Raw genomic sequence first — 1153433 nt, 5'->3', positions numbered from 1 at the left:
GAAGGCAGAGATTTAGGTAGTTGGGATGTTGCAGAATGAAACTAAAATGGATAATGTTAGATGAAATAAATGTGACCTGGGCCCACCACCTTAGCTCCTACACTAAGTCAGAAAGTTGGTGAGGAGGATTAGTAGCACTGGGTCTTCATTCCTGTTTCTGTTGGTCATAATGAATGGAACTGGGTGATTTTTTAGGTCCCTCCTAACCCAAACCATTTGGTGATCCTATGATTCTATTCAATAATTTCCCAGAAGCAGCAATGAGCTTCTGGAAGGTCTGTACAGTGCTCTGGGGTTCTGCATCTCCCCCCGCCCAGCAGTACCAGGACAATGATACATGACCAGGCACAGAGCTGACAAAGTAGCCCACAGGGCAACAGAGGGCCAAATAGGAATGATCAGGAGGATTTTGTCAATTTCCTAGGTAGTATCTGCTCTTGATTGTCCTGATGTGTTCAAGAGAAATTGTTAATTTATTTTATTTAGCATGCTATAAGACTTTAGGAATCACTGTGCAAGAAAGAGTTGCACACAAATAGTCCTGGTAAATTATCAATAACTATATTCACATCTGTGCAAGCTTTATTCATATTATCAGGCTCTTTTTAAGCTATATTTGCATAGAGTACAATGAAGAATAAAGGAAAGAGTTTGCTGGAGAAGAAATCATTATTTTACTTTTTTTTATCTAAGAGCACTTATCATACTACTTCTTTCTAATCCTAAATGCTTATTGCAAAGACAAAAATTTAATTGACGTTAGTTTATCACTCTACTAGGATATAGATTACCATAAAGGCAACATAAAAAATTATTGCATAGAGCTGTTAACAAGGCCTCCTGATTGGCTCTGCAAAACAGTTATGTGGACCATGCTTTTTACAGGCATGTTTTTTAGGAAAAACTCCAAATATTATGATGAGTGACTGAAAGCAGGAGACAGCGAAGAACTCAGACGAGAGAAAATGTTGTTGTACTCTTCAGACAATAAACAGACACTTAAGTCTGGCTTCAATTCTTTCTGTCACAGATAACTTAATAACCATGATGCACTGATTAAACACCACTAGAAAATTAAGGCAATTATTTTCCTTATTCACAAAGCATTTGCTATAGGAATGTGTAAAAAAATTTACCCAGAAAGTAGAGAGGAGAAATTGGTTAACATATTATACCTCAAGAATTGCTCAACCAGTTTTATTCTAAAAGCAAATTTTTCACCTTTTCTATTGAAAAGAAGCCTGGAAGACTGCTAGTACCTTTCAAAAAGTTAAGAGAATTTTGAAACAATGAGACAAAATTTTAAAAAAGAAAAAGCTTTCAGTGTAGACTATGAATTCAACTCCTTATATTTTTAGTTAAAAATATAGTTATAATAAAATTTCCATAACTCATGAGATATAACAACTTGCTTGACATTGGATGAGGGTGGGGGCAAACAGACAAACAATGCAGGAGCAGTGTTAGTCCAAGTTGTGGTCCATATTTTGAGTACTTAGGAAGTCAATAAAACCTTTGCAGTTTCTGGCTTTTTATTGATTTTGCCCCTGAATATTACAGCACTGGGGAAGATATGCCCTATGGATCCAATCACCTCCAGTGATGATATGCTTCCTGTATGCTGCAACATAGGAGAAAGCATAAGGAACCAGCCTCAACTGGTTTCTACCTTATCTTTTTCTTTATCACTGCTCTACAGATAATTTTTGTGCCTTTTTGCAATATATATCATAGAACGATTAATGACTCTTGTTTGCCCTTTTGTAGAACCATTTCTGGAGGAATGCAGGGATTATAATCTGTCTCCCCTGTAGAAGATTAGATGAAAAACTCTTAAAGAGAATTGTTAGAAAAATACCTTGAACAGGAAAAGAATAGAGTTGGCAAAAGAAGTAGTAGGACTTTAAGTAGAAGTCTTACTTTTTACTACTTAATGCCCCAAAGAGTAAGCAGGAATATGCTTGACTTTGAAAGAATTATCACAAATTACACTTCCTACTCAACCTGAAGAGTATGCACATACACACACACACACACACACAAAGGCATCATATTTGACTGCAATTCCCACAATCACAGGACCCCATTTGCCTTCTGCATTTTGAGGTTGATCACAGCAGATCCAGTTTAATTTATTTTTTTCTGCTCTACTATATTTCTCCATGTCTGAGCTCATCTGTGTTTCATCCTAATTCTGTACTACAAAAGAACATTAAAACTATAACTAGATTATTTCTTAAATTCCATTTCTAAAGATCCTCTGACTTTTGCTGAATTCAGTGATATTTAGGCCATACAGTGCTTTGTCTACCCTTTTCACTCACTTCAACTTTCCCAGCAAATGACAGAAGTAAACCATGGGGGGGGGGGGGGGGGGGGGGGTTGACTTTAAAAAACACTTATTATCTAGAAAGTCAGAACAATGGAAATAAAGTGTTTCAAAAAGTATCTACTGCTCACACTATTGTACTTACAGAAATAGCTCAAAAGCCAGAACTATCCCATTTCCTATAGTCTTAATTCATTAGTTTTCTTTCAACTTTGAAAATATCCACTTGTATTATGATGTCATGTTGCAAACTAGCTATGACAGGACATCAAAGAAATTAACAGATCACCTAATTCTGTGATCTTCACAGCAGTGTGAAAAATATTTTCATGAATCCTCTATCTCTATGTTGTATACAATGGGGATTGTCTGACATTTAGTAAATGCTAACATCTAGATTTCCAGAATTCTGTTCAGTGGTAGTAAAATCTGTCCCCAAACAATCCACAATGCAGCTTTTTTTCATTTCCAAGCATAGTTAAATTAAAGTTTGATCTGTGTGGGTTTGTAATCATGTTGCCAAGAGGAGTGGGGGTTCTTTGGCAGGGGTGGGGGGTTGTTTGGGTGGGTGGATGGTATTCTGTCTGTTGATGTTACTGTTGGTTTGGTTTAGGGTTTTTTATGACTTGGGAAAAATGAGGCAAGTGACTGAAACCTGTATGTGCAATAGAACAGATTTTCCTTTCATGGGCTATTTCAACACTGTCTGCCGCACTGAATATATTCTCATTCTTCCTTGCTCCAGTTTTGCAAGCCAAATCTGCTTTAAACAGAAAAGTTATATTGAGGAACCCTATATTTAGTTTCCTTGTAATATGGCATAGCAGCAGGAGAGGTTCCATCAAACAGCTGGAGCTCTGCTGTTTCATTGGTTGATGTTAGCTGGAGAATCTCTTCCCTTGAAAGGTGCAGAATCTCAAAATGATTCTGTAAATCTGACTCTGATATTAGAAGACTTCATTGAGGGGAAGCCGCCACTGGTTCATTTGAAACACAGACTGAAAAATTTTTTTACTTTAGAGATGACACACAGAAATATGCTCCAGATTTGGAACATGTGTTTCGTCATTTCAGAAGATTTTTAACAAAACTTTCATTTGACTACCATTTTCATAAACAATTATAAAATCACACACATAATTATTTTCTTCTTTGGAAAAAAGCTATTCTACTTTCAGAAGCAGGATTTGGAACATCTAGTGTCCCAGGAAGAAGACATGTTTAGGAAAGTACAATTTCGTCTGGTTTTCATAGTCTGGTGGTGATTGCCAGCACCTGCAATAAACACTGGCCAATATGCTTATCTCCTCAATTTGATGAAACCAAAGCAATAGAAAATCCAAATCAAGTGCCATAATGTCTTAAGTAGAAGAATCCTACTACCCACATATGGCTCCCCCTTCTGAATGATACTTTGGGAATATGAGGCAGGCAAGCTCATAGGTCGATGCTGAAAGGTATGACCCTGTTGGCCCCATATTTTGAAACATGCCAGAAGTCTGTGTACAAATAGTGCTCTTTTCCTCACTTCACAAATTTCAGCCGTTTAACAAGTCCCTGAAGTGAGGCAGAATGCAAAGCCTCATCCAAAGCATCACAACAAGAAGCTGGAAACCCTCTGGAGATCTGCAGTCCGCCAGTGCCTCCATTCTGCTGATCTTGTCTAAGCTGTGCTGAATGAAGGTCAACCTTTCAATTAATGCCTATTCCACCATAGCAAATTGCTTTTTTTTACCCGTGAATTGATATGATATAGGAGACTTTTTTATTATTAATAATTTAAAGGTTCTATCTTTGTTCTCTTATCCTATGGCCTGCTTTAAAGCATTAGTGGAGAATACTAATAGGGCTACTTTCACATGGGATATGTTGGTGTAAGAGATAGTACCTATAATTAGGTTGAGCACGAGGCATAGGTAATCCCCAGGTACTTTGTGATATTTGATTTGATTTGTGGTCGTTTGCAAAAGAGGCAAAACATGTTTGAACCTGATAAATGTCCTATAAGAGAAAGAAAAATGTCTATTGGTCAGAGAACAAAATTACTCCCAAGGGGATATGTTGCTTTAAGAAAAAATATTTTCGTTAAGGAAGAATAGTTTCCATATTCAACTTATTGCTAATAGCACAATGAGCTAGAGGAAGAGACAGAGAAAGGTCAGATTTAGATGACTCTTCAGGCTCCTTCTATTTAGCCTGTAATAATGCAGTGTAATAAAGTCTTACAAAGAACAAATTCTTTCCATAAGTTTTTTTATTAACTATTAGCAGGTTTGGATAGGTTTAGTTAAAACACTGATACCTTTATCTTTATAAAACATGTCAATAGACTTCAGAAATTTCTATCCCTTATTTCTTCATACCTTTTTCTGGTAGGAGTCTATATTTTCATTTACAGGTTCATAGCACCTAAAATTTTGGGATACCGCTCTTGCTTGTCTACAATTAAACTATTGCTATGAACAGCAGTGCAGCAAATCCAGCATGTCATAAAATTGTGTTCTGCAAGGCTCAGACCAGTAATGGTGGAGGGTGTTTTTAATAAAGACAGTAGGCAATGTTTTCCCACTTCTATTTGTCAAACAAAAGGTTTATTTCTCATCCGCACAACCTTGACTTGGCATCCAAACTCTCACAACACGATGACCTTGTGAGAGAAACAACTTGAAGATTCTTAGAATCAGAATTTTTTCTTCTTCATTCCTTCCTGTTTGGCTTCACTAACCTTGTAGTTTGTGGATGTTAAAACACTATATTCTTGAAGAATAAATGCTCACATATATAATAGTGTAATTTTGTTGGGGTTTGGGGTTTTTTGTTTGTTTTTTTGGGGTTTTTTTTTTTAGTATTATTTCTAAAGCAAGCCTTCTGTTCCACAAACACAAAAAATTCATCTCATTTTTTAATTTCTTTGGGGATATGGTCCTCAGTGCACTCATGAAATTTGAAATTTAAAATTACAGAGAGAAGATGGAACTAGCTGAATAACAGTAAGACTAATGCAGTATAAGAGACACATCTCACATAGTGTCTGAAGAGGACCCCAAAAGTAAGGAAACTTTTTGGAGATAACAAATAGAAGAAAAGTTTTCAAAAGCAACTTTGTGGTCTGCAAAACTGGGCTATTTCAACTAACCATCATTCAGACAATAAAGTGGAGAGCTTTCTAGAAGTTTAAAATGTGTAAATGCTGAAGACAACTGCTGGTGAGACAGTATATCCTAAAAGAATATAAGACCAAAGAAGCCATGTACTTCAGAAGTGAGATTTGTATTCGGTAGAACATCAGTCTTGCCACTCTTAGGGAAAAATGGTATGTTTTCCCATTTTCAAGAGCTAAATAACTAACATTAATTATTTCAAGTAATGAATGTGTTTCTGTAGGAAAATGCAAAAAAAAAGAGGGTTAAGTGTTGAAAAATGACAACACAGACATCTTTCACATCTTGGTGTTCTGGCTTGAAGTCTTAAATCATTACAGGAAATGAAATGACACTGCTTGTCCTATCCTCTTGGTGAAAGTGCCTGACAGAAGGACTTCATCTCACACACACACCACAAACTTACTTAAATGCCCAGAGAAGGTTTGCATTAATCTTCTAGTTATCACCAGCACTGAAAACACTACTCTTCCTTTTATTCTTTTCAATAAAAACTGCAAGCATCTCCAAGCTTTTCTCATTAACCTCTCTTTTCTATACTTATCAGCATCTTTTCCACATTGTTGGGGCCATTTTCCAAACAATCATTTGAAGGAAGGGGAAAAGCCAAAGCTAATGGTCTCAGGGTCACAATTGAGAATCTTCCATATAATAAGCAAACCTGAAACAGTAAACTGAGAAAGAAAGAGGGAAGGAGAAAGAGAGAAAAGAAAATGCTGACTTGGGTCAGGGGTCAGCTCTCTGATCTCATTGTCAGTGCCTCTGCCTTTTGCGTTATGGAATTTGTCTTTCATTACCCTGTCTGCCACTCCTGTCAATACACCCTGAAAAGACTCCTCAATAGGAAATTGTAAAGTTCTGGTTGAGGAAACAGGGGGAACTACCCGCTGAAGCCAGCCTGTGGCTCACTGCCATTTCCTGGGTCTCCGCCCTGGTGCCACTCTTCCCCCAGCATTGCCTCACAGAGCATCCACAGGGACTGCAAGGAAAGAGGGGTTACACAGCCCGCCCCACCCCAGCCCTTCCTCCCAGGCAGGGCATCCCTGCTGCTTGAGGGAATGTGCAGCTTTAATATCTGAGCCCCTCAAGTGCTGCAAAAGCAAACAATGCAGGAACACCTACTAACACAAAGAACATTGCACAATCATTTGTTCCATCAAGACAAAGAACATAATGATTTTCTGAAACAGGAGATGAGGTAAAATAAAGACTCTGAGTGTGGTAATAGGAACTTTAAGCATCATATATGATGAAGATATTTAGTTCTGGTTTATTCCCTCTAACTTCCTACCATTAGCAGACTGGGGATTTCCATCATAGTTAAAAGAGCTATAATCTCCCCAACATTTGTACTACATCAACCTAAATTGAAGGTCTTTCCAACTGAGTACTCAATTATCATTAGCACTGCTGAATGTCCCAAGGAGAGTTTTTATATGGTACAAATTAATGAAATATTTTCAGTTTTCAAACAAAAAGACTTGTACATTCAATCCCATTTGAAATGTCAGATTTTCTTTTGTTTTCAGTTTATCCTTCAATTAAAGTAAAACTGTATTTAAATATGTTTTTTTGGGTTTTTTAATTTGAAGTATTTTCTTAAAATTGGTGTAATCTACTCAAATTTGTGGTGCAAACTCTAAATTTAGTCATATGACTGGTGAACATATAAATAAAACCCTTCACTGGAAAAATTTTCTTGAAATAAAGAATCATGTGCCCACTCTGTTTCTGAAGTTCCAGCAAACTGTAATGAAAACTTTGCTTTTTGTTTAGGCACAATCTAGATCACTGAATTTTAAAATGTCACTGCCCTTGTAGGTACACTGAGATCTCTGAAGCCAAACTTAAGTCTTTGCATAGCGCTACTCATAAATATGTTAGGATATGTCTGTTCTATTTAGCAACTGCTAAACTCTGTCTAAGTTTACCAAGAAGAGTTGTGGTATGGCTGAATTGAATCCAGCCTAATTTGGCTTACACTTCCTATACAAGGGAGGGCTCACTAAGGAGGATGTTTTAATTTCTGTAGCATTTTCTGCAAAAGTCCAAAGCAACCCAGTAGTGCTTTTACTAAGTAGTTTAGTCCTATCAGCTTCAGAAAATATTCTGATATCATCCTCTATAGGTTGATTACTTTCCCTATAGTTTCTCAGTCTAGAGGAAAAAAAGATATTAATAAATTTATATACACCAAATTTTGACATCACCAGGGTCAGGAATTGGAATGAGGGAAGGAAGGGAAGATGCATATGGTATGAGTGTGGGAAGGAAGGAAGGAAGGAAGGAAGGAAGGAAGGAAGGAAGGAAGGAAGGAAGGAAGGAAGGAAGGAAGGAAGGAAGGAAGGAAGGAAGGAAGGAAGGAAGGAAGGAAGGAAGGAAGGAAGGAAGGAAGGAAGGAAGGAAGGAAGGAAGGAAGGAAGGAAGGAAGGAAGGAAGGAAGGAAGGAAGGAAGGAAGGAAGGAAGGAAGGAAGGAAGGAAGGAAGGAAGGAAGGAAGGAAGGAAGGAAGGAAGGAAGGAAGGAAGTTGTTCTTCCTGATATTTCAGATAGGACAGTATTCTGTAAGAGTGACAACAGAGTACAGAAATAATTCATTCTTAGTGAGCAGCTTCAGAACATGACATGATGCCAATTTGCTAGCCTTTGGAAAAAAGAAGAGGAGACAAATGATGTTTTCATGCACAAGCTTGTGATACTGGCACGAGTTATGCTCTGTCAGATATTTGAGAAGCTTCTCACAGAAGCCATTCATGTTTCCCCTCTTAGCCCTCCCTACCCCTCGCAGTTACAAACCTGTCTGTACAACCCCAGTAGAACTATTCTGGAAGAAAAATTAACAAATCTTAAAAGATCATGGGAATTTCTCATTACAGAAAAATTGAGACTGGACCTTTTTTCCCTAAAATTGATATGTTTGCATTCACAGTGAAGCAAACTTTTGAGCAGTCCTATTGTCTTAGTATTGCATAACCACAATTAGTCCAGAATCACAGTGGTTCTTTGCATCTTAACAAGTCCCAAAAATGGACAGAGAGTCAGATCCAAGCTGGAATTTTGGAGCTTATAAATGAGAGATCTTAATTCTTATTTGGACCCCTGAATATCTTTTCATCACTCCCCATCCCAGATGGACAACCAACTGTTCTGTAGATGTTAAGCATCATAAAATAGTAATGTAATACTATCATCTGTTCTTACTGAAGTGCAGTTACTGGAGACTGTCCATCAGTAGGACAGACAATTCCAGTTTCTTTGTCAGGTATATTTGGCAAAGGTCAGTATCTGAGGAGGCTTATGTGATAAAGCCTTTCAGGGGCACTGATGTAGAGTAAATGCTACCAAGTTCATTTGGATAAAAAGTAAATGACACAAGTGTCCCCCTCAGACCAAAGCTAGCTGGTTTATCTATTATGAAGTAGTTCCAAATGTTGATACAAAGGTGAGCTTTGGAATGTGGAAATTTGGCATTTTCTTTTCCTCAGATCTTACATGCTTGCACCAGCATAGGAAAGCCTGGCACTGTATCTTAGAAAAAAAGCACTTGACCCATTTATCTGTATCTTACTGGTAGGTAAAAAGTCTAACCCAACCCAAAAGCTGAACCGTGCCATTTCTGTACACAAAAGTGAATTTCACCCACAGCAATTCCACTAGCCAATTTACCAACAGATGTTGATTTACAGGGAGATCTATTAAATGAATTTGTCCTTCATTAATAGACACTATGTTATAAAGTTTTCCCCAATAGCTTTCCACATCACAATTGCTCCCAATTTGGTTGAAGTCCAGTCTTTGCTATAAAGTGCAAAATACTTGGCTGCTAACAAAAATGTATAGCAAGCAAGAAACACTTTTTAATTAATATAAAAAAAGTAATTGTATTATTAACAGTGGTACTGGGAAAAACTCAGTTTTATTTTTCCTCCTAAATTATTATTATATGTCTCCCACCGCTGGCATTTTCTTTGAAATAATCATCCTTTTTCCGAAAGGTAATGGATACTTTTACCATCCCTACTTTCCCTTTATGAGCATTTATAAGCCTCACTGCACATACTTTATCCAACAGGTAAGGTTCTACCTTATAAAAAAGCAATTTAGCTTTATAGATTTGGCAATACTGAACACTTGGTTAAATGAAGGGTGCCTTATTTAAGAAATGGCATATCTGAAAAGTCTGTTATCACAGCTTTAAGTCAGTGTAAAAACACTATCCAGTACACTGCTTTGATATGGATGGAAATTATTGCTTCTGGCATATTCTCACATTGGTGGGTGCCTGTAAGTCTTTGCTTCTGTTTAGCTGGAGAAATAATGGTGTATATCTTGAGGATGAGGGGTTTTTTTTAAATTTAGAACTGTGTTCTTTATTTTAGGAAAATATTTGTGCAGAAATCTGATATATTAATTGCTCAAGTTTTAAAGATACATTGCTTTTCAAAATAAGGGGATTTCAAAGGATGCATTTCTAGAACATGATTGAATCATAATGAATTTTTATGGTATTAAATATTGCAAATTTCCTATTACAATCTTAGCCAATTTAACATTCAGACATTCCACAACTGTGTTTATTTGAAAGAAAAACAAGTCAACAATGGCAGAAAGTAATAATTAAATACTAGGGTTTATAATGTTAATGGTATTAAAATTTTATAACAACCTCAGGTAATTTTATATTATTTTTAAGATTGCAGAAAAAAAAGTATGCATATACTGGGGCATTTGAGGGTTGCTTTGAGATCTGTGCCTATGGTCATTTTTGATTAGAACATTGACTGACGGACTTTAAAAGATAATCTCTTAAAAAGAATAAGAGCATTTTTGCCCAATTTAAAACTTAATAGGAATCTTTTATTTTCATTCAGCACACAGCAGTATCTTGCAAAACTTTTTTTATTTTTATTTTTGGAAGGGGGTTAGTTAAAACAATATATCTTTATTTTATTTTGTGGTTTGTTCAGGTTTTGGTTTTTATTTTTTCAGAATGAGGTAGTGGACTTCTGCAGTGTTTGCTGCTGTGAGCTGGGACTTCTTTGTCTCTTAGTGATAATTTAATTTGAAAAGGAACAGATGATCTTAGTCTTCAAAGCAACAACCTCTCACTACTTTTTAAATGTTCTCCAAGATATCCAAAAAACCTTCCAGCTTATTTGTCCCAGTGATCCTTTTGCAGTAACAAAGTTGGGGAAGTTTCTTACATGTCTCTACTACTGCATTTTGTAAACAATTTAGTTGCCAGTACTTCAGAGCTATTGTCACCCATAATCCTCTCTTGTGTACCATTGACAGAGTGACCTTCATACCCACTGGCTCATCCATCATACAATGAACTTTTCACTCTACACCATGCTCATCCCTTCCGAGTAAGGAAAACCTTTGTCTGCATCCCACTTCGCCATTCACTGGAGATTCTGTACTTTTGCAAATGTGTATCATGAGAAATTAAAAAAGGGAGGATGTGGGGAAAAAAAATCACTAGTTCAGCACCTTTGAAAGTAGGTACAGATGGCTAGCTTTAAAGCACATCTATCATTCTCATTTGGAGTTCTTTATCCTATAGGCCACCCCCACTTGTGCTGCCCCACTGGACAAAAGACACCTAGTGAATCAGTAACAGTGAAAAACTAATTGCCATTTGAGAAATTGACTTTCCCTGTATTGCAGGATGCTCTGTGCATTTGCCTCACATGCCTAAATTTAAGGATCCCATTGAGAAGAGTTTGGTTTTCAAAACATAAGCAAACTCTTTAAATGAAACTTATTAATAAAGGAAGATTAATTGATGTTTTCTACCTTTTTTAATTGGCAAAGTCTGTTTTAAAAATGGTTACACAAAACACTGTTAGGAGAAGAAATTCATCCTGTTCACATATTCATGTGCAGGGTCTTGAGTACTCCTGTACTAAAATATTTCACACTCCTCCAGAGAATAGGTTAAAACATTCAATTCTGGTGCCATCTTATTCGTATTTAATCCTTGTTTTTCTCTGTTTTTAATGATATAATACTTGACTAAAACCTAATCTCAGGTCTCTAAAGTCACCTCTTCAGCTGCTTATATGAATAAGTTCTGTATGGATATAGAACCAGCAGAGAGTGTCAATAACTATGTGGCACCCCTGCAAAAGCAAAAAAAAAGGGAAATGTTTACCCTTAAGTTAGCACATAGCACTATGTAATAGAATATGAAGTGGTTTATTGGACCCCTACGACTTGCTTTTATTTTGCCATAGTTTGTTTGTTTGGTTTTTTTCTCCAGAGATTTTCAGAAAATATTTTAAATAATATACATTTATTCATTCTTTCAACTTATTTGTGAGACAATAAATCACAGAAAGACCCCAAGTTTAGAAAAGGGGAAGAGAGATATTTAGTGGTACAGTTGATGTAAGAAACCAGGGACTGGAAATGGTACATCACTGACATTTTCAGGTAACAAATATAAGTAGATTTGGTTATGTTTAAAATCTTGGATTTTTGTCTTCATGAAGGTAGAATTATACTCCAAACATTTCCTATTTACTATTATTTTTGACATTTATATGCAAGCAAATTTGCATTAAAAGTCCTATTTACAGAGCATTATAAATTAGGTATTTCCCGAGAATTTATCTGCCTTTATTAAGAACATTTCCACAAACCAAGGAAAAAAAAAACAAACCTAAACAAAACAAAAACAAAAAACAAACCAAACCAAAAACAAAAACAAAACCAAAGCCAAAAATAAAAACAACAAACCCCCCCCCCCAAAAAAAAAAAACAACAAAAGAAAGCCACCCCAAAAAAGACAACAAATCTTTTAGACTAAAATCCAGGACAGGAAATATAATTATGATATAAATGCCCTGTGAACTTTTTTTCCCCATTTCAATTGAGTGTCTTTCTACTTTGTATTTTAGAATTTTAGTGCCTTTATAAACCCTGAATTATGGACTTGAACTCTCTCTCAGAGTTGTTAACATAAGTCAAATTAACATAACCTTAGTAATTTCCACCAAAGAAACTGAGTAATTACAGCACAGGAGCAAGAAATATCTCACTCAAAATCATTCACTTACCAAAGTTTGGTCAGGCCTTACACTCATTCCCTGGTATTTTTTTCCAGACTTGCCTGCTAGATCCTTAACCTGTGAAACTGCAAACCTTTATTTCCCAGCTGTATATATTCTCTCATCAGAAAGATTTGTAATTTAAAAATTGTGGCTTTTAGTTGTATCTAAATAGAGGAAAAATATGACAGGAAAATATTTTGTATTTTTAACGTAAACCTAAAGTAGCAAGAGTAGTACTTATAAAAATAAGTTGAAGAAGAATTTGAGTGTGCATGTTTATCAAAAGGTTTTTTTTCTTTTTTAATTACACTCTTTCCACTTCAGTTTACTGTGTATGGATTTTTTTTAATGACTTTGTGATGTAGTTCTGAGGCAAGCTCCTCTTCCCTCCTTCTCTGGGTAAGTTATATAACTAGTTTCTCTACAAGTTCATAATAAACCATCCTCAGATTTGAGAGTGAGCTTCAGTAAAGAAAATTACTTGTGGTAAGCACCTGTAAAGTACAAATGCCTTTGAAGCATGTCTTTAGACTGTATGTTTTTAGTGCTAATGTCCACTTCACTGGGTTGAAACTGCTGTTGTCCAAAGAACAGAGGTGCTTCTCAGTTACAGTGGATGCCAGTGCAGAAGATATTCCTGATTTCTATTGATTAGCAAAACAAGGAGCTGTCAAAGCAGACATGATGTGCCAGGCATTGGGTAAGAGAAAAGTACACAATTCCTGCAAGTGGAGCGCACTTGTTGCTCCTCTTCAATATGACATGCACTTGCACTTGCCTGAATGTTTACTGGCCAAACTTTTGGGACCCTGCTGCCCAGCTCAGACTGAATACACACAAGAAATCAATTTTCACCTCATCAATATAGCTGTGAGGTTAAATGTTGGGATTCCCTTCCCAATATGTCAACGCCACAACAAGAAATTACAGAAGCCTTATATATCACCTAAAGACAAAAATCCTCTTGGCAATGTCAACAAAAGCATCAGCTACTGACAGTCTTAGTTTAACCATTGAAACTAAGCTCTATATAACTAATAAAAGTCAGAGAGAACTTTATCATTGAATTTCCATTCACTTACAGCACGCACAGGCAGGGTGAATGACAGAGAAGAAATAATACACTGCAGCATTTCTGAAGGGAATGATTGCAACAGGAGACCAGTATGAAGGAAAACCTTTTGAAAGTAGAAAGTGCACATCCAAACAGGTTGAGTTAATACTGTTTTTGCTGTTTTTCTGCCTTGTCTCTCAATCTTAAGTCAGCTGAGTAGCAGCTTTCTTAGTGGGAAAAAACAGGAGGAGGTCAGGCGGAATGACCTCCCTATTTTGTCTCCCAGTGGCCTGCCTCCCATTTACTACACCTTTTGACATCTTTAAATAGATATCTCTTTAAGTGTTCAGTCAGTAAAACAAACTGCAATGCAGGCAAAGGAAAGGGCGGGGGGGGGGGGGGGGGGGGGGCGGGGGGGAAGAAATGTACTCTCTAGGGCTCCGATTGAATGTGAGGCAGGCACAACCTGTAAATGCTTCTTATATCTTCAGCCACAGATCAAAAATAGTTATTATTTCATGTATCAAAAAAATAGTAATTTACAGTTTACTAACCCACTACTATGGCTTTCAAACTGTGCCACTGAGATTCGCCTGGGAGAAATGCCATATTCTAAAATAAGCTCTGGAGCTACATCTCAGGGAAATCTCCATTCAGATTTATTAATTCAGCAGCAGCATTTTGGATGTTAATAACTTGACTAAGCAACTCAGAGTGAGGAATGTTAGTGTGTACTGTACTTAATGAATCCATGCAATCCACATATAAGAAATCAATTCATGGAGCAGTCGTGGCACTATATATGTGGGATGTGTTATAATGACCTATGGCTTGGAGAATTTCATTTCAAGACTGTTATGGAAAAGTTCCAGATGTTCTGCAAAACTTTTAAGAGCTTTTTCAATTTTTAAATTACATATTTCCCATCTCTTGCTATTATCCATTAATTAAGCAGTTTAAATATTATGCTATGGAAAGAAATTCTTAATTAAATATCAGATGCAACTCATGCACTTTAAATAATCAGAACCATAAATTTTAACACCCTGGATGTACCTGTTTTTATCTGTAATCCTTAAAGAGAAACCTGAAAGATGTGCGTAGCATTTAGGGCTTCAATAATTGGTAGAAAATTTTACAAACAAAAGGATTTAAAAGCTTCAAATACTACAGTAAGTACTGTTCAACATAGCAAAACATTGGCGAATTTTTAGTTTTTTCAGAATTCTTACTAATTTGTTCTCTGACAGTCACAGAGCTGACAAGGTAAAACTGACCTTAAGTTCTTACACTAATTGATTAATTTCAACAACCAAATAAACTGGAACTTCCAAATACACAAGATTTTTTCATGAAATAGGAAGTTTTTTGGAAGATCAGACTCATATAGCTGTAAATGGGTACATACCTTTCGTTCAAGTTTAATTTTCTTGAATGACATTTCCTTAAAAAAATTTGGAAAACGAAATTGTCTTTCATTATCGCTCTCTGAATCTTGCTGTGCAACTCTCCATGCAGTATGTTTTAAAGCAACTTCCCAAATAGAAAAACTACTTTTTTCCCCTGTACTTTGTTATTCAAATGTGTCATTTGTGATACAAATCAATCCCTACTCAAAAAAAAAAAATAGGTAAAGAAATTATTAAGCTGTTGTACATTGTTTATATTAGTGAAACATGTTATTTTCTATTGGTGCACATGACAACTGTTTGGACAAGCTAAACTAGGTTTTAGTGCTGAGTGAGAGGAATGGAACAAGAAAATAGTAATAAATCAATTTTTGTCATTAAGATGAGCAAAAATGAATGAAACAGAGACACTGGGTTTCAGATATGCTGATAACAAAAGAATTCAGAAAAACTAAACATCAGTGATATTTCAAGAAGTAAGCAATTAATGTTAGTACATGGTACTGACATACACTAGGAGAAGGCAACATATAATGTAGATTTGAAGGCTCTGTTTCCTTTGAAAATAAATCTCTGGATAACAATAAATGGCACAAAAGATCCTACCTGGGTTTGATCAAAACTTTTTAAAAACCTTTATTTTTTTAGTTAGTCTTTGGCAAAGCTAAGCCTTTCTGCAATGGTGTACATATTTATAAAGCTTTTGATGGGAGAATTTCAGAGGTTCGTGACTTTGTAGTTAATTTGGATGTTTTAAAAAAATCTTCTTTAGGGAAAACACGGGAATTTTGTTTGCCCCATGGATCCAATCAGCTGCATCAGCTGCTCACCTATTAAGCCCTTCCAAAAGGAAAGGTGTTTAATTTGGAATAAGCAGTGTGACGACGTGGCTTCCAGTGTGGCATTACTCACAGGCAGAAAAAGTCCAGGACAGGCCCTAATGATGCAAAGATTTCTCTAGAAGCAAAATCATTACATTCTCACAGTTAGGCTGCCTGACGGCACACTGTCTGTAGTTCAGTCACGAGAAGATACTCTTGGATATATTCCTTCTAGAGAAAGATGGAAGAATGCAGTAATTAACTTTCATGTCCTAAAAACTGTGTACCAAATTCTGATATTTTAGAGCATGCTATATAAAATATGATGACAGGCTATGTTGTTTAGATGCTGCAGATATAACCATCCCTGAAATATGCAAACTTCTTTTTTCTGGGAACCATCTTCCATTTTATATATATTGAAAGATCAGACTGATTTTATGTTCACTTTTCAAAATTTTGAGTCATCTGATGATAAAATTTTCCTTTTTTTTGTCCACATTTAACAAATGAAATTCATTGACATACTTAGATAAGTCTACAACACATTTTCAAAATGCCCTCATTTTTTTAATGAGTAATTATTTTAAAAGCAGATTTAAAACCAGGGAGATGCTACTAACATATCTTCTCTTCAGTGGTTAACACATTTCTTAAACTGGCCATCTGAACTGGACATTTTCTCTTCAAAATGTCCCATTAATTCCTATTAGGAAGCGCCTAGTAAAGAAAATTGCACGTTAACTTTTATCAATCTGTAAGAATAAACGTTAACCATTCTCAGCTAAAAGCTGTCCTTTTAGCTCCACTCAAGTGAAAACACCTAAAGCAGTGTGCACACTGGCAAATCATTCAGAAGATTAATGCACTTAGGCCTGTACAAAGAGTTAGAGATGTGTATTAGCATTATAGATTTTAATTTGAAATGATGTCAGTCTTTTCTTAGCTGCATTGTAGTGCAAGGACTGCCATCTGCTTATAATAATGAATCTGACAATCCACGTAAATGTGATTTGCTGCTTCTTTTGCCAGCATAATGGCCTGGATATTGATCCTAATGGTGGAGCAGTTGCTGCTATTTCATTCAATAGAAATGGGAGGAGAGGGTGAAAGAATGAAATTTCCAGGATTTCTGCTGAAATGACAGTTAAAAACAGAGCTCTGGGCCTTTCACTATGAGAGGGGATGAGGATATCTCTTATTTTCTTTTTGTTTTTCCTTGAACAAACCCTAGAACTTACAACTCCAGAAAAGGAAACAGACCAAAAAAAAAAAAAAAAGTGAACATCTGTAAGGAAAAAGAGCTCACAACAAGAAGATAAAATAAAGTCTCCTCGTACAGATGTCCCTTTTTCCTCCTGTTGCTGATGAAAGTCAAGATGGCATTTGGGGGAGGAGGAAATAGTGCTATAATATTTTATATTGCAAGGCAAGTCTGAAGCCAAGCAGTGACTCCTCTTTTCCATGCTGTGAGAATGAGATGCTTGAGGTGCAGCTTTTTGTCTCTCTCTCTAATTCCTTCATGAGTACTTGCACCCTTGAAAGAAGGCATAAGATAAGTGTCATTCAGAAATCACAGACCTCGGAGGAAATGTCTCCAGCTAACAGTGGATGCAGGGATTTCATGCCTGCCATTTTCATCACCTCAGTGCAGAATTGCGAGTGTTCCTCAGGATGGCTCCAGGAAATGGAACCTGGTTTCCCAGGAAATGCTCAGACTTGGAGCTGTCTAGAAGAGAGGCAAGGGGCTATTTCCCTAAGCTACAACCATAATTGTGTCTAAGTTGATTTCCAACTCCACTGTTAATGTGATTTGTGCTCGGCCCAGCAGTATTACAGTACCTTTATAAGAGGGTGCATGGCGTTTCCATGACAGCCAGGAAAGGTAGGGATGGAAAATGCCATTTGAGATAGCCCAGAAGTGTTTGATTGATACAAGACATAAGGTCAGAAGCTTTAAGTATCAAACTCCAGTAACACTCAGTCTGATTTTCTTTTAGAAGTGAAGTTTACAAGTAGGGGCATGTCATTTTTTAATAGATTTTAACCAAAGGAGATAAAATATAAAGATGCTGTTAATTTTACCTCAAACAGTTCCTGGACAAGTCAGTGACTGAAATACTAATCTCAGTGGCAATTTATAGTGGTTGCTCACACCTACACTCAAATTTTAAACCATAACAAAGGGTGATATATGAAGCAGCTTATACATAACTCCATTTCAGAACTGTTCCTTTACTTTGAACAGCTTTAACTACTGATTTTTCAGCTTTCATTTCTAACCTTGAAGACTGTTGCATTCATAAATGGAACAGGCACTGCTCATTTCAAGATATCCTCAGCAATCCATCATCTTCATGTCATTTGATCTCCCAGGACTACAATTTTCAAAAAGTGCTCTCAAAATGTAAAACCACATACAAATAAGAACTGCAGCATGCATGTAAAATTTTTGTAATATTCTATCAAGAATAACCACAGACCCTCCTGATTTAATATTGAACATCCTAAAATATCCTGCATTTTCTGCCTTATCTGAAAGAAATTTATTTCCCACAGAGCAGTGCAGCACTGAGTAAGACAGTAAGAGGAAGAGAACCTAAACAAAAGCTGTGAATGTAAAATAAATGGAAGAAAAAGAAATAATAAATTCCAAAGCTGTTTCCAACAAGCTTATGTAAGAAGCGTAAAACTTTTCCAAAACAGCACGATACTTACTCTCCAATCTTTTTTTCTGATGATTGGTGATAATAAAAACCACCAGTGATACTCAGCTGACAGTCAGAAAAACCCACCTGTCCCTAGGAAAGTAGGCAAACAGAATTTGGCATAATCACAGAGAGGTATTATTCTCAGATGCAAGTATAAAATTAAGTTGACTTATTATTAATGACCAGCTTTTGTGTGACTGATACATCTTCAACTGAAAGACATCTTTTATCTTGGAATGAAGGAGAAAACTGTTCTCTCATCTTTTCTCCTATTATTCTCATCCAGTGTTTCTGCTCAGGTAGCAGCAGACAAGAAGATTTAACACAGGCCCTTCGTATAGGGAACCTTCATCTTTCTGCAGTGGAGATCTGCTTTCCCACAGGTGTTCCCCAGTTCACTTATCCTAGAACTGCATTTCCACTAGTTTTCCTTTTCTGAGAGGAAAGGTCAGGTTAAAAAAAAAAAAAAAAAAAAAGTTAAAATTGATATCACTCCAGAATTTCCTGTGTGGAAATCATTAGGTGAAACCTGTTTGCAATCAGAGTGGATGCTTTTAGAGGACGGGGATTGGATCCGGATGCCATCTATCTATTTTGGTTAGTACCCATTATCCATATTTCACTACTGTTTAAGCTACAATCAGCCATCCAGATGTACATATTTGCTTTTGAATCAACCTTCTGAACTCCCCTGCTATAGGAAGAAGAACAACCATTTTAGTTAGATACAAACCTGTATGAAGAAAACTTGTGTTCAAGTCTCAGTTTCTGATGCTGCTGATGTGTATTCTGCAGAACCTCAGGACTAGTTTGTTTGTACCTCAAAAAAGCTTTTTTAGTAGACTCAGTTTCCTGAGGAAGAACATTGAAACTGAAATAAATATATTTCAATCTGGTAAAATACATACATTATTTTGGACATCTCTATCATTTCTTTTACCTTACAGCAATATTTGCATATTCATGCACATGTACATGAAAAGAAACCTCTCAGTAGACATAGTCTACAGGCATATAACAGGTGTTCATTTTAGCTTGGGTATATGCCTCAAACTAGATAATCCAGCTTCAGGAAAGGGCACTGGGAAAGCTGTTAGCATGGTGACAAACACAAAATACTTCTTCACATCCTGCCAAATATTCATTTCTCTTCAAAAAGAAATTACTATTAGAGGAAAAAAAAATGTTCAGCTGGGATTGGAACAAATGCATCTTCAAAAATACAAGTGATGTGCAACTCTTAATGTGAAAGTACCCTACCAAATCTCTGCCAGATGTCAAGTGAATGTAGATTCACATCAGCATGTTGTCTGCCCTGAGGTAATGCCCATAAAGATCCACATTTTATTGAGTCATAGAACATTTTGTGTAGGAAGGGGCTTTAAATATCACCTGGGTCTAACTTGTCTACCACAGGAAACCTTCCACCAGAGGAGGTTGCTCAAAGCCCCATCCAGTGAGGCCTTGAACACTTCCAAGGGTGGGGCAACCACAGCTTCTCCAGGCCACCTATTCAAGTGTCTCACTACCCTTGCACTAGAGAACTTATTCCTTGTCTCCAGTGTAAACCTCCTCTCAGTTTAAAGCTATTGTCCCGTCTTATCCTCACATGTTTTTGTAAAAAGTCCCTCTACAGCTTCCTTGTAGGCTGTCTTCAAGCACTGGAAGGCATCTTTAAGGGCTCCCTGGAGCCTTCTCTTCTCCAGGCTGAACAACCCAATCCTCTCAGCCTGTTGCATTGGAGCAATGTTCCAGCCTCCGGATCATCTTTGTGGCCCTGCTCTTGACTCAAACTTACTGTTTTGGGCATCTTTAACATCATGTCCTTTTGATTTTTTTCTTTTTTTTCCTGAGAAGTGGAAGAGCACCAAGAGAACTAGAATACTATCCTGCAAATTAATGCAGAAACACAGATTTTCTACCTTATGTTGAGCAGAAGGGGGTCTGGACCTGTGTCTGGTCTGAACTCTGCCAGCAATCTCTTAAGGGGCCAAAACTGAATAGAATTCATTTGTCTGACAAGAAAGGACTTCATTTTGGAGAGACTTTTCAAGGCTTCTGTGCAGGAGAGTTACAGGGGAAAAAAATAAATGGTACAATGTTCAATTGTAACTGGCATTTTTTTTTTCTGATGCATCAGCTAAATGTGTGGTATACCATTATACCTCTTTACACATCTCACCCAAACCTTGCCTCTCCTCTCCAATTTCACAATACCTCCTTTTTAGTAATCAGTTAAAAACACTGAATGGGAAGAGCCCATTTTTGAGTTTAAAAATATAAGCAGCCAAGAAGGTTTTTGTGGAGGGGAAAAAAAAAGAAAAAAAGTGTTTGTTGGTGTTTCTTAATCAGCAGAAAAGGAGCAGCTGTCAGCCTGCTGGAATTCAGAATTTAGATGAGCTGTGAGGCCACACTTCTGCTACCCCACATCTGGTTTGAAAACAAAGAACAACCTGTCTTTGGTTGCTCTCATCTTGTAAGTACAACTACCGCATGGGTAATTAACACTCCATGATAAGGCTTAGTTTTGCATAGCTTCATTTCTACTGACTCTTCCACAATGTAAGTCTTCTTCCCACTTTCAATTAAAACATAGGCTATGTAGAGGAAACAAAACCTGAATCTTTTCTGATGTTGAGGAGAAGTGAGGTAAATTCACTCTTTCAGTCCATTTCCTGGAGAGCAAACCATGGTATATAATACTTTAAATGAATTTTTTAAATCTTATTCTTAAAAGGGGGAAAGTACTCTTTCTCTTCTTCTCTAAAATGTTTCGAGATTACCTACCTTTGTGAAGCACATGGTAACTAATCTCAGTATTTTTAATGTATCATAGAATGGCCTGGGTGGGAAAGGACCTTAAAAATCACCTGGTTCCAACACTCCTGCCATGGGCAGGGACATCTTTCACTTACACTGTATTGCTCGGAGCTCCATCCAGCCTCGTCTTAAACACTTCATGGGATGGGGCAGCCACAGATTCTCTAGGCAACCTGTTCCCGTGCCTCATCATTACATTCACTTTTTTCTTTTTTTTTTTCTTTCTTTCTTTTTTAATATCTAATCTAAATCTACTCTTTCTCTCTCTCTCTCCTGTTACATACTGGTGCTATATGATCAGTATTTTTTCAATATTAGTATTATTTGTATATTAGTATAGAGCAGTATTATTTGATATTGTATATTATGTGAGTTCATTTGTGCTGTCTATAAAGTGGTGAGTCGAGATGCACCACCACAGGGGAATGAAATTTCTCTTTCTCTTTGATCGTCTACAAAAAAATCCAGGCAGAAGTGACTCAGCACTGCTGGGTACAGGCTCAGTGGTGAATATCGAACTTCGTGGGCAGCAGAGAGGTAGAAGGGACAACATACGGCCAAGACAACTTGAACTTTCAAAATTTCAGCCCATGAACTCATCATGAACCATGGATTTTTGAAACCTTACAAAATCCAAAGTTGCAGTAAGGACATATTAAGGCAACACTGCCAATAAGATGAAAAACAAAATCATAACCTGTGAATGTTCTATATTTTAACACTCATGACTGATCATTTTTTCCTCTGTAATTTTAGGAATCGAACCCAATTTCAAGTACATAGATATCTTACATTCTTGTAAATTGCTTTTTAACTCTTAGTAAGTGAACATTTTTCTAACATATTTTCACATAAAAAGGCTTAGAAGTAGGGAAAAAAAATCCTAGTGAGACAGTTTAACCAAAGTTTGCATGTTTGTTTTATTTCAGTTTCAGTATTTCACAGCCCTTTTCTGCTTAACTCAAGTGAAAGATAAGGCTGTCATACTGTCTGAATAACAAAAGAAATACAATTTTCCTACACTAAAGTGTACTGGCCTTGTGCCACTGTCAAAATTAAATTTGTCCAATACCAGTTAGCTGCACTGAACATTTTTATGGCAATAGTTGGCAAAGAGAAGAGGTCTTTCTGGGGTTTTGTGTTGCCCAATTTCTCTGAAACAATGGAAGAATTGACATTGTCTATTCAGTGTAGAAGATAGGCTGTCAAGTAAAGCAAGACAAATGTGATGTCCTGACTGGTTATTTCCTTAGATGCTAAATCAATGAGCTTATTATCACACCAATTACATTACTAATGTAAACAGATGCTATGTGTAGAAAACTGGTTAACAATAAGGTAGGCAGAGTGCAGTGTTTTTTCTGTTACGCAAAAAAAAACCTATTTGGAGTGTGTTAAGCTACAAATAACATTTGATCTTCAGTTCATATGTACCACTTAACTGAATATATGCTCTATCACATGATTTTACTTATAAGAAAGATGTACTGTAAAATGTGCATAATTAAAATTTTACTTGTGTAGTCTTTATTACCAACATTAATGTTCTTATCTATATTAATCATTAATAAAATTCAGGGATTCTGAAATAAAGAAGCACTACAGTTCTGCTCACAAATTAACTCTGCCAGTTTTCTTAATGCAACTTGTTATTTAGTTTATAATGAAATCAAAGGGAGAAGAAAAGCAATATCCTTTACAATGGCTAAAATTAATTTCATATAACTCAACTTGAATTTCCTGTCTATTCTTTTACTTTATAAATAGTTATCTCTAAATTCCTAAAGCCTTCTCAGTTCTGGTAATTGTATATGTGCTTTAGATATAACTAGTATGCATAAAATAAATCATTATAAACACAACAGCATTTATAAAGATATGTCTTTTTAGCAGAAGCCAGTTCCTACCAATGAAATAATTTGATCAGCTCTAAAGCTTTCTGAATACAGGTGAGTATCCAGGATATGGATTGTATTAATCCAAAGGAGGAATGGAGAACCAAAGTAAATTGCAATGAGACTTCTATAAGAAAGGACCATTAACCAGGACACTTCTATGTCATACTGTGGTCTTTTAAGTCAAAGGAGTGGAAGGAGTCTAGCAAGTACTAATAAAGAACATATGGAGCTGGTCTAGATATATCAGAGATCATGTCAGAAAACAACTCATCAGAAAACATTGTTTCACCAAGTGCAAAACTTTAAATGGGAATGTTGATCACAGAACTCTCACTACAGAGAGTTTTGACTCCACTGAATGCAGACAGTGAAAAGCTTCAGAATATTTTTCCCCAAACTGGATTAAAAAACAACTGGCAAATAACAAAGCCTGCAATTTCTCTTTTTATCACTTTTGTTAAATATATTACAACAGTGAAAGAAGCAGTCATATTTTGCCCTATTTTACTATTTCATGAAAAAATTGGCATGGAAAGGTTCCTGCTTATCATCATGTCAAACTAAACTATAGTTTAATAACTCCAGTTATTTCCTAAGACCTTTTTGAAGAAGTAAGATTTTTTCTGAGTCATTAAGGAAGGCTCTCTAGGCAATTTGTGTCCACTATTTTCTATAAAGTCTGAGTTCTAATAAAAAATAATGAAGAACCCAATATTTCTTCCAAGGTTAAGTGAACTAGTAATTTGAACACCAAGAATGAGCCAGAAGTTCCTGAGCTGCAGCCACAGGACATGCTTCTCTGTGGGCATTACAAGAGTTCATTTTCATGAGATTTTTCAATGTCCAACAGGTCTGGGAGTAGATTGCTTAAGATTTTTCAATTCTACAAATCCATTATGTATGTATGTATGTATGTGTGTATGTATGCATGTATATATGTATGTATGTATGCATGTACGTACATGTGTACTAACAACCTCAAAGTGCATTTTTTCTGGTCTGGCACTTGATTCTGTTGTTCTGGATAGAAAAGTCCCGTCACTACTGCACCATTGAGGAGAGTGGGTGCAGGACAAATCTCAGCATCAACAAACTTGAATGTCCATTCATAGGCAACATAAGATTTTTAGTCTTGTCAACTAACTGCCAAAATCAGTTTTCCCTGGAAGTCAGTCAAAAACAATTTTTCCTTAGTGGAGACACATTTCCATGACAGATATCAGTCACAGCTGTTAATAGTCATATATATATTTGTGCTGTTATCATCTGGAATTTTTCTTTCAAAAAAAAAGCATTTCTGTTAAAGTTTTAAAAAATGTCTTGGTTAAAAAAAGGATAAAGATCAAGTGGAAGGTGTTGACAAATTGCAGTCTTTTTATGGAATATCTAATACAGAATAAAATAGTCTTAAATGGACAAATAAGGAAAGTTACAAATGTACTTATTTTCAGTAATAAAAAACCCAACTACTCAGTATTCTTTGAAAATGTCAGGGAAGTTTCAGGTGAAAGACTTCATCGAAGTTTACTTAGAGACCTCCCTCAATTAAAGAGAAAATAATTTGCAGAAGTTCAAAATTCTTTAATATTTCTCTACGTAATAAATAAAACTTCTACAATATAATTTGCATTTATTACATGTGATAGATACTGTGTAGTTATATCTCTTTTAATATCTGTTAGCTTTGGTAGACAGCATTGGTCTCTATCTTCAGAGAATTTCTCTCCCTCCTTCAAAATTTAATTCTGCTGCTTTTGAAATACTTGAACAAAACAGCCCCTTTTTAAAGACATTTTTTCATGAAAATTGATTTGTCTTTGCTTAAAACCACAGACTAGGCATATCATTAATTACAGTGTCTGTTCTTTGTGATTGAATACCTCACTGACTGTCCATATATTGGTCTCTACTGCTGAGTTACACTGCTCATTCAAAACACCTATGAAGAAGATGAGTCTTCACTTCCCCAGTTTACTCAGAAAATAATTATGAATTTTTACTCAGATAATTAAGTAAATATTGTTGAAATATTTCAACAACTTTTTTTTTAAATTAAGTGCAATTTGAAGTGAAAATCTTGGGGCAGGGGGTCAAAATCATGCTTTCTCTTTTCTAGAATTTTTGAAGTCTTGAGAAAAAAAGTTCTGGACATGAGTTTATCATTAAAGGCAAAGAACCACTCAAAAATAATTTTTTATAGTCACTAGTCATCATTATTCCAGTTTTTCACATGCATATTTCAGAATCCATTAATTTCTCATATTATTATATAGGTTGCTATATGCTGTAACTTCATAACTCCATTTTTATTGCAAGAGACATAAGTTTTTCTGTGAGAAAAAACTGAGACCAATGTCATATTCAGCACTTGTGGAATCTCAGTTTCCGTGTTTTCTTAACATATATTCACTTTACTAATTGAATGCATTAGAATCTTTATGCTAAAAATATTAAAATTTTAAAAATCCTTTTGAAAATCCATATTTTTGTGCCTCTCAAGAAAAGATATCACATTTTGCAGATGCATCTGGGTGAAATTTTTAATGAAATGGCAGTATGTATTTATTACTTCTATAAATGGTAAATAAATAAGATAAAGGTTTTTAGTTTTGAGGTTTTAATTTCTTTTAAAATCATGTATTATAGTATTGAACATAATATATCAAATTGTTTGCTATCTCATCCACTGTCTGAGCAGTTCTATTGATCAGTGATAAATGAGTTCCCAAATTGCCTACTGTGTGCTCTGTTCGTGTTCACTGCATTTCTTGTTCTAGCTACGCTCATTGTGAGACACAAAAAAACACCAAAATATAAAACAGCAAAGCTGCAGGTGTGGGAAAATTAGGAAGCTTTGCCAAAGGAGGTCAGAACTTTGGATAGGCTGCACAGCTCTGAAATACTCTAGAGATTGGCTTAAGGTGTGACACATCTGCCTTTCATTTTTCTACTGTATCTTAACTCAGACAATTTCAAATCAAAAACTTCTTTTAGAAGTTGGATCACATACTGAGGAACAAAAGGAAATTTTAAGTTGACTCAGAAAACAATGATAAACATGTAGAAAGGGGATATTCTTTCCTCTCTCTTTTTATTGTACATATGCTCCTCAACCAAATATTTATAAAAATACGTAGAAGTCCATTTTCTCATGGCTATTTGTCTACTTTGTCCTTTCACACTCTCACAAAAGCTCATCACCACTCACAACATTGAAACCTCAGTGCAGCACTGGAAACTCTTTGTGTTCAGATAAGACACACCTGGTTCTATCAATGAGGCAGAGCTGAGCAGTGTTTATGTCAATTTTGCTTATTGCTGTGGATAACATAATAACAGATAATTGTCAGAGAAGCCAATTTTGAAGCATGGCTCCAAGAGAGCTAACATAGGTTTCTCTTTGCCCTAAAGATGAATTCCATTCCAACTTTACAAAAGTTCAGCATCTAGAAAATAAAACTAATTAAATAATATCATCTCCTTATTTTTCTGTGGTCAGCAAAAATGGGCCTCTCCATTATCTTCACAGCTGGGGAAAACAGAAGTTGTTTCCATCAATAGGTATGCAGGAAAAAAAAAAAAAAAAGAAAGAAAAAAAGAAAAAAATAATAGAAAAAAAAAAGGTAGTGTCGTGTCTTTTTTCTAGGAAATTTTTCTTACAGTTCTTGGAAAAGACACATCTTCAGAGCCAAATGCTCTAACACAAGATTTAGAATCTGTAGAACTGCAGAAATCCCTGTTTAAATATGTGGAATCTAAAATAAAAATTCAAAATAAAAATATAGATAACCCATCTTTCTAATTTTTTTTTTTCCCAGAAAGGCTGAATTTAAAAGAAAGTAGTGACAGCTCATCACTTATGGAAATTTGGCTACTAATAGATTCTTAATACAGATTTTAGGAACTAGAATCTGTCTTCCACCAGTCTTTTGCCTCATCATTGTTATTTGTCCCTTTAGAATCTCAAGCAACTGGATTTAAACTTGCAGTTGATTTAAGGCAAAACTTCTACACGGTATTCCTCTCATTCTGGCATATTTTGGACATAGAAATGACCTATGTACTTTTGCAGAGTACATGACTGTAGAGAAAAGAAAATGCTACAGAGACCTTGAAGCACTTGAAAGGAAAAATACAAAAATATAACTACGAGAAAACGCATTAAAATCATTTAGAATTTTGGAAGACCAATGGCAATAATGAAGCATGAAGGAAATAAAACCATGTGATAGTGGTCAAAGTTTTGTATTACTTACAATAAATCATTGTCAGATTTTCAGACTGTTGTACATTTTTTTAAATATTTTCTCAAGGATATTACCATCCCAGACACTCAGCCAGTATAAAACGCATACAATTTTTTTATAAATAAGCATAATTAAGTTTTCTTGCATCACACATAATTTTTTTGGCAAAAAGTACAGAAGAAAAAATTTAGAAAAGATATTCAGTTTTTCATTTAGATGGCATTTTCATTTTTTAAAGTTTAAAAAATGCTTCAGTGTTTAGAAACGATATTAAATGATCCACATGTAACACAATTCAATTTTCATGTCACATATATAGTAACAAAAAAAATCATTGTAATATCACACCACATTTAGCAAAATAGAGAAGGAAAGTCAGAAATCTCCAAGTTTTACATCCGCCACTGTAGTCTTAGCTTTTATGTTTGAACATCTCGTCCACTGTCATTGACAGCTTCAGGGGAGATCCTACTCCTTCCTGCCTTCCACCTTTGCCCCAGAAAATGGCAAACCCAGACAAATAATCACTAGGTGTTCATACAGGCATAGCCACAAGCCATGAAAGCCATTTAAGAAGACAGCCATGACAAAGTATTTCCTACTGTACTTCAGAATCCAAGTAAGACACATGAGCATTAGCTCAGGGAACAGTGTTGCCTGGATTCTGAAGACCAAACTTTGACTTGTCCAAACCTAGCCTACCAGCAAAGCCGTGGTGCACTTCCTACAGCAACCAAAGATGTTCACATTCAACCCAGTGACCCTCTGATGATGACTAGTTCTAAAGACAGGACTGACAATGTGGAGGTTTTTTCCCCAGGCTGGCCAGTATTATGATCCTTGCATTGCACAACCTTCGTTGAGTCACTGAGTTGCCAAGGTAAATTATTAAAAATTCACCTTAAAAACTCATCTTAAAAATTCTTAGTTCTTTCTTAAAAACTTAGGCTTGATTTTCTACAGATTAGGTATTTTGGACAACTGCTTTCTGAAGGAGACATTGAATCAGAACTGGCTAATATTCTTATATTTTTATGTTATTGAAAAAATAATTACACTATGTAACCTTTAACAGCTAATTTTAACCATGCACAGATGCAGCTGCTACTAAAACAAGGAGAAGAATTCATACCAGATAGTCATTATGCTAGATCTTTGAAGACTATGGAAGAAATGAGTGTAGAGCTTCTAATAAAGCATTTACAAGCCAATTATGAATTTGTGTGCATTTCTAGACTAGGAAGACTGGCTACTAAACTAAGACATTCAAAAGAGTTAAACAGCATTATGCATACATTAAAGTAACATGAAATTCCTGCTTTTACCACAGTATTATATATTAGTGGTTTATATTTGACATGGTAAAGTTGTACATGAAAAGGTATATTCTGCTCTGTTTCCCAGGAAGGATTGGTTTTTCCGCTCAGGGATGTATTATTTATCTATTGAACAGGAGAAGAGCTACCTGAAACTGTGACTTTGTCTAATTATCTATCTTTGCTACCATTGAGTAGGCACTGGACAAATGATGCTGCCCTCTTTGAAATCAGCACAGAGGCTAATTTAGTGATAATTCTAAAGAGATCTGGGGAAATTATCTTAAATTAACTTTTTTGTTGAGTACTCAGAGCACTCTGAAGAAGATTAACTGAAACCTGAAGCAATGAACACCAGTCGTGGTGTCACATGTGTTCTGAGTACTCATTTCTGTCCCAGACTGCTGAAACACAGAATATTAAGATCAACAAAAAATGTCATTACCAAAATGATTTTAGATTTCTATGGTCTTTGTCTACAGTCAGAAACAGAAAGTTGCTGCACAAAGTAACAGCAATATCAGAAAGCAGCTGTGCCTTGCACTGGCTGCTTGTACCCGTGAGCAGCCCAACACCAATGAATTAGCTTTACTCTTCAAGATACACACAGTGTGATTCATATTTACACTTTTTTTTTTGTGAAAAGGATGGTACAAAACTCAGGTCCTAACCTGAGAAACAGTTTTTGTAACTTAACCAACCTGGCAAAGAAACTTGTTCTGTGTTAATCTTGTGTCTAAAGTCTCAAGGAAGGAATGCATATAAGGATTTAATTTTTTCCACATCATGTTCTTCAAGTATGCTTAAACAAGAAACAAAAGATCACACATTTCAATTACTAAAAAACACACAAGTATGGAGCAACCTGTTTTATAACCCTTTATATATTTTATGAACAACACATAAGTATTAACAATTTCCTTGGCCTTAATACCCTTTATTGTCTTGATTGTTTCTCCTCTATTTTTTAAAGCCAAAATCAAAATGTTTTGTTGCGTTGATCTTATTTTCATTGTAATTTACTTTCAAGCTGATTTTGAAAGCTGTTTTAAAGTTCTAACTTAAGTGGAAAAGGAGCTACTGCACAATAAAATCCTTGGGAAGAAATGTGATTTATGCAGATGAGTTTGTTAACAAAATTTACACATAAATGAGAACATTTTTTTCCATTCCGGTTGCTATTACAAAGAAACACTGGGAAGTAAATTATCTGTAGAAGAGTACAAGATAAAAAATGTATTAAAAGCTGTAAGAACGAAATTGAAATGTCAAACATAGTTACTTATAAAAAACAAGTGATGGACTCCTTGTAAGCTACCTATTAAAAAGAGTAATCAAAGTGAACTAAAATTACTTTAGTTCTCCCACTAAACTTGTGGCTCAAATTCTCCACAGCTTTATTGCCTGTTTGCAGAGTTTCATTCACTCTTAGGCAGTGCAGGGTTTCCGAAAGTTAAGGCTATATATGATAAGGCTCTTTATTACTCACATACATAACATTTGAATTCTGCTACAGGATTTCACAAAATCCTAATAAATGCTTCCTGGCACTGAGATTTTATGCATTCCATAACTGAGATGCTCTGCAGCCTGCAGAAGGGAGAGACGTGGTGCAAATACAAGTTTTCAAGCTGTAAAAAGGCCATGAAGCCAAAACTGAGACAAGGTCATTGTGACCAAAGCTCCTCCTGGCTGCAGGGCACATTTTCTCAGGAGCCCCCCCTCAAGCCCTTATCCCATTTCTATCCCCCAGTCCCACCACCCCTGGTCGCGTTCTAGTGGGGTGGTGACGCCTCCGGCCCGGGACCTGGGGTCCTGGGACAATGGGGCCAGGAGCACAAAGCATAACACTGTGACCAAAGTCTCCTCACTGGCAGGCCTTTTCAAGTCGATGGGAAGTAAGGCCACTTGAGCTGGACATGGCTGGTTTGTCAGTTCCTGACAACAAACTGTGTTTGGTACGCTGTGCATTCATGGACAGTGTCGTGCTTTTGTCCAGAGCCATGCCGACTTTCCCCAGGTCGGTTTCTGGCTTTTGCGGATGGGCAACAGTGTTGAGAAATCCACCCAAGCAGAAAGGGCCCCCCGGCTGGTGATTTCTCACATTTAATTACTTGATTTTTCTTTCCTGCAGTCAGGAAGAAAATGGAATTACATCACGCCCCATGTAGCCTTGGAAAGGGACCAATTGTTTCTAATAGAGCCACTGGCGACAGGCACAATGCATGCGCTCCTTGTTTCACATCGGATATTAGATCGTCCAAACAAGTCTGAGTACTCCTGCTCAGAGGATCCTCAATAGGAAACAAAGGGGACCAGGCTTCTCCTGTGTCACTTCCAGCACCCCACAAAAAGAAAATCTTCATTTAGGCACTCTTAACCCTTTTCCACACTTTTATCTTCTGAGATTCAGAGATTGCTTTGGAGAGCAATGGATTCCTACATGAAATTAGTGAGCTGATGTTTTATTCTGCTCATAGATAATTAGTTAAATGAATGCCTCTACCACTTCACATAACTCCAGACATGTTTGGTTGTAAATTTACAGTCACCAAGAAGTATGTGATGGGCTTATGACACTTGGCCCTGGGACTGTACAGTAATGACAATTTATTAAATTAGGTACTTTTCTTACAGGCATACAGATTATGCTACAGATCTTGTGCAGATCCTGCATTACAGTTTATGTTTAAAAAACTCGAACAAACAGAAAAGGCTCAAAATTTTTCATATTCAATCAGAGCAGTGATGCATTGCAGTCAGTATAGTGTCTCTAGTGGCAGTGTGTGGAGGATGGGTATGGAGAAGCATGGGTACATGGAGTAATACATCTCCAGAATACAGCATACATGTCAAAAAAGTAGTACAACCTTAGAATATCCTCTCCCCTTGCACTGATTTGTGGCTTAGTAACTTTGTGAATCAGAGTATTTCAGAGCATTGAATGGACTTTTGTCCTACCAATCTTGGCATTACTGACATGCTCAGGCCTTGAACAAAATATCTAAAAACACTTTTCCCAATCACTTCTCCATCAGGCAAGATGCATGCCTGAGAATTACCTGGATATAGATTTTTTCCTGGCACATGTTCACATGCATGCCTTTCAAAATTGATGTTCAGTGCCTATGCTTCTAGACAGGTATTCAAGATCTTAGAAGCTATTTCTTTGTTTGTACTAAAAATATGCACAGTTCAAAACCAAGGTTTCCTTATTAACTGTTTCAAACTAATCTACCTATGGGAAAAATGCAGGCAAAACCTGTTTCTGTTAAATGCTAGAGGTGGGGGTCACTATTATATGTGTACCCGTGTTAAAATATATCTCCTGTGAGTGAATTGCGGAGATGAGAGTTGTTCTTTCATAACATATGTGGACAGTAGACCACAGAGCCATCCTGCACCAAAAAGCAGGACTAGAATGCAATCATGATCAACAAGAGGGTATGGAAGAACATTTGAAGCAAACAGACTTCAGCAGGGAGTATCATTGGGATAGGATTTAAGGAAAAGTAGATGGTATCAGAGGATGTTATACCTAAAATAAAAATTACAGGACCAGCATTGCTTCCCAGATGATTCTGTAGATGAGTTTATCAGAGAACTAACCTACTGCTAATGACAGGAAGGCATAAATGCTGTTTTTTATTCCAAACAACAGGCCTCTAGGACTCACAATGTTGACACAGATACACTGTGTTCCTGTACCAAGACAGGCAGAAATCTCCAAGCTTTCACTGAGAACTCCTGGTTTCAATATTAATGAACAACAATATTAATGAGCAATATGAGTCCATATGGCTGGTGAGGCCTGAGCTAGATTTCATAGAACATCAGTCAGTGCACTGCAGAAGTCAGGTCTTATATATATTTTAAAATGGATTTTGTTTTAATGGTGTATTTAGCCACTGATGTCAATAATGAAAGAGAAGCGACAGATGTGCCTGTGCAGATCAACTAAGCTTTTTCAATGTTTTTAAATTATTTGTTCAGTTGTAGACCTATATTACCTAACAAAAGAAAAATAGATTTGACTGGTATACACTCTAATTAGTTATACTAAATTTAGTCAAAAGTAGGAGTTTCTCTTTCATGCATGTCTTTTGATATGTTTTTTAATGTGTTTATTCTGAATTGTAATAAAACAATATATTTTGATGTTTCCAAACCAGTGGCTGCTTTTGTCACAACAATAAAATATCAAATTTACAAAATAACAATTCCCTAGAAGAACAGAAAGAAGAAAAAAAAGCTCATTAAAAGAAAATTTACAGGAATTCATGACAAAGTAGACTCAACACATAAAGTGCATTTTTCAAAACCAGATGTTTTCTCTGGAAAAAAAAAAAAACAATTAAAAAGGAAAAGAAGACATTTATTTTCTGGTAGCTTGTCAGTCAGGGAAAGAAATCCAACAGGTAAAACACATAGGGTTGAACAGAGAAGACAGAAACTGCTACACTTCAAATTGGGCATCCATTCCTGGCTTCCCACAATACAGTCGTTTTTAGATGCATCTACCAAATATATGCACAAACCAAAGCAGAGTGGTAGATTAATGGAGCTGGATGACTGCACAGCCACTCTTGGCAGCAGAGGCCAAGTAAGACTGTCGGTATAAATGTTAGAAAACTGCACAATGGCCATGCTCTCTAAAACTAGGGCACATATAAGGAAGCTGGGTGGATATAATGTACAAGTTGTAAGTCTAACTAACGTGTTTAACAGTGGCAGTGGGCTACTGACTATCCCAGTGCAAGTTAACATTCAGTGGTTTCTGTAGAGGCTCAGTAACACATAATTTCTAAAGTTTCAGTTTCGGATATGGCACTTCATCATTTCTTAAAGAAGAGGAAGTCTGTTGAATGCAGGGGGTAAATCCTGCAAAAAGGAATAATGACAGTCCAGAGAAAGTGATGAAACAACACTAACAATCGAGGGGAAAGGATGACAGCGGATAACCCCTGCCCAGTGTGCCAAAGCAAAGACTAAAGACCTTCTCCCAGAATTGTGATAATGGGTGCTAGGTGAGCTGAAGAGTTACTTGATGTGAGAACTCATTAAAACTTGCCATAGTGCTCTCTCTACAAGTCTGTTCAATTAGATGCAACTAAAATGTAATTATACATATGCTGTGGATGGGTTCTCTGTATTAACTCATAATCAGTTACTGTTATCTCCTTGATTTTGACAACTCCTTCAGCTCAAACAGTCCCAACCAACCTCCTAATCATCATAGCAAGGCTAAATTCATTCCTTAATTGCATTTACTCTGATTAATTTAAATTGATTTTTGTGACAGACGTTTGTATTGTGCTGAAATACCATTAATATCCAAAAGTCATACTTAAGAATCCACTGTTGAGTTTGTCACATACCTGACAGCATTATCTGAGCCTCAGAAATACAAAAATAGTTGGCTTTACATGTGAAAATCTCCAACAATGACATTAAATACCCCTGAATTATTTTAACACCCATATTGCCAATCATGATTTAGACAACTTTCTGTGGCCCCCAAAGTAAGTGTTATTTTCACAGTAAAGTATGACCTTAAACAACAGGACTGAAACAACAGCAAAGGGCACAGTGTTTTCCTTGGCATTTACAGTAAAGGTGAAATTGATATGTCTGAAATGCCGCAAACAAACACAGATACTGGACTCAACACGTAAGGAAGCCCACACATCCCAAATTAACAAAGGTAGCATCAGCTTGGAGCTTGAGCTGTACAGAAATTCAAACTATATTTGCTTGCTACTTGCTTTAGACAGCACTGCTTTTCCATGGCCACAGAACTCTACCTGTATTTTGACTCAGCATTCACCTGTAAAGAACATTTGTTAATTGTCCATTTTAACACACAGTGAAATGCATGAGATCAATGCAACAGAGGACTTAGGGCCAGTCTGACATGTATCAAGTGGGTGCATTGAAAAGGCAACTTCAAAATTGAGGGATTGTTTTAAGTTGTTTTATACCTATCCTCTAAGCCAAGTCTGTTGCTAAAAAGCTGCAGAGGTTTAAAATAAAAACAACACATTCTTAGCCTGTTTGCATTTCCTATTCAAAGAGCTTGTTCTTCTTTAATCTTAACTCTTTATCTCCAGAACTCTGAATAGGGGGAAAAGACAGAGACTATACCAGAATCCTTTGCTCTATCAACAGATACATGGGAATTAGAAAATAACCCTCTGCTCATTTGCCAATAGCTTTGCAAGTCACCTAATTAGACGATTAAGTCATTAAAGGGATATGCGCATCTGAAAAGCCTCCAGTCAGCCTCTGAAATCAGAGGAGATAAAGACAAGACTCATTTCTTTTTTCTCTTACACTGAAAAGGTAATTAATCCATTTAACTCTGCCTAGCACTGCTTTTCTGTAGTGAAAAGGAGAGACTGAAGCAGGATAGCTTTTCAGAAACTCTCTTTGAAACACCAGAATGACAAATGCCTCTTTCTTTTGCATGCCACATGAAGAGGTTAGGCTTAGCCTCCATTGGTCAAAATTATTTAGACAAGAGATCAGCAGCAGTATGTGTAGTGCTGACTTTGTTATCTGGGATGTTACTGACTACCTGATAATTTCACTTTGTTGTAACTCAGTGCAAAGTCTCTCTCCAGAGCAGCATATAAGGCTGGTAAATAAAATTCTGAAGAGAAAATAATTTAGCATCATTCACCTTCTCCTACAGAAGCTGCAGAGTCATTCTTGGGTGCGTGTCACCTGCAGGATAGGGGCTGACTTCCAAACAATAACAAAAATGTGCTGTGATTTCCAGGCTTGTACTGTAAAACTTAAAGTAGTGTGTTGGAAATGACATACAAACGTGCTGCCCTAGCAACTAAGGAAAGCTCCACATTTCAAACTGCTCCACTGTGGATTAACCAGTGGTCCAACTCTAATTGTTAAGATCTCCATCTGTGCACAGTTTCAGGCTTAATTTCTGTGAATACATTTTGATATTTTCAGTATAATACAACTATGAAGAAATAAAGGCCAGCAGTAAGAAACTGAGCTCAGGAAAACCTTGATCTACCATGCTGTTGACAGGTTTCATCACACCAGGGAGCACAGCCCATGTTGCAATACCTAAGCCTCATCAGTGATGTGAGAGGATCTGAACACAGGTGACAGTGGACAGAGGTCCCATACTCTGCTTTGCAATTCCTCTCTAAAATTAATTCGGTGAATAAGTTAAAGAAAGAAAGATTAGTCCTGTGAGCTTAAAGCAAGAAACTTTTTCCTCTGCTTTACGAATCTAGAATTTTTCCTGGGTTTAGCTACAGGAATCCTAGCAACACTATACAGCAAAAAGCCATGTCAAACATGGAAAGCATATTATTATAAGTAACTGCCATTGTTGTTCTAAAATCTGACACCTCTGTGTCAAAACAATTCCTTGTTTTGAGCCACATTTGGAGTAAAATTCAGGTATGCTCACACAGCATACCTGAATTTTTTTACTTGCAGTGCTGTAAGTTCAATTAGAGCATTGTGTGATTTCCACAACAATTTTTTGAAAGAATTCAGCACTGATCTATTACCTGCTATTCTACTGTGTGTAACCCTAACAGTGATTCAATACTGTATTCAAGAAAAGACAGAGAAATTGCTCTGAGGTTCAGTATATTTTTCAGTGCACATTTTAGTAGTATGCTTTGACTGAAATTTTCAGTGATGTCGCAGAGATAAGAAAACCTGATGTATGGACAGACAACACTCTTCAAGTTTTGTGACCAGATTATTGTGATGTGTCTGCATAGACACATATTTTCTTGGGAGGAAGGGTGCAAAAAATGAATCTAAATCTTCACAAAATACTAGAGATCCTTAAAAATCCATGAATTGTCAAAGAAGTCCAAATATTTCATTTAAGAGTCAATTGGCACCTTGATATCAAATAGATATACTGCTAGGATGTGTTCCTTTAGGCAAAACAATAATCAGTCTTCCTCAGTTGACAGAAATTTCGTAATAATACCACCATTAATTATTAATTTCTACCAATACTATAAATACATTGAAAATTTCTTGTCAACTCTTGCCTAGATGGCCATAAATGAATCTTCTCCCAGATAAACTGAAATATAACTCTTAAGACATTATTTTTCATTGAAAAATGTAAATGGATTAAAAAGCATTGAATTAACAAATGTTCTTTATTTTATTCATTATTCAATAGTTTGTGCTCACTTAAGTCCTTATAACTTTGTTTTTTTTCTTAGTATTTATAGTATCTATATTTGACACACAAAAAAGTAAATACCTACTGCTCACTTTCTATGATGAGAATAATTCTTTCTGTCCCACACTAACAAATGGGATTCTGTATTATAAAGTAATTTTAATTTTAAATATAAAAAGGGAACAAAACGGCAACAAAAATATGTGTCTTGAGGATGTCCTAGTAATTTTCTAGTTTCTGAAACTAGTTTTTATTCCCTTTTTTCTTAAAAAATTAACATGTACAGGAATGGCCACATCAAAACACCAAGTAAATCAAAAGACATTGTGGGTTATTTTAATTGTAAGGCCTTTAACAGGCCTAAAACTAATCTGTATGCAAGTTCATTACAGTATGAGAAAACAGAAAAAAAAAAGCAACTAAACTGTTTTTAACTATCTAAGCCATTATTTTGTTTTTCTAGTTTGATATATAAACATTATTTCCCTCATTATACAAGAAAAAGTACAACATCTCAGTCTATTCTATTTCATATCTCAGTATATTCTAGATTTGCAGGGAAGGGGAACAAAGGTGAGCAAAGCTCAGGCTACAAACTCAACCTTAAGCAAAAAGACCCTGCCACTGTCTTACTTGAGTGGCCCTCGAGAAATCTGTGAATAAACTTTTTTTTTTCTCTTATTATACACAATATTTCATTCCTTCCCTATCTCAATTTGCATTACATACTTTTGACTGAAGGCAATAACAACCATACCAGTAAAAGAAACGCATGTCAAAGGACATCTAGATAGCAACATCTCAATGGTTGAAATCCTTCAAACAAAGTGTAACTTTCAAATGTAACTAGTACCATACCATAAGGCGAGCTAGCTCAAGCTATCAATTGAAGTGAATATATTTGGTATCTTGTTGAAAATTTATAGTGGCTAGAATTTCATCTGCAGTGAAGAAATATTTTTGACAGCACACCAAAGCATTTGGAATTAGTCTAACCCACTGCTGAAGCATTCTTAGTTGCAAACACTTATTGAAACAGTTTTAGGTGTTAAATATGTGCTTTTCCCATAAACTAACTATCAATCAAAATGGAAATGTATGTAATAAATGAAAAATTAGTGTAAGGGAAACACAGGGAAAGTTTTAACAATAATTGTTGCAAAATAGTTACATAGAAAACAGTTGATAGACTTTGAGTAATTAAGAGGAATTATGTCAAAATTAGAAAAACAAGACAACCAGCAGGGCAGGACAATTCTGGATGGCAGCTAATTCACCTGGGATGACTTCAGGAATTAACTAACAAATCTGTATAAAAGAGACAATTAAAATCCACTTCTAGGGCTCAGGAAAAGACTTAAATATAGTCTATGTCTACATTCAGTGTAGGGAATAAATAAGCGTTGCAGAGTTAGCATTGAAAATCTCTCTCATCACAAATTTCCTTCCTGCTTTTCTATCTTAGGTCAGCCTTCAGCCTACCCTTTCCAAAACCTTCTTAAAGCATTAGCATTTTTCTATTTCTCCTTTTTTTTCCCCTCTTTTGTTTTGTTTTGTTGTTTTGTTGGGTTTGTTACTTTTCTTTTTTTTCCCAGCTACTTCCTATTCATACCTCCTACACACTAAGGTCTATTCCAGTACACAAATTCCTACAATGAGGTTGGGTAGGGAAAATAATATATGCAGGAGCTGAAAGAGGATGTTTTCAGTCTGTGAAATGTTAGGTTTTAATATTTGTTGTCTAAAGTTGTTTTGTCAGTCCAAAACCAAGAAAACACCATCAAAACAGTAATCTTCCTGGCTGAAATAAGTCTTTAGAGCAAGTTTAATATAAGTAAGCTTTAAGTATCACAGTCAGGGCTAAACAGCAATGCTTAACAGCATATTTCAAGGAAGAATTGATTTGCTCTATTTTGTTCACAAATTACCTTTTCCAGATTCAGTACTAGACAAGCTCTGGGTCATGCTGTGCAGCCACGTGAGATGTTAGTACACCCCCAGCCTGTTCTTCCCCAACTACAAAGTCAGCAAAAGGGCAAAGCTGACCAAGGAAGTTTGGCTGCTTAGCATCAATCCAGCACCACTGGTGATGCAAGCACTGAGATTTCCTGCTGATGCAGCTGAGCTGCAGAGACACGCTACCATTTTGGTTTTCCCTTTTTTTTTTTCCCCCCTCAAAATTGATGCCTATAAATTCATAACAGGTTTTCTTTCAATGCCTTAACAGAAACCCTGAAGTTAACAAAATGGTCTTTGGGAAGAAATTTTCAGACTTCACAGCATCTTTCTGAAAAAGTATATCCATTGACTTTCAATATTAAATCATCACTTTGAAGTCAGTTGGATGATTCTCACAAAAGGTGAAATGAACAAATGAGAGACTTACTGGAATTTATTTTAGGTATTTATGCACCATTAAACAGGGTTACCAACACCTTCTTTCCAAGACATCATTTTGCTCTTTGGATTGCACAGGGTATAATAGTGACAGTGAATGGGAAAATACAGGTTGTTTCTATCTTGGGATTTATCTCTGCTTAGTTCAACTTTGTTTTGCTCTTCAGACAAAGTGATAACTTCAAGGAAAATGACCAGAGCTTTTGGGAACACAGTAATGCCATCTCAAAAAAATCATCTATCAGGCCTTGGCATGTCTCCTCTCCTGTATCCTCTCCTGAATTCAGCAGGAGGCTTCCAATATGACAACTGATCTACTAGACTTCCCTACTAAACAAGCCAGAGCTTTATCTTGGATAAGCCACTTTAAAGGTAGCTGTGAGGAGCCTGCCAGCCACGAGCTGCATGCAGATGAAAGTGAATAATGCAACATGCAGCATGCAGCAATATTCTGCCAGTACTGATTCTATCTACACAACAAATACTCATCATGTGCAAACAGACTGAACTGAATCAATTATAATCTCTCAAGGAGGGTAAAAAGAAAGACCTATGTTTTCAAAACAAATGTCAGCAAAACAGTTAAAAAAGACAAAAGCCAGATAAAAATATGAATAGAAAAGATCTCTTCATTGCTCTTCTCATTGTAAACTGCATGGTGAGGGTTTTTTCTCCCGTTTGAAGGGTCAGATTAAAAAGTCTGAAGTAAAAATCATGTTTAAGTTTTCATCTTTGAAAGGAACTACTCTTGGAAAGAAAAAAAGCTGGTAATATTTTAACATGTAGGGATCAAACTAACAGTGCAACTCACTATCAGAAAGTAAAATACATTTGAAGGATGTTATTTTCAAACTTTCTTGCCCTAAAGAAAAACAAGCTTTCTAATGTAGCTAGGGAAAGAAAATACACAATAATAAAACCATGGAAATGTCAAATGACTCCTTTCTGGTGGGCAAAATAACCCACTAGCCAACATTTACTGCTTTATCCTTATTTCTGACAAGAAGTCCCTTCAACATAGAGCAGCAGTACAGCTTGTGCCACTTAAATATATTTGATAACTGAGATACAGAATACACATATAAAGTATGCATTTAATCTGCACTCTCAGGGAAGAAAACATAGTTACAGAATGAACAAACCTCTAAGAACTACCAAATTAAAAGAAGGAGATACACCTTGAGTCTTACAATCTTTGTTTTTATGTAGTATATTAAGTGGTGTTACAAACTGTTTATACCAAAGACAAAACCAAACTATGTTTTCTTTCTTCAATCTTTCATTCTCACTTACCTACATAGATTAAAACAAGCAAGCAGACATATGACAAGACATAATTATTTAATTAACTCCATTCACACCTTCTACTTATTCCCTGCTCCCAAAGCAGATTTTGTGGCAGCAAAATAGCTTCCCCTATGGCTCGTGGAAGAAATTTAAAGATGCTCCTTCTGAGAGAACCCAGATCACTTCCAGGTTCATACTCATTTGAAGATCTTATGATTCATCATCGTCCTGTCCATCTTAGACTGAAAGAAAATGTATTGTAGTCATGTTTGAATACTGCTAGTTGCTAATTTTATTCAGTGTGGAACTGAAGTAGTCAAGCTGATGTTTGACTCTCCTATTTACAGGCAGCCAATCAACCATTATACAATTTTAATCTAAATAAAAGACATTAAAATATATATTTTGTCTTCCATTATTATTGCCATCATTGTGCATAGTGTTTATTAATGAGACGGAATCTTTCATTAGTAAATTTGTGGACAACACTAAGCTGGGAGTGTGTGTCAACCTGTTGGAAGATAGGATGGTTCTGCAGAGAGATCTGGAACAGTTGGATGGACGGGCAGAGTTCAACAGGATGAAGTTTAGTAAATCCAAGTTCTGAGTCCTGCACTTTGGCCACAATAACCCCCTGCAGCATTATAGGCTGGGGATGGTGTGGCTGGACAATGTCCAGGAGGAAAGGGGCCTGGGGATTCTGGTCAGCAGCCGGCTGAACATGAGCCAGCAGTGTGCCCAGGTGGCCAAGAGGGCCAATGGCATCCTGGCCTGTATCAGGAATGGTGTGGCCAGTAGGAGCAGGGAGGTTATTCTTCCCCTGTACTCAGCACTGGTCAGGCCACACCTTGAGTATTACGTTCAGTTTTGGGCCCCTCAGTTTAGGAAGGACATTGAGATGCTTGAGCACATCCAGAGAAGGGCAACAAAGCTTGTGAAGGGTTTGGAAAACAAGCCATATGAAGAATGACTGAGGGAGCTGGGGTTGTTTAGCCTGGAAAAAAGGAGACTCAGAGGTGACCATACCACTCTCTACAACTTCCTGAAAGGTGGTTGCAGCCAGGTGGGGGTTGGTCTCTTTCCTTAGGTAGCAACTGACGGAACGAGAGGACACAGTCTTAAGCTGCATCAAGGGAAACATAGGTTGGATATTAGGAAGAAGTTTTTCATGGAAAGAGTGATTAAATACTGGAATTGTCTGCCCGGGGCGGTGGTGGAATCATCATCCCTGGATGTGTTTAAAAAAAGACTGGATATGGCACTCGATGCCATGATCTAGTTGACATGTAATTTGGACTCGATATCTTGAAGGTCTTTTCCAACCTATATATTCTGAGATTCTGTGATTCTGTGGAAGATATGAATGTCCTTTTCACAGTTTAGTACAAGGCTGAAAAAAGGCATGTTTTAGTACTACACTTAGTCATTGACGAAATGTTGCATTGCTGTGAGAAATAAAAAGAAGTTGGACAAGTTTGAAATATTTCCCACTGAATACCACCTTCCTTTGCAATGGCACTTTCAAGACATCCAGATATGTAGAAGAAAAAATCACACAAAAGATTAAAATAGTCGTTTTCCTCAGTATCAGTGTGATTTCTGGAGTCCACCAGACAAGATATGGCTGTGAATCATAGTGTTACAGCACAAAAAAAAAAATTAAATCATAAAGTAGACTAGAGCAGACATGTATTTTGAAAAATGCCTTTCATTATGGTGTTTTCCTCTGATCATCATTATATTTTCCCACACCTTAACAAGAGTCACAGAAATACAGGAAGTAATATGAATTTGTGATGAGGAAGTGAAGGGAGATGAGTGAATTTAGCTGGTCACAACTGCAAAGAACTGCAGTCTTTCCTCCCTGTTCAGTGCCTCTCTGGAATGGAAAAATCTGTCTCTAATTTTCCACTTACCTTCAGTGGTAGATTAGAAAACACTCCCAAATGGAATTGTAAATCTTTGACCACACTCCTTAAGAAAGCAAAGACTTTTGGTTCCTTTCAAAAATGAGTTACCTAAGTTTATAGTGAAGAGAATTGATTTTGTCACATTCTAATATGTGCTTAATCTAAGATATTTAAAGATGGTGCAAGAGTAATTAGCAAATTTCAGTATAATGATGAGGATGAGTTCTTAACTGAATCAAATGCTCAGCTTCATGAAATGATTTTGTAGGTTACAGCTTGTTAGCACTGATGAAAGACTGCTTCTATTCTCAAAGGCATCACACACCCTCACATGCTCCCCTTTTGGCAGAAAATTATAAGATTTTCTTGCACATAAGGAAGGGTCACCGTGCAATTTCCTTTTACTATAATCTGAAATACTGCAAATATAATTTCTCATCCTACTCTGGGGAACATAACAGTTTTGGCAAAATGCAAAGAAAAGGTAGAGTTGAAAAAGATTCTTAAAAAAAACCCACATTAAATTCTGCAAAGCATTTTAGTGTTTTCTCCTAGAAAGTCATTAACTATCACCAGACTAGCTTGAGATACTTGGATTTTATTGAAAGAAACAAAGCTGTGCAAATATATGCCCAGAGAATATTTTGAGTTAAAATGTTTTGATATCCTTCCAAAACCTACATATTTAACTTTGGAATCATACCTTCCATACATTAATTTTCTTTGCTTGTTTACTGAAGCATGAGAACTACAATTTTAAATATCAAGTTAGCACTATGCATAGAATTTAATAATACAGATTCATGAGAAGTTTAGCTTACATTCACAAACCTAAAAGTAAGTCTGTTATTTATTTTTGAGCGTCTATCCTGAAAGACCTAAATACTGTGTTTCAAAAACACTTTACAAACAATCAGAGGTTGTTCACTATAAATTATTTCCAAATATTTACTCAAGCGCCAGCTAGTTATCCTAGGATGTTGTAACTCACTATTTTTAATGAGAATAACACTTCAGTGATATTCAACTCATTGGCTATTCTGAGTTGGCTATCCAGCAGAAACTGCATTTTCAGAAGGTTAAAACAGAGAGAAGGTACTATCCAGAAAATATGTCCACGTATGAAACTGGAGGACAGCCTCCCATCTCCATATTGTGCTTCTTAAAGGAACAAGGATGATCATGTAATGAAGTCAGATATTAGTGGATGTAAATATGTTGAGAATTTTGCATCTTTTGAACACATAAGAAAGCTTTAGAAAATGCTGGTGTAGCTCATCCCGTATAAGACAGGTAAATGCAGTCTGCTAATCGGGCATCCAAAGGTTCTGAATGCCTTTTCTCAGCAGTCACGTTTATTAGATTTACTTGTCCAACATTCTTGTTGTGGGGCTGTGAAATTTTTTTGCTTTTTAGGGTTGCAGAACTGTTTCTAGAAAAAATCATCTTGCATTTTTCCACAATGTACACTACATACAAAGAACAATAACGCAATCTGTGTCCAGTTGGTAGGAAGGGAGAGCTCTTCGTTATTCCCTCCTTTCTTGGTCTCTTCCGAAGTTAAAATTGGGAACACATTGCAACTCCATTCCTATCTATTTGTGAATGTCTTGCTAAGAGAATCAGGAAAATCAAAAGGATTCTTGCATGGTTAGGTCTTAATATGAAGAAATGCACCAAGAAACTAAAACAAAGCATGTCACAGAATAAACTTATCTGGTATCATCATCAGCAGTACCAGGTGAGTTAACGGTCAGTTTCCTGGCTTTAGGATCCTCTAAATCCATGCCTATTTTGCACACATTCCCAGAGTAGGAATAGACTCACTATACATATCTTTTTGCTTTGTAACGCTGCTGGAGGCATCTTCAATTACTAAACTGTCTGTCATACCTGCCAACATTTGCTAAAAATAGGAGATGAAGTGGGCTTCTGGAATAGTTAAGCAATAATTGTGCCTGTTAATTTGTGAGACCTTTCAGGCACCGTAAGTTTTTCTGCTTTGCATGGCTTTGCATCATTGATCCTTACATACAGTATGCAAGAAAACCAGCAAGAATTCTAACTGTTCCATCCAGAATGGTTCTGTCCAGAAACCTTGGTCTATGGAGGAAGGCTGGAGTGTTAATGACACACATTACCTTTATTTGTACCTTAACTCATGCTTCCACTAACTCTTGTGATTTGTTTTGTTTGTCGCATCCCCTGCCAGGAGCACTGGTTCAGATTACCTCAGGGTTCTCCTTGATCAATAATTTGTACAGCAGTTTAAGCAATTTTGCTAGACCTTTATACCTTGTTCATAACATTCAATCTTTCAAATAGAACCCAAAACTTTGCAAAAAATGCTTCAGAGTTGTAGTTCAAAGGAATATAATACTACCTTAAGCCTGTAAATGAGAACTGACAGTGAAGTCAACAATAATGACAAAGAGCTTCACTGTAATATTATGCCAATATTTTTCTTGATGCAATCACATACAACCTCTGGATCCTAGAATTATGTTCCATTTCTGTTACTCCTGCTTTACATCTTTGTATGAGACAGTCAATGATCTATAAAGCATTAAAATGATAGATAGTCAAACATTCAGGAAATAGCACCTCACAGTAAAGATGACTGATTTTTTCAAAAGCTTTCAGGAGTTCCCAAGTCTTGTTGGACCTAATTTGACTCTTTAACTGGTCATCTAAACTTCTAAATTCTAAGCTTCCTTTTTTGGATGCCTTCTTGCTTCAGATTAATGTGGGACAGGAGGAGCACTGCTTATAGTATCCAAGATGCATTTCCCCCCAACCCACCTCAATCGACACATCAACATCCTCTGGCGAGTTCTTTTTCTTTCCTAAAAAATCCTGTCTGTGAGCTTTTTTTTTGGCTGTGGCTGAGCTTTGCAGAAAATATTTTATCCTGCTGGGTTTCAGGGTGAAAGTACGTGTCACCCTGTCCACAAATGCATTGTGCAGAGCACTGCAAAAGAGGAGGGTGGGGAAGGACACTATACACCTCAGGATGGGCAGCTGTTTCATCTCCAAGAAGAAAAATCAGTGTTTTGAAATCCTTCTCTGAAGTGAGAAACCCTTTGTTCTGGGTACAGGAAAGAAAGCAGTGATGGTGTTCAAGCCATGCCTCACTCAGAAGGCACTCTCCCCTCCAAAGGCTCCCTCTGCAATGCTCTGAGCATCTGACTATGGTCACAATCTCTCCTCACTTGCTCCAGTAAAAATAAGGACCCGCTTCTCTGTTTACTTATGGGACTTTATGGTCTTAGGTGACACAGACAGTTTTAGAAATGCGGGATAAAATACTCAGAGCTTCCTTTTCATGTCTCATTCCTTTGCAACATGTTTTCTTTAGTAACAGGCAGAGTACAGAAATATGGCAGATCAGATATGAGAGCCAGGTGATCCCCTGGCTGATGAGGGGGTTTGGGCTGTCATTGCAGGCACCACTGAGTGGCTGAATGCCTGGCATTTCAGAAAGAAGTCTGACTCTTATTTTATTTCCTTGTATTTGAAGGAACTTCACAGTATTTGACAGGTCTTAAAACTGTGCATATCTGCTGCCATGTAAGAAGCTTGCCTCTAATTTAGAAAGGTACAGTAGATAAATATTACCACAGTAGGGCTTACTAAAAGTCTTTCTTAAATCAACAACTATGCAGTGTAGTTATAACTATATGCATGCAGAGCAATTTTAGTTTTTTTGACATCTTCACAAAGCCAGTGGTGGATACCCATTTTCAGACTCTGAGAATGATTACATGATATCTTGGCAGGCTAAGATGACAGTATGCAGCTGGTAAGCTGTTTCTAGCTGTCATAATAGGTAGTGTTTGAAAAGGAAAAAACAAAGGCTTACTTTAATGAGGCCTACAGCAGCAGCAAACTGAAGTTATAAACACATTTGCTGCTATTTTGAAATTTTCAGTGAACTTTTTTCTTACTTCACATTCCTTTTTTAAACACATTTTGCTGTCTGCCTTTATAACTTCAACCACTGCTGTGTGCCGTCTTGTGTAAAACTTGCTCAGAGAGATTTAAGGGTTACTTATGTTTATTTGTTTTTGGGGTGTTCTTTTTTTATCATTATCCCATGTCTCCTTTGAATTTTTCCTTGAAGAAAGAAACTGTTTCCTCTAAATACAACCATTTGGTTGAGTGTAAAAGTGTTAATTGGGGCATTTATTTACTCTGCCGAAATAAATTCCACAGTGATTCTACACAGAGCTTCAGCAAATCCAGTATTTTTTTCTTCTGAAAGCCTATGCAGGTGGCGTCAGTACTGGATATTCTGTTTACAAATCATTAATGAAGTGATTGTGGCTTTTTTCATTTGCTCACACTTTTGAACTGCTCAGAGCGACACATTCCTAAATAGGGAACACAAGAGTAGAGAGAAGCACACAATAGCCTTATTATGGGGGCCACACAAACACTGGTAGTGCTGAGGGTTTATATTAACCCAATCAATTAAAGATGTACGGAAAGAGTTCAGCTAGTAGGGGACTGGGAAAAAACGGTACACAGCAATGAGTTGCTAGGCATGCTAATCTGGACTCTGAAATTTTCACTTAGCGCTATATCTGAGCTTTCTTCCTGCACAATAAAAGGTCCCTTTCAAAGCTGAGAGTCCTTAGCAGTGCAACCATTGGAAGTCACTGCATTCTCTGAATGAAATAAATGCCTTGCTTTAATTTCTATAAGGCTTGTGTAAATTTCCTTCAGTACTAAACCATTAGAATTCCGAAGGAAAAATGCATATATTAGGCTATACTGTATCCCTATTGTGCACTAAACATCAACTCATGCTACTGATATGGAGTTTAAAAGCTTAAATAAAGTGCGGAGCTCCTGCTGGGCAAACAAGCTGAACTGGCCCAATGAAGTAACCTTTTTGTTAAGAATTCTCATTTGAATAAACAGCATGGTAGAACTGCTGAATGCAGATGGATTAAGTGTTTGGGTTCTTCTGGAAGAAATAAGTCTTAGTAGTTTTACACTTTCATGAACTAAATCATATTTTATGAAGGAAAAGTGCCCCAGTTCCCACAGACTGTATCGCAGAAATGAAAAGAGTTTGTAGATAACTGGTTCATTCTGAAGGCTGCATCAAGACAAAACAAATATATAGATTTTATTCTGTAATTCCTCTGTTGCCTGTTTGCCTATGCAAACACACATACAGACACTTGCATGCAGAAAGACATAGCTCTAAAAGCCATCTAAATTCTCCAAGGAGTAAATTAAATCCATGTGCTCAGGTCTGGCATTATTTTTGTGTTCTGCACTTATATGTGATACTTTTTGAATTGGACATAGCTTGAAGAGCTCTGAAAGACTCAACACAGCACAAAGCCTGCTTTAACATAGATGCTTTACTTCAACTTTTATTGCATTTCCTCTTATTTGCTAGGTAGATATTTTCCTTCCTGACAGAAGAATCCTAGCCCTGTTTGCTTCCTCCTTCTCTGAAAGTGCACAGGTGATAGGGAATGCTGCTGATCATGCAAAGAGCTCATAGTGCCATCTTGAATGGAATATAACATCTGAGAGATACAGACATTAATTTGGGACGCTATTTAATGGGATGACATTGTGCAAATGGAATCGAGAGCTGATTGCCCTCAGCCGTCCAATAGATACTCCATTCTCTGCATCTCTTGTAGAAGATGAATAAGTTGTGTGAAGCATCAGCCAGCTATTTCTACAGGCTTCCCTCCCTGTACTGCAAGGACAGCTCCAACAGACAAATACGTGGGGAAACAATAAAATCATCTGTCAAAAACCTATCTTAGAAAGGGTCTGTGACTACAGCAAATGTCTTATGCAGAAAAAAAAAAAGAAGGGTAATTGGAAAAATTAGGGAAAAGAGAGGGGAAATTTTCAGGGGTCAATCAGTAAGAATCAAGAGTTATCTAACTACATTTACATGAGAAAATACTGTCTAGTTATCAACATCTGTAAAACCAGGCATTTTCATTGGAAAAGAAGAATGGGCACTGTACACCAAAACTCTTAAGAAAGACCTTTCTTCTAACTGTTTTGTTGCCTTTTTTTCCCATAAAGGCGAGGTAAATTTCTACCATGTTGTAATAGCACTAATTTTTATGTATTTTTTATTATTCTGCTTTTTTCATAGCACTTTAAAGAGTTCTGTAGGTCTGTGTACTTGAACTTGTCATGGTTTAACCCCAGCCAGTAACCAGGTAACCACAGACCCACTTACTTCCCCACAAGTGGGATCAGGAGGAGAATCAGAAGAGTAAGAGTGAGAAAACTCATGGGTTGAGATGAAAACAATTAAATAGGGAAGCCAAAGCCACACACATGCAGAGCACAACAAAAAATGCTTCCCATAGACAGACAGATGTTCAACTACCTCAGGGAAAGCAGGTATTCATCATGTCTCACAGTGACTTGGAAAGACAAATGCCATCATTCCAAATTCCTCCCCTTCTTCTTCCCCCCATTTTGTATACTGAGCATGATAACACTTGCTATGGAATATGCCTTTGGTCAGTAGGGGTCAGCTGGACACTTTCCACTAGACCACACTGCTCAAAGCCCCATCTCATTTGGCCTTATTTACATCCAAAGAGATGGACTTCTGTTAGCGCAACCAAAGTTCTTTATACCTTGCCAAAATGAGGTCTGTGTCTGTATTAAAGACTTCCCTCAATTAAAACTATATAACATCTAAGAACACAATGTGTGACTAATTAAAAGAAGTGTTTCTCTTTCAAATCTAGGCACATAAATAGTAGGAAATAAACCACATTAAACTGCATTATTGCAGATTAAAAACATTTTACAGACCATATTACCCATGGTAGACCACTTCACGTAGCAGATAAATTTAATCTAATGACATTTAGCCCAAAAAGACCTCTTAATATCCCAACTTCCATCAACTTCATTTAAAAGATGATGTGAACTTAGAGAATTGCTCCTCATTGCTCCTCCCACTGCTCTCATTGCTCTGCTGTTGCCTGCATGGTCTGCTAATTGCTTGTAGGCAACAGGGTCTCTAAACTTCACATCTCTTGGCCGGATCCACACCACTCACTGGGTGAAGAAATACTGCTAGTCCAAGAGCAGCAGGATACCCAACATTTGGAGGTGTGCTTTAAACTGAAAGACTTTGGAAGAAAGGTCTAAAGTAGCAATGCTCACACCAGGGGAACAAGCCAGGCCAACCAGAGCAGGAACAAACATTCCCTAACTGTCTCCCAAGATAAGAAGCAGAAACCCAACCCTCTTAAATGTATGTTTACCTATGCACACAGGCTGAGGAATAGAGGAACTAGAGCTCCTTGACCTTTCAGAAAGTTTTGATATCACAGGAAAAACTGAAACATGGTGGAAAAAGCCACTTGACTCAGAGAGATATGATGGATGGCTATAGGTTGTTTTGTAAAGAAAGGGAAAAAGAAGAGGAGAAGATGCACTCTGTATTAAGGATAACCTTGAATGTATAGAAGTCGACTATGGTAGAAGTCAACTGTGGTTTATTTGACTTCATCCCACTGGGGTCAGTCAACACCACCTTAAGCCTGAATCCATTCAAAATAAGAAGCATAATGACTAAACTCTAATAAAATGCTGAGATATTTCAAGTAATTGAAAGAAATCTGAGAAATGACTTAAATAAGGTCAACATTTCTGATGCTAAGCCTAATTGGAGGGGAAAGAGCAGCTATCCAGTGTGTCACTCATCAAAACACCTAGTGAGAAAGAAGCAGAGTTTGATTTTGAGGCTCAAGATTGTCTACTGTCATATTCCTTGTTCTAAGAGATGCTTTGATTGGACTGAGCCATCCAGAAGGTCCTACGTGACATGCCCTGGAGCTTTGAAATGCTAGAAATCTCCTTTTATGTGAAAATTATGATTCTCCTGTCATCTTTTCCAGCTATATATCTTTTTTCTACTCTTCTACCTGACCTCCATTTTTTTTTTTTCCTTCTGCTCTCTAAATATATCCCTGTCTTGTGATAGTACCATGACCAAAAGGACACTGAAGTGGTCTGGCCACACAAACAGAGAAGGAAGCCTTCAGATGTCAGTGTCTCAAGGAATGAAACAAAATGCCATTCGGGAGACAAAGGTCATCTTTTGGAAGATTTCCCATACAGATATATACAGCCAGAGAACTGTGTGACAGCAGAATTCTTAGGAAGAGCAAACATTTCTTCTCCCTGGTAAAAATTATTCACTGTTTGTTGTCTGTGTCTAGAGGGATATCAATTCCTTGGTTTTGTGGACAGTTCTGTATTCCTCAGCATTGAACAACTCTTCATGTTTCTAATTCTTTCCCTGTTGCCCTCTGAAGAATGGCTGATACCCCCTCCCATCAGGATCTTCACTGATACATAATGTTATAACATTTATTCAACAACCACTATACACAAAACAGAATAAAAAACTTGGACAATTCCTTCAATAGTAATAGATTTTACATAGCCCCTTAATATATAAGTAAATGGTATTAATGTGCTACAGAACTTGGAAAAAGTCAAATATTATTAAAATATTGTTGTTACTGAGGATAAAGAAAAATATTTAATCTTAAATATTATAACTTGCAGAATGGTGAAAATTTGCTGAAAATGCATTATCAGTTATTAATTAATACATATAAATCTGTTCTGAAGTAAAGTTTCACTAACAGACTTCTGTGCCACTATAACCTGGAATAAATTTTGCAAAGTGACACCAAAATAGGTCATAACCAAAGCCATCTGACAAATGGCCAGGACTCTTGTGAGTAGGGTCAGATATCAAAGAAAGATATGAAACACTTCACAAATCTGGCACATTTGCTATTACATCTACAAGAAGTCTCTCCAGAACAACTCCCTGCTTCTTCCAATCCAGAAAGAGTTTTGAAAGGAGAAGGAGTGAAGTATCTGATTTTCCCACAACCACTACCATTAAGACATTTTTTAATGTGATTTGCATTGGGATCCAGCAAGGGCTCATTACAAATCTCTGAGGCCATCACAGATTGAAAACTATGACTTTTTCTTGAGACTGTGGAAGATTTGAGGAGATCAATATGATAAAGAAAGAGGATATCATTCTTTCACCTGTGAATGAAATGAAACACCTCCTCCAGTGCTGATGTCTGCCTACCAGGAGAATAACAGAATCTGTAGGCAAATTAAAGGCAGTTTGGAGATAAGCAAGAAAATGTGAGGAGACAAAGAAGACCTATGCCTAAAAAAAGTATTATTTGGTTTTGTGGAAACACAGGTTAAAATGGTAAGTTGAAACTTGTTTAGATCGCAAATTGACAAAGAAATTTTCAAAATACTGATTTATTAATAACTAATTAATCACTTCGATTTGGATTGAAATAATTTTTAAAATATATTGCAGAATGGATTTATTTCCAGTGCAGCAGCAAAATAACACCAAGGCAAGATAAAGCATTACTTTCCTTCAGGAGGAAGAGACAAAAAAATGAACACATAAAGATGGAAGTTCAGGAATGTAATAATGACATGGAAAATGTCAATTTATCTAGGCATGTGATTTTTTCTTGAATCTTACTAAAAACTTCCATTAATAATGAAATTATATCAAAGGATTCTAAGGGATTATTAAACCAATTATTAAATAAATAACAAGGATCAAAGCTTAAATTATTTTTTACAAGAAACTTATTTATTCTGGCAGTTATGCTAATTCATGTGTTATGGAGAAGAGGAATTCAAGAGACCCTTGGAATAATTCATACAATGAGAAAACAGAAAAAAAAATACATGAAGTGGTATGAGAAACCACTCATTAAGTACTAAAACCTAAGTCAGTCTCCCAGCCAACCTGGCAGAAGCCCCATTACCTGATTTAAATGCAGCTCAGTTTCACCAAGATCTCACACCTGAGAAGAGATACTATCAGACTTTCTGATGTACCATTTAGCCAACACAAGGACTTAAATTTTAAAAGTTACTTCATGTATTTGGTCTTGAAATTCTCAGCCAAAAATGAAGTGGCCTTTAATACACAACTTGCTCTGGGTAATGTGTTGCTCAGTGCGAAATTAAGGAGGTCACTTTCCACCACCTCTTTTCTGTTGCTAAAAACTGTCACTTGTTACCAAGCATACCATAACTATGTTTCCAACAAAGATTACACTGATATTTCTGTTCAGCTACATGTCCTGCAGGGCTGTTCTGCGGTCTTCTGATCAGTAAAAATGTAATAACATTTTCACACAGTCAATATTTAATTCTGTAAATGCAACTGGTAGTTGTAATCTAGGTTATTAACCACACAGTGATTTATGAGGGAGGGCAGACAGTGGAGGGGTGCAGAGCACTAGGAAGGTCCTCTGGTGACAATAAAAATGCTATAAATTTCATAGCTCTGCCTGAGAAATGTATTTATATCCTATATTAAGAATAGCTTTTTATAAATTTTAATGATCCATGTTATTAATGGTGCTGTCATCATTACTGCCTGTGCAAGACTGCAGTCTTTTTTTTCCCTCTAATACTTTTCCATCAGCTGAAGGTCTTACAGATTCTAAAAAGCTCTTATTAGCAGTTTGCCAAAAATCCTTAAGAGTTATAAGTCTACCTTTGTTTCATTGGACTGCAAAGACTGCAAGGAAAATTTTGCATAAAGTTTAACAGCCAAGGCAAAGGTTGGGCTAATTGGACAGAAAACAATTGCTTCTCTATCATGTTTACAAAGCCTAGGTCAATACATAGGAATAAAAGTAGCACCATATCAAAAAGAGAAATTTACACACAAAAATTGTCCTTAAACAGTGCAATATACACTGCATAGTATATAAGATAGACAGATATATAAGAAAGATCTGATATAAATATGTGTGGCACCACAGACTCCATTACAGTGAAAGTCAAAGGTAGTATTTACAAAAAAGCTCTCCACATTTTTACTCCACTTACATTACTTTAGAATGCTCTGTCACATTTGGCTGGGTTTGCCAAGGGAAGGTAAACTATGGCACTGCCTGATAGCTGAAGAACTTTCACATATTTCTGACCTTCATACAAGAATTTCAGAGACACAAAAAAGTTTGGGAATGGGTCAAAAGACACAAAAGGAAAAGAAAGCAGAAGTAGCACCATTTCATTTCTGAGCATTTCCCATTATCCACCTCTAAAAGCAGAAACAGACACCTATGGCAACCTCCTGATTCACTGCTCTCAGGGATGGAGGCAGCTTTTCTGAAACTGTCAGAAATCTCTGCAGTAGTCAGAATCCCTCCCACTGTCAGAAGCCAACAATAAAAAGTGGTACACAGGCCTCTGATCTGTTGGCAGCACAGAGGTGTTCAGTAGGGAAGAAACACAACCTTACATGATTGCACATGTAAGTCACATAGATCCTCTGACTTACAAGCATAGGTACTTTTAATCATGAAATCATGAAAATAAACCTGAGCCTTATGGGCTATCAGGCACTCTGATGCTTTGGTGATAGCAGCGGTACAGTTAAGGCAGGCATATTAAAGAAGATATGTGAGCAGGAGCAAGGTCCTGTGTTAATGTATGCCTGCTGTTTAATTTTCAAATATTCACCAAAAAAGGAACAACACTATCATTGCAATCTCCAGACAAATGTACCTGCTATTTTACAGGTGATAGAATCAGTTATGATTTTTGCAAGGATGAAAACAAATCTCCAACACTGAGCCACTATTTTCCGAAATTATTCTTCTTTGAAATGGGCTGAACTATCATCTTTTGTCTTGTTTGTTTTTATGCCTACTCTGTTTCAATTTGGAATGGTGAAAGTAATTTTTTCCCTTGTCTTTTGACTACTTATAGCTGGGATAGGAAACATGAATATTGCTATTTTGTAAAGCCAACATTCCACTGAAAAAACACATTTGTACCTCAACTTGTAAAGTTTTCTCACCTGACTACCTACGAATTATAGCTTGAATCCCATTCTTTAACTTTTATGCTTCTCTCTCATATTGGCTTGAAGTGATACGTGCTCAGCCTAATAAAAGGTAAGCTCTGAACAGAAAACAGAAGTCATAATCAATATAAACAGAGAAGATGACTAAGGACAAGTTTGCTTCCATGAAAGAGGAATTCCCATGTCATTCCTAACTGAGGAGGAAAAAAAACAACTTCCCTAGTGCTAAAAGATAGTTCACTCTTCCTGCAGCCTAGTTCTCTTCCTTGAGCAAATTCTGCCAACCAAATCATAATGTATTCCAGTAAACTCATAAGAAAAATATTTGAAATACAACTGCATTTTCATTTGCTAGAAACTCCTTTTAATGAAATCAGCTTTAGAAATAAAATTTTAAAAAACCTGGGAATTATTTTTAATACTTTTTCTAAGTTTTTGGTTTTTTTTTTTTTTTTTTACAAATAGGATCTGAACAACGCAATATTTATCTGAATTTCTGATGATTGTTTACAGTAGGGATATTGAAAAATATTTTGGGGAGATTGAATAACAGTGATTGTTAATGACTACTTACATCACATGCAGAATGCCTCAGCTCACAGCATCTGTCTCTGCAAGATTAAGTACAAGCAAGATTATGAATTACTGAGAAATAAGTATGTTAGAACACTCTGCTAAATTAAACCTTTCAAAAAAAATGTTTGCCTAAATCTCCAGAAGAAGGAAATTCAGTGATTCTTAAGTAAAGCCAATAGAATTTGACATATGTCTGGCTTAGAAAAAACCTATTTTGTTTTTCATGGAAAGTCGCTTTAGGAAGCATAACACTATGCAGTGTAAGAATTCTAAACAGTGTTTTTCTAGTTCATGAATGAGAAAAGCTTTTATTCAAGGTGTTTACAGAGTACTCTGTTGATGTAACTAATGGATATTTACCTTTTCTTTAAATTACTAAAAACCCAGGTAACAGCACGATTTCAAAATGCAACTGTAGAGTTCCAAGACATCTGCATTAGTGCACTGAGGCTATTATCTTATTTTATGGAATAAGCAGGCAAAAGAACAAATATAGATGTAATGTGCTACTACTATATATTCTGAAGACAAATAAAGAAAATCAAGGCAGGTGTAATGCTTCAGCAAAGAAAATAGGAATACATCTTTGTGGAAAACAGTTTGCTTCCCCTGAGGTTTGCATTTTAGCTAACCTAAAGTACAACAAAAAATTACACTGACTGATACACATGTGAAAGCTGAGGGTGGAAAAAGCAAAGGGAAAAGCAATTTCTCAGTTGTAGCATCATATGAAGATAGTCTAGAAAGAAAGCAGCAAACTGGAAAAAAAATCTGAAATGTCAGGGAACCTCATTGTAATTCTGTAAACTCTCTTTGAAAGCTTCCAGTAGTGTTTTTAAAAGTATGCCTAGGCATACTTACTGTCTCAGGGAGTGGTAGAAGACTTCCTATTCAGCAAAGTAAAGAAGCAAAAACTGTGACCAGCAAAAGCTGGCTCGTTTACTGGGAAGCTGCTGAAAGTGCTCAGTGTGAAGCATCAAGGAGAGCGTGACTTGAGGCCACTTCAGAAAAGTTTTGTGAGAAACAGGTGAATCCCTGATACTCAAAGCCATAACCTCTTTTTCCAGCTAACCTAGTTCTCACAAAAAATCTGTGACAAAGGTGGTTGGTGACACCCTTTTCATATCAGCCTGTTGGTTGCAAAACAGTGGCTCCTAAGCATGCTGGTCTGCTGTAAACTGTGTTTCTTGGTGATCATTGATCCCTACTCAAACTTGAGATTCAAACATTTCTACAGCCTTGATGCAGAGCTTTACCATGGCTAGTAAGCTAAGGACTACATCTGGAGGGGCTTCTGGCACAAGACCCATCCAGGCTATAAAGGGCTTTTCCTGGGTGTTATTATACGCACCAGGTCATACACACTATGTTCCTCGATGAAGACGCTCTTTTTCCATCTCATATTGACTACTGAAAGAAGTATTTACGTATCTTCTACCAATTTCTCAAACTATTGTTCACTTATTTATTCATTCACTTTTCTGTTCTACTAACAGAGTCTGAAACAGTGAGGAATATGACTTATTGTCAAGTTGTTCCTTGTTGTTCCATGCAGGAATGTGGTCTAACAGCTGTCTTAGGGGAATTAGAGCAAAACAGTCTATTCAAAAAGGGCTCTGAAAGTCTCACTGAAATCTTGCTTTACCTCCCAGCCTTGCAGCCTTCAATGTCCTAATCTGTCCTGCCCTCCTGTATCTTTTAAGTTCATTTTCCTTCAGTCAGCTTTTCCTTTCTTCTTCTTGTTTTATTCTTCCTACTGCTTCCCTCTCCACCTTAGCTGTCCTAACAGAAATGGAAACAAGAAGTCTGTTCACACTGTTAAATTACTTGTCTGCTGTGATTTTCTGTATGATTCTCTTCCATTTTATCTACTTTTTCATTCCATGTGACTACAGTTAAGAAAGCAGTTACAGTATTTAGGGTATTGCCACAACCTAGATCACCTTTTTGAAAGAATCTTACTATTACACACATATACATACATACATTTTCAAGCCTCAAAGGCCCTTCCTTTTTTTACAAAAATGAAAATCTGGGGTGACTTCCAGAAACTACACAAGAACTAGACAAACCGCGTCAGATCCCACATTGGCAAGTGAAAAAGGACAGCCACAAATCCTCATCCTCCAATTAGAATGACGGAGGAGTTTAAAGACAAAGAAAGAACAGGACTGAACCAACTCACACACACTGAGGGCTGGGGTGAATGAGTACTTTTTATTGTTATTTTAATGGTTTGGAGTTTCAATAAGTAACTGAAAAGAACACTGAGAACTACAAATAGGACTGTATTAATAAATGACAAAAGATCAGGAAAAGAAAAACAGCAGCCTGAACCACAAAAATCTTGCAGTAGCCAGTTGGACTCAGTAGAATCTGTGATGGATCTCTCTTTGAGTTTTTTGGGACCCTTGCAATATTCCAAGAAACATAAAATGGAAAAGATTTTAAAACAAATATCAACTGCATTCTCCACCTACTATAATCAACATCTATATCTCTGCACTTCTTGCTGAAATCCATTAAAGTCCCAATTCTGCAAATATCTGCTTCACATTCTGCAACTACAGAGGTCTAGTGAAGTCTGAAAAGCATTTTCATGTAAACTAAATTACTCATAGTAAAAAGATCAGGAGTTGAAGATATAAGTTCTTTACAGCAGAAATCTTAAACAGAAACCCAGTCCTCGAAAATTTGAAATGATTCAAAGAACAGGACTAAGATAACTCCTTCAAATTTCATTCCTACCATTTATAAGTCCTCCTCAATCCCAAGATGATTCTTTTAAACAAAATAGAAATGCTAAAAAATGGGGTTTGTGGGGTATTTTGCATCTCTTCTCTATTACCACTCTGCCTAGCATTCAAGTGCATCTAAGACTTACGAAGTTTTACCTACTGCCTCTGCTTTGCTGGTCTCTATGCACGTGGCAGGTCTCCTAGTCCCTGAGCAGTAGAGTTTGAAGAAAGAATGACCACTGCAGAGCTGTGACAGACATAACACCCTTCTAACCATCACACACCTAGAAAAATAAGAAAGTAATAGAGCTCACTGACTAGTGCCATTCCATTAATCTTCAATCTTCTGTCAGTTTTAACCAGTCACTGTATATATTGGCGTAGGAATCACTCAATGCACTGGCACTGCTGCAGTCTATCATCCAGTTGAAAATGTTATAGCTCAAGTGGAAGGTGTCCCAGAAATTCCGCAATTTAAATTTAATGTGAGAGCATGAAAATGTAAAATGTGCTCCTATAAGTAAAAATTTTTTGCTAAATTTGACTATCTTGAAAATAAAGTAATTTACAAAGAAAATCTGTAAGTCAATGATATTTTATTATATTTCAGCATATTTTATTATATTCCACCAAATTTTTAATTATCATATTACTTACAGAATTAAGCAATTTACAGTATACTTGTCTTAAATTATGTTTTAAAAAAATTAAAACTAGTCCATCTATCCCAAAAATGCCAATGCCCTCATTCAAATGAAGTCAAATATTGAAAATACACCTGAACTCTAAGACAGATACATCTGAATTATCTACTGCTTCTTCACATCTTTTTCTAGGGTGAAGACCTCATTTTGACTGATTTCAAATCAGAATGAACACTTATCTTCTTTATAACCATAAAACAAGAACCTTTCACCTTTACATCACAAGAATGTTCCAGGAAACATAACAGATGTGCAAAAAAAATCTTAAAAATTGAATTGTGTTTTTCTTGACTAAATTTTCTCTCTTTATGATATAGATATACTGTCTTATCATTGAAAAATATACATGCTGACTTTTTAAAGTCTAATCAACATTGGATTTTTATTATCACTTGGGCAACCTAAAGCCTCACAGAATATGCTTTATCTCTGGATGATTTGGATGGAAAATAACTGGGGTTTGACCATACAAATCTGTTTCTAATGCTGCAAGGGCAAGAACACTCTACAATTCATAGCACAGTTCTGCAACCTCATTCATCCAAAGTGAGGAAGCCACATTTTTTCAGCAAGGTAATAGTGACTACCTGCTTCTCCGCTGACATGCATTTAGACCCAGACATGTTGCACAACGTGGAAAGTGACAGTAAGAAAACACTCAGAAAAAAAAAATGTAAGTATTACAAGCAATCAAGTTAGACTCAAGTCAAGTTTGCTCTGACCTTAAAGACACATCCCAGTAAAGAAATGCAAAGTCTGATTCAGCTCTCACTGCAGTCAGGTAAGATGTAATCTCTCAAGTCAAGGCATTTAAATAAGTGAAATAAAGCAGAAAGGCAAAGCCAATGAGTAATGCTAAGTATAAAATTTTAAAAAAAAACCAATTTGAGACATTTCTGAGAATGGGTTTGGAAGATGTATTTCTTTTGGTTTTGAGGCATACATTTGAAGAAGGAATACAGACATACTGTCACATCATTTATTTAAACTTTACATCTTTAGAGTTTGTAGCAAAACATGGAATTTGATGCGAATATTGCAGGTTTATCTTCTGCTCATCCTAGTAATGCTCACCCAAATATTATCTGAGGAAACTTCAGTTTGCATAAATGCAAACAAGCTCACGCCCTCTGCAGCCTATCTCCTCTGAGCAGCCTTCAGCTCCTCACAATTCCCACATGGGAAGAAACCTGAGCACATAGAGCAGTTATCTACCTTTCACTTCAGGCTATGGGAGCAGATTTAGGAGGCAAGCCTATCTTGAGAAAGTGGGAAAAGGGAGTGCCAGAAGCCCGGCAGGTGAACAGAGCAAAAGAACAGGGAGAAGCACTGGTTTAGGACTCAGATCAGAGCTTCTTTGACAGCTGAGGGCTAAGACCTCAGGACAGGGTCCATTGATTGGTAAGATAGTTATTTGTCAGTAGCCAGTGTCAAATAAAACTACTTTTTGTAACAGGTACAATTCCTTGCTTTAACCTTTCTGTTGATGCTGTTGAAAACAGCCCTTTTTAAGCCTCATCTGAGGGCAAACCATCCTTGGTTATATAATCCATGCTTACTGCAAAATAAGACAAACATGGAGATGTTACCTTTACCCGTATGAATTAGCTTTTTAGTATTTTCAGATCTTAAAGGCAGGTATGGAGTCTCCCTCCACTGCCAGCAGAGCAGTTTTTCAACTCTACCGATGAGTTGAGTTTACGTGAATATGAAGCCACAATCTTTGTGTAAAGAGCAGAACTATGGAGGATAATCAGCTCTGCCATATGAAGAGACTCTGAACTTATCTTGAAGGCAGAACCAATTTTGATAGCTTGGCATCTCACTTTTTTCTCTGGAACAAGACTTCTCCTGTGGAATAACAACTCATTACCATGGGAACATAACAGCTTTAGAAAGCCTTGTGCTGGATCAGCTACAACAGGAAAGTTACTGACTGCAAAAGCAGCTCTGCTTCAGAGTAGAAAAGAATCTGAATAAAATGTAGCTGCAACTTTTTTATTTGCACTGAGTCTTTTTTGTCTTTGCTTGTGTAGTGGTTTGAAAGCAAAACAAATGAGAGGCTCCAAGTCAGAGATACAATTTAATAGGAAGAAAGGAAAGAAAGTAAAATAAAATAGATGCAATAATACAAAAGACCACTGACAGAGTCAGAATACAACCTGAGCAGGGTGATGGAAGCAGTCCAGATGAGGTGGTCTTCCTGAAGCAATGATCCTGTAGAAAGGTCTGGTAGCTCTGTTCCTCTGGGAATCCAGTGGGTAAGGGCCCCCTGTACTGTCCCAAACCCCAGATTATATCCAGGTGAGAATGCTTGGTTCCTCCCCCTGGGCGAAGCATCTCACAATGGGATGATGGGTCATGCAGGGGGTCCTTGATGGCCCATTAAACAGAGACAGCTCCTGGAGGGAGTTATCTGTGAGTCATGGGCAAGGCATCTGATGGGCCATTAACAGAAGATAATGGCCCAGAGGGAGGGGGTCTGGGAAAATACTGCCCCACCTGGATTCAACAGTCCATGAAGACGGTGATAGAATACTTTGTGCACATCCTGTACTACAACCCAGGACAGCTTGTTTCTGTACCTGTTCTATTACATCAGTTGCAGAAAGGCCTCAATGACAACTCGAATGTGAGCAGCAGGACAACCCTTTAAACCTGGCAGAAGGATGGTCAATGGGTTACTTCCTGAATGTTTTATAATACCCCAATAAAGGATGAAATCTTTTTTATTATGATTATTTGGACCTATAACCAAACTAATAGTACATATGACCAGATCAAATCTATATAATAGGTCCTGCCTATTAATCAAGAGATAATTAGAATATTCGTAATACTTGTGAGAACATGCTCTCTTGATAGTTGTGATATTTTCTCCGTGGTACTAGATAATATTAAAAAAAATTTGGAAACCACTACCTTCTACATGCTTTCAGGTGTGTATAACACTGAGAAGACATTATACAGATCTCCAGTCTTGCAAGTGTAATTCTTTATCTTTCTTCCCAGAACCATAAAAATGATGTAGTTCATCAAAGTATATGAGTGAACAAAGGACCTCTTCCACATCATTGGTAAACCACATGTCAGAAATAATCTTTATTGATTAGGAACACTGGGTAACAGAGAAAGTCAGAGTAAGGTGTCATTTTAAAGGCATGTTTCAGTGCTGTAAACATCTCTGAAAAACACCAGTGCTTGATTCTTATCCTCATACCATATTCTTATTTTTATGTGAATTTTCAGGCAATTATCATAAGAATTTAACAAAATAATTTAAAAACTGGTGTACTAGGTTAGACTAAAGGCAACAATTATATCTGGTCTCCTACAGAAATGAGAAAGGAAGGCCTAAACATAGCCGAATAGCAACTCCACAGTGGTACTTCTGCAAATACCACCCCAGTGTTGAACAACTTCCAACATGGGCCTTCTGAGGCAGAGGTAATATCTTTGTGCTTGTTTTGGTTTGGGACATAACCCAAGACAATGCTTTACAGCCTTTTTAATTTTCACTCATTCAGCTGTTCACCTCTTGAATTCTTTTAAATATTTTAGCACGAATAGCATTCTTCTGTTGAAGGTCCCTAGAGTAGATACATGTTATGACAATATCATGGATATTTGCACCATTTGTTTTGAAGAGGTCACAGATTGTTTTATGCTGACAGACCTTAGATCTTGTATTGGAAGACTAAGCAAACAGCCAAACCTTATTTCCCTTTTCCCTGGTTTCATGAATGCCCATTATATATCCTCACAAAGTTCCTCCTTTTCTCTGAGCTGATGAGCCCCCCTCAATTAAGCTGCTCTTTATGCAGAGATATTCCATGCATTTCATCTTCTTCAAAATGAGGAAGGGTGACAGAAAGAATCTGATCACAGCATTCAAGACACAGGGCATCTACACATTTATTTACAAAATGATGCAATGTTTTGAGGTTTATCTTGTGTTCTGTTTCCGGTAATCCCTAACACTTGATTTGAACTCATTGCACTACTGAGCACTGGGCAGATTTTCACAGAACTAGGTCTTAAATTCAAGATCTTCCAGAGTGGTAGTGGTCATTCCAGAGCTGGGAATCACATTGTATGTAACATTAGGACTTTTCACACTGTCAATTTTCTCTGAAGAGTGAGCAAGAGTGATAACATTATCAAAAAACTTTCTTTCACATCATTTAAATTATTCCAATGGCTTCTGGAGGATATCCATATCTTTAATTCATTTATATTCTAAGGCATAATTCATCTTCATAAATCTGCACCTGATATCCTTAATGCATTTTGGAACTGGCTTTGGTTTGTAGGGGTGGTGAGGTGGATAGCACTTTAATTTAGTATTCCAGTCAAGGGTGAAAAAATTGAATACAGGAGGATGAGATTTGGGCCTTCCACAGAGGAGAGAAGAGTGTGGTAGCATGTGTAATGAGAAGACAGAGTGTCTTCTCAGTATTGACTCAGTTGCTACCATTAGTTATGAAGTACCTATGAACAAGATCTGCTTTTCAAGTAAACAAACTCAGAGAAGAACACACAGAAGAAAAGAATTATGGACAAATACAGTCTGTACATTTAATTTTAGCCTGAGGGAACTTTTGCTAAAAATTTCTAAGTCCAAATAAATTCCATGGCACTTGAAAATTATTTCCCTGCAATAGTCACTTTTAATAGTAATATCTGTAAGAGAGCACCCAGATAGCATATAAACTAGACTGGTTCTTTGCCAATATTACTGCTCAAAAATTCTGAATTCGGGGAAAGTATGTTGCACACTTCACAGTCTTTATGTGCCTCACATACCTGGGGGTTGTGTATGTACCATCATGTTAAGACACAGGGCAAAAAGCATTTGCCTGTGTTAAAGTTATCATTTAACTTTATTCGCCTGCACACTGCCCACACCACTCAGGACCTTTTCCTGATATTCTGGCACCCTCTGAACAGTTTCAAACCCCTATTATTTCCAGAAAAATGTCTTAGGTGAAAAATACAAACATCTTCAAAAGATCTCTGAAATACTCATAACAATGACAACAATCAAAAAGGTGAAATTTAAAGATTTATTCCTCAGTTCCCATTTTGCACTGGATGAGAAGAATTTCTGAAGAGTTGATTGCAAGCATTCAAAAACATTTACAAAACATTACTGTAATACATAGTGCAGAGTACACAACTGTTCAGGATCATTCATTGCTCAAGAAGTGGAGAGGAATGTGCTAAGGATAAGACTGTATTTTTCCTGGTCCTAGAATAATTATTATAGCTGATAATAACTCTTTATTATGATTGCACCTGAGTAATTATTGAGGTCACAGACACATTGAGTGAGGCATTGTATGAACACAGGGAAGCTGCCCCTGTTTTAAACAGCTTACAATTAAATTAAACAAGATGCATGAAAATGACAGGAAGGAATAAAATTCACAAACTTAATAGCATGATTGCAGCAAATGTCAACCCATGACTGCTTCTCTTGGGATGAATTGGAAGCTATTAAGCATGGGCATAACACATGGAAAGAAGAATGGAGCCATGAGAAAAGGCAGGACCACTAGTGACTGAATGACACAATATAGTTAGAAATGAATTCAGGGAAGGGCAGGGACAGACAAATGACAGGTATAACAGGTTTTCTACACACCTAAGGCACTGTAAAGCTGCCCCCTATGAAAATGGCCTAAGAGGAACTGTTCTCACACTTTCCCGTGAGAGGCTGTTTGGGCCTGGCATAGGCCCAGTGCCCCACACTCCAAGGGCTCTTACAGCCTCCTAGGGCTATTCCCACATACAAGAGTCAGCCATGCCTTCCAGCAGGTATAGAAACGACAGGAAAATATGAGCAAGGGATGCATGGGAAGCATTCTTGCCACCTGAACCTGCCATATCCTGCCTTCACTAGAGTGTCCACTGCCAGGACCCACTCCCATACCCATCTTCTTTCTCAGAGTCCGGGAGTGCCCCAAACAAAGGTGCAGTGCCCTTGAGCACAGAAGAGGCTAGGGTAAGTGCTCCATATTTGTTCAGTGTCTGTGGAAGGTCAGAAAGCTACTAAGCAACCTGATGCACACTGCTCAAATAATGCTACTCCACCAAGGCTGTCCTTGAGAAACTCAGCAAAAAGGGCCCAGCTGGCCCCATGTCCAGCATGCAGTGATGTTTATGGCATGGACATAGAAATTTTTAGTGCAAGTCAAGTGTCAAGTTTGCATCTTGGCCAGGTTCCTGAAAGAAAATTTCCCAGACCAAACTTATGACCTTGAGAAGCCAAGCCTATAACAAACCATCAAATTGAATCTATTCCTTCCAGGGACATGTGCTTTTCAGTGTCTGAGACACACCAGCTTCACATAGCAGGATTTTGAATTTCATGTACCACAAGGATCATTGTCTAACCTAAAAAGCTCCAGTGTTCAGTTTTTTTCTGGTTTGTGAATATATTTATGCAGACTGGCCGCTCAGATATACAGATACAGCCAGGTCAGCATCTAAGCAGGCATGAACACCACTCTGTAGGGCAGCTGGCAGTAGGTGTGGCAGGTTCAAGTAATCATGCACCAGAAAAATGGACTGGGGCCCAAGCAAGCAAATATTATACACCTTCATAAACACAGCAAATTTTAATTGCCTTTAATTGGTTATCAGTCATGATAACCAGCTGCTGGTATTAGAGTGGGAACTTCAGTGGTACGAACTGTGCCCAAACTCTATACAAAATGCAATGACCTTAGTTTTGGAGGAGGGGGGCAGTGATATAGAAGGAATGGCCTCTCCAGCAGCTTTCCACTTCTTACGATATGTGGCTGCAGCCTGCTTCTGCTTCAAGCAGGTGCATGCACCTTCCCAAGAAACACTGTCCTGTTTGTGGAACATCAACTTTAATATGTCCAGATTAACACACAGTCAAGTCTTAAGAAAGATATAGCCATAGGTTGTGCCTAAGATGTATGTATTTAAAATTATTTATTTTTCACTTAATTTGTAAATAAAAACACAACACTTTGGGCTTTTTGCCCCAGTAAATAAACAAACAATGCTTATTTTTTACACCAGACAAAAATATTGTTCTGAAGTGTAAAAATAGGTTTTGTTCAATGATAGCTAAACATGAAATTTATATTACTTTTCCATACCCTCAATAGATTACTGCTTAATAATAATAATATCATCTCAGTGTTCTTTCTATAATTTAAAAAATCCATTATTTTTCTCATTCAAGATGACAAATATGGTTTCTTGCAAATTTTGGACTTTGTTTAGTTGGTTTTTTTATCATTGAGATGTTTAGATTTAAGTGGCACTGAGTTTAGCATTACATATTCAACAAATATTTATTGGTTTTTGTCAAAACTGCAATTCTTGGCATATTTTCTTCAATTAGATCAACCATAAACACATGTCATGTGGGTGTGCAGTTATTTGGTTCATTTGTAAACATAGGTAATAAAATGTCTGTATTGCAATACCTCTGTGTGTAGAGTATTCATGTTATTTCTTCCACTGGAACTTGCTCATTAATCATGGTGACAGCTGATACTTCTTTCACTGGCATGAGATATACAATTGTTAAAAAATTTGTTAGAAAGCTTAATATTGTCATTTATGATATCTGAAAAATAGAGAGAACCTTCATGGTAAAACTAATATGACAAATATTGATACCAGTGGTAGATGTCTTTTGTCTCACAAGTAGTGACCTCTTTGAAAGGAACTAAGGTGTTAAATGTGGAGACCACAGACTTTTAAATGCATAATGCATGTGTCCTCAAGAAATTCTTCACACATAAACTCAAAATTATTTAACCGACACTAGAAATCCTAAAGGGTGGGAAGGAGCAGAAGTTCTATTCTTATTAGGATGACATATGAATACAGACATGTAATAATTATTTTAGCCAAATATGCTATGCCTTAGGAAAAAATAATTAGAATTAAAGTAGCAGCTGACATCTGAAGAAAGGGGTGAGGCTGTAAACTGCGATCTGGTAATGATATACCACCCTTGTGAAACAGGAGTAAAAACCATACCTGAAAACAGATAAAACTTCAGAGCTACCCAGTTGGACAGAAGGAAACAAGCATAAAGGATAAACTCTCAGATCAAGTGAGTTTAGATTTCACTTTGATAGGATCGCCCATATTAAATATGTTGTATAACTGCACTACAAGAAGAAGAATGATAAAACATTTGGAGCTGATGATGTCCAAGCTTGGTGATGAATACCAAGAAAAGCTTATGAAAAAACCTCAATGACTCTAAGAGAACAAAAGTACTCTGCCGAAGGAAGCCTCAAGGTCAAATTTGGAAAAGTCCTGATTTCCGTTTGAGAAGTTGAGAGAGAAAAACAAAAGTAGCCTCTTCTCTATTTCAGTCAACCTCTTGTTACAGATAAACTTGGACACTCTAGGTAGACTTCAGCTTTCCCAGGCTGCTTCTGTGCTAGTGTGATGATGTATTTGGGAATCAGAATCAATTTCTTGGACACTTATAACTAAATTCAAACTCTTAACAACACTCCACCTTGTATTTTCTATATTTTAAATGTATCTTGAGGTGTTGCTCTATAAGAACTATGAGGAATGCCTAGGAAATTTGGTAACAGCTCATACTGGTTTCCATCTTCAAAAGTGTCACCAGGAAGCTCCTGTTGGAGAAAAGATTGTTTTAATGCATCATGACCACAGAAGGAGAGAAAGTGCCTGATAAAGGTGCCAAGAACCCCATAGTATGCATATTCAGAAAACTCAGAAATTACGAGTATGAGTTTCAGCGATCTGGCAAGGGAACTGTTAAATCATTATCAATTTCCTTTAGTTAAGACAACAGAAAGTCCCTTTGCAGATACTCCCTGTCATTTTTTTATTATTTTATTTTTGCAAAGATTCATGGATGAAAGAGAGATCTGGCAAAGAGTGTCTCCCGTCAGTAAAACATATTATCTTAGGGATGTTGCTAAACGACTCAGAGTAGAGTATTGTCCTTGAATATATATGCCACGGCTGTTTACTTTATTGGGAGGTATGTGCCATATTCCAGTGATCAACCTTGGCACTGGCAGAGAACTCCAGCCAGGAAACCAAATGCTTATTTCATAGACGTGCTGCACTTGCTATTGTTGGAGAGAAGTAGACACCAGCAGACCATACAAACTCTTTTCATTTTGCTTATTTTAGAAGCATAACTGGTTTAAGACATGCTTGAAGAAACCTCACCTCCTTTGTTAAACTCTCTGAGCACCAACTCTTACACCAAAAACTCTGGGATTATCCTATCATCTTTTTTCTTCAGAATGGTAGACTGACATTCAGAATATACTCTTAGATTCCTAGCATAAAATTCAGACGCACCATGTTCTTCAAACATGAAATTACATGGAGAAGAATCAAATGGAAGGCTTATGAAAGTCTCTGAAATTAGTTCTGAATTAACCTTGTTTTGTTATTTTTTTTTGAAAGCCCAAGGTATTTATAGCCCTAAGCTATTTATTTTATCATTACAATTCTGGTTGCATTCATCCCTCTTTATTTCATATTGGTTTAAAACACCTAAAATCAAATACTTTTTTGGTTTTATTAAATTTAAGAGTCCATCAAGTTAATATATTAATTTGTCATAGAACATAGAATATGTATAGTTGGGTGGGAAGAGACTGGGGAGTAGGTACAACCAAATCATTTTTGAAGGAGAAAGGCTTTATTCCCTGGAGATAGCATAGCAGGTATTTTGCAAGTGGAGGCATACTATTACTTAAATCCTCAAATACTTTTGTCTATTGTCTTCAAAAGTAGAACATGCATTAGCCCATATTAATTCAACCTCACTGTGACCCACCGCGACATATCACTGTCCTTAATCTTTATAAATGGCTTTTGCACCCTGCACCATCAAAAAACTTTCTTTTTGCTGATCAATACAAAGTGTATTTGAAAAGAGCATTATCTGCCTTTGAAAAAGCCTTCTGCACAATCAATGGTCTTCAGAAGCAGATGCTGATCAAGCAAGCATAGGCAACATTGTAGAAAGCTAGTAAATATTGATTCCAATTCAGAAAAGGAAACTGCCTCGTAGTTGCAGTGTCTGACTTCATTTAGCTCATAAGTTTACTACGGGTCTGATTGGCTGATCTGGTGAACACTATAGTGCATCATCACTGATCTCTCTGTGCTTGTACAAACAACTTGCTTGTTTTCCCTGGTTGCACTGTGAGATAAAACTACCATTAAAAACTATTTCAAAAATGCTGATTTTTGTTGTAGAAAAACTTGACTAATATTAATTGCTCACACGATTTCACAGTAGATTAAAGTAATCAATACAAAAGCTCTGACATTAGCATTGTAATCCTCAACTAAAAAAACCCAAAACATTACATTCAAAATAATGTTTGATCATTTTTAGATATCAGAAAACCACCTGAACTCAATAGGTTTGACAAAGTTACAGACACAATTAATTTCATTTTTTCCTAGGATTTTACTGAAGGACCTGGCTTATATGAGAGCAGAATCAGTAGGCCTAGATCCAGCCAGTACTGCCCCACCAGTGCAGACAGAAGGAAAGATGATCTAAAGGTCTACCCAATGCATTACAATAAAACTTGAATTATTCTAGATTTATGATCTTGTTTATAACAGAAATCTTGTTTAGTACTTTCAAATTGTGAGAGTCGCATAATTAGCTGTCAGAAAAGTGCACTGATCGTCATTCTGCAAAAGATATTTTAGCTCACAGCACGGTATAAATCACAGGAGGTGATGGTCATATCCTGTGTCACTGAAGTCAATAAGACTTAATTGATATTCAGCAGCCTATGAGCATTCCTTCAGATTATTGTAGGAAAGGTTGTCCCTCTAAAACAGAGGGCAAAAATACACTAATTACAGGTCTAAGATTTAGAAGAAAATAGACTAGTAGAGGTGCCACAAATATGTGATCAGCCCGGTCAGCTTGCCTGCTCTGGTGTAAGAACCAGCCCCAAATTCTCAGCAGACAGAGGATGGATCACTTATCTTTGAGCCAGACACAGTGCTGGGCAATAAGTGACAAGACAATATTATGACACAATAAGCATTTTGTGTCAAATAGCTATTGTCCATCGTGGATCCTTGCTGGAAGATTGGGATGGGATTGATGAAGTCTATGAACAACACAGATATACTTTAATCAAAAATTTACTCAGAAGAGTAAGGATGAGAAAGGCAATGGCCATTCTTCCTGTCCAGCCTGAGGCTAGGTAAATTCACTGGCCTTCACTGGCAAATTATCTTTATAAAAAGGCCCAAGTGGACTTTTCACAGAACATGTGTCTTCTACTAAACAGGAAAAATAAATTTGAAATTTAAAGACTACCTCCTGTATCACAGAAGGTTATGATAAAATGTTTTACCCTTTTTTTAAAAAACAGATTTACAGATATTAGTTACTAAAAATCTGCAAAGTGCTTTCATCTGTGCTCTCAAAGATATGTCACTACATGGATAAAAAAAACTTTCAGATTTTAATGAGTTTTAAGAACTTAAGAAAGTCTGAAACAAAACTCAAAACATACTTTGACCGCAGAGTTTCAACCTATCTCAGTTGAAAGCAATAATTACTGCTACTAATAATAATAAACCATACGCTTTAAACCTAGTTCTTGAACAACTTGGAGAGAAATTTCCTAGACTGAGATCCTAATTTTCCACACCGATACAATAATTAGATATGAAACTTGTCAAGTACCATAATGCTGTCATATTGTGGCATTTGGTCTAAATCAGGAGGTAAATCAGGGAGCAATTGTGTGGTTTTACTATATATTTGGAGGGTGAGAAGTGTAGTTTGGGCTGTCCAGATCATACCTGAACAATGGATCTGAAATAGGGTTGATGCTATTTTGTGGAGGACAGAGTATGACAGAACAATATTTTTCACTGTCAGTTTGTGGGCTGTTAAGAAAAGTGCTTGGTTTGGGTTGACAAGCCATATGTGATAAATGGTGCATAGTTTTGTAGGACAGTATTTTCTCAGCAAGATGTGAAGGATTGTCTTATTTTAGAAATGAAGTGGAATGACTTTGTTTTTGCAGAATGGTGTTCTGATGCCAAGGACTATGGGAGGAGTTGTAAAAATCCACATACATACATACATCCACCGTAATGATGTCAACCACTTTTTAGCATTATTAGTATTATTTTGCAATAATGCTCAGAACCCTCATTGGAATGAAGACCACACAATGGTCAACATTTATTCCTGTTCAGTGCAAACACACAATGAAATTGGGTTCTTTGCTTACTGGAAAAGGCTATTGTTGCATTTTTGCTGCTGACTCAATATATTACAAATATATTACCAGAGAAAGTCCCATATAACTGCCGTTACAAACAGCACACTAACATACATGGCTTAATTTATGTCTCCTCTGGCACTGGTACTCATGGCTTACACAATACATGTGAAGGAGGCCCATCAGAGGGCTCTTAAACTATTTTAGAATACTAATCAGTTCCTACACACTACAGCTTTTATGCTGTTTACAGTAAGCTACAAAAGCAGAAGCAAGCTGCAAGTGTAAGCCTCAGCCAAGGCAGCAGTCCTTAGTCCTGCACTGTTACCAGCACCCAGCAAATGCAATTCTAAGGTAAAAACATTTTTGCTAGTCATCAAGTATATGACGACACAAATCCCTAAAATAATAGCTGTTAGGGAAAAATAATTCCTATTGCAGGGAAAATACTGCTTTTCTGCAAGACCCCATCTTTCTAAGCAGCACCATTCAGAAACCCCTCAGTGAGCTCAGCATACTCAGAAGCGCTTGCACAGTGCAGGTCAGAGAGCATCTCCAGCATATCCCAGCCCCTGGCTGTGCCAGGGTGGAGGCATAGGGACAGGATGTTGACTTGTCAATCCACCGACACTGAAAAGAGCAAGTAACAGCAAAGGACACCTTGCAGCAATATAAGAACAACTGAGAGGGAGATTGCATCAAATCCATGTACTAGGGTAATGCTTAAAAGATCAGTAACCAACAATGAAGCTCAAATAAAGAGTGGCATGATAGTGTGATGAAAAACTGTGACCAAAAAATGCAAAAAAATAAAAAAAAGCTAGGTAATTTAGTTATGCAATGTAATATTCCCATTTTAAGGATAACATCACGTCTGCAAGCCCCTAATTAAGAGTTCTATTTCTTTTGCCCTGGACAAAGTAAAAAAGTGAAGTTTAGCACAGTAACTTTTTGCTTTAAAATGAGCGATGAAAGTTTGATCCCTTGACATAAACAACAAAATCCTCTAGGCTTTTGCAGCTTGGTGGAAACGGCAAAATCTGCATTCAACTTGTTTTTCACATTTCCATTATTGTGCAGAATGAAACCTTGCAGAGCCCAAGGGACATGTGTTTAGCTGCCATTCTGCAGCGCTTGTAGCATTTTAACTTCAAACCTCTGGGAAAAAGCCTCATACCTATTATTTCTATGGCTTTGGAGTTTAAATTGTTAGCTGATGTGTCCTGTTTATCAAATCCATAAAGCAGTTTGTGCCTGAAAAGTAGACCAGGGCCCTGCAAGCAGAGAAGGGTTTTGGCGGGTTGTTTTTGAAATAAAAGCTTAAAGAAGTGGCAGTCAAAAGTAAGCAATCAAGTATTTGTCCCTCTTTTCTGCCTGTGGGTAATTTTACACTTACATTGACTCACGGCTGACATTCAAAGTTTGGCAAGGAATGGTGCACACCTATCTGACCTTCTGTATGAAATATGCTTATGAGAGTAAAAAGGATATGAGCAGACCCATTCTTCTTTCAGGTGGAGTTTTTATTTCCATGTTTGGTCAATGAAAAATAAAACCAAGCTAACAAAACCCCAAGCCTAGAATCCCTTTCCGCACTCTTATATAAATCTCATTATACATACTCAAACATGATCAGTATTTTGCATGTTCAAAGTACATTTTACTTTTCTCCACAGCTATTAACAAGGAAATATATATAAATTGTAAAACTGTGTTTAATTTTATATGCTTTAGCAGACAGGTGTGTTTCTCTAGGCTTGGATGGGTATGTTGTTGATTTTCATTAATATATATAATCTGTCATCCATTCATTGTATATGTTGTAAAAGAAGAAGTAGCTGACTTAAACTGCAAAGACAGTCAATATACTGTTCAAATCTTAAGAAGAGCCTTCATAACTGAAAGGATTAACCGTTTTCAGTTTGTTTTAAAACACTCCTTCTTAAAAAGAAGTCTGTTGTTATGAATGAGCTTATGTTGGCCAGCTAGACTATTATCTGGGGAACAAATGTTTCCTTGTGAACATGTGACAACTTGCAACTTTTATTATTGTATTTCAAATAATGGAAAGTAATAGCAAAATTGCTGCAATAAACTAAAAGAAAATCTTGATAGGCAAGTCTGTTATGCAATATGTATTCCACTCACTAGTGCCAAAAGCATGTCACTCAGGTAATTTGTTTTAGACCCTTAACAAGACTTAGAAACAATTATTATGAAACACTGACACAACAGATCTCACCAACAATTGAAGTTTGACAGCTTGTGAGAAAAGTCTCATGTTTATGTCATTGGAGAGGTGATCCTTGTATGACCTCCTTTTTCACTGCTGTGAATGATAAACTATCGCTTTCCAGTGGTTCACTGTAGCTGAAGGCCCAGTGTACTGTACTTGTAAAGGAAATTTTCAGTTGATTCTCTGAATCAAATGAAGCTGGAAGCTCCTTTGGTCCCTCTGACTGATCTAGTTTAGGCTTTATGATACACTCTAACCATGTAAGGAGCTAAAAACCTAAATATACCCACGCTGTGCATTTGTAAAGGACTGTAGAACAAACATCAATAGAGGTATATGTGCAGGGCTAACACACATACACTTAGTGATTGAAAACAGCTTCACATTTGCTTTGCTAAGGAAACTGAAACAACTTGCATGTGAGAGAGGGAGAGAAATTGCAATGTATTTTATTTGTCCTGTTTCAGAGTAGAGGTTGGAGGGAACAGTTTATGTTTATTCCAGAATCTGCAAGCACCAAATCAAGTACTCTTAATCCACATTTCAGAGGTAAGTGGAAAATAATGTGGTAGGCAGGCCTACATGTTCAGGCTGCAAGTGTTCCTCAAAACCGACCTGAATCAGTTGGAATTGTTGTGGAGCAATGGAATGGAAATAACCTTCAGGCAGTGAGTTTAGACCTCCCTGCACTCCCGCATTTAGTTTGAACAGCACAAGACAAAACCTATATTTCTTTCTTTGCTGTTAGGTAGCCTTCCTACTGAAGATAATTTTCTTTAAAAAAAAAAAAAAAAACAACAACAACAAAAAACCACCAAACCCACAAATCAACACCACACCCCCCAAAACAAACACACAACTCACCAACTTTCTGACAGTTTTATTTCTTTGTGTACTCACATCTTGGTTTCTTTGTTCTAAATAAATAATTATAATGAATGGCCTTAGTTTTGTTCTAAATATTAGCTGAAGCTAGTTGGATAGGGAAGAACCTTAACTTATACAATGAAACTAGCTTAATACATGAATTGTGTAAAAGTTGCAGCTGGTAAGTAAGGTTAAGAATCCTGTGACTATAGTACACATTGACTGCATTTCACCACATCCTTAAAATGTGCTTAATCTGAGTTAGATTACATCCTAGCTGAGAGGAAACCCAACCACTGTATCACTTGTAGGTCCTCTCTGCCAGACCTAAGGAGAGCTTGGCCTGCACAACACTCAAAGTCAGGACTCTCGGAGGTGGGGCTGAGCAAGGAAGTGAAGGACTTCATGTATGTTCCAGAAATCCTTTGGAATCCTCTGATCTTGCTGTGACACCTGGGCATCCAGTCATGGTTTTATATCAAAGTGTAATTCTGTGATACTTATCTCTTGGAACAATATGGTTACAGTGTGCTTAATGCAATCATTCTTGTTCCCCCTGGAAAACTAAACACACGTGCTGATTATACACCCCACACTCTAACATAAGTCTCACTAAACTTTGGGCCATCTGCTAACCAGAGAAGCCTGAACTTTTGGAATTACATTCTGTTTCTCCTTTTCTTTGTATTTATATATATACAAAGTACAGCTAATTGTGTCAGAGAAGAAAGGGTAAAAGCAAAAGCAAACTCAGCTTGAATAACAGTTATCTAATAATCTTGGAAGTAATAGTGTGTGCCTTCTGCACCAGGAAGTTTCCAAATCTTTGACTATCCAAGACTTTCCAAGAGTTGACAGAATAGCAAACTGGTGAAAACTACTGTAATTTTCACAAAATTATATATTTTACTTTAGTGATAGCTTGGCACACTTCAGTAGCAGGCTGAAAAAATAAAATCGGTGTCAGGAACATGAATACCTTGCCTTGCAATTATTTTAGACTTTTAAAACATTAATGTAGTTTTACCAGTGAATTCTTTGTTGGGAATGTAGCCTTCTGCTAACCTGGGGTCTTGGCTCTCTTATTACTACAGTTTAACATCTCAAAGGTCTATAACAGAGATTCCTCTTCAGTCTCTCAAAAAAATGCTTCAAACATAGCTGTTGGGATAACCTCAACAATATTGGCATACAGGTCCATAGCTATGTTGCTCAATTGGACAGAACATGATTCTTGAGGTGCATGGAACTAAAATACTAAAATCTACAAATCCACACAGGCATGATCCCTCCACATCTCTGCTTACACTCCATGATGAATCTTTGATCAGTGCCTCTCCATATATCTGCTCCCCTCCTCCCATTATTATTTATCTTTATTTTATTTATTGCCATTGAAACTGGCAATCTCAAGGATATGAGGTGTTTAATGTCTTGCTCATTACTGCAAAACAAATGCAGGTTTGTGTGAATCACCGTCATTAGCAGAAACGAGAGCACTCCTAATTGCAAACAATTACTCAACAAGTGTTGCTCTTCCCCAAGAAACCTATTAAATGCTCACAGTGGAGCACCTGGCAGCCTTCTGAGACTTCAGTTTCCTATGCAAATGGAAACTGCCACAGAATTCAGTGACTTCTATTCAGGTTTTTTAGATAGTTGTTCAGTTTTCTGTGGGTAGGACTCATTTAAATGTCTCTAGAAAGAATGCCCACAAATGGCACAACTTGTCAGACTTACCTGCATTTTTATCCCACATATTCCAAGTGGTTACATGTTTCGTTGGTTGGAAGTGTGTGTGTTTTGTTTTCTTTATTTTTGGGGTTGGTTGTTCTGTGATTTTTGGTTGGTTGGGTTTTTAACAACAACAAAAGAAACAAAAAACCCCAGCAATCTATCTTCTGGTTCTCAAGATCTCTCTCCAGAAGTGATAATATAGACACGGCCCAGCCATGATGGCCTACAGACAAACAAAGCATCTCTATTTTCCAGGGGCATTAGCAATCACGTCTTTTATCAATAATTGACGCTGGAACAGCTTAGGTTTCTGTGCAATTTACGATTGCCTCCTTGATCCCAGGTATTTCACATCTGGAAAACTGCATCACAGTATCAGACCCAAAACCCAAAAAAGCTGAGTTTTCTATTTTTGTATCCCCTTAAGAATACAAGTCATAAGAGCAGACTTTCACCCTCAAGGTTACAGCAACAGTTGTATTCTTCTGCAGCACCTCAACCAGGTGATGGACACAGCAAAGCTTCTGCCATTTAGGAGTTAATGCAGCTGGTGTGTGTGTGTCTGTGTGTGTGGATGCACTAATTATAGATCACAGCATGCACTAGGATGCTAAGGAAGTTCAAAGAGAATATTAGATCCCTGATTCCAGCAGATGCACAGCTCTGGGGTATAAGAAAAAATGTGTGAGCAAATCACACAAGCTTCCTGAGCAGCTAGAAACAAACCTGGAACCCTGCAGGCTATTGTTGGATTTGTAAAATTGACAATAGCCTCTGCAACTTGTAATTTAGTCTTGTTTTTCATTATTATTAAGATTATTGTTTCAGTTTACTGAGCTCATGAAAATGTAAGTAAAGAAGAATGCAGGGATTCTCTGCCAGTATTTATGCTATAAAATATTAACCTGTTGACGCCTTGCATTAAAATGGATTCATTTTTAGAGACAGCATAATAGTTCTATCATCTTTATGTAAGCATTATACACTATTCTGAAGTACCTTGAAACTGCTCCTTGAGTTCTGCATTTCTAAACTCAGTTTATACAATATTTAGGATACATTTAACACACACAACCCTTGTTGTTTGAAGACAACCAGATCAGGCAATAGAACCGGTGGCTGTAATGTTGCCCTGCAGCTGTTCGGGCAGAGCAGGGCAGGACAGTTAAGGCTAGAAATACCCAGTGAAGAGTTCTTTCACTCCTCTAATGTAAACCATAGATTTTAAGGCCAAAAGCATTCATTTTGCTGTACCATCCAGTTAATCTTAAAGAATTTCACAGTCAATAACAGGATAGAGAGCTTCATTCTGCAGTAGGGCATCCAAGATCAGGCAAAACTGACCTCCTGACCAATAACGAGCCTGCTTTTCATCCTGTTTTCACTGTAGGTGGCCCAATAGCTTGACAAAACATCTTCCAGAAAGACATCCAGTCCTGAACTGAAGGTGCCATGAGAAGAAACAGCCACCACTTTGCTCCAGTAATCTGTTTCAAGGGCTTTTCAGACCTACTGTGAAATTGTGCGCTTGATTTCTCAGATGACTCTGCCTTGCCTCAGCCTCCAGCGATTGGTTCTAATTATGCCTTTCTCTACTAGATTAAAGAGCTCTTAGTATCCTACACTATCTCTCCTGACATTACTTTTACAGTGAGATCAAACCACCTCTGAAATTCTTAATACAATGAGCAGAATGATCTTTAATGTTCTTGTAGCAAAATGTCTCCTCCTGGGCCTCAAATAATTGCTGTGGGTCTTCTCTCCAATTTGGGCACCCTTTAAGATGAGGATATTAGAATTGATTGCACGGATATACCTATATATTTGTTCACTGCTTCCCTGTTAACATATTGAAGGAGCATAGTCTTGGGGTTTTGCCTCAGTTTTGCTAATTCAAGCACTCCACTATCTGGACCAGATGCAACTCCCCATACTGAAGCTATAAACTGTGCTCCTTGACATGTGATTTTGTTTGTCACTGCCTCCCACCCCCCAGGAATGCATCTTTTTCACTCATGCATCCAGACTTGATTATCTAGACCCAGCACTGGTAAACTCTTCGTCAACACCCACCAGATTTTTTCAGCTGCAGTTCTGTATGCACTTTCAGATCAAAGTCTTGAGGCTAGACCTGGAATCTCTTCGAGATACAGGTCTCTCAACAACAATCTCCCACTGACATTTTTGGTCTTTTGAAATCTGTGTTCGTTATATCCATGTTACACAGACACCAGGGAGGAGCACTGCCATAATATGACTCGTCCATATAGTACGGCATAGCACCAAGCAAAACCTCTGTTACCGTAGATGTCCCGTTGTGGCCCCTAGTCATCACTGAGTAGCACACATAACACTCCCTTGCTTTCCCACGCAGCACTTCACTGAAGCTACTCCTCAAGTGGGTAAAGCTGCCTATTCTCACAGAATCACAGAAGCTTTAGGATTTGAAAGCACTTCTGGAGATCATCTACCTCAATACCACTTCACAAAGCTAGGTCAGCTAAAACAGGATATTGACCAGCTTATTTTTAGAATATCCAAGGATGCGGACATCCATGACCTCTCTGGACAGTCTGGTCAAATGAATAATCACCATTACAGCGACTTTTTTTTCTTATTACATTTAGGTAGAATTTTCTGTGTTTCAGTTCATGCCTATCACCTCTCAGCTTTTAGTAGATACCATTGAGAAGAGTCTGACTCCATTGTCTTTGTTCCTTTCTATCAAACATTACTCAGATTTACTTCTGAACCTTCCCTTTCCTAGCCTGAGTGATCCCACCTCTCTTAGCCTCTCGTATGTCAGACGCTACAAGCTCTTCAGCATCTTTGCAACCCTTCATTGGCCTTGCTCCGCATGTCCGAGTCTCCCTTTCACTGGATATCCTAGACTTGGACACAAAATTCCAGACGTGCTCAGCATGGCTAAGAAACACTCCCTTGACCTGCTGGTGAAGGTCTAATGCTGGATGACTACTGCTGGCTGTCTGCCACAAGGGCAGATTTGTGGCTCACATTCTACTCGGTGTCCATCAGGATATTTTTCTGCAAAGCTGCTTTCCAGTCAGTCAGACCCCAGCCTGCTCACGGGGATGCCTGGTGTTTCATTGCTCCACAGGGGTAGGGCTTGGAATTTATTTTCTTTCATTCACATCTGGAGATTCCCACTGGCCCACTTCAGCAACCTCTCAAGATCCCACTTAGTGGCAGTGCAGTCACCTGGTGTATCAATCACTTCTCATGCGTAAATATGCCAAGGGTGCACTCCATCCCATCATCCTGGTTATTAGTGACTATGTTGAACAGTACTGGCCTTACTAGCAACCTCTGGATTAAAGAACCAGTGACAAGACTCCAGCTGGCCTTCACACATATGACCCCCACCCACCTTTTATCAACTGTCCTTTTACCTCACTGTTCTGTATCACATCTCAATGAAGTCAGAGATGGCAACACTGGAAACTTCACAGCCACTGCTTTCTGCCAAGCCAGTCATCTAATTACAGAAGGCTATCATGTTCATCAAGCATGACTTCCCCTTACTAAAGCCAGGCTGACTACTCCCAGTAACATCTTGTCCTTCTTATGTTCAGAAATACTTTCCAGAATTATTTCTGCATCACGCTGCACTCAATCAGCAATGCTGACTGGTCTGTAGTTCTCTAGAGCCTCCTTCTTGCCATTCCTGAAGATAAGGATGACATTTGCTTTCTTTCAGTTGTCAGGGAACTCCCCAAAGGCCTACAGCCCCTCAAACAATAATCAGGAGCAGCCTCATGATGACATCAGACAGCTCCTTCAGCACTTGTGGAAGTATCCTATTGAGTCCCACAGGTTTGTTTATGCCCAGTTTATTTAGTGTACTCAAGCTGATCCTTCACAAGGGTAAGGTTTTCTTTCTCCAAACTCTCCTCAGTGTCCTCAGGGACCTGGGATTCCTGAAGGGTAATTTTACCAGTAAAGGAGTGAGGCAAGAATGGTATTCAGTGCCTTGATCTTCTCCATGCCCTTGATTACTAAGATCACTGGAAGAAACAGTTACAACCCTCATAAGGGTAAGAAGCTTACTGTCCCTTTTTCCTTCTTGATTCACCAACCAACCAAATATAAGGCTTGATTTTAGTAAACCAGACTGCGTAGCATGCTAAGAAATTATGGAGAAAAAAGAAATAGAGAAAAGTATTTATTTAAAATGCCAAGTATTATTTTAGTTCTTCTGATAGTTTATAATGCTCTTGAAATGTAAGGGAAATGAAAATGGAGAATAGCAGAAAAAATACACAGGAATTAGATAAACAAATTACAGTATTTGGGATACAGTGTTCTGCATTAGAAACCATCCCTAAGCTGTGATATGAACAGCAGAGTAGCCACACAGCTATGCTAGCATAAACGCTTTTTTAAAAAACATATATACAACAGAAATATAAAATAGTGGTTTGTATTTCCTTTCTTAAACTAGTAACACAAGTAGACCCTCACAGGAAAGCATGATGGATTTGAGTCTTTTGAGCAATTTTGAGTAACCCATACTGAAAATGCTGAAATCACAAAAGGAGCATCAGAACCACCATACTAATCAGCCAGTTATCAGCCAGGTAATAAATATTTTCTCCAACTAAGATGAGCAGTGGGCACTTGGCAGAAGTTAAGAAAGGCTGGACAGTTTCTAACATGAATTGACCTGTGTTTCTTGAGTGCATTCACTGTTTTTTATATTCTCTGGTTAAAGAGTCTGTAACTTTTTTTTTTCATAGGTGGTTTAAATCTGCCTTCTTTGGGTAGATTTGCATATCTTCTTTGGGTGCCCTGAAAACATTATACTAAAATGCTGAAAGCTGCTCCCTATCCAACTCTCTTCCAGTTACTCACAATTTTATCAATACTTAACATTATCCATTTCCTCTTGAAGCTGAAAGGAATAGTGCCTACTAGAGGCAAGTTGTTCCATTCCTTTGGTAAAGGTTCCCCATCTCTGCTACAGAGCTCAAAAATATGGCCAAACTCAAAAAGAAGATATTCTCATGGACAAGACGCACATCCTGACTTCTATTACATATTCTAAGCAGAATGAAACAAAACATCATATTTTCAGCATGGGTTCAGGTGTATTCAACTTTTTCAATTTTGTCTTCTACTTTTCTGCCTTGATTGATTAATTTTTCAAATACATGAGTCAATTTGATCGAGTTCCCCAATATCCTGGCATGCACATATAGCTGCTGGGCAAAGGGCATTGTCTTTTAAGTCCACCTAAAAGTGTAACGTCTGGCTCTAATTCACTATTCTCCCATGAAGGCCATGAGGAGGATTACATTTCTTTCTTCCCTATTCCCTCTTTCCTAGCTAATGTCTGCTGCTGTCACACACTGCTGATAGCAGCAGAGCGAGATGGGCAAACCAGATCAAAGAGAAATGTCAGCTCCAATTTTTGTCCAGAGGATTGCAAAGTAACAAGGAGTTAAACAGTCCTGCCATTTTTCAGCATTTACATTTCATAGCTGGTACTTTTTTGCCATACATCTCACATTAAACAGCTTCCTAGTAAGTAAAAACCAAATTTCTTACCCTCCATAGTGTCACTGAGTTCAAAAAGGTCTGAAAAAAGGTAGCACAAGGCTGAATTTGGCTCTGTGCTTCAGAACTGACAACCTGGTAAAGCAGCCTGCAGCAGCAGCAGCACATACAGGAAGAATTTCTTTCCCTCGGTGGATTGCTACTGCAATCCTTGACTCAGCCTTTGCACAGATTTTCTCTGGAAATCAAATGGGAATTTACCGTACGGAACCAACGCAGAATATGCAGCTGCGATTTTCAGGTTAGATAACTGAATATAATCAAAGAAGGGAGTTTTGCCTTTCCCTACAGCCAAATCTGCATTCAGCAATGGAAAGGCTGTCCTAGTTGCAAAATATGCTGTAAAAAACAGAATCTATCATCACAGCATTAAAAATGTTACTTGATATTCACACACTGAATAACTTCAAAAGGAACAGTAAAGAAATAAAAACAACCTCAGCACCTACAGCATTTAATGGCAGAGGTACTCGACCTATGGAATTCATTTCTCAGAGGCCCATATAGAGCTTTTATCATGGGTCTGAGTGAGAAATCGTATGACATGCTGGCTCAGCTCTGTTTCTTTTCAGCTATTCTGCAAACTTGTTGGATGATATCTTTCACCATTTCCTTCCATTTACGTATGTAAAGTTTCTTTTTTCCTCCTTGTAAAAACATACAACCTACACAATCAATTACTTTGCCACGAGACACAAATTGCACAGTGCCTTCAGGATTTCCTTAACTGTTCTTGATGAATGCATTCATTCATAATTTTTCATAAAATGGTCACACGCAGTTTTGTATTTTTGACTTGTGTGCCTCTTGTGATTTTAAATGGCTCTTCGATTGTGAAAGGTCAAGTGCCATTGCTCTGAGGGGCATATTTTCATTGCGGTGCACGAAGAGTCACGCACGTCAATCTTTAATCAAGATGAAATTCCCCCTAATGCTTTCTCCTCATAAGTTCAATGCAAAGCAGGAGAAAACTTACCAAAATAGATTTTTTTTTAAATTTGCAACTTCTATTCTGTTGTATGTCTTCATCTAGTAAATCATTAATAACTTCATTATTCATTCTGAATTATTTTATTCTCTGAAACCAATGTCATTAACATGAGTAGTTCCTAGAGAAAAGCTTGTGCCGCCTCTTCAAAAAATAGTTTTATCATGAGGCAACTGCTTTTAGTAAATAAGATTTGAATGTTCTTTATGGCAGCTTGTGAGGAAAAATTACAAATGAAATTATGCACATGGGGATCGATTCTAACCTCCAGAGGGGGGGGGAAAAAAAAAAAAAAAAAAAAAACAAACAAACAAACAAAAAAAACCCCTACAGATAAAATTCTGGTATGTAATAAAACCACACATTTGAAAGCAGCATTTCTCCCACACAAAACCAAAACCAATAAAGAAACAGACTCTTGATCCAACTGAGACTGTGGCTGCATATGCTAATGCATAGAGCACCCCATCGAACTGTCACAGGTAACATGTGCATGCAAACGCCCTACTTCATACTGCAGCAGTCCTGTTGATTCAAACAGACAGACCTGAGAACTCCATTCTTCTTTTCATGCCTTGCCTTATCCTCCTGTCTAAAAATGGATCAAATTTCTTATTTACCTAGGAAGGGGAAAAAAAAAATCTGTAATGGATTTGCAATCAAGAGGGGGAAAAAAATCCAGTGGTTTTGCTTAGCTTTGAAAACCCAAAGAAACAGAGTATATAGTGATTTGGTTTTTATTTTACTGATTTGATATCTGCTTTTTTATACAAATGACCACAGAAAACACATTTAAAATTTGTTTCATAGTGTATAAAAATATGCTCGATTAAAAGGGATGGGGCTTTTTGAAAGTATTTATAAGAAGAGAATATAGGAAGTTTTTGAAAAAAAGGAAAATAAGAAAAAATGTGTTGAAGTACAGAGGGAAAATTATTTGGACTATTCACCTAGGTTTTGGTCTGATCAGGTTTGTGAAATTCCATTTTCTGTGAGAGAGACAATAGAACATTTAATACAAAGTTTCTTTAATGTTAAAGTAAGATCCCCTTGTTCTGATAGCCAAAAACTGTGGGGTTTTTTGACCTACTTTTTCAACAGGAATCTTGGAAAACCTGATGGAACTACAGATTTGCAGAGATGACTCTTCCAGCTTTGCTTACCTACAGAAAACTAATTTCTGGCAGCTTTTCTGAATTCATAATTTTGTTCTGGAATAAAGTTAATAATAACAGCGAGGAAAAATTGACTGGGTTTTTGTCAGGGTTTTTTTTTTTCCTTTTTCCAAGTAGAGTGGATTGATACACATTATGAAATTCACTTACTTCAGAGAAAGACTTACACTTTAGACCATAGCAAATATTAAAGTTAGCACAGTGCAAACAATCTTTTTTTAGACTGAAAATATTTAGGAAAACTACTATAATCTGCCATCACAAGATTATCAGTTTTGTTAAATATGTTTAATTGGGCAAGTCTTCCTTATATAATGCTTCTTAACCTTCTTCCTAAATATTTGATATTGTATCATGCAATGCAAGTATTGAATTAATTTCCTTCCCTGATGCTTTTGCACTTCTGTGGGAACAAAATGATTTTTTTCAAGTGCCTCACACAGCTTCCGTTGGCTTTAGTTCCCTTTAAACGTTGCCAACTCAGGCTGCACAGATTTGGATTTTTCCCTTTTGTACCTGTTATTTACAGGCTTAACCCTAATTCCAGTATTACAAAATTCAGAGCTATAAATAATCAGTTCATACTTTTAACTGCAGAGGAGCTCTGTTAATCCTTTGAGAGCCACATCTTTACGTGCCCAAACACTTCTTCAATACTTTATTTCCTGTTGTCAAGCTGTGATACCCAACGCACAAAACACGCATGCAAGAACAAGCAATAAATACCAGTTTGCTAAATCTCTCCCCCTCTCCCTCCGGTGAGAAATGCATGTGTCCCGACTGGATGTACATGTGTTCTCCCATGTGAGAATCCCCTCTCTGACAACAAACAATCCATGTTTGTCACTGCCATTGAACTGACTAATCCAGGCAGTATAGAAGGCGACTTATATATCACAAAACAATGGGACTAATTTGAGTGACAATCACTTAAGCGGAGCGGGCTCCTCAGCGGCATTAAGGCACCACGGGGTTCCAGCCTGAAATGTACCACTGCTTAAAAACACGGGAATGGCAACGGGAACGCACAAGAAAAAAAAAATAGATATTTCTCAATTTCTCAAATTTCTCATAGGATCGCCCAGATAAGAGAAAATACTAGCTAAAATTATAAACAAAATACTCATCAAAAGTACTTTTTCACTCTAAATACATATGTATATATACAGATACATCTATACACACTCTTTCCCCCCCCCCCTTTTTTTTTCCCTTTTCTTTTTTCCTTTTTTTTTTTTTTTTATTTTCGTCGTATTCTCCCTGTATGCTCAACACACCCTTGATCACTTTTTCCTGGGGAAGAAACTTGTTTGCCCCTCCTTTCCGGGGCAGATCCCCCTTTCCCGCAGCCCGCCGAAGCGCCCCTGGCCGTGCTCCTGCGGCGCGCGGGGGGATCAGGATGGACATAGCCGCGGGGTGAGCACCGCCTCGCTCCCCTTTGAGGTCTCACTCACACCTTCGGGTTTAGGACGGCGGCTGACGCCGGCCGAAGCGGTGCCGGAGCCGTGCCGGAGCGGTGCCCGCTGCCGAGGCCGGGCTCGGGACTCGCCGGGCTCCGCGGGGCGGTGGAGGCCGGCTCCAGGCGGCGACTGCCCTGAGGGGACGGCGCGGCTTCAGTGGAGCTCTTGCACCCCCTACAGGCCGCCCGCGGTGCGGCGGGCGAGGGGCGGCCACGGAGGGGACAGCGGCGCCGCGCCGGCCCCGAGGAGCGAGGAAAAAACCCTTCGGTGGCATTTCCTCCAGCCTTGCCTGTCGTTCGAGGCAAGCACGGCGAGAGTTTACCCTTATTCTAAGTTAACTGCCGAACACCGGCGGATTTTTGAAGAAGGGGCGCACGGAAACTTTTCCTGGGCGGCAGGGTAGCTTGCAGCCAACCCCGGGCTGACAGGAGCTAGGGAAAAATAGAAGGCCGTTCTCAGTTTAATTAATGAATAAATGGATGAAAAAGGCCAACTTCCAAGCCAATGTCAAGGGAAGGAGAAAACAAACAAACAAAGAATCCCAAACCAAACTGAAAAAAAAAAAAAAAAAAAAAAAAAGAAAAAGAAAAAAAAAAAAGTCAGCCTGACACAGGGCCTGTCTGGAAAAAAACCACAGGCTGGGAGATACCCGATTCCTAAACAGGCACCTCAACAGAGCAATGGTCACACTAAGGATAAGGAGGCTAGTAGAAGCCATTCCGATCCTTCTGGTGAATCCAAAATAAAGGTGCCTACAGATGGGGCACATTTGAAAAGAAACTGAGTGTCCCATCTCAGGCTGAGCTGGCTGTGCCCTGTCCATCCATGACCCATCTCTCCCATACACACATCCAGAGCACTCAGCTGCTCATCCCTGCACTGGAGCTTGCTATAGGCACCAATGCCAGGGAGCAGGACGGACTCACTGGCTTGAACTCAGCTTCAACTGAGCAGCCTCTTTGCAGGCATTCTAAAGCCATTATATAGTCTGTATAAAAACTGGGTTTGAAACATTTTATAGCCTCAGTTGCACCACGTAAATCCTGTTGGACTCAGGTAGCTGTAGTCAAGTTACTGGAGATTGACACGGGTTAGAGTACTGTAGAGGAAAAAAAAATAACATAAAAATGAGAGAGGCAAAGGGAAGGCCTCCAAAGGGAAAGTTCACTGAGTGGACCAGTTTCCAGTTTTTAGGCAAGTGAAATTACAGGTGTTTAGTGTGACCTTCCTGTTTTTGCTCATCACGCCCCATCCCTCACCTGAACGGTAGTCTTTCTACCATTTTTATTGTATGTATATCCATTGCATATGGCTATACAATTCAGACCAGAATCCTAATTTTATCTGGCCAGTTGACAAAGTTAGTATTAGTTTTGAAAGCTCAGAACAAATCATTGATCCCATCTCTTCAAATCTACAGGTTTCCTATCTGTCAGGTTTAGCAGAATGTGAAAGGAAACATGTCTCCCTTGTACTCCATTGTCTCCTGAGGTGGAGTGGCTTTTTGCTTCATGATGATGTAGGGAGACTGAGAACCACCAAAACACCTTTCCTGCTGAGACAGCTGTAGGGGAGATCCACCACACTCCCAAAAATTTGTTTTGACTGATACAAACCAAGTAGTAAGAAAAAAAAACGTAAAAGTACCCCATCTTCTCCTTACAGTCACAAAGACTGGACTTCGTGTATCAATAGGTTTGGTTTTATTGTTTTGTTTTGGGGTTTTTTTTTAAATTAAATGTCTCTATATGCAGGGGGTTTAGTTAAAGCAATAAATACCATCCATCTTATTAAAAAATTCAGGATTGAAAGTACTACCATCTCTTACCCTTGGCTTACTGGTACACAAAAATGTATGAAGGATTCCTTCCCTCAATTACACCTCCTCAAGATAACATTTCTTAATTAACACCTTAATTAGCACTGAGAGGGTATGGCCTGTAGTTTATTGGATCTATTTCGCTCTCCAAGCAGCTGCATTGCTTTTAATCAGCAGCGATATTTCCCAGAAAGCAGAAACAACACTCCTGTTCTAAATATGCTGCAATATGTTTCATCATTTATCTCCCCATCCACCAAGGGGAATCCTACGTTAAAGGCATGCTTTATACCTGAGCTTTTGCTCTTCTCTGAATACATGGAGTTTATGTTTTTTTCTTGACTGGCAGTAAGAAATTAATCTCAAAAGCAAAGGCTTGGGTGAATGAAAAGACTCACCTCAGTTTTACTTGGTATCCAGAGGTTGTAGGAGCTTGGGGTATTCCGGTAGTGAGTGATAGGGTGTTTACATGCTCAAGTGAAGACAAGATCTCTTCAGTAACCTCATTAAAAATGACTGAAAAAGCATGTAAATTAATTGTGCAACACAGCTGGTCTTTCAACTTCTGCTTATCTCCAATTTAAACTGAAGACACAACAATAATGTTTTGGTATTGCCTGTATGAGCAAGTTGGTATTACAATTTGGCCTGGCCAGCACAGAGCACAGGGAGCTGCTACTCTCAGTTAAGCAATGTCTGCTCTATGCTTGCAAAAGCAGGATATGCCTCCATGCTGCTAGGCTTGACAGGCTGTGCTAGTTCTTAAATTACAAGTGAAGTAGGATGCTGTTGGTGGGGTGGCCATTTTCAGCAGAACAAATTACAGTCTGCGTCTGAAACACAGCTCTTCTGAAATCAACCAGTTTCAACAGGAACACAACTGAACTGTATTCCTGCTGGTATTTCAATGTAATGACATTCTCTAATTTTCTCAACCACTAGAGCACTAAGCATGTGCCCTGATAATTGTCTACTTTTGCAGCCAAAAAATCCCACAAAGTCAGCATGAGATGTGCATAGACAGGAGAGTAGCAGGCAGAGGAACCTGAGAAGTGCTGGAAACAGTAAGAGCCTAAAAACACTAAATTAATTTTTAAAATGCTCAACATTTTTCTAGGGCTTTCCCAGACAAAGTGCCTAGTAACTCACTGTCGATAAAGCACTGACAAGTGTTAAAATCTATCCAATCATTTATGACAAATGTTTAATTTATATTTTTATAGTATATTTCAGTATCATTCTTTTTTCACTTTGGCTTACACCACTTTCATTCAGTTAGCAACTGTCCTGACCAAATCAGCGTAAATGACAGAAACCAGGTAACAATTTATAAGGTTGGGTTACTAATCCCATAGGAGTCTTACTTCAACTGCCATGCTGAGAAATTACCTCTCAATAGACCCACATCAGAAATACTGAAAATGTGACAGAAAACACCAAGCAAGAGGGCAGAAAAGAACATTTGAAAGGAACGTGTGCTGCTAGGATTTCTGGAACTTTAATAGCTTTCCACCTCAATTTTGGCCATCGTGAACTCAAGCTAAGAGAAAAAATATATCTTTTTAATGAGTTTTACAACATGCAAGTTGCTTTATAATATACTACATAATGATGTAAGTGCCATAAAGACGGTTGTGTGCTGCTCTGTAAAACGTATTAGATCATCAATATTTCTAGTTTCGTACTGAGGAATTAGAAATAATGATGAAGATTAGAGTTACAAGAATTAAAAAAATCCTTTGAATTGAACCATTCAGCCGTCCCCAGAGAAATACTAAGGAATTTGTAGGCTGAGAAAATAGGTAAGTTTATAGGTTCTCCTTAGGTGAAAGAAGTCATGTTAACATCATAAGTTTTATGCAAACTTTCCATATGCTGTAGTACCCTCTCTGCTTACCCCCAGGTTTCATTCCCTTGCACCCTTATTGTGTAGCCCATTTGGAAGCAGATTTATTAAAAATGATCCATCAACTTTTACACAGAAGGAGGTCAAACATCTTTCAGTAGCATTATTCAAAACAGGAATATCTATTTAATCTTCCTACAAATGACAGGCCAGGAGAGTTTACATCAGTAAGAACAGAGGCAAAGAAAGTTTGAAGATTAATCCTTCCACTTAGTGCCATGTTTTCTTGAAGTCACCCCCACTCTGTCTCACTTCTGCAGGTGTTCTGTTTTCCTGGAGAGGAATGCAGACACCTGGAGATGTCTTCCTTCCAAATATTTTTTTCTTGTTTTTCCCTTTGCTCAGGCATGTGTTTTCAACTTTAGAAATACCTGTACAACTGCTATGCACATTAGGCAATCAACAAGCTAGAAAGGAATCTTTAGTGAATGGGTCCAGAAAGTACTCTTGTATATATTTTTGACAGTTTGATTAGAGAGGTTCAGTATTTAGCTACTTCTGAAAGGCTAGCTTGGCACGTAAGTGCCCAAATGCAGCTTCAAGTCTGACACTGAGCAAGCTAAATCGTGCTGGCTGTCAATAAGACATAGATTTCTGTGTTCGTTTTTTGGGGTTTTTTAATGGGACTTAGGTTTTAATGATATTGTGCAAAAACAAGACCGAGTCTAAAGTGATTGAAAGTGAAAAGAGGGATTAATTAGTGAGCTAAATGTAGTGATTTTCATCATACACAACTCATTGTGCACTAACACCAATGACCATTGTAGGTGCATGGGGGAAATGCTGTCTGGATCTAGGGTCCAGGGTCAGAAACCCTGACAAAGGTATATTAAAAATTATGCCTACTTTTAAAGTTAAAAGCAGCCTCTACCACAAAAGATTTATGTTCATTATGATGTAATGAACAGAAGTTGGTGAAAGCATGTGAGGTATAACACAGCCTAAAGAAATTATGTTCCAGTCTGCATTGTTTTCATTTAAAATAAATGTGATTTCCAAATTCCTAAGTTTTGTTTAGAGTGAGAAAGTAAATCAACATTAAACTTCTGAAGTGCTCATTCATGTGCAAACATGGGAAAAGAGCTCTGAAGCTCTCAGCATCTATCAGTGAACAAGTAACTTAATCTGGCCTGGTAAGTTTTCAAATTTTGATAAGCAGCAGAAGTGGCTTTTGCCATATTTGAGACACTTTTCTTTTTGTGTCTCTAATTTTTGTGACAAAAGATGCAAAGAAACTGCAGCAGGTAGAAAAGTCTGACTGATGCTGCAGAAGCCTGGGCATCTAAAATGATCAAGTTAAAGAAGACCTAAGAGGTACAGAGAAGGAAGAAATAAACATTAAGTTAGGAATCAGAAAAATAAATCTCTTTGCTTTCAGCAGGGAGTGCAGTCTCCAGGCTGGTATTAAGCTCAGAAAGATAAGGCTGTTATGGATATATTCCTCAGGCATAAAAATTAGAGGAAGTAGGAGAGCACTGAAATGGCCCTTTAATGTCTTCTGTGATTATAGACTTTGCACCTGGCCTGACAAATTTTCCTTCTATAGTTCTTTTGCCTAAATCAAATGCAACGTAACAGCTATATACTGTACAAGCTTTAACTGTCTTATTTCAGAAGAGTCAAAATTATATTGTTTACAGTTTATTAGAACTGAATTAGTGAAAATCAGCTGGATCATTATCATGGTCATCTATGATCAAGGTATCAAAGATATCTTGAGTGATTCTCCAGACAGCAGCTGTTTCATACCTGTCTTGCTGTTCCCTCCCAAAGTGAAGTAAGTTCCTAGAATAAGTGCATAAGTTCTTAAATGTGAAGCAATGCTGAAATTCATGTGGGAAACCCAGTGCTGGCTTCATTAACATTACCTTGGTTCATTTTGCTTTCTAATGAAAATTAAAATCAAGATCCCCTAACTAATATTTTGTCTTGCTACCAAGCAACTGATAAGCAATGTAGGTCAAGAGCAATGCGTTATTAAAGTTGTCTGAAATGGCATTTCACGTTTCATGGTTGTAGCCATTTTTATGCGTGCGCTTTTAAGCCACTAAAATCTCAAGGATTTTTTTTTTTTGATGATGTTGTGTTAACCACAGACCTACACTAAAGTTCTTGTCAAATCAAGCATTAGGTCAAGCAAGTTCATGAGAGAACTAGGAAGTTCTTTCTGCTGTAAGCTTAGCCACAAGATAACAGTAAAACAGTTCTTAGTCTTCCCTGGCATTTTTCAGTGAGTTTCAAAAATGTATCATTATCTTCATCTATCTTCGGTTTAATTTTTTAATGTAGTATACTAACTGTTCATTACTAGGAAAAGAGAAATACTTTAAGGTGAGCTGAATTGCCTCCTCGGCCTTCACTGGCTGCGGTGGCTCACCATTAGCCCACTACGGAAGGAGCTTCAGACTCCTGCTGTACACTTAGCTACCTTGCCGATTTTCCTTCTGACACTGAAGAATTTTAACCCAGAGAAAGGTCTCACTAATGGAGTCCCAGAGTAAACTCAGTATGGCTAAAGTTATACAGTCATTTTATCAGTATGGCAATAACAGAAAAACCTCTGAGCACCCATCTGACAAATTATATCCATATAGTTCAGACATGATTAGTGGAATGGTCCTTCTTAGGGGTTTTTTTTTTCCTTAAAAGATTGCATTATGCATGGGACATGTTGCATTCAAATAGAATTTTTCTGTCTTGGGAGAGCCAGGAGATGAAATGTGACTCTAAGATTAATAAAATTAAGCCAGTCCTTCAAGTGATATGATCACTGTTCTAGACAGGACATTCTACTTTGCCAGCTCCTAATGGTGCTAAAGCAAGTGCTGAAAGAGTAAGACATTTATGTCAGAGGTTACATATCGTGTAACAAATGAGAAAGGAAATGCAAAGCAAAAAATCCATACAGCAATGAATTTACAGTAATACCTTTAATGACTAATCAATTAAGTTGTACACACAAAAGATTTTCTTTTTTAAAAAAAAATTTATTTGCCATCTCTGATATCATGCTGCAGGGGTTGGATGGCTTCCATATCAGTAGAAGAGAAACCGGTGTTCTCAGAGAAAGGCTGGCTAGGCTAGTCAGGAGGGCATCCAAAATACAATATATGTACTTGGTGCTTTTAAAGGACCATTTAACAAACCTGAAAATAATTAAAAGACACATCAAGCTAGAGAGAGGAATCAAATAGAGAAAAGTAAATGACAGTTTGGAACTGTTAAACAACGTTTTACTGGGTGTCCAAAAAACATTTCCATACCCAACAGAAAAGGCTATGTAGATTTAAAAAAGAACCTGGTTTAGTGGGGAAAGGAAGGCAGCTATAAAGAAAGGGAACTAAAAAGTAATATAGAAACAAAATTCAAGTAAAGGGGAGGAAAATTGAAGAGCAATGAACATAAACCAATAACTGCCCCAAATTGAAAGAGAAGCAAAGATTAAAAAAAACTTTTAGAAGAAAAATCATTGACCAAAAGAGCTACAGTATAGATGGAAGACCTTGTCTGATAAAAGTTTTGAAATAAAGGGAATCCTAGTAAAGGAACAGAAACATTATCAGATGGCAATGGGAGGTGTGTAAATATTTATAGAGCAATGCACTATGTTGTGAGGATAAATAGGGCGAAGTGTTAATCTTCTTATGATCATGATGTATATTCCACCTCCATATTAAAGCAAAGAAATGTTAAATGGTCTCTAAAGTTGGGCATTTTGAGATCAGTAGGCTTAAATATTTGCTTAAAATAATCTGAAGGCATTAATTTTTCTGTATTGTTATTGTTGCTTTTCAGTAATTCTTAAAATACTGATGTTTTCCCGAAGGCTAGAAGAAGGCCAGTGAGGTGCTGATATTTAAAAAGGGAAAATTTGGGTAATGTCAGTAACTGCAGGCCTGCTGTCATAATAACACAGGAAAAACATGATGGGATGGCTGATAGGAGACTTAATGTACAAAGAATCAAAAAACAGTAAAAAAACTAGTCTCAGTCAATATGGGTGTATCAGAAATAGATCTTATCAAGGTAACTTAATATATTTTTAATAAGATTAGAAATTTGGTTGCTAAAGATAATCAAGTTGATATAGAGTAGTGAGGTTTCAGTGAAGCATTCCATTTATTACAACACAACACTTTGATTAAGAAATGAAAGCAGTACAAAATCAACATGTAATATATTAAATGGATTAAGAACTAGCTAACCAGTAAGACTCAAAAATACTTCTGAGCAGAAGTTGTCATTAGCCTGGGCTTCTAAATGAGGTATGAAAAAAGTAGCTCTACTTTTTATTCTGTTTTTATCAATTATATAGAAGTCAACTTTAAATAGCAACCCATAAAAATTTGCAGGTGGCAGAAAAGCAGCAGGTACAGGAGATAATAAAGACAAGTCACTGCTACAGAATGATCTGATTTGCTTGGCAACATGAGGTCATGTTAATGATGCAAGTTGTAAAAAACCCTACATGTACTCACAAAGAGTGAAGGACATATTTATGGCTGGGGGACTGTACTGGATAAAGTAGTGACAATGAAAAAGATTCTTGGGGTGAAGTCAAGGTCAGTGGGAGATAATCAGCTGAACAAGAGTTCCCAGTATGATGCTACACCAAGATGAACAGAAATTTGATTACACAGTGCTCTTTGATCTATCAGAGAAAAGTATAATAAGATCTAATGGCGAGAAGTTAAACATTAGTAAATTCAGGGTGGAAAAGGAAACACATTTTCAGTAGTGAAATTATATACATATCCTTTAATGTACGCGATTTTAAAAAATTGCTTGGTGACACCAAAAAAAAAAAAAAAAAAAAAAAAAAAAAAAAAAAAAAAGGTGATTCAGGCATGGCTTATGTTACACAGAAGACCATACAAATTCATCTCACTCTGTTAGTATTATTTCTGAATTTTACAATGCACTTGGCTAAAGCCTTCATTTTCACTTTTAGCAATGGTCAAGCCACCGTCATTCTTATCAGGTAACTTCATTTAATGCACCTCTGAATAACCACCCTGGTTCATCACAAAGGCTACATTCTCAAACTTAAGTGGATATTTGAAGTGTTATCAGTAGTGCTACAGGTGGCATTGTTCTAGCCATTCCTTGTATGAATTTAAAATAGAGAAATTATCAAGTTCATAAAAAATTATTAAGGCCTCTTTCTCCATTTAAAAGCTTAGCATTAGGTCTGGGGGCCTTAGCTGACTTTTTTTATCTGGTTCTTGCCTTCAAGATCATCCCTAAGTGCTTGAAAAACATGTTGGTCCTGGGCAAAACCCTCGCTGTAGACTTTGTTCTTTCAAAGTGCTTTCCTCAGCTTGCAATTCACAAACCTGTGCCATTTGCAGCAATAGACAACTCATTATCTTCCCATCCAGACAGGAAATTCTGGAAAAGTTTGACTGGGACCAGTCTTCCCCAGAAATGGTGGGATCTTTCCTAGCAAGAGTGACTGAATCCCTGCTCTTCCTTAGTTTCTGGGAAATCACAGTGCCAGCCCTGTGTAAAAGATAGCAGCTCAAAATCTTTTAGCAGAGTTTCATCTAAAAATTTGAACTGAGATCCAAATTAGGCTGTTTAAATAAGGAATAAAGTTTTAATCAGCCACAAGTATTCTAAGTGTTATTAAAAATCATGACCTATTTACTTTATTAAAAACAAGAGATTGAAAGCATTTCAAAGTTATATTGAAGCCTCCTGCTGATATTGCTGTTCTCAAATATGAGGACTTTATTATGTTACTTGGATGTGTGTTAAGGGACATTAAAGACATTCTCTATAGTATATAAAATTGGGGAAACCGCTAAAAATGTTTTGATTACCTTTCAGAGTTACAAAGAGAAAATATTAAAAGTTAACAATTAAATAAGTAAAGTATTTTCTTATTAGAAAGAAAACTAAAGTTGTTCTTGATCTGCTATTTCAGCCTGCTATCTCAATATAGGGTGAGGGGAAATTAATTATTTTTCTGATATCTGGAATCAATTTTAATAGAAAAAGAAACAGAATGAAAGAAAATAAACAGTTCTGAAATGTCAGTTAGAAATCAGATGTGATGTAAACACCAAACAAGATTCTGGGATCTGACCATACCAGGCCTTCCGCTAATACAAATGAAAGGTAATCCGCAATTATGGGCTCTAATTATTTAATAAAATGTTTATTTGTATTTCTAATTCTCTGGGTGAAATTCAATCTCCTGCGCTCTTATGAGGCCAAAGTAATTTGGGGTCTATGCACTGGTTGTGTAAAGGGACTGGTGAGGTGAAATTCATCCTTCCCCATCTGAGGTTCATGACTACTCTGTGCCACTCCAGTTCCCTGGCCAGCTGCTCTCATCTGTGCCTTTGCAGTGCTTGGTTGGGAATGTCACTCGCCATCACTCCAGGTAGTTTATAAGGGTTGGAACCAGTTTGGGTGTTCCCTGAGTGCAGTTGGTAATTTCTCTTGCCCTTCCTTGGTGGAATATCTGTCCAGAGAAAAAAATTCTTCGTACTGCACGAGAGACTTAAAAAATATTCACAAGGAGGGCATTTTTCTGATTGTACGACAGGTGATGCCACTGGTGTAGTAATAGCTTGAAACATCCCTGGTCTTCAGGCATCAGACATGTGGGCCTTTCCACTCACAATGGAAAGGAAAAGAGACATCTAAACAGAAAGCATCTGTGATATTTTTATTGTTAATTTCTTCTCTGTATGTCAGAAAGTGACAGAGTCTTTAGTATATGTATGTGTAAGTCAGCATTTTGTTTTTTAAATATTTGTGAGAGAGGCAAAAGAGAGACCAAATCTATTTGGGCCTGGGTTTGGGCGCATGTGTATGTATTAAAATCGCCAGTCAAGAAGAGCTCTGGAGATGCATGATGAGTCTGAAAACTTCTCACTCTTCCATTCACAAAGAGGAGATTTGAACAGAAATCAAATTCTAATATAAGTAAAGTTTTGGTCCATTTTACTGTAAAATGTGCAAGAGTTAAGGCAACGTTTTGTATGCTTTGGTGAATGTAGTGGCCTAAGAAAATCATATGCTATCAAGCTCGCAAATTATGGAACATTCTTGTTATCTTGCACATGTGAGGCTTCCAGCCCAGATACTGTTTCAGAGTCACTGAGCATTTTCTCTTGCACTTCTAAACCCCCAAAGAACAGAATATGAACAATGCTGTGGGACTGAACAATATCTTGTTTCAGTCCATGTGGAAGAATCTTAAATACACATTATCAATGATTTTGCAAATATCTGACAATGATCTATACATTTATATTCTGTAACAAATAAGCCCTTCTATCAGCCCATCAGAAGAAAACATTCAATTTGGCCATTTATTTTAAGGGAGATTTAAATTTAAAGCTTTTAATATGGAGTCCCAAATCTTAAAAAAATCCCTCTCCTTTCTCTATTGGAAAGAGTGGAGGGGAAAAAAAAGTGACTGAGTACTTTGAATGAAGACTTTGAGAAGGCCCTTCTTAGGGAAAGTTGTTTCTTACTGAAAGCCTTGGTGAGTATCTAATTATTTCCTTTAGAGCCACTTTGAATTGAACCATAAGATTCCAATGTGTATTGAATTTAAATTCTACTTATGGGCTCTGCTTCCTTTGATTCTGCATTTCTAGCAAGGGGAGCTCCTTACACCATATTAATCATAATATATGGAAGGGCTTCTGTGTTTGCTTCTGCAGTGCACTAAGTTGTCCCTGAAGATAAAAAAAAAAAAAAATCCCCTTGGAAGAAAAATCTCATTCTAAATGAAGATTTAAATTGAAATTATTGGAGAAGTTAAGAGGAAAAGATATGCCCAGTAAAATTAGAACAAGCATTTAAATGGAAGAGGGTATCTTTAATTATTTTCTTCCTTGGCATTGCAGAAAATCCCATGATATGATAACTAAGGATACTTTAGGGGGTTAAGAGCCCAACAGCAGAAAAGCTAATGGGATTTTTTTTTTTTCAGATAGAGGTTAAAGTGATGGTGCTGTAAGTAGACTGTCAAACTATCTCAGCTCACCATCTGCTACATATTAATTTACAATAGAGAGATAGGTGAAGTGGGTGTTACTCTTCAGGAGCTATATAAATGTGTAACTTTCTCAATTAGTATTCACTTCAAATGAAGAATAAAATCCCAGGAAATTCAGACCAGAATACAAGCCAGGCAGTATTATATTTAAATGGTAATAGTATTTCTGTAATACACAGCTAGAGCTGCAGTGTATTGCCAAGAATAGAGTCCAAACGGCTAGGCTAAGCTATTTACCATTAATGTTATGAGAAGTCTTTGTTTTGTATGGGTATGCAAAATGGGATGAAATAAATATGTGTTTCCAGAAGGCTTTTACTTTTTTTTTCTTTTTTTGCCTTTTATTGGAAATAAGTGTTGCAGTTTTATTTTGGAGAAAACTATTTTTCCTTTAGAAATATTGACTCCCAGTTGCACCAAATCAGATCAAGAAAAGGAAACAGCAACTAGAGAAAAACAAACTTGACTCTCTCCCATTCCTGTGTGAATCATATACTAGTTGAAGAGAAATAGAAGAGAACTCCTAATTTTTGTACATAGGAAGCCAGAAGCTACTTGTAAAAGTGGGAACAGATTTCCCTTTCTCACTGTAATGGCAGCACGGAGCCCTATCCCACCTCTTGGATACATGGGGCTTCCTTCAGGCTATTTCTCTTCCTCTCTGAATGAAACTGAAAATCCTTTTCTTGATCTCAAAGGAAATGGATCAAATACTGAGTGTGAAAATGTGGGCTGTGTGAAGTTTATGACTCTGTTAGAGATACCCATTAAAATAGAGTGAGATTCTTCTTTGGTAATTAAAAGGTTTGAGTGTATTATGATATATAGAATAATTCATTCCTTTAAATTCATAGATACTATTTTTGCTGGTCTCTTCAGCATTTACTGTAGCATGAAATATTGGTTTACAATTAGCAGTGCTTAAGTGAAAATGCTGTTCAGGCTTAGGCTAATTATAGCAGACCTGGCCTTGTTTTATGTAGTAAAATCTCTTAAATCTTTATCCTAAGTTAGAAGCCCTGTTGTTTTCCTCATTCATTCATCGCACAAAGAATATGTGATTTCTCACCATGACAGGGATTTTTGTCCCACAACCTGAAGTTTCCCCAGACCTCCTCCTCTTCTTCCTTCATGAAGGAAAAATACGGAATTCAGGGAAAAGTAGAGCTATGCTTTAGCTTTCACTATTCTGTATCTTCTGTGCAAAGCCAGAGCGGTGACAGTGAGTGAGAAGCAGAAGGCAGGGGACATGGCTGTGTCACTGGAGTGTGGGGGTACAGCACTCCTGCAGACCAGAGCTTATAATGGTGCAGTCCACCTTGGAGGCAAGTTTCTCTATAACACACAGCCATCTCTTGCTAAAAATCCAGAGCAGAGGTGGTATGCTCAGCCATAATTTAAAGGACTATGACATGAAGAAAGGGTTATGATGTTTAAGTTATAGGCCATCCAAATGTTATAGGCCTAAGCAAGTTCCTATTAGCAGTAACTCAAGTCCACTGAGGAGATTTGACATTCAAAACCGATGAGCACTAATCCCTCGAGCCTGCTCCGACCCAGCCACACTCAGGCCACTTGGTAACCTGAGTGACCCAGGAGTCAAACCATGATAACCCTCTTCAATTTAAAGAGCAGCTTCTCCCCATCTGTCTGAGTTCTGACGCTGCACAATAAATTTCCCAAAGAGCATAAAGACCCATCTAGTGTATATCAAATCAATATCATTGTGGCTTGCAGCGATATCTGAGGCTACAGTTCACAAAATAAACTAGGCCAGGGGCTGGATTTCTGCCCTTGGCAATCAATCAGACTCACTGGGTCATAGATTTTAGTGTAAATTAACACAGCAGAAACAATCACGCTCCCCAGATGATGATATAATACAGTATTTGCTTTTCTTTTTCCCCCCATTTCATTGCTCATGCTCGGCGGCTAAGCTGTACTGAACAAGAATAATAAAAAGCAATGATTAGAAAGGTGGTGGTAATCATAAAGCAGAACATTAATATTCTCCTGACAAATGTATATAAAATGCACATAAAATATATGCACAATATTAAAAGAAAAAAGGAGAGGGGAAGTGGTGTTAAGTCAGTGATGTTTGAAAGGCGTTATTTTTGCTTACGAACTATAGAAGTGATCGTGTAAATCAGTGTGAATGGTTATCATTTTCTTTCATTACCGTATTTGAATCCAAAAATGCTAAGTGCTCCATTATTGTCTGACTATACCACTTCCCCTGCATGGTGTGGAGCATACTGACAAGTCCTTTCTCTACTTACAATTTTGGCTTTCCCCAGTGTTTACATGAGCATTGCCAACACTTTTCCCCAGAGGAGTCTTAATTTTTTTCTCTTTAGTATGTCGTTGTGGTAGAAGAAGCACCTGTTTTTTCTGACACCCACCTTTATGCAAATCTCATCTTCTGAAAATTTCTCAGAATGTGCCACATATGAAAGCCTTGCAGGAATTACTATAATCTCTAATTATTCAATTGACATAAGACAGTGTATTGTATTTTCTGTCAGAACCTCAGGAAGAAATGTCAATACTTTCAGCATTAACAGGACATTTTTTGAATTACAAACACCTATCTTCTAATGTTATGCATCTTCACAAAATATTTTACAGAAAGAAAATGTGATACACATAAAGATGCCAGCTGGATGTTTAATTTAATGCAACAGAAAATTCTGGTAAGCAACTATTTCATTCTTTAAGTATTCAAACCTTTAGTGTTCAGATAGTGTAATTTTGGTCTGTATTTATTTGCAAAATACCTAATTAGATTATACAAACAATATATAGTTTATATGTAATAAAATACTAATCTGTGTACAAAAGCTACATGGTATGGATTAGAACTCTGTGAGAATAATAACTACCATGCAGGAGTGGTTTCTGTTGAATAATCAGAATAATAAGATTTATCAAATAACAGTTATAAGCAGGAATTCATTTCTTAGATTAAATTTATAACCTATTTTCGGCCAGGGGCATAAAGAAACAGAAGCTTTAAAGGTGGCTCTCTTCTGAGATGATTGAAGGCAAACTGCACCTCCTTTAGTGACAAATCTACTCTTCTGTTCTCTGACTAAAGAAAGGAGCTGGATTAAGAGCCTGCGGAAGGGGGGGAATCCCTTGTCTGTGTGTTGGTGTGTCCAACTCAGGAAAGCTCTTAAGTGGTGGTTACAGGGTAGAACTGAGGTAGAACTGAGGAAGAAGTGAAGAATCTGAAAGAAACTGAAGAATGACACGGCAACAATGCAATATATAATCCCTTTCCTATGCAATGGGGATATGAGCTGGACTAGCAAAATATAGCCATTAATGGGTTACACAGTGCCCCTTTGTGGTAATTGTGAAGGAACCCCCTTTCTCATTGTCTCAGTCCTTCTCTTACTTGGTGGGTATTTCCTGTGTGGCTGAGGACTTTTCCATGGAGACAATAAAATTCCTGAGAAAGACTAAGTGAAATGTACAGGATTAGTGACAAATAACTGAATCGTTTGTCTGAGGTGAAGCAATATCCTCCCCCTCAAATAAAACCTCAAAAGCAAAAAACCACAACTGACTCAGTCTATAGACTGAAGAAGTGGATTTTATCTTTTCACGATAGTCCTCCTATGAACAGCTGAGTTACAAACTCTCACAAGTTATTATTTTGGGTTTTAAGTTTAGATTCCTCAGGAAAACTCTGATTGTGTGCCACTAGAACAGCTGATGTATTCTGACAGCAACTAGGTTACAGATTTTTCTAAAAGGTGGTGTAGGCTACAACTGCCTGGAGGTAGCAACCACCTCATGTGGTTGTTCACAGAAATTTTATGTTTAGCTTTAGTAGTTAAAAATAATTTCTTTATGTCCAAAATGTAGCAATAAGTTCTGTGTTCAATGGAGGTTACTGTTTAAATAAACTTCTGATTTTTACTTCTTAAAAATAAAATAAAAAAGAAGAAGAAGAAAAAAAGAAACTTGCCCCCCCAAACATTTAGCTAATATGTAGAAAACTTTAGCTGAAAATGTTCATAAGGCTCCATTTCAGAAGGAAGAACATAGAAAATGTCTCAACAAATTTTATTTGATCCTTTGTGAATCTGTATTATGCTACAGACCTTAATTATGTTGTGGCAGGGTATTTTTCATGAGACTGCTTCTTTCAGAGCACAGGCTGGATGCACACAGGCGCAGAATTAAGGTTTCACAGGGTACCATAAATCTCACCTCACCCAACTCACTCTTTCTGGAGTTTACCACATGTGCATCTTTCCTCTGACCTATTGTCAAGCGCTTTAAAATAATAACTTTCCCTGCATTTTGTCTTCATTTAGTGATGTATATATGAGACACCTCTGGATCTTTAGAGTGCTGCAATGAGAGTACCCCCTAAATAAGGAGCAAGTGCTATCTGTCAATATGCTGTGTTGTGCAAAACCATAGGCCACATGAAAGGTCTGCATTACATCATTCGTGGACTTTCCAGGCTTGTAATGTCCTTTCAGTGAACCTGAACTGAGTGTTGAGCTTATAACAAAAACTGAAACCCAGGGAGTTACTTGTGGTTTAGGATTTTTGCACAGCTTCTGTATACACATACTGGGAGTCATTGCAATAGGCTAAAGATGTGTTTCAGCCACTTGTGAGGTAGTAATGTTAATAGGTAAGAAATATTCTTCCTAACATAAAAATTTTTCATTTCTCCCTTTTAGAGGTTTTGTGTTGGTTTTGTTCGGATTTTTCTTAAATAAACACAGGACATCTGTAATATTTTTTGCAGTTCTCCAATTGCAGAAAAAAAAGCATTCTGTTGCAAAGAGTATACTTACAGATACTATTCTATAGATGTGTGAGGGTATGATTCTCTATGTTCGTGTATAAAAGTAATGAAATGTTCAGTGGGCTAGAAGAAAGAGGGAAATCACAAATAAATCCTACAGTCCAATGGTCAGGGTACTCCCCTGGAATGTGGGAGAATCCAGTCACAGTCCCTGCAGAGATGAATGTTAATTATATACTGGAAGTAGAGCACTTCCAGAGGGAGAGATTAAAAGGTACCTATTCACTAGCCCATGGATTAAGTCACCTTTGTGGGAGATTTGTGTTCAGTGCCAATTGGGATTCATTCAAAAGGTGAGCACTTCTAGGCAGTAAAAAGCTCATCTCCATGTGTGAGAAAGAAGCTCTCCTCCTGACCACCAAGTTTTGACCTTGTAAGTGTGATGGGTACACCTTGCTTTTTAAACCTGTGATGTGTTAAGACTAGCATTGCAGCTCAGGTCTAGCAAGACTGTGACAGCACTTTCTGTGAAATTCTGGGGTCTGGGGCATTTCTCTGGTAGAAGCAGACATACAAGAAATGCATATAGATACCTACAACTTAAAGGAAGGTGGTGGTGAGATAGCATGGAAGGAAGACAACAGGAGAATGGGAATCTGAATCTTGTATTTGAGTCTCCAAATAAATAGATGGTTTTCTGTATTCACCCAAGAGAACATAGTGTTATTTTTTTCCTTTCATTGCCAGTGTACGCTTCTGGCCCCGTCTTCTCCTCTGTTTTCCTTGCCACAATTATTCCATGCCAGACCTTGGAAACTAATTGCTTTAAGGACCATTTTCATGGAGCTCCCTTTGTGATGATGCTGCCTTGAAAGCCATCTTGGTATAAGGCTCTTCTTTGGTTTCAGTAGGCCTAAGACCCTTTGCCTTTGGTTGCTCCAGGAAGGTCAAATGCCCATCATGAGGAGGCCCAACATCATGAGCCAAATGACAAGCTGGGAGAAAGGGTGTACCAGAAAGCAATTATTTCTTCTCCCACCCACAGCTGCCATGTGTCAGGGTTCCTTTGTTTCAGACTCAGGTCTGAAGACTTTCACTTCTAAACTGTTACTGTTTCTGTGTTTTGTGTTTCATGAGCAATTCTTGAGATCTCTCTCCAAGCCTTTCCTACCTGACTTCCAAACACAGCTATAGAGAAACTATATTTACATCTAATGACACGCCTTGATAAATATGTAGACTTGCAGTCCTTAAAAACAAAAAGATCATTCATCTTTTGTCTTAGATTTGGCATGCAAACAAAAACTTTATAAATCCAGATTGAAGAGCTGAACAGGAAACACAATGGAAGTCCTCATGTTTCTACCAGACTACCCAGGTATCTTTCCTGTTTGGATTTATTTTAAAATTCACTTAAGTGTTTAACTGATTTATGGAAAATAGTTTATCCAAATGATATTTTTTATTTCCTTTTAATTAGAAAGAGTACTTCTTAGATTGCAAAAGAAAGCAGTTGCAAGACTGTATAAAGGCAAGTTGATCTTCAAATTTTGACAGAAAACCTGGTGCTCTCAGCTTTTAATCCTATTTTCAAAAATTTAGTTATATTCAGATAACTTGGATAATCCTTAGGAAGAAAAAGAAATGCTATGTTCCTTACAAGACCCAAACTTCCAATAAATCATTTGGGACTGAGGTAGTGAAAGCAAGTCCAAACTGAGTTTATTTGGAGATTGGCCCCCATAGCTAATTTGACAAATGGCACAGAAATTTAACTGGGTTTTTTTTTCTATGCATGCCATTTTTGTTTGGTGGCTGTGAGGGTTATTAGCATGACTTGTTTCCTTCATGTTACTGCTTTTCATAAAGTTAACTAGAAGAAATGGTGCCAAGAAAGAAAAAAAAATTCAATTGGTTCATGGTTTAAAGTAATAAAATGATACAGTATTAAAATGCAACATTTCTGCCCTTACAAAATTAACTGGTACAAAATTAGAGTTGGTTACAAACTGTATGCAAAATATAAAGCAATAAATGCATATTTGCCCATTATTTTACTGAATGTCATAAACAAAGCCAACTAAAATTCTGGGAAGTAATGCTGTGCTTGTTTTTCTAAGTTACACTAAGAAGCTGCTTAACTTAAATGGTATACCATGGGAAAATAATTTCTAATTATTTTAAGTAATATTTAGATCAATTCATAATAATCTTATTATCTTTCATGTTTATGTCAGTATTAGATTACTTTCATGTTTGTTTAAGCTCTTTTGCTTTTTAGAATGTTGGTTTCAAAGGCAAATTGAGCATATTTAAAATAATCAATGTCCTTTGTGGTTTCAGCATATGCATGGAACAACAACAGTTGAAAGGAATCTAGTGCTTTCTTATACAAACTATTAAGCTTTTACTGAAGAAAAACAGAATTATCTAGCTAATTATATCATTCATTATTGCTACCTGCATATAGTCAGTAACTTAGAGTCTATTAAAGAAAACTATGGTGAAAGAGATATGGTGTGAGAAAGAATAGCAGCTGGGCAGACTCAATCCCTCTACAGCATTGCTCAAAAAATGGTCTTTGTTGGCTCGTGTGAATGAATGGGAGTTAACAACAGTGTGATGCTGAAATTACTGGATTCACTTGGGAAACTCTGCATTCACTTTTTTGCTCTGCCACAAACTTTCCATGTGACCTTCAGCTGATTATTTCACTGTTTCTGAGCTCTGGTGTGGAGCTAAAAGGAGCCAAGGTGCTTTTTCTGTCCTGTCCTTTGCCTACAGCTGGACTGTAAGAAACCTGTGGTGGGGCTTATACCTGTTCTTTGTGATGTGCTGGTGTAGTCCATAGCCTCGTAGGGCACCTGTCTTGGCTGCAGCCACTCTCCCACGTTGTACAGTGAGTGATGATACTAATCCAACAGGCCGTCTGTACATGAAAGCACTCATTAGCTTCACTAAGATTTCCACTGGAGCCATAATTGCAGTGGTGAACTGCTGACAATTTCTCAGCATGGGTCACCTTCTGAAATATTTAATGGGAGTGAAAAATACCTGAACTAATTGCTAATGTCTTATTCTTTGTTGTTTTTTCCTTACTTCATCCCCCTGTGCTTTGTGCCTTACTGCCATGAAAGGAAAATTAACTTTTCTTTTTTTTTTTTTTGCAAGGATTCTGGGGGCTCCATTGCAACAGAAGAAGCAATAGGTGTAAAGGGTTGGCAACACTTACAGGGTGCCCTCTCCTCCTACTCTCCTCCTGAGAGAGGTGCCTGGGGTGTGTGTGCTGTTGTTCCTGCTGCTTTATGCATCTAGGATTTTTACTGACAGGAGAAACTGAAGCATGGAAGTAGAGGGATTAAATTTGTGTACAAGGCACAGCTGAGCTTTCCTCAGATCCAAAAGTACAAAAACACTGTATTGGGACTAGTCTATTTTTTTAAAAGGTTAGCCTACAGATTTTTGCTGTTTCTCTATCTCAAATGTATGCAATGTATGTCCATTACAAGGTACCAAACTGTCATAATACCAAATCTCTGTGCACAAAGAGCATACATGAGATAACGCACTGATAAAAATATATTAACTGATCCTGCTCAATTTTGAGATTATTTTGTTGTTTGTGTTTTGTAGTAAGAAGACACTTCAAATTGCTCTTTCCAAAATGATGGTAGAATGTTTTTCTTGTCTCAGAAGCCATCTTTTTAAGCTTCCTTAACACTTCAGGTGTCTTTGTAGAAATCACTCAGAAAATATTTCTACTCTGATGAAAGCATTGCAAGACTTTGCTTTGCATGACCCACAAGTTGGACTTGCTAAAAAATGGCCTTTCTCTTCTTAATACTGGAATGTGACATACTATTAGTATGTGGCAAATTTTATTTACTATGTTCAGTGACAATACCAGTGTAGCATTGTGTTAGCAGACTAATGAATTTTTATTTTAGCAAGTTTCTCTTTTGCAGTTGTAAGTTCCAGGCAGTAGCTCAGACTTCCAGATCATTTGGTAGTTGGAAATAAATGCGAGAAGAATATTCACATCAAGGATTTCAGTGCATTTCAAAGAAGACAACTTTTGGGTCTGTATCCCATTTACATCTTTTTGATGAGCTGTAAATTGATTTATGGAGTTCAATATTTCCAGACGTACACTACCTATGGGCAGGTACTGATGCTGAGTTTTTTAACAAATATTTGCTGCCTTCTTTCTCTGCTCATCTCTCTCTACGGGCCAGCAACACTTCCTAACAGTATGTAAGAATGGTACAAATCCTCCACTTGTTCTAAAAAAAGAATGTTCATGTGAGTTAAAAACCTACTTGGTAGCTGTACCTGTCATTAGCCAAAATGTCCAGGTCTGGATCAAAATCAGTCCTTCAATATTCACATGTATTCACAGCTAAGGTTTCAGGTCACACCACTGAAAAGAAAGAGGGAGGTTCCTAATGTGCAGAAGATTCCCTCTTCTTTTGAGAAGGGCTCTGCAGAAAAGTACAGACAGTAGATTTGGGATATTCCTATTGAATTGTATGTGGATTTATTTCTCACAAAGCTGGATATATGTTGATCTGTAATTAGTGAAGCCCAACAGAAACCATGATTACCTAAGCATATGTCAAAACACATGAAAACTTGAACCACTTAGCAGAAATAAACTGCATGTAGGAGTGAACAACTACACCTAATTATGAAACTGCATCTGGAAAATCATAAAGGAGAGATTTTTGGAAATTTTAATTTCATCCTTCTTGCTGTAATGGATTGTAGGAAAGTTATAAATACCATGAACTTCTCGCGCAAGATTATGAGGTGTGACAGAGCTGAAAAAAGTAAATGGAACAACCTGAAGAGTAGATTTTTCAATAACCAGCCAGGCTAGAAACAGATGGTTATTAATATAGAAGTCAAAATAAGTAAGTAGAAACTTTTTATCATAAAATATTGGTAATATGCCAACATAGCAATCTGAAAATCAGAAAATACTGATTACTTTGTAATATCCAGCATGCAATTTGAACTTACTTAGGAAAAAAATGCAATCATACTTAACATGATATCGATGTTCTAAGGAAAAAACCTAGAGGGGAAAATTTATACGTACAGGAATCAAAAGGGAAACTATATTTATTCTGATAAAATTATTATTTAACTACAGACTTAGTAGCCAAAAGGCAATTTTGAATGAGGAAACAAAGAAAATAAATATTCTGTGAACTGGTTATTCTAGATGATAAAAAGAGGTGTAAAAGAAATGAAATTTTAGCACTGACAGACTGCAAGAGTACATTTTATTGAATGGGCTTCAGTGGGACCAAGAATTTATTTCACATCCCAAGGAGCACCAACCAGCAATGAGATTCCTTAAGGAAAATTGTCTACAGAGGAACAAAACTTTTAGGCCATGCCAGTTCTAATGATTTTGTTGCAAATATAGAAGTATTTATTGTCCCTTTCAAAGTTTATGTTCCTGGAGTCAGATAGTTTCCTGAGACCCTCATCCAACAGTAAATAAATAAATAAATAAACAACAACAAAAAAAAACACAAGCAAAAGAAGGTTTACTTATTGATTTTTTTTTTCTTTTTACTTCAATCTCATGTATTCTGAATACTTTCATTTGGCAATGAGGGAAGAATAAGAATTCAATAAAAGATTCTTTGAGAAAACAGAAGACTAAGAATCTCATAAATTATTAGCATGTAATTTAATAATCAGCCTAATTCTAGACAAGACTAGCTACGTATGATATAATAAAAAAATAAGGGAACACTTGCTTTCTTTGAAATACAAGTTTTAAGCAAGTGCAAGGAAATAATTTACTACTTTTATAATAAATTTTTGGGATCCACTTTTGCAGTACGTTTTATTCTAAATAAATATCATGCTTATATGTATAATCATGATGTATAAAATTATAAACAGCTATAAAATAGTAATTTTATAAGTAAACCTCTCTGGTATTGCATTAACTAAGGTTAAACTAATAGTGCTAGTCATACTTATACTTCAAAAATGAAATGTCCCATTGCCCTCAGAAAGATTAAACTATTCTGTTGTGGTAGAATTTGATAAGTAAAGGTATTTTTATGCATTAAATGCTAAGCCACTTAACTTCACTTAATCCCACTTAACTTCAGTTGCTGAACTGTGTTATTCCTGTCTTCCATCAATTGTTAAGGAAAGAAACCACGTTACCCATCTTTCAGATCATAGCATGTGTTAACTTGCATTGTGAAGGTGATTATTCCTCTCCACTGCCATACATCTGGGTTGCCAGCTTAGAACGTTTGACTATAGGACCTCTCGATGACTCTTCTAATCTAAATTAACCTATGAATTATTCTATGTTCTTTAGTCACCTCAAATAAGAACCCAAAGACTTTCTCCACATTAATGGTTTAGTTCAGCTCCTGATTTTTATCTCTGAGTTTTCGCCATTCCTGTGCTTTAGTTCACAGTGGGACAGACAACCTGGGTGATACAAAACGCTTAAGATGCACTCGTGGGAGTGCACTTAATAGAGGATTACAGTTGCAACAGAGCATTCAGTCCACTGGGACCACACCAGACCTAGTCCAAATTTAAAAAAAAAAAAAACCACTCTGGAAATAAGTGCAATGAGGATATTGGTCCTCAGCACCAACTACTGTGCTCCGCAGATCCCCCTATTGCCCTCTTACATCTTAATGTGGACACAGACAGGGCTGGCAGTAATGAGTCCAAGCCTCCAGGCTCAGTGTGCAAATGCATCCACAAAATGCAGACCAAATATTGTTATCACCTGAAAGTGAAGAAGATTCACTTCACTAGCAATTTAGAATAACTTCCAGTCTGTTTGCCCACAGAACAAAAAGCACCAAAATAATCATCATGTAAAAGAGTTCATATGGGACCACAGGAATAATCTCGAAAAATTTTGCTAGAGTTGTGCAGTTTTCAAAAAATTAGTTTTCCTTTTTAATATCTTTTTCTTGGAAAGTTACACAGACTCTGTACAACTATATACATACTATAAGTATCAAATATAAATTTACTTAACCTTCTAAAACAGACATTATTTATGCAGAGAATAGCCACAATCATGATGGAAAAAAAAAAATATTGACAGCATTTGAAATAAAATTGCTTCATATTACCAGCAAGACTAATCACTGTTTCTGATGAATCTCCTATTTTTAAAAATGGCCTAATCTACAGAAATGCATTACTTGAAATCAAGCAGGGTGCTAGTAAATATTTGAGATCGCAGGCATTCAAGCCTCATCTGAAAAAGTCCATTTTTAGTGTTGATTTTCAAAAAGAAGCAGCAGTGCTGAACATCTTACTATTTCACCTCTAAAGTTACTGGACTGTGTCACAGTAAGAGCAATCAATATTGGTTAATAGGCCAGATCTGTGTTATTAGTATTCTTTACAACCTTGACATACTTCATTTTATGTACAGATTGCCTATGAAAACTTGGGCTTATATCTTGTCTAGACAATGCCTTACATGGCCATTCAAATTAATAATGTGCCAGAATTATCCTATGCTTAATGCAGCTGTGCTCTGTATTGACTCTGAAAATTAAATTTACTTCATGGTGCCTATTGACAGCTGGGTCTCAAGCATATTTAATGGATTTGAAAGAAGTTTGGGCTATGGCTTATGCCTCCAAGCAAAATGTTAATAGCTAATAATTTTCATTAAAAGTGAGAGCATTTATCTATAAATGTTGCATGTCTCAGTATATAAAGTCAGCTAAAAACAAGTTTAAGATCACCTTGCAGTTCACTCATAGCACCCAGAAGGAATCAAGAGAAAATAAAAATAACCTGTTTGCTGTCTTTAAATGCATTTCATTGGCTTATTAACAATGTATTTGCAAATATGTGTTAAGGGAATCTTATTCTAGTTGAGGAAAATAGCTTTAGTTCCAAGAAGGCAGAGACAATACCTCAAGTTGTATCTCAACATAATGAAAAACCTCATACATAATATATTTATTGACAGCCCTGGAAATTGAACTTCTTTATTTATTGACAGCCTGCACACAGCATAGGCAGTGCAAGTTTCTCTCACTGCTAAGCAAACATACTTTTTACTTGGACAGAAGAAACTACCCTTTCTGAATGAAATAGAGTTTATTCACCATATCCAGTTTTTCCTTGGACTGTCTATGAAATGTCAGAAAGGGTTGTAAACCAGTTTCAATTCTGCTGGTCACTTTTTCTGCTCTGGAATATATTCAGAAGTGAAGCAGGAACACATTTCAGTCACTACTAATATAAGACTGACTTCTGCCACTAAATATACAGTTAGGCCATTACACATCTAATTAGGCAGATAACCAACCAACTTCCTGTTTTTAATTAACATCCAAATTGTTGTTTTGTGTCTAGTAGACAGCAGGTAAGCAGGTAAAATTGACATAATTTCTTCCTACAGATCCTTTGTAGTGTTACAGTGCAAATGGAAGTATTTGTTTGAGATAAAGGCTGCTACCTGACTTCCAGTCAGGATAGACCTCCAGAACGTCAGGATGAAGGTGCAGTACATTTTTTCACAAGACTGTTTGCCAAACTTTGAAAACAAGCAGCTTAGGAGAGACTGCACTGGGCTTTAGCAGAAATTAAGGCAGGCCTGAAGTCCAGATAAAAGTGCCATGTGCTACAGCAGGCATTGTGAGGTCCATTAGCAGATACCCTGCCAGTTCACCTTACATGTAGCAAAACTGTTTCTATTTAGTACCTCCCAAAATGTGTTTGTGCAGTACAAACCACTGAAAGACTTTTTTTTTTTTTTGGTTGGTTTTCTCTCTTTCCCTACAAACTCTTAACACATTCAATATAAAAGGCTGTGGTAAGATTTAAGAGAAAGAAGGAAGCATGTATATTCTAGATGTAATACCTATGCAGGTATACAACAGAGACATGTTAGGCATACATACACATGTGTACACATGTACACATATTTATATGTATACATATGTAGAGATACACATGCACATAAACTTACAGAACAATCCATAACCCAGAGAAATATAACAAAAAATGCATTAGAAAACAGAAAACAAACACCTGGCTCAGCTTCCTAGGGACTGTCAGAACAAATGCAGTCTCTGATGGGCATTGCAGGCAGCAAAAATTAAAAAACAAAATGGAAACAAACAAAAAAAAACCCAAACCAAAACAAAACAAAAAAAAAGAGTAGTAGTTTGATGTGGAAGAATTTTAAAAAGATTAATCAAAGTTTAGAGTATGTTAAAGATTAAGGAGGGCAGTGACATAAAGGCCAAGACATCACTGAGTTGCAATTAAAAAGAAAGCAAGAAAGCATGGTATTACCAGCTGGCATATCCTCCATGAAAGCGAAATCTTGTGTGATCTTCCATAGTCTCAGAAGAGATGTGATATGAGGCAAGTGTACAAAGACCTCACACAAAACCTTAATTTAATTATTTCTTCTTTAGATTGGTTTACCTTTGAGTTCAAGAATTTTAGGGATCAATAATATCTTTAATTGAAAATGGCTTTTTGAAGACAAATTTCAAGATTCTTCCTCTTAGACTTCCCACTATGTTCAGTCCCAATGAGAAAGAAATTTTGCCTCCTTACAGAAGGATATTATTTTGTTCTACATGATTGTTTCATATACATTTGAGAAGTCTGATTGAATTTAGGAGCTTTTTAAGCCAGAATCTCATGCCTGCAACCCCACATCCTGGTGAAAAAACTGACCACAATTTTTTTTTTGTCCTTCTACAGCTTTTTTTTCTGCAAGGAACCATGACAATAGTGTGCCTCACTCTCTCAGCCATGCTTGGATTTGTCTTTTATCCTCTCTGACTTGTTTTGATTGCTGACAGTCCTGCTATGCATTTTGCCTTTCCAACAATCTGCACAGATCCCAGCTTCATGCAGAAGTCTGAAGGGCACAATCCCTCACCTCTTTAGTGCTGAGTAGCATTATTTATAACCTGAAATGTATGGCTTTTTCTGACTTTAAACCAATCTAGAAAATATTAATGTCCGTCTATTGGAAAGGGAGAAACTCATGAAGACAAAAGTGAATTTCTTTCAAAACTCCAACTAAAACACTGGCTGTACAATGTATTTTCATGCTGATAAAATGTTGATATTACTAATGATGTTTCTTGATGCCAAAAGTTTCTTTTCCTGTAACTCTAAGCAAACAAAAGAACAAAGATTGTTTCAGAAATGCTGTCGGAACTGTCTAAATTGTTCAGTTACAATTTTTCATTCTTCAACTAAAACCTAGGAAACTCAGCTAGTCCTCCCCAAAACAAAAGAAATGCACTATTTTTTCCCTTGTTATACACTTACCTTTAGAAATGCATCAAACTTTTAAAAATTGTCGCCTTTAAATTTTTGCTGGTGCTGCTGATGGATAAAATGCATCATATAAAAGTGAAAATGTGTCTGAAAAGAGTACTTTAATAGCAGATTCCTATCCCTCACACACACACAAAAAAAATAATCAGCAGGTGTTTTCCTCCTTTCTTTTTTTGTTCCTTCCCTTCTCTCTTCTTTCTTAAAAAAAAAAAAAAAAAAAAAAAAAAAAAAAAAAAAAAAAAAGCCCCTTTACTCCTTTGGGGCTTACCTTGTAAGGGAGTGGTAAAGCAGGACAAGACTCTATAGATTTCACACGTTTTAAATGACAGGATTTGGGAGTCATATTTTTGGCTCATGGAAGCAAGCCTGGTTCCTAGATTTTACACAATAGCCATAGTGTGACACTCTGTGTCTTGAATTTTCCATGACACAGATACTTTTAAAGTAGACACAACTAAGACATTCTTTTTATGCTATTTTGCTCTTCCTTAGCTACAGAAAACAATAGCTACAAACTTTTAATTAATTTCTGTAATACACATCCTGATAACATCCACTCATGGGCCATTTTTAATTTTGAAATAAAAGAAACAAAATAAAATAATTTCCTAATAGCTATAGTAGACTCCTGCTAGAATACATAATTTAATGAACTACTAGCATCATTGAAAATTATGCTAATTGTTAGCAGATTTTTCTTCCCAATACAGACCAGTCACTAAACTATGAAAAATAATAAATACCTGAATCATATGTATATTTCACTTGGCACAAATTTCAATAGTTTGGGGAAGATGGATGAAGAAGCACTTCTGAAAAACAGTGACTAGGACATGTGCTGGTAGTTTGGATTTTCTAATGAAGTGTGCTTTTATATCCCTTTAAATCCTCCTAAAAATTAAGTATATTGTTCATAATTTTACCTGCATTACTTTCAATCTCCAGATGGATTTTATTTGCATAAGAGTTCCCAGGAGGGCTTTGCTATAAAGAAGCCTTGCTGAACACATTACAGAACTAATCATTTTTTTAAACAGATATTATAAAATAAAATGAAATAAAATAAAATATCTATACAATATGTCATATGTGAAAGGTTAGCCACTGTGCACAACAGCAAAATAATTTAGTTTGAAATTAATTACTTTGCCTTAATTAATTATGAGGTGAACTGAGCCTCAATTCCTAACATAGTTAAGGAAGAATACTCCTGCCAAAAATCAGATTGTAAAAAAAAATATGAGACTGAAAACACTTTCCCTTCACTAGCTGCTGTAAACCTGAAGTTTCTGCAAGCTGAGGAAGCTCTTAGAGTCATCTCTCAAGACTCCTTCATATCACTACATGACAGGAAAGTGGCTATAAAAACTACAGAATTAACAATTGTTTGATTTTTTGACCTTTTGAAATGGTTCCACATCAGGAAGGAGACTCTTCGAAGGTAGTAAGGTGACAAAATCAACAGGACTTAATCTGTAACTACTGGCAAGCATTAAAGAGAAGTTCAACAACACATTTGAGATACCTTTTTTCCAGTAGTACCTGTAGTGGCCCTCACTACAGGATGAGATTTAAACCCTCAACTTTAAATTGGTACATATAGGAACAATAGATTTGACAAAAAAGCCCAAGAGGTATCTCTCTTGATTACTTTCCACCCTGAAACTTTCTTTAGGAGTCGCTATCATGCCATTTGGAACTACAGACACATCCTGTAAGCAGGTTCATGTGCGACTGTTGATACCTCCAGGGACTTACAGTAAATTGTATAAACTCTTCAGAGAGGCAGAATTACTCATGTGCATAATTATCTAAGGGACAGACAATTATCTATTGCTAGTTTCCTTTAAAGCATTAATTTATAATTGTAACAGTGTATCCCTTTTAGTGGAATATTATTGCAATTGGCCTAATATGTGTTTTTTTTCTTTTATCTGCTGAGGCCTGAGGGCTAGAGGGAGGGAGGAAGGAGAGGGCAGAAAAACAGTAAACCGGTGACTGCTCTTATCTTTGACATGCTGTGAATAGACAGGATATTAGACTAATACCCACAAAATCACAGATAAATTATTATCTTGTCTTGATTACTACTGCCCTTTAACAGGCTTCTCTTTTTAGCCATAGACATTAGTTCTAATTTATTTGACACAAATTTTAAGGCCTTCTGCCAAGAGGAGAGGAAAAGCTTCATGAAAATGTTCTTAGCATAAATTTGGGACATCGCTTGTAAAATGAGTTGATAAAAAGAAAAAAAGGCCTTTCTACTGAAACCAGAGGATCTCCCACCTTAAAGCAGTTCTGGTTTATATATTTTACCATGTATTTATAATAAAGACTTAACCCACCTTTGATGTGAACTTCCTAGTAAAAGCTGAGGCTTAGAGACTGTCTATATTATAAGCACTTAATCATAAAGTACAGGAGAGCACACTGCATACCTTCATATGATTTATTTCCTTGCAGAATAACCTTTAGGAACAAGAAGCCTTTCATTTTTCCTCTTGTGTTGCTGTGCTAATTAATTTTCAAGAAAAGTCAACACTTTATTTCAGCTGCCAGAGAAATTATTTGCCTTGCCGTAGGAAAATGTATCACTGTATTATGATACTCACTTGCTATTGGCGATGTTCCTAACAGCCTGGAATGCTTGTGAATAATGTTAGTGTTTCTTTGTTATGTGTCTTTTACAAAGCATTTTTAAAATATTTTTGGATCCATTTTTGCTGAGTGATATGTGCTGTTCTTCCATGGTTGCACAGGTTCAACTTATAAGCAGTTAATTTGGCTTGAGTTTTGTTTGTTTGGTTTTACCGTTTTGATACTAATAATGTTAAGTATGTAAAAAACAAATGCATTTAAATGTGTATTTTTATTATCAAGGGTCAATGGCTTAGGAGGAAGTTGTGTGCCCTGGATTTTCCAGTCCATCAGTAGATTTGCAGTTACAAAACTTATTGTTTTCTTCATTTTGGCTGGTTTCCATTTTATGTCGTTCCTAAACATCATTGTGTGTAATGAAGCTATTGTTCAGTAACCATAAGCCACATTTCTCCCTCCTGCCATAGCTTGTTTGAGCTGTGGTACCTGCAGTCCTTCTCATGTTCATGAAATTTCATCTTACAGTTATGGACTAATACGAGTGAGACCCCTGCCAAAACAGGGCTTCTGCCCCAAACAGGGATATCTTCAAGATTAGATCATGTTGGTTGGGGGTTTTTCCAGATGAATTTAACCATCTTAGGACTCTGGTTTTAGAAAAACAAAAGTCGTACTTCTTCCCAAGACATAGCTTTAAGATACACAGTATCTACTTTGACACAATTAAATCATTACACTGTGACTTCTGCATACCTATGGTTCTGAATAGCAAGACCAAGACCAAGTCAATAGCAACAAGCACTTTAATTAATATTTTCTGAATATTTCACAAGTAAAGGTCTAGAAGGAAAAGAGTAAACATTTTTAGTTTGCTAAGAAGTTTTGAGTAGACTACTTGTCTTTTTTTAGGCATTCATTTAGAAAAAGCACTCATGAATACTCTCATCACAGCAGTCTTTTCTCCAGAACTTATAAAATGTATTTCTAGTCTAGCCTTAATTCTGAAAAGACTCATATGTCTGGTTAAATTCAGGGATTCAGACTAGTTCCAATGAAATAATCCACCTAATGAAAATCCCTATGAAGTTCAATGAAGAAAATAGTTTTGAAACCCTCAAAAATAATTTCTATGTTATTCAGGGAACAATTATCTGATTGAAAAATAATGGAAAAGTAGATATATTAATTCTTGGTTTCTAAATATCAGTCTTCTGATACAAAGACCAAATTTGTGTATCCATAAAGCTGGTGAATTGAAATTTCCAGCCATCTAATTGGAAGATATCTGTGCATAAGGAGTAAAATTAACAGAAGGGTTATTTAAGAAAAAAAAAAATCTGTTAAAGGTTTAGCTCAAGTATGTGTAAGAAAGTCAATTTGCTACAGCTGCTAACAATAACATATTAACATTGAGACATGTCACAGTTAATGACTGGAGTTTTCAAAGACAATTGTTTAACAACTTTATGCAATAGGAAGCAAGACGGTTTGGAATAATATTATTTATTTTGATTAAATACTATATAAGAGAAATTTGCCTGAAGTAAAATTACACTAAATAGAAAATAGAAGCTGGACTGTTTGTCTTCAATAAATCTAAAGGTTGAAGAGTCAAACCCTAACTGAAAAACACAGAGGAAACATTCATCCGGTTCTTTGTTAGATTCCTTTTAGAAATTTGCCAGAATAGTCATAATAAGCGGTGTAATTAAGCAATCAGACTTCTCAGAGATACATCTGTAATTGCAAACAATGAAGTGTCTTATTGTAGATTATACTTCATGCAATTTAAGAAAAACAACTGTAATTGTAAGTAAAGCTTATGGCATCATACCTCATGTTTGCACAGGTGTGATCTTTTATCAGACTGAAAGTTTTCTTTAACACAAGAACAGTATAAAAATACCTTACGGCATTGCCAGAAGTAATCGAATGATTAACAAGTGTATTCACCTGTTTAGAAACAGCTCTCCATTCTTGGTTTGCAGTGTCTGTGCTCCATCACTAAAATCAAAGTGCTTTGAGTACAGAGAGTATTTTAAGCTTTTTTGTACTCATTTGACTGGTCAGGGTTTTTTCATGTTATGGACAGAACTACTGCCACTGAGTACCAAATATATTCATGGACCATGAAGCTTATGGTGGGAGTAGACAGCTGACATTGTCTCCTTATGTTTCTGGATTCCCATTGAAGGAACTGATGTGGATCCCACTCAGGAATACAGACAGAAGAAGGAAGCAGCAACTCAGGAGAAATCCCCAAACAGCTCTCCTCTGCACTTGTTGTTGTGGGCCAAAACTAGTAAGAAGCTGTTTTAGAAGGAAGAGTGCTTGGCCATCATGCAACCACTCAGTCACATCCCATTTCCATTGGAACACAGCACTCAATCTATAATATTCCCTGTTTCCACACTCAACTTCCTGGTTCATGGTACACCTGGTAGAAGGAATACTTTACTGACAACCTCACATCTTGCTTGTAATTGTGTATACCACCCCCTCTCCATTTGTCATCATGGAAATTCCCTGGACAGTAACAACTTCAAGTGGGAAAGCAGTTGTATATTTTTTGCTGCCTCTGGCTCATGCTATAGAGCAGTTTTGAGTTTCTTTTCTCATCTGCAGTGGAAAAGCCTGGAGACATAAAAGGGCACCTAGAAATATGATCTTTAGCTATCAATAATAGCAGCAAAGGAGCAGAGGACTACACTTCTGGAATCAATATTTAAGAGAATCTCATTCAGTGACCAGTGCTGAAGCAACATGGCTTGTTGTTTCAGTCCATGGTCCCCATCCTTTTTTACAGTAATAGTGGCAGTTGTAACTGGTCTTATATTGGGAAATTTTAATTTTTGCAGGACCCTGGTCTTGAGTTTGTTGGCAGTAAGTCAACTGTCCCCCAAAGATAAAATAAGATATCCTGAAACAATAGATGCAATATTTCCAGTAAAATGTGGACTACAATAGTGGTAGTATTTACAAAAAGAAAATATTATAAAATACTAAATATGCACAACAGCATTATATGTTCTTCATTCCCAGTGATTAAAAGTTGATCCTACCTGATCTATGGCAATAAATTGAAATGCGTAACCCCCTGAAGTAAACAGTGTTATTTTTCTATTATCTTTATTTTATGTGGAAACTTCAGGCCAGATTCTCAGCTACTGTACTGTAGCTCCTTTTCCCTCAGTATAGATTTACAGTTGATACCATTTTTTGACTGCGTACATAGTTAAAAATGTGTTTTCATGTTTGTTTTTTGGGGGTTTTGGGGGGTTTTTTTTGTTTGTTTTTTGAGGTTTTTTTTTCCTTTAGATTTCTTTTACTTATGGGGAGAAATAGTGGAAGATCATTCTGATGTTTTGTTGTGTCTGACAGTGTTTTCTTCCATCTTTAAAAATATATTGTTTTAAATTTTTGTGAATTTCATGCCTTAAATATGATATTGTCATTAGACAAAGGCTTGGCAAGGTCAATAAGTCTCATGTACTCGTATACACACACACACAGATTTAAGAAGTTGCAGCCTTCCACTATAGTACTGCTTTTCTCTCTGACTACCACTGCACCAAGCTTTGATTATTTCCAAGAAGAGATGCAAGTGTAATGGGAAACGATATAACTAGTGGGGTTGTGCATTTAAGGGACTCCTTTTGTTGCTATTATTACACAGCTGAAATGATCAGGGAAAATTTTGAAGGCCTGGCTACATTATTTACCACTTTTCATTTTAAATAGCTTTTCTACTGATATTTTATCTGAGAATCCATCTCACAAATTAAGAACTAAACATGCTACAAAGAAAACTGCTATTTTTGCCACAAATGGTTTATAAGAAAAATATAGGATATTCTCCTTGCCTTCTAAAACAAGTGTTAAGGATCAACTCTATGTTGATCTTTTCAGAATCATTTCTTTGAGCAACAAAGAAATGTATGCGGTTAAAGCTGACCAAAAAAAAAAAAAAGTGAAATTAAATACATGACAATGCATTGCTTATAATATGTTGGTTGCTAACTTTCACCTTGTTGAGCAATTAAATCTGATAGTAATCTTTCACCCAATCCTGAAAATTCCTGGAGCACCAGCCTGTTCACTTGGATGATCTGAATCTATCATGTTGTAAGTGTGGCATCAACTCATAATGTTAGAGTGAGACAAGAAAGGCATCTAAAAGATTGCATTAATTCTGCCCTTTTTTCCATGATCTCAGCATAGCTGAAAGGAATGTAAGGAAACTTAATGGAGCCCTGAATCTAATGCACTCTGTATTCCTCATCTTGGAGAGTCTCTCTTGGTGGGAAAAGGAGGTGAGAAACTGGAAACTACCTACAAAAATGTTAATAAAATTGTGGAAAGAAATAATTTGTTGTGCATATGTTGTTGTATGTTCTTTTAAAATATTTTAATAACAACTAATTGGCCAGTTAAATTAATATGGGTATACTGAGCCAAAAAATTTCAGGCATGTGAAAATAAGCAGTTTAACTACATCGTGCTGAAATGAAGAAAGAGTTACTTGCTGCACACCACAAGCTATGAAAATGCCAACAGTAACAGAGAATGTGCTTAAAAGGAACATGTATAAAGGATTGTAAACAGTAATTAAAAAAAATTTTAGTCTACACTGTTCTATTTCAAGACTAGGTTAATTGAATGTGAAATGTTAGTTCAAGGGGAAAAAAATGTGATAGATTAAGATTCACAAGTCCTGAAGACAACTGAGTTAAGGAATATTGGTATAACTGTAAAAAAAATTTCAGCCAAGAGCATGCAGATAATCATAAGCTCCTTTATTTTCTCGACCTTTGGGTTTAGTGCTTTATTTCTTTTTATTTTACTGTCTGAAAAATAGATTTTAAAGATTTACATACTTGCCACAGAACAATAGTTTAAAAATGTCTGGATAAAATTATGACTTAGAGGAATTCAGTTGTGATAGGCCTTGTATTGAAAAATATGCCATAACAAATTTTAATTCATAATTGTTATTGAATAGCAAAGACAGATTTAATTATCTCCATTATTGACCTGTTATAGGCAAGTACTTTATGTTATAAATCCACACATTATTGCCAAAGAGCAGGCTGAATGCATAAATTCTGTGCCAGTGCTCTCAGCAGATTCTTTATGCCGGAAAACTTCTAAAGGAATAAAATATGTCTGTCTTCCTCCAGTTCACCTAGCTATTATGCAGACAAAGATTTGTCAGAGTTGCAGGCCACAAGAAAATAAAATTATTATCTGGGGATTCAAGAGAGTTAGATGAGTCAAAAACAGAAATATTGTATAAGCCTGATTAAAATTTCAGTGATGATAAAGGGGTTTTGATTGGTTGTGGCATTGGACACCAATTACACAGAAATCCTTCAGCAGATCTGCATTCACACCCATCTGCTCCACAGTCATCTAAAGGAGTGATGACACTGTGTGAAAACAGGTAAAATGTGGGGTGCTTTTTTTTTTTTTTTTTTTTTCCTGGAGGGAAAAAAAAGGGGGCTATAATAGCAACGATGACCTTGGCACAGGATATTTCCTGGGGAATTGATGACCGCCGTGGACCATCAACTCTCCTAGCTAGTCATTAATCCCCAGGAAATGCCCTGTGTCTGCCTTGTTATTGCTTAATTCAATTATTTGTGGTTGTGGCATATATTCTGTGAATATTTTATTGCTCAATCTGCTCTGCGTCTTACCTCTGCTCCTCTTAAAGTCCATCTCAGCTGTGAGACCAGCTCAGCTCAAGAGCACTCATATTTACCAGAGGAGACTATGCTTAGCACATTTCTTTGTGCCTGCTATTTCATTAAGACATCATAACTTGAATGGAGTAATAAAATTGTACTTTTCTATTTATTATTAGAGTTTCATAAATTGTAATGTAGGTGGAATCAGGTTTTATTGGGCATATACATGCATATATACAATCACCATAAGAAAAGCAATTGATCCTGCTACTTGAAATGGCATCATTATGCTGAGATTTCTAGGTTTGCTGGAATGGTAAGATGCTAAAATAAAGGTAGGAAATGGGATGGTGCAAGTCCTCTTTGTTTGTTTGGGTTTCTCTTCCTGTCTTATATCAGCCAGTTCTTGTTTCTAGTTCTGAGGATGCAGCAAAACAAAGCATTTAAACATCAGCCTCATTGTTTCCTCTTCAATACTGTTTATTCCTCTATATTTATGGCATGGGACTGTTCTGTGGGGAACCAGAAAGATAAGGGAGCTGGATTTTAACCCGCAGGGAATAAAAGGCTATTTTAACCCATACAATCCATTTCACCAAGCAGCCTGGCTAGATTTAAGCTCTGAAATCCATTTCACCAGTTTCTCCAACAGTTGTACCAGCACAATGGAGGCTCTTGTCTGGAGGCAGGAAGGAGTGGTGAGGAGTTAGGCCAGCCTGCCACAGAAAGAAATGCTTCTCTAATTACAGTCTGAGAGTTTTATTCTCTTCTACACTAAAGGCCTTCACAGTGCTTTGGCTGTGTGAAGGAGACATTAAACAAGTCTAAATACAATCCATGTTTATGTTACTACTGAAAATGGAGCACTAAGACATTTCTGAAGGAGTTGAAAAGCATAGGTGTACAAATGGAAATTTTTATACAGCATCTGAACATTCAGTCACAGAGGTGCTTGGGATCAGATGGGATGTGTGCAAGTGCTGAAAGAGTTGGCCAATGTTATTGTGAGAACCCTGTGCCATCTTTTAAAGCTCATGGCAGTCAAGCAAAGTTAGTAAGAACTGGAATAAAGTTAATGGGCACTGTAAGAAAGCTGACAAGTACAATAAAAATACTGACTTATTTGAGCCAATCTAGTGAAGGAACCAAAATGGTTTACAGATGGAGCATGTGACATTTTAGGAGGGGCTGAGAAAAACTGGATTTATTCAATCTAGGGAAGAGGAAGTTAAGGGGTGACGCAGTTTGCAATGGTATTGATCAGTGCATGCAGATAAAAGACCCAAAAAGTTCTCAGGTGTGTACCATGGCAGTCCAGAGGCCACGGATACAAGTTAAAACATGGAAAATTCTGGTTAAATGTACAGAAAATTATTTATTGTTGGGGTATTCAAATACTGGAGCATTCTGATCAGAGAGGTTGTGGCATCTCCATCCTTGTGGGTCTTCAAGACATGACAGGATAAGACCCTGAACAACCTTTATCAAATTACACCTGCACTACACCTGCACTCCACCTTTATCAAATCACACCCAAGCAGGGCGTGAACTATATGACCTCAAGTTGTTCCTATTAACTTAAAGTATTCAGTGAGTTCCACACTACTTATTCCACACTACTTCAAAGATATCTGAAGTAATGTGAGGACAACATTTCAAGCACAGGTTCCTAAATGGTATGGATATAGGGAGCTATGTAACATCACTGTGAAGAGTGTACCTTTTCCCCTTTATTCACTAAGAGGCCATCCCCAGGGAGAAAAATCTCAACTTATAACATTACCAATAAGTGCTGTGTTATCAACATTTTAACATTTATGTTAATTTTAATATCTTAAAGAAAGCCACCCTTTTCTATTTAAACAAAGTGTCTATGGTGGCTTGGTATGTTGTCCTGTCACATTCTGTAAGATTGAAAAAGTAGTAACCTCTTATATTTGAACTTCTGCTATCCTCTTAGCCTCCAAAATCATGAGATCTGAAATGAGCTTTTAGAAAATGCAATGAGAATTGTTTTTATCTTTTTCGTAGTATCATTTTCACGCAATAGAAAAAAAAAGAAGTTATTTGCTAGGAAGTAACACTGTTTTCCTTCAAGACTGAATAACATTAGAGCACCAAGTTTCCTTGAAATCATTTGAAATAGTGCCTAGCCTAAATTTTTTTTCCATATTTTATTGTTTTCTTGCTACAGGCAACCCTAGTGATGGTCTCTACCCTTGCCACACAACCTTTAATTTTCGGAAGAGTCGGTGAACTACCTGCAAGTCCCATCAGAAATTTTGCAAATGCTGTGGAGGTTTATAGATTCAACCCTTATGTTTCTCATAATTTTATGAGTGATGGATTCAAGAACTTTTGTCAGATCCATTCCACTTGAGGCAACTAAACAGGCAAAAACCGCAGAGATTTCAATTTTTCATTATTATCACTAAAGAGGCCAGGTATTTGAAGAATAGGATTGGAACTCAGAAGATTTATACTCTGGACCCAAATCTGCAGCTTGTTTGTGTGTGTCTTCTTGCAACTCACTATGCATTACTCAGTTCCCTAGCTTGAAAAAATAGGGGGAAAAATCATTGCTGATCCACTTATAAGCAATACATACTCTAGTAGTGATTTTTTCCCAGTTTTTAAAATTATTTTATTGTTTATAGAGAACAAACAGGACAGATACGCATATGAAGATAATTCTGTCAGAGCCAGTTTGTGATTTTCCTTCTCAAAGTGTTTAAAAATAAATGTAAATGACATGTGTAAGTCAATATGAAGTTTTCGACACAGACAGACATATGACTGCCTATACACGTGCAAACGGAATAGTTCCTAAATTCTTAAATGCTGCACTCCTTTGATAGCATAACCATAGTTAATGTTGTGTCAGGGTTTCCACTATAAACCCTCTCTTTTATAACTAGGCAATAAAATTTTACCCCAGGCATGAAGTACCAGGTCTCAGCACAGCAGCTGACATTTTTATATGTACACGTTTTCACACACATTAAAAAAAAAAATGTTTAGCTACTTTAATACATGCAAGTATAACTAATATAAAAAAAAAAGTTTAAGATACCTTTCAGTTGAAGATATATAATACACATACACACTTACACACACATACATAGTGTTATTCCAAACAGCTTGTCCTTGTTACTGAAAGGGTGCTAAACAAAGACAATATAGAGTCTTCAACCAGAAAACATGGAATCATTACTTATATCTAAAGAAAAACAAAAGTGTATGACCAGATATTTGATTGAAAGTTACTTTGTCTGAGTAAATATGAGCCCTCACACGTGGCTCTACCCCCCATGCCACCAGCATTCCCCTCACCCCTGACATGATACACTTCATTAAACACAGAAGTGCTTTGTTGCATTAGGGTGTTTAAAAGTGGAAAGGTAGGCTCCTTGCACTTCCTACAAGAAATGAACATCGACTTCCTCTGAAGAAAATGTAAGTGGATTTGCGTAATTGGACTTAAGGCACTGGAGCAATTAATAATAGATTGTGTCATAGTAAGGGCTTTGTTTATATTTAAAGCAATAAATTACAAGTATTAAGTTTATATTTATTCCAAGTTAAACTCATTTGTAATTGACATGTTACTTAGCCCAAGGCTTTTAAGATCTCTTAGTATAATTAAATTATAGAGAATTATAGATGACTGCTTGATAAACAAACAGCATGGACTTTAATATGGCAGATATGCAGAGAACAGGCCTGTAAGTAAATCATTATTATAGGTTTTACCTTCAGCAAAAATGCAACTGAAATAGCAGCAAAGATTCAGTGCAAACAACAGTGAATGAAAGGATGGTTTCTAAAATATTTGCTTTTCTTTTTCTAAGTTGATGCTTAGAAACGTATTTATCAGTATGAGGGAATATTAGTCAGTGAAACAAACATTCCTATCCCACCACTCCATCATTGTCTTTCTTCTGCTCTCATGCCAACTACTTTGCATTACAGTTTTTGAAAAGGTCGCACCATGCAAGGAGTCACTAAGACTACAGTCACTGGATTTTCATAGGATCCTTCTAGTCCTTTGCCCCGCTCCCCCAATAAGCTTAAGCATATCATTCCCAACAGACCTCTGTTGAAGCAACTGATGAAGCTGTCATGGAGAACAGCGATGAAGATCCCACACATGCCTTGGCAACTTATTTCAACATCTAATAGTCCTGAGGTTTGATATCTAACTAGAAATGCTTGGAGTCTTTTTATTCCTGTTTACTGTTGCCATAGAAAAAAAGACAATTCTGTTTCTCTTCCAGCTGTCCTTTAAGGCCAGCATGAGTTAAACACTCTCCCTGTTCTTTTCTGTGCATTAAAGACACACATTAAAGAGCAGAATTCTCAGCCTGTCTGCAAAAGCTCTGCTTTTCAGGTCTCTAACTGTTCTCTTTTTTCTCCTGCAGAGTCTCCCACACTTCTGTCAAAATGCCCCACACAGGACTCCTCCTGAACTCTTTCAAATACTGAGCACAGCAGAAAGCTATACCGTATGTTCGTTCACTTTGCTCCTTTTAATCTTCCCAGGATAGTGCTTATCTCTTTCTCAACAGCATGACATTATTGACTTGTGCTCCACTTGTGATCCACTAATACCTTTAAATCCCTGTCTATTGGCCGGTTGCTCAGCCAGTTTTTCAAGATTCTGAATTTGTTTGGCTGATTAGGCCTGTGCATCTGCACTGTTTCACTTGTGCCTCTTGAAATGCATTTTGTTTTTCTTCACACCATGCTTTCAATCTGTCAAGATCCTTTTGAAATGAAATCTCATCCATCAGTATAATGCAGTGTTTTCCATCTCAGCATCACCCACAGATTTAGAAAAAAAAAAAAAAAAAGTGGCAAATCCCAACTGGTATATGCAGAACCATAGTCAGTGCTTTCCAGTAAAAAATACTAGTTATCAAAGATTTTCCTATTGGTTTTCCACTATCCTAAAGTATACTTAATAAAAGACTGTTTTCTTACTAGCTTATCATGAGATATAGTTTCCCAGTTAAGATTTTACTAAGTCTTAAGTTAAGATATATTGGTATTTTCTTCTATTCTGTCCATATTGTGCTTCCTTGTATGGAATAAAATTACATGTGCTTGACCCGATTCTTAGTTAAGTAACCTGTGTGAACTGCTACTCATATCCTTTGTTTCATGCAGGTAAACAGTTTCATTTTTTATTCCACTATGGGGTTTTTAAGTTGAACAGTCCATAACTCTCTACATTTCTCCTCCCCTATTTTTAAGTTACGTACAATGTCTCTTTTTCCTACTTTTCACACCACATACAGCCTTGCAATTTCTCAAAAATGAATGTAACAAGCCTAAAAGGATACTTTTAATTCCTTAAATAAATCCCGAGACACTTCAGGACCAAATTTTAATTTTATTTAAAACCAGTGTTATTCTCCAACCTATTCCTTCTATGTGTCTTCACCTTCTGGGGTAATCAAATGACTCTTTTCAGTCCCATAGCTGACCTCCTTCCCTGTACTACAATGAGCATTGCGGTGTTCTCTCAATTTCTCTCTGAAACCCATTAGAAGACCAGAAATCAATGGTCTTCAAGATTTTTCTACTGTAAGTGGAGGTCATACTGCCAGTTTATAGTGTTAGAATAAATCTGGTTTGGGATACTTTACCTTTGAAACTACTTGTCACGGCATTCAAATAGTATACTTTACTAGCTTATTAATTCAGTGTTTGTCTTGAACATTTCCTCTGCTCCATGATAAAGCAAGGAATTCACAAATCTTCCTGATGATGTCTTTCTGGCCAAGAGTTAAAAATACATGTAATTTTATTCTCTAGTTCCTAATGGACTTTTCTCCTTTCCAGCTGGTCTTACGTTTTGCAAATGAAAGCTATCATATTCCATATTAAGCTAAAATCCATTTCTTGTTTACCTAAATTCTATTTTTGCATACCAATGTGTCTATGTGTAATTGTATGAAAATGTAAACATATGTATATTTGTAAATATATCTCTAGTTTTGCGTACATATATTTACTAGCATATGTATTTACATAAATTGTTCTATCATCCTTTTTCTTTTATAAACTCTCCTCTGTACCGCTTGTCCCATATTAATAATCCTTTAGTGCATCGTTCTACTCTGGATGTCAGTTTAATTGTGCTGAGGTTGGTAGTATTTACTCCATGATATAAGCACATCATTTTCTGAATTATTCCCAGAGTTGAAGAAGTCTTCCTCTTTTCTGATATTTCATGTTCTAAGTAATAATTGTTCAAGGAGCAGGAAATTACTTTCTCTGTTATTGCTCTTTATCTTTAGCTAATTGATTCCAAATAACAGAAATTATATCATTTTACTATTTTTTATCAGCCTCATTTGTTTGTGTCTATGCACTATGTCTTTTGTAGGCCTGGGTTTTTTATTCAGTAGGAAGTTAATGGTACACTTGTACTTAAACATATGTTTTGTGAGGATCTTCACTGGTCACATTTTTAAGTCAGATCGACTTAAATTTTATCAGTATGATTTATTATATACATTATATGTATTTAATGTTATATATTGCATTATAGACATCCGTCTTAAGCCTTATAGACTTAAAATGTTGTTCCTATTTGATTTAGAACTAGGTATTTTTGTACCTTATTGATTTTCATCATTGATATTTGTCACTGGCTATAATATATTAAGGTCTTCCATTCTCAGGTGTTATGGCACACTGAGTTTAAAATTTTGTGTGTTAGGAAACTGATCTTTATCTAAGGGTGTTTGATTGAGATTTTATATTGAAAGACTCTGAATGAGGAGACTACTTTAAATGCATGATCACCTTTTGTTTGAACTTTACTGGGGATGGAGGAAGTACATTATCAGAGTTACAATCTTCCTAATTTACTGTGAGAAGATGCTGATCACACAGGTAAAATTTCTAGACTCTACCACTAAAAACTAATATAACATATTTTTATATTTCTAATTCAATGTGTAGTTGCAACTATAAAATTCTCTTATGAGATTAACAATACTGAAAGGAACACGTGACTATTTTCTTTAGTTATGAAGCTTTGCGAGCAAAAGTGAAGGAAAAAGACTTGGATGTAAAGAGAGTCATCCTTGTAGACTTTTCCATTCCACTCATCATGTTGGATATCCACGTGCACTTTTAATTTTCTTATGCATCATAGCTTTCCTGCACATGAGGTTCTCTCAATAAGAGAATAAGCACCCCCCTCTGGGATACACTTCTGTCATTCCATCACAGATTATTGTCACATAAAATAATTTCATACAGTGAAATCCGCAATGAAATTACAGATAGAATTAATTACTTCATGTGTGCCATAGACACCAGTGTTAATTAAATAATTTTTGAATAAAAAGAAATTTAACTTTTTTAAAAGGCAGATTCAATAATAGCAAGTTGTTTTTGTCATGTGCTGAGAAACAGAGTAGGTATTTTCACTTGCTCCCAAAATTTTATAATTGCTTTACCTGCCATGCTTAAGTCACAGTACTGAAATATACTCCAGACAATCCTTTTCTTTCAGATCAAGAGAGTTGATAACTGATATGAGTATCAGTCTAGAGGGGGTTTTTTTGCATCATCACCTCTTTAAAGACAAGCATTTATTCCCCAGTATTTAATTTTCCAAACAGCCATACTATACATTTTTGGGCTAGCTAGCAATTCCCATCTCTTTTAGGCAGCTAAATCATTAGCTTTGACTGGTATCTCTCACTGATACAGGCTTAAAAGCACCCTGTGGCTAATTTGCTTGCTAAATATGCATTTAGTGCTTGATTTTGGTCCCTCAAGTTTAAAAGCTGCAATCTAAATGGTTTTGCTAATCTGATCTTGTGATAACTGTTATCTTTCTGGCTTACTAGAATTAGACTAGGAAGGAAAAAACCTCTCAGATATTGCAATGTGATAAATACTGACCTGTTGTGACTCTCTAATTGTTACTGACAACTATGTGTAAACCAATGTCATGACTGAAACTAGATTCTGAACAAAATTTCAGTGCCTTAAAAGACAATGAAAGTTTTGCCTATTATTTTATCTTGTGAAAAACAACAGCTCATACTGACTCCCTGAAATGGAGTTGTAGGCATAGCTGTCTCCTTCATGAAATGGCCAAGAGCATACACTGTGTCCTCATGCTCATTGTGATCTTGTGTGAAGCCATGTTCTGATGGGCTGACATGCAGGGCATGGAATAAATTTTTTAAAATGTCATGAACAGCATCAGAAATGTCATCTTTTTACTATGTTGTAGTAACCTGAGAGATGCTGCATAACTTGCTATGACTTAAAGAGCTGGTCATCATCCCCACTCAGCTTGATTCTCACTAAATTTTCTATAAAATTTTGATACAAGCAAGACAGCAAAAATGCCTCAGCTGTGACGTTGCGCATCACTGTGTCCAAATGGAAAGATTTGCATTCATGCAAAATCCCATGTAAAACATTGTAGGATTACAGTAGACCACAGAAATTAAGTTATAAACTCTCATTCTTCCACTGAAATGTTGCTGTATGCAATTTTTTTTCTAATATTTTCTCACTAATGTTTTTAATTGAAAGATATTTTTAAAGGCAAGCAGAACAAGATGATTTTCAAAGTATTGCCAGTATGCTTCTGACTCCATCTTGCCATAATTCAGTTTTCTAAATAATTCCAGTTGTACTTTTTGGAGCAAATCCTACAGAGAACAATGGAGTTGATTGTTTTGTTGACTGCAATTGTTTTATATGTGGGTTGTTTCTCAAAACTCACTTTTGGGCAGGGTAAGGAGTGGTTCAGAGAAGCCCCTCTAATGAATGGGTAACAGATGACTGTAAACCACAGGTATGAGACCTTTTCAACATGGAGCTTTAGTGACTCAAAATGTTAAAATAGAGACAGAAGAAAAACTGTGAACGTATCCTAAAAGCTCAATGAACTAATTGTCTCAAATTAGGTAATTTGTGGGCAACCTCAGTTTGGATTTTTAACATATTTGGGAATGTGGGTGAGTTTGCAATGCACAAATAACCAATCAATCTAGTACCAAATGTACTTTTTGCAAAAGATATAATTGGCTGTGGGGCTTTTCAATAGCACAGTCTTAGGATATACAATGATGATTGCAACATTTTCAAGTTTTTAACAATCACTCCATGTAGCAAAAGGTACTAGGTAAAAAAAAATAAAAAATAATTAAAATAAGGAGGAACACATTGCAACAAAAGAGTTGCCTTAAATATATTTGTTCCCATTTACAGCCCTGTTCAACTGATCCCTTTTGCTTGATTTTCATGCAGCATCTCCTGAATAGTTTAACAATTCCTCACACGCTAAAGTATTTAATGAATTTCAGGCAGTTCAGTATGATCACAGAAGAGCTAATCCAAATATAGTCCTAAGAAATAAGGTATCTGCTCCAGAAAAGTCTTCTTCATGAAAACTAAAATATAAATCTTTATAGTCACTGCTACTGATTGACAATTTTAGTGGAAATCAAATCTGCGATGGTGCAGTGCCTCTCCAGGGGCTTTCGCCTGCGCTTCCTGGCCAGCTCTGGCACCGACACCACCAAAAGGTACGGTTCTGTATGTGGGAATACAGCTCCGATCCTTTGAGTCCTTGCCTCAGCAGAAGTGGGAATGACACAAGAAATAAAGGGATGGAACTCCGGTGGGGAACTTCAACTGGGTTTTATTAAATCTACACAGCTTCCTTTCACCCAGGAGTCAGCCCACCAAAAGCCTACTGAACTTGCAAGTTTTCACCTTAAATCTGGGTGTGGGGGAGTGGAGAGGATACAACTTGGAACCAATCCAGAATGGAAAGGGAGTGACCCTGAACCTAAATGGCAAACCATATAACAAATCAAGAACCAAAGGGGGAAGGGGAACCTGGACCCCCCAACCACTCAAAGTCCTCACCAGAACTTTCTAGAGATCAGGGTGAGGCTTCAAAGTGACAGGCAGGACCCAGGTGTCACATAACAATGATGGATTAATAACAAATGACTGGGGCAAACCATTATGGGATAATACCTGGGTATTTGGGAAAAACCATTCTGAAACACTAAAAGACAACCTGATATATATAAAACTGGGAAAACTTCAAAACACACCACTACTCAAATCATGTAGCAAAACATCCTTGGGATGCTACTCACACTTTAGTATTATGTTGACAACTTTAAATTAGCTAATTAGCTAGCTTCTACTGTGAAATCTTAGTTCCCTGGGAAACATGTATATTTCTGTCTTCTACAGTCAAAGGCAAATCTCAGATTAAAATATCTGAGATATTTGTCCCATTCTGTTCTTGTGGGTGGAGGCAAGACAACAGCTAGAAGATCAACACAACACATTATGCTTCACCTGTCTTTCAGACCTCAAAAACTACATGAGATTATCAATCCATAAAAATGTCATGTCTTTTTAACACATCTAAAATTTTATGTGCAAAATTACTTATTTTCTTTTTTCTAAATTCAGGAAATATTGAAATGAAGAATCACCTCAAAAATCAAGGTAATTTATTTTCCAAATGTTGAAACACAATGTGGTACTTTACATTCTTTTCTTTCCTCTAAAGCTCCAATTTTAATCAAATAAACAATGAACCAAAGAAACATTTCTCAGTATCTACAACCTAAAATTTGTGTCAATCACAGAAAGCTCTCCTATGATCCTTTGCATGGAAGTACATCCTATCCCCTCCTAGCAGATTAATGAGGTGACTAAAATGTTCAAACATTTTAAGGAATTTGAACACCTGATCTCCAGTTATTTTGAGTCAACTGATATGTCCATGAGGGAACTTTCCATTCCCTACACGGCCATAACTTACACATGATCCTTTCTATGTTTTTCTTGACTTCTTTTCCCTGTGAAAACAGAAAGACTAATACCTGGAGAAAACAGCAGGATTTGTGGTGCGTTGTTTGAAAAGCTGCAGTACTGCCAGTGTCTGTTTGCTGCTTTTCTCTGTTACTGGCTAATAATTGGTCACTAACAGTTTCTGTGCCAGTCTCTCCATTCATCCAGCCACTATTCTCATGCCACTTTCCCTGGACTCTGAAATGCACTGTAGTATCTGCAGATGGGCTTTACTGTTTGTTCATCTGAAGAGCTCCCCTAATATTCTTTACTGCAGATGGCAGTCACTTATTTTTGCAGACCTGGACTTTGTTTTTCATCTTCTGCATTCTCTTGTTGTTTCAGTGTATCTCTGGTGACTTTCTAGACTCACAGTGTTATGGCTGTTATTCTTTCAAGTCGACCTGTTTCTCCCATTCCAGAAAGACATATCACTGACAAGCACCATTGATTAGAAGCCCACATGGAGTCACGAATTCACTTTAGTAACACAGTTATGTCTTCTCTGATGCAGTTTCAAAGTTTATGTATAGAAAGGATGTGAAGGCATCTCTTTGCTCTGGTTGATGAGTACCTAGCGAGATGAATGAGCAGCACTGAGAGCCATGTGTACCATTTTGACTCACACATCAACTTTTTCCATCCTGCTCTTGAGTGGCTTTTGAACATTAATATTACAGCAGTAGCCAGTGTTAGAACTTGAGTTTCAAAGCAAATTAAAATGACCATCATAGTATCCTGTTGGATGTCCATGTGTCGATTTTTTCCCTGGGAGTTAGAGAAGTTCACGATTTCCAGCATAAACTTGACTTGTGAATAACAAGCCAAGTAATGTAATAGAAAATTCACATTTTGCTGTGCATAGCCACAATTTCTTTGCTGCAGTCGTAGCCATTCTGTTCATGAGGGAATCATAGGAAGACCAATGCCCTTGCTTTAGGGGTGTCTGCACAAGCTGTTTGGGGACAAGAGCATGACAAGGAGCAATCCTGTAGGTCTCTGACTGGCAGCAGTATTTGCCTCCTATTTCAGTCACTGCTCAGCTGGCCACTGCAAGGGTAAGGCATTTGAATGTCTGTCTGTCTGTCGTTTCACCTGTGTTGCCTCGTGTGCTTATATGTACGCATAGCATCCTAATTCTCGTCCTCTTGCTTTTTCTTCCATTCCTCCCTTCCTTCTCTTCTCCTGTACCTTACATCTCCACACAGCCATAAAGACTCTTGTCTTACATGAATATTAAATCATTACCTTAAAATTATTTCCCTTTGGAAATAATGTTGTTAATTCTTACATCCTGTGATTTACAGTGAAATAGTACTCTAACTTGTGGATCTTTAAACAAAAGAGATATCAATGTTCTGCAGAGAAGGACTGTAGTAGCAGAAATTGAAGCTCCCCATCCTAATTCTTAATTAAAAATTTTATTTGCACAGTGTAAAGTAATATTTCAGTAGTCCTCTATGTATTCAGAATCTCTTTATACAGGTTTTCGCAGCAAATTAATTTGTATAACACAGGAGGATTTTGCTAAAATTGTGACTGAACTAATGTCATTTTGGATAATCTTCATAATGTCTAAAACTTCAATCTCTCCCTGAAGGACAGAAACAGTAGGAAAAAAGAGAAACTGCCTTCCCCTGTGGCTCATGAAGCTATTTACACTGGTCATATTAATCACTGCAAATAATTTATTTGGAGAAATTAGTCCTTTCAGTTTAAGAGAGTCTTAACCAAGACTTTCATGTCTATGGCCTTGTACTTAGGACATTTTCCCAGAAGGGAAGAACAGGATAAAAAGGTGCAAAGAGAGGTAAAAATGAGCACTGCACCATTTGGCAAAGCATTTGACAGAGAATGTACTGCAAACAGATGTTACAGACTGGATCTGTTACATGCCAAGTAGTTCATAGAGACTGCATTCGTACCAAGAACTCGTTTGATGGCTTAAGCAACACATTGTGTTCACTAATTAGGTAACACAACCTTTAGCAATTAATTCCACTTTTGGCTGAATTAAATAATTGCTGTCAAAAGGAGCTTGACCAACATTTTAAAACCATTAAGCTATACTGTGTCTGAGGCTGTAGGAAGGTTTCAGCAGTTTTTTGGTTTATTAATTGCAGATATCTGACTGGAGGAAGTATCAATTTCATGGTCTGTCCTGCTTTGAGCATGAGATTGGATTAGGATCTTCAGAAGCTTCCTTCCAGTCTTAATTATTCTATGATACTATGAGCTAGTAGAAGAATATTGTTCTATTAAATTTACCATAGAGTATGCTAATAATCTAATTTCATATAAAGATAAATATATATATAAAAGTTGCTATCCTACATTAATGCTCTTCTGATTGTTCACCTATTTTGCAGAATTCATTAAAAATAGCTAAGAAAATTGAACCCTTTATCAGAAGACTTATTTGTCTTTAAGTATCCTTATCCATATTGAGAATTTGTTAGAGGCCCACACACAACAAGGTCTAAAAATAATGAATTATATCCATCCTGTCGTTTTTAAATGTAGTCTGTTAATTGGTGAAGGATTTAAATATCTTGTTAAGATATCAAGACTTTTGGAGGCTAGAAATAACCCTCTGCACCCAATCACTGCAATATCACTTATTTTTAAATACATATAATTGAGGTCCTCATGAGAAGAGCTCTGCCTTCTTGGAGCCTCTCAGTTTCTCTAAGACTGGTGACTAAACAAGACATTTATTGAAAATTAGGTCTGTATCTTAAAGCATCTTTTAGAAATGGTTTCAACATTGGCCTCTCCTACCTATCTATTACTGATTACTTGGTTTAAGATTTTTTTGTTTTTGAGAGGGAACACAGACACTTTTATTTTAGTAAGAGAGTTCCCAAGCACTGCGGTTCTTTTCAAGTCCACAAAGATAGGATTTTCTTTTTTCTTTTCTTTTTACTTTTCAATCTAAAATAGCTATTTATCTTTTCCTTTTCCCATCTGGTTCATCTTTTCTGCAGTAGCTGCAGTGACTGGGCTGAAGTTAGAAGGATTTAGCTAACAGAGTTCAACAAGTTTATGGTGTTAACAACAGGAAACCACCACACTAAGCTGCAGATTGCCTGCCTTCACATACAGGGCTATTCATGAATTCATACTGCTGTTTTCCTGCATTTCAGAACTTCCATTGTTTTATATGGGAGCTTGGAGGCTGGTTTAATTAAAGTGATCTGAATAGAAGTACAGTACGCCAGATGTACATTATAAATATAGAGCAGATTATGTAATGGTAAACCATCAGGAAATATATGGGAATGGTTTGTGATAACTCATTGTTAACTAAATATAAATCCTAATTTATTTCACTGTTTTAAACTTACTACTACCTTTTTTTTTTCTTTTTTGTAACTTGCACAAATGAACTTTCTTTGTATTTTTACTTTTTCCTATTTTTACTACAGCTATCCCATGGGGAAAGTCTGCTTCAAATTAGTTCATTCCTGTGAACAGGTACTATTCAGTGTGAATAAAAATTGCAGCATTTGGGCTGTATTCACAGAAAGACTAAGACAGGGTATGCTGCTGTTACTTCTGCCCACAACAGAGGAACTTTAAAGTCGTGATTCAGCTGCCATCTAATTGGCATAAAGACAGAGGGAAAATTCTTTCAAAAAGTTATATTCTTGGCATCTTCAAAGAATATAGCCTTTCTTCAAAATATCTACTTTTCATTAGGTTGAACTGTTCGACACCATTGTTCCATAATTCACCAATTAAGTATTGCCTCTCCTAATCTACCTCTATAGCCAGATCTACAAAGCATTTTTAGCATTCTCCTGACAGAAGAGGCAAAGATAGTGAAGTTCTTGTTTCTTTTTATCATCTTTTATTGCTGAAGCCCCATACACACTCCATTGCAGCTCCCCCTCACTTTCCTTTACTGAAATTCACTGATACAGGGTGTGTGGAAGCCCCACACTTTACATGTGGAGGAAAGCCTCTTCATCTCACAGGAAAAAGGGTTTTTGTGCAGCCCTGCACAGGTTCACGACATACAGCTTCAGTTTTCACCAAGTTAAAAGGTAGAATGAAATGTATATTCTTCGATTACTTGCATACTAACATTCAAACAAAACTCAACCCAGCGAGCCAGTTACCAGATAAGTCATGGTCACAGATGTTTCACATATGACTTACTTTTTTTATTTTGAAAGCCCGAGAGAAACTCATTAAATAGTCAATCATTTTCAGGGTTTGAACTATGCTAATTCCTACATTATTGTACATTTTGCATTCCCTTTTAGACTATTTGTGCCATTTGACTAGAACAAAGGCTTTAAATGTTGAAATAACATTTTATAAGCCACATTTTTTATCCAAAAGGAAATATTTCTGACAAGAAACATGGTCCTATATATTCGTGCAGTGCTTTTCCTGTCTTTTGACTAATTAACAATTTCACCTGATAGGCATTTTCAAAGCTGAGTGGGCAGGAGATGTAGTGCAGACAAATCCCACCGTTTGCTAATTAATTTCTCTCTTCTTAAGATCACTTACAGAAAAATCAATGGTCATTTAGCCCATGTTCTTTATAACCTGCAGTGGTTTAGCATAATTTGTTGAAAGATTATCCAAATGCTATTCACTAAGAGGAAACGATATCAAAAGGTCACTTCAAGCAGAAGTGTAAAGAATAAAACAAGTATTTCTCCAAGTGTGGAATTTTCTTTCTGAAGAATTTACACTTCATAGCAAATATTCATTCTACACTCCTGTGGAACAGTCCCTAATTAAATCCTCCCTTTGAAGGAGTTCCTGCACTAGATGGAACATCTCTGAGAGTGGAAATGAGACACAACTCCTTTAACTTCATCACCACAACTTACCCTATGATTCCACTTCTTGTAGTGGGGGAAAATGGAATAAACCAAAGTAACGTATCAGACCTGTCTTGTCCAAATTGCCTTTCTAAATCCACAGCAGGACTGGAAGAAACTCAAAGTATGAGCCAATGGCTGTGTGTGAGCAGTGATTTTCAGCTTTCAGGTGTCTCTCTGTATTGTCACACATGTGGTGCTGTTTATTGCAAGAAATTTTGATGAATTATTTTAAATAATTTTCATGAGTTTTGGAAAACCATCTAGGGATTCTGATATTAGCCATAAAGCCTTACACTTATTTGCACAAGGCCTTCTAATGGTCCATAAATTCAAATTTCTCAGTAACCTCAAAATATCACTATGCCCTTTTCCACTTCTCTGAATCATTTCAATTGCAAGAAAAGAATTGTCCCCATCCCACTGATACCTTGTAATAGATACAATTCAATTTATATTATATTAAAGACTTCAATAAGGCATTGCTGTTCTTCTGATTCCTCACATGGCAAAAAGGGGAAAGAAAGAGGAATTTGGCATTCAAAAAGCTATAAATGTGTTGTTTTGGATAAACACAGTTTCTGTCATTCCTCCAGGCAGCTGTGAGGTGGATTTGAGCAGCTCTGTCAAAACAGCTATGGCAGCCAAATTCTACAGGTCTTGACAAGTGGAGAATGATGGTGAAGCCAGTCAGAGGACAGGCTATTTCAGCACATTTCTGCTGCACCCTGGAACCTCTGCCCATGCTGATATGAACCTTGCACCCCCAGCCTTCCCCAGCTTGATCTAACTTGGAAAATCTGCAGCTAATGCAGTGGTGTTCTGCCCACAATCCTGATTTTATTTAGATAACTTGAACAGATTTAAGTACCTCCAGAAGTTACTGGGATGTGCATACTGCAGTCACCAGCTCTGGGCTCGCAGTGATGCTTCAGAGTTCTCTGGGAAGCCATTGATGCATTGCAAAGCCTCTGGCAGCCCTCAGTGGTTTAGCCTCGCTTGCTCAAAAAGCTTTTGGTGCCTGGCACTCAGTGTGTATGCAGGACATGGCAGAGTAGGAACCTGATCACGTTTATGAGGCAGGAGAAGCACATCATGTTGTGTTGATATATTTACTATTATTTTGAATGTGGTATTAATGTGTAGCAACACACTGAAAACAAATCAGAGACTCTGATCCCTGAAACAAGACACATGGGTGGTTCTCAGCAGGAGGCCTTCAGGTGCTCTAGGGATATGCACCTGCCCAGGCAGTCTGTGGAGGCAGCATCTGTCTCAAACCTGCCTGTCTCAAACTCATTCATGTCTTAGCTTAAATATTCTGCTGTATCACATTACTCCCTCATTTTCTTCTGGCTGGCAAGAAAAGTGGAAGCGGAGGGAAGTGAGGAGGTGGAAGAGAAGTAAGGAGGTGTTATCTAGAAACTGGGAATTGCCTCCTAGGTCCTAGAAATAACATGCCAGGGTGTTATGGTCATGCATTATCCTGTAGAATTCTTGTCTTGGAAACAAAAAAATGGCAGCTACTTCCACTTTTTTTTTTTTTTTTAATTAGTGGGATTTGTACTAAACTCTTCATCTGCAAACAGCAAGAGAAAGCAGAGTCCTAGAGCTGCTGAAAACTGCAATCAATCACCAGGGTGGAATCCCTGACTTGAAAGTTCATTGTCTGCCTTTTAGAAGACAGAGTTGAACTTTCAGCCCAGGGGACTGCTGTAGATAGTATTCCCTGCCTCACTGGGACTCTGCCATGTTACATCAGTATTTCTACATTCACTGAGACAAAAGGAAAGCTGTTGACTACACAGCCTTGTAAATCTGATCACTTATCTGGAGTGAGAGACACATAGGCATTGAATCCTTGCTTTCCAGACACTCATTAGAATTGAGTCTGAAATTTCCTGTAGAAGATTCCAAATCTTGGGGGTCTCAAAGCATTTGTCTGATGATTCATAGTCAAATCTTTGCTCCTATCATTCCAGTCTATAGTGGTGCACAGGCCTCATTTGGTGCTAACATACAATTTACTTAGGAAATGAAAAAAGGCAGATACATAGCCAAAAGCTTTATCTTTCAAATATTTGTACTGGTCCTTTCTAGTAGTAGAGATAGGATAGGAAGAAATGGCCTCAAATTGCCCCAGGAGTTGTTTAGATTAGATACTAGGAAAAAAAAAATTGTCACTGGAAGTGTTATCAAGCATAAAAATGGGATGCCCAGTGAAGTGGTTGAGTGACCATCCCAGAAAGCCTTTAAACATGTAGATGCAACACTTATGGACCTGGCAGTGTTAGCCTAACAGGTGGATTCCATGGCCTTAGGGGCTTTTTCCAACAATATATAAATGTATACGTATAATATATATGTATAATCAATATATGATTGTGTTTTGTACTTAAAGAACTTGGTGTTCAAGGTAGTACAAATTTTTGGAGAAATTTGCACTAGCAGTATTCTTGTTTAACAGAAAAAAACACCCCAAAATGAAGAAAATAACACCCAACCTACTAATTATATTTGCATAGTCTCATGCCTTACCTACAGCCCAAATACACAGTCCTCACAGATGGAGGGCAGCCTATGAGTGGTTCCCTGAGAGGATGATTAGTACTAAGTGTACATATTCAAAATACACTTGCTTTGGTTTCCTAAGAAAACTCAGTAAGATCACAGTCTTATCACACGTCATCATTTGAAATTGACAGGCACACCACTCCTCTTAGAAATAAAAGCTTTGAATGTTAATTTCCCAAATTCCCACATCATTAGGAGGATGAAATTTAATCTCCGCGTATGTCAGAGTGGACTGAGCTGGGGATTTGATTTGTTAGGAGAATCCTGGACCTGTATTTTCTGCAGAAGGAAATGGCAACATTTCAGTGTAACACTCTACTGTGCTTGTCCCTCAGGGGAGGGTTTGTATGGAGTGTTTCAGTAGCATAGGGTCATTTTTTAAACTCACGGGGCATTGCTTTCTTCAGGGTCACAGCATCTAGCAGTGAGCCAGTCTCTAACACGTGGGAACAAAAGGTTGCTAAAAGTCAGATAAACAGTGGCTGCTGGATGCTGTAAAACTTGGGGCAAGAAAACAATGAGGTAGTAGAATGTCTAACTGGGTAAAAACCTGAGAAACTAGCTAGTTGCGTGAAGCTGGAGGCTCCAGATAAAAGTACAAGAAGAACAAGATAGTGAGTGCAAATGAAAAGACTATTTGGGGGTCCATCATAGCAAACTTATGTCACATTGAAGAGAAAAAATCCTGCAAAATTTGAGCTACTATTAAAAGCTTTTAACAACCTCTAATAAGGACAGCCTTTAATAATTTTCAAGGGAAAAAAAAGTACTCATTTTCATGAACTTCCAGGAGATATGGGTATTTAACCTGCACCTTGTCAACTCCCCCTGCAAAAATTATCTTTCTTCTTTGGGGAGTGAGCACTCCACAGTCATAAATGACCATGCTATCTTTTTCCATAGTCCCATATGTGAAATAGCTGCGTTTTTCCCCATGATTAATGAGATAAGTTCAAATAAAGGTTATGTGTTTTACTAAAGCTCAGCAGCAGAGTTCTGAGACACATATTTAATATTTTTTCCTCAGAAGCGACATGCTGTTCTAATTTGCTGATTGCCGAATTATGTCATGCAGCTAAAGAGTTGGGTTTTGGTTTTTTTTTTTTCTTGTTTGGGTCTACAGAGTTGTCTTTTTTAAATAGAAAGGGGAAAAGTATCCATATTAAGGGAAAAAATTATCTAAACTACAAAATGTGGTTAGCAGACATTTCCAATAAATCACTCTATTAGATTAATAAATATGTTCTGAGACTGCCCATATCATTCTTATATGCAAGACCACAGTTAAATTAATAAATCTCCTACTGGTATAGGTTTACTGCATAAACAGGCAGCAGGCTAGAGAGGTTATACAATCTTCACCTTTTTGCTTTTTTGGGGAGAAAAGTGCATGGGAAGAAACTTTTTACTTTTTCTTCTCATTTACTCTCCTTTTCCCTCTCCTGCATCAAGAGATAAGACCCATTCACTGCAATCTTTTGAAAAGCTTGTCAAGTTGTGTCATTGGTTTGGACATCTTGCTACCAGCTGTGGAATGGATACAATTAAAATGTGAGGGAAGTGATAAAACTTTTCCTATAAAGACTAGAGTGCAGCACAAAGGAAACAGCTGAGGGTTTTATGATCATAATTTTGTCTAAGTCCTGCACTACAGCCTGAAAGGCTGTGCAGAGCTACTAGAGCAAGATATACAGTAGGCTATTGAGCCATGATGCCACCAGGCCAGAGCAAGGTGATCACAGCTCACCCAGCTGGGATGTTTCTCACTCCATGCATTGTCTCTAACTACTAGGATATTTCCAGAAGGATTTCAGTGGGGTTTTCAAGGTTTATCTTTGTACCAGGACACAGAAAAAAATGTACCTGGGATGCTGATTTTCCCCTGCAATCCAGAATCAGTGCTTGGGGATAGGGAAGAAGGGTCTCTGAAGCGCATCCTAGTGCCACTCTGAGAAAATGTAGAGAGCTAAACTTCCTTGGGAGAACAGAAAAATTTGAAGCTAATAAGAAATTTTCAGCCATGAGTCCCTTGGTTTTAACTGAAGAACACTTCCTCTTGCAGGACCGATAAAAAAATGCTGTACGAATACAAACACTGCAATGACAGATTCAATTTTTCACATTTCAGAAAATCTTTGAACTTCTGTTGTGTCTGCAACACAGATAAGGCCAGCAATTTCTTTGCTCTAATTCAAAAAGTATAAAACAACCATGTGTGTCCAGAGCACAGCAAGAAAAATGGTCAGAGGGCTGAAACAGCTCCTCCCATCAACAAAGGCTGAGTTACTTGGGGCTGTTCAGCCTGGATAAGAGAAGGCTCCTAGTGTCCCTTGTTAGTGCCTAGTCTCTACTCATTGAATATGAAATCAGAAGGAAAACAGCTAAAATATACTATACACAAGAGCTTAACTGGACAATATAGCTATTCTGATGCATAAAACTCTTATAACTTCTATAGAGAACAAGAATTATTGTACAAACACAGATTATGGATTCACTCGGAATGTGTGAAAATAACCACGCACTGATCTGTAATTTTCAAAATATGAGAAAGCTATATTAGATTAATTTATAGATAAATACCCTAATAGATTAAAAAAAAAAAAAGAAAGACTTGAAAGCATCATATGAATTACTGGAATAATGAAATTCATTAAGTTTCAAAAAACTTTCCCATAAATTTGAAGAATTGTTCATACTGCTATTTCAAATGCATTTACATAGGAAGTATCATAGAGAAATAATCCTGTGTGATTACTGCAGTGAACATGACTGAAGCTCACTGTGAGTGCAGGTTTTTAATTTTATGCAGCAAAATGCTGAAATACTAAGTCCTTCATGTGCTTAATGAATGAAGAAAACAGTAAAAATCCAAGATTAATCTCACTAACCAACTCGTTCTAGCATAAATAAAAACACAAGTGTTCCTTAGGGATTCTCTGGTCAGTGTTACAAAGCAGAAAGAACTTGCTATGACCCATGCAATTATTTACTCTTTTAAACATATTTTATACATTTTAAATATATATTTTAATAAAAAAATTTACAGATTTCTCTTGTAATACACAGGCGCATTTTTAGGGATAAATGTTCAAGAAATTTCACTTGAAACTGGATTGAGACATTTTAAAGGAAAGGGGAGAGGTTTAAACCACGAGGCTGGATTAATGTAAATTGATTTGTCCAAGGTTATTTGTTTAGATAATAGAGGTAATAGAAGGAAGGCCCTGGGTCTCACAGAAGTGCTGCTCTGAGACGTCCCATCCTGTCATCATGCTCAAAGCAGGTTCACAACAGGGCATACTCCATTTAGGCAGGGAAAATTCAATTAGGATCATTCTGTGGACTCAGGCATCCCAGTGGGATAGGAAATATTCAGATTTCATAGTCTCGCAACAATATATGCCAATGAAAAACATTTTCTGTCCTGCCTTGTGCTCCCCCTTGTGTTTTCCCAAGGTCTGGTCATAAGGTTTTCATATCAGAAAAAAAAAATCATTCTATATGGTATATTTTATTAATTATATTTAAAATACTAAAAACTAATAACTACAATAATTAACTACTATAAATAGTGATAAAATAATTGTCAAACCTACACAAAATTATTAATTTGGCACTGCACAATGACTAGAAATAAAAAACATACTGTATATACAGAAACACAAAATAATTAAGGAAGAAACCTATAATTAAGGAAGAAATAGAACAAAAAAACAACAAAACAATATTTAAATAGTTAGTGGGATCAGATCGTTGTTCTGTCAAATAAGTATGTATGTCAGCAACAAGCCCTTGAAAACAACAGGCAGGAGATAGGTCCTGCTGTAGCCCTTGCGCCAGTGCAATGCTGAGATTTCAAAACAGTGAATGAGACATTTAAAGTCAAAATGTTGACTAAAGCACTGATTAAATGTGAGGCTGTGTTGATTTTTGATTTTAATATTTTTAACATCTTCTTACCCTCCACACCATGAATGTGTCACGGCTACAGACATGTCAAGTGTCCAAAATATAGGTAAGCTGGTTCTGGCTCACACAGCAGGAGTTTTTGTACCCTGATGACCAACTCCATCCAGCTTTTCCCCAGCATTAGGATGCTGATTAATCAGACATTGGTCCTCAGCCATGAAAATACCTTTTTCTTATCCATAATTCTTTCTTACCACTGAAGTGTTAGTGGAGGAGAGTCTGTACTTTTCCTGCAGCAGTTTTCATTGCCTTCCTTCCCACAGTAGCAGCAAACGTATTTATTTAGAGCAGCTGTCCTCGTAGAGCTGAAATTCATGTGAATCCTTTTAGTGGTATGGCAGACTTCTGTGAAGACTTAAGATGCTATACTGAACACAATAGATGAAAATTAAAAGCACAAAGGAAGAGAAGAAAGAGCTTGAGGGAAAATGTCCAAAAGACATAAAATTAATAAATCCTATTTTAAACATATCAGGAACAGGAATGTTGCCAAAGCACCTGTAGGTCAAGAAACTAACCAAATATAGAAGGAATGTTCAAAGAAGATAGTTATAGTAGGAAAACTCAGCACATGTTTTCCATCTGTTTTCCCTATGGAGATGAATAAGAAGGATTCTCCAAAATACCCCCTTTTCTATGCAAGACTTATCAGAGGATTTTGTTGATGCTGAACTTCTGGAAGAATGTGGAACAAGAAAAAACAAATGAAAAAAAATCTTATCAGTGTGATCTGATATGTGCTACGGAGTTAAACAAACTCAGGTCTGAAGTCTCGCTTCCCAGAGCTATTGGAGTCCTTTACAAGAACAAGGATGATCACGTATCACTACTCAGCCCTGGTGAGGCCACATCTGCAGTGCTGCATCCAGTTCTGGGGTCCTCAGCACAAGAAAGATATGGAGGTAATCGAGTGGGTCCAGCAGAGGCCATAAAGATGATTTGGGGTCTGGAGCATCTCTTATGAGGAGAGACTGAGGGAGCTGGGCCTGTTCAATCTGAAGAGAAGACTGGGAGGGGATCTCATTAATGCATTTAAATATCTCAAAGGTGGATGTCAAGAGGTGGGTGCCAGACTCTTTTCAGTGGTGCCCAGCAAAAGGATGAGGAACAGTAGCCATAAACTAAGACACAAGAAGTTCCTCAGCACGAGGAAGAACTTCTTTATGTTGAGGACAGCAGAGCACCAGAACAGGCTGCCAAGGGAGGTCGGGGACTCTCCCTCTCTGGAGACATTCCAAACACACCTGAAAGTGATTCTATGTCACTGGTTCTAGGTGACCCTACCTTGGTAGAGGGGTTGGACTAGGTGATCTCCAGGGGTCCCTTCCAAACCTAACAATTCAGTTATTCTGTGATAACCATAAGGAAATCTCTCCAGGTCCCAAATGGTCTAAAAGATATTGGTGAAATGAAACTGCTGCAGTGTGAAGCTCCTAATCCCGGTAAGTAATAGGTTAAATAATAGATATCCAATAATAGTAAGAATTAGATTGCTTAATAAAAATAACTCTATGCTTTACTCATATGCACAGTTAGCAAGTTTATAATTCCATTATAAATAAAACAAGTATTAATATAAATCTTGAATACCCTCTGTTTACTTCACCATTAACAGATCTCACTGTTTATCAAAAAGCCATTGGTCTTATCATAGACTTTCTTAGGTCCATGGATTTACCCTTAGGCAGGACTTCCAAAACACACCAATGTACATTCTGCTCTGTACTTTAGGAAGCCACCTTATTTATTTTTTATTATATTATTTCTATTATATTATTTTTGTTATATTATTTTTATTATATTATTTATTATAGGAAGGAGCCTGTGCTTTTGATAAAAGTAGGAGCCTTCACTATATAAGTTTCATTCCTGGAAGTTGAGTCAATATCTAAAAAGAAAAGGTATGTAGAAGACAGATAACATTTTGTTTCTGTCAGTCTGTTGGACCAGCTACCTGCAGACTTTAGCTGATAAAGAAAACATTTCTTCTCTATTGCATTTTAATTATCTGGGAACTGAGAACTGACCAGTATCTGCAGCCTTCAATCCTTCCACAGACTTGCTCAATTTGCAAGTTTCTACTTACCTCTCTTCTTGTCCTCTGTTTTCCTACTGAAACTGCAACCTAATTTTTTCTATACATATCTCTTGGTTTACGAGTGCCAGCATTTGCAATCACAGAATCATAAAATGGTTTAAGATGGAAAAGACCTCATCATGTCCAGCACTGCCAAACCCACCACTAAATCATGTCCCTTGGTGCCACATCTACACATCAGGAAAAAATTAAAACAACAGGTGGGACACTATTGTCATCTGGTTATAAGGAGGAAACTGACTGCCTATTATGTGTATGGGTTCACCTTGCCCAATGAGTACAAAAGAAAATGGCGATATATTTGTTGGTTTGCTTTGCTGTTGGAGAGTTTTTTTCTGCTAAACATTAATGGTTTTAAAGGACATGGAAAAGAAATGGTATCCACTCATTTCTTAAGAATTAGAAATTAGCTGGGGCTGAGAAGAAGGTAAAGCAGAGTGTAAAAGTCTACTTCCATGTGTCACATATAGAAAGGACAATTTCTGGAAACTCTTCAGAATGAGATACCTACTTGCATGACTGCTTTTTACTGCAGTGGACAAATCTGGTGACCTAAGTTAGTTGAATGTTTTAACTGGTCCCTCCCAAGCCTACATATCTTGTGTCCATGTGTTTCTAAAAATCTTTAGTCCAAATCAAATGACCATTTCAGATTCATTAAAAGTTATTCTTCAAGAATAAGTTATTCTTCAAGATTCATATTTATTTCAGATGGAGTGTTATTCCTTGTTTCACTGAAGAAAGCTTAGTTTGAAAATACCATCACAACAGTATTACTACTGGTCTGGGGTATGCAAGTAATAGCTGAGGAAAAATAATCAACCAGGTGATGTGTTGCCCTGAACATTTTCTGTGTGTTGAAGTTGTTTCACAGCTACATTTATGGTAGGATAGCAAACAGGAAAAGCTCACAAGATAATACTATAATACTAACACTAACACTAATGCTAATACTAATATTTTTTTCTGTCAATTAAACTGAACATGTATGTCTCTTATCTTATAAAAAAAAAAAAAAAACCCAAACCAGAAAGACTAGATATGACAAAAACCAAAAACTTAGCTCAATAACCAGCCATTATTTTTCATTGTGTTTCTTAGAAAATGAGCCTGTATGATTATCTTCTTGTTTTGTACATCTGGCAAACAATTGTCCCACCCCTCACAATAACTTTCAAACGAACTTAACAACTTCAGTCAAATGCAGCTCATATATTAGGGCCTCAAAGGTTAAATTCTTCTAAATTTTATGAAAAGAGACAGATTAAGCAAATACAAACAATCTACAAAATTTAATGTCACCACTAAAGGGAAAATTGCACTTTGAGCTGAAATGGGTTTTTAACACCACAAAATTTATTTCACATGGAAATGGAGTATAAATGCATCATTGTTAACAAAAACTAAAGTTTATTTTGAAAGTAATTTTACATATTATTTTGCATATTTTCATCAATATGTGATAGTTTGCACCAAATTCAAGTTTTCATCCTGCATAATTTCTATAGTGATTATTATAATTATGTTGCATTTTTGCAAGGAGGCATATTTTCATCTCCTAGACAAACCAGTAATATTCATTTTCCTAATTACAAATACCAGGATATGAAACAGAGAATTAAGACATGATGTAGGTAACAGGAGCTTTGTGTTCATTTCCTTTGATGAATAAATAATTGGTTATTTGATTAATAAATAATAATATTTTGTTACCATTTTTCTCAAACACTTCATAAAAAAAAAGACTTCCTGACATTGTTTTATTGGATACTATCTAACAACACTCTTTTGGGTTCAGGAATAATTTTTACCTAAATTTCTCAGCTGAAGAAAGTGGGGCATATGCAGTTTTAGAAATACATTTTACCTCCCTGGAAAGTCATAGATTCTGCACTGCAAGTTCCTATGCTTTTTCAGACACTGTGAACAAACGAGAGTGAAAGGAGAGATGCTTAAAATGTGAAGGTGTGGGGATTTTCAAAATGCATTTGCCCAGCCAGAGATTAAGCAATTGCTCCATTTTGTGATTGCAGTTGAATCATGGCAGTGCTTCTACTGACACAATTTTTTTCTTCCAAAGAACATTTACATGCTTTATACTTTTTTGGCCTTAGTATCCTTTTCACAGTAACTGAGGCTTAGAGGGGAAGGTGCAGAGGAGCAGTGCAGCCCAGATTATTCCCTCTGAGGTCCTACAAGCAACAGTGAGTAAGGAACATCAATGGAGATGTCTGCTCATGTATCCACTTCTGGGACAGAGGAACCGCTCATCTTCCTCTAATGGGGCAAACAACAAACAGTTTTCAGAATTTCTGCATTAAGCTGAATGTCAAATCTCAGATATCTTGTGGCACACGTGTCCAAACCAAACATTATTTGCAATTTCCTTGTCACAAACCTCTGTCTTCTACAAGAGGAGATATTCTGCATCTCACTGTGCAGGTAATTGAAATAGCGAAAAATAAACAAGAATCTCACGTTTGGGAAGATTTAGTCAGGTCTGATAATGAACATCACAAAAAGCTTAGCTTTCAAATAACCCAGCGTCTATATTAATGTTGTTATTCATCTTCCAAATATACTGGCTTATCATAAGTAAAATAAAACAAATAACCCTCCACAAGCGTTTTTATTAAAAACAAATTCTCCTTGGGTTGATACTTGTAAATTGGTTTATTAGTGAAATCATTTTGATAACACAACTTTTTGCAAGAAATGTTATTTGGGGAATTTTAGGAAAGGGTCTCTAATTATAGACAAACATAGTAGCTCCTATTCGTGGAAGCGAAACATTCTGAGCATCTTCTATTAAACTAGTACCATAAAAAAAAGCAAACTGTTCATGTTCTACTGCTACTAAACATTTATAGTACTTCTCACATTATGATACCTCATGTTCAAAAGATCTTTCATAAACAGGAGTCTGACAATGTCTTTCTCAAAAAGATAATTTTAGCATGCTACAAATTGTTTTATCAAAACTAATTAAAAAGCTTTTCTGAATATATTGTTTGCATTCTTCAATCTGTGACCCCCAGCACCCTTATTCTACAAAATCCAGTTGTTGAAGAAACTAGAAATTTTACTACAGACTTAAAAACAATGAAACCAACATTTGTAGCAAAAGCACCTTTTTTTAAAATTAAATTTGCTGCAGAAATTGGCATAAAAGGCAATAGTTCATCTTGCTATTAGGGAAAGAAAAATAATAAGCTGTAAAATTATTAGCCGGTTTCTAATATTATATGTGTACTTCAAGCTGCTGTAATACCCAGCCAAATTTTAAGTAAACTGTTTCAACTGTTCCAACTATTCAACTGAAATCAAACTCACAGCAACATCGTGGAGTTTTGTGAAGGCTAATTTACTGTGCTTTACTTTTGCTGTGTACAGTGTAGACATACTTTTATTTTTCTGAAGTTTTGTGTACAAGATTAAAAAGAATATTGTATGCATGTGTATTTATATATGCTACTGTGTATGAATGCTGGAAAACAATGCCCAGAATTAGAGTTCTGCATGAGAAAACTTGCATAAAATGTGCGTTTCCATAAAGGTAAATGTTCTGCTGAAGGATTTTTTTGGTTTATGTTGAAATTGTACGAGCTGTAACAAGAAAATTTAGTGTATGAGGAAAAACAAGAAATCTACAAAAACAGAAATGAGTGTACATGGGGTATATTGTTGCTACTCCTATTTGCATTCTGTGCAATATAAAGGTCACATTAGTATGGTGATGCCACGCAATAATATTCTTTAAAGAGTAAATATATTCAGGCTTATGTCCTAAGTTGACATATTTAGAGGTATCTGAACCCTGGATTGTTTGAATAACACAGGTTAGACTTGGATTTTAGAATCACTATTGACAATAACTAGCTGGGAGCAATGTAACTTTGTGTGTAATGTACAGAAAAACCTGCTGAATTTTGTCATTATTTGGGCAAAGAAAAGCTGTCCTGATTTTTTAGTTTTTTCATAGTAGATACTCGAAAAGGGCTGCCTGTACAAGACTCAATGGCAATATTAATTAATTTCTTATTATCATTGAATTTAATTAATATTATGGAGCAGCTATAGATGGTAACTCTAGACAATATATTTCTAGGTTTTGGGGTTTGGAGTTTTTTTAAGAACTTGACTAACATACAGTAAAAACCGTGTTGCAAATAGACCAGAATTTAAGCAGTTAAAGGGAGAGGAAAGACACATACCATGCTGCTGTGTTATTTTAATACCTTGGTAATCAGAGAAAAAAAAAATAGGAGAATACACTGCATCATTCCCAGTGATGCTAACTGTTCACTTGGAGGGCTGAAGGACATTGCACCTGGGACCAAAAAAACTGGACCTACCAAAATCAATAAAAAAAATTTCCAAAAAACTGGCTCAAGCAAATAAGATTATGCTGTTATTTTGATGGAAACACATGCTTTCCTTGTAGTTGGTGGCATTCTGTAATACTATTTAAGTAGAACAAATACGTTTTATAACTGCTGAAAGGGCTAATGCATCCTTTCCCTTCTTCAGCCGCTTTCTTTCCCTTTCAAATGTGCCTATCAAAATTTTAAAGATCTGAGACCCAGCAACACATGGCTTTGGGAGCCAGAAACCATGGCATAAAACTTAGACACTAGAAGGCAAAAATATGAAAAGAAATCATTATCATGTGATTATAGAGCAAAAGTTCACAGTGCCACCAGACAAATTATGCCCATGTGTTTTTCTTGTTTGCCTCCTGAGTTTATCAGAGTAGCTAAAATACAAGTGGAAAAGTAAATCTAATTAGTATAAACAGGCCTTGTTCTTGGCATTTTGCTTATCCCCCCATCATTCCCCTATTTTTTTATTATTATTCATTTTTCTATTTAGATTAGACACTTTGACAGGAGCAGTTTTTCCTCTAGGTTTACACAATGTCTGGTAAAGTTTGGGGAAGAGGAGAGGAAATTTTTGATGGTATTTTTTAGATCAACAATGTTAACAAAGTTGATATGTCTGCTCACAAGAAGAGGAACACATCTTTCAAATGAGCCATCCTTCTCTTCCATCTACTATTCCTAACTACACTTGCTTCCAAATACAAAGCAAAGCTCATTTATGCTTTACTGTTGACTCTCTACTTGCTACTACTTGAATTGATAGTGATACAATACTGCAATATAGGTTACTCTGCAGCTGTGATATTCTGAAAGAAAACTGAAGAAAAGTTGTGGATGTTGTCTAGAAAAGAACAAAATAGAAGATTGGTTTCTTTTACTAGAGCTAAGCAGAGTTCTTTTGGCTCCAAAATTGTCAGTTTCTGTGTCAACTGCAACATCTTCTTAGACTGAAGAATAATTTTCTTTGGAACAATTTAGAAATCTTTAAATCCCTTTTCTGAGGCCTTTTAAATGCTGGTAATTTCCTTGAATGATTGATATCCTCCTTCATTGCCCCAGCTCTGAACAGAATGCCTTTCTTTTTTTAGAACAGCAATTTTCATTTTCCTGGGGAAAATATGTTCCTTCAAAACTGAGTTATAAGTTGGAGCCACAGCCTTGCAAACTTCAGCTCAAAAGAATGCTTTGTATCCCAATCCAGGCACAAGCAGGAACTATGACAACAAATTCTCTGAAGGTCAAAAATGTTATTATGTAATTATAGAGATGTTATTATAAAATTATGGAGATTTTATTATGTAATTATGGCACCTTCTCATCTTTTTTTTAGCAGTTATCAACTACAGTTGAAGAAATGCTCACTATTTCATATTCATGCATATCCTATTGATTCTTTCTTTCTTACTTAATGTTATTTATCAGCTGGACTTAAGAAAAAATTTATTTAAATTGCAAAATTCCACTGAAGAATTTGTTAAGTCAGAAGAGAGACAGCCCAAAGCTTGCACGTTTACATGTTTGATTTGGCTTGAAAGCCTTAGTTTGAAACACTCCGTTTTCTTCCTGAAAGACAAACTTGATATGACATTCACTATAATATGATTAACTCTGGTGACATTTTCACAAAGTCATTTTTGGACTATATCTGTACTTTGTTTAAAAAAAAAAAACAAAAGTAAGAACTACGAGCAAGGGGATGGTTATCATTTGTATCTTGAACAAATTTAAAGCATAGAAAACAGAAAATTTTTGGGAAAAATTCCATAACCAAGAGAGAAAACTTGTATTAGAGGTTCTGATCTATGTCTGTGTATAAATACCAAAGTTACAGAGATAAAAAAATTGCTACACATTTTCTTGCTTTATTTTTTTACAGTTTTGAATTCTCTAGTTAATAATAATATTGGATTTTCTTTCTCTCTCATCCCTGCCTGCACTCCCTCCTCCCTTTCATCCCCTTCAACTGTATTCAGGCTGCCTGATCAAAACAAATTACAGGACAGCCTTATAAATTAGTTACAGTAGACTAATGTCTAATGGTGACATGTCTGTTTTGCCATGGTGATGCTCATCCTCCAGAGGTAATGTCACCTACGTTGTCAGACAAGCAACAGTATTTTCATAAATAATCCATGTGATGCTAATACAGGATGATTTGTGATGCCTTATAAAAAGTTTGGTTGGGTTTGATTGAGTTTCCCTCAAGATACTGTATACTTAACATTATAACCTGATCTGCCTTGGTTGATTCTAATTTCTGAAAAGGCTACTCCAAAATCCTGGTGTGTAACATGAAGCCACTATGTTACCCAGGCACAGCTACTTTGGTAATACACACAAGATTGTAATATTTTGCATGTATCTCTGATTATATCAAAAATTCACAAGTGCATTAAAGTACCTATAGAGCTAAAAAATCTGGCTGACATTTTTCAAGCATGAATTTATTGGGTAAGGAGAGGAAACAAAGGGAGTTGAATTACTTTCCCATGATTACCATGGCCTCATACAGTTTGCATGCTTCAGTTCACATGACACTGACCTGTCATTCAACTGCACAGCCCTCTCACACCCCTCCTGCCCTACCTGATCATGCCTGATCTGGACCAAATTTCACCTATCAAAAATGCAAAAGTCCATGCTGGCATTAAACAGCAGCTAAAACTACAGAGGGAAAACACTTTGTGATTAAAATAATGAGGTTATACACCTTATTTGAAGAATATCACCTCCTTTTCCACCAGTAAGGGCAAAAAGGCAAGCACGTGGTTGAAATATAAATGAGTCTCTGTTTTACAAATATGAGTCAGATGCTAATTTTCATACTGGGAAAATCTCAGTGTGTTCCCCTATTGATATATTGAGATAGAGACTACTTTCAAATGTCTCAACACAACTAGTTTTAATTTTACTGGTTGATTGGCTACTTCTGGTTAAGAACATCTTGGGCTCTTCATAAATGCTATGTTTACTTCTCCATTTTTTCAATAGGACATGTTTTGCCAATGTCTTGACATATTTCCCAGGAAATTATGACGGCTTTGGTTGTCACACAAAGTAGCCCAGTCCTGTGAAACAATGTGGCTCTTAACTTGAAAAGGGTTTTAACTATCTTCAGCACTTTTCAAGATGTGATGGATGTACGATATGGTTGAATATTTTGCACTGTTGCAAAGGAATTAACTAGATCCTTAAAAGCCACATCATGCTTTCTTGAGAGACAGACTGTATGTGTGTATGGACATGAGAAGGTTCAGACAGCAACTGAGAGGAAAGAAAAAATGTGGAGGAAGAGAGAGGACAGAGAACAAAGTTCTTGGCTTAGAAGGAAGAATTTAGCACAGACCATCTTTTAAAAAAATGAAAACTAGGAATGCATTCTTAAATTTCTTATATTCTCTTTGTTTTCTGCAATGTGGCTTAGGATACAAACACTCTAATACTCATCTATAGAAATCAAAGAGCTTATTGAAAAAACGTGAGAGCTCCAGCAAATATTGCATCCCCCTCACACTCTGATCAAAGCAACAATATAATGCCAGAATAAGACAACAATTCAACAGTGAGACTAAGTCACAGAATGACATCCAAGGATGCAAGGTTCAGCTCAATTCTAGTAAGAACAGAAGGGGAGTTTTAGTAGTGTTGCAATTTGATCTTTTGGACATGCAGCTTTCTTAGTTGGTGACATACCCATGTCATGGTGTTTCAGTTGTGTAATTGCAATTGTTCCCCTTAGACCCTTGCATTCCACAGCAACCTCACAGTTGTAAGCACCTGACTGCATACCTGGAGAAATGGAGTCTCTTCAATAAAGTGTTGATGAAACTTGTTCTCTGGAAAAGTCAATGTTTTTTAGAGTTCACAGTTTTTCTCCCAGACATTTCCCTCAAAAGCCTTGTGGAAACAAATGAAGCCATATTGGTAAATAAAGAGTATTCCAGTTTTCAAAATCTCACTCTTCATGCCTTCCCTCTGACATTATTGAAGTTCTACAAGAACATTAAATGTCATAAATTAATTCACAAGTCGATTCCTGCAAATCTCTGTTCTTCCTCAGTCCTGAAGTGTCACTTCACTAGACAAGATACACCTCAAAGTCAAGATTATTAGACTACTTTACTTCTGGTGAGTTAACCTGAAGGATGAATGTGGATCTGTGAAGAAACCTGTGCCTCCAGTCATCACTGTGTATCTTGGAATTGTAGTCAGGAGTTTAGTTTACGGCCGTAGTGAGCAAGGAATACAAGTTGCTCAAGCTGGGTTCCCACATGACAAGCATCTTCTCTTTCACAGCAGTACAGAGGGGTTTCTCCAAAGCAGCTTTCCTTGGCTTAAGCAACATCTTATCCTGCCCCAACTTATGCATACAAAGCCATTTACTCTTCTCAAAGGACACACTGACACATTAGAAAAACAGCTGCAAAAGTTTTTTTTAGTCCTCTCGGGACAACCAGTCACACAGGGTTTGGGTCTTTTGCTTACTGGGCTGATTTACGGCTGTAGACCCTTGCTCCTTCGAGGGATTTTGAGACACCTTTAGAAGGGTCTGTGATTGATTTTTCATTAACTGGGCTTTCACAATAATGACTTTTCTCTTGACCTTATAATTTGGTACAGCCTGTAAACAGCTTTTCCAAACATCATTTCCAGCTGGATATATGTGGTTTAAGGCATTTCAGCAAGCACACTGCCATAGTTCTTTATTCATAAAAGTTTTATTAATATGAGGACTTTCTGAAACCAAAATTGTAGTTTTAATTGCTTGAAGAGAAACTCTATGCACTAATTAAAGGCATCTTTAACACCAGATGTGCCCTCCTTGTTCCTATAGGGATATTTAAATGTAAAAAAAGAAGGCAATAGTCCCATAAATGTCCCATCCTATGATGCTTCCAGATATCCACCTTTAGGACAGCAACCATGACAATATCAAGCAAGCTAAAAAGATCACTTCCCACATATGGTGCCAGTGTCCTGAGGCCCTCCTCCACCCTGACTTATGCTTAAGTTTTTCCTGGCAGTTAAATACTGCTTTGAGCAAGGGGCTCAAAGATGAAATCAGGAATCATTATTTCTAGTAAATATGTATTTCAATATATATAAAAATAAATAATAAAAATGAAACAAAATGAAATGAAATGAAACCCTAATATAAAATAAATAAAATAAAATAAAATAAAATAAAATAAAATAAAATAAAATAAAATAAAATAATGTATATCAACTTCTGTATCTGAGCAACATAAGCAACAGAGCTCCACAATGCAGCCATTAAGCCAAAGGGCACTGTTAGCTGCTGTTTCCTAGTCAACGATCATTGGCATTGGATTTTCTCTGTTCTCCCAATTTTAATTTTTTTAAAGAAAAGTCAGGTGTTAATCATGGTCTCAAAAAAGATGTTCTCCTGGCCCTCACTAGCACCTGTTAATGAGATGCATATTCACCTGTCCCAATATTAGATTTACCTTGCCAATTTCATCAGGGCTTTGTTTTTCCATGACATAACTTGAATATGTACCAAATGAACAGAACAGTAAAACAGTACTAATTTTTTCTTATTTTTTTTTCAATTAGATTCAAAAGAGTCTCTTGTGCCAATTAATACAACACACTAGAAAGAATCAAAGTTGTATCTTTATGCATGCCACTCATATGGCATATATGCAGACTGTTGCAGATCTTTTCTTCTGTACTTGGATACACTTTGGATGGGATGCTGTTTTCTAAGAGGTGGGTTTTTGTCAGACTTTCTCAGACTGAATGGAATACAAAGGCTCAAGACACTCAAATTATCCAAGTCTTTGGAAGAAACACGGTATGGAGTTAAGGTACAACTTACTCAGGAAGAGAATACCAGCTCTGTTTCACAGGAAAGTCTGCTTCAGAAAATTTTATTTCAGATGCCAAGGTTCATTCTGTGTGCAATATGGCGGCTGATCTGCAGGAAGGGATGGAAAGTAGAGATGATCCAGCAAAGCAAATTTTTTGTTTCAAAACTGTTTGGTTTGGGAGGGATATAAAGAGTGTCAGATCAGTTCTTTAGCAGATCAGTGCTTCAGAAAAAAAAACTATCTAACATTTCTGAGCATCGCCATTCAGACCCCACTATCAGAGACCATTCATTCCTGAATTTTGATGCTTTAGGTGTGCAGAGAGATGATGGAATGTTTTCTGACTTCAGAAGTGCAATGGCCATATACCAGAAAGCCCAGATTTTTTTACACTGGTCTGAGTGGCCCTAGAAATTGTTACATTGGTTTTTTAACAATGAAGGAAATATTACATTCTCTCCTTACATTGTTTCAAAGTCTGTAAGAAGATTTCAGTGAGACAATTTCAGTGATCAAACACCTCTCAACATGAATGTGGAATCTCCAGAATTATGTAAAGTGTGAAGGCAAATAAGATCCCTTATTATGCTACAAAACAAAAGGTTGACAATAAAAGCCGAAATTAAAAAAAAACTCAATATTTGTAAAACCATATATTTTCCTAAATATGAACATGCTTTCACATCAATATCCAGAAAAAAAATCCCTTTTCTATTTTTAAAGCTATCAAGCTATACTACATTTTTTGTAAGAAATCAGAACTGAAGATACATCCTATACTTATTATTTGCTTCCTCAGAGGAATAAAGCTCACACAGATTTGAAAATAGTTTGATAAAGATAAGGAAAATAAACATTAGCTTTTTTTCACTGACTTTTTAGCAAATCAAATTGCGTGCCTTGTATATGGGATATGACTGGATAAAATTGCTCCAGGCTTCAGTATTATTGTCGTTTGAGAAAGCAAACAATGGAAACCTATTTTCAGCCAGTTGTGAGCCTGCAGTTGTTTCAATGATGCAACCATACCTTCGAAATTCATGAGTGAAGATAGGTACAGAACATTCCTAATCCTTCAGTGAAAAATACAGTATCGCAGTCTCCCTCCCTGTTTCTGTTCATCCCTGCACAAACACAGACAGCTACTCCACAACTGAAAGAAGTAGAGTCAATTGTCTTGTTATGCTCCTTTCACATTACAGATGCATTAGAGCTCTGCTTAGGTTTCATAATTGAGTTATAGCAATCATCCACATATTAGATTCTAGGCTGAGCTTTGGCAAGACTAAATAATAGATTGAAGAATGCAATTATTGCTTACCTACAGAATTCCTTTGCTTGGGAGGTAAAGCATATCTATCAGAAAAGTTGTTGGTTTTTTTCCTCAGGCCTATTCAATAAATAAACGTTACACCAGGATTCTTACAAAGAGTATCTTTGAAATGGGTTTTGTATTGATTTTTATAACTACCCTGTTAGATGACGTTATCCCTTAGTGTGTCATGTTTAGATGGGTCCGCCCGGAGCAGGTCACTGAGGTGATAACTGTCATTTGGAGGGACAGAAAAGCAATCATAGTATTTTCATTACTTACTGTTTTCCCCTGCAAGTGTAGGATCATTTGACATATTATGGTTTCTGTGATTTAAGCTGCATTCTGAAATTAAGTGCTAGAATATCAAGCTGTGGGTTTAGAAAAATAAACTTCATGTCAAAGGAACCACATGCCCCTTAGGTCATAAAAAAGATCCAGGAGAAGTGATAGTCCTCAATATTTAACAAAAACCAAAACAAACCCCCAAACACACGCCCTCCAAAAATTCACTCAGAAAATAAATATGTTTCTGTAAGAGTCAAAAGGATCCAAAATTGTTAGAATAATTTCAGACTGCACTTCCTATTCAAATGAACAATTGAAAAGCAATTAACCTGATCCTCTTCATTTTCCATGCTGAAATAAAAAAATTGTAAAAATATCATCAATTTTTAAATATATTTAGTGTGCTCAGTAAAAAAAAAAAAAACCAACAAAAAATGTTTTTCATCGACCTTCAAAACACTGCCACACTTCCCTCAAAAGTGACCAAGTTTCTATGGTAAGTTTTATATCCATCCAAACTCATTCTAAACCAAACCTGTATTAATGCATAGTTGCCAAGAGAAAATGTAGAATGTCAGAGTTACTAAACTATTTTGATATAGAATGAGGAAAATTTATATTTTAACTGAGCTTTTGCAATCTTTTAAAATTAATAAAATATCAAGGTAAAAAACAGATTATTTAACTAGTAGACTAGTCTTTTGTCTCAGTTAGATTTTTATTTGTAAACTGGGTTTTGGTGTATTTTAAAAACAAGGCACAATATCAAGATGATGTTCCCCTGTTAATCTTGAACATTTACTGTGTAAAAACTGTTCATGTACTTCAGGGATCACTTTTGGGTTTTTTTTCGTTTATTCAGGATCTTAATTTTCAATCAAAATCATATTTCAATCACAAGTCAGTTCATGCTTCCCTTACATGGATCTTGTTTTTACATCTCTCTGTCTGTAAGTCTCTGGAAGCTTCTATAGTACTATAAAATGTCAGTAAAGCACTGATCATCTGTTGTATGGTCGTTGGATAGAATGCAAAAGCTACCCTGGAAGCGAGGTCTGGTAAATGGTATTTTAATATACTGGAGAAAATGATGATGATGATCACTGGGCTGGAGCAGTTCTCCTGGGAAGACAGGCTGTCTTGGTTTAGATAGACAGGTATCTGCCAGGGAAGATTGGAGCCTCCCTTGGAATGTAGGCCCCTCGTCCTCCCGCCCCCCCCCCCCCACCTTCTTTCTAAATTATCATAAATTTGCAATTAAAAGGCTGTCAGGCAAAGATTTTGGGAATAGGTATAGCAGTTCTTTACTAGGGATGTAAAAAATACAAATGTTGTAGTACAGAAGAATAAGCAAGCAATCAAACAAACAAGAAATCCTAGAAAACCCTAAAGAGTCAGAAATACAACCTGATGCCCTGTTGGTCTGGGTATTGGAAGCAGTCCAAAGTAAGCCCTTCTGGAATGGCAGATGTGGTCCTGTTGGAGTAGAGATCATCCTGTGGAAAAAGGGTCCAGTAATGGTGAGATGGGTCTGGTCTTCCTCCAGGAATCCAGTGGAGAACTGGATGACTGGTGACACTTGAAGCTCCTTTTTTCTGGATGGAAATGGTTTGGCTCCTCCTCCCTGGGTAGAGCATCTCACAATGGGATGATGTAATGTGTCATGTCATTGGTGAGCTTTAATGGCCCATTAACAGAAGATATCACCACAGAGGGAATGGGAGGGTGCGCAGACATAAGAAACAATGCCCCACCTGATTTTAATAGCTGGCTTGTTATCAGAAAGGCAGTTGCACCCTCCCTTCTGGAGTTACAACAGATAGAGAAGAAACACCTCCCCAAGTGGGTTTCAACAGATGGAATACAAGAAACTTCTTTTGTTTGTTTGTTTGTTTGTTTGTTTGTTTGGGTTTTTGGGGGGGGGGTTTGGGGGTTTTTTTGTTACAAAACCCAAGACACAGGTTAAGAGAATTGGAGTTGTTCAGCTTGGAGAAGAGATTGCTTTGAGAAACCTCAGCTGCTTCCCAGACCATGGTGGGCAATGCAGAACCAAACAATCTTTAAGGTCCCTTCCAATTCAAGCCATTCTATGATACCTTGAAAATGTCCTAAATACGTGCTAGGTTTCAGAACTTGCTCTTCCATCTTCTTTCTCACTCTTTAAACCCTGTGGATGTGCAAGGTTTTGCCATGAGTAGGAACAATTCCAAGGCTATTATCACAGTTAGTTGGTTCAGGTACACTCTAAAGGGCAGAATGTCTTGGTCTCAATAGCTTGAGGCTGAGGAATCCAGGCCACCACACACTGTGCAGAGCTTTCAACCTTAAGGTGTTGTGCTTTACTATATTTTCAAGGAGAAAGTATAATCTATTTCTCAAGAAAAAAGCTGAACATCCTTTTCTACGATTCCAGAATGGATAGGTTTCCCAGAGTCTGGAAAAAGACAGGCACATGCTCAAGCATGTCTGCATATGCAAGTTCTCAGCAGCTCCTTCCTTTGAAGTCAATTTGGATTTCGTGCTGAAAAGCTTAAACCAAGATTAGTAAAATAAGCCACCATTCCCTTACCCCTCCACTTTCCACAAAGTAAGCCTATTAACTAACAAAATAGTTTCCTTGGGGTTTTTATTTGGTTGGGTTTTTTTAAAAAAATAGGCAAAAAATATTATTTTTAAAAATAGGCAAAAAAATAAGCATTAATATTTACTGAAGTGATTATGGACATTGTCTTTCCAAACCATAAATCTATATATTTATATATAAAGTATTGTTAAACTTCGTTGATGTTAAAATTCTCCACAATAGACTTTCAGGTTTGCAACTAAAATTAGAGCCCTTAACAGGTGCTGGTTTACATTATACACATGATTCTTTAAAGTAATACTGCTTTTAGGTTGCTATCTCAGATCCTCAAGAAAAAACTGACCATAAATGAGACTGTGCACAGAAATTCTCTACTTACTTGGCCATAAAAATAAAAGGCGATCAAGTTACATTTCTTTTTGTCAGATATTTGAACTATGGTTGGACATTAGCACTATTTTAAAAAACTACAATATACAAAACCAAAAGAATGGATGTTGTGTGAATTGAAAAATAACCATTTGGCATATCTCAAAACCAAACACATTAAAAAAATAAATTGGTGGGATTGTTTCTAGTGAATAAGTCTGGTCAGTGTATTCAGTAATTCTATCACTCATAAGAAAAAGCTGATCAGATTTATCGATGACACATGGATAGGTTGATTAAAGATAATGATGAGAGTCGACTGTTTATTCAGAGACATCCAGATCACATGGCATCGTGGGTGTATTCAAATAACATGCATTTTAATATACATTTAATACATTCAGTATTCAGCCAGAGGCATATTTTGAGAGAATTCAAAACCAGGTTTCTGATAGAGTGTTAGTCACAGTCTTATTAATTATGAAATATTATTATTTTCTATTCAGAAAACAGTCTTAAATTTTACTATTTAGGAGTTAAAAGAACCTTTGTATTTTTCCTTTTTTTCATATTTGCAGGAAATTATACCACCAGAAAATATTCAAAACCAGTAGTTTTCATTTGGTGTTTTTTCACTGGTTTTCATATGCAAAACCTTCTGGTTTCTGGATGTCATAAAATTCAAATTGCAGGCACACATTTTTCCCTTGGAAACAAATTAATTCATCATAACATTGATCACTGCAGTCATTCCCTGAGATTCTAGAGCAGTTTAAGAATCTAAGCTTTTTCAATTTATTCAAATAAGTCTCACTAGAAATATCCACTGTTAATTATGAGGAATTAATAAAAGTGGTACTGTCTTCTTTTCAAACATTAATATGCTTCCTCCAAAGGGGAACTTACAGAGTATTGTGAAGGAAACTTTATTGTCCCTACAGAAAGATATAACTGTGGGTTAACTGTCAAGGAAATATGACAATACTATCCTTTTTTCACTGACATTATATTTTGAAAACACAGAATATTAAATCAGGATACTATCATTTTTTCTTCCTTCCTTAAATTCAAGCTATAAAAGGTAGTGAAAATTGAGTTAAATTGACATTTTTAACTTCTCAAATCTCTTTCATAATAAGAAATTAGGGGGGTTTTATTATTTCATTAAGAATACTTTCTTTTCCCCTTTACTGGGTCACAGATTTGCCAAATGACTTCACATTGTATCATCTTAAATATGCATTATTGCCTATCATGTCAACTTTCAGAGATATAATCCCAAAAATGTATTCACGTTGTTTAAAATCCACGCATATAATTCTGATAGAGAAACACTACAAGAATCTATTGTAAAAAAAATCTATTCAACCACAATATATTTATAACTTGTCACAGACTATTAATATGCATCATCCCAACAAAGACTCTCTTTGTTCCAAACCAAAAGTGGAAGAACTGAGTGAAGCTGGAAGGATTCTTGATCCACAGGCTTCTGCTGTTCATTCTTAAGCCAGCATGGCTTCTTTTTCATGGATATACTTATTTACTTTGTCTTCATTCAGGAATGTAAAAGGAGTTTAAAGTAGCTTTAGCTGGGCTGCAAGTTTGGGTTAATAAGATTAAAGCAAATCTTTTCAATTCTTCAGTCATCTTGCCTTGGGTTTGAGGATGTGGTCTGAGGAAGCCTTTGAGCTTCAACTGAAACAATTTTCACATTTCTCAAGATGCAAACTTCTTCATTAACCCCAATCTTCATTGATAGAAGCCAACTTCTACAGAGCCATTTTATATTCATCATAAAATTGTTGCAGCTACTTGGCAGATGTGTTCTGCCTCTGTGACACAACTGAGCAGATGACCCCAGTAAGTCCAGCTGTTTTCAAGGAATAGGCCAGATAGTGAGGAAGCATCAGCACAGTGTACTAATATGTGATTTCTAGGTGTTCCATATGCTGAGGTGGCACTACATTTCTGGGTGCTTGTATCATAGGTTAGGTCACTCATTTCTTCTTCCTCACATCCACACAGTGCTGGTTTGTGACCTAATTTACCCTAGTGTTAAGCATGTTACATTCTTTTCCCATTTCCTGTCAGAAAACACTCTAATTTCTTAACAAAACTAATATAAACTAGCATTTTTGAAGAAAAGTCAAATATTTCACAGAAATTAAATAACTTCACATTCTGCTTACCCAACCAATATTGTCCAGCAGAAAAACATACCAAAAATCAGAGAAAAAAAGAATATTATAGAGTAATTATTATTTTTCTAAAAATTTTCTCTCACTATAATACAGGGGCATAAATTTTCCTCGAGATCTTCCATTAAAACAGCATTTATTTTACACTTGCTAACCTAGACAAGAATTTCCACATATGAATTTGGTTGAATACATCACTTTTTGTAATAAGAATGTTACATTTTAGAAAAAGAAAAAGGAAGTATTTTCCAGAAGTAAACAAGATTCAGTACACTTGATAGAATAGGATGAAATAAAATTGGTGGAAATTCAAGAGCAGTGATTCCAAACATTAATTTACACACCTATATTTAGCTTATGTTAGTTTTGTCAGTATTTGTGATCTATAATACAAATTTCTAAAAAGTGTAACTGCCTGCCAGTACAGGATACCAAATTTTTTAAATGGTTCCAGTGAAGAGATGTATCTGGGGAACTTCAGATCATCATATATGGCACTAAACATGAGCAAACCTGTAGAAACAGTTAATAAAGTTTAGAAACAATGGGTTCAAGGAAATATGTGGTTCAATAGGGAAGAAACAACCTGCTTACAGTTTATTAATGATCTCTGTAGGACTGAAGATGAAGGTGATCTGGTTGAAATAATATATTTTGATTTTTTACAAAGTTATCTGCCACATCTCTTGTGGTAGGCTCTAAAAGAAATTAAAATTTTAAGGTGTGACACAAATATCTATTTGTGAATTATGGAACAAAAAGAAGGATAAATTGTGATTCTGGAGAGGTAGGTCAATAATGCAGAGTTCTAGGAATCTGGATTAGCAACTGCAGTGTCCAAAATGAGCTGTCATTACTAAGTTGTTCAAGGTTCTTAAGTTGAAATGTCTAGGTACATGAAAATGCCTAGGACAAATGTTAACCATTATTTAGGAGAAAATAAAGCGTTATTTCAGGTGACATTCTGGTCCCACAGAAAGTAAAACAGCACTGGGAGAGGGGGTGAGGAGGATCTGCGGCACAGCTTCTCTGCAAAGAACAGTTAAAAGAGATAATAGCTGCCATATGGAAGGAAGGTAACAGTCTATAAATAGATTTATTGGAAAGTGATATAAAATCAGAGGCAGCCTGGGTGAATCAAAATGCTGCGTTTAAAGGAGTGATACTGTACTACTTAATGAACACAAAAAGCTGAAGCAGAAATTCCTGGATATGTTGACAGAAAAAAAATAAAAAAAGGCACTGTCCTTGACTCACTAAGTCCACATGCTGCTCACAACTAGTAGGGTGCACAGAGGGAATTACCACTGCTTCCCTAGGCTTCTGCTGCTAGTCACAAATGAAGAAAGGAAACCAGGATAAGATGGACTCTTTCATGTGATCCATCATGGCAGCACTAATGTTTTTATTCAGGAGCCCCTGGCATTAGAGAGGCGAAACAATGTCAATTAGCTGATTAGCAGTATCTTGCAACATGGAAAAGCAGATGCTCTTAAACTAAATTGCTTTATTTGGAATGCATACAGGACTGCAGCAGAAGTTCCCACAGAGATCTTGCAGGCTGGCCAACTGCAGTCCTCCTCAGCACAGCTCCATGTCCATCTTGAGGGGGGGGGTGAGGCGGGAGTGAAGGTTACTGCAAACCTTTTTGATGTACCCATCCAAGCTCACCGTAGGAGCACCTATTTTAGAAGCAAACCAACCAAACAATCCTGGTATTACTTGTTTTTTCTTTTAAGCAGTTGACACTAAACCCACAAGCTTTTTGAGATCAAGGCTGTCTGAAAAATTTAATAAAAATATACACGTGAAACAGACAAATGTCAGTGTCCACCTCTATTAATTTACCAAGTTTGGTTATGTCCTTCATTTATGGTCCTTGTCATTAAAAAAATGCTTTGAGCCTACAGAAAGAGCCTCTGTTAGAATCAGAATTGATACTGATCTCTTTATCAGTTGACAAGAACTAAAAGGAGTTATCCAATGACTTTAAAAAACTTTTTAATATAATTTGGATCTCTAGGGACAGTGCTCTGAAGTCATAAGATTTCACCAACTGCAAGGCATCATCAGAGATCAAAAGCAAAGCCTTTGGAGTGGTTTGTAGTCCAATACTTTCGGATTTCTCTTGAGTGCAACTTAGGTCTGAATTTCTTTGATTTAAGGATAGCTACGTTATCACTATTATCTTTTACTACCATTAAATATCACGTCCACTTTCAGCTGTAATCAAAGTTTTTCTTGTGTGGTAATATAGGGTCTGGTAATAGGACTTTAGCTAAGAACTAGTGTTTGTAATTCACGGAGCACTTTGACATTTGCAAATAGGGTGTCTTAATTCAGTTTAAAGAATAATAATAGAAGACAATGGAATTGAATTCTTAACATTATATGCACACTCAATTTTATTTCATCTGACTTTTTATCATGAAGACTTTTCTTGACATATAAATGTGAAAGTCTAAAAAAGAGGGAGGATTTTTTTTTTTTTTTGGTTGTTGTGAGAGAATGAGATTATTAAAAGGAAATTTGTCACCTGGATAAAAAACTTCAGCCAGGAACTGAGTAGTACTACAGGAAAAAGCACTTAGTCCTCCCAAGGATTGTGCAAAACAGAGAACTCTAATCATCTGCATCTTGTTGCATTTAGGCATAATCAACTGAAAAGGGAAGTGAGGCCTATTTTGTGGAGGTTGTACAGACCACACATTTTTGTGAAAATTACGTCTTAAAACTGGACACAATGGCTACTGAAGCTTTTTTTCTATGCCCAGTTTTGCAATAGTCTCCATATATCCACACCACAGATAATGAATCACAAAATCAACACACAGAAAAATACTTGTGTCCCAGAGACATTGCCACCTCATAGCCAGATCCAAAGGGAATTAAAGATGAAGAAGTGGACTATAGGTAAATCTAGCAGCCTACATCAAAAACAGCAATCCTGAAACATGTGACTGCTCAGGCACATCTTCACAGAAGAGAAAAATTTCCTGTTTATTACTCTGTTAGCTCTGTTCTTCTCTATAAGTGAAAACTATACTATGCTTTGGTATTAAAAAGAACACAGTGCCATACATAAAATATACAATTTGGAATGTTTTGTCCAGAAATAATTCTGAAACCTGTTAAGGTAAAATAATTCTGGTAAATTAATATATTTGAGGTGTCAGATATAATTTGTGAATTCTTTACAAGCCAAAATGGGGAAAAATGATGACAATTATTATTTGTTGCAAATAATCCAACTCCTTCACCAACCAATATTAGGCTATTATAGTTTAGGATGAGCTGTTGCCCTCTCAATAATAAATTTGTACTGATTACATTTTCTATCTTATTAATTAAAATCTCTGGCATTCACTCCCCTGAGACTGACTTTCTCTAAATTCACAAAAATATGAGCTACTGTGTTGCTGTAAAACTTGTAGCTATATACTTGTCTGTGTTTATTTCTATCTTTAGCAAATATTTTAATTTATTATCCACTTCTATGCATGACACATTAATTATATATTAATTTTATTCTAATCAGTGCATTCACTTTATTTCAGTATATTTCAGTTTCTTTTCATCATATATTTGACTTGAAAAAACACCACGTTTTTTATTCTTTGCCTTAAGTGGTATCACGGAAATGACACAAAATGACCAAAAGAATTTCTTCATTACATCTAGGTAATGGGTTGCAGAGTCCTTTTACCGTCTTCTCAAAGGAGACCCACCATTCCAGAAGGCCAGGTATGCTGGAGATGACATTCAGTAGTGTCTCTAGGAGAGAAGACCAGTACTCTTTTTAGGAGACAGTTACCAGTCTCTGTGTTCAGAATCACTGACCGTATTGTATGTATGACCATAAGTGAGCTGTCTGCTCACTTGTAAATTTAAATCACTTAGAAGTCCTTCTCTCTTCCCAAAAAAATTATTTTCCTAAGACATTCGGGGTACCAGAAATGCCAAGATATTTATGCAAATGGGAATAGTTTTAAGTGTCACCTAGTTTAGTAAAACAGAGCACAAAGGAGAGGCCAGCAAAATTTCTCACAGCATGCACATCTTTAGCTGTTGTGGTGATGTGGACACAGAGCATGTGGCACACTGGAGGAGCCAGTGTTCCATTCACTCCTGCCAGTGGTGGAGAAGGACAGGAGGATTTCATCAATTCTATGAGTCAACAATTGGTCCTACGAGTCAACAAGTGGTCCTATGAGTCAGCCATGGGTCCTTGGTTGTGGAAGAGAAGAAGAAAAGGTTGTGGGGGAGAACTCATCAAATTATGCAAATGCCTGAGGGAAGGATGCAAATAAGACAGAGATAGGCTCTTTTCAATAGCACCAAGTAGAAGACCAGAAGCAATGGATTCACACCAAAACACAGGAAGTGCCATCTGATAATGAGGAAGAACTTTTTTGCTGTGAGGGTAAGCAAGTACTGACACTGTATTTTGTGATTACATTTTCCAATATGAGTGCTTTGTAACTTGAGGGCACTGATGTACTTACAAAGTATCTTTTGGATAAAAGACATTTTCCTTGCGTGTTTTTTCACTGTAATGAAGTTCTGGTTTAGAATGCTCAGAAGAGTTCACAGAGCCATACACTTCACCTGCTTAGAAATATGTAGAAAAGTTTCTAGAACATTATCTATCTAAAACTGGGGCCAGCGCAATAAGCTTCCCATAGCTGTTTTTCAGTTCTGCTAGGAAGACTAAAAAGCTGCTGTCAAGCTCCATTTTATTTGATGTAGGATGCCAGTTTCTGGAAATATGCTGATTTTTACAACTAAATTAGATTACAACCGTATTTAATGAAAACGCAGGTCTCTATTGATATTTCTAAAGCTTTTCTATTGCATAAAGAATCAGCAGTGACTCACATTGCTATCTGTAACAGAGTTTATGAACTGTAAGACAAAAATAAGTTAATCATATCTCTGTTGCTTCAATAATATGAGTTAATTAGGTGTGAATGGATTGTGGAAATGAATTTAGTCTACTGAAATCACATTACATGTTTGTACGGAAAAGAGTGAAAATCTACTTTTGAAGCCAAAAAGAAATTGAAATTTTAATAAAATTTGCACTGTAGCTTCATAGAATTGTTGGGGTTGGAATGGACTTTAAGACCATCTGATTCCAATTCCCCTGCCATGGACAGGTACACCTTCCACTACAGCAGGTTGCTCAAAACCCCGTTCAACCTGGCCTTGAACACTTCCAGGGATGAGGCATCCACAACTTCTCTGGGCAAATGTTCTAGTGCCTCTTTACCCTCTGAATAAAGAATTTCTTCCTACTATCTACATTAAAAACCTGCTATTACCCCTTGTCCTATCACTCCATGCCCATGCAAAAATTCCCTTTCCAGTGTTCTTGCAGGCCCTCCCCCCTTAGGTACTGCAAGGCTCTTGCATGGTCTCTCCAGAGCCTTTTATTCTCCAGGCTGAACAGCACTAACTCTCTCAGCCTGTCTTCATAGTAGAGGTGTTCCAGCTTTGATCATCTTCCTGGCCCTCCTCTGGTCTTGCTCCCACAGGTTCCTGTCCTGGAGCACCAGAACTTAATACAGTGCTCCAGGTGGGGTCTCATGAGGGCAGAGCAGAGGGGCAGAGTCACTTCCCTTGCCCTGCTGGCCACACTGCTTTTAGCACAACTCAGGTTATGATCAGCTTTCTGGGCTACAAGCACACACTGTCAGGTCATGTTGAGCACCAACTCCCCCAAGTCCTTCTCCCCAGGGCTGTTCTCAATCCATTGTCCACTCAGCCTGTATCTGTGCTTAGAATTCCCCCAGCCCAGGTGCAAGACCTTGCCCCTGGCCTCATTGAACTTAATGAGATTTGAACCCACTTTTCAAGCCTGTCAAGATCCCTCTGGGTGGCATCCCTTCCTTCCACTGTGTCAACTGTACCACATAGCTTGGTGACATGGACAAAATTGCTGAGGATGAACTGAAGACTACTGTCCACATCACTGACAGAGATGTTAAACCATACTGCTCCCCATACTGACCCCTGAGGAAAGCCACTTGCCACTAGTCTTCACTTGGACACAAAGCCATTGCCTCACAGAACTGCAAGTGTGACCATGCAGGCAATTCTTTATTCTCCAAGGGGTTCATCCATCAAACCCACATCTTGAGTTTAGGTAAAGGGTTGTGTGGGACACTGTCTAATGCTTTGGTCAAGTCCAGGTTGATGACATCAGTCAGCTTCCCTTAACCACCAACACCATATGCACATCATAGAAGGCCACCAGATTTGCCTGAGTGTGTTTTCCCAGACAAACACATCTGTCATTCCCTGTGTAACTCCACCAAGATTCTCCTTCAGAAAGAAGACACTGACATGTCAATGAGAAAACACCCCCTCCATTAGTGTCTCCAGCCTGGTCAGCCTAAAGATCACAAGGTGTGTAGTTCATGGAGTAGTTATCAGCCTTACAGTCCCAATGCAGGTACAGAGACTCAACCCTTAACAACAAAATTTGGTGACCAAATGGGAAAAAGGGGACAATTCATCTACAAAAACAGTAACCATTCCACACTGGACACTTTAGGAGGTGGTTTAACATAAAGTTAACCCCAAGAATGCATCTCTGTATCTTATATGCTTATATGCTTATATGCTTTCAGCAGGCTGTCTTTGCTCAGAAATTGTGTGGCAGGGTCACAGGAGATTGAATCTGAATGCTGTTAATTAATACTACTTTTTATATACTTTTTTTTTTTCATCAGACACTATGGCTTCCATTACAGTTTAGCTCAAGATTACTTCTGAAATATTTGATTTCTCTAAAAAGAAAAGTTTCACATATGGGCAAGCAAGCTGCTATGAGACATGTAGCTTTAAACCAGCTGAGAATCTGGCCCAGAAAGAGTCCAAAATTAAAAGTGCCTCTTCTGATCCACCATTTTTCATAGCTGTCCACAATACTTTATTTTCTACATGGTTTTGTCATTATATACAGGCACAGGCACAGATGCACACAAACAACTGTGTGGATGAATTTCTGATGTGAAATGCCTTTACTTTTTGTCCAAAGCTCTGCTAGACCCAGTTGATTCTGAAATGAGTGCTTTCAGGAAGCGTATGGGAATAACTTGAAGAATATTTCTTCTATTTCTACTAATAAAGGAAAGGATTCAAGCCACATCTGTAATGTTGAATTTTGGGACAAGGTGTGCTTGTTCTACCAAGGATATGCCAATAATTCAAGGCAATCAGCAGGGTACATTACAGAGGAAAATCTGAACCAACAAGCTGTACCAACAAAATAGCAATCAGAAGATTTAATGCATTTCTGATGTACATTTAAGGCATTGACACTGGGCCACAGATGTACATGTGTTGTGTTTTATCTTGTTGAGATATGGCTTGTGAGAACCTATTATAGCACATCATCACCCACAAGTACTGGGCCCAGCAAAGGAAAAATTCCATCACACATTACTCCTGCAGATATATTAGAGAAACAAATTGTACTTGGAATTGAAAAGTCACAGGCTTATTCTGTCTTAATAAATTCCTGCCAAAAGGCTAAGTGTAAAACTAGAAATACTTCCCAAATGTTGTTACTGTATTATCATCTCTGACATCTCAAGGGCTGCTAGGGGTATCATCCAGATACCATTTCAGAGTTCTCCCAATAAATCTGGGGGGTTTAACCTTTTTTCAAATCTGCTTGGTTCTATGTAGCCATTTTGAGTTTGCTGTACTTGAAATTTAGCATCTCCTATTCCAAAAGGTAAAGACTGTTTTATAACAAAAGCTCTGACACGTTGGTGGTGTGATACCATACACTTTCCAAAATCACAGATACACCTTCAAATCTTACTTTAACTTTGCCAGAGACATAGCCTGAAATTCTGTGATGCATCAAAAGGATCTTAATAGATCTCATTCTGCTCCTACAATGCCATCATTATTCTAGATTATGCATTATATTTTGAACATTTTTATTCTGTTATCAATATTTTCAAGACTCTTGATTTTTTTTCTAGCTTAAAGCTCATCTAAATGTTGTGGTAGCTTATGAAAATATTGTAAAGTTCTCCATTACATTTCTGTTTTCTTCTCTTATGCTTTCAATTCTTTACCTCTTTTACTGAATACATGAGGAGTTTATAATATACTGTTTTGAGGGAAAAAACATACACTAGGAAAAAATGCACTAGGAAAGAGCACTTTTTTTAAACTATTCCAAGAAAACAATCTTTCATGTCAGCCAGGAAAACTATTTTGTCCCATTTTATTTCTCCTACAACTAAACATAAAAATCCCAAACAAAACCCAAACAAATAAAATAAAAATTAAAAAAAAAAGCCCAGAGAAATGCACTAAGTGTGCCTATGCCATCAATTTTATGACTCACTTGCACTGCTCCTTTCACAGGCAGCACTTCACTAGTGCTGGATGTTTCCTGGGATTGAGCAATATCAATTAAACAATGCTTACCCAGGCAGCACCCAGGCCTGGCTGAAAACTTTGGTAGGCAGGTACAGGGATATCTTGCGCTGTTGCCCCTTCCAGTCTTCTAATGCCTTACACTCAAAACCACATTCATCCCACCCTCCTCTCCACATGTTGCACACCCTCAACTTCACTTCACTGAACATAACTGTCTCTGTTCCAATATAAAGTTATATGAATTCTGAAAGAAACTTTAGCAGATTTTGTAGATGAGTCCCAATAAGAAAAACAACGTTTAGATCAAGAAAACCCAACCCTGACAGGTGTTTCTATCTATCCCATGACACTTCCTTCGAGTGAGAAGACTGGAACCTTCTGTATGTGGTTGTCTAGAGGAACTGATCACGGCATTCCATGATGGGAGCTATGAACAGCAACAGGCCAGAACTGGGCCTTGGTGTTTTCAATCCAGAAACCTAAGCAAAGGCATTCCAGGTCAGGTTCAGTGTCACACTGAGTCGTGTATCCCAGGAATCATTTGTACAGCACGGTTTGAGGAAAAAATAAACTGAAATTGTAAGGGAAAAGCATTAATTAAACTTAATGTTTAATATGAAACAGGAAATTATGTATCCTCTGTGAGTAAAAATTTCCCTAAAGAAACACAGTTGTGGACTCTGTCTATCAGTGTGCTAAATTTTTATGCTTAATGCTTTTTTGCTCAAATAATTCAAGGTTCTCAGTGTTTAATAAAGCAGTTGTGTAAAAAAGAATTGCTGCCTTGTGGTCCAAGAAGTCTTACCATGTTATTCATACAGCAAGAGAAAAATACGAATAGCAATGATCACCTTGCTTTTCCTCAATCATGTATCTTTTACGTACTTCCTTCCTAAAATGTTGCAGCACTTTTTTATATGAAAGTGTGGACAGCTCTAGATTTGCAATGTCATTCCTTCACAGATGAGGCTACATGACATGACTTTCTCTCGAGTCTTTCACCTTCATCCTTGTCCATGTCCCAGTTTGTTCTTTTGGAGGTGAGAAATTAGCAGGCTACTGCAAGTATTTTGGGTAGCAAGGATGCTTTATCAAGTATCTTCCTTTTTAGGAGGATATCTTTCTTTCTTTTCTTTCCCATGAGTGTGGTTTTTCTCACAGTTAAAGTTGACGTGGCTACTGCTGAGCTTTGTGCGAGTTCGCATTGAGTGTTTCAAGAGACCTCCAAACCTCCTCCAAGCATATGTGCTTAAAGTGCTAGTATGCAGTGATCAGGCATTTCTGTCCTTGTGCCAGCACTCTGCAAAACCAGAACAGCAGTTTGCTATTGGCTGTGTACAGGCTCCTCCACACAGCACCTTTGCATCAGCAATCAGGTAGGCCAGCCAAACACAAGTCTCAAAACAATGAAGTAGCAGCTTGTCATTTCAGTCATGATGGAAGTCAACAACTGTGGTGTCAGATATGAAAATGGGCAGTAAAGAGTAGTGATCTTGTTTCTCTGGCATCTAAATAAGACAAAGAAGACAACTGGGTTTCACAGTTGTGCATCAGTGCCTTCATAATTGTGCATCATAGTTTAAAACTCATTAATGTTAACAGGCCCTGGTAAATGAATGAAAAGAAAATTGATCATTAAATGGTGCAATTAAATGTATGAACAAGACATCCAGATACCAGAATTTTTCTGTGTACTGAATGTAGCAGCCTTATAGGCAACAAGCTTACAATGTACACCTGCAGATCTCACTAAATTGTTTAGATTGCACACTTTACTGTAGGTCAGGGCTGTTAATCACCAGAACGCCCCAGGGCAGCCACATACAGCCTTATTTATGGGCAAATCAAGAAACTGAAATACTGAACCGTGCCTGATTAGCTGCACTAATATGCTACTTGTGGCTAATTTCTGAGCTGCTTAATTCGCAGGTGTTTGCCCCAGCCAATAAATCATGCTTTCTACCTCCTCTTTGCACTCATGACCTGCCATGCATATGTGGATCCTGTTTAAGTGACAAGCAGGAAATAATTGATGGTGCATTAAATCACTGTGGTGTTTAGTGAACTGGCTCTCCTTTGAAACAGGACTTGCTATGTTCTCACTCCCAGGCTCATTTCAGATGTTATTGTGACCCATGTCTTCTGCGCCACTGCTCGCAACTTTTCAAAGGTTCAATGTGTACATTTCCTGATTTTTATTTGTTTTACTTGTAGAGCACATGATTTGCATAAGCCATCACTATTAAATTTTCCACAACAGTTAATCGCCAATGCCATGAAACAGAACAAAATTCCCTGGGCTGAGAAGCTAGGAAGGAACATACCAGGAGCCCTAGCACCTCCAGCCCTGCAGTGCACGAGAAGCTGGCAGCTACCAGGGGTTCTCAGTCATGTTTTGTATCGACCACCACTCAGCCCCTCACTCTGATTTCCTTCCTTCAGGTGAGACAAAGGGATCTGGAAGTTGAACTCACAGAACCACAAACAATTAACTTCTACCTCCTTCTAAGTCACAATGTAGCAGACTCATGCTCTTCCCCGTATCTTGACCCAAAACCACTGAGAAGTTGCAAAATTTCCAAGCTTTAATTGGAAATGCTATTGAGGGTATCCTGGAAGGCCCAAAAGTAGGAAAGACCCTATTTTTTCATCTGTCTCATGAATCATCCCATATTAACATGGGGTTGAGTGAAGAAACTTTTATTTTGGGGGAATCTCTGGTATTCAGATCGTGTTGTATCTGAGGTCATAGTTCCTCAGGGAATTCTGGATGAATCACAAAAATCTTTTCTATAGGGCTTATGGAGAATGTCCTTTGGAGCAAAGGATAAGAGGCAAGACCTAACCACTTCTTTCTACTTTGAGGAGTCTTTTACTGCTGTCCATGATAAAGTTCCTTAGCCTTCATTCTGACATCAAAATAGTATCATCTCAAGGGAGAGGATTTCAGTAAAAAAGTAGAGATTCTGGGGTTTGAAAATTTTTGCTGGCTGTTCATGACTTATGCTGAGTCCAAACAAAAATTGAAGCAAATGGATAATGAGGTAGTCTGCTTATTAATGTCTTACACTAAGTTTAGTGGTTATCTAAAAACCATAGTGTTGTTAGAACTTTTGTGGTGACAGTTAAATTGGGGATTTCTTGAGCTGTTTTTTTCTAGGGGTACTTACAAATTACAATATCAGCTTAGCAGAGTGTTAAATTTTTTGACGTACATTTACCTGGGAGGACTTCTCCTGCTGTGTCTAAGACCAGCAGAAAAACTTACCCTTCCATGGAGAAGGCAGCTAATTAAAAACAAATTAAAAGAAACTTTAAAAAAAAAAAAAACAAACACAACCCACAAACTTTTTTAAAGATCATGTTTAAGCCATTCAAATTCACAGTGAATCACTCCTACCACCAAAATATATTTCTCATGTGTTTCATTGGAAACTGTACAGCTGAACAAAAAAAGAAAAGAAAGCAATAGCAAATCTGGAAAAGGGGGAATTATCCTCCTTAGTCATAGCCAACTGAAAATATTTTAAAAAGCAAAAATTTAGACAAATTATAGAAAACAACCCCAACACAGTAAGGAACATGAAAAGTGGAAATAACATTTTTAAAGCATGGGAAAAAAAATTAATGGCAAAACAAGAAATGTTTGGGTTTTTTTCCAGGCTTGATATGTAATCTATGAAGTGAACAGAAGGTCAAAGTTTATAGAGAGAACTTAAATGCCCTATTGTAGCCACCAGTAAAGTTACAATACTGAGTTACATGACCATGTAGCCTGACCTAGCATGGTAATTTTATGTTTTTATCTTCTGAGATTATAAAACTAAAGTTCTGCTGACAGGGTGTTCTTTCCTGCTCTTATATACTTTCCTTGAATGCCAAGAGAATATTTGTTGACTTCTGGGGAAGCTGTAAAGCCATGTTTTGCTATAGACTTGCAAAAGAATTGTTATGATTGGAATTGGGAGCAGTTTTTAATAGATTCTTAAACTTTAAGGCCAGAAAGAGGCATTATGTTTGCCTAAAGTAATTTCCTCTACTATCCAGTTACAGCATTTGTTCCTAAGCAGTTTCTGAATTGGAAAAAATTATTCTTTTCTGTTAAAACGGAGTTTGTTTAGATTTAGAGACATTATGAAGAAACAAACATTTCAGTATAAGGGCATGAACATTTTACACTGTTTATTGCTGAAAATTTTGTTTTGCTTTGATCCCTAGTTTGCCCAGAATCCTACTAGAGAAAAAAAAAATAGTGCATGCAATTAATATAATTTCATTTTAACAGATTGTAGTGTTTTGACTAAAAATATGGTTTTTCCTTTAAAATTACTTTTCTTGGAAGTGAATGTTTGGGGTCAGGGTTTTTGTTTTGTTTGGGTTTTTTTTTTGTTAAAATAGACATTTCTCCTTTTTTTCTGCATTACCTAAAAATTGCATAACCTTCTTATTAAAAATTTTTATGTGCTTTCTCACGGATTAGAAAATTGTTATTGAAACTAATTATTAAATCAATTTAATTCAGTCATGGATTTATTTAAGAAAGGTAACACATTCTATGACATGTTCAGTAGATAATTCAGGTAAATAACACTTGAATAAAAAAGCGCTATAAATTTCAGCTTGATGATAGATCACAGATAAATAATAATATGACTGAAATAGGGAGTCAAGGAGTGAACAAATTTGTACAGAGTTTCAGTTCTTCATTTATAACCTGTTGGAAGTGCTTCAAGGAATAAATTACTTTGTGGTCAGCCGATGTCCACAGGAAAACACCAGCTGATTTTGATGTGGACAGGGACAGAAGATCCACACACTCACAGTCACACACACATTATCAGTATCTCTAGTCTGACTTGATATTTTGGGTATCTTGGGATTTTTTGTGCCAACCTAGAGAAATCATCAAGATGCTTAATGTTCATTGTCTCAGTTCTGTGCCCTTTTTAAAGTCCAGGACATGGTGAACATGGTGCATTGAACAGAAAACCTGTTTTCTTAAAACTAATCTAAATATTATTATGTTGTCATTCTTGTAATTTTTCAGGTGTTTCAAAGAAAATTACAGAAATTTTCACTAGGATTTACACAAGGCTCTGATCAGGACAATGAAATAATATCATTTATTTTAGTTTGCACATTTCTTTCCCCACCCACTTTCTTTTATAATATAGATAAACCTGTGCCTCAGTCACACTAGCTTCCTGTTTAGCAGACACACAACAAACTGATGCAAGGATCGTAATTTTTCACACTTCTGAAATAGTCTGAAAATCTAACATAAAGGTTCTGCTCTTTCAAAAAAACCTTTAAATAAAGTTAAATGTGCTTAGAAATTTCTTTAAACTATCTTGATTTTTTATGTTTGTTTCCTTTTATGAACATTTTTCGTAGTTCAAACTTCAATGAATTCAAGAGACCTCCCTGAACTTTCAAGGCTGCAAAACAGTCACAGGGTGTTACAATAAATCCTACAAGTATAAGCCGAGAATAAAACAAGCTCCTAAGTCCTGGAGGGGTGTATTAAGATGAGAACTAACACTAGGCTGTGATCACTAGCTGGGTGTACACCAGTAGCATTTTGATAGAGTTTGCTGAAGTTTCTCTACTTTTCTCAAAGTGATGAGGTAAGAAGAAAGTTAAGATAGTTCGGATAGTTTAGATACTTTCATTGCTCCTCTGCATATTCATGATGCTCTGAAGGTTTTAGAAATTGAAACTACCCCATGTCATTTTTGTGCTTTAAATTATTTCTGATTTTGGGGACTAACCCTAACAATACAATCTAAAGGCCTCTGTGCTAGAAATAATCAAAAGATATTTGCAATTTTACCCCATATTAACAAAGATACTTATTATTATTTAATTGGGGGGTTTTTTTGCTTCAATGTTCTTGAATTACTTTCTCAGTTGAAAACCCAGTCTTTCTTCACATTCTGGATCAGCATCAAAGAAATAACGCGTGGCAATTCATAAAAGGAAAATGGAAAGGTGTAATGCAACTTAGCAACCCAATCCAATTGTCATATTGCTGAAATGTAAGCATGGAAAGGGGCTATGGGACCATCAAGAAGAGTGACTTCTGTATTTGAGAATTAAAGGTGTGCCAGACTTTACTGTCAGAATACATTTTCAGGAGGCAGAAATGAAAGTTTATATTACAAAGGTCACTCAGAGAAGAAGAATGTCACAAAGTTAAGTACATCCAGGGAAGATCAGATAATAAGGAATATCTTTTTCAACACTAAAATGATAGATTGCAAGAATGGCAAAAAAGAGAACATGGCAGATAGAAAGGGTAATCGAGACAAGAGAAAAATAAAATAGAAGGGTAATACAAGTGAATCTGTAGAAATCATAAAAGAAACACTTGGAAACAAGAGTGAAACTTATTGATTAAGCTAAAATTTATTCAGAACATTCAAATGGCAGGATTCAGGAAAATGAACAGCAGTGGCATCTCAGCTGATTGAAAGATGCATGATTGACACATTTTTTAAAAAATTTCATGTGTTTTCATATAACACCATACGAATAATATAACACCAATGCCAAGATTTATGAAAATAGTATTATCAGTAAAACTTTAATACCTGAGACAAGAAATTGTAGGGGTTTAGGGTGACTGTACAGTTCTAATTTAAACAAACTTACAGCATTTAACACAGACTTACAAAGTTGGGAGAAGATCTTTCTGGATTTCTATCATATCAAGAAAAATGAAAGCTTGATGAAGTTTGGGAATTCTGTGCTGGTTATCATTTAATACAATCTTTGGCAAACAGAATATATATAAAACTGTCAATGCCATATTTACACAGAATAGCAGTCTTAATTATTTTTCATTTAATATTTTTGCTTCCTTCGATGAGCTCATTATAAAGTTATCCTTTATACTGAAAAGGAAGTTTTATGATGTCATTAAAATGTTACAAAGAAAATCATTATGTAATGTTCATCATTTTGGCCTTGAAAAACCCAAAAGGAAGAGCATTGTGCAGGCAGAATTGATTTGGTTGCTTGCACACTTGGCCTGAACTTGAGACAGACAGCATGTTCTGGTTTCCTGTGGCATCTGTTGCACCTTGGGTAAGAAACTCACCTGTGCTCACCGTCTTATGCTTCCATAGAGCACATCAAAAAGTAGTTAAACAAGCACAAATTAGACAGGATTCCACCAATTTACCTGTGCAGCCCTCAGCTACAGGATTGCAGCCATTCCATACAGTTGTGGAAATCTTCTGAGGGGACACAAATGGGTGGGGTACAAAAAAATACAGTGTCTACTTTAAATTTATGATGCTATAACCATTTTACAACTTCATCTGCCTTAGTGTCTCCTATAGTGAGAAGATAGTAGGCTGAATTTCCATGATTTCAGTAAGTGTACAGACATGAAGGTCTGATCCTCAGACACTAACCCAGTGATGCTGAAATCACTAATGGTGAGCATAATCATTCCCAAAAAAACAAACAAACAAACAAACAAAAAAACCACCCCTGCCAGGGGGAGCAATATAATTTTAAGTAAAATGATTTAGACAGTTGTCGTGGGTTTTGTAAAGAGCATGTTGTTCTATTCCATCTGGGTGGAGCAGAATTGCTTGTCTTTGCCCAAATGGGTCAGTGTTGCTTATCAGATGGTGGAGTGCTACTTATCTCTCTTCATTGTTTCACTACTTCCATGGGAATGTCTTCTGCTAATGGACCATTAAGAGCTCATAAACGACATTACACATTACATTGTACTATTGTAACATGCTCCACACGGGGAGAGGAGCCAAACCATCTCAACCTAGATAAAAAGGAGCCACAGTACCACTAGTTTTTCTAGTTTTCCATCAGATCCCTGGAGGACAACTGGACCCATCTCACCATTACTGGACCCTTCTCCTTCAACGGAAAAGGTCCCCTTTTCCTTCAACGGGACCATCTCTACTCCAACAGAACCACATCTGCCACTCCGGGAGGGCTTATTTTGGACTGCTTCCAACACCCTGAACAACAGGGTGTCAGGTTGTATTTCTGACTCTGTCAGGGTTTTCTAGGATTTCTTGTTTGTTTATTTGCTTGCTTATTCTTCTGTACTACAACATCTGTATTTTTTTTATATATCCCTAGTAAAGAGCTGTTATACCTATTCCCAAAATCTTTGCCTGACAACCTTTTAATTGCAAATTCATAATAATTTGGAAAAGGGGGAAGAGGCTTACATTTCAAGGGAGGCTCCAACCCTCCCTGGCAGATACCTGTCTCTCTAAACCAAGACAACAGTGCAAGTATATATTGTGACCAGAAGAGTAGAGATTATGGATTCAAGCCTTTAGAGCAGATGAAGCTAAGGGCAACGTTTCTGGCAAAGCCTGTTTGGCTATCATTTCTTTGCAAATATATCAGAAGACAGACAGCATACTATCTAATAATGTGATTTTGTCCCCTTTTTCTCTACCAATATTAAAAATTTGCTCAAAGCTAAACCCCTCCCCCCAAAAAAAAGCTGAAGTACAAATAATCTCTAGGTCAACAATTATTAATAAAAATCCCCATTTCCTCCTCCTCTACTGGTAAGCTAAAGAAATACTTTCTTCTCTACATGTCATTTCCTATCCACAATTATTTCCAAATCTTACAGTATTTTATTTTAATTATAAAATACTGTAAGATTTGGAAATGATTTTTCATTTTACCTTGACTAATAGTCATTTCTTGTCTATAGAAATCACATATTTGATGAACATGGAGCTCTCTTAGAAAATATTCTAAGCACTGAATTTATGTCAGGAATATAAAACTTAGATATTCACTGAAATTTGCTATAAGGCCTGGCCATGTTCTGCACCATGGATTACCTCAGTTACAGAAATACAAGCCTTGTACCAACCAAAAAAAACAAAACCCATCATGCTGTGAACATAGTCACTCCAAAATATTTTCCGGTGCTGGGGTCAACTCTTTACCTCTTAGGACTACAACAATTGACAAAAATCACCCAGAAGAGTCTTTTCAGTTGGACCTCTCTTGAGGTCAGATTGAAATTAGAGCAAGAAAAAACACAGAGAGGAGAAATATCTATGAATTCATGACATTACCTCCAGGAATCTTCAGCTAGGAACAGCTGTATTTAAAATTCACTTCCTTCTAGACTGGAACCCAAGCTACGCTGTTTACTCTGCCAAAACAACTGTGTAGCAGCAGTGATTACACATGAGAGAGAAATTGATTAAGGCCTTTCAGCTCTGAATAGCATGAAATCTCAGGCTGTTAATCTTGTTTGTCCACCTAAAAGATTTTTATGGGTCAAAGTATTAGCTGAAGATATGTCCTAAGTAAGTTCACTTAGCCAAGAGAGATGAGTTGGGTTTTAGTGCAAAGTTTTGACTTTTGCAGTGTATTCTTGTAATACATTTTCAAAGAAAGTTTTTTCATATGCCTGCAGATCATCACACAAGTACATTAAGACTATGAAACAAAACAAGCAGATTCCTTTTGTGTTTTAATCTCTGCAGTGAGAAATATTGGAACATTCCTGTTTTCTGCTCTTCAGACTGCTGTATATCACACATGACTACCAATAACTTTTGTGGCTATTTTTCCCCTTCTTTTCATTCTTTTTCAGTACATTGTGGCTGATTTTGAAAAACAGATTCTATTTCAAAACCAAAACCAGTTGAAGACTCTTAATTAAAAAAATAGCTGTTTCATCAAAATGCTGTACTTATTGCATTGCAGTTGAATTTGATTCTAAGGGTGGGACTGAGATATAGGTTCTTTACATTCCTATGGATTATTTTCATCAGTGTGGTACAAAAGGTCTCACAAAAACTGTGATTAGGTCTCAGGGCTTTTTTTTCTTCATTGTGAATAGTTCTCTGATTTCAGAAATCATGATTGTCATGATAAAATCTACCAGTTCATAAGCCAACAATTTACTTGGTCATCGGGTCCTACACAAGTCACAGGCCACAGGAAAGGAGGAACTTACGGGATCATCCCATCTATCCATCAGCTGAGGACCACTTCTATTTTCTTCATTTATAATCAAAACTATTTTTGGAAACTATTTCTGGAAACTCCTGCGCTCGGGATCCCACAAAACTCCCTGTCAAAACCATGTACTTGTTACTTTCAGAGATGGATTTATCTGACTATTTATTTATTTGTTTTAACGCAGAACAAGTGCAGAATATTTCGCTGAATAGGAAAAAAGGTTATTCACGTCATCGATATGAAAAATTATAGGTATGCTTCTCTTTCTCTAAGCTAAATAGCATGATTTCAATCAACCTGTTTTAACAGGTCACACTGGTCTTTTTCATCTTTCTACTAATTTGATTTTCTTCTTGCGAAAAGCATGGTATTAACAAACTGAACATGGTGTTTGGGCCATTCCAATACAGAGCAGGATATAACAACAGAATCAGAGTTGGAAGGAAACCCCAAGGACTGTCAAATCCGACTCTTGGCCCTGCACAGGAGCACTCCAAGAGTCACACCAGCTGCCTGAGAGTATTGTCCAAATGCTTCTTGAACTCTGTCATGCTTGGTGCTCTAGGTCACATGATTTTCAAGGTATTTTCTGAAAAGCCCACGGTGGTGATTTTCTTTCTATGACACCATTGGTATGATTGACTCATTCTGGGGCCCACTGAAATCCCACAAGGTTCTCTGCTTCAGCCCTCCTGCCTAGTCAGCTTGCACTTGTTCTTGCAACTATTTATTCTTATCTAAGTATACTGCTCTGCTGATTCAATATTTTTATCTTTATAATTTGTCAGAAACCCTTTTTTCTGTTCTAATCATGTCCACCTGCGTCGGCAGATCTTACAGGTTCCTTAAGCATCTTTTCAAGTCCTTTTCCCAGTTCTCTAGTGAAAAACTCAAATCAGGACAGGTCTCTGTCAAGAGTCATTCACTGCATTCTTCCATTTTGAAAATGTACTGTTAATAAACTGGGTATGGTTTCCCATAAGTTTTGAACTAGTAACAATTTGACCTAAACCACTTTGCCCCAGCTTTATTTTAAGACTGTGCAAAATGCATTACCGAAAGACGTATATACTGTCAGCTTCTTCCTTTGCCTGTCATGTAATTGCTTTGATGTAATATGCCCCTCACAAATCCCTGATGGGTGCTTATTCCTTTCTATTATCACTCAGATGTTAGCAGATTGTTTCATTATTAGGTGCATGTATTTTTTCTAAGAATGGAATTTTCTTTTTTATTTATATATGGAGATGTTCTTTGCCATTTCCTCCTTTTTGGAACTTCCACAAGGTCTCAGAGGAAATGGCTTCTGGTCTGAAGCCACTTCATCAGGATCTGTGATCATTATAGGGTGAATTTTATCCAGCTCAGACAATTTACAGCACCTACAGAACAGCCCTTTCCCTGTTGTAGACTGATTTTTCTTCTTTTTTACCACAGCACTGGTCACTGTTAAATGTGTGATCACAGCCCAACCTTTGGCAAAGCTTGTGGTGTGCTGCTTTGTGGTACACTGCCATACTTTCCAGTAGCCTTCATGTGACAGCACATCTGCAAGTAGTAAAAACATAGAAAAGCAGCAGAGTGAGCAGTTACCAAATTAGTAGAATATATTTAAGCTACTGCAATTGACAAGCACTTGGTTTTACCTTATTTTTTCCTAGTTTTGACCTGACACATTTCTTACAGATAAAGGAAAGCTCTCTCAATCTCCATCTCTTTCCATATGTCTCCCTTCTTCCTTTAGTTCTTGTTCTCTGTCTGTTATTGTGAGCTATGGATCTTGCAGGATCTAATGAGATGAATGTTATAAAGTGAGAATGGGAAGCTCTGTGCTTTCACTGAGCTAATCTCTACCCTGGTCTAAGGGGCTTATTTGCAGCTGAAAATCCTGGCAGTCCAGAAATAAATGCCTCATAAAGAATTACTTAATTTAGTTAATAATGTTTGAATCAAGTCATTCTTCATTTTCCATAAAACTAGAATAGGCTAGAAGTAATTCAATTATTTTTTACAAGTACTAATGAATAAAGTAAATGTGTAATTTCCAATAAATTACATAGTTACTTGTGGTGTGAAAAATTGTGCACTCAAAACAAGTAAAAAATGTGTCACTTTTATTTTTATAGTATGTCCTTTAGAAGAGATATTAAAGCACTGTTTATTTTATCCCTTGGTACTCTATAGAAAGCTGTAGATTAATTTTCCCTCAGAGAAACCATATAGTATTTCTGCCCTGAAAGAAAAAAAAAAAATGCCTTGGAGAGAATCATTCAGGTACCTTGTATAAATTCTTCAGTAATAAGAAATAGGTATTTATGCATTTCACACACAGCCTGTATCTGTTGAGGAAACATGCCCTTGCCCTGTTAAAGGAAAGACTTGAGTTTTTTTCTAAGTCTTTTTGCCCCTTTTTAATTAAAACTCAAACTTATATATAATCTTGCCCTCTTGGACAGTGTTCTTCTGTTTTGAAGCATGTGGTTAGACTTTAGTTTCTCTGGGCAAAAGGGAGAACAGAAGAGTCATTAACAGAAAACGAGATGAAATACTACTCGTGCCATGCCATCACTCCTCTTTTTCTCAAAAAGCCCAAGAAAATCTGTATGACAAAGGAACTTCATATTTTCAAATATAAAAAGAGGCAACCTAGAACAGTACAGTATTTATAAAAATATAATTACTTTAAGCTGGAATCCCCCTTGGCATAACATGGAGGTACTGCCTACAAGTAATGCATCCACTAATTATGCTGCTGCACTGGGCAGAAGGGGAAAATAAAGAGAATCACAAAATACATATCTCAGTATCCATAAATGAAGCAAATCCGCTTTAGCTTTGCTGTGACCTCCAGGAAGCAGAGCATGAAGTGCTTTGATTTATCACAAAATTGGAGCTTGCATCTAGAAATGTAAGTGTGGGATCATTTACTTAAAAGCTGTAGTCATCACCATAATCTTTAAGGAGCCAGATCCTGAGGCAAATTGCTGATGTGCTGATGTACTAAGGCCTGGAAAGCCAGCCAGACTTCCAGGATATGTTACAAATATGGCAATATCGACAGGCTGAAAATTAGTTTCTTTGTGCATGCTGTCTAGCCAAATAACTCTTAAGGAAAGCGTGATAATAGCATAAGTCACCAAATGCATTTCACCAGGCCTCTGTGCAGATGTAACTGCTCGGGATAAAATAAACCAGCCATGCTAGTTTTGAAAACAAGGTCCTTTTACTTAGTAGTGAAATAAACCAGCAGTCGGCACAATGCAATCTCCTCCTCTGCCTTCGGCTTCATCACCAGGACATGAAACCAACACCTTCAGAGGTAGCACTGGCTCCGGAGCAGCAGCAGAGAGACATGGATTTTGTGAAGAAACATACTGACCACTAAGATAATCCAGGTAAATCAGTGCCACATATTCAAATATGCATAGAGAAACAAAGGTCTCTGCAACCTACAAACTCTGTTTCTGGGCTGTGGAGGTGAACACAATCTCTGCTAGAATTTCTTGAGGTGGAGTGTCCTGTTGGTCAAAATGTTTTCTCTTCTGGTAGGGAAGGAGGTAGAAACTGACCCTTGTTTCAGTTCCACAGACCAATGACCCATCACATTTTTTCAAGTACTCTACTGCATTCTGTGTTTACAGCAAAATTACATAAACGGAGAACTGTTAGTAAAACATTAAGTAAATGCTGAATAAGTGTTAAGCCTTTGCAATGACTACCTAGTGTCATTCTTTGAATAATCTAAAAAGCAACAAATGGAAAGCACACAGTGAACCAGCTTTTAAAAAGGAAGCAGGATATCAGGACAATAAAATAATTTTTAAAATCAAATTGTTTAGGTCATTTTTTTCCCAGTAAACCAATGCAGAACAGAATCCTCAAAAATAAACAATGTATGATCAGTATGTGCACAGATATGTACTGAGAGTTCATATAATAACTGCTTCTTATTGTTAGAAATGCCTGAAGTACCTTATCTTCTCTGGTATGCTAATGACACATGCTGATTTCCAAAACTGTATCCAGTGTAGGCTAACTACTGGGGGATATGAAAATATTTACATAGATGAACAGAACTGTGTGTGGTAATATACTTGCAAATTTATCTTACAGATGTCATTTTCAGACATGAAGACACAATAATCATTTTCTAGCTAGCTCTAATTAATTGCTGCCCTAAAATGCTGTAAATTGAGGTTCCCGTCAACATATTTGTAAGTGTTGTAGAAAGATACTCTTGAATTTTTCAGTCAATGAAGACTTGTGATATTTCTGCTATTCATACTGCTTCTGAGATTTGTTTCTACAGCATGGACTATATCTAGAATGAATGAAATCAGATTTTCTTTTTTAAATATCAGTGCTTTCGAAGTTTCCAGTAGATATATTCTTTTAAATTTTCTCTTCCTCTGGGGAGAGAAAGGGAGCTACACAGCCACTTAAAATGTATTTGCAAAAAATATTGCAGACTAAATCAAAATTGGACCATTCCATTACTCAAAATTAAAGGAGTGGCTTTTTCTACCCAGTCCTGGGCAGAAAAAAGATGAGCCCTGGGTACTCAGCACAAGGATCCAAACAACACTGCTCTGCCAGTACAGTTCTCTGGCTCCATGCTACGAAGCCATGCACTCTCTTGCACTCATTTTCTGTGAATTAAAGGATTTTTCATTTGTGACTTCTCTTGCTTCCCAGTTTCAAAAAGAAAATGGAGAATCAGTCCTTTCTAGCCAGCCTCATGAAGCCTATTGGATATGCTGCACTCCTATATGGTGAAAGCTTTGAGCTTGAACTTATTCAGACCAAGTCACCCTTTGATTCACCTCAGTCAGTATTTTCTAAAGCTCAAGCACGGCAATTAAAACAGTTCTGGGTGATGTGGAAGAAACTCAGACATCTGAAGCAACACACTGAAATCTGTTCCTGAAGTAATTAATATCATACACTTATCTAATGTAAGTGTTGTAGTGTTAAGAAACCCTTCTGCTATTTTTTTCATAATACTGTATTGATCTGAAATATCCACTTTCAGTAACTATATTTTCACAAGACAATCCATAAATGTTGTTTTCTCTGTTCACCACATTATGTTCATGGAGCATGTTTTTAGCATGTTATTATTTTCATTGACTTAAAGATACAAAAACACAGGTAGCATTTATATCAAGACCTGTGCAGCTACAAATCATGGTAGGAGAAAACATGACAAAGATCAATGGAACAGTTTTAAACATTCATAGGACTTCTTGACACACAGTTAAGCTTAGCTTAAGAGGGTTTATGAAATCTGAGGGATCTGAATCAGGAAATTGAACAAAAAATCTACTAGAATAAGGCCACTTGCTTGTGGAAATTGGCTTCATATAATTCTCACTTATTCCTTTTTAACCTGGTTAATAATTTTTTTAACGTGAAACATTTGGAGAAAAAAGGCTTTTTTCCCCCGTATTATGAAGTTGAAAGACTTTGCAAATATTCCAATTTAAAAACTGTAATGAGTAATGCCAGAAAAAAAAATGACCACAATTTCAACACACTTTTGCACCATTAGAAGCACACATAACTTTGGCATCTGTACTTGGGAACTTGACTGGGGATATTTTGTGCAATTTGTGCAATTTTCTCAGAATATTTAGGACATGTAAAAAAATCAGAAAACCATGGTGTTCTATTAAAAACTAAATAAAAGCTCCAGCCCACATACATGTAGTATGGAAATGGTATGTGGAAGTACTTTCCATGTTGAAAACATGTGTGGATTGTCCCTCCTACCATCTATCCATAATCTGAGCACCTCTGAATAGGAGCAAATTGCATTTGTAGCCCTTGCACTGCTCAGGGCCATTATCTGCACAAGGGTAGGAAAAAGAACCCTCCTAATTCTTCCTGTAAAACAGGAGCAGCAGTATCTCACTTGTGCTGCTCTGTGTCCTCCTCTGTTTGGTGAAGCAAATTATCTGCTGCTGGCGGTTGAGTGGTACCAGCAGGCTGAGGAAGCTGGTGTTATTTATGGAGAAATAATCATCTAAAGTTGTGTGTCCAGGTCTGTCCCCAGTGCAAGAGAAATGGAGCTACTGGAAAGAGTCCAGGAAAGGGTCATGAAGATGATTTAAGGACTAGGATATCTCTCCTGTGAGAAGAGGCTGAAAGACCTGGAATTGTTCAGCTGGGAGAAGCTCAGAGGAATCTCACCAATGTGCTTAAGTACCTGAAGCACAGGTGCAAAGCGGAGGCATTCAGGCTCTTCAGTGGAGCCCAGAGGCAGCAGGTACAAACAGAAACACAGAAGGCTTTGCCTCTCAGGGTGACCGACCTCTGGCACAGGTTTCCCACAGAGGTTACAGAGTCTCCATTCTTAGAGAATGGACATGACTCTGAGTTGATGGGTTGGACTGGATGGCATCCGACCTCAGCTGTTCTGTGGTACTGTGAAATATGTCCCAAGTCAGAGGTATGGATATGTAACAGAAACCAAACAATGTATGATCCCTTCTGGACTCACCCAGGAGGCCATCAGGATATAACATGGGAGCCTTCATGGTCTTACTGCTCCCTCCCCAAGGACTTTTCCTGACAATGTTATGTATTCATTCAGTGTTCCACAGAGTTCATATTTTTTAATGTTCTTAACAAATGGACTGTCTATCTGGAAGTTTTCCCTCCATTTTAGAAGGATGTCCCTTTCAAGTTCTCTGGCTCATTAATGTCCAACTTTCATCATTTCACTTCCCAAAATCAGCATTCTCCCTGAAGGTTGATTTATGGTGAGAGTGATCTTCAAGTTCTGCTCTTCAGTGGTGGAGGTTCCATGTTTATGGAAAGAAAAAAAATCTTTTGAGAGTCTTGGGGCACTGATATCTTTCATCTCAGCAAATTACCATGGGCTAGAGCATTCTGGTGTTATCTGTTAATACCAGAAGGTGCAGTCTTATAGATTTTTATGTTAAGATGCAAAGCAGTGGCACCCAGTGACTTCAGCTCCTTAAGGAGAAAGAATATTCTTGTATTGAGTATGTTCCATTCCTGTATTCATCAAGTCACATTGCTGAGCAAGAACAGATCAGTTAATTTTTTGGCCCAGCTTGCTACATAGCCATATTAATTGGAATTTTCCATGAAGGATTTATAGGGCACAGTTAAAATGAAATATACTTGCTAACACCTCTGCAGAGAAGATTATTATAGAAAATAGATGAGAAGTAACTGGGTTCCCTTTAGAAAACAAATGTATATGCATACTCTGCACATTGCAAACCATACATTGTTCAGAGTATAAATTACACAAGAAAAAAAAAAAAAAAGATCAAGATCTTAAATCTGAAAAATCTGAAAACTTCCAGTTTTCTTTTCCAGAAAAACAATAATGCGAAATATTTTTCTACTTTTTTTTTTCCCCCACAAGCCAGCTACCTCTCAGCAATCGGGTGGTAAAGTTTCACTCTAAATAAAGCATTGATAGTATGGAAAAACAGCTGAAAAAAATCCCAAATGACAGTCAGTTCTGAGTGTCAATCTACACATTTAATGAGAAACTGTGCTCGATTTAATGAATCCTGGTGCTTCCGTCTACCATCATTTTAAGTAGGACCTGCATACACAACTATGTAGTGTCAATTTGGGGTGTATATTGTGGCAGTACAGTACACCTCTGAAGGCAGAACTTCATTTTCTGAACTATTAACCATATAAGCAATTGTTACTAATTTACTGTGAGAAATGTGTGTGAAAATGTATGTGCACATGATTGGCTTGTTGAGACAGCTTGAAAATATTTAATCAGGGCTGAATAATTCTGTGTCTACAGTAGCAGTTAGATTAAAAACAATCAAAAAGAAAAAAAAAAAATAATACTATCACTTCACCAGTGTGTCAGGGGCGAAAGTCTAATTGGATTGTAGTTGAAGATAAACTAACTTCACTGTGAAATGACTAGTTGAAATTTGGGGGGGGAAGGAGGGGGAGGGTCATTATTTTGAGCTTGACCTTTGATTCCTGAGTCTGATAAAAGCTGAAAAGAAGAGCCCTTCTTTGCAAAGTGTATTTCATATGCGTGAAGTGGGGGAAAGTGGGGGGTGGAGAAAGACAAAAAAAAAAGGAGAAAAACTCCTTGAAAGCTCCTACTTGACATCAGAACTAGGTGTTTGATTACAGTGTCTTGGCCAGGACACTTCACTCATTGTAAGTATGCGGATATAATGTATCCACTAAAAAACGCTGACATTTATGCACGCATTTATCAGCCAGAAGTGCCGGTGCAAACAAAACCCCTCAGATTATTTTAGGAATCCCTCTAAAAGCCTGCTCTTGAAATTCCGCGCAGATTTGCCGATTTCAACAATGGTACTTGAATGCGGGCTCTGAACACCAAACTCAGGCTCATTTACAGGCATCCCAGACCTCACTGCCTCTCCCCACGATCCCTCGCACCATCCCGTCCTCTCCCAGCTCTAGTGGACTGTAGCCCGGTTCCTCTCTGCGTGACGCTGAGAACCGGCTCATGTAAATACAAGCTGGAGAATTTAGGTTGTGTCACGTAGCAAAAACAATGAGTGGAACAAATGAGCCGAGCAGCTCGGAGAGTTGGAAATCTCTAATTACCAGAGCCAGTCACAGGCAAACACTGAAGGAGGGGTGGACTATTTGCACTAGTGCCACTCAACCAGGGTGACAATAAATTTATGAAAGGTCAAAGAACTTTCCATATGTAAAACTTGCGGCGGGGGTGATGGGGGCTGTCAGCCAGCCAGGCTGCCAGGGCCGTGGCGATGCTGCCACCTGCCGATGCGCTCACCCTATTCTGAGATCCTTCTCCATGCTCTGCTCCAATTTTCCAGTCTCCTTCCTTCTGCACATCACTTATACTGGATTCGCTATCACCGCCGAACAGAATTTGCAGTGACTCATTTTGATCATTAGGATCTACCTGGAGCAATCTGACACTTTCTCTGCTGAGATCCCACAGTCCTGCACGCAGCTTCAATATCACTTTGATGGAAAGGCAAACATAAATATTAGTCTGCTAGTACTTGCCTTTGTTAAATACAGCCTCCTTTTCTAAACAGAGCTTTCACTCACAGCATTTATATCGCTGTGGACTATGGTATACACCTTACCAACATGACCATTATTGCATAGTTTTCAGACTATAAAAAATGTTTTTCTTACAAAAATTCCTCCCTCATAAATATGCAAAAACTTCCACATCCAGCTGTCTTGATGAAAGGCCCTGTAATAGTAATATACCTTATTTATAAAATTTACACAAAGATGTATATACATGCATACAAATGTGTCCATAAACATCCAGAGGGAAATAGGATCAATAAAAGCTTTTTTAAAAAAGATAATCTAATCAAGTCCAATAAATATGCTCCCTCTCTGAATTCCTCCTGCTACTTTTTTTTTTTTTTTTTTTTTTTTTTTTTTACAAATCATCTAGATTAAGTTAAAAAGGGTGAAGTTTAAAAGTGAGAAGTTAAAAAGTAAGGGAGGGAAGGAACTTTGCAACAGCATTCTCGCTACGAGCTGTAAGGGACCTTTCATTCTGCATGCACTCAAGCCATTTTATAGTTCCCTTGCACGGGTTCATCCACATTTCCTGGTGGTCTTTTTGAGAAGAAGGCTCAGAAGCAAAGCTCTTTTCAAAGTATTGTTGGAACAGGACAATCTTCAGTAGAACTTTCAAAATTAACTTGCCAGCTAAGTGTGTCCTGCACACACACACATGCACAACCACACAGACACACACTTTCAAGTAGCTGCTGAAAAAATGTCATAAGATGTTTTGGAAAAAAACCTTGGTCTTTCTTCCTCAAAGTCTTGGGTTTGTGTAACTATGTGTTTGAGGCTGCTTAGGACAATGGTGTCCCAAGTTTCCTTTTATCCCTGTACCTGCAAATGTGTCTGAATTTTCATGTTCTGATGCTGCACATGCCATCATCACTCCCGCCTGTGCTGTGATTACAGCCAGCCCAGCTGTCACACTGTAACTTTCAATTTTCAGAATATGTAGGAGACAACTTATCACCACATACCCCAAGCCTTCAAAAAGCATCTGGACAACACTCTCCAGCACATGGTGTGGTTCTTGGGGTGGTCCTGTGCAGGGACAGGAGTTGGATGATCTTTGTGGGTCCCTTCCAATTCAGGATATTCTTTGATTCTCTAAGTGAAGGAAAGGCTCATTCCAGCTGTGCAAAGGCACACATAGACTTGTGGTGACCACCATGATCAAACTCCAGAGGAAGCATGAGCTAGTGGCCTGTCCTCAGAGTAAATCCACCAGCTCTCCCACGCTGTCAGCCCAGCACAAACATAATTCTTGTTTATTTGTGCCTGATTAAGAACTCTGCACCTGAATTTTAATCATGAGAAAATCGTTTCTAGTACACAGAAAGAGAGAAAGAGGGTGCCCTTGGGAGGACCTTCTGTAGCAATTATTTGGCCTGAACCACTAAATTTCTTACATTATGTTTAATCATTATAAGACAGATAGACCAAGAGTAACAGTTCCAGCAGTGGACAAGCCCTGATGGTTACCTAAGGCTGTACATTTTACCAAACATTTGCATGATGATGCGGCTGTTTAAAAATTACATAACAGCACAATTAAAATGCCAGAATGGCACAGTGGAGCTGTTGCTTAGGTTAACTGATCATGGATCTCTCTGCCAGCTGCTTTCTTCTCTGAAACAGGTTGTCCACTTAGAATGTAAAGGCACGCTCTTCCAGCGGCTCCCACAGTTCTTGCTCACATATAAAGTCTCTTTCTGGTGGGCTGCACGGTGTTTTCTCAAGGAAATATTTCATACCTATAATGTACATTAGCATCCTAGGATTTGCCATCAAAGCAGTACCACTATTTAAAGATCTCCCTTATCTGCTGTTATGAAGTTGTGGCCTATATATTGTTTACAAATATATAGGATAATAATAAAGATATGCACACAGCCATTTTCTTTCTTAAAAAAGACCCAGACATAAATCCCACAAAATATTAATTCTCCCAACCCTTTGCTAAGCTTCCAACATATATCCTAATTGTTTGATTAACTGTGGGCCTGACTGTTAACATTAATGTAGGCATTTTCACTTCAGCTTTAGCACCACTATATATGATTTAAAGTCTGCATTTAAATACCATTAAACTTTGACATCCACAAGTGCTGAAGAGAATGTTCATATTTTTTCTTCCTGAGAAGATTCTTTCTAGTCAAATATAACTGAGGCATGAACAGCTGGCATGAGTCTTGTTTGCTTTGACAATCACAATACCAAATGGAAAGACATGACTTCCCTTGCTGCTGATTTTACAGATTATGAAGAACTCAGACCAGAAGTCCAGAACTTAATATTTCCTTGTTCAGATAAGAGTGATTTGTGAGATCAGCCCTGAGTTGAATTTGGGCCTTATCCCAGTTCAAGATATGAAATGTTCCTGGGAGGAATGTGACACGCAGTGGAAGTCCACTCTAAGCTGAATTATAATGGCATTTCTCACTTCTAAAAATGAAAACATAAGAATGAAACTTTCAATTCTTGACTGCAAATGACTGCAAGCCACTTATTTTTGATCACTGGCATTTATTTTTGATCACTGACATTTTATAGGAAATAAATTAAAAATTAGAGGAAGATAAAATGTCTCCTGTTTGTGTTTCAGAGAATTAAAGATACTAACCACTGAGAAGCTCGCCTCTTATTAAATATTAGGCTTCCTGTTGTCTATTTAAAGTTATGCAAGACCAATTAAGAATAATAATGAACAATAAACTTTCAAGAAATTGCCAACCAGTGGAATTCATTAACAAAAACCTGAAAATCATAACAATTTTTTTGTAAATAAACAATTGTTTTCAAAATGAAAAGCTCTTGGTTTCCTCCCAGTTTCATTTTGCCAAAAAGAACTTTTCTACCATGAATTCTGAGCTGCTGCCAAGATTATTGTAATGTGGAACTCCTCATTTAGTATTGAAATTCATGTTTTTTCTAGAGAAGTTGCAAATTGAATCAGAAACATTGTTTTACTTTGACTACCAAATGAATGCAGCTTCTATGATGTGCAAGAAACATCTTACAACAAGCATATGTCAAGCTGTCTCCAGGCGGACTTTCTTCAGGATAAAAAGATAAACTGGTTTTCACTTGCCAAAAAATGCATTGTTGTTTCAAAGAAGTAAATAAATTATATATATATATATATATATATATTTATTTTTTTTTTTGCACTTCCAAAACGTTCAGGAAATGAGAATTTTCCTCAGCAATAAGAAATTAAATTGAAAGTTCAAAAGCAACTTCCCCACTCAAAAAACACCCCCACCCCTGTATGAGTTGACTGACATGCCTTTAGCTTATTACTGGTGTTACACTATTTAATGGCTACTTGCAAAAATGACAAGGGGAGTCAGTTACGTCTATATACCCCTTTTTCCAAGTATTACCGACTTGTAACAGTCTAAAGAGCTTCAGTTTCAGTGGGAAAAAGAAAAAAATGAAATAAATAGGCTTGAGGATTCCATTAGCAGCTAAGCAGACATTTCATAGGGAATACGTGGCTGCAGGTAAAGAGAAACACAGGAGAAAAAAAAAAAAAAGTATTTGCATTTCTTTAAAACCTGGAAAATAGAAGTATTTCATAGCTATGTCATAACCACTGGAAAGTCACTTTCACACAGTAATTTATAAGAGCAAGCTGTTATGCAGGGAGCTGTTAGTGGGTCAGTGCATTTCTTTCCCAATGCCAAAAGAACTCTTTCCCGGAGAAAGGTACCAGTACATCCATCAGGAACAGATAGGAACTTTGAAATCAGGCACAGTGCTACTTCTTTCTTGAAAGAAATTTGCAACAACTTATTTCTAAAGGCACATCTGCAGCAGAAGACAGTGATAGGTGTATCTTGGCTGATTAGTAACATCTACAGTACAGAAATTATAGGCGTTTGTCAGCTGATTAAGGTTTGGAACTGCTCATCTACTGCAATAGATAGGGGAGAAGGAAGACCAGGTTAACCATGCTTTTTACATATCAGAGTTCACCATACATTTTCCTTTTGCCTGGACTGAAGGCCAAGAGCAGGGTCCCTTTTACTTTAAAAACATCAAAATTCCTTTAATTTTTTTTCCAAACATTATTACTTGAAACTGAAAGCCAAAGAAGCAGGACAGTTACTGGGAACAGCAGTGTGGCATTGTTCCATAGCACCAAAAGGGATAAGCACAATAAAGATTTTTTTTTTTTCTGGACTTTAGACTTAAATGCAAGGAACATAAAATGAACAAGGTATGGTCCTCTAACACAAGCTTATACTGCACATAGACAAGAAAAGGTTTGCATGCACATTAATTGCTCTGAAGAGGGGAAAATGTTATGAAGGGAGCTTGAATGCCACTTATTCAAACTGAACAATATCATTCCCATGTGGACAGATTGATGATATGTCTATTAAAAAACAAACGCTACATCCAGTTGCAAGCACACCACTTAGTTGCTCATCTCTGATACATGTGAGATAAAACCTTATGGGTGATCTATATACCGTTTAAAACAGGTTTACATAGTTATTACTGGAAACCAGATACAAATAAGTCAAGAAACTGAATTAATTAGTTCGTTTTGCAAGAATCAAATGAGGGGCGAATCAACTATAGTAAAAATGTTCTTGTTCTGCAAAAGACACTGTGATTCTATGCAGTGCAATGTTTAAAGTTGGTTCAATACTATGCAATGTAGTAAAATGTTATCTAGCAATACAGATCTTGCTTCTACTTGAGGTGTAAATCACTGTTGATTTCAGTGGTGGCAGGATCAAGTTCTTAGTTAGAAATTATAACAAGCCAATTTTAAATTCTCTTATATATACCAAAGACAGTTGTCATCTTTGACAAAGGTGCAGAAATGGCAAGGAAATCTATTCATGTTCTTCGGACACTGGCTTTTCAGAGAAGAAGAACATGTATCAAACAGCAAAGCTTCACAAGCACATGCAAGACTGGCATTAGAGATTAATTTCTTCAGCAAGGGCCAAGTTACTAGCAAGGCTTTTACTAAGCTTTTGAATTGTACAGAAAGACTGTTAAAAATATTTCTCAACCTGTTATAGTGACTGGGTTTGAGTTAAATTGCAGATGTTCAATATCCCTGAAACTGTATTTTATTAAGAGACAGAGTAGTCAATTAAACTTCTGTTTCAAATCACACTACTTGTCATTAAACAATCAGAGCATGTTTTCTCTTTCTTTTGACCTTGGCAATTAACATATAAACTTTCAAAGCAGTGTGCTCAGACCTCTGAAAAGAAATATGATATTGAACACAATTAGAGACAAAGATGAAGGAGACAAATAAAGGGTATCTAAATATAAAGAAATTTTCTTAAAAACTCTTCCTGGAAATAAGACACTGTTATTAGAGAGTCGACAGTTTAAAGTGAAAAGACATCTGGCATTTGCATTGATGCTGTAGTAGTGTAGCTCTGACTTGCAGTAGGTGTAATTAGAGCATTCAGTCTACAGAGGAAGAAAGACCTGTCACTCTGCAGCAAAGCCCCAAGCAAGGCAAGATAGCTAACAATGTCTTATCCTTAAATTACGCTCTGATTTGAAAAAATATTTTAAAAAAACAATGTTTGAGGTGGATTGTGTAGTGTTAGTAACTAAACCTTTCCCCACTTCTCTGTTAATATTATTACAGCAAGTTATTACATATTTTTTGAAGCCCAGAGGACAGCTCAAGATTCATCTGCTTGAGTAAATGCACTGATAGGATTATTTTGAAAAAGCATGATGTAAGCAGACTCTTTCTAATAGAATGAAACCCCTCAAGGAACTCGTAATTAAATTGATTAATTTGGCTTTTGAAGGTGCACTATGTCATCTGATTTTGAAGGTAGACAAATATCCAAGACATAGAATATCAGTGTCTTCTCATCTCTTCTTTATTTAAGGTTCACGTACTACCAGCTAACATGGGAAACATCTCAGACAAAAGCTACTTTCCAGCCCTGCTGATTGAATGGGTTGGAAGTTTGAATTTTCTTCAGTCCTGGATAAAAAAGAAATTCCATGCATTGGAAATAGCTTCAAATGTTCTGAAATACACAAAATGAAAAGAGTCCAATTGCTATTCAACCTTGAATAGATACCCTGCAAACCCCACGGTTCTTAAAAAATCCCCCTCATCTGCTAACAGGAGTTAGAAAAACCAGACGAGTTTCCCACTTCCACATGGCCAGAGATAGAGTGGATGATATCTACAATGATGCCTTCCTCTTTACTTGTAACAATACTGATCCTTTTGTCAGAAGATACAGAGATCCACTGGCACAATTTTATCATTACAGCACAGTTTTATCATTACAGTGTTTGCCATGAGACAAACACTGTAATGATAAAAGGCAGAGAAGGGACAGGTTAATGCTGCTTTCTGAAACACTGATCATAGAGACTTGATTGAGACCAAATGCTGAGTGTTTTCTGAAGGGTAGCTGACTGCCAGATTGCCACACCTTAAGCAAGCCATGAAGGTTTTGTCTTGCAGGGATCCCTAAATCTCCTCTGTTTGGAAGGTGCAATAGCTTTCCAGGGAAGTGGAAATCAACACTAAAAATTATTGACAGTTTCCATTTCTAGGGATCCCCTTGGCTACAGTCACAATGAAAGAGAATTATTTTGGCTTCCCTTGCCAAATACAGGAGAATCCATAACTGAAATCTATGTCAGCAAGTGAAATATAAGGCACATAAGCAAACCCAGTGAAATATAAGAGAAAATCAGAGCTATTTGGCCAGTGAACAATTTAAGATTACCATGGAACAAGGCAAACTGGCTCTTCAAAGCCTTTCTCAATAGCTTTCCTGTTTCTGTTGAAAAGGCACTGCTTTAAACTTGGTCATCATTTGAACTACTTATGAATAATTGATTTAGGAATAACTTCACTGACAAAAATCTCACAGTTCAATTTGCTACGGTTTGTGGAACATATTTATATTAATTTATAACAATGCTAATCAACAGCAATTCAGGCTTTGGAACCCTTAAAAAATTAACTGAACGTTACAAACTCAAATACTGTCGATCAACATAATTTAATAGAGTATTTTCCATAGATTACCTAACAAAGATCAATCATAATCACAGGACCCTCAACCATTTCTATTCTCTTGTGGTTATTAAAATAGATGGGATATTCCGGCATGTCTCAAAGATTAATGAATCAAATTTCTGGTAGATCAGAATGAGATACTAAATTAGGAAAAAGTAGCTCTCCACAAGAACCCCCACCAGTTGCCTGTCCCCCCATGTCATCTTCATCAGTGGAGTTCCATTTGGAATATCTTTGTTCATCACAATAACAGAAGCATCTTTCCAGGTAATGCTGTTTAACTTGTTGTTAGCTTGATGTGTGTGCATGTGTGTCTCATGGGAAATAATAAAAAATCATTTTTTTAATGTGAGAGTGCATATGCATTGTTGTGTCGGGCACGAGGACACTGAAAATAACAACTCACGTGCAAATCCAGAATAAAAAAGATAAGTAGGAGAAGGGTGACCAATACAAAAAGTGGTAACATAACATAATATCCTGCAGTCATGGGCATAGCCTAGGGTACTTGAGCTGACAAAGTGTAGAGTACTGAGTCTTCTTCTATCACCCGAGATGTAATGTTCAGTTATAGCAATACTCTTCCTCCTTACAAACCCTTCACGTGATGATGCAAGTTGATCAGGCAGCTGATATAGAAGGCCTCTGTCACTGAGCATAACTTTTTGGCAACAAAACTATGACTGTGAAATTTCTTACAATCAAAGAAGTAAATCCCCAAAATGAACTTAACAGAAAAAAATCAACTTTGCTTCCACTTCTCTATTTCTATCCAGTCTGCTTTCCTAGACAATTTTTCAGGTTTCCTACAGGCCTCTATCACAAAAACCAGTGTCAGAGCAGAGTGGACATTTATTAGTGATTTAAAGGTACCAAGAAAATATTGGAATTTTGTTCTTCGTGTCCCTTTTAAGATATTACAAATCCTCTTGAGCTGAAAAAACTAGTGCAAAACAGTCATAACAGTGATTTAAGAGGATCATCTTGAAAATGCCAGATTTATACTGATGGTGTGTTCTCTTCCTGTGAGGAGCTTCACCATTTCCTTTGATGATGTTTGAAATTATCTATCTTCTAGAACCACAGCCCCCAGTAAAGACATGGCATGAAGCTGTGTAACTATTTATAGGATGTTCCTATCACATTTTCTACACACAAAGAACGCCCACCATGGCATCTACATATTCCCTTTCTTCCTGCGTCCTATTGGCATTCTCATGATCTGGTGGATGGGTCCAGTTTGGTAGGACACCAAGAGATGCTGTCCCAGGAAACCTTTCAGCTGTCTGTGGGTGGTTGTAGGACCAGTGAAGCACCAGTGTTATCCCTACCTGACACCCTCCAGAGAGGAATCTTGGGGTGAGAATGAAAATAGGAGCTGTTGAAATGTGGCCCAAGCAGAAGGGAGGACAAACTCACTGGCAGGCCAGCAAGCATGTCCTAGAGCAGGCCTGAAGATACCACACAGAGAACACGAGCTCAAATTTTGCAGCATCTCTCAACAGGCCCATTCTTTACACATGATTTGGAAGAAGCAAAACAGAATTGATACACACAGCAGATGACAGGGAAATAAAATTTGTTCATCCATTTGCAGTTGTTCTTCAAAATATATGCAAGTTTACTTTGCTTCATGGTCACCCAGAGGTTTAGTGTTACGTCATGATATGCAAACTAGTAGGGGATTTATATTCTCTTTAGAGAAGGTGGGAAAAAGTAGAAATGAACAATTCTAGAAGTTTTAAGATTTTTGTCCAGGAAGTAATATGCACTGGCATGAAACACCAGGAGAAGACTTGGATTGTAGGTTTATCTGTCCCCTTTTTACTGGTGACCTTGAAAATGCTTAGAGAAAGCTAGAGAGAAAAGCAATTACATTTTTGAAATGTAATTTCAACACCACTGCTCTCATTTATCTTGATAACCACTTTTAAGGAATCCAAAAAAGGCTAGAATATTGCTTTTATAAAAGTTGTAAAGTCCTTGGTTCTGCAGAGTCAGTTTTAAAATAAATTTAGATGAACAAAGATGAATTTTTATTTCCTTTGTGTTGCTAAATTGCTACTTTAGTAATTAAAAAAAAAAAAAAAAACCTGCAGTCTTATTCTGATGACTTTGGGGAGAAAAAAAAAGTGTACATGATCTTTTTTCCTTGTTCTGGAAAGATATGAAGCAGCTCAACCTGTGTTGTGCAATCATCCCTACTGCTTGTGTCACAAGCATCTGAATTCATCCATTTCTCTGCATTTACAAGTATGATTGAAGTGTTGATAAGAAGCTGCATTTATAAAAACAGGACTTTATGCAAACAATACGCACAAGATCTCAGTCATTCTTGTTCCTGCTGGTTAAGCTCCCTTGTGTTCATTTAGGCGTGATCTGTCTTAGTGTCTCTTTTACTCTCATTATTATCTTGCCTTACCAATTAAGTAAGGCGCTGAACGGCCTGTTATTCCAGCCTGGGAGGGCTGGGGGTCAGGAGGAGTCATGCTTAATGTTAAGTGGCTGTGAAACGTTAAAGCCTGTAAATTCATCAGGACACTTGGCCTGGCCCACTGCAGGGCAAGGGGTGTAAGTACTTTTCTGCTTGAATTACGAATGGAGCAGCACTGGCTTTGAAACGCCAGGATCCACGCTGAGCTCAGTGAACGCTCCTCAAGTGCGTAGCTCCAGCCTCAGCTCTAATAGCAGGAGCAATAGGGGTTATTTTTGGAAGCTCTTGGCAGACAGATAGAAAAAGAAACTTCAAAAATCATTCTGCCTTTTTACTGAGGGCCCCCTTAGGAGCACTACTGGGAAGAAGTCTGTCGACCTGCCACAGCTAATAGTCACTCAGCAGCCCGGCGTAACCAGCGCTCCAGAATCAATGCGCTGCAGCTATTCAGTAGTACCACATCTGATGCTTGAAAGGATGGAAAATACGATCTGTGACAGCTGCTTATGAGTGATAGTGGTAGTGAACAAAAAGCCTATCGGATGCTGGAATGTCCCCGCCCCGCATGCAGAAAGGACGGGGAGGGAATGATGACTTTTCCTAGCAGGGCTGGACTCTTCGGCAGGCACCGTCCTGAGTGCCAGATTGGCAACTCCAACAGCTCCACAGCAATTATTCACACGCCACCTCTGAAGCAGTGGTTTGCTACCCACAGCATCCCTGCTGTATCATGTACCACACTGCTGACTGCACATCAAGAGGTTTTTTCACTTCTTGGTCAGCAGAGAACCTAATTATTAAAGACATTGTAAAAACAAAGATGACTCTGAATTTGGTGTACAAAGATGAGTTTGATCAAAGGTTAGTTTAATCATTTATCTATACAAGGAAGTGCTGCCCTGAGTTGTCAGTTGCTCTTCCTGACCTATTAAAAATCTTAAGTGAATATAATTTTGTAGATCTCAATTGGAAAAACTCCCTTAAAAACTCATGTATGAGAACAACTTGTTAATGTGCATTTTTACTAGTTATTTTTTTCCCACAAATAAATATTTTCTGTCATGTTCAATATTTTTATACTGTAAGATTTTTTTTATCTTGCTTTAAGATATATAAACTCCCTTTCAAATATTGATATACCACCAAGAAATATTTTCAAGACTGCCTCTGCTTGTGATTTTTATCTTCATGCTAGGGGACTCAAAAGGTTAAGATTTTAATCCACTGCAAGGGATTTGCTGAATAAATATCTTGTTTGTAAGAGCTGGATTAGGACAACACGCTAAACCTACTCCATCTAACCAACACAGTGAATCTTGTCAAGAAAATAAATTCTTCTGTTTATCCTTACTTATGCACAGAGCTATGAATAACTCTTATAACCAGCTAGTGATCCTGCCTACATTATCTTGTCTGTAAACATGCCCTGCAAGCTGAAACAGCTGAAAGGAACATACAGGATTATGAAAAATCACAGAACCTGAAAACATGTTTTGACGCAACTACGGGAGAAAAAAAAAAAATCCTCTGCTCCAGGTGAAAAGCTTTGTAGCCTGTCTCATCTCCCCTCATCCTCACATTGCCCAGAATTGCCTTACTTTGTCAAGGAGAAGTTATGAAAAGCTCCTTAGAGTGACCCAACTGAAGGATTGCCTCTTTTAATTTCCCTAAGAGATAAAACACTATATAGGTGTCTGCTTTCAAATTATTGCTTTTCAAAAGGTGCACTAGGAAAGGTTAGGAAAAAGGTTTATGCTGAGCAAAAACGCACACCTCAAAAGATTTGTCAGTTTGTAAAGCGCTGCTTAAACTCTAAGTTTCAACATTTGGTTTTTAATCTAAGAGATCTCAAGCATGTTACAAACCTTATCAGAGATGCTATTTATTATTAATGCATGAATTAGTGGGCTGCTTGGTTAAGGACAGCATGTAGCATTAGCCTGCAGAGGAGCAGCCTTCATGACATACAGGAATGTTTCACCACAATTGACCCAGGTGGCCAAGAAGGTCAATGGCATGCTGGCCTGTATCTGGAATAGTGTGGCCAGCAGGAGCAGGAAAGTGATTCTTCCCCTGTACTTGGCACTGGTGAGGTGACACTCAAGTTCTGTTTCCAGTTCTGGGCTCCTCAGTTCAGGAAGGACATGGAGGTGCTGAGAGGGGTGTATGGAGCACTGGTGAAGGGTCTGGAGCACAAATCCTGTGAGGAGCAGCTAATGGTGTTTAACCTGGAGAAAAGGAGGCTGAGGGGCACCATATCACACTCTCCCTGCAAAAAGGTTGTAGCCAGGTGAAGGTCGGCCTCTTCTCCCAGGCAACCAGTGACAGGATGGAAGGATATAATCCTAAGATGTACCAGAGGAGGAAAACATGTAAGTAGCTACGTGGAGAGCATGGACTTCAAAAATAAAAAAAATCTGTCTAGGGTTTTTTTCATGTTTTCTCCTCAGATTGAAATTAATCTAGCTGAGAAGTCCATGGAAAATTGGAATCACAGCAATGAGAAAATCTTTCAGATGAATCTGCACACCTTAATAATATATAATATTCAGAAAGTTTCTACCTAAGTGTGTAGAGAAGAATTTCCTCTAATAGCTTTAAAAAATTGAAAAGTGAACTCTATATTTTTCTAATTCTATCTTTGCACCTAAATTTTAAGCTTTTTCTTTCCTATGAAGACAAAGATCATACACTGCAATTATCACCAGTTGTCCTCCCTAACCAAATATATTTTGGAATTAGGTTTCCTTAGAATCAAATTCAGAGGAAAAAAAAGGTTTTTACAATTTTTTTTGCAATTTATAAGTACAAAACAAACCCCACAGTTCTAATTGCTAATAAAGGCAACAGTCTCACTCTTGCTTAGGAATTTCATAAGGCACTGCATGATACTAAATAAATTTTTAAGCATTCCTTTTGCAATATACTGTCAGAGGTATTCAGATTTGTCTGGTAACCAAGCATATTTTACTATTTACACTTTATTTCCACAATAATACGAAAAAGAATGTGTGACCAGCAGAACTAGGAAAAAGGACAATAAAACGATAATTTGATGTAAAAGTTGGGGCATTCCAGTCAGTTAATTTGCTTTTCTACAGGCAGCATAGCTATCTGAATTTCCATAATATAAAACCGTTTACTCTTCCACTGAGAAGGAATTTATGAAAAAACATCCCTGCGGCATGGTTTAAGGTCAACTATTACAGTAAAACATTCATTATCATGATACATATGAAATAAACATTTAAATATAAAACACCTCCATTTCTTTCATCAGCAGTAGTAAAAGCAGCAAATAGTTGGTTCAGCAAGGAAGTTTTTACAAGTATTTGATAGGATTTTTTGTTGTCTGGTCGGAAACATCAACCATTTCTATATGAGTAAAGATATAAAGGAGTGAATGCCGCTTAGTATTCATGGATGCTTCTATAAGTAAAATTATAGCATGGATTTATTCATAAAATAAAGAACACATTCACAAGATATGTCTTTGTTTTATTCTCTCAAACACTTTCGCAGGATCAGCAGCCTCTTGTCATAAAAAAATAAAAGACCACTCTTAATAAAATGGGGAAAAATTATACTGATGATGAAAGACACACAGAGCTCATAAAAATGAATCACTACCTATGCTGGTTAACAATGTCTCAATTTTAAACAATATACTTCCTGAAAGTTGTGCAGCATAAGTAATTTCTTTCATGTGAGCAGTATTTATATGGATTTGTCAGTATTACCAGGAGAAAACAAACAAATTTTAATATGCGGTCCTCAAACTCACCTGTTACCATGCACTATCCAAAAACTGGAATCCTAGCTAACAGCGATAAAAATGTTAATTTATTTCTAATCCTGTAGAAGTCTATTTTCTCTAATAGTTACAGAAATGGAAATGAAGTGGTGTCTAAAATGAGCACACTGTATTTTGCTTCTTCAAAGACCAAGAATTTCAACTGGATACTTTTGAATAAGTTGTCCAACATGCTTTGTGCAAGACGTGTTTGGGACATAAAAAAACCCGAACATCCTAAAAGGTATGCAATAATACACTGGATAAGGCCTTATAAATCAAAAGGTTTGAGACTTTTTAAGAATTGCAGAGGTAGAATTCCTTCCCATGGACCACATGTCCTTTCATAGTATTCAGTGTATCTGCACTGGCAAGTAATCCATCTGGTGTTGACAAAAGAGGTACAGAGAAGTCTTTTAGAGTGATGTCCTGTAACCTCTGTCTTCAGGAGAAATAGGATTTTTCCTCATCTTTCTTACCTATTATGAAAACTATGTGAATCTGTGGACAGAGATACTACAAATGTATTTCATGTGTTCCTATCTGTCTACGTATGCCCATAACTTAAAATGTGGGGTTTTTTTCCTTAAACATATAGCTTTCCTCCCTCTACAAATTCTACTGTTCTTGTCTGTGTCAGTGAGTCCAATATTCATATTCAATACCAAAACAGAGGCAGGCTATTTTCAATCTAAATGCTAGAGGAACACTAATGAAATAACAGATTTGAAAAAAAACCTAAATGCATTACAAAGAAAAGCAAACATCCACAAAATCCCCACAAAGTTTGTTGCCTAAAAGTTTATTGAACAGATGAACAGATTTCTGAATTACTTATGCTCTTCTATAGGTACATATACATGTTTTAAATAGTATACATAGTGACTATATTCATTTATAATATGTCCATCGTGTCAAAATTTCCAACTCTCTGAATTTTTACTTTTAGAATGTTTCTTCTGGTGGCATTCATTAAAAATTATTCATAAAAGAGATGTGGCAATGTTCTGATTTAAGGGAGGCCAAGGCAGAAAGTTTCATATTGTCATTCTGAGGAAACAGGGTAAGAAACTTAGAACACCTAGATGCACAGAATCATTCTTTTGGATCCCTTTACCTCATCTGTCTTCAGTGTCAGCCCAAGAGATGAAATGCATGTGACTGAGCAGCCTTGTAATTCTGGCACCAGTAATAAGACTGCCTCCCCTTCTCATTTCCAGTTCTCCTGACACTTGTTTCCAGTCTCTGTTGTCTGATGAAGCCCAGAGTCTGGAGATCTTCCTTGAAGATCATCCTTACCAAGAGGAAAGACAGACTTTCCCCAGGGGCTGGGAAAAGGAGCCATGTAAGAAATGAGGACTGAAAGGCCATGTTTGTGAAGGATTCTGTTACCTGAGTCCTTGCATTTTACTTGTGACCTTCACTCATAACATCTCCATGCTGCACCTTCCAGCTGTGGCAGTGTTCCAGCAGATGTTGACATTGTTCTGACCCAGCTGCCCACAGCCTCACAAGACTGCAGTGCTGAATTAAGTCTAATATCGGTGTTCCATTTTTCTGCAAAAACTTCAAAGGCACAAATAAATTCCACTGCTTATTTATTAAACACTTTGGAGCTGTGGCAGTGGACAGGAAGGAATTGATGCACAACCAGAGGATTGCTAGCTGGAACTGAAGTGCCAGTGCCAACTTTGTAGAAAAACTGAGATGAAGGCAAAGAATTGAGTGAGTGAACCTCACCCTAAACTTTAAAGCATGCCACTAATGCTGTTGTTTCTGGCAATATAAAGCAAGTCTCTTGAAGCTGTTTTCCTAGGATCACATCTGTTCTCTAGTGTTGGAAAGTCACAGTGGAGAGAGGGTGTGGAGAAACAAACATCAGGCAAGGGGGCTTTTTTTAAAAGGCACCAATTCCCTTCTTATTTCCATGGCCTTCTATTTCAGACTTTGAAAGTATAACATGCTGCAGAAATTTGGAAGTATTACTGCCTGCCTCAAGCCCAGATTATTGCTTCAAAATGTGGAATTTCTGAATTTCCCCACAGCTTACACCCTTGCCTAAAACTGTTCTGTCCCCCTCTCTAATGTTCTGGTTTCTTTGTCAAGACAGATCCTTCTAAAGACAACCTGAACTACCTTATGCCAGAGGATGGAGATGTATTAGCATTTCCAGGCCAAGGCAATCAATTAATTGGTAATAACTACTAGAATTTATCAGCCTTGCGTATCTGGTTTCATTACTCAGAAACAAAGCACCAGCATGTCTTTCCTGCTGTCACTTCTGTTCACTTTTTCTACATATTTTGCTTAATATTAGATGGCATCATATTTGAATTTATTTAAAAGTCATGCTTCATGTTAGTTTTCAATATCTCTGCTTTTCCCTATGTCAGGAGAGCATATGGAAATTAGGTGTTCTACTTGCTGGGCTGCATTTTCAGGAGGAGAAAGTGGAAGTGGGAGTGCTTATTGAGAACACTGGGAGGATCCAGTGATGGTATGGCTTCTACCTTTGTAACTGCAGGGATGTTGAACATGTGACCATAGACTCTAACATGTATTTGAAGTAGGATTAAAACACGGTGGCAAAAGTCACCATTTCTTGCCAGCCCAAAAGCAAATATGTTCTCACATAGGTCGTCAGCAGCCACAGTCAGAGGCTTGGTAAGAGTAACATAAATGCTCAGGTGAAATCTTGTGAGGGTTTAGGAGAAAATATTGTATTTCTGCCTCAAGAACAGAAACATCCTTCAGACAGTCAGAGCAAATACTGGGCCCATACAATTTCAGCTTTGTTGTTGTTATCTGCTGATTGTTCATCCACTTCCAGGATGGAAATGCAAGTACCATATCCACAAAGATGGACTAGTTTGTGACATTTCACAAATATTCTCAGACAAAAGGGTTTTCTTATGTGAATAAACTCCAGACATCCATGCTGAACATAAACCTAGTTGACCAAATTCAACTGTCCAGTCCTGACCTTCTCCTTCATGAGTTTTATTCTTCTATATATTACTGTTTGATGCCTTTCCATAATTTATAGCACGTTACTCCATACTTCCTTTAGTTTTCAAAGCCGGGTCCTAAATAAAGACCAAAAAACACTTCAAACAACTTAATCCTTCCTAGAAAAGGCTGTTAGCATTCAAAGATGACATTACATCAAAAGCAAAGGTTAAACTCCAGAATGCATTCTTTGAATGAAGTAACAAAAGCTCTATTATAGCCTTTGATCACTTGAGCTCACCTGTAGGAAATGTTACACCTTTTTATTAAACCGTTGAATTGTCTTTGCTGTACAAGCTGGAGACATTCTTGACAGGCTTAAAGTCGTTAACACCTCTGAGGAATGCTCAGCAGAGCCTATAATACTCTCTCGTGTCTATGCATGTTAGTATAGCAACTTTGTACTTTCCTAACAACCCAGGCACTCTTTCCTTTTCTTATTTCTTTTAAAAATGTGTTGAAATTAGTATATTGGCAAAAACCAGTATTTTGGCAAAATTATCCCTAACACAAATGTGCACAGCAAAATATTTGACGCTATCAAGAAATAAAGGCCCTATCACTAAATTAGAAAATTTACTGAATTACCATGAGAGGTTTTCTAAATAAATCACCACTTAATTACTGACAAGAAAACCAAACAACTCTGCATTTTTAACTGGTAGCTGGGTAGTACATTTAGCATTGTCCATTACCAACTGCAGTACACACAATTCATTTTTCACTCAGATAACCTGCATTCACATTCTCACAGAAACTGAAACACAAATACCTGCCATGCTTTTCCTCCCTCTCTCGAGCATTAACTACTTGTATACAAATCTATATGCATGCAAATATGGACTATTAAAATAAAAATAAAGATCAACATTTTAACCTTAGCTCCTCTTCTTTTAAAGATTGCTGCACATTTATTTAGTTTTAGAAGCACTGCCAAATATAAACGTGTCTTCGCTTAAAAGTAGATAAACAAATAAGCTTATAAGGATTTTCTGACAATCCAGACTGTTATTTAGTTCTAAGATCTTTAACAATGAACAGCTGAAAGCTATTTCCCCCCAGCCTCTGTGGATCCTTTTATTTCCCCTTTTATTTCTTCAGTTCTTTTGCACAGCTCATCTCTTTATGCTTAAAGATTATTTTTATAAAGACTAGCAGTCCTACATGGATGCACTCTCAAACACACAGAGAGTTAGGAGCTGATTCTCCTTTTCTTCCCAAGTTGTGCTCTATATACATTACTTCTTGCATGTCACAAAGCTTTTGAATATTTCTAATAACACTTTACATGTCAGGTTCTGAAACTTCTTCCACTGAATAAGCACACTCACATACATGAAAGCTGACTTCAAGACCTTGTCTGTATGGACACTGAAAAAGAATTCTTACATAGCAATGCATGCTATGAAACAGGTGAGGGCAAACAGCTACCAAACATAAATTATGACATTTTTAAAAAGAGCATGTATCCTTTCAAAAAGGAAATGCACCTGCTGTCTCTACTGTAGCTGAAGATTCACACACAGCCTCACGCAATCAGGAAAAACTAAGTTTACATCGTTCTTTCACATTAGATCTGTGATTTTCTTAGAGAACTTCTGACTTACTCATGCTTCTATTCTTGGCCTATTTAGAGATAACTATTCAGTGGAGGCTTACAGTGAGCTTCTGGATCTTAATCCTGTTGTCTCGATTAGTCTCTCTAATGATTACACAGTTTGATTGCCTCAGAGGGAGGTGGAGAAGAATGGGGTAGAGTGAAGGGAGCAGTTTGTGTAGTCCCCATTAGCTCCTGATTACAGGAAAAACAAGATAGTGTCATGTTGTCTGAGTTCAGTGGGGAGGAAGGTAACGTGCCTCAGAATAATTCTGTACAATCAAGAGATTAGAAGGATTAAATGTAACCAAACCTTTCCTAAAACAGAAGTGATGAGCAATAGGTTTTTAAATGGTAAACACTGACTAATTTGTTGACTCATTTGTGAGTGTCTACCAACACAATGGGAACACTGGTGAGAATAAAGGAGCTGCCCATCCCTGTTTCCATGCTAAATCACATGGCATGGATTTAAAATTGCTGGGCCTATATGACTTATTCATTGAAGATTTCTGACCTTCTCCCTTTTCTGGCTCAACTGGACAATAAAAACTCAGTATTTTTTAAAGCTATGAATTTTTCTGTACCTATGGGTGACCAGAACAAATGAGTGAAAAATAGCTCACTTGGAAGAAATTTTCATCAGCAGTTTCTTCTCAGATATGAGTGATTCAGACTCTGTATTTTTCATAAAATTTGAAAATGGATTTAATAAAAATTCAATCAGAAAAACAACAACATAATTTTTTTTGCTAATTCCCTTTGAAAAATTGTACAAAAATAAGCCTAATGCACTTTCGATAATTTCTTAAATTAACAAATAATGATTTCCTTATTTCATTTTATGAAAATACCTCATTATTTGCAGTAATGTATAGATATTCTTTGTCAAATGTCTTCAGTGTCTGGAGAACAATTTAATCTTTTCTGTAATCACAGTGCTGTCAGATGCAGAAAGCAATATTCACTCTGCACAGAAAAGTCCTTTTTAGTCCTCACAAAAACCCTACTGTGCGATAATATTCACAGCAGTGAAAACACAGGAACATATTCACTTCTATTCTCTCTTAAAAGCTTATAGATGGTGATGGTTTAAACTGACAACAACAGCTCCTCCAAATCCAAAAAACGCATCCCATCCTTACCAAGAAAACATTGTCTGTGCAGCTTATTCATTTTTAAAAGTCATTTATCCCTAATGTTAGCCTGCTCCTCCCTTCAAGGCACAACATTCAGAAGAGAGGAATAATTCCAGTGAAGTATGCAAGCTACACGTCCCAAAGTGATCTGGAAAGCAAGTGCAACTCTTTCCTAAACGTGCAGTAACACCAGAAGAGCGGAGGAGCTGTGGTCTGTCTCTTGCTTTCCTCACAACAGCAAAATAAAGATAAGTTTATAAAGTTAAAGTTAAAAAATACTTCATAAGGAGTTTATGTAATTGGTTTAAGATTATGTATCATCAAAAGAAATTAGTAAGACAATCTCTGTAAGGGGAGAAACTATATTTTATGAGGTTAGGCAGTGTAACTGGAAAATACAAATTTCTGAAGTCCTTTAGCAGATGAAATGCAGGAGCTCTTGGTTTCCAAAAACGTTTTAGTGCCTGTAACTCCACTTCCAACCAACTCAAGGATCTAAAAAAGAAAGTAACAGCATAAGAAAACTGGAAGTTTTCAGCTCATGTACACACATGGGCTAAAGTTGACAACAAACTCAGACACAGCCTGGAAAAGATTTTGAATTGCTCTTGGCTTCAGATCCCTGGCCTTCGGTCACCAGGATGAGTCTCAGATTAGCATTCCCAAATCTGTTTAATTTGTGAGCACTATGCTTATCACAGAATCATAGAACAGCCTGGGTTGGAAGTGACCTAAATAGGTCACCTGGTTCCAGCTCTCCTGCCATGGGCAGGGACATTTTTCACTAGACCAGGCTGCTCAAAACCCCATCCAACCCGGCCTTGAACATTCACGTGGATGGGGAATCCATGTCTCCAAGCAACTTATCCCAGTGTTTCATCATCCTCACAGTAAAGACATTGTTCATTATGTCAAACCTAAATCCATCTTTTTTCAGTTTTAAACCATTACCCCTTCTCCTTTTGCTAGAGGCCCTACTACAAAGCTTGTCTGCTTCTCTCTTCTGAGCCCCCTTATGTAATGAAAGGACACAAACATGTCTTCCCTGAGCCTTCTCTTCCCAAGGTCGAACCACCACAACTCTCTCAGCCTTTCTTTATGAAGTAGGCACAGCTTTCTACACAGACTTTCCACCAGTGTCTAAACTGGACAGCTCTCAGCACCACTCTTTTCCCATTTGGAGGTCTCATGTATACTCAGCTTGTAATAGAACATAAAATGAGTAACGGTGGGGAAAAAGATTTATTGACAATCACAGAAAAACTCACAGGACTGAGTTTTCCAAATACAGGCATCCTTCTTGCTGGCAGTTCAGCCTCATTTAGAAAAGTATATAGGCAGTAGCTGAGTTACAGATCTGAAAGAACGGGTTAACATGGGTGTTTTAAAAGAAAAATAGTGATTTTCAAATAGTTACCCCAAAATTGCACTTTTTTCAGATCATTTGTTCAGTAACCTTAGTAATCATTAAAGGAGTTTAGGGATTCTTTTGACACATTATGCATCACAAGCAGAAGCTAGAAAGTCACAACACTAAAAAAAGAAGTTGGTTGCCCTAGGCATGTTTCAGCTTACTGTCAGCTCAGTCTGTTCTATTGTTTCACTTGTAATAGCTCCCTTGCTGTACTTATGACTAATAACAATAAAATATTAACAAAATAGTTTTGCTTGGTGGTGACTCTAGTGACAGGAATGAAACATGTTGTTGTGTCCTCTGTTTTGTTTCTAGTCTGACAACTAGTTTTGCTGCCATTGCTACTGTAACATTTTGATGCCAAAGGGATCAGTGACAGCAGTACTGCTGCAGTCACCGCTGGTCTCAGAATAAACAGCCTGCTATGCTCTCCTCACCTTAGAGGATTTTTTTTTTTCTGTAGTGCCTCTTCCTTCTCAGTTAGAACTTCCTAATACCCCCCAACTTCCTCCAGCTTTTCCCCCTCCTCCCAGAAGCTGCTAGAAGGCACAGTGATGCTATTCGTCCTTGGGCTGCCTTGCTGCCCACCTTGAGCTCCCTTTCATCTCTTCCAGCTCCTTCTGCACTCATTCAGCCTCCAGCCGCAGACCTTAGAGCTTCTCCGATTCCCAGAGTCTCCAGAGTGAAGCCTTCTTCAAAAACTGACCCTCTCCCCCTCTGTACTGCAACGATGGATGTGAAAGATTTGACAGTTCTCAGAAGGCTCTCCTGTAAAATCACCCCAAAATACCCAGCAGATTAAATTTGAAATACAAAGCATTTTTTTTTTATTTCACTGTAATTACAGCTTGTTTGTAAACGTGCCTACAGGTCCCAGGTGAAATTGGGCACTACCTGTAGGAATAAACAGCCCTCGATACAGTTTGCCATATAAACTTAAACAGACCAAAGGTAAGGGAAGCAGATACTATAATTCTGATTACTTCATTTCACTCCAAAGTACAGCTGACTTTGTGCAAAACCTGTGGCAACTGCAGCAAAAGTGTTCAGGCTGTACTACGAACTCGATACTTTGTATACTGAATTGACTTTTTATAGTTTTCTGGGTCTTTTGCGAAAGCTTCATGTGGTTGCAGGACTTACAGAATTATGGTCCACTTGTTTCGGCACTAGTGCCCTATGAAAAAGGGGTCTGTTAGAGGTTTCTCAAGCATCTCATTCAAACTAAACTTTGAAGAAAGTTTAATTTCTTTAAACCAACTAAAGTTTACATTTTTAATCCCTTCGGTGATGTCACATGAACCTACAATTTTATATGCAATTTAGGATGGATTCTTAGAATAAGAACAAATAAAATTTAAAGGAAAAAAACAAAATGAAATTAACAAAACAAAAAAAATAAAACAAAATAAAATAGTTTGAAAAAGCCAGGCACAAACCAATAATATCAAGGTTGACTTTTACATTGTCAATGTAGTTTGTAGCCTCTCATTCAAAACAAATGATGCTTTTAAAATATGTTTTGCAAACAGTGTGACAACATTGGTAAATACATGTGGTCTCAATAGAGATTCCCCTTTGTCCTCATGTTGTGATTCTCACCTCTTTGTGATATATCCACAGTTTGCCCTCTCAGACTCTTTTATTCTCATGCCTTTTTAATGCTAACACCAGTCAACTCCAGATTGCAACACCCCTTGGCATTGTAGAGGTGATGTGATTCACATTACCACTGGCACTTGATCTCCTGATAATTGCGTAATTAACTTACTGCGTAATCACTATTGTTTCCAGCAACTTGTTACATGATTGCTGCTTCATTTCCACAAAGCTGCACATCTTGGTTTTGACACTGTCAAACTATGTGATGCTTGAAGACTTGTGAAATTCATGATGTCTGGAGGCTTGAAAACCAGTTTGTCATAGCTCAGATGGGGAAGCTGAGTCCATTTGAGGTGTGCCAGTAAAGGCAGTGTCTCTGTAATGTCCAAATCAGACATTCGCAAAAATAAATACATTCTAGATACATGGAAACTTTTATCAGTTAGGTAAATTTCAACAAAAATAGATCTGCTATGCATTGCATATGTCACAGTATGCTGTGGGTTTTATTTTTGTAGGTGTGTATTTTATATACTGCAGTCTCCATACTTTTCCACATTTTCTGTTCTTTGCTTCTGTTTTCAACCAAATGTTTTTTTTTTTAAGGTTTCTATTTCATTTCTCTAAGCTCTTGCATTTCATTCACTCATTGAGAAGAATTTTTAAACAAGATTTTCAAGGCATTTCAAGAAGAGGCAAATCCCACAGTCTTGGACAAAAAAACAGGAAAAAAAAAGCATCCCCAGTGATTCACTGCAAACATGGCACCTTTTAAATGCTAATCGTTATCTTCATTTTTCTTATGCACAAGTGGATTGCTCATTTTTGTACCAGCTCTGTTCTGTTTTGGAAAATAGTAAAAGGAATCAGGAACTCCTTGCAGTTCAAAATGACAAATTTCCCCCAAATCCTTGGATTGTATAAGCATTTAATAGCCTACAACCAGACCAAACATTGACATAAATGAGGATTATGTCTGCAGATCAGTAGCAGAAGCAGAGTCGGACAGAGTTTTTGGGCAATCTGGGAACTAATCAGTGGGATTCAATCCAGCAAGTGACACACTGTGCTTCAATTCCTTAGGCTGGAGGCCAGGGACACCTATTCTAAACCAGCCTTTTGAACTTCCCTGAGAGTGCTGAGCATATTACGCTGGATCCAACCACACAATTGTCATATACAAATAGTTAGAACTGAGTCAGGATTCAGATGAGACCAAAACCACTTTTTCTATTGAAGACTTCTCCAGTGAGACAGGCCAGAAGGGTGATGTTCACTATTGTTTAAATATCTGCCAAACTGCAGCTTTAATATTAATGGCTTATTCAGGTCATGCCATTTCTTAACGGGTTTTTTGTATCATCCTCTATGATATTTATGCTAATGGCCAAATGCTTTTAATGAACTTAATTTCCAGCTTCAGTGAAATAACTTCTACACATCTAATTTAAAAAGTAGAACACTTAATTTAAACAGAATATACATAAAAGGTTTTTTTTCTCTTTTGCCTTATACTGCTATTGTTAAGCCTGAATCAGATATGAAATCTAAGCTTGTTACTGAGAAAAAAATCCATTCACATTCAAAGTTTAATGTTACTCAGCTCTCCATACAATCACTGCAATAACACTTTATCTGCCTATTATGAGTGTCCTTGACAGAATGTTCGCAGAGCTAATCATTTACAGAAAAAAAATTAGAAATGAGGGCAAGAGGATATGTACATATTTTTATATATGTGTGCATACTATGCTCTTGGAGCTGATTTTTTTTCTGCTCTGGACATTTACAATTTTTACTGAAGTCATAAGTCTTCATATAAGTCACTATAACCTACGCAGGGAAATCAGGACTTCAGAATTCAATCAGGTTTATAAATTCTTTTAATTACATAAATAGATTGGAAATTCTTAAAATAATAACCATTGTTGTACGTTGATTCACTATGTTACTGAAGAAAACATTGTTATCAAATAAAATCCTACTCAGTGGTTATTATGGTGAAATCATATACCCAAACAAAAACCCTCAGAAAAGTATGGTATGATTCCACTCAACTATTTACAGTTGCTGGCCGAATACACATTCTGGTGCAAGTTCTTTTTTAACCTCCTAATGAAACCTAATACTGTGGATTGGAGTCTATCTCCTCAAAACTGCAGCTTACAGGATACTTCTGTGGTGCATTAATCTTTTAACCCCTTGAGGCATACTGAACATCAATTACACTGCGCTGTTGCCCAGAGGTGAGATATGTGAGCTGGAGCTAAAGACAGGCTACAGCAGCGGCATCTTACACACAGATCATGAGCAATCCATCTTCTTCAGGGTGCGGGGGCAGAACAACTTTGGAAAGCCATCAAGGAGTAATACTGTATTTGAGTGTATTTGCGGCTAAAACTAACTTGTCACACAAGGGAGAGCTCGCAAATCGTCCTGACCCTGCTGACCCCGTGCAATCTGCGGCTGAGGAGCACAGGCTGTTAAAGAGCCTCACAAGGTCCACACAAGAGATGCAAAAAAGGACTCTTACAACTACCCTGGATCTGTCAGAGCATCCAGTTTAGGAGGAGGATGGAAAGTAAATACCACCACCAAAACTGAGAGTTATCATTCGTATTGCTTATAGACAAGACAACATCCACATTGATTAAAAAAAAAGGGGGGAAATCAGCTCAAAAACACAATATGAGCCCCCTATTACTGAGATTTCCCAGCAGTTGCAATTACAGAAAGTGAATTTTTCCTACATAATAAAGCTCCCATAGAAATTACAATAACTGTATGCCTGCTCTGTATTACCTTTCAGGCACTAAGTTTGTCCTTAATGTGTTTGTCACATTAAGAGTTTTTTATTGCTTTAGGAAGAATAAATCTATAATATAGAGTAGTTATGAACCTCAGCTTGCTTAAGGATAGATGGAACTGGTACCATCACTTGTCAGGGCAACCAGTACTTGCTGTTATAGGACTAGATGCTTGTGTCACAAATACATGAGTACCTTTTGTGAGCAGCTACCTACAGTTTCATCAAGGCTTGCCTGGATGCTATGACATGCTGCCCTCTGTTCAAAAACTCACCAAAGCAGCTGGTTCAAGGAACTTCTAAAACACTGATTAAAGGATGCATTGACTGACTAAGGATAACTGTATATTGAATAATCAATGTGTTAGAGGATGATAGATGCATTTTCCAAAGATTTTCAATGAGCCATCCTGAGGCTGAAGAAAGGGAATGAGTAGCCAGGAACCAACAGTGAGGTCAGGCTATAAACCTAAAATTTTATTACCTGCTTTTTTGCTGTTCCTTTATTTCTATTTGAGAGAATAGCCTGGAACTAAAGAAAGTCTGCATTTGTCTGCATTCAAAACTGTACTTATCTTGATACCTATTGCACAGCTAATGAACTATCAAAATCAGTGCACATTACTGGATAATTTCTTTCTATGGAAATAGTGGGTGTACCTCTTCCTGTGGCAATTTTTTCTTAAGGCTGGTATTTATTGCCTGCCCAATAACTCCTCTGAATTTCTTCTCTAAACTTCTTGTTATTAACTCATGTTTCACCTGACATTGCTATTTACTGTGTTTCAAGAATATTTCCCATTTTAGAGATACCCTTTAATATAAGAAGTGATCTATGGTGGCTAAATGTGTAAAGGCATAAATATTTCTCTAGAAATCAGATAGAGAAGCCACTACTGTAAAAGTCTATCAACTCCTGCTGTTTGTCCAACCATTGTCTGTGACATCCTTAAGTCAGTCAAGGCTGTCTGCTCCTGCTCACAGTCACCAACAACCTTCACAGATGCAGGTTTTCAGAAAGCAAAGCAGTTTCCACAGGTCTGTGGACCTGCTCAAAGTTCCTCAGTAGCACAGGCACAACTAAATTTGTCAGCTTTAAGATAACGAACAAATAACTTACTTTTTTTTCCATACATAGGGTGGTAACGTTCATTTTTTATTGCAGCAGAGCAGGTGCCATATTCTACTCATGCCCACTTTCTTGCTTAAAGATAGCTGCAGTTACCTCTATTTGCCTACCATTTCTACTCTTGCCTTCATGTGCAATACTATCAGTTTTTTAAACACCTGAACAAAGGCGTGAAATATTTAGGAATTTGCTTGAACTGTATAACCAAAGAATTAAATGCAGTCAATAAACACTCACTTCAGAAAAGTCAAACATTACATGGATTGTAGCTCTTCCTTGAATTAGTATGTTGCAGCTGCAGAAGCTTGCTGTGATGGGAAATAGCTTTATACAATCACAACCTTTATTCAAGGGGAAAAAAAGACTAGATTGAAGTTGGGTATTTTGCACACACAGAAACAGACTTAAACATGGCAGCAGAAGTGCTGGGCTTGCTGAAGTTTGTGGAGTCACTGATTTTAGTAGGGTTAGTGTCTCATTCCCTCTTTTTTATTTTTAATTATTGGAGGGGTTGGCACCATCTTTCATTAATGGAGCAGTAAAGGAGAGTCTTAGCTCTGTTAGATCTTTCACTTCTAGATAGATAAAGCTAATCTAAAATAGGCTCCCTCTAGGGTTAATGGATGCAGATAGACATCTCCAGAAGGTATTTCATCCCACCTAGTTTTGATGTATACCAAGGGAGAACTGCCCTCAGGAGATGCATGTTTCTCTCTGCTGATTATAGAGAAAATATAAATGACTAGGGCATTTAGGTGTCTAGCTTTCAGATAGCTAACTTTACATTAAACAAATACCACTCTGAATAGAGATTTAGATGTAGGTATTTTATAAATTCTTGTGATCTCACCTCCAAAATGAAAAAAAAAATGCTGAATAAAGAAATTATGCACTAGAACTGCTGTATGATGTAGATGCACATAAAGAAGTTAATGGGTCTCTCCCAACACCATTAAACTTTCCATAACATTCTAGATAATCCTTGTTTCTTTGACTGGTCTAAGTAAAGTAGTTGTATGTTATATGATATATAAAGCCACGCAACTAGAGCAATAGTCATTGCTTTCATACATGGACACTTACATACCACCTTCTGTGTGTGGCTCTCAGACTGTCTTACAAACATCAGTGAATTTAACTTCCCAGTAAACAAAATAGTTCTATTGTGTTTCTTTTACAGCTGTTGAAACCACAGCAGCACACATGGGATAGATTCTACTGCTTGAGAACTACAAAGTATCATTTAGTGCTCAACTTATGAAACAAAGACTTTTGAAAGTTGCTTTCTGGAGGAAATTTTTCTTGGCAGCAGTGCCAAAATTACAACCGTTCTTCATTTTTGAGCAACCTGTGATTGGCAATTTTCATAAAAGGGAAGATTAAAATTAGACATGCTGAGATACTCTAAAATCTTGTCAAATGAATAAATATATTTCTACGGCATTTTGGAGGAAAGTTTGCACATTAATATATGGCATAGTCCTATCCATCATAATACAGTATACATAGTATGTTGAGTTTATATCATAGAAAGAGTTGGGAAAAAGTTATCATGATTTTTTTTTTTATTTTTTTAAATCCTTACCCTTTAAGCACAGTGTTTATTTTGAATTAGAATTTTTTTAAAAAATTGAATAATTATTAAAAACTATTAAAAATAACTATTGGAATTTAAAAAAAATATTGTACTTGTACTTATGGAAAAAACGCATTTAATTTTATATGACAAAAAGCACCTTTTATGCTCTTAGTTAACCATGTATTCTGTACATTATATAATCTGCATGTTTACAAATATATATGCCGACGCAGAGTGGTTCAGAGAAAAAAAGCCAGTAACATAGGAGACTGTGTTAAAATTTTCAGAAGACTGTGGTTTATCATTTTGATTATTGAGAAATGTTTTTAATACATTTTTACAAGCATATAACTCACTGTGGGAAGAACATTTCCATATGTTATATAAACTTGTTCATAAACGTGTTCACTAGTGCTTTGTATTTTGAAAAAGAAAATTAATCACAATAATATTGACTAGGCTGGAATGCTTCATTTATTGAATGGAAAACATCAGATCATTTTGTCACTTACTAGTGCAATACCTTAGCATTTATGATCATAAAAAGGATCATTCTCTAATTTATGAAAGTAGGTGACTAGGACTTCTCATATGTATTCTTTATATATAGATAAATGCACATCTATATGTACGTCTATGTTTATGTATGAACACAGAAATTGCAAGGACTTTGGAGTATATTTTATACTTTTAATTATTGGTAAAGAGTACACAACATCTCTTTCATTATCTACTCTGACTCTCAGAACATTCCCATCATTAGGAAAAATTAGCTGTCCTCTCTCCCTCAAAAAGCATTACAGGACTTGCTTTTAAAGGTCTCCTGTAGTCCAGAGGGAAATCTGTGGGCCTCCAGAGATCACTAGACACTGTTTGGAGCCATCCACCTCAGTAGTAAATTCTCTAATCCACCAGCTTCTGCCAAAGTGAAAGTGTTGAGCCTGTTTGTAGGTAGTGCACCCAGTTCTCATTTCCAAGAAGAAATTTGAACTAAGAATTTATTTCTGGATAATTTTGCTCAGCATCTCTGCTGCCTCACCTCACTCTGCCCAAAATACCTCACTCAGATTTTAAGGCGGTGTTTCTCCCCTGTGAGAGACAGACAATTCACAGAGGGCTGCTCTTTCTCTGTATGTGACAGTACTTCCAGTTTATGGGAGAAGAAGAGGTGACACCGGCTGAAGACTCTCAACAAAGAACACTGGGTGTCTAAAGCATGCAAGGAATAACAATACAGGACATTTCTCCCTCTCAAGTTAGCAGTCTGTTGCAGCCACAGGGCTTTTCTCAGCAGATGAGCTTACCTGCCTAAGCGCTGCTTTTGGATCTTGGTGCCAGAAATACACAGAAAAGCATCTACTAATTATCTGATAAATGTGTTTGTTCATGTCTGAAGTGCAGCTTATCTAATTGCCAGTGCCCTTCCTATCTTCCTCTAAGGGGTGGGTTTAGCTGAGAATTCTCCCAAAGAGCTTGCTTTTCATGTGAGTAATTATGTGCTTTGCTTGCTTCGAAGGCATATTAGCTCATCTGCCAATGGCAGCAAAGGAAAAAAATAATCTCAAGGAGATTCAGATCTAAAATAATACAGAAGCAAAGAATTTTGGATTTGTGGCTTTAGACTTCATTAAAATTAACATAAAGTTATCAGTGAGGCTTGCTAGAAAGTACTAGAAGATCTGTGTTACTGGAAATGCTGTCTTAAGGGCATAAACTTTTAAGGCCAGGTCACTAATCAGTTTCAAACTTGGGAGCCAGGAGATTGGAAATTTAATAAAAACAATCAAAAGAACAAGAAAAAAGTAGGGGTTATTAAGTGTAAACTCTTGCAAGCTCTTGCAAACTTTGCAAATCTCTTTGCAACCACTTATACATCTGAAATTCCCACGACTTTCCGGGTGCTAGCAACTTCAAGGCCCAGATGTCCCTTTCTTTATGTTTTGCAAATCTTCAGGAGCTACTACCAACCTGTAAAAAAACAGAAAATGGTTTAGCTTCTTGCTACGTCTACTGGACTTAGAACAAGAGGAGAAGAACTCAATCTATTTCGTAGGATATATAAGCATTAACTTGCCTGGAAGACAGCTCAGCTTATTTAATACAGTAGAAAGCATTAATCTGGATAACAATGATAACTTGTAATATATATATTACACACAATTTAAATAATGTCTGCATTTCTCATTAGAAAAATCATGGGGCTGAAGGAGAATGTTAATATAGTTAGACAGTTATATAAGTTCATTTGAACATTACCTTCTACCTTGAATATTATTCTGATACAGGCAGATACTACCCCTCCTGCCAGTACATACAATACAGTCTCATCTCAGAAAAACACATTTCAATTCAGCATAATTTCACTGAAGAAAAAAAATAGCAAGATTTGTAACATTCACACAAGACAAGCAATTATAGGAGTTCAATACATCTTTGTTTTATTTATAAAGTCACCATAAATTTTCTCACACATCCAGAGGGAAAAATGGATGAAATAAGTGAAATAAAAGTATGGCAGTGTCCAACACATCTTAGTAACAAAGAAGCAAATTTCTGTTCCTCAGCAGACTAGATTTGCGTAAACTCTCAGATACCCTAATCTGACTATAAATTTACCCTTTTTACACCTTATGATCCTCCTTATGATTTTTTCTTCTGAATACATTGTGACTGACATGGTTGTCTGTAAACCCCACAAAGTGGGAAAATCAATTAAATAATTATTCATTGTTACAAGCATTGCAAAGAGATGCTACTCATATAGGAATATATTTTCACCAAGACAGTGCAATTTGATGTGGAACTCTTCTTTAGAAGATGTGCAAACTAACCATGGAAGCACAGTATTCCTGGCTGAGTGGAAATATCTACATCTGTGTTATTTTGACACTTTATCTGTGCCACAGCCGATGTCTCACAGCAGTGTTCCATGCAAGTGCTGTCTTGTAAGAGGGGAGCCCAATACTGAAACACAGAGTGGATCCATCTCACAAGGATCAGATCTTCAGAGTCTTCAAGCCTTTAAAAGAGAAGAGGAAAAAAAAAAAAAAAGAAAAAAAAGGAGAGACTAAGATACTAAGATACCCCAGGTAAAATACACTACTGGACTATTATTGCTAATAATCTTTGTCCCAGTTCCACACTCCTTTCCAAAACAAGATAGGAAGAAACCCAGATGACTTCTACTGAAGCACCATGGAGAAAAGTAAAAGCAATGCTGCAACCATTTCTTTGATGCTTCCACAAAGAACTACAAGGAAATATGAAGATTCAATGGCAATATGGCAGAGACATGCCCGAAGTTCCCTGATCCTGTTATGAAACAAGCAAATTCCTGCAAAGTACTTTTTGCTTTAGCATGAATCTGAATAAAAAACCTCTAAACCACAAACTGCCAAGTAGCCTGAAGGAAAACTGTATAAAAGATCCCTTCCCTTTTCTCTTCTAACATACTCTACTTCCTGCCTCCTTTCTCACTCTACTGCTTTCCCTTCAGCTAATCATCCCTGAAAAACAAAATGAAAGAAAATAAGGCACTTTCATATTGAGGAGATGGAATGATCCCCAAATACTACCATCAAGTAGATGCCCTATCCTTCTTGCCATTATTTGTCTTATCCTCTGTACAAGGACATGCCTTCTTTGGGTAGGGAATTACATTTATTCCACAGTGTCTAGAAGAGCCTCAGGTTTGCCTGGTTCCTCTTACTATATCAAACAACAAGTAACAACCAGAAATTACACCAAACTGTATGATAAATAAAACTGTGAAGCAACACACTTAACTTCTTTCAGCTGAAAGGTTTGTCTTCACCCAGTACTGTTTGGGAGGAACAATGAAGGAAAGGTGAAATATCTGGCATGATTCCCTCTTACTCCTAAGCGCAGTTATTTACTGTAGAGTAAAAAACAACTGCACCTGGTCAAGAACTTTTACCCTCCATCAAGATCATCTAAATAAGAATAATTTTTATTAAGAAAAAGATGGGATTCAAGAAACAGATAAATCTACAAATTAATTTTACCCCAAATCCTGTAATAATTAACATTGTAATTTCCACTCAAAATTTCAGCACTTTAAATGAAAGAATTACCCCAAAGGTAAGCTTTCTTATACATATAAAATATCTTCAGATTCTTGTTGATGTTATTTTGTGAGTTGTGAAGCAGTACGGAATTTGAGTCAATGACGCCTGAGCCTTGGGTCAACAGGGCTGACATTTTTGACTTATTTACCAAGACTTGTATTTATTTACATTAGAAGATTTTTTCCATGTATAAATTCAATATGCCACTTATTTTGACTTCGGTGTTTATCTGTCTCAGACATTTATTAATCATTTTACAGCTGAAGTAAACAGTCATTGTCAGGACATTTTGAGTGGGATTCTTTTGTTGGCTTAGATTTAGGAGTCTCTATTTAGCGAATGAGCATCTAAGCTTCTGTCAGTGGGGACACGTCTCAAATCAGTTGTCTAAATGCAGACATCTAGAGCTGTTTGGGCTATCTGGGGTGTTTGTAAGGCAGATATGACACATGTTCTATGGCAAAGTTAAATCTTTCTGGGATTACAGCAAAAAAGCATCTTGGGATACTTTATCTTGTCTGAAATGACAAGGGAGGCCTTTCTAGGCAAATGAATGAAACCTCAAATCAGTGCACTGAAGAAGAACCCTTCAGTTCAACTGACTTGACTCCATTGATTGGATCAAGGAATTTTTTGTCCCCAGTCCAGCCTTGGTGGTGGAGAGCCTTCCAAATCAGTGAGAATTTACAGCAAGTTTACATCACTGGTCCACCACAAAACACTTAAATTTTGTGACAGAGGCCCAGTGGGTAAAAATGCAAGATTACAGTAGGGATTGTTCATAACAATTCTCAATTTCAGAAATTGCTGAAATTTTGAAAGCAAAGCAAGATGTCACATGATATTCAATTATTAGATTATTATAAGATTTGTAGCAACACTCTGGAGCCAGAAAAAGGATGATTTTTTTCCTGCTTCTTTCTGAGAAGCTGGAACATAAACTGATTTGTGTATTGAGACTGAGGTCCAGTCACTTCACATGAAGCTTACATGATATTCTGACTGACTCTTATCATTCAGATTTTCACAACCCACCATCATGAATGAAAGAAGAATGACTCTTTGGCTAACCAACAATGGCCTCCTAAGTTGCAGGTATTTAAAAAATAATAATTTTTAAATCCTTGTGCAGCTAAGAATCCAAACTTGATTGAATTCTAAAACCATTTGGATGTCTAAACTCCTTAAACCCCTTTAAAAATCCATGCATAAGAGTGTATTTCCCCTGCAGTTGCACTTAATACTGAAGAAACATGTAAGTATATATTGCACTACCCTGCACCAACACCAGAACCAGCCTAGACACAGCATCCTAAAGGTTGTTTGCAAATGATTTCCTGAGTTTCTCAGCCAGGCTTTTAGCCTGCAACACTCAAGGCAACTGAAGGTATGTTACCTAGACTAATTTACTGAGTTGATGGCACAGTTAGTCTAACATGTATAGTACACTCTTAAATTTCAGTAACAAGTTTCAACTCATAAACCTTAATGTTTTAAAATCAGTAAGTACCAGAGATGCAAATACAGTCAAATTGTTTCACCATAACAATACCAAAGAGAGATAACTGAGAGTATCCATGCTTTAAGGTAGTTTGAATCCAGGGGCTTTTTCTTGTGATGGTAATTTATAATGTCATATGAATCTGTCAGCTTCTCTAGATTTAAGTTTGCATCTGTGAGTTTTAATTTAAGAATTCTCTGATTTGACATAGATTTAGACTTGACAACACCTAGCGCACTTTTTATATATCCTCAAAAATATGTTATAAGCTGTCTTGAATATTAAAAGTACCTAAGTTTCTCATCACCAAATTCAATAAAAACCTTGTTATCCAAATAAAGGAAATCAGAATTAGATTCTCGGTGAGTACTTAATAGATGACACTAACCCATAGCACTAATGAATGGCACTAATAGGGGTAGTCGTGAGCAAATACTTCTTGGGAAAAGAGTTTTCAAGTCACTGTCCTGGGTTGAAGTATATTCTATCACCATCTTCATGAACTGTTGAAACCAGGTGAGGCAGTGCTCCCTGCCTCCTCCACTCTGGCTTATCTTCTGTTAATGGCCCATCAGCACCTTTGCTACACAGCTCACAGATAACCCCCTCCTGGACTACCTCCTGTTAATGGGCCCATCAGGCCTTATCACATGACTCACCATCCCATTGTGGGGCGCTCCGCCCAGAGGGAGAAACCAAGCATTCCAGCCTGGATATAAGCTGAGACTCTGAACACCAGAGGGGCGCTTACCCACTGGATTCCCAGAGGACCCGAGCTACCAGACCTTTCTACAGGATCACTGCTTCAGGAAGACCACCTCATCTGGACTGCTTCCATCACTACGCTCAGGTTGTATTCTGACTCTGTCAGTGGTCTTTTGTATTATTGCATCGATTTTATTTTACTTTCTTTCCTTTTTTTCTTTTTTCCTATTAAATTGTATCTCTGACTTGGAGCCTCTCATTTGTTTTGCCTTCAAACTACTACAATTTTGGCGCCCAACGTGGGGCACAAGGCACTGAGAAAAGTCAGAATTACAATTTTGTATTGAAGAAGACACCTGTTCGCTATGATGCTCAACATGCTTACATGTGTCTTATATCTATCTCTCTATATTTTTCCACAACTGGGGTACTATCTGCCAGTCTTAATGCTCCTGCGTAGACCAGGGTATGGTACTAAAATTGCTTTAGTAGTCTATTATGTCCATTGCTTGATAAACTCTGAGGCAATGAACATTATTCAGAATATACACCCACTTTTGTTTTCTTGTTCTGGTCTAGGATGCTACATCTGGGGCCTCAACAATCTCACCCAGCCCCTGTGGGGAGGGGTGAAGAATGATTTTTTCCAGCTTTTCAGGCATGACACAGCAGTTTTTGAAAATATGGAATACCCTCTGGATGCCAAGGACAGCATGATGTTGTTGTTAGTCCTGCTTTGTCTTCTCTGCACGGCCCGCACCATGCTTAGAATCAAAACACTACATGGTGTGATACAGCGTGTTCTGAAGGAAGAGGAAGAGGGAAAAAGAAGCAGAGCAACGATATCAGTGCCTACACAGAGTGTCACAGAGGTGAAAGGAACCAAAGGCAAGGCAACAGTGTCCTCATCTACACAGACCGTCACAGAGGAGAAAGAAGCCAAAAGTGAGGCAACAGTGTCCACATCTACGCAGACTGTCACAGAGGAGAAAGGGACTAAGGGTGCCATCAGCATCTCCACACAAACCATCACTGAACCGGAACAGCCTAAACCAGTAGCAGTTGCCCCCGTTCAGAAGAAGAAATCAAGGACCAAATCAGTCCGCATAGTGACTGATGAGGGTGCGGCAGGACCTTCACAATCAGCAGAAGAGACAGAGCCAGAAATCATCACTCGCTCTCTATCTCTGGGTGAGCTGCGTGACCTGCGAAGGGAATTCACCCGCCAGACCAACGAGTCCATCCTGACCTGGCTGCTCCGCATCTGGGACGCTGCAGCCAATGACACCATTCTGGATGGAAGTGAGGCCAGGCAACTGGGATCATTGTCCCGGGATGTGGTCATTGACCAGGGGATTGGGAAAAGCCAAGAACCTCTCAGCCTCTGGCAGCGACTGCTAACAAGTGTGAAGGATAGATACCTTTGTAAAGAAGACCTCCAAGTGCACCAAGGAAAATGGAACACAATAGAACAAGGTATCCGATGCCTGAGGGAATTGGCTGTGTTGGAAATCCTTTTTTCAGAAGATGAGAGATTTCCTAAAAACCCAGATGGTGTCCAGTGCACATCACGGATGTGGTTGAGATTTGCACGGCTTGGACCCGAGATGTACTCACGTTACCTGGCAACACTGCAATGGAGGGAAGGTGAGGACAGGGTAGGTGTCTTGGCTAATAAACTAAGAATTTACGAGGACACTGTCACTGCCCCAGTTCGTACCCATGTCTCGTCTGTGGAGACAAGACTGGCTGAGCAAGTCCGGAAATTGATTGAAGAAGGCCATCAGAAACTGAAAAAAGAACTTAAGGAAGAAATTTACCATATCCAGCCAGAGCCAATGAGAGTCTCTGCCATTAGGAGCAGGCGCTCCCCAGCCAGGGAGAGAGGATACACACCCCGAGGTAACCTCTGGTCTTTTCTTCGGGAGCATGGAGAAGACATGAGGAAGTGGGATGGAAAACCCACCTCCTCCTTAGCAGCCCGGGTACGTGAACTGAAAAGAGAAACACCTACCACAAAGAGCCCATCTAGAATCAATGTTGCTCCGGTCTCTCGTGCACAGAACTCCAGACGGTACAGGAATGATGATATGACTGATCCTCTTGAAGGAACCTCAGAAACATATTTACAAGAAGAGAGCAATGTATGCCATGACCAGGAATAGGGGGGCCCTGCCTCTAGCCAGGTAGAGGAAAGGGACAATCGGATCTACTGGACTGTGTGGATCCGATGGCCTGGAACATCTGACCCACAAAGATATACGGCTCTGGTTGATACGGGTGCTCAGTGTACTCTGATGCCATCAAGGTACGTGGGAGCAGAACCCATTTCCATTTCTGGGGTGACAGGAGGATCCCAGGAGCTGACTGTACTGGAAGCTGAAGTAAGTCTAACTGGGAAAGAATGGCAGAAACACCCCATTGTGACTGGTCCAGAGGCCCCATGCATTTTGGGCATAGACTATCTCAGAAATGGGTATTTCAAAGACCCAAGAGGATACCGCTGGGTTTTTGGCATAGCTGCTCTAGAGACAGAAGGCATCAGACAACTGAGTACCTTGCCTGGACTCTCAGACGACCCCTCTGCTGTGGGACTACTGAAAGTTGAAGAACAACAGGTGCCGATCGCCCGAGCAACAGTGCACCGTCGGCAATATCGCACCGACAGAGACTCTGTGGTCCCCATCCATAAGATGATTCGTGAGCTGGAAAGCCAAGGGGTGGTAAGCAAGGCTCGTTCACCCTTTAATAGCCCTATATGGCCCGTGCGTAAGTCCAGCGGAGAATGGAGACTGACAGTGGATTACCGTGGCCTGAATGAAGTCACACCACCACTGAGCGCTGCCGTACCAGACATGTTGGAGCTTCAGTATGAGCTGGAATCCAAGGCAGCAAAATGGTATGCGACCATTGATATTGCAAATGCCTTTTTCTCCATTCCTCTGGCAGCAGAATGCAGGCCTCAGTTTGCCTTCACCTGGAGGGGCGTGCAGTACACCTGGAACCGACTGCCCCAGGGGTGGAAGCACAGTCCCACCATTTGCCATGGACTGATCCAGGCTGCACTGGAAAAGGGTGAGGCTCCAGAACACCTGCAATACATTGACGACATTATCGTGTGGGGAAACACTGCAACAGAAGTCTTTGAGAAGGGAGAGAAGATCATTCAGATTCTCCTGAAGGCCGGCTTCGCCATCAAGAGGAGCAAAGTCAAGGGACCTGCTCGAGAGATCCAGTTTCTAGGAGTGAAGTGGCAAGATGGACGGCGTCAGATTCCCACTGAAGTCATCAATAAGATCACTGCAATGTCTCCGACCAACAAGAAGGAAACACAAGCTTTCCTAGGTGCCATAGGCTTCTGGAGGATGCACATTCCCGAGTATAGCCAAATCGTGAGCCCTCTCTACCTGGTTACCCGCAAGAAGAACGATTTCCACTGGGGCCCAGAACAGCAGCAAGCTTTCGCCCAGATCAAGCAGGAAATCGCTCATGCGGTAGCCCTTGGCCCAGTCAGGACGGGATCAGAGGTGAAGAATGTGCTTTACTCTGCAGCCGGGAGCCACGGTCTGTCATGGAGCCTTTGGCAGAAGGTGCCGGGTGAGACTCGGGGACGACCACTGGGATTCTGGAGCCGAAGCTACAGAGGATCCGAAGCCAACTACACTCCCACAGAGAAGGAAATCTTAGCCGCCTATGAAGGAGTCCAAGCTGCCTCAGAGGTGATTGGTACTGAAGCACAGCTGCTTCTGGCACCTCGACTACCGGTGCTGGGGTGGATGTTCAAGGGAAAGGTTCCTACCACACATCACGCCACCGACACCACGTGGAGCAAATGGATCGCCCTGATCACGCAGCGCGCCCGTATTGGAAACCTGAATCGCCCTGGGATTCTGGAAATTATAACAAACTGGCCTGAAGGTGAGACCTTTGGATTATCCTCTGAAGAAGAGGAGGAGCAAGTGACACGGGCCGAGGAAGCCCCACCATATAACGAGCTACCAGAGAGTGAGAGACGATATGCCCTTTTCACCGACGGTTCCTGCCGAATTGTAGGTGCTAACCGGAAATGGAAAGCTGCTGTATGGAGCCCCACACGACGAGTTGCACAAGCTACCGAGGGAGAAGGTGGATCGAGTCAGGTCGCAGAGCTTAAAGCTGTCCAGCTGGCTTTGGATATTGCTGAACGAGAGAAGTGGCCAAGGCTCTATCTCTACACTGACTCATGGATGGTAGCTAATGCTCTGTGGGGATGGCTGGACCGCTGGAGAAAGGCCAACTGGCAGCGCAGAGGGAAACCCATCTAGGCCGCTGAGATTTGGCAGGACATTGCCACCCGAGTAGAAAGGCTGACCGTGAAGGTTCGACACGTGGATGCGCACGTACCCAAGAGTCGGGCTAATGAAGAACATCATAACAATGAGCAGGTGGATCGAGCTGCCAAGGTGAAAGTATCTCAGGTTGATCTAGACTGGCAGCACAAAGGAGAATTATTCCTAGCTCGTTGGGCTTATGATGCCTCTGGTCATCAAGGGAGAGATGCAACATATCGATGGGCTCGTGACCGAGGGGTGGACATTACTATGGACAGCATCTCCCAGGCTATCCATGACTGCGAGACCTGTGCTGCGATCAAACAGGCCAAGCGAGTGAAGCCTCTGTGGTATGGCGGACGATGGTCAAAGTATAGGTATGGGGAAGCCTGGCAAATTGACTACATCACCCTTCCCCAAACCCGCCAAGGCAAGCGCTACGTGCTCACCATGGTGGAAGCAACCACTGGATGGCTGGAGACCTACCCTGTGCCTCATGCTACTGCCCGGAACACCATCTTGGGCCTGGAAAAGCAGGTCCTGTGGAGACATGGCACCCCTGAGAGAATTGAGTCAGACAACGGGACTCATTTCAAGAATGGCCTCATAAGCACTTGGGCCACAGAACACGGAATCGAATGGATATACCATATCCCATACCATGCACCAGCTGCTGGGAAGGTGGAACGCTGCAATGGACTGCTTAAAACTACCCTTAAGGCACTTGGTGGAGGGACCTTCAAAAATTGGGAACAGAACTTAGCGAAGGCCACCTGGATGGTCAATACCCGAGGGTCCATCAATCGAGCTGGTCCTGCCCAGTCTGAATCCTTGCATACAGTGGATGGAGATAGGGTCCCTGTGGTACACATGAGAGGTATGTTAGGAAAGACTGTTTGGATTAATCCCACCTCGGGCAAGGGCAAACCCATCCGTGGGGTTGTCTTTGCACAAGGACCTGGTTACACTTGGTGGGTGATGCAAAAGGATGGGGACACCCACTGTGTACCACAAGGAGACCTTATTTTAAGTGAGAACTGTGTGTAGGATTTCATTATATATATATGTGTGTGTGTGTGTGTAGTTTAAGGAAGGTATTGATTTGGGATGATGTAGATGGTAATAGAATAAGGGGTGGATAATGTCCTGGGTTGAAGTATATTCTATCACCATCTTCATGAACTGCTGAAACCAGGTGAGGCAGTGCTCCCTGCCTCCTCCACTCTGGCTTATCTTCTGTTAATGGCCCATCAGCACCTTTGCTACACAGCTCACAGATAACCCCCTCCTGGACTACCTCCTGTTAATGGGCCCATCAGGCCTTATCACATGACTCACCATCCCATTGTGGGGCGCTCCGCCCAGAGGGAGAAACCAAGCATTCCAGCCTGGATATAAGCTGAGACTCTGAACACCAGAGGGGCGCTTACCCACTGGATTCCCAGAGGACCCGAGCTACCAGACCTTTCTACAGGATCACTGCTTCAGGAAGACCACCTCATCTGGACTGCTTCCATCACTACGCTCAGGTTGTATTCTGACTCTGTCAGTGGTCTTTTGTATTATTGCATCGATTTTATTTTACTTTCTTTCCTTTTTTTCTTTTTTCCTATTAAATTGTATCTCTGACTTGGAGCCTCTCATTTGTTTTGCCTTCAAACTACTACAGTCACTTAAATGAGTATTCATATAAATTTTAGTTTGAAATTTCTGAGTTACATTCATTACTCTTATTCAGCCTGTAGAAGATATAGTTTCCATCAGACCTTCCAGTTTGACTGGCAAAGTAAGAAAGAGCTCAGAAAAGCAGCCATGGTTCATTCAGATATATGTTGGTCTTTTAAAAGTAATTTTGACTCTATTACTTTATTATTTCTTGTTACATCCTGTCTTGAAATTATTGCTATAGTTACTGTAAACATGAGCATATAACAGTTTTATTATAAATTTTGTTCTGATTAACAATCATCAAGCCTATATTTCATTGAAATAATCTGCTTTTGTGAGAAATACACTAAGGTCAAGCAATCCTTAGCTGCAGTTATTTTTACCAGCATGTCTTAACGCAGTTACTTTGTTTTCAATGCAAGGAAGAAAATTAGGTTATCACTTTGTAGTTTTCATATCTATTTTTATAGCAGAATTTGAAGCTGGATCCCAGTCTATTGTGGGCTGATTTTCAAATACTTTGATAAACTTACCAAGAATATGCATGTGCTGCAATACAAGTGCAGGTCCTTCAAAAGATTGGACCTTAAAGTTTAGTTCTGTACACAAGGCTGAACTGTACAAGCAATACTTTCATGATCTTTTTCTTTTCTGCTGCCTTCAAAGTGTATCTTCCTTACCACTGCAAAAGACACTTCCATATTCACACAGACAAACACAGACACTAATAGTTACCGCTTCTCTTTTCTCTATAGTTTCTCTTTCCTTGAACCCCTCTTCCCATCTCTAGAACTAGTGCTCCCTTCTAAGGAAATGTTCAAAGCCTGAGAGGTTTAGCTCTATTTGGATAAGCATGAAATCTTGTTGCTTATCCCAATTACACAAAACCTCAAAGTCTTTTGAATTTTTTCCTTAGAAGGGAGCACACAAAATTTTATGCTTATTCAGGACACCTGGATCTTCAAACCTGAGTTGGAATTTTATGAGGACAGTCTCTCTCTCTCTTATGGTTTAGTACACGTACTAGAGTGAATAAAGAAATAAGAGAAAAAAAAAAAAAACAACTTTGCCAACCATCCTCCTGTCTCATCTCTTTCTGTAAGATGAAACAGATTAAATTACTTATCCATCACAAGAATGCTGTCAGGGTTTTTAATTCACAACCTATTGCATATGCATTACTTTTCAGAATGAACATGATATGTTGTTACTTCATAATGTATTTTAGCACCAGAAGTTCCAGACTGAACAGTGTAGAAAAAAGGGAAAACAGTGTAAGGAGACAATTTTTTTTAATCTTATGATAACAGTAGGAAAACTGTATCTAATTTTGTCAGCATGTAGGTTTGCATGTATTTCAAATATTCCATTTTTCTGATTAAAGTTCTGGCATCACAAAATGACACTCAAATTTCCCTTTATCACTTTGTAGGTTGAATAAAATCCTTGAGATTATGATTTTGCCTTTTAGTCTTGAAGCTGACCTCCTGCGCCCCAGCAATAACATCTACAGACTAGCTGAGCACTTCAGCTTAAGCTTTCTTTTTTGTAGTTACCACTGTTGGCAAAAGTATGATTTTGAGGATGATGTCAGAGAATATTATTGCAATGCAAGTTCAAATGGTTGGAGTATTGCCCCACAAGAAGGCAGTGATAGAGATAGCAAGGAGTCTGCCCTTCTGGTGGTTCCTGTATCAGGCCCCTTAGCTGAGTTGTGTCCCTGGCTATGACAGTACCATCAGAAACATTTATGATTCATACCAGTGGTTCTTCCAGAGTGCAGTAGACCCATAGTAAAATAATGAAAGAGGCATTATTAAACATTAAATGTCATAACACTTGACAGGTTCATGTAAATGAGGACCTTACTAGGGAAAAAAAAATAAAAGTGAATTGAGGTCTAAAATAACTGATCCAGGCTGGAATCCAGGAACACAGTGCCTGTGACACACATAGACAGAAATTAGCTTCTCTTAGTCTCTCTGGTTTTTCAGTCAGGAAAGTGTAATTCTCCTATTTTGGTACGAATTGCATAGTTCTCAGGAAAACCTGCTCTATTTTACCCTTTCTTTAGCTGTTAGGAAGACAGGGTAAGAGACAGAAGAAAGAGACAGAGGGGAAGGAAGGGGGGGGGGGGGAGGGAGAATAATGAGGGCTGGGCTGAGTGGCAGCACAGAAGAGGACCAGCAGTTTGGGTCCCCAGCTTCCCTCCCTCTCTGTCAGAAACACAGCAGAGGTGCTTTCAGACCTAAATGGAGACAGTGTGTTCCTCCCTGTTGTCACAGCAAACATAGCAGGTCCTCCTGATATGGCTTCCAGCTTTCCCATCTTCTTGCCTTGTCAGAAGGTTGCCAACATTTAGAATGGTACACAGCATTTTGAAAGGATTAGGGTATAAAACACAATTCAGTCCTTTACAAAAGAGAGATGGGTAAGGGGAAGGGGAAAAGCAAAGTGTCAGGTGCTACAGAGTGACTGGACGAGGACAAGAGAGTGAGAGAGTGACTGCACAAGTAAAAATAGCAAATTGATTGAACCTCTGTTCCTGTGAAGCAGGGGCAGAAAAAATGATACATGACAAATACTGCCAGAACAAAGCAGGAGGAGAAAAATGTCGTTTATGACAATGTGCAAAGGCAAAGGATTAGGTGACATCAGCAAGGGGAAGGTCACCCCCTCAAAAAAGCATAATGGTTCTACAATTTAATACTGACATGGAAAGCTTTGTCTTTACTATTAACTGCATTTTAGCTTCAAATATTTACAGTAATGGCAACAAAGGCTGCTTACCACTGTACTGCCAAAACCTGACAAGATGGTGTTTTCCCCTTTTTAGCTTTTCTCTTAAACTTTATGCCAGCAAATCCCCTCAAATAATCAGGTTGCCCACATCTTTCCCCCCCACAAATACGCGTTCTTTTATTTAGGATTTGCAGCTTTTCTTCTATTCCAAGACAGGTCTTTTAATGTTTATTATTTTTATGTTTGTTTTGTTCTTTTTACTGTTTTAAGCCTTTTTGTTGTTGTCGTTTGATGCATCTAATTCACAAAACAAAGAAAAAAAAAAACTTTTCCTAACACTTTCTCATTTTTGCTCCTCCTGGATGACAGCAAACACCATTATAATTCCCAAAAAAACAAGACTGTAAAGCCCTGGCGCTACTAAAACCATGCAATTTGTTAATTGCTGAGAGGAACTTTACTAAATGTGACAATGGCTGCCCTCAATCAAGAGTTTCAAAAGATTTTTTGTTCCTAAATGGCTGTTATGGAAAGGATACTACCTGACTCAGAAATTACAACAGGATATTGGCAAGCTCTAAGTTTTCTGGGCAGGACTTCAGCAGTCGAGCTAGATTCTTTTCTACACTGTCAACATCTACTTGGCCACAGTCCAATCCCATTTATCCTGGAACAGCCATGACCAGTCTGGACAAAAGGGGAGAAAATAGTGAGCTAACAACTTCAAGTTCATGTTGCTCCCTAAATTGCTGTAGTCTGTCCTGAACATGATTTGAATCGATTATGTGAAGCATGTGCACAGAAAGCTCACAGTACTGAGCAAGTGTACCACACGCCACAGATCTAAGAATTAAAGGGGAAAGTCCTAGTATGGGCATCCAAAATATATTCTTGGCTATTTAACTATTGAAGTTGAAATAATTACTAAGTTTAAAAGATGCTAAGAGATGGCTGTTAAAATGAAATAAAATAAAATAAAATAAAACTATAACTGTTATAATATAAATGGTTTACAAAAAAAAAAAAAAAAAAAAAAAAAAAGATATTATGACCTAAAAAAGTTAGTGGGAGAACATGAATGCAATCCATCATGCATGGATATCCAAATCGGAAAGCAGATCTCATAATACTCATTGGAAAGTTACAGGTATTTAATCACTTTTACCCATTTTATGTAAATCATTAGAGAAGACAGATAAAGTTGCTACCATTATAATGGAAGTACATAATCTTAATCCGCATAATCAAACTTAATTAAAGACTAAGAAGTAATGAGAACAGATCTGTAATTTTGGCCTTCCCTGATCTCTAAGTTAGTCAGTATACTTCTTTATCATCTCTAGAATGTGTATTTTCATCAAGCTTTAATAAGGTTAGTTGCCTGTCAAAGGAGAAATTTTAATAAAAAAGATTATTCAAATAATAATAATTATGCACAATCTGGATTAGTAATTTTTTAATCCAGGTTAAATATGCTCCACACTCTTGGAATAAGAGGTTTGCACACCAACTGAGTTTGCTTGGTTCAGTTGCTCTTATTTTCTGGCACGTTTCCATTCTTGTCCACAATTCAAAGGCCAATGACATACAAGCAGGCACTACAGTGACAGACCATTCCACAGCTGTAGAAATCTTTAGACAAAAATTTTTGCCATAAACTTCTTACACTGAAACTCTGAGCTATTAGATAAATTAAACCTTACACTTTGGATAATTTAATATCATATTTTTCATCATTACTCATGTGCTATCTGTTACCTCTCCCTACCAAAACCATTACATTGTACTTTAAACAAAATCAGCTCCTTCAAACTGAAAATGACAGCCAGTCAGTGCATAGCACATTTCATGATAAGTCAAGAAAACTTTGTCAAAGGCACCCAGACTCCACTTTTTTACAAAATCAGGTTTATAATGAGGTTGTAATCTTTAAGCAGAGCTGTGCAGGATCTCAGTCTATGAGGCTTTATCCTAAAACTCGTACTGAGAATTTCAAAACAAATTTGAAAAGTCTGCAGAATTAAAGGTCTGTAAACTGACATGCAATGGATATGCTTAGCATACATCAAATGTATGTCAGCAATAAGGACTGCCACTCAAGAAAGAAATTTGCTGGACGTTGCAGGTTGTCATCTTTAAGGCTGCAGTTCTGATGCAGACAGCTCATCTATTATGCTCCACAAGTCTTCAGTTTGTGGATATCTTAGTACAGAACTATCCAATTAATTGTTTGAAGCAGTAGTAATGTTATGCATGACAAGCAGGAAAATTGCTCTGATTAGGCAAAAGTGCAGAGTCAGACCTCAGAACCACGCAGTTGTATTTCCTTGTGAATACACAGAACAGAAAAACTACGACAGCTCTTCTTTTTGAGTGGATGTGAATTAAGTACTTGATGCTTTCATTAAAAATCAAGTAAATAGCATTTTTATATCATTGCTGTCACAGAGGGCCACCAGACCCCTTTTACTGAAGGAGAAACATCTGTCTTTGAATGGCATGCTTGGAGCAACACTTTCTCTTCCATTGGAACATCAACAGAAATTGTCTACTGGAAGTACACGGAGAGAAGCAAGCATACCTCAGCTAGAATCACTGCAAACATATTGCCATTTCTTTCTCTCCTACTCCTGAGACTATTTTATCTTTTCCTAGGAGTCCCTCCAAATATGTTTGTAGCAGAGACACAGTACCCCAACCACTTCAGGAGAGCACAAATTTCAGTCTATCTGGAAAAAGGGCATTAAAACTGAGACACGTGAACAATTAAATATGATAGAAAGAGAAATGAAGCTAAATCAGCAAAGTGTTCTCCCTTAAGACAAGAAACCAGAGGAAATCAGACATTCCACAGGCCAAAAATAACAGAGACAAATAAGATATCTTGTGTTTTAATTTAACAAGTAAAAAGTTCTAGCAGCAAGGCAGATGTCAACCTGGAACTGAAAAGAAAGTTAAAATAAAAAATTAGTAAACAGAATAGAAGTATCATTACTAACTGAATCTCAGAAAGTATTATGGAAAAATAACAAGCAAGTGATTAAATACATTTTGGAAATCCTTTGAGGTAAAGGACATTGACCTCAGGCCATGAAATGAGCAGAGAAATTGCCTAAATAAGCCGAAAAGTCTTAGTTAAAGCAGTAACATCCAAGATTATTGCAATCATTTTTCCCAGTCTGAGTAAACCAACCATTTATTTATATTATATTAAATTATATTTTACAGTTTACAGGAATACACCACAGTTTGAAAGGTGTGTTAATGTATGAATGTACACTAAAAATGTACGGTTGCATTCTTATGTCTTTCTGGAACACAGACCTGTATGATAAACAATATATATATGTAAAACACTATATACATAAACAGTATATAACAAAGAAATATGAAGAACTTGAGAAGTAACATGACCTAACCTTGAAGTTATATATGCCCTGAGCAGGATGTTACACCAGAAAATTTCCAAAGTTCCCTTCCAACCTTAACTGTTCCCTGTTTTCAAGGTGGGGTGGTTTTTTTTTATAAACTACAAGTAAATATCTTGCCCTGTGAAACATCTTGTGGTTCAGCAGTAGAGATCAGTTTTGAGAACCAGTAACTGAGGGAAGTTGGTGTGACAGGGTCCCTCCCACATGATCTTACAGCTGTGGGGCTGATGGCAGCAATGATTTTCCCAACACCCAGAGACCAAAGCTTGAATCCATAGTTCTCTTCTACCCTGCTACAGATTTCGTAGCTATAATGTTTGACATAATTATTAACTTTTGCAATTGCTGTAGAACAAAATAGTCTGAAAGGATAGGGCAAAAAAAGTTAAGTTGCAGACATGAGGTTAAGCTCTTGAGAAATATAATACAAATGGGACATACCTAAAAGTTCATATGCAGAGTATTGGGGTTACAAGACAGTTTGCAGACATGTGCAAGAAGAAAGAGTGTTTTTCTGGAAAATCTTGAAAAAAAGCAGGAGAAATCAGAGTATAGACAAAAATGATAATAGCTATAGTACTTATAGAGAATTACAAAAATTAAAGACAATAAATGAAAAGAACTGGAAACAGATCTCCAAAAAGTGCCCTTCAGTTATTTGAGTTTCAAATAATTTTTCAGTAATGAGTTTGTTATAAAGTGCTGAAAATTATGGAGACTATACACCAGGGTTTTCAAAGAAGTGGTAACAAGAGCTAAGTAATACATTGATGCACATCTGTGCCATGAACAGCAACACAACTCTATTCATGCTGAGATAAACTAAGTGAAGTGCTGGGTTAGCATTAAATATTTGGTCTGTAACGGTATCTGAACCCTGTATTGATCAGTTTCCCCTTTCCCTGTGATAAGCAACGCTCCAGGTGGACACAGAAGCGCTGTCAGAAGTGGCATGCAGAGAGCAGGCACATTTCTTGCTAGAGGCCTCTGTTAGGACCAAAAGCAGCTCAGAAACACTGAAGAGAGCCGACAGCGGGTAATCCTGACCCGCTGCTGAAGTCACATTAACTACTTTTGGGTTTGCAAGACAGAGGATGAGATAGCACCAAGACAGGTAGCCTGGGGACAAGCTTCAGGTTATTAAGACAGCTACGGGGTTCGCCAGGAGGAATACAAACTTCGGTGAATTTTCCTGAGGGGAAGGGGGAAATGGGAGTTCAGACCAACCGCGTAGCGTGCCTGGTAGCAACAGTCATACGATGGCAGCCTTCAGCTAGCCAGAGGCGTCCATGAAAACTGCACAGAATCAGTTCTGAAATCCAACAGTAATGTCCATTTGTTGTAGAAATTAATTCCCCAAAGAAGAGAGCAAAGGGAAAAAATCAAACATAGCAAATTTTTCTGACATTACAAAATGAAGTGCAAGTCTATAACCTTCCCAATAAGCTATCTCTGTAAAAGTAAGGACTTCATTTCTGATGACAGCCAAATCCCCAAATATTAGTACCATGAAGCATTATTAGATATTGAACCACTGAAGAAATACTGTAGCAGAATAAATAGCAATGCTGTTCTATTTTTTTGAACTAGATTTTTGAAACAAAATGTGAGTCTTTCTGTAAGCTACACAGATGTGACAGAGAAGTAAGTATTGACTGAATGATGGAATAAAATGTTTCTCTATCAAATACACTAAACCAGTTGATGCAGATGAATAGGTACTACTCGTTTGTTTCCCAGTAGCATTGGCTTGCAAATTATTTGCAAGAGGATGTTAAATTCTCTCTTTGGTATAGATCCAGCAAAACCACAGCCAGATCACACCTCCTGGGAAACGTGGGACTTGGCATGGAATTTGGAACAAGACTTTACAAATGTCAGCTTTCCTGTAAAAACATCAGGTCTGTTGTCATGAAAACATCACTTATGAGTTATTTCTCTTCTTAATATTACTAGCCAATACAAATAGAGACGGGATGAGATGTCAGTCATGTGCAGCTATGCACTCTGAATTGGATTTTTGTAGCAGAATTGCCCAGAATAGAAATATGAATTTTGGATTTTGAAGTGTATGTCCACATCTTGGATCAGTACATGTTGTATTTAAAAGTATCGCTGCTCCATAGTTCAGAATGCCTATTATTATGAAATAACTGACAGTTAGCAAACAGCATGAGCTAGGTATTCATGTGTAATCAAGATTTGCTGGGGTACCAAGCCATTTATTTTCTTTACAGAAATTTGTATCAAATTTCTTATTAATTATTTCTTATTTATTAATCAGTGTTTCCCAAGAATATAAATTACTAGAGAAAAGTAAGGATTTTATCAAGATAATTATGGTAATAAAGTCAGTAGTCTGTGATGTTATTTTACCAGCCTGGCATGAAATGAGTTACGTTATAGTTTTACTGAATCAATACAGCTAAGCTCCTGGCACTATCAAAACTTTAAATGGTTAATTAGTAACTCAGTTTAATATAGTGCCTTATCTGTCATAAAGCAGGGACTACATGCTCCAGAAAAATGCAGGCCACCTTTGGAAGATGGCTATTGAGGAGCCAGAACAAACTTTTGGACTAAATGGACTTCTTACTCCACGCAGCACTTCAATAGATGTTGGTCACTTCTGTGTCTATCAACGTGCCAAGACATAAACATTTAGCCCTCTGAGTCACACATTGTATTAGCACTGGCATCTCCTCTTGACGTTGACAGCAATTACACCTGCACCTTAAGAAAAAAACACTGCAAAAGATCACAAGATTGGAATTTTCCCAAAACATCTTATTTTCTAAATTTCTCCTTTTTGAAACAAAACTTATTAGACTGTATATTTTTATGTCTAGCCTTTGTGTAGAACAGTTATCCAGGAAAAAGGACACAGAACAAACCTCAGAAGTAAAAGCTTCAGTATGGGACCAGTGTCAAAGTAGGTCAATTTTTAGGACTAACAGCCTTGACAGTGTCCCTTTAATATGTTGATCTGTTTCTGTAAAGCACATTAAGAAAAGTTTAGCGTGAAAGAGGCTACAAATGTGTTTGATATGATATGGCAATAAGTGTACATTTTGAGCATACTAAAGCTGCCAAAAGTCCATTTAAAACTGCTTTTCTTTACTAGCTGAGGGTCCAGTTCATTGAAAAATAAAATCCAGACTTCTGTACACTAGAAGCTGCAGAAAATCTGGTTTTCTGTAACATCTATAACCCACTGTGTATATTTTCAAGGTGGAATATACATCTTTCTTTGAGAGATTATGAATATTTTTTGTCCCTTTGAACCCCTGAGAAACCTCAAGACTGGGAAGCTGTCCATACAGAGCCAGGCAAAATCACTTGCCTTGAGAATTTAAAAGTTCTGTGTACTTTGTTTTCAAGGAGTCTTCTGAATCACTTCATTTGCTGATTTATGTTACTTCTGATTCACTTGTTATGCCCCTTATACACATGCAAATCTACTTGATGAAAATTTGATGCAGTAAGACATATACATATAGATCATATATACAGGCATTGATAAGGAAAACACACTTCATAAAGAGTGAGAACTTATAGTTATTCTTATTTTTCTGTTTTGATTAAAGATGTTAATTCAATGGTTAATGCATATAGAAAATGTCTTGTACAGATAGTTCAGGAAGTCATTCTTTGTAAAAAAAGGATAAAGTTTAAAAACCTCAAACTTTATAATGAACTTAGTGAGGAGAATCCCTTAATGTTTGGCTTCATAAGAGAAGTAATTGCTGGTGGTTTATGTTTACATATTTCTGACTTCTTCATTGTTCCTACTGTTGCCCACTATGAAAATAAGCTGGAAGTATATTCAGTAGTTTTGCTTTCTTGCTTTACTTTTAAATACATTACCCTGTAGTTTTCAGCACTTTTGTATCGCTCACAGTAAAGGATACCATCACCACAAGCTCTGTTTCAGCATCTTTTATTACATTGCCTGATGCATTTGAAAAAGCAGACTGGTTTTCAGGCACACAAACTCTTCTTCAGGCCTGCACATGGAAACAGCCAAACTTTAACAAGCATACCAATTATACACACACGCAAGCCTGTAACATGAACACAAAGAAATGAATGTATTTGAATAGCACTGTATTCTAACCATTTTCTAGGAAGATATCTGGAATTGCTTCCAAAATATTTTTAGATGAGTAAACACTTAAGTAAAGGAATCAAAACACGTGGCAAAATAATTTACTTTTAGAAGAAGTTTCAAAAACTAAAATTCCATCACTAAGCAACTACTATGGCTAAATAAAACAAAGACTGACATTCTACAAAATATCAAAGAATGAAAAGACATAAAATATACATTAAGATAAAAATATATTTTCAAGGAATATGCGCACAACTGTTAATTAATGGCAAATGAGAATCAAATAATTTTCTTGTGCAGAGCCACAACTACCAAAGTGTAAAACATGGCTCATTGTGCAACATCAATGTAAAAACAGTCAGATTAGCAGTAGGCACTTGTACTTTTCAAGCAAATGAACTCCGAGGACTTCATCTTCAACCATAATTTCCTCGTGCCAGCTTTGATTTATGGTAACATAGTGTTCCATTTGAAATGGGGCAGGGATTTTCCCCAGTTTCACAGTTTTATGATAGAGTTTAATCTCTTTGCATTCATTTTCAGCATAAGTGGGTAGGAAGCAGACAATAATATTTTAGCTGTCAACAACTAATGTTTAAGTTAATTTTTCCTCCTAAAATTATAACAGTTAGAAACACATCCTGTACTGTTTATTTTTCCCTGAAACATGCCTCCTACATTTGGCACAACTCTTACATTGCTGTCCTGATGGAATCTGAAAATAATAACATTTTTGAAGAAAAAAAAAAATTTAAAAAGCTGTTTGTTATGCTAGCTTCCAAACAAATCTACACACTGACCAACCCTCTGAAATTATTCTTATCTGTAGAAAGAATGGTGTCTGGACTAGCTGTCACAAATTCTTATTTTACAATACAACATTTTACGATTTCTTGTTTACCTCTCCTTCTTTTTAAGATTCTTTTCTCTTGGAAATGTAAGTTTTGCCTAACCTTTTTTCCTTTATATACTTTTCTTGGTTTTCCACACTTGTTTTAGATGGCACACCCTCTATTCCATTCCTCCTTTTTGCAAATACAATGTATATAAATAAACTTTTGAGTTTTTAGAAAATTAAAGAAATTTTAGAATGCTCAACTAGGAATATAAATTATTAAAAAGAGTTATTTCTCTAGAATTTATTCAGCAACATCTTAATTAGCACCAAAGGCGAAGAATGGGTAAGTCAAGATTTTGTGCTGCAGGACATCTGAAAACAGCTGCCTGATCACCTGATACTTTTTTCATATCAGACACCAGAGCACAAAAGTCTTATCAGAACAAAATTCTTCACTACTCTGATTCAATGCAGATAAGCAGAAAAGCATGTGCCTCATCCTTGAAACAAAAATCCCTCTGCATTGAAACAAAAATCTTTCTGCACTGAATAGATAAAATATGATAAGAAACATTTATAAGGAACAAGTCATTAAGTTTAGGTCTTTTTGTTAAATGTTGCCTGGATGCCTCTCACAAAATGAGATTAAACAAAATGAAACTAAACGAAACAAAACACTGTGAATCAAAATTATGAGGTAGTGCTCTCAGCCACAGCTGGCATGTTAAAGTCAGTCCTGAAGCTGAGAGGGCAGTGAAAGAAATTGCAATGCTACAGCAACAGTCTGCTGCATGCACCTCTTCCCTACATCTTTGCTAAAGTGCAGCCAAGCCAAAGTCATCCATCAGCCCTGCCTACCCAGAGAGCCAGGCTGTGCACATGGCTGTGTCCAAGGACCGGCAAACTGCAGCCACAGCAGACTCAGAGGAGTGGGAGAGACAGTTTGAATGGATGCTACGTCACAACAACACACCTGCCAAAGCTGAAATACAGCCACTGTTCCTGCAGTGCTGACAGGCACTGCTGACAGCCTTCAAGTCAGCTGGGAGGAGGAAGCCATAGCCAAGTGTTGTTTCATTAGCAATGCCAAGGAGGTATCTGAAGTACCTCTTCTTTCCTTTGGTAGCAGCCACACGTTGATGGAAGTAAAGTTTTGTGCAGACATAGTAAAAGAGTTACAGAGATGCAAATTGCTGAGGTACTCAGGGAGGCCTCTCAGGTCAATGTAAGGGCAGCCTTGCTCTAGGGACCACACATTTCATTTCCTTACACAGGAAATGGTCACAATCTGAAGATTTAGTGCAAAACCAACAAGTCTTGTTGGATAAACTCTCTGTGCTGAAATCACGTGAATTGGTGCAAAACCAACTTTGTACCTTCGACAGCCAGTAGCCACAAGTGAGAATGACTGAGTGTGATGCCTTGAGAGGCTGATCTGGAACAGAGACTAACCAGACAGAGCCAGAGAATAAAGCAGGTATTTATTAAAAGGCCTTAAAGGATACACCTTGGGCAGTACAAAAGCCTGGCCAGGGCTTCACCCAAGATGGACCCCAAATGGTCCCAAAATGGATTACAGGTCACAAGGTTTCACACTTTTATAAGTTTTGGTCCATTTGCATATCGGGGTTTAATTGTCTAATTACAGCTTCAGATTATGAACTCCCATCCTCCTTGTTTGCTTTCTTCAGTCCACCATTGTTTATGGTTTTTTGGCCTGAGGATTGTAATGGTATTCCTTGGTCTCAAGCTGGAAAAAGATTGTTTTGTTTACCTACTCTGTGAAGGGAACTTACTAACACTCAATATAAAGCTCAGAGCTACATACCACGGCAGTACAGAATCTCAAAAGTATAAAAGCTAAAACTTAAGGCATCAATTGTGTCTAGCCAATTATTGCCAATTAAGTGACAATCACCAGAACTTTAAAAGAACCTTTTCTTCTGTTTCTGTGAACTATCTTTTAAGTATTAACTTCATCATTCATTTAGTGTGAAGGTAACCTATTCAGATCATTTACAGTAAATAGGGAGTAGCAGATAGGAGCAGACTGGAGAGACTATGTACACTATGCACACATTTGCTACCCCAGCCCCATACAAAATATGGGAAATAAATGTGTTTCTTATATAATACTGCATATTCTCCACTAAAAGCTTATCACTGAGCAAACAAGACAAACAATCCATTCTTAAGGGAGTGGCATTGCAGAGTTTCAAGTTCAGAAAGAACGTGAAAAGCAACTATCTAAAAGGTAGTGCTATCTCAGAACACAATACTTAATATTTGTGCTCACAGAAGTATAAATAGGAGAAAAGAACAGGGTGGTCATGTAACAACCTTCAATGAAATTTAAAAAAGAAATCACAGTGAATGACAGCAAAAGAGTGGAATATGCAAGACTAAGAATAAAAGAAATCTCCACTGAAAGAAATCTTCACCAAATTTATATGAAGACAAAGTATTTAGGATTAGACAAGATAAGAGATCAAAAGGCTGAAATAATGTTTGTTTAACTGGGTTTATGAAAGGGCATATTAAGAGGTGAGTTGCACAAACAAATTAAGTTTATGTTGTTTTGACATATCCAACAAATGGTAGTGAAAACCACAACTACCATCAGTAAACAGCAGTAGGTAACCAGCTCCAGCAAGGGAATGGTTCAGGAGATGAGAAACTTGATACAGATCACTTGACAAAAAGAGATTGGGAAGAGCAAAGCCTTGAAGTATTGTACCTTTTGATAATTCAGATTTCAGCCTTGTCATGGTACACTACAATCAAAATGCAGGTAACAACAGGACACAGAAACAGAAAGAGAGCCTGAGGTTATTTTCAGGTAAGACAGGGAGTTGCCATGTAAATTGTTGAGAACTATTTGGCCTCCAGAATTTACCTGGCCTCCTTTCACCCCAGGACTGAACAAGACAAATCAGGCTCCCACCAGGTGTCTAGAAGTACCTGCTGGAGTCAAGGCTGCAAATATTTCATAATTTCTTGTTTTCACAACCCTCTTACTACCTGAACTCCTCTCCACCCCACCCTGGCATTCTACACTGACCCACTCTGTAGGTAATGCTCTACTTATGGGAAAAAAAGGGGCTTTTCTAGGATAAAACCCCTTCAACCTATCTCCCCAGTTACTGGTCAAGAGATTGCTGAAGAGACCCTAGTGTGTGCTAAATTCTACACCTACTCCCACTACTTCATGCTCTATGGGTTTAGGAACACCACTGTATTGCCCAGTAATAGTAAAAAATATTAAAGTTTACATACATTTCCAAGTGCAGATTGGTTCAGATGGCAATTCCTAATATTTTTAATGACCTCAAATGAAATTATTCTAGCTTTTAAGTGATCTTTTTGCATAGTTTTACAACAAATTCTTTCAATTTTTTTTTTTTTTTTACATATTTAGGAGCATGTACATTTAGCTGCTCTGTAGTCCAAAATGTTGATTTTGAGTTTCATTCTTTAATTTTTCTTTTTAGGAAGTTATTGCTACTTACCTTCCAGACAAAACCAAATTAGGAATTATTTTAATGCATAATAAAATATATACCATTCAGTTCAAATATTATAATTTGATAAACAGAAGGAGAACTAAACTTATTTTAAAAATATGTTAAAAAATAATGCTGCCATTTATACAGGTGATTTAGTACAAAATGTTCTGGAATTATTTCATAGGTTTAAGTGCATGCACTTCAATTTTCTTCCATTTTGTGTATTCTGTATGTACAAACAAGGCCTATGAAAACTAGCACTGAACAAAAAGTCTGTCCTTACAGCATTTTTATAAACTAAGAGTAATTTAAGGACTGCAATTAGCTAAGTTTATGGTCTTGCTTTAATTTATTCATTTAATTGCAATCAATACAATCTCAGTCTGAAGTATAGGACCTAAACTAAGACTTTGAAAAAGCTGCAGATGGTAAGGACAGAAAAGAAAAGGATAAAAAAAAGATTTTCATTATTCTTTTCACCAAAATCTAATTGTTAAAATGGTTTGGGGTTTTATCTGGCCCATATCTCTTCTCCAGATGTGAATTCTTCTATTTCAAAGATACTTTTTCAATTTGTGTTATAGCAGAACAAAAGCAGTTGAGTTTTCTCCTTTCTGGTGTTTTTGGTATTTTCATTTCAAGAAAGTGATTCAAGTGGTCTAACTTTTCATCTCTGCCTAAACCAATATTCTCCATCCCCAAAAATTCAATATAGTCTGAGTCTGAATTTTGCTTATAAGAGACACAAAAGGCCCAGCTTGGTCTGACAAAAATTTGAAGCACAAATTACAAATTAAAACAAACAAACAAAAGCATGGCTACAAAGTTATCCTATAATTTGTATGAGGTATAGCACCTGTAACCTACTAATGTTTATGATATTTTGGGTAGTTTAACAGCTTACCATCTGTTTTGCCTTTTTTTTTTGCTGTTGAACATGACAACATATAATTTTCCAGAATTGTGTCTGGACCAGTTTTATGATGCCTTTAAATTTTCCGTTCATCTTTTTTTTTTTTTTTTAACGTTTGGTGTGTAATAAAAATTTCAGCAGTCTGTCCTACAGTTCAACATAACAATGCTTCAGGATTGCTAGAGAAAACACTTCTATAGGCTGAGATCATGGAGATGTCTGCAACACCACTGTCTGTGTTATCACACAGCCATTAATTATTAAAAATGCCCTGAAAACTGTAACTCTACTTTGAGCTTCTGGATATTTTATTAATACTTTCAGTGGAAATTAGACAATTATCTTTATTACTTTAATATCAGAATTTGCAACTGATATTTTCCAATAAAGACACATCCTTTAGCTTTGGAGAAAGGAGGCTAGAGGCAGGGGTGAAGGGAGATACAATGACAGGCATTTACTGCATTCATTCCATAAGAAAAGACAGCAAATTTTTGGTAGGAAAAGCAGCACTTCGTATGAAAATGAAAAAGACACAAAGTAAAACTGGAGAATCAAGAAAACTGTTTCTTTCTGCTTCAAACATGATACACAAGTTATCTATCATCACTATGAAATATCTGATGTTTTAAGATCTTTGTTTTATTTATATTTATATTTATATGATGAGATTTCAACTTTCCACTTGGAAATTATTTAGAATTCTTATAGTGAAATGCAATTAAAAATCATTTTGTTTCCCAATAGCATCTGGGGTTTAAAACTAATCCTGGAATTACAGGAGCAGAAGGAAACAGGTATGGAAAAACTATTGATCGTCAGTGATACAGTTTCACTGCTCAGGAGAACTGCAAGAAATTACAATAAAAGTTCTAGAGGAGAGCTGTAGAATTTTTTTCTCCTCTGGTATTTGTCTGACTCTTAAACAATTATTTTGATTACTTTTTCCTTCTCAAATTTCCTACAATTATTTGCTACATGACCAAGATCACTAAATAGTAAATTATTTTTTCATCAGCCATATGGTCACCTCAGAGATTTAGGAATCTAGTTTAGGCCCCATGTGTGCCAGTAAGAGTTTACTGGAAATGTCAAGAACTCCACTCTGAACAGAAGTGGACACGTAGCCGGGGAAATCTAAATCTGAGGTGACGTGGTGCCACAGACAGTTTGTGTATGGTTCCCATCTCAGATGCTCAAATTCTGCCCTGGGTCATATATATAAGGTCTGACATGTCATGGAAAAATGGAAATTCATAACTTGGTTGATGCAAGGAAAGGAGGGAACTTCTAAATCATATTAAAATTTACACCAATGTAAAATGGTCTGCAGAAAAAAAAAAAAAAAAAAAAAAGGCCTTTCTCATAGGTAAGCTTCAATGTCTTGGTAAAAAGAAGTTAATCATATAACACTACCTGTGAAAAGGAAAATTGACTTTAACAGACTTTGAGGTGGCAAAGTTGAATCAGAGCTCACCAATTTGCACATCTTGGGACTAATCACAAAAACTTTCTTCTAAAATTAGGACCCAGCTATGACAAACTATTCTGCAGGCGAGTTTAGAGTCAAAAGATTGGGTGGTTACCTGAAATCACTAAGCTACAAATTAACTCTGAAAGGCTGGATTTCTGTCTGAATCTGACATTGAAAGAAGTGGTTAGGAATGACCTCTGGGAAAAAAATCTCATCAGCACCTTTTCTCCTTTTGATCAGGTTTGCAAATAAAGATATAGATTTTATATAAACCTGTTCATTTGGGAAATTTCTCAACTTGTGTTGCTCTCTATTAGAAGCTAGAGGACAAACAATTTTTAGACTGCTCATGATTGGCCTCACTGATTATGGGCTAGACTGAAAATGTGAAGCAAAACAGAAGAAAAAGAGTTTTGCTCTACTGGACTCAATAAGAAAATAGGCTTTAGTTTATTCCAAGTGGTTCATAAATGTGCAAAAAGATGTCTCTATTAAAAAAAAAACAAAACAAAAAAAAAAAAAAAAACCCAAAACAAACCAAAACCAAAGAGAAACAAACAAAAAACTTTAAATGTCCCCATTCCTCCATTTTTTTTCACTGAAACACTGAAAAATGTGTGTGCTTCTTTTTTTTTTTTTTTTTCAAAATGTAGACATTCAGGAAATAAATGGTATAAAAAACACTTTCGCATTTTAGAGAGCATTCATCAATTTAAATGAAAGACCCATTAGACTCATTGAATAACACCCCACAATGGAATGCATCAGGCAAGATAGTTCTGGCAAAATTAAAACTGACGGGAATTTACAGTTGTACATTTTAGGGCATTAAATATGAGAAAGAGACCTTTCCTAAACTTTTTTTGTGCATGCTCTCAATTTTTATGAAATGATTATCAAACCTGTTACCAAATTTGGGGAGTGGTGTCACTATATTCATGTCATTAATACAGTCACTAGTATTATAGCAATAGCACAGTCACTACCAGTAGTACAGAACAATTGAACTTTATTTCAGTAGGATTATCATGGCCACCTGCAAAGTGAAGCCATATGGTTTTCAGTTTTAGATGTGGCTGACCACAGATTGACTTTTACATGGTCTACTTGTCATCACATATCACAGTTAAGGAAAAGAAAAAAAAAAAAAATAAATGAAACCAGAAGTAGGTTTCTATCTCCTTTTCAAAACTTTGAAAACAAAAATATATTCATGCTATGTGTATGCTGACAGCTGAAACATCAACAGTCAAGAAAGAGTAAACAAAGGAAAAGCAGAATATCTTCACTTAAGTTTTAGCTATCTCTAGAGCTGTGGTAATTTAAATGTACTGTCAAAATTAGGAGGGAGACCCTACTTCAAAAAGCAGGCAAACAAAGAAAAATCCCAAAATGACAAGGCCATAGGTGACACTCAAGGTGCTTTTTACATGAAGGTTCAGAAATGCTCCACTGAAGTGCGCTGATCTGGCAGCTGGCTTCATTGTCCATGCATATGAACCATTGCCCTGGTGAAAGGCTCTTATAATTGCATATGCTAATTCAGTTAGTTGGGCACGAAGTTTCGGACAGAACAGTGTCAAGCTGGAAAGAGCAACCCACAACACTTTTTCCATTTATGAAGGAGCATACCCTGAAAAGGGTAAAGTTCTTTGTCTCTGTGTACTTTGGAAATTATAATCAAGACATCATCAGACTTTCTCACATCATAACAACCCTAGAAGATGTATTTTAACAATTCAACTTACAACATTCTGTTGCTTGCTCCTTACTAACCGTTTTGTGATTGCATCTCCTGTGGCCTGCACGTGAATCTCCAACTTAAGCCAACAAATTACTGTGATTCCATGATCACATATAATTCCATCTCTCACATTCTCTGTTCAGGACTTTCTTGTTACAGAGGAGTACAATCTGTGTACACTCAAAATAAGTATGTGCAAGAGAACTTGTCTGACCTAACTTCCATCTGAATGTTTGGCATCTATTCAGAGACAACATTCTACACTCTCTCACATGACAGTGGTAGATTTCCCCCAGGTCTTTGATCCTTTCCTGAAACAAATCACATTCTGTCTCCTGATTACAGAAGGAGCTTAATAAACCTAAAGTTGACACAGGAATCTAAAGTGTGTTAGATAAGTCCCACCTATGCATGGCTCAGTTTTCTTACTCAAATTCTGGATCTTGTTCATTTTCCCAAGGCTGTTGTAGATTTGTTATCCTGAGCATGATGCTCCAGGGCTTCTATGTCAAATTCTTTGAGGAGAGAAGAAAGAGGACCAGAAGTACTTCCTTCATTCATGCCATAGATACAAATAAAGACAAGAGAAGATGATCTTATCATTTTAACAAGTGAGAACAAACCTCAACTATGCTAGAGTAACTAAAAAATCTCAATCTTTCCTTTTGAGACAGAAATAAGCTTTAGGCAAATTGAAATTTTTGAGATTGTTCTCACTGAAAAAAGGTTTTTCAAGATCTATAAAATGCTCCAATGAGGTAGATGCTGATCAGGTGATGCCTACCCCAGATCTCTGAAAGAAGAACATAAAATCTAACCTCAAACAAGATGCATCTGTGTTGCACTTGTGTTACACCGGCTCTCACAAAACAGAATGAAAACAAAGCCTTGCTTTTACTTTCTTTCTGGATGTTATGGTTGTTGCCACCCTTGTTTTTGTCCTCTTCCATATTGAAGAATCTGTGCACTGTATTTAATATGTAAGTAGACTGTAAATTTCATATTTGTTAATTTAAATTTACTATTCAATTGCAATTAAAAAGAAATCAAAAAGAAATATGACAAACTTATGGCAAAAGACTTTTAATGAACTTTTAGCAAGCAATCATTAATCAATATTCATCCTTGAACTGAAAGGATGAAGACAGGTAGGTGGAACTATGTCACCCATGGATCCAAGAACAATTGTCACAGTTTTCTTTTCCTCTTCATTTAGCCAGAGAAGTTACATTAGAAAGAATTTTAAAAAAAAAAATTATAATAAAGATTTTTAGTAATTAGACCATAAAATTTACCCTCTTTTAATGAGCATGAAAACTGCACAATGAAAAGCAATCCCATTAAAATATATTCAGAGGCAATGGAATGCTATTAAATGTGTTTTAATGCACTAAGTGGTAACAAATGCAATATTACTATGAAGGTGTCCTTTTGTAACAGAAAGATTACCAATAACTTTCAAGCCTTATGTCTACCTTCCTGAGATCTGAGAAAATAAACTAGACTACTCTTGGTTCCTATTGCTTTACTATATCCCTTTCTACTAATTGAGTTAACAGCAAGTTTATCTTCTCAGTTCTGTTTCCATTTAAAGTGATAACATCTAAGTCACCCATAGTTTTGAAAAATTCATTACCTTACAGCCTCAGACATCAAGAAACACTTGCACATCTCACCAGAGCTCCAATGCTAAAATCCTAAAAAACCTGTGCCTTCATTAGTGAGTGAGATATTCCCAAGCAAGGATGAGAAATGACAAGCCAGAAATTATATGCAAAGGTAGAACTTCAAGCAATGGTCACCCAAGTAAGAGTTGGACAGATGAGTGTTAGGCCTATTTTTTCACAAAAATCAAGGAAGAAATACAATTTCATAAATAAATAAACTGGTCATCAAACCATGTTGGCAGCAATTTCTGGAAAAGCTATTCCTCTCTTCTTTGGGACTTCACTTAGGCTCCAATTTTTCATTACAAATTCTTACAAATAGAGGTGTGAATTTCTGATGGGAAAACTGAGTATCCATCCAGAATATGCCAGGATTCACGCCAAAAGCAAATGCATAAGAAAACACAACTGACAGAGCACAAGCTAGCTGTTGCACATTCCTCTCAGTTTTATTTCATCACTAATACTGCACATAGTTCAACTTTGGCTAGGTTACTATAGGATGGGAGGAGGGAGGGCAGAAAAATAAAGTATCTTTCATGATTTCAAATCTGGCTGCATCCCTCTTCCCTTCCTTACGTCTCTGAATATACCTTGCCCTTTCCAAAGATATAATTCTCTAATCTATCCACTTTAGACAGACCACTGCACATGTGCTCTCACCTTTGCCTGTGCTCTGAGATGACTGGACACAAAAAGTCAGATGTAGAAGCTGGGTATCCATTAGCAGAGCTCTGAGCCTCACTTGGTAAGTCCCATGAGCAGCTAATGACTTCTGGATTATGTCCACTTGGGCAGATACTTCAGCTCCACCTCAGTCTACAATATCCTCTGCATCAGCTGCTCTTGGACAGCCTGTTAAGCTGATATTGGCACCTATGATATGTCTGTTGAGGAATCCATGATCAGCAGTAAAAACATATGAACCACCTTATTGTTTAGCAATGTTTTGACATATGAAAAAATATATATATATATAGAAAAGATTTGAAAGTAAGAGCTTGCATTCCACTGTACTGTAATTCAAGCCTTTCTATTTTTACAGTGGTCAAAACTACTCCAGGTGACTTGGACCCAATTCCTCCACAAAACTTCCCCCATCACAAACTGCTGCAGCCTCACTGGTCATCGGACTTTAAAGTCTAAGATCTAACCTCAGAAATAAGTCTCATCCTGGACTAGAGCAGAGCTGGCAGTTCAGTCAACTAGTTAATGTCATTGAAGAGCAGTGCAGCTGGAACAACTGTTTCCCTCTAAGCAAAACAGTTGTTTCCTCAGTTGGTGTCTCTGCTGATGCCAGTGGACAGAGGTAAAGACTAAAGGTAAAGACTAAAATGCCTTCCTGAGCTATCAGCAGACAATCTGACTGACAGGAAATATGGCCATCCTCCCTTTCCTTTCATTTTTATCTTCCTGACAAACCTTCCTGTTGAAGGGAAACCAGTGTTTGCACACACCACCTGAAACACACAGAGCAGGTGCTGTGATGAAGCCCTGTCACAGCACCATTTGGAGCATGCCTCAGCACTGGTTCCCACATTTCCCACCAGGATTTACATGAGTCAATACCTAAAACGTGGTTCTGAGCCCACCTGTCAATGTCATGATTAATACTACTCATAGAAATACATTTTAGTGAAAGAATTGCCCTGCTCTATGCTACAACTAACTTCACATGTAAATTGTAATTATGGCCCAAGCTCTTAATTGATCAACTATGTTCAAGTATTTCAATGCTCCTGAGGAGCATTAGCTGGTCTGGTGGCTTCAACTACCATCCAAACTGACAGCAAAGTTGTTATGGAACAACAAGAAAGTCAGAACAAATTCACTAAGGTAATGAACACTATAAGCACTTCAGCTACACACCTAAGCAACCATCTCATATCTCAAATTAACACTGAATTTCCATATCCACCAAGTTTTACCAGGTGCTGCTTCATGAAAGAGATTTTACTCTGGTGGAGGAAGGAATGTCTACAACTTGCTAGGTCTTCTCATGGTCTAAAAACCCTAAAGGTGAGACATTATAAAACAACAGAAAAGACACACTAGTCCATTATCACGTATGATCAGCCCACTGTGCACTGCTGATCCAGTTTGATGCTTGAAGCCAACAGCAACAAATGGTGCTTTGCTCGTTACTGAGGCCCAGTCAGAATGACTCGTAAGGGGTGGGGTTATCACAGAACAATCAAACCCTTGGTATACTGGGTACACAACCACATCTCAAGTCTTGTAACACCCCAGAGGTGTGATTATCTGCTGTCATGCTTTAATTCTTAATTAAAACAAGAGCTGCAGCTCAGATAAGATCTGTGAGAGGATTATGGTCATTCTTGGAGGACGGGGAACAAGGGGGAACATGTATCTTTGGAATTAAAATTCAGGTTCTTGGGTGAACTCTGCAATGCTGAGCCGTGCTTGAATCCACCTCATCTTAGTTTTCCCTTTAATATGGTTTAACTAGGAGGTAGAACACACAAAAAGCTGCAGTTTCCAGGAACGAAACACTGAATAACACCATAAAGTGCACAGTTCTGCCATCATTCAAACATTTTTGCACTTTAATCACTTCTTAGCATCTTAACTTAAATAAAACAATAAACTCTAAATGTGCTTCTAATGATGCTGGAAGACTAATTTTTGTTACTTAACATTAGTACAAGTCACAGCAGCCATGAAAACACTGGAAGAATGTTTTGTTGAAATAAGTACTAAACTACTCAACTTGTACATATAAAGATGGATATACAGCCTGGGGAAAAAATGAATATAAAGCACATTTGTGATTTTTTAAAAAAATCTTATTTTTAACAAATATTAACCCAACTTAAGGTCTCTTCTAAAGGTTACATTTGCATTTACAAAGAACTTTCAAGCAATTTAGCTACAATGAATTTTAACAAGGCACTTCCTGTTCTCACTGCTTGCGTATTTTTAAATTTTATGAGACTCTTCTGGCAGAGTTTTGTAGCCGTTAAGATGAAAGCCTGGATGCATGCATACTTGAAAAGTGGAGGAGGAGAAAAAAGAAGAATAAAAAGAAGAAAGGAAAATAATCAATTTGGTATCAAATTTATTCCAAAGACGAAAAGTGCATTTTTTTCTGATTGTGAAAGAAGACATGCAGGGAGGTCAAAGGTCAAGCAAAGAGGAGACAGTATTGTGTAGGAACTGTCACGCATCACCACCTATTTTGACATGCACAGGGCCGTTTGTTGTCTGTCGAACATGCAAATTAAGTGCCTGCTGTCATAGCTAGCCGATATCTGAAAGTGGAAAATGAGACCACCTGTAACCAGTGAATGGAGTGATGGACAAGCATTCAGAGCTCGTCATTTCCAGCGCCATTCACACCACCTCCGAATTGCATATGACATGTAAAAATCTTTTCTTAATATTCACAACCGGGAAGTTTGGGGAATTATGGAGGCTTCAACTGCTGCATCTAATGGGTTCTCCAAGCAGACAGCTGTGACTGTGAGCTGGCTTGATAATTAGGTGTCCAGGAAGATTTTATGCTATGAATCAGTTAAAAGGGAGAAAAGAAAAAGAAAATAATGGCAAGCAAACCTCGCTGGAATGGAAATTATATTAACCCTTGCATGTCTTCCTCAGCACTTGACTTCTACAATTCCCGTGAAGCAAGATTTGCAGAAACCAGACACATAATAATTTGTCTTCTGTCTCTGAGTAGCACTGTCTTCCTACTCAGAAAAATTGCACTCCAACTCTGTTTGATGCTTTGTTTTTCTTGAGGAGAACTTAGAAGTATTAAATCTAAATATGCCAATCCTTCTTCTATTTGAAAGCAAAGGCAAGGCTTTATTTGAATTTCTAGTTAATATGGTGCATGGGACTTCAAGAAACAGATTCATTGTGCTAAAGTCGTGTCCTGTCATGTGCCTATACATACAAAAATCAAATAGTTTAGCTCGCTCTGCTGTAATCCTTTGCATGTTATCCCTACTTTTGTATGCATATCTGCCTTTGTGCATGGGATGCCATAAACACTTCAGGCAGTGTAAAACCGAGAAAAGATGTGATCTTCCTGATTCTCACTTCTGCTTGATAAATAAATAAAGCTGCTCCAAAACACTCAGGATAGGAGAGTTTCGATGTGCCCAGCTGCACGATAAGCTCACAAAACCTGTTATTTTATTCAAGGCTTAACTAATTAATGCTAGTGTTCATTCCTAAATAAAAAATTAAGCTCTTCAGTTTTCAACTTCTGTGCTGCATTCTGAAAGCCATTCTGGCTGTGTTTCCAGACATAAAGAACACATGCATATGGTACAGTCAAAATTCAGGAGGATTATTCAACACAAAAAACAGAATTGAACTATGGAATATTATCCACCAATACTTTCTTATATAGCTAGAGTACTTGGGGAGACTGTCCGAAGTCCTTCAATGCAAAGATTGCAGTCCTGCTCCATAGTCCTAACAAGCGAAGCCGTGCATTCAGAACAGAACAGGTACTAGTATATTAAACAATATTTTATGAGACAGGCTACAGAAAACCTGTATGTAAATTGGGTTCATTTTTTAAAGCTTTTTTATTTCTATTGTGCCAAATTGTAAAACACAGTAGCTGTTCCAACACTGATCACAACCCGCATTCACGGCTGCTCTGGTTTAGGTCTCCGCTGGTTCTGTTTTCCTTCCTGTGGAAGTGAGTTTAGAAAAGCTCAAAAAAATACCTGCTGACCCCTCTGACGGGAGCAGAGAGGGATTAGAAAATGAAGGAATGAAAAGAACTAGTGAATAGATATCCAGGGGAGAAGGAGCAGAAGAGACACTATTTTAGACCTGCAAGTTTTCTTGGAGGCACTACTTCTCTTAAGCTTCCATAACCTCTATGAAGAAACAAAAAGCTGTAAGTATCCCAAGGACTCCTGTTTTCCAGACACAAGTCAGCAGACCCTATTTGATGATTTACATCTCTAAGACTGTTAGGAAAGAACATTCAGGAGAGCCTGAATCAGACACCATTCAGCCAGCACTATACTGCTGGGCACAGCTGAAAAGTGTGCAAGGGCATACCTAAACACAACACTGAAATATTACCACTCTGTTCCTCTGTTTCTCCCACATGTTAGTTCTCTGCAGGGCAGACAGAAGTGAAAAAGACAAAATAAACTGTCTGTTTTGTTCCTGCACAATTTCTTCAGAGTCAGCTTGTTTCTCTGCACTTGAAATCAAGATCCACACAGTACTTGAAGACAGGAAGCACAACAATGACATCTTTCTTACTAATCATGTTCTAATCTATACACAAAAGAAAATCTAAATCACTGACAGTTAAAACCATCCAGTGTGTGTATTTCCACAGAATAAAGTGTTTGGCCACAAAGTCGGATTAAAGATTTCCTCTTCAGAACACCTTCCAATTACTATCCATGTGCAACACTCCCACATGCCCCTGCAGTGCCTTTGCAACAGCTAGACTGTCAGTGTGAACAGGATTGAAAATATCCCTTGTCTTTGAGCATATTGCAGCCTTTATCTTTTTTAGCTCTGTATAAAATGGGAAAATAGCTCACCGAGCTTCTAATATGTCCCTGAGCCAGTCACTTCCTGCAGCATCTGTGCTGACACAAGCAGGAAGGCAGCGTGCTGCCATGCAAAACCAGCACCCTGCAGCTTCAAGCAGGACTCAAACTGGCATTGTTGATGAAGGGCTTTGTAGCTGGGACCTACAGCCAGGGCCACAGGGTTTATCTGCCTACTGTGTAGCTAGGTTGGAGTTTGAGATCTTGGGAGCTCCACATCTCAGAATGGCCCTAGGCTGTCAGCTCCCCCGCAAAAGCATGGGTACACCAGAGCCCTGGGACATGACTGCTCCTGGGGGATGAGAGAGTGTCACCAGTAACAACAATTTTATTTACACATGTTTTATTTTGCTGATGTTATGGGATTTAAAACAAACTTTGTTTTCTACACACGGACTATTAAAATGTGACTCAACCACCTTCAACATCTGGCAAAGTATTTCTCAAGATGTCTTGTTCCAAATTTCAAGGTATAATAATTTTCAGAGGTCAAAAATAAGCTGTCAGGTAATATGAGGTCGTTACATCGATTACACAGAAAGTTAGGTAGGGATCAAGGTCCTGAGAAAGCTCTTATGAAGGGTGAGGAGGAAAATGGCCATCATGCCTTCAGGTCAAACCAAGAAAAGATTTGCTCATCATGCTTGTATAGCATTTCTGTAAGACTACCAAGTTTAATTCAGGCTGGATATTTCCTAAATTTTATTTTCACTGAAAATGTTTTAAGCAGGTCATAAGGTGGTACTCAAGGCTGTCCCAGCACAGGTCTGAATAGCAGGGACATGAGGGACTTTAAAGGGAATCCTGTCTTCTAGCACATTATCAGGAACCTGGAACAATCATGTTTGAAATGTCTCCTTGCAGTACTTTAGGCCATGTGTTGCCACTCTTCCCCTGCAGTAAGCAACATACCAAGCAGAACACTTGATTTGCCTATCAGCACAGGTAGCAGTGGTGGAGCATTTGTGGGAGAAAGATCTCATGACCAAAATTTTGTCAGTCTTCCCATTCTCTGTGGTAAATCACACTATTTGGAGTGATTGGAGGGAAACAGTCCGTAGGGTAAGGTGTTACACTGCTGGCCTTTTTTTGACTTAGACATACCAGGGTGATGCAAGCCACCAAATACTCATCACTTCTGAAAATTCACCCACTACTTGCATTCCTTCAATAAGCATTTTGCCACCAAATATGAATTTTGTGTTTCTTCAGATCTTCTAGTGGAGGTTTTATTTGTTTTTCCTAATCTTTTTCATGAGCCTACCTTGAACAGTAATCCTGTTGGCATCAACACAATCCAAGGACCCAGAAATTCTCTTTATTCTGGAGGGACTTATATGTTGGACAGGCATATAAGGCTTCTGTATGATTTTTTAAAATAGAAATCTGCTTATTCTATAAAAAGAATCTGTCACTGAGAAGAAGCGTGACTGAAAAGGCACAGTAGCTGAAAACGGAACTTTATTGAACTAGGTTCAGTTTTAAATAAATCAAGCCAGTAGTTCATTCTATGTGAATTAAATTTGCCCAAATGCAAGGCCTATTTACCATGTAAACATGAGTTGATTTACCCCTAATGCTAACAGCTAAGTGTGACTTTTCCCTCCTCACAAAACGAATTTTTACCCTAATTAAGTAAATAAAAACCAATAAAAATTCTCAGAAAATTTCTAATAAAATTTTCAAGTTACGTTAACTGCATATTATATTGTTATCAATATATGTTTAACGGCTTTCTGTATTATGGAAAATTACCTGTACAGGAAAAACACTCTGCTTGCTTTGATATACACAGTAATTAAAATATTCAGTTAGGCTTAATATTTAAAAGCAGCGCCAGAAAATTTTATCCATTAATTAATATGCACATAGTACTTCTTTTTCTGATTACATTCTTCAGTTTCCAAGTTAATATACTGAAGCTTTCTACCAAAAGAGTTTGAAACAATAGATTGTGATGGTAATAGGGAAAAAGAAAAGTACAAACATGCCTTTCCACTCACTTTCTAGATAAGCTTCATTTTCCATCTCATTTTTTAATTGATGGTTTTATAAGCATTTTTCCATGTGACTTTATCCAGCTATTTTAGAAATATCCTGTTACCCTAATCTCTTAGTATAGATTTCTGAAATACATACAAGGGCAAGTTAGAAGAAAATACAGCATGACTCTAAAGCATGCTATCAGAGGAAGGAAACAACAACAAACTAAAAAACACACAACAAAACAAATGAGCACTATGCATTGTGATGAAGTCCTCAAACTGGAGTTTTATGATGGCAGCTTAAAGTTTCTTACATGCCCTTGTGTTGCAGCGCAGAATAAGCCAGGGACAGCTGCACCAATTCTCCACAATTAGTCAAGGTCAGACAGTGGAAAGGGAGGACACTCACTATTTGTCAAGAGAACAATGGCAGGAGGCTCAGCCTTTCTCCACCAGGAATGACTGTTCGCTACACACATTCAATCCATGGCAAAATTATGCCTGGCCCTTTTTCTGTATAGTAGAGAGGGGCAACCTTTCCAGACAATCGAAGTGTAAGAGCTAACAAGGCAGAGCAACAGCACAAAAACAAGCTTGTTTTAAGTGCTGAAAGCATATGTTCTTGACACAAATTAATGTTTTGACACTTGCAGAGACAAAGGTATTAATTTCTACAAGTTTTGAGTAAAAAATACTAAACCCACTAAAACCTGTTCCTTCACACTATTAATGGGGTTGCAGATTTTTAAAAAAACAACATTCTGACAAGTTAGCAGCAATTATTTTGCTTACTCTGAGAGGTTTTGTGTGTCTTGGGTTTTTTAAACATGTATTTTTCATAAACCTAGAAACATATTCAGAAAAAGAGTTAAATTTTGGGCAAAGGCACTTCCCTCAACATTGGTAGGCAACTAGAGGTGGAAAACAATAAAAACTATTCAAAGTATCTGCCATTATCAGGAGGAGCAAATAAAGAAAAACAGAACATTTTTAACAACAAGGTCTTGTTTCCCTGTTTAATTAGGTGCACTCAGAGCTGTATTTTGAGTTTCTTTATGACACAGCACAAATACAGAAAAGACAAAAAGTAGTTATAAATAATGGATACGAAGGAGTAGTTTTGATATAGAACTCTCACAGTACGGCACTGGAATAAATGGATTTAATTGTGTAAATTCTGTCACTTGTTTGAACACATGTGGGGATGTAGAATAGGCAGAAATTATGTGAAACCATATGAAGACCACCTTTTTAAACAGCACACTATATATTTAAATATATTAAAATTATTCATATCCACTGCAAACATTATTTAAGCAATGTTATGGCAGTTCTGAATGCTAACATACTTTTAGGGTTTTTATCACATTTGCATGCATCAAACAATTTTTAGATACTTAAGGCAAGAATTCTTACAATTAAGGAGTTTGCAACCATTACTTAAAGTATACATAATTAAAAATCAAAGAGCAAATATGCTGTTTCTGGACACCACCTGAAAACTAGAACACACTAGCTTTGGAAGAAGGGAATTTCTCCTTCAGGTATATTTTGCAGCTACTAAGGTGCAGAAGCCACACCTGTAGTTGCATACTGCCATAAAAGAGGGAAAGATGGAAATCTATGAACCATTCTATCAGATCCTTCCTCCCTAGTCAGAGGAATAAGGTCAACCCTAACCATACCAACTTCTTTCTCTGTCGCTGTCCTGTAGACACATCAGGATGTTTGCAAACATCTCTTTTTTTAATGTTCACCATCTGTTTGGGTTTTTTTTTACTCCAAAAAACTTCTCCCCTGTGATCAGAAGCAGCATCAGCCCTGCAGTTAAGGAATCATCTGCCCCAGCAGAAAAAACTGATTCTGGAAAGATTCAATAAGAGGAGGAAATGGGAAAGATTTAATCTTGAGTTAACTTCACATTCCAAATATCCTACTTTCATAATAAATCTCTACAGAATCATATCTGAAAAACAGGTTTTTAGTATATTAATTTTAGAACATCCTTTTCACCCAAAGCAATTTAGAGAAATTCTTTAAATTAGCACAAATTTAGTTCTTTGTATATCTAATAAAGACTGAGATTTCACTGTAGGAACTGTGCCTGTTAATTGAGACAAGAAATTGGTGCACTACCTTCTAATTCTAAATCCTTAATGGCACTTGGCTATTTCATTGTTTACAAAGCAAGGCATCCTTGACTGGTTTCTTTATCACATTTCTGATGTCAACTGAATAAATTAGAACAGGAAAACGTCAGAGTACAATGTACCTTTTCAAGCCATTTGGCTTAGTGAAGCAGGATGGATTCAGGCAAAATTACCTCTTTTCCAGTCTGGTAGCTTTGCAGGAAGTTTCTTCATGTTTAGCAGTCCCTTCCCATCCTCTCTTTTTTTAGAAAGCAGCCCTAGGAGGCAAATGACATTTGTAAATGGAAGTAACCACTTAGGTCACTTTCAAGCTGCTTGCCATACACCTTCTCTACTGATAGGTACAGGTACATTCCTGTGATGAGAATTTAAACCTGAAATTTGTTAATTTTATTCTTCCTTTCCCCTGATCCAAAGCAGAATCTCTGCACCATCTCCCCTCAGTGGCTCTTTTCCATTCGCTAGAAGGTGAGAACAGGCCCCATGTGTGAAAATACTGCTGATCAATGGAAAATAGTCAATGTCATATAACACTGAGCTAGGAAATTATTAGAAAAAGGAAGACATAATTTGTTAAGTTATTCCAGTCTTTTCACTAAATCTATCATAAATCAAACAGACCAAAAACCCCGCTTGGGAATTACTGGATCTGAGAAACAACTTATTCAAATGAATTCATCTAGCTAAGGGCAACTGTTATTTAACTGCATATTTTGAATTTTTCAGTATGAAAAACTAGATATTTCTATTCCACACTGACTTTTCACATATATGGATGGCTGAATTTTGAAACCTCAGAGCACATTAGGAAATAATATTTTGTGGTGTTATCGAGAGGGTTTTTTTTTTTCCCAAATATGTCTACTGCCATATCCAGTATCAGTACCTGACTGGTTTGTAAATTTTTGCACATAGCCCAAAAATGGATTAGTATTGCTTGAAAGTTTTATGAGGTAGAAACTAGGAAAGTGATTGCATTTTATGTAAAAGTTTCCTCCACAGGGAAAAAAAGAACAAGAAAAGCTATATTAATGCTGAACAGCTAGTAGCTTACAAGATATTTTTAAAGTATTTTAAAGTTACTATGTCACCTTTTCTCCAAATATGATTAAAATCCAACTAGAAATGTTTCAAATTAAAGCAGAATCATTTAATCTTGTTTTTTCTGAACACTGTGGCCTTAGAATGTTACAAAAATATCTATTCAAATATGCATGTTCCTCACAAAGAGTTAATAAATGCTTTTTACATGATTGCATACTGACTAAAATTCCTCAGTTCATAGGATAATTTAACAATAGATATGTACTCTGCTTAAAACTAAGTCTAAATTTGATGGATGTACAGTTTATCCACATAGTAAATAGGACTACAGCAGCACCAGGTAGTTTATAAAACACAAGTCGCCAGTGGTAAATAAAATCCTATAAACAACATTCAGAACAGTATCCGACCTGTCATTTTGACAGTACATTTATGCATTTGACAGGGACTGTCTTTTCCTAAAGAGGTTAATAGAGTCACATTTATGTACCACCGAAGTTGAACTGATCTATACAGACTGTCAGGAGAAGGGCAGATGGATAGGTAAATTAGAAAATACTAAAATAACTTTCTCGCTGCTATAATAATGAGGGAAGAGAGGAAGAACTAGAACTCTGAGGATCATTAACTCTCTTCTGATACCATTCATAGTGTACTAACTTAGGTCCCTATCGATCCAGAGAGCCTGAAATACAGGACAGTCACCTAAAAAGACCTGGGTGAATTATAAATGGATGCATAGTTATACTCCAAACACATTCTTAATGCACATTTCTATGAACTATAAACATCACATTATTGCCAAATTCATTCATTCTAAATTCTATGCTGTAATGAAAAGCCTCTGACATAAATTGGTTTGGAAAATGGCAAATTAATCTAATATCAAGGCACTATGGACAGATCAAATAAAATATCTCCATTTAAAACTAATAAATCTATGTTTAGCTTAACAATATTTATTACTAAGAAAAAACACTTGTGCAGGCAAAAGGACGTTCACACAAAATTGCATCATAAAACAAATTATCACTTGAAGAATTAGTGTTCTTTAATGATGACAAGAATGTTCATATAAAATCCAGAAAGTAAAATCCAGATATTCTCTAAAATTTGATACTAATCAAGATCAGAAATTCCACAGTGAACTACCCCTATTATAGACGGTGCTGTAACAGTTACAGAATAGACTGGACAGTTGTGTAGCATAAAGCTGAAAATAAATGTTATTTTCATAATTCAATTCCTGAGTATGCATTATTGGACATTAGCAGAAATTTCTGCTACTATAGATCCTATGTTTTGCAGAAACACACTTCTAATTATTTCACTCTTATCAGTTAGTTGCCTTAAATACTTGCCAGAAAAGAAGAACATAAACTAGGTGCATCCATCAAAGTATCTTATTTAAAATTCAATAGTTTAGAACAAAATAAATTTTGAATTTGCATTTACAGGCTATTGCCTCCAACATCTGCTAAAACCAATGACTAAGACCTCAAGTTCTGATATTTGAGAGAGGGTCTTGACTTTCAGAGGACAAGGGCTCGCCACTTTCTGAGCCATTAAGTAGAAAATTAAGGGCTGTGTTCCTCCATCCTGGCAGAAGCAGACCATATGATTTAGGTGATGAGCCACTGAGTTGGAATTTCAATGATCAAAAATTCACAATGAGATCCTTGAGAATGAGCTACAGACCAAGACCAAGACTTATCCACACAAGTTATCGGGTGAATAGTTTTGAATAATGAGCACATATGAGAGTCTTTGCTTATACAATCTGTGAAGAAAATAATATCAGTTCTGGAATAAATTATAAAATTTAAATTATGTATCTGTCTTTAAAACATATTTGCTACATTATAGTGAACTGTAACCCTGACTGTAAAGGGACTGCCCTTTTTATTTCTAAGTGGAAAGTTTTCACAACAGGCATGCACAGCAAGAATAAATGTCTGAATGGAAGTGATGGTGCAAGTTTGTTGTGGAACAAAAAATACATTGCTTCTTTGATCAAAGGTCAAGCTTAGAGTAGCAATGCAAACACACACAGTCTGGGCATAGATGAGAAGTATTTCATAAATCCAGCAGAAGTGAAAGCTGTCACTAGTTTCTTTTTATGAGCTTGTTTGATGAGAGTAGCCTGAGGTACCAATTAAAGGGAGTTATTTTATGACATTATTAGTGCAAAGTGTGTTCAAAGGTGAGCCTATTTGTCATGCCTGATTAGCACCAAGTATGGGAAAAAATTAAAATGGGAACAAACCAAGTAAAATCTGTTTTTAAAAAGATCCAGTAAAATTGATTTGACTTTCACTTGTTCAAATACAAATTCAAGTTGCTCAGAGCTTTGTTTTCTTTTGCAGACTTTTTGTAATTAGGATTCAGAATACAATTTCCTATCAACCCACAGGTACCATGGCAGATATTAATAATATAGTGCAGCTAATTTTACTGAGTATATGGGTGGGAGGTTTTGATTTACTGGACTTTCAAACCATGCTGTTATTTCTCATTCTAAACCACTTGACTGATTTTCTTACCAACCTCTGTCTGGAAAAAAAAAAAAAAGGCATATAAACTAAAATTGTCAACAATTAACCTAGATGGCAGCTAGGCTTTCTAACTACATTTTGCGCATATCTCAAAATTTCCTTTAAAAACTCCAGGGCTTTTGCAATCTCTTCTAGAGAGTCTAGAGGAATATTTTTCATCCCAAAGTCAGGAAACTGTATCAAACTTTGATACTAGAGCTCCTATAAAGGTAACCTTATCCTAGGCTATAATAGTGGGGCTTTTCCATTTTCCCACTTCCTTAACTAAAGAAGTTTTATTACCAATCCCCCAAAATTCCTGGTTTTGAAATCTGAAATTAATCAAAAGTCATTGATTTCAGTAATTTTCCCCTTTTTTTACAATCCATAAATCTTTCTTCCCATCCTTGTGTGAATCAAAGAAAAAGTTACAGTCAAACTCAATCATATTTTAGAAAGCTCACGGGGTTAAGATGTACCTGTTGATTTATATACTAACCCTCATTTCTTTATTATTATTAAGTTTAATCTAAAACTAATTGTGTTAAAACATCACCCTTTACTGAAAATTTCTTACAGTGATATCTGGACTTTAAACTCTGAAATCAACTCCTCTTGCCTTCTGTCCTAAATAAGACTCAACAGAGGCCAAAAAAACCCCATCATCAAACTCTCATAGTTATCTCCCTTCCTCCACAATACTAGAAACAACTTTTCATTTTTTTTTGTGAATCCTAAATATGTGCCTACATTATAGAATTCGTTAGGTGAACAACATTTCTGAAACAGTGACATTCTACATGAAAAAAATGTGCTTAAACCTAGTCCAATATTAAAACAGTGTTTGTACCTAATTATTCTTAGTTAATCAGGAGGATGCAGATACAGTATATGCGTGCCATGTACCAAGAACCTACTCTCAATCAGTGTGCAGTGTACAGTCCCCTGCAGATGCGTAGACCAAGCACACAAGGCATGCAACTGGATGGCATCCCCTTTTATACAGGGATCTCAACAAATTGAGATTTGCTCGATGACATTTTGTGCCTGCCCAATATTTAGCATTGAAAAGTATTTCTACACCCTTCTAAAAATGCAAAAGGGCTTTTCATTAAAACTGATATGAAAACAGACTCCTATCACTGAACTGTGTATGCAGCTCATGTTCCTTCATTTTCCAAGGGAAGAAATTATGGCATGATGCAAATCAGATTCTCAGCAAAGTTTTTTTCCCAGAAAAGCTTCTGGACATTAAATGTGCCCTTAAATATTCATTTTGGCCGCCCAAAACTAAAATAAGTTGGAATTCCAGTGTAAGACAGGAGAATTACATTCAACTGCATTAAAAAAAAAAAAAAAAAACAAAAACCAGAAGCCAAATAAACAAAATCCCAGCCATCAAAAAGAAACATTTCTCTCCTGGCAGAGAAGAAATAAACAATGTTTATTTTAGATTTAGCATGTCCAACCACATTTCTTAAATGTACACCTAGGCATTTTCATGGGAGCTTTTCCTAAGTGTATGACAGTCATTAGACAAGTAAGTCCGCAGCAATTTTCTTCTCTCTTTCCTTACCTTTTCCTTGTCATGAATAATCTGATCTGACACTTTCAGAAGTAGCATCATTTCTGATCTTTGTCCTTTGTTTGTCTCTTCTTTACCTTATTTATATTATGTTCAGTACTATCCATTTGTCTTCCAACTTCGCAACAGAGAAGTTAATAACTTCTGCCTTTGTACTAAAAATATGGAAGCCAGAAAAAGTGCTGAGAAAAAAACCCACACTTTTCAGCTTCAGCACATTAATCAACAATGACTTTTGGCTCGAACGTGGGTGTGAGTCTTGAAGTACTTCTTATTCCAATAATAGGCACTTCTTATTCTAATAAGAAAGAAAAAATGAAACACGAAGAAAGGCTTGGGGGCCAGGTGAAGACAATGTACAGACAAGAAAAAATTAGTAAGGAATTGTGGGAGGCCTATGAAATACTAAGTAAATGTTATGGAATTTCACTGCTTAATTAGGTTAGGGCATGAATGCAAGATTATGAAAAACAGGTAATTAAAGTATCTTGTAGAAAGTTATCCCTTCTAATAGAAAGATCTTTCAGAAAGGCAATAAAATAGGAGGAGGGAATCTCACCTAAACAGTCTCATTAATTAATACCAATGGTAAAAATATTCTTTATTTCCTAGAAATTAAACCTTGTTGGATTACAACAGCCAAAAGCTTTTCACACAGAGAGAAGCAGCAAAGTGACATCAGCAGCAAAGTAATTTCTCATTTTCCTTCAAAGATTTCCTCTTATTATTGTTTATGAAAGATTGACTATTGACCAGCTAGTTCACAGAAAATCAATCTAAGGAAATTGATACTGCATTCTGGCCTGAAACTGTGGAATTTGTCGTCATTCTTGGAGGAAAAAGCCAAGCTAGGGTCTGTCTCTGGCTATTACCAGCTCTGCCTTCAATGCTTGACATTTCTACTGTATTATTACAGCATTTTATCCATCACCAAATCTCCAATACCCTGACATTAGCATTTTTGTCCAGTGACTCAAAAAGTGTCCTTTTGGTAAAATATGTGAGTGTGTTGCACCAGCATCAGAATATTATCCTTTACAAATCTTGGTATATATCTTGGTTTAGCAAAAATATTCTCCATTGGAAACATTTATTAAGAAAGAAAATAAGATCCAAAGAATGAAAAGCAGATTGAGATAGAAGTTCTTCTAGAAGTACTGAAATAGTTTGTTGAAAAAAAAAATTCAGATTTTCAAGATCAATAGCAACCAAAAGTGTTGAGATGCATTAAGCGTGAAATGTTGGGATAAGGTTAGTCCATTGGGGACTGGGCAATATTTTGACCTTCCTGCCTAACCTAAATAAATACTCCTATATTATTTCCCTGTCCAGAATATGCCCTGAACATTTGTTGTTCTGTGCTACACTAAAGCACGAAAACAAGTCTTCCGTTTCCAGGTCAATTACCCATAGAGTTGGAAGGGACTTTTCTCCACCTGTCAGGGTACATAAAAGTGTGAAAGAGCATGAGCTGTGGTAAATGCTGAGCATCACTGCCCACAACAGTGTAATATTTCTTGATCAACAGCAAGCATCACAACCAGCATTAAGGGTTTGTAGAGGAGTTTTCACCATTATCATCTGGCTTACAGGACTACCCAGTACAGAATAATACTCTGATCATTTGGAGGTAGCTTGACTCATCACTTCCCTAATATTGCTAATATATTTGGAACTGATGATACCCCAGGCACTCTTGTACTTGCTCAACATATGAGGGAAGGCACCAGAGGAAAACATATTGTAGCAATGTTCCCACTGTGTTTTCAACTGTATACTGAGGGAAAAAATGCAGAATTCTGAGTGGATCACCTGCAGATTTCCCAGCACACAAACAAACTTGATTTCAAACTCAGTAACATTTTCTGTGTCTCAAAACCTGTGCACATTGCCACCCACATGCCAACATAGAGGAAGGACCAATGAAGACTGTATATTTTAGAAAAAAAGTTCTTTTGAACTGTTATGTACAAGACACATTGAAGTAGTAAGAATTATTATTACCCTTCTTGCACACTCTGTTTAACCACAAAAAGGGACAATCAGCTAAACCAATGTCAGTTAACTATAAAACATTTCACTGCCATAGGGAGTTAGTCTACTCAAAAGTAATTCCCAGACACCTAGCTCTCCATCCATGATCCCTTCATCTGTGTTTCTACACTTCAAAAAGCCAAAACTTCTCTGATGATTTATCTTAAAAGGCTAAATTGAAGCACTTGGGAATGAGCATAAGATAAAAGTCCACACTCTTATCTTGGAATTAAAAAAAAAAAAGTTACACCCAAAACTTACCCCAGCAATGACTGCTGGCATTACAACACAGAAAAGAATGGACAGCTAATTTTGGACTTGCTTTTGTTATTCTCATTTCTTTCAGATATTTTCAGTTCTACCTCTTTCTTATCAGTGGCAAAATATCACAAAACTCTTGCTTAATGCCTGTTAACATCCACTTTGAACTCTTTTAACATTTTTTTTCCACCAGACTTTGTTTTCCACATTTAGATTTACCAGTCTCAAAGACTGAGAGCACATCTTCATGGAGAAATCAGGTGATATAAAACATAAAGGAAGGCAAAAAAAAAAAAAAAAAAAAAAAAAAAAAGAAAAAAAAAAGAAGGAACTCAAAATAGTCTGGGAACTTTCACTAGAGGTTTTTTTTTGCTTGGTTTTGCTTTTTTTTTAATCTAAAAGGGCAGCTTCTGAATATATGCTAATCTTACAGGATTATCCAACAGAATTTGACTAGGAAGCCCTTAATATCCTTCCAGCAATGTTGATAGCCAAGGAGACAGAAGTCTTGCTTAATTTATTGTGCAGTGGTTGACCCTAGTCAATGTATTTATGACTTCTGTTGAACTGCACTTCAAATTTAATTGTTCCCATTATGTTGCAAACTCTGTTTGTATACTAAATGGTGGAGGACTATAACTCACAGATAAAGGGATGTATTTAGAAAAAGAAGCAGTCTTATTGCAAAGAACATGTAATAGCTTCCGAAACCTACTTAATTAATATAGAAAATGCTTTCAGACCTTGAAGAACACAATTGACAAGCTCATCTCACGTGGTGAAAGTCTAGAATCTTTAGGAGAAACAGAGAATTATTTTACAACAAAACATTAGACCATCTTCTGCCCTTTACGGCACAGGTTTATAGAGGAAAACACAGAAGTATCCCAACTTTCCACTGGTACGTATACCATTTTGCTGTTTAAAAGCTGGGATATTGAGTAATATTTTAATCAAAAAAAATATCCAAATGTTTTCAAATGTATTCAGAAAATAACTGATTTTTAGTATAGGACAATTTTTACACTGCCATAAAATGAAAGTTATCTGTATGTATTTAAATAAAAACAATAGTGAATGGAGCACAATGGAAGTGCCATTTAACCTGTGAATTGCAAGGTTATTTTTGTAGCTGTGTCCTGTCTAACCAGTACAGCGCATGATTTATGGTCTCCAGCAGAGCTTCATCATCATTGTTCTCACCTTTATTTCCATCAGAGTTAATTAAAGGGAAGGTCATTGTCACCTTATGTTTTAAGCCTTCTTAACATAATATATCACCCTGGGTATGCCTTAATAAGGGGAACTGTGAAGGAATGCTGTTATAGGAAAAAACTTTGGAGCATAATCTATCCTGTTAACAATTACAACTTAGATTTACACATAATGAAAGTTAATAAGCAGACAGAATGAAGGCTACATCTTGATACTCATTCAAATCTTGATTAATTGGCTGTGTGATCTCATGGAATAAACAGTAGTATGCTTTTCTTGACTTCAGGCATATGTATGAAGAGTGAGTTTCTAAAGCAAAAGATCTTGAAATAATTTTAGCATACAAAACACTGTGCCAGCAGGAAAGAAAAAAAAAAAAAAGAGACAAAAAAGCAAAACGCATATTTTAAATATTACCAAAGAAACCTTTTTTGATGTTCGATGTACAAAATAAAACACCTTTAAATTGAAGATTGGCTCAGACAGATTACAAAATATTCAGACAACGAAGACAATGGGTCTTCATAAAGTTTCAGTAGGTGTTAGCTTTTTTAAAACTCCTAAGGGAAAAATTCAAACTGACTTATAATTATCTCCTAAAGAAAACTCTTTAAAACACACATAGATCCAAGGGTGAAAATCATTTAAATATATATTTAAATCTTGACTCCAGAAGATCTCAAAATATCTTCTTTGCTTGATCTATACTAAAAATTTGATAACTAGTATGCTGTTTACATAATTGGCCAAAATGTGGGCCAAACATACATGTAAAATGGAGCTCCACAGCATTACTGTACTAGTTAGCTACAGATAGTCATAGAAAAGCTGAATGCTGATTTCATGGCTCCCCAAACTTACGTTCATTTTAGAAGACAAAGCTGATTTTCATTATAGTATTAGTGGATTGTATTACAAGACCTACAAAAGGCAATGCACAGAAGTACAGTCCTTGTCACTTACATGTAGAGTGCCTCCTGTCCCCATGTTGTAAACACATCAGACTTGAACTTGCCTTTATGGGTACACCTTGCCTAGCTGGAGGCAAGTTTGCTCCTCAGTCAGTTGGGCTGTCCAGGTAAATCATGGATCACAGAACCAACCTGTCAACTGATAGCTAAAAACATGAATCTAGACACAAAAGTCTGGTTTATCAGTTAACCTGGAATTGCTAATTTTGTCTTTCTTGCTATCCAAAACACCTTCTCCATCAGTAGAGAAAACAACTTGTCTCTGTGGGATCAAAACCATACTGATCCAGGATCTCCTCACGGTAGCTGCAGTGCTTCCAGTACTGCCTCCAGTATGCATCTCTGACATGCTGATACATTTTTAGATGGTGGTTCTAAAATTTGAACAGTGCCTCAGTGGTTTGAGGAATCAGAAAATAAATTCACTGTTGACCTGAAAGTGACATTTTTATCAATCCCTTCCGATGACTTAGTTGGCAGCTAACAACTGGCCACTTGGACAACTTGCCTTTTACACCAGCAACACTTTTGAAAGTACTTCTCTCCAGACCCCAGAAATAGGATATTAACACTCTCTGGAAACAATAAAAGTACATTATCTCCCTATTTGTCTTGACTTGTCTTCTGGCAGCATTATTGAAAGCCCTAAATGTCTGAGACAGAGACCTGTGAGAAGTTCCATGGAAAAGTCTGATCAGGTACAGACAATATGAAAGAAAGGTGCTATACACTCAGAGCCATGCTGAGAAAATTGTGGTACTTCAAGAGACACATATTAGTATATTCATGCAACAACAAACTCCTTCATGCATGTGCAGTATGTTACTGTATAATTGTGTGGGAGTGTGGGTTAAATAATGTACGCTCTATTCAGTCACCACAGAAGTAGCCTTCACTCTTAATACTCTGATGCAAAATTCCTCTTAAACACCAAAAAATAATTTTGGCTAACAGTATAAATAACTTACTGCAACACTGTTGATCTTTACATCACATCCTGTGATGGTGTGATACATAGCTAGCTTTTTCAGGAGCTCCATTCTCTCTATAGCACAGCCAAAAGGCAAAGCAGGGAAGTGAACAGGGATGAATTCAGCTCTTCAGATTCCTCATAACCAGTTTTTTGCCTTAGTCTACTGAGTCTACTGTGAAGCTCTCTGTCATATTTGTTAGAGAAGTTCATTTTGGCTCAGGACAGAAGTATACCACAAAGCTTAAAATCAATGTTAGTATTTTAAGTATCTGACCAGAAAAATCCATCAACGGAGACCTCTCACCATATAAATTCATAAAAGGAAGAACCCTGGCCACAAAACATATTCCACACTACACTTGAACTGCTGGAAACCTGAAAAAACAACCAGATGTTTTACTTCATGTTCCAGGCCTTACAACTGTATTTAATTCCTGTCTGTTATTGTATAAAATGAGATATTTAGCTAAAGAATATCTTTTTCATAAACAGTGTATTGCTCTCTTCAGCTTCTCTTGAGATGTGAGGAGAGCTCTTAAATTTTGAGGCCTTGACATTTCGCTCTTGATTCTACTCTTAGCGGTCTTAAACATTTAGGTAAGTAAAAAAAAAAAAAAAAAAAAAAAAAAAAAAAAAAAAAAAAAAAAAGGTGTTGATGCAAAATACCACTGAAAAAGTCTGTATTTCTGTTACACATTTGGCAAGTCTTCTGACCTCCCATTAAGGAAGGTGTGTGCAATTCACTGTGCCAGCTCTGACTGACGTACAAAGATTAACCTGGCCCCTGCTTTAGAAGCTCCTGCTGACTAACATGTTGTATACAACTTACAACTTCTTATCAAATCTGAACTAATTAACTAATTACTAGCTGTATGAATCTTCTTGGCTCTTCATCCACACATCAAAGATCTGTAATTAATACAACCTTCACAGTTCCTAATGGTTTTGCACCCCTCTTTGAGCAGCATATTCACTGCTCCTGCATTTTCAGGGGTTCTCCATTGTCCTGTTTTCCTCCCCAGACTTGGCTTGCTACTAATAGGAAAGAAAGAAAAAAATTACTTATGATTGCTTTGTGCAATGACCTGCACTGCCAGTCCCTTCCACAAAAGCTGAGGAACTGGAGGTGTCAGGCAGTCAGATGAAGAGTTTATCCAGGCATGGAGGCTGCAGCCTCACTCTTCTGGTGGTACCCAAAGCAGAGTCCAAAATCGAAGTTAAGAAACGTGTCAACTCTTACAGACATCCTATCTGCTGAGAAAGAGATTATGTAGTCAAACAAAGAGAGTCTGCCTCTGAAGGAGGGGCAGTCTTATGAGGAGCAGCTGTGGCAACTGGGGTTGTTTAGCCTGGAGAAAAGGAGGCACAGGGGAGACCTTATTGTTCTCTGCAACTATCTAAAAGGAGGGTGTAGTGAGGTGGGAGTCAGTCTCTTCTCACAGGTAACGAGTGACAGGATGAGAGGAAATAGCCTTGGTTGTGCCAGGAGAGGTTTAGATTGGATATTAGGAAAAAAATATCTATGGAAAGTGTTGTTCAAGCATTGAAAGAGTGTGTTCAGAATACATGTGGATATAGCACTGGGAATGTGGTTAAGTGGCGAACATGATGATGATAGTGGTTTGACTTGACAATCTTAGAGGTGTTTTCCAGTCTTAATTGATCCTAGGATTCTACACAGACATGTAAATACTTGTCTTCACCTCATCTGAATTTTGCCAACACAGATTTTTTTTTCATGTGGCAAAAAAAAAAAAAAAGTCTCCTTTATAAGCAGTTTTGAACAAGTTTACAAGGTTCACTGCTTACACACTTGACAAAATTTTAGTACCTCCACTAATCTGCAATATCCAATCAACCCTGACACTGATTATCCAGTAACAGCTCCAGCTTGTCTTCACAATGACTCTTGAATAGTTTCTCAACACAAAATATGTAAACTGAGAGATGTCTGAAAAGAGAAACCTTAGGATCCCCCTCATACTGCAACTGTCCCCTATTCAGGTGAATTAGTAGTATCCCCCCCTCTCCTGACCCTGGCAATAATTCCAGCTGCATTAGAAGGGTAGTTCCTTAGATAGGAGCAAGCAATTGAGAATGTAGTAGTGCAGCAGTTCAAGCCTTTAGGAGACCAGTGGAACAGATAACAGGAGGTTTTCTTAACACCTCTTCCAAATTCCATGGTACCATCCAAGCCTCCTTTGCCTCCTCCAGAAATTAGACAACAACTAAAAATATCAGCTATCTCAGGGAAGTGATGTCCAGGTGGTCATCTGCAGCAAGAATGGGATAAAATACAAACTGTAAGAAAGGTGAGTCCTAATGTGCCCTAATTTAAAGTGGAGAAAAGCATGAGCTTTTTGGCCTCAGGGACTTGGAGTCTTTTCTTGACACTGGTATTTAAAGTGACAGATGATTACCCAGAGATGGAAATAACATGACATTAAAATATTCCCCAAGAAATACAATGTTTGATACCCTAGCTCAAGAAACCTACTCCAAAATAAAAATAAAAATAAATAATAACAATAATAACAATAATAATAGTCAGCGTGGCTTGGGAGGCAGCATGGAAAGTCTCGTTAAGTTTAGCCAGTGAAATGACCCTATGTCTAAGAGGAAGATCTGCTCAATGCCTAACAAAGGCATTTAAGAGTTGGGTAGAAATCAGTAATGAGACTCACATGGGAACCACAGTGAATGAACTTTACTTACTGACATGCCTATATATCCCTGCTATGAAAGATCTCATGACCAATACTGTATCAGTAGCTGTATATCAGTCTACAGAGACCCCATCTCACATTATAATTATCAATACATTCTCAATTAATAACCAAAAGGAGCACAGTCACAACTCATTGATGATCTTCATAAGTAGCAAACAAAGCTTTGTGCCCCCTAAAAACTATGGTAGTTTTCTTCTCTCAGCCTCTCACCCTCAAAGCACACCTTTTTCTATTTCCTCTCAAGACTTAGGAAATTCATACTGTTCAAAAGTACAGCCACAGAGTACTCCAACACAGACAAAATGTCACCTGTCAAAAAGCCCCCACATTTTCCATATTTTTATTGTTTAAAATATGACAACAATGCCACCTATTAATAGTCTGAGGCTGTATTTATATGATTCTTTAATTTATCGTGATTGTTAGGTTACAGAAATCTAGCAGGTCTCACAATTGCCTGCCATTTCAGCATGCCCCTCTCCAATTGACTGATTTGTTGAAGAAAAAAAGTTAAAATTGTGAGAAAAGTTCAATTCTCAGCATTACACAACGGGGTAGAGAATAGCTAGCAATAAAAAATATATACATTTCAAGCACTGTTTACTATTTATATCTTTATAAATCATGTATAGCATCCTGCTCTATTCATATTTTTACAGCATAAATTACGTAGGTGACAAGTTGTGACAGTCATACAAAATCTGATTTTATGACATTTTTCCACTTGCTCTCTTTGGTATTAAAAAAATCAGGTTAATGTCATTCTGCTTTGTATTTATAGTTCCTATAGAATGACATGGAAAAATTTCAGAGTAGGTTAGTCACATTGATATGCATTTGTTTTCCTACATAACTGAGACTTCTTACATATAAAATCAGTAAATTTACTGTAATCCATGTCTCAGCAAGCCAGCACTATTTATACTAATTCATATAAAAATCTTGTATACTAAGAAATGTCTATAAATATTCTCTTTGGGATTTCTAAATTCACCTGCCTCTTTAAAAACTATTGCTGTTTCTCTAGTGACTCTGAAGAGAAAACACACAGAAAATACAAAGGACTATTTCTCCTCCCCTCGAAGCAATCATCATTGTGACTTACTTTAGTGAGGCAGAACTACATAAAACCTTTCTAAGTGGATGTTATTTACAAATCAAGATTAATCAGTTAACGTCTTTCTCTGATTTACCCAACAAAATCCATCCTCCTGAAAACAAAAAAGGAACACCAACTAACAGCATTTGTTGCCTCATATGTTAGAAAATAAAAAATATTTCTTATGCTGCCAACACCTCCATAATAGCAAATGCAGGCACACACTAAAGAAACAATGAGTTTTATTACTTATAATATGGCAAGAAACACACCCTGTATATTCTTCAGATTATGTCACAAAGTTACAGAGAAAGTGATGATGTAGTTGTCTGGCAAACCTGAACAGCTTTCTTGTTCTCAGCACAAAATTGGAAAGAAAACTATTTCAGGGTCTATCAGAGTCAGCTAAACAAAAGACAAGAACTCCTAAGAAAAAATAAATACCACTAGATTTGCTTTTCACACTGCAGGGGTTTAACACAGATGGTGATTGACCAAAAATTCAGTTATTACACAATAGGATGTCCCTGAACATCCTAAAAAGGAAACATGCAATCACTTTTTGTAGAAACTTTTTTGACTTTTATTATTATTATTATTATTATTATTATTATTTTATTTGGCTATTTTGAGACTTGTTTTCTTCTGGCTTAGTTTTAGGAGGATTTATGAATATTAGGGGGGGTTGCTTGCTTTTTTGTTTTCCAGTTATTAATATTACCAGTCCATAATGCACATTACCCGCATAATGCATGATACTCCCCATCCGGAAAGCAATTCCTGTTCCTTTTCCCCAGTGAAAACAAACAGAAGTTTAGGATTCTGTGCTAGCAGGGTTTGAAGACTGTCCAAAATAGAGTAGCTGAGAGGAACTCAGGATAGATCCCCAAAGGATCTGTAGCATGAGGCAAAAAAGAAACAAATAAACCCTTCTCACTAGCAGAAGGTTATAGAATCATTTCAAAATTAGCCCACTAAATACAGTACACTTTTTTTGACGTTCTTGGACTTTTTTCTTTTAACTGTAAGTAATTAAAAAAAATAACTTGGATATTTTGATAAACCTGAAATGCTGCCCAGCACTGCAGAAGCATTTTTATCTCTATACCAATACATTGTTTAAACTCATCTGCACACATCTTTTCTATTTCAATTTTTGTCATAAAGCCATCAGGCTGTTTTTGCAGCCAATGAAATATTTCTTAATTACCTGCATGAAGGCAAAAGTCATTGCTTAACTAATGCTACTAACCTTTTACGAAAGAAATAATTTATTTTGTTATAAAAAGTGCAAGGTGTTTCTTGTATCTCTCATTTTTCACTGCCAAAGAGCACTCTAATGGCATGCTCTAAGGGAGCTTGCAAAGGCAGAGGCAAACATGCAAAAACTACTCCAATGATGGGAGACCAAAAGATAAGATCTCTTGCAAATCTAGGTTGCTTTACTGTAGGCTTTTCAATATGCCTTAGAAAAGAAGCCTTTTTAAATCTTTCAACAGGTTATTTCTTTCATTTCAGCCAATGGCACTCCAGCCCTCCCAGCATGTTTTGCAGGGAATATGCCAGAACATTTCTAGCAGCACACATCACCGTGTTTGCTAGAAGACAGTCCCTATTGAGTAAGTAAGTACCTGAGAAGAAATGCATTAAGTAAATGCAAACGAAACTAGTAATGACTATGCAACACGTTAATCTGAAATAACTACTATCAATATCTCATGTTAATTCTGTCTCAGAGGAGCACCTTCTTGTATGACTACCCTATGCTTTTATCCTTTAAAAATGTCGACTCTCTCTAGTGCCTATTAGAAAGATTTCTCCCAGGCGTTGTGATCATGTTTCAAACCACTTACACTCTCAGACAGCCAAGGGACTGCATTTGCTCTATCAGAAACCTAATGCTGAATACTCAAGACTTCAATGTGTCAAATTTATGTGTGAGCATGAATTAAAAAGCACCAGGCAGTGAATTAGCAAAACTTCAAGGAAAACACTCAGCACTGCTCCTATCTAATACACATATCTCCATCAAGTTGCCATCTTTCATTGGTTCAACACCACATTACGTGTCTCAAAATCCGCAACATACTGCATTGGCTCTATAAATATTTCATCTTCATGATCTTTAAATAAGACTTAAGAAAAAATTAGAAATTTATATTTCAATTATGTCAGCTTAGAAAATGGAGTTCAAACAACACAAACTTTTTTTTTTTTTAAATTTGAAATCTGTTAGGAATTTATTTTCTATTTCCAGGAGGAAAATAAGAAAAAGAATAAAACAGAATCTCTGTAATTAAAACTATCATATTTTGAGATGCATAACCAAGCCTAAGCGTTATGTAAGTATTTGGATACTCCCCATAAATTCTTTCCAAATTACACATACCTCATACACAGTGTTTCCTAGAATTTTCCTTTCTCTTTCATCAAGCACTGTAAGTTTCCTATCTCAGCCCTAGTCCAAGCAAAAAAGGAAAGATTCAAACAAAATTTTCTTTTTCTCTTTCCTGTGCAACTGCTTCACTCATGTCCCTTTTCATGTTGGTTTTAGACACCAGCCTTTCAGGCCTGGGGTGCAATTTCTGGCAGAAAGGAATACACATGGCAGAAAAAGCCTCTCCCCCACTCCATATGGTGGGCATGAAATCCAGGCAGCCAGCAAGAGTTTTGTCTGCCAGGCCACAATTTCACACAGCATGTCCATAGTTGAATGACAGACACAGAAGAACTTGAAAAGTGCTATGCTCTTAAGATAGATGTCATGGCTGACAGTTATGGTATGGAGCTGTCAGCTGAGAGCAAAAATATATTCACCGCCGAAATATTATTCTCCCTCTCCACCCCAGGGCTGGTACGGCCCAACATTCAAATAACTGCAGGCCAAGATTTGGTGCTTAAGGAACGAATTATGAAAAAACATATCTTCAGATAATTCATTCCTTTCCATAGATCACCTCTTCAAGTTTTGTGAGCTCTAGGCTAAAATTACAAGTTTGGAGCATGCTTTGTCAAGCTTGTGCTGATCAAGGGAACTGACAACATAATTGTTTTATCAAGATGAGTATCTATTTGATGTTCTTTTAAGATTCTGCCCAGCTGGACTGCTAAGCAGAAATTTATGAGGTTTTAGAACAGATGTAACCAGGTTTAGAGCTATGGGGATCCTTTTCTTCCTCCAGATGTACATGTACTCACATACAAGAGTTTCATATTTAGTTTCATCTTTCTCTCTCATTCTTCCCCCCTGCCTACACATTTCTTGAGCTGATAATGCCACAGACATTTTAATTAATCCACAAAAATGCCTAAAATAATTTAATATGTCTTCAGCAGTGAGGGAGTTAAAAAAAAATAGTACTTTAAAGTACTTTCAGGCCTAGTGTATATTGTTTCAGACCATAGTTATCCCCTAAAGGTGCTAGAAAGTTGCATCATCTTAACATCTACCAGTATGCAGAATGTATGAAAGAAAAGCAGCAATTTATGTTCCTAAAACTAAATGCAGACTATTTAAGCAATTATTAGGTAAAGTGTATTTCACTGTATGGCAATATTATGAAGTCCAGAAGAGCAATTAATGATGCACAAAGAAGTGTGCAGCTTGATGGTATACTTTTAATAAAGATATCTGAATAATTTTCTCTATGTAATGATTGCAGTCAGCCCAGATGCAGGGGAAGTTAAAATCACATTGTCATTAATTTTTTATATATGAATTTAAAATACTTTATCAAGACAATCCCTTGGAGGAACATTTAAAATAATTGCATGCCTTCATTAGTTAGTAGCAATTCAGAATGATCATTCTCTAGTACAGGCTCTGAAAGAACTTTTATGAAGTTAGGATGAAAGCTTTAAATTCATCACATGTACAACATTCACTGAAGTTTAATGCGATTAAAGGAAATTATTTAAAGCTATATAAGTAATCCAGTATCATATATATTTATCTTCAGCACAAAAAATTCTCTTCCAGAGAAACAGAAGAAAGATGATCACGTTTGGAAGATCTGCAGGATGGGTTTGATGATTGAACTTTGGCTGTGTCATCTTTGTATGAGATATAAAGGATTAGTCTTTTATGAACTAGTTTGCCATCCAGCAATCATGGGGGGATAACTACATAAAGAAATCACTCAGTGTAAGATACTACGCTCCATACAAAACTCCAGTTTATCAGGGTAGACTTCCAGTTAACTAAATGCAAATGTGTTCTGTGATAGTACTAAATCCTAATAATACTGGTAGTACTAAATAATAATAATTTTAAAATATTAAAGTTATTATTTCCTTATTTGAACAAATTCACTTAAAGTATCTGCATTAAAATATTGATACATTGATTCTTAAACTCTTGCATTCCTTCCCCATAATTTTTTTCCAGAAATAAGAGATAATTGAGTCTGGACATTGTTGAAGTATTGGACTGACTAAAGTATTTTCTGACTAACAGGCATTGTTGTGGCATGTTGAGAAGATTTTATATCTTGTGGGATAAATTTTATGTTACTTAGCTCTAAAGTTATTTCTAAAGCTTTTAACACTACAAGAAACATGTCAAGGAGTTCAACTGTTACTAGGTTCTGAAGAACTATAATCTGAGAAATAGTCATTTTGGAGGAAAGGTAGAATTATCCTAGGTCTGAGACCAAATACTGGATAGAGGTTTTAATCCTGATTTAATAGTACTTTACATCTCGAAAGATACCTTCAAGAAATTTTGATAGCATCCAAATTGAAACCAGGAAAGGTGCTCTTCAAAGCGGGAAGCAATGACTAGCAAAGATGCAGGGATATAGTCAGATGAAATATTTCAAATCACAAGGTAAGGACCAAGTTCTGTGTCCACAAGAATCAAAGGAGACTTGTTCAATGTTTTTTAAATCTGATTTTACCTTGTTGGGGTGTTTTTTCTTATTTTTAAAAAGCAATAACAAATAATTTACCTCTTTATCTCTTCTGCAGTTGTTTTTGTTTTTGTTTTTGTTTTAATCTCAATTAAATTCCTGCTTTCCTTCTGTCTTATGTTTTTCTCACCCAAAATTCTGCCGCTTAAGGTGCTTGAGTCTTCCAGAAATGCCTCTTCTCATTACTGGAGAATCTTTTTAGGTGATAAAAGAGGATTTTACAGCCCAAAACCCCCATATATGAGAACCAGAATTCTATATTCCCTGAGCTCTCATGAGTAAGAGATCTTCATGTGTGTGCTGAAGGGTAAAGACAACTGTAATGCAAAAATTTGCAAGGTGAATAATTATTCCCTCATCTCTTACCAAAAATAGATTTTGTTCTCGTTTTGAAAACAAGTAATATAAATAATTATTTAATAAAATTTTGTACTTATATGTGGAGGTTTCCATTTCAAACTTCTTTCTTTTTTGATATTGTTTTAAATAAAATGTCAAGTCATTATATAACCAGAAAAAAATTTTAAAACCCCAATTATTTGACCTTCGACTAATTTTCAAACACACTTTTACAGTGAATTTAGTAGAAATGCATGATGCTTAAGCCTGAGCAGCATATTGTCCATTGCAAATGTCTCCTGTTCCATCACAATAATTTCATTCCAATAAAAGACAAAACTGTTGTATGCATCTACATTCACACACGAGATGAAATGCATATTTGGATATTCAGTTCTGTTCTTTGACTCCTGTGCAAAACTCTGATTTATTTTTTGTGTATAAACCTTTATGCATGAAAGGAATATATTGATTGTTTTTCCTGTTAACTTAAATCTGATATCAGAATTAGCCTGAAACAAATATTCTCTTTTGACATATTATTTAAATTTCCACCAATAGACATTTTAGAAGAAAACCTAAGTGTAGAGATCTTACTCACACACCGTTTTCTCTCCAGCACTAGTATAAATCAAAACAAAACAAAAAAAAAGATTGGATGGCAATACAAAAAAAGGTAGGATTTCTATAAGACCCCATCTTGCAGCTATAAATGGAAAAACATATAAACGTCTTCAATAGAGCTGAAGTTTAATATTACTGTCCAAATTCCATTTTATCCCACTGTCACTGCCACCAAAGGAGGGGTTTTATGTTGGAGATAATATGATACTGCAGTATAAGCCCTCCTCAGATTTCAAACAGGTCAACTTGTCAAAGCTTTTTAAGGGAGCCAATTACATTAATTTTCCACAGCAGAGAAATACATATTTCATTTCCATCTCCCACTAGAGATGGGGCCCAGGGATTCTGTTTCGAAAGGCTCTTATCACTAAGTAACATTCGTACCCCCAAAGGAACCTTTGGCAGTCACTGGTCCATTGATATAATTGAGCAAGGTATGAGCTGTCTGACACTGCCATGGCATTGCTCAATAGCACTGTGCACTAAGCACTCGGAACAATGAAGCTTCAGCAGACGGCCACATTGTCAATAAATTTCAATTACACTAATTGCCAAGAGTTCAATGAGTGCACTTTCAAAGGGGAGGGGGAAGGACGGATGGAAGATTAAAAAAGAGCCTATGTCTACCAGAGCTAAAGAATAGGATGTGATAAATAAACTGCAGCTTCTAATGGGGGCATTAATGTATTTTTTTAACATGGCTTAACAAGATTTTACAAGCTGTACCAGTTTCAGGGATCCTGTTTTACATTTCTTTCTTACTGTCTCCAAACAACCTATACAGAGACTCAATTATGTGGCATTATCTTTCAGGGAAGAATCATTTTCTTAGGTTTTTATGTTGTTTGTGTTCTGCTCAGGATGGATAATGCATTTGAAAGCAGAATGCTACAATGTCAATTCCATGAGCAAATGAGGCTGCTCACTGAACAACCATATAGCAACAAAATGCACCACCTTACTGCAGTGGTACATATGCTAAATTAATTAGGGATACTTACATATACACATGTGTATTCACTCCAATCCCCATTAATATTAGGCTCACAGCAGTGTACAGAGTATAGATATAAGCAATTGATATACTTAACTCTTCAACACAGATTATTTACTGCAGTGTCTGAGTTTGCATAAAAATATTCTTATCTATTCTGAGCTAAATCTGGGAACATTTTGTTTGGCTTATAGGGGCCAGGACCCCAAACAAAGTATTTCCTGATAAATGTAGTTCTGGTTTGGTTTTTAATACATTCTTCTGTGTAAAAGGGGCTCAAAGGAAAAGGCATTTTGCTTAGTATTTTTTCAAAACTCTACAGAAATTCTAAGTGAGTAAATTAAATGTTTAAATTAGCAACTAGATGATGAAACCTTAGAGTGAAAACTTAGAGAACTGTTTACAGTTCCTGGTTCTGTAAGAAATGTATGTATAAATGGACTGAAAAACTACTTATCCAATATCCAAAAGGAACTTAAGGAGGTCTACAGATCAATCTTCTCCTCAAAGAAGAGTCACCTCTAAGGTCAGAACAGGTTACTCAGGACATTGTACAGTTGAACTTTGGAAATGCCGAGGATAGAATTTGTCCACTCTCTCTAAGTGACTTGTTCCAATGATGGACTGGACTTATGGGGAAAAAAATTTTCCTTATATGTGCTTGGAGTCTCTCATGTTTCAGCTTGGGCTTGTTGCCTCTTGTCTTCCCACCATGCCTCCCATTGATATTCCAATGAAAGTCCTTGTTCCAAACACTGTTTAAGACAGAGTGCAACTGTTCTAACAAACATACAACCCAGACAAGTAATTTATATTACCACAGCTTAAGTATGGCAATATCAAGAAAAAAAATTGAAAATGGGCCTCCTCCAGACCACTCTATTGGCTCTAGCAGCATTCAAAAAAATTTCTCAGCTTTAAAAAGCCATACAAAAACTACAGAAGGCTTTACTGTAGGCCAAATTTGAAATCTCAAAGAACTCTGCAGAAGAGAATGACAGTTTCAAAACCAGTCCAGGAAAAAAAACAGAGTTGCAGTCTAATATTTTTTCAATATTTTTTCTTTAATATAACTTTATAAAGTCTGATAAAATTAGTTTGACAAATTAGGTCTTCAGCATCTCAGCACACCACTGAGAGGGTTGGCAATAATGGCTAAAGCTGTAATGGGCTCAATAAGACATCAGAAAAATTTACAAGACACTAGCTCAAGGCACAAAATTTAGAAACAGTCACTTACCTACACAGGAGATTTTTTAACAATTTAGTCGAGAAACATAAGCAGATGACCTTATTTTTCTGGGTAAAAGGAACAAATACTTTCTAGCAAGAGGGAAGGAAATGGTGGAACAAGTGTAAGACTCAATTGCCTCCTCTGCTTCGTTATGTTTATGAGTTGATAGACATCTAAAGTTTAACTCCTTTTTTAGACCTCAGAGGGACCAGATCAAGATTTGCCCATGGCAAATGAAGGAAAACTAAGGAAGGACTGAGAGCAGGACTTAAACCTCCCAGAGGCAATATTACCCAGTCACAGCATGCAGAGATTTCTGCAGCCGGGATGATAAGTAACGCAAACCCGAGAAACGTCACAGTGTCACAGCATAGCAAAAGGGCTCCTCGCTGATATCACAGCTAATAACACTACATGTGCAGACTAGAGGTGAATGAGGTATGGCTGAGGATGAAGGCCTGAGGTGACTGGGGGAAATCTCCTGGACAACGATGGAATGGAATAAATAATTGATACTTCCACCTTGCAAAGCAAGCCTTACATAGCAGAAGTAATAAATGACACTTAAGAGCTATTTCCAGGAATTTATGAAGATTCTGAGACACCCAAAAAACTGATCCCAGATATCACAATATATTTAACTAAAACCTGTGCTGCTACAAAGGTGTGGGCTGTTTTTCAAAATAAATTGCAAAAATGAAAACCCATTTGGATGCATTAGGATTTTCCCTAATCTATAGAAATCAGGTTTATGAGTAGTCACTATCAGATTCCTCTTTCTCATCCATTTCAAACAGCTAATGTGGAAGTGAAATTCAATGTAAAAAGGAATAATGATCAAGTGGTTTTCCACCCAAAAAGCTGAGTAGTGCTGTGTGTTTCCCACACTGCACAGCTCTGTTCAGTCTTACTTCACTTTGCATTGCTGCTTATTTAAGGCAAAGTGCTGTAGCCAAAGTTCACAAAGTTTGTTTCTCATACAGCTCACAAAACACCTTGTTCAGGTTGAGAATTCTTTCTCAGGCATTTTTGTTAACTGTAGCACTTCCTTAGCAAATTCAGAAGTCTAGAGCAAAGTTGCAATGTCAAGTGTTTTGAAGTGAAACACAGCAGACTGTTTAGTTTCAGCTGCATTAGATATTCTGATCACAGAACATTTTTGTTTACTTATGGCAATATTAATTATAACAAAAACAAACCCACCACATTCTTTATAAAAAGAAAAATATTTCCTGCTCATGAAGAGGTTTTCAAACTTATTTTGCACAAAAATATTGGATGCCAAAATTAAAAAATCAGCCCAAGTATGTCACTATTTTGCATCTGTCCCAAGACTACCATAAAAAAAAGTAGAGAGGCCAGTCAAAACTGTTAGTTCATCTGGACATTTATACTCTGCTAACCAAAGTAAAGGAATTGCTCAGAGATTTAAAATCAGGAGTCACAATGATCCCATATTTCAACTTCCTGCATAAGAGAAGCTACACAATGTCACAGAATCATTTCTGAGGCAAGACCGGTAGCTTGTGGTTAGATGGAAGCTGTTCTTAATAAAATATCTGACCTTAATCTAAGAACCTAACAACGAATATTCCACTGCAGTTATTGGTATTTGCTGGTGTTTCATTTTACTTAAAACTATGTATGTAGTTTCCATTGCTGTCCTTACCCACATGCACTTTTCTACCTTTTAGAATTTGTTAAGATTTTGTCTCAGAATTTTAAAAGAGCAGTAGGAATATATTTATTCAAATCAAAAGAAGACAGCATCAAAGGTGCTCTGTGAATCTTTGACATGAAAATGCACCCTGAAACAAAATCTAAACATTGATGTGAGGAATAATTTTAATGTCAAGGAGCATATGCCTTTCCTGTTTTCCATAGGTTATTTTGTTTATGGGTTACAGGAAGATAACGGAACATTCTATATGAAATGGATAAATCACACATGAATTAAATTAACACATATAAAACACAATCAATATTATATTTATTATAATAATTATGGAAAGTTATCCATCAACTGGAAAATGTTTTTATAGGATCAAATTACACTGTGAGGTACTCCACTGGTAAAACAATTTATGAATGAAGCCCATGATACAAAACAAGTCAAGAAAAATCTCACGTTACCTCAGAAATGAAGGTTTTCCCTAGTGTAAAAGAAGGAAGTTTGTTTGTGGAGTATAATATATACTGAATAATGGACCAAATATATAATATATAATATTATTTCATTTTTTAAATTTTGGAATATGTTTCATGTATGTCAAAAAATAAGTAATGGCTAATTCCATCTAGACTACAATTCAAAGGTTCTCTTCAAGAAAAAGAAAATTATTCTTTTTCTTATGTTATTTCATCATAACAGCATAGTATGGTTTATATAAAAAAATTGTGGTTGTGTATTTTCTGAGCCTAAAGAAGTAAACTCATTGAAACAAAATAAATTTGAGCCTAAATCATTATAACTTTGGATTACTAATTTTTCAACTTGATTTGTTTATTAATGTCATCTTTACTATCAAAATTTTTAATCCACTGTACTGTATTCTTCAAATTATAAAAAATGAAGAACACATTTTCCTGATTCAGCCCCATTTTTGTAAGAGACCCATGAGACTAAATGAGGCTGTTACATGATTCCTGATGCCTAAAAGCAATTTTTTTTTGCTTCCTTGCATTTACATGATATAGTACTACTTTCAGGACAATAGGACATAGCTATTTGCAACTTTCTGCATGATCCCACAATGTTTTAGGTCGCTTTTCTTTTCCACAAACATAAATTGATTTCATAGTATTTACTATGTACCCAGATTGGAATGAAAGTTCTCTTTTAAATCCTAAATATTTAATTCCTTTCAGAACTTATGTTTTTTAAAAAACAAATCTGCTAAATGTCGTTGAAAACTCTGGGAATCTTTGAGAATAGTCTCCTGTCCAAGCATACTAGAGAAGTATGATATATTAAACCTGACAAGATGATGTTCATTAATCTTTGAAATGTAGTCGGGACACTGGTAATTCCAAGAGGCATTACATTAAAATGAAAAGCCCCCTTATGGCAAATGAAGGTGGTTTTTTGTTTCCTGTCATCATCCATTTGTAACTGCCAATAGCCGCTAGTTAAATCAATGCACCTGATAAATATTGCTTGACTGAGGAAATCTAGAGAATCATCATTTCTTAGCAGTGGGTATTTATCTTGTTTTCTTATTGCATTTATTTTTCAGCAGTTCTGTACTCTGAAAACCTGTTCATACCATTTGGCTTTTCAGCAATTAACATTGGCCTAAGGGCAAACTGAGCGAGGGAGATGGTTTCAGACCAAAGCATATACTACAACTGTTGCTTTACTACACTTCCTTACAGAGGTTTGTGGACAGAATCTCATGAGTCCTGATGTTTTTATTCAACATCTACCTTACTCAGCTGTATGGTAATGTTTGTAAGACTTTGAAACAGAAAAGCTCTATTTCCCATCCAACTCAGGAAAACCAAAACTAATACCATCTCTAAAACATGACTCTAGGAATTGACCTATATCCCAGAAGTAAATGAAAACTGGATCCAGGCAATGATTAACCCTTCCCTCACCTTTAAACCATTACAAAATTCAAGGGAAACAGAGGAAAAATCATTTACTGTTTAACCTTTTAGTTGAAAGTCACACAGTTATGATTTATAAAGGAAATACATAAAAGTATGTGGAGGCAAAAAACATATACTTGATATAGTCTTTTAAAGTCTCATTTGTTTGTTAGGTTTGCCTATAGCATACAAAATACGAAGTGCAAATTTAAGGCTTGTTTGTATTTATTTAGCCTAAACATTTCTGTCTCTTGCATTCAAAAGGGCAGTATTTTTCAGAAGTGCCCACTGACTTTCATTGTTCCATTATTTTACATGTCTAGCCTCTGGTCCATACATTTGGGCAATCTAAGGTTAGTCATCACCAAATACTGATATGTATTGGTGTATTTTTCTTTAGGGGTAAGATTCCCAAACTATTAAAATGCTTCCTTCAGTGACTTGCAAAAAACTTTTTAAGATGCTAAATTTGCATAAGGAGCAATGAGAAGCTATTTAGTTTAACAACAGAAAGAAGCTCTTTCCAGTGATTTATTATGTTTATTGCCCTGATAGGCAATGACGTAGAGATGAAGTGCTTTGAGTGGTACTATGAAGCACAGAGTCAGGAGTCTTCTCTTCAGAAATTCCCTACTTGATCTTGACCAACCTAACCTGAACACCAGCTCCCCATCTTCACAATGGGCTGACAATTCCATCCTACAAAGCACTAGTAGTGTGTAGGTATGATATTATATGAAATGAGACACACAGCTAGCAGCCTTGAGAGCTGTGAAAATACCAACAATATAATACCTAAACCAGATAGTATCTCAAGGGGAAGACTTATTTCACAAGTATGTTATTTGGAAAAAAAAAAAAAAAAAACAAACAAAGCACATGTTACAAATTTGCTAACAGTTTTAGTCTATAGTTGATTATATCCAGTTGCTAAATCAGTCTTTTCTCCCAAGACAGAAAATTCATTAAAAATTCATTTTGCCTCATTAGCTGGAGATGTTTCTATTTTGAGTTATACTCTTACCTGAGTTTTTTTCAGACAGATTTCACTCAGAATTTGTAAACACATCTCTAATAAAAGCTTGGTCCAGTGAAACACTTGATTCATGCATAACTTGAAACACAAAAATAATGTCACTGAATTCAGTCCAGTTGGCTACGTATTTATGGTTACACCCATGTGGGCATCTATGATGTCTCAAATTCGCAAGGTTATCTGTGCTGCCATACATTTACACCACATCATGGAGAAGGTTACTCTAATGTGAAGAGCCAAGAACAAATCTTTCAGTACACGCAACATGGTTTGTCTGAAGACAAACGGCAGGGAAAGGAGGGCATGGATACAACACTGCTGCCTGGCACCACACAAATGCAAAATGAAAAGCAGCCAGAGGACTGCTGATGTTCTGTGTCTCACCCTCTGTGTGACAAACACAATATTAATGCAGAAAACATCACGCACAACAGTCACAAAGAGAGCTGTTGAAAAAAACCTACCACACTTAGAAAGAAGAGAAAGGTAGCACTGATGTATTTTGTCAGAAATAACAAACAGAAATAGCTCATACCTATATAAATTCTTCCATTCCAATTTCGCATCATCTTTTAATATCATTTGGTAAAGTCTTACACTTTTGTTATCACTGCCATTCAGTGGGCTTTATCATAACAATGGTCATCATCAGGATGATTTCTGCAGTACGTGTTAAGGTCTGGCTTCAATACAAACAACACAAGCTTAATCCATCCCTCCCATCTACCTCAGCCTGCAGGAACTGAAGTACAGTTCAATGCCTCAACAGCCAGCTTTAGTGGAGGTGGCTTTAGAAACCAAGCCCTGGCTGCTTGGCATTCACTATCTTTCTCACATCCTCATTTTCAGTTAGGAATAGCTTGCTCTCATGTTTGACAATATATATTTCACATTTGGTAATTATTCTTCATCACATTATCATAATGTACCATGTCCTAAGGGCAACAGCCCTTTGAGATTCAGTTCTCTTGGCCTCTCCCATTAATACAGGCCTACTGGCTGTTTTACGTGATTGAGGTTTGACTCACAGAAATACAAATAATATAAATTTAGGCCACTGGCTTTTTAATCTCCCCTTGGCTCCCCAGCAAGGCAGATGACAATATTCTAATCTGTTTTCCATTATAATTAAGGCTCTCATTTAGTTTATGGTTTTATAATTGAAGCACCACCCCTCAAGAAAAATCACAGGTTCTTTTCCACTTCACAGGAAAATCAGGAAAATTCTGCACATAGCAGAAGGGACAATAGGCAGTAACAGAAAAGACATTTATAGAGAGAAAAAAGGACATGTTCAAAAAGATTCACATTTCTAAGGTGATAAAAAGCATGTCCACACAACACAACAGGGAACATATTAGAGAGCATTGAGCAAGTTCCAATTTTCTTTGCATCTGGTGCAATAAAATGAAGCATTGCTCCATAAACATATGAGAAGAATTAGCATGCCCCACTGTGCAAGCTGTTTTGTCCTACTGACAGGGTCATCTGCAGCCAACTCATTTGACACCAGCAATGGGTAACCCATGCCATGCCCCATGACATGATTTAAGCATGCTCATCACAGGAAACATAGCTCCAGATTTAAAATAGAGTTTCCCTTAGTTTGAACCTTTCCACGAAGGTTAAATCTTCATGTTGACTTTGGAGAGCTCTATATCTGTTGGCTTTCACTAGTGGACTGTAGCCAGTTTGTCTCTTTACAGCAAGAAAATATGAACAGGGGCTCTCAGCTGAGAAAGGTGAGAAGTAGAGATAGGCCAAAGGCTGGTCTACTCATCCCATACAGAAAAAGCTTGGGTTTGTTCCAAATAACATGATTTACTTTTTAGTAATACCAGAAGCCATAAGTGTGTTTGTTCTTTCTGTTGTGAGTCATTACTGCTATTTCAAAAGGGGAAAACTTCAGCAAGACTACTGTCCACCTAAATATGCAAGGTTGATTGAAAAGAACACAGATAGAAAAGGTCATTATTCTTTTCATTAGTCACAGCCAGGATAACATAGGATCCCAAGGAAGAAGAAAGTGGAAACACAGGATTTTTTCCACCACTTCCAGAAAATTAAGGGTAGGGAAACTTGAGGCAGAAACAGCAAAGTGGCACACAGACAATCTGGCACTTACATCATGAGCAATGAGGACAGGACTGAACTGTAGAACAGTAGTTAGGATTACTGTATGTGCCAAAAAACATCATCTGTCAGCATGGGCAAACCAGGCATGATAACAGCAGTGTGAACAATGAAGTGAGGTTAAAGGATTTCCCCTTCTTTCAGGGTGCCCAGAGCTCCTGGACTATACAAGGGCCAGGATCACAGAGCTGTTGGAAAGTTATATTCAAAACAAGGGTTTGCCAAAAAGAAGCACTATTATACTGAAAACTTGGGGGGCATTTCTGACCTGCATTTTCCCAAGTAGCTGTGCTTTTTCCAAGCTGCTGGAGTATGCTCAAAGCTGGTTTGTAGTGAAGCTGATGCTATTGCAGCCGACAGGTGAGCAGGCCTCTCTGAGGGAACACAGAGACGCACATCTTTATTAAAATAAGCCAGTTCCTGTTATCACAAAGTTGCTCCATGAGTCAGAACATGGTCCCAGCAAAGACAATGATAACAGGGTACTCTAGGCCCCTTCAAACACTATCTTTACAAACCAGGATATGAGTAGCTTTAAACAGTAGCTAACTGCTGTTTACTGTCAGACGCACATTTTAACATCTACACACCATATGTCACTTTCTACATCCCCACCCTCACACATATTTTAAGTTCAAAAGAGTTGTCAATCCTTATCTAACCTTTGGTTTTCAGGAAGTGGTTCCATATTATTTTCCCTTTGGTTCTCAGAGATATTAATTTAGGTATTACTCCAATGATATATAAAAATAATTATGAAAAGCTGTTGAAAGAAAGTTATTTTTATTTGCTTCCAGAGAAGGGGTTAAAACCACTTCAACTACAGCAGTGTTGACTAGGAAAGAACTACATTATGAGATGATTATGACTCCACAGCTAGGGGAGAAATTTTTACAGGAGTTACATGAGAGATTTACTTTCTGCCATATGGATGATATAACAGAGAATGCACATAGCACTGAGAGTGTTCAAGGGAAATATGGGATACCTGTATCTACTGCACAGTATCTGTCATCCAGTGAAGCCCACTGTTGGGATGGCTCCAAAACATCTCTGCAGAAATAGTGTTTAATATTTTGTTATTATTATTATGACAAGAGCAATAAACATCTCAGTTTTTCAAACAGTAAATTCAACTGATTGTTAACAAAACTTCAAACTGAAATTATGCCACAGACAGGAAAAAAAAAAAGTTTGGCATTCTTCTACCATAGTTTTTGTTGGTTTTTTGGGTTTTTTTTCTATTTAAAATTTAAAAAAAAAAAATGAAAAAGAAAATTGAGTAGTTTTACTCATTTTCCTAACTGTTACTCTGCAACATTCTTAAAGTGCAAGAGGTTCTGAAATTGCAGATTAGTAAAAGGAAGAGACTAAACCACAGATATTATGAATTTCAATGCAAGGAAAAAGATTGGGATGAGAAAAAGGCATGTAAGGCCTACATCATTTCGATTTAGCTATTTCATCAGTATACAGTGCTTTCCACAAATGGAAAAAAAAATCGGGTATACATTGCTCTACTTTATATCATGTTAAAGGTAAAAATTGTGAAATTGCTTCTATTTTGGTAAAATCACTCTGACAGTTTTCAACACAACCTACTGAGAGGTTATCTGGCTTCATGAAACAGCTGAAAGACTTAGGAAGAGAAGACAGGTTTGAGCAGGCTTTCTCAAAAGCAGTGAAATATTTCCAAAGATTATTTACATCAACACTGTAATACTTACTCTTTAAGCCATAGCAGAAGAGCCTGCAAATCAGTCTGCATAACCCTAAAATCTTACCATCAACTACTAACTGAATTTTTGACTCAGTTTTAATAGTTCTTAAAGGTCATATACCCCAGTGCAACAGTGAATAGATGGAAATTTTTGCCAGGCAAGTTGCAATGCCTGAATTAACCACTGAGCTGAAATGGATTTAAAAGTGAAACTAACTCAAATGTCACTAATTCTGCCTCTATAAAACAGATAAGGCCTGTAAATATACAAACTCATTCACAAATAACATCTGTGAAAGCACTTAGGCAAATTGATAAAAATACATAATGCACATTAATCAGTCTTATTAAAATTAAAAGAAGGCATCATATTTATGTTTAAATTAGAATCATTGTGGCTTTGGGGAGAAGAAAATTAAAATTAAAATAGGGCTAAGCTAGCAATGGTTAATGTTCAGTTTCTGAACCATAAAATCTTAAAGCACACGAGACAAAAAAACAGAATGAAGACCTGGACGGTTTAAATTTGTACACACACTTCAGAATACACAGAATGTTACAGAATCTGAGGATCTTATGTCAAAGTGATGCATTATTATCTGCCATTCAGGAAATGTACACAGAATGTTACAGTATCTGAGGATCTTATGTCATAGTGATGCATTATTACCTGCCATTCAGGAAAAGCCTAATTAGCACAATTATCTTCTGCACTAGGTGTGATACCTTTAGAATTAATTCACATCACACAGTGGATGTCAACACTCCAAAGTCACACGAATTCCAGGAAACAGAAAACTTACCTGGTCAATACTAACTTATTTTGCTATATGGTTGAATGAAAATGTCATGCAAAACAATGGTTGCACCATTGTCTAACTCTTGAGTGAAATTTCAAAAATTTCTTGTGATTCTGCAGCTAAAATCCTGCTCCTGTCTTACTGACACATGGGCTGCCTGAGGCCCTTGAACTACAGAACTCCTAATATTTAGGAATAAATGCTAAAACTTAAAGGTCAATTTAAAAGAAAAACTAATCAGGAATTATTGCAAAATACTCTTCAAAAGAGAAGACACAAAAGTAAAGGATTGCTGGGAAATGAAGTAGCAATAAAAATTAGAATAATTTTATGATAGAATTAGGGCCATAGACATAAAATTCTGACTGATATATTCTATAGTTAGAACAACCAAATTAATCCAATATAAAGATAGATGGGAAATTTTTTAGAACACTCTCTTGATACTGGGTTTTGAAGTTGTACTTGTCTGCTTTTAAGACACTGAGAAGAAATTGAAAAACTGGAAACTACTCAAAGCTAAATTCTTCCAAGTGCCTGGGCTGGACACAGACACCACTTAGATATCTAAGTTTTCCATTTTACAGCTGGAGAAACGGAGGAAAAACTGAGGAACTCCCCTCTGTTTGTATCCCATGATGGTGGTTTTTCAGAAGCTGCATGGTGCCCATTAGCTCACACATCTTCTTTGTTGCAATCATTTCAAACATACATTGCACCATCAGAAACATGAGCCTGACCTAGTACAAAGCCATGAGGCAAATAAACAGAAGACAGAGCCCACTGTAGTGGAAATAAGACCCAGACAGAGGCAATGAATGCTAAATCCAGATCCAACCACAGGACTTGCCATTCTGCCTCAAACTTGATACCCACTGGGCCTAATACAGTGTCTCCAGCAGTGGCCAGCACCAGATGCTTTGGTGAAAAATACAAGATCCCCACAGATGCAGGATAATCTGTCTTCCTTGAAGGTCTCATCCTAATCCCTTTAGTTATAGATTCCCTTAAATCCTGATGCATGAGGGTTTTTATTCCTTCAAATACTCTTTTTTAGAATTACTATCATAACTCTGGATATTCTTGTTATCCATACAAATGCCCCTTCCCTCTTTGATGCTTACAAAATTCTTGATTTCATCTTCATCCAAAGTAAATGAGTTCTACAGTTTATAAAGGAACCTTTTGGGAAGGGTTTCTTTATTCTTAAGAGATGGGAGAAACCATAGTCTCATGATCTTTCTTCTTTGCTGCATGCCTCTGCTTTCTCTTTTTTTCTCTTTCAACCACACACTTAATCACTTCCACTCTCATCTGAGTCCTCAGGTAAACAATCACTTCAGATACATTTATGTCACTAGCCTTCCTCTCTGCTTTTATCTGGGCCTATCCAATTCTGCAATATTTTTTTCCTGGATGGACTTTCTAATACCCAATAAATTTTATAGAACACCACACTGCAAGCTGATACAATGACTTTGTATGTGATTACTTTAATTTTTTTTCTGTATTTCTTCAAAAGGAATGTATCTCATAGTTACCAAGTCTGAGTCCATGAAATTCCTTAAGGCTCCTCTGGACTAGATTAACATGTAACCTACAAAGGGGTTATCTACCACTAACGTGGTGTTGCTGCCTCATTTCTCCTTCCTTTTTCCAGATAACTAATAAATATATTACACAGCAGCAGACCTAGTACAGAAATTTGTGGCTATTAACCTTTTGGCATGATGAAAATGGACCATTTGTTCCCGCTTTGTCTCCTGCCTCTCAGCTACTTTTTGATCCGCTATATTACATTGCCTCACGGCTACTTGGTTTCTCTTAGAGGAGATAGTATCAATCTACAACCTTCAAAAAACCATGCATGACTAGCCTCCAAATCACATGATAGCTTACAAATCATGACATATTAAGACATAATAACAATTCTGTTTCTATCAGTGTCCAATTTCTGAGCTAGCCTGATTCATGATCATGAGGTTTAACTTTAGCTTCTAGAAAATTTCCTTTTTAAAAAAATTTCTCATCCCATTTCTTGACTACTGTAATGAAAAATTTTAAAGAAACAGAGTCTGGTAATATGAGCCTTAGGAAAAACCCTCAAGAGCTAGAAATGCTGAACAGTACCTCTTCTGGCACCTCTTCTGACACAAGACATCTTGTGAAAGATACACTTGACAACCCTTCCATTCATTTGCTAACATTCTCAAAGAATTTTAAGACAGTAGCCAAAGTTTGCTTTGCAGAACTGTATGATTGGCTATGGAATATTATCTTCCAACTCTTCTTTCTATTTCAGAGTTACTCCAGCTAAGATTTTTCAGCAAGTAGTCCCACAGAGCTCCTCTGGAATGTTTTTAAAATATTTGGTCAAAATTTCTACCCTGTCATCATTTATCAGCCCATTTTAAGCAACTTGTTGGTTTTGTTAGAAATTCAACTGAGTCACACTTAAAACACCTTCAAAACTCTTGGATATATACCATTTGGACATGGTCACGTCTTTGGAAAATTTTACTGGTTTACTATACCTTTTAAAATTATAAGTTCAAAAAACCGCTTCCACTTTAATAGATCAATGAAAACTGAGAGAAAATAAGTGTAAATTATCAAATGTTCTATTTTTAAGCATACATGGATTGTATAAGAATTTATTTATTTTTTTAATGGGAAGAGAAAGGGAAAAAATTCAGACAAAACAGAGGCTGAGCAAAAAAGACAAGATATTCAGGGCAAATATCATACCAAGGATTACTTTGGCAATTGCAAAAGTCGTACCAATGACTATTTTTTTTTTAAGTGCCTCATGCATTTAATTTTATTTCCTCCAGCTATTATATCTATCCTTTTGAAGAAAAGAGAGGTTTCATATGAGCCTCTATTCCACATACCAGCATCCACTCTTTGGAAAGACCCATGTGCATTTGTGTTTTAAAAATGTAAATTGTGAGGGCTTCATGTGTGCTCAGTTGCCACTGTTCTATTCCTTTGAGTCCTGTATAGTTGAGAGTCTGTGAGAGAAGGTTGGAGAGCCTCTGAAACTGTCATAATTAAGGTTTGAAAAACTTAGTAGATCAGTGGGAGCACAGGATATAACTTGAGATGGTCAGCATAATTTTGTAGCCTGCAGCAACTAAAAGAAGTAGCAAAAATCTTCCGTATGGACCGTTGCTACTTGCTAACACCTAGGAAGACAAAGGCATGAGGAAAGTAGACCAAGATTTAAAGGAGTTCAAAGAAAGGTAAATAGACAAACCCTTTCAGAAAGAGTAGATAATGTGGAGAAGAAAATATGGTTCCTTTGTCAAAACACTAATAAAAATACCAGCAAGAAATTGGGAAACATATCTCACTTGTTTCAGTAAATAAATGAAATTTTTTTTGTGTGACTAAGTGCAAAGTTTAAGGTTTATCTTGTATTACTGTACTTGTTCCACCATATATTTTATATGTTGGTTCCAGAAAACTGAAGTTTCACAGCATTGGAAAAGTGGATTTTTTTTTAAAAAAAGAAAAACAATTCTATTCTCTGTGCATGAAATGGCAGACTGTATAAGTTGTACTTACCTAAGCTCACAAATCAAAATGAAATTCCGCTGCTTCCAACTTCCATGCCGATCAAAAACCTCCCCTGAACTGGTAATTCCAACTGCAAATACTGTGAAGTATAAGAGAGTACACAGGCCAAATCCTTCCATCTTTGTAAATCTCCTGAATTTGTATTGTATGTTTTTATATTGTTAGCATGATCCCACAAGGTCACCATTCAATGCCATACGTGATGCTGCAGCACCATTTTGGGAATCAATTGCTTACTTCTCCTGCATCTGGAAAGCACACCTCATGGGAAATATTGGTTTACATATAATTTTAAAGCAAAAGCTGATTTCCAATAAAGACTGTAATTGCAAAGATATAAATTTATTCACAAATACCAGACAGCACTTAAAATTTTCGGATATTTCTGGAACAATAGTTATATTACAGTGCCATCCACTGACTCTCTCCTGCAAGTACATGCACTGACACACACAGCTGCTGCTCTACATCGAGTTGGCTTAATTCCCACTGAAGGGACAACCATCCCCAGACAGATATATTCCCAATTCATTTCCTTCTGCAATGATAACTGTGAAATTTACCCAGCTCACAAAGGAAGAGAAATAATTTCTGTAATAGCCTTAATGGGTTTTTAGAGACTCTGGCTAGCAGCCAAGAGAGACTTAGACATGGCTTTGCAGGCAGCATGAATACAGAGGTTACTTTCCTATGTGTGTGTGTGCATGTGTGCTGCGTGCATATGTATTGTGAGATACGTTTCAGGCAAGAAAAGAAGAAATAATAATTGAACCCCATCAGCACTGATGCGCCCACCAATAGTTTTTCCTCACTGACATCAAGGGATATGAATGAAAACTAATTGCGCTTCAAAGAAAAGGCAAATCACAAGTCTGTTGTAGGATTAGGTTTTTCTTTAATTAAGATTGTTGAAATAAATAGCAAGAGAGCTGTTATGGACTTTTTCATGTATACTTTAGTTCCAGTTTTTCTATTGAAATGTGAGACTATCATGTTATTACAAAAGAAGATAAAAAAAAAAGAATACACTAGAAAAGCCTGGAAAGCTTTCAAAAAAAAAAAAAAGTGCCAAAATATTAAGCTTTACTTGACTAAAATTCGTTGAAATAGTCCTTCCAAATATGTTCTCAATATATGTTACAAAGAGTTCAATAATAACCTCTTACAATTAGAATTTCCTAGTATGTGCCTTACTCATGTTCTCTTTCAAATAAAAGCATAGTATTTAAAGACTGATTTTAGAAGAAATAATTTTGACAATTCAGAGGCTGCTGTACTTTACAGCAAACCACATTTTCTCACTTTTTGTTAAAACACATGTTCACTGACTAGCACATTGCATGCCAGCACGGGCGGATGTGTCCACACACCAGCAGAAACACACTGCAGAGGCTCTGCAGAGCTTAAAAAAATCAAACAGAGGAGGATCTGGTTTTGTGACAACTCCCATACTTGGTCGCTGAGGGTCAATGAGGGTGAATGAGCCATCAAGAGCTTCAAATTAAAAGCAGGTTAGGAAGAAAGGAGCCTGAGGAGTACAAGGACAGTCCAGCTGGTTTGATTATTTTGTGGCAGTTCTGCACCACACAGGCATCCATGCTCTCACAGAGACTAAGGGGGTCACAAAGCACGACGTTCTGTAGTCCAGCATGCCTGCAATGCATACAGTGTGAACAGAGCTTTAAAAAGCCTCCTCTGTGGCAGACAGACTGTCACCGCTACCAGACAGATTTAAAGTCTGTTTAGCCACAACCACGTTTTTAGAAGTTGATGCCCACAAAATAGGCAGAAGAAATGAGCCAAACTTCATGCACATCCTCAAATTATCTGCCATAAATAACTGACCTGGCCATAGAGATGGTCAGGGAGGAAACAGTAATTTGGTGCACTTCAGCAAGTAAGTGTATGTCCTGCATATCTTGTCAGTCCCTCAGCCCCCTCTATCTTTTAATCTTTAGACCCTTTCATATTCTGCTGTTGACAATCATCTGTGACACACACTCTCATGTTTCCTAGTCCCACCTACACTGACAGTGGAGCCACCTTAGTGCTCCAAAGTGTTCTATACTGGGAGCTGGCTGCCTTCCCACGTGTGAACTTTTACCAGCCAGGTTTACAGTGAGCCAGGAGACATCCATCAGACAAGGGCTGTAGAGCTTCTCGACCACCAGCCACTATTGTGCCACTATTGCCATTCTGTGCCTCCGGACAATTGCTTCACTGTATGACATTATCTGCTACTGCTCCTCTCTGTGAGTAATTAAAGAACACACCCAAGCAGCTTGTCAGCCACAAAGTACTAGAGATTTCTGCAGTCTGTGATCTTTAGGTACAGATCAGGAAATCTACATATATTACCATTATATCAGAGGGGTTTAGCACACTAATACTGATGCAGTGCCTATAAGAAAGAGGTTTTAATTATGGCTAAACTCCATTACTTTATGGAAGCTGGAAAAATTTCTCAAGGGAAAAAAAAAGTTGCAACAGAGAAGTTGTCCCTACGAAGCTGGGTTCTGGTTAGTATTGCAGATAAAACCCACCATCCTGGGACTCAGGTTAATTCAATGATGCCTGACTCCGGGGTCCAACTATGCTGAAAGTCACTCATATAAAAACAAGAAAGTGATAAGACACAAAGCTATAAGATTTCAAGGAGAAGGGAAGAGGAAATCTTTGTTAGCAAAGACAAGGATGATGTAGACTGCATTTGTGCCTGAATCCTGAGATGCTGCCTTTTAATATATTCCTTTTATTGTTAAAGGAATAAATTGGTTTTATTTCAGCCAAATTTCATATTTTCAACCATCCTGATTTTTTTTGCTCTCAAAATAGGTGACTTATTTTCCACAATATCATTGGAAGCATAGACTAATTTTGTCCTCACAGAAAACACAAGACCAAATTCACTGATTTTGCTTTAAACAAAAATTCTTGCTCAGACCTATAGTCTCAGCATAGAAGAGATTAAATGGTGGTTTAAGCTCAACCCTCTTGAGGCAGGTACTTAAAAGTGTTTGAACACTTCTTCTTTATCCCTTTTCTAAGAGCTACAGTGCTAAAAAGAATTTTCTTCCTCAAAGACCACTGAGGTCTGACAGAGATAATATCAAAAATTTGCTGGATTTTAGGACTCATGAAGGTTGGAGACTGAGTATATGCCCTAGAAGCATACCATATAGATGCATCTCTGGTGGCAAAATTGTCACAAGTCCACAGTAATAATATTATTGTATTTAATATTTTTTCCAGCACCTGGAATCCCATCTTCTGTTTTCTCTGCTTTTTCCAATATCCATTAATATATTTTGCTACAGCCCCTACATCATATGTATATCAGCTGGCCAACATATTACTGTCATCTTTTAGGGGGAGGAAACTCAAAATAACTAGAATAGCCACTAAGCACAACATACACATTACACGGCCTCATGTGTCAAAACTGTAATATAAATGGCTATGACTGAACATAATATACTCTGTCTTAGGTTCATAACCTTCAGTGTCGCATGCTCAGCACTGCTTATTATTCAAAACTACTGCAAACTTCCCAGGTCTAGCCCGGCCAGATGAAAATCTGGTGCCCACAAGTACATGCAGACTGTCATTTGAAAGAAGCTCTCTGCTCAATTCCACAGTCACCATCTATCTAAGTAGCAACCCCAGACATGAAGCCCTAGGCGAAGCAGAAGGCCATGCTCTAAAACATGCAGAAGCCTATTTCCCTAAGGACTCTGGAAAGCTTTGTATGGTTAATATGCTGCCAGGCATACCCAGGCAAGGTTTTCCTCAGCTGCTTGCAATGCCCAGGAGGTGGACAGAGTGCAGAACACATCATGTCACAAACACTTTTGTGACGCTTATCAAGAAAGCCATATAGATTTAACCAACAAATCTTAACCTTAAATTTAACCAACTAAAACCCCATCAAACTTTTCATAGTGTTTTGGGCTGGTTTTCCATTGGGTGTTTATAGGATCACTACTTTACCAATTAAACTGTGTTCTGATTAGGTTTTCTTATCTAAATTGCCCATGTTACATTGCTGTTTTGGTTCTACTTGGACAAAACACAATAGCAATGTGTATTAATACCTCTTCCAAAGAGACAGTGGAAAGACCAAACCCACACACATTCAAATTTATGTCATTGCCTCCACATCATGAAGGTAGGACAGTTTCTCATTTTTCATTCCAAATTCTCAAATAAATTCATCCACCTTATTCACAGATTATAGCTATACTCATCTACCTACATGGTAATAGACATGCACTGACCTGCAATAAATACTGTGTTCTCCAGCCATTTTTATTATAGTGGAGAAATGGTTTTTCTGGCATCGTCTTATAGGAAAACTTTAGACCTTTCCTGTTTTGGTCTAGCTTCAGAATTATACAAGTCCTCCATTAGGATATCTACCAACATTATTTCTCCTTGAACCTAAAATTCCAACATAATATTTTATCCTAGTTAATTCAGTAGGTGATATATAAGTGTTTCAAATCTGACCAAATGAAACATTATGTGCACATCGTTTTTGCACCAAACCCCATAAAACATGACACAGAAGTATACTCTAGATTGATGCAGCATACTCAGACGTTCACTTCTGAATGTCAATGCGTGGGTCTGATGTGCCCAATAGTCAAATACTCATCCAGCTTCTCACTCACACCTGCCTCCCATACAGGCAAGGTAAGAACAAAGGACCAGAATTTTTCCTGTCTGCATGAAGAGAATTAGAAATAGATTCAGGTAGCAAGAAACAAAGACTTAACATGTCCTCCCCCCTTTCCCCCGCACAGCATGAAGTCCAGCACTCCAGACTTCTCTACTGCCTCCCCTGGAGTGGCAGTGGAGGGAATGGGAGAAGTGTGTGTTCAGTACACTCTGTTCCCCTTCCCCCTCACACTGTTCCACTGCTCCACTGATGGACTGCAGACCTTCAGGAACTGCCTGTATGGCATTTTTTCACCCTGTCTTATCCAAGTTTTCCCCAAGGTGCCACCACCCTGGCTGTGGGGCCCAGTCATGGTCTGTGGTGGAGCCAGTGGGGCTGGCTGGAATGGGCTGTGTCCAGCCACTCCTCACAAGAGGGCCCTGCAGCGTCTGGGCACCTGTACCTGGTACAGTCAAAAATATCAGAATCTACAAATATTAAAGACAGAAGGAACCAGAAAAAGGGTCAGTCTAACACAAAGCATTACATTTTACTCAGATATGCTCTGGTCTGGCTAGAAGCTTCCATTTATTAGGACAAGAGAAAATGGCCTAAAGTTGCATCCTTGGAGGTTTAGGTTGGATATTAGAAAAAAGTTCTTTACAGAAAGGGTGATTTGGAAGCACTGGAATAGGTTGCCCAGGGAAGTGATGGAATCATCCCTGGAATGCAGCACCTCAGACTCACCAGCGCTGCTGACACACTGCTTTGGGCATCCTGAAGTTCTTATAACATTCAGTCCCCAGGTTCTTAGTATTACTTATATTTCACCAAATCTCTGACAGCACAACATTGGTCACTATTTTCTCAGCTGTCACCAATTTTATTGTTTTTTCGCTAGATTTAAACAACTGAAATAAAGCTTGCTAGGTTAAGGTCTGTCACCTACATGTTTCTAATCTCCTACTTTCTAGGCAGTATTTACGTCAGCACAGCAGCCACCTCCTTTGGGGCTTTTTCCTCTAATAGTGCATTCTTTTTTCTCCTTTAGAGATTATAGGTCCATGAATAGAAAAAAACCTATAATTTTCTATATGCTCACTTGTTTAGTTTTTAGCTCTTTATCAACAAATATTCTGATGGGCACTCAGAAGTTGAAAGGAAAAAGAAACATTAAAATCCCTCTCTACAAGATTAGTATCTACAGATCTAGAAAGAAGAAATTCATCAGAGCATTTACCCAAGAACATTCACTCACTATTTTGATTCTTTCAGCAAGTATACAGTAAACAGAAATAGATACAGCAAAGGAATCAGTAATAGCTTTATTTAAGAGAAGTAAATAGCCAGCATTAAAATAAGCAAGTTTTAAAGTCCCTTTGTTTAGTCCCACTAAACAAAGTCCCACAATATCATCACAAGAACCAGACACAGAATTAGACCCACCTGCACCAGCACCCAATGCAGTTTTCAGAAGAGAATCCTTCTCCCCACAGCAAGGATGCAGAATTAAGAAACCCACACTATAAACGTATGATTAATACAGCAAAAGCTCTAAGAAAACTCTCAGGACCACTGAATAAAACAGTTTGAAACTAGAGATGTGGAGCCCTTTATCTACTCTTTCTTGCAGGTATGCCCATCCTTTTAGCCCTGAACTTCTAACTTGCACCACCTCCACAGTACCCTCTGAAGCTCTACAGCAATGCCTTATCATTCCCATTACCTGAAGCTCAGCCACATTTCCTTTCACTCAAATCCCACATTACTGAAATGCACCTCACCTCCAGCCATCCCGATGTGCATCACCCCATAGCCCAGATGCCTTTCCCAGCTGCACAACAAGATTATTCTCAAGGAAATACACAACCTCTCCTCTGTCTGGAGAGTTTTCCTGATCCTGAACAGAATGGGCTGCTCAGCCACAGGCTTGTTAACAGAAAAGAGCACACAGTCTGTATTCAGTGAGCAAAAGAAATATTTCAACCATTCATCACACTGTTCTTCAGTGAATTCTAAAATAATACTAAGTGTGATTCCAGGTCAAGGTGCGTGTACATACAGACAACCTTTGTGGGCTGAACTGATGCCTTGGGAAGGTTGACCTGAAACAGAAACTGGACAGAGGTAGAGAATAAAGTAGATAATTATTGAAAGGCCCTCAGGGTACACCTTAGGCAGGACAAGAGCCTGACCAGGGCTACACCCAAGGTGGACTTCGAATGGTCACGAAATGGGCAATCAGTCCCCTCTTCAACTCACTCCACCGACAAAGGAAAGGAAACAGCTTCATATTAGAGGAGGATGCACTAAGAAGGATTCATATTTTTTAATACAGAGAGCAAAACCTAGGATGATTTACTAGTAAGTTTTGAAATATTCCATAATGTTATGTCAAAGCAGTGCAAAATCAGAACTGAATGTCACCACAAGGAAATAAAGGCATAGAAGGTTTAAATTACTCCAATTTACACACCAGAATAATGAAAAAAAGCAGTTAATGGTTTTCTAAGTAATTTAGATTAGATTGAGTCGTTGGCTATCATGCTAGCACAGTGCAGTATGGAGACTGTAATGGTACATAGAACACAGCCAAAATGGAGAAAAGTAGATTTGAGATGAAAAGCCTTGGCCTTTATTACTCCTCACCCCAAATTCTGTCTAAAATGTTAGGCATAAAGTTGTATGTTTCTGGTGTAGTTCACATAGTAGTTAGCTCTGATGTTGAGCTCTTTATTCTATTACTAAATCACAGATCTCAATTATGTTCCGTTATTATACTGAAATATTATAGTATTCTTAAGGCTCAAGTGACTACAAGAGACACAAAAATATGTTCCACTGTACATAGCGTGAAAACTAATTGGCCTCCAGATACAGAAAAGTGGAAATGTACCGTAGATAATTAGGTCAGTCTTGAGGGCCTCCTAGGCCTGCCTTTGACCAATAATATTTCTAACTCATGGATGCAGTCAGAGTAAAATTGTTATAGTTCAGAGGGAGTGCAGATTTAAAGGTCTTTGCTTGTCATATCATTCAGTATTTTCTCAGTTAAAACCAAAAAACAGAGATCAAAACTTGTAGGAATGAGGATTTAAATTATATATTCATTTTGGCATTGTAACTGAGCCTAACAATATTGTTTTGCAGCTCAGAAGAGATACTGATTTATAATATTTTCATGGTTAACACTGTATGTAATGCTGTGGGGCTTTGACAAATGCTAACACATTTGTAATTCCAAATTTAATTAATATGTGGAATAAATATATTTCTCAAATCCTCAACACCTCACTTCACCTCTCTGCTCAACCCACTCACCAGTGCAAGCTCATTTAAAGAAATCTGAAGGGTATAATGCAGTAAAATGTGATTGCTTTTCTCCCTGCCTTTTTTAATCAGAAAGTATAATAAAACTCCAATTTGGTTCCATGATTATTTAAAATCTAACACACTGCAAACCTACTACCATGAGCAATAAGGAGCATGTCTGGTTAGTGTTTTGTTCAATTGAGGTATGCACCCAAGTAACTGTGTTTTCATCTATGTTGTGCAGCAGTCTCAGAGAGTCTATTTGGAGTAAAGAAAAAGTACTCACTTCTCAGCAGCACACCTAATGCATAGTAGATGAAATCGGGCATTCAGACCATGGAATCATACCAGAACCAGCCAAAAGTAAACCCCATGGAAACATGTACAGTAGGAATGTCAGATCCTTTAGCCCTAGAAGGATGTTGCTGTTATGCTGGATTGATTTACTGGTTAATACTGACATACCCTGTGACGGTGTGCCTGTAGGCCCAACTTCTGAGAACAGATCATCTTGACATGCTTCAACTTCACTATATAGTTTCATCAGGCTAAAGCAGTAGAGCGTTGTATATAACAACAGGACAGCCTGGGCTAATGGAACCCAGCAAGGCATAGATCTATGCCCAAGTCCCTACTTCCCAGATGTGTTTTATTATGTTTATGTTATAGTTTAAATCTAGTTTCCACAGTCATGTTTACAATCTCTGACTGTAGTTCAAAGGGATTATGCAAGGGTTAATTGAACATATCATGTGCAGTAAGTCTCTTGCCAAGTATTGGGCAGGAAGAGTCTCCAGAGCAGGAAGTGAAATGTAAATCCTGGACTTCTGAATTGAATAAAAGCACAGGGCTGAATAGTCAAGCAATCACAATCTGAATTGGCTTGGATTAATTAAACCTGCTGCTGCTCTAAAAGTAGCAATTTACCTAATGCCCTGATGTTTTGGAGTGAATGAAGCTCAAACAAGGCCATTCAATAAGGCCAGTACTAAAACTTCTCATTCACACGATTTCAGTCACTCTAAATCTCATGGTCTATGATGCTTGCTTTCTCACTGTTTGCAGCATGACCTAACTCTTCCACAACCATAACACTGTTTTTTAAGAGCTTGAAGTCAGTCCCATGATTAGCCTTGATCTGAACAACTAGAGCTGCCCTTGGTTTTCAAAAGTCATTAAGGATACAACAGCTTTCACTGTCTTTTTGGAGCTGCTGGATAGATGACAGAAGTCCTGAATCTCCTGAAGGATGTAGCCAGGTTACCAAGGAAAAAAGATCAGAGAACAAAATGTCTACTAAGCATTAAATAGCCAAAACAACCAGTTATCTGTGGATTCAGCTGCCCTGCAGACTCAACTTTCAGAAAATATTAATGGTATGTGTACCACTGCAAAATATTCATTTTTACTAAATTCAATGTATTAGCAAGACATACTAAATAACTGGGTTTCAAATTGGTCTTGTGTAACTAGAGCTTCCATGGCCAGTCAGCTGAAAGTCTTCAAAGGCTCTAATCTAATAAAAATAGAACTGGTCAGGTAGTCTTTCCCAAATGTATTATTTAAAGAGTACTGCTGTCACTCATCAAAACTGTTCTTCAGCAAACAGCTTTTAGCAGCATTTGACCAGCTGTAGAGCTGGCTGAATGTTATTCACTGAAGAAATTAATTAATGTATAATAGCAATATTTGCTGAATAATTTACTTGAGGAAAATTCTTTTCAACTATTTGATAAGCCCCATTAAATTCCAGTAAAATCTAAGACATACCCTAATTAAAGACAATTAAATCTGTTTACAAAAATTGACTTTATTCTTTGGTACATGCTTTATGGCATTTGACTAATTCTCCAGTTCCCAGGTAAAGTTACAATTGGACAACCTGTGCAGGAAAGCAGATTCAGACTGCTCAAAGCTTTAAATTTTCACTGCTATTTAGACATCAAGACATGTAAAATATATGCTTCTCACAAAGACCACCCCTGTAGCCCACTTCCACTACCAAAACACAGCCACAAAAAATAGATACAACCTATCCTTTCCTACATGTGGCATGCAAAATAGCTCAAGACATTTCAACAGAGGGGCTGTGTTGACACGTCTCACTAGAGTGAGAGAGGGATAATGGACACCAGGTATGGTGATGGGGCTAGGTAAGATACAACTGCTTAGCCAGCTGTTATATATAATAATTTCCTACCTAAAAAAAAAAGTCATATATCTTACAACTTGTGGAAATGTAAATATGTCTGTGAACAAAATATTGTTCCTTTAGAGACAGAATACTTTTTCTGAGCAGTCTTCCATGTTGGTTTTTTTTTAAAGTAGCCTTCAAAAGTCTCTACTAGATATGCTAATGACACTGCAGAGCAAATATGTCTTGAGTGAGTTTCTACCCCAAGAGGAGGACAAAGTATGCAGAATGCCCAAAGTTTGAGAGGCAAATCTACAGTTGCATTTTTGATGGAAGTGCAATCTCTGTGTCTGTTTTGGGTCTCAAAATTATAACCTTTCCCACTAGCAGCATCTGATGTTAATTGGAAATGCCAAAATACTGAGTTGGACTGAACGTTGTGGAAAGTATCTTGATTTTGACCTGGGTTTTTATTTATTGACTTTCCTTTCCATTTATGTTCACACTGATACTTACCACCCCGAAAACAGTTTCTGTTTTGTCTAAATGTTGCACCAGTGAAAAAAAAGTTCCAAATTTGGTTACTGACTATTTACTCAAAATACTAATCACTTGTTAAATGTGTCTCTCAAATTTCCTGTGTGGCTTGAAGCATAAATGATACCTATTTTTTGCACATCTTGTAGCTTTGTACTCCATTCTAGGCTCTTATTTAAAATCCAATCTCTGTAACTGGACACAAAATGTAACATGCATGGTAATTGTTTGCAGCATCATCCTGCTGCTCACAGGATTCTCAGCTGCCTATTGATGTAGAAGAATCAGTGGCCATCTTCTATTATATCTCCGCATTGCTCCATTCATTAGAAACCCTTTTCCTAACACTGTCTTTTTACTGATGAGCACTTGATGTGTCTCCTGGTTGTCTGCCAACCAGTCTTGCCATTATTACTGCTAGAACAGGACTTTCAGGACCAGACTCTATTTAAGTCCTGTAGCCTTCACCTCCCACTTCTCTTTTGTTTTAGTGGGCATTTTGTCTCCCTGAAGCATCCATTCAGAATTTGATCTCCCAGTGGTTAATCTCATTACAGATAATCCCATGTACTGAAAATCCTTCCAATAGGATAATCTTGTGAACAGCTTCCCTCTGCTGCCTTCCCACCATTCTTTCAGGGCTGAATTATTTTGCTCTATTAAATAAATGGATCTCACCTACATGTAATAGTTTTCCCCTTCAACTAATTGGTTGATACTGAAGTACTAACCTCACACTTTGCATTCAGTCCTATTTTTTTACTGGGCAATAAAGAACCAGACTGATGTTTTGGTCACTCACCACTGACATGTATGAAAGAACTGCAAGATGGCCAACTAGATTCCCACTCAAGGACTGGTGACAAAAGGAGGCACAGGCTTCTGAGCAATATTATCACCCAGTGTATTAATACCTTTCCATTATCTGTGGAATATGGAGATGGTAATTACTATTATAATTTCACTGGAAATTAACTACATATAAATCTAAATATAATTTTTTCAACCAATATGTAGGAGAGTATATTAATTTATAACTTCAAGACATAAAATTCAGTATCATAGTTGTAGTTTAAGCAATACCTACTTAATGCAGTTCCATGCAAATAAGCACTGTAAATCAATTCGTAAAACTTTTGTCATGTATAAGAGAAATAAAATTTAAATTTAAACAGTCTCTACAGAATCCATGTTTATCAAATTTCTGTATTCGTTGCAATCCTGTTTACTCAAGGAAATATTATTCTTACTGTTGTATTAGAGTGAACAAAAATTCCACAGGTTTTAAGTAATTAACATATTCAAGATTTAAAGATTGAAATGTTTCCTAATACAACACTTCTGCAGCTGCATGCATGCTCTACTAAGCATCTCATTACAATATTCCTGACAAGCACTCTATACCCAGTCCTTTTCATAACCAAGCCTTTGAGAATACTTGACTCTTTTCCTGAAAGGAGACTGAACGAGGTAAGGACAGCTTTGTTTGCCAAATCAAAACGTGCAGTCAGATATTTGAGACCAATTGCATATTATTAAATGGAGACACTTTATATTTTTCCTGGTTTATCTTTTAACATATGCCGAAAAGTAATTAGTATTCAGGCACCAGATACAAATCCACCAATCCCATTTCTCCATCTTCAGAGAACTGAAAAAACTAGTTCCTTCTGACATTTGATAACTAACTTTTAATAGCTGGGAAATAATCAAGAATCTGTCAACTTAATAAAGCTAATCTTAGGGTGATATAGCTCAGTACTTCCATATATTTTAAGTTTGGATAACTAAATACTTCCAGCAAGTAGAAAACTTGTTGCCATAAAGTGTAATTGAAAACTTCTGTTTTCTATATGATCAAATGATAACTAATCTATCATACACTTTGTTGCATTATGCAGCATATGAGCTAAGTAATTAGCTAGAAGCAAATCTTTTTCATTATTTATCATGAACTGTTTTCCTCCCCAAATTAGCAGTAGCACAGTAGGCACTAAATAATGAAAAGCTGCCAAGAAACCCCTCTAATTCACTTAAAGTTACTACAATACCAAATATTTCTAATGAAATTTGATTGCTGTCTAAAAAAAAAAAAGGAAAGAGGTGAATTATTCTTATGCATTTTCAGAAACATTACATATTTCATTTGTTATGAAGCATTAGCAGCAATACAGAAACATTCACATTTCAACCAAGTTAATTATTGTTTTCTCATCTGAAAAAGGAACTGGCATTTTGCTGACAATATACAGATTTTTCTCTGCCTTAAACATACCTTTAGAGCACTCACTAAACTGTAGTCATACTTAAACCCTGTGTAGGAATGACTTGGGTTGCATATGTTTCATGTTTTTCTTGGCAGCAAAACTGTTTCAACAATTGTGTCCTTTAATATATAAAAATTAGTTTTATTATGTTTGCATTCTTCTTCTGCACCTGGCAGTCTTCCGTGAAGAACTAAACAACTATTACTCTATCACTGTAAACTTTGACAAGAAAAATACTTTGTTCACCTTTGTGGATAATGCAGCATTTCTTCTCAAAAATAATCAAGGAAAAAGTAGTTAATACTTTCTGACTGTTTCATGCAGAACAATTATCAGAAACATTTTCTCTTCCTGTACTTTGAGTTGTCTGTAGCCCTTGAGTTATTTTTGTTCAAATAGGTCTTCTTTTGTTTTTGAATGAAGACTGATGGAATATTTCTTTTAAATTTACTGTCAGAGTTAGGATAGGTTCTCATCTCATTTATCAATCAAAGCACCTAAATAAGACCTAGGTGTAGCTTCCTATCAAGTATCACACCTTATCCTATGTGGTGTGTTGAACTAATCATTCAAAGTATCGTATCCCATAAAACCAATATGACAAATATAAATAAATATAATGCAATCATCTTTAAATACCCAGCACATTGACTACACAGCAACTGCTCTACAAATACATTTTAAATATAACTTTCTGAATGTCAAAGCTAATAGATTTTATAGCATCACTTTTTTTTTTTTTTTTTTAACCTTAGGATCCTGGGTTTTTTTAAAAACGTTAGTGCAAGTATAAAGTATGTTAAGCCTATGAGTGAAAAGTACTCCTATTTGAGAAGCCTTGATCTTAGACCAGCTGGGCTGAGAATATAAAACAGCTTTCAGAGCAGCAGCTCACTATGAGTCATTCTGATATCCCTCTGATGGGGTGAATACTAATAATACATCTCTCTGTTTGTTGTGCTGAGATTTTTTTTCCCGTCACTCAGACAAGGGAGGAAAAGTCCTCATATAAATGAGTCTGCATCTGGCTTAAAGGAAGTTTTCCACCACAGTTCTCTAAAAATTTTAGCTGGGCCTCACCATAAGGTCAGAAAAAGATGACTTGTTTTCCCTGTTCAACATCACAGTTCAGAATCTCCTGTCTACAGCCCTCTCAGCAGTGGCACAGTAGAGTGAAGGTGGAGAAGCTCTTCAACACACAGGCTGGCAAAGACAAATAAGAGCACTGAAAACTCTGTTAAGTCCCTTGACCCTTACAGTTACAGTAAGAGACTTTTTCCCATTTCATTGTACTCATGAAATCTTTGCCATAAAATATACAAACAGTAAACATCCGTATTTTCCATGGCCATTAGTCATAAAGGCTCCTTCCTTGCACAGCTCTACCCTGTTGGGGTGCAAGAGAGGGGGAGAAAAGAGCTAACAATTACAGTCTCTGGTTTGCAGCCCTGTGATTTGTGCTTCAGGTGTGCTGTTAAATGATTACAAAGAAATTTAATTCTTTTGGTGTTTTTTTATCTGCTGGAAACATCTTTCTAATGCTTCTATCAAGTGTCGCTTTTGGGACCTTTCAGGTCTATCTGAAAAACAGCACCAGTACTAGACAGCTGCTCAGAGGGCAGCACTTTTCAGACCAGAGGGAGTTTCGCACTGAGGTACCTAAGCCTTTTTTCTGATATCTGCATAAGTGCAGAAATCTCAGCTACTTCAAGGCAAGTGTTTTGCAGAAACAGTCATAGCTTGTGCAACCCCACTATTGCACTTTAGTGGAGAATTGCATCTCAGTGGTTAATGGACAAGTGACTGAATAAATAGCCACTAACAGTGGTTTACTTTACAACAAACTAATATCCTTAACTCTCTCTCCTTTCCAAAAGACCATATCAGGTTGCTGCCATCCCTCCCTAGGAAGTCATTCACAATCAAGCTCCTGGTGACTCTGTGTCAAGTCAGCTGCTCAAAAAACTGTAAGGTGGGTTGAATAACTGAAAATCTAGCTGGCTCTGTCTTTTCTTGGCATTGTTCATGAAATTAGTACTAATAAACATCTCTAATCTATTTTATTATTTCCTTTTCAAAAGGATATGTGACCAGAATCCATCTCTAATCCAAGCTGAATATAACTTTGCTTTCAATAATCAGATGTTGGGCAGTCCCAATTTTGTATGATTCCTGTGTAAAAAAATATATGCTGTCACAGCATTAGCCAAAAAAGAACAAAGATATCTGCAGGGACATATAATTAATGTAGTAACTAATAGTCACCACAAAGAATCATATCACTAAACAACATAATCTATTAGCTCATAAAGAATATTTTTAATTAACTACATTGAAAGAATTACAATGAAAGATTATGCAGGAGCAAAAGTAGCTATACATCTTATAATATTTGTGCTTCTTTTTAAACATCTATTTTTCATTTTGTAGTTTCTCATTTCCTTAGGTACAGCATGAACTTAAAAGCAACCTAGATTCTTCACAGGATTTTTAGAGTATATGATGGATCAATAATTTGTTGGTTTGTTTATGAAATATGCCAACTTACTGGGACAGAGTCATTTTTAAGAGAAAAGAAAGATCAATATATATGTGCATAGATTTATGGGTGTTTTTGTTGCAATCAAAATAAGTCTTTTTGTTTAAAGAACTCTAAAAGGCAAACTTAGGTTTTCTTTTTCACCAGTGCATGGATTTAAGCAGGCCATTTTAAAACTAAATGCTGATAACTACCACTTGTGAATCTTTCATTCTGTTAAAATATTTTGGGAGTTTAATTTAACTAGAGTAAGTTCTAAAAACACAAGCAACAAGCCTACTAAGAATTTTTAGACATGATGATGTCTACAATGTGTTCACTTCTTTAAACATATTAAAAGTTTGCCTTAGACTAAGGATCTTATCCACTGCTGTACTTTTTCTTCCCTTGGGTTGCATGGATAGAAGTTTCTCAGGAGCAAAATCAACACTAGATGTGAGGAACAAGGGTTTGGACCCTCCCCCCCCCCCCCTCCATTTCCTTGTTGCATCCCCCACACAGAGCCACAGCTTTTTCTTTTCTCTTGCAGCAGCAATGCAAGTGTGACATCCAACTTGTGTTAGTTTTCAACATCCTCAGTGCCCTGTACACTCTAAAATTTTAACATTAAATTTACCTATTACCCACTAGTTTTGGTGACAAAGCTGAAGATACAGAAGCATCATGAGCACCACTGAGAGGGTCCAAAGGCAGGTTGGAATAGGGTTTAAGAAACCTGATCTAGTGAGTGGCATCCCTTACCATGGCAGGGGTTTGGAACTGGATGATATTTAGGGTCCTGTCCAAATCAAACCATTCTCTAAGTCCTCTGGGGTTTCAGCAATCCTAATACTGTTTTCTAATTGCTTTCCTACTAGCCATGAACACTGGTACCCATCTTCTGAAGTCACACAGTCACTCTACACACACCAGTCAGAATTCGATACTAGGTGCATCTCAGCCTATCTCCCCCTAGGATCCACTTTGATTGTTTCTGAACACTCAGAAGCCACATACAAAACATAATGGCAAGATGGTGATATATATAATGGCAAGTGCTGTACATATAATATCTATTTAATTTACCTAGTAGATGTAGCAGATGGATCATTCATCTCTCACAGAGGTAAGAATAGTCAGTCTTTCCTCTTCTTGGGCAGGCCCGGTCATAATTCTGTAAAATAATCCTAATTATTTTACAGAATTACAGAGGGGCAGCATCTCCTTTCTAAAATGCTGACCAGACCTTTTCCATATGCAACCTAAGGACTAGACCCTGTATCTCCTAGGTAAGATGAACCTAAAAGTGATGTGTGTTTTGACAACTGTTTACCATGAAAATATCCAGAATCCTGCAAACCCACACTGGCCACTTAGCATCTGTTATCTCACATGCACAAACAGGCATGATGCATGCCCAAACTAAATGAGGCATGTTTAATTCTTCCATATGTACTTCAACAGGGGATCAAATTGAAACATAAAAATGGAGCTCATTGTAATCAGTTGTTCCCTGAATCCTGGTGACTGGCTAGGCTCTCACTGAACACAACAACCTGAGATCCAGACTTGTCATGTGACAGTGCATTCTTTTTTGTTGCTGCTGGTAAGGATGCAGTTTTGATTTAGTGAAAAAAAAATCAGAATAAATTTGCCACTACTCTCCTTAGCAGATCTGTTCCACTCATGACAGAAAAGATCTGTCTTTCAAATCAAAGTAAATACTATAATCAAAGACACTTCTTTTTTCTTCCTCAGTTTACACCTAAAGGATGAAGATGAATACACATTATTGTATACAGATTGCATAACAATCAAAAAAAAAGTATTCGAAGAAAATTAACTATTTTATTTACTGGATAGATAACTGTACTTAAGTGATAACCCTTTTTGTTTGAAAATTAAGGAATGGAATTTAGTACTCTTAGATTTTAAAAAAAAAAAGATACAGTTGCATTTTTTCTGTTCTTCATACAAGTTAATTTCTTGCATACTTTGTCCATAATTACAGCGTAATTCCAAAAACTTTGCTTAGAAAACAAGAGACCACAAAATTGATTTTTACTGCTTGAGCAACTAAGCCAGTCTATTGATCTCTCAATTCTTTGTGTGATTTCAGATAGCTTTCCTTAAAATATACTAGAACAGTCCAGGGTTTTCTGTGGGAAGTGGATAACATGATGCAAGTCACCTACTAAACACAGTTTATTCAAATGCTTATCAAATTCTGTTTTCTTCCTCAATGAATATTTTCACTTTCCTGTTTTTCCTCTTTCCCACTTTCCCTCTCCCCACTTCCAGAGATAACAAAGGCATCATTAAAGAAGCAAAAAAGACAAATCAAGAAAAAAAGCAAGATTACCTTGTTAAAAAATTTCAAATTGGCTAGTAAAACAAGAAGAAATAGCAAACAAAATATTTAAAATATTTTTTTAAATTTTGATTGTGATGTGCCTCAGTCAGAACTGAGAAGTGGAACTATTCCCCCTTCATTGGAATATCATATGTTCCTCAAAATAGCCATTTAAACAAAGTAATTGATTAGCTTCCATACACTTTTATTCTCAGAATTAAAAGAAATGTGCAAATTTTCCAGGAAATTTATTTTTCAGTGCTTTAATCTACAATTTTATTACATCATCAACAAAACAATCAGAAAATCATAAAATTAAAAAAAAACCCCAAACAACCCTTTCAAGGCTTTCCAGAGTTGCCTGCAACTTTACAAAAGTAACTAGAGGAAATTTACCTTTCTTGTCTTGTTCTGACTCTTTGGCTGTCATCGGTAAAATTCTTAGTTGCTGTCCTACTGATTAAAAAAAAAGGCATCAAACCACAACATTCAATTCTGTCAGGGCTGTCAGAAAGGTGAAGAAAATTACCCAAGAGTTCTGTCTGTTCTTTGAATAAAATCAAGAAAAAAAAAAAGAACACGTTTATTTCCTTCATTTATATTTTTATTTCTTTCAATGTGCCTGTCCAGTTCTAAACATAATTCATTCTTGGTTTTTTTTCCTACCAGTGTCGATTTTATAGCCTAATTTTTAAATGAATTCAATACAATTTAAGGAGATTACATGTCATTAATAAGTATATTGGATGTGTCTGACTACACAAGTTGTGGTCAACTTCAATGGTTAATTTACATATATTGTTCTCTCCATCAGCATGCTATGCTAAGTGTTAAATATTAATAATTACAGTTTTATTATGAATTATGTTTCTGTTAAGTGTCTTAACTTACAATGAGCTAAGCAAAGTGTGAAACTGTTAAATAGATTTCTAAAAATAATATTGAATTAATAAATAACAATCAATATTCCTCTCTTTTTGTACATTACAGTTTAATTACAAACTTACTTAAAGGTAATAAAAAAGTCTATATCACCCCAGAACGTCTGTGCTAAATTTTGTGTTAATTTATCCCATAAATCTTTAAATAAATTCTGTTTGTTCAATTTGAGCTAATTAGGAACATACACAGTCAAAGAATACATTAGACTTCAACAGTGGCCAGCCGATTAATAAATCAACTTAAAATTACTACACTGTTTGCAGCAGCCCGTATTAGAAATATTATGTTCATATTTATTTTATGCATGAGTCTCCAATATGTAAATGGATCAAATCTATCAGTCTTTGAACTCTTCATTATTTTTTATCTGTCCCTGTTACTTTTAAACAAAAATACTTCAAGAAGGTCATGTGGTCTTTAGCATAGTAACATCTGCTTTTCCAAGTTTCTACCATTTGAACAAATAATTCCTAGTAATAATAACATTCTAATCTAGTCATGCAGGTGCTGTTTTAGGAATTCTGCTATAACATAAAATGCCCAAAGCAATGATGAGGTGTTACCTGTCTTTGAGCTTTCAATATGAAAACTAGAAACGTCTTCTTGAAGATGTTAATTTATGAATTTCATTAGGCTTTGTTGAGCTGAGTAGGAAAGTCTTGGTTTTGTTTTCCAATTTGGTGGGAAAGATACTCCATTGACTGAGTAGTTTTTGATTGTGCTTAATGTTAGAATTTCTGAAAAAATGACTATTTTTGTTAAAACCCTTGGAGATCAGATTACATCTCACCTTGTAAGTCCCAAAGGAATGAAATTCATTACCATTGTGATCCCATTCTTTGTGCATGTTGACAATATCTTGAGAAAAAAAACAGAGTGATTGAAAAGACCACACAAAACAATTTCAAAATGCTTTAGGCACAAACTATGTGAGTGACAACTACAAATTTAAGTGCTGTAATTCTTTGATTAATAGAAAGAAAGTGATTTAGATTATTTTGATAACAGCCTTTAGGAAAAAAAATGACACTTAAAGGAGTATAGAAATTTGAGGTTTGAATTACTTGCCTAAGATGTGTTTTTAAAAATAACCTGTCACCTATATTTTGGAAGGAGAAGAAAAAAGCCAAGTTATTGGCTTTTCACAAAGTAAACCATCTACTGTATACTCCAGAAGTGACACTTACATTTTTTTCTTACCGTATCCAAAACCCTAAGAACCTGAAACATATAATAGCCTATTACAGACCCAAAATATGGACATGATAAGAAAGCAAATTTAGAATTTACTTCTAGTTCACTAAAAAGAGAAAACATATGGTCTCTTCAAAAAATACTTCCATACAAAGACTTCTTTTTAATAATAGTTTTGAAGACTGGCTACACAGATCAGTAATGCATAATCACCAAGCGCCAAGTACATAAAGATGAAATAGAATTACCTGTTTTAACAAGTGCATTTGAAGCCCGAATCTGCTCTTAAGTTCTATTTATGTGACATAAAGGAAACTAATTGCACTCATTTAGGTGGTCAAATGAAGAATTAGGTACCTAACTCAAACTTCTTGTTTTACTGCTAATAATTTTTCACGACAAAAAATCTGGAACTTTGAAAAGAGTAAATTCCTCCTGTGTCACTTGCCTCTCTCTCTGATAATCCAAAAAATCCTTACTTAGACTAAGTTTCAGCTGTTAGACCAATCAATCAGTGCTGACACCAAGTGATGTTCCTTAATAGGAAGCAAAAGACAGCATTTCCTTAAGCTGTCACTCCCTCATTTTTGCAACCACTTTCACACTTTGAGTCTCAGTTCATTATTCAAAAAAATAATTTGATCTTACCCAAACAAGACTTCCTTTTTAGTACACCTTCAGAAAACTCTTTAATGAGATCTATCAAATAGATACGTGCATATTACACGGCTTTTAAAGAAACACAAAATTTACTTTTTTTTCTTTCTTTCTTTCTTTCTTTCTTGGTGCAGGTAAGTACCTATAAATTGCTGATAGGCCTAACAAAGAGTTCAGCCTAAAGATTTATCTGTTTTGTATCTCATAATTATTTTGCTTAGAGTAACTGAAAATTCAGACAAAAATTTATAGCATGACTAATTATTGAGGGACTTAAGAAACAAAGTTCACCCAGGCATTCAAACTGAAGATTTCATAGGTCCCCCTTCAGTCAAACAGGAATAACAGTAAATTTATCTTTGTGAAGGCATTTTAAAAAACACTATTTTTCTCTTCATCCTCCTCAGAGGAAAAGACGCACATAGGAGGAGCATTTGCATAGAGTACATGTATTGTGAGTGTTTGGGATTGTCCACCGTGAAAAAGATTCTTAGCAGAGGAGCAATGGTTCTTTAGATAACTCAGATTAGAAGGGACTTCAAGAGGTCTCAAGTCCAACCTTCTACATCCTATGCTGAACTTCAAGATAGAATGGAATAGAACAGAACAGTTCAGTTGGAAGGGAAGTACAACTATCCCTTAGTCCTTCTGCACCTTACTCCAGTTTATCACTGCCTTTATCTAGATGGGTTCTACAAGTGCTGAACAGCTGGGAATAATAAACGACCAAATTTTGCTGCAGTTAGCATGAACTTGAGCTATTTCAGTTAAAACCACAAAGGTTTTTCTGATTTATTTGAAGAAAGGAAAGAATGAAGATAGATTTTTTTACAAATTTATATCCATTTTATATCCATGGTCAGATGATGTCAATTTTGTGCCAAAAGACTACTTGTTAGTACCTAGAAATTTAGCACTCTAAAATCACACTATGTGTGTATTTCCTGAAATCCTGAACAAGGCATAGAGAAGTGGCAGTAAAGGTCCCATGAAATAGGTCCAATAAACTTAAGTTCTTTTGAGAGCTCTTTCAATCCACCATAGTCCTTAAATAAGACATCATCTTTAATGAAGAATTGTGCACCAGATGTTTTAAGCTCTATGAACAAGAAATGGTAAACCCACAAAAGAAAACTGAATCAACAAAAGCCTCTGACATTAATGACAAGGGGGGTTTTTTTAGAGCAGTTTGAACTGCTTCAAATGCAGCTTTGGAAGATCTGTGGTTTTATCTGGAGGCAATTCAGGCCTCATCTTTCCATCCCTCCCTAAACACTTAAAAGATGATCAAATCAGAATTTTTGCCCAGAGATTTTACAGATGTACTGGCAGTGTAATTTGGGTCATTGCAGAGTAGTTTAGGTATGAAGGGGTCATGGGAGGCCATTCAGTTGAACATATGGTTCAAGGCATACTTAACATTAAAGCTAGATCAGATTGCCTAGGGCCTTGTCCAATTGAATTTTGAAGCTCTCTGAGGACAGGCATTTCACAACCTGTCCAGACAAACTGTTCCAGTGCACTAATACAGTAACATACTATAAAACCTACAAGCAATGGGAAGTTCCTGACAGACACTGGACATTAAGGATTTCCTCTCCTTCCAGCAGTCAGTGATACAGGGCTCCATGTCATGTAGGACTGCTTAGACAGAGGATTCCCAAGAAGTGGGCTACACACAGGTGTAGAGACTTCCACAAGGACTGAAGAGTACAAGGTTCTGCAGCCACATGCAATTCCTGGCCACATGAGAACCTAAGACTTTTACTGGTGGCTGAGTCTGCCCTAGTCTGAAGGGGTAGAAAAATACTGATACCCAAAAATTGCTCTGGAATATTAGAAACTGGCTTATGCTATTATTGAAGGAAACAAGAACAGGGTGGAGATTGCCTGAAAAGCTAGAAACGGCCCCAGGTTCCCTTCAATCTTCTGCATGCTACTAAATGATGCTGTAAAAATGGGTGTAAACAAATTACTAGCACATTGCAAACACAAAAGAAACTATGTTGCTTTCAATAATTTGTTGCACAACTGAGGTTCTGAATGCAGACTTGATGTCAGTCCTAAGACATTCTGTTTGGAGGAGAGAGATGTCTTCATAGTAGATAACTATCTCCTAATAACAATGCAGTTCTTCATTTATAAGCAGCTCCATGACTCCAACACATACTTAGCTTTTCCCACATTCTTCCTTTTACTGGCCTTCAATCATTCCCTAACCAACTTCCTTTGCTTCTCTTTTTAAATGATTCATCTCCTACTAAAACTAACTGTGGAACTGACAGGATAAGACCTGCCGTGACCAGCTTACACCATTTATGCTCTACATTATTTTCAACTTGTCTATTTAGATTGTCAACTCTGTGTTTGTACAGGGCTTAGCAAAATGGGGATCAATATTTGGCTGACCCTTACCACTGTAATAATAAATGTTATTAATAACAATGCAGGATTATTTTTCAGTCTAAAACACTGAGAAACAAATTCATTAAGGAAAGATGACAACCACAGTGGTTACCAGTTCTCTATTCTCTCCTTTCCACCTGTTGTTTAGATCCAGATTCACCAAGTTAAACAGACAGTCATTCTGCCTCAAACTTTGCTCACTTTTTATATTGTATGAAAGATAAGCCTCTGGTACTATACAGAGAGCAATAGTTCATTCAGCCTCCAATATCTGATATCCTTTACTTCCCAAAGTTACCTTTGGATCATTAAAGAATTTCATCAGCTAGACCTTTTGCATTCTGATACTCATCAAGAGGAGAAGGGATGCTACAATGTCTGCACACTGATAAGAAACTCCTGCTCAGAAAAAAAAAAATTACAATATTTTTTCTTATTTTACACTTCCATTTTTTTAACTGTAGCCTGTCTCAGAGCATGATCAACTAAAATGATTGCTTTTCACGTAAAACAAGATCATTATGATGTTCTACCACCTTCTCATTCTGTATATAGCTGGCTATAGTCTATCGTGCTTGTCATAAAATTACCTTATAAGCATTTGTAGGCAAGAGTATTTATAACACATTATACAGAGCCTAGCACTTCTTAATCAGAATGCTTTTACTGTAAGTGTTATCAATAATTTATAAGGGGAATATTTTTTTATATATTTAACTAATTGTAATATTTCTGTTTGAAAATGTGATGTTCAGGGACTGAAAAATGCTCCTTTGAGATAAAAATGAGACAAAATCACATAATCTCTTCCATCTTTATGAGCAGAGGTGACCCAAGTTAGCAATTTTTGATCTATGGATATCTCTTGTCTGCAATTAGGCACAATCACTGCCCTGGTAGGCAGTTACCATCACTAGATGCAATTTCTTGCAGATGTTCATATTAAAATCAGAAATGCAAGCAATAGCCCCTCTAGCCAAGACTAAATACATGTGGCAAAAGCAGCTCCTTAAGAAAACTGTGTTAGCTCCTTATGATAATTGAGCCAGAGAGATTTTTGCATAGGGAAGGGAAAAATGTATCCGAGACACCTGCTTTTTGCCCTCCATAGCTAAGTGCATTTTCACCTCTCTCCTCTATACCCTGAAATGCTTATGATGTATTCCAAAACAGTCCAACAGCTCACAAATTGATGGATAGCAATTTTCCCATGAAAATTACTGTGACAAAGGAGTGATGCAGGCAGGCACTTAAGAAATACATGTATTCTAAATACATACAACAAATGTGCATGGGATGGCAGATGCAGAGGAAAGAGACAGATCATCCTTATCAACTGGAGATGGTGGATTTTTTTACTGACTTTTTTACAGCAGCTGAGATCTTTCAAAATCATCTTTCACCAATCAATTCACACTGAGCTCAGCTATCTCTTGTCACAATGCTGCTTTTCCATCCTTTCCCTCTGGTTAGTCTTGCTGACCTTGATTCAGTGGAGAAATATGATGAGGATGAAAACGTAACTATTCAGACAGAGAGGAAAAGCACTCAGACAAAAAGATTTACACTGGGTGTTCAGGCCCAGAGGTGAGGCACCTGAGTCTAATAGTGTATCATGTCCAGAAAGGACTCAGGCACTGAAAAGGCAGCACCTTCTCCATCAGGTAATCCTAATGATTAGGCTGTATATCTAGAAAAGAAAAATCAGGGCCTATGGTGACTGGGAGAACTAACCATAATGTCAAAGCTAACCAATAATTAGTGTCTGATAGAGGAAAGAACTTTTAGCCAAACTGTATAAGTTTTGATTTTGTTTCTGCAAGAATTATTACCTGTAGCAATATTGACTTAATTTTAAAAAAGAGTGTTGAAATTTCTATTTTCACACATTTTAGTACAAGAATACTTACATTAAAATAGGTAATATTGTCCATTTTTGATCACTCTGTATTAAAAAGTACAAAAAAAAGTCTTTAAATACAACTATCTTTCAGAACACTTATGTCACGAATTGGAAAGAGAAAATAGCCCATTTTAAGTGTTATGTAAGACTGCAGAAAATCTAAATATCATGGTCAGACAGGCAATCGAAGAAAACATCCCCCAGAAAGGCCAAAACTTGATAATACTGATTATTTATACTAATGCCTATGTGCAACATATTTAAGCAGATTCTTAAAACATAAAATAGTCCCTCCAGTTTCATTTGATTTATTCATGTAATCAAGACTGTCACACTAAGTAGTTATTGTATGAATGAACTGTATTTATGAAGAAGTAACACAGAAGTGCTATTGTGACCATGAAAAGCAGCGAGACCGGTTTTGGATGTTCTGACCAGGACTGGAAACATGTTTGCTGCACAATATCTTCTCACACAGCTTTAGAGTTACTCATTTCTGCTGAGTGCCACAAAGAAAGGAATGCTGAATCCTCACCCTCCACAGAATTTTCCGTGCTTTACTGTAAAAGTGACTAATATGGGGCTAGAGAGAGGAAGACAGCCATATATCAACAGAATGTGAGGACAGTTATTCTACTTTGCCTTTACTATTGCGGCTTGGTGGCAGATGCTTACCTTAGCTTCCAGACATGCCTACCTTAAGATTCTGGAAATACTATGGACTCCAGAAAGCTTTCAAGCTGGAAATCAGGATCCAAATCTGATGCACACAGCTGTCCTGGGTTGTAGTGTAGGATGTGCACAAAGTATTCTATCACCATCTTCATGAACTGTTGAATCCAATTGTTGGACTAGTGCTCTTCCCGGGCCCCCTCCCTCAGGGCTATCTTCTGCTAATGGCCCATCAAATGCCTTGCCCATGACTCATAGATAACCCCCTCCGGGAGCTATCTCTGTTTAATGGGCCATCAAGGACCCACTGCGTGACTCATCATCCCATTGTGAGATGCTCCGCCCAGAGGGAGGAACCAAGCATTCCAGCCTGGATATAATCTGGGATTTGGGACAGTACAAGTAGCCTTACCCACTGGATTTCTGGAGGATGAGAGCTACCAGACTTTTCTATGGGATTGTTGCTTCAGGAAGACCACCTCATCTGGACTGCTTCTATCACCCTGCTCAGGTTGTATTCTGACTCTGACAGTGGTCTTTTGTATTATTGTATTTGTTTTATTTTACCTTTTTTCTTCCTTTCTTCCTATTAAATTGTATTTGTGACTTGGAGCCTCTCACTTGTTTTGCTTTCAAACCACAACAGCACTCAATGCCTTATGCTAACAATATTCTTCTTTTAAGTGTAAGGTAAAAGATTCCTGACAACACAGTTTCAGTAGAGTCAGTCAGTCCACACATGGTAAAATATGACCACAGTATTCATACCATGTATTCCCCAAGAATACACAGGACTGTGAGTTTGGTAAGGGCCAGCTCTGCCAAGCAGAAAAGGCAAAGTGTAAAATGACATTGGCTAGACAGAGCAGGTATCATTGCCTGGGAGGGCTTCTACTTCTCATGTTTTTGACATAAGCTCTAAAATCAGTGATAAAGAGAGAGCTGGATATCAGGCCTGAGGAAAGGCAACTAATAATGATTCCACAAAAGCTGTTAAAAGAATTCATTCAAGACACAAGATTCTGGATCCTGTAGTACTGCAGAGTCTTTCAGGCTTCATTAAAATACAGATTCAAGGTTTTAATTAGCACTGTGACAGTTTGGAAAGTGCTGTCAATCAATCTTTGAGCAAAAAAAAAAAAAGTCAAGTTTTCATGCCCAGGGAGAGTTAAATTGAAATTAAAGTGAATTTTAAAAGATGGGAAATAATTAGAGCATCAGAAAAAAGAATTCAGAGAAAAAGAAAGCTGTAAGAGGAAAGGTATGTTACCAATTATGCTTTTTACTTTTCATAATTAATCCTTATACCAATCCCAGCTCACCTTTAATAAAATTAATGAATTATTATATAGGCAGTGTTATACTGCCCAATATTTGGTTATGCAGATTTCCCACATCACATGCACACATATAAGCATGCCCAAATGACCAAGTATGTGCCCATCAGAAATGAAGTAGAACAGTCTACACTGTGTGAATAAGACTCCCAAACCCACATGGCACAGTTCATTAGCATATTCACTAAGCCCATTTTCAAGTGCAAAAGCCAAGTAGTGCATTCCCTAAAGCCAGCTCGAGAAGATTACAGGGGATGTTCACACAGAACAAAAGGGTATCAGCATCAAACACTCCCATTCTTCAGTCAGTGCAGCTCCAATGCAAAAGCTGAAATCTGGAAGGATTGTATACCTTAGCTTGTTAAAGACAATTGTGGGAAAGACATAAGACTAATGTGAGACAGGCACCCAAAACAGGGAGCTAAGAGCCTACACAAAGCAAAAGCAATGAGGGAGCGAAACATGGAGGAAAACCTGACATTTTGTTCTGAACAGACAGCTTGATGAAGGGATTGCACGAGAAAGCCTCACTGGAAAGGAGAAATTTTGATGATTTTCATAGCTCCTGAAGCTACCACATTCATATAAACACCTATATGGGAGTGAGGAGACATGCACCCATGGTTTATAGATAGAAACATATACAAAACGTACTAAATGTGCTATACTGAAACCCCTCTATCTACAAGGCTAGTAAAGAGATGCAGTATCTTGGTGCATGCCTGAAATGTCTGAATTGTTGTTAAGGCAAAGATCCCAATGCTATTGTCTTTGCAGAGATGTCTAAGAAACAGAACTAAATTACATATCCAGTGAATAGGAATGATATCTGTAACTGCTGTGGTTATCCTGAAACATGGTTACTACCCTATGCCTGACTCACTAAGCAAAAGGAGCAATTTTCTGCAATGCTTTGTGAACCTGACAACTAAGCAGCAAGTAAGACAGAAGCAGGAAAATTTAGCTCCCAGCTAGCAAAGTTGTTCAATTCCCAGGCACTGCCTTACTTTATAGGCCCTAGCTTAATCTTTAAAGAAATATGTGAGGTCACTTCAAAGTTTCACAAATTGCTAATACTTCAGTTTGCCAAGATAAATAGATTTCCATGACCCCTACCAGCCTTTATGTATGTACGATTCTTCAGCTGGCAAATATATAGAATCTGAAAATATATTACAAACCAAAAGGATATTAACTATTTATCTTAGCCCTGTGACTTGAGGCTTTATTTGCTGATTTTTTGCATATTTCTAATGTGTGCCCTGTGAGAAGTGTGTTCCTAAAATATATCCTTTAGTGTCTACAATTTTAACAGACATGTCACTGCAAAAAAGCACAGACAAATACTGTGACACTTGAGTTCTTCATTAAAACAAATTCTGATCTATACAGTTTTTCTTCTGTGTATAGAGAGTAAAGCATCAGATAGCTTCAGAAAGTCAATTAAAAAAAGAGATGGTGCATCTTAATCACAGGGCTTTTCCTATCTGTTTTTTCCAGTAGTTACTTAAAACCACTAACTTGAAATCACTCACACGCTGTCTTCAGAAGTTCACTCAATCAAAGGGCCAAGCTCTGAGCAATCAAAGATCTTAAATCACTGGAGCGCCCAACATCAGCCACAGGAGGATTAAAAATCCAGTAGCCAGAACTCAATTCTTCGATCTAGCGAGAACCAGCGCATTATGAGAAGTCCCTAAAGCCCTAGATCACAGCCCAGCCTTTGCCTACTGTGGTGCTAAGTGGAAACCGTCTTTAATTCCTTAGGAGATCCTATCTTGCCAGATGAAAATAGATATTGGCCTCTGTGTGTAGGATGATTAGAAGAATGGAAGAGGATTAAACAAGATGCAAGGGGAAAGGCTCAGAGTGGCTCATTTACATGGTATTACTGCTGACAGATAGGTGTTAACAGAACAGAGCAACCTAAAGGCAAAACTGTATCTGAATTAAAGCTGTATTTATTTACTCAAGTTATAAAGGGATTAAGTCCTGTTTATTTTACCACATCCAGCACTGTTTTTATCTATTAAGCACTTTGATGCTTACTCAATTGTTCTGTGTTATACATTACACAGATGTTTAGGGATGTGTTTATCTTTATTTAAAACTGAAGCTTTTAAATGTTTCAAACATAAAATATAGCTGCTAATGGCAAGTTAAACATTCACAGATGTCTTCTTGTCTCCAAAATGGAGACATTTTTAAAACAGACAATGGGAAAAGTAAAAAGCACATTTATAAGTACTTTGTACATTGCTGACAGGAAGAACTAGGTACAGGAGAGTATGTGTCACGTATAAAGGCAGTGTCACTGACAAAAAAAAATCATTGTATTTTGATTAATTTCTAACGATTCAAAAAGCTTTAATCAGGCAGGAAAACGATTTTGCAAAAATTCCATCCTACCCAATATGTCAGTCATTCTGGTACCCAGTGAGTTTTCTCAGAAGAGAGTTTAACACCTCATAAGGTAGCTACCATTTCACTCTGAGTGAAGCCCTGTAGCAGTTCTTCTCAGATGACCCAGCTCTTAGGGGACACAGAAACATTCCCTCCTCAGACGGTAACACTAGAAAATCAGTTACTTATAAGACCCAGCCTCAGTGCTGCTTGGCTGCTTTTATACCCTCAGTTGCCTCATTTACCATCCCAAGTTTGCTTATGATATTTCTTATCTTCTGGGAGCTGAAAAGCTAATTGTACCTCTTAGCTTTGCCCATCCCTGCTTGTACTCCAGCAGACCTGCTTTCCTCCTCTCTTTCTTCTCTTCCTGCTCATTGCAAAAATGACACTGCAAATGTTTGTGTTCTACTCCAAACCTTGCCAACCCATTTTGCACAAAGAATGGTGAGAGTGGTCAGAAGACAGGAGAGGATAAAGGGCCAAGGAATAGAGACTCTTTCAGAGTGATTTTTCAGACCTACTGGTGCCCAGTACTGTTATGTGTTTGCCTAGGTTCATGTTCTCCACAAGAGAGTATTGACATAGCCATCGGACTCGCTCAAGTGCAATCACACTCTTGATAATCTTGTCAGTAACATGAAGAGTTTTGTTTTCTGATGATACATTTTTCTAGTTCCTGCTGGGACAGAAGTGACATGCTGAGGCTGTGAGAATGGGCTTCTGCATGTTTCTTTTCAGCAGAGAAAAAAAGAGCAAGTAAAAGACAATGGAAAATAAATTCTGTCCCAAATTGTACAAGAAATCATAATGTTTCTACAATCTGAGCATTCACCTTCCCACAAAACTACAGCTAATAATGACCCCATTCCAGATGAAATAGAAGCAAATCTAAGTACTGTGTAGGAAAAGTTTTCAAGTACTGCTGGGAAATGTTAGTATTAAAGCATTATCAGTATTCTTCAGTGGAAGACTTCTTATTCATAGGAAGCTAGCAGTGCCATGATGGACAGTAAAATCTGTGCAAACATTTATGAAGCCAAACCAAATTTCCCTGAAAGGTTTTTATCAAATGATGAAGAAAAACAATAAACAAGCAAGCAAGCAAACACCATCCATCCTCACCCCATGCTCAACCCCACCCTGAAAAACAGCAAACAGAAAAATGGATTTCAGGCATAAGTAATAGATTCTGCCCTGCCTTGAGAAAGCACCTGGAAACCTTCGTGTCCTGTAGGGCAAGCAACCCCTTGTAAAAGGGTCAAGCAGCACATCTGTAGATGGATTCATCATGTAGATGGATTCATATCTCCATGTTCAGCGCAATTAGGTCCTTATCCCAGTCACCTGAGCTGTCCCCCACACCTCTCAACAAGCCCCACAACTATCCCAAGCACTTTGTGCAATAATGTTCTCGACCCTGCCTGCAGCTGAAGCATGACCTACTTAGAGTTCATTTTAAAAGACAGTGTGACCCTTGCATTGTTGAAGACTTTTCTCGGTAGTGCTGTTCCTTGTAGTCTCCTACATGATCAGACTCTGCCATTAATACTTTAGATGTGAATACTGGCCCTGTTACATCAGGTACACTATTATGCACAAAGGAAACAAGATTGAAGTAAACAAGATTTCCAGGCATTAAATAATAATAAAAGAACCCAGAGACTTTAACTAGCCTGTTTATAGAGCTTCAATGCCTCTTAAAATAAATAGGTCACTGTTGATAAAAGACTGGGCTCCAATTTTATCCTTCTGTATTTTCAGAATGCTTTCCAGCATTCAAGCACAACACGGAGAAAACCCACAGGCTTATCTGTTCATGCTTCTCTAGCCTTAGTATTGATATTAATGCCAACAAAATTAGTAATTTGACAATTAGTTTTCCACTTACCTGAAAAGACATGAAAGGCAGAAAGAAAGTAGTTTAACTAGATTATAATGTGGCTGTGACAAGTCAGGTTCCTGTCATGTTACAGGCTTCCAGCTTTAACATTTTCATGTCTGCTTGGCAGGTTATTAAAATAAATGAGGGTGTGTTGGACTGCTGTTGCACTTTTCTCTAATGGGAGTTCAGGAATTTGCAAGCCACTACTGTAAATTGACCGATCGTGAAGTCTGAAAGAAGTTGGCTAAAGTGGACAATTAGGAGCATTTCTCCACAGCTGAGTGAAATACTCCTTGTTATTTTAATAATTCAGGCACAGGCTAATTTTCGGAGGCTGAGTTTGTCAAGATAATGTGCCTTGTGCTTGTCTGCTTGTCATTTTTAACTCAATCCCACATGTTACAGGTGCAGTCTAGCTTACAAAACAGGCAAATCACTCACAGTGGAATTTGCATATGGAATATAGATATATTGTACTTAGTAAAAACAGTCCAAGAAGTCAACAGATAACTGTGATAGGAATGCACATGATGGTAAAAACTTTTGATGTCTGATAGCTGTTCTATCCCTCTTTATGCTGATATAATTAAAGGTTTTATTTGGCACTATGCATACACAAATATGTATAATGTAAAGCATCATGTAGATTTCTTCGTAAAGAGAGATGGTAAGGCCACAAGAATCCCATGTGGCATGCAGATGTTCTGGGCAGACTCAGTTACCTTTTTCAACTTAAAACATCTCAGTGTTGAAAAATGTGGAACATGCACCCGAGAGGGTGAAACCTTTATAAAAGATGAAGCAATTTCTATACACTTAAAGTACCCAGCTTCTGGAGGCAACAGCCACACTACTGAACCAGAATTTTGAAACTTCTGGTTTTCTTTTCTCGCCTATGGCACTTAGCAGTTGTTTCTTCTCTGCAAATGGAATTCTCACCATGCATTTCCCTCTCATTTTCTCAAGCTTGATTTCTGACCATGCAGAAGTGTTCAGGTTCAAACTGGTTGAGAAATTCCCTAACTTGCTGCAGACTTCCCCTGCTGATTTAAGCCCTAACACTGAGCCAGGAAAACTCATTCCAAAACAAACCAATTAAAAAGTTACAGTGGATGAGGCATTTCTAGTACAGCTTCTTGAAGGTCAGCTCAGACCAACCAAATATCAGGTTATATTTAAGACACTAGGAACTTTATCATCCTAAGGAACACCTTCACACTGCAGCAACTTTGGGGAAGGTAACTGTGTACCTTTCCTTATGTTCTTTGCCAGCTTCAAAACCCCAGAAGCCCATTAGGAGGACTGTTATGAATGGACACCCAGGGAGTAAACACTGTACTTAGGAGAGTGCAGTTATGTTGTTTACATAGAAGATAAAGAATTTCAATTACCTGTGAAGGCTGGGCAATTGGAGCCTCTCAGTACTCTCCACCATGAGATACACCTACACACAGACAAATGCATGTACATGCCTATTTATCTGTTTACAAATTTATGAATGCATGAGTCTGTATTTATAGATATACATTTATCTATTTTAAGATGTAGAAAAATTCAATTTATTACTGCTTTTTAATCATCCAGATTTCTCCCTCAAGGTCATGCAAAAGAAGACAATACAATATGTGACCTTGAACTCAACAGTCAAAAGAGTCATGATTCTACCTGACCTCTGGTGCTGCCCTCACCTCCCTTTATTCCAGTTGCAATGGAGCAATTACTACCATCTCCTTCTATGGAACAAAACTGAAGGCAATCTTATTAATTGCATTGAGGGGTGGAGACATGGATCCCAAATGGCAACAAAGAGTCCATTAAACCTTCTATGACTTTGAAAGGTGTGGTGGAGAGTGTACTCCACACTTAACAGTGATGGGGCATGGGTTCTTGGAAGATTGCTCCATGAGAGTTCTTGGTTTTTGGCACCAAGAGCAATGTGAATTCCAATATTTGCATGCAAACCAGGCTAACCATGTGCAAATAAGAGCATTCATCATATATTATTCATTTGTGACTGCATTTTGAAAGTTTCAGTTGCCCGGTCAGGGAGAAACTCAGTCCTTGGCAGCTGAGGTGGCCACTCATGTAGCATGAGGAATGAACAGAAAAGAGAGAAGAGCTGAAGCAAACAATTCAACAGTTCACTCTCCAAGAGTATTCATACAAAATTGTTCATGTAACAAAGCGTACCTTAAAGAAGCTACTTGCACTCTGAAATTTGCATAAGAATTCATGTAATAGATTCCCTGATAGAAATTAGTCTGAACAGCCCTGTTCTTCACACATGAGGAGCAACAGTCTTTATATTAGACCTAAGATATTGCTAAATTATGAAACAGTGGAGATGAAGATTTTAAGTTTATGCACACTATCACTTTCCAAGAATTTAACTTCAGAAGTTTCAGAAAGGGAACTATTGCTGCTGCATCTGGACTTGAGAGAGGAAAATGTCAACAGAGGAATCTGAGTCTATTCTCAAGGAACTTGATATCTCTGCAAAGAAATGACAAGTAAGGGTAGCCAGTAAAACTCATCTCTGGTCAAGCAGAGACTGAAACCTAAAGATCAAGAATCATAATCAAAACAAATGTCAGACCTAAACTCAAGGTGAGGTGTCAATTGGGAATAAATCAAAACTAAGATGCCACAGTATTACTGAGATGGCAAAAGAAATATCTATAGTCTCATCCTTACAGCTATTGTCCTATGGTTCTTCAAGATGAAAAGGTTAAAATCTATCCAGGAAAAGCAACAAAATGGGCAAAAGAAATATGCAATTTGGTGACTTCACTCCTCTTGCAAAAGAACAGAATCTCATGAAGTTACTGATGCCTATTTATTCATTTAGTTTCCCTTCTCTCCAGCAGATTTTAGCAGAAAGCTTTCTTTTCTATGTATTATCCAGCCCCACCTCCTCTCTGAGAAGGCCTGCATTGCTGATTGTGTTTCAAGCTTATACTAATGTAAATACGATAGTTGTGCTGCTTTTTATCAGGTTTCAGGATGAAGAGGGGTGACATCACTTCTGGTAGTATAGATTCCATGCCTTTTCAGGACTAGATAATATTTATCAAGCAAATTACTTCAGAAAAAGATTGGAGCATCTCATTTCCTTGTGTTTCAAAAAATTTAAAAAAAAAAAGTAAAAGAAGTCATTTTTATTAAAGACAGGCAATTTATCCAATGTGTGTCAACAATACAAATTAAGTACATGATTTAAATGTCAAGAACATTACATCTGACATTTTGAAGTTGTAACAATAGAAAATACGGTGCACTTTTGTCATAAAAAAAAAACATTTTAAAGGCCAAGGGCAAGAGGGGAATGGCCATTATCAACAAATGAGACCAAAAACTAACCATAAACTATTCTGCAGTTATTCAGAGGTTAATAAACATAATCACAAATGATAGTGTTTGCACAATTGTTTGTGTGCCTACCTTTGAGCAAACCAAACTTACACACACTTGATCTCTTTAACACCAGATGGAAGATCTTAAAATGTATCCATTTACAGATGTTACTTTACAGAATGAGGGAACACTGCTGCCTATGAATGCATATATTACCCTCGTGTACATACAGAGGTAATATTTTAATGCAGATGCAGTGAAGGTCCTTTTGTAAACTAAATTTTAAAATTAACTTAAACTCAATCTTAAAAATACATATATTTAAATATTTTCATGTAGAACTGATTTTGAATCCATATATGTAAATTCTTATGTGTTGTATGTCGGGTGAATACCTGCAGCTGTCATCAGCAGAAGCACACAATTCTTAATGTCTGCATTATTACAAAGATGTAGATTCAGAAGCCTGAATTTTAAGACAGAACTACAAAGCAACTTCATCTCCTCTTTTCATTCAGTGTAATTACTAAACAAACGTATTTTCTGGTTTACTTTTAAAACTTCATCTGATATTCAATAAAAAGACACTGAAACTCTAAACAAAAGCAGATCAGACCATCTCCATTTAACAGGAAAACTGTAATTCTTTCCAGTATTCATTTATGAATCTATATAAAGAAAAGTGTAAGTCCAATCCCCCTTAATTCTGCCTTGTTACACATAATGAAGTCTGAAATATTTCAGAGAGAATAAGCATATGACATTTATAGACACATTTTAATATAAAACACATAGCATGACTCACCTTGTACATTTGTAACAGAAATGTTAAAGATAATTATCAGACAGGTTAAAGAAGTCTTGATATTTCTGACTGCCAAGATATGTATGTGGACAAAAAGCATGACAAAAGCTTAATGACTTTTGGAAGTCATTATTTATTATTAAAAATAATAGTATCTGACATAACCAGTGTATGTTCATTAAATATACATGAAACTTGAAGTAACTTTGTGATATAAAGGTAACATTCCTCAGAGTTTGAGATTTCATTCACCTCAATCCATTGCAAAAATATTTGTCTAAAAAGTAACCCAGTGGAAAATGTAAAAATATACTAAAATTTATTTTCATATATTTCCCTCAAAACTTCAAAGTGACTGCAACTGGTTTGGAACTGACAATTTGCTCTTTAAACACAGCAAATAAGACTGGTTGCATCACAGTATATTATGCCATGATGTATGTGGATGATAGTATACATCATATCATTATTATACATTTATACATTATAAATATACAAAATATACATAATATTGCATAATAAAATTATAAAGAAGCTTTCTACCAATACTCTTCTTTTAGAGTCTTTTCTCCTTCAGGAAGCTCTTACATAGAAACCTGTCCTTTACAGAAAAATTATAGTGGCTAGTTCCAGTAACTTGGACAGCTAAATAAATATTTACAATATCAGAACCTACAGTGAAAACTCATTTGCATGGACCTAGGTGGCCTCCTATGGATTATCAATTTTTGCAATTAGTGTGTAAATAAACAAACAGGATTTTAAAAGTCAAGGATACTACATCACAGAGGGTACTTTGTTCCTTTATTTTGACAACACAGCTTTGTTTAAATTGTGAAGAATAATACTGTCAATCAATTAATAGCTTAAGTATTATAGGATGTTTGATGAAAAGAACATACATTAAAAATACATTGGCCAGGATACAACAGGGAGAAAAGTTCAGAAGGAAATTTGATATCTATCTCTTCAAGTGAGTCTGAATTTTTTTACTTCCATTTCATTGCAGAATTTCATTATATGTTTTAGTTCCAATAAACCACAAAGTTGGGGTTTTTTTCCAGTTATCAGTTGCTGAGGCAATTTTTTTTCTTTTTAATTTCACACTTCCACATGCTTTTTCCTTACTTTACTCTTTTTCTGGTGTTGTCAAGGGTATCGACTTAGTTGTGTAACGTCTGGCAAAGCAGATTCTCCATGCTTTGGCTTACTCACCTACAAAAGCTGTGTAACATGCTGGTTGTGCAGAATTAGTATGATGTTTAATCAATCTTCATAGAAGCACTCAGCTTCAGAATACTAGTAGCACATATGTAGGAAGTACCAACACATTTGATTCCAAGTTTGCATCATCAACAGAGTTGTAAAAAAGGAGTGGAGTTCCACTTTTTAAATGCTGAAATTATTAATGAGTCATGCTTTTTGCATTTCAGAGGCAGAGCATTTCCTCAGGTCAGAGTTGCCATTTTGCTAATGCAGCACTGAGTATACTGGAAGTGTATTGAGGTACAAATGGTACTCTATAGTAGTGTTGCTGAGACTGAAAGATTGTCAGAGTTTTTACAATATATTCCACTATATTTTTCTCCAACGTGTAAAAAAATGCTAATGCTGAGGAACAGGACTGGCTATAAGTCATCAAATAGTCTTTTTAACAGTCTTTAAACCCTGTCCTCAACTGTTTCCTATGACCAATATTGTTACAGCAAACACAGTAGCTGCTTAAATAATTGTTAAAGATTATTAGATAAACTTTCTAGCAAGGTGTCCCCATCCTCAACTCCCCCCATACACATCCCCATTCATGTGATGAGAAAAAGTGATAGAGATGTTCCTAGTTCGCAACCTCTGAAAGTTAAGGGACAATCAATCAGTTGTGACCTCTTTCAGCTGGTGGTCACAACTGGAAAGTTTGCAAGACTGTACTGCTTCATAGATGTGTTAGGAGTTGTAGTCCAGATGCTTAATAAGTAAATCAACATTTTTCTCCCCGTTAATGTTGTTTCTACCTTCTAAAATACATCTCTTTAAGTAGATTTGTTGGTTAGTAATATTTTAAATTAATACGTTCTGTTGATCATTAAGGAACAGACTGGAAACTGAAGTAGTTGTGCCTAATTGAGTAACAATTACTACCCCAGTAATGGGATGTGTGAAGCATTTTATTGGCTTTCTTTGCAGATTGTTAATTTAAATGGACGGCATAGCAATAAACTAGTTCAAGTTAATCAGCTGAACAAAACTGTAGAAAGACAATGTAAGGATCATTTTAATGTTAACCCAGAAAACTACAGCTGTAGTAAAAGATGATAATTAATAATTAATAGAGTTGATGAGAAACTAATTTCTGAAAACTGGAACATTGCTCTAAAGCTACTCATGGGCAAAAGTCCCTGATTTTCTTCAGCATAAAGACCCAAAAAGGTCTCATATTTTAATGAGAAAGACTGAGCTATAGCAAAGAAAGATGGTATTTTTCAGCCTCCATAACTGCAGTGAAAGCAACTGAAAAGGCTATGTACAAAGCAGTAGCCCCAAAGGGTTTAACTGTGAATTGGAAAACCACAGAAAGGTGCTTTATGTGCTTTCAGAATTAATTAGAAATCTTATTTCCAGCTCCTCAAAGTTTCAGTTTCTCATGGATTCTTAACAAAAAATTGTGCTTTCAAATTACCAGTACTAAATGGTGGGTTTTGTACATGCTTTCTCAAACGTGAACAGAATTTTGGGGGTTTGGTATTCTTTCTTTTTTTTCTTTTTTTTCCACCAGTAAGAAATAAACAGTACATATCTCAAAGGACCAGTAATTATTTAATTTACAATTACTATGGTATTATTAAAACTCATCTACAGTGTGACACCAGTTTTATCAAGGTTTTAAAAATTCTGGATGTCCTACTTCTGTTTGGAACTGCAAGGGCAGTGAAGGGAAGACTCTTGTCTCAGTATTAACATCTGAGCAAACAGACCATCACCTAAACATTCACACTGTTGGATGCTCATTGTGATCCACTTTTTGGGAACATTTACCTATGCGTCCATCAGAAACTATAATTCCAAGGACCGCTGGAGATGTTCCAAAACAGCAATTCTACATCAGAGTGTAGGAGTAACAAATGGAAAAATAGGTATTTTTAACAGGCAACTATTTCAGGCTGCAAAATTCTTCTTGAGGTTTATTCACCTTGTGGCTACCATAGCAATGTCTAGGCTGTAACACCTGTTCAACAAGTCAATGTAAAAATACTGATAGAAATTTGGTCCCAAATTCTTGACTCACATTTTTTCAGTTCTAAACTGGAAATCACTTTAAAGTTGATGTATTGTAATCTGATTACTCAAACTTGTAGAGTACAAAGGATTACAATCTGTAAACACGGTTTCTAGGGTAACATACGGGTATCTCAAGGGGAACACATCATAACACAAATACACTGAAATCAGTAGGACCAAACAGGAGTAGAGGGCAGCCGAATCTCTATCAAGTTTAATAATGGCCTGGATTTTAGACTAAATAAAATCACTGTATTCTGAACAGCTTTTACCCTGGTTCCATGGATGTGTGTTTGAGTTCCCATGCAAAACCACTCTCTTCAAGTCATGTACAAACCTTGGACTGATAGCTAACACTGCCACAGAATGAAATTTGCAATACCTGGGATAATTTAAACAAAACAGGCCATGACTCAAATTTATCAGCAGTTTTGATGCTTCACAGATCTATACCAGAGAAGAAGAAAAATCTTTAATGAAATTATAGACACAGAAAATATCATATCTCTTCAGAACCTTTAGAGGGCAGTTTCCCCAGGAATAAAGAAAACCCTGGAAAAATGCCCTGGGAAACCCCATTCTCAGCGGCATAAGCAAAAGGCTAATTGACATGCTTTCTACACTTGTTGTTACTAGAAAGTTCTCAGTTCCCTGTGTTACCATAGGTTGATTTTTGGTGCAAGAATTTTAATATTCTTAATCGCTGCCCCCTATTGGACTCTTCCCTCAGACCACACTTTAACAGCAGGGTGTATAAGTACCCCTGTTTTACCCAAGACCACACCTTTGGCCTTGTGCCTTTTGCCCCTTGTTACTGCCTTGATCCAATTCACTCCAATATAGTGGATACCTTATTGTTTGTTATTTTTGTATTCTTAAAATTCCTTTTCAGACAATGCATCAAAGCTCTCCCTCTCTCTCTCTCTCTCTCCAATTAAGTCACCATTGGGCTGAGTCCCAAAAAAACTCAAAGGGGTCTGATAGTCTGGGCCAGACCTCAGGAAGTTTCAGGAATCTGTAGGTAACATCTTAACAGCAGGGATTGCAGTATGACATGGTTTATAAAATTCTGCTTAGAGGAATAGAGAAAGCAAAAAAGCTGGCTTATTTTTTTGTTATATTATATTGGCATTATATTTTTGCATAAATTTTCAAAGTGAAAGAAGCAGCACCTAGGTAAAGATACAGATATGAAAGATACTTATATACAGGTTTTTAAAGAATGATATATCACAGACATTTGCAGAAATATCCACTGAACCACTTAACCCAACAGAATGAGGACTTCAAGACTTAAAATCTCATGTCCTAAGCCTTCTCAAGGTCAGTGAAATACTTTAAAAAAAAAAAACTATGAGGTGAGGAGAAAGAGAAGAGCAAGTAAGCTAAATGTTGAACTTATCTGTCTTGTCAGCCTCCTCTGGACCAGCAGGCAGAACAGCACAAACTCAGAATGCCACGGAGATGCAGATGTCTGTGAAATGTGCTCTTCTTAAACATCTTTCTGGGCAAACACATCACAAAGGCTTCTCATCTCACCAGCCTTTTACCAGTCTGACACTGAAAAGTTGTCATTTCCATGCCAGCCCCTCCTCAGAAATGTATCCAAAGTCTCTGCGAGCCCAGAGAGGTCCATACTCTTTACAAGCATACTGTTTGTATCACAGAACTGGACTGTGTTTTTGTTGTAATTTGATATACTTCTTTGCTGACATACTGGAAATGTATAAAGTATTATTCCTCTTTCCCAGCTGGAAACCACTTCTTATTGGGAGTATTTTTTTATTATTATCAGCGAGAAAAGCAAAAGCTGCAGCTTCCAGAAGCTGCCACTTCTTCCAGTGGAGGCTATTTTTTTTTCTCAGGGATCACTCAAATTTCTTCATTAAAGATCTCTTAAGTTTTTAGAATTATTGTCCTCAACCGCTCAAAAAAAAAGAAAAAAAAGAATGGTGGTTTTACTCCCATCATGGAGAAAAAAGAAAAATATTCTGTTCCTTCCTTTACTGACAAGAGAACTCTGGAAAACTTGGCTCTTCCAGCTTTAACAGCACTCTAAGATGACACACCTTTCAATTTATAATGCTTACATTCTTGCAGAATACTCCACAATTGCATCAAAAACCATCCTGTCTTTAAAGATGAAATAAAAATCTCTCATTTCCCTGCTTACAGTGTGGCACGAGATCAGTCTGGGTACTCGCATTCATGAGGGCCCAGGTACCTTAGCAATAAACGAAGTTTGCAGAGCAAAAGCTCTTGCTCTAAAAGAAGCAATCTATGACAGCCAACAGCTGAATAGTCAGAGACGATTCTTGCCTAACACTACATCATAAAGGTGACTCCAAATAAAAGGAAACCTTAATTTATAGATTTAAAACTACTCTTATCCTGTGTTCATGTCCTCTTTCTGTTATTGCACAAGTTGCAGAGTGAAAATAAGAATCGGATGTTTAGAACCCTTAGGTCTCATTCAAGCCTGTACAGAAACGCAGCTATTTTTAATGCTGAAATATTTTCTGGCATCAGTGCTTGCTTGCAGCTAACTACCAAATGCTGCCAGAATTTCTCCCTCTCACCCCCATGCAGTATTTGACAACACAAAGTGCTGCTCATCCAGACATGAAAACCATATATGGATGCAGCCTTCGAACAAGTGCTGAGCACTCCAAATCTTCTTTCAGATCCAGCTGCTATATACATCTGTCTGTAAGTACCAGCTAAAGCTTATTAATGCTTTGTCAGCAAGCAGAGTTTCTGTTCCAGGCTTCCTCAATACCCATATTATTAGTCTTCTGAATGCTGAATTATCAGAGGATAAGCAGGATGCAAAGCTGCTCTGGTTGCTTACTGAAGGCAAGAGGTGGAGGAATAGCAGAAAACCAGAACATTCAACAACTGCACACATAGAGAATTCTCCTCTGAAAAACATCAAAACTAAAGGAGGGAGGAACGATTCATTCCTTCATCAGGAATCTTCTTTTCAATTCCCCTAAGGGGAGCATGGTTTACCTCTTCATTAACATCAGTCATTTCCAAAAGTCAAACACAATTCTCCTCAAAGACCAAACACCACAACCACACACAAAGCCCCCCCCCCAAAAAACAAACAAACAAAAAACCCCACACAATAACCAAAACCCAAAAACCCTAGCAGAAATGATTTAGACAAGAAGCCATATTTTAGAAAGTTAGCACCATTTTGGACTTCTGCAGAAGGAGCTCCTTGCCTCTTCTTCCTTGTTATGTCAGGCTCAGTATGGCTGCTGTGCTTCTATCTCAAGAATGTGCTGGAAATGGTTTCTTGGGATTAGTACCTTATCCTTGCTGCCTCAGAATATCCCTGCCGTTTTCTCTTACTGTCTGGTGAGAAACTGGCTTCTCTGTTGAGTAATCAGTACCCTGCAACATTTAGGAGTCACTGCGATCTCTAAATCATGAATTTTTGAGAACTTGGAGAGATTGGTAGAGTAGCAGAAGAGAAACAGTACCTAAAAAGAAGGAGACGGAAGATAGGGGGAGCTAAAAACACCCTTATTTCAAGACCCTAGGACTACTTATTCAGCAATCAGCATTTAAACATTTAGAAGACCATGAATTTGTCAACGTATCAAGAACCTATAGCATAGTTCAAGCTACTTTTCTTCCTTGACAGCACAACTGGCTTAATAGAGAGAAGCAGCAGATGTGATACAGACATTTTTTTAAAAAATTGATATTTTACTTTGTGACAGTCATGTAAGAGGACTAGCAAAGGCTGTGGAGATTTATTTAAAATAGAGTGAGCACTTACTTGATAGAAAATGTGCATATTAGGAATATAAAAGGTAGACTGGGAATACATTTCAATTGGAATAGAGTGAATTTATCTTTGGTCAAACTCTTCAACACAATAATTTAGAATTTGAATGTCAGAGAAAACCAGTTTGCAGATGTCACTGGTCTGAAGGCCTCACACCGGAGATTGAAGTGATATGAAAATGATCCTAATATGTCAGGAACACATTCCACAGGCAAATGCAAAGAACTGTGGCCTAAATAAGTGAAGTGCATAATAGGATATAAATAACTGAATGGCTAGAGCATAGAGGACCACAAACTGACAGACTCAACTTGGTGATGTTGCTGTTGTGAAAGGGACATTTTTTGGCATATTATGGTAGGACTGTCATATATTTGACCAAAGTGATAAAGATCATTCTACTCCATGTTCAGTCAGCTTGGATGGAACACAGCAACCACTTCCCAGAATCATACTTCAAGAAAGCAGAGAAATAAAATAAATGCTCAGAAGAATGGTGATGGGTTTAGGAAACATGGCCTGTGGAGACAAGTGGACGGAATTATTGTTCAGCCTTGGAAAAAAAGTACTGAGAAGAATCTCTAACACTATTTTAGGATTTGTAGTAAAGCATAACCTTATCAAGACTCTCTCATATTCAGAGAGAGGGAAACAAAACATAATCAGCTTCAATGGTATAATGGAATCATAGAGTGGCTCAAGTTGGAAGTGATCTGAAAGAGATCTTGTTCCAAACCCCCTATTACAGGCAGAGATGTTACCCACTATATCATCCACTAAACCCCATCCAGCCTGGTCTCTAACATTTCCAGGGATGGGGGCATCCACCACCTCTCTGGGAAACCTGTTCCAGTGCATCACCACTCTCTGAGTAAAGAATTTCTTCCTAATATCTAATTTAAATCTCTCCTATTTTAGTTTTATACAGTGCCCCCTTTGCCCACATAAAAGTTGCTTTGCTGGTAGCAGAAGAGACTCAGGTTAGCTTTCAGGCAAAATTTTAAGAACTGTTCCACACTGGAGAGGCTGGAGAATCTCAGTCATGAAAGCTTTTGCAAAGAATGTTCTGTGGACATGTGTAAGGGGTGCGTTAGGTATATTCATCTATGAACAGAAAGGCACCATCTGGCCTTTCTGAAATCTGAAGGCCAGGCTCCATGGTGCTTAACTTCGGGCTCAAGAAAAGCAAAGTGACCAACAGGGAGTAGTAAAGGTGGGTTTCACAATAAAGGAAGGGGAGCCAGAGAGCAAGGCGGACAGCAAGGGCACAGACCTGCAGTACCTAAAAAGGAACAGCAAAGCAGGTCTAGTGGCAACAAGATTTCAAACTAATGGACAGGTCTCCAATATTGAGGCAGGTCCACAGCTAAACCAAGGAATTTAATGCACAAATCAGTGTCTGGCTCAATGGGATATGTGGCCATGGCTGCAATAAAGGTCAGGTAGCAGCAAAGAGCAAGGGTCTGAGTTTAAAAACAGCACATAAGCAAAATGGAAACAAACCCCAGCAAGACTTCTCACAGCTCCTTCTCAGTCTTCCTTGGCAGTAGATAGACCTAAGGCCACACTGCTGCACTGACCTTAAACCCAGGCTGCCAAAACCACAGAGTGAAGTAGATGCACTTGTAGACCTGAAAAATACATAGAACGTTACATGGAAACCACTGCAGCACTCGTTTACCTTTCTTCAGTAGGTACCTTCTAATGTTTTCGTGGTTTTAAGAAATATTATCCACAAATTAGTACTCTCGGATAAATTAACATTTTTAGCTGCTGCTTCAGGACGGCTAGTACAGTTCTAGGGTGAAACAACCAAAACAGCATAGTAATATAAAACCCTGACATATGCGTGGATAATACTAATATACAAAAATACTGTCTTCTTGGAATGAATACATACAGGTAGAAAATATATATACATACAGGTAGAAAATAACAGATGAATATAAATGTTCTAACTGATGATAGTAATTGTAATGTTTTTAAATGTTAATATTGTTTCAGTAAGATAAATCTTGATAAACAAGTCAATGCAAATGCATTCTGTAACTGTAGCACCATTATTAAAATCAAGAGAGGTTTGCAAGTTATTTTTATTGATAGAATAAATGAAATTACTTGAGAGTATGCCATCTGTTAGTAAAAATCATAATGTAAATGTAATTAAAATTGCATTTCTAATTAATAGCAATACACCAAATATGTCCTTTTAGAAAAACTTCAGTATTTCAAAGCTACACCACTGCAGGAGTAGCACACCTGGATTCCATCCGGGATCAACTACATCCCTTTGTAGTAGATATTTCACCTGACCTTCTAATCTAAAGCTTGTGCTTGCTACTTTACAGTCAGCTTTTCCTCAAGTCAACTTGTCAAACACATGGGTCATGTTTTCCAAATGCCAGCAATAATCTGAAGTACGATCACCCAGAATACCTTATCTTCAGGAAAGCAATAGGTGGGGTCATTCTCTTGTGTTAAGAAAACAGAAATAAGTGTTCAACATGACAAGCCTCAAATCTCTGAGACTCAGCTAGCCATGCAAATCTTCACTTATCAGAACCCACAATTCCCTGTCAGCTTGGATTCCTCTCTGCTGAACTAAAAACCTATCTGCTAGCCTGAAGTGCCACACAGGACCTGGGCTTCCACAAAAAAAACAACTCTAAAAAAAAGAGCTGTTCCCTAGGCCTGCCATGCTCCTACAGAAATCTCAGTGAAAGAGTCAGAGATGGCTGATGAAAGACTGGTGAGAAAAACAAATGGCAACTCCAGTACCAATTATTGGTTTAACTATATGCAGGTTCTAATGCTGCCAAAATCAGTGGCCAGAGATTCAGAAGATGATTTTAGTTTTAAGATGGCATAATATTTTAATCTTTATAATAAATGTGAGAATTTATACACTGTGTTTAATTCAAATGTTGCAAATTTGAAGTGTTATCTGTTTCTGTGATTTTCAGAGCTTATGTGGGTAGGTAATGGAGATGATGCTGCTTTTACATTTGCATTCTATCTGTCCAGCATTAATCTTTACATGAACTGGCACATATCTGAGGAATTGTGCTGTCTGGGTAACTGCTATCAAATCGTTCAATGCATACAATATATGCAACTGAATCATTTTAATATTCTATCCCAGAGTGTATAATTTGAAGGATTAAGTCAGTTTAATTGATGCTTAAAATAATGGAATTTTCCAAATTATACTGATTTGGGATGTTGTAAGAATGTCTCAAAAAATAAACCTTGAGTTTGCTGATAAAAGAAACAGATTATATGGTGTTGTGTTAATCAATCATATCAAGATTACTCCAGCTTTCTGTTTACCAGAGCCCACAGTAGGTTTTGATACTTTGGCAAATTTCTATAAAAAGGCCTCTGCATCATTAACAAAGAACAGTGGGTGACTGAAAAAATGGCTCAAAGTTGTGAGATCAGAGTTTGTCAGGCACCAGTATCTGGAGACAAAACTGTGAGCTGACCAAATCACAGAATCACAGAATAAACTGAACTGGAAGGGATCCACGAGAATTATCAAGTCCAACTCCTGGCCCTGCACAGGAGCATTTCCCAGAAAGGAAAAATGAGCAATTTTTCCTTTGGATATGAAATAGGGTAACATTCGATATATTAGATAATTCTCATACTTTTCCCAATCTAACACTTTTTAAATCATGCCCCCTCCACCCCGCAAAAAAGGAGTTGATGCTTTTCTTGTAGAAGTTACTCCTGCTAGATCCTGGACTCCTTATCTTCCCCTCTTATTTTCATAAAAACTTACTGAAGTGTTTCCTCTGGTTCTTTTTGCTTAAAGAAGACATGCAAGATACTTTTATTTCATGAAAGTTACAAGCAGGTGAGAAGTTAACAATTAATAGTATGTTTTCCATACTAGTAGTGCCAATTATATGCTGTTTAAGCCTATCATCTAATTGCATGGTAGTGCTGGCTTCAGAGATGGCACGACATTAAGTCAGACTTGTGCTGCATTTCCCAGCAGTGGAATATTCAATTATTTGTTCTGACTCATGTAATTCCCTGTATTCCAAGCTTGTTAATGTCATTACAGGGCTGAAATAAAGTGATTACTCTAAATGAGTATTTATCCGATAGGCAATGCAATTCCTGCCTCCTCCAGCTGACAACAGATGATTGCAAGTGTTCTCTTCTACTCCCTCACCTGCACTTCCCCCTCCTTCCCCTGTCAAGGAGGAAACCATAACATTGCGGTGCTCTGTGAAATACTGTCAGATGGCGTAAAATATATATAATAAAATAAAAAGAACCGCAACCTTCCCCAGCAGAGTTAAAGCTAATGACCACTGCTTCCACTCCCAGTCAGTGATGACAGGTTGAACTAACTGATAATGGCATGCCTGCTGTTGAGCTGGCCACTTATGTTATTTCTCTTGACATGGTTCTGGGGAAGGCCTAATTTTTTTGACATTTGACCATGCAAATTTGAGTCCTGATACATTATTCTGCATTTACATCCTCCCAGTGTTGCTGTTTAAAATGTGCTACAAGCTCCTTGAGCTCAGCTAATAAAGGCCACAGAATGAAAGAAAGTTAAATATGAATGTAAAAGGGGACCTAAATGAAGGGCTAGCTTGTACATCTCAGAGATGACCTTCTGGAAATGAGCAAGTGGAAAATCCTTTTTAAAGCAAATGGTAAGAAGTGTAACACCAATTTTTATTTTTCCTCAAAAAAATTTTTTTAAGATTCTAAAATATTCACAAAAAGGAAAACATTAAGTTTTACATAGACATTTCTTCAGTCAGCAATTCAGCTGAGTGTATTTTAAGACTAGGTTCCATTAATGACTCTTAGTAATACACCTTTCCCAAAAAGCCAGAAATTCAGAGTGCTTCATTAAATGTAAGGAAAAAATACAGCCTGCTCTCTCTCTCTTTCTTTCCACTTGCTCTTAAATTTTTCACATTGTTCAAGTCCAAATGTATTACCTGTGAGCAAACTCAACTTTTTTTCCACCTCTTATAATTAATTTGTATAAATTTACTGCTTATGAACAGCAGTGGCTTGACAGCTCTGAAAAAAACCCCATCTCCTTCAGCTACAGAGAGGGTGCAGATCGGGCCTGTGGCTCCCCTGCTAAGGCTTTTACATCAAACCTGAATGCATCAAATGCAGGGAGAGGTCAGCATTGCATGGACCATCCATATTTCTGTAAATCAGGGAAGTTGTAGTAAAACTTTCAATCCTAATCCCAAACCTCTCCATACATAAGACAATGTAGAAATTTTTCTGGCTTGCATGTTGTGCCTCACTCTCACATAAAAACTCCAGTAATGAGATGACTGCAAGAAAACTATTCTGCATTGAGACTCCAGTGTCTGCCATGCAGTTAGTACAAGAAATATATCAGACTTCCTCTAGACAATCACTCTGGAAAATAATGAATTATTTATAAAAATAAATAAAGAGCACAAATCAGGATCTCTAAAGACAAAACAGAAATCTATCCTAAACAAGAAAACTTTAAACACTGTGCAGTCTGGACGGTCAAGTCAGACATCAACTCTAAAACTACTTACTGTGGCTTGTTTTTAACTACATTCATTTATACTCTGCTTACTTTCTCTCCATGTTTATCTGATTTCATGTTTGCGAATGACTGAATACTCTGCAACATGAAATATAAGACACAGTCTGTGTGATCTCCGCATGTTTCAGCTAGAAGACTTGAAGATGTAAATATTGCACTCTACCTTGTGGCAACTATATTATATTACATTATATTATTACCAGTTTGGGATATTATGTCATGTAATAAGGAAGGCAAAGTAACACCAAAGGGCTGAGTTTCTTTTATTTTTATTTCTTATATCTGCTGGTATCAAGACTTGGTTTTCAGATTCTTATTTGGTACACATTAAATGGGTACCTTAAATCTAGCTCAGACTGTCCAACAGTTGAAAAAGATCTTATCACTGGTCACTAACCATGTAAATCTGAGGGCACTTCCTCCACTTTTCAAATAAGTGTTTCTTTTGAAAGTCCAACACCAGCAGCAACTTGATCAGTCATCTTGTATTTACACTGAGGTTAAGGAACACTATTTTTTCTTTACCTACTCTAAATGGATGGTCCCTCCAGAAGACTCAGTCAATTTGTAGATGCACCTGATTGCTAGTCCTTAGTATCTCTCTTTCTCAACTGGTCCACAAGGAATAGCTCCATGTTAAGGCAGCCATTTAACCTATCTTTTCCCAAGATGAATTTAGAGCCACTTACCATCCTCTTCTCCTGACTCTGTGGCTAATGCAGACAACAGGAAAATGCCCTCTCTTGCCCTGTGGAAAAGGAGAGGACTAGCAGGCAAGTGCCAAAACCTATATCAAAGGAATATAGCAGTCCAAATATCTGTGTGCACATGCTCATTTTTACCAGAGAATCCCTGATTCTCCTATGATACCTGCTGTGCTTAAAATGTGTTTTCAAGCTACCTGGAATAACACAGTTTCTTCTTTTATTGATCTTTAAGGAAACCTAATTAAAAATAAGCAGTGGATTTACAGTACTGACCAGAATTTGCACATCATTTAACAGAAGAAAACCAAACCAAAACCAAACTGGACTACGCATCCATTGTGCTAGACAGTGTTGTAAGTGAAAATCCAGGGAGGATGCTAATGAACAGCCAGTAAACTAACTCAGAAATCAATTAGATTTCTACTCGAAAGACACAAGCAGAGCAAATATCAGTATCTGTAGTTGGTTAGAAAGCAGCAGTAACAGCACCCAACACCTTAAAAAATCATGTAAACTTTTCTGTTTGTGCACCTGTATAAAATATATTCTTGTCCCACTAAAGCATGAATCATCTTGAAAATCCCCCACCTCAAGTGCTGTGTCATCCCAGAGCAGCTGAGGCTCCATTAGAAACAGCTGGCTATGCAATATCTTCTTACCAGTTACCTCACTTAAACTACAGAGCTACAATCTAAGACGCTCCAAATTCAATAGCAATGCAATTCTTTAATTCCATGAGGACTGATACCTGAGATACAATTTGAACATCCATGCCAGATACTCATGTAACAACTTTAAAAATGTCAGTATGGGCACGTGAAGTCCTAAATTTGCTTCATAATTTTCCTTTCAAAACTCAACAGACACCTGCCAATTTGCTGTGCTAAAGGGAAATCATATTTTAGCACTATATTTCCCTGGAGGGAAAAATCATGAACATACCAGAATTCATCACCAGTCTGGGTTTGTAATCCAATAATACAATAGCCATCAATACAGTAATACACAAAATAAAAGATCTGAAGCAAACAGACACCAGTTTTTCAAAGAACTGTGGTGCAGAGAGTTTTTAAACACTGCAAAGTGTGTTTCTCTGGGGAAAGGAGTTCCAAAGGCACAGTGGCATGAGTGGAAACTAGAAGAAGAGAAAAAGGACACAGGCCAAAACTATAAACACCTTCAAAATTATGTTTCCTCTTCTTTTACTATTGGAAAAAATTCCACTGAGTGCAAATGCTGCTCAGTAGTTATTTACTTAGAAAGGTTGATGTCCAGCAATGTAAGCTCAAGGGTTTCTAGACCTACCCAAGCTGTCCCCATGTCACTTCCAACATTTCTCACCTAACCACTTTCCAGGGAAATGAAGAACTAAAATGATAAGATACGACAATGGAATGGGATCTTATTGACTCCTTAGAAAAGAGTAAAAATATGAGAGTTCCTATTTTGTACCAAATACATAAAGTCTCTTCTCAAGGTCAGATTATTACAACTCTCCTACATCAACAAAAGAAGAGTTGGAACTTGAAAATACCTTGCAGTTCCAATCTAATTTTTATAGCTTGTAATAGCACTGCATAAATTGCACGGGATTAAATTAGATTAAAATTAGCCTATTTCTACAGTAAATTACTTTAAATATTAGCATTTTCCTGTTTATATCTCAGCAAATAACCCAAATTTTGTAGCCATATTGAATAACAGCTACCTACTACACAATTCATCAGCTTTTTTCAAGTGAAAGTGACTTAAAAAAGAGCAATGCAAGTATTTAAATACTGGATACATGTACGTATATACTGCCCTCTGCAGAATGAAATTAAACCATCTGGGATTCTGTCTTTCAAGAAAGAGTATATTAAATAAAATACATAAAATAGATGTAGAAACATTCAACTATTATCTAACTATACACATAACTTGAAGCACACATTTAATTTTTCCTAAGCTAGGACCATGTTTTATGGAATAGCCTTTCAGATATTCCCACTGTAACTGAAAAGTATTTAGCCAGCGGCTGCATCTTTAAAAACACATCCTGAATTACTGACCAGTTATGAAAACATCACTAAATCTCTCAAACGAACTTCTAATGATCAGTAGAATTTAAGGGCTATTACAAGGATTTTAAATAAACTTATAAAATTCACAGATAAATGAGCAATAATTGCTTGGTCAGTTTATCAATAATAAAATCAGAATAACAAGTTCAGTTAATGCCTAAAAAGAGATCACTGGTCTATGCAGAGCAAGCAGGTAGATCCCTTCCAAAGACCACTACTTCTTAAAATCCCATCTCTTTACAAGATTAATATAGGATTAATATCAGTGCAGCTGTATTTTTGTCACTTTAGCTAACCACAAATATTCTGCTTCTACATGACATTACCTTAATGCTAGCTAAGTATAACTTGCCATGCTCTGGGGTTATTTGCTGCTGCAATTTTAGCTTGCACTCATATTTTGTCCCAAGCAATAAATAAAAAAAAAAAAAAAAAAAAAAATCCTACATGACTAAAATAACTTTCTCCAGAGCCATTTTGATCTTGCCTGTCCCTACCTGCAATTTCTGCTACCTTTGCAGTTTCTGTTATATATATATATATATATATATATATATATATATATGTAACCTCGATTAAGCAATAGTTAGGCCACAGGCTTTCTGCTCTATTAGGCTTTGTGCTCTCTCAGTCTACAGTTGTTATGCTCAGCTTACAGAGTGATGTGGATCTTCCATTTTTCAGAGGATATGTAAAGTAGCAGTTAATTAATTTGAAGAGAAGAAGGAACAGCAACATACAATGCCAAACTAAATCTAAGGCATAAAAAATGGTTAGAACCCAGCCTGATCCAGCAGAGAGCAAATTAACAGCCAGAAGTCGGACAGCAGAGACCAGACAACTGACCTGAAAGAGCAAGAATACATTCCCAAAAAAGAGGTTACAGTGACACAAAGCAGAAAGGATACGGCAACACGGAAAAGTGAATAAACTCTCAGAGATTCCTGTTCAAAATACACTCACTGGGCTGTTGCTTTTAAAAAAGAAAAATCTACATCAAAGTAAGACAAAGACCAAGGGCTGCAAGTGCCCTGAAACACAGCTCAGCACTGCAAAAGGAAATACTCTCCTGGATTATCCATCAAAAGTTCTGCCCAGTTCTCCCTGACCTTGTCCTGGGAAGCCTGGGAAAGGTTGGCCCTGGCAAGTCACACACTGCTTGCTACTTGAATCGATTCATTTACTGCTGCACATTTACTCTCACTACCAGCCATAAACATGAACAGGAAGCAGTATGTATTGAAAGCAACATGAAAGGAGATGGGGAGGCAAACTGGAGTGGGAAGTGGGAAAGAGGAAAGCTTAAACAGTGAAGCATGTGCCCCAGATAACTTCAGGCAACTCAAGAGTAGCTGCAATAAAGCATTACCGAAACTTCAGACAATCCTGAAGTACCTTTGCTGTAGAAGGACATCCTGATACAGAAGTCCTAATAACTCTAAGCAAACCTAAAAAGCACCAAGGCTGTTTCTATGTAGGACTTGAATGACTGGACTCCCTAGGAGATGAAGCATGGGACACATCAATGTAATACAGAATGTACCACAGAGAGAGGGTATTTCAGAATGTTGTCAAGAAGCAATTGGACAAAACACAGTCTGATGTCAATACATGAGAGTGTATTCTATTATCAACAGCTATGTCCAGCTTTCTTGAAGAGTGGCTCTCAGTCACTCTTCCTGTGTGACGACCTGCTAACCTCCTGTGCAGATGCCACGTGCCTGATCTACCCCAGATACAATGCCTTGTTCAACTTGGAGCAATTTCCACTGGTCCCGCAGCAAACAAGGGATTTGGACATTTCTCCCGGACTACAGAGCAGAGGCAGTAGCTTGAACTACTTGTCAAATGCCCAAAATCCATCATAACTGAGTACTGTGTGCACGCATGGCAACCTGAATTTACTAGTCAGGTGCAGAGAAGACACTCTGAGCATATGGTGAAAGGCCAGTGAACCCAGAGTGTGTCAGATTTGCTGCACACACTGAGCTTGGCCAGACTGGCACGTCCTGCTTGTCAGAGTCACCAGACGTGCCCAGCATTGTGCATCTGCATGCTGAAGTCCATTTGCAGGGTCACCATCTGTACATACAACTGACTTGAGGGTAGCAGTAGGACAGCTCTTTGGAGATAGCACTAAGCTACCTGTGAATCCCACCACATTCCTGATCCAACAGCCCTGCAGCCAAAATGATCATGGAGCTGTAGAGAGTAGTAGGTGTCATTGCAGGAAATGAAGCGACTTCCCTGTGAAGAAAATATGGCTGGAGTATTTGTGAAAGGAAATGTCAAATTTCTACCTTCTTTCTCTCAGTTTCAGGAAACTGCTTGAGTACATGGTGAGTAGATCTCCTTAGTTTTGCCAGGGCTATAAAATCTGCAGAAATGTTATGTCACTCTCAACCTCACAGTTGAAAATGGCAAGGCAACAAGCACAATAAAGATAGTTTAGTCATAAATAAGCTGTCCCAAATTAGTCGGTCCATCTATAGGAACCAGTGCTATGCAGAGACTGTCCTGAAAAAGGTGTACTTTCATTAATCCAGCATAGTCTTCTGCATAGACCAATTGGCTCTTTATGGAGCTAATCAGAGCAGAGCACATTAATCCAGACACTCTCCTTATCTTGCCAGCTGCTCCACTGAGATGCAGAACACACTTGTGTCCTCTCAGTCAGCCACAAGACAATCGCATGAATGTCTGCTATGAAAAATTCATTGTTAATACCCACTCCGTAGCTGGCAAGCTATCATTTGTTACCAGTCTCACAGAGTGACTTCAAAAGATGAAGAAAATGTCCTTGCAAAACGGAAGATCTGGCTGCACATTTAAATATGACAAACACAAAGGTGGATGTATTAACCAGACCTTTTCATGGAGAAAAAAGCAAAACAAGCATTACAGAAATAAAGCTGGCATTCAGTCTACCCAGCTGATAGCAGGGATGTTAGATGAGTCAGTTCAGATACTTTACCAAGGCATTCACATGAATCAGGGGGAAAAAAAGAGTTAGGGAACGCAAAGTTCTTTCTTACATGTAACAGCCTCTTAACAAGTGTGTCTGGAGTGCGAAAGCACACCTGTCCTGTTGGGGTGAAAAATCACAAACTCCTCCTTCATGAAACAGCTGCTGGAATTTGTGCAGAACAGGCCTTCATATTTGGTTACACTTCTGGAAAATTATTCTATTTATATACAGTGGAAGAGGTATAACTCACTTTGGTTTCCATTTAACTCCCAGCTTCCATTTGAAACTTGGCCTTCTGTTAACATCAGTATTGGTTTTTTGTTGTTTTAGAAGTCAGATTCTGACCATTTCATGGCTTTGCTATAGTGGTCTGTTGTGGTTTAGGAAGGATATTCTCCAATTTAGGACTCCCACCAACCAATGCCACTGCCCCTCCTCTATGGTGCACTTGAGAGGGGAGTTGGAGACCCAAAAGGCAGAGAATTGTGCTAAGAACTATTTACCAGAAACAACATTGAGAAAACTAATAGTAACAACAACAATATTAATAACAAAAGTGTGCACAAGAGTGATTCATGCCAAAAGGCTCACTGTGGAGCCCATAATTCCAGCCACGCCACCCTGATGGCAAGACAGCCCTTCCTTCCAGAAGGAGAGTCCCTTCCCCTTGTCCCCTGAAATGAGGTAAAGAATAACTCTGGGTCCTAGCCATGCCCCCTTCTGGCTACTACAAAATTAACCCTGTCCTGACCACAACCAGGACACGCTCATGCTGGAGAAAACTGGGTTTTCAAAGTAATAAAACTGTAAAGGACAGCATTTTAAGATATTAAACCTTACATTTAAATATTGGGTTTGAACCTTTAAAAAATTTTGGATGGCACATAAATTTTGAAAGCATTTTCCCTTTTTTAATTCTCTCCTTGCAATGCTAACTTTTGATAGTTTTGTCAGGATTAGGCTGAAACAAACTTAAGTCTTTTTTTTTTTTTTCCTTTTTACCCAAAAGGAGCTGGAATCTGTTCTGGAGCCTCATTTGCTACATCTGGAGCTACTATCAGGCTTTGGATCAGACCAAGCCTTACAGGTGGAAAAGTTCTACTTTAAAATTCTGCACGTGTTTTGAGATGTCAAAAAGTTCTTTTTAAGTGTCAGAAGCGATTGCTCTGTTTGTAGTTTTGCTAATACCAATTACAATGGTATTGTCTCCAGTCAGAAGAAGCTTTAACGAAACAACTAAATAAGCCTTTCTCATTCCCCTACCCACTCAGACAATCAACTGCACACAAACACCAAGGCACAGAAAGAGATGCACACACACACACATACACACACATGCCACTCTGCCTCTTTGGAAGGAATATATTAAAGTATTGGCCCTGTGGAATAATGATAGAAGTATGTAAATACAGCACTCTATTCTTTCAAGAAAACCTTTAAAAATGCACGTACTCCACTCCCCCTAAATTATGGTAGAAGATGGGTCATAATAGCTAATGTAGTAGGCAAGAAGGGAGAATGGAGCACAATTCCCTAAACTCGATAAAATAAGCAATTACTCTTGTTATCTGAATGGCTCTGTCAGTGGAGAAGTTGTCTGTGTCATAACAGAATCTAACAAAGGCTGTTGCCTTTAAGCATCAAAGGCTTTGGCCTTATTATCTTTCTAAGATGTGCATGTATAATAAGTTTTCCCAACGAATGGTGAGGAAGCATCTCTGGCAAAATATAAAATGGTGATAAACTATGTCCAAATGATTAATTCACAGAAATTCTCCATCACACTGCAGCTACATGTGCCCGTCTCTTCTGTTATGCCCTTGGAGATTTTCATACTAAACGTATGTGCATATTTTTCATGGCCACTGATATTTGAATTGCAGCCTGCTCCCATGCAGAACATAAAACACTTCAAACTGCATAATGCTGACTAAATTATAAGTTCTCCAGTGGCCTGAGGTAGCAAGGGCCATAATAATGAGTGTGCTTAAGTGGATTGTGTAGATTTTTTTTTCCCTTTTAATTTTAATGCCCTGACTAGCTGCTGCCTTTTCTAAAGCTAGAGATTGTCTCATACAATCATAACAACAAGGAAACAGAAACTGCATTATGCTTTGAAAAAATGTGGGCTGCAAAGCCGAAGCTCCACTCATCAAGCACACTGATAGCCAATTCAGCCCTGTTGGTCACATGGAATAGAAAATGCTTTGGTGACTTTGTCCGTACTTGTAATTATGTTTGAGCTGTTCTATGTATAAAGTCACATTTACTGGATAGAAAGCTGAAACCCTTCCAATCACATTCATATTGCACATGGAAAAAAAACAAAAACAAAAACAAAAACAAAAACAAAAACAAAAACAAAAACAAAAACAAAAACAAAACACATCTGAAGTATCATTTGATTAGAAAGATAATGAAACTGGGTAAACAAAGCCTGCAAAAATCCTGAGAATTTTACTTATGGCATTACAACAGGTCAAAGTGGACATTTGAATGAGCCACAACGCTTAGTGATTTTGCAATGTTTTCAATGTTCTGGTATTGGTTATTTTTCTTGGGTTTACTCAAAAGACAAATGGATGAAAATGCTTACACTGCAGCAATGCTCACTTCCATGGTAATTGGAAAAATATACACAAACTGTGCTAATATCCACGGATGTTTACAGTCAAGCAGATAAAAAGAGCTTGGGCACATGTTCACTGTTTCTATCAACTTCCCCCACCTCCAAAGAGAGACCATTTTTGGCCAGCACATCGAGGAACAAGGAGCTATTGACTTCACAAATCAATGCAAAGGGAAGACAGGCTCCATGGAAAATCCTTTACATGTGCCCCCCCCTTTGTTCCACAATGTTTTGGAAAGTTCCTTTCTACATTCCCTGCTCTACAGGATCAAGGCAGATGTTTAAACCCACTTCTCACAGGATTCAGACTGATCCCCATCTGCACCTAACCACTTCACCTAGCCTAAGGTCTGAGGCCTTCTTTACAGATGACTGCAAACTTATGCAGCTCAAGTTCTCCTGTATCAGTATGGCTACACAAATCTTCCTCTGGCAACAGTCCCTGGACCTCTTCCTCACTGAAAACTCAGAGTAAAATACTTTGGCAAGCAGTATCTAGCAGTATCTTAAATGGAAGAAGTGAACACGATGGATTTCTGCCCAGCCTCCAGATTGTTCTAAAATCCTGGTGTGGAGCTCCTGGGTCAGTCAGCAGTAAGAGTGGTTCTGATGGTGTTAGCAGAAAAAGATCAGCAGTGGCGCTGCCAACTCCCTAGAACAGGTAAGAACTCCTGAAGCAACACCAAGACCTCCCAGGAAGTATTTTGTCTCTTCTCTCTGGCCTCTCTGACACATTGTACATATTCTCCTTCCATAACAGAGAAATGAATACATCTTTCATGTGGCTGTTTAATTCATCATTATTTTGGATATTGTTCAGCCATTCTACTTACTCAAAGTGAGTCCAAAGTGAAAAATTAAACTACTTGTTAGCTGTCAGAGAGTACAACCCTACTTGTTGCAGCATCTTGACCTTCTGCAGCTCTTTTCCTCACTTTCATTTTATATTTTGTGATTCAGTCACTGAGTTGCAAATATAGATTTTATTTATTTATTTATTTATTTATTTATTTATTTAATCTGTCTTCATCCCCAAAATAAAGGCATGGAAGAGTCACTGAGTCACAGCTTGGATGAGGTTGGAAGGAACCTCTGCAGCTTATCTGGTCCAACCCCCCTACTCAAGGAGAGCCACCTAAAACTAGCTGCCCATGACCATGTTAAGATGACTGTTGAGTATCTGCAAGGATGGAGACTCTCCAGCCACCTGGTTCTGTCTCTGTTGCACCTTCCTTTCAAATATTTTTATGTGCTGACAAAACTCCCTTAGTGGTCCTTTGCTCAACTCTCTCTAACTTTCATCCCAGCTCCCCTTCTGTCCAGCCAACCTACACTTCATCACCTTCTGCATGACAATCTTGTGGGAGCCAGTGTCAAAGGCCTTACAGAAACTGAGGCAGACAATATCCACTACCTCATCTACCACAGCAGTCATTTCATTATAGAAGGTTTTAAAGTGGTCAAGCATGACTCCCTGGGGTGATGACTTGTCCTTTCTATGCCTAGAAATTGTTTTCAGGATTAGCTGCTCCATCATATGCAAAGGAATAGAGGTGAGGCTGTAATTGGCCAGTAGATCTTGGGGTCCTCCTTCTTGCCCTTTCTGGAGACAAAATAACACATGCTTTCCTCCAGCCCTCAAACACTCCTAGTGACTATGTCATTCAAAGATTATTAAGACTGGCCTCTCAATGATGCCACTTCCCTCAGTTCTGATTGGTGCATCCCACCAGAGCCCATGGACTTACATATGTTCAGTTGGATTAATTAATTTCTAACTTGAACCTCTTCCATCAAGGGTAAGACTTCCTTGCTCCAGCCTTCCCCCTTGGTCTCTCAGCCCCCATTTCTGAAGGTAGGTCTTTCTGGAAAAGACTGAGGTGCAAATGCATTCAGTAGCTCAGCCCCTCCCACATCATGTGTCACCAGGGGTCTTCCATCACTCAGCAGCAGGCATGTATTTTCCCTAGCCTTCTTTTTCTAATTATGTACTGTGAGTATTCTCAGTTTGCTACTGCTACATATTCTTGCTACCTTTAATATCCCCCACTAAATCAAATTTTAGATGGATTTTGGCTTTCCTGACATCATTTTGGCATGTTCAGACAGAGTCTCTCCTTTTTATGCTTGAGTTTTGCCAGGAACTCCTGGTTAACTCATGTAATTGTCCTGATATTTTTGCCTGACTTCATGCTTGTTGCAATGGACTGTTCCTGACCTTGGAGGAGGTAATCCTTTAATATCAAAGAGCTTTCTTGGGCCCCTTTTCCATTCAGGGTCTTATTCCACAGAAGTCTGCGTGCACAGTCTCCCCGCAAGGCCAAAGTCTGCTCTCCTGATATCCAGGGTCATGATCTTGTTTTTTGCCCTATTTGCTTTTCTCAGAATTCTGAACTCCACTATCTCATGACCACTGCAGCCAAGACTGATTTCAACCTTCACATCCTCAACTTTCCTCATTTGTAATTATGAAGTCCAGCAGAACGCCTGTCCCCACTCAATCCTCTATCATTTGCATCAGGAAATACTGTCCCGGAACCTCCAGGATTGCGTATGTCCATCTGTGTCGTTCCTTTGGAAGATACAAGGTGGGTGAAGTTTCCCCAGGGGAACCACAGTCTACAACATGAGGTGTCTTCTGTCTGAAGTAGACTTTTTCCATTTGTTCTTCCAGATTATGGCACCTGTAGTTTACACCTACTACAACACCCAGTACTCAGTAACTGATACCTAAAAGCACACAGCTAGCTCACAGTCCATTCCCTAGGCAGAGCTCCATACACTCCAGCTGTTGATATTAAACAAGGTCCTGAAAGTCCAGTAAACAGGAAGATGTTCGGTGTCTAAGCACATATTTTGACTATGAGTATACATTGGCTCCCATAAGTAATGACATATATAATTAATCATGATAATTGTACAGGGTGTACCACCAAAAATAGGCATGGTTTACTCTGCAAACCTGGTTTTACTTCAAGGGGCACCAGGTAAATTTCTTATCTCCTGAAATATCTGTCTGCATATTTGGACATATGTCTGAACAACCAAATTTCCAATCATCCATTTTGTTTGGGTAAATTCTTCATTGTAATCGTAATCTGCTCAATACATTGCTTTTACTGGCAAAATTAAGTCAGGCATGTATTCTAACACATGGAAAGTGAACAGCTATGCTGATTCATCAACCTGAATTCATGTGACAGAGATTCTTAAGATGCAAAAGCCCTAGTACTATTGTATTTAGATACATGAAGACTCTTGCTAGCCAAAGAAATAAACAGGCAGTGATCTGGCTTCAATCTCTTTCTTTGTCTCTTCCTCTCACATAGCTTGTCCAGCATTTTAAAGTGCAAGCACCTGCAGCACTTTAGTCTTCCTCAAGTCAAAGGTGCTTCACTCAGTCCAAGTGGACAGCTAACCTTTAAAGAGGCTTTTTAAGGAAAGCTTCAATTTAGATTTGCATCCTTAGTCAGAGAGCAGTGTGCTGAGGACTCATCTGTGGCTTCAGGCAGATTTTAATTTAAAACTAAAAATACTACCACTACAAGAATAGCCAACTCTATTGATAGTGTGATGTGTAGGCATCCTGTGTAACACTCTCCAGAGGCAGACATTCCAGCTCCTAAGGCTGAATAAAATGTTTTCTTTGTCATACCAACCTTGCTTATCCCCAGAGGTTTTTCAGAGAAGGTTTGAAAACAAAGGTGTATTTCAGGAACTCTCATTTGCAAAATAGTATGTAAAATAGTCAGGTTTCAGTACCTTTTAATGAGCAGGTGAGCTTTGTTTAGTCCTGTCTTCAAAAGTGGAATATTTATACCACCTTCCTCAGCAAAACAGTGCACCATTTATCTCTTGGGCATTCCATGTGAATCTTGTCAAGATCTACTGCCGAGTTTTTAAGTATCAGTTCTAGGATGAAAGATTCTTAGAGAAGTATCTCACAAACAAACTTTCAAGAGCTGATTGATGTTGGAGACACTCTGCTCTAAGACACTGTAGTTTGTTCAAATTAGTTTACAAGATTTCTCATTAAAAATACAAATGTTGGATGCTAATAACTTATGGAAGGTGCTTTTTATGCATCCCTTTGGAACACATCCTGTGTTCCCTAGCACTCTTAGCATTTAATATGTGATAAAGGTTGAATTGAGAAAAGAGAAGGCTTCCACAAAGTACTTCAAGAGAGTATTTAAGTCATGTCTTTAACGTTCTACCTGAACTTTGTTTTAAACATGCACATTCTCAATCCCACAGAACTACTTATGTTTTGAGGACCTATTTCCTCCAGGTTAACCAGATACATCCTTTTCTAAATCCAAACCTAATGATTGTAATTATTCTTCAGATAAAAGTTTATAAAAGAACAGAAACATATTTTTCAAGCAAAATGCTACACAAAATGGTAAAACTGAAAGGCTTATTTAACAAAGCCCTGTTTGTGTAGCTCAGCCTCCATGTTAAAGGACTTCCTTTTTCCATAAGAAAAAAATTCATCTTTCCTCCCAAAATCATCCCTAATGAAACACTTATCAAGTGCAGGAAACATGCTGATAACTTGGTAATGTGGCCACCTGTCAGTTGGGCACTGGTCCAGTGTTACTGATTTCACAGGGGCTGCAGAAAAAGCTCTAGTAGAAGCTGTAGGCCACAGAAATCAGTTTGTAGTAACTTCTAGGTGTAACTGGCATAGGATTAATAGATCAAATTTCCCAGATTGAGCAGTTTGCTTATGGTGCAAAATTTTAAGTCTCCCCATCTCAGAACATTATCTCTTTGCAAGCTGAAACAAATTGTAGACACATATTCCCTTTTCTTAAATTACCTTTGCTTTGATGTCTTCATGGCATGATTATAAGACTGCATAAATAAAATACCTGCCTGAATGTTAACCAAGCACTGAGCAGAAATGTGAGTATGGTTCCATTCATGACTCTAAGCAAATGTAAGCATTGTAAGATTTAGTTTCTAGCTTCTGTGTAATGCCCAGTAAAACCCTTGGCCTGCGTCTGTGAAGAATTACCTAGAGTCAAATAGAAGATACAAAAGATGGGTACTTAAATTAACTCACTGCACATGCCCAAGTAGTTAGACACCTCATTCTGCTTGGATTTACAGTAATGCCTCCCACATGTTAGAATTACCTAACAGCTCTCCAATTTTTATCTTAAAGCCAGTCGGACCAATGCTCTATGCCACATCTTGCCACCAACTGAACAAGTATATTAGCTATGGCTCCTGTGGTTCAAGAGATGCCACTGTCACTATAAAATTTTCGTATCAGCATAATCAAGCACTTTCCAGAACAGTTTGGCCCACCTTAAGGAGCCATTGCTGAAAGACAGGAAAAGGAATAACCGCTGATTACACAAATACTCTATTGTCAGAATTATATAAAGCACTTGCTCTTTATGTTGTTTTATTCAGTTTGGAAACTGCACACTTCTGATGATGAAGACAGGTCACAGAGCTTTAGAGATGAAAATGAGCACCTTCAATCCCCTTAATTTATAAAGTATTTAAATCTTTGTACTTCTGCAAGAGCTGTCACTTGCGTTATTTGTCCTTCTCTCTTTAATGGATAGTTGTAGTTCCCCTACGTTGATCTGAAATCTGACACATTCTTTTCTAATTAAGGACATCTAATGGGAAAGTTACACTTTCCCATGATGCCTACCACAATAAATCCTTCTAATTATTAATGTATCTAGGCAAGTGACATCTCATTATTTTGGGTGACTTCACAAAACCATTTGACAGGGAATAATGATGACTCAACGCCAAACCTAAATTTGGAAGAATTTAAGCAGATCAGAGATTTTTTCACTACCATAAATATTTTTGATTCAGATGGTTTAAACTAACAGATACTGAGACTGGAGGGTTCAGAACAGTTATACTTCTTCCCACTGCAAGGGGAATGCTGACTGCAATGGAGAACAACACTGGTGTGTTTTGAAGCATACCAGCGAATATGCTGTTCCTGCCACAGTTCCCTTTCTTGATCTTTCTATACCTTATTTCTACTGCAAATGCACAGCACAATGACTAGAGGAGAGAATGCACATGGGCAATTTTAGATAATACTTAAAACTTGATGTGGCATTCTCTCGCTGGTATTCTTTTGTGGGTTCTCCTTTCCTGTACATAATCAGGAGAGGGCTTGGATCCCTGTGTCTGTTCGGAGAGTTCACCGACTATCCCGCGGAGGTGTCAGAACATCAGCCCTACGCTGAGCGACTGTGTTACGTGGGGGAGAGGCTGGCAGAAAACCCTCCGAGGGCGGCTTTAGTTGTGCCAGTGCAGGTGGGTTCCTCAGACCCCTCTCTCAGTAAACTTGGGGGCTGGGCGCAGGGCACAGCAAAACCAAGACCTTGCAGTCGCTTCAGGAGCACCTCTCACCACCCAAGCCACCCTGTCGCTGCCGGGGTGACGTGTTCCCAGCCCCCTTCCTGGTCCAAGGGGCACAGCTCGGGGCCGAGGGTCGCACCACTCCTCTGTTTCGGAGACCCAGGGCGCTCAAACCCCCTCCGTGCCGCTGGGGACGAGGCCTTCGCCCCTGCTGGGAAACGCGGGGACGAGGCGAGGCGAGGCAAGGCAAAGCGAGGGGGAGAGCCCATTAGCTCCACAGCAGCTCGCTGAGGAAAAGGCCACGCCGACAGCCAGCCATCCTCGCGCCACGGCGGTGCAGCACCCGCTCTCCCTCCCTTCCCCTCCCTTCCCTCCTTCCTCCCTTCCCTCCTTCCTCCCTCCCCTCCTTCCCTCCCTCCCCTCCTTCCCGCCCTCATTCCCGAGGTTCTGCTGGCGGCGGCCAACGCCGAGCCGGCAGCGCCCCCTGGCGGGCGGCCGCCGCCATGGCGCCCCTGTCTGCGCTGCCGGGCCGGGCCGGGCCCTGGCGCTGAGGGGCGGCCCCGGCACTCCCTCACCTCTCCTCCTCTGTGATCATTATTATCAGGGTGCTGCAGCGCGACTCGGCTGAGGGGACGGGTATTTCTGGGATTGTCGATAGCAATGAATAATTCAAGGCGCTGCCGCGGAGGCTGAGGAGCCCGAGATAAGGGTATCGAGAGATCAGCGGAGGCTCCAACTTTTTGAAAAGTGAAGGGGAGAGTGTTAAACTCGATCCCTGGCCCTCGGTCCGCCTGGATCAGCTGGTCCTGGCGTAGCAGTTCGCATCGTAGAATGCTCTGTGCACCCCTCCGGTCCCGGGATGCTGGAGCATGCAGAGTGCAGCAGCTGACCTCAGCGCTCTGGTCCAGCTCCCTGCTCAAGGCAGGTTCAGCTGGGAGGTTCCAGCTATCTGCCCAGGGCTTCATCCCCTCAGGTCTCAAAATCCTGCCAGACTGGGAGATGCACAGCCCTGTGGACAACCTGCTGCACTGCTTGGCTGTCTTTGGGGGCAAAAGCATCACTGATGGGCAGTCTTTTTTCAAGACTGTGACAATTGACTCCCGTCGTCCCACCCTGAAACACTGAGAAGAGCCTGACTCCATCTTCTTGACAACTTCCTTAGAGGAACCAGAAGGCTGCTGTCTTCACTAGCTGCATAGCCACCGGATGGTCCAGGTAGCCCTCTTTCCCCCATGCTGAATAAACCCAATCCCCTCAGCCTCTCCTAACAGGGAGAGCTCCAGTGTTCAAGTATTTTAATGCCCGTGCTGGACTCATTCTAGTTTATCCATAACTTTCCTGCACTGTGGATCCCCACCCAGACTGGATGGAGCAGGGCCTAACAAACGGTGTTCAGAGAAGGATTGTCCCCTCTCATTCTGTGGCTGCTACAACAGAAGGATGTTGGCCTTCTTTGTAGACAGTCTTGCTCCTGCCTTATGTCCACCAAGGCCCCCAAACCCTTTTCCACAGAGCTGCTTCCCACCACTCTGCCTGTATTGCTGCTCATGGGTCTTCCTTCCCAGGTGAGGGATTTGACATTTGTCCCTGCTGAATTTTGTAAAGTTTCTGCTGGATAAACCACTGAGGTACTATTACTACTATTATATCTAAGCTTGACCATCCAACCAATTTATCTATCTAGTTATCCACTCAACCAAACTGTGGTATCTCAGTGAGACAGGGTGTTAAAAACTTTGCAGAAGTCACGGTACTGCCCTTGCATCCACAAATTCAGGTATTTTGTCATAGAAGGCAATTAGATTGGTCAATCAGTTGGCAACCTCATGCTGACTCTTGTAGCTTTCACCAGGAATCTTGGTAATGAGCATGATCCAAAGCCTAGAGATAGTGGTGTTCCTATCTGGGTACCAACACAATTGTGAATGTTTCTGTAGTGTTTTTACTCTCTCATTTCAACACCTAGAAAATATCAAGAACGTCAAAGAGCAGTTTGCTACTGATGCCAATGTTAATTCTTCTTGGAGCTTTCTGTTGACAGTGTTGTTGTCTGCTTAACCAGCTAAGGATGGAACATTATCAGCAGTGGTAATGGGAAAGGAAACTGGCAGAAAAGTGATTTACTCAACCTCTCACAACGTGTCTGTTGTCAAGCAGGAGCAGAACTCAGGACGTACTCCCTTCTGGTCACATACTCATCCCCAAATTCATCACATGATAACTCATGCCAAGAACAGAGTTTTCCATTCAAACTTTTGAGGCAAATAAATACTTCTTCCATCCAGTGACCTCAGCTTGAGGTTTCATTGCATTATAAATATACATGTCTAACACGCCTAACAAAAAAGCAACACAATGGTGAAGCAAATTATCTGGATTGCAGCATGCACTTGGCTCTGATAATAAGCACTTACAGGGAACATGAGCTCACTGGGGAATGTTAAAAAAACCTAGGATGACACACCGAAAAAAGTAGGTACATGAACAGAGACAGCAAAGCTGGTAAAAATAGTTGTTGCAAATGGAAAGTAAACACTTATGTTTTTAGGGGAAATTTCTAGATGTGTGTGGTTTTGTTTTGATTTTAAAAATACTACATTTTAACATAAATATAGCTATACAGCTCTCATTCATGTTTTAAAACTTTCTGTGCTATTTTAATTTTAAAATGCAAAAAGCAAAGGACAGTGTCTTTCTCCTCTTCTTCCCTTCCTGAATCGTCCTTGTTTCACCTAGGAAATCATTGGTGTGTCTTCACCAGACATCTCAAAGGTACAAAACAAAGAATCTAGATTTTCTCTGTGTTAAGCAAACTAAAAGGAATCCAGTGTAACACAGGGAGTCAGACACAGAAGGTGAGAACAGCATAGCATGGATTTTCATCCTATCATCAGCTCTGTCTTCTGTATTTGCTAGATGTTTGGCATACTCTGCTTGTGAAATGGCTGTGCAGTGCTTCTAATGTTGCATGTTGTCTCCAGGAGAGCAATGAAGAGTTTCTCATGCTGTGCTTATGCACAGTTCTCCCAAATTAAATTTAAAATATTCACATGTATATAATAGCTACCATATGAGAAGGCTATTGCCAATTTCCACATAATAAACACGCTGAATCCTTTGCTTAGTTTTGTTGATATATCCAACCAAGTCAGGGTTTTCTAGCAGGTTTTTTGGTGGGTTTTTTTTTAGTTTTCTTTTGTCCTCTTTGTCCCCTCATCTTTATAAATGAAGTGCTCTTTGTGTTGCTTTGATCCGGCAGAAAATAAAGACATTATGGAACAATTCCATTAATAACATTTGTAATATTTATCAAATATCTACTCATCAGATCAGAGTGGCAAGGCCTTCCAAGGTGTTAAACAATGGCATGATGAATGCCCACAGGGAGGTGAGCCACCAACAAAATTTAAAAGATATCTAAAGCAACACAACAAACACATTCTGTAGCTGCTTGTCTACGAATATACCTATGGTTTCCTTGCATGCACACCGTGTTTGCAGAGAAATTATGCAACCAGACATGGTGGGTGGGTGTGCCACTACAGTGGGATACTCCATTTCTAGATTATTTTAGCCCAGATTCTTTTGCAGTTCCCTGCACTTCAATCCACTGTGGCTTGGATGTGGTAGAGTTACACAGGTACAAATCAGGCCAGTATTTGGCTCTTCAGTGCAGTTCTTATTTACTGAAAAGTAAAAAGGGACATTTCTTTTTTTATTACAACTTCTCAGCAAGCATCTTGCCACAAGCAGAAAACCATTATTATGTTTAAGCAGTGCTGTAACAAAACCCAGCACATTTAAGAGCTGTGTTGAGGCACTGCCTAATCTGAGAACACCACAGTCCTCTAAATGGAGCAAAGAATTGACACTATTCATGTTAGAAGTCAGTATTTTTGTCTGATCATCAAAGTTTACACTGCAGGATACTTGAGGAGGCACATTTCTCCTCACACAGAAGAAATAAGGAGGAGCTTGGTTGCAAGTAATTATTGCTGTGTAGCAAACGGCACTTGGAGCGACTGGTTTTCTGGGAGTTGGAGCCATGTCTACTGGCTGGCTGAATCATAGGACTGGTCAGCATGACTTCACAGTCTGTAATCTGGATAAAACACAGGAAATCACCTGTGGCTACACTAAGGAGAGGCATTCTATTATTGCAGGATTTGCTATCTGTTTCTGAATCTAATAGCCTGTTTCCTAAGTGTGCACTGATTTGAATTAGTTTTACTGTAGTTGTCAGTGTGATGAGTGGCAAGAGTGAAGTTATGTCGGGCTAGGAAATAAAGGGCATACTGCAGTCTTCAGTATGTGCTAGGTCCTTTTCCTCAGAATATTCAGAGCCTAACAAAGTCTCAGCATTTTAAAAGACCATTGCCCACTTCATCATGATGCTGGACTTGCTTGAATGCTGATAACACCAAAAAGTGTTGGCAAATTTTAGCTGTGAACTGTTCACTCTCTTTGTCCAAGGAATTAGAAGGAAAAGCCCAAAGTTATGTATCACTGTGTACACTGAGAAGAAAGACAGCATGCCCAGAGAATGGTAACCATGAATGCTGTTGGTGTGCAATGGAAATGCTTGGAATAGAGCTGACAAACCACTATGAAATTCATTGTAAGAGGATATTTACAAACCACCAAAGAACTAGCAGACATGTAGTATGCATAACACCCATTGTCTGAGGGGCACATGTAGATGACAAAATATCCTTCCATGGCATTCCAAGAGGTGTTGTATGATACAGACAAGTCCATGGGACCTGATGGGATGCACTCTACAAGTACTAAGGGAGCTGTCTGGTGTCATTGCAAACCTGCTTCAATTATCTTTAAAAGGTTGTGGCGACTGGCCAAGGTTTCTGCACAATGTAAAAAAACATGTCATCCCTATCTTCATGAACAGCAAGAAAGAGGATTCAGGGAACTGGACCTTATTAGTCCCACCTTGATTTTGGGGAATGTAATGGAAAAAATACCTGAAAACAATTTCCAGATATTTAAGATTGTGTTTGGGAGTAGTGAGCACAAATTCACAACAGAGGAAATCATGTCTAACAAACCTGACAGCTTTCTATGAAGAGCATCTCACTGGATGAGGGGAGACCAATGGACAGGGTCCCAGACAATCAGATCTAGATGGTCTGCTTCAGCAGGGCGGCATTGGACAAGACGTACTCCAAAGGCTTGTTCCAGCTTCAGCCATTCTGTGATTGTGTAAAATGTATCTGTGACATTGCTAAGGACTACAGTTTGTGTGTGTGCTTGACACACACACCAAATAAGCAATTAAAATGCATGATATAAGATAATACAATGTTTTAGGAACATCTATAAACTGGAGCTCTGTTTTGTATTCTGTGGCCCAAGCAGCTGGAAAAGTGGATCTCTGCATAAGCCATTTAACTACTAGCACAGAGAATGACACTTTCTGTTTGCTCTAAGTAAAGGTATATGAGCAACAGATTTTGAACTAAGTCTGTGATAAACAGTAAGTGCTTTGGAGTCCTGAGCTGCTGAAGTAAGTGGATCCCAGGGCATTCAACATTAAAACAACCTAAAAAACAACCTAAAAGAGAGGCACATCCTGGAAAGAAAACCAGAAACCCCAATCTAGTAGCTGTGCTTCTATCTCTAGCTTTTATTCAATTTGTTTTCCTTTTATTCATTCTTCCCATTCTTAGGAAATAATGGCAGCAGAGTAACTTGGAAAAAACATATATGGAGAAATCCGTAGAGAACAACTGAAATCAGGCCCATTGTGATCAAATCTACTGCAATCTGTGCAATGGTTTTGTTCCACAACTCAGAGAACAGGAAATCTCTGCATCAGCTAATTGAAGGCTACCAATTCTGTAGGGTAACAAACCACGTAGACTTATTAAAAACAACCCACAGCCACGGATCAAGTGTACACATGAACATACGAACTCACAGCCACTATCAAGTGTACACATGAACAGAGTATTTTTACATTATTTATAAGGAAGTGTCTTGAATGGGCCTGCTGTCCAACACTCACATTAACCTGTTTATTATCACCTTCAAGAACCCTGCTCCAGTACAGCACTACCTCTTCTGCTGTCCTGATACCCCACTCCTCTTAAGACCAGACAGACCTATTTTGAGAGTGTTGTACATACTTATAAATAAAAACTCAGAGAAGTAAGAGGCCAATTAAAATGCCATAGATGCAATGCTGGGAATATGGCAATCATACTTCAAGTATCTGTTTGCTGTTGTTTTTATGACTGCGTGTTAACCCCATTAAGTTTTAATGCACACTGGAATGCTGTGAATGACAAGTGGCAAAAATTGCTTTGAAACAATTTCTTGCTGTGACACTTTAAGGAGGACATTGCATTAACAGTTTATTTCAATAATACAAACTTCTGAGAGACTGGAAATAAGTGTTCCAAATGAGCTTTAAATATAGCACAAGAAGTTTTGGTTTTAATGGACAAAGCCTGTTCCCACTAAATGTACCCTTGTACTGCCAAGAGGGCTTTGAAATAAAATAAAGTGGCAAGTTTGAGGCTATTAGTGTCAGAGTCAGACAAGCCAAGCAATTGTAAATTAACCTGATCTCAGTATTAAAGAAATCTCTTTGCATGAACTCTTATGTTACTCTTCACTCTGGAAACCAAAGTTATTCCCTTGAGAAGGTACCTGGCTTCTAAGGCATTTGCTGAAGCATGAGAAATACTATAGATGACTACTTGAATCATTTCCAGGTAACAAAGTATCTTTATTTAAAATCTGATTTTCATTAATGCTCAAAGTGCAGAAAAAGAAAATTAAATTCAAAGAAACTTATAAAAGCTTCTTGTAAAGTAACAGTACTCCTCAGCAAAATCTAAGGTTAATAACAACAGATTAGTCAAGTCTATAACGCTAGACTGAATCATAACAAGAACTGGTTTCTGTAGATCTCCTTCTTTGGTAAAACCCAGAAGGTATCACTTTTCATTATAAGGTAAGCAAAGTTTGCCAACAAAGATTTTCATTTAAACTGAAAAGGAGGACACAGAAAATGAACAGCAAACAGGAACAAAAAAAAAAAAAGCTTTCACCTTTGAAAGTCTGTGACAAATCAGGACAAGTCAATGAAATTACAGTCTCCATCTCTGAATGGTCTCTTTGTCCAAGTGGCTGCAATGAACAATCTGATCATAACCCTCATGTAGTGTAATGTCTGGCATCTCTTCTGGGTTCTTTGGATGCCTCAGGGCCGGGCAAATGCCAGTGGAGGTGTGGACAATTGAATCAAACTTCTGGTGTAGCCCAGTGAGATAATGGATTTCAAGGCCCCAGTGATGGCACCGACCAGACCTCTGCTGCCTACAGCAGAGTTAAAAGAGCTGCCCGTGCCAGCCCTGACACACAGACACACAATACAGGACTCTGTCTCAAACTTACCTCCTCTCAAAGGCAGAAAAGCAGCCATGAGCTGACAGTACAGTGAAGAGCATGGGTAAAATCTTTAACTATGCACCGAGAGCACTCAGGTAATTGGAGCTACAAGATCTTCTTGCCTTTACCTGCAGTACTTGAGTCTTCAGAAAGATAAATAGAGTGTCAGAGGCTTCTGATGACTTGTGCTTTAATTCCTGATGATTTGTATTTTAACTGCTTAACAAAAATTATATTTGCTAAGCAGAAAATTCTTTCTACTTGTAATTACTGTAACTTTTGTTTCAAAATTGCTACAAAATCAAGTTATAAAAAATGTATTTTTAAGGATATGCTAGTGTTACTATTCAAAAAAATCCCAGCCAGTATCATGTAAATGGTTTTATTCTCAAAAAAAAGTCAGCAATATAAAATACTTTAACAGTCTGTTTAAATATTGGTGACAGATTATGCATTTCCTCAGATAAAGTGCTGTGTTTACAAAAGGTATTTTTTTTCTTTTTTTTACTTTTACTGCTGTTCTAACCTCATAATATTGAATATATAAAGTATATTTTGGTTATTGAAGAATGCAGCATTACTTCTCCTTTCTATTTCTTCCCATGAAATCATTACATTTTCAATCTGGACTCCTTTATCTGTATCCAATCAACAGAGGCATATTCAGCTTATGTATTTCCCCATGTAGAAGGTGTCACAATTTGTGGTGGCCTTCTTGCCTTCTGTGCTTTTGTTGTTCTTGAATGTGCCCATGTAGGTCTCCCACAGGTTCTTCATCTATCGGTAAGAGTAGAATGAAACATCCATCTTCTTGCATGTTCATCCATTCTTCCTGCTCTTCTGACTTTGCTCTTCTTAAATCCATACCACTGATGCCTTGACCAGTTCAAGACTTAGATTGTACTATAGAAGCAATCTCTTTATTATTTTGACTTTCTGTGGATTTTGCATTTTAAGCACGTTACTGCAAAAAATCCTATGCCAGTGTAGTCAGGACTAACTTTTCAAATTTTCATTTGTATGGATTTACTTAGTCAGATGCCAAACTTCATCATTAAAAAAAAAAAAAAAAAAAAACAAAACAAAACAAAAAAACCCAAGAAACACCACCAAAAAAAACCCCCAAAACCACTTTGGTTCCAGTAGCTACCTTTTAGAAGAAACAGCTTCTTGTGGTTTCAAAGAGCAGCCAGGAGCTGTAAGAGAGAAAAAAAAGAAGTCTGAAAAACTGCAGCCAGCAAGACTCAGAGCTGCAAACAATGTAAACAAAGAGAGTAATTCCACAACTACTGGAAACAGGCCCACATTTCCCAATGTACTTGTATCTAGCAGTTTGATCCTGTAATTCATTTTAATAATCTTAAGCCGCCTCCTGTAAGGAGAAGGTATAAAAAGTCAAACTCATGTGTGAAAAGGTCACCTACTGGCACAAAGTTTTGAGAATCCCTCTTTTCTCAACGTGCATCTTTCCAGTAAGTGATTACCTGAATCTTTTATGATTTTTATACGCAAGTCTGTATTGATTTTACTCCTATTTTTACTTCTCTCTCCTCAATCTCGAACTCCCTCCTCTGGATAATTTTCACTTGATATTTTTGAGTTTGAATCCAAAAATGAAAAGTAAATACATGAAATACAGAAACTCTGTATCTGCAGATACATATGTATCTATCAATATATATAACATACCATATGCAAAAAACACGAAAAACCAGAATTTCCACTACCTATAGACTGAAAGGCATCATATTCTTTTTTCATCACAGGCATATAGTCTGGAGAATATTCACAGTTTATTCTTTTGATATCTATGTCCTGCCTTTGTTCATTGCCCCTACCAGATGTTTGAATTTTCTCTTTTCTTCCCACCTATCAGAAGTGTTGTTTGGATGGGGGAGAGCAGCTGGATGCCTGTACCAAGTGACAAGGCTCATCTTTTTCTTTCAAACATTTCAATAAACTTGGCATTAGAAGGCAAACTAAGTTAACTGGTAGTTAGCTTTAACTCCAACCAATCTTAATGGGTTTTTTCATAATGAATTTAAGAAATGCTCTAGCAGAAAAAGACTGTGTCCTTCTGAGTGTAAACCTTGGATGCTATCTTGCGTTTTTCATGTCGTTTTTGTAGAAATGGCAAATTCTGTTGCAAGCCATAAATGGGGAGGGAACTTCCATGAAGTGTTTCCATTTCTTATCAGATGATTTAACATGTAACATTTTGTTAAACATCTATTATGACTAGTATATAGGATTTTATGTCTACTCTTCTGGAGGAAATTATTTCAGTTGCTTTTCTCCCTCCTGCCTTTTTTCTTTTTTTTTGTAAGAATCCACATGACCTTTTTTAAGCTTTCCATTTCTGATTTGGCAAGTTTGTGTTGAAATCCAACTGTCTTTGGTGTCATTTGTTTCAATTAACCTGCAGACCACTGCCAGATCTGTTCAACCTCTTGACTGCACTCAGTTAATGGGAGCATGAATCTTGACACAGCCCCCCAAAATAAACTAAACAATTAGTCCTGGCAATTAGGCATTCAGAAAGTCCAATTTTCTTTCTTAGCAGAATCATGTAAGCAAAAAGATCACCTTAAACCACAAATAGAAACTTTTCCTGGGGTAATACTATTTGTTAAATCCCATTCTCTCAGAAAGCTGGACTTTATGTTGTCACTTGCTGTTTTGCTGAAGCTGGAATCCAGACAAAGTTGCAGCATTTTGTTCCTTGGAGCAGTCATTTTGCCTCATGCCTCCATGGGTTGGTCATGTGCTTAAAATGGCAGCACAGTAATTCTGTGTTTGCTGGACATTCACTGGACTATAAAGAAGCAGCATCTTCCTAGTAGTTTCTCTTATCAAGGATCAGGTGCATTGTCAATTTTCCAAGACATAATAGTAGCCAAACTATCAAAGTGTCAAAACCTGCCAAAATGCCCACTCTTGGAATGAGTAATTTTATCAGAATTTTCAAAAAATGACCAATTAATTTCCATTAAAAAGAGATGGAGGCAACAGTCCTCATGCAATGTTTGGCTATTCAGAATTCAAGGTGCCTCCAAACCTAATGGCTTATGGGTTCAGTAGCCTCTGAATCACTTACAATGCTCTGTCTTAAGCAGGTCAGGCAAGGACTGGAGCATGGAATTCACAAAGCCTAACCTAGTGTCCCTGGCATGGGGTGGGAAGGAAGGATTCCATTTCAGAAACCTTCTGTATCTGGAAGCCCAAGATATCTTAACCCAAAATACTACCAAAAAAGAATATGAAACAAATACACAAAGCAAGTAATAGCAAATTTCTAAGAGGTCCTAGAGAAGCAGAAGGAGTAAGCAGCTGAACTGCTATATACAGGGCACAGGTTGTTGTTTAAATTGTCACATAACTGAGATGTGATAATAGTGATGAAAATTCTTTTAATGGTTCAACAGGAAATGTAGGGAAACAGACCAGTGAGATGGACAGTAATACTAACCAGATTAGTAAAAAACTGTAACAATCTGAAATTTTGTGGAAAACAATCAAGAAGTGGCTTTAGAAGTCTTGCCTCAACAACCTACTAGAATTCCTTGAAGGTGCCAACAGTCTTGTAGATAAAAAGAGGTCCTTTTAATGCTTGGATTTTGACAAGGCATTTCACAAGGTCCAAGGTTAGCCCTTAATGTAATAAGGAAGCCACAGGGTAAAAAAAAAATTCTTGTGTGGATAAATAATCTGTTAGGAAGGAAGAGGACAGAAGGTTGCAGTAAACAGTGATTTTTTCCATAGTAGAGAGATTCACCCCTAATATTTCATGGGGATATGCATGAGGATATTCAGGATATCAACAGTGTATTCAATATAGGATTTTGAAAGGGCATATAGAGTGAAGGGATAAACCTTCCTAAGTTACCCATGTAAATATAAAGTAAGGTAAACAGAAAGTTGGCAAAAAAGACTTCATGTGACATCTGTGCCTAAACAGTAAGATAGCGACAATATTTGATGACGGTAAATATGAAGTAATAAGAAGCAAGGCAAATGGAAAAGATGTATGTGTATTTATATAAAATTACAGGCTGTGAGCTCAAACTCAGTAGATCAGCTGGGTTGTAAGAGGTAATTCAAATGAATACCAATTCAGTCTTCAATTATAGCCAACACAGCAAAATACCAGAAATAACTGGGAAAAGGCAAGAAAATGGAAAGCAGAGAACACAACTGAAAAACAAACATCACTCTGTCATATAAATCCATAATATGCCTACATATTGAATACTGTATGCTAGGCTGGTATCTCCCAAGTCTGAAAAGCTAAGAGCAGAAGAGGAAAAGAGGTTAGAAAAACTATGGTATAGGGAATGACAAAGCAGCCTCTAAGCCTTCCCCTTGGAAAAAAAAATGAATGAAGAAGAATATCACAGTGATCTGTAAAATCATCAGTGGCATGGATGCCGTGAACAGGAAACACCTGCTCACTGTATCTTCTGATCCAGTACGATGAAGCAAAAGAAGTCAGTACACGGCAAGTTTACAGCAAATGAAAGCAAGCAGCTCTTCACATCAGTGCCAGATGAGACGGGATCAAAAAGTTGAACACAACTGCATGGACCTTGGATCTGACTTGGTACAGCTGCTCTTATGCTCTAAAGTATTACACATTTCTGGAAAGTACTTCGAGTTGCAGAGATTGCATAAGGATTCCACTGCTACTTTTTACAATAAAAAGCAGCTTACCTGGTGCAGAAACTTCTTTTAGCTACATGTTTCTCTTCCTCTTCTCTGTTAGTGCTTCTGTTTGTTTCACAGCCAAATCTATATCATGGAGATCTTACACACAAAAACCCAAAAGCCAGATTTCTGATGGCAGCCTTCTTGCAGCGTCTTGTCAAAAGCTCAACAGGAGCACCTGTTGCCTCCATTCTTACAAAAGGATGTTCTCCCCAACTCTGAGCCACCATTCTTGTCCTTTGATGTCTTCAAGACACTCAAGGTCATCAAGTTGCTTGGAGATATATCACACCTCTGTGCTTCTTTGGTTCTTGAGTAATTCCAGTTCTTTGCACCATGTAATCAAATCCCAAACAGCTTCTGCTCACCTAGTAATACCTACAGAAGAGGCTCTTCAGCACTGGGATGTTACCAAGAGACATCCAGAAGTTCCCACACACACCGACTATGCTGAGAATGAAACGTTGCACAATGCATACAGGGACACCTGATAGTGGCTTTCAGCCAAGCAGACTACACAGAATGCTGGAAGTAGCCCACATTCACTAACTATCCCCCAGCAATTTCCAGTTTTCCTCAACACATCAGTAGGCCAACAGTTAGCACCTGCTTTCACCTATCTAGTGAAACACATCTGACTGAGATTGGAACAACTGGGACTACCTCATTGTTAAGGTTTCCTAAAGCATACAATACCTGAACTATTTAACATATGAATGCTAAACAAATGAAATTATTTGGTGAGTGGATGAAAGCAGCAAAATAAACAATGTAAGAAGAAGTACTTTTAACATGGTGAATTTCTCAAGGCTATTCAATGGCTTTTGTTGTTTCTACTAAAACATGGATACAGAAGTACATGTGGGAATAGGTTATGCCGTATGCTTTAATCTGGAGTAACAGAGTATCTGCCTTTGTTTCAGGTGGCTGGCAGGACAGAGATTTGCAGTTTGTGTATCTGAGAGTGTAGGAAATGTATTCAATTATTACAGGTCAGCAACACCTTCCTGTACGTTTTGGTTATAGACAGTACATTTTAAAAGGCAGTTTCTCCAGCTTGGCTAGCAGATAACACTGGTGCTTGGAATACATGTGTTCCAAAGAAACCAACTATAGATAACCATATAAAAATACCACCTATGCAAAATAACTAAATGTATATATACATGCATACATAAATATATAATTAACACAGCTGCCAAAATCATTATGCTAAATTGTAAATCTTGAATATATTTATTCTACCAGATCATACTAAACTATTTCCTATAAAGAGTATGCAAAAGTTAATTATGTATCATACAGGAACACCTCCCACTGATGCTACATATATATATACAGACACTACAGACAGTATACTGTATATTCTGGTTTGCTATACTTACATCCATTTTCCATGTTTAGTATTGCACAACAAAAATCTTATCCCTATTTCAGACAGTAATTAAGGGTGTATGAACATCTTACAGATACCTCTACTTTTTATGTTGAAATCTTCTCTACAGTCTTAGAGAAACATATCATTAGCCAGGAAAGCAGCTAAAGGGCTTGTTTGTCAGATTCTGTCTTCCAGCCAGTGTTAAATAAAATATCCACACATTTGGACATTAGGAAGACTCTTTCACAGAAAAAGTGATTAGACATTGGCATGGGCTGCTCAGGGATATGATGGAGTCACCATCCCTGGAGGTGACTGGAAGGTCAAGGAAGAAAAGACTGGACTTGGCATTCAGGGCCATGGTGTGGTTGGCATAGTGGTGTTTGGTCGTAGGCTGGACTCTATGATCTCAGAGGTGTTTTCCACCCTAACTGATTTTGTGGTTCTGTGATTCAACCTGTAATTCATTCTTCAATTTATTTCAGGTGCTACTTACATTGGGAATGACCTGGCGGTCGTGTGTTACTGACACTACTCTCAAAGGAAGAGTGGAAGTTGTGTATAGTTTCTTGTAAAATCTGTCTCTCTCGACCCTGTAAAAGAACAATAAAACAAAATAGGGTATTCCTAAATTTCTGTTTAAAAAATGAATTTATTAAGAGTACACAACAAATGTGAAAATATGTGTGTCTATGTCTATACTGAAGTATACTACTAGAAATAATTACAAGTCCTTACCTTACATATATTGAAAACCTTGTAGTAATCTTTTCCTGAAACTACCGGACAACAATAGAAACAGTTTCATTATTTTCTTCCTGTCTTTATGGCATATAATAGTGTGGAACATCATCCACCTCCCCTAATTTTTAGCCTCATCACTACTGTTGATCTTGACTTAGGAAAACTGTCTTTGCATTTTGTTTGTCTGAACTTCCAGTATCACAGAGCAAGTGGACCTCAAATCTCAGAAGCATCAGTAAGCCTAACCAAAGAAATGTTCCAATACAAAATCCCTCTGACAAGAGCACTGTTTACTGTACAGCATTCTTAGCAAATGTGTTTATGTTGACATAAAATTCAAAGGCAATAAAAGTGTAAGAAATGAGAGAAGTGCTATTCCCCTAATCACAGAGGAATCAAAACCTTTTATGTTAACCAAAGGATACCTTTCCTCTTATACTGCATTCTCTAGAGCACTCCTGCAGCCAGATGATTCTTTTTAGCACTGCTGACGTCAATATTCAGAAACTTCAGTATTGCTTATGTTTACAAGTAGCTTATTCACTGGACTAGGAAAGAGTTATTGAGAGACAACAGGAAGTGCCACAAAGGAAGACTTTTCACTAATCAAATACATGGAAAACTTTGTTTGGAAAAAAATTAATTTAGCTTTTCTAACTAACATTGGCAACTGAATTTCAAAATGTATGCTGAACTAATTATATGAAAAACCTTGAAATAATTTACTATGTACAGTACTTAAAATTGTACCTTTCCTGCATTCAGTTCAGAAATAGCTGCCAAAATTTGCTGCCTTGATCCATCTGTTTTAATACCCAGCTCCTTCAGATCACCATCAGTAAGTGTGAGGAAAGCTTCCATATCCACCTGTATATTAAAAAAAAAAAAAAAAAAAAAAAAGAAAAAAGGTAAGACAAATTTATCTATGCAAAGATTCATTACTACAGGTTAAAAGTGGTTTGTTGGTTTTTCTAAATTGTGTAGGCTTAAAATAAATATTGTGCAAAAAGAATTTTTAATGCATTACCCCTTTACCACTCTGTTGTAAGGCTTCTAAACTGCTCTCAATCATTCAACTAATCATGATAGTACATCTAAAACATTAAAGGATTTTTAGGTTTTTTCCCATCAAATTCTATTAATACACAATATATTGCCTCCACAGAAATTCCTCTGCTTACAGTAGCAGCTACTTGAATAAACATAAGGTTTCTCTCCTCACCCTTTCCGCCTAAGTATATTTGGAATTTCAAAATATTGTGTTTACTTTTCCAGTGTCTCCTGATAAAAACCTAGATTTTGTTCATAGTTTTTATTATAACAACATATCCATGAGGCTGTGATAAGAACAAATATCTGAAACTTTTCATATTGATATAACTCTCACACACTAAGCATATTAATTTCTACACAATGCTCCCTTGCCTATCATGCAGGGGAACAATAATAACCCAGTATATTGTGATGCAGCAAAATTGTCTGGGTTTGTGCTGAATTTTGAACTCTGTAGCAATGTCAACTTAGTGCATATCTGTTCACTACCCTTCTCTTTGACCAAATAAACACACAACATTTGCTCACATGTGATCCTGCCTTAAACATTCTAATGAATTCATTTTACTTATTTTCAGCAACATTTCCTTTCACTGCATCCTTCAGCAAGTCAATGTCACAGCTCTCATCTACCACGATGCCTATGCTCCCCAACTTAATTCTCCTATTGCTTATGCAGAGTGGATAAAGAAGATAAAGCAGCCATCTTGGTGACTCACATCCTGCTGCTCCCCTTCTCAAAATGAGGTTCCAGCTCATTTTGATGATTCCAGGGATGATACAGCATGTCCTATGAACTGTTTAGCCACATTGGATACAGACGTATATAGGAAAAGCAGAGTGTAACACCAGAGAGGAAAAAAAACAAACCTAGGTATATAAAAGTTGTAGGTTAAGTGTAAAAAGCTCTGCTATTTGCAGTATTCTGGAGAATGCCACAAATATCACTTGGTCCATTTTTCAAGGTTCTCTCTGCAACCAGGAATGGTTGCAGAACTTGATTCTGGATCACAAATCAGATGCAATGTGTTATACCCTACTTTCATCAGAGCAGTAAAAAATAAAAGATCTTTCAGAAAAGACATACCTCCTGCTCCTCAAATATAGGCTGATATTTCTCAAGTGACAATTTTTTAAGGATGCCAGTCAGCTCATCTGTAATAACAGGAAAAAAAAATCAGCCCCATAGATTAGAAAAGATTGTAATGACCTCAGCATTATAAACTGAAAATATAGCCTATATTTCCCATAGTCATTTATGGTAAGAAAAAAAACAACCCCATTTATTCTCCATCAGAAATTGAAATATTTACTTACTCTGTTCTCACCTACTTACAAATACTGCAATTCCATCTAGTCTTGCCTTGCTAGGTTAAACACCATTGTATGGCCCTTTCTACCTCATTAAAAGGATCTTACAAAACCAAAACAGTAAGGACAACTAAGGCACTTTGAATGCCTCAAATGCAGGTGCTTGGCCCCAGATGGCTGATCCAGATTGTGCAGGTTAGACAGTAAAACTCCTCAAGCAGGCAAGCAACTGAAAGGCATATTTCTATGTCATCATCCAGGAAGGCAAAGCAACCACACACCTGCTCATTCAAAACACGAATACAACACAGGTCTTTCTCAACCCTCTTCTCCTTATGTGCTCAACATCCAGGAATCTTGAACACAGACAGCTGAAGTCTAGCTAAGAGAAAAACTGGACAGAATTTAAGTTTTACAAGCTCATCTTCCAAAGCTAAGAGCACTGAATATTGTCTTTCCTCTCTAAGGAAATTAAATGTTGCAGGACCTGACAGTGACTCTTCTCACATATTTAAAATGTGATTAGCTAAAAAGCGTAAGTGCACTTTCAGAATAACCTGACACTATCTCTCTTAATTACACACTACCTCTCTCAGCTAAAGTTTTCTTTTTATTACTTTGCTGTCATGAGTAACTAACTGTTTTTTTCCCTTAAGTACCTAAGTAGTCAGTGAAACTAAGAAGTCAGAGTCAAAATGAAGAATATGAATTATTACATTATAAAACAAAACTATATTTAATATTCTACATATAAAATCACTTTCATTTTAGAGACATCACTAATCCATTACCAAATATACTTTGACTTAATTTCACTTCTTTGTCTTTTGACTTTCCCTTTTCTTTCATCATCACTAGAAACATGAAACATGAAAGAGAATCTCATACTCTAAGCTTCTCAAAAGACATCAAGTACCTTCCTTGAGATAAACACACTTCTGTGTACTATTTTAGAAGACTTTTTCTTTACATAGGAGAGTCCAAAGACAACTGAAGAGAAAAATTCTAGTTGAGTCTCATTTTCTGCTAGGATTTTGTTGGGTTTTTTTTACCTTAATTTCGACTAACTTCGTAGTTAATCATGCCTAACATAATTTACAAAAGTTGACATGGTCTCAGACTAAAAGCTTTAGTACCCTGACATTAATCCATAGGAAAAGGCAATCAGTTTTAAAAATGTATCATGGGAACTTCTCCACATTGTTTGATGAGAAATATCATCTTAGAGAAAGAAAACAGAATTCACATTAGAAGACTCTTAGATATATTATTAACATTTTTTTCTTTTAGCTTTTTAGTTACCCTTCTCATTTTTCATCATACTGGTGTGCTTAGAACTGTAGGCCATGATATGGGAAGAAACTTTCAGGGTGTCTGAGCTCAGTCTTATTGTCATAAACAACTATATTATCAAACTCCTTTCGCACACAGAGAACACTTTCAGGTGTAGGCCTTCCATGTTTTCTCTTCCTCTACCTCTCTTCCAGTTCCTGTATTATTACACTAAGGCTGAACAAAATCTGAAACCTCTCAGTTTTACAACTCTTGCTTAACATGTTTGTCCTTTGCTTTACCACTCTCATTTGCTCTACACTTACCTCGTCTCCTTACCTCCATCCCTGGAACGAACTAAGGTTCCCGGAGGTCTTACTGCTTTTGCCATGGTACTCCTATTTAGCACCTCCTTTTATACTATTCCATAGTAGTAAGGTAAGATTACCTTTCTCCAAGTTTTCAGAGCCTTCTTTTACTCTCACATGGTTTCGTCTTTCATGATTCTCTACATCACTGGCTCTCAAAATAGGGCCAAGCTGTTGATGGTCCACCAAGTGGTTGCCTAAAAAGAAACAAAGAACACCTCTGAATGTTGCTGCCTACTGTTCCTTCACAGTAACAGTCAATGCAAATCAATTTTCTTACTCATTTAAGTTCACTTGAAAGAAAAGTTAGCACTGCAGACCTTCTGTACTTTTTCTTCCGATTACTGTTTGGCATATCAGCATTTGTGCTGCTGCTGCTGAATCAAACCCCAGATTGATAAGAGAAGCCCTTGAATTGAAGGAGCACTAAACTACAAAAGCTTACAAACACAACCCAGAGTTACTTGTGCTTCTGACAAACAACCTTTTCTCTGCTACAAGGGAGCTCACAGTATCCTGGCATTAGGGCGTGGACACAAAACCGAGCTTCACTGGATGAGAAGAGAGCAGCTGATGGCTTGGGGAACTTGCCTCATTATGCAGCTGTGAGTTCTCTTCCTTTTATGCATCTCTAAATCAACTCTTATGTTATCAAGACATCATTATAAAATGACACTAAATGTGAAAGGATATCCTCCAGCAGTCACTAGAATATGGCTTCTTACAGCTAAGCCATAAGAAGAGGGCAGAAAGAGGGTCAAGTATCACCTGTCTTCAGTGTCAAATGGAATTACAGTGTTAATGGACAAAGATGGCCTAAGTGAAAATAAATCAAAATCAATACAATTTCAGAAAAAACAAAAATAGTACAAAGTGCTTCCATTTCTTATTTAAGAGGTCCCGAGTCATGTTATTTTCTTCACTTTTTTGAGATATTTACAAGAGAAAACAAAGTTATCGATATCCAATTTCCAGTGCAGTAAAATAACTTTTTAAAAGTTGTAATTTGGACCTAAAAGTAAAATTTAAAAGGTATTAATCTTACTGCAAAAGTAACAACATTATCATTCTTTCTTATGACTTTAAGTTAGAAGGAGGTTGTAATAAGATTATTTTCGTGATTTAGAAAAACAAATGCACCACAGCTCTTGATCAACTTCATGTACCTATGACTTGCTATGGATAAAAAAATGTATCTCTGTAGTGATGTGCTTCCCTGCACCTTCTAAGGAGAAGAAAAAAAATCTAGTGTGGAGAAAGTGCATTTTATACCCTCAGCAAGGAGTGAAAAACAGAACTTAAGCCATGAAGGAGGAAAACATGGCCACGTAGGAGTGGCCTACCTACATATTCTATGCTTTGAGGTGATTTCAGTCTCTCTGTAAATGGAAAGAAATCACAGGTTTTGGGAGAGAAACAGGTAGTTAGTGCAGGAATGCTGATCTCACTGTAAGAAACACCATAATATATTTTCTAGAAAGGAGACTCCACTCTCATGCAGATACACACTAGTCCAGTATGGTTACAGCTTTAAACACGTAGTGTTCTTGATTAATGAATCTCCTGTAATAACAGTGAGCTACTCACCATCCTCTGTAATCGTTCCACTGCTGGAGTCATTGCTCTTGGTATGTCTGTGAGAAGACGAGACAGAAGACTCTGCGTTTGGAACCTTAGGAGATGGGGAAGGTGATGGAGAAGGTGTGAGAGTTGGTGATGTGCTTTTAGATGTAGATGAAGTCCCAGATGGAGGTCTCTTGTTCATCTCCAGTTTTTGCTGCAGTTAATGATGCAACCATTTCAGTTAAAAATAATCAAAAAATGTTCACCTATACGTGATGCTTTAATATTACTTAAGTTGTATATAATTTCTAAGAGCATGTAGTCACAACTGGAAGTTTCTGCTTGGTCTATACTGAAATAATTGGAGCAATAGTGATTTTATCCCAGCTGAAAATCTCTCTCCTCAAAATTATCAAGAAAGATACATTTATTAAGGCTGTAATTTTGTAATAGGAAAATTATTTCTTGTAAAGCAAAACTGCCCACAAGCACTACAATTATTCTTTTTCTAAAAGGGCTATCATGGGTTAAGTACAGGCGGCACCTATACACCACACAGCTTCTCACTCACCTCCCACCTCCCTTGAAATGGGCAGAAGCAGAAGTAAAACTTGCAGTTGAGATAAAAACAGTTTAATAACAGAAACAAAGTAAATTACTTTGACTTGAAAATAGGGATTTTCATTCAGAGATTAAGTCTCAATTAAAGACTTTCAAAGCATATGAGATGCTAATTTAAAGTAGCACTTCATGCTGGATTAACCAGAAACACATAGCAAGCACAAACTAAGTTTTGGGTGCATTAAACCCCTTGCTGCACTGGAATGGAAGTTTTCAGCCAACCCTCAAATTTATTATTACCAGGATTAACAGGAGTCAAGTGATTTATTAAGAATTTTGCAAATATTTAACACATTTGGCGGAATGGAAAACAGGAAAATGCACGAGTTAAAATGGGTAATAAGAATATATATATGTACACATATCAACAGTCTTTTCCAAAACCAGTCAATGCACCTCATCTCCTAAATTCTTTAATCTACATATACATTTTCATGTCTGCACTGTATGATCCAAAAAGAAGGTGATTTTTTTTACTGAATTCCTAAATTCAGAGTTTAATTCTAAATATCTTTTGTCACTCAGGCTACAACAATAAACTGATAAAAAAGTTGATCTGGGTAACAGTGCAAAAAATGAGAATGACAATGGTTGTTCCTGTCTTTACAATTTTGCTTCTGTGCTGTGGCATAAATGAAACTTTTCTACTTAATGAAAGAGATGCAGATTTAAAACATAAAACTCATTTGAGTGGTAACATTCTTCTATTACTCTATCCTATGTCAGAATGTAATACTTCCTTAGCCCTGCACTGAATTGACTAGAAGTAATGTAGCATGATACAAACTTGAGAGCTCCCTAAAGAGCATCATGAACTCATTTCAACTTTCTGTCTCAAATTTCCAACTAAATTGTTATTGGCCATTTGTGTTGCAGAACGGTCTTCCCTCCCTAGCACACTGTCTGCATTTATTTAAATTACATCATCCTGTAAAATGGGGGTTTTTTCTTTATTTCTTTAAAGCTTGCACCATTTCACTCCTCATGGACAAGTTTTGCAAAATTGATCAGTGTAATATCACTGCATTTTTACATCAGCTATTTCCAAGTTTACACAGCATGACCCTAATGGGAGGACACAAGCTATTCCTCAATGGATATAGATATTAAATTTCCACCATTTACATTGATGATTACAATAATACACTGCTAGCTTCTGCAGCCTGCGTGGATCCATATTTTATTATCCCAACAGCAATCTCAAATCACCTCAGCTGTGTGATACATGCATATCTATAGTGAGATCCACACTATGACATGTTTTGTTACTGGTGGATAGAATGAAACTTGTCTAGACATCTAAGGAAAGAACACTGAAAGAGCTGTTGCCTTTCCAAACCAGTGGCATAAATGTTGTTTAAAAATCTTTTCAATAGCACAATGAACAGCCTTTCCAGAAGATGATCTGCAGCACATTGCAATTCACTACTCTTTTATCCCTTAATGTATCCCACTGTGAGTGGAAACAGTAGTTAAACCTCTTAGTGGCAGCACTGTTGCAACAGAAGGCCACAGGATCTGCACCCCAAAGCTCATCAGGCACAGGTATTATCTCTTGGTGGGATGATTAATATAACTAGAGAAAAATGAGACTTTTGGGGCACACACAAGGAGCTCTTCTGAAATTATTTCCAAGCTAAAAACAAGCTGAGAGGACGTGCTGAGAGTTTAATTAAAACATACTGGTCAGACCACCTCTGAAAGAAAAAGCATTTGGTAGCTGCTCTGCAGAGAAGACTTTAATGAGGGAAAAGGATGATAAAGGGGTTTTGTCTACAGGAAAAAGAGATGGATCATTGATAACTCAGGGAGCAGTTGCACAGGAGAGAAAGGGAGGAAAGATTACCATATGCCAAAGAATTGGTATAAATGCTCAGACTCCAGTGGCCCAGCTGGAGTTAGAAATTTTAGCTCCCAATCTCATCTTTGAAAAGCAACCAGTAGTCCCTCCAGAATCAGGACTGACAGATCAAAATCACTCTTCATGGAAACTGTTCCAGCATCGGTAGTTGTACCTTTTATTTTTCTGACTTTTGTCTTCCAGAAATTCCCATGTAATTTCTGAACAACTTTGCAATTTCATTTATCATTTTTATGTACCGATTAAATACAAATATTGTGTACTGCTGCCATATAAGACATCACAGAATGAGATTGCAAAAGTATTAATTTTATACTCTGGTCATTTTTGTTTCCTCAGACAAAATTTGAAGAATCTCACTGAAGGGTGCAAAGAAAACAAAATAAATGAGCTGCCTGGAGATTACATAAGCACAGGTTAGAGAAATTTTGCTCTTACTCACATATTCCAACATTTCCAGAATACCAGGCGTTAGGACATAAACCCCAAATTACATGTTTTCCTTCTCCTGCTTTCTGAAATGCAATGCTTCCTTATGTAAATAAACCCATCAATTTCTCAATAGTGTGTCACATCTTCTGTTATGATGTTGATTTCTAATTTGTGTCTCTGCAGATCTTGAAGATTTAAAATCTGAACCATCAAGAATGTTCTACAAAGCAGTAAAGAACTTCAAAGTACAAATGCACAAAAATGTCCAGGTCATGAAGGTATACCTTTTCCTGGGAATTGACAGGTAAATCAGCACAGACAGTATGGCCTCAGGAGCAAAATCCAACTTTAAAAATAAAGTTTAAAAATAACACATCGTGGAGCAGACTGGTTACATGTGTATTGCTGTGGTCAGCATATCCTGGTACAAATTATGTCTGTCATGCTCTGCATTCAGGTTGAGCCTTGGAAGGGAAACTAGCTAGAGAAACTAACTAGACCACTTCAAGGTAAATAATAACTAACAGGAATAACTAACATAAAACACTGGATCTGGACCATAGAAAGAAATAATGAGAAACCATAGTAGTGCAGATCTACCCTAAGATCAAGCATTACATTTACTGTTTTTTAAAACAGAGTGAAATTAATAACGAAGTAAAATCGTGTTTTATTATTAGGTTTCATCTTCTGTGGACTTGCACTTAAAAGTAAGGTTTGCAGAGCTGAAAAGCTTCCACTAACATAACAAGTGTTCATTCTTTTTTGGCTGTGCAATGTTGTGCACCAACCACCCATGACTGAGATATGACCTATCAGCCAATTTGGAAGTGCAAGATTGTACAGTCCCCGTTACCTTTACAACATGTCCATTGCCAACCATCTGAGCACACTGCAAATCCAACACAGTGGATGAAGGAGTGGACTGGACTGGACTGTGCTGCTGGCTGGGTTTCTGCTCAGGTAAGCCTGCTGCTTTTCTTCTTTGGGCTGCAATCTGAGATAAAACATTATCTGCACTGCCGCCTAGAACAAAAAATAAAATAAACCCAGTAAAGGAAATCGTAATTTTGAAATGTTTGTTAACTCTCAAACATTCATTTTCATTTAAAAACTGACTGGATGAAGCAAGAGACAATTCCAAGGTTCAGATCTCTCCAGCAGCTTCCAGAAGAGGGAAGCCAGCCCTTCACACACACAGCTAACTTTCATACCCTTGGACACAGCTTTCATGAGCCACTTCACCATGCTGTCTTCAACAACTACCCAGTACAATGCATGCAGCTTTGGTTTTAACTGAAAATTGATTTTTACTTTAAACAAAAAAAAGTAAGCAACATGCATAGGAGTCAGTTCTATGACATGCATGGTGCAATGAGCCAGCATCCATCTGATCCACTGGATCCAGTAAAATGTGCATGAATTGGGCTGACCACTGAGAGTTCTGCAACAGATGTGAGGCTCCTCTTCCTTCATGTAGGTGTTTGAAGTCCAATCCCACGTCTGCTAAATTTACAGAAGCTTTGCTTCTACAATGGTAGGAGCGCTCAGAAAAGGTTTAATATCTTCTACCATCATCACAAACACTAATTTTTTAACTGAACCAGACACAAATTACTTTCTCATTAAAAATGGTACCTGATCTGTTATGCAGTTCTCCTCCATGCCTGCTAATTCCTGCAATGTTATTGGATCCACCAGAAGAATGGGGAGAATGGTTGAAGTTATTGGAATTTGAAGGAGATGCTGGTCTTCTTGCAAATGCTGGTAATTTGACTGGTCTAGTACCTTTGCTAACAGATGTCTGGAAAACAAAATGAAAAGTAATTTGTTCTTTCTTGATTGAGAAAAATAAAGAGCAAACTTCAACTGCTATTTTATTTATCCCAAGTTCTGAAACTTCCACTGAAGAACAAAATGGGGTATCAGAAAGAATCTTCTTTTATATATACATGTACACTAAATATATACTTATATAAATATAGATCACTGAATACATTTATTCAATGAAAGAAATTACACAATATTAAGCCATGAATTCTTCTTAATGTTTGGCCAACAGAAATGAACATATATGATGCACCTGAGATATGATATACACAGTATTATGAGCAGTGGGGAAGAAAAAAAATTATCACATGTGAAATTTCTTTCCTGCAGAATCCTGGCTTTGTCTCTCGCATCTTACAAAACAGTTACCAACTTCCCATCCACCATATCTCTGTTTCTCACAAACTAAGCTGCAAGAAGTGATATAAACTTTCTCTCCAGCAGTTGCACTTTTATATTCCCTGCAATCTAAACAGCCAGCTGCACCACTTTATTGAGTTTTATTAACTGAGGGACCACTGATCTAGCTACACACTACCCAACTCCTCAGCCACATCCTTCTTCATTTCTTTTGCTTTTACACCATTGGCCACTGCCAGTCACTTGACATATGAGCTTTTGCAGCTCAGCTTCATGTTCCTTATCCTGTTGCTCAAGTCACTTCTTCCATCTCTGACTTACTGTTTCCCTCCTTCCTATACCCTCAGCAAGACCTTTCTTTCCTCGCAGAAGGACTGATGGCCAGTCCTCCCCTACTTTCCCTGCTCCTTACTTTATACACATGCCAATTATCCAGTTATGTTATTACAACCATCTTTTTTGGGATGATAAACACTTACCTTCCTGTCACTTCCCTCCTAATGCTCTGCCTTATTTCACTTGCATCACCTCAACTGTTCTTAAGCTAACACCCACTTAAAAAAAAAGGAAAAGAGAAAAAATTCCTCCTAAATGTCTACATTGTCCCATTTCTAGAACTCACATTGAAACACAGTTCTGGACTAGCCTTCTCTACATCTAGCTATTACAGTCTACAGTTAGGGGAGTAAGCACTTCTCTTTTTTCTCCAGCTATGAAAGAGAAGGCTGTCAAGGTTGTTTCATTTCCCATCTCAAGACAAACCATGTATTTTTCTTTTGGTTTGCATTTTTACTGAAAACCCTGTAGAATCAGGCAAGCTCTTTCTATACTAGAAATAACCAAGACTTTTTTCAGGTTTACAGTACTTCAAATTTAAAGCTGTGTGCTTTCAAGTCCACTTGATCACTACTTGCTACAATTTTACCTATTGCTAATCTTTCAGAATATTATGTCTGTATATTGATCTTACTGATATTTCTTCCCTCCTGCTCAGTTCCTAAAAACTGAGCAATTTTCATTCTTTTTTTCTGTATCTGGTCTTTTTCCAAATCAGAGAAGTTTCTACCACACTGTTTGTGGTTCTGGTTAACAGCAAAAAAAACCCCACCCAACAAAACAAACAAACAAATAAATAACCCCCCCACCAAAAAAAAAAAACAAACAAACAAAAAAAACCCCAAACAAAATTAAAAAACCCCCAAACCCCCCAAAAACCAAACCAAAACAAAAAAAAAGTTGTTTCATTTCATACAGAACTTTTGTTCTATTATGTTCCTTCCATACGGATGTGCATTCTTCCTAAGCATCACTGCTTAAAAGGACAAGCCATTGGTGAGACAGTGGGTTAAAAGTAATTTCTAGTCAGAAACAGAGTGGCTCACAAGTCAGCAGGGCCTTGGCATAACACAGTATTTCCCTACACATTCAGTTTGCTTACTATATCAGAGTTCCCACTGCTGTTAAAATCATGCTTGATTGCTCTCTGTGGCCAGGCAGTTCTCATCTGTTCAGCTTTGCCATCTTTGCTGAGTCGGGTTCGGTCAGAATTCCAAAGCTCAAAGCTTGAAGGTGGTAAGAAAGGTGGTATCACTGCTTTCAGCTTGTCACTGGGCAGCCTAGTAAATGGTGCACTACTCCTTAGCTGAAAGAGGGGAACAAAGAAAGGTGGGAGGAAAGAGTCACTTCTTCAGAAAGATTACTGGAAGCTGGTGATGTAGGTTCAAAATTTTAAGTTAAGCAAAAAAGATGAAAACACATTTAAACAGAACAGAAATGAGACACAAAAGTACTATTTGAGAAGTACAACACATAATAACAGAGAGAAACCAATGAATATTGTGGCACCCCTCAATATTATGCTTATTCATTTGATACAATGAATATAGTTCATTAGGTGGCAGGAACCAACTCTTCCTTTATTGGGCTAAATATTGCTCAAGTTGACTTTAACAAGAATAATAATCAATTTCCAAGGAAATAACAATGTAGTCCTCCCTGTATTCCCAGACAGGATGCCTAGAAACAGTGAGCAACTGCATGTTCCTGCTGTATGTGTACTGCAGAAAGAGACAAAAACACCACAACTGACTTTGCTCCCTGGAGTTCTGTCAGTCAGTCATATCAAAAGTTCTTACAAAAGAACTCAAACTTCTTACAAAAGAACATAAAGATAATAACCAGCCAAATTTAATGACATCACCAGGGAGTAAGCTGCAGGGGAATATAAAGCTACAGCACAGAAGAAGAAGAAACAGAATAACTCAAATACACCTCCCAAACTAAATACTTAATGGCTGCCTCTATTAATAATTTCACACCTCCATTCTGTCATGTTCCATCCATGTTTTCCTCAATTCATACTGCTTGTCAGCAACTAAGCAGCTGTTCCATCTATTTTACTATTTCATTGCTGATCAAACAAAGGTAAGGGTAACTCTTGAAAAAAGTCAGTACAGCTTCCGTATCACACTACTTTTAGTACTTCCTACTCTAAGAACTACTGGTGTATCAAAGCCTGTCAGTTCCTGTCTAATGACTATAAACAAGCTCTTTTTCTAAAAGTGACTTGGACACAAGGCAAAAATCTGTAAAAATTATGGGAGCTACATGACCCTCTGTTCTAGGCTGAAGACACCAAGAACACTGCAACATACCATAGTTGTCAATAATTCATCATCCTTTCCTCCTTTTGCAGTGTTTGCACCTGAAAAATACATTAATTATGTTTTATTGTTTATATGTTTCTAAGGATAGCTCATTGTTTTTAAACAATCAACAGCTTTACCCTCAGTAAGCACACACTGTGAAGATTTCCAGTGGCACTGTCATGCTCCTCAGCTGAAGTTAACCTTGCATTGCAGACACTGGGGGATTTTCATGGAGAGGTGTACAATTTCAGTACATGCGCTTTACAAGTTGGGCTTTTCCAATTTATCTTTCTTCTCAGAATTACTTATTTATTTGTTTAAATAAACTGGTTTTCATTACATGAATTAGTTTATGGAAAATACTAACACTTCTCAGTGACCTGTCTGAATTTAATGGTGTTTACTAAAGAATAGTAACATAGTTATACAAGTATTTTCCTGCTTAAATGATGCTGCACTCAGCAGGACCAACAGTGAGTATGAACATCTCTCTTTCTACAGACTACAAATATGTTACATTTTTTCACTTATATTAAGCTAAAGCAGAACTAAACCAATAAATCAGAAATAGTATCATCCTGACTACCCCACAAGAACTCATTTCCCACAAGACAGCTCTGCCTTTACCACTAGCTTTGTTATTTGTGTTCCAAGCTGTAGCAGCATCAAGGTTTCCAGAGGTGTCTGTATCACTCTGTGAGGCCACTTTTATGGTGGAATTTAATGACGGCTCAGTCTCATCCGGAAAAGGCACAAACTGATTGGAAGGAAATCCATGGCGCAATGTCTGAGTCAACTTCAGCTTGCGGAATCGATTGGACATCCTGCTCCACCAGGACTAGATTGATAAGAAGACACAACAATTTAGTTCCAACTAAAACAAAAAAAGAGGAAAAGGAATTATAATTAAGCAATCCTTAAGCAGTGACAATTTTACCAAGAAGGTTTTGAAATAAACTAAAAGGCAATGTTAAAGTGGTTTGCAGTTACCAAGAGAATCCTTCACCATAATTACAAGAGAATCCTACACTATGTGTAATAATTATCTCTTCCCTTATTTTTCACCTGGAAAATATTTTAAAATGTTTTTCCACATTATCTAGAAGGCCTAAGTAGATAGAAGTATTACGGCAATTTGAATACGAATTTTTTGTGACTACATAGCAAATATTTAATTTTCCCATCAACTTCCATTTCACCACCAATTTTTACCCTCTCTGGAATCCATGAGTGGCATCTGTGTTTTCTACTTTTTAGAAGTGTGCATATGAGCTTATGTAATCACCATCAAAATTTCTCATCAAGATTTTCAAAATCTGTGGCAAACTGGAAGAGTTCTGATAGTATTCCTGTCAAACTAAAGATCCACAATGCATACAGTGCTGCTATACAGATAATTTAAATCAGATTGGAAAGACTAGAAACTGAAAAAGAGCAAGGCAAGGAAACAGCAGCTGTGAAAACAACATAAACCTTAGGACTACATACCTATAACCTCTGCCCATACAGATATCAGATATATGGAAACTGTTACGCAAAAGGACTGTCTTTGCTCAAAATAAGATTTATTCAAATATTCACAGACTTGCACATTCTTACAGGCAGACAGTGCAAGTTGTTTCAAATCTTTAGCAAGACATTTCTCTAGACTATACAACCTTTATGCCATTTGCACCAAAAATTATGTGGTTTCTAGGTAAATCAGATTATAAGTACCTTCTGATTATTTCTTAGTAAAGTTTCTCCTTCCCTTTCGAGAACACTTTTTTAAAAAATTCATGTTAAAGTGACAACATTTCATCAGGGTAACTTTAGGTGATAGCAAATCCAGGCAACAATCCCTTCTCATAATACATATTCTGCTCTCTTCTCAGTATTTAATATTTTTCAGCTACTCACTGATATATGCCTTTGCAACTTTCTTATACTTATCCTCTGCATATTAAACCTTGTAGCAGTAGATCATTAAAATATTTTAGATCTGCACAGAGCATTAGAATGTATAGAGTTCTCAGACCTCTGTATCTCTTTGGTGTCACAACTAATAAAGATTTACATTACTTTCAGCAAGAAAGATTTGATTTAAAAAGGCAAGAGAGACAAACAGCTCTGAGAAAGCAGTAAAACCCACAGTTCCGCATTTATTCACCATCCAACAGGAACTGGAAGTTCATCTAGTTTTAACAAAGAGTACAATGAGCTCACAAAAGAGAGTGCTTGCACTTCTTGGTTTTGGTCACTGAAGCTACCTTGCTTCTGTAAGAAAGATCACTTCTAACTGCCCATCATCTCTGTTACTCCTACTCACAGTGCTTCTGCTTCCTTAATATACACTCACACCACAAATTGCCCCAAAATGGAGTAAGTACAGCCACTATGTTTCCCAGCAAAAAACTCCTGCTCTCTGGCAAGAAAATAATGACACTGGAGAGCTTCATGTTGTCTTTTGGTGTTCATAGTACGATGGTCTGATCTCTGGAGTTTTTAATTTGCTGTTGCAGGAGTTTGCAGCCTCTCCATATACCCATACCACATCACACATGTACAGAAGCTGCAATGAAGGGCTTTAAATAGACTGAGGCATTCAAGTAACAAAAATCCATTTCTGGTTAAAAATAGTGTCTGTAAAAAGACTGGAATCTAGCAGCAGTGGGAGAAGGCAACAGTATCAAAGAACTAGAAAAATAGTGTTGCCATTTCAGAAATACCTTAGACATTTGTAACAGCACTAGGAATTAAGAAGGAGATCTGGAAATCTCTACCCTCAAACAATTTTAATCTAAAATAGAAACTGAATGTGATAATTCACACTGCTCTGATACTGACATTGAGCCTGTAACTTGCTGAAGAACAGGCAGGAAGAAAAAAACAGAAATAAAATTTTTGCATGTGGAAAAGGGACAACTTTGTTTTTGAGGCTGTTGGGAGGAAAGGGTTAAAATCAAATAGAAGGAGAGAAGGGTTTCTGCTCAAAGTGACCTTTCAGCTGGGAATGCTAAAAATGTAGGTGTGGAAGACTCCATTTATTATGCCTAGTGTTGTTGACCCTCTGCCTGATTGGAGAAGTAGAATTCCTGTGTAGAGGCAGCACACTCGAACAGGACAGGCAGGAAGCCCTCTATTATAGGATGAACTAACCCTACCGGAGCCTGGGTCCGTGTGTATGTCTCTGGCACCCAGCCTTGTCGTTGAGGTAACAAAATAAATCTTGCATTTTTGCTATGGCTAGGTGGTTGCCTTGGTTACCCATGTGTTGATTCACACAGAGGCCATGAAATGGTGAGAAACAAAGCCGTTAACAGCTCTTGTGTGATAGAGGTGAAGAATGAGATCATGAATATCCACTACATTATCAGCAGTGGATAATGGATTAGGGTTATATGAACAAGGGCCCATATTGTGCAAAAATTAAAAATGAAAGAAACACATTACAAAATAAAAAGTCTACTAGTTAACGACAAAAGTGATCAAAGAGGTGACTGAGAAGTGTTTTTTTTAAAAAACACTTCAAAAGCAGCCTACCTGTACTCAGGTATTTTAGTATGAATACCATCAACAGGAGGAAGGCAGGAAATATGTGCATTTTCTTAACAGAGTAAGAGTATTTAAATGAGCTTACACAAATTAAAACCAGATTAGTTATAGGCAATGTGACCTCTGAAAAAATATCGATTATCTTCAGTATGGAAGAAGTTATAGAAATCAAGCAAAAGACAAATATACAATCACTGAAAAAGGAAAATCTGAAAATTTACTGATCAAAATGCTTAACGTGAAAAATCATAACTGAAAAAACTTTGTATGCCATCACAACTCATAAGACACAGCCAGCATAGGTTTGTTGAAAATAAATTCTATCAAATTAATCTCTTTTTGACAGAGTAACGAGCCAAGTGAGCAGAAGGGAGGAAAAGCTGGAATGTAGATTGACTTTAATAAAGCTTTTACTGCTACTTCATGTAGCATTCATCAAACAATTGAGAAAAATATGGTTCAAGAATCACGTAATTGTTATGACATTGCCCCCCAGCCAGAAAATCTGAAAATACCATTTTTACCCTTTTTGAGTATTTGTAGGAACAATAAGATATATAAGATACTCATGATCAGACAGGCTGATTAAAGCATTAAGAAGTGATGGAAGAATGGATTATATAGGCTTCCAGGTTATATTTATTATAGAACTATACAGAACACAATTTCTGCTGAAAAAATGCTTGATTACGACTAGCAAACACTGTAGTATTCTGTAGTTTTGAGTTTAAATATTTCAATATTCCAGAATATTAAATTTGTGTCAATACTTGTGTCTATATCCTTATCACTGACAAATCTTTTTTTTTTTTTTCACCTCACAATCTTTTATGACCCTACCTCAAGCCTTTGTGTCATAACACTGCAAGGGTAGCAATCCAATCCATTGTTGATCTGTATTCCATAAAGCCAAAGGCTAATCCGACAGTTTTCCATCTAAGTAAAATAGGTCCATCTAAATTCATAATGAAGTTGTATCATACTGAATAATAGCATAATCATATGAAAACAACCACATGTTCCTTCACGGTTAAAACTGCAGAACAGATTTGAGCTGAAGCAGAACCTTAAATGCTCTTTAAAATTCATGCCAAAAATAGCCTGGAAATTAACATGACTTTTTTCAAGATCCTAGTAATATTTATCCTTAAAAGAAGACATCATGGACTCCAGGAAATTCTGAGGTACACCATAATTGAAGATTATTCACCTAAATAAACTGGTGCCTGGAAATAGACAACAATGGCAACAACAACAAAACTTTTTCCTTCTTTTCTGAAAACAGTCAATGAAAATTGCAGTATCTATGTTTAGTGGGCATACACTTATTCTGACTCCATGTTGTTTCCCACTGGACTACCACCAGTTTTGAGTTAAGGATACAGCATGCCAGAGGACATGACAGCCTGAAGCGCACACTCCTCTACAACTCTTCATAATAAAATCTCTGCTATGATCTTTTTTAATTTTCAATGTCAACAGCCTGTTAACATTCATGGATATGAAGTAGCCTACCCTCTGTCCAGATTTAAAAGGAAGATAATAATAGAAATTGAGTTCCGAACTTATGAACATGGTACCTTCCACTTAATCATGAGATCTATTTCTAGGCACTGAAATAGTTTGCTTCAATGCAAACTCTTCCCACTGCCTTGCCACCTGAAAAAAAAGGAAGCTGAATATGTGCTACGCTCCACAAAACCAGAGTACACTGTCAACAAGGAATTCAGAAACACACAAAACTCCCCAACAAACCTAGTGACATATTAGATCCAAAACACTTCTTAGCAATTGCTTTCTCTGCTTATACATTACAGGAATTAATGAGTTTTTATCAAGAATGAATATATTTACCTTTAGGCCTCCTTTGTCATCTGGCAACATTGGGATATTTAAGGATTGCCTACTTCTGGAAAAAGGCAAAGATGATCTGTTGTTCAGTTTATTCTTGTCTTTATCTACTTGCATGCACGCTGATGCCAGTAACCTTACAAGCTCTGTGTCTACAAGGAAACAAATTAGGATTATGTTTGGCCTGTTTTGCTTTTCCAAATTACAACCAATGCACTGACACTTTCCCTGTAAATCCCATATAAATAGCAATTGATCTACCTCTCAAACACAAAGCAGATGAACTCCCAAACCTTCTTTCTTTCTTGACCTACTTTTCCATGCCTTCTCCCCACAATGTGCGCTGCAGTCTTATCATCTCTCTAAAGGTATTTATCAATATAAATAAGCATGGTACTCAGCTGGACTCAGTAACGTGCGACCAAGAGAACTGCCTCCTCTGGTACTTTGTACAAATTAAGAACAATATTGAGATGCTCCCTTTTCTCACCTGACACAGAAGACAGTAGAGAAAAATGAATATTCGTTCTTCAAGCGTAGGTTGTAAGTAAAAGTTGAAAGGTTGGTTGAAAGTAAATCCCAAAGAGAAAGAAGATGTTCAGCCTGGACAATAAAGGGACTGAAAAGAAATGGTAGGAATAAAAGATGGACAAAACAGAAGTAAGAAAAAAAGTAAGAGGACAAGAAAAGAACAAGCATGACAGGAAACAGGAAAGCAAAAATTGAAAAAAAAAAATCTGTAAATCTGCATTTTGTACAGGAGTCAGATTTTCCGAAACGCAGAGAGACTGAATGAAGTAGCAAGACAAATTATTCTGTCACAGAAGTTAGTTCTAAATTAATTCCCTGTATTTATTGTCTAAAATGTTGTACTATTAGTGATCTACTTTTGACACCGAAAATAATCTGCTAGTAACCAAGACCACCATAATGTGTAAATTCAAAGACTTCATTAGCAGTAATGGGTTTTTGGCTTCAGATAAATCAATTCAGGTACCAAGGAAGGTTAACAATAACAAATTATATATGTAAAACAAATTGTAACAAAAATGAAATGTGTTTCGTTCAAGCCTCCCCAAAGCATGCTGCCTTGTCCTACAGCACTCCCACACAAACAACCTGAACCCTGAGGTGTGATTTATTCTCAGCCTTCACAGAACTAGTGGGAGGTTCAGCCAGGAGCTCCCTCATTCTGTTCCTACTGCACTCTCTTTGTCCTAACCCTCTGCTGCTCTTTGCCAAGGGGCAGTTTCTAGCTCCAGCTCATAGCTCTGTTCTAATGACAGTACAGAACACCAGGGCCCCCGCAATCAAACGCCACTCAGCTGGCTCTGGTGACACAAACAACACAGTTTTCAAGCATCTTCAGAACCAAAGGCAAGAGGAATGCACAAAATCTGTTACCCCATAAATGTATACACTCATTTAACCAATTAACTCAAACCCTACCACTTTCAGACAGTGTCCTTTCTTGGTCCAGTCCAGCCTGGATATGAGAAGATACTTCCTAGCAACTGCAATATATTTTCTAGATTGGAAGGAATGTATACTTGTTTATGTTGTACATTTCTCCAGAGCATTTTGAAATAGCATACCTGGATCATTCAGCAGCATTATGAGGTCAAAAGCTGTGTATCCATTTTTTGCACGAAGGTTAACATCAGCTCCTTGATTTAACAAATACTTTACAACATTTTTGTTTCTTTAAGGGAAGAAAAAAAGGCATTGATCATGTTAAACAAGTAAATGAAGAAAGATGCCCCCAATACTCCATTTTCAACCATTTATAACATCATTCCACAATCAGAGATCAGTTTTACACATTCTACAACTAACTTAGTGTAAAATTTGTTCACAAGCTCTTCAAAAGCTCCCATGAGTCCTTTGTCAGTCACTGTTTACTCACAACAAATTACATTAATCAACAAGCAGAAAGTTAGCCTTAAAATCCTAATTTGAATAGTCAGTTTCTTAGCTGATCCTTTGGAAGCGACTGCAGTATGTTGCTCAACACCTTTCCAATGAAAGCCATTAGTGCCTAGGGCAGAAAAGCAGATGGAATGACAAAGGACATTTCAGTAGTCATCATATGCCATTGCTAATACTTCAATGCAACCTCATTTTCTCAACTTGCACATTAAGTAACTGCATACAGAAACGCCAAATTGACTGAAGATAACTTATAAACTTCAAACAGTACTTCACCTAATTACAGCTATAAATAATGTAATTGAGAAGGCACATTATCACTTCCCTGAGGTGTTTAAAATGCAAAAACAATCAGCATTAAATGTCAACCAACACAAACACCTCCAACAAAAGTTCCTCAAAGCTAGCTGCATAAAAGACAATCACCATCCTGTTCCAGTTAGCCCCTCTCTCCTCTGAACACCTGAGTAAATAAGCAGGACTCACCTTGTGTGTTAAAAATAATACTTCAATTCAGCCTATGAAATAACTGAACAGACAACAAAGCTAGGGAAAATATATTTAATACAAAACTCTTGAGCAATGACTGACCTTGTATAAAATCAAACTCTGACATGCATCAGCGACACAGAGAAAAAACATTCTCAAGCACCAACAGGTAACTGCAAATTCTAATAATGAAGCTGAAAAATGGATCTCAACATCTCCACTTCAGAGCATCATTTCTTATACAGATGACATTTCCACTCCTGAACTCGCTCCACACAAAATCAACCTGAAATGGAGGAGGACTGTTACTCCTCTCTTCCAACAAATATTCTGCTTATTCTCATCACAGCTCCTCTGTGTATTTCCTATTACTTTTCTCTTCTTCTTTAAACTATCATCCCTCCATCCTGCATTCCAGTCCTGCACCTTGAGAGCACACAGAGACACAAATTTTTAGTGCCTCTAGCTCAGGGACGCCTTGCCTGCTCCCTCCTTCAAGCCTGAGACCCTTCACACTATTGGTGGTCCAGAGGAAGGGTTAGCTGAGGCTCTGTGGAGGCCAAAGATTTCCAGATGTTATGAAAATTTGCAACTCTCCATGCTAAGAAAAAGGCTCAGATGCAAATTACAGAATTACAAGGATAAGTACTTATGCACATGAGGTATTTCACCCACACTGGAGCACTCTGAATGTGGCTTTACACACAGGGCTCTTGTACACTTCAAGTGTACTCCCACCACTCGTACTATGATTGCTCATCATAGTAAAACTTAGCACAGCAACTGTATTTCTGCAGTATCCACACTGCTCTTCTATTGATCCAGATGTCCCTGGAGTCAGCCTTGCTGTCATTACTCACCTATGACACCAGATAACACGGTGAGGGTTTCATAGATGGCTGTGATGCTGGGATTATCTTGGGTGACTAGGGGTATCTTTTGTCCCTTACTGATAGCTCTAAGTTCCCAAGAAGTCACACCCATATTTCCAGGGCTGGGATGTCCTTCTGGTCTTTTCACTGAGCCAATGTCCTCTAGATAGCTTTACTTAAGCTAACTAATACCAAAGACACCTAAAATTGCACTACCTCAAATGTTAAGCATATTAACAAAATTAACAAAGTTTCATGACTATGAAGACTGATATTAGGGAATGGAATTTTCATCACCCAGTCCTCCAGTAAACTGAACAGTCAGTATCTGAACACATGCAGGACACAGCTTTGTGTGTGCTTCCACAAACAAGAGAAGTACCTGAGTACCAGCAAGGGGACATGCCAGCAGCCCCGCCCATCACTTTGTGCTGGCTGCTTCTATTCCAGCTGTGAGCTGGGTGACTGCTGCTAAGTGAAGCAGCTGCACCAGAAAAACTGATCTTACTGCAGTTCTGTACAGTATCTGTCACTACTGTCAATAAAGGTCCCAAGAACTACTTCAGAAAAATTTCAATTGTCAAAGGCAATGACAACCTGACCTCCTATTTTTCCTCTTTGTTGCACTTGCATAGTCCAATGAGATCTGCTGACTAAAAACAAAATCTGGTGCAGAATACATGCATTTATACAATTAATGCACTACCACTGAAGAGAACCTTCACCTTGCTGAGGGCCTCATCTACAACAATGAGGAAAAGTTCACCTTCCTAAGCTGAATATCCTGTATTCAGACAGTGCTAAGTGTATGACAGATATCACAAGTGAAGTACCATCCAGGGAAATTTCTGAGGTCTGACTCCTAAGTATCCACTTAGATTTATGAAGGAGCTTTATAGAAAATGACTATTATTTTGGCTGCATTTCCAAAAAGTCTTTGAAAACTAGAAGGCTGAACATAGGAATGTTTTTAAGACTGGAAAATGTGGCACATGGAAAGCTGATGGCCTTGAAGTTTCACAACTTCATCCAGGCTTACAACCCTGGCAGGAGGGGTGACTGTATCTTTCACAAAACTGAAAAACACCAAAGGATGGAAGCAGAAATCTGCACCAAGGCTCCTGGGGGCTGCCTCGACCAGCATGTTCCCAGTACTTACTGAGCTTGCTTCAGGTTCCCAAATGATTCACTCATTCTAAAGTCCAAACATCACAGAATAACCTGAGTTAGAAGGGACCCCAAAGGGTCACTGAATCCAGCTTCTGGCCCTGCACAGCACCATCCCCAAGAGTCACACCATATCTCTGAGTGCTTTGTTCCAACACTCCTTGAATTCTGCCAGGCTTGGTGCTGTGACCACTTCCCTGGGGAGCTCATTCCAGTGCCCAAACACTCTCTGAGTGAAGAACCTTTTTCTAATATCCAACCTAAATCTTGCCTTGACACTTCAGGCCATTCCCTCAGGTCCTGTAACTGATCACCACAGAGAAGAAATCAGTGTCTCTACCCCTCCTCTTCCCCTCATGAGGAAGTTGTAGACTGCAATGAGGTCTGCTCTCAGACTCTTCTCCAGGCTGAACAGACCAAGTGATCTCAGCCACTCCTCATACAGCTTCCCCTCAAGGCCCTCCACCATCTGTGTTGCCCTCCTTTGGACATTCTCTCATAGTTTAATGTCTTTCTTACACTTTGGTGAGCAAAACATGATTCAGATTTGCTCCAAAACGCTGAGGGCAGCACAAGAGTCATGAAAAACTGAGATCATGAGTCTCTTAATTTCTTGTAAGACCTCTCTGCTTCTAGAGTCAGTATCAAAAAGGACTTTTTCTATTGGATGTGAGAAAAGTTAAACTTCTTTACTGATAGACACAAGAAGAGCATGTATCTTACCCATGGTACGTGGCCTGCATTAGTGCTGTCCAGCCATGAACATTATCCTGTTTATCAACATCAGCCTTTTTCTCAACAAGGAACTGAACAAGGGGCAGCTGTCCAGTTACAGCCGCAATCATTAAAGGAGATGCACCATCAACATTGGTAATATTAACCTGATTTGGATCTTCATCAATGATCTCTTTAACCAGCTGAAAGTTTCCTGCAAAACAGTAATAAAACATAACCTTAATGTCAGTTAATTAGTACATCTTTCCAGCCCACACAAAGTTGCATGAGGCACTGTATTTTCCTCATTTTGTCTACCTGGACACTTAAGGTACAACCCCATTACAATATTATTTTCCAAAATGAAGACTAAGGAAGGCTGTGTGAACTGCAGTGCACCCTGCACGTGAAGACACAAATAGGGAATATTTCTATTAAATTGCCATAAGATGATGTCATGCAAGGAAAATTGATGATGCTGAGGCACCATGAGTTTTCCTTCAAAGATCCCTATTCCATTTCCACAGGCTGCAATCACAGAATCAACAATTTTAGAATCAAAGCAGGTGGGTAAAAAGGCACTCTAAAAGGTGGTGGAGGCCATCCCTTGCCGTAACAAGTAGAATAATGCCATCTCACACTGACCCATAAGTTCCTCTTACAAAGATAGTTCACTGATTCTAAAAACCTTTACTGGCAGAACTCTACAACCTCCCAAAGAGTTTATTCCAGTGCTCAACTTTCTTATATTTCAAATGATATTTTTCTGCCTCCAGTATTTTAATTACACCTCCAACACAAAACTTCCCTACTCCTTGCTCAAGAGTAAATTCATTTGTCGTCATTTGTCATCTTTACAGTTCTTTAAAAGTTAATCTAATTTTCAGGTTTCCACATAAAGGAGCTGACAGTCACTTGAGTTCTTGTCTAGATTAGGACAAGCAGTATGAAATACTTTACTGAACATATTTGAAAAAAGTTGTGGGTTTTTTTTCTAGATCTTGAAGTAGGATCACTTTTAAAAAACATATGAGGCAGTCAGGATTACTTTAAACAGAGAACTTAAGCTCACCTATGTCCTGTGTTTTTCTGATGTCCTATGGCAGGCAAAAGCAGGGAGGAAGATAAAGGGAAAAAGAAAATCTCTGTGACTGTGTGTACCACGACCGGAACAGGGACAAGAACAAGCAAATCATCAACTGCCATGCAAATGGAAAAATTTTCACCTTTATAAAACCTTCAGATGGTAAACTGCTTCATGGCATAGGCTGCTTTCAACTCAGTCACAGGCATGAACATTTTCCTTGGAAAGTCGGTGAGAATCCCAGACAAACCCTGCAGCCACTTGAATGCACTCACTGAAACTCTCCCACCAACTCCACTCAGCTAATTTCATGGAACAGGAATGCTAGAAAAGCAGAGAACTACTTTTTGCATGTTCCAATTTGGTAAAAGACAGCAGGTGGCCTTTTTAACATAGACCCAGAGCACAGATGTGTTAAACAGAAACCCTGGAACCTACAGAGACACCAGAATTTACTTTGAACCCTGGACACTCCTGAAACTAATGAGTTGATTTTTTAACAGTGCTGCCATCCATAGCCGAGTAAAAAAGCCGAAACCCAGTATGCTGACCAGTATTCATTTGGCGCCTCCTATGATACTTCTTCTGACCCAGCACTAACATCCGTAAATCTCAAAAATCACAGAAGTACAGGAAGGGCACATGATCACTCTAAAAATCTAACAGACTTGAGGCTTTCCCAGGAAGATGTTTTGGTAGCTCATATGTGAAAAGTGGGACCAGAAAAATCATGTCTCCTGTGCTAGCAAACAGACATGCTCTGAAGTTAGAAAAACTAGACAGTGTGGAAGAATCATGGCAGTACTTACCCAGTTTCAAAGCATGAAAGACATCAGGTTGCCTCTTTTCTGCATCTGAAAGAAATACAAACATTTCTACTGGCAATCCAAAAAAAAAAGGCAAAAAATGTTAGTAGAATTTTTATAGGAAAAACTATTAAAAATTTAAAGTACTATAAAACATATGTTTAGGCATACATTTAATAAGAAAAAGAAAGTATTGACAACTTCTTTATTACCTTTGGGAAGAATGACCTACCTGTATGGTTCACATTGCAGAGCTAAAGCTAGAAACTATAATAAGGCACCAGCACAGGCTTTTCAATTTTCATTCTCCATCAGGAAATTGTATTGGGAAACTCTTTTGTTTCCACCCTGGAAGTCTAAAATACCCACTAAAGAACTAGAGTATGGTTCTGTGGTCTGGTAAAATCCCCTGTATAACAGTGTAAAATCAAATAGTATGGGATTATTTTGAAAGGTGACTCAAAAGGAATTTTTTACAAGCTGCTCCAGTTTTACTTCCTCTTGAGTATTTCCAGGTCAATTTGTAAAGGTCACAAAAATAATAGTGTCAATTTAACTACACAGCTTGGTACTTATGAATTAATATTCTTCAGCTCCCAGATAACTATGCCCATAATAAGAACTGTAATTATTACAAATTGTAATATTTTGAGTGAAGAATCATTCTTTTTACATGGCTTAACAGTGCTCTGAGAATTCTGATACTATGTAAGATGAGGAAAAAATAGTGACATATTTTTCGCCTTCCACTCAGGCCAGAAAACACTGTCCTCTATTTTCCAAATGATTACGGATAAATTATTACTACAGAATCAATGAGAGCAAAATCACAAAATTTTATGGAAAACAAGGAGACACAGAGATTTTGTGAGCCCAAGTCTGGCATTTTTATGAAATACAGAAAAGGTTTATGTACACAGCTTGACTCCAAAGGAAGTCACTTTAATATGCTGAACAAAAGCTATTACTGAAAAGCCCAAACTACTCCAAGAAACTCTCATTTTAAGACCAGGAAAGAGAGTGATGGGGTCTACATTTTCTCCTGATTCAGAAACTGCTCTTATAGAAGGAACTGTACATATGAGCCCACCACTGTAAAACAGATTTCAAAAGACTAGTCTAGGAAAGGACCAGGCTTCACACTTGCCATGTATGAAACCTGGAAAGAGAGGCAGCTCCAGGGATGCCAGAAGGAAAGACTGCCATCTGCGTAAGCCTACGTAAGGACAGGGACAGAAGACAGGCAACACACAAGCCCTTCCAAGTAGTTCCGATTTTGCTACTGAGATCAGCCATGGGAAGAGAGCTGCTTTCTCCTAGGAGGCAACTCACCCTATCTATGGCAATGGATCATAATAAAAGTCCCTTTTTTCCTGTCTTCCGTACGACAGAAAGAATCCTTCTCATTCACAGGATATTCAAGACTCCAGCGCTAGGAGGAGACTGAGGTATGTTCAGAAACCAATGTAGAAATTTGTGTGGATGAGTAATGTTTTTACTCCCCTCTCTGCCCAAATGAGTTACTACCCTCCCACTGATGGAAATTCCCCCTCAGCACAGGTGACAAACATTAATCTGCTTTAAAGCAAGTTCAGTCTCCTCACCTAAACGGAGTCCCTCAATACTTTAAGTTGCACAACCACAAAAGGTTTTCAAGATTCATGAGGATAACTCTGCCTCCATATACATCCTGCACATACAAACACATGGACACTAGTGAATCCCATGGATCTCTAGGATTCTGTATATATGAGTCTGTATACTGTAACCAACCAATGTCTGTTCCTCAAGAGACTGGTCATGAGCAAACATTTACAATGAATCAGTTCTGCCTGGCAGCATGGCAGTATGAAAGCTCTAGAGTTCCAACTTAACCTGTAAATAAATATCTGAGTTAACAACTTCTCTACACCAGAAACAGATGTCTGATTTTTGTTCTTACTTCTTCAAGTACAAGGGAACTTGACCTGCAGGAATGACACCAAATGTAGACAACAGTTTTGGACATGCCCACATGGCAGTGGAAAATGATCTTTCTAGTGCTGGCCACATCCTTATATTTTATAGCAAGCAGTCCAAAGCTGGAAAATCCAGCTCTTCCAAAGCCTCTAGTTAAACACCTCCCAGTGTTGGTTTGCATAAATATCATGAAAAGTGTCCCCAAAACAGCCACATACAGACAGGAATCTTATCCTGCTAACATGGAAAAAAATCTGCTGGTTAGGCATTCATACCTCAGCTGAAGTAGGTGTGCCTACTCCAACATTTTCAAAATCCAGCTGCAAATTACAAAGAACATCACGCCCACACAAAATAAGCTCCTCAATTTCTAAATACGCAATCGGAACTGCAAGAAAGTGAAACAAAAACAATAACATTCCATACCTGCCTGAGGCCTGATCGTCGTGAGAGATTCCAAATAGTCCTTCATGTCCTTGTGTTTGAAGCCAACGGAGATTTCAAAAGGTGTTTTATGTAGTACATTCAAGTGATCAGGATTGGCACCTTTCTCCATGAGCTGCTGTGCCAAGCTCACCTTTCCACTAACAGCTGCCAGCATTAAAGGACTCCAGCCCATCATCTTTAGAGAGTAGTTACAATCAGCTCCCCAGTCTAGCAACAGATGTACCACTGCTTCATGTCCATGCTGAGCAGCTGCCATCAGTGGAGTGATATCAGGAAGGTCGTCTCTGCTGCTGTTAAGTACATTTGTGCTAAAATGGTCATAATTGTCCACAAAAGCTCCAGATTCCAGCAACAATTTCACCATGCTGACGTGACCGCCTCTGGAAGCCATTGTGAGGACACTGGCCCCTAACTTGTTCTGTGCATTGAGATCAGCACCATTCTCCAGCAAGATGTGGGCCACACTTAGATGTCCAAACCTTGGGAGAAAGAGATAAGGAGGAGAATTAACACCTCGGATTGCAAAAACCAACATAAAAACTTTGTTACCAAATTCACCTATTGACTAATACGTACGCTGTGAGGGATCACACACACCTCTCTGAATGTGACAATCGGCATCTTGCCGGAGGAGAGCAATCATCAGCTGAGGACTGTACACTAAACCATTCCGCATGTACCAGTGGTCATGCTCATAAAGCAGGCACCTACTGAAGAGGATGGTCTGCTCAGGCTAGCAAGATGTCAGCCTCATTTTCTGTTGCAGGGCACCATGAACCAGTGTTACTTTCATCCTCTTATTTCCACAGCTGCATCACATTAACAGATAAAAAGCCAGTTTTTTTCCAGGGATCTTTATTAAGTACCCTCATTACTATTGAACAACTGGAGTAAAACTGCAGAGTCAGTGCTAACTAAGGAAAAAAAAAGACTATTTTATCAACTGAAGAGTCAGTCTTTTATATTTCATTATCTCTTGTTTTCCAGCTGTGAATCATCAATGAACTCCCACAATGGAAGAAGACTCAGTGAATACAGATGTGCCCATAAAGCTCAAAGAAGAACACGGTGAGTGGACATCACTGTTGTAAAGTTAGCTGAACTACCCTCAACACCAAGGGGACCAGAGGTGACCTTTAAGAGAAATGGCTTATCAGCAGAACGGGACAACTGGCTATGTGAATGGCCTTCCCTAAAACAATCAATGGAAAATATTCTACTCCTCAGTCAGACAGACAAGCATGGGGAAAGCTACACAGTTCAGCCCCACACCAAGCACCAAAACTCAGCAACCAGAAAAATAATTTTAAGAAAGTAGGGTGCTTGAGTTGGCTTCCAGCCCCATATTCCTTCCTGATAGTTGGGGATACCCAGTGCATAAGCTGACACAAGCAGACAGCCAGAACAACCACAGATTCACCCAGCCAGAACGCAAAGAGTAAACTGATTTGTCACCTTTGTGAACCTGGGGATCCCCAAAGCAACACACAGGCAGAGATAGAGAAGCCGGCACCATTACCAGGTAGTTCATGCTAAAGGACCAGTGGCCTGCACTTCACACAAGGCTTATCAAGAATTCTTCCTGTTGCAAGGTCACTTGAATGATTTACAACCCTCCTCAACAGTCTTGTGGTCTTTAACTCATCCCTTCCAACACCCAGCATTGTGATGATGAGCATACAGGGACTGGTAAAGGGTGTGCCATGGTGCCTTGTGATTCAACTGTTTGTTGCAGATGCTTTGTCAGGCTTGTGCCATGATTTCAAGAGACTGCTGTATTACAAGGCTAAATTAAAATTGTATAATATCAAGTATCTTCCAACAACGAAACTTGGCACCAAACCCTCCTTGTGTGGAATATCTATGAGAACTTGGTCAGAGTACTGAACTCTGACACCAGTTTTACCAGCAACCCAGTTTTGATATCACTTGACTATCAGAGGCTCTGCTAGTTTGCCAGTAAGCAAAAGACAATTGTGTAAGGCACACACCCAACCAGACAGTTATCAGTGAGAAAATGGCAACCCCATATTTTAATAAATACAATACCTTGACAAGATGTGTGTGTGGTGCTCCTGTTGCAGGTGTCATGCACCACTACATGTACATTGCAGCAAAGCAAATGTTAGTTGAGAAAACCCCAAAGAATGCTACTAACCACTAAAGCAACCATGAGCCCCAAAGTCCTCAGCCTCCTTCCAGAAAGTACACAGTTGCAGAAGGATGCCTCTGGAGCCTGTGTACTCCCTGGTACCCTTCACTGCATCACCTCAGTAGAGCCTGCAATCCCTGCACATGGTTAATTTTATGCATATATGCTACCTCCTATTTGCAACAGAGCTAATCACAGCCAGCAAATTAAACAGCTATGTAAGTCTGAAGCCTACCTTTGCACAAACACTGTGTTTCCTTTCTGGTTATCCATTAAAAAGAAAAGAGAAACATGCTCTTCTACTTTACACTTTTCATCAATTTATACAGTACTTTTCAAATGTTAGCCAGTAATTTCTTGAGATCAGTGAGAGGGTTATAGTCATCTGACTTTATTGTTTTCAGGGAATGAGCGTATGGTTTTCATTAAGGGAAAAAAAAAATCTAAAACTGTTTCTACGACTTTTTTCCTTTTTTTTTTAAACCATCATAAAATAACCAAATTGTTGAACCTTGTCTTCCTTCTTCTTACTGGGAAACCAGCTGAATGATTCATACTTTGGGAACTTTCTACGGCCATTAATTGAAAAGAGAAATGTTGACATTGAAATAGATTCTTTTCTTCCAAATATTCTAATAGTATGAAATTAAAAAAAAAATCAGAACAACAAAAAACATTTCTTCTCTTGATTAAGCAGTCAGTTACGAAAGGACAGCAATGCCCTCCAACCCTGCAAAACACACCTGAGAGCCCAAGTTGTGCTTGTAGGAATAAAGACAAGCACCAACACCAGCATTAGCAACACGGGAACCTCCCGCAGTCCAGGAGAGGAAGCAAAGGAAGCATCACCAATGCAGAAAACAACTATTTTGTCACTAAAAACCCTCAGCCATTATCTTTCCTATCCTCCAGCAAGCCACCTGGGCAAACATGGGCAAGTCAAGTGAAACTAATTGTTTCTGTTCGCTTCAGCATGTTTTAAGTCAGGCATAGTTTTCAACAAGTAAGACACACATACAAAAAAAAAAAAAAAAAAACAAAAAAAAAAAAAAAAAAAAAACAAAAAAAAAAAAAGGAAAATTAAGTAAGGCTACGCACATGTACCTATTGTCACAGAGGAAACCAGTGTTTTGTGTTTTCGTGTTCACGTTATCTCCAATTTTGCACTGGCTTAACCAAGAAATAGAATGCACTGCTTAAAAACTACATTCTTAACGTGAAAAGTTTCTAATGCCAGGACGGCACTGAGCCAATTCCACACCGGACAGCCCCTCCCCACCCAGGCCGATCCCCCCGGGACAACTCCGGGCTCCAGCGGCAATGACCAACCGCGGCTTCCAACATGGCGCCCGCCCCGTCTCCCACGCTGGCTCGCCCGGCGCTCCCGGGCGCCCTCCCTCGGCCCGGGGACCGCACTTCGGAGGGCGAGGGAGCCGAGCGCCCGCGGCAGCCCGGGGGCGGGGAAGGCAGCGCCTCGGCGGCCCTCCCTCCCTTCCCCGCCCCGGGGCTGCCGCCGACTAGGCCGATGCTCCGCGGCGAGGCGGGACGGCGGTCGGAGACCCTGACCTCGGCCCTTCGGCCCTGCTGCCTCCCTCTCCCCCGTACCTGGCCGCTTGCATGAGGGGGCTCCATCCGTAGTGGTTGCTGCTCTGCACCGAGGCGCCCTTCCGCAGCAGGAACCGCACCAGCTGCTCGTGGCCTCCCGCCGCGGCGAACTGCAGCCCCGTGTTGCCGGCTTCGTCCGTGCAGTCCACGGGTACGGCGGGGCTCGGCGGGGACGACGCTTCGCCGCGGGGCTCCGCCGCCGTCTCCTCGGGGCCGCACGAAGAGGAGGAGGGGGCGGCGGGGCCGCCGCCGCCGGGCAGCCCCAAGAGGCGTCGGGCGGTCTCGCAGTCGCCCTGCTCGCAGGCGCGGAGGAAGAGCTGGACCTGCGGGGGCACCCCGCACTCCCCCATGGGCAGCGCTGCCGGGCCCCGAGCGCCTCGGCCGCCCGCCACCGCCCCCGCTGCCGCCGCCGGGAAGGCAGCGGGGAGGAGGGGACTCGGCCTGCAGGAGGAGGCCGGCCCAGGGCGGCCGCAGCGCCCCGGCCGCTCTCGCACGGCGAGAAGGGGGAGCCGGGCTGGGCCGCGCTCCCCGGAGCCGGCGGGGGTTATCCCAGCCTGGGCCGGGGGGTCTCAGCGCCTCTCCCGCCCCGCTGGCAGCCCCAGCGGAGCCCCCTCGCCTCGCCCAGCCAGCGCCTGTGTCCTCACGGCTCCCGCCCCGTTCGCCAGGGCAGTTCTGCCCTCTGGGCTGCAGCCGTTCTCCGCGCCGTTACTGAGTGCCACACAATCTAGTATCTCCGCATTACGTGTCTTTCTGCCCGGGGTCACGGCAGCAGACCTTCGCTATGGGGCTTATTCCTTCTCACCTGACACAACAATCCCTTTTTCTTGCTTCACAACGCGATTTCCTATAGCCTGGCGGGGTCCCTCTGTCAGCCCCACTCCGTTTACGTGACACTTGAGCCTTCACTTGCACCATCCTACTTCGTGTCTCCTTTAGCTCCAAAGCGGTCTCTCCCTTCAGTGAGATACAGGATTTGAAGTTCAATCTTTTCCCCTACAAACACCCATTTCCCATTCTCTGACAGTGCTGATTAGTCCTTCAGTTTAAATTTTTTGTGCATACAATGTGAGTTTCTTGCGTGTCTTCAGTTTCAGCCTCCCAGGACATCCTGAAATCTTTTCTAGGTTAAACTGATTTACAACACCTAAAGCAAGGTGGAAAAGGAAAATCTTGAACTTTGTCACTCAAGGATGTCATGTTGTGTCCCTGTAAGTTCAGACTGGTAATTTTCTTTGAAAATCAGTGACTTCAATGGCAGGACAAGGCACTTGTTGTAGGGTGGAGGATCTGGGTATGAGAGGACTAGAAAAATTTAAAAGGAATATAATAAAACTATCAAATGCCACTAAAGTGTAGAAATTCCCTGGTTTTAGGCAGTGGCATCCTTGTCTTCCAAGTTATACAGCTTTTTGGCTCTGATACTCTGGCAAATCCAGACTGCCAGACCATTCTGGCAAAGGGCCAAACAAGTTACACTTGGAGAAAGTCTACAGCAAACAAGAGTATTGTCTGCAGTTATGGACACTTTTCCTTTGGAAAAGTACCCTTCATAGAAAAAAAAAAAAGCATATTTATCATTACAGAAATAATAGAACAGTTTCCTGGACAGGGCACATGTTCAAGGATACTTCTTTCATTATAAATAATGTGTTAATATTTAAATAAGTGTCACCTACATTTATGTCAAATACTTTCCTTAAGCATAAAGAAGCTTACAGTGGCCATCATCAGAGTGAAGATGGATGGCTAGGGAGAATTTTCGTCCAGCCAAAACAGCCTACAGCCATCCTTACATTACAACAGTATGAGGAGCTTGCCATTGTCAATAAAGCTGGATGGTGCAATTCACTCTTTTTAAGATTTCAGAGCATGGAAGAAGGAAATGGCAAGAGTGATTAATGCAATACTTTATTGAAAAAAACTGGGTCATACTTACCATATCAGAGTGCATGCTCGGATATAGTCAAATTAGTGACAGGATCACTCCAGTTTATCTTTGAGATAAGCTACTGAACATGTTGATCCTACAAATTTATGTTATGTAGCTGATGATTATGCCATCATTTTCTACTAATGGTTTGAAACTCCAGACAAAGGTATTGTGAGTGTATTTAGGAACCTATCAGCAAAAGATGGAACACTTATTTTAAGAAGTTTACAAGACATAGGAAAAATTTGATGGGGCTTAAAACATGAGAGAGATAATTATTTGTCCTGAATTCTGCTGCTGTCATCTGATGGTCATTGCCATCTTCAGTTGGCATCCTAGGCACTTATACAGGTATGGTCACTCAGGGATTTCTGTCACTGACTGATAATCAAGGAAAGGAAAAATAATCAAATTTCTTCTGAAATTAATAAAATGCTATGGAATATTCTCCTGGATGATGCAGTACCAAGCTCTCTGGAAAATACAGGACTTGATTTCTTCACCAATGAAAGAAAAACCTAAGCCTTTCAAACAGTTCATTAGGATAAGATAATGGAGAAAACTTAGGTTGGAAGATAAAATGGGACAAAACAAAACCAAGATTCTCAAGTGCAAATTGTGTGTTAGTTGTTCAGAAGATTTGTCCAAACTGCATCTTTGTCCAGTCTGTGAAAAATGCTTTGCTTCTGACAAGAAATTTATTCACATCAGTTCTGTGGTAATTTGTATAGGTCATTGTTAGATTGCACCAAGGTTAAAATAATTTTAAATTACAGAAAAAAACCCCATAATGAATGAAGAAATTACTTTCAAGTTAAGAAAATTAGAAAAGTGCAAGGAACAGAACAGGCCCACCAAAAAGTGCAGAACAAATAAGGCAGAAGTACACATGTGAAGTCAACATCTGTGAAACTTTTCTAGCATAAGTCTCCACTACTAATCATCTCAAAACATCAGCAAGACCAGCAAGGAGATAGAAACTTTACTGATGCTACTCATCATGTAACATGAAAAAAAAAAGAGATAAATGGCTTAGAGTCATCTTTCTTCAAGACTCAGAACTCACCATTTGCCAAGCAAAGCCTAGGAAACCATTAGAGCATGTAATGTACCTCTGGAACTAGTAAAGTAAGCATAATATGGCAAATGTTGCAATGAAATAGAATTACAAATTGGCCAGGTAATGAGACAAAAAATTCCGTTGCTCTTACAGTAGAAATAGGATGTAATATATTTGGACACGTACCATAACTCATGAGCAAATCTCTACCTCATATAGAATTCAGGATCATGTAATATGGAAACCTGTAAAATTGCCATCATAATCAAAAGCCTCTCAGAAATGTAAAAATGCAAGTAGTCAAGCCATCTGTTCCAAAGAAATCCATAAAACTAGAAACAGCTGACTCACTCATAATCTGCATAATCAAAGTCTGAGGATTGTGGCATCTCAAATCCCCAAGTATGATGGCATTTTTTGTGGCAGTTTAAGAGGTAAAAGACTTATTTTCTACTGTAAAATCTTACTGATTTAAATCACAAGAAAGTCATACTCTGAGAAAAAGAAAAGTGAAATTTTTAGTATTTCTTTTTTGTGAAGACACTTATATCTGCCTTAATGTAAAGGAAGACACATATATTAGAGATACCATCACAGGAAAGAAAATGGTTCCCCAGTATCACTGGACTTATGTATGTTAACTATGGTCCTTTCAGGCATAGAAACAGGAACAACCTTGAAAAAATTACTAAAAACCAAGTGGTAGTAAGTAGCTACAGTGTAGGGTGACAAAGATTAATTTCACTACATAATACCTGCTTGACTTCTTGGTTCAGAATTTTAATCATGGTCTTCACTTTGTCTACTATGACCAGCTGCTATACATTTTTTAGGAATTTACTACATTTATATGTTTCAGAATATGCCATAATTTTGACAAATTTTCAAAAAGCATTTGCAGCCCAGTATTTAAATTCATTGTGTCTACATGAGACTGTATGAAAAATCAGTCAGGTTTCCAACATAATGTACCTTAATTAACATGTCACATCATACTATACTTTGTGAGGAGAAGTGCAGTTTTGTTCCAATACTTTCTGACAGTAAAACTTCCTGGCCTACGTTTCCTTTATCTACGTTCTCTCTTCCACTGCCTGCAGTTCATGCTTGCTATTTAGCTTAAGAGAAAAATTATATGCAAGCAATACATACCTACAGCAAGCAAATGTATTGATTGATGCCTTTGACATGCATGTTCTGTCTGTCTTTAAGCTGTCCTGGCTTGTGTATGACCTTTTGAGCAAGGCATTTTGTGTGTGTGTGTATTATGTGTGTGTACACATACACATGCACATGTGCACATACGTATTCTACAGAGATCTGCAAACTGGTACAGTTGACGTCTTGCCCGAGTAATCCACTGAATGCTGCCTCATTTTATTGATCTGTCACTAGGAGAATTTCACACCATTCATCAGCCTGATGGAAGGTCTCTGAAATAGGCGACAGTTTCTATCTCAGTCATCAAGTTTGTGTTCTTAATCTGTTTTTTTTTTTTTAGGGTTCTTCCTCTCATCTCAATTCCTCGATCTCTCTGCCTCTGCACTATATACCCAGCTCCCCTCTTGACCCAAAGCCTACCCTGTAAAATGGGGTTCCTGCTGCAGCACCAAGGACCCTTTGGCACTGGGGAAGCAGGGTGCGGCTCGTTCCGTGTTTGGCACGTGCTGTGCAGCTGTCGCAAATATAGAGACTTTCAATGCAAACACATTTATTAAAAAAAGAAATCCTTGGCACTGATGGTAGTACAATAGGCTGAATAATAATATTTTAAAAATATTTATGCTAACAAAGGAGAGAAAGATCAGCCAAGGTGAGAAGGGGGTGTTGCAAGGCAGTGCAATTTTATGCACAGTTAAAACAATGGTGAACAATGACCTCATAAGTCCAATGCTATCTCCAGTGGGTGTGTTTTATAACTTGGATGATTCCCTGGCTCCTTAAGCAAATTTCCTATCTGTGTCCAAAGTATTTGTACATCATGGTTCCTATCATTTTTTTTTAATTTTTAATTTTTTTATTAGAATATGTAAGCATTGGCTTTTTCTAAAATTAGGAACTTTATTCTGAAATACATTATTTGATACTTTATTTTTACTCTGAAGTGCAAATTTAGGAAGCTGTTTAACTTATTGAAAGTGCAGCCTTCCCACTCTATTTCCATTTCAGATTTTTGTTTTTTATACACAAAAGAGAAAAAGGAAAAGTTTGGATGAGGTAAATTTTAAATCTTTTGCAAAATTTAATAGCTTTGATTTTTTCTGTAATGTATATGTCATCACTAAAAATAAGAATACCTCTTAGTATCTATACAGGTGTCAAATAGTTAATCTTATCTTACCTTTTTAGGTGTTCCCCATATGTAAACCTATTCTTTCAACAAGCTCATGTATTTAAGGTGAACTAAATATTACCTGCATTCCAAACATATTTCAGAGAGCAACAGATACACCCTTAATGTCAGCTATTACATTCACTATAATGTGAATTCTTATGGACAATTGCATATTGTTGTGGTTAGTCTTTTTCTCTTAGTGCTTTTTGAAAGGTTTAGTTAATATTTTAGATACTTTTTGAGGTGAAGAAAAAATTTCCATTTTTAAAAATAAACTTCCCAAAGATATTGATTATTCTACCAATCTTCTGATTTAATTTGGACAACTAAGGGCACAATAGATATTTCTAGATAAGTAATTAGAGCTCTTATATGACTTGTTTGGTTACTCTATTTATCTTTGGTTGAAACTCCTAAAGCAACTGAAATTATAACTCACTAAACACTAAAAAATCATAACTTTTTTTTTTTAACTTCCATTGTTATTCAACCTGAAAAACACAAGAGAATTTCTTGAAAGGAATTCTTCCATGAAAATTTTGCTACAAGTTTTATGGCTAGCAGTAAGCTCATTTGTTTGCCTTATTAATTGTAGATTTTTTTTTTCCTCTGGGGCTTATTTGTATGTTCAGAGAGAATTCTTTACATCTTAACCATTTCAACTCAGAATGCTCAGTCTTCCTATCACATTTACATCCCAAAAATGTTTGAGAAAACATGTTTTGCCTTCATATCCTTTACATCTTGTACAAACTTCTTTGTGAATGCAAATAATTAATTCTTTGTGATTTTTACATTAATCTCATTATTGTACTTTCTCTTGATGAATTTCCTCTGGTTTGTGTGTTTGGACGTCATTCACAGGAACTACTGTTTACTAGCAATACTTTCAGGTCCTGCTGCGATGGTGTTCACAGAAAGTTTTCACCCATTACTTTGCTGTAAGAGCATTAATACTGCTGAGAGCAGTTCTGTCATATTTGGTTCTCTGTTTCCCTTTTTTTTTTTTTCAGAACTTATTTTAGTCATGTGATCATGTTCTTGTGCTTGTTCCATATTGTTCTAATACTTAAATAAAATGCAGATTCTTATAATATTTAAGAACACATGCAGCAGAACTCTCAGGGAGTTTTGTTTGTTTGTTTTGTTTGTTTTGGTTTTGGTTGTGGGTTTTTTTGTTTGTTATTTTCTCACTCTTCTTAATTAACTCTTAGTCGTACATTTTGTTCTTTACCTCTTCCCAATCTCCTCGAAAACTTCTTTTGGGAGTCCTGGAGGATCTCCTCTCCTTTGATTTATTCCAGGAATAGGCTTCCTTTATTCAGAAAGATGGTGAGCAAGGAGACAAAGCAAACACAGGGCATGCAATAACTGATGCCATCTGACTCTTCAGACCTAAAGTTTGCTAGACACGGCTTCCTTTATATGCAATGTAAATTCTCATGTCCAACATACTGATATTTAGTAATTGTCTACAAAGCATACTGAAACTATATTTTCTGCCTATATGATTACCTGTGATAGGTAGCTGTATAGCTGAATAAGAAATAATCTGTCTATGCACATTCTCATGGCAAATCCACGTAAATTACTTGATTTGTACTAGCTTGCCAGAATCAGAATTAGGCATTGGTTTTCAGCACCCTTCAGTCCAGAGCATGGCCTCTACAGCAGTTGAGTCTGCATTTGTTGTCATATACCATATTTATTGTCATGTGAAATCAGAAAGAGCTCATAGCTGTATGTTCTGTGATTGAATTGATGATAGTGATGAATTTTTTTCCCTTCCTTAGTATTAGTTTCATTCTCTCCTCAGTAGTGCTAGTGAGCACTGGCCAGTGCTGTATACTGGGCTGAAGTTCTCTCTCTGGGCATGACCAAACTCCTCTGCTGGGTTGATCTTGACAGGCCTCCAACAGCAGGGGATGTTGCAGTGAACAGTCTCTTTGGAAAATGTGTGGAGCACTTCAAGAACAAATCCAGCTCCCTACTTCATGTGAGAAACTGTATCCAGTTATGCTACATTTATGTTCAACTATTTCACACGCAAAATCAGGATCTCTCACGTAATCTCACAGCCTCCAGACACAAGTTTAGGCAGATGGGGCTTCATACTATTAGGGGCTGAAGTAAAACAAGCAGTATGGATATGTTGTTGAGTGTGAAGCAAATCTGAAAGTTCTAACTTGTGCTACTGTTGTTTCTTTCCCCCATAATTCTGTCAAGCCATAGAATGAACTACCTATTATCTGTATAATAAACTTGGGATTTTCTCAACTCTTCTGGATTTCTATCAATGAGGCCATATTGGTTGACTTCTTTTTTCAACCAAGAACATTCATTTCTTCAGAAAAACTTGTCATTAATGCCTATAGCTTCTTAGCCCGTGTTCTGCTCTATTTCTGAAGCACGTGCTATTCTAGAGGCAGCAGAATGGATGAAGCCTGGTTTCCTATCAATTTGTTTCCTTCAGCTCCTAAACTCTTCCTGGTCCCTCTGTGGGAAATAACCTCCCTTGCTGTCTGGCAGCTCTGAAAATTTCTGTCCGTAGACAGCAAGCCTTGGGGCTATCCCAATCACTTCCAATGGCCAAAGCAGCTTGCTGTGGCCCTGGCAGCTCAGGTGCCAGCAGAGCTTTCCCTTGCTGGGGAAATAGCATATCTGCCGTGCAATTACCAGTGCTTATGAAGGTCCCTCAAGCTTCAGGGCAACCAGATCACCTTTCCCTTGAAGGGTGACAGCGAAGGGAACATGCCTTCCTCCCTCCTCCCCACATCCCAGCTGCGTGTGATCCGGCGGAACCGGGACGGCCTCCACTCCTTCCCTGCCCCAGGATGGATCAGGACCAGTACTGGTTCCCCCGGTTGTGTCCCCAGGGAGAGCGCGGAGCAGGCTGGAGCCGTGTGCCTTCCCTGGGGTGCTGGAACCCTCGGGGCCAAGCAGTCTTCCGACCACCAGGAAACCGAGGGACGTCGTTCCCGGAGAGGCGGCTGGCGGGCGGCAGGGGCGCAACACCCCTGGGGAACAAGCAGGGCGGGTTCCCTACCCTGGGGTACCGCTCCCCAGCCCGGGGCAGCGCCCGCGCCCGGCTCTTCCGCGCCGCGCCCCTCCGGGCTGGCCGGCGGCGGGGCGGGGAGGAGGGAGGAGCCGGCTGCGGAGGAGCCGTGCCGGCTTCCTGGCGGGGCAGCGCTGGCGGCGGGCGGGTATCGCGGCGTGGGCAGGTCCGTGAGAACTTCGCCGAGTCCGCCCGGGGCGGAGGCGCGGCGCGCCCGTGTCCGTGAGACGGCAGCCGCCGCCCGCTCGGCATGGCCGGCCGCCTCGGCCGCGGGATGTGCTGGGGCAAGAGGGGCCGAGGCTGCCGGGGCGAGGGCGCGCTGCTCGCCCTGGGGCTGCTGGCCGCCCTCGCCTTCCTCGTGTGGCGGCACGGCCCGCCGCCCCGCCACGCCGCCCGCCGTGCCCCGCCGCTGCCGCCGTCCCCCGACTGGGAGCTGCTGCGGCGGCCGGTGTACGCCAAACCGCCCCTGGACCCGGGGGCGCTGGGGGAGCTGGGCCGGGCGGTGAGGCTGGAACTGAGCCCGGCCGAGAAGCGCCGCCAGGAGGAGAGCATCCGCCGGCACCAGATCAACATCTACCTGAGCGACCGCATCTCTCTGCACCGCCGCCTGCCCGAGCGCTGGCACCCGCTGTGAGTACCGCCGAGGGCAGGTGGGGCCGGGGCAGAGGAGCCGTGCCTCTCGCTGCTGTGGCTCATTGAGCCGCTCCGCCAAACTGGAGCGTCTGCTGGCAGCGGTCAGCGCGGGAGGGTCGTGTCTCTCTCGAGTACCTCTCGCTCAGGGGCGTGGAGGCTTTAGGAAACTTTCCCGTCACAAACGCTCTTGGATCACAGCGTTCGCCGTCAGAGTTAAGTCGATGGGTGACTTTGCCAGGCTGCCGCACCTACCTAAGGCAGCACGAAGTCGCGTGTTGATGGTGCGTGTGCCGGTTGTTTTCCCACCTAGCCTCGGTAGTGTGTTTGCAGTCCTCAAGTTACGCTGCTCTGCCCTGTTTCTCCTGCTGCTGTCCCCTCCTGCTGCTGCTGGCCCCTGGGTAAGTCACCAGGGGCAGCAGCATACTTTCTCAGTCACTCCCAGCTTTATAAATGTTACGCTTCCCAGACTTCAGCTGTGCATTGTATTCAAATGTCTTAAGAAGCACAGTTTAGAGGAGATTGTTTTATCAGCAGTTTTACCAGGAGTGAGCTAGAAGTCGTGCTTACAGGGGTGGCTAATGGTATTCTGAAGTGGGACTGTGCTGGATCCGGGAAACACAGTTGCTGGGACAAGTTACATTTACAGATTACATTTACAGTTATGACACCAGTGGCAGATGATGGCATAGGCAATTGTAAACGAAGAACGTTTGGTTTACATAGAACATGTAGATAGTGTTCGATGAGGTGGCTCTAGTTTACAGGCTAGGTTCTGTGCAGCTGTGAAGCCAGCGTGGCACAGCAGGTCTGACTGTTCTGCCCTTAGACAAATACAGAGTGTGGCACCGAGCTGCCGGCTCGTGAGAAGAAGGGCTAGCCAGTTAAGGGGATATGCTAGCCATCACCGGGGATGGGATAGAGCCACGGCTGCTACTGCCTCCTCACAGCCCTCACTTCTGTTACACTTGAGCTTGGTTTCAGCTGGTTTGTTTTGTTGCAACAGGTTTGTACCATACGGTAGCAAAAAGCAGGGCTCTGTCTCTCCCGTGCATTCACTTCATGCTGGTGTGTCCTGCCCAATGTTTCACCATCTCTAATTTTAAGTGCTGAATCTAAAACATGAGTCTTATGATGGCTTTTAAAAAGTTGCAGTGTGAATGCAAGGCCTTTTTTCATCATAAGATTAAGCCTGACACTAGGCTTGTTTTACTTAGTTATTATTCTCCTCTTATAAGCAGTCTGTAGCCCATAGGTCAAAAAGGACCATTTTACTTTCATTTCCACGGGAAGAATTAAATCATTTCAATGAGTTATTTTGGACTTCTGCCATTTCTCTATGACATGGTGTTAGAAGAAATGGAAGGTCACAGTTTTGAATAGGGGACATTATAGATGGGTGTGGGTGACTGTTCTAGAAATGAAAATAATTTAAATAGATTTTGCAACAACAGCAGACCCTTTTTGATTTCAATATATAGATGCTGAAATGACAAAATATATCCAAACTGAAAGAATCACAGAACCATCAGTGACATAATCTCAGAGATAATTGCCCTCTGAAGCTGGGGTTGTATTGTACTGTTGGCAGGTGCTTCATGCCTTTGTGCTCAGCTAAATCTAAATTACGGCAAAATTGTCACAGAGCATCTCTCCAACTCACGCAACAAATGTAAAAAAACTTTCCTAAAGGCAATTTTGCAATGAAGTGTTAACTCCTGCTCTCAAGAGGGAAGACCATGTAAGAGATTGAAGTTAAAAAAAAAAAAAAAAAATTGAATAACGTATCACCGAGCCCACAGCCATGGAAAATGCATTGCACTTTATTCCAAGATTAGAGGTTATACAGATTGAAATCTCAGGTCTAGGGAAAATCTTTTTTTTTCTTTTTTTTTTTTCTTTTTTAAAATTTTATTTTAAGGTAGTTAATGCTTGACTATTTATGACCTTTAATGAACATTTTGGTGATGGGTGAGGCTACAATGATGGGAGATAAGTAGTAATGGTAGATGGCAACTAGGCTTCGGCAGTCCACTTAAAATGATGCCAAGGCTAAATTTTAGGTGTGCTCAATAAAACAACTTTAGTACCAGAATAGCAGAAGGTGCAAATGCACCATTTTTTTAGTGGCGTCTCAGAAGAGAACCAGAGAACTGTGTGCTGATAAGCCTTGGATCTTTTCTGGGCATGTTATCTACAAACAGTGGTAAGGGAAAGAATTAGTAACAGATGAGAGGGTGTGATCTATTGAGAAAGTCAACAAGGCTTTTGTCAAGGATGACGTGTCTCACAAATTTGAGTTCTCTGAAGGACATAATTATATGGATAAAGAAGTGTGTTGTTACTTGATGAGCTCCTTCAGCAATTGTGAAATAATGTGGAAATTCCTTGCATTTATAAATAACTGAGTAGAGGCAGGGAAGCATTTGTTTTGGGGTTTTTGTTGGGGTTTTTTTGTCTTTTTTTCTTTTTTTTTTTTTTTTTTTGTTTGTTTGTTTTTGTTGGTTTTAAGGAATGAAGAGTTACTGACAAAGTCCCACAGAAATCTGTGTTGGACTCAATGCTGTTCAACTCACAGCATGGCTCTCATAAAGAGGTGACTAAATTACAGGTCTTCAGCCTGAAAGACAGGTGGCCTGCTGGAAGTGTACCTCCTGTAGGGCTGCTGCAATACATAGTTGATCCGTGAAAGTGGATAAAACAAATTTTGCCACCTCCCTCTTCCAAAAATCCATTTACTGTAAAGCATAAGGAAGTCCATCCACTAGAAAATTTAATCAAATATTCAGGAGATATTGACCGATACTATACTTGGAGACTCTGTTCTGGGCTATGGGCTTTTGGTCTGTTTCAGCCTATTTTTGTGTGTGTGGAGGCAATCTGGAAATTTTAGATACCAGTAAAATGGGAGAACGAAAGGGAAACAGAGACAATATTACCATCACCTGGATGCCCCACTGCTCCTTTTGACATTGATGTCCTCCCACACTGATCAATGAACCCACTCTCTGTGTGTGAATTGGTGAAAACATTTGAATCCAATGAAAACTAGAGTTATGCTAATAAGATAGAAAGTATCTGAACCAGTAAGCTGTTAAATGTGATATGCAAAATGATTGCACAAGGTGTTGCTGTATCAGAAACTGATGACAAAATCTTTCCCTACTGCTGCATGTTATATATCCTGGACCTGCCATGGGAACAGAAGTGTGGCGGGTATTTGCTAATATATATGTCTGGTAATACTCTACAGGAAGACAAGAATAGTTTGGCTGAGATTACTTGCTCAAATAATGCGTTGATTGATGATATTTGACTATGAATCCAGGAAGTTTAAAATTTAGATCTTTCTCCTACTGATATATTCCTGACAGTGAAAATATTCAGAAAGTCGTTATTCCTTTGTTTTCCCATCACTGTAACTTGCTTTTTGTGATGACTGATCCTTTTTCTATTGACCCACAGAGCCAAGGAACTGGACAACTACTATTGTTTCCTTTAGACATTTTCTGCTTCCTTTAACTGTTTGAGCTTTACATCAGCAATTGATAACGTTTCATCCCACAGGAATTCTTTAATTTTATTGAAAGTATACATAAAAAGAAATAAACATTATGTATAAACAATCTATAAATATGTCCATTTGGAAGGATCTTAAGGATAAGAATGTAAGTTACTAAATGATGATACTGTTTGTACAAGGCTAGAAGTGAAATAAGCCATAGGGTCAGAGAAGGATGGAGGTTGGAAGGAAACTGTGGGGTGTCTAGTCCAGCCTCAAAGCCTTCAAGGATGGAGATTCAACAACCTTTGAACACCTCTTTCAAGGCTACATCACTGCCACAATGATCCCTTTTTCCTTTTTCCCCTGATTATAAGGTTGTCTGGATGGCTCAGCTTGTCTTCCCAACATCTACCCTTCATTTCTCGAGTTTGTACTCATAAAGGGAGCAACAATTATAGGAAGTTTAAAACCAGCAAGTGTCCTCTGTCAGACTTTGACTTACTGAGGGCCCTGTTGGGGCTGATGCCCTGTGAGTGTGCTGTGATGAGCTCAGGGCCATGGGGTTTGGCTGCTGCTGCTCTGCCTTCCTCCCCCTGCATCAACAGATCTGCATTGTGTCCCATGGGGCTTCTCGTTGTGTGCTTGTTTTACAGGACTGTAAGGGTTAGGCAGACAACTGATACTTCCTCTTAGCCTTTTACAGCTTATTACAATGTGTAAGAAATACATTTCCAGTTTTTCTACTTGGGTTCTCTTAGATTAGGGACTATTTTCAAGCATTATTCCAGATTTTAGACATTCTATCATTTTTTTCTTTTTTTCTATATTACAGTAGGGATGCTTTGCTCACTTATTTTGGGGACAGGTTCTGTAAAAGCACACAAGTTGCCTTTTGGCTGACTCTGGTACAAAAGGAACAAGTCAGGACTAGGCACTTTTGTGCCGACTCAGCATTACAAGCTGTCTCTTTCATGGTAGAAGCTTGATTCAGCTCTTGGGGCTCATTTTACTTGTGATCACAAGGAAATGGATTTTTAATTCTTTCCTGTCCTTCCTAAGTAGCCACAAAAGCCCCAAAATATTGAATGTGGAGCGCATAGTATTTTTCAGCTATTAAAAAAAAAAAAAACTTTTAGAGGTTTGTTCTTTAATTCTAGGTAATCTTCTGTGTTTTGGAGAGATTCTTTATATAAATTTTTTTCAATATGTGTGATTTTATGGATATGTTTAAGTATCTGTGCATATATCTTTAAATGTCTTTGTACTGTGCATATATCTTTAAGTGTCTTTGTATAGATAGCTAGATATACACAAATGCTCAAATTCCTCTATCAGCATCATTTATGCCTATAAAATTATTTATTTGGGGGGAATATTATGTTTGACTTTAGCATAACAATCTTGTGCTAAGATTTTTCTGTCTTTCAAAACTGTTTTTCCTGTTTGTTCCCATATTTGAATTTGATTCTCTGAGCATCTCTTTCTTCTATGGTTGGTTTCGTTTTTTGGGTTGTAAATACTAAATTATACCAGGATGTTTGTCTGATAGTATCTTGCTAGCAAGTTTCCAGAATAAGCCTTGATACTAGGTTTTGGTTCCTTTTCTACTCCAAAAATCACAGCTACTCCTGCCAGGAGTTTTAACCTGACCATGTTCTGGGAAAAGGCACAGCAGCTGAGTGTTTCCCTCCTCAGCCAGAAGTGAGTGTCTGACTTTACCCAGGAGCTTCTCTTTCATCTCTTTCCTAAAGGCAAACCAACTGCAGTGACTTTTTTTTTTTCCTTTTTTTTTTTTTTTTTTTTTTTTTGTTTTTTTGTTTTTTTTTTTTTTTTTTTTTTTGTTTTTTAGTGCATATAGGAAATAGAACTCTTTGAAGAGGTGAGCTGCAGCAGCTTGACCTTTCTGACACATCCCTTCCCTCTAAACAAGCACCTGATGGTGCACCTTATGCCCAGCGCTAGCTTTGGCACAGGTATTCCCATGCTTTGCATCTGATTAGGAGGCACAGCACACTACTTCTTAGGAGCAAAGGCTTTGCATTAAACACCTAAGGATGTCTTTGGTATAATAGTTTTGTAACACTGTTCGGTGTTAGGACTTTTTGGTTTGATTTCTGAGCTTTTTGGAAATATGTAGTTGGTTCCTAGTAACTATATTAATCATAATACCTTTTAATCATTGCTTTAATGTTAGTTGGCATTATATTTCTTTCATATATAAACAGGCTTTAGTTCTTCAAAGCATTGTTTCTCTAGGACATTTCATTCTTTCCTCATACAGTAAGTGGAGTAAAAATAATTCTTCATTATGATTGTTTTTTTGTTTATTTTTTTTTAATAAGAAGGCTTGCATTTTATAGTAGTACAAAACGAAGCAATACTTCCAGTATTGTTTTGATATTTAGGATATTTTGCTACTTTTGTTTCCTGTCATCTGTAAAAATGTGTCACTTTTCTTTGTCATTATGCTTTTAACAACCCCCAGCAAATATTTTCCAGAAGAGCTCACATGATTATTTTTCACCATTTTTCTTTCCACCTTCCGGTAGACTTCTTCAACTTCCTTTGATATCTAGATTATTGCTTGGTTTCAACTGGTTTGATTTTTCAATTGAAAAAGTTCCCAGATCTGTGATTGATAGTAAGCAAAAATTGATTTTTTTTAAATTAAAAAACTTCTTTTATTGTAAACAATTGTCTGTAAGGATCAGGTGCATCCACATCTTATTTATAGTGATGAATACAACAGCATTGCTTTGCAAAATACTTTTTCTTTTCCTGAAGCAAATTACTCTCCCTTAAGTTTTTGAATGTAGGTGTAGGAAAGAGTTTGTCTCTGTGAAAAGGATAAATGTATCTCACTATCTTGGAAGAAAATTGAAAACTTTTGAGCAAAATGTAACCACTGTTTCAGCTCAGCAAAATAAAACAAAAATCAAGTGGGTTTCCTCATTGTCACATGAAGAGTTTCCTTCTCATCTGCACATCCAGGATCGGGGTCAGTTAGGAACTCATGTAGCCTTTCTCTAACAGTTTGGAATTAGGAGGCTCTATGGATTTCATAAATCTGTGGATTTTAGGATACAGATTTAGTCAATTCTCCTATTTGGTCTTTCTAGACATTTTTTCTTGATATATTTTCAATCTGTCTTAAACAGATTTGCTTTCTGTGTCCACCTCCTTCTCACCCCCCCAACTTCTTAACAAGTACTTTCTTCTGTTTCAGACTTAGTGTCTTTCTTTATTGCTTCTCACAATGTTTGTATACAAGGCAGCACAGCCGATTATTATCTGAAATCTCATGACAGCTTTTGGCAGTCTGTCTTGTAAAGACCATCTTGTCATTGGGAGAATCATTCCATAGAACATTATTAACCTGGAAAACTGTGTCACAAGCAAGCCAGCCTCTGTTTCCAGAGACTTGATCATATCACAGTGTTGTAGACTGTTCCAGGGGTGCTTTCTCTAACATGGTTTGTTTCAGCAGATATAATTTAGGGAGCTTTTAACCAGCCTGCTGGGCTGGGACAGGTGGTGGGGAGCTGTAGGCCAGAGTTCTGAACTCACCTGCTTAAGTGTTCCAGCCTTGCCCCGAATAATCTGCCCATTCTGGCAGTTATCAGCACCTTGCTGTTATCTGCTTGGCTAATAACACCAAGACACACCTTCTGTAAACTGTCAGTACCTTTTTCTGCAGTGGTTTTTGAACATATGTGGCTGTGTAGGTGTGTAAAACCAGGGGGAGCCTCTCCATGCCCAGATAAACCTTTTTTTTTAATTTTTTTAAATTAAAATTAATATTTATCATATCCTTTAATTCCACTGGAAATGTTGCATTTCTGTATCCCAGGATTTGGGTGGCATTGCTTTTGGCTCACATGCTGCATTTTATCCAAAGGTAACTCTCCCACAGAGAGGGTTGAGGGATGGATGTTCAACTATATATTCAGCCCTGGAGTAAGGGACATGGCCTTGGTAACTTTGTGGGGTGGCTTAGAAACCAGTGCTGCCACCTGTGTCATGCTGCAGGGCTTGGGATTCTTGTGGATGCATGTGCAGAGCCCCAAGCTATGGCTTGGGCAAAAGTAGAAAAGGGGGTAGAAAATCTCAGTACTTCTGTGTCCTCCGCCATGGCTTTGGGAAGGTGAGAGAAGGAGGGATTTTCTCTTGGGTGAAGATACTTGGCAGATTCTAATGTCCACATTGCTGTCTCTGCATTTCATGGAGTGGAATGAAGATGGTGAAAATAGATTGAGATGCCCCTGGATGCTGTCATACGTCCCCATCAGCCTCATTTACTTACAGCCTACAAAATGCCACTTTTGAGCACACCTCTGGCTGAAAGAGCAGTTTAAGTTGGTGCTTTAACTGTTCAAATTAGGAAGAGGAAAGGTTGTGTGCTGAGTCAATATGTCTATGGCCCACCATAACAAGCCCAGCCAACTTGGTTCCTAGCCCAGCATGTGAAGGCCAGCCTGAAGTAAAACCCTGGCAGTGTTTTCGAGGTGACACTGGGATGGGGCATATATGTCACCTACTGTAGTCACATAAATCAAGTTAAATCAGCTTCAGTAGTGACATGTGCTGTTTGCACATCTTGAGAGAAGCTGCACAATCCTGAATTTGCCTAGGGGATTCATATTGAAACTTCAAACCCAAAACTTACACAGTATACCTTCTGAAAGCATTAAATAATTTATGAGCAGTTTGTGTTCTTAACAAATCTTCGAAAACTCAGAGAACATTTCGCATTTTTTTTCTTAAAATAGAAGTAACTGTACATATAGAAGATCAAATTTGGAGACTAAAAGTCTGTTTTCCCTTTCTGTATCATTGTCACAGTTGTGGTGAAAGTCTTAAGTAAGAGCATGTCAGCAACCATTCCTAATTAACTCATGGCAGTGTGCCCAGTGTGCACACATTCATGCTCTCTCTCCCTGTGTATAGATACACATCTCGTAGAGAAACAGCTCTTTACAAAGAAATAAATTGAGTGATTACATTAATTGGCACAAATGTTCTTGAAAACAACCCTTTTAATTTTGTTTAGGCATTTCCTGAGTGATGTCTCCTTAGTTTCTAATAAATAACCTATTGTAAAACTTGCTAACAGAAGACTGTGTAGTGTAGTAGATCCCAAGGTTAATTTATAAAACTTGTCAGCTGTTTACTCTCGGTTAGGCTGGGACTTAAACATGCAATGTGAAAAAGGCAAAACCAAAAACCCACAGCAATTTGGATATATGATGATACACTTTTACATGTTTGGCTTCAGTTTGCATTTTGTGGACTTAGATGTTTGAGTAGAAGTTGTAGTAAAACACAGAGGAAAGGCGGTACATAGGGGAGAAAGTTTTGTGTTCAGGTACATACCAGCATTATTTCTCTTTCTTCCCATCTAAAGATTTATGGATGAACACATTTAGAATTCTAAAATATAGATGTTGTCTTAATGTAAATTGATAAGGAATGCCAGGAGACAAAGCTTTTGTTTGTTTTATGCCTGTCTTGTGCCACAGTGATCAAGTAGGAGGGTCTGTGGAACACCCACCAGGTATGGCAGAAAGTGCCTGAGGGGAAATGAAGAATGATGCAGAAGCAGGATTGTGCTGGAGCATTGTAGTGTCCGTCTTCTCCTTGGAAGATGGTTGGGACAGTCCTGGCCACGTTTTCTCTTAGTGTCACTCTACTGTGCACAAGGCTTCTGCTTGTGCATTTTCTAGTGAATCTGCAGAGAGCAGGAGTGACCAGAGGGCAGAGACTGAGCAGGTGTCGCTCCTTGGCATTGCCATACCTGTTGTGGTTATTACTCATTATATACCACTGTTAGTCATTGAAATCTGAGTCCTGTTTAAAACTATATGCTTTTTTTTTTTTTTTTTTTGCCTCTAGAAAAGCCTCTTGGATGTGTTGGCAACAGGTTTTTCCTCAATGAGTGATCCTGGTATGTGATAACTGTTACCAAAATCAGGTTGACTAGAGATAAAATGTGTACTTCTCTGGAGAAAACCCTCTCAACTTGCACAACATGCCACTTTTAATTTAGGTAATTGTTTATTTTAAAATACATTTAATTATTACGAAACAGTAAAGTTCCTGTGATTGAATAATATAAGGAGAATAGTGAAAGAATTTTGGACTTCAAATGCATCTGCATTTATTTTCCATGCTTGGAAATGTCATGCTTACAAGCAGCTAATTTCCTCATGTCTGTTATGTTTTTACCAACCATTTGGTAGTTAAGATGACTGGGTTTAAAGTGATGTATCACAGCCAATGGTAGGGACCATAGGTAGATTCCTACAGTCATTTAACTTTATTCATAGAAAAGCAACTGTTCCATAGCCAAACCTCTATAGAAAAGAGGGAGGTGGGAACACACAGAGGTCTCTTGGGCTGTGCTGGATCAATGGCTTAAGGAGGGTGAGGTGATCTGGATCTGTCTTTATGGACCTGCAGAGCCCAGATGATCAGCTCAAAGGTGACAGGTAGTTTTTAGGATGAATGATGTGAGATGCAATTAATCCTGTCTTAACATGATCCTCTCTATTGGAAAGGACAGTGTTACGTGTTTGAGGGTGGCACTAAAGAGCGCCCTACTCAGATGTTGAAAGCAGGTTGCAGTATAGTATGCATAAATATACATTCCCAGTGTCTGCAAAAACATATTTTGGGACTGCTGTCACCAGTTGCTGTCATTTTAATGACATACCGTAATTGATATGCATTTGTTTTTCTGAATAATCCAAAGTAGGAGTGAAATGATTTACTTGGAAAGTAGCAGCTGGGATACTTGGCTGACACATGGAGAATAAAAGTACATCTTGAAGTTTTCAAATGTGAATGCAGAAGATGGGCTGCTAAGGTGTTTCTGTGGTAAACAGGAGTTGAAAAATGGAAAAGATGAGTTGTGACCACTAGGCTTTAAATTCTTACTCACAGTGGGTTTTTTAAAGTTTTTATTTCTTGTGAAGTGGTAGTGTTTAGTGTCCATATGCATGCCACTTAATTGTTATTCAGCAATATTTCCAAGCATTTCCATTTCAGGGATTCATTAGTTTTTTAAAGATTTTCTTATGTTATAGTTTTTCCAGGGTTTAAATGCTTTGGGTATGTAATCTCCCGAATGGGTTTAATTTTTAAGGCTTAGTGAAACTCTTTCATTACAGAAAGATAAGGAAAAGTGTGCTTCACTTTAGCAACACTATTTGAGACTGCTAGCAGTTGAGTTGCAAGAAATATATGTCTTGGAAATAATATCTGAGATGAACATGCAAATCTGCACAGAAGTCAAATAATGTGTTTTTTTCCTCACTTTCTTTGATTTTTAATAAGGGTATCAGGGTACTGCTCAGGTCAGGGTGGCTGTGCTGGCCAGCATCCCGCCCTGCTACCATGGCAGGTCACTTCTCTGCACTCCTGTGCTGCCTTCCACCACGGAGCTGGTAAATTAAACACATTTTTTAGTGCTGGCCTCTTTCTCTGGAAACCTAAGAAATGTGTGTTCTGGTATGTCCTGTCCTTTTCCTGCAGTGTGAGGTATGCTCAAGGAAGGAGGCAGCAATGCACAGTGAATCACAGTGTGGGGATTGCCTTGCTCTGTGCCAAATTATGTTTTCCATCTCCAGCATGTAATTTCAGGCAAATCCGTTGAACTCCTTAATCTATAATTAGACTTATAAGCTTCTTTAGACCTTTTGGATTTCCTTTCTTTGATTGGAATACAGCATTAGTATTCCAGGAATCTTCCTGACATATTTTTCAAGAATGCTTTCCTGGTGGTGTTTTTTTTTTTTTTTTTGTTTTTTGTTTTTTTTTTTTTTTTTTTTTTTTTGTTTTTTTTTAATTTATTTATATTTTCCTTCAGTTTTCTAATATGGGTATGTAGAGATCCTATTTCCATCAAGAAATGAACTCAAAATTACCTGGTACAAGTGACTGATACATATATGTGTGTGTGTGTGTGTGTGTGTGTGTATACATGGATATTTTTTTCCTGGCAGTACTGAGCAGAAATGTTTTCCAGTAGGCTAAAATAAATATGTATTTCTAAAACTGGATTTATACAGTGGGTTTTTCTGCATTAAAAATAAAGAGGTTAATTAAAATGTCACTTGTCACTCCTTTTAATTTTTAATGTGTCAATACATGAATATCTGGCTAAATAAATCAATTCTGCCACCAGGTGTTGGGGTGAGACAGTTCCCTCTGTGAAAGCCCCTCAGGACAAGTTACAGCCAGGAGGGACAGGCGTTTCTGTACTGCACCTGATCAGTGTGTGTGTCTATGTGCACCTACCCATGTATGCATGCGTGTTGTTAATTCCTTTCATGTTTGAGAAGCAGCCTTTGGGTGCCTCCTTTGCCTGAGTGTCATTTGTCCTTGTTGCTTTGTTGCTTCCTCATTTTCATGTATTTATTACAGAACTACTCTACAGACTTTTTGTTTTCCTCTGTTAGGCATAATTAGATTCAGGGGTTTTTTTCTTTCTGTACAACAGATCTTAATAGATACTGCCTAATCTTCAAAGAAACCTATCAGCCTTTTTAAATTGCAGACACAGCAGTCTTAAATAGTTTGTTAAAATATTCTCAGTGTGCTATAGGCAAGCAGTTTGCTTTTAATGTTGTTTCTTGAGTGTTTTGGGGAATTTTTTTGCCCCTAAATTGACCTTAGGGATTTTCCCGTCACATTTTCTACTGATCAGTTTTAATTTCCCCTTTTCAGCTCCCCATAGCATTTGTTCTGGAGGACTTGCTGCTGTTCTCTTTTGGTAGGAGGATGTTCTACCTGGTTTGGTATCTGTTGTGATTTAGCAGTCTACAGAAGTTGAAGTTTGTCCTTCTGCCCCTTACAAGCCTTGGTGACTCCAGGCAATAAAAACTGCCAATATGGAATGCTCTAAGCAAAGAGGAAAAATTGTAGAAAATGCCATCGTTATTTTAAAATTCTTCTAAACCAGGGGATTCTTTTAAGAATTTATACATTTGGCTCAACTATAAGTTTCTTGGCATCCTTATGTTCATTTAGGGAAGTTCATATATATATTTATAGGAAATACATTCTGGAGCTTAATCCAAAGGTTTGCAAACTTTCTGGCTCTCCATAGAGCCAAACCCGTGCATTTCTATATCTGTTTTAGGTTTTCGTGGATTTCACTGTTAGATTTTGCCAGTTGTGTGGTCTCTCCAAATTCTGCTTCAGTGTACATACATTTCAGTTTTGTTGCTGGTTGTTTGGTTTGGGTTTTTTTTCTCTTTATATGTTGCTGTTCCTTCACAGTTATATTTTTACTGTCTAGCACTTGTTCTATTTTCCAAAGCAACAGTTATCACTAGTTTATGTTACTGTTTTTATTGCACTTTGGGTTTACATTTCTTTTATTTTTTTTTCCCTTTAATCTGAGGCACATTTTGGCCATTGCTTGTTCTTCTATTTGAAACTGTGCAAAGACAGCTACTGCAGCTACACCAGCTCAGAATACCTCCCATTATTTTTCTTTCTAGACCTTTTGGTAGTTTGCAGAATTTTATTCATAATGTCTCTGTGGAAATGGAACCTCTGTGAGAGGAGAGCAACTTCCTAATGTCTTCTCATACAATTTTCCACACACATGCAGTTCTTTTAAGACCCCTTCTGTGTTCTTGCTTGCAGTTAGTAACTAGCACACAAATGGATTTGAGAATTGTTTCCTGAAAATTAATAAACGCTTTTGCACTTGTACTAAATGTTATTCCCCTTTTACAGATGCAGGGAGAAGAAATATGATTATTATAGTCTGCCAAAAACCTCTGTTGTGATAGCTTTTTATAACGAGGCTTGGTCAACGCTTCTGCGAACTGTTCACAGTGTTCTTGAGACATCTCCGGATATACTTTTGGAAGAAATTATCCTTGTAGATGATTACAGTGACAAAGGTAGGAAGACTAAGTCTAAATAATATTGATTGTTGATGGTTTTTTTTGGTCAGCCAGTTCATAGGAGAAAAAGCTGTGCTGTTCAGCTCACATACCAGAAAACTGCAATAAAGTTATGCTGTTCTGGTCACGTACCAGAAAACTGTACAACAGCGGCCTCTCACTGAAAAATAGTTTTTTCTATTGTGCCAGTTAAAATTTTGGCTTATGGACCAAATTTAATTTGGAATGGGAAAGCACATTTGCTGTGTTGTAACATGAGTGCATGACTATAGATAGACTACAGTTTGATCAGAGTACTTCAGGTTTCCTGAATTGAGCAAGTTTCGATTGCACCAATGCTCCCCTGGTGTCTCATATAATGACAGTGACCTAGTTCTTTGGTCTTGTTTGAACAATAGGACATAAAGGCAATGCTGGCATTTTCCACCACACATGAATTGTGTTAAGAATAAAACTTTATACAGAAAGTCTTAAGTAACTTTTGAGAAATGCTTATCAATCTGGGAATGTATTACAGAGGTAAATGTGAAGCATTCAATTTCTTAAAAGTAACCATGATTTGTCTCTTTCCAAGTTCTGTGCTTTTCTCATGTCCTTTCTAAATGTGTATAGCAGAATCTGAATTCAAAGTGCCACAATCATTAGAGCCCTACTATAAGTAATATGCCAGTTAGGAGAGAGCTTCCTATAGCATGACATAAACAAATAATTTCAGACTATATTATCCCCTCTTTTTTTTTGGTTTGTAACAGAACATTTAAAGGAGACTTTGGAAAACTACGTGGCTGGCCTACGCAAGGTGCGTCTCATCCGGGCAAATAAGCGAGAGGGGCTGGTTCGAGCCCGGCTGCTGGGGGCCTCTGTGGCCAAAGGAGATATCCTAACGTTCCTGGACTGCCATTGTGAATGCCATGAGGGCTGGCTGGAGCCACTGCTGGCAAGGTGAGCTTATGCTCTGGGATGGTTTTCTCTCTCATTGGAGAAGAAGGGGCGAGACAGTTTGGCCCACTCCTGCAGTGGAAAAATGACTCATGGTTCACCAAAGGTTACTGCAATCTGGTCTCTGAGGCACTGCGAGTGTTTGGTGTTTGTCTCCTGGCCTTGGGAAGCAAATGGAAGTGTGAAAAATCACATCATGGAGGGTTTTTTGTGGGGTGTTTTTGTTGTTGATGTTTGGGGGGGGGGGGGAGTTGGGGTTTTTTTGGTTTTTTGGGGTTTTTTTGTCCTGAGGACCAAACTGCTCTTTTTCTTCAGACACTGGAAAGTTTTGGGTTTCACCCAGCTTTGGACCTACCTTAGTAAAGGAGGCTGCTTCTGTCAGCCTGGGTGGTGGATGAGCAGAAGGTCTGGAAAGACGTGTGCTCTGCAAGGCAATGTTTGCATAAGCACATTGGAATACAAGTCAATAAACTCCATCTTAGTCCTGAGCAAATCCACCTTTCCAGACTGCTTCTGATATAAAGCATCCTGGTGTAGGATAGGGAAGAGTTAATGTTATGTCAACACTGACTTCTACTTGGAAACCATTTGTCCTGGGACACTGTACTTTATGCCTGTGTAGTCTCTTATCTGTTCTGCAGATCCGTCAGGCTGCTCAGAAAACTTCTGTTAATTAACAGCAACCAAACAACTAAACACCCAGGAACCTTCCCAAAACGCTAACAAAACCCCTTAGAAACCAGAATACTAGCCTTCTGTTACAGCTGAGAATATTTATTGTATTCTTGAAGCCTCACCCATGTGTATCCAGCAGCCACACATGCACTTTTCCTGCTATGGGTTCAGCTGCTGGTACCTTACCACAGCACCTGCATCATGTCACGAGGCTCAATTGCTTTTGCCCCTTTTGCTAACAGCTCATGTCTTCACCCTTGGATGCCATTAGCAGATACTGATAGGTACAGGACCTGAATCATACCTCCTAAATATTGTACATAGAAAACCAGCTCTCTTTAAAACGACTAAAAGCAAAAAAATCTTTCCTTAAGGCCAGTGATTTGATTCGGATCCTGTTAAGATTCCCACCAGGTATTGTAGACTACAGAATAGGACCATCAAAAACAGCCTTTTACAAACTGGAGAGAGCCTTCCAAAAGCACATAGTGTTTTGATGTGTGCAAATCTTCCTGATTCCTAGTGGGACTTGTGTTCCCAAGTTCCCCATGTCCCTTTGAAATTGTATCTAGAATACTATTTCTTGAATATTATATATACAAGGATATATACAAGAATATATATAATACTATTTCTAATGTAGTATTCTAGAACACTATTTTTTGTTTTCTTAAAATAGTCATAATTACTTTGTTTCTAAGTTTCACACTGAGTGTATTCCAGGTAACTGTAGGCTCGCCATGATAGTGTGAAGAAAGGAAAAGGGATAAACATCAAATCCTGCGCATAGGTTTAACAGCTGTCCCGTAAAGAAAGTGTATGACGGGGCCGACCATTCTGTGTTGCGTCACTTCTTTAGCGCATCACTAGATGGCAATCTTGAGGAAGGATTGGGATTTTTTTGAACGCAATAATCACCACCTGTAAAAAGTTAGCCCTCTCTTGGAATTCCTGCTCTTGCTGCAGATGCAGACATACATCTCTAAGGGGCTTTTCTGAGGCATATCTGACTCAAATGTAAGGCAGCAATACAACAGTGTTAGCATTTTGCAGTGCAAACATAGTTGTATTTGTAAGCTGCCTGCGCATTGTACCATCTAGTTAATTCATAATTTACAGAAAAGGTGATGGCTTTTCACTTACTTCATTCCTTTCATAATTGAAATCAAAAAGTAGGTAGAAGCTACCTAGTTTTTACTTATTTTCCTACTTATTACAGAAGGAGCAAAATATTTTTACATTTTATTGTTTTTTCTTTTCTTCTGTGTGTGTATCATTTTCATTGCTTTGTACAATGAGGATTTGTACAAAGTTTTATGCAAGTGAGACAGGAGAGCCCTTTTGTGTGCTCTACCAAACAAGGTCTCTACTGGAGATCATAAAGAAGAAAACAGGTGTTTCACATACTCCCTCCAGCAACAAGAGGCCATTTCACACTTAAGGCAGTCTTTCTCAGCTCAGACAACACTACTTTGGAATTTCTGCTGTTCTCTGCTGCATTTAACTATCACAAGCTACTCACAGTATGAGCCCTTGGTCAACTTACAGGTTTTTAGCCTAACAATCCCATAAGGAATGAGCTCCTCTTGAATGACAGATCCATTGCATCTCTTACTTGTTTGGCAATATAATGTATTCAGTTTTCCTTCACCTCTGAAATATGTGAAGATGCAGGGCTAAAGTGCATACCTGCCTCTTTAAGTCAAGCAAGCCACTTCATTTCACTGAACTGTCAGGGGATGTCTAACACTAGAATAGGGAAGATGCAAAACAGTGTTTTACAAGAAAGACCTTGGCTTGAGCTTGTGTGCTTGATGTTGATCCTAGTACTGAGGGTGGCCATTCTAGAAGGTGAGGAGAAGGCTAAGAATACCACTGCCTTCTATAAGGATGAATCCTTTTGGAAAGCAGTCCTGAAAACCCTTCATGATATTGAGAAATGGGAGGAAGGGGTTTATCTCCCTGTAGAAGTAGACCTGCAAGAAATGTCATCACCTCTGATGTATTCTTAGTATGATGAAGATCTTGACTATCTTTAGATCACCCTTGGTGTTAGGAATGTCATTCTGCAGTGCTAGCTTGTTTCCCCTTTTCATCTCCCATGTTGCTAGGGTTTCTGGAAGCCTCCTTCAGTAATGTTTAATTGTTGGAGGTCTAATTCCCATGTTGCAGGTTTGGTTTTTTCTAAGCTCGGGGAGTCTTTTTGAGTTACTATTACAGTACTCAGTACACCATTTGCAGATAATCACAGTTACAAGAAAAGCCATGACTTCAAGGGCCAAGAGTCTGGCTGGTTTATTTTTCATCATTGCAAAACTATGCAATCAAACTGCTCTCTAAAACAGCTACCTGTACAAAAGAAAATTGACTTCTTTTTTTGTTGTTGTTGATAAAATGGCGCTGGTTGTGGCAGCCAAGCCACATGCTGAATGTGTTATCTCAAGCCATCTGGAATACCTTGCTTCCATCATCCAGGAAGGTTGATGCTTGCCAGTGGAGTCCATCCTGATACATCCTCCTGATGATCCCCAGTAGAGAAATGGGGGTTATTCTTGTATTTATTGTATCACCATTTCCTTGTTATTGCAGCATGAATTGAAAAGGAGCAAAACTTCATGTTTGGTATTGTAAGCATTCTTTATTCTTGTCAGTTTTAGTTTTTTATTTTTATAGAAGTTTCTAATGGAAGTCACCCTTTTGTTTTAAAAACATACCAGGATTGCTGAAGAAGAAACAGCTGTTGTCTGCCCTGTTATTGATGTCATTGACTGGAATACATTTGAATACTTGGGAAATGCTGGTGAGCCACAGATTGGTGGATTTGATTGGCGGCTGGTCTTCACTTGGCATAGTACCCCTGAAAGAGAACAAAAACGGAGGAAGTCCAAGACCGACGTGATCAGGTTAATTTTAATGCATCCTGTGAAACTGTGAATGTGTTTTTGATTTCACCTGAAAATGCCAGGTGCTGAAAGGTAATTGGGAAATGAACATATTACTAAACAGTATGTATTTTGTTTAGTTCCCCATTTTTTTCTAAAATAGCTCCTGTTTACCATGCTTCTGGAAAAAATAGTGCTCTAAAAGCTGAAATTCCTATTTCATCTTCCATATGGAAAACTTATTGCAAAGTAATCTCTTGACTCCTCTAGGCAAACTCTTACAGATGCTTACCAGCACATGGAAAGAGTGTAACTGATTAACTAATACTGGAGGATGTCCTCTGTGCAAAGCACGAGCTCTGTGTTGTAAAAAAAAAGTGTCATGGGCAATGATGAAAAGGGAAAAAAAATCACCAACCAGTAAGAAGGTAAAAGCAGTTTTGAAGATTTCTTTTCTCTGCTGTAATGATAGTTGTAGTTCACCGTGCTATTTTCAAAGGTGAAACATTTGAAAATATTCACTGTGGTTTCTATGAAGGGCTAACTTGCAGAGCTCAGGCCGATGTCTTCATAACGGGTTTTAGTTTTGTTACATTTTAAGACGAGACGCCATCAATTGGTATTATTTGTCTCAACATTGTATTTTTAGGAGAGGTAAGAGAATAGAACAAACAAGGCATCTGAAAATGGGAATGGTAGACAAGATCCTGATCGCTGAAGATCTGCTCTGTTCAACCTAGCCCTATCTGCTATGGAAGTTGCTGTATTTCAGCAGTTTATTTATAACCTGTTCGGCATTTTTAATACAGTTGTTTTGTTAATACTTTTATCTGTTATTGTATAAATCACAAAAAATACAGAATGATTAATTTTTCTCAGTCTTTTGTGAGTTGTTTATCATGATATTAATACTCAATATTTCACAAATATTAATGAACTTATCCTCAACTAAATGAATTTTTTTTAAAAAAAACAGGGAAAGTGAGGTAGTAATTGAGTCTTTCTCAGCATGTATTAGTCCTCCTTAAAAAAATTCCAAATACAGTAAATGTTTTTAAAACATTTAGTTCAAATATGATGCTTTTTTTTTTCTTCATGATCAGAAGAATTGTCTTTGACATGCCAAGAGGAAAATGATGAGGGATAAAGTTTCATGGTAGCCTGAGGACTGTGAGCTGGACAAATGTCTGGAGAAAGCAGCAGTGCTGGGAGTGGTGTCACCAACAGCTCGGTTTGGAAAGATGAGATCTGGAGGGAGACAGAAAGACTTGACTGGCTTTGGAGTTTGTTATTTTTCCTTCTGTCTTGTCTCATCTCGTTCTATTCTTTGAAATAACGTATGACAGTGTGAGATAGTGTTGCTTCAAAAAGATAGCTGGTAAAATTAGTTTTGACAGATTAAGAGTAATTGATCATGCATCTCGCTTTTGTTAATATTTACCTCAGCAGCAATTTAGGAAAATTCACATGATGTCAGCTGAACTTAATTCTAATCAGCATTATATACTTGACACTTTAGAGTCATCCTAAGACTGTAAACAATGAGGAACAGTATTGAACAAATACAAATTTATGCATATATGCACACTCTACCCTACTGGAAGTACATCCCTTAAGTGTCCTGTCACTCCGGGCCTTCTGATCTTCAATGAGGACCCAGCCATGACTCCTGATTTTTTCCAGCCCCCCAAACTTAATAAAAAATTTAAGAACATACAGATGCGTAGACTTTCTCAGAAAGAAAACAATTTTTTTTAGGGGCTATATTTACTTAGTAATTAAAGTCTGAGAGTTTTTTCAGTTGATATTAGTGGGATCAACAATGTTGTTTTTAATTACTAAAGCACAAATGCTTTTAATTATTGCTTAAGTAAAATAGATAAGGATACAGCACTTAGAATTTCAGAGCCCACTAATACAGTTCTGCCACAAAGAAACTAATGTTCTGATATGTGAAGAGTCTCTTCATTTACAAAGACACTGCAACAGGAAAAAACTAGTTTAACACAATATTTTTACATTCTGGTGCTTGTTTCGGATACAATTTTTTATTACAAAATTAAATTCAAATTTATAATAATAATTGATTACTATTATAAATTTGATACATTTCATAATTAACTAATGTATACTCATAATAATTGATGCATTCCTGACTGTTACTTTGTATCCAGAAAAGATTGAAAAAATAGAAAATAAAAATATATTGTATTTTTTTGTCTGTTGCATTGGTTTAATACTTTTTATTCAGTTCACAGTTACTGTTCTCTTTTATAGGTCTCCAACCATGGCAGGTGGATTATTTTCTGTGAGCAAGAAGTATTTTGATTATCTTGGTTCCTATGACACAGGAATGGAAGTCTGGGGAGGAGAAAACCTTGAATTCTCATTTAGGGTAGGTGGCTTAATTGAAAGTTTCTTTTCCTCAGAATACAACAAGTTCCTATTTCTTTCTTCATGCCCTTTTACTTAATGAGGTAGCTGTAATGTAAACAAGTGCTAAGAAGGGACTATTTTGGAAGGTGTTTATATAAATCTTGCTCTTGCACTTCAGGATAGCTGTACTTTTCTTCCAAAAAGCCATTTTAAAGCAATTTTTAAAAACATGTCTTTATTTTGAGCTCTAGTATAAAATGTAAAAAGGGGTGTGATACTAGTGGGTGAAGTTTACATCCTGCAGCTTGAAGGAGGTCATGGGGAAGAAGATTTGTAGTGCTTTGATATGACTCAGAGTTCTTGCTGTGGTTGATGGAGTGAGCAGTTCCCAGTGGGGCAGAACAAGGCAGCCCCTGTACTAATTTTAAGGCTTTATTCTGTTTCACCTGAGAAAAAGTCCGTACAAAGGTTATAAAAGGTGGGAGGGAAGATCTCCAGTAATGGTAGAGTTGTACCCCACAGGAGGCGTGACCAAGTGGTCGGGTGTGAGTCAGATAGCTGTAATGAAAAGTATTTACAGCAGGAAAGGAGAGGAGACACAGGACAGTCCAGACTGATCAGCAAAACAGTGTTCTCTGCTCAGCTGGTACCAGTGCTGTGGCTGATTCCCACTGAGCACTGGCTGCCTATGGTTTGCCCCAAATCACACTTAGCTCATGGGAGCCATCCAGTGGTGGCATTAAGAGGGATGCTGGAGGGCTGCTTTTGGCTTTCAGGGAGTTCACAACTTATTACCCTGGATTACCTTTGTCTGTTCTGCCCATCATCTGTTATTTTTGATGGTCATGTTTGCATTTCTGTGAGTCATTGACTTGTGGTACAGGAGGGTTTTTGGTCTTTTTACCAGGTGACAACAGATTTCAAGGTTAAATAACATTTTAATGTTACAAAATCACTTTCTTGAGAAAGGACACTCAGCAGACTGTCTCTCTGGATGTCTATGTGTTAACCAAAGGAGCATGGAGTCTTCCTGGCTGCTGTTCCAATCTCCTGCTGCCTGCAGTGCAGAAATCATAGAAAAGAGGGTGTAAAAATAAGGAACAAAAATTATTAGGCATGATAACAAGCACAGGCCTAGAGCTGATATGGTTTCTCTCTGAAGTGAGATTTCTCAGCTGGAAATGCTGTTTGGTCTGAGTTCATGACCACCTCCTTTTTCACTTAGGGAACAGTTTCTGGCACATAAGCCCAAACAGAACCTACTCAGTAGCCTTGGTCTAGTTCAGCAGCCTCTGCCTGAAGCACAAAGCAGTTGTCCCTTCCCTATCAGCCCTGTGACCCTCTGAAGCAGGAGTCTCCAGTTCCGGTCTATCCAGAACTTCAACTCCTTGAAGAAGACCTCTAACATGGCACACTTGGCATGCAGTTCTTGACTTTCTGCTCTTTGTGTCTTGCTTTTGGGGAGACCAAAGCTGGCAGACAGCCTGACTCCTTCCTTTTGACTCAGAGTGCCCCAGTACCAGCTGCTGCTTTAGACCCATCCTTCCATTGCCGTTGACCTCTATGAAGCTCTGGCAGCCAGTCTCATTTTTTATGTCACTGGTTCCCCTGAACCAGGACTCCTTGGGGTGCAGCAGCCTGTGTGAGCAGTGCCTTTACTCCTTCAGCGTGTAGACCTATGGTCTTCTCATAGGACAGAGGAAGCATTAGAGGTTGCCCAGCACACAGGAGAAGCACAAAGGGAGCAGCAGAGTCCCCAGGAAAGATCCCACAAACACTCTGCAATGGGCTAAGCCAGCATGTAGGTGCAGGTGGATCAAGCAACTCCTGGGAGACAAATGATTTAACAGGACAGGCTATGCAACGGCCAATGAATATGCCTGGCCATGCCAATTTTCGTAGTGCAGATTGCCAGTAGCATCTGGGCATTTGTACACGACATGCTTTGCTCTGTTTGATTTGGAGCCCTTGTACTTGTGCCTGTGCGGTGAGGATTTTTGTGGAACAGAGCAGAGTGCTACAATGTTGTTTAACTGTGCTCTTTTGGCTGCCCGCAGTGTTCCAAGAGGTCGGAAGGGATAAATCATTTGTTAGTGTTGTTGTCCTTGTGTTTTCTAGATCTGTCAGACCTGAAAATTAGGAGCAGAACTACTCAAAACCACTGTAAATTAATTTATTGTTGTTCTCCTCTCTGAAAACACCACTCTCTCCCAATGACATGAAAAGACTTGTCCTCAAGCCTCCTCTTTCTTGCACTTCGATTATTCTGAGCTGAAGAAATTCTCTGTGGTTTTGCGAGGTGCAACAAGGACAAAGCTTTCGCTAAAAGCACGATGACTAAGAGAGATGGAGGCTACGTGCTGAATGCAGAATTGAGTCAATGTACCTTGATTTTGGATTGCTTAATGCTATTTGGCTGGGTAGAATTTCACTTCATGGGCATAATGGGCATTGAAACTCCTCTTTCTGAGGTATTCAAAGCATGCTCTTTCATCTTCTCCCTCTTGCACTCAGAGCAAAGGGAATCTGGTTGCAGCTTCTGTTCTTTCTCTGCTCTTGGTCCTGCAAGTGGCACTGCAATGCCAATTTGTTTCTGGCAAATGCTTAATATGTCTGTGGTCTGTCCTTCAGCCTACCATGTGCAAAAAGGCCTTTCTTCTCAGAAATGTTACTGCCCGTGAAACCTGGATGGTACACCTCAGAACACCTGGGGTCTTCTCTCTTCCAGTATTTTTGTGTTGTTTCTTTTTGTCTGGATGTGGAACTCTATCTTGTGTTGAGAGCAGCCAGGGTGGGTCCATGTGTCTGGGATGCCTCTCCATCCACCCAGCTTCCAGCAGGTTGTGCATGAGCACCACACTGGGGGCTTAGCTTAGCCACAAGTCTTCAACAAAAAAACTGTAGCAGAGAGAGAGCAGCAGAAGTGTAGGGGTTTCCACGTTTTGCCCTTTTTTAGGATGTAGCATCCTTTTTATGTTTATAATTTCTTCCAGATAGTCTTAAAATGTTAGAATGAGCTGGTAGAGCTTTTATTCTTTAGCATACCCAGCACAAGGTAAATTGTCCAGAGACCCTGGCAGGGATGGCAATCCCAAGGTGATATTCTGAACATTTTCTGTAGGTTTTGATAATGCCACCATCTGTCTCTGAAAACAAAAGAAAACATGCCAATAGTCTGCATGCATCAAGATGAAAGTGAAAGTAAAAAAAGGAATGTCACCTTGTTTTCTTATTGAAGTGAAGGAAAAATACGTGCTTTTATAATGAGAGCTGTGAGTTATCCAGACCTAGTGAAGAAACAGATCTGCGTGTATGTGAGCTTGCAAAATATTCATGAAACCTTATGTGCTTTTCTGTTACAGAAGGTTGAACTAGTTTTATGGAGAATCTTCTGCAGAGCCACTTATTTAGCATTTAGTAATCAACTTCAGTTTCTCTATTAAATTCCTCGCTTTATTTTATGGCTTTTCATTTGTAGCTGATTTTATATAGAGGTCATTTATTTTCCATTAAAATGAAAGTGAATAAACCTTTTGAAGAATTTTTTAGCTGAAAAATATTCAATTTTCTTTTGTAATAGGAAGACAAGATAATTTTTGTACTGTTTTTATTAAATACTTAGAATTTAATGAGCATTGCTTAGCAACCTGCAATTATTTTTTAGAGAGCTTTAATTAGTGAAAAATCAGCTGTTATGGAATTCTCTTTTCGTCATCAATTTAACAGAGGTATGGTCAGTTTGCTTCATTCCTTTGGAATCAGACTTTATCATGGAGAAGCTGAAACATGTGCTTCCTTCTTAACTACATTTTTATTTCAGTAGTCTTTATCATCTGTCCCTAATATCTTATTTAAAAGTAGATTGATCTAAACAATAAAGATGAATTAAAAATTCTTATGTGGAATATAACATTGGAAATTGTTAAACTAATAAAGTTATGGCTCTTAATATTTGATGACTAATCTTGAATGGTAAATTGCAGTTTTAAAAAATAAACATAGAAATAATAATTATGAAAAGTATTGTTCTGAAACAAATCTCAAAAAAGGAGTCATAAAATAAAGGTGGATAGTTGTTTTCATAGCAGCTTTCAAAATAGCAGCAGAGCAACTTATCTAAGAAAATATGCAAATTATTTAAAAGATCAGTACAGAATTCTAGATGTCTTCTATAATTCCTTTAATCATCTTTATTCAAATGACAAATATGCTGCTTCCCTGAAAAGCAGCAAAAAATAGGAGAGAAACCTCATATGAAAAACAAGAAATGAAAACTTTAAATCCAGGAAGTAACAATTATTCCGTACTCCTATAGTTGAACAATGAATGATCTATATTTTTTAGGGAAATTCTCAGTTTTAAAAGTAAGCATATGTATTACAGTGCTTACACTTTGGTAATTAAATACAGTACTGTGCCACACATAAAGTCTGATCTTGTTATCCTAAACTAAATCAATGGAGATGACACTCGTTAATTTCCAAATTTAGAAATTTGAGAGAAATTCCAAGTAACTTAAAAAAAAAAACCCTAATAGTTTCCAGTCTAAAACCAAGTCCTATCTTGTGTGAGCTGAGCGCCTTTATCTTTTTCGATCTCTAAAACTCCCAAAGAGAGAGGTGGGAAAAGTCCCACCATTGATCTTTTGACACTGTTAGCAGGAGAGCTTTTATTTGCTACCTCATATCTTTCACTCCTGCTGTGTTCATTGGAATAACATGTAATTAAAAATGTATGTCTTATACAAGAAGGTTGTCAGGGAGCAAACTTCTACCCCATAAGCCTATCCCAGCTAATTTCCTTTGTCTTCCATTTACAAAGGAATGATGAGCTGCCACTTATGCATGGTTGAATACATAAGGAGAATTCTAAATCTTTTATGGAAAGTCTATCAGAGCCATTGGTGCCAGCCTCAAGTTAGTTCAAGTACAGCAACATATCCCACCTTCCTTCCATCTCACTGAATTTCAGAAACCTTGTTTCAGGCATCCTTCAGAAACACGGCATCTGCCGTGCTGTGGTCACACACAATATTGAATAGGAAATATCTAGCTGTGCTTTCCTTTCAAGTAATCAAACTTGAGATCAGAATGAGTGATGGGAAAGTGGCTGTGTAGATGAACTGCCAAAAGTCCTTGGTTTTCAGAGGAGAAGAATGTAATTACAAAAATGTGTATACAGAGTGCTGAGGCTAATGGATCCACTTGATGGTTGTTTCTGGACTTTATCTCATGGGCTGTACATTTCCCGATCTGGGGAGCCAGAGAGGCAGGAGCATGAGCACAAGGGCAGAGTGATGCTTTTCAGGGTTCTGCCAATTCCACATTCAGATGGAAGTACTTCGTTGGCATCAAGCAGGAATATTGGTTTAGATAGGGGTGGTTGTTTCATTGTTTTTGGTTGAACCACCATGTTATAGAAAGTACTTGGCTTTTTCTCTTCATGTGTTGGGTCTGGGGTATCTTTCCCAGCTTTCCAATGCACAGGTCTGTGTGATTTTATCACCAAGTGCCTATGCCTCCCTTCTAGATTGGTCCATGTACAAATGGGAATACAACTGACTGTTCTTCAATGATATAACAAGCTTCCCTGTTTTGTCAAGTCAGCTTTCCAGTAGAATATATAGATCTATAGATTTCTGTTAAGAATTAGTTATCAGCTACTGGTTTCTTTTTGAGATAGCTATTTACATGGTTAATTTGGAAAAGAAACATGCTTCTTTTTTCTTTTTTCTTTTTTTTTACCAATGCCTGCATAACTTCTATTGTAGACCACAACCACATCTTATCATGAGAAAATAAAATGAAGAAAGGAATATTGCTCTCCAGATAAAACCAGAGATGTGGTTATCTCCTTGTGAACTCAGAGCAAATTACTAAGAGCAACAAGGATGTAATTTTATCCAGTTTAGTCATCAAATGAGACACAAAATTATTGTATGTGTTGCTTGTAGTATGGTGTGGTATTCTTGAGATGTTTTTTTTTTTACATAGGCTTATTGTTACTATATCCGTGAGACTCAAATTGATGATACACATGATGTCAATTCTTTGCTCAGATATGGCAGTGTGGAGGAAGTCTTGAGATCCATCCTTGCTCCCATGTAGGTCATGTTTTCCCCAAACAAGCTCCATACTCACGGTCCAAAGCTTTGGCAAACAGCGTGCGTGCAGCTGAAGTGTGGATGGATGAATATAAACAACTTTATTACCACCGAAACCCACACGCTCGCCTGGTGAGTTCAACTCCATTGTTCCTGGAATTTCAGCTGAATTTGTGTTCAGCCTACTAACTATTGACTAAGCTAATATTTAACATGAAGTGCTTTTTATGTTTATTTCTTATTCCTTCTGAAACTTTCTCCCTGGCATAGAATAAGATTAATTTTTAATTCCTTTTAAAAAAATTTAAAATTTTGTAAGAGTACAAGGTGGCCCAATCTATGTCAATATTAAATGAATAAAGGAAAGAATAGTGTGAAGTGAGGTCATCAAAGCAAGGAGGAGTTGTTTAGCCTAAAATGTGCGCTTCTGTGAAATGACACAGGACTCCTGATACAGGACTCTCAAGAAGAATTACACAATTAATGAATGCAAATCAAAAAGTTTCAGGGGACAGTAGACCTTCAGGTAAACAGCATTATAATAATATTTAGCAAAATTACCTGTCTTGTGACACTTGTAAAACTTTGGACTGATGTAAAACAAAATAGATTTTTCTGTTTGGTTTACTGCTGCGCCATGTTTAGTTAAAAAAATGAAAAAAACAAACGGAAACCAAAATCAATATTGAAAAGATGAAATTAATGAAAATCAGTCCTGGGAACTCAGATGAAAATGTTCTTAATAAAATGTTTCAAGTATCAGTTCTGTTGGTTTTGGAGGTTCTTTTAAGTTAATGTTTTTATTTTCCTTGAAATGAAAATATAAGATCATTGATTGCAGAATTTTTCAGGAGATGATTACTGTGAAAATTGAGTATGTCAAAACAGTAAAGCCGTGTGCAAATTCATAACTTGGACATATTTATTGTGAGGAGCCTGAAGGCTGGAAAACAGTAACACTGAAATGTCCTCACAGTGTCTAGAAATTAATTAAATGAACCTCTGTCACAAGGTCCGAAATTCAAGCCTCGTTGAGAAATCATTGTCTGCTGTTGCTTGTTTCTGGAGGTGCCTGATCTCCCCAGCACGATCTCTTTGCATGAAAAGTTTTCTAAACACTGCTTTCCTGGTTTTGTGCCTGGGATGGGCTGCTGGGCATCCACCTCTGGCTGCACTGGATCAGACCTGAGGAACCTGTGGGACACAGGGAGCCTCCCACGCATCTGAGTGGCCAACCCCAATAGACACAGCAGGGGAAAACTGCTCTTGAAAACATTAGGCTTTTAAAAGATATGCTGGAGAAGATGAATTTGGTTAGCTTTCATCTTGTGTTTGTTTGGATTAAATTGGGTAATTCAGTTATTATAGGCCACACATTTGTAATAATTGGTTTACTTTAGCATCATAAAAGCCATTTAGGTTTTATTATCGGAGTCTGACTTGGAGAGAAATATGGGATTCGCCCATAGGCAATGCCAGGATGATTTCGGCTTGTCATACACAGAAAGTGCAATAAACACTGACAATTTTTCTTGTAAAGTGCTGGGCATCTTATGTCTTTAATGACAGAGCTTTAACTTTAAAGGATATTTGTGTGTTAGTACTGGAAGTTTCCTGTATTGGCTTATTGTAACACAGTGGATATAAGCTGAAACTCATGCGGGTTATTTTTTCCCATATCAAAGCTGCTGCCAATGAACTTTGGTTTCCATAATACTCTGTGCACCACTTGTTGCAGTAGTTGAGTTCAGACCTTTTTACTTCATCAAACCCAAATATTCAGTTCTGTAGCATAACAGGAAAATGATTGATGCTATGGCTGCAAAAATTGGTTCCATGAAGTTTCACTTCAAGATTAATGTTCAGACCTCAGAGCTAATATGCCACGCTGTTTGTTTATTCAAACAGGCATCTCTGCCTCTGCTTTACATCTGCTTTCTGTTTTCAGGGGTATTTCCACAGCTTTGAGAAATGCAAATCCATCTGTGGTTTGATGAAAGAGTGTGTCAAGTGACCTGTAAAAATCTGGGGGCTGCAAACGCTGTCTCATGCCTGACTATCTGAAGTCCCTAGTCAATATAAAGATAGGTTTTTGAAGAGAGACATAAAAAAGATGTGAACTCTGCTCCAATCCATAGATAGGGAAAAGTCTGCAATGAAAGCTTTTCTCTGGAGGTTTAAGATTTCATACTCCCCACCCCCCAAAATGATGAAGTTCAAAGGATGCATTAGCAGATTTTACAAATTTCATCACTTAAGTGTAAAACTGTACAGGTAATTTGCAAATGGATAGTGGTACAATTTAAAATCCTCAAGATTCATTCACTGCTTTGGAGATTTTCAATTATCTATCTAAAGGAAATTTTATTTTCCAATACGCCTTCTGAGTCTCCAGCAATCTGTATTCAAGGGCTTCCTCACTTGCACATTCAGGGAGTTTTCTCAGACAAACTGTCTTCTAGAATATTTTAAAGTTTTACTTGCACAGTTCCAATTCTTTTTTGTCAACATTTAACAAATGTAAGGATAATGAAATCAAATCCAGCACCCAAACATGGTGATTTTTCCTGGCTAGAAGTCCTACTCATCACTGTAGCATACGGTTCCTAATAATGTATACAGTTAATTTAAAAGAGAGCATCTGTTCTGGATTTTTAAATTTTTTTTCTTTTTTCTTTTTTTTTTTTTCTTTTCTTTTTTTCTTTTTTTTTTTTTTTTCTCCAGGAACCATATGGAGATGTGACAGAAAGGAGACTTCTACGAGAGAAGCTGAAATGCAAGGACTTTAAATGGTTTTTGGAGAATGTGTATCCAGAACTTCACGTACCTGAGGACAGACCAGGCTTCTTTGGAATGGTATGTGGCTGCTGAGAAGGGGGCCTACTTGCAGTTTTCTGAGCTCTCCTACTAAGTCAGTGTGAAGGTGTTTTTGTGCCGAAATCCGTGTGGGATTTTGGTAGAATTCAGTTAAAATTGGTAGGCTTTAAAATGTGGTTCCTATCAGAATCTTTATTTAAGGGAATGCTGTTTATGAAGGAGTTCTGTGACAGAGTAGAAGAGCAGGTAATGTTGTCATTAATAAGTCCTTCTAAGTGACATCTTAGGACTGTTAAAGGCAGCAAAGGACGAGGTTTTTAATGTTGCATAACAAAAAGGAGAACAGTTTTATTTTACTTGTTGACTTGAAAAGAAAGAGTGTGCTTTGAAACATATGTTCTTACATTTTATCTGATGAAAACTATGATGCTCTGGCGATGGGAAAGAGCTAGTGCTAAGTGCTTCCAGATCATGGGGGATTCTGTATATTAAAACCAACACGTTAATTTTTAATCTGGAGGTCACTTTAGACCAGCAAGGACACAGGCAATGGGTTCAATATCAGAATCCTCTTCTCTTTTAAGAGTTGACAGCTATATGCTTTTTGCAGCTTACAAATAAATATAAACTATAGCTCCATGTGTATCACATTACTGCAGTCTCATCTGGAAGGGGTGAAGGCAGAGATGATGCAGCAAATACCTGTTTCCTCTGAAAAATCGCCAGATACCTGCTGCATGTTAGGAACACAAAACTGCACCTTTCCACCAGGCACAGATGTATCAAATACCTTCCTGATTACCGAATGCCACATCGACTTAAAATTACTTTTGCTGGTAACTCGATCGCGCTGCAGATCCAGCTAAGCTGCATTCCCACACTGCTGCATTACATCCAGCCCTTGTCTGGCTGCCATCTGCCCTTCACTTACTCAGCCTTTGCTGAATCTCCTTCAGGAAAGGGAAAAAAAAATTGATCTCTGTGGACATACAAAATATTCTGCCCTAATAGCTTCATAACTTGCTGAATGAAAAAGATCCTAATGTGGAAATGCTGTGATTTCCCCTGGAGAGCTGTATTTCCCCTGGAGAGCTGTATTTCCCCTGGGGAGCTGTGGCAGTTCCCACAGGGAGGGCAGCAGTTGTCAGAAAAGCCCTTAGGAGCCTCTGGGAGAATTGCCACGCTCCTCCATTTGTCTTGGAGCTTGCAGGAGAGGTGGTATCTCTGTGTGATCACTGGTGTGAAAGGTATTACTCACCATTATCCAGTACCTTGAACAAACCCTGGTGCAATATTGGTTCAGTTTTTGCTCTTTTGTGCTGGATTGCTGCTGACACGGTCTGAGACAGTTGAAGCAGTAACGTATTATAAGACTTACCTTCCAGGAGCATTTCAGGAATTTTATTCTTTCCTCCACCTCCATCCTTCTCCCTCCGAAAGAGAGGATTAGACTAGTGCCAGCGATAGTGCCTCAGCCTCCTGGGGAAGAGAAGGGATTTGTGCAGTTTCTTTTATGATATAATTGTCATCCTCAGGCAAGGGGTTGACAGTACCTAGAAATAATAACTCTTGTTCAGAACTGCTTGAGGTATCTAGAGTGTAATTTAAGTGTGCTCTACATATTTCTCTGAAAACAATTCATAAATGCTGTCATCTAGTTGTGAGCATAATGAGAATACACCAATTTTTTGGGGGGAGGAAGAATTTAAAATGTGATGGAAATATGGTTATACTCGGAGAAATTGAGAGTGCAGAAACGACACCTACTGACTCAGCTGATTTGTGGATATCAAGTCCCATCTGCTAGCTTCAATGAATCACTGATGGTGTTCTTTGCTCCTGCCTTAGTTGTATAGTGCTTTCCTGGTTCACAAAAATACTGTATTTAAAAGTGTCAGCTTTGATAACAGCTCAACTTGGTGTGAGATTATTTAATTGTTCAAAGAGAATATGAGGGAATATGGGGATTTTTACTGCCCTTTAAAATACTTTTACTTTTGAACTGAAGTTGAAAATATTTCTAAGATTACCCATAAGTCAGCCATGTGTTATTCAAATGGTGTCAAGAATTACTGAGCAGCATTCAGTGCTGTGCACTGACAAGCAGCCTCTTATGCTACATTTTTTTTCTTGATACATAGATAAAAATATCCATACTACGCTTGGTTGTCTAAAAAGTTATCTGCCTAAAACTTTACTTAAGCATACTGAATTATGAACCTTTTTCCTGAGATATGATTGCATTCCTGCAAACTGCCTGAGACCTATGAATGAGATAAATATCTTCTTGCTTCTCCTTGGGCTTCATGCAGCTTGGAACTTTGTGGGACATGAATCTTCTGACTTGAATAATTTCTTTGGGGGGGCAGGAGGAAGTGAAGCTGGTAGGCACTCAGTGGGTTAAGATAATATGTCAGCACTTCTGTGAAGGCTTATAATACCTTTTAGGCTCTTGTGTAGCACACGGATGTCTTTTTTTCTGGCATAGCATCTGATTTGACCATCCTTGAGCATGCATTCACTTACTGGCAGAGTACCTACCAGTAGGTAGGTGTGAAATTGCAACGAGACTTGAGCCCCAGCTCTGCACAGCTTGCCCACCTGGACAGTGGAGAGCTTACAAATCCTAACTACCCTGGGAAGGGGTGCTGTGGTCTGTAGGAAGAGCTTTGAGGCAGCTGGTGTGTTCAGTGTTAGTGTGGTGACATCGCTGCATTGTGCAGCTGGATGAAGACAGAGCAGCTGGGCAGCTCTGTGATCCTTTTGTGTTATCAGTGACTGTGGAAAGGCATGGCTGCAAAGCAAGGGAATAGTCAGGGCTCTTCTCTCTTCTAAGGTGTGTATTAAGTATGGCTGGCATTGAGATGCATATCTGAGGATAAAGATTATGGTCAGTCGGTGACTTAGGCTTTAAATTTGGCATCAAGATTGTTTCTAAAAAAGAGTGGTGACAAAAAAATCAGAATTTTACTCTAATTTTCTGTAAGCTCGATCACTTGGCAGTGAGACCATACTATGTTCTGACATGGTAAGTTTTTCTTCTCAGTTTCTAGCTGATATTTCTTACAGCTCAATGTAAAGCAACTAAGCTGATAGATGTCTTGTGTTTTGACTTTCTGTCTGGTCTCTCTTTCTGCCTTCTATCTGTAAAGGCATCTGTCACTGACTGAATCAGTTGGGAAATCAAAAACTTGAATTTTTCTTTTGACAGCTTCCTTTCCCATTTTCCTCCAAGACCATCTCATCTTCATTTCCAAGTGCTCAGTCATAATTTTCTTTTAATTTAGACTACATATAATATTTTAAAAAAATGGAAGGAAGATTTTAAACTATGCCTTTAAAACTATGAAGAATTTTGTTTTGCTGCAACATGCAAGAGACCATTATTTAAATTATCTAAAGAACACATGACATTTATGGACAGGCTTGCAGAAGAAAAGAGTTTTGTGGTTTAAATAATGAAATCAAAGATATTATTGCATGACTGGTGCTCCAAGTTCTCAGAGGTATCAGGGTCCCCTCTCTAGGGTATACCTCTAAAACTGCATTAAAAGCCAATTTGTAAAGCCGTCACTTGAGATTGAATTGGTAGCCAAGATTAGGACTGACTAGACCTGGTGACCTTATGCCCATCACAGGAAAATATGCACCACCTGACTGGCTGTACAGCCTCTGAAAGCTAGGGAGAGGCTTTTTCAAAAGACGTTTGAAAAATTCAAGTGTTTGGTAGTGAACACACCATTGCTTGAACCACATGCTTATACATTTTTGAACTTCCCAGGGAGATCTGGGCTTGCTGGGGTGAGCCAATGAACCCAACACTAGTGTGTCACCTTCCTTCAGAGGATTTTAGTCATCAGCGTTGTATGCCCTTTTCAGCATTGCCTTTAAGAAGTTAACAGTTGATATGGAAATTGCATTCACTCAGTTGAATCATTCCCTGTGACTGCTTAGATTACCTTTGAGGTAAAAGCTGATGTTTGATCAGTACTAGTGAAGCTGTTTGGCTTGCTCCAAATTCATGTCTTACTGCGTCCCACAGTATCATCTGTCCATATCCCTAATGGATCAGCACCACTGTCGCTGGCAGAATAAAGAGAATTCTGATCTATTTTGTGGCTGTAGAGAAAGGTTGGCAGTGCTCCATTGGCAGTACTTATCAACTAATGTAATGAAGTTTTAATGTCAAAAATCTGTTGTTGATGGTTTATTTACGATCAAACAAACTTTTTTAAGACTTTATCTTAAAAAAATGCAAGTCCAAATAAGAATTGTTCATAAAACGCCATCTGTATTGTGTAGTTATATGCAAGTGTCCAGATATTAGGAAACAGTAGATTTAAGCATCTCCTAGCAGTAAGCGATAAGGTCTAGGGTGAATACCTCAGTGGCTGGTGTTTATTACCTATCTCAGCCTCCAAACAGTGGTAGCTAAATGGCATTTTACTGACACCAGCAATGTTTCAATAGGAGGAAAATGCTGTAAAAAACCTACAGCCAATAGTCCTGCATGGGTACATTGTTTTAGATCTGAACTATGTGTTTCAATGGCAAGGTGATCAACATTTTTTCTCGCTTCTGTTTCTCTAATGCAGCATTCTGCAAAAGAACTAAGGTAAGTCACAGAGAAAATTTGGTTCTTATTGCATGACTTGTTTATGGTGGATGTGGGAATGAACAGAGCTTCAGAAATGAGTGGATGATCACAGTTTTGATAGAGCTCTTGCACATAAAAGAAACATAAACTGTATAGTCTCATTTAACAAGAGAAAAAAATTCACAAATTCTCTCATACTTTTTTCTGCCTTGGAACAGAGGGCAGGTTTGTGGGTTTTTGTGTTGTTTTTTGGTGGGGTTTTTTTGGGGTTTTTTGGGGTTTTTTTTAATAAATGGTGCTGCAGTCAGATTTTCAAATTTTTCTGTGTCATTTCAGATCAGGTAATTTAAAAGCCTAGAATATACTATTCTCACTAATTAGGTCTTGAATACCTATTGGGCTTCCTGATGAAACATGAGCATATCGACCAATGTCTGACAAAATAAAAGAACCAGGTGAACCATATGGCCCATGTACCTGTAGGAAGATGTCAGCATGCATCACAAGCATTTATGCATGAAAGAGAAAAAGGAGTGAACATACAGGGTAACATCCTGGAGCACAGCCTCATTTTCAAACCATCTGAAATGAAGCTTAAGTTTAGTAAGCTTTTACACATCTTTTGTTGTGTGTATTTGGGCATTGAGTAACATGCATAGGAGAGTTATTGTAGTTCTGGTGGTACAAGGCATTTTTGAACAGATGAGTTAAAATTTCCCAGAAGGGAGCTGACGCTTGAGCATGTGCCGGGGCTGATGGCAAAGAGCACTAGTGAAGTCATTGGGTTGCCTGGAAGGGCACGATGGATAAGGGCTTTGCTGCCCTTGGAGCCAACTGACAGTCAGGCAGAGTCATATGTTATTAAACATACTAATGGGAGATCCTCTGGTCCTGAAGACAGCTGCTGCCAACAACAATTGTGGAGATAAAATTATCATTTTAAGTGGTTATGACTTTCAAGTTGATATTTCCTGATGTAGAATGTAGAAACATGAGAAGCTTATTTGTTGGGTTTATGTGGTTCCATGGCAGTGTTAAAAACCATCTGTGTAAGACACTCCTCTTTCCTGTTTTTCTAAGTGTATTTCTTGCCTCCCATTAGGAAGGTAAACAGAATGTTTTCTTTTGACTGTTCAAGGAGGGTTGCAGTGGTCTGTGGGAGTGAGCACAAAGCAGTGGAAAGACGATGTTGGGTAGCACTAAAAGTAGAAGTTGGCAAAGCAAACGTGTATAGAACACAAGTATTTAATTTTCCAACTTGTGTGGTTTGCTGTCTGGTGGGTTTAGGCCCTGCAGGGTTTGTCTTGTTTGTTTAGTTTTTAGCCGCCTGCAATCCCTGTGTGTCCGCTCATTTTCCACATTAAGAACTCAGGATACGATTATCATGACCAGGGAAGAGCAGTGAAATTACACCTTGCTGAGCTAACTCTTCTGAGATTTACTCTGCCTATTCTTTTTGTCTGTGATATAATTACACTCAGAAACAGGGGCATTCAGCTTCTTGTTTACAGAACCTATTTCTGCTCTGTGTAATTTCAAATTTGGTTATGTGGCTAATACCAGGAATCAGTGGTTGTTTTGTGATTGTTTAACTTATTTTCAGTTATTTTTGCCTCTTCTCCTGAATACTTAAATGCAAATCCTTGTTAACTAACCTGTTGTTTTTAAAATTAGCTAACTTAATATTTTAAAATTTAATCTAAAATTTATGCACCTCTTCTGTCAGAGATCAGCAACATGAATAAAGAGCATTTATTATCTCACCTAGTGTCTCATTTCAAAGATATATTTTACCCACTTTCAAGATTTCTGATCCTAAAGTCTGTCTTCTTTTTCTGCCTCAAGAGGGTACTGGAGTCCTTTTGAGAACAAATCCTCCTAACATTTCCCATTTGACAAACTGAGAAAAGTATGTAGTCATCTTTTCATAAGAAAATTGAACAAGTAGATCCTGGGGGAAAAAGGCATGGCAGACTCTTTTGTTCTGCATGAGTTGCTGGCTGGTTGGGTTTAAACACAGTTTTTCATAGTTTCTATCCACTTCCTTTGCAAATATGTTGGAACACAGTGTCATTCCTTGGGGAAGCCATCATGTCTGGCTGCTTCAATGCTCAAAGTCAAGATGGTGCAGTTTTATTTCACATTAGTCTGAAAGATGTTACCATTGCACCCCTTTGATCTATTCCAGTTGATTTGCACCAGCTTTGGGATGGATCTCAGAGCCCAGCAGGATGGGTGTGGAGTGACTACAGAACATCTTCCTTACTTTAGACTAATATTTTAAAGTATTTTTTTTTGTTTTGATTAGCTGAAGAATAGAGGAATGGAAAACTTCTGCTTTGATTATAACCCTACAAATGAACATCAAGTAACTGGACAGAGGGTCATACTCTACCCATGCCACGGCATGGGACAGAATCAGGTAAGAATAATGTTTTATTTTAATTTTCACTAACACGGTTGTAATGGAAGGAAGCATGGTAAAGTAATTGCAGTAGGGCTGAGAGAATGTGTTGCCACAGTAAGGTGATCTTAGTTTGAGTTTTGATTCTTGCACTACATGTTTTTTATTTTGATGTATCTTCAGGTCAGATTTTCTTCATTCTGAGGATGTGTCTACCCAGCCCAGGGAACTCATGCATACCTTTATTATGCCTTTCCACAGAGCTCATTAGCAGGGGTTAATAGCATATCAGTGCAGCTATAGTGCTCACAGGCCAGTGTTCACTCATCTCCAAAACCCCTTTGAGCTTTTGTCTGTCCATGCCTCTAAAGCCCTTAATAACACTGGAGACCTCACCTAGTTCCACCTGTGTCTGTCATGTTTCTTCCTCGTGGTGCTTGTCCAACTACCCAAGAGGTTTTGGATCACATCTTCTGCTGTCCTACAGAAGCATCCTCCTGGGCTTGGGATCCACAGTCCTGGAGAACAGGCGTTCTCTTTAACACTTTAATTCTTGCTGCCTTGTTTTTAACTTCTGAAGCTGAAAATGCTGTTTGCTTTCTCCATGTTGACTGAAACTGTGTGCAGCAGTGGTTAGTTTTGATGCTTATAAGCCTCTATGCATAATGCCACAGTAAAAGTAGTGTGGGGCACTGTGTGCCAAGCTAGAATGGCTGTTTTGCATAGTTTTGAGTGACCACCTTTCAGATTTGAAGTTTGGTGTTTGATGTGGGGCATATACTTGCCTATCTTGATTTTTGGCTTCTAACCCAGATTAGAGCAAACACAGTACTTGAGGTACGGTCTCATTGGTGCTGAGTACCAAAGGTCTTGTGAGACCTCTTGTACATGACCCTGTGACAGCTTGGGTGGCTTGACTGATTAGGTCCTTTTTAAATGAAATTAATCCAAACAGTTAGGATCATTTGGAAAAAGGAAAAAAGGGAAAACAAAGTTTGGAAAGAAGCCAGAGATGTGCCAGTTAAGCAGTGTATTTGCTACCGTTCTGAACTCTGCTTTAAAAAAAAACAAACATAAAAGCTTGAGGAGTGTAAGACAAGTCTGTATTGGAGAAAACTTCTAGTATGAATTGCACTTTACATGAGAATGGGGAAAGAAAAAGCAATGTACCTCAGATCTTATAAGGAAATAGCTTTGTTGCTGATGGCATGTTTATTGCCTAAAGTATTATAGCTACTATTTAGTATTATTTATTAGCTCATGTCTGGTTTATGTCTTAAGTTTTGTAATATTTCTGTCCTTAAGGTCAAGATGCAGAGGGAGGCAGGGGGAGAATCTTGCACCATAAAAGCCAAAGGAACTCAATACTGACAGATGTGTGCCAATTATGCTAAGACCCACCTCACCCCTTTTACTCCCTCAGTTCAGATTCATGCCCAAGTTAAGAATACTTCTATAGATCTATACAGAAGAGAAGTTAATAATCTCTTAACCCAGTGAAGTCACTTTCTTATAAGTAACATTGATTGCTTTTGTAGATTAAGAAGCATTTTGCGTATAGGATTACATACTAATGTGCCAAAGGTATTTATAGATTTATTTCTCCTTGTATTACAGATTACAGAGAGCAGAGAGGTTGCAATTTTTGCATTTCTGTGAGCAAAAAGAGTTAGCTTAAATTTTATCCCTTTCCTCAAGAAAGAATAAAGACATAGGATAAAAGGTGAAAGCAAAAGAGAAGCACAATTGAGAGACGAATAGTCGCGAGATGACATTTTTAGTTATCCTTTGTTTAGCTAGCACTAAGAGATTAACTGAATTTACTGCAAGATACCACATCACTGGGCATGAATGCTGTCCCATCTCTGCTAATGGTGCAGTGCATCCACATACCTGGGGCAGCAGGTGCCAGGCTGACAGCAGCAACGCTCTGGGAACTGTGCAAACCACTCCCTCTGCTGGCATCCAAGCAGAAGGAGGAAGAAGAAATGGAGAAACCACCTTACCGCAATATAAACCAATAAAGGAAAATATGAGATGACTCAAGAGAACTGGAGAGCCTGAGGAGGGAAGGCCAAACACGGGAAATGGGTAAAACAAGATAGGTGAAATGGGCAAAAGGCATGGGAGGGCTGGCTGGAGCCAGGGAGAAAGGGCCGAGGTGATAAACGGCAGTAGTAGTTTGGGACAGAGGTTGAGCAACAGGTGATGAGCAGGGCATGTGTCATAGAGGAAGGAGTAAGACAGGGAATGAACCAAGCAGAGTCATTGGAGAACATTTTAGTGGAAAGGGGCAGGGTTACTGAATGTGGGAGCTGAGATACCAGCTGGCAAAGCGGGGCGTGAGTAGGGGTGATAGGTAATTGCAAGAGAATAAGTGGACAGCAGGAAGAGTTGTGGGTGAGGGAACAGAGGGAACAAGACAAATAACTTGTCTTATTGTCCTAAAATAAGACAAGACATAGAAACACAAGTGAGATGGGAAATGAAGTTGGGGTTGCTGGACTTGCAGCTCCTTTTGCTGACTCACAAATAGCTGTGAAACCTACCGGCAGGACATTTCTCTCCATTTCTTTCCCATCCCACCACCTTCTTGACAGTCATTCTGAAAAGGTAGCAGGCTGTTCCCTGTGGTGGGAATTCCTTGGCAGGTGACACTGTCGGACCAAAACAGTCAAATCTTCCACGTTTACATCCATTGCTGTCTACTGGTGAAATGATTGTGGCAAGGTTTGGTGATCCTCTAGTATCAACAACCACAGAGTTTCAGAGATGTTGACTGACAACAGGCAGCCCTTGACTTCTCTTTGGCCCCTTGGAAGGGAATCTACCATTCTAATCCCAAACTCTTCCTGCCTTTCCTCCTTGAGTTTGTTTTCATCAATCCACTCATTGCCTATATAGAGCTTTAGCAGCAAACCCTCATTCCAAGCTTTGCTATAGTTCCCTGTCCCTCACCAAGGCAGATGGCTGTTTATGTAGGGACAACTGCAAGACTCCTCACTGGAAATAAATCTCCACTTAGTGACCTCCGAATATCTGTGTGCACTGCGCTGAGAGGAGAGAACTCTGTGCACTTGGTTATTTATAAGGTCCAGCACCTGCTCCTATGAATAAAAGCACTCTCAGAAAACTAAAGTTCCTGTAATTTCTTGCTGTTTTTCCTTGAAGCTGAACAACTCTCCTTCCTTCCTTCCATGGTCTAATTGAGAGGGTTTTCTTTACCCCTTTTGTGTGAACATAAGAAAATAACTGGAGGTTTTTAAAAATTAGCATGCTCACTATTACAAGAAAGTGAGGATAACACTGCAGTGTTAAGAGCTGAGTGTATATGGAAGAGAATTAGGGAATATGCAAAACACTGGCTACTGTTTGCTTGTTCCTCAGGCTGCTTATGTTTTGTGGGAGTGTCTGTCCCACAGATGAGAATGAAAGGCTTTGAAATGAAACACCAGTAAAGCCCTTTGCCCTTCTGGGTAGGGCTGGGAAGCAGTACAGAGGGCAACAATATGTGATGGCAAGAAATCAACCTGATGTGATAAAAGGATGGGAAGACACTGACTGACAGTGTTCTTCCCAGAATCCCCATTTGGAGTGATGTAAATAGTGAGAGGGAAGCAAAGCCCTTGGGTTTTCAGCAAAAAAGAGTATCAGACCTGATAACCTCCTTGCTGGTTCTACCCATCAAGTGCAAACTTTTTCCTGCCAGCAAAACAGCAGTAGCCAGGCTCAGTGAAGGATGAGAGTGTGTTTCAGGGTCCGGTGAGGTGGCCAAAATCTGCTGCTGGCCCCAGTATCAGAGAGACACTGATTCAGCTGAGGCATATCCTGTAGATTGTTCAGAAGCCAGAGACATTGGCAAAAAGGCCTCATCAAGTTTCCCAATAGCACTTAAGGGAATCTACTGATTCTCAGAAGGAAAGAAATGCAGTAAGGCTACTAGTTATTTGGTCATAGATTAGTTTGAAAATGCTTTCTTTCTGCTGACAAAATGCAAGAAAAGAGGAGTAAAAAACACTTTACCTTTTGAGAAGGAAGATATTTATTTCCTGTATTACCAGAGCTTGGAAAAGCCCAAAGCCTGAAGTATGTATTCAGTTTGAAGCAGTGTAGGGTAATGAACTGCATTATGTTCATTGGGCAACAAGGCAGGAGTGCTTGGTTGCTAGTACTAAAACCCCATTCCTCAAGGTTATCCAGAAATTAACCATTTTACTTGCTCTTCTTCGGAATCTGGTGCAAGTCCTTGAGAGACCATTCAGGAAAGATATCAGTAGTAAGAAGTGCTCTGATCTAGTAGCTGCTCCATTTATTCTTGATGCATCTGGTACAGTCAGCAGCTTGCAGGCTTTCACTTATAATACAAATTGCTAAAGAGTTATTATATCTAATAAATCCCCTAATGAGCAAGGCTCTAAATATGGCTTTGTGAAAGTGGCAGCTGTGAAAAGTGTCCATCCACACACAACTGAGCAGAACTGAGGCTTTTTCTTTATTCACAAGCCGTAGGATTAAAATGCATGTCTGTAGCTCACTGTGGTGACAAAAGTAGTGGGTTTTCCATGTGTCAATCAGATACTGGACCTGGGAATAAAGCCTAAAGGCCAGGGAATAGCTGCTGCCTATTAGGGTAAATAATAAAAGAACTAGTATTCACACAATTTACCTTTGTTGTTGATGAGATTTTTTTTTTTTTTTTTTTTTTGCATAAGACAAATGTAAAGGTAGTGCAACCTACATTGTAGGAACAGATCTTAGCAATAAGTTTCAAAGGAAAATCATGGTCTCCAGGGTCTTATGTCAGCAGGGAGACTTCAAACCTGATGTTGCTTTCTCAAAACACTCATTTTCCTTTGTGGCTTACCACAAATGAATGGTGGCAAACAGGTGGGTGGGTTGGTCACTTGCATCCTTGCTGGAAAAGAAAAAACCATGAGGCTCCACAGGGTGATGCAGTGGGCAGCATTGGTCAGTGTATGGCTGTGACAGCCACCTTGACAGAGAAATTCCTGATTGTGATAACAGGAGGTGCAGATTTCATGAAATAGTTATTATCAGTGTAGTCTTAATCAGAGCTCTTACACTTGGAAGTGGATGGCTGCAGATTCTGTAATCTCACAATCCTGTTTATACTGAAACTCCTTTTTCAACTCCTCATTCAAGGTTATTAGCCCTGGTGGTTGTTAAGGATGTTTTTGTGGTAAGTTCAAGTACATACTTTTCTGAATTGGTACAACCCCCTTCAAAAAGCCTTACAGTCTCCAGAGGGGAAACAAAACAAAAGAGGATTCCTTCTCTCCTTCCTCCTTTTATTGGTCTCTGCTAATGCAGCTGTACCATGGGTAATAAGCAATTTTCTGATGTTTATAAAACTCTCCTCTACTTATTGAGTATAATCTAACTCAGATCTAAACACACATCCGTGCACTATAGTCATCTAAATTATTTATAAGCTTGCTAAATACAAACAACTCTCAAACTCTGTTTCTCTTTAATGAAGTCCAAAAGCTGGCAAATGTCCATGATAAGTATAAAATTTTGAGGAAGTCTTCAACTATAACTGCTTACAGAAGCCAGGAGTTTCAGAGAATGTTCATAACACTTCTGTAGAATATTGTGCAACAAGCAAAGATAGTAAATTGTCTTTAAGGAATTTTTTTTCATGTTTGAAAGCAGCTGTAACTGATTTGCTTCAAATAATATCTTAAAACTTTATAGAGCAAAATGCTCATCACCATGCATCCTTAGTACTGGAAAAGACCATTATAACTGGGAATGAACCTGGACCAAACTGCATTTGAACAATCAGTAATATTACTTTGTGATGACTGAATTAAGAAGGCATAATGGCAGGCCAGAAACTGTTTCCCATCCTATTTTTAGTGGGGGGGGGGCTAGAATGTGAAAGTCAAATATTAGTTGAATTTCAGAAATTCTTTAATGCTGGAATGCCTGTTTTCCAGGATGCTTATGCAGCATTTCATGCATTTTAAGTGCTACCAGAGTAAAGCAGTGGTGTGATGAGATTGATTTTCTGTAAAATAGTAAGCAGCAGAACTTACGGACTCTTGAATATTTCTGGCAGAATTTTCCTTCACAGCAGAAACTTTTATTCGTGAACCTAATTATAGTCTCTTAGTATAAGCTTCTTTGTAAATACTCTCTGTGTACATATGAAATGACTGATGTCCTTTGTTTCTTCTCTTGGGTTTGTAGTTTTTCGAGTACACATCCCATAATGAAATACGTTACAACACACGACATCCAGAAGTCTGCGCGGCAGTCGATTCAGGGACTGACTTCTTGACAATGTACTTATGTCAAGAAAACACCCACAGTGTTCCTGAAAACCAGAAGTTTATTTTCAGAGAGGTAAGTGTGCCTGCTTGGGTTTAGGTTTGTTTTTGGGAGTGGGTGGAAGGAGAATTGTTAATTTTAAAAAAATTTTATCTTACTGGATACACATCGTGAAGGCCACAACACTGACACAGGTCTCTGGGAGAAATAAGCTATCTTGGCTTTTAATATCTGAACACAGAAACAGGGTAGGAGGCAAGGACTATTCCAGTCATAAAGAACAGGGAGATGAGACAAAGGAAAGCACCCTTGTTAACATCGAGGAGGTTGGGAACATTCTCTCTTGCATGTCACTCTTACTGTTTTCTCCTGAGGCTGAGTTGCTTCAATATAACCCTTCCCCAGCCAGTCATATGGCTGGCCTACTTCTGCTTTCTTTTCATTGACTTATTTTCCTGTATTTATATTACCATATATCCCCAGTACTTCACACGCCACCATTACTTTGTGCTCTTTCCTGCTTTCAAGCAGCTGCCACTACATGATATTAGAAAAACTTGTGTTTAGTAGTTTTGAATCTGTAAAGAAGCTCCTGGATGCCTGAGAGAAAATTAGCTGGATGAAAAATTATGCCCTTGGTCAGCTTCTGGAGCGTTGTTATTTGGCTAAGGGAAAAGGTCACATAATATATCAAAATGGTATATTTACATAATGTGTCTGCATAATGCATCTAATCTCTACAGGCTCCATGGCTGACAAATGTCACACTTTGATACTACTGCCAGTGACAGGTAGCAGGGTAAACTCTAAAAAATAAGATGAAAATTACTGCCCATTTCCTAAATCTAGTCCAGATTGAAGCTCATAGTGGTATTACTAAATAAAAATGTTTAAAAGGTTGACTTTATAAATGGTTTCATTTTCAATGTTGAATTTTAACAAAAGCTCAAGGTCATATACATTAATCCCTAAGATGACATATATTGAAGGATCTTCAGTCACTTCAAGAAGTAATTGAGAAAACTGAAATTTTCAAATTGAGAAAATGAAAAAATTGAAAAATATTAAGGAATGCATCTGCTTCCACTGTATTCCTAACCATTAATTTTAGCATCTGAGACTTTAGGAATTACTTTAAATGTTCTTTCTCATGATCACTTTGTGCCTCTGTGTGATTTGAACATACTGCTCTGCTCCAATTCCTTTTCTGCTGCTGCACTAAATCAAAAGCACCAGTCTCCACCTTTCAAGGTGAGTGATGGGTGAGGTGTCAGCACCACATTTCTTTTGCTTTGTGCATAGTAGTGTCAGACAGCTGTCCTTATGGATGGAGTATAATCAAAGATTTGAACAGCCTTCCCAGTAGCTTGGCAAGAACCAAGTTCTTGTGGACACTGAGTCGAAAATGAGTGATATGGATACTTATTAATCCACTCTAAAATTCGAATTATCATGACGGAAGCAGGAAAGCAATTCAGCAGCTGAGTCTGTCAGCAAGTCTGTGAGCAAGCACACACTGCTCGGCATCAGGAGATGCTGCGGCTCAGGATGCAATTAAGTGCAACATTCCTGATGACGGAAGGAGCAGACTTCTACAGGAGTCAGGGTTATGCTCAGAAACGAGGCGTTGGCATTTTGCTTTCAAAGCTGCCAGGGGCCTTGGGAATGCTTGCATGTGGGGGTGTCACCCGGGCCAAGGGGATGGCCTCAGATCAGGGCAGTCCCCCAGGGCTGGCCACGCTGCCCTTTTGCAGCTCGCTATCCTAGCTGACAGTGCTCCTGGGTTGGAACAGAGACTTCAGTTGGAGATTACCATAGCAAAAGGGCCTGAGGTCTCAAAATGTGTTCTTTAGGAATTTGACTGTGGAGGCCTGTCAGACCTTACACCTTTGAGGCAGCTGTACTGCCCTTCAGCAAAGCAGGTGAACTCCACACACATCGTGCAGGCAAGGAGCACACTTAGATATTTTTACTTTTTCCACCAAAAATATACCCTATGAAGAGACAGAAAATTTCTTGCTAAAAATATGCCCAACATTTATGCTTAATGAACAATATTTACTTTTTACTTACAAGGTGTGCAACAAATTGTTAAATTTGGGTAATTCTTGTGCTTAGTTCTTTTCTGCCATATTCTTGTCCAGTAAAAAAAGGCAATGAAAGCAAATGTTAGCACATCCTTTACAGGTTGAGATGTCATGAGTCACTCTAAAGCAGTTTACGTAAGTTTAAAAGCAGGATCTTTTGATAAAGTTTCAGACATCTTTAAGTCAGGCTTTACTGCCCAACCCCATTGGAAGGATGGGTGGGATGTTTATTTGTTGCAAATGTTTTCTGTTACTTTAAAACACAGTGATATGACTGCAATTTTTCAGACCTGAAAAGCAAGCTTTATTTCTGTCTTTTGTAGGACGGTACCTTGTTTCACCCACAAACCCAGAAGTGCCTACAAGCCGAGGCAAATGCTTACAATGGGAACTCAGCACCATTGTTGCGACCTTGTACCAACTCGGACTACCAAAAATGGTTCTTCAAAGAAAGAAGTTGATCCAGATGTTGTCTAGGATATAGCTGGATGCAAAAAAAAAAAAGTGCTCTTTCTAGTCAGCAGTTAGTCAGCATTTTGAAAATCTCGTGATACATTTTTGTATGGAAAGAACTGTAATTAGTTGACAAGCCTTGGATCTCGTTTCCTGGAGCTTTAGAAGGCACTAAGTATTGAGAGCTTCATAAAGGGCCACAGAATCTGCTCCCTTTGTCTTTATTTGGCAGCTACATAACTGCTTCTGAAGTGTCTTAGGTTCTTTTTACAAGTGACAATATATTTTTTTAATCTACTGTGTGGAAGTAAGGCAATCAAAATAATTGCACTAATGTTAATCTGTCAATAACTTAAAGTGTTTATTTTTCTACTAAAACATTCTGCAGTTGGGTCTTTTAACAGACAGTAGTTAATAATTATTCTTGTCTTTTAAATACCAAGAAGGTAAATGTAGGCCATATTCTGCCCTAAGTGACTACCACAAAGCCCTCACTGAAGACAGTGTGGATTTACGCATAAAGGCAGAGTATGTCTGCATGTTTTTGCACAAATAACAATCTAGATGCATACAGATTGCACATGCTTGACAATAATATACCGTAAATGTTCTGACAATTTTAGATGTTCATGGCACTTGACAAGTTTCTAATTATGCTTAAGGTTGATTTGGGAGTAAAATGGGGATTTTCTCATCTTTCTTAAAAGCAGAAGGCAACAATATTTAAAGGTGATGCTTTGGGGAAAGCTATTTAGTTTTATATGGACCCAGCTATGTGGCTGTGTCCTAGAATGCACAACCAACTTTAACATTATGTGGGTTTTCAATGTGCATAAGACTTTCAAGATAAGACCTGCCAGTAATTCTTTTGAAAAAATTTCAAAATTGCAGTTAAAGAAAATAAATCTTAAAATTTAAGTGTTTTAATTATTCCTGTAAAAACTATTATATTTTAAAAGTGGTTTTGCAACTGATTTCTGTGAATTACAGCTTATATTAATACAAAAAGAATTGTCTTTGGGGTATAACTTGCATTTTGTGTGTGAAATCCTTTTAGATGAGTTGACTCTATGGTACTGTTGAAAATGTGGGGTGTAATCTGCACCAGTACAGGATGGTTTGTGCCCTGGTGTGTGGGATCTGCCTTGCCCCATCAGACAAGGAGTGTGTGTATAGCAGTGTGTCTGGCCACTGACCATCAGCATTATCATAGGTTGATTAGAAGAGTTTCAGTTCAGCTCATGAGAAGGGTTTCTCTGTCAGATGGAGGAATGCCTATGTGTAGAAGGATGAAAATTTCAACCATTTTCTCCCTCAGAAGTCTTGGCATCTGTTTTGATTAATTTTGTATGTGTTTTGTTATTTGCTTTTGTTCATGTTTTCTGTAAAAAATGTTCAGGCTCTTCTTTGAATCCCCGTAACCTCGTCACTTTGGCATACCTATTTATACGACTGGGGTTTTGGGGCAGGGTTTCTGCCTGTAGGAGATACATGTATAGGTTCTTCCAAAGTCTTTCTTACCCATGTAGATAGAATGTTTTTGTGAGCACCTTTGAAGTTTTGTCTCTGTGGACTGGACTGATGAAACTGATGTTAGAATTAATAAAATATTTTGTGATTTGGTAGAGTGGGAAATGTCTTAACAACTTTTTTTTTTTTTTTTCTGGTGGTCAGTGGTTTTCATTGGATCATTTTGCTGATCTCTTAGGCCCAGATCGCTACAGCACTTGGGAGAAGACAGCTTTATTTTATGCTGTCTCAGGTTCTGTTTCCTGAACTCAGTAATGGTTCTGTTCACCCGGTAGCAGCAGTGGTTTACACTTGTGGAGCCACAAATCAAAAGTGAGTGGCTGCATGAGAGAACAGCAAGGATTTTCTATTAATTTCTGCTTTGCCTTCTTGACTGCTGATTGAGCAATGTTATTAACTGATAAAAGCCCAGCTACTAGAATTATAGCCAAGGCTCTCACTTGACCTCCACTCTCAGTGAGGTTTTCTTAGTCTTGGGATTTCAAGATTTCATTATCAGATGGTGGTATGCAAATGAAACTTAGTAACTGGAATTTATTTTCTATACATCCTTTCACTTTGCCCTTGTTTAGAGGGAAGTATTGATGTTTTTGGCTTCCTGCAGCTAAGATGTTTTCACAAGTGCCAGCAAATCGGCTAGCCTAGGTTGCATATTTTCTAGACAAACACACTTGAGTTCAAAAGCAAACACTGAACATTAGCAATGCCACCAGCTTGCTTCCTCTGTGTTGGCCTTTTAGTCCCTCTACTTACCTTTTTTTATTCCTTGGTAGCCTTTTCTTCTTCTCACCTCACTGGAGTTGTATTAATGTCTGGCTTCAGGTTTGGAGGGTGAAGGACTCCACCAAGCATTCGAATAATGAAGCACATCTTCAGACTTCCTTTAACATTTCCAGACTTCCTTTTGCAGGAGGTCAGGGCTGCCTGCTGAGGAATGGACTGTGGACTTTGAACTTCTCTTGAGCAGAGATGGGGCTGGATGTCTCATAGAAATGAAAAAATTGAAGGATTTCAGTTACAAATCAATGCTTATTTCTTAGTCTTTCTATTCCTGTTTTTTTTTTGTTTTGTTTTGGGGTTTTTTTTGTTGTTTTTTTTTTTTTTTAGAAAGCCATCCAGAATACAGTCAGGTGCCTAATTATCATATCTATTTGAAATTATCAAGTAATGATTTTGACTTTTTTTTTTTTTTCATTTATTCACTCACCAATTTCCTTTCATTTAAAAATTGTGGATCTTCAACATGGGCTAAAACTTACTGGATTTTCACTTCAATAGAAGACCGTACATGAACCTTCCTTCTAAGAAATAAACCACTAAACTAAAATACACCTCTGTATATGTGGCCTTGGCTGAACCATTATGCTGGGGATTGTTAGAGCATGCACAAACACCTGGGAACAACAGCCATCATCGTACATGCATCAGTTAACATCAATTGGAAATAGTATTCCTTGCTGGCTCTGCTGAAAACAGAGACTCAAAACTGTGTTCAATTTTTCTTATATTTATAGGAAGAGGTAAGATACACTGCAAGGGGAAATTCATGTTGGTTGATAACACCAGGACTGATGAGATTGTGCTCCTATTTCCTACTTATGAAAACATGGGCACTTGCACAGTGATAGTGCTTGGTTGGTAATTTAAAATCTGATGCTTTTTTAACTTCATTTGCCTCTCTCATGGCCTTTAGATTTGGAGATTAACTTGAAGTTAGCTGAGCTTTGTCCTGATACCCTGATATAAAGACATGGCAATCAAGGTGTCTGGACAGATCATGCAGTTGTGTGTATACTCTTGCAACTGTGCAGGTTTTTAGCAGTGTTTGAGAATGCTGTATACTCTTGTAACAAATATGGAACTTTGTGCCAGCAAGTTAACTGAGGTAGGTGGGAAAGCCCTTGGGAAGGAGGGAAAAGATGGATAGGAGAGCTCTCCTCTGTTCTGTTGAGGTGCAACAGCAATAGCTGAGTTTGAATTACAGCACTGCAGTGTTCTTACATTTCTCATTTACAGAGGAAAAACATCACGCACGTACACACAGTACTAAAATTACTATGCCTAGATTAACAGTTTTCATTTTTTTTAATCTGCTATTCACTGTTATTTTTATGAATAGAGAAAGCCTAATTAGACCAGTCCCAGTCAGCACTGACAGGAATTGCATGGCTCCAGGATTTGCAAAGCTGACTGGAGATAAAAACAGGGCAGGATCTTCTCAGTGACCTCCCCAAAAGTAGTAAGAAGATGAAAATACAGGAAAGTACATACAGGAAGTGAGTTGCTGGCTTAAGGTGCTGCATGACATATTTTGTGAAGCATCAAACCATCTCCCAGAGTGGGAGTGGACTTGCTGAAGGTGCAATTTATTTGTTGTTGTTAAGGAAAAACCAGTTTTCTGAGTTTCTTGGCTTTATCCATGGTCTGAAGATATTTAACTTGCAACTGAAGAAAAAGTGGTCAAGGAAGTCATACCAGCACAGATGCTTAAATGTGAAATAAATTAATTAGGTACTCTGTGATGAGCAAATGTAAATATATAAAGAACAAAATTGTTAATTGTGCGTACACTGTGAGAAGACTTAGTAATAACTGAGAAATTGGAAGCGATCATTACCGGGAAGATACTTGACAGTGTTTTTACAGAAATATGGTTGCAGGATTCACATGATTGAAGCACTGAAATGATTGGGTAACATGCCAGGAAGAAAGTGACATTTGATTTTCGAGTTAAGAGAACAGGTTTTAAAATTCCTGTGAACTGATCTTTTAGCCAACAAGGAATAAACAGAGGGTGTCTGATGTGCACCACCAAATCAGAATATAAAGCTTTTTGCCTAACAGATAAAGGATATGTGCTGCTTCAGAGGATTTCATCCTAGGGAATGCACTTTTACCAATTTGATGGTAGCAAAACATTCTGGGGATTTCTAAGGAAAAAAAAGGCAGCTGGGCCACTGGCTCCGGCTGACATAATCTTTAATAAGCAGTTTGGTGCAATTCTCCTTTAGCCCTCCTTTTATTTAAAATGAGCTGTTACCTGGGCATCTGTTTTGCAGAAACACAGCATAGTACCTAAGAAATTTCTCAGTACTGAGAATAGGAAAGAAGCAGGCTTTACAAAATATAACTAGCATAGAATCATGTTGAAAACATATGTGGACAGCATGAAACTTTCTATCAAATTAAATATTTAGGTGCCAGAAATAAAGGTTTTTGTGAAAGCAAAAGTTGGCGTCAGTGTGTCTATTACACTACTATTTTTAATGACATGATTTTCTTTCAATACATTCCCTGGTTTGCGCCGGGGGAGGGGGGGGGGGGGGAGGGGTGTGGTGCTTGGCTTTGTGTTATTTTGTTTTTGGGGTTTTTTATTTTGTTTATTTTCGGTCGGGTTTTTTTTTGGTTTTTTGTTGTTTTTTTTTTAACGAAAGGTGGAGAAACTCATTTTCATGCCTCGCTGATACACAAGAAGAGTTTTCAGGAGCTTACTTCAACTAATCCTCACTGTTCAATATATGGCCTCATTTTTATCCCCATAACAAATCTCTATACTGAAAAATAAAAGTTATTTTCTTAGTGTGAGTTTCCTTTTTTGTTTTCGGAGGCTGGGGGGGTTGGTTTGTTGTTTTTACAGAACTTGAATGCTACACTTTCTTAGCATTTCCCAGATACTTATTAATCTGTCTTCACAGTATTAGCATAAAGGAAGAGCACCCTGTTTTACTGACAGGGAATGCAGCAACAAACAGATAAAGGTCAGAAGTACCACATTGTTAAATACTAAATTGTAAGTGTTAAATACTAAAGTGTAATTTGAAGTGCAGCTTTGCTTGGTTTAAATTATATCCAGCCATACTCCAGACCTCTGCAGCTCCTAGATGCATTTCTCCAGCACTGGCCTTTGCTGTGCACTGCAGGGACACCAGTGTCAGCTGGTCTCTGCCTCCCACATGAGGGCAAGCCTTGAACTTCACACTGAGTGGAACTGTCCAGTAACTCTTTCCGACCTGTCCTGGGAAAAGCAAGGAGATGTATTTCAATCTTCAGCTAACAAAGGGACATTTGCTCCTGTTGCAGTAGTAAAGAAGGACGTCAAGCAGTTGCTAATAACGTCCAAAATACTAATTCTGTTGTAACACACAACCTGGCCTCAAGCTTTCTTTCAGAAAGACTGGAAATTGCTTCCAAAAACCCCCAGATCTTGGAAAGCTGATGACGGTCCAGAGACTCTGTGTGTGCGTGTGTTAATAAACTACCAATATTGTAAAATGATCACCAAATTGACCCAAGTAGCTGTAGTTCTAGTAGCCAAGTACTGGTGAAAATTACGGAATGATACAGTATCCAAGCAGTGAAGAAAGATTTTCTGTGAAAAGAATTTTGACAGACAAACTTGCGTATCACATTGAGAATGGCAAAACATCATTTAGCATAGGATATTCTGGTTAAAAATAGCATTACACAAAATCAATATGGCACCTATTCCTGTTGGCATCCTAGGAATGTGCTTGGTGTTATGATAATCAGTTTTCTGGAAGAAAATGAGTTGCTGGAAAGTTTGCAGGTGACAAATTGCTGGACAAGTCACTTTTACAATGAAAGCTCATGGTTTGATTTATTCTAGTGCAAGATCAAATGCACAGGAGTAAGGAGGTACGTGCTTTTAGGCAGTATGGATTCAAAACATGGTGTGGATGATCTCATAAAGAGACATCCCCACAAGGACAACACACTGTCTGGTCTGCCTGTAGGGATTCTGTTTCCCAACCTGCCAGCCTGCCCAGCCTATGGAACTGGCTGGTACTGAGGGACGTGCTGAAGTTGCAGTTTATGACTCAGTGCAGAGAAGTCGCAGGATCAGAAGGGCCAGTTCAACATCATATGGAAAACGGAGAGGTGCATTGGAAGTGCCTCCAGGAATGATTCTTGAGGTGAGGGAAAGTTTGCCTTATTATTTTACAAAAGCAAAATGTGATTAATCTTAGCCCCTGTGTGTGGGAGAAGATCACTGACACTACGTCCCCTTAAGGTAATAAAGGTATGATGAGAACTAGTGGTTCGAAGTTGGAATAAGACAAATTGATACTGAATATGAAATGGACCTTTTAGCAAACTAATTAATGATTGAAATAATTTATCAAGAGATGTGATGGACCCTTCATTACGGATGCCTTAAAGTCAACACTGCTGGATGTCATTCTGAGTGAAAGGCTGTAACGCAACAAGTGTTAAGAAATTACTGGTTGAGGGCTTTTACCCAAGGTCAGATCTTACAATCTTAGAATGTATTAATCCATGAAAATTTTTTCCATTTTATTGCAGACATGCTGCCATTGCTGTGTAATATAAATTAGATGTATTAGGTTGATCTTCAAAGGTTTGCTCGGAGTGACCTCAGGAAATTTATGAATATGTATAGAAATTGGGGTGCCTAAGGCAGGGTTAAGAAAAGTTTTGCATTTTGCCTCTATTGCCTCCTGTGAGAGATCTACCTGAGATGAAACAGATCTGTGAACTGCTGCTCTGGGACTCTGCAGACCACGGATGTGGGTGGGTAGTGTGAACGTGGGGTGGGGGGAATAGCCTGGGAGCAATGCAAAAAGCCATGGGCTGTCTATGGGATATGACCCACAGCCACTGAGATGTGGAGACAAGTAGTTGGGCGAACAGGCGTGGAAAGGGCTCGCTTCCCACAGGCTATTCACAGGGTTGCGACAGCCCTCGGGGAAGTTCTGAGTCCTGCCGTCCTGCCGCAGCCTTATTTTTTTTTTTGTTTTTCTTTTTCTTCCTTTTTTTTTTTTTTTTTTTTTTTTTCGGTAACCCGAGCGGTGTCAGGCTCCCCAAAAATCGCCAATTCTGCTGGAAAAGAAACCGGTTTAAAAAAAAAAAAAACCAAGCAAAAAACACCAACCAAAAAACCCAACAACACCACCCCCCCCCCCCCCCCCCCCCGACTTCTGCTCTAACGAAACGCCCCGCTCCTGCGTGCCGCAGAGCTGCCGTGGCCCGGGCTGGCTGCGCGTGTGCGTGTGCGGGGTGCCGAGCCCGAGTGGGAGCGTGTTTGCGTGCCGCGTGTGCGCGGGGGAGGGCGGGGAGAGTGCGCGGAGCCCGCCCGCACCGGGCAGCGCTGCCAGCGGGCTCCGTGCCTGTGCCGGGCGGCTCGCGCGTGGGGACGGTGCGGGGGCCGCGGCCGCCGCCGGCCTCCCCTGCCCGCCCATGGGCAGCGGCCGCCGCTCGCACCTCCCCACGCCCGCCCGCGCCCGCCTTGGCGGCTCCACCTGGAGAAGGTGCCCGACCCACAGGCAGCGAACGCTGATGCCGTGAAAGGGGGGAGCTCGGTCAGGCCCCCGCCGCCGCATACTTCGCTCTGCCCCCGGCCGCGCACCCCGCCCGGCGGCTTTGCCCGGCCCGGAGGAAGGAAGGGCGCAGGCGGCACCTCGCGCCCGCGGCGGGGGCTGCCCCGGCTCCCGCGGCATGCGGCATTAGCACCCCCGCCCCGGCTCGGCACCGCTCCCCTCCTCCGCCTCCCCGGCTCTAGCGGGGGCTTTTTCCTCTTCGGCGTTTTCTGCCGGAGCATCCTTTTTTTAATTTTATTTTATTTTATTTTTTTCCACCCTTTTGGAGGAGGAGGAAGAGGGGAAGGAAGGAGGTGTTCAATGAGGGCTGCTCGGCTCCCCGCCCCGCGCCTGAGAGGTGCTGTCCCTCCCTGAGCGGAGAGGGGGGACAACTGCCGGGGAGGTAGAGGCAGGTCCGGCTCCCTTGCGGTGCCGCCGGGGAGAGCGGAGGAGGGTGGTGGGGAGCGTATCTGTGTGTGCGTGGTGGTGGTGGTTATTTATTTATATATTGCTCCTGGTGGTTGCAGCTGGCAGACCTGGGAAGGAGTAGGCGCCATTGCCAGAAGGATTATTGCCAGGGGAGGGGAGGGGGGGGGGGGGAAGAGAGAGGAGACCCCGAGGCTCCCGAGGAAGCGGAGAGAGGCAGATCTTTTCCTCCCGCCTTGGCTTCTGCCGCCGGGGGATGCGCCCAGACTGAGAGGGGCTCGGCTCTCTTCCGCCGCTCAGCCCGTTCCCCCACCCTCAGTGCTCCTCCTCCTCCTCCCCATCCAGCAGCATGCATCCCTCTCCGCGGCGACCGGTCGCTGCCACCTCCAACCCTGCCATGCTACTGCTGCTCCTGTGCCTGGGCTGGGCGCCGCCGGGCTGGGGCTGGCCGCGGGGCAGCTCCCGGGGGGCGGCCGGGCTGCCCCCCAACGCCACCACACCGATCTCCATCATGGGCTTGATGCCGCTCAGCCAGTCCGAGGAGGACCAGAAGAGCAGGATCGGCCGGGGAGTGCTGCCCGCCGTGCAGCTGGCCATGGATCAGATCCGCAACGAGTCCCTGCTGAACCCCTATTTCCTGGACCTGAGGCTCTACGACACGGAGGTAGGGACCGCCGCGGGCCCCGCGCCGCCGGGCGCAGGGGGAGGCGCCGCCGCCCAGTCCCGGGGCGCTGCGGGTGCAGGGGCGCAAGGGCAGCGCGGACGCCCGGGCCGGGGCTGCGGCTGCCGGCGGGGCCGTGCGCGCTGCCTCCGAACCGCCGTGGCCGCCCGGCCCCGCAGGCTGCCGGCAGATGTGCGGGGACCGGCGGCGGAGGGGGAGGACGTGGAGCCGGCGGGCCGTATGCTGCCCGCCCGGTATTATCAGGAGCGGCTGCCCCGGCCGCTGGGGCATGGCCCGCCGCCCCAGGAGCGCCCCTGTCCGGGAGTCGCCTGCAGCGCGGGGGTGGGCCAGGACGGGTGCCCGGGCAGCGGAGGTGCTTGGCGGTGACGGTGGCTGGGATCCGCTGCCCTTGGCACGCACGTACAGCGGTGGGAGGAAAGCTGCCTCGCCCAGCGAAGCCGCGGCCGCGTCCCTGTGCCAGCCGCCACCCGCTCAGCAACAGATGCACTCCGGTGCTCCCCCGCTCCGCCAACGGGATAACGCTGCCAGCCCGGTTTATCTCATGCGGCGACGGGACGCGAAGGACAGCGGTGGCAGCCGTAGCTTGAGGAGGAGGCGGGGAGGCTCTCGCAGGGTTTCGCTGAGTTTTCCCCCGTCCCTGCCCTCCGGCGGGAGCGGCTGAGCGCTCGCCCGGGGGTGCGCGGCGGGCGGGCGGCGGCGGCGGAGCGCGGAGGCGCTCGCTTCTCGGGAAGAACTAAATTTGCAGTGCCGGTCCCCGCGAAGCGCCGCCACCGCGGCGGGATGCCTGCCCCGTTCCCGAGCGCTGCCAGGAGCCGGCCGTCAGGGCTGGGAAAGGGGGGAGCCTTGCTGAGCGAGGAAACACATTCCCTTTACCTGGAAGAGAGAGGCAGGGGGCGAAGCGAGGGCTTTGTCGAGTTGGTTGCCACTACCACCCGCCCGCAAGTGCCTTTGTTTTTTGTCACAACTTCAGTACCTGTGCGTTCGCGGAGGATACGCGCGGGTCCGGTACCGGGGCTCCCCTGAAGATGGCAGTCGCTTCTTGTGTAATGCTGGTGGCCGGGGCTCGCTTCCAAGACAACCCCCAGTAAAGCAAGTGACTGCTGAAAATCTTCCCGGCTGTAATTTAAGGAAGCCTCTGTCTGCTCCCCCTCTCTTCTCAGGGTCCGGGCGGAACAAGCTGAGAGCAGCAATGACAGGCTGTACTGCTTCGTGACAGTGTTTCCGTCCCTGGAATGACTACCAAAAGCCTCTTCTTCCAGGGGTGGCTGCTTTTTATTGACATAAATTTGTCATAGTGGTTTTTTGGTTTGGTTTTTTTTTAATTTTTTTTTTAATATCTCTGAGCAGAAATGCATGGAGGGCAGTACTGCTGCACTTAGGAAGGAGCAGGCTGCCATCCTGCTGTGTTGTGTGAACAAGACTAGATAGTGACAGGGAATACAGGGGAGATCAGCCTAGAGTAGCTGCTTGTTTCCTTAAAAAATGAATCTCAGGGAACTCTGCAATTGTAATGAAAAGAATTGTGGGGGATTTTCTAAATGGTATTGCCTGTCTCATAAAGTGAGGTGTGTGTTAGGAAAAACTCACAGTTCTCCTAATCGTGTTTTCATGATGTTATTCTATGTTAGTTCTTCCCTTGGATAGAATTATTACAAAAATTACATGTGCACAGGAATTAGAGAAGCCTAGGCAGGATGTCCCTTCTTCATACAGTAATATCTTAGTCAATAAGGTGCTACACTTTACTGCAGTCAAAATATTATGATTTCCTTAATTGAGATTTTTGGTTCTGAACTAGGTAGTTATCACTAAAATATTCAGGAAAAATTACCCTGTTTGTTCTGGAATGAGTATCAGTTTCTTTAAAATTGTGTTTTTACTGTTTTGTACTCCAGGGACATAAGAAATCAGGGTCATGTTGCTAGCTTGCTGTGTTGCTTTGAATGCTTTTAAGCAATTAATAAATGGATGGTTATGGAGTGCTAAGTCAAGCAAACGTATATGTTTGGACTACAGTTGGATCATTATTGTGTGCTTAATAGGGACGAGTAAATAAGTTAGTGTCCATGAAGAGTGCTAGATTGACTGCACCCAAAAGGAACAGGCTAATGCCTGGAATAGCCATTAAATACCTAATGGCAGCACAAACTTTTTCACTCACTTCAGACATTACCTTTTTCCTTCGGTGCACTTACGGTAAGCAGGAAGGTAGCTGGCTCATCATGCCCACTTGATTCTCAGCCTATTTTCTGAGGCTGCCAATAAATAGATATGCTTGAAGTGCCTGGATCCTTATCATTGCATAATCAGAGACCAGGGAGTACTTCTCCCTCTCAGGGCTTCACAGGTGGTGCTTGTGACATTGTTGGCTCTTGAAAGAGAGAATGTAGAGCTTTGAGCACATGGGATTTCTTTAATAGCTTGAGAAATAATTGCAGCATATTTATAATGCTCAGGAAATGCATGGCAGTGATTTACTAACTCATGTATTCTCTCTTACGTCTCTCCAAAATCCCCCACTGTTGCAGTCTGATCCTTGTATTGCAGTTTTCCGTAATGCTTTAACTAAGTGCTTGTGAAAAGCAGTAATGAAAATAAACAGACTGGATTTTTTAATTATTTTTTTTTTAATGCATTCAGGTTCATTCTGTCAGGATTGAATTGAATATTCTAGCTGGCTTGATAGTTCTGGTTTGTATAAAGAAAGCATTAAAATGCCTTTACTTTCTGACCAACCATCTGAAGAAATGTAGTGTGTCTTCTAAGGTCAACTGATGTTTGTCAGCACTTGAACTCGTTAACCTTTGAGGACATGAGCAGCAGCTCTAGTGTTTTTCAAAGCATTTAAATTGAATTAAGCACTTAAGTACAACGTTTAGTTTGTCTCAGTCGAGATTGTGTGAATTACATCTTTGTTACGGAATATGACCACAGGTTACATCATGTACAAAAATGCAGAAGCCTCTGTTTTGGGTATTTTTTGATCTTTAAATGTGCTTGGAGTGTGATCCTGATCCAGTCCATTTTGTTACTTTGTGGGCATGTCTTTATCTATTTGGACATTCCTATGCAGACTCAGCCAATAAAACGAAGCTCGAATGTAGGCATTTGCAGAACTCTGGTCTAAGTGACTTTACTTTGTGCTGTTCATTTTAATGAGAGTGGCAGTCTCTCTCTAGATGAGACTCTTGGGCAAAATGTCATAATTGTGTTATTTTAGAAACTCAAGAATTTATAAAGTGATCATCTCTAAAGAGTCTCATCCAAACCCCATTGAAATTAATGGCAGTAATGTACTGATTCCAGCGGCCCTTGGACCAAGTCCTAGAAGTTAAGGGTGCTTGATGGTTTATGGCTTTAGATCAACAACCATGATCAATAGTACAATAGTTCTTTTTTTTTTTTTTTTTTTCCCATCCCTATGATTGTAGCTTTAGTTGGTTGAAAAAGCAAAGAAATATTTCGCAAAATAATGAAAGAAAAAAACTCTACAAGCACTAGATCTAGCTCAAGGTGCACATAAATCAGGAACGATGATTTCAGCTTCAGCACCCTGGATACATCTGTTGGAGGAAAAAAGCAGAATAACCCTAAAATAGAGGAATTAATCATTCTAGTGGACCCTATTATCAATTTCAACAGTATTTGATTTGCATTGGGCAAAAACTGACCATATAGTAACGGGAGGAAGAGGCGCTGTGGAAGAAGGCAAGGGAAGTTAATGGAAATTGGATATCTGTCCTACATCTGGACATCTTCCCTCAAATGTGCACTGGATTTTCTGATTTCTTGTAGGAGCAGTGCTGCAAGTGGTGCCCAGACAGTATTAGTTTGTTTTGAATCTAAACATGTATAGTCAAGAAAGCACTTGTTTCTGAAGACCAGAGTGAGTCTTGTCAAGCTAAAAAAAATCTTCCTGAAGTAAGTGGATATATTATCACAAAGAGGAAAGAATATTTGTCCTGAGGGGGGTGAATTTATTTCATTTTCTCTAACTACAAAAAATACCTTGTGATAATCATCATATAATCTCACCTTTGTGAGATGATACATTCTAATACCTTTAAATAGTGGGTTGGCATAGAGGGGTGAGCTCTGGAAAATGCACAGGACTCCACAAAATCTGAAAGGAAACATGAGCTTATTGATATTTGATGCATATTTGCCTTTTTCTCTTCTGTAACTACGTAGAAAGTGCCTTTCCTAATCTATCTGACAAGAAATTACAGTCTAGGTGTAGTATGTGTAGACTTTATCTTTGTTTTCTTCTTTGTTTTAATAAAAAAGTGCATGTGTTTTCAGTAAAACTCTCCTAGCTTAAGGAAGGCTGTGCACCCATCTGAGTCATTCTTGGCAGCTGTTCTAAGCTTGAAAGGACCGTGAGCCCCCAAATAAAGACGCCTCTTTCAGAAAGTCCAGTTATGAGTGGTGTCAACAAAAATCCACTCACGTCTTGTTCCTGCAAATGGAAGTAAGAGAACTATTCACTCTTGCTAAGTATGGGGAACACATTCTGGAAACAGGAGAGCAGGTTTGTGTCAGTGGTACAGAATAAGGTGTCTGTCCACTGGAATGCCATGGTTCTCAGAGAGGGACAAACAGTACTGGTTGCTGTCTGAAAAACTCCACCATTGCTGTAACAGGGCTGAGCAGGGGCACCCCCACCCCCTAAGGAAGTGCTTGTGATGTGTTGGTTAGGCCCTCTGTCTTAGGCATTGGTCCAAGTCCCTCCAACAGTGCCTGGATTTGCAAGAGGAAGCATGAAGTACCAAAGTCAAGTGGGGTCTCTGGGGGTGAACCCTGTCATGCTTGTGAGTGCTCTGAGCACTAAATTGTCTGGAGCCTTATTGTGATATCTGGACTTCTCACAGTGGGACAGGCAAGGCTGTGTTGTGGTCATCTGAGGGTAACAGCTGAATACACAGGAGATGTCAGGGTCTGGAAGAGAGTCCAGCTTACAGCAGACAGAGCTGGCAGACATTTGTTCTTGTATCATCAGGTGAGCATGTGTCTGGCATATGTTGAGGTAGTTGGGTAATTTCTTACCTTTAAATGTTACCGAGTACTTGTGCTGTCTGATACTTGCAGAGAGTGAGGCATTAAAATGCACTGTGCTGCCTGTGTGGTGACAGTCGCTGTCTGCTCCGCTGGCGACACTCTCTTGGAAGGGACACACTTCTTTAAATAGTCAGTGTCCCCTTTGACTTCCGTGTAACATGACTCCCTTTACCACATAACCTCCTTTTGCTTCAGAGTTTTGTAAACTTGGAGGGAATAATCTAAAAGTTAAGTGTTGATGTTAATTCTATGCTGGCTTCTCCGCTGATGTTAAGATGTGGGTGGGGAGAGGAGAGAAATCATGTATTCACTGCACCCACTCCTCTGGGTGCGGATCCCAGACCTGCAGAATGTATATCCTCTAAATATCTCTGCAAAGAGATTAAAGCCAGTTTCTGGCATATGTCTTGCAATTTCTTGTATAACTTATCCTATGCATGCTGCAAAACACACTGTTATGGAATCTTTTGATTCAAATGCCAAACACGCTCCATCAGCACGGAAAAACTATTTTTTTTGGAATAAATCTAGGACGTAGTATCTATCTGCACTTGAAGAAAGAGTAGAAGGGCTCTGTCCTCTTATATGGTTATCAGTCAGAGTTAATTACTCAAGTTCGTGGAAAAGATGGGGTGTAATATCCTGGTGATAACTGTGAAGAAAATATTTGCAAGAGGAGAACAGAGAGGAGGGAGCTAGATGAGAGACATTTAATTATGGCATGCACAAAGACAGTTGTTGATACACTATTTATATTGTTTTAATTAAATACATGTACCTGTTTGAAATGACATCATAAATAGCATTGCATGTCAAGGCTGCAAAACACCATCTTGCATTAATAATGAGTATAATGATACATGTGCATATCAAGCTTGCTTTGCTTTCAATTTCATTGCTTTATGGATGTTCCCATGGCATGAAGCAGAAGAATAATGCTTTTGGAGCAAACTGTAGAATCTGGGAACTAAACAGATCTTTCATGAAAACTCAGGTGGAGCCCAGTGCTATGACAGGAAGGAGATACTTTTCCTTAGGAAAGGTTGAACCATTTCATGCAGAGGTCTAGCTCAAGGAATCAAGTGGTGGAAGTTAACAGAGGAAAACCACCCATGATTCCTTTTGACCTGGGTAATTTTTGGGGCAGCTGGGGTTAGCAGAGATCTCTACTGAGATCAGCGAGCACAGCTATGACTCAATGGAGATGTCTGCTAATACGCAGCAGCTCCATTTATCCCAGGAAGCCTATTTCAGACGGTGGGATTCCAAACTGAGATGGCACAGTGCACATACATCACATTTTTTCAAATTTATTTTTGTGCTAGGAATCTTGGAACTAAGTCAGTGACAGAGCCTGAAACTTTTCAGCAGCCAGATGAACTGTTCTCTGATTCGTGGATCTAGCTGAGCTAAAAATGAGATTTGCAGTACTTTTGTGGTTCTTGGGCTCCAGCATTAATGGCCCAGTAGCCTGACTCCTGAAGCAAGCTCATTCAGGGACACCATTGCTATGACTTAAAGAAGGCAGTGCCCTTAAGAACAGGTGGAATACATTTTCAGTCAGCCTCTCTCTCCCCTTGCCATGGCACTGGCACTTAGGGGCTGCCTTCTTTGCTAAGCAGGGATTTCTCTACTTGAAAAGCCTTTTGCTGTGGGTAGGATCTGCTGGATTTGGGGACTGCTTGATACTGCCTGCTAAGTGGAAATGGGACATGCTTACCGGCAAACACTTTTTTTTTTTTTTCTTTCCCTTGTGATGGAATGGCCATATAATTGCATTGCTAAGTCAGTGATTGATGTTCAATTTCTGTGCCATTAATTTTTCATTATTTCTGACAATTTTATCCATAGTATTTTTCAAACAAGTTTTCTCAAATGTGAAGAGAAAAGCTAACAAATTAAAGATAAATATCCACCTTCTGCCTGAAAACTAGACTCACAAAGAATGAAGAATATGGGGGATAATTCAGCAGGGTTGTCCAAATTGTTGCTACTGAGGCTTCTGAGAGATGAAGGCCCAGATAATGGACTAATTGCTTTAAAGTGAACATCACGACTTTGAGTGATGGGATTAGAAAACTTAGATTTCTTACTATGGCCATGGTACTTTCCTTAAATAATTAATGAGTTCTAAGATCAGAGGACCATTAGGATTATCCACATTTTACAATACAAACCATGTATTTCAGATGGGGATTTCTGCCCACTCTGCTGCAAACTAGAATATGTGCTTTAGAAAACCTTTCAATTTTGTTGTAAGGATCCCCCAAAATCCTTGTCCCTGGACAACTTTTCTCTGTGATTTGCTTGAAATCCCTTTAAAGGTCCATTGTTATTTCCAGCTTAAACTCTGCTGACCCTGCAGCAGCTGAAGCTGAGAAAGCAGCACCTCCAATTTTTTTTCTTTTACATACACTGCCCTCCCTGCAATACCTTACCAGCTACAGGCTCGGGATGTCATCAGCAAAGGAGGGGGATCAAGGCTTTCTAATTTTATGGCCGTCTAGGGGATCCTTCCCTTGTATGAAGGACTCTGATGGATTGGATCCTGATGGAATCAGCAGACTTCTTCACTTTGTCAAATTGTCACAGACTTTATGTCAAAACCTCGTATGCCTGCTTCTTTGCAAGCTGAGTCTCCCAGGCTCATGTGCTCATGTGCTCTGTCTCTGAGATGGTTCTGCAGAACCTTTTTTTGATTCTTGGCTGAACTGATTTTCTTCTTTACCCCCACCTTCTTTGTGAGACCCTTTTTGCCACAATCCCCATCAGAGGAACTTCTTGTGTCTAAGTTATTTCCATAATTTCTTTCCTTTATTTATCAAATAATCACCACCACATATCTCTGAATGAGTATTTTTTTTTTTAAATCTTTTATGTCCTTAAAGGAGTTATGTATTCTAATTTACCATTTACTTAGGGTAGGCCTTGGCTTCTGCTGCAGCTTCGTTGAACTACAGAATTATGTGAAGATGCATACACACAATAGGTGTCTAAGTAACCATTTTACATCCAAAACCTCCAGGGAGAAGTAGTAAGAGGCCCCTTTTGGGATGCTAATTAACTTCCTTTCCACTGTTTACTGCTCCTGTTTTCACAGGGAATTAAGTGTTTTTCTAGCGAAGAATAAATCTCTTTATTTACTATCTTTATATGAAGGGACAGTTTTTGACAGACTAACACTTAGTCTGGTATAAAATACAACATGTAACATTTTTCAAGCATTGTCATTCAGATGTGCACTCGGGTTTATCTCACCAGCACTGTGTGGGTATATTTTAGTATACCCATATGGCATAAAAATATTAAGCTCTGTGTTTTTGTGGGGTCTTCCATATAATTTTAAAGTTCTGTAAAAGCACCTTGGGTTTTGCTTTCTGTTTTGCCCTGTGAATTTGGCAAGCCTGAAGTATTGATAATTTACAGGAGGTTGATCAAGAGAGAAAGCAGACTTCCTCTTTTTTTTCCCATCCATGTTCCCTCTCTCTAAAAATTGTATGCAGGACAAAATTCCATGTTGTTGGTGAGAATTTAATCTGGAGGGATGTGCTAGTGACAGCAAGACTTTGTGTGATGCAGTAAAGTAAATTTAGTTTCAATAGCTGCCTCTATATGAAGTGATACGAAAAGTTTTGCATCTTCTTAGCCAAGCTCCCCTCTGCTCTTCATTTTTTGCTGTGAAGCATGCTAATTGTATCAGCTCCACATCACTTTTTTTTTTTTTTTTTTTTTTTTTTTTTTTAAGATTTTCTAGTTAGGTCCCTGAATTAAAGATTTGCTTTCCAAAAGCATGGAGTGATTTGCATTTTCTGTCAACAACAGTGGGAATTGCTGAATGCTCAGCACTTTAGAAAGCCAGCCCACCTATGAAAATGCAGTAGTTCTATGAGGAGGAGACCTAGAATTGCCACTTTTAATTAAGAACAAAGGCACTCATCGTTACTTGCTTTACAGTTTTAAATTGCCTGGTGGAATAAAATGCTGATTTCACTCAGCCTTTGGGATAGAAATCTTTTCAGGATCAATGGCAGTATTAAATATCTTTTTAAATTAGATTATTACATCTCATGGATTTCGTAGTTGAGAAATATGCAAGGTATGGGTATTTTTAAAAAACAGCCAATCAAAAAATAGTCATTTTTATGATTAACACATATTTGAAAATGGTGTGCTTGACCTTGGCAAAAATACCAGCTTGTATGAGGTAAACAAAAGGAGTGACACGGTGGGAGTACTATGTCCCTAAGGCCTTGTTACTCAAGGCAGGTCTCTGTGGCTGGCACGATTCTGTCACTGGTGGGTATCAGGAGGTGTTATCTCAATGTCAGCAGAAGCCCTTACTGTAGTTACAACAGCAAACATCATTTTTTACCAGATCTAACAAAGGTGATTTTGTTAAAAGGGGATAGTTTACTGAAGGGTAGAGTGTGTGTTTTCCTTAACCACTCAAAAGTTTGGTTCTATGAGAAATGATTTTTTCATCCGCTATAGAGCAAGTTACAGATTAAGCCACCTCTGAACATTAAACTAGATACAATGAATTGTTGATTTTGGTTTCTTTTCCCTCAGCATTTTATGTGTTCTTGTGTCTTTCCCCTCAATCTTTTTGCAGTTTATCATCTTCATTCTCAAAGTGCTGCCACTAGAATTTTATCTATTACTTCAGGAGTAATCTCACCGTTGCTGTATGTACTAGTAATTTTATCTCTCTTCTTCGAGCTTTCAATTCAGAATGGAGGAAATTAATTTGATCTTTGTGTTGCAGTGCTGGGAAAGAGGGAAAGCAGGCAGGGAAATTTTCAGCCTACACACAAGGAGTGAGACACTAGGGATGGAGGCAAAACTAAATTTTCATTTGCTCTCTCAAAGTGAATCTCTCTAGATACAAGCAAATCTAGTCAGACTTGGTAAGACAGGTGGACGTAGATAGCCCGTGCATTTGGATTGTGCTATGGGAGGTAAATAATTTTATCTGGATAGCAGCCACTTAAAAAGCTGGGACGTGTTACAGTAGATAGTAGCATCTTGATGGTGAAGCTGCTCTTGGCACTAGGTAGAGGCTTGCTCTAAATGTCAGAACAGGAGTTGCCATCCAGGATAAATGTATTGGTTTCCAGTACATTACCAAGGTTTCTTAGGGTACGCAAGTGCTCTGTGCTGTAATTACACTGAGCGATTAAGCAACAAGAGCAGAGACACGTGGGACAAGAAAGGGTGAATGATAACCTGCTTTGAAAAAAAACCGACATGTGAGGCTGGGATTAGAACATCCTATAAATGTTAATGGGTGTTATTCAAGGGAGGGGAGAAGCTGTGTGTGGGAGGCATGAGGTGACATATAGCTTAAATATATAGCAAGCCTTTAATACAGTTAATACAGTCTATAATCAAGGTTTTACATGAACTAATAACTGTTTAAGTGATTTACAATTCAGAAATACTGATCAGGGGATTGAGAACTGAATTTTACGTGCTATAAAATTTGACAATAATGTGGCAAGGAGGACAACACTGAAAAGATTCCTCCTTTTGTCTTTGGAAAGTATTGGCTATGGACGACGCATTTATGCCAGATGTTTGGGGTTTTTTCTATTTTTAAGTTCTCAGGGATTGTGCTTCTACAAGGGAGCACAATTTCCTCCTACAGTTTCCCTCTCTGAATATTACTCAGTTTGTGTGGAACTCACAAAGGAGATGCCAACAGTGAGTCATCTGGTCACCAGCTCTGTCCTAAGGTTTTCAGCTAAATCTTGCAAAAACTAATGTACTGAACAACAATGATTGACTTTTGGTAAAACTCCCCAAAAGAGTGTAGAAGGCAGTGTTTAAGGTCAAATGGCCTTCTTTTTCTGACATTGGAATCAAGTTTCAAAATTAGTCCTATTTCAAAAACTTCACATTTGAGAAGTGGATGTAAGATGCAGTGAGTTGATTTATCATCTTAAAATTCACTGTTGTCATATTTTAGTAGTAAATTTTGAGGGTGTTGAGCAAAGTCACTTAAAAGACTCTGTCTTCAAATATGTAACGGAGGCTTAGTTATATGCTTTTGTAAGTATTAAGCCTCAGGAGATGCTATTCTGAAAATGAAGATTATACCTGTATGATCAATCATGAGCATGCCAAATGTAGCTATTTTATTCATATAAATGAGAACACACGGGCTTGTTTTGATGCAAGTTTTACAGGAGTAGTTAACAATAAAAATACTTTATAAGTAACAATTTTCTGGTTAGATAGATAAACGTTTCTGTCAGGAAGCAGATTTGCAGGACACAGGTGACAGGAGGCTGCTCTAGTTCATAATCTTGTTTGCTCCTTTGCCAGGCATGGGTTAAATTCAGCAATGCTGAGGGCACACAGAAATAGCACCAGAAAAGAAGAAGACTGGTCTAGGTTGAAGCTGGTCATGGATCTATAGAATAAGGTGATGCTCCCTTAAATATGTGCCCGTCCATATGATGCTGAAAATGATTTCATAGCCTCTGATTTGTCATTGCCATCTCATGAATTTAAAGTCACTGGCTAAGCAGCAGGGCTTCAGTGAGGTGTGGTGGCAGATTTGTGTCTTTTTGAGCTCTGAAGCAGGTATTGGATAGTCAAACCACATTATTTTGTTACCTACCTACGAGCAAAAGTTATGACTCAGTGGAATCCCATGTTCTTACTTAGCTGGTGAGAAGATTTGGGCATAGGAAGGAAAGCAGTTCAGAGTACCTTAGCTGCTGAGGTTTGGCAGCATGAATGCCTGCTTTCCTCTCCTCTTCATTAGTGTAGTCAATGCTGAAATAACGCTGGTAAGGAAGGCTGGTCCAAGGACTATTCACCAGCAAAATCCCATTTAAGCCTCTAAGAAAGGTATTAAATGGGATTTAAGCAACATCTTGGCCTATACTGGCTCTCTGCTCAGGAAGGATTTCATCTTAAGTTAAAAAAAAGTTTTAAAAGTCTGTTTTCAGTAATCACATTATAGAATCAAAAGGCTTAGGAATCAAAAATGCCTATTAAGTCATTGTGTTAAATTGTTGCTATGCAGACTGTGCTATCAGAATGTACTTCCCTGCTTAGTGTTGTGCCCAGACAACGTGTTTAATTTCTTGGTCTAGGAAATGTCCATAATAAATTTTGATTTTACAGTGTTTGATTTGGCCATAGCCTTGTACAGGAAGAAAAGCAGTATCTCCTTCCCCACACAAAGGGCTCCATGCAGCCTTGCTGTTTTCTGACTGTGGGCAATGGTGATGAAAAAAAGCAGAGGTTATGCAAGGTTTTTTCTCCACCCTAAGAGCATTTCTATTTCACCTTGTGTTTGTGTATAAGAATGGATTGGGCTCTTTCTTGTCCATCCAGTTGCACAGGTGTGTTGGCAGAAGGGTCACTGTGGACAGTTAGTGATTAATTGAGTGTATCTCTTGCTTGGAGCTATTTGCTGGGCCCAAGGTAGACATTTTTTGCTTATTTATATGTTATTATTTTGCTCTTTTTAGTTTTATTTATCTATTTGCTTCCATGTCCTCATGTCATGTGACATATATATTGTAATTGTAAATTAGAATGTTTATAGCTAGAATTTATGTGGAGATTTTCTGTAAAAACTTCTTAGTTGGATGTCAGTTTCAGCATAATTTGTTTACCTGGAACACCATGTTTTTAGAATTAAAATTAGACAAGCTACCCTTACTTTCTGCAGCAAGCTAATGCTTTCTTTTTTTTTAAATGTCAGCCATTCACAAAATAAATTGCCAAGCTCTGAACATATAATTTCAAATTTGATTTATACCAAATTAACCTTCTGCTTATGAACCCTTCCATTTGTTTTCCTTTCAGATTATTGAGTCATGAAAACCTTTGAGATTTTGGGTTTCCATCCCAGCTTGGCACAGGGAATTCTTCTGAAACCTTGGATTTTCACAAGATGGTGAAGCAATTTGCTTTCCATCTGCATATATAATGAGACTTGCTGAAAATCAGAGCTTTTTTCCTACTTGGAGAAGCAAGCATCTCCAGATTTCCTTCTTCTCTGTGCCCCTAGGCTTGGCCCTTGTATTTTCTTCTCTTGCCTATGGCAGCATTCCAGTAGGTGGGGGGATGGGGAGAGCTCTCCCCATTCCTGTGGATGGGGAGAGCTGGCTGCTCGAAGGGGGGAGAGAGGTGACCCAGGTGGCTGCCTCCACGAGAACATGGAATTGCTGCTGTGAGAGGGGCAAGGAAGATGCTGCCTGTTTGAGGGGTGAGGGAGGCTGGCAGTCTTGGGGAGCAGAGGTGCAGGTTCTTCCATGGTGTGGTGACTCTGTGTATAATCCCTTCCCACCCTGGGGAGTTTTGATTAGCAGCAGGGAAGATTTTCTCCAGCATTACTCTTTTCCCTGCATTTCTGTGTGTACAGCATCCATTCCATTTCGTAGCCAGGCATATTACTTGGAAAACTGCAAGTAGTGTGTTGAAATTACTTAGCTAGCTAAGACAATATGTGAAATGCCTGTCAAAAGCTACGTGCTTGTAGATGGGAGGAGCAGGCCTGAATGATGAGTTTTCTCACTACTACCACTGATTTTAAGGAAAGCATGGGGTTTCTGACAAAAAGCAGAACCAGGAAGATGATGTACGGCTTTGAGCTGATGCAGCTTTTGCACTAGAAGTATATAAAATATTATCAATATGCAAGACTTCATATTCTCTGTTTGATGTGTATGAAGCCAAGAGAAAATGTGTTTGTGCAAGATAAAACAAACTGAAGCAATCTTCTGACCCTGTGGCATACAGGTTGCTGTATGCAACTCAAATATGAGTTCAGTATGCAACCACTTTGATCAACCCCTAGAATATCTATTTTCAAAGGAATCATATGAGTTTGTGTATTGATTTGTCACCTATGGTTGAATATTTCTCCTACAGAATGTTTAAAATGACATGTGTTTAAAATTAGATTTGGCAGAGCAATTTGTCTAGAGATTATTCTTGTGAAGTATTGATTCACAGCACTGCTGTGAGCTGGATTACTGTCCAAATTGGAAAAGCCAGTCGTGGAGAGGTCTTTATCCTTTAATAACAATTAGCTGCTTTCTTAGAGGGACACAGCTGACTGAAGCAAAGGAAAGCCGCAAAATGTCGGGCAACCAGGGAATCTAAGGCCTTCTCTTCAGGGATGTGGACTGCTGGGGAAGGGAAAGAAAAAGAAAAAAAGCACCAAAAAAGATGGTTTTCTGGAGCTGGAAACTAGACACTCTGATGCTGTTTATGTTACTAGTAATTAGGTGCTCTGAGGAACTGAATCGGACTCGCCTCTCTCTTCTTGGGCTTTTACCCAACAGCTGCCTGATTGGTCAGAAAAACCTCACAGCAGAGGTGTTGCCTGCGGTCCATTTAGCCTTGAAACATTTATACAAGCACAGATGGATGCTGAAGAACTATGAACTCCAGGTATCATTCCATGACACACAGGTAAATAAATGGCTGTAGGTATAGAGCTGTGCAGTATTTGAGCCTCCTCTGTGAGCACACTTCAGAGTGCTTGTGACTGAACCCCTTCCTGGCAAACAGTGCTCTGCTGAAACACAGCAAATGTGGCTGTCCAGCAATGTTCGGGCTCTTGGGTGGATGCCTGACTGTGATGTGGATCTTGCAGTGCAATCATGCCCTACTGGTGCTAGAAGCAGGAATAAAGAGTGTGTGAATTAGGGGGGTTGGCTAGCACCTACAGCTCTTGAGGAGTGTTTGAGGTCACCCAGAAAGTGATTCCCAAATCCATGGCTTGCCAAGTCACTCTATTCTTCTGCATTGTCTTCTGCATCTTGCTCTTCCAGCTTTCTACGGTGACAGATTTAAAAATTACTGCCTTTCTCTTCCTTCTTCTGCATGAGCAGGAGAGCAGCCTGTGCTGTGCTGTCAGAGCAGGGTGGTAGTGTAGAGCTTTGCTTGCCAGTTTAGGGAAAAATCAAAGGCTGATATGGGAGATGAGGGTTCTGAGAAGCTGGATATATTGAGATGATATCTGTTTTTGCAGTGATTTCAAATTTGAGAGAAGTTTCTTCTAGAGTTGTGATATCGCTTCATCTTCTGTACAGAAATTAAGGCAGTCTGTTTCTAAAACCTGTCCTTTATTCTGGCCAGAAGAATTGTGATACAATTAAGAGGAGGAGCTCATATATCAGGGTGATCTGGAACAATAAACATATTCTTAAGGAGATTGTCACTGATGAGAATTTCTGTTTCCTGCATCAGAGGCTTGTGGTGGGGCAGATGCCCTCAGACTCATACACACAGGCTGCTTAATATTTTGAAGTTGCAAAGTAGTGTATCTCAACATGTTTTCTTATCTATAAATCTTCAAACATAGAAAGTACTGTTATGATGAAGTTATTAAAATTTGACATTATTACACCAGTAACAGTTGTGCTGCATTATATAATGGGAAGAAGGTATTATATGTCTTCTTTTGAAACTCTAGAAAATTAGCCAAGGGAGGAATTAGAATGTAATTTTAATAGTGTATTTGGTTCATAAGCACTTGTGTATCATTTTTGAAGTGCTTAACATATAACAAACATGATGCCATATGCTATAAAATTACTTGAGGATTGCCTCCATGTTTAATAATGGAACACAAATGTGTCAGCTGCATGTTCTCACCGAGAAACTACCTGTCTTGTAAATTACTTTTGATACAATTCAATAAAAGTAGTGTTTTATTTATTTGTCTGTATGTTCCTATTGGAAATGTAATTATAGATTTGCAGCCCTGAAAAATGTGTATTTCTTATTTTCTCATGTAAAAAGAATAACATTTCAGTTGCATTTCAGCTTAAATAAGTGGAAAGTGTGGATATGAGTTTAAGTGGACAGCAATTAAAACCTACTTTTATTTGCTCAGATTCAGTGTTTCGGTTGGGCTATGGGCAGTTTTGTGGAGGTGGATGTTTATTTGCCAATTGTGTTTACATAGTTTCCAGTTCTAGGAGCAACTCCAAAATATTTTGCCCCAGAGAAATATTCAGTGGATTTGAATTGCAGAACTTCAGCTCTGTTGCACTGACCTCTCAATTTGAATTAAAATATTGAAGTAATCTATAATTATATCTTTTAAATAACCCCTGGCAAAAGACATGTCATGGTGACTTGTAAGAGATTAACAGAATGTGGATCCTTAAAATTTCTGATTTTTCTTCCTGATTCTGAGAGTAGAGTACACACTCTTGGGTTTTAAGTACTGATTACAGACATGCTGCAGAGGTCCTTGTATTTAATTGTTTCTCGGGGACAGTATGAATGCAAGAGAGCTGATTATGTTGTTTTAATGCAGCGAGCCTAGACTTGCCATATGTGACCTTATACAACCTTTGGATTAGCTTCCTTTCAAGTAGAAAATACAGATACTTGACTCTTTGGGTGCAAGATATGCCATGAGGGGGACAGATAACTGACTTTTGGGCATTGTTCACTAGGGAGAGAGAAAAGTTACATCTAAAAGTACTTGTGTTACTTTTGCTAAAATAAAAAAAAAAATAAAAATTGGAAGAAATCATGACTCCCAATGTATGATGATGCACAGGGCTTGAAAACAGTTTTGTAGCTTCATTCATGAGCAAAGGGGGGAGGGTTGTGCTCTGCCATGAGCCTGTTTTGAACATTCTCTGCTGCCCAGGAGGGAGCACTGCCCTGCCCAATTGTAGGATCTTTTGTGCAGGATGTTAAGTCTTTGGCTTTGCTACTGTTTTATTTCAAATAATTAAGCTGTCACTACTCCGGATTGTGAGTGGTAATCAAAAGGCAAGGGGAGCATTCTTGCAAGAGCTGAATTCTTTGTATTAAATGATGAACTTGTTTCAGTCAGCAGCCTTTGGGAAACTTTCTTCAACAGAGTACTTTGTAATCTGGTGGCTTTGGCACTGAGCTGAGAATGGAACTCTCTCTTTGAATGATGTCTCTCAGGTCTCCCGTGATTAAATGTGCATTTCCTAATTACTGTGTTGTCAATTCCTTTTAAGTGGGACTCCCTTGAAAACTCAGGACATAGCACTTTCACTTAAAAAAAGAAAAAAGTTTAAATATTCACTAAGAATGAAAAGCAAGCAAATGAAAATGATCTTGTAGTTCAGTAAATGGCTGCTCATCCATCAAATGGTACACCTATGTGTACAATGTTAATTTATTTATACCAGAATGACACTGTTAACAGGACTGATGTAACTCTCTATTCCAGCCCCCCCAACCAGTGGCAGCTTGGAGAGGTGGATTTCCCTGCCTCTAACAGAGGGAGGGCTGAACTTGGGTTGTATGGAGAGCTCAAGTCCTCGAAATGTTGGACAAAGGATGTGGGAAAGCAGAAAAACTGCCTTCTGCAGATTTGTGAATCCAGCCATGGAGAAGCTTTTTAGTGCAGTAGGGGAAATTATGCCCCTGAGATTTTCACTCATGGGAGTGGGCAGCCAGGTATAATTGAGCTGTCTGAGTATCACTTTATTTCTGTCTTTCACCGTATGGCTGACATCTGGAGTCTCCCCTTCTATTCTGTCCTCAGGGTGATCAGGCTGGTGGATTGTTACAGGCTTAAGCAAGTCTAAAAATAGTTTTACTGTTGTGCAAAGAGCAATATAATATGTTGGTTCTTCAAAGTTATTTTTCTGTTCTTACCTAGCTTTCTGAGTTAGTAGCCGGCTAAAGGGATGTGAAGCCGGGGCTTTATTAACAATGGTGTTAACAAGAAAGGTTTATTTGCTGTAATTAGGGCATGGCCTGAGTAAACCAATAGATTTTTACCACTGGGATTTTCTGAGTGGTGCTGATTTGCACTCAGATTGCTAGTTGACACTTGGCTGAGTCTATCCTAATATGTATCATTTCTGACAGGAATGCTACAACATATCCCAGTCTGACTTAAAAGCTGGTTGTCTTTTTTTGGTAGTAAACTGATTCCTTTGCAATGGAATGACACAATAACATGATAGCTGTGTGTCAGCTCATTTAAAGGGATATATTTTCGTTCTTATTAAACAAATGCAAACCCTCCCCCTCCCCCAAACCTCCTAAAACCCAGCAGTGAAACAGTCACTGAAAGTGAGATTGATAAGCAAATTATTTCTAAAGTGAAAATTTCAAGGTATACTGGTTTACTTATCCTACCTGAGTAAGAAAAAAATCTGCTTCAGGCCTAAGATGCAGTAAAGTGAAGCATTACACTGTTTTTGGGTTGTACATGTATGTTAATTACTTAAAAGCATAGACATTTTGCAATGACATTAGGATACACTGCCAGTATTGTTCAGTAAATAAGACAAAGCAGCTACTGGTTTTTGTGTGCGCATCGTTGCAGACAATGTGTAACTTCACCTTGCACATTCCTACATACTGGGATGCTTCACGAAACAGTTGGTGACCTAGGAAGTTATTAAAAGACCATGTACTTTGTAAATCAGTTCTTGACATCTAACATTCACATGAACAAGGTATTTTATTTTGGCTCTCAGGGAATGGAGTTTCTCAGTACAGTATTGTAGGCATGAAAACTGTCAACCATAAAGTACTTGTCAAAATGCTAATTTTTGCTTTCCTAAATTTTCCCTATTATTGTTGGAAAAGTCTCACTGAAAACAGAAAGAAAAGTGTTATGTTGTCTATATTTTTCAACCCAAAAAAGTCTTAATTATGATTCCTGGCAATATCTCTTTGTTTTCCAAGTCATATACTTAAGAAAAAATGATAATAAGCCTGGCTAAACTCCTTATAAGCAGTTGTTTTGAACTGTCATGAAAAGTATCCAGTTTCAGTTTTATTCTAATGTTTCACTTTCCAGTGCAGCAGGGGTTCAGAGTTCTACAAAGGGTGCACAGTCACCTTATGTTAACCCTTCCTAAATGTTATTCGAGCAACTTCTCATATAGCAGAAAGACAGTAGCTTTTCTTAACTCAAAAGACTCAGTCTTTGTTCACTGATGTAATTCTGTCTTTTAACTCTGTCTTCTTAGTGTCACCTTTCATTTATTTCAGGCCTTTGAAACTGCTGTGTTTAATGCACCTTACCCATATGCGTGCTGTACATGCAGACATCTGGTGTGAGAAAAATTACTTGGGCTTGGCATTTTTGTTTTCCTGTTACTGCTTCTGAGCCATAAGGAATTTGAGCAGAGGAGATGGTTGATGAATCCAATGAGGGCTGACAGCACAGGAGAGGGGTTTGGCGCTGTGAAACCAGGGGTGTTCCTGGGCATGTCCAGGTCAGAGGGGCTCTGGACTTCATCTGACCTGGGTTTGGAAATGTGGGCTGGGGATATCTCCCTTCAGCTAGTGTGCCAGGGTTCTTGTGCCGTCAAGGAGTAGGCACTTTTATGTGGAAAAATTAATCTAATCTATTTTAGATTACTATTTTTAAGATAAAAAGAATTGTATACTAGGGAAAGCCTATTTTTTTTTTTTTTTGTGAACTATAAAGGGAGCCTCAGCTGGCTAGTGTAGATGCAGATGTCTCCTATGTGGAAGTCTGTATTACGTCAGCTAGAGACTATCCTGGGTGTCTGGGGGAATTTTAATGTAAAACCCTGTAGTAACAATGCATTTCCGTCACCTCTGGCTCTCTGAGGGTTTCAGCAGATGGTCCAGAGAGCTCACTTCCCACCATCCTCACTTCATCTTTATTGGTTACAAAATACTCTTCTTTGGTCTCTCAGGTCTAGCCAGAAAAGCCTGGAAACCAGGTCAGCATGTCCTGTGGTGTGTGGGGAAGCAGGGTGGTGGCAGCACAGTGGCCAGGAGTGCACACCAGGAAGCTCTTCCGTGCCAACCCTGTGACACGCAGGCTGTCCCTCACCTCAGCTGAGGATGGGCTTCTGCTGCCACATGCTTGGGGAGACCCTCACCAATTAAAGCTTTTTCATGGATGAAATGTGATGATGCTGGGGAAACACGTCCTGCTCTCTGGTCTTGTTTTCAGCTCCTGTATAAAAAGAAAATTATGAGGAGAACTATACATATAGTTTCTATCAAGATCACAAACACTGGGAAACCACATTACTATCACCACACCTTAATTTCAAAAGTTAAGGAAGGATAGTTTAGATAGTCTTGACATAATTTTTGAAATTTCATGTTCTTGTATTTTCTTTTCAAAATTAGTTTCAATTTAGATATCAGTGTTTTTCTCTATGTTCCACATTAAATTCAAAATAAAAAACAATCAAAATTGGAATCATTTTTAAATGAAGATTAAACATTCCCATCCATAAAAAGTGAGTTATTTTCAGAATTCTCTTTCATGTAGAAATCCAGTGTTTGTGATTTTTTGCTCCTAATAACATGAAAAGCATTCTCAAGGCTTCACAAATCACTTGATCCTGTTCTTCACCTCCCTGCTCATATCTCCTTATGGATGTTTCCCTTCTGTGAAATTCTATACATGCATGTTTTCTGATCTTTATTGTGAAAGTTTCATAAAATGCCTCCTTTTCAATTTGAAAATAAAAAAGGGAGATGCATCAGAACAATCACACTGTGGAAAAGTTAATGCATTTAAGTATGCTTTGTTTAGGGCAACTTCAAGATTTTATGCTGGTGTATTATGTTTGAATGGATCCAAGTCTCTGGTAAATGGTGTTGCTTTTGGAGCAATTTGCTTGATTTTGATTTGCCACTTGTGCTGTCAGTCTCTAAAGAAATACCACCAGTGACATCTCCACTCTGCTGTCATTCTCAGACACATCTTGCAATTTCCTTAGCTTTCACTGCAAAACAGTGATTAAACAATGCAGGGGCCTTGTGAAGGCAAAGAATTAAAAAGCCCCAGAGAGGCAGTTGTTAAGTTCTGGATCATTTGTAGCTAGGCTGAAGTGTGGCAGCCTCACATACTGCTCTGAGAATGGCAGCCTGCTGGACAACTAGTACAGGAGAAGTGAACCAGGGTTTGTTTCAAAGTAGGAGGTGGCAAGACTGCTTGGTTGATTTGGGTAGTTCCACTGAAGGCTTAGACATTTTGGCTTTGCATCAGAGTTAAGCTTTCTTCATTCCTTTTGCATAGGCAATCTTTTACTTTCAGGTACCATCTATTCACTTCTCTGATACCAGCTGATACCATACCATTAAAACATTTTCTTGTTTGATGGAGATGCACAGTAAATATTTTAAACATAGAGAAGTAATCTGGAACTTTTTTAAAAAGAAGGAATGTAGCACTGTTCTCTGAGGGTGTTCATACCCAATTCTAGTTATTCTCCAAACCTTCTATGTCCATCAGAGTCAGAGAACTCAGTTGTGCTGCCCGTTTCTTCCTTTTGTGGCTCTTACCCTCTTTTTCCACTGCTGGGGTCTTTTTGCTCTCGGTTAGCATATGCTCTGCCTTGGCTCCCATCACTACTGCTCCAGAGCTCCTCTCTCCTGCCATGACCACTGACTCCGGGTGCTCTGTGATTTCTCATCTGCCCACAGTAAGGAGAGAGGCAGGGATCCAAGAGAAAGGAGTCATCAACAGGAGGCCGGTGAAATGTTGTGAAGAGGGAGTGGGCGTTTCACAGGGTTTTAAAACAAGAAGGATCAGGAAAAATGTCACCCCGACGTCTTATGAGCAACTTCTAAGCACAGGAATCCTTTAGGAGTCTGTGGCTTAATACCAGCTAAACCACAAGAAGTTTAGAGACACAAATGGGATCAGAGTATTCGAAGAAGTGGGGCTTGAAGCTGTAGTGAAGAATGTTAACTCCAGAGGTATTTAGCAACAGGAAGAAGAGAGAAATGAATTTTTATTCACATTTTTCTTCGGAATTTGCTTCATGTTGCTGAGTGGATCCAGTATTGCTACAGTACTTTACCAAGTGTATTTAGTAGATTTGAGGCTGGAACGGAAGATTTTTTGAAAACTATGTTAAATGCATCATTTAAGGAAAACCATGAGGTTTTTCTGATTACTTTCTCAGTTTTTTGATTAAATTATCTCCCAATAAATATTTGTTTATTTTTATTATGAAGGGAGAGACATTTAAATGCGTATACCATTTTGTTCCAAATGACATTCTTATTCTGAAAATGAAAACTAATAGAAAAAAGAATTTCTTGATACATAAGAAAACTCACATGAAGATCTGACAGACAGATGGATTTGGTTTATAATATTTATATGATACATATGAAATTATTTAAACCTTACTGATTGAAGCAATCAATAAGTATTTGTATGACAATGGGAAAAACACTCTTGATACAATTCTCATTTACACAAGGGACAGTTTTACTGAAACTGACAAGGCAAAGGTGCCTTGAAAAGATCTGATCTTTAAGTCTGCATAGACAGAAACCACAGCCACAGCCAAAGTAATTGACTTCAGCGTAAGCTTCTCTCCCCAGAACCTGAAAGCCAGCATTAATAAAGTAAGACATATAACTTGTGGGGTGGGTAGAAATGGAGTGGGAAGATATAAAAGTCAAGAGGGTTGTTTCTCTTAACTTTGGTGTGCTGGTAGCTGCAATCAAAGTGGTGCTATAATACAGACGTGCTTTGGAGCCAGGTGACGTGCCAGGTTTTATCCCTGGGACTAAGACCTCGTTATTCAGAGGTCATGCAAAGAACTTTCTATATGGTAAATCATGGGAGGAACTGGTAGAAATGCCAGAAAGCCTCTCCTTTGTAGCACAACCTTCATACCAAGCAGAGAAAACTAGATCAATGAAATGCAAAAAAAATGTTTGCCTTGAAAGGGGTGCTTGCATGTAGATACTGGTACATCAGCAGTGGTTTTAAACTTGGCAGTGGTTGTCACGGTGGTAGAAGTCTTAGGAGATGCTTGTAACAAGAATTTCCACTTCTTCTTGCCTAGTTTTTGTTGTTACTGTTGGCTGTCCTAATGGGGTCAAAAACCTAGTGGTGGATTAATTTACAAAATATGGTAATCTTGACTTCATTAGCCTTCCATGGACCAGTTACTCTATCCATCAAGAGATTCCTGCAGCAGGTTCACCAATCTCCCTCAGAATTGCAATTTATCTTTTTGAAATATGTGTAATTTTTATTCAGAGCCATCCAAGGGTGAAGAGAATTTACTGCATTTTTTTGCAAAGCTGTACCAATGGGTAATTTCACATGTTATTTCTGGTTAAACCTTGCTGGTTTTGTATTTCAGTTGTAATATATATGTTGCTGTTAAATCTAAGATCACAGTGTGATCTCTGTATATTGATTGTGGATCATGTTCATCTCGCCGCTTTCTATTGGCTGTGATAAACAGGGGAAGTGCTTTTATTTTCTTGCTGCAAGGCAGAATTTTCAGGAGTTACACCATTCATCAAATTAGCTTTCTGGAGAGAGAACAGAGGAGTATCACCATTCTCCATTCCCCTACTTCATTCCTGCTTTAAGCTCACATTGTAGAATCATGGTTCCCGTAGCAATTGGCTCTGCTGTTCCTACTGGCTTGTGGAGCTCCAAAGAGCAAATGGGATACATATCTGATACAGGAAGAGCCCTATTTATTTAAAAACTGCATACGAAGGTAAAAGTGTCTCTAGAAATTTTGCCGTGTCCTTGAGTTGTCAGCACACACTTACTCTTCTGTCTTCGCATAATGCTGAGATACAGGCTGTATCTATCATAAAATATTGTGCCCATTAAATATAGGGAGTTTACACTACAATTGTCAATCTGAATATTCTTGATAGACAGAACCACAGTATGACCTTTTCTGCTTAAAAGAAGTTTGAAACCCATCCCCTTGCTGACAAAAAACTCAGCATGAGATATGGAGGATATTTTAAGATTTTACAGTGTTTCAAATATCAATGCAAGATTGTTAATCTTTATTTACAGAACACTGTATATATATAAATATGCATTTCTCTCAGTAGAAACAATATGAAAACTGTTTTGTTTTTTGACTTTGTTTACCTTTGACTTTGTTTACCTGTATGCATAAATATGTGTAGCTACGTAGTACTAAAGGAGTAGGTTTGGGACTGTGGCTAGTTATGAATACAAAACCCAAATGACTATTTGCTTGCTTTGTGTTTTAGCTGTCCTGTATGAGAGCTCTTTTTGATTTATAGACATTTCTTTCAATCTCTGCAAGAAAACTTCTAATAAAATTAGGTGATATATCTATGACAAAAAATTGTGATATTTCTAAAACTCCCATTCATAGAATCATAGAATCATGGAATCATAGAATCATAGAGTTGTTTGGGTTGGAAGGGACCTTAAGATCATCTAGGTCTAAACCCCTTGCCGTGGGCAGGGACACTTTTCACTAGACTCAGAACCCCATCTAACCTGGTCTTGAACAATTCCAGGGGTGGGGCATCCACAACCTCTCTAGCCAAGATGTTCTGGTGGCTCACCCCCCTTATAGTAAAGAATTTCTTCCCACTGTCTAATCTAAATATACCTTCCTTTGGCTTACGACCATTCTCCTTGTCCCCATTACTTTTTATTTGCACTTAACTTGTGGAGTTTTCTGCCTTGCTCATTACTGAGACTGCTTTCATTCTTAGTTTTGTAGGAGTACTGCTAGTTTGGCCTTACAGAATTCCCTGCTTAAGACCTGATCCATAACCAGAATGCACATGTATAGATAGGGCCCATCAAAGCTGAACTGAGAGGTGATGATGGACGCAAAGCTGATGTCTGATTCATCACACCTATTTTTTAGATAGGTGTGTCTGAGTTGGTCAGCCTTTATAGTCAAAACATTTAGATGTCTGCTTTAGGATGCAATGAAACCTGTGCCATAGTAGTCTGCTTCTTTCCGCTGTCTATCCTAACCCATAATATTTAGCATAACTCCGAGTTTGGTCAAATGAATCACACTATGCATCTGGCCAAATAGAAAGGGATTTGTTTGTGCTGTCCAGGTGCATGGTGATCACTACCTTGTTGACCAGCTGCATGGCAAAATGGATAATTTCTGGGTTTTTTTACTCCTTCTTATTCATGAACCAATCTCCTCTTGATCTAGGAAATACTTTCAAGTCTGTGTACCAATGGAATGCTTGGATACTACCTAGGTTTTTACATGATATTGCCATCCATTTAGCATCCGAGAAGTAAGCCCGCTAATGGCAACCTATCTTTGTGCCTCAGGGACTGCTACCTCCCAGCAGCTGCCTGTGTTACCTAATACGTGTTCTCTTTAGTTCCATTGTAGAATTCATATTTATCTGACTTTCTGCTTCCAGTGCTTCTTCTAGAACTGTGTTCAGATTGGTTTTGTTAGTGATATTTTAATTTTGCAAGATGCTTTTGCTAATAAATGCTCTTACATCTTTGAAAATTTAATCTCTTTTGTTATTTTCCAAACACATTCCTAAACTAAGTTCCTTGCCTTCATTAGTATTCTCAGTAGTACCCAGCTTAATAGCATCAGCAAATTTTCAGCAAATTAACCAGTTGTTTATGTCTTCAATATAAAAATTAAAATGTTAAACAGGACTGTTCCAACACTGATCCTCTGGCTGTCTAATCAGTCACTTTTCCCAAACTTAGCAATTTGTCATTTATCATCACTGTGGTACTTCAGCCATAGTTCAGACTGTCTTATCACACATATGTAATCATACGTAATTAATTTGGTAAGATAATATAAAATGATATGCTAAATTTCAAATATTCTAAGTGAGTTCAAGCTTAGTTTTCAATTAAAATTCCCACTCAGTGGGCAGATGCATCACAAAAGCAAATACATTAAAATCAAAATGCAATGCATAATGAATGAGATGGAAAAGCATGGATACAGTATTATATGCAGATATTAGATAAATCAGTGATACATATGAGCTGTAATCCATCATAAATATGAGTACAGGTATAGTGGGAGGGATTCAGAATGGGGGATGAATGTAGTTAAAGGCCTGCAGATGCCTTTGCACAGCTGGGATCTGATTTGAAAGAGGGGGTCAATCCCAAATATCACATTTCAGGAGACTTATTCACCTTAATTCCCCTAAAGAAAAAAACCCCAAAGTTTCTTTTACTTTTGCATTTTACTTGAATGAAATATTTCTTGGCCCAGATATCACAAGCAGAAACTCAGGACAGTGGTTTCTGACTTCACTGGGATATCCACATAGGTTCTTGGTATTGCCTGTTGTACTTGAGTGTCAGTCCACTTCCCGTGTTGCCCAATGCATAATGCATAGTTGGGTCACATCCAGACAGTTCTTTCATGCACCAGTTCCTCTAATTTGTTTGAACTTATATATAAAATGGTTGTTTCCATTATTATTTCATGTAAAGGTTGCCGTAGATCATCCTTCACTTCTTTTGAAGCTGGCACTTTTGGTGCATAAGGAAATGTGGGAAGACACTGGGTCCTTGAAATGAAGCTGATGTCTTGGACACTTTCCATAGCACACAAGAAGAAAAAAAAAAAAAAAAGAAAAAAAAAAAAAAAAAAAAAAAAAAAAAGAAAAAAAACCCCAAAAAACCACGAGTAGGAGAGAGCTTTCAAGTGAGTACTGGGGGCGGTGAGGAATGTAGTGTGATGAATGGTCAGGAAGCCACTCTAATGCTTTCATTTAAAGATAGACATGGTCTCTAATGTGGTTACAGAGTAAAACTTGAAAAGGTAAAAGGAGTGCATTCTTAAATCCAAAGGTAAATAAGCAATAAGAATTTATTATGATGATGGGTTCAGTTTCATGGTATATTGGAGCCTGACTCACGACCTTTCAGCATCTGTAATGGATGGTATTAGCAAAATAGGGAAGAGATTGATAATGTATAGCAGTCAAGTGAGGACCATAGTGCCTGTCAACCCTTTTGCAGTGAAATTTAATTTCCTGCCTTTTTGTCCTGTGCAGAGTAGACATTTTAATTTTGTTGTTCCATTTGATTTTGAAGAAATATACCTTGTTAACATCTTCACATTTGTGAGTGTGGTTTACCTAGCTGAAACTTTATTTTAGCATTCTTCTTTATAATGGTAAGACACTGAGCATATATTTTTTAAGAAGCTTTTAAATTTTCCTCCAATAACTGCAATTCATGTGGGTCTGATTGTGCTGAAACAGAAATATTACTTGAAATTGTGTGTAGAACAGAGCAAATAATTCTTAAAGAATGAAGTTGATCAGAATCCTCAAAATTTCGGAACACAGAAATGCAGTGTAATAGTATATTTTAACTGAATTTTATGGGTCAGTAAAAATACAGAGACAGATCCTTAAATAGAAAAAAAGATATGCTCTTTTTCAATTCTAATGCATGTCACTTAGAGCCTAGCCCTCTAACTAGATATATCCCTCCAAAAGACTGAAAAGACTTGGCAGTGTCCTTCAGAGATCGACCAGCACTGGAGCTGATTTTGTGTAATTCTTCTATTATATTATTGACCAGGAGGATGGGATGGAGTGCACCCTTGTCAAGTTTGTAAATGACACTAGACTGGAAGAGTGGTTGATGACTGCAGGAAGAGGGAACTCACCAAGGTTGGGTTGAAAGGGCTCTTGAGTATAAGACATTGCCATAATGACGTGAGTCCAGCAGAGGGTTACCAAGATAGTTCAGTGGTTTGGAGCACATTACGTACAAAATGTGGTTCAAAGTTTAGTTTTGAATTACTGCATATAAGGGAAGGCAAAGCAGATGGTATTTGATGACTCACTAGTATGAAGGTGAAGTGCAACTACCATACTGAGCTCTCATCTCTTCGTCTCATGGGCAACTTGTCCCACCCTCATATCTGTTGGAGGGACAGCACAGAAGGGCACAAGTGGCTCAGGATGTTTCTGGAGGGCATTGGTGATAACTTCCAAGAAACATAAGTGATCAAGGAGCTCACAAGCTGATGAAGTCGGGGCTTGTGGGGGTGGACCAAAAGCTGTCTGAACTGGCAGGCTCAAAGTGTAGTGATCAGCACCACGAAGACTCGCAGGAGATCAGACCCTAGTGGTGTACCCCAGGAAACAATACAGGGTCCAGCACTGCTTAATGTTTTAGTTAGTGATCAGGATGGTGGGGCAGCCTGTACCCTCAACAAGTTTGCAGATGAGATAAATCTGGGAGAAATGGCAGATAAACCAGGTGCATGTGGCTTGATGCAGGGAGAGGCTTGGATGGGCTGGAGAAGTGAACCTTATGGAGTTCAACAGGGGGAAGGGCAAAGTACTTCTCACAGGGAGCAGTAACACGTGGCACCGGTACACGCTAGGGCTGACCAGCTGGAGAGCAGCTTTACAGAGAAGGTCTTAAAGGTCCTGGTGGACAACAAGCTGACCAAGAACCAGCAATGAGCCCCTGCAGCAAAGGAGGCCAACAGCCTCGTGGTCTGGCTGCATTAGGAAGAATGTTGCTAACAGGTCAAGGGAGGTGATCCTTCGTGTCTAGTTAGCCTTTGTGAGGCCACATCTGGGGTGCCAGTTCTGGGCACCTCCTCTGATACAACAGGGATATGGGCTTACTGGAGCAAGTCTACAATGATTTATCATATGTGGAGAGGCTGGGAGAGCTGGGATTATTTAGCCTGAAGAAGAGAAGAGTCGAGGGAAAGCTTATTGGTACTTATAAATGGCAGGGTGTAAAGAAGAAACATTTTGACTCTTTTCATTCATGCCCATTGAGAAGACTAGAGGAAATGGGCATAAAATAAAACAGAAAATTCTATCTGAATATAAGAATTTATTTTTTACTTTACTGTGAGAGTGGTTGCACACTGGAACACTGTCAAGAGATGTTTTACAGTCTTCATCCTTGGACATTCTCAAAACATAACTGGACACGGTCCTGGACAAGTTAGTTCTTCTGACCCTGCTTTGAGCAAGGAGGTTAATGAGATGGTTCCCCATATAGCCCTTTCAGACTCATGCATTCTGTGGCCTGTGATTGTCTAGCAAGATGACCTAACTTGACCCTGAGTGGGAACCACTGAAGAAATTTCAGGAATATCTGAAATACTAGCAGACTGATAATTTCCTGCTTTGTCTATGGTGAAAACCTCTGTGTAAGAACTGAGTATGAGGTTAGTAGATTTACTCTTTGATAGAAAACCTCAAAGATAATTAAAATCACTAAAGATTGAATATTTTACTTTACCGTGTTAAGGAGTCAAAAGTACACGTTACTCAATTCCCTTTTCAGCTTGAAATTTGCAAAGTCTTAGTAGTGGGAAATAGTAGATCTTAAAAAACCCCAACACCTAAACAGATGGCAAGACAAGGGAGAAAAGCGCATAGTGATATGAAGAGAAGGAGGGGCATTACATTCTTTTAAGCCGTATGTAACTTGAATTCTGTAAGAACAGTATAAATTAAAATCATTTGATGTTAATCAGTTATGAGCAAACATGCATTTGCTATCAATATTTTGCAAAAGCATGAGGAAATAAATGAATGAATTGTTCACCACTCTTGAACTCGATGTCACAAGTCATTTGGCAGATAAATCACAGAGTCACAGAATTTCTAGGGTTGAAGGGGACCTCTGGAGATCATCTAGTCCAGCCCCTCTACCAAAGCAGGGTCACCCACAGCAGGTCACACAGGAACATGTCCAGATGGGTTTTGAATGTCTCCAGAAAGGGCGACTCCATGACCTCTCTGGGTAGCCTGTTCCAGTGCTCTGCCACCTTTCCTTACATTGAGGTGGAACCTACTTGTTATTTAGTTTATGGCCATTGCTCCTTATTCTGTCACTGAAAACAGTTTGGCACCATTGCCTTTGCGGTATTTACATGCATTAATGAGATGTCCTATTCAGTATTTTCTCCTCCAGACTAAACAGGCCCAGCTCCTGCAGTCTCTCCTCCATAAGAGAAATGCTCCAGACCCCTCATTATCTTTGTGGTCTTTGCTGGACTGTCACCAGTAGCTCCTTGTCTTTGTAGTATTGAGGAGTCCGGAACTGGTCATAGTATTCCACAGGTGCCCTCACTAGAGCCAAGTAGGACAGGATAACGTCCCTCTACCTGCTGGCCACACTCTTCCCAATGCACCCCGGGATCCCACTGGCCCTCCTGGCCACGAGGGCACTGCTGGCTCGTTGTCACCTTGTCATCCAGCAAGACTCTCAGGTCCTCCACAGAGCTGCTCTCCAGTAGGTCACACTCCAGCCTGTGCTGGGACTGGGGGTTATTTCTCCCCAGATGCAAGACCCTGCCCTTGTTTCTCTCTGCATGGTTTCTCTCTGCCCAATTCTCAAGGTTATCAAGGTTCTGCTGAATGACAGCACAGCCCTCAGGTGTATCAGCCACTACTCCAGTTTCATGTTGTCAGCAAACTTGCTGATGATTCCTTGCATTCTTTCCCTTTGTCCAGATTGTTGATAAACTAGTTGAATAAGACTGGACCCAGTAATGAACTTGGGCAACACCACTGACTACAGGCCTCCAGCTGGATTCTAATCCTTCGATCACAACCCTCTGAACTCTGCCATTCAATCAGTTCTTGATTCACTGTTCATTCAGCAAACCCACATTTCCTGACCTTACCTATGAGGATTTTATGGGACAGTCTCAAAAGCCTTGCTGAAATCCAAACAGACAACACCCACTGCTGTCCTCTCATCAAGCCATCCTGCTATGTCATGATATAGGCTATCAGATTTGTCAGGGATGATTTCCCCTTGGTGAATCCCTGCTGACTAGCCCTGATACCATTTCTTCTACACAGTCATTGATGACCTCCAGAATGGCCTATTCCATCACCTTTCCAGGGATGGAGGTCAGGCTGACTTGCTGGTAGTTTCACGGATCTTCCTTCTTGCCCTGTTTAAAGATGGGAGTAACACTGGCCTTCCTCCAGTCATTAGACACCTCTCCAATTCTCCAGGGTTTTTTAAAGGTGGTGGAGAAGAGCAGAGTAACAACATCCGTCAGCTCCCTCAGCACTCATGGGGGCATCCCATCAAGTTTTACGGATTTACATGTGTTAACTCATCCTAGCTGATCTCTAACTCAACCCTCTATGACCTGGGGGAAGTCTTCCTTTCTCTGGCCTTCTCTTATCCCAGAGTTCTGGGATTCCTGAGAGCCATCCTCAGCAGTGAAGACTGAGGCAAAGAAAGCATTTAGTGTTTCTTCCTTCTCTGTGTCTTCCATTGCCAGAATCAGCATACCATCCTAATCAGCAGTAGCCTCACTTTTCTTTTAATCTTCCTTTTTCTGCTGATATTTGTGAAGCCCTTCTTGATGTTCGAGGTGTCCTCTGCCAGACTTAATTCCAAGTGGGCCTTGGCCCTTCTTGTCACATTCCTGCCTACTCTGACAATTTTCCTATAGTCCTCCCATATGGCCTGTTCCTTTTTCCACATCCCATAAATTCCTTTTTTGTATTGAGAACTGTTAATAACAGATGGATGAAAAGATCTCCCCAACAAAGGAAATTACATGAGAAGAGGTCTGTATTTCAGTATGGTGTTAATTCCTCAGCCTGCCAGAGAAGTAATTTTTTTGCTATTTTTACAAGTCACTGAACATCTTAACATAACTGGAACCAGTCAGCAGTTGGGTTCATCTGTTATATTAAACCTGACTCAAATGTCAATCTATATGTAAGATTAGCAACAGTGGTAAAATCACAGTTATGAGTCTTCAAATGTTTTTAGGGCAGAATTTGTAAGTTACATCAGAAAGAAAAGGTGAAAAAAATCTGTTTTGTTTGAAAATCAGGCCAAGAAAAAAAAAGAAAATAAGTTTGCTGTTTATTATGAAAGAGTCTCCAGCCTGGAAGTCATGGCTGTATAAACCTGAAAGAATGACTGTTCAATATAAAGAGAGATAATTATTACATAATCAATGTTTTTGGCAGTAACAGCAGTATTGGGAGTAGTACTAGTAGTACTACTTCTAGTAGTAGTATCAGCAGTAATATATTCTCAAACAACATGCAGTCCTGAGGAGAAGCAGGTGTCAAATTCCCCACGATCCCAAATCCCTAAGATGGTACTGTTCACTTCCCCTGTACAGGGGAGCCTACAATGCAGGCACGCGCCACTTTGCAAGTGGTGGCCTGGGTAAATAGCCTTAGTGGCTTTCTCACAGGCCACAGAAAGTGCATCTGGCACTGGTGGTACCATCATCTGGTAGAATCCGAGGTGGGTTCTGACACTCTTCTTCCTTGAAACACTTCAGGATGAGAATTTAGCAATGACTTTACACAACAGGTCTGATTGGAGCCTGTACGGGCAGTGTTTGGAGAGTGACACAGGGATGTATCAATGAGGCAGAATCTAAGAAACACAAAATCATGTCAAGGAAATCCTGACAGTGTGGCCAGAGCCTGAAAGCTGATAGATTTGTCCTGTCCAGTGAATGATGTGTCTGAAACAGAGTCTGTGGGAGCATAGGCTGCTTAATTTGTTTGTTGAAGACTCCACATGGAATGTGTCTGGTAGCTCACTCTTGGTGGTATCCTGCAGCTTCAAGTTGCTTTCGCAGAAGGACTCCCATGGCTATTGAAGTGAATTGAGTAGTTTAAATAATACATTTTAAATCCTTCTGAAAGTCAGAAACAGGTGAACTTGGGGCCATAATCTGTGAACATTTCTGCTGGAACTTAAAAATGTAACATGTTCTTCCTGGCATCTGCCCAGCAGTTCAGGACACAATCTGTAAGATTGGGTTGATATTTTTTCTTGGTGTTAGCTGGGGGATGGAACTAAAATTGAAAATGATCACAATGCATTGGAGAAACAGTCTGGAAGAAACAGGTACAATTCAATGCAGACAAATGCAGAGTTCCAGCTTTAGCAATAGACAAAGTTAATTAGCACTTTCCTTACTTGGCTATAGGTCTTTGATGTATGTGACTTAATTTGACAGTTTTCCTCAGCTGCACATAAACAGCTATATATGTTTTTGTTCATTACTGACAAGGGAAAATATATTTAAACAAAAAGATTATTAGGGAGGGTTTAGGACCATCAATTCTTTCTTCACCAGCTGTCATGTATTGGCTATAACACTATTGTCATGTATTGGCTAAATCTTCATTCATATATATTTTTATTTATTTTACATTTACATAGGCACGATCTCTTACCTTAAATTCATCAAAATATTACAAGAAGCTGTCGTTGGATAAGAAAGCTATTACACATTTATTTAATTCAAAGTGTGCTTGAAAAATAGCGATATGAGGGACTTTCTTTGCTTTAGAATTCACTTCTGCTGCTTTTTCTCAGTTCTTCAATGTTGTACAGCTCAGTCACTGAAGATGTGTGTTTTTTCCTATCTTACTATGCATGAATTCTCATATTAACATCTGGAAAATTCTGCCAGATGTCACTGAAACAGTTTCTTCGTTTCAGTGCTGGAGATACTATCTCAGCTTTAGATACACAGGAGGTTTATGATTGTTGTGCTGTTCTGTCCTGCTGCTTCTGTATTCTCCAAGCACAGGGTGATCTGTGGGGGAGCTGCCAAAGGAAGAGAAATGTCAGGAGTAGAAATGTACTTGCTGCATCACACAGACCAAACAACCCCACTTCCCTTCTCCTTTCTGCTTTTGAAATAGCTAGGAAGAAGATCTAAACCTCTGGAACAGACCTTTCAATGTGTATAATTTAAAGTATTAAATATAGTGGGGTGGTGGTTGTTTTTGTTTTGTTTTTTTTTTTTTTACATCAGGAGTAGTGAGACGTGGAAAGCTCTCAAATCAGTTCATTTCTAGATCATTAAAAAAAAAAAAAACAACTCCATAGTAAGGGCCTACTCTTTTACCTGCTTAGAGAGTGATCTCCTTTCTCTGCTTTCTCATGTTCCTGTCACCTCTGACAGCAACCTCTGCATTCTCACTCTGCTTATGACTTGACATCCTTACTTTTCACTGTATCTGCTTAATTTTTCTGTCTGGTTCCTGCTTTCCTTCTCTACATCTTTTCTTTCACACACAGTGCCATTTCATCTTGGTCTTGTAATTAGCCAAATGATAATCAATAAGGTTTTATATTCTGTGCATAAAAATAATATCTGGAAATTAGCTTGCTGCTTAAACAGCCCCACTTCCCTGCAACAGCCTGCTGAATCAAACATTACTGGAAACATTGATTGCTGCACTATTCCTAAATGAAATACAGATTTACATACTTTATCTTCCCATGACAATGGTAGTCTGAAATTATACCTCTGAGAATACTTTATTTAACTGTAGTTTATTTTGGGTAAATGGCTTTCAGACATAAATCACATTGTTCTTCCAGCCAGCCTTGCTGTAAGGTAGAGTTGTAAGTATTAAAATGTATGGCATCACTAAATCAGGTAGAAGGAAACTGTTTTGGCGCAGGAGAGATCAGTAGTGATCTCCTAGCTGAGGATATTCTGACAATACATTTTCACGCTTACCACTCAGAAAGATGGTTATTCAGATCCTTGCACTTAATCATCTGATTGAAAGCACATGCAGAAGTAGCCTGTTCCCTGCGTAACAGACTGTGAAATGGTTCTTCTTTGCTGCTAAAAGGAGATCCAGAGTTAACATTTGGCATAAAAATGCCAAAGGAAGTGACTGATCTTTCAATCAAAGGACACAGATAATTTTTGGCAGCAGGAGGCTGATTCTGGATGATCATATGTAAGAGTTATACTGGGAAGTTACTTAAAAATTACTAGTCAGCCAAATAAGCAAATAAATAAAGATGTTGTTATGAAATCAACTTCAGGCACTTGATTTCAATTCTCTAAAATATGAGATGGATTAAAAAATAAACCAATGCCATTGTGAAAGGCTTACATGTTCCTTGGTGAAGAGAATAAAATTGAGAAGGAATGTTGGTGTGTAATACCAGCAGAAACTAGAATTATCACACAGAGCTAATCCTAGGAGCTACTGCACACGTTTTACACAGCCGCAGTTCTGCTAGGATTCAAACAAAAGTGGCACTGCTGCTTTTGTGGTAAGTTTTCACGTCAAGGAAGATTTTTCTCAAGAAATTAAAGTGGCATAGTGGTTTAGAAAACTGCGTGACCTTTGACTGGTATAGTAATAAAGCATGTAGTCTAGCCTCTGCAGATCTGATACGGAAAAAGAAAAAGAGAATGGATGCTTTGATGAATGCAGCATGGTGTCAGAAAGGATATAAAATATATACAGCCTTAGACTTTGCAACCTCTGCTTCAGTCTTCTTGGAAGATTTGGAGGCTTAAATGTTTCCAAGCTCCCTGATTTGTGTATATTTAATAGCACACTACTATCAGAAGGTTATCAAACCTAATGTTGTACTTATTTTTTTCTTGCCTTTGGAGTGATAAATTGGGGATGGAGGAATGGGAAAGCAAATGAATTTGTCTTAGTGCAATCTGAAAGAATGTTGCCTTGTATCTATTTGAACCCTGCAAGGCAAAAACAGTTTGTCACCAGACAGAATCTGATATCCGTGGTCTATTGAGCAGATAGAGCCATCAAATATTTTTTATTTGTTTATTTGGGAAAGATACTAAATATTTCTGTTTTCAATCTGTGCTCTAAATCTATATGCTGATTCTGGTATGCCTAGAATAGGTGTTATCCATGCAGTACATTAGCACAAAGCAGACAACGTAGCTTGTCAATCACACTGATATGCATGTTAATCACTACTTTCCTAGATTCCTTGTCATCCACAAGAAATGCCTTGATGGCATTGGGACCAGCGGCATCAACACCAGTACAACATGCAACTCAACATGCTGTCAAAAACCCTTCTCATCTTCCTGCAGCTCTTGCTCCAAACACTACTTCCCCTTATCCCCCCACAACAAGATCCTGATGTGAGATCACAGGACAAGACCAGGCATCTGCTCATCAGGTCAAGAGGAGATGTAGGAGAGGCATCAGGTATGAACAACCCTCCTGCCATAAATCCCCCTTTCTTACAACTGACATTTTTATGTGCCACGTTCATCACAGACGGATTGGCTGCCATGACCGAACAGACTCACAGCGTATCTGGGCTGTGCCTGAGAGGTGCTCAGACCCACTGGGAAAGCAGCTCCAGGCTACAGATCTTGTACTCCATTGCTCTGCGTGGAGGCCAAAGGCAGCAGTTAACATGATGGTGCAGAGATGGTGTTCCTGTCCCACGGGCACAGAGAGGAACAGAGACTCTATTGCTTCCAGAGACTGATGTGTCACAGTGGGGCACAAGGTGCAGTTCCCTTCTGCTACACAATTTCTGCTTCACAAGTTGCTCTACTTCACAATTGCTTGAAACGGCCTCATAACCATCGCATCCCCAGGACTCTCACTTCTGTTGACTGCTAGATTTCCTCACTTCTTTCTTTCTCCAAAATAAGACTTTGAGTCCATCTGTAGGCTTGTGAACATCAATTTCAACCTCTTGGAAAAAAGTATCCAAGAGGCATCGCTTGAATTTTTTTTTTTTTTAAATTTAATCAGATACAGTAATGCAACAGCATTGACTCAGTGAAGCATAATTTAATAATAACTTACATTCTGTAGTGGGTTTCATCCATTTGTCTGAAAACACTTTTAGACATTAATGCATTAAATTTAACACTGTCCCTCTTGTGAAGTAGGTAGGTATTATAACCTTAATTTTACACATGAGAAAACACAGGCACAAAGAATTGAAATGCCTTACTGAAGGTCAAATGAGAGATTCCTGCTAGAACTCAGAAACTGGGAAGAGAAGGAAAAGTGTGTTTCCATTAGCACTGCAGCAATGTATCCAGCTTTTTATGGAAGAAAATGTGTGCATCTACACACATGAACAATATAGGTTTATCTTCGTAGGTGTAACAAAAAACTAGTATAAATGCCTGCATAATCAATATCATACTTTTAAATTGAGGGAATGCATCAGAGGGAGGAGAGGACCAAAGATAACATTTTGACCAGCAAATTTGTTATTTTTTTCGGTATTATAAACTAAGCATCTCTAGCACTATTGTTTTTTTTCCTGTTTCTTTAATACAGTTGTCAGTTTTGAGAAATAAATGCACTAAATAAATAAATGTGTAACCCTTGCCATGGCTGACATAGGTTAATAAGATTCTGGACTGCTGTCTCTGGAAATGGACATGAAATCAGTTCTTGGTCATTCCTGCCATGGTGTTAAAAGAAAAACAGACCATAGGAAGGTACAAAATTGAGAGAAAAGCTTGATTACAGAAGGCTGTCATGACTTCGGGGTTTTGCCATGAGAAAGAAGAGTGTCTAGACCACTGTTAGGGGCTGTTTTGCAAAGGCAGGGGCCTCTGAGACATGCCTGGGTCAGTCTGGAAATTTCAGCCAGAATAGAAAATGTGTAAATCAATTTTTTTTCTTCTTAACTTTCTGATGTAGCATGCCAGTCAAGGTAGAGCCATGCCATGTGTCTTACGATTTTCTTGTGGCTCTGGAAAATTGCTTTCTTCTCTTCAGCTGTCCAGTCTTGTTACATAAATTCACATATTCTGAAAGTACTTGCATGTTTCTGATTTTCCTTCCCTCTTTTTCCTGTAATCAATTGCTTCCAGCCACTTCCAGAAGTGTATATTGGCTTATTGTCAATTTGCCCAACTTAATCTACGTAAATACATACAAATGCTTTTGTCTCTATTCTCTTTCCCTCCCTACTTAACTCCTCTGAGGTTCTGTGCATCTGCTCTGGTTTGTGTTGCATGCAGCTCTGCTCCCAGGTTTTGGAAAGATACATGCACTTATCCTGTACATCTTTGCTGTTACCAGATACCTGCAAATTCCATGCCTTTCAAGCAGTGCCTGTTGTATTCACCCATGTGGAGAGGTTTTTGATCTTTCTAGGGAACATGAACAAAGCCCTTTGTCAGGTAAAAAAGTCCCACTAGTTCGATTTTCCCTTGTGGTCTCTGAAGAGGAGGACCAGAACAACAAATAATAAAATTAAAAATGTGGTCCCACTGCAAATGCAGTATTCACGAATTTTGCTTCCCAGCTGTAAGCACTGAACTCCAGCTCCTCAAACAAAAATACAGAGGTTCTGTTTCTGTCTGGAAAAGTCCAAGCTGGCTAGGAGAGGTGTGGGTGCTGGAGAGAAGCAATGATCCCAAGTGAAAACCTGGGACAATTTTCTGGTTATCATTCACTCTTCTCTTGCATATTTTTTAACACCCGTTTCCATTTGCTCCTCTATCACATGATGATCCATGAACGTGATTTGTCATTTGTTCTTAAGCCATGCAAAAATCCCACAAGCCAGAGCATCCTTCCCTGAACTTACTTTCTTACTTCTCAACCCCTAATCCCTTGGCAGAACAGGGGCAACAGGAGGGCCTCCTTCTCTTTCCATCTATATCATGAATGCTCTTGCCCAAACAAACCTTATTGAAGAGGTTGTTTTGTGTTGCTGCTCCTGAACAGCATTTCACAGTGTCTTGGACACTTGGCATGTGTTCTCACAGTGTCATTGATGAATGGACAGCAAGAAACACTGGTTAAAACAAAGCAAAAAGAAAATCTCCTGAAACCAGCAAGAAAGAAGATAGAAGTCGTCTGTGCCTTGCCTCTTCCTTCATTGAAAGAGGAAAGAGACAACTGTTGGCTTTCTCCTGAAGGTTTTTGTTTTATGTAGACTAATGCATGACGTCACTGTGCTTCACTGTGCTAGTGGATGATAGAGATGTTGGGTTCTTCTTTGGTGTGAAACAGCAAAGTATTTTTTATAATCTGATCTTGTTAGATTAGTTTATCTGTACCAATATTTATATCGATACAGAAAAAAAAGGATGCTTCTTTTCCACAAGGGCTAGCTTTATGTCACCTTTTTGAGTCCTACAATAGCATAGAATGAGCTAGGTTGGAAAAGAGCTTTGAGATTATGGAGTCCAACCTATGACCTAACACCAGCTTGTACATCTCCATAGAAATGGCTTTTAGCATGGAAAGTCATGGAAAGCATTTTCTAAATGAAAGCTATAGAAGTTTGCCAAATAGCTGCCTAGAAGGTTCAAATGTTTCTTCACCCATAATGGGCAGAGAGTAGATATGACAGCCAGAGGTCTTTGCAGAGGCATTTGCTACATTGCTCTCATTAACATTTTTTTGTGAAAAAGCATGCAACTTTTTTTTAATAATGCACCTACTATTCTCTTGTGTTCTCACCAATATATTGATAAAAAAGAAGATTTAATAACAGTATGGTATATGCATCATATATGGTGTTCTATATTGTAGTGTATAAAATTAAATAATAGTAATATAAAATTATAGTGTCAGAGGTGGCTTCAGACCTCTAAGGAGCTTGTTTAGAGTGTCTTTATTTCTGGATGTGTGTGTTAGCACGGGATTGCTTAAAGGTGGTTACAATTATTTTTGACCAGAACTAGGCTTACTTAGGTATGCAGTTGAATTGCTGCATTTCGAAGCAGGCAAGGTCTCCAAAATACTGTAATTTTAAAGGCAGGTATAAGGAAGCCAAAATAGGAGGTCTTTTACCACCTAAGGTAAACTTCTAATTTCTCCGTCACTCAGGGGTGCACTGATGATGCAAAAAAGATGGGAAGGACATGAATAATCCATCCTTTGGCCTCAAGGATGTATTCTAGAGGCCAAAACCTCAGGAAAACAGAAAGCAAGTCTGACAGTACCAGCAGCATCCAAAGGTGTCTGCATGATTGTGCCCTATTACAAGTTAAAAACTTCCCGGTAACACTTTATACCTATTCCTGCCCTTGGGGGTAGTAGGCTTCTCTTTAGCAGTTTCCTTGCATGGCTGCCTTCAGGGCTGCTTTAAAGGTTGAACCTGATCTTTGGCATCAGAAATACAAGCTCACCAAGTTGCTAGAAGAGCACTTACATCAGCAGGTTGCAGTGCTGGGTTTTTACTACAATTAATCTGTCAGCAACAGAAAACTTGTCCATTTTCTTTCTATTTTAGGTATGTCCAAGAAGTCTTTTTTGAGAATGTAGGTTTCTATTTTGATCTGAGAATATTCTCTGAATGGTTTTAAAATTGAAGTCTTTTCAGACAATCTCTGTGCCAAATGGAAATCTTTTCCCCAGCTGTTCTCTGTTGCTTTGGGAGCAAATTCAGTGCAAGTCAGGTATACTGTGGGCAGAAGTTGTCCGTTCCAGTAGTTTTATGCTCCTGGCTGGATTGCAGAGATCTTGAGCCCAAGCACACAGATGATATGGAACTGGAACTGTTTTTCAACATTTTTCTCATCCTATTTTGTTTTAATGTAATCAAGAAATATGAATTATTTTATAAAGTCAAAATGTTATTAAAGATTAGATCAAGAGTTTTGATAGATGGTGGAGGAGTGGCTTGGACAGGCATTGTAGCATAGTGAGACCTCACAGATTCATTATGCCATATGCTCTGTTCTCAAGGTGTAAGTTATTGAACAACAATCTTTGTGCTGGTTTTTTGGTTGTTTGGTTTTTCTTTTCTTTTTCTTTTTTTTTTTTTTTTCAGATCCAACTGTAAATAATGATTTCAATATATATTGCCAGATTATGGCATAATTTGTATTTGCATAGTCTGTTAAAGTCCATGTGTGCATTTGCTTTCAAGGTCCAGGATTTAAACCATAAAATTTAGTGCATTTGCTCAGGAAATAAAAAAATATAAAATGACATGCAATGTTTGACAATTAAGAGGATACTGTCAAAAACTGCACAATGATATTTTCAAAGGCAGTGGGAAACATGATACAAACCATTTTCCTCTTCTTGTAAGAAGACTTATCATTCTGGGCAGTGTCTTAGTTTGGGAAGACAGATATCTGCCAGGGAAAGCTGTAGTTTCCTTTGGAATGGAGAATGTAAACCACCTCCCTCCAAATTATTATAATTTTGCAATTAAGGGCTTTCAGGCAAAGATTTGGGAATAGGAATAACAGTCTTTTACTAGGAATATTAAGAATACAAATGTAGTAGTACAAAAAAACAAGCAAGCAAACAAAAAATCCTAGAAACCCTGACAGAGTTGAAGATACAACCTGACACCCTGTTGGTCAGGGTGTTGGAAGCTGTCCAAAGTAAATCCTCCTGGAGTGGCAGATGTGGTTCTGTTGGAGTAGAGATGATCCTGTAGAAGGGTCCAGTGATGGCAAGATGGGTGCAGTCTTCCTCCGGGAATCCAGTGGAAAACCAGATGCCTAGTGTTTCTGGGTCTCAGTTTTTACCTAGGTAGGAACACTTGGCTCCCCCCACTGAGTGGAGCATCTCACAATGGGATGATGTAATTTTATCAGTCATGCAGTGAGCCTTAATGGCCCATTAATAGAAGATACCCCCCAGAGGGAGGGCAGGTTGTGGAGGAAATAAGGAATATTGCTTTAGCTGGTTTCAGCAGCTGGCCTGTTAGCAGAAGGCATCTGCCCCCTCCCTGCCGGAGTTATGAGAAATGGGTTATACAAGAAATAAAGAAAACATCTCCCCAGCTGGTTTCAACAGATGGAATAGAATAAACATTTTTGGTTACATATTGCAACCTAAGACAGGTAGGAAGCCATGTGAAAATAATCTTCATTTGAAGGAATTTGTTCCACATAACCCTATTTTACTTTTCCCCTGAGAAGTTATTTGAGGATGACTATTTTAATGGCTGCTGAAAATCTACTGAATATCTGGAAAATAATCAGCATTAACAAACTTGCCTCCTGTGTACTTTTGTACATTGTCAAATACAATCTTAATTTGCCACAGGCATTGTATATTTATTAAAAGTGACATTTTCCCATTTTCCTCCAAGCAGATGTCTCATATGTGCAAAGAAAACTAAGTTAGAGAACTAAGACTGTATGTATTGTCTTAATGTTGCGCAATTGCAATATTTCTGAATTTTGTGAAAGTGAAGACCTGTAACAGACTCTTCCAATACCTACTTGTGTGGCAAAAGTTTTTACTTAAAGTAACATGAACTGCCTGCATAGTTCTTGCACAGTTTTCAGACTGAGTACTTAATCTGTTTGCGTATGTGAGAACATATACGTATATGTGTACTCATATATGCTTACAAATTTCCCATGTGCTTGACAGTAATTTTTTCCCCAAAAGCCACATTTGCTTATTATATAATGGGTTAAGTTTATGTTGTAGCCTATCTCTTGTTTTTATTATCAAAACCAGATGCAATGTACATTAGGCTTGATCATTTTATCTCGGACCTTGGCTTTATAAATTTAATTTAATTTAATACAGATACACTTTTTTGATCTATGCTACCTAAAGTCTTATGCATACACAAGAAGAATTAGTGAGATTAGAGTTCGTGAGGACTCTGCAGAGCCATAATTTGCATCACAATGCCTTATAAAGTCAATAGTAGTGAGCATTTTTAGCATTAATTTAAGATGATGCATCATTCCAACAAGCAAAACTTTTTTGGACTTTGACCCAGAAAGTATTGCCAGCAGATTATGAATGGAAACAATTCCTTCTGGAAAATCCATTCATCTCCCTGGGAAGAGTTTGCCAAAAGTGCATATAGTCAGATTAGCCTCTTACATGAATGGCTAAGTGTAAACAAGAGACTTAATGCTAGTCTGTAGGTCATGCATCAGAGCTAAGCGGTTCAAATACAAGACCTTAATTTCTTTGCTTCCTTCCTTACTAATCTTACGTTGTGCTCACATCAGGTGTGTGTGTGTCCAAAGAGTACTAGGAATGCTGATAATCAGTTTCTTATTTGGACATCTTTAAGAGACTACCATCAAAATTGATCAGAAATTTTAATTTCTTGGTAAAACTATGAGTAGTGCATAAGCACTTTGCAGAATGAGGGACTCACTCTTTTGGTTTTCATACATTCACATGAAATGCTTTATTTACTTCAAAAGGATTAATCTTAATAGCTTTAAAAATAAAAGCCCAAAACTAGCCAGAATTGTTGGCTTAGGACCTGCAATAGGGAATTAGTGGCTTCCCACTCACCACTAATGAGTGGATTCTTTTTAAGCTCTGTTAATTTATGAGCACTGTTGAATACTAATTCTTGTTAAACAAGCCATTTTAGGGAACCTGCTCTGCTTGACATCAAAATATATTCAACAACCATGTTAACAAAATGCTATTTGCCCAAGTGGCCGCATAATTTCATCCAACATGAAAATATATGCAGTATGCTTAAAGAAGAAAAAAATTTAGATTATTAGTAACTGTAGACTTCAGAAAAGTTATCTCCTTTTCTTAGCATGGGGTACTTTTTGGGCAACCTAAGATACAGGTACAGTCAATCATGCACTTAAATTATGTATACAATATACTACATAAACTTTCCAGAAGATTCATATTTAAGGTATGTATGTACAAGCTTAGTAAACTGATTTGCTCATATTGAAGACTACGTGATTTAAGAATATTAGAGGGGAAAATAAGACACAGTTTTTGGGATAGCATAGGTGTTCCTCTGCAAAAACTTCCTCTATTGCAGCAGCGTTACTCCTTTTTCATGAATAAAATATTTGAGCAAATTTAAACCAACAGGCTCTTTATTTTAATATATGAGGACATAAGTAAGTTTTGTTGTTTCTTGGCTTCTGGGAACTGACTAATAACACTTTTACTGTAGAGTTTTCTTCCAGATCCTCTATTTTGATTCTGTTTTGATTAAGTGTAAGAGGCTATTTAGCCAAGCTTAAAGATTTTTTTGTTGCTCTCCTTCTGTGGCCTCAAGTTATGTTTTAAAATTTTTTTTGGTGATTGTTATGAAATGATTTTTTCTTTTTTGTGTAATGTTTTTGTCTTCTCAACTTCATTTTTTTTGCCTTTTCATGTTTTCCTGCTCTTACATTTTTGATCACGGTGTTCTCTTTCACCGTTTTTCTTCTTGCACTGTAACACTGGGGTGTGCCGTTTCTGGCAGGCAGTGGGCCAAGAGGAGTGTTTCTGTAGCTCCCTTGGCATGATGCTCCAGGCTAAAGCTGGAGTTCAAGCAGCTGCAGGTGACCTTGGAGCAGCTGCAGGTGACCTTGGAGCAGCTGCAGGTGACCTCAATGAAGCCCAGACATTTTACTTGCCCATTTTGCAGAAGTGCTTGGGTGCTGGGCTGGGATTCTGAAGTAAGGGTTTGCTTGTGTCTTCTTTCTTTACATATCTAATAACCCCCCAAAACAAACCGGTTTTCACAAGGAAGCAGAACCACCCAGCTTTGGCCATCTGCTGCTGCTTAGCAGGAGAGTAATTCTGGTCGTGGAAGAGCATACCAGAAAGGTCAACTAGTTTTCGTTCCTCAAATTACTCCATTGACAGATTGACCTGTAATTGTCTTCTTCCACTGTGACAAATTAAAACTCACTAACAGTGGGTAATGATTTGCTCCCTTATATAAGATGGAGGTGGGATAATTTACTGCATTCCTGTTCTGTGCTGGAATTGCCCATCAGATTAATTTGGGGGAAAAAAATTACACTGTGATAAAATGTGGCATTAAGTGGATTGTACTCCAGCTCCTGCATCATCAAAGTGGATGTCTCATTTTGCATTTCTGAAGCAATATATACAATATAAAAGTGTTGTTTTTGCTAAAATATGTATATGTATGCACTCACAGAAGAGCTGATCCATGTTTGTTGCTGGCAAAGGTGTTTCTTGGGGACATTGGGTTCCAGATCATTACAAAAGATATTTAAAATAATTATGTATATAACATAGTAGTAATGTAGTATATATAAACTTTTTTTTTAAAGTTTTAATTAGTGCATGCCACCTAAAGTATTGAAAGGTTGCTGCCTGACAAGGAACATCAAGCTTGCCCTTGAAGTAATGTTGATTAAAATTACAGTGTTTGAAAAATAAATTATAGAAACGTATGGAAAAGGAGCCATTTACGTGCACTTGTATGAGTATCTGCAAATATAGCTTGGATTTTTTTTTTTCCTTGTTTGTTCATTGGCAGTGTCCAGCTAAACTGCTCTGCCTCAGAATCCATCATTATGTCTGTCAGCTTCACTGCCACGTGGTTTTGGAGCTTTCTGTTATTTCAGCAGTGAAGCAGAGCAAGCACATTACTGGCCAAACAACAATTAAAAGAACCCAAAACAAAACACAGACATTTAATTGATATATTTGCTGTATCCATGGCAATGAAGCTCAGTAAGGCAGGAAGATTCTATTACATCATCGTTACTTTGTGACTACCTAACCAGTTGTGAGTTGCCTGGTATGCACAACGTCAGCTCCATCTCCTAGCATCACTTTTTGCTAAGTTTTACTGTGCTTCTTAGACAACAGTCATCTCCCTCAAAATTTGTTTTCTGGATCTCAAATGCAATGGTACTGGAAAGAAAATAGTACAGAAATTATAAAAAGTGTCTATCTGGTGTGAAAATGATAGCTTCACGTCCTTTGAAATGGTGACCTTTCTGGATCTCCCTAGATGAGCGGATTTCCTTCTCCCCCTCAAAAAAGTATTTTTATGTGTATTATTAACACTCTTTTAGATGCACTAAAATGTGATAGCCTGGATCATGAAGTAATTCTTACAGAGGCTCTGTGGGCTGGAAAAAAGCAGGAACTTCAGGACAAGTGGGGGAGATGACAGCTATTAGCCAGAGACAGTTCTGAAAAATACTTTCTCCCACCTTTAGTACTTCTGGAATGGAGGATTTTGTTGTGTACTTATGCTTTGTTTTGTTTGAAGGGGTAGCACATTCATAATAAATAGGAAAATGGTGGACCTTTACCTTGCTTATCCAGGGGCAGTGGACATCTTGCTTTTTTCTAGCCCTTTTTATACACAGCAAAAGTTTACTGTTTGGATTTATGCCAGTGGGTTGTTCTGTTGTTTCAGTTTGTTTCAAAATCTGAATAGCATATAGGTGGCAAAGCCATGATGCACTTGGAATGAAACACAGTTCCTGTCTCCTTCACACACATGCACCTACCTTTAAAAAGAAGAATGAACATTAAAGCAGCTGAAGGCAAAGACGCAAATGAGAACTGACTTTGTGTGAGTAGATCCCCTTGAATCAGTCTTCACAGAAAGTACTACTGTTGAAAGCTATAAATATTTTTTTAATTCTTTCTGAATGAAGATCAGTTGAGGAGGTGTCTAACTCCAGTTTCAGTCAAGAAAAAATTATTCTATTTAAATTTTAAACAGAGTTATTAAAGTTAAATAATGCTCACATTTAGAAGTATATATTCAGGGTTGGTCAAAGGTAAGGAATATTTATACTTCAGGTGTAACTGTTATTCAAGCTCTATAAGCACCTCTTATGAATCTAAATATTACCTTGAGTGCCTTCCTACCTTTGTGCCATTAGATGACAAAGTCATCTAGACTAACTTCCTGCTCCACTCATTGCTTCTGCCCATGCTGCAGAGGGTCTGTTGTGGCTCAGTTGGCCAAACCTCAGACATCTCCAGGGTTCAGACTGCAGCTTCACTGCGCCACCTGACCCAGTACTGCTCTAGCCAAAATGTTACTCCTGATGTCTTGACGTATTTCCCAGGCTGCATTTTGCAGCTGTTTTACCACCCACTGTTATGTTATCTGCCAGGACCGTCATCTCTGTAGCCTGTTTTCAAGTACTGTTATGTTGTCACTCAGCCAAGCTCAACAAGCCCAGCTCCCTCAGCTGCTCTCTGCTGCGTTGCATGCTCCAGGCTGGTGACCAACCTGGCAACTGGACTTTTGCTGGAGAACCAGAGCTAGATAGAGAATTCCAGATGTAGTGCCAAAAAGAAGAGAATAATATCTTCCCTCTTACTGTCTAATTACATCTACACATATCACAGGCTAATTGCATCATGTCATAGTGTTCGAGAAATGTTTGAGAAATATGGTAAGGTAATTTTTCTAAAATAACTCTACTCTTACAAATTTTACAAAAAATAGGGTATGCTTCCAAGATGTCTTGGCAGCATAAACAGTACTCCGTGGATCTGAGAAATTAATTAATAAGTCTTCTTTATCAAAATCATAACAAATGACTTTAAGATGCAAGGCCTGTTTTTCTCAAATTTAAGATGAAGTTTGCGCTTGATTACGCTGGAGACGGAAAGCAACATGGAAAATGGTTGTGTGCTAGTTTCATCTTTGCTTTCTGGCAGTGGACTCAGAAAGATGAGTATCCACCAATATACACATCCTTTGCATTGCTTTTTGAAGGGAGAACAGCACAGGGGAGATATGAGGGTGGAATGCCTTCCGTCTCTCACAAAGTATTTGTTGGTATTCTTCACAAAGGTATTGAAGATGGTATGAGGGATTTGCTTCACTTCTGCTTTGGACATCCGTTTTTAGTTGTCTAATTAAATCGGACTATTTTTTAAAAATGTATTTTTAATTACTCGAAATCACACAAAAATGGTGAATGTGGAACTCACATTAATTCCATATAGTGCATGTTATAGTTTTTAAGAATATTAGGAAAACAGGTGCACCCAATTACAAACTTTGTAAGTCATGTGCAAGCTTCTGTATATAATTTGTATTTGAGTATAATCTGTTCTATAACTGCTTTTGACCTCTTACTTTCTTTGTAGTTCTTTTTCCAGTTAGGCATTTGCAAAAACTCTCATTTTAATAAAAATGTGGACACATATTTTCTGTTTTGATTGTCATTTTCTTTCAATTCAACTTTAAAGGTTATTGGTTTCCTTCAGAAATGTATTTGTTGAGAACACCCATATCAGAATTTGGGCTGATGAAACACAGCTTGACATAAAGAGACAGGCTCAAATATGCTTGTAATTTGAACACAGTTTAGAATTTGGTGTCCAAAATGCTTTTTTTGGTTATTGTTTGTTTTTTTCCCTTTTTTTTTGTTGTTATCATATTAAGAGGCCTCCTGAAAGAGTACATTTTCATGTGGTGTAATTCCAGTAACCAAAGAGATGTTCCTATCCCATAAATCCTGTTCTCTTGGTACGAGATTTATGATAGCAGTGGCAGGCAGCCAATCTGGTAGAAAAGCACAAGCAATTAGTGTAAGAAAACAAGTTAAACGGATTGACAGGTGCATAAGGATTTGTAAGTGTCCTGTTGGGATAGATTCAAAAGATGTGCTTGAAAGAGGGTATTTTTGTGCACGGATTTTTTTTGGTAACACAATGTCTGGACATAGGAGAAGTTTTGTAGGGAAAATGACAACTGGGGATAAAAAGCCTCTTTTGCTGACAGGGGGAACACAGGACTTGATGCATTAACTGTGTATTGAGTTTTTTTGGGAGTGTAAACAGGAGTGAGATGTAATAGTATAAAAATATAATAACATACTTGATGAGAGGAGGATGGAAGCAGAAATTCTACCTTATACTTTTTTACCCTTTTGGATTTGAAGCAAAAAATTAAAAATTTCAGTTTTGCAGGGAAATATTTCCCCCCATACACATAAACCCCATAATTTTCCTGAAGATTTTTTTTCACATTACTGAAATTTTATTATTTTTTTGTCAATCTCACTTCCTGCAAGAATTGTGACAAAAAAAATCTTATGTACAGAAATAACTGAATTGCCAGGTATAATCAAGACTCTGTTTAAAAAGAAGACTGAGTTTAGAGTAATACTGTTTAGAACAAACTGCAGGGTAGGGAAGGACCAGAAATAGGAAATTTAACAGTTGGAGAAGAAGAGGTGAAGGGGTAAGTTAAGGTTGAATTTCTGGGTCGAGTGGATGAGGTGGAATGTTCAGTAAAGAAAAATAACGATCTCGTTTGCACGGACGGACTAAAAGGTATTTCGCAAGACAGGGAAGGGATAAAACCTGATTGAGAGGCATGGCTGATGGCATGCTTTGTTTAGAGTGCTGGGAGGGTAATTTTAGGGTTTATTTTTTTTTTATCTTCTTCCTTTAATTAGAAGGACTTGTTTGGGTGGCACCTGGGTGGAAATAGAAGGCTGCTCCTGCTGGGGTAGGTGAACAGGGATCTGCCCGGAGGGAGAGGTGGCAGCAGGAGGCAGTGAGCCTGCGGAGCACCAGAAGCATTGTGGAGGCGGTGGGAAAGAGCAGGGACCAAGGTGTTAGTGGCACAAATGACATGAAAAAATACTCTACAGGCAGAAGAGGCTGGGCACAGTTTGCTGCAACTCAGAAAGCCACTCAGCTGGCCAAAACTGGGCTGTGAAACGAGGATCAGCCTACGTTTGCTGCTGTGAGAATAATAAATTTGAAGCAGATTCAGAAGTTGTCTCTCTCAATTATCTTGATGATTTCCAGTGATTGAGGGCATCGGTGTCAAGCTGTTATTTCTTTCCAGAATGTAATTCTAAAATCAATATGTTGTACTAACACTTCCAATGCCAGTTATGAAAATAAAATAATTTAAATATGTAGTCAGAAAATTGCATCTATCATCTCTTTCTCTGCCATCTAAAATTACTCAAATTTTGAATGCTTGATATAGATTCTACCTGAGATATAGCACTCCCTGTAGCTTTCAGGCTAATCTTCCCCTTCCTCTGCCCAGGAGACAGACAATGCAGCTCAGATGGATGAATTTGAATATATCAGCTAAAAAATTAATATTGGAAGAGTATCTTCACATTCTAAGTTTGTATGCTTGCAATTCAACACCAACTGATGATATTTAAAAACATTTTGTTTGTGTGTTTTGGTTTTGTGCTAGGGGTTTTTTTTTTGGAGGAGGGGAGGATTTTTTTTTTAATATTGCTTTTTCAATTTATTCCATGAATTCTCCATTTGAACCTCCTGGTTTTTGATTGACTGTTTTCAGAGGCCATGAAAAGGGCTGAAAAGTGCAGCTAACTCTAAATGCTGGGGGAAAACAAGTGGCTTCATTTATGAAGCAACTCACACCTCTTGGAAAGGACCTGCATTACAGTAACGTGCTCCCGAGCTGTGTGTTAGCCTTGGGCTCAAGCACTGGCACTACATTTGCACAGATGGGATAGCCTGGTAAAGTACACAGAGCCATTTGCCCAGCTCTCCTTCCACCAGAACCCACAGCACAGGAAGTTTGAGAAGATAATGCACCCTGAGCTCCACCCCACCTTAAAATGACATGATTTCAGTGCCTCTTCATGCATGGAAAAATGTTCTACTACACCGATTCAGTCAACATAACTTTGGCTTTCTAAAATTTTTCTGCTAATGAGATTTAAAGCCTAGTAAGATCTTACTTGGTTTTGAAACTCATGAAAAATTGTCACCTTCCAGCTGGAAATGAACCAAAGGCAAGCTACCTTTGTCATGCCAAGTTATCATGGCCACTGCCTAATAAAGGTTATTGACCTAAGCAGGATGGCTCTGTTTCTAACAAGCTGCTGGTGGGAGGGACAGATGAACCAAATTTACCAAGGCAGACGTGGGAGTTTTCATGTTGTGATTTTGGTTTGAGATTTTTTTTTGCTATTTTTTTTCTTTTTCCCCAAAGGAAAGCAAGTGTTTATTTGTAAATGTTTATTTTCTAGGATAATGTGATGTTTACATTCTTGGAGTGCAAAACACTGCTATGTTGCCTGTTGTTTTCCTCCTTATCATTTCAGCATCTTTTTGAAAATACATGAATATACATGTCATGCAAATGAGAGTGTATAAGTCAATAAATAATTGTAGTTTCATTACTGCAGATGCAAATTTTGAGGTCAAGTTACCGTCATTAAAATAGTTTTATAAGCATTTCTTTTTACCTTGAAAAAATAACTAACCTTTGAAGCAATTACTGTCATGCAAGCCACTCAACTATTTTGGACAACTTGTTTTTGCTTTGCAATGCTATTTGCTCTATCCAATGTGGCTAATCGGTGCAAATGCAATAGGAAAACAATTTGCTTGCTGGTAATCCTATTGTTCAGCAGGGCAGACCTTGTATGACATCTCTGTAACTCTGCTTGTGCAGTGTCTGGATTAAGCAGTGATTCCCTTACTAGAAGAAGCAAACATGAAGTGTATGTTACATGGCAAATGAATTCAGCTTGCACGAACTTCTTACCCCTTGGGGTGGAGCTGTGAAACAAAGGGGGAAGAGTAATTCTGGGAATAAAGATCTGGGTATCAGAGTTATGAGATTAATAAGTATCTGCCAGAATTTGAAGAGAGTAGGGTAATAGTCCAATGTCAGTAGTACTAGAGGCATACCCAAGGCCTATGACTTTAATAATGATGTATGTCTGCTGTATATAGAAGCATTTATGACCTCATGCTGTAATTTAGGTATCCTTTATATAAAAAACTGGACACATTAGGCGAAGGTTCAAAGTGATTTGCTTGAAAATGTAATTTGGAGATCATTCCTGTGAAATATTGCAGAAGCAGTATCTTTGGAAAAAGAGATCAAACCAAACTGATAGCCTGGGGGGAAGCAGAAACTTTAAAATAAGACTATATGATCATCAGAGGGAATAAGCAGTGTAGTAACTATTACAGAAACATAGGTAAATTCATAGCTACTGACTCATTGATTTTTCCCTGCATATTAAACTATTCCTAATGGAAATTTTTAAAAGAGCTAGCAGTCACACAGGCAAGAGCCTCAGTGTTGATATTTCCCTTTAGAACATTTTCCAACACCAATTTACAAAGAAAACAACTTTTTGACCTTCAGGATGCCTTTTGGCTGATATAAGTAGCTTTGAAGGACATTTTGCTTTCTTTCTAGTGCTGCAATAGTGCCAATGACAGTTCTGTTGTATGAGGCCTCAGGGGGGTTAGATACAAACACAGATGACACTGTAATGTTTGGCTGAGGAAGTTCTTGATTGTAACCTGATAGCATAATGAACAACAGAAGGTGTCAAATGTTATTACAGTTAATGGGCCTCAGTTTTCTTGTCATGAGCTGGAACACATCTAATCCTCTTCGCAGCACAGCTTCCACCATGATAAGGCAGAAAGAATTGTCAGGGCTGCCAAAAACCTCGGCTTTGGGGTTCATTGTTTTTCCCTCCCTACCCGCATCCCCCCATCTCCAGATGGAGAGGGATAGGTAAGTGGGAGCATATCAGAATAACAAAGTGTGTAGAAAGAATTACTAGACTAGAGAAAAACACCAGCAGAAGGCAAAGGCAGCCTTCCAGTACAGCTTATGTCACACCGTGTATGGACCATCCTGTTAATAGCAAATGAAGATTTGAAGCCAGCAGCAGCTGAAAATGTGACTGCAAGCTGCAAGCCAGTGGTAGCTAACCAAATATTGCTGTGCAGAGAGCCAGATTCCTGGGACTTAAATATTCTTGCTAACCAAGGATGCAACTGGCATCTAAAACCAGAGGTAAGGCATGAAGGGCACAAAAAGACAGACATGCAAGACTGGTGTCTAGAAGCAAAGAACAAGTGACAGATTCAAATGCAGAGGTGACTGGTTCAGCACAAACCTAGCAATATGGATTGAAACAAGATGAACAAGATAAGGCAATGAAGTAATCAAAGACAACTTACCAAGACAGATGTAGACAGAAAACTATTACAAAAGTAAGAAAAATCATAAAAATAGCTGAATAAAGCAAACTGAAATGAAAAAAACTATAAATGAAAAAAATTATATTTATTTATAAATTTTTATTTTTAAATTAAAAGTAATTCAGTAAAAGTATTTCAGTAAAAGCAACACAAAGAATAATAAATACGTTCTTTATGAAAGCGATTAGTGTAGAGGACAGAAGCCTCCTAGCATTAAATAGTGCTTTGCTCATTAGTCTGAGTGGTTTATGCAACCGGTATTTACAATTTTTGTTATATCTAACTACGAATAAAAAGGGAATTCATAAAGAGATTGGAAATTGAAGGGAGAAAGATAACACAACATCATGCAGTTTTATAAGCTTCAAATAGCTACTTGAGCAGAAGAGAATTCCCCTGAAGATTTTGCTTTCAGCATGCTGCCAGAAGTAAGCTCAGTTTTACTACTGTGTCTTCTTATTGTGTGTGGCCAGAGGTACTGGTCAGCACTTAATGACAGTGATGAGAGATTTATAGCTGAGACATAAATACAGTGAGTAGCAGAAAGGTTATATATTATGGAAGTGCAAGTCATGTTCCTCTATAACCATAATTCTGTAAGAATAAACACTAAATTCTTTTCCTTAGGGAACAAGTTGAATTATTCTTATGGCCTGGTTGTGAGCATAGCTACTTGCTCTAAGGCTTGAGGCTTGGTAAAAATGGTGCATGAAAATGAAAATCAAAGAGTGGATGTATCTTGAAGGCAATCATGAAATGAAGAACATCACCCAGAAAAAAATCATGAGTGAATTGTAGAAAAGTCTACAAACCTCTATAGGCACTACATCCAACTAATACTGTACTGTTTTTTCCTCCTTGTAGAGAGAACGAATCATCACAGGAGCTCTCTCAGTGAGCAGCTATCTGGAAAAGACTAGTTTTGTCACTGCTTTATCTTGAACACAAGCTTTTGTGGCTCTTGAATTCTTGAAGCTCACAACTTTCAGGTTGTCCAAGTGCAATTTTTGTGTTGAAGCAAGGCCATGCACCTGGAAGCTGGCACAGATCCTGCTGGGTACAGCAGATCCTAGACGCTGCAGGCAAGCGGCCAGCAGAGCTATCCAAGCTCCTGCTCTTGTGCTCTCCCCAGTTCACACTACTGCTACCCTGCAATGAAATGGGAAGTTGTTCACAGGCAGGAAATATTGATTACTTCCACCAGCTTGAATTAACTCTTTCACAATCTGGTCCTGTGTTGAAAGGTAGGTCACACAGCAGGTGACAGAGAGCCAGCCAAAGTCTCTGCATTGCTGATACCCACACAACAGTAGGGCTAGCTAGGCCAGGTCTTTCTCCATCTCTCAGGCAGGTGTCCTTCAGAGGAAGGCTTTTCCTCTCGTCAAGCTCTTTATTAAATGAATTCAACTTGAGTTTGAAAATAGTTTACTATTTTCTTTAAAAATAAAATAATAGTAAAAAACCCTTCATAAAACAAACAGCTATCTTTCCTAGCTTTAGGCACAGCTGAACAGCTGTGAAGAAGCATTTTAGCTATTGCTGTGCCAGTCACGGCAGAGGAACAGAGCTTTTCACAGGTGGCTCTCATTTTCTGGGTTGCTGACTTGCGACCTCACTGTTTGATTTGCAGAAGCACTGAGTACTTGCAGCTGCAGCTGGAGTTAATAGTAGCTGGGTTTTGAACATGGAATAGCATCATGAAACAAGCCTTCTGAAAAGAAGTTTTCAGCACTTTTAGACTGAGTATCTGAAATTAGTATGTGTGTGGTGGTTTTTTGGTTTTTCCTTTGGGTTTTTTTCAATTTTTTTTCTCTCTAGGCCTTATTTTTGATAAGTTTTTCTTGGTGTACGGATGCTGTGAAAACAAATTTATTAAAATGTGTTACTCATGCTGATGCTGTAATAATGAACTTATCGAGCAATCACAAAAGAAATTAATTGTTTTCAGTCTCATCTCATGTTGGGTTTACAGAAAGAGAATTAATGGAAGTAGAATATGGTAGGGCTGTGTGCTGAACAAGTAGGATAGGACAAAGAATGGTTATCATTTTCTCTGTGTCTTGCTCTCAGAATTTAATGAAATGGATTAAATATATACTGGGAGCTGTAAGGTCAGGCACAGTCTCTCCATGTTGTGTAACTCACTTCACTTCTATTATTACTGCCTTATTGTGGTGTAAATCAGAAGGAGTAAATCTTGAAGGAAAGAAGCCCTTCATCACAGTGCAAAGGGAGGTCTTTTACTGTCATGGGCCCTAACGTAGTTTGTAAGTTCTCACAGAATATTCTGAGCAATGAATTCTCATGCAAGGGGCCTGTGGTAGCCCCAGGTGAGCAGCACAGTCAAAGACTGAGCTTCAAAAGTCAGTGGTAACTTATAAATAACAGTACTGCAAGTATATAAAACATGGCATAATGGTTTTCCCTAGCTTCTGTAGTTACTGATGTTTTTTGCTTCATTATTGGAACAGCGTAGGGACAGAGATACATCAAAGAATCATTGATGTGATAGTCAAATAAGGTCACCTCCAGCAACAGGCAGAGAAACATCAACTGCTGGGTTTCTCTATTGCTTAAAATGTTACAGGGGAAACAGTTACCTAGGAAAGGATAAGGAATCCCTAAAGTTTTGTACTTTCTTTTTTTCTGCATAGCTGAGGCTGATGTAAGAATTGCTGCAGCTGATTCTGATTAGTATCCATGTATTTAATTGCAGTCTGCCTGCTTATGATTGATTGTGCTTAGGATGTTTTGGCAGTTTTGCATTGCAATTAGTTTAGAAACTGGAAGGTGAGTTTTGATGTATTTTCTGGTACTGATTTAAGATCCCTGGCTGTCGGAAATTACCGTTGTCATTATAGTGAGAAAGAGACATGTACTTGCAGTTCCTCTTTTCTGCTTCTTAACCCATGAGGGCAGAATCGCTGATCAGAGTGGATTTCTGTATAAGCCAGAGTGTTCATGGGAAAACCTAAAGTGCACCTTCTTGTCTTGCTCCCTTGGGCATTTGCTAAGGGCCAGCTTGGGGCAGAAGCAACCATGTTTGGTACTTGCACTGGTGCCCGAGTGTCAGACTGTAATGTGAAATTTTGAAGCTCTTGCTCTCCCCTACCTGCTTATGAAGCTCTGTTACCCTGCTGAGGAGGACTTGGGACTGCTGGTGGATGAAAAGCAGGACATGAGCTGGCAATGTGTATTTGCAGCTCAGGAAGCCAATGGTGTCCTGGGCTGCATCCAAAGCAGTGTGACCAGCGGGGAGAGGGAGGGGATGCTGCCCCTCTGCTCTGGTGAGACACCCCTGGTAGACCGCATCCAGCTCTGTTGTCCCAGCACAGTAAGGACGTGGACCTGTTGGAGTGAGTCCAGAGAAGGGCCACCAAGTTGATTAGAGGGATGGAGCACCTCTTCTATAAGGAAAGGCTGAGACAGTTGGATTTGCTTAGCCTGGAAAAGACAAGGCTTCAAGGTGACCTAATTGGGGCCTTCCAGTGGAAGAGAGTAGGTTTAGATTAGATACTAGGAAAAAAACCTCCTTACTGTGAGGGTGGTGAGGCATTGGAACACTTAGACCAGAGAAGCTGCAAATGCCTCGTCCCTGGAAGTGTCCAAGGCCAGGTTGGATGGGGCTCTAAATTGGTAAAAATTGTCCCTACCCACAGCAGGGAGACTGGACTTATATTATCTTTAAGGTCCCTTCCAATCCAAAAATTCTGTGATTCTACAGTACTGTGGTATCAGTCTGCAGATTGATGCAGTGACTTGTTTAACTTCATACACCTTATCAATGTAAAAGTCACTGTAGGTTTAGTGCTCCTATGAACCCAGTGCACGATAAAATACAATGTCTAGAGAATATTTACTAAAGCAGAACAGTTTTTCATGTTACTGACAAAACAATGCAAATATTGAACATCAGCAGGATTTTCCAGTTTAAGAAATCAAGTTCATTGTTGTCTATTACACAACACATAAAGCAAAAAGAGTATGAAAGCATGCATGGATATCTTTATACCAGAGAAGAAAACTATTTTCAACATTGGCTCTGCATGTCTCCTAAAAAGATAGTCAGCTTTTTTAATTACCAGCAAACTGAGTATGCTTCAGCAATTTTCTGCAGAGCCCATCATAAACCCTGGAAAACTGTTCTGGAGTCCTCCTACCACTCAGTTTTCAAACACAGGATTTTTGTTTCCCTGAATTTCAGTTTTGAAATGATTCCAAGCATCACCCCATGCAGCAGGATGACAATACCTGGAAACTGGGACAGCAGAGTCACAAGAAAGATTGCATGCTTTCAGTAGAGTACAAATGAAGGAGACTTTCTAACTCCTAGTAATAACAAAAATACTATCTTGGATGGGAGAATAAATTCCGCCAGCTTTTTACTTTGCTAAGCTGTGTGCTCTGAAATGAGTCATCATCAGTTCATTTGGGTTGACCCAGTTCAACTTAAAGTAGAGCTTCATCTGCCCTCATCTGATCAGAAACTACACAGCTTGTTGGTAGCTGTAATGGTTGTGGAAAGGAAACTACATACAGTGATTAATAAAAATATTTTATTACACCTACGGCCTTGCTCAGGAGTCCGTATAATACTATGTCAGCATATGGCATTTTTTACATTTTGGTTTTTCAAATATACAGAAACCTTGTCACACTCTTCCTGTAAAACTTAAATTCCTGGCTGCTCTTATTCCTCTTCTCTCTTCTTTCTGTTCATGGTTGTGCCTGAGAGACTTTTTGTCCTTGCCGATGCCAAAGATTTGAAGGACAGTCACTGGCAAACTGAGCTCCATGGTTTTCACAGGTTCCAGCCCTGGTCTGTACTCAGAGCAATTACTGGTGTCCTGTAGCATTGCAGCAGTGTTTTTCTGTATCTGCCTGCAGTGCTGTTAGTAGGCAGTTGGGATGCAATGAGGAAAGGACCTTTTTAAGACCCTGGTGTATCTTTACAGATCTGAAATGTGTTCCTTCACCTTTTTGTTACTGTTGGGTGCATAAGCTGATTTGCTGTGGGCTATAACCTGGCTGGTGAAACAATACTGCTGTCTGCTCCTTTGGTTGGCAAATATTAGTTCTGCTTTCATCATCTCTTATCCCAATTTACCTGGGTAATATTTTCTTGAAAGCTGCATACACTTTGCCATTAAACTGGTTCCAGCGTGGGAAAAATGTGAGACATTCAAGTTAAACTCGTGATGTAAACTCTGCAGATCCTTGACAGGTAAATTGGAGAGAACTGAAAGGACTCTGAGAGGCAGTGTTTTCCATATATCCGTCCAAATATAAGTGGATCGATTGTAACTGTCATTTCTTAGAAGTCTTTGTCTAATCTATTCTTAAAGACCTCCTGTGATGTAGATTCAAATCCTTTCCTAGTCATATATTCCGGCTTGCAGTGTTGGGCACAGGAAATGTTTTCTGCCTTAAATCTGTAATGCAAGCCCATACTTTACTGCTAGAAGATGTGGAAAAGAAAATGATACCTTAAGCTGCTTTAATTTGCCACTTAGATGCTTGATGACTCTGAATGATTACCAATTTTCACCTTCCAGGGCAAACTGTCCTGACACATTTAACCCTTCCTTACAAGCTATACTTTCTAGTCTTCTCCTTGGTTCCATTATTTACTCAATGGTTAACTGTGAAGAGCCTGGATATGTCTTTAGTTTTAGCAGTCACAACTGGGCATGCTGGTAAAGACCTGGCTAGTGCCACACAGGGCAAAAACACTTCTCTGATTATCTTATGGACAATACTCTTCCTTTTATATTATTGCTATTTTTTTAAATTAAGCATAAAATGCATTATCAGCTGAGATCAGCACCTGCCTCGTGCCCCTTTGTTTGTTTATTTCGTGGCATAATAATTTATCCTATTTATCTGTGTCTGTAGATCTGAAAATGTAAAATTTACATTTGTTCTTGCTGAATTAAAATAGAGGTCCATTATTTCAGTAGGAGCCCCTAAAACGTTAGCCAAACTAAGCAAGTTGGTGAGGAGGACTACTTTTTAATTATTTTTTCTTTTTTTTCCTTTTCCTAAAGAAAATAAATGAAAAATGTCCTAGTTTTCAATCAGCTGGATATTGTTCGTGTTAGGCTTATGTGCTATTTTTAACCCATTAAAGATGAAGTATCAGAAAATCAACTGAAAATTTATTTGACTGGAGCCTGTACTTTAGGTGAAGGCTTAGGAAGAGCTCTGCTGTCAGAGGGTTTCCCAGTGAAACAAATTACATTCATAGACTTGTAAGAGTGGATGTGTATTTTTGATGTGTTTATGGTAATAGGCAGGGAATATACTTCTCAGTTCTTCCTGAAATCCAGTCATGCCCTTTGTAGTGAGAAGATATATCTGCTTATCTGCTGCTTAAAACAGTGCATGTACAATGGTTTTATTATTTCAGACAAGAAATCGTCTTGTTAAACACTCACAGACTAAATCTTTTGTGGCATTTTTAAATTTTGAAACTCACTAGCCAAGCCCTGACTCTGAGTTGCTGCTTCTATCAGTTACTCAGTGACATTTGGGATATGGTGTTCAAGGATTCATCTCCAAATGGTGACTTTAAGCTGTCAGCACTGAGATCTTAGCAATAAGTATTTGCAGTTCAGACTAGCAATTTATGGAATACTTAAAAAAACCAGCTTGATAACCTGTCTTTCAAAATCGTGGATCTTTTACTTCATTTTTCTTGATAGATATTTTCTCCTATAGAATGCAATTCCATATATGTCAGTGACACTTTTAAAAATTACATTAGGATTTTTTTTTTTTTTCTGTTTTGAGTTGGTTTTGTCTGGAAGATGAACTGTGAGCAAGTATTTGTTGCCATTTGCTAAGTGACGTCCATTGAGCGCCTACAAAAGCAAAGAAAAAAGATGCAAAAGACCTTGAAGCTTTTTGTGACTATGATTTTCTTTAGTGATTTTACTCGTGATGATTCCGATATACTACATGAGGTTTTTAAATCACATTTAAAATCTTGGTCTGGAGTGTGACAATTTAGCTCTTAAATCATGCTGTGATGCAATGTTGTACTTGGAAAACAAACTGGCGCTGATTCTGAAACAATGCCAGCTAATAAACATGGTGGGATAATGTTCGCCTAGCTTGCATTGCCCAGAATGAACTAGATGTGGAAAGCTGCAAACTCAAGGGAAAAAAAAATGTTTAGGGGCATCTTGCAGATGGTAATTTATGCAAGGCTAAATTAAGCCTATGCAGTAAACTATGGGTAGAACAGAGCTGTATGTTTCTCCAAAAGATCCATAAGAATACATAATCCACTCTGGTTTCTGGTGGTGGCTTTCCATTTTTTAATGTCCCTGTTCCAGAAATAAGCTGCAGCCCCTCCACTCCTTTATCCTTGGCATAACTTGCTGCCTGGTGTGTTCACAAGCAGAATTTTTCCTCCCTCCCTCTGCTCCTTTGGACCAGCTGAGTTCTAGCCTGTGGGTGAAGTCTTTCTCCTTGACAGCACAAGATTCAGGACAGGCATGATCCAGCCTGTAAAGTCCAGGCAAAAGAGTTCACAACACTGTACAAAGCCTGGCAGCTGGAATGGTAACTTACAAAGAGAAGAGATGCCTCTTCCACCCAAAAGCAAGGAAGCTTTTGGAATGAAATAAATCCAAAGTCATTGCCTACCTGTTTGTCCTAAGAAGCAGAAATCCTACCTCAGTTGGACCTATCGTGATGGGTGATCAGTGTAAATAAGTATTTGATACAAATGGAAATTTAGACAGGAAACATAAAGTTCCTGTCAGTCTTTTTTTCTGCCATCCTAATCCCTTGAATAACCTTTTAATTTAACGTGTGTTTAATAACTGGATTAAGCAGAGTAAAGAAAAATTTTGCTTAATGGAAGTAAGTGGAAGTAATGAAGTAAAATATTTAAAAATAGCTCCAACAAAAAGCTTTAAATGGCATTGTGGAGATGGGTGGAAAAAAAGACAAAACAAATTACCACAAGACTTCTCTCATGCTTACTTATGTATATATGGAATAGGGCTCCTTTTATTCTGAGTGACAGTTTGGAATTTATCTATTTTAAAACTTCTGTTGATTATAGAAATCAGCTGAATATAAAATTTCTTAAAACTCGTTATTCTGTCATAAACTAGAATTTAAGAGTTCTGGGGAGTAGATGATATTGATGGGCTTTATTTTGTTTTCAATTTGTTCAAATAGCAATGGTGATTGCCTAATTATCTTTGATTTCCTGTGAGAGATAAAAAGCAAATGTCTTTTCAGCACATGTGGCTTTCACATAATATTAAGGTGTCATTGTCTTCTAGTAGCCAGCCTGTAGGCCTAGTAAATTTTTGTTGATTCAGTAAAGGTAAAGGTAAGCTGCAGAACTGAATAGACAAAAGCTTTATGGCATCTAGAGATGTAACCTGGATGATAAATTGATAGAATCCAACCAGGTACCTAGAGTGGTTAGAAATGTGTGGAAGAAGTGTACATATGCTTTTTACTTTTATATATGAAAGAACAGATTGCCTTTGAGACACAGAAAGAAAAATGCAGTATGTAGGGTAATTGTTAAATAATTGCTTTCTCCTCAGCCTTGTCTTTATGTGGATTATAGACAAGTAATGAGATTTGGGTAGTTCCTGTCTTCTGTAGAAGGTCTACAATTGTCCCAATGCTGGTGGCACCCTGAAGCTCCCTGTTATCATCACATCTGGTCTCATCAAGAGCCAGTGATAAGCTACACACAGTTCTTCCTCTGAAATACCTTGGATTTTCTTAAAAAAATTAATTTACAGTGATCCAAACTGTAAGATTCAGTGCAAATACATTCCTTGTTGCTGCATAAGGCCAAACAGCCACCAAAAAGGAAGTCAAAAACTCAGACTTTCATTGCAGCAAGAATTTGTTTAGTAACTAGTCCAGCACAGCATTTTGTGTAGTAAAGAAACACTTGCATGGGTATTGGAAGGGAAAAATCTCTAAAAGACCAGCCAGACAGACTGTCTTCCACATCAGGCAAAAATAGGAGTGTTGAAGCAAAGGATGAGAGACCTTTATAATGGTTTAAAGGATAGCTAGGCCATAGGATCTTGCAGGTGGCACCATGGAAGGCTGTATGTTCTGCAATCTTGATTGTTGTTAGGAGTGACCAGAAATTCAACAGAAAGAATTTTTACAAAAGAAAATGAAACCCCTTGCTTCTCTCCTTGTTGGTTTTGGTGTCTCTATTTTTTCTTTTCTTTTTCTCCAGAAATCTCCATCTCCCTGGTGTTTAAGTACTCAGCAATGGGCTAACTTGATTCTAACTGTAGAGCTATTTTTTTTCTAAATATAAATAAATATGTATATACAGCAAATATAAAAAGCAAAGCCTTTTTGCTTCTAAACAATTTGCATTTCTATCAGATGTGAGAGACCTAATTATAGAAACACATACAGGCTGCTCTGTACTGACATGCTGGAAAAATCTGAACAATTCTGTTCCTCTGTCTTCTGATTCCTTTAATCTCAATGTTTTCAAGAATTAGTTCTGAGCATGCTCTCACTTCATTTTTATATAAATGGAGCATTCTTATCATTATTTAGAGATTTGGGTCCCTTAAAATAAGTTGTTAAGCAACTTTAAAGCCTACATTCTCAAAATTTCAGAAGAGAACTAGATACGTGAATCACTGACGTTTTTGAAAATATTGCTTCAATCCTCTCTTTCATCTTATAATTTTAAAGGATTAAAGGCTTGACTGTCCTTTTAAGTCACAAGCCAGCATTATCACTGGGAGTAATGGCGCAGTATTTCAAGACACGTAGAGCTGTCTATCTTTAGAAGACTTCTGAAAGCTTGCTTGTAAACTAGGTAGATGTAAAGATCATCCTGAGAGTGGAGGTGGGTTTGGAGAAATAGGCAACTCCAGGAGTGGTGTTTTGCAGAGGTGACCTGTTACAGCTGCTTGAACAGTTTCTTGGGTGTAGTAGCAGGTAAACAGAGAAACTCCAACTCTTCGGGAAGAATAGAAAGGAGGAAATGGTGGTACCTCAGACCAAGCGAGCCCTGAAACTATAAATACATTCTGATAACAGAAAAAAACCTGTTGGTTGGCCAAAAGCACTCAGTTTGGCATTCAGAATAAGGTGATAACAAAAATCTGTACATCTCAGGTGAAAAAGAGCACTCAAAAATAACTTGGGGGAGAGGGGTTTGGTGGGGTTTTTTTCTGCCCCAGATCTACTTATGGTATGCGCTTAAGTACAAAGCAGTACCAGTACTACTTGTACTAGGGCTAAAGTAGTTTTCTCCTCAAAGTAGTATTGGTTTTTATATATGTCTCACTAGTTCCTAATATTGTATGTGATAGAGTGCTTTAGTTATATTTCATCCTTGCCCTTTGCTTTCTCAGAATTAGTTGTGGTATAGATGGATATCTTTGGATGCAAGAGCATCTTTAGTTACAAAATGAGGCAAAGGTCTTTTAAAGAAAGATGTTTATCCAGTCATTTATTGACAACAGTTCTTCTCAAGCACCTTTCTGCAAGACCCTCCAGCGCAGTGGATCTTGCTTTCTGTGTGCATCGTCTTACTTGGATTAAAGTGTCCAGGTGTCACTTACAGTGTCCTTAACACTTACAGTGGCCTGGTTACCCTCATATTTTTTAAAGATAGTTCCTCAGACTGCTCTTCTTCCTGGCCTGTTGTCACCTCCTGTCCCTGACTTCTGTGCCTGCCCCATCCTGCTCAGCTGCTGGTGCTCTGCACCTTGCTAAACTTCCAAAATGCAGCATCAAGCCCTCCCATATGGTGCTTTTCCACAGCTGGCCTTCCAGATATAGCTTTGACTTACAGCAAAACAAATTTGCAGAGAAAGCATTTAGTTGCCTTGATTAAGCCTATATCCCAAAGAATTTTTTGTAAAGCAAATAATTTCTCCTCTCTACACTGGTAGGTTTTATTGAAGAGCAAGAGGTTATTATATTTCAAATGGCAGGTAGAATTTCAAATCACAAACTAAATCTCATCATAAATGCTTGAATTTAAAATCTTCGTATTGCTTCTGCTGCACTGAGGGAGCCATAAGCTTGTGTATTGTCTGCTACAGCTCTATACAGTACATAAGGGAACCTGTAAAAACACCATATGATATTATTATGCAACATGCAGCCATTAGATTTCATTAAACTCTGGCTGGTAGATTGAGCTCTAAAAATAAATCCTTTCCAGCCTATGGACATTTACAAATTGTGACAAAATGCCTCCTGATTTCATCTTTGATAAGATAAATGGAAGGAGATCTTTAAACTTATTAGGCATGACCGCCTACTCTGGCCTGTAGAGGTTTCCTTCACTTAGTAATTTTATAGGTTGGATTAGTGAGGATGGTCATAATTATTGCATCTTGCCAACAAAAAGGATGATAAATGTCCCTGTTCTCAACTACTACACTGGAGAAAGAGTAAACAATCGAAAACATTGGATAGGTAACATTTCAGGAGAGCTGTTTTGTTTTTAAAAACAATCTTTTTTTTAGGAGCCTTTCTGGAGGAAAGACTCTTAAAATCTAGTAGAGAATCTCATTTTCCTTTTTCTGACTGCTTAAGAAAGACACATTCTTTCAGGAGCCTTTTGAGATTAAAGTCACAGACTGACCAAAACCCGCTAAATAAATAGCAGGTTTTAAATAAATTTTAAACATGAAAGAAATTAGTTGTGTTTTGAAGTTGGGGTCTAAAAAACAATTAGCAGCAATTTACTTGTATTCTTAATTCAGAGTGCTGAGCTACCACGTCTAATTGTATTCCTGCTTTGTGTACATTATCAGTGGGATATTTGGTATAATGACAGCAGTAAAGAAAGGTTTGGGTTTCACTAGACAGGCTGAACAAACATCTGTAATTGACAAGTGTAGGAACTTTTTATAGTTTTTTTTCTTAATTGAACATTAAGACCTTTACTTCAAGAGTATATTCGGTTCTGGTTTATGCATTCAGCAAAGAAGCTGGAAAGGATTCAAAGTAAAAAATAATGAGTGATATGACATTTGGAAGAATAATCTTAGCATAAGAGAAAAAAATGGTCTGTTTTATTAGAGCTGCTTCAGAACTGTCCTGATCACAGCCTGGGGCAGGATTTTGTTGGAGACAGTTGTGCCGGGTAGAATTGGCTGTAAACAAGCAGGGAAGAAACTCTGACTTGTCAAAACACCAGCTGCCTCCTCAGTGACTGTCTTTAACTTATAGGCAGGTCTTTAATTTGGTAGGAAGCTCCCAACTTTAACAAAATCCAATAATGAAATTATTTTGTTGTGTTGTTTCTATAGGAGTCAGAGGATTTCTAGGCTACAGAGAACATGAGCACGTAGCAGGCATGTAACATTAAACAGTACATTTCTACCCACTGAAAGATTAAAACAGAATTACAAGTGACTATTGAAATTGAGAAGCATTCTCTGAGATGTCTGTCAATTTAATTGAAGTGCCGTTGTGAAGAAATCGACTTTTTACAATAATTTTGTAGTGCTTGGAAAGGATATATTCATGTAGCAATGTCATAAATTTGGCTTAATGACTAGAAAAACAGAAACATCCTAAAGTTCCTTAAATAGCCAAAAAAAGGGCAAGAACAGCAATCCAAAACTCAACCTCCAGAAAATTAATTATGTGTAATAGGACATCCAGTTTGTGTCTGGAAAACTCGGCAGAAACCTAATTTGATGCTTAATTAATAGATATTTCTGGTTGTATTCAGTCATCTTGACCTACTGCAGAAGAAAATGTGTCTGTATTTGTTAGCCACAGAGAAACAGCCCAACTTCAAGACTGCTTACTTCATGTCATACATCATGAGCATAATTATTTATACATTTCTGATCAACTTTTCCTGAATAAAGAGAGATGATACCACTAGTGTCAAATACCCTTGCTCAAGGACTTTGAGCTTTTCAAAAAGGTGTGTATGAGAAATAAGGCCCTGTCACATCAGGAATTATTCAGAGGCTTGTGACACCTGGATAAAAACCTACAAAAATCCTCTTCAGCCATTTTTTTTTGTCTGTTTAGGCAAACTGTGTACTTTTTTCCTCTTGGAATGCAGACAAAAAACTCTCAGAAACATCTTCCAAGTGGGCTGCTCTGAGGTGGGGGAGGAAGGAGAGCAGGTGGCTGCTGCAGCAAACACATGCTGTTATTACCTGTAGGAGGTTTGCCCTGTCCCCACCTGTGAGCCCAGGGATGTTGTGGGGATGCTGCTTTGGGAACGGTACATGATTCTTGGCTGCAGGGTGGCACCACAGCTGCCACAATTTGGCTTGGGAGCCTGAGCTGGTGGTGTGAGGAACAGAAATGAAAAAAAAAAAAAAATAATGCAGATGGCTTTTATCTACAGCAATGAAAACATCTTAAGTTTGTCCACTGTTTCCATGGTGACCATGCCATCATATAGTCTCCCTGGGTAACAGGCAGGAGGCGGAGAATGCTCAGAGTCTTGAAATATATAAACCAGCATATTCTTGTGAGAAATTGTTTTGCTCAAAAAGCAAATAGATGAGGGTGTTTTTTGTAGAACTGCATCTGTGCTTGCACTTGTGCAATCTCAGAATGACAGTGGCTCTGTTGATGGGGCTGTCAGCTATTCAAAAAGCTGTGATGAGAAGCAAGCCCCTGTCGCATCAGGGGGAATTATTCAGAGGCTTGTGACACCTGGATGAAAAGCTGATCTGCACATTACATCCTTTTAGTTTTTGGTGTAGTCCGTGCATATCCTGAAACTGGCTGACTGTGAACCACCTGCATTGGAGGACTTCTCTGCACTTTTTGTTGGTGGTGTATACTCAAAAGATACCCAACTCTTTCATGTTGATCAATTATTCTGCATGTTGTTTGCTTCAGTTTTGTGTTTCAAAGGAAGGAAAGAAAGGGGAACACAAACTAAAAAAAAAAGGGGAGGGGGGGGGGAGAGAAAAAAAAAGGCAAGGAAAAATGATATTTTCTACTGACAGGAGTAGACCAGCATGGGAGCACTGCCTAGGTGCTGGCTGCTGCACTCTGAGCTGTGGAAGGAGATCCTTCTGCTGGAAGGGCAGGCTGCACACTCTACACCTATCAGGGAAAGGGCTGCAACTAGGAAATCTCCAGGGGAACCTGGTGAGAGAAAATGGAGGAGCAGTCATGCATAGCAAACAAGGAGATTTGCTCACAGGAGTGGGCCAGAACAGGCTGGACTTGGAGGTTTTCACCTTGAGACCCCAAATTGGCTTCAGTCCCTTTACCGTGTGACCCTGTTGTCTCAATTCTTTTGCAATCCCATCTCTTTGTCCCTTTCTTCTTGCAGTTAGAGATGGGAGGCGTGAGGGGTATGACTAAACCTTATGCCATCAGATTTTTCAGTTTGTTCTTGCTCTCCTTGACTTCTGTTACTCTCTGTCCTGGCTTGCCCTTGCAGGTGGCAGCTCAGGTGGCCCAGTTCCTGGGCACAAGGCATTCCTATTCAGCTGGGAACCTAGAAGGACACTCTGGGAATGTGTGAAAAACTGGTTTTAATTTGCATGAAATGATAATATACATACATAAATACGCTGTGCATATTTATCATCTGCATCTGCAAGACTCGTCTTTACTGTATCTAATAGATCCTGTACAGAACTGGTAAATTTTTGCCTTTTAAAGACAGACTCAAAGGAAATGCTTCACTTGTGCTTCCTACAAAGCTAAGGCAAACAAAGGTGGCATGGGAATCTGCAGCTCTGGCAGATCAAGGGCCATGTACCGTGTTGACTGGGGCTGAAACACTTTGACCTTCTGTTAGTCCAGAAATCCTGTTATGGGTAAGGAGGAAGCATGTAAGTAAGAAAATGAGCATACACTTTATATTCATAAAGTCAAGCATTTATTTGTAATATAATGGAAAGATCGTGAATATAATTATTTTTAGTTGTAAAAAACCAAGCCTAATAATGCCATTAAAATTGTCACAGACAAATCTCTTGAGTTTTGTCCCATTCTTGGTGTTATTCTACCCCACCCTTTCTTCCTCTGGGTTCTGAGGTTGAACAACCATGTTGGTCCAGCAGGATCTACTGTTAGTAAACCCATTCTGACTCTTCCCAGTCACTTGCTCTTTCATGTCCCCAGAAATGTGTTCCAAGAGGATTTACTTCATTATTTTTCCAGATCTGGGGTCTGTACTTCACTTTTTTCAGGATCTTGAATCCTGTTCCCAGGTTGTGACAGCCAGTGGTCCAACTGATTATTTCATGCCCACCTGGTTCTTCCTGTGTTAGTGAACTGCAGGTCCAGCTGTGCATCACATCTGATTGGCCCATCCTGTACCAATGTCAGTAAGTTATCTCTACACCCTCCAAAATCTCTCTCAACTGCTTGTGTCCTGCCATGTCGCCTTTGCTGAAGATGTCAGGGCAGTTATAGACCCCTGTGAGAGCAAGGGAGATCCAGAGACTTCCTCACTTCGTTTAAAGAAATCTTCCTCAACTTCCTCACTTTGGTGCGATGCGGTTCACGCATTCCGTGTAAACTCACAGCATCTGGCAGCTTGAGTGGCATTCCTGGGCCCCTGTGCACACCCTTCCTCTGGCAGCAGGATTTGGGATGTAGTTTTCTCCTCTGCATTCCAGAGCAGGCTGCTTCTCCCAAGACTGAGTGCTGCTGCCTGCTGCTCATTTTCCTTGTGAGGAACTTCAGTGCTGTCCTTGTGGGAAATGGCACCGAGGCGCTGAATGCATCTGTGTATTGAATCTTCCCCCTGCAGGTCCTGTCTTCTGCAGCAGCTGATACCAGTCCCCTGGGTGCTCCCTATGGGTTCCAAAGTTTGATCCCGACTAAGTGCAAACCTGCTTCTTGAGCAGAGGGTGTATTACTGTCTGTGTTGCAAGTAAGCTGGTCTAGCAGTACTGAAAGTCATCTTTTTCAGCCCATCTCTATGCTAAAGAAAGCTATGTGAAGCTGTTATCATTAACATTTCACCTGTTTTTCATCTTTCTTTCCTGTCAGCTGCAAACTTTATCAGCAGAGATTTTTTTGAATTTCCTTTCGGGAATGGATGTACCTACTTGATGACCTTAATCAAAGCAGAGAGGTTTGAGATTTGGCAGACTGTTTGTGTCAAAGCATGACTTGATGGTGTAGCCAGGGTGTGTTCATTACTCAAAACTGGAGGGTTAGATCTGCCTGTCTGGCTCCTAGGTACTTTCTGGCGCAGAAGTTGGTAGCTGGGAGGTTCCAAGGAGATGTTCATATGTTCATACACCCTCTTACCTCTCTAGCCCAACCAACAGAAGATATGAAAATTCTGAATTAAGGTAACATTTAAAATCAAGTGATCCACAGAAAACAACATACGCTGTGACACACCAAAGGACTTTGGGAGAAAATGGGAGAGTAGAAGAGGTGTGAACTATTTTCATACATGAAGAGGACCACAGGTGGTTTATTGGTTGGTTCCCTAGGTATTTTTTTGTGGCATCTAAATTACAACCTGTCCTGTTTTAGAGAGTTCTGGAAATGATAAAAGCTCCTTGTTGTGAGCCCACAGCAGGTGAGTGTCTTAATGCTTAAATAAGTCTTGCAGTGGTGATGGCTGTCTCCAGTTTTTTTGATCTTTCTTGGTACGTGTCTTGTTACTCCCTTTTGACTTCTCTTCCTTGCTTTAAGTCATCAAATCTTCCACAAGATGCATGTTTGCATGAAAAAGAATAATTGAGATGTAAGAAAGGTGCTCCTTCCAGCCTTCATATGATCACCACTACAGAGTTTATGAGAAAAGAATACAGGTGTTATGCTCTGGAGTAGATAGACTGCCTCATATCTGCAATCAGTAAATCTTAGAGCTAAGGCTGTGCTTGTCTTGCATATTTCCCTGTGATATTCAGCAGTTTGATAATCTGTCACTGAAGGGTCATGTTTCCTTGTTACTCAATCTCAGTTAAAATCTGGATGTTGAAGGACTTTGAGCACTTCGGGAATTAAAGCTGTAAGGGTGGGAGGAAGGAGGGGAGGAAATGCTTTGTGACCTCCTGTCCAACAGTCTTGACAAATACTGGTAAATTGGCATACCACTTCTAAATAACTGTAACTCTCTCAGGGTATGGTAGCATTTCAAGTAAAGTTTTTATCATTTACTTCTGCAAATAGGCATTGACAAGAGAGTTAAGATTTCAATTTTGTTTTCCAGAAAGTCATGAATTAAGAGTTAAGATGTGGTGGAAAAACTCTGACCTTATTCAGTGTTGTGGTTTGACTGGCGCAGGCTATGGTGGGGGTAGTATAAAGGGTTGTTTACTCGCTGTAAAGTTACAAAAGGATGGGTTAGTAATGCAACTAGAATGAATTCCACACCGGATCACAATGATCAGCAGGGTTTTTTTTCAGATAGTATATTCGCTTTGTAGGCTCTTACCTTGTGCTAGTTCACAGTAAGGAAGCTCCTTAGAAAGTTTAATGAGACTTCCCACTGTGGTTATTTTCCTCTCTTTATTTCTGTTTTAAGAGATTCCACAGAATCAATTAGGAGGGAAGTTGATTTCACTTTCCACACTGAATCAGTGTGTCTGCTCAGAAGTGCAAAGCTATAATTTTGCTATTTTATTGTTTTACAAAAAGGTAAGGCTGTTCAGGATTGTGGTGCTAGTAGCCTAGTGGTAGGACAAATAATGGGAAAAGCTCAGCAAGTGTTCAACGATATCTTACATTTTACTGGATTTTTTTCCCATGAAAGAAATGTCTGGTATTCAGTAACTGTAATGTAACTGGGGAGAAAAGGAGTAACCGCAGTGAATTTGTCATAAAATGTGTACAATCTAATTAGAAATTAGTGGGAAAAAAAAACCCAGCAAACTTCATTAAGCCTGGTGTCCTGGAGATTTGAGCCTTCTGTCCCTCTGCCTGGCCTCTGCATGCACTGTGAAAAATATAATTTCAAGCTTTCTTCACGTCCATTGGGATTTTATCACTGTTTGGCTTTTAGAGCACTGCCAGCTACTTCGTGTTCCCTCATGCCTCGGGAAGAGGCAGCTGCAGCTCGTGTGGAGTTTGTGTGGCCAGGCAGTGCCCGTGTGCCTCCCACTTGGCAGGTGACTGAGCTTGAAGGGCTGTCCCACCATATGTGTTAGAGCACTCTCATTTGCCTCTTCCTGCTCCTTGGTCACTAGATTTCATCCAGCATAAAAATAATCCTTTAGGAGTCCAAAAGGGGGAAGGGTTAAGAAGACAATGATGGATAGACAGAAAACAAGTGGTACGTCCTGAAAGTCACTCAAGAAGTGAAAGAAAGAGCAAGATTTGATGTTTCTCAAAGCTTTAGGTTTCTGTGCCTGGGCAGTAATAAGCAGTTTGTTCCTTGGTTGTTTTTTTATTTGGTTTTGGTTTTGGTTGGGGTTTTTTTTTTTGGTTTGTTGTTGTTGTTGGGTTGTTTTTTTCTTGGGGGGGGGGGGGGGCGGTTTGCTATAGGTAAGAAAAACCTCCCTGGGTGTAATGCTGTAATGCATTCAGTCTAGGGGAAAATCAGTGCTAACACTTCTGGTACGGATTGACAGGTTTGATCCTCAGGGAAGGATTTGGACTTGCTTTGTTTTGGGAACAGAATAATCCTTTCTGGATTTCAGTCATAGCACAAATGCAGAATTTGTAAACAATAACAGAAGCAATGAACAGTACAAAGGAGGGGGAGAGAGTAGTGAAAGGAAAATCCATCACAAGGAAATAGTGGTAAATTTTAAATTCATCTTAAAGTGAAAGGAAGACTTACAACCAAGAGTTTAGGGTAATTCTTGAAAAGAATGAACCTGTTGAAGACTGTTGATAGTGCAAAATTTATGAGAAAAATAGTAGGAACTTGTACTGTATGGTACCCAAAGTGTTAACAGAAGTGGTATAAATGCATTTCTAAAAATACACATTTATGAAGAATGTCAGTGGAGCTGCATGAGTTTTTACCGGGGCTGACTTCCTTTCATATTTATAAACCTTGCCTACTTGCGTGGTCTCTAAAGTAATTTGAAATTCCATATTTGCATATTTATTTCTTAACCTTAATATAGTAATAAAATGTATAACCATCTCCATTTGATTATGTATCTCATTCTTGATTTTAAATTAAAGGAATAGAACCAATTCATTAAGCTATAAGCTATGACAACTACAGGGATTTTTTAAAATTAATTTTACAGTAAGTGAAATTTGTTTCCATGGTTTTTAATTGTAGTTATATTTTATATGATAATGAAATATTTTCAGGTTGCAGTTTTAAAATTTTCTATTCTGTGTGTGTAAAGAAGCAGTATCACATGTATACCAGGTAACCTTGCATTTCAAACATGAGTTTGCTTCTGCAAGAATTGCCATGTCAGTACTTCATTAACATATACTTCTGTGAAACTGCTTTGTGATACAGAACATGTGTATATTGTTCCCCAGGATTAAGCATTAGGAACATACCCCTCTCCATTTCCAAATCCTTCTGAAATTATTTATAAATAATAACTTGCTTTGCAGGGGTAATGTGCACTATATGATGACATGTCTATTCAGCCAATCAATTCTGTGATTATAACTGGTCTTATAAATGAGATTTTTCTAGAAATAGATTATCAAAGTAAGAGGAGTATTTCCTTCATCAGTGAGATTTCAGTGTCCATAAGAACACATCTTGTGGAAAGATTTATATGACAGCCATAGTAAGTGTAAAATTAAATAAATGCTAATGTTGCACATATCTAATTCATCTATATGATCTCCATATGGAAAACATTCAATAAAAATGCTCAATTAATAATACTGACATTTTTGCACAGAAGGGAAGGCTGAGTAATTTGGGTGGTTTTCTTTTGTTTGTGTATATTGTGCTTATTCTCTTTAGGGGGAAAAAAGAGAATTGTACCTAAACCTTGATTTACTTGAATCATGCAAATCATTTAAGGATACAGGTTGCTTTTACAGATAATGAACATAGTCTAATAAGTGATGCTTTAAAATTAAATGAATATGTTTAAACTTTAGCACTTCATTGCTATCAGTCTCTGAAAAAATTTACATTCCAGCATTGTCTTCTCAGTCTCTAATTTTTGCATTTCATGCCCTCTTCTTGTGTCAGGCATATTAGTCACCCTGAATGTCTTTGAATTCAGGTTTCAGCTTGACATGATTCAAAAATATTATTAACATATGTGAAAGTGTGACGTTCTTCACATACTGGGTCAGGTTAGATCTGCTTGGTATATTTATAAAGTCTGAACGATACTTCAGAATGATTGCTTAAAAAAGAAAGTAATTTCCATCTGCAGGGTTGCAATGAAAATCATTAGCTGTGATATAAAAATCTTCTATTAAAAGGTGGAATAGTCCAAATATTCCAGATGCTCAAAACTGAATGTGGAAATTAAAGTTTCCGGGACTTTAATTTCCATGTGTCATTTAATTCCATCTGGACATGGTGGGTAAAGAAACAGGACTACTCTCTGCACCTTCTATTTTGTGGGATAAATAAGTCAAGCTAATATTTAGCCTTCCCCTAAAACAGACTACTAAAATAACAGTAGTAATGGGAATGGAAAGTCTTTCTCTGCATCTGTTGCACAGTGAATTAATCATTCTCAAATGTTATGATTCAAGATGCACATGACAGTCCTTTTTAGGTTATTTGCTGTGTCTGGAAACATTTTGGTAGGTAATTTTTAAAATTGCATTTGATGTTTTCACATTTAAATGTGATATTTAAATATTTACCCCTCAGTTTCCAACTGATGAACCCCAAACTTGACACGTACTTCTGTTTTACTGATTCGTCATGGAGTGGTTTGGGTTGGAAGGGACCTTAAAAATCGTCTTGTTCTAGTTCCCCCCTGCTTTAGATTCTGAAGACTTTGTAAATTACTACTCGCCTACATGGGCAACACATACAGCTATGTAATACAGTCCAGTTGTCAGCTCTGGGCTAGAAGAATGTTGTGTCAGTGTCTGCTGCCCTCAGAGGTGTGTTTGCATCCTGTGAAGCCTGGTCTGAGCAGGTTTGCATGGCTCGGGTGCAAACCAGGGCTGCTCTGGGGCAAAAAGTGTGAGCTACAGAGCCAGAGTTCTTGTTCCAGCACAAAGGCAAGGAGACAAGCTGCTGTTGTGCCAGCTAATTGATAATAACCAGCCTGCTCTTGTGCACTGCAGCTCTTCGCTGCAGGGCACGTGTTTGCCTTCAAAGGAAGGGAATCCTGGCCATCAATCCCCAAAGGAGTCCCTTGCCTGGGTGGTCTGCCCCCAGTGGCCCATTTCTTCCTTCAGAGCAATGGGAGAATCAAATTGTCTCAAGCGATCAACAGATCTTGTCCCTTAGGATCTTTCTTGCATTCATTTAGGAGGTGGAGTGGAGGAGCAGAAGAAAATACCAGATTTCCTAGAATTGTTCAAGAAGCCCAGTAGAGTCCTCTGCCTAATTTTGCTTCACCAATAGGAAGAATTAGTTGCAAGATGCAAAATCCTAAATTCAAATTTAAACTTTGAAGCATAACTTAATGCATGAAGAGGGACAAATTCACATCTGTCAGTGCAGCTGGAAGAAGAAGACTGTCTAGTCCTAAGTCTTAATATTTACATGTGTCCAATATCTAATATGTTTAGTGCTCTCAGTGTCTACCTCAAAGAGGACCTCTGCTTTAAGGATATTTTCCCATTCTAGTATGTCTTCAAGAAACTAGAATTCCTGTTATTCATAACAGAAATGTGATAGAGGAAAAAGAAAACTAGAACTAGAGGTAGAAGGAGACAGAGTGTTATTGGGTGTGTTATGTGTGGAACTAGAGACTTGCTGATTGCAAATACTGAGCATAGGGACTGGGAAAGAAGTGTGACTTAGAAATGTGAACTTTGTATTTCTAAGAATTGTTTTTGGTTTCTGGTGTTTTGAAAATTTTCAGGAATTGTGAAGCTTTTTTTTTTATTTTATTTTTTTTGAAACATACAGAGGCCTAGCCTAGTGATGATCAGGCTCCTCATATATGTCAATGTGGAGATGTAGAGGCAACAAACATCTCTAATACTTCTGAAAATGTGGATTTGATACTTTAAAAATGCCTAGCTGCAGTTTCTCATTTCCACTATGTGGAAGCCCTTAGGTTCATGCTTTGGTTCAGTTATTTTTGACATTGCAACCACTGCTTCTGTTTTGCAACTGTGTAGTGTCACATATTAAGTGACAGGGACTGACCTGGGCCTTTTTTGCATCTATAGTGTTTCCAGTTTTATAAAGACATAGTCAGGAATGCTGCTTCAGATCTACTTACTAAAGGAACAAAACGAATCTTAATGGTGTGCCAGGATGAGGAAGAAGGTTGTAATTTAGAGACCAAAAAAGCAAACTAAGAAGTGTTAATTATCTCATCCCTTTTGTACATTTGTCAATTTCTAACTGGGCACTATAGTTTTAATCTACAAAAGAACTCTGTCCCTGTTCCATTTTGTTACCTAATGCCAATTCATTGATATTGCTGCAGTCTCTTGTCATAGAATAACCTCAGAACAGCTCTTTGTGAGCACACTGAAAACCATTTTTTCAGTTTTGTAAATCAGGATGTTTTAATCCAAATGAGTAATGAGATGGTTTAATCTTACTGAGAAGACATGTGAAAAAAAATGATATCTTCAACTATAATGAAGCAGTTTAATTGTGTTATCTTGCATAACACAGTACAAGGTAAAAATTAATTTATTCTTAAAAAAAAGTTCTGTTCATTAAGCATTCTTTTTTTTTCTGACAAATGACAAGAATGGGAGATGTCTTTGCCCCTCTCTTTCTGCAGCAGCTCTGTTTGATTCAGCTGCAACAGATTTATGTCTTCTAAGTTGTTTTGATACCTAGGTTCTCTAGTTATTCTTATTTTCCATGATATAAATACTAATCTTGAGTTATGGGACTAATCTGTGCTGTTAGATGAATAGCATCAGAAGTGTGTGTTTAAATTTTGTAGAGTGTAAGCTTCACGTAAAAGTCAAAGTAATCTTCTGCCCCAACACTTTCAAAACAAGCTTAAAATGTCATTTAGTCTTAACATTAAAAAAAAAATAAAAGATGCTCTTGTGAAGAGATGCTCTTGTGAAGAGAATGAAGAGAGATATTTTGGGAATTTTAAAGTGAAATAACTGACGTTACTGGCATTGCTGATAATCTTATGATCAGTTTTTTGGGGGGAATGGCAACAGGAATGAGTGTACCACAGTGTAGAACTTGCATCTGGGGATTACACTGGGACAGTAATCACAAGTCAGAAGTAGCAGGCATGACTCAAACACAAATTTGTTTTACAGCTAAATGGTGCTGGACACAATGGTACAAATAGAGGTTTTGCGCCATTTGGTGAATGTTTGGCATGCAGTTTCCTTGCCACCTGGGTTCCTTGCCTGACCTCTTACTGGTAGTGCTAGATCTATGCCAAGTTCTAACCTCTAGTTTAGTGTTATGTAAAGTGCTTACTATGTACTTGTATACCTTAATATAATTTGGACATGATCCAATTGTAATGGTGAAACAGAGTTTCTGTGTAACACAGTCCTCTGAGGGTGTTGTAGACTGAAGTGTGTCACACATATTCACCTTCTGTTCTGTGTTGGTTGCTGTCCTGCACTGGGGTGTCAGTGGATCCAAGCATCACTACAGACTGAAGGAGATGAGACACAGTTATGACAAATTTCTAGACAGAGCTCAGCTGACAAAAGAGACTTCTTGGTTTCCTAGCCCATTTTCCTAACCTTTGCAATGGCCTGCCTGTACCAGGCTCTGGGGAGCTGAGTTTCACATTGATATCCATAAATAGAAATAACTTGTTTGAATGAATGGAGATAATGGCAATGTAGTTAAGATTTTTATAAATGCATCAAATTCAGCAACAAAGTATCCTTTTTCTTTTATTAGAAAAGGGTTACCACTTCTGTGCAAATAGGCCAGAGTTCCATTGAGGGATATATTCCTGTGGTTGCCCTTTAGGGTGAACAAACACACAGAGGTCACTGCATTTATTCTGTGCTTAAACAAGACCAGACCAATGCTATCAAGAGAAATAGTGGACTTCATCAATTTTACTCACTTAAACCTATTTGATATTGTAATTTGTTTTCAGCAGTCTCCTAGAGTTAACCTACTTTAGTTTCCTTGCGTGTGCCTGGCAGCTCCAGAGCCAAGTGCCTGGACCATATGTTTGAGAGCCATGTGGTGATGCTGAGGCATCAGCCGGGTGGGAGAGGGAGTGGTTGGTAACGAGGCCAACGCAGCCTCGGGAAAAGGGGAGAGGAGGCATTTGGTGGAACATTGTCTTACCTTCCATTCTACTTAGATCCAAAATACAAATGTTTTTGAGACAGCCCTTTTGACAGGTAATTCTGGGGCTGAGGCTGGGAGTTGTTAACTGAAAATATTCTGTGTTTCTCAATACGACTTTGAGAACTGCTCTGGGAAAAGCAATATGTTTGAGGGATCTGTTGTCAGGGAAGAATGCAGAGTCCTAAACTCTGTGTTGTTTCTGTCTTTAATTTTATCGATTAAGGGATAGATGTCAAGGTCTGCTCAAAAGATTAGTGTAAAATTCATGTATCGCAGGTGTAAAACATTAATCAGTACAAAATTAGATTTAATTTTGTAAAATACTGACCACCAGCATGTTGTAATACTGCATCCTTGTTTTGTAGAGCATCCATCATGAGGTAACTTGCTAAATGTCTTACAAGATTAAATGACAAATTGTGTGGGGTTGGTTTGTTTGGTTTTTTTTATTTTTTATTTTTTCTAGATAGTTTTTTTTTGGTGGTAGTAAAGGACCAAATAAATTCTGGAGAAATTTACTGCATGGTTAGAGTGAAGTGCAAAGAGCCAATACAATAGTAGACCAATGTTTGTGAAAACTTGCCACACAAATAAGGCTAAAAGGGCATGGATTTATTGTGGAAGGTTTTGGAGGTTTTGTTTCCTTGTTTTGTTAGCCAGTGTGGTATGCATTCCTGTGCCTTTGGGCAGTTGTGTCTGCCATTGCACTATTCGCTTGCCTTCTGGAGAGCCAAAGTCTTGATCTGTACAGTGACAATGTGTGCACAATACTGCTATGGAAGCAGTCTGTTGTGTTTTTGCAACATGCCACCTTAAACACTTTTTAATGGGTACCACTCTATCCTGTGTATTCTGCAGTTTTAATGTAAAAATATTGCATTGTATCATTATTTTCATGTGTTATAATGTAACTGGGGGTGTGTATATAGCTTAAATTCTAAAGGTAAGTTAATGATCAAGAAAAAAGTTATTGCCTGAAGTACTCAAGAAATAGAAACTTTTCTAAAGAGATGAAGAGAAGTAAGTGATGTTGAGGTTTTTTTACTAATGAGGAGTTGTCATCTAGCTGCAAAATGGGCTGAGAATTATTGACTTGAAGGAAGATAGCAAAGTATCCATGCCAGCTATCATTCAGTGACCTTTCACTGCATAATTAAAGGTGTTTAGGATGGCTGAAGGGTAGACCAAACCATTAGTGTGAGCTTACTTCACTGGGATAGAAAAGCACTGGCAGTGGCTGAAGATCAGTCCCTACAGGCCTAACTCCAGTAAATTCCTTTTATACTGATGCTTTGCTTATGTGCTTTGTGGCAGTACCTGTGTTCTGGAACGTACACCACCCATGGGTTTTATATGAAACCCATATGGTGTTGGTTTGGAGCTTTTTTTCTCTCTGTAGGAAACTAAGGAGCAAGGATAGATGTAAGAAAAATGAAGAGAACACCCCAATTGAAATGCCTGCTCCAAAGCACAGATGAAATAATCTAATCTTCCACTAATGTATAAATAAGCCTTTTCTGTGATTGCCCCATGGGTACTGTGCAGTAGCAGAAGAGGAACCAAGTGATTGCCTGATTCTCTATGGGAGTGAGATTGACTTACATAGTGACAGAAGTGAGAGATGGAGTGCTCTTGAAGGAATTATTCAATAAGATGTCATCCATATTTAGCATTAGGCTAAAGCAGTGTAAAAACAAATGTAATTTGTTGTCATGAAAGAATTGGGAGATGTGCTTTTGCTGCAGTTTATGCAAGTTTGGAATCGTGCATTTCAATCTACTCAGAGATTGTGGTGGGTTTTTTATGTTTTGTGGGGTTTTTGTTGGTGGTGGTTGTTTGCTTGTTGGGTCTTTTTGGTGTTACTGAGATTTGTTAAATGGGAACTGATATACAAGAAAACAATCATAGTGAAATCTCTGGAGATGTTTTAAATGTGGTACAGAGAGAAAAGTAATTAGAATACATAAGAATTTCTAAATGTCAAGATACATGAGTAAATGTAACCTCATAATTTGTGGAGTTTGCAGCTATTTATGTGTATTATTATATTCAGAAAATATTGCATAAGATAGCCATTCAAACTATGTAACTTTTAGGAAAACAAACAACTTGAAATATTGCAAATTTTACACTGTAAAGAGGAAGAGATCTGCCTATTACCAAATATTAATATTTTCATAAAATGATGCTGTACTACACAAAATTATGTAGATCAAATGCATGGAATACTACATAATTTTTATTATAAATGCTGTAATGTACCATTTTGAGGTGTTTCCCCCCCAAAAAGTATGTGTATAAGCAATGCTGAGTTTGAAGGGACTCATCAAGATAATCAAGTCCAACTCTTGGCCCTGCACAGGACATGTCAGGAGTCACACCATGTGCCTGAGAGTATTGCCCAAATGCTTCTTGAATTCTCTCAAGCTTGGGGCTGTGACCACTTCCCTGGGGAGCCTGTTCTGGTGCCCAGCCTCCCTCTGGGTGGATTATTTAGGACTGCAGTTTCTTATTCAGCCTGATATAAGTGTACCAAAGTGAGAATACCAATTACTGGTCTAATATTTTATCTCTTTATTATGGCTTCTTGATGCTAGTAGAAAGCTATAGATCTGTCTAAATTTCAGACTCTGTAGCAGTTTCTCAAGGTGATGACTGGTTTTTGTTCTTTTTTTTTCCTTGTTTTTTCTTTTCTCCCCCATCTCCACCCTTTGTGTCATAGCATGTGACATATTTTTTAAAGTAAAATTTTATTGAACTGACTGAACATTGTGTTTAAAAATATCCCCCTAACATCATTTCCTATTGCTTATTTAGGTGTAGCAAGGGTTCCAGGTGATATGGTACCAGTTTCTTTCCATGACTAAAGTAGCTCATCTGTAAACCACAGCATCAAGGTGTCAAGCAATTTAAGGACCTATTTCTTGCTCCTCTAATTTTATGTATAGTGAACCTGACACATTTCAGGATTTCAGCACTGTACAGTGCTCAGATTTGCACATACCTTGGAGTTAAATCCTAGATTCAGGGAGGAGGCAAAATTCATGGTAGATTGGCTTAATTCCTTTTTTGTGACAGATGTGTGGATCAGAATAGAAACTGGACTGTTAGGCTGAGTAGTAGGAGGTGTCTTTGTGGGTTGAATGCAGGCAATGTGGTCAGAGAGCCTTGTGAAATGCTTTTATTCTACAGTGCACTTAACAATTTCATGGATTTTTTGTGCGTTTTGAAATCCTTTTATTTATATCTCCTAACTATGTTCTGTCAAGATAACACAGCAACTACTTAGTTTGGATCAATAATTTGTAGGTATAGTATACGAAAAGAGGATTTTAGTAAGGCCAGGAACTGGGTGTTTGTGTGGAATTTTTATAGTTACAGTAGTGTGGTCTAATAAGGTGAAACTTCCTATTAAGTGACTGGCATAGTTTTCTAACTTACAACTGCTCTTCTGTCCTGGCTGAAGAAAGCAGATGTGATAAACTCTGTAGGGAGATTTCAATAGTTTCTGATGCACTTCCTCAGAACAAAAAGAAAAAGTGTGCCCCAGTGTCTAAGAGCTGCTCCTCTGGCAAATGGTAACATCCCTTTATAGAAAGTAGAGCTGTTAGGGCTCTTTCCAAGTTGAAAAATACAACAGGGAAAAATGTAGTAGCAGAAAGCTTCAGGCCTTGTTGTTGTTTTCCTAACAACAACATGCGGGCAGAGAAATTTCGAAAGTGGAGTATTAGAGCAGGGCCCAGCCATTGGCAGCAGCCCGTGCCAGGGAGCAGAGCTTTGCCTGTTCACCAGCCTGGTTAGGAATGGTCAGATCACTATGGGTGCCGTGGTATGGGTTTAATTATTTGGCCTGATTTGACGACTAAGTGTCATTAAACATTATCTCCCAAGCACAGAGATACTTCTTAACTGCATCGGCAACGTTTAACACTTTTACTTGCTTGAAAGACTCTAGCAGCTTTGTATGACATCTGTATAATTTTCAGGGAAATCTGTGGTTTCATTGAAATAAAAATCATAGCTATTGTGGGCTAATTTTAACTTTGGCACATGAAGGTGGATGGCCAATGATTACAGAGGGTTTGCATCTGCTTTTTTTCAGGCTTGAAGTTATCACGTTACTATCGCTTCCCCTAACAGTCACCTTGTTTCATTTCTCGTATGTTGTAATGAAACAGATTTCTTTCCCCAGTTCATTAATTCAGGATGAAACTTCAACTGAACTCCAAAGTGTTAGGAAATTTAGGCAGATGAATAAATGTATGAAAGCTCCAAAGACAGAATTGCTTGTCTGCCAAGACACTTCCCGTGATTAAAAGATGCTGTCATTTAATTGAAATAAATTATTGCTTAAAAATCACCAACCAAAGACTCAGTAAAATGACTTCTAGGATGAGCAGTCTTTTAAAGATGACAATGCACCTCTGAATAAAATCCATATTTATTTTGTATGTCAAATTAAAAGAGACTATTAAAGAGTTTTTGCACTTTGCCCATATTTAATTTTGTTTGTGTGGCCTACTTTTGAACTTACTTAAATTAATGTAGATAGAGCCAAGTCTTCTGAAGATAATGAAATAAATGTAGCAAATAACCCTGCTGTAAGGAAGAGGAGGCTCTGGCATGTATATGTAATATTAAAAGAATTCTTTGTGAAACTGCTTTCATAATGAACTCCTCAAAAATGTCACTTACAAACTAAGCCACAAGATGAGATTTTTGAAAATGCTGCCCGAAAAAGAAATCCCGGTTCCTGTTGGTAGTGTTAATGGCTACCACGCACTGCACGTTTGATGTATATGCAGTTATGGGTCTGCTTAAAGCTACAGGCTAAATCATCTTTTAGTCAAGCTAGATGTAAGTGGAATTCAATATCCTTCTTCACAGTAATATCTAGATGTGGTGGGAAGATGCATGGATACCTAGGGAAGTCAGATGATGGTGATGATTATTTTATTACAAATTAAAGCGGAAGGTTGCGCATGTGTGTGAGCACACAAACCAAGAAACTAGGACAGGAAGAATGGAAAATCAGCGACCAAGTAAGAGAAGAGCTGTGAGTAAGGCCTCAGAAGATGCAAAGACTTGCCCTTTGTTATAAAGCACCCTGGGGAGGCTGCAGCTATGATCAAGAGTGAGCTCACTGCACAGCCAGCCCAGCCAGGGCCTCACTGCTGCAGAAGGGGAGATTTCTGGTGCCTTCCCTGCATGCACCCCCTGCCTCGCCTGCTTGTTCCTGATTTCATGGTAGGATGGTTTAACTCACTGACAGGGGGAAAGAAATCACCTGAGTCCTTTTCTGCTCGTTTATTGTTTCAGTCTACTCACAGTGGGATCAAATGACTGTCAAAACCAGCCTTAGTGAGAGGGTGGCAGGAGCAGAAGGTCAGCACCTCTTGCTCTCATCAGAGGCAAGGTGCTAGTTCAGCTTCAGTCATGGGGATAAGCTGTACTCTCAGCTGTGTTAAGGGCAGGGGTGGAGAAAGTGCATGTGGATTGTTGTAACAACTCAGCTTTAGGCTTCTTCTGCTTGCTCTACCTTTGTATTTTTTGACAAGTGTCAAGACTCTAAAGACTCAACAAAACATCGAAGTCTCTGCTTACATATATGATAACTTTCACCCTGAAATGTATTGGCATTTAGGCTGTCATAAGGGGAGATAGTGGTTACATGAAAAACTGACTCTATTTGCCCCCTTGAGCACAGGCTCATTGGTAGTTTTATTGAAGGCCTTGTGCTTGTGAGGAGAGTCATGGTTTGGAATGCACCTTAAAGGTCATCTAGTTCCAACCTCCCTCCCATGAGCAGGGACACCTCTCACTATCTCAGGGCGCCATCCAATCTGGTCTTGAGCACTTGAAGGGCCGGAGCATCCACAGCTTTTCTGGGCAACCTGTTCCAGTGCCACACCACTCTCTGACTAATGAATTTCTTCCCTAACATTTAATCTAAATCTCTACTTTTTCAGTTTAAAACCATTCCTCTTTTTTCTATGACTACCTGCTGTGTAAAAGTGTCTCTCCCTCTTCCTTATTAACCCACCATTAAAGTACTGGAAGATTGCTTGAGGTCTCCGTGGGGCCTTTTCTTCTCCAGGCTGAGCAACCTTAATTCTCTCAGCTTGTCTTCAAAGGAGAGGTGCCTTGTCTGTGCAGAGGACCACCAGATGGGGTGTTGAGAGCAGAGTAGAGGGTCATCTCCTTCAGCCTGCTGGCCACACTCCTTTTGGTGAACCACAGGATGTGACTGACCCTCTGGTTTGTGAGTGCACGCTGCTGGCTTTCAGCCCAGAGAGTGTTGCTGGACACAAGACACTGAAGTAGCAGAAGTTATCAGACCTGAGAGAGCAGGAATATAGATGCCAGTTCTCAGGTGTTCATGACTGAAGGAAAGGTAGATGAGGGGGCAGTATGCTCTGTTTCCTATGGTGGTGGTGCTAGCTGGTTCATCCCCAGCCCAGGCAGGCTGTCCCATTCCCAGCTGACTCCTTGTGCACATCCAGTGTGTACGGAGGTGGCAGAGTGGTAGCTCTGACAGTGAGATTGGGTCTTCTGAGTCTCTCATGTTTCTTAGGCTTCTCGGTGTGTCCTCACAGCATCCTTCTTAAAGACAGCTAAATGGAGCAGTGAGTGACAGTAGTTGAACCTTGTCATTGTCTGTTCATCACTTAGATGCCAAGCATCAGTAATTGTGTGATTTCCCCTTGCATTCACTCTTTTGTTTTACCAGAAGAGATTTTAGCATAGGCTCTAAATAGTATCAGTAGATTTATTTGTCTGGATGCACCTAATCTTCCCAATGTTTGTTGACTGTTCATAAATGGTGTTATGCAATCGGTTGAAATGGACATTTTGCTACCTTAAACAATTCAGAGTGCAAACTCCTGACAAGACAACATCGTCTTTAGAAAGGAGAGGCTTTAAATGTCCAGTACAAATCATTACCGCCTGAACTAAGAGTAACTGGTAGAGAGCTAAACTATTTTCTTTTGTGTGAACAGAATTTAACTTTGACAGTGTTTAATCAGTACAATTAACTAAAAATGCTGGGAATTTTAGACTTAACTTCTATTCTGGTCCCAGAAAAATGTTTGTTCTAGAGTTTGCTGATCACAATGTTGGGTCGAGCAATGATTTAGGATCTTATACATAACTTTGCGGCATATCTTCCTCACAAACAAGGACGGGATTTTATCTGTTCAAAGTCTATATTGAAATAAAGTGAACGGCCTAATGACAAGCTACAGGTCAATATGAGGATCAGGAATGCAACAATATCCCCTGTCTCCTGCAGAAAATAATTCAGGCAAATGAATGCACACACTGCAGTTTAGCAGGCTGGGTTTTCATGCTGGTCTTACCACAATCTTCTGCCGCACATCTGCTGACTGGCCATATTCCTTAAGATCTTTAAAAATTTTAATTAAAGAATGACTGAAATTTTTACCTTTTATTACCTGCATTAGGTGGGTGAAAGGAAGTTGATTGTTCCTGACACATGAAAAAGTGCTAGTTACGGATTTTCTCCCTCTTCTTCCCTCCCTCCTCTCCCTCCCTGGTGTTAGAATGTTTGCTGAACACCGTGGGGTATGGGGAAGAGTTGAACAGAAACTATTAACAGCTGCTGCATGCTGCTGTTCTCTATCAAGATAGTTGTCTGGTTACAATCCCAAGGGCCCTTGTATTGCTAGTTTACCAGTCAAATCAATACAGATGTGTAACACTTAAGAGTATGTGGATGTCATGAATATGTGGGACCAACATTTCAATCATGTTTAGTGGAAAACAAAAAAGGGGGAAAGATCATACCGATAGTATTATATAAAAAATAGGTAGCATGTCCTGTTTTTCATCTCCTTATACTAAAAAATTTCAAATTCAAAAACTTTAAAAATACATTTTTCATGCAGATACTGCAGTGTGTTGGACCACTTCCTTTTTGTTTGAATGCCAACATTTGAGAATGCTAGATCTGAAAAAGCCTTGTGTAAACTGCACTGAATAACAGAACATACGGTAATGAGGCAACATACATGATGTTCTCCCAAGTGAAAATGATACAGAACACTCAGTAAAAGAAATTTGGATGTCTCTTAGAAATCCAAATTAGCAGCATGACAAGGCTTGTCTTACAAAAATATTTCACAAGTTCTCAAAATTCCATCACAGATGTGGTTTCTCAGAGGATATTTCCTGCACATACATCTGCTGCGGTAGCATGAATAGCTTCTACTTATTTAGACGTCTCAGGTTGTACCCTTTGAAGAGGGATGGCAGTAGTCACTGGGAAAGCAGGACAGAAGTATTAATAAAGTGCCAAGAGTATCAGGTTAGACACACTTCTGAGCTCGGGATCAAGTATTAGGGGAGCTAGGATACACAGGGGACTGTAGTATGCACAGGAAAGCATTTAGAAGCTGTATGGGCAGAGACTTATGTCTGTTGCTCTTTATCAGAAAATACTATGATTATACTTTTTTTCAGTTGGGATCTGTAAGCCTAGCCCTGGGGAAAGAGTATGCAGAAGGCAGGAATGGAGAAAGATTCTCAACAGAGTGTGAAGGAGAAGGATTGGAGTGAAAGTAATTGGGATATCTCAGGGCAGAAGTGGTGCTAGGGTTAAGGAGTACTCAGGAAAGAGATAGGAACACTACATGATATAGTACATTCTTGCACACACAACTGACATCTGCTATTTCCCTTCCTATTTTAAACAGATGGTAGGAAATCAAAAGAATTTATTTGATTACCTAAAGGGAGTCACTCAAATGAGATCTGTCCTGAAAGGGCTCACAATCACAATTTAGATGAAGAGCATTTTAGCACAGATTCACTCAGAGACATTTTTGTCTGCCAGGATTGGTTTGGGGTCTCTTAACTTATCTAATTTTACCATCTCTCTGTTCCTAACCATTTTATTACCTCCAGCCTAAGTCTTCCCAACACTATTTTCACAGATCCATAGAGTATAGTATTCATCTAAAAGACAAGATCCTAATAATGAAACTGGAATTCCATTTAAGGGCTTCTCTCTTGTCTGCTGACCAGCAGTAACTCCATGAGATACACTGTGCACCCCACAGCTGGGCAGTGATGGGGATCCAGGGCTTGGTTCCACAGGATGCAGCAGATGTTAGAAACTTCTGGGGCTGGTCCCAGTTCAAGGCACAGTCCTGACAAAAACAATGAATGGGTATTAGGAATATTTATTCTAAATGAGATCCCACTTTTCTGCTCTGTTTACCAAGATTAGCAGATGCCTTCTTTCCAGGAATATAGCCTAGACAATCTGGTGTTTTCTAGGAGAAGCTGTGATTACAATAAGTTATAAGTACCTTACATCATTATGCCATTTCAATATTTAAATTATTATAAAGAATATTACTATCACAGCTTTCACTGAGCTTTCATAAACTCTGACTTGCCAGGATATATTCTGGGACCTCGGCAAAAGGTGACACATCCTGTGTTTGTGGGTTAATAAATATTGTCATAGTGTTTTTCCTCACCCATTGGAAGTTGCTGGGTGAACGTAAGTGTGTAAAAACGAAAGATGATCTCACTTGCTTGACTAAAAGATGTTTTAAAAAAAGGTTTTAGATGTGTTGAAATTCATCTAGTTAGAAAAATTGTGGCAAAACAGTGTGTTACTAGTACAAGGAAAACAATTGTCTAACTATCCATAATAATCTGTAAATAATACTCTTTATAGTGGCTGAGAACAAACCATAATGGAATTGTAATTTTAAAAGCAAAAAAAAAAAGGTTTCAAATCAAATCATTCATGAGAGCCAGGGAGCAAATTGTTGTTATATGAAGATTAATGATGCTGTTCTTTCTCAGTCATTTTCTATATATATATTCCTGTTGCTGTCTTAAGTAAAAGCTAGCCAAAATAAATTTCTTCTTTCCCATTGCAAAGTGATTCTTATTGGTGGTGGAAAGATGTGATACAAACCTTAGGCTCAGAAGTTTTATCTGCATACCTTCATTCCAAAAATGGAGTGAAGCCCCTATATTTTCAGTGCTCATGGGTACTGCTTAAAAAAAAAGACCTTGTTAAATCAGTGCTGGAATTGCTGCTGGGTTGGCTGGAATTAGTGCTGCATCCAAGACTGCTGTGAATAGACATGGTGTTGTGAGCTTGATTTTGCCTTTCTTGCTTTGCTTCAGCTCTTGTGGCAACTTATTATTGAAATATCACAATTAATTTTGCTTGAAAAGGACCTCTGGGGATCATTAGATCCAGCATCCTGCTCAATATGGCTGATCTTGAAGCTTTCTCAGGTTGCTTAGGGCACTGTACTGCCAGGTGTTGAAAATTGCCTAGGATGGAGGTTTTCCCAAGCTCTCTACTTAACCTGTTCCAATCCTTGATCACTCAACTTGCCCTTTTACCTCTTAAATCAGAATCGGTCTTGCTGCAACTTGAGACTTTGAGCTCTTGTTCTTTCAATTGCACGTCTGTGAGGAGAGTCTGCCTCCATCTGTTCCCCATTAAAGACTGGAAGGCTGCCCCTGTAGCCTTCCCTGGCTGAGGCTGAGGGAGCCCAGCTTCTCCAGCTGTTCCTCATGCATCACATGCTCCATCACCCTTTTGATGTTTCTCCTTGGTTTCTCCTGTTTATCAGAATTTCCTCTGTATCCAAAGGCTCAAAAATGAACAGGCCGCTTGAAATGCACCTTTGACAATGATGACTAAAAGGGAGTAGTCTGTCCCATGAAACCACTGGCTATACTTTTGCTAGTGCAGAGCAGTCTACACTCACTACTGCAGAGCCCCACTGCTGACACACATTCCACTTCTTGTCCACCAGAGCCCCTTTCCTGCCTCAGCGTGCTGCTTGGCCTGTCAGTCCTCAGCCTGAACTGTTGCACAGGGCTCTTTGCTCCTACATGTGAGACTTTGGATTTGCCTTGATGAAATTCATGAGGGTGCTGTTGGCACACACCATTGGCTTGTCAGTCAGGGCAGCACAGCCCTTTTGTGTACAAACGTAAGGGTTTGACTTGGCTGAGCTCAGGTAAATGAGTCATGAGCAAAGGACTTTAGTTTGCTGTTCCAGCAGCTTCCCTGAAGCAGAAAGCTGTGTCCTTTGAGGGTGTGGGTAAGGGAAATCTTGGCCTCTGTCCTGTTCCATTTGGCCCCACAGTTTCTGGGGTTGCCATGATGTTCCCTTTAGCTCATTCAGCTTCTGCATTTTTTCTATACTTTGCAAGAAGTTCCAGAATCATTAATGTAACCAGTTTGAGTTTTCCAAGCTAATATTACCCGTTTTTCTGGCTTCCTATAGGGTTAATCAATGACTCGAAAGAAGGGGTTTATGTTTGTTTATCACAAAACTCTTTTGTTCAGAAATTAGTGGCATCAAGAAGTTAAGTGCCTTTAGACTCAAGTCGAAAAAGGAAGGTAGGTCTGACAAACACTTGCTGGCAGGAGTTGGACTCAGCATAACAAGAGCGTTAGCTGACTTTGACCTTTGTGTCTACAGCATTAGCTGATATTTAGAGCTTCTTGTTTGTGTCTCTTCTCAGCTTGAAGTAGTCCAACCTTGCCACTAAGACGAGGTCGTTCTTTTTTCAACTGCCAGTCTCAAGATAGACAGGACAAAGCACACTTCTGTTGTCTTGCTAAAGGTGTCCTGAAACTATTTGGGTTAAATTAGAAATGTTCCTCTGTCTAGATCATCAAGTGGAAAAAAAATTGATGCCTTGATGTTTTGGTGGCTTGTAGTAAAAAGGAAAGAATCATCCCATGAAAAATAAATATTTTACTTCAAGCGGAAGAAATACCTTTTTGAAGATTTAACTATAAATATTTTCTAAAAGTTTGAAGTCACAGAGTGACTAGTGTTAATAGGAATGCTTAGAGACACTCTGTGAGGTTTTAAATGGGGTTTATTTCCAAATGGAAGGCAATTAAATTATTTATAACAGATTAAATCTGTGCCAAAATCACTTCTGATTTATTATTTCTAAATAGAAAGCAGTGCTATTTGCATTGTGCCACTTTTAATGCAGATAGCTGATAAAAATGTGATTTTTTTTTGTTTTAAAGGTTGCTTTTATGCTGCACTAAAACTTCATATCAGCTTAATTTATATAGATCTTACATAACTCAGTCATATTGTTTTACGTATTTTTGATCAAGTGGCATTTACAATCATAGCACCCTATTTGCTGGACACTAAGAATTTGTAATTGAGAACTTACTCAATATTTTCTGGACATGAGAAGGTACAGGAACTGATGCTGCTAAATGTTTCTGAAAAGATCAAGCTAGACTGTCAAATGACATTTCAAGGTGCATGTGCTAATTTATCAGCAATGATAAAGCATGGATTAGAAGGTAAATTCTACTCAGTGAGGAATACAGGGCTGAGCAGTATAAGTTGCTCCTAATACACCTGGTGGAATTAATGCACAAACAAGTTGAAAACCCATCAAAACAAGACTATAAAGAGTCTCTTCAACTGTCAGAAGCTACTCAAAAGAAGAACTAGTACTTCGTTAGTGTAAGCTAATCTGTTTTCTAAATGTTGTGGCATAGAGCAAAAGTATGCAGCACTCAGAAGTTGATTATCAGTAGGCTGTGTACCCAGTATTAAGTGCTGAAAAGCCTTTTGTTTGTTGATTTGAACAGTAAAATGCAAACTTGGTGAACAATTTCTCTGAGTAACGCTGCAAATAACTCTTGTCTAATTTTCCTAAATTTGTTTTCTATTGTGATCTCAATTAATTAATTATGTTCATATTTTTTCCTAATGTTTATGGTTGAACACACACTGTTCATAGTTCATGAATAAAGGAAATTCACAGAAATGGTTGCAACACAATGGAGAAAGCGGTGGACAAATTTTCTGTTTTCCTTCCCTTAATGTTATCATAATTAATTTAAAGCATGAGGAGTTCTGAAGTCTGGAGGTGTACTTGTTTTGTTAAATCTGCATATCTGTGGAAATGTTCTGAGCTTAAAAAAGTCAATAAGACTTTGTGGTTAGGGGAGGCATATAACACTTCCCCCCCTCTCCTTCCAACTCTGTCATGTTTGCATGCTAACAAATCACATGCCACCCAAATCCATGTTAATATTTGTGATTCATACATATCTCTGCCTCTCTCTCCTCTTCTTTGCTGTGGGTGTGAGTCTCCTATCTTCCAACTCCTACAATAGCTTAAACTACATTTTGAACACATTGGAAGAGGGTACTTACACAGTCTCCCATCAGTTTGCATATAGCAGTGTAAGTAGGAGGCAGTGGAAGAAATTATCCCTCTTTTTTTCCACTGGTTTTACTGTTTCTAGGGAATACAGGCTCCATTGCACCTGAGGAATGGGCTGTTCCATGTTTTCATGTACTGGCACCTGAGATGTTATTTTGTCACTATGTGTTTCTCAGCTCAGCAAGCTGACTTGTGCTTCCAGGTCCATTGGCTGAAGTGGATTTGTTTGGGCTTTATTAGTTTGTTTGTGGTGAGGAGGGCTTTTGTTGTAGTTTGTTTGCTTGTTTGTTTGCTTGCAGATGCCTTTTTTTAAGATTAGTACATAGAACTCTGCTGGCAAACTGTCCTGTTCTTGAAGCCGAGATATAGGGTGTTTGAAAAGAGCATTTCCTTTTAACTGCTGTCTTGCCTTCACCCTCAAAGCATGCCAGTCAAATCAGAGCTGCAGGAAGATCTGTGGCAACCAGCAAGGCTGTTGTCCTCCCTCTGTCCTTGCCCCTGCATGCACATTCTGGCACAAACATGTCTGTACACATCCTGCTTTGACAAAGTGGAAAAGATGGTGTGAACTCATCCATTTCAATGTGAGGACAGCAGACATATTCAAACAACTGTAAATATTAGTAGTAATTTGTCAGCTTGCTTTCCCTGAACTGGGAACCACTTGCATAAACTTGTCTAATTGGGCTATGGAAAGGTGGCAGCCAGGTGATATGTTTCTGACCACAACCTAAGTAGAGAGTGCTTTTCTTGGCTCTATGGTGTCATCTGGTCTCTGGCACTGGAGTGTTTCTGCTTGCATTTCATCAAAGCTTTGAAATCCTAGTCTTGCTAGAATACATTCCCACTACTGGTTTTGAACTCAATGTTGTGCCTCCCTCCTGCACCAACATTTTCCACAGCTGCCAATTTTTATGCAGTTTCCAGTAACCATCAGAAAACCTTTTTAGGTCTCTTTTTCTGCACCACAACTTTGTACTAGAAGACTTAATGACAGAAACCCCTTTCCTCCCCTTGAGACACTCTGAGTGTCATATCAAGTAAGACATTTGAAATCTCATGAGGTATTCATAGCACTGGTTCATTTTGAGAATGGTTTCCTTCGACAAGGTCATTGTCAGTTTAATATTTCACTTGGTCAGGACTGTCACATTTTCCTTGAGTTTGTCTCCTAAAAAATTGTAGTCATTCACACTACTTCCTCTACCTATATGATGCCAGAGGAAAAAAATAAAACTGATCCAGAGCTGTACAAAGCACTTTTCTTCACTTGACAGTGTAGTGTCAGCCATGCTTGACAGAATGATTAGAATCATTCTATTAGCATTTTATACCATTTCAGCCTGTTAAGATTCTGGGTGACAGTCAGTACATGTTTGGCAAAAGAATGTCAAGAATCTGCACTGTTCCCTGTACAAGCTTAAAGCAATTTAACTCTGTTGGAGTACATGGCATAAGAGGAAGCAGGCTGTCTTGAGGAACTTGATATTTGCATGATTTTTTAATTTATTTATTTTATCTCTGGACACGTAGGACTGAATGAGCCTGACAAAATCATGGAGATTTTAAGGCAGGTTTATCTTCATAGACAGATGGAAAAACTTACATGTTTCTCTCTCCAGCTACTGAACTAGTAAGTGAATTTTCTACTATGATGATTCAGGGAGTTTAGTCATTTACAGTTTATTAGAGTTTAGTCAAGCCATTTTTAGTGGCGTTTAGGCAAATTAAAAAAGTCAATTTACACAGACATGAATTCTACTCATGCATATGAGCTTTGCTTGTGCCTAGAAGAGCATTACGTGCCAAAGTGATAGCTGCAGTCAGGGAGGTTTCAAATATAGCCACAGTGCAAAGGCAACTGGGCAGATGACAGAGGATTTGGTGGTTTGGAACTTCTTTGTGGTGTGTCAGTGAGATTTCTGTAGAGCTTGGTTAACAGCCAGCAGGAATTACTGGTTCAGTGAGACATGTCTGAGGGAGTTTGTGTTGGGTTTGTTATGAAGGAAGATGGTGTGCACAGAGACAAACCAATTCTTTGATTCCTACATTCATCTTGTGTGACAAGCAGGCAAGGAGCTGAGGAGCAAATTTTGTTGTGTGTCACAGGTATATAACACATTTAAGAAACGAAAGGAAGAGAATTAGGGTGACCTAATTATGCTAAGATGGGCAGGCTAGCAGACCTTAGCCTCTAGTACGGATTTTGTTTGCAGCTTCCAGACTTGCATTGAATATATTTGCTTTCAAACATCTGGGTGGTTGATCTGGGGCCCACTGGAGGTTTGAGCTGTGCTCTCTGTGGGCATTTCACCTGCACTCAGCTCAGCTCTATTTCACTTTTATGTCACATGGCCTTTTGGGGGCAGGGGGAGAAGCATAAAGGAGCCAACCCCCAAAGGTCAATACTTCAAGGTGAGTAATACCCTGCTCTTGGCAAGCTTAATTAAGATTTTCTGTAAGGGCTGTAAGAAAAAGAAAGAGCATTGGTCAGTCTGCTTGTAGAAATCCCGAACTATGCTGCTGAATGTGAGTGGTGAGGATTTATTTCTACCCTTTCTTGATTTTTCAAAGGAACAGCTGTTTTTTAATCATGTTGCAGTTTGCGGTGTGGAGGCAATGTGTTGCTTTTATAGCTTTAAAGCTATTGAAATTTAGTGTTCATGCATGAATGTGACAGGACCACATATTAGACAGATCCACCACTTTAAGTTTTTGAAGTGGTCCCTAATCTCTACCAGTTATTCTCCTGGAATATAAAACTCAGTTAGATCAAGGAGACACTTTAGATAGGGAAACAACAAATTAAGTTTGGCTTGAAGTGATACCTGTGACAACCTTGCCTACAGAGGTAATGAAATTGGAAACCTTTTTGAACAAGTTTCCATTCCAGTATCTCTCCATACTTCCAGGGCTGATCCTTTTCTTTCCTTTGCCTCTCAGGCTCAACTTTGAGTTAACTCCCCATTGTAGATAAGTCCATGGCACCTCAGGTTTTTATTAGCAAGGTTCCTAACTGGCACTGGGATTTTGGGGGTTTTTCATACCAGCTGACTGTGAAGCATTGTGCCTGCTCATAGGCTGGATGTCATCCTATCTGAGTAGCTGCTGAAATAAAACTTTATTCTCTCCATGTTTTCTCTTTTGCCAGAAATTAAGGGGGAAAAAGAATAGGATGCTACCTGTGCTGATATGTACTCTATTCATTTCCTGCCTAAGACTTCTATAAAATGGTGAATTATTGTAGTCTCATGCTCTGTTAATTCAAGCCAAATTAAAGCATACCATGAATTTCATTTGGCTTTTATGGGCTAACTTGATGGTAGTTTATCCAAAGGATCACATATTATTCCTCATTAGATAAATTAGCTTAGCAGAGTTTCATTCGCTATGGACAAAGTTCAACTGTTTTACATCGCAGAAAGATTTTAATTAAAAATCATGGACTTGTGATGGAGGCTATTACACCAGATTTTCTTGACCTTTGAGTCAAAAAAATTATTTTTTTGCTATTCTTAATTCCTTACACCCTTTCTAACCTTTTACTTTGTCAGCTGTATTTTGATTCTGATATTTCTCTGTGTTTCTGAAGTTCTTGTTCGGGAATTAAAAAATATATATACCAAAATGACAAACAAACAAAAACTCCTTTCAAACAATATTTCTTCAGAAAAGTCATGCTAGGAGCTACACGTACCACTGAGCACTCTTGATGTTGAATACCGTCCTCTAAGGCAGAAGAGTTTCATCGTATTTTCCAAAAATGCCAGGTGCTTTCAGACCTTTTATTAAAATTCAAATATGTTCTCAAGGATGCCACAAACATCCTTGTGATAGCTTAAGAGATTGTCTCACATCTTCCCGGTAAATGACTTTCAGAAGTTATAGGAACAATTCTGAAGGGCCTTGGACTCATCTGTGCTCTTGTCGTCCCTGGTGAATGTTTATTTAGAAATTTCTGTGGTTGTGAGTGCTGAGATATGGGCCCTGTTGCCAGTTGACAGAGGCACATAAGGGAGACTTTATTTTGACATGACCCTTAACCAGAAGGATGCTGAAGAGTTTTTTGGTTTGTTTTTTTTCCCCCCCCATATCTCTTCACCCTAAGAATAACATTTTAATTTGTCAGAAAAGTATCAAGAAAGATTTCTTTTTTTTTTTCCCCCCACCCCTACCCCTTTTATAAAAATAAAGCCTTTTCCATGTGTAAATAGGTCAAAATTCATATACCAATTCTTCCCCTACAACTGCTTCTTGCTGCTTGCTGAGGGTCAAAAGATTTTTCAAAATACCTTTGTGCTCCTTTCTTGGTTTCAGTTGCGGCTTATTACTGAAGAGAGAGGTACCAGGCATTCTATCATGTATATCACTGGTACTTTAAATGTTTTGCTCCAGTACACCTCTATTTTCTTCCACTGACAAGAACTTCTTGATTTTTATTTATAACTTTGGATTTTTCTCCTTTTTTATTCTTTTATTTCAGTCCTTTCTTTTATTTACTGCAAAGAGGACTGCTGCAGTTAAAAGGACTTACCCATTTTTAGTATTTAACAGTTTTCAGTGTATTGAAAAGACACACTAAGAGTTCAAAGATGGTATCCCTTCCCTGCATGAAGGGATTTTCCTATTCCCAAAATTACCTGGGGAAAAAAACCCCAATCCTATTAAAAGTGAGTACATAGTCAGTAGCAAATATAAGGAAAGGAGAAAATTGGTGAAACTATACCTTTAAAGGCAGTTTCAGAAAATTTATTTACAAAACATAGAATGAAGTATGATTTATTATTTTTGATTGTTCTTGCAAAAATTCATATATTTTGCATACTCTAGATTTAGAAAACAAAATCCAATGTCATATTTAAATGATGCATCTTTTCACTTTTTTGAATTCTTCCCTATATTATAAAAAGCACAGGGGAAGGAATGAAAGAAATCTAACAGATATTTCAATAAAATGTGACTATTAAAACGTAGGCTATTTATGGCAGTGTAATGATAAATAATAAATGGTAATAATGAAGGGAAGGAAAAAAATAAAAGAGACAAGTACAAAATTGAAGAATTGACATTAGTGACTTAGTTGAACCTGCCAGTATTGTCTCCCTTAGCTCTCTATTTTGTACTTGAGCAGCAGCTGGCAAATACCTTGTAAATCTACTGCAGCACATGTCTGAGAGACTGTAAAATAATCAGTCGATTGCAACAATAAATTTAAGTGATAATGATCTTGGGGCTGAAGTGTCTGAAACAATTAACACCTTTTGAGGTTACTTAAATCCAAAAGCATAACTGATTTCAAAGGGACATTTTAAAAAGTATTTTGATAAAGATATGGTCTGAAGATATTTTCCTCAATTTTTGAATAGTTAAAATAATTCTTTGTTTTGTTAGAAACCATTATATTGTTGAACTTCTTAGTAAAAATTGGAATAGCTGGAGAAAAGCAAGCCATGTTATTTTCAAAACCAGAATGTATTATTTGTTTTCTAAATATATTTGGATATATTATTTTACTGTTCCTTTGGAATTTTATGCTTTTCCATGATTCCACTTATTTCTATAAAACATAATGGCAATGGAGGAATATAGGTTAGGTTGGGAGGAAGAAGTGATCAAGATACTGGTCTCTCTATTAATACTGAATTTTCAAAACTATCTGGTAGGTGTTTGAGCACCAGAACATCAGAAAAAACCAATGCAGTACCAAGACTTAGTTTTGTGTTTTATATATTTATGCCATAAAACTGTGAATGTGAACATCCACAAGCAGCTTTAAGCATACTTGGAAAAAATTTTATTTCAAGAGGACATTGTTTTTGGGAACATCCATCCATTTCAATTAATACTGTTAATTAAAAAACGTGTAAAACTATCTTGTGTAATATTTTATTAGATTGATGCAGAAGTGAGTAAATTAAATAAAATGGACCACATGTTGTGGGTGAGCCAATACAGTATGGATGTTATAAAATCCCCTCTGGTCCAGGAATATTTGAACTAACACCAATTTGATTCAGGTAAGATGACAGGTCCAATTGCAGAACAATCCAACAAAACTCAGTAACTTATACTGTGGCATCTGACTAATTGTTCATTTTGCACAATAGGATCTTTCTAAGGCCCGAATGTTACCTTTCATTAGCAATTCAGAAGAAGATACTAATGTTTTGAATTCTTACTCAACTTATTACAGACATCCTGGCCAGTGTTACGTGAATTATGAATCTCATTTCTGTATAGCCCTTGAACAACTCCTGCACAGGATTAGTGGAACAGCCAGGGAAAAAAAAATAAAAAAGAAAATAGGCAGTGGATCTGTGCTTCACCATGGACCTCCATGGGCTGCAGGGGGACAGCCTGTCTCACCGTGGGCCGCAGCACCTGGAGCATCTCCTTCCCCTCCTTCCTCACTGACCTTGATGCCTGCAGGGATGCTGCTTTCACTTTTTTTTTCTTGTTCCTCTTTCACAGCTACTGTGCAGTGAGGTTTTTTTGCCAGTTATTAAAAGCGTTTTCACAGAGTTGCTTCAGCAACACTGATGGGCTCAGCTTTGGGCAGTGGGCAGTTTTGGAGCTGGCCAGAACTGGCTGTCAGGTCTGGGGACAAATGTGGGGGCAACTCCTGGTGTCTTCTCACAGAAGTCACCCCTGCTGCTCCTCTGCAACCAAAACCTTGCCACATCAACCCAATAGTTGTGTTATTAAAAGGGAATGATCTTCGTATCACAAATACACAAAATGTTTCTTGATGATCTTCTGAACTTCTGTGTGTGTTACAGTTACACATCAGGGAAAAAGTTTACCTTTGTTTGAGGAAAGACTTCACCTTTCAAGCTGAATGCAAGTTTACTCTGAAAAGAGGAAGTCAAATTGATCTCTGCTACTACTGCATATTTAATCGGGATGGAAACATAGACAGAGTCAGTTTTGATTACACAGGATTTATCTATTTGCTACATTCCAATTCCATTTAATATTGGAGTTCTTAAATTGGAATCGTTCAGTGTAAATGTTATGTACTCCAAGAAATAGTAACGAGACTGAAAATATAAGTCATATAATAAAGAAAAAGTATTATTGGGAAAAGTAAATATACTTCTCTTATAAGGAGAGACAGGAAATCTTTGTTTATCTTGCTTGGTGGACTCCAAACAGTGAACTGAGTAAAAAGAAAATGTCATTGAGCAAGAGGCTGAGCCTTCACAAGGTGTTTCGACCGGCTCTTAGGAAATGAGGGGACAGAGGAATGAGTGGTCCCCCTTGCTTTGGGGTCAGTAATTAAAGAGGCTGGTGACAGCTAAGGGAGAATAAAAGCTGCTAAATGAGATGCCAGCATCAGTACCTTAGAGGTAGCATTCTGTGAGCTGTGCAGCAGGCAGAATCAGATAAAGAAGTTGCTAGATAAAGTCTAGAAGTATGTCAAGAGGTGTCAAGGTAAGAGAGTTAATTCACTGGGAAATATTTCGCTGAATAGGTTAAGTCCTCCTCTGCTGTTTCCAGTCCTTCTAAAGCAAAACCAAACATGATTGCTAAATATGATTGCATATTTTAGTTAAATCAAAATATGATAGAGGAATCACATACAGAAAAGCCCACCATTTGGGATGAGTTAACTGCAGTTTTAAGGCAGAGGAGTTTAGTGTACTTGCTGGAAGGGGTTGCTTTTGTTTTTCAGATATAGAACTCAGGAATGGCTGTAGCAGTTCAGCCCAGACTTGATGCAAGTACTTGTCAGTTGATCAGCAGGAAAGGGCGAGATTTTGGTCTTGCTTCCCTAAAATAGTATCCTGGCCACCAAAAATCTGTGATTCAGGTGTTTCCTGAGAAAATTGCCATCTCTCCATTAAGAATTTTTGAACTGTTTTTTTGATCTATGAACTAGTCCAATTTAATTTCATGTATTTGTGAACTTTTAGCATTCATAACATCCCCTGGCAAGACATCTCACACCTACTTTGCACAGTGTGAAGTATTCTAGAACAATTGAAAGGTAGTGCTTTTTCTTTCAATGGATAATTATGTTGTCACCAGATGCTGTGGTTGTCAAAGTGGAGGTTCCAAGAGCAGTCGTACAGACTCATGGAAAGAAAATCCAGCTACAGCAATTAAATGCAAAAATATAATTGCTGGCTTTTAAAGCACCTAAATTGCAGATACTTGAACACAGAGAGAAACCTCAGGGGAGGCATGCCCTGCCCATATTAAGCAGGCAGAGTTTGCTAACTTGATTGACATTTTTTGTAGCTCCACGCAGTTGTCTATATGATCTTCACTGAACTGTTTGTATTTATTGATGACTTTAAAGAAGTCAATGAAAATGAAACTGAAATAATTGTTGGTGTTCCTCATCTCTTAGCTCCATTTGAGCTGATGTTGTCTGTAACACAGAGCTAGTTTCTAAGCAAGATTTTCTAGAGGATAGGAATGAGGCTTCACACCTTTGTTCTCTCTGTTCAAGGAGGTCTCTTTATATATTTATGAGAATTTAGGGCAGAGTGCTGCTGAAAGCTCTTATATCACTTGATAAAGTTGGATATTTTATTATGCAGATGACAGCTGTTTGTCAGTCCCTCTTTTCATAAAGGCTTTCTAACATCAATTGTCAGTAGCTCAATAGACACCAAAATAGTTTCTCATGTTTACTTTTACTCAGAAAAAGTATAGTTGTGCCAGAATACAGCTTGCTGAGAAACAGTTCAGCATAGCTATCCAACAGCTAGAAATCTAAACATAATCACACATGTGACCAGCGTATCCATCCCTACAATGCTCATTGCTGTGCAACTCTAACAAGATCAGTTAAATTGCAAGTATCTGCTGTTGTGCTAGCCCTGTAATTACTCAAACCTGTCTATGTTATGGAGTTGGCAAAACTTTTTATTGTGTGAGAGCCGTACAAATTTCTGTTCTGTGCACCAAGGACTTACAGTGTGTTATGCTTATGGCTATGAGGATTTCAGTGCACACCCCAGTGTCTCTTTCACTGTCTGCCAGACAGCTTTCCTGGCAGCCAACAACCCTCACAGGTCAGTCCTGCTGCTACTCCTGACTTCAGTGATGTGTGGCCTTCACATGGGACATGCATTCCCTCATCTGTAGAGGGCCTTTGGGTAGATTGAAGGTCTCTCCTGTGTATTCAGCTGCTGTGCCATTCTCTCCAGAAATGTTTCTTGTCCATGTGCACCCCTAATGCCTCAGGCAGTTCTTTCTCCCTGTGTCTTTGGATCCTTTTCTCAATGGAAGATTACAGTTTTTATTTGTCAGCTGCTCCTCTGAAGAGGATTCAGAACAGTTAACATTTCAACCCACAAATTCCTTTGACTCTTCTCCGATGTAGCAGTTCATCTGGCTATTTTTCCTAATTAAAATAGGTGGTTCTAAGCACACTTTGTCAGAAGCCAGCTGTGATATTAAGCTGTCTTTGTCACAGCAAGAGGCAGGACACGAAACCTTTGCTTAGCGATTTGGTTGTATTTTTCCTTGTGAATATCCCAGGTAATCTGTATCAAGTCATTGTGTTAAGAGGTACACTTAATGTAATTATTTCATTAATATGTATGTTTGCTATTTATATTATGCTTATTGCTGACTTTGGCTGAGACTGAGCATAGTAATTAATGTGTTTGGGGTAGGTGGTTCTCAGCTCCTTCTCCTGAAGAAAATTGTGATAAGTGACAAATCACATATATTTGAAAGTCTAGTTTTGTTAAGTGTATTGCAACCACAGTCAGTATTTCAATGGGCAGTCAAGTTCAGGGGTACAGGATAGCTGCCTGGTTTTATGTATGGGTTGAAAGTGAGCTGGCTGCAGATCAGCTCAGTGAAGTAGACATGTTGATAACAATTCAGGCAAAATATAAAAACTTGGTAGTAAAAGCACTGTTGGCTCCTTCAGATTATAATTTTCATGATATAAATTTGTGACTTTTTGTGAGGGATTCTTTCCCCTTCATTGCTGTCAGTCATGCTACAATTAGTAAGACAGTCAGCTTCTTGTCATCCACATGTGGCCAGGACTTTCTAGCCTTTCCTTTTTAAGATGGATTTTGGTTCTTATGCAGTCCTCTTTTCTTTTGTCCTATAAATAGATTGCTGCAAAGGGTTTTTCCTGGACCTAGCTGGAGTCACTTGGAGACAACAATTCAGGAAGTTGTTTGGTGGTGACATAAAGGGAATTTCAGTGATTGTCTCTTTCAACAGCACTGCCCTCTTTTACAGTTACATATGTAGGGCTTGGAAACTGAAGACCATGAGCAGTGGTGGTGGCCACCTGGGATTTCTGAAAAAATCCAATTGTTCACAGGGCTTCAGGAGCTTGCTAAGGATATGTTCATCAGACTGTAGGCAGGAAGAGACCTTTTCGCCTGCTTGTCTGTCTGGCTTGGAAGGGCTATTATTTTTATCTGAATGTTTATTTTTTAATGCTTGTGACAGACTGTTCTGTTGCTTGCAGGGAAGAATGTTATACACAGTTTATGTTGTGAAATGTGACATTAAACAAATGTGAAAGTCTGCTTTCTCCCATCTTTCTCATTTTTCCTTTCATTTCTGTCCAGTTGTGGCCAGCCACAGTATTAAGTTCTTGTTCTTTATCTCTGAGACACATTGGAACTGTTTGTCTCATGCAATAGGCAGAGTCTACTCTAATTGTTCATGGTGACCTAGAAGGGAGAGAACTGAGACTAGTCAGGAGGAAAGTACAGAGGTGAAAACATGGTAGGCTTTTAACTGGAATGTATCGAAGAGAAACCCAGGTGTTGTTGTAGGTACTTTTGATTGATTAGTCATATATCGCAGGAGCGTGAACCTTTCACTTTGGGAGAGATGAACAAATATTGTGGCCTACCTTCCCAAGAGAATTGCATCACCATGAAAATCAAATAAGAAAGAAAGACTTTATACCAATTCTGGACCTCCCAGCAAGCTGACCTTCTGCAACCCATAATTTCTTAAGTTTACTGCAGTGAGAAACATTTTGCAGGCAAATAGTAGTAAAAAAAGCATCTGTGTTTTGTGATGTAAGGGTGGGTTTTAGTGTGAATTTTACTTCAGATAACATGCCATAAGTCTTTATCATTTATTTATTCATAACTCTTCATGTACACAGCCCTTCGCAGGCTGGAACTTTGGACAGTTATTTTACTGTTGCCTTAATTTTTATTTCATTTATAGCTTGTATTCTTCTCAAACTGCTACTCAGTGATACATTTTAAATGTGACCTAATAATAATAATAAAAAAGTTATATTAACAGTTTTAAGTTAGTATGAAAACTGGTTCAGTAATCTCTTCTGCTGCAGCTTCATATGATAAGGTGGATGAGGGAAAAGACTTGGCTAAATGTCAATTAAGTGCAGATACCTAAAGCTCTAGTGTCCTTGGCTGCCTATAAATTCAGGAAGTAGCTGAGCCCTCTGTTGCACTTGGAATAAACTGGTCTTTAAGTAGGGAGTGAAGGAGTAAGAATGGAGAATGCTTCTTCTTGCAATGATCACAGTCTTAGTTCCCTCACAATGTGAGCTTGTCGTCAGCTCATTAAACTGATAGGGGAGCCTCTGCTCTACTGAGTGGTTTTGGGGTTTTTTTCTGCATTAAGAAGAAAAGCATTGGGCTATATTATGCAACTTAAGAGAGTCTATGCATCAAATATCTGTATCCTTTTGAATAAGTGGGAGCAATAATTCTATTCTTGCAGATAGAATGCAAATATAATATTTTTTCTTTTAGCATGTTAATTCAGTAAGGAGATTAATATAAGCTTCCAAACTTCTTAGTCTAAATCTTTATTCTCTCTACAGAATGCAATACAATTACTACTTGGATGCTGATAGTAAATGAACTGTTTTATTGAATAGTCATAATGAAATATTGGAGGCTGGTGCATGATAGTTCTTATAAAGAGTACATTCAAGGAAGACTTTGTAGGGGAGACAAAAGAGGGCAGAAAACTTCTGTTTCGAAAAGAGAAAGAAGTGGCTGTTAGTGGAACAGTGGCAGCTGCTGTTATAGTCTGTTGGTTCTTCTGACTTCCAGTATGGTTTGGAATCAAATTCTTACCTTCAGGCACATAATTTATTAATACTCTGATGTAAGCTTGGGTATTAGGCTTATTATGAATGATTAATATTACTTTATTCAAGGATTGATATATCTTTTGCAATACTGGCTAGCATGAGCCTTTTTTTCCTTAATTTTCAGTCCTAGTGTCAGTTTACAGTAACATTCTTTACACCTGAAATAATGATCAAACTAATTATCAGGGAAGCCAAGAACAGGTCAAGTTTGAAGGATCTCAGAATGTCATCTAGCCCAGACTTTCACTCAAAGCTGTGAGCTATGAGAGCAGAACAATTAATTGTTAGCACTTCAAAAGAATATTTTGTTATCTTTTGAAGACTTTGTGTTATCCTTCTAAATGACAGGCTCTCTGCTATATATTTTTGCACAGAATACTGATGTTGGACTTTAAGTCGAAGTTTAAGTAGGAGCTCATTAGGAGTCTTCTTTAGAGACAGAACTTTTTTTATAGAGACCATCAGCAGTGTCAAACTTTCCTCCAACTCTGGAAGCCCTGCTGACAATCTGGTGTTACATTCCTAAATTTGCTTTGGGAAATGGTAGCTCTAAATGTAGAAAATGTTTTGGTCAACCATTTGTTACTGGACTTCTTTGTTATTTGTCAAATGGGGGTACCAAAATTCTGGTTTTGTCGAACATAACGAGGCATTTTGCTGTTCTTTTATTATGGCTCATTAGGAGTCCAAAAGAGAGCGCTCTAATTTTTTAGGTTTAGGTCTTATGTGTATGTCTGTGGAATCTGATTTTTTTCCCTGTCCAACTGCTCAACAGTTTATTTCTTAGTTAATTGATTTGTGGTATTGAATATTGTCTCTCTCTTTTTTTGTTTTCCAGTGTGACAATGCAAAAGGACTCAAAGCCTTCTATGATGCAATAAAATATGGACCTAATCATCTGATGGTTTTTGGTGGCGTTTGTGCAACAGTAACTTCTATCATTGCTGAATCTCTAAAGGGGTGGAATTTGGTTCAGGTAAGGCATGGAATGGAATATATTCTAATGCTGACTGTCTTGTGTCTCTGGACTTTTTCAAAATTTTAGAAACTTAGGTTTGATGATTTTAAAGCTTAGCATTTTGTGTCATTTTTACGTTTCAGTTTTGAAGGCCATTGAAATTATGTGTAAAGATTAGTTACTTGTATGTGGTTCTGGATTTTAAGGCTTGGAATTTCATTGTACTCAAAACCACTTGTGAGTTTTGGGGCAGCAGGCATGTGTCTCAGTAGGTTAATTAAATAAAAATAATGCTTCTCAGAAAGCAACCAAAGTGAAATCAAGTTCAGGCATGGTAGGGAGGCAAACCTAGGACTTTTGAAAAGTCAGAAGAAACAACTCATCAGGCCTTACATTATGGTACTTCAGGGTATTTACTCAGTCTGTACTCAGTCAGAATGCAGTAATTCCTATGCACTTTAAAAGTACTGGAAGTGCATAAATTCTAAATAGTGACTGGGTTCATGTCTCAGCATTTAACTCACGAAGCACATTTATTCCCAGTTGTTCTCCTTTCTGACTTTCTCAAAGGTCAAGTTTGTGGAAAGGTTTCCTCTGCTGAGGAATCAGAATTTATTAATACTAATCTCTAAAATGCAGATGATAACAGCATGATTTTCTTCATTTATTCAATCATCTGACTAGTGATAATTTTCAGATGGATGGCTGCTCACATAGCCATCGAGTTTTCTAATGTGGAAATACCCAGGCTTTCTACTCAATATTTATATTGCCTAAAGACCCTTCTTTTTTTTTTTTTTTTCTTAACAATTCTAAATTATTCTATAACAAAATAAAAATATATAACAATTACCTGAGGTTACAGTTACAAACAGACTCCTCTTTTCCACCTGGAATACTCACTGAGAGTAGTGCAGCAAGAACAAATGAGGCATAATTAAGATTGTGAAGAAGATGATGATCAGAGTACAAATGGGAAAATCTTAGGAGGATAATTAAAGGAGCTTGTTAACTGTGTTTGCAATGCCTGTCAGATCAGATTTTTTTTCTTCTGCTTTGGGATTTTTGTTGGATGAAAAAAACAATTCCTCGGTGGAAACAAAATAATAGTGTTTCTCTGGGGAGAATGGAGAAGATAAAAGAAAGCTTGAAACTAGCCTTTAACACTCTCTCTTAAAATTGACCTAGTTCATGACCTATAATGAAGTATGTGGCCAGAGCTCTGATTTTTTGAATTTGTCACATGGAATTTCTGTATGACATAGGATGTTTTAAACAGCTGGATTTCATTGTGCTAAATATCTTTTATTTGTAGTCAAGTTCTGCCTGATACAATCTGGAAATCAATTTGTTCATAAAGTTGCTCAGTCTGAGGAAGGGTGATTTTAAAGCTTTTAAATTCCTGAATTTGTCAATATATATGTACAGTCATAGAGTGGTATGAAGTATTGCTACCAGAGAACATTTATTTCTTTGTGTTTAGCCACTATGGCTGTGACTATGTCTTAAACATTATTTATTATATCAGTTCATCAAGGTATTCTTCACTGTTTGGGATTAGTATCCTGTGGGTACTAGATAAATCCTCACGTGGAAAAACTGTTCTTTATGTCAGGTTTTATATCTTGATTGGCTGAATGACGAAAAAAACCCACAACAGCATGGCTGGGAAGTGTGGCAAGGCTTAGTAAATGGTATAGCAGCAATGGCAATAATCTAAACATAGTTTGTGAAAGTGTTATGTCATACAGTGACAGCAATATGCATATCTGCAAATCAGCAGATGTAGCATGTACAAGATAGCAGGGAAACAGAGTACAAATCCTTCCACTCCTCAGGATCCACTGTCATAAGTGTCTCTGATTAAAAGCATAACTTGAACAGAAGGAGAAGATAGAAATCTGTAGTTCTCAGAAGTGGAGAGATAATATTCAGCCTGAAAAGACACAAGGCTGTCCTCCCTCAACACTTGAAACTTCACCTCAAGGAATCACAGCAAACTCACAGAAACTGTTTTATGAAATCATGATGATGATGAAGTCATTTCATGTTGCAGTCAGGGAGAGCAAAAAGAGTATAGAGACAAAAACTAACCTGACATTGTATTATTGAATAGAGGATTTGCATTTGGATGTCTGACTCCAAAGCTTTGTCCCTGTCCTTGTGCCTGCAGTCATGAAAACAAAGCTCTTAGCTCCAGCAGGAACATTTGATTTGATTTGATTTACACAGGTGTCATGAGGTTCAGCAAACTGATGACTCTCTTACATGCAAGAGAAATGCAGGATGATACAGATAGTCTTGGGGAAAATAGGGATGAAAGAAGAATAACAGAATATAGCAACTAAAAGAAAAAATACTTTCCTGAGCAAATACAATATGAGGCTTGCTGACTGCAAAACCATTCTGAAAGCCTTTTAGCCCCAATTTCCAAGTTACTGGGTGACTGTTTTTCCTGTTTGGATGAATTTTTCTTTTCTGCCTCTTCTCTGTTCTCTGCAGTAAGAAGTTGCCAAAATGAAATAATGAGACAAAAGGCCAAGAGTATAAATGTGCTGGAAATTTTCATATTGCATTTTCTACTCAGGCAATTACAGTAGTGATGAGGGAGGGAAAGGAAAGAGATTCTTGCAAGGCAGCTTCAGTCTCTACTCTCCTTACTGTATGCTTTTGAAAATGATAGTGTCTTTTTTACTTAACTGGTTAAATCAGGTCACTGACGGCCTGCAGCAGTGTGAAATAGGGAAGATTATAGAGGTTGAGAAAAGTCTCAGTCAGAGGGTGACATGTCTTATTTCTGCATCATATCAAAACCCAGGTACTTTTCCTTCTCCATCTTGACAAACTCTGGTTTAGTTATAATCAGCAGCAGAAAGGGAATTTGTGTTCTCAATTAGCTGCCTTCAACTGCTGGCTGATTTAATTATCTCTTACTGTAACATAATTAATTATTTTTTAATGGAGCATTTGATATCTGTGAAAGGAGCAAGTTGTTTTAGTCTGCAAAGACTTATGTCATCCTGAAGGACTTTCACTGAGGTATGCTAGGTGACACAACTTGGAGAATGTTTTTTGAACAGTTATTCTTAGTAGGACAAATGCAGGCACCCATTCCTTAGCCTCTCAAATTAAAAGCCTCTCTGTGGGTAATCTCTGTGTGCCAGCAGTCCTTTGTTGAGTGACAGTCTGAATATGAGCTGGAGGCTGCCTGTGTGTCTTTGATCTCGAGGCTGTGGAGTGGAATCAGTTTGAACTTTTGGTGTTTTAGTTTAAAAGTGCCAATAATATCCTGTGCCTTTCAGAGTGGCCCTTAAAGGCATGAAGGCATAATACTGGGCAGTTGCTGTTATGTAGTAGGAATACATCAATGTCAAATTCTTTCCTATTACTCTTATCCCTATTCTCTTTCAATGTGTATTCAAGGTAGTTAAAGAGTGAAAACAAATCATGAATAGTATCTCTTAATATCTTGCAAAAGAAAAGTTTTGTATTTTTATCTGCACATCAAAGCATTCTTCCTAGTATCCAGTTAGTGTAAAATGGAGGAGATAGTTAGCTATTCAGTCTTTTTCTTCTATTTCAGTATATCCATCAACTCTTATCTCCATGTGAATTTCTTACAGTGGCAAAAGTATCTATTTTATATAGATTGCTGTCTTCCTGTTTTTCATTGTCATCTCTCACTTTTCCTAATTGTTTTGTTAACATAACATTTAATCAGCATGAGGATTTTGACCACACTGGCCATCTCTCTTAGTCTGTTGAACTCCTTCTCAATTTTTGGAGATTCGTTTTCTTTTTCTTCCATTGTGCCATTCACGTTCTCTTACAGCCTTCTTCATTCACAATTTCATTTAACTCTGGAAATAAGCTTCTGCCAGAAAAAAAGTATAAATGTTTGTGCTTCCTCAGAATATCCTCTGTTTCTACATATTTTATGTAATCTAGTCATAACTGCTGGCTTCTATGCAAGTAACTCCTTCAGGCTATACAGTGATTAGATCGTAATGACGTTCAAAACTGAGGAACCTTATTTTGGATTCAGCATCTTATGTTGGAAAGTTTTCTAACAAAATTATGGGTACCCTAATCATGATGTATTACTGCTCACTCCTGGGCAGTAATTAATATTAATACAGGAAAAGTTCCTGTGTTAAAAAGGGGTGTTGGAAAGGGAAAATTTCTGGTTCTCAGCTCATGTGATTAGATATTAAAGAGCCTACCCTGAGATTTGTTTTATTGTCCCAGAGATCCATAGGTATTCAAGATCCCATCTCTGAATTACTGAAAAAGGCTGCTGGTGTTCACGAAAATTGGTGATGTTTCTAGTTTTTTTGGTTTCCTTATGAAAAAAAGCTGATTTGATTGCACTGTCAGTTCCTCCTAGTAATTTCCGACCACTGGCCAACCACAACCCAGTTTTAACAAGGGATTTCCCAAAGATTGTTAGCTTCTGTACATTTCTGTGAAAATGAGCTCTTGTGGACAGGGATCCATAAGAATGAAGAAGAGGCTGCAACATGAGCACAGTGAACTTAGGACCAGCCATGCCCTGTTGTCCTCCATGTCCAGCTGCTGTTTATGGAAAGAGGATTGACTGGATTGAGAAGATTGTTAAAAAACCAGCAGAAAAAAAAATTGAGGAAACACAGAGGAAGGGTAAAACCCAGAAGTGTATGAAGTAGGAGCTGAAGTGTGTAGAAGCCCAGGACACATGTACCTGTAAGAAACCAGGCTTTATTAGGTGTCTGTTACTCATCAAAAATTATTGTTAACACAGAATTTCACAGCTATGTTCAGGTTAAAATGGTGTGGTTTAACATGAAAGTACTGCAAGTCGTCACAGAGATTCTATGCTGGCCACTGAATCAAATTTATTCTTGTTAATATCTGAATGTTCTAAATCCTTATACTTTTTACCTTGAGCTGCAGCATGGACACATAAACATTTGATAAAAGGATGTGATGTTTTCTTTTCTTTTTAACCTTCTTCATCATATTTATTCCAGTACAGTGAGTTTGTGCTACTTTTGCCTTCACTGCACAATTTTCATGTATTATTAGTTTGAGTAATAAAAAGGGCATTTAAAGTAGTCTTTGGCTAAGAAGATTAGCTACTTCTATCTATGTGATGCAGGCAGTCCCTCTTGAAGAGGTCTTTTTCCCACTGGAATATGACCCGATGCACCAACAAACTAGAATCTTTGTCTTTTTGGCCCATAATTCACTATTGTAATCTTCTTTTCTTCTTTTTCTTCTGCTGCTGCTTCTTCTGTTTCTTCCTTTTCCTTTGCCTTTTTTTTTTTTCTGCTGGGATTGGAGGGATTTTACAGATTTTCTGTATTTGTGTTGTGCTTTTAATAGACAAAGTGCATGAGGGAAAGACACCTCCTGAGGTCTTATTATATAAGGTGCAAACCTGAGGACATCCTAGTCGTGCTCTCAGAAGTTAGCTGAGCACGTAAGGAAGTTTTGCTCACTTCTCCGTAGGAATGCCCCGGAGCTCCTGAACAGGAAGAAAACACAGTAGATGTGACCTTCAGGCAGAATTTCATGTGAAGTTTCTCCTCATTTGAGCGAAGCAGAGGTGAATTTGGAGTGAGACAGAGCTTTTAGTTCAGCAAATCCTCCCCCTGATACAAGTTGCCAGCAGGAGCCCTGCCATTATTGATGAGCCCCTCTGAAGATTTGCAGTTGCTGCTGGAGAAGATGCATGGGGAGTTGAAGCAGATGATCAGTGCCATATCTGCTAATTAGGCTCTGTGTCTCAGTGTGTGGATGGATGCATACATGCACAAGGTACAGCAGACTTGGAAGTAGTTGTATGTTCACCTTTCAGCTTAGAGAAATGGATGCAGCAGGACAGCCGGCAAGACTGGTCTAGGGCAAAGGAATTACTTTAGTGACAGAAGTTCTTTCACAGGGTTGCTGAGTTCCAGTGCATTACTGCAGTTGTACCCTGGGGGAGACATTCGCATCACTTTGCTGTTAAGAGCAGAAACGTGGTCCACAATGTTTAAATTGAAAATTTCAAAAAATTTCCAGGCTGAGGTATGGCAAGAAGTGTACATCCTAAATTTCAAATGCACTGCAAGGTATAGCAGGATCTTCTTTTCTCTTCTTTTCACCTTCTGCCTAAATGTATGACTGATTTCTATGGCTTAACCTGTTTTTCCATCAATTTGAGACTGGCTTCTTTCCAGCGTTCACTTTTATTTAAATATGATTAGCTATTCTTTTTCATTTTGTTTGTCCTGCAGAAAACATCAAAACTACAATATATAGTCTAGTTTTTGCCTTTGATCTGACATCTGAGGTTCAGTTCACTACATAAAGCATGAATAAAGGTATTTTAATATAGCTCTAGAGTTAGGTCAAAGCAGTTCAAGACTTAACCTGTATATTCATTCTAACATGATTTGCATGCTCTGGCAGAAAACCCCCCCCCATTTTTTATTATCTTTCTTCTTCTTAGCTGTTTGCACATATTCATTCAATCACTTTTGTTTGGTGTTGGATCAATAATATGAAATGAATGAATGATGGTCTCAGGAACAGACACACACTGAAAAGGCAAGGGTGTCACTTTGTCTTGCAGTATAATTTGTGCTTGGGAAAACATTTAATTCTGAACAAGTCTGATATTCCCTCTGTCTGAATCTGAATAGTCTCTTGAACAAAAATAAAATGCATTAAAAATATCCCAAACACACAGTGTAATACATAAGCATTGATGAGGAGTTTTTTACAAATACAAAGCCTTGATTTATAATGCTAACACACGTTATTGGTAAGGTGTTTAAAGTGTCCAGGTTAATTTATAATTAGAATAAATAATGGCTGTGTACTTTGGGGATTTTTTTCCCCTCCATGTAAGTTTTTATTGTCTCACTGCTTGTATTACTGGGTTTTTGGGGTTTTTTTAGTTGTTCTCTTTTCTTTCCCATTTTGTTCATTTCTATAAAACAGGCTTGAAGTCTTTTCTCATGTGGCTTTTGCAGCCCTACAGCTAGGTTAGACTTGCCAGGTAGAATCTAACTTGCCCAAATGTTTCAGTATTGCACCTTGCAGCTATTGCAGAGCTTCCTTCCCTGCTACAAAGGTATCCCTTACTGTTCCCTCAGGCTGCTATTTGCTGCTGCCTTTTCTGGAGGGGTTTTAGGAGAGGAGGTAGAGGGGAACTTTGGTTCCCATCTTTTCCTTCTCTCCTCTTCCCTGTCCTGATATGATAGGCAGACTTAAGGTTTGTTTCTTTGTAAAATCACTTGTAGTTCAGCATCTTCTTTATGCTGAATAAGGATGACTGTGATAGACACCTATTTCTTTTTCAGATTTGAGATTATTTTTATGACACATTTTCTTGTACCTTGTCAGAAGTCTGAGGTTTTTTATGGTCTAACCCACTGGACAAAAGTGCTGCTAAATTTTGTTCTAGTATTGTGTGTTTTCACTTGACTTTTTTGGGGAAATGTCATTCAATTTGTGGGGATGTAGCTGTGTTACACTGATGCTCCATTAATGATAATATTTGATTTATTCACAGTTATGCCAGCCCAAAGAATCATGTTTTGATTCGTTAATCCCATTGGTTTCGTTACTCTGTGACCCAAAAACTTGTTTAGAATCCCCAGCTGCTTAGTGGGAGCATTTTTATAGTTTCTTAGCAATTACAGCACTGAATTTTGAACTGCCTCTTGCATTTTCCCCTATGCCTGACTCTACAAATCTTGTTTCTCTGTCATGGAAAGCTATGTCAGGGAGATCAGATGCTAATTAGCTGTCCATCTGTATATGGTTTTCCGGCTTAAAAGGTTATATTGATTTAAAGCTACCTTATTTTACTGAAAATTGCTTTATCACTTTTTGGTTGATTTTTTGCAATCATTATTAATTTATTCCAAAATGTTTAGACTACAATATTGTATTTCTCTGACTATGGCAATATTTCAAATATTCTAGGAAATCAGTTTCAAGCTTCTTTTACCACTAAATCCCCAAACGTTGTTCTTCTGTTTATTTTCATTACACCTAAGATTTCTGCAAAGCTGGATTTGGTTATTTTGGTATGCTACTTGTCAGAGTGACTACTGTGATTTGTTTCTTAAACAAGTAGCGCTGAGTTGTGCTCTGCAAAACCAGCTTGCTGGCCTGTTTCTCAATAGCAGGCTGTTCCCAAGCCTGCCTGGAAAGCCCTGGGGTTGTTTTCTCTCCAGTCCCTTTGACCAGCCTGGCTTGAGTGGCTTTATGTGGAGTGGCACCCTCTGCCATAGCTGCTGTTCCTGGAAACACACAAACCTGTCCACAGTAAGAAGGCAAACATAACAACAACTGATAATAACTAACAACTAACAAATACAGCTTGACATCTAAGTCAAGGCAAAATTGATATGATAAATTCTGTAGCTTCATACTGTGGCTCTCACAGCCTTAAATTCACTTCTTCACTTAATTCTCTCTCATTTGAATGTTTTTTCTTCTTGTCACTATTCTATTACAGAACAAGAAAAGCATTTTCATGTGGTAAATTAACATGCTTTTCCCTGAACGCTGTTTGGCAGCAGTTACTTAATTACTTAATAATTTTGATGAATAGCCTACCTAATTCATAAAAATTTGGCATCAACAGCTCCTGGGCATAAATTGAAGAACAAACTAATGCACCAGGAAATTGGAAAAAGAACAATCATTGTCATGGAATTTTGAAATTTAAATAAAATATTCATTGGCCTTTAAAAAAGTTGAGCTTTAAAAAAGTTTAATTGTGCTCCATTAAAGAAGTCATTCAATGGTGATATGTTTATAGAAAAGCAAATGCTAAGGTAAAAATTCTCACATAATAGAAGCTATTCTAAGGACATGATTCTAAAATTCACCATGGGGTTCTTGGTATGTGATTCATCTAGGATTGAAACCTATATGGATGACATCTGTTTTAATTTTTGGTATTCTCAGTACTCAATGCACCTAGAACAGTTCCTGGGGACTTGCAGATCTTGCTACATGCTTTCTCCAGGCATTAATTAAGTTTTGAAACAGCTGGAGAAAAATAAGGCAAATTGAACAAATTATACTTACGTTTTAATTCAACATGAAGTGATTTGGAAGCACTTTTATTTCCTTTAGCCTTAGATATCTCACATAGAAAAACTAGAATCTCAGTGTCAGAGGCAATAGAAATGATCAGCGTAGCTCAAGAACCTCCAGACCCTGTTGGAAAAATAGCCTTGCATACAAAATTGTGACTGCAACAATTTGTAGTTGGAATAAGAGGCTTTGTTTGGTCCTAGGATTACACTGACAAGAGGAACGTATTGCACAGCTCTTAAGCATTGACTTGGGATGTCATTTCCCTTTCCTTCTCATCACATTTAAAACTTTCAGCTATAGATTGCTTAAGTAACTGAGTCTAAACTTATTTTTGCACTAGAAAGTAGTTCCGCAGTTGCACCTTTCCAGTCTTTCAGAATCTCTTCTTGGCTCTCTGGATTTTAATTCCTAATTGTAGTTGCAAATCCAGATTTACTTTGATTTCTTGTTTGGCCTTGATTTCCTTCATTGTTAGAAGATGTGTATCTTGAAATTTCTGAACTCTGTGTTAAGCCATAACACCTTCTCCTAATTCTCAAAGGAAAGTGTTTCTCCAGTGAAGTGCAGTCCCCATCCTCCTTTATCTTGCAGAAGTCCATTAGACTTTGTTATCCAGTAGACAGCTTGTCACAATCTGATTAATAAACTACAGCGGGATTGGCAATATAACCAATATGAGCTTTGTTTGTGTTATGATGCAACACTAAACTAGGAAAATTCTATAATTATTTATAATTAAGCTACTGTGAGGGCACAGTGTGTATCAGGATGTGGATTCATTATGTCAGTTTGCTTTCTGAAAGTAAAAAAGATTAGTGGCACAGCTTCTGGAAGGTTCGTTTAAGTCCATCAGTATTCAGATAAGGGAATAAGTATGCATATGACTGGGGAGTGGCAGGTCTCCAGCAGTCTAAAATAATGCATGAAGTGCTTGGGAGCTACAATTTTGTGTTCATTTTAAGCATTGTCTTCCTGACATAAATCAAGAGTTAATTTGTTCTATTAAAAAAAAGGCAAGAAAGTTCTTCATCATAGCCCTTTTGAAAAGCTTGTAGAAGAGTGATGACAGTCTCGATCTGAAATAGTCTGCAATTGCCAATGCAAAGCTGGATGCTTTTCTGCATTTTTCCAGTGGAGGGCACGAAGATGGTCAGGGGTCTGGAGCATCTCTCCTGTGATGACAGGCTGAGAGCTGGGGTTGTTCAGCCTGGAGAAAGGATGGCTCCAGGGCCTTATAAGAGCCTGCCAGTACCTAAAGGAAAGTCACAAGAAATCTGAAGAGGGGCTTTTTTACAGGAGCATGGAGAGATAAGGCAAGGGGTAACAGCTTTAGACTGAAAGAGTATCCTCTTCTAGATTTAGATTGATTATTAGGAATAAATTCTTTACTGTGTAGGTGGTGAGACATTGGAGCAGATTGCCCAGAGAACCTGTGGATGCCTCATACCTGGAAGTGTTCAAGGCCAGGTTTAAGGGGGGTTCTGAACACCCTGGTCTAGCAGAAGGTGTCCCTGTCCATGAAAGTGGGTTTGGAACTAGGTGATCCTTAAGGTCCATTCCAAACTAAACCATTTCTGTCATTTCAGACAAACTCGCAAATTGGATCCTCTAATCTGTTTGGGAGTATCTGTAGCTGCAGGTAAAAGATCACTTCTGGGAAAGTGGCAAACACATGCATCCTTGCTAATAACGGGGCTCATTGCTATAAAGACATACTTCGGCTAAAGTGGTAGTTTTCCCCATGTCTCTCATTTAATTTAAACAATTAGTTCAAAAATTTGTTTGGTAAGCAAATTTTAACTGCTTCTTTTTTCAAGGCTCAGAATGGTACTGAGAAATACAGACTGACTGAGCAAGCAAAAGAGATGATCAGTATTATGTTTAGCTCTTATTGACAATATGAAAATTAAATAATGAGGTTGTATACCTATCTGTATATGTATGCATACACACACATATCTATTTAGAATTATCTCAAACTCTCCTCAGTCTCTTTTGTGGCTCAGCCTATTGCTGGGCACTGGCATATTTCAGACAAATGTAGTTCATTCCCTTACATTGCATCAGAAATCATTCTCATTCAGAATTATGGTTGACATGTATAAGTGGGTGCTTCATAAGCAGCCTGCTTAGAAATTTTCTTCCAATGATTTTCTGCTCTACAGTTATTTTGCCCTTTGCCTGTTTTCTTTTATTCAGCTTGCTTGTGAGAAGTTAAAAAAATAATCTGATTTGCAAATCTGAAAGTGAAGGAAGGGACAGAACAAAGAATTTACTCTTATAGAAAAATTCTGTTATGTTATTTGTGGATCTTGATGCAGGAATCCAGAACTATAGATTAGGGACTGTAATCAGGCCAGCCTGGAAGAAATTTGTCTATAGAGACAGAAGTTTAAGAAGTAATTTTAAGCTATCAAATTTCATTCTGTCTCTTCAGATTTTCATGTCTTAGCTATTAAAATTCACTAAAGTTGCAGTTGCAAAATCTGCTAATGCTTGATGAAATTAATGTTAATGTTGATTATGAGTTCTTTGAGTTGTCATTGTGAAAACTCTGGTGACCAATGTGATTTTGTCCTTGTTTTCGAAAGTCTGTATGACAGTGTGATAAAATCCTGTCTTTATGCTGGTTTTAGCTTGGGAGGAAGTGAGATAATGCAGACTATGGTTTCTTATCTTTTTCCTTTGTTAGAGCAAAGGGCAGAATGATGCAGCTATGGGGCCCTGAGTTTCACTGGCTGACTACTCACCTCTATTGATTGAGACTTCAAGCTACAGTTTTTGCAACCATAATAATCTTAGAATCCTCTTATATGTAGACTGTACTCAAGGTGGCAGGAGGCAAATCTTCAATTAGAACACAAATCTTCCTCATAACAAATGTGCTTTCACTGGCTTGACTTGTCTCCTATTCACTGTCCAATTGTTAGATCACAATAAGAGATCTAGAATTCTGCAACATAATGTTACTTTAAGAAAAGGTATGTAGGTAATTGCTGGGGTGTTTTGTTTTGTTTTGTTTTAATTAAAGCATTGAAACAGAAGACAACAAAACTGAGTATTAATCTTTGTACAAATAATTCTTTGCTTTGCTCTTCTGTTGGCCTCATTCTTACTTTTCTATTTCCCATTGCCACAGGCAGTGCTAGGAGAGCTTAAAGGCAGCACTTTGCCAATTAGTCATGGCTTGCACACTGCTCGTTTGAACAGCAGGCGTTTATTTTTATGTCCAGAAGTCCACGTTTATTAATGCAAATGAACCAACGGAGGGGAGTCTCATAGTTAGTTCAATGGTCTAACTGGTTATGTGAACAAGGAAAATGAAACCTTAAATGTTGTTGCCCAATACTCTACTGTTTTACAGGCAGATTATTACAGTATTATAATCACCTTGGAAAGACAGCTTGTGCCTTCAGTCACAGATGAATTCACACAGAATATGACATTCTTAGCATAGTTGTAAAGGGAACAGGTTGCTGGGCAGTAAATCTTCGAAATAATGTTTACTGAGATTAAGTGATTGCGAGTGCTACTTTGGAAGTCTTAGCTACCTGTCCAGAGACTGCATAAATCCTACCTGAATGTTTTCCTCAAAACCTGCATTTATAAGAGGCATACTTTCAGAAAGCAAGGGCAATATTATTGCCTCAGCTCCCTAGATGAATAATGAAATGTGCATCACTTGAATTCTATAGAGCCTCAGACTTGTCCATGTATGAAATGAGTTTTGGTAACCCCACTATATGAGGACACCTCGAGGCCCAGTATCTCATAAACTTACCATCAGACTTTGCCCTTGATCCTACACTGCTTCAGAATGTAAATGTCTCTCCTTCTGCATCTCTTCTTGGTAGTCAATCACCAACATGCCATGCTGGGTTCTGTCAGGAGGAGTCCCATCCCTGGTGATATTGCCTTTGAATTTGTCAAGAGTTTTGGCTGCAGTTTTTACAGTTATTATGAAAAAACCCCAAACAAACAAAAAACGAACAAACCAGGAGAGGGATCAAAACAAATGTCACTTTTCTGAATTGTCATCAAGATTGTGGCCTATGTTACAATTTCTGGTTTTGTACCTCCTTTGCTTTTGGCCTTTGAGGAAGGCTACTCTGTCTTGCCACAAAACATCAAAGGTGCAGTGAACTGTCTCAGATGGTCACGGCTCAGTGTTTACAGTTGTAAAATTAATTTCTAGGGTTTGGAAGTGGTACTGTCTCAGCTTCCTTGGTGATACAAAGATAAGCTCTGTGAGTACCTGGGTCGCTGAAGAGAATGGATGGATTTCCATTTATCTTCGAGTGCTCTAAATAATATTTATATGGAATAATATGCATACCCACCTTTCAAATTTACCTGAAGATGGAAGAGTGTAAAAGAAAGAAGTGTACACATTTTCAGAGCATGATGTGGTCCCAAGAGCATGGAGTTAGGAAACACGCTGCTTAAGCCCTGCAGAAGGTGGGATTTCAGATGCACTCCTCTACTTGGAATGGCTCATTGCTTGCTCTAGCTTAAGCACCCCCATGCCTAGCATGCCTGATGTGTTTGAATCACATCCTGAGGCACTTTGCTCTCCCTGTGTGCTGCACAGTGAGCTTAAGAGCCTAACTTTGTATTCCATTACTCTGAGAAAGCACTGATGTTCCCAGAGTATGTGTTTGCCAGGTATTTCTGAAGCTGTGTCTGTCTTTCATCATGCTGTAACTGCCCACTATGTTGAATCACCATATATAAAACTGCATTTCTAATTTTAACATCACAATTGACTTCTGTGGAAGCAGCTGTAATGAACAAAATGAAAAGTTATTAACCAAATCCTTTTTCCTTCTCTGCAGTCTAATTGTCATCTGGAGAAATCTCTTCAGAGCTGTAATAACAACTTTATGAGCTCAGTAGAGAGGACGTTGTATGCCTCTACTGAGGTTTTAAGCCAGTACTAGACATTGAAGACCAACACACCAATTGAAAAAAAAAATCACTTTCATGGAGATTTTGCCTTATTTTAGGAATGCCTAAATGTATAAGGCAGTTCTCTTTTTTTCTCTGGTGGCTCCAGATGCTGGATATGTATGAAATTGTGCATTTTCTTCAGCCTTACTCTAATCTATGCAGGCTGTTGTCACTTAGTTGCAGAAATAGGCCTTTACACAATGTTCTGGGGGTTTTTTAAAGATGTTTCCACCAGATAAGATAATAAAGACGTTGCTGGTGTTTTACTGTGAAAATAAAACAGCCAAAACAGTTGCCCAGAAATTTGAAGGTTTACAATTCTCTCCTAAGACAGTCAAAATTGCCTCGGAGTGCCATAACCAGTAGGCTACGGAGCCACTGTCCCTCCCATGCTGTTTTTCTGGTCACACAAACCTTTCCAATGTTTTGCTGTGCAATGAGGCACCACTGACATGAGGTAGGTGAAGGTGTAATCGGCACCCTGAACTTAGGGTGATGATAAAAACAGTGTCAGTGCATCAACCTGAGGATGACTTGGACAAGATTCTCAGACACGTGGTGTGACTCTTGGGGATGGTGCTGGGGCAGGGCCAAGAGTTGGACTCGATGATCTTTGTGGGTCCCTGCCAACTCAGCTTATTCTGTGGTTCCATGATCTATGTTTCCTTCCTTCTGGACAATGACTCTAAAATATGAGTGCTCCCACATTCTGGCAGCCAATGTATCTAGATAAAAATAAGGAACTATAGCCAGCTGGTTTGGCAGGACAAGTGTCAGTGCTCTTCTTCAGCCTGTGATCTGCATGGACGGTGTAAGGATCTGCTGCCTTGAATGATGTGGTCTTTGCAGAAGAAGGGTTTGGCACTCTCCATTACCCCAAGCACTCTAAACATGCCTTATTTAGTGTATTACTTGTTTTCTGCATCACGATAGTTTCCAGCTCATGTTATAAGGAAGCTAAATGTGCACAGAGTTCAAGGTGCTCTTCTGAGACCCAGCTCCCACAGGCTGAGTTCTGCAGTTTGTATCGTGTAGGTACTGGGATAATTGATTTCATCTATAACTGAGTTTGTATTCACTACACTACCTGAAGTTACCTTGTACAACACAAACATACAGTGAGAACAGGAACAAAAAATAGCTAGTTTATTGATTGTAGCTTAGGGTTCATTTTCAAACATTTCTAGATACGTATAGAGGAACAATCTATCTCTGTTCCGGCTTAAAGAGTGTATGACTGATCTTGTCAGCTTTAATTTTTATAAAATTTAGAATGTGACATTTGGTATGTCTAAACTTACGTCCATGTAGAATACTGTCAGTTCTCTGGAGTCAATTCAGGATAGGGCATTCAAATAATCTGTCTTACAGGAACAAATGACTGGAATGGGTTTTTCAGATGGTACGAGAAGTCTTCAGTTTTTCTTTAAACTGTTGGATAATTTTTGAAAAGTCCTTAAAGGGGAAGAATATTATACCATTTAGATATTGATTACACTCAATTTTCAGAATTTCATAGGAGGTTTTCCCAGAACAGATCCCAAGAATCACTATAGCGGTTCTCCACTTCAACAGATCATGTCTTCCTTATTTTACCGAAAGTTGAGCCTAAGAGAGTGAGGAATCACAACATAATATATGAAAGTACTCTAGAGGTACCATTTTTTTTCTAAAGAGATCCTTCTTCTATCTCTTTTGATTCTGTCCCAATCTAGAAATACATGCTCCATATTTTTTTCAACACACAGACATTAATAAAAATTAATTAAATTTTAATATTTTCTAAGTTTTTTTCAAGCAAATTGAAAGACTAAGTATTTTCATTTTGAAGATACTTGTCTTTGTGTGCTGATTCCTAGATCCTACTTTAATTATGCACTACTCTAATTATGCCTAAATAATTATGAACGTCCAGAGTTTTGGGTTTTTTATGGCAGTATCTTTTTTTTAATCATAAAAGTTATAAAATTCTGCACTATGAAAGTATGATAGAACATGCAGCTCAGAGCTGAAACTATTGAAGTTTTCACTGAAATAGACATGATTTGATTACATTGCCCAAAATTAAAATCTCATATCTAGCAGTATTTATAATTCTGTGTTTTTATTAGTCTATGTAACTTTTCCTTGGACGAAGTTGTAAATTCTTAATAATTTTCATCATAAACCAGTTTTGAAAAGTTCTGCTCTCAGGGAGACATGCCTTAGTATTGTTGGAGATTACAAACATTATACTGTGATGTCTTATCTCTATTTAACCCTAAGTTTAATTTTTATTTTTATTTTTATTTTTATTTTTATTTTTATTTTTATTTAGAAACATACTTGAATTACCCAGAGCCATAAAAATGGAACCTTTATTTGCAGTGCACAAATGAGATCCCATTTAGGTACATTCTCTGGTTTTAGCATAAACATGTTTCTTTGTTGGAATGCTTTAACACTAGAGCATAGGATCTTCTGAGTAGAAAGGCAGAAAAGTTTTGTTTAATGTGAGAGTGGTCAAACACTGAAACAAGTTCCCCAGAGATGGTGTGGAGTCCCCCATCCTTGGAGGTACTTGGGACCCTTGGCCTCACTGTTTTGGGCAGACTGTAACCAGCAGGTTGAGTCTGAGGGAGGTGATCCTTCCCCTCTTCTAGGCACATCTGGAATGGTGTCCAGATCTGGACTCCTTGGTACAAGAGAGATGTGGGAGTGTTGGTACGAGTCTAACAGAGGCCCACAGAGAAAGTTAATGGATTGGGTTGTCTGCCATATGAAGAGAGGCTGAGGAAGCTGGGACTCTTTAGCCTGGAGAGGAGAAGGTTTGGGAGAATCATGCCAATGTGTATAAATACCTGATGGAGGAACTGAAGAAGGCAGAGCTGGACTTTCCTCAGTGGTGTCCAGTGACAGGACAGGAGGAACCGGGCACAAAGTGAAATGAAGGAAATTCCATGTCATTGTAGGGGTGACCAAACCTAAAGAAATTGTAAAAAGTCCCTTCCTAGAGGTAGTCACAAGTGTGACTGGACAGGGCCTTGAGCGACACGCACAAGAAGACCTTGGTTTGAGCAGGGAGGTCAGACTAGACTAAGTCTCATGCTGCCTTCCTGTGATTTTGTGAATGTAACCCACAGTCTTTATTTTTTTTTCTTTTTCTGTAGATGTAAAAACCTGAAGTAATAGCAGTGAAATTCCACTGACAGATTGAAATCTCTATCGGTTCCCTTATCAGCTAAAAATGATGAGCAGATTTTATTTTAATCCTGTTTAATTCAGTATGCACTTATTGTTAGTGTTCGTTTCTGCGTTTGTTTTGGGGTTTTTCTTCTTTTTTTTTTTTTTTTTTTTTTACTTTTTTTTTTTTTTTTTTTTTTTTTTTTTTTTTCCCAAATCTCCTTCAGGCTTTTAAAGCAATAACAATGAAATAGAGTGCTATACCCTTTGAATATTGAATTGAATATGTCTAGATGCATAAATATCCATTTCTAAAACACCAAATTCTTAAAAGCACAAACCACCTTCATTGACCCTCCTTTGAGCAGGAAGTTGGACTATTTGTTTTTCTGTGATTTTGAAATTACTGAACCATGGTGGTTCCTATTAGGTTTAAAAGTCTAAAGATGGTTTATCTCTCAACATTATAATTCTGAAAGTGCTGGCATTCTTGGCAAGTGCCAGAGTATTGAAACTTCATTTTAGCTTCATGTATTTCTAGTTAATAGAATAGTTCTTTGCAAGGTGCTCTGTCTTGCCATAATCATGTTTAGTGGTTAGTAAAGTGTTAAAGCTAATGTTCTAAAGGCAAAGTTCTTGGGCCTCATTGTGATTTACCAAGCAGCTCCAACAATCAAAAAATATGACTGTCAGTAAAATTTAAAAGACCTTTCAAAAAATCTTGTCAGTCCCAGAAGCCAAAAAAGAGAACAGAGAGAAATGTACAGGAATAGTGTATTGGAACAGTGTCTGCTTTCTGTCCTGAGCAGAGACTGAATAATTTGTATGGCTTCCTCCCTACTAAAACAAGGATGGGAACTCAAGGGGAGTTTCATCAAAAATGGTCAGAAGATCACTGCACTGAAAATAGAAAAGGATTATGGGGAAGAGAGGAAGTGCACCTATTTTAATGCAAAATTATATTTTGCATGGGGCCAAAACATTCTTTATTTGGTTTCACTTGAGTTTCAGATGAAAATAACTATAATTCCTCATCTATAAACATAAATTAAGTGTTATAGGTTAGTTAATCCTGCTGGAAAGATTGACATGATATGAGTGTTAAATTCTACTGTCATGGCCTCTTTAAGAAAAATTAAGTGGACCAAACTCAAGAGGGAGCACTCAAAAAGCGCATTCCTTGTTGCGATGTCAGTGACCTCTTGAAAGAAAATGAACATTTGAGGGATTACTGTCAGATTAGAGAAGTATGAAGCATGTAATCAGTATCAAGTTACTACCTGATGTTTGCAGAAAACTATTAGATCACGGTAGAAAACAGGCTGCAGAATTTAAGATATAGTTATTTTATATATAGGGGAAAATGAAGATACATGAGAAAATGACAACAATTGACAGAAGTCAGAAGGTGGGAACATTTGTAACATAACAAGATCTTGAGCAGTCTGATGTGATTAGACCTGTTCTGGCAAAGGTTTGTCCTAGGTAATCTCTGTAAGTCCCTCCCCACCTAAAATATTCTGTTATTCTAGGAAGACAAAGGAGAAAAATAGTAAGATGTGTTTAGGTAAATCAGGCACTATAGAAATCTGACTATATGAGTTAAGTGTTAGGAAGAAATAGTACTGTCAATAGCAATGTGTAAACAGAAGAAGTGTTTCTTTAATATTCATTTACTTTCTAAGTCCGTTCTGGGGAAATGGATGACAACAAAAATGCTACAGATTTTTCTGCAGTAACCTGTGAGAATGAGGGTTAGGTATTTTAGAACAAGTTGTTTTAAATAAATCTCTATTTAAATTTTCTGACAGACAGATCAAAGAACCTTGTGTTTGTCATGAACGTTATCATCTTGGCCACCAAAGAACTTCAAAGGAACTAGAAGAGAGCTAACACTGCATGCTAAGAGACTGTAAAGGATAATTTGAGTTGATACAGGCTAAAGTCAGTCCCAGAAAATGGAACATATGATATAGATTTTTGACTTATACTGAGCCAAGATAAGAGAAAAATGACACATGGATTTATGAAAAATTACCTCCTGCCAAACACCTCTTGCTTGGAATTTATAGTTTCTGTTGAGGAAAAAATCCACATGTTTATAAATTGAGTTAGTTTCTAATTAATAGAGGCATTTGCCTTGCAGAGGTTAGGGAATTGTAACAAAACCAAGTCACTAGTACAGGGTGATCTTGATTAGTGATAGAGCAGCAGGTCTGCATAGATTTTGTATTCCTCTCTTCTGGAACATTTCTCTTCAGGAAAGCAGTGTTCTTTACAAAAGGAAAACAAACAAAACAATCTTGGTAGATGAAAGGTCTGTCATCACAGTGTGGTGCCACACTCAGCATTGGATTCTTGTATGGACAGGCAGTCAAATAGGGGGAACTTTTAGGAGGAATTCTGTCTCTAGTCCTGGTACCCATATCCAGAATTTTCACAGAACAGCTATGCAAATAGCTAAAATGCAGTATAAAGGTCTCCTAATAATGAGATATTCCAAGAATTCTGTTCAAATCCTCAAACACATGATGGTGAAATTTTGTCATCTGAACTATATTAAAACTTTGGCCACTTTCTTATCAGGAATAATTTTAAATGGAAACTGAAATCAGATGAAATAAGGCTAGAAATAAATTAGATATAATTTTTTTAACAGCAGATATATTTAATATAACAATTTACACAAGTTTTCGTTCAATTCTACCTTGCTAGCAGGTCAAGAGCAAATACTTTTCTAAACTAAACTGTAGGTTAAAGAAAATGTAATCTAGGGCAGTACTTTAGCATGCCACACTATGAGGTCACTCCAGATCCTCAAAATTATTCAGTCCAGTCTCATCTGGAAGTCATCTAAACACAGACATTCTTACAGGATAACTGAAGTGTTATAATTTATGGTATGGAAAATGACATTTTACAAAAAAATCAGAAAGTCTTTCTTGGATAATGGAAAAAGCTGCTTATTGGCTTAAATTGAGGAAAAAGTATTAGAGAGAAATTATTCTTCTGGAAATTGCATGAAGATCATTGTAGTGGCTATTAACAGTTCATTGTACACAAGATAAAGTAATTGCAAAAGAAAAAAAGAACAACCATGATTAATAAGTTCTTTGCTCAGATACTTTAGTATTGCATAGAATATTTTTTTGTCAGAAATCCACAGTGAAGAAATCTAATTACTGTCCTCATTTTTGGGTGTAGTCTAGAGGCAGGCAAATATCTTCCAGTAAAGAAAAAATATTTGGCTTTTTCAACAAAAAGAATATTTTTCATTTGCAACTGGAAAATGTGTTCATGTAAAGATGTTTTCTGAGCAGAGATAGGAGGGAAATAGTATTCTCAATCACAATACCTTTCAGGGAGATGAAGGAAACATATAAATGTATTTTTTATTTTGTCCTTAAATTAAAACAGAAATAATCTTATTAAGTGTTTGAATATCATTTTCTTAAATCTCATAAAAAGATAGGCTCTGTTTCCATCATTAATAATTTTTTATCTTTTGTATTGTGAAGAAAAGCTTGTCTCTATGCCCTAAGGCATCAGACATGTAACATTCTTCTGCAGCTGTGAAGACATGGAAGTAGCCTTTAAGGAAAATTGCCCTTGTCCTTTCTGTCTGCATTTGGGCCCAGCTGGTTAGGAATCTAAGACAATGCCAAAAGTAGCATTTTAGTTCCGATCTCGAGTGTGGTTTTGAAGTGCGTCCTACTATTGTCCCCACTTGCCATGCTTTGGCTCTTGCCAAAGGAGGTGTTGGAGCACTGAAAAGAGGATGCCTTTTTGTCATCACCTGTTCCTGATAAATACTGCTCCTCAATAGCTGTTGGGTTTCTCTGTTTTTTGCTCCTGTATCTCTAGAAGCCTGAACAGACCTCTTGCAACCAGGATTCTGAATATTCACAGACCAAAGACAAGAGACCCTATGCGTGGAGTTATCACACAGAGCTTATCCCATTGTGCATCCAAAGCTTTTCCCATTCTTACTCTGGGCCTTCAAAACTTCTATTGAAACTTCTGTTTTCTAGAAGTTGAAACTAATTTATTTGCAGAGTCGAAAATCTTCAGGCCAGAAGGGGCAACTACAACATATAGTTTGACATGCAATTAAAACTCTGGACAAAATTTTTCAACTACTTTCCAGCTATCTTTGTACAGCATAGTAATTTATGGCTAAGCTAGACTGAATCTTTATAAAAGGCATCCATTTTTTGATTTAAAATGTTCTACAGAGAATCCAGCATACTCTTAAGTGAGGTGTTCCATTGATTAATTGCACTCACTCTGAAAATATTTCCAGTCAGACTTTGCTTAGCTCCAGTCTCCAGTCATTTATCTTTGTGCCTTTGTCTGTCAAGAAGCTGCTTGCCACTGAAAAATCTTTTAATACATAGGTACTTACAAACTGACACTTTGTTGCCCTTAGGAAAACAGTTCTGTAAAAGTGACACACATTTTCAAAAGAAAATCCTTTAAAAGAAAAGAACCCAGAATTTAAAACATTGCTTTGTTTTGAATTCTTTTCTATTTCAAGGGAATAAGAATTTCTTTCTATACAGTATAGTTATACAGAACTTTAAAGCGATGGAGGGAACTAAGTTTTTTACAAAACCATGGCCATGGGTTGAAATGAAGTAAAATAGATATAGCACTCCTTTTTGTTACCTGTATATGTCATCATTTTCAGAGAGATACATGGTTATTTAAGGGTTTTTTTTTAAATCAGTTTCATCTCAGAAAGTTGCTCCTATTATAGCTGCTGCTAAAAAATGTGGGTTTTCCCCAAATGATGAGAAAAACCTAATAGAAAGTGCAGACATGGTAGAGCCAAGTTTTCCATTCTAAGGTATACAATGGTAGGACAAGAGGAAATAGATATAAGTTGCAACATGGTTAGATTAAAGGAAATGTATTTTATTTTTCACCATGATCAGAGGTTCAAACCGGTTCCCATAGAAGTTTTTGAATTTTTGTCCAAAACAAAGCTCAAAGTTTAGCTATATACAACCCCAGGCTACCTCATCTGGAAGACCCTGCTGAAAGCAGGAATTGACATCTCAGGGGTCCCTTTTGTCTTGAATTCTGCAGTAAAACCACAAGTGGGGCTATGTGAGTGTTTCAGCCTTTCTGTCTTTGATGGAGGTTGACAAGAGCTTCCTCCTCCACCTGGTCAAGAACTTGTGTGAAGTGTGTTGAAAACTTTGAAAACTGTCTTTAAGATTTGGAGAACAACCCCCATAAACATATGGCTGGTACCAACTAAGCTTCATTTCCTCAGGCAAAAAGGCCCAGAACAGACAGCAGGTCCTTGTTTAGCCACACCAGCTATGCACATGCAGCATGGGAAACAGTGCTTTATTAAACTGGTGATCTGAATTGGCAGCTTTGTTGACATGCAGCAGTAGACTACTAATGTTCCATATTGCTGATTACTAAATCTCAATTTCTCAATTTTATCTTTTGACAATCAGTCACATTTGGATAGACTGCGATGCCTAAAAGTAATTTAAATTTTTTTCTGGTAATAAGTAAATTGAGGCATGGAATTTGCATTTATTGACAATTACACAGAAAACCACCAAAAATCATGGAACAAAACTCATTTTTATTCACTTGAAGTTTATCTTCCAGTTTTCTAGCCATGACAAAATATTGCCTGTATCAGACAAGTCAGTGTACAAGCAATGCAAATTAATAGCTAAGAGAAAAATGAATCTCTCATTCTAGCAGTGTATTGTGACACAAAATTTAAACAAGTATCATTCTATTACCTAATTCATTCCATTTAATCAAACAGAGAACATCCTGATCTTTGTAATTTTTCTATAAATAAGCCACAAAGTCTGGAAATTTTTAAGTCAGGGAAGCCAGGCTGTCAGTATTCAAATTCAAAGTTGTCTTGAAGATTCTACTCTTTGATATGCACCTGATAAAAATAAACTTGTTATGTAAGGTGCTGATTCAGTGAAGAGAATAACTACATGCTTAACTTTTTATGCACTACTGGATCTAGCAGCATTCAGTAAGTCCACGTAAGTCAATTCAAACTTATTGAATGACAAGAGTCATTGTCATCATTAGGAACATAAATGCATTTCAGCACTACTGATCATTAACAATATGTCTGGTGAATTGGCTCCATGGATAAATTGCTTGTTTTAGCAACATCAAATATTTCAGTAGCTATGAACTTCCTGTAAACTTTTTGAGAAACTATTTTCAAGAATTTTCAACTCCCTGTTGACAGTGGGAGGTCATACAATCATGGTATTTGATCAAATTTGTTTATTTAAATCCCCAGCAGAGTTCAACTCCATTAATTCTATGACCCCTTTTCCTTTGTGCTCTCTGGCCATGGGAAATTATGATTCTGTTTCAATTAGTTATTGCTAAACCTCTGTTTTTTTCTTTCTCTTCTTCTCCCATAATCTTCTCAAGATCACTAGGAGTAAAACTAAGCCAGTATTTATATCTCTTTTACATTTTTATCACAGTAATTAGCATCGTTCTTTTGCATAGTGTTTGCTTATTTGTATATGGAAACCAAACAGTGGTGATTTTTTTTCTGAAAGAGACTTTAATATTTCTTTGGAGTAGTCCATATTGAAAAAGATATCAAAAACTCACAATTCCTGTAAATTTCTAATGTGTCTTCTAATGTGCTGAAGGGGTATGCAGGGTTTTTTTTCTATTTTGGTGGGGGGAGAGGGAGGAGAGTATATTTTTCTGTTATTGTTGTGAGGCGTTTATTTTTGTTCTATTTGTCTGAATCTGCCTGGGCCATCATAAAAAAAATCAGAGTCTTTTTATGTTGGTTGTACACAATTCTGTGTACCTGGAGAAGAAGGGAGTTTTGTTTTTACACAGAATGATCCTCCAGGTTTTTGACTAGGAATTGCTTTGATTTGAATGATGATGTCTGCTCATGAATAAATTGGTCAGAGTATGGTAATGCAAATGTGTGATTTGAAGATCTTTCAAGCAATTTACGAACTGAAGTTTTAAATACACAGTTTAAAATGTAGCTAAGGTAAGTTGTATTCTTTTACACAATGGAATCAAATTCTCTGATAGCAGATGTGTTTTGCAGTAACAGCCAGTGAATTCCATGGCAATATCAATTTATTTTACTGCTAAGTAATACACTTCTTTTTTGCAAAGATACAAAATGTGACTTTTAGCTGAAAACACTCAATGAAATGCAGATTTATATTTAGATTTATATATATATTTCTATTTTCAACAAATGCTTTCATGTGTTCTCCAAGTAGTATGTCCACATCACACACAATCCCTGTCTGAATTTGCTTTTCCCAATGTGCCAGAAGAGAGGCTAAGCTTGAAGGTTGTTTAGAGCAGCTTTTCTTCATCATCTGGATGAGTCTGTACTTCTGTAGCCCCAAATCTGTGGTGCAACATGTGGTTAAGGATCTCTGGAAAAAACAGCTTAAGTTGTGTGGCTGACACTACTGGCCAACATTTCCAGTTCTTTCTGTTCCCTCTGCAAGCCTAACACTAGTATTTGCTTTCCAGCTTTTTTGAGCCAGCATTGCAATCTAGTTCTCAATGGGTAAATCTTCCAAGAATTAGCTGCAAACAGGGAAAAAAAAAATTAAGCTTACATGACATTTTTCATACAAGTATGTTGAAAATTGGAAGGTTTGCTATCTGCTGTGGATCTGCCTTTTATTAAGAGTCTTGTAATAGCAATGGGCTAGATTCTGACGTGAGAGGTTCCATCCAGCCTACGTGCTGGCCAAATAGTGGGATCAGAAATTACCAAGTCAACACGATACAAATGGGAAAAGGCAAGAAAAGGCACAATTCAGAGCTGTCATTTTGGCAAATATATGCAGAGCACGCATACCAATTTTTGCTACAAATGTAGTCTCTTCACTGCTATTTAGCTTCCTTGTTGCCTGTTGGTTTTAGTGGGAGGGAGGGAGGGAGGGAATTAGGTAACTGCTGAGCTATAGGCCAACATTATGGGACTTTATTTTTGATGCAAGAGGAAATTCTGTTGCATCATTCTTTGACAGAAGACAATTGTGAAAGGAAATGCTTGTGATCTTTAAAACAAGAATACCCTTTTTCATACTGAAGGCCATGCTAAAAGTATATTCTCTAGCAATATATAAAAGTATATTCTCATGCTTTTGGTGTTCTTTGTAATGTTCCTTTTTGCATTTTTCAAATCTTTTCAAGTTTTTCTGTAGCTTTTGATGTCAATGCCTTTCCCATTCTCTGTTACCATATGTTTTTTTAAGTCTAATTTGGCTTGAACGTCACCCATATATATGCTTGAAATTCTAGCGTCTAAAATCCTTTAATGGAAAAGAAATGGAGTTTTACTGATGTAATACAATGGTGTAGAAAGCTTATTTTGGAATAAAACTATCTAATAAAAATATCTAATAAAATAGATCCTAACTTTGTATACATTTTGCACATCAAATGTAAAGGATGTAAAGATTGAACATAATGACTTTGAAGTCACTTGTGCAGTCTTGGTAGATGAACTGAACACACAGTTGCATGGTTTTAATGAAGCAAATGGAAGAAAATACAAAATAAAGAAGGTGGGTTTACTTTTGACTCCAGCACAAGTAGAACTACTGGATTATCTGTAGTACCTTGCAGAACTGTAGAACGAGTCTGAGGACTCAAATATTATATGTATTAGAAGACCTTTAAATAAAATTTATGAAAATGCTGCTGTATCTGTCTGGGAACATTTTGGCAGTTTTTTCCATGTTCTTTCTTCAATCTAGTTTCTCAGAGATTGAATAAAGATTAAGAGAACTTGATTTGTATGCAAGGCATTGATTTATAATGTTACTGACCTTCTCTGACGTAGCAGACAAAACTTAATGTGATCCCTTGTCAGCTACAAAAATTCAAATGTATATATGGGGAGATATTTTCTTTCTGTGCAGGGGCCAGCTGCAGTTTCCTAAGAGTTGTGTGAGGTTTGCTACGACTGGAAGTTTTCTGAACAGTACAATCCAAGTGAATCACAGGAGGTTGGAGGCTGGTGTGGGTAGTGTTAAATGACTTTCTCTTGCCCATCTCACATGGGGACCCAGGTGTGGGGACCTCTGGTGCTCCTCCAGGCCTCACACCCTACATGTCCTCTGTGTTAACCCTGTAGAGACTGCTTCCATGCCACTGATGGATAGAGATGAAAGCTAGATGTGATAAAGAGATATTTCTGTTTGCTTGTCTCTTCTCAATGCCTTTTCTCCCCCAGTTGTTATTGGAAAAAGCAGTAAAGTTGTGGTCCCTGCTGACAGTGTTATCGCCTTTTTAAACCCAAGTCACAGTGATTCTTCTCTGTATCACTTTCTAATGGCTAGAGATGAAGAAGAAAACTGTCTAGACCTGTTAGCTGTCTTACAGACAAGGGTTTCACAGTGAATTATGTTCTCTGTAAGGGAGAGATTTAAAAGTGTCTCAATTCCTCTGTCAGTTTCAGCATCCGCCATTAAATAAGCTGTTTGGTAGCTATTACACTAAGTTTAGGCAGGTATTGCTGCTCTTTTTGCTGGGAAAACAGCAAAAAAAAAGGCTTTTATAGCAAGAAAAATGCTAAAAAAGCAAAAGCAACTTGCTAGGAAAACACCAGAAAATATAATGGATTTACTTTCAAAGCTTTGAAAGAATTTAGAAAGGTTTTAATCATACCTGTTTTTAAAAAAGTGCCATGTAAGTACTAAATTAAGTAAAAAAATCTGTAGGCTTAGAATCTCATACACACACTTTTCATATATGAAATTATTGAACATGTTTTTTCTCTTTTTTTTTTTTTTCTAACACTAGTAAATTTTTACCTTGAGAAAGTACATTTGTCTTTTTCACTCAGCCATGCTCTCAGGTAACAGGTTACATATGTCACCTTGGTTCAAACACCTTATTTGTTTCCACTGCTGTATCTAAATACCTGAAGTATAAAGTTTCCATTTCTGATATCAAAGGTACCAGAAGATACTCCCTTGACAATCAACACTTTCTTCACAAACAAGATGAGCCCTGCTTTTTCTGCATTCCTTTTAATAACTTTGAAGAACTTTGAAGTCAACAAAATTTTTAGCTGAATGTCAAATGAGGACGTTTATCCTTGCTCCTCTGCAATACTTAGTTGAGATTTACTTGCTGGAACTCCTTTGATTTTGCAGTGATAAAATCATTTCTTTTTCAGTGTCTGTCATTCAGTCCTTTGGTATGTTAGAAATGAAATGTGTCTGTAATGCCACAGCTTTCCTTGAGGTAACACAATGCATCTGAAAGACGCTGGCTGCTCATTCATGGGAAATACTTCGCTCAGTTTCTCCATCTTGCTTACTAAACAGTTGTCTTTTTTAGTAGGCAATGTTGATTAATCTCTGATTGTTGCTGTGAGTCAAAAATAAATTTGATAGCAAACATTATACAATCCTCCTATTGTTACACCAGTAACATGTCCCAGTAAGCAGAATTTTGCAACAGGTTCAGCAAAACCACACCTGCCCTTTTGTATGTTTCATTACAAGTAATAAAGTTTTCTACTTTCTCTCCTGCATGTTGTCTCATCAAAGATAAGAGTATTCTTTCTCACAGTCATCTCAACTTGCCCCTAAAAGGCAAGAGCTTATTGTGTCTTCTCTGCTCTTGTAGATTCCAGACAAGAAAGTTTGGGGTGTTTTTTCAGAAGAGCATTTGTTACTTGACTTGATGCTCAGAGCACTGGAAATGTTTGTTGCACTTAACAAAAATTAAAATGGTCCTCTGCCTTGGAAGTTGGTATTGAACACATCCTCGAAGGAAGGCCACCTCTACCTTTGTACGCAGGTTGGGAACTGTCCAGTTCTGACCCATAATAGATTTCCCAGGAAAGCCAATAGAAAGTTCTTAAGAAGCTAAAGTAAAGAATAATATCTAAATGTTCTACCAGTATCCAGAATAAATGTCTCAGTGAGACTGAATGTCACCAAGAACTGGAAAGCCAATTTTAGAGCTGCTGTTTATTGTCTTTTTTCTGGCATTCTTAGCATTTTCTTTCCAGTTCATCCTCTGTTTCTCATTTACTTTTCCCTTCTGTGTTTTATTGCTTTTGAGAACTCCCAGCTGATTCTCCTGTGCTTCAGTTCCACTTCCTCTCACAACTGCTTTCCAAAATAGGATCATTGAACAGTTAATGCTAGCATTTGGAATGAGTGAACAACCCAATTAGATTAACTGAGGGTGGGGAAATTCATGTTTCAGACTTTTATTTTCTGCCAACTCAGGAAGACAAAAGAACACCAAACAGCTCCCAGGTTCTGCCAGGCAGAGCAGTGCAATGTATAATTGGGACCATAATGTCCGTGCTGGTGATGATGTTGCTGTTTTCTGCCTTCAGGGGATAAGGACATTTACCATTTGCTGGGAAAGAATTAAATGGAAGAAATGAGAGTTTTTGGCAGATTTTACCTGTCAGATTTTGGGGGTGAAAAAATAAAGATAACTAATTAAACCTTCATCAGAGCAAAGGACATTTACCAGACCTTCAGATATGCTTTGTGGATATTGATTAATTCATCCATACCTATGGCTAGCTTCCTATGGATCAAGAATTTCTATTTTTGCTCCTGAGTAACACAGTACATTGGTAAGAGAGCAGAGTCCTGGTGCTTGCTCTTAATAAAGCATCAATAAAATGACTTCCCTATTATTTAGCCAGTGTGGTGGATATGAGGAAAGGTGACTTCCCCCAGGCCATGAGCTGTGGGGTAGCTCTTTTATTTTTTCCCCCCTAGCCTTCCTAATTAAGCTGCCTCTGTTTCTTTAGGGATTTGCAGCTGTAGTACCACAAAATTATTCTTTAAAGGTTTAAGACACAGTTGTTACTAAAGTGTTGGTAAAATATTATTATATATTTACTTTTATATATGTTTTATATATGTAAATAAAACACACACATACTCCTCTTCCTCAGAAGAAGTGCTGTCAGTACTAGGATTTAAAAAGTGTATGTTTCAGAGATGAGTCCCATTGCCGTGTCATTACCTTACTGGCTGGCATAACTTGTTTTTGGTTTCCCTCCTTGTTCTGGTTACTGATGCTAATTTTCAGAGCTGGCCAGCACACAGGCATAGACTAGCCTTCCCGAGGTTCTGCACTGAATATAGTTTGCTCTTTCCATTGCTTCCTATTGTCAGAGGAGACAGGCATAAGTTTCCCTGCTGAACTTCTGAGATGAGTTCTTACATTTGATGGTTTGGTGCTCTTTCTGTCTTACTTTTTTGCCTTTTTACCACTTTCCTTTAGTCCCTCCCTCACTGAAGGAGACAGCACTAGTTATTTTTGCCTACAGCATTCCCTCAAAAATGCAAAGGCACTTCATTGCCTGGGGATTTTTTAGTTGTCCTTTATTCGTGCAACAAGGGAGGATGTACAACCTTAGTACAGACTGCTATTTCAGCAAGTTGCCAAACATTCTTTGATACCTAACATTGTCTCTTGTTTCCTCAGACCAATTTGTGAGTAATCTCCCCTAGGTTTAGCTCTGCTATTGAGTCCAGAAGCTGGTTAGATTTTGAATTAAATGGTTCCCTCTCACTATAATCTGCATACATTTCAGGATCAGTGGTCCTGAAAGGTGTTTCCCATTGGAATTTTTCTTTCTTTCTCTTTTTTTTTTACAAGACAGGAGGGTATGTGAGTCACTTAAAATTTCCCTTCTCACACCTTCTTAATTTAGTTTTAAAGAGTGCCATTGAGACATGTCTGCAATAATAATTTCTTACTGACATAGTGTTTTGTTCTTATGAGTATTTCTGCAAGTTTGCATTACTTTATAAAGCCTAAACACACCTTAACAAACCATTTCACTAGAATTCCTATTAAGTGATTTCTAATGGTTAATTTGGTTTGCCTTCAATAAATTTCAAGTTATATATATTTGTCAAGCATAAAGACAAGTTTTTGGTATTAGTTTCTGTGTAAGAACATAGTTTCACTTTGCTTTAGTTGCTGCTCAACAATACATGTCACTGTTCAATCACCATGAAAGAAGCCTTCCAACCTGCTCCTGATGCTGCATTAACATATATTCTGACTTCTTTTCTAAATTTAAAACATTTCACTAAAGATTTATACCTGGGACAATATTTAATTCCTCCAAATAATTACTCTTGCCAATATTTCCACACACCAATTTAGTATGGAATGAGTTTATTAACAAAGGGATGCTTTTAATATCTGATCTAATTTCCTCATGCGGTCAGTCAGAAAGAGAGAGCCAGAGCCTGCCCTCTAGGAAACAAGATCACGCTCAAGCTAGGTGTTGCCTTCAAGAGGAGTCTTTCCCCATTGACTGCAGAAGAAGGCTAGAGAGACTAAAATAGCTTCTGTGACTAGTTTGAATTTCTAACTCATTAGAGAGGCTTAATTATATCAACATGTTGGAGATTCTTCTGTGATATAAATTCACCTTCCATCTGTACAACCTTTTCATCCTTTTTTTTTATATCACTGAAAACTGTTTCCAAATTTCTTTTTGAGAAAAAAGATCATTTGCAGGGAGGCAGTAAAACACTACATAGCCTCTCACTGCATGCTGCTCATTTTACGAGGAACTTGCAAGGAGCTTGGCACTCTTTGTAGTTTGCACACCCAGTTGGTAGTATTTAATATAAAACAACCCCTGAAAGTGCCACTGAAAATGAAACCTGTTTGGCACACTTTTAGAACACCTCCCATGTAGATCCATGCTCAGTATTTGATTAAAGGTCAGCCATTGCTTGCACATAATACTTGAATTTTCTGCAATAAGGTAGGTATGATGTATTTGTAGTGCAACATAAGTAGAGGTGACATTCTTGCTTTCAATTGTTCTGTAGAAATATATCTGTGCTGATGTTTATCTTATGAATTTTTGCTTTTAATAATGGAATGTTTGTTCTCCTGATTCAATTAAAATTATTTTTTTTAAATACAAGGTACAGAGTTTTATTCTTTGTACCATAATGTTTAGTTAAAAGCTTTTCCTTATCAAGGCAAGCTTGCTGCTATGTGTATTTTGAATTTCTGCTCTGTTTATTTCTCATATCAGAAATTTTATAATTTTACAATTTTTTTAAAATGATAAACCCAAAGAAATATATCTTTCAACATCAGAGTCCTTTTTGTCATCTTTGTCCTGTCTCTTTAATATTCGTTACTACTTTGTAGTTGAAAAATGTTGGGATTTCTGGTTGAAAAGTGACTTTGCAGGACTGCAATTTGATTTTCCATCTGCAATCAGTAGGGGGTTTTGCCTATGATTGTTTTAAATTTTTTTTTGTAATTCTCTGGAATACTGCAATTTTACCTATGGATGTTTCAATTTTTCTCCTACAGCTTTATTTTGATGTGCCTTTTAAGCCCACAGTTTTTCTACACTTTCAAGTTTATTTCTGAGGTAACCTCGCTATATTCAGATTCAATTTTGTCATAAACAAATTTCATTTCCACTTAATCCATATTGATGTGATTTAGCTGCATTACTTAGTTGCTCACTATAACTCAGATGCCCCACGGTGCAGCTGATTTCATATAAATAAAAATGTATTGTTTCCTGACTATGAACTTCCAAATATCGTTGAGTGAGTCCCTCAGAAATCTCAAACAAGCCATCACTTTTTGGAGAGCAGTCGAAGGAAACTTACATTGTTGGAACCAGCGTTGTGCTGACATTAAATGAAAATGGAAGAACATTGCAGGAGTTTTAGCAACCTAAAGATTTTATAAATAAGAAAGTTTACTGTCATTTTGGAACCAATTTTGTTTTCATTCTTTTGTTGTATAGAAACTAAATATAAAAAGTGGAAATTTAATAACACTTCTCAGCTAGCCCAAAATAAGTATTCATACACAATCGCACACTTTGTTACTTCGGAGTTATCCTGAATAAGCTCAAGATTTTACACCCTGCAAATTCTGCTGTTCCATGTGTAGTTGTTTTCTGCCATCTTACTGTACACTGATATTAAATGGAGACCTGTCACATTTCTTATGAGGAGGTTAGAGGATGTCACCTCAGCTATCTTGGAAAAGAACTGGAAGGTGGTTTTGGGCTGAAAGATGTAAATGGAAGTACTCTATTTTGAAGTGCTCTATTTCTGTCACCATGTAATTAGCATGCAACACAAATAATTATGGCTAAAAAGTGGGCTCTGTCTTGGTGCTGCTAATCACAGTACAGTCAGACTGACAAGTAACATCCCTTTGGTCAGCTGCTGGAAAGTTATTCACTGACCTTAATGACAGCAGGGAGCAAAAGGGATTCTATTTTAAAATCTCGACTGTAGCTTATGAAGTGAAATAATTTCATCTTCAAACTGTTGGTTCAGTAAAGGATATCAAGTTATAGATATTCTCTTTAGAGATTTCTTTCATTTTAGGAGATAACTGGGAACTGTCATGATGAGACGGAATTATTAGTCCCTCTGATGTAAACCATGAACTTCGAGAAAGGTCTTGTTAGGTTTAAGTAATTCATAAAACTCACTGAATCTGAAGATTATTGCCCAGTGTTGCATTGCAGGAAGTGAGACAGGGTTTGATATTTCATTTAGATATATCTAAAAGTGGCTGCATGTTTCTCCAGTTTATTGTTACTTTACTGGATGTTTTCAGCTATTTTTATGGGGGGTTTTTTAATGGTTTTCCTTGCAAACCCTCTTCAAGCCTTTCCATTTTAATCTCGTAAGTCTTAATGTAGATCAAGGTATTAGAAAAAATTACTTTTGTTCCACAGTTTTATAGTGATAGTATAATGCAATCCTTTTCTCCTCTGTCCCTAAATAAAATGTAGATTTTTTTTCTTTTTATACTTTTTAAAAAATCTATTTTCTTCTGAATTAATGGGTCATGTCACTTTTCTTTTTACTATTTTGTTGAAATTCCCCTTGCTTCCTCAATAAATTTCAGATGTCTGCCTTTCCCCTTCTCTGGGTGTGGAATTCATTTTATCCTAATATCATTGATACTGCACTTTGAGCTGCTTTTGCTTGCATGGCTTTGCTGAACTTTTTCCATTCACAGATTTTTCTGCAACAGATTTTCTTTGGGTCTTCTGTATTTTTATTTTTAAATTTGTTTGTTACATCCAGATCGGTTTGATTTTTTTGAAGGCGCACCTCAGTGGAGTATGATTAAACCCTGTGTGATAATTTTCATCAGGACATACTGTTTCATGCATACTACTTGCATCAGCAGTTTAATTTTTATATTTTATAGTTGCCAAGTAATTAATTCAAAAATGTTTTTTATCATATTATATGCAGTTCTACTTCCCATTTTTAAATGGAAAGCAAACAGAACAAAAATTCGCCAGGAAAAAAAAGCCCTTAAAGAACTACTTCAGGTTATCTGGGACACGTTAAAATATTTGAACCAGATGTCAGAAATTATAAAATTTTGAAATGTGCTACTAAATTGTAACCTTCAGTATAGTCCAGGCCATTCTATTGAAACCCATGCTCAGATTTCTACAGAAGAGGAGTTTAATACGATTTTGTGTTTATTTTTGTCCGTGATTCTATAGTGAGTAAGAATGTGGAGGCAGAGGATGTTTAAACTATAAATTTTTTCAGATGAAGATTATTACTTTCACATTAGAGAGATCCTTCTGTGTCTTACAGGATAAGATACATCAAACAGAAGAAAATATATTATGAAACACAAGAACAACATACCAGACTTTTCAGTTGAATGAAATGAGTGAAAAACATTGATAGCGCTTCCATTTTCTATTTCAATTGTTTTTAAGAATTCATTTATAAGGAGCTTTCTGTCCCATTTGGCTGACAAATGCTGATGTCTGAATCTTGATGCAATCGGCATCTTTTCCTCATACTAAATCATTCATGAATATTGCACTACTTTCAGAATCTATATTCTGTCAATGACTTTGTGGTAAAAATAGAAATAGAGCTTTTTGATTTCAGTGATGCATTTGCAGTTGATGCAGATCATTAGCTTTTTTAAATGCATAACTCATGGATCCTAATTTTACAGTCTTCAGGCTTTTAATCTGTTGGTAATGTTTGCACTCTGATTTTAAAGGAAGAATTTAATTACCTTTTTTGGTACTAAATGGAATAAATAACTCTACAACAGTAGATAGATACATATAAAACAGGAGTAGTTAAATAACATCTCCAAGAAAAAAGAGGAAAGATTACAAGCCACATATGTAAACAATTAAAAGAATCAGGGTTATTCAACTTTTATGAGAAGAAAAGGTAATTTGTGATACAGTTAAACTCTATGTGGAGCAAAGGGAAACAAGAACTGTCTCCCACCTCCTTATGTGACCTTTAATTAACAAAAAAATGTGTTTGTGTTTGTAACTAATAATAAGAACTTTATGCTTCAAGATGTAGGCTGTGTAAGAGCTACAGAGCTTAAAGTTGGGGAAAATATCAACCAGAAGAATATTTGTTGCTGCAAGTAAGCCTGTTGAGGTGCACAAATGTTTCTGCAGAATTAGCAAAGGCAGAAAAAGACAGGGATGCATCTTTATTTTAAAAATAATCATAATTTTAAAAGGTGCTTTTAAAGAAAAGAGTTTGTAGTAGTGACAGTGAATCCCTGACCCCTTTTAACTTGAATCAGGTTGAAAAGTTGAAGAAAAAAAACCCGTTTATTTTGTACCAGACATTTCTGATATTCAAGAAACCCTTTTCAATGATGAAAAGCTCAATGACAAGTATAACACATCCTCTGCCTTGGCTTTTTTAGAGAGGTTTGCACTTTTCTGCATTGCAGGAGCTTTAGAAATAAAGCAAGCTCCACTACTTGGGCTTTGCAATGAATCTGCATGAGAATTGCACTACTCATAAAAATTTAGTCTAGGATGTCTTAGCAGGGGTTGCCTTAAATTTAATTGATAAAAATAGGCAGATAAAGACAGGAATAAGTAGGTAAAGACAGATATCTACCAAGTCTCATGAGAGAGTAACAGTGCATAAGGTTTAGTTTGAGGTCAGTTAACTTTTGGATACCAAAAGCACTTTGTCCTTTTCCAGTGTTAAACCACTTACCATGATTGTTTGTGTGGAAAATGGAATATGTTTGGTTTCTTTTTAATGTATGTTTACTGCTAAATGAGTTTAAAATGCAAGTCAAGAAATGAAAATGCTTACGTAGCAAGAAAAACAGAATTTAGATTATGTGGCAGGTTTTTGCTGTTGAAGAACAGGCAGCTGCTTCTTAGTGATTTCCTTTTTATAGAATTGAAAGAGAAGAGATGAGCAAACTCTAATGGAAAAACCTTAATTTGAATGGTATGAGAATGTCTTTCACAGCAGAGGAAGCAAATTGTTGTATGAACTGTGTTTATTTTACTCTACATTTCTTTGATGAGAACTTGCCCTTCATTTGAAATTCTGCAGAACTTTAACACAACACTTGAATCCTACAGAAAATGCTGTAATAGGTGATGGTAGTCACTTACTTCTGGGTTCAAAGGAGCTGATCTTCTTAGGGTAATGGAAGGGGGCATCACTTGACTTTGGATTAGGGCTTTGTACAGGAACTGGGAGTGGGAGGCCCATGTTACAGAGTGTTTCTGGAATAAATTTAATTAACCACAAGGTTAAAAGATAGGAGCAGTGTTGTCTTCTGAAAACTTCTCTCTCCAGTTTTCTTTGCTCTGTGTTGAGGGGTTGTAGCTCACAGGTACACTGGTGTCCTATACTGTAAGATGATGTACTGGAAAAAAAGAACAAAATGAAGTGGAACACCACATCTGCTGAGATTTTACTTCAACTGCTTGATGCTGGATTGTATTTTTTTTTTCTTCTGTGGAAATGTAAAGCATGGGTCATGTAAGCAATGGTCTTTTTCAATTGCACCCTTGGAAAACCAGTGGACTGTCTCAGTGGACAGTGAGAACTGGTTGAAAGGCAGATCCCAGAGAGTCTGTAATCAGTGGCACACTCTAGTGCCTGTCAAAAGTCATGTCCCCAAAGGTTCAACGCTGGGCCCAGTATTGTGTAACTTGTTCATCAATGACTCAGATGAAGGGGCAGAGGCCTCCTCAGCAAGTTCCATGATGACACAAAGCTGGGAGGAGTGACTTGTACCCAGAGGACTGTGCAGCCCTTCAGAGGGACCTGGACAGGTTGGAGACATGGACAGAGAACAACCTGAAATTCAACAAGGCAAATGCAGAGTCCTGCACCTAGGGAGGAATGACCCCAGGCACCAGTACAGTCCAAGGGCTTTCCTTCTGCAAAGCAGCTCTGCGGAGAAGGACCTGGGAGTCCTGGTGGACACAAGAACAACAAGCTGTCCATGAGCCAGCAGTGCCCATGTGGCCAAGAGAGCCAGCGGTATCCTTTGTTGCATTAGGAGCGCCAGCAGGTTAGGCATTTGATCCTGCTCCTTCACTCAGCCCTGGTGAGGCCACATGTGGAGTGTTGTGGCCAGTTCTGGGCTCCTTAATACAAGGGAGAGATGGAGCTCTGGAGTGGGTCCAGCAGAGAACTACAAGGATGATTAAGGGACAGGAGCATCTTTCTTATAAGGGAAGGCGTAGGCAGCTGGGCCTGTTCAGGCTTGAGAAGAGACAACTGAGAGGGGACTTCTTTTCTCAGCAGTGCTGAGCAACAGGGCAAAGAGCCACAGGCAGAAACTGATGCACGTAAAGTTACACCTGAATATGAGAAAAATCTGCTTTGTGGGTGACTGACCCTGGAACAGATTGGACAGGGAGGTTGTGGAGTCTCCCTCGGTGGAGATACTCAAGAACCGTCTGGCTGCAATTCTGTGCAGCGTGCTGTAGGATGACCCTACTTGAACAGGAAGGTTGGACCAAATGTCATCCCTTCCAACAGTACCCGTTTTGTGATCAGGTTTTTAAGTATATACCAAAAGAATTAATCTTGAGAATTTAGGGAACTATTGTCCTTTTCTCACTTCACCTCTTGTTTTTTTCCTGCTCTCCACTTTCTGTGCTACCACCTCCTCCACTATCACTTTTGTTTTCATAGATCCTTTACAAACTCATTTGTATCTCTCATTGGTGTCTTTAGTGTCACACGGTGGAAATCATACCACGATTTTGATCATTTTCCCATGTTCTTGCTGCACCTACTTTGTTTCTACTACTTCATTTTTGGAGTATGCAAAAGAGAACTGGAGACAGTCAGTATTTCAGCTGAGGTGACATAATGAACATAAATGAACTGTCATAAGAATGTCCTCTGTTTTATGCTAGGATCTTTCTAGAAATTCTTAATACTCCATTGAAATGTTTGGCTACCCTTAAACTCTGATGTGACATCTGCAGAAGTTTACCTGTCATAGCCATGTAATGATTAATGTTTTCAAATGAAAATTTCGATACACCTAATTAGAGCTGCAGGGTATGTTTGGTTTTACTACATGGATGTGGCTTCCAATGCACAAATATTATTGATGTACTGATATACTGAACATAAAGAGTCCGTGTTAACATGAAAATATTTATGGCACCATTTGTTACCTTATGTGGACAGAGAAGTATGTAGGGGTTATTTATCAATTTCGTTAATTCTTGAGGGACCTGAAAACTCTGACATGACAGCATTTGAAATGTATGTCATGATGCTATATGAAACACTGCATTTTAAATTTGTTAGCAAATAAGGTAGCAAAAAAACTCCAAAGCTGATACAGATCTCTGCAGCTCATAGGCAGTTACTAGCACAGATGTTCTCACCTGTTGCAAGCTGACAGCTCAAAAATACATGTAACTTTGAATACAAGTGCTAATAACAACTGAGACAGTAAAATGTAATTATTGCATGTTATTATACTATCACCTGTGCAGCTGCGAGGCGTAGACTGAATATTCTGCCACGTTCAATTAGAAGAAGATAAAAGTAGCACTGGAGAACTGAGTCAGTTAAATGAGAATTTAAATCACTGCAACTGCAGTAGCAATTGTACAGTCATTCAACATCCCAGCCAACAAGACATGTTTCAAGACTAGCAAAGTGTGATTTTTTTTCTGAATCAAGGTCACCAAAGCTAGTAAATTGGATGATATCTTAAGGTAGGTATCCCTTAAGATATGTTTGGCCTGTCAGTCAGGTGTATGATTTCTTAATGCCTTTTGAGCAGTGATAGTCACTGGAACTGTGTTGTCCTGGCAAACGGAGTAGAAGAAAACTATCTTCCCAGTATGTTATCAATATTTGTCCCTTGCTTGCACCTTGGCGTTTGCCATACTCTTCACTTTCTTATCCAGTCTCTTAACAACTCCAAGTGGCATCTACCTACTCATTTAAATGTATTTTTTCATTGCAAATGCTGTTGGGCTGCAGCAACTTTTGTTTTAAGATATAAGTCATAGAGCAGTTATATTGTTTTAACTTCCGTTCTAGAAAAAAATCAGACTGATGGTTGATCTCCCTTTATTGGTAAGAATTTGTTTTATATTGTTGTTAAACTTCTACCTTTACCTTGTAAACATAAAGGACGCACTAGTGCTATCGTTGTTGTTTCTGTGATCAAGCAACCTCTGGAGTCAGAGCAGCTTCTGATCTTTAAGAACTCAGAAGTGAAAATTTAAAAGCTGCTTAGAGCTCCAGGATTTTAGCCACATGTGTCAGATGACATTTTCTGTATTATCTGTCTTTTAGTAAATTGATTTCTTAGAAAATAAAGGTTCAGTTTGTGTAAATTAACCTAAAACGCTGCCTAGAAGATTTTTATAGGCAAAGAAATTAATGCATTTCAGTAGAATGATGATAGTTAATCATCAGTTAGACTTGCCTACTGTGTAACATAAGCTGTTTAATCCAGTAATTAATGTTTGTAACACATATATAGCTTCTGTTTTAAGAATGTACCTGCTGATTTAAAAATTGAGACCAGTTCCCTAATTAGCCTTCCCTTTGGTTTGGGCTAGTAAGTTTCTGACTTGTTGCTGTAGTGTTATCATCTGACAACTCAAGTCTTTTTCAACTTTTTTTTCAACTTTTTGGGATTCACAGACTAGGTGAGGCTGAAATCTGTATACCTCTGTAGATTATCCATTTCAATCCATCTGCTCAAGCAGGATCACACAGAGCTGGTCAACCAAGACCATGAACTGACAGCTTTTGGACATCGACCCTCATAGTACAGAAAGAAGTGTTTCTTGATGTTCACATGGCGCCAGCTCTGTTTCCATTCGTGTAATTGCCCCTTTTCCTGACACTGGGCACCACTGGGAGCAGTCTGCTGCTTCTTCTTCATTCTTTGTTCGTTTTTATCAGGTATTTCAACACAGTCATAAGTTCCTCCCTAAGCCTTCTCTTCCAGGCTGAACAGTCCCAGTCTGTCAGCTTTTCATCATAGAAGAGATGCTCCCCTAGTTTTGTTTGTCCTTTGTTGCACTTTTTCTCCAAAGTCTATCTTTATTTCAGCCCAATTTCTTCAGAAATGTTAATTTATTTTCACTCTCTTGACATTTAAGTGGCATATTCTATTGAGTTCTCTTTCAGTTTACCATTTCCTTATTGTAAACACAATTCTAGAGTCTGTACTAGAATTCCTTTGATCCCAACTGATGCATAAAGGTGAAGTCTCCTTTCTACAATCCTGCAAACACACATCAAGTAAAATGGAAAACCACTGCTCTTGAAATTGGAGTCTCATGTCAACTCATCTCTCATGTCAACCTCATTTTCAGTCCAGGCTTGAAGCTCAAAGTGTTTTTTATTTGCTGTAAACAAAGAAATTGGACAACTGCACCAATTAATGTCAACTGAAAGAAAACAACTGTCCTGTATAAGACAAGGCAAGAGTTGATTTTATCACAAAATACCAGCCTTCTAACTAAAGTTTTTTTTTCAGAATCCCTCACACTCTTTTCAACTGTGACCTAGAAAACAGCACCCATAACCCCACCAGCATCACAACCACCTCCCTCCAACCCCCATCCTGATTCCCCTTTATTCCATATCTGGGTATTGCTGCCTAGGTCCAATGGATACTCCTTCAGCTTTAAGGTTTTCGTTTGTATCTAATGTTGGAAAAATATATTGATTCAAAATATAAATAAAAGCAATCACTTGAAGAATGTTTTAAAATATTGATTTGAAGCATGAGTACAATTTTACATGCTTCAGAGAAGAATAAAGGTGAATCTTAAATAAAGATGTAGAAAACCCAAAATTTCAGGCTATAATACGTCACTAGCTGGAATGACTTTCAAAAAAAATCCGACAGCAGAATAGATTTATTTTCTTGGATTTTTAAATCTATTTTGCCTTTGTAAAATTATTTGTCTTACACACTGCTCTATTTGATAAAAATAAAATAAGTGAATTCTGAAAGGAAAACCATATTTAGAAAATTTGGGGTTTTTTCTCAGGTTAAATATTGAATAAAATCTGACACATTAACAAGAAATACTATTAATTGGCAGGTGTTTTTTGAACATGGTGTGGTTATAACAACTTAAAATGCATCATTATTTATGCATCCTGTGCCATGTCCGCACTTTAGAAATGAAATAAAACCTTAATTTTGACCTTGAGCACTGAATCCTCCATGTGAAGCAGATGGTATATTGAAGTACAATTCACAGTGGGTTTCCTCTTATCAGTGTGGAAAAATCTGAAAGATGATCTTTTTAAACACTACTTTGTTATTGTCACTTTCTGAAATTTCCTTCCTTCAATTAATAGAGTTAGGATGACACTTATTAATATGTCTGGTTATTTTATTTACAACCTTGCTGACGGTGTCCTAGAGAGTGATTTGTTCTGATCAGCTGTCAAGAGGACCATAGCATAAATAGTGATTTAAAATAAAATAGAAACAGGTTTCAGATGCTGTTTTAGCTTAAGTAATAGATGCACAGTATTCTCTTCTGTTTATACAAGTAATGGCTACTCTTATAACTGTTGCATGACTTACAGTCATTCAGGCCAAACTACACAGCCTGGTCCTTTCAGAGCAATGGAAAACACTCAGGTTTGGACTTGGAAATCTTCCTGAATGGAAAGTGTATCTGCAGCACAATTATCTTCTCAGAAAATTGCATAACTTTTCAGAGCATCCCTGCAGCCTACATGACACGTCTAAAATTGCTGGCAGGTGAAAAGGTGTTAAACTACTTGAGCCTTGTATCTAAAACCTCTGTAGATCTGTAATCCATTACTGAAAGCAAAAGGGTTTTATTAATGATAATAGATGCTGAATTGTTTAAAAGTATCCTTAGTAACTAAAAAACTTCCTTTTGCATCAACAACACTTTTGATGACTCTGTATTTAGCAGAAATGCTTTAGCTCAGAGAAAGAAAGACAAAGGTAATTCCAGTATGACTACAACCAGAAGGATAGAACAGAGTGGTGCCCTCATCATTAACTACCCTTTAGCAGAGATGGCTGAAGAAAACAAAATATCTGGATTTGCCTAAAGGAAGTATTAAAGATACTAAAAAAGATACTAAAAATCAACTAATAAAAAATGGCATAATAGTAAATTCACCAGTAGAGCAGAGGGATATTTTATGACTGCTGGTTTTGTCCCCTGAGATATTACAGACAATTCATCCAGAAGACTGTAACTCTATGTTGCATAAAGTTCCCTGTGGACATTCCCCTGGAGATCTACCGTTCCAATGCTGTTTTCTCTCCACACCAGCTGTGTCCTGGCAGCTCATCTTTCTGTCAATAAGATTTTCCCAACCATGGATTCCACCGAGCCACAGTGTCTCCTCTTCCTGTTTTGTTTTGTTGAGTTGGGTTTTATTTTAATGTCTTGTAAGCTTGACTGTCCTGTTTTTCTTTCATGGAAGGACAAAAAGAGGTTAGAAATCTCTGTGATACTCATCTTGCATCTTGATTCCTCCACCTTCTTTTTAAGATTCTCTTTAACCTAGCCATTATGGAGGTCTAAAACTCCCAGGAATACTGTGACAAAGTTCATTCTAGAGCAGGGAGTGGCAGAGCTGCTCATTTGCTGAGTCAGCATGCAGCTTCCCCAACAAACTATTTCCTATTGAGGGGGAGCCTAAATGGGCTCAGTGTTGCACCAGGAGTGTTTTAGTGTGCTAGGGACCTGAGCTGGAGGTGCTGCCTGAGTCAACAGTTCTTAGTTCTGTACTCTTGTGCATGCTGCCCATGCCTAGGGTAATGAGTTATATCTGGTAGGGTATAGCTCCTGGTTTTGTGCATCTGAGAGGGGCTATTCCACACAAACACACACATGAATCAGATTTAAATCTTCATTACCAATAGTTGTATGGCAGGCAGTATAAATCTGAGTCCTTGCTCAGGTTTATTTTTTTTAGTTCAATCACATTATATTCCCCTATCTCTTTTCACACTTAATTTTCATTTTAGCATCACAGCAATTCTATCATATGTTTCTTAAAAATGAAACATACTTCTGTTTCAAGGTCACGGATGTAATACTGCAGTGCAAAAGCTATAAAAAAGCTGTATTTTTTTATGGTCAGTGTACAATCTCTTAATTGTTCTAACAGCAAGAAAGGAGTTTCATGGAGACTAGGTTTTTCAATGGAAGTTTTAAAATAGTATGCTTAGGCAGAAAAAAGTTTGGCAACCTTTGCAATATATCAGTTTTGGGAGACTTTTGAAGATCTGCATTTAAACAGGGAATGAGAAACTTTGGCCATTTATTAGTGTTTTTATCTTTTTATCTAACAATGCTACCATGTTGCACATATATCTATATGTATGTGTGTGTACATAAATATGTACATCATCAAACAAATGCTAGGCAAATACAAGACTGTTCAGTTACATAAAGGAAACTAATGCAATGTTTTGCTTTTCCTCTTCTTTTGATAGAAAATATCTCTAAATGGGCTAGAATTGTTCCCCTTCCTCACCTCATCTCCCTGTATCTTCCAATAATGAATCTAACTTCTCGTGACAGTTGCTTCTTATGAATAATATTTTCATTGCAGTGAAGTAAAAGCAAGTAGGAATTTTGTTTTTGCTAGTCTTGCTTTGAAACTCAAAGACTCTTGTTTTTCACAAGTCATTTGCTTTGAAGAAAGTATGAATTGTACTTTGTGAACTTTGAAGAACTTACTTTGCTAAAGTACAATTTTCTGGAAACCACCCCAGAAAACTGTGAACTTTGAAGAACATACTTCTGCTAATTTTCTGAGGTGGTTTCCAGAAAATTTCCTGAGTGGTCTTTGGAAGCCATCACTCCAAAAAACCAGCTATTTCTTAGTCTTTGTGGTTTGAAAATACTGAGTTTTGTCACATCCTAGAGAATTTCCAGAGTTCACCAGAACTGTTCTTTTCGCAGCATATGTATGATATTTTTCCACCTAAAAATCCCTAAAATAACTTAGAAGCAGGAAGACAGATATCTATTTACATGTCTATTCCTAGTATTTTGTCTAAATTTATCAGGTGATTTTCTTGAGTATGCATTTCTCGATGATGTGCAGTACTTCAGAAAGGAGAATGTGAAGTAAGAAATTTCCTTTCATGCTGAATGAGGTATTTTTAAGAACTGAAATTCTTTATGCTTCTTTGTACAACAGTTCAAATGAAACGGAAAATAATTTGATTTCTGAAACTGGAGAGTTTGTCTTGTCCTCCAGTCAATGGTATCATGACCAAGACTGTCATGTCTTCTTTAAATCAGTTTAAAAAGCCTTTATATTTTTCCTGTGATCTTCTGTAGAAGTGAAGCAGTGTAAAGTGAATGACAATTAAATACTTGCTTTATCAGTGTGTCTATTAAGAGATAATTAATCTGTGGCCTTACACATGTATACAAAGAAAGATCTTAAGTAAAGCCCTTTGAAGAGAAATACAAGTACACACTGTCTAGAAAATAAATTTAGTAAATAAAAAATTAGATACAAATGCTTGAAAAAAACCCATGCACCTCAGGATACATTCAGCTGTCTTTTCTGCAAGGGTATGACTGTTTTCAGTGAACAGAGAAGTACTGTGTAGCTGGTTGGAAATCTTGAATTATTTATTCATAAAGATCTACATATTATCTTCTCAGACTGAAGTACAGATGCCCCCAAGATGGAAAGGCTGCAAGTTGCACCATGAGTAGTTAAGTTTGTAGGAAATATTTACAATGATATAGCAGTAAAATGTTTTTTGAGTATGTAGCCATTTTTGACAGCATCTGCTGAAATATAGTATGTGCACAGAAGAAAATTCAGATAAGTGAATCTATTTAGTCTTTATTATGGTTTCTATTTCTACAGGCTTGGTTGCATTGAAATAAAGATCCTGAATTAAACACTTAGATGAGCTTAGGAATAACCTGTCAAGTCCTTATCATGCTACACTGATTTGGGCACTTCAAAAATAACACATGAATAGCAATAGGGCATAGCAATTGTTTCTCTGTTGACTTATCAAAATATGTTGCAGTGGGCAAAACCTAATGGTGGATGGTGGAAAACAAGGAGGGAGTATTGTAAAGAAATAGCTTGGGTGGGGGAAGGGAAAAGGGAATTTAAAGTCCTTTGAACCAGCTCTTTACCACAAGTGACAAACAGGTCATCATTAAATTTCAATGTTTATGATTAAAAAGAAGGTAAAAATCATTGTTGCCTAGTTAATCAGTATTCAAAAGGCTTATGGCAAAGAAGAAAATGTACATGCTGAGTCAGGATAATCTTGAGGAAAAAAATATTTAGGAAAGGAATAAATAAACCTCCAAAAGTTGAAAATAGGTTGGTTTAGATTAGATATTAGAAGGAAATTCTTTACTATGAGGGTGGTGAGGCACTGGGCAGTTGTGGATGTCCCATCCCTGGAAGTGTTTTAGGCCATGTTGGATGGAGCGCTGAGTAAACTGACCTAATGGAAGGTGTCACTGGTGTCCTGGTTTCAGCCAAGGACAGGGTTAATATTTTCCAGTAGCTGAGAGGGGCATGGCTAGGGGGGCATGGCCAGACCCAGATGTTATTGGACACTACCTCATGTCATTGCCAGGGACAGGCAGAAGGGAAGCTCTCTGGCTTCCAGGGAGAAGTGTGCTCCTTTCAGAGGGAGAAAATCTGGTGGGCGAAATGGTCCAATATTTTACATTTGTCTTTTATTTTGTCTTGCAGCTTACATTGTTGCTGATACTCTTCATTTTCTTACCTCGTTGTTTCCAGTAAATTGTTCTTAGCTCTCTACCTTTTGTGCTTTCAGTTGGAGGGGGAAGGGAGCAAGCAGCTTGTGGTCTTTTTTGTGGGAGTGCTACATTGGGGAAAACCTTTCCTAAACCATAACATCTGTGTGTGGCAGAGGGGGTGGGACTAGATGATCTTTTAAGTGCCTTCTAATCTAAACCATTCTGTTATTATATGCCTCTGAAATTACTGCTCTACACCCAGTTAATAAGATAGTAATTAAATGTTGAACAGAATATTGCTCCAGAGTCTGAAGTGTTGCAGTAACAGTTCACCTTTTTCATACACCTTCTGAATTTCTGATGAGGGTCATGTAGTTTTTGTTCCTCCTTCTTTCAAGTTCTTACTAAAAGCGTTTCTTCTAAGTGAAGATGATACAGATCTGTCCAGTAGTGTTCTGGAAGCAGCACTGTATGCCCTGTACTCCTATCAGTGTGGGAGAGGGTCTGCTTTCTACTTGTTCGACCTCGGGGAAAAGCTCTTATCCAGGTACAACATTCAACAACTTGTGTGCTAGGGAAGAGGCAGGAACATTCTGGATGACTCCAATGAATTACTTGTTTCTTTCTTTATCAAAGGTCACAGTGTATACAGGTACAGGGGTGCACTTCTCAGGGAAATCATGCCATAATGGGTTTCTAATCTCTTTTGTTCTCACCACAGAAGCAGAAGGCGGCAGAAGCAGCTGCTCTGTTAATATCACTTATTAATCTTAAGTCAAGGTCTTTCAGTCTTTCTGAAATTGTCTTGAAATCTGCTGCAGTGAAAAGGCAAGACTTCTGGAGACAGATACTCTGCCTAAGTCTGTATATTACTTATTTAAATTTTGCAGTCTTGTGTGAAGTTATTTGTCTGTCATGATTGATTGTGTGTAAATGTAATTTCAGTAGAAATCCATTAGTATTTTAATCCCATAGAGATAAGTGAATATTTCATTATTTTACTATGAAACCAAGTTTACAAGATCCCATTTTGTCCACTTTGTTTTTGAAGTCACCAGTAATGCCCTTGTTTATATCATGAAGGATGCACAATATGAGTAGAGATTTACAGGAAAAATAGTACACAATCATTTTTTTTTTCTTCAGTCTTCTCAGGTACAGGTATCACAGGAGTCACAGCACACTGAGTGTGTGTGGAGAAGTAGTCACGATGTAGCACGAAGTGTTGGCATATGGTGATCTTCAGTGCTCAGTCTTGCACTTTAATGATCAGGGATTGGTGTTTACCCATTGCAGTGTTGGACTCTGTGTATGTGTTATGTCTACATATCTATACATAGCTTCTGCAGACATTTATTTTGCTTCACCAGTAGCTAATGACAACATACAGAAGGAACTGTCTTAGACAAGTATCAAAAGCAATATGTGTCCCATATGCAGGAAGCTTGCAGGCTAAAGCAAAGCCTTTAGTGTTACTTTGGCAGTCATTTTTGGCAGAAAAAATTCCCAAATCATAAGATGCCTGAAAGTTAAATATACCAATCCTGTTAGAGAGTTTTATGCCAAGGAATAGGAGGACTTGGGAAATGTAGCATGTTGTGAAGTAACATATATTTTGCTATTGCTTGTTGAAAATAACAAGTACTTTGCAGGCATTAATGAAATAGAATCACAAAATACTTCCCCCTAAGGGAGGTAAATGGATTTTAGGGTTATTATGGACACTGTACTTCCTCAGCCTTAATTGACAGACAACATTACTTTTGTCCACTAGTTGTAGTGAAAATTTCCTTACAAAACAAACATGGGCAAATAGGTGGATAGGGAAAATAAAAAGCCCTGTGCGTCCCTACTCAGAAACACCAAAAAAGTCCCCACTGTACCTCAATGGATTATTTCTTTGTGTATGTATTTATTAATTTTGCATACATTTATACAAGTATCATCTTTGGGTTTTCTATTTTTAATTAAAAATCTATTTGCATTTACTATTGGCCTGATGTGACATAACATTCTACGCAGTCCTGATGGCAACTCAGTAGGCTACCACAGACTCCCCAGCAGAGCAAATGCCAGCTCACGCCCACAGGCAGATGGGAGAGTAAAACATGCATGTTATTTCCAAACCACTTAAAAAAATAACTTCCCTTACAGCATCAGATGAAAACATATTAAAGAAAAGCTGTCTTTTTCCACAGTTAGATAAATATGTTCTGTAAGACTAATTATGTCGACTAATGTATTTGAACAAATATGCAGCAATTAGGGCATTTTGTTGAGTGTATCTGAAGTGACTACCAATCACATCAAAGCCATATTGGTAGCAATTTTCTTTATTGTTCTTCTTGCTTAAAAAGAAATTCAGATTTAAAAACATGAAAGCTGAAGAAAATATTTGGTACAATCTGTCTTTTTGTAACCTATTGTATAAATTCAATTAAAACCTAACCAGTCATTGCTCACAAGGTACTTTAGACTGATGTCAGTGTGTCTGCCCTTAGTATCATCCTTATGGCATGTTTCAGTTGCGATTGGAAACTAACTTTTAAAATATCATAAAACTAAAAGAAATGTAAAAAATTAAATAAAAAAAATCAAGCCGATCAACTAAACAAAATCTGCCTCTGTCCCACGGAATGTGCCTTTACTTTGCTAAGATGCAGAAGTGCTTTGTATAATAAAAAAAATCTTTCTATAAAATCTGCCATACCATGATCTTGGTACTTGCACATTTTCAGAGTTTTCTGTTGCTATACAGACTTTTTTTTTTAAAAATAAATATATTTGCTGTGTATTTGTAAATATTCAGTTCCTTTAGAAGTAGTTTGGCTTACCTACTGATACAGAAATAAAACATAGATAGGACTTAATTAGTTGAATGCTGCCAAAGCACTGCCCAAAGATAGATTGTAAACTGTATTCAGTGTGGGCTTCCACTGCTGAGGAAAACAATATATATATATATATTTATAGAAACTAACTAAACTTATAAACTTATATCTTGCTTCCTATGCTGTCAAAATGATTATGCTTAAAAATGGAAGTGATGAAAATATAAATCTTCATTCATCTGGCATTTAAATTCTAAAAGATAGTATTTCTCTGGCTTTCTGACAATATATTGAAGTGGAAAAGTGGGCAATTGAGGGTTTTTTTTGATGCTCTTTCTACTTTACATCAGGCATAGACTGCAATCAGTCAAAATTATTTCATTCAGCTTTCTATTCATATGTAGTATGTTTGTTTCTAGTCATTTGTCACTTTCCCAATTTCTTTCCTTTCTAAAGATAGCACAATGCTTGCTTCTCCGATCTAAGAAAGGGCTTATGATAGTCTGTATGGGACATTGATTAGAGCATAGGTATGAAACAGTATTTTCAGACTGGGTTAGTGATCAAACTGAACTTAGAGGCATAGGCCTCAAAGATAGAAGTGGTCACAGGATTCACTTCATCATAAAACCCCAAGAGTTTTATGATGTCTGGGCACTTCAGTTTCTTATTAATTCTGCAATCTGCTGGGACTGTATATCCAGTGGGATATTCACTCTTTAATAAAATTTAATTTTATTTCTGTAATATTTTAATCAGAATAGAGAAAAAAAAAATCAGCAATCATTGTCTTGTCACCATAGCAATCCTAGTTGGAAAAGACTTTAAGTTAAAGAAATTCTATCTGTGTTATTATTGGAAAAGTTCTTTTACTAATCTGATTTTAAAGTTTTCTGAAATGGTCATTGTGCAGCCTGCCTTCTCCAGTGCTTGGCTACCAGGGTTTTTTCATCGTGTCAAACCAGAATTTTGCTTGTTGCTAACTAATTATATATAAATGATTTATTTCTTTCTTTTTACAAAAGAGTAAAGGTATTTCTTGCTGCCTTTATGAAAGAAGGTTTTTGTATTAAACATTCCTATTAGATCCCCTCTTTCCAGCAAGGTTAAAGCCCAATTTTTTGTTAAAGGGGTTTTTTTTCTGAACCTTGATCTTTTCTCATGCTCATCTCTGGACGTACTGTCTTTGGTCCACAGCCTCATTAAAGTGTTATTCCCTAGGCTGAACCAATGTTTTTTTCAGCAAAAGCACTAATTTCCAGTTTTGTGTTTGTGCATGTGATTATTTTTGCCTGAAAATTTGATAGCTTGCCCATATTTCATTTGAATTCCTGATTTAGTTGCAAGCTACTGTTTCATTTTGTTGAGATTTTGCTTATTAGTTCTAATTCTGAGCTTTAATTTGATTACCACACATCTTACCTAGTGCTATCTGTTGATTTAATGTGTATGATCTGTGTTCAAAGGCTGTTGAATAGTTAAAGTGATAATCCTGTACTCAGATAAAGACAGAATTCCACTCCCTGTCCCTCTGAGGTAGCTTTGCTTACTGAGAAGAGGCCACAGAGAAGTTTTCTCTGGTTTGCCACTTTCTCTGCCATGAAAGGCAGTTCTGGAATGTGAAGCACTTAAAACTGGAAACAAAAATGCCAACAAACATCAAGAAACATACTGGCTTTTGAAGAAATACACAAGAATATCCTCGAGGGGTCCAGAAACGTAACAAGTTCATGAGCATTTGTAGCTCTCTTATTCTGTGTTCAGCTAATTAGTACAGCTTGAATCACCAAGGAATGTTTGAATTTTGACCCTGTCATTACCTTTGTAAAGCAAACAACATCATAAATCCCGAAGAACTAGCTCAGCCCCTCTGACCATGTAAAGGGTTTTAAGTTCTAACTGGGCAGAAACACCATTTATGTAATGGTTCCACGTACTCCTCTGTTTCTGTTAACTAAATTTAATATTCTGGTTTGCATGTCTTTTCTGCTGTGAGGTAAAATCAGGAGAAAAAGGCAAAACAGGCCCAACTTAAAAGTAAACAGATAGTTTTATTAACACATATACACACAAAAAAAAAAAAAAAAAAAAAAGAAAGAAAGAAAAAAGATAAAAGGGAAAGAAGAGAAGAAAAAAAAATGAAACTTTCAAAACAACTCCTTCTCTTACTACGATATGTTAACTTTCCCACAAAACAATGTGAAAAGGCAAAACTCAGAACTCTGTATCAGTACCACTTATAAAATAGTCTTTCTTTCAGTCTTTGAGGGAGAGAAGTCCCTCCTGTTCTGTTCTGGTAACTTTCCACAAGAGAAACCGTCTGCTTGTGGCTTCTAACTCACACAAAAGCAGCCCGCCCGGGAGCTTCTGCAGTTGTGGAACCTCCCATATCACGTAGCCTTTCCCATGACTGCATATGGCCTGTAGACTCACAGATTGGGGTGTCACCTTTTTAAGATAAGCAACTTCAAAGGCAAAGAATTCTTCATCTCAGGGAACAGAGATGTCTTCTCACTTTTTTCACTGCTGCAGAGGGCTGCTTCTCATCTCTCTCTGTTCAAATCCCTTATGGGATCACCAAATCACAGATTCTAATTCAATATTCACTCAGTTAATCACAGATACCTTTGCTTAAAAATCCACAAATCATCTCCCCAGTTCATATTGTCCATGATTTTAAGGAATACTTTAGCATAGTCATATTACAGGCTGTTACCACACCTCATAGGAGATTTTCAGCCTAGGACTAAGGCAACTTGTCATCTCTCCCACTTAAGAAGTCACTCTGCATTTATTGACTTCGATATCTTCGTATTGTCTCTTTACATATCTCTAATTTAGCCTTTCTTCTCTTACTGAGAAAGGTTTGAGTTTTAAAAAGTCTCAATTTGTGTCAGGAATGAGTTAAAATTCGTGCCCGGGCCTGCAGATGGTCAGATGATCTCTGCCGGGCAGCTGCTAGGATTTTCAAAAGCCTCGCGAGAATGGGAGAAGAGAGCTTTGGCTCAAAAAGTTTAGAGCAGCCTGGCTGGTGAATGTCTCTTGCTTCCACCCCTTGGTCTCTTCTCGGGTGGCCCAGCACAGAGCTGCTACCAGAGTTTGCAGCCTCCCCTCTCCGCCGCCGGCAGCCGGGGAGAAGGGGGCTCAGCTGGCCGGGCCGCCGCACCCCGTGGGCAGCGGCTCCCAGAGGCCTGGCCGGGCACGGGGCAGCGCAGCCTAAGCCGGGCCCCCCTCGGCTGCCCATGATGTTACCTGGTAGCCAGCTGGGAGGAAGAAAGGGACTCCAACACAGTCTCAGCTTTGTATGGGTATTACCAAAAGTCACATTCGGTTTTCACAGTGGTCGAACCACATGCCAGTAGCCAAGAACTGGCCCCTGATAGGTCCCTGTCTTTTCCAAACAATTCTGAAGGTCCTGACAGGGCAATTCCATATTTCTCTTCAACTGAAAACCAAACTGTGTTAACCCGTAACAGACCAAAAGAAGTACGAGGGGAAATGTGGTAATAGGATAAGCACTCAATCCTGCAAGGCCTCAGTCCACAACTGAGCATGACACTTGAAGGTTTCATGTTCGGAGGTGAGTGATGAGAATAATCTTTGGTCCAGAAAGGTTGACCTGCAAAGAAAGATCTTAAGACCTGAAGTTGTTCAAGGAAGAGTCAGAAGGAAGAAGGCAGAGAGGCTTCCAGCGTGAAGGAACTGACTGTCAGGAGGAAGAGTGTAGAGGCAGGATCTTTCTGCCACTTCAGTGAAAAGGGAACAACTTCACAACTTTATGTTTTGTCAGATTGTCTAAGGAGATAAAGCAATCTGTCTGCCAGGAGAACTGATGTCCCTTCCAGCCCAGTGTGGGATTCTCTGACTTGCTCCTGTTACACTGTTCTCTAATACCTGATTTCATTCCTTCTTATTCCTCCATGTTTAAAGGTTCTTTCTGAGCTTCTTTTCCTTTTGTAGATGCATATGCATAATGATTTTATTCTTTTGCATCATGGAAAAGTACTTTTTTTAAACCTCTAGCCTCATTTAACAGGAAGTCTACAATCATTGGTTTATATTCTTCAGGAATTAATTTTTCTGATTATCTCCCAAGCAATTTCTGCTTTGTGTGCTGTATGAAGTTCCATTCACAGCAAGGAAATACAAACGAATCCCTCTTAGTAAAACAACAGGTACTTTACTCCATCTTTACTCCATCTTTACATAGAATTTGTTAAACCAGATAGTATTCTTCTTATATTATCCTGATTCTTGGGCTATCATTTAATTTCTTCCTCCTGTGTCTCATTCATTGTCTCATTCCTCCATCCAGTAGGTGGAAAATTTCAGCTTTCTTCTAGACATATTTTTCAGGTGGTGTTGTCCATAGCTTTTGTACTGACAGTACACGTGCATCCCTGTATGGATCTGTTCTAAGTCTATTAAGTTAGAATCTCTATGAGTTTTTCTGGTAGTACCTGAGACATCGAGTGGACAAAAATAAGTTTAAACGTCATTCTAGTGATGTTAGAAATGTCAGGTAACCTTTTTTTCCAAGCAAATGTTGTACTCTGTGTTCCTCCCAAACTTCTCTCAGCCAAAGAAGAGGATTGCAGTTGTGACTGAAATCTTCCAGTGGAAGATGTGTTAGTATACTTCTGCTGAGTATAGTGTTACCATTTTCCTCAATCTGCTTAATCACCACGCAAATTCATGGTTCTAGTTTCAATATCACAGCCAGCTGCTGCGGAAGTTCTCGTGGCAAACCAAGTGGAGTGCTAGCAGCCAAATCTCTGTTTTTGTCCTTGACATAACCAGTTAACTGATATACCCTCCAAGGCAACAGAAACCCAATGATGATATGAAACAACTGGTTATAACAATTTTATGGGACAATTCAAACATGGCATAGCATGTGCATCTCATGTTGGATGTAGGAAGGCTTTGAGCACCTAAAACAAAAGCTGTAGAAGCTGAATTTTCAAGGGGTCTCTGTGTGCAGTTGGTTGGTGTGTCCCTACTTACTGCTGGCACCAATGTTTCTGCTTGTACACAGGCCTGAACTGCTGTAACCTGAGAGGTGCCGCATGTGGCTCCTGCTTAAAACTGACTTTTTTTGCATAAATCTCCTGAGAGTTGTGACTAGAAGTCATGTTGTGGAAGTGTCCACTGCATCAGTGTGGTCAGGCTTGTGGAAGGAGTGGCTCCCACAATTTCTTCCAAGATATAAAAAGAGGAGCAGAGTGGGCCAAGAAAGGGAGGAATGAAGCCTTGTATGGCTTGTGATGACCCTTTTGCTGCAGTGCACCCTTCCTTGATGTAGTTGAGGTCTTGTCATTACAGTGGTATCTCAGATGGTGTGAGGGGAACATGAGAATACTTGAAATTAAAGAGGGCCATACATCCTTGGAATCTGACTTCTAGGCTGTCCTTACAGAGGATAGCTATAATCTGGGCAGAAAGGCAAAGCTGGATACCTGCTTTTCCTGCTTGTCATTTTTCTTTGGCTACTGACAGTTAAACAAATGGGTTTCCTGAGGTGCCTGAGACTTCCCATGTGCTGCCTGCTGAAAGCCAAAGGCCATTTATGTGTTCCGTGCCATGTACTGGCACAACAGGATTAGGAACTTCTTGTCTGAAAGCATACATGTCTGTTTTTCCTGAGTCTCCCAAAGCATGGCAGCATTTCTGGGAACACTGCAAAGAAGGAGAAACTGAATTGTTCCTGACTGAGGGTCTTCCATTTTGTGATTTCTTGCTACTTCAATATGTTCTTCAGGACCTAGAGTTGCTTTGAAATGGCAATAATTTGTGGTCGAATCTGAAAGAGCCACTGATGAGGGGTTTGGGGGTGGTGTGGAAGAAGCAGACTCTCTCATCTGCCAACCCTGCAGGATTCAACCTACTGGTTCAGTGAGCTCACAAATAGGATGCTATCCATGGAAGGATGTTCTTTTTTTTCGATAAGCTACCTCTCTGAAATCTAGGTAAATTATTTAGAAAGATAGGGGTTAACTTGCAATTAAATTTTATTACTTATCTAAGAGGAAAAAAACCAACACATTTTATTTTTTTTTAATTATTATTCAAATATAGACATTAAGTTTGTAATTTGGTGACTGCTGGAAAGCCAAAATTCGCACTCACACTAGCTTGTTAATTAGGGACTTATTCTTAGTAAGTGATTAACAAACTTAATTGAGTCATCACCCACAAGCTGGTTGGTGGGTACATGCCATCACATCCTCATTCGTACACAAACTCCTTCATTTTCAACCCCTCATTGTTAGCTGTTAGCTGCCACTGGCCCTGGAGGCATGGACTGAGCTGTCAGTCCTCAGGATTTTGTTGCAACATTTGTGATATTTGGAGTTTTCTTTAACACCTCAATTCCTGGTTTGTTGTTGTTATACAATGAATCTCCATCCTCCCTGCAGAAATAAATTCTCGGGATTTTTTTCCTCTCAAATAAATGGGTTAGATTTATACTATGAACCTTATAGAACAAGGGGGGAAAAAAGATGTGTCTCTGTGTTTGCTTTTTAATGTTATTTTAATTGAAGAAGTGAAAAAGTGGGTTTTCTGATGCTTGATATTGGTAGTACTATAAAAATTACTGATGGTTTGTTATTGATAAACTTGATTTGTTTACCTCCTATCTGCAGTGGTAGACAGTTTGCAAAAGGTTACCCGCTAAAATGTCTTCTTTTAGGTAATGTTTCTGTTAATGATAAATACTTGCCTTTTTTATTGTCACTCCAGATTCATCCCTTGTAAACCACTCAGGAGAAGCATTTTGCTGTAGCCACGGAGAGGTTGTGGCCTGTCTTTAGTAGATAGTTTCTCTTTGTTTAAATGTCCCTCTGAATTGTATTTGGACATGCTTCACTGGCCTTACACTGCGTCAGCACCATGCCAATCCATCCATTTCGGGGGGGATGAGCTCTGTGCCAAAGTTCATCAGTCACTTCTGCCACTGTAGCTTGGCATGATTTGTACTAGTCTAATTGGGTCACAATTTCAGCTAATAATGATTGATACAAGCTTTTTGTCAGTGTGGGAGGAGGATGTGTGACCTTTTTATTTATTCCTCTGCTTTCTGAAAAACTTGTTTTCCAGTTATTAACATTATACAGACATTAAACTTGCTGAAAAAAAAAAAGAAATGAAAATGTGTCTTTCGTTAAAATGTCTTCTAGTCATCTGTTAATATGAATATAACATTTTAATACAAAACTGCCAGGGAAATGCTACTCTTCAAATTTCTTTGATGGAAACTGGTAGTCCCTCTGCAGGTTCAGTTGCAACATGCACTCTTTTGAACTCCCTACTTTGATATTTTTCCCCCTCAGCATCATTATCAATCTGCTGTCCCTCTATATTGGGCACTGGTGAGGCTGCACCTCAAATCCTGTGTTCAGTTTTGGGCCCCGCACTACAAGAAATACATTGGGATGCTGAAGCCTGTCCAGAGAAGGGCAGCAGAGCTGGTGAAGGGTTTGGAGAACAAGTCTCATGAGGAATGGCTGAGGGAGCTGGGGGTGTTTAATCTGCAGGAGAAGAGAGTGAGGTGGCATCTTACCAGTCTCTACAACAGAAGGTGGTAGCCAGGTGGGGGGGGGGTCTATCACTTCTCCAGATAACAAGCAACAACACACATGGAAGTGGTGTCAAGTCATGCCTGGGAAGGTTGAAATTGGATATTGGAAAAAATTTCTTCACTGAAGTGGTGGTCAGGCGCTGGAACAGACTGTCCAGGGAAGTAGTGGAATTACCATCCCTGAAAGTGTTCAAGAGATGTGTGGATATGGCACTTGGGGACATGGTTTAGTGGTGGACATGGTAATGATGCTAGGTTAATAGGTGGAATTGATGATCTTAGAGGTCTTTTCCAACCTTAATGTTTCTATGAGTTCAGAACTACCAGGATACCTGTGGTTTGCCAGATCCTGGTGTACTTTACAGTGATCTTTCTCCTGTTGTGTGTAAAGAAAAAAGATGCATTTTCTTTTCTGAGACTCCCTGGCACTTGAAGGAGGACTTTTAAAAAATTTTTGTCACTGTAGTAGGACATAAAAGAGTATATTGTTTTTATTTAGAAGGGCCACTGTCAGTACATTCAGTTGTTTCTCACACTAATAGGACCTCAGGAAAGTACCAGTAGTCTTTCAGGTATGTGAACACACAAGAGCCCTCTGGTTCTAAAACTGCAATGTAATATAAAATTCTCAAAAGCATATTTTACACATGAAATATTATCTGTGGGGTGCTTCTACTAACCTTTAAGCCTTATAAGCTATTTAGCCATTGTGTTTTTATAATCCATGGGTCTGGGGTGGCTGTCATCATCTTAAAATATAGCGCAAGCCAGTTCTTTCCCTGCACTATTCGCATTTCCATTCTGGTGTGTCTGAATGTCTGAATCATTGTACTATGCAAGTGCATTTTTCACACTTAAAAATAGACTCAATAACCATCTTCCTTCTCTGCCTTTCGTTTTGCTGCCGTTCTACTGCAGCAGCAGCTACATTTCCTGTCTCAATAGCACTTATGAAGCAATTAAGCAAATTTAGCACAGATTTTGCTACTGAATGTTAGACAGATTTCTCTTTATCCTCACTAGAACTTGTGCATGGACAGATTATACCCTAATGGCCTAGTTCTTTTTCTGTCCCCTCAAGAAGCACTCTTCCCATTTTACACATGGGCCATTTGATTTGGTGCCACAAAATTAAATTGATGGATCCTCTAATTGGTCACTTGTAATTAATTAGTATAAAAATTATTTATCTTTGTGTTGTATCTTCTGTAGTCTTCAATGACTACTGCTTGTGGTTACACAGCTGAAGGAAATTACTAGCAGGCAAATTGTGGACCTGTGGGAGCAGGTCCAGAAGAGGGCCATAAAGATGATCAGGAGGCTGGAACAGCTCTCCTGTGAAAATAGGCTGAAAGAGTACAACTTGGAGAATCTGAGATTCAGAGAGATGTCACTGCAGTCTTCCAGACATGAAGAAAAGGGAGAGGGTGACTTTTTACATGGGCAAATAGTGATAGGACAATGGGAAACAGTTTTAAACTAGAAGGGAAAAGATTTAGGTTAGATGTTAGGAAGAAAATCTTTACTGTGAGGATGGTAAAGCACTAGAATGGGTTGCCCACAGAAGCTCTGTCCTTGGAAGTGTTCAAGGCCAGATTCGGTGGGGCTTCCGCAACCTGGTCTAATGGGTGGCATCCCTGGCCTTTGGAGTGTGGATTGGAACCAGACCTTCATACTTCCTTCCAAACAAAGTTCTCCTGTGAATCTATGAAATTAGAAAGATTTATAAAATTAAATAAAAAGATTTCGAAAAAAACCCAACCCTAAAACAGTTCCAACAGTAACAATTTTTAGTATTTCTGTAAAATCTGTGTTTCAGTTGAATTGAGAGAGAAAATAAACTTTTTTTTTTAAAATCTGGTCAAGTCAAGAAATGTTACCTAGAACCATGATTAAGTGCATATTAACAAAGCTAAACTTATTAAAGACAAATACAATATATATTATATAAATATATAACTTATTTAAATGTAAGTTTAAAAGGGCACACCAATCATAACAGTCCATTGCTGTATTTATGGCCATTACTAAATAGCAAAAACACAATTAGTCTGATTTATATCAGAATACCCCAAAAATAAACTATTGTTTAGACCATCCCTGTAAATTACACTTCCTCCATAATACCAATGAATATCAATATTCCACCTCCCCTCTGCTCAACCATATTGTATTGCTAAAAAAGAGCTTTCTTGCTGAATTACGGAGGAAAGATGTGCTTTTGGAAGGAGCAGCTGTGCAGGAAGGATTTATTGTGCAGAATTGTGCTTTTCAAAACTGGTAACAAAAATTTCTGCCACAGACATAGGGCTTGAGTCACCTGTGACTGTAAAACAGAAGAATGATGTGTATGCAAACATAATTTAAATTTAGTCATGGCAAGGGATTCTTGATTGGAACAAGACACAATGAGTCCCATGGTACAATATGTGGGTAATACTTCATTAAATAATCAGAACATTCTGCAAAAATCTGGCCAAAATGTTCACACCGTTCAAACAGGAACAGCCCAAAAGAGATGAATAAGAGAATGAGGGATTCCTGGGGGAAAAATATTATAACTTGTTTTGTGAAATGATGATGAGAAAGTACATGAATGTTTTCCAGCTAGCTTTGATGCTTGTTGTCTTTCTGTTCAAAGAGCAAATGCATGTACAGTATTCATAGAGCATTTAGATTAGAAGATTTTAAAAAAGTTTCTAAATATCCAAAGAGCAAAGCTCTGAGATGACCTACATCAAGGGAGGTTGTGAGGGCAGAGAGACTGGGAATACTTATTGGCTGTGTGCAGACTCTGTAACTGTGTTTGCATAGGGAAAACATGTGTGCATGTGCATGAAATACACATAGGTGTGCGTTCCCTGTATGTGGAATACTTGCCCAGCCTTGCTACTGGCTGGACCTAGGGGCACACAGCTGGGGCAGCCTCATCTCTGTTGGGCCATTGGATTCAACATCTCTAATAAAGGTCATTAGGAGTTTCACAGTATAAATCCCCTGTTTCTGTGCAGGTCAAGGGCATTGGCAGCGTTTCTCATCTTTATATGCCCTCATTTTGTGGCACATCATTGCTGAGTCAAAGGGGGTTTTACTACAAGTTTTCAGCTTAATGAGGTATGTAGGGAATATTCTGTGGGTTTGGTTTACTGGAGCACATATTGTCTAGATTCTTCTTACTGTGTGGTATCCTGCAATTGCTGGAATGGGGCTTGATGAACAAGGTCTAATTTTACGTGGTGTTGGGCAGATTATACTGACTGCATGCCACCAACTGAAAATGTTTTCCTTCTGCATAGTTGGATTGCTTGAACTTTCTCTATTGATTTTATGCATAAGCTCTGGAAAGCAGCACAAAAGAAATGGTTGAGCCCTCCTCCTCTTGGTACTCATAACAACAGTATGTTCCTAGACTCAGCTGCTGTATTGCCATACATCAACAGTAGAGGACAAACTTCTCTCCTGCTGGAGAACACTCCCATTCATACAAAACAGCATGACCTTCATCCCTCAGAATGCCATTCTTGATTCACGCTCAATCCTGTGAAAATCTGATATGCTCAGATATTTTTATTTCCCCATGCAAAACTAACAAGTTGTTTTTTGACTTTTTTATTATTTAATTTGGTGGATTTCATTGTTCTGAAATGTATAAATGTTTTTTCATTTCATCTTAGTAAATTCCATCCTGTTTTCTGCAGAGTAATTCTCGTATTTACTGTTGTTCTGAATTATTCAACTACATTTGTGAATCTTTGGATCCCCTCTTATCTGTTATCTGCAAGTGTAGTAGTTTACATGTTATTTCATCATTCAGCCCATAAGATTGCACAGCTGGAATAGACTGTTTGTAAGCAGCATAAACCGTTTGATGTCATAAGAAATTTTTATAGCAAATTTTCTTTTGCACCTTCCTACTGGTTCTATAACAACTGAAGAGTAGTTCAGTCTGCTTGTCTGTTTGTTAGCCTGCTTACAAGATGTCGTAAGATGGTGTCAAAAACCTTGTTAAAAATGAGATTTGTCACTCCCCTTGTTTTTCCTTCAGATACAAACATTGTTTCCTATCAAAAAGGATGATCTGACTGGTGTAGCATGATTTGCCCTTTATGTTTACGAAGTCAGCGTGAAAAAGAAAAATAAATTGACAGCAGTCAGTTATGCACTACAGTTGTGTCCTTCAACATCTGTCTAAAGTTTTGTAAATCAAAATTGCCTTTAGCCATGCTTTTTGTAAGATATTTCAATGCATCTCAAAGCACTAGTGTTAATGTCATATATTTAGGGGTATAACATATAAAATCCAAACCAAGCTATACAGAGACTTGTAGAAGAAAATGTTTAACCCTTTTCAAAATGAAATGAAGAAATCACATGTAATACATGTTTTATATTAAGAGAGTTAAAGTAAATAATTTCACTGGAATTCTTTAGTTTAGAAAGAAATTTGTCTTCTGCCAATACAAAAAATAAAAAATTTTCAAAATTTCCCCCATGGAATTTGCAGATATGGTGAAACTTGAAGTTAAGGAAGGATTTGGCAGGCTTTTTTCCTGATCTGTAGTGGAATAATGAAAAAATATACTTATATATTACAGGATTAATATACTTCTACATAACTGGATTCAGGGATTGAATTGCACTATATTTTTCATATTATATTAATTCTGAAAATTAAGTCACTCTAATATTTCCTTGGACATCTCTTTATTGAGACATCATGGAGCAAATCCACATGTTTATAAGGCTTAAAGCATTTTCCTTTTTTAAAAAAAAAAATTAGATTTAAAAATAACCCACTACAGATATCTTCACAATTAATGATATTGATGTCTGAATTAAAATGTTCTAAAATGTTCTACTCAGTCCCTCTACTGCATTAAACCCATTTTCCAGCATTCAGAAGCAGAGCGTCTGTCTGTGTTCTCAGCATCCTGCGTTCACTGCGGTGTAGCTTTCAATATTTTCACGTTGGTCAAAATCTGTGTGACTTTATTCACACAGTGCTGAGCCTGAGCTAATATACCCTGCTGGGGGGCTTAGCTGCAGCACAGAGCTCTGGTAGAATATCTCCTGGTATCGTAAGAACGACTTGTTAAACTCTGTACATGTTGTTGACATAGCAGTGGCGTTTTGAAGCGCTGACTAATGCTTCCACAGCTGTAGGTAGTATCAGGCACTTGGTTATTATTAGGAAAGTTGCCAACCTGTTGGGAATGTTGGTATGCACAGTGACTGTAGCCAAAGGTACTCTGTTGTTAGGCACCACCGTTAGAAATGGTCCTAAAAGCTCTTAAGTCTCCCATTACTATAACCCCAGCTGACAGTGGAAGCTAATAGCATTGGCAAAAAAAGCTCCTTAGAAATAACAAGCAACACCCATATGCCAACTTTGCTGCTAAGTGAAATAAATTGTTACTAGCACCACCAAGTAGCTGGAACTGCTTGTAACAGCTGTGAACCCCAAAGTTGGTGATTAATGTCGGCTCCAAGCATTTCCGGATGCCTGATGGAGCAGCCGTCATTCCTTGTAACAGCCAGGAATGCTGAACGGCAGGGCTCCTGACGGCTGCAAGCATTGCTGGCTCCCCAGCAATGGATGTAACGGCCACACATCCTGAAAGGCAGGAGTCACAGCATCTTCTTTCTTGTCCATTTATGCTTGGCTCTGGTGAAATCTAATTGCCAAGATGAAGCCTCAGGAATTCTAGTATATAGTTATTTTGGCTGGTAAGCTTAGTTATGAGAATTTTTTTGGTTTTTAAATATAGTTTACAGCTGTCCTTGCATTTTCAAGAAGGAAGAGGGCTGGATTCTGAGCGTGGCCATACTCTTTATTTATTGCCAGAGGGTGGGGATGGACCTTTATGGAACCACTCATAAAATTTTTATCCTGGGAGCAGTTCCATGCTATTTCCTATCTCATTATAATTAAAAGCTGCCTAAAGACTAGAGATTTAGCTTCAACTAAGAATTTCAGAGTTGTCTCACTGTGCCAGCAAGTTGTACCCTCTGCTTGTTGTGTCTTTAGAAGGCTGCAGTGAGTATAGGAAGAATTAGTAATGAATCATAAGCCTTTGAAGACTTAATTCTGTATGCATACAAAAGGTCAGTGGATAGGGCAGTTATCCTACAGTATTTTGCATTTCATGTTGCTACACAGGTGTTCTAAGGCATGCATATTGTAGAATCATAGAATTGCTAAGGTTGGAAAAGACCTCTTCATCAAGTCCAGCTGTTATCCCACCACCTCCAGGTTTACCACTAACCAACGTCCAGGGATGAAAACAACCTCAACATTGCCAACTGGGTGAACAAAATTACTAATTAATCTAGGATTGTAACAGTTGAAAACCCAGTATTTACCCATGAGCATCTATCTTTTTTTCTTGTGGAAGGAATATTTCCACTGTCTCTGCCAATATTGTATTACTAATCCTTGGGCTGCTAAGCAGCTGTACTCAGATCTTGCAATCCTGACCTTCTTATCAGATACACAGAATAAGATAACAAGTACTATTGCTCAGGCAGTTAAAATGGTGCCAGTCATGAGCTCCTGTGAACTTTCACTAAGAAAGTAGTTTTTTCATTCTGTTTTCTAAGCAAGAACTCTGCTGCACAAAATGAAACATGAAAACAACAGATTCAAAATCAAGTGGAAGGCCTGGTTCCTCAAGTAAACTGCTTAATCTGTGCATCTCTGCTGTGAATTATTATGTGGGTCAAAAATTGCACATTCAAAAAGTAGCTGAACTAGATAAATTCATGGAAGGGGAAAAATAAAAGGTGTGAGGAATATTAAATCCGAAGGCAAAAAGATATCCAAATAAATTCATGAGCTGCAAATTTCTGGAGGTTGGAAGTTTCCTTTGCAAATGTCTCTAGCAGTGGTTGAGAGCAGGTATCTAAGAGCACAGAGACCTAGGAGAGAGCAAACACAGAGGTGAAGGAAGCAACATTGTGCATATTTGCTTTGACCTGGTATGGCCATTGCTCTCATATGCTGAGCTTTTTCAGACTGGAGCATAAATCTCGGGCAAAGTGGATCCCCGCGTAGGTGTTTGCCTTCCTTTGTGAATAACTTGATTGAATTAATTTGAATGAACAAATTTGAATGTTGTGTGGATTTTTCCCATTCATCTCCTCAGACTGTCAGCTCTCAAGCCTTTGTGAAGAGGAGTGAAGCGATAACAAATTTATAGCTGATTATCTTAACTGTAATCTAAAGCTACTCTCTTATCCACAGCTCTTAGATGCACAGCAGCTTCTGAGTGCAGAAGCTACATTTGTAGGATTTGTGAATTTGCATTTCTGAAATCATATGTTAGAATTATGTGACTCAAGTAACACTGTTTTTTCAGTGAGAGCCATTTAAATAATGAGACAGTAAGCTGGCTACCTGAACCTGGAATACTGCACATTAACTATGTATACAGAAACTACAAAGGATGAGGCTGCACATGGTTAGTTTGGATTAAATGAAGATATTTTCTGTACAACTCTGAGCATATAATAGGGCTGGGAGGCATCATTCTGATGAAATAATGTGTTTCCTCTACCATCAGTTTGTTGTCAGAGAAGAAAATAGAGGTATATACTGTACATATTCTGTCTTAAAGTTTTAACTTGCAACTGCACATTAGTCATTCTTGAAAGGCATCTTTATGATTGCTTTATTTCACTGACAATATTTTTCAGTTTTAATTTTTTTTAATCAAGAATATTTTGAGAAGATGACAAACAAGTATGCATGTAAGCGTTTTGTATTTAGACCACAGAGGTTGATAATGGGGCCAATAACTAACATCTTCAGTAATCACTTGCATGATGGAGCAGGGTAGACCCTCATCAGATTTGCAGGTGTGAAAAAAACAGGATGAATTGTTGGTACACCAGATGTACCATTGGGTTGTGCTACCATTCCGTGGCATGTCAGAAGGCTGGAGATCTTGGCCAGCAAGACTTCTTGCTAAAGCCAAGCAAAGGCAAAATGCCAAGTCCTGCCCTTGGGGAGGAAGAAACCCCAGGTACTCACCTGTACAGGCTGGGTGGTGTTTGGCTGGAAGACGGCATTCTGGTAAAGGCCCTGGGGATCCTGGTGAACACCTAGTGGAACATGAGCCAGCAAAGTACCTTTGGAATACAGGCAGCCAGGAGAAGGCAGGTTGCACTAGAGAAAGCATTACGACTAGATCTAGGGAGGTGAGTGAGTCTTCTTGACTGCTCAGCCTCGACTGGAGCACATCTCCAGTGGTCTATCCACACTGGGCTCCCCAAAACAAGGGAGACATGAACATACTGGAGCAAGTCTAGCAAAGACCTCTGCAAGAATGTAGGTACTTGGGCATATCATATGAGGAGACCCAGAGAGAGTTGTGATTGTTGAGCCTGAAGAAGAGCGGACTCAGAACTTCCCAAGAATACCTAGAAGTCATGGCTCACACACTCATAACAGACTCTCATTATGAATCACAGTTGTGCTGTGCAGCGGCAGGTTGAGCCTCCATTAACACCAGGTTTGGGTGGCAGCCATGAGGGCAGAGATGCCTGGCTTAACTCTCAAAACACAGGGACATATGTCCTGCTGGTGTCTGCTCCTTCTCTGATCAATGGTGGGGTGGGGGTTAGGGAAAGAGGGATCACTGCAGAGGGAGGCAAGGGACAGATCAACCAGGGCAGCCACCACTTTCTCCAGCCCTTTGAATTGCTGGGTTGTTTGTTCTACTCTCACCTTTGTATCCCATCTTCTCCAGGGAAGGGCTTCTGGTTCTCGCCTCTTCTGAGCAGAACAGGAGGAGGTGAGTTGAGGTCATGACACAGATAGAGGAATGGCTGTTTTGTGCCTTTGTATTGCAAGTCTCATGTAGGAGGCAAATACTGTGTAGTGCAGGAGAAAAGGGAGAGATAGGAAGACATGTGGGGGAGACAGCGTGCAGGTCTGTTCACAGCCTCCCCTCAAAAAAATTGAAGTGGATTCTCATTCTTTGAAAGCTGTTGTGAAGCAGTGCTATACCTTTCTGAAATAAGCACCCAGAAACCATAAATACTCAGAAGTTGTGACATTCCTTTTAGTGACTGTTGCCCTTCTCTGCCACTTCCTGACCAACTCCCTTCCAACAACTATACTGACCTGAGTCCTGCAGGCTCAGAACTTGAATAAATGCATGGTTTTACTGGTAGTGAGAGATAGGCTCTCAACACAGGAAGATTGTGTATTTATCTTTATGTATAGCTTATGAGTTTTCAATAATATCAATAAGTAATGGCATCAAAAATTCTGAATTATCGTAAAGTCTATGTGAATACAGTAAAAATCCTTTCCATGAGCAATAGGACGTTCCATGTTTATTTGATCAGTAACTTGAAAATAGCACAAAAGTACTTGAGACAACTACAATTTGAATGATGTCCTGACAAAAATATAAGATCCAGTTTAGGGATTGAGAGTATGATATTTCCAGATTTTTTTTTTCCTGGATCCACTAATTCAAAACATTTCCAGATCATATATTTTTGAGACTTTAGCGTTTTGCTTCTTTAGTTGACTCCTACTACATTTTGGTGGCTCATACTATATCTAGGCAAACTTCATAGCTCTGGTGCACTCTTTTGTGCAAAGAACAGTGAGAAAGCCTTCTCCCCATCTGCCTCTCTTGCATATTTAGCTGACTGTCATGGGAGATAATAGTTACTGAATCTCCAAACCAAAAATCACTGGATTTGTTTGCAGTATCTGTCCAGTGTCCTTTTCCCCTCATTTTTACCCCATTGCTTCTGCAGTGCCTTGCAGTTTTGTGTAGAAAGGGTTAGGTTAAAGTTGTTGCCTCTCTCTTTGATTCAGTCATTTGAAGTATATTTCTTGTTGCATTTCAACTGTGTTGCACTTATCTTTGGTCAAACAGGACTTGCAGAAAATGAACAGCAGGGAGTGAGTGCTTTCCCTCCTTGGCTGACTGTGAGAGCTCCGTGCAGCAGTTGGGATATAGCAGGGTCTTGGTACAACTGCAGCCTTGGTTCTGTGGATGTATGTGCAAAATCCTGAAAGGAGCAGTCGAAAGTATGTGGGCATTGTTTTGTTTGGCTCTTGCTTGAGGTTTAAGGTAAATGACATTGGTCATAGAGGGAGGTTATATTGTTGTGGCATGTAATGGCATTACATGCTTAATGCCACTACAAAAAAATCACTGGCTCAAAAAGTAACTCAACAAAGTAAACAACTGCTCCATCAGTTGCTTTGGATAGTTTATGTACAAGTGGAAGTATTGTGCTTTGATGAAATATGTGGTAAGAACAAGGTTAAAACTGTTTTGAAACACCTGACCTGAATCTCCAAGTACTTTTAAGGCTGAGAGAAACTGCAGTGAAAATTCAGTTGTCTAAAGTCTTGGCACTATGGTAAGAAATTTACAGTGAAGGTATGGAACCACTTTGAAAATTCTGTGACATCTGTGTCTTCCTTTACTATGATTTCTGAAGAATTAGGGCACTGTCAGATTTACTAACCATTTAGTTTAACCTTTTAAAGAGATCAAATACCTAAAAATCCTTAGGGGTTAGGAGGCCATCTCCTAGGTGTCTCACTGCTTCCTCGCATGCGTTAATATCTGTATAGGTCTGATGATTTTTGTGGGATTCATTCGACCAAGTGCAACGTAGGTGGCTGCATCTGATAGAGTCACTGTAGTCTCCCACTGGTGCCTACAGTAGTTAGTAGCAGAAGCTTCTAGGGAGTGATTCATCTCATCTTAAGGTTTACCCTCGGCAAGTCAATATAAGTTATGACATACCAATATAAATCACATCAAATTTGAAGTTTTGCACTTCTTTAAATATACTGGGATGTAAAATTTCTCACGTAAACTTAGGAAAAGTTTTGGAAAGCACATGCTATTCTCTACTTTCAGTCTGTGATGTCCACATGACACAGGATTTTCATTTTTCTTCCTTTGCCCATGCTGTCTGTCCATGTTTTGCTAGTTCAGTTCTTCTTAGTTCTATTTTTTTTTCTGTGTGTTCAGTGTTTCTGTGCTGTGAGCACCACCTCTCTTGTTTTCTCTTGTCTACCTCATGGTGTCTTAAGCAGTCCTTGCTGTTGGTAGTTTCCTCACAGGGTTTCCTCCCTGCATTTTATCTACAGAATTTTGTTTTGGAATGGGTCAGGAAGTTGTATTCAAGCTGACTGCCTTCTGATCACTCCTTACCTGTATTCTGGGACATGCTTTTCTGCTCAGAGTAATCTGAATTTCTCTAAAAGGCGAAAAGCAGGAGTCCAGGAAGCTGGAGAATAAATAAACTATTTGTATGTAGAAACAAATGCTGTCAAATCCAGTAATTTATGGGTAGTAAACTGGATGAAACTGATGCTAAACAAATTAGGAAAAGAAAGAAAAGAAAATAATGCTCTGTTCATTTCTAGTGGTTCCTGTGAACCAGCTGAAAAGGAGCTGTATGCACATTAGGAAAAGTATCTTCATTTTTACTACAGCTCTGTCAGAGAGTTTGTCATTTGTGACTTACCTTCTCTTTTCTTATTGGATAAGTGTAAAAAATATACCAGGAATTGTCTCAAACATGTTGTTCTCTTTAGTAGTTATATTTAAAGGGTGAAAAATAAATTTGATGTTCATTTAAGAAATTTAGCTGTTCAACTTCAGAGAATTTCTGAATAACCTGCTTGTAAAACAGACAGTGAATATAACAAATCTTATTTGTTTTTTCACCCAGATGCACAGTGCATTGTTGTTAGTGCATCTCTTAATATATATTTTTTTGATAAAGCTGACTTTATTTTAACTGCAGGAGGTACTTCAAAATTCATAGTGAAACTATATCAGTAAGAAATAAAGCATAATTCCTCAGGAAAAGCAATACACATCACCAATTTAATTTCTAATTCTCCAGATGAATATGAACAGTTTATATTTTCAGATCTGGAATTGCACTGGTCACCTGTCACAGATGCTTTTCATTTTCCCTGCTGTCTGTACCATCATGAGTTTGCCCCATGCAGAGGCAGTAAAAATAGCAGACAAATTCACATTTTTCAGGAATACGTCCAAGACCAGGGTTTGAAAAAAGACCGAAATAACTCAGTAGTACCCAAAATAATAGATGGCTAAGTCAGTAAATTGTTGAGACCAAGCAGACAAAACCATAAGATATGTGGTAAAAAACCCAACAAAATAAAGAACCCCTCCCCGCACAAATATTAACAACTTGGTCAGAATGTTGTATAAAAATAAACAGCAATTCAAGAAACACTGTATCACAAATAAGAGAGCTGAGAAGAGGCGAGTGATTTCAATAATCTCAATTTATTCACTGCACATAGGAGTGAGTAATAAATAATGAAATACATGAGATTGAATTAGGAGAGATGATACTTAAAGCAGCTCCCAAAACTAATAAGCAGTACCAAACTCTAATGCACATCTGACTTTTCATATATGAGTTCCTTCTCCGAAATCAATAAAACTATTGAAATATTTAAAATTAAACTATATTCTCAAGCACTTTCCTGGCTCCATGACAAAGATCAAGCACAAAGCTTGTGAAACGTGAAAAATTAAGGGTACATTGGCTTTAGTACTGTATATGCATATGGAGTGATTTAGTTCTATTTCTATCTCACCTGGAGGGATGTAAGTTATGGAAAATATTGTAAGAAGACCAGGTTGATAAGGAATTTTTTTCAGGAATAGATGGGATCGTAGTGAACAGTTTTATGGAGTAAGTGACAAAAAAGATAATGAGGTCTAGAGAAAACATTCAGCTTTCAGCCTGCAGGAACTACGGCTATGGCAGCAACTAAGGAAAAATGGCTGAGAGATCTAATTGAAGTGTGCATAATCTTAAATGGTGTAGATAATCTTAATGCTTTGTACCCAGCATGCATTCAAAGACCAGGGGCAAGTACTGTACTTAAAATCAAATGCAGGCATAAAGAAACATTTATTAAATTAATAGTAACTGCTGAAGTGACCTGCAAGGCATAGGTATTGAGAAAAACACTTTGAGACTTTCTCGGGCAACAATTAGGTTATGTCCTGCAGCCATCAGCACTGGAAGGAAACATTCATGGCTTCTTCCACTTCCTTGGTGACATTCGAAAGGGGCTTTTTGTTTTGTAACTGTGCTTGAACCAAGACTGCTTGACATTTTTTATTTCATAAAAATGGATTATAATGCTTCATTAGATTTTTTTACAACCTCTTACAGATTAAAAAACACAGAATGCAGCTTTAAGTTGACAGTTTTGTGATTTAGGTTGTCTGAATATATCTGCATGAGCATTTCCTAGCTGCATATGTTGCTGAAAGGTTTTGTACATGTAGATTCCCATCCAGAGCATCTTGTTAAAATCAGTGCTGACCGCGGATTAGGAAAATATGCATAAAATATGCATGATCTTGGTTATTTCTTAGAGGAGGATCAACGACACATTTGACATTTTAATGCCAAATATATTATAATCATAATTGTGATTGACATTTCTGCTGAAGGTTTTTAGTGGCAATGTAACCCAAGTTGCCCTTGCTGCTGGGCAAGCAGAATTTATTTTGCTGGCAACGTCTGTTGGCAAAAAAAGCTCCCTGATTTTTTACCATTTTTTTTCCAACATCTCCCCTCCAGCAAGCCCTTGATTTCTGTAGCATAGCTCTTCTTATCCAGTATTAAAGGTACAGTTCCAGGTGGCTGATGTCAGACTACTCTCTAAGCACTTCTGGTGGGGTGTAACTGCAGCATGCAATGCTGAGATATCAGAAAAGTTACAGACCTGAAAGGAAAGGCAAATTAGCCCAGGCTGAGTAAAGAATTAGTGATAGGGTATTGCTCCCAGGACCTGATAAGTCATCTCTGAGCTATGCTGTTCCATGTAGAATAAATAGTGTCTTTGTGTATTACTACATTGCATAGTGAACCAACCAGTCACCTGTTTTAGCCTGAAAAATCTGGGATTTCTTGCTTAGGTTTGAAACCAAGGAATGAAGAAATAAACAAATCATTAATTCACAGCTTCGGACTGTGAAAAGAAGTATTTTTGTTAAGATTTCAGTAGCTCTTGAGCTAACATGATGTACTTTATTTCTTAAGATGTTGCCCTGCTCCCTATTTCCAGTAGAGTGAAGGGTTCACATTCTCCCAAGAGCAATATTGCACATCTAAGGTATCTTTATGCTGGAGAGATTTTTTCCCCTCTTTTCATCATCTAGAGGCAGAAGAAAAAATAATAAAACAAGATATTTAAAGGCAGAATTTAGACAGAACAGCTGTAGTTTTAGCATGTGTTAGCTGGATGAAATCTGACAAACAAACAGTACTAATAGAATGATAATAGTTTTGGGCAGCCGGCCAGGAACATGCTGTTGTGAATAGGTCTGGAAAGATTTTATTTTTTTTAATGAAGTATGGCAATATAGCCTGTTCTATCAAAGGTGAAATATTTTATGCGGTTGTTGTTTTCCACTAGGTTTTGAAGATAATCTATTATAGAAAAGAAACAAGGAAATTGGGTACCAAGAGTATGAGTGTAGGAAACTTTGCTTGGTTTGGTATAAACAATAATGCTGTGACTGAAGGAGAACAGGGATTTGAAGCTCAATTCTGATATAATCCAGGCCAGTAGCCAAATGCTAAGCGACTGAGTGTGACACACAAAGATACACAGCCCTCTTTTGCAATGTGGTTCCATTTTTGAAAATGCTCAAAAGATTTTGTCTCTTATTTTGTTTGGGAATTGAAACAAAATTTGCAGCAACTTCAGTAGATCTGACATTTAATTTCAACACTGTCCAACCTGTAGCAATAAGCAGAATGTGTGTTAGGTGCAAATTATTTGTGTTTAATATAGATCTGAAAATAGTTTCTGGATTGTAGAAAAAGGAATTATTGATTTTTTTAGACTCTGATAGATCTTTTAAAATGAATGGTCAGAAACAATATGCAATGAAAAAGGATGACAATTGTTTATTTTCCATTAATAGTGAAAGAATCAAGTTAAGCCTAATGATAAATTTTTAATTTTGGATAGGATCCATTGGAGATGATTCTGGCTCATGTTTGTCTGGCTTACCTTCTGAAACTCAGAACCCTGAAGTCTCTATTAACTTTACTGGTTGCACAGTTGACCATTGAATTGAAGGACATCTTCCGTAACTCCATCATATGCTTCCTTGGCATGTCTCAGAAGTAAGGTTAATGTCATAGGTTTGTGAGGTGGTATTTATTAGAACTCAAAATGGATCCCATTATTTGGACATTAATTTGATAAGGAACTATATTTTACTCTGAACACTAATAACTACTCTATTTCCTGTTCACCAGAAATGTTGTTCTAAAAATTCTCTTAACTTTTTTTTTTTTCTATAAAGTTCATAAATGTTGTCTCTTGCTGGTGCGAACAGATGCATGGAAGTTAACATTCTATGTTTAGAGACAGGTGAAGCAGTAGTGCTAGTGTCTAGGTTGTTTTCTTTCCCCCCCCCTTTTGTTTTTTTTTTTTTTTAGCGGATCTGCTACAATTTTCAGCTACTCTTTATCTTTTCCATGGCTTGAAGACAAAAAAGCAACTGTCGGCTGAAAATTGATTCACAGAATTATAGAATGGCTTGAGTTGGAAGGGACCTTAAAGATCATCTAGTTTGAAACCCCCCTGCCACCGGTAAAGATATCTTGTACTAGATCATCTTGCTCCAAGTCTTATTCAGGCTGGACTTGAACACTTCCAGGGATGTGGCATCCACAACTTATCTGGGCAACCTGTTCCAGTGCCTCACCATCCTCGCAGTAAAAAAAAAAAAAAAAAAAAAAAAAAAAAAAAAAAATTAAAAAAAAATTTAAAAAAAAAATCATCCTAATACTTAATGTCTTTCAGTTTAAAGCCATTCCCCCTTGTCCTATCACTCCATGTCCTTATAAAAAGTCCCTCTCCTCTTGTAGTCCCTTTTAGGTACTGCAAATTGCTACAAGGTCTTTCCAGAGTCTTTCCTTCTCCAGGCTAAGCAGCCCCAATTCTCTTACACTTCTCTTCTTGGGAGAGGTGCTCCAGCCCCTGATCATGTTTGTGGTCCTCCTCTGGACTCACTCCAGCAGTCCCCATCCTTTTTACATTGGGGGCCCAGAGCTTCAATCACTGTTCCTCGTCCTAAACTTATAGACTTCATGGGATTAAAAATGTCTAACATCAAAAGCCCAAACTTTATAGTCTGGTCTGCCTTCTTGCATTCAGACATCTACAAGGTCTTACTAAATTATGTTGTGAGTAGTTTGGGCTGCCCAAGAAGGATACAGGACTGAATGCTCCTTTTCCATTAACCTGTAGGCACACATCTTTCAGCTGAAGTACTTCTCATATGGATTTTATCTAAACCAGTTTCTGTCCTCGAAAATATTGATTCGTTCAGTAGCCAGAATTGCTTCGTAAAATGTCTCCTGAGCAAAATGCAGCTGAATATCAGTCTTATTGTGATTGGATTAGTTCACTGGAATGCCATCAGTGTTCAGGCAGGTGCCTTCCAACCTAGAGACCAGCTGGAAGTGCTTTTTCTCTAAACTTCCAGGTGCCAAAAGGCAGTCAGTGAAAGCAATTTCAGACACAGAATTAATGAAGGTAAGAGCGGATGATATTGGGCAGCAGTGTTTGCCAAAACATCTGATTTAAAAAGGAACAGTAGCTTTAATCACGTGGATAATACGTTATGGATGATGAAAAGGATATTCATCCATGAGACTGATTCTTGTCCAGTGAATTTAATACAATGTGTATCTTCATGTTCCCATTTGGATGAGGCATCCTGCCCATGTACCATCCAGTGAGACATCATAGATACTCTCCCAGACTTTTATTTTGCTCTTGCAGCTGTCATAATGAAAACCCTTACAGAGTTATTAGTACATTTTTTAATTACGCTCCTGTTTGTTATAACAATGAAGTTTGTGCAGTCCCATAAAATCTTCTGACTGGTGGAATATCCAGAGCTTTCATTCAAGTATTTGAGAGTATTATATGACAGGTAAAAGTGTAACTATTTACCACTGCTGGAAAAGCATAATTTCTTGTTAATATTTTCTTCTTTTGTCAACTTCTGTCTTCTTTATGTCAACTTATCACCTGTGCTGTTTGGGGGTCAGGATTAGGGCATAGTTAGGAGGGAAGATTGCCACTATGATTTCTAGGTCCAACTCAGAACCTACTTTGCTGTCTATATCTAGACACTCATCACCAGCAGCTGTACAGGTAGATTGTCAAGAAACATTATCTTTGTTTCTTGATCTTTATTACTGTGTTTTGCTTTCAGCTACTTTGAAAATCTATGCAAGCAACTGTCAATGAAATTGCTACACTTACCTTCTTATGTTGACGTATTTCCCAATTTTATAGAAGCTTGTAACCATTTTTGCAATGTTTCTTCCACATTCCTTTCCTCTAAGTCATCCATCAAAGCTGGTTAGAGGATACATTTTGTGCATTGAGGTGGGAAAAGGCATTCTAATATATCCCTTTTCTTGTTATACTGGCTATCATGTATTTAAGGTTCTCTTTAATATTCTTCTAGAATAAATGTATTTTTTCTTATTTCAAGTACTGTTATGATAATAAAATTTATTCATAACTTTGCTAGTGGCAAGATCAAGTTCAGTGGTAGTTTGACTGCACATCTGGATAAGTTGGCTTGTGTAGTAAGGTTACTGTGAATTAACATTTAACCTAAATATTTATATTTTTAATTACCATTCCATTAAAAATGCAGGTTTTTATGCTTCAATCTGTTCTCTGTCTCTGGGTTAAGAGTGTATTGTTTCACTTGTTATATGACATCATCTAATGCTCAAGAGTTGCAGCAAGAAAATCTTTTAACTCTTCATTATTCATTAGTTTCCATCCTGGTCCTTCTAGCTCCTGGGACCATCAAGTCGTCACGTGCTTGCACTTGAGCATCATTACTGTTGGCACAGGCTTGTAAAAGCATTAGAGCTGGCAATGCACACAAAGGAGTGGTGTGCGGTGTCAAATCATGCCGCAAATCATCATCTTCCTGAGTTTTTTCCTTGTTATTTTCATTTGACGAGATTCTGTGTGTGCAATCCTGTACTATTGTAAGAGTATTCTGTGGAGCTTTCTGATGTTCTGCCCCTTTTTTGGAAGGAATTATTTGCATTTTCCATTTTTTGCAGAAAATATTGCTTCCTATCTAAGCATACATGACATGCAGTCTCTAGTTACGATGATAAATGTTAGCAGCAATCAGTTGAATCAGCAGTTTATATCCTGTTTAGAAATGCTGATTTATCAGTGTAATTTAGCTTTCTAGAAAATGTGCAGGAAATAAAGTTGATATCTGGCATATATAAAACCCTCTCCATCAGGACTCGTTTTTCAGCAACAGGGGCACATTTAAATTTCAAGCAATCATTAATAAAATACTTGTACAAACTTAGTGCAGAAACAGGAAAACTAAGCTAATCTCTGTGATGCTCAATAAGCTGATTTCCCATTTGCAAACTTGAATCAGTTCTCTTAGCAGATGACATTTTATTCAAGGAAGGTTATCCTGTTAACTGAAGGCACTCTTATTTCCTTTTCTTTTTCCCCTCTGTTGTATAATACTCCATGAACGCAGTGTGTAGAAATTAAACTCCAAATAGCCACTGCCTTTCCCTTCCCCCCTTTTTGGCAGGAGAGGGACAAAGGCAGAGACCGTGGGTTGAGATAACAATTTACTGAAAGCAAACAGCAGTGGACTAAGAAATGCCTGATGTCAGCAGCAATATCAATAACAAAAGTATACAAGAGGAGGAAGTGCTTTGCACACAAAAAGGTGTTCACCACCTCTACATAGCTCTGCATGGCTGCTGGGACAAAGACTGGATGGCAGCCACTCCCACACCCAGTGCCAATTGGTTCCCCCAGACAAAGGATGGCAGGTGCTCCCCACAGTGCTCTCCTTATCCCTGAGCTGGGAACAGAAGAACAATGGACAACCCCTAAAAGCTAGATTGTCCATGTCAGAGCCACACTGCTACTTCAGATGCTGGACTCAATTCCGCACAGCTACGGGTGGCTCTGGTGTCACCACTTTTGACTGCTCCATCCTGGTCCACTTGGCTCCTTGCAGCTTGGGTCAGACTCAGCTGAGGTCTACAATTTGGATCTACCATAACTTTGCAAAGGATTTCTGTTACTGGGTCACTTTAGCTGATACAGTTCATTTAGATAAATGTGACTCCTTAATAGACTGTCTTGGTTTAGATAGACAGGTATCTGCCAGGGAGGGTTGGAGTCTCCCTTAAAATGTAATCCCCTCCCCCCCCTTTTCCAAATTATCATAAATTTGCAATTAAAAGGCAGTTAGGCAAAGATTTTGGGAATAGGTATAGTGGTTCTTTACTAGGGATATAAAAATACAGATGTTGTAGTACAGAAGAATAAGCAAACAAATAAACAAACAAGAAATCCTAGAAAAACCCTGACAGAGTCAGGAATACAACCTGACACCCTGTTGGTCAGGGTGTTGGAAGCAGTCCAAAGTAAGCCCTCCTGGAGTGGCAGATGTGGTTCTGTTGGAGTAGAGATGGTCTCGTTGAAGAAAAAAGGGTCTAGTAATGGTGAGATGGGTCCGGTCTTCCTCCAGGGATCCGGTGGAAAAACTGGATACCTAGTGGGACTGTGGCTCCTTTTTATCTAGGTTAAGATGGTTTGGCTCCTCTTCCCTGTGTGGAGCAGCTTACAATAGTGCAGTGTAATGTGTAATGTCATTGATGAGCTCTTAATGGTCCATTAGTAGAAGACATTCCCATGGAAGTGGTGAAACAGTGAAGAGAGATAAGTAGCACTCCACCATCTGATAAGTGACACTGATCCATTTGGGCAAAGACAAGCAATTCTGCTCCACCCAGATGGAATAGAACAACATGCTCTTTACAAAACCCATGACACAGACCTACTGCCTTAGATGAGGGCAACTGTTTACCCAGGGATAATTCTGCTCTTTTATTTTCCCCAGACTTCCGTACCCTACTACAGTGACAAAAATTAAACATAAATAATTCCTAGAGATAGTAAAACAACTGAACAGAAGAAGATTACTTGCCATTTCTGGTGGCTTCTTTTCTCTCTGCAGTACATGGGACAGCAGTCTGGCTTCATTCAGCCTTCCAGTTTCCAGCTTCTGGACTCATATATGGGATTTATACATGGGATATAAAGTGTTGTTTCCTTTTCTAATTTTGTTTCTCTTTCTAAAAATATCCCTCCTTTCTTGCATAACTCTTGTTCTTTCCCATTGATTTTATTAGTGCTGCACCCCATTTTCATAAATTAATAGTAGAGCTTATCATCTTATCATTCATGCTTCTGTGCTGACTTTAAGTTGAGTGCACTATTACTTCCTTAGGCAGAAGCACTTGAAAGCACTTCAGATGGATGTTTCTCATTTAATCTACCACACCTCCTTTAAACTTAATACAGGATTATGAAGTTACCTTTTACTCCCCTTCTGCAAAACTGTACCTTTCAACATTTTTGTTTTAACTTCCTTTTTCTTTCATCTTGCTGTCTAGTGCTGATGACAAAATTTCCATGAAAATGTGTGGATTTTCGACTAAATTAACGTTTTCCAAAAGTATCATCATTCTTGGGAACATTTAATTCATCAACAAGTATACCTGACCCCAAACTTCCATAAAAAATTCTTCTGTATATTTTTCAGTTTTTCAGCAGTTCACCAAAGTCTATCCAATACCCTGGTCTATTTGATTCTCACTTTCTACTATAGTTAATACTTTATAGTTCTTGCTTGAATGGTAAATATTGTCTTATTTTCGATTTCAAAATTTTATACCGTTTCATTTCAGAAATTCCCATCTGAGTCATAGCTCATGTTTCCCTACATACACGCATTTTAAGTTCAGATCCATTTGCTCACAAATTGGAGTCAGATATTCTAAAGAGAGATTTCTCAGAGATAATCTAGGAAGTGGCTGCAGGTTTTTCTGACAGTATTCAAACATATATATATATATATATAGAGAGAGAGAGAGAGAATATATATGAGCTTTTTTTTTTTTTCTCTAGAACTGCATACACAAATGCACAGAGCCTGTTTATGTATGCACACACACAAACACCACACACACAGTTATGATGTATCACGTGGTAGCTGTCCACTGTGTCTTCTGCTTTATAGCAACTTGAAAAAAACTGCCTTTTTTTTTTTTTTCCTTTCATTCATCCTTTTTTGAAGTTTGTGTTTTGGCCATCACCTTTTTGCAGTTCAGTAAAATAATTTTCTGTGAAAGAATGACACCATACACCCCACAGGTATTTATTGCCGAGTTATAATCCTGAATATAACTGTTTATCTCTCACTCCTCCTGAACATGGCAAGGCAAGTATAAACACCTATAAAAAATTTTAGAGCAGTGCATGGATATGTATGCACTGAAAATGCAATAATATGAAAAATAGAACTTTTGTATTTTTCAAAGTATTGTATGAACAATATGATTGCCATTCATCCAGACTTTTGCTAAATAACAGAAAATTATCAAAATAAATTTTTGTAGCAAAAAGCAGGATGGCCTTCAATCCTTTAGAATGAAGTTAAGAAACTATGAAAAGCCTTTCAATATGCAAGTTTCGAATCAGCCATGAATAAACAACTTTAGCACTAAAATACAGGAGGAATAATGCTCAGTTAAAAACAGCTGCACTATCTTAATGTACATGTGGGTGGACTGTACTGTGATCTTACTAGCTTTATCACATTAAATAAAGGGGGTTTTGTGAGTATTTTTCCTTATATTTCCGTTTAGCTGTGCTATCTCACATACTTTTTGCAAAATTTCTGCTCATTTCTTAAGATGATCATTTTATTACCATTTTTTTAAGATATAATGAGGGGTTTTTTTCATTTTTCATACTTGTCCCTCTCAAAGGAGAAAATTGAGTGCTGCTGATTTTTGGGTTGAGTTCATTGAATGTCCCAAACTCTTATAGAGGTGATTTTATAAAAAGTTAAATATTTTTAATGACTTAACTTTTCCAGGCTATTTCTCCATCTCTTACGAGAGTCTTAATAATTTTCAAAGTGATGCAGAATGAGACTAACCATGATATATGTGATGCTTGAAAGAAAGACCTCTGAATATATCCTACAATCCAAGAATTGTTTGAGCAATAAATTTACCCATTTTTTATTTTAAGAAAACGTTTATTTTAAAATAAAATGAAGGGGATTTTTTTTTTTTTTTTTTTTTTTTTTTTTTTTTGTGATTTGGTGTCATTAGCTTTACACTTAAAGCTGGGTTCATCTTATCTCACCTCCCATGGCTGAGAAATCTGTTATGAGACTTCATCTTTCTGTTAGCAATGAAGAGAGGTAGTGTTTTGCTTCATTGTTTCCAAGGAAATTTGAGCAATTAGGATACAAATTTAGGTCCTTTAATTCACTAAAATATCACAAGGGATGATTTTGATTTGTCTTGCTTTTATCACGGATCTTCACCCTAAAGCCAGCTCACACATATAGAGATGCTTCTCATTGCTATGGACCTTTGTACTATTGATCCGAAAAATTAGCCATTAAATCTATGAACCTCAGCTAGGTGAACCTTGCTGATATTTCTTGCCACTACTGTTACTTCAGCGTTGCTCTTTGCTTCTTTTTCTTAAGATCAATCCAATTATGTTTGATCCAAACCCATAATAACTTGAAAAGCAAGTTCTTTGCAGTCAGCAGGCTGCAAGCAGCAGGGCTGCTGAGGCGTATTCCTCTTCATGTTGGACTTCTAATGTCAAATTTTCTCTCTTTTTGAGTCAGTGGTACAGGTCCTTATTTCCACCCTCATTGTGCAGTGAGTGCATGATATTCAGCACTGCCAGGCTAAACAGAAAAGCTGACTAGGTCTACCTGGCAGATATTCATTCTTCTTTCCTTATGGAAATGGTTTTGGAAAATCAAGATGACAATATATCATAGCACCTCAAATTGCACTTTTTTCATAAAATCTAGTAAATTATCAGTTGCTATATTAAAACTGTTTTACCTCAGAATTACATGACAATTACATTTTTCATTATCTCCTGACCAGCGAGGAGAAAGTATCTTCTATTTTGAATGGTATACTGTAAACTTTCCAGGTTATGCACACTTTAAGTTGTCTAGATTTCTTTTAATTAGGAAAATAAACCACATTCAGGTCATTATAACAATGCAATATATTCTTTGTGAGTCTAAAATCAGAAAGAGAATAAGTCCTTTCTCTGATAGGCTAAACCTAGATTTTTATAAACTTGAAGAAAAGACTTGAACTGGTTTTTTTTGATTAAATGTTTACTCTGAATTTCAGAAAAGGTTATCTAACCTAAATATACTGAATGCTTGAATAAAAAAGCATAAAAATAAAGCTATGGTTGATATATAGTTTTGAATTCACCTACGTTTTCTGACTCTCTACTGATTTTGAAAGACTTTAAATAACTGTATCAGGGAGGTTATTTTGTGTCAGTCAAACCAATCCGCATTAAAACTTTAAGAAACCCCTCAACCAAAAATCCTGGCTGAAAAAATGCTTGAGAAGCACTTTCCTAGAAGCCTAAAAAGAGCTGGAGGGAATGACCAGAAGTATCTTTGGAGTAGGAGTGTCTTCAGAAAGTGACTGTGCAGGCATTCTCTTCAAAACACTCCCTGAAAAACATTCACAAAAATATGCCACCTTTAACTTGAGCAGAAGAATTCAACAAAGTTTTCTGTTTGGTTTTGTATGTTTTAAAAGGTTTCCTCTTTCTTTTGTAGTAAGTGTTCTCTAACCATGAACAAATTCCAGTGTTTTAGCCACTGAATCCTCTTTTATAACACAAACCACAGGGGGACTGCTTCAGTGCAGAAAGCTGAAACCCAAGTAAACTTCTCAGTTTCAGCCTTGGCTAACATAATGATTTTCTTGTTTTCTGTTACCTGAAGCTGTTTTGTTACATGAAGATAGGAAGAAGTATACTAGAGATTTACCCAGTAATTTAACATAACAAGAGTTTGAGAAAATAATATTCTCTTGGAGGTATTCTCAATTTATATGAATAGAAATTGATGGGGAATTCATCATAGAGATTTACTCCCTTAGGCCTTATTGCTTTGTGCAATGTATAAGATGCATGATTTTAAACAGGGGATTTTACGTCACTGACTTTTAAGTTTTCCTAGTTTAATTTTAGAGAAGGTGGTTTATAGAGGTAAAATATTTCAAAATTCTCTTTAAAAGTAAATGGTGCCGATAGGATGTTCAAGCTGTATGATGATGAAACTTCTCTACATGACAGCAATGCACAGATTGTGTCTTGTTGCACTGAGAAAAGCGAAGTTTTTTTACTCACTGCTAAATGACTTATGGTGACTTTCATTTTTTTGTTCTTTGATTTTTTTTTTCCAGCTTTCATTTGCAGCAACAACTCCAGAGTTGGCTGATAAGAAAAAATATCCTTATTTCTTCCGGACAGTGCCATCTGATAATGCGGTGAATCCAGCAATTTTGAAGTTACTCAAACATTATCACTGGAAGAGAGTAGGAACCTTAACCCAGGATGTACAAAGGTTCTCTGAGGTAAGATTTTCATAATTTCTAGTACACACAGAGAGATACTAATATCAGACTTCTAAGGAGTTAGTTCCTTTAATAATCGCAATTCAGGTAAAAGAAGCAATCCGACTGTTTCAGTCCTGTTTGGCTTTCTCATAGTAGGTCATATTTGCTGTACTGAGTAAGCTTAATTCTCTTCTGGGGTTTATTTGAGTGTCTGTAATGAAAGCTACCCATGCTTTCACATGTCTTTTTTTTACTCACGAGATCATTGTACCCCAGTGCAAAAGGTTCCTTTATACTCTTTGATTTGCAAAAGCACATGTTTTTGAGGGAGGCTTGTATTCTGGCTCTGGTTTACTTAAAAGAGAGATAAATCCAATTTCATCATGTTCCTTTTGTGTTCTGATTTATTACGAGCATCAGTCTGAACACTGAGGAACAAAATCTGGTAAGTCTATGGCTGAAAACATAGGAAGAGGTTACTGAGACAAAAATTCTGAAGCCCCCAGAACTGATAAGATCACATACCATGCACCCCACAGATCTTTCAAGTTTCACCTTGAGCAACATTTTGGTCACAGTAATTGCAATAAAGTACAGACTAAGTGCCATTAAGCATGATTTTAACAATTGAGTAAAAGAAAATATTATATGTAATGAATCAGAGCAAGACGAGGAAAAGAGTTGGCCTATTAACTGTCAGAGAGGTAAAACTAACAGACATGCCTGGTTGTTTGGTTGGTGGGAATTTTTTTCTTCCTCAGCATTGATTTTAAAAAAGGCTGACTATGCTCTTAAGACTAGCATAATTAAAACTAGGGAAGAGGGATAAGAACAGGTTAGAGTCATCTTAGATGAGTCAGATATTTTCAAATTGTCTGGCACAATTAATTCACTATGAAATAGTTAAGAAATCTTAGACTCTTCCCTTATGAGCTTCAAGAATTAAAGGATAAAAAGTAAATGAAATGTAGCAGGAGGGAAGAAACCTTTGTGCCTGTCTTTCCAGAAAACACACAAAGGCCCTGGGAATTATAGGCCAGTGAGGTTAAATTTGATTCCTGGAAAGACACTTGAGCAAATAATCAGTTTGGAATCACACAGGACATAAAAAGATGCTTAATAATGGGGAAAATGGATTTTTCAAGAGTAAACCATGTAAAGCAATCTGATTTCCCTCCAGGACAGGGTAACAGGTTTCAAGAAGGTGTGATAGGTGATGTGTGATATTTCATGACTTAGAAAATGTTAAAATTGGTCCTAAAGAAAAGAAGGGAAACTTAATCTTGGTGAAGATACTGTAAGAGATGTCTACTCTCTAAACCAATGTGCAACAAAAGTTAATTGACGTCAGTTGAATATTTGTGTTTAAAACAAAGACTTAATCAAAAAGTCACCAAAAAGTATGATATGCTTTACCCTTCTCTGTCTTGGAAATAATTTCAGTGAGTAGCTATCAGTGATATACTGTCAAACAAGAAGGATGAGATTCTGTCAAGTGGTATTCTCTAGAAAGAGATAAGGTTTTTTCTAGATAGTATGACAGACAAAATGTTTATAAAATTGCGACAGACAAAATGTTTATAAAATTGCAGTTGATACCTACTTGGAAAAAGCTGCAAGTACTTTGCTGATGGCAGGATTGAGTTTCAGAATGATATTGATACTGACTTAACTCCAGCCAGCAGCCAAGCACCACACAGCCACTTGGTCATTCCCCTGCAAGCAAGTTTGGGGACAGAATCTGAAGGGCAAAAACCAGAAAACTCAGGGATTGAGATAAAGACAGACTCATAGGGAAAGCAAAAGCTGTGTGCACAGGCAAAGCAAAACAAGGAATTGGTTAATTGCTTCCCATGGGCAGGCGGGTGTTCAGCCATGTCCAGGAGAGCAGGGCTCCATCACACATAGCAGTTACTTAGGAAGATAAACACCATCACTCTAAATGTCCCCCTTCCTCCTCCTTCCCCCACTTTATATACTGAGTTTGTCATATGGTCTGGAATATCCCTCTGGTCAGTTTGGATCAGCTGTCCCATCTGTGTCTCCTCCAGTCCACCATACAACCCCAGCCCTTTGCCAGCGATGCAGTATGGAAAGCAGAAAGGCCTTGACTCTATGCAAGCCCTACTCAGGAATAACAAAAACATCTCTGTATTATCAACCCTGTGTTTGCACAAATCCAAAACACATACTGGACACTGTGAAGAAAACTAACTACCCCAGCCAAAACTAGCACATTGATAAAGGTTTTACTAAAAACAATATTTAACTGAAAAAGTGCAAAATGGTTTATGTAGGCAGCAGATCTCCAGAGAAAGATAAGGCAAGAACTACAATGAACCACAAACTGAGTAACAGGCAAAACGTTTAGACTCCTTGATTTACAGTAAAAAGTAGAAAGGAAGCAAAGAGCTCTTGTTGCACTACCCTGAGGTAATGCAATATTGACACTTAAGACACACAGAGTATACTACAACTACTTGGTGTTCATTAGGCAGAAGTTGGAACATCAGGTCCAATATCATCTTCAAGAAGGAAGTAAATCAGAGAAGTCTGTAAAAGACATTGGGTCACCTAGAAACATATAGTGAGAAAGATTAGAAGTGAAAAACGTCAAATAGAGTAGATTGTTGAACTTTTTGTGTGTAGGGTTTTTTAGGATAAAACTAAACAAATGCAACACAGGGATTCTTGGTCTTCCTTTGGGACAGCTGGAGGGACTTCCTGTCTGTCAGGGTCACTTAAGAAGTTCTAAAACTGCACCTTTCAAGGGTTTGCAAGAGTGCTGCACTTGAGTTCAAAGTCTCTCCATTCCTCTTGAAAGGTAAGCAACAACCTTCTGTGTCTGCAAACTCAATTCATTGTGATTCATTGCAGCATTCAAGTAGTGCAAGATTCAATTAAAGCTTCCTTGAATTGCAGTGATTTTTATACAGCATGTTGAGTCCTGTGTCTTCAAAATGATTAGAGCTCAATTTTTCCTTTTTCAATTCCATGTAGAGTTTCTCCTTTCCCCATGCAGACAGTGAAAGCACAGGAAAAAATGCAGGAACTCATTAAATTGCTGTCTGGAAGCAGTGAGGAATGGGAGTCATCAGCAGTAGAGCAGGAGAGCATGTGAAGGCTGGGCAGAGCCCAGTCCTGCTGCAAGAGAGGAGGGCTGACCCAGGGACTGAGGCCAGGATCAGCAACATGTGCAGATCATCAGGCAAGTAAGTCCATGGCAATGAAGCAGGTCCAAGGCCAAGCTGGCAAATGGATCTGCAAGTCAGGGTTAGGTCTAGTGACTGCTGAAGAGGTCTATGGCAGAGACTGAAGACACAGGACTAAAGGCTGGATAGAGCTCCCAGAGGAAGGACCATCAAGACCTGTTAGTGACCCTCAGGTGCTGGTATAAGCCCATGCATCAACTCAAACTATAATTTTTCCCTCTAAAGGAACATCACTAAAAGGTATTCTTCTGACATTTTTTTGAAAGTGACAAAATAGTCGAATAGGATCTAAAACTTCTCTCTCTGTTGTAAAATGCCAGTGAGCTTTGGATGTGAATGGTCTTATCTATATTGAAAATGCATTATAAGCCATTAGATCAGAAGTAACTGAATGTCTTCTCTTAATCTCATTCAAAATAAAATAGGCAGAAACAAATTGATGGGATCTTTAGAGAAGCCTAACTCAGGTGGTTTTACTCTTAGCCGTGAGACAGAGCACTTCTCTCATTTTCCCCATAAAGACTGCATCAGTTTGGCAGATCTCTTTCTCTTTTTTTTAATCCAGAGGAGTTTGGATATCTATCTAAATTTCCTCCAGTTGTCTTTCCACCTAAACACATGGAGGGGGTAGATGCTTGTTCTTGCACAGGGACTTCATACCCATGTAGTATAGTCAACAGGAACCCTGAGTGCATCTCTTTACCTGCCATCTAACTTCAGGGTTTTTTGGGCTGATGACTTTTTTTCTTTAGTTTATCCTTAGATCACTGTCTCCTGTCCCTCTGCAATTTGTACTTTGATCTTACCTCCTGAATAATTAAAGCTCACCTAACTTGTCTACAGGTTAGCTGCCCCTTAAAGTCATCAAGCTGTCTTTTTGGCTTACTTTGCCTTGTAATGAGACAGTTGTCTCAATAGATTAGTTTACCAGTCTCGCTCCAGTTCATCTCTGAAGGCCAAGATCACAGAGGATCTCTTGCTTCTGTTTCAGTTGTTTCCTTTGGGAATCCTTTCCGCCGAGATTTTGGGTTATCACCCATTTCCTTTTACTTGGTGAAAAATCTTCTCTTTCTTATTAAAAAAATGTTGTATCTTCCTTATTCTCCAGGTCAGAAAGAGAGATAAAGAATAGATAGAAAGAATGGAGAACTTTTTGCTAATGTGCTTTCAGATCTTAAAGCACATGGGGAATATCTAATGTGGTTTGAGATTCCCTTTCTTGGCATCACTTGGATTCAACGTTTATCACTTTTCGAGTGACCTGTATTCTATAGCTGCCTATAGCTGAGCTCACTGTTAGCATCCTTTGTGAGTTCTTCAGGTGTTTTTGTACAAAGGATATTTATTTTTGTAAATATCCTTTCCATTGGGTTAATGTTTAAATTGTGTAAGTTGACTTGATATTAGAATAATGTACACACTTCATCAGTTCCGTTACTTAACTAGGACAAATTCATACCTACTGTGCTTCTGTGTCCTAGATTTTATGGATTGCTGCCCTGTTTTCATCCTCTGGGAGAAGATTCTGTTTCAAAAGTTAATTCTGGGGCAAAGATTTATAAATGAGGTTACAAAATATTGTCAGGATTTTCAGCTCAAAGTGTTTGATGTGGTATATAACTGTAGGGTAATTTAGGTTGGAAGAGATATTGGGAGGTCTCTCATCCAACCTGCTGCTCAAAGCCAGGCTAGCTTTAGTGTTTATCAACCCTGAAGAGTTAGGGCTCTTTGTCCTAGTTCCAGTCAGGAAGAGTTAGTTTTTCCAGTATGCAGGAGGGGACATCTCCAGGACCCAGAAGTTGTTCTATACCACCTCACCTCATTGCTGGAATCTGGGGGAAGGGAGTTTCTTCCAGGGAAAAGGGGTTCCTTCCAGCTCAGCATAGTGTGGTGGAGGGTGCAGTCAGGAATTGTTTCCATATGAATTTTTCAGATCTTTCTTGTACCCTCTATTGTTAGTTTGCTGCTGTTGCTACAGTTCCTTTTCTTATCTCATTGCTCTTTCCAGTAAATCATTCTCATCTAATCCCATGATCTTCACCTTTTGTGCCTCTGACTTGTCTTCTTTGTGCCACCACTGGGGAGGAAGAAGAGGGTGTGAGCAAGAGGCTCTTGGTTTCACTAGAAGCACTAAATTGGAGAATAACATTCCTAAACCACAACACTGTTGCACACACAGTTTTCAGGAAAGGCCTGCCTATGTCCTGTTTCTGATTCACAGATTTGCATTCAGTTGATTTAAACTTATGCAGTGGTTTAGTGCCTCAAGTTTTACTGCTTCCTGGCAGTACCTGTTTGGGATTGTGTTTTGAATTAGGCAAACCAAGCAGTATTCCTGTGGTTTGTTCTTTGCTATATTTCATGCTTCAGTGGGAAGAGTCATGAGAAAACAAAGTTATACTTAACTATCAGTAAGTCAAAAGTTTTGGAAGCCACTGGTATTGAAGAGAATGTAAAGGCTACAGAATATGACTGGGCAAAAAAAAAAAGTAAAATCATGTACTGGTTTTCAGATAATGCTTCATTTGCTTATGAGTAATAATAGTTTACTTTGTTTCAGTGTTTTTATTTTATTTTTTGCATATTTTAAATTTTATTTTTCTTTTTATTAATAACACTTTTTTATAAAAAGGTGTATTTTATTAATAGCACCTTTTTATTCATTGTATGTTTCAAATTGGAAGTTGGCACTTGATTGCAATGGTACAGTAAGAGGGCTTCCTTGTTTTGTGATATAGGTTGGCTTCAGTTACTTCTTTTTGCAATCATCTCATGTTGAAATTCAGTGAAGCTTCATTTTAACTTTGCTTTTGGTAGCATATTAATGATATTTCTAGATTTAATAAAAATATACACATTTTCCTCCCACTGAATACCTTGTCTGGGATTGTTTTTAAAATAAGTTAAATTCTGCTCATCTAAAGTGAATCTTTGTTTTTCCCTACTTCTTAATAGTCATCTCTTTATATGATTTCTCTGCTTCTTTGTGGAAATATTGAGAACTCCTAATGTAATTTTATAAGTGTAGGTGGCATTTCAAAAAGGCAGAAGAAATGAGAAGTGTGTAGTATGATAATGAAATAGATTTACAATATCAAGATAAAATACCCTCTCTTTTGACTCTGTCACAGTCTTCATTGAGTTCAGTCGCCTCAAAATATGTTGGTGACAAAAACTTAAGAGAAACAAACCTTATAAGTGGACAAAAAGGCATTTTTTCTGGGGGACATGATGAACACTAAGAATTTCTTTAGATTATGTTGCATTTTGCACACTAACAATGCAACATTTGTGAAAATTGGCAGACCATCAGGGTCCATTTTACCTAACTTTAAAGAATTTAGTATCTCTAAATTCCTAGTCTCATCCCAGAAAATATAATACTGAAAAAAAAAAATGTTCCCAAGAAAAGCAGCTAACAATAGGTCTTCTCAACATAGTATATGTCTGTTGCTGTAGAAGAAGCGGGGTAGAAGTATTATTAATCTAGAATTTCATTTGTTGTAGCCTTGCTTTGTCACTGTGCAGTCTGCAAACTCACATGGTCAGTTCTGATAGGAATTCACTGGATAAGCAGAGGCAATGGGAGAGTTATTGTGGGGCTAAGAGGACTTAGGGGAAATAAATGAGATAGCTGTTGACCTTTCAAATTTCAGCCAGAAAACTAGCTTGAGACACCAGTTTTTGATGACTGTAGGTATATATTATGTAGACTTCAAAGTGTGATTATGCTTTTTGACTTCTTAGGTTTGGCTTCTGAGGATCAAAAAGAGGAGCAGAGCTTTCCACTCTCCATCACAGTTGCCAAGAGGTTTTATGGCAGCAAGAAAAACATTGCTTTTTTTCTCCATGAATGAACTTGGAAGCCTCAAATATACCAAATAACATAAATGTTTAATCTGGGAGCTCTGAATAGTACACAGCAATTTCATCCTAGAAGGAGTGCTATACCTTCAACTTAAACAGAAAAAAGAAAAGGCAGAAGATTAGAGAGACACAGAAGGCAGTAAAAGGAAAATATGGGAAAAAGCATGAAGAGAAGATGTTGAGAGCAGGAAAAGTGAGACATTATAAATGTAATAGTTTAACTATAAAACTCTTAAAACGATCTCTTCCTAATGCTTAGTTTATTCAAGGTGTCGTGTGGCCGAGATCTACCTTCATGTTTCCTAATTCACGATTCCTGGCTGATTTCTATAGCAAAATCTTAGGAACAATTTAATTCCAGTTTTCTTGACCTTTCAGAGAAGAATTAATTCCTCTATTCTGTTTTATAACTATGCTTTCCTATAATTCAAGTTGATAGATTAGGATTTTCACAGAAAAGCAGTCTCTGAAAGTGACTTTTTATAATTAAAGGGAAACTGAAGTACCAGATCTAGTATGATTCTTCTGGGTCCTGGTAAATATTTAGAAGCTGTGAGATTATGGCAAGGTCATAAGACTATGATATAGGAAATGGGAATAAATCAGAGAGATAGAACCTTTGACCAGGTTTCTCCCTTTTCATAGGAAATGGTCTGTGTACATTCAGCTGCAGAACAGGGGTTCATTTTAGGTGAGAACTGTAAATAGTAGTTAGAAGTGACTATGTACTGGCAGCCTTTTAGTGCCTTTGCAGATAAAGACTACACAACCTCCCTGGGCAACTTGTGCCAGTGGTTGGTGATCCTCACAGTTACAAAGCATTTCCCGATGTCCAGATAGTACTTCCTAGGTTTTGCTTTATGCCCTTTGACTCTGATCTTGTCACTGAGCACCACTGAAAAAAGTCTTTCTTCATCCTCTTCACCTTCATGGTGCTTCTCTGGTCTTTCTCCAGTGTGTCCATATCTCTTGTATTGAGAAGCCAAGAACTGGACCTGCCACTCCATATATGAGCTCAGCAGTGCTAAGCAGAGAAGGATCACCTCACCTGACATGCTGTGACAGGACTCTTTCATGCAGCCCAGAATACTGATACCTTCATTTGCCACAAGGGCCCATTGCTGGCTCATCTTCAACCTGGTGTCTACCAGGACCATTTCCACCAAGCTGCTTTCCACTGGGCAGATCCAGCATACATTGCTGCAGGTTGTTGTTCCTCCCCAGTCCAGGACTTTGCACTTCCTCTTGTTGAGCATGAAGTTCCTGTCAGCCCATGGCAGTATGACCCTATTTGATACCAGACACTCATCCCAGTTACATGTCATCAGCAACCTTGCTGAGGGTACCCTCTGACCCATCATCCAAATCCTTAATGGAGATGTTGAACAGGGCTGGAGCCACAACTGACCCCTGGGGTACACTGCTACCTTCCGGGCTCTGCGTAGACCTCATGCCATGGGGTGCAGCCATTTGGGCCAGTTTTCAATTTATCTCACTATTTGTCCAGCTCATACTCCATTAACTCTATGAGAATCTTAAGGGGCAATGTCAAAAGTCTTGCTGAAGTCTAGGTAGACAATATCTTTCATCACCTTCTCAAGGACTGATGTGAGGTTGACTGACCTGTAGTTCCCTGACATTTCCTTTCCTCCAGTCTTCAGGCACTTGTCCCAGTCACCACATTTGATTATTGATGCAATACAGTATCACCTGCATTGGTGTGCTGAGTAACTGTTTGCCCTCAAGATCTTAGTTGGCTCATTATCCATCCCTAGGAAGAGCTCCATATAGCCAGTTGTCCTGCCTCATAAAGGGCAACCTCACCTCCTCATTTTCGTCCCCTCCTTCCAAAGGAGTCTGTATCCCATTGGTTCACTCAAGTTACACGATCCATCCCATCTTATCTGTGAGCCTCATCAAATGGTAGCCCCACAGCAGCTGACTGATACGTAGTCACCATGTTTATTCTCCATGCTGCATGCATTAATGCATGGATACTGCAGAGGGCAACCCCACATGATGATTTCCCAAAACAATGGGAAGATTTCTCCATGATGGTGCCTTGTAGGTACATCCTTGCTTACATTTTGTAGGTGACCCTGCTTAGGCTGCTTAAGCTTTGTTTTGTTGATTTTTTTGATCCCTTTTGGTCGTGTCACTCCAGGCCCTTTGCTTATCAACCCTCCCTGGCCTTCACTGTCTCACAGCGCTTCTGGCAACTCACTCTCCTCTGTCATTCTTAGTTTAAAATGCCTCTTTACCAGGTCAGCCATTCTGCTGGCAATGATAACTTTTTCCCTCAGTGAGAAGGATCCCATCTCTCCCAAGCAAGTGTTGACCCTTAAACAGGGTTCCATAGTTTTAGAAATCAAAACTCTTTCCTCACAACCAGCTCCACAACCAGTTGTGGATATGTATTACCAGCTGCCTCCTTCCCACAGCCTTTCCCTTCACTGGCAGGAGTAAGGTTAACACCAAATGGGCCCCTATGCCCCTGGCTACTGCCCATAGAGCTTGAAGTCATTTTTGATACTCTCCAGGCAGTGCCCATATGGAAGAATAGCAGAGAGTAATGGTTAATGTCAGGAAAGTTTTGGCTTCCACTCAACATTATCCTGGATCCATGTACCCAGGAAGGAGCAAACCTCCCTAGATCGTAGGTCAGGTCCACAGATGAGTTCCTTTGTTCTCCACAGCAAGGAGCCACCCATTACTATTTCTTGTTATTTCTTCCTTGTGGTCTAGCATGATTTAAGATTAGGTTTAGGCAAGCCAGATACTTTGTTTGAAAGCACATTTCGGTCATCTTCAGGATTTTCTACACAGCTGGAGGGTAGTGAATCTGTCATATTTGTAGGCCTTTATGTGAATTAGGAGTTTTCCTTAGAGATCATTGACTTGGCATGGACAGCCTGAGTCTCCACTGCAGCTTGGGGTCCAGGGATATTGAAACTGTAGTGTCTCCAAGAAGTTAGTCAGTCTGTCTGTCTTTCTTTCATCTTTTCTGCTGTTGTGCAGCCTATGTGTCATTACCACACTTGAGACTGTTTATGCTGATTTGAACACAGTTGTGTGCCTCTCTCTCTCCCCCACCTCTCATTTCTTCTGTTTTTTGCACCCTTCTGCACAAGTTTTTGTGCTTGGCTGTTCCTGGGAGCTGTGCTCTGGGTTTGGCTCTTACAGAGGCCTCTCCTGAGCACCAGCTGAAAGGATTCTTGACCCTCAGTAATTAGAAGGTAGCTGCAAGAGGGCTCTAAGCACCCTGGGTCAAGGGCACCTGGTCATGTTCATTAGAATTTGCTAGAGCATTTTGAGGCCATGCTGGCATGGCTCTCCTCATCTCATCCTTGCCTGGCAGTAGCAAGCACCTTCGAGTTTCTCAGAGGATTCCTGAGTTTTCTCATTACCCTGGACCTTGTGCCCAGAAGATCACAAAGCAAAGACCATCAACTGCTGCACAGACTGCCATGCCTGTTTGGGACACACAAAAAGCAAAGTCTGTGTGGAGATAATAAAAAGAGAGGCAGAGGGCAGGAAAAATAAATCACAACATAGTTTTATTAAAGGAAAATTATGTCAGAGATGGTAAGCTAATTGATTTCTTAGAACTATTAGAGTGGATTTTAATGCTTGGCTGAATTTTACTTTGGTTGGTACAGTGCCCTGCAGGACCTGGCAGAACAGGGAAGATCGGATGAGTGCAGGGAGTTCTAAGCCAGTTCAGAAGCACAGCCAGAGGGAAGACTGCAGCAAACAGCAGTATTTTGAGGATAAAGAAGTTGATAATGACTTTTTCTTTTTAAAGGAATAGACCTGGGACCAATTTTTGAAATTGTATTAATACATTACTTTAGGGAGAACAACTTACAAACTTGTCAAAGTTGTAGATGACACAGGGAATAAAAAAATTCCCATTACAAAAAAGAAACAGATCATCACAAGGGTTGTTCTGTATGATCTTGTTAACAGGAATCAGGAAATGAAGTGTGGTAGGCTTTACATGTGGTAAGCTTTCTAGATACTCCAGGATTTTAATTAAACAGATTCCAGCTGTTGCAGAACCGTAAGACACTGGTGATGGTTTCAAATACTGTCTTTTAAACTATCTTCCTTTGGATCATTATAGCTGTAGCTTTAAATATTTTATTGCAGATTTAAATTTTAGTTCTGTAAAATGTTTTACAGCCTACAGCATATGAAGCAACTTCCCATGTGTGGATATTTTAAACCCGTGTATCAACTCTTTAGTTGTACCAGGCAGTCCCTTTCAGTGATAAATTCTTGTGGATTTTAGACACATCCCATTCTTAACAAGAACCTCTTTTCTTGTTCTTTCTTAGATCCAGTCAATCAGAATTCTAACTTCCTTCTGCAAGTGAAAATTTTTGATTTGCCTAATTGGTGTTCCATCACCTTACAGAGAACTTACTAAAAATATTTTTTTTCTTTTTGTTAGAAAATACAGAATTAATCAGACTCTGATAATTAAAATTTTATGATAACAATTGTACTGTTATGATAGTGAAGATACACTTGAAGGTGTTTTAAATTTTGCCAAATGCCTCTTTTTTCATCTAGATCAGACAAGCTACTTGGGCATTGTATTAGTACTACCTGGCTGAATTAATGCATAAGGAGTTTGGCATATACATTTCTAAACTTTGACTGCAATCAATGCTGTCAGAAAGAACTTGAGATCAACCCTTTCTGTAAATGTCAAAAGCTAAATCACATTCATGTTAAACAGGAGTTAAATTCACTAAAACTGTTGCAGTGGCTGTCTTGGCTTCTTCTCCACAGCTCTTTGCAATTGCTGTGAAGGAGCTTTCAAGAGGTTCATAAAGCTAGGTCTGTAAAAGGTCTGTAATAGACTTCTTATCCCTAGCTTCAAAACACGTGGAGTTTGGTTGTTCTTCCTCCTGATGCAATTGATGAGATAGTGGATAAATCAATTTTTGGTGCATTCCCAAAATCAGAGGCAGAGATGACAGAACACAGACCAATGGACTAGTAAAGATTACCAAGAGTCAGCACTGAGATGTCTATGTATTATAAATGCTGCCATTTTTCTCGGAAGTTAAAGCCTTCCTCTGGAGCTAAAGGGATGTACTTCTGTACACACCGAATTCGCCTCCCCAAATAAACTTCTGGACTCCAGAGTGCTACTGTCTGTACCTCGAAGGCTGAATGGAGGTCAGTGCTTTCTCTCAGAAAGCTATTTCTGAAGATTATATTTTTGCTTTAGTTTCTCATGCAAGAACGTGCCAAGGAAGTGATAATTCTCTTTTCTCTTCCCTTCTCTTTGAATCTTCTGAAATGAATTCAAATTCACATCAGCCCACTGCCAGGATGGGGACCTAATCATCAGAGTGGCAGACATCTGCTAACTTTTTTGGCAATACCTCCAAGTACTTTTGCTACTGTAATAAATAGGAGCATACATAACCCATTCCAGAAGGGTACAGTGTAGGTGGAAAACTAGGAATATGTCCAGGTACTCTTAAACAGATGCATAACAAGAAATGGTTATATTTGCTCTGCACTGCTCTGAGGGAGGGAGGTGGGTGGTGAATTCCTGTACTTCATTCTGCAAAATATACATCTACTAAAGGGAGGAGGAGTACAGAACAGAATTAGAGTGTTGTAGAGAACGTGTTGCTTAAAAAACATTTTTTGAAGTTCAGTCTGTATATGGACATTGAGCTGGCAGTGTTTGGATGATAAGAAAGGAGCAGATGTTGGTCTTCCTTCTGCAGAGACTGTTCTAGTCATTCCTTAGATATGCACAGCTAGTGGTAATGTGGCATGAGCAGGAGTGCCTTTGTGCTGCCTTTGTTTGCCATGCGGAGACATATGGAGATTTTTTCTCACATGTTTTACATCCTCAGTCTATATAGGGGTTTCTAAGAGAAATGCAGATTTCACCATGACAGACAATGCAATATATGGCTTCAGCAGGCCCTAACAGGCACACCAAAGCTTCTTTAATAATGCTCTGTGATCAAGTGCAACTTTCCAGACAGGACAAACAGTTGTCAAAGACTAGGGTAATCTGTTAAACCATCTCAGTTGCATACCCAGGATGCAGTTACTTTTCCTAATAAGTAAATAAACAGTAGTATTTAGAAAAATACATCAGTCAAAGTGTGTGCGTGGGAAACAAGGGGCTCTGGGTCTGGCGTTGCAGTTATCAGGAGTGGTGCTTTTCATGGTAATTGCTGAAACCGTGGCTTCCTACAGAAGCAGGAATCTGCATAAAACAAATATCCTATTCAATGTAGAGCCATACACCCCCATAGTTCCACTTGCCTTCAGTCAAGGACACAACAAAGTACTTGTTTGCAGTCACTAAGAAGGAAGCAGGAATGTTTTCCACAGACCTTACTTGGCCCACTTTCCCCCCTTGCTTTGTGCTGAACTCTTCTGAATCTGGTCATGTCTCCTGATTGAAAACTCCCCTTCTGTGATCCTTCTGCCTCTTGAGGTTGCATGTAGTAGAGGTATGCTCTACTATACCCTTCATCTGTCTAAAATGATTCTGAAGATGAGATACTAATTTTATACAGAATGAGTGCAGAATCCAACTGCATCATCTTTTTCAGTGAAAAGTGTAGCCTTTGATTTCCTTCAAGTCATTTTCATCACTTCCCAGCTTCATCAAGAATTGTCCACCTCTTTTCAAGACGTTTTCTCTAAGACTGTAAAACTTCTGTTTATACAGGCACAAAAAATCATTAGCTGGAAGGTATAAGAGGGTGGAATCTGTTTCAAAATGCAACAAATTATATAAATCTTGATTTTCACCATATGGTTTTCTAGCCAGCCCTGATAATCACATAAGAATTCATAGGAATTCAAAGACTCTTAGGCTAGAGTAGATCCAAATTGCCATGCTCATGCAGTGTGTTGCATGTGAAGTTCCCCACTCTATATGTTTCTTTGTACTGAAAAGTTATATTCCTCACTACCAGAGATTGCAGGGCTGTCAGCATCACATTGAAATGATATTCCCTGGAGAAGAGGAGGAGGGAAATATGTGAAATTACCTTTTGATTATGGTACACTGCACTGTAGCCTTTAGCTCTTGTTTTCCAGTCATTTTCTTCATTTTAGCTTTAGCTTTATTTGTTTAATTTCAGCCTGTATGATGTTCTGATGCACTAGCAAACCAATTTGCCTACAGTCTAGTAAAAATCTCATGTTTTGCCTCTGTCAGGTCTAATGATTGCAAAAGTGTTTGGTCTTGCACTGGTGGAACAGACAAGTTCTCTGTGTTACCCTTGCCAGTCTTCTGCAATCAGTCCTGAGGTTTTCACTCAGACCAGCCTTGCTTTGTCTTTTGGACACTTCCTAAAATGTCCAGCTTGATGAAACGAAAACCATGGTATGAAGTTTTCTGCAGTGGATATCATCACCAATGATTTAATGGATGTTTTTGTTTATATGAATACTGGACACTTTGAGAAGGCAAAAAGCAAGAAGTTCTCAACAATGTTTCCCCTGGAAACAAGCTGTTGTGAGCTTTTCACTTCTCTTAAAGTTACTTATCATTTGTGCAGGTCTACAAGTACAAAACTAATGAAATCCCCCTCCCTTGACTGCCTTGTTTAGCTTAAATTTTGTGTCCTTTAAATGGTTTGCATAACTTGTTTCGTTCTCTCCATATAAAATACTTTTTAAAATTTACCTCTAATTGAGACTTTCTTCCTCTGGCAAGATTCCTGTATTTTGTTGACCAACGCCCTTAGGCAAATTTTTGGCTCAAGAAAAGGTAAAGATTAATTCTGAATGGTCTTGATAGAACAGATGACTAGATTCAGAATTGGTCCTCTTAAATATTTACTGTACTAACAGGGTGTGACCCATGTAAAGTTTCAATTTTTCAGATGACTGCAGACATGCCTGCATAACTGATGCTTCAGGGCTGGAGTGCTCCCGTTGCTTACTGTAATTGCTCCGTGTTTGGGATTCATTTTGTGTAACATTAACCAAAGGGGAGGGAGATTATGATCTGTAGCTGAGTGAGATGATGGGTGGGGGGTCAAGAGCGCAGGGTGCAGGGTGATGGGAACAAGAGAAACTACAGGAGCCATAAAGCAGGCTGAAGGGACACCTGCCTCCACTGTCTATAGTTCCTTGCTGAAAAATATAGAAGAGCACTGCTATGTTGTGACAGCTATTCTCATTGATCAGAGTTTAGTGAAAGTAATCAGGCAGCCTGAAATATGGAATATATTGAGATTTGAATACAGGCGTAACATATTTGCATAAGAAAAAAATGGTTAATTGAAAACAAATTGATTAATTTTTATTTCTCTCGTGGAAATATCATTTCTGCTGAATGAATATTAAGCAGCATGTGGTAGTTCATGACGAAGTAAGTGATTCACATTTACTGAAAAGCAACCTTAAGCAAGGCTCCCAGATCCTTTGAATCTGTGGTAGAAATTCTATGCCAATTTAAAATAAAACTGTAGACAGGAACTGAATGCACATTAGTTTTCAATTATTCAAATGAAAGACCTTTTTCCTGTAAAATTTAACATAAGAATGAAAGATGGGGAGGGAAAAATAATGCATGTCTCTTCAGATGTACACAGTATTTAGGTTTGAATTTCAGTCAGCGATGCAAAGAAAGAAAAGCAATCTCAGCTGTAGCTAGGCTTAGCTGCAAACTTTTTTCTGTGAAAAAAATGAAAGCTAAATAGAATTACTTGATAAGCAAATACTGAACTCTATGGGACCTGAGATCCCAGATCTTAAGAATATGTCTGCACCAAAAAAGTAAAAGTCTTTACCTGTGTCCAAGACAGGAGGAATTTTCAAAATGGATTTTGCTTATTAAGGTTAAGATTCTGCAGGTGTCCATAACATGGGTTTGATGCAATGCTTTCTGACTAAAGCATTGTGCCCTCTCTTTTACAGGAATTTCAACCTATAAATTTCTTTTTGGCAATGAAATATTTGTATCCTTAAAAAAACTGTTACATTCCAGATCTTAAGACAGTGTTGTGTGGTATAATATAACAATCTTTCCCTGAGGTTCTGTTGCTGACTATGACATCATATGGTAGGGAATATCCTTTTGGTCAGTTTGGATCAGCTTTCCTGGCTGGGTCCCCTCCCAGTATTTTACCTATTCCATGTTTACTGATTTTGAGGGGCAGGAGACAGAGAGAAATCCTTAACAATGTGCAAGCATGATTTAGCAATAGCCAAAACCTTGGTGGTTTATCAGTGCAGTTTTAGTCACCAGCAACACACAGGCTGCTGTGAACAAAGCTGAGTTGCTAACTTCATTCCAGCCAGACCCAGTACATCATGTTATTCCTTTGTGCTCAGGTTGCTGCCAGAGAATGAAAGTCTTCAGTGTTTTTAATCAGTAGATCTTAAACAGTTAAAAAGAACTTCCTTCTTCCAATATCAAAGAATTTGCGATTTTTATTATCTATGAGGATTTATTATAATTTCAAAAATGTGGACACTAAAGTACAAAAAAATGAGGGGGTGGGAGTTAGACTGGATCCAATGAAAAGTTCAAAATAGGAAAGTTTTTATCTAGTCAAGATGTAGGTTCTTCTTGGTTTGCAAGGGAAAATGCTACAGAACCTAATTAATGGATGTATAATCATGTTGTTTCCCATATATTCATGCTCAGGAACACCAGAAAGCTGGGAAATTCACTACCATCTTTGTCACTGTCTTAGTGGTTAGTGATATGTATTAAAAAATGTGTTTTATTTCATCTTTAACTTTCAGTCACTATATTTTCTGTATTTTTGTCTCTTAGATTAAAGAGATTGAAGTTAGAAAATCTCCTTAAGTAGGTAATTTGTCATGTACAGACTATCATCAAGATCCAGTTCTGTCTTAATCCATCTTAGAGCTCATTTAATCTCTTGCTGTACAGTCTATTTCCAAACTGCAAATCAATCTTATGGTTTTCCTCTAAAGTTTGAGCTCTATCTTGTCATTGCTTTTAGTGGAAAAACTGGATATAATTGGTTATCTTCAGATTTGGGAGAAGAGGGTAGGTACTGTAGTAATACTGTAGGCAGTTTAAGCATATGTCTTTTTTACTAGGCATATATCTTGAAGTGCACATCTTTTTGTAAGTGGCCAGAGATTGCCTTCAATCCATGCTGAAATCCAGATATAGGTTGGCAAACTCTGAACTGTGCTCAGCTAAAGTGTAGGGCTAAAGTCTTCAGATAGGGGTGTCTGCACACTGAGGGCTGTTCTGGGGTGCAGGAAGAAAATTGTCACATTTCCATTTATATATATATATATATTAATCTTAAAAAAAAAGGAAGAAACTAATCTTTACTAATATTTAGTATACAAATTGACACAGGTGCATTTAGCCAGTTCATGTGTCAGATAGTCACAGAGGGTTCCTGAAGTGTCTTGTGGGAAGAGGGGCTACTTCCCAACACTGGGGAATTGAGAGTGGCATCCTCATTCATTCATTCACTTTCAGCTTATTCCATGTATTACTGTTTACATGTGCCCAGTTAAGTGGATTTATGGATTATATTATCTAGTTTTCACTAAACTACAGAATGGACAAGGGGCTTAAAAAGATTCCTGAAGAGCAAGTGCAGACTGAAGATAATACTGATAATGCCAGTAGAAGTGAACAGGAAGGAAATGACAGAGCTGACGTTTCTCCTTCTGCTAGTACAAGCTCTTCATCAGTGACATTATGGATAACAACTACGATGAGCCAAGCAGATCTGACAAGAAGTGAAGGAAAAAAAAGAAACAACAAACCAACCAAACAAAAAAACCCCAAATTATCAAGACCATTTGAAATATAGATTTATAGCTACTGTTGCTAATAGTAAAGCTTGCTCTAAAGGTATATTGTGCCTTGAGATGTTTGCTATTGACAGTAAATGAAGGCATTGAGATTAGAAAGACATTTAAAATTGAAGCATCCAGAAGATGAAAAGAAGTCTCAAGTGATGTGTAAAGTCATGTGGTAGTCTCTCCAGTACTTTGCATAGCTAAACATAATGATAAATGTTTAAAAGAAAATTCTGAATTTTCTTACTTAATAAGAAAATACAAAAGGGCCCATATTATTGAGGCAATACTTGTTCTTCTTGCTCCAGTGAAAATGGCTGAATTGATGCATGGAGAACAATAGGGCGACAAAGTCCATTTGTCAGCAAATACTGTTGCAAGATGCACAGAAGACTTGAGGAGTTGCTGAAGAATTGAAGAAACATATATTAAAAAAATGCAGTGTAGGATGTTGGGAGTATCTGAAAGTACAGATATTTCTAATGTGTCTCAGGTATTTTTTGGGTTCTATTTCAATAATAAAACAGATAAAGAAGTACTTCTTTGTGAGCCAGTGTAGGAAATATGTGCTGCAGAAGGTACATTCTCAGCAGTGATAGTAAGAGTCGTGTTTTATGGAAAAACCGTGTAAGTGTACCCACTAATGGAGCAGCTGGTACAAAAAAAGTGTATTCCAGAGAGTTGCAAAGCTACCACAGGATCATGTGTGAAATTCCTTTGCTGTGTCAGTCATAGGCAAGCTCTTGCAGCAAAGAAGCAGGAGCTGAGCTGAAGTCCTGCAGGGTGCTATTGATGTGGTTAATCTAATATAAAAAGACCTTATAAAGCTGAAACTTAATCTATTAGAATCTATCATATATCAGTTTGGAGAAATGATTGAAAACTAAAAGACGCGCCACGTTATAAGATATTGTTGCTTCCTCCATTTCTCCTCTCCTTTAGGACCATACTTAAGAGTATCACATCATCTGGTAACAACAAGGAATCAGGGCAGGGAGAGAAGGAGGGAGGATTCATTCCTCCTTTCTCTAATATACATTTTTAGACCCAAATGTCAGTAGTAGCTGATAATTCCCTTACTTTGATGTGTTCATGTAATGTGGCGGCAAATATGGTTCCATGTCAATGGGTTGTTGTTTAAACATTTATTCACACAAATCAGTAATGAATGGTCAGTTTCCTAAATACTCTTATAACACCTGATAATAATAATCCTAGATAATATTCACCAATTTTTTTCTGGCACTGAAATAAATAAATAGATGGAAATTTAAAGAACTATTCAGATTGCAGCATCCACAAATGTCACTTCAAAAATCTCTGCAGAGCTTTAGCAGAAATGTTATATAAAGAAAGAGAACATAATTTAAACAAAATTAATGTCTTTCTCCTAACCCCCAGACTAGTACAGCTTCTTCTTGCCAGAACAGAGTTTGCTTGTGTGGACTATGGGACTATTCCCTGTACTTCTAAGTCTCTTTCTTGTTTAAAGGAGGGAGATTAATTTTACAAGCAATTAATGTTACAGTTTGGCTTTGGGGTTTTTAATGCTAAATGGGCATTATCCTTCAGACCAATTCAAAACACATAACAAATGGCATGGAATTTATTTAACACTCATAAATAGATAGAAGTTATTTTGAGGGAGATTATTCAGTTCCAGTGAAGTCAAATGTGTAACCCGTACTGATGGTACATGTATACTCTCCTTCCTAAAAGGGATGAAACAAAGCATTATATACGCTTCTGAAGGTACCAAACATTTCTTCATACCAGATTTTTGCTAGGCCTTGTGGAGATACGGAAGTCTGATTCCAGCTGTTCTTTGAATTTCAGACAAAATCCCTAAAGTTAAAAAGAAAAGGGCAGCAACAATAAAAAGAATTAGGACATAGGATCAAGGAGTGACCACCAGTCCATTCAAGCAGACATAATCTTTACCACTTGAAGTTGCCAACAAGTGGCCCAACACAGATTGACACTGATTCCTTAATTTGCAGCATAAAGCACTTCAAGTAATTCTCACCTGGAATTCTTACCTAGAGGATTTTTTTCTTCTGGTTTCCATACTGAACTAAGGACTTCCTCTCAGACAGTATTGATAGACTGCTTACATTCTTTTGTATGATTTCCCAGTCATGGATAAAAATGTCTTTACTTTCTTAAACCAAACAGCTTGTATTAATGTGATTCTGGAGGATTCTGCAGGAAAAGAGAATGTGAAGCCAATGAAACAAAAAGATGCCACCATGCTTTTTGGACTACATTGCTGTAGTCCAAATAGGTGCAACATGAAAAGGCTGCTTAAGACAATCTGCCAAGATTCAGCACAAGGCCTGTTCAGAATCCCATTGGGAATAATATAAAATAATGTGAAGAACTTATTTAGAAAGGATTTGATATGAGACATACAAGAAATTATTTAAAGAAGTTTTAGGAAAGGAGACTGCAAGGAAGAAACCTCAGAACATAGAAGTCTGTCAAAGAAAAGAAAGAGCAATTAACAAAGGCATGGAAGGGTTCAAAAAGATATGTTCAGGAGCCCCGGGAAAATCTCTTTTCTGGAGACTTTTCATAGGTAACTGCAGTACAGCTTCAGCCAACAATTGAAATCTCAGTGGAGGAAGTATGTGAATAAAACTGAGATGCTCAAGTACAGTAAATTATCACCACCATATGGTGTCCTTCTGAGGATTCTGAAGTAAATAAAGTGTGAAATAACAGTCATACGCCATTGCAGGAAATGTTGCTGCAAGGTTTTCTTCAATATTAAAAGAGATATTAATGTAGTTACTGTATTTTCTTTAATCTTGGAGAACCAAGGGATAATCCCCAAATTCCAAAATAAAGTTTAATCATCCAGTAGTCCTAGAAAATAGGATGAAAATGCTCTAATAGCCTCTAATAGCAACAGTGCTTTTCCTTGCTTCACCTGAATTTAACTTTGATTGAAAACTGAATTTAATTCACTTAGCACATATGAATGGATTACATTAACTGGAATGGGTTAACTGAGCTATTAACTACCTTGCTTTCAAAAGGGGATTGTGATTATGGATTCTATCCATTTTTAACTTTTTTGGTTTTTTTAACAGAGGTGGTTGCTGTCCGAAGCCTTTAGCAGAGGACAGTCATGTCTCTCATGATGAATTTGGGAAAATCACAGATGTAATAGATGATAGTGCCATTATCAGTTTTTAGGGGAAAGAAGTGGAAGGCAGAAAGATTAGAAGGAGAAATAGTAGTTTAGTCTGTAACTTTCTTCTCACCAAGTGATATGAACTACTGTAGCTCCCCTTATGCCAGAGAGGGTCATTTAAACATCCATTATTTTTTCTGTTTCAGACTTTTAGGAACGTTCTGTCACACTCCCTGAAGCAGCCTTGAACTTCAGCTTGCCACTGCATATAAGAGACAGGGTCAACTTTGTGCGCTTCCTAGAAATCACAGTTGGCTATTGTGTCAAATACATGGCACCTTTTCAAAATGCATTTAAGTAGTTGAAATCGTATGCTTTGTCTTTTATTAGTTTTGAATTTTCAAGCTTTACTTTTGAGTTTATCCTTCATTCCTGAGCTCATGGATAATCTAAATGCAACTAAATTTTAGATACCATTAATTTTGAATGGGATCCACTTTGTACGCATTTCTGACATTTTCCAGGATCACCCCTTTTTTTTTTTTTTCTTTTTTCTTTTTTTTCTTTTTTCTTTTTTCTTTTTTTTTCTTTTTTTTTTTTTTTTTTTTTTTTTTGGTTAGTTAGTTTGTTTGGGGGTTTTTTTTTTGGGGGGGGGGGTTGAGGTTGATTTTTTTGTTGGTTTTTTGGGTTTTTTTTTTGGGGGGGGGGTGTTTGTTTGGAAACAGAAAAATAAAATCAAGACATTTCTTCAGGAAGCATTTACTGATGGGTAGACTCCAGCAAGGTTTCGTACAACAATTATGACCATAGCCACCATACTGCTCCTGCCAGACTGCTGCTTCCTCCTACAGGTCCAGCATGTAATCACTTTGTTAGAGGTTTACTGCACTGAATAATAAATTTCCCAAACAGAAAAATATTAGCTGTCTTTGGCCATTTGAACCTTCTCACAACATCAGATGACAATAAAATTGAACTTAGGTAGTATTCTTATCAGAATGTTTAGCTCACTCTACAAAGTCATGTAAAATATGTAGATCTGAATGTAGTAACAACTAAGTTAACAGGTTTGGGCTTCATTTGGGATTTACAGATGGAGTTTACAGAAGTCATTTCTGTAAATAAAAGCATGATTGGTATTTGGGGGTGATATTTTCCCCCTAAGTTATGTAGCATTTCAGCTAGCCTGTGAGATAGTATGTCTATTTTTTGAAATACGGAGTACTTCCAGGAGATCCAAAGGGAAGGATGGTGATCCCATTGTGAAGACTGCCACAACTAAGACTGAATTTCAGCCTTCTTGTGGCTTGTGGACTTGAAAGCAGGGAGAAAGATTTTCCTGTAACACTGACAGTATCTTAGTTGTTCATAGTTTCATAACTCCTCAGTTTCTCCAGTAAAAGTGGGTGAGTGCAGACTCTTAATGCCAACTATTATAGCCAGATTCACAATCCTTCTTTGTTGATCTGTGTTCCTGATGATTTTCTGCATCCCACAGACAGAGAGAAGGCAAAAAAAAATTAAAAAAGTGTGCTCCACAAATATTTGTGAAATTATTTTGGTATTCTGCATTAAAAATAAATATAAATTATGAATCAAGCTAATATGCTGTCTTCACAGAGAGCAGATGCTGAACCATTTTGACAGAACAATCTGATCAGCAGTACTTGCACATGCAGAAGGTGGCCATTTGGGTTTGTTAACCCATTGTTTCCTCAAATAATAATCTCCGTGATCACAGGAATGATATTAATGACCATATGAGACAGCAAAAAATTAATAAGTAGGCAATTGTTTTCACTTCTAAGACTCTAAAGGGTTATTTTTGAAAATAAAACAGTAGTATGAAACTTCAATACATAAAACTAAGAAATGCATCAGTACTTTAATGTCATGTGTCTTCAATGTTTATCTTCTTCTGACTTTAGTTTCCAAATGGATTAAAGTTACAGTCCTTAGTACAATGTGCTACAAAATTTCAGTCATAAGAAAACTGAAAAGGATGGCTCAATTTAATATACATGTGCAAGTGAAAAAAGTTCTTTGAATGTAAACGATGCACAGTGGAGAGAAAGAGGAATATTTATTTTAAAACTCTCCTTATTGCTTGTCACTGCCCAGTAATATCACTCCAGTTAGTATCCAGTTTAGTTCTCTAATGTAGCAGAACTTTTCTGAGTCTGAAGAGACAGAAGGTAACTTCTCATGTATTTTTCCAGAAAGAAGGAACATGGGGCTAAAGCATGGTTCATACAGTAAAATTTTCTTGTAGATTTATAATAGCATTTTCATTGTAATGTGACAACCTTGGATCCCTGAAATGCTTTTCTGTTTTCTGCTTTTCATCTAAAAGAAGAAAGAGGTACATATAATGTTTAAACTGCAGAGTTTTTTTACAAAGTTGATCTAAACAAAGATGTTTGGAGCAGTGGAAAATAAGTTAATGAAAAGCTTTATTAAACTGTTCTCAAATTTTAAGCAAACCTCTCCCTGTACTCCTAAAAAGCCTATAGCCCAAATACCCCACTGTGTTGCCGGCAGGGCAAGTATTCCCATACTTCAGACATAGAACAGAATTAAATCTTAACTTAATGTTGCTGACCTTTCCACATTTAGGAAGTCTGAAGAATATGGATTGCTATTTTGGAGGACTTTTGAAATAATGTAATAATTCCTTGTGACCTCTATCCTCACAGGTTCTATAATGTCCCTTTCATCAAAATGTCATCCAGTTTCTATATTATGTAAATGTTTCTTCCTTTTTCAGTTTCCGACTGAGGCTTGTATTCATAGTTTTCAGTTGATAACAAGACTTACTCCTGGATGCAGAGGTTTTCATAAATATTGGCATAGCCCCCTGAGTCTGATGCAATTAAACCATTAGTGAGGAGCTGTAGCTTTGATACAGTGACTGAGTGCATGGCAAGACTTCAAACTTGATCCAGGTTTTCTGAGAGAAAAGAATTCCCAATACATAAGGACTTAAAAGTTTTTCTCAAACCCATGGTTTGAACAAACCTTCTCTACCAGCCAAGAAGTGGAATAAGGCCCTGTGTGTTCTCCCTCAGCCACTGGATGGACAGATTGAGAAGGGATGCAGGAGGGCAGCTCGCTCCTCTGACCTTGTCCTAAGAACCTTTTATTAAGGTAAGGGATCTTTGGGGTTTCTAAGTTTTAGAGGATGGCAGTGCTACTGGAAGACCATTTTGAGACAGGGTTAGATTTTGAGGCCTGGAATTCAGCTAGAGTTCAGCTGTCTTTATCTGAGTCATCTGAGCTCCGTTTATAGTTGATGGAGAAAGGAGAGAGGTTCTTCCAGGGTGCAATTCATCTCACCTGTTTTTGACATCTATTTGTTGGTGAGATGACTCATTCCTTAGAAATGCTCATTTATCTTAACTTCAGCAATATACGTGCAACACCTTTCCTAGTTAGTGTTGGAATAAAGAAATATTTTATCCATCATGGATTAAGAGACTTCAAATGTATAAATGGTAGGTTGCTTTCATTCTACCTAATCAAGGTGAATTTTACATAAAGATGCTTCCTTATGTAATTATAAATCAAAGCTCTTTTAGCAGTGATAACATTTTCTTAAGCAATATTTAATTATCATTCATGTTTGTTTGAATTATCCCTCTCAATGAATTCTGTTCAGAATTGTTTTAATAAATGGGCTCTTCCTGAGTATAATAAAAGTATTTGAAATGTGCATGTATGTAAGAATTAATATCTACTATACATTGTCCACCTCTAATAATATAGTCAGATTTTGAGTCCCTAATTTTTGGTTCAGTAGTTGAACAGTCTTTGCTACATGTGGACTATTACAGAAGTGGGTTTGATGGTGGTACTACAGTGTGTCCTTCAAAAGAAATTATTTATCTTTTTCTAAGCTGTGATTTATTTTTTATTTCTGTGGTACCATGAGACTTTCCATCTTTTTCTATTCTTATTTCCTAGGCTAGACTAAATTCACCAATGTAAAGCAACCTTACTATGTATTCTAGGGGGTTTTAATTTATTTTAATTTTTTCTAAAATTTCTTTAAGTATTTTTTTCTCTAAACTCATATTTAAACCCTGTGAAATTTAATTTACCAGAAAAAGATGCAGGTGTATTCTATATTTATCATTTGATGTCCTGATTGCACTTCACATATAATAATATAGAGCGCCTTTACTTGTCTGCCTCCACATTCCCTCCAAGATAAAATATGGAGTATTTCAGCACTCCCAGTTACTTGAATGCTTGCACCAACTTCAGTAGTCCTATTGCATTCCCTTGCTGTGATAAACAAGCATTTCTAAATTCTCCCTAAATTACTTGCACTTCTGGCATTGGTTTATGAATTATTAAATAATCTATTCTCAATAGGGCCCCTATTTACTTTCATGGTACCTGACATGAAAATTACTGTTGTATAATATTACAACTTCCAGACCCTTTAACTTTGTTCTGCATTCTCTATGAGTCACGTCTGATAAACTTGTAGAAGGATGGTTGCCCTATTTCCCTGGAAGCCATCAGAAATCACATTATGCTCAGGTCTGTAGATGCTATCTCACAGTAAAGGAATCAGAAATATATTTTTTGTGTATTTTCTTTTTCAGTTTTGTTCATTGGTGCTCCTTAACTCCTCAGGTGAACAGATATTATTTCTTAGACAATATATCATTACTTTCAATCCTTGCCTACTATCTTAGAGATCCTTTCTGGCTTGGCAATGCATTATGTATTTTCTTCCTGTAAGGAATGTGCCATTCCTTTCCTTTATCTCTGTACTACTGAGTTGTGTTTTAACTTCTCTTAGTGTCCAGTCTTAGTGAAGACAGCTGTTTTTTTCAGACTGCTTGAAGTCCTGCTGAACATTATGTGCATGTTCTTAATATGCATGTAGATTAAGTGGAACTTAACCTTTTCATACTTTGTTATAGTGCAGGTCCCTGGGGTTTTTTCCTAGCTAAATTTTTATTTCACTGTAATATGTTGGTTTCTTCAAATACCTCATAGCAACTGATCCACCTCTTGATAAGCTTAATTGATTTCATCTCTATTGGAGAGAAATCACCTTCTAACTTGACCTGCCCCCTTATTAATTTCTCCTCTGCCACAAGAACCCTGCCTGCCTATCAATTCTTTTTACACACAATTGGTAGGTTTAACATCAGAGTTCCTGATTATGTTTAATTTCTGTGATTAAAAATACAAGAAAGGCAAAATAAGGAAATTTCTTTCTTCCTTTAGAGAGTTTGGGAGGAAATTAGAGCATTTTGTAGGTGACTTCATAGAGGTTTATTTTTAAATTGGTATGATCTGTTTGATAGTCACACATATGTAGATTTTATGTGAAACCATATTCACATACTGCCATTCCAGGCAGAAAGGAGGATAATTGACATTTTTAAGTGGAATATGTAGCTATAATACAAATACAACAAAAATATCATGAGCAGTGTTATTATTACTGTAGTCTGAAAGATTCAGTCTGAAATATGTGGGTGTTTCTTGTAAGGGAGACTAATATTGATTGCATTATTTTTCAGGTTAGGCCCAGCTACTAACATCCTACTTCAATGAAAAAAGTAATATTTTTGTGAAAGCCCATACTGTGGCAGTTTACCCAAGTAAAAATCCAATATTATGGGGTTCCTTCTTCCCTTCCTGTCACAATGAAAACCATAAACATGGTACTTTTAAAAAAGTTCTGATTTCTTTTTAACAGAAAAGGAAATCTAAGGCAGTTCTGATTTCATTTCTCCTTTACACAATAAAACATATTTAGTTTTTTAGTTTTCCTCTAAATGAAACTCTTTCCTATTAGCCAAAATAATATTTTACTCTTTCCTCTTGGTGTATTTTTGCTTCATCTTTTATTTTTGCGTTGTCTCTCTGCTTCAAAGAAGGTTCTACTGCGTGTTTCATTTTTGTAGTCCCGAATGATGTGTATCCATGAAAGTGTAGCTCTGCATTTAGTATTTCTTGGATGTAAGTTTTCACTTAATGTTTCAAGGCCTCTAAATGTGAGTAATGTGTTCCATTGGAATGGAAATAGGGATAATTATATTTGCTTGTAACGCATCGTATATAGTGAGATCTCTATCTTTACTAATCCCAAAAATTTTAATCTGTCCTGTGCAATTATTCACAATTTACATTTTGTCCATGTAATGAGGAATTTTTTTTTTCTTATCATTCAAGCATTTGTTTTGTACACATATATTTATATGTCTGTACTGAAACTCCTGTGGTATAACATTTTAAAGTGCACTGTATATTCTGGACAACAGGAAATCTTAGTAAAATATCTGACTGTGTAATCCATCTGGTCTGACCAGTTCTCATTTGTTAGACATCTCTTATGATCAACATCTGGTGGGATTAGACTGCCCTGAACGACAAGGATTTAGCTTGCTGTACTTACATGCAGCTTTAGTGAACCAAAAGGTCATTGGAAATATCTGTTAAAAGCAAAGTAGTATGATTAATCTAAAAATTATTAAATTCATTTTGTAACTGGCAGAGTTAGGATTAACTGAGTGAACCGTGCCTTTAAACGTATAATTTGAAACCTAGTTTGAAACGTTCAGTGGAGACCCCTAAATCCAAACATTCATCACTTGATTGACAGGTCATCAGGAATATCACCTTTCTTTACTATTTTCCTCAAGAAAAAGACAGATAAAATTGGCTGGCAAAAAAATGAAATACTGTGATCAAATGGATGCTAACTATTTACTACTGGTCACAAGATGCTTTCACTCATAATCTCACGGAATTGAGCAATCTCCTCTCACCTAAAATAAAATCACTATGTGTGCAAATTCTTTATCCTTGTTAGGGACAGGGTCATTTATGTATTGTATGCAGAGAATCATCATACAGACTTTATGTAGGAAGTAAAAAACAACCAAAATTCAGTGTCGGGGCTCTGAGAGCACCAACTCCCTTTCTGCCGCTGAGTAGCCCTCCAGGGCTGCACCACCCCCTCCCCTCTTTCCTCATCCCTGACTCCATTTCAGCTCAACTCAGTGCCATCAGTCCATGCCCTTGTGATGCTGTGGAGTGCTGGTTTCTCATTTTCTCCATCACAGCTATGCCTGGCAGGGACTCTTTAGGCTTCTCCCCAGTCCTGTCATTTTGGTATGGACCTGCCCAGCAATCATGGGTTCTCTCTGACCCGCTTGTTTTACCAGACCTGATCATGTTCCAGACTTGTGAATCGACTTCCCAGCTTTATACTGAACCTGCCTTTTTACCATGAAATTGTATGGAGGTGTCACCTCGTGGCTGAAACTGTCTGTTCTCTCCAAGCCTGTCCTGTTCCCCTTGCTGGGTTGCTGGCTGGTGAGGTCCCTGTTTTGGGGGCTGTGCACTTGTGCCCCTCTTCCTTAGGGAGCCAGACCACACTCCTCCCCAACATTTTCTTTCTTCTCTTCGGGCTACATGCACTTCCTTGTACAGACTACAAAAATATGTTACAGTTTTATCTCGTCTAGACTCACCATTTTTTTTTACAGCCCACTTATTTCTTTTACCTACTCTCAATTTGCTAGAGATTAGAGAAATTAAAATTTCTTTCTTTGCACTGCAAGTTCTTTACTCCTCAAAATCCCTGTATTTCTTCTTTCACAGGTGCAGGGTGAGGGACTTTGTTGTTCACCTCTCAAACATCACTTAATTTGATACAAGAGCTATGAGGTAGGCAAGTATTGCTGCCATCCAGTTCACAAGAAAAATGTACAGCCTGACTTGGTAGCAAACTTAAAACTTTATTTCATAGGAGTTGAATAAAAGAGCAGTTCTGGCAGAATGAGAGAGAAAAATCAATTCTCTTGCATCCCATCTTCTCTTTTGTCTAAAGCAAAAGGGCCATCTTTTTCTTCCTGCAAAAGCCTTCCTTAAAAACTCTTCATTTTTTGGAACTTGCTCCTGAGTAAATATATTTGCACCCCAGTAATTTTTGCAGTTGACCACACAGATTAAGTATGTACTATGGTGAAATACTGATTTCATCTAGCTTTGTAGGCAGAACAGTGCAAAAGTGTCTTTCACTAGTTTGTGAAAATCTTTACATTTATTGATGATCAAGGCTGGTAGTTCCTGTTTTGGGAAAATGAAATATTGCTGTCTTTAAAGTACATAAAGTTGATATAAACAGACATAGAGCTACAGACTTCATTAAATTCTTAAAAAGGGTCTAAAACCCTGTGGAATTACACTGCTTTTGTGTTATAGTTGGTGCAAAATTTCCTTAGCAGCTGTGGATCCCCATAAAAACTTAATGCAGTTTTGTTACCACTTTCTACAGCAGTTTCTGAAAGTTAAAATGATCCTATTTACACAACAAAAACCAGAAGCACAGTAGTTTACAGTTCTCTTTACTTGGAGTTGGTGGAATGAAACGATTGCTGCTGAGCTCTAAAACTGCTTGTACTAAAACTGCTGGTGATACGCTTTCCAAGACTGCAAGCATCTGCTGAAACAAAACATGCAGCATTTTGTATTCTCAGTTTCACAGATTTCATCCAAAATAGGAATGTTTGCATCAGGATTGGCAGCTCTAGAGCTGGAGGTGAGGCTTTGCAAATTCTGACTTTGGACCTAAATCCAAATCGTTAGATTTTGTAGTTAAATATTTCTGAAAGAAGTGAAGAACCTCTGTAGAAAGAGAACACCAAGTTTCCGTTTCATGATATATGTAGAGTATTTATAAAGGAAGCGAAGAACCTGAGGTCGTTGGAGGAAAAAAAGTATGGAAATAGGAAGCAAAAATTGGAAAATATAGTAAAAATGCTCCCAGACCAGGGACACAGGATGACATGTAAGACATAGGTCAGAGCATTGAAAGGAAAACATTGTCTTTTAGAAAAACCTTGTAAATTCTTACAAAGCTGCTTATATCTTGTTGGGATAATGCAAAAGAAACACTTTTGGCAAAATCTCCACAACAGATGCATCTGGAAAACAGCAAATATCTGCTTCCAGCAGTCCAGGGAAAAGATTTTCAGCTTCTTTGGCACATAATCTAGTAAGGTGTGTCTTTTGGGAGATTAATCAGTAGATAAATGAAAAGTCTAGGAGCTCTGAAAGCCACAGATACTTTGCTTCTAGCAGATGAGCCAGGGGAGACGTCAAAGAAATTTCTCAGTGGCTGAATTTAAATAAGGGCTGCTCAGAAAAAAACTCAAACATACAGAGTTTAATTCCTCAAGTGCAAAGTTCTGAAAGGATGGAATCCCAACAAGTCAGTAGACAGTCTGAAGTATAATTTTTATAATCATCAGCCTTGTGCCCACCACTGAAGCCTGTCCATATGTATTAATAATAACTATTAAGTGTTTTTTGACATTGTTCTTATGTTTAATGGTCTAATTTGACTAGACGGTATTTGGTAAATCAGCTGTTTTCTGCTCAGTTTAGCTGAGTAATATTAATCTAGTTTTTCTTTGATTAAAAGACTGAGTAGAATTGGTCAGAAAATACCAAAAAAGCAAATCTGAAATGAAAAAACTCTTGTCATACTGAAGAAAGTAGGACAGTATTGGGTAGAAGCATATGACAAGTTGTATTCCTTTGGAAAATACATTGATATTAAGTAAGGAAAATGATACTTTTTGTCAGTAGCAAATGATAGTTCTAGTGTTCTCTTACACTAGATAGGAGGATTTTGGACGTTGGCTAAACTATGATCAACAGAGGTTTGCTTTCTTTTGTTATCACTGATGGTTTGTTTTACAAAAACAATTTTTCTTTGTTTTGAGAAAGACCTCTCTTGTAAGGAGCAGTTAATGGCATTGCTGGAACTAAAATAGCAATAATTCAGTTTTACTAGTATAGAAGCAGAAAAGGAAGTAACTACTGATCAGTTTTTGTGGACACATTTTCACAAATGAATGAGTTTAAAAACTGTAACATCACAGAAGGATAAAGGATGTAACTCAAATCTTGGCAAGCTGACCATTCTGACTTGCTTCTCTGAGATAAAACAATTTTTAATAAAAAGTTACTTATATGTCCATTTGTTTTAATCATTGTCAAAGGTTATAAAGTAAAAAAAATATGTCTTAGTAATTTTAAAGCATGACGAAAGGGGATAAGATGACATAGAGGCCATGAAAGAAGTAATTAAGGCAGCTGGTGTAGTGATGACTGTTAGAAAATGACCCATATCATCAGAAAGTATCTGCATATGTCACACAGGCTTCTAAATTCTCCGGTTTAATATCACATATCTTCCATCCTCTATTTTCTGTTTGCATGTGGATACCTGTTTTACAATGATTTGCTTCTCCTATTTCTATTACTACAAACAAACTAAAAAGACAATCACTGCAATTGATGTGCTCATAATTCTATTAACTTAAAATTGGTGTGCCACTCTCTTCATTTCATTCTGTAATCATGTTGCAGACTAAAATTATTTTGCTTATCTATTAGGAATACTAATGTGAAACTGGTTTTGCAGTCACGTGGCTGGAGGAAAACCAGCAGTGATTAAGACAGAAAACCTTGAAGTAGTTATATGGGAAAAACCCTAAATCAGAAAGCCAGACTGCTTTGTATGTTATCTGTCTTTTTTGTGCTGTTAGACATCTCAGAGAGGACAGTCTTGCCTCTATCAAACAGGTGAAAAAATCTGGTAGTGCCTGGTTGCATGTGTCACCTTCAAGCCAACTATTCCTCTTGCTGCCCCATGGTGTGATGAGTGATCTAAGAGAGGGGTAGGCCACCGAGGAGTTAATGAGGCTTTATCAGACCCTTAGTGATGTAAGCTAAGCTCTGCTGATTCATGGCAGGACCAGCTGAAATAAGTACTTGAGAATGTTTAGAAGTTTTCTTGATAAGCCTTTTCCCTTGATACTGTCTCATACATCACTTTGGCTACAACAAAGTTCTTGGTCCTAACAGCCCTGGAAATACAGAAGAATTGTCCATCTCCATGACACAAAGTGGGAGCCACACATGACACGTGTGAACTTTTTTGACCACACGTAGTAAAGTCCTTTACATGGTACTGCCGTTGGTAGCAGAGTGTGGTCTTAAATAGTGCCTTGATCACATTTTAGGTGAAATGGAAAAAACTATGTGGGTGCATATATCATCGTCAAGATCACTGCTTGTCATTACAGATATAAATACAGTCCATCTGCTTCCTTCTCACTGGCTCTTGGTTCACTAGTTTGCTTTTTTCTCAACATGTGACAGGTGAGGAATGATCTGACTGGCGTCCTCTATGGCGAAGACATCGAGATTTCAGACACTGAGAGTTTTTCCAATGATCCCTGCACAAGTGTAAAGAAGCTTAAGGTATGTGTTGCTGTTTGATGAAAAAAAGAAAGGGGTGGTTTTTGGATTTTTTCTATGAAGAGGAGTAAGGAAACAAAATTTGTATTAGAATGATGTATTACTACATTCCATTGCATAATAGTATCAAAAAAATGGCATTTTGAAGGCCTAGTCCTTCTTAAGTTAATGAAGGTCTATGTGTACAGTAAATATTTTTAATAGTTCCCAGTAGTGATACTAAATAAAGAAAGTTGTTGCTGGCTTAATGTTTGCACTTAAAGCCCCAGTCATAGTGATATACATGTGAAAATTCTTGAGGTTTGGAACGAGAATCCTTTTAAGCCTCTTTCCATTAGCTTCATTACACATTTTAAATTGAATTCTTTGCTAACATCATCTGCATGATTTGAAATGAATCACAAGGAAAAAGGAATGAAAAATAAATTTGGTAGCAGAATAATTTCCCATCCTTCTCTTATTATAATGATTTATTAGATGTCTGGCAGCTCATAAAATTAAAACAATATTTTAGCATTACCAGGCAGCACAACCAGCAATAAACTAGACACAGGAGATATGAATCTTAAACTGCACAGGAACATGAAAAAAATGATTGAACAGCAGGAGAAAGCACTTTTAAATGGCGAAGATCAAATTGTTTCTGACATCAAGTACATATGACACACAATTGAAGCCACAATCCTGCAAGTGCTTAAATATGTGTGAAACAGGTTACAAAAAAATGCTTAATAAACTAAATGATGTTAAAAAAAATAAAATTAAAGCAAGAATATTGACCTGTGTAAGACTAGTCCAGTACTGAAGCTGGAAATGTTCCGGAGCATGGTAAACTAAGTTCTCTTTATTATTTACACAATCTAGAGATGTAAGCCTGAATGTTTAAAGTATTAATAGGTAAAGATTATGTTTGTGGTAAAGATTATATTTGTGTCTGTCCAGTCTAAGCCTGTTTGTATTTCCTGTCTGGAAACCTGTCTGGGTTGAAAAGACTCCAATAGATGTTACAGCAAAGTCCACGTTTTTGACTAGCAATGGTGTAATGACAAGAAAAAATGCATTTTAAGCATGGATCTTTAGGCTGGAAGTCAGAAGAAACAATGTGATTCTAGCTTTCCCCTGCACCAACAACACACTGGTTGCTTTGCCAGGAATACCAGAAAACTGAACTAACAGTATATTTGTTAAGTATTGATATCTTCTTCAAAACAAATTAATAAAAAATAAATAAGCTATTATCCAGAAAATTGCTTGTTCTGGACAGAAATATAAGCTTAGTTGTTGTTAGGTACATGTTAGACACAGAATTTAGCTAAGAAATTCTAAAAATTTCTTTCTTCATTCCTTTCTTCAACATGTTAACCTCATATAGGCAAACTGGTATCTGCTTACCTGGAATACCTTTTATTTTCACAAACACATTTAAATTTATGAAATTGATGTTTATGGAATGGAAACCAGTGAAATCTGGTATGATTTGCAGTAATATATTTTATATTTCTCTCGGTATCACCTTAGTTTCTACTGCATTGACTGCACAGTTATAAGGTAAATTTAAGCATAAGGATATCTTTAAAACTCATTTTTGTGTTCGGAGAAAGGGGTGGATTTGTTCATCCGTATAAATGCTTGAAAATTCTAAGCATGAACAGACAGACTGTAACAGCAGTAACACTTCTGCTTCCAACTTTTTGTTATCTTTCATGTAGGACAAAAAAATTTCCATCATGTTATGATGGTGGGAGTTGATGTCCTCTAGTTCACTTTCACCATCAGTGTTTGCATAGCTAAGGTCAGAGGCTTATCTATAGTTCTTCAAGTGGACATCCAAGCATTTAGAAGGCAGAACATGTGGCTACCTCTGTTGTCAAAGTTGCCCAGGTTTTTGTGGTTTTAGTGATTTCCTCTTGACTGTCAGATGCATGGTAGAGAATAAGACAGAGTATCTGAGCTATTCAATTTAGGTATCTCATAAAGAGCCTGCCAAGACATTGACTTTTCCTGGCAGATGAGATATTGTAGCAATCCTTCTCTGGAAAGCTATATAATACAACATTGTGGTGTTATTCATTAGAAATGAGACAGATTAAAATCTGATCAAAGAAAGGAAGCTCTGAAGGCTGAAAAAAAATAGCTGCCTATTCCAGCATAATATGCATCACTCAAAAACTGAAAAGGCTAAAGAGTGTCTCGTGTCTGAGGCTGTTAGAAATGGCAATGAAGGAGACAAGTTGTTCTTCATCCCTCAGTAGAGCATCTTAGATGTGTTGATCCTCACTCTCTTCAGGGTTTTATTACTCAGCTCCTGGTGCTAACAAATAAATTTTATATTTAGTAGCCAAATAATATCTTCACCTATGTGAAAGAAAGAAGGGAGAAAAAGATTCATTATGTTCTTGGGTTGTGTTATAGTCTTAATTTATAAAACTTGTTTTTATGCAGGGTTTCCCACAACTGTGGGTAAATGAAATGTAACTGTTCTTCATTTTCTTGTTTGAACTTCAGTCCATATGGGAACATATGTATTTCTTACTGAGGGGCAAAGCTTAAATGCTGATATTGCTACTGTAATCTCTGGGAAGAGTAAATATGACAGCTCACCATCTGGCAAACAGTCTAAACATTGGTCTTTTTATGTAAGTGCAGTTTTGGGAGTTGCCTTCCCCCTGGGATGTTTTTAATCATCTTGTAGATCACCTGCCTAGTTCCATTAATTAAAACTTCTTCTGTCAAATATGTTTTAGCTCCATGCTAGCAATGTACAGCTCTCTGAAAAAGAGACTTTACGCTTGCTAGCATCAAGTGGGTGATTGTTTTTGATCCCTATGAGGAAGTTCCACTGTGTTAACTTGCATCATTCTGCAAGGGTTTGTGTAAAGGCATAGTATGTCCTTGCAAGGAAATCATGCTGGTTTATAGTCAGTTGACAGTATGAATGAAGGGGTAAAAAAGTTATGCCCAGCAAGCATCTGATATATGCCTTTGCATGAGTCTGTAATGTGGCCTTTGACCCACAAGTACTGACATGAGCCCAGCTCTGATACAGTGCCCAGTCTGCAGACTTCATTATCCATGCAAATAAAACCTCTGCCAGGGACTTGAGCTATGTGCAGTTGTATGAATTTGAAGCTTCAGCGTCTCTTATGTGGGATGGAGCCAGCAGACCCAAACCTGGCATCCAATGGCTTATCTGTAATCTTGAATGCAATTCTTCAAGAAGAAATTTGGGGATGATGTGGAAGGGGATGCAAAAAATGGCGTTCAGGAGGAAGAGGCTAGCTGAGGAGTGTGTCATTGCACAGAGAGAGACTTCTATGCATGAAAGAGGAAGAGCTGCTGTATAGAATTTCTTAAATTAACTCCTAAATTACATATGTTCTGACACACAATTCCTTGGTTACATTATTACATACTAAATTATGTGATAATCAGGTGGAAGCAACGTCTTAAGTTGTGAAACCACACACCACAGACGCTATGACTTCATTCTGAATGTTGTCGCACAGCCAAGTGGGCAGCATTGCTGCGTGTGCACTCTGGAATTATTATTTATGAAGCCACACAACTTACATATTTTGTTTGTTTTTTATTGGTTCTTATCATGTCATAAAATGGAAAGGAATTTCTTCAAATCTTAAGTTTAATTATTAGTTGCTCTGCCATTTATTTTTGAATCAAACTCTGCTACTCTTTTTTTTCAAATATTAAGTCTGCGTTTTTATGTTCAGAGCAGTCAAGTGACTCAGAGCTGAGGTTCCAAGAATAACCAAATTATTTTTAAAATTGAAAAAAAGAAATTGTACATGAGGTGAGGTTTTTTGTGCATAATTCCTAAATCTATTTATTGTCCTTGCAAAAACTGTAATGCTATTGCTGTAATTTGTGTAATTTGTTTGTTTAGTTTCATGTAACCTTGTTAGATTTGTTTATAAAGAATCTAATCCACTTGAAAAAGATTTACTTATTTTATCAGTCTGTGCCGAAATATAAACATGAAGAGAAGCAGGCTTACTGAAAATGCACAGGTTCAGAATGAGCAAAGCACATTATATTATTTCTGATTTGAACCAAGCTAAGAGTGATACTGTTTTCAGGCCTTTAATTACAGAGGCATTCTAATATCTTATTGTACTGTCCATCATAATATTTTCTGCTGAACAGGAAATAAACAGTGAAATTATCTGAGCTAAAAATCTTTGACAAATTGATTTAATTAAAACTTAAATGTTTCTGCCACTGAAAATCATACAAAATCATATGTTTGTTTTTTTCCTTGGAGGGGGAAAGAGCTGTTAGTAATTCAAAGCAGGTCTCATATGAAAGAAATGAAAAATTAGATTTTCTCAAGCCTTTGCAGAGAACTCTGCCTTTGTGTGAAAGAAAAGGTAATGTGAAGTCATAAAAGTGTGTTTTATGCATATTAAAAGTAATTTTTCATGTTAGGAAGAGGTCAGTCCTATTCCTGGAGAAATATTTTTTTGCATATGCTCCTGAATTTAGGAAGAGTCTCTTAATATGTTTTTAAGTATGAAAGTAAAATTGGCTTTGGACTTCAGTCATAGGTTCTTAAACTGTGATGATTTTTTTTAATGTGTGGAGGTGGGAGGGAGTAGCGAGCGAGTTGACAATGTGTTATAGTGACTACAGAGAAGATGTATGAATAAAACCTTTAAAAATTACTAAAGCAGGCATAATATCAAGGCATTTGATCTCACAAATCTCATTTTTTAATTTTAAAGTTTTATTTCATGCAGACAGTGAGAAGTTTGTCTTCAAGTGGTTCTAATATGCAAAATTGCAAAAGAAATATTGCAAAGAAGCAAAAGACTATTTGATATTTTAATGTTATTGAACACTGATATTTGACTGTAGTATCAGTTTTACTCTCACTAGTACTATAGCCTAATCATTTTCTACGCCTCACCTGTTTTTTCTTTTTTTGCATTACTTCAAGTTCTTGAACTTCTAGAAGATGAAATAGTTCTGTATTAATTCTGTCTGCAGCTGTAATCTTTGATAACTCCCTGCATGATCTGAATGGCCAATTAAAGTGGTGTCTGGAAGCTGGGACTGTGTTTAACTGCCACACATTTTATTCAATCTGCAGGGTAATGACGTTCGGATAATCCTTGGCCAGTTTGATGAGGAAATGGCTGTGAAAGTTTTCTGCTGTGTAAGTAAATAGATTTAATTGCATATCAGACTAAAGAATATGCTGCATTTGAATTAAAAGCAACTTGAGCATAAACATTTCTTCATGGAGTTCAGCTCTGTGAAGGTTTATATCCTAAAAAGAGGTTGCACATGCTTAGTTCCATTTCTCTTTCAATAAAATACTTCGTACTTGACTTCAGTGGAATTTAGGCATAGGCTGCATGGTTAGCTTCTTCTTATTATTACTTTCCTGTAGTGGAATTGAATGCCAAATCGAACTTGAGCATTGCTCTTCACATCAGATCCAGGGAAATACTTACATATGTAGCAGCAGTTAGAGAAAGAACTGCAAGATTTTGATCTTGTCCAAGAGCTGTGTTCTGGTGATAATGTCTGTGTGCATGAGTTTTGCATGTTTTGCTTTTAAAGAATAAGAAATTCAAGCCAGTTCCTATACACCCTAACTAAGCAACACTAATAATTTCTCCTACTGAAAATGTTGCTAATTATACAGTTGTCATTCCCTTCTGACTGCTGTACATTTTACCTGTATTACATGAAAGCAAATACTAATTGGTAAAAAATAAGGGTTTTTTAACCAAAACAGTAAGACTAGCAAACAAAAAATTCCCTATCCTCACCATTTGTTTGTGTGAATGTGCTGCAAACTTATCCACTGTTACTGCCTTTAAAAGTAGCAGGATTAGAATGTGGATCTATACTTGTACCAGCCTGTAGAAAGTCCCAAAGAGAAAGATTTTAGTGGCCTAAGTATTGAATTTTTAGTCTGAATAGTTAGATTAATCCAAGAACACAGTCAATATAATGGAAAAGCAATAATGACAGCACCTAAATTTCCAAGGGCGTTTTTTAATGAGACAGTTGCCTATCCTTGAAAAGAAAAGAAAGGCAGTAGTTCAAAATCTGTGTGCTCCATGTGCCTCAGATGCATTTTGGCTCTTACTCAGCAGCTGTCCCAGTTGGTGGCAAAATTTAGAAAGGAGATTGTAGAGTGTATTTGGAAGGAACAAAATCTGTTTTCATCCAAAAGGAAATGGAAAGTATTATTTTATTTTTCATTCTTCTCATCTCTGATAGGTCTTTGTATATAGATCTTTTTGTACTGCCATTTAAATTAGACTGACAGAGATAATCTCCTATTTTTTCATTCCTGGAAGAAAGAATGGTACTTCTGCAGTCCAGATCCTCTTCAGATCTCTTGGGGTTGGGCTGCATTTCCCCAGCAGAGGGGTTCTGGTCAGAATTATCTTCCAGTCCAACACTGGCACGAGATTGGCCTCATTTCTAGTTGCCCTTAATTCCTAGTTGCATTTCTCTAGAATCCTCTTCCAAATCCATGTGCATGTGAGGCCACTGAAGAAATCCTAGAATTCTTTGAAGGGGCAGGCTGTCCATTGTGGTTTTCTGAAGGGTTCTAGGGAGAGGATGTCTCTGTCAGATGAACGCTGTCTGCAGCTTTCTGTGGCTGTGGTTTGGTGTGAAAGTGGGAAATGTGCGTAACTCTGCGCAGTTTAAAGTGTGATGTCTGCTCCTAAAGTGCATTAGTATCAAAAATAATAAGGTGGATTTTTCTGGAGCCCCCCAGAAATCTGAAAGATCACGCACAGGAGACTGAATGCAGGAGAGGGCAGTTCAAAGTAGGTCATTTATATATTAATGCACTACAATATGTCTGAAAGCTTGTTATTAGTCATAAAATATATTGTTGACTCATGCACTCCTACAGATATATGTCTAAGAGCACAATATTTCAGATATGTCAAGTTTTTTAACTCCTTTTTTCCAGATGTACCTTCAGACAGGTTTCACTTGTGATTCTCTGTTATATTTGGCAGGGTTATTGATGTCAGTCAGACAAAGGCTTTGAATTTGTTAAGGGAAGATGCTTTTTCATTAGTGCAAGACTTTTTTTTTTTTTTTTTTTTTCTGATTGTGATTATATCCTAAATATTTGGCAATGAGTTATGTAGGTGGTAAAACCTTTAAAGTCTGCCTCACTTTTCGGCCTGGATTCAACAGTCATGTGCTGTGAGGTTTCCTCAGGACATCTATTGGAGTTTATCTAATTTCAGAGAACCATTTAGGTTGTAAAAGACCTTTGAGATTATCAAGTCCCACCACTAACCCAGCACTGCCAAGTCCACCACTTAACCATGTCCCTAAGTGCCTCATCTGCACATCTTTTCAATGCCTCCTGTGATGATGACTCAACCTCTTCCCTGGTCCCTGATAATCCTTTCAGTGAAGAGGTCTTTCTTAATATCCAATCTAAATCACCTCAATTGCAAATTCCGATCATTTCCTCCTTTCCTATTCCTTCTACTTGGAAGGAGACACCAACACCGACGCAAAAAAAAAAAAAAAAAAAAAAAAAAAGACTAAAAGATAGTAGCAATTCAGTAGCAAACTTTAAAAGCAGGACAGGACTGGTTAAAGCCAAAGTGAACGTTGGCAGGTATTTCTTACAAGGATTTAAATAAGCTTAGCTGTTCATTTATCACCAGTGTCAAAAGAGTGAGCAATTTTAGTTCTATGGGAAATCTTAGTTTTATAATTAATTTTCACCTCAGTGGGATGAATGTGATATTTTCTTAGAATAGAAATTAGGACCTTTTGGTCAAAAATTAATACTTCAACGATCAACAAATTGCCAATAATTGTTTACTACACATAAGAAATATCTCTTATATTAATCTCCTTGTTGTAAATAAGCATTTATTTATGTATTCAAACAAGAATGAAATGTTTTAAAAGAAAAAAAATACAGTTTCACAAGGGCAAAAATTGTCCATGCCAGTTTTCCTGAGTGCTTGGCAGCAACTCGGGGCTTTGCACAGGACATGGGAGAAAAGTTAAGGAAAATGTTTATGCTGTTCTGGTGGTACAAAGAATGTGCAAACCTTCAGCTTCCCTTGTCTGCCAAAAAATCTTCCCCTTAGAAACTGAAACTTGTAAGTATTGGTCTGTGTGCAGTCAAACAGTTCAAGAAAGAGCCAAGTGTTTCAAGTACTTGCATCAAACTCATGTCCATTTAGCAGAATCAACAGGAAGGAAATGGTGGCAAAAAAGCATTATTTTCCAATAAGTGTGGGACTTATTGGGACCCAAATACTGAAATGTCTGAATACTATCAGCTGTGCTGTCACTAGAAAAATGACTCTATGGTCATGGTGCTCATCTTCAGAGGAGCTGAATTTCTTCCTACTTTTGCCTTCCCTAGATTACCCTTCAAGCCCTGTCGTTCCACCATATCTCAAAGGAAGAGCGGACAGCTCCTAGTGTTTGTTCTGTTTGTTTTTTCAAGCCAGATTGTTGCAGAAATGTGAAAGTATAACCAGTCTTTCAGGCAACCATGTTGGGAATGATCCCTTGTTCCCAGGATGAAATTTCTGGCTATTTTGAAACTTTCAATTTCCAGCCCATTTCCTAGGGCATTCACAGATTATGCAGGAAGCAGTACAAGTGCTTATGCAAACAGAAAATTTCCAGCAGCTCTAATTTCAGAATAGTTCACAGCCAATACTTTCTGGCAACACACAATTTGATACTTTAATCTCTATCGAATGGGGGAAGCTACATAAGACTGTCCTTCTCTAAAAGCACTATTCTGTATCAGTTTGTCTCCTCATGATTTGAAAACTGTCAGATAAAAAACACTGAGTCACTGAAAGGTCTTGAATGACCTAACTGTATAATGCAAGTTCTTATAGATGGAAGTACTGCAGGATGGAATTCCTATTTTCCTCGCGAGTGGCCCTGGAATACAGTGTCCCCATAGCTATGCAGGAGTGGAGGTGGGTAGGAGGACAAAAGGAGATGTGTTTCTGGAAGAGAAGAATTAAGCAAGAGAAAGACAAACTGTTTATGTGGATTGTGGAATATGTAATATGTGAGATGCAAGACAGCAGGTTTCAGACAGGACTTTCAAGCAGCATTGTATACAAAGGCATGAAATTTGATTTTGGCTGAACAAAAGCTTCTGCAACCAGAGGCCAAATAAATCTGCTTTGTGCACAATACTGTTATGAACAGAGCTGGCACCATTATAATAGACTTCACAGATTTAAAGCCCATTTTTAATTTGGGTATTAACATATTTAAGAGGCTGTCCTATTTCATATATTCTGCTATTGATCTTTACTTCTCTGATAGGCTTTTTGTATGACCTTTGGGATACTTCTCAAAACAGTTATTTCAGAATGACTAATATGTCCTGTTTGCATTCTTACAATTTCCTCCTTCTGTAATATTTTCTGTGAAAATACAGCAGTTTTCCTTTTGAGAGCTCTAAGCTTGCACCATGTATTTCTAAAAATTAGAATTTTTATCTTAGGCATTCTATCTCAAGTATTGCTTATATTAGGAGACAAAGAAGCATGAAACCTGTAGTTTTGAAATGCAGTCTGACTGAAATGTCAGAAGAAAAATATCTAGTTGCAAGACAGTGAGAGAAACATCTGAGATAAAATTTGCCAGTTTTATCCTAGAACAGTCTTTCCAATCAAAGAGAATATTTGAGAATAGATTGGCTTTTAGGTACAACAGCATATGTGCCTGACTAAGAAAGTATTTCTGTTTCCTGTTACATATATGTGCTAAGTATTGAAAGGAGATAACTATAATCTCAGTATCTTGGATTGTTGTCAGATGTATTCAGTATTCCAACAATATAGAATTTCATTTGAAGAAAATTCTTTCTGAGAAAAAAAAAATCATTGAGATTTTGCTTTATCAATTCACTATTCACTCATGCTCCTCAGAAGGAACTGCTAAGTTAATGTTACTGTGGTCTGCTTTTGAGCAGTCAACTAATTCACATTTGCCACATGTGATTTGGTGGTGCCTATGATCCAAGTTTTTATGTTAGCCTAGTCCTCAGATTGACTTAAGGGTGATAATAACTTAGTTCAAATGTGGTAGCATGGTGGTTCTATCACTTATTTAATAGTTGTGTTATGAAGAACTTTCTGTGGAAAGCTGTGCCTTCTGTTGTGTTTCTCTTTATCTCCCTCAGTTCAGGAATACAGTTTCATTTTTCTGTTTTTTAAGAAATAATCCACTGAAAGAAAAACAGGGTTTAGTAAATTCTCATGTCTGGAATTCGTAAGTCAGGAGTCTTCAAAAAAAGTCTTCATCATTAGCAAGTTTATTCTAAACTGTTTAAAATACTTGTGCAGCCCAATTAAACTATTATTTTATTAATAATGAAAGAAAAAGTTAACAAAAAGCAATTTGTTTTATGTTCAATATCTCTATTACTAAGTCCATTGTCTTTTCTGTTTTTCTTATTTGCAGGCTTATGATGAAGAAATGTATGGCAGCAAATATCAGTGGATTATTCCAGGGTGGTATGAAAATCTTTGGTGGGAATCCTGGATTAATTCCTCACAGTGTCTCAGCAAAAATCTTCTTGCAGCCATGGAAGGTTATATTGGAGTGGATTTTGAGCCCCTCAGCTCAAACACGAATAAGACTATATCAGGAAGGGTTAGTATTTTTCTTCCATCTACTTTATTAGACCATCAGTTCTCTCACTGCTGGGTTGGCACAGTAAAGCACCAAGAAGGGGGGTGAAGGGTTCTTCTACCAAGTGACTTGGCAGTCATCACAGTCAGTTTCACCACTTTTCACTAGTTTGAAAATTTAAAATATTTGAAAATAAAATCTAAGTTTTACAAGGTAAGATAGGAGTAAAGCCCCTTGCTTCAAATCTGCCCTCTTCCCCCAGTATGAACTTCATAGTTAAATGTGCATTAAAGTTTGGATTACAGTCTTTAGTATCATGTTCTGTGTCACTTCAAGGTAAACAGTTGAGCACAGAAACAGAAAACTCTTTTATTTAAACCTATTCTGGAAATGGCCAATTTGAATGGTGATTTGCACCTCTCAGAACTAGGGGGCAGCAGGGGAGGCTTGTTTTAAATATAAAAATATGTGCTGTTTCCATAAAGCACATAAAATTTTATCACAGAACAAATACATACAAACTCTGACCGATGAATAAACATGCCTGATTTTGCTGCTTTTAATTTTTTTTTCCATCTGCCTTTTCATGCCTTGCTGAGTGAGCATAAAAGGCAACTTTACTAATGGGCAACTCATCATGTGATAGCATACCATCCAGAACGTAGTGAACTTGTAAAATGTAGACAAATTGCCACTCAAAATTTCATATTGAGTGAACAGTTGCTCAAGTAAAGGTTATTTGATTTGTGTTACCCTGTAATGTGTAATCAGACCACTGATTTGCAGGGATACTGAGTTATTCTCTGTTCTGCTATTATGGCTCACCAGTGTACAGTTTTGGTTGGACTGAAGCCTTTTGTACAAAATTTAAATAAAGCAAGTTGTCATTTATAAAGTGAGGCAGTACAGCTGCTTTCAGTCTCTCTGTCTCCTAGTTCTGCTTCCCAATCTCACCAGAAGTTTTTAAATCAGGCAATACATGTTTCTTGAATTTTATTTTCTTTCATAATTTTTATTTTGGTGGCCTTTTCTGTGTTAGTTATGTACATCTCTAAATTGGGGGCTGCAGTTTGAGGTGTTGGTTTGAATTCAGCTCTGTAAAATTTAAAGTATTGAGGTAAAACTGAATTTTATCTCCTCTGCAGACTCCACAGCAGTATGAAAAGGAATACAATGCTAAACGTGGTGATGGGCAATCCAGCAAATTTCATGGTTATGCCTATGATGGAATATGGGTGATTGCCCGGACCCTGCAGCGGGCAATGAATATTCTGAATTCCACCAAAAAGCACCAAAAAATTGAAGATTTTAACTACACAAATCACAAACTCGGCAAAATTTTTCTGGATGCTATGAATGAAACTAGATTCTTTGGAGTAACGGTAAGTCCTCATCAGATAATTGTGGGATGCAGGAAGCTTGTGATTTTGTGTCAGTAGTTGAAACAACTATTAAATATTAAGTACGCTTGAAAAAGAAACACAGTTGTGTATTTCCTCTATCTTCAGAGCTTCCAGTTCCACTTCATATTAAAAATTAATGTTGTTGCCTTGACAGTCTTGCTTATTACCTGACTTCAGATGCCAAGGGATGACACTGTACAGTTCCTCAGTTATCAGATTTTTAAGCATGAATGTCATCTGAATTAACAAATCAGAATGGTCTCAAGGGAACCACAAGTTTTGCAAGCTGCAGTGACCTTTTAAGTGAATGTTTTAGCAGTTAAGGAGTAGCTGGAATGTGATCTGAAAATCCTTATTTCTCTCCATCATTAGGTTTGGTAATAGGTTATAGTACACTGTCTCTAATCTCCAGTGCTGTACATCCTAGATATTCTTGCAACATGCTTCAGTTGTGATTTAAATTTATTAATAGTTTGTATTTTTTCAGTTAAGTACAAAGTGTGCTCACATTGACTTAAGAAGAAATAGTCATATACAGTAGTATCCTCATTCTGATTTCAATTGTACAATTGCGAACACTTAATTTTTTGGTTTTGGGTTTTTTTTTTTAATTTATTTACATTTCTTCTGCTTTTTAGCAGAGTGAAACAGGCGATAGGAGTGTGGTCTTAAAACTTCTTAATTGCGTAATTGTATCTGAGGCAACATCAGTCAGAAGTTAGTGGTGCATATGTGTTCCGGAGTCTGCAGAGCTCACCAAGAGAGATGAACAGACTCCATTTCAGGGAAAATGGTCTTTGGAGTTTCCAAGGGCTGCAACAAGGAACCTACTGGAACCTGCTTTGTCATGCATGTTGTCAAGGTTGTCATACATGTCAGAAACTGGTTCAAGGAGAAAATGCCTGCACAAACACATCAACAAGGTGTAAAGGCTCAACCTTTTGGTGTCCTTGTTAATTGCTGAAAAAGCTTTCTGTGACATGATACAGTTGAAACTAATGCAGGATTTCTAAGTAAAAACCAACCATATGGCAAGACAATATGAATACCTAGTTGCTTGCACAATATGAATTTTGCTTTTGTTTTACACTGAATTTGACTGAAAGTTTCAGTAAAAGAATTTTTTATTCCATTTTATTCACGGTAGGACTGGACCTTTGATGAAGGTTTCAGACAGTAGCAGCTATGAGCCAGACTCTGCAGGGACTCAGATATATTTGTCCTGCATGATTCCGTGTATGGTATCTATCAGTAGGCTTGAAATTGAATATTGCTATGTATCTCCTTTTAGGTTAGGGTTTTGTATTTTGTTTTTTGGGGTGGTTTTTTTAATTATTATTATCCTTTTTGCCTTCTGTTTAGTTTTGCAGCCAATTATGGTGAAATTGATGAATTTCATTAGCATTGCTTAATTACCCTTCACTGCTTCCTCTCCAAAAAAACAAAAACAAAAACAAAAAACCCAAAGACAAAAAACCCCAGAAAACAAAAAAAACCCCAAAAAAACAACAAAAAAACCAACAAAACAAAACAAAACAAAAAAAAAAAACCAAAAAAACCCACCAAAAAAAAAAAATAAAAACAAAACAAAAAAACCACAACAAAATCAAACCCAAAATATCTAAGATTGAAAGAAAGCTCTTTTTCACTAGTTTCAGAGACACCAGCAAAATCTCACAAGCCTCCCTTTAGGGAAGGAATGAATCAAAGTTTCAACAGCCACATTCAGCTATGTTTACTTACTTTATTGCCTCAGTTACAATGGTTTCCAAAGAAATTACTGCATGATTCTTCACAGTATTTAGTACCTGTCTGAGGTGCTTGGTAAAATATTTCTCTTTATCATTGGTCAACCAAGTCATAATAAAAATGCACAGCCCAAATCTGGTAGTTACGTGGATCATGCTTCCTGTACCTGTAATTTACAAAAGCATTTTATTGAGAGAGATATGGAGAGAAGAAAGTCTACAGAAACTACTCTTTCTTACGCCTGAATTACAACACACAGTGCTCAAGCCTTTCCAGACAGCATGGAGAAAAAGAGTTTTAAAAGAAGAAGAGTTTTGCATTGTAGTATTCAAAAAGTTGAAGTTGAAGGAGCAGATTGAATCTTACCGGAAATACTTTTAAACTTTTTATTCTTCAGTCTAATAAATTGTAACCTGATTTTAAACTTTCACTGGAATATGAGGTGTAAGTCTTGAAGTGTTTAATCTAATTTCATTTTTTCCCAGAATATGTATTTTAATACAATTTTTTTATAGTTTATTTTTGAAAACCAATTCTAAACAGGAAAAAGACATTCATTTATTCAAGAGTGTCTGTGCCAAATAGAAAATGAGTTTTGGAAAAAAAGAAGAAACAAAAGTGAGGACTAAATTTTATCAGTATTCAAAAACTCATAATAAATTATGTTGTAATTTATTAGGTAAGAGAAGACAGACAAGATGTAGACAGGAATCTAAAACTGCAAAATCTATTAAGTCTCTTTCTCTATGCTTTCTGTGAATATGATATCAGAGAAATTGTCATGTCATTAATCCCTGTTACGCAGTTTTCATATTCCTTGAAATTTTTTATAGAAAACAACATTAAGTGATGAGGGGGTTGTGGAAATTTTTAAACAATTTTGAACACTTGGGATGAAGTGTGCTGGTTCCTGATTATAAGGAATAACATTCTTTCAATTTTCTGTTCCTTTTTTATTTTAATTTTCTTAAAATTTTCTAGGAGACAGCATTTAGAAAACAGATAAGGTTATTGCCCAGAGACTTGACATGACAAATCCTATTTTTATGCATCAGAAACTCAGTACAAAATGTTATTTATTCTAATTCTGCTGTCAGAAATCTATTGGAAGAGACATTATGGATTTTTCTTAATTATTCTTGAGGGTTCTGCTCTCTTTCTCATTATTTTTTTCTTAGCAAAATGATTCCTTCTGTTATTTTGCCTTTGTACTTATCAGACTTATAGGACTTATAATCATGTTGATTGCCATATAAATTTCTTGTGTATTCTGAATACAGATCAAGAAAACATAAATTCAATGTTTTATCAGAAAAGAGTAATACAGCTATCGTCTACACTCTTTAAAAGATAAACTGGATACTGTTATAGAGGTGCAAAAGGATTTTGTGATGAGAAATGCATAACAAAAGACCTGCAGGGATCTTCCTACAGTTTTGTTAATCTGAATGTCCTAATTCTGGAGTCAGATTCACTGGTGTTGGGCATTTTCCAACTGAGTAAGGCATTTCATAGTTAGAATGGCCCCTCTGCAATGACTAACTTTCAGGACAGGAGTGCTTTTGATTTGGGACTAGCTTGGCTTCCTTGGTGTGCATTCTTCTAATTTCCTTGGTTATCAGAGCATTTGATTAGTTATAAATGAGAAAGTTGCTGAAATAAAAAAAAAAATAAAGTATTTTGAACCTTTTTTCCATTTTTCTTAATCCAGATAGAGACATTTGTATAAACTGAATGCAACACTACCCTTGTGATTTATAAAGTTCCAAGTCCTGTTTCCTGGCTAAATATATTCCTCTTTTCAAATAGTACATGTTCTTTCTGATAACTTAAGTGTCAGAAAATGGAAGACAAGAAAAGAAGTATTTGCACAGGTTTTTTGACACAGTTTAGATGTCTGAGGAGTTCCCTGATGTAGTTGGTGGAGGCACTGCAAGTAATTTAGATTTTGCAGGATCTACTGAGGTCTTTGTTTAACAGTTACTGCTTTGAATCAGTACAGAGTGTTAAAGTGGTGGGAAAAAAACATATGTCTGGGAGATGTATATATCTGCATTTCAATTCTATAGAATTTTACAGCATTCTACCTCTAACGTGTTCATCATGTATGTGTGAAAGCTGAGGAGAATTTTCCACAGAGTCAGAATTATTCTCCTAACGCAGGACTATTTGTCTAAGTTATAATTTAAAAAAAAAGAAAAAGAAAAAAAGTCAAACTTTATTTTATGCAATGCTACCATAATAATTAGTCAAGAATTAGTGCTGTCTTCTCAGGATACCAAATCATATTTAATGTATACCAAATCAAAATCCATCTAGAGAATAGATGGACTTTGTTTTAGTAATGTTTTCCCATTTTTTTTCTCTTTGTAGAAACTATGGATGCCTACACAGTAACTTACAATTACAGCAATAGTTATCTTTATTAGCAAAAGAATGTTGGTTATACTTGGAAAGATGTCGTACAATGGTTTAGGTTGGAAGGGACCTTAAAGGCCATCTGGTTCCAACCCCTCTCAGAGCCCCATCCAACCTGCCCTTGAACACTTTCAGGGATGGGGCATCCCTGATTTCTTTAGGCAATCTGTTCCAGTTCCTCAGCACCTTCACAGTAAAAAATTTCTTCCTAATGTCTAATCTAAATCTGGTCTCTTTCAGTTGGAATCCATTTACCCTTATCCCATCACTACATCCCCTTGTAAATAGTCACTGCAGTTTTCTTGTTGGTTCCCTTTAGGCACTGGAAGGGTGCCATATTAAATACCATATTTGTTCTCAGGATATTAGAAGTTTTTTTTGGTTCCATAGGGGAGCCAAGTAGTGGGAAAAATACAGTGCATCTCAGGGATAATTTTTAATTCCTTTTTTAGTCAAAACAGGACAGTGTTTTTTAAAAATGTTTTCCTGTAATTTTCTTTTTGCTTAACCGTTGTCACTGATGTGAAGTCATGAATGTTACCATTTTCACTGATTTATGCCTGAATTGTTGCAGCGGGGTATTCTGCTCCTTGCATTTATTGCTATTATCTGTTATTATAAATCAAGTTTCAAAATTGTAAATTTATTTCTCATCCTTATGACCTTCTATTATTTCTATGTAATGGTAAAAGAATTGCAGTGGAGGAGTGAGAAAATTAAATACAGTGTTGTCTTTTCCTTTTATGTCAGCCAGAGACTAGCACAGTAGGATAAAATTCCATCACAGTAGCTGCTGCACAATTGAAACCACAGCCATGAAATAGCTTTCAAGTCTGTCCCTGGCATCCTGCATTTGAATGGATCTAGTCATATTTCATAACTGGAAAAATGCTTATTTATATGAAGTTTGCTTTGTATTTTGATGCTGATTGTTTCTGAAAATTTATCTTAGGAGCTTGCCTCCAGTTTCCAGGCTTCAGTAGCCACTGTGCTGTACAGGATTCTCAGAAATACAGAAGGTGTTACCAATGGAACAGGAACAGGGAGAAAGTATTTATTTCATGTCATGCTGGAAAAAATAACATACCCAAGATGGTTAAATTAAAAAATGTGTCAGTCTTTGGCAGAGAATCAGATAAAATTAGCATGGACTTCAGCATGATGAACTTATGCTTAATATGGGAGTCTAGCAAACATTTCTGTTAGTAGCATTGATCAGTGCAGCTAATTTTGCATGAACAGTTCTGAATTAAGCCTCAAGAGCTATTTATACCTGCAGTTAAATTTTCTTTGTTGACATGGCTGAGGTAGGGTGAATAGTAAAAGTATTGGGGGGAAGGCAGAAATCTCAATCAAACAATTGTTTTGTTAATATAGAATAGAGCTTTAAAAGAACATTTAATTTAATAAAAAGGACGGGAGATAGAGGTTTAGTGTGCAGTGGAATACTTAACACTATAAAGACATCTGTTACTGAGAAATGCTTTTGAATGTTCAATCAAATTTGACTTAATTTTGAGCATTTGAAAATTTCTTGTTGGACATTAACCATAATTGGGTGATTTGAGGGAGTACAACAAGCTAGCAAAACACATAGTCAGGAAAATCTATAAATGTATGCACAAGCATGCTCATGCTCACAACCCCACTGACTCTGGGCAAATCTAAGGTTTTTTCTACACCTGACCCTTTGAGTGTGAAGTGTTCTGAATTTAATGCCTTCCTTTACCTTTTCATTCTTCAGAACTTGATTCCTGTTAGGGCATTTCTTGTGTAGCATAGAAAAGAGAAAAACTTGGGATCTGGCGGTGTGTGAGACCCTCTGCAGAGCTTTTTGCTTTTCTTTTGCTTCTGGAATCTCTGTTTACCTGAGAAGAGAGAAATATGCTGAATCTCTTACTACATTACTCCCTTGTGACTTCCAGTAAATTATCCAACTCCCATGAGCAAGTGAGAGCAGTACAGTGGGTTGGTGAACTAATTTGCTCTCTATGTGGCCACTTCATTTAGGAGACTCCTCAAAATAGAGAGCTGCTAAACTAAGCCATCAGCAAGTTTGCATAAGGTCATAAACAATGTTTGCTCATTAGGAAAATTCATTGCAAATGTTTTCATCTGCCAACAGTGTAAAACTGCATACAAAAGGAAATAGTAACTTTTAGGAATGAGATCTGAAATTAACTGTGACATTTCAAAGATTAGCCCTCAAGCTAATCAGCAGTTGACGATTTAATAGTTATAGTAGGTGTCAAATAAAAAAGGCTTTAGTCTGAAGTTGTAGAACACTTACTACAGCATCTGTCATTTTAATAGCTGGATATTTGATGAAAATAAATGAACAACATACATTTATAGAAAAGCTAGTGAAACATTTTCTGGCTGATATCTCCTAGTTTCCTCTGCTTTGTATTCAGTTTTGTCTTTTCTAGACAGTGTTTAACAGAATGCTTAATATGCTCTAGAAGCTGCTTGGCTGCTACTTTTTGTACAAAGAGTGGAAGTCCCTACAAATAATAAAGAAGCAAAGCTCAAGGGAAGGAATTTGCACTGTCTGAGTGGTGATGCAGGTTTGTACTTCACAGGGTAGTTTTCTTCAAGCTTCTAAAGAAAGCAAGCACATTTAAGTAGTACCACAACCTTGTTTTGTTTTGTTTTGTTTTTTCCCCTGAAGTGTGACTTATTTTTTAGCTGCATGTTTCTAATCAACCTTTACATTTTGGGATTGTTTTTTTCCTTTTGTTTTGTTTTTCTTGTCTGTATTCCCTGAATTTGAAGGATGAAAAGACTAAAGAAAAGAGTTAAATTTATAAAGGCTCTGTCCTGCTCCAGGTCAGCAGTTAAACTGGGAGAGGGTATTGATTGCTTTAAAAAGCAACTTTTCAAGACAATTTTTCCCTTTGCCAGTTGGGCTTGTCTGAAATTGTTATAGAGGGCTCTTTGAAAATAACAGGATACTGAAAGAGTGGGCAGTGTATATGTGTTGGACAGGCAACATGGAACTGCAGGTTTTGGTGTCTGTTGAATAAGCAGGACATTGTTTTTCCTGATGATCAGATGGCCTTTTATCTTCTGCTTAGTCAGAAGTACTACTAGGTTGATTCCTTTGCCACCTCTTCACCATCTATCAGAAAAAGAAGGAAAAATGTTATGCACCTTCTATCGCTGCATTGAAGCTCTGTGCCCTGCTTCAACAAGTTGTTTGTTTGGGTTGGTTATTTTTTGGTTTTGGTTTGGTTTTTTTGTTCGTTTTTTGTTGGGTTTTTTTAATGTATGAGATAGGAAGTGTTGTGTGCCTACTGAGAAAGGGTGATAGGATAAAATTCTGCAGACACTTACATCCTGCTTGCAACAAGTGTACCACTGAAATACCATCTCCTACAATTATAGTAAACCTGTAGTAGCTCCATCCACCTGTACTGTGACATCAAACCATGTCAGTATCTTGTGATCAGTGGCAGATAACACATCAGTGTGGATCTCTGGTGATGATCCCATATCAGCAAGAAAGTATCAGAACCTCTCTTCATCATATACAAGTCCATAAAAACAGTTCAGGGTTCGCTATATGTGCTGTAAGAACTGCTTTGGCAGAGTCTCTCCTGCCATAATATCCAAAATGGAAATGTGGTGGGAGTCACGTGGTATTGACAATGTTGCAAATTTCTAAATTTCTGTTTGGAATTTTTCCGTTTCTGTCACTGATTGGCAGATACAAACCCCCTAGGAAGGACTGAAACATTGCTGTAAAGGGAGGTGCAGAAGGAAAGTGGAGTGTGATGGAGAAGGGAAAGTCTGAAGTGCTTTAGCTGCACTGAGACCTGTTGCAGTTCTTGGTAGCTGTTGTAGCACATAGTGTGTCATTCAGTACAGCAGCCTAGCAAACAACTGTCTTGAGACCTATGATTGCATAGCACAGGTTAGAATTATTTCAAGCCCCTTTAAAGTAATGTTGTCTGTAAAGGAGGACTGCTCAGAAATACAAAGTTCACATTTCTAGGTCACACTTCTTTCCCAGTCCCTATGCTCAGTATTTGCAATCAGCAAGTCTCTAGTTCCACACATAACACACCCAATAACATTCTGTCTCCTTCTACCTCTAGTTCTAGTTTTCTTTTTCCTCTATCACATTTCTGTTATGAATAACAGGAATTCTAGTTTCTTGAAGACATACTAGAATGGGAAAATATCCTTAAAGCAGAGGTCCTCTTTGGGAAATAACAAGTGCAGAGGGAACAGATGAAGTATCAGCAGGGTCTGTGTTCTGGGTGGAGAGGCCCTGGAGAGGAATTATATCCATAGTTACATCCCTAACCCACACACGTGTTCCTTTTAAGAACAATGTTTCTGGAAAGGAAGACTGCAGGAGAATGTGTATTTAGGAGAATACAATGTTAAGCAAAAAGACTTCCTGGAAGGCTCTTTTCTAATCTGCATCACTGAACAGTTCTGAATTTCCAGTCTCCAGTGTCTCTTGTTCTGGTTCTGATTTGTTTATTAGTGCTTAGAGTTTAACGAAAATCTTCTTACCTGACTGAAATTGATTTTACTGTCTTTGTTGAAGAGAAGATCAGTAACAGATTATGTCAATTCCACAGAAATATGTCCAGATAAGCCAGGTGTGCATGGACCATGTGTTTAGTCGCTGGGCCATATAAGTGTTTACTAGATGGAGCTTGATGGTCTTAAAGAGCCAGTGAGGCTCTTTTATGGTTACCTGGCAGACATTGTGTGACTCATCCAGGTGCAGGCTGATACAGGCACAGCTGAACCATACTTCCAGGTGTGTATTTGCAGATTATGCAATGAAGCTTAGGCAAAAGTAAACCCCAAAAAACAAAACATCTGTGAATTATGGGCATTCCAAAACAACCGTGTTTTTCAGTGGTATAGTTATTCCTTCATTCAGTGTCCCTTAGAGAAGAAAAAAAGATGTGTGGCAAATTTAGGGATGCTACTGTTTCTGTCTGATATGTCTCCATTTGAAATTACAAGCAAAGACATCTTACACGGATATTTCCAAGCCCTCAGCTGCCCAGTGGTTTAGGGATGAAAACCACCAGACAGAGCCTTGAAGTGCAGCATATTTTCTCAGTGGGCACAGTGGTCAGAACAGCGAGATTAGGTATCCTGCATCAGCCTCAGTCTGTAAACTCTTTCCTCAGAGCTAAATCTGATTTATATTCCTTCCCTCCTAGAGGAGAGCACTAGAGAAGTACCTGGTTTAGCTCAATATTTGGGATGTGAATGCTCTTCTGTCATGATTCTAGAGTTAAAAAGCACTATTGTTTCGAAGTTAACATATTTTAGAAAGAGTATAAAACTGAATTCCTGAGTGCTTGAGGGAATTGCAGTTCTTGTTTCATTTTCCACAAGAACAGATGTTAGCCCTGCTGCCTTGGGATTGTTCCAGCCCTGGTAATTCTGTTCTGTGTACCTAAAACTCTCACGGAGGTTTCAGATGGATGAGGAAGTTATTATTTACTAGCTTTTCACCAGGACTCCTCTGAGACAATAAATGCCATAAAGATGCAAAATTTTAGTATTACTGTTCTCCCTTCTCTAAGTAGACTTTCATTTTATTATTATTTCACTGTACAGGCTAAATATAGTAAGATTTTACTAGTTTGATCCTGTTTTTCTTTCAATCAGGGACAAATCGCCTTTAGGTTCATTGTTAGCAGGAGGTGGTTCTTACTTAGCAGAGTGCTCTAATAAACAATTTGCAAATATAACTCAAAATCTTATTCTAAAATCCTTTTTTTCTCACAGAAAATGTAGGAGAAACCTCTTTTGGGATGCTGCCTGGAATTAGTGGAGATATTTTAAGATTGCTTATCAGGTATATTGCTGTAAGTTAGTAATGAATGATTAGGCTCAAGATCTTGTTCAAGCACATTTGGAGAATTTGTTGAGTGTACTGTATGGAATTACCTGACTCAGATGTCAAATAACTATGAGTGATTAAAATAATGGGGTGGAGTATAGCAATTGAAAAATAATGTCTAGTGATGACTATAAGAGCCTGCGACTTTAAGTGCAGATCATGTAAATCAAAGAAATGTTTTGGTGATCAGTTGTGCTCATTGTAAATATTCTTTAGGCTCAATGGTGTAATTTGTTACTGGGTGTCAGATGGCCGGGAAAATGAAACATGGAAAAAAGATAAATGAGAAACCTCGAAGCACACAAATAATACTCTGAAGGCTGAAGCAATAGGAAGAATACTCATCAGCCAGTTTGTCAAAATCTCAAGAATATATTTTCCACTGCTTTTTGAAGAGTTGTCATCATACAACTCTAAAATCTTCTCAACATCTGCTTTTCTTAGGCGTTTAAAAAATAAGCTCATAAATGATAAATACATTTCTAAATGTACTTAGATCTGAAAGCAGGTTCATTTAGTAAATAAATTTTGAAGTATAAAATTATTTCTAACCTGTTTATACTTAACCTTTGCAGCACTGTTTTGGATACTCTAAGAAAATAAATAAAATACGTATTTAAATAAATATATATATATTTCTATTACAGTTTTTGTACCACATTTACAAAGATCTGTTGATTTAGGTTAGTTCTACTCTTCTCCATTGTTGAATAGTTTCTTGGCAAACTTTATGTTCTGCTTTCATCTAGGTTACCCCATCACTGGGAAATTTAAAAAAGGTTTTAAAATGAGCCTTTTTTGTCTTCAGTGAAAGTGACCCACTTGATGTTACAAGAATTAGAATTCAGCATGATGGGAATTTTTGTGTGCACCTAAAAGCGAAATTTCCCCTTGGGGAATATTTTGCAATGTGACAATTTTACTTTATGGCCAGTAAAATACCCTTAACTTTTAAAACTATATTTATTTTAATTCTCTGTTCACACTGCAGCACTTCTGAGCTTTTAGTTTCACCAATTAACATATCCTCCACTGTTTTTAATCTTTACAGCAGCTCTAGGCAAAAATATTCCTTAACTTGAATGTAGGATTCTACTGAGCGTGAATCCACCTGCAGCAGTGTTAAGAGTGGTGTTACTAGCTGACTTAGCCTGGAAATGCTCTGAGGTTGTCAGGTCTGATATTCCGTGGATTATATTTTCATACATCACTGCTCGTCTTTTCTGGCAGTCATGATTTTTATGATGAACTAGTTTTCTTCCTTGGAGATGTGCTCCAGTTGCAAATAGGATTCTTGGAGCCTGCAAGCATTTTAGTGAAACACAGGAAAGTTAAAGCATTATAACGGCATTTATTGCAGGTAAATGCACAGTACATTTTCAAATAGTTTTCTAGGATTTTTGAAGTCAGCTTTTAGAACTTCTGTATTTGCTACCCTCTGCTCTTCTCCCCACCATCCTCTCATAGGTTGTTTTCTCAGCTGCTGCTGCTGCTGCTGAGGATGAGTTTGGCGTTTTCTAGCCTCTGCTAGAGCCACATAAAGATAGTTATTTTTTACGATTTCATAAAACAAAAAAGATCTTGCACTTCGAGTATATGGCATGATAGGATTTCCCCCTTGGAGCTCTTCACATAAACATTTGGAAGGTGATGAAGCAGAAAGTGCAGCAGGGCCCTTGATGGAGCCTGTTCAGTATGGGACAACATGCTCCGCTTGGGCTGTGTCCCTGCTTCAGTCCTGCCATGACAAAGCAGGCCAAGACCAAAGGCAGCACTTGGAAAACTAAAGTACACTGCCTTTCTTGTTTTCATTATTTTTTTCCCCCAATGACGTAATTTGAACAATTTGTAGGTAATTCTCTTTTACATGTTTTAGAAAAATAATCCTAGGGTTCTGATTTCTGCATTATCACCCACTTTATACCTGGTCCATAGTGATGGCCGAGGTTGCTGGCATATGAAACCAAAGCAGTGAACAGGAACCAGACTCTTTCTTTTTTTTAGTTTTAATCAAGCATGAGACCTGTTGTGCTTCACTTGTTGAATCTTTCTGTGTGACAGTAACTTTTTCAAGTTTTGTGATTCATATTGGCCTCAAATACACCAAAACTTATAACTATGCCTCCTACTAACCACTGTCAGAAATCACATTATTCTTTTAGAACATGGTCTATAAAGAAGTTCACACATCGCTCTGCTGTTGTTACTTTTAACAGCATCTATATTTTTATATATTAGCCTCCAACATCTAGCCAAAGCTTCATTAAACCTTATTGTCTCTCCTAAAAAAATCTTTCTGCCCTTCATCCAAGAGCTTCTCAAACTGCTTTGACATCAAATCTTGTGTATGTGGCTAAGACAAGTAGAGCTGTACCCAGCTCTCTCACTTACATGTCATCAAACCTTTTTGGCTCAGTGACCCTTCATCCTGACCATAACCTGCGGAGTTTCTGTGTGACACCACTTTTTTAGTATCAGTAGGTGTTATAACAGGAAATTAGATGAAAACAACCCAACTCTAACTAAAACAAGATAATTTGAATACAAAGAGTGAACTCACCATCACACAGTATCATACATTGTGTAAATAAAGCTGTCCAGGGCTGATGTTTTGTCGTCATTGCAGAGTACACTCTACATGCTGCTTGGTGACATGGAAAATCCTGAGTATGACTGTAATACTGAAAAACTGAAGAACTTTCAAGAGTAACTCAACACAAATCAAGAGATTATAGAGAATCATTTGAGGGAATAGTGTTTCCATAATAGCATATTTAAAAATCAGCATGGTTTTCCATCTGTGATGGATTGACACAGGAGGTTTTGTCAGCATAAATTAGCTATATAAGAGCCAAGACTTTTAAAGGAACTCTTTGAAAAATAAAGGTACTATTTTATAGTTTGTAAATTCTACACTTTTTCTACCTCATAAATAGTACCTCAAAAACTTCAGATGAAATTCTTCGGCCTGTGCAATTTCAGTTCTGCCTCATTCATCCTGCCAGCTGAATTAGACAGAGGTTCAATTGATTTTGACCGTGTAATTAGGATGATGTTGTGCATAAGCAGTCATCATTGTCAGTGCTGCAGCATAGCCAGAGCTGAAAGCCACACCTAGAGACTGCAAAGAATATTGTCCCAGAAGTTAGAGACAGCAGCAGAGCCTGGCAATTTTCCCTCCCTCAGCCGCCCTCAGTGAAGGACAGGGTCCTGCTCCATGCAGTGAAGGAAATAGCTTGTTGAATTTTTGTGGAGTCTCAAGCACTGAAGATCTTCCCTCAGGTGGCTTCTTTGTCCTTCATGCTACTGCTTGACCTGATTTCTGATACGCCGTGGGGTTGCTGCATTTGCCTGGTGACTACCAGGCGTGGTGGGGCTACAGCTTCACCACGTTTGTATTGAGCTGCTTTGGCTAAAATGTTCTTCAGGAGTTACAAAGGGGAGAGGAAGTTTCAGTGGTCAGAAGTGCATGTCTCAGCTGAATGTGAATTCTGTGAGACAGAGGTAAACTTCTGTAGCCTGGAGGTTCTTGTTCTGCTGAATTCAGATGTTTCCTGCAGACCAGAGAAGCATGTGAGCATGTCCCAAAGAGACTGCAATGACATTTTCTGTTAGATATTCTTAATGCTAAGTTTCTAAGATCACAGTAAAATCTCATAAATTTTATTTTTGGTGCTTTTGTTATGAATGACACTGAAGACTGGAATTTGAGACGCAAAATATCTAGCTTGTCACTTAATTTCCTTTTTTTTTTTTAAATTGCAATCTCTTCTCAGTGTCAAACTACACAATTTCTTCTCCATTATGACAGTCTCGTTGATATAGGAGCAAGGCAAAAGTATAAGAAAAGCAATTATGACACCACAAAATTTGATCGGGGATTAGAAGTATAAATTGCCTAAGGTAAGAACACATAGATCAGTGAAATTGCATCTAGAAATAAATCAGTCAAGCTACACATAGAGCTGAGGGATAATTGTTTGCTGGTCCCTTTGGATGAGTGCACAACAAACCAACACAGCATTAAACACTGGGTCACACACTGATTGCTCTGAGTAGACCTCAGCAGCGTCACAAATGCTTTGCAAGGACCTTTCCATTGTAAATTCTGGAATTGTTAATTGATTCATGATTTTTTCTGTGATTTTAAAGCTATTAATTTTAATGGGATTTATCCTATAACCTACTCTTTTAAAGCAAAGACTGTGGCACTGTGGAAATTTGGATCTCTTTGCATCTAGATGGTGTTTTCTGCTAGTTTCCATTTTGAAGATGCAAGTTATATTATAGATGCCAAAGAGCCACAATTAGTATTCTAGAAAAGATTCAGTGCTCAGCTTTCAGCCTAATGTTCCAGACCTACGCATTAGTGTAAGGTTTTCCCCCTTGCAGAAAGTAAGGGGAAAGCGTATGGGAAAGAAAGACATCCTTTGGTGGTTATTTCCTAACAGTGTAGAGCAAATCAAGCTTTCTCTCTGCTTTAAGTCTATTTTCCACACCACAGCTGTTAAGTCCCAAGGGATGCAGCAGGGGCCATTTCCCCAGTTTGATTCCACCCTCAGCCTGTGAGAAAGGGGAGGGATCCTGCTCCAGAGCACTTCTAAAATGCATCCCAGCTGCTCCTGGGCTAAGGATGAAGCTGTGACAGAGGGAACAGAAATCCCTGTAGATGTGGTTCAGAAAACATTTGGATAAGTAGCTGTTATGAATCATGAATATTAAGTGTACTTTCCCTTAAAACCTAAGTAGTGGCATCTGACTCATTGGACTCATGAATTTCTGTAGCTATTCCTGCAAATAGCATGTACATGGACAGAAGGAAGGAAGGAAGAAAGGAAAATGTAAATACCTTGCCAATTATTTCTTTTCATATCTGTTTTTTACGTTTGGGCATTTGGGGTTTTTAATATCTGGGCGCTTTAATTTTCTGTTTTTTTATGTTGCACCAGTGAGTAAATGTCAGTTGTTAAAATGTTCAGGCAACTAAAGACACAGCTAAGCACCTAGAATATTGATTTCATTTTGAAACTTCTTATTTAGTATGTATTTAAACATAAGCATCCTGTATTGTGTTTCTGATTAGAATACATCTATGAAGTATTTCCCCAGGAAAGTGGATGATGAAAATTATGTATATCCTGATAATCATGCTATGCATCTTATACATTTTTAGTGTGTTTTAGGTAAGGATTTTGATCAATTGGTAAGCTGGTCAAAGGCTCACCTAATGATGAGTGATAAAAAAGTGGGATATTAAAAATAATATAATAATAATAAATAAATATATATATAATAAATATATATTATAATAAATATAATAATTATAAAATAAACCTGGAACATCCTAAGTGTTTCCCACTTACAAATACCAAACTGCATGTCTGCTGTAAGCCGAAGGAACACGTAATGCAAAACCAAATGTTTAAAAACTGCAGAGTATATTTTCTTTACTTAGACTTAAAAATATCAGGGGCAGAATACCTGTCTTTCATATGTTCTTTCTAAAAAATATTTTCCCCAAGGCTTTCATACTGCTCATACTGATCTTTCTGTTGGGGTCTGATCAAGCAAAGTGCTTAAAAACACACTGAATATTAAGAATGAGTATTCCAAATGGGCTGGTGAAGGGCTGTATTGAATCAAGTATTTAAAGAGTATGTTCCTTGTTTTGCAAAGAAACATTTCCCTTATAGAGTTAATGTTTAGTATCCCTTCTTTTTGGAACTGTTTTACAATAACTCAAATGTTAGCAGTGAGAGAGAATGAACTTTTTTGTACAAAATGTGAATATTATACAATTTTTAATGTGCATCTCAGTGAAATTAAAGGCATGTCAGGCTTAGGTTTTTCAATAAAGGCATGCCATAGCCTGGGGGCTTGATATGGCTGAAAATCTAGTCTGTGACATGCTTTCACTTCACTGAGTGACAGGCGAGGCAGTGCTACCTCCAAAACATAACATGTTAAGAATTTTGCAGACTGTATGTATTTTATGATCTTAAATTATAACAGAACCACAGAATATCCTGAGTTCAAATGGAGATAAGAAAACTCTAAAGTTAGTGTTTTAATTTTAGGTTGGCTTTGTTCTTTGAGGTGTGCAAACCATGGTCTCCTCTCAGTCACAAAATGCAGCTGTATATGATGCAATCCCAATGCACCACAGCAGCCTTCTTTTCTCTCGTGTCTTTCATACCGACTGCATCTCAGTCTGCTTTCCACAAAGCTCAGCAACTCCTGGCAGTACATAGAGAGGAGCCAGGAAGAAACTTGCTCCAAATGCCCTGTGTGTCACTACTATAATCTCATTCAGCAGTGGATCTCATATAAGAAAGGGAACAAGTGAAAAAAATTCTCAAACAGAGCAATTCCTTTGTGCTTTAATGAGATTTTTAAGAAAGGAAAAGCAGGATGGCTATCTTTCTCTATCAAAGTATTATTATTATTTTCTCAGTTTAAAAAATTAATTACCTCATAATGATAATAACATTTAATCACTTTTATGTTCAGAAGATTTAGTTGTTGTTTCAATTGTATTTCAGTTATAACAATGAGAAAAGTTACTTTTAATAACCACAACCTTTTAGGGAAATGCAACTTTAAGTTCATGTCCTTCTACATTTTGTTCACTGGCAGCCAAAAGAAATCCATTCGGAAATCAGACATCACTGTCTGTTTGACTTAGAGACTGATTTTAGTTATCAAATGTGAATGGTTTGCTCTGTAGATGTTGTGGTGCACAGCCTTGAGGCCCTCCCTCTCTCAGGATATGCACCTTACTACCATCTCTACAATTTCTCTTCCACTCCAAGATGGCACCATCTTTTGCTCTTATGTCTGTAGTTGAAAAAAATCCTGCTGGGCATGGCCAAAACTTGAAGTCTTTATTAAAAAATATATTTCTCCCTCCCAGCCTTTGTGCTGTGATCTAATCAGCTACTCCTGCTACAGTTCTTCTTTACCTTTGCAGTTCCTAAATGAAAAAGCATTTTTGTCTTCTGATTGCCTCCTTCAAATATTTGTGACAATATCTCCTTTTACTTGTTATTCAGCCATTTGGTATAGATGGAAAGGTCTTAATCCTCTCCAGGAAATTAATCCCTATGTACTTAATTTGATTTAAATTCCTCCACCAATGCGTATGTTAAGAAGTTATGTGGCAGTGAGCAGGCCATTGATTTAAACACTGCGATCTGAGAGGGGAAATAGTATTTGACATGCATGATGTTGGCAAAAGCTGCTTTTGTGTTGTGGCTTTCTGAATTTCCCTTCATTAATTCACATCTTTCTGTAGTGGCAGTGTTTGTGTGTGATAGGAGTTTTCTCAATGTACATTATACCAGAGCTTACTCCAGACAGATGGAGTACTTTTGCTTATCCTTCTCACTATTTCCCCTTTTTGCCTTTAGTTTGAAGATTAATTTGTTCAGATCTACCTTATGTTGAGATATACATTGACTGGCCATTTTCCTGTCCTGATTTCCACATTCCTGAAGCCTGCATGATGTTTTCAGCTTAATCTTGTAATTAACTGCAGGAGGATAGTACTGATGTAGGTGAGTACAGCTGGCACACTTCCCAGCCTTCCTTGGTGCAGTCTCTTTGCAGGCAGGGTAACAAGGATGCCTTTACTGACAGAGTATTTTCAGTTTGTATGTTTATAATGTTAATAAAGGCAAGACTTTCAAGTGATTCTCATATTTGGTGTATAGTGTTTCTAAAATGTGCAGTAATTCGCATGCATTTGTACTCACTGATGGCAAGCTTTTAACACTAAAAATACAAAATATTTCTTTAAAAGCTGGATGTGTCAAAAATCTCCCCAAATCTAGAATGTTATTTTTCACATTTCAAAATTCTACATATGTCAGTATAAAGAAACTGTAAATTTGGCTTGGGTTTTAAGTGTGGATGAAGTGGAAACCACTTTTAAAAACTCTCCAAACCCCAAAAGAGGTTATCAAGGATTATAAAGCAACAGGAGAAGTGTAGAGCTTGTTCCTACTAGTTATGTAGAAAAGCTGAAAAATGTTGAATGCTGCATTTAGGAAGTTGTTGACAAGCACTGTTTTTATGATCTGTTTGAAAAACCTGACCCAATATCACTGTAGAGAAAGGTTAAGTGTAAGTTTAAAGATGATGTAATTTGCAAGCCACCAATTTTTGAAGGCCATATATCCCCATCCTGCTAAAAAAAGGTGAAAACAAGAAAAATTAAAACCAGATGGTGCTCTTTGCTTTAGCAGAAGCGGTCATAACTCTCTTCAGATTAGCCATCTAGGATATGAAAGAAGGAAAGATGATTCATCTTTATAAATGCTGTTATGTTCTTATTTCAGGGCTGCTCTTCAGCTCTCCTCCATTTTGTCTGGCTGTTTCCTTTTTGATTCTGTAATAGCAGCAAACTCACCATGTTGGGCAGTGGGTTGAGCTGTGGTGGGAACTGGGAGTTGAGAGCAGTTGCTCCCTTGCCACTCACGGGGCTCTTTCTTGGTGGAGAGGTCGACTAACCCAGGAGCAGTGGGGTTTTTGGGCTGGTTTTTGTGTCCCAGGATACTGCAGCACGTGTAGACATCACTTGAGTCAAGCCTGCTTCAGAATAGGCACCAATTCCCACTCTATCTGAAGATAGATTCTGTGATAGCCTCTAACAGTTGTTGCATGGTGAGAGGGCTCTGTTTGAAGGTCAGACACAGCAATCAGTGCTCTGTTGTGGAGTGTGTTTGAAGTGTAGCCAATACATTTGAATCTGAATGCATTTTCTTACTGAGTGCATATTCTTATAACAGCTATCTGCATGATCTTTCTTTTCAATGAGTGATGTTTCACGCAGTGTGTCTGAATGAAAAACTTCTCTTGTGTTGCTGCACGCTGAAGTGAACAGCCAGGTTTGGCAAAACATGAGAGCTTTTTCTGGATCTGGTACTTGCTGAAGTTTTGCAGTGTTTGTAGATTAAATGGGAAAAGGAGAGCTAACACAAGACTGTAGCTCTGCTGAATGTACTTTGCTCTGAGGAAATCTGTTGTTTATTTCAAATGTTGAGCAACAGTATTTTTGTTCAGTTGATTTTCTGTTTAGGTCATCAGGTAAAAGAGAAAAGAAGCAGGAAAGAAACAAAATGCCTGAAGTGTTGGGAAGGGCTTCCTACAACAGGATCCTTAGTTCACTGCGGGGAAGGCTGAAGTTATGGAAACACAACGTATCTCCCTGATAAGCATCATCCTGAGATATATCAATTTTGTTTGACTGCATACAGTCACCAAACAATCTTCATTTTATTTAGTAAGCATAGAAAAAAAGGACAATTTTACTATAACTAATATGCGTTTGGAAGAAGAGAATTAGGAGAACATTTACAGCATTTAATGTACAGAAAAATTAAAAATAAAACTCTAATAGGAGGTTGTGCATTTAAAGAATACTTGTTTTTCCTACCATAGGTTCCGTAGATAAATTTGAAAGTAAAGATGGTTCATCTCAAGCTACAATTGAACTTATTCTTTTAGGAAATCATTTCTGATAAAATGAAAATTTTAGAGAAAAAACCTGTAATACTAAAATAGCATAATAGTTCCTAGAACATATTGGATGTGCTGGGCTGCTAGACTATCACAACATGGAATTGGCAATTATTTCATTAAATATAAACTATCAAAATTGAAAATACTTTGTCTGCCATTTCCCTATTCCTCACCTGTAAAAAAATATTCAGTATATCTGATGTGTGGCAAACTGATTCTCATACACTTTATCTTATTTTATTGAAATAGGGAATATTTTATACTCACTGACCATCCTTTTCACTCATGAGGAAACAAAGAGTTATCATAGTGCTGTGTAAATTGTCTAAATTAAGCACTATTGAATAAAGACTGAAGCTGTCTTATATCTAAATTTCAGTGGGAATATGTAGCTCCAAGTGAAATGGATGTTGTTTGGAAACAAAGATTACAATGGCCTCTGATATCCACATGCAAAACAGAAAGTCTTATCTTTTTCACTTCAGTTAATAAGAAAACATCTTTTGCTTGGCTGTCATTAAGAATATTCTTTATTTTCCATGGGAAAATTCCATTAATAAAAACTTGGTGGAGTGAGAAGTGGCTCAACTTCTAGGAATAAATCTTAAAGATGTTCAGAGGCTCAGAAAATCCCCAAGTTATGGTCTTTATTAATAAAGTAGTACATGTTGTGGATAAAAATAGTCATCATTTGGATACATTTTGACCAAAAAAAAAAAAATGCTGTCTTGAGACAGAAATTTGTATTAATTATATTTCAGTGATGTCAGTAGAAGACTTTCTATGATGCTGTTGATCAAATACTGGTTAGAATGACGGAGACATGAATTTTCTCTCCAGACACCATCTTTAAATAGGATATTGATAGTCTTCTGGGGGTTAGATATAAAAAGGTTTGCAGCTAGGTGCAACTTTATCTCTGGGTCCTCTACTCCCTGTGTGCACTACACAGGGAGCAAAACAAATTTCAGTCTTTAAAAGTATAAGAGTATGAACACCGTGCCTGTTTTCAGGAGTATGAGCATACCCTGGCAGAGAAGAGTACAGACACTGTGTCTTTGTCTGTCAGACAGACTATGTCCACCCCGGGAGATAAGTCAGAGAGTGCTGGAAATCATTCCTGGCTTCCAGCCACAGAAATTACTGTCAGGGGTTAGTAAGCAAAATTCCTTTTCTGAACACATTGAGTCAAGAAAGTCACATCAGATGCAGTAACCATCTCACCTCTTCTGCTCCTGTGTGTTCCCCATGCCACATTGCAGAGGGAAGATTTCTGATGAGAAAAAAGAGAAGAGTGAGATAGATAAAGCCCTCTCTGTCTCTAGGGGTTACCAACACACCTTATCTGTTGGATGCTAATAGAAGAGAGAGAAATAAGATTAAAAAAAAATGCTGCATAAATTCCTTTTTCTAATGTGAACAATGACATAGCCCAGCAGTACCACCTGATACCCAGATCTGCATTGAAACTTCCCAGTCATTTCCTACAAGTACCTTTACAGAGGGTAAAGTTTTTTCTGATACCATAAGACACAGCAATATGGCCCTTCCAAGGAAGTTGACTTGGTTTATAGGCTTCAGAAAAAATAATCTGGAATAAGTGGTGTCTTCCTTATACGAGTGTTCTGAGTTTTTGAAAACAACATAATTTGTATGCTAATAAGATTTCCATTATTGCAATGATTGCTTTCTTGTCCATTAATTACGTATGCTTTGATCAGTTGGCATAAGTGCTGTGCATAAAATAGCTTTACAAATATTTAATAAATGGGTTCACAATATTAGTGTTTTTAAAGATAGTTATTGCTACAAATGAAGAGATTCCTTTTCCAGCTTAGAATATGAAAATAAATATGATCTAATTTGAGAAGCAATTGTTAGCTGTTTTGCAGTTATTAATTCCTTTTATGAGTGATAGAAAGAGAGTAGAATCTTCTTTTAAGTGCTATATCCTCACTCTAGCTGGGATTCAACATTGTCATATCACTGCAATATAGTGAAAAACAGCATAAATATTCATTGAATGCCAGTGGCAGAGATGGAAGTACTTTCTTATTCTAATACCACTTTCATTTAAGATAGATGAAATAAAAGGCTTCTCATTAGTTATTTTGGGACATTTAATACTCTATAGGCATGCCATACACTTGGCCAATTAGCATTGATGATTGATGACAAGAATTAAAAAATAGAAGTAGCTGATTTTTAAAGGCAGCTCTGAGTACAGGGTTTGTCTGCTATTTTACAGAGCAGTGCACTTTGTCAGAGTATTAAAAAGAAATTTAGACCCATTCCATTCAGTGTGAGCGTGTTGACCAAGATAAGGAAAAGGTTATGATACTGGAGATAGCCAGAGAAAATAATGGAATATGTCATTTGTCTTCCTTCAGGCTATTTAGATATTTTTTGCTGTCTCTCCAAGAAGCCAAGCATCTGATGCTGGAATGCTTTAATTACAGAGGTGTCAGCATGAGCTTCAACTCACGGTGCTTATTTGGAACTTGTAGCATTGGATCTTTTGTAGGAAAACAAAGAGTACTGCATCTTTAAGCAATGGTTTCCTTGTTTTCCAGTGAGATCTCTTCCAAGTTTGACGCTTCCTAGATCTTGAAGGTTTGATCTCTTCAACGGGGCTGAAAAAAGCAGCCAAACTTATAAGAACGCTTTTGGGTATGAGGCAACCTTCCCTTTCACTGGGAATAGAAAAACAGGCAAAGCAAGGTCTGGACCTCTGCGCTTTCCTTGAAAAATCTAAGCTTAAAATTACTTCAGAAGCCCTGCAGAACAGTTTTAGGACTTCCTTCAGCACAAGCTGAGGTGCTGCCAACAGTATTCCCAGTGGATTTACACTGGCATCAACTTGCTCAGTTGCTAGAGCACTGCTGGGCCTCAAATACCAGTTCAGCCCAGCTCAGTATGGTTCAGGGGTGTGGGGCTGCTCTTGAGAGGGAAATGAAGGCTCACCTTGTATTCAAATGAGTCCAGTCCTTTCTGAATATAAATTAGGGGAATTAGTGTAGGTTTGTGTACATTATTGTGTAAAGAGTACAGTTATGAGTTAGTAAAGATTATCTGCTCTTTTGAATGGTATTCTGCCACCCTCAGCCTTTTGATAGACACACACTTCTTTTTTTTCTAAATTTAAATGTCAATATTTTCAGTATTTAGAAAATTGTTTTTACAGTTCGAAAACAAAACACTTTAGATTTTCCTTTCAAATAAAATGTTTTTAATGTCTGAAAACTGATTTTAGCATTTTCTCCATGGGAAAATGTATGAAAGTTTTTTTCTTATTTTCCAGCATTCTTTGTATATCTTTTAAAAATTCGTATTTTTTCCTTTTCATTGCAGCTAAGTAGGGGATATACAAATTTCAAATTCTCTTATGTGTTAAATAAATGGATTGTGTTATTCTGCCAGATTATGAGAGGAGAGCATTAATCTGTCTGCTTTAGGCGTACCAGAGGCATTTAAAGGGAGCATAGATGTCTGAGGTTCAGAGAACAGCAGCCCAGAATGTTTCCTCTCCAGTCTCACTTTCAGGATGCTGCAATTTAATCCCTGCTTCCATTCTGGAACATGAAGTTCCAACACACTTTGTGCATGAGAGAGACATTTCAGAGTGGCCAGGTAAAAATCTTCCTCCTATATAAAACCAACTTTTGTGGTGGAAAGGTAACTCAGCTGTTTTTTATTCCTCTTCCTGTTGCAGCTCTGAGAATACCTAGTCTGCTGAGTGGAGAACTACTTGTTCTCTGCACAAATATAATTTAAAAAAAGAACAGGGGAATCTCCTTCAAATAATACCGTGAGCCTAAAAGTAAGCATATGGCCAATAATAAGAGTAACCTGAAAGCAAGAGGAAAGCTTAAAATGATAAGAAGATTCAGGTTCAGAAGCAGTCTTCTGATGGCAATAATGGAAGTAAAAAAGCTCCCCATACTGAGTTTTATAACTCCAGGCTCTCAGATATGAATATAGCTCGATGAAATGCATTGATGGGTAGTAATTCTCTAATTCCCTTCCAGTTCCAAATTTACTGATTCTGATTCTGTCTGCGCTCCTCTTGAAGCAAGAACTAAGAGTAGTACCTTTAAAATAAATGCAAATCTTTTATAAAGTTTTTTGGGTTGGTTTTCTTTTTTTTTTTTAGGGGGAATTTTTTGGGGCGGGTCTTTTTTGTGTTTGGTTGGTTTTGGTGATGGTAGAGGATTCTTTGGTTTTCTGCTTGGTTTTTTGGAGGTTGGGGGATTTGTTGGTTGGTTTTTAGTCTGGTTGTTTTTTAGGGTTGGGGTTTTTATTTGTCCAGAAGCAGCTTAGTGGTGTCTGAGCTGAGAAAGGAAATTCCCTAGTCTAAGCTTGGTAGTCTGGGAATCTGCTAGTACTTTAAGGCTGACACCAATCTGGTTTTCTTATGTTTTCTTGTTTTCATTTACCTGAGTGCATCTGAATTAGTCTGCATGGCATGATATAGATAACATCCTGGGTGTGGAAATGCTGGGGGACACGGGTACAAAGAAGATGTCTAGTGTGTAGCATTTCACAGCATTTGTTGACTTTAAAAAATGAACTTTATCTTGAGTTAGAAGAAACCCAAAAAGAGGATCACTTTTATTAACTTGCTCTTATACTAATTTTTGCAAATTAACTGATGAGACTTAAGGGGTAACAAGGGGATATCATCTGTTGTCTTGTTTTCATCTCCCATCATCATGTCCGTAGGGAATCCTGATGAGTTTTCAAGTGGTATATTTCATGGAAAAATACAGTTTATCTATTGAGTGGCTAGTTATGTCTCAAATTTTTAGTATGAAATTTATTTTTAATTAATTTTAGGAAGAGAATGTATTTAAAACAACAAAGTATTTCACAAAAGTTTTTAAAAGCATCCATCACAGTGGGGAGACATTTAAGTATCAGGAAGCCTTAACTTTAGTGTTCTGGAGGTGTAGGAAGAGTGATCCCAAAGTAACAGTGTTGTTGTAAGCATTGCTTTATGCAGTCTGAGGAGAGCTACGCCTTTGAGATCAGTGACCTGTGCCAGCTGGAAAGCTGCTGTGTTGTGTAGGGTCTAATGGCGTGTGGCACTGATCTCTCAGAAACCAAACTGAGCCTCTGCAGCATCTTTGGATATGAGTGTTTTACAAAGAACCTCCAATCTTTCCTCACCAAAATTGCTACACACATATTAAGAGAGAATCTTTAAAGTGTCAAAACAATGCCAGTTACATCTTACTGACTCTCTGTGGGATGTTGGCACAAGTTAGGATAACCTGAAGGATTAAAATGGACAGTGAAAAGGGCTGAATTTGCTTTTATTAAGAATATGCTGGTTAGATCTCCTTCATGCCACTGCCAAGCCTGTTCAAATCTCTGTGCTCAGCAATGCTAATGCTCTTCTCTGCAGATTTCAGTCAGAATTTGATGCTGATGAAAGCATCACCTGGAGGGATGCAGTGCTGAAGAAAGGGAAGAGGATAAAACTTCTACTTCATTATCATCAAACATAGCTGTCTTCAGGAGTCCTTTCTGATGGCCATATAGACAAAATTTGAAATTTTAAAGAAAGGTAAATTTGAGAGTCCTAGGATTGGAAATAGCTTGGGACAGGCTTTTTAGCTTTCCAGAAATGGACATCTTAAATGTCATAGCAATTCTGGCAATTGTCAAGTAAAGCCAAAACCACACTGGGCTAAATTAAATGGTTGTTAGAAGCTTGCTGAAGATTTAGATGAACAAAAAAATTATTATTTCTTTCTGAAATGAAAAATGGACCCATTTCAGTGATGGTTATTGGGAAATGTATTAGAAAGTCAATAACCTGGACAGTCAGTTCCCATGTGCTTTGAACTGTCTTAATTGATTTGCCAAAGTAAAGTTTAAACTACTCTAATAACTAGAAACATTTTATGAATATTGAATTAAACAGTTTGAATTCCTGTGTAAGACCTTGTACTGTGCAAAAAGTGGGAATATCGGTGTTAGTGTTCCTAGACCTAGATGGCTGCTCGCTACAAAAAAACACCTTTTAGTTTACTCAGAGTCTTCCCTGGTCAGCGTCAGTTTACACTTCTGCCTGCATGGGAATTTTCAGATGTAAAGTAGCCATGAAACACTGGGAATGAGTCTGCTATCATAGTCATAGTCTTTATCCAGTAGTGAAAATCATCCACAGCTGACAGGTATACATACTTAGAAAGAGATTTGTTAAGCCGCCTGGTCTTTGTAAATTTTTTTAATTCCCCTTTCCTGTTAAGGTGGTTTTGAATTGAAGTTGGTCTCTTGGAAAGATAATAGTCTGGAGATACTGTGCTCAGCACTTGCACTTTGGTAGTGCCAGTGTATTCTATTTTGGGTATGAAGACCTTGCTAGTAACAGAGGCTCTCTGCTCTCTTACTAACAACAGAGGCTGGCTACTCTTTAGAAGGAACAGAGTAAACAAAGTAATCTGCTGTGTCCAGCCAGTGTGACAGAGCCCGGGCAGGAGGTGCATAGAGAGGAGTCAGTGGGTCCTGCAGTCATTGAGGCCGTCATCAGAACAAATGAAATACAGCTCGTGCGGTTCTGCTCTCTGCTGAGATTAATGTAGTTTAAAGAAAATGGAAGAAATTACTTCAGAACATGATATGAAATTGCACTGTTGAAGAGATGGAACTGCTGCTTAATGCAGTGTCCTTAAAAGGCCTTTTGCCATCTCTTCTGATTCATTCTTACAAAAGCAGTGGGGAAAAAAAAACAAAACGTGGTGGAAGATAATGCGCTGTTACCCTGTTTGTACAGACACACAGAGTTAGAAACTGAAATCATCAGGGACTCAACCTCATAAGAACAATTCTGAACATCACATCAGCAGTTCATATTTACTCTTTTATACACACTGGGAACAGCTTGAGTTCCTAGTCACAGTGCTTCAGACTGTTTCCTTTTCACTTGCCACCTTGAAAGACAGGTTGTTTACATCAATGTTTTTACACACTCCTGGAGGAGATTGAGTCAAGAGAAAAGGAATTATAGTTCTTGTGCTTCAGAGGCCAACCATAGATCAGGAAATTGGCTAAATACCAACAGTCAGCGCTGATATATATTATATATATATCACCAGACTTGAAAGCATTTGTTGCACACTGTTCCAGGGCCTGTCATTTAGTTTCTGAAGTACTCAGAAAAAAAACTTGCAAAATAGCTTCTCAAGTATGTATGTTTCATTTCAATGTCGTTCCTGCCATGCTTTTAAACCTAAGACCACTAATGGTGTCCAACATAGAGCTTACCTGGCCATTGACAGATGACTCACAAAAAACTCTGTCACTGGGTGGGAATGATATGGCCATAAAAAATAAAAGAGCAACTAGCTGCTTTGCCTTGTGCTGGCCATAAGCCCAGATGAGTGTGTAAAAGCACATTAATGAGTAAAAAGGCACGAAAATTTCATCATTCTTCACCTGCAATGGCCAGCAAGTCTGATACTGTTTGATGCATGATTTCCTGGCTAGAGTCCTTTCCTTCCCCCTTTTAGCTGCTTATAAATTGCTGGTACCTTGTCAGGGACATTATTCCCTTAGTCTTGCTTCTGTGTGTAAACGGAGTGCTCAGATGTTCGTAAATGATGCCTTTGCTTGCTGTGCTGAAAGAAATGCCATGATTGTGCTGTCTCATTTCAGCGTAGCTGTGTAAAATTGTTTAGATGCATCTAAATGCTAATCTAATGGAGCAGCTTAGTCTGGGCTTATGTCATTGTGCTGCCAACAGCACACTTTTATGCAGTGACAACTGATGATAGAGGATGCTGATGAGATTGAGGGAAGAAATTTTAACTAAAGAAATTCTGTCTGTTCCCTTTCTTATTCCTTCACTTTCCTGAAAAAGAAAGGAAAAAAAGTGAAGTTCTCCCTGAAATATGGTAAAGATCAGCTAGCAAAATATTAGTTAGAAACAGAGGCACCCTTCTGCACAGAAAGAGCATCTGTGTTTCAGTTCTACCTTTGTCAGGAAATAAATAAAATTGTAACAGGAGCCTATAGATGGAAGATAGGCAAAATAAAAAAAAAATCCCCTTTCCTTGGAAGAAGAGGCTGAATGGACTGGAACTCATTATTTAGAAGGGAGCGTAGTGGCAACATGATGAAACCAGGAGGTAAGGCTTCCAGTACTTTGTATTTCCACATAATCCTAGACTGAGGATGTATGTGGATGATAGGTACATAAAGATGTTACATTTCATTTGAAACTGTAGGTGTTGATCTTCAGTTTTCATTTCTTCCAGCCCAGCTGTGGAATATAACTCATTGTTGTCGTGATATTAGGAGATGCACAGTAGCTTTTTCTTTTTTTTTTTTAGGAAACTTGGTTTTGGGAAATGATTTTAATTTGAGATAGTCTACAGAAATAATTTTAAATACCAGGGATTTTTTTTTGTTAAATTTTGAGAAACTCTATTACTTATTCTGTAGGCATTTGAGGTAGACAAGTGCCAAAACAGAACACAATGGTTAATGCCACGGACTACTTGAATTAGCTGATGCTAACAAAGATCTTGGCAAATATGAGACACAAAGCCCATTTTTTTAATTAAAATTGCCAGATATTTTTGCCCAGAACAGTTTTTGCCACGGGGGAGGGGAAAAAAAAGGAACTTATATATCTCTCTCCTGTGTTCATTATTTCCAAATTGCCTCTGATGTGAACCTTTACATCTGCTTATCCCATACTTCATTCATATGAGAGCAGTTTCTGTAACCTATTTAAAAAATAATTAATATTTCCTGATCTCTGAGCTATCTCTGAGATATAATTTTCCATCTACCTGTCTGAATACCACGAGTTCACAGAAGCTATGTAAGAATTTATGAAGTGTTGCATGAGATTTGTAGATGGTCACATCCTAGTCCTCTGTTTCTAAATGAAACAAATCTATAAGTAATCCTCACTGAATGTAATTTTCAGAAGGTCATTACCTGCTGTGCAAAGGAATAATGCAAAAATCATCACTGATTTTTCTGTTTTAGACCAAAACCATAATAGATGAGTGCTGCCTAGTTCCAATGTTGAGGGACTTGATGAATGCCAATTCCTCATTCTTCTTTTCCCATCACTGTCATGAATAACAGATTTTTTTTTTTCTCAGCAAATTTCTTCCAGCAATTTAGCTTCCTTCTTCCACACTGTTTTTCTCCAAAATCAATGTTTTTGTGTGTGGGAAACTAACGTGTTTGTGAGTATGTTTTTAAGTGTAACACAGCATGCTTGCTATGGTGCAGATGGAGACTCAATGTATGGAAGTAAGCCTGTACATTTTATTCCTGCTATTTTATACCGGCTCTGTCATGGCTAGAAGAAAAGTTTCTGTTTAGATGAGAATGGTGGTATTGTTTCATTTAGAAAATGTTAGCCAAGACCAAGGTTTTATCTAAGCTTCACCCTGCTCTTTGTGCTGCTCTGCTGCTCTCCAGACAACCATGTTCAGTCACCCAAAGCTCTTGGAAAATGTTATAAGAGAGAAAACAGGCAGGGAAAAGACATCCCAATGAATTGTAAACGATTTCAGATTTTAGTGTTTAATCTTGAAAATTTTGAATAAAACACCTTTTCTGAAAATAGTCTTAAGGCCTGAAAAACAGCACTCACTGAGTCTGTTTTGATCAAATGTTCTAAAAACATTTTATCCACAGCAGTCTAAAGATATTAAATCATGGGCTGAGGAGAATTGTTGATTTGATGGAGCATTTTGATCTTCTTCACCCTCTGCCTTCTGCTCTCCTCTCGTTTATCCAAAGGTGATGGTTATTCTTTATCCCACAGGAGGTTACACCTTCACTGCTGTCTCCCTGGTATCCTCTCTTGCACTCTGCTTACATCTCCTGTGCTTAGCTCTTTGTCTGCATATGAATGAGTGATGTAACTAGGCTGAAAAAGAAGAGTTGTGCACAAGCTGCCTTCAGCTGGAAGCCTGGTGTTTTGTTTCAGAAGTGAGGTTATACTTGCAGAACTAAAAGCCTGTTAGGTAGAATAAATGATATTCCCTTTCTCTATAAAACACTACTGTCTTGGACATGAAGTTTGGAGGGTGGAAGAGGCTATGAATTCCAGTGTGTAGCTCTTCACTGCCCACAAGTTGCAGAATCAAGAGCCACAGAATCCCAGCTTGCTGCTTTGTGCATGTCAGGGAAGGTGTGTCAGTAGCTAAGGAGTCCTGAATGAGTAAATGGAGTGCAACATGTAAGTAGCAGGCTGTGTGGATTGCATGAAAACATAGAAAGTCTTCTGGAAGGATCTGGGGCTAACAGAAAGTGTCTTGCTCCCTTCCTCCTACCTCCTTCTGCCAGTACCTGCATCCTTCCAGGGCTCCTTTGTGCTGGCTCTGGTTCAGCAATTCATAAATAACAAATTGCTCACTTGCCAAAGCAGTAAAAAAAAAAAAAAAGAAAAAGAAAAAAATCCAATGAATGCATTTTGCTGGTTTAATAGGCCACTACAACTCACACCGGAGTCTGATGAATGCTGAGCTACCACCAGGTAGGTGTAGAGCTGTACAGCTAGGAGAAATGTGAGGGGACAGTAGGCTGCCCTCTGGGTGATAGCAAACCCTTGGGTTCCTTATCCTGGTATGCTTCACTCTCCTTGGCTTATACTTTTATTGCACATAGTCCAATAAGAAAACTGCAGTTTCAGAAGTACACCTTGACCTCAGCAGATGTCACAGAACTTAAAGAGACAGATTTAATTTTATATATTATATAAATATATAAAGAATATATTAAATTATGCAAAACATTATTTCAGTTGTCGTAGTTATCTTGCTGCCTTTCAGGTATTTCTGTATGCATTTATTTATATTGTTTACTTGATATCAAACATCTCAATCAAGTACCCCAAAAGTGAATGAGTTAATGGTTACTTTTGGAGCAGGTTTGACTGTGTTGTCTGAGATGTTTCATGGAAAGCCACTGGCTTTAAACACTGTTATATGAGGAGATGACTTGTCTATAGGGCAGAGTAGCCAAGATTCCTGGGCAATGAAGTGGAACTGAAGCAGTGTCCTGAAATGTATTGGACCATTGGAAAACACTCAGGGCACAGAAGTCCTGTGGTATTTAACTGTCTTGCATCCAGCTGTGGTGTTTCTGTCAACATTCTTATGGTCTTTCCTCTGATGAAAGGTTATTTGTGTTGCTAATTTAGCTTGAATGTATATTAATGACATTTTAAACCAGCAGTAAGAGAACAAGTATAGGCTGAATATATGATAAACACTTGAATAAATAGTTGTTCAGTGGCATGTGGTGGAAGACTGCTGAAGGAGGAAGTAAATATGGTCCAAAGCAGACATTTCTTGTAGGGATAGTACTGAAAATCATTAAGTAAATGCTATGCACTTATTTCTCTGTTTAGTAAATTTGAGATACTTGGCAGAAGATAATGCAAAGTAAATTAAATGATGATCGAAGTGCAGACTTGGCCATGACTGGGAGAGTAGTTAAGAAACCTATGAACTCTGGTTTGATTGAAGAAAATGAAAAAAAATGTAATATTAATTTAAAAAATCTGCTGGCTGTGGATTTCAGTGCATGATGAATAAAAGAATTCGTACTTTGGCATGGGTCTCTGTCCAGAGCTGAATAATAATACTGTCAAAGATAATGCAAAGAAAATTGTAATAAATGTCAGTGCTCAGAAAGAGCTAAATGACATGTTCATTATATAGCAAAGATACCTACTTTTTGACCACCAGATAAAAAATATAGAGGCATAATGTTCAACTTCTTCCAAGTAGAGACAAATGACTGCTGTAAAGACAGGGAAAATCCCATGTGTCTTAAGTAAGATTAAGATTGATGCTGTTGAAATGTATGGTCCAGTCTGGTTTTCATCATTTGTAAACGATCTTCAAGCACTATAGCTTTTTAAGGGAAGGGAAAAAAAAAGACAAGCAATTACAAGGGAAGCAGGTCAGAGTTGTATCAAAAAGCAAATGAACAAACAAATACAAACTAACAAAAACCTAAAAAACCCTACAACATAAGCTTCTATTTCTATTGTTCGATTCACTTAACTTGTAATGTGAGACTAATATTGTTTATACTTGTGGATGGTAGTACATTTAGGAAAACTAAATAAAGTACACCTTTGTAAGGTTGTATGATTAATTATGCAGCTGCAATGAATCCCAAATACAGAGATGTATTTGGGCCAAAAAAATTGAAATTCTGTGTGCTGTGGTGACTGTACACACCAGCAGCAGTATCCAGGGGGGGCCAGACTGTGCCAGACTGAACTCATTCAGCTCCTTTTCCACCCTAGGTTCACATTTCTGTCTGTTGGACTCCAAGCCACAAACTTTCTATTTCTTTCCCTTCAGCATTTCAAGGGTCATTGCTAGTGTGAGGATGCCTGTCCACAGCTCAAAGTTGGGCAGATGAGCTGGGCAGATTGGTATTTACTCTGGCATTCACTTTTACAACTAGTAAAGAAAGAAAAAATATAGATGGTAGGTTGAAGAAAATTAAATAGGCACCAAAACACCAGTGTGGTTTCTGTTGGTCTCCATTGGGATGACCTGTGTGTAATGGAAGACGAAAGCTTTGATAATTAACTATTTAAAATATAGTAAAATGTGGGGTTTGTTCTAAGCACAAGTTATTCACTTGTGCAGTTAATTTAAATTCTTGTTCAGGATCCAGGTCTTATTTTATATCTCTTGAAGTAAAATATTTACTTGATCAAGAAATATTTTTTGAATATGATGATCATGTTGTGAAGCTAGAATTAACGTTAATTCCATTATTTAATTCTCTACAATCACTGGTCCTTTTGCTAATCGATATCTAAATAGGCATATGTAACATCACCCAAAACACAATGGAAGGTAAAAGAGGATTTTGTGTGTTGCTATATTCACATAGATTTCATAAGATCTAGGTTTTATGGTGGATCGCACCATGACTGCAGTTTGTACTGGCACGTATGCTGGAGTGTGTGGTGAGGTAAAAAGAAAGGACAAAATAGTGCTAAGACTGACTTTTGGAATGTCACATATTAATGTATGTATTAGTAATATCTATTATTCAAAATCTGCCACTTTAAATAAAGAAAAAACACTTTTAGTAATTTATGGATCTCAAGTGTAAAGAACTCAACTCTCCAGCTAAATCCTATGGTATGTTATCTCAGTAGCAAAGAAATGGCTTGATGTGAGCTGTAGAACATCATCAGAAAATAGCTCACTTCTCATGCCATAAATCAGCACATAATTCCTAAAGACAGGTTTCTACAACGCTGATTGGCTTATTTCTCTACCAGCATTGCTGTAGTTTATAAAATTAAATTCAGCATTTTATTGTCTATTTATATTGCTTCTTTTGCTTCAAACATAATTCTCTTATTTTTTATAAAAGAGCCAGGAGACTGGGGGGTTGATTCTTTAAGTTTAGCACAATGTGGCTTACACTTTTTAAGGTTTCCCATTTATCAAAGGGAAATGGTGTTTTGTGGCTTGCAGAAAATGGGCAGGGAGAGGTGAGTGTGCTGTACTACAAAACTGTTGTACTGTTCCTGCCGGGACCTGACTTCAGTATTTCAGAGGCCTTCAGTGCATCCCTTCAGTGACCAGAAAATGTTATCCAAAAAGTGACGGGCTAGCACAGAGAAATGTATTGTAGCCTCACAGATTTACCATTTGGTTTCTTTTACTCTGGTGTCTGCCAAAACAAAGATTTATGGAGATGGTGTTAATAAGCCAAACCAGGGATGAAGTAGAACGGCAATCTACCTTGACAGCACTCTGCTCTCCACTACAGGTTCAAAATATTAAAAATACTTACCATGAATGAATGAAACGCTCTTCTTTCATACTCAATTATGAAATAGCTGAAGTAAGGAGGAAATTTAACAAGATCTCTTTTTTTTAATTTAATCCAGAAAGATGGTATAAAAAATGAGAGTAATTTCCTAGGGATATGTGGGAAGGTTTCAGCATTATATGAGCATTATATTGAGACATGACAGTGTATGGCACCACAAAGTAGTACTGACTTAAAGACATCACAATGAAAATAAATACTAGGACATACATGTTGGTATAGTACAAAACCAAGCCATAGGACCTGCTGGTATCCGTAATCTTGTAGGATAAATATATCAGAGAAGATAAATAGCTTCTAGAGCCATTTGGAGAACTATGTGATAGATGAATGAAGTGGAAAATATTTTCTTGTGTGATCTTTGAAAATTTTTACATATCCTTTGTAAAGCAACCAGTGAAAATCAGTTGTTTGCATATCTCTCATCATCTGAAATTCAGTAATTTGCTGGCATTATTGTGCTTCCATTTCCCTGAAATGAAAAGTGGGTGGTAACACTGGCCAACTTTCTAAGGCCATTTGAAATCTGTAGAGGAAGGCCTTAAGGAGATGTTCTTGAGTTATTTTGAATCATTTTGAATCTGCTATCTTCAGAGTTTAAACATTGCTTTGGTAATTTTAATAGTCAATGGAAAATTAAAATGTTAATGAAAAACTTGAGATATTATGAGAGATTTATAAAATTTTTAAGGTATTTATTTATTTTATTTAGGGTGAAGTTGTTTTCAGAAACGGAGAGAGGATGGGAACAATCAAATTTACACAATTCCAAGGTAAGTTGCAAACAATTTTCATTGTATTATGTATGCAGTTTCAAACTTTTGGGTCAGTTGAATTTGTTTCAGGATTTTTTAAATATGTACAATTATTTTGGAAAGGAACTGTTGCTCTGATCTTTTTTCTTCTGATGTTTGCATTTTTGTACTGGAGTTTCTTACAGACTTTCAAGCAATGTTATGGCAACTGTCCTTGTTTTGGAAACTGTTCTTGATGTTTACATACCTCTCTGGAGGAAGGACAATTGATGGACTTCTAGTTTGACCAGTGGGGTCAGAGGTTTCAGCCTCATTGTCCAATATCTGGTCACTGTCCGGAACCTATATATACCCAAGGAAAAAATAAACTGTCTCTCTTTTTGCTCTGACACCTGACTGAGTGACTGTCATTCTTTTCATGTCCGTCTAGCGACAAGGAACTGCTTGGAGGATACAGAAAGAAACCTAATAAGTTTTTCTTACCTGTTTAAAATGCTGTGTTCTGAACCTTGAGTGCTGTGAGGTATTTCCAAGAATTTTTCTTGATGACAATCCAAATATTTATAGAAACTACTGATCTATAGCAACCTGTAGCTGTTTAAAAAGCCTCACTGGTCAGCTAAGTATCCACTTATTAACACAGTTGTTTCTTAAAAATTAATGTGAAATTGAATTTAGAAAGGATTTTTGTTGTTAAGATCTTTCAAGTTAGCTTTTGTGCCCTCTGAAGACTCACTTTTGACATTCTGCAACTGCTTGCTAAAAGTTGCTTCAGGAGTCAGTCCCTCAGCGTGCAGAGGACACAAACTGCTGACCCCATCCCTTGGAGGCAACGTGCTCCACAGCACAACTCCCCAAGCCTGCTGCATCCTCTCAGCCTGAGCTGCTCCCGCAGGGAATGGTCTCAGCGGCAGAGACTGCAAATGAAGCCGCAGGGATTTGTCAGGGGCCATTTGCAGCCAGGATGAGGCTCTTGCTGGGAGAGTTTTCTGCAGAAATGGTGACTCATGTTGTAGTTGTTTCTGCAGTTTATAGAATGCAATTCATGTGGTTTTTTCCTAGGCTGCGATAAAACAGGAGGTGATTGTGTTTGGATGGTCTTGTGAGGATAGGCGTAAGCTGGCAAATTGTTTTCATGCAATGAATGGAAGAGAAGCTTGCTCTCCCTTTGTTTTCAGGAGAGCGCTTTAAATGTAATCCTGCTGACCAAGTTACAAAGGCTCATTCTTTAAACAGAAATTGTCTGCTGTATGGACATTATTATTAATGAACAGCAATGCACTTGAGAGGTTCTGTTGTTGCTCATTCTGAATTACTGGATCAATCTTCAGAATTGCTCTTGCTTTCACAACTGTAAGTGATGCTATTAACTCCTGTTCCTGGAAGCATTTTGACACACTAAAACTTTGCAGACATCTCAAAGTAATGTAATTTAGGAGTTCTCGCTCAACACTAATGATAAATATTGATTGCTTCCTCTTCTTCCTCCCCACACTTTTTTTTTTTTCATAATAGCCGTGTTTACAGCCACATGAAAGAATCATGAGAAAATTTTTACAAGAGGTGTTTATTCCTTGGAAGTCCAGAGGAGCTCTAATGCATTTTGCCTAAGGTAGCTACATGTACCCTCCTGGGACACCTGAACAAGAGGGAAGTTTGGCATGTTCCCTCTGCACATTACGGATGTAATTTGGGATCATTGGGCGGTGCAATATAGATATGTTCTGAACTAATCCAGAAGGGCAGTAGAAGTCCAGGATAGCTGATTTTTATATTGATTTTTTTTCTCCAACCATTCAAACTGGGGTTCTTTATAATATTTTCAGTTTCATGTCAGATACTATTTAACACCAGTGGTTTTACCATCATCTGAAATATTGTTAGTTCAGTAAAAAAAACCAGGAGATAGCCACCCCTGTAAAATCCCTTTCAACTGCAAAATTACAATTTCAGAAGTGATTCAGGCACATACTCAGTATTTTGATCATCAAAAAAAGATTTCCAATTAACCTACAGAAAAAAAATAACTCAGGCATCCTATGGAGAGATGCCAGACAAGGGCTGGATTTCTACTCATGCCAGCAATAGTCGGTTAACACATCTTAAGGCTCATCTCAAGTTTTGTTTACTTTTTCACTCATTTTGGAAATAAAGAGAATCTGCAAAAATGTATGAGAAATTGAAATAAGTATAACAACAAAGGTGAAAGTTTTCATTTTTTTAACTACAAATGATAATCTAAATGTTATCAAGGATTTTTCTGTTCTTCTTTTATTGGTATTGTTTTTGTTTGAAACTTTTATATTCAATACTTGTGGTATAATTGTAGACATTATTAATTTGTTCATAAGAATCCTTTCTTGCTTAGGAAACTTTCTGAAACATTCTCATTAACTTTTAATAATTCTTGGACTAATGGGAAAGTTCCTAGTAATGTAAAGAAGTTAATTAAGTCCAGTGCTTAAGATGGTAAATGGGCTTTTCCTTTATAGTTATAGCTGTTAGGAGTGATCAAGCATGAGACAGATATACAACTCATTGGATAAAGAGGGTTTTTTAAAGAATATAATACAAATCATGATGATTTCAAGGAAAAAAGACCACATCAAAGATGGGTTGTAGATGCTTTTGTGATTCTGTGTTAATCTGTGATTCTGTGATTCTGATTCTGTGATTCTGTGTGTGATTCTGTGTAAGATTAATTGTAATTATATATATAGCTTATATTAAATGTACCAGTAGCTTTTTTATCCAAACATAATAATTAGGAATCACCAGTGTAAGTGTTCCATACTTCAAGAGTCATTTTTTCAGCTACGCAGCTTTATAATTCTTTAACAATTTGAATGAAAGTTGTCACAGTTGTTCACAGTTGAAGTAATTCAATGCAGAAAAATAAAGCAGATAAATAGGTAATCATATATCAGAATATGGCCAAAACCTCTTTTCCTCATTTGCTTGGGTAGAGAAATCAGCAGGGCAGTCTCAGGAGCTAAGTGTTCTGTTCTTTTCTGGAAACTTTTGTTTTAACGAGACTATCTGCAAACATTTTGGCTATGGAAAAAGCAGACATGCACATCTGCCAGACGCAAGAGAAAACCAGCCTGTCAGGGTTCAAGGGGTAACTGCAGTACGGCTGACACACTGTGATGAAATTCTGAATAGCTGGTTTAATTTTGGATCTAGATACAGTTTTTCCCAAACTCATGCTAGTCATGCCTCTTTTTCAACTTCTGTGCAGTCTGTTACTTTTGCAAGTGGTCAAACAGATGGTGCCAGAGATAGCTGTGACCAAACTGCTTGCTGCTTTATAGATCACAAATACCTCCCAGGAATTATTTAGTATACAACAGAGAATACAAAGCACACATAATAACATTTTCTCCCCCTCCCTTACTGGTAAATAAAGGACAGACTGTTAGTTTAGCTGAGTTTAGCTTCAAAAATCCAATTGATGTTTGAAGTTGTCATCCTTCTGAATGAATGGTGATTTTTTCCGTGGGTGCAATTAAGGAACTCTTCTCATAGTCAGACATGTAGTTGAAATAGATGGTCCAAGTATTTTGTCCAGTGAGAGTTCAAAAAGAGTCCTGACAACTTTTGTGGGTGTATCAGGGAGCAAGGAGGGCAGTAACCAAGCTGAGATTGTAGATTGCTGTGATTCGGGGAGGTTTCAGCAACAGATCTATACCTGTCCTTCAAAATGTTTCACTTTGGTAGATCCTTTCTGGTTAGTCTGACTGGAGCCTAGAAGGCACTTTGCTTTCAGTCAGACTCCTATTTCTGTCGGGCATTGAAGAAAACCTAAGAGACATCTGTGTTGGAAGAGGTTAAAAAGGAAGATCAAAGATTTGTAAACAAATACAAATGAAATGTGCAGAAATCGTGCCTTGTGTGGATAGGAACAAAAGTCTGTGGTACTACATATTGGAAAAAACTTTAAGGAAGTGGGTGATCACCTGCTGTGTCTTTCTGGGAAGAATTTAAGTGTTTCAGCTCATTTAGCCAAGTAATGTGGTATGACATTTGTTAGTGTTGAAAGCTGATCTGTGCACCAGGCGAGAGGGAGAGCATGACTTGTCAAGTGTAACACCTTTGGTCTTGTCAGAAAAAGCCTTACTAAACTTCTGCAGTAAAAGCCCCAGATATTCTTCTCTGAGTTTAATCAGAAGAACTAGACAAACAAATCTACTCTGCAGTCAAGAGGAAGGTACTCAAAAACCCCGGATTGCTTTCCTGGATCCTCAGTTCATCTATAACTTGCTCTCCAGGGTCATCAATCCAACCCTGGAAAAGTTTCCTTCTATTATTCTAAATAAAGACTAGCATACTCTTAACTACTGTTCTTCTTACTTCCACAAAGACTTATGTAAATAATGAGAGTAATTGCCTTTGAATATTTTTTTAATATATAACATCTATCTAGTATATAACCCAAAGAACCAGTCTGTGGATTTTTTTTTCTGTGATAATGTTGAAGGAATATAATCCAATGAATAGAAAATATTTAGGAAGAACTCTGAAAACTCAGACATATATATGTATATGAAAAATGTGGTGTCACGTATCCAGAATCAGTGGATCCATATTTCACTGCTTCTGCAAAAAAATTTAAAAGTCAGAATAAAAAATCCTTATAAATATTAAGATTTTTAAGATTAAGGAATACCTTCAAATACCTAGATATGAATTTAGAGAGAAAAGTGTGTAAAAAAAATCAGAATTCTATTGTTTGAGCAATTTTTTATTAATGATCAATAAATAATTGTTACTGTCATGTAATGAGTAATAAAGATGTAAATTAAACTGTGGACTGTTTATCCTGGGCAGAGGATTCTGAGCTGGATTCTTCTGGAAAAGATCACCTTATCATAAAAAACTATAATTTTTCAAGCACAAAAAGGAATTACTGAAGAAGTCAGACAGCTTACTTCTGACACATCCTAACAGGAGCTCTGGATTGTAATCACATGAATGTGTATTTTGTAGACTTCGTGCTGTTCCGTACGCAGTCCATTTTTATCTCCATATGACTAGTGTACTATATTTTATTGTAGTACTGTAGTATCATCTGGCTACAACCCCCATGCCATGGGCAGGGACACCTTCCACTAGACTGTGATCTATAAAATCTATCAAAGCATCCAGAAAACTGATTTAAAGTCCCATTTCAATATGGAGAGGTATACCAAATAGAACTCTGAAAGGGTGTGGTTAAATCTGGAGTCACTAAATATTGACTTTACTGATTAAGAAGATGAACTAGAATATATAATTATCAAAATGTACAATGGTCTCTGGGAGAGTCCGCAAGGCCAAGGGGGACTAGGCAAGGATTCAAACAAATATTAAGAATTTGAAGAAGAAATCAGAAGAAAAAGAATGCCGGTTTTTTAGGTCGAATGTCTGATGCTACACTGGGAGAAAACTTCCGGACAAACACAAAATGGAGAACAATTCACCAGTTCATAGTTATACATAAAAAGGACTAACAATTACAGTAGATGAATGAACATGAATAAGCAAAAACTCGAAAAAGTAAAAAAAAGGAATTTTCTGCACTGGGATGTAAAACTAATAGTATCCTTTTAATCTCCCTGGTGCACCAAAGGCTATAGCTAACTACTGTGTCCAGCGCTGATTTAAGAAAAATGTCTAGAGCAAAGAGAAGATTAAGTACATACCTCAATACAAAAAATGAAATATCTAGGCTGCTTGGAGAAGATGGTCAAAATGCATGACAGCTACTGATAAAACTGTTTCTTGTCCTGTCCTCATCATCTGGCTAAGAATTACGAGACTTGAATAGGAGTGGAGATTTGAGCCAATGTTAGGAAAAACTTCTTAATGAAAAGGATATTGAAACACTGGAATATATATAAAATTTCTGTATTTGGAAGTCTTGAAAAACAAGTTAAGCAGACACCTGAAATGCTGTAGACATATTCATTTTGCCTTGAGACAGACAGATTACTTCTATTACATCTTGAGTTCTCTACTACTACAGCTGTATTTCTTCTGGGGCTGTTACTCCTCTGCAGTGTCTATAATGTGATTCTGGCACTTTATTTACAAATACTTGTCCATGTTATGCTATTAATACCACTTGTTATACTTCTCTGTATTGTTTCTAGTAAGACGCATAGGATGGGCATGTAACCCTAGACTTGTGATTAGTTATTTGTAGGGAGGAAACATAAAATTTAATTGCTCCTCCATCTGTTCTGTGTTCTGTTGTTTTCTTTTTTCCTTTAAATCCAATTTATTTGAATGTAAATCTTTTGATCCCTCAGCCAAGTGAGTATCAAAACTGCTAATGGGTGTCAGGGCCACTCACCCTCTGTCTTCTGGACTATCAGTCTGGATTTTTTTTCTATGTTGTACAAGAATTTAGCAAGACAAATAGTGAAAATCATTACCATATGTATCTATCAATACAAACAGGTGAAAATTACAGTTCTCCTCAGGCAGAAAGTGAATTGAAGCTGGGATTTCCCAAGCATATGATGAGTCTACCTTATGGGTGGGTATCTGTATCAGAACAGGTGCATGGTTTACACTCTGATATCCAAAAGGCAAGTGTTTTCATGTCTGTTTGAGCTGGAGGGTGTCTTTGGACCATAAGGTTTAATCATTGCGCATGGATTTATTGTCTATCAATTTGTCATGTCTTTCATTAATCCATTTTTACTTTCAGCCTTCAACAGATCTACTGGCAATGAGTTTCACAAAATAATGATGCATATAATGATTAAAGCCCTTCCATCTGTTTGTTTTAGATCAACTGTCTTAGAATTTCACGGGGCATACCCTGCTTCTTGTGATGTGATAAGCAGTGAATAACTGTGCCTTAGTTTTTGCACATCGTTCATGTTTTACAGATCTCTCTTTTCAATGAGTCTCTTTAGAAATGCAAGTCTTTGTCATCCATTTAGTTTTTTCATAATGTAAGAGCTGCTCTATATTTCTAATAAGCCTCTACTTTTCCTGTGGGTGCTTTTGCTTTTTTTTTTTTTTTTTTTTTTTTGGGTGCCAAATGACAGCCATCCACAGCTCTTAAAGATCCACCTTGATAACTCTCCTTTGCTGAATGACCTTTCTGCATTATTTTAACGGCTTTCACAATATTCTGTCTTGCCACATTCATCCTCTTTTTGGCTCTTTGGCCAACAATGAGCACAGCACTGATGTTTTCAAAGAGCCAGCCGCAGTAAGTCCAAGGCCTCATCCTGGATGTCCTTAATTACTTAGTACCAACAGCTGCATTTGTATATTTGATATTCATTTTCTCTTGTATGTTATGCTGTACCTCACTAGCACTGAAGATCACCTGTAATTTTATTATCAGTATTTCATTCACCTTTATAACTGTCCTCTGTCAGATGAAACCATAGAGGAGATTATATTTAATATATGTTTGTAGCTGTTTTCCCCTTTTATTGTCAGATTTTTTTGTCGCATATCTGAGGCAGAACAGAACAGTTTCTATTCTGTTCCATACCTACCAGCAGCAATGTTTCCCCCTGTGCCAGTTATTTCTCTTGTAATCTGTTGGCATTTTTTATTAGGAGTTGGGGTTTGTGTTCATTTCATTTGTTTTTATAGACACAGAAATGTGTATTAAGATTCAGGTCTCCAAGTTGTGTACTTGTGCTGTCAAACTGGAGAAAGTGCAGATAAGGGCTATAGAAATTGTTTGGGGTCATAGGGAATTATTTACAAAGTCAGAATAATGGGATTAAGTGTGGGGAGTTACTTGAGTCACCTCATTTTGAGCAAGCTGTATTGTGTGGATATAAATTGCAAGGCCAGGGAGGACATGCTGGAAGGGGACACTGATGTGCAGCTGCTGGTCATCATGGAAGCTTGTCTTGTTTTGTTTTGTTTTACCTGAGCTAGCTTTAACCAGGCCAACTGCTGTGCTGAGAGCAGTGTAGCAACAATAAAATGGAGCACACTGGAAGCTGCAAATCTGACCGGGGCAAAATCAATGGTTTGGTAGGTAACCTTTCCATTGGGAGCACAGCTACAGGAGGCCACAGCTTTGCAGCTATCAGCATTCAGGCCAACTAATTTCAGGCTTGCTGGGTACTCCTGTGCCACCCAAAGTTGCAGTGGGCATGATAGGGTTGCTGGGAAGGGTTGCATTCATTGTTTTCCCCCAGGCACATGTGAGAGGCAGGGGAGACCTGTTTATCACTGTGTTTCTGTGCCTGTGCTTTACAGAGAGGTTCATCCCTTGAGAGGTGGTTTGAAGTGTGCAAATAATTGTTACTGGGACAAGCACACGCATTACAGAAAAAGCTGTTGTTTTCATAGGATTCCACTTCAGTTCATTCAGTGTACTCTTAGGCACAAAGTGTTTTGCAGGATCTGATAAGTCTCTGTCTCTATGTTGTGTAAAAAATGTCTTAGGAGATGTCTTAATTACCGAGAAAAAAAGACTAACTTTCAAATGTAACAGCAAAGAAAAAATGTTGAAAAGCAATGGAAAATATTTTTACAAGAATTAATTTCTACCGAAGACTGAAGTATCCAGCTTCAAAAAGTCAACAGAAATTAGTACCCCACTAAAGAAATGGTATCTAAGAAAAACCTGAAAGAATTGTCAGGTCTTTCCTTCAAAGGTCTCTGACTTTCACTGTAATTTAAACTATACTGGTTTTTGTTTTGTTTTTTGCAACTGGCGTTCAGAATCCTACTTCTGCTACAGTTAACTTGTTCAGATGCTCCATTTCAGGTGATGTGGAGTGCTGTCCCTCCCTGTCGCCAACCAGTCCTCCCTGTCTCTTGAAGACAGACAGAGGTTTTCTTGAGGGCTATGGGGCCACCGTGAGTTGCTGCTCTCTGCAGAGCTGTGTGCTGGCACTTCTCTCCCCTTGACATCTCAGAGAGATGCTTTTTCTTTGAAGAATTTCTGATACGCTACATGGGGATAAAAAGAGTCAAAAGACTTACAAGAAACCCATGAAATTCTGGTATATATTATGGGAAAATATTTAATTTGGTGTAATTAATAGAGAATTCAGTCTATTGCAATGACATCATCCTTATTTGTAGTTCAAATATTTCAAATAGTAGTTCAAATATTTCCTCAAGATATACAGAACCGTGAAATAGAATAACTTTTAGTCTTAATGAATGAAAAAGAAGGAAATTAAGTTTATCTAGGTCACTGAAAGGACATAGATTCATTATTTGACATTACCATTTGAACAGACAAAACAGAGTATTGTTGAGTAGTATACCAAGCCAGCATCTTAAGGTTTATATAGTTGTAGACTTCGGATGTGAAGATAATCATATGTCTAAAAGATCTCTGAATCTGTGGAATTTTATAACAAAGTATATTTGACAAAAATTTCCTTCATAGACCTACTTTAGGGATGGCAGACAATATCATCACGGTGTTATGAGAAAACAACTCTGATCTATTACAGATAAGGGAGGTGAAAAAGGAATATTTTTTTTTTAAATAGTGAAGATGGATTTTTTTCACTGCGTAGGTGACCAAAGGCAGTTGTGAGTTGTATGCCGCAGATTTTGTATAGGTATTTGTACTAAAATTTTGGGAGCACAAAAGCAGTTTAAATCCAAGTACTAGCTCCTTATTAAGGGTACAGAAAGGCTAAGTTGATTTTCAAATTTACAGTTCCCCTTTTTTCATCCTAATCTTTTTTTTTTCTGCCATTACAAATTCTAATTTAATTTCAAATCGTAGAACATCCTGCTGTCATTGTATTGGCACCTATTTCTCGAAGCTGACATTTTAGTTTTTGAAAAAATAATCTATTTCAATAAATCATCACTGAACCCTGGTTCAGAAATTAAAGAATTCTGATTCTGTCAACATGTAATAGAAAATGAGCACATGTAATTAATAGATTTGGGAGAAATCTTTTGAATTTTTTCTTAATGTCTGACCTATGGTAGTAGTTCACAATGGCACAGGTGTCATTTTCTGGCTTGAATTGCATTATTTAATAGAATTAAACTGTGATTGTTGCACATCTGTGATAAACACCTATCTGGTTTTTTTCAGTGAATTGTGATGATTTGCTCCAACAGGAATTTCTCACCCTCCTTTTGGAAAGAAGTGAAGTGGGGATGCCAGTTCAGGAAATAGTGGCTTTCTATTTCTCTGTTCTAAGAGTCAGTAAAGACCCTTTGTAATGTCATATTTGGACTTAGAATAAGCTCTTTTTTAAGTTTTCTGTTATAGAGTCTGGGAGTCAAAAAACCCCACAACAGCCACACCCCATACATTTTGGACTTGGGCAAAACATTTTTAAAAGCTTACCATGGACCCTAATGTCCCCTTGCCCCTGCAATGGAAGGACTGGGTCGTACTTTTCTTACTCATGACCTACTGTTTCAAAAATTGAAACCAAAGGGAGAACATGAGTATGGACTGTTGAGAAAAATGTCTGTTAGAAATTCCATCCATCTTGGTATTTGTTATCTTCAACTGGACCGCATGCATAATTTTTTTCCTTAAATGGTTATAGAGGACAAGGGATGAATTCCTCACAAGTAAATTATTTCATTAGATTGATCTACTACATCTACCTGCAACAAAGTGATTCCACCACAGATGATTTAGCAGCGATTTAGTTCAAACTACTGCCAGAATGAAAAATGTATTGAATTAATACTGTTCATGTAAGGAACAGGGTCAGGCAGAGATATAGGGAACTGTCATTTGTACATAAATCTAAGTGCTATTTTATATGATCCCCAGCTACTGACACAAAGCTGTTTGATAGCTTGCTGTGTTCTCCCTTTATTCCTTCCCTCTTTCTTTAACCCTTATGCCATGGACACATTTTTCCTCCTTGAGCTGCTTTCTGCATATCCAATTCAGAGGTATTCAGGCCATGCTTAACCTTGACAGACAGTACAGTCTTTACTGGTTAATCTCTTGTGTATAATTATCAATTTACTTTTATTTTACCAGATCTGGGACTTGACTGGACTCACTAGGTGGTCTCAGAAGCCACACATGACATGGGAAGCATGAGAACAGTCTCTCTGTCAGTGGCTTGGCCACTGCAAATCATCCGCGATCTACCAATAAAGATCAGTTTGGAGGAGGAGGAAAAGAGCAATACCTCACTGAAAGGGTATCCCCTATACTTACAGAATCTTTTATGTTGGAAAAGGCCTCCGATATCATCACCTTGTAAAATAGACACTGGCACTAAGTGCCAGGTCCAGTCATTTCTTGAATACTTCCAGGGATAGTGACTCTTCCATCTCCCTGGGAAGCCTATTCCAGTCTGTTCCAGTCCTGCTTCTGCACTGAGCAGGCTGGATAGCTCTTCCCCAGGAAACCTATATTCCCATCTAAAATAGAGTCATGATGGATCTTTGCTTCTATTAAAAGTATGCTATAGGATCCAAATTAGTAATAGACATACCCTGTTCTGGCCATTTTAAAGGGTCAAGTTATTTATAGGCTAGGTAAGGCAAGTTGCCCTACATACTGCCCTGACCTGTGTCAAAATGGAAAGCTGAGTACATCAGGGGAAGCAGATCCCTTTGCTCCTCAAGAAAAAGGTGTCTGGCATACACAGAGACCCTAATCCTCAGGCAATCAATTTTACTGTTTTAGAATGCTGCTTGTACCACACAGGCTGTAGGATGGAGCCATGGAGAGCTCGGTGGATTGCAGGAATGTCGCATGTTCATAAAAACTGAGAACTCCCCCTTGAAAATGAAGCATGTTTTTCTCGTGTTTAGGAGAAAAATAAGGAGAGGCTCCCTGCACAGAGCAAGGGGAGTCAAGCTTTCCTTTCATTCTAGCCCTTCGAAAGGTCATTGCAGAAAGTGTTGTAACACAAAGTGATTTTAACCTGACTCTGCTAATGTGACATTTGGAGCACGGCTGTGGCAGTCTGATGTGACAGCGGGTGAATGTTGTGTTGTGCTGTGTTAGTAAATGGCAGACGGCCTGATAAAAATGAGGGACTTATTCACATTTTTAGTCTGTGCTTCCCCTCTCCAGAGGAAAAGACTTTGAAAAGTCTCTGAAGTGCGAATCCCAAAGGTCAGTAAATGCACAAAGGGCTTGTAGAATTCAGAGAAGAGAACAAAATTTTTTTTAAAAAAATTGTGAAATTTCACACCTGGAAAATGTTAAGTAGGATTTAAGGCTGCAGTTTTGTACAGAAGCTATAAATCACCGAAAGCTTTTTAACTGCTCATATCCAGGTTTGATAAATTCAGCTGACAACCTAAGTGATAACCTGTAGCCAAATGCTAGATTATTGCCTGTGTGTTACAGGTTCATTTTTCAGCACTTTAGAACTCTTTTAATCCCGGAAAGACTCAGGTAGCTTTAGTCCATCTGATTTACTGTGCTAGATAAAATCAGTGGTGCACATAACTTCAACTGTGGACTAACTCTGGAGGTAGTGGGGTTTACAGAAGCATTAGTTCTGGAAAAGACAGTGGGCTCGCAAGCCATAAATCCATAAATAGGTAGATCGGTGTCCTTTGGGTATAGAATGCCCTACTGATGCCATGGACCATTGTGTAAATTAAATATTTCATCCCTTGTCTGGGCTTCAGTTGGACTTCTGCTTCTGTTTCTCTTGTAAATACATATTTCAATTATCTTTTTTTAATGAAAATTCAAATTACTTTTCTTTACCCCTCTATGATCTATTTGTATGGAAGAGGCTGACTAAATGAAAGGAATAAAAATTATGAAATGTTAGGGGGAAAGACAACTGAGTTGTACATTTTAATTTTTAAGTCACTCAAGCATTTTGAAAATATTACGCAAAGTGGATTTTCCCAAAGATTAGCTCAGTTGGTCAGAGCATGGTGCTACTAATGCCAAGGACATGGGTGCAATCCCCACATGGACCATTCACTGAAGAGTTGGATTCAATGATCCATGTGGGTCCCTTCCAGCTCAGAATATTTTGCAATTCTGTAAAGCTAGGTGGCAGCCAAGTCAGCCTAGACATGCCCCATCCAAATGCAGCAAAGCTGAAACCTAACTTTTTTTTACAGATGTAGTAGCCAGATAAATGCATCTCCCTTGGCTCCCTTGAGCATGTAAGCATTTTCCCAACCTTTTCTTTCCTTAGAACTTTGCTGTGATTGGCGATGGAGATCTGGCCAGAATAATGATAATGGGGTTTTTTGCTCTTCTACTGAATACAAAAAAGAGAATAATAGTCTAGGTAGGAGCATTGCAAAGTTCTTCAGCTCTGCCTTGTGAAATTTAACATAGAGATTTACTTAGCATGAGATCCCAAAAGGAATAAAAGTTTATCTTAAATGATCTGTCAAGTTCAATTTATTTGCATTAATTTGCTTGGAGCTCTTCCATTTAGCAAAACCTTGGTTGCTCTTGCATGGGCAGAGTGCTTGGAAGAAAAAGCTCTTTTTGCTGCCTAGAGATGGGCCCATGCAAAGCAGTCCAACTAGCGTCCCTGGCAGGACTTCGTATCCCACAGGGCCATGGACAGATGTACTGGGAGAGTAGCTTTGGGCCTTCACAGTCTGCACACACACCTCCTGGTGCTGGGCAACATATCCTACAGAAATGTGTGCTGCCTCTTTCGTGACAGATCTGAGGATTTCAAGAAATGTCTGGACCTGGCACCTAGGGCCATGATGAAGTTGACAAGGTGGAGATCAGTCAAAGGTCTGACTCCATGATCTTGGAGATCTTTTCCAACCTAAATGATTCCGTGATTCTGTCATTACCAGCAGCCTTCTTGCCTCAAACAGCACAGCCATGGCCAGTCATGGGTAATGGGGGCAAGGTGCACTCAAGCATTTGGGCTGATGCCAATTGTGGACTCTGGACATGCATTAAAATTGTTGGAACCCCAGATTTAGCAGTGCTTCTCCTGAACTTCAGAGAACTACAAGCTGCAGAAGCAAAGGATGGAGACAAGAGATGATTTCTAAGCCTTTGCAGCATCTGTTGCTTTGCACTTTCACCTGCTCTCTAATACATATAGACTAAAAGAACAGGTGTAAGTGTGGCTCATCAATATTTTTCATCACAATATAATTAATTGATCTCATGACTGTCTGTAATTTACACTCATTCAAGAGGTAAAGATTCAAGATTCCAGGTGACATTCATATTCTCATCATTTTGGATAAATTTAGGATGAAATATTTATGCTTTATTTAAGACTACATATATTCCTTTTGTTTGTTTTCTTTTCATCTTGGCATTGCAACTATTATTTAAAAAAAGAAAAAAGTGGGAGACAGGAATAAGGGAGTGAAATGTTACACTTGCATGTCATAAACCAAGTATTCAAAAGACAGCAATTACAGGATCAAAGGTAAAAACTCACAAACTCGTTTTCCTTCCATTCTAAAGTATAAAATTACTAATGTTGAAAATCTCTAGCAATGCAAATATTACAAGCAGCTGAGGTAAATTCATTCGAGGTCCAGATAAGGAAACTGGAATAGCCTGTGCTGGCAGACCTGATTTTAACTGGGTGGGAGATTTGGTCATAGGGTGGCTTTTAGTCACTTTCATTAAGAAAGTAAAATTCTGTCCCTGCTTTACATTGCTCAGGATGGGGATGGAAACACAGAGTTGTAATATTTCATAATGTTACTCCAATTCAGTCAGATTGTTTGCCACTTAGCATTCCAAACAGTTTCTTACTAAAACAGAAATGGGAAAGCTGCCCAATATGCACAGCAAGGAAATACCATGTTCAGGGTTCTCTGAATTTTCCCTTTGTCAGTCTTTCCTAATTCATCTTTGTTGATATCCTCCCAGACGAAAGAATGGTTCAAAAGCTAGATCTTGAAAACTAGATTTAATTCTTGCTGTGGTAAAAATGCTAGCAATTTTACAATTGGTTAAATTTTGTAAAAAAAAAAAATAGTGATATGCATATACTGTCATCCCAGATTTGACATAAGCATGATATAATGTCCTCTGTCACCACCATGTGTGTATTTCTACTCTTTGTAGAAGGCCAGTAGCAGTCTGTGAAACAGTGGTATACTCCTTTGTGCTTTGACTAGAATATCCTCCTGTGTATTCCCTTTTCTCAGATGGTATGAGTTTTCTGGGAATTGTCCTCATCTGAGATTTGTTAATTGCTGTTCAAGGAATTGCCACAGATTTCCCATACTAAAAGATGTGGGTGCCTTGTAAAGGTCTGAAGCAGGAGGAAAGCTTCCTAGCTTGTACACATGATAGGTTTCCATTCCTATACTACAATTTAGCAGCCATTCTAAATTACGGGATTTTTTGCCTGTGGTCCATAATTATGATGGTAGAGAAGGACTTAGGGGACTATTCAGATTACATGTTGGCTAAATCATCAGGTGACTGTGTGTAATGGTCAAGTAGTAGAAGAAGCTGCCAGGACAGTTGTGCTATACACATTTCATTTTCCAAAGCAAGCTGGCTAGATGATGGTGGATAATTAATCTCAATGGAATAACCAAGGACAAACAAAATTGAGTAGCTCTTTCTCATCTGGAATGGTTCTGTAAATTGTGCTGTTACCTAGAAATCAATAGCTGATCCGTTAGATGGATAAAACCAGCAACAGATAAAATAAAAATGAAGCTGCATCACACTGAATTGGGTCAAATCCCATTGGAAATGGGTCAAACATTTAGGAATCCTTCCCTACTGTTGATTATAATGAGTGCACAAGGTTTTAAAACCAGCTTACAGCTTTTAATCAGCAGTAGCTTATGGTATAATGAATTACTGCTGTGTATGTGTTGTAATTAAACAGTGCTTTATAAAGACAGTGTAGTTGGAAACTCTGATACTGATACAGTAAAGTTATGAGTCCATCCTGAAATGTTAAATTGATTGAGCATTCAGGGCTTTCAGCATCTCACGCAGTCAAACCTGTAATGCAATAGACAATGCAAAACACCTTATTTTGCACATGGATTAAATACTCGTCTGTGACTGTAGCAGCTTTTAAATTTTGAAGATATTGACCACAGCCTACTTTGATCTTATAGTATATAATCTGAACCAATATTCATATTAAGTACCCAAATACAGAATCTCTTTTTCAGGCATATGAAATACAGAACTTTATTTCCTTCAAGAACTGAAGTTATTCCAGACGTGTGACAGTCTGCTGCAATGCCTTCTTCTAGGACTACAAATGAAAAAGACTTACATAGAATTTAGTTCTTGCTAAAGTGTCTATACAGTTAATCGTGTGTCATTTGGAATAGGTTTTTTTGTGGTCTTTTTTTGTTGTTGTTTTTTGTGGGTTGGTTTTTGTGTTGTTTTTTTTTTTTTGGTTTTGACATGTACAAATTGAGTGTGCTTGCCAGGTGAAAATTAACTTCCAAATTTCATTAATATATTTGTTTTATTTGATAACTGAATATTACAGATTTCATTGAATGCGATTTTATTTAGTTTGCCAATTAAATGGTAAGAATGTAGTCCTCAAGCTGTTCCTCAGATGTTTGCTTGATCTTTATTTCCCTGCATGCCCATATTTACATCAGCATTTATCTGCTCTGGAATTACACTAAAATGTTGCACATCTGAGCCGCATCTAAGCCCTCGTACCTCAGGACAAATTGTTTTCTGAGAAGATGCAACATTGCTCAGGATCTCCCCATGTGCAGCAGACAGACCACCCACATAGAAAGTACATAATTCAGATGTAGTTCCATCCTCTGCTCATTGTAGAAAAGGAAATTACATCAAAAACTCCTTTATTCTGAAGTTACTGAACTGCTTCTGAGATATATCTGGGGTAAATTTCTAAATCTTTCACACTTATTCTTTTTTGCTATTTATAAATAACTAAATTTTAATTTACCACAAAGAAAGAGCAAAATGACAGCCCAGAAGCTGGGACGTTCATCTAAACTAAGTTTGGATCCCTCATCCAGATTTTTTGAGGGGGAACATAAACCATTATTTGATCTGTCTCAGAGGAATGTTCTTGTTGCTGATCTAGGAAGCTGAGTAGAGTTAGGAGAAATTCCTCTTTCTTCTCACAAAAAAAGTATTGGGTCAGATCTAGAATGTATCTGCACTATTAATTATGCCCATATTTCTTTTTGATCTTGGTGCCTAGGTCATTGAATCTCCTGGCTAACACAAGTGGAAATAGAAATGGAAATTCCTTAACCTATATCTAACAGTCATAGACCTTTGAATTACTTTATCAACAGGAAAAGGTAAACAATTAGCTTAAACTAGTTAAATGGTAGGAAATTTCAAGAAAAATCTTAAGCCCAAAAATATCAGTGCAACAGGAGTCATCTCTGGCGGAGCTCAGTTTTCCTTGTCTGTGTGCTGCACTCTATTTGTACAGGTGTGACAGCAGGATTAATTTTTGTGAGCAGGTATTTTTTTCTTTAGTGGTCTTTTTGAAAACCTTTCTTTCAAACATTTGTCCTTCAACTCTTTTCAAAGCTGTGCTGCTACGTGCGCTAAATCACTGTGTAAGAAGGGAATCATGTATTAGTTCTGTGTTTGTTTTCCTTCACCTTTTATTTGTAAGGAGGTCATCTCAGGAGATGAAACCTGTGCCATGTGTGATATCCATGAAAATTCAAACCGATATTTACATCTGGGCAAGCGGTCTTGTACCACCTTAAAGAAAGATGCAGGTAGCTCCAGAATGAAGCTAAATCTTATCCTTTGATATGTGTCAATAGGAAATCAAGCAAATCATGCTCTATAAGGAGTGCCTGTCTTCCTCAGCTTCCTCACAGAGAGCCTGGTTAAGGTAGCTGTGATTAAAACACATTGAAGTTTGGACAGAGGAACCCCACCAAATCATCTTCTAACTAATAAATAATGTAGTGGCTGTAAAACGGAGGAATTAACTGCGGCAATAATAAAAAGTTAAAGGTACCCAGTTGCTTCTTCTGCAGGTTTAAAATCATCAGTCACTTCCCATATAATAACATTTAAAGAACCAAGTTCAGACACTTACTTTTTACTGGCTTTAGATTTCACAAAAATAATTTAGAGCTGCTGAAGAATAAATCAAACAAAATTAAATCTGTAAATATGAGAATCCTTGCTGAGAAAGCTGAAAAAGCTCAAACTGTATTTTTTTAGTAACGCAAATTGAAATTAAATTAATTTTAGATTCCTCCCCAGCACAATAATTTGGACAGCACAGCAAATCTGAAAACTAGTTCCTCAGTTCCTAGAATTGGTAGGTATATCACCGTGAATGACTTATTGTAGTAGGACAAGGGAAAAATAGAGACTTTACCATTCTAACTTATACTGCCTTGATGCATGAAGTTTTCTTGTACATGCAAATGATGGTGAATGCCCGACAGTACAACATCCAGAAAGCAGGAAGCTCTCAGTGAGGGTGTCAACACCAGGCTCTGTTGCACTTCTTACCCTCTGTATAGTGAACTGTGAATGGAAATATTCATCCAAATTTTTCACCTCTTAGGCTGACATTAAACCAGTATAGAATAACAATATGCTTCAAAAAATGGAGAAGATTAGTTTTCTTAATAGATAATTTTCTGATAATTTGTGTATTTGTGATGGCTGAGCCAAGGTAGCTGAGTTGGTGACCCAGCAGCCTCTGGAAAGGTGAGACTTTTTTGTATGTGGTGCCTTATGTCTTCAGCAGTCTTGTGGGATGTGTTACCTCAGGCTGATGGGTTCAGTTTTGGAGTGAGTTTTAGAAGCACAGAAATTGTTAGTGCCATACCTGGGGTTTGGACACTTTGTGGGCTCCCTGAGGCACCTTGCTAATTGCTTGTTGTCTTAGGCTTGGAGGAGAGCTGTGGCTGACTGTGTCCCCTTGTGCCTCTTCCATGCAGAAAGCCAGTTTGGTATCTAGTCACCTCAGCAGAGATTCCTGTGTTTCTCCCTCTTAACACGTTTGTTACCAACACAGAATATTTTAACCACCACATCCCTAGAGAAAAAAACAACCAACCAGAAAAAAACCCAAAACAACAACAACCCAAAAAAAAAAAAAAAAACCACACACACACAAAAAAAACCCCCAGATGCTGGTTGATTATAAGTATATAATTTTATTTTTTTCTTTTTAAAAATATTCATTAACATTTACTGCATTTTGCTATATGTAGTAATCGTGTTTAGCATTTGGGAAACAGATGAAATATTTCAGAAACTGTATTTTGTGTTTGTTGGTTTTGCTTTACAATCAAATGAAGTTGCAAGATAAATTTATTTGGAGTAAGAAAAAATATTTTATACAGTATGTAAGCCTATAAGTTGATTTCATTAATTCATTATTTTTTTTCCACCAAAGATTAAATACTGACAAAAATCATCATTTAATTTGGAGACAGTCCTTTTAAAACTGGCTTTAAAACTTTCTTTTATTTATGATTGCTATAAAACTATATTAATATAATTTTAGAAAAATATCATCTTATCTGGCATGCTCTTACACAAATTTATTGTGATAATTCTGTTCAACTTTATTTTCAAAAGGCGTGTTTTCTTTGTGATATAGAACTAAATTAGTCATACAGTTACTCTAAGAAAATGTCTCATGCAAGAAGCAGAGAAATACAGATGGTTTTTCACCACTTCAAATTATGTGTATAGTGCTTTCTTGAGTGTTAAATTACACTCTAGGCTAGGTCAAGGTATAGAATAATTTTTATTTTCAAGTGGATGGGAATTAGATGATTTAGAAGTATATTACTGGGTATCAGAGAGCAGGTAATTTTATGTTTAAACTCAATGAAACATTTGTATAGGGTGTAAAGGAAGCTTTTATTAGGAAAAGAGGAGCAGGAAATTGGACCTCTTCAAAACAGATTTACCTGATTTCTCTTCCTAAAGTCAGTGAGTGGGTTTTCACAAAACCAGTATCAGCTATTGAAGGAAACAGACAATGCACAAGCTAGATCATGATGGATTTAGCTTTTGTTTTCAATTGAATGCAATTCTCTTTCATCCACAGAGGTTTTACAGCATGTCCTGGAAAAATTTCCTAAGATGTGGAAATCCCCACTGAAGGAAATAAAAACAGTATGTCTGAGAACATCATGTCTCAAGTTAAAAAAAAATATATATATATAGACGTTATCAAAAATGCAGTGTCAGTGTATATTTTCTGTTTGTTCATTGCTTCATTTTCATATGCAAAATGAGAAAACTCAGAAGAACAGTCTTATAAACAAAAGTCTCAATCTGAGTAGTTATTGCTGTTCTGTTGATGAATCGCCACTGTTGAACTGGACCTAGCTGAATGATACCTGTAACTCTCTCCTTGGACTTCTTCTGAAAAACTTCAGAATGGTACAGAAATGCCCCAAATAGTTGTTTGTTTTAAGAAACTCAGATACAAGATTAGGCACTTAACAATAGGTAAAAATGTCTGTACATCACATCTCTTTTGGAGGTATGCAAGCGTTAAGGATAAACATGGCTGTCTCTCAGGGCTCTCGTCTCTCCAGCAATGTGTGCTATAACTTTTGGCAATGAAGCATGATGAGGTTGTGTCTGTGGCCTCCCATCATTTCTCTGTGCCTCCCACCACCTTTGCTACTGTTCAGGCTCAGCATGGTTTCCTGGCCTGGCCACTGGGCTGTGTGTGTCCTACAGCTGTACCTGTGTCAGCCTGCTCTCTGGCCTCTCCCATCTCTCGTCAGTTCTCCCGGTCTTGCAAAGTATTTTTTGGTATGTTGAAGAGGTGGGGTGGGGCATGTGTCAAAGCTGTGAAAGAATTCAGTATTTTCAGGGTAGGAACATGAACAGGAAAGGACTGTCATTATTGGCTAGTCCAGAAGAGTCCATGAAGTTTAATGGTAGCTCCACTGTCCCTCCCACATACATGCACAAGAAATACCATAAAACCCATGATGTGCTACCCTTGTATAAAACAGCAGCTTCAAAATCTGCAAGAATGGGGGTATTCTGCACAGAGATGAAACAACAAAAGTGATGCAGCAGGCTGACATGGTCTCAATACCAGTCACAGAAGTGAGAATTGCTTTCCCTATGAATTGTAATAATCCTATCCTTTACAGCTCAGGGTTGAAAAGCACCTGCAGTAACAGTCCATGAATAGGATACATGAGTTATAGAATATTTTCCATTTAACTAAGAAACTTCCATTTCTAGGAATATATCTGCTGGTGCATGCCAGAAATAATTCAGCAGAGCAAAGGCAAAGCGAGTTGGTGCTGCACATGGAAAACAGAGGTGCTGCCAAACAGCAGCGCTCTCCCCATCAATGGTGTGATTGAAAAGGAGGCAGTGGCTCCTCTTGCAGCTAGGCCAGCACAGAGGATGATGCAACTCAAGCACTGTTCTGTTCAGCAGCTGTGTTTTCCCCCATTTTCACTCGTGGTACTGCTGCAGTGAGGAGTAACATGATGTGGTTAAGTGAAAAAGTGATTTAAGCAGGGTGGGCTCAAACCCAAGGCAAACCTTAGCTAGAGCTCTGAAATATGTGCTCTAAATCCTGACCCCTCTGTTGTCTCCTTTTTCCTGGTACTGGTTCTACCAGGACTGTGGCCAGGTAGACTGTTCCTCCTAGAAAGTCAGATGGTAAGACCATTGAGGTGAGGAGGGCATCAGGTATAAGGAAAAAATTGTAGCTGGAATTTGAAGGTCCCAGATTTCCAAATATTCAAGTGAAGATCCAGGGACTGCTCTCACACAAGAAGTATGATTTCCTCTCTAGGATGTGTTTCATAGGTTTGTGGCTGCTGCTTGCTTATGAGTTTATCTTACACACTCATTGTCCTTACAATTGTCTTACATCCCATTGTCCTTGCTTAAATCAAAGTTACTTAAATCTAGAAACAAGAGATTTGTGCTAGATTTTTCTGTACCTGCCCAAAACACAGTGAAAATATTTTACTGAAAAGCAGTAAGTGCATTTGACTTGCAATGATAGCTCCCATGAATCTGAACATGCTATTGCAGAAGAAGGAATTGTTTATAAGACAGTGAAGCGACAAAACATGTGCCCAAGTACTTTTTTAATACAGTTTTGTACTGAGATTCTTAAAATTTGAGTAGTTGAAGATTTTTGGTCAAGTATGTAACTATATAAAACACATGACAAATTATCACAATATGTCTAAAATCGACAGATTATAATTCTGTTCCAGTCTTTCTTTTTCTTTATTTTTAGTTTTTTTTTCTTCTGGATACATTTTATGACTTAATTTTCGATCAAATTCTGTAAATATGAAGGGATTGGTAGAAGTTACTCAGATGCCTATGCCTGAGATGTGTACTGACTCACTTCAGGTAAGATTTAAAACCCCTCCTCACACTTTAATCATTATGGTTTTGACTTTCAGACTCGTCAGAAATAAAGTTAATTGGACAGCTGACTTTTGTAGGTAGCTTATACTAAGACTTTTCTGTCAGTTTCAGGGAAAAGCTTTTTAAAATATTTTTAAACTGTTTTTAGCATTACCTGCTTCCAAAATTCATCTTACTCTCATACTCCAAACAAGCTTCAGCCTTCTTCACCTACAATTTTAACATTGCCTTAGGCAAAAGGCAAAAATTATTTTAGAACAGTTAGACACTAATCCCTCTCATTTAAAGCATTACTATTTTTTGACTTTTGATCCCACTTGTAATGACAAACCATTACCTCAGTTTTATAAAGCAGTTTTCCAAAGTTTTGTGCATCTTATGGAGGTTATTTAATCTAGTATTATATGCCCAAGCCATTTAAAAATTTCTACCATTCTTCAGTCTCATACTTCAATATTCATACATGATAAAAAAAATGCATACTTCTGCTTTTCTAGTTTTAATCAGCTTTGCAAGGATTTTTGCCTTATATTGTATTTAACTCCTACAGGCATAAGTCCTGTCCTAACAAGACAATGTCACTGTATGCTATCAATTTTCTGAGCAGTATAGAGTCTCTCAAACTAGGAGTGTCTTGTCAAATTGTTTTCTCTTAGCACCTGAAGTATCAGTTTTAATTCTGGAAACTCTTAGAGAAGTCTGTTAAATGTTATGCACAAATACAATGCTATGCTTATGCATAAATGCTTTTGTGCTCTGATTGTGCTTTGCCGCACAACTTTATTCTAGAGTTGTCTGTCAGGTGTATTATATAGCTACTCTATATTAATTATTAAATCCTTTATTATTTAGAATGATTATAATTTAATGGCTGTAGCTTTCCATGGGAGGCTTTTCTCTTAATGCTAGTTTGCTTCCTGTAGCTATTTAAACTCAAGATGAAAAACTAAAAGGAAAAATAAATCAAAATTTAAAAGGAAACAGCACAACAAGGATCTGTACCATATTTTAGGAAATTTTTTCAGCAATCATTAAAGATAAAATCAATGAGTTTCACTTTAAAACTGTTTTTGTGTCTTAGTCTTTCACACTGATTTCTTTGCTCTTAGTAAAACACGTTGTTCCTAATTAGTGCTAAAAGGAAATCACTGTTGGACCTTTTCCTCCTTTTTTATTTTTTTTTTCCAGTGGATTAGTACAAAAAGATTACTCAAAAAGGTTAAAGCAAGTGGAGGTTTGCTGAAACAGCAGGAAAAAATGAGTTATTTCTCTGAAACTTTGACTTTTAACCAGTTCCAGTTGGAGTGATTTTTTCTCTTGAATATAGGACTAGCTTACAGGTGAAAAAACCCAAATCTGACCAAACCAAAATATTTTTCTTAATGAGTTTTCTTTTGCAAAGATTATTATTTTTTTGAGGATTTTTTCCCCTGTAAGTTTTAACATCTTTAGGTTTTAAAATGAAAAATAATGAAATAGTAGTGGTGATAAATTTTGTAATTCAAGACTAGATTTCACCCTACTAAAATGTACTGTTAGGATCTGGAGAAAGTCAAACAACTCTATCAACATGAAAGGTGTGGATCAGGGTGGGCTAAATTTAAATTTGCCATTATCTCATGTTTCACAACTGCTTTGGTCTCATGCTGACATACAATTCACATATATTTATATTAAAAATAAAAAATCATGAAATGGAAATTCATAAAGTGAGAAAAATCCTTGTAGGAGTCTGTTGGGTGGGGCTGCTACACAAAATATTTCAAATGCTGTTGTTTGAAACCCCACCACTTCCTTTGTAGACAGCAGCCTCTCATGAGTGGGTTGCATCTCCTGGATCTGTCTCTTAAAGCCTGTGAGAGCTGAGTGGGCATGGTCATTTTTTCTCTTCTTCCAGTGCTTGAAGTCATGGGGCTTCACAGCCTCACTACCTGAACCCCTCAGCCAGGGCCCCAGGCTCTGGGGTCTCTCACGTGTGTTTGCCATCTCACAGCATCCCTCCTCCTGGTGAATAACCCAAACTTTCCAAACTTCTCTGGTGGCCTGATGGGGGTCAAAAAGACAGTCATTTTGAAGAGGAATTTCCCAGCAGCCACTACTACTTGTAAAATGTATCTCTGACCATGGCATTGGGGCTGGAACTAGATGATCTTTAAGATGATCCCTTCCTGTGGTTCTGAAACACTGAAATTTGCAGTCAGGCACACACTTTTCTCACTCAAAGAGTCATGGAGTTCTTGGGTTAGACAGGCATCTTGGCATTGTGTAATTCTTCTTGTTCTCTCACTCCCTAGAGTGCACTGTTGTAGCAGTGACAAGCCCATCCCTTATGGGAGCAGAGCATACCTCCCTGGGGACAGGGAAATCCAGTCTGTGATCCCATGTGATTTTTGCATGGGGAGCTGATTGTCAGGGGAAGGCTAGAGCAATCTTCTAAAGTCTTAAGGTCTCTGGCTTTCGATGGCTCTGTGAGTGATTGTCTTGTTCATCTCAGCAGCAGAAACTGAAACAGTGATCTAGGGAGGGGGTATTGCCACTTGGGGGCCTTTGTAGTTTCCCTGATATGTCAGTAAGAGTTCACTTGTAGTTGCAGTTTACAGCTCAAGTGGGCTTTTTGTTGCTCTAAAGCTTTTCCTGAATTATTCCCCTGCAAGTCCTGAATAAGGTATTTGGAATAAACCAGCCTGGATAACTCAAAACTGCATTTCTTGTACAGGAAAAAAACTTCGGCAGCTACTATACAAATCATAAGACGGGAAAGAGCGTAGAATTTGCAGCTTTGTATGAATGTGTGTTCAGCACTGCCTCAACTCCCTTATTTTGTATCTTAGGATAAGGACAGTGGGAATTCTGCATTTGGGTTTGACCCTGAATCGTGAAGAGTGCTCTTCATGAGCTACAGTGTTTTCACAGGCCACCTGGTGTAATGGCAAGAATGGGTATTCAAGGACATAATGAGTAGTTGAGATCTAACACACATAATATGCACAGCAGCTGCTGCTCTCCTCCATTTTCAGGTTTGGTAACTGAAACTACAACCTTTAAATGACACCCTCTAAACTCTGTAAAAGTTTAAGGATGCAGTAGGTAAGGAAGAAGCCAAAGCATCTTGGTTTAGGTCCTCTCAGCTGGAGCAGAGCAGGCACAGCCGTCTGAGAGGCTGCTCAGCATGTGCTGAGCCTTCCTCTGCCAGGGGAGGGGCAACACAGCGTTGACAGAAGGTGAGGGAAGGCCCTAATTATATTATCATAGGTATGCATCCAAATGTGCTAAAATGGAGTTTATGTTTCTTCCCGGCATGGAATGAGATCAGCAGAAAGCAGGCATGCCCTGCTAAGTTAAGGGAAAACAACCTTCCTGGGGGGCGTGATTGCTGGCATGATCCTTTGGTCAAGCACGCATCTTCTGCTCTGGGAGACATTTTTATTTCTGTCATGTTGTACAGGTAAGTTTGGTTATAATTTAAATTAGCAAGGGCTAACCAGCCCTCAAAAGGAGAACTGCATCGTGCAGCTCATTCTTTACATCTGGACAGCCACCAAAAACAGTGGCAGAGACTTGGCAGCCATGTGCAGGTCAGCTGAAGCTGTCCACAGACCAGGGCTACTGTCAAATCGTTGTGCTGTGCATCACCACACGGACAAGAGAAGCCTCTCTGGGAAAAGGTAACTACATCAGGCTTTCTAAGTAACTAATGTGGGGTTTTAAATCTGTTTTGTCTACTGCAAAAAAATAATTGATATTACACATTGGATTTAGAATTTCAGTTACATAAGTAATGGACTTAAGTGGTTGTAGCAAAACATTTCTTTTGGTCATGCACAAGAAAATCAAATGAAATGCTAGAATATTAAACATACCAGAGGAGGAAAAGGTCATCTTGATCTCCTTTCTCATTCAATCAGAGTGTGTAGCTGGGCTGGAGTCAGGGTCATCCAGGTCCCTGGGGACCCTGTCTTTCCTGTCAGGATATCCCTTATCACATCATCTGTCATGTTGGTATGGAAAGCTTAAATGCTGAGCTAGCAGATGGAAACTGGGATTAGGTCACTGTCTTGGGTGTCTTGCATTTTTCGGCTACGTGTGTACTTTAGCCTGGTAAGTCAGAAAAGACTGACAGCAGTGCTGTTCCCAGGTTTTTTTCTTCCCTAAATTACACTGCTTGGTGGATTTGATTTAAGTTCATGAGTAACTTTTGTTTTCGCTAAAAAAAATAATCTGGTCATTTGACAATGATTCAAATCCCTATTTTGCCAGACTATACTGATAGTGCACACTGTGCCTGTTCAGACAGAGTTTTCAGGACACCAGGAACATAAAAATTGCATTTATTCCCCTTGGATAAAAGATGTGGATACACTAATGCCCTGTCATCTTGGGTTTCTTTGGAAACATCATAGATTTTTGAAATGGGTACACTGCAGTCCTGTGGTTTGCTGTCTCCTACCTTTGAATGAGCGCAGTGCCATGGTGTGTCTTGAATTGTACCTCACAGTCTCTGACATTTCAGTGCTCTGAAGTCAAGCTGAGGAGGCAAGAGAAGGTAGCCACTGCCTCTCCCACTGGCATCTCCGTGCCCTGCATGGTCCTGCCTTCAGTTGTCCCTCTCCTGGAGAAACTCTGACAGATGGAGCTTCTGCTGGGCCCTGGGCTGCTGCCAGGGGAGCTTCTCTGCAGATCAGTGGCATCCATGTCCAAACCTGTCAGTGCCTGGATGGCCTTTCCAACCTGGGAAGCTCCTGGGAGTTCTGCTGGGAAGTCAGCCCAAGCTTGCACAGGCTGATTCCCTCACACACCCCTGCAGAAAATGGACTAGTGTATGACGCAATGAGTAATGAAGTTGAGTTATCATTTATTAATTGAGCAAATGTCTTTTCATGATTGCTCTCTGTAGTTTTATATGTACCATGTTATTTCTCACCGTAAATTCTGAGTCAAGAAAAGCCTGCTGGGTTTGGACTCTGCCAGGAGGAAGTAACTTCAAGTGATAAATGGTATAAAAAGCAATTTTTGTAGACCATGCTACGTTTAGATAAATATTAATATTAAAGAACACATATAATTGCACCATTTAACTTCAAAAAATAATTTATTTTGGCAAATAAACTCCCAGAATGATGAGGATTTGCATTGTCTGAAAAGTTAATCACATAATAAAAGACAATGAACAGTAGAACAGAAGAACCCATGGCTAGGCTAAAATCTTGCAGTTATTGCACATCCACGTATCCTAGAATATAATCATACCATATCTCCTTGAATATTTTTTTTATCTTTTAACTTACTTACTAGAGTTGATTCAAATTACTGCCATACGTTTCAGGTTATACAGTTTGATACAAGTCAAGGTTTTATGCTACAATTATTATATCCAAGAAAAAGTATGATCTCATGTACAACCTCATTTCAAACTATCAAGGATTTTATTAAGCACCCTAAGAAACAGGAACTTCTATTCAGAAGGATCAATATAAACTCTGTTCACTTGCTTCATCACAACTGTTGTTATGCTTCCTGGATGATCTGCCTTCATTTCTTTGTATTTGTTTATACCTTTCTTAGTTTCCTGAACGAAAGCTATAATGATAGTGTTAACAATTCACATTAAAAGAAATAATTGTTTTAAACAGAGTCTTTATTTTTTATGTTATTATATAGCTCTTCGATACATAATATATAAATATCTAAATTTTTTTAGGTGTTAAATCCAAATGAACTATATTGTTAACTTTCTATACAGAGATAGAAGTCAGTCTAACAAACCAAGTAAGAGACAGAAGTATAATAACGAGGGTGAAAACAAAGCTTAAAAAGAATCAGTAAAAATAATTTTTGTAAGCTCGTAAAAATGCAAATTCTCGGAATTTTTATAGAAGAATCTTCTTTGGCTACAAAATTACTAGTTTCTTTACGAGCTCAGGTTACTTAATGATATTTTATGTGCTATTTGCTTTCTTGCTTGCTGTGTCCTTTTGGCAAAATACCATTACTAACATAGTGACATATGCCCAGGGTTGAGACTCCTTAGTTTTTATCCTGACTCTAAGGATACCCTGTTTGGCCTTTGTCTGGGTTGAGCTTTCTGTCTGTTTTGCTTTATGGATGACTGAAAGATTTACAGCCAGAGAACTGGCTATGAGGAGTAATTATCACTTACTATATATACTGCTTTCATAACTTGAGATTTCCTGTATGCTGTGTATATGTTTCCAAAGCAGTGAAGTCTAGGATTTCATAAATAAAACTTTAAATGAAGGAAATAGCTATGCAGTAGTTAAAGATGAAAGTAGTATTTCTTAGGGCAAAACAAATTTTAACTAATTACAAGGGTAAAAACTGTAGCAATTCAAATCCTTGCAAAGGTAGCATGTTTTTCTTCCTTGAATCTTTATTTTCCGGCAGCTTCTGCTGAAGAATAATCTTCTATCTGACCTGACATTTTCTTCCTTATTTGAACTGTGATTCTTAATCTTGACGTATTTGTCTTTAAACAAAGAAATGGTTGCCTGCAAGTGGATGAAAAAGGTTTTGCTCATTCATTATTTATAAGCTTCTATTGTGATTCTTTTTTTAAATTAGAAACTTTCAACTGGTGTTGCTTATTGCTGATATGTGATAAGGATAACTGAAAAGCTTCTCAGTCCCATCTGACAAGGATATATTATGAAAGTTAAGATTGCATTAATTTGCTAAGACTTTCTACATGATCCACAACATGAAATGATTCTGTATTTATTCTGAAGGAAATTAGCTTTCCTGACACTTAGCTTCATTCATTATTGTAAAGGCACTTCAGACAACATTTCCAGTTATTTGGTAGGTCGTTATTTCATCAAATAGCTTTCAAAACGAGTGAGACAGGTAGAGCAGGTTAGCAGAGACTTTGCAGGCAATTTGCACAGGATTGACTGAAATATGGGACATGTTGTTAGGTTTGGCATCAGTTTTCAGTCGCCACCTTAAGTTTTTCACTGCTTGTGTTTGGCCAGTCTTCTTACCCATGACTTGCTCTCTGAATGCTCTTGGCCACAGGATTGCTGTCGCTCAGTGCAGCACATAATCTCTTCAGGAACCTTCCCAGGAGGCAATAGAGGGAATGAGAAAGAAGACCTAAGACCTGTCAGTGACAAATGATTGCTAGGTGACTGACAGTGTGAAGTGTTAAAGAAAAGCATTCACTCTTCAAAAGGGAGTGTGAGCAGAAGCTAAATTGGAGAGAGAGAAGCCTTAGGACACCATAATGTGATGTGTCAGAACACCCTTCACTCCTTCTTTGGACTGAACCTATCAACAAGTTGCCAATAGCTTGCTAATGGTGAGCTTTAAGACAGGTCAGATGTGTCTTTGAAAGCCGAGTGCTTGTGCAGTGGCATGATTTTTGATTCATGTCTAGGAGACTGATTAGAAATTTGAGATTAAAATCTGTTGTCATTTAAACCCAGTCAGCGGCCAAGCCCCACAGACCCACTTGGTCACTCCTTCACCAGCAGGACTAGGGAAGGAATTGGCAGGGTAAAAGCATAGAACTGAGGGGTTGACATAAAGACAGTTTAATAGGCAAAGCAGAAGCCATGCACACAAGCAAAGCAAAACAAGGAATTCATTCAGCACTCCCCACGGACAGGCAGCTGTTCAGCCCTTTCCATGAGATCATGACCTCATCACATGTAGCGTTTACTTGGGAAGACACATGCTGTCATTCCAAGTATCCCCTTCTTCTTCCTTCTTCCCCCACTTTATATCCTGAGCATGATGCAATATGGCCTTGGAATATCCCTTTGGTAAGTTGAGATGGCCTGTCCCAGGTGTGTCCCATCCCGTGTCCCTCCAGCCCCTTGCCAAGTGTCAGTATGAAAAGCAGAAAGGTCTTGACTCTGTAAAAGCCCTGCTCAGCAAGAACAAAAACATCTCTGTATTATCAACCCTGTGTCCAGCAGAGATCCAAAACACAGCCCTGTACTAACCACTGTGAAAAAAATTAACTTTATGCCAGCTGAAACCACCAGATAATCTTTCCAAATTTTAGAGCCATTCTCTTCTTCAGGTGTTTCAGGTACTTAGGGGCCATGCTTTGTTTCACCTGTTGGCAAACACTTTTCCAAAATTCTTCTGAGATCTGATGACTAAGTATTCCCTATAGCTGCCAGTAGTCCTGTTGAGCTGTGATGCATGAATAAGGAATAATGCTCAAAAACGAAATGGTTCTGTTGTAGGACAAGGTTTAATAATATTGGTTCCTGAGACAGGCTGCTGAGTGCTGATTATGCAGCAAGGTTTTCTAAATGGCTAAGCATCTAATCACTCCCACTGAATTAGCATAGTTAAGCAAAAGGGGCATCTGGAAGACAGTGGGAGAAGGGATTGTTAAACTGATGTCAGGGAGGGTTTAAGAGAGTACAGTGATCATTTACTGTGTGGAGAAGCAGGAGAGGCTATATAAAAAAAATTGAAAAGCTTTTCAAAGTGGAGTCATGGAGGCAGCACCTTTTGCCGGCATGGTTTTTTCAGAACAAACTAAGACCTAGATATTTTTTGGGCTTTCAGCTATATGTAATATTATTTTTCTGCTACTTCTTAGTCAAGCATAGCCTGTGTCCTCTAGACGAAAAACCTCTGTCACCCTCAGTTAATCTGGAGAATAGTCCACGCTAAGTTTATTAAATTTACTTTAAAATTCACTTTGTACTTGTTGGAAAGCGAATACTAATCACTTGCTCATGTTTCTCTTTGTAGTTTGCATGGAATTCTAAGTTTATAAAGAGCTGCAGTGACATAACAGTTCTTAGTACTGTCAAGCTATGGTAAGCTATTATGAGCTTTGAAATCCTTAATCTTCATTTGGAGCCATGTGCTTTGGGCCACTGCAATGATGTTAGGGCAGACATGTGATTTGGCTTTATAGTAGCATAGATATAGTTTTTACATGAGTATATATCCAAGCAAACATATAGGAGTTGATGAATGGATATGCAAATCAATATGCATATTTTTTAAACTTTTTTGGATACAGTGGTTTTTCAGAGGGGCCTTTATAGACATAAATTGTACTGGTGCTTATACTGGTTTAAACATTTTTATGTGGTCTTAGCTGCATCACCATGAGGGTTATTTGCAGTCAGACTGACAGAACTGAGGGTGCTATTAGCTTTAGATACAGTGTCATTGAAAGCTCGACAGCACTGTGTACATGGAGGAAAATAAAGGAAATCCATCTGTCCCATATTTTATGCATTGCAAGTGCATTTCTCTCATCCTTAAACACTCTCAGTAGAAATTGTCTTCATAAAGTGTGAATAAATACACTTTTAAAATGTGGTGAAAATAGAAACTATGGCGTGTAGTGAAAGGAACAGAAACTAAGCACAGTCTCATCTGGAAATTCTCAGTGTAAGTGGGTAACAGTCAAACTAGCAATCATAATACTGCTGTGTAATTTGGTAAGTTTGTTGTATTCTGCTGATATCAGTTGCAGGATTTTTTTTTTTTTTTTGCTTTTGTTCAACAATAACATATATAACTACCTGATACGTTCTTGAAAATCCTCTGTACTAACTTTGTGAAATGTGAGCTAGTTAATTAAGTGGTAGTGAGTAAATTTGTGTGGAGTTACTTAAAGTGGGCTATAAAATTCTGTAACAAAATACGTAGAGAAAAACATTTCAATATACCCTTAAGAGCATCTCATTCTTTGTTGGCAGAAGGCTTTCATCTTGGCCATATAAGTAATCTATTCTGTGACAATTAATCAATAACAAGGATTGTTTATAATTCCATGAGAATTATAGGCATAATTTACAGTCACATTTTTCTGGGCCAGTTTTATCTGTGTTGGTTAGTTTTCATACTTTGTTGTCGCTCTGTGAAAGAACAGCTCCAGATTTAAGTTCTGAAGTTTCTCCGCTACTGTCATGGTACTGACAAATATTATCTCACAACCCCAGTACGTTTTCACTCATGTTTTTCTTCTGCATTTTAATGTGAGTTTCAATACAATATCTCTATTATGATTATCTAGTTAAAAATAATAGAAGCACTACAGAAAGAAGCCAACATCATATCTGAATATTCTGAAAAGCACTTTGTTGGTGTGTTTCTTTGAAGGAGTTCTACTGTCTCCTGTGCTTTTGTTGTTGAACACTCAGAGGTTTTGACAGATATGAACTATATTGTACAAATACTATACTAACTTTAATAATTCAGAATTTCCAAAGGAAACTGAAGGAAATGGCATATAGAAAAGTCAGCCTGCAGTCCCCATCCTTATCTGTATTGACCTGGGGAAGAGAGAACCACAGTCCTGTCTCTTTGCTTCCTTTGATTAATATTTGGAGGTGGCTCTGTCACTGATCAGCACTTGAGCTTGGGGATCTGAATAAACAGCAGCTGTAGTTGTCCTTGCTGGGAGAACAAAAGTTCCCAAAAAATCCTTTTTTGTGTCTCCCCCTCAGCACCCCTGTAATCACACTATAAAATGGATAGAATATCCTTCTTCTCAATAAAGGTATGTTTTACTTCCCTCACAGACTAATTTCCACAGTTATCACTACTTTAAAATATCAAATATCTTTATGGCTCTTCCTGACTTCAATAAAGTGTGATGTGTCCTCTATGAACTGTCCTTTCCTTTTCGTAAGGAACAAGGCATTGATCATGTGGTTGCCTAGTAGTAAATACTGGGGGATTTTCCACACATTCTTGGGTTTCTAAGTCCAAAAATCTTGCTCTTCAGGCTGCTGTAGAAGCTTGTTTCTTCAAATACTGAGCTCTGTTCCTGCAAGGGCTAGCTCCTGGTACCCAGGCTAGCTAGTTATAGGGCAGGCACATTCTCAGTGGTACTTCACCTGTGAAGGAAACCATGTAAGAATTTATAAATGTTGAAAAGAAATGGCATTGTCTGTCACATGAAATAATCACTGAAAAACTTCCTTAATTGCAGTACTGTAATCAGACCACAGATTTACACTGGGTTTTGTGTATGTTTCTCCACCTGTTATATGCTTCCCACATCTCATCTAGTCCCAGTAAACTCTCCATACAGAAGTGATTGCAGAGCAATTGCTCATTTCCCTTCTATGCTCATCAGAGAAATGAGGCTTTAGCCTGTTGCTGTGAAGCTGGGGCTAGACCAACACCAAGGCATGTGTCATCCCCTTTTGGTGTCAGGAGAGGCTGTGGACTATCTGGTATCTAATATGTCCACTGTATATCAATATGCATCCTGATGTTTTTCTCTCTTCTCTCTTGGTTGTGTTTTGATGTTTTAGATTTACAGGTAACTGTTGTCATGCCGCAAATAAAAATGGAAGTAGATTGGTTCTGGTTTTAGCATCAATCATTTTAGCCTTTAGATGACTACTGGGAATATTTTATTGTTTAAGATTGTCAAGAATTGATTCATGTATCGATTTCACTGTGACTGTTCAGTCTGTGACAGAAATTATAAACTTATGTTCACTTCTAAGAGTATATGATGCCATGTGGATGGTCTTTTCAAACTGCTGCTGGACACCAGGACATTTTTCTTTTATTCCAAACAGTTTTAGGTCCATCTAAGTGGGTCATGCTCATGGGAAAGGCAAATAAGTCTTCAGAACTGCAAACTCCAGCTCTTGATGGGTGTGTAGTAAATGCCTAGGACCCTCTGCCAGATTTGCAGCCCGGTCTACAATTTGTTGTAGACAATTTTAACAATATAACAATACATATGACAACCTAACAATAAAAATAGTGGTTTGTGTTAAGGAAACTTTTGCCTCCTGTGAGCTCTCAGATCAGTATTAGTCAGACTGTAGATTTTACTAAAATGGAGCTAGCTGCTCTATTCAGCAGAGCTGAACAAGCAAAATCACTTTGAGTGAGAAAGGAGAAAAGGTTAATGTGAAGCTGTTGGGTGAAATACAGTCTTTCCAAATTTGCCATCTAGCTCAAGATCATCACCTCCCAAAATCAATGTCACAAATAGGGTCATGAGCTCAGAATTTAAATGTAAATTGGATTGTGCATGCCCAGACAGAAAGGCCTGAAAGAAATTTTTGTCTCTGCTGAGCTGGCTCTTCAAAGAAATCTTTAGCCAATGGGCCTGTGGCTTGTAAGTCTCATCAAAATGTAAAACTTTTAGTGTAAAAATTATAATTCAGTAAGCTCCTGCACTTCTAAGCCATACCAAAATCTCGACAAAAATAACAGAAAATAACTGATGGCAGATGTCATCAGAAATGTGGGATAAATGCATGTCAGAGTTCTAGTGGCCAAGGCAGCAAACAAACAAATTCCTCTATCTGCATATTCGATTCTGTCAGGTACAAGATGGCCATAGTTGTGACAACAGTCCCAGAATACCAGATGAGACCTACTGCAAAATTTCAACTCAAGTGCGCATTGGCTTTAATTATGTAACACAGTATGTTTTGCAGTCAGGGTACTAATGAGTTGCTAATTCCCAGTCAGAGTAAGAGATTTGATTCCCAGCATATCTGCTAACTAGCCAGTCTGCTCCATACTGGCTGGAACCTGCCACCATGACTCTCCTGGGAAATACTTCACAAGCAAGATGTCCTAGATGTCTAAATGGGAAGGGAAGTGTGATTTAGCTGTGTTTGTTCTCCCGGTAAAAATGTCCCACATAGTGTGAGCAAGTAAGAAACTGTGATTTTTAAGCTGGAGATGACTGTGTCCAGTAACAGTTTCCTGATTATGTAAATGAGTTCTTAAAAATGCTTTACATTCCTTTCAAGAACCAGAAATGTTTCTTTTAATGATGTTAGCTGTCTGGAATTCTGATTTAATTATTCATGCCCTATTCTTTCATATTTCTTTTCCTTTTGACGTACTGTCAAAAAAGAAAAAATCAGTTAAACAGTTGAGAACATGTGAACTGCCATAAACAATCACTCTTTTTTGTTTCTTTGCAGAACAAAAGGAAGTAAAGGTGGGAGAATACAATGCTGTGCATGACAAATTGGTAATAATCAACAACAGCATCAGGTTCCAAGGTAGGAGACAAAACTGGAAAGAGGTGCAGGAGTGACATGGGTAGCTGTATGTAGTTTGTAAGACTGTGCGCTCTTAAAACTGTTCTAGGATTTTTAATATCAAATGCTGTGACACTGTAGAAAAAATGCTTTAAAATATAGAATTCTGATCAGAAAATTGCAGTGTTTTGATATTGTATACTTGGTTTTTATTCCAATGATATGGCAAAATCAAATGTATATGTGTACACAGATTTTTTTTGGTATTTCAAGAAGCAGGTTCTTCACCAATGAACAATGTTCTATTTCATCCCCATTTCCCACTCCCCCAGTTCCTCTCACCTGAGGAATGCCCCCATGTTCTGTGTTTGCAGGTACAAGAAGGAAGTAGTTGTTTTTCCTTGGGAGGTGTCTGTTAGGTAGTTATAAAATAGATTTTCAAAATACCAAGGCTGGCTTTAGCATGGCTTATAGGAAATGGGGTCAGAGAGGGTTTTCACACCAGCAGCAGACATACAGCATTTCTTGCTGTATCTTCCTGCCATTTTTTATCCCATGCTGCTCCAATATCACATGGGGACTTCCTCGGCCCTCAAGCAGCTGCTATGCAGGCGTACTTGTGGTTTTCAGAGCCCATTGTCATGGCAGCCAGGTATGAGATGAAATGAGTTTTAAGGGTGTCTCCTGTTGAATATAGGCATATACATTATTTTGAAAGCTTATTTTAAGATTTAATCTTAAGCTCTGCTATGGTGCAGTTCAGTGAGAGAAAGTGAAGTCAGCTCTGTGAGTTCTGTGTGGTTTTCCCCTGGGAGTGGTGAGGTAGATGAGTATCAAGCTGTTGTACTGTTGTACTCTACTACACCTTTTTCAAATGTCCCAACACCCAAGGTTTGCATGAGCATGGGTGGAGTTTCACTGCAGTGATCTAATTCATGACTACTTGTCCATCTCTTGGAGCTTTCCACCTTTCCTTTTGATATCCCTTGCTGGACTTAAAAGTACACAGATACACAACTTTTTCACATGTCACTGGGGAATGAGGCTTTGGAAATGAAGAGTGCAGAATCTGTCCCAGTTGCCGAAGTCTGGGACCCAGCAGATTACTTTTACTGCAAGGAGGAACTAATGATGTAGTTTAATACTGATTCAGTGCAATTAATTTCCAGAGAATATATGAAGTATGAATCAAGTTACAGGAGACAGCATTTGTTCATAACTTCTCACCTTTGGAGACAGTACATGCTGGGCAAAAGTCTCTGTACAGTCTTTTTTCAGGACAAGACTGCTAGGTCTTGTTCTGACTACATCTGAAAGTTATGGTCTTTCCACTCATAACTTGTCTTATGGTTGTCTTAAGATGTACTATGTGACTCACAGTGAATCTTTCCTTTGACTCATCTTAGCTTTTCATTGAGACAGTTGGATATTCAATGTGGAGGATGCTGACTTCCACTCAGTATAAGAAGCCTGGTAACTTTAAGTAATTGAAATAGAGTGTAGTAAAAATGTTCCTGTTTAAACCATTGCATAAAATCCCACAGCAACAGGAAGCAACAGGATTGAATGACCGGTGCACAATCAAGAAAATAATGTTTGTAGATTCACTGTTTGTTTCTATTTAATAAATACAAACCATCAATGTACTCTGTAGAGTGTAGAAAGAGTAGGGTAAAGTTTTATTTTTTAGTGTTAGTGCTTTTAAATCAGACGTGTTTTATTGGTTTTTTTGGCTTGTTACTTGTCTGATTTTATTAATTGCCATACACTGCAAATACAAGCAATGTGAAGGAAAAGAGGAAAAATCTCAGGTACTTCCCTCCAATATTAAATCAACAAATGGTCCCTTCACTGCCACTTTTTTGTAATCACCTAAAAGAATTCTTTTTTTCTGAAAAGTTGGGCATAAAGACCAAAGGGTAGCAAGTTTCCATGGTCTGAATAGTTTCAACCTAACTCTTGAAGGTAAAACTGTTTTATTGTGCAAATCCTTGAATATTCTTTTAGGTGCAAGGCAGATGAGTGGATGCAAAATTTAGCCATGGCAGCTGCTAGTCAGGTACTCAACAGCTCCACTTCTGCAAAGGAAGGAACTGCTCAGCCCTGTGGCCCTTGTAGCCCCATCGGAGAGCCGATGCGAAAGGACATACTCAGGAATTGTAGAGCACGCAAATCTGTTTCTGAAGGAAGACAGTGATACAAAAGGCCTTTTGCCAATCTCCTGCACCAAGGAAAAAATTAGTAGGCAGGTGAAATGGAGTGTGGAAAGTCAGGGATGCAGAGTTTATTGCAGTTGTCGGAAAGCGTTTCTCCTCATTAAACCAAGAAGCCTTTAATTAGTTGGAGCTGACTGTCGATGAAGTACACAGCTTTAAACATAGTTTTTAAGTTCAGACATTCAAATCCACATCTGCAAAGTGGGTCTCTCCCTATAAAACCTTTGTCATCCATTTTCCCATATTCTTCCCTTCTGTAGAATCCTGAAGGCACCAACAACTCTCCCTTCCCTCCTCCCAGGTCTTCCTCCATCATGCCCACAGCCCAGGACCACATTTCAGCCCCAGGGCCATCAATCCCTGTCCCAGTGATGCTACACTAAGGCTGATCTCCAGACAAGCTGTCTGAATTTTCTCTGGCAACAACAGTGGGCACAAATACAATGCTTTCTCTTTTCTACTTATTGCTCTGTCAATTGTTTCAGAAAAGCATAACCTCCTGGTAAAATTTACGCTCAAAGTATGCATTTTTGTGTTTATTTACTTTAAAATGAGGCTACTTAGCATGTATGGGGTTCTGCACTGGAGTTTGGTTGTGTCTTTTCTTCCAGTGAGGATATTTACCTGCTCCAGAAATGCAAATCTTCATGTCAATCAATGTGACTAACATATGTCTGTCAAAGTCAATGATTTCATCAACTACTGATGTGATTCACAGTTGATAAGTGTGCTAATTCAAGGTATAGTACTTAGGTGAGGCAAAGTTTCTTGCAGAAATTCTGCATCTGGTTGAGCTTTAGCTTTTTATTTCTTCGTGTAATTCTAGGACTCGAGCCTCCAAAGGACAAAACCATTATACAAGAGGAGCTGCGCAAAATCTCCCTGCCTCTGTACAGCATCCTGTCTGCCCTCACAATCCTAGGAATGATAATGGCCAGTGCTTTCTTGTTCTTTAACATCAAAAACAGAAATCAGAAGTAAGACATTCATGTTACTTTTATCACAAGTTCTTTTGTATTTAATGCTGTGTTTGTAGAACCAGTTATGTATATAAATATATCTATATCTACATATATATGTAAGGAAAATGTAAAACTGTGGAAAGGTGGTATTTTAGAACTATTTAATTGAAATCACTGGGTAATATATCCACATTGAAACAGACTGTATTTAAGTTCTTTTATACTGTCTGAAAAGTGTAATTTTCTATTTTATGTTTGACGGTCTGCTAATAACATTAACCCTAGCTAATTAATACATCAGTAAAAGAGGAGGTCTTTTTACTAAGCATTCAAAAATCTGAAACAATGCTAAACTACATAAAACACCAAATACTATGCATGCCTTTAGATTTCATTGGGTTCTAGAAGAGTTATCTCTTTGCCTGGTTACAAAAAGCTCTTCTTTATTGCTCTAGTATGCTAGCAGTAATCTTTTCCTTTTTAATGCACTATCACCTTTTGTCCATAGACTAATAAAGATGTCCAGTCCCTACATGAACAACCTTATTATCCTTGGAGGGATGCTTTCTTATGCATCTATTTTTCTTTTTGGTCTTGATGGATCCTTTGTCTCCGAAAAGACATTTGAGACACTTTGCACAGTAAGTAATTCTGTATATTCTAGTTCAATTCTAGTCGAATTCAGTCTTAAAGGAAACTTTGTGAGAAATGCAAGCGGAAAAATTCAGTAGCTGAATGTGTCATTCCGTTAAATCACTGATTCTTGTAGTTCTTTCCTGGCATATTTCCTGGCACCAAATTGTAAAACATGCACAGAGCTTCATTAGGATGGTGGTTGTTGTTGTTTTATTATTGATATTACTATTATTATTATTATTATAATAGAAAGCTTCAGATGCATTGGGATTTGACCTCAGACTGAAAGGTAGATGTATATTCTTGTTTTGAAATCATATCTAGAAAGGTGATTTACTAAGGGTTGTGTTTGTAGCTTGGAAACTTGTAATACCTGTAAAGCTGCTGTGTTTTCTTTGTATGTTCCATATTATTTTAAACTACATGACTGCTGCTTATCTAGATCTCTTTAGTCACTCTCTTTGGCCAATTCTCCAAAGACTTCTACTACTATTTCCAGGCTACACAATAAATTCTCACAAGCCTAGATCCATATAGAATATATTCTAGTTAAATGAAAATAAGCAACTCTGAAGCCAAATTAAATATGTCCACCTTGAAACTTGTCTTAATTGTTCCCTGTAATATGCACTTACTCTGAATTACAGAGATCTTTTAAAAGAAAGGGATAGGGCAAGAACTTCACTGCAAGGATACTCCTTCCAGAAGCAGTACAAAACAGCATTTAAATTTATCCAGTATCTTCTGAAAAAATTCTAGGACTCTGCTTCACCTCTTACCTAAAAATGTCACACTCAGAAGTTACCTTCACTATAATTTTGATTCTTCTTCACATCTCTAGAAAGTTGCAGTTCACAGCACCTTCTTCTTTAGGAGTCTGAATTTCTGATGTCATGAGTGGAAAGAGAGGAATTTTACTTCAAGAGGATAATTCAAAGCATGAAAGTTTAATACCTAAAGGTAGTTGATGCAATTATGTCCCAATATATAAACTGAAGCCCTCCATACTGACAGGAATCCCTATAAAAGTGAAACACCACGTGATCTGTTGAGTTAGACCATTTCAAAACACTGGAGATTCAAAACACTGGAGATTGCACAGCACATGCCAAGATAGACTAGAAGACATACTATGGGTGAATGTATTGTCTGAGGAAAGTCTTACCTTCCTTTGCTGGGCCTGGACACAGCTGTATTTCAGACACTTAAACTTCAGCAGCAAAGGAAGGGAGAAGTAAAGAACATCCAGTCTTCCTACAACTACAGCTGTAATTCTCAATACAGCTAGTAGAAAGAGATGCCTTAAAGGCTTTAGAAGGATGATCCTGTCCACTTCTCATAAACTAGTCTATAACTCTGTGAATACAGTGGAGACAATTGGAAGTAGAAGATTACATCATCCATTTTTTATCCAGGAATTATGCCCTTTTTTGTGAAATAGGTACTGATGGAGCAGAAGTGTCATTAGGAGTCCATTGTTGATGTCAATCCTATTTTTTTTCTCATCCTCCTTTGCAGAAGGATCTAGTGGCATGGAGCACAATTTTTAAGCCTTGATGTCTGCTCAGTCTTGAGGGGCTTGTATCCAGAGCCCCTGAGTTCCCTGCCAGGCTGCAGGCAGGGATGACTGTGTGACTGGGCTACAACTCTCCTCTGGAAGCAGCCATGCACTGCTGAACAGAAGGAAAGTGGGAACCAGAGATACTTATCAGCATCTAACTGTACTAGGAAACAGATTTCCAACCAAATGTAGCTATGTATGACTAAATTTGAGTCCTTTTTTACATGTGAAATGGCTCAGTCTTAACTTTGAAAAATGAACCAATGTCCAAAATCCTGTGCCTCTGAGCTAGAATATTTCTTCTATCTGATTTTTTCTCCAATCTGCCTCTCAAAATGTAATCACTAGTCTTATTTTCTAAATGCAACAATATTTTACTGTGGGCTGCTTATTTTGTCTAGCCTTACATATCTCTCCCTTTTATTAAAATTTATAACTGTAACATTGTGTTAGGTCTGTTTGTCTGCCATAGAGGGATAGATCTTCACTTGAGTAAAACACTTACTTGACTTAGGTGACCAATAAAAGAAAGGAGTGGGGGAGAATGCTGTGTCCTAAACCCAAACTTTGATTAAGAAATATCACCTCGTGCCTTAAGCAGAGATTTTTTTTTTTTAACATAGTTAAATGCCGTATAAACAGAACAGCATCTAAGATTTCTTGCTCAGTCTTGGCTTTCCAGGTTTTCAGTTCAGTACAGAAGCATTTCTGATTGGGTTTTCCTGTGCATGGCAACTGATGTATCTTATGAACCCCAGCTCTGTCAGCAATTAGTGCTACAGGCATAGATGCAACAAATCTTTCAGTAGCCACTATAAGGAAGGGTTTTTCAACATCTACTCATTGAAAAGGTTCTTTTAAATTTTTTTCCTCTGATTATATTCTCTTAAATGGGATAGCTTATGCTTCTCTTAGATATCATTTCTACATGGCTACCATTCACTGTGGCAATGCACTTTTCTCGTATCTAGAAAACTGTGAATTAGTGCTGAGAAATTCATAAATATGGGAGGCAAATATGCTTACCTGTTGAATAACCCTTCTCTCTCTCCTCCTCTCGTCAAAACATCCACCAAGTGCTGGGTACAGAGTATACATTTGGCTCCATGTCACGAACATCGCAATTCCCATGTGGGCAATATGCTTAGTGGTTTCATAAGGTCTGCTTACAGATAACCAGTGCTTATAGGATCAGGCCAGGACAAATCTCTCTTCATCATCCATCTCTCTTGAAATGCGTGATTTTGATTACTCATTCTAGCCATGAGAGATTAGTTTAAAACTCCCATTTTATTTCAGACTGTGGCTTAGTCTTTAAAAAAATAGTTACAATTGAGAATGATCATAAAAAGCCATTGAGGCAAATCATCAGGGTATAACAACTGTATCTCAGATACAGCGAAGAGTCATACGTCAATGAAGGGAGGTATTCTTTTGGAAGGGAAGTAAAAGTTTTCATTCAAGTTTTGTAAGCACATGCAAAACTATAAAACTGTCATTAGTGTTATCCCCTGTCTAAGCCAAATAATCACCCTTATTGTCTTCTGTATTTCAGAAGTGATGAGAACTCACCACAGTAGCAGTATATACACAACAGCCAGTGTACTTAATTGGATATGTTATATATGGTCTTTTTTAAAATTTCTTACAATTTTTGACAAACTTATAGGAAGTCCTTAAAACTTCTGTGTTTACTAAGGTGTTCCTGCTGCAGCAAGGGGATTGGAAATAAGTGGTCTTTAAGGTATTTTAAAATCCAGGCCATTCTATTATTCTATCCTGACAAATTCAGGAAAAATGGTTTCCAAATTGTAGGTATTGCATTCAACTCTGTTGGGTTCGTTTCCTCTGGAGCATGTTGTTTGTAGTGCTGTTTGGAGGGTGAAATGCTTTGCGAGATCAGCTCTCTTTTTTCTTTTCTACAGTTTATGTTTATATGTGGCATATGCCTAATGCTATAATATTCCAAGGACACTGAAACATGACTTACACCAGAATTACACTAGTAACACCTGAAAGGTTCAAAGGATTTATTTACTAAGTTTTGCTACCACTTTCCACTCTGTAAGGCACTGGGTGTAGGAGGAGGTGGTCTGTTAGTCATTATGCTGAAACACAGAAACCAGTGTTAATTGTAGTTAAGAGTCAGGAAAGCATTTTAAACATATAGTAAAATTATTTGATGAATAAGGATATTATATGAGTCTTTAAAATATAAAATGTGGACTTTGTGACACAGTGATAGAGTTCCCAATTGGTTCCCAAACACACTGATTTTTATCTTGGTATGCCCATTTTCTATGGAAAAGTAATCAAGTATATTTCAATACATAACAATTCTGTGCTTTCACTGTAAGAACTTGTAATAGCAAATGTAGCATAATTTAGTTCCATGTCAGAATTAGAGATTAGGTACCATATTTTATAACTCCAATTATATGGAATTAAAATTATCCAGACCAGTGAGTTCTGAGAAAGTGGTCAGTGTATTATTGAACCATTAGATCATGTCTTAGTTAATAGCAACTTTATTGGTTGCACAGAACAAGAAAAAGCAATACAATATTTCATTACATCCATATGTATGCCAAAGTACAAAGTGTTTCAGAGAGAGAGACAGAGAGATTGAGAATGATTTGTCTTTGTTTTTAATCTCAGAATCACCATGGTATCATAGCAAAAAAAAAAAAAAAAACAAACAGAGAATTTAGAAGTAAGGGTGTGAAATAAGATGTGATGCCAACTGGAAAAATGCAAGCAAATGGAAACATATTTGATAGCAGTTATTATATGGAAGAGAGAGACTCAAAATTAGCAGTGCTGGTGACATATCCTATGAATAGAGTTTAAGATGACATACTAAATAGCGATACTTAAAATAGAGAGAATATTGGATAAGATCATAACGCTTAGACTTCTTTAATACATTCCACTGAGAACTTCATGATTTACATTTAAGATGAGTAATGTCTTTCCAAGTTCTAACTGCTATGGAATGTAAGACTACTATGGGCCTGAGGATAACCATTGTCTTCTCTGTTATACATCTTTCTCAAATAAGTAAATCTAATTATTAAGTTGGGGCCAAATATGTTTTAAGTATTCTACACTGCTCCCACCCATGGTTCCACAGAAAAAGGCCTGGTTCATGAGGTATTAGTGGAGTGATGTGTAGCAGGACTTTCTCCTGGGGAGTGTGGTGCACTGTGTCATTGCAGTGATTAGGAAGGGGTAATTATTAATTGAATAATTAAATATAGGGTTCATGCTTTGATACGAGATACCTATTCTGCAGACAGAAATTATCTTTCAATATTCTTTAAATTCCAAAGTGTTCTACAAGGGTGTCACATAAAATATAAGAGGATTTGAGTCTTGCAATTAACATAGGCACTAAAATGAAGCCTGCTTTTTCTTGTTCATCTCAGTAGTTAACATAGTTTAAATGCATTGTCAAAGCCAAGCAGTGTTTTGGCTTGGATAAAGTAAAAAAACAAAACAAAACAAAACAAAACAAAACAAAAAAAAAAAAAAAAAAAAAAAAAAAAAAAAAAACCCAAGAAACAAAGGTTTGAAGACTTTTGCACACCACAGGCTGTGCTCAGGCTCTTAGATTTCAGTTTGTTGCTCTCAGCAATGATGTGGGCATTTAGAAACACTGTACAGAAAGAAGAAACCAAACAGTGGAGTGGGGTGGAGAGACAGAAAGAGAAAAGGAGAGAGTACAGACCACTGACAAGGTCCGACTCTACTACAGTGTGTGTGTGACTGCCCAGAATTAGTGTTTTTCTCAGAAAAACATCTTGAGGACATGTGCATTCATGGCAAGGGTGGATGTCATAGACCTTATATCTTCTCAAAGGTTGATTTTAAAATGTGACCTTTAAATGTATCCAGATATTCAGACGCATTTAGTGCTTTCAACTAGTACTATTCCTAATTATGGGTCACAAACACTTTTGACTCTATTCCTTGCAATAATGTGAAAGGCAGGGGTTTTTTTCCATTTTTTAAAAATTTTTTTTTTAATATTCCTATGTCTACCTTGCTGAGAGAACTGCTAGGCAAGGTGGAACTCCATGCTCCACATTTCATCCTTTCCAGGGAAATCCTGAAGCTCTTAAGGGTGGGGATTGCAATGTGGTATAAGAGTGGAGAGACATCCTGCAAAACACATTAAACAGAGACTTATAGACTGTAGTGAGGAACAGGCAGAAAGAGACAATTTTGAGCTCTTATGGAATGGGTTCCTAGGGATGGAAACAGGCTGCAAGGTGAGGGGGATGGTGGGCAGTTTGCCAAGACTCCAAACGCTGGCTGAGTACAGCTCTAAAAGGAGGGACTTACCTCTAATGGAAAAGGAGGGAGAGAGAGAAAATGTATGAACTTTCTGTCTTTTAATTTATTTCTGCTTTGTCTTTGCTTGTCACTTTATGTTTACTCTGTTTAACCAATTTTGAGGCAACAGACTGAAAGGAAAACATGTGGGCAGCACCACCACTAAAGCCGTGGCTTTCTCTGTAGGCAAGAGGCATTTGGACTAGACCCTGTGCTACCAAATAGCATGTGGCCTTGATATTTGGATAGTAGTTGATGATGTGATCCTTATTAATGTGCTTATACGCTTCAGGCATTCCCCAAAACTCATGGTTTTTAGTTTGTTGTAGGATTTTTTTTTTTTCTGGTGGAGAGGGATGTTTCCTGTCTTTAGACTTTATATTTGCCTAATTCTTGTGCTCAAATTGTTTAGTTTTGGCCAGGAATTTAAAAGAAAATCCAACAGACAGACACTGAACTTTGATTGAACAAAGGATTTAGACCTCTAATCTATTCCTTTGTCTCTGGAAACCAGAGCCTTTGTTTGTGTTTTTCATCTGGCCTTTTTAATTTTGTGTGTATTCTTCAGTTTATTTCCTACTTAATTGTTTAGCTGTTAATTTTCATCTCCCTTTTCTGTATAATCACTTCCATAATTGTTCTCACTGTGGTTCAGTCTGAGACTGATCTCACTGCTATTTAATTCAACAGCAGTTATGTTACTGAGCTTAACATGAGCCTGATCAGCTTCTATTTTAGTAAATGACATTTTCTTGAGGGTAAAGAAAAAAGAGTACAGACAAAAGTTATAAGGCTAAATAGATCCTAGAAACAAAATTATGTCGTATACTGAAGCAAATACACCACAACCTTGCCAGAGATTTATTAAGGTAATATTTTTAGAATGTTTTCCTCTCCTTTAGTAGAAACAACAGACAGTTTTTAAAGCCCCCTTACAGAAACAGGAGAAATGATAACATCTTTTACACTACCCATAGATTAACTCTGAAAAATGATCTAAAGGATATTAAGAAATCACTACAGGAGATCTCACAGCATGCGATGAACCTCTGTATTTAATTTATGTGAAAACAGCAGGATTCAATTCTCTAACATCATTGCCACTTATGTTTTACAGGAATCTGCTGGTGCCACAGAAATTCTAAAAAATTATCTAAAAGTCATAAAAATTTGTCAAAAATGTCTGATATAAATGAGAAAAGTATAATTCAAAGGGATGAACTCATTCTTTGGGGTCTGCTTGTGCTCACACTCTCAACTTTGCCATCCAATGCTCTCCCATTCAAATATTTGTTATTTAAAACAAAAATGTCACCTAGAGAAGCGATAGGAAGTTTGAAGCTTTTAACATAACACATGAAGGTTCTTTGAGCTGATACGTAGGCTTCTTTATTCATCACTCTGTGTCTTTAATCCCATCTCCTTTTTTCACTTGAGACTGGCAAACTGGATTAACATAGCATTAACAAAGCTGCAACACGAAAAAACAAGAGTGTGTAGTATATTCAGTTCAGGTGGTTATATTTTTTTCTTTCAATTTGACAAAGCAGTAGAATGCATCACTTCCTTGATCAACTACATTTGAAGTTGCTATTACCGTTTTCATTAACTCAAGACCTTCCCAGGCATTCCTTGCCAGATTGTAACTGTGTGGTCTTCTGAATGCATAGGCAGTGGTGGTCAAATAAAGGAAAACAATGGAACTTCTTGAAAAATGAGAGTTTTAACTTTTCATTAATTCAGTTGATTTTCCAAGATAACCTTATAATTTTATATAGAAATGTAATTATACTAAAATAAAATATTTAAAATTAATTCCAATAATATTGTTGTTTATCTGAAAGTTAGCAGCACCTAAAATGTTGGATTTATTTGTAAGCTTCATTCTTAGAATATATAAACAGAGATTTTTAATTCTTTATTCAGTGTTTCAGGCACTTTTCACCACTTACTAATTTCCCCTTACTAGCTCATTGTTCTCAATAAGATGGCTTCTTTTATTAATAATGAGTGGTAATATCAGGTAAATTTTATGTCTGTTACACAGATTTATGATTAGTAACCACTTCACCATTCCCTTAATGAGATGATGGGAGAGGCTCAGATAGATTTGTGTGAAGATATCAAATAGCAGCAGATATAGACTAGCCAGCTAAAGCTCAAGATTGAGAGGAAAAAGGATTGAATTTAAAGTAATTTTACGTAAGATTCTTAACCTATATGTGCTTATTATGTGGAAGAAGAATTGTCTCCCTCGAAAAAATAAAAGGTGTTTAGCACCTTATGTATAGGTTAAAAACAGAGGGGGTTTACTGCCAAAGGAAAATAAAAATCAATGCTCCTGCGAGATGTAAGGAACATCTTGTTCATAGATGCAGTGACTCTTTAGCTGAAATATACCATATTTAAATGTTTAGAGTTTAGTATTTGACATAGGTAGGGTTTTGGGGTTTTGTTTGTTTGTTTGTTTGTTTTGTTTTGTTTAAATAACAGTCATATCTGTTTCAAGTCTGGAACATTATCAAAAAGATCTCTTTCTTTGTGGAGATACTTTCAGTGTTTACTTTTTGTCAACTGTGATAAATGTTTTCTAGGTTGTTTTTTTTTTTAAATTGTCACAGTTAATGCACCTGTAAGAGCTTCTATCAAGTAATTTAGAAAAAGCAAAAATTCCTACATGGTGTTTTCAAAAATACACCCTAAACCAAAATAGTGTAGTACCTAAAAAAAACCAAAAAAACCCAGACACAGGAAACTCTATTTTGCTATCTGAGAAGGAATTCTTGATTGTTGTGTAGGAAATTATATAATTTCCTTTGACACTTGCATGGCTGTATTTGAATTATAGAAAACAGAATATTTGTATGACGTATTCAAATAGTCAATACATCTTATTTAAAAAAAAAAAAAAAAGGAACCAAGCCATATAAGCAGAAAGTATACCCTAAAATAATTGAAGGCATCAAGAATTTTGTAATGACTTAACCATTTAAGAAAAAAATAAAGAATTTTTTCAGGCCTTGTGTCTAGTTAGGAACAGCTATTTGAATACAAGTTCTTGTCTGCTAAAGAGACGTTTTCCTGCTTGTTTGGTGAGTACTGAAGGAAGGGTGGTTTTCTTCAGTTTCTGGCAGAACACATTGTTAGAAACTTCCAACATGAGAGAATTACTTATCAATTGTATAACATCATAGTCATGCTCTTCAATTACTGATATTTTTATCGTGTTCTTGCAAATGAGTAGGACATGGAGGTATAATACATTTAAGAATATAAATGACCAGAAATAAGAATTTCAGAGACTTTGCTGTTTTCTAAATTTTTCATTTTGCCAGCTGCATTAATGAATTATAGCAGACAAATTTGAGGTCATTTTCTTCAAAATTAAAAATTTATTTTCATCTGAAACTTACCATCTCCTTAGCAACAATGATCTCATTTTGACAAAATCCTAGTATATTTAAGCTAGAATGTTTCCAATACAGACAGTAGTTATGTTGTTCTAATATGCACAATCCCAATCGGGAATGCATAGAAGTTTTTTTAATCAAACATGCTAGAAATAACATTTTTCTGAATATTGAGTTAGAAACATATTATGAGCATAATTGAATTTATTAGTATTCCCAAGAGACAATTACTGTTTCAGTGAGAACAAAACAGAGTCTTATTAGAGACATGAAAATACCATGTATCTGTTTGCCAAATATACCACTAAGCTGTACACAAAAGAGCTGAATACTTATTAATAGCAGCAAAAGGATTGAATGCTAAGTATGTTTATTGATGTGAAGTCAAAAAAACTGTAACTGGCTAGTATGAACATGATGATGTGAAAAGTATTTTTTAAATCCCTCAGTTGATTTAACTGTGGTTTTACTGAAGCATAATGCACGTGGTTAATCAGCAAAGATGGTGGTTAATCAGCAAAGACTTGAAAAATATTGAAGTTAAAAATAATGCCTTGCTGGCCTAAATATCTATTCCTTTTTTTCTATTTTTTTGTTTGTTTAGGGGTTTCTTTTTCAATATTACATTCAAGACTGCCACAAAATGGCAAAATTCCTATAGTTTGACTCTAATCACAGTTGTTTTACTGGCTTTATTAATAGCAAGATTAAGCAGCAATGAGTCAACTTTACATTCAGGGTCAGTATCAGCAATGCAACAGATAAACCACAACATTAAATGCCACTAAGTCAATAATATATACATACAAATATCTAAACAGTTTTCTATACACTATCACTACATTTTCAATGTTAAGACTCATGGTAATATGTGTAGTTTTCATAGACTTCTAGAATGGCTTGGGTCAGAAGATACCTTAAATATCATCTAGTTCCAATTCCACAGCCATGGGCAACAATGCCACCCATTAGACCAGGTTGCTCAAAGCCAAATCCAACCTGGCCTTGATCACTTCCAGAGGTGGGTCATCCACGACTTTGGGCAACCTGTTCTAGTGCCTCACAACTCTCATAGTGAAGAACCACTTTTCTCTTACTAATTCAGCATTTTGGACATTTGTCTTATTTGTTTATTTTAAGGATCTGCAGTAATTTTATTGCTTTATCAATAGTTTTTGAATAAGTACGTATTTTTTCTCTTTTCCCTGCCTTTATACCTGGTCACTAAACACTATTAAAAATCAGAGGTTTCTTTCCACAGAAAATTTTGTGCAAAAAGATCATGTTTTTGCATACAAAAATGGAAATTCTGGAAAAGTTTGGAAAGGCAAAAAAATAGATAGCATGTATTTAGACACGAAACATTTAGATTATTCCTAAGGTTTATCGTAGATGTCAAGTTTTGAATTTCACTAGAATACCAAGTAAGTAGGTGATGTTTCTCATCAATATGCATATCCTGAAATTACAAATTAAAAATCCCAAACTCTCCAAAAGTTGGTTTGTAATGAAAAGCATTGCCTTTAGGTTCTCTAAAGAGTATTTCCCAAATGCCTTCTTAGAACATCCTAGTTTCTCTAAATCAGATTGGGTTTTTACATCACAAAACAGCTCTTCTAGCCAAGGATGCATGGTCAACATGGCCAAAAGAAGGCTGCCGTTCCTTTTTTCTAGGTTTCCTTTCCCTGAATTTAGCCATTGTCTCTCCCCCAGTGTTTTCATCTGCAAGGTAGAGTACTTTGGATTTTTGCTGCTTTGTTCAATTTCGTGCCGTCTCCCTTGTGCGTGGTCTCCGCTGGCGCGTGTGGAGTCTCCAGGAGGATGAGATTAATCCTCCTCCTTGTGATTTCTCAGGCTCTCAGGTTCAACTGTTGACTTCCAGCTCCATGCTGTGCCTCTCAAACGGTCTTCTACCTGCTATGCTTTGTAGTCTCTGATCCATCTTTGGGAAGAAAATGTCCTGTTCAGGGAAAAAAATCTTTCGAACAGCCAAACCTGCATGGCAATGAAAACAGAAACTTCCAAGGAATTAGAGAGGGCTCTGCAGAGCTTACTGCTACTGTGAAGGTCACTGTCCTAGCTCAAAACAATTCTGAAAGCAAGGGCCTGTGTGCAGGAGGCTATGGGCAGGGGAGGAAATGCTCAGGTTTTTCACTGAGTGATGCGTATCTCACATAGTACAATCTTATTTAGTCTGAATTACATCTTTATTTCTCTGTTCATTTCTGTTAAAAATGTTGCTGTTAATATTAGCTCCCTGAGTGCTTTTTTAGTCTGTCTCTTGAGTTTCTCCTCTGGTTCTTTCCTCTATCTGCAAAGAATACAATAAAAGTTAAAAAAAAGCGGAATATTTTAAGAGATTTATGGGTTTATATATGAAAGAGATAGTGAATTCAGCATCCAGATTTGTTTTAGTTAGGGACAGAATGGACAGATGAGTAAAAAAGCAAGCAAGCAGTGAATGAGAAATTGCTAAATACCAAGTTTTCTGAAGTTCTTGAGATTTTTTTTTATCTCAGGGTCTTGACAAAAAAGTTGTCTGAAATTATGATATCTAAGTAACTTTGTCCTTTTTTTATGTATATACATTTTTAGGTCCGAACATGGATTCTTACAGTGGGATACACAACTGCATTTGGAGCAATGTTTGCAAAAACGTGGAGAGTCCATGCAATTTTCAAAAATGTAAAAATGAAGAAAAAGGTGAGGGGAACTAAACTCTTTTTTTGTTGACCTGTTAATACAATTTTCTAATTGTTTTCATACCTTTCCTGGATGGCCATAGCTGTGCTGACTGCTCATGTGTCACATCTAAAGATCCTGAATAGTTTGATATTTGGGCTTTTTGGTTTCTTGTTTAGTCTCTGAGAGGTGGAGTCAAGCATTAGCCCTCCAGTCTTTATAATAAGAGGTGGACAGTGGAGTTGGCTATAAAATGTTGCAGTGGGTTGAGCACTGGCTAAACGTCAATTCACCCACTAGAATTATTTACTCCTTTTCTGCTGTGAGATAGGATTAGGAGAAGAGCAAAGCAGGTTCAAAACTTTAAATGGCATAAAAAACACTTTATTAACAGAACTAAAAGAAAAGAAGAGAAAAAATAATAAGAATCAGAATTAAACCTTCAGAACACTCATCCTACCCCCACAAGCTTCTTTTGTTTCCCACTGACAATGTATAGAGACAAAACTTAGGACTTAGGTCAGTTGGCCACCTCTAAAATAGTCTTTCATCAGTTCTCTTAGGGAGAGGAGTCTCTTTCGCTATGGCATTGAGTCTTCTCTGCAAGAAAACAGTTCTCTAGTGACTTCAAATCTCACGAATGGCGGCTGCCCAGAAATCTGCAATTGTGAAGTGCCTTCCATCTCATGCAGCCTTCCCACAGCTGTGTTCATGGGCCATGTCAGCCTCATGGAGTACCATGTTAAGGATGAGCTGTTCAAAGCAAAGGTTCTATTCATCTATCTCTAATCTCTAATCAGAGATCATCTCTGGGAACAGAGGTCTTCTTTCCCTGGGGGCAAAGGGTCTTCCTGACTCTCATCTCTCTCTCCGTTCAAGGTTCTCCTGAGATCACAGCTACTTCAACATTTACTTGCTTCAGCACAAATGCCTTTTCTCATATCTGCAATTTGAACACTCCATCTTCTCATACTTTTTTTCATGAATTAAAGGGATATTCCAGTCTACCAAGTCCATCACCATGGCCTTACAAAAGCATTTCAGCCTAAGACTAAGGCATCTGCCCATTCTCCTCCCATCTGGGACTTGACTCCTCCTTCACTGACCTTGCTGTCTTCATGTTTCTCTGCATGTCTTCACTCTGTCCTTTTCTCTCACTTGAGAGAGAATCAATGTCCTGCAAGTTTCTTCTGTGCGGTGAAAGAGTCAATATCTTGCCTGAGGCCTGCAGATAGTCATGATGGCCGAAGCAGTCACAGTGATAGTTTCAGGCTGCGCTGGGGGCTGTGCCAGGATCTCAGGGGCCCCTGGGCCAGAACGGTGGCAGCCACTCTGGCCACATGGCTGGTCTCAGGCCCGTACTGTGTTTAATTCCAGCCGCAGGTCGGCATGACCATGCTGGGGGAGCAGGGGGAACGGCAAGGTGTTAACAGCCGCTGGGTCCTGGCCCTTCAGCGGGAGCGGGCCAGGCTGGCCTGTTACCTGTTCCCAGGCTGGAAGAAGAAGAGATCTTTCCTGGGGTTTGTTATTTTTTAGTGTGTGTATTCAGAGGCATGTTCAGCTTTCTAGTGTTTTAACAAAGTGCCAGTATTCAAAACTTGTCACTGATTGGTTCTGTCAGGCATGGAGGAAACTGTTAGCAGCTTCTCTTAGAAAAATCATTTCTGTGGGTGGCTTCTTCTCTCCTCACTAAATGTCAATCAATGCTAAACCAGCACAAATGTCAAAGTGAATTTTGATCTCTGCTCCCTCTTAGTATGTTGCTTCAGCATCCAGAGGTCTCCTTCTGATAGATTCATTCAGTGAAATGTTTTCTGATTATGTCTGTCTGAGACATGGGTATTACCTATGAACGTCTCACAGAAGGGTAGGAGGAGGCAAGAGAAAGTGCTGCTTATAGCTTCCAATTTCTAATTATCATTGAAATTCCATAAGTTTACTCTAAGACTGATCAGAATTGAACCACAATAGTTGTCTCTGTCATTTTTGGTACAGCACATTTTCTGTAAAGGATTAGGCTCAGCTTAAGAGTAGTGCAGCTCTTCATTATATTTTTTTCCATTAAGCTTCTTTTCATACATGAAGTACTTTTTATCAGATGATTTTTATTAAAAAATTGGAGAAACACTGAATTGAAAACATGTTGCTGGTAAAAACATTAAAAGAAATGTACATGAAACAGAAAAACAAAATATTTTTATCGAGTGAGCAGAAGTGCCAAGTGCATTTCCTATCTGAATAGTTTATTCTAATAACCAATAAAGAGTTATATATAACCAAATTAGGTTGACCAATGTTCAAAAACCTTGTCAGATTTCTCTGTTTTCCCCTATGTGTGCTCATAAAAGAACCCTATTGGGGTTTTGTTTGTTTGTTTTTTGGGTTTTTTTGTTAGCATTATGTTATTTTTCCACAATTGCAATATGTAGGGAGTCTCTCACAATGAGATGCATCATTCCCTTAGAAGGAATGGAGTTTAGATAGAAAAGGAGAGAGTTAACTCAGTTTCTAAGAGGATTTCTGTCTGAGGTTATTAAGGAATTACATGCTGTCTGGAACTGGATCTATTACTCTGGCACCACAAAAACACAACCACCTAGTACTTCCCCCTCCTATTTGATCATGTCAGCTTTGCTCTATTTCATTATCATTCATTGTAAAAAAATAATGTTGAGTAAACACAGAATAACTTGAAACTAACTAAAGCTATAAAAAATTTCTATACCAAAACCAGGATACTCTGGGTGGAGTGAAATGGAAATGCCTCTTTTTGCACATGTGCAAAGAGCCCACTGTAACAAACCAGTTTATACTACTAGAGTCTTTTATATTTTTTCTTTTTTTTCCAAGGATCTTACACTTCCTCTATTAAAGTTTTTTAACAAAGATGAGCCAGGATTTTACCCTCCTGAGAAATGAAATTTTACATTGCAAATATGTTCTCAGTTATATTGGTACAAATCTTCTTGAATTAGTGAAGTTGCACAAGACACGACAGTCTAACACATACAAGTCTTTACTTCATAACCTTTATTATCCTCAGAATTTTGTATTTCTCCAGTACATACTATTTCAAATAGGAGTGAGCAGGTACTTCAGTGGACTGCCACTTTTGCTTCCTTTATTTTTAAACTTTACATTTTAGATCTGCAACCTGCTACTCAATATTAAATTTAACTGTCTGTTAATTAAACAATCCTAAAATTCTTTATTCCCCCTGTTCTGCAAGGGGTACATCACCAACTGCAAATTCAAATTGATTATGCATGGCTGGATGTTAAAAATTATTTAAGATCAGTTAAACACTGACCAGTATAAGGGAGATAAACTCTCAGAAATCTGGGTGAGGACCAATGAGCTGCTTTGCTCTGAGCAATACTGGAAACATCAAGGCTATTCGGCCACCTTCAATATTCTGGGATTAAGTCAATAACACATTTGTTCTGTAAACGTGAAAGAATTTTTATTTAGATATCTCACTCCAAATCACAACCATGAATCATGAAGTACAACAGTTTTCTTTATGTGAGACAAATCAGCTATCCATGATAAGTCTTTACTAGTCATATATTTTCTGTCTTTGATTTGCCAAGATAGATAAAAGTGTTTTTAGGAATTGACTGAAAAACATGGCATTGTTTACTTATGTCTTGCAAGACTGACATTTCCATTTTCTGCAGATGTAGTTGACAGCCTAAGTATTTTTTTTTTATGGATGCACAGAAAATAGAAATTTTTGCAAACAATATCTTAACTGACAAATGCACAAAGGTAGTGTCGCATGAAAAAAGAACATTAATGTTTTCTGAATTAGTTGTGCCATGACAGAGCAGACTGGCATTACAATCAGAGAAGTACAAAGTCCCAAAATTATTTAAGTACTGTGGATCTTATTCATTTTTGATCACTTCAGTTACTACCTGTATATAAGTATGACAGTAAAATCTGTATGACCTTTAGGCATACCACCTTTGCCTGTCATCCTCAAGATTTTCATCAGGAAAATGTTTGCCAACAGTGAAATTTGTTCACAGAGTGAAAGAATCTCTGTGTGGCTTTTGAAAATACTGGTTAATTACTTTCTTAAAAGTGGGTGTTAAGTGAGAGAAAGAATATGATGAGTAAACCTGTTTATCTTCATCAGATAGGGTATGCTTGTACTTTGGTGTACAATGTGGCTTTTTGAAGAGATTAGTGGATATCTGTCTCAGTGTGAGAAAATATACAGACTTTTAAATAATAATAATAATAATAATATGCTCCATATTACTGCAGTGGAAAGTGGAACTTAGAGTGTCTTGAATTAGTTGAAGATTCTTGTTAACTGCTGTTTATAAAGCTTGCAAAAGTCTATTTTATTTTCACCCTTTTATATATCCACTCCTCTGTTACTGGAAATTAATAAACAATAAAATTCAGAATACACGCATTCTGTTATCAGACTACTAAGGACAAATTTTGCAAAATTCCCAGAGCTCTGTCACCATCTTTGATCTTGCTAGGGCTCAAAGGAAGCAAATTAAAAATGCATTAGTTTTAGCTGGAAACAGAGGGGTGCAAGGGGATCAATTTTTGTCAAATGGAAATGACAAAATCAGTAGGGGGAAATTATTTTTGAGTTTTGATGTAGTTAGCAGAGATAATGGAAGGTGGAATAGAGTTAGTATTAAAAATAACTGTAACAGTTATAATTGAGGTGCAATTCTGGTTTTCATACATCTCCTTTCTGTTGTTTTGGGCTGCAGAATGTCTTCCGCTCAGAAAGAGGTGGGGACTGTTTTTTTGTTTCCCTTGGCAGAATGAGGGCTGGCAGTGGATAAGAAGAGAGAGAGGAGAGTATCAGTGGCAGGAGAGCATGTGGTGTCCTGGGGAAGCTTTAGCTAGCTGAACCATTCACAGAAGCCAGCCCTTCTGGTAAATTTAGAAGGATGAGAAGCTGTCTATTTTGATGGGTTGTGCACTATCTTGGGTTTTCGGGGGTGTTGAAGCAGTGACTGCTTCAGTGACTGCTCCTGCACAGTGACTGCTCCTGCACAACTCCTGCATGCCAAATAAAGCCCATGCACTTTTATAAATACCAGAATAGTAAGAAATTCAAAGCCAGCAGTATTTAAAGCCTCCATAAAGTTTATAAATTCTGCTCCTACAAAGACAAACATTTGACCATTTGTAGATGGCTACACTAAAGTATGAAGATGATCTAGATCACAATTTTGCCTTGTTGCATTTGTTGTATTTGAAAGTACAGTAGAACTCCACTGATGCTGCCATGATAAGCTTGTCTTACCCATGACAGAGTACACTCTGGCTTTGTCTGTTTGGAGTTATTTCTTCAACTGTGGCATCACAGAAGGGATGTTTTATCTTCAATTTTCACTGAAAATATTATAATTGTACTCAGTTATTTCTACCGCTGTAGACTTCTGGTGGCATATGTCTTTATGTTGACAGAGTTGTTGCAAGATAAATACAGAATATAGTGATAAAAGGGACGTAGAGCAGCCTCCTTTCTTGAGGCTTGTGCTGCTATAGTTTTGCCAACATTATTCTACTCCTTCACAATAATGCATAAGCTTTTCTCTGTATTGGTAATATCACAGGGTAAGAAAGCTACAACCAATCACAACAGACAAAAATGGCTTATCAGTCTAACCTGACTTAGCTATGCCTGTCAGGGTGCCATCTGGCAAATTTATTGTCATCCATTTGGCCTACTAGGTCCTTATCAGAGTACTGAAGAGAACTGAGGTCTTCATGCCTTGCAGAGGTGGGTAGGAGATTGTATAGGTTGTGTTTTTGACAGTAGGATGGGGAAGGGAGGCCGGCAGTGCAAGGGAACTTCAGGGCCAAGAGACTGGGAGCGGGAAAGACTGCAGAGGAGAAATCAGCCTTGCTGCTAATGACTTCAAGAGAGAAGCCTGTCCAGATTAAAAAAAAAAGGAAAATCTTGAGATTATATACTGGAAAAGATATTGAAGAGAGAGACTAAATTTGGATTAAAATTCCCTTGGAAATTAAGTTTCAAAGAAGCAAAGGCAGGAAGGTCTGTAAGAAATGATCAAGGAAGCTGAGTATGATAGAATGCAGAACCTGAGTATGGTACTTAGGTGGCAAACTGTAATTGAAGGATTAGATCTGGTTTAAAATTAGATCAAGACTAAAATTTAGAGGCAGAATGGGAGGCCTTAAAAGTAGGGATGTAGTCTAGGAAAGAAAAGCAGGAATGACAATGGAGAAAGAGGCAAGAAAAAACTTGAAATTAGGACTGGCCAAAATGATTGCACAAGAAGTGTGGGCAGAGCATAAAATCTGAACAGAGGATTTTGGAATTTTACTGGTTTTTTTCCTATTACTATGTATCTATAAAACCTACAGGCAAAATATGTACCTTGTGTTCCTCTTATGCAATTGTACAGATCCTGATAGCTACTAGTGACTCTTTTAGCTCAAGCTGATGAGGTATGCAAAGATGTAAAGGCTCCTCTTGCTGATGCGTGCAGCTCTCTTTATAATTGAATCCTCTTTCCATTTTCTTGATGAAGAATGGTCTCATGAAAACTTTAGAAATTTTATGTTGTGGTTAAAAGGTCAATAATTGAAAAACTACAGCTTGCTAGGATCTCTACAACGTACATTTCTTCCCCTATGTGGATTATTAGGACACCGGTAAAGCCTTAGCTTCCTACAGGATGTCACTGTCATGGAGCAAATGTAGTGAGTCTGCTCTGGGCATGGAATAGGACTGTGCAGTAAAAGAGACAGCTTTATGTTACAATCTTCTTCACTTAAACCGGAAAATACGCATAAGGAAAAAGACAGTAGCGGTTTTGAGAAAGGTGGTTCCATGTATAAGTTAAGTGCCAAAGGAAGAAAAATAACTACTTTCCAGAATTAGTATGCTCTAGAAATCTCTTTGAGCATATTTTTTCAGAAATTATTTGTTTGTTTCTTTGTTTCTGAGAAGCAGATCTATTACCTGAGTGAAGCAGTGCAGGAATTCTCTGACATTTTAGCTCATTGCCTTCACACTCTATTTCTTAAAACAAATCTGGCCACCTTCATAACCTGTACATTTAATGGTTCAAAAACAGGTGAATAGAAAACTGGGAGGGGTAAGGAACCATCCAGGTTCTTTCTGTGGATCAGGGCACATGAACTATTCTGAGCAGTGCCCAATCCTCATTCCCCCCAGGTCGGAGTGGGCAGCAGCTGGCTGTGTGCTCCTAGCCTGCATGGTGCCAGCTGCAGGGAAGCTGCCAGGTTCTGTGATTGCACAGTGTCCCGGGGGGGGGGGGAGGAAATAGAGAGAAGAAAGCAGCTAGAGGCTACACAGTTATGAGTTTATGTGCTACTGCCTTCTCTTCTCAGCCAAGGTCTGTTGATTGCTATCCCCATCCCTCACTTGAAAACCTCTGTGAGGAAATCTATTGAATGAATGTCATCTGTAGCTATAAACTTTTCCGTAAGTTTTTCAAGCCACTTACAGAATTACGAATTTATTACAATCTATATTTTTCCTCACTAAAGTCCTGAAGAGGTTTTAAAAAAAGTTAGCCATTATCTGAATCTTTTAAAAATAGATGAAGCAAAATTCTCCAGATTACGTTGACAGAGGGTTTAGGTCAGAACCTCACAGGCCACATCTCATTTATTCACTTAAATCCTGTGTAGACGTTGTTCTGAATTAGCATAAATGTAGTTTGTGTTATCTAATCAGTTCTTTCTGTAGATTCTGTTATAAAATATTTTTCCAGGTCAGTTTTCAGACTGTAAATGTTTATATTTTTCCAGGATTTTTTTTATTTTTTTGAATCTCAGTAGGGCTTTTTGTGTGTATAACAAAAAGCTGTATGATTAATTTCCCCTAGGATACACTTGTATTCTACTAAATATATATATGAGAGATCATAAGTCTGGAGAAGAGATGTGTCAAGATCCAAAAATTTGCTTTGGGTAACCATACCAACCGTACAACAATCTATTAGGGACCATCTGCTGAAAATGAACCAGCATATGGATACCTAAAGAATGTTCAGTATTATTGTTGAGTCTTTGAGAGTAAGAAAGAAGACAGTTTGAAATATGCTTATGTTTAGAATTTTTTTTTTTCATTATGAATATTTACCACTGGACCAAGTAATCTCTGATACTTACAGGGCAGTGTAAATTATTCAGGTATGGTTTATGGTTTATTAATATACAGATACAGTACTTCCTAAAGTGATATAAGTGGAAACCAAATTATTTTGATTTTTTTCCCCCAAATAGCTGCAACTATAAATTTTAAGTCCAAAGCTTTAAAAATAGTCAGTGTAATCTTAGAATCCAAACTTAGATGTAAAATAAGCATCCTGGTTTTCATGAGAGCTGATCAGCCAAAATACCAAGGAACAACAGGAATCACATTTCTAACATTTACATTCATATAAATATGGAATGTGGAGCTAAATCTCAAGCTCATGTCACAAAAAGAAGCTGAGCTAATGAACTGTACATCTAGGAGAAAAATCTGCTTTTGAAGTAATTTATGTATGGAAATTTCTGCATGGTACTGCTTGATAAGGGTAAACCTCAGTAGCGACAAAAACAACGAAAACTCTATGTGAAATGTAAGTGCTCATAAATGGTGCTACAACCATAATTTCTATGTATTATGAGACTATTGGATGACAGAGAAATAAAGAACATGTCGCTATACAGTATGAGGCAATTTATTCCTGAATAGCTTGAAATTGGATTGTAAATGTAATCAAGTGCATTGATGTTCCCAGCTATTTGGTAACGATGAAGTATGCTTTCCTAGAGAATTTTTCATTAAGGAAAACATTAAAGTCTAGGTATTTTAACATTATATCAAACAAAATCAGAATATTTCTTCCCAAGCATTCAAATCCTTCATGAGGGATTTGAGGAGGCTTTTTTATTTTTCTTGAAGATTTGGGTTCATTTCAATGCCAAAGATGAGAATTCACACCTCTTGTAGAAAGTCCTTTGCATTTATGGCCCATGTGAACTTTGGTTCAACAACTTCATTCCTCTCAAAGGTGAATTTGACCTGCTGTATTGGTGGGATATTCAGCTTTCTCAAGGCAGCATGTCTTGTTTTACTAATGGTTGTGAGCAGAAGTTAGCACAATGTTGAGGCTTTTTTTCTAAGATTGTTCTTCAGAACACCAGCAAGAATGGTTGGTTCTAATGCTGTCAAGTTGGATTTCTTAGTGCCATTTTTAGACTAACATGTTTTTTGTTTTTGTCTTTTCTAAAGAGTTTTTTGAAAAATAGTCATATGTGTGCTCGTATTGGTTGGATTAACAATGTTAGTAAAACAATCACCTCTCCAATTCTCTGGTGCATTGTAGTCATAACTGAGGCTCAGGCTTTCAAAACAGAGGATTTTTATAACTCTTTTTAACCCATCACTTATTCTCTCTCCATCTATAACCTCTGAAAAGTTTCTGTTTTCTGCTTCCCCTAGGGAGCATCACCACTAGGATATCCCCACATTTATTTTAATATGAGTTGGGAAAGAGGAAAGGTGTCTTCTAATCAATAGCTTCTCCTAGCAGCAGGGCATAGAGTCAACACATCCACATTTGCAAGAGCTTTACTGGGAGAGTGAGTCTGCCCAATGATGCAATTATCCTAAACAGGAGTCACCAAAGAAGACACATTTTAGAAATATGTGCTTTAGTAGGCTAGGGACTGTAGCTATTTAATTCTCAAAGCCAAGCTTTGAGATCATATCCAACTGTCCATTATTATCAGGAGTACCACATACTCCACTGTCCTGAAAGGTGGTCACCACGTTCTTGGACTACAGGTGTCACAGTAGGTCCTCACAGGAAACAGAAGTGTATTTTTTTTTCATTTACAAGTAGATATACAAATTTTCCATCAAATCAGTCAAAATACCTATAGAAGAATAAAACTTATCTTTTTACTCCTAGTGACCTAGTGGTCAAAATCCTTAATACTACAACACGTTTCTTAAAATGTTAGCATTCACTCATTAAAACCAATGAAATTGCAGCTTGAGGCATTGCCAATACTAATCATACAATCTATTATAGGAAGGACTCATAATAGCTGTTGAAAAAAAACCATTGTGGAGTTATTGGGAACAATGCATAATGTGTTTTCAATGGCCCTTTTTTCTCATTCCATTACACAATAGAAATTAAGAATGTATTACAATATAGTTCTCTAAAATATTAATAGCTTTAATAACTCTAAGATTGAATCTCCCTCAGCCCACACAGGGTAAAGTTCATCCACCCACCACTGACTTTGCATCCCCAACCTCCTGGCACCATCCCACTTGTGCCAACCCACTTAATGTAAGTGAGCAAGCCAAAGGTGTCCCTGAACCACACTGAGAGAAATGAAAGGTTAGCTTATGCAGTGGAGAGAGTATCCTGGAGGCAGGTTCACAAGTGGTTTTGTGGTCCCTTTTGCAAGCTCACAGACTTTACATTTTTTTTCCCCTGAAAATTCTATTTTCTTTCTTTCCCCTCCAGTTCAGAGGGAAGACTCTGATCAGCAGGATTTCTGTATGTATCAGGGAGAAGAATATTTGGTTTCAGATTTTTGAGGGCTTTTATAATTGATGCCAGCGATATTCAGTTAATTGAATAAGGTCTAGGGAGCTTCACAGAGGGATCTTTAAAGATAGTTTCTCTCTATAGATTTCATCCCAGGAGTCTGGGGAAGAGACAACCAAAAAAAAAGTTAATTAATAACATTAAGTGTTTATCCAGCTAGTGCCAGAAGGCAAGGGACTACTCTGTTGGCTAGACTAGACAGGGTTGATCTACATAAACCAATCCAGAATTGCCTTCTTAAACAAAAAAAAGAACCTACATTTTAAGTGAAAAAGAAATAAATTTATATCAAAACCTATGAATAAATGCAAAAGCACTGCAAGCATTTCTATGTTTCTATGAATTCAATTAAAATCCAAACAAACAAACAAACTGCAAAAAATTAGCTAATATAGCTTTAAATTTAAAGAACTTTTATTCTGACAAAGGGAGGTGACCTGGTAACAAGAAAACTAACTCTGGAGAAAAGACAGGAGTAAATTAACTCTTCAGTCATGCTGGAAAGCTGTTTGTGGAAATCAGAGAGTACAAAACTAATGTTACATTCTGGAGAAAAGGGTAAGTCTTCATTTATAAGACCCTTCATGGTTTAGAGTGGAGTTCAGCTTTAAGGTCTATGTCATAAGCATTTTCAGAGTTGGTTTCTAGTAAGGTAAGAAATAATAGAAAGTTTTCCCTAGCTGTAACTATAAAAAACATACCTAATTTTTAATTAGGTTGATTGTCAAATTGCCAAGTAATTCCACAAACTGGTGGATGATGGGTCCTCCAGGACACAATGGATATGCTTTAGGAGGAAAATTAAAAAAGGGCAGCAAAAGGTTTGTGTAATAATAACCAAATGGACATTTGAAGTTGCTGTGGCAGGTGGTATGGCCTGTGATAGTTCTAGAAAATCCTGAAGAGTTTCCATGAGCAGAAACTTTATCCCAGAGCTTTAGACAGATTTTATGTCTCCTGTGATCAGACGGCAAGGTCTGTGAAGAGTAAGGACTTTGATCTGTCTTCATGGTCTCGAGTTTTCGGAATAATTTTGATTTGTTCATACAGTGATGTTGCTGAGAAGAAAATGGGCTACCAGCTTTTGTTCTTAGCGAATTTGTTTTGAGGACAGATCTCTTCATACCCAGATATATAGTCCAGACTGGTGGCGATGGCATTTATAACAGTGTGCAGATCTGCCAGGATGAGACAGATTCACCTATCCAATCACAGATGGTAGAAAATATGACTCACAGATGCTGCTGTGTGAGAGCTTGGCTTCAACAAGGATTCAGGAGCACTTGCAAAAATGGATTTTATTAGCTACCATGTATTTCTCCAAAGGCTGATTTACTGTTTGCTAGAAGGAAAATGAAAAGAGAATACAAGAGAACTTTCCTCTTAAAGAAAAATCACAATTTTGATTGTGAGGAGCCTCAGTAGTTCATGACTGTCTTTTGTCAGACAGAGAATTTGTTGGATTTGCAAGATCTGAGTCAGGACTCCTTCGGTGCATCTGGTGTTTCCCAAGAAGTGAATGTACAGAACTTAAGGATTTCTAGTGGGTGGGATTGATGGCTGTGGAGAGAGGGAAAGCTGGGCTTCCTGCAGGTGGAAGGGGGAGAGCAGCAAGCCTTTTAGAAGTTCTGTTAATCATATACCAGTGGCATTTCTCAGGGCAAATCTCTTTTAGGACAAGCTGCTGATGACTGGCAGAAGTAAAAATAATTGAACCTCAGTGTTTTGTTCTGAAAGCTAACATTCTAGTGGAGAGTTGTGCGTCAGAGCTATATTCCAGCAGTGGTTTTACCGAGGACAGAGCAACGCTGTGATGGGTGTGGGAGGCAGCCCCAGGTTCCCTGCATTCAGCCCTCTCACCCTGCAGCAGCACCAGTACCACTGTGTTTTACAGAGGTCATCACAGGGGTGTAGGTCACTTAGGTTATCTTATGGGCTTTCTTTTGCTTGCCTTCCTCCTAGTTGCCTGGCAGAAGTAATGGATGAGTACCTGCTGCCAGTGACAGCTGCTGTCATACAACTCCCCTTCTGTCCAGAAAAGGGCAGAGTAATGCCGGAAAATTTTCTCCAAGAGGTATCCATGAAGAGGTCCACTGTTTGCTGTATCTCTACTTTTATTTTTTTCTTATAACTACCTGTCCAAAAAATGGTTACCAAACTTACAAGTGATCTAAAATACCGATCTGCAGTAGTGCAAAGTCAGGTATGAATGATGAAAGATGTACAAGAGGAAGAAGTGATGTGATCACATTAGCAATGTGATCATGAATAGGAAGTTATTTATTTTGATCCTGTGAGTGGATTATCAGTATTACTGCTTTTAATAATATCCTTTCACTCTTTTGCTTCTGGCATTGCTGTACCAGTTTGATTAATATTACCAGGGGTTGGTAAATCTGAATCCAATGCAACCTTACTTTCAATATGAAGATAGTCCATGCAAATACGGAAGACATTGGGCTGCTGCTTACTTATCCTAGGTAAAATGTGCACTGTTTTCATTAGAAAGATAAGATATTTTGGGGTTTTTTTCAAGGAGACTTTTTGGCTTCGGAGAGCAGAGGGAGACATTTCTGCAAGATGCTTTCACATAACTTTTAGTTTGTCAAATGCATATTTTTATCTGAAGTTAATTGTCTTCACCTCCTCTTGGGGAGCGGAGAGTGAGGAAGAGAGGGACATGTTTCAGAACACTAATTTTTCTGACCCTTTCTTCTTATCCAGCATAGGTAGGATCAATTGTCTTTTAAAGGCTTTTTTCCCTGCCCACTGGCTACTGAGAAAGGCTAAACACGTAATAGTTCAACAACCAGCTTTGATAAAATAGACTACATCAGTTAAAAGGAAAACCAACTGAAACATGCCAATAAAATAAATTCCCTAGCCATTTAAGAGGCAGGAAAAGAAATCTGAGTTAAGATGTCAACATTTCATCTAAATCCAAATTCTCTATGGACTTGATTCCCCATTGTTTTCTTTTCCATGTCTCCACTCATACTAGGAGCAGTACTAGGTATGTTTCATCCAAGGCCTGTTTGCAGGCATTTGAAAAGAGGTTAAAAAACCCATGGGCTGTTTTAACAAAGGCTAACCTGTTCCTTTTCAGCTTTGATTCCCACTTCATAAACAGCTAAAAGGTCAGACATAGATCTGTTTTCCCAAAGAAGACAAGGGACCAAGCTGTTTCTGAGAATCTTTGCTTAATACCTGCTTTCATTTTAGCTTAATGAAGAAACACATTTACATTTCAATGGTCTTCCTCCCCCTGCACAGCACACCCAGGCACCTTTTCCTTGCAAAGTTCTCTTTGCCAAGTCATCCAGCAGCAAGACATATCACCGTGAAATCTGCACCCTTCCCCTTCACCTGTTCTCTCCAGGCATGCCTGTGCTGTCTCTCCTGAAATGGGTGTACTGCTTCATTGCTGCCACAAACATGTGGAAAGCATCACTTTCCAGTCTTTTATGGCAACGGTACCTACATGGATTTGCATATCTGGTCTCAGAAAATGAAAATAATGTATTGAGTCCTTTAGCTCATTCCGATTTCTAGCGTTTCTTTTACTCTAAGTTTATTCCAAATTATCTATAAAATAAACCAGCAGATTAACAAAATAGTAGTGCACAATGTTACCGAAACATCTTTCAAAGTAGAAAATATATCACACCAAGCAATATGAAAACCGGACTTTCTATAGTTCTTCTTACATTATTTCAAATTTTTGTCATTTTTATAATTTCCTTCAGCTTGATAAGAATGTAATGCAAATACAATTTATTCTACACAGGAATACTAACCTTGCCTCTATTAAGATTAGCTGACACTTCTGTCTTTTTAATGCATTTTTGAAATCCTAATAATTTCATCAAATTGAACTGAAATAATCACAACTTTATTAAGCTTCTCAGGCTTAATATTTTTGAATATTTCATTTGGATTAAGTCAACTGTTTCCCAGAATGAAAACTTAGGGGAAAAAAATGGATTTGTCCATGTTAAAGCAAGTTGGCAATAACTTTTGCCTATTGGATGAGTGTTCTTAGTAATAGAGGTAGATATTAATTGAGAAAACATGACCATAGACTCAAGAGCACTGAAATAAAATTAATTTAAGCCTGATATTTCAACTTGCTTACAATTTTGGAACTGAAATAATATAATTGCAATGTATGTTTTTCTGTGTTGCTATGTGTACAACAGTAGAAATGACATAGGGGTTGCATGCAGTTATAATAGACTCTAATACATGGTTTGGATTGTTATTTTTATCAGTGACTCTTGTTTTTCTTTTTTTTTGACCTAAACCCCAAGCTAAATTAAAAGCATGTTTTACACTAGATGTGTATTAAAGCCTCTGACCTTTGTTATATAGAAAAAATACATCATTCCTTCCTGCTCCCTGGGTAACAGAGGCAAATATTAAACACATAGACACAAAAAACCTCCAAAACAAACTTGTGATAGCTTCTGTGTTTTCCACATCCAAGAAGGTTATGAAACAGTGAGCACTAAATTTTAGTGCAAACTACCTCAATGCCTGCCAGTCTGAGATGCTGATGAACATTTTCCCATATTTACATGCATAAACACAGCAGTGGCTCCCTGGAATATATTTTTCTCATTTTCCAGGAGTTAATATTAAACCTGGATTTCAATATAAATGTTTAAGGGTCCTCCAAAAGTCCTTTTAGAAGTTGGAAGGCACTTCAGATTCTTCTAATAACCATGAAATGAACTAAAATAATTTGTCTTGCTTTCATCTTTCTATATTTCTTTTCTTTGTTCATTGTTAAAAACCTTTATTATTAGCAACCTGTGTTTTTCTCCCGATATAGGAATAAACCTGTACAGGGTCTATCTGTGGCTCATGGGAATTTCCCTGCTTCTTTTTTTTCTTTTTTTTTCTCTATCTCTCCAGATCATTAAAGACCAGAAGCTACTGGGGATAGTTGGAGGGATGCTACTGATTGATCTTTGCATCCTGATTTGCTGGCAGGTTGTGGATCCTTTGAGGAGGACAGTGGAAAAGTATAACATGGAGGTATGTCCTCAAGCCCAAGTAATACTTATGGTTGCATTTCAGTATCTACAGCTTTCCATAAGATTAAGCTAAAGATGCATTAGGTAAAATGAAAGCAAGTCAAGATGTATATTTTGGGAGAGAAAGGATTCTGGTTTTTAAAACCAAATTGAACAGAACCAACTGCAACCAAAAGAAATTGTGTACGTAGTTTCAGGTGCCACATTTCTGTCACTTGTGAGACATTTTATTTGCGAGGGTTGTAAACACAGGAGAGTCCTCTGCTAAGACTCTCTATTAGAGTTCGTTGCAATAAATAATAGATTATCAGAACCCATTAGTGGATTTCAGTAAGAGCTCATTCAAGATAAGTGCAGAAGAGGTCACTGCTTAGGCTGCATTCTTTGTGGAGATAGTCAGGAGTTATGTTACCTACCACTATATTTATTTGTGGTAATTTTATGTGTGTGCGCCCATCCTGATTGTTCCTCTTTTAATGGTATTCCCAGAAAGGTCACATAAGCAATTTTTATAGGCAGGAGATAATAGCTTAATGCCAGCTGTAAACGCTTTCCAATACTCTGGTTGATTTCTAGAAGTGGAGCTGAAGTAGAGCTTCAGCAAGAAACATGGACAGCAAGGAACATGGCAGCAACAATTCATACCTAGGAAAAAAACAACTATCTATACGTAGATGTGCATTGTTTGAGAGTTCATTTCCTCCAACATGGAAACTGGTGATATCTGAAAACTAGATTATATGAGGACAATCTAGAAGTGTTAGTCTCTTCTCCAGTACTTGGCAATCAGTAAGAAAAAGATCAATAGTTTTCTTTTCTGATGTTAACATTTGCAAGAAAATATATACCATTTTACTCCACTGTTTTTACTTCATTCTTACTTTGCAGTGTAGCTCTGGAATTTTATTAGGAGAAGATTTTACTTTTTTAGTAAAATTTGTAGATGATACCCTAGATCAATGACTGCAAGGGATTTCTTTGAAGAAATCATTTTATGGTCTGAAAAGATTTGTCTCAGTCATTCCCTAGACTTTGAAAGACTTCCCAGCTAATACAGTTGTCAATAAAAAATAGGAAATGTAAGAAATTTGTCTTCTGAAGACACTTCTGCTCTGTGTGTGTATAGCTTGAAGACATAGCAGCTTGTTGAGAGCCTTGTTTACTTCATTTTGCTCCAATTGTACTGTACGTGATATTTCAGTTGCCAGTCTTAACATTTTCTCTGATCATCTAAATCCAAACATATTATGACAAATACTCACAGAATTCAATTAAAATAATCTCAGATAGAAGAAAGTTTACTTTTTACTTTTGTTTAAACTAAAGATCCTGCTATCTAGTCTTACTAGATTCACTTGAGTAAAATGTCCATAGGCAGCGGCAGTAACTGTGAAGGTAAACCATAAATACCATATATTTGAAGAACAATGTTTACTGCAGTTTTAAATGATTGCAATTTCCATCTGAACTTCTCAGTGTATATTCTTTGATCATCTAATGTATAATGCTAAAAACTTAGTGGGTTTTTTTCCATGTTTGGGGCTTTCCAGACTACAGGGCTGCACACCAGTTGTCTGAACTTTACAAAAGGGCTGAAATTCTCCTGGAATTGTATATGCCCATGCAAAGTGACATTCACTGAATGCACATGTGACAATGTTTGATATTTTGATCCCTCAGCATAGAATTGACTTGAACTTACTGTTAGAGCTCTTAGCTATTACTGTAAATTATGCAGAATATTTTTTAAACTAATGGATTTGGGCTGGGAAGGAAGTAAAAGTATACTGCTAGCAAATATAGTCATTAAACTATTGTATGTGCATAAAATATGTTGCTATAAAAGCAGTGAGGTGAACTGCAATTTGCTTTCCTGAAGCACACCTCTTCAGGTCTCGAAAACGCCTGTGTAAAAGCAAATGACAATTTCCTTTGCTGCTCTTGTTGTTGCTGTTGTTGTTATTATGTTCTTTTTTAATTTTCAGGTTTTTAAAGTGTAATGGTGAATTTCTTAGTTGAGTTTGATTGAACACATCTTTTCTGTGTTTGGAAAAATACTTGCCACGTTGTAAACACTACTAGTGGCAAGTTTCTGTTTTATTTCAGCAATATTTTGGAGTGGATATTTCTTGTCCCACTTGATTGTGTGAAATAATTTTAAAGGGACTATTTCTGTCAGTTAGAGCTAATCCAAGTGATAAAGATTAAACTAAATGTAGGCTCCAAAGTCATGAATGCAATCATTCATTCAATCTAATGAACCATTTGAGTTCTGTTTATGAATACTCATCAGCTTCCTACGTGATAGTTCTGCATTTGGCTTCTATCAGGTGGTCCTCTGTTAGTTGTGTCTTCATAAACACATCAATCAAAGGAAGCAAGACAAGAAGCCTAAAGACTGGTAATGTCCTGCGCTGTTTGCTATGATTCACAAAACAGTTCATTTTAATGAAGGAACAGCACTAAATTATCGAGAACTTTTTAAAAGGGTTCTTAAACCCAGAACTTAAAAATCCAGGGTCCTTTTTTGGAGTCGTTTGCAAATTCTATGCAATCCATGCCTTATAAACTGAGGATAGGCAGTCTAAATCTAAAAATAAAAGGGAAGTGAAGGCATTTGTAAAGACTTTCTGGTCATTACAGAAGGCAGAAATCGTATGGGATGTTGGGTCTGTCAGTTTTCAGACCCGTTTATGGCATCCTGACCCCACAGGTACGGCTTCTCTGGGAAAAGCATGTCTGTGGCTGCCATAAGACACCATGTTAAAAGTTTTAATGACTGAACCATGAAGTATCCAGATCCTCCTGTCATCAGTGGGGGAAGTAGTTTATGGTACATGGATAATAAAGTTTCTGGATAAAAGAGGTTAAAGACCAAAGCAGGGACAACATTAAAACTTCCCTAACTGTATGCTGATCTGCAGAAGAGCACTAACGGTGTCCCTATGTACATTTCCCAGGAGTGATGTAGGCTTGATTTTCACATAATGCAAAAGCATTTAGTGACACAAAGGGCTTCTCAGCTTCAAGCAGCTGTGTAAAAAAAAAGGAATTGAACCATAATGTTACCTCCATTCATGTTTTCCTAGTTGCACTGGCTGTAACTTTTCTCCTTTTGCTAATTTTTCAGATCAGTGGAGGGACCAATCACTTTTTTTCTTGCTAAGATCTTCCTAGGCTGAACTAAGAATTTGCTTTTTTCATCATAATTCACTTTTTTTGTCATAATCAAAATGATGTGCAGTTATGCTCAGATCTGAGCTAGTTTCCTGCCAGACTAAGTTGCTCCCAGTCATGTGAACTGGAGTGCATCCTTCCTTCACTGTCTCACTGGCTGGGCTCTTGGGCTCTATTGCCCATGAGGAATTATGGTGCTTCTGTGGATACAGCTGTAGAAGAGTTTGTCAAGGCTCTACCAGTTTTTGCTTTTTGACCTGCTTTCTTAAGAAGGCAATGTTTGTGTGCTAGGGTGCTCTGTGTGATTTTTTTTTTCTTACTAACAAACTTTGCCTGTTTCAGTCAAATCTGACAAATTAGAGCAGATACAGCTCTTAAGGACATAGGACCGCAACAGATTTGCTGGAAACAGCCAGCTGTGTGGAGGAGAGGTTCTGGTAGTGTCTCCTCTAAGAGTAGGGTCACAGAGTGAGTTTAGCCATTTGTCTAAAGACAGATATTTTAAATGACCTGCTACAAGGGAGCTTCACTCTTAGCCCAAGAGAATCCAGCCACAAGACAAAAAATACTTAGGAAACCAGCTCGCTCTGATTTCAGTTGCTCAGCTGCGTTGGAATGAAACCACAGTCTGAAATAGCAAAATCCTTTAGAAGGTGGAGTCTGTGCAATAGCCATATCATAATTCAATTATGTACTTAGTACAGTTGAAAGGGTCCATGTGTACACATGCACCCACACTCACCTCTTGCTCATAATTAGTTCACTTAGTCAGAACGTGGCACTAATAATGCCAAGGCCATGTGTTCAGTCCCTGTATGGTGATCCTTGTGGGTCCCCTCCAACTCCGAATATTCTGTGATTCTATGATGTAGTAACTCTTTACTCTAGAGTTCAGCTTGAAAGCCTCTGACTGGCTTATCTTCTCCCAACACAAATATCTATGAAACAGATTGGATCTCTGTGGCCTTGGAAGGTAGACAGTGAAAATGTTTAATAAATAATAACTTTTAGGGGAAATGGACCACCTTTTATAATTCCCAAGGTAAAAAGACCTTCCATTAGTGTTAAATTTAATGAAAGTAGTATCTTGCACACTGGATGCTAATATTTCTTCTAAAATGTTAAAACCTTTATCCAGGGCAGCAGTCTTTGCATTCTTTGATGTCTTAGTACCAATTAAGTAGTTATTTCTGTGATGTTTCCTCTTATGCATTCTTATGATAGCAAGATCAATATTTAAAAATAAACTTCATTCTGGAATACCAGTATTTAAGGTTTTACCCTAATTTGTCCTGGGATGATAATAAACATGAAATAGAGGAAAAAAATCGGAATGAGATGCCATTTTAGGAGACACAGAAGAGAAAAAGACATCAATGAAACATGTCCTATTTGAGCTTTTAGCATTGATATAAATGTAAAATGCAGAAACCAATATGTAGAAACCATATATGGTGACGTTGCAGTAACAAAAATACCAATATGCAGGAAAGATTAGTAGGCCAGTGTCAGAGTAGTGCCGTATGGTAAAGAAAAGTCAATTCATGTTACCAAATAAATAATTTCAGTGCGTGAGACAGAATTCCTATGTATTACAAGTATATAACAATGCTGCCGGACACATATTACTATGCAGCAAGCCAGAAAGTCAGCTTTGACTGGTCTGTTGAGGGTCTCATAAACATTGCAAAACCAAAACAATGGCTATGTAAACTGGACAAATGTGCTGCTCAGACTCATTTGTAATTCAGCAGATTAGAGAACACACAGACAGAGAATTAACCCTTTATTTCATTCTGAATAGCACACAGAATCTGCTCCAAAGTCTTGATATCTGAAAGAGTTTTCCATAGCTACAAATAAATCATTCTTAGTTTTGATGGCTTTGAAGAAGCAACAACCAAAAAAAGTCTGTAGAGTGGCACTCAACTTCAGAAAGGAGAAGAACATAAAATTGAGGAAGCCTCTTAAAGAGAGGCTGAAGAGAAAACTGTAGAGTTAAATCTTTGCAGGTGGTTTAGAGAGTATTAAGAATTTCATATGTGAGACACAAAGTAAATTCATGCCACACATCAAGATTTAAAAAAAGAAAAGACTCAGCATGACAAAACAGCAAGAAGACATCTTTCAAAAAAATAAAATTATATCCAAACAGGGAAAATACAGAGGGTCATAATGTCTGATAAGTTAAATGTATAAACAATAAAGCAGTCTAAAAAAGCATGTTATAATGAGTGAAAAAAGAATAATAAATCTTTCTGTAAATACCAGTAATACCAAGTTTGCCACAGAGTCTTGGGAATAATATGTAAGCAGAATAGATGATCATTACTTGAAGAAAATAAGGCTATATAGAATGATTTAATGATTGCTTTACTGCTTTGTTCAGCAAAATTCTGAGTGGAAGGATTTGTGGAGATTGCTGTGCTAGAACCCTTTTGATGAACTTGCTGAGGAGGGACTGGAGTTGTTGGTAGAAATAGGGAAACTGATCAGAAATAAATCAATGGAAAAAAATCTTTTCTCCCAGATTTTCCATAGCAATTCAAAAGAATAATTGTCAAACTACTGACAACAGTATGTAATCATTAGCTCAGAACTGCTTTGATATCTGAGCAAAACTTTGCAAATATCTTGCCATGTTTTCAAGAGAGTAGAAACCTTAAACTTGTAAGTTAATGCAGTAGGCCAACTGACAAAAAATATAATCAGGAGTAGGATTAGAAATTGATATGCTACATTGAGGAGGAGTTGACATAACATTTGTGAAGGAACAAGTCATTAAAACTTAGTGAAGTCCTTTGAAGAAGCCAGCAGACATGAATAGAAGCTGACACAGCCAGCTAGGTCTCAAAAAAAGGACTCATCAATTTCCTTCATCAAAGGCTCTCACAGAAAGAAAATAGACATGGAATATGAGAGAAGCCCTCAAATGGGTATGAAGTTCTTTAGAATAAGGAAACAGAACTAAGAAATAAATAAAAGTTCAATTTCTAGTAGGAAGGCATGTAGCCAGTAGAGTACTTCAGGACAAATCCCAGTCTTTGTGCTGGTACCTGTATTGTTCAGTGGAAGAGGTTATATCAAGTTATTTCAGAAAATAAAAATGAGGGCTGACTGTGAAGAATTCAGGACAGACATTGCAAAGCTTAACATAAAGTGAAAAGCTCTTTCCTTATTGCAGCTGCAGGAGTAAAAATAAATATTGTCTTGTTTGTGATGTAAACTCTTTCTGATATAGAGGAAGATGGAATTATAGATTTAAGTTCAGCTAGAGGAAACCCATAAATAGATTAATTAGATTGAGTACATCTTACATCTTTTTAAATTTGACAGAAACACCTGGTTTAAAACAATTATAACTGCCTAAAGTTTTCATTTAAATAACTAACCCAGAATCATGTTTAGCTGGCTTGACACAGCTCTCTGAGCACCCAGATATGTTGAGTATATCCTCAATAGATGGGTGTAAGTACAACAGGACTGGAGGAATAAATATTGTTCCCGGGTATCTGATTGTCTTTTGTGTGGGACTGCTCCTAGAACCTATCAATAATACTAAGCTGTTATTTGGGCTGTACATGCATTTAACAGTATATAGATACACAATTCTAAAAGTTACTTGCAACAGTAATGCAAGGTCAATGGCAAATGAGAAAGTAACTGAGATGGGATGTAAAGAATACTCAGGAAGGAGTGCATATATTATGTATGAAAGTCCAAGGTGACCATGGTACTATACACTGAGGGACTGGTTAACTAAGAGCTGTGGCCACCAAATGTAAAATCTTTCCTTAGGACAGACTTTTGTCTTTTAAAATTGCTTTGTTTCTATGTTTTTTCAATGAAAGTTATGTGAGAATTTGGATTTGACTGCACAGGTGTAGATGTTTTTCTTTAATATCCATTCTCATTAATAACACTGCCATTGAAGGGACTGGAAAATACTTTGGTCCAAAATTATACACAGAGGAGTATGGGGTGGGCTGGTGGAGGGGGGAGTGGTGTTAGTATTCACATGATAACACTGGAGTAACATAGGTATGGAACTGGTGAAGATGTCTGGCTCAAATTCATGCACTCCAACAGACTTTTGTAAATTCTTTGGCGTTTTGAAAAAATTGGATCACGTTCTTTTCTCTTTTGGCATATGTATATATGCATAAACAGATGTATTTATGGGGTTTTGTTTATATTGTGCTGTTCAGTCAGCTAACAGCTGGATTAGAGAGAACTTTGTCAAATGTGGATGTGAAATGAAGAATTTAATTGGCTGCAGTAGTTTCTGGGGTGTTTAGCCTAATGCAGGTCAGAACTTGTTAGTCAATTTGTTCTCTAAATATCATTAGGCCCATCTGTTTCCCCTACTATTTTTTAAATAAATTTAATTTCTTTCCTTCCAATTTGAAATATTGCAGACTGTGGGAGCCAAATGTCTCCTGAAATCTGTAGTCTGCTTTCAAACCCTGCCATTGTAGCTCTCAGCAGGCGGCCCGCCAGGAGTAGCTGAAACTGAGAACTCATACTTGCATCTGCTGGGATGCTCTGGTGGCTGGCAAATGCTCCAGAAAGAAAGAAAATGAATGGCCATTAAAGTCATCTCTAAACCTTCCACTAGCCCAGAGGATCTAGTGCAGGTCCAAAGAAAGAGTAAATACTAAAGAGTAAAAGCTGGTTTACTTCTCTCTTTCATTTGACATCAGTTTCCAAGGAAACAGAACAAAACGTGAGAGCTGGGAGCCCGCAGCTGAGATTGACTCAGCTGGTGGCTAGTCTTGCTTCTGTTCCCATGGAAACATGTATCAAATTGGCAAAAAATAAGGAAATAGGGCAGGGTCAGTTCCAAAATGGCAGGATGAATGGCTGCTGCTTAACAACAGCTACTTAACAAGATGAGGCTTGCTAGTACTTATTCCTCTCCAATAAATAACTCCAGTTTTAGTTCTGCCTCCCAAAAAAACCAGTACTTCCCCACCTCAGGAATGTAGGAACCACTATCACTGACCAGACTTGTAACTCCTCTTGTCCAGAACCTCATTTAAAATAATGATTGACCCAAATACTTTCAGAGGTGGATGCCAGAAATGTGTAGCGCACATCTGAAAGTTCGCCTGTCACACTTGAAAATTTCAGCTGTGATTCCTAATGGGTAGTAACTTGAGCAGTTGTGTAAAGCTCATAACTCTTATGCTCTCACTAATGGAACACTTTTGTTATTCTCATAAATGTCAGGGGGGTTTGACTCTTGCAAACTTTGTGCAGATCAGTGTAATTGCTAACTAGACACAGTGTGAAAAACTTCCTTTCTCAGTTTTGGAAATGTTGCTTTTTAGTCTCATTGAACATACATTATTTTTCTTTTAGGGAAAAAGAAGAGAACTGAGTCTTCCACATCTCCTTTGGCAGCACCAATCATTACTATGCATCTGTGTGTTTACAACCTTATTGTCCTCTTTTCTCTTTGGTAGACAGTCCCAGTCTTATTAAGCTCTTTTTCATGTGGTATTGAAACTCTAAAGCATCGTTTTTAGTTAGGATGACTAATATTGCATATTTTAGAAGATCTGTGTAATGTGTTTTATCTATTATTCATTCTCTTCCATATATTTAGTGTATTACTTTTCACTGTTGCACACCATTGAACAAAATTTTGGACTTCACTGTCAAAGCGATTCCCAGATCATTTCCATGAACTAATTATGACTCTGAGGAAATGTATAAGTAGTTCCACTGTTTTTACGGTAGCATTACAGCTACTGAAATCAAATTCCACTTGTCATCATATGGCCCACTCAGTTACTCTCCTCAAACGTTTTTAGACTCAATTAACCTTGATGGTTTTGTCTGGGTATTTTCATGCTTATGCTGTTGGGCAACACTGTTTTTAGTATGGAATTATGGTTCTTAGAGTGGAAGTATTATTCTGGAATATGGAAGCATGATAGTGGAGGGGTTTTATTATATGATTATTGTTACTTGTGCCAGTGTTGTGTAGTCACATTTCTGGCCTGTCACTGCTACTTAGCAGTAGCTGCTCCAGTTCTGAGGACTCTGCAGCCAGAGGTACCCGACAGGACCCATCCTTTCAAATAGAATTCCAGACTATTGTTCCCCCTTTGGGTTTTTAAGGCATAGTCCCTAGTCCTCAGTGAATTAGTCTATTGTAGGAAAGGAAATCGGATGTCAGATATCTAACTCCAACAAGTCAATGCATACACCCGGACCTAAGCAGCCATTTACCACTTAATGATAGCAACACTGCTGAGATTGCTGTGTGAGACAACCAGTGAATGAATCACCACCTAACCATCATTCAAAGCAGCAGACACAGCAGCAATCAGGGATTCCTGGCAGCTTCACACAGAAGGCACTGTGACAGTTTTGTTCGTTCTCTGAGGAGGCTCAGTATATGTTAGGCCCAGTGGGACTTCTTCACTTTAAACTTCAAATACATAGGAAACAATCATGCAGATTTCTCTGAAGCCAGAGCAAATCTTAACACTGATTGTATGCTGCTTTATAAGACTACAGTGTTGGTATAGGACAATGCTGATATTTTTGGCAGTTAGGAACTGCCTACCAAAGAGAAACCAAGCTGGATTTAGGATATTTCAGCATTTGTTAAGCGGTACCACATTAGCAAGGTCACAGAAGCTCTTTTCCTCACTTGCTTACCTTCTTCTTTCAGAGATAAGTCTCTATGAGATATCTGGATGCATTTTTACTTGAACTTCATAATGAATGTCAAGGTTTACAGACTTCATTATCCAGACAGGAATAATTTTTGCCCTTTTTTTCAGTGATTTCATTTGTTAATATTAGAAGTAAAAAAAAGATAAGAAAACTCTTCTCTCTGTCAATTACCAAAACCTGATGAGGAAAAACTTCCAGAAAACAGTCTAGGAGCTTGATTAAGCTTCCTTGCTGCATTTTATCCTGGGTACTCAATATTCTACCCTTTCTAGTATTGTAGCATCTCCCTTGTTTTCTGGAAGAAACCACCACTGTATAAAGACAGACTTTAATGCTTATGCCCCAAATCAGATGCTGATATGGATAAAAAGAACCATACTGAATTACTCCACAAATATGAAATGGCTGCAATAGAGACCAATAAAATCTTTCCATCAGACATCTCTGAAAATAAAGAATTCTGCATTATACTACCTATTTAGGACAGAAGATTATCTAATGTAATTTATACTTCTTTGAGGGAAGAATATTCTCTTGTTCCTTCAAATTTTTAAATAGGCTGATACTGAAAAGATACAATCTGGATATTCTTTAAAACCATTTCTTTAAAACCATTCTTTCAATCATAAGCAAGTTTATGGAGAAGGCTAGCCTCAAGTTTACGTTATAGCTAATTATAGGTAGTATCATTTGCCTTGAATGTCCTGAGTTCTGGCCAACAAATTGTACTAGTGCGGATTAATGGCAGTGATTAGTCCTGTTGTCAATTTGGAAAAGCAAGCCGTGAGTCATCTGCCACAAGGTCTTTATGCAGTGCTTGACCAAGAAGTAATGCACTCTCACTCAAAAGGAGCACCTTGACTTTGCACTAAAACCACTTCAGTGCTGCTCAAACTTAATAGGAACTGATGTACTTTTCCTTCGAGGTGAAGTGCCAGGTGGAGCACTTCTGTTTGTAAGCAGACCCAGGGAGACAGGGAGAGCTGGCTGGACAGCAATGGCACACACACTGGCACCAAGCAGATGGCAGAGTACTACAGACTTAACCCAGACTTCATGCAGGTGGGCAGAGGGCCTGAGGAAGAGCTTCCTTAAACAAAGCGATCCTCTTTATGGCTATGCAGTGTGGGTCATTTCACTTCTGTGTTTGGTTCTCCTGGATTCCTCATTGTTACTACACTCTCTTAACAGAGCAGCATCTGTAAGCAATGGACTGTATTTCTGCCCAAACCTTGAAGACTTTGTCCTTCCATAGCAAAGCAATGCAGTCGTATTTTGAAAACTTTTTTAAAAAGTGCTAGTACCAACTCAGGACATTTTCTGCAAGTGCCTTGGGCCATTCTCTGCTGGAATTTCCCATATGGTAGTAAAACAAAGCCTTTATATGATTATATCTTAGGTATGTAAAATTGTTTTGCTTTAGAGGGTAAAATTGTTTCTTCTCTGATAGGCATACTCTAAAATTTAAATGTATATTTCATATGCAAGTGAGAAAAAACTTTTTTTTTCTGGCTGTGGTGATGCCTTAAGTTTTAGCTTTCATATTTTTCTGATTCTGCACTGCATTGGTATATAACTCTGAACTTCATATAAAGTGTTAGCAAGTTCTCTGCACAGGGTAGTTAGACTGAACAATCCTTTTACAGCAGGACAACCAAGGACATCGTTGCAGTTTCAGGCCCAAAACAACAGCCAATTGAGGAGAGCAAACTGAGAGGATGGGACTTCATAACCTGATGCTGTAATTGGACAATTAACCCCAAAGTGTAAATGGACCAAAACATGAAAGTGTGAAAAGTCATGACTGGGGATCCATCTTGGGTGGAGCCACGGCCAGGCTCTTGTATTACCCAAGGTGTACCCTTTGAAGGCCTTTTAAATAAATACCTACTTTATTCCTTTAACTCTGTCTAGCCTCTGTTCCAGGTAGCCTCACAAGACATCACTGGCAAACAATAGAATGAACTTTCCTATAAAACTTGCAGATTTTCACAAATCTCAGCTGTGCAAAAGCAAAGATTGTTTCTCAATTAGCTTTCTTCTGCCTTAATATCCAGCAGAATGTGTTTATGCCTATGCATTTTTATTGTAAAGTACTCTCCTGTATAGACTTCTCTCCCTGGATGAAAGAGAACACATAATAGCTGTTAACCACATTATTAATGGGGCCAATATGCATTAGCAATACTTTGGTTGCATATGTGTTTTTTAAAGCTATTAAACAGAGGGCATCTTGCTTTTGAAAGACATGAATCACCCTGAAGTCTACTTTCCAAACTGTCTTTGTTCTTAGACCTTCAGCAGCTCTATTCTGGGAAGTGCATTCCTTCCTTCCATGCTTCTCTACCCTCCTTTCTTCTGCCTGTATCCATAAACTCTCATGCTTAACAAATCTTACCTCATGCTAACTTTCACTACCATAATGAGCAGGTCATTCATAAAACTGACTGTGTGAAAGGACAGCAAACTTGTGGCTTAGGCCAGCTCAGCTTTAGATCACCACCCGCTCTTGAGCAGCTGTTAAAGACTGGTGATGACCTGACTGTAGTTAACCATCTGTCAGAAGTAAGAGGAAAAAGTGAAAAATGGATGCAGATTGGACAATTTCCCAAGAAAGGTGCTCCTATTTTTGTTAAGAGTGCTGAGACAGCTCAAATCCCATAATTCATCTTTTTCTTTCTTTAAAGAAAGAGTTATGAATCAACCATGAGCTACACAGGTTGGCATGGACACACTTCTGGACAGTCAGTATAAGGCTTCCCAGTAAGACCTGATTTAATGGTTTGTAGTTAGGACTCAAAAATAAATGCTTGCTAATTAGTTATGTGGAAGTGGAGGGAGTTTCAAGTGCAGGATGGTGCCTCATAAAGGGAGAGACCCAGTCCCCACAGCTGTAGCTGCCTGGCAGCCCTCTTGGGTTTTTTTTGGGGGGGCATGTTTTTTTGTTTGGGTTTTTTGGTTTTGTTTGTGTTTTTTTGGTGTTTTTGTATGTTTGGGGGTGGGGGGTTGATTGTGGTTTTTTTCAGTGGTGGCAGTCAACAATCTTTTCTACAGGAAATTCTGAGTTTTCATTCTATTGTCATCATTACTTCTCACCTTAACAGCAATGTCATAAATCCATTTTTTTTGATTTTTGGGTGCATTCTAAAAAAGACTTACTGTTTCCTATTAGCTACTTGTTCTTAAAAACTTGTATTAGCCATTCTAATTTTTCTCATGTAATTTCTGCTATAATATAAAACTTCCTTATTATGACTCCTGGTTATAAAAGACTCCTGGTTATCTCAAATAACATTTTGGATTTTAGTTATTGGTGTACTTAATTCTTTGGAATTCCCATTTTATTCAACACTTTCCATTGATTCTGAGATACTTCTGTTGATTTCTCATGAAACATCTATGACCCAAGTAAAAATTTTAGAGATCTGAGTATCTTTCTAAGCAGTTTATAATTTTTTTATCACTTTATATCAGGTTAGAGTTTACAAAGCTAGAATCCTAATTTTATGGAAATACCCTGCTTATATTTTAAAATTATTATGTCTACTTTTTTATCAAGAAATGAAATATTGTGTAACTCTTACCAGTGCGGAGAGTCTCTTCAAATCTGTTCAGAATTAAATGCTTGAAAAGACATACATTTGTGAAAAAATGCTTTTCTAAATATTTATTTTCGATATGTTGCATATAGATGTACATCTATATGTATGAATGTGTGTTAATATGCACATATATATATTTAGTATCTTGACTGTTCTGGTTTTTCAGTTCTGATATTTGGTCAGAGACATAATGGAAACAACCAGTGGTTTGGATTCTGGTTGACAAAAGCTGGATATTCCCTCTGTTATTTCTTTCTGTGTGCTGGTTACTTCCCTGCAGAAAAGGAATCTTTAATCTAACTGCTCTGATTGGTTCTCTGGCATTTTGTGGGGCTGTTGCAAACATAAGTGGAACAGCACACCTACATCCTAGATTTGTAGGGCTAATGATAGAAAGTTCCATTTACTATGGAATTTTCTGTTTGCAATAATACTATTGAGCCATCGCATTACTTTGAGGAGCAGATGAAAGGAAAATGAGTATTTCTTGCTTCCAAAATGGAGATGCTCTTCAGCTTTGCTATACAGGTTGAAGGCACAGATCTTTAATGCTTTAATTGGGATCTAATCTTACAATAAAGCTGTGAGTAGTTTAAACCAAAGTATTTTTAGTTTTTTTCATATTTTTCATTTGCATACATTAATATAGAAGAAAGAACAGCCAGTTAAAGCACTCTGGAGACACATTCAGGATGGAAAGGTATGTGTGATGGCAAACCATTAAACAATATTATAAGAAATGGTGTTACAAAGGAATTGGGCTGGAATAAGATGGAAAAGATCACTGTGGGGGCAATTTGGATATTTTTTTCTTCTTTTCTAGTGTGTGGAGTGTTTTTAATAAATTAATAAAATTTTAATTAATATGAAATGAGATCCATATCAGAAATTATCAAAGTAATTAGTTAAGCAGTTAAAATTATGAACTTTGACAAGTCATTTCCACAAGTCACTATGACACTGATTTCATAAATTGAAATGCCAAACAAGATTTCTGGTTTAAGGAAAAATGACACAATAGGTGAAGCTGTATATAAATAAATGCCAGGTGATGGTTAGATCTTGATACAAGAGCACTTAGTTTTAAGAAAATATCATCTTAATGAGAAATAGAAGTCAAAAGTCAAACCAAGTATAAGGAATTACAAGGAAAGAAGTAGGGGACAAAATATAAAGCAATTTTATGCCAGTGTTTAAATCCAGAGTGGAGTTGTACCTATACTATGTACAACCCTTGCACAGTTCCTGACCTCCAGGAGATGGAAAACATCAAGAGCTGTGTAGAGCCTTGAGAAGTATGGACCAAACACCATCCAAGGAATAGGCTGGGATCACTTCTGTCTGGAAAAGAGATGGATGAGGACAGGGAAGAATAAAATTTCCAGTGGCTTAGAAGCTGTGATTAGAAGTGATCACGCATAGTCTATTCCTATACAAGAGCTATGGAGTGTAAAGTGAAACTGGCAGGTTCAAAGAACAGACAACACATACTGCGGATGGTCAACTTTTCCTGCAAAACGTTGTCCATCCTAAAAGCTTCCACGGGATTAACATAGCAACTGGGAACGCTGATGAAAGAAAAAGCTATCAGGTGTTAAATAAGCAGATTTGACCTCACTCTGAAGAAATCATTGTCTGACAGACCTTAGAATATTCTAGAGAATTGTTTTTATATGCTTGGCCTTTTTCAGATTCTTCCCCAGGGGAGGCATGGATAGGACTTGAGACATGCATTGGGATAGATAGATTTTATGAGTACATCTGTTATATGCATCAGCTAGGGAGAGAGGGGATACCCATGTATTTTTAAGTTCTCTTTGCATTTAATTTAATTTCTATTCTTTATTGTGTTTTCATAGGATAAAGAGAACAATTATGACAAACTGCAGATAGCATTTCTGAACATTGATGGAAGAATGTTTAGAATGTAATTCTTGACACCAGGTGTCCTGCATTCTTTTCCAAGTATGTCACAATATCATAGTTTTAGAGCTTTTGATAGTTTTGCTGTGATGGGAAAACATATTCTTCTAATATGTTATAAAGAGGAGGAGATCTTCAGTGTTTACCCAATTTTTATTTAATTCATACAAACTGACTCCTGAAAAAGAAATTGAGGTTAAGAAATAAAATATAGAATTATAAAATCTTTGAGACTGCAGGGGATCTCTGAATATTTTCTGCTTAAAGCAGAGTAACTTATTGTTAAGTTTAGGCATTGTTTAAGACCATGTCTAATCATATTTTGAATATATTCAAGTGTGGACTCTCTACAACCTCTCTGGGCAAAATGCTACAGTGTTCGACCACCTTCATCATCAAAAAAGCACTTTTTTTTTTCTCATGTTTAAATGGTACTTCCTGCATTTCAATTTGTGCCTTTTGTTTTTTCACTGAATACCACTGAGAAAACTCTGGCTTCATCTAGAAATATATAGCTAAAAATTGATCATGAGTAACGAGACACTGTGTGTGAGAGTGAGACTATGTTTCTAAGGCACTAGATTAGTTGAAGATCTAGAATTGTCTTCTTTTGGAGGGTTGATGATACAACTTGAATTTCAGAGTTTAATGATGATATGAGATTATGTGATGTGAAGACTGGCCCCATGTTTTTTACAAAAAAAAAAAATCAGATTTTTACAAAAAACCTTGTGAGAACTGCTCTCATCCCTGCTATTTTCCAGTTAAAGGTTGGCTAGCATCATCTGGATTTTGAGATGTTTTTTCAGCTGCAAATGGCTAACACAAGAGAGAGAATACCACAGCTATCACTGCATCTCCTTTAAAATGGTTCATTTGCCTCAGGCTTTAGGATTTAGCTGTAATGAAGATGAAAGATTGATGGCTGACTGCTGACCTACTTTGAGGAAATGAAAGAGCAGGTGGCATGCTGCTGACTAGGAAAGTAAAAGACTGTACTAAATGCAGAGAAATAAAGCATGGCTGAATAAAGTCTCTTTTACATTACAGCTTCTTTTCAGTAGCCCAATACAGAATAATACACATCTGGAAACCTCAAAACCTCTTTTATATCTCTGCATGTGTAAATATATTTAACCTATTTGAAATAGTTATTTTCATTTTACATAAGAGGGCTCTATCACTTATTGCTAGGGCTTTGAATCTGTCCAACTGTCACAGTGTATTGTAGAAACTAATAGGAAAAGCTAGATGAGGCAAATTACAAAAAATGTAATGCTTAAAGTGTGACAGATGTGTCAGTGTTTTCAACAAAGTCTTCTCCAAATTTTGTTTAACCTTTGGCAAAAGAGAGACACGTTCATCTAAACTCAGAATTAAGGTGCTCCCAACTGTGTGTCGAAAGTGTTTAAATATTGTTGTGAACCAGCCCTTCAGAAAAGAGTTGCTACCTTTCAACTGGGAGCAGTATGCTCTACTTTGTGTCAGGAACTTCATGCATGAAGCATGAGAAGGGCCTGGAGAAAAATATTTTCAGCTTCTTGGTAGCACTCTTGTGTTTCAAGCAAACCAGTAATACATTGGTGAATGCAGTTAATGTTGAGCACCAAATATGTCTGTACCTTCTCATAACCCATAAGTTTTTATAGAGAATGGCCTGATTTTTAAGCTAATTGTTTTCATTAAAAAGCAGCTATCTTCCATGTTTTGGAGCAGGTACAGAAGAGAAGAGCTATATTGCCTACCTAATGGGAAAAGGACTGAGCTGCAAGCCCAGAGACTGAGTTGTAAGCGATCATATTCCCTTTACAGCTTGCATTTCTGCTCTTGCAACAGCCCTCATTGATAACTGCAGTGTCATGCTGACATCCTGAAATGAGAGGAAGTTTTACAAACTAAGCAGATCCCTCTGTATTCAGCTTCAGATGGCAACAGGACCCTAGGATGTCATTTAAGACATCCAATTCTCATTCCTTTGGAGAAGAATCAAAGGGGTGTGTCATTTGGAGAATAGTCAAAGGTGTGTAGCTCTGACTTCCCCTTCGGTAAATTATTATAAAGGTCCAAGTATGTGACAAAAGGCATCTTCGTGTATCTTTACACTCTTTCCCTTTAACTGCGAGAGTTTTTAGCTTATTCTTTGGGTGCAACACATGGGAAGTACCAAGCTATGAGTCTGTCAATTCTGTAACTATTCCCAAGAACTTTCCTTTCTTAAAGTCTGGAAATAAAAATCAGATTTTATCTTCTGACATTCAGCCCATATTCTAAAACAACCTAGTAACTCATGGTTATTTTTGTACTGTCTTCCTTTGTTCTGCATCATTGAAATAGGAGATGGCTAGAGGAAGTCGGCCTTTACTATTTTGGTGTTATTCAAAGCTTGAGAGTGATTTAGAGGGACAAAGGGGGAGAAACATGTATGTTTCTGTGTGAGTTTATGTGCTGAATCCTTTTTTTTCTTCCTTCCATCCTGTAAAGCATTCTAGCTAGAAGAAAACTTATCTTGGGGTTGGGTTTTTTTTGTATTTTTGGTGAGTATAGGACAGCTGCAGGATCTTTTTCCTTTGTGTACAAATAATAATAAGTATTATGTATGTGTATCCTGTAAAAGACAAAATTTCATTGCAAAAATCTTTTTACTCAAAAGAAGTCTGATTTCCAAGTTGTTGTATTAATACTTATGGGTGTGGCTGTCTCAGGGTGTAGGAGTTGTGCCATCAAGACTTCCTTTTCTCTGGTTTTGATCTGTCTCACCAGGTGTCTGGCAGCTATTCATACAAGGCAAACTCGTTTGCCTGCACTCCTAGAACACACTTGATAGACTCTCCATCATTTGTTTGCACCATATATAGCTCACTGAGAACAGACCCTTGTGAAGCTTTGCATAAAAGCTCTCAGAAGGACAAAAAAATTACTTATTTTATAATGTTAAATTTAACTTATGTAACAAATTGAAACCTAATATTAATATTTTGAAAATAATTTGGTGTTAGGATGATTCAGAATCTTTTTAATCTTTCATGAATAATAAGGCTGCCTATAAACAATAGTGATATGGAAAAAGGAGAAGCCCTTTTTCTCTTGTTCTTGCTTGGAAAAAGCCATGAGAAACAGGAGTGAAGGTGAGGGTGACCTAAAAAAGAAAGGTAAGAGGAGCAGAAGATTATTCTTTGAATCAGAGTCCCACAAGTCATCAAATGAAGAAACCAAGGCAAAAAATACATGTCTACCCGTGAAAAGGCTTGTGTCTGGGCATAAGAAGGAAACATCTATAAAGAAAATACCAAGATAATTATTTATTGTCATAAACAGACTGCAAAGTGGTAACTGAATAGATGGTTTTTAAAAGGTTAATGAAGTATAGCCATTAAAATGGTGGGGCTTGGAGTATTTTAGAATTTAGGACTATTTTAGTGCAGTTTGTAAACATAAATTTAAAAGACAACTGTAGCTTTAAAAGATTTATTCAGAATATTCCATGGAGAAGTGATGTCAGTATTCTTCTGTGTTAGAAATCATAGAATCATGGAATCAGAATCATAGAATAGTTTTGGTTGGAGGGGACTTTAAAAATTATGTAGTTCCAAAACCCTGCCATGGGGAGGGGCATCTTTTACGAGACCAGGTTTCTCAGAGCCCATATTTCTCCTAGGTGACACAGATACAATTTTCCTTTTGTATAACATTAGAAGGAAATTTACTGCCATTGCTACTGAAAGATGTAAAATATGTCTATCCCTAGTTGTGATTTGAATACAAAGCTGAGAGGATTAAAGTAAAGGTGAATCCTGAGATGGACATACTCTGTGGCATTTCTAAATTGATTTTGACCTAACTTACATCCATTTAATTCACATCAGAACCTTGCTGGTGTACAGGTATTAATATAAAACCTTTTTCCAATTCTGCAGTTTTTTCAACAGTTTAACTGACTTATTTTAACTTCTATAAATTAAGCCAGTGGTGTTTTTTATGCAGACAAGCTACCATTTTCCAAGCTATCAGGTTACCTGTCATAAAAGCATTCACTCTAGGTGGCACAAATTGAAGGATTGGAATCTTGTCTATTAGGTATTTTGATATCTATTCGAGTCTATCAGTGTATAGAGATAAAAAGTATGACTTGTAAAAATTTAGTTTTCTTTGGGATTCAGTTTTTACTTGATGTTGTCAATGGAATTATTCATCATAAACAATTTGTGGGATTTATGATAGGAGTGGTCTGTAAAAAATCGTTTGGTAGTAATTTCATTACTGTTTTCCCACATTTTCGGTCACAACACTCCTTTTGCTTTTCCTCCATGTTTTCCCAGCTCTTTCAATGAACAGAACTGTAGCTTCTTCTCTTTGATGTATGTCCCTTTTGATTAGAAGATCATCAATTATTTAGATTGTTCCAAACCTTGCAGCCTTATACTTTGAACATAAGACTGTAAGTAGAGCATTTTGAAGATCAGTGCTTAAAAATAGGTCATGTTTTTCAAGAGACCAGCCAATAGAGTGCTTGAAAATCTGGAAAATCTCCTGATTAACATTCAGTATTTGTTAACCTAATATGGACTGTTTTTTCAACATTAGCTGTATTACTTCCTCTATTTAGAGAAGTCATCTAGCTTATATACAACATTTAATGCCAGTTGTATTATTAGCAGTATCTGTTAAAGAACAATGATAGTCAAGGGGTTTTGCTGAAGGAAAAGAAAGTATTTTCTCACCTTCCCTTTAACATCCATTTCATACTGTTTGGTAACCTTATGAAGTTATCAGCGTTGTTTTGCTAGGATAATTATTTGGTGCGTGTGCTTTATTATTATTATTAATAGTAATAATAATATTTTGCATTTCTGAAGCACTTTTCATCTGCCAACCTCACTTCTTTTTACAAACAGCTAATTAGACTTCAAAACACAGTAAGTGGTGCTATACCCACTTTTCTGCAGGGCAGTACTGGAGGGCAAACCATGCTGCCTCTCAGTAGGCAGTCCGGGATGCTTAAGAGGCTGAGTAGGAACCCCCATGAATATGAATTGTGAATTAATATGCCATGAGGCAAGTTTTCCTGCTTATTCCAACTAATTAGCTCATGGCCGGATAATGAAAAGGACAGAAATTTCAGACTGTTCCCTGCAACTGTGTGCTGAAAAGTTTTCTCCTTATCTCATTATATGGGAGTGAAATCATGACAACCACAGAGCTTTTCACAGTACTTTCATACACCAGAGAGAAGTTCAAATGAAACTAACTACTTACACATATTTGTTGATTAAATGATGTTTTCCATCCTAACCTGTGTAAGTGGTGATAGTTCTATTTCTTCCAGCTTTGCTTCTTTCATTTTATTGTTCTTCAGATGAGTCCTGGCCGACTGCTTTCAACAGTGTTGCTACTGATACTTGTCTCGTTTCAGTGGCTCTCCAAGCACTGGCTGTCATTCTCAAGTATATTAGAAATGTACACTGCACATAAATGCTGAGAGAGGATCAATTATATCATCAAACCACAGATTCAGTTTATCATCCTCCTTTCAAATAAGGAGGGTAAGGGGAGTGGATACTATCTATTTACCTCAACTTTAGTCAGGCTTTTGACCCTGTCCACCATATCCTCATAGAGAAACTGTTGCTGACGATGAGCAGACAGCAGTTTGAAAACTGAATAGCTGACACCGGAAGGTGGTGATCAGCAGCAAGAAGTCCAGCTGGAGGCCAGTAGGTAGTGGTGTACCCTGGGCTCAGTCCTGGATACACCCTGTTCAACATCTTCACTGATGATCTGGATGATGGAGCAGAGGGTACCCTCGGCAGGGTTGCTGGTGGTGTGTAACTGGGAGGGCTGGCCAGTACGTAAGAGGGTTGGGCTGCCATCCAGAGGTTCCTTAAAAGTCTGGAGAAATGGACTGACAGGAAGCTCAGGCAATTCAATGAAAAGAAATGACAAGTCTTTCACCCAGAGTGAAACAAGCCTGAGTACCCTGGAGGCTGACCAGGTGGAAGTAGTTCAGCAGTGAAGGACCAGGGCTTCTAGGAGACACCACATCAAACATAAACCAAGAATGTGCCCTTGTCATAAAGGTGGCCAATGGGACCCTGGGCTGCATTAGGCAAAGCACCGACAGCAGGTGAAAGGAGGATCCTTCCCTTCTACTCACCACTGGTGAGGCTGCACCTGGAGTGCTGTGTCTAGTTCTGCGCTCCCCAGTACAGGAGAGACAAGGACATTTAGCAGAGTCCAATGAAGGACCACAAGATGAAGAGACTGGAGCATTCCTCCTATGAGGAAAGGCTGAGAGAGCTGGGACTGTGTGTAAGTGTATATGATACACACACACACACACACACATATATATATTACACATGCTATACATATAGCTATGTATATAAATACCTGAAGGGAGGGGACAAAGAGGATGGAGTCAGGCACTTTTTAAAGGCACTCAGTGATAGGACCAGAGGCAGCGGGAACAACCTGAAACACGGGAGTTTTTTACTGAACATCCAGGAAACACCTTTTCACTCTGAGCCTGACTGAGCCCTGGCACAGGTTGCCCAGAGACACAGAGGAGGTATTCTCATCCTTGGAGATATTCAAAAGCCACGTGGATATTGTCTTGGAAAACCTGCTGTAGGTGGCTCTGCTTGGGCAAATGTGTTGAACAAGATGACTTCTGGAGACCCCTTGTTACCATAGCCAGTCTGTGATTTTTTGATTCTGTAAAATAAAAAAGGTGGATTTCCTAAGATTCTACCTCAGGGCTACTTGGGATTTCCTCTCTGCTACTAATTTTACCTTAGTTTCCATGGAGCCAAAGCAGAGGAGCAGAAGAAATCAAGTAATGAAGCCTACAACTAGTTTCTCAAGGGAATGAGGAGCTGAATAAAGTAAATTGATATGAAATAAAACAGGAACTATTGCTCACTTCATTGAATGCTTAAAAAAATAACAGAAGTATGTCTTTGAATGCAGTACTCTCTGGACTGATATTTCCCATCATTTTCTAGTACCTTTAATTTTCCCCTATTATATTTATTAGTAGTATCATTTTTAAACAACACCATTTAATGCTTTCTGAAATATGTTACGGACACAGAGGATATTAAGACCAGTGACATCATTTAAGTCTTGTTTTAAGAACAGAATGAGATATAGATGGCTGTCCTACACACAGGTGAATTTCAATATAATTTTTTACTTAGGTTTTAAAAAGAAAGTATTCACTGTTCACAAATATTTGTCCTAGAGACTGGGTGAAGAATCACTGTGATGTGAAATGAAATGCATCATGTACATAGTCAGCACAAATAGTGAAGTTTATTGTACCTCATGTTTAGTATTTGAAAAAGAGTAGGGTAAAAATACTGGTAGAATTTCCTGTTCTTAACAACCACAGTACAGACTGTCATTTTGTTATCTGTGTCTCATGAAAGAGCTCATCATAACACATACATCATAGATTTTTGGTCTCTGCCTTTTTTTCTTACCAGTTATACTGCTGATTCAGGCCCTGACTCTGCAAGCTATTGTGCACAGCTACCAGCATGTGCTCACTGCCCGAACTGTTGCTTTTCTGAACACTCGCAGTATTCATTTTACCATCAGATCCTGCATTAAGATATTGGACATTGTTTAGGGGGTCGGGGCGATATTTTTTTTGCTTTTTTTTCCCTCTTCTTTCTCCTTTGTTTGTTTTTGTTTTTGTTTCGTTTTGTTTGACATTTTGGTTTTTTGTTTGTTGTATTGCTTCTCATTAAAGAAAATAAATATTCTGTGGAGAGGGTCCAGGTGAAAGAGTGCTACTTTAGTGCTCCAAGGGGGAAATATGGTTAGAGGGCAAAAACATTAAGGTGGCATGTTGTAAAGTCAGTAACTACTGGGAAAACTCCAAGGAGAGGCTGATAATCAGAAACTCTAATGTATTCTAAGGAAAAGAGTTAGGAAACTGGCAAGCAGACCAACTAATTTATTAAAAAGATGTTAAGAACTCAAAAGCCACCAAGAACCACTGTAATGGAAAATTACATGGATCATCAAATACAGACTATAGACTCAGTGAAAACCAGTATTCTATGGATTTCGTTATGGACTTACATGAAACTTGGGTGAAAATAATTCACTTTTTATAACACTAGAAAGAGTGACTTATCTCAAGATAATGACTCCAAGGTCTTCAAGCTTCAGAATAACAATATTCCCTTATGTGACCTATTTTATGTGTTTTGGCTGGTACTGCTGAACAGCTGCAGTCACTCTGATCTCCTCTCTTAGTTTTGCAGAGAACTGTTTGGTCTGTAGGAATGACCATTAATCATGCTATCCCTAAGGTGCTCCAAGGATAATTCAGATGGAAAAAGGGCTATAACAGTAAGTGATATCACTTCCTGAAAGAACAAACTATGAGTAATAAAAATGATCAGAGAGTTTTGTTTCGGAAAGCTTCAAATCCATCTTTTTCTTCTCTTGCTTGTTGTTTTCATGTAACATATGTCTGTTATCAGGACTTCTTCCCAATACCCAGCAATACTGAATATTGGAAACAAGAACACACTGCTGTATATTGTGACTTTTTAAAATTTTGAAAAGCATTTTTTGCATGTCCATGTTTTAGCAAGAAAAAGTGTGTGTGTATATATATATATATATATATATATATATATATATATATATATATATATATATATATAATTTTTTTTTTTTTTCATTTAGCATTATGGCAATACCTGTGGGTCTCCTGGCTGGGACACTAGAATGATTAACAGCTAACTTTGCTGAGTGTTTATCTTGCACATCATAAAATACACTGGGCATGTACAGGCGTAATTTTTACCTCAAAATTCCCCTGATAGCAGATGTATTTGCTGAATTGCTTCCTGTAGTGTAAAGCAAGTGCAATGGCGCTCAGTGCAAGAGCTCAAACTGGTCATCGCTCCTCCCAGAAATCCCCAGGCTGTGTGCTGTTGCTCATCTGAGGCCAAAATAGATGCTGTCCTGAGAAAGTGTTTTGAAATGACTTGTAGAAGACTTTTATCTTCTTACACATGATATTAATATGCTATAGATTTTTCATTTTCCACTAAGTGCTTTTATTGTAAGAAGTCTTGCTTGTGCTTGTGCTTTTCCCACTTTTTTTTTTTTTTTTGATTCATTCATTCAGCAATTTGTTATGCACCCTGTCAACTTTCAGATCGGATGTCTCCTATCTGCTCTCCTCCTCTTTCCCCTGTTTCCCTCCCAAACACCTTCTCCTCAGGAATGTAGTCAAAAGTTTGGCTCTTTCACTTTTGCCATAAACTGCATCTGCTCCTCAGTCAGGTTCTCCGTGGTTGTGGTCTTTGGTGAGCCAATGTAATGAGTCTCTTTTAAACTTTTCAGAAAAGGTCATTTGTCTTTTTGGGTTGATTATTTGAGTTGACCATGAAGGAAGGGGAAATCTGAAACTTTCTTGCCTGGATTTTATTTGCTTCTTTGAGTGGAAAAAAAAAAACAAAATTAAGTGTCACTAAACTGAAAGAACTATGGATTTTGTGTAAGTAAGTCCTGAAAGGGTGCTGGTTTCGAAGCCCTTCTTCACTTAAAGAGTACATTTGCATCTCAACATACATCTACTCTTTTTGTATTGTAAGTATCTGATAAAACTGTACCAGAATTGTCTGCTATTTCTTGCTTCCCTCCCAGATCCAACTTGTCCTAAATGAACTTCTATTCCAAAAAAATACAGCCACTAAAGGAGCAGTGACATGTGTATTCAACACATCTGCACAGACTTTCCAACTGAACCCACAGGAAACACATATAAACCATTTTATTGCTTATGTGAGCAGAATTGTTTTCTTCCGGACTTGTCAGCCCAGCATTCCTGTTTATTTTGAAACAACCAGGTCCTGCAATTTTTTTTTTCCTTTTGCTGCGCACAGTTGCATGTCTAACAGAAAAATGAACTCAAGTATAACCCTGAGTCAATTCCTGTTGAAACAGATGAGAAAATATTGTAGAAATTAGTGTCTTTGAACTGATCCAGATAAGTATATAAATGTTCTTCTTTCCTCCCCCTCATTCCCTGGGTGCCTCTCTCTCATCTTCTCTTTTCATTCTTTCAAGCTACCTCCTTTCCAGATTACTTCTTTCCTCTTTATTCATTCATTGTTAACCTACTACATCTCTTAACTCAGCTTTTGCCACTGAAAGCTTCCTCTTTCAAGGAAAGATATTTGTTTTTCTCTCCTCTGCTGAGGATATACCGGTTGTTGGTTAACTAGAGTACTTCCTTTTCTGCTACTGTATCTCTGCATGCACCAACTTTGCCCAGCTAGTGTTCCATAATGTGGAAGAAAAACATTAGGAGCACTGCTACTGTTTCTTTCTAACTGTTGTAATTTTAAAGGTGACCATTTTGCCGAAAGACAAGCTGTAAAGCATACCCCCTGTTTTGTCACTGGAATATCTGCATTCAATACAGATCAAGTCTATCAACTTCTGAAACTGTATTTTCTTTTTCCCTTGCCTTTAGTGTGTAACTAGATGTAGTTAACAATGTGGCATGAAGATGTGCACCTGTAAGTGGGAAGTTATTCTCCTCACAAAATTTTTAATCTTAAAAATAAAATAGAAATAAAAAGCTAAGAAAATAAATTAATCTTTAACTAATTAACAATACATTTTCTTAATAGAACTCTATCATAAATGTTCATACATGCAAAAAATGCTTGTTCAGAGAGAATTACAGAAGTGCACCCTTGCCCTAACTGCAGCATCAAAAGTGCATTTTTTGGTGTTGGAGCAAACAAAGCACTTGTTTTTCCAGACTACTCTGTTCAGTGCAGTGGTTCATTCTATTCTAACACTACTGTTACCCTTCTCTAAGGCACTTCACCTGAAAGCTTTTCCAGACACTGACAGTTGTCTGACCCAATCGTCGCTTCAACTTAAACTTTTATACAAGCTTAACACCTTCTCTGGGCCCTTGATTCATGTGTCAACCTTCAAATATATCTTCTTGTGCTGAAAAAAAAAAAAAGAAACCAAAATATTTTATCTCCTTCAAACTGAGAACCCCAAAATAAATAGCAGAATGAAATGTTTCATATGACAGCCTATCTCCTACAGGAGAGCTGTGAAGTGCATAGACAGATGGCTTCTGCAGGCAAAGCATATTCTCAATGTGCAATAAATCAGATTTTTATAAGTATTCTTGTCTTTTTTTTTGAACTCCTGTTATATGAAGATTATTGTTAACTGTTAAAGAATGGGCTATCGATTTCATCCTCAGTGCTGAATGGGAGAAGATCATCATTCACTTGAGACTTCTCACTAGCAAGACTCTCCTGAGAGGCAATCAAGAGTGGTTTGTTCTCCAAAAATATTCTAGTTTTGAAAGTGACACACAGATTATACATTTTTAGAGTCAATCACCTTTGACAGTTCTAGCTCCATTCTTTCCGTCAATGTATATAATGGTTACTTTTAGAGTACAAACATCTGACGCATAAGGAAAAGTTTTTCTTCCCTGGAATAGAGAATTTCCACTGCTCACTGTTATCTGCTCATCCCAACAATAGTGAACCAGTGATATTTTAGGGTATGACATTTTATAGTGCTTATCTTCTTCCCTGTACTCAACTCTTCTCTATAACTGCTGCATATTCTACACTGCCTGCTCAGAAAGTAGAATCCAGTGGACTGTTTTGCCTTCTTTTCCTTTTCTTAATAGTCCCCTTGGCACTCTAATACATTTTGAAAGAGCCATGTCTGCTTCTGTAGCCAGGGGGAACTGTCAGACTTGACAGACTGCTGAGCTTCTTCCCTTTAGCAAGCCAAGCCAGGTCATAGATTGGGGAAAAAAATTTAAAAAGCAAACCACATTTGGGAAAATTTGTAACTGAGACTTCACCCTGGCAAAGAGAAATCCTGAGCCAGATCTGGGTGAGAACCAGGAAGAAATGGGTCAGAGAAAGCAGCATAAAACAGAAGTGCTGTTAAATCTGTCATGGTGAACAGAGTAAATGACCATGGTCAAGCAAGGTCAGTGTTTGTCAGCACTGTTCAGTAGGCTGTGATGAAAAGCCTCTCACCAAAGACAGAAACAGTTCCTGACCTACAAGTCTAACCTGGAAGGGAAAGGGCCTGTCCCTTATTCTTGCAAATGTAAGTGGTTTTGTTGATAGAAGTCTCCGTTCTACTGGGGTATTAGTTTTGTGTCTTCTGCATCATCTTTTGTATGAACTAATTAATCATTAAGTTTCCACCTGATTTCAGTGGTGAAGGTTTGAGCAGTGCTTGTATTCAGACTTTAAATCATGACTTTTCAACTAAGAACAAGATGTACCAGTCAATGGCAAGCTTGCTGCAATAGCCGAGCTGTTGTAGGAATACAAATTCCACCTGTAATCTTTCACATAGATAAAAGCCCTATCCTTAGAATACTACTTGGCAACTTTATTGGTCTTTTATAGTGCAGGGGGTGTTGTACGTAAGATGTAGGTAGTAGCATTTTTTTACTAAAACAGAATCTGCCAAACATTGCCTATGCCATTCTGCTATTAACCTGAATTCCTTTCCTTATCTTTTTATTTCTCTTTTATTGTTAAGATCCTGGAATATTATGAGAAGGACAGTGCCTTTCTGGGTTTTGGTGCACACAAGAAGAAAAGCAGTTGGGAGCCCAGAAGTGAGAACTAGGAAAAATATAGACAAAGAAGAGCACCAGTGATGCTGGTTGGTTATGGTAACTGGCAAAAGTGAATGAATAACATCTACAACTTAAAGTTTCTTACCTTGAGTGAAACACATGTATTTCAGTGTGTGGTTTAGGCTTTTTAATAGGCTTATCTCTTATGAAGCAAGAATAGTATTCTGCCTGTGCATGCAGGACTTTTCTCAGTGGCATGTAATCCTGTACCAGTTTTCTGAAGCGCTGTCATAACCAAAATAGGGATATTTTTTGCAAATACTTTATCTTATGGTTTACTTTATCTTATGGCCTTCACTCTATGTTTTGTCATACTCTTTTAATGCTACATTATTTGCTTTTCAGCCTTTGAGGGTGGGCTCTGGTGGCTGCTGTGTACCCAGTGTAGCTAGTATATTTGTCTAATTCACAGTTCACATGTAAATTACACCATAGTTTGCATCTCTTATATTTAAGGAAAAAATCAAAATTATCTTTCATTGTTTGTTTGGTATTTCCTTTAGTTCTGTCCTTCCCTTTGTTTAAGTTTCTTCTTCTGAGAATACAAAAGACTTGTACTTTTTCTGGGGAAATTTCGCAGTATTTATACTTCGTTTAGAAATCCCTTCCCCTTGGTCTGCAGACACTTAGGTTTCACTGGTTAGCTCCCTCACACCTGAAATTCTGCACCTGGGCATACTCCACCTAAGTGGATGTTCACCACCATGCTGTATCTCAAGCTTTCCTCTACGTATACCTCTTCAGGCATTTGGTCTAGTATCTTGTTGTAAGAGCCATTCTGATACATACAAGCAGTATAAGTTCCTCTGAAAGCATAGCAGTGTCAGATGCTTTGGCTAAAAAAGTAGAGGGACTCTTCTTGATTCAGCCACTCCAGCTGGGGTGTGCCCCATCAGCCTGCCTTTTGTACTCTACTGCCTTTTTCTTTCTCCTTGTAGCCCAGCATAACCAGTTTCTGGTTTCTGTTAGGACCAACAGCAGTTTCTACACCTGGGACTGCAGGTGTCATGGTGGTTCAGCATCTCCTCATCTACAGCTCCTTGTCCTCAACAAGACATGTATTATACGACTGGGGGTTCCTACAGCTGCCCTATCTGGGTTCCCCAAAAATGTTGGAGTAAACTCTCTAGAGGTTTTACCTGAAGCTAGGAAGATGGTTTTCTGTACTGGAGAAACTTTGGTGTGTGACTTCCTAGCATAACTCATCCTTTTCTGGGAGTCCAAAACCGAAGGAGGGTGTGATATCAGACACACCTCTCTCATTAGTTTTTTTTCTTGGAGTAGTGTTTGTGGCTCACTGCTCAGTGTGCTGCTGCTTTGAATCTCGTTCAGAAGAGTGCTGTGGAGAGTGCAGGCAGCTGACACAGCATGGTGGATTGCACTTCAGAAGAAGATGCCAACCACTTCAAAGTCAGACACCACAATGCCGGGTCCCACACTGTGTCTGCATCCTTTTAGCACAACACACCTTTACAATTTTAATTTTGATCTTTTAATCTGGCACTGACAGAAAGCACTTAAATCATCTCTTTCACCTGTTGTGTATTGCAGAAATGCACTTTCATGCTAAATGACTTCACTCAGTCCTGCATGCAGCCTGTCTGGTCCTCAGCTCAATAATCAGGCAGGCTGGGAAAAGGCAGGGCAGGTCTGCGCTGCCTTTGGATAAGCAACTTGGACAAGCCAATGAGCTACAGGATGTTGAATTCCCTGACTGGAATGCTGTTTTCTTGTTGAGCCATGGTATACTCGTTAATTGTCACTTCCCAACTCTGCTCCCTCAGTGTGCTGGGTCTTTCCTTTGCGTGCTGGTCCTCAGAAATGTCAAAGAATTCAACAGTAGCCCCACACAGTGTCAAATATCCTCCCAGATCACTGTACATCTGGAGACGTCACTTTTCATAAAGCATCTGCTTTGATCAGTCTGCATCTTCCCTTGTTTTAGTTTACTTTTAAAGAGCTTTTGCACATACTATTAATATAGATATTTTAAAAATCCACTTTCTTGAAGTTTATTCCTTTTAAATTCTTGCAGGCAGGTATACAGGACACACATCATACAACTGTGCTAATTTTGTTTATTTCTAGATTCATTACTACAGTGCTGTCCATCTTAGGATCCTTTCTTTTGTTACACTTCCTATTTCATCCACTGTTCTGTTTCTGAACAGGGAGAATCTTACGTGGAAGATCCCATTGTGACTCTTCTAGAAAAGTCTATTGTCCCCATTAAACTGAGCAGAGGGGTGAAGATTTTGTTAATATTTCACTAAAAACATTTCTACTCAGTTCATTCTCTTCAGAGTTCTACTATTACCATTATGAGTTTCTGACCTGCAGAATTTTTATGGGCATTGGTATTACAGGTATCCTGAGGATAGTTTTCCTTTATATCCCCCTGTATTTCCTGTCCCTAATTATCCTCTGCGTCTTGAGTCTGATTTCCTTTTGTGGGTAAACACACTTCATAACTTCATATCACCTTGAAATTTGGTACAGTTTTTTCTATAAGGTCATTAAAGAGTATATTATTAATTCAGACCATTTTAACTTTGTGTGACAGGCGATACCACACACTTCAGAAGATGGTGTGAAATTTTCTCTCTCTCACGCACATACACATCAAGCTGTTGTGTACCCATAGTGAAAGTTTATTTCTTTGCTACAGCAATCTGTGGCTGACTTATGGCTGCAGTGTCCTGTCACTGGTCCTGTGACCATTCCTGCTGAACTTGCAAACGGGTCACCTGCAATTGTTTAGTTCCCAAAGATGGTTGTGTTCCTTCTTCCTTTGAACTCCCAGGATTTTGTCATCTCATTTTGTCATCCTCTTTTATTAGATTTTTCTTCTTTTAGATTTTGACAGTGTAATTGCTGAGTTCTGAATGAAGATACAAATTTTTCAGGGAAATTAACTGAATTTCTCTATTCTCTACTGTGTGATCAAGTATGGAACCATACTTGACCACACAGTAACAAAAGCTCAAGGGTACCTCTGAACCATTTCAGCTATATTTCACCACAAAAAAAAAAACAAAAAAAAAAAAACAAAAAAAAAAAAAAAAAAAAAAAAAGTGTACCAAAAGCTAATTTTTCCTAGGAATAAAAAAGCCACAAAGATTAATAATTCCTGGTCAAAGGGAGTACCAACTGAAAAAAGGATTAAACATGAAACAGAGTGTTTCTAACAGTGTCTAAGGGACCATTTTTCCCCTCTAACCTACAAACCAAAGACTACCTGTGCTAATAATAGCAAATTTACTCTTTCAAATTCAGCAATTAATTTTTTTTAACGGAATGATGAGTATATGTTTTGCTAAAAAACCCTGACCGGTTTTAGTATAGACCACATAACCTTGTATTATTTGAATGTTATCTGCCATGAAAATAAAATGCAGGGGGTTTGCTTTTGTTTTAGCTCAAACAATACTGTCTATCAAAGACTAACACTTTTATTTTTAATTTTCAAAAGCCAAAGATTTTCAATTCTCGTCTATGCAGTGGGAAAAAAAGGAAGACAATTACAGATTTTAAAATCTTGAAGTTACTTATAAACATTCTCTACATATGGGAAGTATGCTTCATATCTGTGAATGTATTTGCTTATGTTAGTATACTAAAGAAAAAATGGTTACAATTATTATTCCGGATATTTTAAGGCCAAAAATATATTTCCAATGCTGATTTACATTTCTTAAAAGACTAAAATACAAATAGCATGAAACTGTAGACAGAGAACCAACTGCAACAATTTAAATGCATGTGCTATGAAAATGTTATTTGATTTAACAGCTAAAGATGTTTCCATACCAGACACAGATCTAATAAGACCTTAAAGGAAGTGAGGCTAAATTCAGATAATGCTTATGTACTGAGGATAAGATGTCTTTGTGAGCAGTCTCTGGCAATAACACCAATTTCTTTGGATGGAAAAGGGAAGATGGAGGTCGCCTCACGGGGCAGGGAAGGTGCTCCAGTGCCTGGTGTTGTCCCTGTTGCTCCAGTACTGAGCTTGCCCCTTGCCATCCCACTGATCTGCTGCCTTCTGAGTGCATCACATCCCTCCTCACCAACCAGACACACTGTAGCTACAGATGGGCTTAGGCTGGGGTGGGTTAGTCCTCACATAACTGTAACCAAACACCCAGAGCTGAAAGTTCTTAGTAAGATAGTAGTACAGAAAATGAGATCAATACGCATTTAATTGGATCCTTCCACTTAACAAGCCCAGCTTTCTTTGGTTTCATGTAGATAATGGTAGAGATGACTCAATATATTTTCTAGCAGTTTAAAAAAACCCCCAAAACTAAAAAATCTTACTACATTTGCTACTCACTATGTAAGTTAATGGCCACCACCCCAGCAACACATCACTAGCAACCTAACCTACATGTTTGATAGTTTTTTCACCAGTTGAAACATATTGTTTCAGGAATTGTTTTCTTGAGAAACAAAAGGCTAATTAACGCCCAATGTTCTTCACAGAACATTTTATTGAATGAGTTCTGACAAAACCAATAAAAGAAAACAATTTATTACTTCCAGAAGGGTGTATTTATGGACAGAGAATTTTAGTGATTTGTCTCAGACCTCAAAGAATTGGCTACAAATACCCAAGTTACATAAGATAGGATGGGTTATTTTGCTTCAGAATCCAGCTGCCTATTAGTTACACATAACACCTTTCACTTTGATTGTGCCCAAGTTGTTCTCGGGATCCTGTCTGTTGCCTGCCTAAAAATGTCCCTATCTGGCTAAGGAGGGTATGGCTTTGGTGTTTACCTGATATACTGTCTACTCAGAATTGTACAGATACTGCGCTTTTGCCCTGGGTTATCAACCTCTGAAGATGAAGATCTAAAATAAAACTGATGATGTAGCCTTAGCTGCAGGAGAACTCAAAGTCATTTCTCTTTCAGCACAAAGTGGGGACATTTTCTTTTCCTCTGCAGCATTGTGGCATGCTCAGACTGAGTAATTTCTTTGATGTGTAAATGCACCTTAAGAAGGACATTAAATATTTCAAGTAATTGGTATGAACATGAAATCTCTCATTAGTGTCTGCTAGACAGCTGCAAAGTGCAGATAAGAAACTGCATGTGCTAGTACAAGAAAATATTCTGAAATTCTTGAAGGAAGCTTCCTGTCTAGAAATGCCCCGCTTCTTTCTGCCCTCCCAGACTATGTCTGTGCAGTCTGTGTCTACTGTAAAAATTCTGGTTACGGGGAAAAGTAAAGCACTGTGTCTTGTTAATCTCCTTGCCACAAAGGCTTTTCTTTACAGTGACATGACATCCAGGATCTAGGCTACAGACCAGAATTATTTTCCCACCTATTTGCAAATCAAATTTGAATGGTGCTTATTTAAAACACTTTTATTTGTCACATGTTTGATTTTGAAATGTGTTTTCAATAACATCCAGTGAAGTCCATTCTAAAACTGATATGACTGTCTAAAATGAAATGACAACAGTAATTAACATTCCACTTCATGGTTAATTAAAATAGATTATATATTAAGAAAACACAAACTTCATATCATAAAACTAGTTAATTAGCATTCTCAATGTTGCTTTTATGAGGTCTGTTGTTTTGCACAAGTTCTAAAGTCTTTAGTTAGTGCAGTATGGATGTAAAGAAATCCTCTGGACTGTTTCTGTGGAAGGAGAAAGTTTACTTCCCCACATGTACTTCTAGCAGTTTCTGCAAAAGTCTGGATATACAAATTCATCCTTCCTGAGACTGAGCAAGATGTCAGCGGGAATTAAGGAAGAACCATGGAAGTGAAGGGAATTTCTTAACAGGCTGATTTTCAGCATTCATTGTGGTTCCTGACTGCACTGAGGAGAGAAGGGTAGTCAAGTGTGTACTTCCAGTATAACCATGTAGAATAATCTAGTTTACTGGGAAGACCAGAGATGAAGACTAGAAACAGATCTTGAGTCCTTCAGAGAGCTGGATGTTTTCCAGATACATGGCAGGGTAGAGTTGCTGTAGTGCAAATCTGATCTTTTTTTAGTGCTGCTCTGAAAGCAGGGTAGGATGATGTCCTTGCTAGCGCAGAATCCCAGGGTACTGAGAGCAGCTCTCCCTGTTATCTAATATTGTGACCTGCATTATACATGACCCATTAATTATTTTACAGAATTTTTTTTCAAATTTACAGATTTCTCTGAAGATCACCTTCTTTCCTATAAATTTATAAGTATAGAAGAATACCAGTTGATAGTTTTGATGAATAAAATGTTATGTCTACAGATTGGGATTAAGGCAATCTTTTCTCTGACAGTGGGCTGCAAACAAACTAAAACCAGAAGTGAGAAGGAACTTCCTCTGGAGGTAACAGACCTTTTAATCATAACAATTTGTGCAGCTCTGGCTCTCCAGTGAGCATACAGACCATGCTGGTGGACAGGAACGCTGAATCCAACAGCCAACATCACCTTGTGACTCTCTTCAACAAGAACAGCTCCAGCATCCTAATGAACAGGGATGCAGTGCAGTAGGTATTTATACACAGGAAGTGTTCTGTTGCCAGTGAGGCCAAAGGAGAAATGCTAGTTTATTTTTGCTTATAAATAAACTTTAAAAGACCACAATAGATATCCTCAGGTAATTAAATTCTAGAGCAATGCTTGAGCTATGCTTGAGCTACTTCTTGATCAATCTTCCTGCATTTATGTGTCTTATATCCTGAGACAGAAATAGTTTTTCCGCTTTTGGATCTCTCTGGTATTCAGAACAAATCTTTTCCTTTAGTGCTGTAAGAAGGACCATAGCACAGCACCTCGTAGGAGGTACAATCGTAAATGATGCTATAATAGTACATTAGATATTTGGTGCTTGGCTTTGCCTTCCACAATCCAGGAACAAGCAAGTGATAAAAGCACCTGGTTTAGCCATTAGTGCTAACTATCCATTTGTCTCAAGTTGTCTTAAGTACATAACAAAATTAAATTTAACTCAGGGCATTTTTTTTCTTCATGCATTAGTTTGAAGTTTTTGCTTTTTTTTCAAACCTGATGATGAGCTCATAAATAAATTTATTTTATTCTTCCAGTCAATCTAAAAAAACCACCTGCTCCTAAAACCCTTGCATTTCTATGTCATCAAAGCACTGAAGGTGAAACAACACTAGTATTTCATATCTGTTAGGAATATTGTTCTGTGGCGCAGCTGGGGAAAATGTTTGTAGCTGTTTCATTAAAAACCTGTGTTTTATGCTCAACTCTGCCTAAAATATCCTTATGTAACCTCATGAGTGAAATGCATGATACGTACTTACTCCTGAACAATAGCACTAAGAGGCCTTGACTGATGCTAAGGGGTTTGAATGTTCAGAAATATTACCATATGTAAGTGGGAGAGCTGGGACCGCACAGCTCAGTGAATATTCCTCCAAGCTATATATAGCTTTTGGAAAAGGTATCAAATGCAATTTTAAAATGCCCATGTGCCCACAATTCATAGCCCTGTTATCTTGAATTACTGAGTATTTTTGGTCTGTTTAGAGTCTGATCTAATTTTTGTGCCAGATACTACAAATGGGGTTGCTTATTTTCCAATATAATATCAAGGCAAATTCAGAAATGCCTATGCAGAGAGAAAAGATACAAGTTACCTAACCCTTTGATCTGGCAAAAAAAAAAAAAAAAAAAAAAAAAAGCATGATTTATTGAGTGACAATCAAAATTATCATTGCCCACATTAAGAAGGAAGATGGAACATTTTAAGTACATCAGTAATGAGCCACAAGTCCACCCTAATTTTGTAGTAAATTCTTCTTTCTTTGCAACCCTCAGTTTGGCAGTGCTCTGTAGCATTCAAACTGCAAAAGGCATAGTGATCCAATTTTGTATTACTGTGAATTAATCTCCTTCTAGTCATCCCAGAATATAGAAGTTGTCTTGCCATTTTTGTGATCCCTTTCTTTTTCGTCTTCCCAATTACAACAATAGTTATATTCTGTTGTTTTTATCCTGGTACAATTGTAAATCTTTCACATATGAACTCCACACCATTTCAGGTCTCTAGAAGAAGGATCTATCTTGTTTCTAGTTTTGGTTTCAAACCAAGATACTATTTCAATATGTTGTTCACCTTCAGCATATGGGTGCTCATACTGAAGTCAACAGGTGACTCATACTTAGAGAGAAGCATATGGTTTAGTAGTGAGGCTTTTTCTTTTTTTTCCAGATTAGGATCTAAAATCATGCTGGAGAAGCCTGAATATAACAAGACTGCTCTTCTTCCACTGTGTGGAAGAGCGGGACATCTGACAGGTTTCCACATTTCCTGTCTGTGTGCCATGAAGCTATATTTTGTGGGATTTCTTTCTATATAAGTATATGAGATTAGAGGAAAAGCTGACGTAGCACGATCCTGTACAACAAGCAAATTACATAGACTTCATTATGTAACTGGAAGGCTGGATGAGCAGTTCTGCTAATGCTTTGCAGAGATAATCTATTTGAGTTCTATGAAGACTGACAGTGTAATATCAGGTTTTGGTACCTTAACCAAGGTTTTGTTGCATAGATACTAAGCAAGATTGTGTCCTAGCCTGTGTTCCAGGTTTATTTCTTTGCACAGCTCTGCACAGAGTTTCTGTTCAGGTCATGGAGTAGTGCTAGGTTTTCACTATTCATTCTATTCATTAGCTTTGAAGGGGCTGGATTCAAATGCATCAGTTTTCTGCTTCTCTTTCATATGCATTCCTTTTCTGTATTTGCAATAGATGAATTGTGTTAGAGTAATCTATTCAGCAAAATCCATTCATGATTTTTTTTGTTTATTTGTTTATTTGTTTATATTGCCCATCTTTGTGATGGAGAGTAGAGAAACTTCTGGGAACAGGGTCAAACCCAGCTTTCCCTCTCCATCCTGGATTTTAGCTAAGCATTAGGCATTTACTCTCTGGCATCTGTGTGGAGACATGAATCCTAGGACTTACTCTTTTTTGGTGAGTTTGCTGTTACTCACGAATATTGCTTACCATAAATGCTGCCTTTCTCCTGTTTGAAAGGGGAGGAGGCAGTTGCAGAGGAGGATTCTCAGTTCTGGATCTGAGCAGACTGAAGTGCCTGCCGTGGAACCTTCATTCCCAGACTGAGGCATCTGGGAGAGGTCAGTGGTCAGACACAGCTTAGCACTCCTTCCAGGATAAATTCCACTGTGCAAGAACATTGAAATGCCTTTTAAAAGCATTCCAGTTGCTGTCAGCTGTGCTCTAGCACGGCTCTGGGCAATTTACTGCCACCAAACATCCAAGCCTGATATCTATTGGGGCTCTCCAGATTGCTGCCAGAAGTGGCAGAATGACATTTTGGCTGCCACAGAGTGCCATCTAAGTCATTAACCTAAAAGAAAGTCAGCAGTGATTTTAAGTTAATGTGTGAGTACTGAATTGCAGCAAGTATATCATCCATTCTGCCATGTCGGCTTATGGTGGCAGTAGCCTGTGCCAGAAGTAAACAGCTCAGATTGGTGACCTCTTGAATCTTCATGAATTTCCAGAGACTGCAAAGAGACTATAAATCTGTCGTTGAGTGCACTGGGAGTTTAAATATCTAACTTGGATAGTTCAATACTTAGGTACTTTGAATCAATCTCTCTTTGAAATAGCAGGAAAAAAACCCTAAAAAAACCCATCAAACACCCTCTTCACTTCTCCCAATGCTTCCCACCTCCAACCCCTATACTGAGCTTCTAAAGCAGGTGTTTGGAATCAGTCTCTTGTGTTAGGTGCATGTTTGTATTATCTTTTTGTAGTTCATTACTGTTGCATTTATTTTGCCCATCACCTCACAGCTTTGTAGTAACCTCTTCCATAGGAACTTGGATTTTAAAATGAAATATATTAACTCTTTCTCCCATAGTCACTATTCCATTTACAGTTAAAGAACAGTAATAATCCATGCCAACTAGATCACATCATTAAGCCTGGTCTCTCAGGTCTCTTTTCATTCTGCTTAATTTATCACTTCAGCCCATTTGCCAAGTTTAGATGTATGGTTTAATGCCAAGATCAAGCTCTGGAATTTTTTAAAATACAGAAATAACTATGATTTTGCTTAAATAGGGTTTCATTTTTGTAAGTATTTTTAAGTATATCTGTTTCCAAAACAGACTCTTTTCTTCCTAAACTGCAATATTTGAGGGATGTGGAGAAAATATTCTCTGAAATCCCAGCTGGTAGCTGAGGTGATCAGGCACTGGAATTTCTCAGATTCTTCTGCAGTCTTACTTATACAGAGAAATTCCAGCAGCATGAAGGCTTCATTATTAGGGTACAAATTAATTTACTGTGGGTGATCATTACATAAATGAAAACTGTGATATGCCCTTCTAAAAGGTGTTTTCTGAAGAGCAGTTGATTGTAGAGGATGAATCCTGAGCTGAACATCCCAATCCCTGCAGGAGTATGCTGGTTTCATCTCCACACTCTTCAACCTGACCTGTCCGGCATTTCAGTTTTCAAGGGTGTCAGAAGTGCTGTTGTACCTGACAGTTCAGCTCTAAACAGGCATGTGTCAGCATTGCTGGCTCATGTGTAGGCTTTTGCATGGAGAGCTTGCTTCATTCTGGTGTTCTGCTGAACACAACAGAACCAGTGAATACACTTCCAAGCCCAACAGGTGTTTTAGCACCTGTGAAAAATGTATTACCAGACATGAGTACGAATCACATCATCTCAGGTGCCAAAGTATCACATTACAGTAAAAGTCCTCTGCAGTAGATTGTACTCTTCCTATAGTAGCATAGGAGCTGCAGACCTGGCTATTTAAATGCTTTCACTGTTGTAAGGGGATATGTGGAAAATATTTGATGTACATTGACAAAATTTGATCACAGAACTTTTCCTGTGAGACTTGGCCTATCCAAGTTCATACAATGCCAGATCAGGGCTGAGGCTCCTTACTGCTCGTAGTTAAAGAACTCTTACCTCAGTAATAAGCAAATTGAAAACAAATTAATGATGAAGTGTTGCAATTTGGAGAGTAGGTGTTCTTCCTTTCATGCTTGCATCATCTGGCTATTCAAATACAGGTGATTTAAAAAAATCCCTCTCCTTAGTCTCAGGTGATGTATAAGGGAGTTGCTGGGGTTCCATGGGAAGGTTCTGATGGCCATGAAATAAACACATACAATATAATAGTTGAAATAATTAAATTTATCAGATTAAGTTTAGGACTCAAAAATAACCAGCACTCGCTTGAATCTGTTTTTTCTGGTGTAGACCTCTCTGATGAATTTAGCCAGAACTGACGCATTATTTTTGGGGCTTTTGAGCCTTGTCTCTAATATTGGCTTCCTAATATTCTAGCTAAGCCGGTCCTGGGATGCCTGTAGCCACTCTCATTATTCTTTTCATTTCCCTGTATGTGTCAGTGTTAAATCAGTGAGGTAGATGAACAGCTGTGGCACAAAAGAATAAAAGGAATTCTTTTCTATCGTACTAAATGTTTCATATGTGCAGACCATGAATCCTGAAAATTACTGTCTACAATGTTCCTACATATAATACACTAAAAACCATAAAATATTTCTTTTATTTCTTTTATAGCCCTTAAATGTGTAATAAAAGCTTGATCTTTATCACTGTTAGCAATGTGGCAGAATAGCAGCAAACTTAAAACTATTTATCTCAATTTATTATGATTAAAAATATAAAAGAAATATATTGTTATGGAGGAATGTCTTTTACTAGCCAATTTAGTGCTCATCCCTCTGTCTGAGATTGCTTGTGGACCAATATCCCTAGTTTTACTGCTATTTATTTGGACAAATGTCAGTCATATATTTCTCTTGACCTTTTAGTCTATTTAAAGTAAAAAGGAAATAGATATTTATTATTTGCCAGCCCTTTTTTCTGTCTCATTTCACTGCATATGTTCTGCAATCCAGTTTCCTAGGCAAGCTGACTGCCTTCATTTTATTCACCATTCTGCCATCTGTGAAGTAATTAACTTTTGACTTATGGGAAAAAATTATGAAGAATGACAATCATTTTATTTGTTTCCCAGTACCCCTGGAAGATCAGCAGTAATATTGTTTCTATTTAAGCCAGGGGTATGCATGAACACCCAAAATCTGGAAATTGCTCAGTTTCTTTTACAGTAGCCATTGTAATTTTACTACAGCTAAAATTTTATTGTCATGACTATGAAGGGTGCTACTGTGAGCTGTATTTCTGCATCTGGGTTGGCTGTGGCCCTGAAACTTAATATGAGGACTGGACTAAACAATTTGATACAGATTTACATCCTCCTCTACCAAACCACAGCATGCTTAGAACCAAGATTTGCGAAAGCTTTTAGAGGTTTAAAATGTTTTATGTGGTTTGAGGTAGGAGAGAAAGATATTATATTTTTTTTTAATCTGCAAGGAGATTTATATTACTATAAATGTTAAAAGAAAGCTCTGCTGACCATCATTACATGATATTAGTTTTCATCTGAAAAGGAAGACACTTTACAGAACTGTTATGGTGCTGATAACAGTAGAAGATCACAAGTCATGTTCTGTTGTGTGGAGGAGCAGAGATCTGGCAAAATTTCTGTTTACCTACTTTGATTATAGCAATTCACAGTCTGATGAACTAGCCTAAAGCATTCACATTCACACTATAGAGCGACCATGTGTAGTTATTCATCCACATTACCTTTCTTCCCTTCTGTTTTAATCCAGTTGAGTTGACACAGGGTAAATTAACAGATATGGCAGAAGTTGCCTTTACCAGTTTTTCCACTCCTTGCCCCACGTGTTGCCCCTTCCAAAGCAGGGCTGGCTGGACTACACATGAGGTTTGCAAACCAGAAGATGAAAAGAATTACAGTGTCTGGGGGAGTATTTTCTGCAGTTGTTCAGGAACTGCTTCAGGTGTGGTTTAACCATCCTTCGGCATGGTTATACAATAGCTTCAGGCATCTTATTGCAATCCTCACTGTGAGTCGACAATATCAGAATTACAGTCTTTCCTTTAGAGTAATTTTCTTTCCTCAAATGTCTCTTTCTCATATGACTGCCAGGGATACTTCACTTATCCAGTGGGTGAGCTGAACAGACTGTATGGCGAATGACTGACAAAACACAGTTTCAGGCCAGAGGTGAGAGGAATTTTAGGTGAATTAGGGTTACAGCATAACAGACTGTCCAACTCTCCTGATCAACCAAAGGCCATCCTACCAGCTAAAAACATTGAAAGAGATGAGCAAAGACCAGGAAGGACAGTCAGAGAACAGAGGTACTAATCCACAGTCTAGCTTCATCAGACAGGATTTGAAATTGCTGTGTCTGTAACGTGTCTGGGAACAGTGGCAGAGCCACTGCCACTTTCCACTGTGCATACTGTAGAAAGGAAAAGGTTCACCACAAGTAACCATCAAAGTGCAGAAGCATGCCAGCTTCTCATCTCTCCAGCCTTTGCAAATCATGTAGATAATGTAGGGAAACATTGCTAAATTGTTAAATGAAACCAGTTATATATTCTTATTTTCTAACAGGTTCTCCATCCCAGATGGAGAACAGTTCCATGTTCTGACAGTTGTCCAGGTATATTCAGCATTTTTTCTGAGGTGGTGGCAGGGATTTTAATAGAATATAAACAGAATAATTTTTTTAGTCCACATACATATTTCAAATGGCTTTTTAACCTCTCCCAAATTTATTTTCTTTCCAGAGGGCCACAGATTTGGGTCTTGTTAATAAAACTTTGAAATTCAGGTTTTCTTATGTTCATTGTCTCACAGGTCTGTCTTGTAGTTTCAAGTATTCATTCAAAATTATAAAAATATGAATATGGATAATACTCTTGAAAAATATGGGTGGGTGCTGTGGTACTGCTGGAATCAAAAATCTGGCACAGTATTACCTGGCATAATCTTTTGTCTCAGATTTCCTGTCCAGGTCATGAAATTTATTTATTCATAGTCCTGCACAGCCCAAACCCAAGTAAGTTTTCCAGGGATTTAGTTAATGTTGGCATTACGCTTTCAGAAGGCAAAGAGCTCATTTCTGTAACATCTGGTGTAAGACAGTCCAATCCCCCCAATTTGTGCAAATCCTGCTGTAGTTTAAGTCCTCTGTAGTGTTTAAATGTCTGGAACCATTTAGTACAATCAGCAAACTTCAGTAATGCACTGTCTTGTTATCTCTTCATAGGAGTTTGTAAAATAAGTATTGCTTATAGTAACTCTGTCGGATAGAACCTTTTAACCTTTAACCCTGCTGCAGGGTGTGAAAATGGCATCTTTCTGCCGTTGTGTGCTCTAACTCAGTGTAAAGCTAGATGTGTGGTTACTTGATTGACTAATCTGCTCTGCCTTGAGCACCCAAGAATGGGGTTGGCTTTTGGGATTGCAACTGCTGGGGGTTGCTGCAGAGAAAAGTATCGTAGGTACAGGCAAACTTGATGAAGTACAAAATGTACAAAAGTTGGGGCTTCTTCCTTTTTTTGGGGGGGGGAGTGTTTTGTTTTGTTTTGTTTTGTTTATCACATAGATCAGATGTTAAATTTAATAATCTCAAATTGTATCTGTGTTTTACCAACTTCTGAACTAAATTCTCATACAATTTCCCTGGCTCTCATTTAAGTTGCTTCTGTCTCTAGATTACAGGACTGTCTTTTTAGGAGCAGCTTTTGCTATCTTTAGAAACAGTTACTATTTTAAGAATAACTTGTATAAACAGTAGGTTTAATTGCACTGGATTATGCAAAGTATTTTCTGGATATATGGTAGAGCTGTCTCAGTATGCAAAAGTGCCCAGAAAAAGAAATATATTTTCTAGATGTTATTGATTTACTCTTCCATATTTAATCAGTTCTGACTGGCCAGCATAGCATTGTTGAAATATGCCCATTCAGTGTAAAATCCTATGCAAGCTGCTTGTTGAAGTAGTTGTTACCAGTCTTAAAGACCTGAATAGTTATTTGGATATTAATATCAGTTTCAGACATTCTATCTCTTTCTCAAGAAGCATTTTTGAGTCTTTATTATTGAAAACCAGAATTTTGTGCTATACTTTCTGTACAAACTCAGTTCCACTTGTTATTGCCATCAAAAATACAAGCTTGTTTTGTTGGTACAATGGCAATTAGAATATCATCCTCCCTAAAGGTCCTTCTCAGATTATTGTGATAGATAAGGTATGACATTAAAACTCTGATGTTCCTATAAATTAAAACATGTATAAAAGACTTCATTTATGTGTTTACTTTTCTTTTCCAAGTGTTTGCCTAAAATTTTGTTCCTTGCTGTTGCTGACAAGAACCTCATGCTAAATTCTGGGCAGACAAAGAAGTAAATGCACAAAACTCAATCCAAATTTACAACCATTCGAGAGCATGTGGTCAACAATAGAGCATTAATAAAGCGTTTATCACTTAACAGAATCAAGGAGAATTTCAGGGATAATTCACAGGAAAGAAGTGGATTTAGCTCAGAAGAATCATACAGCTTACACTGGGATGGGACAATATCCCCTTGGGCAGTCCTGTAATACTGTGACATACCCTTGCTGTGAGAGTTGTGCCTTACTGTTTGCAGATTACGCCTTAGCCAGTTTGGTTCTTTGCACTGGCACGTCTCTTACTAGCCAGAGTTTTGTATTTATTTCATAGATTCAACCAATCCAGCTTGAACTATATGGATTACCTATTTCAAGAAGGAACAAACACAATAGTTTCTGCATTTCTACTAGTTTTGCTGTCTGAGATTGTGGTAAAGTTTGGGAGTATTATCTTGACCTCTTGAAGCCATTTTCTGAATAGAAATTACTCAATATGAAATTCAAATTTTCTTCCAAGTCCAAATGTGTTGAATTTCAGAGTTGGAGTGTAAGACTCATTCTTTTGTTGAGGGAGCAGCAAGGACTGAGAGACCAGAGCTTGCTCTTGTGTCACCACTCAGTGGACAACTGTCCAGGGTTGTTTAGTATGCTGTTCATTCTGCTGAGAGAGTGAAACCTGCCTCTTTGGAAGCTAGAGAATAAATATCCTCTTCAGTACACTCTTTCACATTATTCCTTTCAATCCTTGAATGAAATACCATCTGGTCCTGATGACTTACTGTAATTGCATCTCTAATTGCTCTGTAACTTCCTCAGAGAGTTCAATCTCAGGGAAAGACCTATTCAGATTTACCATTAAAATTGCCTTCAGTACAGCAATTCAGTTATCAGGTCTCCTCTTTCTACTTCTCACTGTATCCAAATTGTGTAGAAGAATAAAGGCTACCACACGGATTTTTCTGGAGTGAAGGAATCCTGCTATGGTTAAATAGAGATATTTTTCTTGGAAAATGTGTTATAAATCTGACAAGTAGAGAAATAAGATGAATTGGGAACTCCTTAGCACTGAAAAATCTGATATTTATTATCATTTCTGTTGATTACATCTCTCTGGTCTCAGGATTGACATTATGATTGTCAATCACAATGATATTACACCTTTACTATAATGCTTTCCCGTATTTAAAGTCTCAATCCTTTTGCTGTTCTGATGCTCTGTTCTGATGTTGCTCAAAATTACACTGACTTCCCTTATATTTTTAAGAAATCTTTTTGAAGTACTGGAAATCATGAAAAAAATTGTACACACATTTTTCCATCGTGTGTGCATCTTTCTGGCCCTGTAGTTGTGGTGTAATGCATCACAGCTCATAGGTACAAGCTGTGGAAGCATCCCAGTTAGTGGCAGATGTTGCTGAAAGGTTGTCAGTTCTTTGTGAAAGCAAAATGTCTATTCTTTTATAGACTTCAAGCCTGCACTTCAGTTAAAGGATCAGGCAAAGCAAATATTTTTTGATCCACGAATCACTTACAGAGATGCTAACATAAGATCATCCTGCAAACAGGAAAGACACATGACATCTTTTCTTAAGAAAATGCAGCAGGTTTAGCTCTTTCTCTTGCTTTCCACATTTTTCTGTTTCCATTTCTTCTTCTCCAACGTCTGAAATCATTTGCAAATAAGTTTTGTAACCAGTGTCCCTTACAGAAATTACATATCTTACTTCCATCTCAGAGATACAGAATAACTTTTTGTTGCTATCTGTGTCACTTCCTTCTGCCTATCCAAGAGAAAATGAGAGGATATAACCCATATGACTCAGTCAGTTTTCCCACATGGATCTTCAGCTCTTCAGACCATGGCATCAGCCTTGTCATGCTCATTAGAATCTCAGGACTTTTTTCCAGATATTCAGTTCCATTCTTTCCCGGGACTGTCCTGGGATCCTGAGCAATTTCAGCAAGATTTCTGGTCAATATCATCAATATGTTCAGCTGAAATCCTTGCATCACAATGTTATTGTAATTAATATCCCTTATGGCTTCACTTGCAAGATTTCGCCTGAGGCTACTTTGGAGCTGGCTGCCAGTCTGAAGCAGCATGTAGGCATTTACAGTATCACTTCCCCAGCCTTTTCTCCACACAGGAGTGATAAAAGGATACAGTTTGGTGTCAGTACTTCCCTCCCTTCAAATCTATGGTCTTAACACGTGTTTCAACACAAGCAACCCGGAGGCATTTGGACCCTCAGTTGTCCACTCTTCCTGAAAATGCATCAAAACTCAGACAATCGACTTTGCCTGCAACGATTTCATCCTCCTAAAGGAGAAGTGGCACTTTGCATCCTGACAGATGTTACATTGGCTGTATCCACTGTGTAAGGGAGCACTTTTCACCCTGAAAGGTTCACCATGAAGTAACTTGCAGAGCACTGTAGTTACCAGGTGTAAACAACCACCCACCAGACTGTTTTAAACAGTCAGTAATCCCCAGGCTGCCAGGTAAGGTGACAGACCAATCCTCTCAGTACAAGAAGGAAAATGAGTAATGAGTTGAAAACAAACCATTTTGTGCTATGAGGGGCCACATTCCTGGCTCTCTCTGAGATGCCCTTTGGCATTCTTTTTTAAAAAAACACCCTTCTACTAGATTCTAAACCTATTTGCTGTTAAAAATGACAGTAATTCAAAATGTTTTGTCTCTGTGGATCCTATTATCCACTTTTCTTTCTCTCTTTTCCATCGCCTCACTGTTCTCCTAGGGTGACTAAAAGTGGTAGATGGAATACAAGTTTCAAATGACTCTGAGATGAGACTCTTGAAGTCCTTGAATTATGGTGCCAGTCAAAGAATATGAGAGATATGGGAGTGTCCCTATGGACAAGGGATACATAAAGACTAATATTCAGAAAACTGTGCTTATAGTAAATTCGGCGACCATGTGGATGTCATCTGCTTTGGTTGGTGGGAGGAGAGGTTATACAGAAATAGCCTGGATTATTTAATTTATTTTTGAAGTCCTCTTCCTCTTCTGGAGTTTGTGTGTGTACAAATCTGAATGTTATCATGTCTCCCCTTTGAGGTCTCCCACTGCTACAAAGACATTTATACTATTTGACATTACTATAGGTAGTATAAGGTGTTAGCTATTGTATCAGCTAGAAAATCCTTTCCAAACTAAATTAATATATTCCTGTGATTTGTGAGGCACTTATTCTGGATTTAAGTTTAGGAGTCTTAGCAAAATTTTTCTTAGATCTAAAAATCATTGTGAATTTTATGGCAAATGAATACATATTAATGGAGTAAATTTGGTTTTCCAGCACAGTGACTATCCACTATTTGTTTTCCTTCTTGTAAAATATTAATCATCTATGCAGGAAGTTCAAACAGTACTTGAGTGATAGGCAATAAATCAGAAGAGACTATTTCTTTGTTGTTTTGATAAATGGCTTTCTATTTGTTTTCAGGTTATTTTTGGTATGAAGGAAGGTCCTGGCATTTATCTGGATTTCTTCAGCAAATGTTGGAATGGAATATTTTACATAAACTGCTCAATGCTATGACAGTTTAAAACTTTTAAAATTTATAAATAATTCATTTTTTATAAAGAGAAGGAAAAACGTTGGCAGAAGTGTAAGTTATGGACCCTTTTGTTAAGGTACAGAGACAAAACACATGATTTGTCTTCGGGCAAGAATAATTGAAATGTCACCCAAGATCTATGCACCTTGACCTCTTTTCACTGAGAAACACACCAGTTTCATGACAGGTGCATTTGAAATATTAAATTTTGGTGAAACTGGAAAGTAAAACTAGAACTATGTATGTATGTCAGCAGAAATGAAAGACATGGCTAATCTAACAGGAACAGAAGCTATTCTACTCGCTTCAGACATAGCACCTCATCAGATGTTGTATCACTGGAATGATCAGAGTTTAAATCAGTTTCTCTTATAGGATGATGAAGTCTGTCAGATTTTTACAAGCAAATGACATGAACTCACTGGACTGGGATTTGAGGAGAAAAGTGGATTTAATCCAGAAGTAACTGACAGCATGAGAGATGAAAAGGGTCAAAGGGGGGAAAGCAGAAAGTGCTTTCTTGGAAAAGTAATTTTTTTTCAATATAACTAAACCATCACAGATGAGTCTTCCAGGGAGTCAGACTAGATGAAATATTCAGACAGACTAGATAAAATATTCAGACAGGTTGTTTTAATCTGGTGTCTTTCTATTCTGTATAAATCTTGTTCTAATCTGTGGTTCCATAGCCAATATAAATAAAATAAGATTATTTATATTGAGAATAAAGTACAAGGCCAGTGGTCTCAAATCCAGCCTGAATTTATGAATTATGAGGCCACTTTCTAAAACTCTTGCAAGTCTGCCATCCTACTGCTATCTTCAGTAGGGAAATGGAGGGATGTTCTCTGTACATTACTGTACAGAGAAAGCCTGATTTTAAGGCAAAGAAGGACTTTCCAAGAAACCTCTCAGTGATATACTCTGATATTCATTGCATTGCCTGAGGCATGTCTTTAACCACATTGCTACTAAAAAAAGCAGTTATGGATGGTGATATGCAGTCCATTGGCCAGAGCAGCTCTGCAGAAGTGAATACAGTGGGAATTCTGGACTGAGAAGCTTGTTACCAGCTGACATGATGATATTTTGCTGCCCACTACCGGTATTTACCCCTTCTGCATCACCTGCATCAGAGTCAGTTATCACAGCAAACCAGAATAAAAAGGACAGTTTTCTTCTGTGGGAGGACTTCCTTTCAAACCAAAAAGCACACCAGTCATTCAGTTTTACTTATGTGTGGAAGTTTATTGGTGCAGACTTACCAGAGATCCTTTCAGGTATTACTTTGTCTTAGTTGAAGAAATGTGAGCAGTGACAATGGCCTCTCCATGCTGTGGTAGAATACAGCAGCAGGAAACGGAAGCTGAGACTCCATCCCTCCATACCATCAGTCGCAGGGGCCAGAAAGACCAGTTTTTCTTTTTTCCTGGTATCTGCATCAGCCAGTGTTAAACTGCTTAGTTTCATGTTTTCTAAGATCAGATATCTTCAATTATTGTGCATAAACAGCGCAGCTGACTTCACAAACTTAGGTTTTGAGATGAGGGTTGAGTAAATTTTGTAAAAGACTTGAGGCTCTGTGAAGAGAAGTTTGAGCCTACAGAATAATATTAAGGACTGCCTTCTTTTGTTCTTAGTTTTGCAATGCTGAGCAGATATGCAATATGAAGAAAAAAGATAGGAAGTTAGCAAATTAAAAACTGAAATTAAGAGAAAAAAGTTCAAGAACTTTAACTGGAACTTCAGCAGAATTATGTGATTAAATCCAAAGCTGTGCAGCTGTATCCTAAACCAGTAACACTCCATTCATTGTTTTAAGGTCCTCCAGAATGATAATACACATGATGAGTTGCCTCAGTCTTGGCAGAATGGATTAAACTCTTACATCTTTTTACACCAGTACTTGGAAGGGAAGCATCACTCCTCTTATTAAGTTTGATCAGCTTAATCTTTAGGCTTAACACACTCTGACACATGTGGACTTCAAAAAAACACCAAACAAAAACCTCTGTGACAGTTGCCCCTTCCTTGTAAAACACATCCCTTCAGATTGGACGAGCTGATGGTGAGTTTGTTTGCCCAAGAACTGGGACACAGTTCAATTATCTGTTCAGTGTTTGAGCTCCCAGTTTCAGGAGTTGACTGGCACATTTGTCTGTATCCTGTAAAATTGTCACTGTGCATTATCAGATTGGAGACACAAATGGCTTTTGTAGATGACTGATCCCTAGTCTAAAGGTTATTTTATTTTATTTTATTTTATTTTATTTTATTTTATTTTATTTTATTTTATTTTATTTTATTTTATTTTATTTTATTCAGTGACCCAGGAATCCGGTCCCCTCTTCCTGATCAGTGGTGTAAGATACCAATTTTTATGTTGAAATGGAAAATCATGTCTTTTGTTAGCTTTGTTTTTTAAAGAAAATCTCAGAAGTATGTTTGATGCTGGGATTTTATGCTGGAGAATGAAAAAGAAGAAAAAAAAAAGAATCTGCATGATATACCTAAGAGGCAAGATTTAATGATCTTGCATCCTATTGCCTAGCTCTAGGTAGCTTTCCACTCAAGATTCTAATTGTGCTGGTTGCCATTTGAGGATATCTCTCTGTGTCCACATACCTAATCCAGCCACCAAACCCGTCAAGGCAGATGCTTGAAAGATAGCCATCCCTGTCCTTACTTTCTGGATCGTCTTATTGGATCCAGCCTTGAGAGCACATTGCTGTTGGGCAGAAGCAAATTAACTTTATGAAATGCAGTTTTTAAATTCCCCCTTATCTATCTAATAAATTGCAATCTTAAAAAATAAATAATCTGGCCTAGAGATTTAAATTTATCATGGCATTAATCTGACTAAGTTTTTACTCTGCTTAAAGTTTAATTTGATTCTTTCCCTCCAATAAATCTCATGTTAATTAAGACAGCCCAAAATGAATTATAGGGACTGTTACTGAATGCTCATTGTTAAATATTTCAAAGATATGCAAAGCAACTCCTGCCTTTAAGTGAAGCAGAAACACTGATGGCATGAGATGGCAAATTGTGACATGAACAAGAGCTGTGAGGCTCCTACCAGCAGATCTTGGCTTGGAGACCCAGTTAAAGACAGTGACAAATCTGTAATTTCTATAGGGAGTACATAAGGTGCACTGTCAGACCAATGTAGCTGTCTGGGTTTGTTTTTTTTTTTGGCAGTGGCCATCAACACAAGTACCCCATGCCAGATGTACATAGCACTACTGGAATAGTGTGTACAAACTCATGTGCAGGGTCAACAGTATCACACTGCAGCTGAGACAGTGGATTTCAACATTTATCTATAACAGGCTGCCATCCCAGTCAAGCACTTTTCCTCTCCTTAGAAGAAGGCTATCAGTGATGCCAAACTCTACAAAGGGCACTCAGTTCTTCTTTCTAATTTGCATTGGCTTGAAATATAGTTTTTCAGATATACTTGAAGATAGAATTGAGCCTAAATAAAGGCCCCATTCCTGCGAGGTGTGATGTGCATGCAAATAACTCATCTTACAAAGGTTCCCATTGGCAGCATTAACCTTATAGCCAGATGTTTTGTGAAATCAATGCCTTTGACAAGAGGGAAGTTTTTAAAACATGAGACACAGAGTTTTTAACAACCATTAGAAATGAATATTCAGTAAAATTCCTGATTTTGATTCAGATATTATGAAACACATTGTTTCTTCTTCACAGAATATGTTATACAGTTATATAGTTATCCTGATCAACCAGCCGATATTGACAGCTGTAAAGCAAGAAGTATCTGTGACAGTGCATGACTTCATACTCTAAACTGTCCTTTTATTTAAAAGTTTGTTGAGCATAACAGGATCATGAGTCCTTAACAAGTTTAATAGACTCTATGAACTGCATAAATGAGATTTCTTTTCCAGTATTGTGCAGCTGGTGCTGTATATTGTAGTATAATTAAAATCAGTTGCTGAAATGGCAATAAGGTCACAGTATCTCTTTTAGGACAATAAACTAACTATGTTAACTATTTTTCCCAAATGGATGGAGTCACAGGATTGGGGGTTTAGATGAAGAGTGCACAAGAGTGTGTATAAAGCAGAAGCAAATGGTAGAATAACCAGCAGAATTATATAAAGACAAAAACAGCAGCAACTGATAGCGTTACAGGTTGATGCCATCCAGTGGTTCACCAGAGTACTCTGGGACAGGTTTTGAGTAATATCTGGTACCATTTATTGATCAGGCTACAAAATTGCTCCTCTCTGATATTATCATTCCAGTTGACCTTGCTTGTGTTTAACAACTGTTACTTTTGTTCTAACCTAAAATTGTGTAATACTTTTCACATACACCTTGACCTAATTTCATATACACAGATATATATTGTCTATGTCATGTGTCTGTGTGCACATACAGACAACAGTAATGTTATATGGTAGAATTTCCATCTGAAGGGGTATGCCTCAGCTATTCAAAGAAAAAACAGTTAATTTTTCTGTAAATCACATTAAAAATATGTGCTCCATTAGTGGAGCGATTGCTTTATATCACAACTCTACACGGCAATAAACTTTTTTATTTTCTCAAAGGCCCACAAAGGGGAGACATACTAAATGGACTGCAAGCAATTATGAATGCTTGAAGCAATTATGAATGCTTGCTAGAAGTAACCTGCTACACCATCCTTACAGTATTGCAATTTATTTATGTGGCCGCCATTTAGAAAATAAGGATATACCAAAGGACTCGGTGTAGTGAGTTTCAGATGGATGCATTGCATTGCCTAGCTGCAAATTGCCTGTAGACACTAATTTTATAATGTTCAGTAAGCAGAACCGATATTCTGATTAGTTTCAAATCAGGGCAAAATTTTAAAAAAATTAACTCAGACCCTGACCAGAAATCTGCTTGCTAGTATGTGCATGTTGATTTTAGGGGATTGAAGGAGTTATTGAAAGTTGTTTCTTCCTTTGAGAATGGACATCAGTGCTAAACAGCTCTGAGAGACCATAAACAGCTCACACTACTTTTCCATGCAAAAGCAGCTTCAGGGGTGTTCTGCATTGAAATGTCTGCAATTCCCTGTAGAGTCACAAGGGATGGCATCAGAACGTGGTAAACACATGTTGCAGTACATTAGAGGAACTACTAGATTCTGTTGCCCTATGTGACAAGTGCATCAGTTTCAAAACTGCAGATTTGGGTGGGAAGGAGTGTACAGTCATGAAAGAGAAAAAAAAGAATTCTCTGTGTCTCCCTTTTTCTCTTCTGTAAATAAAAGAAGCAGAAAGAGAAAGAAAAAGGCTGAGAAGTGCAAAATGACTGACAAATGAAGTTATCCCTCTTCCATTTTGATGGGAATATAAAGAGTATTGAAAACAAGCCAGTTTCCTGGCAGTCTGTTTCATAGGAATTCCTGTCTGCTAACAAGAGTGATTAAAACAGCAACTGAAACTTTAAATATGAGTTAGCAAGAAAGCCTTTTGAAAACTTAATTGTTGCAGTTTTTCTGTTCCCTTGAGTGCCAAGCAGCAAGCAGTTAATGTCATGCCAGGTTTGCCCCACACAAACTTGTTAAGTCCATAGCATTTCAAATATAGACCTAAGGTTTCTGTGTGTCTGTTAACAGGGAAGTGCCTTCTCTCATTTAGCAATTATTACTTTTTTTCCCTAATCTCAGCCACAGGCGGTTTTATTTCACTTTGATCAACTGTCTTGTCTTTCTATCACTTGTCTGGGATCTGAAGAGAGCGAAACATCACTGAGAAAATGCTTGTGAACTGGCATTAATGTGATTTAACTCGTTTGAGTAAGTTTTGGATTAAATTTGGCACATTTTTATCTGTAAATTTGGATAGTTCTTTTTCATAGATGTTGGGGTGAGAAAGCATGAACACGTGGATTCACTGCAATAGTTAGAGGCGCCTACATACATCTGTGCTCTTTAGTGTGTTAATTTTTAATACCTAATCCTGCGCTCTCTTGTATACTTACATCGATTATTCCCCAGCTCCTCAAACTTTGATCTTGCCTTTTCCTCTAAAATACAAGGATATTGGTTGTTACAGCATGCTGAAAGTTGACTAATGGCATGGGTGAGGAGAGTAAAACTGAAGATTTCTTGGGGCAAAATGCTGGCTGCCTGTCACGTCTCTGCAGAGACTCTGCTTCTCTGGTACCCTTGCAGGCTACACTGCAGACTAATGATTTCAGCAGCGGATTTTTGCCATTATTATTTAGATCCTTGTCAGACTATTTAGGGCTTTATAGGCTTAAATTGTCCCTTTTCACTTCCACCCAGGAGCTCACTGAAGGCCAGTACAGTAGTGCTGAGGGTAGTAGTGTAATGGGCTTACCTCCCACTCATCCTTCCGTGTAACCCAGGTTTCAACATCAGAGGCATCACAGGCAAGCTCTTTCTGAAAACTGTATTACAGTGACCTTATTTTAGCAAATCCAGCAGTGGAGAGCAAACAGCATGGAGATGAACTAGTCTCTGCATTAAGAGTGCAAGAGCAGCCTGGTCAACAAAAATAAGGCCCTGACTTACAAAAAGGAGTCTCTCCTGTTTCAAATAAGTTGCCAGGGTAAACTGGGGCGATGTTAACCTCTGACTTGATTAACTGTGTACACCTGAGGGCTGAGTTAATGCGAGTATTGGATAATATATTCCACTAGTTCGGCACCTCCAGACAAGATGGAGCTGTAGGACTGTGTACTGCAGGAAACTGCTTATCTTTCTTACTGCATCCAGTGTAGTCCTGGGAGTCAAACAGTAAGGGAAACACCATTCCAGATAATGACTTAGACCAAACAGTTCACAACATAATTGTCTTATATGTCATTCAGAGCATCCAGATTTCTTACAGCAACCTAAAAGTGCTTTGTTACTGAGTCTTTTCTAAGAATAACACTTGTTAGCAAGATTGTCTTGAGGCTGAAGCACTTTCTGGTTTATTACTTCTCACCATCCTTTCGTGCAGTGCATTGTACTATGAACTAATTAAATCTGTTGTGTGTTAGAAATTACAAATTCCTTGTTATGTGTTTATCTTGTCAGGCTGAACACAAAAAGGAAAAATTTGGCAGTAAAGACAGATATATAACTAAGATTGATGTAGATAGATCTTACTGGATCTCTTGTTCAGTACCCTCAAGCTTCACTGTCCAAACATTGAAATGGTTTGAATTTCTGAACACTTGCAATGTGCAAAAATAATTGTCAAAGGAAGGATAAAACATGCAGTCAGTAGCTTTGTTTTGCTAATTGTTGTTAGGAGTTTGCAGACAAGCCCATAGTAAACCACTTTTGCTTCATTAATTCTGTTATAAGGATCATGAAGAAAGACATTCCTGAGGAGGACTTTGAGGAAAAGAGATTTGTGGGGTAATTCAGAGAAGGAATTCAGAAGTGTCTGTGTGGGGTCCTCATAACATACTACAGAGTAAATCAACAGGCTAGTAGCATGCACAATTGCCATAGTAGAACAAAAGGCACAAAAGGCAAAACCTGAATTCAGAGAGGCAGAGATACAAAAGTTCTTCCTCAAATATGTAATTTAGTTTTAAAAATGTGTAATATCTACCATTGCATTATAAGCTGTTGACTTGAGCATTCAAGAATGCTCTCACTACAATAGAAAGGATCATTATTTTTGAAATATTGCCAATGACAAAATACAAATTGTAGAACAGTCACCCTGCCTTCAATAGTCAAAAAGTTACCAAAATGATTTTGTTAAATAATCAGTTTATAGGCACACAGATAATAAAATAACAAAGTGATATGAAACAGCCAACATCAATTTATCAAGAATAAATCAAATCAAATCAGTCTGTGGGGTTTTTTTGACAGCGTAACTGGCCTGGTGGATACGAAGGAAGCAAGGGATGTGATATATTTGGACATTAATAAGGCTTTTGACACACTACCAGTTACGTTCTCATAAGCAACTAATGGAAATGTTCTGGATGAAATTGCCATCTGGTGGGTGCACCCACTGGCTGCAGAAATGTACTAAAAAGTAGTTATGACAGTTCACTGTCAAATTAGGAAGACAGATAACGTTCTTTACAGACTTTTCCTATATTGTGTTCAAGTTTCATTAATGATCAGAAAATGCTCATCAGAAAATGGAGATTTTTATTTTTTTCTCTGATTGGAATATTTTGGGGAATTGAATCCAAAAGTCATGGCACTTTGAAGAAGTGGTTTGAAAATCATCACACATGAAAGAACTGCTACACTTACTAAGAATAAAATATTCAAACAGAAGATTTGAAGTAAGGGTGATAATACTCTACAAAGGAGTAGGGATAGATCACAGTCAAAACATGAAACTGCAGTTTCATACTGCTATTAAAAAAAAAAAGAGCAGAAGGATTTCAACGTTCGTATCTAAAGCACGGAAGGTGGGAGGTATTTTGTTTTACATATGGCATTTTAACTAGACCATCGTGTCAGACACTTGGATTTCAAAATGGGTAAACATTGCTAAGAGTCAAAAAGAAAGTCAAAAGAGATATGAGAAATTTAGAAAATGGCTTGTGAGGGAAGTTTGAGAATTTGCTTATTTGTTGTGGCTTCTTTGTTCTGAACAAAACAAGTATGAGAAAGCTTGTCATAAAAAGAACTGGGAAATATTAAGATCATTATAATGACAAGAAATTCAAATTCCTTCATATCCACTGAGTATAGGAAAAAAATAGTTAGCAAAATTTATCGAGGAGAGAGTTAAGTTAGATGCTAAGAAAATGTAAATGTAAGGACAGATTGTGCTGGAACATGCTAACTGTGCAGTCTCCTTCACTGGAGATTTCTGAGGACACATTAGATGAATGTGTAATCAAGAGTGAGCTGGGTATGCTTCATCCTGTCTCAGAGATTTCTTTCAGCCGAGATTTGTGTGATTTCTACTTAGTAATGCAAATGTCTGAAATTAGTACTTAGGTGGATTCTAGAAAATAGCTCTGAGGTGGATTCAGGCAAAAGTATCTCCGCCAACAGATTGGTAGCAAAGCCTCCTGACGAGACCTGGAAGCTAGGAATGAGGGAGTGAAAAGAGATGGTGACCCACAGTCCACTGGGGAAGTGGTGGGCTGTGTTGGCAAGAAGGTGCAGTAGATAAAGACACCCACTTCAAACACATGAAGGCAAACAGGGAAGTGCCACAGGCAGCATCATAAGGGAAGCTCTCATAATTTATGAGAAATCAACTGGTTGGAACACCCCTCTGAAATGCCCTTACACTGGTGGATGCATGTGGCATGAGACAAAAGCAGGAGGAACCAAAAGCCCTGTGTGCAGGTGCAGTTCTACAGCCTCGCACAGACATGGTGGGACAGCTCTCACAGCCGGCATGCTGCAAGGAATGGATACAGGCACTGCAGCACGAGCAGGTGGTTGGGGGGAAGGTTGTGGAGTCATTCAGCTTTTTGTCAGAGCCTAACAGGGATTAATGGAGCCTTGCCCTGGGACAGAAAATTAGACAGTCAACAATTTATGCCTTAGGATTAGAGGGCAGACCATGCCATGGCAGGTGTCTGCTACAGACTGCTGGATGGGGAAAAGGATGCTGCTGTCTTCAGACAAGGGGAAGAAGCCTCATGTTCAAAACCCCACTTCTCACAAGGGGCCTGTTATGTGCTGGATACAGGATTAAGCAAGCAATCCTGAGATACATGGATTGCACTGATGGCAACTTCCCAGCAGGGGTGACTGGTGAGCCAACAGTGGCTGACCCTCCATAGGACTGGAGGACTGGGCTGGATGCTTGCAAACAAGAAAGGCTTTGGGATGTGAAAGTTGGAGGCAGTCTTGGCTGCCCGTGAGGTGGTAGAGAGCCCATTCTGAGCAACAAATAGGAGGAACATGACTCTGGATTACAGAACAGCAGACTTTGGCCTCTTGAAGGATCTGCTTGATAGGAGATGGTCATAGAGAAAAGAGCAGACCAGGAGCTCTGGCTGATTTTCAGGATGCATAACAATGAGCTATGCCAATGTGAAAGAAATCAAACCACAGTGGCAGGAGGCCTACACCTCTATTCAGTTTTGGGCCTCTCACTGCAAGAAGGAACATGGAGGCGCTGGAGCATGTCCCAGGAAGGGCAACAGAACTGGTGAAGGGTGTGGAGCACATGTCTTACGAGGAGCGACAGTGGGACCTGGGGATGTTTAGCTTGGAGAAAACGAGGCTGAGGGGAGACCTTATTGTTCTCTACAGCTACCTGAATAAAGGTTGTAGAGAGAAAGGGATATTAGGAAAAATTTCTTTGCGGAAAGGGTGGAAAAGGCTGCCCAGGGAAGTGGTAGAGTCACCATCCCTTGAAGTGCATGTGGATACGGCACTTGAGAACATGGTTTAGTGATGAATATGGTGGAGATGCTGGGTTGACAGTTGGACTTGGTGATGTTAGAGGTCTTTTCCAACCTTAATGATTCTTTGATGGGTGAGGATGAGCTCCTTACTTAACTCAGACATAAAAAGGAATAGTTGAATAGGTGAAAGCTGAAACAGATGAAAAAGAGGAATACAGAGATATTTTCTGACTTTGCAGGAATGGCATTAGGAAGGCTAAAGCCCATCTACAGCTGAATCTTGGAAAAGACAGGAAGGGGAACATGAAGGACTTTAACAGGGCCATCAAGAACAAAAGACAGATCAGCAAAAATGAGGCCCTAACACTGAATGGGGTGGGGGAGAGAGGACATGGGAAAGGGTGAGATACCCAGTGCCTTCTTCACCTCAGCCTTTACTGATAAAATCTGTCCTGAGGAATCACAGGTCCCTGAGACCCATGAGACAGGCCAAAGCAATTAAGTTTTATACTCAGGAGGATCACGTTACAGAATATTAAACCAACTGCACATACACATCTGTGGGACACAAGTGAATGCATCCATGAGGACTAAGGCAGCTGGCTGATATCATTGTGAGGCCACTCTTGAGTATCTTTGGAAAATTGAGGTGACTGGGGGAGATTTCAGAGGACGGGGAAACCAAAAGTCACTGATATTTTCATTGAGGGCAAGCAGGAGGATCTGGGAACTACAGGACAGTCTACCACACCTTAATTGCTGTGACAGTGATGGAGCAAATCCCACTGAAACCATTTCCCAACACATTACTGTGTTTTAGGCATTTTCCAATCCTTTGTAGAAGAATGCAAAACATTTTTTTGTTATTTTTAGTATGATACACAGAGGTTTCACGTCTACAATGCTGAGGCTCTCTTCGGTTCAGCAATCTTGCTAGTCAAATGTCACCTACCTTTTTCTGTCTCAGCAACAAGCTGAGACAGAAACTTTTAGCAAATGCTGGTGGAACTCCACATAGTCAGAAAGTCTCTTCCAAACAGCACACTCCTACTTTTTGGTAGGGGTCAGATTAAAACAAAACAAAACAAAACAAAACAAAACAACCTACTTATTCTGAACTCCCCCATTTCTGCATGGCCATTCTCATGCCATAGTTGGGCATAATAAAGTGGAACCATCTGGAACTAGCAGATATATATGAGAGAGAATGAGGATGAGATTATCTGGGTGCAGACTGATTGCAGTTGCAAAAGTAATAAAATGATTTTTAAGGGAACAATTTACAGGAAGTTTAATTTGCAGAGTGAGAAAATTAATTGAGAGCATAGGCAATTTTCATCTTTCCATCCAGCGAGGAGAGAAAACTAAAGGGAAATAGTGAATATAATCAGAATGACAGGAAAAAAAAACAGTCACTTATAATTGTTCTTGGTGACAGCATAATTTTTTCAATACAGTGGTGTCTGCTTTCAGTAGCTCTGAAAATACATTAATGAACTATTTATTATGGCCAAAACTCTTACACAATAAGTCAGAGGCTTAGATGGGACAAATTCATATTCCCAAATTTAAAATATTTTAAAAATCACTAATTAACATACAGGTGAGACACATACTATCACACAAATTTGATGCCTATGCAAACTAACAAAAAAAAATAAAAAAAGCCTTTGTAATTCAAAAGGAAAAATTGTACAGCTTTATTAAGGAAAGCATGGCCGTGAATCTCTACTGAGGCTGTGGGGGGAAAACTGTTTTGAAAAAATTAAGATATTTCAACATTTGCATTTTTTCTGAATTAGCACAAAATTAAAATACCTCTTTTTTCATAGAACAAAATTGCTTTTTGCAAGAAGCTTGTTTTCATATTCACCATGGTCATTCCTGAGACTGTCTGGTTCCTGGTTTGGGGATGGTTCTGCATGAGCTATGGTATTGGGAGAATTTAATGCTGTTCAGAAGACTGCCAATTAGCAACTGGTCTAAAGGAGGTGTTTGCCAAAGTAAGCAGAGTGCAAGAAAACTACAACCCTTCCCAACATGTTTTCTTTTCTAGGAAGGGTGGCATACTACTCTGTTTTTAATTATAATGAACTGTCTTGTACTGAAAGGTTCCTTAGCTGGCAAATGTGTCTCATTTTTAAATCCTTGATACTGGTTGAGCTGTGAAAAGTAAGTGAAGCAGATCTGATAATCTGACCTACAGGACTCCTCAACAAAGTAAACATTATCAATGAACTCTTGATTTCCTGTGTCCTCAAGAAAAATTGCTTTGGAAGAGGTGACCGCTCATGAGTGGCTCTTGATAGCCTCTTTCCAAATGCTTGTCTTCCAGGATCAGCAGGCAAGTCTTGTTTATGAGGAGGGCTCCACTCCACCTCCTTGTTCTGGATACCAACGGTAATTCACATACCTCTGTATCTTGGTTTTCATCATGTTCTGCTCTGCTGTAAATACCAGTTTTATTGACAACTATCAGCCTTTCTGACACTCCTCTGTTGGCTGGAGATGTGAAATTCCCCAGCTCCATTTTTTGTCAGAACATCTCCCAGAGATATAATGAGCAGCAGTAGGGATTGGAAAACACTTGATAAAAGTGCTCAAAACCCAACTTTGTTCATTCTTTGTGGCAATCTACTCTAAGGTTTCCTGCCTAATAGTGCTCACAATACAAAAAGGTGCCTCCTATATGATTAGCCTTTCCCACTATTAAAATATTGCATTCTTTATGTTTAACCTGATTGTAATAAGAACTTCCACATCAGCCTGCTGTTGGAATTGTTTTACGTGAAAAACAGTGCAACTGTGTTTTAGGCACTCAAGAACCTCTAAAAACAATACAAAATAAATAAGCTGTCAGTGACAATGACAGAAAACAAGTGCTGTCATGGTAAAAGATCTCAAATACATTTGGGGTATTTGTGTAATCTTTGCTGCATAGCACAATATTCTGAAATTTTCGATTCTTTTCTTTCTTAAAACATAGTGTCTTTAATCTTTAAAATAGCTGCCTAACATTCTGTGCTTCTGCCCTATAGAATTAGCCTTGCAGAAAAATGCCTCAAGGCAAAAAGAGGCAAGTCTGAACTTGACCCACATCCAGAGGTTCTTGTGAACACGAACCCCATGGGCCGTTGAGTTGGTAACGATTAGAATTGCAGAAAGATTTTTTCTGATTCTGTTCTTCCTCATGGCAATGCAAAGCAACAAGAAGAATGAATGCGGAAACTGTTAGTGCATTCATATCCCAAATCCAAAAGCACTAAAAAAAGTAGAAGGTGAAGAAATAATATTCTGGCTGCAGAAATAATGCCAGGTTATATTAAAAAGGGGTAGGTATGTATGTGTAAGTCCAGTTGGATTTTAGAAAATATGGAATATCAGCCTGCTGCCTTGCAGTTTCCAAGATGTTATCATGAGCTTCATGGTTTTGGTGATTTTCTTGTCTTTCATATCTCCACTCTTGAAAAAAAATTATCTTTTTTCAAAATTGTTTGTTTGTTCTGTTAATAGGAGACTTCCCATGATTAACATATCTGTCACATCCATACATCTTTGAAATTAAAAGTGAACTCATTCCTAACATTGTATAATCTGCACTTCATTACATCTTTTGAACAACGGTGAACTGCTGCTTTGTTCACTGTCCCCTTAATTATCTTCCAGACATATGTAGCCTTTATAGAAAAAAAAATAAATATATTTAAAGGTTTGTTTAAGTGCCTGTGAAGTCAATACCATTTATATTTTACAAATAAATGCACTAGAATTAGAGATACATTAGGGACATAAGTGAAGTTTTGACATACTAGATTTTGCTATGGCCCTTGCACCTGGAGGTAGAATAGAGTACAGGGAGGTAACTTTTGTATTTAAAAATCCTGTCAGTTGCAGTTCTACAGACTGGGCTCAGGTGTATGCGTGGAGACACACCTGCTGCTGGCAGAAAGCAGCCGTGGGTTGCCCATGCTCCCACCATCTGTGGCGTGTGCACTGCTTGGCAGAGGGATTTCCCTGTATTTCCTAGGAGGCAGGCCCCATCCATCCCTGTTGCCATGGCCACATTCTCCCTCTTAGCATCCTTGAGTGGAGAAGAATGCAATGGTGTTGCTTCCCCAGGAGATCGCCTATATACTTTCACTTTCCTTGCGTTCAGCATGGCAGAATGATGAGTTTTGGTGATGTACCTGGTGAAATACAGCAAGATGGGGAAACTTCAGCCACAGAAGTGGGCAAATCAGAAACTGGTCTTCAGCTGAAGGCAGTTTGTGCTCCTCATTGCAGCACTGAATTTAGAAGTCTTCATAAATAAATAAATAAATAAATAAATAAATAAATATTAATATATGCTCTCTATGTATACCTAGTTATTATGGGACATATTATACCTAGAGGATAGGTTCTAGTTTCCCTGCATTATCAAATTTGGGGTTGAATTTTGAGAAAAAAGTGTAGCACTTGAGGTGTGGTTCAGGGATTGTCTTTTCAAATACTCACCTCTTTAGCTTATTTCACAGACCTTCCATAATATAAGTCAATAATCCTATTTTTGTAAGAATAGGCCTAATTTCTCAGTAAATAAATCTCTTTTTCCTACCTTGCTGTGGTGATAACATTTTACCATACAAGCAGCTGCTCTGTAAAGATTGAAATGAAGACTCTGTGTTAATACTACAAAGAAGAAACACTGGGCTGCAAAGTGCCCTTTCTTTGTCCAGGTGCCAGCACTATGAAGAATCAATACAAAATGAACAATTAGGATGAGAAAGAAAGCAAACATAACTCTGTCCCCATTGCTTCTTTCTAAATGTTAAAAACCTTGTTGTTAAACAGGCAGAGGGGAAAAGATAATGAAATGCTGTGAAATATGAAAAAATTAAGCCCTCAGAATTTAGGACATTGTCTTTCTCTAAAATGGCAAAGAAGACCAAGGTCATTTTAAGTCAGTGAAACAGGAGCCATTCTGCTGTGTCCTTCAATTAAAGCAGGGTGTGCATAAAGATGATTTTCTCTACTGCATCCTTTTCAGACTCTGACCCAGTAATGACAACCCAGTTTAGCGTGATGACTTTGATAATCATTGTTATCTCAGGTATGCAGAGGTGGTGAGGAAGAAAAACATCTTATAAATGCCTGCCACCATAATAAAGTGACAGTATATTTTATTATTAAGGAATGGGCTCTTTATTTCAGAGAAATTGCAGAAACAATTTAAGCAGTTGTGGGTAGAGACAGAAAAGATTTAAAGGGAGAGGAGCTCCAGCCGATGACCAAAATCACATTTCAAAGGATAGATTACATGATACGTAATTGGGATTTTAGTGGTGCACAGGACTTTTGCTGTTTTATTCTTTGCAGTAGACAGACATCCAGCAAATTCAGACACACATCCCACTTGCATGTACTGTGGGATATGGAGTTGAGTAAGTAGAGAATATCCCTTCCAGATGCAGAACAATAATTCAGAAATAACGGCCTAAAGGAAACAGAAGAATTGAGTGTGAGGCTTTCACACCATCTCTTAGACTGAGCATCTGTTCAGCAGCTAAGGTGGATAGTTAGATTCAGAAGCAAATCTTAGTATTTTTGCATAAGCACAAGCCCCTTTCTCCTATGAGGAGGGATTTTCCAGACTGCTATGCTCCAGTGTGGAGAGCCACCTGGTGGGGGCTGGCAGCAGTGCCTTGCTGGGCTCACCCACAGAGCTCAAAATACTCTCTTTGCCATATTCTTTTGGTTATTATTCTCCGGATTTCTGTTTGCAAAATCTTCATATCCTCCTAAGTTTTCTGCCCTTTTTTTCTTATTTTTTTTGTTTATGTATTTGTGCAATTGTAGTTATTCTTTGTCAAACAGGATTCATGAACAAGACTAACTGTTAGTGAGCCATTTCATAGCTGGACAAAATGTTTTAGGGAAAAAAAAAAGTTAATTATTTCAAAGTAAAAACTCACAATACAGATGTAAACCAAATTCACCAAATAATTGCATGTGGGGGAAAGAAAAAGGTGCCTCATTCAGATGCATGCTTGAGCTAGACAAGGGCAATTATTTTCTATCTGCCTGCTGTCTCAGAGCTTAGAGCAGTGTGGAAGGCTGGAAGGGATTCGTTTCAGTTCTAATAAAATCCGTCCTCTGTAAGACTGAAGTCTGGATGTGGGCTGAGGAGGAGGTACCAATAATCAGATCATGAGATGTTCTAAACAAGGGCTTCCTCACTCTTCCCCTTTGAGATTGTTTCATTATTTATTAAATATTGACATAATTACATGCCCCAAAAAAAAAAAAAAAAAAAAAAAAAAAAAAAAAAAAAAAAAAGAAAGAGGAAAAGAGAGAGAGCTGTCTGAGATTGATTCTCCAGCTGTATGCCAGGACTTTTGCTGGATAGACAGTATATTAATGCACTTGGATGCACTACAGGGGTATCAGGAATTGGACCAGATGACCTTTAAAGGTCCCCCTCCAACCCAAACTAATCTGTGATTCTGACACACACCAGTGTTCACACAAGTTACTATCGAGTTACACAGAGAAAGTTCCTCAACAGGTGAAATGCAAAGCAGACTGCCTGTTGTGGCACCAGGGCACTTTCCAGTGAGGTAGGAACAGTGAATTCAGATACCCTCAAGAAGAACAGGCATCTGAGCTTGGGGCTCTTAAACTGTAAATCCCTGAAAGGCTAAATGAAGCCATCCTCTCTTTTTTTGTTTGGCAAATCCAGGCTTTTTTTATTATTGTTCTTTTAACAAGTTCTGAAATATTTTATCTACGAGAATAAGATTTTATTTTTTCACATTAGGAGAAAATGTGGGAAATGTCTGTATGAGCCTCATAAATGTGTGTGTTTGATCCAAATCAACAGTTTGATTCAGCTAACAAAAGGTCTCACGGCCTTAATTCCAAATGTGGGTTATTTTATTAAGTACTCATATTCCCACTGATATTTCCAAAAAGCATTTAGAAAGTGCTCCACCTATATTTTGCATCAGAGTTTAAAGAGTGTGTTGGAAATTCAGGCAGTGAATTTTCTAGTTTCCAAGTATTTCAGGAAAACAGACGCTTCTTTCAGAATGTTGAGCATCCGTTAGCCTGAGAAATATCTGGGGCGTTTTATTTCACTGCAGGAAACAATAGCAAGCACGATTATTCTCTTTTCTGTTGTTTTAAACTGTCACTTTTATGTAATTAATTAAATATGCAACACAGAACTGTTATGAGAAATTTGAGTGTGCTAGACAGTGTAGCTCTTACCTTGCAAGAGAGATTAGAAAGCCACTTATCTATATTCATCTGTGGGGCATTCAATGTTTCTTGCAGGGTTGGGGTGAGCTAAGTACCACAGCCTGCCCCCATCTCACCCGATCCCCTTCATACAGCTCACCTGCATTAAATTCAGTGTAGGTCTGCATAGCACCCCCACACCTGCTTTCCTGCAGCATCAGGTGGACCCCATATCCTCAGGTAAAACACACTGCACACGTCTGGCTGCTCTGACATTGCTGCTCAGTCACCATGAAGGTCTGATGAACGTTTTCTGTCTGCAGCTGTTTCTTCACTGGTCTCAGGAGCAGGTGTGGGCTGAGTGAGTGCCCTGGCAGGGAATGCACAGCCTCAAAGGCACAGACAAAGCTCCCAGCCTGTAGGACAAAAGTCAGTCCAGGATTTTCGAATTTCTCTGGTTTTAAAATATTGTTTCTTTCATATTTTGGTCCCATTTTTCTTTCCTTAATTTAAAAAACACATTCTCATATTAATATACTTCATATCAGAGGCATTTCTAATTTGAATGCCAGAGTAACAGAGTGGCTGTAGTTCCTCTGCTTAGTACATGAGCTGCTGTTTATTCTAGAAGGTCTTTCAACAACACATCTTATTATCTCAGAAAAAAATGATTATGCATTCACAATGCCCTTATATCCTGCTTCTAATTATTATATAAACTTGTTGATAATTATTTTCACTGTAAAGACAATGAAACATAAACAATTGTCTTCCAGCAAACACAAAGTCAAACATCAACTTTAAAAGTCTTTGTCTCATATAAAGTACAAACCATAGCATATGCTTCAGAAAAAACTTTACTTCTTTCAACTTTCCACCTGGTTTGTTGCACATGGAAGCAGTTCTTTTATTGCAGAATCAGCTACTCACCATGAGCATTCAAGCAGAATTTCTGATTTTACAAACATATACATCCACCTGTCAAAAGCATAATTCACATTAAATGGAGATTGTAAAATTAACATTCTTTCATGAACTAGGTCGCATGTGATCTTACATCTCATGAAGCAAGAATCTAGGACAGAGCCAATTTGTGGTCCTAAAATTACTGCTGTAATGTCTAAATTAATGAGATTAAAAATTCAATTGTTCATATGGGCTGTTCGCTTAATATTTGTACTCGTGATCCTTGTGGGCCCCTTCTAACTCAGAATATTCTGTGATTCTGTCCTGTCATTCCATGTCCTTGTCAGATCTTTTGAAAATAATTCAAATTATATTTGAAAATTTCTATTTCAATTTATCACTGACGATTCAAAAAATTGCAATTTTATTTGGAATACCATTTCCTTGAGTTCCTGTACTATCTCAGGAGTCAAAGCAAAGCACTAACACATCTTAAATATCTGTGAACTCATTAGTGAAACAAGTTCAGAATAGGGCCACACCAACATGATCGGGGCTGCAGCACTTCACCTGAGGGGAGAGGTTAAAGGAGAAGGTCTTGCTCAGCCTTGAGAAGAAAAAGCTTCAGGTTGGTTTAACATCAGCCTTCCAGCACCTATGAGGGCATTGCTGAGAAGGTGAGATGAGCTTCCTCTCAGAAGTGCATGAGGCAGGATAAGAAACAATGAGCACAAGCAGAAAAGATAGGCTTGGCCTAGACATGATAAGAATCTTTTTTTGCAGGGGGTATAATCCTGTATTAAACCAGGTTGCCGAGAGAGGCTGTGCAGTCTCTCTCCATTGTGAGACTGAACTGGATGAGTAACTGGTTCTGACTCCACAGCTGACCCTGCTTTGAACAGAGGCTTAAATTACAGACAGGTCCCTGAGGTGTCTTGAATTTTCCTGTGAACCTATAATACGCTGCTTGAAAGGAAAATTGTCTATTAGTATGTCAGAAACAAACACAATACTGACACAGCAGGAGTTGCAGGAGGAAACCTCTAAGGTTTAGCCATCTCAAGAGACCTCCAACGATGTCATGCTAAACTGCATGTGTTCTGATGAAGGAGCTTTGCTGTGATTACACATAATGATCCCTAAAGCCACAGGAGAATATTATTTTCTCTCCTTGTCATAGGCATGGAAATGTCTACAGCAACATTGCCATTGGGAAGGAAAAATTAAAATAAGAAATTCTGACAGGAGGAACTCATGAAGTGTATCACCCTCGTGTAACAGTGGTTATGCACTAGAAGGGGTTGCTTCCACTTCTGCCATTCTTTTTAAAGAGTTTAGCTTAAAAAATCTAAATCTCTAAGGCTCTGTAGCCTTTTATGTAATTATTTGAATTTTATTTAGATGTAAGATTCATGTTAAGTGGAATTGTTTCTGCTTAGTCTGAAAGGGCTCTTCAAAATAATTTGCTGTGGCTGTCATAGTTTTCTCTTCTTCCCCAGCCAGCAGGATAAAATCCTACATGAGATGTGCTTGCAGATTTCATGTACTGTTGAGTTGCATATTTAAAATACAGATTATTTGTGGTGACTGCAAAAAAGCTCTAAACATAACTTCTTTTTTCTGTACGTTATAACTGCACAGTATAGGGAAATTCATTTCAGTGCTCTTTCAAGGTTGTCTCTTGTTCTTGATGTTGGGGTTTTTTTTAATAAACAGAGACTTCCTTTAAAGTAGTAAACCTATCCTTTTGCCAGGGATTAATATAGTCCTGGATTTAATTCATTAATTTAGCACATATGAGTAAAAAAAAAAAAATTAAAATCCCAACCGAAATATTCAAAGAAATCTAACACTACCATAGACTCCAGCAAATGATCAAATGATATATTTCTGCAAGGATGACTTTTTTTTTCAGGCACATAAGAAATAATTGGCTGACAACCTGGGTCTATGTGTCTTTTCAGGACTAATTTCTTCTAAAATGAAAAGAGCAACCACAAAGTGTGAGTCACTACATCCAGTTGAGGAAAACAGAAACTAAATATATTCAACATGCTCTAATAGTCATAAAAAAAAGAAAGTAGAAACTTTCAAGCACTTTTGTAGGACAAACCTCCCACTTTCAAGTATGAAGTATAATCCTAATAAATAAAATGCATAGTAGTCAATGAGGAAACCTTTGGAGTTTCACTTTTGAAGCACTGCAGAAGCTGAAATAGCCCGCCTTCAAATAACTTTTAGGTGTTTGGAAAAAACACAAGATTATCATTCCTTTCAGACATCGCAAAACCATCAAAACATTCCTGTCCTTTATATTTTCTTTGAAACTCTAACGTTCTTTAAAGCTTTAAAGAATATGCTGAAATACTCTATTGTCAGAAATACCAGAGTAAAAGTATGAAGAGCAGCAAAATTTGAAAACATGAAGGTTTAAGCAGTTGGGACATTTTCCAAAGGTTTTCTTACAGGTTCTATCTTTCTTATCACAAGATACTAAATCAAAAGTATATCACAATAATACAGCTTATATGTGCTACATAAACCACTGATCCAGGCAACATTGCTTTATTAAAAAAAACTTGTTACGGTATTGTTACCTCATTTTAATAGTGAAAGACAGAGGATGGTGGTTTTTTTCTGCTATTTTAGTTGAAAAAGCACATAAATGATCAGAAGAGATTGCCTTCATAGATCTACTGGTTAGAAATAAGTATAAATACAAATATAAATATAAATACAAATATATTAAAAATATAAATTTCATCTAAGAATGAAATGCCTCAAAATCAGTATGAAGGTCATAGTTACTTAATGAATTTAAAAGTGGCCATGAATGTTTACATAGCAAAACTTACAGCTGGCCCCAACTTCAGTTATATTTAAATTTTTGTGAGACAAAAGGATTGAGGAAAAGGCATTGAAGAGAAGCATAATGTTAGAGTTTCCAATTTGAAGAAAAATTTTATATCTGATAAGAGTGGTAGATGTCAGTGGCACACAGTGATGAAAGTGGAATATGTACGGAGGCAAGATCAGAGAGATGAAAGAGAAATTTCAAATAGTAGGAGGACAACAAAAATCATAAAGGAGTTTAGTTCAGATGCTTTTTAAAACCTCAGAAAATACATAGGAGCTAATAAAATAGTAGTATAAAAAAATTATTAATGGTGAAAAAGGCCATACAATGTATTTACTCTTCTAATGTGACATTAGCAAACTGTCAGCCAAAGTCTGAATTTTATCAACACATTTTTAATAGATAAGAGGGTATACTTTGCAGACTATGCATAAATAACTTGTTGAAGTAACTTGTGCAAGAACTGAAGAAGAAAAAACTGCATCCTTTATACAAGTAATAAAGGTTTTACCACTCCTTCATAGAAAATTCCAATAGCTTGGAAGAAAGATTTTTTTTTTTTCCTGAAAATATGGTTAGCTAGTAGGTTTGGACATTTTGCAAAGCACCTGTGGAAGTAAGGTTCCAGCTAACTGTGCTATTGGTCTTAACTACAGTGACAGTTCCTTTGTCTTTGCTGTGGTGCAGTGCAGATACATTAGTTACCCTAAAAAAAATGAAAAAAAAAGAAAAATTTTATGGTTTAAAGTGTAAATTCGTACCTGTCTGTGAAATATAAGTTGTACTTCTATATAGCAACAGCAACAATGATTACCTGACTTTTTTCTTTAATGTTCTATTTAAAACCCATTTAATATATAATTTATATTTAAATTATATAATTTTTTCTTTACTAGCAGTAATTTTTTTTTTTTTGTAAAATAAGCAATTCTGCTACCACAGCAGAAGTTTGTACTATTTGTATGTTGGTAGGTGGGGTAGGTCATTCCTTTTCCCACCTCACTTCTCAGAAGCACTTTAGATATCAAAGTGTAAGGATGAAGCTTCATTTCCTACCAAGTTTGTCCTTGGTAACAACTCAATTATTGTTATTTATGCCATGGAAAAGTGTTTTGCAGCAAGGAGCACATGAGATCTTACAATGCTCTGTGCAAAATGCAATGGAAGCTATTGATAACCAGAGCAGGAGATTGGCATAATGGTCTGATAACTTACTCAGGATTCCAATTAAGTCCACTTGAGTGTAGTCATAATTCCCTGCAGAACTTTGAATAATCCATTTAGTCTTTCACGGTTACCCACCACTAAAATGGGAAAATCATTATTTTCTTCAAGATACATTGGACATATTTGCTATGGGGATTGGAGTGGGAAAATTTCAACAAAATACCCTATTGTAGGGTATCACTTCTTCACTCTATAGGAGGGTTAAAAATACAATTTTTAATTACTTCATAACAAGATAAATAGTAACATTTCTTTGTGATAATACCTGTCATTCTTACAAAATTCCTATGAAAAATACATGGGTTTTCTTCTCTCTTTTCTTGCCAGTAAACTGAATGGTGACACAGATAATTGAGCAGTTTTATATCCTACCAAATGCAGCTCACTCTAATTAAGTGTTGTCCATGTATGAGGAGGATTAGAATATTTAGGTCTTAAGGTCAGGATTAGCTGTAGAAGCTGTCTTCATCCTCAGGAAACAAATTAAAGGCACTGTTGATTAAATGGATGATTTCCAATAGTCACTGTAGATAGTCCATGTACATCTCCCTGTCACCATATTTTCTCAAAGTGGATGGTGAATGTATGACAGCATTACTCCCATTCAGAAGAAATTAGACATTTCCTGTGTGCAAGGAAGCACTGGAGAAAATTTCATTTTAAATGTATGAAGAGGTCTGTTGATGGCAGTTCAGGGTGTTGGTGACCCTTATGCCTCCTTGTTTTTCTACCTTCTTGGTTGAGTTGTACAGCTATTTTTCAAGAAATGTTTAATTTACCTTGACTTCTACCACATTTTGAACTTGTTTTGTTCCTTAAAGCCAGTGAAACTGCTGGCTGGATGGATTTCTGCACAACATGGAATAAAGTGTTAGGCCAAAAATGGAAAAGGATTAGAGACACTCAAAGGCCAGTGATTTCTGTATTCCAGTACCCCATCTCAAATTTTCTCAACCTCCTTCCTAATCTTTAGACCCATTTCTTTCACTGCTGCTCAGCCACACAGAGAACAAGGTCCATTTTCAAGTGCTTGCACTAATTAATAGAATTCCTGACCCCAATTTAGGTTTTGCACTGCCTCATTTCAACATTTCCTCCCCTCCAGTTGGCAGCTGTAGATCAATGGACACAAGGAGGTGGCAGTTTCTCTCATGCTTCTCCTCCCAGTTTGAAACTCCACTGTGCTTCAGCACACAGTTAGTGTGCAAAAATGGAAGATGCTAATTCAAATTTGATGTCATGGAAGCAAGTTTGGAGTTCATCTGTATTCCATCCCTATAGACAACAAGGATGGGGGAGGGAAGAATAAAAGGATGCCTCCCACTCCCTGCCCTTCCCACAGTCTGTGTTTCACACAGGGGTAGGTGCTGGGAAAGCAGAATTAGAAAATCAAGCCCCACATGTGGGTCTGTTGGGAAGCATTTTGTGGTAAGGCTCATCATAAGACAAGGTACACATGAAGAGATGTCCTGAGGTGCCATGCATGTACCTCACTGCTGAAATGGAGGTGCCTACTAGAAATATTTGCTGAGGAAACTGAAATGTCACGGGGACGTGTTTCCTACAGAGATGGCCTGCCACACCTACTGGTGATTTCAAAATGATGGACACATATCCCTGCAACTCAGCGTTCCTGTACTCTTTGTAAATGAATCCTTGAGCATCTCTCTTATAGTTCTCTGCTTATTATTTGTTCTGTTTTGTTGCCTTTGACCTTAGTGAGAATGGTCTCATGAAATGTCCTCCATCTAACACTTGGAAGAATTGCCTATTTTTTCTTGTGTTTTCTTTCTTCTTCTAATGGCTCTGTTTGGGATGAGTTGGAATTTTAATGATAGATAAAGATGGGAATTTCTTTGTTTCCTCATCTATTCTCCTTCAAGGAAACTGGTTATAATTACTGTTTAAAGTTCGACTCTAGCTATTGTTTTGAAAAACTGCTGCTTCTTGGCTTAATACACAGAACTGAGATGCAATAAAAATGAACTGAAATTATTAAATCAATTACAAAGTTTGACTGTTTTTCTGTTAATCTGTGTAGGCTTTATATTTTCAGAATAATAATGTCCAAATTCATCTTAGCTGAAGTAATTTTTTGTTGAGATTCATTCCTTCCTCTCAGTACTCAAAACTAGGTCTTGCTTGAGGCAGTCATTTAATTTGTAAAGAAATTACTTCTCTAAACTTTGTCCCAATGTGACTTTTGACCACTTTATGTGTGGATAGCTGAAACAATACATTACCAACAGTTTATTAACTTCAGCTGCCATGTCTTTCCTTCAGTATTATATGTTCAATACTTTTTATGATTTAGAGGACATAATTTTAACCTGACAAGTATGTCTTTCAGATGGGGTGAATTCACATGTAGTTTTGAAGTTAAACATAATGGCTTCTGTTTGGCTTGGGGAGCTCTGAATACAGCAGGCAATTATTACCATGTCTCTGTAGCTTTACTGTTCCAACCTTCTCTCAGACATCTATTTCTCTTTCCCACTCACCGAAGGTAGAAGATTGCCTGTCGCTCAGCCTCCCATGGGCTGAGCTACCCTGGGTTGTATGGGTGATGTGGCAGCCTCTCTGGTGCTTCCCAGGTTTTCTCATCCTCCTCAAAACCTGGCTGTTTCATTTTTATCTCTGCCACCAGAAAGGGAGGAAATCGTAAATAAGGAAAGTGTCCACAAGTTCCAGGGATGCATGGAATTAAACTAATTAACTACATGGAAAATGTTCAGAACTAAGCAGGGGAACTCCTTGGAACAGAAAATCGGTGGTTGCAAGGGAATCAGAAGAAAAGGAGCTGGAGATGACAGACAGTGGTTGCATGTAGATGGTATTTGTTGCATGGTCGTGCATTGTTCAGAGAAAGCCAGCAATAGCTAAAGCACTGCAGGAGGTATGTGGGAATGCAGGGTCAGGACTCCAAAATTATTTAAATTCTTAATTGCATAGATGTCTCATAGGCATCTAGGTGCAAATTCACCCAACCTCAGTCTAACTGCCACTTCTCCTTTCAGGCTTCTGAAATCTCAGTTCCTAACTTTTCAGGTGCCCACGTGCAGTGTTGAGGGTAGAACTGCCTAAACTTTGCTGTTGAGCTGCTGGGCCCTTCCAACTCTGCCAGGGTTCACAGGCTGAGCAGTCCTACATCTGATATTCTCTTTGCATTCTTGTCTGTATGAGAGGAATCAAAACAGATATCAGACTAGTAGTAGTCTCTTTACTCTAGTAACCTGTGGAAATACAGGATTCCCACTTACAATTTTTTTTTACTGTCTTTGATCACATTTCTTGGAGTGAAATATTCCCCTCGCAGCCCCGCGGCTAGCTCTGGAGAGGCTTTGGAGGAATATCTCCAAAGGGACAGGACAAAAGATTCCAAAAGAGGCTCTTACCCCCAGATTATTCCAAGTCGTTTATTCCTCGGAGGAGTCCAGGGGCCGAAAGAGAGAGAACAAAGAAATACAGGGGTCTTAAATAGTCTTCTATTTTGGGAGGGTCCTGGCATTCAGCCAATTAGGTATGGACATGTAGGGAGGAAATTCCAGAAGGGTCAAAAGGCGAGAGATCATTCCCCTAAAGAATTACAACCTCGGAGAAGTACCTTGATCTTTCTGTTTGCATGATTGGGAGCTGAGACCACCACATGTCTTTACTGAAGTTCTCTGTTTTTACAAATCCCTGCGTGTCATTGTTCCTCCTCATTACCCTGTTTTTAGAAAAAAATAAACAGCATGTCTTTAGGTTGAAAGACTTAATATCCTAGGTTCTTAAACATAGTCTGTCTTCCTAAGGACATTGTGACTTACAGCAGATTGGGTGGGGAAACCAGAGGAAATGGCTTCAATTTTGAATCTGTTACTGAAATTTCCACCCACAAACTGAGTATCATTTCAGTGCTACAGGTGCACATTCACTCTACATCTAACAGCAGTTTAATTGTAATGCTAGGCTTTATTTTTGAAGATTAATTTTTTAATTGGAGATCAAATCATCACTGCCTGACTGAAAGCAGCTCTCATTTGTGTAATAAATTTATGTCTAGCAGCTCCACTCAAGCCATTGGAGTTGTACTAGGGCGACTGAGAATGCTATCATCTTTAGAACAGTACAAACTTATTAGGATAATTGTTTGATCTTATAAGTGAATCCAGCAAGCTAAAATCACCCTTCATCAAAAGCAGATAATTGCATTAGGGTTAAATTAATTGATTTATTTGATGGTTTTGTCCTGGAGCCTGCCAGGATCCTGAGAATATCTCTCTCTTAACTCCCTCTCTTGCTTCCTAGCATGAAAGTGATGGAACTGGAAGAAATGTGCAAGTTACAAAATCAAGTGTGTCACCACTTACTTTTCAGTTAATTGTTGCTCCTTACAGAGCAACTCAGGTTTGTGTGACACACCCGGCAAGTAAAGCATCAGGTTACTGCCTGACAGCATGGGAAACGTGATTGTTCACCACTTGGCTAAGGCATTCCTGCTTGCACAAAATGCATGTAATGTGTGCATAACCTGATGGTGAATTTGAATGCTTCATTCACCTCCTTTCCATTAGATTTTTTGCTTTATGCTGACTGCTCAGGGAGGCATACCAGTGTAAGAGGTGTGTTCTGTACCAGTTTTGGTCCTGGAACAGGAATCAGATGTGATGAAAGTTTGCTATTGTGACAGCAAAGGGGCAGGAGGAATAGCCTGCAGTTGCCTTTCAGAAAGGCAAAATGCAGATAAAAAACAAGTGAAAATTTGCAAGTAAGATCTTCTTTCCCATACCTCTTCTGTTTTCCTTTATTTGTATATGTATTTCCTCTTCTATCTGTGTTGGTTTTTTATTCCTACTTGAATCCCAGATGTTTTTAAAAGCAGTTTAAGGTCACCCATATAGAAGTATGGGTCATCAGTTCACTACTGCTATGTGCATCATACATCAACTCAGACTTCAACAGACAGCAATATATATATTTGATTTATCTATTATTATGTCACTATGAACATTGGTTGAATATCAGGCCTCTGGAAAGCATGTTCATCCTTTAGAGTGTCCTGACAGGAAAGCACCAGTATGAAAGACCCAGGGGGATAAAGAGAAAAAGAAAGAGGAAGAGAGGCACCCTTAATCTATTCCTTTGAAGCTGGACTTTATAAAACACCTGCATCTATGAATGAAAAACACTGATTCTGAGCAATCAGGCTTCATTAGCTCCATTTGATGCAGGACTAATTGTTTAAACACAGAGCGAGATGAAAGTTAATCTGTTTGTTAAAACTTTTGCTTCTGGTAGATGATAGGGTAATTTTCATTGAAAATGAAATTGTAGAAAGTCATTTATGAATGTGGCTAAATATAGCCTGGGAAATTTTTCTGAAAAGAATATATTCTGTATCTTGTCATAAAACATCCTGAAATGTAGGAGTTGCTATGGAAATGCTTAAATTAAATGTAAAGCATGCATAAATTTTCAATATACCCATCACTTTGGGAATTGGGGACATATGTTAGGGGGAAAGACATATACATGAAGACTAAGCAGAAGGTAAAACATGGGATTTTTTTTTCTGTGGATCTTTGTTTGGAATATTCCACTGGCATATCTATACTTCGTTTTGAGTGCAGACCAAAATCCACACTTGAATACCAAAGTATTCCTGTGCAAACTTCATGACAAGCCAGAAATGTGGGCCTGAGGTATTTCAGTGCCACCAGTGCCCTGTCTTCTCATGCAGCACTACAGCTTGGCCAGCTTTGGGCAAACAAGCTGAAAATCCTGTGCTTTCAAGGAAGGTGCTGGGTACCGCCACAGTCGATCACACCATGTGGTTGACCCCATCTGGTCCTGTGTGAAGCAGAAAGGACAAGATGACTTCCAGATGTGCCTTCTGACCTCAGCTATTCCATGGTTTCCTGAATTTGGAATTATGTGAATATCCTGATATCTTATTGTCCTTGCAACAGACTGTCCACTAAGCTACAGATATTCTTTAGCAGATGTAGTTAAAAAGACAGAAAAACACACTGGGTAAATTCCAGCCGTTTACTCCCATTCTCCATGCATTGTGAATTTGACACAGACAAAGGATTTGAAAGTATACACTTTGCATTATACTCCAAAAATTGCCGGTTAACTAACAAGACGCTCTTTTGGCCATAAGAAGAAATGCTTGGAGAAAAGAAACACCTAGTTTTTTGCTAAGTGCTCAGACTGTTGGCTCTGTGAACTCTGTGTACTAAGCAGTAAACAGGGCACTGTGTATTCTCTCCTGATCACATTCAGGAAGTCCTGAACTTGCTGCACATGCACAGGAGAACCTGTACATGCCGTAAGACTCCAAGGGACCGGTTGGGTGCAATGCCTATAAGGCACTACCAAGAGTGACTGGTGTTCTGTACTACAGTACATGGGAGCCACCCTCACCAACAGCCTTATCATACTTGATAGTTTGCTATCACTGTTTGACACAAGTTAAAAAACACAGATCTGGAGAGAGGGTATAGCTAAAAAAAACCCTCCAGGTTTCTGTCTGTGGTGATGCTGACATAGTGAATGTCTAATCAGCCTGAAGACTGCAATTTGCAGAAATATTCTGAATCTCTCTTCATGCTTGAAAGACAGCTTCTGTGAGGTGGTTCAGTTTTCTGTTTTGATCTTCTTGTTAAATTATAGTTCAGCATTCTGATGTAAATTTAAAAAACCTCTGAATCTTAAAATTGCAGCTTCTTAAAAGTCAATTTCCTCTTTAAAAAGAAAAAAAAAAGCTATCTGTATCAGAGATATGTCATATGAAACTATACACATCTAAACGCACACGCACCTTTAATAATCAAGTTATTCAGTTTAATCTAAGTCTTGACTTATGAAAAGGCTTCCCTCGTCAAGGAACTCTCTGTCTGTCTGTCTGTCTGTCTGTCTGCCTGCATCAGCATTTTGATTTGGGAATGTGCAGTTTGGATTTAGTTTCACTTTTTCAGTGGAACTACATCTAAAGTGTTCCAAAAGTGTGCCTGATGTGCTCTATCCACGGGTGGGTAACAAGCCTACAGGGCTTTGTTTTGAACAGGTGTGCCCAGCCCAGGCAGTGCTGCAGGTGGTGACTCATAGTTGCAGTTGTAAGAATCCTGTTAGGTTTGAAAAATGTAAAAAATCACAGGCATAATCTTGACTGCTCTAAAATGAAAAGTAAGATTCCCATTCACTTTAGGGATGGCATGCTATAACTAGAGTAGGTGCTATTCCCACCCCAGCAGCTGCCTGACAGGAATGAACAACTACAGCAATCAATTTATAGATATGGCTGCTGGATCCAAAACAATAATATACTCTGAATTGCACTCCTCTGCAGAGCTAGGAAAATACATCCTTTTGCACCCTTTAGCAAAGATACATTAACCCTACTGGGCAGCCACTTTAATGGATAGGTTTAATAACATCAGATCTTGTTTGTTTGCCATTGTCCATGCACACATAATAAATTCCTCTGCTAAGACAGCCTGCACCTGCCTGTCTTTCACACCCATTTAAAACACTATTTTGTACAGATGTGAGTGTTCATCATTCATTAAAAAATGGCATGATGATGGTAAAAAAAAAAAGTTTATTCAGTCATGTCCTTCATCTGTGTATTTATCATTTCTCTTTTTGTTTCTTACATTTAGATAATGCTGGAAAGCTAAGTGTAGAAGATAGCCATTCACATGTGCAGATAAACCTAGGAGGCTAGGAGATGCCATTAAAGATATTCTTATGTCCATATAGGCAGGTGTTCTATCAGGGAATTTCAGGTATTTATTTATATTGTCCACTAAGTAAAATATTCTGAAAAAAACCTCAGAAGCAACAAATGGTACCTGGTGGATTTGGTTTCAATCTGTAAGCAATATGCTGTGTCTTTGTAACCCGTGGCATAGGCAAACAATTTTAACCATGGAGTTAAACGTTACTGGATTCATTGGAGACTATTTTGGCAATTTTAGAGCCTATTAAAGAGAGAACAAGAACTCATACTTGTGAAATATGTTGAAAATAGAAATTGAACTATAACATCTGCATACTATTTATTAAAAAGAACATATTTGCACAGCTAATATAGATCAGACAGTGTTGGAGGAAGCTTCTTATTGCTTGTCACAAGAGATGTTGGCCCTCAGGGTTTGATTTGATTCACACATGAGCAATGCACATCTCAATGTTTAGATTCATGATCCTGTGAGTCAACCCAAATTGCATATTGTGACTATTATATTTGATACAATTCTTGAAAGCAGTGTATTTAAAAATACTACATTGAAAACTAAAACCTTTTATTTAGTCATAATTACCAGATATAGGAATCGAGATACCACAGACTTTATGTCTTTAGGGGAAAAGGGGTATTTAAAGAACAGTAAGAAGTTAATATGCCTCCATGAAAACTTAAATGCCTAGGGCCATATTGTAAGACTTTGCTCATACAGTGCTAAGGTACTATTTAACATAAAAATTGTGTAATGGGGACTCTCTCCTTTTTAAACACTGCATTCATTTATTCAGGTACTTTTTGCTTAATCAATTGTACCACAATTTGTCTAAATTACTAAAGAAAATAATTATTTGTAGAAAACAGTTCTGTTTAATTGAGGAAGGCTGTCATAAAGTCTGTGTACAGAATGGGTTCATGTAACTTTCAACTTTTACTAAAAGTTCTGACAAAAACTATAATATTTTGAAATTAAAGGTAAGCATTTGTTTTGGTTTTTCCCTGAAAACAATAGTATGAGTACACCTTTGATGTTGCTTTCAAAATTTTTCATAAACAGTAACTTTTCTAATTCCTCAATTGTATGCAAATAAACCATGCTACATATTCACTATCTGATATATATATATATAAATCCCTGTATTTTAACAGTTTATCTAAATCATGGTCTACTCATATTTTTACAGTTGTTTGTCCCATTGAACACATCCTAGCACTGCTCATTGGTGGATATACAAGTGTATGAAAAACTGTCATATGTGTTTCCCTGTCCATTCATCCCTGGAGGGTAATACTGGATGGGTATTTTTCAAAGTAAGAATTTGTTAAGTCAGGCTGAAAAGACTGCATTTGTATTTTGCTTCTATAGGAGTGCCTGTTTCAACAATAATTGTACTGTAGCTTTTGATTCGTATAGAGGTAGATTTCATAGCCTTCAATCACCTCCTGTGAAAGTAGTTTTCCATTTCTAACCAATAATTGCTATTGTTTAATTTTTTGTATTGAATGACTGATGTATTCATGAAGTAATATCCAGGTGATTGTGGGAACATCAGGCCTTGTTGCCATGGGGAAAAAAAAAAAAAAAACAAAAACGTTTACTTACACAAACCCATTTCAAAAAGAAAAAAACACTTATACAAAAGTTCATTAAGAAATACTTTTTCATTAATATTGATCAGTTTTTAGAAAGAATTCTTTGCTATTTTTGGTTTATATATGTGGGTTTATATATATATGTGTTAACTGGGGATCATGTACGGGGTTGATGCTGAGTCAGTTCATACCCCACTTTGTGGTGATAGAAGGAAATGCTATTTAAGGGGATCATGTGAACCTCTCCACTTTCTGCACTTCAGCTCTCTTTCCCCTTTCTTCTTAATTTGGCAGTCAAAAATGTTCACCACCACTTCCTTTCTTCCCAACAGTCTTCTTGAGCCAAAATGCTCTGATGTTTCAGTCTTCTTGAGTTTTCTGTATTTCCCTCACTCCATTAGATCCCAGGATTTCTCCCAAGGTTTGTTTCTATGCTTGATGTATTTGTGAGATTCTTACTTAATTTTCTGAGTAATTTACCAAAAGTCTACTCAGCTGTATAGGATGTCACTGCTAACACTTTTTCAAGCCTCAGATGAGTTGTGAATACCACCTCAAGCTTCAGTTTCTCATTGGTAGGAAAGCTTACTCCAGCAGAGGACTAAGACATCTCACCTTACTGGGTTGGATCACTTGGCTCTTACCATAGGTGCTCCAGAGATCCTCAGTGTGGATTTACTTTGGGGACAATCAACTGAAAACTCTGTAGCAGAATGTTCTGCAGTTTCCTTAGCTCCTCAAAGCACATCAGCAAAACTGAGATTTCCTGGGGCCACACCACTGCTGCTTACCCCGAAGTTTTGCTGCTCCAAGGAGCTCTCCAGCAGTGCCACACCCATCCCAGTGCAAATTGGCAGAAGGTCACACCTCCCGCCTCTCCTAAAGTCCTGTCATGCTGCAACCTTAAAAAGGAGATGGTGACAGAATAATAATTGCTCAGATAGCTCAGACAGAAGGGTTTGTTCTGAAATGTGTGACAGGCTGGTTAGTGGCTGTAGGTGAATACTGCAAAAGGGGTGAATGCCAAGTCAGACAAACCAGGCTGACACCAGTCATCACTGTTTAGAAATGTGATGCTTTTCCTGCCCTTGTGCTGATAATGCCTGTCTCCCTGTGCTTATCTCATCCTCTGCTGGTCTCTCAGTGAGCTCTGAAAAGTGGTATCAAGAACAAAGGCATCAACCCCTTACTGTTTCTCTTCAATTCCTTGATCAGAAATTAAAATTTGGGTGTAAGTATAAGCTGTCAGGGGCTATGCTGAGAAAGAGTTTTGATGGCTTTCATGTCAGCTCTGGAGGTGCTCTAGAAGAATTACACATGCTCACCTGTCAAAATGAAAATATGGAATAGACATCCCTAAAAAAATAACAGGAAGAATGATAAAATTGCCAACTACATCGTATTAAAAAATTATGGGTAGATTTAAAGGAAGCACTTTACCATGGAAATAGTCACCTCAATGAATTCTTCAAGTCCAGTAAAAATTACAGCCTTTACTTCCAATACTGGAACAATCCAGTTTCCTGAAACATGCTCACACTTAACACAGTATGATACACCTGTACTGGGAAGATGTTTGGAGGTAAGATCTACCAGGATAACTTCAAGTTCACATGACAAGAGAAAAAATGTAAAGCTATGGATGGATATACACTGTGTATTTAGCTATAGAAAAGAAATGAAAACATATCAGATCAATGCTTCCTATAGCTCTCTGGCTTGAAAAAATAAACATTTTGTCTTGTACAGATTTCCTAATGCAAGAATTCACAAAAGCATCCCCTTAAAAACGTAAAAGCAAATGTACTAATATTATGAAGACTATGTGGGAATTGCAAGGTGGGGTAGGTTCAGAGTTATCCACTTGTACTACATATATATCTATACATTTATATAATATATATGCTTCAAAAACAAACCAAAAAATCCCCTATATGATTTAGAGTTTAACAATGTAAAAAAAAAAAAAATCTATGGAAAAATAAAATGGATTTTATGGTTGCTAGGTTTCGTTTCACGTTGGCTTGCTTTTTCAACTGAACATTCTTCTGTTGTATACCAGAGCAAAGGATCTGCAACATTTAAAGTGTGTAGTAGACTTGTGTTAAATGAAATCTGGTCTGACAGATGCTGAAAGAAAATAAATTATTTAAGAAAAATGTTGCATAAAAGTTTTACTGAACTGCGAGAAAGAAAAAATTCCCATGACTACCTGCTTTGCTCTGAATAACGTCAATAGAAGTGGCAACACCAAAATAGCTATTTATAGAAGAAAGATGTAATGGAAAAATCAAAAATCCCTGTAACTGCTATTCTTTATTGTGTTTTGTGGGCATGTAGCTTTCAAGAGAACTTAGTGCAAGTATTATGGGTTCTCACTCATGTCAACTATTCCTATGAAATCAAGAGAAATAATTGGTGAATAAGATTTCAATATTATCTTTTTACTTTTCTATAGCTTTTAAACTATCTTCACATTTCTGTATTCATTTAGAATAGAGAAAAGAAAAATGAAGAGATTTTGTGGCATCTTTGGTTACATGTGTGTGCTTTGGTCTGACTTGACCTTGGGTGCTACAGTGGTATTAATCCTGGATATGTCTGTAGGGCAGCTCTGACCAGCTGAGCATATGCCATTCCACTCTTCAGATTTCAGGAAATGTGCTGGTCCAATGGTCCAGTGAAAACCAATGAGGCATGTTAAAGGAAGATAAAACATGTCAACAGTGAAACACAAGCTCATGTCGTAGCTTATCAAGGATTACATTAGGAGTTTACTGGGTCAAAGTCTGTAAATACCAACACAGCAAAAAAATTTTGTTATGCAGCCTTTCAATTCGGTAGACAAAACATAGTAGGAACTAAAGGAACCTGATAATTCATTTTAGACATCAGAACCAAAATTAGGACTATTTTTCTGCAGTCAATTCAATTGGCTCAGCAAGAGCTATATAGGCTTATTGTCACAGGATGGTTTCTTTCTAAAAGAGATGTTTTATTTCAAACTGGAGTTAATGCAATGAAAATCCATATTCTGTGTTTTACTGAAGATGAGACAGCTAGCAAGACATCTAATTTAACTGTAATGTCAATATAACTATGAAATATCAAGCCTCATTTCAGAGTCTTTCTTTAAAGCAGGACGGACATTGATTTAAGATTCCAAGTGTAATTTTAGTTTGTTTAGGCCTATATTTTTCACTGCTGAAACAGGACTCTACAAAAGATAAAGGCATACTTTGTACACCTTTAATCACCTGCCTTTACCTGTAAGCTTGCTGGCATAACTATGTCTGTAAAAGTTGCAAAAATGTGTGGTTCATTCATTGGTGTCACTGCTCTAATATAGGATCAGTTATACTGGCAAGCCTGAAACTATGGAAGTAATTAATCAAGACCGTGGATTTACAAGCTAATTGCTGATGATATTCCTTAAGTTAAGTATTGAGATATTTTTCTCAGAAGACATTGAGTAGCCATAAGATTCATATACTTGAAATAAAAAAGGTAGTCTCCATCAGTTTCCCCATGCAGAATTATTTTAGTATGAAAGTGCTAAAATATTCTTGCTGACCTTTGTTAACTGAAGAATATCTCTTTTGAATTCCACATGACTTTTCTTATCAAATTGGAATTAGGTTATATTAAAGAAAGTTATCAATTTTAAAAGGTCAAAATGAAATCAGATCTTTTGAAGTAATCAAAATATTTCTGTTGACCTGACCTTTATTGATTTATTTATTGACTCATTTTTTTTGCATGAAAATTGTATGTGAAAATATTTATATCTGAGAGATTACTAGTGTTGCAAGGTGGGACAAAAAATAAAAATCTTCAAAATTTTTATTAAAGACAAATGTTTTCATGTACTTCTATACATTGAGATGCACCTTATGTTTGACTCTAAACAAGAAAAATTCTCTTCAATCAACTAAGAGAAAGCAGCTTTTGTGTTAGGGAAATTGAATTACCAAATTTTAGAAGGATTTATGGAAGAGAATTAGGTGTTTCTGCTTCAAGCATCATGATGAAATTATGAAATATTAAGCTACTCTTAGGATTTAAAAATTAGAGATTTTGTTCAAAATGTTTGAAAACAAAGGAAAGGCCTCCCCTTACTTCAGCACTTCCTCAATTATGCCTTAGTGCAGGCATAAAAATAGCAGCAAAATGGTCCAGTAGGTTGATGTGCCATCATCTTATCCTTTTGGAGAATATAAAACAAGCAAGTGAGGAAATTAAAGTTATCCCTAATGTTGAGAAATAACTTTTTTTTTTTCCACAGCCCAGAAACTATTCATTTTTCAGTGCCTGCATAGGGTGGCAGTGGTCTCTGCTGATATTTGCCTCTGAAAATGTCATACACTCTACTTTATACTTCTCTCTTCTCCCACATGATATATATGTTTTTAAATCCTCTTAGGGAATTGATTTTTCACTTTTTAGATTAAGTCAGTCTCCATTTGTTGTTATTGTTGTCACTGCAATGCAAATAAGCATAGTGATAAATATTTTCAGAATCCATAAATCAAGGGACTTATAGCACTAAACAGAAAATATTAACAGTTTTAAAGGTGAGATTGTTGTCCTCCTTGACCCAAATAGCTGAGCAGAATTGAGGACCTGATTTTTCTTATAGGAAGAAGCAACTGATGATAGATTCTATTACTTGTTGGGTGCAAGTCTGGCTTATTTACAGGGAAAGTGTTCAATCTAGTTTCTTTAAGTGCCACATAACGGGCAGTAAGTCATATCCTTGCTTACAACTCAAAGCCTACCCACTAGGAAATTAATTACAAAAACAGCCTCTACCTTGGTTCCAGCTGGGGCCACCCAAACAGTTTGTCCCTGGCTGTCCTCTGTGGTTTCACTCCACTGTTCACCTTCCTGCCTTTGCCGTCCTTCCCAAGAATGCTGTCTGTTTCCATTACCATAAGCAAGGAGGCATTGAATTTCTCCAGCCACCAAAAGGAGTGCCTGGCATGGCCTTCAGCATAGCAGGAAATCTAGCTAGGAAAGGAAAAAAACTAGAACGAACTCCAAGTCTGGGTTGTGAACCACAACTCTGAGCAGCTTCACAGGAAAGAAGGGAGAAAATATTCCTCTTGTGAAGCTGATACCAAGAACTGTACATTTCTGGAAGAATCTGTACAGTGCAAGAGGGTCTGGGTAGTAACAGAGTTCCTCACTCCTCTGACCTACTTTTCTTATGTGTGTTGGCCCCTTGCCCTCCCTTCAAAGAAAACCACAGCTTCTGCTGGGAGTGCTTTATTGAGTCTTTGTAACACTTGTCCCTCTGTCTCCATGCACATACACAGAAACATTTCATTATCCAGTCACTAGATATGCAACTGGGGCAACATTCTCTGAGGAAATAATATGATGTAAAATTTCTACTGAAGCAATAGCTGAGTGCAGTATGGGAAGACTCAGTTGTTTGAAACTCTCCATCATTCAAAAGAATTTTGCCTTTTCCTTTTCATTTGCTAGTCTGTGATTGTTTGAAGGGATCGCAGCAGTTTTCTTGAGTCAGTCTAAAATTTTGCATTTTACGTTAATGCAAATAAATGAAACTGCTTTTATTAGGAGATGATATTAATAAAAATAGCAAGAAATCTCTGGGAACCTTTTGGCTCTCAGAAAACAGTTTCATTTAAACAAAAATGAACCACCACCACAGGAAAATAAAACTCATTAAGTAAAGTGATGTTATAAATAATGCTGATGGGAGATTTTCTCTACAAATAAATATATGGACAAATTCATGATACGAGAGTTTATAAATAACTCTTCTGGCATTTTATCATCTTTAATTCAGACTAATTTACAGTATGTATGCTGACTGATTTATGGAATTATTTGTGCAAGAGGCAGATGGGGACTTAAAAAGGAGATTTCTTTTAAATATATTGCAGGGTGATATCACGGTGTCTGTGTTATCAAACCTTTTTTTTTTTTTTTTTGATAATAAGAATTACAGTTGTTATCTCTAATATATTTGGAGGACGAGGGGAGTTTTCCTGTCATTCTTTGCTTCCATTCACTTGGAAATTTAGGCCTGGATTCTGTATATGTAACAAGCTGAGGGATGTAAAATAGCAACATCAACATCCTTGAAGTCCCCAAGTGTGTCAGTAGTTTTTCCTTGTCTTACATGGTACATCTTTTTTATTCTTTAGCAAGCCAAACTGAGAAAAGTGACTGAATAATAAAAGGGGATATTCATGTTGGTATTCCAGCAAGTGTCATTTCGTTGTGTCATGATTGCTAGCTAATCATTACTGAATTACTGTCTCATATTAAAATACCACTTGAAATGAAGATTTTTTTTGGAGTTACAGTATAAACATATATAACGATGTATTGAATTGTGGGAATAGTTTAATTGTTGAAGTATTTGTGAAGCCATACAATGCCTAAAGTCCAGTCCATTGACTCAGGTGGGGTGGTGAACTGAATTTCAGTATAACAAGAAAATGAATGAAGCAGAAAATGCCCTTTAATCCCCCTGTATAACCTAAAGATACCCTTTAGTTAGCAAGGGGTGTGTATTCAGATCTATATAAGCAAGTTTGTGTCCGGAAACACTTCATACCTCATCTTTCAATAACTGGAATGTTACAGAAATATTTGAATTCTCAAAATTGGCCACTGGACTGCAAGAATTCAGTAATAGTTTTGTACTTTCCTGAGATACTCTGTGACATAAAATGGGATCCGTAATGTACCCGAACCTAAGCTCAGGTATAAACAAAGACAAACAAGGTTGCCTGTTATTCTAGGTTGCTGACCAAATTTTTAATTGGAAGACATTCCGAATGAGCTACCCTGGCTTAGTGATGCCATTCCTATTTTGCATTAAGGAAAGTATGACTGCACAACGTAAAAAATACATTAAACATAAGGGATGCATTTCCTGGAAAATCTCTTTTTCATATCACTGTTCATATCAGCTGTTTTGCTCTAAAAATACCTAGAAATTATTAAGTAATCAAAAAGTTGACAGTGTCTGCTCCTTCTCTTTTCATCAGTAATTAAGAGCCTGGCTCTCAATTTCACACTGTGTGATCAAACTGTTTGAATCCTTTTATGAAACACCTTTACAGAATTTAGAGTATTAACCAACTATAATTATCCTTGGGAGAAAAAAAAAAAAAGTGAATTTAAGTAGGAACGATCTTCTAATTTAGCAAAGCCTGAGTTTTAAGACAAGGAATCACATATGAGCTCCGTATGACTGCTAAATACACCAAATGAAAGATGCCAGAGATATCTAATTCACACTGCAAACTAGCTATAGTGTACAGTCATTATGCCAGTTCAATTGAAGCCATTTAAAGGGAAGATAAAACAGAGTGGGATGGTGTATTAAGGCCATTCCAACAGTGTGACAGAAGAGTATGATCCTGCATTTTCCTATCCTGTGGGAAACGCACAGTTTCTTTTAAACGTAGTAAACAGAAGCTGCAACAATTTACCTTATGTTCCCTACCCATCTCTGGAAAAGACTGAAGCCTAATGTGACTTTCTCACTGGTGAAAGTGCAGCTTTAGAAATGGCACAGAGTCACACTAGGGATCTGCTGCCATGTCCTCAGTGAGCTTGCTGAGAGTGACCCCCTGTGAGCTCTGTCACACAGCAGCACCACAGCTCTGCAAATACAGTCCTCTGCTCTGCTGGCCAAAGGACATGATGAGACCATGTAGAAAAACTACCTTAGGAACATCAAGGACTTTTGGATACTGTGTGCTAGCCCACTCTGTTCTTCACAGACATTTGCTGGATAAAATGCCTCAGGGAACATAGACCCTTCCTCCTTTTAAAACCTTTGTGAAGCTACAGAAAAGGAATAGCAATAAAGACACTAAAAAAGTCAAAGGTACATTAGTCATCATGCGACTATCTGCCTCTTCCAGAGGGATTTTGGCTAGTATAATAACCACTAAGAAATTGTACTTATAGATTAAAAATAGATAACTAAATAAAAATCAGATTTCCCTGATGGTTCCTATCAGCTTAAAGTTTTAAGCTTTACTTCTCACTCTGCCAGTTCCCACCTAGGCCATCACTCACCTTTTATGACAAGGATTTTCCAGCCCTCCCAGAAGACTGAAGAGCAAAATAAATGAAAAACCAACAGAACTACAGAACTGACATAATAATTTAAACACACACTACAGGGGATATCAGCATTCTGTGGGTAATCTGTTTACTGGTTTGGGTTGCTTTCTAGACCTAGCAGATCTCATGTAAAACAAGCATTTTAGTGATAATGATACACAACTCTTGTATGAAGTGAACAGATTAAACTATTTATGTTCAACTGCTGAAAGTACTCCAGAAATTGATGTCGATGTCAATATCAGAAACCTTATTAGGTTTCAGAAGAGGTAGGAAAGCTTCAGCCTAATCACAAGATAGGAGGTCTTCAGGCTTTTGAGAATGACATCTGAAGGGCATTGAGATTGTTTTCTATAAAAGGAAAGGGCAAATTTCCAGTACATATATAATCACTGGTAGCATTTATGTTGTCATCCTCTCTAAAGCAATAACAAAGTGCACAAATGGTGGATGATTAGAGAGGTCAGTCAAGTGCCCCATTCAGCTGTAATTGTAGAGTTTTCAAAAATTCTTTTGACATCAGAAAATATCGTATGTTTTTTTAACCCAGCTTTTTCTATGATTAGTTAATTCATGCAAAATCAGTGAAGAAACAGAATGGCAAATTAAAAGCAGTAAAACAGGAATGTCATTTTGCAGTAGTGATAAGTAATCAGCAAAATCCAGTCACTTTTAAAATTCCTGCTACCTGCCAGCATTTAACCCCATGTGCACAGGACCTCAGCAAATTTTTGTTTAAAATATTGCCCCCCTGAAGGTCTCGAAATGTACATGTACACTTTTGCTGCAATCAGTATTCTCTCTTTCCCTGCTCTACCTAGAGCACTTCATAGTAAGATTTTCCTATCTCCCAAAGAAAATCTGAACACACTCTTCTACTTAATTAACATCAATTTTGAACTATCATGCCTCATGAAATTTCACAATCTTCCTACTAAGGAAACCATGCTTACTCTGTAATAGTATTTGAAAAGAAATTATGTTTTCTGCTTCATCATTTTTGTTCCTGGATCTTAAAAGAGAGGTTTTGAGTAATGAATGGACATACACATTCCGGTTTTGAAGTAAATTTTCATTAGAGAATATATAAATTATATAAAATTAAATAAACACATAATCTGCCACAAACCAAATAGGAGTTCTCATTTCAGTAATATTCCTCAAAACAGGTAATTATTCCAATTACTAAGAGTTACTTTAACCTGGAGGAATTCTTCAGTCCAGGTGTGATTAGAGTTTACAATCCAGGAACAAGGAAAAGAAACCACATGACATCATCCATCACACCAGGTTAAAGTCCTCATTATTTATACACTTTCTTGCTTCAAAAAGGTGGAAAACTGAAGTGGAAGAAATACCTGAGAGGAGGGATGTGGAACTGGAGAAGCAAAGAGACAGTCCTGTGCTGCCTCACCAGTATGAAGGAAAAAAAAAAAAAAAAAAGGAAAGCACTCTGATGATCAAAACCTTAAATTTTATGGTACTTCTGTAATTCTAGACCATGAGAAATAGAGATTTTGGGAGGCTTAGATGTAATTTAGAATTTCAGAAAAATTTCTCTCTAGTATAGTCCTGGTGACACATCAGTAACACATTCAGAGCTCAGTGTGAATGATTTGTCCTGTGAAGTTTATTACATAATAGAAAAAAATGATGTTAAACATATTCGGTTGTAACTTTGACATGAAAAAGGTGCTTTCAGTGCACCTGAATTTTAGCACTGGGCTTTTGTCATTGATCAGGGAGAATGAGGTAGTTCAACTGATCCCCAGACACACATTTGTAGCATCTTAAATGTTGTGATGACACTTAATGTTTGCAGTCATTTCAGTTCTTCAGCTAATGGTTGTTTGCCTGCCATCAACAACCATTAGGATGGAGTCATAAGCTCTTTGGGAGAGTTAATATTGCTGCCTCGGTTTTTATCTTATTTTATTTTAGGACACCTTTTTTTCCAAGAGCTTTATTTTTTCATTTAGGATTTCTACAGAATTTCAGGGTAGGAAGAGGTTTGAAATGTTCATGCGTGCCTAGCGAAGGCTGTTCAAATAAAATTGTGGATAGTTTGACTGTCCAGTGCATCATAGCACAAGGTTTTTTGGGTTTTCTCTTTTTTTTTTACAGTGTATGAGATAAGGGGAAATGCCTCACATACAAAACACCAGTGAAAGAAAGTGAACTGAAGATTATTGCTGTGACCACTGAAATATGTAGCAGAAGTCATACATCATCAGGAGGAGCAAAAATAAGCTTTAGCAAATTAATCAGATCTCCCCAAAGTCCTTCCATGTACAATTCTACTTTTCAGTTGGTGAAAACATTCTTTTTCCTTATATAATAATCATTATTCTTCTGCATGAGACATTTTACATGTGTTATTCATAAAAAAGGAAAATTGGAAAGGCTACTGGGACAACCAGGTACAGAAAGCTCTGTGTCTGGGTTGATCTTAATTTGGCTGAAGTTCAAATCCAGTCTTTCAAATTAGAAAGGAAAAAATAGCTTTCAGTATTTCAGGATTTTCTGTAAGCACAGTGGACTGTAGGTAAATGCATCTCAGAATAGCCAACAGGAGTGTTCTGCAGTGTGTACCTAAAACAAATTCTCTTAGAATCACGTACCAGATTCTTGTGTTCTTTTACAATGTACATCATTAACAAGCAGTCTAGCAGTTTGATATTTGTTCTAGAAGTTCTAATATCTGTTGTGATTGTATGCAGCATAGTAGCTAGTAACCTTTTTCTCTGGGTGTCAACTGTTCTTTCTCCTGTCCATTAAAAAAAATAATTGAGTAGGTCAAGGGGTGGTTCTTGTAGATTTGTCTGAGTCTTTATTATTGCTCCTCCTTCATACAAACAGTTCTGATAGTCTCCAAGTCTTCTTGATTCTGCAATATTATACAATCTCCTTTTCAAAATAAATGGAAAGCTGCAAAGCTTCCAGCAATATTTCATTTTGCACAGGCAATCACTGTCTCTAAAAGACTTTTTTTTTTTTTTTTTGATTTATGATCTCTCCTAAGCTACTGGTATAGTTTCCACAGTAAATGGTCTTTGATTTAGCTTAGGGTTAGCAATGAAAAACCACCTGAAACACAGCAATGTTTCATACATTGTTTATCAGCCATTTGCCAGTGACATAAGAACTGCAGGTGAAAGGAAAAAGAAATTTAAATATTTTCTTTTTCATGCCTGTGCTTTTAAGCTCTTTGCCATATAGAAAAAGTAGATGTCCTAAAGCTGATAAGTATGACTAACACTATTAAACACAGAGTGACTTCAGATATTTTCTCTCACGTTTGCAGTAGATGTGACCTCACCAGGGAGTAGCTATCAAGCAGCTGTTTCCACAGGTCCTTGCTTTCACTGTATTTCACTGCAGGTTCATGGATCTGCACTCATCACCAGTTACCCTTAAGTTGTCCACTCTGTATCCTACACATCCTCGATCTACTGAAAGTAGAGCTAAGTACCACTGAGGTGTGAAGCAAAGGAAATCTGAGTCCAAACATTTCCCCTTTTCTTTTTGCAGCCGGACCCTGCGGGCAGAGATATCTCCATCCGACCAATCCTGGAGCACTGCGAAAACACCCACATGACCATTTGGCTTGGGATTGTCTACGCTTACAAAGGGCTGCTGATGGTAAGCACAGCTTCTTCTGCACAGCACTGACTTCAAGCTGCTCTTTTCTCATAGGCATGAACCGAATTATATTTGCTTTCCTGATGGCTGGGAGTGAGAAAAAGCTGCCTTGAGCACAGCTTCTATAAACAGATCTTTTTTAGCGTTCATTAGACAGTAACATGTGGATATATGCATATGTAAAATAAATAAGACATGGGTAGCATTTAAGCTGAATGAAGCTTAGAAATTCAGTAATGAAAAGTTGGGCCTATAAATGAGACAACTTTGTAAATAAAGTCAAATCATCCAAATTCCTGTAGGTTCTTCTAGGTTGTCCAAGATGTTTGCCTCTTAGTTGCCTGTGTATTTGAGGAATACTCATGAGATGCAAAACTAATCTGGGGCCTGAATCAAAAGAACTCTTTTATCACTGAGGCCCATCTCCATAAAAACATTTAATAACTGAAACAGACCTCAGGAACCAGAGACCCTGAGGCTTAATGGTTAAAAACAAAAAAAAAAAGAAAAAGAAAAAAAAAAAAGAAACTGTATAGGTGACTATTAGTGATTAAAAACTCCTGAACCTGAAGGTTTTGAAAACATCTGATACTGACAGCACTGACCAGCAGTACACCTATCTCAAGTTGAAGCCTGATAGACATTAGTCTACATTGCCTGAAGGGGTCAATCTGTCCTGTGCATTTGGAGCATGCTGGTTCATTAGGACACCGGGGAAAGATTGGATCAGCTGCTTCCACTGGGTGTGGTTGGTGCTCCTGCCCAGAGGGGGCTGCTGGTGCCTGGAGTCCTCTTCTTCCCTCTCCCCTATGAATGACTGCTCTGATGAGTCCTGCTGCTTTTCATGCTGCCTTTTTTCAGGCTGAAAAGTCTTTAAATATCCCATACAAGGTTCAGCAGGAAGGGATGAGAAGTTTTGTTTCTTTAAATTCTAAGCAGTTGCTTTGCGGTCAGACTACTCTGCTGGGATGAGCCTTCAAGCAAGGCAGTACTAGCATCACGTGTCTCTAGGTCCCAGGTGAGAGCTCTGATCTTCAAGCTACTAGCCCAAAGGAAGCCTTCTCAGCTTTCTATTTAATAAAGAAAAAGAGAAAAAAAGAGGCAAAAAAAAAACCCTTTAGGTGTAGATGCCTCCTTTTCAGAGAATGTGCAAGCAGGCTGTGAAATAAAGAGCTAGGACATATGTGCTCCCTCCAAAGGGATCAGGAATTAGAAGAGATTCCACACCTCAGCATGTCTTACTGGTTGGTCAGCTTGGGGTAGCTCTCGATGCACATTAACCTTGGCATGTAGCACAGCATCAAGGAATTAGTGTCCTGAAGGGCACCACGAGTTGGGAGCCATGACATTGACCAGCACTGGGGCCACAGTAAGATTCAAACAAATTGTAGGGGTTTTTTTTGTTTGTTTTTTAAATAACTTCATCGATGTTTTCAGTTAAAATATTTTAAATATACATTCTCAGGGAACTGTCCTTGAGATTTCAAGTTTGAGTGGTGTTAGACAGTAGTCAAACTGCCTGGGTTCTCACTAGTCCTTTGCTTCGATTGGTTTGTCAGCATGTATGTTGGCCTATTTTCAACAAAATATGTGACACTCTTTAAGTCTGCAAGTGTCATTTGCAAACTTATTTTGCAAATGCCATTACATTATTAGACAATAATATGTGCATACGTAAAATACCCAATTCACTATTGAATTTTGTGTTTTGTGGTATATCTATAATATTCAGCTTAAGTGCTACTAATATCTTATTTATTTTACGTATGCCGTTAGTCGCTAATTTCAGACACACAGTGATTCATAACCACCAGGAAATACACACACTTTATTACTCCAGTGCCCTCTTAACACACAAATCACTACATATTAAAAAGGAAGATATTCATCTGAAACATTTAAATAATTGCTATGATTGAGTGAATGAGTGGTATGAGGACAAGAGAATTAATGCATTTTATCCCATTACAAAAGATGTTTCTGTACACCACGCATACTTTGCCTTCAGAACAAAAAACCAGAACCTGTCATGTTACTGTATCATTTTGTAAAGGTTTAGCTAATACAAAATTCTGTGATTCTTAATAACAAAACACATATCTAATTTAACATGCTATATACTAAAGAGATAGTATTGCTAATTATAGCACAATGCAATATTTAAGGTGAAATCGCTTTACTTGGGCCAAAATTATTTACTGTGACCTCTTATCTCAAAATGGGAATACAAAAAATGGGGTTAACCTAAAAAAGTTCCTTTCTTTTTAGTCTTGAAGTAAAAGCAATGCTGTCCATTCTGATGTCTTAAATGCACTGATGCAGTGAACAAATCACTTGATAAGGCAGAGCACAGAAGGGCAGGAAAAGGCAGGAAAGGCAAGGAATGGCAAAATAAGGGAAGGCATTAGTTGACAGGATACACTGGTTCCCTCTCAATTAAAGTAAGCAAACTCTTAAAAATCAGATTCACAATTATTCAATTGCCTCTGAAAGGATGTGAGGAAACACCTACCCTGCATGAAGGCTTCTCAGTTATTGGATTCAGATTCCTCAGGTGACTAGAGAGTAACAGGAAGATTACCATCCTAAATTTTACCTTTACCATTTTATTAATCTGTTTAATGACCAACGTATTAGTCTTCTCCAGTTCCTCCATACATAGAGGATTCACTGTTTGCTGCCATCTCAAGTTCAGCTCTGAAAAGGCTGCATACAAATTCAAGCTCTATGTGTACATGTTGACCATCACAGAATTACAGAATCAATTAGGCTGAAAAAGGCTTCTGAGATTGAGTCCCACCTATGCCTGAGCACCACCATGTCAACGAGATAAGTTGCATGTCCACTAGTCAGTTGCAGTATTTTGATTTTTGATGAGGCAGACATAGTTGGAAAGCACCTTTTTTTTCATGTATTCTATAGGATAATAGAAAACACACCATCTTAATCTTGCTGGTGGTGCATTGTTAGGGAGCGCATTATCATCTTTTTGAGGGGTGGGAGTTGTTTGTCTCATCTCAGCCAGAACAATACCAGACTGGACTCCTAGAATGCTTTGCTTATTAATCACACGCACATTAGTCTTGTCCATTGTTTAATTCCTCTCTTCCTGATGGTGCCTTAAGATGTACATATGACTCAAGATGTACATATGTTGGAAGTTTCATTTTGCCCCTGACATGTTATTACAGGTACCTGTTATTCAGCTATTGAGAAACAGGCTTTTGAGGCAAAACTATATTTTGAGCTTTACTGTTGCTCTCTGTATGAAATCCTACTTTTGCCCTGTGTTAACTGAGGGAGTTTTAAGCCGTAACTAATAATAGTGACCACATCTCATACACTGTTTTTAATGTGTTGTCCTTAGCTAACCTTGCCAAGAATGAAAATATCAATATTTAATTTCTGAGATAGGAAAAAAATAATGCATATTCATCATGGGACTTGATAAATGTCACTAAGAATAAGAAATTTATTTTCTTCTAATGATTCATATTCCAACATTTCACTATAGTTGATTTACTGCCCAACACAACTCTGTACTTGATTTAGAAGCCAAAGAAAATATTAATTCAACTAAAATATATCCTTGGGATAATGTTCAATCTTGATTTCAAGTCTGAAAAAATCCTCTGCTTCCTAAGGCTGAATTTGTCTTACTTCCAAGCCTTGAACTTTGGTAGGTCTTGCATATATGTTAACCCTCTTATTCTAAAATGACCTGATATCCTTATTTCTAGGCAAAATTCCTTGCATTTGGCCAGATTTCTGTGATTTCTCTAAAAATCTTTCTGTGAGTTGTCTACCATTCTTCCTGTCTTATTCCTCTGCATCATTTTCAGCCATGTTATTATCTCCTCCAAGTCAATGTAGATATGTGGGAAAGCTTAAGTTAGAAATTTTTTTTTAAATTATCCTCTTTTTTTTAGTAGCTTCTCATTAATAGTTATATGTTGAGATCCATCACATAGATTACAATCAGTTTAAATTTGTTGTATTGATTTTATAGCATTCTATATTTAAATAATGATATTGTGCAGTATTAAGACAAACACTACTGAGAAATCCATGTATCCTGCATGAATGTAATTACCTTTATTCAGTCTTGCAAACTCATTTAAAAAAAATAGCAATTTGAATTATATTGCTATCCCTTTTTTTCCCACTTGCTGGCTGAGTTCATGTGTCAGCCATTTCATTAATTTGCTTAGGATAGAAATTACGGTAATAGCTCTGTAATCACTGGGGGTGTTCCACTTTCTCTTTTCCCATATGGCTTCTTTGTATCTTAAGTGGAGGTTTGCCAGAATTCCAATAAATATCAACAATTAAGTCCAGCAGTCCAGACAACTTCTAAATCAATTCTTTAACTACTGTGTGTAAGTTACGGGATCTCTGTGATTGCAACTCTTGTCTTGACAGAGTTTTCAAGAGCTCTCTCTTACTGCTGGAATAAGCTGCGCTTCACTGTTTTGGCAAGATATAAATGGACTCTTCCATCTCTATGTAAATATAGGACAAAATCCCTTGTTAAGTGTATCTTATCATGCATCATTGCTACTGAATTTTTCATTTTCCAAGGAATGAATCGTTATTATGATTTATTTTTCTCAATTTACATTTTTATAAATCCTTATGAATTCTGTTAATGCTGCTAGCCATTTATTTACTACTATACCTTTAACTTACCTTCCCTCTACATCTTTTTTAGATTTGTGATTCATAATAATTATTATGAATTTTCTCTTTTTAACTTTTGTTACATTCTGTCCAGTCTTTGGCCAATTTTATTGCTTATTTGTTTTACATTCCACAAAAACCAAAACAATTTTTAAGGTAAGAATGGCTTTTTTACACCTGCGCAACTTAGGACAGATTATTTACAGCACATACACAAACATCTTTTGGTTGCTTTTTGTAAATATACCTGTTGCTACTCCTTCTCCCTTCTCCAGTGGTTTCCTTTGCTTTGTTGGCTAATATACAAGCATTACTTCTCCATTTTTTTCATACACTTGGAAGTAGATTTTCAAAAAAAGGAGTTAGGTACCACGGTTTAGAGCTTGGGTTCCAGTCAGTGCCCTGCAGCCCAGTCTTCAGTCAGCACTTGGTGTTCTTGCCTTGGCAGGCAGGAGGGGAAGCAGATGCTGGTTGTCTGATGGGCACCAGTTTGCAAATATCCAGCAGAAAACTTGGTCACTGAGAGCATTTGGGTACCTACACGTGGTACTGAGGGATGGTCTGGCTGTCCTTGCTGGACGTTGGATGCAGCTTCTCACTACTGCTCCAGTTGCTTGAGTCCTCTGTGTGTGTCAAGCCCAGGAGCTGCAATTTTTGAAATGTTGCAGATAGTGCAGTATTCCCTAAAATGTCTCTTGGCATCAGTTTTTGTATAGCAGAAATTGATTTAAACTGTAGCACATGCTGGCTTTTAGCAGAGGTGCTTCACCTCTTTACAGAGCTGTGATTGTGGTAATCTTATGCCAGAGACAGTATCAAGCTATTCCAAATGGATATTTGCTAATGACCAATAGTGTATTTGTTTCAACTGAGTTACTATAATGTGTTTCATGACTAAGCAGAATTTTCATGGAAAAAGTCAAATACACTCTGAATGGAAAGAGGAGAAAATATTTTATTGACCTGTTGATTTGGGAGGCTGGAGTATAAAGTGAAATCTGGATGCCTCTTAATGTTCAGAGATTTGTGCGGCTGCTTTTCTGTCTTGCACTGGGAATAAAGGGTTTTGCTGAGACCTTTAGGAAGAAAGTCCTTCAGCTGAGTAGCTGAATATGCATATCTTGCAATTAAAATCAATATTTAGCTCTTGTCATAATGTTTAATAGAAATATTAAGCTTCCCCTTAGTAATGTCTATCCAGAGCAGCTCTGTGAAAATTAACTAAATACACAGCTGACTCATAGCAGATCAGGGGAGTGAGCAATGGTTTAACATTAGATTGTACTGACAGTAAGGTAAGAGACCTACAAGGGAATAGTTTGTCTTTCAGTTTTCTAACCTTACTTATTGTACAGGTAATTAAAAAAAAAAAAAAAGTCACTTTTCTATGCATCTTCCTGAAAGCGGCTCAGTGTTTTGTACTGCAAATTCTCCAGTGAAAACATGAAAACAAAAAATCCTTTTTTTTTTTTTTTAATATCTGCAGCCATTTCACTGAAATAAAAATGTGCCTGTGTCTGTGATGAACTGGATTTAATGAATGAACCTGAGTAGAGAAACGCATAACTCAAGCTTCATAGTTACTTCAGGCTGAAAGTTTTTTACAGGCCAGAGTCCAGAACTGCCTTGGTTTAGGGAGACCAGGAGGGGAAAGCTCACAGTATTCTAGCTAGAAGAAACAAAAGCTAAGCAAACAAAAATCTCCAGATGTAAATTCTTTGAAGAAAAGGCTTGCTTTTATTCTCTTATGTGGCACACATCAGGGCTACAATCCGCAAGTGAACAGGGTACATGCTACTAAAATACAGCAATTAGCTGCAAAGCTGCAGCCTGGTCCAATGTATAATCTGTCCAAAACCATATCCCCCAGTTATTGGCAAACATGACTTTTGACAAGACTGGAGATTTTTCCTCTGGTTTTTCTCTGCTCTTGATTTTCTCTATCTTTCTTTCCTAATACTGTTTGTAACCTAAGCTGACATGACTTTGAAATGAAACATTTAAAAATGTTTTAAGGGCAGTACAGGGCAATGGAGGTGAATAAATGATTTCCTTCCTGTCATGTGACAGTCTGTGCAATCCAATAGCAAATTCATGCAAACTGGTTGCATGAATGCATGTTTTGGATCTAAGCAATTGTTACTGTGTTTAGCAGTGATTGTCATGAACAAGATTTAAAACTAACTAGCTGGTAGAGTTTTAAAAAAGAGTGTTAAATGTTTTCCAATATTTTAGCTACTTTTATTATATTCCCAGGTATCAAAATTTGGTCAGTACAACATTTTTAAAAATTAAAGTTTGCCTGTTGAATGTAAACATAAGTATAATATTCTCCATACACCTATTATGCCTCTAGCATTTTAATACAGATTTCTTTTAGTGACCACTATCCTATTTATAATCACAGTGATACAACCCTATTATCTTCAGATAATGTTTTCCCCAAATCTATACAGTCACTCTCACAGCCTTTTTAGGTGCACTGACAACACAGCCTAAACCTACCCTAACAGCTGCAGAGGTAATACTCTAAATCAGTGTCAAATGGAAGCTGCCTGCCCTCAAACAAAAGACGAAACAAACCAATCCTGCCTGTACAACTGTCCATATCTTCTGAGAAAATCCAAACCAGTATTTTTTGGCACTTTCTGCATCAAGAAAATGTGTGTATTAGACCACCAAAACTGAAGAAGATTTTAAGTTCATGAATAACAGTGTAGGAAGCCTTCCTAGCTGCATCCTCAGTGTCACTGGTTGAGATCCAAAAAGGACTAAAATTAGGCCATTAGACATGACAGTAGGCTGAAGTGTCCTTATATTTTAGACAACTTTCTATAGGGGAATGTGTAGCCCTGAGTTATTCCAACTCCTTTGGAGATGCGTGGGGTCCATCAGAAGCCTCAGGATGGGAATTGTAACTGGTGTAAAGCAGTGGAGACAGATGTGTCCTACACCTCTCTGAATCCAGCACTTTAGAACTGCTAAGAGCTGCCTGCTTCCATCCCAATGTGTATTTATGCACACCATCTCTAAAGAATGTCTAATCAAAATCCTCAGCAGAGATCAGAATGAACATCCCACACAAGCGCCCGATTAATTAAGACAGTGACTTTCATTGCATAAAATCCAACAGCTCTGAAAGAAGTTTGAGAGCTCCTTCTGAAGGTAGGCTCTGCTCTGGAGTTTGGGAGCGCATCTCAGGCAAAATTTGGAATTGTGCTCTGTTCTCCAAACACGAAGCTACGCAATGGTCATCCCCTGCATCATCACCAGCATCACTGTCTTGAATGAAGATGCTGTTGATGTATTTTGTGTGGGGCCCAAGTCAGTAGACAGACTGAGAAGCCTTTAGCAGCTTGAGCCCTCTAGGAGCAATAGGAGGAGAGACAGCTGCATTGCAAACCCTGGCAGGCAGCACAAAAATATCAAATGGTCCTTAAATTCCACAGCAGTCTCAAGAATTATGTGCCTCCAAGCGTAACTTGAAATGTAATTTTATTTTCTGGGGAAGATGAAAAGTTTAGGTACCAGGAGTAAAGAGGAGCTGAACTAGGTACTATGAGTCTGTGGTTTTAACTGTAGCTCCCAAATTTCATATTTAAGAAATCTGGACCTTTTACCAGCAATGTCTGCATCCCATTCCTCAACCAAGCCATTTTACAGGATTTTGCCAAGAGATTTACAGGATTTTTATAGTCATAACACCGAATCTTTCATGTGTGCATATTGTCTGAGCCTCAGGAAGATGTAAAATAGGAAGGGCAGGTGGAGGAAAAGCAAAGCATCGTTTTCCCTCAGGAAGGCTTTATCTCAGAGGAGAAACCTTACCAGCCCCACAGAGCCCTGAAGGCATCTGTACCAGGCAAACAAAGAGCACCTCTGCAGCCACCATTCCCTGGCAGCAGGAAGCAGAAAACTCTCAGCTTTTATCCATGTTTGAATCTCAGAGATGAGCTGTGACTTCTAGAAAAAATCTCTCTTCCTGAGGCTAGCATCTTAGCGAAAATGCTAATAAAAATTAAGAACAATGCTCCCAGATTTATAGTGCCTCATTCTGAGGAAACCCACTTGCTGCAAGAGGTTGTCCGTTTCTTAAGTTATCATATAAATAAACATATATCTTCCTTTCATCTGAAAGATATTTAACTATTTTCCATGCTGTTCTCAATTATAAATGAGAATGGGCCAAACCATAACCCCCACAACACTCTTCAAATGATCTTTTTTCCATTATAATTGGTATTTTAGATCATTTTATAACTGCCTCAGCTATAAATTCATCCCCATTATTTGTAATAAGTGCTGGCCTCATGTAAGTATGCTGGCTGTTTTCCCAGAATAATGCTTTTGGAATGGAATTTGTTCATACTGGGGGGAGTGGAGGAGAGTGAGGGATGACCTACAACCCTAAAAATCTCATTAATAATTAACCATAGTATGAGAAGATAGAAATGTTCTCCATAGTTAATCAGTTAAAAATGTGATGTAGAAATACCAACAAGGATTCCTTCTACCCCTCAAAACAGCTCAGTCCAGACTGGCCTGTTTGTCAGTTCAGGGCTGGCAAAATGTAAATTTGCAGCAGAACTGAGGAGTGCAGCACTGAGAGTGCAGGGAGTGGAGAACAGGCAGCCCCTGAGATGGTGGGGCTTGGGGGGAACAGGGTTGTGCCCTGAAAAAAGGTACCACCACTGTGTGTCCCCCCATGCACCCAGGTGAATGCAGTGACAGTTTGCTTCTGCAGAGTCTGTAAAGGAGTCTGCACTTTTCTGCTCTGCCTGTGCAAAGTGCCAGACCCAACAGCAAAGGAGTGCTGTTGGCATCCCGCCCTATTGGAGACATTACCTTTTTTACCAGAGGGGCTCTGAAAATGTGTCAGAGGATGCGTTGTTGCTCTGGCACAAAACTTGATTAGGGGCTCACTCACCTCGGGTCCCTAGCTGAATGGCTGAGACCCATTGCTGACCCAGGTTGCTGTCTCCAGACCCCTTAAGAACATCCCCTTCTCATGCTCTGCCTGCAGCAGCCACTGCTGTTCTTCCTGAAATTCTTGGGCTGCTGGGAAGGTGAGTAGAAGAGGCAATGGGCCAGAATGAGGTGTGGGCTCTAGTCCTCCTAAAGGAGATTAGACTGAAGAGGCAGGACTGCAACAACAAGACCATGGAGTGCCCTGGACAGGACCATCTCCTGCAGCAGCACGTAGAGGGATAGGGTGGGAATGTTACTGAGAAAGATTTGGACAGGCAGTGCAAGGGCAACTACTGCTTCTGTTGCTGTGGCAATGTATCTTGAGAGGGATTGCAGCATTGATGGCAGCACTGGAAAGTGGGTGAGCAAATGGCTCCACATTCCTTGCTTGCCTGGACTGAGAAGCCCCTGCAGCCTGCCACACTCCATGGGCTGAAAATAGATGCCTAATCTGCCAAATCCTCCCAGCCAACTCTGTTCATGACCATGTGGCAGGGTGACATATGTGCTGTAGGCAAGAGAATGAAACAAGCCAGCAGACAAGCTCAGGGAGGGCAGGGCTGGCAGTTCAGAAGCATGTCCTGGTTGGAAGTGCCTGGATGAGTAGGTAGGTTGGCTGCAGCCTGCAAGTGCCTCTGGGAGTGCAAAGTAGCTGAGTCACAAGTGGTTGGCTTTGTTGCCATTGTTACTTGAGATTAAAATGAAACAAATAATCAAGGAAACTTGCATTACTAGTGTCCCGGTGTTACTACAACTTGGGTTGAAACCCAAGTTTGTGGAGCAAACATCAGTCTGCCATTTCCCTACTCTCTTTTGCTTGTCTGGCAACCAAACACTTGTATTCTACTCCAGGTTATTTGCCATAGGAAAAAAAAAAAGCAAACAGAAGAATAGAAGGTAAACTATAATAGACAACTGCAATTAATCCCTCAAATGGCACCCCCACTGACATCCAGTTTCCTGGATTACACATAAATTGAAGTTGTCTAAAAGAGAATATTGTCTCCATGACATGACAGTGGAAAATGTGATGGTCTGAGGGGAAGGCTACTAAGGTCAATGCGCGTGCACCCTTGTTCTTTCTCTTTCTTGTTTGTCCCTAAATTGTGATTAGAAAAAAAGCTAGAAAACATAGAAACCATGTCCTGCACCTTAGTGACAGTTCCTCTCTCTGTCCTTTCCTTCCATCCAGTACCATCTACTGTCTGTCATGCTTCCCAAGGCACCATACACTCCTGCGGGGCTTTGCCTAGGCTGTAGGCTGGGTTACCTATTTACAACATCTTGAGTTCATTTAGGCTTTTACTGCATTGCCAGAACTCCTCTGAGGAGTGCAAGAGGAAGAAAATAATTGTCTGCAGCAGTTCATGTTGCAGAAAAATCTAATTAAATTTCAAGGATGGAGATGGCTTCCTTCCACTAAAGGCTTTCCCCTGCTGAATTGCAAAAGCATATTGCAAATAACAAAGGGGCTAAAACTTAAAAATACACCAAAGGAGAAAAGCAAACAAAAAATTGCCACAAGAATGTGTTATGCCAGAAATCATTAGATAACTGCAATTGAAAGGCCATTACCAACTCCCACTATAATAAAAGACATTATAATTGTAATCTGGACAACTCGGGTGACACTTTCTACATTGTATACTTATCTCTCATGGGACACATCTTGGCACTGCTGCTTATTAATGTAGGTGATAATCATGTAATGAATAGCTGGATTGATAAGAGTATGTTGAGAACAGCTGCTAAAAATAGCTAAAATAACAATGCACATTATATCTTTACTGGAATCCTTGAAAAGAAACAAGAAGGACAGTCTATAAAAATTATTTAAAGTATGAAATAAAGATAACCATAGCACTTAGAAAAAATTGTTCCAATCACGACTAATTTTAGGTTTCACATTTTTCTTGTTAGAGGAGGAATCTGTCCTAGTGAGCAAAACAAATCACATAGGTAATTAGATATTGAGCAAAAGGTAGGTGTATATCTCTGAATTGTAATATTGCCTATGTTTGTCAAGTTGGAAAACACACCTGTTTTAAATTAGTGCTTTTTCTGGATGACAGCAATTTCCTCTTAAAACTATCATTGTTTCTCCTTCTTTTACCATTTCAGTTATTTGGGTGTTTCCTCGCCTGGGAGACACGAAATGTCAGCATTCCTGCTTTGAATGACAGCAAGTACATCGGGATGAGTGTATACAACGTGGGGATAATGTGCATTATCGGTGCTGCTGTTTCATTCCTCACTCGGGACCAACCCAATGTGCAGTTCTGCATCGTTGCTTTAGTCATAATATTCTGCAGCACCATTACTCTCTGCCTTGTGTTTGTACCTAAGGTAGGTGAATTTGTTTTGCATGGATCTGCATTTTTTTCCTGCTGTTTTGTAATTATGATGCAACATGTAGGTGTTTATCAAGTGCAGGGAATGTACATGAATTCTTAACCAAGCCCATCTATAAACTCTTCCCTCCAGACCCTGAAGGAAAAACAAAGCTTCATGACATTTTGGAGAAAGTCAAACATACATGAGCTTCTAATGCCTGTATTTTTACTGAAATTATTACTTTTTTTTTTTTTTTTTTTTTTTTTTTTTTTTTTTTTTTTTTTTTTTTCTTCCCTGTAGTTTCAATGGAATAGTCTCTATTTTCGATTTCCGGGCAATTTTTGGAAAGAGTGGACGTGTAAGTGGAGATTCAGGGAGGACAGGTCCTGTTGTATACTCTGCCATGTTTCTCTTCTTCCCTCTTCTTTTTGGTGACCAGTTATAGGTACCAAAGAAATGGCATAAAGCTATCTCTGAGGAGTTTTAGGTTGAATATTAGGAAAAGGTTCTTCACCCAGAGGATGATTGGGCACTGGGAAGGGGTATCCAGGGAAGTGGTAACAGCACTAGCCTGACATAGTTTGAGAAGCATTTGAACAGTGCTCTTAGGCGCTTGGTGTGATCCTTGGGGTGTTCCTGTGCAGGGCCAGGAACTGGACTTCAGTGATCCCAATGGGTCGCTTCCCAGGATATTCTAAAATTCTTACATACCCTATACAAGATCATCAAGATTTCTGTCTGTATACCTGTGAAACAGTAAGATCTTTTTAGTTCACTACCACGATAAGAGATCAATTGTGTTGAAACCTCTAAGTATTCATTTATGGTGGTACAATAGGTTTTGTCAGTACCTCAGAGGAAAACTGTTTGTATGCTGCAAATGCTGACACTGAAGTTATATTAATTAATGGGTGTATTAAAGGCATAAGGAATATTATATTAAAGGACTAAGTGAGGCACTGGCTGGGAGACATGTGCTTTCATTTCCTTTTGCTCTTTTGGGCTCTGAGGACAGGTTCATTATGCCTTGTTGGAAGAATCAAGAAGACACTTACAGAGGGCTAGAACTTGATCAGTTCCCTTGCATAGTTAAGCTATAGACATGAATATGACAGATCTTGAATGAAGGGAAAGCTGGTTTTTACATAAGCTCACTCAGCAAAGCCTCAAGTACTAAGGAATGCATTCGATGTTTCAAAGTAAAATGTTCAATTGTATTCTTTTTAAGTGGATTGTGTAAACATAGCTTATTACCCCAAATTAGATACATCGGCAGTTGGATGTCTGAAACATTTGCAAGGCAAAATGGTCTTTTTGCCTCTAGAATTTGGTTTTAGATTTTTCAAGTGAGTATTCATAAAAGGCTCTTTACTGGACCATGTTCAATCAATGTATTGAGCAAATTGTAGTCAATAGATTCTGGTGCTCAGCAGCATCCCATCTACTGGAGGGCCAAGAACTATGTGTGCAGAAGAAGCAAGAGAAACAAGCTAATAAACTTATCTCAAAGTGTAACCACTGAAGGAAATTAGAGGCACGGGCTAGCAACAGAAGCTGATTTGTGATCTGCAAAAAAAAAGCCAAGTAAGTCATTCTCCAGGACTGAGATGTTTTTGCAAGTTTTGTAATTCACTTCTCAAATATAAAAAGTCCATACAGACATGTATAGTCATATTTTTGTTCTGGATCTTAGGGAAGAATCACAACTTTGTTCTAAATTGAAGGAACATGCACAGACACGGCAATAGAGTGTATTTTGAAACACTGCAAGATTTAAGGGGTAAGCCATATGAAAATGCATATTAAAATTCTGATGCCAAAAATACCTCCAAAGAATGTCAGAACTCTCTTCAAAGAGAATTATTAATGCTGTCCATGCCCTTTGCCCCTTTGCTTTCATGCTCCTCTGCCCATCTTTCTCTTCTCTTGTCACAGGCTCTGAAATTACTTTTCTGATTCCTTTTTTAACCACTTTCTCTGATCTTCTTATAAACCCCAATTACCCTACCCTCATTTTTCCTCAGTTCTTTTTTTACTCAAAATACAAACATGAACCATAGCCTCCTAGCATGGAGTCCCTAACCTTTTTCTGTCAGGTTTCCAAATGCTTAGCTATTTAGCAATAAAATTCATCATTGGATAAGGTACAAAAAAAAGATGTTAATGCAGGGGCTAGAATGCAGCACTGCCAATGTCCATGTGAGTGTTTTCACAGCTGGAGAGTTCTTCTAGCACTCGTTTATATTGTCTTACAACTCCTCTGGCTGTGCTGTGCCGCAATCACAGCAGGACAGCTGGCAAGCACTCTCTCCTCAGCCTGCTCCAGCACAGGTTGCACAATACCTCATCTGGACATCACACGTTGTATCTGACACTACCTAGTTTGTACGTCTAGGTAAGATGTTAGTGCGAGACAGGCACCAAATCTCTCCCCTCAAGCAATTATATCATAAATTAGTAAAATCTCGGTGACTTAGGAAGACTTCTGGTGAATACTAAAGCTTGTTGCTCATCAAGCACAGGGGATGATAATGAAGACCTGGAAGACTGCACTTTTTCATTTGTTAAACTAACCAGACAGATGCAAGCAGTAATGTGGTTCTGAGCCAGGTGAGTGCCACTACTTCTCTGCTATACCGAGTGAAGTGCATTCCTTTTAACTAATCTTCACCAGTCTCCTGGGTCAAGAGTGCTGAAATTCAATTTTACCCCACAACCCTTTAATGAATCTAAATAGGCAACTATTCAATGATGTAGACACACTAAGGAATGAAACATGACATTTTCACCTTCCTTCTTGTCAGCACTACTAATCTTATTTACTCATAATATGGCAATTACTATACTTCTCCACTTAAATGTCCACTTCATCCATTGCCATTTTGTTTAGTACCAAGTGCCTCAGAAAAAAGCATGGGGAAAACCCCATAGCAGAGTAAAAGAAACCAGAGGAAAAAATGCTCATTGCCCTCTCCATTTAAAGGTACAAATGTTGGTAGCATTCTACTGCATCATACTTACATTAACTGTACACATTCTTGTTATCCAATAAAAAATTTTCCAAACATTGTTAAAACCATTATAGATTTCTGCATTCAAGGGAATCTTGTGCAAGTTATCTGCAGAGTTCAAGCACCTGTTTTGTATATTTTTCCTGTTTGAAATTAACTTCTATGTCTAATTATTGTTTAAAGGACCAAGGTGTCTACAGTACTTTTCAGCATACCCTTCACTTGTTTAAAAGAAAAAAATCTTCGTAATTCTCACAAGCTTTTGCATGTTTATGAAGCTTCCATGTCCTTCCATTTTTTCTACTCCATCCATTTTGAGACACAGCACTGGGCTCACTTGTAGTTGCCCAGCAAGTGCATACCATTTCTGGCTGCATTGGCATTAACACATTAATTCTGATCCAGTTTCCTGTAGAGCAGCAAGGCAAAATCAGTTCTAGGGATTAAAATATTCCTTTTATTGGTGTTGGTAGCATTTTATGCCTATTTGCAATTGGCTCTGTGGATATTCAGTGTTGACCCTTTGTGAAAATTGAAACTGCACAGATGTAAGACAGCCAGATATAAGTTCCACTGACTTTATGGTAGATTATTAAATAAATTAAAATAAACATTTGAATAATATTTAAATAAATATTTAATAAATTAAAATAAATAATTATTAAAATAAATTTAAAATCTCATTTAACCTCATTCTTTGTACAGAATGAGCCAGCAATGTTGGCCATGGACTTTTTAATCTAGTCCACACTATGTGAATTAATTCATTACACCATGTCCCTGTTGCAAAACACCCAATCTTTAGCTATAAACTCCTAGGTGTAGAAGATTCAATGGCAATTCTGCTGTCTTATATTCAGTTTGAACGTAGACCACATCAAATTGCAGAACTTTTATCTTGTAACACTTGTGCCTGCTGCTTTAAGAAGCTTTGTAATTACCATTCTTCACCTTTAACTTTGTGTAGTTTTTGGCCTGGGACTTAGACACATCACTTATTACAACCAGCCTAATTTGAAACAAAGAATTGTGAGAGTGAAGACACTTCCCTCTAGGAAGACTCAGCTACAGCAAGATACCCAGGGCCTTAGGCAGTTGGGTCTTGATTACTTCAAGATGCATGATTCCCAGCTCCTCTGAGTATCTCTACCAGCATTTGACCACATTCACAATAGGAAAAGTTTTTTCTGATGTTTAATTTTGGGGTTTCAGCTTGTGTCTCCCTCCCTTTCACCGCAGATCATTGAGAAGAGTCTGCCTCCATCCTCTTTACTCTCTTCCATCATATATTGAATGAACGTGACTAATGACATCCTCCCAATGTCTTCTATCTCAAGGCTAAATAATTAGTCTCTATTTTTATCATATGGGCTGCAACCTTTTTCAGCATCTTTGTGGCACTCTCTGGGCTTTCTTTACTACACCTATTTCTCTCTGGTTCTGGGTAGCCCAAACCTGGACACAACACCCCAGGTGTGCTCTCACTTTTGGCTCATGTTCCACCACAATTTCCAGTGCCTTTACTGGAAAGGTACTTTCCAGCCAAACAGCCCTTGTGCTGTTTGGGTAGGTGCTTGGGGTTTATTTCTCCTCAAGGGCAGGACTTAGTATTTCCCTTTGCCTAGCTTTACGAGATTCTTGTTGGCCCAAGCCCATTTCCTTCCAGACTGAGGTACAGCATTAGCAACTGGCTGCCACAATCCTCTGTACCTGTCAGTTCAGCCCAGTTTGAATCCACTACAGTGGTCCCTTGCCCAGTCACTATCAGTTTACCTATAAGGATGCTCTGGGAGACAGTGTTAAATCTTTGCTTAAGTCAAGAAAAATAACTCTCTACCCTCATCTACCAGCCCAGACATCTCACTGAAGACAGCTATAAATAAGGTTAGTCAGGCAAGATTTCTCTTTCATAAATCAACAATGACTGCTTCTAATCAAGTTCTTGCTATTAATGTGTTTGGAAATGGTTCCCCAGAGGATTTACTGCAGCATCTCCCATGGACTGAGGTGAAGGTGGCAAGAAGGCATTTCCCCATATTCTTCTCTCACATTTCCTGAACGCAGCTGTGACGTTTCCTTTCTTCCAATCCTCAAAAACTGCTCAAAATCAACATCATCTTCCAAAAGTAACTGAGAGTGGCCTCATGATGACATGGACCACTTCCCTTAATCCTAAGGCATACAACTTGTCAGGGTGGCTGAACTTGATGTAGTCAATTACTTTAGAGGTCTGGAATTTTTGAAGGCAAGTTTTACCAGTAAAGACTTAGGTGAAGAAGACACAGAGCACCTTAGCCTTCTCCATCTACTAGTTACCACCTGAAAAATGAAATGTATTATCGGCAAGCATCATCCCAATCTGCAGCCTTAGTCTGTAAATACATGCCAGGGACTGCACTCTTCAGAGTCTGAGCAATCAGATCAGAAGTTAGGGGCTTAGTGGAGCTGCAGAACAGTTCCATGCTCTTATGAATAAGAGGAATCAACTCCGAAATGCAGCTATTCCACAAAATCTGGCTGGGCTATGCATACAAAATGATTGCCCATTCTCTCTTTTCAGACAACTCAACACCTTTGGATTTATGACTCCATGCCTATCCTCTCAGGGCAGGGAGCTCCTTCAGCTTTGTCTGTATACAAATATATATGTATGCTGCTTGGCAAGTAACATAAATTTTGTATTCTCTAGAGTAATCTGAGAATCTCTCTTCCTGCTGCCAAACAGCAGTAGCTTTCTCTCCTCATGTCGAGGTGATATTTTCACATTGTCACTGAGTGTTAAATTTTACTTAGATTTGCTTAAATTAAATATGTTTAAGGTTAACCTTTTTTAAGTGACTTATTTAATTTGTTTGAACAGATTTGGTTTATTTTGGGTTGCTAAAACCTAATTAAGTTTCTGTTATCTCCAGAGTGCAATCTCCCATGGGTTTTCTCTGTTAATACTCCTGCTTCCTGTCTCTCATTGCTGTAGTGTTACTTGTAACTTGTAGGAAAGGAGAAATGTCAGATAAAACTGTGCTTGTGAAGAGAAGGGTTTGGTGGATTGCTTTTTTCTTGAAGAAGGAATATATCTTTTGAAAGGATAAACATATCAATGAAGGAGTAAAAAACATTTGATAGAATATCAAAATATATTTTAATATATTTAAAATCCAGACAAATATCTTTTGAATTAGTTTTTTTCCTATTTTTTGAATGCTTCCCCTGTCATAATCATTTTCATTCAACCTATTCTATAAAGTTATTCAGAAATCATTTCAAGAAGTGCACATGGCAAGCAGAGCTCACTTTCCAGAGTTTTACACTTGAAAGTCAAAAAGGAGCTCTTGGTTTGCCTTTCAGTACTTTGAGATACAAAATAAATAGCTGCAAAAATAAAACAGGATTTCTTAAGGCTTTTCAACCTTTCAGCTCATCACACTGCGAACAAATCCAGATGCAGCCACACAGAACAGACGGTTTCAGTTCACTCAAAATCAAAAGAAAGAAGATTCAAAAACATCAACATCAGTCACCAGCGTCAATCAGGCCAGCACATCTCGACTAGAAGGACTGCAGTCAGAGAACCACCGCTTGAGAATGAAAATTACAGAGGTATTGTTTACTGTCTATACTGCCTAGGCACTTCATTTTTCATTGCTTTTTTTGTTGCAATTCTGCAATCTGCTTAAATACTGTCTACTTTTTAGAGAAAAACGTTAACTCTCCGCATAGAAATAACAGGAAAGAGACAATTTATATGGGTTGCTAACTAGTGCAGCAAATACATAGCAGGTGTGATGAAATGAAAATGTGCCTTAGCAAAATAGAATTAAACTTGCCCTATTTATTTGTGACAGGCCAATTACCCTGCTGTTTCACATGGACATGCTGAGCTCCACAGCTCCAGAAGTGTAACCTTTACAAGCGAGCGTAACAGAGATCCGCAGCCCCAGGGGCACTTAAGGGCTGTCTTTGTTCCTGTTTATGGTTGAGTTCTGAGGCTGCTGTTGCTGTTATTTCTCAACCTCTCTGGGAGTTTGCTCAAAAACTTGCTGGACAGATTTTTTACATCTTCCATGAAACAGAATTACATATTTTCTTAAGGTAGAAAGATACCTTTGTGAACATGTGAGATAACTCTTTTGGCACAAAGGTGGTGGTTTCTTCAGTACCTTTAGAGGGAAAGGCTGAGTACATGGACTACATGAATTCCATAAGAGCTATAGCATGTGCATTTATAGTTATGTCCATCCTTGCTCAGTAAACCTGAAATGATGGCAAACCAGTCTTGAAGACTGCCCAGTTTTTGAGACAAGATAACCATGACTGATCATATCATAAAGAAAATAACCTGTTCTTGCCCAGTCTGTATTCTTATACCTTGAAGAAAAACTGTTTTATTGCAACAGTTATTTCTTTGCCCAGATCTTAAGTAATGATAATTGCGTAGGTAACTAAAAGGTATTTACTCAGGCTACCAAAGAGTCCAAAAGTAAAAGTTATCTCTGTCTTGTTAAGGAAATTTAGTTCAGGTCCCTTTCATGTGAGAGCCTTGAAATTTTTAATGAAGGCCTAGCTGCCTGCTGGCTATTTCTGTTCCTTTACTCTACTGTAGTTTCTTTCTACTAAGCCTCGTAACACAAGATCTCAGCCTGTGCCTTGCAAGGCTCATGATGGTGAGCACAGGCAAGGCTGATCAGAGCAGCCACATTAATGCTTGCAAGGCCCTGCCTATTTCTTTTGGACTTTACTTAAATAGATTAAATTCCCAGAACCAGTGGGTCCAAATCAGTTTCATTGTCAAGGGGATTTGGAATATGCCCTACCATGGCTAGCAGCTACAACTCTGCCTCATCTAGTTTGAGTTGCTATGTCCCAGTTCTATAAGGAATAACGTAAAGCTGAATTCAGCACTTTTAAAACACAGGTAAGCTGGTAGTGAGTGGGCCATACTCTGGACACCACATCCTGCACAGCTGTTCCCAAAGAGGATTAGGATGCTTGTTCCCTGTAGTTTTCTATTGGGGCTGTAGACAATTGAGTACCAGTCAGCCTCTGAGGAGAGCACACTGTCCTCTGCTCAGTGCTAAAAGTGCATTCCTGGTAGAGTTGACTGCAGTCACTCAGATGACTGGACATGCCATAGTTCCCTTATATTCTCCTGTATGTTTGATAATTGGATGGATGAAATGGTTGTAGCTATGTATGCCACAATTTTACATGTAGATAATAACTAGTCGAGAGGTTTTCAGACTGGGCTTTCTTATGCCCGTATCTCTCTCATTTGTCAGTACACCTGAATTGTTTCTACATTCAAAAGGACGGCTTCTAGCTTCTACTAAAGCTAATTCCTCTCCTATGCCCTTGGTGCAATACCACAGTTGAACACAATTTGTTACTTGTAACATTATTTTTGGAGGTAGTGTAGTAGTGCTGTAAGAAAACCGTACTTGTCACAGTGTAGTAATTGCATTACCACCTGCCTTCCAGTCTAATTATAGAAAGCTGTGCCTCAGTGCAGATCCCTGAAGCAAGGATCCTTAAATTTTGAAGGATTTGTACTCTCTTTGTTTTGCAGCTGGACAAAGACTTGGAAGAGGTCACAATGCAACTTCAGGACACTCCTGAGAAAACAACATATATTAAGCAGAACCACTATCAGGACCTTAATGACATTCTTAGTATACGGAACTTCACAGATGGCAAAGGTGAGTGTTAGTAAAATCCATTAGTAACTTAACACGCCAAACCTTTGACTAGCAATCTCACTGAATTGGTTTCAGAGCACTCAGACCTTGGTAAGACAGTTTAAATACTTTGCTTGAATTACTGAGAGTATGCAGATTCACATAATAAGCTACATGGTACCCACTGAGTAGTTATTTCTGTATGTATGTCTTCTATTGTAGTACACATGGTGAAGCAGGAAAATTTTAGAAGTGTACTTGTGTTCAAGAAGTCAAGTTTTTTGTGCTGCATGGAGAGAGGAAAGTCACAGAATTTTAAGCCCAGTTTAATATGTGCTTGCCTGACTAGGGTGCTGAAGTCCTGCTTTTGGACACTTCTATCAAGCACATAAAAGGGAAGCATGTAAATATTTCAGTGGTGATTTGGATTCTAAATGCAGAATTGAAGCCACTCATGTATGAAAATTCTTCCCTAGGAACTGATAAAAAAGGATTTAATGACAACTGTAATATCCCTAAGTTGTTTCTCCTGTGTCTCTTGCATTGCTCCCTGAAGAAATGCATGCAAGAGAATTGCCTCCATTAGAGCCATTTTGCTTTTTGGGAAGCAGTAAAATCTGGTGCATAGTGCAATAAAAGTAGAAGCCAGGACACCCACCTTCCATATCTGACTCTAGAATGGATCTACTTTGTGACTTCTGGGAAATAGCTTTGTACAGCTGACTATTACTATAGTGTGTGGAAAAAACTGGTTGCTCTGTGTTTGGAATTTACACATTTGCATGTTTGCTACACTGCAAGGATCAGGCTTCCTGTTGATGTGGCATGATAGGCTTGATTAAGTGGGACAAAAGTTATTCCTATGAATAAATTTGAAGAATAATTTTAGAACTACAGCAACAGTTCACATATGTTTTTGAAGTATATAAAAATTTCGGTTGGATTAGGTTACTTTTTTTGCTCCTTTTGTTTTAGCCTGGATATACAATGGGTTGTATAACTTGTGGCAAAAGGAAGAAAAAGGGAGAGTTCCCAGTGTCCTTTTTAAAAGTAAAAAAAAAGACAGAAGAGGGGAAAGGAGGAAAAGGAAAACGTAAATAGCTGCTGGAGGCGTGTGATTATTGGGCTGAGATCAGGAGCAAGAACTAACATCAGTGAGTGGGATGAGGCAGTTTGAAAGGAACACATAGAATGTTCCTCTCATGTCAGATGCTCCAGGAAAAATGATAAATCATGAATAATATTTCAAGCAGAAAATATACATTGCATTGTGCCAAATGCCCATCTGAGTTTGGGTTTTAGAAACAAAAAGTGTTTCTCAAGAAATAGTCTGGGTATAAATTTAGGATGGATACTTCCCACAGCAAGATGCACTCCATTAGCAGTAGGTGGCTGGCAATGAAATCAAGTATAAAATATAACCTTTCTGCACTTACTTGTGGCTATGTCTACAAAAGACATTGATGCCTAACTGCCGCTTTAAGCAACAGCATCCAAGATTGTCTTTGTTCCTAATTTTCCCCTAGTACATCTCCCCAGCTCCACATTTCTGCTGTGGGGTGCATATTTAAAATCATCTGTAAGCACAAAGCCTTAATGTCCAGAGCAGCTTGGAACTACGTATTATTGGGATTCACAAGGCAAATATTCTGCATACGGAAGTTGCTGGACACAATTTTCTCAATGGACCTGCCACATAAAGCTCCACACAAATGGTGGGACAGGTGGGGAAAGATGATTTCCCTTGTCCAGCTTTATACGGAAAGGTTAGAGCATCCATTCACCTAGGGATGAGGAAGACCTGGATCCCAATTTGAAGAAGGTGTTTGAAGCTTGGTTCCCCACCTGGTGGCAAATACTTCATGCATGCATATTATAGTTTAATATTCCTATAGTTTAATATTAATATTCATACTTCCAGGCTCTGAGCCACTGTGATCAGCAGCCCTTGCTAGCCTTTTCCTGTCCCTCCAATTCCATTTCTTTTGCCTCTTATCTTTCCACATTTCTCTGACCCTTATCTACGTCTGAATCTCCTGTCTGTTTCTCTCACTGCACCCATTCCCAATAGTCAGCCTGTGTGCTTAATATTAATTTGCTGTTCCAATCAAAATAACAAGGCTTTGGAGAATTCATGCTGCTGAGTCATGCTGCTGCTTTTGTGCAGATTCAAACAGACATCACTTAAATGGTACTTAAAAAAATTCTGGCCCTTACGGCTACAGGAAGGCTAACTCTGAATGACACGGCTATGCTTTCTGTAGCTATGCATTTCATGAGCTTTCAGTAAAGGAAAGTACAGAAACTTGAAATTATGCATCCCTGGTGGTACTTGAGTGAAGCTTCAGAATTGTAAATAATCTATTAGCATGACCTAGAAGTGACCATCTCTCTCATCCCCACCGTGCAACTGGGGAAGGCAGTCCGATATTGATTTTAAGGTGATGATGAGGTTTGTGCCTTCCTTGATCTTGTGAAAAATGTGAGTTGGGAGAGCGGGAACAGGACAGCAAAGAGAGAGGCTCAAAATAGCAGCTGACTTGGAGCTAAAAATCACAGCAGATAATTTGCCACATTTGCTTTGTGGTTCATTTCTATGGGAATTGTTTTTATAAAAGACCTTTCTGTTCTGGAGGAGCTCCCACAGAGAATGCCATGTAGTATAACCCCATTGCTATTGCTTACACAAACTCACGGCACTGCTCTTCACAGAACAGATCGTAACAGGGGATTTAGGCAATGCATCTCGAACAAGCCCTAATCAAACTTTAATGCCATAGTACACTTCAGTAGGCTTCTGATCTGTAAAAATTGCCCAGAGTTAAAAATCCTAATTCCTATAGACAAGTGCCAAAGGAGGTTGTTTGATTCATCTCTTCCTTCTCCACCACCCTCATTTTCATCAAACATATGGATTTAAGATACAAAAGTGAAATTGCTTTAGCCAAAATAGGTAGAAACAGCTGTGAATTTCTATATCTGCCTGTCCTCAGGCAGCATTTCATAACTTTGGGATTCCTGGGTAGTTATTAACAGCAACAGCTCCTGGTGTATCCCAGGAGCACTTTGCTGGCACAGGGTCTCCTTCTTTACAGCACATTTCAGTACACCTCATTTAAAGAGAGATATTCTCTGAGACACTCATCTCTTGTTCACAAATGCATAATGTCCCTGAGACATCTACAGCAACTGGCTGTGTAAGAAAAGCAATTAGGAAAATGTGATTTGTGGTTTATAGCTTGACTGCTTTCTTTTAATGCAGGCTTTTTAGCTCTACTGCTTCATAGCTTTGCATGGTCAAGCTGTTTTCAGCACGCTGCATGGACTATGGCTCTGAGACTTCAAATGGCTTCCCCAGCTGAATTTAAAAGGGCATCCCCTTAACTTCATTTCATACATTCTTTGGATGACTTCAAGTCACTGTGCCTGCTAGTGACCTCAGCTCTGTGCACAGGGCAACATTAACTTCTCCCCTGGCATTTGTGGGATCTGGTGGCCTTGCTGGAGTGACAGAGCCACATTACAGCCTGGATTTGAGGCATGGGATGGGATGGGGTGTAGGGGAGGCCAGCACTTGGCTCTGGCCATCCCTATAGCTGACAGAGCCACTCAGCAAGAAGAGTCAGGCTTGGAGGCACGGCTGTGCTTGCCAGGCTGACATTTGGAAAAAAGAAGGACAAGTTCCTCAACTGCGATGATGTGTAAGAGGGGGATGGGGCTAGAAAATTTGGGGCTACACTTGGAATCTTACTATCTCACTCTACTTGACTTCTTTTTGATGTTTTAATACATGAGATTATTTCCATGTGACGTAATTCACAAAATCAGGGATGGAAAAAGTTTCATATAAAGCAAGGCTCAGAAGAAATCCTGCAGAAGAATCTCCCTTTACCTTGGCCAGTACATTTCAGAGAAGCATATTAGGGAAATTAAGGAATTCTATGGGAGGTACAGAAGCAAGAGACAGCATTGCCACAGTCCCCTCTTATGAGCAAACCCTTTTTGCAGGTTCTCTCTCTGCAGGCGCCTTTCCTTGCTCAGAAAACCTTGTCTGTTTTAAGCCAGAAAGCAGTCTTTACTCATTGCTGTAAATGGGCTGGGAGCATTCATTTACATGTCAGATATGCCTACATACTGTCACTTGTCACCCCACTCCGATGTTTCCTGGTGTTAGTTTTTCCCCATGTAAAAGCAGCTCAAAGAAAAACAGATTTCAAAGGCATGTTGCTCACAAATGCAAAGCAAAACAGAGTTCTTCTGTGATAGATGGGGGAAATATTATTTCTATGAAGTTCACGCGATTCAAGCATTAAGGTTGAGATTGAAAAGTAGAATTCAAAGGTAAGGGCTTTCAGAAATAACTCCTTTAAAGAGATGCTGTTTTGAAGCAAGGATATAGTTCCTTTCTTTATAGAGATGCTAGTTTCTATGAAGCCTAACAAATGGATTCAATCCTGAAATTGGAGTCTTTTTCTGTTTCAACGAGGAGACCAACCTGTCAGGAGTTCAGTACCTGCCTTTTCTAGCACAGAAAAGAATCTGTAGTAAAGGGAATTTCTTCTGATTTAAAATAGCATAAATCAGAGCAGAATCTTGATGGCTTTTCTTTTTAAAAAATCCTCCTCTCAAAACACAACCATCAGAAGCTATGATTTAGATTTCCAATGCAGTGTGTTTGCTTCAGGAGAACTTTTTTTCTTACTACCCAGCAGAGGATGTGATCGTTTTAATTTTTCCTTTCAGTTTACTTTCTTAACACCCTATTCACATGAAAAACAGAGCCTGGCTAGTCATGTTTCACAGTCCAAACAACAGAACTGGGAAAAATTACAGCAGGCTTTCAAAATCTACCTCTAGCTTTAAAGTTTCCTGAGCTCTTCGGTAAATCAGCAAAGTTATCTCTGCCAGATCCTGTAAGTCCTTATTAAGCCACACTTGCTTCTTTGTGGAATATAATATATGCTTTCTAGCAAAGAGAAACAACAGTAGAATTGAAAGATATTGGATGAAGAGTCGTTCTGTCATCCAGTTCTAAGCCATCAGAGGAATATTGCCACTAAAGTGTAATGATGAAGATGTTCAATAAAACTGCAGTGTACAAACATCAACAAAACAAGCCTCTAGTTAAAAAAAATATGTTTTCTAAACTCTTGGAAGAACTTGAAGCATCATCAGTCACCTGGTGCTTTCTGCCTGCAGCTGAATAAGTGTTGTTAAAATGCATGGTGCGGTTAAGCCTGCCCAGGTAATTTTGGCAGCACAAGGTTGCAGACTGATTATAGGTCACCACGGACAGAGAGAGAGGAGAGCAGCTGGGAGCAGTGACCTCCTCTCTGAGCCCCTCGGCAGCCTGCATCAGGTGTGCTCCTGCAGCTCAGAGCTTTGTAAATGGAAGCTGTTTCTTTCCTACAGGTAGGCAAAGGTCCAGAGCTAAAGCCTTCTGGCTCTCACCAAGCACTGGCAGCGAGCTTTGTTTTATAATGAGCCCATCGCTGAGTGCTCTGTGAGGCCCTTGAGATGTATTTATCTTTTCTCCCGACAGCTTTCTGAATGGAAAGTGCTCAGGCATCACTTATCCAGACTTCTGAGTTCCGGTTTGAGGTCTACAAAGGTGAAAATTATTTAGAAGGTGCTTCTGGCTAATGTAATTTCAATTTAAAAGGTAGTTACATCATCCTGGTGCAACTTCCTGGGTAGAATCAGCAGTGGCAGACAGTGCCCTGAGAATGAAGGGCGTTTTCCTAGGGCATACTTAATGGACAGAGGAAGAGCAGATGGGAAAGTAACAAACACGCTGCTATACTTTCCAGGGGAAACTGGCAGATCAAATGTTTACCGCTGCGCTTATTTTCTTTTCTTGCAGTTTTTCACGTTTACAAAACTAGTTTTCTAAACCCTTAAGTTTTTTAAGTGCATATGGCAATAGCATTTTTTCTTTAAGCTCCAGCTTCCAGAAGCATATGACTAAGTGAGAATCTTGCTCTTCGTTATTTAAATGAAAGGTAAATGAAAAATAAAGATATTCTAGTTTCCATAGCTGCAAAATAAAAACCTAACAACTCCTCTCCCAAAATGCTTAACAAATAAGAATTGCCTAACTTTTTTTTTTAATTTTGAAAGAAGCAAATGAGAAAGGAAAAAAAGTTGACAATTTTATGTGCATTTTGTCTGTCTTTTATACCTATACAGTAAAACTTGTATTTGGTAGCCTTTTATGCAGAAATTCAGTGTATTAAGGGCAAGTCATCTGCAAGAGTGGTAGAAAAGAGTCTATTAAGAATAACACACGGCGATATATGGGCAGTTGGTGTTGAGAGGTGAGTAGGAAGAGAATATATGATTTCTGCTCTACTCTAAACTAAATCCCCCACCTTTTTGACAAGGACCACCTCCTTCTCTCTCTCACAGAACATCTGAAAGTGGATGAAACTCCTTTTGTGGGTACAACACAGATTATTCTATTAAATAACATACTCCCAAACAGCAACAGTTGCATTTTCTAATCGTTTGATGAAGAATTATATCTTTAGCAGCTTTTTAAAATGTTAAATTGCTTACCTTGGCCAAAGAAGTTGGAACCCTAAAATAATTAAATCTTAAAGCTTTTCCATCCCTAATGACAAGGGTTACTCAAATTTTTACTTTGGTCTATATCACAAACTCAGCAGTTTCCATTGTCAGCTTAGATCAGCTCAGGACTGAATGTTGGTTTTAATCACAGAAGTAAAAAGTGTTCTTTTCTACATGTCTGCTTATAGACATCACAAGACTTTTATGCAAATGTCAAACTTGATGTACAAAGAAATGCAGAAAATTACAGAAAATAAAAACTGAACTCCAGTGACAGCAAATGCCACACCAGCAAACTTCAGGCTGCCCTGAGAAGATAGACTTCATTGCTTATCTTAGCCACTGTCAGATTTGACTCTTTGCTGTACTCCCTTCACATATAAACCATCATTGAATCCTGCCAACTCTTAATTTTAAGCACTCTTCTTGCTACAGCTGAATTCCTTAGCTCTTTTCTACTGACATTTTCTTGCCCAACCAGAACAGTTTCATGTGTTCTGGTCACCTCCTTTCTCACCAACATCCTTCTCTTCAATGCAACATCAGTGAAAAATCTTGTCTCCTCTTCCGAGCTGGAGTGATCCTCATGTCTGCACATAGTTGCCTCCTCACCTACACATGATTGTTGCTTGCTTGTTAGGTTTTTCACAGCAGGAAGTGAATGCTATCAAATAATGCCAGGGATGACCTTGCTGGAAGGGCAATTATAGATGTTGGAGTTTGCCCTCAAAACATTTATGCTTCCAGCTTCTTTCCTCAGTTTGTGTTTCTGCTGCTTGTCTTGTCCCTCCTGTGCCTGTTGATAACATATATATTCCTAGCATGCTGGAAGCTGAGCATTATTTGGGGCTTCTGAACATGAATACAACAGAAAAGAAGCTTAACCCTTCAAAATGTACTGGCTTTTTCATGCTGTTTTCCTTTATTCTCCACTCTTTTCCTGCTTTTCCCCCTCATACCCACTTTTATGTTCAAATCCTCCAGTACCCTCTTCAAGAATTTACCTCAGACTCCTCTTCCATGCTACCTCAATGCCTGCAGCAATCACTGCTTCTCTGTGTGGCAAACAACTACTGGTGATGGATTTGGAACTCTCTGTAATTATTTATGAAAACTGTGAACTGCCCTCATTATTCAGATGCTTTCTGTATGGTTTTATTTGGCATCCCACAGAAAGAGACTTTGAAAAAGCAGGCAGGAACAGAAAGGATCTTTTTATAATGGCTGCGTTTGCCCGTATTTCTCAGGGGGAATGATGCCATGGGCTTCAGCACAGCTAGCCAGGGACTCCCAGGATACCCGGGGGAATCAAGAATTATGATCTGTTTTGTTATCACTATGCAGAAAAGAAAAAAAGTTCAATGACATCATTAGATGTCCTTGCTGCAGACAGCCTATGGGCCAGTGCAACTGATATGAATCATATTTCCTTGCTAAAAATGATAGCAGCAGCAGATAGTCAAATGACAGCACTTAATTGCCTGTGTGGTCATAAGAGTATCAAGGGTTCATACATCAATGAGATTATAGTTTTTCTAGGAAAAGTCTTAAGAAGGAGGGCCTATGAAAAGGTTACAATTTCTAACTGCAAGAACAATATAGTTACATTGTCTTTTCACATAGCCCATAGATGAGAGCGCATGGTGTCACTTTTGTCCCTTTTCTATTTCTTCATGGTGGTTCCTAAGGAGGAAAACAACATCCAAAACATAAGAGTACCAAACTCTCACGGCAAAACTTGAGACTATATTGAAATATAGGTAGTATGAGTTTACTTTGTGGCATTATGGATATCTGGAAAAAGTTAAATGGAACAATTTTTAAATGGTCATTTGGTCACAGTAAAATAAAATTGAATGTGTTGTCCATCCAGATGGTGAGAAAGCCATTTTGAAAAATCATCTTGATCAAAATCCACCAGCACAGTGGGGCTCATCAGACCCTTCCAGAACAAGCAAAGATCCCATAGAAGACATCAACTCTCCAGAACAGTAAGTATACATCATTACCTTGCTGACAAGATGTTAATTTAAATTATTACATTTCATCAAAGCCTGAATTTCCCTTCCATGCATTTTTTTTTTTTTACGGAAAGACCTTCACTGTAACCCCCTTTCAGCCAGCCCAGGCTACAGAGGGAGCCTGAAACATCAGCAACAGGGAACGTGAATGCCACCTCCTGAAGCACCAGTAGGCAGCAATGTTGTACTCTGATGCCTCCCTGCCACCAGCTCACCACCCAAATGGAAGTTAAAGGCTATCAGGAGCTATAGATCCTAAGGTATCCCAAAGGCAAATCAACATGCTTCTTTTCTCTTGCTGGAAACATAGCACAACATCTAAAGTTTTGTAGAGAGTTACAGGATGAGCTGTGCCCAAACACCAGTGTGTGGAGGAAAGAGAAGGATGCACATATGTGCACAAATGTCTTATGACTCTTGTCAAAAGTCCAAGTCCTTCCACACACCAGCCAGAGGGGTTCACAGTGTACATAGACATTTTGTTCTTTTACGTTCTTAAGCTAGATGAGAAATAAAAAATGTCCTGAGGGTTTTTCAACGTTGCCATAGCAGCTGGACCTGAGTTTTGGCACAGGAAAGCCTGAACTAAGTAGTTTCCCTTAGAAACAATGCTGCAGCTACAAGGAGAGGATGGCACAAAACACTGGCTGGACTTATGGAGGGGACAGATTCTTCTGGTGCCAGCTTTTCTCTCTAGGAACCTATAGGATAAACTTGTGTCCTACCCTCCACCAGCTGAGCAGGACCTGCCATGGGCCAAAGCTCAGGGAAGCACTGCTCTCGCGTGTGCCCGGATCAGCCGTTTCCCCACGGCAGCCTGGCTGCACGAGCATCTCTTCATCAGTGTCTGAGCTAATAGCTGTCAGACTCCTGGGCAATTTGAAAGCTTATTTAAAAACAGAATAAATTAAACAGATTACTAGAATGAGTCACGTTACATCAGCAACAGCAACCCTGATTGCAGATAGTAGCTACTGTCTTGTACTACCTGGAGAAGGAAAACACGTGGATTTCTAAATCTGTCCTTGCACTCAAAGGAAAAACCCAACCCAAACCTGCAAAGAAGCTAATTCACACACACATATGCACCAAAAAAAAAAAAAAAAAAAAAAAAAAAAAAAAAAAAAAAAAAAAAAAAAAAAAAATCCCACAGTAGATGAAATATCTTGTAATTTCACAAAAGCAGGGCTCTTGCTGAGAGAGCTCTTATGACTTCATGGGGTCAGCTGAGTGCTTTAATACATAGCTATTAAAGGCCTGTGTTTTTTTCAGTATCATTTGTCAGAAATAATGTAGTGTGAATGCAGCCTCATCCACATGTGGCCGAGTTACATTAAGAAAGATGCTAAGAAATACACAGACACTCAGATAATCCAATTGTCTCGAAACAGATTTAATACAAAGGAGAAGAAAAACATTTGGTGATGACAGAACTTCCTCTAGGCTAGTGATAACTGATGAAAAGACTGAGATTTCCTAAAGGTTCCAGAGAGTGGGTCAGTACAAGTCTGCACAGTCTCTGACATTTATGAAAAGCAATTAATAAAGTCCTGCTAAATCTAAACAGTGTCATTCAGCATTTTGCACAGCTGTGAGTGTGCCAGGTCCAAGGGCCAGTGTCTTCCCTGAGAATGAGTACCAGAGCCACACTGCCCAGACACAGTGTATCTTCCAGGGAGGAGAAGTATAGCTGTCTTCAGGACTTCCCTCTTTTTGACAAGAGATTGCCTCTCTCCAAAGTTTGTACTCTTTAAAATATCCTTCTGCACCTCTGGGCTTGTTTTTCAACCTGTCTGGCAGCTCTTCTGTCCTTTGGTGGTTGATAAATGTATAAGATTTTGGGTTTTTTTAAGGAGTTAAAGGCAAGCTGTAGTTTCTGTCTTTCCCATTTCACTTCATACGTAGGGTATCTGACAAGTAGTCACACAGTCTGAGAAACTTATTTCTTGTTCAAAAACACAAATCTCAAGGACACTATTCTGAAAAAGATTTCGTCTTGGTCATAAACCTGTGAAAGGAGGATGTCAAGACAATCATTTGCCTGCAGAAGTTTTAACTCTTTAATGGCTGTGGGGAAAAAAAATCATCCCAGCTTCCTGTGTTTATCAGCACTCATAAGAACTGGCATCTTCAGTATGAAAGCTCTTGTAGAGTCCAGAAAAGAGCTAATTTGGGATTTTTTCATTCTTTCTTACCATTAGTGCTACATTTGACTCATTGTAAGATCCCTTATTCTATAGCTGTGCCCAAAGTAAAGGCACAACTGTATACACATACCTCAGGTAGTAGTACAGGAAGTTGTTTCACATTTGTTGATGAGGTAATGTTTACATTGGGGAAAACAATTTTTGTGTGCTTGGCTCAGATTTAGGACCCTGCACCTAGGGAAGATGCAGTCTGTATGACTGTAAAGCAGCCTTAGAGCATGAATATAGATGATTCTCAGTTCCTTTGGCAGTTCCTGCTGGGCAGGACCCAGTAGGTTTTCCATACTGCCATGTAAAATTTTCCATACCCAGTCAGACCATCAGTTAAGAGGAGCAAAAAGTGTGTGCTGACTGCTTCCTTTCCTGTTTACACTCTCTACACAGTATAAATTAACACCTCCTATAGCAGGCAAAGCAATGCCAGTGCACAGGCGCAAGCCATTCACTTTTATTTCCCATTTTTTAGCACACTCCCCAGCACAGCTGTATCCATTTGTACTCTCCCAGGTAATGCTCAGCAACAATCTTGGGGGATGCTTAGCTGTGTGGATAGACACTGTACTGGGCTAGCTCATCGCAGGTCCAGAGAGCAGCCTGAACCAGTTTAAAATAGATATAATTCTCTTCCCAGTAGGATGAGTTGTCTCTCAGGCAAAGTCATCTGCTTTGATGAGCATCAAACTGCTCATATTTCCTGATGGGCAGTCCTGCTTATCTAAAGATCACATCAGTCAGCTTATCTGCATGATGGCCACGTTCATTGATTTATCTTCTGTGACCCTTAAAGACATCCATCTATGTGCTTTTGTTCCTGCATGTTGTCCCTTCTCATCTGTGACCTACATCCAGCAGGTCATTAGTTTTTGGCACCATTAAAATTTATTCCATTCTCATTTTAATAGCAAAAATATGTAACAGTCTTCCAGATCTCTAAGCAGAGGTGATGACAGATTTCTGTGGGACCCCACTAAAACTTGTGATCTTAATAGACTATTTCTATATGCAGGGTTTTTTGTAACCTTCAAAGCGTAACTTCAAAGCATAACCGGAGCCAGTTATGTTAATTTAAGTAACAAAAATTCTCATTCAAAAAAGTTGGTTGTGACTGGGTTATTGCATTGCAGCCATATGCCTCAGCATGAACAGGCCTTTGTTATTTGTTTTCTTCACTGAGAGTGGTTTATCGATGATTTATCTATCTATGATCTTACTCAAATGTGTCATTAAAATAAGGTGGGTTAAGAATGGTTAGCTCACTTGCTAGTAGAATATCTTGCTTTGCTGTAGTCTTTTAGAGCTTCTCCAGTTTCCCTGCATGAGCTAAAAATCAACATTAATGTGCTGCAGAATTAACTGAAATAATCCCTGAGTGCTCAGACACAGTTTATACACTCCCACAGAACCTCAGATGTTTGACTGCAGCAATTTGTTTCCGTACCCCCACTTACCAATGGACCTTATTACTGGCTTTCTATAACAAAGCCAAAATATATTTCAAATGCCTTGGCCCCCTTGTGGTATTGTGCATTCCCATGTGCATTGCATTGTGCTCCTGTGTGCATTGACATTGGAAGCCAAGGCTTTACCTGATTTTATGTTTCCCTAATAAGTGGTATTTCTGTACAGAGCTGAGGACACTTGCCCTAACACAGAATCCTGATGGGTGGGTGCTCTGTGTATGGAATCATCTTTGCTTTCCATCTCCTTTGGTGGCTGCCTGTGATTCTAGACCAACTAGAATTATTATTACCAACCATTATCTCTCCAAAACACTTGACCATGTATATGCTTTCACATATATATCTATACAGTATGGACAACTTGAAACAAATTCCTAGAGTCATATAATGGTTTGGGCTGGAAGGAATCTTTAAAGGTCAACCAGTCCAATCCCCCTGAAATGAGCAGAGACAATTTCAAGTAAATCAGGTTGTTCAAATTCCCATCCAGTTTGGCCTTGAAGGGGGATGTCTTCGGGGATGGGGCTACCTGTGGCAGTATTTCACCACCCTGATCATAAAAATTCATTATTTTTATGTAGTCTAAATCTACCCTCTTTTGTCTAAACCTCACACAGCATACTCTCACTCCATGCCCTGTAAAAAGTCTCTCTCCAGCTTTCTTGCAAGCCCCCTTTAGGTACTGGAAGGCAGCTTTAAGGTCTCCCTGGAGCTTTTTCTTCTCCAAGATGAAAAGCACCAGCTATCTCAGCCTGTTTTCATGGAAGACATCTGCCAGCCCTCTGATTTTATTTTTTTTGTGTGTCCTTCCTCTGGACTCGCTCCAGCAGGTCCTTCTTCTTACGAGAAGAGATTAATGCAGTATTCCAGGTGGGGTTCCACCAGAGCAGGCCAGAGGGGGCAGCATCACTTCCCTCATGCTGCTGGCTACACTGCTTTTGGTATAGCCCAGGATATGATTAACTGTCTGGGCTGCAAGTGTACATTTGCCAGGTCCAGCTTTTCATCCACCATCACCCCCAGTTTCCTCTTGGCAGGGCTGCTCTCAATCCCTTCATCCTCTAGCCTGTATTGATATCAAGGGCTCCCCCTAAAGCACTGGCAAAATGTGGCAGGAATGGAAGGGAAAATCACTGATATTAGAAAAAAAGAACCTAAAAAGAGTGAAGCACAAAATTTACTTTCACTTCGGGCAAAAGTACTAGAGTTTTTTGGAATTTGCTACTCCTTTTGTTTTGTTTCATGTTTCACTCTAGGAGTTTCATCTATATAATCTTAATTGTGTCCAAGTCTCCAGGCTACAGTTTTCTGCCCCAATTCCAGGAACCAAGTTTTCAAGTGAAGTAAACTTTTAAGTACAGTTAAAGCAAAATTTGCCACCCACTGCAGCCACCATTGGCATAGCTAAAAAAACATGCTTTGTCCATGGTATGGCTAACACTGCAATGGATGAAAAAAACATCCTATTCACTTGATTATGCAACTGGATTCTCTTGGAGTAGCTTCAAAAAGCCCTTTAATGAGAAGTCTATAACAGTTGAACAAAGTAAGCATTTCCACTGGTGGGAAAATAAGTGCAGGCAATTCTGCATTTGACCCCTCAACAAGAGACAGAATGACAATCCACAGCATCAGGCTCATAAGGATTCAGCACAGCGAAACAGTGAGCCATGCCCCCTCTGTACTCCTTGAGAACAAGGCATGACTTCATTGATAGCACCAGGAAGAGTTGGGCACAGTAGCAAAATGACAATGAATGGATTTTGTTAAGTTCCAGGAATGCATTGCCAGCGCTAGAATGATCGTCACTGAGGACTAACATTGTGTGAAACTTTAAAAAGGAGTTTGAGGGGGAGAAACTATGAGCAAGAGTTTCCTGGGTAGGCAGACAACAGCTACTTCCACTGCACCTCTGTATAAACAAGCCAAAGTTTGCAGTGAAGAAACTAAAGAGAAGAACACTACATTTCTTTCTGATTGAATTTAAAAGCTATACTGCTTGATCCCCAAGCAGTGCAATGGATGCCTTAGTATCTGTCTTTGCTACCTAACACAAAGCAAAAAAGCAATTAAATGTCATTTGAATCAAAAAAGCTGTCCAAAGGCTAGCTTTCAAACAAACACCTCTTGTAAAGGCCTTTCTATACACTTTCATTGTATCAGATAACAGGCAAACATAAATTTAAGACTGTGTTATACTAATACAATGCTTTTTGAGGGCATTTTTGTTCTGAAATCCAAAGACCAGTCTTCAGTTCAGCTCGGTCACCTTGACATCTCTCTTCTCTTTAGAAAGTGCCTCTGTGTTTCAAGGGTGAATGTCTCCAAATACAAAGCCACCCTGATTATAAAATGACTGAAGACATCTTTTACAGTAGCAAACCTCAACAGGATTTTGTTTCTGTGAAAGGTGCTAGTGTATCCACAGTAGAGCCCTTTTCTCATGGCACCATCCTCTCCAAGGAAAGGGTTTAGATGGGATACCTGTGATCATGATTTAGTATTTATTTAAAAGAAAAATTATACAGGTTATCATGATGTCAGTCCACTTGGGAAAATGGATACAGAACGTTGGGTTCTGGAACACTGAATTTTTGTTTGGGTGTTGAGCAGGACTGCTTTTAGAGTGCTGACTCCTCAGTCCCATAGCACTGACTGACAGAACTCAAAAACATCTATCACCTCAAAAGCACACACCCAAACTTTAAAGAGGAACTACTTAAAAGAGGAAAAAACCCATCAGTCCCAAATCCCTCCCACCATGTACCTGTGCTTGCTTTAGCTGGAGTTGCAGAAATGCCATCCTTAGTACTGGCATCCTTGTGCCAAGTGATGCGTGGCTTGAAACTCAGTCTGTGACCTCGTGCATGTCTACACAGTTGGATGGGGCTCTGCAGCAGTAGATCACTTTGCAAGGGGTGGGAGGGTCACCAAGCTATACACCCTCTTTTCAAACTTAAGGTTTTCCCCTTTTCTTGGTATCAGCAGTCTAACAATTAACCTGAACATAGCTGGGAACTTCAGAAGGTTGTGGGATGCTGAGAAAGCACACTTAGTTTCCTTTGTCATGTCTAACCTGTCAGAAAAATTCCCCTAGGGGAAAACATCATGGTGGCACAGTTCAGCATCAGCAAGTGCAATGCTCTTGGCATTAACCCTGTCGGTCACAGCGGCAGGCACAGAGAGCTCCCTCGCAGCACCCTGGGAACACATCAGCCACGTGATGCAATCCATCTGCCCCCTGGCTAACACTCCTCTCCCCGTCTCTCCCGCAGCATACAGCGCCGGCTGTCCTTGCAGCTGCCCATCCTTCACCACGCCTACCTGCCGTCCATAGGAGGAGTGGATGCCAGCTGTGCCAGCCCGTGCGTAAGCCCCAGTGCCAGTCCTCGGCACAGACACGTGCCACCCTCCTTCCGAGTGATGGTTTCAGGGCTGTAGGAGGGGGAGATCAGTGCTTCCTGAACTGCTTTTAAGTACTCAATGACTGGACTAAACATCTGACCTAGAACTCTGCTACAAACGTGTAACATTGGCTCTTACCGCAGAGGAACTTCTGCTGAGGCCCTCGTCACCGGAGTGCTCACGTAACTCGTGTGAAAAAGCAAAGGAGGACACAAAGAGTTTGATCTGTAGCCTTATTCATGGAGTTTTTATTTCTTCACCTAGAAATCACTGAAAAATGTTTCTTCCAAAATTTCTACTAGCAACAAGGAGGCTGGGATATATGGATCTTGCAAAAAAGACACTAGGAAAAAAAAAAAAACACTCAAATGTCACTGAGCTTTACGTGGCTGCTGAGAACCTGCAATTCTATACTGTATCCATGTAAGGAAAATGTAGTGGTCAAGCTATACCATGTTGGAATAGATACACTCATTTTTACAAGAGTTGTGTTAAATCGCTGGAAACATTCTGCACTGGTTAGTCTTGCCTTTTTTCATTTCAGGGATGATGTTTAGTAGGAAAGAAGAATTGTGAGAAATGATTCCTCGGGTGTCATTGAGACTCTGCAGTGCTGTGAGCAGGGTCACCTTTACCTTGCAGCTGTGTGTGCAACCCAAGCAGAGCCTGAAGCTCCAGCTCTGAGTTGCCACCAGCTGGAGAGCTGCTGATTGCAAGCAGTGCACTTCACCTTTCTCCAGGGCAATGGTAGTGACTGCTGACCATCTGCAGCTTCATTTTTAGCAAAGTTTCTGCACCTATTTCAGGATAAACACCACCAACCATAACACAATAAACTGTCTGAAAAAGTCCTAGGGCTGATAACTCGGGAAACTGAGGACAGATGGGTAGTAAAGTCTTAATGCCACAGGATGAATTGTTTTTCCTAGTTTGTTTGAATTGTGTCACACATAATTACAATAAAATTAATTTAGTGGACTTGGGGGGGAGGGATTAGGGCACAGCACTTTGCTGCTGCAGGTGAAGCCTGCAGGCACGTAGATGTGAATATACACCATGTTTGCTTCGTACCTGCGTACGTGTGACAGTTGTAGCAGATAGGAGAGGACAAATCAAATTTACCAATAGAATATTTTACCTGAATCTTGAAAGGACTGTGAAAAAACAATGGATTTTATACTTTAGCTCCTTTCCCTGAACCAAAGCAATTAGGAGGGATGATAGTGGTGTACCGTCTGGACCAACTCTGGAGCCAAACCCTCAGGCACAGGTGAGACACACATGCAGCTTCTTTTTCTAAGGGACTGGAAATGTATCCTCTCACTGCCAGAGCTGTTTGCTAAAAGTAGGGGGGGGAAAAGCCACATGAAGCACCCACTGGGCTCTCAGTTTTCTTTAATCAACACTTGTGCCCCTCAGAGCAAACCTTTGGAATGACATTTGTGCAAAGGTTTACAAATCAGCAATGACTGAAGCACAGCTGAAGGGGTTCATTAGCTGAGGGATTTAACTGCAGCTTTGACAAGCTAGCATAAATCTCCATTAAAAATAAAACACACCTCATAGTGGCCAAAACCAACATGAATATGTATCTGAATATTACAATCAGGAGCATCACAAAATATTTCACTTGGCACATACAATAAGAGAGGTTATGGAAATATCTGTAGCTTTTAGAACAAAAAAAATGTAAGTATAAACACAGATAAACTAGAACTCATTACTCTGTTTAAGCACTAAACACTGACGTCGTCACTCAATGTGTGTTGACAGTATTCTCTTGCTTTATTAATATCATCAGGGCCTGGTTTATTTTAAAAGGAATGTTAATTTTTAAAAAGAGAAAATTACGATATTGTATATAATGTATACACAAAGATCTCTGTAGAAATATTATTCCAACTTAGCAGGAAAAAAAAAATAATTCAGAAGTATCGGACCATTGGAGGTGAGTGTGTGTGTGTGTGTGTGTGTGTGCGTCTGTAATTTCGTGAATACTGACTGTGTGACGTTTATTAGGTTTAAACCATGCAGTACATTCTTTGTCTCAATGATACTGTAGTTTCTCCCATAACATTTTTTTTTACTTTACTGCAGATAACAAGACCAACCAAGTGAATATAGCTATTTAATGTTTCTGTTCTTTTATACTGCAGCAAAAATGTACTGTAAATTTATGAAGAGGCTGTGCCCCAATGGCATTTTCCAATGATGTTAGTGCACAAATGCTTTAAACTAGACTGGAACTGCCAGAATAAAATGTAAATGAAGAATTTCTTGTATAACCTTATACTGCATGAGATCAATTTTTAATAAATTGTTGCAAATCTGTTTTTATGAATAAAATATATAAAACTTAGGTTTTTGGACTCAATGCCCTCTTCCCCCACTGCAAAATCATTTTTAATGAGAGTGTGTGTATACATATAAACATAGGTATATATAAAAGCCTCCTTAGAGAAAGAGAAATCCTATTACAACACTACATTTTAATAAAAATGTAATATGTAGTAAAAATACATATCCTAGTTGTTGAACAGTTTGCATTTGGAGATAATAGATAGATGAGCCTCTGCCCTGAAATACAATTACTGCAGTACCCAAGAGTGAAGTCTAAGATCTTTTTCAAATGGGAAAATAATCAAAACATGTACTTAACATTTATATCCAAACCACACTTAGCCCACACAGAGTTCTCTCTTGCCCCACAGTGAATGTAAATTCAGAAGAAAAAGAAATATTTTACTATTTCACACAAGTTATTGAAGTTGAGCCAATGTTCCAGCTCAATAGTAAAATCTCTGCATCAACAAATGAGAAGTTTCTGAGAATAAACATCAATTACTTGCATGAAGGCAAGCACTAAGCCTCTCCATCTAGTTTTATACATGTGGTGGGATTTGTGCCTTAAAAAAAGTTCTTCTGCATGGCAAAACATGAGGAGGGTGGGAATGTCAGGCAATGAGAAAGTGAGAGGAAAGAACATTTTGAGTTGTTTGCTTTCCAGCAGAGGAGCACCCTCAAGCCAGCACAAAATGTCATAAAGCCCAAGATGTGGGAATTAGAACCACCACAGATGGTTTTCCAGTAGATTTCTGTTGTCCCATCATCTTAGAAGTCCCTCCGAACACATGCAAAAAGAGAAAATACCAGTGAAGAGTTAACAGTGTGGATCGTGGCTCTCAGAATACCAGATGGCAGGAGAAACTCAGATACATCAAAGCTCATTCAAGAAAGGAAAAAGTACAGAATAACTTCAATGTGAAACCTATATTCAACCAGAAATCGTGGGAGGATGTGAAGAACTTAGAGTTGCTTATGAATAATAGGAAACCAGAACAAAGTGAAATATTAATTTAAAGGGTCATGAAGAAAAAGAGGGAGATGTTGGCAGAGCAACTTTACTTGAACCATTGAGTTTCCACAGCCACAACAAATGGGCTTCCTATACAATCATAAAGTTGTTATTGAATTAATGGAAGGTTCCTAATCTTGCAGCACTACTTTTAAATAAATAAAATCAAGGAAGGTAAAAAAAGAGCATCTTCCTCTTTTTTTTTTTTTTTTTTTGAGACATACCTTGCCTTAAAGGTTGATAGTCAAATCTTTTCTGATCTTTGCAGAACTTGTTTGTTCATTACAAGTCTCAGCATAATGTGCCTGTTCTTCCCAAGACTGGATTAGTGTTTCTGCTGCTCTCTGGTCAGGATTGCTTAGGTGCTGGAAGCCAGCCCAGCAAGGCTTGTCCCAGCACTTCCACAGCACCTTATGGATATCAGCAGGGCTTTATTGTGTACTCAAGCCACAGTCCAAAGGATGGGCTGGTTTGCCTATTCAGCAAGCTGACTCTCCCTGTCACTGGCTTGTTTGATAGGGATTTTCTGCTCACTGTCAGAGAAGACTGACAGATTTATTACAATGGTTTAAGCATCATGATTTTTATCGGAGTTCAGTTCTGTTACTGTCTTTTCCATCTCTTGACACGGTGAATAGTACTTACAGCCATTACTTTAATATGCCTGAATACTATTTATGAGTGCACTTTCAAGAGCACTTTGCCTCTTGAGTCTATCAGGACTCTGAGAGCACTACTGTGCTTGTCACTACTCACTCAGTGACATGGCAGAGGATCAATAGAGGGTCTAGAGATGCATTGGAAGAGGTGGGGAAGGGAGAGTCCAAACTTCTGGCAACTGCAACTCTGGGTGGCAGCACCACCACGTCAGTGTTGCCACAGACAACCTGCAGATATTTTGACCACCAGCTTTGCAAACTGCAGCTGGTTTAAACTCCATCCCTTCATGATGACGTGCTGAGGTAGGCCAAATGATGGGAAAGAGGGAAGGACGTGGGAGGAGAAAGGTAGAAGAGGTATCTCCAAATACTGAGAAAATCCTCCACTTCCCTGAAGAAAGTGGCTGCTACTTTTTCTTTGATGGATGCTCATCAAAGCTAAGCATCATACAAGGATTTAAACAAATTCCTGAACTTTAGAGGCTAAATTCAGTAGAAGTCAAATAGATTCTAGGACAGAAACTGTAGGTACCAGCAGCAAGCAGTCTGTGGTTTGGCTCACTAGCAGAAAGGAGCATAGCAAAAAGGAGCTCACGAGGCCTTGAGCTTCGGGAGAAGGACAGACACCTTCATGAGTTGGCAAACACTGGCTTTGACCAGAACTGATCCTGTGCCCACATGCAATGGGTGCAACAGAAGCTAAGAAGAGTGTTAATTACAGTTACAACCCACAGCTGCAACCTCCTCAAAGACCACATCACCCACCTACCCACCTACCTACCACTGCCCTCAGCAATGTGGGATGCCTGCTTGAGCAGAGGAGCTGCCACGGGTAGCAAATCATCCCACAGATGTTAAGTTGTCCATTCTGGCAAGTCAAACTGACTGGAAAATAGGGGGCAAGAGTGAAGCAGAGAGTGTGTATGTGTGTGTGTGTGTGTGTTGCAGAGAGCACAGGCAGGACATGGAGAAAGCATGAGCAGCTCAACATTAATGGCCTGGAAAACACCATGAGTGTCAAGGCAGAGACACCTATGCTACCTCCTTGCTTTGGGAATTTGTCGAACATTTATAAGCAAAAGCCATTCCAAGCACATAAACACACAAGCTTTCACTAGCTCAGAATTAATTCTCCTTGGTCCTGGCCCACTCTGACACAAAATCCTGAGCCCTTCCACCTGAACATTCCCTGTTTGAAAGCAAAATGCAGCATGATGCATAAATTAAAAACTGGAAAAGAGCAGGCAAGAAAACATGCATATGACTTTGTCTTCATAAAGTGATCTGCTATACTGTAACCCAAAGGGCTCCTACTCTGCCTTGTCTAAGGGTACTCCAATATCCCCAAACACCAGGCACCCCTCCCAGAAGACAGAGGGATGGATACACCTCTTCTACAGGAGAGAGGAAACTCATATCCTCACCAAACAAGCTAGCTGATATAAAATTACTCCACATGATTAGGCAAGCTGTCAACTGGTGATACAAACCAGCACGAGCTTTATAAGAGCAAAGTATTCTCCAGAACACAAGCATCCCTCTTTGGGAAGCGTTGTGTTCCTTTTACTTTGGACACAACATGTACAACACACCACAAGGACAGCTCTTACTTACTCTAGAGAACAAAACCATTCCTCCAACCTGAGAAACCCTTCACCTTTTCCCCTACTATGGCTGTGTCTGAAGCTGAGAGACAGAGATAAAACAGTAGAAGTGAAAGTCATCTCTTGAACATTTCAGGAGATAAAGGCAATATCTTCTGAAAAGGTGTGAGGACCACCTGCCTGAGTGAGAGTATCTGCAAATAGAGGTGCGTCTAAAAGATCTGCTGAGAAGAGCAAATTGCTGAGCATGGATCAGTTTCTCCTCCAGAAAGGTAAAAGGAAGAAATGCTCTAGTTGCTCATCCTAAAGGCGGTCACATTTCCAAACACATTGACTCTCTTCATGATGAGTGGACGCTCATCAGGTGAAGGACACTAATGACGAGGGGAGCAAGGATAGTGACTTCACACTGGGGGTTGCAGAGGGAGTCTGACAAGGTTAAGAATTCCATAAGCCCCACAATGCATCCTGACTCAACATTGGAAAGAAATCCTCTTCAGTCTGCCTTGGCTCATACTAATGTCACTGGAAGACACTATTCGAGAAATGCAAAAGAGTTCATGGGAAAAAAAGGGGGAAAATATCAAAACAACCAACGCACAAGTACAAGAAGATGGCTTGAGAGTCATAAAGATGAAAATGAACAAGGGATTCAGCTGCAATCACTTCTGAGGAAGATACATCAATGTCAGCATCAGATATGAGCACCCCTAGCAAAAGATAGCAGTCACTGTCATCCCAGAAAGCTGGCTGTACAAATAAAGCTGTTAAAATTGTCAGAAACTAAGCCAACACCATCACTAACTGCCTCAGTGTTGCTAGTAACTAAAATGGGAGCAACTTTCCGACTCCAAATTTTGACCTCAGATTCTAGTAGGCTCAAAGTTTGAAATTCAGTTCAGTACCTCAATACGCTTGGCTGTTCTCAGGCTTTCATTATTACTGAAAGCCTGCAGGAGTGTGAAGCTTGCAAATTACCAGTCCTTATGAAAATTTTACAGACACTGGTTCTTACAGACAAAGGAAGATTTTTTAACCTGGCTGCCTTAGTCAGCGCGTGGGGAGAGGGAATATTTCATTATTCTTCCTATGCGCACATAGTTTATTATTTTCAGAGGCCTCCACAGAATTTTCATTTGAGATGATAACCTCTCCAAGCTGAAAGTACAACTGAACATCTGTTGTACTGCTGGGTGATAAAGAATATTTCTCTAATAAGTGTCCTCATTTTTTGGGAACCTTTTATTCTTTTCTCTCCTGAAATATTCTATATTTTCTGCCCTGTTTTAATTTTAAAATCCAAGAATCTATTTATCTAGGAATTAACTGACATTTGAACTTAAATAAGCAATTTATGATGAGAGCGAAGCTCAGCAAAGTGGAAAAAACGCATGAGTTGTTCCAGCATAATCCACGCAAACAAATAAGAACAGGACTTGCTACAGCTCAGAACTTTCAGACATATCTCACTGAGACAAATGAAAATAATTTCAAAACAAAATCAAATAAACACATCCCAGATTTAATGGCTCATTGAGTTAGAGGACAGCTTTCAGTTACCTTGGAGCAACCAGTTTTGGTTGCCACAACCTGGAATCCAACCTGCCTGCTCCACCCACTGGGGCCCCTTCGCTCACTGCTAATTAAAACCGCCTTCATCGCTGCAAAAGCTGGCATATAACTTTTTGAGGGTGGAAGAATTAACTCTGAAATTCAGCCTTGCACATATGAATTCTCCACAGACCTTTTACTGCCCTGTGTTAACCTGCCCTTCCTTCCTTCTCATTTTGCTCTATATGATACTATCATTTTATATAAAACTGCTACTATTACGGACAAGAAAACTTTTAATGAGGATGGAAAGACATATAAAGACATTCTTCTAATCGGTCTGTAGCAGAGCATTTCAGTTGTAGAAGTGACAAACTGATGAACCCAAAGGCATCTGAAACTACCTGAAAGATGTAGAGAGTGAGGGTCAGCCTCATTTCCCAAGCAACCAATGACAGGAAAAGATGACAGAGCCTCAAGCTGTGCCAGGGAAGGTTCGGGTTGGACATCAGGAGGAATTTCTTCATGGAAAGGGTTATTAAGCTTTGGAACAGACTGCCCAGGGAGGTGTTCAAGGTGGATGTGGCACTTATTGCTGTAGTCTAGTTGACATGGTAGTGTTCAGTAAAAGGCTGGATTCAATAATCTCAGAGATCTTTTCCAACCTAAATGTTTCAGTCACTCTGGGATCTCCCCACACTGAGCAGAAAGTTACTTGTTTTGCCGTGGGACAGAAGCAGTTGTCAACTGCATACCCATTCTTTTCAAAAGAAGTTTGCTCTGAATTTTTATGCTAACCTGATCCTATAGCAAAAGACTAACTACTCCTCTCTTCTTCCAGACTTTAATAAAGTGTCCTGACTGAATCTTTAAAAAACTATCAAGAAAGTGAAAATTCTCCTTCATCCTTCTGGACCTGATCAACTCTGCTCCAGCACTCTGTGCTCCTGCAGGCAGGCAGAGTGGCTGGGGCATTCAGCAGCAAGACAGACCCACTCCAGACCACATTTCTCCCCAGTGCAACATCCAGAAAGGCTGCATAGTTTCACACTTCATCTTTATTTTCTTTTTTTTTCCCTTTTCATCTACTTTACCAGCTGAACACCACGTGCCATCTCCATTGTTCTTTGTGCAGTTGTTACTGATGCTGGAACATCTGAGATGTTCAAATCTTTCTGAAAAGGCTGTCAGTCCTTACTTGAGAAATCATGAGAAGTGAATGCTTCAGGAGACCCAAATGTGATAAAAATAATTTCAAGAATAAAAAAGTGACTATTTTAATGCAGTCTCCTTTCAAATAAGCTCTATTTTTTTTCCCAGTGTACGTCAGCAATCATCAACCATCATTGTCTTCTACAATGAAAGACATGCACACCCAGATCACAGGCATGCTTGCATTTCTTTTCATATCCCTTGTTTTTGCCTCTTTTTTTTATGTTGCTGATTTATTGTTTGTTTGTTTTCAAGCAAGACAGAAATAAAATTAACTTTCCCATATGGAGAACACCAACCACAGAGCACTCGTGTCTGTGCAGTACAAATGCTCAAGAATAAACTGCTTCTCCTCATCCAGCATGCAGAGTGCGTATCCCAGGCTGTGCGGGTAGAAGCTTAGAGCTTCAGTCAGATGAAAGATAATAAAATGAGCTTGGGCCTCATTAACTTACCCTGTTGATGTGAATATTAACATAGATTAAAATCCAAGCTCCAAAAAGAAAACACAGTCCCAGCTCTCATCACAGGCAAACTGCAAGCAGTAATAACTTCCTTGAATTAATTTACTTCATCATACTCTAAAGCTACAGTAAGACACTCAACATAAAGGCCTTCTTCACATGGTTTTGGAAGTTTTGTAGCCAAGTGCAATTTCAAGAATGAAATCTCTGGTTGTGCACTTTGTTTATGGCTTTGATGAATACCCTGCTGCTTTGGCTTCATATAGAGAAAGAGTCTAGGAAGGCATTTTTCTTTCTTTCAGGATCTAGTTCAGCTTGGTATGCACAAAAACATTTATGAACATATCAGAATTTAGACAACCTTGCTCAAATTAATTTACTGGGATGTATTCAAAATGATGAAAAGATGTGTCTCATTAATTTCTCTCTCTTCTGGAATAATGCTTTCTTTTTACTGATGTTCAGTTCTTTTACTCTGTTCTAAATAGATGTTATATTACCTTCATTACGGTTACATTATTAGTACTACACTAGTTATGCAAATAAGGACTCTTCATCTTATTTTTCCCCTCTGCTATTCCTACAGGGGATCTGTGTTTACAGTGTAGCCTTTGTACTTATGTAAGAAAAACCAAGGTGGAAGGAAGAAAGGGACTGCTGGGTTTTTTACTTACACTACAAACTTCATGTTTATCATGGATGTTAAAAAATGTGTTTAACAACTTAACAAAGGGAAAAACATTTATGGAAATCATTCATTCCTCCTAAAGCTCAGTCCAGTCTTAAACCGTCCCTTAGGAAAGCATCACCCTCTCCCTGGTGTAAGAAGTTCAATGCGGTCATCAGCAATCCTCATCCAAAATCTTTAGGCCATTTTTTTGCTTTGTTAATCCCAGTCACCAGCTTAATATCTAAAAAGGGCTTTCCCCAGAATCCACTGCTTCATTTGACTCCCGTCATGAGATTCATCTGTCACACCACGTGACACTGCTCTGCTCTTTCCTGACATAGCTGACGTGGAAAGACACAGAAGATGAGTTTACCCTCAGATTCCCCATGCTGAATTGATGGACTCCCTCAACCAAGGGGATTTTATTCATCATGGAACTTACCCAGTTCTTTAGGAGACATCTGCCTATTTCTCCGTCTACATTCAGGGTTGTAAGCTGTCTCTTGTGAACTGTGGTGGTCTTAAGATAGACATCTGTTCCTGCCTCTGTGACAGAGACATTTCCTAGTAGTAGCTTGTATGGCCCTGTAAAATAGCATTAACTCTGCAGAAGGGTAGAGCAGCAGATCATATGATTTTCTACCATGTATTTATTTAATTGGCAAAGATTGATTTGGATATTTTTGGTACGTCAAGCTACGCACCGTTTTATGCACTGTAGTTTTCTTTATATTTAATACACAGGTCACTGGTTTAGCATACAATGGATGCCCCTGCTGATGACAGTCCTCTGTCATACATACCTTCTTTCTGACACTGTTCCCAATGCAGTTGCTGTGGGCAGAGCTGCAACTCCGCAAAGATATGCCTTTCTGCATAAAAAACATCCCACAGTCTGCTAAATTGCTTTTGCACCTGTCAGGCAGTCATTTGGCTACCCATAAATTACATTATTCCTTCTTGCTCTACCTAGCACCCTTTTCATGTTTCTTCAGTTCTGTTGATGAGAGCTTCTGCCTTCAAATGCTAAAAAAGTCTCTTCTACTTTTTCCAACTACTCAATTTAATCTTTTTATTTCTTTGGTGGCCAAACCTGCCACTCACAACTGGCAATTGCATCAGGCCACCTAATAGTTTGCTAGATTACTCACTGAGCCCTTCTTTTGCAGGTGAAGTGGCAAGAACCAAAACCAAGAACAAAACTTCTGTCAAAGAAGATGTGTAGCCAGTAGACCAGTGTTGTTATTTCTATATGGGCCATGTTATCTGCACTTTCTGAGTGATGACTCTGCTATCAGGACTTACTGGGTTGTATTTTGGCAGCCTCTGAGCTTGGTTTAGCTATGGCTGCAGAATCACTAAACAGTTGGTGTCATCTGCTTAACTTCTTCTGTAGCCTGAAGCTGGCAGGTTTCAGTGTATAAGGTAAAGGACTAAGAAAACACAGTGATTGTAGTGTAACTGCACTTGGCTTGCCAACAAGAAAGACTGGCTAAACAGACTAGCAAGGTACAAAGATAACCTCCCCAAGCCAACCCAGGGCTGGAGAAAGGGAGCCCACTTCCATGCCTGGGAGGAAGGGAGTCCACTCCCACTTCTGAACTCCTCCTGGTGAAGAATTTCAGTGACCAACAGCTCACCTCAAACACTTTCTTCTAAAGGAAATCTGGTGCTCTTGACCTTCAGACCTCAGAAGGGCACAGGAAAAGTTTGTACAAAAGCCCACATAAGTTCACAATACAAAAAAAATGAAAAGGTGCAATTTTTTCGCCTGAAGTCATTCAATCATTTGTAACATCACGTGTCTCACGGTCTTCTCCCATCTCCCAGAATTAGCACAAGAGAAAGAGAGAGCATGGAATTCACCAGCTCATGTGAGATGCAAGGTATTTTCTGTGCAAAGTCTTTATCCTGAGAGTTAAACTGAATGATTCAATACTCCCTGAAATCACCATAGAAAAGGATGACAATGAGAAGTGCATTCCTGTTCCTGCCTCAGCACTCAACATTATTTTACACCATTATATTTACACCACTTCATCTTAGATTTACTCTAGTGAATCAAGTTTATCTTGTCTGTAAGGGAGAACAGGCTCTTGCCTTATTCTGATCATTTTTAATCTACATTCTAGACATGAACAAGTATCTGGAAAGCAAAATATTAAAAAAAAAGAGAACTAGGAATACCTGAAGAAGGAAGAAGAATGGTTTTCCCACTCTTTCTCCTTTAGAAAAAATAATTTTACACATGGTTTTTAGATCAACCTGACAAATGTCTCAAAAATGTAGAAACAAGCAAACAAGAACAAGAATAACAAACCAAAACCAAACACAAACAAAAAACACACACACACACACATGCATTTAAAAAAGAAAGGTGACAGGGAGTTTTCCACCACATGCCTACTCCTCCTCCCCCAGTGGTTATGCTGGTCAAACGTGTCACTGGGCAAAACACATTACTAGCAGAGGGAGAAGACTTTTCAATATTGAATCATGGTTATTTCATATGGTTTCCCAGATGGAAAACCATAAATCAGGGTGAGGGTTTACTGCAAAACAAAACAGTCTGGAGAAGGAAGAAAACATATGCATGGATGCATATATTAAAAGCAACTTGAGAAAATCAATTAGACATTTAGAAAATGACAGCAATGAAGATTAAGTTTCCACTTTGTTTTCAATCAAAATTGCATTCAAAACCATTCTCTGGATGTATTGACAATTTGCGTACGTATAAGTACATTGATTCTACAGTGCAGAATTAAACCTCCCTGCTGCCAATTTTGGCACATTGAAGTCCTATGTGCAAAGTTAATACAAAATTATGGGCTCACTAAGGTTGGAAAAGACCTCCAAGATCATTGAGACCAAGCTTTGAGTGAACACCACCATTTCAACTAAACTATGTCACTAAGTGCCACGTCCAGGTGTTTCTTGAACACCTCTGGCGATGGTGACTCCACCACCTCCCTGGGAAGGCTTTTCCAATGCTTAACAACCCATTCTGTGAAGAAATTCTTCCTGCTGTCTCCCCTGAATCTCCCCTGAACAAGCTGAGGCCATTTCCTCTTGTCCTGTCACTAGTTCCTCAGGAGAAGAGATCAACCCTCACTTTGCTACAACCTCCTTTCAGGGAGTTGTAGAGAGTGATAAGGTCTCTCCAAAGCCTCTTTATTTCCAGGCTACACAACCCCAGCTCCCTCAGCTGCTCCATATAGGACTTTACTCTCCAGACCCTTCACCAGTGCTGTTAACCCTTCTCTGGACTTGCTCCAACACCTCAATGTTCTTCTTGTAGTGAAGACCCCAGAACCGGTTACAGGATTTGAGGTGTGGCCTCACAACTGTTGAGTACTGGGGGATGGTCACTTCCCTGGTCCTGCTGGTCACACTCTTTCTGATACAGGCGGGGTCACCATTGGCCTCCTTGGCCACCTGGGCACATGCTGGCTCATGTTCAGCCACTGTCAATCAGCACCCTCAGGTTCTTTTCCACCAGCAGCTTTCCAGCCACTCTGCCCCCAGCCTGTAGCACTGCCTGGGGTTGTTGCGAACCAAATGCAGGACCGAGCACTTCACCTTGTTGAACCTCATAGTGTTGGCCTTGGCAGATTGATCCAGCCTGTCCAGATCCCTCTGCAGATCCTTCCTGCCCTCCAGCAGATCAACACTGGGTTTTATCTACATTTACTGACTTGATCTCCTCATCCAGATATTTGACAGGATTGGCCCATATACTGAGTCTTGGTGAACCCCACCGGTGACCAGCCTGATGGTTGTGGCATCATTCATCATGACTCTGGCTTGGCCATCCAGGCAGCTTTCCATCCAGCGAAGAGTGCACTCATCCCAGCCACGGATTTCCAGATTTTACAGAAGAATGCTGTGGGAAACAGCAACCAAGGCTTTACTGAAGTCTAGCTAGAGACATCCACAGCCTTTCCCTACCCCACAACAAGGGTCACATGCTCATGTAAGCAGATCAGTTTGGTCAAGCAGGAACCACCTTTCCTAAATTTGTGCTGGCTGGGCCTGATCTCCTCGTTGTCTTGTCCATGTGGCTGCACTGAAGATGGTCTTCTCCATAACCTTCCAGGCCTGTAAGTCTCTGGATCCTGCTTCCCACCCTTCCTGCAGATGGGTGTCGCTTTTGCTAATCTCCAGTTGTCTGGCATCTCCCAGGTTAACCAGGATTCATGACTGATGCATTGTGATGATTCTGCCAGCTCCCTCAGACGCTCGGATGAATGTCATCTGGTCCCTTAGACTTATGATTGTGGCTCAGCAGTCACTACTTCCCCATGAACTGGGGTCAAAATGGCTCAGCAGTCACTACTTCCCCATGAATTGCAGGTCATCTATTTTGCTCCCTGTCTCTGTGTAGAAGCTCAGGGGCCTGGCTGTCCTGAGGATAACCAGTCTTTCTGTTAAAGACTGAGACAAAGAAGGCGTTAGATACCTCAGCCTTTTCCTCATGCTTGGTGACAATGTTCCTCCCTGGATCTAATAAATGATTTTCCTTGGCTCTTTATTTATTGTTAACGAATTTATAAGAAAACCTTTTATTATCTTCCTTAGCAATGTCCCAAATGGGTTCTTGCTAAGCTTTCACCTGGTTTTCTCTGTACATATTCTGACATCTTTGTACTCTTCCTGAGTTGCCTGCCGCTTCTCCCAAAGGTCATAAATTCTGGTTTTTCCCTGAGTTGCAGCCAAAACTCCCTGTTCAACCAGGCTGATCTTCTTCCTCACTGGCTCATCTTTCAGCAAAAGGGACAGCCTGCTCCTGTGCCTTTAAGGTTTCCTTCCAAAAGTAGCTCCAGGCTTCCTGGACCCCTTTGTTGTTAAGGACTGTTTCCCATGGGATTCTCTAAACCAGTGTCCTGAACAGTCCAAAATCTGCTCTCAGAAAGTTCAGGGTAGAGGTTTTGTTGATGCCCTCTCCTTACTTATTGAAAACTCTCTCATTTCGTGGTTCTTGTGCCCAAGACAGCCTCTGACCATCACATCTCCCACCAGCCCTTCACTGTTTGCAAGCAGCAGGTGTAGCAGGACCTGATCCCTGTGGGCTCACTTACCAGCTGCAACAGGAATTTATCTTCCACATACTCCACGAACATCCTAGACTGCCTCCTCTTCACTGTGTTCAGTTTCCATCAGAAGATCCAGCAAGTTAAAATCTCCCATCACCCATATTCTTGAGCTGATAAGACATTTTGCACAAATATTATTTTGGTTTATCGTGTAAGAATATTTTGACAGGATGTCCTGGGCTCATATAATTTTATAAATTGCTGCTCTTTTGGTAAAGAAGAAATGTGGGGTGAACAACAGCAGCAAGTAGTTACAATTTCCCATCTTGCTAGTACACAGCATACCAGGATTTATATCTAAATTCACCAATAGCTTTCATTGTCCTGCCTTTTTACATTTTCCTTATTCTGTTATTGTTGGGGAGGGGTTTAATCATTAACTTCAAATTGACATCCTTGGGCCAACTCGGTTTTAATTTTAGGAGTATGAAACAAAAATAGTTTCATGAGACAAGAATTAAACAAATGAGAAATGAGCATATGGCAAAACCCAAGCCCTTTTAGCTGCTCTTTGAATGTAATATGATTTATAACAGTGAGGTTATGTGGTAGAGTTTAGAGTGCAAAGCCTACTAAATAATGAATACAGTGCTTCCGTGTAATTTTGTTGGCAATAGCCCTGAGAAATTTTAATTAGCTTCACCTCCCATTAACAGCAAGGACAGCTGTGTATGTGCAGCTTTGCTACAAGAGTTCTGCAAGTTGACTTATCTAGATTTAATTTTTTGCTATCAAAACACATCTCCACCAACACAAGTGAGCATGGAGGAGTGATGACAAGCAGCCAAACACCAATATCCTAATCAGACATAGCGGTGCACCCTGACCTGGCTATTCCCAGGGTCAGTCCACTGTCCTGGTACAAAATCCATCTTCAAGATGAGTTTTGGTGGGAGAGCTCTTTAGGATAGCCTCACAGACTCGGGGGGTTTTACTGCTTTAAGGGATGTGGAGTTCATTGAGGCATGCCAGGGAAGGGTACTTGGGGATTTTGCAAGACTAACTACAAGTTTTAAGGGAGGAACAGTGAGGGATCAAAGAGGTTTCAGGGAAATAAGCACAGAAACCACCCCCCTCCCCCCAAGGAATAGGATAAAACCAGCTGATTGTGTGCAAACAGGTAATTGCTCAGCACACTCATCTGCCCATGCCCTGTGCCTGACTGCAATAGCCTGTCCTGTCTTTTCATTAAACTCCATTTCTATTTTCCTGGGTGAGGGCTTCTCTGCATTGGTGTCCATGGAAGCCCAACTACCACTGATCTGGCTAGGAGACCATGAAGAACAGAACCCCTTTGTCTGGGGTGCTAGCAGCTGGAGAAACTGGCACACCTGCAGGCATGCATGGATGTGTAAAGTGCTGTGTAATCACTGGCAAACATGGAGTGAGACTGGCCAGTGAGCAGGGTGAGAGTCCTGGCAGCCAGGTCTTGCAGCAGCCAGAAGTATGGGTTAGACAGTGGAGCAACTGGTCTGAGAAGGTCTGAGAGCTAGCTGCTGAAGGGATCAGGAACCCAAAATCAGCTGTTGAAGAGATTATGGCATCTGGACATCAGCTCAGACACATCTTTGCATGTTGTGTGCCAAAGGCACTGGAGAGCAGAGGATCCAAGGACCGTTTTCTGGGTAGTCTGTGGGTCTAAGGCCAGTGTCTGGAGGGATCTCTAGTGTGTCCCTGTGTGTCTGAACACCAGCATTGGATAGTCACAGGTGCCATCTGTCCCAAAGGTTGGAATGATCTTGGTTTGTCTGGTGATAAGTGTACAAGTTTCTTTACACACTTTGCCAACAGTGGGAATTTTTGTCTGGATGCATTACCCAGGATGTTTAGCCAGACAAACCAGATCTCGTCTCTGCCAAGCCTGGAGTTAGTACCATTCTGTTGTTCCCATCTGTACTTATCACATGGCAAAGTCCTTCCATGGCCTCAAAAGTGCTTGAGACGGGGAACTGTGTTTTCTAAGTCCTTACAATTCCCTGTGTGCCTTCAGGACATACCTGCCCAGCCTGGCTGTGGGGGACATGGGGCTGCAAGAGCAGTCTCACGTCCATCTGGACACCAGATTTGGCAGCTCTTGACAATTTCCTCCTGAGATGGCAGCTGAAGGGTGCAAACAGTCCCTCACATCATTTCCTTGAGGAAAGGTTAACAGGACATCTTGCTACTAACTCAAAGTCAGAGAGCAGCTGTCCTCTGACACTGACACTTGCCTGTCCTGGTGGAATCAGTGACATTTATGTCTCTTGCTATTATCTGAAGCCTACAGACAGCCTAGGTGCTCACCTACAACATTAGACTCAGCTGCAGTTCCAAAAAAGCAGGGCTTAAAGAGCGAGTTTGGAGCTCTTTGTCCTTAACCACTTAGCTGCTGCCACACAAAGGGATTGCCTCATTTCTGTTCTTCTGCCCATTTACCTCCTCTGTCCTGCTAGACAGCTTCCAGCTTGATGTGTTTTCCCTTCAGTGCAGAAGTCTTCTGGCAAATCACTACAATGAGCTCAAGAAATTGCTGTAACACCCAGAGAACAGCATGCCCCAGGGGCCCCTCAGCTCTTTGCTGCCTCTGCCTGCCACGCTGGTGGCTGGAGAGGACACTTCACTTGTGAGGCACAGATTCCAGTCTAATTCCTAACATCAGAGCACCTCAGCACCAGAGATCTGCTGATTAGATGATGAGTATGGCTAGGTGTGCCCAAAGAGTTTTTACCCTGCCCTTCCTCAAGCTCTTTCCAGCTTTAACACCAGATACAATTAATTTCCCTAGTGAGTGTGGAAAACCCAGCAAACAAACATAGCCCAAAATGACAATCTTTTCCTTGTCTGTCCCAATTTTCACTTATTTTAAAGGAGGAAAAATGAATAGGGGTGGTTTTGTTATTTTTTAATAAAATCTATTATGATGTCTGTATTATTATCAGAGATGTGTTACAAGGATCATAAATCTGACCTCACAGTTCTCATTACCTTCCGTTATCTGGTAGCAATTTGGGGGGGGGGGGGGGGGGGGGTGTTATTTCATCACTAAGGGAATAAACAAATTGTACCTATTCTGTTTCAATATACCAGTTCGTTACAAAAGGTTGATATTCTTGGACAGCTGATGCTTGGAGCCTTGACAAATGGAAGAAGAAAAGCAAAATGGGTTTTCTGTTGTTAATATAAAGACTACTGTAAAAGTACTATAACATATCTTCACCTCTTTAACAGTCTGTCAGACAGCTGGAAGTTTTCTAAATTACACGAAAATACCAGTTTTAGGTTCTGTCACTACAGAAACTTAGAGCGGCCAAATCCAGAGAACAGAGCAGAAGTCTAAACCAAAAGGATAAGCCAGATGGGAGGGCTCTACATGATGGCAGACTCCACAAAACAGTCTGACTGCTCAGAGAAAGCTGAATGAATTACTGAAAGTTTTTCCTTAGACATCCATTCATGTTTGATGTGGAATATGTGAGCCCAGATGTTTTCTCCTGTTGTATTTTAAAAGAACTCTTGCCACAATGAATAAAACAGCAGTTGGTGAAGGGTGCAATGGCTCCAGCTATTTTGTTGAGGAGGAGAAACAGCCAGTGAAACTAATCAAGGAGGAATAGCAAATGGGAAAGGGACTTAGAGATCAATTAGTGTCTTCTACCCCTTTTTTTCCAAAACACTTTCCCCCCATCCTGATCCACCACCAAATCAAGAAGTGTCAGCTAGCAGGAGATGCTCGGGTGATGCCTGTACAGCCTACAATTCCTCCCCATAATTACCATGCTGACGGAGCTCACATGCACAAGCCTGCTTTGGCAGCAGCTGAGACCCTCAGAGCAAGAGGCAGATTTACAGGACAGGTAGCCAGGCCTTACAGCTATTAACAATGATTTATTTGATTGTGTCTCCACTGTTATTTCACTGCTGACTGTAAAGCATGTTGCTTGAGCCTTTAGAAAAGTAGCTTTCTGGAGGGAGCAGGCTAGCTTTTTCAATATCACAGGGGTTATTATAATTTTGGGTACTTTTCTTATCTGAAGTAATAAGTAGACTATTCCCCAGTAGATGGAATTAGCAACCAGGACAGAGCATATACCTGGAGCAAGTTAATTACTCAGCACAGGACAAAAACTAATAGGTGTGAAAAAAGCAATTGGGGGGCTGACCAAAGTGCATTTAAGGGATTTCACTTTTAAAAACTACTTAGCCCTCAAAGTAGTCTATAATCAGATATGCAAAACAGAGCTAACAAAAAAGTAATCTCTGAGTTTCTGAAATCTTAAGGCAGGAGGTCTTCTTCGCAAGGAAGGGGGGGATGTGCTGTCTCTAGATAGCTTTCTAATTTAGGAAAATAAGTTCTCTCTATACAAAGATGTTGGCAGGCCTACCTAACTCTTATCAACTTTGTTTAGGCTTCCTAGAAAGTCACCACATGGTGTCTTTAACTAAAGAGTTAAAGAAAGCTTCTAGCTAAATGGCTTACTGACAAAGATGTCTGCTTTTAAACTACACATAAAATAGATATTTAAAAATTCATCCAAACATCTGGGCTCAGAGGTATAATATATTAGGAGAAGAAAACAACCACACCAATCCTAACCATTATCAACCATTCATGAATCCCATAAGTCACACCCATCAGCCCCTCCTGATCCACTCCACTCTTTTCACCCAGGAAATTTTGCACCAAAACCTTCAGATGCACAAGTCCAGTCCCTGGAGGATGAGCACAAAAACTATTTCCGAAGTCAAGGTCTCTCCTGTTGAAAATACTCTGTGTCTCAACTTCCTTCAGCTAAGCTGTGAGATGTCAGCTTTAATGCTTCAGGCAATTGTAGCTGTCACCAAACAACTCCAGAGAAAGTTGGCCTTTAAGATATTTGAGGACTTTAACCATTTTCTGAGGTATTAAATTTATAATAACAAGAAGTGAAGTCAAGATCAATACGTAACGTGGAACATGGGTTAATCATAATTTTACTGACAGGCTCATTTACACAAGAAGAACCAGTGCATTTGGAGAAACAAGGTAAGCAATGACTTTTAGAAAGACTAAAACTCTTCTATTGGGTGCTGATTAGCAGAAATAGGGCTGGTCCTATTCCAAGAAGTTCTCACTAAGATCTTACACTTAGAAACTTGGAAGTTAAAATACACTTTCTGAGGGCTGAAGAAAAATTTGGCTGCAAGAAGCAGCATTATATAAATGAGTTTTAAGCTAGCAGAAAGATAGAATAGGAGAGACAACACATTGGCATGGAAAACCTGAATCAATCCTAAAACCCAGAGCTATTGCTTCTTCACATGCAAAGAGTAGCTCCACCATCCTCTTCAAAAAAAAACCCAAGTGGAAAGTGATCTCTGTAGGTCATTTACTACATCCTGCCTGCTCAGGCAGGGCCATCTAGAGCCATTCACACAGAATCATGTCCAGATGGCTTCTGAATACCTCTAAGAAGAGAGATTTTACAACCTCCTGGGTCCTTCTGTGCCTATGTTTTATCACCCTTGTCCATAAAGTAATCAGTTTGTGCTCATTGCCTCTCATTCTTCCAATGGAGAGCAGTACTCTACCTCCAGAGATCACGTTGAGGCAAGGCCCCTGCTGTGCCAAGTGTACTTGTTTGAGCCACTGCAAGGGACCATGTCCCAAGTGACACCTGTCCATGGCCCCCAAGCAGCCTCTCTTGGCTGCCTCTGTCAGTGCCTCTCCTACCACACCCTGCATTTTCATCTTCTTCTAATCAGGAAGAAAAAAAACAATATAGAGCTGCCTCCCCACATCTATTTTCCTTTCCCTAGTCTCCTTCCCTGTCCTGTTGCCTGGATTATTCCCGCTCAGTGCCTCTTTCCTCCCATACCCACCACTTGCACCTCTGCACAGTCACTTCTCCTTTACTAGCTGCACCCTCACATCTGCCCCACAATCTCTTACAAAATGTTCAAGGCAACCAGAGGTGGAGGTGTTCATGGCAACCTCACCCCCAGGAAACCCAGGTCCTCACAAGTCTTTAGGAAATTCAAGAGGATTGTACCAAGCAGTCCGTGCTAACCCACCACTCTGATACATTTATGAGATAGGATCAGGCACTAAGTCACACCAATAATTCTATTTGTCATTTTTACTCTCTGTCTACTTATTATCTTACTTTTATATTCCCTGTTAGATTTTCCAGCACAAGTGTCAAATTTAGCAGCCTACATTTTCCTCTGTCTCCACTGGAAACCTTTCTAAAACACTGGTGTCGTGGTTGAAACAACCTTGTAACATCAAACTGGTTATAGACAAGAGTTTGCAAGCAGCTGTAGGCTGATCAGATCTTGCATCCTTACATTCTCCTTTGGAAGACTTGGGTGAATGTCTTCCAGTCTTGGTGATCTGGTAATATTAATTTTGGCTATTCCTTCCATAATCTTTTCTGTAGTCACTTAGGACTGGGTAATTTAATGTGTTACTTCTTTATGATGTGCTAATCAAAGACGAGCACTGCAGTCAAGATCCTTTCCCCTGAAACATCCACCCTTTTTGAGATGGTGAGAAAGGAGTGCAAACACTTTGCTCTCTCACACACCCACTCCCTGCCTACTGAAAATGTATTTTTTAATGCCCACACTCAGAATAAAGAAGTGGGAGTGCTGCAATTTTAGTATACTAATTTGGTTGAGAATTTATACAACCTGCTTGCTTTCTGCTTCACCCCACCCCAAAGGCTCAGAGAGCCAAGCAAGATGCTTTCAGCTGCTCCTGGCAGGTACCCCCAGTGGCCAAGGCATGCAGGCATCCCTCCTGCATTCCCCTGGCACTGGAGCCTGGACCATCCCTGACGTGGGGACAGTGCAGCCAAGTCCTCTTGTACCAAAGAGTAAACCTGAGCTGTTACGTAAAACACACAGATTTCCTCTCCTGTGCTGAAGAGGTTTTTGTTTAGCTCCGATCCTTGCCCTGGAGGATGGCACAGATGAGATGTAAATCCATTCTTGTCCCACCATTCTTGATCCTGCCAGCTCTCTGTTTCCGAGGACCAGCTCTGGCATACATTTACACACTGGCACTCGGGGGTGGGCGGGGGCGGGGTGTCTGCCTCCCTCGAGTCACTGTCGTTTACATCTCTCTCCTTCCTCAGAGGGCTGTTACAGATTTGAAAAGACCCAGCTCCACTTCACTGGCTTTGACAGGAGAAAAAGTCTCCCTGTGTAAGCTTCCTCTTATAGGAATGTCCATGCAGACTTTTAAAACATATATAGTGTTTATAATATAATACAGTATAATCCCACTGTCTTTTAGTGAGGAGGACTGATGCAGATTCCCATTGTTTCATTATGAAAAAAAAAAAAAAAAAGACAATAAAATATTCTGCCAACCACACTGGCTGTGAAAATTAAATGTTACAAGTGACCCAAATAAAATTTAACCACTATGTTTTTCATTCTCTCCCAGTGAAGATCCCTGACTACAGATTATGGAAGCAAAATTCCCCATCTACTTCAGTTCTTTCTATATTTTTAAATAAAAACAAAGTAAATTATTTGGTGTAGAGTGATTCAGATATAGGATTCTAATCTACATTTCTATAATCTTTGAGAAAAACGGTTTTTTGTGCCTAAATGGTCATAGGTTTGCTGCCTGCATGATAATCCTGATGCAATTTCACACTGATTACCCAGGACTTTTGCTGTGGCATAGCAGATCAGAGAGGGCTCATAGGTGATTCTGTAGCAGTCTAGGTGATCTGCAAAACCATCTTACTTCTTTACTTCTTCATTCTTCTAACCAAAATTGTTACATATAGCACAGCAAAACAGAATGAAGAAGTAAGAATATTAAAAATTGTTTTAAGCAGTGTAAGCAGAAAAGGAGTGAAGGTGGTGATAAGGAGGAAGCTGCTGATGGATTTTGTTGTCAGAGAGCAAGACAATTTCATTGTCAGGAAGCACTTCAGAGGGGGGGAATTGCTAACAGCAGAGCAGCTCCACATGGCATCCACACTTCTTAACTGTGTGCTTGGGCAGCAGTACAGCCAGTGAAGGCACAGAGACAATACCTAAGAGCATCTGATGGTTAAACTCAGTACATCCCCAATAACCATGAGGGACCACTCTCAGGTAAAGGATTTAAATTACACAGAACAAAATTTCATGAGAAAATTCTAATTTTGAAAAGTAAGGGCTGTGGTACCTTTCTAGACTTGATCTCTCAACACACTGCTTCTGCTACTGACAGGGAGTCCGTGCTCAGCTTTGTGCCAACCTGCTGTGGTCAGATTTGGGTGTTGCAAACCCCCACTGAGCTGATTTCTGTCAGCTCTGACCCCACCACAAGTGGAGAGTTTAAGAGAAGATCACAGCCAGTTCCCCCCCAACCATTAACCTCTGCCTCCCCCAGACCTTCCCCCTTGCTCGGAGCACCACTGCACAGCCACCCCTGTTACTTTTCTCTCTTGTCTGCAGCTGTCCCAGCAAGAGGCAGGTTTTTTTCACTTTCCTCATCCTTCCCTCCCAGGTTGGGATCCAGGACAGTTTCTCCTCCCTTTAACACAAACAAAGGAGCAAAGAAGACCTCTCCTGAGCACCCTGGAAATGCAGCTGACTATGTTCACCCTGCAAGCCTAGGACTTCAGCTGCATGTCTAACATCATCTACTAACACTCACAAGTCCCCACCCAATGGATCTCTTTAAGTCAAATAAAATATAAGTACTTGTTCCATCTTTCAAATGGAAACAATTTTATACTTTCCTACAAACCATCACCTGTTTCAAAACCTCAATATTCAGCTCCTTTCCTCAACTAGTTAACAGTGTTTCCAGAAATGCTCATTCCTAGAATGATGGAATTATTAAGTTGGAAACAACCTCTAAGATCTTTGAGTCCAACTGTTAACTCAGCACTGCCAAGTCCATCAGTAAGCCGTGTCCCTAAGAGCTACATCCACACATCTTTTAAATACCTCCAGAGATGGTAACTCCATCACTTCCCTGAGCAGTCTGTGCCAATGTTTGACAATCCCTACAGTGAAGAAATTCTTACTAATATCCACTTCTAAACCTCCCCCAGTGCTATTTACATTTGTCCTGTTGCATTTTACTTGGGAGAAGAGACTGACACCCACCTTGATCATCCTCCATCTCCTGGTTTTGAAGGACAGCTAGAACACACAGCAGCAGCAGCACCACTCAGGGTGCGTCAATGTTTAAGCCAAAAATAGGACACTCTCCTAGCAGTAAATTTTATTTGTCACTTAATTTTGAAGTTATATTGATTAAAAAAACCCACAAAACAACAAACAGCTTGGGCCATTGTTTACATAAAAGATGTTTTAGGAAAGTACACTGTATTAGTTTTCAAATTATTTGCCAATGGGTGCCATACAAATTTCTGTTCTCTTTGCTGTATGTCCCCCTATATTAGGAAGGGACTTTAACAACCATCCTAATTCCAGAATAAATAAGATAACAGTATGAAGATGTATTCCTTCTGTCCATTCTTGCCATGCTCAAAATCACTGAATTGTCCTAGTGCGTTGCTGCAATTTTTTTTCAAAATCCCATTTTACAGATTGCATTGGATTTCTTAGATGCACAAGTGACTTTTCTGCCAATGCTTGGGCACGGAAAACCATTCAGAAAGAACACCTTAATCATCTTGTACACAGGAGATTTTACCTGCTCTCTGGAAGCTTTACCCAGCAGATAAACAAAACTTCTCTTTCAAAGCCTGCTGCAGCCCCAACAGCCTCCTCAGAAAAGCAACACCTCCACAGCCACCATGCAGCCAGGTAATTCCAATTCTGTGCAGAAATGCAAGATAATTACAGCTGGATTTCCACAGCAGGTGCACTCAACCCACAGACCTTGCCCTCTCCTGGGGGGCAGAGACAACTCCATGAGAGAGAGAGGCCCTGTGGGGACAGCTCTGTGAAAAACTGAGCCCAGGGAACACGTTTCAGCCACACATCATGTTTTATGACTTCTACATCTGCTCTCTTTCCTGTGTGGTCTGTCTTCCCAGAGAGCCAGGGATCCTCAGACCTGTGCCTGGCTGCAGTTCTCCATGGCAGGTGTGCAGGCAGACACTGCTGGCTGCCATGTGCCCGAGCCACAGCTCCCTTACACGTGTCCTGCATCGCAGCCTGATCCTGCACCTGACCACCCTGTGCTGCATTTAAATGTCTGCCACGCTCCTCACACCACTCATCCATCAGGCATGCACACCTGGCCCCTTCCAGAGTCATCGCACATGTCAAGGATCCTTGTCAGCAGATTATGGTGGGAATGTTGCTGCCAGCCTAGTCCAGGTACCTTTGTTTTCATACATTTGTTGCCATTGGCATTGTTCTGCCCCGTGACATTTTCCCCTGTAGTTTTATGATCGGTTTAGATTTTAGTTACTAATGAAACAAAGCCAGGCCTGAGAATACACTTTTTCACATGTCTGGGAATTGAATGGAGACTAGCTGCTTCATCAGCAAGAAAGCTGTTTTACTCTTTCTTTACTCTTGCTTGCTCCTTGGCCTAATGGCTAAGGTCTCATTTGTACTTTATTGTTACTTAGTTTGTTCGGGAAGTTTTAACTTGCTTGTTTCTCACTCTGAAGGTTGGAGGTGTCCTTTGTGAATACAATACAGTCTGTTTGTAAGAGAAGCAGTAAGAAAAAAGTAATAATTTTTCAATAAAACATCTTGTAGTCATTTAGAAAATAAATTTTAAAAGTGTTTTCAGATAGTCCTTTTAATGAAGCAGAAATCTGATAGAGGAACAGGGAAATTGTCTGAGAGAAACTCTGGAACAGAAGTTTAGTGCCATGCCAAAAATTTCTGATGGACAAAAAGACAAAGCAAAGTTGTGATCAGTATTCAGTTCAGCTTACTGGAGGTCTGCATGTGTTACCCTCTGCATGTCCTTCCCTCTTTAATTATCTTGCCAGCTTCAGTGGCTCTCAATCTCAGGGTCACCAAAGCTACTTGCTGGTAACCTGATTGCCAACAACAACAAAAGACTCAGAATTGCCTGTTTTGATTATTGTTTAATTTTCATTCAATACACAGTCAGTCCATGGTGAAAAGGGCTTCTCAATGTCTATCTCATGATCTGGAAACTCTCACCAGTGAGTGAAAATAGCTACCCCTCAGAAGGGAGTACAAGTCCAGAGCTACTGGTCACTCAAGGACACCCAAATGCCAGCAGTGGCTATTTCCTCTCTTAAAAGAGCCTGTCCCAGATGTGCACTTATTCCCCCACCTCCATCCCCCTTAGGTGATACTTCAGCTTCCTCCGGCGAAGTAGACTGAAAAATACTTGCTGTGCAAAGATCAAAGTAAAGCAACAATTAAAACTGGGTGAGGGCGTTGTTGCAGTTTAAAGGAGAAATGCTGGAAGACATTCACAGACAGAAATGTGAAGATGATGGGCATGTCATTTTGCAGCACCGGAGCTCTTTCTGATGTGTGATTTCACATGGCCTTAACTGGCAGAAAATTTTCAGAAGACCTTTTCAAAACAAAAATTCAGAAATACTCTGAACTTCTTTAGGCACAGCTCAATCAGGCTTCAGTGGGGAGGTGAGAAGGGGAAAATTAAAAAATATAATGGAACACAGGCCAGCACCCTGCACTTTGCTCTCTAGTTTTTCACTTCCCATCTGTGAGGTAAGAGCAACTCTAAGACTGCTGCTATTGCAAGCAGCCAGTTTTCCCTGGGCCCTCTAAATCTGGGTGAGACGACAGCAAGGAAGCTGCAGGAGTCTGTGAAGAAAACACCACTACCACTGAATTGGCAGCTCAGTGCAGGAGGCAGAGCTGTCAGAGATTTAATTTGTCTTCCTCACACAGGCGCTTCTTCACTGCAGCCACCACTGAGGCCCCTGAAAGAAGGACTGTAAGGAAGGATGACATGTGAGAAAAGGTTTTGATAGCTGGCCAGTACCTAATGCCCCTCTTGAAATATTCAGGGAAAGAAAACGGAGTATTTCTTCAACTGCCTCTTCTCTTTTGCTTCTTGGAACTCAATCTCAGTGGTTTTCCTGTGTGAGAAACCCTAGCTAATTAGGAATAGCTTAAAGATTTGTAGGGTCTCATCTTTGTGACATCAACACAAGGACATGGATAGTTTCAAGGTGCTAGGAAGAATGAGGTGGTGGTATTACTGTGCAGAAATAGTCATGATCTCAATCACAAGAACTGAGGTGGGCCTGAGAGATGTGCCATTTCATGAAAAGCTGCAATATCAACAAATATCTGTAACATGACTCCAAAGAGTCCTTCAGAGTGGCTTTTAAATAATTGAAGAGGGAGTTTAGGTGCTGCTGAATGATGATGCTCTGGGCTTTCAGACCAAGTATTCTGAAGTTTACTATAGACTCCAAAGAGGGAGTGCATTCTAGCTTGAAGACAGATCTGAGTGAGCATCTAGCTGCCCTGGGATCAAGGTTTGTTAATATTTTAATGTTTCTAACATGACGCAGAGTGCATGAGAAGTATAAGCCTTGGGGACCATCCTGCTTAATTTATGTAGTGAGTCACTACCAAAAAGTAAGGCCGTACTTCTGCCTTCCTGATGGCACATTAAATTCTGCCTATTCTCAATAGTCCAATACAGAGGATTAAAGCAACCTCTTCCTCCCCTTCTACATTTTTAACAAAGACAATAGAAAATTAAACCGGTTCAGGACAATAATAGGCAATCAGGAAAAGATGTTGGAGCTGACTGTCATTAGCTATACAGCTTTTCAGTCTCGTATAGAGATAAATCAGATCAGCATTTGGCAAACAAAACAGTCTTGCTGGTGCTGGAATAATTGCATGCATTGTCAGAAATGCAAGTAAAGGCCTTCAAATGTACTGCCTACTTCACATCAACTCTGCTTTATTTAAAATAGCCATCTACCGAGCAAACATGATCTAGGGAAAAGCAACGCTGTGAGGCACAAATAGGTAACAGTAATCACAAAAAGCTGAGCAGAGCACATGTGATGGGCCCCACCATGGGACATGTAGTAGCAGGCTGGCTGCCCAACTGCAGGACACACAGTGGGGTCAGGGAGAGGACAGACCTCTCAGGGCTCTTCTTTGCCCTAATAATCCCAGCCGAAGCACTCCAGCTTCGTGGGCAGAGGGCTTAGGACAAGAATCTCCCCAGTGAGAGGGTGATGTGGCACAGACCTCTAAGTAGAAAAAGGAATTGCCAGCCTTAGCATGCAAGCAGTAGTTCTGTGTTTAGCAGACTGAAAGAGAGTCCCAGTCTCCAGATAGCTTTGGATGCTGAAAACCACTGTGCCATCAACAATGGATTTGGCTCTCCTGCTGTCCCTGCTGCCTCTTGTAATTTTGTTTTGCTCAGAGGAGAATGCCAAGATGAAACCCAGGACAAGTCATTTGTGGCCACTCAAATAGTGAGGCAGCTGATGAGAATGGCTGTACCTGTGCTCCTGACAACAAACTTCCTGCAAGTCACACATGTCCTGGGAGGTGTCCCCGACCCAAGGGAGTCCATATGGACCACAGTACATTAAAACTGCTGCTGCTTTCTCCCTCACAGTACGCAATACTGGGCATTAAGGGAAGATCATCTGTGCAGTGGGCATTTGAACTTAGTTCCAGTTTCTGGCCTCCCAAAACAATGAGTTATCTCATCCTGCCACAGCTGCTGCCCTGCAGTGCAAGTGCTGGGTTTCCATGGCTAGGATGGGAGCTTGCAGTTTTTTTAAGTGAGTTGAATGCAAGCAAAGGCTGTGAGTTTGGCTTGATCACCAGTCCCTGAACCATCTAAATTTTACAGCTTCTGCTGTCAAGATATGTACTGAATTCAGCTATTTTAGGTGAGCTTTAATCCTCAAAGAAAAAAAGGGAAAGCAGGTTGATGTTGTCCTCTGATAAAGCAACAGACCTCAATATATCAGGCAGCCTTTTTACGTGGCAAGCAAAGAAGCAAAAACTGTGCAGTTCCCTGTATACTAGTGAGAGGTTTTCACTTCATTATGGAAGGCTGTATCCACTGATGCAAGGTTTTACCCTAGTTTAAAAAGACTAAAGAATCTGATTGTTTTGCTACAGCTTTGTTCATCCCATCACAACGTGATTCCCCAGATTTCACTAAGAATGATGCACTGTTTGTGTCATGAAAAAATGGCACATCTCAGAGATGCTACAACATGACACTGGCTTGGTGTTTGTAAAAGACTCCACAGCAGCCAGACAAGCCAAAGGCTTTAGGAGGCAGAATGACACTGTAGGGACCAGCTAATCCCGTGGCAACCTGGAGAGCACTGTTGCCTGAAGCTGTTAAAGAAGCACCAATCATTGATCTGGGCCTGCAGTGGATCTCTCAAAATAGCCTGGTACTGACTATCCTACTGGAAAAGGGAACAGCTCAGCCAAAAGCCTGCAAGCATCTGGCACCAACATGCCTCCACATGTCGTGAATGCCTGCTAGCAAAGCTTCATATGGCCATTATCCTATGAAAGGTTCATTTGCATATCTGTGCCACTTGGGAAGTGAATATTGTTTATATTAGCCAAGAGCTGATGACAAAGAAGGGGACGTCTGCCTGGGACATGGTGTGCTTTCAGAAGCTGAGGTGAATTGGCCTGCCAACACACTGCCATGAGACATGGCAAACAGCTTCATGATTTGAATACGGAAATGGCACCACAGCCAAAGTCATAACTGGCCAGTGTCAGATGTCGACAAAATATTGTACGTGCCTAAAACAGGGTCTCCACATGGCTGCAGCACAAGGTGGGAAGATGTCTGGAGGAAAAAGACCACAAAGAACAACCCCAAGCCACTGCAGCCCTGCTGTAGGAAGACTGGGCTTGTCACCACTGCCAGCTGAGGAGATGGCGCAGAATATGAATCTCAGATCTAAAAACACATTGACCTCTATATTGACCTCTACTGCACCTGTCAAGAGCTACTCCTATCACAGGGTAAACTACGTCCTGGTGACTCAGAGAGCACATATGGCACCTTCAGAAGGAAACAGGGATACAACAGCTTCTTCAAAAGCATATGTTCACCTTTCTCCCACACCTACGCACAAGCACAAGGTGTAGAACATGTTCCACGCACACACCATCGTCATCACCACAGCACTGTACAGTTTGCTCCCAGGAGGGGCAGGGGTGTTGCAAACATTGAGCCCTTAGGCAAATCTCAAAACTCTGCAATGTCTTCATCTGTTGTGGTTCTGCTCATGCTGAAGCTGCATTTGGGCTGAAATAAAGTATTTTTACCTGCTTTGGGCTGGTTCTTCGGCTGGGTCTGGGACACCAGCTCTCACCCTCAGTCAAAGAGCTGCTGGGGAAAAAGGGGATAGGGACAATTCACAGAACCACAGAATCACTAGGCTGGAAGAGACCAACCCATGCCCTAACACCTCAAATAAACCATGTCATTGAGTGCCATATCCAATCTGCTTGTTTTTAAACATATTCATGGATGGTGACTGCATCACCTCCCTGGGCAGACCATTCCAGTACTTTATCACCCTTTCTGTAAAAAAACTTTTTCCTAATATCCAACCTATATTTCCTCTGGAACAGCTTAAGAATTTGTCCTCTCATTCTGTCAGTTGCCACCTAGAGAAGGAGACCAACCCCTACCTGGCTACAGCCACTTTTCAGGAAGTTGTAGAGAGTGATAAGGTCACCTCTGAGTCTCCTTTTCTCCCGGCAGAACAAGCCCAGCTCCCTCAGCTGTTCCTCACAGGGTTTGTGTTCCAAGCCCCTCAGCAGCCTTGTTCTCCTTCTCTGGACATGCTCAAGCATCTCAACATCCTTCCTAAACTGAGGGGCCCAGAACTGGGCACAGCACTCAAGGTGTGGCCTCACCAGTGCTGAGTACAGGGGAAGAACCACCTTCCTGCTCCTGGGCAACATTTTTCTTATATTTGTTTCCTCTTAGAGGCAGATCAAACACCAATTTTCATTCGCTTCCTCAAGACATATGGAGAATAGCAGGTACTACTTTTTTCACACAACTTCTCTTATTGGTTAAGAGAATACATTTAAGTGTCTTACAGGTGACCAGTCAACCCCACCATCACCATAACAGAACAAGACTCAGTGACCAGCAGCACAACCTTTCAAGCCTTTTTTTGCTTTTGGAGAACCTCTTTTAGCCACATTATAGTGAGTGACTTGTGGAGGAGTAAGGAAATGTTTCCAGCTTGTTTTGGTTTTTAAAGATCTTTCTGGATAACCTGGTTAACCACAAGTCGCTGCACTGCTCAGTAACTCAAGAGAGTACAATATCCCCTTCTACATTATGCAAAAGGACAAGCTGAACAGCAACTGCACATTCCTCTAGACTTTAAAAAAATCAATTATTTGTTTGTTTTTAAATCTGTGAAATCCTATGGAGACTTTTGCCTCTCTGCTGATTTTGTGGGCCAGGACAGCTGGAAAGGGTTTCTGGCATCTGCCACATCTGTGGGGAGGCTTTCCACACAGTGTGAAAGCCTCGCTCATGACATGGCTGGAAAGGCGCTCACCAAATCACAGGAGTCACTCATCTGCCTCCTCTGTTTTTACTGAGTCAATAAAGGAAATTCTTACCACCGTGATTGACTGATCCTTTGATGGAGCTGCAAAGACACAGGAGGCATAAAATCAGCTGCTGCACAGACGTCCCAAGCATATGCTGCCAGTACCTTCAGTCTTGGGTTGCAGCTACCCTGTTATTTTAGTATTGGATTTATCCTTTACCAGCAAGTGCTAATCGTTCCACACCAGGCTGTGATGCTGAGGCCTCTGCAACTTGTCACTGCAGACCAGAATGTTATTAGAAAAATCAATTTATGACTTAAATAAGGAAAGAACAAAGCAGTCCAAAGACAAGATACTACACTCTGTCACAAATATCCAAAAGACAGCATCATGAGCCTTAAATGCTTCAAATAAGAGAGCTTTGACTTGTTCCAAAACAAAACAAAAAAAAAAAAGAAAGAAACTTATTTGCCAGTACTTTAAAAAAAAAACGGTTTGGTTTGTTAGGCACTCACAGACAAACATAAATAAATAAAAAGATGCAAAACTAGTAATAAATATCTCCTTATTGGTAGAAATATTGCAGGGGAGGAAGCAATAAGTTCAATGAAAGGAAGAGTACAGCTGCCATAAAAGGGACATTTAATTACAGCGGGACCCTTCAAACTGGAAAAGAAATCCATGAGTACAGAATATGTTAGAGGTCTACAAAATCAGGAATAACAATGAGACAGTGAAAAACAACTAATCCTTTTTTTTTTCCTAATATAATAACAAGGAGGCATTAAATGTTCCAAACAAACAAAAGATGCATCTTCTTATTGGCACAGACTTACCCTGAGGATTACCCACTAATCACAGGGGAAATTATGTGTTTGCATGGATTCAAAAAGCAATTAGACAAATCCATGGAAGGAAAAGAAAATTCATCAATAGCTAATAGGCACCAGGGCTCTTCCTCTGGTTGAAGATGTTCCTGAAACATAAGTCACTGGCATCTGGGAGATTTTCATCATATGATCCACTATGGTCATCCATCACTTAAAAATCATAGAATCATAGAGTGGTTTGGTTTAGAGGGGACCTTAAAGTTCATCACTCCTCAAAGCCACATCCAGCCTTGCCTTGAACACTTCCACGAATGGGTCATGTACAACTTCCCTGGGCAACCTGTTCCTGTGCCTCATCACTCTCACAGTAAAGAATTTATTCCTAATATTTCATCTAAATCTACCCTATAATCTAAATCACAGCTGCCATCAGGAGGTGTATGAGACCTCATTAGTTTAAACCCCTTGCAGGGCATCCACATGGTTAGACAGCCTTTCAGAATTAAAAGACCAGACAACAAAACAGACACAGAAAATTAGGTCTCATTTTACATTTCAACTAGGTAAAGCAAGAAAATTAAGATTTGCTTTATATCTTCTTCATATTGAGTTGTTGGGGTGAGGGACAATGTCTATAGCAGGCAGTAAAACCCTGTGTGATTAGGTTGTGCTCATTATTTTCTTAAGTTTACAATTTCTCAACTGCAGGACAAAAATGGAAGAATGCTTTCAAAAGCAGTGTTTCATGAGAAATGCTTGTCACTGCAACAGTGCATTTGAGCAGCTCAGAGGAGATCGAATACCTGTGTTTGAATATATTTGTAATTTATTTTGATTTTTTGGGTATACATGACAGGTGCTGCAAATACACACTTATCCTTTTTCTTATATTGCCACCTGGTGGTCCTGGGCATGAGGAAGCAACCAACACACTGATTTTTCAGTGAAATTACCACAGTTCAGGCATTTAAAACAGCGTCTATTTCTTTTCCTCTGAGACAGATGGTAGCAAATTTTTTAAATCTAGAATTTTAGGGGTGAGGGGCTGTTTGGGTTTACAACCAATGTAACAGTGCCTGCAACAGGTCTGAGTTATCTAAATAGATGGCTGCAATGGCCACCCCGAGTCACAGGGAAAGAGTTAAGATGGATTGCAGCTCTGCAGTGGGCTCTGGACACCTGCCTGGGCTGGATGCCTTGCTCTCTGGTTCTCCTACACTCAAATGGAGCCAGGAGATGGGGGGAGCTTCCAGCCAGAGCCAAACCATCTTTCCTGCGCCCTTTCCCCTCACCAGTGATGGAAGTGTGGTGTTTTTGTTCCCAGAGGCAGTGGGCCACGCAGCCAGAGCAATGCCTGAGTTCCCCTCTGGTGGGGATGTTGGAATACACTGCACAGTGGGTATGGGGAAGATCCCAGCTCTGCAGACACACATTAAAATCTGCAGCCTTGTCTTGGGATCGCATCACCACCACACACAGGCAAGTCCATGCAAAGGAATAGTGTAGGAAAGTGATATAATAAGGTTAAAGGATTTATAGACTTGGACTCCCTAGGAGAGGAAATTGTACCATAGACTTTAGACTCACAGTCTATTGTAGAGACCATAGACACTTGTCCAGTCTGGGGTTTTCCCAACACAGGAAAGATGATATTAAACTGGAGCAAGTGCAGCAGAGGGCCACCAAGGTAGAGGAAGCTGGATCAGCTGCCCTGTGGGGAAAGGTGGAGGGATGGGCCAGGTTCAGCCTGGGGAAGAGAAGGCTTTGCAGGTGCTTGGTAGCAGCCTTCTGCTGCTAAGGAGGAGACTGTGAAGATGGTGGAGCCCAGCTCTTCACAACGGAGAGATGAAAGAAGGTAAGAGAGGGCATAAACCAACACAAAAGAGGATCAGAACTGAGAAAAGAAGAAAAGTTTTCATCATGAAGACAGTCAGCAGTCAAACTGTGTCGTCTCCATCTTCTGAGATTTTCAAGATGAGACTGGCAGAAGTTCTGAGCAGCCTGGTGTGATTTCACAGTTGACCCTGCCTGGAGCAGCTTGGAAGAGAGACTTCCTGAGCTCCCTTCCAATTTTAACAATCACATGATCCTATTGCTCTGTGAAACATAATCTGTTTTTATTTCAGCTTTGAGTTAGCAATTTTCAGTACTACTAATCCATGGAAATGCACTTTTGAGCCATTCATAGGAATTTCAGAATTTCACATCAGAGACATAACTCCTGTTTTGAGCTATGACAATACCTTTTACACAATAAAGCACACCAATTTTTTTGATGGGTAGAAAAGGTTGAAGCTGCCATTTTTCTAGCAGTCGCTAAGCAAAACCAACATTTCTACCTTTTTATTAGCTTTAACAACCTACATTCCATGCACTGGTAACTATAGGGGTGGTCTACCAGCCTCAATCAATGCTCACCAGCTGTAACGGGGCTCCCACTTCAACCAATCCCAATGGACTTAGTGACCTGGAGCTGTTACTGAAGGCACAGCAATGTCTGCGATATAAAGAGACTGCGTGCACACACCAAAGAAGCAGATGTTTGACCAGAACACCCATGGGAGGCTTCTACATTGCACTTTTAGCACCTGTGGAGGTCAGACAGACCCACCCTGAAGACCTACACAGAGCAACCTACAGGCATCTCAGGAGCTTCCCTGCACTGCAGCTGTTTCAACCTCCCTGGCTGAACTTCTTCAGAGAGAGAATCGTGTCGCAGCTCTCTGTGGACAGTGGTGCAAGCTTACAACATCCAGAGAACTGAATATAGGATGAATATAGGACTGTGACATGGATGCCTGCCACGTCAAAGGAAAAAACTTAAAACAGCAGAAAGCTCCTACGCTCTAAAAAGTGTGTCTGTGGAGTACAGATATTCTCTCACAGAGGCACAACTTTATAGGATAACTTGCAGGAAGGAAACTCTCCAAGATTGTGAAACAGAGAGACAAAAGTTATGATTGCTTTATCTTGAAAAGCACTTGGAAAGCTTCCCTTGGGGAGACTGCAGTCAATTCATTTTTGTAGAGGAGAAAAGTTCCCCCCACTGGCAGGTAGACAGTTGATATTTTAGCAAGGGAGAAGGGCATGCTGCTCACAAGTATGCCAGTAATTTGTTGTTAGGGAGAAAGGAGGTAATGATGCTGGACAGGCTGTGTAAACACCAAAAGCCCAAAACCTAGCAAAGGAAGAATCAGAGACACAGAAGGCAGAACAGGAAATACCAAGAGGATGTTATACTTGATACATATGAATTCTCCCAGGATCATGTATTAGAAAGCATTGGATTATCTTACAAGAACAACAGGAAGAGAGAGAAGGCTGTTGAGAAAATAAGGATTGGTTACAGAAGTATTTAGGGGCCTGCAGGAATGGAGAACAGACCAACCAAGAGGGCAAATTGTCCTCTTAGAAGAAGAGGGGGTGAGTAAAGAGAGAAAAAGCCCTTAGAAAAAACAAAATGAGGCAGGACAAGATCGGTGTTAGCACAAACTTTTGAGATGAGGGGGACAGCTCCTCTGCAGTCCAAAATCTGTTTGCTGCATCCCTTGTTATTTCAGCTGGGATGTGCTGGAGTCTGCGTAAGGGTGACACCACAGCAACACGGTGATTACCTCAGGCATAACACCTCCCCTCATCTGTGCAGCTGTAATGTTGGCTGAGTCCTGCAAACACCAATTATATGGAGCAGCCCCGCTTGAGGACTTCAAGTCCTGGGCATATCTGGTTGGTAGAGCTACCCCAGGATTTTGGAGCTAGCCTCATTATAATGGTACAACATTAGGATTTGTCACATGGTCTACCCTAAATTCCCTCCAGAAAGACAGAGGTCATCTCTAGTTTTATTATTGCATTACAGCATTGGATGAGTTGCTGCAGAATATAAAATTACAATGTTTGGATATGCACTGAACACAAACTACTCAAATACAGTCACTAGAGCTGGTCACACAAGGTGACAACAAGAGCCGTGCTTGAGCAAGAGTGCCAGGGGCTGGCAAAGGGAGCCCACAGCCCCCCAGCTCCCTACAGCAAACACAGAAGCAGGATAAGAGGGATCTGGTGGCTGGCATAGGAAAAAAAGGCAGCTTCTGGCTGGGGGAGAAAAGTGTCTGGAAGGATATCACACAACTGTTTGAGGTGTGCCAGTACACAAGGCAAAAATGGGAAGGTGTAGAGGGTCAAGGGCTGGGCAAGTCACAGGGTAAACACGCTGCCCCTCTGCCTCAAAACTACCACTGCTGATAAAAGAGCAGTAGTAGGGCATTGCTAAACTGTGCTCAACAGCTCCCACCTCCACCAGCTTCCAGCGCACAAAAGGCAAATTCTGATTTTTGTCCTGTCTGTGATTTTGCTGCATCTTTTGTACACTCCAGATGCTCCTTAAAACAGAGCAAGTAATATTTTTGCTTCCCATTTCAGTTATTTTAATGTTTCCTTATTTGTAACAGCCACTTCTTTAAAGTGAGATTTGAGTCTAAATGAGGACACAGCTGCTTCCTCCTCTTCCCTCATCTCTGCATTAGCTGCAGTTGGCAGCGAGCCTTGGAGCATTCTCATTTCTGCACGTTAAATATTTTGGAAAACAGATTAGTCAGAGTTACCAAAGCGATATTTTCAATAGCTCAAAGTTCAATAATTGACTTCCTTGAAATTTTCAGCCACTTCTAGTTACTTCTGAAGTCTCAGCCTACAAGAGAGACATCAGCAGCATAACGCTTTTTATAAGGCTTAGCATGATGCATAACCTGCTCCTTGCTTGCCGTTTCTTAAGTGAAGGAATTCACACAATCAATAGCTTGGCAGCAGTGCTTAGGGAGCTTGCCACGTGGAGCCCAGGCAGGAGTTCCTCAGGCTGAATGTCAGCATCCCACATCCTCCCAGTTTACACAAACAGCTCATTTTGCCCTCCTCATCCACCAGACACCACAGCATGCTCACCTCTAATGTCAGTGTTAGCATGGACTGTTGGTCCAACACGGACTTGAGGATGCCTACACCTATATCCTGGACTGAAAGATTTAAGATTGCCTTGGACAATCTCAACAATAATTTGATTTTGGTTATAAACAGCATGACCCATTTCTTGCTTGCTTTGTCACACACACCTCCACTGTCAGACAAAACAATCCTCCTCCTTTAGGCCTGATTACATAAAACAGTTTGTTCACATCTTTGATCAAAAAGCCTCTTCAAAATTATAAAAGTCTCTTCAAAATTGGCATAAAGCCAGTAAATACTGATAATATGTATCCAAAAATCTTCATGGGATGGCTTTACCTCAAACGTATCAAAAGGTATTAGAATGTTCTTTACAAAACTTCAGTTTATTCCATAAATTTTCTCAACTCCATTTTCAGTGGCACTGTACAACAAGCAGAGAATTTCAGGGCACCAGGTATATTGACAGCAGCTCATTTCTTAGTATTTTTTACATGCTGATTTACATTTTCAAAAGACATGAGTGGATTTATGAGAAGATAAAGGTGTATAATACAAGTCACACCTACTAAATGCATAGCAAAGTGAAGTGTGATCAAAGATAGCATCATACATAAAATATTAATCATGTGTTGAGGTGTCTAATCTCTAACTTAATTGAAAATTAAAACTGTCTATTATAAACATTTAGACTTAGGAGACCAACAGATTAATCAGGTGCATTTAAAGCTGGAACAATGAATGTGATTGAGTCACCAAGTCCCAGGGGTAATGGAGTGGATTACTAAATCCTCTAGTAGCTTTAATGACAGCATTTCACAAAATAAAAGTAGGGACAACTAATACGATGTTTCATTGCCACCTATACCCAGAAGTGGCCACAGAACAAGATGTACTACTATTGGAAAGAATTGCACAGTATTATCATCAAATTGTAAGATATAAGATTACAATTGTGACACAGAATAAAGTCCCACTTTTGGCGGCTTTTTGAAACCTCATTAATGATAAGCTATGTCTTTCTCTTGCCAGGATATAGTTGCTTAAAAATTCCCAGACAATTGAAATAAAATACTCAAATGCTTGAATGCTAAAGCACTTGTGTAAGGAAAGCACTGAGTACCACAAGTAAAATGTAGCAAACCATCTTTATTAATAAGTCATTTTTTTTATTCCCCTGTCCCCATTTTAAAGAATGTTTGGATTTTTCAGGCTGAAAAACGGAACTGCAAATGAAGAGGCAAAATACAAACCTTTTCAAGGCATAAACACAAAATCTTTCAAGGCATAAACCATAATTACTCTGAAAACAATATAGCCCATTCTGTAAGAGTTGCACTCTTAAATCTAAGTATCCAACACAGTAAAAAGTTAAACACAATTCCAGTTACCTCTGCACTGCCAGTTTTGGGTAGCAAGCAGTTCTGGAATAACAATAATTTAATTCTCAAAGTTTAACTAATTTCTAAATTAGACTTTGGAACCAGATACAGACCTGCTGACATGAAGTCCTTCTGAAGTACTCTCAGTCTAGTAGCACTCTACTTAAATTCCACTATGAGACAACTAACTTAACTTGTCTTACCCAGAGCAAAGAGGGAGCTCTCAAAAGTCAGGAAGAGCTCAAAGGCATTGTAAGGAATGGCTGCCTCCTTTTAGCCCCTGCCTAGTGATATCCATATGCTTTTCCAGCCCAGACTGTGGAGGATAGCCCTCCAACAGTCTCAGAGGTGGCCCTTTTATCACACTCTGCTCAGAGATGGCTCACAGGGGTGACACCAGAAGATTTAGGTGGTCTCTGAGTTCAGCTTTAAGCCCCACCTGACCAAGAAGTACAAGTTCAGCACTACACAGCAGAACAAAGGAATAAAATCAAGCAGGCCTGTCCAAGCATCTGAACACAAACTACTCCTTCCAGAGTCAAGTTGCCTCAGACTTGGACCAGGGCTGTAACAGACATTCAAAGGCAATCAGAGAAAGCTTCAGGTTGAACCCTGACCTCTGGCTGCACATGCCTGAACACACACTGGCTGCACTGGCAGGTCCATTGACAGTTAAGTTTAATAGCAAGAGGAGTTAAAAAAAAATTCAGAACTCCAGGTGGAATCTCAAGCACAAAAGAACCCAAGGATCAGCAGCTTCCCACCTACCATTCGAGTCACAGCAAGCAAAGCTCTCTCATTATCCTCACACGCCCTACCCCACCTCCCATCTCTCAGTTCCAGTATATTCACCAAACAAAACATATACTTCATTTTCCCAGAACTTCAGGGTCAGAAAAATATTTGACATTTCAAAATTCCATCAAAGTTGCATTAGTAAGTTACATGTCAGATATTTCACTTTCCACAGCAGAAAACAAAATCCAATAATCAAAGTGGCTAAAAGTTGAAATAAAATGCTGTGAATCTGTTTGGCACAAACAGGCCTGCTGTCTTTGCTAAAGAGCAAATCTGTTGACATTGAATATTTTAACACAGTGATCGGCTCCACAACTTGCAAGCTGCAACCACTTGCTGCTGTTCTCATCATTATGTCCAGCTCTGCCTGCATGATGTCTCCAACACAAGCGTTTCACAGCAAGAGCATGACTTTGGCTGCAACAGAAAGAAATCCATATGTAACTGCAAAATGTTAAACACAGTTGGGCATTTGAGTGCAAACATCAACATTCATGTAATTAGTACTCTTCAGTTAACACTACCAAATGAGGAAAAACTGACTTGTGACAACCAGTAGGTATTAAGTTCTTATTAAGTAGAGTCATTAACACTAATGACATTTTATCCTCTCACTCATCAATAATTCAAACAGCTATTGATTTTCAGTTTCGCCACATTAAGCTGGAGGTCAAGTATCTCAGTTACTTAGATATGACAGATTTCTGGCTTTTAGCCTGCAATTTCCTGTTATCTGGTGTCTCTTTCCCATTCAGTGCAAGCATCACCATCAACTTCCATTTCTGTTACTATCAACGCCAGTGTTTGATAGAAGAACCCAGGGGAGTGCCTCAAGTGAAGCATTCCATGTCTCTCCACAGAGTCTCTCTAGCTGTCACTGCGGCAGCCCCACGTATAGCTCGTCATTGCTTTGGTTTCTGCTGGAAACTGCTCTCAAAAGCTTGCTGTCATCCACTCCAATATGCTGATGTGCATAGACAGTGATCATTTCCACTCCCTCTTCATTGTTTTCTGTCATCATATTTATGACTAAAGGTAAAGCTTTTTTTTAAGTAGGGCCAACAAAGGGTAATACTTCTCAAAGCATTTGCATAGCGTGAAGTATTTTGAGGTTCAGCTTCCCTCTGGTTTTTGTTCGTATTTGTTGGGAGGTTTTTTTAATACATCTAAATAGTCAGTATTTTTATCTCTGGGTTTTGCTTCAAGATCTCTTTAGACTTTCAGGGATCAAATGTTTCCTAAAAAGATACCAATTTTTGGTATAGAAATAAACTAGATTCATATATTTCATACTATAAGAACAGAACTCCAGCACTGTTAGTCTGAAGGATAGTATTTCATTGCTCCGAACTCACTTCAAAAGACATACCTGTTATCCATCTCAACACTTGTGGTCCAGTCACTCAGTGCTGGTTCTTTCCCACTTTGCTTCCATGTGTACAAGATAATCTTCCCATTCTCTAAGCCTATTGCAACAATGTATCTATCAAGAGAATAATTACATTCATTTCATTAGAAATTACAGTAGACAGCTCCATGAGGTCAGTTCTAACGCAGGATAGAAAGAACTGGTACTCAAGCACTGTTGAAAAGTAAATCAGTATTTACTTTTCCTAGACAAGAATTAATACATCAAAGCTGCTTCACACACAAAAAAAGAGCAAACCAGAAACCTGCTACAAATATTTGGTTAGGAAAAAATAAGGAGGTCATCACAGCATCAGATCAGTCAATATTGTTGGAAGAAATAATGTGCTTCAAATGTGTTAATGTGTCTCTCCCTCCCTACTCCTACTGTCATTTTTCTCGTTACACTGCTTGGAGCAGTCACCATACGCCTGAAAATGTGGCTAGGAAAGGAAAAAAGTAGAGGTCATTCTGTTAAAGAATGGTCAACTTAATTGACAGGTAGATTTTGGGAGTTGTTTAGGAAACCAGTTGACTAAAGGGATAAATACTAATTTCAGATTAACCACAAAATGACATTACAGAAAACCAGCAATACCGTCCATCAGGAGTAAGCACATGGCTGATACCAACAGCAGTCACAGAATCCCCAGCATCCAGCACCGTTGAACAAGGTTTGATTGAATACAGCTCATTCCCTTCAGTAATCACTGACAAATCACACTGGCCCCAGATAATGACCTGTAAGAAAAAGAGTCATGTATGAACTTCCACTTTAATCTTCTTGTAAATGTACATACAAAAACATAAAGAATAACTTAATTTAAATAATTCCAGGGCACAGTGGATGACCCTAAAAATGGCAAAAAAAATCTCTACCTACAAAGATTTGACTTTGTAGGCAGTCTGTCTGATTTCATTAGTTATTAAAAACAAAACCAGATTCTGTTATGAAAGTTAAAGAAAAATGTGAGATCCATAGAATTATGTGACATATGCTCGTCTTAACTGCATGAAAAAGGAAGTGAGAATGTCCAACTGGCAGCCCACAGTCTTGTATATACATATTCAAGCACTTTATTTAGGTTATGGAAGTATCACTGATTTCTGTGCTAATACATGCAATAAGATTTTTGAGTATGTATAAAATAGGGGCTCATTAAAACACAATGCTTGTTACTCTAGAAGATGTTTAAAGTAACTCTGGGCTTTCTAAATTCCTTTAACATTAATTACCTTTTTGTCCCGACTGCCAGTGATGAAATACTTGCTATCTGGTGTCCAATCACAGGACCAAATGATTCGACTGTGAACTGCTGTATTTTTATCTGTGTATGCACAGCAAGTGAAGACTGGTCCTGGAATAAAATGTAGAGGAAAAGCCTTGTTTCAACTACTCTACATATTGAAAGTGATTGTTGCTCTTACTTAACTCTATGTCAGAACTGCAAGAATACTTAGACATTACTCCACTCATCTTTAAAGCAACTGGGAATACAAGAGACTACATTAACATTTTTTTCCAGCACTTACCACAGTGATAACTAGCACCTGTTCAAGACCACATCAGTAAGCCCTTATAGCCCTAAAATAGTAGAAACAGTTCAATATTTTAAATGTATTTCTTTCTCTGAAGATTTTAAATCCAGGTACAATATCTTCAGGTTATTTCTATCAAGTTTTTTTAAGAACACTGATTTCAGAAGTTTTTGAATAGTGCAACATTTACCATGCTTTCACACTTCCCCAGTAATTTCACTAAAGCTCCTATTTACCAGTAAAGCCCCAACTGTTCAAATCATAATGGTCCAATTGCAAAGATTAATGTGTTCCCAAAGAGACAAGCTTGTATTTCAGCATGTATACATCAGGCACTAAATCTGATCAGCAGATCAGTAAATGGGAATGCTTTTCCTAAGTAGAAAAGGCTGTCCTTTTGGAGTATAAACTTTGAATAACCACTTATATTGGGATGCCAATAGGAAGAGTTTTGCTTTACACAGATAATGTTATTTGTAGACAGAAGGGTTATTGATGAACAGATGAAAAGAGGATTTCCTCTACTTGCTATGAGTATTCATGATCCTTATCCTGAAACATTGGGTAACTACTGTGGACAGTATGCCAGGCTTTAGAATAGAAGTCTGAATAGAACAGAAATTCAAGCCAGGATACAACTGGACACTGTCTGAAGGGGCCAAACTCACTGCCAAGTCCCTAGGAACATTCTGTAGAGTCCAGCAGTGTTTATATGCTATTAAGCCAAGAGTGCAATGATAATTGCTTTCAGCACAAGCATCTGTTCGAGGATTCTATTAAAGTGTTCAATAGCAATCTCCTCATGATTTCACAAGGCTCAAAGTCTTAATGAGAAAGTCAACTGAATCCTTACTATCAGCTCTTTTTCCAGACATAGCCAGTTCTAGTCAAACTAATCAATTGTGTAGGATTATCAGAAAGCCACACCAAAGACAGAGATTAACCCTGTCAAGTGTCTCCAAGTGTCACACCACGCAAGCAGGGACAAGGCAGCCTATGCGGGATTCAGGCGGAACCTTCCGGCTGTGCCTGCACAGAACTCTGAGATGAAGGCACTCCTTGACAGATTGCCAATCTAAAGTTCAGCTTGTACACTTCATTTCAGTGAGTCAAATGTACAATCACATGCAGAAGAAGCAAGGACTAGCAGACTTCATTACATCCATCAATTAAACACCATCTAAGTTATAATCTTCTCTGCATTTTAATTTCCATTAATCGCATTTCTTAAATCCACAAGAGTCTACAACACTAATGATTCTTAAAAGTTGTAAGCAAAATGTCCATTAAAGTATTTTATCAATTCTCTTTCAAATATTTTTCAGCCAAAAATACTGAACAAACTGGCAAGTCTACAAATGCGTATGTCCATGTATCTTACCTGACTCTGAGGAATCTTGTTTCCTCCACAGTGACCAATTCCTGTCTCTAGAAACAGCTAGTAAAAAGCTGTCATCAGGAGAAAATGCCAGCTGAGTAACAGTCAGATTGTGAAAAGACAAACTCTGCAGTTTCTTCCAAGAATTAGTGCTCCACAAAATAATTGCTGCATGTTCTTTTTTTGAAGCCTGTATGGATGGAAAAAAAATGTGTGAATTAATGAGAGCAAGTATAAAAGTCACACATTTTAAAGTACTAAGATATTAGAGAACTTGTTTTAAGGCTTGGAACCAAGTAAAACAGGTTTCCTCTGGGAAGTTTCAACATCATTTCCTTACCTTCTTGGAAAGCTGACAATATATCAGTAAGAAAACATTTCAGACCTGTATTTGTTAGAATTTCTCTTACTAATATCTTCAAATGAATCATACACAATTTAGGAATAGTAAGTTATTGGCAATCCACCCTCACCTTTGCAAGGCAACTGTCACTTTTACAGAATCTTCCACGTTTTTTAGAAGAAGAGAATTCAGCCCTGGAAATTGGATAGCACTTTTCACTAGGTGGTGCTAGAATCTTTGCTTACCTTACAAGCTGAGGCAATTATAGTGTTTGAATTATTGCACGCAACACAAAAAATTTCATATCCATGTCCATATCTGAAATACAAATTAAACACATCACAGTCATTTTTGCAATATGTATCAAAGTTGTAAAATTAATTTAAGTCCCTTTTCAAAAATGAAAGGCACCTGCCAGGAACTTCTCACCACTGTTTCAGTATTACATCCCCAATAATTTTTTCAGCCTTCAGTTTAAAAATCTGCACAAATTCTTCCATTAGAAACTGGCTACAGAAAAATCTCTCCAGCCCATTCCATAGTCTTACAGCATCAGCATTGCAAAAGCCACCCTAGTGACTAACAAAGCAGACTAAAGCAGCATTTAATGCATCCTAATTTTATCCTATCCTTAAAAAGCAATTTTAATAATACCAACAAAAATCATAAGCCACGTATTTGAAATCCACTGAAGAAATATGTCACAAACATACAGTAAAAGGATGCCTATTTTGTGAAATACTGCAAGATTTCTGTATGAAGGACAAGCATCATGTTGGCAAGGGAAAAAACCTCTCTAAAACCCCAAAAATTCCTAGACTTCTCCAGAAATAAATTTTTAAATCAATCTTTGCATGAGTTCTGCTGAAATCCAAGCTCACATATCCAGACTGGTATTTAACTAATAAGGAGAAATTCCATACAGATTAACAGAAATTAAAATCAGTCATTAAAAGATTGGAAGTAAAGTAAAATTGGAGATGCAACCTATAAACAGTAGACAAGTATCAGCTCAATACCAGCTGGGAGGGGTGGTTTGCTACAATTATCCTAGTTCTAAAGAGATGGACAGTTCTCTTAAGAAACTCCTTTGGTCAGTATTGTTAACTTCCTACATGGCGACTGATGTTTATGGGATTTCACTTGCAGCCAGCACAGCCACCTACTTAAATGACAAATTACTGTCTGGATCTGTTGAACTGAGTCCAAAGCATCATCCCTGGGCATAACCCATCAACAGACTGCCAAAGCCATGTCTGAAGACTGGGAACGCACTGGCTTTTAAGAAATGTAACTGTGCCCAGACCATTTAACAGGGAGAGGGACTGGTGTGTACCCCTAATTAAAATGTTAAATTGCAAATTTGAGTGTATCTTATAATGATGAAGGTACTACTGCATGTCTTACTCTTAATTTGCCACCAGCAGGAGTTTTATGATAATGCTTACTTTCAAAGCACATTCCTGGAGACTGTTCTGTAGTGAAAACCACTGCAAGTCAACTTTCTGAAACCAAAAAATATTTATTGCATCAAAAGTATAAATTTCCTGAAATTCAATGACAGGAAAATTACCATGAAACAAATCCTTGGTTGTTTTGGTTTTAATCTCCTAAACGTAGTGTTGAAGAGCAGTTGATGGAAACATTTCAAGCTTCTGCATGCAATGCTTCTTTTGCTAAATGGAAGTGCCAAAGTGTAACCATTCTTATTAAATTAACAGAAAACATAAAATATTGTCTCTTGCAAAGTTACATGAGCAGGACTATCCCAGGTCAGACCAGCAGCTGTATAGCACATTGCTGTCTCCAGTAAAGAGAATTAAGCTACTGGCAACAGGACATGATGTTTTAAAAGAGTGTATATGAGCCTTGACAGCATAGGTGCTACAATACACTCCCACTCCCTGATCCCATAAACAAAATCTGATTTATTCACTACATAGTACAGCACCAAATAAAGGTTCACAATGGAAAGAAGTAACTGCATGAATGAATAGTGAAATGATATTTTCAACCACAGGTAATTTTGCCTCAGCATTGGACAATTCACAGCATTTTTTTAATGCACAGGTAGATTGACTGGACTTTCAAGAGTCCAGACAAATTAATACAGTAATTTTCTAGTGTCAAAAAGGATCTCTTCCAGCTTCCAAGTGTATTACATGAAACGTACATACATATAAACATATATATTTATGTCAACACTCAAGCTTTAATCTCAGCATGCCGCAAATGAACTCTCTACGATAATTTTCCAAGGGGATAAAAATTAGCATATTCTCACAAGATTTACCATATTTTTAAGGTTATTATATTATGTAAAAAATTCAGCAAGTTCTTCATACTAAAACCTCCTCAAGCAAACACTTTGAAAACCCAACACTAATCCTTCAAAATCTGGTGTCAAGTTAGAGCTAGGAATACACAAATGTCAATGACAAACAAGCTATTTTTAGCAAGTCAGTGCCTCACACTGTTCTTCTGCTGCTATGGTAACTTGAAATCTACATTATGCGATTTCATGTTACCTCTTTCAAGATTACTCTGAGAAAAAAAATCTGAAAGTCTATGAATGCTTTACATCTTGTTGCTCTTGCATAAAATAATCTATATCATTAGCTGTGTCTCTAAAAACAGAAAGAATTGCTCAGATAAAAGTCATCTGAAGACTGTCTAAAAATGGAGTTATTTTAATGAATGCAGGATATGAAGGCAGATAAGCAGCACTCCCATAGCTGAGTATAAAATATTAATGTCCCACTAGACTTTGTGAAATGTCAAAGGCAAATGAAGAAGGATTCTGGCCTTGGCTCCTTTTTACTACTTAAACATCCCTTATCAATCTACTAATGTGAGTGCATTAGCAGCCATAGAATGCACACAAGAAACAGTTAAAGTAACAGTTAGAAATTACAAAATGTGCAGATATGGTATAACATCCACTGGCTTTCTTCCTAAAACCATTTTTGAGTACAAACACAGTAACAGAGCTTAAAAGCATTCAAAGCAGATTTACTGCCCAATTGAAGGCAAAGATGAGCCCCACAAAACTTCCCCCTTGGTCAAAAGAAAGCAAGCTGCATGGTGTTTTCCCAAAGCTTTCTACTTCCTCCCTCACAAAACTGGTAACTGTAGCCATCAGCAAAGGCTCAACATTCTTGTTCCAGTCCACGACCCCTTTCAGGAGATTCAGATAAATAAACCCACAAGAGATTGAGATTATTCAATTTCTTTGTACTATACTTTGGAAATTGATACTAAAACTTAGAAGATTGTAGAAGTATAGCCTCATGTTACTGGGATCCTTAGGGAACAAATCAGGTGACAACATTCATGTGAAAATTGTTGTGAATTTCAGAAAAGGAAGAAAACACAGTTGAAGAATTCTAAAACCCTGCAACCTCAGAACCATCATCATTACCACAGAATTCCATTATCTTTGCAACTGACAACCACCCTGTCAGCATTCAATACCCAAACTGGGTTTGCAACCATTTTACTCAACATTTACCACTTTGCTCTACCACTAACACACATCCTGGTCTGGCTGCTGCCTCTCTGACAGGTGTTTGGGGCAAACTCCTCCACTGATGCCTCAGCCTCTACTTCCATACCACACCTGCAAGGCTGCACCACGAAGTGGAAAGTAACAGGAAACTCCTTACACAGAGACACATTCAGTATAGGCAAGATTTTAAGGAGAAACAACCAAGGAAAATAAAATTGTGACACATCAGTTCTAACTCCTGTTTTTTTCACTGCTTCCTAATTTTTATAATTTATTTATTTTACAAGCAATACAGCACACACAAAGTCAAATGACACAGTAAAATAGGATGAGTTACAAGACCAGGTTACATTAAGCTGCTGCAACAGCTTTCTGGAAATTTTGTAACAAATAAGAAAAGCAAAAAATGAAACTTACAGCTTCTGAATTTCAGGCCATAAAGTATTCTGTAGCAAGTGATCCTCTGGTGGAGGTTCTAAAAAAGATTTGTACAGCCTATTCAAATTTTATTTTTTCAAATCAGCTAAATAATGCTTCAAGTTTATATCCAATGAACCACAATCTCTATTTCCTACAACAGAAATTATTCTCATACCTGCGAGGATCAAGGGTTGAAAATAAATCTCTGGATATTGATTCGAAATGGTATTAAATGATTCTTCATCCTCATCTGGTTGAATAGCTATATCTCCTATTAAAGTAAGGACTTCATTAGATGAAGAACATACTTGAAAGGAGCAAAAATATGATGACTTATACAAGTAAAAAAAATCTGCTTTTTTTACAAGTCGTTGAAACTAGGTTTCTCTGCTTGCAGAGTTACAATAATACAAATAGTAGAAGCTAGTTATTCTAATATGTATGAGAATGAGAAGATTTAAAAAAATAATAATCTAACCTTCATTTTGAAACTGATCTCTCTTCATAGCACAATCTTTTAGAGATTTGTAAAAAAAATTCCACTGAGCAAAGCAGTCAGAGTTCAACCTGTGTTTCCTCAGTGTTAAACCTTTCCTTCTGTATTTGAAAAACTTTAAGACAAAAATCTTTGATTCAAGTGATGAGTCCAAAAATTTGATGTAGATCACTAAATGAAAACCCACATTTGAGCAAGTGTATCTACAATTTGCAAACTTCAACAAAACTGCTGAAGGCTCAGTCCCTACCTTTAAGCAAAAGTACCAGAGGTAACCGAAACTAGTTAATTTTAAGTTAAAATTCAATTTTGTCCTTCATTGTGAAGGTATTAATAAAAAGGTACAGAGATGGGGAACAGTTCCTCTCAGACAAAATATTCATCTCAAGCACAGCAGTTTCAAAAAGAAGGTACAGAAAAAGCAAAGTGAAGACTATCTTCTCATTCATCCCATCTTTGCTGTCTTTGAAAATGCAATGAGCAACATTCATTTGAGACCACTATCTGAGCATCACTCACCAAGAATATTCCTCTGCAGAGTAAGTGAGAATATGTCTGTGGTGTTTTACCCTAAGCCATCAATGCTGACAGCGCCATGCAAGCAGTGGTGGACAATGCAGGAAAGTTCTATTCATGGTGCTGCTTCTGGTTGGGCCACATGAAATCAGTGGAAACTAGTTATTCTCTGTGTGGCAATAATCTGGAAGAAGGAAGTTTTGTTCCCTCTCTCATTGGAAGAACTCACGAGAAAGCAGGGGAAAAGAACTTTGCTAAAATATATTTTACAAGTTATCTGAAGTACAACAAAGTTGTCTTTTCTCTCACAAATGATTTAGGAAAATCTGGCTTATTGCCATTGAAAACCCTAGAGACAAAGCTTATTAAAATGCTTCCTTTTGTAGATCACACCTTCTGATAAAGCTTTTAAGCAGAGAAAAAACAGGTCTGACCTAATTTGTACATTCCACTACAGTGCATTTTTACCAGAGACTTTATGAAAAAAACAGACCCCGAGTCTCACTCCCAGCCTCAGGAAAATACTTCTTATCATTCCAGGGAGACATCTGTCCCTCCTTCCTAGTTCCCCCACAATGTAATCTTCACTGCCTGTCTAAGATATTAGTTACTAGTTGGCTAACTAATTCTTCCTTACTTGTATTTTTACTTTTAAGCACCATGTTTAGGTGCTAGCGAAGAAATAAACATTTTGCATGATTTTATTTCTAGATTCTAAACTGGCAGTCAAGCCGACACTTACAGATCTAGTATGTACACTAAAACAATACCTTAAATAAAGTTTCCACATGAAACACCACAATTACTATTTCTCACTAGCAATACCTTCAAAAACAGCTTTATTGGATAATCCCAAAGCTGGCACAGTTGCACCTTCTGGAAGATCAGATGATTGCTGAATTAAAGAAAAAGAAAGGTTACACACAGATTGTCACGTAGACTTGGATTTCAAAGGCCACAGCTTAAGGAATCCCCAAGAGTTTTTAGAGTTACTTTCCTAGAGAAGTGAAGGGGCACTTCGAAGAACTCTTGTCCAGAACATACCCTGGACAAAACAAAAACCAGTACTCTGGCAGGAAGGGAAAAAGGAAAAAAAAAATTAAAACAACAAAAAAGCACTTTTCTAAGGCCCCAGCTCAAGGATTTTCTTCAACGCTAATTGCAGGTTTTCTTGCACAATTTTATTTATTCTAGCACATACATGATAATTAATCTATTAACTTAGAGCACTGCCGTTTTTAACACAATAGAACTGGGAAATCGTTGTTCTGAAGTGAAATAATAAGGCAGCATTTTGGAAAAGAGAACAGAGGGTGACTGCCTGTGACCACAACTTGAAACACAACTCAGTAAGTAGTACGGAGATGTGGCTGGAATACAATAATTACATTAAGGAAGCATAAGGGAAAGACAAATCATTAGACAGAAAATAGTGCCATAATGGTTTAGGAAAAGAGGAAAAATTTAGAAAGGGTAAGTGAACTTGAGAACTTTTATGTAGAGATAAAAAAAGATTTAATAGCTGTAAACCCACTTTCTTATGGTATCAGAAAAGTTCAAATAAAGATTGTTTTACAGAATTAATTCAATATTTTAGGTGACAGCTTAAAATATATTTAAGTGTTCATAATTCGATGACAAAATGTATCAGAGACCCAGACAAGCATAAGGCCTCCAAAACAAAAATGGTTCCTCATTACAACCCAAAGTATAATAAAATTCCATTGATTTGAACTGAATATATTCAATCCTTTTCAACCCTTTTTGAATATAAAGCTGTTTTTTGGTTTCAGGTACTTTTTAGGGGAAGGCATTTAAGCCAAATTAAAAAAAAAAGCTTCCCCACTTTAGTGATAAAAAGCTTTCACAGAAAACAATTTTAAGACAGCTATTTAAAAGCAGCTGTGTAATTATAGCCCATAAAGCCTTCCTCTTTAACCAAAGCCCATGTGAAGCATTTTGTGATATGAATCAAAAAACAGCACTCAAAGGAAGAGCCAGTAAGAAAGTCTATATAAAGAAAAATAATGACATCTGACAGCCTTATAAAAGCACAATGTTATTTGCACTATGGTCATTAATACAAATGCTTATGAAGTCTTCTGGAATTAAAGCACTAAACAGCTACTTATGTAACTTCTTGCTATCGAAAATGATTCTATTTCTATCCCAGATATTTCAATTGTTAAATTAAACAGAAAGGCTAATTCATCTCTGAGAAACTGCACAGACAATCCTGTTTTTGAGCGAGATATCCAAAGAGCATGCAAGGCACTGTAAAGAGGCAACTATCTTGAATATGGTCTGCTCTACAAAATGCAGACAAAATCAGAATAAGACCTTAATGCAAATGGAAGCAAACAAAGGATAGCAACACAGGACAGTTGACATACCCACAACTAAGAACTGGAATGTAAAGACCTCAAGAAAATTTCCAATGCCAAAATGAAATAAAGCATGAGCAAGTACGTATTTATAAAAATTTGCATGTAGGAACTAAAAATAGTGCAGAAATCTTTATGCTATTTCCAAGCATGCAATTACAAAAAAAAAAAAAGAAAGTAATACCAACACATAATCACACAACAATAATTATATCTAGACAAGACTACTACACCCTTAAATTAAGGGGGAACACATTAACAGGCTTTATTGCTTGCTTAATCACCAAGTGTGTAACAGTAGTCTACCTTGGTTTGAGTTACTTAAAATTTACCCACACTCTTTTCAATCTTAGTTGTCGTGTATCCCTGAGTCCCCTCCGTTTTCCCTCACAGTTGGTCTTGCCCATAATGTTCCTGCCAGTCCTCCTGTCCATCAAGTTGACCCTGTCCTTTGTTCCTGACCTTTCTACGCCAATTCTCCCCTGCCTATCAAACAAAGATCACCCCTTCCCCTTTACCTAGAATGTTCTGTGTTCCACGGCACCTGGTTGGTGCCTGAGCTTTGTATCCTCCCCTTTATGTGCCCTATTGGTTGTTGTTACTTGTACCTCCCATTGATTTCCCCGCCTGCTGGATACCCATTGGTTGTTACTTTGTTCCACCCACTGTACCACCCTGTTTAAACGCTGCTACACAGCAGAACCAGTTGCTCTTCTCTCCCTGACCCCCTTCAACAATAAACCTGTTGGAACCTCACAGTGAGAGCCTCCCTTGCACTCATTTGCTTAGGTCCACGTTGGTGTCTCCTTGTTCAGCTTGGGGCTGAACACACCAACGGTTCAGTGTTGGCACCACTAGTGTTCCTCTGTTCCCCACGCTCGCCCGTCTGCTCCTGGAGCTAGCCGGAGCCTTGGAAAACCCAGAGGAGCTAACCAACAAATCTTCTCAAGCAAGGTCTTGTTTGGTTTCAAATAAAACCCATTTCATATGACAACACCATAAAAATACATACAAAACAACTTACATGGAAGCAAGCAGAAGGGAAAGGAAAAACAAGGTTATGGTTTCAGTACCATAAACTGAAAAGAATTTTTACAAAGTTTAGTGCAATTTGATATTTTCTGAATCATTAACACATTTTACATCTAAGAGGGTTCTCTTCATTTAGCATTGCTTTAGCATACTTACATGGGAGCAGAGCTTCTCCATTGGGATACCAGTGATGTTACTGAAATTTTCTATAAAATTCTTGGGAGCACGAAAAACTCGAAGCACTTTTTCATCTGCTCCTGACACAAACTCAAAGCGGCCGATCATTGCCAGGCAGCGCAGGTCATATCCGTGTACTTGAGGCCTGGCAATTTCATGCCAGGTCACCTAAAAATGAGCAGACACACAGCTAAAACACAATTCTGAAACAGAGAAGCAGTGCAATTTAATAAATCCAAGAGGTAAAGGAGTGGTGCTTTTTTTGAACTTTAACACAAAGCAAAGTTATGAGCAACCTTCTACTGATGTGCATAAAACTAGTGCTCACATACATCACTTGAATCCTCTTTTTCCACCAAACCATTCCTGCAATTAGTAAACTGTGTCCCTGCATAGATGTGTTTAAGACCCTTACTGTGACTTCTTTATGCTAGATAGTCAGGAATAGAACATAATTTGCCTAAGCAAAACCAGGTTTGTATCCTACTACTTTTGAGACTGTAGGTCTGAAAAGCAGTAATAATTATCTTCTTCCTTCATCTGTCTTTCACAAAGAACAGCAGCGCTGCTGTCAGCAGGCTACAGGTTCCTACTTCCCTCTTCTCTTTAAATACTTGATTTAAGTGAGACCATTTAACAGAAGCTTTGCAAAAAAACTGACAAAACCATAATAGATTCTCCCCAAAAAAAATCTGGAAAATTTGGATAATTGTAGAAGTGTTTTCTTTTTTCCTTCTTTCTTGAAATATTAATTTATACACTCCTCAGGTGTTAATCCAAGTAAACAAGGATTAACAGTTAACCAAAAGAGAAAGACAAGCTAGTTTTATAGTCATACTAAATAAAAAACATTAGCAAAAAAGATATTGAATTATTTGCTTTTCTAAAAATCTGACTTTCTATACACATGAGAAAAATAACTCTTCAAAAAAAACTAATTTATTTTCTAGCAAATACACTTGCATGAAGAGGTTTTTTCCTAAGTGTCATTTGCTACTTCACCTCAATGATACTTCAGTTGGAAAAATCCACTGTGCACTTTTGAGTTAAGAGCTAGCAGAACCAGAATCAATTGAAATAACTTAGACTGCTTCAGTATTCCAATGCCTGTAGCCAAGACTAGATTTCATATGAATAGGCATTATATTGACTGTACACTGCACAGATGACCCTAAAAATTCAACTGAGTTTTGAATGTTGAAGTTTCTGATAGGACCTGAATTTGAGACATCCCACAAAACCTCATGATTTCACAAGGGCTTGATTATTTTTCAGTGAGGAAAAAAGCATTCATTCTTTAAAAAAAAGATAAAATCAAACAGTGCAACAAGCCCTTCCTACCCTTTACTGGGTACATCTTTGCGTACAACACATAGCAAGAATGAAAAAAGCACAAAAAACTCAGACCCCAAACAAAGAGAGAGCTGTATAAGTCATGCAATAAGCTTCTTCCAGAAAAATCAGAATGCAAATTCGCATGACAAATTGAAGCTGATGGTTATCCCTCTTTTCTGATATCAGAACTGAGACTTTAAGAAAAAATGCTTATTTGCATTCAACACTTAAGTTTCCTTTTGATGGGGAAAAATATGAATACTGAGCTGTAATACTAACTTTCCATAAACATCTGAACCCTCCGTTGTGTCTTGTTAAGACAAACATCAGATGCTAAACTCTGAAGTGTAGCTCTTGGACTGGGATTGCCACCACTCCTGTGTGGCCTGGAAGAAGGAAATCAAAGAACTGATGCCAAACTCACTCTCTCAAAAACATCAGACCTCCTGTGCTAGACTGCATTACAGAAGCTTTGATGAGACAGCTCTAATAAGCCTCCCCCAATCAATGGCACAGGGCCTTATATGACTACAGATAGTCCAGTTTCTGCCAGCTTCCTGAATGGAAAATTGGTACTGTTCTGCCAGAAAAGGTTGTGTTTGTAGAAGAGGAAAATGCATGAGAAACAAGGAACAGGAACTTCTGCATTCCTAAACAGACTTCCCCCCAACTCAATGCAGGAGGAGTGAGCAAGCAGCTGTGTGGTCCTTAGTTGCTGGCTGGGGGTTAAAACAGGGCAGGTACCAGTTGCACTCATAGTTCAGATAGTCATTCTAGTAAAACAGAGTCATTAACAAATTGATGCCAAAAAATACAGTGAGAACTTTGCTTAGATAATGTCCGTGTAAAAAAGCACGAGCAAAGTTGTGTTTCTTTATGATTACCTGCAGCAGTGTAGCCAATTGTTAAACACTGCAATAGGTGGTTATTAATACCAGTCATGTATTCCTCCTTCTGAATTACTGCAGAGCCTGTTTTCCGAGACTGGGAGAACACTAACTGAAGGTAATCTGGACATGGACTCAGGATTGAACTGCAATCATACTGTGTGACTGCAAAAACTCTGCCACTAATATTTTTAAAGTGAAAACAGCACACACTCAATTACCAAACCAAGTGGTTTTCAACAGATCATTGCTTGGGGAACTTTTAAGGTTTGCGTTCTATTCAGACAACTCGTTCCAAACTCAGGACCAACCAAGCCCCCTTAACCACACTGACAAAATATTTGAAGATCATACCTCTGTCTCTTCCTTCCTTTTCCATGGAGCAAAGAGCCTCGTAGTTTGATCAGAGCCCACACTGATGATAAACTCCCCTTCTGGATCCCACTTTACATCCTCTACACTGTTAAAATGTCCTGAAATCACAACTTCTGGAGTCCATTCTTTCTATTAAAAGAGTTCCACAAAGAAGTAAGGAGTTTTTCATTGACTGATTGGCACATTCTAAGCAAAGTAAAAGTGGAAATGTGCTTACTAAGAAAGTAAGAAAAAGACATTTGTAAACAGCATATTATTAGAATTCAAGAGAGGCAGAAGAGACACAAATACTGATGTATTGCTCCCATCTGAAAGAAACTTGTGTTATTCGTTCAGCTGTGAACAAAGCACAACTACAAAGGAGTTCAGTCTATTCAACTGATATCATGATCCCCACAGGTAAGAAACAGGGTTGAGAGCCTGGCAACCTCCCTTCTGTGCAGGAGTTAGACTCCTACAGAGTACTATATTCAGAAAAGGACTATTTCAATCACTAATTTTAAGTTATACTGTTACACTTCTCTATTGATAACAGAAATTTACCTCAAATGACTTAAAAGCACAATTCTTTTAAGTAATACTACTAACAAAAAAACCAACGTACCTCATTAACTGTAGCCTGTTTCCAAAGGTGTAATGCTCCATGGAAGGCATGAGCAATGATCATCGAACCATCTGGGCTAAACTGGCAGTCAAAAAATCCAAGAGTATTGCCACCCACTTCACCTACCCGCACCTAAATTAATGAACAGAAGTAAAATATCCATGAAAGTGGCCTACAAAGTCATTCTTACTTCATGAGATGAAAAACTACCAATAGACAAGAGTTCACCTTACACACACAAACACATTCGAAGAATATTTTAATTGCAAAGTTAAGCACTGAAATGTCACGGGAATTAAAGCTGCATGCCAACTGAATGGAGCCTCCCTTCACAGACATCTCAAGATAGGATCCCTCAAGGGAAAGAAAACACTACATTAGATGAGATGGAAACCCAGATGTTCTGTGTTTCAGTCCAGCTGGTTGGATACAGCAGTTCCTTATCATCTGTTGCCTGGCTCTACTGTTCTGTTGGACAATACAGAAAAATGATCCAAAGAAAAAGTAGTTCCCAAGTACATTTTTTTTCCTACTTAATTTCCAAGATTCCCTAGCATATTTTCACTTCTCTGTTTCCTCATGAACACCTGCAATTAGATCCACACTCCTTCTGGCCTCTGTTTTGTGCTTCTCTTATGGCTTCTCACATATGTACACATGCATAGACACAGGCCTTACAGTTGCTGTAGTGCCCTTCCACTTCTTAAATTTTATTAAAAGATTAATAGTTACATTTTTAAATTTTATTCAAAACATAAGATAGCATTTTATTTCAAGCTTTCAATTCCCCCATTCTTATATAGCCTCTTTTAAGAACAAAACTACATGAACCAGTGTCCCATTTTAAATGGCACTCCACTAGTAGTTCCATTTTATTAGCATTCCTTCAAAAAAAACCCCACTCATACTGAAGTGACTTTGGTGCCTCCATGCTAGAGGCAGAATTCTAGTCTCACCTCTGAGCAGGGGAATGAATTTCTGAAGACATCGTGTTCATCATATCATGATGAAAGAGAGAAATTGGGATGTTCCCCTTGTGCCCTTCCTCCCTGCAGGCTTTCAACTCAGATTTCCCTCTCTTGATGCAAAACAGATTTTTTGCTGTTAAAATGTCTGATCTGAACTTGAAGCTGCACATTCGTGGTCAAACCAATGCAAAGAGAATGTTAAATTAAAGAATCACAACTTGCAACAAGCTTTACTGCACAACCATTTTTAGATGCTTGTGAATTTAGATACAACTACGTGTTACACCTAGGGACATCCAATGGCATCTCTATGTGATTGCCCTTTTATGAACTAATTTCTACTTCAAGCACAAAGGCATCAGAACTTTTCAATGAAACAGTGGGAAAATTAAAAACCCTACTGCAATTCCCTCTTTTTCACCCATGAGATGATTGGAACTTTATTTGTGACAGGAAAGATCACAAATAATGGCTTGGGCATAATCCAACACAAAAACAACTTCAACTGAACGACTGCAATTGGGAAAAGCAGGTCAGCTGAAAAGACATGAATCAAAGCACTAGAGAAATCTGGTTGTACTACTTGTTTATTTAGGATCATCCACATCTGAACAGTTTTCAGAACACTACTTGAGTGACACATGAGTATTCAGTTCAAATGGAAGAAAAACCTAATGACACAGCCAACGATCAAGTGACTGTGGGTAGAACCAGGCTTGCGAATTGCGTGTCAGCTGCTTCGTAGTAACTGCTTAGGTCACATTCCCACAAGGATGAACTGCAAATAGTTCAAGAGGGTTTCTTCTTCCTCTTACCATGAGTGCACAGCATGTGTTGAGCACAAACACCCCTTATTAACTCCATAGTAATAAGAAAAAAGACAAGCAATAAAGATAATATTGTATCTTTTTTTTAATACAGTTTTACTTGTAACAGAGCATCGGAATGAGTATTTTTGCAAAAAAACACTTTGCCTTTCTCTGCCACTATTTTACAGAGTTTTTGTTCCCTACAGTACACGCATGCTGTTGGAAACACAACTTGAATACAGAACATATTGTGAGTAAGACTGACACTTGCCTGTTCTAGCCAGACTCCAGATTCTTTATCAGGTTCCCAGATGATCACAGTTTTGTCCATTGATGCAGATAATATCCTCATTGGTTGTTGCATGCTGCCATCTACAGTACAAGCAAAATTATTACCCTACAATCTAGGAGCATACTTTCTAAAGAAATTAGGTGATACTAAAATACAAACACATTTAAAAAATTGTTCAGCATCAGAGACAAGCAATGCAGTTTTTATATCCCAAATTTACAAGCTCTACATTGTTGCCAGGCTTTAAGAGGTATTATATTCTCAGCCATAACCAGCCAAAGAAAAAGTAAAACATGTACATGAGAACAACTATATTCCACAGTTTTCTCACTCCAGATTTATACTGAATTTAATATAATGTGGAGGAAAACCTAGAGTTTCACAAAGAGAATAATGCACAGCATTCTCAGTTCCATTCCTTAAGTAAGGTTTTACTGAGAGATTTACAGTTTAAAATAATTGCCCAGTATTCACTGTTTGGGTTTTTTTTCCCAAATTGCTACGTTTGCTGCTGACTTCAGCAGACTCTAGCACCCTGTAGTACATACAGTAACTCAGGACTGCTCCCCAGAATGCAGTGAAACACTTCAGAAAAAAACCCAAAACAGAATGGGAATGAGGGAGCTGATTCATCACTAGATGTGAAACCTGTAGGAAAACCATTGAGGAACTCTTCTTGATAATAGAGATATTGGCAGGCATCTCACGAGGTGATATGCTAGCAACAGATTCTCACCTTACCTTCTGCACTGAGAATATGTCTCTCAGATCAGTTTGCCTCTAGTGAAAATTTATTTTGGGGAACCCAGCACTGGGCAGGCCACAGAGCACAAGCAGCTTAACATATGCAGAAGCACCTGGAAAACTTCATGGTCTAACAGGATAGTTTTCAGATTGCATTGCAAAGCTGGCAAGCCTACATTGTGCCCAAACCTTGTTCTAAAAGGCTAAATCTTTTACTGGTGTCTAATTTAGAAAAAAAGAGAAAAGTTTAAGGACCAGATAACTAAATCAATATTTTTAAAGTAAGTCCTGTGTCTTTGACTACATGTGTTTTGACATTCTAATGGCACTCTGCTGTTCAAGTGTTGTATATACACCAGCAAAGCTGTCCTTTGTACTGCTGAAGTCACCTGCCATCAGTAACTCTAAAATACATCAGAAAAAAGACACCTTTGCCAATACAAATATGCAAGGGTGTTCTGATTGTGCAATGTCAAATCAAGAATCTCCTTCCCTTATATGCCAGGTAGACACATAAGAGCAAATCAGTACTGCAAACAAGGCTGTCAGAATTTAAGCATTTCAAAAGAAAGATAAATACCAGAGCAAAATGCAGAATTAAACTATAAATAACACTCTTTCAATGGGAGTCTGCACTAATGCCTTAAATGGTCAAGAAAACTGATATACAGGAATGAACACCACTAAAAAGAAAGGAGAGCTCTTGAGGTAATGCTTACCCTCTGAAGAACAGACAATTCAAATAAATGTATCAAGGTAACCCATTAGAGCTATTAATTTGTACTGATTAATTAAACTAATTTGTACGCCATAACCAACAAATCAATTACAATGAAGTCTTTATATCGCTGTTATTAAATTTCATTCCTTAAAGAAAATGTGAGTACAAGGCAACATCTGTTTACTCATAAAACATTATTTGCAGAATTTAAAGACTGCCATCATCTACAGAAACAAGTGAATCTGCAAACACAGTACAAAGACACGTGGCTGTACTCTATGTATAAGACACTTAACCTCGCTGATAAATGTTTGATATCTTTTTACCTTTGGAAAATGAAGGTTGCCAGTGAACTGCATACACCCAGTTTTCATGACCAGCCAACACAGACTCCAAAGAAACTGCATATGATGTATCAGCATCTACACAAATCAGAGAAAAGCATATTTCTTTCTAAAAGCCAAGAAAGAGCAGGTCATTTCTGATATCTTTAGTGAAAATAATCAACTGCTTTCAACATTTACCAATATCTCAAAACCTTCCTGACACTGAACAGCTCCTTGAAATCCTGCTTCGGCACAAGCCCTGAGTACCAGATTGATGGTCACTGATCAGTGTATTGCCTCAGAGGGGTCTCTCAGAAATCCTGCAGAACTCTCAAGCAGTGTTGAAACAAATGTTCTAAATTGGCACTATATGGCACTCTTACACATATTTGCATCTCTAAATGACTGAAAACACAAGCATTAAGATACTTCAAACAATGAATCAGGATTTGCAGGAAGCATCATGAGCACTTTTTTTTTTTACACATAACATCATATACACTTCATTATATTAACTAGGTTGCCAAACAATTTACCCTACAATGTACCCTACAATCAGCAATGCAAGCATCTGATGTTACCGTGCTTAAACAGCTTGTTAAATGACCATAAAGTAAGCCTGCACACACTTATCTGTATGTTTCTAATCTTTAAGTAATAGCAGCACCTCTTAATTCATTGAATTCAAAAAGTAAAAGAAAGATCAGCTATTACACTGAACAACTACACAACAGCTTCCCTCCCACAGACAAGTATGCGTGCTACATACTGTATTTGGAATATGCATAAGAATAACAATCCATGTTGGTATTAAGCTCCCTCACTGCTTTACCATGTCTTGTAATACATCATTAATTTTTGGCTTTAAAAAAGTAATTCTTCTTTTTTTAACAGCTAAAAATAATGCAGTCAACATGAAACAAACCAAACGAGGCGGTAGCCACCTTGTAAGCTTCCCCAGAAGCATGAAAAGGGACACAAATGAAAAGCTGTGCCAGAGAATTTTAGAGCTGTTACCTACCTTTAACAGTAAAAACATTCTCTTTCAGTTTTATGGAATCATCTTCAGTTTCTGGAAGTTGCTTTAATTTCGTACATACTTTCCAAATTCTTATCAAACAGTCCTGAGCACAGCTTGCTAAGAAAAGGTCTTCACCTATTTGTTTTCAGAAAAAGAAGAAAAAAAAATCTGAGCCTCATTTTCATTGCAATCACTGCCGTGACTAACCTACCATTTTTCCATACAAGCACCTAACAGCATTATCCCCATTTTTCCTATTGTACACAGTATCATAAACAAGTCCACTCATTTATTTCAACATCAATTCACTTTCCCACTCAAATTCTCTACTATTATATAACACACTACAAACATGTCCCTGCTTGTAAAATGTGGAAGATATGGCAAGCATTGTAAATGTTATACATATAGTTTCCTACTATTTCTGGCCTTTGCTTTTGGAATTCCATCAGTCTCAATACTTGTCAAAATCTCCTTTCCTCTTTTTCTTTCTCCAGGCCTATAGCATCCTCCAATTCCTTTTTTTTTTTTTTTTTTTTGCGCCATTGCAGTAACTATTCCATTAGTTAATGTCTGAAAAGATTCTCCTGTTAATTTCCCAATTTAAAACAAAAAAAAAAAAAGCAGTGGGGGAAGCAGGGAAAAAAGGAGATAAACATGCTATTTTCCCCTACTCTCCCCACTTCGAAAAAGCAGCCAACTCTTCCTCACTCAGATACAAACATTTGTATATTGAAAAGGACAAGTTGCTAAAACCCCAATTTGTTTGCATTTAAGTATCAGTAAGGTAAACATACCTGAAACAAGCAAGAAAAATGTTTTAGAAGGATACAAAGTTTCATCTTGATTTTTAACATTAACTACAACCATCTCAGGAAAACAAACATCACAACAACAAGAGCTTAGGTGCTGCAGTGCATCAAGGTCATCTGTTGGAGGGGTAAAACACTAGTACTGCTATTAAACCACTATTCCACTTTATTCATCTTTCATACTGACCACAGACTGCCCACTCAACGCCTCTTATCCAATCTTCATGGCCAGGGAGTACTAACGTTTTCTGAAACTGAATAAAAACTCGTGTTACATCACAAAAATGCACCTAATTACCATGCACATATCAGCAATAAGCTTTATTTTTTCAAGTCTTTTGTATTTATAGCATCTATTATTTGAAACAGGGAAAAAAAATAAGCCACTACTGAGGATTGTACTTTACAATCCTACAAGAGATTCGAGATGAGCCTTTTTGGTTTTGCCACCATTGGATAAACACATGTAACATTATGGCATTTCCCATTTATGAGCAGGAAAGGATGTGAATTTAAGGTGCACACTTTCAAGAGGCTACAGTCTTTCTGTTGTACATTTGTATTTTTTTTAAAGTTTCTCAGGCTTACTGTGGTACACAAAGAATAACATAATGCAGGTTTTACGTGACAAGTAATATCTTGTATTTCTGTGAAGTGGATGCAACGGCAGATGATGAAGAAAATGAACAAGTAAAATCAAGTATTAAAAGAAGAGTAAATGCTTTGAAATTATTTCAAGAATAAATTTGTAATAGAATATGATGAATAAGAATCAGTTATGGTACTGGAAATATTCTCTAAGTTTCTTAAATTCATTGACAAAATTTCTAAGCAAGAACATCAAGAACTGCTGATGGAAAACTCAGCATGAACATGGGCTCAGGAACACCAGAATGCAAACACAGTCTGGATTTCCTTTTAAGAACTTCCACTAGTAATTTATTTTCATTTATAACATATGTAATATTACCATTTTATTTTGATTCAAGTACCACTATTTACTCCTTACTTATCATTTAACCCATTTCTGCTTTTCTTTGCCCAGAAACAGCCCTACTTCCATCACATTTTTTTATTACAAGTTGAATTAAAAAGCTGTTATAGTTAAAACACTAGTGTAGTTTAGTATGAATAACTTATCACATTATTTCTATTATATTCTACTAAATCTCTACCTAGGCCTAGAGCTATGACTAAATGACAGCCTCTGCTATCAGCACAAGTCTGCAACTGAGGTCTCTCTTCCAATCCATGACAAGGGAAAAAAAAAATTGTATGCATATGAAAAAAATCTGTACTCAGAAATTGGTGCCTCTCTCTTTGATCCAACATCTCTGATATTTGCCAAAACCACCTTCCCATCAAACAATATTACTCTGCCTCTCCTCATCATATATCTGCAGTCACAATTATGAAGTGATTTAGTCTGGAAAGAATATTAAAGATCATCTAGATCCACCCTCTCCAGCCATGAGCAGGAACACTTTCCACCAGACCAGGCTGCTCAAAGCCTCATCCAACCTGGCCTCAAGCCTCTCCAGGGATGGGGCACCCACAGCTTCTCTGGGAAACTTGTTCCAGTGCCTCACCACTCTCACAGTAAAGAATTTCTTCCTAATATCTACTTTAAACCTACCCTCTTTCAGTTTGAAGCCATTGCCCCTTCTCCTGTAACTACATGCCCACAGAACCATCTATATATGAGATACATAACCAGAACAGGAAACATGATCAGATCAAGCCGATCAGATACTTCCAAATGAGAAAGTTTAGGTCTTAAGAATGTGTTCTCACAGCCACCTAAGCCTCATTTGGCTGGTCACCTCTGCAACCACTGGCACTTCCAGATGGGGCATTCCAGACAGATGTTTATGTTAAACACCCATCAGGTTGTGTGTAAAGGCAGGAAGGAACAGTCCAGAAAGTGAGATGATACAGCAACCTAAAGATTTTTCTGAAAACTACATGCTTCTGGCAATACATTAAAAAAAAAAAAATCTTAGGCAATTGATATTTCAGGTAATAGATAAAACACATTTATTTACTCATTTATGTGATCTTTGACAAAATGCTCTGTATTTTACAGTCATCAAGGTTAGTTGGTAAATTTATTTCTAACTGATAGATTGTTTCAGGCTGAACTGCTGCTAACATCCTTCTCTTTCATGGTTCCTTTTACACTGAACAGTGTGTATATCTCCTGAAACTTGACCCTAATATTAATCTAAACACACATATAATAATTTTTCCTTTTTAAGGTGTTGTGGTGTGAGGTTTTTTTTAATTACCCTCCTCATCTTACATCAAAGAGATCTATTGAGAAAAGCAGCCATTTGTTTTCCCTTAAAAGAGTAAAACTAATTACTTTGAGATTATTAATACCACCACAGATTTCTAAGTTATTTCTCAAACAGCTGTTTATGCATTACTCAGCTTTAAGTCAAACATGCAGTTCTTCTGTACTGCAGAACAAGCATACTTAACCAGTCAGATAGAAGTCTGTACTAATTTTTATTTGTATATGCTTACATTGAATAGTCGCACTGAACTATTCACAAGATTTAAGGTAGAGGCTGCTGAATTTAATTACCTCATATTCACTCACAACACCAGCACCAGATGGTGTATGAGGCCTCACTGCTGAGGAGAGATATCCCAAACCTCTGTAAATGCATCCAGTCCCTTAAATGAGAAACTCATGCTGCTTTCTCACCCCTGTAACATCATACTCCACTCTGCACCCATCTGAGCAGTGTCAGTACAGTGGCTGGAAAACAGAGGGGAACACAAGGGCTATTACCATATACAGAAGGATGATGCCACAAAGCATGAGGAACACAACATTCTTAGTCATATGATTTAGTTTTAGGTGGTCTGTGAGGAGCAAGGAGTCAGACCCAGCAATCCTTATGGGTCACCTCAAACTTGAGATACTCTAAGATTCTGTGATTCAGTCTAAGTTTTCAAGATACTGTTTGCCATAAAAATAAAAACTGTCAACTGAAACTGAGCAAGGAGTAGTGTATGTTGCTACACTAGGATTCTTAGTATTGTTTTAGCCCTTTTTTTAAGTTTATGTCTCTTGACATCCTATATTCAGTTTCTTCAGATGTATTGAGTTCTAAAATTGAATCAATATAAAGGTTCATGCAGAGGCACATGGTCATTATTTTCAGGTGATTCAAAGTTTCTATTATTATCTAGGTTATATACACGTATTTTGAGCTGTCATTCTCTCTTTTTTACAGATTTTGTTTTTATACTCTCATATTTCTTCTCTGTTTCAGTTTCCACTTGGTCCTCACTGGATACATAAGAAGTTACAACAGTTAAACAAAACCTCCTGGTCTGACTCTACTTCACAGGCTTTCCCATGCCTCTTACCTGATCTCTGAACATTGTTGCTTAGCAGCAATCTGGTCTCTTTCCTTTTAAGCAAAGAATAAAGCTGTTCTGTAGCTAGCACAACTAATGAAGATGTGGACATGCCCAGCACACTCTGCACAACTAACCCTGCCCACACTTTGGACCAGGACCAGGACCAGGCTAGCAGCAGTTTGGTAAATTTGGCAATAGTGGTCCAAGTCTTCTCATTTTTCTCCAGCAAACACTAGATGTGATACTCCTCCTCATTGCAGCTGTTAATATCAACAGATTAGAAAGGGCCTGAATTATCTTTGACTCATCCCCCTAATGCCACATCTCAGCCAGGCCAAACTATTTGGGTGGAACCCAGAACACACAGAACACCATCTTCTCAGAAAAAGAAAGCTCAAATAGAAATGCTTTGGTTTAAAACTCCAATTTAATCTGCTGGTTTACTTACTTGCCCTCCATCTGCAGATGTTATATCTCAAGCAGGAAGACATATTATGGTTTCTGAAAGATTTTTTCCCTGCATACTTTTATAAATCAATTCCCTCTTCCAACAAGTCAGAAAAGCAAAGAGCAAATTTTCTCTCTACTGTTTAACACAGTAAGGGATCTATGGGTAGGGAGTCTCAAAAGATGTAAAGTGTGCCCACTCAATTTTAAAAACCAACCAGTTTTTAATGAATAAATACATTTTGACTGTGAAATTAATGAGTTTACCAAAAGGTAGCCCGAATTAGCTAAGTAAAGATGCCTCATCATCCCTCAGAGTCTAACAGTGCCCTTTAAGTTTCATTAGAATGCCCTCCGATGAATGCATGTTCCACCGCTGGATTCATACTCACATTCATAACCACCTTTCTGAGGATGTTACCTAAAGGAAGTGCTTTACAAGAGTCACTGAATTAACTGAACAGAGCTACAGACCCTTACCAGTAAGGGAATGATACAGGAGCTAAGATTCTGATCACTCTCCCATGCCCAGTTCCAGTAAAAAATGGCAAGGCTATAGTAACAATTCCTTCAAGTACCTTTAATTCTACTAAGAAACCATAAAAAAGGTGCCAGTAGATCTGAGGAAACCTGATGAACGAGATTTAGCAGCTAGGGAGGAATTCATGTCAGAAGGCTTGCAAGGATGTTTTAATTCTGTTAATAGTTGTAAAGCACAACACAGGCTCTTTTCATTGAGCCCTCCACAGCCCACTTCGCTAAAAGAGATTTTCTGGAATGTTAAGATAGACACCAACAAGAAGTTCCACCTCATTTAAGAGATATTCTGAATGCCAACTCTGCCACAACAGCTGGTGAAAATACTTTCTGAAATTCAAAGTGTGAAAAATAACATACGCAAAACAAAATTGCTCAACCCTTGTATAAATAAAGTTTCCTACCTCCAAAAAAAGACAGCACAAACTTGCTTACGAAGCTTAAGAGGGAATTTGTTTATTAAAGTTACTTTCCTTTACCCTCCACAGACTGCCTTTTAAAATTACAGACTAACAATAACAATATACTGGAAAGTTTGGCCAACAATGGGCAAAATAAGTTATGTATCTCTGAACATTTTTGGCAGTCAAACTGTATGTAATCTGTTAACCTGAATCATGAAAACAAGTTTCAAACTCTGAATGAGAAAAACCAACTGCACAGTCCCTGAGATAAATGTCTTTCTTTAACACACTGAGAATCAGTAGTGACATTCTGCCATTGCTAATTCCCAGAGAATTCATTAAAACGACTTAACTCACAAGCTACACAGGAAAAAAGAAAAACAAAAATCTAACCAAGCACTCTTTCTTTCTACTGAGTGGTCAAGAAATCATTAAACATAGAAAATGGGGATGAAGTACTTTCTTTACTGACAACAGCAACCAAAAAAATCTTATTACTATACATGGCAGCACAAACTGGCAAAATTATCTATAAAGTAGCTTTTATCTCACTCAAAACAAAAAAGAAAAAAGGAGTATCTATTCTTTAATCCTTAAAGGGAGTGTATCTGAGCAAATGCAGCAGACTAAGTGGTTCTACATATGCCAGTTTCAAAGGGAGGTTCTAAATGGCAGCTTCACTGGTGCATTGGGAGAGCATTTGTGGTTTGAAGAGTTTTTTTTAAGGGAGTGAGAGAAAGAAAGAAGTGATACTGAATTCTGTTCTGGAAAACAGTCCAACATTCAACACATGCTTTAGAATCTAACAAAACTTCTGAACAGATGCAAGAGAGGACATAATGTTTTTCTACTGCTGAAAAGGAATATTTATCTGCATGAAAAACTAAAAATTGCCAGCTTCCAAACAACACATGAAAAATGTGTGCTTTCATAAGATCAGATACTCCTAAAAATACTTTTTTTTTTTGATGTTCAAAAGCAGTCAAGCATAAAGGGTATACTCAGCAACAAACATAAAATTCCTCAAGATAGAAGTCCTAACAGTTTTATTATAAGAATTTATAGAATGAAAGTAACATCATTTCCATATGAACAACTCAATGCCTGGATACTTAACAAAGAAGGACAGTCGCAGCTATTTTGTATCAGTAGGAATAGAAACAGGCTATCTTCACACAGGGGGAAAAAAATCAAGAAAAACTAACATTTTCATGCACTGACAACTTCAGTATTCTGTATGCGCAACTCATCATTGCCCAGAAAAATGGAAGAACTATTTGAAAAAAAGTTGTTGCATGCAATGGCTATGTAGAGACAGAAAGGACTTAACTGAAGAAGTTGAAAAACATCAACAGCACATTTCAAAAGCAGCAGAAGTACTCAGTAATGCTCTGAGCAAGAGACAAAAATTGTAATTACCTGACCATTCTGCTGTATAAATAAACTTATTTTGCAGTCATCACCACCACAAGCCAGTATTGGTACTAGAAAGGAAAAGAAGGTTTTCATTTTTTATAAGATCTAATATTCTACAATATGAAAAAATACAAATAATGTAAAAATCAATCCAGAAATATATTGAAATATAATAGTAAGAGACAAGCACGTGTGATACCACTCTTTTAATGTTTTCTACATTAGCTGCCTAATAAATTGGTACATTAAGAACACAGAACTCAAAAGTTATTTTGACATGCAAATAATAGCTGTAAATATTTAAGATGCTAAGAATTTTTAATTATATTTTATTGATATCAACAGGCATTTGTTCTAAATACAGAAGAAGGAAGAAACAAAACAAAATGACTCAGAACTAAGGCAATTCAAGTTCCTAAATCAACTAAGATAGGTTTAGATGGAGTTAGCATAATTATTATACAGCAAATAAAAAGACTAAAAATGGAAGACAGATCACCACTACATGTACACAAGAATATGAAAGCAATGAAACATTTTTCACTCAAAACTTGAGTAGTCTTGAGTAGTAGTTGACTTGCACTGGCTAACCTAAAAAGTGCACAAGCCTTCTAAGTCTATTGAATCAATCCAGAAAAAGTTATGCCTGAGGTTAAAAAAGAGAAGTTAGGCAGTGTATTAGTTCCTCTCTCCAACAGAAGATGATGAGGAAAAATAGTTAATGTTTATTCCACTTTTCTTTTTTAAATCATAAGGAAGAAGTGTTACTGCTAGGGACTGAAACAGTAAAAGCAAATAAATTTAGAATAAAACTATGAGGAAATAAGTTATAAGTTAAGGGCTAGACAATTGCATTTCTCAAGTCTGGATAGAAAACAAGATACTAAATTTCACTAAAATCAACTACTTAAAAAAAAAAGCCTCAACATCCCTTCATACAGTTAATTTTCTCTTTACTATGGCTAGATCAAAAATCAACTTGAATATTCATAATATGTTTATCCTCTCGATTAATTTCTTCTTTCTGCTTGTACCAAATCTGTGCCTAGTTATCCACTGCTCCTCTTGCACTTCTCAGTCACATTCCACATTCTCACAGTTCCATCACTTGCTTCTTCTCTCCAACCTCTAAGAGGCCTAAAATAAACCTTCTTTGGATTGAAGGTGATGAGCTGCTTTGAATGAAGACCTCGTCATCAGGTCCACAGAAACTGGACAGGAGTGACGTTTTCTTCCATAAAATACAATAAAATGGATGTTCTTGAAGACAATATCATCCTTTCCTGAGAAACCCATTGTATGGGCCATTATTCTAACTACATATTTACTCAGTGGAACGAAACTTTAACTAAGAAAACCAAAGAGAGGATTTTGTTTTAGTTGCTGTTGTAAACAAATGCAAATACTTTCAGTCAAAAAGTTCTATCAAGAAATATATATCTGGTAAAAAACAACTAGTATGTAGTTGTGCAAATAAATGCTTTGGGGTATTAGAATTTGGATCTGATTAAGAAAAAATTCCTGCAGAGGAAATAAGAAAAGTAAGTTGGATAATCAAAGCTTTTCCAAATTCACTCGTTCTTATTTTTTCACCATGCAATTCAGTTCTGAGGAGACAATTATATACTGTCAAAGGCCAATCATGACAATTATCCAGGTGGTAGGAAGAATCAGATTATATGCCAAATAGCTCATCAAGACTTGTAAAATATTAAATCCTATTGCCAGCATTTTAGAAGCAGAGTTTGTGCAGACAATGCAAGACAAAAAGCAAGCAACCAACCAAAGCTGCACAAAGCTCTTCTTCAAGGCTAAACAGCAAATGTACAGAAACTCCTTAACAAATAGGCTGCCAGAAAAGTGTTTAAGCTGCATTTCAGCTCAAACAACTGCTCAGGCTTTTATGAGCAGCTTTCTATCAGTTTTCCCTATTTGACTTCTTGACCAAAGTGGCTGAATTTTACTTTTTTTTAAAATAATTTATTTTCAAGGACAATCAGTTAAAATCCTAGGCACCAGGAATGTCTTCTGAAAGTTAAAGCATATGAATCAATTTTCAATGCAAGCCTCAAATTTCTTTTCTCGGTGAAATTAGAGGTTACTGTAAATGCTTCGGGAAATGTAGTTTATCATTTTCAGAAAAGTAATTCTGTACTTAGTTCCTGACTTAAGAAATGCAGATTGTTCTCAAGAGAAAAGCTTCCTTGAATCTCTGTGCAGCTGATAACTCAGCCTTCGTAAAGATTTCTGAGCAACTCCTAAATTTATCATGGATCATTTTTCCCTGAAGATCATTAAAATTCCAAATTGCCATTAGAGATTAATGTTTCTGACAAATGATCAGCAGTGATATTTTAAATAATATATTTTAAGCTACTTTATTTAGATTTCAGAATTCACATACTCCTCAGCTATATGGACTACCATGTCATGTTCAGGAAGAAAACACTGGCTATGCTTTATTAAAAGCCCCTTTACAGATTTCTACAGGAAACATTTCTATACATTTATGGTTCAAAATCTAAACTGTTTCTTGGCAATTTTAGCAGCAGAGCCCATTCATACTGGAACTGGAACAAAAAAAAAGCAAATGTCTAGTAATTTTTTTTAATTCAATACAAAATGAAATTTGTTTTGCAGATTGATATTATACAAATTGAAAATAATTTCAGTTCTTAAGAAAAATAAAGAACTCTTTTTCAGCTTATGAGCACTGCATTGCTTTGGATAACTAATCTCACTGGGGATGGGAAGAGTTCATAATAAAGGACTGTCCTGCTCTCAACGTAACTTTAAGCAACATTGATTTTGGGGACTCTGGAAAACCAAATCCCTTGCTATTCCACCATTCAGAGAAACTTCAAACACTTCATGCAATTTGACTTTCAGAAACATTTAGTTTTAAGAACTAATATGCTAATTTTAATTTATAGTGTTTTCAGAATGTATGGTTACTTCTCTTATATATAACATGATTTCAACACTGAACAGAAGCTCTAGTGTGTTACAGTGAGAATTTCCTACCTGTACAGCATCAAAAATGATGGTATAATCTATTGTTTTGCAATATGAATGTTATACTCATAGACACCATAGGCACTTCACTTCTAAAGAATATTCACATTTGCAGTAATAATTTTAATTTAACCTCAAGCCTTTTAACTTTATCTCAACAAGCACAGGTTAGTGTATTTACAGGAAAAGTGAGAAAGAGATGTAAATGTTCTTTAGTGGTGCAGATGCTGCTTTTGGTATCAGACATGCTCTGAAAACAGACACTGGCATTTCCAAATGGGACAACATATTTTGATAGAGCTTTCATAGCTCCCAGAATTATCAAAGCCAAAGAATAAAGTATGCTTGTAAGCATATAATCAAAACAACACATCAGTGTGGAATGCATGCGGCAAAGAGCTGAAAATTCCAGATACAGTAAGAAAATTTAGCACTTTTTCAGTTGGGAGCCTGGCAGGCCTCGATCCAGGTGAAAGACTCTGATACTTAAACACAAACTTAATTCAACATCTGGCTTGAGGATACATCTTCTTTATTTAAAAAAAAAAAAGCTTCTACCTATTTGCACAAAAAGATTGTGTCTGTGGCAGCCTGCAAAATCTAACACTTCTGTTAATACAAACCTACATAAACCACACTGAACAGTCAGGTTAAAGTAGTTCAGCCTCTCAATTTTTTCACATTTAAGCCTGAAAAAGTGATAAACACTGCTTAGGAACCTACAGTTTTCAATGCAGGCCTTCAGATTTTTTCTGAATCTCGCCCTTCATTTCAAACAACGAGAACAAACATATGCAGCAGCACCAGGAGGAGGTGGAACTAACAGCATCATCCTATCCCATTCATTTATGGCATTGTTATCCCATTTTAAAGCTTTCCATCTCAAGAGTTCAACTAAATAACTCCGAGTGCCATTTTGAAGACACTGGAATCAGTCTGTGTTTTTAATTACTAAGAAGAGTTCAGAGAAAATCTTTAGATACAAGAATCAGCTTAGGCAGATTTCATAGAAAACAAAAACTGTGGCACACAGGTCTGGAGTCAGTCAAATGAAAATGTGTTTGGGGGATTTCTTAGATTTTTCTTCCTGCATTGATATTTAAGATGTGCAGCTTTACTTACCATCACTGCCAGGCAAGAAGGATAAGCGGACATCCATAACAAATCCATTTCCAAACTGCAGAATTTCAATGCATTTAGCTGAAAAACAGGAACAGACAGTGTTTATCTCATTCACTGTAACTATTACTGTCATTCCCTTCTATATTATATGGTTAAAATTTCCCACCCATTTTTATTTTAAGAAGCTGAAAAAAATCTACTTTTTTTTCAGAAGCCTAAACAACAATATCATCTTCTGTGTGGCCATAAAAATTTATCCAGTTATTTGAGTTAGAAGATAACACTGAGTATTAAATCTGTACAGCTTTAGTGTGGTAACATACCAGAAGCAATAAATATTACAAAATACATCCTGTGGCAACTGCATTCCCAACACAGAAGATAAAACTGAATCCATTTGCTACAACAGCAGGAGAGAGATGAGGAAAAACCTGTAAACATCCCTGAGGATCCTGGAAATAGTTAAACTAGTAAGCCATCCAGATCAAAATAAACAAGAGGATAGCAGGAAAAGTGGAAGAATTAGTCCCTCTATCACTGTAACCCACACCATTAAGACAAAATGGAAAAGATGGGACTTCATGGGGTTCTTTGGGAGCACCAAAAATGCCTTCTGGAACATGGGACTGTAGATTGGCACTCCCACCTCTCTCATGTAGGCAAGGCAACATGAAATCTTCAAATACACCAGAGAAGGAAGAAAGTAGCTGAAGAAATGCAGTCACTATAACTCAACCAGCAAATAACACCTTAAATCTCCATTATCTACCCAATTTACTTCTTACTTATTTTAGAATGCTGTTTTCCCATATTTCCATGCAAGGGCCTCGTTCAACAGAAGGTCAAGATCCCATTATCCCAAACTTCAAGCCAATAGGAAAAAACAAGTGAGCAGTTAAATCTCACCTTTCTAATGCCAGCATTAATCATTTTACTACATAATTTTACTTCACAAATGCATACAGCTAGTCTGCCTCCACATTACAGAGCAAAACAATTGTTCAGATTATCATAATCTGAATACGTATTTTTTAAAAAAAAGTAAATTCAGGCCACACATCCCTGATGAAATATAAGGAAAAATCATTCTGCAGAACAAATCTGACCTGAGGCTTTCAAAGAGTAATACAGTGCTTTGATGTACGGCAGTCTGAAGAGAAATCAATGTAGTTGCATTACAAGATGTTAGTATTTAATACCTAATGGGTAAGCATTCATCATTCTTATTCAGCCACTATGTTATCTCTAACATTAAAAAATGTTACCTTCTGCACCACACCGAGACCAGATTCTCACAGTAGAGTCAGAGGCTGCAGAAGCTATTAGCAGATTTAAATCAGGTTCATCTGACTGGTAGACAGCATCCACAGCAAAAACAGCTTCTGTGTGGCCTTTGAGAGGAATGCTCTTCACAGGCTGAACACATAAGAAAATTTTACAGAGTCTTAAATTCCAGTAACTTACAGGAGAGAATTTTTAAAGCCATTTTAGAAAAAAAACCCCAATAACGAAAATGAGTTCTATACCTGCAATGACAGAGTGTCTGCCAAGCTATGTTTAAGCTAAAGCACATTCCAGGAAACCCACAGAAGGGATACAGCAGCAGTGAATATTAACTTGGTAGGATTTTGCTCAAAGCTAAACAGAATTAAATGTTCCTCTGTACACTATACAAACCTCACCCTTCCTTGAGGGAAGTTGGAAACAGTACAGAAGTTAGGAAGAGCAGTTTTCCTTCCTTTTTCTCCTTCTCTTGTCCCTCACCCTAAGGAACATGCCACAAAAATTTGGAGAACCTTAGTGAAGGAGACAGAGCAGAGAACACAATGGAATAAGCAGCAGTTACAGCAGCTCTAGCAGCAATGTTTAGAGTGTTCTCACAAACCAAACCAGCTTTTTACTCCTTTAAAATGCCAACATGAAAAACAAAACCGCCAAATTTAGACAATGAATACAGGTGATTCAATTTGCAATCTGTTCCTCATAAACACAAAGATCGCAATGACAAGCTTTTAATTGTGCAACCAGAAGTCACCCAGCATTTATCCAAATGTTATCATAGACAGAGTTAACATCTCTTCCCAAAATACAGCCTGGTAGGTCCCAGTAAGAATTTTTGATTGGTTCAATACAGAAGTTTGTTTTAAGAATTTACACTGGTCTAGAACTGCCATTGAAATGTGCACATTTAACCACATTCTTCTGAAATTATTGCCATAGGGCTGTGCACCACATCAGCAGAAAAAGTTTATTAAAAAAATCTATAACTTAAATAAATGCATGAACAGAAATGGATCAGGATCAGAAATAACTTCTTTCTGAGAACTTTGCCCCATCAAAGCAGGTTCATTTCCCCCTACTATGCATTCTCATGCATTTTAAAATGCCACATCTAATAACCTACTTTGAGACAGATGATGAAATGGGTTACGTACACAACCATTCAAATGCAGTGCCTAATATGCAAGATTTTGAAAGCCAGATAAGAAAGTGGCTTTTTCATCAAAATTTCACATCATTCTGAAGGGTCTTTCACACAACACTGAATCTTTTGTCTTACATTTTACAGTTCAAATAATAAATTAGCAAGTAAGGTCTCCTTACCTTTCTCCATTTCTCTGACAAAAGCCAATTGTTGCATAGATTTTTTTATTTTCATCTTTGTTAAACATCTACTCCAACTTGTATATCATTCTGGTAAGACTATCTATACACAAACCCCACACTTTTGCACAGATTGACCACAAAACACTAGAAATGGATATAAGGAAACAAGGAAGAAGGGCACAGAAAATGCCAGCTCAGAATGAGCCTTACTGTTTGAAGGTTTGAAGGTGGTTTAAAGAAAACTGCCATGTGAGATCAGAAAGCTGGTGAGTCAAGAACAGACAAACAGGGTCTTGCAGACACCTAAACAAATCCAGTCAATGACTGACAGGTTAGTTAATTTCTCTACCAATCCTGATTTGAAAAAGATGAACCACAGAAAAGAAGAAACAACATTTATAGTAAAACATAGCAAGACAGAGTACCAGCAATTTCAAGGACGTACACACTGGGTTCAATTAAAAATAAAAACCAAAAATAGTCAAAGTGAAACAAATAGTATGAACCAGAAATACAGACAAAACAGATAATTTGTGATATAGTGCAGAGGGAGATTAGAAAAAAGGTTATTCCTGCTTACCTGATTATTATTCCATGTTACTGTATCTTTCCATTCCCAAAGAATAAGTTGTTTATCAGATCCACCAGAAATTAACTCTGTTTCAGAAGCTAAAAAAATATGTTTGGTTAGTTCAGTGTACACTTAAGTTTGTAACAGCAACCTAAGCAGTTCTGCTGGTTACTACTCACAAAGTATCACTGGTGACCAAAGCTTCCACCAAAATAAAGTATGGTTAATGGGAATTGCACTGTGCAGAACAGGTTAGGAGCAAAGATACTCCCTAAGAAAACTTAAAGAGAAGGACTATTTAAAGTTCTGTATGAAAGTGGTAAAAATACCTTTCCAAAAGACTCTCAAATCCAACAGTGTAAATTAATTTTTTGGGGTTTTGTTTGGTCTTTTTGGAAGACAGGAAAATAAAGCAAGAGAATTCCAAACAAACAGAATTCAAAGCTTCACAAGAAAATTTATTTCCCAAGTTCCCTGAAAATAACTTATTTTAATCATTTTTAAGAACAATATGTTTTAGTGCAACCCACTGAAAGAATTGCAGTTTGTATCACTATTAAAAACTAATGCTTGCACCTCAATGCTTCTCAAAAAAAGGAAGCAGCACATTACATTAACAGTTTAATCAACAGTTGCATTTCTCTTTTTCAGTGAGTTTCCATAAACACCTGAGAGCAAGAATATTTGCCTAAGAAAAGCCTGGCCCAAGCAATGTTAAATCCTGGAATTACTATCTAGCAAAAGCCTCATAAATGTCTCAAAATTTTCTATCTATCTCTAAAGATTTTTTTTTTTTTCAAGCACAAAACCTCTACGCAACTTCAGAGCTTTATACTCAGAGATTGCTGCAAAGGCATTGCAAATCAGTTTGCAAAGTCAAAACAGGCAAAACTCCAAACATTACAAAACAGACTGGTAGCAGAACAAGCAGCACAAGCCACCGACCTGTATGAGCTGTGGCAGCCCCAGGCAAACACCTTCTTAGGGTGCCCTTGGCTGTGGGGCTGAGAGCAGAGAACCCCTCACTCACCAGGCAGCTCACCGGGGTTTGGCAGGTCACATTCCTGTAGACCCATCTGTTAAAATGAGGCCAGACCTCGAGTACTGCGTCCAGTTCTGAGCCCCTCAGTTCAGGAAGGGCACTGATATGCTGGAGCAGGTCCAGAGATGGGCAACAGAGCTGACAATGGTCTGCAGCACACATCTTATGAGGAGCGGCTGAGGGAGCTGGGGGTGTTTTGCCTGGAGAAAAGGACGCTCACGGCAGACCTTATGTTCTCTACAACCACCTGAAAGGAGGGAGTGGCCAGGTGGGGGTCGGTCTCCTCTCCCACGCAGCAAGTGACAGGATGAGAGAACATAGTCTTAATGTGCGCCAGGGGAGATTTAAGCTGGACATCAAAAAAAATGTCTTCACAGCAAGGGCGCTTAGGCACTGGAATGGGCTGCCAGGGAGGTGGTGGAGTCACTGACTCTGTAGGTGTTTAAGGAAAGACGGGACGCGGCACTCAGTGCCATGGTCTAGTTGACACGGTGGTGTTGGATTGTAAATTGAACTCGATGACCTCAGAGATATTTTCCAAACTAAATGATTCTGTGAAAATCCCTACTGGGAAGCTGGCCTTAAGGCGAAAGGATGCACTGCAAGCGTCGCAGTCCCCTATTTCCTTGAGTGTCCAGCTCAGCCCCGCTGATGCCGAGCCTCGCCCGCTCCTCTCCCCGGCAAGGGCAGCAGAGCCCTCGGCCCGAGAGAACCGGCCCCGGCCCCACCGCGGCGCCGCACCCCGAGGAGACAGGGGGTGCAAGGCCGCGCTACTCACCGCGGTCCCGCCGGCGGACCCAGCGCACACAGTTCACCCTGCCGGCGTGGCCTCGGAGGGCGGCGACCGCCCGCCTCACCTGCGGGACAGACAGACAGACAGCACCGAGCATGAGGGACTGGTCCGGGTCCCGGTCCCGGTCCCGATCCCGCTCCCAACCCCGCCCCAGAGCGCATCGGCTCACCGCCGGGTCGTAGAGGACGACGTCGTGGCAGCTGCCGAAGGCGAGGAGGCCACCGCGGCCCCAGGCCACGACGCCGCCGCCCGCCCGGTTGGCGCAGCAGGCGATGTGACAGAGCGACACGGGCGCCGCCATCTCCGCCGCCGCTGCCGCGTGCGCGACCCCGCGCGGCTACCATGGCAACGACCCCGCGCGGGGCGGGGCCCCAGGGGGCGGGGCGCGCGCGCTCCTGTGGGGATTTTCGGTGGGAAGTGAAATTTTTTAGCTTTATTGCGGTGCTTGCCGAGACCTCAAGGATTTAAAAAGTTTAAAACGTTTCCGTTTGCTGGTTTCTCCTAACGTCCAGCCTAAATGTCCCCTGGCGCAGCTTAAGGCTGTATACTCATGCTGTCGCGGGGTGCCTGGGAAAAGAAAGCGACCCCCACCTGGCTACAGCCTCTTTTCAGGGAGTTATAGAGAGCATTAGGGTCCCCCCTGAGCCTCCTTTTCTACAGGCTAAAGACCCCCAGCTCCCTCAGCCGCTCCCCGTAGGATTTACCCTCTGGACCCTTCACCAAGTGGATTCCACCAGAGCTGCGGGAGGGCTGCGTATCAGGGATCGTGTCGCTGTTCCCCGTTCCTGGGCTGTTTCCATCACCTGTGAAGCCAGCTCCTGATCAGGAATCATGCTCAAATTAAGTCTCTGACGTCGGGATCTATTTAATACTACCGTATGTGATGTCCTAAAATTATTGTCATGGAAAGCATGAGAATTTGCAATTGAGCAGTGGCCAGGGTGAATGTCTTGATCTGAATACGTTTGAATACCTTTGCTTTTCAGGAAAAAAAAAAAATTGAGAACATAGCAATTAGTGAACTCCATCTGTTACTTTTTTTTTTTTTTTTTTTGCATTTTTTGATATATTTATTGCCCTTCCTGCACAAGAAATTAAAGTCAAATCAAGAAAAAGTAAATACTGCAGTAGCATTCTAGTTTTACTTGCATGGTGACTGGCCTTGAGAAATGGAGTCACAATACAGGGTATTACACGGTATAGATGTGCTCAAATTTTATCAGCCACTTGGCGTCACGGGTTCAAGGATTTTGCCAGTTCCCAGTAGCCACAGGTGCAAACAGCTGCCCCACAGGCTGAGTAAGAATCTCAGCAGGACCTTCAAGACATCCACTCTGCCTCCAAGTGCGCTGCCCCACACATGCCGAAGGCCCTGGAGCAGAAGCCAGGCTGAAGTGTAAATTGAGAGCTCTGCAACGAGAGCGTGGAAAGGAGAGAAACAGAGATGTGCTTCCTGTCCCCAAATCCCACTTAGGATATCCTGAAATATTTCAAACTGAACTGAAAAGCTGGGAAGTCTGGGCTGGAAGGCAAAGCTGGCTTTATGGGGCTGTGCAGGGAATGAGGCAGGAGGTGGGAGCAGGAAGAGAAAGCAGTGAAAGGCAAGCAGGCATCCAGAGGAAACATTCTGCAAAGCACATGGAACATTTTGGGCCCTAAACCTCTCCTGCTGGGCCTTTATCTCCCTGTGTGTTCTTGAATCCTGGCTGTCTGCAGCGCTGTAACCTGACACAAAAACACTGCAGATAGGCACAGTTGTTTTCCAGCGGGTATGAGAGGAAGGAAGCTGTGCCTGATCACACACAAGATACAGCCAGAAATGTTAGCTGCTAAGGGAACAAATGACTCCTTGCAGAAAAATGCATGGATCCAGTCATCAAAGCATGCCTTGACTGAGGAGTGCTGTCTTGAGCTGCCAAGGATGGCTGTGCAGCAGTCAGGTTGCACAGCAACCCCTTCTCAGCAGGCCTTGCCAGGGTTGGAGTCAGGGCTCCGGCAGAAGGAGGTCGGACACTGCCAAAAAGCTGGGTCATGTTATAGGAGTTGCGTCTGTTGCTGTGGGAACAAAGCTACCTCTGGCTGTGATTGTAGGCGTAAGTGTAGGCTTTTCCAAGACGGATTGAACAAGAGACTCCTCTGTGGCACAAAAAGTTAACTTGACTGATAGATAGCCTGCTGCTTTTGCTGTCCTGTAAACAGTTTTATTGGGGTGCTGCTTGTATTGGAGAGATTAGGGGTTGTGTCATGCCTAAGGGTGCAAGGGCATTGTGGCCTCATGCTGCAGGGTTTTTGGGGCTGGTCCTTGCACACCTCAGGGTGCTTTCCCAGCCAGTTTGAGATACCATATTGTGGAGGGCTGCTGGTGCCAGTTATTGACAGTGATTGCCTCTTTTCCTCCATAAAAGGTCTGTCACTGTCACCGCTGTACCGCCCTAACGCAGTCCAACACTGAGAGAACTGGGATAAATCAACACAGAATACGGACTTAAAAGTGCCGTGAGGAATGCTGTAGCAGCACCATAGTGCCATGGCTAAAAATGCACAGGAAGCTGGATTTATATCAGGATAGATCAGCCGAGATGAGCCTAGTTTCTTACTTGTCATAAGTACTCCGCCTGACCAAGGCCTCATTCAAGTGAGACTCTGAGCCTTTGGTCAAACCCAAGAAAATTTTTTTGTGAACTCTGATACTACAGGATCTTCTCTTGAAACCTGAAATACGTGGAGGATATTATGTGAAAGTTGAGAATATCAGATAATTACTATAGAGCCAATATGCCTTTTAGGAACACATACTTTATGAGGATGTAATAGTGATGGTCAGTCGTATTAAAAGGATAGAAAAGGACATACCCTAGACTTGTCAGCAGCTGCCAGTCTTCATTCATAGCTAATGTCCTCATGGAATTAGAATCTCTTGTAGAGACGCAGAGAAGTGGATGCTTCCTTCCTCTTCAACTGGGTCATCACATCTGTCCTTGTTTTCCTTCATATTCCCAGGAAATAACTTCTTTCGTTTTCAGAAATATATGTAAAATAATCTTCCTCTTTTTCTCCCTTTGGTGTGATTTTTGGGACACAAGAAGAACCATCAGAGATGGTTATTAGGGTGCCCAAGCAGACTTCAGAAGTCACTCCATAGTTTTGTCCATATCTTTTATGTGTCCCAGTTTGATTCTGCCAATGGAGGTACATCTACAAGCTCTGATAAGGGGGATACTACTTGAACAAAAGATTTCTTGAGCTTGATATAAATTTGCCGGTTAGTTAGGCATTGGGAAAACATCTGTTCCAATAGTAATTTAGTAGTAAAATAATAATTTTGTATAGTAATAGTAATTTTGAAGCTAAACTCATGTTTACAAGTGAGGTTTTGCAGACAGAGGTGTCTTAGTGCCCTTCATGTGCTCCCTACCCAACTCAGTTATGCCTACAACTTTATGAGTGAGACAGAGAAAACACAACACTAATCAAAAAGTTACATTTAGTGTTTAATATACTTACCTAACTACGTCTAAACATTGAGATGGAAATATAATAATGTTGCAAATATGTTAAATCAAAGTTTAATGCTTTCTTTTATTGAGTGAAATCTTGATGTACAAGAACGTGTGTTAATAGACAGGAGTCATTCTACATGAACACTATGAAAAGCAGCAGTCGCATGTTAGATTTACAGTTTAATTATATGTAGTTAAGTTCTATAGAAGAAAGTTCAAAAGATATTAAATGAGCAAAGCCAGTACTCAAAGGCTGGGGGCCTTGTTCTTGTAAGTTGTTGAACTTAGCCTATCTTTATGTGTCTTCATTGTACATATGCTCATGAAATAATCCCTAATCAAATTGCCTCATATACAAGTTCCTGTTTGCTATTTTTACTTTAGATTGTTTGCCTCCAGAAGCAACCTGGATGAGTAGTGCCTGGTGAATGCGAAAGCTATTCAGTACTTTAATGTCTCCTCATTAGCTATATCGTGGTCCTAGGCTTAATTTGTTGTACAGTAGTAGTCTTTTCTGTACAGCACAGAATTATCATTTTCCGTAGCTGTCTTTTTTTTTTTTTTTTTTTAATCTGCTACTGCCACAGCACCTGAATGTCTCAGGAAAAACTTTTTGAGTTACATTTTTCTTTATAAGATAACTCTTACGTAGAGTGGTATTATTATATTCATTTCCTGGGGTAAATTTCTGCCTAGACTAGCATTCATAATAAAATCACAGACTCATAGAATGGCTTGGATTGGAAAAAATCACCTACTTTCAAGTCCCTGCCATGGGCAAGGACACCTTCCACTAAATCACGTTGCTCAGGGCCCCATCCAACCTGGATTTGAATACTTCCAGGAGTGGAGCATCCACAGGTTCTCTGGGCCACCTGTTTCAGTGCCTCAGCACCGTCACAGTTCAGAATTTCTTCCTAATGCCTAACCTAAACCTGCTCTCTTTCAGTTTGAAGCCATGCCCTGCTTGCCATCACTACACTCCTTGATATATAGTCCCTCCCCTATTTTCTGCAGTTTCCACCCACTTCAGCTACAAGAAGGCTGCTCCAAGATGTCCCCAGAGACTTCTCTTCTCTAGGCTGAACAACCCCAAATCTCTCAAGCACCATAGGTCTTTAGGGGTGAAATAAATGCCTGTTGTAGAAGACAGAGAATAACATTCAGGAGACTGACAAACCATCCACAGCATCCTTTGCCTCCAGCTTGGATTGAGAGCATCCAAAACTTGGAAATCAGATTCCAGCCCTGGGACACTTCTGATGGCTGTGCCAAGGTTTCATATGAGGGATGAGACCTGGAGCACTGCAAAAATAAATATTAAACAATAGTGACCAAAACCATAAACGTGAGTTTAAATAACTCCCCAGCTTCACTATCCTGTACAACAGCTGGGAGCAACTCCATTGCCTTTGACATCTTGAAAACAGATCCAGCCAATTCCTTTTTGCCAGCTCTGGGATCTGTGTTGGAAGGCATTCCACTGCATGAAGAATACTAATTTGTGGGTTTGCTAGGATTTCCTTCCCTTGAGCATGCACCTACAAGATTTGAAGGGATGATCAAGGAGAAGTGTCATTCTCAAAGTTACTAATTGAGTCCATTAAAATTCAGCATCAGTCTGTTTTTAACTGCCACTGGATCAATTTGGGAATTGTGGGTCCTGCATTCAATAAAAGTTAAGATTTCTGTTGTATCTTGAGTTTAACATAAGCCTGGGGCATCCTTTCCAAATACATCTCTCAAGATAAAAAAGCAGATATTGTTACTTGAATAGATTTAATTTTAAATGTTTAGGGAACGTTTTTAGAAACAATTTCTCCTTTAATTCATCTCACTGAAGACTGAAAGTTGAATGATGCTGGTGAAAGAATTTGAACTGAACAAATCTTAACTATAGCTATTTCCATTTTCCTTGAAGGCTGTATTTTAAGTATTCTATGAATAGCTTAAATCCCCACTGCCTAAATGGATTTTTGATTTTCTAAAGAAAAAAAAATTAGTTAGAAATATAATTCAAAATTAGTTTTCCAAACAATGACTGTAATTGCTGGCTAAAAGAAATTCCGGATAAAATCTCTCTGATATTCTTCTTTTTTTAAGAAAGACCTAACACAAACATGACCTAGAAAATTGCTTGGGAAGAAAAAAAAGAGAAAAAGGATGAAACAGCTTGTCACATAATCAAACTGATTATGCATTATGTTTTTGAAAAAGAAGCTCTAAAAAGAGACATGATAATGGGCATTCATTCCAGAGGGAGTACGTGTACAAACACACATGCACACAAAAGAGAAAGAAAAAGAAAAAGTACTGGAATAATTAAAGTAATATTTTACACTTAAATACTGTATTAGCAGCAGTTCCAATAGGACTTGCACAGGATATTTTTCCACACCATAGAATATTATCTCCCAAATCCAAAAATAAGTTTTGTAATAATCTCCTGATGCATCTCTTCACGCTTATTTTAAAAATTCAAACCTAACATGTTGAGTTAATAGCAGTTGGTGATTTTAATTGCACACATGCACACATTTATCATGTAGCCACATCCACTGCATATATATTTAAAATGGGTTTTGATCATGAAGGGATTTTGTAAAAGTTACATAACCTCTGGAAGGATATGCCTGATCCAAAGCCTTCAGCTTTCCAAAGCAGTCAGATATTCCTAGTATTTGATGAAGCTTTGAATCAGAGGTCTGGCTACTGACACTAGGAGCTGGCAGCCTTTTTTATCTGTATGATAATGGCACACTTCCCTGCTCTTTGTCACTGTCTCACTCCCAGTAACTTGGTGAGCACAGGTAGGAAAATTAATAACCTCCTATCCTGCTGGTCTGAAGCTGTCACAGGTTTCAGCTCGGGGGACGTACAAACAGCATAATAAGTTTGTATGAGGAAATCCCCATTCCCAATGCTAAGTTCTCAAAGGCGAATGTCTGCTGAGTCTCACAGCTGCAGAGAAAAGAGGAACATGACACAGCATATCCTATGCTCATACAGCAGCCTGCTTGTGTTAGATGAGACTTTCTCTCCTAGGAAAGATAATGAAAAACTCTCTCACTTCTGTCAAAATTCCTTTTTAAAATGGGGGGGGATGTTTCTTTTTTCTTTATTTTTTCACTATTGGTGTACATTGGCGTACAAAGTTTCTGTAGTAGACAACAACTTCTTTGGAGAATTTGATGAACTGCTTTACCACACATTATAGATGAAGTTATAAGAAGGGCTTGAACCTGTCCCACCACAGGGCCCAGAAAGTGCCCTGTGCCATTCAAGTTGGAGTTGGCATCACAGGTGATTCTGTTGCTCTTCTCCTGTCACCCACACCCACCCTGGCCCAGTCAGATGCCACAAGCCACAGAAGAGAAGTAAAAAATACTTTATTTAACAAGGGGAGAATGAGCTTTCTGTTTGATGTGGCTTGGCTTAAATAAGCACCTCAGAGGAAGACTTCCTACCACACTAGCACATTAAGAAAACATTGCTAACAAGAAAGGTATTTCCTACAGAGATATGACTGAATAAGAGTTGATGGTAAAGAAATTTAGAAAGGAAAAATATTGAGTGAACGTGAGGAAAAAAATTTCCTTTGGTTGAATCAGTTAAAGCATACCAGGTTAGGAGATTGCAGTGTCATGAACAGGAACTTGTGATATCTCTTCAGATTTGACATAGTGAGATCTGCTTTGCACCTAAACCTGGAATTCAGCCTCCTTCTCCTGCATAAAATTCTAAAAAACCTACTCTTTGGACATCGATCAATTATTCTGATACTTAAAATTAACTCACTGGATAAAACAGAAAAAATGAAAATGACTTTGCATAACAAAAACACCATGAAACGGAGACAACATGAAATATGAAAATACAAAAAGCTGCATCATTTTAGCCATTTAGAAAAACATCTAGAACATACAGCTCAAGCTGGCATTTCCAAGCACATTATTTTTAACTCTCACACACTAAAGTGTTTTGAGGCAAGATATTTTGTCTACATTTCTAGTCATAAATTAAACCATTTAAAGAAGTAAAATACTGAAGAAGGAACGTCTAGAGAACAAGGGCAAGAACAATCTCTGCAGTATTACAAGACATTCTGCAAATAGCTTTGCATGAAAGAACCAGGCAGAAGGGGCATCTACAAAAAGCCTGCAGTGCATGCTGAAATTCACTCATGAGAATCATACTTCCGCACACTCAGCAGTAATAACACTCAGAAAGTAGATCCTTACCTTTCATGTTGCATTAACTGTCAACAAAGCAAAACTTAGACAAGGCTAGGATAAACTTTCACCTCATTTTGAGTGCATGAAAAATTGTCATTTCACCAAGGAAAATTGTCAAGGTAAATTGCAACATGCCTCATAGTTCCTTCCCCACTTCTTCCATTTCTTCCATTCGAAAAGTCCATCATCCATGTAATCAACAACAGTTTGCTTTTGCCAGGCTTTCCTTACAGTCCAAGACATGGAGAGCTACATCCTCCTGGTTATACTTACAAATTGTGTGGAAAACAGTTTGGAGTAAGAGATCTGGGAATTTTGACTGATGGATGGCAATTTGAATATGGGCCAGCAGTGTGCCCTGAGCCAATCACATCCTGTGGTTCATCAGGAGATTGAGATAACAATGGAGATTATTATCCCGCTCTGTTCTGCACTGGTGCAGCCTTACCTTTAATATTGTGTGCAGTTTTGGGCACTACAATGTAAGAAGGATACCAGACTGTTGGACTGTGTCAAGAGAAGGCAACCGAGTTGACAAAAGGTCTTGAGGGCAAGACTTCAAGGGGTGGCTGAGGTCACTTGGTTTGTTCAGTTTTGAGAAGCAAAGGCTGAGGGCTCATTGCAGTCTGCAGCCTCCTCTAGGGAAACAGTGGAGGAGGAGGTGCTGAGCTTCTCTCTCTGATCACCAGCAATAGGACATGAGGAAATGGAATGAAGCTGTGTCAGGGGAAGTTCTGATTCTTTACTGCGATGGTGACTGGTCACTGGGACAGACTCCCCAGGGAAGTGGTCATGGCCCTAAGCCACAAGTCAGAGTTTAAGGAGTATCTGGATTATACTCTTAATTATATGCTGTAATTTTAGTAAGTCATGCAAAGAGCAGGGAGTTGGGCTCAATGATCCTTATGGGTCTCTTCCAACTTGAGGTACTTTATAATCCTTTTCCTAGTCTGTCATTACCTTCTAGAAACTTTTTTTCCCTTTTCATATCCTTTCCCCTCTCCTATTCACTTCTCTGTTGCCTTAACTTCTTCACTGAGTGTTTTATAGAACATGTTGTGTTCAAGAAGCTGGGAATCCTGAACATCCCTGTTCTACTGGGCCTTGTACACAGGGCTGGAGCAGCCCATTCATTAGCGTGAGCAGCCCTACATGGGAGCCACCCCACACCAGCTGCCCTGGTGTCTATGGGATGGAGATAACATTCCAAGCCACTGGAAGACTGTCTGTTAGCCAGAGAGCCCACTCAGATAATCTGTAACTTACAAAACGGTTGAGAAAGGTGACTTCTGTGTCGATCAGGGGGTGGAGCACAGCTCTCCTGCCTGGGAGAGGGCTGCCCATGGAGGAGGGAGTGATTAGCTCAGTTGCTTGGAGCATGATGTTAATAATGCCAAGGTCACTGTTTGAACCCTGTATGGGCCATTTACTTAAGAGTTGGACTCGATCCTTCTGGTTCCTTCCAACTCAGCCTATTGTGTGTGATCATATTTCTGTGTGAGCCCTGTCAGTGTAACCCCAGGCAGGCGCAGGTGGGTGCTGGGCTGCCTGCCCAGCAGGGTCCTTGGGCTGTGCCAGGTTGCACAGATCCCCTGCCTCCAGGGTCACCTCACCTGCATCACAGTCACAGAGCTGCCTGTGGGCAGCTCCCACACCATCACAGCAACTTTGCCTCCTACGTGGCCTTGCCTGTATCTAACCATGCAGCAAAAAGTCCTGTGAGCATCCTTCAGGAACAGAGTTTTCTTGTGAAAAAATCCTATATTAGCTCAGAGAATCAAAAGGGGGAGGATGGGAGAATGTCATGGACAGGATCTGCTCTGCACGGAATTCCTCAGGGAAATCCATCTGGCTCCATCGAATGCTGCATTGAGCACAAGAGTGCCCAGCATCTGAAAGGATATAAAATGTACTCACTGTATATATATTCCTCTTCTTATTGCACAAAACCTGCTATTTTATGAAGTTGTTTAATTTTCTAACCTTTCTTGTTGATATCCATAACAAGCCCTGCTCCGTCCCTTTCCCCCCTCACCTCACCCCCTCCGCAGTGCAGAAAAACCTTCTCTGCTTCTTCCCCACTGCAGATGTAACCCTGCCCTCTGATCCCATCACCCCTCTGCACTGTCAGCTCACTTCCCTCCTCACAGCCCTGAGAGCCAGGCCATAGAAAGGCTTTGAGATGCTCATGAAATGACATAAATTCCAGGTACAAGGGACTGAAAGATTCTGTCACTTACCTCAGTGTAACCACAAATGTAATGCTCGCATTGCATTTATATTTTTCATACTATAACATATTCCCATACTATAACATATTCCCTTAAGGAAAAAAAAAAAGTGCTATAGAAGTTGAGAGATCTGCACTGAGGAGTTGCATGCCTCGTGCAGAAACCAGCTACACCAAAATGGGGAACTGCCTATCATTCCTAGACTATTCAGGTGCCTGATGCTACCAAGTCACCCAAAAACACACAGCAAGCGAGCAAGGTAAAGAAGAGCTGCTGAGATGACTTCTACTTGCACACTTCTTTGCTTTGTGTTTAGCACTTTGTGAGACAGGCTTTAAATTATTCTGTTTTCAATGGCCTTTTTCTTTTTCTTTTTTTTTGTCTGTCATTCTTTTTTTTTTAATAACTGTCATTAACCTGACTTGGAAGCGCTCAGGATCTGGGGAAGCCAAGGCATTTTGGTTCAGCTGTCAGGTGAGGCTTGTGACAGATGGCAAAACTTTATTCTTAATGAGAAGTTTTTCCACCCCAGGTCTCCAGCAAGGGAGTCCTCCCTCCCTAAGCCTGCAGTGAGCCCAAGGTCACTGTGGCAAGATGTGCTCAGGTGAGTATCAGGGAAAAGCACAAGCCTGAGGGGTCTGTAACAGTCTGCAAGTGATGATGTTACCCTGAGGACTGTTCTACCTTTTGAACGCCAGGGTAATGATAAGAATGGCAACAAAAGGATAAACCTTTAGCCTTGGGGAAAACTGAAAAAGGTGTTTTCACACTGGAGCCAAAAAACCAACAAAAATTCGTGTTATTTACTTGGACTTTATTACAGCCTGCATCCAACTGCATCCAAATGCATCAAACATTTGTCATCTTCACAGAGTTTTTAGTAGAAGGAATGACTAAATTATAATAAACACAACATTCTTATTTTATAATACAGTACAAAATCATCTAAAGTATTAGCAGGTAAGCTCTAATAGAGCCAGCTTCTTATGGTCATATTTGAATTATATAATCTCTAATAATTCTTTCATGTGTTTCCAGATGTATACCAATGGAATTGTTATCACAATCTTTTCCAAATTCCTGATAAAAGGCATCAATGTGAATAAAAAAAATACGGCATAGTCATGATTAGCTTTAGGATATGAAGGAGTCATGATCTCTGTCTTGCATATTTGTAACTTTCTGTATAAAAATTTATATCTAAACAATATTTTCTGACCCTCTTTTGAATATGTAGCATCTGTTAGGAAGTAAACACAGATTTTCTTGTGCTGTATAAAAGATGCTCTATAAAATGCTAAGAAAATGTTTTAAACATGATCTTTTTTTCCTTTTTTTTAACATGAGCCTTTTTTTTTTCTCCTTAGATCTGTGAAGAGACTATGTTTTCCTACTTGCTATTTCCATCACATGCAGGAAAAAATTATTTTCCTTAATTTAATCATAGAATGGCTTGGGCTGAAAGGGACCTTGAAGATTATCTAGTCCCAAGCCTCTCTGCCATGGACAGGGATGACTTCACTAGACCAAGCTGCTCAGAGCCCTATCCAACCTGTCCTTGAACACTCCCAGAGATTCAGAGAACTCCTAGAGTTAATCTAATCCCTCCCTAGACATAAATAGCATTACAGGAGTTGTCCCAGGCTGATAGAAATTGTTATACTTCTCTTGGAGAAAATCTTTGATTGTTTGCATCTTCTGAAGGCTTGCTTCTGAACTGTGGTGAAGAAAGTGGCATTTTATTCTTTACTTTAGCAAGGGTTCAATTTGCCCAGTAAGCTATGATATGGATCAATTTATTGTAGCCCCAGTATATTGCAAAAATCCTCTTATGAATGTTGGAAATTTATTCTACCATTTTCAGGGCAGCAGATGAAAAACAAATTGAATAAATTTTAGGTGGGTGTTCATGAAAAGAAAAAAAAAAAAGCCAGAATCAGCAGCCTCTTAGGCAGATTTTTGGTTTTGTTTTTTTGGTTTTGTTTTATGACATAAAAACAGGATGTACCTTCCCTATTTTGTTATAGATAATTGCATCCAAATCTTTCTATATATTAAAAATAACTCATTTTCATGCATCTTTGTAAAATACCTGGTGGGCTTTTTTTTTTTCTATTTTTTTTGCATCACTATTATTCCACATTTTGTTATATCTATTTGTCCAGAACTATACCTTTTTTCAAAGGAGATCATCAGATGCAATTTGACAGTATGTTTGAAGAAGCTCTGATAAACAAAGTATGACTAATAGGGGTTTTATCATTATTTCACATCACTGTTCACTTCCAAGTGAAAACCTCAGCCTACATTTTTAAGGATGCTATTTGTACGAACAGCCTATTGGTTTGTTCAAATATTTTTTCATAGATTAGTTCCTTTCTTTCCCTTTCTTTCCAGTTACTTTAAGTCCTTACTTGATATTTATCCCATTATTACATGAATATTTTAATTTTGAGTACATGGACATCCTTCTGCTTTTAGCCTGTATGTATTTTGTCCGTTCAAAACTTAAAGATTATTTTTTGTGTCTAAGAGACTTAAATAGGTTAGCTGTTTATTTTGCTAAGTCATGTGCTTCTTTCTGAGTAAGGCTGAATTCTAAATAAGATTAGTGGCAAACTGAATATTATACACAGTTATGAAATATATTAACCAACAGAATTGAATAATATTGCAATAATTTAGTATTTATATGTATAATAGCCATAAAAAGATAATCATATTAAAGCCCAAAAATTTCTTGGGCATTGGAGCCTGAGATAATCTGGTTTAGGGTTTACATTTGTTTATGTCTCATTTGACAAGAAGGTACCTGCTAAAATGTTTTTTGAGTCATAGGACAGGAAGATTAAACAAATCTAGAGTTTTCATATCTTTGGGTTCCAAATCCAAGTTAAGCTTTGTAAAACAGAGGTGACCTACTGTCCTGCTTGCAAAGATGCTGAGTCTCAGCTGGTATGGACATGAGTTATTCTCACTCATCGCATTATCTCTCTGAAATCCTCATGTCTTGCCCTGTCTTCTCCTTGTTACATGTGACATGTCTTCTCTGATCAGAGATTCCTTCAAATTCTCTTGCCCAGTTGTTTTTCCCCAAACCTCTTTTCTCCTTAAACCCTTTCAACAAAACTGTGCATGCTTAGTAATATTTCTAAATTCCATACAGAATTTTAAAAGGCAAGACACTAAGTAAAGCCTTGACCATGACCTTTTCTTTGAACTCTCTTCTTCCATAATCCCCATTTTTTCCCATGATGTATTATTTCCCCTGCTCCTATCCTATTTAGAGATTCACATTGTTATGCTACTAGAAAGAGATTTCACATTTTTCCTTCTTCACAAATAATAATTTATTCCAGACAATGACATTTTTTTATCTCTGAGCAAATATTGATTAAGACCACGCTTCAATGCCTGAAAATTGTTGATGATCCTGCACATCTGAGTTTGGTCATTTGTAGTTCTAAGTTCTGGAGCTCCAGTTGTCCATATGCCCTTTCTGTAGAAAGAGGAAGGTAAGTCCTTGCTCCTTTCCACCTTCCCCTAGTGCATCAATCCAGCCCTCCTGTGGAGACAGGGATATATAGGAACCCTCAAGACTGAAGGTGATATGAAGTCCAGTAGCCAGAATTCAGCATAAGGAGTCTGGTTTTGCACAGAATTTCTGAGCCAACACTTCTGTCCTGCCAGCTTTGCTTTACACTAGAGAGCTGTTACGCACAGCCAGAGTGCAGAGTGGGTTGGCACATTTTGTTATTTCCAAAATTGCTGCAACAAGTTTTGTCTGAACTTTTTGATCAATCTCCTTAACCCACAGAGTGAATATAATAACCAGGCAAAACACAATATTCGCAAACAAGGAGGCTTCTTATCTGTCAGATATGTTATTTTTTTCTTTCCTGTTTTCTTTTCCAGCAGCCACATAATGGAACTGTCATCTTTTATCATGAGATGTTGTGATATTCCTCTGTTGCTTTCCTATGCAACAGAGTTCCTTCAAGGCAAGTACAGTTATGTTTTCAATTAAAGTACAATGTCATATATTTGTTTCCATTTCCATCTCATTGACAAACAGTGAAGGTAAAGAATATATATTATATTTTCATCCAGTTTGTTCAAGAATTTAAGAGCCACTCATAAGTTGTCAGGACCAATGTATCCCGTGCATATGCAGCTTCTCACACTTATCACAAATTTGCACATATAGGTCTCAAAAGCATATCCATCTTTTCAATGTCATTTGATTTCAAGTGGTCGCTGATTTCACTCTGTATCATTTAGGTAATACCTTCAACCCCAGTGTTCTCCTCCACTTCTGAGAAATGTGATCATTTGGATCCATTTGTGCAATGCCCTCCAACACAAAGGCAAGTCAGAGGTGTGATACTAGTCTTCACTATCTGGAAACCTATTGCTTTGATATGGAGGTATTTTGGTCCCTTTCCTGAGTTCAGCAAATATTTTTAATGTTCATATCTCTAATAAAAAGAATTGTCCTTACATGAATCATTTTGATGGCTCTGAAAAACTGCAGGTTTTGTTTTATTTTTGACTGAGTACAGTTTGGATTAAAATAAACTTGGTTTGTTTTGCTGATGCTCAGCAAAACAAACCAAGGCCTGGAAGGCCTGGAAGGAGGTATTGAAGATGACCGGATGTGATGTGCTCTGACCCCTTCATCTGCTGATTTGCCCCTCTATAAGCTTCACTAGGACATACAGAGTTTAAAGTGGACTGTAGGTAGCCTCCAGCAGGGCTTTTACCACACTCCACTGAGGTTATAACTTTGCAAATGACAAAACTTCAATTATTTAATCTCCAAACTAGAAGCTAAGTCCTTTTGCTGTCTTTGACTGTAGGGCTGCCAGGAATTCCAGGGGCCACTTATATAAAAGCAAATCACCCAACACTGGTATGAGACATTCTGGAAAATTTTTCCAGAGCTGTTTCTGGACCACCTACACAGGCTGTCCTCAGCCTTCTACTGGCAGGCTGGCCAAAGTTCTGTATGGCTAGTTTTCTTAAAACTTGGCATCTTCTTATTTCCCCCCCTTCAAGAAAAGAGCTTCTGCCTGTATGTTGATTTTTGCTGTGCTATGAAGACATATGTACTTTCTGCTAATAAAGTATGATGATAGCCTTGCTGATCTTTGCCCCGCTCCTTGATTTTCTTCCTTCTTGTTCAGCTGAGGCTGATTTTCAAACCTTTCCAAGAAACTTTAATGAGAAAGATTTTTTGCATGGATCATCCTCCCTCCCACTTACAGCAATTGTGTTTTTCTCCTGTTATTTGAAGCAACAATATTTCTAGAGACATTTCTTATGTGGAAATTATTGCTTGGAAAAAGGTTTCTTCTCCTATCACTATTTCACAGTTTATCACCTAGGATTGAGCTAAACTGGCCAATCCTGTATCTAGTTTTCAGGCTATAAATCACATATAATAATCCTATTTTGAAGTCCAGCAGCAGACATAGGAGGGATTAGATTACTCAGAGGAATAAAAAAGGCTGAGTGAGTATCTGGAAACATTTTCTTGGTCAGCCTGTAAAATATTGCACAGAGATTTCCCCAGGAGAAAAAAAAATTGAGTAGTTTTGAAACATTGAAAACAAGTTTGGATGTAATAGCTCATAGAGGAAGAATGTTGTGCTAAAGCACATAATAAGCAAAAGGGTTTGAGAGTTCTTTCTTTTTCTTCTCTATGGAAGGATAATTAGGTATGTGCACAATTACAAAGCAAGTGGCATGCATGATGATTTCCTCAGTCAGGTTTGTTTTTCTGTTCTTCTAATTTGACTTTAATTAAAACTAACACAAATAGAGTTTCTTCCTGAATATAAGCACAGATATGTACTGTGGTTAAGATTTTAAATCACGCCTGTGGTGCACTTAGGTAATTTCTATTGGTATTAGGGAGAAGAACACTTTTTTTTCCAATGTGAATCTGGAGCAAATCGTATCCAAGTATAACACTGATAGTCATGCTTTGTTGTGTCTGTGAAATTTAGCAAAGAGAATTAACAACCCAAATGAGCGCTCCCACATGAAGGATAGTATTAAACAAATCTAGCTCTAAGTCCTGACCTTCCTACCCATAATTCCTGTCAGGAGACTTTGAAGTCTGATTCTAAAAAGACTGTGGAGCTTGGAAACTGAAAACAGTATTTCACAGGTATTAGCATGATAATTAGGAGTCTGTTTAACCCATGATTTTAATTTGAAAGTAAGTAATCAGTTTAGATGACACTTTGCTTAATTATATTGAATGTTTGACATGAAAGTAAATTAATAGCAAATTTATTTCCACCATCTGCTACTATTAACACTGGGAAAACCAGTAGAACTCCAAATTTCATATCTGTGTTTTATACATACATTTTTTAATATTTTTATCCAAAAAAGATGTTGCATCTTTGTGAGAAAAAACACAGTGCACTCAATGGAAGAATAAAGCAACCAAAACAGTTCCCTAGAGAGCAGAAGACAATATGGGATGTGATTGGGATTGAGCCTGTAGCACCACCACTGCCCACTGCACAAGGCAAACGCAGTTCCTGAAGTGTCACACGTTCCAGACTCTGTCCTGGAGTAGTTTGATTATAACTAGGTAAGAAATGAAAACTGTCCCACTAAAAACACTCAACCCTTTGCAACATAGAGAGAATTGGGAAGAGAATACACATGTTCAGATTTGTCATTATCCCTCATAGTTAACCAAGGCTCCACACACCCCAGCCTGAGAAAACTGCCAAGTGTTATCATCCCTTCAGTTTCACAGACAGGTTGTTAGAGAGAACATTTTTCTTTTGAAATGTTCTGCCTTTGGCATTGTTATGAGGATTTTTTAATCTCACAATGCAAATTATCTCACAATATAAATGTAGGAACCATTATCACTCTAATATTTTTGTTATGAGGAATACATAATTGGAAATTGCTTCCTCTCCTGAAGAGCACAGCTTTCTGTACAAGGTATACAATTCATATTTAATAAAAAGACTACACTGAGAATGAATTAGGCTATAAAACAGTGAAGATATTTTTAGCTGTGAATGTTTACTTGCTTTTACAACACAATTTGAAAAAGCTGGACAAAGTCTTGATTATTTCAAAGGGAAACACCATCCCCTATCTAAAGCTGTTGTTGCTATGGGTTATCTATGGGTTCTCTCCCACAGCGGGTATATTTCATTTAAAACCTAGAATAATATTGCATCCAGCCAACATATGCTATCACTGTGATCTGATTAAAGCTGAGACAGGTTGTGCTCAATTTGTTGAGGAGTGGCAATTTTAAAATATTCATGTCCATAATACAAAGGTCCATGACAAAGGTGGGTCAAGTGTGGTACTGGTTAACAGTAGCTTAGGGGTAAAATGGAACTGCCATGTTATATCTCTTGAAATTAAGGTACCCCAAGAACACTTTTTCAAACAACGTGAACACTCCAGCAAGAGAGCTCTCGTCTCATCATGCTGAACAGCAGCAGAATGACTCTGATTGTGCTGTCTTCTTTACGCTGCCTTTGGCTACTGCTTTTCAGACTATTTTAGAGGGCAGATTAGCTAAAAGAAGTTATCTCAGAGAACCTGGAAAAAAATCCATTCTGAAAATATAAAAAAGCTCAAATGAAAAAACCCGAGCCACTACGCTGAAAACAGCCAGGTTGCGCAGAGGCAAAGCTCAGAGTCCTGCAGCCAACAGTCAGCAAGGCACTTACTACCAACAACTTCTAGTGCTTTACAGGATGCTTGCAGAACAGATTTGAACTATTTCTTGTTGCTCTTGATGCTCGTTTTGCACTATCTGAGCCTTCTCTCCAAAATTCCCGTCACAGAAATGATAGATGTTAAGGGTTATGATTTGCTAGGATCTCAGATGGGTATTTGTTTCAGTCCCTAGGAGATGGAAAAAAAAAAAAAAAAGAATTTAAAATGTTTTTAGCCAATGAATTCTGTGTTACCAGTTCCTGAAAGTAGAAGCAAGGCAATTTTCCCAACAACTTCTGAGACTCCTGAAGCCTTATAAAGACACCAGCTTTATGAAAGTATCAATGCGAATTGAGGATCTCCTTGCAAGGAGCATACCTCAGCAAACAGCCAAATGCTGCTTGGTTTACCCTGGTTTTTTTTCTCTCACCAGTAGTGATCAGAGTACTCACCCTCCCGTCAACAGTGGGGCTCTTCAGCTGCAGGTTTCCTGCCAGGGACACTCTGATCATCCGCCACCTCAGGGGCACTGGCTGTTCTGGCCATGCTGTGAACAGGCTGGTCTTTACAGGGAAGAACAGAGGCAGGATTTCCTTTAAACATATCTGGGCTTTTTGCTCACAGTGACAGTCTTTAAACATATTGATAAGGGATATAATTTTTCAAGCTGTTCTCCTGTTCTCTCCTTAGAGAATATATTTCCCAAAGCATTTTGCATCTTGTTTATCATGAAATGTAATCTACTGTATAAGTATAGGCATTTAGCATATACACCTCATATACATATATACCTCATATACATCCTCAGAAGGGGATGCTGAAAGCCTGTGATTTATGCTTCAGTGGCAATTTAAACTACATGGATTGTAGGTTTGTGAAGACAAAAATACCAACATTACAAATTACTATACGTTATCTAACACTTTGCCAAACAAATTAATTTAGGCCATAGAAGTCTGATGACAAAATTGAGGTGATTACTTTATAGGACATATCCCTAACATCCAATTTCATTTTCAGACAGTGTTCAGAGAGCTCCTGAGAATGGCTGTGAAATCAGACTAGTTTATCAATTATCACTTTCACAGAAGAGTTGTTTTAAATCCATTTTCCCTTGAAGGTATCTCAGCTCTTCTCAGTGAGAGAAAAGTTTGAATGGGTGAACTGGAAATAATTGTTCTTTGTCTCTCCTTCCATATTTTTCTTTAAAACATTTAAATAAATGTATAGTGATTGTGCTTAAATAGAAAAAAATCAAATACTATTCATAAGCTAATTTTTACTCTCATGAACATCCCACGGTGGTAGGGAGAATCAGCCAGGCTGAGGCAGAGTGAGCTAAGCCAATTTTCCGACAAGCTAAAATACCCCAGGATTTTAATCTATAATGATTTTTTTCTCTGAGCTTTACTTAGTAGTCCCTCACAGATTTCCATGAGGACGAAGAACATCATATTAGGTGCCACATTGCTGTAGTTTTCACATACACTCTAACACAGCATGACAGAAAGGCGGTTTAGATGCAGAATACTTAGTTAAAAATTCGAGCAAAAAGATCTGGCCTTCTCAAACAGTCCTCAGGTTCACATTTGCCATGAAGCATTAGCAGAAGGAACCCAGAACCCTTTGTTTTTCTTTTATGATTCTTTGTGTCACCACATGTAGACATGTTTTTATCAGGTCTTCCACAAATCACCCTGTGTTTCCCATCCTCATGGTGGCTTGCTTTGTTAACCTCTAAAACCAGAGAAGCAAGACATGGATTTATAATAATTAAAATTTTAACTGGACAAGTATGTGAGGAGAAATTAATCCTATTATCATAGCCAGAAAATAAAAGAAAACACCTTTTTTCACAGAAGAAATTTTCTATGCTGGATTTCCATGAGAAGACTGGAGTGTTTCCATCCTTAACTGGGAGCAGTAGCTGCTGTGCTGTTACAGTACAGCTGCAGAATCAGTGTGACATCCTTGGATGGGGTATGGGCTTTCCCTCTGACAGAGAGATTGTGTGTGATAAAGAAGTTAAGAGAGAAAATTTAGAGGCTTAGAGTTTTACCAAACTGGTTTGGTGTGAAACTCCAGGGGAACAATTTTTACAAATGATGTTGGAAGTAGACAGAAATTATTAACCACTCCAGCACATCCATTTGCATCTTTGAAAAGAATTTGTCTTTCTTACTTCATTAAATATGTAGTAAAAAAGAACAAACCAAACCAAACCAAAACAAAACAAAATAAAAAAAAAAAACAGCCAAAAACCATAAAACAAAAATATGTTTCTAGCCTATTTTACAAAGTGACTAAAAGTATCTTACTCTCATGGGTCTATCTGTACTGAGAATTTAGATTATCATACTTACTGGAGCACAAGACAGACTTACCTTCTCCTTACAAGACAATAAGGGAAAGATGCACCTCAATTTGCCTGCACAATCCTGTTCAGTCAATGGTCATATTAAGAAGCATAGATTCATTTCCTTGGTGGTGATCCTGTGAATAAAATATCAGTCTGTTAGACTTGTGCTATACCTATATTTTATGTATAATGCTGTTGTTTAGGTATTTATAAAAAGTTATAGGCCCTGATACTCAGGATGGCCATCGAGGGCAAACTTGACATTTTACTTACTGATTCTCACATCTGATTGTAATGCAGTGAAATTCAAATGCAAATCCTTGAGGAAACATAGCATCTCAAACACAAAATATGTTGCTGAAGTGATTTTTAATGCATAAGAACAACTGCAATGGCCCAGACTCCCAGGGCATATTTTTCCAGTGGTCATATTTGTCTGAATCCCAAACTGGAAGCAGAGCTCTTTCTGTTAAACATGCAGTTCTGTGAACACCAGATCCCAGGAGTCCTGCTTGCTTTCAGAGAGATCTCCCTACCAAGGTGCAATCAACAGAGATACACTCTGATGGAAGACTGGGTTCCCTGGCATCTAGGTATGAATTCCAGATGAAGGTTTACTAAAATTGTATCTCTCTCCTTTCCCGGAACCTGTTTTCTTCAAATGTACTGGAAACTTGCATCTTTGAAACATGTCTTTTTCTTTTTTTTTTTTTTTTTTTTAATTTGGGGGGTTTTTAATTTTTTGAAATACAGTGACAGACACAGAGTCCTTGGCTGTGACTTGTATTCATAGGTCATTAAGGGGAAAGTGAAATAGGTACTCAAAAACCAGTATCACACACTCTGTATTCGTTCACTGGAAGCAGTGTAGAGTGACATGGGCTTTCCTGTCACATATGTGAGCACAGGAGTTAGCTCCTAGGGCCAGGATGTCAATGTATTTAAATGTTCACTGACTTCACAGTAAATGTGGTGTTTCATACAAGTCAGAGACTTTGACCCCTATATTTACAAAGTGCAAACTCATTTAACTCAGTTGATCTAAGAAACACTCCTGATTAAAAAGACTTTATTAGGGATAGCTGTTCATTATGCATACCCACAGCTTCCCAGAGAAACTCATTCTCAGCATCCTGCTGTGACAGAGATTAGTCATTATGCAGTAAAGCTGTACTGCTGGGACCACATTTGCATTATTAAATGAATTAGGGTATTACTTACAAAAAAGCGGTCCCATAGCAGTGATCACCACCCCCAGACCCAGGCAAATGTGGCCAGCAAATGTTACAGAACACATCTCACCATTTGACAAGAGGACTGCATCCTCAGTCATCTGTCCCAGTCAACCAGACTTACACTGGCATCCATAAAATACAATAGAAGGGAAGCCTCATAGAAACTTCACACTAATAGCCAAGGATCTAATATCAAAAGCAAAGCAGCAGTAGATACTGCTTATAAAGCACTGCAATAGTGGATTGGGTTTTCTCCCCCACTGCACAAAGCCCGCAGCACCATTGAAACACATCTACATCCAAACTTTACAGGGACCTTTCTTCCAGGGCACTGCCTGACCCACTGGTGCCCTGGTCACTTAGCACACAACTAGGTACTGCTGCTCAGCCAGCCAGGAGCAGCTCGCAGTTGAGGAGCAGTTACTTTTAAGTGACCATTTTCCAGGCATCTCCTCTCTTTGAAGATCCCTTCTCAATGCAAGTTTAAGTAGGTGTGTGGAAAACATCTTTTTTAGTTTGAACTAGAGAGAACTAGAATGACTCACACAGTCCACCTTTGTTTTGGGAGAACACAAAAATGAGCTGAGGGCATTTCAGTTCTTGAATGGCCTCCTGACCATCTTAGGACACTAAAGATTTCCAGCCCTTTTCAAGGCAGTTTTAAACACAACTTTATTAAGGTAATGTGTTTCAGTTAAACATTTGTGAATTAGGAAACTTCACGTGTTGTGCAATTAAAAAAAAAAAATCCTTATTTCTGTGCAGCTGTTAGCCAACTTTTAGCCTCTCTTTCTGCCTGACTTATTCAAGCCACACAGCAGGTAGAACATGGGTCATGGCCACCTTTAGAAATGCAGCTGCTCTTGCCCCTCTGCTCTGAACCACATCCTCAAGGAGCTAAGCCAGAGTACACCACAGTCCAGGGCTGGTAATATGGCTGGATAGTAAATGACGGTATATGCTTTTAGCCAGGTAAAGGTCTAGCAGTCCAGACATCATGTGCCACATTTCAGGCAGCCTGGAAAACCATATGAGGAAAACCAGGAAGGAAAACTGGGCTGCCAGCACGTCCTGGCCATCCAAATGAATGAGAAATGGATGGAGGCCAAATGCAACAAACTGGTGCACTTTGGAGTACAAATACCAAATTCAGTAACATTTTGGAAAAAATGCCAAAACCATGCACTCTGGAAGCACACAGTCCCTGTCTGAAATGAAGGCAGCTTTTTACCCCCCGCAGTAGCTATTACTGCAGGCTGTGAGCAAACTGGTGACTTGAACTCAGTTCATAGTTTCAAAGTTATCACCACAATCATAATTCCACAGATCAAAACACAGTAAGGTATAGATCCTAGCTGTTACCAAACTCTTTGAAAAGCAAATCAAAAGGGAAGTTAAAAGTATAGCAGAAAAACTCACAAGTATAAACATTTTATTGAATCTGTGTCCAAAAGCTTGGACTGCAGAGGCTTTGGGCTATTGCAAATCTATTGTAGGACTCCAAGGTCCAGTCAGACCAAATAGGCTGAACTGATCCATCAGCCCATGGCTGCCAAAAGAAGCAGTTCTTTTTCTTCTCCTCCTCTTTGTCACCAGTATCCTCCTTACTCTTACCACACTGATCCCCAGCGCTTCCCTGGGACAACTTGGTGGTATCTAACCTTTCAAGGTCAATCTTTCAAGGAGGCAGCTGAGCTCATAAAAGTGGTTGAAATTAAGATTAAAAAAAAAAAAAAAGTAGAGAGAGAATTATTTTTTATACATAGCAAGCTGTGAAGTCAGCTTAGCCATCTCATCTGATTGTACCTTCAGACCTGCTGAGTATAAAACAAGCAAACACTGGCTGCTCTTAAAAAAAATCTGCTGAGTTTTTCAAATACCAACATATGGCCTTTATTAATCTTGCAAAATTGTATGAAGGTGTAGGAAAATAGAATCTGACTCAAAATCTGTAGAGTTCCCTTGTGCTAATTAGAAGTGGCCTTTCCTTGTACCACTTCCAAGATGTTCCCCGAACTTTCAAGTGTTTCTGAAGACAGCTGAAAATTCTTTCTTGAAAGGAAGGACCAACAGCTTAATATTTAACCTGTAGCTGTTGTCTGCTATTTAACCTTGTCCAAAAGTGAATGGGTAATTCCCCTTTGCTAACAAAAGTGTAAAAAATATCTTAAAATGACCTTGTGCCTAGTTTATGGTGAAAAGTCACACTTCAGTAAAGTCACACAGTGAGTAACAGTGCTGACCTTTTGTTCTTGGCCATCTGAGGACGTTAAAATCTGACTGAAACCTGATTACACCATCTTTGACTCAAAGTGCTTAAATAAAACAAGGGGTAGTGTTAGGGAGGGTTAGCCAGGCTGAGGCAGAGTGAGCTGAGCCCTGCTCCAGGCAGCCCTGAGGAAGAGCTGTACTAATTTTACCTCACTGATTCTTGGCTGGTTTTAAAATTTTTGTTATCAGAAAGTCTTCTTTATTTGGGCAAAAGCTGACTAAGAAGGGGGTTTTATTCTTAAATAATCCATATTTATTTAAGGATTTATTCACATTTACAGGCAGCTAGTATTAATGACTCATTAGCATATGATCAGAGAGGGTTTGTAACCCTGCAGGCCTGTGAGCAGAGCTGAGAGAATCAATAGAAGGAGAAAAAAACTGCAAGTATGCATTTGAAAGTTTGTTTTAGGAAAATAATCCAGATAAGAGGGTCATCAGTTTTTAGGGAACTAGACTGGCTAGTGGATATTCCTATTCAAGGAATGAGCATATTAGGATTTCTCACTGTCATGTCTGTGCAGTCATATGAAACTTAGAGTAAGCTGCCAGCAAAAGGCAGAGGACCTTACTCATGACCCACAGAGCAGTCTGGGGCTCTTGATGGCTTGGAGATGTCAGCCCAGTTACTCACACATCTGAAAAAAAACAGAGATTTTGTAAAATGTAGCTCATCAAGCTCATTTTGCATCCCTGAAGGGTGAAACATGGCTTTTCATTTCACTCTGTGAGGGTGGTACCTACCTGATGTAGCCCTGTGAAAGCTAAAATGGGAAATTTGGATATTACGCGCTGCTCTGCTACAGCTTCTTGGTACTCTTTAGCACAATCAGGCTCATCTGGAGAAGAAATCCCACTTCTTATGATTCTTAGTAATGAAGCTTTTCTGATTTCCACTCAATGCCAACCATGCGAGGCCTTGCTTCTCCAAAGAAAAAGCTATGCAGCTCTCTGCAGAGAAAATCCCACTGCCCTCTGACTCAGTCATCATAAAAAAACCCCATTTGCTTTGATGTAAAATTGTTCCTGAATGCACATAAATAGGCAGGGTTTGAAATTTTGGTGCAGAATTTGTCCTTTGGGTGCAGTTTACTGTCTCTGCCATAATTATGTTTTTAAATGCTTGATTTCATTTGTACTTCTGTCCAAATGAGCTCTTATCCTCTTCTGTGACCAAGCAGATCTCACATCCATTGTCACCAAAGTGGTGGCTTCTCATTTTAAAAAGAGAGGTGTGTGTTACCCTGCATTGTCAGTGATCTCCACTGCAGTCTCTTCAAAAGTTTCCAACAGCCAGAAGCAGGATTACACTACAAGTTCCATCTCCTCCTTGTCACTTATCCAGGGGAAGGATTGCTACAGAAAACAATGTCCCACTCAGCACTGTGGGATGGAAGTCTTGGCTCTTTTGCCATGGGCAGCACGAGCTCTCCTGAGCAATAGTCCCAGCCCTGCATTCAGCATTGCCTTTGCAGGCAGCCTGGCTGCCTCCCACCCCTGAGAGAGAGTAGTGTGGTGCCTCTGCCCACACAGGCACAGCGGGATGGACTGGAAATCACCGGTCACGGTCCATTCCACAGGCACGCTAAATAAACAGAAAATAATGGCTGGGAGTTTTCATCTGCGCATGGGAGATTCAGTGTGGCCTGCTTTGTTTTCAGAGTGCTGGGAGAAATCTGTTTTGATTGCTCAGACTTCAGAGCAGCTGCTGTAAACATGACGTGGCTGAATGTTTCTTCTGGGCAAATGCTGGGGACAATGCAGCTCACAAATTCTGCTAAAACAGATTATCCTCCATCTTCCTGCTCGCCCTTTGTAGGGCTAAGTGACAAGTCATTAATCCTTGAAAATTTACAACAGCTATGGGTCTCTTTAATTTGCACGTAGCTTCCTCTAATCTAAACTGATTTTTCCACAAGCCAAAAATAACTGCTGCACATATCCAGCTGTTCCTTTATTCTACTAGGGGTGGCCTAAATACCAGTGGGGACAACAGTACGATTTTCTGCTAAATATCTGTGTCCCATCCCATTCCTGCCCCATTGATATGATTTTCTTGGGGCCCATGAAGCTCCTTGTGGCAGTGGAGAAGAAAAAACTGAATTACAGCAGAAGGGAAAATCAAAATCTAAAGGACACAAGATTGACACTGAATTCAGCTATTTACGTAAAACTTTCCTAAGGAGGTAAATGCAAAGTTGTTACTGATGATAACCTTTCAATCCAGAAGGTAGGTTTTTATCCCATTTCTGAAAGGTCAGCTGTGTTCTAGTTTCCAAGTGAAGACAATGTTTCACAGGTGAAAGCATGCTCCAGCAGTGACCCATTTTATAAAACATAATTTTAATTTGTAGGTCTTTTACAAGTTCCCAGCATCCAGTCTGGAAGCATGTGCCTGTAGACATCATGACTTAATCACAGCCTCATTAAAGACAAAATCAAGCAGCTTTGGTCTTTTGGCCACCTCAAGGCTGTAGAACTGTCCTCCCTGTTTGCTGTGTCCAAAATCCCCTTTTGATTTTCAAAACCTATTATGCTAACTCAGGAAGCATGCTAAGTAGAACAATGAGCTCTGAACACAGGACTTTGCCACCCAAAAGACATTTCCCTGTGACCTCTAAAAAATAAAAGTCTTCCCAGTTCTTTTCTGCCAAGGCAATGTCTGCATTAACAAGTTGTGCAACGCCAGTGGAGTGAATCCAACTTTGCAGCTCGCAGTCTGAGGCTGTGGTGATGATCCAGTGTTGACATTCAGTGTTTCAGCTTTTCTCTGGTTACCTGGACTGACAGCCCAGTGGTGGCTAGCACACAGGGAGTGCAGTCCTGAAGCGTACTGTCTGATGAAACTAAATGTTCCATGTACTTCCATGCTAAAGGAAAGGCTTTTCTAGGGACCTTAGGAAGACCTCATCCACCCATGTCAAAGACCTCTCTGTGATGCAAATAAAAACGTGGTAAGTGAACATTATCAGGAGAATCACTTAAAAAGCATAATTTTGATCCAAACCACATCATTAATGACAGCACACTCTGACTGAGTCAGCATCTGCCTGGGCTTATCTAACCAGAGGTAGGTTTTAAGGACGATGTCAAAAGAGGGGCAGCTTCTGATTTGCTCAAGTCTGTGAAAGCTGATGAGACCTCACAAGGGTCAGCATTCCCTGCTGACAGAAGAACCTTGTGGGTGCACAGAAGAACCTTATGGGTGCACTCCATCCTTAATTGTAAGGGACATAGTATTTTTCATTCACTTTTCCAGAGGATATGGGGAAGGTTGAACCATTCAGTCAGATACTAAAACCATAAGTTTTTCCAGGCAACACCAACAATTCAATCACTGACTAAAGCCTTTTTTCAGGCTGTAGTTCAGCCTGAGGAAATGAAATCTTTAAAAAAAAAAATCCAAACACAAAACCTAAGGAAAATATGATTTTCTGTGGCTATCCTGAATTACTAGCTTGAAATATAAAGTCATGGGTGTGGAACTGTATTTGAGCCATTGGCCATTGAAGTATGATGTTTATGCATTTGTAACCCAGTTGGGGAAATGGCATGCAAAAAAAGGAACCTTTCAAAGTCTTCAGGCTTCATGTAGGGCTATATGAACAGAAAATACTTCACGTTATTTGAAGTCTAGAATGTATTATTGCACATGTTTAGTGAGTACTGTGGGAAGGGCAGAAACATGAAACAAACCAGCCCATATGGATTCCATTTTTTTTTTTTTTTTAAACTAGAAGCTTTGCTTGTGTTTTGTAAGAGTTTCATAACAGGCTCAGCATCCTATAAATAAAGGAGACCTTCAGCAACTGAGGGTTTTACTGTGTCACTGATGTTTTCATCCCCACAGACAGCCACACTGAACAAACAAAAGCTACAGCCTTTTGAGGGAACTGGAAGCAAGCTGGGACCCTTCTGATATGAAGATAAAGACCATGTGAGCATTCCAGAGACCAGACAGCCTCTAAAAACAAACTGACATGGAAATTTCTTCTGTTTTCTGAAGAGTAGAAATAGTTGAAAGAAGTATGAGTGCTCACTGCTAGAGAGACTTCCAAGTAATTGAATTAAATCCTGAACCCGAAATTTCATATGTTCCTTCATAAACTTCATATGGAAAGGATTTCAGCTGCTCCCTAAGTGTAAGATGTTACCTATGTGTATTCCAGAAAAACTCTTGATGACTGCCAAGATCTCTAGCTAGAATTGTCTTAAATAAAGACTCTGCTATCCTACCTGTTTAAAATGTCACATACAGTCAAACATGACGCCTGACTCTGGACAGGCACTGAAGTTGTGAGTAATTGATTGTGGGTTAGGGTTGGCTATGGCCCTAGTGAATTAGTGATTTATTAAATTATCCACCTCTATACATGATGGCCATGACTTTAAAGATTACTAAAATAACTCATCTGCAAAACAAGAGGTACACTCTCACTGTAGAAGAATTCTGCAAATATCAAAAAAGGCAAGAGCTCTCCAGTTTTTCATGATGGATTGTTAGACATGGGATAGAATGATAAAAAAGAAAACATAAAAACAAATTCCAGAATTTCTGCTAAGTAACAGCTTCTTTTGTTTGTAAGAAAAAGGCTGAAGTGACTGTACGATAAACAATAAAAAGGGTGCCAAGCAAACAGATCATAATTGCAGCAGTAGATTATTTAAGATGAAGTGGGTGACTCATTCTCTAATAACTTGAAGGGAAAAAAGTTTAAAGTAGTTTAAAACCTATAATAGCTATTTCTTTTAAAGGAGAAAACAAAGACTGATGAAAGGGACATTTTTTCTCAGTATCCTCTGACACTTTTAATAGCTGGAACTAAATAGTTACGACAGTATTATTAATATCAGTTAACAAGGGTAATATTCTACTAGGAATACAAGAATATATGCTTCTATCTAATTGCTGAGATCATATGCTACATATAACAACATGCATAACATAACTCTTGGTTTTAAAGATATGTAACAAAACTTTCTTATCCCTGCCATTTATGCCAAAAAAAAAAGCCCAGGAATTTCGGGATATGTTTCATTTTGTCAGCAAAATATACAAGTATTCAGAGGTTTATTCAACAACAATACATGCTATCACTAAGAAGCACTTAAAAGCTTTCCAATAAGTCACCTCTGTATGTTAGGTGAAGATTTATAAAATGCAGTTTCTAAATTGCTTCAAGATGGCAAAGGTGTGGATGATGGCAAACCACTTTTAGTAACTGAAATGCTGCTTGTATTCTTTTATAGTGAGCTAAAATTCTTTTAATGGTGTAATCTTGGAGTAGTTTAACTTTATATGCTGAGGTTTCTCAAATGATGCGTTCTCTGCAGAGTAATGACCAAGAGCTGATGACAAATTCTTTTGTCATAGCAATAACTTTTATCTAAGAAACACATCAAAACAAAGCACAAGGTGTGTGAGAAGGAATAAATTCAGTAGCATACCTCGGCTCTCAGAAGCCTTTTCAGTTTTGTATAAGTAAACAAATTTTCAGCCACCTCCTATGGAAAAATATCACTTTTCAACATAAATAGGACTGAACAGCTGAAATATGACAAAAGACTGGAATTGGACTGTTTAATAATAATATGTATGAAGAATAATATCTGAGGAGATATGAAGAATATTTCTGATGAAATTGTGAATGTACACCTAAAGCTTATAGAGTTCCTACTTAAAACACTACCTGATATTTTTACATTATCCTCTTTCCTTCCATCTCAAGGTGATCACATAATTTCAGTTGCTCTTGTTAAGTCCAGAGTTTTTAACTCTTGCTTGACAGTTATAACTACACCATAAAATACAGAATCATCAAAGTTGGAAGAGACCTTCAAAGTCATCCAACCATCAACCCAGCACCAGCATAATCACCCCTAAATAATAGCATCAAGTGCCACATCCAGATGCCTCTTGAACACTTCCAGAGACAGTGACTCCACCACCTCCCTGGGCAACATTCCAGTACCTAACTAACCTTTCAGTGAAAAATTTCTTTTTCTAATATCCAATCTAAACCTCCCCTGGTGCAATTTAAGTTCTTTCCTCAAATACCCACCACAATGTGTTACTATTGCATTCCTATTAAATATGGTGCTCTGGACTTTAAAGAGATTAGAGGTGGAACACAGAATGGACATAGGGCTCCATCAGTGAGTGTCTCCCCGAAGTCTTCCTCAGCAGCATCACCTACCATGGGCTCTTCAAAAAGTTCAGTGACTATTTCTTGCACATCTTTTCCATAGAAAATGTGTTGTTTTCTCTCAACCCAGTGGAAGTGCTCTCCAGGCAGCTCATCACAACAAAGCAGGAAACCTTCTTGTCACTCAGGGATGCTTACCCCACCCCAAACCCATGAAATTATGCTTGTCATAAGAAACTGTTTTCAAATGCCTGAAAACCAAAACATGCATATCCAAGGAAAAGAGCATGAGGCAGCTGTAAAAAATAATTCTGCAGCTGTTGGTCTCAGTTCCCAGCTCTCTGCCATTCCCCCAGCTTCACAACAGCTGCTGCATAGACCTTGTGGGTGATTTCCAAAATCTTTAACAGAAACTGTTTTACCATATGAGAAAACCACAATTTCATTCCTGTTTCCCATTTTAGAAGAAAACAGCACCATTTTCTGGAGGATTTAACCCACAGCCACCTAGATCCTGAGAAAGCTTTCTAAAATCACTTGGAATTTGCCATGGAGGAGGCTGTGTCTTGAGTTCAGTGCAACCGCTCTGATGTAACACAGAGCAGTGAGGACACAAAGTATAGTGCAGCTAAAACTGCTCAGTTGCATAAATATTGAATTTCCCATACTCTCATGGATGGCAGCCCTTCAAACTACTCAAGTTGGAGGCAAACTCTGAATACAGGTCAGCAGCAATAAACACGGAGTGGAGGACCACTGGAATTCCCTTAGCTGAGCCCTTCCTGCAGGCATCCCACTTAACATGCCTCAGGTTTATCAGGATGGGAGAAGAGCCACAGCACTCTCTCCAGTGATTAGTGATTTCACACTTATTTTTCCTGGTACTTTGAATAGTTCTGTCATCCATTTAACTCTCAGCAGTATCAGTCATCAGGGGAAGAGACAACTTAACTGAATCCATAAATTAGTGAGTGCTTGGAAACAGTGTGTTCCTCCTAAGTGTCCATGTCTTTGAAATATTTGAAATAACTCTTATCATCTCCTGCATCTTAGTACCAAAAAATATTTTTGGAAAAGAAAAGTACCTAGCTGCCGGCTGTAAGGTGTGATTAACTCAAATTGTGTCCCCCCATACTCCGTTATCCCTTGTTCTGAGGTTCTCTTCAAATCCACATAACTATTTACATGGTAAAAATAAAGGGGACTGAGAGCACAGAGAGTGAGTGGAATTTGTTTTGTGAACTTGAGAAAATAATCTGCCAACATCAAATTATGCTCAGATAAAACACCTCTAAATTTCAAGTAATGAACTGATCAGGTCCAAAATACCTGAAAAATAAAATGCTACTGGACAATAGCAAACAGAAGAAATGGCAAAAATATTCAGTGTAAAATTAAACCAATCAACAAATAACAACCCCCAAACATGCAAATGAAGGCAATTTTCTGCCCTAACACTGTTCCAGTTCCTAATGTCATGGTTTCTTTTAACATCAAATTTACAGAACAACATACCTAATGAATGACACTTGGATTCGTGAGCTTAGAAGGTAGTATCACACAGCATAGAGGTAAAATTCTTCAGGATAGGGTTTGACCCATATCTATTAAAGCTTTTCTTATTTCATATTGTGGGCTGTGCTCTGTTTCACTGTGAAAAGAAGTGTGCACTATTCCCACACCAAAATGCAAATGCTCTGGAATAATACAGAGTCCTGACTATGCTAGCACTTCTACATTCTACATTCTACATTCTACTTTCTACATTCTACATTCCACATTCTACATTCTACATTCCACTTCTACATTCTAGAATGTAGAAACTGGGAGGGCCTTGAAAAAAATGAAGAAAGCGAAGAAAATAAAGAAAAAAACCCCTCAGAACAGAAGAATGATCGTGATGGGATTCTTTTTCTTGTAGCAATGAGAGCACTGCTTTGCCAGGCACTGATCCTAAATGTTCTGGGCCCCTTGGGAAATGCTTTATACGGAGTACTGCTAGCTTGTTCGAATAGACAAGGCATACTGGCTGTCACAGTCACGGATATGAAATTTATCTTTCTGTAAATGAATTACAGGCTTAGGAAGTCAGCAAGCAGCCAAGCCTCAGAAGACAAAACTGAAGTTCAGATTGTCTAAATCTTAGTGGACCATTTTGCACAGTGACCTGCCATTTTATCTCAGACTAAATTCCTACAACATACCCGCCCAGCTGCTTAGGACCCAGAATTTTCACAAATCTGAAATATAACTTCTGAAACAGAACTAGCAACGCAGTGATTCAGAAAGCTATTTCTGTTGTGCCCCTGTGACCTGTAAAGCTGAAGTCTAAATGAGAGGAAGGTCTTAGGTAGCTGTTCCTGTAAGAAGTATTTAAGAGGCCCACCATGTATTTTCTTTTTCAGGAGTATTTCTTAAAACTGATAATTTGTAGTTCTGGGAATTCTACTGTTGAAAAATGGATGATAACCAAAAGCCAAAATACTGAATTTTTAATTTTCAATTAGCAAATTTCAGTTGAGAAATATAAAACCCCATAATTTTGTCTTGGTCTGAAACCAACTTGTCCCTCCTCCTTCCTTTGGCACCTCAGATGCTACTCATAATCCCATTCTTCTCAGCAGCCTGGGCTTTCCAGACAGGTGGCTTGTGCCATTGCCCATGGTCCCCGAGTGCACTGTATCAGTTTAATGATGGGGGACGCTGCCTGACTTAGAGTAATTGAAACAAAAAAAAAAAAGAGGAACTCCAAACTAAGCTGCTTCCATTCAAGATAGACACCCTTGAAATCTCCTAATGAGATAATGATTATTTTTTTTTGGCCTACATATCTTTTATTAAGAAAAGAAATCGTGTACACTTTTATTACCCTGGCCTACATTGAGAAAGAAATGCATTTCCAGATAGGTGTTTCATTACTGGAGCTTAACAGAAAATCTGATCATTTTCCCTTACTCTGCTTCCTTTTTTTTTTTTCAAAAAGATAGTCAAAGAAATTATAATTTTTATTAAGTGGTGGAAATCCAATAATTTAAATATTATCTTTGGTGAATTAATATTTTGTTAAACATTAGTGATTTAGAACAACTCTGACATATTTCATATTCATATCTACTGCCTGTTAATTTTTCTCTTTCCATTTTTCTGTCATGTATATTACCCAGTGCAGCTGCCAAGTTCAGCTTAGAGTGTGTTCAACTTTCATGAATTTTTTCTTTTATGTTCATGCTGAATTTATAAAGCAGTTTATAATGAAAATTCACAGTAAGAGAAAAACTTACAAGCTATTTTTATGGAGCAGTCATAGGTTTTACAATTTAAACTGGGAAGCAGTAACTGTGAAGTCATCCCCATACCCATGGTATGTTTTAATCATCTGTCTACAAAATGCATAAGCTGGATTTCAAAAAAAAACCAACAACAAAAAAACCATTAAAAAAAAAAAAACCTGAAGGAGATTTTCCCCTCCTTGAGGAACAACAGAAACAGGAATAGAATTCTGAGGTTTGGAAACTGTTATTGATACCGACACTCTGTAAAGATAGCAGCAATGGAATGCTGCTGAAAGAATTGATTCACTTTTTGTTGACTCTTCTGTTATGTACACATAGATAGAAAGGACATAATACAAGGATGGAACTAATGACAGCTTCCCCCATGCTCAGAAATCCCCTTCCAAACTGATAACAAAGGCACGGAGAGCACTGCCTCGAGATCCTTCAGCTGAGGTCTCTCACTTGAGCATGACAGTTGAGAGGTAGCATACTACAGGAGAAAATAATAGTCTCATGAAAATAAGTTATGAGCCAGCTAGAAATTTACAACACTTCTGAATCCCCAAACATAATCCTCAACCAGCTGTTGCAAAACAGCACTGGTACACCGGTTCACAGTAAAATATCCCAGTTAGTGAAGTCTTCCATCTTGTACCAATTTCAGTCTGTCAGTAGCTTGTATTTTTCTGTAGTCTAGCTCTGAGGTGCACAGGCAATGTGTAGATATTTGTGGGAGAGGATCATCATCACCATTTGATCTGTCCCGGGTTTTACTCAGTACCTAAACCAGCAGATAGGAGAGCAGAAAGCTCCATCTCACCTGAGAGGACACCTAAAGGAGCAGGGCAGAAGAAGGAGGGAGAAAGGCAGTTTTTTTCTGGGCAACTGCAGAACAGTTATGTTGTAAGGACGGTAGTATCCTAGAGAAAGACAGGATCTGGGTGTACCTGCAGTATTTTTTCCAGTGCTTCAAGTTTGAGGAAAACAAGAAGAAAGGGATGCAATTTGCAGACGTAGAGGTCCAACTTAGAAACACAGAATATCTGAGTTGGAAAGAGCTCACAACAATCATTGAGTCCAAATGCCAAAATTTACCAAACTTGGACCAAAAGAGAGGTCTTCTACAGACCTGAACACAGTTTGTGTGACCTGGACGGAGGGCTGACTGTGGAGTCTGTACTGCAGAGGACCAGTACACATCAATAGCTGAATTCATGCTTTTCCTGGAACTTAATTACAGCAGAACTGAGGGTGTACCCTTCAATTTAACTTCTTCTGTGAGTGCTCAGGAGACTAGTAAGCCAGAACTGAAGGCCAGGTTTGGGAAGGCTAGCATGGAACCTTGTACACACTCTCAGACTCCACAACTATACTCAAAGCATTTAATCAGTAGTTACAACTTTTTTTAAACCCTTAACAGAGTGCATTTGAGATAAACTGAACAATAGAAGTTCTCACCATTCTGAAATTGCTGGTGATGTGCCAAAAAGTAATAGCAAATTTACTGAAGTATTAGATTTGTAACATTTTATTTTATGAAGTTAAGAATTTATCACCCAAAATGTCAACACCTACAAAAATATTTGAAGCCCTCTTGTGAGCCTTTTTGAATGCCTGCACATAAGAACAAGTAGCTGCTGTCCCGTAAGAGATGGCAAGGAGCTGCTGGTGGACTGACTTATCCTTTTTCTAGGGTGGGCAGAGTACATAAAACACCATGGGCTCATGGGTCAGCAGGCTGGGCTGCATCCCACAGCAGGAGAGCAGGAAATGGGCTGTGCCAGGAAAAAGGGTGGTGCAAACCGCTTCCCCTCTGCAACAAGGAGGACGCTTGACCCCATGAGTCAGAGTTCCCAGGTCGGTTTAGCTGTGCTTCTCCTTTACATGGCTTGAATTGCTTGGTGGAAAGCCAATGCTCTGGGTGTGTTTTGGAGAGAAACAGTTAAATCCTTTTGTTAAAAGTATCTGCCCTGTGTTTCCTTTGGTTTAGGGTGGTAAAGCTTCTTCATTGTGTTACACAAGGACTGGAGTGGTTCCCCATGAGATTCAACAATACCAGTGTTTGAAAGGTGGTTTCCATTTAGCACAGCGTCACAAAAAGTGTAACTGGTATATTAGTCAACTTTCCAATTTGCCTGGCAAATCAAAAACCCTGCCAGAACTCAGCTTCTGTGATTCTTTCCTTGTTATCTGACTCTGCAGAGATCCTCCTGATTTGTAGTTGTGAAACTTTATTAAATGTCTTGGAACTGGTAACTTCTCAAATTTTATGGTTGGAATAGTTTCTCACTGCATTAACAGCAACAGTAGTTTGTGTGAAAGTAAACCTGAAGCATCCTCAAGCTTTACTATAAAAAATACACTTGTTAAGGAGACATCTGCTACCTTTGTGTCTATGTTTGACATATTTTGCCTCTATAATCAGAATTATACTCTAGATTTAAACAAAGCCTAACTGCTTCTCATGGAATGCTCAGGTTCCTAGCTTCACTTAAGCAGTATATTATAATATCTAAAGGGATTTGTGTAAGTGGCAGAGTGTACTGCAGAGCAGCTCAGAAATGCTTTCTGGGAGGATTGGAATAAAAGGAAATAGTTAGTCTGCAAGGAAATGTACAGCCAAACTGATGCTGGGTAGAATAGATGGTGAGTTGACACCAGTTAAAAATATAATCCACCAATGACTCAGCTTCTTCTTGAGCAGCTTCCTAACTATCCAGAATGCTATCGGTTCAAAACCCATCAGCTATCACATATCTATTGGCAAAAACACACAGTGAGTCTCATGGTTAGAGCAGGGGACAGAAGAACCCAGGCATCTGTTTATGACTTAGCTACAGATTTGCTGTGGAAGTCCAAGTACATTTACCTCCTTATGTTCCCCTAACTCATTCTGCAAACTAGAGAAAGAAAAAAACCCAGCTAGTTATGTTGTAAAATTAAAGTCTTGTCTTTAAGGAGTTAAAGGAAAAGCAAATATGTCAAAGTTAGTCCTAAATCACTAACTCTTTTTGCTGTAGCTACTGGTAAATTCCTCCCAGTAAGAAATGCCAAAACGAATTTAAAGTTCAGTCTCTCCTGGAAGTCTCTTGCTTTTGAGAAGGAGGGGAAAGGAAAGGCACCAGCCACATAAAGGCATTCACTTTAGAACTGCAAATGAGCCTGCACAATGTTTTATCCTTCACCAGTCCTCTTTGTCTCCTTCGTTTCTGACTGCATTCTTGGAACATCTTGTACAAGAATTTATAAGACTATTTGTTTTATTGCCACATTTTAAACTGCATAGACCACATTGCAGTCTGAGAAATACATTTGAAAAGAATGGTGAACTGTGTCATTTTGGTTAAAAACTGTTCTTGCTAAAACCAAAAGTTTTTCTCACATTACAATTAAAAATAAATACTTTGGCAGAATTAGGACATGAAAGGTACCTGATAAGTTGAACTGAGTAAACACTGAAATGCTGTCAAATAGAGTTTCATTAGAAAGTATGGGATGCAGCATCACTTATAAGTACTCATGAGTTTTATATATTTAAAATATACAAAAGCCACCTCAGTATTCTGGCATTAGCAGCTTTTCTAACTTGATAACAATACCGGAATGTAGTGTACCTGTTGATAAACAGAATTAAAATAAGTCAGAAGTGTTTAGAATTTGAGTACTGTTTTTCTTAAAACCAAGCTGGAAGCCATAAGCTGTGCCTGGAAGAGAGTGCATATGGGAATCAGTCCTACACCATGGGTGCAAATAGCCCTTTGCAGGTAAGATCTCTTCAGGTGTCTCACTCCAGAAGGCAGCAGCACTGCTCACCTGCTAAAAGTGACAGATGTGCTGCTTTCCTGATTATCAGAGCAGCAGCAGGGGATGGAAACACTGCAGCCTCTGCTCCTCCAGCCATCCTTTGGCACCAGCTAATATTTCAGATAAAATGGGTAAATTTCATTTCATGGAAAAAGTGACAAACGTCAGCAAACTAATCTGAGCACAGAGATTTCATCAGCAGGCTTTTGGTTACTGCAGAGTGCATTATTGGATGACTGGATCCATGAACTATATGGTAAATATTAAAGAAATTTTCAAAATTATATCATTAAAATGATGACAAAATAGAGTCTGCTTGTTTCAATCATTCAAATTCCCTTGAGATAAATGACACATACAATGATTACAGAGGAAAATATAGAAAATAATTACAGGGAAGTAACACAAGCTAGACACATTAGTTGATGAAAGAAAACACGTTAAGAGGTTTTTAAAAATATATTTAGGAAAAATTAATAGGGAGGGCAAGCTTAGAGGCTGCAGGCTTACACTTTGTGACACAAAGACACATTTTTTTAACAACATCACTCCTATTCCATAACAAAAAAAGTCTGTGGGAATTGCACTTTTTAATGAGATGATACAAAATCTGTTGAAAATAGTATTGGATACAATTTTTTCCCAGAAGTATTTAAAATAATTTGATGAATCAATTTTATGCATTACTTTCTACACTCATTCATTTGAATGGTACCATCTGTGATACGTTTGCACAAAATGAACTTCAGGCTCACTACGAAACATTTGTTGAAAATAATTTTGAATTTACTTTGGAAAATATTCACTGTACAAATCTGATGAAAGCTCTGTATTCAATCAAGTAAAAGAAATTACCAGTAAATACATAACCAACAATATTAGCCTCATTTTTGGCTTTCAAATAACAAATAACACAATACAAGAAATTAAAGGACCCTTTTCTTTTTACTTTTCCAGTAAAACCTACATTGGAAAAAAATTAAAAGAAATTATACTCATTGCATCAGGCTGTTAAAAATTATATGATAGGCTGTCAGAAAACGAGACTAGTGTTCTTTATAGCTTTCTCCAAGAGATCACAGCTGCCTGGAACATATCACTGGCACACAAGGAAATGCTGCTGCACAAGAACTCTCCCAATTTTATGAAATTGCTCATTCAGGTTTTCCTTACAATGACTAATACATGGTTCCTGAGTCTTTCAAATGCAAAGGCATTTTCAGGAACTACCAGTTTTGTGATTTATAATAGATATCATAACTTAATCCAGTATCCCTTTATTTTGTTAAACTAAGATGTGCAACATACCTATGAACATTAGGGAGCTATGTTCCAAGAGTATCTTCAAGCTTAGCTTGTTATATGGTTCCAGATTTCTGTTCTAATCTCTGATTTAGTGATCAACAGCTTTCTCCCAGTATTTAAGTCTTAAGTCAGAACTGGTGATAGCTGAAGGTTCCTAGCTCTGCATTATAATGGAACAAGAGGTTCCACCTATATTCAACTTGGAGCTTAGCAAAATATGTTAGAGAAATTGTCCTAAAAAGAATGCTGTGTTTAACAAGCCTGCTTAGCTTGTCAGCCTTGCCTGCCCTCTGTGCTTTAGTGCTGTGGAACAGAGGAGGCTCAGCCATCTCCGTTTGCCAACAGGCACTGATTTTAAACATGCCTCTGAAAACATGGAACTCCTCCATGAAGTAATATTAAAGTTGGCTGAAGATTTCCATCTCAGATTGAATGGCTATGAATGAACTGGTTAGTGCTCAACAGCTGCATGGTTGGAAAAGTATGAACTGAAACGTCCATGTTGGATTGTAATGGTACTTTTTAATACAGGACCTAAAGTGCATGACTTAGCACAAAGAGAGGCAGCTATTAACAATAAGAGTTTGACCTCAGATAAAAAATTGAAAGGAGTGGCCTAAACTTACCCTTTTTATCCTTGATCATAGTTCCTGGCATTGTCTTCTTCCAAGGCTGAACTTAATACAGTCCTACTTTCCCACCTAAAAAACTCTGCTAAATTACCCTTCAATTAACAGTATCAAAATTTAGTCTGTCATCCACTGGAAAGGGATAAAAGTTTACAGGCAACATGTTTCAACTAGTAATCATTAAAACACCTACTCAGCTAAACCATGCAAATCCTCTTTTTTTTTTTTTTTTGAGTCCTATGAGGTCTTGTGGAACAATGAGACCATTTGTTACTTTTTCTTACTCTTCAAGATGCTCTCCAAGGCTGGGATCTATAGAAAGTAGAAGCCAGAGAATTGAATACACCAATTCTCCCAGCAGCCTCACATAAATAATCCAGAAAAGAGAACACTAACTATGGTTGGATCAGCTTTCAGTACATTCTTAGGATCAAAGGAAAATATCTTAAAAAAAGAAAAAAAAACAACCCAGAAAATCAATGACTGATTCTTCTGAGGGAAAATTGCCAAGGAAGGAAAAGAAGGTAGTACCTTCTTATTGGGAACAAATCTACTTCTTCACTCTCTGAGTTTGTCATTGATCTTGGACTAGAGAAGTCTGTATCTCTGAAAAGCAGAGGAATAACTAATAATATGTATCATTACAAGGTGAATTCGTCATTATAAGGTGAATTCAACTACTGGGATACTTGATGATCAGTACTGTTCAGGGTCACATAATCAAAGAGGAGCAAAGGAATTCCGCCCCTTCCTCCTCCCCTCCCTCCCTCCTTCCCAATTTGCATCCATCACATCAGACAGGAAGTAAATGTAAAAAGAGATGAGTAAATAGGGATAAACTGTCTCTCACTATCAACTGTAGAACAGGACAAAAATAGAGTCATGACAACTATCAATATTTTAAGGTTCAATAGGTGCATGTTCCCTGAGCCTAATTCCTGCTAGCAATCTTTCCACACTAGTCTGCCAAAAATTGAGAACACTCATAGTGCTGAACAGAGGATAAACACGAAAAGTTATCAGGTGGTGGGAAGCCAGAATATAGCTTCATGACCAGAGCTTTGGCCATGTAAATAGGAATTCACAAATGTGCCTTTCATTGACCTGTGCCTGACCCAGAGGACTCAGGAGATGACAGCTGACTTCCACTGCAACACTTTTAGGCCAGTGTCTGAAGGGTTTTGAGTCTCACCAAAGAATTTCCTTCAATGAAATCCTAATGGTAGAAATACAAGGCAACAAAACAGTTTGTAGGGTTTTATTCTTCCTTGCTAGGGAATTGTGACCAAGTACAACAGAATCAACTGTAAGCAGCTTTGCTGTATTCAAATGAGGAATATGACAAACTACTGATTCTAATCTTATGAATATTTTGATCTGTAAAAATTGGGGGAAAAATATCCCAAGGGATTACAAATGTTGGCTTTAAATGAGGAGAATGTTAACTGGAAAGGAGTTGTGATAAGAGATATAAAAGTAACAGTCTAATTCAAATTGCACGGCTACAGTACAGTTCCATCATGCACATTAAGTCTATTGGAATCAGCATATATACACAAAATCCCTGTCTGAAGACAGCTTCTCATGCCTTTTATAAAGTGCCCTTGGAACACTGAACTTCTCTGAAACTCATATTTAATATGTGACTTCTTTTTAAGAAAGTTTTTAAAGGAAGGAGCAAAATGATGCATGATTTAGAAGTCAAAAGTATTAATTCCGTTTCAAATATGAAGACTTTGGAGGGAAATGTCTTAAAGCACTTTAAGATACTGAAAAGAACATTAAGAAGGACAAAAGAAACTTATGCTTAAAACCTTAAGTAGACTCTACCGTTCTTTGTTTGGGATGAAAGGTAAACTTTCAGAAACGTAGTATGCTCCAGATCACACTTTTAAGTCCCAACTCTATTTTGAAATAAAAAGAGCAGTAAATCATAAATACATTAGTAAAATGTTAAGACTAAAAAGATACTATCAAATCTTTTTTTCCCCCCTGAATTTAGGTAAGAATTAATTGTGGGGAACACAGCAGTTTCTGTTTTGTATCTGAATGGAGAAAAAGCCTGACTGAGATTTCTTCCAAAAAAGACACCACCTTGAAACATCCACAGCTAAACATGCAGATGGGATGTGGGAATTTAGTTTCAAGACCATGATCTGAAGCTGGCTAAGCAGGGATTTAAATCAGGTTATGAAAGCTACATGTGTGACCTGTGCACCAGGCTACACTAATCTAGGTGGATTTTCACTTTATGTCATGCCTCTGCTGTGCCCATTTTTTAAAAAATGTGAATCTTAATCATCTGTCTTTCAAAGTCAAGGATAAGCTCTGCTAGAGCTAAAAGACTGTAATCATTTTCTGTATCGCCTCAGCACCTTGATCATAACTTTTGAGAAGGACACAGAGGTAGATAAAATACAATTGTTGCAGTTTCTGCTGGAAGGGCTGAGATTCCCTACCCAATGTGCAAAAGTAAGGAGCAATTCTATAAGGATTTAATTATCAATTACATATCACTCTGTGATATTTTAAGTTTCAAAAAATACACTGTTTTAAAGAAGAGTGATCTTTTTCTAATGATGCTGTTTGATAACATTGTATGATAAGAAATAAAAAGGGGTACATATAGAGGCATAGACAGTAAATGAAGTCTTGAGAATTCTGAAGCAACTTACAGGCTAAATAGTTGGCATGAATCCTGGAACTCTGAAAACACAAACTGTCTCCCATAGATTGGTTTCTCTTCTTTTCAGAGAAGCAAGTTTTTGTCATCTTTTATGGCAGGATCAAAGAAACATTGATTAGGAAACTCTTTTCTCTTTATCCAAAGCCCACAATTAGATTTTACATTCTAATTGCTAGAATAGACCAACAGGGAAAGAAGAAAGCTTGGACTTTGAAGTGTTTTCCACCTGTGATCTGCAAACTTGTTCCTGCTGAGGAACGTGAACAGTGTCCCAAGCACACCTGAACATGCAGTCCTCATGTGCCACCACTCCAAAGTACATCAATGGAAGAGTCGTCAGGTCAGGACTAGTGTTAGCGAGTACAGTAAAAAACCATTCTATCAATGTTCTCCTTGCACTGCAACACTTAATTTTGCTTTCAAAACTTTTGCCTATTAGGGCCTGTCTACATTAGGACGTTTTCCAAAAATTGCTGATATTGCACTGGCAATTCACTACAAATGTCAGGTTCTAAGAAATGCTTTTAGTACTTTGAACATGATTGAAAAAGAGAACCTTCTAAATTTTCAGTATTTATATTATGCTTTCTGGAACTTTTAATATTTAGTATAAACTCACCGAATGTACTTATTTCAAAAATGCTTGTGCTCCCTTGGCAATAGCTTGCCGCTTCCCCTTCCATTTCAGCTGCACTTACAATTTTCTGCTCCAATTCTGATACTTCAACATGTACTCTCCTGCTGCCAGAAACGGAATTGAATCCTACCAGCTGCCTGTAAGGGGTTAGCAACAATATCTTTTAGCATTGGAAGTATTTTGTTAGTAATGTGTATTAGTAAAGTCTTTGTTGGGCTTAAGTTGGTTTGTTAACTGAAAAAGTACAACCCATGTTTTAAAAAGAACATACACTGAAACAAAGTGGGGTTTAGTACCCTGTTAATAAGGAATTTTAAGTAACACTATGAACACAAGTCTAGAAGCTGCTCATTTTTTTAGAACAGATCCAGGTTAATTTAACAATGTCACATGGGTGAAATTCCTTAACAAATGACAATGGTTTTGAGGTCAGGGAGGTCTGAAAATTGCGATGTCCTTAGATATCCCCAGGTTCTTTCCTTTAAGGAGATTTATCAAAAAAAAAAGGGGGAAACCAAGCAACTGGGATAACTGATACTCAATAAAGTATATTCCTAGATGTTGCAAAGACTTATGCATGATAATCATCTAAATAGAACCCATGTGCATTAGCATCTCTGTAATTTTCCCCTACTATCTCATTAACATCACAAAATGCAGACCAACAGGATTTTGATAGCTAGCCAGCTCATGCATGTTGCAATTACAGTTCCTCTCATATAATTCCCACACTTTCCTCACATATCTGAACAAACTAACAGAGTATCTGGGGTTTAAATCATTAACATCTATAAGCAGTATCTATATTATCACACTTTTCAAGGAGTGTGGTGTTTATTGCATGACTAAGTTAGCAAAGGCACATTTGAAAAGAAAATAGCTTCTAATCTAAGTATTCATTTGCTGATGAATTAAAATCACCAAGTTATTCAGCACAATTCAAAATGAAAAAGCTGACATATCATTTATTGCAAAGGCCACAGCTATAATGGGAACGTCATTGTTTCCCTTTCTGCTGGTCTCACACATTCTTTTTAATCTTGATTATTTGTCACCCTGTTAGGGACTTCTTATGGTAATGAAATCCTTTGTCAGTGATGCAACCAGAGCCTTTTGCTGCATTTTTCCTTCCTACATAAGTCACATTTGCAGTTATAAACACTGTGGAGGTTTTTTCTGAATCACACAATTGCAGATTGTTTGAAGGAAATGCATGTTCCTGGCTGTTGCTAGGTGGCAAATGCTCTTAAAGATTTTGCAGGCTAGAGATTTCTTCAAACCTTTAATCCTCCATATTTATTTTATAACCCATAGGAACTGTTAAAAAAAACAACAAAATACCACTCAGTGCTATGATGATCACAGATATGAAAGAGATAAAAGATTTGGCATCAAAAGCTTACTCCCAATGCTAGCTGCAGGTCAGTTTAAGACTTTCATGAGGGTTGATTATCCTGTATCTGCATATTGCGAGGCTGCTCATGCCTTGTTCTAAAACTGGTGTTAGCTCCTGTTTAGAACAAGGTCCTTGATGTGATGAATAAGCCTCAGCCACAGTCCTTTGAAAAATATGTATGTGCCAAAGAACTTCACAGACTGCAAGGAAAGAAGGCAAAACTTTTGCTTAACATCTAGGAACTGATCATCTGGGGGATTTTGCCTGAGATGTTATAGCAGCACTGAGTTTCAAAGAGTATAGCAATGCATTGATAAATCTATATAGTGTTTTTCTGAAAAGAATTCTGCACTCTACCATTCCTAGGGTATGATTTTACAAAACTGGACATCAATTCCTACTTAGAGGTCAAGTTGAAACTGTATTTTTCAGATGTCCTTTTGAAATAAGGTCAAATTCACAGCTGAAGCTAAACTGATGAGACTTTTCACTTCCAAAAGCTGCCACACCAATGTCAGTGTTAGACTCAAGTCTATGTATCAGTTATATGTATTAAAGGACAGCACAAGGAAGCTCTAAATACACACACACAAAAAAAAAACCCCAAAACAAACAACAGACAAACAAAAAAACAGACAAACAAAACCACCCCAGGCTTTATTACATAGCAGCTTCAATTTCTCCTGCAGTTCATAGTACCTGTTTTAAAGCTCAGCATATTCATATTCAACCAAAAGCACGAGTCTTACAGTGGAAAGTCTTGGGTAACTCTAGCAGTATCCATTTTATATTATCCATCACATCTTTCCTTGCCAATAAAATCTCCTGTTTTCATTAAAAAAGCCAATTTTTACAAGATGGAAAATTGTTCCCTTACTCTTCCCTACCTCAGACACACATCTTCTACAACTGCAGGTGGCTTGGGAAGGAAACATCAGTGAAAAAGTGGGATACAACCTTCAGACCCTGACTTTAATATTTTCTTTAATTTTGATTGGTTGATTAAAGCTTCTATGCTCTTTGTGTTCAGCATGATACAGGAAATATATGTTCTGTGCCTACATTCATGTAGTTCTTAAAAACTGCCACTTACTGCAGAAGTCTCTTGATGGTGCTGGGATAGATGAAAAATACCGTGTCCTTAGACTTCCTGGAGAACTAGCACAAGTAACTGTATTCTTTTGAGCTCTGTAAAAGAGGCAGTGAAGCCATGATGGACTATCAGTGTCTAACCATCCAAACAAGATTTCTCATTTTCCTCAGATGAAAGGGACAGAAGTGTTTTGGAGTTGTACCATATTTGGTAGCATGGCCAAATAGCTGTTACTTGCTGAAGATTTTGACAGCTACCACCTCATAAACTCAAAGGGAGAGAGAGCTTGAAATCACCCTCTGGCTGTATGGGAACAGATATTATATATATTGACTATATATATATTATTTTATTATTACTCTGGATAAGCCTTCAGATAAAAACAGACACTAGCTTGTAGTCCTTCACATATGTCTATCCATTACTTTTATATCCCCTCTTTTTCATAGTTTCTGTAATAACTGCTGCAATCCCACTGTGAAACTAGTAAATTCACAAAATGACAGATATAGTCATTGTAGAGTCACATAAAATTCTCTCTATGTTAAAAAAAAAAAAAGTAGTCTTTGTAAAGAGTATTTTACTATGGGGGCATGAAGCAAACATAAAAGATTGATTGTTTTTATAAAGAAGTAATGTACTTTGGAGTTAATAACCACTAACAATCAAGACAAGACATTTCACGCAATGCTTGTCTCCCATTTTTTTACACTTCTTAAAAGAAATTTTTTAGCCATCTTTAAAATTACTGATTTCACAAGCAGCCTGCAAAACATCCCCACTGAAAAAAAAAAAAAAAAAAGAAATACGACTTTGTCAAATTTTAGAGGAAACTAGAGGCAATCGAGGGAAAAGCTTAATCTTCAAGTGGATTTCTAAATTTTATCTGGAAGGATGATTGATGTGCTTTCCCCTCCCACACCACTATAACTTTAATCTCACCTGGAGGAAAGAGAAAGGGAGCAATCTGACATTTAGCCCACTCAGCTCTGCTTTCCAGACTGCATCTGGGAGATAAGGAAGGAATGGAGGCACTGCTTCCTCTCATCCCTGGATATTTGGGATGCTCTCTGTGGGAGGACAAAGACCAATTACCCCTTGGAATTCTCCTCAAAGTGTTAATAATTTAGCTAATTCCTATGTCTTATTCATTATAAGCATGTGTTGAAAAGTGCTCATTATCAAAATTGACTACAAAGCCCTCTGATCCCATCAGCTGGCCTTTATTAGCATTTCCCTGTTCTCCCTGCAGTTTGTGCTTTCTAGACCAACTGCTCCTTGTGGACAGAAACTGCTAAGCTCCTCTTCACAGCTCACAAGTTCAAACCTGTCTTGACTGGTTAAATGGTACCTGCTTTGCTGCAGTGCCTCAACAGCACATATGGAACAACTATAACCTGCTTCCTAAGGAAGGTTTCTCCACATGGAAAAGGCTTCTGGCTTCACTGATGAACCTTATGCTGGTCAAAATGACCAGATTAGCAAAAGCATAATTTAAACCATTTATGTATTACCCATCTCATTTTGCTTTAAACAGGCCAGGGAACACACGCGTTTTAGCTAGAAGGTAAGAGCAGGTGCCAGCTGCTCCATCAAACTGAGACTGACTGACAGCTTCTTCAAACAAGCCTGGCACAGGTAGCATGCTTAGTACACTCATTAGTATGTTTCATATAATTCTCATCAAAGCTAAGAGGTCAGCATCCATGGTGAGAGGCCTAACTACGCATAAAGACTCAAAACAGCCATCCTTGACAGAATGTCAGAGTGTGGGGAACAGAACTTTTGTTTGAGAACATTGGCACAGCACGGTGCTGGGTAATAATGCTGTCTCCCACAAAAGCTACATCAGATAGGAACAATAAAAGTGAAGAGCTAGACTAGGGAACACTGGCTTACAGTCTGTGTAGGAACCTGTCACCAGTCACAGAATCCAAGATCACAGGAGGTCATGGACAGAGGAGCAGGTGTCACCTCCTTGAGTGAAGGCTGGAAACAATACAAGGAGGACTAGATTGACATGTTCATAATGCTATGAGGATATGAATCACTTCCTTCCCCTTGACCACTGACTAAGTTATGAAGTTAGAAATATAGTCCATTAGGCATTACTCTCTTGTCCTCCATACTTCAAGTGCTTTACAGGTTCGAAAGCCGAGTTGAACAGTGGTAATTCAAGGGACAGCTCAAGTGGAAACATGAGACTGCCATGGCCAGTGGGTGGTCCTCACACCCTGCAGCCGGGAGGGATGTTCTTTGTGGGGTGATGGGCTACTGCTTTTGTGAGCTGGAGATGTTTGTATGCAAAATGTTCTTCTGCTGTGCATTGCACAGTGTGCTCCCTCAGAGGTATGTGTTCACGTGCCAAAGGTGTGGTTGCAATCTATCACACTGGCTCATTCAAATTGTCTTAACATAATTAAAAAGCACGATTAAGCTCCAGGCTATGATGTTTGACGATCTCCTCAAGGTGTCTTCAAAGGTATTAGTCTGCAGCATGCTAGAGCTTTTCAACTGTTATATTAAAAACATCACACATGCTCTCTGTTTGCCTAGCACAGGATTCCAGAAGCAGAGCAGTGGTTTTCCTGCTTAAAACTGGAAGCACCTGAGGAGGAGAATTGGAAGAGCTAGACGGTGTTGTCACTAGCACCACCCACTGATGCTGCTTCTTGAGTGAAAACAAAATGCAAGCAGTAAACCAAAGTGGTAGATTGGGAACAGGACTTCTGTCTGCAGAAAGGCATTGCAAAGTTCACACGATCTGTCCACTAAGTGTAAGAAATTATTTTCAAACTATTTTTGCCACTTTTAAACTCAATGTTTCTTCTTTTTCGAAAAAAAAAAAAAAGTTACAATCTCCAAAATTAATCATTAACTTCTGTTATTAACACTGCTTTGAATCAGAAAATGTCATTCCTGGAATGTCTGATCCGTTACTGTGTTGAAGATGACAGGCAGCTGTCTTTGAAATTAAGTGACACAAATTGTAAAATTATAAACCACCTGTGCATCCAAGTGTTCATGTCCTTCCAGTGCATTTTTGATGTGAATCATAGATTTTTATCTGTAGATGCTGATGAGTTAATTTGCATTATGGCAATATTCATAAAATAGTTAATAAATGGGAAAAACAGGGGGGGAAAGGGAAAAAGAATGCACCTCTCTCTGGTATTACTGACACTTTGGTGGATGCTTCTGCTCATGATCCAGAACTCTCCTGTACCAGTGTAGAGTCTTGGGGAGGCTGCAACCGTACCTGCCCTCAGTACTCCATCAAAATGTAAAAGAGAGCAGTTGTTGCCAAAGCTTCGAATACGGCTATTGAGAAGTAAAAGAAAAACATATTACCTGAAAAAGAACAAAAGATGTTGTAAGAAAATGAAAAGTTTGTGAGAAAAACAAAACAAGGAATCTCAAGTGTGCTCTAAACCCCTTTGATCAAGCATGAGTAGCATTTATTTCAAGTCTACACTGTCATTCAGATGGTTTTGTACCATGGCAGGTTTAAGTCTTCAGTTCTCTCCTGAAACACTTGATGTTATATAAGATGTCATTTTAGAAAATATGAGACTGTGTTGGAAACCAATTTCCTGAAGAGCTAGGAATAGGGTCATATCGTTATCTAGTGTTATACTAGCAGCTCTGGCAATTTTCTTTTTTAATAAATATGGATAAGTCCATAGGACTCTAAAGGACAACAAATATTATTCTTTATCTTATGTCTGTGTTTCAAAATTGTGGAAAAGATGCTATGTGCAAAAAGGGTCAGAAATCTTTTTGAAGACATAAAATGACACAAAGTCCCTGATCTAAAACATTTAAAAAAAAAAAAAAGCCAAAGACACGATTACAGAGCTGTGTTGTGCGAGAGCTGAGCCGTCAAACACAAATCATCAGTTCTGACCAGGAAACTAAGTAGTTACGTGTAAATGATTTTCCCAGACCCTACACAGGGCTTGCCGGTCCCGCACAGCACTGCACGGAGTGGCCCCAGTGCTGGGCTGGAGCTGCTTTGCACCTTGGTGCTTTGGGCAACAGCCAGGAGAGCTCCGTTCCCTGTCTACAGTTTTTGGGCAGACAAGCCTCTTGAAGAACTAGCCGTACCAAATATACACAAGCCAGATGAGACTTGTAGGCATCCATGTACGGATACTTTTCAAATACAGGTTACTAAATAAAGTATAGAAGTGAATTTAGCCCATAACTAACCCCACAACACAAAACAAAACACTTTTATTTCTTTGAATCACTTTTGCTTTCTTTTTGCAAGATCAATCACAGATGTTCTTGCTTTAGGACCAGGGCTGGGCAAACACGGATAAGCATGATAGCTGTTCTCTAAGAGCGGCCAGGTGCGGAATACAAATCACCCAAAGCCAGAAGCTTTTTTTCCCCTCCGCCCGTGAGGCTTTTAAGAGAGAAGCTGATGGCGTTTAGTTTGAGACACCTCATCGGCACCCCGGATGCTAAAAGCAGGCGAAATCATGACTGCAGCCGTTCCCAAGAAGAGAGCGGCTCCTCGGCTGCCTCTCCCTGGCCCCCACACGGGCGCCCCACACTTCCCGACCGAGCCCAGCCTTCCCGCGCCAGCCGGAGCCGCTGCAGCCCAAAGCCGCTCACCGGCCCGGACTGCCGCCACCCAAGCCCCTCAGCCACCGCCTGCTCCGGCTTCCCCCCTCGGGCAGGGACCCTCCGCCTGTCCCCCGCCCCAAGCGAGACCGCACAGGAAACTCCGGGTGGGAGCGGTGGTGGCGGGACCAGTCCCGGTTCCCTTCCTCCGCCGGCGGCGGGGTGGGGCGGGGGTCTGCGGGAAAGGAGGGGCGCGGGAGGGCGGAGGGGGCAGCCCCCGGCGCCGGCTGCGCGGCGGGGCGGGAGGCGGGCGAGCGGGAGCTGCCGCTTTAAATCCATCCCGTCCCGAGGGGCGGGGAAGGGGCCGCCGAGGGGGGGCTGAGCGCGCGCGCGCGGCATCGCCCGGCGCGGCAGCGGAGCCCCGGCGGGGGCGGCGGCCCGGGGGCGGGGCGGCGTGAGGGGAGCGGCGGGGCACGGGCTGCCCGTGCGGGAGCGCGGCGGCGGCGCGGCCGGACGGGGGTCCCGGCCCGGCTCCCCCGCTATGGCCACGTCCCCGTGCAGCAGCAGCGGCGTCTCCTCGTCGTCCTCGTCGGGGCTGGGCGCGGACGCGGGGCTGGAGATCCGCACGCGCTCCGTGGAGCAGACGCTGGTGCCGCTGGTGTCGCAGGTAGGAAAAGCGCCGCGGGAGAACGATTTCCCACCCCCCTCCCCCCGCGACCTCCGGGAGGCTCTGCCCGCCCGGGACGGAGCTCGGCCGCCGCCGAAGTTTGCGCGCTCGGGTCGCGGCGCTCCGTAGCCCCCTCTCGCCGGCGGGGGCGGCTGCTCTGAGCCGCGCCCCCTCCCGCCCGTCCCGGGGTCCCGCCGGCCCGCGGGCGGCTGCCGAAGCCGGTGCCGTGCGGGTGATGCTACTCGCACGTCCCTCCCCGTGAAAGACTCCGAAGTTCCCCGCAAGGTCGCGGGGGAGCGTTGCGTAACGCCGGGCGCTGCGGTGCCGCCGGCGGTCCGAGCCCCGGGACGCCGCGGCGGGCGGGAGACGGAGCGACTGCCCCGCCGCCCGGGCGCTCCCGGCTGCCCGAGCCTCCCGAGCCTGCCGGCTGCCCGCGTGGGAGCGCGCTTCTTCCCTCCCGGCTCGGCGCCCGAGAGAGCGCTCCTCTTCCAGGGGCTTTGGCGGAGCTTTGTGTTTTCGCGGTCTGGCCCTGAGCGTTGCATTGATTGGAGCTCCTGCTGCACCCCGGAGTAGTGCCCAGTTTTTAAGAGGTTCGATAATAGGCAAATTGTCTTGATGACCTTTTAACGTGTCCCGCACAGTGCTAAATGACCGTAAAACCCTCCCAATTCGGGCTTTTCAGTGCTCTGCTAATTAATTACATGCCAGTCACTTTGGCGTTGGTGTTTTTTTTGTTGTTGCTGCTGTTGGGGTTTTTTTTTTCAGACATTTAGTTACAAAATTGGCGTTTGACATATTCATTAGACTTTTTTCTTGAAAAATAATGCCTGAAAACGGCACAGTGTTTGCTGTATAGGATTTTTGTGCTTTGATCACTGATCAATAAAGTTAGCAAGTCAAGACCTATGTACAAAATCTTTAAACAATATGTAACAGTTATACAAAAGTAACTAGTCCTGGTGAGGTCAAATTGTGTTTATATCCTTTAGGATCCATCTGGAAACAAACTCTGTTAAGCCTTGTTCTGCATTTGTATGTCTGGGCTGCAGGAAGACTGATGGGTAATTGTGTTTCTGTTCCCATCATGATAATGTGTATTTATTTTTCTGTTTGGAGAAATCGCAGTCAGTACAGCAAAGCCCTTCAAAGGGATTCAACCACTTGCTCCAAAGCAAAGTAAATTTAAATGAATTTTCTAGTCCTGAAACAGCTGAGATAAAATAGGGAGACCTCTTTTAGGAAGCTTGAGAGCAATCAGAGACACATCCAGTTGCAAAAGCTGAATTTAGTTGCATGCGTTAAATTTTTACTTTTAACAGATTAATGTAAAGATGTTCTTGTTTCTCTGGAGTACACTCTAACAATGATCTTAGTACCTTTGCAGCAAACCCACGCAGAAGTGTGTCATGTATGGTTTTTCATTGACCACAAAGCCCATGGCAACATCTTCCAGAAGGGCTAAGCAGCTCTCCCTTCCCTGTATACAGGGTGTCTGAGTATTTGTGGGCACTCAGAGCTCACTGCTCTCCTGCTGAGGCACTCCAGACTTGAGACTCGTGTGTTCCTTGAAGCGCCAGCGCTGGGCTCTGTTCAGATTCAGGCTGAAGTTGCTGCTGGTGTCAGCAATAGCTCCCTACACCTGCCTGGTAAAATGCCCCACTTACTGGAGTGGTTTATCCATTCTGCCTGCACCATTCCATCTGGATTGCTCGGTTGAGATCTCACTGGCCATCTTTGTTCAGAAATTTATGCCAAATGGTGTTTATAGAGTACTTCTTAGTCTCAGAATTTGCTTGTAGATTCTGCATAGACTGTGTATGCAGTAACCCTCAGGACTTTGTTTTTCTGCTTGTACAAAATACACTTGTGAAGGGCTTTGTTCCTACTGTGAAGTTCAACTTCACAGTTTACCCTTTTGTTAAAATCTGAAAAGTGCTATGTGATACTTGTATACTACTGAAAAAAAATAGTCAGAATGTTCCTGCTGCTTTTCACTACTTATTTTAAGCAAAGAGGAAACAAAAGGTGCCTTGTCTGACAAACTCACTTTCAGTCTCTCTTGTGGAGTCTAAGTCTTTTCTTTAAGGAAAAAAAAAAGAAGCTGCATTGATTCTTATTTAAATTCCTGTACTGTACCGTACATCGTCCTCATTATAATATTGTAAACATGTGTTTACCTGCTTGTTCTTCCTCAGTAATTGTGAGGGTTGGTTTTGTTTGATTCTTTTTAATTGCATTTTGCAGCTTGGTTTTTTTTTTCCTTATAGTCTATGTTGTAACAGAGTACATTTGCTATCAGCAGTGGTAGAAGATTCCTATTTTTCCAGCAGGAGAAACCCGTAGAGTCATTACTGCATGTACTTACTAAACCAATTAAAATTTGTTTTAGAACTTACGAGTATTTACAGAGTTAAACTAGATCTGTTCAGACCCTGATGTGGCCCATTTTTAAGAGTGCCACAAATGACAAAGATGACAAATTTAAGCCACAGTATTAAGCGTATTTGCCAACGCTTCTTTGTCACTATCTCCATAGCTGTACTGTGGAAAGGATATTGTACAGTATTTTGCAAAGCATGTGGCATGCAGCTCAGAAAATATGGCTTCTGGGGTCAAGCACCATGATTTTCTTTAAAATAAATATCATTTTCTTCTCCAGGATAGGTGTCTTTAGTTCAGTTTTCCATGCATAAATACTATGGCATTCTTTAAAAGTCTAGGTGTCTCCTTCACTGCTGCTACCCATTCCCAGTCTAATTATTTTGGGGTTCATTTTTTTAATGGAAAGGTTTTGGCAACCCACATCAGGAAGGGTGTTTGAAGTGGTCAGTGCTGACTCAGTTAATAACAAGTCATTTAAACAGTTGAGGAAAAGCAAAGACAGGGGAAAAGCACTTTTCAGGATGTGGCTCCACCAGTGGCTTCCGCAGCTGCCATTCTGTACCTGTTTGCTGGTGTCAGAGCAGTCAGGGACCTTCACAGCTGTAGGAGTTTATCTGTCTACATCTGTTCTAAGGAAGCATTTTGAGAAACAGCAGAATAGGTATTTGTCAACCTTCGCAGTCAGGTACTTGGGGAAAAGAGGGTAACTTTGAGATCTGCCTGCCTGGAGAAGAGAAGGCTCTGGAGAGACCTGCTGCAGCCTTCTAGTACCTAAAGAGGACCTGCAGGAAAGCTGGAGAGGGAGTTTTCACAAAGGTGTGTAGTGATACAGGGCAAGGAAGAATGGCTTTAAGCTGAAGGTAGATATGTTTAGATAAGATTGGGAAGAAATTCTTCTCTGTGATGGTGGTGAGTTGTGGAGCTGCAGTGGGTGCACAGAGTGCAGTGGGTTGTCCAGAGATGCTGTGGGTGCCCCATCTCTGGAAATATTCAAGGGCAGGTTGGATGGGGCTCTGAGCAACCTGATCTAGTGGAAGGTGTCCCAGCCCTTGGCAGAGCAGCAGGAGTGGAACTAGGTTACCTTTCGCTTGCATCCCAAATCATCCTGTACTTCTGTATTCCCAAAAGACCAAAGTCACTTTTCACAGTTGAAGGTGACCTATCCTCCAGCATCTGGAATGCAGACCAATGTGATTACAGCTGCTCAACTTTCAGAAGGCCCATTTTGTCATAGGCACTTTGGAGAATGATTGTGTGCCCATATGTTACTGAACATGCTTTTCCAATTTTCTAGGTATAAGAGATCCTGCCAGAGGTTTTAGAATTGGCTTGACCTATATAGTAAAAAATATAATCTTTTAAGCTTTTCTTTATTTTAGCTACAAAAAGCCCATGATACCAATGCTTCTGAATGCTGTTGTTGTCAGTCTTAGATTCTACGTAAGTTAACAGTGCCTTGAGGCGAATGAAACAAACCTGTTCTTTACTGTCCTATTGTTTCCTTGCTTTCTCTGAAGCTAGCTACAATAATTCCAATTTCAGTAAATGTTATATAACGTTACATAATGTTCTGTTTTTCCAGAAGTTTCTGGAGTAGTATTAGAGCCCAAAGAAGAAACCACAGGTGATGTTTTCCAAATAATATGAAAAGCTCACTGATAGTTTTCAGACTGAAGGTATGACTTTAGAACAGCCGTTGTGCATCAAGCTTGAGGTCTGTATATAATCTGTAAACTCTGTAAACTTTTCTCGGTTTTCTCTTTTTTGTTTTTTTTTTTTTTTTTTTTGTCAATTATCAGGAACTGATATGGGAGCCAGTACTGTTTAACATCTTTATTAATGATCTAGATGTTGAGGTGAGCATGGAGCAGCATGTTCAACAGGCATATGAACTTCCCTACAGCAAGCTGGGGAGTGTCTGACACTGTGGATGACAGGGCTGCTAGACAAAGGGACAGCCTAGAAAGATAGTATGACAGGAAGTTTGTGAAGTCCAAATGATGCAGCTGAGCCAGGGTAACATCATGCAGTAACACAGGCTGGGATCAACTGTCCACAGGAAAACTTTGCATGAGACTCCTGGAGGACAAGTTGAATGGGGATCAGCAGTGATTGCCAGCTGCACATGGGGTTGGTAGCATGAATGTATTGACATAGTGGAGTGTGTGACATAAGGAGAGAGGCTGAAGGAAGTGGGCTTCTTCTACCTCAAGAAGAGAGGTGTAATGGTCAGTTAGCTTTCATATGGAAAGCTAGGATGGTACTTTCTGTATCACTTGAACCTGCAGTAATTTTTTTTTTTTTTTTTAAATTTTTTTTTTTTTGTCTGAACAATGGCAGAGTTTACCACAGTCTATAGCTACTCACCTAATGGCAGGTATGAGGAAGACAGAGACAAACTGATCCCAGACGTGTATGGTGACGCAGCCAGAAGCAATGGAGAGAAGTTGAAACATGGGAAAGTCTAGTGAGATAGAAGAAGGCTTTTTTCTGTGTAAGGGAAGCCAAACGCTGAATGAGGTGTGCAGAGCTCCTACGGAGTCTGCAATTTTGGACATGTTCAGAATGGATAAGACTATAAACAACACACTCTAACTGGACTTGGTTTGAGCAGGGTACTAGACTAGGTGATCCTGGAAATGGTTTTCATCATTAGCAAGTCAGATTTTTGCATGGATGTCTGTTTTGTAATCAAAAGATCCTGCTGCTGAGGAGTAATGGTCAGCTCATACCTAGCTTTTATAAGGAAAGCTAGGAATGTACTTTCCCATCTGTATCACTTCGATCTGCAGTGATTTTTTTGGTCTGACATTTTGTTCCCTGGTCAGTGCTGCAAGATGTTTCTGCAATTCTGTAGTCAGATCTTATCTTTACTGTCTCAAATAAATTGGGATCATCAACAAATGTTCATCATTTTATTGCTTGCTTATCTCTCCTCTGTCTTTATGATTATATATAATGGTCCATGTTGCAGTACAGGTTTCTGTGTAACTCTCTTAAAGTAAGTAATCATTCACTTTCTGATATCTTTCATCTTCCTTCTCATCATTCTATTGCTTGATGGGTTCAATATTCATACCAAAGATCTGCTTCTGTTTTTCTCAGAGACTTGATTTCTTGCTTGATGTCTTTTGGAAACTGTGGTGTGAATTTTGCTTCCTAGTTTTCTTTCAGCAGAATTCCTTCTTATCCATGTAATTGGTGATGTTTACAGAGAAATCTGGTTGTTTTGTGAGGCAGTAATTCCTTTAACAAACGCCTTTGTTAAATCTTTGCCAATATGTTGTATGTATTTGGGTGTCCACTACTTCTTTTTAACTTTCTGTATGGATTTGACATGTGCAAGTGTCAGGGCAACATTTGTACCTCCACTGTTGACCTAGTTTTAGGCAGGAGATTGCATGAGAAAGCTGATACAATCCATTGTATATTTGAGCCACTTGAAATCTTACTGAATAACATCTAATGTTGGCAAGTTGTGTGAGTTCATTTTGTCTAACATTTTCATATCATGTCTGCATATCACTTTGATTCCACACAGATTCTCTGAGTGCCTCGCAGAGGTACGTTCTGGAGTAGGGATTGCTTCACTTTCTTTGCAGTTGAGCACAATTATGAATAGCTGCTCTGCTCTGTTCTTATTTTCTGTCAAAAGAACAGGGCAAAACTCTGGTAAGGAAGTAACAGAGTACATCAGGGTTATAACTCCTAAAGAAATGGACTGAAATAGCTGGTGCATTCCTGTATCTTTAGTGGAACTGATGTTACTCTCCATGGAACTGAAAAATCATGTACTGTCCAAGAGAGAGATTTAAGAGAAGTGTAAAACTGCAGATATGGATTTCAAGTATGCTATTGTCAATGCTACTGACACTGGCCTTTGGATTTTGCCCGTAGGCTAGCTGTGTTTTTGGGGAAGCTGTTTTGTGGGTATACTGGCTAGGAAGTCCTCAGGTTGCTTCTTCAAATACATCAACTACAAAAGAAAAACTAAGGGGATGTGAACCTGTTGCTGAATCGAGGGGGGACCGTGGTAACAGAGGATGCAGACAAGGCAGAGTTACTGAATGCTTTCTATGTATCAGTCTTCACTGACAACACCAGCCCTCAGGAATGTCTGACTCAGGAGACCAGAGTAAATGAGTGTTGGAAGGAGGATTTCTGTCTTGTCAATGAAGCTTGGGTTGGAGAACATGTAGGCAAACTTTACATCTGCAAGTCCATGGGCGCTGACGGGATGTATCCATGAGTGCTGAGAGCTGGCAGACACCACAGCGAGGCTGCTCACAGCGTCTTTGTGAGGTCAGGGTGACCGGGGGAGGTGCCTGAGGACTGAAGAAATCAAGTGTCACCCCAGCCTACAAAAAGGGTAAGAAAGGGGAGCCAGGGAACTACTGACCAGTCATCCTCACCTTAATCCTTGGAAAGGTGATGATGCAGCACCTCATTCTGGAAGCAGTCTCTGTCCACATGGATGACAAGAAGGGGTTCAGGAGTAGTCAACATGGATTCACTAAAAGTAAATCGTGCTTGACCAACCTGATTGACTTCTATGATGAAACAACTTCCTGAATGGATGAGGGGAGAGCAGTGGATCTTTTCTACCTCCACTTCAGCAAGACTTTGGACACTGTTTCTTGCAACATCCTCATAGGCCAACTCAGGAAGTGTGGACTGGATGAGTGGACAGTGAGGTGGTGTGACAACTGACTGAATGGCAGGTCCCAGTGGGTTTGTAATCAGTGGCACAGGGTCTGGTTGGAGGCCTGTCACAAGTGGTGTCCCCCAAGATTCAGCACTGTTCATCAATCACTTGGCTGAAGGGGCACGTGCCTCTTCAGAAAATTCATTGATGACACAAAGCTGGGAGGAGTGGCTGATACCCCAGAGGGCTGTGCAGCCCTTCAGAGGGACATTGACAGGTTGGAGAGATTGGAAGAGAAGTACCTTCTGAAATTCAGTTGTTTTTTTTCTAACGGCTTTAAAGCAGACAGTCCTGTATTAAAAGCACTGTTAGGCTTCTAATTTACTTATCACTAGCTCTTTATTCTTGGAAGTCCACAAAATGGGGTGGGGGGAAACCCACCACATTCTCCCTGTCTTTTTTTGCGTCTGCATCATGCATCGATCTTGTATATAAGCTAATGTTTGAATGTCTCTAGCCATAGTATTGTATTGCAGTACAGGCTCATTACATATCTACTTTTGAACTTGTTATTCACGTGTTCTCTCTTTCTCAATTAGAGTCTAAATAGAGGTGTCTCATATACTCTCTGGACAATATTCATAATCTAAAGGAATATCTGAAGTCTCATTCTCTTCCTGAACTTCAGCATTGAGTCCAAACTCAGATCCATTTCAATTTATTTGCATTTCCCATGCAGCAGATGTACTGACAGATTGTTCCAGCAAATCCCTTGGCTGCCTTCTTTCAGTGGGCATTTTTTCGGTACCTCTAGGTCTTTCTCTTTCACATGTCTAAGGTACTAAAGGGTTCTTACATTGTTGGCTGTTGTTTCTCCATTATGGTGCCAGAGCTTGTGCATTGCCCCTTATGGCTCTTTTTTGGAGGATGGGAAAATTCTTTTTTGGAAAAAGTAGGATGATCCTTATTTGTCTTTAGCTCATTGCATCTGAGGGAAAAAAAAGGATCTGCATGCACTCCTTTGAAAATGCTTTTTGGGACCTTGTCTTTTTTTTTTTTTCAGTACTTCAAAAATTCTGGTAACTTAAAAGCTTTGAGAAGCTGTTCCTTCCTCCTCTTTTCCAGAGTTTTCTGTCTTATGAATTAATTTGGTACTCACTTTTAGGTTTGAAACTTGGCACTGCTGTTGAGTAATAAAATGATGAATTGCAGTGTAAAGGCTTGCGTTGTAACTTGTATGGAGGGACGCAAACCTCGTGCTATACTCAGAATTCTGAGTTTACATCCTGTATGGCAGAGAAACTCTGCTGTGGATCATCTGCTGTAGCTGCTGTGGGTCTGGAAGCATATGGTGCTGCCTGGGTACGGAGTTGCACCTCCATAGTTCCATTTAGTCACTGGCTCAGTGACTCCTCTCCCCACGGTTCCATAGGTTCTGCAGCTTAACTTGTGAGCTTCTGGTTTGTGTTAAGCATCTTGTGCTCCGTGCAAATTCTTTTTCTGGCAGAAGCTCAGCTGTTACTCAGCCTACACTTGGTGCTCTGTGCCCCTAAAGGAGCCTGATTGTTTCACTTGGATTTATGCAGAAGAGTTAATCTTAGGGGATTGTCATCTGGATGTAGAAAAGGTGATTATTTCAAAGTGTCCATTGTATTTATTGGCTGATGTGGTTGCAGGTTTCCTTTTAATGAGACTAGTTTTTAATTGACAGCTTTTAGTCATTGAAGCTAGGTCATTGTTAAACACTTAAAGAGAAATAGATAATCATTTACAGTTGTGGTTTATAAGGTATCCTAGGGATCCCAGGAGTAACTTAGAATAACTTAAAGAGGTAAATTAAATTGTTTTGTTACATTAAAAATTAATGATGTTACTATCACTAATTATATTCTGCTTCACAAGGAAAATTACACTTGAACATTTTATCACATGAGCAACAGCACTCTCATGAATCAGCTGTGGTTTCAGGCTATTTTTCTGTGAACCCTTGGTTAGTAAAATTGGCTTTGAGTTAAGTTTGGCTACTGTTTTATAATGTTCAATACCTTAGTCTTTGATGTGATAAATGAGTCAGACTAACATTTCAAGTGGCTGAAGGAAGATGCTTTTTACTGACACAGCTGAAAATCAATTGCTCTTTTTCAGTGGTATCTTATCTTTCATATTTTTGAGATCTGATTAATGACTTTTCTGCAGATTAAATTAATTTTTGTAGTTCTCCAGTAGAATGAGTATTAAATCAAAACTGCCTCTCTGTGATCCTGCACAAGAAGAATTAGAGCAGCTTTCTTGCTATTCAGCATTGTTAACAGATGGTTTTAGACAGATTAGGTAGGGAAATCCCCAAAGGATGATTTATGAATTAATGATTGCAAACAACCTTGATTATAGTTCAGTAAAACTGTTGTGTGGTACTATGAGCCTGTGACTTTCTGCATGGATTTTTTTATGTTTCTTAATTCATTGGAAAAGTATAACTCTTGCTAGATAGAACCTTAAAGTGTTTTTTTTTACTTACTGAGCTATACTGCATGTCATTAATAGCCTTGTGTAGCTGTTGGGGTAAATGAGAAGTGATATAGACTCTAGAGCCAACTTATAACTGTTACTCTAGTTTAGATGCTGAATTGGATTATTTCTTAGTTGTATGCCTAAAATGAATTCTCAAATGGTAAGATAACTCCTAAGCACAAATTGCATAAGTAATTTATGAGCAAATCCCAAAGTTCTTTCAGATATGCATAGAAAAATAAAAAATTGTGCTGTTGCTTTTTTCTTACAGAAACATGTTTTTATTAAACAGAATGAATACAACAATTTGGAACCACACAAATCCCATTTTCAAATAAAAATAAAGTGAAGTTGTTCTGTAGTAACATAATCTTTTCAGCATGGGGATTGTGATAGTATTTTTGTTTGTTTGTTTGTTTGTTTATTCACAGGCATAAAAATGTTTACAAGCTGAAGGGTGATATTGTTCAATGTTGCAAGCGCTTAACATGTAGGAGTTGGATCGGTGCATGGAGTGTTCCCATTTAATTATCAAAGATTCTGTATTGTATTTCTATGTTACATTTAAATATTCTTGAATTTTTCCAACTGAATGTGTTTTTATTGCCCTGGAGCTCTTCAATGAAGCAAACAAAAGAACATACAGGCACTTTAGCATAAATAATAGTTCCTGGATTATATGAAGCTTTTTTTATGTTGTTGTTTTGTACTCCTGTAGGTGGGTAGTAGTTGGATTTGCATAGCCTTTTCCAGAGCACACTGTACTTCTCAGTTAATCCCCAGAGCAAGCCTGCACTTTTCAAAATGGAATACCAGGTGTCGCTCTGAACTGAAGTGGAATGTCAAAATGCTGCTCAGGAAGCCTTCTCTGAAAGACACTGCAGGAACTCTTCTGTTGGGAACATGCAATGTGAGAAGGATTGAATAGTTGGTATTCATGGCAGGGAAGCCACCTGCTTATGAACTAACAAGGAACATTTTCTACATCTTCAGGAGCTGCTCCCGCTTTGAATAGAAAGAATTCTCAGGTGAAATAAGTGTGTTGTCCCTGCTGCATCCTTTCTTACAATGTTTGAGTTTTTAGTTCCACAACAGTGGTGTTTTTTGGTTTTTTTCTTTAAATAAGCAGCTCAGAGCTGGCTCAGGCATTGTTTGCACACACAGTACAAAATGAGGTACATTAACACCAGCAAGTTAGGGAGAAAAGCCAGAATTATTGTTTGCCAGTCTCTGGGTTTGAGGTTACCTGATTATGTTAGTAAATTGAGTTATTTCTGAGACTTGCACCTCTCTGGTGCTGAAAACATGTCTGCATCTGTTTTGACCATTAATGATGAACTTCCCTCTGAGTTGGATATTCTTAGGCTTAATCCTGCCCAGGTTTTCTAGGTGTGGAATGAAAAGCAGGAATTTTTGTTTATAAAATCTATCTGCTGGAGTAAGAAGATACTGAAGGTCAACAAGAGGGGAGGAAAGTGTACTGCCTCATATGCCTTGAAACCCAATTATTTGATTTACTAGCTTATGCTCAGCTTTTCCAGTGAGGTAGTTGTGCTTTTCAAACTTCAAGACAGCAGTTGAGTTAGAAAGCCAGTTTTACTTCTAAACACATTTTGTAATAGGTAAATGCATATTTTAGGACGTCCAGTGTGCTTGTTGAAGCATATATTGTATTATCAGAAGAAGTTAAGTTGGACCGTGTTTGAAAAACTCTTTGTCAACTCATGTCAAGTTCCTCAAAGGTACAAATTTTGGTGCCAGCTCAGTCTGTGAACTTGCATATGTCTCTTAAAAAAGAGAAGAAGGGTTGGACTTGAATTGTCTGAAAATGGTGATCTTTTTCATGGTCACTCATTGCTATAGAAATTCTGAAGATGCCTTTTTTGGGTGAAAGATGGGGCAGTCCTCTGACTTGTACAGCATATGGCAATAAGAGTAAACAAGGTATCTTTGATCATTGAGGATTTTCCTGTGATTGGTCTCCTCTTCCATGTGCAGAAACAAGAGGATAGCAGAATGCTGGTTGGTTTTTGTGTACTTTTCTGCTTCACCTCTGCAGATCAGTAGGGATCCCTGGTTTTAAGGAGTCTGTGAAAAGAGAACATTAAAAAGAAAGCATATTTCTCCTCTACAGTAGAGTACTTTAATAACATCATTAAAGTAATTCAATCCTCTACATAATATCAAGAATCCACAGCCTGCAAGAATAGTGAGCTGTGTTCATTCCATTTTTTTTTCCTCTGATATTCCTTTTCACAATAAAAAGAAAAAAAAGAAAAGGAAATAATTTAATCCCGGGGGGGAAAGTCCTGAAGTTTTCAGAGTTCTTGTTTCTTTGAAAAAAAAAACAACAAACCCAAACAAAGAAAACATACCGTGTAAGTCTCCAAACCCAAAACAACTGGCACTGGAGGAAATAAATTGGTGTTATCAAGTTGCTGCACTGCATTTGAGCAAGTGCATCTATATCACATTTTAACTAATCATTTTCTCCATGGTGTTTGGTTTGGAACTTGAAATTAAAAAAGTTCCTTGGTCTTCTAGCAATGCATTCAGCACAAAGAAAGGATATTCGCCTCTATGGTACAGTCTTGCTCTGAGTTGAATCCTTTCTTTTGATCTCTTAAGAATTCCAGGAATGTCTAACAAGTACATAGCAATAGCACTAATAATCTGAGGTGCGTATTTGAATTTGAAGTTCAAATGTGTACTCTCCTCTTTCCTGGTGAACTTTACAAAGAATAGATTTCGATGTGTAGATGTGAAGGAGGTCAAGAGGACTGTTTTCACCCCTTCCAGATAATATTTCTATCTGCTAAAGCTGTTGTGCTTGTGAGAAGTGCCCAACTAGGTACTGTGGTGTTTTAAAATTGAATGTACAGTTTGCAGTTAGCCAGTTGGAAATCTGGTTGCAGGTGCATTATAGCTCGTGTTGAGTTTGCTTGTTTAACTCTCGTGATCTTTTCTAGGCAGGCATGTGGAGGACTGTGGGATATAAGATACTAGGTTAGGTATCCCAGTGATCTGAGCTGGTAGGGCTGTTTTTGTGTTGCTTGTCAGCTCCTGCTTGTCACTGCAGGTCATGGGTTGTTCCTCCTTCCTTTTCAGGGGTGGCTTACCAGTTTGTCAGACACTCCGTGTGAAAGATTGCCTGAGGCCGTGCTAAGCATGTTAGCATTTGCCCACAGATAAGTGAACCAGCCTACAGGTTGTTAAAGTTGTTTATTTAATTTGCTTCCCTGAAGGTTTTCATTAAAGATGTGTGTAAAACCAATGAGAAAATACTTTTTAAAAGCCTCCAGGTAAAGGTAACAATAAAACAGTTTCAATGCCACAGGTACTCAGTACTCAGCAGTCTTGGATATGCAGTGCATTTGTACTGCTCTTCTAGATACCAGTCCAGAGGGACTATAAGGAAAATTCATAAATGGGGGGTAGCTGGCTTACATCACTTCATGGAAGCTGTCTCAAAAGTATTGACACTGCATCCTGAACGATGTGTTGAGGTCTGTGTGACTTCTGCAAGAAGGGCTGATTGCCCCTTTGCATAGTAACATGTAGAAGAAACTGTTTTGGTTCAACAGTCCATAAAGCAGAGGCAATTGTCTGAAATCATGTTTTCAGCGTAAAAAAAAATGATGGGTTCTTACAGTTAACTAGTGCAGATAAACTTTGTAGTTAATATTTAGTTAATTTAATAGTTAATTAACTAACAGATTAATTAATTACCTAATTAATTAGCAGATTAATAGTTAATAGTTAGTGCAGATAAATTTCATTTCGGCTAGTCATTTCCAACCTTGGAAAACTTTCAAAGTTTTGTTTCTGCAAAGTTTATTTGTTGAATTTTTCTACCAAAGTAAATATAGATAGAAAGATACAAATTTTCTGGTTCTGAAAATCCACACAATAGCTGAACTTTAAAAAATTACTTTAGTTCTTGAAATTGTACAAAATGCTTACGATTTCCATTAGTGCCTGGACAGGCATTTAATCTTAACAGATTTTTGTTTTCTAGGACAGTTAAGCAGGTAGTCCTTGTTCAATTCCTAAGATCCCCGAGGCTCATCTTGTGATGAGAAGTCTCTGTGGCAGTTCTACTTGTAGCCCTTGTGGACAGGATGTCAAATGCCAGCTGCTGCTTCTCCGCTCTCTGTGACGCATGGCTGTATTCTGTCGCAGGTGTGGGTGTTGGAACAACGTGTGCTGCTGTCTGCCTACATGAGTCTGAGCACCTGATTATCCTCAAGGTGTACCAAAGACCTAATGGGAGTACCTAAGGTGTAATATTGGAAGTTCCTCTCTGCCCCCAAACTCAAGATGAACTAATGAAAGTACAAACTGAAAGTACAAACAATGTGGGAAAGACCTTTTTGACCAAGATTTCTATATATTGTATTAAATGCAACTCAATTTACCTTACAGCACTCTTGTAGGGGTTTGTAACTTCCTTCCCAGTATGTAGTGCTATTACATTTTCCTAGCAAAGACCATTCATTCCTGGTATTACTTTTTTTTTTTTTTTTTTAAAGAAATAAATTTTCTACCATTATAAAGTTAATGGAAGGTAGAAAGCAGAAAATACACAAAATGGAAGAGGAGCTGTTACTCTAAGGCAGCTAATCCTCATTGCATAGAGATAACATCTTGAATTTTTTCTAGCAGGAAAGCTGATTAATATAGAATTAAAGAATCAATGGCCTGGGTTGGAAGGGACGTTAAAGGTCATCTAGTTCCAATAACCCCTGCCAAGGGCAGGGACACCTTCCAGTAGATCAGGTTGCTCAGGGCCCCATCCAGCCTGGCTCAGGGATAGGGCATCCACTTCTCTGGGCAACCTGTTACAGTGCCTCACTATCCTGAGAGTAAAGATTTTTTTCCCTGATATCTAATCCAAACAGATTCTCTTTCAGTTTGAAGCTATTTCCCCTTGTGTTGTCACTACATGCCCTTGGTAATAGACCCTCTCCATCTTTCCTGTGGGCTCCTGTCACGCACTGAAGGCCCCAGTGCGGTCACTCAGAGCCTGCACTTTTCCAGGGTGAATATGAGTGTGTTTGGTTTGCATGGCAAGGTTTTGGTACTGGGGAGGCTACCGGGGTGGCTTCTGTGAGAAGCTGCCAGAAGCTTCTTCCATGTCTGACAGAGTCAGTGTCAGATGGCTGCAAGATGGACCCACTGGCCAAGGCTGAGCCTGTCAAGGAGGGTGGTAACGCCTCTGGGATAATGTATTTAAGGGCAGGGAAAAGGTATTGTGCAGGAGTAGTTGCAGCCAGAGAACAGAGGAGTGATAATATGAGACAAACAATTCTGCAGACACCGAAGTTGGTGCTCCAGTTGCAGGACTAGAGATTCCCTTGCAGACTGTTGTGATGCAGTTGTCCCCCTGCAGCCCATGCAGGTTCATAGGGATGCAGAGATCCCTGCTGGAGCAGGTAGATGTCTGAAGGACTCTGTGACCCTGTGGGAAGCCTGCACTGGAATGGCTCCTTGCAGCACCTGTGGCCTCGTGGAGGTGAGCTGATGTTGGAGCAGGTTTCCTGACAGGACTTGTGATCCCAAGTAGCACCTATGCTGGAGCAGCCTGTTCCTGAAGGACTGGAGCCCATTGGAGGGGCCCGTGCTGGAGCAGTCAGTGAAGAACTGCAGCCCATGGGAAGGACGTGTGTGAGAAGTTCATGGAGGAGTCTTCCACGGAAGAGACCTCATGTTGGAGCAGGGGAAGGAAACCTCTGGCTGGGGAGGAAGCAGCAGCAGAAACAGCATGTGAGGAACAACCCCCATTTCCTGTCTCCTTGTGCTGCTGGGGGAAGGAGGTGGAGAATCAGGAGTAAAGGCCAGGTGGGAGAGGTAGAGGGAGGGTATTTTTAAGACGTGTTTTACATCTCACAATCCTACTCTGATTTGATTGGTCGTAAATTCATTTAATTTCCCCAAGCAGAGGCTATTTAGGCCATGATGGTAGCTGGTGAGTGATCTCTCTGTTCCTTATCTCAGCCCACAAGCCTTTTATTATGTTTTCTCTCCCTTTTCCTACTGAGGAGGGGAATGATAGAGTGGCTTTGGTGAGCACCTGGCATCCAGGCAGGGCCAGCCCACCACACAAGAGGCAGTAACAAATACTACTCCTGAGAATCTAAATCATCCTGTGTATAATGTGGGTGCTTTCCTGGGAGAGAGGTGGGCAAGTTAATCTTCCAACATGACTTGTCAGTTTTACTCTTGTGTTTGTAGCAGGGGCTGTGAAATAGTTCTGTTTCCTCTGGTTTTATTTATAGATGTCTATAAATACTTCCTGAAACCCAGTCTCTTTTAGTATCACTTAATTCTGTCATGCAGGACTTAATTACACTGACAATAAATAGACATTAGAATATTTTTAGCAAGCATGCTGTCATGATGCTTCCTGAGCATGAAGCATATAATGACTTAAATGTCAGTGTCTGAAGACCCTCAAAAAGATCTGAAAACAGCTGCTCAAAAATTGCCACAACTGACTTTGTTTCCTTAAATATGAAGTACATCTTGTTACCTTATGGCTATGTCTGTTAGTTTTGGTATAGTTCTTTAGAAAAGGCCATTATTTTTATGTGGCTTCTCATAACAAGTGGCAAAAGATTGCAGCTGACAGATTCTTGAGACACTCCTTAAACTGATTGTCTAAAATCTCAGATAAACATTCCATGGAAATAGTGTGGGAGCTCACATTAATCAGAGGGTGAATGCCATCAAAAGGACTGTTTCCTTTCTAGGACCTGATCAGTAAATCCTTAAGTAAACAGCATGTAACGTATTGCTCTTGTTCAAAGAGACTTGCAGGTAACTCTTTTCAGCTTCTAACTCCTGTCCAAACATCACAGATGTTGGTAACTGGGAAATACATGATCAGAATATAACAGATTAAATATTTGGGAGGTGTTAAACTTGAGGGAGGTCTTAGGTGATGTTCTTGCACTTGCAGGGGTTTCCTTCATTTAAAAAAAATTTAAAACGCGGTAATAATTCTAGTCTGGTTCCAACTGGATGGACTGCAGGGGAAAAGCAACTTCTTGTAATCTGAAACATCTTAAATGTTGTAAGTTTTACTAGTTCAGTTTTTTATAGGCTCTTTAGGGTTTCTTTGTTAGTTGTTGGGGAGAAAATAGCTTGTTAAGTTTCTTCTGTGCCTTTCCTTTTCTCCATTTTGCTTGTCCAATTTTTTATCTTTGTTTTAGACATTGTTTAAAAATCAGGAGCAAAACCTTTGCTTATTCTTTATTTTAGAAGCCTTATTGGCATTTTAATGCTCACTGCTGTGTTTGTGTTGTGAGGCAATTATTATTGAGTGCTGGATTGGTTAAATAATCTTGACAGTGCTTATGAGCATCACAGTTTCCTGCAGTTTGTCACTTAATGTACTAGTGAAATTCCTCTCCTTGCTAAGTTAAGATCTTGGTTTTTTTTAACCCTGACTGTAATTACAAGCTTAATTAAGTCTTGAAGAATCCTAAACTGCAGTTGCCATTACCTCTGCTTTTTTAAAACTTTATTTGACATGGAGGATGTACCTGTCACTCTTAACACTCTGTGAGGGAATGAGAATGCATAATTCTGAAAAGTGTCTTTCTCACTTTTCATAGGACAGTTCTAGAAGCCCATCTTGTGTCTGAACAGCTTTCCTCATGCCTTTGACATCATTACATTTGGTTTATATGTAACTCCTGTTTCTAGAACCAAACCCAGCCCTTTTTTCTTTAACTAATTGATTTTTCATATCTTGCTCTTTCTTTTATCATGACCTACCTACTCCTATTTCAGGGCTTAGTTTTTTTATAGGAAACATCTTATGCAAATCTGATATCAGTACAGGCTGCATTTGCTATATAATGTTGATCACACTTGAAAGAGGTGTTACATGAAGCTGTTTGCTGTGATTTTTCAGACTTCTTGACCAACTTCTGTTTTGGATCTCTCACCATGGTTGTTTTTAACTGTCAATCCATACAGTTTTTTGACTTACCTGGAAAGAAAAAATTATGGAGCTCAACCAACTTCCCTCCATTCCAGTGTTAAAGATAGTTACTATACTGGCCCTAAGTTAGCCAGTCTGAGAAGAAATTGTATTACACAGCCAGGAGTTCATTATTCCAGGAGGTATTTGCAAAGCCTCCACTGCTGTGTATAACCATAGGTTGAGTTTAGTGTTCGTATACAAGCTACTCAAGTGGGTGTCTAGAGTAGGTTGTAGAATTTGGGTTAAAAGGGTCCTTTCAAGACCATCTAGTTCTACCTTTCTGCCATGGGCAGGGATACCTTCCACTAGACCAGATTGCTTAAAGCCCCATCAAAGCTCCAGGCTCTTCAAACTACCTGGCCTAGAACTCTTGGAATGATGGGGCTTCCACAGCTCAGGGAAATTGTTCGAGTGCCTCATCACCTTCATGGTAAAAAATTGCCTTTTTAAGTCCAATCAGAATGTACCCGCTTTCAGTTTAAAACTATCAACCTCTCCACTACAGGCCTTGGTGAAAAGCCTTTCCTAATCTTCTTCTAAGCCACGTTTATATGTTTAAAGGCTGCTGTAAGGTGTCCCTGGAGCCTTCTGCAGGCTGAACCACCCCAGTGCTCTCAGCCTGTCTTCACAGGGGAGGCACTCCATCCCTCTGACCATCTTCATGGCCCTCCTCTAAGCTGTCTTCAACAGGTCCATGTCCTTCTGCTGGGGGCACCAGAGGTGTACACCTTCTCCAAGTGGGATCTCACCAGATCAGATTAGAGGGGCAGAATCCCCTCCCTCAGCCTGCTGGCCACGCTGCTTTTGATGCAGCCCAGGACACAAGCACGTTGTTGACTCACGTCCAATTTTTCTTGCACCAGTACCCCCAAGTCATTTTCTGCTGGGCTGTTCTCAATCCATTCATCCCCCAGTCTGCATTGGTATCGGGGATTGTCCCAGCCCCAGTGCAAGACCTTGTGCTTAGCCTTGTTGAAATTCATAAGGTTAAGATGACACTGGTGATAGACCTGGCAAAACAGCTGCTTATTCTTGCTTAACCTTGGCAGGGGGAGTAGAGGGGTTGTTTTTTGCTGCAAAAACTTTGCTGCCCTCTAAAGAGAACACTAAAGAAATGATAAAAATGTAAAAGGCACTCATGTTCCTGAGTGTGTTTTGTAAGACTTCAATAAAGCAATTTAAGCTGTGATATCTTCATGATTTTTATTATTTGCATACCTCTGCAGTAATGTGGGAATTAAAATAAGTGCCCTTGATGATTTGTAAGAGACAGTGGGATTCCTTTCACTCTGCAGTGTTATTTGCATATGCATTTTTTTTCAGGGTTATGCAGAACATGTTTAAACTTCTACTGGTGTAAAATGCTGTGGGAGGTAAACTTGCAGCCAATATGTAAACTTACAGTTTGTTTTAGGCCAGTGTTATTTTATATATACTTCTGAGAAGCCAATAACTGTATGAATGTATTATCAACCCAGTATTGGGTTGCTGTTTGCTTAAAAACCTGTTGAAGAAACAAAGTTGTGACCCTCTATCAGTTTGTTTTTCTTCAGCATTTGGACTAAGGCGCTCAGTTGGCTTGCTAGCCTTGCCTATTCAAGAATTCAGCAGTTGGCACTGTTAGATTAGCTGCTGACAGGTATTCTTTAATTCTATATACCTGAAGTACCTACAATGCAAGAGTTCAGGAGAGTTGCATAGTGCCATTGTTTTTACCATGAATTTCATGTTGGACTGAAATTCCATTGAAGTGATGGTACTTTGAGGAATGCCATTCCTCATCTTAAACAAATTTGAAGATGTTCAGACATTTCCACAGTTTACTCTCTATTAAGACTCTTTTCATCATAGGAAGATCTTTTCACTGGAAAGGCGTCTGGGGTTCATAGGCTTTGGAGTTGAAGTTTGTTGATCCAGGGGACTATTACAGGGACAGATTTGTTGTATGAGCTATAGAAAGCAGCCTTCCTTTAGACCTCATGTCTTAGATACAAATTGGAAAAGTAGGTCATGTGTAAGACAGCAGTGGGCAGACAATGCATTTCTGTACCGGTGTTTTGTACCAGAACAAAATATTCTTCCATTCTCATAGCAGTTCTTCCATAGGGCAGCACTGTTCTTAGGTTATTTGGCTTTTTTATTTTTCTTGTGTGTGCAAAGCGCTCTGTGAAGTGTTGATATTTCCCTTTGCAAAGACTTTAATACTGGAAACTTGGCTAAAATGGCTCCTGGCATTCAAAACCAGCCTCAGCAAGGTGTTAAACAGCACCACTCTTTTTTTTTTTTTTTCTCCAGAAAGACGACTCGGTGATACTTGAAGGGTAAATCTTGGGTATTGATCAAATCATGAAGCAGAACAGATTCTACACTGCTTCCCACTATGTCCTTGAATCTGTAGTGAGCATTACAGGTACAGCTTGAATGCCTCTGTCCCACCACAGGCTTGACTGGTAGAGGAATGAGTGAATGATGATTGTTTTTTTTGAGGAGCGGCAAAGGCATCTGTGATCAAGCTGATGTAGCTGAGATGTTCAGACACTTACATGTAATTCTGAGATTCTCTAAACAGACATCTCTGAGCTCCTGGGGATGTGGCTTACAGTGGAGTTCTGTGGGTGTTTTAAACGATACTCCTGCTGAAAGGAGCTCTTCTGCCCATCTTTCTCTCCTCAGGCTGTACTGTTTCCCTTTTGCCACAAAAATATTCATGAAGCTATGCAGTGAACCAGACTGGGGACCTGATTATGGGGAAAACTAAAACAAGCATCACCTTCTCCACAGATGAGGTTTAACCCATACCAGATAAATTCCCTGCAAACATGAGAGTGGGAGACAAGGACAGGCAGGACTATTTTTGTTGGGTTTTTATGCTGGTTTAGGATGTTTGAAACTACAGAGTTTAATTTCTCTCTTGCTTCTCACTAGAATAGAGTTGTAGCAAAAAATGTAAAGCTCATGTTTGTAATGCAGTTTATAGTTAGTTTATTGTGAGTGGCAGGATTGCATACTGTTCTCATATTTACCTGATGCCTTGGTTGAGAAGCTGCTTCTGCAGTCCTGCCTTTCTCCTCTGAGGGGAAAGGATCTCTTTGGTTTCCTCATGTTTGGTGTTTTGGACAAATCTTCAGTCTCCTGCAGCCAGTGTGCATCTGATCTCCAGTCTGTGTGATCTGAGAGGGAATGTATAGCACTTCACACTGGACAGAAAAGCCGAGTCAGGAGTTCAAAATAGGAATGTCCTCCCCAAACTGTCTTACTGATGACTTGTATCTAAATGGCAATATGTTTCCAAATTCTGGGAAACATGTGTAACTGAGGATGTTTAAGTTATGGGTATAGTGGATATTTTAATGGGGGAAGGGCTGTGTGTGTAGTGTAAAAGGCTGCTGAGACCCAGGGCAGCTTATTTTAATACTGTAGATGGGAGTGGAATAAAAATAAAAATCCCTCTTTTCATTTGAGATAGACAGAGCAGATGAGCAACCTTAATTACACTTCAGGTTTTTTTCATTCTTTGAGAGAAGTTAAATGATACCTCATGACACAGCACAAAACTATATTTTATTAGTGAAGTACTGTCAAAATCTGTTAGTGAGTTCAATTCAAAACTTGCCTTCAGTATTAAAGTTAAAATGTTATAATAAATAATCCCTCTTGTTTGCAGATAACGACTCTTATTAACCACAAGGATAAACCAAAGCGCTCAGACAAGACTCTGCAGGCAATCCAGCGTGTGGGCCAGGCCGTCAACCTGGCAGTCGGGAGGTTTGTTACTGTGGGCGAAGCCATCGCCAACGAGAACCATGAGCTGAAGGAGGAAATGAGCGTTGCTTGCATCGAGGCAAGGAGAGCAGGTTTGTAGTTACTTGTACTTGTGCCATTTTTGGCACACTGTCGTTAGTGTCAGGCATAATGTAAAAACTTCATCGTTTAATTGCTTAACCTTCCTCTGCTCATTCATTCAAGGCCTGATCTGTTACCTAATTTTGTCACTTACTTAAATTACTGTCATTGTACGCACAGGGAATGGAATTGCATGTTGGCTTTGATTTTTATAGGATCATTTGCCACTAGGGATTACCTGACTGCTCTTTTTTTATGATGTTAATACAGACAAAGAACAGAGTGTTGGGAATACAACTTTAGGGTTTATTGCTGCCAAGTTAAAACAGTGGAGTATTTTAAGTTATTGGAGTGTTATGCTACTGAGGTCATTGCATTCCAAATCTCAGTGTCTGAATGAAGGTCAGTGTCAACCCATATTTCATCAGGATTCCGTAAGATGACTCACATCAGTCATCTGATGACTCCCCTCAGTAGAATGAAAGTCATATTGTGCTTGCCTTTTTGCTGTATTCAAGTTTAGTTGCAAACTCGCTGTGTGTGTGAATTGAATGTGAAGTGGGGATAATTGAGTTGCCTGCTGTCACTCTCCTTCCTCCAGAAGACTCTGTCTAAGCGAATAGGGGTTGCATTCTCTGATGCTGTAAGCGAATGTCAGTGTCATGCTAGAAACTACTTTCATAGCTACTAAATACTATTCCTTGCATGATATTTCAGTGGCCCTCAGTAAGTGCATATTCTTAGATCTGCAGCGAAGGCTTCAAGATGGCATCTAGTAGAATGTTCCTTTTGTTGTTAGTGGGGTGAGGTTTTGTTTTTTCTTTCAAATACTTTTGGATTATGGGAAATTCTACTTGAAGCTTTCCCAGTGGGAGCAGGTGGATGAACCTGCAAGTGTGACAGACATTCTGCTTGCTCTGACTTCTGGGAGACAATCTTGAGCTTCTGTTGTGGGGAAAAATAAATGACCCTTCAACAACCCTTCAACACTAATGTCTTGATTACTGCAGGATGGAGCTGTATTCTACTCCAAGATGTGGGTGACTGTATTTGAAACTGATCTGTTAAGTTAAAAAGGGGGCTTGGGTGGGTTTTTGGTTTTTATCTTTGAAATTACCTCAGAGTCCTGCAAAACTTGTCTTTGCTGTCCAACTGAGATACGTCTTGTTGAAGCTTGATATGGCTTCAGACTTTGGGGATGCAGTTCATACTATTGTTTGTGATTAAATGAAAAAAGAAGCTTAGACATTGGGCATGGTGCTGTAAGAAATCCTCTGAAAATCCCTCAACAATGAGTCACAATGTCTAGAAACACGCTGATGATGAATGATTGTTCTTGTGATTTGAAGGACTGTTCTGGATAAACTTTAGACTGAAAATTCCTAGTTGCTCCAGTAAACTTGGCTGCAAACAGAAATTTCCTAATTTAAAAAACATTCCATTTGTTATGTGAAGCATGTGTTTTCTCTTCAGAGATCCAAGTAAAATGCTGACAAGCCAAAATTGCCAGAGTTCACATCGATAATCTTAGCTGCTGGAAGAGCAGTGCAGTCTGCATCTCTGTTTCTTGACTTGCCAGTTATGCTGTGGTTAAGTACTTTTTTCTCCCTATCACTGTATGCAGGAGGAGCTCAGAACCTAAAAATAGTCTGCGGTACTTTATCGCAGCAAAAGACTTACAGTTCTTTTGCACTGTAAGTTTTATTTCCTGTTACGCAGTGATAGCCTCAGTCTAGAGGAGTGAAGATATGGGCTGTTTATATTTCTGTCAGCCTCACGTTTACTTTGGCATGGCTCAGTTGTTCCCTGCATTTGAGATCTAACTGACGACTTACATGGGAAATCCAGCACAGCAAACGTTTGCTCCTGGTTGTTTGTTTGATGGAGAGATTTTTGTGCCAATATTATCTCTGTGGGCTGTTCAGTGTTGGAGAAAGTAGCATAGTCCTTTTAGCAGATGATAAATTCTTATGGATAAATGTCATCTGAACTCAGTTTCTGACCATGGTTACTCAAGTGCCATTTTTGATAACTTTGGTGTTCCCAAGCAAGCCAAAAAAATATCCTTGACAATTACAGCCAAAAATATTGACCCATATTAAGGAACCCTATGTTCTGCGAGCATAGGCAGGAGAAAGCCTTTGCTCTTTAAGGGAGGGAATCTTGTAGAGCTGTTCATACTTCTTTTTAGCCAGTGAATTAGTTTGGGTCTCAGAAATGGAGATTTTGTTAGGCATAAGATTCAACACAAAAGGATTTAGAACATTAAGCATCTCAATTTCTGAGAAAAGTAGGGAGTCTTTAAATCAATTGCGTATCCTGCAGAGGCTTTGAAGGATGACAGATGTTGTATCTGTCTTGAAGGGTATAATCAGTGATCTGAAGTGTTTCAGACTTGTTATGACTATTTCCTTGTAATAAACCATGTAATTTGATTGACTCAAAATAGAATCCTAAAACACTGCAGAGGGTCATGTCACGTAGCAGATTTTGCTTAACATTATTCTTGCACTGTATCAATGTTTACAATGATAGTATAGTAGTGGAATATAACTTAAAGAAGCACATTTGAGATGCCCATCTGTGACTTTTTTTTTTTTTTTGGTCTTTTTTTTTTTCTCTCTAAAACTAGGAAAGAGTGGCTAATTTAAAAGGGAAAGCACATGTCAGGAGTAAGTGTCATAGCTTTTCCAGTATTCTCCTCCAGTTGACTACGTAGCCCTAAAGGAAGATGTGGAGTAAAATAAAAGCAATAAATAGCTCTCTCCTATTTTTGCCTTGGATTTTAGTACAGAGAGGGCTAAATTAGGAAGGCTGAAAAATGGAAATTTAAATGGATTAATGGAATCACAAAATAACTGAAGTTGTAATGGACATTTTAACTCCCAAGAATGAAGATCATGCAATTTCTTGTACACTTCTCATTTCTTCTTTCTTGTGCCCTTACTCAAGGGTGTTTGACCACCTTTTCTGTGGCAAAAGTATTTTCTTACATCTTGTTCCTTGGTTCTTGTTCCATCACCATACGTACTGGGATCACTCTGTCTATGTCTCTCCATACCTGCCCACTCGGGGGGTAGATGTAGAGCACAGAAAGCTCTGCCACTGGCCTTCTCTTCTTGGGGCAGAACAAACTTCGCCCCTTCAAGCTCTCCCCTTATGTCACTGGCTCCACTATGTCAGCTGAGGTGCTGAGGAACCCAGAAGTGGATATGGTACTCTAAATGGTCCCTCACAAGTGCCAAAAGGAAGGCAAGAATCATTTTTACAGCCTTCCAGGTGCAACTGGCCATTATTGCTGATTCCTGTTCAACTCCTGGTTGGCCCCCCATGTCTTTCCCCACAAAGATTCCTTGTTGACACCCGATCTTAGCATGTAAGGCTTAGTGGTGTTACCCTGGCCCAGATGTGGTATTTACTGCCCTTATTGGACTTCACAGATTTTCTGTCAGATCATTTTTTTTTCAGCCTGTTCCTCTGTCTAGCAGCCCTGCCCTCCGCAGTATCAGACACTCACTCACTTAATCATTGTTCACACACTTACTGAACATGCTGAGTCATCATCCAGGGAATAGTGTGGATGACTCCTGTCAGTCTCAGAGGAACACTGCTGGAAGTTGACTGCCCCATGAACTTTGTACCTGTTATCAACATCCCCAATCCCAACAGTCAGGTTCATTTTCTACCCACCTTTTTGTTCACTTAGTTCATATCCATTGATGAAGTTATAATGAAACTGTGGGAGATCATGGCAGGGGCCATGCTGAAACTGCGAAGCACAAAATCCATTACTTCCTTTTATAAAAACAGTGTCATCTCATTGTTGTAGGCATTCAGATCAATAAGGGACTGTTCACCCTGGCAGGTCTGTACTGGCTCCTCCTGATTGCCTTTTTCTGCTTAATGTTGTAATGTCTTCCAAGAATATTTTTGTGGTAATCCTGGAGGCTGATGTGAGGCTGACTAGCCCACAATTGCCTGATTTTTTCTTGTTAACCTTCTTTGAGATGGATGTGACAGTTGTCTTTCTATCACTGGAAATATTACCCAATTGTCATAATCTCTCAGTCATGATAGGAGAATTACAGCAACACTGAACTGTTTCTTTGACATGCTCAGATATTTTATGGACTGATGTACACCCAGCTGGGTACAGCTTCCCTAGCTCTGTCTCTTTACCCTAACAGGTCTTGTGCCTCCTAGCTTACTCCCAGGGTAATTCCTGTTCCTGTAGTTGCAGATCTATAGGCGGAAAAGGAAACCTTTGTTCTGTTACCAGAATCTTGAGTTTCTGTGGCTGTCTGGAGCTTTTGACAGGCAGATGTTGCAGGTGTTTCAGTGTTCTCTGATAACTCTTTGTATGACTGACTGCTTCACCTATGACTTGATTCATCCTCAAATCCCATGGCATAAGAAATGGGATAATGGTGTGCATCCTTTCTTGGTTACCAAAAGAACTTCGCATCTGTTTTAATTGTTCTCTGTGTGTTTCTACAGCATTTTATATTGTCACAGATATTGTGAGGTCAAAGAAATAGATAAATCTGCTGACAAAGGTGGACAAGGAGAGATTGGTGTGAAGTGAAATGAATTGGACTGTGGGGAAGGCAATGCCCAATGTGTTTTACTGTCAAATGATCTCCTTTACCAACTGGAGATTTGTCCTACAGCTTCATGGGAGGCTATCTGGCTGCCCCTCACATTTTGAACTGTAGCTGTACTTTTACAACTTCTCTTGCTTCTATCCATTTCCAGGCTCTTCAGCTGTGGAACTCACTGTCTCAGACTGTGCTATAGTACGGTATATTGGAGTGAGTCTATGATTGTTTGGAGCATGCCTTTTGTGACCTGGCCTGGTGCCAGCAAATGTACTGCAAGTTCCTTTCCATAATGCAATACTATTTTGGCACCTTAAGAACACAAGGGATTACGATTATCAGAGGAGAGAAGCACTATGAAATGTGGAGCTCTGTGGTTTGAAAGACCGTCAGGCCTTCCTTGTTCTATAGTGTGTGGTATTTCTGGAGTACCAGCATAATGCAGGTTCTTCAAATGGTAACCACTGGTTTTATCAGGCTTTTGCAGTATTTTGCCTGCTTAAGTGAATTACCTTCGCTGAGGTTTTAAAGGTGAGTCATAGGGACTTTGAGCAAATCTCCTAGATTTTATCTTTAAGGACAATCTATAGGTCAGCTGTGGGTTGATCATCCTGTCTTGCACACTAACAAAAATCATGTCTCAGAGCTTGTGTGGGCTCAGTCTCCCAGCAGCCCTCCTCTGGTTACAGGCTAGCAAATTGTTCTGTCTTTCCTGTATTGCGCTACTATCTAGAATACTCCAGAAGATTCAGTTGGATAGGGTCTGTGTTTCTTTCTCAGATAAGGAAATCCATCAGCTGCAGTGGATATAGAGTTTTTTGCCTGCATAGAAAATAAAAAATTGGTCAATTTAGCCTATTTAACTAAATGCAAGTTGAATAAAAAGATAGTGATGAACTGAAAATTAGCACTTCTTTGCCTTTTTTTTTCCTCTCCTCTCTTTGACAGTGCCCTGTTTAGTGGTTTTGAATGTAAAGTGCAGTAGTCTCACTATAATGCTTCAGTCCTCTAAGCTGTAAAGTTATTGTTTGGAATTTCTTTATTATTCATGCCTGTAGACTTCTACAGGAATAGGAAACCCATAAATTATGGGAATGCTTACTGAAATTTGGAAACTGGAGGGAAATTTGTAGTTCTTTCTTCCTTGCTGCATTGATACTCAAGTGTGGACACTGGTGTGACTTCTGCTATTAAAATCAGAAAAATACCTCCCATTAATGTTTTCTCCCTCCACACTCCCTAATTCTGCCCATCACTCCCCCCTCAAATAGCTGTAGATTACTGTAAGAAAATTAGTGTATGTCACAGATGGAAGAATAAGGTAGTAGATAGTAATCCACACTTAAACATGGAGAGGGTGCCACCAACAGTCAGTCGAAGGAAGTGAAGTGAAGTGAAATAAAAAGAGTTCTCTGAAATTGTCTTATCCCTCAAAGGTAAAAGTTAAGAATGCTTAATAGCCCAGTATCTTTCTTCTAAGTATGGAAAGACTTTTATTTTTTTTTTCTAGGTGAAACAATTGCACAACTTACAGATGTGGCAAGCTTGGATCATCCAGAATCTGATAGCCACATAACAATCTTTACGGACAAAACGGGTGTGGTAAAAGCTGCAAGGTTGTTGCTTTCTTCTGTCACAAAGGTGCTGGTGTTAGCAGACAGAATTGTTATTAAGCAAATTATTACTTCCAGGAACAAGGTATTGTAGCTTCTTTTCTGTTTTGTTTAACTGATACTTGTCGTCAGTGCAAAATAGTGGTGGTAAATGTGATACTGTCGTTGTCTCTCTGGAGGAATTATAAAATAGAGAGAAAAAAATGAATGTTTTGCACATGTTTACTTACCAGTCATGTCACCTACATTGCTTTATACACTTATTATGCTGGAGAAGATGCTGTGTTATTGCTTATTTAACTTTAAATTTGCTGTGCGGTGAAAAATGTGTCTTGGTAAAATGGTCAATAAATTTTCTGCTTGCTAATGGCAGGATGTTTATACTGTCAGGATCAAGACAAGGAGAGCATTATGGCATCTAAGCAAAAATCTGTGAGGAATCCACATGAATGTCTGTGCCAGTGAAGTGAGGTTTATCGATTAAAAGGTTTTTGTGCGGTTTAACTTAGGTCTTAACTTAGGATGAAACAACTTGGTTGTTTCCATAATGTTTAAATAATGTATGAAGGCCATTTAAGCTCAAATGTAATCTATTTCATGCAGTGCAGACTTGACTGTCTTGCCTGTAGGATATTCCGTTTTTTCTTCACAATGTGCTAAAACAAAAATAGAAAAATTCTATGTTTGAAAAATGAGAACCTGATAAGGCCTGGAGTTTTCCATTAATTTTGAGCTTGTAATCCAGAGCAGTGCCCCTCTTTCCACTTTTAACTCCTCACGCTGTCTCTATTCTTTTGTCCCAGTTTACTTCCCAGACCTGCTGGTCTCTGTTTTGCAACACCTAGATCCAAGAAACTTAGTTCAGATCAGGATTCAAAAACAGTGAAATTACCTGCTTCTCTCTGGCATTAGACGTGGCAGCACTGATCTGCTGTCTTTGTGCTCATTTCTTCTCCCAGTCGTTGATTCAGTTGGCAGCAGTTTTATCAATATCAGTTTGCTGAAGTTCCTTGCAGCTTTGGTCTTTTCTTGCTCTAAAGACCAGAATGGTGCATTTAATATCTTCTCCTGCTTTTCTGCTGTCATCTGCAGCCAAAATTGGTGGGTTTAGGCTATGGAAAAGCTGTGCAAATGCATGTATGATCAAAGGATAAGGAGGGATATATCCTTTCAGGAGCAGGCTAGGTTTCTGATAATTTTAAAAATATATGAAAATATTGTCATATATACACTGATGTGAATATAGTAAGCATAGGTGCAGCATTTAATTTTGAAAGCATTTCAAGCAATCTTGTAGTCCAGAGTAAGTGTATCTGACTTGGACTGCTATAGGCATAGAATCATAAAATATCCTGAGTTGGAGGGGACCAAAGTGCAGCTCCTGGCCCGGCACAGGACACCACAAGAGTCACACCATGTGTCCAAGAGCACTGTCCAAACTTGAACTCTGTCAGGCTGGTGCTGTGACCACTGCCCTGGGGAACCTATTCCAGTGGCCAAACATACTCTTGGTGAAGAACCTTTTCCAGATACCCGATCTAAACTTTCCCAGATAAAACTTCAGGCCATTCCCTCAGGTCCTTTTACTGGTCCTGTCACAGAGAAGAGATCAGTGCCTGCCTCTCCTCCTCACAAGGAAGTTGTGACTGCAGTGAGGTCTTCTCTCTGTCTCCTCCAGGCTGAACAGACCAAGTGACCTCAGCTCCTCTTCATGTGGCGTCCCCTCAAGGCCCTTTGCCATTTTTGTTGCTCTCCTCTGGACACTCTCTAATGACTTAATATCCCTCCTATAGTGTGACACCCAGAACTGTCCCCAGCACTGGAGGTGAGGCCACCGCAGAGCAGGACAACCCCCTCACTTGCCCAGTTGGCCATGCTGTGCCTGATGTGCCGCAGGACACAGCTAGTCTTTGTGATCTCCTGGGTTTTACTGTGTTCTCCTTTCTGTGCGTAGTGCACATGTTTAGGAAAGTCTGATTTTGTCTGTGGTACTGGTAGAGTAATTCACATCTCTGAGACCAGATTAAACAAATGATGATGCCTTAGACAGGCCTAATATTTATATAGGCCCTAATTTTTGCACACTCCTGAAAAGTGTGGCAGACACTGCTATGATGGATAGCAAAGAGGTTCTTCCTGTAGGAGACACTGCGATAGAGGGATAATATGAGCAGAATTTTAAGAAGTGCACACAAATACTCTGAGACAGTGTAGTATAATATGGCAAAGAGGATGTAAAGGTAGGAAGAGGATCATGTGTACTGCCAACTGGAGAAGATTCTGGCTTCTTGAAATGCGTCACTGTTCCAGAAGTTCTCAGCTCCTTTTTTATCTTAGAGACTGAATGCCCAATGTTAAATTTCTATTTTTTTTTTCCCCTGCCTATTTCTGAACACCTTTTTTTTCCTTTGTCAGTCTTCCTCATGTGAAAAAAGGAGTCAATCAAGGGCAAAGGATAGAAAAACAGATGAGTGGTTGGACATCCAATCCCTCAGACAAATGAAGTGATTGAGATCTTCCAGAATGGTGATCCGTTCTGGACTACAGCCTCTGGCTGATGATCCCCAGTGATCCTGTTCCTGCTTCCCCATTCTTTGCACCATATATGCTGTCCTTGTGTTCTTGGATTGCATACCTTTTCTTCCATACCTGCCCACATCTTTCCTACCTTACAAAATCAGTTTTGTTGTCCATCAGACTTAGTCCCTGCATCAGTGAGCTTAAGGTTTTTCTCCACTCACTGTCACCAGTCAGGTTAGGAGAGCCAGAACAATAAGTAGGGAAGTGACAGATAGTGGGGGAGTTGCTGCACTGTTTATTTTGGATCAAAATATGGATGTGCCCTGAAGTGATGTCAGCCTACAACTGCTGTCTGCGAGGCAACATTCGTCCTGCAGCAGTAGCTGTGCCATACCTAGTGCTAATTTAGATGTTAATAAGAGCTTAAAGCCTTGCATTCTTTACAATTTTTAACCTTTTAATTAAAAAAATGTATGTCTTCATTGCTATTTGCATGTTTCTTGTTGTAAAAGTTTTAAAACAAAAATTTATGAAGACATCACAGGTATTTTGCATTGTATCAGCATCTTGAGTAAGCTTTAGACAAATTTAGAGCTGTCTGTGCAGTTTTTCAGAATGTCAGCTCTGCCTGAGACGTTTAGAATTATTCAATGTAATGGAAATGCATGTGCTTTCACTGAAATTTCTATTTGACAAGAAATTTGTCATGAGAGAAACATAGAAAACTGTAACAGAGTTGTTTGCAACCAAGGTCAGACTCATAAAGGACTACTTTTGCTTAAACCTAGAATGGTTGAGCATCATTAATGTTTTGCTTTTTCTATTCTTAGAAGAGAAAGTTGGACCTTAGCTTGTATGTTTTCCTCTTTTATCCACATTTACTTTTCTACATCCTCACTTTCCTAGTCCTGTGGTTCTCTCCTTCCATTCTCATACTGCTCTTTTCTCATTTTTATTCATCTTCTCCAGCCTTTCTCATGCATCAACACCTCAATGAGGAAAACTCCTTGTTTCTGCAGCCTTTGTGGAAGTGGCTGCCCAACATCATGTACTCAAACAGATGCTGCTGTCTAATATTGCTTGATAAAACAGTGAATTCCACAGCAGTTTGCAGGGTTTAGTGGGACAATTGCTTTACTTAGGTTACAACTGAGACTGAGTGGCTGCTCTGCCACAAACAAATGGTTGCTTCTAGAAGAGTTTGGCAGGGTTGCGGGGAAGGGGTACTTTGGCATAACCAGGTGTGTATACTGATTTGTAGTTGGGGGAAAGATAGTTTTGGCATAGAAAAGGAAAAATCAGTTGAAGTTTCTCCCTTTCAGGTACAGTCTGTTAAATTTTCATACAATGTCCTTATCTTCCATCTGAAAGACAATACAGAACTGCTTTGAGTGTTTTCTCTTCTGAAGACATTTAGTGGATTTGAAAGATCACTTTGAGATTAACAAGTATATATTTAACCTGAAAAAAGCAAATATTAATTTCTGTTATAATCATACTGTAGTGACTTCACAGGATACCTTCAGTAATCAGTAATTTATAAGCTGTATGATAGTCTTTGCTGAATGTTAAAAAAAATGCTGATTTTACATGCTGTACTGTATCTTGAGTAAGAGTTTGATACAACTTGGGTATATTTAGTTCTTTGTTTTATATGCAACTATTAAAAATCTCCAGAGTCAAAGTAGGATGTTATGGAAAATATAAAACTATAAATTCACTTATTTCTAACTTTTTTGTTCAGTTTTGTTGAACTCTTCTTGCTTTTTTTAATATTCAGAGCCACTGAAACACAAGTCTGTGCAACTCTGATTTTAGCCTTTAAAAGTTAGGCATCTGAAATGGAGAGTTACAATACGGTGATATATCATGGGGATATAATCTGCACTTGTTACTGTCATATTAAATTTAAAACCACATTTTTTCCTGAATCTGGAAGCTGAATCCATTAATACTGTTATTCTTAATACTGTGAGGAGCAAGGAAAATGTTTTTTGAGGGCTGACAACACATGACTCACTTTGAATGAAGCATGATAATTAACTTACATTTGATTTCTGGCTGTTGAGTTATTAATTCTTAAATAATAACAAAATATATACTTTTTAAAGTACACAACTTAGAAGTTTCTGCAAATAATAGTACTCCTAGTTCAATGATAATGGTTTTTGTCTGGCATCTTGATAATCTACAGTGTTTTCCCTTATCTTGCAGGTTCTTGCAACAATGGACCAACTAGAAAAAGTCAGTAGTTTCCAGGAGTTTGTACAAATATTCAGCCAGTTTGGAAATGAGATGGTGGAGTTTGCCCATTTAACAGGAGATCGGCAAAATGTAAGTGTTAGTAAAAGGTTGTGAGCAATGTCACACAGTATCATCATCATCTTATTATCAGGAAGGTATGGGTTCTTCTGGGATGACAAAAGAAAACAAAACGATTGCTGGTATCCTGTAGCCTGCCCTCTTCCTTGCTCCACCTAAAACACACCTTTTGATTTTAAAGCTCAGCCTGAGAAATATGGCTGCATTGTTTTTGCCCTGCGTATCTTCCAGAAGCCTGGGTGTGTGTTATTTGCATTGTCTTTAGGCTTCAGTCATTGTCTTTTGGCTTTGACTTTTCTGGCTCATTACTCTGGTAGAGAGTTTGTCTGTTGTTACTTGACAGAAGTATTTGATGTTTACATGTAGTGAAAGGATGTCATTGTTTTAGGAAACTCCAAATGGATTCTAATAAAGCATCTGTTTGGTGGCTTATTAGGTTTTTTGTTATTATTATTCTGGAATATTTTTCTAGGTTTAGGGTGAAACCTTCTTTTGTTTGGGCAATGAGTTTTAGTTCTCACATGCAGCTACTCTTTCAAAGCCTTTCATTCATACCAGAAGCTTTTTTCCCCATACTTCCATGTAAATTTAACGGTTTGCTGGGGCTTAAGACTTCTGCTGTGAGTTCCAGTTGCTTTCCCTTGATAATCCTATCCTCTGTTCAGAGCTAAACTCGGATTTGATATAAATATATGGAGTCCCTAATATCCAACAATATTCAGAATTTAGTTCCTATAAACAAACTGGCCATAATCATGTGTTTCCTTTTACTGTTAATGTGTGCATGCTTGGTGTCAAAGAACCATTACTGGGAAAGCTACTTAAAATCAAAGGAAATACCTGCTTAGAACTGAACTTTCTTTTTTTTCCCCTGAAGTATTTTTTCCCTGAAACAGTTGTTCTTTTGAAAGGGAAACATGCATTATTAGGAAGCTGTACTCTTTTCAAATGTGTTGGATTTTCAGTGTGGAGCGATCTTCTGCCCTCCCCTCCTTGTCTACTTGGCTGTTTTGGAAAGAGTGCTACATTACCACTTTTTCAACTGTGTCAGGACTTTCATGATATGCTCAGTTTACAGTGTGTAGACTGCTGTGAGGCACTACTAGTTTCATGGGGAGGAAACATCCCTCATAGTATTTTTAAGTGTGCCATAAATTCTTGAGTGCCATCAGATTTATCAGAATGTAATGTCAGAATTTCAGAAATCAACTGTTTACTTGTTTGGTTGATTTGTTGGTTTGGTTTTTAATGTGATTTTCATCTTGAAGGTTTTCTGTAGTTGCTAAATACAAACATTATAAAAATGTCAGACTGCTGCCATGATTTACTTGGATGTTTTTGTTAATCTGGGGTATATTAGGATTAATTACATCCTGTAAACCTTCAGCTGGTCCCATTCAGTTGCCTGTTTGGCACTCAGCACTCAGCTGCCTTTGTGAGCAGCGGGAAGATTGTAGTTTTGTAAGTTCTTACCCTTGTTAGACCCTCTTGCATGTTGAGGGATTCATGTCTTGCCCTCTTCCCCCACATCCTGGTTTGGAGTCTAAAGTCTTCTGTTTTGATGAACTTTGCTGGTGGTATAGTTCAGTTTTGCATGTGTATCCATCTTTCCCTGGAAAGGTCTTGATAAGTTTCTGTACTCAAAGCAGAGAAATACCAAGGAATTGCTTTTTCAGCCTATTAAGACTTTTTTATTACTGGTATGTAGCAAATAAAACACTCAAATAGAAAAAAGATTTCATTTACATTTCCTCCACTGCAGTACAATGAAAAGCAGGTTGTTCTCTGTTTCTACCTTACCCTCCCCTCCATTTCAGAAAATGCTTCTTGTCAGCTATTCTTTTCACCTCATTTTTCTGTTTTATGAATAATGCTTTATGATAAAGGTATCAAAATTAGCAACAGTTTACATAACATGCTCTATATCTTTGAGATCTTCCTTCTTTGAAATCGGAACTGAATAGAGCTAAGAATAAATACGTAATTTATAATCTGTCTGAAAAGTTCTAGATCGTGAGTTAGGTGGAAAATAGCAGTTATCAGAAATTAGAAAGCTTTCTCACAACCCATTCACCTGCAAGAGAGTTTCCTTTTTCCAGTCTCACAAACAGTTAATATTTTAGATACTGTGTCATGTTTGTGCCTTTTTTTCCCCCCCCATGTTTAGGATTTGAAGGATGAGAAGAAAAAGGCTAGAATGGCAGCATCTAGGGCAGTTCTTGAGAAGTGCACTATGATGCTCCTGACTGCTTCAAAGGTGAGTGAGTTTGTGCACCCTTACACAGCTTGGCTAAATCACAAAGCATGGCATCTGCCAGGAGAGCTGACTGTCCTCTCTCAGCCCCACTTTAGATTTCATGCTAAAGAAGGGTAAAAGTGTAAAGAATGAGGAAAGAAAATCTTTGTATTTTGAGTAACAGTGTGAATTCAACTTAACAGTAGTTTTACAGAAAGAATTCCCATATTCTAAGTACATTCTTTAGACTTGCTTTAGCAGGAAGCATTCATTTCAATATACTGCATGTGTACTCTTTCATAATAGTTACTTTTCTTTCTTTAAAAAGACTTGTCTGAGGCATCCAGACTGTGAATCTGCTCGTATTAACAAAGATGGAGTTTTTCATCGTATGAGACTAGCTTTGGAACAGGTAATAGAAATTGTAACTGACTCTAGACCAAATGGAGAAAATGAAATGGCCCCCATCAGCATATATTCTGGCATCAAAGAATTCAAGGTAAGAGTAGAAATAACATTGTTTTCTACAGCCAATAAAGTAGCTCTTAACTAGGATTTTGTGGGGAAAAAAAAAAAAAAAGTGGTTTTAGATTTGAGATCATGGAGCTGCAGCTCTTCAGCAGCGTTGACTTAAATAAGTGTCCCAAAATGTTAAAGAATCTGTCAAGAGTTGACCATAATTTAGTAGTCATTGCCAAAATACGCTTCTCCTTCTGAATCAGTAGGCATTCAGAACTCTAATATTTTGTTGATGTGATGCACTGATATTGAATAAACTGAAGTATCAGGATCTGATCAGACTTTCATTAAAATAGTTGTTGTTTGAGAATTCTTGCTTTGTAAGTGTTAGTATTTTCAAAACTGCATGCAAAAATATTAATACAAACATTTAAAAGAGCAAACTGTCATTCAGAAGAAATGTTCTGAATTGAAATTGTATCCTGTAGCTCAGTGGACTTTTTTCCTCATAAAGACTTTTCCAAATTTCATACTCCATTAAGAACAGTTAATGAGCAACCGTGGCTTACTGCTTTTGAGCTTGTCACTTTGATTCAATTTATTTGTTTGTCTGCTTCCTCTCTTTAAATTTCAACTGAAATTCTTTCAGAGTGCCCCAAAGTATTCAATTTGCTACATGTACATTTTTAGAAAACTACTCAAAATGGATTACATGGATGTGAAAGGATCAAACAAAACTGGAATGCTTATTTAATTTCTGAAACTTACCGAACTTAGAAACTTTTTATTGACAGCAGTAGGGCAACAATGTGTTTGCTGTTATTCTTGATAAGGGGCTAGTAAACTGCTGATTGTATTATAACTTTTAAAAAACATCCCAAACCCCAAACTGCAGGTCTGGGCACAAGCAAATTGTTGGATTGCTTTGAAAATAGGGGAATAATTTTAAAAAGCACGAAGGACAAAAATAAAATGTAAAATTATGGATCTGCTTTCTGCGTTTGTGTCACAACTAAATCATGTAAATTTTGAAGGAAATGATGTGCTTCTTTTTCAGAATAAGGTGGAAGGTCTCCGTGAGAATCTTTATTTTCTCTCAAAAGAGAACCTTTCAACAATGCTGGAAGTTATCCTGGAACATACAGAAGACTTCACAGACTCTGCCTATACCAGTCATGAGCACAGAGAACACATTTTGGAGCTGTCTAAACAGGCTAAAATGGAACTAGAGCAGCTGGTTTCAGTGTGGATGCAAGCTGTAAGAGCTTTTTAGCAAAGTAAATCTTTTCACCTCTACTTTGAAAAGAAATGTTGAATGCAGTCTTTCTTCTGGTCTAGGAAGAAAGAACTGAGTGTATTGCTCACAGTGGGAGCTGATGACGGAAGCCACAGTTTTTTCTGTGCTTCTGCAGCTTCCATATGTTCTGTCCTCCCCTTACCCCAGTGGTATTGCTTCATTGATTCTTTGATGGCTAAATTAGGCTACTGATGGCAGTAGACTAATTTTAATGAAAATGTGAATGGAAACAAGAAGTATCAGTGCACAGTCTTAAACAGGGAAGTCTTTTGGTGGAGTAGTTCAGAGATTTCAATTGTCTTGATCCCACTGCACTAGGCACAGTTTTCTTTCTTGTTTTCAATGGAATATTGGAAACAGTTAAACTATTGGGAAAGGAAACACTGTATAAAGTTGACTGGTTTTTTTTGGAGCTTATGGAGAGAGAAGAGAAACAATAAGACAGGCTATTTTTGTTTGTCCTTTTTTACATGATTTAAATGATGGTAGCTTTTAGAGAAGCATGTTAAGCCTGCCTCTATCATTTATCTTACTTGTTCCTTGAAAATTATAGAAGATACGTGCAAAAGGGAAAGCAAAAGAGGAGATGGAAAACACAGCTTCTGGTTTTGATGCTGATTTGCTTTCAGTCATGCTTCTGGACATATGTGTAGCACAAAGTCTTATCAACACTCTGAAATATGACAGATGCGTCCTGGTATAGGATATTTACTTAACAGTGTATTTCTTATGAGAAAGCATTTTTGTTCCTTTTATCCTTTTTGAATCAGGTACTGCAGTCAGATGTCTTTAATGCAGTAGTGTAGTTTGAAGGGCATATAAGTCTTGCTGATAATACAGAATATTGTTATGGCAAACAAGACACTTACAGAATATTAGTTGCATAGACTCCCTTTGACTATAGGAGCTAAACCTGTGTTTAACTTGGTGTTGGTGGTTACCGCTGGTAGGCAACTGTGCAAGCACTGCTCAACAATAACTAACACCATGTTGTCAGCACTGCTTTTATCACAAATCCAAAGTAACTGCATGCCACATTTATAAAGCAAATTCATTCTATCCCAGCCAAAACCAGGACACTTGGTTATTTCTAAGCTCTATTACTGTTGGAAAATAATCACCTCTAAATAATTTACAGGCTACATTTCAGGAGATAGAAATGTGAGCCTAGTACAAGATTATGCATATGTATGATCTGTGAAAATACTTGGGTATGCACATGTATGCTTATGCATTAAGTATTTTCTTTAATAAATAACCCAGCCTAGTTGTAACTAAAGACACAGTAGCAGAAAAAATAGTAACAGCTCACTGAGGTGGATTTTTGGTTTCAGCTCAACAGCTTCATTGCAAAGTGAATGTTCTGAAGAACTATTTTATAATTCAATATAGAACATTTAGTATAACATTTTAGATATCACCTCATTTTAGAATGGTGTTTATGTTAAAAAAAAGCCTTTTTTAACTCTTGTTTTACTTTAGGATGGTCAGGTGGAAGATTTCTGGCAGATGTCGAGGAAACCCTTTTCCTGGAAAAAGCTCAATGAGGTTTTAGAAATAAATTCCTGTTGAATGCAAGCAGTCAATCAGATTGCATCACTATTGGTTTTAGATTGAATTTATTGATAGATATTTCTATAAAAGAATTTTTCAAGTAGAATATGCACAGGCTGCACAAGGAAAAGTATTTCATCTAGAAAGAACAGGCTATCTTCTAAAGCTTCTTGAGCTAATGACATATGATGTGAAGGTGGGGTTTGCTGGGTTTTTTTGTGTAATGTCTTGTTGGTTTCTTCCTTTGATTTGTAGCAAAACCAAAAGACAAAGGATCTCATGGAAGACTTGGAAGTAGCCATTTTAAAAACGTGCCAGTGCATGAATGATCTTAAAAGAGAGGTAAGTTTGAATTTCTTACTTTTTATATGTAAGGTTGTAAAATGGGATCCTGTACCCAAGAAAACTGTTGCCTGTTTATAGACAAGAGTAACCAAATCAGAATTATATCATGGAGCTAGCTACGTCATCTTTGTCCTTACTGATTAGAAATCTGTTAGCTGCATAGGCTCATTGCTAACACACAAAAAAGAAGTGTTTGGAAGTAAGTACTATGTATGAAATCATTATTTTAAATGTAAAGGCAAACTTCCCTTGGGGATGCATGCATCCCTCTTTGTGAATACATTTTCTTCTGGTGTATGCCTAAATTAATAAATTACATTTGCAGTTTATTTGTATTTAACCTGTCCTATTGATTTCCTTTGCAGAACTATGTTACGACAGTGCCTTATACTCAGGGCTGTTTTTTTCTCAGCAATTGGCAGTTGTGTATTTGTCTGTGGCAAATCCTTATTCTTTCCCTAAGTGCAAGTATGCTGAGGTCAGCTTGCATACACACATGGCCTAGCTGCCTCATTTGGTACATGGGATGGACTGCACTGGCTGCTCAGGGTCTTCACTCCTCCTATTAAGGATAGCATTGCTGCCTTGTCTGTTCCACAGAACTGAAGCAAATACAGAATCTGGTTTTTGGCAGCTTCCAAAATATTTGCACATCATTCAGCTATCTTTTTCAATTGCTTTAAGTTGCTGTTCTTTTAAACAGATGGAGAAATGAAGATTAAGAACAGTGAGAGTTTCAACACAGCAGTGCAAAGATGTTAGAGAAGTGTGCTGAACTTGCTTAGGCTGAGCTGTCAGCTGCTGTAACTGGAAAACCTCAACTGCTGAAAAAATCATGCTGCCCTTTTTTACCATAGACAAAATGAGAAACTTTGTCTTCTGGGCTATAATTCCTGTAGCTGTCCTGAAGATTTGAACAGTGCTTTCAATCTGTTTCAGTCCAGTTGCACTTCTGCTGTCAGGCAGAGTGTTGGGCTCCAGGAAGTGAATGATACATAATTTTTGCACTTTGATTATGTGCTGGTTTGTAATTTGATCACCATTATGGAGGAAATGAGGAACAGAGCTTTTCAAACATGGCATTCACTTTGGAATATGAGTGCTTCACAGTGCTTTAACTATGAGATTATCCTTTTTGAGTAACACTGTTCCCAGGTTCCCATTCCCAGGAAGACTTCCCAGTCAGATTAGGATATGACTATTTAATTGCATAGATCATAAAGCCACAGGTGGCTGGAATATGTTGTGTGAAAGAAAGGATTCATGCTCTTAGAAGGAAGTTATGTTGTTTTTGTTGTTCTCTGTGTAGTGGTAGAATTGATCCCAGAGTGGCCATGCTTCTGTGTATGGCTGAAGGCTGCCCTGTCAGTATGAATTGCAATGCTGCAGCGTATCAATCAGCAACCAGGATTTCTACTGGTTAAATTCAAATATTGTGACTCTAATTAAAATGTTTTTGATAGCCTGAATAGCTGAGAACAAAAGACAGCCTTGTTAAAATAGTTTTCACCCATCTCTTTCTTTTTATGGAAGAAACAAGTTATATTCCTTTCTCGAGATGATTTTACTGCTAAGGATCAGAGACAGCATTAAGTAGAAGTATATTTCTATTTTGGATCAGGATGAAAAGAATCTCAAATGAAAAGGTGATCTATGTAGTCTACATATAAATGAGATTTGCCAGTTCTTACTCCACCATTACAAGTCTTTCGGATATCCTTTCTTCAGAGCTGACTTCATTTCTGGGATTAGTGATTTGTGCTAATTTTTAATGCCATGTGAGCAACGTTATATAAATAGTTTATAACAGGTTGTCATAGCTGGTTTTTCCCGCTCTAAAAAACAATTGCAGCAGGTTTTGAGGCAATAATTCAGTTGTCTTGTCCTCTGAGAAATTAAAAAACAAATCCAGAAGAACTTAATTCTGGATGCACAGGAAGTACTGCCAGAGGAAAGGGGTGAAAATGGAGTCCAGTGAATTAAAAGCCCCAACATACCATTCCAGTAAACACTCTTCTCTATGGAGTGAGTTCCAAGCTCATTGCATCTACAAGAGCTGGAGAAATACTTTCTCTTGAACACCAAGTTTGTTCTGTACTCAAGTGTAGTCTAGGAAAGTAAGTGCAGTATTACAAGTCTTACAATAGTCCCATGAGCATACTCTGTTTCTAAAGAGGTTGCTATTTTGGTTTTACCAATGTTCATAAGATGGAACTGATGGCAGGGCACAGGTAACCTAGTGGCTAGTTACTGGAACTAGCAGCAGCTGTCACTGATAGCTGTTGTCAACCAGAATCCTTCACAGCACAGTTTCTGAGTGTGTGTCTGGGTTTAGGGATGTGTTTAAATGAGAAGCTTCACCTTGCTTGTTGGGAGTGTAGGGAGATTGTTTGAGACTTCTTCAAGACACATTTCCTTGTAGAAAAGGTGCTTTATACTTTCCTAAGGCTGTGTCACAAGCTGAATATATTCAACTTTTCTTTGTGTCATTGATAATTCTAATTTCTAAAATACTGTAAATTCAATTTTGTGTGACTTCAGTCTGACTGACACAGTTCAATGTGTGTTCTTTAAGGGAAGTGGAATGGCCATTGTGCTTTGCTTATGCTGAACTTGGTGACCCACAGATTCATGCAGCTGGTTTTTCCCCAGCTGTAACGTAATTAGAAAGCAGCAGTGTCATAACTTCATGGCCTCATTTTACCCAGCTTTTTTGTTTCTTTTGTTTCTCCCCATATTTGATTGTGAAGTTGATTTTTCTTGTTTGTGGGGGGAGTTTTTTGGCTTTTTATTTTGGCTTTTTTTTTTTTTAAATTATGGTGGATTTTATCTTTGTTCTTTGAACAGTGATTGAAGAAATTAAAACTCCAGATAATAAGCAATCTGTATATGAGCTTTCATAGCAGTAAATGTTTTGCTTCTTAAAAAAATTAATCTGTCTCTTACGCTTGTTTGACTTGGTACTGGATAGACTTTTTTTTTTTTTCATTCCATGGTTTATCTCTTCTTCTTTTAATGCTACTCAAGGTCCACAGTGCAGCAACATCTCTGGCAGCAGATCTCCTGAAATACCATACAGATCATATGGTTCTCAAAGCATTAAAAATCACAGGTGTAGAAGGTAATCTTGAAGCTGTAGCAGAGTATACTTGCAAGCTATCAGAGCAGAAAGAACAGCTTGTTGAGGTAAGTTCACAGCTACTTTCATTGTATAGGACACTTAGGAAATGAGTGGCTGGATCTGCATCAATCTGTTCTTTAGGAGGGCTTTGGTCTGTGTTTTTGTAACTTTATTTTATTTTCCTAGTATGCTGTTGAATTTTGTATTGTTCTTGTCAGGATCTGCACCAGAGATATCACTGTGGCTTGCAAGTGTTGTAGAAGGGATTTACATTTGTGCCCAGTTCTCCTCATGGATCTAGACTCAATCTCTATGTAGACATTTGGCCTAAAATATTAATAAAAAAGTAAATTTCTAGATCCAAGAGGAAATGTTAACCCCTTTCTTTCAAGCAGCAGGCATCCAGAAATAGCTGAATCCAGGTATACAAGAGTGCTGGAGCAACACAGTTAAGTTTCTGAAACACAGTGAGTTAGATTTTTTGAAGATCAGTCAAGAGGGCCACTGAAAATCTTCCTCCTTTGTGGAAAAGCAGTGTGTGGAGGAGATGGCAGACACATGTATCTTGTTGCTCTCTCACAAGCAAGCAGAGGTACCTATGCCAGCAGGATGCATAGAAATATAGATCACTTTGATCTGAAATATGGTGATGCCAGCACTGTACTTGGATGGTATCAAATACTCATTTCTAAAAATTGTGATATATAGGGCTGGAGTATTCCTCACAGAACTATGAATATGCAGAAGCAACCCCCTTGAACTTCCAGGATTAGCAGAGCAATGCTTTGAATTCCTGATTTCAGCTCTAATGTCCCCTTGATCTTTGCCTATTTAGTGTTCCAGTTAGACACTAATTTCTTTTTTCAGGCATAGCCACGAGGTTAAGGGGTGCTTGCTTGTGAGACCTTACAGTGTGTTTGATGGTGGACAGTGCAATAAGTTAAGTCATACCTGCTGACTCTGTCTTACAAATTCCTTTTGATCTGAAAACTTCCATGCTCCCTCTCGACCCAAGGTTCACTCTTAATCTTCCTAAAAAAAAGATGAAGGAAACAGTATTACTTCCCTAGACTAATTTGACACAGATTTGCTCAAAGATAATTCAGTTCCCTGGACAATGAAAGCCTGAATTTTCCACACGGTTGCTAATTGCTGAATAAGCCTGTTCTGCTGAAGTTATTTATGCTACAGTTTTTCCAGGTTCTATATGTGTGTGTTTACTTTCAGTTTTACTTAGTCATAAATATGTGAAATTGTTTTTGTTTCACTTTAATTTAGTTATTAAGACTTTTCCTTTCTCTCAGTGGTTTTCCACATCTTTCAAGTCAGGATTTAGCCCTATTTCTATTTTTAATTCTCCCTGAAAAGCACACAGCTGTGCAGTCCCCAGTAAATGTTTGAAAGGACAATGACTAACTTTGTGTTTGTTTGTGTATTTTTTTGTATATACACCTTTTTTCACTACTAATAAATGCACATTTTTTACAATTATTTTCATTTTTTTTTCAAACAATTCAGATGTGTCGCTTACTGAGGCATGTTTCTGGAACTGAGCCCCTTGAGATTACTTGCATACATGCAGAAGATACCTTTCAGGTCACTGGCCCACAGGTATGTTCTGCTTTTAACTGGCCTCTTCTACTACACACAAATCAAAAATTACTTGTGTGAATTTTTAGGAGACCTAATGTTTACCTATTCAAAGCATTCATTTCTAGGAAGGAATTTTGCTCTAATGCTGGGGGGTAGCTAAAAATGCACAAGAAAGATCATTAAGCCTGCGAATGTCAGATGAATACACTACAGAGATGTAATAGTAGCAGTTTAATTTTGTGTTTTGCCTGTGGAGGCATTTGTGAATTCATGTGGAACACTGTGTACTTGGGCTTGCAATAGCAAACGCTTTGTTCTTTGTCCAGATAATTTCTGCTGCAGAAACCCTGGCATTACATCCATCTAGCAAGATTGCAAAAGAAAATCTTGAGGTGTTCTGCGAGGCCTGGGAGTCTCAACTGAGTGACATGTCTTTGTTGTTAAGAGAAATCAACGATGTGTTTGAAGGAAGAAGAGGTAAGAATGCTGTGTAAAAATAGAAAAATGTAACCTCAAATCTAAGAATTTTAAGTGTGATTTAGGAAATTCTGTTTTCTTGAAAGTGGAGTCCAATAAACAGTTCCACATCCCATGGAATCTAGGTAGTAATACACAAATATATTGGGTTTGTATCGATGTCAAATCAGGCTGCTTATTAGTTTTTTTCAAATCAAAGCAGATGAACATTTAAAGGCCTGATTTACTAAGATTAGCTATGTTTAATTTTCTGCACTGGGATTAGTTCTAGCAAAATCAAATGGAACTGTTCAAAGGACACAAAAATGTTAAGACACAGCTCTTTGCCAGCAGTGTCCAAATACAAGGGGTATAGGACTTTGACCCACCCTTTGTTTTATCTAGAACATATCATCAATTCATGACAGTCAAGATACAACTTGAATTGTGATATGTTTAATTAATGTCCTGTATTTGTGGAAAATATCTATATACATGCATATTCTATACTGTCAGCTTGCCTTGTATTCACTTCATAATGTAGTGAATGTAGTTATTTGATTTTTAAACTGCTGTCCTTTCTCCTGGATGGAATTTCTGACGACTCTGCACAATCTTGGGATATTTTCTCTGGTTGGTAAGTTTATTGGTATTTGTACAACATGTAGAAGAAAAGCTTGCAATCTTAAGGAAAAAAAAAATCTGTGTCTACTTTTAGCATAGGGTAATTTACCTTTAAACTGGAAGGTATTTTGGTTTTCATTTTTATACCACATAATTTTCTTTCAGATTATGTCTTTAGTGTAGCCTGTCATACTTCTTAGAGCTGTGTATTTGTTTCAGTCTTTGAGGTGTAATTGCATACAGATAGAATGTAATATATAATAATACTGAATGTCTTGTATTTTAAAGAAAATCGCTCAGGTTCAAAAGCTTAGATTTAGCTAAATACGGGCACTTAATTTTTTGTATCCAAAACACAGAAAAATTATTCAGGTTAGAGGACACTTTATCAGTGATACAGTACTTCATCTTGCTATTGAGACCTCTTTTAATTTTCAGACTTTATTTTGTAGTTTAACTTTCTGTTCTTGATTTTTTGTGTGAGCAGTTCTTTACTGCCAGTATTTTGAGCACAGTAGCAACCAATCACGGGGTGTAATATCTTAAATTTTTGCTTCTGGTTGGTGAATGAGTGTGTGCCTGAGCCTCAAGATTTGTAAGAAGAAAATGTAGATTGAAATTCTGAGTGGGTTTACAAGAATTGTGTGTACTGCAGGTTACTGGCAGTTTGAGACATTTGAGAAAAGTATAATTGTTATCCCAGCTGTTCTTCTGCCTTGGTCTGCAATACCACATAAATATGTGCAGCAATCAGAGAGCCTGTCCATGGGCCTTTTAACTTTCGGCAGATTTTTTGTTTGTTTGTTTTGGGAGCCAGGGTCACTCTCTCTTTACTTAAAGAGAATATTTTATAAAATGAAACTTAAATTGTGGTATTATGCTATTGTTGATGTGTTAGAATAAATTCAGAATCTGTAGGGCTGATCATGCAGTATCTGATTTTTTTTTTCACATTCATACAATGGTCTAGCAAGGTTGAATGATAACCTTTTTATATATTTATATCTGTCCGTGTGTGTGTGTGTGTGCATACATATATACATACATATTACTGTGTTTAAAAATAATAGGATGAGAATCATGCAGCCACAGCAAAGCTTATCCTTGGCTCTCCAAACAAACTGTTCTTGATGTCAGATGCCCAGCCTCTTCCGTAGTTAATAAACATTCTCTTGGGGCTGCTGATGGCAGATAACACATTTTCCATAAGAGGTATTTGCCATTTTCTTTAAAGCATCATTTTACAAGGGCAACCCAATGTCCTTGCTTGAAGGAGGTAAAGGAGAATGGGTAGGTGTTGCTGAGCAGGTTGGAGGCCATCCTGAGTGATGCAGTGAAGATATGTCTTGTTTGGCATAACCACATAAATGTGTTCTTGGTAGTGTCTCTCATTTCCTTAGTCTTTCTTTCAGCATAAAGTGTTCAGATACCACCACTGGTAAGATACTAACCATAGCTTGTGTTCTCTCTTTGGGCTTGGGTGCATTAGATCTTGTATTGCCAAAACACTCGTAAGAAATCTCCATTTTTCTAGTTACATGACCCAGCCTAGATAAAGACTTTCATCTCAGTCTGGATTGTTTCATAGTAGCCACCAATTATGTCCTTAGAAGTAATTTGGTCTCTTATATCCACCTGTCTTCTGCAAAGTTTTCCTCTGTATTGTGGGCTCATCTGGTTTTGTTTGCTTGTGTTCTCTTTTGGACTTAAGAGTGACTCTTGTCATTAAAAAAAAAAAGGGGGGGGGGGGCGGGGAGGGGAAAAAGTCTCACCCAAATACCCCCACCTTTTTTTTACCAGAAAATATCCTGAAGTTACTTTGCCACTTCAAACATTTTCCTTCTCCAAGAAAACACAACTGCTGATCCAGTAAATAAATGAAACAAACCTATTTAATTGCTCAGAGTTTATAGGAGTGGCATTCACAAAACTTTTCCCTCAAAACACAAAGAAGTTTCACAATATTTGATAAGACTTTATTCTTCTTGTAATTCATGATACTTATCTGTTAATGTTGAGGTTGGTAGAAGGGTCTTTATTTTACAGACTAAAATGTATCAAGTGCTTTATTCCTAGTAAAATTGTGACTGTATGTATCAAGAGATAGAATTACAGTAAGAGGTATATTTTTTTTTTCTCCTCAGTTTAAAAACTTGTATTTTTATACTACCAATTTAAATGTTTGGCTTTGTTAGAGAGTTCAGAATACAGCTTAAGATGCAAAAATTGAATGGTGACTAAATGTGCTGGACACATCAAATAAAAGAAGCATTTTTCTGATTACACTAGATTCATATTGTTTATACTCATTTCTTTATTTTTCCAAGCAACTGCACAGCTCCTTATCCAGTGTTTTTTAATAACATAAAATGAGGTATTTCTCATGCTGAGGTTCCAAATGCACATGGGAGGAGCTGGATTTAGCTTGAAAGCAAAGCAATATTTTACTCAATTTTAATGAAATTAGACCAGAATATGCCCAAATTAAAAAGGGCTTCACTAGAGGAGCAAGATTCATAGATACGGTGGGGTTGGGGAGGTTGGTGAGCACACCAAAGCCCAGTAACCTCATTTGTATTTTGGAAATATTCCTTTGCTGTGCAGAACTGTACAGCAAGGTAGAGTTGTCCTTCTTTTGCTCAATCCTAGACCACTTTTTAACCCAGTGGTGAGGAGGCCCATTCTGCACAATGTTGGTGTGTCCAAACTGGGATGAGGAGGGTGACAGGCTCCTCCAGATGGTGGCTCCTGCCAGGCATGGGAGGTCTGATTCTGCCCACAGAGGGATTGTTTGGTTCATTTCCATTTGATGCTTAACTCTGAGGCTCTTGAACTTTGAGAGGAACCACCTGACAAAAGTACCTTTCATCAATCCAAGATGCTGGATGTCAGCTAATCCCTTTTTTCTAATGTTTCAGTTTGAACATGGCAGAGAAGAATGTAAATAAATAATCCTCTGACTTGCTCCCTTGTAACTTGGGTCAGAAGTGAGAGAAAGGTTTCTGAAGATAACACAGATCAGAATTTCAGAATTAGGAAGCTCAAATTCTAGAAAGAAGAGGGAAGCAGGCATGCTGCCATGCTCTCAGAGAAGAAGTGACATCAAAAGTGGGAATTAAAAGTTGAAATAGGGGTATTATGGAGGGAAGAATAGGATTTGAAGTAGTAGAAAGCAGAAAATTGGAAGACAGAGAATGAAATAAGGAAAATTAATTTTAAGTGAAAAAAAATAGGAAAAATGTGTTTACGAAAACAATTAGGAAAAACAAAGGCAGAGTCAAATAAAAAGGAGACCATCATGTGGTGAAAAAAGCCTCTTGATATAAAAGCAAAGATCTGACACACAAATTAAGGAAATTAAATACCTAAAAAACTATAGGTATATATTTTGTTAATGGAATAAAATAGAAGTTCTGTGATTACACTGATGGAATTAAGTATTTTCTAATTAAATAGTATTATCTCTGACCTGAGTTGATCTGCTCTTTTGAAAGGTCTGGTATCTTCATGTCCTGTGAAGTGTGTTTTTTTGTGTGAGTATTTTGTGATCTTTAGGGATTTTTAAAATGTTCCAAGAATAAATAGTTAGATTTTTCTTTTTTTTTTTTTTTTTTTTGAATATGGTGAGCAACTAACCTTGCTAAGCCAAATAATGGGAATTACTAGAAGAGCAAAGGCAATTTTTATTTTCTTGCTTGCCACCACTTTCCTTTTGGTTTCAATAATTCTGAATGCCTGCCTTGTGTGTGCAAGTACTGTGTCATTGCAGTGAGCATTTTTATTCCATTTGTTATGTCAAAGCTTTTTGTGTTTGAACTTCTTAACAAGGCACAAAAAGTTTTTATGTAGCTCCAAGGAGATCTTAAATGCTGCAGCATTTAAAATTGGAAGTTCACTTTTGTTCTTGGTATGTCTTACATGTTTTCTTACATGCCCTTTAGCTGATGTTTTGATGTATAGGATGTTGTACATGGCTTCTCATGATTTGTATCAGTCTTTAGGGAGAAATCTTGCTCGGATACATGTTTGGGCAATTAATATCCAAATAACTCTGCATTCTGGAAAAAAAAAATAAGGTTATGCAGCTTGCGCACTGTTAGTTCATTCATCTTTTGCAAAACTGCATAGGGGAAGGAAAAGGTGATCTTAGAAAGGAAGGTTCCATTTTTTGTATTTTTCAAGAGGGTTGAAGGACACTTGTTGGTGTCCTAAAATTCTAGTTGTCCAGACACGGAGATTATGATCTGCCTGTTGTGTCAGGAGATTAAGGGCATGCTTTCAAAAAATCCTCAATGCCCAAAAGAACATTCTGAGGACTCAGAATGGAATTTCTCTAGGAGCTGACCTAAGAGGAGGAATTAGCAATTGTAGAAGGGTTTGTTGCTTGTCTTCTGTTGCAATGCATCCTCTCTAAACCTGTACTGACATCCATTGTAGTAGCCCTTGGGTTTTAGTTGGTGGGGTGGGGTTTTTTTTATTGTTTCTGGGATTTTTTGGTCTTTCAAATTTCTCACTAGCTCTTAAGGGTTTTACTTACTCTAATTTGGTTTAGCAGGCTTTCCTCTCCTGAATCTATTGTAATAAATGCAAGTCTTCATAGACTATTATGTCTTCTGGTAATTGAAACTCTAATCTTAGGCTGTTAGCGCAGGCACTGTTTCATCTTGAAAATAAAGTAGTCTTATCAACTTTTAGGAAACACCCAAAAAGTATTTTTTCTTTCTTAATTTGTTTTGCTCAGACTTGGAATATTGTAGGCTCCTGGCAATACAAGAAACAATTCAATAAGTGTGTAAAATGCTGTAGAACTTCCTTCTTTATGAAATACAGCACACATGGGATACATATAGTAGAGTACAACATGAGAGTTTTATTTGCATTACTTAGGAAAACCTGTCTAGGCATTTGTAACTGGTGGCACTGTCTACCTCAAATTTCAGCCTATTCAACCCATGCCAAGAGAAGTCATACATGGAGCTACCATTTTATGTTCTGTATTTTGTAACAAAATAACTACATGTAGCTAGTGAGTCATTGGAGAGAGTTGCTTTACTTCTTTGTGAAATACATGCAGGAGACTAGAAGTGTTACTGAGGGAAATCTTCAGAGAAGCTTTCTTAATTGCTAGTTGCTAAAATCTGAGCAGTACAGAGCTCTTGGCCTGTCTCTGAAAGCATGAGACTGAGGATCTTCTGCAGTATTCAGAGAGGAGTAATTACAGGTAAGTAATTTGCTTTTATAGTACTGCAATTGAAGGAAGGATGAAGTAAGGCATTTGATCCCACTGATTAAAATGTTCATACAAATTTTGGTATAAACCTGTGTGTTCTTCATAGGAGAGAAGCGTGTCTACCTATCACTGCCCAGACCAGGGGTAAGTTGCTTTTGGGTTTGCTGTGTTTACTTTGTATCTGCTGTTCTCTGACTTCTTTCTTTCCCTGTCACAAGTTGGTGGAGACATAACAATATCTTGGTAACATACATCCTGACTGGATGGTTGACAGTAAAATATCAAAGTTTGTCAGTTTATTAGATGAATAATACACAGACTGAAAACCAATGTAACTAATTATGTAATGTGTTTTAATCACTTTGATTGTACTTAAACTTTAATTCCTGTTCATTACTTTTTTACCACATACTCTGCTGTCATGCTATATAATAAAAAAGTGCATTGTTGCTATAAAAACAGCAGGAATATGCTGCAATATAGTGAAAACTAAAAGCAAAAATAAATCATACTACCAAGACATTGTAGCCTGAGTTAACCTATTTGGAATAAGGGTTCGTATTCGAGCCTGTTGTAGCCTCTTTAAATAATGGATTCTTGTTTCCTTCTTTGATCTTAAGTGTGTTTAATGTACAGAAAAAAAGTTACACCACATACCCTGTTTTTAGGTGTGAGGTATTTACCCTCCTTAGCTGATTATAATTGATATTGCACTGTTTCTGAGAGTGTCTGTATGTTAGAAAGCCTCCTAAACCTTGTAAGTGTCATGTAATCAGTCATTTGATCCACCTGCTATGAACTGGATCTTTCCATGGGTAGGAAAAAGGGAAAGAATGGTCTCAAAAGATACAGTAAACTCTAGCTTGTTTCTTTCTCTCCTTGCTTTTTTTCCTTAACCTGTACTGTTGAGGAATTTGGGTTTGAAATGGTCCTCTGTCTCCATGTCTTCTGTTGTGCAGTTCTACAGCTTCAAACACAATACAACTTCTGACCCTTAATGAAAAAAGCTTTATAAATTCAGTATTTTTAAAAAAGTTTTATAAATCCAATCTGCAGATTTAAATAGAATACATTAGGCTGCATGAGCATGGCTGAATTTCACAGTTACGGAACTAAATATTGAAACTTTGGATAGGGTCTCTGTCCCTGACCAGTTTGAGTAAGACATAGCTTCTGGACTTCATAATTTAGAGATGAAATGTTTGCAGTCAGAGTCCCACTTATGGATTCATGATTTTAAAAATACTCCAATAAAAATGTTGTGGTCAGCATTTAAACAGTTCTGCTTTGTTATTATTTGAAAGGTTGTGGCCTTCTTTTTGAGTTTTGCAAGATACTTACCATTGTGGAAAGTTACAAATGCACGGTTTGAAAGCAGACAGAAAATGTGGATTGCATCCTCAGGACACCAGAGTTCCTTCACAGAGTCATTTCTTTGCCTAGCTGATACTCTGAGCTTTGGAACTGCTTCTCTTCCCGGTGCTGTTCCTCTCAGCAGAGCCTCTCCTCCCACTACTGCCACCACAGATCTGCTGTGCCTGGTGGACGCCCACGCTGTCCCTGCACAGCAGCCACACTGTTCCGGCCAATCTATTTAGATCACATATTTTTGTTACATCTGTTTAATTGCTGTTTCCTGGTAATGAGTGGCACCCTCGACCATGCTGTAGATGAGGACCAGAGCAGCAGTGATGATTCATGTGTGTACTTAATGCATATTTTTTATCTGTAATTTAAAGTGTTGAATCATGTTTTAAAAGCAGAATAACATATCTACTGATCTGACTTTTAACAATTGTACTATTCAAATAATGGAAATGAACACTAGAGTGGAGAAAACTGCAAAAATATTCTGAGCTTTCTTTAGTTATTTGTGAATGGGAAAACTTCTTTGTTGTAACCAGTGCTGGTTTTCTTGAATACCCTTCACTCTGCAGATTAAATATTTACCCTACCTTCTAGACCCAAGTTTGTGCTTACAAACAAATTTAGTTTGGTTTTGTCTTCCTTTCTTCTTTTAAGACACTGCCTTAAAAACAGCATTTCTGAAATTCTGAAATCTCTCTAATACACAGTATAGTCAAAACGCAGTTAGGAGTATCAGTCCTTCGTGCTAAATGTTTCGATATGAGATCAGCATTTCTAATACATAGGCAGAATTGCAGTGTCTAATCTGGGTAGACATTCATAAGAATCAGAATATTTAAACATTTTTGGTAGGAAAAAGAGAAATGGCAGAAAGCTAAACTGAGCACCATATTGCACTACGAAATTCAGTATGAGTACTTTTGCTCAGATTCTTGAGGTGAAAAATGGAGATGGCACTTGAATCACATTTCTGATGCTGTTCACAGTGAACAGTTGTTTCTTGCTTATTTTTTCCCCTGCAGGCATTACTGAGCCTAATTTGCCCAAGTACTCCCACTAATGAATAGCAGCAGGGTTTTTTTCAGAGTTTTTCAGACTCAGACAAGGCTCTCAATTGGGCACTGAGATTATCCAGCTTCCCCCTGTGCCTCACACCTCTCCAAGTTATGACACCAACTTTGTACCATTCCTCTGCAGTCCGGTGGTTTCTGAATGTGGATTGTACCTCCCACTTCTGGTGGTTTTGCTGTCTTTGCACAGTGGCAGCACCAGCACATGAAATTAAAACCAAGAACAGCAAATAATTATGAAATAAATGATGAATTACTGCCTAAGTGTGTCATGCAAGCACTGTCTTAACCAGGTAGTCCCCTTACATCAGTATCACCAATTACTGTTTAATATGAGCTAGTATTTGGCAAAATATCAGCCAGACTGATATGTTGGCTAGTTCATGACCTAAATAAAATAAGAAAACCTGTTAAAAGAGCACAGTGTCAGTATTTGTTTACAGCCGCTTCCCCAGAGTGGCAGAGAATAATGGGCTGCCTCCTCACACCAGCATTCCTATGGGTTGTTGCCTACATCAGCTTGCTATTAGCCAAATCAGCATCCTTGTTATATCAGTACCATCAGTAATAGAAAAATCAGTGCAGGAGTACTTGCTTAAGAGTGTTTAGTCCTGAGTATTATTGAGGATTTACAGGGTAAAGGGAAGAGACTGTATTACATTAGGAAGTGGAGCCTGAGAACTGTGGAAGCGGTCTTTCCCTTGCAATTTCAGGGCACCTGGACCTGCCGTTTCAGGACAGACAGATCAGAACAGGTTCTCAGTTTCTGCTGAGAGGTTTGTTTGAACCTCTGGAGCTCTCCTGCAAAGTCTTTCTCTGAATATAGAGCTACTTCTTTAAGATTTGCTAGTACAATGATTACCAATTCCTTTTATTTAAAAATATTATTTTTTTGTTTGAAACAGAAGCATAATGCAAATCTGAAAGCATTAAAGCCAGTCAAACTAGATACTGAGGTAAGATACCATCATTTTAGTAAAAAAAAAAAAACCTCCTTTCATACTTTTATCTTGTTCGAAGAATGTGTTTTTAAGTGCCATAAATATGGTTACCATTTACAGGAACAGGCGAAAATTGCAAAACTTGGATTAGAATTGCATCTGCTGACATCTGATGTGGATTCTGAGACAGAGAAATGGGAGGATCAGGAGAATGAGATTGTGCAACATGGGCAAGGCATGTCAAGTATGGCTTACTCCATGTATTTATTTACCAGGTAATTACACTGCACATGGCAAATTTTGATGGGAAAAAGAGCATTAACAGTGTTTATAAGAAAAAACAAATTTCATTTTCAGAGCATTATAACTGGGACCCATGTAGAAAAAAACTTGATTCTGTCTGTATAAATTTTTGTAAATTTCTAAGCTGTTTAAAAAACTTCTAATTTTAAACCCTCCTTTTATTTTTAAAGGGCTAAACACCTGTTTTGTTGGAGGGCATCTATTTAAATGTCTCTCGGGTACAGAAAATAGTTTGAGAAGTATGTTCATAAATACGTCAAAAATTAAGGGAATTAAAGCATAAGTATATACCTGAAGATGAGAGATAACTGTAGGTGAGAATTACTGATCCTTGCTGCACTGAAAAGTGTTTATCTGAAACTTGCCTGTGCAATGTCAGCTTTCTTACTTGAAGAATTTAGGTTTGCTTGAGGATTTTTTTTACCAGAGTTGAGATTTTTTTTTTTGTTACCTGCTAGTCCAATTATACTCAGTATGCCAGAGATGTGGATTTTTAATCTTGTTCAGCTTATGAGAATTGAGCCATTGTTAATTCCCCAACAGTGCTGTAGCTGCTGAGGTGTGTGTTTCGTATTTTTTAATGCAGTTCCTGTAGGTAGTTATTGTTGTCTAGTATCTTCTAAAAGACTTACATTTACAGTTCACTAGTGTGAACTGTAAAATGTTCAGTGGTGAGACTATAGTTTTTTTAAGTAGCAACCGAAATAATCTACAGTCTATAAATGGCATATCTTCTGCTTTTGTTATTTCCCACAGAGGAGAAGGACTTCTGAAAACTACTCAAGATTTATTTCACCAGGCAGAGGTAATGTATTTTTAACAAAACAGGACGTAGACACTCTGAGTGAAGCCAGTCAGGAACTTCAGTGTCTGATTCCTTTCACATAAGTACAGTGTACCATGAAATGACTGTAGCTGTAGATTTTGAGCAGCCTAACTCTGGTACATATTCTGAAAGTGAACTTCCCAGTGTTCTAGTAGTAGCTTCAGACAGGATTATTACGCTGATAGATTCCAGCTACTATGAGGGTTAGCAAACTGGCATTATGGCAAATACAGTGGACTTCAGCACATTTGTAGTATTGTAGTATTTGTTGTGTCACTAGTCCCTGCTAGTGTTAACAGATACTAAATCCTAGCCTGAGCAGCAGGATTTTCATGAGGAAGAAAGAAGATGTAAAAACTTGCACAATGCAAACAAGAAGACAAGGGCCTAAATGAAGGGATGTGGGACACCATTTCCAGGATGCATGCCTCTGTGTAACAGGATACTGGTTACCTTTGAAATGACAATAAAACAGGGTGGGTGTCATCTACCCACAAAACATTTGTGAGCTGCCACAGTGCAGAAAATAATTGAAAGTTGAGGGGTTTGTTGTATGTAAAGGGAAAGCCTTTAAACTCTGCTTATCTGTGAGGATGGCAGTTTGTAGTGTAGGTTATTTCAGAAGTCACTGCAAACTGCTGACTTGTGAATTATAGATGTATACAATTATTACAAGTATTTCCTGCTACCTTTTTACTTAAAATCACACTATTAAAACAGGAGGGGAAAAGGTTTACCTTCTGTTGTTTTTCATTTTGTTATGTGCTTTCTCCTCTCAGATTTTTGCCACAGAGGGCACAAAGCTTGCATCAGCTCTTCATGCCCTTTCTGATCAGGTGATGTATCTTGCGACATCAGTAATATTGCTTAGAAGTTGCTTGTGCTGTCTTCTCCCTTATCTTAATGTTGGAGTTTTTAACACAGAGTTATTTTGTCTTTCTGGACCATGTACCAGGTACATGATGACAAGCCTTTGCTTCTGTTGGAGGCTGAAAAACTCATCTCTATGTGCAAGCAGCTCCAGATAACAGCTAAAGCTTCTGCTCAGGGTAAAAGTGCTACATTTACAAAGGTAAGGTAAAATTTATATATGTTTCTCAAAATATCACCTAACTTGTTTTGTAATAAAGTAATTTAATAATTTATGCTCCAGTTAAAATATGGAATTAGGTTGTAGTAGTACTGTAATCCACTAGAACTCCATGCAGATTAATAGGAACTGTACTTAAGTGTACCTTAGTATAGACTTCAGAGATGAAAATTTTAATGAAGGTAATATGTATTTCTCTCACTGTAATAATTACTGTTACCATTGTTACTGATGATTAACATAAATGTAACAAATTGCAAACCCCCAACTCCACTAAAACGTTTGCTTCTCAGTAGGTAGCGTCTACCCTGGACTGGGCAGATTTTTTTCCGATATTCATATTTGCTCTAAATAACTACATAGACAGCTGCCATTAAGGTCCCATCACTGTTAACACAAGAAGTAGATCTGCAAAGATCAGAGGTGATCAGTATCCCTGAGCAAGCAGTGATCAATGTGAGCAAGACCATTTCCATGCACCTGGATGTTTGTTTCCAGTCGGCTGTGGAAAAGGTGTTTCAGTTTTCCAGCAGGGTGTGAAACTGGCTATAGCATGCAAGCCACTCAGAACCAAACTGAGCACCTTGGGGCTACTGTGTGGGTTGTTTTACATTCTCTATGTTAAATGGGAACTCCAGTCTGTTTATACAGTGATGTATCAGTACATAGCAATAATAGGTTCTCAAATTAATGTTTGAGGGCTCAGACTTGTGACCTGTGCTGAGTGTCAAGATTTAAGCTAACTTCTAGTGTAACATCCAACTATGGCTTAGATGATGCATGGCTTTCTAAATCGTGCTGGCAAGACATAAAACAAAAGGAAAACCATGAAGAATTGTGATGATTCATACTAAATCATAAGAGTTTCCAAGAGACTTCTGTTACTGTTTAGTATAATATTATTAGTAGTTCCTTCTCTTGGGATGTGTCTGCATCATAGCTCAAGTCGTGCTTAACAGAAGGGATGCTCCTGTTTTACATGTACTGTATAGAGAAATTTAAAAAAATGTAGGCAAACCTATTTGATCAGGAGATATTTCAAAAGGTCAAGTATTACTTAACCCAGCTCAAAGCAGATCACCATCTCATGCCAAAAACAACTGCCTAGCACAAGTATTGAGTGGTATTCCTCTACTATTAATTGTGTTGTTTAGGTTGATGCATGCATTCTGAAAACAAGGAATGTGATGACTCTGTTATGTCAACTTCTTCCACTTTGCTGCAAATTACTGAGAAGGGTGAGTATTTGCTTAAGCTGTACTATCTAAAAGTTTGGGGGTTTGTTTGGTTGGGTTGTTTGTTTAAGAAATCTTTCTTATGTACATACACAGACTAAAGCAGGAAATGGTTGTCTTAAGCCTGCTCCACCATGGAAAGACGACAGAATACGAACTGCTACAAATGCACGGACCCCAGAAAGAAGAGTGGACACGTTGGGAATCAAGTCTTTAGAAAATCATGTAACAAACATGACGTTTTTAGAGAGCAAGTAATCATAGCACTGTGAGAAATGCAGGAACTTCCATTTGAGAATAACACTAAAGTTTCAATACTGCTTTCTTTTGTGGAAAGTTAAGCCAGGTTAATTTGATATAAAACTGTTGACCTTTGTCACATCTAATAGATGTCCTGTTCCTTAGCCATTAAAACACCAGCTAGTCCAAATGCTCTGTATTTTTATAATGTGAATGCCTTTCCTATGCTCACTGTTGATAAATATTTCGTAATTAATGCTTACGAATGTCTTAATGGATGTGTCAACCCAAAGATGCTGCTAATAGACATTTTATGTAAAGACCCCTGTGCTGCATATGCTCTATGTAACACTACTGTTGAAGTCTGTACACTCATCTCTGGCCTATTTCAGTCTATGGATTTGATAAAGCAGAATCAGGAATTATAGTCTGAAAGGCTGTGGCCTGAAGCATTGAAATGTTACCTTAGTTACAAGTTATACCTGCAATGAAGTAGTTCTAGGGGAAAAAAATCCCTCTTTCAATAGCTGCACCTCTAAATTTTAATCTTGACATGATTCATCTCTACAAAAAGTGTAGCTCTAAGTGATTAATAGTCTTCGACTCAAACCCCTTTTTCTTTCACCCTATTTGTAGATGGCAGTTGTTGCTTTCTTTTTTATTAAAACTTACTGAGCAGAATTTGAATTGCCTGTAGAACCACTGAAGTATTATGTAGACTTGACATTATGCCATTTAAAATAGAAGAAAATAGACACTGATTATTACAAAATTCTGTACAAAGGGCATTATTTGACTTCAGGATACTACAAAAGTACAACTTGGTGTGAAATATGTATTTTCAAGTTTATCTGCTCTTTGTACATAGGCTTTTGTTGCATTTTTTGTTTTCCATTCACCTGTGTCAAACTCCACATTGTATTAGTTCAGCTAAATTACATGATAGCTAAATGATTTTTCTGTATGTACTATGCTTGCAGTAAGAAGAAGCAAAGCTGATTGTGGAACAGAAATAATTTCAAACGTCATTCTGATCTTATTTAAAAACCTGTAGTCTTAGAATTCAGAGAAAAAGAAAAATTTTACATCAAGTTTTTACAGAAATTTTAATATACAAATTATTTGAACTGGTTTATTCTTTTATGAATCAAAGAGTTTAGTTCCACTTTTAAAAACTGGCACTGGGCTTTTTAATACTATAAAACTCATAGTGTACAATAAAATTCACTTATTTAGTATCAAACATGGACAGGAAATGTAGAACTGATTTCATGAAGCAGAACTGCAGCGTTTCAACAAAACTTCTTCGTACTCCTTCTGTGTCAGAAGTCCCTGAGTTATACTCTTGCTTTCTTCAAATTTGGGTAGAACCACCGCGATGTACCCCTCAGTTGATGGCTAAAAGGCGAGACTGAAGTTAGCAGTGAAATAAAAGCTGAAAAATAAAGAACAAGAAAGTGTCTTACCTTTTCTTGCAGAAGAGCAGGGTTACTAAGGATGTTCTCATTCACTTCAATCAGCCGCCCTCGGATGCAACTGCAAAAGTGGTCAGATTCTGTAGATGTGTGTGGTATGTCAAGGTAAGGAAAAAATGGGAAAAACCTTACCTGTAAATGGTGTATTCCTCTCCATCTGATGAAGATATCCTGCACAGAGGGGCAAGTTCTGTTAAAAACTGAGCTCCCTGCATTTGGAAAATAAATAAACGTGTCTGTAGTTTTAATTACACAGGGCTTCTTAAAAGTATTACCATCAGCAATGTCTAAAAAGAAGGATGTGTGATATTTACAGATCATTCCAAGTTCCAGAGCTGTGCTTCCCTACAGAAGGGAAGATGCCAACTTAGTTATGTGCACAAATCAAATGGAAGCTTGTTACAAGCTTACAGATTTAGTCATTGATTTGCGTATAATCAAGTTAAACTGCCCCTTCAAAACCCCACCACACTGAACTGGCCCATCTACTGTCCAGATCTACTTGAAAAAAAGCAGTAGTCTCCAAATCCTTTACATCTTCTTGGAAATAAGTCTCTGTTATTTTACGGATGTGCATGTCCCTCTGTACACTACCAAAAAAATTACTAGAAGCGAGTGGGTTTGAGCAACACTGGAAACCACCAGTGCTGTAGGAGCACGGCAAGACCCTGGCTCGGACAGGCAGACAGGCACCTCTTGAGGAAGTTTAAGTTCTTCAAGTACAGAGGGGCTGGTTTCAAATGAAATACAAAAGTAACCTGCTGGGTTTCTGTCCAAGAAAGGACAGAAAGATCTCAGGCAGTGTGAGAGATTACTGAAAACTAAGGAAATCAAAAAGCCATACCCTTTTTGACTTCCCAGAGACCTTATTCTGAAGTCTGCTACAGTTTGCACTGATTTGGTAATTAATGTTTTTAATTGTTTTCCCACTTTGAAGAAGAGGGTGGGCTTCTGCCAAGGTGATGACACAGATTCTGAAAAAAAAAGAAAATACCATTATTCCATTGTAGTTGCAAGAAGTTACACCTTTGTGTTCTAAGCAAGTCCCATAACCCTCTCTTCCTATCTTATTTGACACCTGCTGTACAAACTGAATGAAAATGGCATTCTGACCTATAGCCACTCCCATAGAGAATGCTTCATTTTGAGATACCAGACTGGACTATCAAAAGTCCTACACTTCTTACTGAAACAGAACCACTGCTTTTAAATAAGCCGGTGCTGCTCTGTCTGTTGCACCCCAAGAGAGCATGGTTGGTTCATTTCAGCCAGTAGCTGAAGCAGGCACTCAGGTTAAGACAAACAAGTAAAGCACGGTGTACTTTTGTCACAAAATGTAACACAAAGCAGTGTTTCTCAACAGCTAAAGGCCCTTTGTGCTGAACAGTTACAGCTGATGAATCCTTCGGTGATCTGGACTTTAGTTAACTTGCTGCTTGTATTTCATTTTTTTCTAAAGGAGGGTTATTTCTTACCATGACACTGGACAGTCTGAGACAAGCCCAGCTGAAGAGACTCGGCCCGCCTGGCCTAGAACCATCCCTAATACACAAGCGTAAACCTGCCAGTAAATGAAGAGTGGAAGATACTCTGTTTGAGAGGATGAAACCTACAGCAAGCGCCAGAATCCACAGAAATGTGAGGGCAGAGAAAACCGGGGCACAGAACCAGATCTCTCCCTGTGGATGCTGTATCCATCTCCTCACACTCCTCCTGGGGAGTTCTGGCTGCGCAGCTCCCACAAGAGGGAGCTGGATCCTGATGAATGCATCCAGCATGTCCTAGCAGCAGAGCTACCTCCCTTCACCCCAGCCTCCTCCTAAGGGGGAAGACGACAAATTATCTTCGAGCTGTCACCTGATAGAGCTGAGACCTCGCAAAACAAAAAAATCAAAAGCAACTTTACACTTCCTAGAAACAGCAAAATGAGCCACAGCCCCATACATAATAATAGTAAAATACTTCACATCATCTGGCTAAGCTGCTGTGGAATTCAAGGGTCCTGATACTTCAGAATTCAAAGTATCAGAACAGTGTTCACAGACAATTGAACAAATCAACAGGATTAAAACGATTGTTTATATCAGACACCTGAGATTAGTAACCTTATATTTAGTATTCAGTACAAATGGAAGAGTGTCCTTCCGTGCTGTTACTGTCACACCTGTTATCTGAAGGTACTCTATTTGAAAGCACTGAGGAAGAACTACAGGAAACAGCCACAGAGAAGCTCCAACTCCAAAGGCTACAGCCAGGTGATGGTTCTGCCCTGTGCCAAGCATGCCCTTCCTTTTACTCTGTATTCCTAGAGCAGGCAACTCACCGGGAACACAAATGCTGCCTCACCTTCCCTCAACCCATGAGCCACTGGCCCTGCCAGGTTTTGTGTGGCCAGTGGTTAGGTTCTGTTCTTCCCTCTGCGACTAAACACCCCAGAAATGTTCCTGATGCCCCAACAGGCTGTAGCAGGGGGAGGTAAGGTATGGAAGGTGACTCCACATCAGGTACAGGTTGATTTACTCCAAATAACTGGATATCCAGCTACATCCAAGCAGAAGCAAGACACTTTCCCATCTTGCCTTCACCATCCATTAGTGTGCATGTGTACAAGGAAAAGCAGTTAAGTTTTATCTAGAAAAAGCAGAATATTTGTTCAAACAGAAGGAGTTCTAAATCTAAATCCTTCAAAATGTCATTACAGAAAGGCCTTTTGGACGAACACTGCTCTTCTGCTACTGATGATGATCACAGAATCAATTAGGTTGGAAAAGACCGCTGAGATCGAGCCCAGCCTATGACCGACCACCACCGTGTCAACCAGACAGACCATGGCACGGAGCGCCGCGTCCAGTCTTTCCACAAGCACCCGCAGGGACGGCGTGTGGGGCCCCTTCAGCAGGAGAGGGTGCAGGGGAGCGGGGGCAGCAGCACGGACACTGCTGAGCAGTACGAGGGGGGTGTGCGGGGGCCCTCAGGGGGGAAGAGGCCAAGCCTCACCGTACCTCAGTGGAGCAGCAATTAAAGGATGCGGAGGCCGATCTGTCACTCTCCCAACCTCCCACCTTCCCGGACAGCGCAGGCTCGCCTGGTGCCGTGTGCCAGGCCAACCCTGTCTCCATGTCGCGGCTGCTGCAGCCCCCGCCGCTCCCTGCGGGCGCCGCCCGACGCCCCCCGAGCTCCCGGCGGGCAGAGGCGAACCCGCCTCCCGCCGGCCACTCGCCTGTTGGAGTGCTGCAGCACGCAAAAGTCCTCGCACGGCCGCCCCTTCACGTCTGCAAGAAAGGTACAAAGAGGAGTCAGGGCCGCGCTGCCGCCGGCCCGGCCCGGCCCGGCCCGGCCCGGCCTCCGGCGGTACCTGGCTTGTACCAGCGTGTGAAGTAGCGCTCGGCGCCGCCCGGCCCCGCCGCCCCCGCAGCCATGCCCGGCCCGGCCCGGCCCGGCCCCCGGCGCGGCGCGATGACGGCGGCAGGGCGGCTCTGGCAGCCGCGGCCCCAGCCCGGCCCTGTCCCCGCCCCGCCCCGGGAAACCCTGAGAATACAGTATCACCTTATTTTCTTTTTCTTTCTTTTTCCTTTTTCTATTTTTTTTTTCTTTTTCTCAAGGCTGTAACATCTTTCGCCGTATCCGCATCACTGAAAAAAACGCTCAGACGCCTGCGATTTGGTTCAGTGGTTTATTTTCTCTAGCACACAGCAATACAGTAACAGTTACAGTGACCGTATATACACGCACCAAAAACGTACTTTAAATTAAAAAAAAAAAGAAAAAAAAACGAAAAAACAAACGACAACAACAAAACAACCCAAACAAACAAAAAAACCCCCAACCCCTATTCCATTAAAACATCTTTTTGTTTCCTGCTCGTGGAATCCCAACGACCCAGTTCAGTTGTTCCACAGAGATTTTCATTGCTCTGGTGTCTCAGTTCAGGCAGCAGGAGAGCCTCTGTGAATTCCATTTCAGCCTTTGAATTCCGTTTTTGAATTTCCTGGGCTGTGTTTTATATAAACATAAACGAGTTGCATTCCCACAACACACGTGGCGTCACATTTAGGCACAAAGGATGCAGAGAAATCGTACCAGCACCTGATTCCCACAGGCCAGGCAGGGGAGAACTTGAGAACCTCCACACCTCTGCTCTGACTCCTGCTGCCCACTTATTCCATAAAAATATAGACCAAAAGCATTAGAACAATATGTAACAGAAAAAACAAAACAAACCAAAATTGATTCCAGCATTGTTTGCCTATTCCATTTACCAGCATCTAGCACAGGCATTAAAGGCAGCTGTAACAGCATAAAAATCAAGGTCTGTACAATTATCAAGCTACAGACAGATATGCAAAGCAGCCACTTGCATTTATTATCCAGAGTAGCCAGGCACATTAAAAACCGCTGCAGGAAAATACATGCATAAAAATAAAGGGCTACTTAGAGGCTCTGCCCCACCAGTTTGCCAGACCATGAGTATTTCCAACACTAGCACATCACAACAGATGCACTTTCTACTTTTAAGGATGACAAAGAGAAACAACAACAAAGCAAACAAACCAAAACAAACAAAAAGAACAACTCACCTTTTGTCATCCTGCTGATACAAAATTACAGCAAGTTTTAGTCTGTAGCTTTCTCAGTTATCAGTTTGGACAGCTGCCTGTCACGGACATTTCTCCCTCAATGAATGAAGAGCACTAAAATGGGTGGAATATGCTTGTGTACAGGATAAAGACATTTCTGCCCACATGCTCTAAAGGCAATTAATTTTTCTTATTCTTAAATTAGCAATGCGTTTTGATATGTGGATGTTTTAATGGCAGTAGAGTACATCAAAAGCCAGCCAAGAACCCACTGGAAACACTGAAATTTGTAGATTTATCTCCATCATTTAGTCATTGATCTTAAAATCTCTTGAGCAACAGCAGGCTACCTGCCCGCTTCCTGTGTCATATCCAGACAAGAGAAGTCCAGTTGAACTGGCAGCAATTATGGCTGGAGGCTAACAGAAACCAGCAGTGAAAAATTCAAAGCAAACTGAACTCATCCAAGTATGAAATCCCCCAGGAATACAGAGATGCCTGATTTCTGTAGCAGCCAGGATTGCAGTGTGGAAGGTGGAAGCCCCATGGGCTGAAGTGCAGCGCATTTATGGAGTTTCCCCACACACACCACAGGTGAACACCGTGCCCAAGCCCTAAAAAGCCCATTAGGACACAGGGATGCATTAGGAGAGCTGAAGGAAGTACACCTTTCTCAATTCCTGGCTTTAAAGGAGCTGCAGAACAGGATTTCATCACTGTGAGCAGAAAAGTAAATACCAATCTTGCTAACCCAAGGAAAGGCTGAAGGAGGAGAAGCTAATAGTCCACTGGCTGCAAAATCTCCTGTGGTACCTATTTCTCCTAAAAAAACCTCAAACCTCTCACTTAATTGAAAACATCTGTTTCTGAGGTGATAGAATGGTTCCTGGCTTCCATTCTATCACAGACCAACAAACTGTTTTAACCTGCCATACACAGTATCATCAAACATTTCTCTTGTTCTTCAAGCCTTTTATTCAGCTGATGATTTGAAGCAGTGGATCAGAAATAGGTTCTAGTTGTTTTATTTCTGGGATTTTTAAACGTAGCTAATAAGATAGCATAATTCTTTTATTCATCATTAAACAACTTTGACACGTTCACCTTCCCTGCAAATGCAGAATTTATTTTGCTGTTGGTTTTTTCAAACTTCTTTCTTCAGTGACATTCAGGGTGGTCAAACATATTAAGACTGTAGGCTTAAACTACATACGTAAGTATACGCTTATTATCCTTAACACACTACTTCTCTGGATATGCTACCAAAGAAATTTTGTTATTTTGGATTTCTCAGCTTTAGTTCTTGCAAAAAACACAGCCCAGGTTGGTGTGCAATCACACTGAACTAGAAGTAGGCAGCTCTCCCACTCAGCTCATTTTCCCAAAGTAAATCAACACTTTACTTCAGGAAGCTGTTATAGGAAATGACTGTTTATCTCAGCCAATAGCACTCCTCCCCCTTGATATCAAACAGGCTTTAATACACTTTTGTCACTTCAGGCAGTGTAAGTGGAATACAGCACTGCTTTGAAAGTCTTTTTGATGGAATTCTCAAAACCTAAAGCTTTGGTAATTTAAGAGCTGGACGTTTGCTGCTGATTTGAGAAATCAGTGAAGAGCAACTCATATAAGAAAGGATGAAACATGTTAAACGTTTGATGTAAACACTTAGAACATGGTTTTACATTAATTTGGAGTAGAAATCAACTGGAATAAGACACAGGAATCCACAACCTACTGAGAACCAGCACTACCACAATGGATGGAATGAACTTCTCTGTATTTCTGTATAAACCAGGTGGATGCAGAAGAGATGAGTTTTTACCAATAAACACATGCTAACCATTACATGTGTTTTTCTTGTTTTACTTTGCTCACTGTGCTTTGTACCCACTGATTTTAATTGTGCTAAAATAAAAACCACTGTTGTTTTACCTCTTTAAACCAACAAAAACACTGAAGTAAAAAACATTACATATAATTACAAACAGTAAATAAATTCAGTAAAAAGACAACCTAACCCCCCCAAACAATACAGACAATACAAACAATATAGATTTGGCCATGTTTTACTAAGTACCACTTTCCACAGTACCATAAGCAATGCTAAATCCCAAGTAAAAAAACAAACACAATTAAAAACAAATAAACAAAATCACAACAAACCCCAAACTTTACAGTGGTCCTTTCTATCAGGCAAGAAGGGAGGGAAGTACACAACAATAAAGCACACCAATAAAAATATCTAGTCTATATCAAATGTACCTTTCCAATAAGGAAATTCGTAGAAAAAAAACAAAACCCTACCACTTATAATTTAACACCAAAGTGTCTTCCTGGCAACCAGGATTACAAGTTTATGCTGAATACAATCTTATGTTCAAATACTGAGATAAGCAGCATTATCCCAAAACCCAGGAGAATCCCAGCATTCTGTAACAGGAAGTATCCCCACCGGCTACATCCATGGTCACTGGCATCATTGTGGAGCATTTCAGGTACCTAAACAAACAAGAAAGTGTTAAATGCCTTCAAAAGAAACACTTGCTTCAAATCATTCATTCTTAAGCTATTGTTATACAAAATTCAAATGGGTCTAGGCACTTACCATATCCACAAGAGCCACATACATGAACAAGCCAGCAGTAAGTGCAAATATCCACATTGAAACATTGTCTGCATAATGGCCAATAAGGATCCCAGTGGCCATACCAAGATAGGCCAGCATAGCTGACAGAGCGTTATAAAGCACAGCTTGCTTGACAGTCATACCAGCTTTTAGAAGGACAGCAAAATCTCCTAGAACAGGGAAAAACAAAAAAAACAAGACAAAGTTTTCATTCTTGGCTAAGTACTGCAGTGTTGTCTTACTTACAGTTCTCTTACAGGATTACTAAGCTACTTTTATGCTGTCATCTGCCTTATTTTTTTTCCTTCCTAAAATCAGAAATCACTGGGGGACAGAAACTTAATGGGTGCACATGAACAACAACACAGGAGCAAATACTGTAAGTTTATAACTGTAAAGCCTTTGCATTTTTGAAAGCAGCAGCAGCAGCTTTCTGCTGAAGCACAGAACATTCTGATTTGGAAAGGACCCACAAGGATCATCAAGTCTAACTCCTGGCCCTGCACAGGACACCCGAAGAGTCACCCTGTGCCTGAGAACACTGTCCAAACACTCCTTGAATGCTCAGCCTTGGTGCTGAGACCACTTCCCTGCAGAGCCTGTTCCAGTGCTCAACCACGCTCCAGGTGATAAACCTTTTCCTGATACCCAATCTATACCTTTCCTGACACAACATCAGGCCATTCCCTTGGGTCTTGTCACAGGACAGAAGAGACCAGTGCCTTCCCCTGGTCTTCCCCTCATGAGAAAGCTGCAGAGTGCAGTCTCCCCTCAGTCTCCTCCAGGGTGAACAGACCGAGTGACCTCAGCCACTCTTCAAATGGCTTCCCCTCAAGGCCCCTCACCATCCTCATTCCCCTCCTTTGGATGGTCTCTAATGGCTTCATATCCTCAAGCAGTTTGAATTTCAACCACCAGTGTAGAATGCTGCAGTACCTGATAAGCCTGAGTGTTCCTAAAATAAAATATTCCCACTCAATTGCACAATTTATTATCCTGTAACTGCTCTTTGTACTTTTAATCTGTTTTATAAATTTAAAATAATTTCTTTATTAATTTCTGCAAATGATCTTTAACATCCTATTTTCATTTGAATGAATGACAGACCATCACCTAGGAACAGATCTTCTGTAATTCAGAATATATGTTTTCTAAACCAGAGTAATATAAGCTTATTATTTGAAAATAAAATGGATTCTTTTAAAGTTATCTCCAGTTAAAGTAAACAGAAGCAATTTTCAAAGCTGATTCAAGTATTGTGTAACAACAGCTCTTCCTACAAGCTGTTGCAATTAAGATGAACTGGTATATTAAAAACATTGCTTAGCATTAAAAACAATGATACAATTTTATTCCCAGCTAACTTCAACTGCTCCTATTTGTTTCAATTTTTCTATGCCACTTCATGTCCTCTGGTAAAGAAGGTATTTCCTGTCAAGTTCTCTGTTCTGATTAAAGAAGTATGATTGAAATTTTAGAAGATTTTTCTTATTTCTAAAACAAACAGAACAGTTGAATCTAAAATTATCAGATTCATAAGATGAATTTACTTCTTAGATCTGAACTAACCACATTTAGTACATGTAATTAATACAAGTTCCATGATTAGTATGAACAAGACTCAATTCCTCCCAACCCATAAAATCAGATACGTTTTCTCCACAATAAGGTATTTCTGTATAACATTACTGTACAAATATATCAAACTGTTTATATAGAGAGTTTAATGTTTACACACACCAGTTTACAAGCTCCATTAAATGAAACTGAATGTTCTCCCCTCTGGGGAACTAAACCTTAAAAAAAGTGAAAGCAAACTCTTCTTTTTTCATTCTACACACCAAGCATGACTGTGACCATGACAGCTAAGAAATAAACACCAGTTGCACATCCAAAATGATTTGACAACTGGAAAGATCAGCTTCATCTCGAGTTCAAATAAGCACATCCATCCTGTTCCCACCAGCTGCCCTTCAATAGGGCCAAATACAGAACTCATATTGTAAGACACTACAATAATCTCTCCTGGGACTGCACACGAATTTAAATCACTTGAGCTTGAAAGACAAACTCTTTCCAGAAAGATTTCTAAGGAGTTTCAAGTTTAATTTAGAGCTACAGCAGTTCTTTGCAAGACTTAATGAAAAAGCAGCAAATGTTATGCGGGAAGTACTTTGACTAATCGTGACCTTCCTTTTAGCAGCACAAGCACCAGAATAAAATTAAGGAGAGATGTGTGAAAAGCAAATTCTGTCACGCATTCTCCTGCAATTCACAACTTATGTTATATACAAGGAGAATAAAAACTACAACTAAACTAAAGTAGGCAGAAAAAGCTGTAACTGCAAGAGACAGTTTTAAACAGAGTAGCTGAAATATTCAGATTTTTAAACTATTAATTCAATTAAGAAATAGTTAAGCAGTCCAAAAGTAAATCAGAAGTATCCTTGAATAGACAACCTGACAGATGAAGTTTTCTGATCAAATTTTATTCTCCCCCATGCACCTGTAAGTATATCCACACGCAGCATATGGAAATGCTGGGGTCTTACCTAGCTCATGAGGTAATTCATGGCAAAATACAGCCACAGAAGTGCTTAAACCACTAGACAACCCTTCAGTAAAGGCAGCTCCTATGAAGAGACAAGAAAAAAAAGCAAACAAAACATTACTACATATTCAAACATCAAGTGCAGAAGCATTGCTGCGCATGCTTGTGTCATATTAGGGCACATATTTCACTCAAATTTCTCTTTGTGGAAGCATTCAAACTTTAACTGAACAGCTGTTTATGATTCTTAAGTCGCAAAATTCTTTTTCAGATTCACGCTATTAAAGTAAACCACATTTCACTATCTTATTTCTGAACTAAGCCTAATAAATTTCAACAACACAACCCTTCCCAAAAAATGCAATAAATGAAAACACCGTCCAAAAATACTTTTTTTTTTAAAGATGCAAAGGGAACAAAGCAGCTCAACCTGCACCTGAGAGTCAAACACCCTAGGATAGAAAAGGCAAGACAACAATAAGAGGCTACGAAATCAACAGTGACAGATCGACTTCTAAGCAGCTTGCTTATAAGTGGAAAACAAAAGCCCCCAAACCACAAAAGCCCCTTAAACTAGTTCAACAGTCCTCATCTTTCTCATGTTCTCTGCTCCTCCTGTTGATTGCCATTCTTCTTGTTTGGCAGCAGCTCAGGACACAGGACACTGCAGGGCTGCAGAGCTGCAACCACAGCTCACACATGGCCTGGCAGGTCCCCAGCTGCATGGAGAGCCTCTCCAAGGGTACAGAGTCACATCCAGCTTCCTCTTCAGCTGCCAGGAGCCTGCCAGCAAACAAGATGCTGCCAACAAGCAGTCAAAGAGACACAAAGCTATGTCACAGTGGCTGGCACACAATGGACCCACAAGTACTGCTCCCAGAGGAAGCAATACAATGCCAATCACTCCACTGGAGACAGTCCCTTCTTTTCACTGAGAAAACTACATGCTAACTCTTGAGGGAGACACGGCTATCCAGGTCTTCACGTGCAAGAAATGACTGATGTTCCTCCCTGAAGTGAGGACAACAGCAGCACCATTATGTCTGGGATGTGCGCTGTGGCGTCCAGGCAAGAGGATGCAAGACGTGGTGAGCAGCCACCTTCGGATGAGTGGTAACAAACGGGATCGAGAGGGTTTTCAGAAGAGGTTCTACAGAGGCAAAAGCCCAAGCCCATGAGACTAAAGAGGAAGGCAAGACCAAAGTAGCACTGGAACACAAAATATTAACTCTGAGATATGAAAACAGTGAGGTCTGGGGACAGGAAGAACCTTCTGTCCCCACTGCAGCTACTGGGGAGAGAAGAGCATGGTCATGACCCTGACCCTGGCAACAGTAAGAGGATGAGTGAGTCCTGCCTTGCCCAGCAGTTCAGTACATCAGATTAGAAGTAAAAAAGAAAGGAAAGATTTTTTTTAGTGATAGGAGATTCCCTCCCATGCAGGACAAAGACAAACCTGCTGACCTGTTGCCCAGGAAAGTCCATGGGCTGCCCAGAGCCTACCTGAATGCTGCTGTGGAGACACCACCAAAGCTTCTCTGGCCTGTCATGGATAGATACCAATTGCCTACAGGGACAGAATACAATTCACTATGGGTTTTTTTTGGCTGCCTCCATAAAGGGATTCTTTGACCACACAGAGCTCCAGTATAAACGTATGTGTGAACTGCAGTTCCACGTGTCTATTCAGCCTCTTGGTCAATCCGAGTAACACCAGGAATAAGGTTACAAATCATCAAACCAAGGAAAGGTGGTGGATAAGCCTACTTTTGAACACAGGACATCACCATTCACACAGAGTCTTCAGCTGTGGAGGTAATAGTACTGGGCACACAAACCAAGACGTTCCTTAACTGTACTGGTAATGGTTTCCTACTATAGGTGACACAAAAGCCAGCCAGGATTAGCAATGTAAATAGACCTGCTGCTCAGAAACAAGGAAAAACTGATAACAAATACAACAAAAAATGACATCTTGTGAGCATGAGGTAACAGTTCAGGACACAGGAGGAGGCTGGAAGAGGAAGAAGAAAAATTAGGACTCTAGGCTCTAACGAAGCAGACTTTGACTTATTTAAGGAATTGCAGTGTAGAATACCCTGGAATCACTCCAAAGGGATAATGTGCCCAGACGGGGTGGCCAGCGTGTAAAGCAAAGAGATGCACAAACAAACAAGCCTGTTTGTGCAGGAACACCTGCAGAAGATGTGCCCAGCTAAGCAGTGTGTCCTCATAAATTAAGATTCAAAAATAAAGCACACAAGAAATAGGAACAAAGACTGGCAACAAGGAAGCTAAAGGCAATGGTACAAAAGGGAGGAAGACCAAAGCCCAGCTTGATCTAAAACTAACAAGACTCCAAGGATAACAAGAAACAATTCTACAAGAATGTTAGCTGAGAAACAGAGTTCAAGAAAAATTGGGGTCTGCTGATAGATGAGGAAGGGAAATAAGCAGTAACAAGAGGCAAAGCACCAGCACAGCTTTCATCTCACTCTCCGTCAACAAAGCCAGATCCCAGCTCCCTTCCAGAAAGAAAGAGACAGCAAACCACAGAAGCAACAGTTCAGAGAAATGCAGAAAAAACTGGAAATGCTCAAGTGCACCCCAGGATGGGACTCATCTGAGGGTACTGACAGAGTTAGTAGTGTGACTAAAAAGCTGCTGTTGATCATGTGTGGAAAACCGCGGCTATAGAAGGCCCCACTGGAACTCTGGGGAAAGGATAGCATTATTCCCATCTTTAAGAAAGGCAAAGAACAAGACTCAGGAGTGGTCAGTGTAATCTCAGTTCCTGAAAAGATCATGTGGAATATCCTCTTAAAATCCCTCTCCAAAAGCTGCATCCAGCTTGAGGAGATAATTGAGCACAAAGATGGTGAATATAACAGAACTTTAGTAGGATTTCTGACACTATCTCCTATAGCAGTCTTATCTGGGCAAAGAGGAAATATGGGCTTGCACACTGACTGGACTGGGGGGCTAACAGGGCCTGGTGGCTGATAAGAACTAGACAGGACAAAAACTGCAACCCATTTTCTTCAGTATCTTCATTAATGATCTGGATAAAACAGGCATCAACAGCAAATTTAGGGGAAAGCAGGGAGAAAGCAAGGGCTGAGGTGACACACCGAGCACTAGAGCTTTAGACAAGACCATGGCAAACTTAAGTCTCATGAAGCTCAAAGAGGAAAAGTAAAAAGTAATCAAAGTACAAGCTTAAACATCAAGAATATCTCCTTTTATTTTTTCACTGCTAAAAAGAAGTCCTGAAATGTTAACAAACTGAAGATGAAATTAATATATCTGGCATTATCCCCTCTCAAGATGCTGATTTAGCTTAAAATATACTTTTAAGACATGACTTCTCTCAAAAGCTAAAAAAAAAAAAAAACACGTATGCAAGACTAGTGTAAAAATAGTGTTCTGCATTTTACTTATTTAGTTGTAATTACACATAAAAGTTCAAATCACAGATGATCCTTCTGCACAAATGAGTCAGATGCAACAGTTCCACGCCTTAATAAAAAAATAAGCACTTTTAAATCTTGTTCCCACATAATTAGCACAACAGATTTGAGAAAAAAAAGTGACTGATGGAACTTATGAATAACAAATCACATGAAGTGAATGAACTTAAATGAAGGGTTATGCTGGCTAAAGCTATCTTTACAGAAGCCTCCACATCTTCTTTAAAATACAGATGAACTACTACACAAGTCGCACTGGCATTTTCACAACAGCATCAAATTGATGTTTCCCCATAATACTTTTAAGCACACAGAGAACTGAAAGAAACCCATATTTCCATTAGCCTGAACAAGCTACACAGCAGGACTTCTGAAAGCTATTGCTCTCACTTGTTCAATAAGCCTTTATTAACCTTTCTCATACTTTTCCCTTCATAACTATAAAGTCATAGCTCCTTCCCAAATCTCCCTAATGCCGAGAGGTAATTGATTCTGTGTCATTTGTATGCAAATCTTCCTTCTACCACATTTTTTCACTACTGATCTGCCCAAAAATTTACATTTCATGCTTCAACTTTCATCAAGAATGAGATTAAATCAGAAAGTCTCCTTTCACATTACACTTTGAATTGACTGAATCTGAACAACTGCAAATATTGCTGTGAGAAAATAGTTATTATTGGGTTTCCTCTTCAAACAAGAACGAATTTTTTCCTACAATAAAATTTACAGAAAGACTGATACTGCTGAGCTGCCTCCAGTATGCTAAACAGCCTGGAAATGAATCCAATACCTGTAAAGATTACTCTTAAATACAATAGTCAAGATCAGGAAAGATTAGCATAAGTACTGAAGATTATTGATTTGACTTCACTTTCTGTAACTTACTTTAACCTTTTAAATTCAACATACCAGTACTCTAGTTCTCCTTCTAGGAAAAACATGAGAGAGTTCCCAAACCTGACCTCCCAGACAGAAGTCCAAAACAAAATATTCAACCTACTATTTTTGTGATAAAGAAATATTTTCACTGAAGCATTATCAAAAAGGACTGAGCAACTACACACATAATGGAAAAATAGGGGCATGAAGTAAACAGAAACAAAAAGACAAATGTTTTGTTTACAAGTAAAATAACTGTTTATACCTGTACATTTCTTTTTTTAATGGACTATTATGCTCAACTTTAGGAACAAGGTTTTGAGTATGACCACTGTTTCAGAAAACAAAATTTTCAGGCTAAAACAGATTGAAACCAGGGCCTCATCTCCCTACCCATCAGTGCTCTGGAATAACACTGGGCCCAGGACAGGCAGGCAGATATGCCAAGTATGGAACCTGACCGGGCTGCATCACAAGAGAAGATGAAAGAGGAAAAAAAAGTAAAGAAGCCAATGATACCAGTGGCCTGACTGAAGTGAAAAAACACACAGTTATTTTGCATGTGATGAAAAATACAGGCGTGTCCTAAAAACAATTACAATTTTTAAAAATTGCTGAGCACTTGCAGGCACTGAAATACAAACTCAATCTTACGTATTTTTTATAAGCCTAGCTTTAGCTTTGAAAAATGTTAGCTTTAACTCTTCAAAGGCAGGAAATGAAGCCCAGTTTACAGATTTTCTAAAGAAACACAGCTGCAAACACAAAATTTCTGTTTCATATATCACTTACTCCAGGTTATTAAGCTGGAGATTTTTTTTACTCATTAACATGATGCTCTTGAAAAAAAGTTTAGGCTTCAAAGACCCTCTGCTAATTAGTGACATCCCTAACAGAGGTAAGATACAGCTAGAAGATTTCACTGCCTTCACATCCAAGAAAGCTGCAGCATCCAAGTTGGCACTTACCAATTGCCAGTCCATCACTGAAATTGTGCAGTCCATCTCCCATGATCACCATCCAGGCCAGAGTTGCTATCCCAGCGTCCTTCAGCTCCTCGCGCGAGTAGCGCTGGCTGTGGCTGTGGGGATGGTGGTTCTGGTGGTGGTGGTGGTGCAGAATGTGGTGGTAGTCATGGTGATGGTGGCTCAGACGGTCTGTCTGTCCTAGAGTGTCGTGCAAATGAGAATGGCACTTGTTTCTACAGCCCCGGGACACGTATTCATTGTCAGCCTCCTCATGGTGAGAATGAGCTATCATCACTTCCTCTTCCTCTTGTACTGTTGGCTGCTGAGAAATGAAGGTTGATGGATCTTGAGAGTCTGTCCCTAGATAGCCCTCAGGCCCTGTTACAAAAACCCAGAGCACAATGTTACACACTTCTAAAATCACCTAGGAAGTGAAGATACAATAAACAGTTTGACTATGTGAAGCAGTAAATAAGTTTATAAGTTGAGACTGAAAATCCAATTTCTTGAACCAGAAGATTTTTCTGAAACATTTCCACAACTTATTCAGATTTCAGAGATAATTCCCAATACCTCAAAATAAGGAAAACTTTTAGTTTCTGTCTCCTACTGCTGAAGCAGCCCTTACATTATGGCCACAAATGCTTCCTAAAAGGCAAAAAATCTTTTCATCTAAGACTCACTGCAATTTAAGTACAACAGCAAAAAGCTCCAAGTCCCAGTTGCACAGCATGAAGACTGTTAGTTCAATTGCTTCAGAAAAACCAAGTATCTGAAAAGTATGTGCCATTTAGTTATCTCAGGGCGGAAGAAAAAGGATACAGAGGAAGATTATGTTATAGGTAATTTTGGAAACTCCTATATTTCAAAATAAACACAGGCACTTGTGTTTAACACCTGGAAAATAAACACTAAAAAACAAAGTTATCAATACAGACCGTGAAATACCCTCATATAAACACTGCTGACACACTACAGCTGTGTTAGCAGCTAGAATTAGTTAGAAATTCTAACTAATTTCTGAAACTCGATAAACTCTTCCTCTGCAATTAAATGAATAAATACAATTTTTTTTTTTTTACATTACAGACAAGTATTTCACCAGTTATAAAATTACTCTAAAAACTGAACATCTCTTAGAAACAAGAGCTAACAAGTTACTAGTCTGGTGTGTTTTGTCTTAAAGCATTATCTTGGGGACACATGGTCATTTGCACTCTGAATCTTGAACTTCAAGTATTGTCTAGAACTTTGTAATATTACCCTTATAAATACATAATCAAACTAAAAAACCACAGAAATCTAAATAATGAGTCATGTATATAACATCTGGCAGTCTAAAGAGAAGTGAGAAGTCAATAGGTACAGTTGTATTGTAATTTTCACAGAATGACTTCAACTTCTGCTGCTAAATCCAGAATTAAAAGACCTAAAGTTCCAAAACTGTGAATTCACTACTTCTAACCCACTGATCCTTTTCAAAGGAAAGCAACAAACAGACCTAGTGCTCTACTTATCAGCAGACAGACAGGTTTTGTTTTGAAAATAATTCAAATAGGCAGGGATCCAACCTACAGTAGGCAGCAGATCTATGAGCTGCCATCAATCAGGTGTTCTTTAAACAGTGCTGCCACAAAGTAACAACTGTGTGATATCAGTGAGACTTACGATCATCCGTATCCAGCTTTTCCTCATTTGCTGAAAACTTCTTACTCTCTCCATCATCTTCATTTTTTTTCTTATTCCAAAAGAAAACACTGCAGTTATGAATATTTTACTTATTTTTCAGCATATACATGAGCAACATTATATTCACAACATTTATGCAGCCTGCACAGAAAGAGGACAACATGGAAGCCATATAAAGAGTGTAGAAAAGGAATATTAGAAACTTACTAAAGTAACACGATAAAAGTTCCTCAGGCTCCATAGGAGGGGAGAAAAAACAAAACAAAACAAACAAAAAAAGACCACAAACAAACAAACCAACCCACACACATAAATGCCCTACATTTTTCACAAGAAATAAGCAGGTTTTCCTCTGAGAAGTGAAACACATCAAACGGTGAGTAATTTATTCCACTAATTCTTTTCTATCATAATGTCAATATAATGTTTTTAGTAATGTACAGAAGGAAAACCAAGTAAAATTTCTCCTCCTTGCCCACTAAAGGCTGAATCACAACAATTTATGATCAGTGACTCAATATCTAGGCGGGCATAATTAGTCTAACAGGAAATCCATTCCTTATGGCAAGGAGAAGACAAAATTCTTGCTTTGCTTGAAAATCTTCATGTTCTTTCCTGTCAAACAAATTTAACTAGAGATAGGGAAATCTCACAGTTAGTTTGGCTTCAGTATAAACCACACCAACACAACCTCCCATGATCAAAGAGTTTACATGGCATCTGCCCTGCAACTACTGCCTTAATGACCAATTTAATGAGAAAACTAAACAGTGATTATCAGTCATTGAGGTAGCATAGCAATTACCTATTTTTAAACTAAGTAATTAGTATTTACCAACTTTCTTCAAGAAAGGCTTAGGATTGGCTGGAACCAGATGACCATTAAGATACCTCCCAACTCAAACCACTCTACGATTCTATTGTATTACCAACTTCTGCTTAATCTTACTTACTGAGTTAACTTTGATATCATTCTTCATTCCTGGCTACACTGGTCTTTAAAGAACTGTTACCAATAATTGGCAAGTTACCAACACTAATGACATACCAAAATTGAGTTACTTTCCCTACACATAAAAACCACCATAACAATCTGAGAGCTGCATCTTTGGGGGAGAGAAGGGAAAGCACCAAGGGGCTTGACAGACTGTGTTTCTTCATGGAATGCTATTCCAAAAAGTCATTTTCTACAGCACACTTGGATGCTTATTTATGTAAGCACTTACTGCCACCCCTTACCTGCCTGTGCAAGTGCCCTCCTCAACAGCAGTACAATAACAGTACAATGCAAACTTACTGCATCAAGGAGTGGAATTAAAATAATAATAAAACCAGTTCAGATAGTTATAAATGTCTCAAGATGTCAGAAAGAAGTCACCAATGAAATGACTTCTTAAATGACTCTGTTAAAACTAATAATGCAACTGAACATTTGCTTATTAAACAATTCACTGCAATGTCAAAGCCTGTACTATACTGTCTGGTTGTGGAAATAGGAAAGAGCCCTCAATAAAAGGATCACACAAAAAGGTTATCACAGACTTTAGAAGTGTATATGTGCCCAATAAAAATGAAATTCTAACACTAATGCAGCCATTGCTATTAAATTGAAAGATATATGATATTCATGGAAGGTTTTTTAATAAGTGTTCCAGAAATGAGCATGCAATACAATAGAGCTTCAAAGTAATAGTCTCCCTACCTTTTTCTTCTTGTCTTTAAATTGCTTTATTAAAGTGATCAAATGCTCCACTAGAAACATGAAGTACAAGCCTCCAAGTGCTGTAAGTCCTTTCCATGTAGAATCCAGGTAAGCACTCTCCTCTGTACTTTGAAAAACAAGGTGTTTGTACATAGAGCCTTTTTGATCAAGCAGAGGTTTTTCGTGGTGATGGTGATGGTTTCCATGAGACTAAGGGGAGAACAAAAAGAGGGAAGTCCTTATATTCAAAAGAACTGTAATGTAAGAAACACAGAAAATATTCTTCACATAATTTTCCTCATGTCTGGAGTCCAGACTTGACAAATGCTCTGCTTACAGACTCAAACAATTATAAAGGAATAAGTTGATTGGAAATTTGTTGGTAGGAAGAAACATTGCAAGGACAGAACAGGGCTGGCACTGGCTCACACACAGAAGCTGCAGGAATACTGCTTAATTCAAGGTGCACACAGCTGCCCCCACACAGACTCCTGACCCCAGCAAGGAAACCACATTTTAAGCAGTGGTCACAGCCTGCACACCAGTTAGCTTCCCATCTAAGAAAACTCATAGATGACAATTTTTTCTACAAGGAAGTTGGCTGTAATGTCTTTCTTTAAAGAAAGTCTGACACTTTTCCTCTCTTTACTGGGTACTGGTTTGTTCAGAAATAAAAAATCTTTTTGCACATCTCATTCACACGTGTTTTGATTTACATAACCTCACACAGCAAATGCAAAATTAACTGAAAGGAAAAAAAAAAGCCACCTGGTGGATTACAGGCAGGACTGGAAAACCACAAAATCTGCAGTCACTTTTATCCATTTTATTTGAAAGCTAGAACAAGTTACTTTAGGGAAGGGAGTGAGGCGAGAATGTCTGTTTAAGAACTTCAAGAAAGGCAGAAATTTAGCAATCATATTCCCATTTCATTGTCCCCATTACATAACAGCAATTTCAAAATCTATCAAGTAGCCTTTTCCCCAGGACTTCAGAAATGATGGATTCAGGTTAAAAAAAAAAATTAAATCACAATGGGTAAGCCATCAACATAAGTGGCTTGTAACCAAAAAGTTGATTATTCATTTCACATTTAAAGTGATCAGTGAGCAATTTTCACTATCTCTAAAGTCTATTAAACCGGAAAAAAAAAGGGGGGGGGAGGGGCAGTGCTGCAATAAGCCACTAAGAAAATTTATGCAAAATTCTTGTGTTCAAGGAACAATAAAGGGATGTGGCAGCACATGACTAAGAACAGGAAATAGAGAGTGGGATAATGCTATGAAGCTCTTGAACTTTTAAAGACTGTGAAATGAATAATACAGATGTTCCAAATGGAAAACCTTTCCATCAAACAACCTGCATAACAGGGTTCAGAAATGACTCATCAAATGGGTATGAACTCATAGGGCACTAATACATACAGCTGTCAAGTTCTCTGCTTTGAAATAATGAATGAAACAGTAATTAATACTTACATGTGGAAGGAGGTGCAAGAAGGCATCTCCACTCAAGGTCCCCACAGCCAAAGCCACGAGAAAACTCAGAAGAAATTTGAAAAATACTCGATTCATCAGCGGTACCAATATAACACCCAGCAAGGAAAGAAAGCTGATGACAGAGATGGATATAAAGCCACCAATCCAAGCTGGCAAAAAAAAAAAACCAAAATAGTAACAACAATAAGTAACAGCTGTACATGATTTTCTTTGCTTAACATTTCTGTTAGCACAGAACACACCCGATCACTCAATTAATCAGATGTTAACAAAACCTATGCCACAAAGATTTCTCTCTATAATCCTGGTGAAGTGCCAAAAGAAAATGACTCTTCTTACAACTATGAAATAGGTCTCCTGGATTTATAACCAATATAATATTTTTCCATTAAGCTTGGATGTCACAAAAAAAACCCCAGCCTACCTATTTGCAGAGAGTAACTTTTTGGAGGAGTTTCAGCTTTTTCACTAGTAGCATGGACTATGCAGTATTTGCCATCAATCTGATTAATAAGAGCAGGGCAGAGATAACTAAATTCTGTAGCAGTCAACAATACTTGAGTGCCTATTCCATGTGACTGCATCAGTTTGGACGCGTTGGAGCACTGTGGAAAGAGACATGTCAAAGATTAACCAGAACCAAAATACCACAACACATCTTAAAAGGACTGCACATCCCATCCTAACTGAAATGCAGTGGAACCACATGAAAGCAGCTATCTCAACACAACTCAAAAACTGGTAACAAACCCATTTAGTAAAAAATCTATTTACACCCCAACTGCGCCCCAGAAAGCTGGTTTGGGAGTCTGGGTAGATGGCATGTAATTATTGCTCACTCTCAGCACAAATGGGTCAGATGCTTTAATGTACAAATAGAAAAAGCCTAATACTTTTCAGTCAGTTTTAAAAGCCACCTAAGGAAGCATTAACAAGGTCAAACACCTTTTTGTAGCAGTGACTGCTGTGGAACGTCTTGTACAGAGCATGTTGTACATACACTCCCTCGAGTAAACAGCTCCCCACTGTACAACCTACACACAGTCTCAGTGGGTTTAGAGAACAGCAGTCCTTCTGCATCAACAGTGCAGAACACAGCAACAGCTTGTGAATTCAGCACCCCTCATCACACGCCACACAACACCCACTCGGAGTTACCTGGAATGGCTGCAAACATTAAGATCCTGTGTGCTTTTTAAAGCCTCTAATGGAAAAGGATCTGACTGTTTAAGAAAAATGTCTACAACACAACTATACCCTTTATCAGTGCTAATTTTATACTATTTTAAAGTAACACGTGACATTTTACCACAATCGTTTTTAGAATTGTTTTTTACATACGGTTGTTAGATGGAGAGGGGAGGGTGTTAGAGGAGGACGGTTCTACACTATCACAGCGTGAAACAGCTTTGATAAGAATCACAGTACCTTAACTGGATTTTTTTACTTTCACTCCATTAATAGGAAAACAAGACAGATTCCTGATTTAAGGCAGAACTGCAAGTTCAAAACTGTAGATGTTTTTCAGGTTTAGAAACAGTTTAATATTTAGTAAGAGTTAAATATATAAATCATAAATGCACTAAACCAAGTGTATGTTTAGATTTAATTTTCCTCTGAGCTTGTGAGCCTAACACCATATTCCCTCAAAATGTTAAGTTCCAAGGAAAGTTGTTTACATGTGTCCGGCTATGGGTATTGCTACACCACAAAACTTGCATCCAGGTAAACAATAAGCACTTGAGAAATAAGCCATGGCAACATTCCTGATGGATCTGGATTCCTGAGAACACAACAGAACCGGCCTCACCTCTTGAGTGTTTTGTTTTTTCAGTTTAGAATAGAGATAGCTCCCTCTCTCCAATTCCTTCGGAGCAGCACGAGACTCGTTCCCCTTTGCGGCACCGAGCCAGGTGGCATTGCGGGCCCCTGTGGCATTCACAGCACCAGGGCCAGCCGCTCCCACACGGACAACCGTCTTGACTTCCCCGGGCTGCAGGCCCTGGAGCTCGGCGTGGCCGCCCGCGGCAGCGGCGACGACGGACGCCGTCAGTTCGTGGACCGCGTTCTTGCTGCGCACAAAGTTCTGCTGCCGCTCCACGCCCTCGGCTTTGTGAGGCTCCTTGGCGTGGCTGCTCCTGTGGTCTTTGCCAGCATCGGATTCATGGCTCGGACAAGCGATCTTCTCAGAGCTTTTACCCAATGAAACATGATTACGATGAGAGTGATGGTCGTGGTCGTGATGGTCGTGGTCATGGTCGTGATGGTCATGGTCGTGATGGTTGTGACTGTGGTCATGATCATGATCGTGGCTTATTTTAATCCTTTTCATCTTATCTATACCTATGTTCTGTAGCAGTTTTCTAAACCCATCAATTGACAGAGAGTTGTTTTCTCCATAACGATTAAAAAGTTCTTGAAGGTGCAACTTCTGTATTAGTGCTGCCAAGTCAGTATTAACTCCCACTGTCTTTTCTGGAAAAGCTTTCTCGGATGTATGCACAACAGTAGCTGTCTCCACTCCTCGGTGGTAACTTTCACACAGTAGTATGGAAAACGACACAAGGAAAATAACTGATACCGTACTCTCCATTGCAGTTCCTTTTCAGTAGTGAAAATAATCTGGAAAAAGAGGAAAATTTAAATAGTTTGCACAAAACCGATCACATTGTCCACTGTAATACACAATCATAATTTGCTTAAACAAAACAAAACAAAACAAAACAAACAAAAAACCACCACTACGACAAACAAAACGAAACCCTGCTCGAAGTATCAATGCAGCAGGAGAAATTGAAATTTCTTACAGATTCAGCACTTCTCCAAGATGTGTTGCCTCGGGCAACAGAAGAAGCTGAATACCGCAGTGAGGTCACTGGCCATGAACACCTCCCCAGGAGCCAGTTTGGCTTTGTTGAGCTCTGCCCGAGTCACTGCTAATACAGGCTAGACAATGAGAGCCCTCAAGGGTGCACCAACTAAGTTCTAGCTGAGGGTTTTCACGTGCCTAAAAGAAGCCCTGTAATTTCTACCTTAGCAATGAATAAGCCATATAAATGACACGTTCCTGGTTAAAAATCGGAACTCCCTTCATCACTGGATTTCCCAGAGGTTTTGGCAAACCAGCTGGGCAAGTGTCTCCAGCATTCCACAAAAAATTGGGGTTTTATGCTGTCACATTCTGTCTTTGTTTCAACATTAGCGTCGCACGGCTCCTCTCACTAGGCGGGCAGGACATTGCTGTGGACCAGATGCTCACAAGTGCGAGCGTTTGTGTGTTTCATCCCATAAATACTCCAGCAGGGCAGCGAATTAACTACTATGGAGACTGTGTGCAGGGCAATGCTGCCTCAGCCCTTTTCCAGGGAGACAGACACGGAGAACTTCCATTTCCAAAAATATTAGTCAGCCTGAAAAACCCCACACCGCCGCTGGAAAGAGGCGGCTGCGAGGGGACCTCGTCATTGTCCATTGAAGAAGGAGCGCCAAGAGGATGGATCCAGGCTTTTTTTCGGTGGCGCCCAGCAATGGGACAAAAGGCAACGGGCAGAAACTGATGCACAGGGAGTAGTCCCGGAATATGAGGAAGAACTTTACTGTGCGGGTGACCGAGCACTGGAACAGACTGTCCGGAGAGGGTGTAGAGCCTCCCTCACTGGAGATACTCGAGAATCGTCTGGACGCAACCCTGCGCCACGTGCTCTGGGATGACCCTGCTGGAGCAGGGCGGCTGCACCAGACGCTCCACCGCGTCCTTCCCTGTCACTCTGTGACCCGCAGGAGCCGCTCAGTGCCCACGGTCCCCCCTGCGACCCCGCACCGGCGGAGGCGGCCCCGGCCGCCCGCATTGCCCTGAGCGCGGCGGCTGCGGCGGGGCCCGGGCCCGGCACATGCCGCACCACGAGCGGCCGCCGCAGGAAGAGGGGTGAGGACGGGGAGGAAAAAAAGCCCGAGGTTACCTCTCCCGCCGCCGGGCCGGGCTGAGCCGCACCACCGCCGCTGCCCGCCCGCGCCGGCCGCGCCGCGCCCCTTCGCTTCCCTTCCCTTTCCTTTTCCGGGTACGGCGGCCGCCGCGCGCCGCTCCGCCGGCTCCCGGGGAGGCGGGGCCGCCTCACGTGGGGCCTGGACGGCGCCCGGAGCCGCCCCGGGGAGCCCGGGGCCGCCGCAGCGCTCCTGTCCGCCCCCGGGGCCCGGACAGGGTCAGCAGCAAGGGGGTGGCCCGGGGGGAAGGCTGGACCCCGAGAGGCTCCTTGTTTCAGAAAACACTGGAGTTGGGATTTAGTGTTTCGTGGGAGGTGTGAATAGTCCCCAAAGAGTTAAAAGGGTGAGAGTCAGAGAGGTGTTTTCCCCTCGGAAAACACGAGTCGTTCCGGGCTGGCAGCGGTGGTTTGGATGATGGCGCTGGGTGTGGTAGCATTCCTTGGAGGCTTGGAAAGGGTTTTTGTACAAGGACTCTCGGTCTTAAGAAGAGTACGTGTGCGGACAAGCCAGGGCCGGGGTTGGGGTGGCCGGCTGTGAGCAAAGGGTGCGGGTAAATGGCAATTTATGTCGGGGTTCCACGGCATCCACAAGGCCTTTGCGGTGAGCCCTGTTTGGTCAAACCTGTCATTATAATCAGTGATCTGGCAGAAGAATCACTCTGTGCACGAGTGGACAAAAGAGACAGTAAGAAAGGACTGAGATCACCATGGCGAAAGGCTTGAAACTTGCTAAAAACATGTTGCTTTCTTCTGAAAAAACATAATGCATTTTTCAAATGTTGCTTCGCTATACCAATTAATTGGTTATGAGCCCTTCACCGCGCTGAGTCCCAGGCACAGGCTCTCTTACACCTCCTGTTTCTTTCTCCAACATTTCCAGAGTTTTTCTCTCTATCACCACATGATTAATGTTGCTGGTAAAGTGGGTGCAGTTGTGCTTACCCATGCCTGCTGCCTCTGGAATTTGGCCTCGCTTGTGTGATCAGTTGCCAAGGTTTTCCAGCTTGCTGGAGTGTGAAGGCAGCACTGAATCCTGCCCTAGTGTCTGGCTTTACTGATGACTTCTGAGTGTTATGACAGTGACTTAAACTTAACATCCAAACCATTCTCAGCCATCTTTCTCCTGCTGCCTGCACTGCTGACAGTGCCACCTTGCTCACCAGTCAGGAGGTGACAGATGTCTCTTCTTTATGTCTAATACCTCCCACTCGCTGACTGAATTAAACCTCTTTGTTCATGAGTTCAGCTGACTGAAGGACAGAAGGGAAGTATGCATTATGAACAACTCCAGAAATAGAGAGCAGCACATCAGAAGGTTATAGATTTGTTCTATGCACTTGCTTTTGAAGTTTTGAAAAAAATTCTGTGTCGTTCAGCCCTCCTCTCTTTTTTTTTTTCTTTTCCCCCGAAGGAAGGGAGGGAGGTTATAAATGCCGGCGCGGGTGGGGTTACTGGTTTTGGATTTTTTTTGTTTAATGCTAATTCATTTTGCATGAATACTGTTTACCAGATGCCTTTCTATTATTTCAGTAACACAACATTTATGCCTAAAATGCTGATGTTAGGCATTTGTTTGTGGAATGTTTTCTTTTTTTAATCTTTCGAAATTACAGCTGCTACATGCTGCAGCCTCTTTTTCTAGCCTCTTGAATGGATCGACTGTCTCTGTTTCATTGTGTCAAATCTGGATTTCCTCTCACATCTTGTCAAGGTCATTTACACACCCAAGTATCAGACCTTAGGTCGCACAGAACTGGTCTTCAGTGCGATCTTTTTTATTTAATTTGAGTAGTTAACACACATCAGCTATGCAAAAAAAAAAAAAATCCATTACAGTAAAAACAATTCACCTAAAACATTTATTTGCAGTAAAACTTGAGGTCAGGTCCATTTTACCTGAACTCATGTCAGTATATTTATCTTATTGTAAAAATAAAGTACTTTAATAATTTTCCCCCATTCGGTTATTTAGTGTTTCAGTCTGAATACATATCCAACCGTGGGCTCTGGAGTTGTTGTGATTACATAAAACAAAGGTCTTGGTGACCCTTGTGGATGGCTTAGTGAATATATAAAAATCTCTCAGCCCATGGACAAATGGGAAGCATTAGAGAGTTGGTGGAGAGCAAACCAGGAGGCAGCTTGATTGCTGTCTTAGTCCACCATGGAACTGCCTCTTAACTATAGCCTGTAGCTCCAGGACGCTGTTACAAAAAGGATGTGTTTGGAATTGAAAATATCATCTTTTTTGGGATTTTGGGGGGTTTTTCTGTTTGTTTTTAGGAACTGATGGCCTTTTCAGCATGAAAAAATGGACGAGGAAGAAGAGGATGGAAGTGAAAAAGCTCATGAAATAATCCCACCTGTTTAACTGAAGTGATTGGTGTTGCCCCAAAATTTCTTGATTGCTGTGCTGAGTGTGTGCCAGTGCAAATACCTCAAGATTTACCAGTTGGGAACCAGTAAGGAGCTGGCAGTTCCAGTCTCTTAGCACAGCTTTATCACAGCTGTGTTATGTGAGCTCAACATTATGAACTTAATGGAGGCAACGATAGGGAGGTGGGCCTGAACATGATGCTGAGAACCACCCTTCTGTGGTCCTTCTAAGCTTCTACCCCTAAGAGTTTCTTGATATTTTGAAAGTTTTTTAAATTCTTGCCTTTTAACTTTTTATTTAAAACAGCTATGTGATTAGAGATATTAAATGTTTTATAAAATAAATGAAAACTCTGAAAAATAAAAAAAAAAATTGGTTTTAGTTTAAATGGCAAAGTTGTTACCATACAATTTCTGGACAGCTGAAATCTCACACAAAACTCCCACATCTTTCTTTAAAATCTCCAGTAATCCTTTTATTCTAATTACACTTCACAATTGTAAAGAAATCCCTGAATCAGGAATTCAGCTGTTACTGTTCCAATAGGTTCTTCTTTCCAGTACTATGCTGAACAACAAATTGGCAATTGCATATTTGATGTTATTGTATTCTAAGTCCTAAGGATACATTTTAATGTAGCAATGTCCTTTGCTTGTTCGTGTGTGCATTCTGTGGTGGTTTTCAAAATCCTTAGAATTCTGTCTGGAAAAAAAAAGAATTGGTATTACTGGTTATGTCTCCCAAATGGCTACGGATTTTCTGCAGCCTACAAGCTGAGCTTTGGAGGGGAGTTTTGATTTGGTTGTTTTGTTTTGTTTTTTATTGTTTGGTTTTTTTTAAATTAGCATAAATACATAACAGTAATTTCTTACGTAAAAAAACATATATGGCAGTATAGAATTCCTTATGTAAGAATCTCCACGACCTTTTCCTGTGCTCCTGTCTTTCTTTAGTGGCTCATTCTCATGTCAACAAATTCTCTTCTGAAGACCTCTCTGAAACAGAAAGGTTTTAGCTGAAGAGATAATTATCTGGAAGCTTCACAGCAAGAGCATTGGATCCTTTTGTGCTGTGCTTAGCTGCACAGATGTCTGGGGAAGTGCTAACTACCAGGGTGGGGCTTTGACTTGTCTCATCCCTTTTCTTAAAAATCGTGGCTATAGACATGACCTGCTTGCAAATACTTTCTGAAGAATAAGCCCTGAAATGATTGAAATAGTGAAGAAAAGAAATAAAATATTAAAGTTATGTTATTATTTCTCCCTGCAGAGCATCTTTTGCCTTTAGCCTGATCTGTCAGTTATTGAAGTCTGTGGAAAAACTCTCTAGGGATTTGAACATACGATCACAGATACTTATAAACCAAAAACTTTGCAGTTTGGGTCTGCTGCATTTTTTGTGTTCGGTAATATTGATTGTATTTTGTCTTCAATGCTTGTAGTGCATGTAGAATATCAGTATTGAAAATAATTTGTAAACTGTTAAACTGTGCTTGATATTGTAACGATGTAACACAGAGAAGTGTCTTGGCATAAGCTGTATGTGGGGTTATCAGAGGCTCATTGCCATGAGCACAGAGGAGCAGTGACTTGAGGGGAAACTCCAGTGACCAAGTCACTGGGTAGGTGCAAGGGAAAAGCCCTCATCTGCATGTGGGACTGTCAAAGGAGAAGGATCAGCCTTGGGACCAAGTGTGAAATTCACCAGACAAGTTAATGGAAGAGGCTGGCTGGATCACTACAGACTTCCTGTCAACCTGAGCGGGACATTGAAGTCATAATGGGATGCAGAGACAGATTCTTGGGATTGTGCAAGGCTTATTGTAAAATGTTTAGGGGAAGGACCAAGGTGGGTAAAAGGAGGGTCAAGGTGATTTGAGAAGGGACAAAGACAAGAAGATAGGGAAGCGGTAACAATAAGGGCCAGTTGCAAGGCTGCTGGTAAGCTGTTGAACATGCTCTGCTGCTTTTCCAGCCTTGGTACTGAATTCCATTAGTAGCTTTGTGGATGAGGGTCTGTCTGTTCTGTGTGGGTGGATAAGTAAGTGCCAGTGGTTGGAGAGGACACCAGGAGTTTTAGGGACCCTTGCTTGTGGTACCAGCAGCTGGAAAGACAAATGTGTGTAGGTCTGAGTGCCAGTAACTGGACAGGTGGCCATAAGTATGTCTTAGGTGTCTTTGTCTGAAGTGGCAGCAACTGGAAAGACTGGAGTGCATGGGTCTGTACATCAGAGTGTGTAATTAATTGCTAATGAACATTAGGCTGGAGGTCCAAGCCAGCTGTTGGAAGGACCCATGGAATTAGGGGATGAGGCTGTGACAGAGCCTGTTTGTACGTGAGGCAAGTGTCAGGCCAGGGGATTCAGAAGCTGGGTACAGATTGACTAAGACTGGAGAGAGCCACAGGGTGCATGTTGGTGTGTGCCTGTGTACACACGCTCCAATGGGTCTGGGAGCCAGCAGCCTATGGGGCTACGAGCCTCAGGGGCTTTTGTGTCCAGGTGCCAGCAACTGGAGACACCAGAAGATCCAGCAGCCAGTAACTAGACAGATGGAGTGTCTAAGAGCAGCTGCTGGAGGGATCTGTATTATATCCATGTACACATTCCTTGCTCACAGGCTTTCATCCTAATCAGCCAGATGGAGGAACAGGATGTGGGTGCCGGTGCTGTTGGTGATCATGCGAGGGCTGGGTTTTGATCACTGTGTCTGTGTGACTGGATCTGTGTGGCTACTGTGCACCTCCACCATTTTTTTGAGAAAACCTGCCCAGCCTCGTTGCTGAGGGATCCAGAGCAGCAACAGCCTGGCCTCTACTGGGTAATGAAATTTGGTAAACTTTAGGAATTATTGTTGTTTGGGCATTGTGCTGGCATTAGGCCTCAGATGCAGAAAAGCTGAGTTTTCAGGAAAAGAGTGTAAGCAGCAGCAAAGCATACTAGAAAAGAATATGGAGAAAATGAGTAAGAAAAAAAATATAAACACTCCAGAGAAACCTATTCAGAATTGCAGAAAAAAAATGCACTTTGTTATATAGCAGGGTTATATATACACAATACATGCAATAATATGCAATAATTTTGTACATTCTTGTAGGTGCCACTGACTGAAAGATGCTGAAGGAAGAGATTAACGGCATTTATTCATGCATGGCATGCTTTTCTGTAGCATAAGTTATTATGTATCTTCACTGGAGATTTTACTACATAATTAAAAGGTATCCCAGGATGGAGATTCTGTTCCTTTGTGCCATAGAAATATAATACTTAAAGTAAGTACAGTTTATTATCTGGTGCTTAGAGCTTTTATTTAGTTCTAAAAGTTGCTAAAGAGATTCTGCATCATAGAATGTGCATGTTTTGTGTGTGTCTAAAATACAAGGGTAGCAATTATTTAATCAGCAACTTTCTGCTTAGTTAGAAAAAGTTTTATTTAGAAAATACAGAAGGAATAGCTTCCTCATTTGTTCCTTTTTTTTACGCATTTGATTGTGTAAATAGAAGCCTGAATCTCAAATGCCCTGGCTCAGTCAACAAAGGTGGGCTGCCAACTTCACTGGGTTAGCACTGGGCTTTTCAATACTCATTGCCTTCACTTTTTTACCTGAGCCAGCAGTGCAACATTCACTTGCATTTAGAAATTTTGTGATGAAGAATGATATTTGTGGTAGCAGCATATTCTCTCCAGTTTTGGGTGCAGTGTTGTGTAAAAGGGATGTGGCACTAGGATGACCTCTGTTGTGGCTCTTTTATTTGGGCTGAACACAGGACTGGATTTATGACTGGCCATCCTTCCCTTTGATGCAGCCTGCATCTTTTTTTCTACCCTGCTTTGCTTTGTCCTAACAGAAAAGTAATGCCACTTTGGTTTGTGTATTTTGAAAATGGATTGTAATAATGGAAGGCATAGCTGCTTAATGTACTGTTGGAATAAATTTTTGGAGTTCATGTTACTTGGCAAAGGGCAGTTAAAAGCTGGATTCAAAAAGCATGTCTGAGCACTGCAATTTTTGCTGTATTTTAGATTCTCTGATAATTGGAAGGCTTGCATTTGGGAAGTTGTCTTCCTAATCCCAAGTTTAAATATAAAAGTTTTCAAGCCCAAATGCCTTTGAAATCACTGAAGCTAATGAGTACTCAGCATCTCAGAATCTAAGCCTGTTTATTTATATTCTTCAGTCCAGATCCAGTGTTCTCATGCCACTTTAAATGCCTGTCTTTAATGTAACCTGGAGTTCTGACCAGTAAAGCTTTGATGAATGCCATTAAGGCAATGTAAGAAGTAAGCCTGTTCTGACACAAAAGCTGGCTCACAGATGGAGTTGTTTACTGCAAAATCTATACATAAAAAGTATTGCTGTCTTGCTCTCTGCCACTTTCTGGAAAGAAATAGCATCATGTGTGTTGGGTAGCTCTTGGGACATGCCACAGCTGCTTGTTTGCATTCTGCAGAACAGATAGTGTCCAAAGTGTGTTGTACTAATTGTACCTAACCATATAAACTCTAAAATTGCAGGTAGTACCAACAACACTTTAGATAAGCTACTCCTCTGCAACTGCTTGGCATATGTAGGGCTTCTAAATATCCAGCAGCCCAGCTGTCCTCTTTAGGACTTCTTGTAACATTTCTAGTAGTAAGAGGACTGTTGTTGGTCTCAAGACTTGCCTGTTTTGATAAATTGTTGTGATGATGTCCTCAACTCTTGTTAAATTGCTGCTGCCTCATGGTATGCTTGTTTCAAAACTATGGTACAAAAGTAACCTCATACTGCCGACAGATGCCACAATAATATTTAGCATTATTGTCATTGTGTTTTCTTCTGGCTGGTGTGTGTTAAATTTGGATGGTATAATATCCCTTGTGAAACAGAACACTAGTAGATAACTTGAAAACATGGCACGGCCAGGTTTTTTTTCCTATCAAACTAATTTCCTTTGAACCTGAAGTGGCATCCATCAGATCTTGTCAGCTGCACAATGAGGCACCTACTGTATATTGTCAGTAGAATACCAATTAGCCTTTAATTTTACCACAAGACCAATCAAAAGAGCTATTTCTTTCACATGATGGCAGAAGGTCATTAAAACAAATGATCTTTCTGCCAGACAATGACAACAAAACCACAGCTCAGTAAGTAGTGTATCTGTTATTGGGCACTGACAGCACACTAAATGCTGTGCTGTACTCGCCTTTTCATTCTGCCTTGTTTCAGGTGATCCAATGGCCTGAGAGCTGTTGCTAAAACTCTGTCTCCTAACTTAAACTTTTCAGATACAATTCTATTTGCCTGAAACGTTCAACTACACAGGTACTTTTGATGTCATAGCTGTCAAATTCTGTACATTTTCCTTTGCTTTCAGCTGTGCTTGCTGGTTTAGTTCTTAACAATATTTTCCAGGAAAAACAGCAGCCTGTCCTTTAATGCCCTGAATGGTTTTTCTTTAGCCCTGCAAAGTGGGTGCTGGTGCTTTACTTAAGATGTCACAGTTTGTTTGGGTTCAGTCACTGGGATTCTCTGAGGTGTTACATTTCATGTTCTGCTGTGAGGTGTGGGCAGTTCAGTGCTCTCTTCTATTTGAGACGTAAGAAAATTTCCAGGTTTTAGCTTTCTCATGTTTCTCATCCTACTCACTTTTGAACTTTCCTCTTGTAAGGCAGTTGCCTGTTTCTCTTCCTTCAGCTTGAGAGCGAGCTTCTTCACAAAATTCCATAGTAATACAGTTACAACTGTATAACTGGATGGTGATATTCACAGATCTGAGTCAATCACACAAAGCTACTAAAATGTATTAATGTTTTTACCTTCAAAAAGTAACAAAACTCTATGAACTGATAATATTTCTCCTAACATTTATGCTTTTAAGATGTCTGTGCAAAAGCAAAACAGAGAAACAGAATTGGGAATAGAACATGAGTGACACCAAAAATAATCCTCCTCTGTATGTAAGAATTTCAGTTCAAGTCTTTGCAATTTTTTCTGTGCTGAGTTTTTTCCACTGATTTTTCTCAACAATATTATCAACAGTGAGAACTCCTGCAGGGCTGCTGCATTGGTAATAATCAGGAAAAAAGGATTTTTACCCTTGCTGCAAAATAGTCTAGGCACCAAACTTGTAATCTTTTTCTAAGTTCTTAAAAGGAAAAATTTCCACTGATGGTAAACGGTTGTGTGTGAGGTTTTTGGCTTGTCTGTAGATCAGGTAGCAAGTGAGCATCCAGAAAATGAGTATTGTATAATCGTTGTATAATCACCCAATGACCATATCTCTTCACCCTCCTCCACAGCTGAAAAAAGTTTATTTTCCACTGAGTGTCACTGGAATGTTTATACCAGGGAAGGAAAAAAAAAAAAAAAAAAAAGAAAAAAAAAGAAAAAAAAAAGTGTAGCAGTTGACTACAATTCAACTCTGAGCCTCCTGGAAATAATCCCCTCCTAAGTTGTGTCCTGAGAAAGGATGCTGCATGCAGTCTGCTTCTTTCACCAAATGCAGAGTTCAGATGTTTGGGTTGGACACCACAGATACATGACAAACATTGCCTATATCATCTCCTGAAGCCAGTCCTGGGTGGGTGTCGCTGATGGAATGGGAGTGTGTGCTTATTTAGTGCAGCACTATTAAGTCTGATTTTTCACTGAGGGGTAAAAACCACCAAGCCAATCCCCAAAAATTAACTTGTACTAAGTTTTACAAGTTGGTGAAAGGATGGAGAAAAAGTGAGACCTGAAGTCCTGTTGTCCAGGGAGAATGTTTTATCTAACAGTGTAATTTGTGAGAAAAGGAGGAAGGTGTTTTCTCATGATCTCATTTTTCACACTGCCGATTCAAATTTGGTGGATCAGAAAAGCCTTCAGGTATTCTGTGTGCTCTGTCTCCTAAGCAGTTACAGCTTAAATCATAGAGAGAAATGGAGACATTGACATTTAATGTGTGTGTTTGGTATAAAAACCTTAATATCTACCTGTTGTGAATTCATGACTCCATATGGAACTTTGTTTTTGGTGTTTAAAACCTGAAGGTACTGCTTATTTAATGTCTTTAGAAATGAATATCAGTGTTAGTGTCTTTAAAATACATTGCTAATGCTTGCAGTTCCAGGGGAAAGAAAGAAAACTTGATTCACATGCACTTTAGTATTTCAGAAATGAGCATGGAAAAGAGAAGGACAAATATGATTAATCGTAATTGTTAAAAAACCAGTGTGCCTAATGCTGAAAACAGGCCTGAGTGACTAGAAGTCTCCACTCTTTTAAGATTAAAGTAATAATAAAATTTGGCTTCTGATATCAGATGATTCAGCAATCTCTGCTTTCAGGGTTTTTTTTGCAAACATGAGCCTGGAAACTCAAAATAGTCTTTTTCAAATAACCTGAAGTTGAACACCAGATATTTCTGGACCATATTTCACACTTTATCATGTATTTCTGGACTCCTGATAAAATCTCCACAATCTCTAGCTCTGCACTCAGAAGCCAGAGAAGGCTCCTATAGAAAGATAGAAAGACTTAAAATGCAGAAAGATCTAATACTGCATATAGAGAAATGCTGGCTGTATTATTTTTTGCAGAGATTTCCTGCATCACTTTGTCTTGTGACCTGCATATTCCAGTCTTCTATTATACCTACTTTATGCTCCTTATACAAAGATGGTGTGATTTTTGGTGTGATGGTTGTCAGGGGTCAGACTTCAGTGATCCTTGTGGATCCCTTCCAGCTCAGGATATTCTGTGATCCTGTGTTTCTTTAGCTGAGTTGTTTTGTTGTATGGATGGCAGGTACGAACAAGCCCTCTGCTTTCTGAATAAACAGCACATGAGGCCACTCTAGTCAATAAACTAGGGACCACATTAGCAATCCACTAAGTCAGAACTTGTCTCTCCAGACTTCTTGAAGAGCTTATTAGTTTAGGGTTGGTGCCAGATAGTAATGCAGTCACATCTATGTCATTAAAACAAGCTTGCATCTGCCCACAAGGTCACACAAAGATTAAAACTAAACTCTTCAATGTGGACAGCCCATTTCAGGCACTACAAGCTATGCTCAGTAGGTTTGGGAGCTGAAGCAATTTGAACAGTCAAATATGTAAGCAAGCGGTCATACATACATATCTGCATACGTGTAAATGTTGCTTGGGATGATTTGGTTGAAGATATAGAGGTATGAGTTAACTTGTCAGTATCTTCTTGACTCCAGGTAAGATCTTCCTGACACCTCTGTGGGCTGCAAGGGGTTTAACCACTGAGTCATTTTTGCTGGAAAATTGTTCAAGCATCAAAATAATGGAAGCCCTAGTGTTGACTTCGTGCCTTCTGCCAGCGGAAGTTTATCTTGTGCCGTAATCAGGAATCAAACTTAGGGTAGGAAAGGGTGATGGTGGTAGTCCCAGAACCTGACAAAAACTTGTAGCTTCCTGAGTAGTTGAAGAGGTGGATCAGATCATTTACTTAATATAAAATAAATAAGTGGGGAATCTGAAATTAACCTGACTTCTGAAGTCTGCCACCTTTTGAAGTTTTCGTGGGCCCTACAAGCCCTAGACAATTTTGTTCCACAGTCTTCTGAACAAGTCTTTTGTAAACAGGCATATGTGTCCTTAACTTTTGCTCCATGGTAACCACTCAGTTACCTGATGTCTTTGGTTACCTAACTCACACAACAGCAGGTCTCGGACATTAGCCTTTCTCAAACTTACTAAAATAAATTAATACACAACGTTGTTACCAAGTGGAAAAGGAAGAAAACTGTTGTTAATAGAATAATGGCAACCAAATGGCATTTTTGAATAGAATATTATTTATGGGATACCCTAGCTTTCCAAATCCCACTGTAAATAACATTGTTATCATGAAGCAACTCTTAATTTAAGATGTTAATTTTCACTTTTCTATGGTGATGATTTCGTGCCTGAATGCATCTCCCACAAGTCCATGTAGGATAGATATTGTTCATGTGAGGCTGAGGCACAATGTTGGGACAGACTCTCAATAATTATTGTTCTATATATGTGTAGTATTCATTCTAATTATGGACAGCTGAGAATGCAGCTGCAAAATCATCATATCATTCAGTTCACTGTCAGTGTTCATTACTGGCAAGGTCTTTTAATTTATAGAATGCAGTATTTTAAGCTCTCTCTCTTCCTTCTCTCTCTCCGCAGATGTTTTGAACATCATTTTCAAAAACTAAATTTTACAGCCTCCGGACACAATATTTTTATATTTAGGGTCCTTTTTGTGGAAAAATAATAATTTTTGAAGAATATGTATGCAAACATTTTAACAAGGCAAAAGCTTATCATTAGGAACTGACAAGAGGAGGGTTTGAACAACTCTACCATCTTCCTTGAAAATAGATAAGTAGCAAGCAAAACCAGAAAAGCAGCTTTAAAAGTTGCTGGGTTTGAAAGCTTTAAAAATGGTAAGACGGTAATGAATTCTTTAGACCAGAAGGTTTGTTTCTGTACAGTGGGCAAAAAAGACACATATTGTGCATCAAAGAAGAGAAAAAAATGCTACTGCCAATCTTTAATATTTTGGATACTGTAATCTTGTGGAAGCTTTAGTAGGTCTCCATTGTTAATATCTAAAACTCCATTTTCTTTTTCTTGCAAATAAATCTTCTAAAAGCAGTTTATCTGTGGTGTCTTTAACCACATTTGCAATAGTTATTTTGACTGAAAGCTTCTTCTCTACAGTTACAGGGAAAACATGGCTAATAACTCTCCTAAAAACATCGGTCCCTTTGCTACTGTTACGACTGTGTAATTTATGATGTCTCTATGTAGAAAGGCTGGTGATTTTAACACTTCATACTCCAAAAGGGACAAAGCAGCATTCTCTTCCTTTCTATCTTTTCTGCTCCCAAGGTAGTTTTACTTATGGTGTGCCTTGATCCAAATCTGCAATTCTCAATTCTCTGGATATTTTCCCTCAGTAAATTTTTATGTAAACTGCAGGATTTGTGTCTTACAAATGGCATGGTTTGCTGTTTCCTTTAAAGCATAGCCTGTCTTCCCAAAGCTCTTTACTTGAGCCTAAAATCCACTGATTTAAATAAGCAACAGTTTTAATTTTCCTTAATTTTTATATAATTAAAAATATGGTTTGAAGCCACAACAATAAAGATTTTGATTAATAAGGGTCATTCCAACCTGTAAAATTCACATGATCAGTTATGCAGCAGACATCAGGCTATGCCTGGAATACTGTGTTCAGTTCTAGTCCCCACAGTTCAAGACACACTTGGACTGACAGGAGAGGGTCTGAAGGAGGGCCAGGAAGTTGACCAAAGGTTTGGAGAACCTGATCTCTCAGGAAACACTGGACTTAGTCACTCCCTGGAGACTAGAGGGCTTGGAGGGATCTCATCACAGCATTCCAGTACTTAAATGGTGGCTACAAAGAGGATTCCCCCTTCCCCCCCCCCCCCCCAAAAAAAAAAAAAAAAAATTCCAGCCTGTCAGAAGCTAGTAAGTCTTTGGTAACTTATCAAACTAAATGTAAACACTGCTTTTTCAGTCTTCAATATAGATAGCTTTTTAGAACCATATAGTCAAAATTTGCAAGAATATTTTTTAAAGTAATTGTTTGACATGATTATTTCATTACCGTATAGGCATTATGATAGAAGGAGTAGCAGCCTCTAATGCAGTTTGTCTGCTGCTTTCTGTAATAAAATAAAATGGTTATAACTTTTAACAGCTCCACTTCCATCATGATTAGCAGCATATTTTGGGAGCTTGGCAAGAAAGCGTCTTTGAGTTAGAAAGGTGTCCTTTAGTGCCATTATAAAAATCTCTATAGCATTGGCAGAATTTCAAATTGTCAGGAGTCATAATTTTTCCCACGTAATGTATATTGTACAGATTAGAGTTCTGCACTTCCTGCCAAAACCCTTGACATCTGAGAGCGCTGTGTGCATATCAGGAAGCCATCCTAAGTCATCATTCTATGCAGAATTCAAAGTCTGAAAGGATCATGAACCAAAGGAATCCTTTCCTGTTTAGAAAGTCTGCGGGGAATAGGAACTCACCAAGTAATGAATTAATTCTGTACCTTGACTTTTTGTCTTCAGTATGATCTGTATCTTTGACTCTGCCTACTAATAAAAATATCTCTTGGTTCACAAAAAATATACATGAGCTTGAGCAAGAAAACATCTAGGACAGATACACAAGCTACCTGTAAAGTTACACAAGGAAAGCATTAGATTTGTAGATCTAATTAGATCTAATTGTAGATCCACTTAGAGATCCTTAGCCCACTAGAACAAGACTGGTCAGAAATGAATAACCTTTTAAAAAGGAAAAAACCCAAAGTCAATCTGGCATAGCTTGGAAACCTTTTTGTGGACGTAGTAACTAGTCATTGTAGGACTCCAGAACATCCAGTAATTTAATCTCCCATCTTAAACTAATGACATAATTAACCTCTGCAGATCTCCAAGTTTATATTCCACTAATATTTATTCCTCCAATACTGAGGCTAAGTCTGCTGTTGGAAAAAAATTCAGAAAAAAAGGCTAAGGGAGATAGCAGGCTATTATAAATCAATCTAACATTTAAAGAAATCTCAGTTACACCAGTCAGTGCATGCACCACAGCCAAAAATTTCTATCTGAGAGTGTTACACAATTTTGGTCAATAAACTTGCAGTAACTTGAATATGGAGCGGATTTTCTGAATTATAGGATTTGATTTTTCATAATCATTGTGAAGATGTCAGAAAACCACAGAGCTGTCGTAGCAGTAGGGGCTCATTTCTTGTGCTGAACGTATTTAACACGCAGGATCACTGTAGAGTAGCTGAAGCTGGCTGGCAGGGGAGCTCTGCAGATTAACTCTTGTGAGTGCAGCAACCAGGCTTGAAACCAGGGTCAGAATCACCCACCAGTGAATCACACACCAATCTTGGAGCTGTGAAGTAACACAGCATGGAAATAAACACCATGAATGTAGTAAGCAGAGTTCTGGGAGACAGGACTGCTAAAATGGTGACTGAGATAATGTAAGATATGAGTTGGTGTAGCATTTTGAGTCCCAGAAGCAGCAAATACATTATAGAACAGCAAAAGATTGCAAAAAACTTACATGAAATGTGAACAGATAAAAAAACCCCTGTTGTGACAGATTATATTGGTTAGGATATGTATGTATCAAGTGTTTGAACATTTTTCATCTCTAAATTAACAATTTTCAAACCAAAGCAATTTGAAACTAGTCTAAACCCTTACTTAAGCAGATTCAATGTGTCACAAAAACTGCACTATTTTTTAGAAGTTAATAAATGAGCTAAACCCAGTTTCCTGTTATAAAAATTTTTAATTCTTGGCCAAAACCTCACCATTTGAGAAATCCTTTCTTACTCCTACCAATTAAGTTTATTATTTATAAAGACACTTCCAAAAAGATGTAGCTTGTCTTCTGCACTGGTGCTATATCGTCTGATATATTTAACCTATTTTTCTTCTCTGAAATGTCACATTTGAGGTCACCAAATAATTTTCAGTTTTATTTAATTAAAGTTTGTAATTGTCATTTAGAAGCACGTACTCTGGCCTACAGAGTTCATTATGGATAAATTGCCAATTACTTTGGGACACAGAGAGATTGAAAGTGGTGCAGTGAGTTATTTTTCGAAAGGCCCAAGCAGCATGGACACTTAATTGACAGCATTCCATGGGAATGACAAACATGACGCAACAAGGTGCATTTGGAAGTCCAGGTATGCCCTTCTCTGCTTCTTTGGGCTGAGAGTTTCAAAAACATTGATGTGCTGAAGTGAAATGCTGCACTGCTGCACACTTGTGGCCATAACTTTGCAGGAGAGAGTATTGCTCTCCAGACAGCTTGTGACAAGTTCATGCTTCTCGAGCAACTCAGCCAAGTGCTGTTTGTCATAGAAGAGCTACTTGTATTCTTGTCCAGTCTTAATTTCTATGATGTTTCCTGTACTTAACAGATGCTGGTTACAACTATTAAAAAAAAAAAATCATAATTTCCTTGGACATTTTTAGAGACTTTTTCTTCACCCACTTCATGTTCTCAAAGATTCAATGAATATATTACAATAATTAAGTTTATTTTCCAGAAATTTAATTTAAATAACCATCCATTTATTTTTACCACTGGTGTATCAGAACAGATTTTGTAGCAGTGTTGATAACTAAGACAAATATAAATCGGCCATTAATATAAACTTCAAACTGAATTCATGTCATTTGTCCTTTGATTTATGCATTTTGCAGGTTGTATATATTTGGATTTTTAAACATTCTTGAAAGACATAAATTAATTCACATAGGGATCTGAGGAAGTGATATTATCATTCTGTGTCTACAGACATAATTTTCTCCACATTAGTCAAGGTTTAATTACACTGGTGAAGATTTTTCTTCCTACACACAAGATATTGCACATTTTAATAGATCTTATTATTTGAAAATGTCTCTTGAAATTCAGCATTTATCATAATTTAACTAACTTTATCTCATTCACTAAATTAAAAACCCAGTTGACTTTCTCCTAGGTTTTTTGTTGTTTCAGTTTCCAGAGCTTGAAGTACTAAAGATCCTTCATCTTTTATTTTTATGTTTAATGTAAAAGTTAAGCAGGCATTTGATTGACCATTTCTGTTTAGCTTTGACCAAGACTAAGAAAAAAACAGGAGACCAAGGGAGTCTTTAGAGCATTGACGTTTGAACTTCCAAGGATTAGTTGCTTCAGTGAACTGTTTTCAAAAGCTAATTTCTGAAATGTAACTCAAGGAGAAGTATTGGGTATTCTGTGACATTCTCAAAAGGTTAAATTGGAAAGGAAACTGTGCCTCTGCCTGATGTTCTGGTAAATGGTGAGGGACGACACTGGCTGAAGTAGGAATGTTGCTTTTAGTCAATACAGGCTTTAAGTTTTTTAGTGCTTTCAGTAAGAAAACAGTAAGTATTCAGAAACATTAGTCAGTTGCTTTGACTAAATCTGGATTTTGAAGGAGGAAAGATTAAGTAATCATTAGGTGTTTGTAAAGCGGCAGTGGGGACAAGACAGAATCATAAGGAAATTGTACATGAAGAATTAAAAATAAAAATAGAATAATTAATTCCAGTGTTACGTGGGCAATATCAGTACAGGCGGAATAAAGTGTGAAGAGGTAACTCAGATCTTACAACCCACATTCTTTATAGTTCTCAGTGCTTATGAATTTGTTCACATATCTGACTGAAGTTTAACACCAGCCACTTCCTGCTTTCACAGAAAATAAGGCTTCTAAATACAGATACAAAGTGTTAGTACTTTTGCGAATCTGATTCTGTTCTTCCCTCCATATTTCAATATCTGTAAAATCAATATTGCCTGCCTTGGTTTTATTTCATTTCAGTAAGATACAATGATGACGAGTCCCAGTTGTGGAAGGGTGACAATCTGTTGAGGGGATTTCTCAAAGATTAAAGACAAGAAGAGATATCTTTAAGTAACCTTACTAGTAAATTAGAAGTGAGTGTTTTTAAGCAGTACAGGGAAAGCAAGTGATAAATGGTGTATTGTAATAAAAGTACCAAGAAGTTGTATTCATAAAAGTCAAATAAGAACTGGTATTAATTTAGTAATTCTTTCTGGCAGCTCAGTACTGCGTATGAGAAATTTTCTATATTTCTTGCTTGAATTCAGCATTGCAACTGATGGTTTGTCCAGGCAGCTTTTTTGGCTGATATCTGTTCAAAAGTGTTGTTCATAGAAACCAGAAGATTACCTGAGAGTGTAAGCTGTTCCCAAATGAATAGAAACTTGATTAATTGTTTTGTTGGTGTTAAAAATAAAATCCTCTTGATTGTTTTCAGTGCTAGATCTGTTTTTGTTTTTAATTATGTCATAGGGGTTTATATGCCTTATGCTATCAATCTCAGGTAATATATATCTGATACTTAAGGAAAATCATCCTTTATTTCATTTATTATCCTAGAATGTTTTTTTATTCTTTGCCAAAAAAAAAAAGTTTACTCATTTATGATTGCAGTATTGTCTGTAAGTATTAAATATACTCAGCTGATACTTTAGTTGGCTTCTTTTGTCTTTTCATCACATTTGTGTATAAATCAACAGTGTTAGGTTTACAATGAAGTTTTATTTTAGTGCTCCCATGACTTATAAGAAGGTAATCTGGTAAAGTACCTCATTTGTATACATCCTGTATAGTTTTCGCTGCAATCAAATTGCAGATCAGTTGCTCTAGGTTTCAGTTGCATTGGATTTACTGAAGCTTTAACTATCCACCCTAATTATTTAGAGACCCTTATGGATAGTTACGGCCTTGATTAGTATAAGCACAGGCAGAATGATAAGTACAGGGAAAAAAAAGTAAAATCTATAAGGTAATAGCAGGGAATGTGTATTAATCAAATTACAGAAAAATTGAAATTTGAAAAGATCGACTCTGTATGTCATGAAATTTAATCCTTAGATTTTTTTTCTTCAGTATAGTTTTGAATGCATACAATAAAAGGTTTTCCACTATTTATTGATGAAAACTATTGTACTACCTGTGAGTTCATAAATCCCATGTGCATTTCATTTTTCATCTTTTTACTCACTGGATAGTGATGTAGGTTGTAAATTAGAAATGTTCAAAGCTGATAAAGACTTGGCTTAAGAGATTTTAAACAAAAATGTATCACAAATCTTGAGTTATTCTAAATCCTTATAGCCTTGAAGCTCCCTGGATGTATACTGCAGCATTTCTGAAGACATTCTTGGCAGCAGGAAAATTGCAAATTACCTTCAGGGCTCTCCCCTGAGGTCTCAAAGAAATTATAGGGAGAAAGGTCAGTTCTTCTGAGTGCCTCTGCTAGGCATCCATAAACTGGCATTATTCAGAAGTACTCACAGAAAGCAGGTACCAAACTGATTACTCTGCAAGAGTTGCTTGTCCAATGGTGCTTTAAATCTCCCTGTTACCCCAGCCTGCCTGAGCGTCCCAGTTACACATTCACCAGGGTCAGTAAGTTAAAGTATTCTGCTTAAAAATAATAAAGATGATTTCTTCACCCAGAAATGAGGGAAAAGGTTTGTAAGAACTTCCTGCCTTACAAGTTGACTGAGGCTCCACCAGGACATTGAAAATCATAGCTCACTACATGCTTATTTTGAAGACCTCTCTTCTGTGGAGGCTAATTCATAGTCAGTTTAACTGAAGTGTTCACCAGGAAAGGTGTCACCAGAGTTTACTCAGATTTCTTGCTGCAGCTTCCAACATTGTTTATGACAGAGACTCCTCTGAAGTGGGATCAGAAATTTGAAGGGAATCCTGACTGCATCAAAAAAACAGCAGTCCCGTTTTCTGAACCTCTGTCAAAGTCTACCATTCCACTAAATACAAATTCATATTTGTTGCAATTGCTCTTCAAGTGTACCTACACAATTTGAGGGAAAGTTTGTTTTGGATAAATGTCTCTCTAGTAGTACTTTTCCCCTTGCATGCACAAAGAAAGAATGGAGCTCTTTGAGCTTCCTTTGTAGGACTTGTTTTTCAGAAAGGAAAAAAGGTTTCTGGTAGGAAACCACTCATTTGAATCAATCTCCTCAAAAAAAAAAAAAAAGTATCAGGAGCTTCTCATTCTCAGTTAAACCCAGAGTGTCTTCCATCAGTTAGCCTGTTTCCTCTTAACATTAGTTGATCTCAGCCAGGGGATCCAAGGTGGGCTGACTCCACAATTTTTGTCTGATAGAGTTGCAGAATTTGTTTCTTTACTCCTCTGCTTCTACAACTCAATGTTTGTGCCTAAACTTTGGGCTCAGAATGCAAATATACTCACACTCAAAACATCCAGTTGCACTTTGAACATTCAAAGGAAACTGAAACTTTCACCAGACTTTCATTTCCCACTCTGTGTTGGTGATTTTTCCTCTGGTGTTTACTCTAAAATTTCTCCTCTGACAGGATGTAACAGGTTTGCTACTGGCCTGGTTATAGCCTGTCGTGGATGTCTGAATTTCCACTGCAGGGTAGCTCAGAATTAATTTTAAGACCTTGTTTCTTACCTTTTGTGCTGTTTTTGAAAGTGAAATAGTTGCATCAGAAATTCATTATTTTTTGTTGGATTTTTTTCTGTATATGTGCATCTCTAGCCCACAGATAAGTTGGAACCATGACCTATGTATAACCAAATAAATGTATCTGCCTAAGATGACAGATAGCCTGAAACAGCTAGTTTGAGAAGTGAATTGCTTCATTCATGACAAGGATCAAAAGCCACTTCTTTTACACCTCTCTGCAAGAGAGTACTGTACATGTGACAATCTAAACCTAAACTCAAAAAAGCTAAGGTGAAGAAACTTTTCTGTTGCAGACAATGGGAGAAGAAACAGCTCATTTTCTTGAGAAGTGTAAATAAGAATGCTTTCACACCTTCTTTTCTGAGCAGAAAAGAGGTGTTCTCTGTCAATGTCAAAATCTTCCCAGAGAGTGGTATACTAGCTATTGTGAGTTTGATAAAATTGATCATCTACATTACTGTAATGTTTCTTAAGATAAATAAAAGTTCAGTTTCTCTCACACAGCCAAAACCACATTGAAAATCCATACATCTCTTTTCATTTTAATGTCTCTAAGATTTAGTAGAACATGTCTAATTTACAAGCGTTACAATTTTTAAGAATAGTTAAACTTTTAGCTCAGTCCTCATAATATATGAGGATTTTGAGCAGATAAACCATTAATACTAATGGGATTAATTCCCTAGGAGCAAGAGAAAAAAACTTCAAGAGCTTTCAGAAAATACCTTCTGCTTTCATAATGCAATTAAACTGTAGTTAAAGTTGCATTATACATCACTAATTAAAGGGGAAAACCATCACTAACATTACCAATTACTCTTTCAAATAATATTAATATGAAGAAAATGCTTGCACTTCAATTTCCTTATACTAAGCATTTCAAACATGATTCTTTCAGGACAGGGCTGTAGGCACAATCCACTTCTCATGCTGTGATCAGGGTAAGAACCACTGAGTCAAAATCATGGAAACCATTTTAAGGGCCAGTATGGGATATGTTTCCATTTCTGTTATTAATAAGGAGTGATGTCCTACAGGGTTTGTTTGTTTGTTTTTTTTTTGGTTTTTTTTTTTTTTTTTTTTTTTTTTTTTTTGTAGCAGCAGCCTTACTTACTCAAAATTTCTTTAAATTTTTGGGAAGCTATTTAAATTTCTGAAGCCTAGCGTGTGAACTCTTTCAGGCAGGTGTTGTGTGCTGCTTACTGTTTACACCACAGCTACTGTGCTGTGAATTCAGGCAGAATACAAACAGCCCTTGAAACTTGCTGCAGACAAGTGGGTTCAGGTTGAGAGAGACACATCATCTTCTACAGGACACCCTGAAAAAGCTCATTTGGGGAGTTCCCCTTTGTTCAGTATACACTTACAGGGATCAACTCAGTGGCAATATCTGCAGCAGCCTCTACAAGGATACGAGACACAGGTAGGGGTGGTTTGGTCAATTGGAGTTCTGTACTGCCACTGACTATGGGAACCATCTTCATGGTAAATAGTATTATGCCTTTAGTGGATTTGTGGAACAGCTATTGCCTCGTTTCTGGATCTCATACAACTTTGTTTTTGGCTTTGTGAACTGCTTAGTGCCATAGGAGTGTAGCTATTTGCTGACTACACTTTACTCTGTAACAGAGCTGGGGTGGCTACTAACCCATTAATTTAATGGAACATTAAGATGAAAACATTGCAAGCCATAGAATCTCATCAGGAATCAGTGAAGAAAGGCTGGGTTGTATTCACAGTCAGAAGCTCTTTTCATTAGAAATTTCGATTTATCAGAGCCAAATTTTTCATGTAAATGTATAAGATTTGGAGACATCTTAGTAAGCCAGATTATATAGGTGTTACATGGAATTTCTGATCTGATGGGCAAAAGTTCAGATCCTCCTCTTTTCTGAGTCAGCCTCGTTGTTTTTGTTTCTTCAATTTTTTACCCATATCTGAGTTCAGACCCTGAATTAGTGAACTCCACCAGTACCACGGAGGCAGAGGAAACAACAGCTAGGACTAAAGTGCTTGCATGAAAGAAAGAGTGAACCAGGAAACCAGACATGAATTAACACCTCTGTAGATGCAATCTGGTGTGTTGGATTTTTTACTCAGGCTAGCAGGGTATAGGTGTACCCTCAGGCTAACGAGTGTGGGATGGGTGCTCTCCTAAGTCCTCATAATTGATGGCTGTCTTATTTATCTTGTATGGGTTTCACCCTACGTTTTACATTACTTGTGTTTACCAGGATTCTTTCAGTTTTTAGAGACTTTAGCACTTCTATCTAGCTGTCAACACAAGATGTGTCACACAGAAGGGGAGGCTGGTGCCCATGGTGCAGGACCGGCTGTACACCTGAACTCCCCCCGGGCTCAGCCAGCCAATCCAGGTGCCTTGTGGAAAAGGCAGCGGCCAGCTGTGCACGAGGTAGGAGCCAGCAGGGCGAGGAAAATTGCTTCTTCCCTCTCCTCAGTCATTTGTGACACCACTGCTGAAGGGGCTGGCTCCTCCCTTGGAGATCCCTGCCACAAGACACTGATGGGGCCAGCTGATGGGTCCCCAAAGAGAGTGGAGAAGGGATTGTAGTGCCTTTGGAAAGGCAGTACCCCAGGTGTCGGTCATGGGGGCTGTGCCACTGAGCACCTGGAGGAGGCAATGGAGTGCTTGACCCTCTAGTTTGCTGGTGACACCAAACAGAGGGGACTGAAGCTGGCGTTCAGATTGCCTTCAGGAACTCAGGCAGGACAGGGAGGCCTCCAAAACTGCTCCTGGGGCTGGTCACCTACACTGCTGGGACACACTCAAAATTGTGTGGCGAGAGGAGAAGATTGGTACTGCAGGGGGAGTTTCTGAGGCAGAAAAATTACCAGTGTCATTCTGGATGGGCAAAGGGCATCTCCGCTAGCCATACTTCATAGTTGACTCAGCTCAGGAGGTTGGTTAAATTATCAGAAGTGGGCTGGCAGGCATCATGAGGTCACCTCTCACCTTCCAGAGGCCAGGCATTTGTAAACCAGGACTAGCCACATTCCGTGTCTTGGAGGCAGCCCAGGAGAGCTATGGGGGGCAGCTTCCCTGCTCTCCCTTCTCAGCTCTCCCTGGGCTCTGTGCTTTAGTGAAATGGGCAGAAAAGTTTAACTCCTAACTCTTTGCCCTCAACCCATCCCTACTATGTTTTCATAGTATGTGTCTTTGATAGTATGTCTTATTTGGAGCTGATAATTCCTATGCAAGTCAATAACATCTCTATTTGTTGGTTTTGACCTTGAGTTTCACCCATATGATTTCTAAAGCAAAAATGTGACCCTGTCATTAGATACAGGGAATAGGAAGTGGGGAAAAGAGTTTTAGGGGAAGGATGCTGAGTTCAGCTTTTGTTTGTGTTGAATTTAAGGGTTTGTCAGATAAAGATGTGGAACCTGGGAGAAGACAAAACTATTGTTAGAGAAGAAAAATTGTGAGAAAGTAACTGAAATGGGGGCCGAAAAAGGAAACCTGTGGATGAGGATGGTGTATCACAAACCAGAAAATAAGGTGTTGGAAAGAGTCATCATTGAAGCTGCACAAATGAAAAGGTGCCCTGGAGAAGACAGTGCATGACAGAGGAATTTGAATATCTGTGATGCTCAACTTCTATTCCCTTGGACAAATGCAGTAGCAAGACCTTTGCTTGTTATGTTTAGTCTCTGTTGGTTTAAGTGGAAGTTAATCTAGATTAAAGACAGGTTGAGCAATATAGGCTGCCTTGGAGATCACAGGCAGAGGCATCACTTGTCTTAACAGGCTGTTGGGTGATGCTGAAGCAGGCATACTACTGACTAGAGTCACTGGACTTTGATCTACGAATTTGTTTTTGATATTGTAGAGTCCTTAGACTCTACATACTAGAGTATGAGGAGAATTGACCCAGATCAAGAAGTTTATTGAGGAATGTATCTTTCGGGAAAATACAATTTGCACTATAAATTGCTTTAAAAATGCCAGGTCCTTAAAAAAATGAGAAAAGACTCCTAGTTTTTTACTTTTCCTTTGAAAAACATGGGTGATTTTCCAGGAATAATGTATCTTGATAGTGCATGAAACTAAAAAATTGGAACTTCTGCACATATACTGGATTGAAATTCAGTGCTGAGGAATAATGTTCTGTGAAAGGGAAAATAAGAAAGTGCCTAGGAAGCAAATGCATACATTTAGCATAATATGGTCTACATGTAATCTATATCCTAGTCACTTCTTCCCTAAGATTACAAACCTGAAATGTATATTCATAAGCTTTCAGACAGTGCCTAATACAATGAGGTTACAAAGCTACTTGGTTCCTCTGAGTATTACTGCAATGTAAAATTTAAATTGTAGTGAGATAATGGTGTGAGAGGACAATTGGATTAAAAAGTCAAATATCAAAAAATCAGAAAAATACCAAACTCATGCCTTTAAGCCTCCATGTACCTGTTTGACCCTGAAGAGCAGGAACAGTCTGCAGCTTCCTGAGTCCTGGTTTACTATGACCTGGAAGGGAAAGTGAGGAGGTCTCATGGCAAAGGCCGCCGAACACTTCAAAGGATTAACTCTACTTCATGACAGTGAGCTCACAGGGACCAGCAATGGGTGTGCTCTTTGTCTAGGGTTTTAACCATATGTTGCAAACTCTGTAGGACGCTTGAGTTGGGTATTCAGCATGTTGTGCCTCATGCTTCTAAAACCAAGTGGCATTCAATGCCAAATACATCAAATAAGCAAACTCTGTCTTAAAGCATTAAACCTTTCTTGTATGAAATATCCAAAAGAACTTAGTGGGAGACTGTTGGACTCTGACAGCTTGAGAAG

At 38.3% G+C, this 1153433-nt stretch overlaps 7 protein-coding genes and 1 long non-coding RNA gene across 12 annotated transcripts; 3 read left to right on the top strand and 5 right to left on the bottom strand.

Moving 5' to 3' along the window:
* Positions 1–364602: 364602 nt before the first annotated feature.
* On the bottom strand, positions 364603–403356 carry ANKS6 (ankyrin repeat and sterile alpha motif domain containing 6). Of its 2 annotated transcripts, XR_010721241.1 has the most exons (18): positions 402989–403356; positions 399211–399710; positions 396829–396873; positions 394945–395149; positions 391360–391466; positions 389768–389916; positions 385007–385217; positions 384386–384435; positions 383170–383373; positions 381180–381345; positions 380398–380567; positions 376652–376841; positions 375145–375261; positions 373201–373268; positions 371811–371927; positions 370813–370909; positions 368945–369316; positions 364603–365430 (listed from the first exon to the last, which is right to left on the bottom strand). XR_010721241.1 is itself a non-coding variant. In XM_066184964.1 (17 exons), exons 1-17 carry the CDS (start codon positions 403336–403338, stop codon positions 365381–365383), a joined length of 2796 nt encoding a protein of 931 aa, XP_066041061.1. In that variant the 5' UTR covers positions 403339–403356; the 3' UTR covers positions 364603–365380. The 2 variants fall into 2 exon arrangements, 1 of the variants encoding a protein (XP_066041061.1); XM_066184964.1 differs by lacking the exon at positions 368945–369316.
* An 8177-nt stretch (positions 403357–411533) lies between these two features.
* GALNT12 (polypeptide N-acetylgalactosaminyltransferase 12) lies at positions 411534–458688 on the top strand. Its single transcript, XM_066184955.1, has 10 exons — positions 411534–411998; positions 425251–425420; positions 426176–426365; positions 429755–429940; positions 432197–432314; positions 438354–438530; positions 441123–441254; positions 448121–448234; positions 454433–454588; positions 456924–458688. Exons 1-10 carry the CDS (start codon positions 411619–411621, stop codon positions 457059–457061), a joined length of 1761 nt encoding a protein of 586 aa, XP_066041052.1. The 5' UTR covers positions 411534–411618; the 3' UTR covers positions 457062–458688.
* A 6966-nt stretch (positions 458689–465654) lies between these two features.
* Positions 465655–923826, top strand: GABBR2 (gamma-aminobutyric acid type B receptor subunit 2). The gene is made up of 19 exons (XM_066184941.1): positions 465655–466011; positions 568669–568806; positions 648893–649063; positions 681281–681382; positions 686487–686552; positions 691850–692041; positions 693166–693402; positions 727566–727626; positions 762766–762846; positions 765868–766018; positions 766512–766644; positions 778544–778651; positions 794149–794271; positions 884729–884839; positions 896609–896833; positions 903247–903429; positions 905396–905525; positions 913948–914065; positions 921038–923826. The coding sequence occupies exons 1-19, from the start codon at positions 465697–465699 to the stop codon at positions 921201–921203; spliced, it is 2811 nt and encodes a 936-aa protein (XP_066041038.1). The 5' UTR covers positions 465655–465696; the 3' UTR covers positions 921204–923826.
* Positions 923827–959138: 35312 nt separating this feature from the next.
* On the bottom strand, positions 959139–997926 carry ELP2 (elongator acetyltransferase complex subunit 2). 3 transcript variants are annotated; one of them, XM_066184949.1, is made up of 22 exons: positions 997780–997926; positions 997596–997674; positions 995785–995873; positions 993863–994013; positions 992598–992675; positions 988464–988528; positions 982466–982532; positions 981467–981601; positions 980446–980541; positions 978634–978734; positions 976586–976717; positions 975961–976110; positions 973364–973552; positions 970617–970686; positions 968955–969050; positions 968777–968834; positions 965097–965169; positions 964512–964698; positions 962828–962949; positions 962190–962332; positions 961554–961667; positions 959139–960601 (listed from the first exon to the last, which is right to left on the bottom strand). In XM_066184949.1, the coding sequence occupies exons 1-22, from the start codon at positions 997909–997911 to the stop codon at positions 960445–960447; spliced, it is 2484 nt and encodes an 827-aa protein (XP_066041046.1). In that variant the 5' UTR covers positions 997912–997926; the 3' UTR covers positions 959139–960444. The 3 variants fall into 3 exon arrangements, with proteins under 3 accessions (XP_066041046.1, XP_066041040.1, XP_066041041.1); XM_066184943.1 differs by lacking the exons at positions 997596–997674; positions 997780–997926 and adding an exon at positions 996806–996993; XM_066184944.1 differs by lacking the exons at positions 997596–997674; positions 997780–997926 and adding an exon at positions 996806–996993 and having other exon boundaries at positions 960516–960601; positions 962225–962332.
* A 42353-nt stretch (positions 997927–1040279) lies between these two features.
* Positions 1040280–1043165, bottom strand: LOC136302307 (uncharacterized). Its single transcript, XR_010724032.1, has 3 exons — positions 1043068–1043165; positions 1042126–1042220; positions 1040280–1040953 (listed from the first exon to the last, which is right to left on the bottom strand). It is a non-coding gene; the product is annotated as an uncharacterized lncRNA (long non-coding RNA).
* Positions 1043166–1047151: 3986 nt separating this feature from the next.
* On the top strand, positions 1047152–1105236 carry CTNNAL1 (catenin alpha like 1). Its single transcript, XM_066184929.1, has 19 exons — positions 1047152–1047364; positions 1068560–1068749; positions 1074847–1075034; positions 1079684–1079803; positions 1081959–1082048; positions 1082356–1082526; positions 1083544–1083744; positions 1085593–1085679; positions 1088710–1088868; positions 1090322–1090414; positions 1090723–1090873; positions 1096813–1096850; positions 1100050–1100100; positions 1100206–1100360; positions 1101145–1101193; positions 1101994–1102050; positions 1102170–1102286; positions 1103459–1103542; positions 1103636–1105236. The coding sequence occupies exons 1-19, from the start codon at positions 1047239–1047241 to the stop codon at positions 1103795–1103797; spliced, it is 2289 nt and encodes a 762-aa protein (XP_066041026.1). The 5' UTR covers positions 1047152–1047238; the 3' UTR covers positions 1103798–1105236.
* ABITRAM (actin binding transcription modulator) lies at positions 1105049–1108709 on the bottom strand. 2 transcript variants are annotated; one of them, XM_066184933.1, is made up of 6 exons: positions 1108610–1108709; positions 1108475–1108526; positions 1106099–1106228; positions 1105387–1105463; positions 1105246–1105315; positions 1105049–1105177 (listed from the first exon to the last, which is right to left on the bottom strand). In XM_066184933.1, exons 1-6 carry the CDS (start codon positions 1108671–1108673, stop codon positions 1105049–1105051), a joined length of 522 nt encoding a protein of 173 aa, XP_066041030.1. In that variant the 5' UTR covers positions 1108674–1108709. The 2 variants fall into 2 exon arrangements, with proteins under 2 accessions (XP_066041030.1, XP_066041027.1); XM_066184930.1 differs by lacking the exons at positions 1108475–1108526; positions 1108610–1108709 and adding an exon at positions 1108252–1108453.
* A 204-nt stretch (positions 1108710–1108913) lies between these two features.
* On the bottom strand, positions 1108914–1129271 carry SLC39A6 (solute carrier family 39 member 6). The gene is made up of 10 exons (XM_066184924.1): positions 1129181–1129271; positions 1127032–1127843; positions 1125646–1125826; positions 1125201–1125370; positions 1123723–1123932; positions 1122000–1122069; positions 1120332–1120709; positions 1115013–1115093; positions 1112440–1112630; positions 1108914–1112333 (listed from the first exon to the last, which is right to left on the bottom strand). The coding sequence occupies exons 2-10, from the start codon at positions 1127812–1127814 to the stop codon at positions 1112181–1112183; spliced, it is 2217 nt and encodes a 738-aa protein (XP_066041021.1). The 5' UTR covers positions 1127815–1127843; positions 1129181–1129271; the 3' UTR covers positions 1108914–1112180.
* Between the last annotated feature and the right edge of the window lie 24162 nt (positions 1129272–1153433).

The sequence above is a fragment of the Chamaea fasciata genome, unplaced genomic scaffold, assembly GCF_029207755.1.
Source record: "Chamaea fasciata isolate MVZ Bird 193981 ecotype frontalis unplaced genomic scaffold, bChaFas1.0.hap1 SCAF_1, whole genome shotgun sequence".
NCBI classification, from domain to species: Eukaryota; Metazoa; Chordata; class Aves; order Passeriformes; family Sylviidae; genus Chamaea; species Chamaea fasciata.
This window is presented reverse-complemented; position numbering and strand designations above follow the sequence as displayed.

Coding starts and splice junctions, on each gene's coding strand:
- GALNT12 (XM_066184955.1), top strand. CDS start 411,619: ATGGCCGGCCGCCTCGGCCGCGGGATGTGCTGGGGCAAGAGGGGCCGA. Junction 411,999..425,250: donor CCCGAGCGCTGGCACCCGCT/GTGAGTACCGCC, acceptor CCCCTTTTACAG/ATGCAGGGAGAAGAAATATG. Junction 425,421..426,175: donor AGATGATTACAGTGACAAAG/GTAGGAAGACTA, acceptor GGTTTGTAACAG/AACATTTAAAGGAGACTTTG.
- ELP2 (XM_066184949.1), bottom strand. CDS start 997,911: ATGGCGGCGCCCGTGTCGCTCTGTCACATCGCCTGCTGCGCCAACCGG. Junction 968,835..968,954: donor TCAACCCTTGATCCTCGCAG/GTATGAGAATAA, acceptor AATCTTTTTTAG/AACCTCCACCAGAGGATCAC. Junction 960,602..961,553: donor AGTGTTGAGATGGATAACAG/GTATGTCTTTTG, acceptor TTTCTGTTGCAG/CCAAAGTCATGCTCTTGCTG.
- CTNNAL1 (XM_066184929.1), top strand. CDS start 1,047,239: ATGGCCACGTCCCCGTGCAGCAGCAGCGGCGTCTCCTCGTCGTCCTCG. Junction 1,085,680..1,088,709: donor TGAATGATCTTAAAAGAGAG/GTAAGTTTGAAT, acceptor ATGCTACTCAAG/GTCCACAGTGCAGCAACATC. Junction 1,103,543..1,103,635: donor GCTGCAAATTACTGAGAAGG/GTGAGTATTTGC, acceptor GTACATACACAG/ACTAAAGCAGGAAATGGTTG.
- ABITRAM (XM_066184930.1), bottom strand. CDS start 1,108,373: ATGGAGACAGGGTTGGCCTGGCACACGGCACCAGGCGAGCCTGCGCTG. Junction 1,105,464..1,106,098: donor TCTCTGGGAAGTCAAAAAGG/GTATGGCTTTTT, acceptor TTCCAAATGCAG/GGAGCTCAGTTTTTAACAGA. Junction 1,105,178..1,105,245: donor CTGCTCTTCTGCAAGAAAAG/GTAAGACACTTT, acceptor CTCGCCTTTTAG/CCATCAACTGAGGGGTACAT.
- ANKS6 (XM_066184964.1), bottom strand. CDS start 403,338: ATGGGGGAGTGCGGGGTGCCCCCGCAGGTCCAGCTCTTCCTCCGCGCC. Junction 383,374..384,385: donor ATGAATTATTGACAACTATG/GTATGTTGCAGT, acceptor CCCCTCTTTCAG/CTAAGGAGTAGTGCACCATT. Junction 370,910..371,810: donor CTGAACTGAATGCAGGAAAG/GTACAATTTTAA, acceptor GTTCTTTTACAG/GGTCGAGAGAGACAGATTTT.
- SLC39A6 (XM_066184924.1), bottom strand. CDS start 1,127,814: ATGGAGAGTACGGTATCAGTTATTTTCCTTGTGTCGTTTTCCATACTA. Junction 1,125,371..1,125,645: donor AAGTTACTCTCTGCAAATAG/GTAGGCTGGGGT, acceptor TTTTTTTGCCAG/CTTGGATTGGTGGCTTTATA. Junction 1,115,094..1,120,331: donor CAGTGATGGACTGGCAATTG/GTAAGTGCCAAC, acceptor GTCTCTTCATAG/GAGCTGCCTTTACTGAAGGG.
- GABBR2 (XM_066184941.1), top strand. CDS start 465,697: ATGCATCCCTCTCCGCGGCGACCGGTCGCTGCCACCTCCAACCCTGCC. Junction 766,645..778,543: donor CATTTGAGACACTTTGCACA/GTAAGTAATTCT, acceptor ATACATTTTTAG/GTCCGAACATGGATTCTTAC. Junction 778,652..794,148: donor ATGTAAAAATGAAGAAAAAG/GTGAGGGGAACT, acceptor CTATCTCTCCAG/ATCATTAAAGACCAGAAGCT.